The sequence below is a fragment of the Equus przewalskii genome, chromosome 4 (assembly GCF_037783145.1).
Source record: "Equus przewalskii isolate Varuska chromosome 4, EquPr2, whole genome shotgun sequence".
Lineage (NCBI taxonomy): Eukaryota > Metazoa > Chordata > Mammalia > Perissodactyla > Equidae > Equus > Equus przewalskii.
In genome coordinates this window covers 32,434,284-33,587,716 of record NC_091834.1, presented here as the reverse complement: position 1 = coordinate 33,587,716, position 1,153,433 = coordinate 32,434,284, and the positions used below count along the sequence as shown (strand labels likewise).

The 1,153,433-nt window shown below is 36.3% G+C and overlaps 3 protein-coding genes and 3 long non-coding RNA genes across 20 annotated transcripts; 4 read left to right on the top strand and 2 right to left on the bottom strand.

The window, feature by feature from the left end:
* Positions 1-140,589: 140,589 nt before the first annotated feature.
* On the top strand, positions 140,590-144,093 carry LOC139082788 (uncharacterized). The gene is made up of 2 exons (XR_011539028.1): positions 140,590-140,894; positions 143,310-144,093. It is a non-coding gene; the product is annotated as an uncharacterized lncRNA (long non-coding RNA).
* A 78,010-nt stretch (positions 144,094-222,103) lies between these two features.
* Positions 222,104-237,181, top strand: LOC103553718 (uncharacterized). Of its 2 annotated transcripts, none has more exons than XR_011539027.1 (5): positions 222,104-222,228; positions 222,872-222,986; positions 228,820-229,087; positions 229,536-230,374; positions 235,630-237,181. It is a non-coding gene; the product is annotated as an uncharacterized lncRNA (long non-coding RNA). The 2 variants fall into 2 exon arrangements; XR_545536.2 differs by having other exon boundaries at positions 229,536-229,794; positions 235,630-236,317.
* A 70,336-nt stretch (positions 237,182-307,517) lies between these two features.
* ZNF804B (zinc finger protein 804B) lies at positions 307,518-788,253 on the bottom strand. Of its 5 annotated transcripts, XM_070617422.1 has the most exons (4): positions 782,802-788,253; positions 406,247-406,390; positions 325,061-325,191; positions 307,518-312,247 (listed from the first exon to the last, which is right to left on the bottom strand). In XM_070617422.1, exons 1-4 carry the CDS (start codon positions 782,907-782,909, stop codon positions 308,581-308,583), a joined length of 4,050 nt encoding a protein of 1,349 aa, XP_070473523.1. In that variant the 5' UTR covers positions 782,910-788,253; the 3' UTR covers positions 307,518-308,580. The 5 variants fall into 5 exon arrangements, with proteins under 5 accessions (XP_070473523.1, XP_070473525.1, XP_070473526.1 ...); XM_070617424.1 differs by lacking the exons at positions 325,061-325,191; positions 406,247-406,390; positions 782,802-788,253 and adding exons at positions 314,125-314,290; positions 323,516-323,836; XM_070617425.1 differs by lacking the exons at positions 325,061-325,191; positions 406,247-406,390; positions 782,802-788,253 and adding exons at positions 314,125-314,290; positions 323,667-323,803.
* Positions 749,643-762,734, top strand: TEX47 (testis expressed 47). 10 transcript variants are annotated; one of them, XR_011539023.1, is made up of 4 exons: positions 749,643-749,721; positions 750,547-751,547; positions 757,014-757,147; positions 762,616-762,734. XR_011539023.1 is itself a non-coding variant. In XM_008542301.2 (2 exons), exon 2 carries the CDS (start codon positions 750,651-750,653, stop codon positions 751,410-751,412), a length of 762 nt encoding a protein of 253 aa, XP_008540523.1. In that variant the 5' UTR covers positions 749,643-749,721; positions 750,547-750,650; the 3' UTR covers positions 751,413-752,432. The 10 variants fall into 10 exon arrangements, 6 of the variants coding, with proteins under 6 accessions (XP_008540523.1, XP_008540524.1, XP_070471746.1 ...); XR_011539024.1 differs by having other exon boundaries at positions 749,657-749,721; positions 750,550-751,547; XM_008542301.2 differs by lacking the exons at positions 757,014-757,147; positions 762,616-762,734 and having other exon boundaries at positions 750,547-752,432.
* Positions 788,254-879,285: 91,032 nt separating the features above from the next.
* LOC139083110 (myb/SANT-like DNA-binding domain-containing protein 7) lies at positions 879,286-881,351 on the top strand. Its single transcript, XM_070618128.1, is given in 1 exon segment — positions 879,286-881,351. A coding segment is annotated over 1 exon segment (1,086 nt). The 5' UTR covers positions 879,286-879,612; the 3' UTR covers positions 880,699-881,351.
* Positions 881,352-1,112,406: 231,055 nt separating this feature from the next.
* Positions 1,112,407-1,141,660, bottom strand: LOC139083012 (uncharacterized). The gene is made up of 4 exons (XR_011539490.1): positions 1,141,570-1,141,660; positions 1,116,039-1,116,113; positions 1,114,871-1,114,922; positions 1,112,407-1,112,597 (listed from the first exon to the last, which is right to left on the bottom strand). It is a non-coding gene; the product is annotated as an uncharacterized lncRNA (long non-coding RNA).
* Between the last annotated feature and the right edge of the window lie 11,773 nt (positions 1,141,661-1,153,433).

Genomic DNA, 1,153,433 nt, shown 5'->3' with positions numbered 1-1,153,433 from the left:
CTAAACTCCTCCTGGAGAGATCTTAGCACTAAAAATAAGGCAAAGGTTATAGTGGAGCTCTTGTGGTGAAGCTTGCTGTGGTTCAGGGTGGTTGGTGATTGAATCTCCTTACCATAACAAAAGGAAAAAGAACAATTTGGAAAAACAATCAAAATATCCAAACCCAGGCTTGAGTTCCTCTGGGTCAGAGCAGCAAAGCTGATATTAAAGATTGGCTGGGCCTGGCTTTCTTTGCTGGCTTGCTTCAGACCTCCTTTTATTATCTTTGATTATCTAGCAACAGATAATGTTGAGTTAAGGCCAGATGATGCCATCTAGGCTCTTCCCTGCACTATGATTTTGAGTTTTTATTCATTAACCATATTTCTTTCATAACCATAAAGGTCCATATTAGTGTGAAAAATGGAAAAGAATGATTTGTCTAATGAAATAGCCATGTATTATTTGAGTCTCTAATACAGAGTGAGTTTGTTTAAAAATGTGCTGAGTAAACTTCTTTGATAATTTGAAGAAAATAATTTGGTGGTGACTTACTATTTGAAGAAAATAATTTGGTGGTGACTTACTATAATTTAAAAAGAAGTGGAAGTGATTTCTCTGCAGGTGGCTTCTTCAAATTGCAGGTTTAAAGGTGGCTGATCACAGTAAGGAACTAATTGCCTGGTTTTAACTAGGCACACTGCTTTAGGAGATCTTGGAAACATTTCTTTTCCTGGTGTTTGTATCACCTTGAGCTTCATTTTAACGATCTCTTGCTCTTTTTGTATTGAGCCTCATTTCAACAAAAAATGAGAGCTATTTTCATTTTTTAAAGAAGAGTTATGTACAAAAATTTTGAAGTTGCCAAAAAGAGTTTTAAAAATTCTGCTCAAAGAGGTAGATTTGTCTTGTTGTTTTTTTAATAGTTAATAATACTTTGTGACATTGGCCACTCTCTCTAATACCTCTGTGATATTTGTCATTTTTTCTTCAGAAATATAATTACCAGTGCCATTGGAGTATTATCATATGACTGTATTAATGGAGAAGCACAAGAATCTCAAATTTCTATAATTCAAATTCTAAAACCAGCTACAAGGTGTTCTATATAGTTTTATAACTAATTCTTCCCTTTAACCAAAATTTAAATTTATAACGAATAAAATCAGCTTGAAATGTTTAATATTTTAAAAAATAACTGGCTTCCAATTCAATCCAACAACCCCTACTGTATGTTTACTATGTTTATATGAGGGTAAGACATTATAGGTCTTGCAAATATGAAAAAGACAGTCTTTGATTTCAAGTTAATTATGATTTATGAAGGAGATAATAGGCATGCAAATAAATATAAAGCAATGCAGAATGTAGTTATAAACAGAAACCTATGCAAATATAAATACATGTACTAGATCTGTTCAAGAGACAATAAGGGTTTAAACTTGTCTAGGACAGTGATTCTCAAACTTGCACTCTGAACCAACCAAAAGCATCAGCATCATTGGAGAACTTTTTAGAAATATAAATTCTCGGGCCTCATCCCAGACTACAAACCCAAAAACTTTGGAATGGAGTCCAAGAATGTGTTTTCACAAGCCCTCCAGGCGACGCTGATGCACAAAATTTGAGAACCACTACTGTAGAGTTGAGCTGTGCAATATGGTAGCTACTAGCCACATGTTGCTACATAATTCGAATTTAAATTAAATCAAATCAAGATTTCAATTCCTCACTTACATTAGCCACATTTGAAGTGCTCAGTAGGCATATGGGGTGAGTAGCCACCATATTGAACAGAACAAATGTAGAACATTTCCATCATTGCAGTTTTATTGGACAGCACTGCTTCAGAGCATGGAGACCTCAATGGAACATTACTGAGAAATGAAAGAAAGTAGATTTAGCTCAGGTCATAGAGATTCATAAATGCAATAGTAAGGAATTTGAGCCATATTCTGTTATCAGGGGAGGACAATGAATTTTTCTTTGAGAAAAGGATATGACAAGCCTGGACTTTGTTTATGGAACATCCCTCTTCCAGTTAGGTGCCTAATGCTTCCTATCAAGTGAGACTAGGGGAAAGCAAACACCAGATAGACTTGTGCTGAGACTATAACAGTGGGAAGAGAGAGGAAAACATGTTTATAAAGCATTGAGAATGTAGACCCAGTAAGAACTGATCACTCTTTGAATGGGAGGTGGTCAGAGAGACAGAAAACTTAAACATGATTGGATTTTGAGTGTGATTGGGACAAGGTTAATGCCATTACCAGTGACAAGGAAATAGGAACAGCAGTAGTTTATCAGATTATGTGAAAAAAGATCATGGGTCTGCCATGGAATTTCATTAATCCAATAGTTTTGGGGTAAAATTTCATCCAGAAATGTTCTTCATTACTCTTATCACATGGTTTCATCCTGTTACGTTACTTTCCTTTGCTATCAACTAATTTTGTAGATAACCACTTTTAATGAAGAAAATGAAAGAATGTTCTTAAAAAGAAAATGATGACTTTTTACCACTGACTATTATAAATGTTTTTCAAAGATGAAAGAAATTTTACTTACCAATTCATCTGGTGGAATATGTCAAAACAATTTCTTCCTCTTTTGCTACAGAATACTTTTTCTAGGTGAAAGGCTTGCAAAGAAAGAAACCAGGTTGTAATGTGTTCTATCAAATTCTAGTTTCTTCAAGTACTATCTGAACATTATAGTTGGATTTTGAGACAAAATTGAAATGATTTTCACGTCTGTGTGAAATAGAATATTCATTTTTGGAAATAAACAGAATACTTAGAGCATTAAGCATTGTTCTAGTCTTTTATTATCTTACAAATTTCACTGTGGTGTATACTTTTACATATTGTATTCTTGTGGATTAATTTTATTTTTATTTTAAAGATTTAAAAAAAAATCATATTGGCTTACATCATGTCAGAACGGTTTTTGTATTTTAGACCAGTTCTTTACAGAGATAACTTAATTGTATGATTTGAGGCATCATAGTAAGGTAGGAAAAAACCATTTTGTTAGGTGTTCAGAATCCTGAGTTGTAGTTCTTACTTCTACTATTTTTAGGATGTTAAAAAGTAAAATTCTATGAGCTAAAGTTCTCTCATTTACGTAATGAAGAGCTTGAACTAGATTATCTTGTTTTTCCTGGCTCTAAATGGGGCAAAGCATGAAAACATAATTGCTTGCAAATTGTTTATTATCTGCTATTTATCAAAGAGCGTGGCTCTTGTGTAGGAACGAGGCACAGGGCAGGCAAGTTGCTGAGAAATCAAGGAAAATAAGATTTGGGACAGAGGATGGTGTTGCTTGTATCAGATTAGACAGTAGCAGCTAGACTTACCTTGAGGACGCTCAAACCTAGGGTAATGTTCCAAATGGGGGAATTGCTATTCTCATGTAAATTTGGTTCCAATTGGGAATGGGTGGTATGATGGAAAATAAAGGGAAATATTACTTAGATAAGGAAATGGAGTGAGAGAGAGGCTTCTGCAAAGACAAACTCTGTTCATATGACGATTGTACCTGGTCTGCCTCTAGCTTCTGTTTATACTGCTAAATACACATATTCTGAATATTTACACTGTAGAAGTGAATTTGGTAGATACATTCATGGGTGAATATCTGATGGGGTCGAAAGAGTACTGAATAGGGAATCAGGAGGCCCTGCTTGGGTGCTAGCTCTTCCACTATCTACTGCCGTAGTGTTGCACAAGTTGCTTATGTTGACATCTAGTTGTATCCAAGCAGCAGGGAAAGCAATCTAAGTAGCAAGTGGCTAAATTGCTCTAATTTCCAGCCAGTGCACCAAGTTTATCAGTTCACTGAAGTTGGCAACACCTCAGATTAAAACTTTTTTTGTTAACTATGTCAATAAGTAGACCTAAGCAGGCCACATAGATTTGTGAATGCTCAAAATGTTAACATTGACTGTATCCAAACTGGAGAAAGAAATAGTAGATATGTCCTGCAGTAAGGAGTGAGTGATCATTCAGATGAGTTTATTGCCTTTTACACGGCACTTGATGGTTTTCCTCTCATAATCTAGTCCTTTTTCTGCAGTACCAACACTTATTAAATTTCTTTCCAGAACTTTCAAAATGGGGCTTGCTAATTGAAGTTTCTCATCTCCTAGTTATCATTAACTTCATTTCTATAGAGTCGTTTCTTGTTGACCCAAAGAGGGATGTCTGTTTTTGGGGAACCAGACCGTGGGATAAGAACAGTTAAATCTATGCCTGAATTTAGTCAGACTCTACCTGTGTTCTTTGCTTTTCCCACTCCTTTGGCCACAAACTGTGTAGTTATTTTTGCCTCTGTATTTCACTGATCAGAGACTTCTGAGTGACCAGAAGGGAGTTTTGAGTTTTATTATCTCAACAGAAAACTAAAAATAATTTTTCAAAATCCTTTACAAGGTTTTCCATAAAACAGAGTTATTTTATAATTCTTAAAATTTATTACTACGCTGATATGTTTTCCTTAATATAACCAATATTCTCATTTTAGTGTAACTGAAGTCTTTTGTTAATCCTCTCTTTTCCCAGCAGTTTAATTTCTAAGCTGTATTTTCATGTTTTTTCTGCAAATAGAGAAGTTTGGATTCAGTGATCTCTGAAGTCCCTTCAAGCTCTGAAAGTTAAGGATGATAGTAGGAGGATTTTCCTAGTTCCTTGAGATTGAAGTCATGAAAAGTATCTACTACACTGCTTTCTAAAACATCTCTTAGATTCACTGAAGTGAATAGACCGTTGCAATAGTCGGACACTGAATGCTAGTTATCTTCTGCTGTTCCTCAGATGGTTGCCTCTCCCTGTTCCATGCAATGATTTTGCAGGCATTCAGTCCTTGAAGCAAGTGACGTTTTCCTAATTTTAACTCAGGTCAATCAATTGGGTGAGTATTGATCAACAAGCATTTGTTAAAGCCACGTCTCAAGTTATGTCAATCTAGATTGAACATATGCCATGCCTAAGAGATTTCTTCATTAACCTGTTGACATTGCCAATGAGAGTTCAATGTTGTTTCAAGAAAGAGTCTCATAAGCACATGCCTTTTTGCTATTTTTACCATTTGCCTTGGTTTCCATGAATATCACGTATTTTATTTTTCTTGTCAAAGCTAAATAATTTATGAAGACCACTTAAATACATTATTTCAGTTCCTTAACATGCTGGTAACTATGTAATGTTAGATTACTGAGCTATGGATTTATTGAGATATAGGAATATCTAGGTCACATGATAGGAATGAATGAACTATTTCTATGATTTTGATTTACTTATTTATTTGTTTATTCATTTATTGTTTTGAGAAAGGTCTATATTGAAGCCACTTATCTGATAGTGTTGCCTGAAAAGCCAAAGTCCTGAGACCCCCTTCCTGGGACTGGTTGTTGTACTGTTCCTCTTGCTGTTTTTGAAGTTTTTGAAGTGTGGTACAACTGCTGCTGTGGCCTTAACTCTGGAAAGCCTAGTGTGTGCCGATTTTATTTTCTGTCAAATTTCCTGGAGTTTGTCTGAAAAAAATAAACAACTATAATAAAAATAATAGTCCACTAAAAAAGAATACTATTTTTATCTTTGGGGTCATAGTGTCATGTGGGTGATAAGAAATAAATGAAACCTTCTGGCTGCATATCTTATGTATTTTACACTATGCCATGCTTCTGTGTGAATACAAAGAGTGAAAGGACATTTTAAAAAGTCTCTTCTAACCAGCTAAAGCTATCATTTATTAACTCTTATTATGTTTCATTATCAGATTTAAAGCTGTTGGCAATCTTATGAGAGGGAATTTTAGCCCCCTTTTACAGATATGGAAGCAGATAATCGGAGAATTTAAGTAACTTGCTTAAGATCACACAGCTTGTTCGTGAAGGAGCCAGGATTCTAACCTACTTCTTTCTGACTCCATATCCACTATATTACATGCCAGAAGGGAATATTTAAACCAGGCTTTGAAGGATGTGTATATTTGCAACAATTAGAGATGTAATCAGAAATTATCAGTAACAATCTGAAACAGCAGTGAAAACAGAGGTCCAGAGTTGGGAAAGTGTCCAGTATATTGTTTGGACTTTGGGATTCCTGATAACACAGCTGAATTGTACCAGCCAAAATTTCATTTTCCCTTACAATAGTATTTTATTGTCTACTTTATTTTGGTACCAAAGACTATGTTTATGAACACTGTAAATGGCGCTATGGAAGTTTGTGGGGTCATGTAGGGAAAGTGTTCATTTCCTATGCAGGGTCTTTTCCTTGAGGACCTCTGGAAGAGATTTGATTCTAGTTTTCAGGTGAGAAAGAGTTGAGCTCACTGAACTAAGTTACAATTATTTTCCCTCTTTTCCTGCTTAGAAATCTTGGTGCTGAATTTGTGACTCATGCTAATGTGTGTATGACTTTATAATCAATGTGCTTTCCCTATTTTGATCTTCTTCTGTTTTCATGTATTTTACCTCTATAAGATGCCTTAAATTCTTTTTGAAACTAGTCAGGGTCTGAATAAACAAATATATGAGTAAAATTCAGGTAGGCGGTTTACAGGAACCACTCATGAATTTGCAGGTAGGTAGAGAGCTCTGAAATATGATTTCCTGATGCTCAGCTACCAATCCTCCTAAACTGAAGGGAACTGGGTGAACTAGAACACTAAATTATTAGCTCGGCTGTTATGCTGTTGTCAACAAATCCCAATGGCAAGCCCCAAACATTGCATTATAAAGATCATGATTTGGACCTACTGATAAAGATTTCACTCTGGCGTCTCTTTTCTTTAATGTAGAGAGTAATTGGATACAAAGGATGTAAAATGGGAGTTGCAACAAAGTAATGTCCTTCAACAATTACTTCAAAAGCGGTGTCAGCTCAATTTCAATAAAAGTATGCTGGCCCAGCCTCACAGAATGTGGTACATCAGCAAAGTGATGACTGTTAGAAATAAAAGCATTGCACCTCTCACGTTTTCAGAAATGTAAATCGTATTAGAAAAATGATTGCAACTCTTTTGCAAATGGGAGGTAGGAATTTGTTGTAATGCTAAACTATTTGAAAGAGTTTATAACAATAACTTTAAAAAACCCAATGAGTAAAAATCAGCAAAGGAAGAAAGTTGAAAAATCTAGTATTCTATAAAAATTTTAGGAAATCAGAAAGGAGGAGGTGGAGGAGGAAGCCTTTAAAGGATAAAATAATATAAAAACATGGAAAAGATGGGATCACATAGTATAAGGGTCTAGAAGAATAGGTAAATATCCTAAAAAGCTTTGAGGACAAAAAAACAATGAAAGCCACGAATGGCAGGTGACACAGAAGGCATATGGGGAAGGAGACAACAAACATAGTCAAGAAGACACTAATTTAGAGATGAAAGAGGCATTTCAAGGGTAGGGAATGTTGACGTGTGCTAATCATATATGCATTTGACATATATCATGAAAAGACAAATATTGATGTAGCAAGAAAATTGGGTTGGAACAATAACAAGTTGCCTGTTGTTAATGTTCTTTCTTGTGAAGTCAAGGGGAAAATAAGAGACTCTCTCATACTGAATTCATAGAAATTCTAGTTTACTAGCTTCCTTTTAACTCTTTGGACCTCAGCAAGAAACTAGGAGACAACTGTATTCATTTAATCATCATCACGAGGCTTATCAGTCTAGATCTAATGTACATTTCAGCTAATGCTTATAGTTTACTGTGGCTGCTGTAACAAATTACCAACAAACACTGTGGCTTAAAATAGCAGAAATTAATTTTCTCAGTTTCAGAGGATGGACGTTGGAAATCTGTTTCCCTGGGCCAACATCAAGGTGTTGACTGGGCCACACTCTTTCTTAAGCCTCTAGGGGAGAATTCATTCCTTGCCTGTTCCAGCTTCTGCTGGCTGCCAGCATTCCTTGGTTTCTGGCTGCATAAAACTCCAGTTTTCAAGGTCAGCATCTACAAACGTCTATCTGCTCTGTCTTCACATCATCTTCTCCTCTTATGTATAACATCTCTCTCTGTCTCTCTCTTATAAACACATATGTGATGGCATTTATGGCTCACCTGGATAATCCAGCATAATCTTCCCATCTCAAGATCCTTAACCACATCTGCAAAGACTGTTTTTCTAAATAAGGTACAGTCACATTTTCCAGGGATTGGGACCCGATACCACTGAGAGCCATTATTAGCCTATGACAATGCCCAATTTAAACACAAGATGGTGTTTCAGCATACAACAAGAACTTTGATGTAAATTTGCTTTGTCTTAACGTCTCTAGGCCTCAGTTTTATTCATCCTGCACATGGATATGGTGTGACTTGCATTACTATGTCATTGGGGAAATTAAACTAGATTGTGTTTGTAAAAGTGTTTTATAAGTGATAAAGCACTATACAAATATAAGGCTTGATATTTTGATATCAAACAGATTCAATTATTATATTCTAATTAAATATTGGTAATATTTTACTGTGGTTAATAATAATGGTAATAACCATGATAATATTATAATAATATAATTTGAGGGAATCAGGGAAGACTTAAAGGGTCAAAAATATCTCTTCTTTTGTACTCTGTTTCCTTATTTTTTAAGTGGGAATGATAATAGCACACACATCCTAGAATTGTTTTCAGGAGTTTGTTGTTGTTACGTACAGTCAAGTTGGCTCCGACTTCTGGGGACCCTATTAATGAGTGATGTCCACAATGTCCTGTCCTCAACAGCCCTATTCATCTCCTGTAGACTCATGCCTATGACTTCCTTTATGCCGTCAGTCCATCTCATATCTGATCTTCCTCTTTTCCTGCTGTCTTCTACTCTTCCCAGAATTATTGTCTTTTCCAAAGAATCCTGCCTTCTCATGATGTGCCCAAAGTAGGACAGCCTTGGTTTTACCATTTTTGCTTCCAGTGATAATTCAGGTTTGATTTGCTGTAGGACTCACTCATTCGTCTTTCTGGCAGACCAGGGTATCTGTAGAGCCCTGCTCCAACACCATAATTCAAATGAATCTTTTTTTTTTTCCTGTCAGGCTTCTTCACTGTCCAATTTTCTCATCCATATATAGTAATTTGAAATTACTATGGGTAACTGGGAATACGAGGATGAGGATAATCTTCGTCTTAGTCTCTAATGACACTCTCTTACACTTAGTGATCTTTTCTAATTCTTTCATTGCTGCCCTTCCAAGACTCAGTCTTCTCTTGATTTCTGGGCTTCAGTCTCTATTTAAATTGATAACTGAACCAAGGTAAACAAAATCTTTAACAATTTCAATGTCCTCATTGTCTATATTAAAGCTGTGTAGTTCTTCTGTAGTGATGATTTTTGTCTTCTTGATGTTCAAATGTAGTCCTGCTTTGGCATTTTCTTCTTTCACTTTCATCAGAAGTAATTTCAAGTCCTTGCAGCTTTCTACTGGTAAGATGGTGTCATCTGCATATCTTAAATTATTGATATTTCTTCCACCAATTTTCACTCCTCCTTCATCTGAGTCTAGCCCAGTTTTTCATATGACATCATCTGCATACAGAGTAAACAGATGGGGAGATAAAATGAACCCTTGTCTGACACCTTTGCCTGTAGGAAATCATTCTGTCTTTCCACATTCTGTCCTGACAGTGGCTTCTTGTCGATAATACAGGCTACTCATCAGGACAATCAAGTGCTGAGGCATGCCCATTTCTTTCAGAGCAGCCCATAGCTTTTCGTGATCCATGTAATCAAAGTTAAGGTATATAAAATACTCAGAAAGTGTCAGGCACATAGAGAGTTAGTAATAATAACAGCAAAACATGAATATAATAAATTAAAAGCTTTGGGTAATTGGTCTAGAATTTGGGAAAAGGATGTACATGGAAATAGGGAGTATACTCTAGAAGACATGAGACATGATTGTCAAAGTAATGTTTTGATATAACTCTCAAATGGAAAATGTTGTTTAGAGTAGCCCTACTTTCAATGTTTTTCATTTATTATTATTTAAAATATGCACATCCTGTTTTTGGCATTCAATATTTGCATTAGTTAATTGCATAATGGCAAAAATAGAGCTCTGAGAAGTGCCATAAGCAGATTTCACAGAACACCAGTAGGGTTCTATGCAGTCCATAAAATAGGCCATCAAGGGATTAGGATGGAAAAAGTATTAGGATTTTTGACCCTTATATCATAGGTCTATGACGTTCTACACACAGTGGAAAATTGAGTCACATGGAACAAATACACATAAATAAATAATTAAAAGACTATCAAAAAAAGTGCCATAAAGAAAGCACTATGGGAATCTAGATATGGTAGAAGGGGTCAGAAAAGGCTTCATACAATATATGATATTTGAACTAAGTCTAGAAAGATGAGCAGGAGTCTACTTCAAAAGCACAAGTAGGGGACTATGTTTTAGGCCCAATGGGTAAAATAGAGGAGCATAAAAGAATATAGCCAGATCAGGGAACTATGACTAACTGTTAAAAGTAAAGTTTAGCAAGCACTTGTAGTATTTTGGAAGATGACTTTGAAAAGATTGAGACCCTGCTATTGAGGAGCTCACAATTCTAAGAAATTTGCCCTTTTTCATGAGTGGCATGGAAGAACTTTACGCAAAAAAATTATATTGTAAGTCTCCAGTTTAGAAAGTATTTGAATACACAGATCAAGACGGTATACTGAAGCCATGGATATTTCATATTTCTCTTTATTTCCCACTAAAAATATCAATGAATGTACTAAGGGTTAAGGCATTCTATAAAGGCTAGAAAATAGAGAGATGTTCCATTCATGTACATGATACTTCCAAGCTTATTGTCAGTAAATGCTGCAGTTAAGAGAACACATCAGGTGAAATCGAGTCTCCGGTGGAGTGGGTGAAGCAACAGTAGCGACAGTAGATTATTGTGTTGTATTAAATTTGATGATTAGAAGATGAGTTTGAGATATTACAAAATGTACAATAATAAAGGGCTTGAAATTATAATGGAGGACTATGACAATAACTTACAAAAAACCCTGGGATTTTACTTATTTGATTTCCAAAAGCAATTCTTTTTACATATTAATAGCTCTGAAAGTAGGATGTGTTTAACAAACTATACCATATTACAATCCCTGTTGCCTTATTTGTTTTGCATTACAATCTCTCTCAAATTGAGTTATGTCTTATCGCTGATTTGTTGAAAATAAGAAATAGCGGGTCCAGAAGTATTAAAAACAGCAATATTCAAAACAGGGGAGTGAGAAGCAACAACAACAAGAATAACTGATAAAAAAACATGCTTACCTAGGAAGAGGCAAGAATTTTCAAATTGAAGGGTCTCTCTGAGAGCTAAAAAAAGATTTTAAAAGACTCACACTTGGATATATTTTGGTACATTTCTAAAATTTCAATAATTATGAGAGAATCATGCAAGTATACGAAGAGAAACTTGGGGGTGCACACACACCCAAAACAAAAGCAAGAATCAGATTTTCATCAGACATCTCATCTCCTCCCCATCCTATCCCCCAATGCTGGGAGACAATAAAGAGCATGACTCTGTAGTTAGACCTTGCCAAAATCTCCCTATAGTCTCTTTTTCACTCGTGGTAAACTGCATTCTCCCTCTTTCCCTCACGCATTGTCTTATCAAATGACTGGAAAGAACACTGGACTGAGAATTAGAAGATTTGAATTCTGGTTCCTGCTCTGTTGCAAACAAACTTCCCCATCTTCAGGGTATTCTGTTATTTAGGATTTCAATTTCCTTGCATGTTTAACAATTTTTATTAGTTGGTCTATTATGGCTGTTCTAGCTCTAACATTCTTTGATAGTGAGATGATCCAAAACATGTTTTACAATTGGTACAGAGTTGGAGAAGTAACTTTGTCACTTGGAATCAGGAACCAGAATGCCATGAACATGTGAGATTTTTTTTTCAATGGTATTGGCAGTTTCATTCAAAAGTGTATTCCAGTGACTGCCTATTACATTCCAGACTGGCCAGTAGTTATGGAAGCACTTATCATGCTTACCCAGAATTTTGGCATTATTGCCATAATTATAACTTGAATAGAATTTTTTTGAAAGTAATTACCATCTACAATTTTAAAACCCATGACTGCTAGGCCAATTAATTAGCAATTTTCTGATTAAGAATAGTCTAAGTCAACTGAAAAATGTTGAATAATTTAAAAGAAAAGCTGACAAATAAAAATATTATAAGCAAGGTTATTTTTATATATCACATGAAAATGTCTGTAGTCTGTCTAATCACAATGTTTCAGTACAGTATTCAGCATCCCTTAGAGAAATCAGGGATTTAATATCAACCAGTGTCTTAATAAAGAACAAGCTCCTTTTAATAATTTTCATCTCTTTTGAAAGAATGACAGACTTTAAAAATAGTCATAATCTATCTTGATATTTTACAGAGTTTTAATACTTCTCTTCAAGACAAGTATATTTAAAAAAGGATCAATGTCAACTCTAAGGACACACAGCAATCAAGTTTGGAATATAGCAATCTTTCATCAATATCTAAATGCTAGAATAAAGACTTTGATCATTAAGTTTACAGATTACTTCACACTAGGTGGGGTGAATAACTTGCAAAGTATGATCTAATCACAAAATGATCTTCATAAATTGAAGAGATGATCCAGGACCAAGCAGAATGAAGTTCATTAAAGTTAAGTGCACCACAGACATATGCAACTGGAGAGCTTGTGATCAAGTATGATAATATTTAAGCCTGTGCAGTGTACACTACATGTATGCCGCTTGGATTAGGAGACAATAGTATAAAGGGAAATTCAATAATTGCAGTATGCCTCACTCCGATGCTATGGGAGATAGCATACGGGAAGGACTCTCCTTTAGAATCATTGATATTTCTTTTTTTTCTGGTGAGGATTGGCCCTGACCTAACATCTATTGCCAATCTTCCTCTTTTCGCTTGAGGAAGATTGCTGCTGAGCTAACATCTGTGCCAGTCTTCCTCTATTTTGAACGTAGGATGCTGCCACAGCATGGCTCAATGAGCAGTGTGTAGGTCCATGTCCTGGATCTAAACCCACGAACCCCAGGCCGCTGAAGCAGAGTGTGCAAACTTAACCACTATGCCACGAGGCCAGCCCTAGAATCATTGAGTTTTAGGTCTTCAAATGACATCGGAGTTCATTTTTTCCAATACCTTAAATGCTTTTAACTATAATTCCAAAAGAAAATATGAAGTGAGAATATGTCATTTATAAAAGCAAACCTAGAATTTTAATTTTCCCCAAATTATTTTTGGTTCACAAGTACAAGGCAAGAATATGAATTGATAGCTTAATTGCACCAATAGCCACAGCTTTTACTCAAAGACTTCTTTATGCCTCAGATTGGCAGAAACAAAGTCACTGTTTTCATCCTGAGTGGAATTATTATCATTTAGTCATTTTAATAGTAAAAGAAAGCAGAATGTATGACATTATGTATGTATTAGATATCACTGTTTCATCAAGTTGTAGAAGAATATTATTAATTTACACCCCTGTATCCTCAAAGCACAGTTTTATTCTTAAATATTTGTATAATATTTATGTATTTGAAATGTAATTTTGATCATAAATATATAAAGAATTAAAATAGACTCATATGACTTTACTGATTTTCAGAGCTCTTCAAAATTAATAATAAAATGCTCTCAATTTGTGATATAAAGCATGTAATAAGAATGTAGCCCAGCAGCTTTTATACTTTTTAAGCAGTTATTAAAATGACTTAATATTATGGTGAGATACAATACGAAAAAAGGAAAACACAATTCTTAAAATCAGGCCCTCCACCAGGAGTAATAGTTTCCATAGGAGGAGCTTGAACACAGGTATACAAAATACAGAGGCATATTAAAAAAAACAACACTGCAGAGCTCAGGAAAAGATCTGCTAAACTAATAAAATATAATAATAGAACTCAGCTGGATTAGTAATGATCTTACAAAATGAGAGTTGCTGATATCTTAATGTTATGAACCATATTGAATTGAGACCAATATAAACCTTACGCGCAATTACACATTACTTCAATCGGTAGCAGAAGAGTACGGACTATTGGCTTGTTTGGGGACAATTCACCTCTTCTCAGTTTCTTGAAGTCATTGTTAAAGATGCAATCTACAGATAATTTTCAAACATCCAATACCTGTAGAAAGAGTAAAATGAACCATCTTTTCTTGTTTTAAACTCCATACTCTAAGTTTTCATGATAAATATGTGTAGGTGATTGTCCTGTTCACACCTCTGCTCTATTCCCAGCTCTGAGATTTGTGTATGACATATAACAAAGCTCAGTTGCTATTGAAGGAATGAATGATCTGGTCCAACAAGCATTGATCTGTACCACATAAAGTAACAGTGATCAGTTTTAAGATTTAACTGTGCTCAATTTTAGGATTTCAAGGCTTAATGAGATTGGTATTTAGGCCTCAGGGATTTCACAGTCTACTGGGAAAATCAGGCTTTAAAACAAATCATACCAATATGATGTGATGATTAAAGTTTGTGCAAAGTGCTAAGCCATCATGAAATATCCAACTCCTGTCTCAGCAGGTTGAGGAAGACTTCCCAGGGAGGCTTTTCTTGAATCTCTGTGTCTTAAAGGAAAATTAGTTTGATGAGTTTCTGGTGAATTTTAATTTTGCCTACCCCTAACCTATTTACCGCAAATTACATTCATTCATTCATGTCCCAAGTATTTTTGATGATTTATGTGTAGGTCCTTGAAATATAGAGATAAATAAGACTGCTTTCCGAGGAGCCGGCCCAAGGCAGAGTGGTTAAGTTCCCTCGCTCTGCTTTGGTGTCTTGGGGTTATGCTGGTTCCAATCCTGGGTGCAGAGATGGCACCGCTTGTTAGGCCATGCTGAGGTGGCATCCCACATAGCACAACCAGAGGCACTCACAACCAGAATATACAACTATGTACTGGGGGGCTTTGGGGAGAAGAAGCAGGAAAAAAAAAGACTGCTCCCCTAGAAGCTAGATATAAAAACTATACGTTCCATGTTCTCTATGAAATATCTAAAGCAGAAGACAGGGACATAAGTCAATATTGCCACACGTGATAGATTTATGCACCAGATCCCAAGGGGGGTGTTATCTTAGCCTAGAAGGAGGTGGTAAAGATTGGTTAGAAAAGGATCACCCCATGAGATAACACCTGAAATGGGGCGAGAGGGATGAGCAGGAGTCAGCTAAGCAGATGGACTGTGAGGAGAATTCAAAGGGCAATGTTACGACAAGGGGACTACTTTTGAAAAACACACAAAGGCATGAGAGATTTCTATGTTCATAGAGCTGCAGTGGAATAATCTATTTGGATAGCAAATTGGGTTTATATGTTCTTTGGTTGTATTTATTCTGAAAGTAGCTAGCTAATGAGGATTTTAAGTAGATCAAATTTTTAGGTAAAAGGGACTGTGAAAAAAGAGTAGAGAATACACTAGACAATAAAGTAACTTGGAGAGAGTTAAAAGGCCTGCAGCATTCCTTGTAGCTAAGGATGAACGTCCAAACCAGTGTAGCAGCAGTGAGAACGAGGGCAGGGGTAAAGATTTTAGAGCTACTAAGGAGAAAAAAACAATAGTCAAGAGGATTTTTGGGGGAGGTTGTTTCTATTCTGCCTTGTTTCACGAAAAATTTAAGGTAGCTTATAGGGGTATGTAAAATGCAACAGAAAAATATATATTAGCTCATAGGATTATATTACTGTTAGGGGATGGTGACTGATCAATTAGCAATTGGACCAAGGAAGAGGCAGAAAAAGAAGATAGTGCCTTGGCTTTTTTGCTCAGAAAATAGACAGATGTAATTCTTTACTGATACAGGAAACAGCATGGGGAAATTAGCTTACATTTATTTTTGTATATATTGAAACTTATAAAATGAGCTTAAGTTCATTTTGTATATATTGAACTTGAGGTACCTATGACTTATCCAGATGGGGACACTAAAATGAGAGTTGGATGTTTTGTCTAAAATTCAGGAGAGTGGTTTGAGAGACATCAACAAACAGGTGGTATAGTATCAAATATTTGCTTCGAAAACTCTATAAAACCACCCTAGAGCTCAGTGGTTTATGACAACAGGTACTTATTTTTTTCGCTCCTGGGCCTGTGGATTAGGCGTGATTCTGCGAGTCTAGGTTACACATGTCTTCAGGCTGCAGTTCGTCTCAGTACTGCTTCCTGTATCTCCTCATCCTGGGACTAGAGGTTTCCCAAGGGATATTCTTCTCATGGTGGTTGGCGAAGATGCAAGGAGAGCTAGCAAAAGCCCATGGTGTCTCTTGAGGCCTCAGTGTACACCTAGAAAATTGCCCTTATGCTCGTATTCCATTGACCAAAACAAATCACAAGGCCAAGCCCACCACCAAACGGGCCAGAAGCATATAGTGCTCAGAGAGAACTATGGAAAAAGCAGGGAGCGTTCTGAACAAAAAAATACAACCTCCCATATGTGGGGTTTGGAATTTTAGGATGGGATGATATCACCCAGTGAGAGCTGGTAAACTAAGAGGAGATGATGATAGCACCCTCAGAAACATTAATGTTTAAGGAACAACCCCAAGAATGGAAATAAAGATATTAGGAAAATGGAAGGTCTCTGAAGTCAAAGAAGGGGAGCCTCAATGAGAAGAATGAGGAAAACATTTTTTTCATCCTATGCAGAGCTCAGTTCAGATTTGAAAGTATCTTTTGCATAGCAGTTCGGAGGTCATTAATGAGACCAGTTTCTGGATAATGTTGGAGGCAGAGACAAATTGTAATAAATTGAAAAGTAAATGGAAACTGAGGAATTGGGGATCACTATAATCTACCCCTTCATAAAAACTTGTCAGTGCAGGAAAAGAGGTATGGAGGTCTGAAGCTGCCTATGTTTGAGAAAGTCATATTCCTCTAAATCCCCATAAAGTCAGAATAGTGAGAAAACGATCTTATTTGAAAATGATATTAAATCAAAAACCCTACACTTTGATGGCTATACTTTGAAATCCACTTAATATAGTTGGCTATATATAACCAAATTGATTTATTGCTATTGTTATAGAACGTAGTCAGCAAAAGCCTTATTTCTGTATGCCAGGCATTATTAAGATGTAGACGTACAAATAGGAATAAACCTAGTTCTCAAGTTCAAGGAAATGCCTAGATGAAATAGCTGTGTCTAGAATTATGGTTGCAAAACACGTGTATGTACCCATCAATTCACCTGAGAAATTCTTCAACTATATTTATATGAGGCTTAAAAATTACGTGATTTATTCCAAATATTCATTTTCCAGATTTATTCCAAGGAATGAAAATTTGACTGAATAGATCAATTTTGAGGATTTCCATTGCTTTAGATTTATTATTTAACATCAAATGTTTGTGACTTTAAAATGTAGAAGTGTCAACAAAGATTGCTGCCCTCTTTGGTGAAAAACCATCTAGATAAGCACAGAAATGTGTGGAAAGGAGAAAGTAAAGAAAATTTTGTATTTCAAAGAAAGTCTGAAATGATGAATAGAATATAATTATGCATACAGGCATTTGGAACCATTACTTAGCTAGAAAGACTAATAGGTGATGGTATTCATAGAAATTACTCAGTTTAAATCTTGCACTCCCATTCATCACTCCTCAGAGGCATCTAAATAGGTTTTTTTTCTATAAATCTCTGATATTCTAGTTTATCCAGTATTACCTACATTCAACCACTCATTAAATTCTTACAGAGTAATAGGTAGTTGTAGCTCCAATATTGCTCAGGGCAGCTTCAGATCAGCCTCACAGTCTCTTCTTTACCAATGAGCTTCAGACCATCAGCAAACAAATTTTAACGTTGAAATATCTAATAGCTTGTCCTAATTTTTAATGCTATATTTTTATAATTTATCTACTAGTTGACACAGGAATAAAAGCTATGGTTTAGCTGTTCCCTCCTTTGTTTTCCTACTGCATCTTTATATACACACCTACTTTAACGTTTATTGAATTGCATTTATTTTCACGTCTTTTTTACTCCGAAAAGTGATCAGGTTAGTCATCATGACCCTAATATAGTTACATGACTTAATGGGCTTTTAATAATTTTTAAGTAAATAGAAAAGTAGCAAATGAATAGACTTTAGTATACTAATGAAGAAACAACAGTAGGACTAAAATAACTTTCGTTTCTTTTCTCTACATTTTGGTTTTTATAGAATTACATAGTAATTGAGAAAGTTAGATTAAGAGCATATGATTTTTTTTTCTTGCAAGAAGAAATGACAAGAAAATATTATAACATTGTTGTAATTGACAATGGGCACAAATCTATGAAAGTTTTGTAAACCAAATGAAATTGCATTTTATTGAGTATCAATTATTGCATTGTTGCAGTATTAGGATGTCAGATTAAAGTCAATGCTCCTCCTTTCATAATTTGTTGTGACTAGCAGAGAAGGACCTCTAAATTAGTGGAGATCTAAAAGGGAAAGGGAAGATGTCTACAGAGGACATCATGACTATAAATCTTAGAAAAAAGTGGCAGTGCAGAATTCTCCAAAGTTGATAGCCTAGTACCATGCAGCCCAAAACTCCAAATTGCTTTCACTTATGAAAGAGAAATGAGAGTATTGGCCCTTAGATAGAACTGTGGTTCACCCCACTGAGAATCAAAGAGGCGAGCCTAAAAATGAAATACAGTGGCGCTATCTTGATGAAGGGGAGAAGAAAATTGTGAAGAGGGAGAGGCAGAATGCGTATGGTGAACTTTGCCACTGAAGGAGAAATAAAGATTGGAACAAAAACACAAAACCCACTTCACTAAGGTTTCCACTCCAGATGCAAGAAAAAATGTCCTTGCATTTTCTGTTTGGTTGTGGCAGCCAAGATTGAATGAGGAAAGACCAGGAAGTATAAAAATATGGAGAGAAGGAGGGGGATAATTTTTGCAATTCAGAAATAATCTTGTAAACAGCAAAAAGCCAGTTTTGTTCCCAAAATGCAATCTAAAATTTGCATTAAAAAAACCCTCAGTAACAGCAAAAACTATATCATGAGGCACTTATGTGAACCAGGGAGAATCCCCGCTGGCCTGAAACAGTGGCCTGTCCTACTCAATATAAACTCCCCGCAATTAACTGTGCCAGAAAGAACTTTATTAAAAAGATAAATAATAAACAAAAAGGAATCTGCACAGGACAAAAGGAATAACAGAAACAACAAATGAAGAACATTCATAAAAAAAGTTTTCATGAACCAGATAGAAATCGTGTTCAAATACATAGCTATGGATTAGAGAAACTTAAACTTTCATCCTCAGCATAAGAATTCAAGGGCAAGCGAGAGATTCATGGAGAAACAGGTGGTAAAAGGACTTGAAATGGGCTTCAAACCTATTCAATGGAAGGACCAAGACTAAAATAAACCTATTCAATTGAAGAGCCAAGCAATTACAGTTTCAGAGCAGAAAATAAATATTAAAAATCACAAAAAAGTAAAAATGATAGTGCCAACACACTCTTTGAAGAGAAGTGCCACCCTCACCTCCCAAAAAAGGTAGAAATAAGTTAATATGCAGATTATTTCACCCTTTTTAAAACTATGGGCCAAAAGATATTAATATAAATGATGAAATCAGCAATAGGATATAAGTATACTTAAAGGCATAAGGGGGAACATTAGAAGTACTAAGGAAAATAAGAAGCAGGTAAAGTTCAGTGGTAGAGGGGAAGAAAGTCTTGTGGGGAGGAAAAGTGGAAATATACATGAAGGTAATCACAAGAAAATTCCTGTGCCAATTATTTGCCTGGTTGCTTTCATATTCAGTTTTATCCTGTTTTTCTCTGTATCACAGGAATTAACCCCTGATAATTATGTTTTCTGGGCCTCTACCTTTGGCAATGTATCCTCTGGCTTCTACCGTGGCCAAGTTTCCAACTTGCCAATAGCAGAACACAAAACTGAGCCCACAATACGGCATTGTTCCAAGAGGTAAATGCTGTCAACTACTTTGTAGAAGATTGGATACTTTGGACTTCTTTCTTCATTGAGATGAAGGGTTTGCTCTCATTGGAACATATACTTCATCTATGCACGTGTTTGTATTGGTGTTCCCAGCTTGCAATGCTTCTGCCATCACCATCACTACTGGATTTATAGAATGCCTTAGAAACCATCAGTGTCCCACATGCTTCTGCCCATGTAAATCATTGGTCTTATCACAACCTCACATCTAGAAGATCTGTCTTATAGAAATGAGAAATAGCTTACTGAAGCCTGGTGTACAGTGTGGGCTGGAAGACAATTTCCTGAGGAGCTGGGTGCTGTCCTACAGGAACAATATGAGTTTTGACCTATTGACCAAAATACACATATCCTGGAACTCAGAGATGGAAGTGGAAGTGGCCTCCTTCTCATGTCACCTAATTACTCAACCACAAAATTTTTGTCTTCTGTCCTCATAACTCTGCTCTGTACTGATTTAGCAATCTTGCCTCCCAAAGGAGAATGTTTATATCAGGGGACATATTAATGATTTCATTGAATTAAGAAGTTGAAAATGACATCTGGACTATGTTTTGATGTCAGAGAATTCAGTGGAGTGCCTCTTGGTGTTTATACATCAAATAGCTTAACGTTAGACTTCAGCAAACTAGTAAAGACTGGGCCATCAAGGAATCAGACACTTCAGGAAGATGCCATAGAAGAAAGAATCCTACTTACAAGAAAATTTTTTTTTTTTTTTTTAAAGATTGGCACCTGAGCTAACAACTGTTGCCAACCTTTTTTTTTTTTTTCTGCTTTATGTACCCAACCACCCCCCCCCCCCCAACCCGGTACATAGTTGTATATCTTAGTTGCAGGTCCTTCCAGTTGTAGGATATGGGATGCCACCTCAACGTGGCCTGACGAGCAGTGCCATGTCCGCACCCAGGATCCGAACCCTGGGCCACAGCAGCAGAGTGCACGAACTTAACCACTTGGCCACAGAGCCGGCCCCACAAGGAAACATTTTTAAAAAGATAAAAGAAATAGGAAAAAATCTAACAATAAACTGACAAGGTCTCTACTCAGGACTGAAATGCTATTGAAGAACACAAAAGATGACTTGGAAAAAAATGCTTTTGGAAAGAAAGACTCATTATCATAATAATGAACATTATCCAAATTAATATATAAATTATTAAAATTCCAACATCCCAATAAAAATAATAAAATTTCTAAAGAGCTAGAGAAGCTGATCATAAAGTTCATATATTAAAAAGATAAGTCAGAAAATTGGGGTCAGGCAGGGGAAATAATGAATTAGTCTACTCATTACAGTCATTAATTACAAAAGCCAGAGTAACTAAAATGAGGTGATTGTACACAAATAGAAAGTAAAATCAATAAATTGAATACAGAAATATGTCCACATACATATAAAAATTTAGTAAATGATGGAGATATCATTTAGTAGAGGCATATAGTTCTATTTAAGTTGATAAAATACATTATCAAAAACCTAGAGTTAAATTACACTTAATGTTGAAAGACTAAATACTTTTCCTCCAAAATAAAAGAAAAAGCACAGATGTCACCTCTTACCACTTTTATCCAACATTGTACTTATGGTCCTAGCCAGTGCAATATGTCATTAAAAGGAAATAAAAGTTATATAGATTAGAAAGAAGTAAGTAAAATTATATTTATTTAGGAGCTGCATGAGCATGTAGGTGGGGAAGCTGCAGGAATCCAAAGACCTATGAGAACTAAGGTGTTCTGGAGCAACTCTATTTCTATATGTCATCAGCATACAGCTGGAAAAGAAAAATTTAAAAATATCAGTTATAATATCATTCAAACACAGTATTAGTGATAAATGCAACAAAGCAAGTACAAGACCTGTTCACGGAAAATTATAGAATACAAATGAGATTAATTTTAAGAGATCTAAATAAGTAAACAAATATATCATGCTTATTGAGTGACAATCTCAATATTAAGATGTCTATCATTCTCAAATTGACTTATAGAGTCAATGTAATTTCATCCAAAATTTTTCTCCTTTTTTTAAAGATATTGATAAGCTAATTCTAAAGATGTATGTTTTAGAATACACTAGAATAGCCAGAACATATTTGAAAAAGAAAAACAATAGGAAGACTTACACTATTCCAAGGCTTGGTATAAAGGTACAGTAATCAAGATAGCATAGTACTTGTGTAAGACTTCACATATAGATCAATGGAACTGAAGAAATAGCCTAGAAATAGACTCACAAATACATGGTAAATTTATTTTCAATAAAGGTGCCAAGGTAATTCAATAAGGAAAATAGTCTTTGCAGCAAATGGTGCTGTAACAATTAGAATTGATAGGCAAAAGTAGACATCTCCCCCAACTCACAATGACATGAATATTATTTAGAAAGAGATTGTAGACATAAATGTAAAATCTAAAACTATAAAAAATCTAAAGCAAAACACAGGAGAAATTTTTCAAGAATTTGGGGATGCAAAACTTTTTTGGATATGACACAAAGCATAGAACATAAAGAAAAATATTGATTAATTAGATTTCATCAATATTAACAATTTAACATTTAGTGTTTACTAAAGTGTTAGGGAAATAAAAAGGCATGTCAGACTGAGTGAAAATTGTGTGTGTGTATGTGTGCTGACGTAAAGCTTGCATTCATAGTATATAAAGAATTCTTAAAGTGCAATAAAATAAAGAGTGCAGTAGAAAAAAAACATGAATATTTTGAGCAAAACCCTCATAAATTACTGGCAAATAAATGTATTAAAATATATTCAACGTCACTATTCATCGGGTATTTCAAAGTAAAACCACAGTGAGATACCACTATACATCCACTTCAGTGGCTAAAAGTAAAGGATTGACAAAATGTCAGGCAACTGGAACTCTCATACATTGCTGGCAGAAGAGTAAAGTATTCCAACTACTCTGGAAATCAATTCGGTATTTTCTTGTAAGGTTAAACATGATCATATGAAAAAATGAAAACATAAAAACAATGGTCATATAAAGACCTGTAAAGAAACTTATTTATTTTAGCCAAAAACTGGAAACAACCCAATCAAATGTCCATCGATTGATGAGTTGATAAACAAATTTTGTATATTCACACAATACAATACCACTCAGGAAGAAAACAGAATGCACTACAGATATGATATAAACAGACTTTAAAACAGTGTGCTAAGCAAAAGAAGCCATGTAAAAAGAGTGTATACTATCCACTTATAGATACAAGATACCCACTTCAGAACAAGAAAACTAATCTATAGAAATCAGATTAATGGTTGCTTGGGAAGATGAGTAGGCAATAATGCAAAATGGAAATAAGAGCACTGTTTGGGTGACAGAAACATTCTACACCACATGGTACAACACTTAAATTGTATACCAAAAATGTGTCCATTTTGCTATATGTAAATTACGCTTCAATACAGCTGAAATATACCTGAGAAACAGAGTCAAAAGGCAAACCACAGGATGGGAACTTTGTATTGTGTGTCTCAGACCAGTTGCTCAGTTGTTTATATAGAAGGAAGATTAAGAAGAAAATTTTAAAAAATTCTAATAACCAATAGAAAAGTAGGATAGACATAAGAATAGACATAAAAGAATAAAACAGAAAAGAATAGACATAAAATGACATTGTATAAAAAGATGTTCAATTCATTCTTAAGGAAAATTTAAATTAAAATGACAAGGAGACAACATTTTTATCTAAATACTTATTAAACATTTAATTATACTGTTGGTGAGGTTTAGGGAAATATATTTTCATGCATTTTTTGTTGGATGGCATTTTGACAAATTCTATCAGCAGAACCATAACCTTAGACTTAGAAGTTCTACATCTAGGATTGTTGTTACTAATAAACTCATATAATGTAATATCATAATAATGGAAATAACACAATGTCTACAATACATAGCAGGCTAAATAAATTATGTAAATTCCATGCTGTGGGCTGCTACAGAGCCATTACAAAGAGTGAAATAGCTCTTTATGAACCAGTTGGAAGAAGCTCCCAGATCCAGATACAGACAGTAAAGGAACAAAGACAAGGTGCGGGACTATGCACACACAGCACACATAACGTATATGCTGGAATGCGATATGTTTAGATAGAAAAGCTGAATGTTGCTTGTATTTTGGCGTTCTTCACTCTGATCATGATGACAAAGTGCCTTTTTCCAAGTGTTTTGAGATTGGGGGAAAATTCCATTTTCTAGAAGATTTATACTTGGAATCTTAATTTTTTAGCACTCAGTAATTGATCCCATTCACCCTTTGGATATGCATGCCTATCAGAATAACAACATGATACAATAAGTAAATATTGTATCACTAGCCACCACACATCACCATTATACAATACTAAGGGGCATTTTCCCTGGATTCAGTGTGTACTTTGAGCCATTTAGAGTCCATTCTCTGCCATGATAAATCCCTGTTGGTACCGCAATGACTTTCAGTTAATAAGATCATTTTGCAGCCTAACTTGGTAGTCTAATCAGCTGACGTCTGTTGTGTGAGCCAAGCATTGTAATTTACCTCTGAAAAGAGCTTTTGATAGTGCCAAAGGAGGAAATACTGTTAAATACAGGCTTTTCCAAATAATAGCCTAATTTTAGGTGGTGAACTTTCTTAAATGATTTGCTGGTAGTATAAATGTGCAAAATGCTTGAATGACTTTTTTGGTGCTTGCTGTTTGAAGTCACCTGTTTGTATTAAGAATAGAGAGAAAGTCCCTTTAGTGTAAAAAGAAAAATAAATTTGAGAGATTGAGCACAATATTGGTTATAGCTATTTTTTTCTACCTGATTTATTTCTATGATTCCAAAGATTAGATAAAAATTTCACAGATAAATTATATAGAAAGGTATTTAAAACTGACAAAGGTTCTGGGACCTCATTCTTGCCATGAGATTTAATTATACAGAAGGTATATTTTGCTAAGTATACTTCCTAGAGGGGAGACTTTTCCTATTGCAGGTCTATTGTGTACCATTACACTATATCATGATAGTTGAATGAAAGTGAAAGGCAAATTAATTTAATTAGAAATTCTAAAAATAAACTAGAGGTGATATTTTATCCAAATTTTATAATAAAAAGAAAATGAACTGTTACTCTAAAACATACAATAAATATTTAATATTCTCCTCGAGTTTCACAATGTGGTTCCTTAAGAAGATGGCCATAGGCACAGTAAAGAAGAAAGAAAAGGAGAGAAAATATAAGTTCGGTATTAATGTGTGTGTGGGGAGCTCAAATCGTAGAGGCAGACTCAGACAAATTAAGAAGTCAGGGAATAAAACTGGAAGCACACTTCCAGGATTAAAGAGATTGAATGGAGAGGAAGTAGATAAGTGAAGGTAAGGGAAGGCAGAGAGATAATTATTAGATAGGGACTCCAGAGGTTCCAAAGTGCTGGGTCAATTACTGTTGTCAACCGTCTCCCTGAGGCTGTGACTTCAGGGTGTCTTTATTTCTTACTTCTTGTCGCTATTCCTGTTAAACGCTTTTAAGGTTTCATTTGCTCTTCTCAAGGAGCTCCCCAGGTGAAGTGGTTTTCTATGACCTCTAGGGGGTGACCACATCAACTCCGACCTAATGATGCCTGTATCTGACTTCCAGACTTGAGATTCCTGAGTCTGCTCTCATTTTGCATATTTCTTTTTACTTTCTGAAATTTAGGATGTTTTCCCTTCTCTTTTGCATTATAAAAGGAGTCATGAGCAGAAGAGGCATTATGAATTACAATAGGAAAAAGTTTGACTCGGTACTGCCCAAGATTTTTGAAGCTCAATGAAAAAAAATTTTTCTTTTTTATAGATTTGATTATCTCTTCTTTAAAACTACTTTCTTGGGAATACATTTTAGTGAAAAAAACAAAGCTGTGCCTGTTAAAGCGCAGCTGTAACATTGTCTTATGCTTTAAACTTTAAAAATGCTTTCTATTATTTCTTATATAAATACTACATATTAAGATATAATTAAAAATGAATGACAATAATTGGAGGATTGTGACGTTTTGGGATGAGTATGAAATGTTTATACATGTACTGTCTAACTTTTCTTAATTAAAAATTGCATTTTTAGATAATGCCTTGTTTGTATTAAATATATTTCACAAGAATATTGTAGTCCAGGCTGTAGAGCAACCAAACTTCCGACTAATTTCCTCATGGTGTTCAATTACTTCCTGAAAACCTAAAAGATATTCTTTCCCTTTAAACATTCATGCTGATATAAACATTCCTATGAAAACTAGAGTATTTCTCTAGACAGCTTAACTCCAATCTGCCAACTACTTAGTATAATTTAATTTAAGGCTTGCATTTAAAAGTATTTTCCGTTAAAAAAAAAAATTAGATTGAACCATATGAAATTGTCACTTCCGGAAAATAAAAATGTTCAAAAATGGCAATATCATATGGTTCAATTATCTATAAAATTACATTTGGGGCCACATTCAGACATTCTAGAGAATAATATTTACTCCTAAATAAGTACAATTATAACCAATTACAATTTTTTTGTAGAATAGTATTTGTATATTTATATTATTTGTTTTGTACCTCACGCAACTACCTACCTATAAACAATTTACTACCATATAGCTGTGAATTAATTGATTTTGAAAAATTTCACAGTGATACTTAAAATTTTGAGAAAAGCAAAGAAATTTTGTTTTGCATCTTAGGAGAAGTATTTGATTCTTGATTTTTCTGTTCCCAGTCTTCTTATTTCTTGATATATTCTTTGGTATATTCAGCAATTTAAATACTTCAAAATCAAATCATTAAAGCTTATAAACTGTCCAGATTCATTTCAGCCTTCTGTCTGTTGTATATCTTTTTTAACACCATTAGTGTTTGTACAGGCACGCAGACCTACTGCTTTGTGCAAATATAAAGCCAAATGAATTATTATTTTATAGAAAACTGATTTCTTAAATCATACTAATACTCACTTGAAAGACATTAGGATTTCTTAAGATTTCTTAAACCAAAACAAAACAAAACAACTTGCTCATCAAGCGTCTTTGTTAAAATGCTGCTTTGGATGTTGGCTATAAAGTTTGGACAGATTAATCAAATGCTTATCAAGTTGTACCTAAAGACAGATAATTCAACAATCATCGTAATCTCTAAAATATTTCTGTTGCATTACAAAAGTCAAAGTTGAAGGTGCAGAATTTAATTTGCAATAATTTTCTGTACCCAAAATAGTAGGTAGTGGTCTTCAAATGCAAAATCACTGAAAACAAAATGGATTTTGATAGTTTTTCTGGCTGCTCAGTTTGAAACCTCAGATTTTCTAGGTTTCCACATCCAGTTTGTTGTGAGATTGACATCCATGTGTATGGAAGAGGCACATGACTCAACTGATTGATAGCCAACTGTCAGGAGCACAAGAGGGACAACTGAGCTTCAGTCAGAGGAACAAAGGGAACAGATTATTTTGGTCTGTTTCCGTTATATTTAGTCACTAGCACAATTTGCTCTTTCACTTGAAGTGTTAAATGTATATGAATTATCAGTAAATGTACCTTAAATAAAAGCATTTAATCCTTTTTTTCAGTTTGTCTCTATTGTTTAACAACATATTTCCATAATTAAAAAGGTAAAGACAGATGATAAAAATAAGTGAGATAGTATATTAAGATTAATTTACTCTTTACCATGATAAAAATAAGTGAGATAGTATATTAAGATTAATTTACTCTTTAACATATTCTAAGTTGCCTATACTAACAAAGTCAAGTCAAACCTCATTGAAAAGAAAATGTAGTCAACTCTTTTGATTGTGACGCAAAATGACTATTTACACTGCACATCTGACACTACATGATAGTGAGACACATGTTCTGTATATGAGATATAATTGTGCTATAAGCTTAGAGTTTTCATTCTTCCTTCCAACCTCAGTCCACTCTCCCTAAAATATTCTCACCATGACTTTGAGAAGATGGGGATAGTGAAAGGGGGAAAGCGCTTCTTTTTCAAGGATAATAGTTAGAATTCAATTCATTACAACACACTGATTGTGTTGTATGTGTGCGTTTACTATATTTTCAAATAAAATTTCAGAAGATAAACTATAGCATCATGTCTACAATGGTGTGACCCTGTTCCATTTAATGTAGTTGCTACTTTGTTCTAAAGAATCACAAGTAATCTTAGTGCCATCAAGTTTAGATAGCACAAGTAGGTTCTAATTCCTCTGCCAGTGTTGATCAGCTGCTAGTGGCTATTGGTTGTGTCGAGAGGATTCTCAAAATCAGGCTGGTTCCTGAGGATTCCGGGTGGTAATTCCTTGGAAATGGGTGATATATATAATTGAGATAATAAGATCTATGTGTGAGATGATAAGAGTAGTACCCTTATATGAAGAATCAGGGTGGGAAAGATGAATGATATTTATTGAGACTTTTCTGTATTCTAGATGAGGCACTTGGCTAAGCATATTATAGGTATTATTTCCTCTATTCCTGCTAGAAACGTCGTAGTGGGATTATCTCCAATTTACAGATGAGCCAACTGAGTCTTGTAGATGTTAAGTTGTGTGCTTAGGACACAAAAATAAAGTCAGGACTTAAGTTCAGCAAGGATAACTCCAGCTCTCCCACTCCGAACCATTTCGCTGTGCTATCATTGCTTTTCCCAGGTCCATAGTATCAGATGAAACTCAAGAAATAGACTGGAAACAAATTATTAGTGTGTTTTAATGCCATATCTGTATTTTAAAAGTAATCTATTAAGCCAAAGACTTTTCAAGTGGGAATAGGACATAATAAGAGGATAGATTTTAGGATGACATTTTTAGATTTTTAAGATGACTGCTCTGATCTCTACCCCAGACCACCATTTAGCTCCCGGCAGTCATGGAAGCTATTTCCTTCCTGTGTCCATGGAGATTGTAGTGTCACTTTTATCTTGTCATGGATATCATCCTCATGAGATCCCTAAACAGTCACAAACCTAAATTCATTGCAGGTGTTTGGTTCATTACAGCATTATGCTTCATTACAACATCACATGGCGATTGGTTCTTGTGTTAGTGTCCTATGGCTACTGTAACAAATTACCACAAACTTAGTGGTATGTACCAACACAAATTGCATTCTCATAGTTCTAAAGTTCAGAGGTATGAAATCAAGGAGGCTGGGCTGCCTTCTTTCTGGAGACTTCAGAGGAGAATCTTCTTCCTTGCCTCCTTTTCCAGCTTCCAGAGGCCCCCTTCTCCATCTTCAAAACTTCGTTCCAACCATGGTCCATGGTCAAATTTGACCATGGTTCCATGGTGTTCCTTTTTTTGACTTTGATAATTTTTTATTAATTTGGCACACCTGAATAAAATAGGATAATGTTTCCACCTCAAGGTCCTTAACTTAATCACATCTGCAAATTCACTTTTACTATGGAGGGTGGCATAATCATAAGTTCCAGGAATCAGGATGTGGACATCTATGGGGGCATTATTCAGCCTATCACAGTTCTAAAAATGTCATTTCAAATTGTGAATTCTGAACACTTGAGCCCCCAAAACTTGATTGAACATTTTTACCTTCTCAGCAAAGAGGGGGGATGACAGGGCTTTAGAGGTGCTGAGTAGGAGACAAAAAGCTTTACTTTTCTACCTAGTCACATTTCACTAAAGTGACATTGTCCCTCTGAAGGGAATAAGAGAAACTTTGAAATGCTGCCATGTGCAGGACCCTGTGATGCTGAGATCCAGAGGGCTTTCATTCCCATCTTTCTTCCTCAGAAGGGAGTCTGTCACTCTGCAGGAAGACTCTTTGAAGCTGCCACAGCTTTGGGGTTGCTGAGTGAAGGGACTTCTCAAAGAAAACACTACTCTTTTTATTTCCTGTCAATGAGGAGTTCAAGTTCAAAGGAATGTCCTCTCTTTCCTTGGTTTTTCATATGTCTATTAATAGGATGGTGCTGAGGCTCTGACCAGGAGTTTATAGTAGATCCATGAGACTGATGGGATGGAATCGGGTACTAGCTTTTTCATCTCATTTGTGCAATTCTGAAGCACCACAGTGGAGGCGTAATGACCCCATGCTTTTTTATAGGATCTTATTCTAGAGACACCAAAAAGCTTTTGAAAGCATTAAGCCACTAATCTTCACACTTTAATTGGCAAGAATATGGTAAAACTATTATCTCATTACAAAGAATGAAGGTTACATCTGTACATCTGTGGCCAGATCAACTGCCCGAAGATTTATTCCTTTTTTTTTAATGTTCATATGGGTGATCATTTAGTATTATGTCGGCAAATATTTGCAACAAAGAGGGAGTCATTGAGCAGACTTAAGCCTAGTTATCAAGTCACTATGCATGACTTATGGGAGTCCATGTACCTGGGCAAAGTAGTCAATATATCTAGAATAAATGAAGATTGCCACGCTTGCTGAATGTCAAAAGAGTTAAGGTCCAGAAACCAGATGTTGGGGTAAACAGCAGATATTTAGGAACAGTGAAGTGCCCTAGAACTTGGACTATAAACATTTACCTCTTTCTAATTTCCTTTTAAATATAGGTGGTTCTGAAAAATACATATATGTGTATATGTACACATATACTTACACATATATATATACACACTCATATACATATATGTGCACACACACATATATATATATATACACACACACATATAAATATGTTTCTGGACTTAACTAGTTAATGACTGAGAAAGGGCCAGAAGCTCTAAGTATTTATCAGGTTTACTGGGAGTTTACTAAATTGATTTCCAAGTCTATAGTCATCTCGACTCATTGACTTTCCTAGTTAAATTTTAAATTTTCCTACCAGCTTGTGAAAATATGATCCATTGTACAAATATAATTCACTGGGCTATTATTATTACTTTAAAGAGATTTCTACTGATTTAAACCTCATACCTCTCATAACCCACATCTTCCAGATCAACAGTCAGGAATTTCAGACTTTCAGTTTCTGTGGCAAACCAAATGTCCCTCATTCTCAGAATTTAACAGGCTCCCCTAAAGAAATAAAGAAATAAAGAAGTCTAATACTTCATTAGTAAAAAAGTTTTCTTTTTTAAAATTTTTAACTTACTGCAATATGTTTGGAAATCCAAATTTTGCTTTCAGGAAAAGAGAAAGTAATGATTAAGAAGACATAAACTTTTTAAACTCACACTTTGGCATAGCTGTCAGCCTTTGGAGTTCCTTTGAGGTTTTTAATGAATGAAGAGGTGAGATGTGAAGAGGTTCCCGTTTCTGGTGGAAGTGAAAGTGGGGAGGGAACTGGGGTGTGGAGGTTTTACAAGTCAAGCGAGACCTAGAGATAATTTCCCAGTCACTAATGTTTTTATTTCTCAAAGTCATAACTTTTGAGAGTCCAATGCAAGCTGTGATCAATGGATTTGCTCACCTTTGCTAGATATTTTGTAGGCTAGGGGGCTGCTGCTGGGCATTCAGTGCATTTCTTTTTCTTTTTCTCTTTTTATAAACCATGCTTATTATGAGGTAATGGTACTTAGGCATTCTACACTTTTGTAGGAGAAGTGTATTTTATTACATCCTTTCTAGAGGATGTTTTGGCAAAATATATCAAAAGTCTTAAAAATGTGCATAATTTTCAAAGTAGTAATTCCTCTTCTTGGAATTTTCTCTAAGGAAAAATCACAGACTCATGCAAAGATTTATGATCAGAGATGTTCTGTGCTGTTTTCTTAATAATAATGAAAAATTGGAGACAACATACATGTTCACAATATGAATTGCTTAAATGCATTGTATCCATCTGGATCTAATCATGAGAGAAACACACAGTAGATTACAGGGGAGTTTAATAAAAGAATCGTTAAACTCTGATACAGTAATTATATATAACTATAATATAAATATATAACTATATACAAAAACTATATAACTACATTATATATATACATATATATATATGTATGTATACATGGAGAGAGACTCAGACCTCATAGCAGAGACAGCTTGGAGCTGCTCTGCAGCCATTGGGCAAGCAGGAGGTAGCCCTGTGGAATGCAGGCCAGGCACAGGCATTCAGTAACCGGTGGCAGAAGTGTTCAGAGGTGTGGGAACACTTTGGGCTGTAGGAGAGCTATACAGTGCTAGTAGAAGCTCAGTGAGGATCCTGTAGGGAACAGGCGGGCTGTATAAGGGACTGCCGAGAGAATAGCAACTCTGGGGGATCCCTCCAGGCTGCAGGCATGCTGCTCAGGGACCTTCAGAAGGAATCAGGGTGCTAATGTGGGCAAGCAGTCTTTAGGGCAACAGTTGCTGGGTAAAGTGTGCCATAGAAAGTTTATCTCCAAGCTGCAGATGTAAGATAATCAGAGGCTCTCGCGTTCCAGGCCAGTGGCTACAGCAGAGTTCTTCCAGATGTCCTCACACTCACACTACTAAAACTCTCACCCTTTAACACAGCTGGAAAATGCTGGAACTCTTTCCTCCTGCAATTTCCCTTCAGCACTCTCTACTGAGAGAGCTTAATGTCATGCTCATGTTAAAGGAGAAATACTTAAAGGAATTCCACCTATTATCACAGAACATATATTGAAGTGTAAATTTAGAGGCAAGAGGCAATAAATTAATAAGTAGGATACACATGATGGCAAAGCATAAGAAAGCATGAGCATTATGTAAAGTGTACGTCCTTGGAATATATATATATTTCTTATATATACGTATTTGACATAATGCTGATCTAAGCCATAATCACCAGACTCTCCCTATGTTGGTCTTCTCCTGCTTTCTGACTCTAACCTTTATCCTTCTGTTCCAACTTGTTTATAGCAGCCAGAGTGATTTTTGTAAGAGAGAGAGAGAGCTAAAGTACATAGTGTATTTCTTTGGAGCAAAGAGGTTTGCTTAAAGTCCAATGTAAAAGTTTTGACCTTCCTAAGCCCAGAATTTCTTTCATATAACACAACTCACTCCATGTTCAGATCTTACCTAACCCTCTTTGAGTCAGCCTAAGGGAACTGGAGTTCAGGTAATTGACACAAAGCCTACTGCTGTGAGTACTAACGTACTTTGTCTTTGACCCAGTGGTCTCCTGTCTTCTGTAAGCAACTATATAGACATGACAGACTAATTTGTTAAGTTGCAAGCAAGGTAAGATGTCAGATGCTCCTCTGTTTTTGACTTACATCAACTAACTAGCTAACTAACTAGGATATTTTCTAGAACTGGCAAATGTTATTAAAAAGATAAAATGGGAGAATAGCACAGAATGACTAGGAGTGCTGGTTTAGTAAGGTGGGTAAAGAAGGCTGCTTTGAAGAGCCAACTCAAAGTTGAAACATGAATAATGAGAAAGAAAATGCCATAGTAAAATTTCAGTGAAGAGAATTACATGACAGGAAGAACAAATGTAAAGCACCTGAGGTGGCATCAGCGTTGGCCTGTTTGAAAGACGGTTAGAAAGCCAATGTGATAGAGAATAGTGAATGAGGGAGTGACAGGGGTGAAAACAGTTGGGCAGGTAAGCAGCAGGACCAAATCTTATGTTGTCCTTGTAGGCCCTGAAAAAGAAAAGGAAGCCAATGAAGGGTTTTAAGCAGGGGAGTGATTATCTGATTAATGTCTTACAAAGATCACTCTGGCTGCTATAAACAAGTTGGAATAGAAGGATCAAGGTCAGAGTCAGAAAGCAGTTAGGAGACACCTAACATAACGAGAGTTTGGTGATTGTGGCTTAGGTCAGCATTATCTCAAATCTAAGTAAACGAATAAAAATCCAGTACTAAATATTAAGTAAAAAAAAATTCATCAGTGGCATTTAAACATAAAAAAAGACAAAATCATCCCATTTGCAACAACATGGGAGGACCTTGAAGGTGTGATTTTAAGTGAAATAAGCCAGACTGGCAAAGACAATACTGCATGATTTCACTCATATGTGGAAGATAACAAATACATGGATAAAGAGAACAGATTAGCAGTTGCCAGAGGGGAAGGGGGTTGGGGGGTGGGTGAAAGGGATTGAGGGGCACGTATGTATGGTGAGGGACAAAAATTAGACTAATGATGGTGAACATGATGAAGTCTATTTGGAAACTGATAAATAAGAACGTACGTCGGAAAATACACAATATTGTAAATCATTATGATCTCAATAAAATTACTGGGGAAAAAAAAAAGGATGACTGTATGACATAAGCTCTGAAAAGTAATGGCCAAGGAGAAAAAATTTTTTTCCCCCAGTAATTTTATTGGTGTACATTTTTATTTATCATTTTCCGAATAGACTTCATCGTGCTCACCACCAGTAGTCTAATTTTTGTCCATCATTGTACATATCCGCCCCTTTATCCCTTTTGCCCACACTCCAACCCCCCAACCCCTTCCCCTCTGGTAACCATTAATCTATTCTCTTTATCCATGTATTTGTTTATCTTCCACATATGAGTGAAATCATGCAGTATTGTCTTTCTCTGTCTGGCTTATTTTGCTTAACATCATACCCTCAAGGTCCATCCCTGTTGTTGCAAATGGGATGATTTTGTCTTTTTTATGGCTGAGTAGTATTCTATTATAAATATATACCACATCTTCTTTATCCATTCATCCGTAGAAGGGCACTTGGGTTGCTTCCACATCTTGGCTGTAGTGAATAATGCTGCAATGAACATAGGCATGCATAAATCTCTTTGGATCATTGATTTCAAGTTCTTTGGATAAATACCTGGTAGTGGGATAGCTGGATCATATGGTACTTCTATTTTTAATTTTTTGATAAATCTCTATACTGTTTTCCAGAGTGGCTGCACCAGTTTGCTTTCCCACCAGCAGTGTATGAACGTTCCCATTTCTCCACATCCTCTCCAACATTTGTTGTTTTTTGTCTTAGTAATTATAGCCATTCTGACCAGTGTACAGTGATAGCTCATTGTAGTTTTGATTTGCATTTTCCTAATGATTTCTCAGAATTTCTTTGGCTATTCGAGATCTTTGGTTGTTCTGTATAAATTTTAGAATTCTTTATTCTATTTCCATGAAGAATGTGACTGGGATTCTGATTGGGATTGCATTGAATCTGTAGATTACTTTAGGTAGTATGGATATTTTAACTATTTTTATTCTTCCAAACCATGAGCATGGAATATCTTTCCTTTTACTTATGTCTTCTTCAATTTCTTTCGATAATGTCTTATAGCTTACAGTATAGCGGTCTTTCTCTTCTTTGGGTAAGTTTATTAGATATTTTATTCTTTTTGTTGTGGTTGTGAATGGGGTTGTATTTTTGATTTCTCTTTCTGCCAGTTCATTTTTGGTGTATAGAAATGCAACTGATTTTTTTTAAATTGATTTTGTACCCTGCTACTTTGCTGTAGTTGATTATTTCTAACAGTTTTCTGACGGATTCTTTAGGGTTTTCTATAAATAGAATCATGTCATCTGCAAACAGTGAGAGTTTCACATCTTCCTTTCCAAATTGGATTCCTTATATTTCTTATTCTTGACTAATTATTCTGGCCAAAACTTCCAGTACTGTTTAATAGCAATGGCAAGAGTGGACACCCTTGTCTTCTTCCTGTTCTCAGAGGGATGGCTTTCAGTTTTTCACCATTAAGTATGATGTTGTCTGTGGGTTTGTCATATACAGCCTTTATTATGTTGAGGTACTTTCCTTCAATACCTATTTTATTGAGAATTTTTATCATAAGTTGATTTTGGATCTTGTCGAATGCTTTCTCTGCATCTATTGAGATGATCATGTGATTCTTCTTCATTTTGTTATTGCAGTGTATCACATTGATTGATTTGCAGATGTACTATCTCTGCTTCCCTGGAATAAATCCCACTGATAATGGTGTATGATCCTTTCAATGTATTGCTGTATTCACTTGTCAATATTTTGTTGAGGATTTTTGTATCTATGTTCATCAGCCATATTAGCCTGTAATTTTCCTTCTCTGTGTTGTCCTTGTCTGGTTTTGGTATCAGGGTTATGTCGGCCTCATAGAATGAATTAAGTTGTTCCATCTTCAATTTTTTGTAATAGTTTGAGAAGTATAGGTATTAAATCTTCTTCGAACATTTGCTAGAATTCTCCAGAGAAGCTATCAGATCCTGGACTTTTATTTTCTAGGAGGCTTTTGATTACCGTTTCACTCTCTTTACTTTTGATTGGTCTATTCAGATTCTCTATTTCTTCTTGATTCAGTTTTGGGAGGTTATATGAGTCTATGAATTTATCCATTTCTTCTAGGTTATCCAACTTATGGGCATAATGTTTTTCATAGTATTCTCTTATTAACCTTCGTATTTCTGCAGTAGCTGTTGTAATTTCTCCTGTTTCATTTCTAATCTTATTTATTTGAGCCTTGTCTCTTATTTCTCTTGGTGAGTCTGGCTAAGAGTTTGTCCATTTTGCTTCTCTTCTCAAACAGCCAGCTTAGTTTCATTAAACCTTTCTACTGTTTTTTAAGTCTCTATTTCATTTATTTCTGCTCTGATTTTTAGTATTTCCCTTCTTCTGCTGACATTTGGCTTTGTTTGTTCTTCTTTTTCTAATTCTGTTAGGTGTAGTTTAAGATTACTTATTTGAGATTTTTCCTCTTTATTGATGTGGGCCTGTATTGCTATGCGTTTCCCTTTTATGACTGCTTTTGCTGCATCCCATAAGAGTTGGTATGTTATATTTTCATGTTTGTTTGTCTCCAGGTATTTTTTAATTTTCCTTTGATTTCTTCATTGATCCAATGGTTGTTCAGAAGCATGTTGTTTAGTCTCCACATTTTTCTGACTTTTCCTATTTTTTTCTTGTAGTTGATTTATAGTTTCATAGCATTGTGGTCAGAAAAGATGGTTGAGATGACTTCAAACTTCTTAAATTTATTGACACCTGCCTTGTTTCCCAACCTAAGGTCTATCTTTAAGAATGATCCATATGCACTTGAGAAGAATGTGTATTCTGCTGTTTTTGGATGGAATGTACTCTATATATCTAATAAGTCCACTGATCAAGTTTTTCATTTAAATCTACTATTTCCTTGTTGACTTTTTTGTCTGGATGATCTGTCCAGTGAGGTAAGTGGGGTGTTGAGGTCCCCTACTATTATTGTGTTGCTGTTACTTTCTCCCTTTAGGTATGTTAATAATTGCTTTATGTACTTTGGACACCTGTGTTAGGTGCATATATATTAATAAGTGTTGTGTCCCCTTGGTGGAATGTCCCTTTTATTATTATATATTGCCCTTATTTGTCTCTCATTGTCTTTTTTAACTTGAAGTCTGCTTTGTCTGATATAATTACATCAACATTTGCTTTCTTTCATTTGCCATTAACTTGGAATATTGTTTTCCATCCCTTCATTCTGAGCTTATGTTTGTCTTTAGAGTTGAGATGTGTTTCCTGGCAGCATATTGTTGGGTCTTGTTTTTTAATCCTTCAGCTAACTGTGTCTTTGGATTGGAGAATTTAATGCATTTACATTTAGACTGATTATTGATAGACGAGGGCTTAAGACTGCCAATTTTTATCTCTTGTTTTCTTGTTCTATGTTTCCATTGTTTCTCTTCCTTTGTATTTCTGAGTGCCGTTTCATGTTAGTGGTTTCTGAGGAGGTTTCTCTCTTTTTGTTAATTATGGCTTTGCTCTGATTTCTTGTTTAGCAGTTACCATGAGGTTTGTATACAAGATCTCATAGATGAAATAGTCCATTTTCTCATAGCCTCTTATTTTCATTAACCCAAGCGGGTTCCATCCCATTCCTCTCCCCTTCTGAGTTATTTCTGTTATGAATTCTTCTGGTTTTAATGTTGTGAGTTTGTGACTAAGTTGAAGTGTTTATCATTACTTTTGATGTTTTTTTTCCCTTTATCGTTTAAGTTATAATTGAGTATTTGCCTCCCTGTTCTGATAGAGAGCTGTAGTTTTCTGATTATGTGTGTTGATCTCCTTGCTCAAAGCTTTGTAGACCATCACCTTTTTGTTTTCAATGTGAGATCATCATTAATTATTTCTTGTGGGGGAGGTCTAATGGTAATGAACTCCTTCAACTTTTGTTTATCTGGGAAAGCTTTTATTTATTCATTGTTTCTGAAGGAAAGTTTCACTAGATAGAGTATTCTTGGATGGAAGTTTTTCTCTTTCAGTATTTTTAACATATCATTCCATTCTCTCCTAACCTGTTGGGTTTCTGCCAAGAAATCTATGGAAAGCCTGATGGGTTTTCTTTTGTAGGTTATTTTATTCTGCCTTGTTGCCCTTAACATTTTTCCTTTGCCTCTGACTTTTTCCAGCTTTACTATTATATGCTTGGGAGAGGGTCTTTTAGTATTGAAGTAATTAGTCATTCTATTAGCTTCATGAATCTGTAAATCTGGATCCTTTCCCAGGTTTGAGAAGTTCTCAGCTATTATTTCTTTGAACAAGCTCTCTGCTCCTTTCTCCTTCACTTCTCCCTCTGGGATATCTATAATCCTTATGTTGCTTTTCCTAATTCAGTCAGATATGTCTCAAAGAATTCCTTCACTTTAAAAAAATCTTAGTTCTATCTCCTCTCCACATGTAGAATTTCTATATTTTTTCCTCTAAATCACTAGTTTTTTCCTCCTTAATGTCAGCTCTATTTCTTAAGGATTCTGGATTATGTTTTATTTCATTAATTGTGTTGTTCATATCCAGAATTTCTGTTTGATTCTTTTTTATAATTTCAATCTCTTTGGTGAAGATATTCATTTTATTCCTGTGCTCCTTGAACTGTCTTTCAGTATTTTCTTGTAAATCATTGAGTTTCTTTATGACAGCTATTTTGAATTCTGTCATTTAGGTGACAAATTTCTGTGCCTTCAGGGTTGGTTTCTGGAGAATTGTCATTTTCCTTCTGGCCTGAATTTCTCATGGTGTTTGATGAACTAATCTTCTGTCAGGGCATTAGTGCTATTATTAGGTAAGAGATTCCATCTGTTACCACTAGGGGGAAGCAGGAGCCAAGTTTCTGGACCCTGTCTGCTGGAAGCTGTGGGGAACTATGGGAACTTGCACCAGCCAGGGGAATGTTCATGTGCTTGTGTGAGCTATGCTTGGTGGGCTGGGCTTCCTCACCAGGACTGAGCTAGGGCCACTCCTCTGGGCCTCAGGGGCATGGTGAACTCTCTCCTCCCACTGGGAAAGTGATCACCAGTGGGCTAAGAGCTACTGCTGCCTCTTCAGGCAGTCGCCACATGGCACATTCCTGCTTTTGGGGATAAGCAGTACTATGGGCACTCACTTGGGCCTGGAGTGCACTTTCCCTGGTGTATAGATCTGCTCCCATCTCTGCTTATGGGTCCTGGTGGCCCCTGCGCTTATTGGTCAGGGTTCCCTTGCTGGGACAGAGCTAGGGCCACTCCTTGGAGCTGCAGGGGCACTGTGGGCTCCCTCCTCCCACCAGCAAAGCAATCAAGAGTGGGTTAGGGGCTGCTGGCACCCCTTTATACAGTTGTCTTGGGGCACATTTCCACTTTTGGGGCACTTGTGTCAGGCTGGAAAGTGTTTGTGCACATGCACAGGGCTACCAGCAGAGGGCAAGTGATGCTCACTTATCTCCACCACTTCCCAGAGGGCCAGTCAATCCACCCACAGATGTATAGCTGGGTGTGTCTCTCAGGTGTCCTGTTGTGCTGTGTGGGCTTCCTCCATTGGTCAATGAATGCCCATTTAATTGTAGTTCAAAAGGGGGAGAGACAAAGGGAACAACTCATTCTGCCATCTTGCTTGAGAAACAAATGATTTTTATCATGACTGTGCAACATTGAAGGATGCTTAACTCCATGAGCAAAAGATCAGAAGTGCCCCTGTGAAAGATGATAAATCAGTAAATCCAGTAAAATCTTACTATGTCACCCAGTGTGGGAAATAAGTACAAAATATATTGTAACGCTTATTTATTTGTAGAAAATCTCATTGGTGTTTGCTATTTTTAGGGTCTGACAAAGAAGAGATGTTACAACTGATAGCACAGAAATATAAAGGATCATAAGAGACTACTATGAAAAACTATATGCCAACAAACAGGATAACTTAAAAGAAGTGGATAATATCCTAAAAACATACAACCTACAAAGACCGAATCAGGAAGAAATAGAAAATCTGAACAGACCAATAATGAATAAGGAGATTGAATCAAATCAAAAACCTTCAAACAAAGAAAAGCCCAGGACCAGGTGGCTTCATTGGTGAAATTTACCAAGCACTTAAAGAAGAATCAACACTAATCCTTCTTAAACTCTTCCAAAAATAAAAGAGGAGGGAACACTCCCAAATGACCTCATTTTTTGAGGCCAGCATTACCCTGATACCAAAGCCAGATAATAACACTACAAGAAAACAAAGCTACATGGAAATATCCATGATGAACATGGTTACAAAATCCTCAAGAAAATATTAGCAAACCAAATTCAGCAGCACATTAAAAGGATCATATACCATGATTAAGTGGAATTCATCCCTGAAGTGCAAAGATGGTTCAACATATGCAAATAAATAAATGTGATACATCCAATTAATAGAATAAAAGGTAAAAATCAGATGATCATCTTAATAGACACAGAAAAAGTATTTAACAAAATTTTAATATCCATTCATAAGAACTCTCAGCAAATTAGTTATACAACAAACATACCTCAACATAATGAAGGCCATGTGTAACAAACCCAAAGCTAGCATCATACTCAGTAGTGAATGGTTGAAAGATTTGCCTCTAAGATCAGGAATAAGATGAGGGGACTGCTCTCACCACTCCTATTCAACACAGTACTGGAAGTCCTAGCCAGAGGACTTAGGCAATAAAAATAAATAAAATGCATCAGAATTAGAGAGGAAGAAGTAAAATTTGCAGATGACATGATTGTATACATAGAAAATCCTAAAGAATACACCAAATAACTGTCAGATCTAATCAACAAATTCAGTAAAGTTGCAGAATACAAAATCAACATATAAAAACCAGTTGCATTTCTATACACTAACAACAAATTATCCAAAAAAAGAAATAAAATAATTTGATTACAATATTCAAAAAGAATAAAATACTTAGGAAGAAATTCAGCCAAGGAGGTGAAAGATCTCTACACTGAAAACTATAAACCATTGATTAAAGAAATTAAAGAAGACACAAATAAATGGAAAGATATCCCATCTTCATGGATTGGAAGAATTAATATTGTTAAAATGTCCATAATATCCAAAGCCATCTACCTATTCAATGTAATCCCTATCAAGATTCTAAGACATTTTTCAGAGCAATAGAAAACACAGCTCTAAAATTCATATGGAACCACAAAAGACCCAGAATAGCCAAAACAATCTTCAGCAAAATGAACAAAACTGAGGGCATCACACCTCCTAATTTCAAACTATATTATAAAACTATAGTAATCATAACAGTATGGCATTGTCATAAAAACAGACACATAGACTAATGGAACAGAATCAAAAGCCCAGAAATAAACCTCATATATACATTTAACTATTTTTCAACAAAGAGGCCAGGAATACACAATGGGGAAAGAATAGTCTTTTCAATAAATAACACTGGGAAAACTGGATAGCCACTTGCAAAAGAATGAAATTGGACCTTTATTTTACACTATAGACAAAAGTCAACTCAAAATAGACCAAAGACTTGAATGTAAAACCTGAAACTCTAAACTCCTAGACGAAAACAAACTGAAAATTCTCCTTGGTATTGGTCTTGGCAATGATCTTTTGGATTTGACACCAAAAGCAAAGGCAGCAAAAGCAAAATTAAACCAGTGGTACTACATCAAACTAAAAAGTGTCTGCATAGGAAAGGAAATAATCAACAAAATGAAAAGGCAACCTACAGAATGTGAAAGAATATTTGCAAACCATATATCTGATAAGGGTTTAATATCTAAAATATATAAAGAACTCATACAAATCAAAAGCAAAAAATGCAAATAATTTAAAAAGCGGCAAATGTCCTGAATAGAAATTTTTCTAAAGTTAGACATGGAAATGGCCAACCAGTATATGAAAAAATGTCAGCATCACTAATCATCAGGGAAATGCAAATCAAAACCACAATGAGATATTACTTCACATCTGTTATGGTGGCTATCAGCCAAAAGTCAAAACGTAAGCATTGGTAAGAATGTGGAGAAAAGGGAACACTTATACACTCTTGGTTGGAATGTAAATTGGTATAGCCGTTAGGGAAAATAGTATGGAGGTTCCTCAAAAAATTAAAAATAGAACTACGATATGATCCAGCAACCCAGCTTCTGGTTATATATCTTAAGGAAATGAAATCAGTATCTCTAAGAGTTATCTGCACTTCTACACTCATTGCAGTATTATTCACTGTAGCCAAGCTATGGAAACAATCTGAGTATCTGTCAACAGATGAGTGGATAAAGAAAATCTGACATCTATCTACCTATCTATCAATCCATCCATCTATCCATCTGTCTATCAATCCCTCCTTCCTCACATAATGGGATATTGTTCAGCCTTAGAAAAGAATGAAATCCTGCCATTTGTGACAATGTAAATAAATCTGGAGGTTAAATGAAATAAGCCAGACACAGAAAGACAAATACTGCATGATCTCACTTATATAGGGAATCTAAGAAAAAAGTTGAACTTATAGTAACAGAGAGTAGAATGGTGGTTACCAAAGGCTAGGAGATGGGGGAAAAGGGAGATATTGATCAAAGGATATAAACTTCAGTTATAAGATGAATAAGTTTTGGAAACATAATGTATAACTTGGTGACTACAGTCAATAATAATATATTGTATCTTGAACTTTGCTATGAGAGTAGATCTCAAGTGTTCTCCCTATACACACACACAAAGGAACTATGTGAGGTGATGGATGTGTTAATTAGCTTGATTTTGGTAATCGTTTGACAGTATATACGTTTATCAATACACCTGACATATATATAATTTTCATCAGTCATACCTCAATAAGCCTGGGTGGGAGTGGGAAATGATGTATTAATTGTAGAATTAACTTTAATTTACTACTCACTTAGAATCTGTACCTTTGATAGTTACTTGCAGTTCAGTCCTAGGTACTGATTTTCTGCCTGAAAGATAGAGAATTAAACATTTTTAATAGCGCTTGCTATTTTTGTTTCAATTCCTAATTGCACTTGTATGAATGATGCCAGCTAAGAACTTTAGGGTACGTAGTCTTCTGAGGGTAACTCCATTCAGAGGTGCATTTTCTTCACTCTGTTCTCCATAGCTCTAGGGACTGGTGTGAAATGTTTCAGTTTCCATGTAAAACAATAAAACGACTCTTCTATCTGAAGGATTCATTGCCCTGCATAAAAGCATTTTTTAATTTTATTCACTTATTTATTTTTATTGAGGTAATAGTGGTTTATAATATTCTATATATTTCAGGTGTACATCATATTTCAATTTCTGTATAGACTACATCATGTTCATCACCAAAAGTCTAGTTTCCGTCCATCACCATACAAATTTCCCCCCTTTTCCCCTCTCCCCTTCCCCTCTGGTAGCCACCAATCTGTTCTCGTATCTATGTGTTTTAATTTAGTTGTTCTCTATATCTCATCACAAATGTTTCCACTGCAGAGTTAGTCACCTTGGCCTATGAAGGAGTATGGCTACATGAGTAAGACTTTGTCATTTAAACCTTTCATAGTCATTGTATGTAGCATTGTCCATTTTTCAAAGAAAAAACCATAATAATGATTTATATTTGCTTAAAAAAGCATTTTGTGATAAGGAGAACTGAAATAAAATCCTATAGTTAGTTTGACTTTTTAACAATGTTCTTTCCAAAAGTTAGTATCATATCCACCATCACACTTTAGTTTTTATGCGAACTTTTTCATCCAAATATCTGATACTCTTTGATTTATAAACTTTAAAGAAGATTATAAATCAGCAAAGGGTCAAATCACAAGGGCTGTAGAAGAAAGAACACATCCAGAATATATTCATGAATACCAAAAAAAGTTAAAAACAAGTTTGTAATTTACAGCTGCCCTGAGGCAACAATAACTAATACACTGAAAATTTACCCATTTTATGCATCTATTTTGCTTGTTTTACGACTTTGCTTTTCATAAAAAACACATTTATTTCAGCAACTGTCACTTCTTTGGCATTTATGTGATCTCTGAGCTATGTGTGAAAATATACATGTTTCTACTTTACAAATTTTATTGAAAAATTATTTATTTTATAAATTTATATCAATGCTTTTTTGTTCCATGTTAGAATTATTTTCATTGTTCTTTTTTTCCTAACAGTCACTCCAGAAAATCAGTCTTATAGCTTATTTAGTTTAACATCTGCTGTAAATCTTTTTTCAATTGCCACTTGAATGATGTTTCGTCATTAACTATAAAGAGGAACGAGTGGAAATTTTCAGAACACAGGTCACACCAAAAATTATTCAATAAGAATAACAATGTAAATTACATTTAAATGACTACCCTCATGAGTGCTCCATGTGATTCACAGCTGTAACCTAATGAGTTCTCATATTGTTCCTGGGAATCAGCGGAGTAATGTGAACAAATGATTATTTTGAGATGTATGGTGGTAGCATAAACTCAAGCAGAGTGAACAGAAGCAGGTGACCTTTCAGTACCTACTTCCCAAAAGAATGGCCATGAAGAAGCCAAGGCTTGGATTTCATATTTTATTGAATAAAACTTTAGATAACAAGGCAAAGGAATAGTAGTGGATATCTCCTGCTTTTGCCTGCTTAGCATTAATTCCAACATCTTCTGGTAAGAGCATCATTTGTATTTATTTTTTATAGTGTTTTTCAGATGTGGCAGTGTGTATCCCTGGTAACGGAGGTGATACTTTGAAGCCGGCCTTGTTCTTTAGAACCTTACTTCCTCTTGAATGCAGTAATTGAGTCAATAATTTGCGAGTAACCAATATTAACTGTTCTGTCTACTATATCCCTCTCAATCTTCCTTTGTGGCATATTCCCTGTTTAAAAGCCTTGAAAATTGCCAAAGTTTGAAGGAGTCATCTAAAGGGATCCAGCTTTGAAGTAAGAAAGGGAATGTCACTACCCATCCTAGGCTACTCTGCTTTTCACTTTCTTCAAACACAAGACTGAAGACATTAAGCTGAGTTCTTGATTGGGAGTTAGGTAGGCCAAGAACATCAAAGCCTATTGCTAACAAAAATAATCTCCAGAATAAACTATAGATATAGGAATTGTGATTCAACAAAGCCTCTGGGGTGGACCAAATGCAAACTGCCCCAAGTTCTACTCAACCTTGAAAGGAGTTGTATTGACAAGAAATTAGCATATAAAATAGGAACCGTGATAGTTCATGTCCTATGGCAAGTCCTGCAAAGCAATCCTCCATCCTTAATCTACTCCAAAGTCAAAGAATTAATAAATGGTGAATCTGGTATCCACAATGAGTGATCTGATTCAAGAAATTGTGTTTCTAACCACTTTGCAGATTGCAGCATCGCCCAGACTGGAAAGCTCTTATTCATGCACAATTTGCCACACACAAAGAAGTATGCTCTGACATCTTGGACTTGACTTTGGATGCAATTGTGGTATGACATTGGATTATCTGTCTTTGTGAAGTGACTACATTTTTAGTTAAATGTGGAACCAACACAAAAGTTTAAGAAATACGTGCTTGTTAGGCCTATGCATTTTTTTTAAATAAACTCTTTATTTCAGAATTGTTCTTGATTTACAGAAAAGTTGTGAAGACAGAGTTCCAATATACCCCATTTCCAGTTTCCTCTATTATTAGCATCTTACATTAGTATGGTATATTTGTCCCAATTGGTGACACAATATTTGTACATTATTATAAACTAAAGTCTATACTTTATTCAGATTTTCTTGTTTTCTACCTAGTTATGTTCCCATACGATCCCATCTAGGATATCACACTACATTTTGCTGTGATGTCTCCTTAGGCTCCACTTGGCTTTGATAGTTTCTCAGACTTTTCTTGTTTTTGATGACCTTGACAGTTTTGATGAGTACTATTCAGATATTCTGTAGATTATCTCTCAATCAGGATTCTTCTGATATGTTTTTCAGGATTAGACTTGGATTATGGTGTTTGGGGAGGAAGACAACAGAGGTTTAAGTACAAATCTCCTTGCATCACATCAAGGATATACCCCATCAACATGATTTATGACTGTTGATGTTGATGTTTATTACCAAGGCTGAGGTAGTACCTACAGGTTTTTCCACTGTCAAGTTACTTTTTTCTCCCTGTGCTCTGTGGAAGGAATTTGCCTTTGTGCAGTACCAACTTAAGTACTAGAGAGTTATGCTCCACCTCCTTGAGAGTGGATTATCTACATAAATTACGTAGAATTCTTCTGCAAGGGAGATTTACCTATTTACTAATTTATTTATTCAATTACTTATTTATATCAGTATAGACTCAAGTATTTATTTTAAACTTTGAGTTATAAACTAATGTCACTTTGTTTGTTTCCCAAATTGTTCCAAATTTGGCAATTGAGAGCTCTTTAAATTGGCCCCTATGTTCCTTGACATAACTTCATCATTGTAGGTTCTTTTCCAGAGCATTTCTTTACTTTCTGGCATTACAGGATGCTCCATGTTCATCTTGTATGTTCTCTGCCCCAGCCCAAGAATCAGCCATTTTTCCAAGGAGCATTAGTTCCTTTTATTAGAGAGTGGTATTAGAAACAAAGATCTGGGTACTAAGTATGTTTATTGCTACTGGGGTGCCATTGTTTGTAGGCCCTCTCAGCTGACAGAGCAAAGAAATATGTTTATATATATTAACTGGTGTATATACATATATCTATAAATATTTCAATATGTATGCATCTGTATCTATATTAAAGTAAACTGATATTTCCAACTCTAATCCGTTACCACATAGATCATTCTAGCTTTCTCCCCTTGCTTTGTTGTAACCTTGAACTCCAACAATGAGAAACCCAGCTCCCATCATGCATCATTCATTTGCTTAATTGTTTAATTCTAGTATAAATGTATAGTGATTTCAGAATTGTTTATTCATACCTCCCTTGGAAACAACTATATCAACTAGAGTACAGTGTTTATATATAGTTCCTTTTGCCTTTAGTCTTACAGAAACTACTCATTTTCAAAGTTAATTTGGTTAGCATCTTTTCCCCCTGGCCTTCTTTAGAGTGTTTCATATGTTTGTACTATAGTTAGATTTTTGGTTCAGTCTGTATTCTGTCCTGAGATCCTCAACTTCCTAAATATTTTCATATTTAAGGCTTATTCTTTGTGCTGTAAGGTTTTAATAGTTTTGACAAATGCATAGTATAAATATCCATCATTAAAGAGTCACATAAAATAGATTAACCACCCTGAAAAATTCCCTGTGCTTTGCCTGTCCAATCCTCCAGAACTTTCCCAACCCTGAACCTATGGCAACCACTGATCAGTTTACTGTCTCTAGAGTTTTACTTTTTACGAATGCCATATAAATGGAATCATACAGTATGTAGTCTTGCTTATTTCACTTTTCAATATTTAAGATTCATTTATGTCTTTATATGGTTCGATAGCTCATGCCTTCTTATTGCTGAATAATACTATATTTTATAAATGTACCACATTTCATTTATCCATTTACCTATCGAAGGGCATCTTAATTGTTTCCTGTTTTTGGTGATTATGGATAAAGCTACTATAAACATTCAGGTACAGGTTTTTGTGGGGATGTAAGTTTTCAACTCATTTGGGTAAATACCTTGGAGTGTGATTTCTTGAGCACATGGTAAGACTAGGTTTAGTTTTGTAAAAGCTACCAAACTGTCTTCCAAAGTGACTGTAACATTTCGCATTCTCACCAACAATGAATAGAGATACTGTTGCTCTGAATCCTCCCTAGCAATTGTTTTGTTGGGTTTTTGGATTTTGCCCATTCAAATAGGTATGTTATTATATTTCGTGGTATTTTTAGATAGCGTTTTCCTAATGACAAATGATATTTAACATTTTTTTCCTGTGCTTATTTACCATCTCTCTATCTTCTTTGGTGATAAGTCTATTCTAATCTTTTGCCTATTTTTAAATTTGGGCTATTTTCTTATTATTGAGGATTAAGTGTTTGTATATTTTGGATACAACTCCATTATGAGAAATGCATTGTGCAAAATTTTATCCCAGTATGTGGCTTATCTTTCCATTCACTTATTAACAATTTTCAAAGAGCAGATTTTTTAATTTTAATAAAGTCCAACTTGTCAATATTTTCATTCATGAATTTGATTTTGGTGTTGTATCTCAAAACCTTTCACCAAGGTCACATAGATTTCTCTCATATTTTACTAAAAATTTTATACTTTTGCATTTTGCAGGTATATATAATTTATATAATATTGATTCAAGTCAATTTTGTTTAAGGGGTAAGGTCTATGTCTAAGTTGATATTTTGCATATTAATATCCAGTTTTTGGAAAGAATGTCCTTTCTTCATTTAATTGCTTTTGCTCCTTTGTCAAAGTCAGTTGATTATATTTGCATGGGTTTCTTACTGGGATCTCTATTCTGTTCTGTTGATCTATGCATATCTTCTTTAGCCAGTACCATGCTGGCTTGATTATCATAGCTTTATAGTAAGTCTTCAAAAATTGTGTAGTGTGAGTCTTCCAACTTCTTTTCTTCTTCAGCACTGCGTTTTTTCTATTCTAGGTCTTTTGCCTTTCTGTATAAACTTTAAAACAATTCAATTACTAAAACTACAAAAAACCCAGTTTACCTATCTCTCCCCCCAATATAATCTATTTTATATTAGATTAATATAATCTTATATTTGGATTCTACATATAGAAGAGATCATATGGTATTTGTCTATCTGTCTGATATTTTACTTAGCATAGTTCCCCTTGAGGTCCATTCATCTTGTCCCAAATGGCAAGATTTTATTCTTTTTTTATGGCTGAATAATATTCCATTGTTGTTTGTGTATGTTCACACTCATTCATATATACACATACATGTATATGCTGTATACATATATATGTTGTATACATGTATACACATGTGAATATATGTGTGTGTATATATCTGTGTGCATATTTATATATAAAAATTTCTTTATCCATTCATCCATCAATGGACACTTAGGTTGTTTCCATATCTTGGCTATTTTAAATAATGCTGCAATGAACATGGGGGTACATATATCTTTTTCAGTTACTAGTTTTGCTTTCTTTGAATAAATACCCAGAAGTGGAACTACTGAATTGTAAGGTAGTTCTATTTTTGATTTTTTGAGAAACTTCCATGCTATTTTCCATAGTGGCTGCACCAATTTACATTCCCAACAACAACGCCCAAGGGATCTCTTTTCTCCACGTTCTCATCAACACTTGTTATTTCTAGTCTTTTTGATAATAGCCATCTGACAGGTGTGAGGTGATATCACATTGTGCTTTTGATTTGCATTTCCCTGTTGATCAATGATGTTGAACATCTTTTCATGTAACTTTCGTCCATCTGTATGTTTTCTTTGGAAAATGTCTATTCAGATTGTCTGCCCATTTCTTAATTGGCATCTCGAAGCAGCCATTGGGGAAACCAGATTCCATAACAATACAGCAACCACAGCCAGCTAGCAGTTCTCTGTCTGCCTATAGCTTGGGTGGGAAGAGCATTCTGCAAGTCTCAACATCAGAGGCAACAGGAAAGCTCCAGTATGGGAAGCTAGCAGTGTGTAGTACAAGCGGTGAGGCAAGGCCCTATCTTGTTTTGGTTTGAGAGGTATGGGGGATGGAAAAAAGCAGGCTGAACACCATCACTTGTGAAGGCCAAGTCAGAGCCCTTCTCCACTGAAAACTGAACCAACCCGCCTCTCTGTGGGGTCCAAGTGAGGGGGGTCAGAATTGGCCGTCCCAAAATATATATCTTTGGCTTGATTATTTTTAGTAACAAAAGACTCTGAAAGAAACTTTGACCTTCCCCCAACTGCCTAAAATAGAAGGGCCTGTTCCAGGAAGGAGCTAATACCATAAGATAACTGTAGTACAATGTAAAACGTGTCTCTCCGGTCACATTGTCTATAGTTGGCCCATTTGCCTTTCCATCTCCATGTAAATTGCCTTCCTCCCCCTTGAAGTCCCAAACTGCTACCCCTAACATCCTCCTTTGCCTTCAGCTGAAACGGAATTTAAGGTGGCGGCTCTGGCCACTTCGGTGAGTTGCTCAGTTTTTCTGGGTTTCTCCTGTGTATGTGTGCTATAAGACTTTGTTTGACTTTCTTCTGCCATTCTGTCTCATTTCACTTTAATTCTTAGACCAGTCAGAAGAACCTAGAGGGTAGAGGAATTGTCTTCCTCCCCTACATAAGAATGTCTTCCGTTTTTTGTGATGGTTTCATTCAGCCAAAACATTTTCCTGAGGGTTAGTTTTGCATTCTTGGGTATTTTAATGCATCCCATCATCATGCCAATTCTCACTCCTTTCTAGAGGTACCTCACATCAGATTGCCATGTCTAACCATTTTATTTGTCTAAATTCTTCAATGTACTTTTCTCCTCTCATGTATTTCCAGGCACCTTTCACATTGCAGAGTTGAAGTCTAGTTCCTGGACACAGTCAAATGGTGTCAGTTTTGCTGTAACAAATACTTCTCAAAGTTCTGGAGGCTGGAACTCAGAGATCAAGGTGAGTGCCCTCTTCATAGTTGCAGACTGTCAAGTTCTCCTGGTGTTCTTGTGGCAGAAAGCAAACAAGCTAGCTCTCTGGGTTCTTTTTATCAGGGCATTAATCCTTCTCATGAGGACTCCACCCTCATGACCTAATTACCTCTCAAAGGCCCCACCTCCAAACACCATCACAATGGGAATCAGATTTCAACATATGAATTTTAGGGAGACACATTCAGTCCATAACACATATATACATGGAAACAGTCTCAGTGTGAGCTAATTGATTTTTTCCTTTCAGTTAGCACCACATCTGAAAGTCCACAAGTTGAAACAATACTTTAGTAAAGTGCTTACCAAATATATAAAAGGCTTGTTATGATTTCAAATTCTGATTACAATTTTAAAATGTATTTCTTATTAAAATAACTTTTGCTTTTATTGAAGGGCTAAAAAGCGTGCATTATTATTATAGAAAACTTGAATAATAGAAAGAATTTTTACCCTACTCTTCTATTACCTCCGCTCCTTGTCCCCAATCTAGACTCAAAGTTTAAGCAAGTCTTAAACCTTGTTTCAAGGAGAATGGAATTTATTTCCAGTTTTACGTGTAGCTGACTGAGGAATATATTGATATGCTAAGTACTGGTTCTTTTGGACCTTCAGACTACAAAAATGTACAAATCAGATGATCTGATGTTTTTAAATATTTTTTTTCCAGGCAGTTAGGTTAGCTTTTGCTTTAACTTACTCTCGCCTGTCACATGCCCATGATTTGCTTGTCTGGCATGTTCTGATGATAGCAGTGGAGTTGATAGGAGCAGCAATCACAGGCGCACTCATTGTGGCCCTTTCAGAGAATGCTGTTAGACCTTTTCCTCTTACTGAGCAAGTCCTCTTATGTCTTTGAAGAAAGAAGGCGGTTCTCTCTGCCTGTTGAGCAAGTTCAATTTAAAACCTTGTGGGGAGAATTTCACAGCATGCAAGCAGAAACAGTTTTATTGCCTCTATTTTCAGAATCTCTTTTCAAATTACAACAATATGCCCAAGAAGCATATGAGAAGACACAATCTTTTGGGGATAAGACAGAGCTTTTACCTTTTAAATCCAAAATATAAGTAAAGGAATCATTTTGCTCTTAAGAGTTTATTTTCCAATTTTAAATTCCATGCTTCAGGAAATGTTACATTCTTGTAGAAGCAGAGAAAAAAGTGCTTGTATAAAACAACTCTTCTCTGTAAATATTAGACTCATCCAGATTGGAAATCCTCTCACAATTTACCACTCGTGTAAGTATACGATGAATTTTTATTTCCCAAAAAATATTTTTAAAAGATAATGGAAAATTATTGCATTAATATGCATTTGTTTAATTTCCTGTATTATATATTACTCATTTTTATTATTCATCATGCTTAAGGAAAACATCTGAACAAGAAAAGCTTTACTTACTTCCCATGTTTCATAACCCCCTATGAAGTTTTCATTCAGATTCTTGAGGGACATTAAAGCATTTATGTTTCGATTGACATAACTGAGGATTATTATAATCCTAATGAGGATATAGTGCAACATATTGTTTTATAAAGCGTAACTTATTTTTAGTTATATGTTTGTTTGTTTATTTATTTATTTATTTATTATTTTTTAGGAAGGTTAGCCCTGAGCTAACTGCTGCCAAGCCTCCTCTTTTCGCTGAGGAAGACTGGCCCTGAGCTAACATCCATGCCCATCTTCCTCTACTTTATATGTGGGACGCCTACCACAGCATGGCCCGCCAAGCAGTGCCATGTCCGCACCCAGGATCCGAACTGGCGAACCCGGGTCGCGGAAGTGGACCATGCGCACTTAACCGCTGCACCACCGGGCCGGCCCCTTAGTTATGTGTTTCTTACTATAAAATTAAAATTTGTTGCTTCTAATATTTCAACGAAAGGTGGGCCTGGAAATTAAAGTTAGGTAAATCTGGGTAGAACTCAAAAATTATTATAGAAAATTCACAAATAAAATAGGCAACATGGTAGATAACTACCTTTCGAGATTTGGGAGTTGCTGTGTTGATTAATAAATCAACTTATTTTATATATAAGCTATTCCCTGAGCAGAGCTCTTTGAGGATTCTGAAAAATGTTTACATATGCACATTTAATGATGAATTTAGGCAGGGGGAAATCAGGTACTAATGGATCTGGCTAGGAGAGCAATTGCTAAGTAGATATTCACCTCTTTTGTCAGTGCAGTCTATAGAAGGTTGCTGGGGTTGCACGACTCTGTGGCATGAGGGCAAAAGTCCACTTTTAGAGCCCCAGCCAATTCTCTGCTATTCTACTGTTAAGACTTCAATAATTCACTCTTAAATGATTTTTCTTTCATGTATGGGATAGATGATACAAAATTATTTTCTGATTAAGCACTTGCACTTGCTTTTCAGAATAATAAAAACAAGTATATTACAAAGGCAAAAAGAAAAATTGTTCATAGCTTAGCAAGAACGTGAAAGTAAATAAAATTTTTGGCCCTTTGAAGAAAAAAGGAAACTTTAAAAAAAATATTAGAATTCCATTTTATCAGATGGAAATATTTTTTTAAATGCATTACTTTTTTTTTTTTTTAAAGATTTTATTTTTTCCTTTTTCTCCCCAAAGCCCCCCGGGACATAGTTGTGTATTCTTCGTTGTGGGTTCTTCTAGTTGTGGCATGTGGGACGTTGCCTCAGCGTGGTCCGATGAGCAGTGCCATGTCCGCGCCCAGGACCCGAACCAACGAAACACCAAGCCGCCTGCTGCAGAGTGCGCGAACTTAACCACTCGGCCACGGGGCCAGCCCCTTAAATGCATTACTTTTTAAGCATTTATCCAGTGTTGAGCCACTAACAACTTCAAATAGGAAATCTCTTAAACTCTGAAATAAGATGGGAAAAATATCTCTAGGTAAGCAAAGTAGTCATCATAGAGCTTGCCTGATAAAACCAGCATACGATAACTGACACAAACTCATGAACCAAAAGCCGAAAGTTTATTAGAAGGAGGAGGCTTAGTAACTTAGAGCCAAACATCTATATCCATCCCTCCATCCTTATTTTAAAGGAACAAGATTAGCTAGCTCATTTCCCAGCTCACTACCAATTGGAAACCACCACTAAGAGGGTACCGACACCAGTAGAGGCAAGTACCATGACACGAGCAGGGTGAGAAATCTGATCAAATGCTATCAAGAAAGGAGGATCAATTGTTTAAGGTAACGTGTGACAATGTAGTACGAGGTTAAACAGCTTAATAAGTCCCAGTCACCCCTAAGAGCATCACTGAATTGTGTCACAGTAAGAAGAATTGGCACAATAGTAAAAATTATTTTAAAAGCTTAATCTATTTATTTATTTGGAAAATTTACTTTTTAAATGCATTAGTCTGAAAACACCTACCTATTTTTCCAGTACTAAATACTGCTTTTTAAATTTAATGTGTTTTTTGCATATAAAAAGATTTTCAATTTATTAGATATCATCACTTTGAGATTCTATTTCAAACCTTTTAGGCTAGCAAAAATTAAAGTCTGGAACTAACAAGTGTTTTGGCAATATAGTGCCATGCAAATTGATAAACTGCTGATGGTAGTGCTGAAAAATAAGAATAAGCTAGTAAACTTGAACATGTGTATATGTAGCAATTACAACTTCTCATAGAGAAAGATCACTCAGATGTACTAGGACGTATGGGAAAAAAGTTCTTAGCAGCCTTATTGTAATTGGAAAAAAAAAAAACGGGGGAAAAACAATTGGCCATCAAAACTAATGGTGATTATTAAATTATAGTACATTCACTCAACTGTATAATTTAAAGCAGTGAAAATAAACATTGAATAGAAAAATAAGCTTATAGAAGATTAACTACAATCTGATTCCATTTTTGTAAGGTTCAAGGCAAGCAGGACTAAATAATAAGGTGGGGTTAGCATTGTGGCAAAATATAGTTGAAACATACTCTGTGAGAAGAGGCCTAATTTCACTACACAGGAACTTTACTCCAAGTGAAATCTCAGATGTGGTTTGCAGGCTATTTTTTTGTTTTTAAATGAAAATGTTTCACTTCACTCACATTTTCAGTGATAAGAGTTACTTTTGTTCTACTATTGGGTGTTAATTAAATGTTTGCTATTATATTTTATATGTTTAAGAAATATTTGTATAGCTAATAAATTTGTAAAGGAATGGAGTTTGAATGTGTTGGACAATTTCATAGAGGAGTAGTAGGAGGTTATGCAAATGCTTTTAACAATTACTTAACCTGCAGGAAATTCAGTTTCTTACAAGATGTAACTGACCTTATAGTATAATATATTCCCTAATCATATATATAAGACCTGATATTGGAGCTATGGCCTCCATATTGGGGTACATGGACTGGTAGCATTGGTAGACACAAAGAGAGTTATTGGAGAGGAGGGTAAGTTTTATTTATTTATATTTATTTTTTAAATAAAATCTTTTATATTTAATCTGTGGATTAACAGTCAGGTCATCCGTTGATTCACAGATGAGAGGGTGCTATGCCTAATGTGGCTACTGAGCTGTTGTCAGGAAAAAGTGGGTCTCTCATTACATGAATTGTGATGAAAGCTGCTCTTCTGGATAGTTTTGGTCATCCAGTTATGTAAATTTATGGATTATATTAACAACTAAATCCACCCTCATATTATATATTATATCTTATACATTACATATTATACTAATAATGAAAAACACTGGTGAACAATAAAACCTTGACAGAGATGGTGAATAGTCTCTCTCTTGGCTATGAGTTAAAAGTAATAAAAAATTAAGTATAACAAGTATGCTTAAAACTTCAAAATTATCAAGAAGATTCTTTAGCAGTCTATGATTAGAGATGAAATTGGTCTACTTGTGTACAGTGCTGAGCTAATGACAATATGAAGACAACATGGCTAGTGAAATTTTGAAAAGCTAAGCATCAAGAATAGAGGACAGAACTTGAAAATTTAGTTCAGTTGGCACAGCTGAAATTTAGTCAGCACAAAATGTGTGCCTTAGAATATTTTCACTAAACTTGATAAATATTTAGCAGGGTAGTTAGAAGTTTCTTAGTAGCAAAAGTTAAAACATCAAATATGATTATTTGTTTTTCCAGCTCAGGAAGACTTCCTGAAAACATATATTAAACACTATGGCACCTAACTAGTTGCATAATTTGGTCAGCATCTAGTGTTAGAAAACATTTCTGAAATTTAAAGAAACAAACATGTTAAATGAGTTTCAAATGTACTAAATGTAGTTAAAATGTGCTCAGTTTGGGAGTTTTGCTCTACAGTGGCTGAAAAATACAGGTAGATTTTCAAAACTAGTCTCAGATTGATTGACACACACTGTTTTAGCACTGAAACTTAACGCAAACTATTTTTTTATAGGGTTCTAAAATACCAGAAGAGGTAAGTTATTGACAATAAACGTTTTCCTTCATAACAAAATATTTTGAGGTAAAACTTTGCAAATATAATCATCAATATTAGAGCTGTTTTATCTTGGCTATCTTTCTTTCTTTCTTTTTGGTGAGGAAGATTTGCCCTGAGCTAACATCTGTGCCAGTCTTCCTCTATTTTGTATGTGGGATGCCTCCACAGCATGCCCAATGAGTGGAGTAGGCCCGCACACAGGATCCTAACCCATGAACCCTGGGGCCACCAAAGCGGAGCACATGGAAATTTAACCACTCAGCTGCAAAGTGGACCCTGTTTTATCTTGGATTTTGAAAAGAATTCTCATGTAATTTTCCAGCTATAATCGTATGCCTGAAATGCATTCCCTACATCATTCAGAGAAACACTTCAGAAACAAAGACACAGAAGCCCAAAGTGAAAAAGATACTACAGGGTATCATCAATGTAGCTACTTTTATAAAAACAAGAACTTTAATAGTAAAATCTTTAAAATACTATGTAATGACATGGGGAATGGCTTTGAAACTTTTATCTTAAAAAGGTTACCTGAATATTATGGTATACAACGTAAAAAGAATTGCCACAGTCTCCTACTTATTCTTCCAGACTTTCTTTATCATTATATAAGAAAATAACACGTATTTTTATCTCCCCCCTCTTTTTATACAAAATGTATCATATTATACATACTTTTCAAAATTTTAATTTCTTTCAAATAACACTAGTCTTGGAGGTCTTTCCATATCAATACATACAGTACATCTTCATTCTTTTTTAAAAATAGCTACTTGATATTCCTTTATATGGATTCATGTTAATTAATTTACAATTCCCTATTGGTGAATATTTGTGGGAGGCTTTGTCAGTCTTCACCAATATCCATTTCCTATCGCTTGAGATCACACGTCTCTATCCCAGTGAAGAAAGTCCTGGTCACGTATCCTGTTTTGACCAATGAAATAAGAGCGACAGTGTCATATCACTTATAGTAGAAACTTTAAGAGATGGTTAATGCTTTGCCATGCTCTCTCTTCCTTTTTCCCTTTCCTCTCCTTCTCCTTCTTAATTAGACAATGAAACCAGTAAAATTCCAGATGTTTCCTCCTTTTCAATCTGGGATCTAGATGGAATGCAATAATTAGGACCCATGCTAAACACTTTGTATGAATGAGAAATACACTTTTATCACTAAAACCAATGAAGAATGTTTTCATTTGTTACCAAAGCATTACCTAGATAATCATGCTTGATATGAAAAATGGTACCAGAGTCTATGTGCTCCTATAACTTAGAACTTACATGTCCTTGGCATCCTGGTTAGGAAATGAGTGGCAAGAAAAATGTTGAAAGCTGAAAGGATGGCGGTATACATTATGCCTTGGAGAAATAGTGATAAAACTGTCATCTGAAATAACTTGAAAAGTCTATAATCTTTTTTATAATTTGGTGAAAATGTTAGAAAACAGAATACTACTAGAGTGGGTTGTCTACTGTTGACTATACTTGAGAAGAAATTACAAGAAAAGCCAAGAACAGAAATTGCCAATTTGAAATTAGAAATAAAAAAGAAGAAAGACAGTCATTAAAGTTATGACTTGAAGTTTGCTAGAGGAAGTTGTCTTGATTTCTAATAAGAAAAGGTAAACTTAAGAGAAAAAGTTGTTGAAATCAGTCTTGTAACAAAGATCATATAAAATAAATGGACCAGACAAGAATTGCTAAAATGTCTGAACAGGTTAAGTGGCAGGCAGTATATACTTTTCATTGGAAAGATGGTTTAGTGAAAAAAGGCTAAGAAGGTAAGTTTCTTAAGAAAAAAAGAACTCTCACAGCTCAAGGTATCTGCAATTAAGTATATAAAGAGACACTTGTCTTGAGAAGAATTGAATGTGGTTGTTTGTACATAATGCTGATTGAAATCAAGTAAATAAAGAGGCCAAAAAATTATTTGAGAGAGTTATACTATCAAGAGAAGCACTAGCCTGGACTAAAATATTGTGCTTCCAATTCTCTGTGGGTGGAAAATGAGCTGAGAAATCTTTTCACCACTTAAAAAGTTATATTATCACTTGTCTTCTTCAGTTGCAGCCTAGGAGGATAATGGAAAAAGAATTACCTCTAGAGGGTGGATTTAAGGACCATGGAGAACAATGGACTGGGAATACTCTCAGCAAGACAAATCAGAGAAATCCCTATCAGGGATTATTCCTCACTCCCAGGCCAGAAGCTCATTTCTATATACGGCCAGCATGAATTGGCATTGCTAAATATGAGTAATTGCTGAATGTTTTGCCATATTTCTCCATCTGGATGGAAGTGTTCATGGCAAATATGCTGTTGTTGTTTCTCTATTGTGTATCTGGTTGGTCTGGCACAAAGTGTCTGGATGTGATGAACTCCTTGAATGACTGAGACCTAGGGCTTTGAGTTCAAAGCACTAAATGGGTGGAACATTTGTGTAGTTTCCCTTGGGAGGATGTGAGTGTGTAAGTGAGAGAGGGAGGGAACCAGAGATTTGCTGATCTGAAGGGAAGACTGTGGTAAATCCTATTACAGTTCATCAATACTCAATTCCCTACCACGGAAGAGAATTATGTTTGAATTTCTTCTCCACGGAAGAGAATTATGTTTGAATTTCTTCTCTTGTTAGGCCCCAAATTGGCCACATGCATTGCTCTTGACAAAGAAATGTAAATAGAGTTGATGTAGCCAGAACCTTTATATCACAGGGATACTTTGACATTCCCTTTTCTCTTCTATCACTGCAGCCCTCAATGTTCCAGACAGTTCCTCTTCCATAAGCTTGATTTTAATGGGAGGATAAATTCTTTAAGGAGTACCCATGCAAACACCCTCACTGAATAATAAATAAAAGTATACTGTTTCAAACCATTACAATTTTGGTGTTTCCTGTTACATCAGCATAATCTAGCCTATCTGGCTGGATGCATGAGTTATCTCCAAGCTTTAACTATAACAAATACAGCAGCAATGACTTACACATATCCTTTTGAAAATATGTTATGTAGACTTGAGGTTTAAATTCTCAAAAGTGGAATGATTAAGTCAAAGGATATAAACATAGTAATTTTGATGGATATAGCCAAACTGCCCTCCATAACAGTGCTATCAGTTTACATTTATTTACTAGGAGTTGATGAGATGCTTATTTACTCAGACTTGCCAAGAAAATTTGTTATCAAAATTTTGGATCGTCAATTTGGAAAGCTAACATTTTGAAATGAGCAAAACAGTAAATGTTTGTGAAAGAAACTCATCATTTAGAGAAAGCATTTTGTAAAATGAATGTTTAAAATGGTTCTATCGTTATGTGACTTTGAAGCCAATACAGATATGGATCATCAAAAACTTTCTTATCTTTTACAAAATTATAAATGTAGACACTTAGAAACAGAATTTTCTAACGTAGATTAAAATCTTTCATGTGAAGAGTTTCAGTGGGTTTTGTATCTAACTTTAAAAATGTATAACATCTGATTGTCTGGAAAAACTACTGATTTATGAAAGGAAAGGTACATATTTACTAAGCAAATTAAGGTATGAAAGGAGAAACATAATATGATCATATTGCTAGATGTATAAATAGTATTTTATAAGGTTCACTCAGCGTTGAGTTCAAAAACTCAATAAACTAGGAATATAAGGTAATTTCCTTAATCTGATAAATAGTATCTACAAAAAATATTTGGCAGAAATTATACTTAATGGGGAAATATGGCAAACTTTCCACTCGAGATTGGAAATAAGATGAAGATAGTTTGAGACACTTCTATTCAACATTGTATTAAAGATCTTAACCAGTGCTATAAGTCATGACAAAGAAAGAAAGTACATTAGAATTAAAAAGATACAACTCTTCCATTATTAGATAGCATGAATGAATAGAGAAAATCCAAAAAAATGTACAAATATACTATTAGAATTAATAAGTGAATTTACCAAGGTCACTGGATACAAGATCAGTATATAAAAATCAATTGCATGTCTATATTTCAGCAACAAACTATCAGAAATGACATTTTACAAAGTTATCAACTGAGTATGGAAAGTGTTACTATCTTACAACAGATAAAACCCAGCAAACTTCTAGGAATAAACGTAATAAAATATGTATAGTATCTCTACATCAGAATTTTTCAACAGTAGCACTATAAATCTGCCTGAGTGAGAAGCACTACTTTCTCCATATATATATGTTTTCAAATGGCATACTATCAACAAGAAAAATTAAAGTGGGCCTAAATTATAGGGATTTATGATTTTTATTGACTGAATGATTCAATACTATAAAGACGTCAGTCTTACATAAATTCATATATAGCTTTAACGTAATCCCAATAAAATGTCTATCTGTTTTGCACTTTTTTGGAAATTAACAAGTTGGTTTTAAAATTTATATGAAATGCAAAGGAGGGTATTTCAGGAAACAGAAGATGAATTTGGTCTCTGCTGTTATTCTTGCACTCACTAGAGAATGCTTTTTCTCCTCTGACAAAATGAGGGAAAATCCAATTTCCTTTGGCACGATAGTTTGTCAAAATACCTTTATCTCCCTTCTCTGTTATCAGTCTGTAATTCCCTCAGTGGAGTGGTGAGAAACCTCTTTTTTTTTTGGTCTAGGGACCCTTTGCTTGCTTCACCACTTAGTCTAGGGAGTGCGTGGCTGAATTAAAGCTTGCTTAAAGTTTGCCTGTATCACGAAAGCCTGTATTCTTAAAGTGAAAACCTACTTGATCCTATGGGCAAAAGAACCTGCTTGTAGTTCTACCTTTTGGCCAAATAATTAACTTTTAATCAAACTAATACATCTCAGTAAGACCAACTAATTGATGTCTGCTTCCAAGAATCCAAATGACAATTAAAAAAAATTCACAAAAAGCCTGGCCTTCAATCTCGTATTCATATCTAGATGACTCTTTCTTATTCTCAGGAGTGCCTTTCCCATTAATTTTATATTCCATCAAACTCTCAACCTCAACTTGAAATAAATTTCTAGGAAGCTTTGCCAGCCTTTCCATTCTAAGTTAGGTGTAACTCAGGTGTAATTCTCTTCTGTGTAATCTTGGGACCCTACTTATCTATCTCTTATGCAACATTGTACTCTTAACATGGTTATAGGAATTTCAAACTCAATACATGTGTATTCAGTTGGCTAAGCTTCAGAACTAAATAGACTCCAATGTTTCAAAAATGACACAATATCTCAAAAACAATGGAGGTTTACTGATCACTCAAGTAACAGTCCAAGGTAAGTATGTCTGGTTCTCAGATATCACATTCCTGAACTGAGGAATCATCCACTCTTTCTAGGGCAGCATAGCCACTTGCCTTCAATGTCAGAAGAAGAAAGAACATGAAGTATGCACAGGAGGATGTTTTCTCCAGCCCTGTACGGTTATATTCCTTTGCACAGAGCTCAGTAACTTGGCCTGTTTACCTACAAGGGCTTCTGGGAAATGTAGACGAGATATGTGGCTAGCTGTGTTGCCCATATCAAAAGCCTTTACTATAATGTTGAAACCAAATACATTGTCTTTCCTGACACTTCTTCCCTTTCCTGTAGTTCTTATTTCTTTTAGCTTATCTCCCTTCACTCATTCCCTATAGCTATAAGACCAGCTAGCTGTTTGACAGTGCTATCTAGATAACAGGCAAATGTACCTTCTCCCCACTAACCTGCATTTTTCTGAACTAGTTCCCTGGTCTGGATCAACATATTTCTTACATAATCTACAGAATCTATTTCTAAAGTTGAATAACTTGTTTTACCACCATATAATGCTTCTTTATTAAGCACACTTTCCAGAATTTTAGCAATGAGTTTTCAAAAATCCATAAATCTGATATTGACGTTCTCTTAATTGAGTCTCCATCCTATGTGTCCTATTTATATGGGTTCCCATTTCCTAGGGATTAAAATTAAATCCTAGTATTGTGTCCAATTCCTTTCCAAATTAGAATCTGCTATCTCCGTTTTCCCTTTTCTCCTTACCCCTCAAGACTCCAGACATAGGCTACTATTCTCTGTCCCTTGAATAAAACATGCAATTTTAGGACTTGAATTCTTTCCTTCCTCTGCCAAAAATAGCCTTTTCCCTTTTCCTCTCTCTCATTTTCCTTCTTTGCCTTCTTGATATAACTAACCTTAAAGTCATAACTCAAATGTCATATCCTTTCCAGAGCTTCACTTTCTTTATATCCATGGTCTCAATTAATCAATCACTTTTTCCTTTCTGCTTCCACAGGAAATGTTTATAGTTGTTTTATAGCATTTATCACTGTGGACTTGCATTGTCATCATTGGTAAATGTGTCTCTTTCCCTTCACCAAGGATAGGCTGTGAGAGTCTCAATAGTAGTTATAGCATCTTATGTGTCTCCAGCGTGCATACACAAATTACGTATTTGTGGGACTGAATTATAATAATCCAGATACCTGTTTATAAATGTTTTATACACAGACAAAAACATCATTGTGTATTTCCTTTTGATTCTTAAGAATACAGCTTGGAAATAGTTCTTAGAAATTAACATTTTATAAACAAATATAAAAATCCACGTGTGAAAAGGGAAAAGAAAATTTAATACATTAAACGAAACTACCTAAATGAATCTTTTAGAATTGCATTAATCAACTGTTTTAAATGGATATTGCTCATAAATTGCCATAAAGCCATATGACCTAAGACACATGGGCTTTACTAAGAATACACAACGAGTATTTTAAAATTCTATGTAGACATACTTCAGGATATGAATGATCTATATGCCAAGAATACATTTTTTTATGGTTATCAAAGACGGAGAAGAACCTACTAGAAAATATGTGGATGAATAAAAATTTGCCTTTAAAGGGCTTATGCAAGAAAGATAGGTAAGGCAGTTTATCAGCGACTGACAAGTAACTTTTGTCAGAGAACTTTTGTAGATGCCAGAATTAGAGGTCAGAACAACCTTTGCTCAGTGGAGAATGCCAACTTTTGCCTTTCTTCAGACCCTCTCAGCTCCTGCACACAGATGAAGGCTAACTAATCCCTGCCTTAATCAAGGAGTATATATAAAGAGCTCCAACTCTACCAGCTGGTGAGTGTAGAACGCATCTTATTGCCAAAGATCTGTTGTGCGGTATATAGAGCATAAGCCTTGATCATCCACTTGGTCCCTGAGAATCAACTTGCACAACCCTCTGCCCCAATGCCTTGGCCTGGGGTTGTGCCTCAGCAACTCTGCAGTTGTCTGCTGTAGCTGAAGCCTTCCTTATCTAGAACTTCAGCTTTATTGTTGCAGCTCTGCTACTTAAACACTGTCTGAAGCCGTATCCTCCAGGGCGATGAATCATTTCCTCTACTCCCCAGTACTAATTAGGATCTTACAGTGATAAGCTTTCCACCTCAGACCTATTATTCCCTATTACCTTCTTTCTAGGCTCTCTTGCCTATGGTCTAGATTTTGGTTTGGATCTCAACTTGTGACTTGATCAAATCAGAGAAGACTGACTCTTTAGTCACTAAGCTTTGGATAGCATGATTCACCCTTCCCATCGTCTTTCTGAAAGGACTAATCCTACAAACGGGTCCCTTTCCCTAGCTTGCCCTCTGATATTATCTGCCTGCCTCTCGCCTAGTTGAGATGATCTCAGTGTAAGTTTCTGATCTAATTTTGTCTTAGTTACTACAGAACATTGTGATTTCTGTTTGCAGCAATCACTGTCCTATCTGCAAATTGGCATAATCAGTCCCTTGATTCCTCTTAGGCCAGTGACCTAAGTGTTTCAGCTGGTGCATAATCACACTACCTCTTGCAAGTCTCCACACAGCATACGTAGACATATTTATTAGCTTTCCTTCCTTCTTCTGTAGCAGAGGTGAGACTGTCTGTTATTCTGACATGTTTCATGTCTTATTAAGCTTGTAGCTTTCTTTTCTCCTTCTCATTCTACTCTTTCAGTCTCAGTCAGCTTCCTTTCTTGTAAAAGTGGGATAATCATGTCTTTTATTTTGTTGTGAGAATTTTAAAACAGTCTCCATGTAAAGGGCTTGTTATAAGACTCAGCACATATTAAAGGCTTAGTAAATGTTAGTTATGATTATGATAAGCATTTAAAATGTTTGTTAAGTAAGTGAGACCAAATAGGAAATCATTAGAGTAGAAAAACAATTCAAGGGAAATCTTTGTCTAGGGAATACAAACAGCAAGACTATCCATGTACCATAAAATCTAGTAAGATATTTTAATGTAATGATACTTAAGGGCTAGAGAGAAGTTATCAGAAAAACATTGTATTATTTGTTTCTGTTAGCAAGATATTAGAAACATCAAAACAAAAATGTAAAGGAAAAAGTTTCAACAGTGTAAAATATAGTAAAGTTGGTAATTAAAGTAATAATTATATGATTAATGTCAGCATCATGATACTGTAAGACATTCCTTCTTTTAGTTCCTCATTTTCAGCAAAGAATTAGACATCACCCATGAACTAATGTGCTTTTGTGGGAGTTGTGGGATCTGGCACCATGTGCCAAGGGACCCAGGGGGAATCTTGCCATCTGTGCATCCAGTAATAAGTAGACAGACCTCAGTATGGGCAGTGGAACCAGTAGAGTAGCAGCAAACTTGCCCCAAACCCCCTCGCCACAGCTGGAAAAAAACTTCTAGAGTGCTGACCTGGGCAGTTACCCATAGATATGAGAGAAATTTCAGAAGTCCAGCCTTCCTGAGAGGAGATTCCAGCACGTCATCAACACACACACACAAATACAGGTTTAGATGTGGTAGAGATGGTAAGAAGAACTTCACCAGTGCTCACCCTCCCCCACCCTAAAAGCAACATTGCGCTAGGCTGAACTATCAGGTGGCAGTGACCTCTCCCTCAGGGGAAAAGGAGAGTAGTGAGTGAGTGAGTTAGTGCCTGGCTGCCCCAGTGGTGCAGGACACAGTTGGAGAAAACCATTTCGCTTCTTTCTAGCATCACCCAAAGTACTGAGCTGGGGCTGCCATAACTGTCTGTACGGAGGAGATCAGGAAAGACGCAGATGAGAATAACAAAGGGCATTAGAAAGACACAGTGCCTGCTGAATGCACTCAGCAGGAAGTCTACCCACAAGCCTTTGGGAGTACCACAAAGGGTGATAACCCTACCAGGTCAGCAGGCACCCCTAACACCCCAAGTGCTACCCACACTTCCCCTGACCCTGCAGCCAGCTTCCTGTGGGTCTCCCAAAAGAAAGGGTGAGAGAAACCTCCAGCAGATGGGGAATATGATCAGAAAACAGGCCGTGGTCTGTGGGCAAGGAAGAAACTACAAACTTGAGATATAGCGCTACCTTCTGGAAAACAAAAGAGAAGCTTCTAGTTGCCATTCTGGTGTTTTAGAAACCAGAGAAGTCATAAAAGCTTATGAATTCTACTTAAAAATATTAAAATTCCTAAAAGCTTAAGAATTCTTCAAGAGGGAGCAATAAGAGTAGAACAGGTATAGCCATTCAAAGGCAGAGAAAACCCCGGATAATAACAGCATCCATGAACAGAATACTGCATGTGAAGGCAACTAGCAAAGAGGTGCTGCTACCTGTAATGTGAAAGCAGCAAGGCAAGTCTACGAGGAACATGAAAAGTCAATGAAATATGTCATCATCAAAAGAAAATAATTCTCCAATAACTGAGCTCAAAGGCAAGGACTTTTATGATCTAGCTGAAAAGAATTCAAAATAGCTATTTTAAAGAAACTCCTTGACTGAAGAAAGACTATGTAAATTATGGGAGTCATCAAAAGGTCAAATATTAAAATAGTTGGGGTTCCAGAAGGAGAAGAGAAGAGCAGGAGAAGATGATAGAAAGTTTATTTAAAGAAAAATTGTGGAGGGAGCTGGCCTGGTGGCACAGCAGTTAAGTTGCATGCTCTGCTTCCGCATCCTGGGGTTCTCCGGTTTGGATCCCAGGCACAGATCTATGCACTACTTATCAAGCCATGCTGTGGCAGGCATCCAACATATAAAATAGAGGAAGTTGGGCACAGATGTTAGCTCAGGGCCAATCTTCCTCAGCAAAAAGAGGAGGATTGGTGGCAGATGTTAGCTCAGGGCTAATCATCCTCAACAAAAAAAGGAAAAATTTATGAGAATGTTCCAAACATGAATGGAGAATTGCGCATTCAAGTTCTCGAAACTAATAGAACATCCTATTATCTCAATACATAAAGACCTTTCTCAAGACAAATTATAAAGAAACCATCAAAAATCAAAGATAAAGAGAATGCTAAAATCAGCCAGGGAAAAAAAGAGTCTAGTCTACAAAGGAAACCCATTAAGCTATCAAATTTCTCATCAGAAACCCTACAGCACAGGAGAGAGTGAAATGACATCCGTAGTGTTGACAGAAAAACGTGGCTCACCAAGAATACTCTATCGAGCAAGTAATTCTCTAGATTTGGAGAAGAAATAAAGACTTTCCTAAACAAATAAAAACTGAAGGAGTTCATCACCACTACACTTGCTTTTCAAGAAATACTGAAAGGAGTTCTTCAAGCTGGAATTAAAAGAGGGAATCAGTGATAAAAAAACATGAAAGGATACAATACGTTGATAATGGTAGACATAGAGTCAGACTAGGAAACTCTAATTCTGTAATAGGATGATTTGTTAACCATTTAACTACAGTCTAAAGGCCAAAAGAAAAAGAGTATTAAAAATAATGATAGCCACTATAATTTATGAATGAATATACAATATAAAAAGAGCTAAATAATGACATCAAAAATATAAAAAGGGAGAGTAAAAAGGTGAAGCTTTTGTAGATGATCCAAGTTAAGTTGCTATTAGCTTAAAATGGACTATTTTATCTATGAGATGTATTATATAAGCTCATGATAACCACAAAGCAAAAATCTCAAGTGGAAGAACAAGAAATGAAGATGAAACAGAGCATTCTGCCATGGAAAATCCCCAAATTACAAAGGTGGTCAGAAACACAGAGATTAAAAAATGGAAATACAGAAAAAAAAACACCAGAAAAGAAAGCAATTAATAAGATGGCATCAATAAGTCCTTACCTACTAATAATGACTTAAAATGTAATGGATTGCATTCACTCATCAAAAGGCACAGAGAGGCTATATGGCTAAAAAAATACCCAAATATATGCTGCATACAAGACACTTACTACAGTTTTAAGGAAGCACATAGGCTCAAAGTTAAGGGATGGATAAAGATATTCCATGCAAGTGGAAAGCAAAACAAAGAGGGGATAGCTATACTTATTTCAGACAAATAGACTTTAAGCCAAAAATAGCAACCAGAGAAAAAGAAAGTCACTGTATAATGATAAAAGGATCAATTCATCAAGAAGATATAACAATTATAAATGTATACACATCAACATCAGAGAACCTAAGTTTATTAAGCAAATTCTAACAGATCTGAAGGGAGAAATAGGCAACAATATAATAATAGTAGGGGACTTCAACACCCCACTTTCAGCAATGGATAGATCACCCAGACAGAAAAATCAACAAAGAAATATAGGACTTGAATCATACATTAGACCAAATAGGCCTAACAGACAATTAAAGAATATTCCCTTTAACAGTAGCAGCATTCATATTCTTCTCAAGTGCACACGGGATGTTCTCTAGGATAGACTATATGATAGGAGACACAAAAAAATCTTTTTTTTGAGAGCAAATTTGAGAAAGTTGAAAGTTGAAGTCATATCAAGTATCTTTTCCAACCACAAAAGTATGAAACTAGAAATCAACAGAAGGAAAGCTGGAAAATCTATAAATATGTGGAAGTTAAACAACAGACTCTTGACCAACCAATAGCTGAAAGAAGAGATCAAAAGGGAATTCAAAAACTATATTGAGATAAATGCAAAGGGAAACACAATATATCAAAATCTGTGGGCTGCTGCAAAAGCCATTCTGAGAGCAATGTTTATGGCAATAAATGCACATATTAAAAAAATAGAAATATCTCAAATATACAGCCTACTTTACAACTTAGAGAATTAGAAAAAGAAGAACAAACTAATCCCAGAGCTGAAATCATTGAAATAGAGATGAGAAAAACAATAAAAAAAAATCAAACTAAAAGCTGGTTTTCTGAAAAGACAAAATTGACAAACCTTTAGCTAGACTAAGAAAAAAAAGAGAAGACTCAAAACCGTAAATGAAAAAAGAGACATTACAACTGATACCACAGAAATACAAAGGATCATAAGAGACTATATGAACAATTATATGTCAACGAATTGGATAACATAGAAGAAATGGATAAATTCCTAGAAACGTACACTCTACCAAGACTGAATTGGGAAGAAATAGAAAATCTGAAGAGACCAATAATGAGTAAGGATATTGAATCAGTAATCAAAAACCTCCCAACGCAGAAAACCCAGGACCAGATGATTTTCTTGGCAAATTCTAGCAAATACTTAAAGAATAATTAATGCTAATCCTTTTCAAACTCTTTTGCACTTCCAAACTCATTTTACAAGTTCGGGATTACACTGTTATCAAATCAAAATAAGGACACTGCAATAAAAGAATACTATAGACCCATATACCTAATACACATAGATGCAAAAATTCTCAATAAAACATTAGCAAACAAAATTCAAAAGCACATTAAAAGGATCATTCACCATGATCAAGTGGGATTTATTTTGGGGATGCAGGGATGGTTCAACATATGCAAATCAATAAATGCAATACACCACATTAATAAAATGAAAGATAAAAATCATATGATGATCTCAATTGATGCAGAAAAAGCATTTGACAAAATACAATGTCCTTTCATGATAAAACTCTCAACAAACTGGGTATAAAGGGAACGTACCTCAACAAAATAATGGCTGTATATGATAGGCCCACAGTTAGCATTGTACTCAATGGTGCGAAATTGAAAACTTTTCTTCTAAGATGAGGAATAAGACAAGGATACCTACTCTCATCACTCTTATTCAACAGAGTACTGGTAGTACTAGTCATAGCAATTAGGCAAGACAAAGAAATAAAAGGCAGCCAAATCAGAATAGAAGAAATAAAATTGTCTTTATTTGCAGATAATATGATCTTATATATGGGGTACCCTAAAGATTCAACCAAGAAACTGTTGGAACTAATCAACAAATTCAGTAAAGTTGTAAGACAGAAAGTCAACATACAGAAATCAGATGCATTTCTATACACTAACAAAGAACCTGAAAAATGGATGAAGAAAACTATCCCATCCACAATTGCATCAACAATAGACTACCCAGGAATACATTTAACCAGGGAAATGAAAAAATTGTACAATGAAAACTGCAAGACTTTGGTGAAAGAAATTGCAGGAGACACAAACAAATGGAAAGATATCTCATGTTTATGAATTGGAAGAATTAACATTATTAAAATGGCCATACTACACACAACCATCTATAGGTTCAATGCAATCCCCAACAAAATTCCAATGCCATTCTTCACAGAAATAGGAAAAACAATCCTTGAAAATTGTATGGAAACAGAAAAGAGTAGCCAAAGCAACAATGAGAACTAAGAACAAAGCTGGAGGCATCACTCTTTCTGATGTCAAACTATACTACAAGGCTATAGTAATCCAAACAGTATGGTCCTAGCATAAAAATAGACACATAGACCAATGGAACGCAATTGAGAACCCAGAAAAAAACTCATACATTTATGGTCAACTAATATTTAATAAAAGAGTCAAGAGCACTCAATGGGTAAAGAATAGTCTCTTCAACAAATAGTGCTGGAAAAACTGGATAACCACATGGAGAAAAATGAAAATGGACCCCTATCTTACACAATTCACAAAAAAAGAGCTTGAAATATATGTAAGACTTTAACATAAGACCTGATACCATAAAAGTACTAAAAGAATTCATAGGGAAGAAGCTCCTTGACATTTGTCTTGGCAGTGATTTTTTAGATATGACACTAAAAGCACAAGAAACAAAAGCAAAAATCAAGTGGGACTACATCAAACTGAAAAGCTTCAGCACAACAAAAGAAATAATAAAAAAATAAATAAAAAGGCAACTTACAGAATGGAATAAAGCACTTCAGACCACGTATTGGATAAGGGGTTAATATCTAAAATATATAAAGAAGTCATACAATTTAATAGAAAAAAACAAACAATTGAATGAAAAATGGGCAGAGGAGCTAATTAGACATTTTTCTGGAGAAGACGTCCAAAGGGGAAACGGCCACATGAAAAGATGCTCAACATCACTAATCATCACAGAAATGCAAATCAAAACCACAATGAGATGTCACTTCCCACCTGTTATAACGATTATCATCAAGACAAGAGATGATAAGAGTTGGCAAGGATGTGGAGAAAAAGGAATCCTTGTACACTGTTGATGGGAATATAAATTGGTTCAACTACTATGGAAAACAATATAAAGGGGTTCCTCAAAAATTTAAAAATAGAATTACCATATGATCCAGCAATTCCTCTTCTGGGTATATACACAAAGGAAATGAAAACAGAATAATGAAGAGATATATGCACTCTCATGTTTATTGCACTGTTATTTACAATAGTAAAGATATAGAAACAACCTAAGTGTCCATCAATGGATGCATGGATAAAGAAGATGTGATATCTATATATATATATACGTATATATGTATATGTAATTAATGTGTATATATTTATATACACACATGCACACAGACAATGGAATATTATTCAGCCATGAGAAAGGACATCCTGTCATTTGTGACAAGATGGATGAACCTCGAGCGCATTATGCTAAGTGAGATAAGTCAGATAGAGAAAGACAAATACTGTATAGTCTCACTTATATATGAAATCTGAAAAAGCCAAATTCATAAAAACAGAGAGTAGAATTGTGGTTACCAGGTGCTGGAGGGTGGGGGAATTGGGAAGATATTGTTTAAGGTACAAATTTGCAACCAATAGGTGAATGAGTCTTGGAAATATAATGAACAGCGTAGTGGTTATAGACAACAATATTGCATTATAAACGTCAAAGTTGCTAAGAGACTAGATCTTAATTGTTTCCACCACAAAAACAAAATGATAATTATGTGACACAATAGAGGTGTTAGCAAACACTAAGGTGGTAATCATATTGTAATATAGAAACGTATCAAATCAACACATCGTACATCTTAAACCTACAGGATGTCATATGTCAATTATGTCTCAATTTTTTTAAAAAAGCAAAAGAAAACATTAAAAAAAGTAATAAATTATACCAGCTCAATACACTCTAGACCAGCCTGCTTAATATAACTTTCTTTTCTGATGAAAATGTTCTTGGTCTGTAAGACCTGTGGCAGTAGTCACCAGAAGGAATTGAGTCTTTGGATTATGGCTAGTGGCACTAAGGACATCATAAGTTTTAATTTTAGATTTTAATTATTTAGTAAAGAGTAGCGAGTAGAAAGCAATAGAGAGTTGATGTGTCATTTCCACAACTGGGTAGCTGACAGATTTAGAAATAGTATAGAATTTTAAAATATAAAATCTAGGCAAAAGACAGCATAGTTTCTGAAGGAGAAATGTGGGTAACATTTGCTGTGTTAGAATATAATCTCTCTATATATAATAGATATGTTAGTTTATATTTTGTTTAATTTTTTTCAAAATTGCTGAAGAGTTTTCATATTCAAAGATCCAAGAATTTTGAATTATCATGCAGTTATGATACTATTTTCAATGATCTAGAAATTAATGATGTCTGAACATCCAGTGACATTTTTTTTTCACTTTCCTAGGCCTCCATATTTATATTCCATTGACATGTGTAGGGTGTTCATTTTCACAAAATTTAAAAAAATTAACTCTATCCATGACCTCCACCATTAACACTTATAAATTATTTCCTGTCTACAAATTCTGAATGCCTCAATGCCTATTGTAGATAAAAAACACCCCCAGAATAATATGCTCTCATCTTGTGTTTGCATTACCAAGCCTTAAGCCCAATCTTTTTTTGTTTCCTCTAGTTACTTTCTACTATGCCTTTTGGAACTTCTTATCAAGCTCGTCAATTTAAGTAATTGGATATTTATATTCTGTTAATCTGTAGGTATTAGTAGGGATTAAAGCTACTCTTAGAGAAAATAATCTTCTTAGAATGGTCTGTTAATATACAATTACATTCTTAATTATATTAACGTAATAAAAGGGATCTAGATCTCCAAATCCTTTATTTCCTTAGAATATATTTTATAAACTATTGGTGCACTAATGGAAGGATTTTTTTTTAATTCGTCAAAATTTGCAGTTAACAAAGTACTCCGTTCTCTGTTGACATTGTAGCACAGAAACTTTCCACTCGTTATTGAAAATTCAATTTGATTTCTCACAAGAGCATTGTGTTGATATTTAGACTGTATCAACAAGACTGAAATGTTAGATCTATAATTTATATTTGATTTGTGACATTTCTCTAATTCATTAATTTTTCCATTAAATCATTTTTTTCCTCTAGGCTTCTTCCTTTTTTTTTTTAAGAGACCATTTATTTTTTACTTTTCAATCATTTATAGTTTTCTAATTTCATAGTTCAGAATACAAGAGCTCATTTGTATTTCACAAATTTGTATATTTCTGATTCTTCTGAAAACAGCTAATTAACAGTAAAATCTAATTAGATGAAAAGAAAATTGGCAGCTATGATACACTATATATTTCAGATTTGCAAAAAGCATAACTTTTTTTAATATTAAGATCATGGATTAAGTTTTTGGTGACTTTATCATGAATAGAAAAGATTTGTTCTGTCTTTCGTTTACCAAAAATAAAACTATATGCATGCCTACATTGTGTCTGGAGAGTTGCACACATTTCTCTAAAGAATCTAAATACTGACCCAAGCCAGAGAGGCAAAGATTGAAGCAGGCACAGCTTTATTCAGCTATACTGCACAACTGCTTCTATTCAGTTTCATCTAACATTCCATAAAAAGTATTTTGGCCAAACATAAACAGATTACATTTAGTTACATTCATTATTTCTTTAATCTCTGAAGTGATTGGTTGTTTCAAGTTTATCCATTTATTAGTATACATGTATGACTATTTAGACATTCATCCTTGCTCCTCTCCAGACTCACCTGCACTTGAATAATAGTGTAGCCCAGAAAAGCCTGTCTTTCTGTGTAGTTATCATGCTCATCTAATTATATGGAAATTCATCCATGAGGTTCCAACTTAGTGAAATAAATGAGAACATATGGAAACACAGGTCTTTGGTTCTTCATGACTGAATTGTATCTACATCATGCATTAATTGTACAAAGAAACTTTTACACCATACTAGAAACTTAAGCCTAAAGCTTGTATGAAATCCTGTATCAGGTGGGCCTACTTTTTATCTACAGGAATTATCTTCACTGTAAATATAATACTGGAAGAAATGATGTGGAGGGCATCTCACAGAGACATAATTTTATAAGTTAAATGTAACAAATACACAAAACTTCCATGAAACAGCAATGAATTCATAAGCATTCATTTTTCTTTTTATTTTGCTACAGGGTAATATTACAGTACTTTCATCAAGACACAAAAGAAGTTGGTTGTGGAAAAATATTGACATATGAGGACCCAGCTTCCCCATACCCTCACAAAGATCATTATTGTATACCTATCCACAAACAAAAACAGCTCTGGAAGATCTCTAGAGACCACTTGGAAAAATTCAACATCATGAAACAAAAAAAAAAAATGAGAATAATCACATAAGAAGACTAAAAAGACAACTTCATCTTGCCTCCATCATCACATCTTCCAAGATGGAATTGTTCAGTGATGAAAAGTAACTTCCCAGCTGGAAAAAGTTCCTCTTGCCAGGAACTTTCCATTTGCTATAACATCAAAAACAGTAAAATACCTAGAATAGGGGGACATCCCAGTGGCATAGTAGTTAAGTTTGTGTGCTCTGCTTTGGTGGCCTGAGGTTTACAGGTTCAGATCCTGGGCACAGATCTAGCACTGCTCATCAAGCCACACTGTGTTGGTATCCCACATGAAATAGAGGGAGATTGGCACAGATGTCAGCTCAGTGACAATCTTCCTCACACACACACACACACACACACACAATACCTAGAATAAATTTAACCAAGGCAGCGAAAGAACTATATATTGAAAACTACATTACTTTGATGAAAGAACTAGAAAAATGCTCAAATGGAAAGATATCTCTTGTTCATGGATTGGAATAATTAATATTTTTTAAATGTCCACGCTACAGAAGCCATCTATAGACTCAATGTAGTCTCTATCAAAATTCCAATGGCATTTTTTACAGAAATAAAAAAAAAATCATAAAAGTTGTATGGGCCACAAATGACCCCAAATAGTGAAATCAATCCTGAGAACGAAGAACAAAGCTGGAAGCATCACACTTTCTGATTTCAAACTATACTACAAAGCTATAGTAATCCAAACATTATGACACTGGAATAAAAATAGACACATATTCCAATGGAACAGAATTGAGAGCCCAGGATCAACTAGTATTTTGCAAGGGAGATAAGAACCTTCAATGGGGAAGAGATAATCTCTTCAGCAAATAAATGGTGCTGGGAAAACTGGCTAACCACATGCAGAGGACTGAAATTGGACCCCTAGCTTAAACCACTCAGACAAATAACCTCAAAATGAATTAAAGACAAATTTAAATCCTGAAACCACAAAACTCCTAAAAGAAAACATAGGGAAAATGTTCCTTGACATTGGTATCAACAGCAACTGCCTGAATATGACACTAAAAGCAAAAGCAACAAAAGCAAAAATAAATAAGTGGGATTACATCAAAATAAAAAGCTTCTTCACAGCAAAAGAAACAATCTGCAAAATAAAAAGGCAACCTATCAAATGCGAGAATATATTGGCAAAACATATATTTGATAAAGGGTTAATATCCAAAATATAAAGAACTCATACTCGTAAAGAAACTCAATAGCAAAAATCCTGATAACCCATTAAAAAATGGGCAGGGGAACTAAATAGACATTTTTCCAAAGAAGACATACAAATGGCCAACAGCTACATGAAAAGATGCTCAGTATCACTAATCATAAGGGAAATGCTAATCAAAATCACAATGAGATATCACCTCACACCTGTTACAATGGGTATTCTCAAAAAGAGTAGCGATAACAGGTGTTAGAAAGGCTATGAAGAAAAGGCAACCCTTTTGTACTGATGGTGGGAATGAAAACTGGTATAGCTACTATGGAGAACAGTACAGAGGGTCCTCAAAAAATTAAAAATAGAACTACCATATGATCCAGCAGTCTCAGTTTTGGGTATATATCCAAAGGAAATAAAACCAGTATCTCAAAGAGATATCTGCATTCTGATCTACAGCATTATTCACAATAGCCAAGATATGGAAACAACTTAAGTGTCTGTCAATAGATGAATGGATAAAGATGTGGTGTGTGTGTCTATATATATATACATCTATATAGATATATATAGACACACACACAATGGAATATTATTCAGCCATGAAAAAGAAGGAAATCCTGCTGCTTGCAACAGCTTGGATGGACCTTGAGGGCATTATGCTGAGTGAAATAAGCCCGACAAAGACAAATACTGCATGATATAACTTATATGTTGAATCTAAAAAAGCTGAACTCATAGAAACAGAGACTAGAATGACAGTTGCCAGGGCCTTGGGGATGGGGGAAATGAGGAGGTGTCAGTCAAAGTGTACAGACTTCCATTTATGAGATGAATAACTTCTAGGGATCTAATTTTCAGCATAGTTGTTAGAGCTAATAATATTGTATTATATATTTGAATGTTCCTAAGAAAGTGGATCTTAAATGTTCTTGCTACAAAAAGAAATGATAACTATGTGATGGGATGGAGGTGTTAGCTAATGCTATGGTGGTAATCATTTGCAATATATAAATGTATCAAATCAACACTTGGTACATCTTAAACTTACAAAAAGGTTACATGTTGTGATTATATCACAAGATAGTTAGGGAGGAAAGACCAAAAAAAGGGCAAAGAAAAACATAGACCATAATTTCTCAGTGAGATCTACTACTGTCAAATATTAGAAATCTACACTTTTCCAAAGTAATTTCAAACTTACAGAAAAATTTCAAGGAAAGGCTATGAAATTCTGTGGCCTGCAACTGGACTTCCTATTTTTGTTAAGATTTTCCCATACATTTCATCTTTCCATATACATAATTGAATATTTTTCTCTGAATCATTGGAGAATAAGTTGCAGATAAGACATCTTATTATCCCAATAAGTTGTATACTTCCTAAGAAAAAGGTCATTCTCTTTCATAACCAGCATGCCATGATCAAAATCAGAAAATTATCATTGATATTAAACTATCATCCAAACTATAGATTTTATTATCATTAAACCAAACCCATCCCAATAATGTCAAATTAGAGCAAAAAAAGAGAAAAATTATTGTGGCCCGGGATCTATGATTCACTTACTGTCATGCTGCTTTAGTCTCCTTTAATCTAGAGAAGTTCTTCAGTCTTTGTCTTTCACATCTCTGACAGTTTTGAAGAGACAGCCAGTTGTTTTGTAGAATGTCCCATAATTAGGTTTGTTTAATATTCCCTCATGTTCAGATTCAAGTGATTCACATTTGGCAGAATTATCACAGAAGTGGTGTCATTTTCAGTGCATCTTGTTAGGAGGCATATATCCTGTCTTAATCCTGTTTATGACAACTTTAATCACATGTTTAAGGTGGTGTCTGCCAAGTGTTTCTATTTTTGCTTTTGTAATTTTTAAGCATTTCTTGGGGGAGATATTTTGAAACTGTATCTTGTTGCTCATCAAACTTTCACCCATTAGTTTTAGCATTAATTTATGATCCTTTTCTCAATCAGTGTGTTGATTGCCAAAATGTAATTTTCTAACTGTATCACTTCTTCTACATTTATAAGTTGTAATTCCACTGGGGAGAGGTGGGGGAGAGGGAGAGAGAATATACACAGACTCAATAACTAGAATTCAATATTTGTTTAAATACTTTTTAATCTTTGGTCTTAGGATAGTCAAAAACTGTATTCCAAATATACCTGTGTGCAAAGTTCTACTTCTGGTTAGGATGTAGAATGTTGCGAAAGATTCCACATTACTAAATGTCAAATCTGAGTAACTTATGCAATCAAATGCTTTTAAAGCTCATTAGCAAGCTAAGGACACAAAAGAATAAGTTGAACTGAATTTCAAAGAAATAAGACCTAATGAGGCGAGATGGAGCACATAAACTGTGTCTCTATTAAACAAAGCAGAAGAGGAAGATATAAGACATAAAAGAAAGTAGAAGAAAAAAATTAATAATTCCTTAAAGGTCAAGTGTGAGCTTTCCTGACACTTGAGAATCAGTGGGAGTTCTAGACACAAGAGGAGTTAGCACCTACTTGACAGTTTTTGGTGGGGCCTGACAAGGAAGATTAGGGACAGAAAAGAGACTTAAGTGCATGCCTTAGTGATATAGACATACAGATAGTGATTGGGTGCTGTTGGTTGATAAGCCAGAGCTTACTTGGTGTCCTGGACCTTTCTCTCATATGAAGTAAAAAATGACTATTGCTGAGGGAGTGGCAACAAACTCTCCTTCCCTCTCCCTCCTCCTCCTCTTACTTGGGGGCAAATATAAGCCAAAGACTCCACTGTGTAAAGATCTAGAAGCTATTTGTACCTAGGATTCTCTGAGGATAGGATGCAGAATTCTGCTATCCTGAAGAAAGAGCAGAGAACTCTTATGCCCAAAGTTCTGCACAGGGAAAAAGGTAGGAATGTTGGGCAAACTTTATGGCTGGGGGTCAGGTGCACACAGTATGGGGAAGCGTGAAGAAACCGCAGGGGAATTGAGGAAAATTCCCTTATTCTCATACTGAACCTGTTCATGAACCAAATACGAAGCAATGGTAGTCTACCTCTGGGAGAGACTTAAGAGCACGGACAACTTCTTTGGGTCAGAAATTCTGAGCCTACTGAAAACTGAGGTTTGATCAGAAACAGAAAGAAAAATATTCCTGTATCCCAAAACTCACACTAATCATAGAGTAGCACTGTTGGAGAAATTTGAAATGTGTCATTGTGAAAGAAACCCTCATGAAAACAAACCAACTAGTGACTAGATGAACTCAACCCTACACACTGATGTATGGGCCTAAAGAAGAAGAAGCAGGCCTATTTATGTATGTAAATATTATTTAACTCAGTCTCTGTCTTTCTTTTAATTAAAATGCCTAGAGTTTATTCCAAAATTTGAGACATAAAATGTAAGGGAAAAAAAGACCCATTGCTAATAGATAAACCAATCCACAGAACCAGAACCAGAGAAAGCCCAGATATTCAAAACATCAGACACTTTAAAATAACCATGATTAATATATTAAAAAATACAGTAAAAATATGGACAACATGCATGGGGATTTTCATCAGAGAAACAGAAACTATAAAAAACCTAAGAAACTCAAGAAATGGAAAGGTTATTAGTGATAAAATATTCCACTGACAGGTTTACCAATAAAATGAACATGTTTCAAGGAAGAATCAGTGACCTTGAAGATAATTTCAAAAAAATTATCCCAATTGGAACACAAAAGGAAAAAAATGATAAACAAACCAACAGAGCATGCAAAACCAGTGAGATATTATCAAACCTTCTAACACATGTAGAATTGGTATATTGGAAAGTAAAGAGAGTGGCCAGCTTGGTGGCGTATCAGTTAAGTTTGCTCACTCTGCTTCAGTTGCCTGGGGTTCAGAGGTTCGGATCCTGGGCATGGACCTATGCACCACTTATCAAGCCGTGCTGTGGCAGGCTTCCCACATATGAAATGGAGGAAGATAGGCACGAATGTTAGCTCAGCACCAATCTTCCTCAGCAAAAAGAGGAAGGTTGATGATAGATGTCATCTCAGGGCTAATCTTACGACCCCCCCAAAAAGAAAGTAAAGAGAATAAGAACAGGACAGAAGAGCTATTTTAAGAGATAATAGCCCAGTATTTTTCAAAATTAATGAAAAACAACAAACCACAAATTGAAGAGCATTGACAAAATCTCAAAAGGATAAATATAAAGGAAATCATACCTAGGCACATAATATTCAAACTGCTGAAAACCGAAGATAAAAAGAAAACCTTAAAGGCATACCGTGAATACAGAATAAAGATAAGAATGTCTATGGAAGTCTTGTGAGACACAAGCCAGCTTTCAACATGAAGGAAAAATAACTATAGTTTCAGATGAACAACTTCTGAGTGAATTAATTTCCAGGAGAACTGAATTATAAGAAATGACAGAGAAAGTTCTTCAGGTAGAAGCAATATTATATTAGATAGAAATAGGAATCAACACACACAATAAAATGGGATTTGGAGAAATGGAAAAATATGGTTATATTTGAAATGCAATGTTTCTTATGATTAAATAGTATAAAAGATAATTTTAATGATACATTATAAACAGTAATGATAAACAGTAGTGATACATTATAGGGTTTGTAGCATATAGGGAAGTAAAATGCATGACAATAACACCAAGAATGAGTGGGATGATATAAAAACATAGTGTTGTCTGGTTCTTTTAATGTATGTGAATTGGTAAAATACTATTTGAATGTGCACTATGATAAGTTAAAAGTGAATTTTAGAAAATCTATAGCAACTATTAAAAATAAAACAAAAAGAAGTCATTTAAAAGCCAATGAGGAGATAAAATAGGTTAACAAAAACACTGAATTAATCAAAATAAAGACAGAGAAAAGGAAGAAAGAATATAGTACAAACAGCAAATAGCAAGATAAATTTTAATTTAAAACATCAAAATTCTTTATTAAATGTAAACCAGCTAAACAGTCTAATTCAAAAACAGAATATCAGATTCAGTAAAATATAATACTTAAGTATGTGCTGTCTACAAGAAACTCACTTTAAATAGAAAAACACATGTTAAATGTGAAGTGATGGAAAAATATATATCATGCAAATAGTAATTATAAGAAAGCTGAAGTGGCTATGTTAACATCAGATAAAGCAAGCTTTAGAACAAGAAATACAGTCAAGGATGAAAGAGACATTACACAGTGACAGAAAACAATTCATGAAGAAAAGATAAATGTCCTAAATGTATATACATCTAATAACAGAGCTTCAAACCTATGAAACAAAAAGTGGTAGAACTGAAAGTAGAAATAGATACATCCACAGTTATAAGTGGAAAATTTAACATTTTTTCTCTCAATAACTGATGTAACAATTAGGCATAAATCTGTAAGGATATGGAATACTGGAACAACTTTCAAAATACCATAATTGGTATGTATAGACAATTACACCAAATATCAGCAATGGCAGATTCTTCTCGAATGCATATGAAATAGTTACTATGATAGAACATATTCTGAGATATAAAATACATTTAAAAAATTATGTGGAGAGACATGATACAAGATATGTTCTCTGACGATAACAGAATTAAACTAGAAATCAATAAGAGACAAGAATCTGGAAAATATCTAGATATGTGCAAATTAAACACAGTTTTAAATACTTGATGGGGTAAAGAAGAAACGACAAGGGAAAACAAAACACTTTGAACTTAATGGAAATGAAACACACGTATCACAAAGTTTTTGTGATTAAACCAAAGGAGTCCTTAAATGAAAATTACAGTCATGCACATCATAGCAACATTTTGGCAATGATGGACTGCATATACAATGGTGCTCCAGTAAGATTAGTACCATATAGGCTAGGTGTGTTGTAGGCTATACCCTATAGATTTGAGTAAGTAAACTTACGATGTTTGCACAACCATGAAATTGCCTAATGATGTATTTCTTAGAATGTATCCCTATTGTTAAGTGATACACGACTGTAACACATAAACTGCTTAAATTAAAAACAAAGACTGCTGGGTATTTATCCAAAGAACTTGAAAATGCAAAGGCATAAAGACACACGTACCCCTATGTTCACTGCAGCATTATTCACAATAGCCAAGACTTGGAAGCAAACTAGGTACCCAGCAAGGGATGAATGTATAAAGAAGATGTGGTATTTGTACACAATGGACTACTACTCAGTCATAAGAAATGATGAAATCTGCCCATTTGTGACACCATGGATGGTCCTTGAGGGTATTATGCTGAGTGAAATTAGTCAGAGGTAGAAGGTCAAATACCATATGATCTCACTCATAAGTAGAAGAAAAAAACAACGAGAAACAAACACATAGCAATGGAGATTGGGTTGGTGGTTACCATAGGGGAAGGGGGGAGGGCAAAAGTGGTGATTAGGCTCACATGTGAGGGGATGGACTATAATTAGTTTTTGGTTAGTGAACACGATGTAATCTACACAGAATTTGAAATGTATTACGATGCAGATCTGAAAGCTATATAATGATATAATCCAATGTTACTGCAATTAAGAAAACATAAAAAAATAAAGAAAGGGCTAAAATCACTTGAACTTTTATTTGAAAAAATTTCTATTTGAGGAAACTAGGAAAAAAAAGGCAAATTAAATGCTAAATAAGCAGAATAAAGGAAGTGGTAATAATATGAGCTGTAATCAGTTCTTTATAAAACATCAAAAGAACAGAGAAAATCAATGAAATAAAAGCTAGTTCTTTGAAAAGATTAGGAAGATTGAAAACAGTAGTCATATTGATCCAAATAAAAGTCTGTGTATGAGAGAGAGACCGAGACAGACAGAAGAAAATAATTACCTGTATCAAAAAGAACATACCACTTCAGATTCTACAGACATAAAAATGATAATAAGAAAATATTAGGAACAACTTTTTTACCAATGAATCTGATAACTCACAATACAGTAATTCCCTGAAAGACACAAAATACATAAATTCATTCAAGAGCAAAATACGTGACTGGAATTTCCATATCTATTTAAAAATTGAAGTCACATTTAAAAATCTTCTCACAATGAAAACTTCAGGTCCAGGTGAAAGCATGTCCCAACTGATTTTATGAGGCCAGCAATACCATGATACCAAAAATAGACAAAATCCTTATCAGAAAAGGAAACTAGAGACCAATATCACTTATGAAATAGACAAAGTCCCTGAAAAAAATTTAACAAGTCAAATCAGTAATGAAGTTTTTTCAAAATATATTTGTCATGTGTTAGTTTGCACAATTAAAAGAATAAAGGGTACAGAATCAAACCAGGTATGAAGTCAAACTGCTGTATTATCTTCAATCAAATACCAGGTATAATGCTTCCTAGTTCTATGAACTTGGGCAAGATGGAATTTCTCTAAACCTCAATTTCCCTCTCTGTATAATAATAATGCACACTTTAGAGGATTATTGTGAGGATAGAATAAGTAAAGTATACTGTGTCTAACACAATTTCCAGAACAAAGTAGGTATATTTTTTAAATCTATAATTAGATTGTAAGCATATTGAGGTCTATAATTTTTTGAATTCCCTATGGACATTAGCATAGCACCTTCTACAAGTAACTCATCTATTGAAAAATGGGTTAATTGTTTTTTTTGTTTGTTTGTTTTGGAGGAAGATTAGCCCTCAGCTAACTACTGCCAGTCCTCCTCTTTTTGCTGAGGAAGCCTGGCTCTGAGCTAACATCCGTGCCCATCTTCCTCTAGTTTATACGTGGGACACCTACCACAGCATGGCTGCCAAGCAGTGCCATGTCCGCACCCGGGATCCGAACCAGCGAACCCCGGGCCGCCGAGAAGCGGAACGTGCGAACTTAACCGCTGCGCCACCGGGCCGGCCCCGAAAAATGGGTTAATTGAAATAGAACTTTTAAAAGTGTTTTCTGATCCAGTGTCAAGATGGTGGTGTAGGTGGACTCCAAACTCACCTCCTCCCATGGACACAACAAATTTACAATTACTCTGGGAACAATTACCTCTGAGAGAGAACCAAAAACTGGACAAAAAGAACCCCCACAAAAGGGACAGTGCTGAATGAGGTGGAAGAGGCAGAAATTCCTTGCTGGAGAGGAAAAAGCCAACTTCTAGGCATGGCACTTCATGGCCAGCCTGGAGGAATCATAAGGTACAAAGCTTTCCTGGAGGAGTAGGGAATCTGAGCAAGGGAGCCGTACCACAATAAGAACCTTTTGGACACAGAATGACCAAGACAAGTGTCATAATACCTGGCTTTGCGGGCTATTAACAACAACAGAGAATACCCTCAGAAAAGCTATCAGACATAAGGGGGAAAAAAGCCTGCCCTTAAAGGGCCCACACACAAATTCTCCCACTTTGGAAAGCAACTTGAAATCACCAGAAAGAAAAGTGCAGAGGCCTGTGGTGAGAAGAGACTTGCTTGATAGTTTCTGGGCACATTTTTGTGAGAGATGAGACCTTCCTAGATTGGAACCACCTCTCCCTCCTCAGTCCCTAGTGACTGAGACTTTCATAGCAGCCAATGTTGTGACCTAGTACAGGCTTGCTGACACAGATGCTGGCAGATGCCATTGGAGTTCTTCCCCAGGCCTATTAGCCCAGGGGTCTGCCCCACCTGCTAGAGCACTGATTTGTTCCAGCTCAGTTGGGACAGGCAACCTAGCCTAGGGATTGGCCCCACCCAACAGCAAGCCCTTGGGCAACATGTGGGCCTGCATAGGCAGGGTCCCTGGAAATTCCACAGCCAGGTGAGTGGGTCCACCTCTGTGGGGCAGGGCATGCATGAGGGGTGGGCCTGCATTGGTGGGCTGTGTGTGGCCTCCGCAGCAGAGCAACAAGGTCCACTTCAGTAGTTTGGAGCATTTGCATGAGGCAGGAATGTGTTGATGGGGTGTGTGGCCCTGACGGTGGTGGGGCCTGTCAGCCATAGCAGAATTCTCAAACAGAGACATAGGTGATCAGCCCTACCTTCAAAAGCCTGAAACAATTGAGTGCTTGAATGTCTAGGACCAGCCCCACTCAGCTGCACTCTTGAGAAAGCTGACAACAGTCTCACAGGCCAGAGGCCCATAGCAATTGTAAGCCCCTGAGCCTAACAACCAGCCAGGCTGGGGGCTTACTCATTTAACTGAAAAACTGCAATAGGAATGTACTATTAGAGCTTGAAGCCAACTGTGCTGGGGTCCCCTACACCTGATGAGGTGACTGAAGCGTCCATAGCAGCTAAGACTTACAACTAGCCAGCCAGGGGGACAGCCTAGCCACCCTGGGCACCTGTAGCAAGAGCAATCCTGCCACAACAGAAGGACACATGTAGCCCACACTCTCCTGGAATATTTGGAACTGGTGATGAGAGGGAAGCACACTGCTTGGCCTCATAAGGCATCTCTTACATAAGGCCACCTCTCAAAGATCAGGAGATATAGCTTATCTACCTAATACATATAAGCACAGAGAAAGAGGCAAAATAAGGAGACAAAGGAATACATTCCAAATAAGGCAACAGGACAAATCCTCAGAAAAAGAAACAGAGATAAGCAATCTAACTGGAAGTAGCACAAACTAATAGTCATAAGGATGCTTAGGGATCTTGGAAGAAGAATGGATGAATTCAGCGAGAACTTCGACAAAGAATTGGAAAATATAAAAAAGAACCAATCAGAAATGAAAAATACAATACTGGAAATGAAAAATTCATCGGAAAGACTCAACAGCAGAGTAGATGATACAGAAGAATGGATCAGTGAGCTGGACAAAAGACTAGAGGAAATCACCCAAGCTGAACAGAGAAAAGAAAAAAGAATTAAAAAGAATGAGGACAAGGGCCAGCCAAGTGGTGTAGTGGTTAAGTTCATGTGCTCTGCTTTGGCAGCCCCAAGTTTGTAGGTTCAGATCCCAGGCATGGACCTAGCACTGCTCATCAAGCCATGCCGTGGCAGTGTCCCGTATACAAAGCAGAGGAAGATTGGCACAGATGTTAGCTCAGGGACCATTTCCTCAAGCAAAAAAAGAAAGGTTGGCAACAGATGGTCGCTCAGGTCCAATCTTCCTCACAAAAAAGGAAGGAGGACAGTCTAAGGGAAATCTGAGACAACATCAAGCACACTAAAATCTCTATTATAGGTGTCCTGGAGAAGAGAGAGACAAAGGAGCAGAGAATCTATTTGAAGAAATAATAGCTGAAAATATTCCTAACCTAAAGAAGGAAACAGACACCCAGGTACAGGAAGCAGAGAGAATAAGAAACAAGAAAAACCCAAAGAGGCCCACACCAAGACACATTATAATTAAAATGTCAAGAAGTAGACAAAGAAAGAATCCTAAAAGCTGAAAGAGAAAGTCAACAAGTTACATACAAAGGAAACCCCATAAGGCTATCAGCTGACTTCTCAGCAGAAACCTTACAGGCTAGAAGGGAGGGGCATGATATATTTAAAGTGCTGAAAGGAAAAAACCTACAGTCAAGAATACTCTACCTAGCAAGGTTATCATTCAGAATTGAAGGAGAGATAAAGAGTTTCTCAGAGAAACAAAAACTAAAGGAGTTTATCACCAAGAAAACAGCCTTAAAAGAAATGCTAAGGGGACTTATTTAAGTGGAAAAGAAAAGACCACAAAAAGGAATAAGAAAATTATCAAAAACAACACCAAAAACAAAACCAATAAAATCACTGGTAAGGGCAAATATTCAGTAAAGTTAGCAGATTAACCACCTATGAAGCTAATATGAAGGTCAAATGACAAAAGTACTAAAATTATCTATGTCCATGAGAAGAGGGTAACAGATACATGCAAACAAAAAAGAGGTTAGATATGATATCAAAAACATAAAATGTGGGAGGAGGGGGTGAAAGAGCAAAGCTTTTAGCAAGAGGTCAAACTTAAGAGACCATCAACTTAATATAGATGTCTATATATGTAGGTTATCATATATTAACCTCATCGTAATCACAAACCAGAAACCTATAATAAATATGCCAAGAATTGAGAGAAAGGATCCCAAACATAATACTAAAGAAGGCCATCAAACCACAAGGGAAGAGAGAAAGAGAAGAAGAAAGGAATAGAGAAGAACTACTGAAACACCAAGAAAAAATGTAACAAAATAGCCATAAGTACATAATTTTCAATAGATACTTTAAATGTTAATGGGGTAAATGCTCCAATCAAAAGGCATAGGGTGGCCAACTGGATAAACAAACAAGACAGAGATATATGCTGCATACATGAGACACACTTCAGACCTAAAGACACTCACAAACTGGATGGGTGAAAAAAATTGCTCCATGCAAATGGCAAAGAAAAGAAAGCAGGGGTAGCAATACCTATATCAGACAAAATAGACTTTAAAACAAAAACTGTAGCAAGAGACAAGGCAGGGCCATACATAATGATAAAGGGAAAAATCGAAGAAGAGGATATAACACTTGTAAATATCTATGCACCCATCATAGGAGCACCTAAATATATAAAACAATTATTAACAATATAAAAGGAGAAATAGACGGTAACACAATAATAGTAGGGGACTTTAACTCTCCACTCACACCAATGGACCAATGGATAGATCATCAGAACAGAAGATCAATAAGGAAACATTGGTCTTAAATGACACATTAGACCAGATGGACTTAGTAGATACATACAGAACTTTCCATCCAAAACCCACAGAATACACATTCTTTTCAAATGTACATGGAACATTCTCCATGATAGATCATATATTAGGCCACAAAACAAGTCTCAATGAATTTAAGAAGATTGAGATAATACCAAACATCATTTCAGACTACAACATTATGAAGCTAGAAATCAACTACAGGAAGAAAATTGGAAAAGCCAAGAATATGTGGAGATTAAAGAAAATGCTACTGGATAAAGATTGGGTCACAAATGGCTGGATGTCGTCATTTTTTATGACTGAGTAGTAGTCCATTGTGTATAAATACCACATCTTCTTTATTATAAGTCAGAGGGAGAAAGTCAAATACCACATGATCTCACTAATAAGTAGAAGATAAAAACGAAAAATAAAAAGCACATAGCATTGGAGATTGGACTGGTGGTTACCTTTGGGAAAGGGGGGAGGAGGGAGGGCAAAAGGGGTGATTAAGCTCACAGTGAGGGGATGCACTATAATTAGTGTTCGGGTGGTGAACATGATGTAATGTATACAGAATTCGAAATATGATGTACATCCGAAAAAAAAAATTTAAAAAAAAGAGTTAAGAACGCAGAAAAAACAAAAGATTGGGTCAATGAAGTAATCAAAGGAAAAATAAAAAAAATACCTGGAGACAAATGAAAATGAAAATATGACATGCCAAAATCTATGGGTACAGCAAAAGCGATTCTAAGAGGGAAGGGCTAAGGCAATGAATAAGAAAAATCTCAAATAAACAATCTAAGAGTGCACCTAAAGGAATTGAAAAAGAACAAAGCCGAAAATCAGTAGAAGGAAGAAAATAATAAAAATCAGAGCAGAAACAAATGAAATAGAGACCAAAAAATAGAAAAAAATCAAAAACCAACAGTTGGTTCTTGGAAAAGACAAACAAAATTGACAAACCCTTAGCTAGACTCACCAAGAGAAAAAGAGAAAAGTCTCAAATAAGTAAAATCAGAAATGAAAGAGGAGAAATTACAACGGACACTTCAGAAATACAAAAGATTATGAGAATACTGTGAAAAGCTATATGCCAACAAATTGGATAATCTAGAAGAAATGGATAAGTTCTTAGAATCCATACAACCTTCCAAAACTGAATCAAGAAGAAATAGAGAATTTGAATAGACAAATCACCAGTAAGGAGATTGAAATAGTAATCAAAAATCTCCCTTAAAATAAAAGTCCAGACAAGACAGCTTCTTTAGTGAATTCTACCAAACATTCAGAGAAGACTTAATACTTATCTTCTCAAGCTTTTCCAAAAAATAGAAAAGGAGGGGAGGCTTCCTAACTTATTCTACAAAGCCAACGTTACCCTGATACCAAAAATGGACAAGAACAACAGAAAAAAAGAAAATTACAGACCAATATTCCTGATGAACATTGATGCAAAAATCTTCAACAAAATCCTAGCAAATTGAATAATACAATATTTTTAAAAGATCTTATACCATGATCAAGTGGGATACATTCCAGGGATGCAGGGATGGTTCAGCATCCGCAAATCAATCAGCATGATACACCACATTAACAAAATGAAGAATAAAAATCACATGATCATCTCAATATATACAGAGAAAGTATTCGACAAGATACAGCATCCATTTATGATAAAAACTCTGAATAAAATGGGTATAAAAGGAAAGTACCTCAACATAATAAAGGCCACATTTGAGAAACCCACAGCTAATATCATTCTTAATGGAGAAAAGCTGAAAGCTATCCATTTAAGAACAGGAACCAGACAAGGATGCCCACTGTCACCACTCTTATTTAACATAGTATTGGAAGTCTTAGCCAGGGCAATCAGGCAAGAAAAAGAAATAAAACAGATCCAAATTGGAAAGGAAGAAGTGAAATTGTCACTATTTGTAGATGACATGATTTTATATATTGAAAACCCTATAGAATCCACTAAAAATTTTTGAGAAATAATAAATGAATATGGTCAAGTTGCAGGATACAAAATCAACATATAAAAATCAGTTGTGTTCCTATATGATAACAACAAAGTAGCAGAAACACGAATTAAGAATATCCCATTTACAATTGTAGCAAAAAGAATAAAATATTTAGGAAAAAATTTAACCAAATAGGTGAAAGACCTGTACACCAAAAACTATAAAACATTATTGAAATAAATTGAAGAAGACACAAAGAAATGGAAGGATATTCCGTGCTCTTGGATTGGAAGAATTAATATAGTTATAATATCCATACTTTGTAAAGCAATCTACAGATTCAATGCAATCCCTATCAACGTTCCAACAACATTTTTCACAGAAATAGAACAAAGAAGCCTAAACTTTATGTAGAACAACAAAAGACTCTGAATAACCAAAGGAACCCTGAGGGAAAAAAAATATAGAGCTCCCAGGAAAAAAGCTCCCTGATTTCAAAATATACTGCAAAGCTATAGTAATCAAAACAGCATGGTACTCACACAAAAACAGACACACAGATCAATGGAACAGAACAGAGGGATCAGAAATAAACCCACACATCTATGGACAGGTACTTTTCGACAAGGGAGCCAACAGCATACAATGGAGAAAGGAAAGTCTCTTCAATAACAATGTTGGGAAAACTGGGCAGCCACAAACAACAGAATGAAAGTATCCCATTATCTTACACCATACCCAAAAATTAACTTAAAATGGATTGAACACTTGCATGTAAGACCTGAAACCATGAAACTACCAGAAGAAAACATAGGCAGTATGCTCTTTGACATCAGTCTTTGCAGGATATTTTCAAGTACTATGTCTGACCAGGCAAGAGAAACAATAGAAAAAATAAACACATGAGACTACATCAATCTGAAAAGCTTCTGCACAGCAAAGGAAACCATCAACAAAATGAAAAGACAACCTAACAACTGGGAGCAGATATTTACAAACCATATATCTGACGAGGGGTTAATATCCAAAATATGTAAAGAATACATCATACATCTCAACAACCAAACAACCCAATTAGAAAATGGGGAAAAGATCTGAAAAGACATTTTTATAAAGAAGATATTCAGATGGCCAATAGGTACATGAAAAGATGTTCAATATGACTAATTATTAGGGAAATGAAAATCAAAACTACAATGAGATATCACCTCACTCTCATCAGAATGGCTATAATTAACCAGAAAGGAAATAACAAGTGTTGGAGAGGATGCGGAGAAAAGGGAACTCTCATACACTGCTGGTGGGACTACGAACTGGTGCATCCAGTAGGGAAAACAGTATGGAAATTCCTTAAAAAATTAAGAATAGAACTACCATACAACCCAGCTATTCCACTGCTGGGTATTTATACAAAGAACATGAAAACACAAATGCGTAAAGACATGTGCAACCCTATCTTCGTTGCGGCACTATTCACAACAGTCAAGATTTGGAAGGACACTAGGTGCCCATCAAGCAGTGAATGGATAAAGAAGATGTGGTATATATACACAATGGAATACTCCTCAGCCATAAAAAGGACGAAATCTTGCCATTTGTGACAACATGGATGGACCTTGAGGGTATTATGCTAAGCAAATTAAGTCAGAGGGAGAAACTCAAATACCATATGATCTCATTCATAAATAGAAGATAACAACAACAACAACAACAAACAAACAAACAGAGACAGAGATTGGATTGGTGGTTACCAGAGGGGAAGGGGGGAGGGAAGAGGGCAGAAAGGGTGATTAGTCACATGTGATGGATTGTAATTAGTTTTTGGGTGGTGAACATGATGTAAATCTACACAGAAATTGAAATATAATAATGTACATCTGAAAATTATATAACGTTATAAACTAATGTTACCACAATTAAAAAAAAGGGTCTTCTGGTGACCTCTTAATTACTTTTCAGTGTGTGTAGAATACAATCTTTAAACTGTTGAAAAAAAAGATCATGATCCTGAGCACATGAAACAGAAGCAAATGGGAAAAGAAATGATTGACTCAGGGACGTAGACACATTACTGGAAATTATCTTTCAAAATGTAGTGGAGGGCCATATAGAATTAAATTTGCATACTAGTCTAGTATACTTGGGTAGCATTCATTATAGAACATTACAAAGAAAAACATTAGCCTCATTTTTGAGAAAGCATTCATTCCTACCTAAAAAAAAAAAAGGCAAAAACCTGGAGGAAATAGTTATTACAAAAGTTCAGACATTTGACTGTATTTTTTGCCTTGATTGTGCTTGAAGAGCTTGCATTTATTTTGAACCAATAGAACAGGGAGCTAATTCATCTGTGGGGCTGGTGTTACTATCAGAAGTAAAACCAGCCACTTGCTTGTTGTTATAAATAGATTATCACTTAATCCTCACAACCACTCTAAGAAATAGAGATCGTCATCGTTGATTCAGTGATTGAGAAACTGGCGCTCAGAAATTTAGAAAACGTGCTAAGCTCATATAACTAACACACGCTGTAGTCAGGACCCAAGTTCAAGTCTCCACATAATACATGCTTTTTGTTGATGTTATTATGTAGCATTCTGCAATATTTAATTTGGTTAAAAACTTTACAAAATTCTCTCATAGAATTATTTTTATTTATCTTCACAGAACCCTATTATGTATAGTTAGGCTTTTATCATTTATAGGTGACAAAACTGAGATCAAGAGAATTTGTGACTCTCCTAAGCAACATTCAGGTGGAGAAGCAGAATTCAAATCTCAGTCTCAATCCCTCTGGCTTCAGTCTGAACAATGACAGAATAGAAGTTGAGGCTCTCCCTCTTCCCAAATGCCTTTTGTTTGTGAATCTCTATAATTTTCTAATGTTAAGTCTTTTCTTCTGTTCCTGCCTGGATTTTTTTCTTTAGTTTGCCAAGGAAAAAGCAACTGTGATAGCTATGGAATTATTGTGCAAATTTCACTGCAATGTAGAATGAAGACTTCAGGGAGACAAAATGAAAATGACCAACTCCTAGTACCTTCGCCTCCACCCTAGACAGTGCTTCCAAGCTATTTTATAAGGTCCAATTCTACACTTATGAGTGGGATATAATGGGACTATGAGAATGTGCTAAAATAATTATTAAGAAGAAATAACAATTATAGGGATTGCCACACACAAATAGCAAACATTATTAGTAGTGTTTAGACTGAAGGCAAGAATTATGAATCTCTGCTTGACAGGAAATTAAAGGAAATAATAGTTATATTGACATGTTGACATATTCTTATATCATATCAATATATTAACATATTGACATAATTTTATGTCATTTAAATGTTTTATTATTTCTTATAAAACCTTTGAAAAGCGGTTTATTACAAATAGTAATTTAACTATGAAATAACAGTCTACTGAGAAGTCTACCTGAATTTTGGCTTTTCCAGTGAGACTTTGTATTAAAATGTCCCTATCTGAAACTTTAACAGCTTGTTAATCCAGGAGAGACTAATTCATTGCAGACTGCTACCGCCTTTTCAAAGCCCCAAATCCTTTAAACCTCTTTTCTCCTTCATTTTAGAAATATGAATAGTGAGACAAATCTGGCAGCCAGATTTTTGAAGGATATTTTTTCTCTTAAAATTTGAGTAATATATTTCTTGTAACAGTCTGTACAATAAGCAAATATTTGTGGAAAAGTCAAGTGTTAAACGAAGCCATGCAAATTAGCCATCTGGATAGAAGAACATTGTCTTGCCTAATATTGAGCTAAACAGATTTATTGGTTTGTAAAATATCTTCATGTTTTAGCCTTTGCAATATGCTAGTGTATTTGACCAATCCTCATCATTCTTCAAATATAAATTAACCTCGAGAGTTGGGAAAAAATAGTTGACAAAGCCTTCATGTTTCCATCAAAATATCAAGACAGTTATTTTGGAAATCATGACTAAAATAATAGGCAGTGCATAGCATAAAAATATATTTGAGAAAATATTTTATATTTACCCAATGCAATTTTTCATAGAACCCACCATCATGCTTCTATTTTGATTGTGTGAACACACATGTTTAAGAGCTCTGCTGGTGCTAATTGTGAGTAAGTCTGACATGATATAAACAAATGGACATTGTGATTTGATAGGCAAGGATCTTTTTGCAACCCAGAGGCCAAAGAGATCCTACCATTTAAAAGGATCCACGGCATTTTTCTTCCCATGGTTCACTGGAGACTTGTCTATCCCCTTGTCTGAGGATGTCACTCCAAAGATTAAAAAAGGGAAGAGCAGGGCAAACAAAATAAATTGATGCCACATCATTGATTAACAAGTAATATTTGAGATGTTTGTTCTGTTATTCATGACCTTGCATGTTCTAACTCTATTTAACTTTTCAATTTGTGCAGCAGCAATTCCTGTTTATTTATCTTTTGTTCCAGTCAAATGGAACTCACCACTGCTCCCCACACATGCTATACACTTTCCTCTCTAGGTGCCTCTGCTTACAATTTTATCTTTTTCATATTTATCCAGTCTCCATAGCAACCAACTTGTATTCACCAAATTTACTTTTTTGAGTACGATTTACAAACAAGAAAATACATTCATTTTAAGTGTACATTTCAATTATTTTGACAAATTATTACTACATTCAAATTATAGGACATATCCACAAAATTTTACTCATGATTCTTACAATCAAATCTGCTGTCAACTCCACACACATTCACACACACCCTGAATCCAAGGCAAAAATTAATGTGCTTTCTGACACTATTGATTAGTTTTGTGTTTTCTAGAATTCCACATAAATGGGTTTATAGAGTATTTACTCTTTCATATCTGCTCTCTATTGCTCAGCATAATGTTTTTTGAGATTCATCTGTGTGGCTACATGTATCAGTACTTCATTCTTATTTATGGCTAAGTAATGACCCATTACTTTGTGGAACTGGTAAACAGTTAGCCATCGATGATTAGGTAACTAGTAACTAAAGTTGTGCTCTTTTTTGCAATTACTGATTATAGTTTTTAGATGTTCATCAGCCCATTGTTAACTGTGCTGTTCAGGCAATATGCTATCTGACTTCCACTAAGTTCTCATAGATAACATCTCCCTGGTGCCTGGGTCACCATGGTAATGGGTGTTTGAGATCTTTTTTAGGAATTAGGTCATCTTTGTCCAGTTTAGGCCAGTTGAGATCACCAACCCATCAACTGGGCCCAAGCAGATGCCGGATAAGTGACCTATTGATCTCAAGAGGCTAAAACTCCACCCTCAGGTCATGCTAATACTGCCATTTTGGAACATGCGTCCTATGAAGAGGCATGGAGTCTGACTATGTTTGTGCAGATCACCAATTACCTCACCTCTCCTCACCTCCAATCATCATCTCCACCCTTCAGACAACCTAGTCCCTTACGCCATAAATATCCCTGAGTTCTCATTTTCAGGGAGGCAGATTTGAGTCTTATTCTCCCATTTCCCTACTTGACTGCCTTGTGATTAAAACCCTCTCTTTGCTGCAATCTCTTCATCTTGGTGTTTGGCTTTCCGGGTGACAGGCACAAAAAAAATGTTACCTGGTTTGGTAACATTTGTATTGTATAATATTTGTACTTTACATTGTATAATATCACCAAAATTTATTTATCTATCCACCTATTTTTGGACATTCAGTTGTTTCTAGTTTTTAAATGTTATGAATAGAACTTTTATAAGCATCATGTACAAGTTCTTATGTGCATATAGGCCTTTTACGTCTCTTTGGTAAATGCCTAGGAGTAGGATTGATGAGTCATATGGTAGAAGTATTTTTTTTAAGAAATTGCAAAAATTTTTTCTCCAAGTGGTTGCACCACTTCAACACCTACCAGAAATGTATAAGATTCAGTTACTACACATATTCCTCAACACTTGACGTAGTCAGTCTTTCTTATTTTAACCATTCTAATGGATGCCTAGTAGTATATTTTTGTGGATTTCACGTGCATCTTCCTGATGACTAATAATACTGAGCATCTGTTCATGTTTTTATTTTTAAAGCAATTTATGTATCATCTTTAGTTAAGTCTCAGTTAAAATCATTTGTAAATTTTTACTGAACTCTTTGTCTTATTTTGACTTTGTTTCTTTTTATGGATTCCTTAGAACTATGTCATCTATTAATAAAGACAGCTTTTCCACCTACAAGCTATCTGTGCTTTTTTCTTGTATTGCTGCACTGACCAGGGCCTCCAGTAGAGCGGAGAATAGAAGCGTTAAAAGTAGTTGTACTTGACTTTCCCTTTATCCTGGTGAAAACATTTAGCCTTTCAACATTCAGTATAATGTTTGTCACAAGTCATTGTGCATGTTTGTTGCTTATCATCAATGAGTGTTGCATTCTAACAAACCATTTTCTGTATCTATTGAAATAACTTTTGTTTTCGCTTTTTGAGTCTATTAATACTGTGAATTACACTAATTGTTTGTAGTATTAAACTAAACTTGCATTCTTAAAATTATACATTTGTCAAAATCTTTGAACTGTACACTTGGTCGTGGAGTAGTATTCATTTTGTATATTGCTGGGTTCAATTTGCTAAAATTTTAAAGGATTTTGTTTCTATGTTCGAAAAGGATATTGACTTGTGCTTTCTTTTATTTTTTCAGCTTTATTGAAGTATAATTGATGCAAAAAGTTGTAAGATATTTAATGTATACAGTGTGATAATTTGATATATGTATCCATTCTGAAAGGATTTCCCCTCATTGAGTTAATTAACACATCCATCACCTATTTCCTTTTTTAACATTGTAACATCTTTGTCTAATTTTGTTATTATGGTAATGCTGGCTTCGTAAATTTAGTTGGAAAACATTTCCTCCTTTTCTAGTTTTTGAAGGAATATGCATGGAATCGATATTATTTCTTCTTTGATAGAATTAACCATTGCAGCCGCATAGGTCTGGACTTGTCTTTGGGGAAGGTGTTAAACTATGAATGCAATTAATTTAATATATATAAACTATTCAGGGTTCCTATTTTTTTAGTGTTTTGGTAGTTTGGGACTTTTCCATTTCACCTATGTTGAATTTATTGACAGTAATTTGTTCCTAATGGTCTCTTATTATGCTTTTATCACCTTAGGGTCTATAGGATCTCTTTTCCTGAACTTTGTCTAGGAGTTTATCAGTTTTCCTGATCTTCCAAAAAATAAAATTTTGAGTACATTCATTTTTTCTCTACTTTTTCCTTTTTATTTTACTGATATCTGTTCATTTTAAAATTACTATCCCCTTCCTTCTACATACTTTGAATTTAATTTGTTCTTGTTTCTCCTTTTTAAGGTGGGAGTTCATATCATTTTAGAATTTTTTTCATGTAATGTTGTAAATATTCTTTGAGGCAGTGATTAAAATACATCCTTCAAATCTGAATACGTTGTTTAACTTTCCTTTAGTTCAATATATTTTCTCATTTTGCTCGTAATTTTTCCTTTGACTCATGGATTATATGAAACAGTGAGACCAAAACAAATGCTATGTGGAACTTTGAGTAATAAATAGGATAGGAAATTAAAAAAAGGTTGAATTTGTCTATTTATAGGGGCAATGACGCTTCTTTAGGAAACTGCATTAAAAACTCCTGATTACCATGATGGATTAGAGTATTCTTGGCTATAGGTCTTTTCCTTATAGCACTTTAAATACATCATGCAATTCTCTTCTTGCCTGTAGGGTCTCAGCTGAGAAGTCTGCTGATAGCCTTATGGGCTTCCTTTGTATATCACTTGTGGTCTTTCTCTTGCTGCTTTTCAGATTCTCTTTATATTTAATTTTGGACATTTTAATTATAATACATTTTGGTGTGGGAATAGATCTACCACATGATCCAGCTATCCCACTGCTGGGTATTTATCCAAAGAACTTGAAAACGCAAAGGCGTAAAGATACATGCACCCCTATGTTCATTGCAGCATTATACACAATTGCCAAGACTAGGAAGCAATCTAGGTGCCCATCAAGGAATGAATGGATAAAGAAGATGTGGTATTTATACATAATGGACTACTACTCAGTCATAAGAAATGATGAAATCTAGCCATTTGTGACAACGTGGATGGTCCTTGAGGGTATTATGCTGAGTGAAATAAGTCAGAAGGAGAAAGTCAAATACCATATGATCTCACTCATAAGTAGAAGATAAAAACAGTGACAAACACATAGCATTGGAGATTGGATTGGTGGTAACCATAGGGGAAGGGGGAGGGGGAAAAAGGAGTGATTAGGCTCACATCTGAGGGGAGGGACTATAATTAGTTTTTCGGTGGTGAACATGATGTAATTTACACAGAACTCAAAATATATTATGATGTACATCTGAAAGCTATCTATTGTTATAATCCAGTGTTACTGCAATAAAAAATATATTTTAATATTTTATTTAAAAAAACTCCTGATTAAAGTTACTATTTTTACTCAATGTAAATTTTACATATATTTGTGTCAGGACTTTCAGTAGATACTGGGACAACAAGATACAAATAGGATAGAATCCTTCCTCTCAAGGTGATTTTAGTCTAGTGGGGAAAGAAAATGGCAAATATATAGGGCTGTGCTATATAATAGAAATATTTGCAATTTTAAATTTTCTAGTAGTCACATTAATAAAGTAAATAGAAGTAAAATTAAGTTTAATGATACATTTTATTTAGCCCTATGTATTTAAAATATCATTTCAACATGCAATCAATATAGTATTATTAATGAGACATTTTGGTTTTTTGTCACTAAGTTTTCAAATAGTCATGGTGCATCGATATTTATAGTATATGATAATTCAGACTAGTCATACTTCAAGTGCTCAATAGCCACAAGTGACTGGTGGCTACTGTATTGAACCTCAGAGTATTCTTGAAATATACAGAAAGTGCTAATTTAGTCCTCACAGAAATGTATCTCCATTACATTGGACAAATTCCATGTCAAAAAATTAAGTAACTTGTCTATGATCTTTTAGCAAATAAGTAAAAGAGATGTGACTTGAATCAAAATTTTTTAACTCTAAATCCTACATTATTTTCATGACCCTTGATACATCTACAGTTTCTGGTTTCCTTGCCTCCTAACTCCTGACTTCTCTAAATCATCACCTGAAATCATGTAGTCAAAACTAATGTGCTCTAGAGCTGCTAGGCAGAGGGTTGCAGCAAAGTGCTCCGCTCACTGATGTGAACACAGGCCAAGGACAGGAATGTAATGATGTTTCTCTTGACTTGGTTGGGGAGTCAAGTTTCTATTCTTTATATTTTCTTTATATTGTAAAGTAAATATAAAAGTGCATTTGCAAAGGTCTGCTAGTGTGTTCTGGCTGTCCTAATCCTGAATCTATTTCCCCGCAGAGGGTTTTAAAGAATAATTGGGAGAATTCTACTTGAATAAGCAGAATAATAAAATGGATTGTATTTGGTTAAAATTATTAAAATGAATTTGCCTCATTTTAGTGATAAGGAAAGATAAAACATTCTCTTTCCTTATTGACCAAGAAACTCAGAATAGTTCATAGGTTTAAGGGCCTCATATCTAAGCAAAGTTACCTCAAGATATCACTAGTATGATCTAGACTTATTTTTAAGCCACTAGATCTCTGCCATATTTTGGGGATAAACTTTCTTGGGACCAAAGAACTTTTTACATATTATGGGTGTGGCGTCTGCAAAAACCCATGCTAAAAATTAACTGACTTGCAGAATAAATTTAGATGCATTAATCCACTCAGTCACTGATATACATACACGTTTATTAAGCATCAGTGAATTGGGTGCTGGAATTACTTACTGAATCATAAGAGTTTTGGTTTCTAACACTGTCTCTAATTAAAAGTCTGATTTTGGCAAATCTTTTTTTTCTGCTGAGGAAGCTTAGCCCTGAGGTAACATCTGTTGCCAATCTTCCTCCACTTTATATGTGGGTCACTGCCACAGCATGGCTGTGGAGCAGTGTAGGTCCATGCCTGGGATCTGACTTTGCAAACCTGGGCCACCAATGAAGAATATGCTGAACTCACACATTATGCCATGGGGAGGGCCCTGATTTTGGCTTATCTTTTAACCTCTCAGTGCTATCTTCAGTTACTGTAGCCTAAAAACTATAGCCTATGGCTCAGGCTCCATTGAACACATGAGGAACAGAAAAAGCGACATTTTCACTGCAGTCTAATCAGATGTATCAGCACAAGTATCCAATTCTTCACAAAAATCCCAAGAGGAACTTAGTTTCTGAGATTTTTGTTTACAAGTTCTCAGATCTTGTTACACACTCATGTACTATATCTGATTCTTGGCACTATTTTTTTTAATGTGAAAACTTCATTGAAAGACATTTTGAAATAGTTAAATAAATAGAGTGATATGCCATATTCTAGGAGGGAAACCTCAATATAGTTAGTTTATATATATGTGTATATGTATATAGTTTTATATAGAAAGTTTTATATATCTAGAATTATATATACTTGTATATAGTCACGTGTCACTTAATGATGAGGATACATTCTAAGGAATGCCTCCCTAGGTGATTTCATCCTTGTGCAAACATCAGAGTGCACTTACACAGACCTACTACATACTCAGGCTATATGGTACTAAGCTTTTGTGACCATTGTTATATACATGGTCCATCACTGAACAAAATGACATTATGCAACATACGACTACATAGGTACACATAAATTTTAATTTCATTGACATATAGTTTGAGTGGAATTCCAATTAAAATTCAGAAATATATATTTTTTTGCTAGCATTTTTTTCATAAAGTGGTTGTAGAGCATTTTGTTTTAAGGACTCTGCCATAGAATAAATTCATTCCAAACTGGTCAGTTTTGTGAGATTTCATAGCTAAGCTTTGTCCCCAGGCCAGAACAAAAATTTTGGAGGAAAAATGCTACCAGAAAGGTGGCTGGTAGCTCTTCTTCGTTAGATACTAGGTAAGGCAGCTGACACGTTTCACTCACCTCTGCTGTGCTATTTCTAAGCTGGTCCAAGTTTGCTAAGAAAACCAAGTTGGGTGTTAGGGTAGGTTTAAGAATCAGTCATTTACAGCTTACTTTGATAACTAGAGAACTTTGCTAACCTGTAAGACTGAACTTCAGTATATAAAATCCTTTATCAAGAACAGTTCAAGATAACGCAGCATATATTAAAAACTATGTCTTAAGTAAAGCACTGACAGATGATCCATACATAAAATGGGCATGATGTTACTATATTAAGCAAAGCAGCACATGACCAGGTTCAGAGTGCTGCTGGTTGAGGCAATGAAATGGTCACCTGTGCTTGGGCAAATGCGGGTGAAATGAGGTGTAGAGTGTGCTCTGCTAAAAGTAATGCCTAAGAAGAATAATGAAGATGTGAACACTGAAATGGAAAGCAATAAGGAAGGCAAAGCTCATCAGAGCTGCTGATTATAGATACAGGTCATGAAACTGCAAAATAGCATTCACAGGTGGCACTGAGGGCAATTTCACATGGCAGTATTCATTCAGATATAACCAGAATCACAAGTTTTTATTCGTATTGCAAAGATCATCCCTCTGCTAGTACAAAAGTATGCTTGGAGGTGACTGAATTTGCTAATGTGAAGGGATTGGAAACTTAGCAAAAGGGAAGTGCCCATTTATTTGCAGGGGAGAGGGGAGCTGAGAGGGCATCTATGGGGTAGTGATGACGGTAACCCTAACAATCTCCTAAGTGGAAGATGTGGTGACCAAGTGTTGACTTTGGCTGCAATTGAGCTAAACCAGCGGGTGAAAGCCACCGAATTAGAGCCGTCCTTAATAGTCATGTCTCCCAGTCAATTATATTTCCTTTCTACCTGCCTCACTGCATGAAAAGAAAAAAAAAACTATTAAATGTCTCCTCTGTATTAGTCATCGTTCTTGGATCTGAGGCTTCAACAATGGACAAAATAGATAGTATTTTCTCTGTCTTATGGAGCTTATATTTAAGTAGGGGAGACAGACACTAAAAAAATAGGTTAAATATATACGTGTATAAGTTAGTAGTAAATATAATTTTAAAAGAGGCAAAGGAAAGAGAGCAATGGAGGGAGCGCTACTTTCAAAAATAGCATCAGGGCAGGAGTCTCCGGTAGGGTGATGTCTGATACCTGAATGAAGTGAGGAATGGGACTTGAAGGCTGAGGGGGAGGGTCCGGGCAGAGAGATCACAGATTCAGGGGTTTGCCCACACTATTGCCTATGCCAGGAATGCTTTTGTGTCTTCTCTGCCTACCAGTATCTTACTTATCTTTCAAAGCTGAGATTGAATATTCTTTCCTCTTTAGAATCTTTCTCAATTTCAACCAATCAAGAGGAGTTGTTGTCACGTGCCAGGCTAATACAGCCTTTTATTCTTATGCTAGAATAACGCTTGTTTAGTCACCAGATAGTAAATATGTGCTAGAGACTAGGATCATGAAGAATAGGAGAACTTGCCCTCCAGGAGCCGATGAATTACACTCCCCTCAGGGAACTTTCACTGCGTTTTAGTTTTCTGTGCTCCTGTCCTTCTCCCTTACAAGACTGGAAGCAACTTGAGAGAGACTAGGTCTTACGTTAATATCACCAGACAATTGTAGCATGCCATATATTGCAAAATAGTGTGAAGTCTAAAAATATTGACGGATATTAATAGAGGGCAATGCCAATGTTCATCTAGTAGTATCAAGAAGTTGCATGTCAGGATATGGTTTTAGCTAAGGCTCTACCCGGAAAGTGCTTCTTTCTGCTTAAGGAAATAAGATAAAATTCCTCCCTCATAGTGAAGAAGCAAAACTACATGGAGGAAACTTAATGCTGGTATGGCAGAGATCCTGTATTAAGGGACAGTTAGCTCTTAAGGCTGAGCATGCAGGAAGCATTTTGAAGAGAATGTTGAGGGAATCAAAGCTGCTATGGAAATTAGTTGAAAAAGTCTGTTCTTAAAGTTAACTTTGGACAACTGTGAAAGTGGAGACCGAGAACATAAATACAATTATAGATGCAGCCAAATCCACTGCAAACGATTGTGGAATAAACTTTAAGGAAAAAAATCAGCAGTAAGGTTGCCACATTTGCCAGTGCAGGCTGTGTTCACTGTGCAACACCAAGGGGACATCGTTAACATACAACACTACAAATGGGGCATTCTGGAGTCATGCAAGTTGGCAGTTACTACCCCGGTCCCCCAGCACAATTCCAAAAGCCTCAGAATCTAGAACAGAATGTGGCTGTTTTCTTTGTCACCCAGGCTAAAGGTTTTCCACTGGTCATTTGCCAGAACAGTTTGTAATTGGATATTAGAATTCCATTCTTTATTCAGGTTGGTATGTTTTAACATGCTTTATTCTCTAGTGTGGTTGCTGTAAATATCCACAAATAATTTTTCTATTCTTACTAAACCTCACGTTAAAGACTCCTTATCGTATTGCCATAAATTGCTTCTTGGATAGAGAGAATGCTTCCTTATTACTATGGAAAATATTTTGGTGCTCATGGTGCTCAAAAAAAGTAAAAAACATCCCTGACGGAATGCTGTTTCAATAAAGTTTCTTTCTGTCTTACAAACTTCATATTATAGGCATTCAAGAATATTTAGAAATCATTGAGTTTCATAGTACTTCTAGCTGGCTTGTGGCCCCTGAAACATCAGCCTGTGTGCCATTTTTGATGATATGCTTTAGGCTTCCTGCTGTTAGGACCTGCTTGTTCCTATCTCACGTCCAACTAAACATGGCCATTTTCTCCTGTCACACTCAAGTCACAAAAGCTGGGACTTGGTTCTTGCCTTCATAGAAAATGTCCTGAAATGAAGCAGAGTCTTGGCACAGTATAAGAAGGGTAAATTTTCTTGCTGCTGCTCATGTCTACTTGTCTTCATGGCCCGCTTTCCCAGTCCAGATTCTGTTGCCGTAGTTGCTGAGTACCTGGAAGCCTGGTGCATTTCTTCCTAGGCCTTTGCGATTCACTTGCTCTTGCCAGCTCTGCCAGGCTACCATGAGCATCAACGACTTCTGGTGCTATCAGCACCTACTATTATACTTCAATTCCGATTCTGGTCTTGGGTACTTGATCCTTAACTCAACCACTACCACCAACCTCCAGACTCAAGAACAGCTTTTTCCCATCTTTCTAACACTGGCTCTCCTGTTACCACTCCTGACTGTTAAGCAGATCAGCTGTTGTCCACGGCCCAGCTCTGACAGAACAATTGTGCTCTCACATTGCCAAACATCTTGGTGCTGTCGCAATTACCTCAAAGGTGATTCTGAATGAGGCTGCAATGTAATGAAAAGCATGTTGGGTGCCAGAAAAAAATGGATAACCAATAAAGTTACAGAATTTTTGAACTAAGAATGATAATCTAATCAGCTCTCTTCTGTAATCAGAGATGAAAAGATGTATTTATAATACGATTTTAGTAAGGAAAATTATAAAACTTTTTATTGAAATAAGGAAAAACCAATGTGAACTATTGATTTTAGAAAAATACAGCTGCACAATTATATAGACACTGTGATATCATTTTTTTGTGGAATAACTAGACACACTTGTCTATGGTAAGAGCCAAGCAAGATTGTTACAGTCAAGCATGGTTCTATGGTCTCCACAAGTATTATATCCCTTAATCTCTATAACCAACAATTATCAACCCAATTGCAGAAATGAAGAAACTACTGCCAGAAAAAGTTAGTAATGTCCTCAGATTTGCAGAACTTCTCAGCAGCATAGGGATTTGAACTTAGGCAGTCTGGCTGGCTGCATGGTATGGCCTTACTGCTCATTATATTGCCATTCTCATTCTAGGAATTGCACAGGAAAAGGCCAGCAAGGATATTTCAAAGCACTAATAGTGTTCCTTCCTGGAAAACAGATTGTGAGATTGTGAAGTAGGAGAGATGTGAGAGGGACTTTATTTTTCACCATATATAATTCTGTATTATTTTCATTGATAATTTGAATTAAAGAAATGTCATTAAAATAAGCAAAGTCTTTTCTGTGACTTAATTTCTACTGACCGTAATGATTTATTTTTGATAGAGTCATAGATACATGACAATCTCAAACCTACAGAAAAGTTACAAGTGTGTTGCAGAGACGTTTTTCCCTGATGCTATTGGAGAATCTATTGCTGAACTGATGCCCTATGACCCTTGAATATTTTAGTTTGTCTTTCCTACAAACAATACATTCTCCTATGTAACCACAATATAAACATCAAAACCAAGAAATTACCACTGGTCATTACTGCCATCTAGGCTTCAGAAGTCATTTAGGCTTTGTCGCCCCATTAATGTTCTTTATAGCAGAAGGATCATGCCCTGAATCACACAGTGCATCTAAATATCATTTTGCTTTAGTTTCTATCAATCTTGAACAATTCCTATATCTTTCCTTAGCTTTTATGACCTTGCAACTTTTGAAGATTACTGACCGGTTATTTTGCAGCATGCCCTTCTAGTTGGAATTGGCTTACATTCCTCATGAAATGCATGGGATACTGTGTTTTTCTCATTGCATCCTATAAAGTGGAAAAGTATTTTAATTTATATAGTTATTTAACGCTCACTTTGATCACTTGATTAAGATGGTGTCTACCAGGCTTCTTCACTATAAGGTTGCTCAATTTCTCCTTGGAATTAAGATGTATTTTGTGAGGAGGTACTTTGAAACAATGTAAATATCCCATTTCTCATTAAATTTTCAGTTTTTCCATTTATTTATGACAGAATAGACTCATGGATTCTTATTTTATTCAGTGGGTTATAATCCATTAATATTATTTTATTTTAAATTGTCCCACATTTGGCCTCCTCAAGCTGGCTTCTATATCCTTTTGACACGTCCCATCATTATTTGAGCACCTCTTTACTGGATAGCCCAGGATGTTCTGAGTTCATCTTCTTTTTCCCCTGTCACAGCCATGTTTCTTTCCATGGAGAAGTAGCACTAGATGCACTCATTCCTTTTCTAGTTAGAGACATGGATTTTTCCTGAAAAAATTATGGAATCAACTTCTGGATTGAAGTTAAAACTGAAATGATAATCCAAGTATAGTCTTTCAAATATAATTCTAAACAAGATTGAGTACAGTGCAGTTTAGATTAGTTCCAAAGTCCTCTTCAGAAACCCTGTTTGGAAAAATTTTATTTTTCTTCTCTTTTATCATCACCAAGACTTTTGGTTCCTGAGGACTCTTGACCTATAGTCACTGCTATTTCAGATCTCAGGACATCAGAGGAATCTGTTGGGCTAACAGCCATAGACTAATACATAACTAAAGTAAAGTTTCCCAAAAGTGAGAGGATGGAACATAGATATATTTGGCCATTATTCTATTCTTTGAACCCAACAAAAGAAACTGGCTTTCTGTTGATGTGTTTAAATACGACCTCAAGGCAGCATGTTCAGGTTGAAAAGCAGTATTTATTTTCCTTTCTTGTGACTTGTTGCAAAAATCAATAAATGGCATTGAATAAAAATTCTTAGTTCAAAAAAGAATCTCAGTCTAAATTATGAATAGAGAAAGCCATTGACTAACTTTCTAAAAATAGAAGAGTTATGAAATACCAAAAAAATCTCTTGGGTGTTAGCTCATCTGATTCTGATGCATAATAAATCTGCCAGATATCACTATTATTTTATAAGCTGTCCTATAATTATATGTACTTTATTTACGTTGAAAATTCTACAGTTTTACTGAGTAATAGATAAAATGTACATTCATATATATTATCTCATATTCTCCTTGATCAACCTGGTGAGATAAGTATTATTAGTCTCATCTTATAAATGTGGAAGTGAAATCTCAGGAACTTTAAGACATTTGGCCATGAAAGCCAAGCTACTAATTGGTAAAGCAGCATCTTCTCTCCAAATTCTTACTTTTCTTATACTTACCTCTACCTACCCCATACCCAACTTTTGCCCCATCACTTTTTTTTAAAGATTAGTTTTTCAGAACAATGTCAGATTTACAACAAAATTAAGAGGAAGGTACAGAGATCTCTCATTTACTCCCTGCCACCACACGTGCATGGCCTCCCCATTATCAACATCCCCCAACAGAATGGTACATTTTTTCTTTAAACCAAGAAGGACCTTGATTGACAGATCATAATCACCCATAGTCCATAGTTTACCTTAGTATTCACTCTTGGTGTTGTACATTCAATGGGTTTGGCAACCACTGATGTTTTAATTTTCTTCATAGTTTAGCCTTTTCCAGAGTGTCATATAGTTGCACTCATATAGTACGTAGCCTTCTCAGATTTGCTTCTTTCACTTAGTAATAGACATTTAAGTTTCCTTCATGTCTTTTCATGGTGTGGTAGCTCATTTCTTTTCAGCACTGAATATTTCATTGTCTGGATGTACCATAGTCTATTTATCCATTTACCTACTAATCTGATACACAAGTCACCTGAAACTGATCAAAGTAATATTAAAGCATTACAAGGATTAACATTACTTAAAGTTTGTGATATTTTTTCTGAAACAAGTAGAATCAGTAGGCCCATGATTGCTTCATACATAATAAAATATGTTATATCTCATGAGGATTTGTAGTCATAAAAAATGAAAAATTCTGTTCCGTGGAGCTTTTACTAGCAAAAGAAGGGTGAAAAGCCACAATTCAGAGGGAAAAAAACAAAAACTAATAATGTGATGATTTCTAACAGGAGTCATTGTGGCAGACAAGATTCTACAGAGAAAACAGACTGAGATTTGCTAGTCATGAAATTATATGTTGATCATTGATTTATTTTAAGTATCCTTTCAGCTTCTGTTTTGTCGAGCACTGTTGCAGCTGTTGTAAGAACAAGTCAAGAAACAGTGAGGAATTCAAGAGCCATGTTTTGTTTTGGAAGTTTTGACTGTTTGGACAGATAGTACAAAATGTTTATCAACCAATGAGTTAAAGTGTCACATAGGGCCTCTTTGGCTACATTAGGCCCAACACAGGAGGGAAACAAGACTTCATAGGCTTTGTTTAATTAAGTGATATCTTCACAGCATTCCTGAACACTCAGGAAGCTGAAAGACACATTTTCAGCATTTGCTTTTTCTCCAAATTGTATTATCTGCAGAAGGAAGACAAATGAAAGACATGTTTTTGTAACTACCACATGCTGCTCAGAGCACCACAGTTTGTGAATATTTAAGTGAAAATGGAAATTGTTTTTATTTCCCTGATTTTTATTTGCAAGATTCATGCCCCAAACTTAGGTGCCTTCTGATAAAAAGCGACAGCCAGAAGTAGCAATCCACTTAAGAGTGACACATTGTGTTACTCTCAGTACATCTCTAGTTTAGGGAATTAAAGGACAAAAAATATGCAAGCAGAAGAGGGAAGACTAACATTTATCTTGATTTTTTGCCTCTCTATCCAAGTGAAAATAAAAGCAAACCTACATGCTATGACTCCAGGTATGTTTCAAAATAAACATATTTTTGGTTAGGAGCCCCCTATCCATTCCTTTTGTCTCTTTTCTGAATACTCTATCTCAATTTTGCCAAAGTTTCCCCTACCGCAAATAAAGAGAAAGGAAGAAGCCACAGAAAAGATTAGAGGAAGTAGAGAAATTCTCAAAGGAATATCTAATTTATGTTTTCATCTGTAAAGACCAAATTGCCTTTGAAATTAATTTCTTTACACAAAGCTACAGATGCATCATTTAAGTAACTCAAAATTATATCAAATACTGCTGACCATCTTAGTTTACAGACTAGTGTGATTACATTTGATTTCTAAATCTATATTCAAATATATTATCCCCTTCGTTTATATGAGAAAGAGAAGGAGATTTATTATTCCCTATTTTTTGTTGTATTTTAAATTAGGGGTTTTTTTGGCTATTATGTTTCTTCATAAATGCATGCAGTAAAAGGAAAAACTTTCTTTGTTCTTATCTCGGAACATTAGAATAATGCAATTTTGTCTTGTGCATTTAAAGAGTTTTAACAGGGTTTCTTACACTGGGTTCTCCTGAACTAAGTCTCTGAGATAAATACTTGAATACAGATTGTGTTTTGGGAGAGGTAATTCCAGAAAGCCAAACTGACAGATGAGGAGAAGAAAATGCAGATGGGAAAGCAGACAAAGCCTGCGTAAATGAGCTGGCCATCCAGATGAGCAACCAGTACTCTCCCACTGCTGCTTCTGAGAAGTTGTATAAAACACATCTCACAACTATCCACCCAGGTGATGAAAGTCAAAAGCATCTGGCCATCAGTTCCTGTGCTGCTTAGTTGGCCCTGAAGGCGTTAATTACCCAGGACTTTCTAGGTACGTATGCAGGAGGACTGATCAGGATGCTGTACGATTTAATAAACAAAAGTGTCAGAGAAGTATCATAGCAGAAATCAAGAAGTAGCCAGTGTGCTCTGAGGCAAGGATCTGCTTATTGGTCTATGTAATACATCCTTTATTGTAGTTTCCCAGGGGCTGCACTCAACATCTTATACACTATAGATAAGGCTAGTACCATCATATCTGCTGGGTCATATGGCCTGAGTGACAGAGAAACTTTCACCTCAGTCTGGACCTGTGACCTGGACCTGGAATTATAAAGCAGCTTCTTCCTCTGGACTCCACTTTAAAGGAGTGGAGTTCCAAGTCACCCATTCATAGAGAAGAATACAAATTAGGCCTGTGGGCCAAATCCAGTCCGCTACTTTTTTTTTTAATAAAATGTTATTTGAACACAGCCATACGCATTTGTTTGCATGTTGTCTCTGCCTACTTTCTTGCAACAATATCAGAGTTGAGTAGTTGCAACAGAAATCATTTACAGAAAATGTTTGCTAATTTCTAGAATAATAAATGGAAGAGAGAGAGAAGTTTCCTAAATGTAGGATATGATGTCTCCAAAATTGGAAAAAAACAAAAACATCAATCGAAGTGCCTCATTATGAAAGACAGGTGATACGAGGTACAACAACATATCTTTTATCTTTAAGGGGGATATTCTGGCACTCTACGGACCCTTAAAAACTTTACCAATGTGCAAGATGCCATATTAGGGTTTATATTCCAGTTTCTATTAAATCCTTTACCTGAGTTTAAGTATAATCTTAAATATAGATATAGGAGATGAGACACTCCTTAAAAGATTGCCACAGAAACTACCTTGATCTCAGAGTTCATTGAGTTGATAGATGGATGACTTGATCCTGACACTTCTTTATTCAATGTTTCCATATTAGTTCACAAATGCCAGCCAACTCGTAATACATATGATAACCACCTCTCCCATTCAAGGGCCACAGCTACCGCATCATTCTTTTGCATCACTTCCCAATCCACCATAGGTGAGAATCTTGGTAATTATGATGCTACTGCAGACCAGGAAATCTTGCCATCCCATTTACCAACAAGAACTGTGTGAACATTGCTTTGTGGGCTGTAAGTGATCCAATCTAATTCCTATAATCCCACCCTAAAGGTCTCGGGCACTTGGGGCATAAACTGAATTAGGCCAAGTTTGGGTTCTCCGAAAGCGTGCTGGAAACAAAGATTTACATGCAGATCATTAATTTCAAACTATGATCCCAGGGAGCAGGAGTGACAAACTTGTGTCCTAAAGCAGAGAAGGGGGTAAAACCAATACAGGGGAGGCGATATTGAGCTGACCACTGCTACAAGCAAATGATGCTCAGTTACATAGTCCCATGGCACCCTCTCAGGATGGTTTTAAAATGCATCTGAGGCTTTACATTTTAAAAATATATCAATTATAAGTGAGTATTGAGCCATTTCTACAGGCATCTCACAACATAATGGAAGTCTCAGAGCAGGGCATGAGAGGTTCATAGCATGGGTCCAAAGCAAGGGGACATCAAGTTTCACCTGTGTGAAGCCAGTAATCCTAACACTGGCTTAAGGAATAGATGCCTAATGGGAGATGTCCAATACATTAGGTATGAATTTTGAATTTGCCTGTTTTGTTTTGGTAAAAATGGCTAAAACCAACATGACAGTCACACATTACACATATTTAAAGTTCTGGCTATTCAGCTTTTGGTATGGAGACATAATAAAAACAAAACCTGATTCTACTACAAATAACAGTCAAACTTTGGAAAAAATACAAAGAGAGAGAGAGTTTAAGGGGTGAATTTTGAAGGAGAGTCAAGATTATAGGATGCAATGAAATGTTTCATATTTTTGTAATTGGGCAGGGGAACTGAATACACATTTTCCAAAGACAGCATACAAATGGCCAACAGGTACGTAAAGATGCTCAACATCACTAATCATGAGGGAAATGCAAATCAAAACCACAATAAAAGATCACCCTGTAGCTGTTAAATGACTACCATCAAAAAGACCACAGATAAATGTTGGCAACTATGAAGAGAAAAGAGAATCCTTGCGTACTGTTATTGGGAATGTAAACTGGAACAGCCATTATGGAAAACAGTATGGGACTTCCTCAAAAAATTAAAAATAGAGCTACTGTATGATCCAGTAATCCCATTTCTAAGTCTATATCCAAGGAAATGAAAATTAGATCTTGAAGAGGTATCTACACTACCATGTTCATTGCAGCATTATTCATAATAGCCAAGACATGGAAATAACACAAATGTCTATCAACAGATGAATGGATAAAGAAGATGTGAGGATGGGAAGTCAGTAAGATGGCAACATAGATTGTTCCTGACTTTAGACTCCCTCACAAGAAGACCAACTAGCAACTGTTCATAGACAAGACAACATTGTGAAAATCCTAGCACCTGGGAGTAAGGCTGAAGCAACACATTGGACCACACAGACCTAGAAGGACTGTAATTAAAGGGTAAGAGGAGTGGCTATACTCTGACCTCATTGCCCTTCACCCAGTCTGACACAGTGCCACACTAAGAGGGCCCACCTGGGCCTATTGTATCCACAGTGGGAAAAAGAGGGCCTGAGGTGGATATCCAGGTCCTCCAGAGCTGTAGGGCACTTCATGGGAGGCCCACTTGGATCTTGCCTCATGGGGATCTTGGAGGTAATCTGTGGGCCTTGACCACTGGAGATCAGATTGTGAGGGAGAAGGGGGACCAACACTTGGACTAAGACAGACTGAGCTCCTACTCACGGACGCATCCAAGGAGAAATCTTACCAGTAGCTTTGTCCTTCCGCAGAGCCAAGAGGGTGGCCTCACTGACCATGGAACTTGGTGTACAGGTTTTTGCTGGCCTTGGAGCCTGTTCTGCCACATTGCCCAGGCATGAAGCTAATTTATAGCTAATTCTACTGCTGATTAGCATTCTCAGCCCCACCTGACCAGGAAAACTGTGGCTGAAGCACTCAGAAAGCTGTGTTGCCTAGAAGAACTTGAGCTGAGAGACTTGCCAGCAGCTCTGCCCTTCTGCTAAGCCAAACCAGAGGCCTTATCTGGCCAGGGAGCTTAGTGCACAGTTCTGCTTGACTTGGAACCCCAAACAATGAGCCTTGCCAGCCTTGGGGTCTGTTCTGTACCCTGCCCAGGCAAGGAAGATAATTTGTAGCCCTACATACTCCTGAAAATAGCCTTCAGCTCGATCTGACCAGGAAACTTAACCAGAGCAGCTGGGAAGCTGTGTTTCCCATCCTACAGCCCCACTTACAGGGGCACATGAACAGAGAGCCCAGCCAGAAGTTCTGCAAGTCTGCAGACCAAAGCCAGCAGCCCTATCTGGCCAGGGAACTCAGTACACAGTTCTGCCTGATTCAGGTCCCCAAACAATGAGCTGTGCTAGCCTTGGGACCCATTCTACCACCCTGCCTAGGTAGTGAAGCTAATTCATGGGCCTATCTACTGCTGAGTATAGTATACACAGTCCTGCCCAACTAAGGAGCCTGACCTGAGAATCTAGGCAATTGCAGAAACCATCCTACAGCCACACTTGGGCAGGAAACCAAGCCAGCAGTCCCATCCTATCAACTATTCTCATCCAGTATACCACTTCCCCCTGACTTCAGAGCTCAGGCAGTGTTCTTGCCAAAATATAGACCCTGCTAGCAAGCCACACTCTAGCAAGGATGCTACCAGCTGACCCATTCAAAACCCCAAGCTGAGCTGACTGGTGGAGGACTGTCTCTGCAAAAGCAAACCAGTAAAGTACAGAAAAGGAGACTGTTCACTCAAATGTGCAGATACCAATGAAAGGAATCAAGGATCATGAAAATTCAGGTAAACATGACACCACCAAAGGAAACTAATAAAGCTCCAATAACTGAACTTAAAGAAATGGAGATCTATGAACTGTCTCAAACAATTCAGAAGAATGCTCATAAAGAAGTTGTCAACTACGAAAACACAGTTCAGGAAAGGATGAGATGATATATTAATAATCTTGAAGGAAACAAAAGTGTGAACCAAATATGCTCTGCCCAGCAAAACTATCCTTCAGAAATAGAGAAATAGAGACTTTCCTGAACAAATAAAAGCTGACGGAGTTCGTTCCACTAAACCTGCCTTAAAGAAATGCTAAATGGAGTTCTTCAAGTGGAAATAAATGATGAAAATTAACATCATAAAAACATATGAATGTAGGTGTAAAACTCACTTGTAAGGGTAAATGTGTTGTCAAAGTTAGATTCTCTAATATTGGGATGGTGGCGTGTAATTCAATTACAACTCTAGTTTTAAAAGTAAAAAACAAATGCATTAAAAATAACCATAAATAGAATAACTTGTTATTGGATTCACAACATTAAAAAATGTATAAATTGTAATATCAATAACCTAAAATGTAATGTGAGTGTGGTGAGAAATAAAAGTGTAAATTTTAGGAATGCTATCCAAGTCAAAGCATACTGCTAGAAAAAGTCATCAAATCACAAAAGAAGACAGCAAGATAAGATGAAAGAAATAATGCATCTACAAAACAATCAGAAAAGAAACCTGACAAAATGGCAATAGTAAGTTGTTACCTATCAATAAGTACTTTAAGCATAAATGGATTAAATTCTCCAATCAAAAGGATTAGTAGGCATTTGGTCCTGACCAAAACATCCATGGAGACATTGGGTCCATTCCAAAAGGTCCTTCACATTTAGTCCTGTCCAAAACATCCATCAGACATGTGGTCCATGACAAAATATCCTTGATTATTTGGTCATATTTGGTCCTGCCCCAAACATCCTTGGAGACATTGGGTCTATGCCAGAAGGTCCTTGACATGCAGGCCTGTCCAAAAGCATTTGGCATAGACCAAGTATGCTCATGGACATTTTGGACAGGACCGAATGTCCTGCAAGGATCAAAAGACAGAATGGCTGAATGGATTGAAAAAACAAGTTCCAATCATATGCTACCTATCAGAGACTCACTATAGCTTTAAAGATACATATAGACTGAGAGCAAAGGAATGGAAAAAGATATTTCAAGATATAGTAACTGAAAGAAAGCAGGGGTTGCTATACTTATACCAGATAAAGTATACTTTAAGTGAAAAATGGTCAAAAGAGACAAAGAAAATCAGCATATAATTACAAAGGGATTAATCCATCAAGAAGATACAAAAATTGTAAATATTTATGCGCCCAACATCAGCACACCTACATAGAAAAGCAAAATATTAACAGAACAAAAAGGAGAAATAAACAGCAATACAATAATAGTTGGAGACTTTAATATCCCACCCTCAACGATACATAGATCACCCAGAGAATGAACAAGGAAAGAGCAGATTTGAACAACACCATAGACCAAAAGGACCTAACAGATGTATATAGAACATTCCATTCAACAACACAGAGCATACATACTTCTCAAGTGCACATGGAACATTTGCAAGACTAAATCATATGTTAGGCCACAAAACGAATCTTAGCAAATTTAAGAAGACTGAAATCATACTAAGTACATTTTCTGACCACAACAGTATGAAACTAGAAATAATAATAGGAAGAAAGCTGAAAAATTCACAAATACATGGAAATTAAACGAAAAACTTCTGAACAACCAACGGATCTAAGAAGACATTAAAAGGGAAATAAAGTATCTTAAGACAAATGAAAATGGAAACACAACCTACCAAAAGTTATAGGATGCAGCAAAGACAGTTCTAAGAGTGAAGTTTATAGCTATAAATGAATACAGCAAGAAAAGAAAAATTTCTCAAACACCTTAACTTTACACCTAAAGGAACTAGATAAAGAAGAACAAATGAAGCCCAGAGTTAGCAGAAGGAAGGAGATATTAAGAACAGAGGAGAAATAAATAAAATAGATAACAAGAAAACAATGGGAAAAAAATGGAACTAAGAGCTGGTTCTTTGAAAAGATAATCGAAACTGACAAACTTTTAGCTAGACTCACCAAAAAAAAAAAAAAAAAGGAAAGAGGACCAAATAAATATATAAATGAAAGAGGAAACGTGACAAATGATATCACAGAAAGAGAAAGGATCATAAGAGACTACCGTGAACAACAACTATATACCAATGAACTGGACAACCCAGAAGAAATGGAAAAGTTCCTAGAAATGTACAATCTACCGAGACTGAATCAGGAAGAAATAGAAATTCTGAATAGACCAGTAATGAGTAAGAAGATTGTTCGGAGGCTGTTGATTACTATTTCAAAGTGAAGCAGTGGATAGATGACTTCCTTGGTGAATTCTCCCAAACATTTAAAGAATTAACACCAATCCTTCTCAACTATCTCAAAAAAATTTAAGAGGAGGGGAACACTTCCAAATTCATTTTACAAGGCTGACATTACCCTGATACCAAAGCCAGATAAGGACACTGCAAGATATCCCTGATGATCATAGATGCAGAAATTCTCAACAGAATACTAGCAAACTAAAGTCAGCAGCATATTAAAAGGATCATACACCATGATCAAGTAGGCTTCATCCCTCAGACGTAAGGATGGTCCAACATAGGCACATTGATTGATGTGATAACCAATCTATATGACAGCTGATTGATTTGATATAGCATTTGATAAAAATCATATTATCATCTCAATAGATACAGAAAAAGCATTTGACAAAATTCAACATCCATTTATGATAAAAAAAACTCTCAACAAATTCTATACCTTCTAGGTATAGAAGGAATATACTTCAATATAATAAAGACCAATATTCTCACTAAAAAAAAAGAGACAAATTTGTGAGGTGATAGATATGTATGTTAATTACCTAGATGGTAGGAATCCTTACACAAGGTTATTAAGAAAAGTTTTAGAGGAAGGAATAGGATGCTATATATTTGTGTAATTTTCCCATGAGGGCAGCTCCAGTTATTGTAGAGGTGCAGTGTACAAAACTCTGACAGGAAGCTCACCATCTTTCAGGTTAAGGGAGCCATAGGAAAGGGATTGGAGAAAAATAAGACCACTGAAGAGTGGAGAGAGGAATTTCAGAAAGGAGAGAGCCAGGGAACTCCAAATGTAAAACCTAAAATGATAAAATTTCTAGAAAATTTGATAGGATAAAATCTATTTTTTTTTTTTTTTGAGGAAGATTAGCCCTGAGCTAACATCCACTGCCAATCCTCTTTTTTTTTTTTTTTTTTTTTTTTTTGCTGAGGAAGACAGGCCCTGAGCCAACAGCTGTGCCCATCTTCCTCTACTTTACACGTGGGACACATACCACAGCATGGGTTGCCAAGCAGTGCCATGTCCGCACCCGAGATCCGGACCAGCGAACCTCAGGCAGCCAAAACGGAACGTGGGTACTTAACTGCTGTGCCACTGGGCTCGCCCCAGATAAAATCTTTTTGATCTTGCTTTAGACAATGATTTCTTAACAACAACACTAAAAGTATAATCCTTAAAAGAAAAAACAACAAATATGACTTCATCAAAAAGTAACTTTTGCTCTTTGAGAGATGGTGTTGAGAATAAAAATCCAAGCCACAACTGGGAGAAAATAGTTGCAAATCACGTATCTGATAAAGAACTTGCATCCAGAATGTATAAAGCCTCAAAATTCAGTGATAATAATTCAGAAGAAGAAAAGGGGCATAAGATTTGAATACTCACCAAAGAATCTATATGAATGGCAAATAAAAAAATGATGTTCAACATCAGTCATTAGAGAAATTAAAACCACAATGAGATTTTAATATATACCAAATAGGATGCCTAATATTTAAAAAAGTGACCATCCCAACTATTTGCAAGGATGTGGTACAGGTGAAACTCATATACATTTCTGATGAGAATGCAAAATGAAAGAACCCTTTGAAAACAGTTCTGCCATCTTTAAAGTTAAATATACTCCTATCTTAGCACTTTGCCATTCCAATTCTAGGTTTTTACCCAAGAGAAATAAAAGCACATGACCATACAAAGAATTGTATATGAATATTCACAGCAAATTTGAATAGATGAAAGCTGAAAACTTAGCACGTGAATGGTAGTATACAATAAAGTATTAAGCAGTGGAAAAAAATGAACTATTGATACTGGCAATTAAACGGATGAATCTCAAAATAACTATGCTGAGTGAAAATCCTGACAAAACATACTGCATGACTCCTCTTATACAAAATTCTAGTATATGGAAATGAATGTGTTTTAGCAAACAGCAGATCAGCCGTTGCCTTGGGATGGCAGGGGGAAGAGTAGAGATGCGGGAGGTTGGGACTGCAAACGGGCGCGAGGAAACTTTGAAGGTGGGGTAAATGTTTCTTGTCTTAGTAGTGGAGATGATTTCAGGGTGTACACAAATGTAAATCTTATCAAACTGCAAACTTTTTACATGATCAGTATTTCATATGTGCATATATTTCAATAAACCCATTTTAATAAAAAAATCACAGGATACAAAGTATATAGCTGGAAAAATGGAGTTTATGCAATCTGAAGTTCAAATTATTATTTACAGTTTGCTTACTTTAAGAATCCAGTTACGGGGCCGGCCCAGTGGTGCAGCAGTTAAGTTCGCATGTTCTACTTCTTGGCAGGCTGGGGTTCGCTGGTTCGGATCCCGGGTGCAGACATGGCACCACTTGGCAAAAGCCAAGCTGCGGTAGGCGCCCCACGTATAAAGTAGAGGAAGATCGGCATGGATGTTAGATCAGGGCCAGTCTTCCTCAGCAAAAAGAGGAGGATTGGCAGTAGTTAGCTCAGGGCTAATCTTCCTAAAAAATAAAATAAAATAAAGAATAGAATCCAGTTACATAAGAAAGTTTGTTTACTTTAAGAATAAAGAACAAAATATGGTTTGTAGCCACCCAGAGGTCATAGTATACTGATTTCTGTGTGAGTAACTGACTCCACCCCATTGTGCTCAGTCTCAAAGTGACCCTCAGTAAATTTCCCTGCCTCCCTTCAGTAAGGAGGAGGCATATACCCTAAACAGAATTAGTTGACTCTATTTTCCCAGGCATCAAGTCTTAAGTAAAGAGATTTAAGAGAAGGAAAATGCTTGGATTTTATTAATCCTGGCAGTACAGATTTGGGGAAAAAAAGCAAAAAAGTAAACAAAAAAATCACAGATGAGTTCCTATAACTAGAACTCTGAAGCTTCCCTGTTTCCTATTGATTTCTGAGCCTGGTTCTATAGACTTTCTTTTTTTTTCATTCTGTGAGCCAGCTTATACCTTTCCAATAAGTTATTTTTATGCTTAATTTATCCAAAGAAATTTTTGTTTACTTACAGAAAAATAACAAAAGTTAGTAAAAGGAAAAAACTGGGAGAACATGTTAATTTTAGGGTCTCCCAATCGATATGATTGAAACATATCTTTTATTCCTTTAATATTTTGTTGAATAAAACATAAAGAATTACTATTTTTAAGGAAATAGTGAAGATCAGTATGTTTGGGGATAAAACATTGCTTTCAGCTATCCTCAAGTAAGTAAGAGTTGGGTCAAAGACATTGAAAGAATTCTTCCAACCTAAGAGTAAGACTTTCTACTGTCGCTTTCTTGTTTTTCCTTTGTCTTCTTTGTTGATGATGCTGGAGGTGAAGAGATTTCATGTAAGTTTAACAGTCCTTCTTCACCTTGGAACACTTGCTTCCTTCCTTAGGCTTACCAGAAACAAAGCTAGAGTTTTATACTAAATCCATTATCTTTTCTTCCCAGTCTCCCTTGTAATCATCTTCCTTCACTTATTTCCTGCATGTTATTTTTGCACAGAGCTTTTTTTAGGTCCCCTCTTGTTATCTCTGCACACACATTTTCTGTGTAACCTCATGTATCTCTAAAGGCTTTGATAACTATGTGGAAGTTGGTAACTCCTAACTCTATTCTTATCTTAGATCTCTCCATAGCTCCAGACTCCTTAAGCTACCTCCTTGTTAGACATTTTGCCTTAAATGCAACATGATGGAAACTGAACTCATTATCTATCCCCACCACACAACCTTGTCTGTTCCTACTTTCATTTTTACCTTTGACCTTTAACCAGCCATCTGGAATTTCCTGGTCAGCACTAGGAGGTATTTCACTGATACATCCCTTCCTTGTTTTCCTTAGGAGGGCAACCTTGCTTAGAACAATGCATTCTTTGCTAATTTCTTTTCAGCATTAACACAAAATGGATTATTTCAACTACTTAAAAGTATGCTTATGCTGAGGAACAATATTGAGTTCATTTGGTACAATTCTGACCTGAGCAAAAGAACGAAAAACCATAGTAAGTAAAATACATAGATTCCTTGTTCATTTATTCATTAGATGAATGTGGAAAAGGAATTGTGAAATTATAGAGATACTATGAAAAGTCATTCTAATCCAAATTTTTCAGACCTCATCTTCAATGGAAATTCCTCCATTCTACCTCAACCACCCACTACTAAGCTTGTACCCCTTATGTTGACATCATCAATTACAAAACACCTCCAAAATTCCAATTTCAAGCCCGTACCTTCTCCTCTTTCTTCTTGTCCTCCTCTTCCTCTCAATTCAGCTGGATTAGTTCACTACTTCTTTTTTTCACGGTCAATCACTAGTTTCATCTTCCAAGTTAACTTCCAGGTCCAGGTCCTATGTTTCATTTTTAAAATCGTTACGTGCAAAAATCCTTATCATTTGATATCTTCCCCATTTCTTGTTTACGTGACTCAGCTGCAAATCTAAGTAATCCAACACTTATACTATGCCTCTATCTGGGAAGCTGAATTTTGCTGTAGAAAATTATATAATCACGTTAAGTGGACCAGCTTTCAATTCATAACCACAAGTCTCAAATTGGCCCTCAACACTATCCAGACAATTCTATTTCCATAACAAGTGAGAAGTCCCAATTCTAGGGATAACTATTTCCTATTTCTTCTCTCCTCAAATCTTTCACATCTCCTAACAACTCTCAGATGATGACCTCACCTTACGTTTATTTACAAAGAAAGAAACCGAAAGGAATGATTTAATCTTCCTGTAACCTGCCTAATTTGGTAGGTTTCTCCATTCTCTGTTTCTCTTCCTGACACTATAAAGATGTGTCCATGGTCCTACTAAAGGCCAGTTCTGCACTCGTGACCTGGATCCTACCTCTTCTTGTCTTCTTAACTATTTCAGTCTCTCCTCACCCTCCCTTTTTCTCTCACACAAACAATTTCTTCTGCTATACTGAATATTTATACTACTGTGCTCTGGTATTTCTAATCTTACCCCCTAAAATACATTTTTATTTAAAAATACCACATTTAAGATACATTACATTCTAGCATTTGCCTCTTTTTCTTACCTTTTCACAGAATAACTGAAAAGTAAGCTATAGTTGCTATCTCCTTGTCCTTATCTCCCATTTTCTTTCAAATCCTCGTTGATCAGGCTTTATCCTCTCTTCTTTGCTGAAATCACTCTCATTAGGTTCACTAGTGATCTCCACTCTTCTCAGCAGAATTCAACACAATAGACAACTACCACATTTCTGATTTATTTTTTATTTGTGTGTGTGTGTGTGTGTGTGTGTGATACCATACTTTCTTGACTCTTTTTCTTACTTTTTTGGATCTTTCTCTTCTTCTACCCAATCTTTAAAAATTGAGGTGGCCTAGAACTTGGTTTAGGTTCTATTATTTTTTAAGTCTATTATTATATTTTAAGCTATATTTTATTATTTTTCTACAGTCTTCCTACATAATCTCATCCAGTTGCATCGCTTGAAATACTGTAAATTGGGTAACAAGTTCCAAACCTGTCTTCATGCCTAACTTTTTCCCAGAGCTCGAAATTCATATACCCAAATGGCACTTAAATGACTAATAGACATCTAAAATTAAACATGTCTAAAATAGAACTTTTTGATTTGTGCCTTCCTCCCTACAACATGATTTTTTGTCAATCTTCTGTATCTCAGTAAAGAGCACTATCATTCACTCAGTTGCTCAAGCCAGAAGTACCCTGTAGGCATTCTTAATACCTTTCTTTCTTTGCCTCCCCTCAAGATGCACACATACACCCCTATTCCTCTCAACTACACACACACACCAGTGTTAAATCATGTCAAATATACCTCTAATATACACTTGTTTATTTCTTCATTGCCATCACCCTAGTCTAGGATGCTATCATTACTCACTGAGCCATGGCACTGACATCTTAACTGAGTTTTCCACTTACGTGAACTCTGCCAGGTAAAATTCATTCATTAATGGTAGCCAAATTAATCTTTTAAAATGAATATGAAAATTAGATTATTTCAGCCCTTACTGACAACCTTTGTATAGTTTTTCAGGGCACTTAGAAAATCCAGATCATTTCCATGGTCTACACATCATTTTGTTTCATGACCTAGCCCCTGCCAAATTCTGATGCCTGGTTGTTTAACCACTTCTCCTTGTTTTAGCTATACTGGTGTCCTTTTGAGTCCCTCTAAGCCAGCACCCTTGTCCTAGCCTCACACCTTTGCATTTGCTGTTCCCTCTACCTAGAATACTCTTTCCCCAAGATCTTCCTTTGGTCTGCTCCTTCTTGTCATTCATGACGCAGCCTAATTGATAACCATAACTAATGTTGTGTTCTCATGTCCAATTTCATTGCCCAGATTTAGTTTCTTCACAACACTTTTCAATACCTAAAATGATCTTTTTTGTGTGTTTGTTCATTAGACATCTTTCTCCCCTTCCCTCCCCCTTCCACCTCCCAAATATAAACATGGTAAAAGAAAAGACTTTATCTATTTCTTTTTTCTGCTGAGGAAGATTCACCCTGAGCTAACATCTGTTGTGAATCTTCCTCTTATTGTATGTGGGCTGCCACGACCCACAAGTAGTGTGGCTACTCACCCACAAGTAGTGTAGGTCCATGCCCAGGGAACTGAATTCAGGCTGCCAAAGTGGAGCATGCCAAACTTAACCACTAGGCCAATGGAGCTGGCCTGACTTTGTCTATTTCTTAGCTCTACCTTGAGCACTAACAACAGTATTGGAAGCACTAACAACAGTACATACCTTAATAAAAATTTGTTGAAATAATTGTAGGAATTGGTATGAAATATGCAAAATTAGGGAAAGAAGAGGTTCTTATTATCATGCTCATTTCAATAACAAAGTAATAATACTTTTGAAAATTCTGACTTTGAGGTAGTAGAATTGGCAATTTCAAAGTGGTATTCTGTAACTTTGATGTTCTGCTTACTCCTAATGATAATGTGATTATTGAGTATAATACTTATGTAAGAATATACTACTATTTTTGAGAAATTTTATATACATGTGCACATGCATTTATACTTTTATAGACTTATTCTTGATATAAAAATTCCAAAAATTCTCAATTCTAATGAATAAAGCTATTACCAATATTTCCCCCTTCATGATACTTATTTTCCACTATATTCCAACTAATTTTCTTTGCTACCACTAATGAATGAAGTGAAAAGGCTTAGAAACAGACTTTGAGATTGTGCAAACATACACTTATATTCTACTTCTATTGAAATCATAGCTGGAACAACCTAAGGAAAAAGAAGGAAAATTTTGTTATGTTGCTTTTGTTGAAGTATCTTTAGAAATACACTGATTTGCTTGTTGAAGGAAAGTCAAGCTTAGGGAAGGGAACAAAGAGAGTTATCATCATGAAACATTACCATATATGGCTTTTTGAAAATTCCTTAATGGCAAAGTTCAACATATTAAATCACAATGACACTTAAATATTGGAGACAGAAGATAACATACTTTCTAACTGCCAAAGTATATTGAAGTAAAATACTGAACTATGTTTAAAATGTTTCTACTTTTATTCCTCTTGAGCACACACTTTGCTTACTCCTGGATGTCCACACTTAAGATCCTAAACATCACATCGTCCCTTTCTAGCAGTTGAAATAATTCCCCTATAAGGACTATAAAGTGTCAGGATGATTTATCAGAATTACAATCTATGGGAATTATTTTAACACAGAAATGAGTTAAGGTACATTTAAGACATAAAGTGTTCAATTTTCCAAGTTTTTAAAATTGATGTATAAAATAGAGTCCTGTTTTAAAGGAAAAGACAGTAAATACAGCCTTAAAAAATGGATTCTCTGTAGCTTGCTTGATTTCTAGTCTTCAGAATAATGGAGATAGAAATATTGTTCCCATCTAAAGAGGAGAGTTGTACAAGTTGGCATAGCAAATAAATCTTGGAAAGTTAAAATATTTCAAGAAAATGCCTCATTTTGTGAAAGATACTTGGACAGCTTCCCTATCAATGTTTGCCTAGCAATGGATTCAGCTTTTCCACTGCCAAGCATTGGTTCAGACCTTTGCCATCTGGTTCTTTCACCTATTAGGTTATTTTTTTTCTATATTATTCGTTTAAGATTAGGCACTGGGGATACACACTCAAAAAATATTGTTCTAGCCAAAAAGTAGTTTAAAATCTAGTGGAAAGATTAAAAAATGTACCAAACATTACACAATAATACCATCATTGCTACAATGGATATATGTATACCAATTATGTATGTGTGTGTATATGTACATATGTGTGCATATATATAATATATACATTATACATATAAATATGTAGTACAGTAAGAGCACAGCAGAGTGGTTTATAATCTGCCTGGAATAATCACGGTAGTATCCCAGAATCTGCTCATACCTATGCTGCCCAGCCCACCATCCCTGAAAATGAGCCTTGCCTCATTTGTGGACTATGTGGTGGGCTTATTTGAAAGGACGGGAGATCACTTAATGCAAAGACTGGGTAGCAAGGACTTGCGGGAAAAGTAAGGAACAAAACAACACAAGAACTAGAGATCAAAACATGTTGAGATTTCTACTGTCCTTACAGTGGCAGCCATTACGTAATCTGTAATAATTTAAAGAATAGAGTCAAAATGGTAGTTAAATGACTTTAGATGAAGTGACCTGAGGTCAGGGGCAGAGGACACAGTCTGAGCAATCAAGGAACCACCATATTGGTTGGCAATTTGCTGTTTGATCCCATCTTCCTTATATCTTTCATCCATCTGAGAACCAGGTCTCAAACAATATGGTCAGATTTCCTTCTGATTGCTTCAAACAACTGGAGAGTGATTGTGTAGAAAGAATCAAACATCTTTCTGGCAAAAGTTCTCTCTGACAGTTGTAGTTATACAGAAGTAAAATTTGAAATCAAAGGCAGGGTATACCGCAGAAATTAAGTTCCTGAGATGCTCACATGGGTCCTTGCTCACTGTTAGATCTCCACTAAATATCTGTTAGATTCCCTGACCTTAGTCAAACTCTCTATATCCTGCCCACCAGCTTTGTATTTAGATCTGCTTTTTCTGTCCCATGTTGCTGCACTATCCTCTGGATGATGCTCAGAATGTGAACCTCAACTGAATGTTGTTATTGGTTGGTAGCTTCTGAGGTCTATATCTCCCCTGTTCTCTACATCCCAGAGAAAGGGCACTCTTGCCATCAATATGTCTGCTTTGCTTTCATTTTCATTCCTATATCTATTTGGAACCAGTTATTAAAGTTTTTTTGGACTCCCACTCCGACAATTTTACATTTCTTCTAATCCTGTCTTTTTGCAATGAGTAAAACTTTCTGGTGTCAAATAAGGACAGACACTAAACCAGCTGTTTGATTTTATATGCAAACACGCATACATATGTAAATAACATATGTATATAATAGTCATAAGGACTGCCTACACTTGTTTAGATTATAGTACTTATTATTTTTCTTTTATTCTTCCATAAAATAGTGCCTATATTGCTTACTCTGTACCAGGTACTATTCTTAACAATCCATGAACATTAACTCATTTACTTCCTGTAACAACCTCATTGAGTTAGCTACCATTATTATCCCTATTGTATACATGGAGAAAAAATCCAAATCTAAGGCACTAAGAAGTTAAATGACATTCTCAAGCTTCCAAAACTAATAGCTAAGATTCATATCCAGGCAGTCTGGCTCTGTATTCAAGATTTTAAAGAGTGATTCCATCAGATAGGAGTTTTAGAAAATCCTTATGACAGCACTAAAAATGGATTGGTTTTAGGTGAGAGAGTTGTGATATGGAAAGGAAAAATAAAGGCAGAGAAGGAGACTGTTTAAATCATAAAGACAAAATTTTGAACTCGGGCAGTGTCATTGGAGACGAGAAGAGAGAAATGCTGAGAGGGAATCAATAGGACACCATGACTGGCTAATAATATGGTCTTGACTTACCTGACATTTTTGATGGCATAAGAATAAACAAAATGATTCACAAAACTTCTATCAAGAGTCCAGGGATAATACTCGACTTCACCTGGGTTTCAAAATTATTAAAAATTCTCTCTCTCATGTCCTCTAAGAATAGGTTGATGTCTTTCCCCCAGGGCTTCATTTCTTCAAGTCTGATTAAATCCTTGAAAATCACATCTAAAATAGTCTGCATTCCAGATTTATGTTGAGCTGAACTAAAAAGAAACACATGAACAGTAAATGGCATGGCATTTTGCAGCTGTCACTATTAATATATAGTAGATGCTATTTGAATATAAGACTAAAATCAACGTGTCATTTCAAACATGTTTGCTTGTTTGGTCTTTTAGATTCATATGCTTTTTTAAGTAAAGGAACTCATATCATAGGTTTTATTATTTTGTTTAAAAATTATGACAAAACTTAGTCATGATTATGTATTCTGGATAACATTATTCTTGTCATATTCCTGTAGTTACACATTTTGAAAAGTCTTCTCTCTCAGTTTCCATATATAACAAACTTTTTATGGAAGTGCTTCTTCCATTGACACCAATAGTTAAAGAATATCAGGGAAATTAACTCATAATTTTTAGTTGAACTATGATCATTCAGACATATTAAGTAAAGAATGAGAAAAGTATTTCTAGCTCACAACAATCATAGCACTATTATAATTTCTATTAAATTTACTAATCCACGAATATTTTCGGTTCTTAAAGCAACATATTTACCATACCTTTCACTAATTTTTCAAAAGTAGGGAGCGTAGATTCTCTTTAAACAATCTTCATATTATTCTAAGATCCAAATTCACTTTAAAATATATTTTGCCTTATTTTGTAGAAAAGCAAAGTATAATAAATTTAGTAATTAAACAAGAAAAGATGTTTTACATTTTTTCTATGTATTATATGCAAATTTGCTATGACATTGTGTGTATATATATATATATGTAAACAAAGATAAATAACAATTATTCAAAGAATTAAGATAATATGATTATAAAGAAAATTTTACCAAAACCTGTGTTCCTGGTGGTACCACTTCACACTCTAGGACTTTAGGCAAGTTACTTACATGTTCCATTCTTCAGTTTTGTTATATTCAAAATAAGCATAATACTACCCACTTTATAGGGTTATTCTAAATGAGTTAATATGTGTAAAGCATTTAGAATAATTCCTAAGACACAGTGAGTATTAAAGAATAGTTAGCCACTATTTGTATATTATCACAGGGATAGATTTCATCTTGTAAAGTGCTTTACTGAAAATGGACTGTGGACAATATAAAAATGGTTCTGTAAAATAGCAAATATTTTAAAAACTAAGTACACAAACATATGTACATATGTTTCATGAGAAATCTCTGTGTTGCTCAATCAAACTACTTTTCAGCTTTTTGGACAAGGATTCTAATGAAGGCACTTTGAAAAGTGTTCTGAGGTAAGGAAGAGCAAAGCAATGAAGCATAAACACAGAAATGTATCTAGGATAATTTCAAATACTACGGAGTGCCCTAAAGAGTAAAAAGTATGAATTGATTGACCAGTGTCTAGTTCTCACGGTGAAGCGTGTGGGGAGTTGAGTAGATGGATGGAAATGTGCGAGGGTTAGCAAAGCAAAACAGAGAAGAAAATCAGTCAAGTTTCCAGATGAACTTTCCCAGCCAAGATGAAAGACAGAGAATCAGAATACCATACCGGAAATAAAGCAACTCAATTTAAGATGATCCAGGGAGAGAAAATATTCACAATATTCTTTTATGTCCAGAAAAAGAGTAGAGTCTTCATTTTTTAAAACAGACCCTATGTGACCAAGAAACATTACTTACCAGTTATAAATCTAGAAACTCTTCCTATGGGGAATGATTAAAATCTCAGAAAGCATCAACCACAAAAGCCAGCTGAAGAGGATTCTTACAGGCAGAGTGTTCCTAAATGAGAATTGAATATATTTAATTTGATAATATTCTTTTTGAAAGAATAATATTTTGTAAAATCATACCTGATCATTTTTAAGTATATAGTAATACCCCAAAGTACATATTTATTAATGAAGTTATCCCACACGCACCATCCACAAACAATTGAACTTTGCATTGGTGACTGCAGACATCTCTCTATGTAGTCATACAGAAAAGACAGAAGTAAATATCATTGACTATAGATAGACATATTGACAACAATCAATGTGAAGCTAGAGAAAATTTTTTAACTCTAGATAGATACTTACAATAATGTTTATTTTTAAATGTTTCTAAATTCAAGTGGGGAAATATTAAAAATATTGATGAGAGTGTTATTTTTAAAGTTTCATGTTAATTTTTAGAGAATTGGTTGACTTCTTGATATGAAATATGAGGAAATAGTAAAATTAGACTCTTAGACCCTCCTCGGTCTACTCCCTTCCTCCAGGGATAGAAAGATATTTAAAATATTTTATTTATATAGCTATTTTTTTAAAATAGCATTTGGAGTTTCTTATAGGACCATATTTTATATTATAATGGATTTAATACTCAATAAATCATAAAACAATCAAACAGATTTCCTTCGAAATTTAGTTCACAAGTGCTACTACATTCCTTGACTCCTTTCATGTCTGTGAATGCCTACTTGTGTTGAAGCTTAAACACCTTTGATTGGATATAATCTTTTTGAACATTGTGTGCTGATAGAGAAGTCTGAGGCCAGCTAGATTTTTCTCCCTTGTGATTTGTTCATTATGTCTGGATGCCTTAAAATTTTTTTTTTAAAAGTTTATCTTGAAATCCAACTACTTAATAAGAATATGTCAACATGTTTATCATTGTTATTTAGAAATGACATCCAGTAATGTCAATCTATACAGTATTTAAAAATCCCAAATATCAAAATAGCACATGACTATATTTTTGAAGGATAAATTATTTGTCATATTCTCTTGAGACCATCATGGAGCTTTTCTGAGTTTACTCAAGCAAATAAATAACTAAATTTTAAAGAAGAAGCAGATCCTCCAAGGCAAGATAGGGAAAATCCACTCTGTCACCTGTGGCAGAAAGTGGGAGAAAGATATAGCTGCCATTCAAGCAAGTAAGAAGAAATCAGCTAAAATTTCAACACAATCTTAAAGGCCATGGGAAAAATTAAAGGCCAAGTTTGAAACACCTGGGGAACCCAGAAAAAAAGAGGAGTTTGCACTCACTTGTAAGCTCTTCTTTAGTGGCCTCCACCAGGTACTCACAATGAAGATTGGGACAGAATAGGAGTTCAAAGAGAGTCATAGGAAGGTAGACATGGTTGTCAGAGGTGGAAGAGACAGACTCAAAATGTATTCTCTTTTCTGGACCTTCATTTCATACAAAGAAAAACTTTTACTCAACTGGAAGGGGAGCCGAGGAACTTTTCACTATCAGGACACAGGAAAAAAAATCCATTATTCCAAGAGAGACATATAAGCAAGATCCATCTGGAGGAGAGGTATGAAATCAGCTTTAGCCTAGGAAGCTACATTTATACCCCACTGGGGAAGAGAGAGAAAACTGTTATCTAAGACCACAAATACAATGTTCAGTTTGAACAACAACAGAATAAAGGCCAGGAATGCTGAAAATGTTTCACCTCTGGGCTCTAGGTTCTTAGGATATGCCTAAGACAGAAGCTGGATTAAACCAACACAAAATACATTGCCTGAAACAAGAACCTAGCACTGAGTAAGAAGCAACACCAGTCTAACACTGAGGGAGGAGTAGGGAGGTAGCAACCCTTATCTGTAGCACAAGTTTGAAGGAACTGCTGGAAGCTCAAAGTGACTATGAATGTTGAGAAAAACACTCCAGCACCGAAGCATACATTAAGAACAAAGTAAAAGGCAACCAACACTCGGAGGAATTTGAATCATGATAGCAACAACAAAACTTAAGCCAAACTCAGCTGACTAGACAGACTCAAACTTTATTCCAAACTTGTATGGGTTTTTTTTCTGCTTTTTCTCCCCAAATCCCCCCAGTATATAGTTGTATATTTTAGTTGTGGTCCTTCTAGTTGTGGCACATGGGACACCACCTCAACATGGTCTGATGAGCGGTGCCATGTCCGTGCCCAGGATCTGAACCCTGGGCCGCTGAAGCAGAGTGCAAGAACTTAGCCACTCTGCCATGGGGCCAGCCCCTCAAACCTTATTCTAGATGCCTGACAGAAGAAGAGCTGTGCCCATCAATGGGCATGAACTTTATTTTCATTAGCCTATTCTGTTCTTCATTACACAATATCTGGCATTCCATCAAAAATTGAGATACGTAAACCAAGGAAGAAAATGTGACCCATTGTCAACAAATAAACAATCACCAGGACCCAAATGGTGAAACTATCAGTTTAGGATTTTGGAATAACTATGATTTATATGTTAAAAGATTTAATGGAAAAATTGAACAACATTTATGAACAGATAGGCAATTTCATCAGAGAAATTAAAACCATAGAAAATAGTCAAATGAAAATGCTAAAAATGGGGCCAGCCCAGTGGCACAGCAGTTAAGTGTGCATGTTCTGCTTCTCAGTGCCCCGGGGTTTGCCAGTTCAGATCCTGGGTGCAGACATAGCACCACTTTGCATGCCATGCTGTGGTAGGCGTCCCACAAATAAAGTAGAGGAAGATGGGCACGGATGTTAGCTCAGGGCCAGGCTTCCTCAGCAAAAAGAGGAGGACTGGCAGTAGTTAGCTCAGGGCTAATCTTTCTCAAAGAAAAAAAAAGAAAATGCTAAAAATAAAAGCATGATATCAACAATGGAGAATTCTTTCAATAGAATTATCAGAAGAATAAACAAAGTTAAGAATCAGGAAACTTGAATTTATGTCAATAAAAATTATCCAAAATTAAACATAAAGAGAAAAAGAGTGAAAATAAAATATCAGACTGTCAAGTCAAGAGACAAGGTCATTCATGAGACAATCTTAAACCATTAAATCTAACAGATGTATAATTAGAGATCCAGAAGGAGAGGATAAAAGAAGAAAGAATAACATCAGACTTCTCATCAGAAACTATGCAAACCAGACATAAAGCACTAAAGGAAAATAAAAACAAATTTTCAACCTAGAATTCTATCCCAGCAAAAAAATCTTAAAAAATAAAATAAAGGCAAAATAAAGACTTTGCTAGACCAAAAAAAAAAAAAAAGCTGAGAAAATTTATTGCCAGAAAAACTGTGCTGTAAGAAATGTTGAAGGAGATTCCTCAGGCACAAAGAGTAGGACCCAAGATGAAAACTTGGATCTACAAAAATAGAAGAAGAGTGCTTAGAATGGTAATAAAAAAAAAAAAAGGAGGTAAAAACATCTTTTTTTGTCTAGTTTTATTCAGTTGAAAATAATCAACCATCTAAAACAAAATAATAACATGGTCTTGTGGTGCTTACAATATATGCAAAATTCAAATGTATGACCAATATAGCATAAAGGATGACATGGAGGAGTTAGAGTATATTGTTGTAAGGTTTAAACACTATGTGAAATGATATAATATTGTTTAAAAGTACACTACGATATATTAATATTGTATAGTTTGGGTTGATGAAACCACTAAAACTTAAAGAAATAAAACTAAGAAACCAATAGTGGAAATAATATGGACTCATAAAATAATTATTTTGTTTTCATAATAAGGAATAAAAGGAAAAAAGAAGAGATGAGACAAGCAGAAAACAACTAGCAAGATTGTAGATTTAAATTCAATCATAGCAATTATAATAAACCAAATAGTTTAGCATGTTAAGCTATAACAAATATTCTAAACACCCAATACAAAAGATTGGTGGATTAGATTTTAAAAATCAAGAAATTATATACTGTCTAAAAGAAATCTCCTTTAAATATGTAAATGTAGATATGTTAAAATTAAAATGATGGGAAAGATGTTCAATGCAAACAGTAATTAGAAGAAAGATGAGTTTGCTGTACCAATATCAGAAAATGTAGACATCTGAACAAAAAATATCAGAGATAAAGAGGGGAAATTCAAAGTGATGAAGAGACCAACTAAGAAAATATAACGACTGCATGTATATATGCACATTTCCTTCAAAATATATGAAGAAACTGATAGAACTTGAAGAGAGCCAAGTTTACAATTACAGGTAGAGACTTTCCTACCCAGAGATGGGAAAACATTTAAGGATATATAAAACTTGAACAATACCATCAATCAATATGACCTAATTGAACACTCCAACAACCAACAGTTGAACACACATTATTTTCAAGCACTCATGAAACATTCACCAGGTGACTGTATTTTAGACCTTATAATAAAATTTAACAGACAAAGAATTGGAAACAAAAACCAAGAAAACTAGTTACAAAAGGATATGCGGAAAATTCCTCAAGCAAACGCACTTCTAAATAACATCAGGTCAAAGAGAAAGTCACAAGGAGATTAGTAAACATTTTGGATTGAATAAAATTTATATATATATATAAACGTGTGAGATGCAGCTATAGTGCCTAAATGAGAGTTTATAAACCATATGTTTATATTAGGAAAGAAGAATCCCAAAGTAAATCTAATCCTGTACCTTAAAGAAATTAGAAGGAGACAAAATTAAATCCAAGGTAGAGGAAGGAAATAATAAAAATCGGACTGAACATGAATATAAATACAAATATAAAAACAATAGAGAAATATTTGCAAAGGACACTGATAAAGGACATGTTTACAGAACATATAAAGAACTCTTACAATTTGCTAAGGAAAACATAAAGGTCCAATTATGAAAAAAAAAGGACAAAGACTTGAACAGACATGCTAGCAAAAACATGGATAGCAAATGAGCATATGAACATAAAGTTACTCAATGTAATTAGTCATTATGGAAAAGAAAATTAAAACAATGTGATATCTCTATACATCCATTAGAATGGCTATAAAAAAAAGTAAAAACAAAGATAAAACTGACAATTTTAAGTTCTGGCAAAGGGGAGGGGCAAGTAGGGTCCTCATACATTGTCATGAGGAGGCAAAATGGTCCAACCACCTTGGAAAATAGTTTTGCAATATCATATCAAGTTAAACACACCCTACCATGTGATCCAGCAATCCCACTCCTAGGAACAGAAAGCTTCTCCAAGAGAAAATGTTTCCAAGAGAAATGAGATGAAACTTCCATACAAAAACCTATTGGTGAAAGTTTTTATCAGTTTTATTTATAATGACCAAAGAACGGGAGAGAATCCAAATGTTAATAAACTGGTGAATGGATTAACAAATCGTGGTAGAGCTAAACAATGGCATGACATGCAGCAAGTAAAAGGAGATAACCACTAATACATGCAATAACAAGGATGAACCTGAATGGCATTATTTCAAGTGAAAAAGTCAAATTCAAAAGGCTACCTACTATAAGATTCCATTTATACAACTTTCTATAAAAGGCAAAAGTATAGGGACAGAAATCCTATCAGTGGTTGCCAGGGACTGAGTGGGGGAAAGGATCAACTGCAGACTGGCGCTCAGAATCTTCAAGGTAATGAAATTTTGTGTATTTTTATTATGGTGGTGGTTATATAAATATATTTGTCAGTCAAAACTCATAACATTTTACACTTATAGGTGAATTTTACTCTATGTAGTGAAATTATATATCATAAAGTAAGAGGAAATCAGAAAATCGAAGTGGCAGATATACAGGTTTGACTGTACATTTTTCTCAACTTTGTTCTATGTTAGCAAGTTTTCATATAAAATGTTGACAAATTGGAAACAAGTTTATTTTCCCCTCAGAACAAAATCCTTTGATAAGACCAAGAGATAAAAATTTGCTGTTAAAAGGCAAAAGTAAAATAAATTAATTTAGCATAAACCAATTGCAGAGAGCATGAATCATTTTCCACTTCAGGGTCATGTGAGCAAGTAATAGACTCTAAATAAGATACAATATTATAGACATTAATATGCTTATAATAATTTACATTTGTATTTAACTTGTAATTTATATACTGTATTTTACCTACATGATCCCTTTTGATCTAAAGGATGAGTAAGTCAGATAATGAATTACAACACAGATCCAGAAACTGACACACAGAGTAATTAAGCAACTTGCTTTAGGTATATAAGCCAAGGCCTATAACTCCAAATCTCACGTCATGATTTTCTATATCTTTTTATATTGAAGCACATTAATTTTCAGAAAAATGCACTTATTGAAACACTATATACGTATTCAGAAAAGTGTACATGTAAAGGTCTAGTTCAATAGATTTCATAAACACCTGGATAACCAGAACTGAGATCAAGAATTCGAATATCCCCAGCATACCAGAGGTACCTCAGTTCTTTTTAAGGGGGAACAGTATATGAAATAAATTTTTATAAAATGTTTAATTTTGTGGTATTATCACCAAGATAAATAACTGTCCCTTTAAGAGTCCTTTAAGTGTCAAGTATTTTACTACATTTAAAATATGATTTTATTTATAAGGTGTTTATTTACACACAGCTTTTTAGGAACATTGATTTAGGCAGACCATTAGGAAAACATCCCAAAATAACATCAATTGGTAGTCACCCTTAATAAAATTACTAACACAGTCTATATAGAAAGGTTACCATATTAATTGCTTTTAGTCATAAACATGGTTAGAATGCATTGACTAATGGGATTCACATCATTGGTCAAATACAATTCTTAAGACATTTTTTAAGCATGACCAAGATTATGTTAATGTTCCCCTCAGCTTAACTAGACTTTAGACAGGTATCTTCCTGACTGTAGAAATAAGCCCAGAAATAAACCCATGCGTATAAGGTCAACTAATACTTGACAAAGGAGCCAAGAATACTCAATGGGGAAAAACGGTCTCTTTAATAAATTGTTCTGGGAAAATTGGATATTCACATGCAAGAGAATGAAACTAGACTCCTATCTTAAACCACTTGCAAAAATTAATTTGAAACAGATCAAAGACTTAAATATAAGACCTGTATACATAAAACTTCTGGAAGAAAATGGAAAAAGCTTCCTCACATGTCTTGGCAGTGATTTTTTGGATATGATATGTCAAGCACATGCAACAAAATAAAAATTACACAAATGGGACTACATCAAACTAAAAAGCTTCTGCACAGCAAATGAAATGATCAACAAAATGAAAAGGCAACCTACAGAATGGGAGAAAATATTTGCAAACCACACATCTCATAGCAGGGTTAATATCCAAAATATATAAAGAACTCATATGACTCAATAGTAAAAAAAACAAATAATCCAGTTAAATAATGGGCAAAGGACCTGAATAGACGTTTTTCCAAAGATATTCAAATGGTCAACAGGTACCTGAAAAGGTGTTCAACAACAGTAATCAGAGAAACGCAAATCAAAACCACAATGAGATATCATCTCACACCTGTTAGAATGGCGAGTGTTAAAAGATAAGAGATAACAAACGTTGACAAGATTGTGGAAAAAAGGGAACATTTGTACACTGTTGGTGGGAATGTAAATTGGTACAGACATTATGGAAAATAGAAAGGGTTCCTCAAAGAGTTAGAAGTACCATACAATCCAGCAATTCCACTTCTGGATATTTATTCAAAGGAAACAGAGTCACCTATCTCAAAAAATATCTGCACTCTCTTGGTCACTCCAGCGTTATTTATAATAGCCAAGACATGGAAATAGCCTCAGTGTCCATTGACAGATGAATAAAGAAAATGTGATAAACACACACACATGCACACACACAGTGGAATACTATTCAGCCATTAAAAGGAAGGAAATCCTGCCATTTGTGTCAACATAGATGGACCTCAAGGGCATTATGCTAACTGAAATAAGTCCATGTAAGACAAACTCTGCACAAGCTCCCTTGTTATATGAGGAATCTAAAAAACAAAACAAAATAAAACAGAACAAAGCAAACAAACTCATAGATATACAAAACAGATTGGTTGTTGCCAAAGGAGGTGGGTGGCAAGGAGAGTAGCAAAATGGGTGAAGGTATTCAAAAAGTACAAACTTCCAGTTATAAGATAAATTTCTGGGGATATAATGTACAACATGATGATTCTAGGTAACAATACTATATTGTATATTTGAAAGTTGCTAAGAGAGTAGATCTTAAAAGTTCTCATCACAGGCAAAAAAAGTTTTAACTATATGAAGTGATAGATGTTAACTAAACTTATTGTGGTAATCATTTTACAATGTATACACATATCAAGTCATTGTGTTACACACTTTACACTTATACAATGTTATATGTCAATTATATCTCATAAAAGAGTAAAAATAATGAGAAAAAAGGATCTGGAAACTCTCTCTTTGAAACGTAATCATCACGAAAGACAGAGTCCCCATATCTCAGTCTCGTTTTTCTCTTATTGCAGTAACATCAGATTATAACATAGTATAACTTTCAGGTATACATCATAACATATTTCAAATTCTGTTCACCACTCAAAGACTAATTACAATCCATCACCACACACTGTGCCTAATCACCCCTTTGGCCATCCTCCCTCCCCCCTTCCCCTCTGGTAACCACTAATGCAATCTCTGTTGCTATGTGTTTGTTTGTCATTGTTTTTATCTTCTACTTATGAGTGAGATCATACGGTATTTGACTTTCTTCCTCTGACTTATTTCACTCAGCATAATTCCCTCAAGGTCCATCCATGTTGTCACAAATGGCCGGATTTCATCATTTCTTATAGCTGAGTAAGTATTCTATGTGTATATATACCACATCATCTTTATTCATTCATCCCTTGATAGGTACCTAGATTGCTTCCAAGTCTTGCCTATTGTGAATAAGGCTGCGATGAACATAGGGGTGCAAGTATCTTTATGCATTTGTGCTTTCAAGTTCTTTGGATAAATATGATCAGTGGGATAGCTGGATCATATGGTAGATCTATTCTTAATTTTCTGAGGAAACTCCATACTGTTTTCCATAGTAGCTGCACCAGTTTGCACTCCTACCAGAAGTGTACAAGGCTTCCCTTCTCTCCACATCCTCTCCAACTCTTCTTGTTTCCTGTCTTATTAACTACAGCCATTCTGACTGGAGTGAGGTGATATTTCATTGCAGTTTTTATTTGCGTTTCCCTGATAAGTTAATGATATTGAACATCTGCCTGTTGGCCATCCATATATTTTCTTTGGATAAATCTCTGTTCACTCTTTCTCCATTTTTTATTTGGGTTGTTGGTTTTTTAGTTGTTGAGACATATGAGTTCTTCATCTATTTTGGATATTAACCCCTTATCTGATATATGGTTTGCAAATATCTTCTTCCAATTGTTAGGTTGTCTTTTTGTTTTGTTGATGGTTTCCTTTGTTGTGCAGAAGCTTTTCAGTTTGATGCCCCATTTGTTTGTTTTTGCTCTTGTTTCGCTTACCCAGTCAGACATGATATTTGAAAAAATGCTGCTAAGACTGATGTTAAAGAGCATACTGCCTATGTTTTTTTCTGGAAGTTTTATGATTTCAGGTCTTACATTCAATTGTTTAATCCATTTCAAGTTGATTTTTGTGCATGGTGTAAGATAATGGTCTACTTTCATTCTTTTACATGTGGCTGTCCAGTTTTCCCAACACCATGTATTGAAGAAACTCTCCTATCTCTATTGGATGGACTTGGCTCCCTTGTCAAAAATCAGCAGTCCATATATGTGTGGATTTATTTGTGGGTTCTTGATTCTGTTCCATTGATATGTGTGTCTGTTTTTGTGCCAATACCATGCTGTTTTGGTTACTATAGCTTTGTAGTATATTTTGAAATCAGGGAGTACAATACCTCCAGGTTTGTTCTTTTTTCTTGGTAATCCTTCAGCTATTTGGGGTCTGTTGTTGTTCCAAATAAATTTTAAGATTCTTTGTTCTATTTCTGTGAAAAGTGTTGTTGGAATTTTGATAGGAATTTCATTGAATCTATCGACTGATTTAGGAAGTATGGACATTTTGGCTGTATTAATTCTTCCAATCCAAGAGCACAGAATACCTTTCCATTTCTTTATGTCTTTAATTTCTTTCAACAACGTTTTACAGTTTTTGGTGTACAGATCGTTGACCTCTTTAGTTAAGTTTATTCCTAGATATTTCATTCTTTTTGTTGCAGTTGTAAATGGAATTGTGTTCTTAATTTCTCTTTATGCTACTTCATTGTTAGTGTATAGAAATGCAAGTGATTTTTGTATGTTGATTTTGTGTACTGCAACTTACTGTATTTATTATTTCTAAAAGTATTTTAGTGGATTCTTTAGAGTTTTCTATATATAAAATCATGTCATCTTCAAATAGTGACAGTTTCACTTCTTCTTTTTCAATTTTGATCCGTTTTATTTCTTTTTCTTACCCGATTGCTCTAGCTAGGACTTCCAATACTATGTTAAATAAGAGTGATGAAAGTGGCATCCTTGTCTGGGTCTTATTCTTAGAGGGATACCTTTCAGTTTTTCTCCATTGAGGATATTATCTGTTTGTTAGTCATATATGGCCTTTATTATATGGAGGCATTTTCATTCTATACTCATTTTAACTTAGAGTTTTTATAAAAAATGGATGCTTTATCTTGTCAAATGCTTTCTCTGCATCTATTGAGATGATCATGTGATTTTTCTTCTTTATTTTGTTAATGTGGTGTATCATGTTGATAGATTTGTGGATGTTGAACCATCCCTGCATCCCTGGACTAAATCCCACGTGATCATGATGTATGATCTTTTTAATGTATTGTTGTATTTGATTTGCTAGTATTTTGTTGAGGATGTTTGCATCAATGTTCATCAGTGATATTGTCTGTAAGTTTCTTTTTTTGTGTTGTCCTTGTCTGGTTTTGGTATCGGGATAATGTTGGTTTCGTAGAATGAGTTGGGAAGCTTTCCCTCCTCTTCAATTTTGTGGAAGAGTTTTAGAAGAATAGGTATTAAGTCTTCTTTGAATGTTTGGTAGAATTCACCAGGGAAACCACCTGGTCCAGGACTTTTATTTTTTCGGAGCTTTTTGATTGCTGTTTCGATCTCCTTACTGGTGATTGGTCTATTCAAATTCTCTACTTCTTCTTGATTCAGTTTTGGAAAGTTGTATGAGTCTAAGAATTTATCCATTTCTTCTATATTATCCAGTTTGTTGGTGTATAGTTTTTCACAGTATTGTCTTATAATCTTTTGTATTTCTGAGCTGTCCATTGTAATTTCTCCTCTTTCATTTCTGATTTTATTTATTTGAGCCTTCTCTCTTTTTTTCTTGGTGGGTCTAGCTAAAGGTCTGTCAATTTTATGTGCCTTTTCAAAGAACTAGCTCTTGGTTTCATTGATTTTTTTCTATTGTCATTTTAGTCTCTATTTCATTTATTTCTGCTCTGATTTTTATTATTTCCTTCCTTCTGCTGATTTTGGGCTTTGTTTTTCCATTTCCTTTAGGTGCCCTGTTAGATTGTTTATTTGGGATTTTACTTGTTTGTTGAAGCAGGCCTGAATTGCTGTAAACTTCCCTCTTAGAACCACTTTTGTTGTATCCCATAGATTTTGGGATGTCGCATTTTTATTTTGATTTGCCTCCAGGTATTTTTGGTTTCTCCTTTGATTTCTTCATTGACCCAATCGTTGTTCTGTAGCATTTTGTTTAATCTCCACACATTTGTGGCTTTTCTGATTTTCTTCCTGTAGTTGATTTCTACTTTCATACGTTTGTGGTCAGAAAAGATGCTTGGTGTTACTTTGATCTTCTTAAATTTATTGAGACTTGTTTTCTGGCCTACTATGTGATCAACCCTGGAGAATGTTCCATGTGCATTTGAAAACAATGTGTATTCTGTAGTTTTTGGATGGAATGTTCTATATATACCTACTAAGTCCGTCTGGTCTAAGGTGTCATTTAAAGCCAATGTTTTCTTATTGATCCTCCGTTTGGATGATCTATCCATTGGTGAAAGTAGAGTGCTAAACTCCCCTACTATTATTGTGTTACTGTCTATTTCCCCTTTTATGTCTGTTAATAATTGCTTTGTATATTTAGGTGCTCCTATATGGGGTGCATAAATATTTACAAGTGTTATATCCTCTTCTTCGATTTTTCCCTTTATCATTATGTAGGGCCCTGCCTTGTCTCTTGCTACAGTTTTTGTTTTAAAGTCTATTTTGTCTGATATAAGTATTGCTACCCTTACTTTCTTTTCTTTGCCATTTGCATGGAGCAATTTTTTTCACCCATCCAGTTTGTGAGTGTCTTTAGGTCTGAAATGTGTCTCATGTATCAACATATATACGGGTCTTGTTTGTTTATCCAGTTGGCCACCCTATGCCTTTTCATTGGAGCATTTATCCCACTAACATTTAAAGTAGCTATTGATAATTATGTACTTATTCCCATTTTGTTACCTTTTTTTCTGGGTGTTTTAGTAGTTCTTCTCTATTCCTTTCTTTTTCTCTTGCTCTTTTCTCTTGTGGTTTGATAGACTTCTTTCCTCTTACTTATTTGTTTATATATTATAGGTTTCTGGTTTGTGATTACCATGAGTTTCATATATAATAACGTACATCTATAGCTATCTGTGTTAAGTTGATGGTCTCTTTAGTTTAACCCCTTTCTAAAAGCTCTACTCTTTTACTCCTCTCCTCCCACATTTTAAGTTTTTGATACCATCTCTCATTTTGTGTGTGTCTGTCCATTACCCTTTTATCAGTGAAATAGGTAATTTTAGTACTTTTGTCTTTTAACCTTCATATTGTTATAGATGGTTGATCTGCTACCTTTACTGTATTTTTGCCTTTACCAGTGGTTTTATTGCCTTTTTTTTTTTTTTGGATGATTTTATTATCCCTATTTGTGGTCTTCTCTTTCCCACTTAAATAAGTCCCTTCAGTATTTCTTGTAGAACTGGATTTTTGGTGATAAACTCCTGTAACTTTTGCTTGCCTGGGAAACTCTTTATTTCTCCTTCCGTTCTGAATCATAACCTTGCTGGATAGAGTCTTCTTGGCTGTAGTTTTTTTCCTTTCAGCACTTTAAATAAGTTGTGCCACTCTCTTCTAGCCTATAGGGTTTTGACTGAGAAGTCTGCTGATAGCCTTATGGGCTTTGCTTTGTATGTCAGTTGTTGCCTTTCTTTTCCAGCTTTTAGGATTCTCTCTTTATCTTTAATTTTGGACATTTTAATTATAATATGTGTTGGTGTGGGCCTCTTCGGGTCTATCTTTTTTGATGCTCTCTGTGCTTCCTGTATTTGTATGTCGGTTTCCTTTCTTAGGTTTGGAAAGTTTTCAGCTATTATCTCTTCAAATAGATTCTCTGCCCCTTTATCTCTCTCTTCTCCTTCTGGGACACCTTTAATATGAATGTTAGTGCACTTGACATTGCCCCAGACTTCCCTTAGAGTGTTCTCATTCTTTTAAATTCTTTTTCCTTTTATCTGTTCAGCTTGGTGACTTCCTCTACTCTTTCACCGAGCTCATTGATCCATTCTTCTGTATCACCTACTCTGGTATTGAGTCCCTCCACTGAAATTTTCATTTCCAGTATTATATTTTTCATTTCTGATTGGTTCTTTTTTATATTTTCCAATTCTTTGTTGACATTCTCACTGTGTTTATCCAGTCTTCTCCCAATATTTGTGAGTATCCTTATGAGTTTTTGTTTGAACTCTTTGTCAGGTAGATTGCTTGTCTGTTTCATTTAGTTCTTTTTCTGGGATTTTGTCCTGTTCCTTTGCTTGGAACCTATTCCTTTGCCTCCTTGTTTGCCTCTTTCTCTGTGCTTATATTTATGTAGTAGCAGAGTCAGCTATGTCTCCTGTTTCTTTAGAAGTGGCCTTATGTAAGAGATACCTTTTGAGGCCCAGCAGTGTGCTTCCCTCTTGTCACCAGTCCAAATGTTCCAGGAGTGACCTCTGTTTGGGCTATTTGTGTCCTTCTGCTGATGCAGCTCTTAGTGCAAGTACCCAGGGAGTGTAGGCTTTCCACCCCCTGGCTGGCTGTTTGTAAATTGGGTTTGGAGAGCCCCAGCACCATTGGCTATAAGGTCTAAAAGCACATTTTTGTTGCGGTTTTCCTGTTAAATGAGTAGGCACCCAGTGTAGCTGGTTGCTAGGCTCAGGGCTTACAGGTGCTGTAGGCCTCAGGCCTAAAAGGTTGTTGTCAGCTCTCTCAGGATTGCAGCTGAGTGGGGCTGGCCCCAGGCACAGGGGGCACCAATTGTTTCAGGCTTTGACAGGTGGGGCCGATCCCTTTTGTGGCTGTTTGTGAAGCACAGGTCTTCTGCCACTGAAAAGTCCCACCCCTCACAGGTCCACATACACCATCAACACAGTCCTGGTCCATGCACACTTCACAATCCCCTAGAACATAACTAGTCACCCACTGCAGAGGCCTCCACCTCTCCATTAATGCCCCCTTCAGTTCACCTGTCCTTCACACAGACATTGCCCCACAGAGGCAGACACACTTGTCTGCCTGTAGAGAATCTAGGCATTCAGTCTACGCAGGCTGAAAAGTTTCCCAAGAGCTTGCTGTTTGCAGGGCCAGTCCCTAGGGCAGGCTGCCTGCCCTGGCTGAATTGGATTAAGTCTGCACTCTAGTGGGTGTGGCAGACTCCTGGGCTAACAGGCCAGGGGAAGAACTCCAATGGCGTCTGTGTCGGCATGCCTGTACTAGGTCACAACAATGGCCAAAACCAATGTCTCAGTCTCCAGAGAGGTCTCATCTTTCACCAAGATGCACCCAGAGCCTATCAGGTGAGTCTCTTTTCACTAAAGGACTGTGCACTTTTATTTCTGATGATTTTAGGTTGCTATCTGAGACAGCTGAATTGGTGAAAGGGCCCTTTAAGAACTGGCTTTATTCCACTTATGTCTATAGCTTTCCTGGGGGTATTCCCCATTGCAGTCAGTAGCCAGTAAAGCCAGATAGTATGACACTTTTCTCAGTTGTGCTAAATCTGAAGGATGCTTATAGCAGTAACATGACCCCACCCAGGTCCCCACCTCTTCAGGGAGAGCTGTGTACTTTAGGGTTGCTTTCACCTTGCTGACTGTGAAGCTCCACCACACATGAAGGTGGCTTTTTTCTCTCCAGAAGGAATTTTTGCCTCTTCCACCTCAGTTAGGACTGTCCCTTGTTGTGGGGCTTCTTTTAATCCAGTTTTCAGTTCTCTCTCTGGGGTAATTTTTCCAAGAATAGTTGTAACCTGGTTGTGTTTGTGGGAAGAGTTGAGTTCAGAGTCCACCTATGCCGCCATCTTGACAAGATCTCTATATCTCAGTCTCTGTGGGGAAGTAAAAGCCCAAATTTGATAATTGCCAATTAGCAAACACAGATGGCAGTAATCGCATTGACCAGCCACAGTCCTCCAACATCCTCTAGCACTTTTCCACTAGCTCACCTCAGTGCTTAAAACCTCTCTTACGTTTTCTTTTAGGGGAGTTGAGTTCAATCCCTCTCTCCTAGTGCAATAGTTTTGAGTAAAGTCATCTTTGTCTGTTTAACTCCCTCTGGTACAATTTTTATTTGACAAACACCTCCTCTAGGTAATAAGCCATGATCTCAGAACTTGGATCTACTCACCTAGATAACTAAGCAAATAAAAATGAGTGTGATAAGTGCAATGTTCACATTTACAAACGTGCTATAAGAAACAGTTAATGTGGGGGTTTCCTGGAGTAGGAGGGGCTTTAAGGAAGTTACACAGATTAGAAGACAAAGCTGAACCATGAAGAAAATATTTTTACCTAGTATACATTATATGAAGGGAGTTCCAGGCAGACAAAACAGCATGAATGACAATATGGAGACATGCAGTTCATAGTATGTTTGGGGAATAAGAGGTAAGAGTTGCTGCAACACAGTGTAAACACATTGTGTGAACCAAAAAGTGAGAGTTGGAGTGGCTAGAAAGACTCATTGCATACAGGTTATGAAAATGATTGTAAGTAATCCTAAGTAGTTTGGACCCTAGGAATTGGGAAGTGAATAGAAGTAGTATATCAAGAAGTGATTAGATGTTTTTGAATATTCCTCTGCCAGCGGTGTAAAGGTTGATGTGCTTGTCAAGTGGATCTCCAGTGGGACATGGGTGGGAGAAAGCCCTGATTTGCAGAATTTACAGATTTCCCTGGTGTAAATAATCCCACTATGGCTGATTGAAAGCTGCCACTGGTTTAATAACCAGATTTCAGAAATCCTGAATATTTAACAGTTGTGTTCTCACAAGCCAGTACAGATTGCTCTAGAATACCACTGGTGGCAGAAGAAGAGAACAGGCTTTATGTAGGTGAAATATATGAGGATACAGACTCATAAAGCAGCTGTGGGTATGGATAGGTGAGGACCCCTTCAAAGGACATTACAGCAGTAAACCTAATAGTGTATATCAGAAGCATTATTCACATTATAAAACAACCTTTTCTTTAAGGGTCCTTTAAATTGTCACCTATTTAAAGGTCAAATAATGTGTGTTAGAGGTCGACTAATATGTCCATAGTCACCTACTTTGTCAGTGGCAGAGCTTGGATTTGAACTCAGTCTGCCGGATTCCAGCATCCCATACATAGGATTTGGAGCTCAACTCAGGTTCATCTGGAAAAGGAACCCAATACGGTTGCTCTCATAATAAAGTAAAATAATATATATCCAAATCACCTAGGACAACACCTGACACCTATAAACATTTATGAAATTACAGCTACATTATTAATAATTACCATTATCCTTGTTTTACCACGATCATCACATTTAGTTGAATTTGTTAGGAGAGTGATGGAACAATAAATCAGGAGGTGCACATACAGAAAGCAATTTTCTATGCTTAAAAAGTTTACAAGGTGGGGAGAGTAGTGTATTTAAAATACTGTGGATTTTGAATTGTATTTCTTAATCTTTTTTCCTCCAAATATAAACTAAAGCTTATAAACAAATCAATGTGTCTTGGAATATAGGCTTCTTTTATATCATCACTGTGTGGGATAGGCTTGCCTGGTAATGATAAGCTCATCAAACATTCCTCCAGGTTAAAAGCTAAGATAATAGCCCTGTAAACAATTGAACATTATTCTTCCCGTTGTCCTGCTAAAATCAGAAGTAAAATTAAGTTTTGAGTTATGCTGGTAATGATTCATTACTCAAGTAACTGAAAACTCTTTTGTTTCCCATAGAATAATTCACAAAGGAGAAAGACACCAATGTCCAGCCCAGCTTTGACCACTGGAGATTATATAACCTGTTGTCCATGTCACACACCATTGGGTTTTGGCATCAGTGCAAAGAATTAGCTGCATCTCCAGTGAGATAAACCTTTTAATCTATATAGAGAGCGAGAATATTTTGGGCCACAGCTTTATAGGCTCTGGTGCTTTGGACCTACAAATAAATCACTCACAAGATAGAAAATTTGGCAGAAAATTTTGGACTCTAAAATAGCCTGCAAACTATTTAATTTTAAAAATTCAATAATTGCTATCAAACACATATGATGAAGATGAACGGATCTCCTGCAGTTTTCACAGTTTGGCACAGCAGAGAATACCTGAAAGACAAGGTCACCAGAGCTGGGACTGCGTTTATGCTTTTGAATCTACGTCTTTCATAAAGAAAATATCTTCACTCAGAATTGAAACATACACTGATAAAGAAGAATCAACATCTAATAAAGTATTGCTTCTGACTCTGAACAATTCATAGAAATGCTTAATGAAAATCAATGCCAAAAAATGCATGTCACATTACTTACTGCAGGAAAATTGCTTCATTATATAATTACATTCTTTTTTACATTCAGTATTTTTATTTAATGTTTATTATTATTTGTCACCTTGTTTCAGCCTTGGCATACACATTCTCACTGTGAAAGCAACCAGTGAGTTATTTGTTGTTATTTTGTTCTGATCATAAATATACATACTACAGCTTTTATAATAAAAATTATAACTACGTTTTGCATGTGAGCATGAAAAGGATGCTTGCAACCAAAGTGTGATGTTTCAAGGAAAAGTTTATTTAAATTCTGGCATAGAGGACAAGTTGAATTTCTTTTCTAGGCAAAGTCTCATGTAGAAAACTCAAATATTTGCCCTATCTCTGTTGTGAATTTTAATTCTGTGTAAAAGGAAAGGGGATTCACATTATGAGAGTTATGTGAAGTAGAATTTTATATGGCGTCTGTTTGGAATCTTTTTTCCCTTAACTACCCCAAATTGAAATTTTGCTCCCAATCAATGGACGTGAGTTGCCAACTGTTCTCACACACACCGGTATGACTCCTCAATCCACCTTCTGAATCTCATGTGCACCCTTATGGAGTGGCTTGTGATAAAGAAGTGTTTTAAGTTATAGCATATTAATAGAAAATTTGAGGTACAGTAAGGCCAACAGATCAAGAAAATGACTGCCATTGAAAACAGTAACAAACTATTACAATTCCCAAGGGGAGGAGCCATGCCAAGCCACAGGGGGCCACACAGGGAAGCACTGAGGGTCAGGTCCTTCAGGAGGCAGAAGGAGGGAGAGGAAATCTGGGTGAGGGTCTTTATTGTGGTGTCCTCAGGAAGGAACAGGTAAGGCAGGGTAAGCAGATTTAGGGTTGGCTAGTTTGAATAATTTCAATGGCCTCTGGGGCAAAGGGACTCTCTCTAGTTATCCAGTACCTGGCCCTTAGGGTCATTAGGGCAGGTGTGTAGTGGCCTGGAGTGTGAGAGCCCAATTGGTTGGGGAAGTGAACTCTGGATTGGCTGGTTTGTTTTTGAAAAATAGGTCCCTAGGAGGAGCACTCCTGCAAAGAAGGGGGGTGGGGTGATGCGGAAGGCAGGGTCCAAGGCAAAGTGATTCAGGTGTATTATGGGGTTCTCTAGAATGAGGAATGTCTGGCATATGCATGTGAGGCAGATATTAAACTACCAAACTTACAGAAGCTCCAACACTGTTTAATACAAGAGAGATGACTTACCAAAATATAGCCGAAGCAGTTTAACATGTGTAGTGGGTGCTATTGGTGGTCCACTCCAATTCCCTTCACAGAGCTGTTGAACCCACGGTACTGTGAGGAACTGCTGCTAAGGGCTCACAGCTTTCTCCTCTGGAGAACTGCCCTTAGCCGGTGGTTTTCAAACTTTAGTGTGTATCAGAATCACCTGGATAGCTTGTTAAGCCACAAATTGCTGGGCCCCGCCCCCAGAGTTTGTGATTCAGTAGGTCTGGGCTGAGGCCCAAGGGACAATCATTTTTAACGAATTCCCAGGTGATGCTGATCCTGCTGATCTGGGGACCGTGCGTTGAGAACAACTGTTCTAGACTGACACACGTCACCTCCCCCAGGGATTCCTGGGAGGTTTTACCCTCCAGAGTCAATGACTGACTGGTATGCAGTGTAAATGTCCCACCACCTTGTCTCAAATCAAGACAATTCTGGGGTGCTATCCATTCTCCAGAGATCCACACAAGATCAAGCTGTGGCTAGACTCTGACTGGTCCCAGATTTTTACCAAGGTTCTTCCCCTACCCGGTGCTACTCCCCTCACTTCCTTACCGATGTCTCCTTAGTAAACCACTTGAAGAATACACCTTACTCAGTTTTTGTTTAGGAAACCCAACCTAAGATAACATATTTTCACCAAAACTATGTTTTTTTATTACTGAAACTACATCTGAGAATTATTTTACCGTTTTGAAGTTTGTTTACCCTCAATATTCCTGTCGATCCTCAAACACAGCGACGGTTTTGAGAGTGGTCAGTAGTAGTCAAAATGCTCAGAAAGATAGGAAGTATAAATGATGAAACAAAATTACAGATAATTGGGGCTGTTTATTTGGAGCATAGAGGGCAAAACAGAAGATCCGTTAGTTATCCTTGTCAAGAGCATCCAGTATCTACTTACTGGTGGCATTGTTCTTACAAGGCAAGTGTAGAAAGAAATGACTCTGCCTTCTGGCACTTTACACTGTCAGGTTTGTCTGAAAAGACATTTACATGTTTTGAGGGGATGAATTCATGCAGTGAGTATCATGGACAATATTTTGATATCTAAACGAACTCCCCACAGCTGACTTGTTTCAATTAATGAACTGTAATTACATTATATGTGTGAATGAATAAATGAATTAATGTACATTTAATAATCTAAATATGTCAGATACTGGGCTAGCCACTTTCTCATACATCATTTAGTTAATCCTCATGATTAAGTTTTCAGAAAACACAAGAAATTCTGCGTACTTTATAAAAATAAAGTAAATAAACTTGAGAAAGAGTGCAAACCCATTTAGTATTGCTATTTTCCTATCACTAATATAATACTGTTAAGTGATTTTAATGAATCAATATATGATTGAAGAATAATTAATGTTATGCCTACCACTGATTTTGGCAAAACATTGCAGAATGTGAGACTACTTCGCCCTCACCCTATTGCAAGCTTTTGGACAGGACTTATCACATTTAGTTCTGACTCTGGAAGGAAAAACCGAAGTATTTTTGACTTGTACTTTCTTATCAGGGCCAGAAGATGTGATGGATGAGGTGGAATAGCATGAAAAACTTTGAGTAGCTGCTTCTTAAATTACTTTTGGGGACAATTGATGCAATGAATTTGTGCAATTCATGCATCAACCCAGGAACCTCTAAGGCTGTGATTTAAGAGTGATAGTTTGGTCTCATCTGACTGTTTATGATGCAACATGTTGTAGTCAAAAGAATCCAATATCATGTGTTTAAATTCTGGGATTTCTTATCTATTTTCTGTTTGATTTAAATCAAGTTATAATTGTTCTAGCTCTCAATTTCTTTATCTCTAAATTGGTGGTCATAATGCCCATCCTGATAGTATGGTTATGAAGATAAATAAAGTAATATATGTAAATTTCTATACACTATGGCCAAAATATCACAGGTTCACAATAAATATTAAGTTCTCCTGCTTTTAATTCTATCCATATCTCCTTTTTATCAAACATATCCTGTACTCCAGTCAAACCAAACCATAATCATCCATAACCAAATCGTGTGATATCTAGCCCTTATACCTCTTTACACCTCACGCTGGTCACCATATTTGTTTTTTTCTCTTTTTTTCCCCAGCCTTTATGAACTAGCTTCCCTGATTCTCTAAGGAAGTGTGCTTTATTCCTCCTATGAATATCCAAGGATACATCTCTCATGACATTTAGCCCATTTGCCATGTATTATTCTTACGCATACATTATTTCTTTGAAGTTATTGAGTGCAGTGTTTCATTCTACCTACAGTAGTTTCCCTTTATATGTCCTGGTTGAAATTATCACATGAAATAGCATGATAACTATACTAGTAGTTGTCTGCTTATTTTTCTGCCTCACACACTACCTCACAAGATCTTGGAAAGGACTATGTGTTTTCTCTATTTCTCTCTATATATTCTCTCTCTATTCTTCTCTGTATTCTATTTCTCTATATTCCATCTCAGTGATATACTCCCACTTTTGCAACAATATGAAATATTCCATTGTAGAGGTATATATATCCAAGTCCATGGTTTATTCTGCCAAATTCAGGGGAAGGCTTAATATATTTAATGACTTAATGACTAAAATCAGAGGCTAGTAATCTGAAAGAGGAGCATTTGATAGCAAACCTTCAGACAATGATGGAAGAGCTCTGATTGCTCTCTCTCTTCGCTATGAGACAGTTACAGCTTGCGAGGCCATAGGCTGTTAGATCCCCAGGGACCTGGAATCTCCAAGAATTAACTTACAAGTTATAGTTGGGTGGACTTAAAAGCACCCACGAGGTCACTGAAGCTCCCAGGCTCTTTCCTCTTAGCTGGTGACCTTCCTTTCTTCCTCCTAAATTTCCTCAATCTCTATAGCTGTCCTTGCTAACTTTTGCTTAGTGAATCTGACTCTACTTCCTAGTGTTTCTCACCGTGACTTGTTATCCTCTCTTGGATCTCTTGATTGCTTTATGTTTTACTCCAGAGCAAGGTCTCTGTGGTTTTGACCCCATTTTGATACTTAATGTCAGACTGTTTTCTCTTCATCTTTTTTAGTACTGACCATAGCCTGACTGCTCAATTCTTCTTAGTATTACAGCCCAAAGTGATTTTTTTCCTACGAAAATGACCCCATAAAAATATGGATGTATAAAGTTTCCCTTTCTTTTCCCAGCCATAACAGAACTTGTGCTGACTTATTCAGATCCTTGTCATCATTTTGCCGCTTCAGGTTATTTATCGTGTGTGCAATGTTAGAGAAGTCATGTGTACTTTTCCATAGATATCTTAAGGAACAGGGACTCCAGGGGCCTCCCCAGGTCCTCACAGCCTATAACTTTTAAAAAAGCAATTCACAAGCAAAATATGAATCTGAATCTGGCACGTAGAGCCACAAATAAACAGCTGGATAAAAATTTTGAAAACATGCAAACTATGATTGTGTGTTTTGGGAATCACCCATAAGAAGGGCATAGGAAATGTTGTCTCCAGCAAGCAGAGTTTCCAAAACTGGAATCATGGCATCTCTAATAACAGAAGTAAATGGGCAACATGTGTGGACAGGTAATAGAACATACCTCTTGGCAGAAATGAGATCTGAAAGCAGAAAGCATGCTTTATTTGAGTAATATGAAACATATAAAAATTTTTGATACAGACGCAGACTCCAAAAGACTACACATTGCACTGCTGGAGAATGTGCTGCAAACAAATTTTGACCAGGGTAAGTGGAGAGTTAAGGGATGTAACCAGAGGTTTAAAGCAAAAGAAAATCAATCCACTCATAGAAAATAACCCATTCAATATGTTGGTGGGTTATGTTCCTACGAGCATATGAACCAAGACCAAGGCCGTGTCCATGGAAAAAACATCAGGGATGAAAAGAGGGAAAGAGCAGAAGAAGGAGATGTTACTGCCATGCTCAATCGTAAATTGCATAACCTTTCCATAAAACAAATATGGGCATGCAAGGAAAACATCACCAAATAAAACAAAGAATCCCTCTTAGTCACGCACCCTACATACCCTCACACTCCAATCTCAACAAAGTAACTAGTTTCCAAGTTCTGATACTATATGAGCATGACCCCAAAAGTTCTGGATAGTTCTGCTTCCATTGTTCTGTTTGGCTTTTTCTTTGCAGAACAAAGATTGTCTGGATCCTGTTGAACCTATAGCTCTTCTAATGAACATGTACAGTCCAATTCCTGAAATGCAAATTGTTTTTATGATCATTGGGGAAACTTGAACTACAAGCTATTTTTCTATTTTGTCTCATTAGCAAGAATTCATTTTTGCTTTAGATATAAATATGATGTTTGGGTAAAAAATAAGAGATTCTGTGAGATATATATTTTTAAGTTATATTTACATTATAGTTATTTTTAAATTTAATTCCATTTTCAAAGGAAAATAAAGCAACCTAGTTCTTCATAGAAATATATTTTAATTTCGTGAGTTTGTGTCTAGCAGATAAATCTTGAATAATACATGAAAACTAGGCTTCACCATTTGTTTAAAATTGGAAGTTAAGATGCATTTTCTTTCATCTCAAACATTAGTAGAGGAGGTGAGACACATCATTTTCTTCACTCCAAAGCCCAACTGCATGGCCAATCAAGGTAGATTGATTGAAGATGTCAAAAGTAGTGGCAGCCAATATCCTCCAGTCTGCTGATCTTGCGTTTCAGAAGACAGATTAAACTAGGCCGTCTCTTTCTAAATTCAAATGGATTGGGAGGAAAAAAGAATCTTTGTGCCTCCATCCATTATGGGGCTTGTGCTTAATTGATCTTTGACTCATTACTGCAGCTGAACAACTTAGTGACACTGATGTGAATACTTGTTTACAAAATAGTAAGCCAGAAAAATAGTTCATCTCCAGCTTTGAAACAGAATAACAGCTTAATAAAATGGTGAAAACAAACCATAAAAAATTATAAAACAGCCCCAATCAAAAAGTGTCCTATTCAATTGCCATCATTTAAAAGTCATTGATAGCAGGAATAAGTTGCATAAATTGGTGTGCTCTGTGTCCATACACCTACCTTATTTGCTGATAATTTTTTTAACATTTAATCTCAACATTATTTTCAATATTTAATATCAGCTTGGTACAGTGCACAAACTATTCCTGTATATGAGCAATGTACAATGACAATGACTATATGCACTGTACAACTCATTAATCTGGTAAAATAATAAGTTGTTTAGCACTTCAAGTTATGTAAGACCTTTGCATAGCTGTATAATTTAAATCTATTTTCAGTGTCAATTTTGATCATAAAAAGCAATTCTTAAATGTTTGAAGGTAAAATTGTGTCACAAAATTACCATAAAAATCTTGTTAGTGTTCTTTTATGGCCATGAAAGTATTCAATAGCTTTCTATCAAGTTATATCTTAGCTGTGAAATTTACAAGAATAATATGAATTTATTTGCTTGGTTGATAGAGGAGTGAATTGTCATTGGATGTGTTTATAATCTGAGCATACTATATTCACCATCAAATTATAAAGTTTTCATGCAATGGGAAGCATACAGGTAGTATACCATGTGACTTTATAACATCCTCCTCCTCAAATATCACATGTAGGAACTCATTAATCTGCTTCCGATTATTTTATATTAAGAAAATAAAATTTCCCTGATGGGATCGTCAAGAATCCTTAAGAAAGAGTATTCAAATACTAAGTACTTAATGATGGAGAGAAAGAATGTTACTAATCTGTCTGGGTGTGTGCTGTGTTGTAGTCATCATACTAATTACATTAGATTTAAAACAGCATCAATTGAAGATGCACTATTATTTTATGTACCAACATTAAAGAAAAAGTCTGCCAATTAAACTGTGACACAGTCCTAAGATGACATCAATTATAAGATGCATCCTGATTTCAGAAATGTAAACAGTGAAAAAGAAAGTGCATCTTAGACCAGATGAACTAAGGTAACTTCTTCCTATACATAATGCAACCATGCTCTTCCCACAGTGATTCCTATGGCCAATAAGAATATGAACAAGAGACACTCTATCTTGATTTTCCTCTTACTTCATTCGTGCCTCAGTCCCCTATAGTGAATCATCCTCTTCGTTATTTCTGACTGACGGAGTGCCCCAAAGTTCAGTCCTCAGCCCCTTCTTCTCTGTCTAGTCTTACTCCATAAGTGATCCTTACCTAAACCCTTACCTTTAAATGTCACCTATATAGTGGATAGATCCATCTTCAATTTGTAAGTTCATTTCCAACCTCTCTCTGATCTGCATTCCAAATATATGCCAACATGATAATTCCACTGGATGTCTAAAAGATATCTCATAATTTTAAATCAAATACAAAAATCTTGGCTTCTGCTTCTCATCTCAGGTCTCCTGATCTTAGTAAATGGCACCAGCTACTAAGTAGTTTAAACTAAAAACTTAGAAGCCTTCCAAGATTGTTTTATCAAACTCCCTATTCAGTTCTTTTGGGTCTAACTTCAAAATTGGTTCAAAATTGGCCAACTTTGTATCACCTTTGCCGCTATCACTCTTATCCCAAGTAGCTTCGAGCTCTCAAACACTGCTGCCTCAAACTCCCAATTGGTCTTTCTTCTTCTATACTTTCTCACATTCTTCACAGGGATATTTCTACAAAGTAAATCTGATCACATTATTTTCCTGCTGAAATCCCTTCATCAGCTTTCAATCAAACTTAGGAAATACAGCAATTTCTCTTCTATGGCCAATAAAGTCCTACATGATATGGCCCATGGATATCTATTAGTATCGTTTCCTAGAACTCTTTTATACACACACAAGACACAGAGACAGACAGACAGATGCACGCTACACACACACACACACACACACACGCTCCCTATGACTCCACTAGAATGTAGAAGAACTGCCACTAGAACTTGGTTTTATCTTATTCGCCACTCTCTAGCCAGAGCCTGAAACACTGATGACGTGTAATAGACACAGAATAAATACTGATGATAGAATGAAGAAATGAATGAATGGATGGATGAATAAAACAGGAAAATGCTTTGTAAACATTGACTCACTGTCTCCTCCTCCCACTCCTTTCTTGTGACGTTGGGTCTGATGGAATACAGAGTGGAAGCATGTCTGATACTGAGTCTGGGAGTGCTGAAGAAACTAAAAGACTTATGAAGATGAAAGGCTTTTAGCTTTTGTCCAGGAATAGAGACATTTTGGTTAAAGAACTGACTTAAGACTGTTGGTGTTTGTAGATCAGCATTGTTAACATCTTTAGCATAATGGTCAGTTAGAATATACGCTCCTAAAAGTCCCTAACCAACATTAAAAACAAGTTATTCCAAATCTCAGGCACTCTTCAGACGATAGTTTCTTTTATTTGTCAGTCTGACGATTCTGAAGTTAATGATCTGCCACATATCAAACAGGAAGGCAGGGAAAATGTCTGTGAGACACTCAAGTAGATTGCTATCTGGACTGCTGAACCGAAGGCTAGGAATTTGGTGTCTGGCATTAGGCTTGGGAGCAGCAGAATAACTGTTGTTACTGAAATTCATCACAGAACGCTCAGTCTGAAACTTACGTTGAGGCAGTCAGTGAAATCTGTCTCCGTGGAGCACAGGGTCATCTCTCATTTTGAAAGAAGCTGTGTGAACTCTGGGGCTCTGATGGGGTTTCTTTAATATGAAATATTTATGTGAGAATGGGGATTGAGCGTGCCTTTGGGGCTATGAGCAAATTACTATTTTTGCCGAAAGTCAGAATGTTCTGGCAGTAGATAAAGCAGTCTGGGATTCTAAATCTACTCTAGTCACGTGATTTGCTGGCTTCCCAGTTCCCACACGATGCTGTGTGTTCCTTCTCCACTCCTCTGAGCTTATTATCCTCTAATTTTAAGGGCAACCACTAGCAAATGCACTGCAAGTCAGGAAACACCAATTATGAAGACTTTCCGTGATGAAATGACCATCTTCTTCCCTTGGCAGAGATTATTTCTCTTAATGCTACTGTGATAATAAGCTATCTTTACATTGAAAATTTTGTTGATAGTGCCGTTGAATCACTTTCACTTCCTTGCAACCTTATTTACAGCACAGTGAAACTCTGCCTGGTATTTTGTGCCATCTTCTCACCTTCCAGTGCTATATCAGACAATGCTCCACTGCTATTCATAGGGTTTTTATGGCCAATTTTTTTGGAAGTGGGTGGCAAGGTCCTTCTTCCTGGTCTGTCTTAGTCTGGATCCTCCACTAGAACCTGTCCACCATGGGTGACCCTGATGGTATTGAAATACCAGTGGCATAGCTTTCAGCATCATAGCAACAGTATGACAACTGACAGATGGGTGGTGTGGTTCCCTGACCAGAAACAAACCCTGGCTGTGGAGTTGAGAGTGCTGAATCTTAACCACTAGACCACCAGGGCTGGCTATTGAAAACTAACTTGCTTTAAAATTGTTTATCTTAGGTGAGTATGAGGATCCTGAAGGTTTGAGGAGGTGGGAGGAAGTAGTGATCCTAGCTAGGGAGAACTGGACAACTCATATGAGTCTCAGGATACTTCAGTCAAAGAAAAAGAAAGCAAAAGATATCTCAAGAATTTCATAGGTCGTTACAAAGGAAATGAAATGATAAGGATTAGTGGAAGAATCCATTTGACAGAAATAACATGGTGAGTTAGGATCACTTCTCCAAACTTCCAGGAAGTTCTAGGCTGAGACATGAACTTGAAGCAATTGGAGAAGAAATTATGTCTCACACTTTCTCATTTGAAACTCAGGAACAATAAGGGCTAATTCACAAAATTCTTGTGAAAACATAAAAGCACCTGGTAAATTCTGAATGGCAAAACAATATTCAAACGTGGTTTTTTTTTTTTACTTTTATTGATTGAGGATGAACCTCAGTTATTGTCATAGCTCCCAGAGAAATGTTAAACTTCAACTTAACAAGAAAATGGCCAATTAATTGAATACATTCAGATTTAGAGCATCAAACATAGTTTATATCGATATCTACATCTCTCTTTCTCTGATATATACATACATACATGCTTTTATCTGTTCTCTTTTTGAAAAATAGTAAGAGATATCTGGTCAGGGATTGGTATGTGGTCTGAAGAAAAACATTTACTCTAGGTGAACCCACATAATAAGATTTAGTGATTCACTCTTAGAATGTGTTTAAACTATGTAGGCAAATGTTTCTAGGAAACACTGATAGCCTGTAGCAATACTTTCCTACTATATTCCTATCATAGGGCACAAAAATGAGGCTTCTCATAGCTGGAGGCAACTAGTGAGGCGATCAGTGGTACCTAAACTCTGCCTGGCAGCCTGAAAGCTGAGGAGATCAAAACTTTGGAACATGCTGCCTCGAGATCTCTGGCTTTAGATCTAAAAAGCATGAGATCCTGGCACTATCACTTACTAGCTTGGGAAAGTCACCTAGTCACTCTGAACCTGTATTGCCACATCTGTAAGACTTGGATGATAATCCTTTCCCCTCAGTACCCTACCTGAGGTCCAAATGACATGACGTATGTGAAAGATAAAAAAGTGAAGCATTGTATGAATTTTTGATATTAATATCAAAGATAATTTGAGTTTTTACTTATTTATCAAAGTTTGCATGCAACTGAGCAACTTGGAGCTGTAACCGTACTTAAAAATAAAGAAGTTCTGTATGGAAAATGTTAAATGCCTATTGCGCAGGATGGAAGTGGAAGAAAATGAACACGATTTTATTCATACATTTGTTGTTGAAGTTGCCACCACCTAAATGGGATGGAATTTTGCCTTTAAAAATGAAAGAAAATTATTTTCCCACATTTCTAAAATATGAAATGTCTGCTCTTATTTTATGATCTTATATTTAAATATTTAGGTCTCTGAATGTCAATTCAAATATACCATGTTAAAATACTGGCCCAGTATCTGTACTTTGTGCTCTTCAAAGAGGACAACTGCAAAATCCCCTCTTCAGCCAAAAGATAAAATAAGATTTTCTAAAAGAAACAAGCTAAACTTATCTTATAGTTCACACGTTAAATATTCCTGTTTATTTTCCCAATTAAAGTGCTGAATGCTTTACTTTGGGAATTAAAAAGTATATTTGAATAAAAGACCTACTATTTCAGTTCCCTGCCTACTTTTTCTTATAATGCCAGCAAATAATCAATTCGGGAGGGGTAAAAAAATGGAAAAATTCTGTTTAACCTTCTGTCAAGATGGCCTAACTGAAAACTTTAGCCAGGAGATGGTCTGATAGTTAAGATTGATGAGCACTGTCTGCCTTAGCTGAAGCTCAAGTCTTATCTCATTTGTAATTTTCTCACTACCCTTGGCTAAGGAGGAAGGGTCCTGAGGTTGAACACACCTGCTTCTACCCTTAAACCCATTGAGAACAACCTCTGCTCTAACTAGGCAGACCCTCTTTGCCACATGAGAATAGACAGCAAAATATACAGAAAAAAAATAAAAGCCACTCAGTGCCACAGTAGAGAGAGCTAAAGATAGATGACATGATATTATTTTATTTCTAACTTCATGGTGACCTATACTTTAACAAATCAAATATGCACTGTCATTAAAGTGTAGAAAGGCTCTTTGGAGGTAGGGGAGGACATTTTTACTAATAAAAGCAATGATAAATTAATTGTTATCAATGTGAAACTCTAATTTAGGTAAGTATTTTATCATACACAGCCTTGGTATATTATTCTGAATTTTTAGTGATGCAAAAAATAAGCCATACAACCTATATCCCAAATATATTATTATGCATTACTTTTAAATTCTTTAAAATAAGATGTATCATACATTCAATGAACACAATTAGAATAATACACATAAAAGTTTGATTCTCTCAGAGCTTTGAGTAAAGGACAAAATGGATTCTAGTGAATCTACCCACCAATTTTTAAAAAATATATATATATAAGTATATATATATTCACATGAAATAATCGCAAAGAAAAAAACTATCTATGGACTATATAAAATGGACTAGGAAACAGATTATAAGAACAGGATAGAAAACCACATGTAATGTTAAATATGCAGTCAGGGACCGATATGATGTTGTTTCTTTGGTAGACTCTTGGACCATTTTTTTCAGGTTGCTCTGGCATCTCCCTGGCAAGTTACTAGAGCATGACTCAAATTCTGTCATTTATAATTCTGACAAAATAGAAAGGAGATCAAGTTCTTGTGTGATGCATAGAACACTTCAGTGTCTTTCTAAAGATGACTCCATTTATTTCTCACGTGTACAGGTATGAGTGGAAAGGAAAATGTAGGCCTTAGGGGACTTATTTCACCAGTTAGCATGTTTACTGAGAAGGGTTATTTGTTGTTGATTACCTTAATTTTATGTATTTTAAACCTTTTTTTTTTTTTACCATATCTATCTTCAATTTCCATGTGTTGGTAAAACACCTATGATGATATAAACTAGAAAGATATTTCCAATTATCATTCTTAATCATTCTCTATCCTCTTCGCTTCTGAACTTCTATTTCTTCCCTAATTATACCATAAAACATACTTTTAGAAGGGTCCTGGATGAAGTGGTTGGTTACTTAGGGTGAGAGAAGGTGAAGAAGGATCTTTGGAAACTCTAACATAGAATTGGGGACCAGGAAGGCAGGAAGACCAGGCACCCAGAGTCAAAACATTTTAAACCTGTTTTCTCTGGCCACTCAGGATTTTTGCTTAGGCATGTATATTCTGGAAAACTGACTGTGATGATTTATTTAGTTTGACAAAATAGATATTCACTCTTGGAAAAATGGCAGTGCAAACTGATGGGAACTGCAGTTACTTGCCTTTGTGAGAAGCTGCATTGTCTAAAGATATGGCATAGAGGGAGATAAGCAAACTTGGGCTCGCTGAAGAGTCTAATCACATAACTGCCTTAGTGGCAACTTCAAAACTGCCAGGGAAACTATTTGAACAGCCTGCCAGTGAGTCAGATCCCGCTCCTAGTGAAAGGTCTCTCAAAGGCTGGCATCCGGGCCCTTTGATTGCCTTTCAGCAAGCACGGCTGGGACTTCGTGCTTTATTTCTGGTGATCATGTGCTTGGACCATTACCAGGCTGTCTGGAATGTGAGAACTGTTGTCTTGATTCCAAATGAAAGCCTATCTTGTGATTTCACTTCTGAATAAGAGTGTTCCAAGCTGTCCTTTTTTATTTATTTACTGTTCTGCAGTGACTTCAGCATGTGTTTGCTCTGGGCCATGAATTGACTAAGATCTCTCTTTTTCACAAAATGGAGGTAAAGATAAAAACCAAGCTTTTTGCACACTCTTGGCTAGTAAATCTCATAAATAATGAACTTCACATCCGCTATTTTTAAAATACTGTTTTGAGGAAGTTCTTTCATCATTGACAGATCTTCACATTTGTTTTATTCAGAAATTTCTTTAATTTGCCTTCACAAAGCAACTAGTATCATGTAGCAAATAAATATATTTTAAGTTACGTAAAAGCCTTTGCATCTCCTGTTCCCCTGCCACCAAATCACTTCCACATAGCACTCCCAACACATCTCACAGTTGATGGGGTCTCTCATAAAGAGGGTTATGTCAGTAATGGAAATATTTGTGCTGGTATTGTTTTTTTTTTAAAGATTGGCACCTGGGCTAACAACTGTTGCCAATCTTTTTTTTTTTTCTGCTTTGTCTCCCCAAACCCCCCTGTACACAGTTGTATATCTTAGTTGCAGGTCCTTCTAGTTGTGGGATGTGGGATGCCGCCTCAATGTGGCCTGACGAGCGGTGCCATGTCCATGCCCAGGATCTGAACCCTGGGCCACCATAGCCGAGTGTGAGAACTTAACCACTCGGCCATGGAGCTGGCCCCTCGTGCTGGTATTCTATAAAAACATTTGTTCTAATCTATCTTAGGCTCAACTAAGGAGGTTACCCAAACTGCACTTCCCCAGTCAACCCTCATTTAGACACCTATGGAGGTACCATGCAGACAACTCATTTCACTCCCTTCTTTCTGCTTGGTTCACTATCACCTTCTCTTTCTTTCCTCTCTCCTCTAATGATTCCTGTCATACAACATCCTCCCGAGTTGTACATAGCCCATTTGACAATTGCATACACGTGGAATCCTTTCACAGCAGGTGCTACAATTTTCCTTCAAGTGCATGTGCCATTGACTACTCAATATTTATATGGTATACTTCCTCCCAAGTCTCAGTTTTGTTCTTGGCTGTAGATCATCCTCCCTTCCCAAACATCACTCTGTGGTTTTACTCCACTGTACTGAAGCAATCACGGTCTTGATAGTAGCTGTGTTGTGGTTAGTCTCACTGGCTCGAGTCTCCTGCAATAATCTTCATGCAAGTATATAAAATCCAATATAAAGCCAACATATGAAATTGAGACAACTCAACCTGAACACTGGCACTTTTCCAAAGTCCACTAATTTTTTATTGAGAGTATAATTATTATGCACAAAACTTAGAGCAGTATACCAAACAGATTTTGAAAGGATTACTGATTTCTAAGATATTCTCCAACCAATATTTGAAGATACGGAATTATAGACATGAGAAGTCTAAATGTTATAGCTGTAGGCATTTATTTACCTCTTTAAAATTGTTTGAAATGTTAACTGAAGTTTCAACTCATATTTAAAAGAGAAATCGGGCTGTAGATGTGGCTGTTGCCACCCTTAATTAAAACCTTACGTATTTTGGCACCTGTGACTTTCCTACTAATATCCTGACCACTTAGACCTCAAGTAAAGCCTAATAGTTGATAAACTATACCCATTTTTCTGGTATGTCCTGCCAAATTTCCCATTTGGTGTGCAGCCGATTAGAGAAATAGACATCTATACGTAACAATGGAGGAAACACATACCTGCTATTTAGATTAACCCAATATCTAATTCTTAAACTATAAATGAATGGTCAAGAATAATTAGACACATGAGGAGAATCAACAGCATAGAAGACAAAGACTAACAGAACCACCGACCTAAAAGACCAACAATTATAGAGGTAATTCAGAAAGCAGAGGAGATTTAAAAAATTCTCATTGGTACACACAGACGAATTTATAAAGTAAGAATCAAATGCTACAAAAAGGTAACAATCAGAGAACAGAAAAGAGTCCTGTGAAATTAAAACAGAGAGAGAGAGAAAGAAATCTGGCAGAATGCAGACTGCAAAGACTGAAAAAAAGGAATAAAATCTTATAGAAGATTAATCCAGGAGGGAGAACAACCAGTTAAAAATATCAGAAAAATATTGAGGGGAATATTTTATAAGAAATAATTGAATTAATTTCTCACAGTTGAAGAAAGACAAAAATCTTTAGATTATATGGTCCTGCAGGGGCCTGAAGGACAAATGAAGAAAATCCCACATATCGATATAACCTTCTGAACTTTCCTTGTTTCACAAAGGTAAGAAACAAAAGACTGTGAAAAGTTTCCAGAGAAACATGATATGTCTCTGATAAAAGTACAAGTAGTCAATTGGCACTAGGTTTTGATCACTAATGTGATATGTTTGAAAACAAAGAATTGATATCTCCTGAGTTTTAGTAGAATAGTTTGTATACTAACATAAAATAGCCTTGTGTATTTCATTTAACAAAAGAAGTAGAGAATGAGGATTTGTGCCTGTCTTGTATAACTATATATAAAATACGTAATATAAATGTTTAAGAAAGTACTGAATCTGGGTGAGTGTTGCAATATTACCATTTTAAAAAAATTTAGGGGCCGGCTCCATGGCCGAGTGGTTAAGTTTGCGCACTCTGCTGCGGCGGCTCAGGGTTCAGATCCTGGGCATGGACATGGCACCGCTCATCAGGCCACTTTGAGGCGGCATCCCACATCCCACAACTAGCAGGACCTGCAACTAAGATATACAACTGTGTACAGGGGGGGTTTGGGGAGATAAAGCAGAAAAAAAAAATTTAGCCTGGCTTATTTCATTTAACCTCACAGTCTAGTTTCCTTGCTTTTTTTTTTTAAAAAAAGATTGGCACCTGAGCTAACATCTGTTGCCAATATTCTTTTTTTTCTTTTCTTTTTATTCTCCCCAAGGCCCCCCAGTACATAGTTGGAGGTCCTTCTGGTTGTGCTATGTGGGACCGCCTCAGCAAGGCTTGATAAGCAGTGCCATGTCTGTACCCAGGATCCGAACCGGTGAAACTCTGGGCCGCCAAAGCAGAGCACATGAACTTAACCACTCAGCCATGCAGCTGGCCCCTATTTCTCTTGCTTTTGAAATGGTCATAATGCTTGTTCCATCAGCTCACAGCATAGTTGTGAGGATGGCGCAATTAGTCTGAAAATGCTTTAATAACTGTTAAACATGATTCAAGATGTTTCCCACCTCTGTCTCTTACAACTTCTCGCTCAAGAACAATCCACTCAGTCAATATCACTAATATTTCATGAGCAATCCTGGGTGTAATATTTCTTTTGAAACTTTGATCTTTAGATGGTAGGTCTTCTGAAACCAATATGATGGACTGGGAGCTATGGGAATTAGGAGGGAAGGCAAAATGTTTTGGAGTCTCTGTTAATTATCCATGTTCTGCATTAGTAAAAAGTTTCATTTTTGCATAAAAATTTAAGTTGAAATGGTCAAATACGACTGTTATCTGTTCACTTTTGCATCCATATTCCCTAGTCTTTTTGTAGTAGATAAATGAAAATACAGTACTTTTTTGAGTTGGGATAATTCTATGGCCTAAGAGAACTTGAGTGCTCCCCGTCTCTGTGAAACATATTCCTGATTTGTTTCAGGGACAATTTGGGAGCACATACTGGATTCTAGAAGTGATATGGGTTCAGTTGTTTAGTGATCAGTGAAATGCTTTTCCTTATCTTAAAGCCTTGAAATATCCTAGTTCCCATATACAAATACCAACCTACGTTACTCAATCCTGATGGCCAATTTCTTTCTATATAGTTTCTTTTCTCTAAGGACTCAAGTATGCTTGGATTGCTTTCATTGAAGCTTTTAATTCAGTTCTTATAAGTACTATCCTAGAAGCTGCTATTTCCCCCTAATTTTCTATTCTTATTCACTTGAAGAGACACTAGTGTGTTTCAGTCCCTATGGCCATCCCAGTTCCTTTTCTATTATGAGTTGATGAAAGTTGCAGACAGATTCTTTTTCATTAGAAGAGTGCTAATGACACATTGCTCTGTCATCAGAACTTAATTTCACTGTAGGAATAGTGAGTGGTCACTAAGCATTTTTCCTTTAGATCTCTACTATACAACTGCAATGCAGGTTCTAGTAGGAGGCTGAAGAAAATATACAAATAAATTCTTACATATTGAAAAGTAATCAGAAAAGGGCTTAGCTATTATAGATTGTCCACATCTGTGAATATTTTTGCATATAAATGATTTTAAGTGGGAGTCTATGATTGCTCTATATATTTTCCCAATTAACTTACATTAGATTTCAATTGTTTCATGTCTGAGCATTCCTGAGGGGTGTGTGTGGATGTGTGCATAGGTGCCCTTTAAAAGAAGTATCACTTAACCTTTGCCTTCAAATACAGAAACAGGAACACAATACTATTTTCAATAAAAATTTAGTTTATGTTAGAGCTATATTCTTTTCATAAGTGGAGAGATGTGGCACATTCAAAGGGTTCTTTTGTTGTTCATCTAAAAGAGGAAGCAGTGGCTATGCGGAGAAGTTACTGTGTAGTGTCATCAGCTATTTAGTCTATCAGTTGTCTTTGAAATGTCTGTCATTTCCATCTGGTTGTCTTTGGGCAGAGTGCCTGTATACAGTTGTGCATCTCTGGTGGTCACTGTTGTTTGAAGATTACAATTTTCCTTTGTAAGTATACTCTCCTTACCTGTTTCTCATTATCTTTATGTGATTGATAAGATGTGTTATTTTTTTACCCCCAAGACCTGTAGAAATAAATAATTTAATTTGCATGAATGACTTTCTTGTGGGAATACATTAGATAAGCAACTCTCTAATTTAAAGGAAGGTGACCTGTACATTTAATTGAATCTGATAAAGTTGTTGCAGAATTCATGTTCCAAAAGAATTGTCCTTGTATATTTATTAATTCCCTGCTTCCTTGTAAACAAGTCTGTTTCAACTCAAAATAAAAGACACACAATCAAAGAGATGTTGAAACAAGGGTTAAATAATAAATCAATATCATGTCCTCTTCCTAAAATGCACAGATATATCTAAAAAAATAGCTTGAATAGAATACATAAAAATATTAACAGCAGTTTCTCTGAACCACAGTAATGTCAACAATTTTACTTTACTTCCCTATAATTTCTGCATACAATGCTCAGCAATGAGTAAGAAAGACTTTTATGAACAATATTTTAAAAATAAAAATTTTGGGTGGCCAGCCCTGTGGCCAAGTGGTTAAGTTTGCACGTTCTGCTTCAGCAGCCCAGAGTTTTGCTGGTTCGGATCCTGGGCACAAACATGGCACCACTCATCAGGCCATGCTGAGGTGGTGTCCCATAATGCACAACCAGAAGGACCTACAAGTAGAATATACAACTAGGTACTGGGGGGATTTGGGGAAAAGAAGATGAAGAAGAAAAAAAAGACAAGATTAGCAACAGATGTTAGCTCAGGTGCCAATCTAAAAAATAAATAAATAAAAATAAAAACTTTTATTTAAAATTTAAATAAACTTATTTGAGAGAAAGAAAGTTCACCTAAAAACTACAAAAACATTTTGGCTGTGTCAATTCTTTAGAGTGCCCTACTACATAAATCAAATAAATCATAGCGTATTGAGATCAGGCCACAAAACTATTTTTATTCTTTTTTTTTACAGATGAGTAGAGTGAGTCCCAAAAATGTTCAATGATTTTTCCAATGCCTCAATTGCTGGATCTAGGATTCCAAACCTCTCAACATGAGGTTTTACACAATAAAATCGTCCTCTTGTTGAGGGAGTTACTTCTAGGAACACGATGACAACTTTAGTAAAGTTAATAAAAAATTCGTATTTCATATCTTACCTATTATTCCTTTGTTATGCTTAATTTTCATTCTCAAACAAAAATGTCTATACTTGTCTTCATAATAGAGGATAGCATACTAAATGGTGAAATCACACTGAACAAATTATTAATTTTTCCACAAATTCTCATCAATTTACCTCTTTGGCTAAGTAATTTTCAGATGCCTACTACATATAAAATAACAGAGAATGATTAAATAATGCTGGATACATGGCAGATAAAAGACATGTTGCTATGAGTCCTGGAAAAGAGAGATTATTTAACTTTCTTTGCTCATAGCTGAAGGTCTCTTAAGCCTGGTGTGGTGAAGTCCCATCTTCTCTACCATTTGAACAGAGCTTGTCACGGAACAAGGCCAACACAGAAGCAGCAGCACTGAGAGTTCGAGTCAGATTCCTAATAGCATCATTTATCTGCCTGAATCAAGATGTGCTTGGAACCTGCACATTCTTGGACTTTTCATTTACCTGATTTCATAAATTTCCTACTTAGAATTATGGGTAATGTAAGAGATTTTGATCACTTTTATTTTAAAAATGCTCAGCAAATATAGGGACCGTGTTGTCAGCTTCTTTATTAATTTGCTAGTACTGCTGAAACAAAGTGCCACAAATCAGGTGGCTTAAATCACAGAAATATATTGTCTTACAGTTCTGGAGACTAGAAGCACCAGATCAAGGTGTCAGCAGGGTTGATTCCTTCTGAGGGCTGTGAGGACGAGTTTGTTCCAAGCCTCTTGTCTAACTTGTGCTCGTTTGCTGTCAATCTTTGCTGTTCCTTGGCTGGTAGAAGTATCACTCCAATGTCCGCCTTCATCGTCACATGGCATTCTCCCTGTTTGTCTGTCCATCTGCAAGTTTCACCTTTTTATAAAGACACCCATCATATTGCATTAAGGCCCACCCTAATGACCTCATTTTAACTTTACCTCTGGAAAGACCTTATCACATTCTGAGATATCGAGGGTTAGGGTATTAACATATAAATTTTGGAAGACTATGACTCAACCCATAACAGCTTCCAACTTGAAACCCAACTGGGCCGTTCCCTTTAACACTTTTTTTACATATTTATTGAAGTGTAATTGATATGCAACAAACTACATATATTCATAGTGTATAATTTGGTAAAATTTGGTATACACCTGTGAAATCATCACCACCATCTAGATAGTGAACATATCCAACATCCCCAAAAGTTGCCTGTGCCCCTTGGAATTCCTCTACCGTGTCCCTTCCAAGACCCTCTACACCCCATTCTCAGGTAGAAATGACGCCCAGAGCCTAGATTTGGAACTTCCAAATCCAGATGTAAGAGACAATTTCTCTGCTCTGACATGTACCTGAGAATGACTGACTCTCTTACCCTGAGTTCCCTCCTTGGCTATAATTTTGCCTTCTTTGTTTCTCATTGCCATGTTGGCTCCTCTCAGTCATCTGTCCCTTACTGCTGAGATTTGCTGTCAGCAGTTCCAGATAGGCATATTGCCTGCACTGAGTTTTGGGCCCCACTGCTCAGTGAGCCTCAGCAGCTGGCCCTTCTGATGTAACACCTCTGCTTTGAGGCCCGTTAACTACCTTTGTATCAGATGAATATGGACTTTCAAGGAAATCAATTCTACCTGTGAAGGAATAAGATTTCAAACTCAAACCCCCTTCCCTCGCAATTGCCCTCAGGGAATTAAGGCTCCTTTGATGATCTCTCCCTGCTCTTCACTTGGATCAAGGGCTGCTTTGTGCTTTTTCTTGTCCACCATCCCTCATTCTGCACCTCCCCCCAGCCCCCATGGAAATGAGTCTCCCATTTTCTGAGCAGAGTTAGTAAACTTACTGTTTACCAGCAAGTTCTCAGGCATCCACCTGGGAGCAAAAGCAAGTTTACTTGATTTAATTGCCATTCACAGCCTGGTTACAGGAACCAACATATATTTGCTTTGTGTAACAAACACTTTCCTTCACTGTTCTGCTTTGAATTTGTTATCTTGCTAAAGCTCACAAAAATTAACTCTGTGTATGTGTAATCAATTAAACTCTTTAATAAGAATAATAGCATACAGCACCAACTTTATGTCAGAGACTCTGAAAAACACTTTATAGAATGGCATCTTTAGTCCACAGAATGTCCTCATGAAGGAGGTTTTATTGTTTATATGTTTCGGATGGAGAAATTACCAACATTTATTGAAGGTTTACTATAAACTAGGCACAGTTCCATGCATTTCATATATATTAACTTATTTAAACCTTACAAAAAACCTGTGAAGCAGGTATTTCTTGTGTCAGTTAGGATTTCTACAGGAAAAGGATGGCTCAAACTAACATATTTTAATACAGACAAGTAATGCAGACAAATACGACAAAGAAACAATAGGGAGGCACCCAGATCATCCTGAAGTGGTAAGATTTATCATCTTGAGAGCTAAAGGGACTAAGGAAGGAAGATAAGTGATGGAGCCAGGAAGCAGCTGGAGCCCCAGTGAGAGCTGGAGCATGATGTAGGGGTCAATTGGCAGGTCAGGTAGTCTAGAAGGGATGAAGATGCTATTAGAGACAAAAAAGCAAAAAGAAAGAGCAAATCATTTCTTAAAAACCAATTCTTGAAGTTGTGCATATCATTTCTGCTTACTGCCATTGACTGGATCTTAGCCTTGATCCCATGCCTAGATGAAAGGGAGCAAGCCTGGGGAACTTAAATCCATTGTTAATTCTGGACAGTCATGTACCTAAATCAAATCTAGGGAGAGAGAATATTAACAAAGGAGGATTTCTGACATAATATTCTTCCAAGAAAACTGAACATAGAATTTGGCACTGATTAGCTTTATCAGTTTGGGAATCTATTTTTTAAAAGTTTATTATTCTTTAAAACAAAACAGCTTTAATTCACCTCACAATGATGCTTGATAAAAACCATTTGCTGATTTAATATGATTTGAGAAAAATCAGTGGAAATCTGTACTGAACTTTGATTTCTGCATACTGAACTGTGCTAGTTCAGTATGTCTTTCTTTAAGGAGTAGAGGCAAATATCTTTTATGAAAATGATTTTAGTTCTTCCTGTTGGTTATGGTGTCTGAATAATTTACTTTGACAAGGTTTAGATGTTGTATCAATCAATACATGATTAATAAACATCACAAAACTTCTACAGGCTCATGTGTTGGTTAAATTAAGGCCTCAGAAAGACTGTCTTGCTTCCATTGCTGACACAGTTACCTAGAAAAGTACTTGTCAAGGATGACCCCCTGACCAGCAGCATCAGCAAATTCTTGGACTACACCCTGGGCCTGCTGAATCAGACACACCAGAGTTGAGACCCAGCAGACTGTGTTTCACTAACCTTGCAAGGTGATTCTTATGCATGTTAAATTGAAAACCACTGCTCTAGATCAAGCTTCTTAACCTTATATAGAAGCTCAGTTCCATCCTTTGCCAAACAGAGACACTAACTGTAACTGCCTTTTAGAGTACTTTGAAGAGTTAAACGATGTAACAGGTAAAGTTTGGAAAATAGTAAGGGCATAATAAATTTTAGCAGCTATTTTCATTATAATTAGTAGTTTTTAGTCTATTTTTATTAAGTAAGACAGGAAGTATCTGTTTAGGAGGCAGTACAATGTTGCTGTTAAAGGCCCGGAAGCTACATTGCCTGGAGTCAAAGCCTGGCCCAGCTCAGACCCAGGGAAGGTTACTCTCTCTCTATTCCTCTGTTTCCTCATAGGTACAGTGGGTATAATAATGAAAGTCCCTTATCAAAAGTTAGACTAGTTTCTATCACATGCTAAGCTTTAAATTTACGTGTTACCTATTATTACCCCTTCAAGCAATTCGGTTTGAAGAATAAGCATTTGTTGTTGTGTTAATTTATTTCAGTACACTACTGCTCTCAGGGTGAATTAGTTCCTTTTCTCTAATACTTATTTTAGTAGTTCTATTTTTTTCCATTTCTTAAAAAATAAAACTTCCATGCTCCCCTCGATAAGCAACCCTTCTGTGTATGCAGCTCCTACAGTGTCTACTTCTGATGAGTCCTCAGCACCTCTTGCAGGTGATTAGACCTGAGGAAGGATAAACTAAAGAAGAGACACTTTAAATAATTATAAATAAAAATGCATGTCTGTGCTCATTTTAAGAGCTCAGAACAATCTTAACCTTCTTTATCTACTTACTTATCTTCCACAGGTAACGGATACTTGTCTATAGATAGGAGCTTCCTGTGCTGGAGAAAATCAGGGTTTATGCCTACTTATAAAGTACTTTCCTGAACCCTGAAAGCCAATTTAGCATTTCATGTCACTTTCAAAGTTTTTCTCACTTCAACAAGAGCCACTCATGTTGTCTGAGATATTTGGTAATTGAGTTTCTCAAGGAAAATGTGACACATCGTGATGTAGTGTAAAAGGATTTCAGAGTTATCCATTCCCAGACCTTTCATAATCGGCTAAAAATATGTTTCAGTGTCCCCTGCCTGGGCCTCAGGAGGCCCTACCAACCTCATATTTCTTAATCTGATCTTATTTTCTGGTCATCAATTTGATTTCTCGGCAACTGGCAGCACGTGGTCTTCTTTGAATAGCCTCATGTCTATAAATCTTTATCTCCATTTTTTCAATTTTCCTCCCAGTCTCTGTTGATCTTAACCCCTAAATTTTTATCACTTGTAGCTTGAATTACAGGTGACCTTTTCATTGCTATCGGTCAAGTTTTTACCTAATAAAGCTGAAATGGTCCTTGTCATTTAAACAAGAATAATGAGCAGTGCTGAATGAAAGGTAAGGAGTAGAAATTCACAGAAAGAGAGAGAGAGAGAAGAAAACAACAAAAAACCCCTCAGTGCTTTAAAAGTTGAGGGCTTCCTTGCTGGTATATTTTTCCTTCTTTTTTATGTTTAACCTACTCAAATTCCTGTTTTAAATGAGTGATTGTTCAACTTTTCTGGAAAAAGTAGCTGAATAGCTTGAATTCCATAATGAGTCCCTGTGAATAAACCAAATACTTTATATGGTGAATTAACTATTATTCTAGGGGGAAGAAGGCCGACACTTTTGCTACTGAACTAAATGTACCTTTTTATAATAACAAAAAGTGAATCACATAATTTTGTATTTTCTGTGAATTTCTTTTAGATACTTATGGAAAGAATTTACCATTTAAAAGTGCTTCAAAGAGGTGACTATTTCCTTGTATAAAACATTTCTTGTCCAGTCCCTTTCACTCTTCTTTGAATATGACAGATCTAATTATGATGCTGGAGAGCATCTGATAGATACCTACCTGATGCAAACAAAACTTTTCTTTTTAAGTATTCACCTTCTCTCCTCCTGATTCTGTGATAAATATGTCAGATTTGCCTTTCATTGTTCAACATGCATGTAGCAGGCTTTTCAGTGAGTCTGTGGTCCCTGCTGCAAGAATAAACTGCAGATTCAATTGCTTGGGAATTTGGGTCCAAGGGAAATAAACATTTGGCTGAAAGAGAAGTTCACCTGGGGATGATGATACTTCAACTTATTTCTTTAGATATGCTTGTTATTCCCTAATATAGAATGCAATAACAACAGAAAGGTCATGTGAAAATTAATAAAGGAAACTTCAATTAAAATTGGAGTTGGAAGGCCTGCAGAGGAAGCTCTCATGCTCTACTATTTGTTGTCAATTACCCCAAACAGGAAGAGACCATACCTTGCATCTCCAACAGCAAGTTTCTTATTACTTTACTACTGCAGCAAGAGGAAGGAAGTTCTTTTTGCCCAGCAACAAGCCCAGCCAATGGAAAATGCTGCAGTTAGCATTAGCCAATGAGGAGCCCTTGCTTACTCTCCTCCAGGGAAGTTTCATTTAGAATGGCCCCTCCCAACTCTCCCGTTTTCTCTCTAAAACTAAGCTCCCCTTCTTTGTTCTCTGGACTTGCCTGCGGTTCACCATAGTTTGCATGTGTCAAATTGTGATTCTTTTGCTTCTCCCAAATAAACTCCTTTTGCTGGTAATATAGCTGGCTATTTTATTTTAAAGTTGACAGTCAGAAGAAAATAAATCTGCATGATTCAGAATACTTTAGCAACATGAAACAAAAGTGCTAGATTACAATATTGATAATCAATATGATTTAGGAAGAATATAGATTTTTGCCTGTGTGTGAAGAGGAATAGAATAGGCACTTGAATCAGATATGTACTTTAAAGGGCCTCAAATTGAATTCTTGTTCTACTGGTTATTTTAGATACAAGGACTGATTTTTTTCATAGACTTAATGAAGTGATTAATATAGAACTGTGATATATAGTATGATGTGTGTGTAATAGCCCCAGCAATGACCCCCACTCCCAAACCATCACTAGGTTGCCTCTCTTGAGCATTGTGGAAATGAAGCTACTGTGTGATTCAGGTCAAAGGGTGTTTATTGAACAGATATTATGTATCTAGGCTTAGTTAGGTCTTATAGATTAATAAAAATATATTTCAGGGCCAGACCCATGGCCTAGTGGTTAAGTTCAGCTCATTCTGCTTTGGCGGCTCAGGTTCAGTTCCTGGGCGTGGACCTACGCCACTTGTCAGTGGCCACTCAGTGGCAGTGTCCCACATAAAACATGAGGAAGATTGGCACAGATGTTAGCTCAGGGAGAGTCTTCCTCAAGCAAAAGGAGGAAGATTGGCAATAGCTGTTAGCTCAGGGTGAATCTTCCTCAGCAAAAAAAAAAAAAAAAAGTATATCTAAATATTTAAAAAACATTTCTAACGTAAGTGACAATTTATAGCAGCTGTTGAGGAAAATGACATACATTGATAAAAGTATTAATGAAGAATATGTCCTCTGTTACCATAGTTTACATGTGTCAAATTGTGATTCTTTTGCTATTCCCAAATAAACGCATTTTGCTGGTAAAATAGCTGGCTATTTTATTTTAAATAAATACTACAGTTTGTAGAAAATTAGGAAATATGTGAGAGCACTATGATGTGGAAGAAGCTAGAGTGATATTATCCAAACCATGTTCCAAGGTGTCTCCATAAGAAAAAATGTTCTATGATCAAATATGTGCTGAAAAGCTGAACGCTATAACATAGTTTTTGAAAGTCAGCACATGCACTCACATGATAAAGCCTTTGAGAATTGCTCCAGAGAGATAATCTTTTAATACTTGTAACTTAAATTTCTAGTATGGAATATGCTCACACCATATAATATAAAAATATATAAAATAATATATAAGACATATATAAATCTAAATCTAAATATATATATTCCCTGGGATACAAAACAATTCTAGGACTCCAAACAAAGGGATTTATTGTTTTCTGAGAAGACTCCTTGAATAACAAGGGTCTATAAGCTCAAGATATTTTAGGGTATTCTAAAATACTAATACACACACACACATATGTATATATATATACATATTCTAAAATGCTATCAAGGAAAATGCCCATTATTAAGAACTATGAAAAAAAAACCTATACTGCCAATTGAACTATGACATATATTTTCTTATCACAAAAATTTTACTTTATACTTATTGAAAGATATATTTTCATGAAATTTTATCACATATTACTTCTGTACATGCATAAAAATATAAGTGAGATAAATTGGTTAAGATCTTCCTAAAAAATTCTTCATATTTAGAGTTTGAAATTTGGAATCACTTTTCTATCTAGAGTCATAGATGTCCATATTTTTCCAAAAAAATCAGTGGAACAGAATTTCTTAAAATAATCTATAGAAGCACTAAAAGTCATTAGAGATGACTCCTAAGGTGACTTTGCAACTGAGTAAAGTTAGCCTGCATTCTTTCTTGGTTTGGGAATAAAGCACAAGCCTTCTACTCCACCACAAGCTCCACCTCATCTCACAGCCATTTGGTTTCTAGGAAATAAAAGAAGGCTGTAGTATTGTCTCTGAGATTCTCTTCTAAGCCACTGACAACCAATCTGCACATTTTGATCTTGCATTGCACATGTGCAAGCAATGGCAATCATCACCCCACCACAATTGTAGGATGCATTTGATTTCAAGACACAGAAATATGTTGGGAAAAAAATGTACTTCAGAACTAATAAAATACATCATTCCTTTTAAAGGTTAAGCATGACATTTGAATTGGGACATTTTGGCCCTCAATGAAACATTCTGAAATCAGCAAGTATACAAAAGAATGATGGCAAATTTCCTTTAGTGAACTTAACCTCAACTCTTCCATCCTCTACCTAATGACGAAGAATTCCACTTGGGGGGAGTCAACTTGAGAGCAAACAGGAGATAATCTGTAATAAATACTGAATACTAAAAATGGCTTCTTTCATGTACTTAAGTGAAAGTAATTTGTTTCAGATATTCTCAATATTCATCTCTATGACTTGCCTTTAGCTTCAGAAAAAAAAACTCTTTTGAAGAGTTGAAGTATTATAGTTTGGTAATAAGTTTTTCCACTTATATAGAATGCAAGTTATATTGGGAAAAGTGTATTGAAATTAACAACATTTTGAACTTCTGAGGGCTTTCTGAATATATTAGGTTAAATGAAAGGGACTTCTAAAAGAAAAAGTAAAAAAACCTTTTTTCGATATTTAATGTCTACTTCCCAGAAATAAAAATGTGCATGACTCTAGCTGACTTCTCTTTCCAAGAAGATGTAGCAGACGTATTTTTCCCTATTCATCTCACTAAGTACAATGGAAAATCTTGGACGTTATATGTAAAACAATCATAAGAAGATATATCTTTTTCTAAAATCTTTCTTTCTCTAAAAGCTTTCTCTAAAATCTTTCTCTAAAAATCTTTCTTTCTTTCTCTATCTTTCTTTCTCTAAATATCTTTCTATAAAAGATAAAGGAAACAAGCAGATTGGCTTGGAAACTTGCAACCCGAGGATCAACACTGTGCTGTGTTCCCTGGGTTTTATTTTTGCCTCACACATCCCAGAGTGGGAGCTGAAGAAGCCGACAATCTGGCAATGCCAACAGGGGCACAGTATAAAAGCACAAGAAAAGTCTGCTTTCTTCAGCCAAAAGAACAGGCTGGGGCAGTCTAGGAACATGGAAAAGTTTTAGACAATAACCACTCTACTCCAGCCAAACACTGCCGACAACACCTGACCCCACCCCTACTCACCCCAGCAAAGGCCATGTGGTAGCCTAGATTCCAATCCTCACATAGTTGTAAAAGGGGCCCCCGTAACCGCTGGGTGGTTAAGTAGGGAAGCAAGATCGATCCTGCGGGCTGATGATGAGGCTTCCCAACCACCCACAATGTCAGTGTCAATCATGTGGGGGTCCTAAATGTCCACTTCCATCTGGGAGTAATGAGGTATCCCTCTCCCTTACAGGTGGGATGGTGTGAAGAAGAGGCCTAGGAGGCCCCCTTAACTCCCATCATTAGAAAGCTTTGTGACTATATATAGCCTACAATGCATTTTACTTTTTTGAGAATGAGTCTTCTCAAATGCTGGTTGCATTTTGTTTAACGTCAGCATAAAATTTTGAAATTTTGAAATAATTGAGGGGAAAACTTGAGAACAAAAACCAAATACTAGGGAAGGCTGAGCAGAAAGCTTGAAGGAAACTGGGTTTTGATGGCGCCATGATATCAACAATGGATTGCCAACTTCTTATTTACAAGAAGAAAATAAACTGATTAGTAATTTAAGCTACCATTTTCCAGGTTGTCACTTAGAAAAATGCAATCCTAGTTGATACACCTGCCATTCTGTATTCCACCCCATTGCAGAGGTGTGACTTGCTCAGTCTTTCCCTCTTTCAGCTGTTAAATTAAGGAGTAAATTAGATTTGAAAGTGCCATGCAGGAGTTTAGGTATTCAAGGGGACAGTAAGAACAAGCTTTCTAGTGTGACTACCATTTTTCACACATGGACTAATATGGAACGTTGTTATATCAGAAGTGAGACAAAAGTCCTGAATCTTGACTCCATTTCAGAAGAGTGACTTGGGTGTATGTAAGCCTGACATTCCAAAAGAAACAATTCTGTGGTGGCGTAGGTTCCATCTCTTGATGTCAGATTGATAGAGGAATTTACCATCTGTCAATCTGAACAATACCAGGGTGTTGAGGGATGAAGAGGTTGCGTGGCCTAGCTCCCACTGATTCTTAGCCTCCCACTCAGAGCAGCATCGGGGTGAGGAACCTAAGGTTTTCTCAAGGTTGAAATATGAATAAGGGATTATTGTGGGAGTGTCCATAGGATTAGAGAGCTGGAAACTTTAGAAACTAAAGTTAAAGGAAATTATAAATCCTTTTTTGTGAGTTTACAACCTTGAAATAGTTGTTTATTCTCCCAAACATTATTGATCTCATGAAATAGTTCTAACTTCTTAGGAAATTCCTGTTCCTTGGGAAAACCCCTTAGAAAAATAGAGTAACAACAACATACTGCTTCATGTTTTGCACTTTTTCTTAGCAGAGGTATTGCTGGTCTCCTCATTTATTGAGTGGTACTGGGTCCAGTAATTGTCACATTCTTTAATGCCACATATTCATTTCCTTCATAGTATTCATCATATTCTGAAGTTATTATATTTATGTTTCTACTTGTCTAGTGTCTGATTCTCCAACTTGAATGTTAATTTTAACAGGGCAGAGATTACATCTAACTTGTTCATCCTTGACTTCCCAAATCTTAGCACGTAGTAGGTTCAAGACTCATTTGTTGAATTAACGAAGGCATAATTTATTAAGCAAAAATGAAAGTCAAGATTTATGACATGCTATTAATTTCAAGAATAAATGTATAACTTTGGAATTACTGTGAAATGGCTTGAAAAATTACTTGAGATCCTGACCTACCTGGTATTGTAAAACCTCATAGAATTCTTACTGGCATAAGAAATGGAATGTTCCTGCTTAGTGACCACTGTAATCTGTGAATATGCTTTTTAAAAAATGTTCTAAATGGTTTAATAATACTTGGAATTCTTGTATGCAGTTTCAAGAAACTCATTAAGTTACCTGGATTTAGCCAAGAAAAGAATGTTGTTAGAATGGCCAAATATATCTCAGCTTGAATACTTTACTGAAAAGCAACACACACAAAGAGACTTAAAGAACTACAAGTGACAGTATGGCAGAAAACATTGGTTGGCTGATTTTTTTCCCATCTGAAACCATGGATCTGTCCTTTGAACATAGTCTTCAAATCTATCACATAATTTTTTTGAAAACAGTTTCAGTCTTATTTGAAAACCCATGGTATTTCTGACAAGTTCCAAAGAAAAAGAAATCTATTCAAGCTAGAATTGAAAAAAAGAAATGCAATTCTACAGTCTTCATATAGCCAGACATACAAAAACGTTAACCAGTAGAGAATTGCTCCTTTGTTAGGGAGAAAATTACTATTATTCCTCACAGTTAGTTAACAGAAAATCATTCCTGTGTTCCTCCATCTCATTGAGATTTATAGCTTATATATTCCTCTTCATGTTAACGTTTTAGGGTAGACCATTTCTCCACTTGGGTAACATGGATACTATACATCCATATTAGACAATGACTTTGGAAAATAATGAGACTCCTTTTAAATGGAAGACTAACTAATTTACCAAACTCCCAATTCTGACCATTACACACTTTCTATTATTTTTAACATTTCTCAACTACCACAATGAATCATCAGCTGAAAATGCTTTGGAAAATTCATAAAAATCAATCTTGCTCTTTTTTTGTATTGCTTTAATTGCAGTGGACATTAAACTCTCGTATAGTGCTCTTGGTAAATATGCACAGTTTTTCTGGTGAGGTACTCCTCATATGCATATGTATCTGTTTAGTAATACAATTTGTTCTGGAAGCTAAATGGCTTAAAAATATATGACTTACAATTCTATTAATGTGCCTGAAATTGTCATATTAAAGCCCACCTTTAAATTTTGAGTTATAGTGTTTCCCAGATGTCTGTATTAAAATTCTAACATGTTACTTTGGGAAGGATAACCTATTAAGCTAATGTTGAGCACAATCTGGCCCGCTGCCTATTTTTGTACATAAAGTTTTAATGGAGCACCACCCCGCCTATTCATTTACATATTGCCTATGGCTGCTTTTGTGTCACAATGACAGAACTGAGTAGATTCAACAGTGACTGTTTGGACTAAAAACCAAAAATATTTACCATCTGGCCCCTTATAGGAAAAGTTGCTGACCCTATATTTCACCATTAGTGACAACTAATTCTAAAATTAACTATGGTTATGAGATCTACCACTTTGTAGAAAGCAAGGCAAGAGAGAATATAAAAGGATAATGTCTACTTATGTGGCCCTGGGTGATACAACAGAGAGTCCTGGAGAGGCACATGAGGTACAGGCTACCTCAAAGCTAAAATGAGGAAGAAGAGTTGAAATCAATGGTAGTGAACTACAAATCAACTTTCCCTACTCAATCAGTAATCAGTGCCTTGCTAAACAAAGGGGTGAAGTCAAAGTAAAGGCAGGTTCTTTAGTAAGTTTCTATCTCAGTCACTTTTAATTACTATGGCTGTTTAATGATACCCTGATTACATACACACTGCTTCCACATTAAGAAAAACAGCTACAAATTAATAAAAGGATTACACCATTTGATTCTCTGCTGAATAAAGTAAGATACAAAAAAACCGATTTACACTTGATCTTAGCCAACAGGCTGAAAAGCGACACAAAAAACTGATTTAAAGAGAAATCAAACCACTGTTGTTTTACATTTGGGTCATCACATATTTTATTAGCTTACTCACATTCATAAAAATTTTAAGCTAAAGAACAGCTTTAGTTTTATTGCATCTTCATAAGTAGTCCAAAGCATTTTAGAGAGTTTTTTTAAATAAAATTTAATAATACACAAGAATAGCATTTTCTGGTGTCATCAACATATAAAAACACAAAGCAAGTTCAGATATGTAGTCTCATTGCAAATCTCAAAACTGAAATTCAATTATCAGTTAGGAATTTACATTTCCATTTTGGGGGCAATGTAAACACATTTATAATAAAGAGATAGCTTTTATCAAACATAGAGAAGGAGAAACTTCTTCAATTTCCTGTCTACCTCTTGGGAACAAAAGACAGATTCAAAAATCAAAAGTAACAAACCAACCATGTATGGGTTAAAAGTGTTTCAGATTATTGGCAAAAATTTCTGGAATTGAGACAGACCTCATACCACAGGTATGCCACCAGGGTAACTGTATCTACATGTGCTGTGACCCAGCAGGAAGATGAAATGGCCACACAGGTTAGCCAACAGAAAGTCACACACAAAATCAGCTTTCAGCCCAGAGGGATGAGTAGCATGGACCAGTTTAACTTCTTGCCTTAAATAACTAAAAGCTGGGTAAATATTTCATGCAATGATTTTAAAATATTGGACGACAGGTAGTGCAGGAGAGTTTTGCCTGAGAGAGGGGAACAAATAAGATGAGCCCTATGACTGGCCTTGCTTACTGCATGGAGAGGGGCTCCTTTCCAGAAAGCTGGGATCCCCAAGGATCTTCATAGTGAGACTGGGATAGCCAGGTCATAGGATATGCACAGTTTGAGCTTTAATTGGTACTGTGAAACAGTTTTGCAAAGACATTCTAGAAATGTATACTCCCAGCAGCAGTGTTTGAGAGTATTTTTTTCATTTTAACTATTTTTGGGTTATAGTAGTATCTTATTGCAATTTTGGTTTGCATTTCCTAATGACTAATATCTTTAAAATCTTTTCAAATGTTTACCAATATTTGGATATCTTTTTTTCGTGAAGTGTCTTTAAGTCTTTCATGTATTTTTTTTCTTTTGATTTGACTGGGTTTTTTTCTAATTGATTTGAAGAAATTCTTGTGTATTCTAGATCTGAGTTGTTTGTTCTTTGTATGGCAAATATCTTCTCCCACTCTCTGGCTTGCTTTTCACTCTTTTAATGGTATCTTTTAATTGAGAGAAGTTGGTAATTTTATTAACACCCAATTCGTCATGTCTGTTTTTGCTTAATACTTTTTAGGTTCTGTTCAAGAAATATTTACCTATTCACACAGTGAAGGATTTTTAAATAATCATCCCAGAAAGCAACAGCTCAAACAGACAGAAATTAGTGAGGATACAGCTGTTTCCAACGACGTAGTTAACAAGTTGATCAGATGGACTAGTATAGAACTCTGTGCCAAATGATCAGAGAAAACATATATTTTTTTAAGCATACATTCTTTGAGTCTCTTTCATAGTCGCTTGCTAAACACAGCTAATACCCACCAATATATGCCAATACTGTTTGGGTTTTCAACCACTTCTCTTAGTGTTACAGATTCATTAGATGTATCATTGGGCACTCAAGTTATAGCAGGTGATAGCTTTATTGAGTTTTGCTAATGTATAACATGAATTATGACTTTTTTCACTGCCAAGATGCTAACATTATCACCCTCATATCCACAATATTAGGATTGGATTATAATCCCGCAGTAACAAAAAGAACCAAAATTTCAGTGGGTTAACACAGCAAAAATGTATTTCATGCTGGTGCTACAAAACAATGCAATTAAGCATTGAATCATTGCCATTATAGACACATAGGGATACAGTGCAATATAAGCTTCACGTCAACTGGAAGAACTGGAAATGTTTTGTTAAATAGCACTACTGACTACTGCATCCAGGGACACACATAAAAATAATTTACCAAGTAATATATTGCACAACGTATCATTAGAAATATCCAAGAATCTGAATCACATAGAATTGACCAAAAGTAGGTTAAATTTAAAAGTTAGAAATCAATAATAAAAAGCTAACATTCACTCCCTAATATATTTGGATAAAAGATAATCGTGTACAATGTTCCAAATAACTCATGGACCAAATAAGATGTTATAATAGAGGCTGAAACATATTTAGAACTAAATTGACAATGAAAATACAATGTGTCCAAACTTGTTAAATGTGGATAAAGCAATAGTTTTACAAAACTGTTTGGTCTTAAATGCTTATATCAGAAAAAAGCAAATACTGAGGATTAATGAGTTTCCCAACTCAAGAAATTAGGAAAAAGAAAACAGTAAACGTAAAGAAGGTAATCAAAATAAAACAAAATTAAAAACAAGCAAAAACTAATTAAATAGAAAATAACAAAAAAATAAAGACAAAACTCCAAAACACTTTATTCGAAAAAATAACAAACACAAAAATTTGGCAAAATTGAGTAAGTAAAAAGGTTGATTATTTATTGAATAAAGTCATAAATGTGAAATGCAAAACTGAAAACTTCTAGAAAAAAGTGAAGAATATCTGTATCATGTTGGGGGGCAATAATTTTTAAACAAGAAACAAGAAGTATAAACCAAATTTAAAAAAAGATTTATGACTATGATTATACTACAATCAAAACATCCTTACAATGAAATTCAGAATAAAAGTGTGAAAAAACAAGCCACAAAACACAATGCTAAAAAATAGTTTCCATAATTTACACAAGTCTTTGAAATCACTAAGAAAAATAAAAACAACACAAGAGAAAACTCAGCAAAATTATGACCGTTCGATGTACACAGGAGTAAACCAAATGCCCACTATACAAAAAGAAGCTCAACCTCAACAGTAATACTGGAAATGTAAAAGAACGCTAAAATGGAGGACAACTTAATATCCTTTCATTTGGCAAAGTACAATAGTTCCTATTATATCCAGGGTGACTATGGCTAAAAAGGAACTAACTGTTCTACTGCGAGGTGTGGATCATAGAGAACCTCTTGCACAAGTGCCCAAATTGACGTATAAAAACATATACATTACCATCTTTTTTTGCAGTAGAGTAAAAATCAAAACAGCAGCATTTGTATGAAAATAAATAAAACATGCAATAACTACTACCTGGTAGTTAAAACTGATGAATTACATCTGCTGGCACCAACACGGATACACCTCAAAAATAATTTTTTGTAAAAAGAAAAAGGGAGTAAGTTGCTAAGGATACAGAGAACATGATAATAATATACCATTTATGCAGACTTAAACTCTTTAGACAGTAATTTATGTCATTTATGAACACATACAAATGTAGTAAAGCACATAAGCATGCCTGAGAATTATGCACAACATCTTCAGGGTAAAACTTAAGATGAAGGCAGGAAGATGAAATGTTTGCAACCATGGACCTAGTGTCCCTAACATTTACTTTAAAAGAAAAAAAGATTTGAATTAAATATGGCAAAATGTTACAATTTATTAAATCAAATCATATTGGTGTGCATTAGGTACTATTTTATTATTTTCATATTTCTATATTTTAAATGTTTGATAATTAAAATAGCTTCAGCAATGATGAAATATATATCAGAAGTTGTTTAAGTGTTCATATCATTGATTGAACAATTCCATTCTTGGCAATTTATTCTAAAAAAGTTATTCATAAGAAGAAAAGGAGCAAAGTCTACAAAGACAATATATGTGTTTCCTGGATGTTTCAATGCAACAGCATAATTTATAAATCACTTATATGTTCAACAGCAGAGGAACAGTTAAGTAAATTATGATATATGAATACAATGGACCATTGTGCACTGTTTTATTAAAACATTGGAAAATATTTAACATATAATCTTTAGTTTAAGAGTACAAAATTGATGATAATCTATTATTGCTGTTATATGAAACTATAAATCCATGTAGAAAAAACACTGCAAAGTAATACGGGTCTTTGTTCTGAGTAGTGACAATCGAATTTTGGAAATAGACCCTATTACTTTGTTTCTCTGAGTTTTGATATTACCAGGAGAGGAATGAGACAGTCAAAGCCCTCATCAGCTATTATTCGGTGAGCTAGACTCTGAGAAAGCAAAATGTTATTTTGTAGCTTTAATAAATATAATTGTTACCGGAAAAATACCTTCAACCTACAATTGAAAGAAAATGAGCGAAATATCAATTGCAGGGCAATTGTGTAATGTTAATAGAGAAACAAGGAACTATCTGAGCTGCAAAGCTGATCTGGTCCCAAAGTCCAAAGCAGAACAAAGTCAGTGACAGACCCCCATCATACAATTTGTGCAACTCTCCCAAGCACAGCTTGTTCCACAGACAATGAGTGAGAGCCTCCTTTCTTCTTCCCTCCCCATCCTAAACACAAATGCCAAATTTTATCATCATCTTCACCTTTGCAGAGGAAGAACAAGTTCTTTGGCTTTCTGCCCACACTCTAGTTAAATGCCGAAAGTTCTCAGAATACTTTTTAGTAAAATGGTTTCCATCGCTGTATTCAGAAAGCATGAAATGGAAACAAAGCTTTTCTCTTAGAAAAGAAATTAAGATAAAACCTGAGTTTAAAGTGGAGTTAAAATTGAGACGTCTCAGAGATGTTTTTGTTATTTCAACTGTATAAAATACAATGGCTGAAGAAACATCAATACAATTTAAAGGAACTATGAAATTGATTTGGTTTTATACAATCCTAAGTGGTAGCATTAAGTAAGCCTTCCTCTTTCCTGTAAATTACCTTGAGCATAGCTCTTTATGAACTAACTTGCCATTTACCAAGATCCTGTCTTAGTGTTCTGCTCTGTTAGTGAATATCTACCGTTAAGGTTGGGCCAATTACAGCATACAAATCGTGCATAAAATGTTGTTCTCCTTACTGACGCAAAGGTCAAATGTCTGAGAAACCTTTGCTTGGGTGGGTTGAGTTTTCTTCTTGTTCCAAATGAGACTATATCTGTATTTCTTGGGATGCTCCCAATTCTTGGAGAAGGTTTTTGAAGCTTATGACATCATCCTTGGATCCCTCTCCAGGCTACAGCTGAGCAAGCGATGGACTAGCTGCAAGGATTTTTGCATGATATAGCAACTCCTCTAACTAGTGGTACAGTGGGTAGTATGAAGGAGTTTCCCAGTACAAATGGTTGGTTTTGTTTTAATTTGCAAAATTAAGTTAGGAGAAGCAGCAGCTAGTTAAGTTCAATCTCTTTTCTAATTACAGAGCTGTCATTAAATTTTATTAAAATATTTTCATGCAGTTTTGTACTTAATTGCATAAGATTCCCTTACTTTCAACAGCCCTTCAGCTAGAGTTTTTCTGACCAGAATATTTTATAGTATTTTGATCAGATTTTTACATGCTGATTTCATGTACTCCAGTGAATACCAGATTTCTATTTCTTATTTGGAGATACTTCAACATCTTAAAATAATCAACTTTTGGGGATGGCCTGGTGGCATAGCAGTTAAGTTTGCACGCTCTGCTTTGGTGAACCGGGGTCTGCAGGTTTGGGTCCCAGGCACAGACCTACACACCCCTCATCGAGCCATGCTGTGGCAGCATCCCACATACAAAATAGAGCAAGATTGGCACAGATGTTAGCTCAGGGACAATCTTCCTCAAGCAAAAAGAGGAGGATTGGAAACAGATGTTAGCTCAGGACCAATCTTCCTCACCAAAAAAAAAAAAAAAAAAAGACCAACTTTTTATAAATCCTATCTGAGAAGATACAAAGGAAATAATGAATAAAAGAGTCAATACACTTAATATTATTGGTTAGAGCTTAACATTTCTATTGTAATGTGATCCCCAATAGGTTAACATTTCCATTTCCATAAAAATAAAACAGAACAGCAAGAATAGGGACACGGTTAGTAACTCCTGCAGCTGGCTATTTCCCATTACTGCTCTATTTTCTTATTCATTTGTGTACCTACAAATTCAGTGTGCATGTTAGAAATGGATAGTTAGAAAATTATTCAATACAGTTTCACATTTGAGTGTAAAGGAACATACCTGCAAATTTCTGAATATAACTTTGTGAGGGCCCTTGAGAAACATGATTTAAAATGCAATCTATGAGCAAGATCTGATTTCAGTCAGCTCTCCCTTCCCATCGCTGATGGAGTAGATTGATGGCAGAGTTAACTCTGAGCACAGGGATAATCCTGTGTCATACAGATTTGACCTGAAGAACGTTGTATTTTCTAAAGCAGATTTACTGTTCTGGTTCAGCTTGGTTGAGGCTAACATTCAAATGTGTTGATTTTCCCTTGGAGAGTGGAACCTGAACCATGTTGGGCCTCAGGGTAAATGAGCCTGTCACTGCTATATCTGTGGCTCACTGTCTACAGAATTGATGGGCTGTATTTGTTCATAAATAAGATCAAACTATTCGAAATACCTTAGATGGTAATAATTTTCACTAATCCCATTGTTCTTAATGCATTTTAAAGTACTTTCAAAATTATCTCAGTTTAACCTTTCAATAAATAGGAGAGGCTTTAAATTTGACCATTAAAAAAAGCAATTTGAAAAAAACTTTAGTATATAACCATGGCCATAAAAACATCACATTTTTGTATTTAATAATGCCACTTTTGCTCCCTAAAGAGTTATTTCAAGGATGAAACTAGTATTGATTACTTAATTACACAACATTTTTAATAGTTTATGTACTCTGAAAGTTTTATAATTTCCAGTGGAGACTGTCAACTTTCTGCTTGTCAAAACTCGATTGTTTTATTATATAAATGGAGGAGTATTCTTGTCAGATACTCATCTGTCAAACTCCTAGGAACATCATGATTTATTAGTTATTACCTTAGTCTCCTGTAGGAAAAAGCACTGTTGCCTACTGCAGTAATTATGCATCCTTTGCTTCTCACGGGTAAGTTCTGGTCCCTGTGCTGTGCCATTCTGGAATCCCATCATCCCATTGATATTAGGTACCCTAATTCCATAGCAACATCTCCCATTGCCTCTGGACTACAGAGGACAGCCTGCTCAAAGCTCAGATGCCTCCCTTATTAAGGCATTCCTTACCACCTTAATAATAATTTAAAAAGTGTCTTCTTGCTCTACTTCATAAAAATAGAAACATTGGTTGTTCTTAGGCATTACAGAGTAAATCCGTTCTAACTTTCCCAACTCTTTAAGCCTTCTGAGTCATTCTTCAATACTATGTCAGATAAATGTTCAGCATCTCTACCTCATTTACTAAAGAGTATTGTCGTGTTCAGGCTCCAAGGAGCCATTTCATAAAATTATTAGATCCAGCTACAGGTATTTCTTTTTTAGTTTTTTTTTCTTTATTATACAAATTTTTTTTCGAGTAATGTTATTGGGATTATAATGGTTTATAACGTCATGTAATTGCGGGTGTATATTATTGTTTATCACTTTCTGAATACACTTCATCATGCTCGCTCCAAGTAGTCTAATTTTTATCCATTACCATACATATGTGCTCCTTTATCCCTTTCACCTACCCCCCAACACCCTTCCCCTCTGGTAACCACTAATCTGTTCTCTTTATCCATGTATTTGTTATCTTCCACATGTTAATGAAATCTTGCACTATTTGTCTTTCTCTGTCTTGCTTATTTTGCTTAACATCATATCCTCAAGGTCCATCCATGTTGTTGAAAATGGGAGGATTTTGTGTTTCTTATGGCTGAATAGTATTCCATTGTATTTATATACTATATCTTCTTTACCCATTCATCTGTAGAAGGGCACTTGTGTTGCTTTGACATCTTGGCTATTGTGAATAATGCTGCAATGAACATAGGCATGTGTAAATCTCTTTGGATCATTGATTTCAAGTTCTTTGGATAAATATCCAGTAGTGGGATAGCTAGATCATATGGTATTTCTATTTTTAATTTTTTGAGACATCTCCATACTATTTTCCATACAGCCTGCGCCAGTTTGCATTCCCACCAGCGGAGTATGAGTGTTCCCTTTTCTCCACATCTTTTCCCACATTTGCTGTTTTTTTGTCTCGGTGATTCTAGCCATTCTGATGGTGTAAGGTGATATCTCATCATGGTTTTTATTTGCATTTCCTTAATAATTAGTGATGTTGAGCATGATTTCATGCGCCTGTTGTCCTTCTGCATATCTTCCTTGGAGAAATGTCTGTTCATATCCTCTGCCCATTTTTTGATCAGGTTGTTTTTTGTTGTTGTTGTTGTTGTTCAGTTGTGTGAGTTCTTTGTATATTTTGGAGATCAACCCCTTGTCTGATATATCATTTGCAATTATTTTCTCCCAGTTGGTGGATTGTCTTTCCATTTTGTTGATGGTTTCCTTTGTTTTTCAGAAGCTTTTTAGTTCGATCTAGACCCACTTGTTAACTTTTCCTGTTATTTCCCTTGCCCGAGTAGACATGATATTTAAAAAGATGTTGCTAAGACCAATGTCAAAGAGTGTACTGCTTATGCTTTCTTCTAGGAGTTTTATGGGTTCAGGTATTATATTCAAATAATTAATCTGTTGAGAGTTAATTTTTGTGTATAGTGCAAGATAATGATCTACTGTCATTCTTTTGCATGTGGTTGTCCAGTTTTCCCAGCACCATTTATTGAAGAAACTTTCTCCATTGTATGTTCTTGGCTCTGTTATTGAAGATTAACTGTCCATAGATGTGTGGTTTGATTTCTGGGCTTTCCATTCTGTTCAATTGATCTGTGTGTCTATTTTTGTGCCAGTACCATACTGCTTTGATTACTATAGCTTTGTAGTATGTTTTGAAGTCAGGGATTGTGATGCTTACAGCTTTGTTCTTTTTTCTCAGGATTGCTTTTGCTATTCAGGGTCTTTTGTTGTTCTGTATAAATTTTTGGATTCTTTGTTCTATTTCTGTGAAGAATATCATTGCAATTCTGATTGGGATTGGTTGAATATGTATATTGCTTTAGGTAGTATGGAAATTTTAACTATTTTTATTCTTCCAACCCATGAACATGGAACATCTTTCCATTTCTTTATGTCTTCTTCAATTTCTTTCAATAATGTCTTATAATTTTCTGTATACAGTTCTTTCACCTCTTTGGTTATTTTTGTTAACATTTTTGAACCCTGATTCATGGCTAAGTACCTTCAGATGAATGAATTCTCTTCTATTTAGCTTTATTTTTTGCATCTCTTGCTCTAACACCTTTAAGATTCATGACCAGGCATATTCACTCGATGCCTGTTGATTCATATTTTCTAGGTGTCCTCTTCTTTTCCCATTTATAGAATTGCTTTTCAGTTCATTTGGGGTGGACTGAAACCTGATTCTGGTTATTGCCATGGAGGCAACAGATGGTGGTAGGGAAACAGCAACATTTTACTAGACATCTGCTTCAGGTGAGCTCTTTGCATTGTCTCCATGCAAAAGGGAAGCTCTGTCTGTACCAGGCAGGAGAGGTAAGAGGAATTAGAAGATTCAATAGTCTTGGGCTTATCACTCAAATTTTCCCATTCTAATCAATTTTTATGTCAAGATGTTGGCATTGACATCAAAGACCTTTGGGGGCTCCTAATTTAATATACATGGAGGCTCCAATACCTTTATAATCATAACATGGGCCTGACTTTACATAACCTGCTATGTAGCTGTAGTATATTGGACTCATTTAAACCATAGAGGATCTGTGGCTTCCACGGCATCTCTTAAGTTAGCTGCATTGATCCTATAATTTTATTTTGCAAGGTCTCTGATTTCATTAAAACATATATCCCAAATCACAATTTTCATATTTGTCGTTGTCTCCATAGTGATCAAGCAATTTACCCATCTGATCTCCTTAAGCCTGGATTCCACTTGCATGTATCAAAATTAACCACAGGACAAAATTTCAATAATTGTGGTGCCATCCACTGCTTGTCAAGGGTTATTGTCATCTTCCTTACAACCAGACAGCTGAGCAATCCAACACTAAAATCTCACTCTGATGATCTGCATTTGTGGGATATGCCTGGCACAAATTGTCTTAGCCCAAATTGTCTTAGCTTGTAGATAGTCATCTCCTCCCTGTGTCTTCACATGGTCTTCCCTCTGTGTGTGTGTCTGTGTACTAATCTCTGCTTCCTATAAGGTTACCAGTCATATTGGATTAGGTCCCACCCTAATGACCTCATTTTACCTTAATTACCTCTTTACAGACCCTATTTCCAAATATAGTCACATTCTGAAAGTACTGAAGGTTAGGATTTCAACATGCAAATTTGGGGGAAGGGAACAATTCAGCCCCTAACAGGTATGTAAGTAGAGTCATACACTATGTAATCTTTTGGGATTGGCTTTTTTCGCTAAGCATAATTCTCTGGAGATTTATTCAGGTTATTGTTCATATCAATAGTTTGTTCCTTTTTGTTGCTAAGCAGTATTCTATGGTATGGATATACAAGTTTCTTTAACCACTCACTCCTTGAAGAACATTAGAGTTGTTCCCAGTTTGGGGTTATTTTGAATAAAGCTGTTGCAAACATTCATGTACATGTTTTTGCATGAACATGAGTTTTCGATTCTGTGGGATAAATGCTCAAGAGTGCATTTGCTAGGTTATATGGTAGTTACCTGTTTACATTTTTAAGAAAATGCCAAAAGGTTTCTTAGAGAGGCTGGATCAGTTATATTCCCACACGTAGTATATGAGTGATCTGGTCTCCCTGTATCCTCAGAGCATTTGGTCTTGTCATTTTTTTCTTTTAGCCATTCTGATAGGTGAGTAGTGATATCTAATTGCTATTTTAATTCGCATTTCCTTAATGGATAATGATAATGAACAGCTTTTCATGTGCTTATTTTCCATCTATATATCTTCTTTGGTGAATGACTTCTCCACATCTTTTGTCCATTTTCTACTTAGATTGTTTAGTCCTTTACTGTTGAGTTTTAAAAGTTCTTATATGTCCTGGATATTAGTTCTTTGTTGGATATGTAGTTTGCAAATATTTTCTCTCAGGCTGTAGCTTGTGTTTTAGCCTCTTAATAGGTTCTTTGAAGAGTAAATATTTTCCTTTCAATGAAGTCTAATTTAACAGTTTTTCCTGTTATAATCCTGCTTTTTGTGGCAAGTCCGAGTTCTTTGCCTAACTCTATAACCGAAAAATACTCTCCAACCCTTTTTTTCCCTAAAAGTTCTATAGTTTTACATTTTACATTATGTTTGTTAACCATCTTGACATGGTCTTTTTGTTTCTTTCTACCATATGAAATCCAATTGCTCCAGCATCATTTTTGAAAAGCTTATCTTTCCTCACTGAATTGCTTTTGTGCCTTTGTCAAAAATAAAAAATCAGTTGGTCATATTTGTGTGGGTCTATTTCTTGTTCTGTATTCTGTTCCACTGGTCTATGTGTCTATTCCTTTATCACAATCACACAGTCGCATAATCATGCACTGATTACTGTAGTTATATGTTAAGTCTTGAACCCAGGGTAACTGATTCCTTCCACTTTCTTCTTTATCAAAATTATTTTAGCTATTTTAATTCCCTTGCCTTTCTCTGTAAATTTTAGACTGATCTTTTCTATATCTACAAAAAAAATTTTTAAGATTCTTTATTGGGGTCATATTGTCTTACAACATTGTATAAATTTCAGGTGTACATCACTATATGTCAGTTTCTGTATAGACTAAATTGTGTTCATCACCAACAGAGATTTTCTTATCCATCACCATACATATGTACCCCTTAACCCCTCTTCCTTCCCCACCACCTTCTCCTCTGGTAACCACTAATCTATTCTCCTTATCTATCTGTCTGTTTATCTTCCACATATGAGTGAAATCACATAGTATTTGTCTTTCTCTATCTGACATTTCACTAAGCATAATACTCTTGAGGTCCATCCATGCTGTTGCAAATAGCACAATTTTGTCTTTTTATGACTGCGTAGTATTCCATTGTATATATATACCACATCCTTCTTTATCCATTCATCCATGGAAGGGCAGTTGGGTTGCTTCCACATCTTGGGTATTGTAAATAATGCTGCGATGAACATAGGGGTGCATATATCTTTTTGAATTGTTGATTTCATGTTGTTTGGATAAATACCCAGTAGTGGGAGAATTGGATCATATGGTATTTCTATTTTCAATTTTGTGAGAAATCTCCATACTGTTTACCATAGTGACTGCACAAGTTTGCCTTCCAGCCAGCAGCATATGAGGGTTCCCTTTTCTCTACATCTTCTCCAACATTTGTTATTTCTTGTCCTGTTAATTTTAGTCATTTTGATTGGTATGAGGTGATATCTCATTGTAAATTTTATTTGCATTCCCCTAATAGTTAGTGATGTTGAACATCTTTTCATGTGCCTGTTGACTATCTCTATACCTTCTTTGTAAAAGTGTCAGTTCATACCCTCTGTTCATTTTTTCATAGGATTTTTCATTTTATTATTTTTGAGTTGTATGAGTTCTTTATATATTTTGGTTATGTGATTTGTAAATATTTTCTCCCAGTTGATAGGTTATCTTTTCATTTTGTTGATGGTTTCCTTTGCCTTGCAGAAGCTTTTTAGTCTGATGTAATATCACTTGTTTATTTTTTCTTTTGTTTTTTCTAGCCTGAGTAAACATGGTATTCAAAAAGATGCTACAAAAACCAATGTCAAAGAGTATACTGCCTATATTTTCTTCTAGGAGTTTTATGATTTCAAGTCTTATATTCAACTCTTTAAGTGATTTTGAGTTAATTTTTGTGTATGCTGTAAGCTGATGGTCTACTTTCCTTCTTTTGCAAGTGGCTGCCAGTTTTCCCAACACCATTTATTGAAGACACTTTCCATTCTCTATTTTACACTTTTGCTCCTTTCTCAAAGATTAGCTGTCTGTCCATAGACAAGTGGTTTTATTTCTGGGCTTTCAATTCTGTTCCATTGATCTGTGTGTGTTTTTCTGCCAGTACCATGCTGTTTTGATTACTATGGCTTTGTAGTATATTTTGGAGTCTGGGAGTGTGATACCTCCAGCTTTGTGCTTTTTTCTCAGGAATGCTTTGGCTATTCAGGGTCTTTTCTTGTTCTGTATAAATTTTAGGATGCTTTGTTCTATTTCCATGAAGAATGTCATTGGGATTCTGATTGGGATTGTATTGACTCTGTAGATTGCTTTAGGTAGTATGAACATTTTAACTATGTTTTTATTTTTCCAATCCATGAGCATGGAATATCTTTCCATCACTTTATGTCTTCTTTGATTTATTTCAACAATGTCTTCTTATTTTCAGTGTATAGGTCTTCCACCTCCTTGGTTATATTTACTCCTAGATATTTTATTCTTTTTGTTGCAATTATAAATGGGATTGTATTCTTGACTTCTCTTTCTGCTAGTTTGTTGTTAGTGTATAGAAATGCAACTGATTTTTGTATGTTGATTTTGTACCCTGAAACTTTTCTAATAGTTTTATGGTGGATTCTTTAGGATTTTTTTATATATAGAATCATGATATCCCCAAACAGTGAGAATTTTACTTCTTCCTGTCCAATTTGGAGCCCTTTTATTTCTTTTTCTTGTCTAATTGTTTTGGTCAAAACTTCCAGTACTATGTAGAATAAGAGTGATGAGAGTGGGCACCCTTGTCTTGTTTCTGTTCTCAGAGGAATAGATTTTCAATTTTTCACCATTAAGTGTGATGTTGGCTGTGGGTTTGTCATACGTGGGCTTTATTATGTTGAAGTACTTTCCTTTTTTACCCATTTTTTTTGAGGGTTTTCATCACAAATGTTTGTAGGATCTTGTAAAATGCTTCCTCTGCATCTAACGAGATTATCATGAGATTTTTATTCTTTATTTTGTTAATGTGGTGTAACACACTGATTGATTTGCAGATGTTGAACCATACCTACATCCCTGGAATTCACCCTACTCGATTGTGGTGTATAAGCCTTTTAATGTATTGTTGTATTCAATTTGCTAACGTTTTGTTGAGGATATTTGCATCTATCTTTGCCAGTGATATTGGTCTGTGATTTTCCTTTCTTGTGTTGTCCTTGCCTGTTTTTGGTCTCAGGGTAATGCTGACCTCATAGAATGAGTTAGGAAGCATCTTATCCTCTTCAACATCTCAGAATAGTTTGAGGAGGATAAGTATTAAATTGTCTTTGAGGGTTTGGTGTAATTTACCAGAGAAGTCATCTGGTCCTGGACTTTTGTCTTTTGCAACGTTTTTGATTAGTAAGTTTTTATACCTGTGTATCAACTTTATGATAATTGCCGTGTTTGTTATGTTGAGCTTTCCAATTTTTAAACAGTATCTCTCTGTCTCTCTCTTTTTTTTTTTTTTTTTTGAGGAAGCTCAACCTTGAGCTAACTAACATCTGCCGCCAATCTTCCTCCTTTTTTACTGAGGAAGACTGGCCCTGAGCTAACATCTGTGACCATCTTCCTCTTCTTTACATGTGGGATGCCTGCCACAGCATGGCTTGACAAGCCACTGCATGAGTCTGCACCTGGGATCCAAACCGGTGAACCCCGGGCCGCTGATGCAGAACGTGTGCTATGTTGAATAAGAGTGACGGGAACAAATATACCTACCTTGCTGTAGATATTATGGGGAAAGGATTTGATCTTTCACCTTTGAGGAAAATGTTAGCTGTAGGATTTTTGTAGATGTTCTTTATCAAAGTTAAGAAATTCCTCTCCATTCCTATTTTTCTGAGAGTTTTTATCAAGAATGGGTATTGAATTGTGTCAAATGATTTTTCTGCATCAGCTGATATGATTATATGATTTTTTTTCTTATTTAGCTGGTTAATGTAGTTGACTGACTATTAACTATTGACCTAGTCTTACATCCTGGAATAAACACCACTTGGTTATGGTATATAATTATTTTTATATATTGCTGAATTCAATGTGCTAATACTTTGTTAAGGATTTTTGCATCTATATTCATGAGGCATATTAGTCTATAATTTTTGTTTTTGTTCTTTTTCTTTTGTACTGTTTGTCTAGTTTTAGTTTCAGCATAATGCAGGCTTCATAAAATAAATTGGAGTGATTTCCCTCCTCTTCTATTTTCTGAAAGACAATATAGAATATTTGCCTGTGGAGCATTCATGTTAGCTTTTCTATGACAGGCTGGTAGAATTTGCCAGTGAAACCACCCGGGGCCTGGACATTTTTGAGGGGGGAGTGAAAAGTAGTTATATGAATTAAATTTATTTAAGAGCTATAGGGCTATACAAATGATGAATTTCATATTAAATGAGTTGTAATAATTTGTATTTTTCAAGGAAGGGTCCATTTCATCCAAGCTGTCAAATTTATGTGTATGGAGATTTTCGTATTTTCTTGATGTCTGCAGGTTCTGTAGTCATATCCTCTGTTTCATTGAAAGTATTGGCAATTTGTATTTTCTCTCTCTCTCTTTTGTTCAGTCTTGCCAGAGTTTTGCCAATTTTATTGACCTTTCTCAAAAAAACTAGATCTTTATTGTATTTGTTTTATTTATTGTTCCTGTTTTCAAATTCATGGATTTATGCTCTTATCTTTATTATTTCTCTCCTTCTACTTGGTTTAGGTTTATTTTGCTTTTCTATATTCTTGAGATAGAAGCTAGGATTATTTCTTCTTTTCTAATTTATGCATTTAATACTGTAAGATTCCCTCTCAACACGACTTGTGACATGTCTTACAAATTTTGTTATAGTGTATTTTCCTTTATATTCACTTCAATATATTTTTAACATTTCCCTTAAGACTTCATCTTTTAATCATGGGCTATTTACTAGTGTGTTTTTTACTTAAAAAGGTTTATTAAATTAATATATTAAGCTGCAGCTACTGTGTTCTAGTAGAGACAATATACCCGACTATGGGACAACATGTAATTATGCATGATATGATGATACTAGCTGGAATTGATCTGTTGCTACATTATAGTAACAATAAAGGATGATTTTAAAAACAGTGGTAAGGAAACTTTCTTCCAGTGGCTAGATATGTGAGCATTCCACTTGAACATCCACTTCATATGGAGGAAGTAATGGTCATCGATACAGATATACACTTCTGGGGAATAATGAATACCTTGGCTAGTTGGTCAGAAGCCCGAAAAAAACGTTGAAATAGTAAAGGAAAAGAGGTTGAGGAAGAAGCATGTGGATAGACCTACAATAATAGGCACTAAGTCTTTAGATCTTTGCATCCTGTGTAGATGACTACAAGAAAGCAGCCACCACAGAGGAAATTCTCAACAACCAAGTAGACAAAATGACTTTTCCTATGGAAATTACTACGTGGCACCTTAGTGTTTATGTAATGGATCTATGAACAGAGTAATCATTGTGACAAAATTGGAAGCTATACCCTGACCCAGCAACATGAACTCCCATACCTACACTGATCTAGCTACTCCAACTGATGAATACCCAAACTTCCAGCAGCAGAGATTGATACTGAACCCCTGATTTGGTACAGTTCTCCAATGAGACCAAATAGCTACCGGGTGGCCGGTTGATTACGCTGGACCATTTTGACCTTGCTGGATGGAACACTTTTTCTTTACTGAAACTAATGCATATTCCATCATTAGTGCCTCCATCAGCACCTGAAACTGAGACTAAACAAAATACCAGATTTATTTTTGTCATAATACCTTACAATACTGTTTCATTTCAAAGGATGATTCAATGATAAATTAGTTACATCAATAGATACATGGCCAAAGGATTTACTGGAGAAGCAGCCAGATTGATAGATGGATGGAACTGCCTATGAAGCCTGAGACTCGGTTATTGGATCAGCTTAGCTTAAACACATAAGGTTTTGAATATTATCTTTTAGGATGTAGTATATGATCTAAACCAATGGCCAATATAGTTTCCTGCATCTGGGACAGCTAGAATAGATGGATCTAAAACCTATGAGTACAAGTAAGAATGACCTCTTCACTAGGATAGCTAATGACTTTACTCATGGTATTTCAATTTCAAGCTTCAATTTCAGCTTAGAGAGAGGCCTTGATTCTTTGTCAAGCTGGAGAATACTTCCACCAGAGAATGTAATAAGGATTTCATTCAACTTATAGCTGTAACTATCACCTGATTACTTTTGATTTCTCGTGCTAAGAGACTAGCAGGCAAAGAATGGAGTTACTTTAGTCGAAAGGAAGATTAACTTTGTTTACTAGAAAGACCTACAGTTACGATTACATAATGGAGAAAGAGAGAAGTAGATCTGGAACCCAGGTAATTCACCAGGATGTCCTTTGGTACTCCCGCTACCAGTGAAAACTGTGAATAGATATCTGCACAACTAAGAAACTTCGCTGAGTTTGAATTTAACATCTAGGTCACTCCAGAAAGCAAGCAAACAAGATGAGAGAACATGATGGCCAATTAAGGGGGAAATCTTCAATGGTGGGTGGAAGAGGGAAATGACAAATATCAGTTTTGGCTCTGGGGCTAGATGCAGTATTGTAGACTATAGTTTTAGTTTGCTAAAGTTTATTAATATTTTTAAAGAGAGAGAACCATGCATTCCCTGTTAGTAAAGTTATGATGGCCTTCTGTTCTCATATGAGATACAGACATTATAAGAGGCTACAAGATGATCTGAAAGGCACAAGAGATGGAGTGTAGCAGACTGAGTTTGTTTGCCTCTTTAAGTCTCAGCCTTTTACTTATTGAAGAATACTGGATGTCATTGCCTTCGTTTCCTCTCCTGACACTACCTATGGTGGCAGCCTGCCTTGGGGTAAGAACTGAAATTTTAGCATAGACCCTATTGCTCTCATGACAGAGTACTGCTAGTACTGAAGTCTCATGAATTGGATGCACATAGACTCTGTTCTATTGAACCTCTTTCTGACTCATTGGAAGTGCTCAGCCTCAGGATGTCCCATCTACCCTGTCTGGCAATTGCCTGGACAGGCTGGGGAAGACAATCCAGAAGAGCAGAGATTTAATGCCCACAGGGAGAATATTTTAAAATGAGAGAGAGGAAACTCTAAGGATCTAGCAGGTAAATATTTTCCCCTTCCTCCTCCTAATAAACTATACTGAGGTAATGTGATTCAAAGCTTTTCTAGAAGACATTCCTCATGACAAATAATCAATTGGGTTTTCATATACCTCTATGGCCAGATTGGTATCATACTCCAAAGTATTTGCTTTCCCTCCTCCTCTCCTCACTTTCTTTTTCCCCATAACTCTTCTGGGTTGGAATTTCACCTCTCAGGCAGGCCTTTGCACATAAGCAATGTTTATATTTTATATTTAAATATATATGTATATTTTCAATAAGTAGATTTATCAAAGGAATCTCTGTGAGGCATGAAACCATGAAATATTATGGGAGATTTGAGGAACTGAAAGTTGGATTTTAGGATGCTAGAATATAAGCTGAATGAGAGTGGTAAGAGATAATGTTTAATAGGTAAACCCAGGGCAGAACCATTTATACCATGTAAGAATTTTAACTTTTCTGTTGAGAAATGAGAGTGCTAAGAGATCATGTTTAACAAGAGGGCAGATTTTATATATACATACATAGTTTTAGTCTGCTAAATAAATAAATACTATATATAAAATAGTTTTTATAATAATTATAATAGGTTTTATAATTTTTATATATATATATATATATATATATATATATATATGAAATAAGAGCATTTATATCATGAAAGGAAGGACCTGTATTTGGAACCATTGTGAGGTCTTAAGCAGTGGATCATAACGTAAGCTTCATTTTATAAAATCCGTGGTGACAGTAATATGAAGAACGGAAATGGCTTTGGGGAGATGTGGCAAAACTAGAAGGTAAGAAACCATTTGGACATTGTTATGATAATCAAACCAGAGATGGCAGGAGCTTGAATTAAGACTTAGTGATAATGGCCTGAAGACAGGAACTTCTAAGAGAGATGTTAGGTAGATAATATGAAGAGAAGCGTAGCACTGCTTGGATGCAAAGGAGAATTCCAATATGATCATCATGATCATCAAAAAATTATAGGAAGCTCACTTTGTATTAGGTATTGCACCAAGCACTGCATGGATTAATATATTTATGTTTAATCTTGGTTTGTTGACCAGATGCATGGCAGTTCTACTCATAATAATTCAGTAGACTTGGGAAAAACAAGTTTATAGGACAAATCCTACTTCTCTCACTTAGTAGCAAAGTTAGACATTTCTCTGAATCTCAGTTTGTATCAACTAGGCACGTTAATTCCTACCTTGTAAAATCACTGTGATGCTTAAAGGAGATAAAATATAGACTGCACCAAAGCACATTGTAGGCACTGCAAAAATATTATTGCTTTCCTTTCCTTCCTATACTCTTTAATTTGAAAAATACATCTACAACAGAAAGTGCTTCTTTTGGCAAAAGAAAAGACTTTAATCATAATATTTAAATGCTAGCTTATGCTAATATTGTATCATGGTTTTCAAACTTGGGTTCATGATGGCAATTCCAGCCAATGCAACTGTATATCTTCAAATGTTTTGCAAGAATTCTATTGGAACAATAAATTAAAAACTTAATCCTGTGCATTTTGAGTTTGAAACTATAGCAAAGCTACTGCAACATTATATCCCAATAGCCATAAGACATATTTATTGTCCTTATCTAATAGATTTTTCTCCTTTTTTATAAGTCAAAGCACAGCCTTGGATTAGTCTAAACCACTATGTAGCCTCTGTCTTTTTATAATTGTGATTTGTATTTAAATAAGTTATTCTTCCTACCTTCCTTCCTTTCTTTCCTTCTTTCTTTATTTCTTTGATTTAACATCTCATTAGCCAGGTCAGTCACTGTTGTACCCACTAAACCTTTCATTTAAATTTACCAAACAGTCAGTCTGTTACGAAAATATAAGACACTATAAAGCATTCTCACTGAGTGGGTAGCACTGCTTAATTGTGCAGAGCATGGATTCAATCTCCTTGAAAATACTTCTGCCCTGTCTGTGATAGCTTGCTATTACTGCCAAGTAAATTATGTCTGTGTCTCTAGCACATGAAAATGTTAAGAACGCAGTACATCCATTTTGTGCATTTATTGCTGAAATGCTCATGACCTTGACTGAGGACAAACTGATAGTTTTTACAAATAATACTCTTTCTTCACCTGGAGGGAAGTCTTTGGAGAGAAGAGAAAATGTCCTGTTGAGTCCCTAGGGTTTATCATCTCACCACTGAGATCTTAGTCATCACTTTGCTGGCTTTTAGCTCTTCATAAATGACCAGACTCTCCTATTATGGCAAATTTTCACTGAGATTACAACATCTACTTTGGAGCCTATACAATTATTCTGACCACAAAGTGACGAATTAGCACATTGCTGCCATCGCTGACTAAATCCTGCACACATCGTTGTTTTTGCTGAAAACAACCAGATCATGTAAATTTACTGAAGGCAAACTGTGAGTTAGCCACTCCATGTTCCTTGGGGCAGCCATTCTGGCAGTAACAAAGAGGTGTCCAGGAGAAAGCCCATATTGTAAATTGTCAGATATTAGAAAGGAAAATAAAAGCTTGAACTCAGATATCCCTAGAGACTCCTGACCAGCAACGTTTTGCTTGATACTAACTGGAAAGTGTCAAGTGTAAACTATCATATCTACAGTAAAAAGTACAGGCAGACTATTTGATTAATTTGTTTGCACAGTTAAGATATTTATAGATGTAGAAATTATAATCCTGATAAACAACTATCTCTCCTGAGCAAACTAACCCATGATTTAACCTATTTTGAGCATAGAATTAGCTTCATCTTACTTTATCCCCAAATTAAAAACAGTTGATCAGCTTTTGACGTCAAATGATTGTTGCACATTTTGGGAAGAAAAACACAACTCTACATACACATTAGCTTTTACAGTTATGTGCTGTTTAAGGACGGGGATTCATTCTGAGATAGGCATTGTTGGGCAATTTTGTCCAATGTTGTGTGAACATTATAGAGTGTATTACACAAACCTAGATGGTATAGCCTACTATACACCTAGGCTATATGGTACTAATCTTATGGGACCACCATTGTGTATGTGGTCCATCATTGACCAAAATGTCATTTTGTGGTGCATGATGATATTATTATTATTGAATCATACTAAATATTTCATCAAAATTTTTGTTTTAACCAAGAGTGTCTGACTTATGAAGAACACTTTTGCTGAAGGACTATTAATCCTTCTCTGGATTTTCAATGACAGAGTGAAAGAGACGAAGAAATAAAGTAATCTTTTTGCTTGTGCTAGTCTTTATAAAAAAAATTGCCTTGCATAGGAAGCTTGAATAACTAATTGCAGGTGGTGTTGAATGCAGGCTAAGTCCTTATTTTAGTCAATGAGAATTTAGCCGCAATAACAAAAAGTATTTTGTGCTTCTGCTAAAGGAAAATTTATGTTTTCGGAAGTGCAATGTCATGAGGCACCATCTTGTGCTCTGTGTTGGTATTTTTTTTTCCTTAGGTCTACAGCAATAATCCTGCTACAATGTACCAGCATGAAACATCAGAGCAATACTCACAAGGTATATTCAAAATACAGATTGAGTGAGAACAAAGTATTGAAATAAATAAAACAATCAGCCTGCTTTTCCCTAAGTGAACTATGAGTAGAAACAATTCTGGGGTAGGAAGTGAAATCACTGTACATTTAGTAATGTTCTTCCAAATTCTTAGCCTAGGATAAGATTAACTGCTAATAAATCTACCCAGCATATAAGCTAATTTTCTTGGTTTTACAGAAGAGTTCCTGGTTTTGTTAAGAAGTCAATTACATTTTCTATAATGTGGCACTTAACATAATAGACCTTTCATGTTGTAGCTCTATAATAAGTCCATTTTAATTACATTTCACTCAGATTTATGAAAGTATAATTAGAATATATACTATAGAGTGCAGAGTCTTAATTTTCAACACATCACTGTTGGGTTAAGATGTAAAGGAAACTGAATCAGCAGCAGAATTTTATTCTGTATGTGTCTTATGTTTCTTGAAATTATCTTATTTAAAAATAGGATACAAGGACACTTAGGGGTAGGAATGATAAGGATCAATCAAAATAGTCATACTTATTGGCAAAACACAGCCAGGGGTTTTACATTATAGATATTAAAAAACTGGCTAGTGGTGTTGATGTATCTTATTCTATTAAAGGTATAATATTTCTATTAAACGTATATGGTTTTCCTTTCAAGCCATATCATTATGTCACCAATATCCTTATTTTAACAAGTATATTGGAACCCCATATATCTTTGAAAGAGCCTCAAACGTGTACTTTTTCAGCAGTCAGAAAGAGAGCTTTTTCTAAGCTAAGAGAGGTAAAGATGCAAAATCCATTTGAGAGCCGAGCTGTAAAAACTTACAGGGCAATATGACCAAGTCTAAATCAAGCAGTCATATATGGAGGGGTCAGGAGAAGCTTACTATAGCTTTTCAGATAGCGCAGAGAAGTGGCATATGACACTGTTTTACAAAAATCTTTCCTTTTGATTACGTTAGTGGTGCATAGAATAGCACAGAGAAGGTTAGAGGAAAAAAAGAGATTTAACTTATTCACTAGCGGAGAGAAAACATTTCTTTGATTTTGGAATTACGTCAAAGTGCCTTAAGCCTGGTCCCTGTATTAAGGCAGAAGCCAGAAACCACCTCTTCACTCATCAACAGGGCCTTTTCTCTTGGATTCTATGTGAAGATCTCTGTCGCTGAAATCCCACCCGATTATTTTCCTCTTTGCAAGATTCTTAAATGTTTTTAATGTCTATAGACCTAGATTCCTGGTGTTCATAAGAAAAGTGAAGGGAAAGTTTTACAGACAAAACTGGAGTATTTGCAACTTGCTGGTATAAGATCATGTCACCGACTAGGAAGCAAAACTTAATATCTTCAAAGATTTTGTTGAAGGATTTGACTGGCCCTGGCACGAAGAATTTGTGTTAGGAATGTTGTCATACACAGTATAAATGTAACAAGAGATTTGCAAACAGATTCAGCGACAATTGTGTGAACCAACATATGCAATATGCTGAATCTCAGATAGAGCAATGGACTTTTGTTAACATTACTCATTATCATAGCTCAGAATCCACTCGCTTTCTAAAAACAAGGTAGGAATTTTCAATAAAAATGCCTCAAAGCTTTTGTAGCAGCCAAACAAAATTACAGTTATGAAAGTGATTTGTAAATTGTAAAAGTCATTTATACATTTTAGTTGTTATTAAGCCATGTAACATGGATAAGGATATAATACCCAATAGCTGACAACCTTGGCTGTTTACATCATCTAAGGAGCTGTAAAAAATATCGATGCCTAGGGGGCATGCCCAAAGACTCTAATGAGATTAGTTTGGCTTGCAGCTGGACATCAGATCGCAAGGCATTTCTAACATGTGCTTAAAAATGAACCTCATTTTGAATATGTAATACGTGCTAAGTTATTTGCCTATATTATTTCTAATCCCTGCAATGACTAGAAAATAATTATTTCCGCTTTAAGACTGAGGAACCTGAAAAATTAGAGAAGTAAAGAAAAATTCCCAAGTCCATATTGGTTGCAAATACAGAATGAGGATTTGAACCCAAGTATATTTGTCCTCATATGTAGCCATGGCATTTTGACTATATCATTCTACATATGTGATTATAAAACAAAGTATATATGAGAACTGTATTTCCTGGGTAAATAAAAAATCAAGTATTTAAAAAGGCAGGATTTTATTGTTATGTATTGTTAGTACAATGCGAATTTCTACAATCATTTTGGAAAGTCATTTGCAAAATCTGTAAAAGAATTCATAATTGTTTTATAATACCTAACAATAACTGCATGCTTACCCTATGACGATCCACTCCCAGGCACTGCATGTGGGTTGTCTCATTTACTTATCACAGAAACTTTATAAGATAGATATTATTATTATTCTTATTTTAAAAAAGTGAAAATACTTTACAAAATATGCTTGGAGGGTTTAATTACCTGAAAGCAATACAGGAAATCAATGGAGGAATTTGATTCAAACCCTCAGACTGCAGTTTGACCCTATTCTCTTTTAACCAAGTAATTTTGCATTTATGAACATGTCCTAAAGATATTATCCTGAGTAAAAAATAAATTGTGTACATAAATATGCTTATTGCAGTATTCTTTCTTTCTTTCTTTTTAAAGATTAACACCTGAGCTGGCTTTTGTTGCCAATCTTCTCTCTTTTTTTTTTCTTCTTCTTCTCTCCAAAGACCCCCAGTACATAGTTGTATATTCTAGTTGTGAGTGCCTCTAGTTGTGTTATGTGGGATGCCAGCTCAGCATGGCCTGATGAGTGGTGCCATGTCCGTGCCTCGGATCCAAACCGGTGAAACCCCAGGCTGCCAAAGTGGAGCTCGTGAACTTAACCACTCGGCCATGGGGTCCAGCCCCACAATATTCTCTCTTAATGATAAAAAAGAAAAAAACTGGGAAAAAAGCAAGTTCAGCAACAGTGGAATAGTCAAGTAAATTGTGGCAAATATTTGCAATGGAATATTACATACCCGTTGAAAACAATGTTTACAACAACAAGAAATATGGGCAAATGTTTATGAGGTCACTTCCACTTCTGCATAGGATGTAGAAAACTGCCCAAACTGTCTCTTCGTCACTTACAACAAGAAAAATCCAGACAATCTGTAGAATCATAACTTTTCTTGAGCCCGTCAGAGAGCTGAGGCTAATAAACCTAAGTCAGGTTTATTGATTCCAAAGATGGACAAGCCTTTCTGAGGAGATACAGGACAAGCAACATGTCTCACCCTTGGTGGAGCAGTGTAGAAGGAGCTGGCTGCCATACGAAAGAGTAAGAAGAAATTAACTAACAGTTTTTATATTTAATAAATATTAGTTTATTTTTATATGCTATATAATTAAAATATAAAATTATAATTAAATATAAAATATTTTTATATTTATAATTAATTTATAATCTTTTATAATTATATATTTAAAATTTTACATATTTTATAATAAATTAATATTTAACAAATATTTAAAGGTCAAGTATGTGCCACCTTGTCAGTCTGGATGTTCTAGGGCCCCAAACAAGGGTAGTTCACACTCACTTGAAAGCACTTCTCTATATATATCAACCAGATACTCATTCAATGCAATGCATAATGCTAGTAAAATTTCACTAATTTTGGTTGTTGTTATTGGCTGGGTGGGAGACAAGAGAAGGGAATTGGTTCAGATGATTATTAAGCATACGTTTTAACTATCATTATTATCTATTATAACATTATATGAATCACATCATTCCATGATTTTTGTGTTTGATCCTAATTTATAACATATCAACTCTAGTACCTCCCTTATCAAAGAAAGGTTATTGATCTTTTTTTTTAAAGACCTTATTTTTTTAGAGCAGTTTTAGCTTCACAGCAAAATTGAGGGGAAAGTACAGAGAGTTTCCATATACTCCCTGCCTCCACATGTGCATAGCCTCCCATCATCAGCATCACTCCCCAGAATAGCATGTTTTTCACCAGGGAAGAACTTCCATTGACACATGGTAATCACCCAAAGTCCATAATTTACGTTAGGATTGTCTCTTAGGATGCAGTACATTCTATGGGTTTAGACAGATGTATACTGACCATTACCCATCATTGTATTATCATACAAGCATTTTTACTATGCTGAAAATCCTCTGTGCTCTGCCTATTCATCCCTCAACCCCTGTCCTCATCTAACCTCTGGAAATCACTGATCTTTTTACTTTCTCCAAATTTTTGCTTTTTCCAGAACGTCATATAGCTGGAATCATACAGTATGTAGCCGTTTTAGATTTGCTTCTTTCACTTAGTAATACGCATTTAAGCTTCCCCCATGTCTTTTCACGGGTTGATAGCTCATTTCCTTTTAGCACTGAATATTCCATTGTCTAGATGTCATAGTTTATTTATCCACTCACCTACTGAAGCGCATGTTGGTTGCTTCTAAGTTTTGGCAATTATGAATAAAGCTGCTATAAACATCCATGTGCAAGTTTTCTGTGGACAACAGTTTTTAGCTCCTTTGGATAAATACCAAGAAGCGCAACTGCTGAATCTTATTGTAACAATATGTGTAGTGTTATAAGAAAAGACCAAACTGTCTTCCAAAGTGACTGTTATCATTTTGCATTCCCATTAGTAATGAATGAGAGTCCCTGTTGTTCTACATCCACACCAGCGTTTGGTGTTGTCAGTGTTCTGGATTTTGGCCATTCTAATAGGTGTGTAGTGACATCTCATGGTTGCTTTAATTTGCATTTCTCTAATGACATATGATATGAAGCATCTTTTTATATATTTATTTGCCATCTGTATACCTTCTCTGGGAAGTAATGACTTTTTTTAAAACTATTTTATTCAAATTCACCTTGAAAGGAATTAGAGGGACTATAAATATCTGTAAATATGTATGTAGTAGGTTCCCTGATTCCGTATTCTACAATGGATCTTTGTCAGTTCACAAGGAAAAGCCAGATAGTGAATGAAATTATTTACTATTTTAATTGTAATATGCATGTTGTGATTTAACCAATTAATTATCCATTGAATTAATTCTGAGACTTCTTAGCGTAGTTTCAAAGGACTCATACTATTTTTCAAATATGTCACCTCTTGTAGTGGTAAGTGAAATCATTTCACATAGAATTTGGCAGTAAGACCTTCCTTTTAAGAAGGCTAAATTTTTTTTTCCCATTTTATTACATTTATGTCATAAAGAAACGGAGATGTGTATACACACAAATGGATCACCAAAAAGAAAATCACACACACACACACACACACACACACACACACACACACTTACAACGTTATACCAGCATGTGTTTTCTTGAGCTGAGGCTTCCTGAACACAGGTTTTTGGATAATATTGTTTCTGCCATCTGTATACAATATTTAGAGTTGGTGAGATGTTGCAAAATCAGATGACAGTAAGTTCTAGTTCTTCACACTCATTGCATCTGGGAGACAGGTTTGAATTAATCCTGAGTTGCTTGACTGGTATGAAATAAATCTTGAGTATAAAACTGAATTGACTGTGTCTGTGTTTTTGCAAAAGTCTTTTCAGAATGAAATTTGACATTTTTCCCTCTCCCAGGAGTGGCAGTTTACTGCTGGTTACCATTGCTGTTTAACGAAACTTAGAGCTTTCAAATAGAGAAACTAATTACTATATAATTTCAAAGGGGTTTTCGCTTTCCCCTCTATTTCCCTCCCCCTCTCCACATCCTACCCATATATGCAATGTGGGAGAAGAGTTACATTCATTTATATTGAACAGAAACATGTTCTGGCAATAAGGTATTTTCATAAAATGCAAAGATAAGTAATTGAGAAGAAGTGTGTTAGTTTCTCGGGAATGTAGGCTAGGGTCAAGCTCCGGGCAAAAAGTGAATGACATGAGAGTCTGCCCCTCTGGTTTCCCATATGATGCTTTAACTAGAAGAAACCAAATATACTCTGGTTTTCTTTGAGCTGACAATTTAAATTCTAAATCTGGCTATTCATCTCTGAAGAAACAGGAGGCACCCAGCTCGGGCCCAGCGTGTAATTGGACCTAAGTCACAGCTTCTGCCTGTAATTATGTCCCTGAAGTCAGACGGTTTAAACTGGGAGCACGGCCATGTTTTTAGCTTCTTAAACGTAGGCTTATATTTTTGAAATAAAGAATGTTCTTTAATTAATTTCTAGATATGTATGCTTCAAATATTTAAAACTGAACTGTTAAATTGTGATAATTAGTAAATTGAAATCAGAGGTAAGGAGTGTGAAGAATAAACACAGAAAGTAAAAATAAAACAAACCAACAAAAACAGCACCTGCTGTTAGAAACTGGTTATTATTGGAGAAAGAAATGGCCATGGATTTAATTAATATCTAGATACTATCGACTGGAACACCATGCTGAAAGTTTACCATTGGAATGGTAGGCTGGAGGCTTTTGATGTGAGCTGGAGGGTACTCAAGCTTAACGATTAATTTTATTAGTATTAGATTACACTGTAAAAAATGGATAGCCAATCTCCACTAACAGAGATTCCAAACTCCAGTTTTAACCCATTCTGATAGTCTTAGGGAAGAACTCTGATGAAGGCCCAGAAATAGGCTTTCTCCATATAGTTTAGAAAATTCCACAAATGGAAATAAATCCTATGGTAAAGTAAGGGCATACATAAAGCTAGGTAAAACAAAAGGAAAATAGGTAATGAGCATAGAAAGTAGCATAGTGTTTTAAAATTGAAGCAAGGGATTGGCACATGTTCTTATCAGTTTTTGTAGTAATCTCCCTGAATTTAATACTCAGTGAGTATTAGTATCATACTTGGGGCGGGCCCCATGGCCCAGTGGTTGAGTTCATGCGCTCCGGTTTGGCGGCCCAGGGTTTTGCTGGTTTGGATCCTGGATGCAGACACGGCACTGCTCATCAAGCCATGTTGAAGTGAAGGCCCACACAGCACCACCAGATGCACTCACAACTAGAATATACAACTATGTACTGGGGGGCTTTGGGGAGAAGAGAAGAAGAAAAAAAGAAGATTGGTAACAGTTGTTAGCTCAGTGCCAATCTTTAAAAAAAAAAAAAAAAGAATAGTGTTGTTTTCCTTTCTGTGAATTTCAGGGTTTTAACTTCTGGGTAGACAAATCTAGGCGAGCAGCCAAGCATCAAAGAAATTCTCTAAGGCAAAAATAAAGTTTGAGTCTTTGTCTCTAGAATTATGTGTTATTAATGAACATACCATTCTGAATGGGTTTGTCAGGATTGCATCATATGTAAGGACAATAAAAAAAAATAATCCCTGCATTGGCATGGTGGATTTGTGCGTAGAATGCATTTTCACATGCATTCTCCCATTTGAGTCTTATGGTTGAGGCCACCGTTTAGTGAAGCAACACTAGGAGGAGATTTGCATGTAGCAGCACGCCCCCGCCCCTTATCCACAGGGAATAATTTCCAAGAGCCCCAGTGGATGCCTGAAGCCTTGGATAGTACTGAATCCTGTATATACTAAGTTTTTTCCTATACACACATACCTGTGATAAAGTGTAGTTAATAAATTAGGCACAGTAAAAGATCAACAATAATAATAAAATAATAATATACTGTAATAAAAGTTACCACAGATTTCAGCAAGCTCAGCATACTAGCTTTTTCTTTCTTTATTCAAATTACCAGCATCACTGCTCTTGTGCGTTGGGGCCATTATTAAGTAAAATAAGGGTTACTTGACCACAAGCACTGCAATACCGTGGTAATCCATCTGACAACCGAGACAGCTACTGACTAACGGGCGGGCACTGTATCCAGTGTGCCACACTGGACAAATGGATGATTCGTCCCAGGTGGTACAGAGCTGGACTGGGGGAGATTTCATCACGCTGCTCAGAGCAGTGTGTAGCTTAAAACTTAAGAATTGTTTATTTCTGGAATTTTCCACTTAATACTTTTAGGACCGTGGGTAACTGAAACTGCGGAAGGCACAACTGCAGATTAGGGAGGGCTACTTTACCTTAGTGTTAAAGCCAAATAATACCCAGAGAAAATGATATGATTCCTTAAGTTTAGTTAAACAGAAACTTAGAATCTAATGTCTTCCAAATACCCAGGAGTGAGAGTATTTCAACTCTAATCTACATCATATCACGGCATTTCTCAATACACAGTATATCAGTACACTAATCTAAGGAAGAATAGCATGACTTAAATTCCTGCTTATTCTAAGAGTCTTCTAGATCAGTGGTCTTCTTACAGTCTTATTTTTGTCTTTTAAAAAATCTTATCTAAGGGTGCTCTGACTATTAAAAAATATTGAATCTCCTCTACATCCTATTTATTTGTCTTCAAAAAGAAATATAAGAGAAATCATTGTTGTCATATTCTAAATTAGGCTATGGATATCAATAACAACTTAGCCTGTTTTAACTTATTACCTATTTATACTTTTAGCAATCTAATTCATGTACAGTCTTTCTGTTTGGAAGATAAAATTTATGGGACTCAATAGTTTCAGATGTTTACAGGAGTTATTTTACATGAGTAAAGAGAATGTCTCTACTTTTCAGCAACGTGAACTTTAGGTAAGATTTGCATTCGATGTGTTTATATTGAAATTTGAGAGCTAAATAGAAAGGATTAAAGTTTCTGGCAAGGAAGAAATTATCACTTACCAAATCAAAACTATTTTAAACTGATAGGAAAACCATAAAAGCAAGAGATGGAATAAGGTTTATGAGCTAAACTTTTTCTTGGAATTGGGCTACCTATTAAGGATATAACCATTTGTCAATCAGATAGTTAACAGAATATATGTCTGTTGGCAATGTGGCAAATGAGTGTGCCTTAATCTGAAAGACTTGGGTTTTCAATCTAGGCCACATTAACTGTTAAAATGCTGAATCTAGGTAATTCATTTACTTCCTCATCCTTCAGATGTATCCATCAATAAAACGTTTTAATGAAAGACATGCCCCTTCTATAGAGATACAAATAAGTGAAATAATATATGGAAAGTTCTTTGAATTCAATGAATGAAAGAAACTGTGAAATTGTGATATAAGTCTCAACAATATAGTTTATTATTTCCATTTTGGGAGACTGGAACAATAAATCCAACACAGGTGAAATGAGTTGATCTGAAGTCTGCTAACAAATGAGCAGAGACTTAAGGCATTGGCCTGTGGACTACAAGCCTGTGGCCAAACCACAAACCCTGCCCATTTTGTACCCCCAGTTATGTCACTGCTATCTCATTAAAAAAAGCATATTATTCTGCAATAGGGTCCTTGAATGTAGGTCTAGCATAAATCAAATTTTCCCTGGCTACTCCTCCTCTCTTCAAATCAAATTCTTAGGTTGAACAGAATAAACAACCTCTTTATCCAGTAGGCATTTGAGGTTGAACCAAAGAGAAAGTGAAGATTAGGAGAGAAGTGAGGGGCTAAACTTGACATTGTCCTGTCCTCACCACCCAGGTGGCACGGCACTGGAGGAAGGCAGGCATTGTAGCAACTGAAACCTCAGGCAGCAAAAGATACTTACCTTTTTTTTTTTTTCAAAATTTGCAGTTTGAGTAATTCTGGCTCAGGATATTTGCTAATTCCCTGCTTATCACCAGTTTATTTTGGCCAATGATAGGTCTAACAGGCTTTAGAGAAGAAAGAAACTCTAAACACTGAAAATGTCTAACAGTCACTCTGCAAATGCCTCTGTTAAATAATTTAGAGATATGGTCTATAAAACAATGCATAGTATTTTTATATCTACTGTAACATGCTAGGTCCCTTTCAATGTACCTGAGATTGTTCTGGAGTACCTGGTCATTCCATATAAGTCAGCCCAAAACAGTGTTGCCCCTGTCTAAAGAGGTCATTCAGGCCTGAAGAAGTTTTCTCAGTATCTCTTCATACACATCTGTGGTGGATATTGTCGGTGCTCAACCCACCTCTCTCTTCACAGAAGAACTTGATGCCCCAGCTGACAGGAGTGTTGACAGTAGGCGACTTTCCACTGTCAGCTCCTTCAGGGATTGTCTCAGCTGCAGAGAGCCACCCTACTCAAGGGCATGCCCCTTTCTGGGGTGACCCATACGCAATGGTTAAACAACATAGGTATGTGAAAGTTTGGTCACCTCCTGCCAGCTCAGGACAGCTCTGAAGAGCCGCTCAAACTCCAGAGCTCCCCAAGCTGACGCTGCTGTTGGGACTGCACAGTAGCTTCACTTCTCCCACTGCCCAGTCCTGCTTTCTTCCCTTTCCTTTCACAGGTGTTAGTTTATACTAAACTGCATGCTCAACTCTCTCTGAATCTGCTTCCTGGGTCTATGACAATATCTCACCATCTTTCTATTTACTCCAAGGTCCTTGGGCTGGGAGGTATTTCAAAAGCAAACAGCTACAATTTCTGGATAGGATATCACCCTGAGCATACCTGTCTAAGCATCTCTGCTCATCTCCTTTAGATGATTCGAGTATTGTCCAGTAGAACAGAAAAATAAGGGAAAACATGCACCATAGCTAGATTCCCAGTTAGTGACAAGCACAAATTGTTAGCTTAATATAACATGATAATGAAACAAGTAATCATGATCTATAAATGCAAGGAATCTTCCTTTGCTGAGGAAGATTTGTCCTGATATGTGAAAATTCAGTATGAGAAAATCTGACAATACTAACACCCAGAGCTACATATTCATAGAGAAACACCATAAAATTATATTATAGTTACAGAAAAAACATTAAATATATTTCTATGTTGATTTTTAATTTAAGCAATCATAAATGAGAAACAGAAAGGAACTTCCTTAATTTGATAAAACATACTTGCTAAGACCACAAAGAAAATACCTTACTTAATTGTAGAGCTTTAGTTATGTTCACGTTAAAGTTAAAAATAAGTCAATTGTATTAGTCTTCTATTGCTGCATAACAAATTGTCATAAACTCAGTGGCTTAACACAATACTTCTTGATTAGCTCACAGTTTTGTAACTCGCTATGTATATTGAATTGAAGATCTACATCTTAAAAATGAGCATCATTCTATTCACCAACAATAATCAATTAAAAATATAGTAGGTGAAAAAGGTGTGATCTACAATAGTGTACGTATCTGTGTGTGTGTATACATACACACATATCTATACCAACTGGGAAATAAAACGGAGAAATGTTCAAAATGCTATTCATGAACATGAAAAGTTCATCATTTAGAACAGTTATAATTTTTGTTGATGAGAAGACTCAGCCTCAAATTATTTGTATGCTTATGAAACCAGGATCAAATCTTTAGTTTTTCATGGATCATGAAAAAATTATTTTAAAATTCATTTAGTGGATTCAAGTTCAAACATCATCAGGCTGGACTCAAACTAACAGATCCCTACCTCCTATTTGGAAAAACATAATATAAGCATAACTTCTAATGAGAAACTGGTAAATATTTCAGTAGAAAAATAAGCAGGTAACTAAAAGAAGAGGAAACCACACTGGCCAATAAAGAAACGGGTATTATACAACTACACAGGGACATACAAATTAAACCATTAATGAGATACTATTTTATACCCATTGAATTATTTAGAAAGTGTAAAAGCCTAATAATACTAGGTGTAGGGACATACAAATTAAACCATTAATGAGATACTATTTTACACCCATTGAATTATTTAGAAAGTGTAAAAGCCTAATAATACTAGGTGTAGCCAAAGCGGTGGGGAAATAAATAATTGCATATATAAGGTATTGCATACAAACACTGAAATCCATTTTGGAGAGCAATTCGACATTCGTTAATGTTTAAATGTGTATAAACGATTACCTAGCAATTCCATTCCTTGTACTAGACCAGCATTCTCCAATACAGTAGCTACTAGCCACATGTGACTATTTAAATTATTTATATTTATTTAAAATAAATAAAATTTAAAACTCAGTTTGTCAGTCTCACTAGATCTATTTCGAGTGCTAGTGGCTACCTTATCTGATAGCACAGATTTTAGAGTAGTTCCAGTGTCACAGAAAGTTCTTATTGGACAGCCCTGGAATAGACCCTGACAAAACTCTAACAAATGTGTATTGGAAGATACACATATATAGTGCTTTATATTGTGTCTCAGGTTGCAATTACACACAAAAAAAAGAGAGACAGAGAGAGAAGGAAGGAAGAAAGGAAGGAAAGAGGGCAAAGAAAAGGAAAGAAAGAGAGAGAGAAAGAAACCATGAACTGAAAAAGTGGCAGGGGCCTCAAAGAAAAGTAAATTTAGGAAGAAAGAAAGTAGATATCAAGAATTCTATTTAGGCCATGTTAAAGTTTAATATTCCAGTTATCCAGCCTAGTAGGCATGCTGAGTAGAAATTATACAAGGTTGGAACTCAGGGGAAATGTGATTTAAGGCCACAATCAATTCAGTTCAACTTGTTCAATTGACCCTTGACAACAAGGAGTTTTCATGAGTGGTTGTTGTTCTTCCAGTAAAATGAAATAAAGTATTGGACATTTTATGACTTTTTCTTATATTACTAACACTATCAAGAGTTAAGAATGTGCGTGTGCAGATGTATGTGTGTGGCACATTTTGCTGAGGAAGATTGGCCCTGAGCTAACATCTGTTGCCAGTCTTCCTCTTTTTGGTTGAGGAAGATTGTTGCTGAGCTAACATCTGTGCCAATCTCTCTCCTTTTGTATGTGGGATGCCGCCACAGCATGGCTTGATGAGCCATGTGTAGGTCCACCTCCGGCGGCATCTAAAACCATGAACCCCAGGCCGCCGAAGTGGAGCACGTAAACTTAATCATGATGCCACTGGGCCAGCCTCTCCAATCTTCCTTTTTGTATGTGAGCTGCCACCTCAGTGTGGCCACAGACAAGTGGTATAGGTCATGCCAGGGAACTGAACCTGGGCCACCAAAGCAAAGCACACCAAACTTTACCACTAGGACACCAGAGCTGGCCCAACAAAATTTTTAAAGAGGGTATAAAGAAATGTTTTTTTTTTTTTTTAAAGTAGGTATATTACAATGTAAATACTATGAACCTCATTTAAAGATTTTCTTTACATGTAACAAACTTGTTCAAATGCCATATCCACAAAATTACCCAAATGTCATATCCACAAAATGAAAGGTCCATTGTGTACTCTTCTCAAACATCAAATAATTAGAAATATTTGTTCTTTTTCTTATGAGCGTGAGGTGGATGAAAGTGATGGGATTATTCTCATGTTCAGTTATTTTCAGCCATATAGGCAAGACTCAGGAGTCCATTTCCATGAGGTGTATATTATCGGAATAAAACTTAAATCTCTTTTAACCCTATTTCAAAGACAGTCTAGAATTTTACATCTGCTTTGTAAGGCAATCTTAAAAAGGCATGCTGGCAGTGTGTCTAAATAACATTGTGAGAAATTCTGATAAAAGGCGTAAGGATGACTTTTCTTTTGACTATGAACAATGTTTTATATTGAATAATAGTTGAAGAAAATATAAACATCTAATGTTTTACAATGTAACTAGAATTTGTTAGTTCTTTTGCTGATGTATTCTTTGCAAACAGCTTCCAGAAATGTGTTCCATGAGGCTAGATACTACTGTTTCTCCCTTTTTTTCTAATGAAAAATAAATATAAAAACCCAGCAGCAACTGCAAAATTCTGCATGCCTTACTCTTGTCTAGCTTCAGCCTGATGGAACTTTTGAAATTTATCATTAGAGTGATGATTTTTTTTTGTCACTGTAGTCAAATATCAATTAGCATTTCCATTCAAAAATGCTTATATCTATGGTTTATAAATTTAGGTCTACATGTGCTACAGCATGTGCCTACTAAGAGACTCTCCTGGCTTTCTTTAGACACTTGCATCTGGTTCGATGCTAAATACAGTAAATAAGCCATAATTCTGTGTTATGCATGATTCATTATACATCTTCATTTTGAAACATTAAGCAACAAAACAATGTGCTTTCTCAAAGGAACTTACAATCTGCATCTTTCACTCCAGGTTGGGAAGAGTGAATGTAAAAGGTAATATGATGATAATGAAAATGAGAGCTGTTGTGGACCTAATAAATTACTGAAATTCTCCTCTGGTATTATTGCATTGCTGCTTGTATATACCATCTTTAGAACTCTTGAGAATGCATGTAACCAGAGAGCAGAAGCAGCCATTAAACACAGGCTCACACTCCCATTTTCTTGTTTTCGCACATTTTCCTTTCCCTTTTTTCCCCTTTGGTTCTCCTTCCCTTTTGCGATTTCCTTCCACTCCCTGCCCCTTCTGCCTCAAACACAAAACTGCATGTGTTATTAGGAGGTTGGGAGACAAGAATTATCGCTCTATTTGCCACCCTGAGTTGAAGTCTGAGTCAATGTTGGTAGTGATTTTACAGTTATATGTTAGTTCTAAAAGTGTTTATTATATTACAGCAGCCAAAGATCTGCATGTGGAAACAACATTCAGGAAGAAATTTCAACAGGAGGAAATTTCATCTTTGCATTGTAACTGCTTCTTGTCAGTCCCCTTGTTAATGAATGAGCAGTGTGTATCTCTTCTTTCAGTCTCCCCTTTAGAAAATAGGGGGTGAAAACTTCGGGTTTTACTGTTGACATAAATTGCAGAAATAATTGAGAACTGATTTTCAGTTTTCTCCCAAACTTGGAGTTCTTCTGCTTATGAAGTTGTCAGCTATAAGTCATTTTTTCATTTTTTAAATTCACTAATAATGTGATTAATAAGTTTAAGGGACATTAACTTATCAGCACAGAAATTTGAACATAGCTGCATTTTAAAGTCTTGTTTCAGGGGCCATCCCCATGGCAGAGTGGCTAAGAAGAAGATTGGCAACAGATGTTAGCTCAGATGCCAATCTTTAAAAAATAAAGTCTTGTTTCTATGTGTTATTAGAAAGTAACTTATCAGAATATATGATCTTTGAAGTATGCAATGCAGGTAGCTTTGATTCCTACAGGTTCCTGTTTATAACATCATATTCGATGTTATAAATTTTTGTCATAGATCAAAGTGGCAGAAGCAAGTAGCGATGAGGTCATTTCTCAAAATTTAAAACATAATCTTTCATTCTTACTCTTCAGCTCCCAGCTGTCGCTCATCCTGCCAATCAATCTACTTTATTGCTTTTGGGGAAGAAAAGTCAGATTGTGTATCAATACACATCCCTATTTTGTCATCTAAGCATTACCTACCAGCCCACGTCTTTTGATATTCCAAGCCAAGCTTTTTAAACTCATAAAATTTCCCTTTTTTCCCCTCAAAAATGTATGCAATGATTGAAAAACCAAAAAAGATTTTAAGAATGGTATCTTTCTATGAGGTATAAGAAATACATTTAGAATCTCAGCTAACTTGCTCATTTTTACTAGATTATTTTGTTATCTCCCTATCATTGGGGCAAATATGTGCTCCCTGAAGTAATAAAGACTTTTAATTCAATAAGTGGTGGTCTGTGAGGCAATAGCAAAAATCCATGAAGGAGCAGCTTATGGACTCGGTCTTATATCCACTGCCCCATTAACATTGTCATAAACCAGAGAGCTAACAGAATCATCCTTCATGAAGTTACCTTTGTGATTCATCCTGAAGGACCAACAATTCTACAAGTTACGTAGAGTTACCTCTAAGAAGTTTGGTGGCAAATAACTGCTTAACTTCCAACTTAATTTCTCTTTATATTAAACCCATAAATAACAGTGTTTTTCAAACAAAATTTTTATTTTTGTTACAAATAATCCATTAGGGAAAATAAAAATTACAGGCCCTTTCTGTAGTATATATTAAGTAGGCAATGCTTAATTGATTTATAAGGTAAAATTCCATTACGGTGATGAATATAATGCTGACAAATATTGTAATAGTTCTCCTGAGGTCAGGGCATAATTTCCAGGTGAGACATCACAAAAGGATTGACTCTAAAGAATAATTTCAGGGGCTGGCCCCGTGGCCGAGTGGTTAAGTTCGCGCGCTCCGCTGCAGGCGGCCCAGTGTTTCGTTGGTTCGAATCCTGGGCGCAGACATGGCACTGCTCGTCAAACCACGCTGAGGCAGCGTCCCACATGCCACAACTAGAAGAACCCACAACTAGAAGAACCCACAACGAAGAATACACAACTATGTACGGGGGGGCGTTGGGGAGAAAAAGGAAAAAATAAAAAATCTTAAAAAAAAAAAAAAAAAGAATAATTTCATACCTTTACATATATAGGAATTCTATTGTTACAAGTCCATGCAGTGAGTAACTGAGAATTCGCAAAGTTCTCGTGCTTGTTAATGTTGAAATCTTAAGTTCAGGTGAACCAAAGTCTTAAGGTTTCCAAAGATCAAATACAGTAGGCCTCCTATTTATATTCATCTCTTAATTGTATATTTATATTTTAAAGATTTTATTTTTCCTTTTTCTCCACAAAGCCCCCTACCACATAGTTGACTATTTTTTAGTTGTGGGTCCTTCTAGTTGTGGCATGTGGGATGCTGCCTCAGCGTGGCTTGATGAGTGGTGCCATGTCAGCACCCAGGATCCAAACTGACGAAACCCTGGGCCACTGGAGCCGAGCGCACAAACTTAACCACTCGGCCATGGGGCCGGCCCCCTCTTGATTGTATATTAACAGAGGATATATATTAAACCCTATTTATAATCCTACACCTTATTAACTTTTTCAGGATATTGCCGGCATGTAGCAAGGGTAACTAATTTGAGTTCCATTTTACCATTCTTTTTTTCCATCTAGTGGACATAAAAATGATTAATCAAGTTATTAGGACACTGGCAATAGGGAATGAATGTAAGTAAATAATAATACATGAACTGAATGATAAGGAATTTAACCATTGAAGGCAAAACCCAAGAGATTCAATTTATGAATTATGTAACTATTTAGCTATCCTTTATGATAGCATCTCTAGCTGTCACCTAACAGAGATGAATATGTGGGATATCATGATTTTATTCTTCCCCAAGACATAGGTATTGTGCTAGGGCGGAACAGCCTGGGAGATCTTTGGACTCATGTTTACTTCTCTGATGAATTTTGCTCCCTCCCTAAAGGACCACAACCCACCATCCCATAGTTTACAGTCTTCACACTCCATTTATCCCACTTCTGTAATGTTCACATCTGTCTTGCCTTTGTATTTCCACCACTACAGAGCTCATTCCTTTATTACAGTAGCTTCTTAACTAGATACCCTTCCTCCATGTTCTTACCACTCCCTTTACCACCAACAACATAATCTTTCTAAAATAGGTGTCAGATGACTTCCCTGCTTAGAAAAGATAAAAAAATAAATTTTATCTTTCCCATTAGCTGTTAACTAAAGTCCAAACTTCTTAGCAGAGGCATTTAAGAGCTCTTTGCAATATCTACTTCATATGCGAACTTTTCCATAAAGACATCTGCAGTCCCCACTTGTTACAATAAATTACTAATTTTATCCCTTATTTAGCATTTTGATTCAGTTTGTGTTTTACTTTTGTCAAATATCATAGGACACTTTGTACTGTAACCACTTTAGTTATTACATACCATTCCCACTAAATATAACCTATTTAGGAACAGATATTTGTGAATCTACCAAATTACATATTGAAGGTACTAAAACATGATTGAATTTGTGCGTGTGTGTGTGAGAAGTTTCATCTTTGTAACTTTAACTTTTATATATAATTTCCCAGAATTATATTCATTTATCAATCATAAATGTTCATGTTTTGTTTATATAATTGCTTAAAAATCTTTTTTTGTGACTTATGATGAGGTTGTTCCCCATGGTGATGTTACAATCAGTTTCTACAAATAAGAATTACCAGTCAAAATTACAGGATTTAATTTCTCTATTTTTTAAGGGCCTGCATCCCATTTATTTACCAATGTCTAATAATCTGGTTTAAGTATTGAGCACCCAATATGCTCCAGGCATTACATTAGATAATATATGCAATATTTTGCTATATGTACATTACAATATTTTGCATATATATTCTACTTTAATTATCCTAACAATCCCAAAACAGATATTATTCCCATTTATAGATAATGAAATTGAAGCTTGGAGAGGATATATAACTGCCCAAGTCACAGAAGTGGAATTTGAACCTCCATTCTTCTGGGTTCAAAGCTTATGCTCTCTGCATGATGCATACACTCTTTTTAACATTTTCTGCTACTTCTTCCACTCTCCTCCTCTTGACACACATACACATCATTCTTATTTTCAGTTCTCTACCTTTTTCCACTCTGTTGTCACTACTCTGAATTTTATTCTAGAGGCTAAATCGTTGATTAAGACTCATCTTCTACACAAACTTTCTGTGATTCTCTTAGCTTACATAATGATGGAAATGATAGATACTACCCTTTACACTATCTGTTGACTGTTTATTGTGTTCTAAGAACTTTATAGCCATTATATTTTAATTCATTATTAGGGCTTTGAGGATGATACAGATATTATCTCAGTTTACAGATGATTAGGGTGATTTCATAAGTGCTCAGATCACCAACAGACACTATTTCTTGTCTGTCTGACTCCAAAACCTATATTTAACTACTCTTAATTTTTTATCCCTCCTTTAAACTTGATTGTTATTAATTGTTTTGTGTAATTTTAGCTTGGTTTCCCAAAATGAATTGCAAATTCCTTTTGAATCTAGCTGCCCTAGGCAAATAACAAAGTAGATATTGCATAATTTTTTTAAAAAAACAACTAGTTATAAATTCCTACTTATAGACACATTTGGACAAAGAATTATCCGAATAGTTGACAGTTTAGATTTTAAAATATAAGAATATATACTTCTAGGGCTTAATAACATAAAAATCTAATGACTTAATGTCAGATTTGATTAATCATTTGACAGAAGATCAAAGGCAATGAAAACCATGACACTCTGAGTGACATTTTGTCGTTAAGACTGAAACTAACTGATGTTTTCACCTTGTCATAGGTGGTATTTCTTCTATGTTGTATCAAATAAAGACATCTTTATTTGTTTAGTCAGATCTTCAGTAGAGAAAGTAGAGCTACATTTGTAAGAGGTCACAATGTATCAACAGCGAAGAATCTAGTTTCTTTGGTTTCCAGTTTAAGGGTGATTTATTAGTACAAAACATATTATCAGCATTTCCATACTTTAAATAAAGAGTTATCAAAAACTTATTTCAATATCTATAAATAAGGTAGGCTATGATACAGCAACAATTAAACCCTAAAACATCAGTGGCTTAACAAATACAAGTTTATTTCTTGCTCAAGTTACATTTAATGTGGATAGAGCAGCTCTCCTAAATGGTTCTCTTACAAGTGATGGTTCATGAAGTCAAGCTTCTCCCATCTGTAGCTATGCTACCTGAAACACAGGGCCACAAAAGTCACTAGGAACAGAGAAAGATAGAGGTGGAAGACGCCATGGGATGTTTTAGATGGCCAGACTTGGACGTGGCTTATATTACTTCCTCCTGCATACCTTTGGTTATGACAAAGTAGTGTGGCCCAAAAAAATTCTAGTTGATGAGCAGTCTCTATGACACATGGTATTAGTTTCTTTTTACCATTGTAATAAATCATCATAAACTTAGTGGTCTAAACGGTATAAATTTATTATCTTACAAATCTAGATGTCAAAACTCTGAAATAAGTTTCAGTGGGCTAAAATAGGGGTCATTGGACTATGTTCTTTACAGATAATCTATAGGAGAAGGCTTCACTTTCCCAGCTTATAGAGGCTACCTACATTTCCTGGTTTGTGGCTCCTTTCCTCCATCAGCATTGGGGCAGATCCTTGTGCTATCATCTCTCTCCTTTGCCTCCCTCTTACAGTTTTAAGGACTCTGTGATTATATCAAACCCACTCAGATAATCTAGGTCAATCTCTTTGTTTTAAGATCAGTTGCTTAGTAACCTCAATTGCATTTGCAGCCTTAATCTCCTTAGCAATGTAACCTAACATATTCACAAGCCCTGTGGATTAGGATGTGATTATCTTTGAGTGGCCATTATTTTGCCTACCACATACGTTATCATTTCACCTTAAACCTATATGGTCTAAATATCCCAATTAAGTGGTAGATATTGTCATATTGCATGAAAAAAAAGCAAGACCAAAAATATGGTGCCTATAAGAAATCCACTTTAAATATAAAAATATAGAAAGGTTATAAGTAAAATAATAGAAAATGATATAACATGCATACTAAATAAAAGAGAGCTGGAGGACTGTATAATGTCAGACAAAGCATACTTCAAAATAGACTATTCAAGGGATAAGGAGAAATTTCATAACAATAAAAGATCTATTTGAAGATATAAAAATATCAAATATATGTGGAACTAATAACAGAGCTTCAAAGTACATTAAAATTCTGATAGAACTAAAAGGAGAAATTGACAAACCTATAGTTATATTTGAAGAATTCAACATTCCTTTTGCAGTAATTGATAGGATAGAAAAAGTAAACAGAAAATCTCTGAGTATAGAAGACTTAAATGACAGTATCAACCAAATTGTTCAAATTGAGATTTATAGAAAACTGTATCCAAAAAAAAGAACACACTCTCTTTCTAAGTGCACATGGAGGATTCACTAAGATGGATCATATTACGTGCCATAAGAGAAGACTCAAAAAAATGTTAAAAATTCAAATCCCACAAAGCATATACTATTAATACAACAGAATTCAACCATAAATAAAAAACAGACGGATATATGGAAAATTTTCAAATGTTTGGCAAAGTCATAATATAGGTTACCAATGAAACTATTTACCCTAAAAAATGAGAATACATGTCTACATAAAGATATGTACTCAAATGTACATAGCATTCATAGCAGCTTTATTTATTACAGCAAAAGCCGGAAAACAAACATTGTCCATCAGCTGGCAAATGTGTAAGCAATACAATGAAAATATTACTTAGCAATAAGAAGAAGTCTTAATACATTCAACAACATGGATTAATCTCAAAATCACTACATTGAACCAAGGTAGCCAAATGCAAGAGAGAACATACTATATGATATTACTTATATAAAGTTCTAGAAAATACAAATCTAATATATTAATTAAGAGGGCAGTTCAGATGTTCCCTGGGACTGGGGTTGAGCAACTGGAATGAAGCATAATAGAACTTTTTGTGGTCATGGAAATGTTCTATATCTTGATTGTGGTGATGGCTACATGGATATATAAATTTGTCAAAATTTATTGAACCTTATTCTTAAAATAGGTGCATTTAAATATATGTAAACTATACCTCAATAAAGTTGATTTAAAGAAGATTTTAAAAATGAAGGTAGGGGCTGGCCCGGTGGCACAGCGGTTAAGTGTGCATGTTCCACTGCTCGGTGGCCCAGGGTTCACCAGTTCAGATCCCAGGTGCGGACATGGCACTGCTTGGCCAAAGCCATGCTGTGGTAGGTGTCCCACGTATAAAACAGAGGAAGATGGGCATGGCTGTTAGCTCAGGGCCAGTCTTCCTCAGCAAAAAGAGGAGGATTGACAGTAGTTAGCTCAAGACTAATCTTCCTCCAAAAAAAATGAAGTTATAGCATCTCTAAATTGACAACATGAATAAACCAGAAATTAAATTTGGCTCTGTAAAGATATTCGCATATAGACTTTTATAATATACTGATGTGTAAAGAGCTCTGGATAACACAAATCTGAAGTTGCATCAAATTGGTGACAAAATTAACAAATAATTGCCATTTTAAAAATCTCTTAGGATTGATGGCCCTTATCTCACAGTAGACTCACAGAGTCAGTATGCAGTCAGAGAGCATATTCTGATACTTATATTACTAACAAATACAACTGGGAAGGTAGTTATGCTACTAACATCACATGGCACATTCCAAAGCAATAGCAATAAAAAGAGAGAAAAAAGACAGAGAGAGACTGAGAGAGAGAAGGTGGATGTGTTCATATGTCTGTAGAGTAGGAGGAGGTTGGAAACTATCTGCTTCAGTCATTATTTCATTAGGAATTTTACCATTAGCTAGATGTTATACAATTTTTTCCTATTCTCTGATGCCGAATATTCTTTTCAAATCCTTGGTTTCCTTTTCTGCTTATCCCAAAGGAATAGCAGGAAGATATTTTTTCCTCTGAAAATTTCTCTCAACTGGCACTTTACAATTTAACGTAATTTAAAAAATTCATTTGTATACAGGTGCAGTTTTATTTGTTTGTTTTCAACCTATTTCTTAGTCTGTAAATATCAGCATAATGGACTGGGAGTTCCAGCAACTTCTAGCTAAATTTATCCACAGCAAATGGAAAGCTATTCTTGTCTGCGTTCAATGATTGCTTTCATTCGTGAAGGCCCTTATGATGTTTCCTAAGAAAGGAAAATGATTGTTTCTGTTAGACGGAGGCTTGATTATATGTGAAAACTGCGCGTGCTTTGGAGGATATCTTTAGATTCTGAGGAACCACTGCAGAAACAGAATACGGGGGCCGATGACTTCAAATTCCTCACGATAAGGTAGAAGCTGAGCTTCCTATTCCTTCACCTTTGCTTTGGTTGCCATGTATTCACTCACATCTATTTTTAAGCTGCTTTAAACATTTTATTCTTTGGAAAAGTTATAATTTCCTTGTTATTTCAATGAGGTTGCAGTACCATTTAGAATCAAATAGTGGATTTATTTCATGATTTCCTTTTCTTGGAAAACTCCAAAGTCTTTTGACCCTCTTACCAGTCTTTCACACATAGGCTGGTGAAACTCCACGTGCAAAGATTATAGTCCTAGTAGTTAAGGTGCAAGGATTTCCAAGTCATTTATAGTTTAAAATACACACACACGTACACACAAACACATCACCACCACCAGCACCATCACAAATGACTAAAAACCTTGAGTTTTGAAAGCTGAAAAAGATTTGCTTATTTAATATTTGCAATTTGTTTTTATGAATGTATTTTAAGCATAGGATTTTTTTCCATTCTCAATGTTTTATGAGTTTCTTTGGAATAAATAACACATTTTTAAACTCTTTCCAAACATTCACAAATTGTTACCAGTTTATGAAATAAACAAACTGGGAAAGTGATTTATTCTTTTTCTGTTGAACTTTCTTTATATCTAATGTGTAAGAATTTCTGAGAACAAGTGTTCAACAAAAAAGACACCCTCTTGCATGGCCAAATTTAACAATGTCTACAGTCTCAGTTTGCTAAGCATCCCTACCATGTTCTATATGAGGTCCATAGGGTCACAAGCTGGGTCATACACATACACACAAACATACACTTTTCCCCTTCTGATTGATGCTTGAGATCCCTTACTTTGGGATCCTTTATGATATCCCTGTTGTAGTGTCTTTATCCTATTCCTTACAATATCCCTAAGCTATAACTGCCTGCTTAGAAATAAGACCTCAACTATCAATTTATCTGAGAATGGTAATATACAAAGGCTAGCAGTCTTTTCTAGAGAACAGAATTTGAGTGGAGAAGACCTGAAAATTCTAAGAGTAGTTGGGAGAATCTAATGTGGAGTAGGAAATAGCATTAAAATAGAGTCCTGAGGAACATGAAAACAAACCTTAATTATTATCAAATTTGATCAAGATTCAGACTTCCCTAGGCATGAATAAAATAGTGGAGGCTACTTACTCTCTCTTAAAGGGGTTGGATGAAGTGCTTAAATATCCATTACATAAAATATTCTGGAGTGAAGCCATCTTAATCTTCTTCTTTCTTCTTCTTTCTCCTCCTCCTCCTCCTCCTGATCTTCTTCCTTTTCTTATTTTCATTCCAGGCAGAAGGATCATGTTATCTAGACATACAAAGTTAGAAACAGAGTAACATGTCTCTCTATCCATTTCAAATTGCAAGTTGTAATGGTTATTTTTAAAGAAAGATATGCCTGTGAGAAGATTCCAAAATATTAATAATAATTATAGCTATCAATTATTGGATATCTACCATTCTACATTCTTTACATTGATGAATCAAATTAAATATCTCAACAACCCTGCCAGTTAAGTATTAGTACATCTATTGTAAGGGTAAGGAAACTGAGGCTTAGAGAGATTGTGTGACTCACTGAAGCTACATAGCTAGTGCAGGAGTCAAATTCAGGTAATTTTGTTTCTAATAACCATAATTTTTCCACTTTAGAATGTTAACTACTTTTTCTCAATCAGCAGAAGACAGGCTTATTTTTTCTCTACTGAAAGTACATATTTACCAGGGAGTTAGCTATTGGTATTTTCATTCTGTCAGCATGTTGGGATTAGTATTGACAAGTGACACTCTCCAGAAATCTCTCCCCATTCACAGGAATCCTTGTGCTTTAGTACCACAATCAAATTTTAGTGTTTTCTTTCATTATGTTTGAATGTCAGTGAACTGTGTAACCCAGCTAGAGGGAAATGAGGACACCAAAGCATTGCATATGAAGACCTCTGGGTTTTGAAGGAATGAGAGAATGTCTCCCTTGAGAGACTCTTCTGTTCTGGTTGTAACAGGTGGTGTGTGAAGCTAACTAAAGTGTTGAATAATGACTCCTTTTTCCATCTGTCTTTATTAAAATAGCTAACTTAACTGAGATGAATATTATCAATTTTGTTTGACCAGCTTTATAATTTAAAGTAGAAAGAACTGAACTCTTGATAAAATATATTGCTGTTACATTTCTTTCCAGTTATCAAAGGCTATAAAAAAACTTTACATGAAGGAAAGGGAGAAGAAAAGGAAGAGAGAGATAAGGATGGTAAAAAAGAAAAAGCAGCAGCCATAATTATCTTGTTTAATATATTGTATTTTCTTCCATCTTTCAGGTCTGAGGATCATTGAAAAGGTGCTGCCTGTGGACCCATATCTGAGTTTGGCATATTTGTAAGAACTGACACTACTTCTCAGAGAGGGAACAAATCTGTGCTGGGAGCAAATGAAAGCTAAGCCGTGAGTCACCTGAAGTCTTAAATCTAGACACTCCGCTGACCTGCCAATCTCCTTGCTCCACCGTACAGGGAAAACAGGAAAAGAAAATGGAATCCTTAAACTACTCTTCCTTAGATTGACCCAAATATCTAAAAATGAGTGACAGATCACTGGTTATTGTTTTTATTTCGTCTATCAAGGAAACACTGTATTTAGCTTTTCAACAGTGAATGGAATAAAACAGAATATGAGTTCTACTTCCAGTTTTAGCTCGTCCTTACAACAAAAAATAGTTGAAGAAACTTAAAATCATTGGCTTTTCTTGGACTCATCAGAGAGTTGATGTCATAGGGCAAACTGTCACCCCAAAGTCTCGAACAAGGCAAATTCAGAGTCAAAGAAGAGAAGTATTTACCTGGAATATAAGCTCATAGAGCTATAAACTGGCAGAAACACCTAAGTGGTAATTTTGACAAACTTCTAGAGCCTGAATGTAGACTAGCCTGAGAGTGAGAAACTCCTGAGGTTCCAATCTTAGGGGGTGGTAGCTCTAGGAAGCAGAGCCCCTCTGGCTCTGGCAGTAGAAGGAGAAGATTAATCATTATAAAATATGCCCAAAGCACTCTCTGTTTTACTTTCCTTTTTGCTTTGCTCTTTTCCTCAGGATCTGTTTTTGAGGGAATCCTAGACCGGACTGAGACAGCACATACCCTTCAGGATGGGAGTCTGGAGTTGAATTCTCTATCTGTTTGAAAGCAGTAGTGACCATGTAGCTCATGGTAAGTGAAGGAGGGAAATATTGATATTCAGAGATATCATAATTACTAATGTTTGACCTATGGTTAATTGGAGTTGGAATTGAGTACAAGTAGAAGGCAAGGCATTGGAAGATCAGGTGGCTATTGCATTGATCACTATGAGGTCAGTGATAACTGAGATTTTGGTAACTTGGAAACTTTGAGAAAAACAAAAACGATAGGCTTACAGCAGCTATTTCCCATGTAAATCAAAAGACTTTTACGGAATCTTTCAAAAAGTCTCTCATATATTGTTCCTCTGGTAGATTGGGCTGAAAATCAAGCCTAAGGTCTGAATATAGAATGGTAAATCTGGAAAGGAGACTAAAAATGTCATCTTAACAAGTCTCATATGTTAAACTAGGGTCCTGATAGGGAAAGGATGGGATCCTAAAACCTGTGATGATTGTATTCGGATGAATGAGCCTGAAGCTGTCAACTTGTTGAACTTTCCTTAATCTTCTTGATCAATAGAGACAGCTCTAAAATAACTTTTAAGAAGAGAACAACCTGCCCTTTCCTAGAGACTGTGTACTAATTTGACTTAATACAGAGGTCTCAAAAGATAATCTTTGTTCTCCACAAAATCTGTCCCTCACATGCCTCTTTGGATCCTGGCCAATCAAGTCTCATTATAGTCCCAGAAAAGAGGCATAGGCTCTGCTCTGGGAAGAAAAAGCCTAAATTTCAAAGAAATTAAAGGCCTGATTACAATATGCCAGCAGGAACCAGGGAACCAAATGTGGGTGTGGATCTAACTAAAGATTATGGCCCAGGAATGTAAGGCTGGGCCTTACATTTATCATTACACAATGAAGGCAGAGTGGAGTATGTCTGTGTCCTAGGAGATTCACTGGTGCGTCTTTTGATGTTTCTATACTCATTGATAATTGCGAATGAAAACTTTCCACAGCCATGACCCAATAAAGGCAAATTAAAATCTCAAACCCGTTAAGAATGAATGGTGTGTCACTTCCTGAAACAAGAAACCCTGACCTGTTGAAGTGCTAGGAGAGGTTAAGGGAAAACCGGAAAGTTTGAGTGAAGAAGGATGATGAGAAATATCAGTTCTATATCACCTGCAATAGTTTGAATATGACTTTGTTTTCTAATCCTCTTTAAGTCTTTTTAGGAGAGTGCACTGACCATCAGCTTGAAGGATTAGATTTACATCTCCCTTCCTAGGGAAGAATTGAATGCAAAGTATTCCCATGTGAGATCTGAAGATCATTAAAGGCTGTGAGTGAATACAAGTTTCTGCCTTCTGAATCTATTTGACCTCACCTGATCCCCAGATCTCAGCAGTTTTCTCTGCTGCTTGGCCAGAATGGTCTTAGGGATGACATACTATTGCCTCAATCATGAAGCCCAGGTCGTTTCCACTGCCATCATTTTCACCACAACTATCACAAATGTGCTACTCTTGAAGCTGTGGCCCATATGGTAACAAACCATCCCGTATTTGCCCTCTTTCCATTACAGTCTCTCTTCCTTTTATCGTTCACTTTTGCTTCCAGGGATTGCCCCCTCGACTACCCTTATTAAAATATCAGGGTATAACTTTTTGTCTCAGGTTCTGTTTTCTCAGAAATTCAGGCCAACACATTCTTCTTCCAACCTTGGCCTGGCCAATATTAAATCAATGTCAGACTTTCAGTGGAGATAGTTGATACAGTTAGAACAACGCAAAGTCACTCATAATATTTGATTTATTTCTCACAAGTCAGTAGTTCTTGATTTTATATAGGTTAGTTCATTTTAAATTTTATAATATTAATGTATTTTCATTCTGTTTAGCAGTAAACTGTATCTCCTGATTTATCTATCCTTACAGACAGATATATAGAACTATATCATATCTATATATTTATTGCTATATGCACATATATTTATATTTAGGCATTTCTCTTAATTTCCTCTCTTTTAAAAAATATTTTTGTGATTTTTTTCTGTCATTGGGGTATAAGTAAGATATTAATCCATGTTAGTGTAATTTAAAAGTGGCTATTTTTTAAGATGAAGGTGGACTAAAGGATTATTAATAAAATTTTGAAAACTACAGAGCTTCCAAAATGCAAAACATTATTGTGTTTTATGTACACACAGGTGATCAAAGTATGATAAAAGATTCCTAAGATTTTATAGCTGAAAAGGACTTTAGATGCCATTTTAAACTAGATTTTATTTTATATAAAAGAATAATGGGGCCCCGAAATATGATTAGGAGTCAGGGCTAGAGCCCAGCATGGCTGGTTCATTTTTCCCACTTACTGCCTTGGTCCAGCTTACATTCATAAATTTTTGTTGCTATGCTTTATTTAAAAAATAAGATAAGGAAGAGCAAGAGGCTTATTCCATAGAAGTCTGAGACTGAGAAATTGCTCTGATGTGTTCTTGGTAGAACAGCCACCATTAGGGTAAAATTGAAATGAACAGTTTTCTTTTGTGGCAGCATTTATTCAGAATATTTAAATAAAAGGCAAATTCAAGGAAGCAAGTTAATGGGGGAATTCTTGGAAAAATGTCAAAAAGTAAACAGTCTTCTGGCTAACATCAAAAATAATCGATTCTTTGATAATTGAGTAACATAAACTTTTCAGCCATTAAGAATATCAATATATGTCTATTCATCCGACAAGAGCATTGCCCAGTGCTAAAGCCAAGAACCTTTAGATTTTTCAAAGTGTGTAGACTATTTAGGCAGGTTTTTGACAATGTTTTAGCTTGTTTCTTCAAGTACTGTCTCTCATTATTTTTTTTCCCAGAATTAGTTTCCTGAAGTAGATTGAGAGTGATTGATAATGTCAAAGCATGGTGAAAAGCTTTGCAAAGTGTTTCACATTAGATTCTTTTCATGAGCACAGCTACATAATTCCCTTGAGTTCAGTGGTTTGTGAATTTTGGATACTTCATCTAACTTTTTAAAGCTGCTTATTCAAACTATGCCATTTCTGTCTGGCATGGGAATGTTCATTTTCCCCTGGTCATGAAGCTGAGGGAGCTTCTAACTTTTTTTTTTCTTTTGAGGAAGATTAGGCCTGAGCTAACATCTGCTGTCAGTCCTCCTCTTTTTGCTGAGGAAGACTGGCCCTGATTTAAAATCCATGCTCATCTTCCTCTACTTTGTATGTGGGATGCCTACCACAGCATGGCTTGCCAAGCGGTGCCATGTCCGCATCCGGAATCCAAACCAGTGAACCCTGGACCGCCGAAGCGGAATGTGTGAACTTAACCTCTGCGTCACCAGGCCGGCCTGCTTCTAACATTTTATCACTGTTGCCCAATTTGGCAGCTTTCAAAATTCAGAGGGCATAGTGACATACACCCTGTGACATGTAGCAAAGGAGTAATTTTAACAATTGGCTTTCCACCTGTTCCTTGGCATCTAGACTGTGCTCGTCCTACAAGCAGTGGTATCCAAATGGCAATTTGTTATGAAATCTATCCATTCTGCAAAACAGATGAATTGAGATGATCACTTAAATATGCTTAGAAAACACCTTTGAAACAATTGCTTTTTGCTGGCTGGGTCAACATAACCAAATAATGCTGCCCTGGCTGTTTACCTTTCTTCACCTAAAGCTGTTCTCAATTTCTTCCCCAGCAAGAAAACTCTACTGCTATGGCACTAGTCCTCAAAATGACAGTTATTTCTCCACTTTTGAGAAATAACCCTTTAGGACAAAAGACTTTGTGTGTCCTTGGGCCATCTGTAACTCTACAAGGAATTGTCTGTGCATGAAAAAGTCATGTTGTTTTCGATAACTATCTAAACACCAGTAAGTTTTCAAAAGCCAGAATACTGACTCTATTTTCATATAGTAGAGGATTAGACAGTTGACATTATCACAAGTCTTGGCAAAATTAATTTTTTTTTCACTTACTTAAAAGGCCATGGGCATATAAGCTGACCAACTACACTGTCTGCCATTCAGTTTTCACACAGGCTGTCATTCCTGCTACATGTTCAATAAACTGATGTGGAAGATGACTCCACTTTTTAAATGCAGACTCACAGCTTGGCCCAAAATCAGACACAAAATATGCTTTTCCCCAGAATGCCAGTCAACTTGGACAGAAAAATATTTAATTCACTATATAACTCAGAAGCTAAAAATGTTCCTAGCATATGATCAAGAGCAGGAAATGGGAGCTGGATCTAGTACCTGTGTTCTTTCTGTTAGGAAGTAAGTATTCACCAAATTCAACTCGCAAGAGCATTTGTCCATGCAGCAGCTATCCTCGGTACCTGGACATGAACTGCTAGGGAGGTTGATTGATCAAAAATAGGACCCACAGTTCTTATTACAGAGAGAACTCGAGCTAGAAATATGAAATTATAAAATCTTTCCATTCTCTGAAAAAGCTGATGAAAAATTTGCAGGCCTGGAACCTTGTCGATACTGCATATTTTAGTATCAGCATCCTTTAAATTCTCCTGAGGGAAACTCTCTTCTGAACTTGATGTTTTTGAAATAATTCCTTTAACCGAGACTAGATAAACCTTAGTAGTTCTTTAATACTCAGAATAGCTCCTGAAATGTCTGGGCACTATTAGGAATTTAGAGCAACAGATAATTGGTACCTGCTCATGGAAAAGAAAATAAATAATACTTACCTTTAAACTTAAATGGAAATACTTTGAAACAATATATTAAGGTCTTATTCATTTCATGCAGAAACATTAGTAATATCTTCTTTCTTTTGACTAAAGACCACATCCTTTCCTGAGGCTTTATAGTTTGATGTTCTTAATGTTTCATGTTTTAGTTAGAAATAAAAACAGCTAATAATATGGTAATATGATATCTTAATCTTGATTGTCTCCCTTATTCTTGAAAAGTGGGTAGAAGAATACAGTATCATCTAACAATGTATATTATTTTAAAGTTTTAGAGAGATGAAAAGATATCTAAATTTGATTGTATGTATAAGTAGGAAAAGAGAAGTTTATACTGACTTTTAAAAATAATCTCAATAACAAAATAGTAATACTAATGATATCACTTCAAGTACCTACTATGTACCAAGAAACGTATCAGTTGTTTCATATGTGCTATGAGATAGAAATTATTTCCACTTTACAGATGAAGAGTCTTTGCCCAGTTAAGTGGAAGAGGCAGAATTTGCACCCATACTTGCAATGTTGCTAATATATTGTAAATTCTGCATTGCAGCATGAGCTCACTATTTGCACTTTATTAACTGAATCCAACACAAATTTGCCAGGCCTGTTGGATGCTCATATATGCATGGCTCCAAACCCGCCACCAATAACTCCCTGGTGCTGTGTTGCACTAAGAAATTGCTGTTTGCAACATGAGCCATTATCAAAGCCCATGTTTTTCCCCAGGATCTCCTTGTGCTGGTAACATTCGCCATTTGATGTGAAAAGTCCATTGATGACACTAGTTTACGCAATGTCCCCTTTATTTATAGTCCCTCACATTTTCCCTATAGTGCTAAAATATTTTACACATCCATTATTGTTTTATTACATAATTAAATTTTAATTTTTTACATTTCTGATTGTGACCTCTGCTCTACACACATCTTTGTGAATTCCTTAGATTCCTAATGGTTGTATCTTTATATTGGTATCTAGTTGGTTCTAGCTCTGGCCAGAACATATATCCAACATAATGGCCAACATATATCCAAATATGTATTTCCTAGTTTGTTCTGGAGTACTATATGTCATTGCTACTTTCTGAGCCTTTCCCTCACTGGTATTTTTCCAAAAATTTATAATGTCTACTAAACTTACCTACCAGTTATATTAAAAACCAATATCTTTTTTTTTTTCCCCCGGAAGATTAGCCCTGAGCTGACTGCTGCCAAACCTCCTCGTTTTGCTGAGGAAGACCAGCCCTGAGCTGACATCTGTGCCCATCTTCCTCTGCTTTCTATGTGGGACACCTACCACAGCATGGCTGGCCAAGCGGTGCCATGTCCACATCTGGGATCCGAACCGGTGAACCCTGGGCCACAGAAGCAGAACGTGTGCACTTAACTGCTGCGCCACCAGGCTGGCCCCTAAAAGCCAATATCTTGAGTTTATTTCCATACTACATTCAGATGAGGTAAGTGTGCTTATTTATTCCTATCAGCTTTTCTATCTCCTCGTGCTTTGGAGAGATAGGGAGCACTAAAGTGGTGATGGCATGTTCAACACACACGCAAAATCTATGGGTTTTATCAACAATCATGAAACTCTCAAGATACATTATGATATAGAATCTCACAGAAAGGTTTTTTACTAAACAATTCTTTTGTGTTTATTGTTGTTGTTAGGATAAAATATTATTCTAAGCACCTTTTTATCCTTATACTCCTCATCCAGTTCTTTAGCTATTCTGTAAAACAAACTGGATACAAACAAATAGAAACATAAAAATAAAAATGAAGAATATTAACATATATATTTGTGTAATTTATGGGAAGTATCTTAGTTTACTCCTTAGAAATATTGCCTAATTTAATATTTATAATAATTTTGTATAATGTGTTTTATTTTCCCTAACTTTACAGATAAGGAAATTAAAGTGCTGAGCCTTAAGTAACTTTCTCATGGTCACATGGGTGGTAAGGGCAAATCAAAATTTGAAACCAGGATTGAGGAGTAACCACCAAGATGGCGACATTCGTTGTTCCTGACTTTGCTCCCTCTCACAAGAGTAACTAACATCTATGGAAAAACAAGACACCAGTGAGAGAATCCCAGAACATGGGTGTAAGACTGAAGCAACCCCCCTGCTCCACAGAGACCAAGACAGACTGCATTAGAAGGGTGAGAGAGGCGGCTACATGTTGACTGCATTGCTCCTTCCCCAGGCCAGTGCAGCACCGCATGGAGAGGTCTCCCCTGAGCCTCTGGCTCCTCCAGTGGGAAAACAGAACCCAGGGGGGACAAATAGCCCATCCACCCCCAGCATTGTGGCCCACTAAACAGAAGACCCTACTCTGATCTCCCACCACGGGATTGCAGGCAATTCTGCAGGGCTCAACCACTGGGAATCTGACTGTGAGGGAGAAGGGGGAGGGGCTTGAAACAACCAGCAGACTTGGCAGACTTATTTTGTATCTACAGTGCTCAAGTAGGAATCCCAATCAGAAGCTTTGCTCATTTGCAGAACCAAGTTGCGTGTACACTCTGACCAGGGAACTTAGTGGGGTGCAGATCTGCCTGGTTTGGATCCTCAAATGAGGAGTTTTGCTGGCCCTTGGGTCCAGTTTGCTCACACCCAGACAAGGAGCTGAATCACAGTCCTACCCATTGTGGAGACTGCCTTCCAGTGCCATCTGATCAGAAAGGCTGGCATCAACTCCAGGAAGCTATGTGGCCAAGTGACACCTGAACCAAGAGGCAGGTGGGCAGTGCTGATCACCCCCCCAGAGCAAAGACAGTAGTGACTGTGGAATGTTCCCATGTTGTGCAAAAGCCAGGGGATTAATTCATAGCCAAAGCTCAGGGTAGCTCCTGGCTCCTTCCAATGTGAAAGCCAATTTGGGAAATTGAGAGCAGCCAGGGAATAGCCTCACAGTGTCCTGCCTAGGCAAGGAGGCTGAGAGATGGACTCATGTGCTGTGGAGAGTCTCTTCTGGCCCCATTGAACCAGAAAGGCTGGAGATGCCTGCTAGAAGCTGTGCAGCCCAGCAGCACTTGAGCCGAGAGGCAGGAGGCAGAGCCAATAGTTTGTAGAGCAAAGCCAGTAGCCCTGTTCAGTCAGGAAACCTGGGTGGTGGGTTGGCTTGAGTTAAGACAAAAACAAAGAGTTTTATCAGCTTTAGAGCTGCTTCTCCCTTCTCTTGCTGTGCCCAGGCAGGGTATCTTTAAATCAGAGCCCTGCTCAACTCTAAATACAGCCTTCAGCCTGTCTGAACAGAAAACCTAACCAGAGCCATGGGAAGCTGCAAAGCCCATTTAATAGCCCTATGTATAGTGGCACTTGAACAGAGAGAACAGTTTGTGGCTTCTCCCATCTGTAGAGCAAGACCAGTGGCCTCACCTGATGAGGGAATTCAGGGCACACTCAGGCCAATTCAGGTCCCCAAACAATGAGCCATACAGACCCTGGGTCCTGTCCTGCTGCCCTGCCAGGGGAGGGGAACTTATTCATGGCCCCATCTACTACTGAGTATAGTACCCAGTCCCAACCATCTAGTAAGCCTGCTCAGAGAATCTGGGCAACTGTGAAACCCATCCTACTGCCTCACTTGGGTAGGGAACCATGCCAGTAGTCCTATCTGACAGTTCTCAGCCAGTGGTGTACACACTCACCCCTGTCCTCAGAGCTTGAACAGTTACCTTACCCCAAAATAGACCATAATAGCAAGTCCAATATGCCCAAGGACATTACATCAATTACTAAATAAAATGAGGAAAACAATACATGAACAAATGAGAAGTTTGATAAAGGAATAGCAACCATCAAAAAAAAAAAAACCCAAAACCCAGAAATCCTAGAGTTGAAAAATACAGTAATTAAACTAAAGAATCCAATAGAGAGTTTCAAAAATAGACTTGACCACGCAGAAGAAAGAATCAGTGACTTGGAGGATAGGACATTGGAAATTATTCAGTCAGAGGAACAAAAAGATAAAAGAATGAAAAAGAGTGAAAAAAGCCTATAGGAATTATGGAACATAGTGAAAACAAATATTTGTATTATAAGAATTCCAGAAGGAGAAGAGAAAAACGAAAGGGATAGAAAGTACGTTTGAAGCAATAATTGCTGAAAACTTCCTGAATCTCAGGATAGAAATGGACAGCCAGATCCATGAGGCCCAAGAGACCTCAAATAAGTTGGCTTTGAATAGGGCTGTGCCAAGACACATTATAATTAAATTGTCAAAAACAAAGAAAAAAATTTAAGAGTAGCAAGAGAAAAGAGAGAAGTTACATACAAGGGAACCCCCATAAGGCTACTGGTGGATTTCTCAACAGAAACTTTTCAGGCTAGGAGAGAATGAGATGACATATTAAAAATATTGAAAGAAAATAAATGTCAACCAAGAATTCTATACTCAGTGAAGCTGTCCTTCAGAAGTGAAGAAGGGATAAAGACTTTCCTGAACAAACGAAAGCTGAGGGAGTTCATTACCATCAGACCTGCCTTACAAGAAATGCTGAAGGGATTTCTTTGAATGGAAGTATAGGAATACTAATTAATATCATAAAAACATAAAAGGGTAATACAAATCTCACTGGTAGTGGTAAAGATATAGTCATAGTTAGACTCTGCAATATGGTAATAGTGGTGCATAATTCACTTACAACTCTAGGTTAAAAGTTAAAGAAACTGGGATTGAGTGACTTGAAAGTCCTTACTCTTTCACTAAACCACATTGTTTTAAATAGATGAGTGAATCTTTGTAAATGTTCACTTAATTCAGATTTTGTCTCACTCCTCTACTTGTTCATTGCTTATCAATGTAGCTCTTCTCAAACTTTTCCTACTAATTAAACCCAATTGCAGAAGGTATTAACATAATTAAACAATCTTTAGGGGTTTCCTGTTATAACCTTATAACTCATGCAAAATTTGCATCATACTATGTAATGTTTTTCTTTATTTTAAAATTTTATTAACTCATAAAAAATACAGCTAAATTTTCTAACTTGTCACCTTGATTAATGGGCATTATATTATTAGATTTATCCTAAGAATTTTGTAAAATGGATTGAATAAAGACTCAAACAGCATTCCTTCCTGAGATGTATATATATCTCTATATATCTATATATTTATATAGATATTCCAGTCCTTACCACAATCACAAAGACTGACTTATGCTTTCCCCTGGCTATTCCTCAGACCTCATTGCCAATAATTTCTCTTGACTCAGTTCAACCACATTCCTTTCTTACTGTTCTTCAGATATTCTGAGTAAGCTTCCACCTTAGCGCCTTTGCATTTACAGTTTCTCTGCCTGCTATTCACATGGTTCACTTCCTCTCTTCAGTTAGCTTTTACTTAGTTTAAATGCTATCTTCTCTGGAAGTCCTGCCCTTATCACGCCTTCTAAAATATTTTCTCCTCTTCCTCTACCCGTGTTCTTTTTAAAAAATAGTGTTATACTACATTTTATGCTGATTAAGTTATTAATTTTGTCCCTTCTTAGGATGCCAGCCCCATAATGTCAGGGATTTTTCAGCATTTGTATGAATCATGGTTGTTAATTGCAAAAGAACCAAACCCATAGTTATCATAAAAAATAATAAATTTACTAAAAGCTCATGGCCTCTCCAGAGGGCAAGACTATCAGGTTTGGAGGCTAAGCCGTAAGGAACACTGCTGAAGCCTCGCTGTGGGGATGTTCCAACAAAACTCCACCACCACCACCCCCCGAGTCAGATAGCAGTTTACATGCTGGTGACATGCCACCTCTGGAAACCCACCTTCTCAGCTATGGGATCTGACTTAAGAGGTAAAACATCCAAAAGTACCCCCTTTGTCTTTGCTTCCTGTAGTTGTTTCTTTCAGGACCAAAGTATTGAGTGAGTGTATCCTGATTAGCAAATTCTAGGTCACATAGCTGAGCCTTAGATCAAGGGCAGTGGCAAGAAAAGCAAGTTTCAGGCTTCTAACTCGAGAAGTGTGTTTCTCAACAGAAGAAATCCCCTAGATGTAAGAAAGCTGTTCAGAACATGCTAGGTGGGCCAAAAAAACAAGGCAAGTGTCCTTGTCACCACTGCATTTTCAGTACCCCAAATAGTGTCAAACACATTTGAAGCATTCCATAATGGTTGTTAAGTGAATAAATGAATGTATCATGTTCCAGGTAATGTATATTTTTTTCTTTGCCTTGGTGTCACAATATTTTGAAAGCTGAATTTACACAAATTTATGGATACAGCAACAGCTTCTCTTTTTTGGTGAGGAAGATTGGCCCTGAGCTAGTATTTGTTGCCAATATTCCTCTCCTTGCTTGAAGAATATTCTTGCTGAGTTAACATCTGTGCCAATCTTCCTCTACTTGATGTGAGATGCCACTGCAGCATGGCTTGATGAGCAGTGCTAGGTCTGTGCCCGGGATCCGAAACTGTGAATCCCAGGCTGCTGAAGTGGAGCACGTGAACTTAACCACTACGTCACCAGGCTAGCCCAAACAGCAACAGCCTTTTTTTCCCCAGTGTTTTGGAGATCCAAAGTACTGCCGAAAAAGTAGAAAAGTGGTGTTTTCAGGGTTCTTGTTGGTGAACACAGTTTTAGGTATCATCTTCTTGCTCAGTTCAAATGAACTGCCTCATATGATGGCTGAAGTGGTCCTGCATCAGCCAGTCAGGTTCTCTTATCATCTCAGGGGAATGCAGGTCAAAGGTCTTTTCAGCATAGAAAGATGGCTAGTGATTCCTGTAATTTGTTTTACATTAATAATATGAGCAGGTCAGCAATTTCTTTTCTAAATCCTTTGGGGCAGATATGTTTTGATATTCAGAATTTTTAGATATTAGAATGTTTATGAGTACATACACCATAGATTACATAACATTCTCAGCTGAGTCCAGGGGAGTACCCTATAATCAAACCTATTACTATTTCTGCAATGAAACACATAATATCATACTCAGTAAAATAAAGTAAAAAAGACGATAAATAGCCTCATATCAGTTCACATCAGGTTTTGTTCCCAGCTAAGTTATATAACTGTTTTTGTTTTCAGAAGAGTTTGGGTTTTGGAATTGAGCATAAGAGATTATAGACCTGTAAATTTATCAAGTATCAATGAATGAAAACACTCACATTCCTATTGTTGCTATGATCAACATTCTTCATTCAACTGTTCAATTTATTTTTAGTGCTCTGATCTTGAAATGGAAATTAAATACATTCAATTTTTTTTGCCTTTTGATTAAAAATGTTCAGCCTAGAAAAAATTCATAAATTTGTATTTATTTCCTACACTTCCCTCTGCATAAATACAAAACTCATGTCTTACTAAACCTTCTAACTCTTGCTGCTTTTAGGATTCTCTCTTTGTCTTTAATTTTAGACATTTTGATTATAATATGTCTTGGTGTGGGCCTCATTGGGCTTATCTTGTTTGGAGCTCTCTGTGCTTCCTGAACTTGGATGTTTGTTTCCTTCCTCAGGTTAGGAAAATTTTCCTCTGTTATTTCCACAAATAAATTTTCTGCCCCTTCGTCTCTCTCTTCTCCTTCTGAGACCCCTATAATCTGAATGTTAACACGCTTGATATTGTCCCAGAGTTCCCTTACACTGTTCTCATTCTATCTAATTCTTTTTTCTCTTTTCTGTTTGGCTTGGGTGATTTCCTCTAATCTTTTGTCTAGCTCATTGATCCGTTCTGCTGCTTCCTCTACTCTGCTATTGAATCCCTCTAGTGAATTTCTCATTTCAAGTATTCTATTCTTCACTTCTGATTGAATTTTTTTAATATCTTCCAATTCTTTGCTGATGTGCTCACTGTGTTCATCCATTCTTCTCTGCACATCTGTGAGCATCCTCATTATATTTTGTTTGAATTCCTTGCCAAGGAGGTTGCTAGTTTCTGTTTCACTTAGTTCTTTTTCTGGTGTTTTGTAGTGTTCCCTTGCTTGGAAAGTATTCCTTTGCCTCCTCATTATTCCTCTTTCTCTGAGCTATTTTCTTTGTACTAGGTGAGTCGGCTATGTCTCCTGATCTTGAAATTTATATGGAACAACAAAAGACCCTGAATAGCCAAAGGATTCCTGAGAAAAAAGAACAAAGCTGGAGGTACCATACTCCCCGATTTCAAATTATACTACAAAGCCATAGTAACCAAAACAGCATGGTACTGGCACAAAAACAGACACACAGATCAATGGAACAAAATTGAGAGCCCAGAAGGAAACCCACACGTCTATGGACAGCTAATATTCGACAAGGGAGCCAAGAGCATACGATGGAGAAAGGAGAGTCTCTTCAATAAATGGTGTTGGGAAAACTGGACAGCCACATGCAAAAGAATGAAAGTAGACCATTTCCTTACACCATGCACAAAAATCAACTCAAAATGGATTAAAGACTTGAATGTAAGACCCGAAACCATGAGACTTCTAGAAGAAAACATAGGCAGTACGCTCTATGACATTGGTCTGAGCAGCATATTTTCAAGTCCCATGTCTGACCGGGCAAGGGAAACAAAAGAAAAAATGAACAAATGGGACTGCATCAAACTAAAAATCTTCTGCACAGCAAAGGAAACCATCAACAAAATGAAAAGACAACCTAACAATTGGCAGAAGATATTTGCAAACCGTATATCAGATAAGGGGTTAATATCCAAAATATACAAAGAACTCATACAGCTCAACAACAAAAAAACCAACAATCCAATTAGAAAATCGGCAAAAGATCTGAACAGAGATTTCTCCAAAGAAGATATACTGATGGCCGACAGGCATATGAAAAGGTGCTCAACATCATTAGCTATCAGGGAAATGCAAATCAAAACTACAATGAGGTATCACCTCACTCCGGTCAGAATGGCTATAATTAACAAGACAGGAAACAACAAATGTTGGAGAGGGTGTGGAGAGAAGGGAACCCCTGTTCACTGCTGGTGGCAGTGCAAACTGGTGCAGCCACTATGGAAAGCAGTTTGGAGTATCCTCAGAAAATTAAGAATAGATCTACCATATGATCCAGCTAGTCCACTGCTGGGTATTTATCCAAAGAACTTGAAAACACAAAGGCATAAAGATACTTGCACCCCTATGTTCATTGTGGCATTATACACCATAGCCAAGACTTGGAAGCAACCTAGGTGCCCATCAAGGACGAATGGATAAAGAAGATGTGGTATTTATACACGATGGATTACTAGTCAGCCATAAGAAATGACAAAATCCAGCCATTTGTGAGAACATGGATGGACCTTGAGGGTATTATGCTGAGTGAAATAAGTCAGAGGGAGAATGTCAAACACCATATGATCTCACTCATAAGTAGAAGATAAAAACGATAAAAAAAAAAAAAACCACATACCATTGGAGATTGGACTGGTGGTTACCATTGGGGAAGGGGGAGGGTGGAGGGCAAAAGCGGTGATTAAGGTCACATGTGAGGGGATGCACTATAATTAGTGTTCGGGTGGTGAACATGATGTAATGTATCCAGAATTTGAAATATGATGTACATCTGAAAAAAATAAAAATTAAAAAAACCCCAAAAAACCTTCTAACTACATTTCACAGTTTTCAGACTGACTAGTTCAGCTTTTCTTCGCTAGCACCCTGTGAGTGCCTCACTGACAGCATTTGTAACACTTGTTTTCTTCAGACTACATAGATTCTTGCATTACCTTATTCTATTTGTTATTCTAAGATTATATTTGAATTTATTGTTTTTCAATACTTACTAAAGATTCCAGCTGACACGTAGTTTAAAGACATTGTTAAAAAAAATAGCATTCCAAAAACAAAATAAGGTTTAAAGCGTAAACCTTACATTTCTTGTATCTGATCATTGTCCATCCAGCCAACCAACTCAGATAGCACTGTCTCATGTTCTGAAAATCTTGTCTCCAAGATATTATTTGGCAAGGATTGCATACTACATTGTAATTATTAATGCTGGTTTTCTTCCCTGTACCTTTGGATATACATTATTAACTGACAGTGATTGGAAATATTTCTGAATCCTTAATACCCAAGGCATGTTTCTTTTATTAACAGCAATTTTTGTCAAAATGTATTGAACAGTGTTCCCTGCTATTATCTGATGTTTACAAGGTATAGTGCTGTTGGAATAGGAGAAACCAATTTAATTGCAACAATAAACTTGGTATTTAATATTTTTAAACTATCAACAGTCTGAAGGATATTACAATCTTTCTTGCAATCATGTATAATTTCTAGCTTCCCGGTTGAGCACAGCTAACCTGGATGAGGCTTCCAAGATAATGTTGACTGCATCATAATTTTGGTTTTATTTACATTTTCCTAATACTCATCTTTTCTAATTAAAAAATGGATTTGTTTATAGATTGCAGAAATTTTTTAAATTATATATTCAGAAGAGAGATGAATTCAAACCTTTTATACACTTTTTTTGCCAAAAATGTCAGAGTTCTCCCTCAAGAGTAATGAATTCTTATACCACAGTCATTGGAAAGGAAAGGGAAAGTAGTTAAGGGAAAATTGTCATCAATCCTGCCACCATGCGGTACACTACACTTGCATTTAGACTATCTCAACGCAGCCCAGCATATCCTATTTCTAATACCACCACTGTCCTGGTCATTAATAGGTGAAAGGCATGGAGAGACACAAAGCCTACACAGGTTTTTGATGTCTTGATTAAAGGAGGACTCTCAATACAAATAATTGGAACTGTCACTTTGTTCTCCAGAAGTTTTTTCTCTCCCTCACAATGCAGAATGGAAAGGTTCTGACAGGCTGGGAACAAATTGCTTTTCTTTTGTAAACTAAGAGAAGAGAAATTTTTAAAGGAAAAACGGGAATAAAGAAGCAACAAGAGAACTAGACTGCAGTTGTGTTTAAGAAGGAGTAAATATGGAAAATTGAAATTTGGATATTAATTCTCTTACTCCTTGTGGTCATGCCGCTGCCTCATAAAGATTTTGTGGAACCACAGTATGCATAACCTAATTTCAAGACTAAGCTCTAGGATGGCCTTTATCCCACGTCGTGTCTTAATCTATCCTCTTAGACATAAAAGTCGACTCTTAAGCACCCTGATTTGAGAATCCTGGATTTAAGTATTTGACCTTAGAGAGGTTTATTTCCAGGCTACGTAGAGGACTTGCCATGTGTGCATAACCCAGAGGTCATTTGCCTAGAAAGCCTCAAATCCTCCAGCCATGAGGAGTCACATTCTTTTCAAAACTTAAAATGAAATAAAATGGAATAGGACTCCACATTGGAAATTTGTGTAACCCTGGATCCTTCTTGTGATATCCTCTTTCTACTCTAGGTAGTCTTGCTGTTGTTTCTCTCCCAGGGCACATCAGATCCTGACACTCTGCTTCCTCGGACTGCTTTTGACGTTGTACTGTGTAGCTCAGGTTTTCCTCTCATTCTCTCAGGCTGTCCCAAGAAACCAAAAATTCCTCAACCCTAATCATAGTAATTCAATTATCTCTTTATCCTCATTCTGTCAATGGAGAGGTGGAAATGTCACATTTAATGCTCAAAAAGATCCTCCATAAATTTTCCTAGAGAAAAAGAGTTGTCTTCCCAAGAGGGTTTCCTACCTAAGCTATTCCGTTTAAACTTTATGCTCAATATTAGTCTACCTAGTTTTACTTTTCTTTTCTTTCTCATGACTCTTCATGTTTTGGTTTTGGTTTTTAGATGAAATAATGCAGACTTTTGTCCAGAGAATTTTCCCTTATTGCTATATTTTGAATAATATAAATTTTGTCTTATGTGGATCATTTTAATGAATTTTCTAAGAATTAGGACATTTTAAAAAAATCATTAGGTCCTTGCATAAGTTTTTTTAATCTTGATGGGTATTGTGATGTTTGGAACACGGTTTTGTTTTCCATTGTACACTAGCTAGTGACTTTGGTTCACGCATCCTTTCATATCAAAATACTTTGTCCAATTTTAAGCAATTAAAAACTAAAATGATATTTTGTTTCTTTGTATACATTTAAAGACCTGCTATGAGAAGTTAATATTAAAATATAATTTTTGATCTTTTAATTAGCCATGGGATGTGGAGGGTCTAAATCCAAAAATATACAAAAATTAAAGCCTGAGCTTTCAATGTGTTAATTATCACCTAATAGTGTTGCCTGTTAATACGTCCTTTTAAATATAGTTATGGTTGCTTTCCTGGGACCTACTTTCCTAAAACAGCATATTTCAACACTGGCTACTTCTTAGAATCACTTAGGAGAAAATTTTTAAAATACAAATACCTGAGCCCTACCCCCAGAGATTCTGAATTAATTGGTGTTAGGGCCCAGTTAGTTTTTTTTTAATAAATTGAGTGCTTAAAATGTGCAGGAGAGTTGAAAACAACAGTCCTAAAGTGAGGGCATGTTTCCATTTTACTTCCCATCATGAAAACTTCCAATTTTAAAAATTACCATGCATTATAACAATAAAGATATAATGAACTTAAGAAACAAACTAGCTGAATGTATGCAAGAACTTTGTGTACAAAATTATAAAATATTTTTGAAGGAGGTTAAATAAGACTAAAACAAAGAAAGAGATAATATTTGTGGAGAAGAAGGCTCAACGTAATAAAGATTTCAGTTCCCTCCAAGTTAGTATGTTGATTCAATAAGAACTTCCCAAACAGGATTTTTTTAACAGTTCTGAAAGCTAACTCTCAAATGTATCCGGAAGATCAAAGCCTCAAGTCCAAGATACTCTTAATGGAGACCAGGTGAAGGGATGGAGATACAAAATGTCAGTGCATGATAAAGTGAAAGTAATTAAGACAGTTTCTATCAGAATGGCAATGGGAATATGGACTATCAATTCAATACAATTTAACATATTTTTAAACACCTATTGTATTCTGATTGTTTTTTAAGGTTTGGCGATACAGCAATAAAAATAAACAGAACTCTCTCCTTAGGTATGACGTCCACTTTGATAACACTGGTAATTATCTTTTTAAATTTCTCTAAATATGTAAGAATATGTGGAATTGTAGATACCCACTGCTAAATTTGCTGATAAACCTTTCCTAACCTTGAGGATATACCAAGCAGAGTTAGGGAGGAAGAAGAAAAATGTCCCGTTAGGCTTTGCTTTGAGATCTCCCTTTAAAAGAGATTTCTCTTATGGAAAGAGGAGGACCAGTCTTTGGGAATTGCTGGTTTCAGCTGCTACAGGCACAATGATTTCCTTCACTTGTCAAGAAGCTGCAGGCAAGAACCAGCATGGCAACGAATATAATTAGGAGAGACACTGCATGGACTCTAGAGAATTCCACATCCCACTAGGTATTCTGCTGTCATGTTTATGCTAGAACATTAAAACCAGTATAGGGCATGAACCCACAGCAAAGAAGGCAGTATGCATTTGGGACATCTATGTTGTCTCTGACAGATATGCTTCAGGAGAGAAAAGGATCAGAATCAAGGATATATGAAATGATGTGGTTGAATTGTTAGAGTCAAAGTACTTTACTCTATGCACTTGTTTCCGGTCATGTACTAGTAAACTACACCAGAGTGCAGTGCTGTAATATTTTCTTTTATAAAAATAAAAACTTTTGAATAAATGTGAAATCAGTATTTAGGTGTAGAACCATTCCGTGAGTGCAGCAGGTTGGTATTTTGCCAGCGACATTTTACCAAGTCATCACTGCTGTTATGTGGCTCATTAAAAAAAAAAAAATTAGCTTTTCAGGCCTCTGTACTCAGTGAAGCCTTATTTTTACAAATCACTGATGAATCTGCTCCCCTTAAATTCCCTGACTGGTGCCTAAGCTTCCTTACTTTCTTCAACTCTGCCCCATCCACTTTCTACTATAGGTTAAGGCTCTATTCATGTCTATTGGATTTATAATATTGTGCCTGTGTAAGCATGTGTATGTATGAAACAGAGAGAATACATTTCACCACACCACGTTAGTATCACTGCCTGTGGAAGTAAAAGTCAGCAGAGAGAAAAATGTCTTCATAATAATTGTATGGGAAAGTTTGAAGAATCATTTTAGTGTCTACAAAAAGTTAAATAAACACTACCACCCTCCTTTAGAAATACCCAGTTTTCTTAACTGTAGATCAGATAGGAAGTCCTTGAAATTTTCCTTCTAAATCTCTACCTATCTATGTCTGTATTCATGTTTTTATCTGCATCTATACCTATATAAAAGTTTTATAAATAAGGACAGACCTCAGAGTTTAGAAGAACTATTAGAAATTAAATGTCTAAGGTATAAACACAGGAATGAGTAGCTGAGATGGACTAGAAACCAAAGTCATTGGAGAAGAGGAGGTCAAGGAACTGAGGGAGGCCAGGTTATTGGAAATATCTTCTAAATGAATGTGGAAAAGATTTGGACAGAGGATACAAGCATCTGTGAAGATAAGAGGTTCAGGTTCTAAATAAGAGGGCATTCTTTGGACCTCATGCCATTTAAAACTTTGATGAATGGATAAATAGGAATTTTCATAGCAATGTATGCCTGCTAGTAACAGCTAAGCTTGATGAATCACAATATAGTGAGCCAAAAACCCAAATCACCAAGGAATGAATTATCAAAGGTTTGTAGAAGACTCCAATGAGGTGGGTGGTCAGTGTGGGACTTAAGGAGGGATAGAGAAACGATGGAGATCAAGGACAATGAGGCGCAAGGTAGGCATTTATCTTAAGACTCCGTGAGACAAGAGACATGAAAGACAAAATGACCTCCATGTGAAAGGACTCTCATGAGGTATTATTTTCAGTAGGAAACCAAGTTGCAGTTCAAAGAGGATATTTTGAGAAATAATCAGAAAAAATGTTGAAGAAACACAAGATCATGCTGATTATAGGCTCTGAGTACTGAGAGGCACCATAGAAGTATTAGGAATTTTAGGAGGGGTATAGAATGAGATCAGGTAAGGCAGTATTAGAACTCTATGGAGATGAGAGTCTGAAGAGGAATGGCATGGGAATTTGGGGCTTCTTTTGGGGCTATGATAAGATTTATCAAAGGAGACTGTGGTGGTAAGACTCAGTTTGGAAGAAGGCTTATTACTGACAGTGTTCCAAGAGGAAGGATATGAAAAAAATGAACAAGCTTTCTCAAAGATCAAATTATCAAATCAGACTCATATGAATACAATATTACTTGGAAATATCATTTTGTAATTAATGCAATGATACGTTCAATCAAGACACACAAGCAAAGCAAAGAGAGGTTTGGAACATCTTGGACAGCTCCCCAAACCTTCTCATATCAGACCTACACTCTGGCCCAGAGTAATAAATTTGGTCTCTAGTGAGGTATATGAGTTACCTGATGGAGCAAGGAGTGTTTAACTTATAAGACATAAACATTTTATACGTTACACAGCTTATGTGATATTTTCCATGGAGCTATGCCTTGTGTATCATGGATTCTAGATTTATCATAAGGAATCCTAGAACAGGAGCAGCTTACTAAAAGCATTCCATAGATAGAGCAGTCTGTACAACAGGAGGTCCAGTTAACATCAAATTTAAAAGGTGACTAGACTGAGTCACTTGAACTTTTTCTTCCCAGAGAGCTTATCCTCAGTAATGGGAAAGAAATTAATCATAAGCTGCTGCTTTAATGCCTTCCTCTATAACAATTATTATTTTCTTGCCACTTTTCATTTTAACTTTCAAACCTGTTATTATTTTTCCATGAAGAGAAATCATGAACAAATATCTGAGAGTTTGTCTAATTATCTCAGTATAATTCCCAAGTAAGATCAACATGAAAGCATCATTTGGCAGCTTCTCATTTAGAAATACAATGAATATGTTGTCTCTGTTTAGAGTTATTAAGAATCACTTGCACTGGAATATTTGGGGGAATAAAACTAATTTCTTCTCCATTAATAGCTTCATTTTAAGCTTTTCAGAGTTCATTTAAAATAGTTTTGAAAGACATATGTTTACTAACATGCTTTATAGAAGGACCTATAAAATTTCGGGGAATGACAATGTTGTATTTTGTTGAATATGTAGAATTGATGGAAGGAAGTTTCATTTACTAAACTAGGATGGACAATATTTTGAATATTTTACAAATTTGTTAAATGTGGTTGAAATATTGGAAATACGTCTCTAACTTTTCACCATGCTTTTATATTCTGGTTTAGTTTATGTTTACACAATTGGTTGCCGGATTCTCTTTGGCTGCATGTGTATATATGTCTGTGTGCATGCATGCAGGCATGCTAGATTATAAGGCCTATTAAAACTTATATTTACCTTACCTTAGGCATTTTCTTACCACAGGAATAGCTCAATAGCACAATGATGGCCACCTATTTCAATGATGTATCTATCAGAGTAAGATAAATACAAACTTTTAAATAGAGTCTTACTTAAAAGCATGAAAGATACATGTCTTTACCCTCAGACATTAATTTCCTCATCCTACCAACACACACACACACACACACTTATCAAAATATTTTCCTAAAAATAATAAACTTTCAGATATCACATGGCCAAAGGTGTACTTTAAAAATCACATTTTCTACTTTAAAGTTTATCACATACAAAGAATGTCTGGATAACATGGAGATATGACATCAAAAATTACAGAGTATGAAAGAATGATTGAAGAGGTGGGGGAGTGTTCCACAGAATACAAGTAGGGAAGACTTGAGTTTTCATTTTGGTTTTGATACTGGACAGGTCTGGTTTGTGTCAAAGTGCCTTCATCCCCCTTGAGGTCAGGTTTTTAGTTGTTGTTGTTCTGTTTGGTTTTGTATTTTAATCTACAATCTGAGATACTTGAACATGTTTGCTGTGATTCCCTCAAGCACTAATATTCTGTCTTTGATAACCTGGGAAATACTGTAGCTGGCACAGAGGTGCGAGCAGGGTTGATCTTAGGAATACTCTGGGTACGTCGCCCGTGTCCTGGGAGGCCTCCTGGCAAGTGCCTGACATGGCCTTTTGAGAGTCCATTTATTTGTATTCTTTGGATTAAGTCTTTGAGTGCTTTTAAAATATAAATATCTCTGAAAACATCATTAGCTTGTATGAATATCTCAGCTTTCTTCTTCAGAAAGATTTTATAGGAGGGTAGAGAGATCCTAGAGTTTCTGGACACTTAAGGATCATATGGGAAGGAAGCAGAGATGAGTGCTGACCAGAAAGGCAGGAAAAAACTTGCTCCCATAGGATACATGTCAGTCTTTATGGAGATTTCAAGGGGTGCCGATCCATAGCCAGACTTGACAACTGTCTCTGGCTGCTGTCCTTAATCCACAAAGACCCACAATTTAAGGCGTGAACTTCTCTAATGAGGAAGCAGAGGCTTGCTAAGCAAGCCTTCTGTCAGGGTCATAATTGTGGGAGCCACTAGCTCATTCAAGGAAAACAACTTGCTGAAATTTACTAACCTATACTAGGCTATCTGTATACAGCAATTTCATCTAAAAAAATAAGATGGTATTTAGAACTCTTGTCATTCATTAGGTGATCATGCAATTCCTTTTGTTCAAGTAAAATTTGATATGTGTCATCTGTTCCAAGCCCACATAATTGTTGAGTCTCTCATTGTACTTTAAAATGAAGACTCCAGTCACAGGGTGATACATTAGTGATTCCATCCTGTACGCTGAAGAACTTCCTCAATGCAGAAAATTTCTGCTATCTTATGCGGAGCACATTGCACTAGCAGAAATTTAACTTGCTCAGCCCTGCTAATGGTAGAATGCTAATGGGAGGAAAATGTTAAACATCTCATTCTCTTTGAATTCTGGCTAAAGAGTTGATCTATACTACAGAGAGCTAATCAAGTGAAAATAAAACAATAAAACCTATATAAATTTTGGCAATATCCTATTGAGTTTTTTATTTACTTAGAATTCATAAAAATGTAATTTAGAAGGAGAAAGTATATTTTTAAAATTGCTTTTCTGGAAAGTTTTGGGAACTCATTTTCAGCCAGCTGAATTGTCTGGGCAAATCTCTCTCTCTAAGATAAGAGACCATAGAGAGGCCAGAAATGCTGCTAAAGTATATATTTTAGTTCAATGACATTGCACAGAATCTTGAACTTCAAAAGTGTCTTTGATATCATCTTGTTTGATCTCTCCATTTAGGAATTTATTTTATGACATCCTGCTGGAATATCTTATGTGACAAGGAAGTTACCAACTTGTAAGCAACCCATTTTGTTTTTAGGCATAATTTAGCAATTAGAACCATGTTTTTTTATATCAAAATTAAAATTGATTTCTGATCTCTTTTTTATTATTGGTCCCACTTCTGCCAAATGCAACTAGACAGGGTAAGTTTTATTCTAATACCTGATTCCACTGATCTTTTTTTTCTCTTCCTGGATAAATATCTCCATTTCTTTAACTGGTGAACAGGGTTTCAAGACTCTCATATTTTCCACCTGGCATCCTCTGGACACACAATGTTGGCCAGCCACCCTTTAAAAATATAGCCTCCAGAACATATGCCTAAGTTATCAGTGTTGTGCAGAGTATTATGGTTTTCCCAAATAAGTTTAAAAGACGTTTATTAGATAATTATGAGCTTATCTTAGAACTTTCACCAGGCTCTGTCTCTATTCCCCATTTTAAAATATCTTACACTTTTCCTTTATTTGCCTTCCCCCCACCTCTCCATGAACCTCTAGGGATGAAAGGCCTCTGGGCTGGTCTATCTGATTTCTGTGAGCTAATGTTACTATACCTCAGCTGCATTTAGTGCTCCAGACCCTACATGTCTGCGGGAACTACAGGTACTGAACTCAGAGAAAACTAACCATAGCTAAACTGGATACTGTCTTTCATCTGTTACACCTTGTTTTAGCTGTGCCACTAAGCTCATTTTAAGATTGTCATCTGCTTAATTGCACTTTACTGCAAAAAGGTAATTAGTCTGAGAATCAAGAACCCAAAGTTCTGTTTTGTTAGTAGTATGGTCTTTCTTCCACCACTTCTGCTCTTACTCATTTCCAATGACATTGTTCCCTTTCTCATTCTCCTGGCCACTCAAGTCTAGGGGTATAATGGCTTCTCACTGTTGCTTGTCTTGTACATTGTTGGTTCTCTTAACGGCTCCCACACTTCTGTAAATAGTCCCTTCAGCTACCCCTTTCAACATAAGTTGTTTCCTGACAGTCTCCTGACTGATCACCTCCCTAAGCCACAGTTTTCTCATGTGTAAAATGGGGATAATGATAGTATTTACTTTATAGCATTGCCCTGAGAATTGGTGAAATAATATCAACATTTAGCGTAGAGCCTGGTAATTGTGTAATAAATGTGAGGTATGTTTTTTTTTTTAAATTGGCATCTGAGCTAACATGTGTTGTCAATCTTTTTTTTTTTCTGCTTTTTCTCCCAAAATTCCCCCAGTATATAGTTGTATATTCTAGTTGTGGGTCCTTCTAGTTGTGGCACATGGGACTACACCTCAGCATGGCCTGATGCGCGGTGCCATGTTCGCGCCCAGGATCAGAACCAGCAAAACCCTTGGCCACCGCAGTGGAGCCCACGAACTTAACCACTAAGCTGTGGGGCCAGCCCCGAAATGTGAGGTATTTTTATTGTTATTATTGTTGTTGTTATTAAAATAGTTTACAGAGGATGTAATATTTTAGCTATGAAAAATTTTGTTGGATAATCTGCACAGTCCTTTCAGTGCAATAATTTATTAGATATAGCTCACTTGTGATTTTTGCCCAACAAACAAACTCATGCTCAATATCAAAGCCAAATAGAGTGCTAGTGATGACTCTTAGTTATATCAATATCTTGCAATAATACTGGAAAAAAATTAAGAATTTTTGAAAAAAGTGGTAATTTTTGTTCTTTTCAGAAAAATCAGTATGAATCTTTAGTCAGATGTGTAGTCATGTTCCATGGAAAAGTGGGTGTGTATTGTTGGTTATAGTAACAGTTCTATTAAGTGATATATACATTTATGGTCTGTTGAAAATCCCAATCAATGCTTTGTCCATGTTTCTGAATGGATAGTTTAGTTAGACTCCTAGTGTTATCACAGATCTGATGATGCTTTTTGGTGTGTCCCAGGTAGTATTATTGACCCACAGCAAGACTAAGACCCAGGAACTTTTTTGCAAAGTTCTTGGTCTTCACGGTTTTTCATCAATTTATATAAAAGTATGCTCCCTCCAATACTTTCTGCAAAATATTTGTTTTATGCTTTTCTTGTTAACCTGGAATGCTTTCCTACATTTTATCCTTTTCGTCTTTGTTGTCTGCTGCTATCAGCCTTTCACTGCTGGTTGCATTCTCTCTCTCCATTAGTGGGGCGATGTATTCTATTCCCTTTGGCAGAAAGAACCATTTTGGGTCTGTATCCTAACTGAATGCAGATGGTGCCTTGCCCAGCACTAAACACTTCTGATGTAGCATCATTAAATACATCCTAAGCAAGAGTCATTTAGGGGTATTCCTATTTAGCCATCATGCCCACTATTTTGTGTGCTATAATAGAATCTACTGACTGGATGTTCACTGTATTGCCACAAGTATGTATGATCATCATAATCTCAAGAAAACATGAGCCTTAAGAACACAAAAGACCTAAGAAAAGTGAAATCTTTATTATCTTTGAAATACCACTGCTGTGTTAACTCTCACTTAGTACTCATGGCTATGTAGAAAAACTGTTGTAAATATTGTAGTTTCCTGAAGCATCTTAGAGTAGGCCTTCTGAATATAAAATAGCTGTTAAATTTCACTCTCAGATTATTCCTCAAAATTAACTGATACAAGATAATATGAACTGCCAGGAGAATTGCTAGATTTCATTCTCCTAGTTTCCATTCTAGTGGATTAAGTGGCATGATGTCAGTAAGAGTTCTTGAGCATCTGTATTTCCTATTCTCAAAGCTACGTGTGTACATTTACTGCATACACCTAATGAAAACATAATTTTGTGTGGTGTGAGAGGTTTTTTATGACTTACTCATTTGAAGCACAGATATGTTTTTTTCTGAGGAAGATTAGCCCTGAGGTATAATCCGCTGCCAATCCTCCTCCATTTGCTGAGGAATATTGGCCCTGAGCTAACATCTACACCCACCTTCCTCTATTTTATATGTGGGATGTCTGCCACAGCGTGGCTTGATAAGCAGTGCATAGGTCCACACCCGGGATCTGAACCAGCGAACCCTGGGCCGCTGAAGTGAAGCAGGTGAACTTAACCGCTATGCCAGCGGGCTGAGCCCAAAGCACAGATATCTTGGCTATAAGACAGGTACAGTTGACTCAGAAAAAACATCTTATTTGGAAGAGGTTGCATTATTGCTATTGTTTTCAAATTCAGAATTTTATGAAGAAAAAATTATAAGTTACAAAATAAATTATGTATTGGAATGAGAGTTTTTTTCCGTGTAACCATATAGTCAGCTTGATCACATCGATGTACAGTGCTGTTAGGATACAAGTCATTGTCCTTACAAAGCAACCTTCCTTTTCTCTTAGCCCTTTCTGCTGTAATTGTACAAAGTAATCTTCCCATCCCACCCCATGCTGGCCACAGCCATAAGGACTTGGATAGACCTTTGATCTCAAGGGCAATCAACACATAGAATAGACTGAATTAATATGATTCTTTTGCCCCAAGGTCCATAAATTAGACCACTGACAAATTCAGTCAGTTTTCTATGAACAGCTGACCCAAAAGGTTAGCCATACAGACCTAATGCTTGACAATGGTTTACAGTGACCATGAGAGTCACAGGGTGCTGTATGTGAGACAAGGCAGATCTGAACAGAAAAGAGAATGGACAAAAATCAGAGAAGCTGAGAAAGAATTCTTTCAGATTCAATGAGAGAGGAACAAAATGCCAGGCCCAATCCTGATTTTATGAAGCTTATCTCAAGACTTTCTATATTTTGTAAATTTTTTCTTTTTCTTTGCTTGATCAAGAGTTAGTAAGAATTTGTCCCTTGAATTTCAAATTCTTTAAAAAAAGACAAATTAAATTGCTACTTGGAGTGGCTGGTATTATTTTCCAGTTCCTGTTTACTATGAAAGAATTAAAATGTATTTGCTCTAGACAAGTGTCAGAAGTCTCAGTTCCTCATCTTCTTCCTGTCAAGTTGATTCTCTTCTAGGTGACCTCTACACAGTTCTTGCATCATTCTTGTCTCTCTTGAGAAGTAATGTTCTTTTGCCAGGGTCCTTATCTAGTTCTCCATAGGAACTTGCTTGAAATTCATTTAGAGATTACCATCTTAATTATTTGTGTTTCCAAATTCATTTATTTCTTCCAGTGTTCTGCAAAATGTCTGTCATTGATTATTCATAGGAAATATTGATTGGTGTGATATATACAGAGACAAATCTCACAATATAGCAAGTGTTTACTGTAAAAATAGTCTCCTTCCCACCTCTATCCTTACAATCACTCATACCCTACTCCAGAGGCAATCACTGCTCTCAGACTCTTGTCTATACCCAAATTAACAATATTTCCTGTTTTATAGTTTTTTTAATTTTAATATTTCAAGTAAATATTGCACTTATGTGGTTCAAAAATGTAAAGTTACAAAAAATATCTTTGTTCCCACCCTTGTCCTCAGTCACATAATTTCTCACTGGGGGAAATTAATCTTACCATTTTTTATGTACCCTTTTAGAAATATTTTATGCATATCCAAGCAAATAGTCATTTAGCCCACCCTACTGCTAAGATAAAATACTACCATATTATGCACATTGTTCTCTACTTTGGTTTTTCTACTTAATGTATCTTAGAAGTTATTGCATGGTGGGACATAACGAGCCTCCCCATTCATTGTTATGGTTTGTGCTTCCATATGTGGAATGACTGGCATTAGATTTCTTTCACTCTTTGGGAATTATTAACAGCACTTCATATGTCCAATTTAGACCTATATTATGTCCACTTGTAATATTGAAAGATAAAATAAATTGCCACCCTACAGAAGGTGTACCAATTTACTGTCCAACTATGAGTTTATGAGTCTCTGTTTCCTCCAGTTCCTAATAGCACGTTACCTTTCTTTCTATATATCAATCTATCATATTGTATATTATTATATTGTATATATTACTGGATATGTTATTATTAAGTTATATAATTATTAGACATATACTTCAATATCATATTGTTTTATCTTTGCTAACCTAAGGGGGAAAATATTATATCTCATCGAAGATTTTGTTTTTTAATGAGGCTTATATTGTATACTATAATAAAAGTGTTCAACTTTGTGAATCTTTACATGTGTAGATACCTGTGTAACCACTACCCAAATCAGGACTTACAACATAATCACTATCCCAGAATCTCTCTCTTGCTCATTTTTAAATAAATATCCAACCTCTCCAGAGATAAACACCATTATGACTTCTATAACAACAGAGTAGTTTTGATTATTCTTGAAAATAATTGTAAATTATTAAATATAAATAAATTATTGAATATAAATAAAATCATATAATATGAACATTTTTGTTTCTGACCTTTTAATGAGTACAGTGCTTCTGCAAATGTTGGTAATTCATTCTTTTATGTTGTATGTAGAATTCTTTTGGTTGACTATATCACACATGTCTTTTCAATTTTGTTTTTGAAGTTTCAGGATTTCTGTTTAAGTGATGTTGAATTCTTTTTTATTTTTTTAAAAGACCATTTTCACTTTTTTTATTTTGGTTTTTTGCTGAGGAAGATTCACCCTGAGGTAATTGTCTGTGCCAGTCTTCCTCTATTTTGTTTGTGGGTTGCTGCCACAGCATGGCCACTGACAGGTGGTATAGGTCCATGCCCGGGAATCAAATCTGGGCTGCTGAGGTGGAATGCACCAAACTGACCACTAGACCATGGAGCTGGCCCCCCATTTGCAGTTTTTAAAATACTTTCCATGAGTAGTCTTTGCTCTTTTTTGTATTAGAAGTTGATATTTATATATATATAAAATATATATATAAAATCATGTATAGAAATGGACATTGTGAATGTCACAACTTTTTTCCTGCTTGCCCTTTATCTTTTAATTTTCTGTGTGGCATTCAAATATCTCACCTTTCTTATGACTTTCATTAAATTTTAACATTTTTAGAAAGATCTTCCATATTCCAAGATTATAAAAAATGAGGTTTTCTTCAATAACTTTATTTTTTTAACTTTCTATATTTAAATATCTAATCAACTTAAACTGTATCCTAGTGAAAGATATAAAGTATGAGTGCAACCCCATCTCCCTGGCAATTCTCCTCTTTTGGACTTTGCCTTTCATATCTTTCCTTTGAATAAGGTTGTGTGGGTGGTTTTCTCTGTGTTGGTTACTCATCACATGAAAGCAAACTTGAGCCTGAACATGAGATTCAGGCAGGAAAAATTTGTCTCTTTTTCTAAAATGGATTTAAAAACTGTATAAGTAGACCACAAAGTATTACAAGATAATCCCTTTTGAATATTTTTTCACAAACTTGATCAAAACTAAGCTAGAAATAAACAAGCTTTCAGTAAGATACCCTTTTCCCTGCAAAATATTATGTCTTACCTCCCAAGTCACCTCCCTTACTGACAGCAGCGATTTACAGGAGCAAAATCTCCCCTGGCTGTGAATAGCAGTGCTCGTATCGCGTACTATAACACTGGGCTCCTCATTTTCATTCCAAACAAACATATTCTCAGTTATTTCGAAATAAAACCAACCAAACAATTAAAAGCTTCTTAGCAGTAGGGAAAAGTCTTCTGTAATCAATAAATTCCCCACAGAAACCATGGAAGCAGGGGAAAAGAGAAAAGATGTAAATCTAAAATCGCAGCAGCATCACTCTGCTGTGGTTTATCTAGTATAAAGTGGAATAAAAATGACACATTATTTTAACATTTAACTGGCATAATACTCAATTCACTCACATTTTATGTTATGAAGGAAGAGTATTAGACAACCAGTTGTGTCTGTAATAGTATCTATTTAATGCCAGCCTTTTTTTTTTTCATTTTTTGGAATTACACTAAGAAATACATTCTCTAGTCTAATTTTAGGTTCACCCATGTGTTTTATTTAAAATATCTACATTTTAACTCTGGAAGGATGTTAGGAATATGTCCTTATATAATTTTTCCCAAGCAGCTGGGTAGTTCCTCAAAACCACTTGTTGAATGTTGTGATTACTTTTTCCACTGGTATGAAATATTACCACTCTTCCATGCTGAATAGCCTTGTAATTATGAGCTCTACCCCAATATGCCTAGTTTTATAGTACCAAATTCCTTTACATGGTGACATATCATTTCATATATTTTAATAACAGGTAGGGCTATAATATCCTTTCAACTGCCAATTCATCATCAGATTTTTTTACAGTACCTTTTGCATTTGTGTGTGTGTTATTCTAGAACTACTTTATAATCATTTTGTTGAGGTAAAAATACATATCAGCTCATCGATTGGTGGTGGAAATAAATTTATTGATTGCTTTATAAATAATTGACATGATAATATTGGTCTTTCATCTAAGAAAAACATGCCTTTCCATTTCCTGAAGTTGCCTTTAATGCACTTCAGTAGAGTTTTGAATTCTTTTTATAACATGGGCTTTGAAATTTTTTGTTCAGTTTATTCTGAGACATATTTTTAACAATGTAACTAGCATATTTATTCATAATATATTTTATATTAGTGAGATTTTTAGGAAATAAAGCTATAGATTTAAATATATTAATCTTATAATCAGTTAAACCTAATTCTCATTTCATTTCTAATGGATATTTTATTTGATGTTCTTGGATTTGATATTTATAAAATCATATCTCTCACAAATAAAAATGGTTTCAGATCTTCCTTTCCAATATTTATGCCTTATTTAATTCTAGTTGCTATTATTTTATTGAGGATTTGCCTCTATATTCATGAGTCATATTGTAAAAGTGTAGTCTTATACATGGAAGCCTTAAACAAATTTACCATGAAAGCATTATATGATACATAACATAGGCTTTCACTGACCAATTTAGAAGTATACCAAATGTGTAAGACAGTCCTCCAAAACCGAATGGCACTGGATGTCTTGACAGCAACACATGGGGGCACTTGTGCCATTATAAAAACCAAATCTTGCATCTATATTCCTGACTGCCATCAAAATATCTCTGGCTTCCTATCTGATATGAACCACCAAATTAAATCCATATCTGACCCTAAGGATTTGGGTGGATTCCTCTCTTTTAGAGGTCCCTCAAAATATTTTGAGGCTCCTTGCACCTGCCAGATAAGTGAGCTTCCTTACTTGCCAGTTAAGATTACTGGAATCTCTGTAAACAAGGTACCAGGCCAATATTTCCAAGTGGCTTTATTCCAGAAAGTCAACCTTATTACTCAAAGGCTGTGTTGTCGTATGTGAGTCTGTACGTTTCTCTCAAATATGACATTCCAGTCAAAGCCTCAGTAATATAGCCAATGTTTCCAAATATGTCCTGTTATAAGGAAAACAGATTCTTTTTTTTTTTAAAGATTGGCACCTGAGCTAACAACTGTGGCCAATCATTTTTTTTTTTATGCTTTATCTCCCCAAATCCCCCCGGTACATAGTTGTATATCTTAGTTGCAGGTCCTTCTAGTTGTGGAGATGGGATGCTGCCTCAACGTGGCCTGACGAGTGGTGCCATGTCCGTGCCCAGGATCCGCACCAGCAAAACCCTGGACTACTGCAGCTGAGCGCATGAACTTAACCACTTGGCCACAGGGCTGGCCCAAGGAGAACAGCTTCTTATTGAATTTATACAAATAACTATATTGCCATGAAATAGGCCCACGCATTCACCCACTAAGTTTCCAAATTCTGGAGGGATGAGGTAGGGAGAAAAATATAAATGTTTCAGTTTTGCTCACAAATGTATCATTTCACCAAATTGCTATGTCATAGTTAGCATTAGAGAAGAGAAGAAGTCTTCCTTAAATCTGAGAAAACAAAACATCAAAAAATCAACACAATTTCAAACAAAAATCATAAAAAGTTATAATCATCCTCCTCAGTTCATAATCATCTTCATCAGTTCATAGAGTCCTGTGTAATCAATTTTTTGTCTTAATCTTCTGTTAGCAGATTTATGTGGTTATCAGTTTCTCCATTAGAATTCTGTAATTTCTTACCCAGTTCAGTGTTATGATCTGAAAGTTTATCAGAAATCTGCATTCCAGAGTAAATGTCAGAATCCTTTCCATGAATCTCTCTGAAGATGAGACATATTTGCAAAAGCATCAGAGTAAAACAACAATTGTCTGTAAACAACAAGGTCCCAAAATGGCAACAAAGAGATTTGGTTAATTTTGTAACATACGATATTTTAAAATAATAACCAGAATTGTGGCTGATAAGCTGGACAGATCAGAATTTTAGGAATGTTATATAATTTCAAAACATTTATATCAGTAACATTTACCCACATAATACTACCTAAGAAAGTTATCATCACTTATCTGACAATGCTTCCCATGTAATTTAACATACCAAATAAGCCTACTTAGTTTAGTATTTTATTCCTTATAGGAAGAGAGAAAAAATTTCTTTGAGAAGTCTCAGGGACACTCTGAAAATCCTCAGAGAAATCTTCTTCCTTCTTCCAGGTCAAAAGAAAGCCTTCATTCAGGATTTGAATATTTTGGTGGGGGACAGCTTGTCAAAAATATCAAAAGGTTTGAAAACACTTGGTTAGATAGGAAACAATGCTCACTGTGAAACAATGCTCAGGTATCTATTCAAAGTGACAACATCAGCAATCAAAAGCAGTTAAAATGGTCAAAAAATCTTGAGAGAGAGACCTCAGTCTTTCTGAACATAGGAAATTATTTTAGCAAAACATAGATTTTCTGTCTTTTAGGTAGTCTTGGAGCACACCAAAAGTTCAAGAAAATTATGCTTTTGAGAGAGAAAACCAAATTTTAACCTTTGCACCAGCTTTTTTTTTGACATAAAAATTCATTTACTTAATTGGATTCACTTTGATCTTAGTCAACTTGACCAGCAAAAAACTCTCTCAGATCTCCTCTTTCACAAAACTTCTATAACTTTCCTTTTACATTCAGAATTTGTCCCATGCCCTTCTTTTTTCCTCCTAGTACTTTAGGAAAAATTTATCTTTCTTAATAAAACAAACAAAAATACTTCCATTCTTTATACCTTCTTTACCAAACCTTACATTTTACTTTCCTTGAATACAAAGATGTTTGCCTTATTTTCAGTAACTTTAATTACATATATTAATTAGAATTTTTAACACTTACAGACAATAGTAAAAACTAAAAAAGTAAGCCATTATGAACTTTTACCTCAGCATTCTAAACACTTTTGATAATTTCTAGGAAACACACTCCTTCAAGTAATAAAACACAAGGCATGTTTACTAATAGACCCAAACACTTTTAGACTCTCTGCAATAAGAAGCCAAAAGTGGATAAACTCACATTTAATAATTAATGTCTAATATCTTATCTTATTTGGAAATGATCTAGATACTCAGTGAATATTATAATTTAAATTAACCTAGCAAAACTTCAAAGTTTCAAGTTTCCAAAGAAATTTTGGAAGTTATTTTAGATACACATGTCATAACACATAATTATTTTTAAAAGTTTACCTAACACTCTTATCTTTTCCACATCTGTTTATTTTACCTGTTTCCAGTAATTATTTAGATTGCCTATAAAGACTTTGAGATATCAGACAAAATCAGTTATCATTTTAAGTTATTATGCTGATAAATTTGTAACAAGGATAAGATGAGTTTTTTTTTAACTAGTAAACCCAGGCTGCACATTTGCATCATATCCAGTGCTGATAATTTTGAGGACATGTCTGTTTTAATCAAACCAACAAACTTAAACAAGCTTTCATTTACCAAAGATTATTTCATATCATGTTAACTTTAAAGACATGTAAGTGCTTACTTTAAGTCAATTAAACAGAGCTCTTGATTTTGGCCATAACATCCAGGGGTAAAATATGACACATACGGACACACATAAATGCACAGGTAGACACAGACGGAGATGTTAAATTTTTGTTATGAATCAGGTGCACTACAAAATACACTAGTTTCTGAAAAACATTTGCATTTCAAAAAATGGGAGCTGAAAATTTCTCTCTCAGGTCCTAGAGAAAATGGGAGCTGAAAATTTACATCATGAAGGCACCAGAAAAAACAGTCAAATCTTTTTCAAGATGAAGTTTCTGAGGCATATTTTCCTTATCTGTTTCTAATGTCTCAATCTTTTGTCTCAATATCTAGGAGCATTTTGGGAAGAAAAGGGTAGGCCCTGGGGTTGGCAAAAAGACAGGTGACTCTTAAACTGCCCTCTACAACCGTACTTCTGGCCTTGCGGAGATTTGCAAGACAAAGACGGTTGCTTCCAATTCCTCAAAGAACTGGATTACAGCCTGAATAATGAAAAATGAGGCTGACTCACCCCTGCAGCTACAGCCTTCCAATTGCTTCTTTATGTCAGGGAAATTTTTAACTTAAGAGGTGAATCAAAGATTTGTATGTTCTAAAGTTTTTCAGGACAATGTATCTACACCTTTAAAAGTCTTACAATTAGGCAGGGTAAACATTCCCCAGTGAGACAATGTCTATCTGCAGGATACAATCTATAATACAATCAAGCAAAAGCAGATACAATCACTTTACATAAAGCCCATAAATATATCAATTTTCCAAAAAATTTTATCTGAATTCCATCAACTTTTATACCTCTAATTATAGTTTTCATTAGGACTTCATCAATAGGTCTTATTCTTATAATATTGGATAGGGAAGTATTACCAGCCAGACATTTTAAAACGTACTCAGGCAAAGTTAGTATAACCTCTCTATACAAAATTAGCTCAAGCATTCCAACCTTTATAATTTCATCAACACTTATATTTTTATATCACTTTTATATTTCCTAAATTCAATCGTAAACCGGGTCAAGGTCTTAAGGCTAGTCATTATCTTATTTGTTTTTTTTTGTATTTCCTTTTTAATTTGGCCTCTTCATAGGTACCAATAAAAATTACAATGAGAGCTCTCACAAATTTTTCCCCCAATTTAGAAGTTTTTCCAATTTAAATGATCCACCATCTGGCCACATTGATGAGTAGGATCAACAGTGACTCATACCAATAAGCTTAACCATGGACACAAGAGGCATCCCCAAAAGATATACAGAAAGTTCAGTCCCAAAAACAGTCTAAGAAAGCAAAGGCCTTCATTGCATAGCAAGCAAGGAAGGTTGAGATCACAAAGGCCCTTTATGAAAGCAATTGGGACCCCTTCTGACAAACTCCCATGAGAGCTGACACAGCTGTGTAAAGACATCATGTCCCAGTCTACTTGACTGGTCACCAAGATATGTGCCGGTACATGCATCCTCTGGATGGCAGAGAGCAGAAAGGTCACAAAGACAAGCTCTCAAGACATAGAACAAGACAAAAGGCCTAGACAACAGGCTTATAGAGATGCTTGTGTCTTATGACAAATGACAAAGAAAGACAGAGACAAGGAAAAATGTTACCTTTGGGAGGAAAAGGACCTACAACCAAAGAGTACCCAACCATATCCTAGAGTCGCTGAGTCCAAGAAGCTAGCCTCATCAAAATTTTCTCGTGCTAATCTAAATTTAGAAAAGCAAACAACTCACCACTCTTGCTTGCATTGGGCCCTACAGGCAGAGATCTGGGAGACTGACATGGTAAGAACTCTTACCTCCTGCCGGCTCTTGTCAGGGGTCCAGGATCTCTCAGCTGCAGTAGTCCAGGAGTGAGCAGTGTCCAGCCAGTGAAATTTTATCCCATCCTCATTGCCAAACTGTAGGGGAGGAAGACATTTCCTCTACCCACCCCAGGTCCTTCTGGCCGGACAATGAATTAAATTCATGAGACAGAATAACAGGAGAAAATCAAACAAAGCTTTGTAACGTGTATACATGGGAGAGACTCAGGCAAACTGAGCAACTAGCCAAAATGGCAGAAGCTCTCACCTTAAATACCATCCTCAGCTAAAGGCAAAGGAGGATGTTGGGGGTTGGGGGAGTCAGTTATGGGAGAGTACCATAAAAGCACAGTAAACATGAGTAAGGTTATTATGCAGATTTAAGTCCTTGCCTTCCACATTGAAAAGAGTTTCTAGAGATAAGGTCATCCCCGCTTCTTCCTGGTACAGAGAGAGAGACACCTTTACAGATGGAGATTTCCTTTACAAATGTAAATTTCTCTTAACAAATGGTAACTTCTACTTTTCAGAGTTTCTCTCATGTTTGCAGTTTTTAAAAGTAACCAGTCCAAAATAATCTTCATACCAAAGAGACATATCTTGGGGTGGCAAATTCCAGTCCCCCACAGTAAAAATGGCCAATAATTTTCCAAAACAATTGAAAGGCATAAAGGTACACAATCAAGAAGTCTTATGAAACACACATAAAACAAATTCAGAGAAAGACAAACCTAGGCATACCATAGGGAAGTTTTTGAAAACAGAAGACAAGGAGAAAATCTTAAAAGCATTCAGAAGAAAATACAGACACACAAACACAAACACACACATATATGCATGAAAATAACCACAAAGGAAAAGATGGATAAATTGGATTACATGAAAGCAACAGTATCTATATGGTAACATCAGCAAAATGGCAGAATAGGGGACTCCTCACTTGTATCCCCCCTCAGCAACAATAATTTGGCAGCTATTCATGAACAAAAGTGCCTTTGTGGGAGCTTTGGAATCCAGCTGTAAACCTTGAAGCAGCTCTTTTACTATTTTCCACCTGTTCTCAGCCAAGATCTAGGGCCCGTCCTGTCCACCCATGGTCCTAATCAGTAACTTGGAGGGAGCCTTTCCAAGCCCCACCAGGAACCCTACCCATCTGCACACTGGTAACAAGTACAAGGTAGGCAGATCCAACTGTAGACACTAAAGCAGACCCTTGTCTCAGTGCCAGCCCTACTGGCCCAGGTCATAAAGGCAGCCCCATCCATCCAGGGGCCAGACAGGATCCGTACACCCTCAACACCCTGGTAACAGGCCCATCAACAACAGACCCCACAAGAGACAAAGGTAAATATACGATATTAAACTTGCAAATATATATACAACCCACATTGGAGTACCTCAATATATAAAGCAAATATTAACAGAACTGAGAATATAATATAAAAATTATGAAAAATGAGAGACTAATCCTGAAAGACTACATGAGAGTCTAGAGGTAACTAGAAGACTCCAATTATATCCCTCTTGTATTATTGCACATATATGACATAAAATAAATTTTCCAACTATTTGCCATAGTCCTAGATACTTTTCCCATGGCCCTTACCTTAATTCCAAGCCTTTCTTAATTCCTTTTCATAAAGGAAAAGTTAAATGTTGAAGGCCTTAAGGAGGGCATCAAGAAAATATTAATCAATTCTGAAGTCAAGGAACTGAAAAGCTATAGACTCACAGATTGGTAGACCATATATCAATTAATTATATTTCTTTTAAAAATAACTTTTATGCCCATCAAAAGATTGGAAGCAAGCTATATATCCAGATTATGAAACTCTGAGTACATTAAATGTTAAAAGTGCCACATGGTTTGGTGATCATTACTAGTATCATCTTTGAAATAAGTCTTTAGGGGAAAAAAGAAGCATTATTATATACAAAAAGGTGATTTTTATGGCCATTAATATATACTAAATTTTTTCTCAAATTGCTTCTATTTGAATGGTCAAATTTAAATCCTCAATGATTTATGAAAAGTCCAACTGAGCTAATTTTTCAAGTTCTTTAAAATACATTAAGAACAATGGAATTAATGAAAATTATTATCATCTAAGGTATTTAGAATAGTTTGCTCTCCTTTATGAACAAATACAGCCCATCAGTTCTGTGGACAGTGAGCCACAAATATAGCAGCGACAGGCTCATTTACCCTGAGGCCCAACATGGTTCAGGTTCCACTCTCCAAGGGAAAATCAACACATTTGAATGTTAGCCTCAACCAAGCTGAACCAGAACAGTAAATCTGCTTTAGAAAATACAATGTTTTTCAAGTCAAATCTGTATGACATAGAATTATCCCTGTGCTCAGAGTTAACTCTGCCATCAATCTACTCCATCAGTGATGGGTTGGGAGAGCTGACTGAAATCACATCTTGCCCATAGACCATATTTTAAACCATGATTTTAAAGGAGCTTTGCAAAGTTATCTTTAGAAATTTGCGGGTATGTTAATTTACACTCAAATGTGAAACTGTATTGAATAGTTATCTAACTCTCCATTGTTGACAGGAATATTGAATTTGTATGTACACAAATGAATAAGAAAATAGAGCAGTAATGGTAAATAGCCAGCTGCAGCAGTTACTCAATGTGTCCCTACTCTTGTTGTTCTGGTTTATTTTTATGGAAATGGAAATGTTAACCTATTGGGGATCACATCCCAATAGAAATGTAACCTCTAATGAAGCATATTAAATGTGTTGACCCTTTTATTCATTACTTCCTTTGTATCTTCTCAGATAGGGTTTATAAAAAGTTTATCTTTATGAGATGTTAAAGTTAGTACCCAAATAGTAATAGAAATCTGGTGTTCATGAGATTGCATAAAATCACTGTGTAAAAATATGATCAGAGTACCATAAAATATTCTGATCAGAAAGACTATAGCTGAAAAACTGTCAAATCGCAACAGGATCTTACAGGATCTTATGCAATTAAGTATAAAATTGGATGAAAATCTATTAATAAAAATTAATGTCCGCTCTGTAGTAAGATAAGAGATTGTCCTTAACTAGCTACTGCTTTTCCTAAATTAATTTTGCAAATTAAAACAAAACCAATAATTTGTGCTGCGAAATCCCTTTCTTACTACCCACTGAACCACTAGTTAGAGGATTTTCTATATCATGCAAAAATCCTTGCAGCTAATCCATTACTTGCTCAGCGGTAGCCTGAAGAGGGATGTAGGGATGATGTCGTGAGCTTTAAAAGCCTTCTCCAAGAATTGGGAGCATCCCAAGAAATACATGTATAGAGTCTCATTTGGAGCAAAAAGAAACCTCAACCCACCCAAAGGTTTCTCAGACTTTGACCTTTGTGTTAGTATGAAGAAAAAAAAGTTGAACAGCATTTGTACTCTGTAATTGGCCCAACCTTAATGGAAGGTATTCACTAATAGAGCAGAACACTAAGACAGGATCTTGGTAAAGGACACGTTATTTCATAAAGAGCTCTGCTCAAGGTAATTGACAAGAAAGAGGAGGGCTTACTTAAAGCTATCCCTTGGGATTACATAAAATGAAATTAATTTAATAATTTCTTTAAATTTTATTGATGTTCCTTCAGCTTTTGCATTTCACAGGGTTGAAATTATAAAAACATCTCTGAGATGTCTCAATTTTAACTCCACCTTAAACTCAACTTAATTTCTTTTTTAAAAGAAAAGGTTTCTTTCCATTTTAGGCTCTCTGAATAGAGCAATAGAAACCATTATACAAAAGGGTATTCTGACAACTTTTGTTATTTAACTAGAATATGGGCAGAAAGCCAAAGATCTTGTTCTTCCTGTGTGAAAGTGAAGATGATTACAATATTTGGCACTCTGTTTAGGATGAGGAGTGAAGAAGAAAGGAGGTCTCTACACCTATTCTGTGGAACAAGCTGTGTTTCGGAGAGTTTCAACAAATTGGATGATTGGGTCTGTTACCAGACCTGCTCTGCTCTAGGCCTAGGCACCAAATCAGCTTTGCAACTCAAACTTTTCCCCATAACCATTCATTAACATTAGACATTCATTGTCCTGCTACTTGTCAACAGTCCACTCTCTTCCCTTCACTTGTAGACTCAGGATATTTCCAGGTAATTATTACATTTCTTGTAGCTATAAAATAAGAACATTTTGCTTTGTTACAGTCTACCTCACCAAATAATAGCTAACGAGGGTTTTGACTGTCTCGTTCCTCTCCTGGCAGAATCAAAGCTCAAAAAACCAAAGAATCAAGGTTCATTTTCAAAATTTGATTTTCACTGCTGAATATGAGCAATATTGCTAGCCCTTTTTGGAACCAGTGGGAAATACTCCTGTCTGTACCCCAGGAGGGCCTGAAAGTGCCCTATATTTGATTCTAGCCTCTCTCAGCCACACTCCACAGGCAGTACTGCTGGCCCGTGAACCGGGTGGGAGATACTCATGTCTGCACCTCAGGAAATCTTGAAAGGGTCCTATACTCAGCTTCAGGAGCTCCATAATTTGTTAATGGAAACATAATATGAAAAAATTTAGTGTGACGTCAATAGCATAAAATATCAGGGATGGAGAAGTAAAAATGTAGTTTTTGTATGAAAATCAAGATAAGCTGTTATTAGCTTAAAATAGACTGTGAGAACTATAAGATGTCTCAAGGAAGCCTCATGGTAATCATAAAGAAAAGACCTACAGTAGTTACACTAAAGATAAAGAGAAAGGACGTAAAACATACTCTTCAAATAATAAATCACAAAGTAGGAAGTAAGAGAGGAAGAAAGGAACAAAAATATCACAAAACATTAATGAAATGGCAATAGTAAGTCCTTACCTATAAATAATTAACATAAATGTAAATGGACTAAATTCTCCAATGAAAAGACATAAAGTGGCTAAATGGATTAAAAACTAAGATCCAAAAATATGCTGCCTAGAAGATATTTACTTTAGCCTTAAGGATACACATAGGCTAAAAGCAAAAGGATGGAAAAAAACATTCCATTTAAATGGTAACAAAAAGATAGCAGGGGTGGCTATATTTATGATAGATAAAATAGACTTTGGTCAAAATCAGTCACAAGAAACTAAGACGGTCACTATATAGTGAAAAAGAGGTCAATTCTTCAAGAGAACATAGTATTTGTAAATATATACATATCCAACATGGGAGCAACTAAATATTTACAGTGAATATTTAACAGCGCTGAAGGGAAAGCTACACAGCAATAATAGTAATAACTTCAATATTCCATTTCACCATTGGATAGATCATCCAGACAGAAAATTCATAAGGAAACAGCAGACCTGAATAATACTATAGCCCAAATAGACCTAACAGACACATACAGAATATTCCATCCAACAGCACCAGAATATACATTCTTCTCACACAGACATGGAACATTCTCCAGGATAGATCGCATGTTGTGCCACAAAGCAAGCCTTAACAAATTTAAGAAGACTGGAATTATATATAGGATATTTTCACAAAATGTTATAAAACTAGAAATCAATTACAGGAGGAAAACTGAAAAATTCACAAATATGTGGAAATTAAACAACAACCTCATGAAGAATCAATGGGTCAAAGAAGAAATCAAAAAGTATCTTGAGAGAAAGGCAAATTAATAAAACAACATACCAAAACTTATGGAAAGCAACAAAAGCAGTTCTAAGAGAGAATTTTATAGCAATAAATGCCTATATTTAAAAAAAAGAAATATCTCAAATAATCAAACTAACTTTACACCTCCAGGAATTAGAAAAAGAGGCAAAAACTAAGCCCAAATTGAGTAGAGGAAAGGAAATAATAAAGACTGGAATAGAAATAAATGAAATAGAAACTAGAAAGAAAATAGAAATCAGTGAAACTAAGAGTTGGTTTTTTAAAAGATAAACAAAATTGACAAAGCTTTACCTAGACTAACCAAGAAAAAAAGAGACATGGCTCAAATAAACTAAATTGTGAATGAAAGAGGAAACATTACAACTGACACCATAAGAATGCAAAGGATCACAGAAAGCTACCATGAACAATTATACACCAACAAATTGGATAACCTAGGAAACTGGATAAATTCCTAGAAACACACAACCTACTAAGAGTTAAATGTGAAGAAATAGAAAATCTGAACAGATCAATAACTAGTAAGGACATTGAATCAGTAATCAAAAACCTCCCAACAAAGAAGTGCCCCAGACCAGACAGTTTCATTGGTGAGTTCTACCAAACATTTAAAGAAGTATTAATGCTAATCCTTCTCAAATTTTCCCAAAAAAATGAAGAGGAAGAATCACTCCCAAACTCACAATATGAGACCAACATTACCTTGATACCAAAGCCAATAAAGACATTACAGGAAAAGAATACTACAGGTCAATATTCCTGATGAATATAAATGCAAAAGTTCTCAACTAAATTCTACCTGATCAAAATCAATAACACATTAAAAGGACCCTATACCATGATCAACTGGGATTTATCCCTGGGATTCAAGGATGTTTCAATATATACAAATCAATAAATATGATACAGCACATTAATGGAATGAAGGATTAAAAATCATATTCTCTCAACAGACACAGGAAAAGCATTTGGCAAGATCAACACCCTTTCATGACAAAAGCTCTCTAAGGATAGAAAAATTATATTTCAAAAGAATAAAGGCCAAATATGTCAAACCTACAGTTAACATCATACTAAATAGTGAAAAGCTGAAAGCTTTTCCACTAAAATCAGGAACAAGACAGAGGTGCCCATTCTCATCACTCCTATTCAACATAGTATTAGAAGTTCTAGCCAGAGCAATCAGGAAAGAAAAAGAAATTATAGCCATCAAAATCAGAAAAGAAAAGTAAAACTGTCTCTGTTTGCAGATGAGATGATCCTACACAGAGAAAATACTAAATGCATCACCAAAAGACTTAGAACTAATGAATGAATTCAATGAAGTTGCAGGATACAAAATTAACATTTAAAAATAAGTTGCATTTCTATATAAAAACAAATTATTATACATTATATTATATCCATGGATATAAAATCTATGTACTATATCAATGGAATATCTTCACAATGGAATATTATAAATGAGAAATAAAGACAATCCTATATATAATAGCATCAAAAACAACAAAATACTTAGGAATAAATTTAGCCAAGGAAGTGAAAGATCTCTACACTGAAAATAAGACACTGATGAAAGAAATATAAGAAGACACAAATAAATGGAAAAGTATTCCATGTTCATGGATTTAAAGCATTAATATTATAATGTCCATACCACACAAAGCGATCTGTAGATTCAACGCAATCTGTATCAAAATTCCAGTGGCATTTTTCACAGAAATACAGAAAATCCTAAATTTGTACGGAATCTATTTGTATGAATAGCCAAAACAATCTTGAGGAAAAAGAACAAAGTTGGAGGCCTCATCCTTACTGATTTAAAAGTGTACTACAAAGCTATAGTAATCAAAACAATATGGTACTGGGAAAAAAAAAAAAACCAGACATGTAAGTCAATTGAATGGAATAGAGAGCCCAAAATAATCCCATGCATATATGGTCTGCTGATATTTGACAAGGGAGCCAAGAATGCTCACTGGGTGTTAGACAGTCTTTTCAATAAATGGTGTTGGGAAAACTGGATAGACATATGCAAAACAGTAAAATTGGACCTATATCTTATACCATTCACAAAAATTAATTTAAACTGGATTAAAGTTTAAATGTAAGACCTGAAGAAGACATAGGGAAAAAGCTCTTGACATCGGTGTTGGTAATGAGTTTTTGGATATGACAACCAATCATCAGCAAGAAAATCAAAAATAACCAAGTGGGGCTGTATCAAACTAAAAAGATTTTGCACAGCAAAAGTGACAATCAACAGAATGAAGAAACAATCTACAGAATTGGAGAAAATGTTTGCAAACCATATATCAGATGTGAGGTTAATATCATGTATATATACGAAATTTATATAACCCAATAGCAAAAATATTCAAATAATCTTATGAAAAAATGGGCAGAGGACCTGAATACACATTTTTCCAAAGAAGACACACTAATGGCCAACAAGTACCTGAAAACTGCCTGAAAAGATGCTCAACTTCACTAATGGTCAGGAAAATCAAAACCACAATCACCTTACACCTGTTAGAATGGCTATCATCAAAAAGGCAAGAGATAAATGCTGGTGAGGATGTGGAGAAAGGGCAACCCTTGTGCACTGCTGGTGGTATTGTAAATTAGTGCAGCCACTATGGAAAACAATATTAAGGCTCCTCAAAAAATTAAAATAGAACTACCACATGTTGCAGCAATTCCACTTCTGGATATATACTCAAAGAAAATGAAAACAGGATATTGAAAAGACATCTATACTCTCTTGTTCATTGCAGCATTATTTACAATAGCCAAGATATGGAAACAACCTAAGTGTGTGTCACTTATCCATGAATGGATAAAGAAAATTTGGTATATCTATATAATGGAATATTATTCAGCCATAAAAAAGAGGGAAATCCTGCCATTTGCAACAATATGGATGCACTTTTCAGGCATTATGCTAATTGGGATAAGTCAGACAGAGAAAGACAAATATTATATGATCTGACTTAAATGTCAAATCTTAAAAAAAGCCCAGGTCATTGAAACAGAGTGTAGAATGGTGACTGACAGGGGCTGGGGTGTGGGGGAAACGAGAAGATATTGGTCAAGGGTACAAACTTATAATTGTAAGATGAATAATTTCTGGAGGCCTAATATTCAGCTATATAATATTCACTATAGTCATAGTGACTATAGTTAGCAATATGGTATTATATTCTTGAAAGTTGCTAAGAGAGTAGATCCTGAATGGTCTCGCCACCAAAAAAAAATTGTAAACATGTGAGCTGATGGATGTCTTAACTAACCTTACGCAGTAATCATTTTGCAAATCACTACACCTTAAGTATACACAATATTATATGTTAATTACATCTCAATAAAGCTGAGGGAAAAAATATTTGTCATTAGAAAATTATCAATTAAAATAACTGCAAAAGTTAAATAAATAGCTGAAATTCTAACTGTTGGAAATAACGTGAAACAAGAAGAACTATCATATATTACTTGTGCGAATTTAATTGATACAACCAGTCTGATAAGCTGTTTGGTAGTGTCTACCAAAGATTAACACATGCATACATGTGATTTGACTTTCTGCTCCTAGGCATATAACCAATAGAAATGCATATATATTTGCACCAAAAGACAAGTACAGGGATATTCAGAAGAGAGTTATTCTCAATAGTTACAGACTAGAAGGAAACTAAATAATCATCCAGCAAAGAGTACGTAAGCAATTTGAGGTATATTCGTAGAAGGGAGTTTTATCCAGCTATGTAAGGCAATGAACTATTTATACATGACAGGCCATGGGTGAATCTCACAAACCAAAACTTGAAGGAAATAGTTCAAATGCAGAAGAGAACATACAATGTTATTCCATTTATATAAAGTTTAAGATCAGGCAAAATCAAACTTTGGTAATTAACTTTTAATGGGAATTAGTGATCATAACAGGAAGGTCCAGAATGAGGCTTCCGTGGTGCTGGAAATATTCTATACCTTGATACGTTGACCTGCGTGGTAATTACACGGGTATGTTCAATTTGTAAAAAAATTTCTTAACCTGTACACCCATGACTTATGGAATTTATATGTATTATACTTCATTAAATAATTTATTAAAAATTTTGGCAAGTTCAGCTGTGTCAAATATTGCAACTAGTCAAGCAATATAGCAACAGTTCATAGTCATTTATGTTTACATTGAGGATGACTTTGGTGATGCTTTCATGAGACATTTGAAAGAAGTAATGAGAATGGATACATTTTGGAATGAAATGAGGACAGATGTTACTGAGGAATTAGGTACAGTGACCTAAGTGGGTGTTAATAAAGTTAATGATAAGTATATGATACAAGTATCCAGAGTGCAGTAGAAGTCTAGATTAAGGGCACTTAACTAAGGCTCAGGATATAGGGAAAACATCCTTGAGGAGATGTTTAAACTTAGGGTTGAAGGTTGAGTAAGAGTGAGTCAGGAGAGGAAGTAAGCAGGTAGCGCAGGAAAGGTGGGCATTTCAGGCCGAATGAGTAGAAGCAGCTTGGATTAACACATTGTTGAGTGTAAAGTGAAGAGAATTGGGAAATATGGCTGGAGAATTAGGCAAGACACTGGCAATGGAGAACCTTATATACCATGTTTAGATGGTTGGCCTTTTTCTATTGACTCTGGTAGCTATTAACAAGTGATAAGTAGAGGAGAGGCATAATCAGATCTGTCTTTTAAATCAACACTACGGAATTGAAAGGGAGGTTTGAGAGCCTCGTGATAAAAACGGAATATGGGGATAAATTAATTTCTTTTTTCCTTAATATTTATTACAATCTAATATAGAGAAGTCATAAGAGATAAAGGGATATAACAACATCTAGCTCTTGAATACCTAGAAAGATGATTTTGCTTTGATTGAGGTTTTTTGGACATTTGCCAGTAGTTGGGATGTTTGCACTAACTCATCCACACTTTGTCCAGTTTCCTATTTGGCTGGTGACATATATTTGCAAATAGTTTTCAACCATCAACACATTAGATGCTCAATAATTATATTGTTGATTTGTTGTAGTTGCTACACAGAGTTGAGAGTAAGGCATAGAGCCGACTAATAGTTGTTGTGTGTTTTTTTTGTTCCTCTGTGTGAAGTTAATTGGACTATGTAGACATTCAATTCTCAACTTGGCCTCAAAACACCCTTTTTATCATCTCAGCACGAAACTCATTATAGGCTTTTTAAATATACTTTCATGATTTTGATGACATTATCATTATCATAATCATTATTATTATCCCTCATTAAGTTCCTGGACTACAAGGGCATACCATCTCAAGACAGGAAGCTTTTTAAATGGCCTTTGCTATTTTTTTTTTACTGCAATAATTACAGCAAATTCTGAATTCCAAGACTCTTTATATTGTCTGGGTTAAAATGCTTAGTTCCTTTGGTCAATAGTTGCTTTCATTTTTATAGAGATGTGTTAATGGCTTTAAGCAACCAAATAAGACTTCGTAAACACACACACACAACACACACACACACACACACACACACAGTTAATGGCTGCTTTGGGAAATATGTATGATCTATGATGTTTAACATGTCTTAAAGAATAGATTTCCTTTAGCTTAAAATCTGTTTCTAGCCTGAACAGCTACCATATTGTACAAAGAAATATAACTTAGAGCAATGTTAACCACATCATACAGCAAAAAAACTCTAATGTCCTTACTGAACTCTCTGCACCAGGATCTCTCTTCTCCAGTCCAGACTGCATGTTGCCACCAATCAACGTAATTTCTCTGAGGCACAATTCTGGACATGTGACCTCCCATAGCTGAAAAAATTTCCATAGATCCCTTCGTTCCATCTGAAAAAGTCTGGCATCCAATGCCCTTTACTATCTTCCCTTAGGTCTCCACACAGTTAGTCTTGGCCGGGCACTATTCTAGGAGCTATGGATGCAGTGGTGAAGCGGGGTGACTGGAAAGAGTGGATATGTCGTGACATAAACAGGTAGAAAACATGAAGAAATATAAAATATTGCTCAGTGCTATGCAGACTATAAAATAGGCTAACATTATAAAATGACATGGACGGTGCTTCTGTTGGGTAGTCAAGGAAAGATCTCTGAGAAAAGAAAATTTGAATAGTATCTGAAAGTTTTGAAGGAAAAATTCGTGAAATAATATAGGTAAATGACATTTTAAACAGAAGAAATAGTGAAGACCTTGTTATGGGATGACCTCTCTATAATTAAGGAATAGGAGAAGACTGGATTGCCCAAACCTATCCTTCCAGACATCAATTTTTCCTTCACTGAGAACCCAAACCCCAAACTGAAATATGTTCTCACCTTTCCCCGAGTGTGTTATGTATTTGTTCCCCTCAGAAGTTTACTGATAAGCATCTTTCCATGGAGAAGCTCTTCCTGTTTTCAGAATGCATTGTGACTCTGGCATCAACAAGAATTATTCAAAGTGCCTCTAGGGGACATTCGGACTTTATTCTGTGTCTGGATAGTGAGCTTGGATGGAAAACCAAAAACAACAGCAACAAAAAGGTGTAACAGAGAAGTAACATAGAGGTGGACTCTTCTGGGTTCTTCCAATGCTAAAGCTGTACCCAGTTCACTAGACGGAGTCCAGTAAGCAGAGCACACTGATGAGGGCCAGCCAAGCCCATGTTCAGGAAGCAGCAGGGGATGCGGCAGAGTTTACCAGTGGGCATGCCAGGAGAAAAAATCTCTCCTTGTCACCATGAATTTTCAGACTATGAGTGATAAGGATTACAGTTAAGAGACTGTGGTGTATCAAGATTCTTAATAGTCCTATGCTGTTTGTTCATGATATGCTGCTTCTTGTGTATTTCAGTACATATAACCTGCTTTTGTAACTTTATCTTGGAAATGTATAAAATAAGACAGTTGTAAATTTTGGGTTATAAATTTTCCCAGATGTGCTTGGGGGGTATTAATTGAAGAGAGTTTACCCAAAGTGTCACCTATGGTTCCATCATAAGGACAGTCAAGGATTACAAGACTTGGAAAGTTTTCTTTTTTTTTCTCTTAAAACACTTCACATGCCATTCTCTAGTATAATGATTCATTTACTTATTTCTTCATTCATTGATTTCATAAACACTGAGGGCTCACTATGTGCCAAATTCTGTTATATTTTCTGGAGATAAGATGGTGAGCAAAACACACTGTGTATTGCTGTCTTTAGTTTTAGATGCCAAAGTCTTAACTTTAAGAATACAAATTCGTAACTCATTATAATCCTCTATATTACTTGTTCACATATTCATTTAGCAAGAACCTAATAAATACTTTGCAAATGCCTGAATAATAAAATATGAAGAACCAGAATGAATGCCTGGACCCAAATGCTTTGTAGAAATCTAAGGAAAGCTACCGCCTTGGAGTCTACTATGGGAAAGGCTGGGCTGTACTTTGACAAACGTGATGGATTTTGGCAGCAGGAACAAAGACAGCTCTCCTAAACAATATTGCTCAGGAAGCCACTGCAGGAGAGAAAGCTAATCACACATCAGAAGCCTAGATTCTTAGATGCTTTATTGATACTCTTGTTGGATGTACATTTTGACTTCCATAGGGAATTTGCTTATGAAGAATGTTTTTATGATCAAAGAAAGAGGCATTTGGACAATTTGTTTAATCTGCACAAAGATGCCTTCCAACAAAATTATGGAACTTTGTGCTTACTTTTAGATTTTTAGTCCTGGGGAATTAATGTAGTTCCATTGTCATTTTAAGTAGAACCCTCTCCCCAGAAAAAAAAAATTACATACCTTAAACTAAACAGAGAAGACTCATTCTGACTAAACAGTCTGTGGTATCAACATGTGACAACACAACTGATAAATTCTCCATGGCATGTATATTTTAATACTATTTTCTATTAACCACGTCAACTTGAAAATGCAGAGGATGCTTTGCTACAAAGAATATGCCACGATCTCGAATAGGCATTTCTTCATGAAAAAAATTCATGTGATTAGGGGGTGGGTTAAACAATGTTATTGAAAGTAAGAAAGGAGTGAAGGGAAGTGGAGGAGAGCTGTGACAAATCCTAATTACAGCAGCAACACCAGCAGCAGTTGCTGCAAGCTTGATCCTGGATGAGGGAAGGATTCTCCTGGGCATCAGCAAGCCTGGGGCTGCCACAGGGCTGCAGCATCTTTTATATCAGGACGTGTCCCCTTCGTAGGGTCTTAGAATACCCGTGATTATTTGGGCCTCCTGAATGCTTCTGAGGGGTAAGATTCCTGGAGCTGCCCCCATTGCAACTCTTGTTTCTCATTACATGTAAATGCAAAATATGAGCTTTTATTTTATGGCCTTGTAAGCCATGCCATCCTATGGTAAGCAATTGTGGTTTTGCTGGTAGGATTTTTCTTTTAAGTTGTCGGTATTTCCAACTAGAATCAGACAGTTTGAATATTGATCTCACTTACTGCCTCATTTGCTGAGAGTACCTTCTACAACTGTATCTCATTATGTAACCTAATGCAAACTACAACTAGAGAGGTTTGCGTTTATTTCAGAAATTACTACAAAATTATCCAGTTCTTGCATAATTTACACTTAGATATCTACTTTGCTGAAATATCTGATGGAAGATTCCTGTGCTTTACCACTGATAAACTTGTTACAGATAAGATAGTAATAATGATGTATTATATTTGGATAATATTTTATGATCTACAAATCTTTTCTCCTGGTATTATTTCAGACCATATGCATAACAACCCAGAGAAAAAAAGATATTCTTTCTCCATTTTGCAGATAAGAAGCTAAGGTACACGAATGTTAAATGTTCACAGTAATACAACTAGAAATTGAAAGGAAGCAGTTAGAATGCGTTTGGCAGTCCCTTTTTAATTTTGTTTTAATAAAATACAGATGGTCCCCAACTTATGACGGTTCGACTTACAATTTTTGACTTTACAAGGGTGCAAAAGTGATATGCATTCAGCAGAAACTGTACTTCGAATTTTGAATTTTGATCCTTCCCTGGGATGGCAATATGCAGTATGATACTCTCTTGTGATACTGGGCAGCAGTGAGCCACAGCTCCCAGTCAGCCATGTGATCATGAGGGTAAACAACCAGTACACTTACAACCATTCTGTATCCAGACAATCATTCTGTTTTTCACTTTCACTACAGTATTCAATAAATCATATGAGATAGTCAATACTTTATTATAAAATAATCTTTGTGTTAGATGATTTTAGCCAAGTGCAGGCTAATATGAGTGTTCTGAGCACAGTTGAGGTAGGCTAGGCTAAGCTGTCATGTTTAGTAGTTTAGGCATTGTAAATGCATTTTCTACTTATGATATTTTCAACTTATGACGGGTTTATGGGGGATATAACCCAATCATAAGTCGAGGAAGATCTGTTCTGATGCAGTACCCACCATGTCCCAGGACTTGCTAGTTGCTCTAAATAAGAGGATGTGGTCTCTGCCCTGGAGGAACCTACATTTAGGAAATGAGACCAACGTGTCAACTGTGAAATTGGTTCCTAGCTTGGCATGACAGAGAGACAGTCAAGAGACAAAGGAACAGCAAGAGTGACGGAGTAAAGATTTATGAGAGTAATGGGCAGTTAAACTTTCACACCATTGTATCTACAAATTTGCTATTGTGAGTGTTGCCTCCATGGCTATATGTTGTTAAATTCCCAAAGTCTGTGCATTCTCTGTTTCCTAAAGACTTGAACAGGAGAATTGTTTTTCATGTTCAGAAATAAAACTTGAGGAAGTCAATATGACACAAATTTCAATTCCCAAGAGACTTGATATAACCCAGCTTTAATTTCAGAGCTGTTTTTTATGATAAAATTAGACTGTCTAGAAAATAAATTCTGCATCAACTAAGTTCAAATGGAGGAAGTTCACAGCAACCTCCTGATTGATGTTAAAGAAAAGCCAATGGTTCAGGTGGTAGAAATAAAACTCAAGATGGAAATGCAACATTAGGCTTTCTAACAAGAGCCTAGGGAGACAGCTGTGTTTTACTTTAAGCAATAATTACTGAAGAGCAGTTCTGCAGCTAGACTGATCTTTCTCACTACCACGCTCCATGGGGCAGGGGCCAAAGGTGCAATGGCCTCCCGTAGTACACTGCCTCATCCGTCTCATCACCAGAATTCAATTTCCTCTCAACTCCACACATTCCAGCTCCTCACTGGGCTTTGGACTGAGAAGGAATTTCAGTGCCCGGGCCCTAAGCAGGGATGCAGCACCCCCTCAAACACTAGGGAGAGGCATTGCAAGCCGAAGTTTGAGCTAGGACAGTACAGTCTTCTGGAGCTCAGATACCTGCCTATGGGTATCTTTCACTGGGAGAGCTTTCTTTGAAAGTCAGACCCTACTGCTTCTAACTTAGAAAGTTGTAGCATTTCACCTCAAGAGTGAGGTATTTAAAACAAATTGGTGTAAAGCACATATTAGAAATGTCATAATTTTTATTCCATTGTTCTTCAACTTCATAATGTAGCATGAACGTGGAAGTCAGGAGGTAAAGACCTCCAGAGTATCAAGGCTATTTCCCTAGGGCATTGAGCTCTACAATGGGGCCCTGTCATTGTTAGTTTTGAGATCTTAAGATGTAATGTTTTTCTTATCATATTAAATGTTCAGAGTAAAAACCCTTGGATAGCTATCCATGTTGATAATAAGGCATGTACCCATGTCATTATGAAGAAGGATATAGCAGGAACTTCTGGCTAAACATAGTATCAGACCAGCTTTGTCAATAGATTCTGAAATTTTATGTGTATTGAAATCTATATAATTAAACAGGAGAAGCCTGACTAAGCAATACAGAGCTAAAAGGCCAAAGAGGCCTCTGAGATACACTTAACCATATGGGAAGAAGCATCTAGACTTGTCCTTAATACTCTATGCCATCTAAGTATTGGGGCAGAGACAGTTTGGTCTCTGCATTGCAAGTACCCACTCATTACTCTAGGCATATTGTTGGGAAAACAATTCTGTGTTTGTGTGTGTGTGTTTGTGTATGTGCATGTGTGTTGTATGTGCATGACAATGTGGGTGACAAAAAGCTGTGATAGCTGGTGATTAAGTAGGTTTTGCTGTAGGATTTCACTGACAGCTTGACACTTGGGCCACTCACAGAGTCCCGAGAGAGTCAACAGAGATGTAGCACAGAGGCAGCAAGATGGCACTGGGACTGCAGTGATGTTATACTACATGTGGGGAATTGTTGTAATGGTTTAATCAGTAACTCTAAGATCCCAATTTGGCTATGGTAGTCCAGGAAGTAACCAAGACTAGCAGACCTGGAGGTCACAGTTGTGGCAACTGGCTTTGAGGAGCATCCCTGAAACCCCAATATCATACCAGATTACCTTCAGTACAAAGGAGGAATGAAATACTGATCTTTGCAAAGAACCTTGGGCATACATGGGGAAAATTTACAATGAGACTTCAGAAGGAAATGAGTGTACTTCCAGCAAACCTGGGAGGTTTTGTCATTTGACCATGCTGTGTTAGAGATTGAGATCTGAGACTATGGCAATAACTTCATGTTATGGACTGAATGTTTGTTCCCCTACTCCCCAAAATTCCTATACTGAAGCCCTAACCCTCAATGCAACAAGATTTGGAGATGGGGCCTTTTGGAGGTAATTAAGGTTAGATAAGTTCATGAGGCTGGGGCCCCCATGATGGGATTATTTCCCTTATAAGGAGAGACACAAGAGGGCTTGCTCTCTCTTTATCTCCTCACATGCTCACAAAAAGGAGCTTATATGAGCACCCAGTGAGATGGTGGCCACCCACAAACTCAAAAGAAGAGGCCTAAGAATGAAACTTACCTGCTGGCACTTTGATGGTGAACTTCCCAGCCTCTAGAACTGTGAGAAATAAATTTCTCTAGGTTGAGACACCCAATTTATGGTATTTTGTTATGGCATCCTCAGCTTACTAAGACACTAGAGAAAGAAAAATGTGATCCTTTATCTTATTTGGGCAAACAAAATTAATAAAACTAACTGCAAAGCAGAGTTTCTCTGTTTCTCTAGCCAAAGCCTGACTACAAATTCTTTTTCTCATAAGTTATTTACAATTTACTACAAAATTCTACTACTTCTGAATGTTTTGAAATGTTAATGAGAAAAGTTTGGTCTATGTACATTTGGAAGCTTGGTAAATTGATTATTGTCACTGATTTAAAGTTTAACACTCTTTTTCTGTAAAGTCAGTTTTGTAATTGACTTTTTTATCAGCATCGTTCATCATTTTTCATCACTGTTAAATTAGTAAACACTGATGAAAGCAAAAACAAAACTAAAGGGAAAGAGTATTGTTTATAGATTTGGAAAGACTTCAGGATATTTGAATGTTCATTTGATTTTTACATTCGGATCCCAAGCAGCATCAATGAACAAAGCACGATATTAATGCAGACTGTTGCCAACACCCTGATCTGCCTCCGAGTCCATAAAGTTTAATAAGTCGTCCTCTACCACAATTTATCAGTCTTGGCAAAGATTAATAACAGCTGGAGATTGTGCTTGCTCTGGGACTTGTTATTTACATTCTATATTGCTAGTGTTTGCCTAATACTTAACCCTAAGCACAGTTGTCTTTGGAGTTTATTGTGATTCTCACAATCAAAGACATAAGGGATGTTCTGGAAATCATTTGAGATAAAAGAAAAGGCAGAGAGGGAGGGGGGTAGTGAGTCAAACAGTGCCTAGCAGAGGAGGTGGTGGAATTCCAGCATTGCAGAGAGGAAGAGTGCAGAAGAAGAGAGAGATTCAAGCAGCATGGGGTTTGGTGGCCATGAAGTATCCTCTCCTGTATCTCACAGCAAGGAGATAGTTGTCCAATGGACCCAGGTGATGTGCTCCGAAATCCACTGGCAGTTTAGGAGCCTTGCTTCCCAACAGGTGCTCACTGCCAGAGACTGAATGTGACAGGGACACCAAGCCAGGCCAATTCCTGGGAGATATGAGGTGCCTAAGACTGATGACTTTGGCTCCAGGGCTCTTTGCTGGCTTTCCTATAACTTTCTTGGAACTGCACTATAGTCTGAGACTTTTCCTACTCAACCATCCTGGCTTCTTTCTCTCTTTCATAAGAATTGGACCTGCATCTTGGGCTGATAGTTCTCCCAACCTCTTCTGACTCTCTCCTGATTTTTTCTCACAGGCATTTTCTCCAATATATTTTTTGCACGGCTAATCCCAATTTGGTATCTGCCTCTCAGGAGACCCTAACTCACATCAGTGGCAAGGTGGAGATCAATAAAATAATTTTCAATAAGATTTTGTGATCCATGTTGATATCAATAATTTAGATAGCAAGATGTCCCATTTAGGAATTCTCCCCAAGATAATCAAGATTGACTCTCTGGGACATGTCATGATGCTGTTTTATGTATTAATATCAATGTGATGTCTGGTTTACAGAAGTAGGTGTGTTTAGGGCCTGGTCAATCAAGGCAGTTGAGGAAAGCAGAAGTTCCATTCTTACCTCAGCCCAAGGTCTATAGCTAAGAGTCAGGGAATAAATGAGCAGCTGAGCCCATCTACGGGAGTACTGAGGCTCATGGTCTTTTTCCTTTATGCTAAACTCAAACTGAGGATTTTACCCCATTCTCATTACCTTGGTAAAATATTCTGCTTTTAAATAGAAGGTTGGCAATCATACCAATAGCCAATACTAACTAAACCCTTAGATGTGCCAGACAATTTCACTGAATGCTTTAAACTACAACCTCACAAGGTATAAATGATCATTATTACTCTCTGATAGATGAGGACACTGAGGTGCAAAGAGGTTAAGTAGTTTCCCAAGTTTCCACAGCTAGTAAAAGACGGAATTGGAATCTGAACTCAGGCAGAATAAGTCAAAAGTTCTTGCTTAACACTCTATAGCATGCCTCTCTGAAGTTATAGTTTTTTGCTTTTTGGGTTTTTTTGGTGAGGAAGACTGGCCCTGAGCTAACACCTGTTGCCAATCCTCCCCTTTTTGCTTGAGGAAGATTGTCCCTGAGCTAACATCTGTGCCAATCTTCCTCTATTTTGTATGTGGGACACAGCCACAGCATGGTTTGATGAGCGTTGTATAGGTCCATGCCCAGGATCCAAACCTGCGAAACCCAGGTCACCTAAGTGGAGCATACAAACTTAACCACTATGCAGCCAGGTCGGGCCCAATGAAGCTACGCCTTATAAGATACAAATTTTGACGGCAAAACAAATTAGAATTTCCAACCATCATGTACCAATTTGTTTTAGTCACATTGTGTATAGAGCATCCAAGACAATTCACTGTTCTCTGGAGCTTCCTGTAGCACCTGCAGTCCCATTGCAGAGACAATTTCTTGAGGACTAATACCCACCTGGCACAGGCCGATCAGCCTTGAAATAAGCCATGGCTTGACCTGAATGTATCCATTTTAACTTGTTTATATGTTATTAGCATATTATGCTAATTTGCATGGTTCTGACTAGGTTTTTTTTTCTGACATGTGACCTAAGTCATTTTTTGCTTTGTTTTGTTATTTTAGTAATTCTCAAATGAACCAGAATGAACAGGAAACAAACTATATGTTTTATAAAAGTGCTGGATTGAAAACAAGACACAACATCAAAATGTTTTCTGAACTGATCTGAATATGTTTAATTCAAATTCTTTAAAACCAAAAAAAACTCACTTTTTCTCCCATTGGTCCTTAACTTTCCTTCCATCTTTATTTCTGGTTGAAAACAAGTCTGTTATGAAAGAAGATATACTTTACAGTATATCTCTGTGTGTGTATACATGTTTGTGTAGATACAGAAACCAAAGTGAGAAAGCAAAATAACTGCATACAGAATGGAAGACGTATTTGGGATTATCTATGACAGACCAAGACACCTAAAATATATACTTTCTCTTTGAGGAAAAATATCAATATGAAACTTCATTGCCATAAAATCCTACCATTTGATTTTTTATGTATCTATCCTTCTATTAATTTTTGTTTTATTGATAATTCTAAGCCACCACTTAAAGTATATTCTGAAAAAGTGGTGTCAATGTCTCTATTTCATCATCTAAGAATACACCACCATCCTGGAAACCACTGATGGGAAATAATTGTCTCTCCTCCCACCCTTTCTCGTCATCACCTTTACACCACATCTGTAGGCTTGGTTCCTGGGCATAAGAGATCTGAAATGATTATTCTGAGTAACATTCTGCCTAGAATATGCTAACCCTCAGAATAGGTCACATTCTACAAGGGCTCCAGTAGTTATGACGTCCTAACTTCTCTTTTTGGTGAATCTTTCCTTCTTCAATGCAGGAGAGAGGAATTTTTTGTTGAAAGGGAATTCAGCCTGACCATATCTGCTCATTTGCAGGGACTTTATAAAGTAAAAATGTATATCCATAAGCAGTGTTTTTCAATTATAAATATGTAATTTCATACAGCAATTGGACATCACCAGGCACCCACAGGTAAGAACTTGAATGAAGCCTGTGGTTGTCTACTGTATAAGCTTTTGGAGTAAATCCACCAGATTAGTAATTATGCAGTGGAATAGTCTATTCCTCAATGAAATGGAAGATGTGGTATGGGAAATTCAGTAATGGCTGCAACATTTAAGAAACTCTACTCTGCAACAAAGCAATGATAGGTCTTTTTAAAGAATTCTTTAGGTCTAAGAGAAGAGATCTCATCAAGACAGTGGTGTGAGCAGACATTGAACTCATCTCCTCCCACGAGCACAACCAAGTTACAACAATTTTTGGAAAAATTACCCCTGATTGAGAAATGAAAACTGGGTAAAAAGAACCCCCACAACAAGAGACAGTCCTGACGAATGAAGAAGAGGTAGTAATTCCTGCTAGAGAGGAAAAAAGCCACCTTTGGGAGCAGTGGAGCTTCTCAGCTGGCCAGGCAGGAGCCAGCTAAGGTACACAGCCCTCCCTGGAGGAGTGAGGTCTGGAGCAGGGGCGATACTGCTATAAGCATCCTTCAGATGCAGCCCAACTGAGACAGGGGTCTTACTGTCTGGCTTTGCTGGCTATTAACCCAGTGAGGATACCCCAAGAAAAGCTATCTGCTGAAAGCCGAAAAGACCCGGGTCTTAAAGGGTCCACGCACAAATTCACTCATTGCAGCAACCTAAAATCACCAGAGAGAAGGCTGACTGTCCTTTGGTGAAACGAGACTCACCCAGTGGGCTCTGGGGGCATCTTGGTGAGAGGAGGGACCTCTGCAGAGACTGAGACATTGGTGGGGGCCATTGTTCTGAGCTGGTCCAGGAGTGCTGACAGGACCCCTGTGGGTGCCTTTGAGGTTCATCCCTTGGCCTGCTAGCCCAAGGGTCTGCAACACACACTACAGCACAGATTTAATCCAGTTCAGCCAGGGCAGGCAACCCACCCTAGGGACCAGCCCCACCTAACAGCAAGCCCTCAGGCTACTTTTCAGCCTGCATTGACTGGGTGCCTTGATCCTCTGCAGGCAGGCAATGGTGTCTGCCTCTGCCTCTGTGGGGCAAGGCCTGTGTGAGGAGCAGGTGAACTGTGGGGGGCATTGGTGGAGAAGTGTGGGCCCCTGCAGTGTGGCATCGGGGTATGCTCCAGGGGCTTGAGAAGCCTGCACTAACCAGGACTGTGTTGATGGTGTATGTGGTCCTGTTGGGGGTGAGGCTTAAAAGCAGCAGAAGACCTGTGCTTCACAAAGAACCATAAAAAGGATCAGCCCCACCTTCCAAAGCCTGAAACAATTGAGTGCCCCTGTACCTAGGGCCAGCCCCACTCAGCTGCACTCCTAAGACAACTGACAACAGCCATGTAGACCTGAGGCTATCACAACTGTACACCCCTGAGCCTAGCAACCAGCTACATTGGGTACCCACCCAATTAAGAGGAAAACTGCAATAGGAGTGTGCTGATAGACTTTGTAGCAAACAGTGCTGAGGCTCCCCAAACCCGATTTACAAACAACTGGCCAGAGAAGGAAAGATTAGACTCCCTGGATACCTGCAGTGGGAGCAACCCTGCCACAGCAGAAGGACACAGGTAGCTCACTAAGGGGTCACTCCTGGTTTTTATGGACTGGTGATGAGAGGGAAGCATACTGCTGGGCCTCATAAGGCATCTCATACATAAGGCCACCTCTCCAACTCACCTAATATATAGAAATAAGCTCAGAGAAAGAGTCATGATGAGGAGGCAAAGGAATACTTTCCAAGCAAGGGAACAGTACAAAACCCCAGAAAAAGGACTAAATGAAACAGAAACTAGTGACCTACTCAACAAAGAGTTGAAACAAAATATCATGAGGATGCTCAGAGATATGGGGAGAAAAATGGATGAACCCAGTGAGCACATCAGCAAAGAACTGGAAGATACAAAAAAAAATATCAGAAATGAGTAATACAGTACTGGAAATGAAAAATTCACTAGAGGGACTCAATAGCAGAGTAGAGGAAGCAGAAGAATGGATCAGTGAGCTAGACGAAAGACTAGAAGAAATCACTCAAGCAGAACAGAAAAAAGAAAAAAGAATTAAACATAATGAGAACAGTCTAAGGAAACTCTAGGGCAATATCAAGTGTGCTAACATTTGGATTATAGGGGTCCCAGAAGGAGAAGAGAGAGACAAAGGGGCAGAAAATTTATTTGTAGAAATAATAGATGAAAATTTTCCTAACCTGAGGAAGCAAACAGACGTTCGAGTTCAGGAAGCACAGAGAACTCCAAACAAGATAAGCCCAAAGAGGCCCACACCAAGACATATTATAATTAAAGTGTCCAAAATTAAAGACAAAGAGAGAATCCTAAAAGCAGCAAGAGAAAGGCCACAAGTGACATGTAAATGGAAACCCATCAGGCTATCAGCGGACTTCTCAGCCGAGACCCTACCGGCAAGAAGAGAATGGCACGATGCATTTAAAGTGCTAAAAGGAAAAAACCTACAGCCAAGAATACTCTATCCATCAAGGTTATCATTCAGAATGGAAGGAGTGTTAAAGTTCCTCCCAGACAAGCAAAAATAAAAGGAGTTTATCACCAAGAAACCAGTTCTGCAACAAATGCTGAAGGGACTTATTTAAGTGGGAAAGCAATGACCACAAATAGAGATTAAAAAAATCATCAAAAAAACAAAACAACAACAACAAAAAATCAGGCAATAAAATCATTTGTAAGGTAAAAATATAGTAAAGGCAGCAGATCAACTACCTGTGAAGATAAAATGAAGGTTAAAAGACAAATGCACTAAAATCACTTATTTCAATGATAAGAGGGTAATGGATAGACACACAGTAAACAAGAGACTATATATGATTTGAAAAATATATAATGTGGGAGGTGGCAAGTGAAAAAGTAGAGCTTTTAGAAAGAGGTCAAGCTAAAGAGTCTATCAACTCAATATAGACTTTTAAATGCATAGTATATTAAATAGGATCCTCATGGTAATCACACATCAGAAACCTATAACAAGCAAGAAAAACAGTAAGACAAAAGAAACCAAACATATTACTAAAGATAACCATCAAAACACAAGGGAAGAGAGAAAGAGAAAAAGAAATGAACAGAGAAGAACTACTAAAACACCCAGAAAAAAAAAAGTGGCATAATGGCAATGAATACCTATTTATCAATAACTACTTTAAATGTCAATGGACTAAATGCTCCAATCAAAAGGCATAGGGTGGCCAATAGGATAAAGAAAACAAGACCCATGTATATGCTGCATACAAGAGACACACTTCAGACCTACAGACACTCACATACTGAAAATGAAAGGATGGAAAAAGATATTCCATGCAAATGGCAAAGAAAGGAAAGCAGGGATAACAATACTTATATCAGACAAAATAGACTGTAAAACAAAAGCTGTAACAAGAGACAAGGATGGGCACTACATAAGGATAAAGGGAACAATTAAACAAGAAAATATAACACTTGTAAATATCTATGCACCCAACATAGGAGCACCTAAATATATAAAGCAATTATTAACAGACATAAAAGGGGAAATAGACAGTAACACAATAATAGTAGGAGACTTTAACACTCCACTTACACCAGTAGATAGATCATCCAAACAGAAGACCAATAAGGAAGCACTGGCCTTAAAGGACACATCCGACCAGATGGACTTAGGAGATATGTAGAGAACATTCCATCCGAAAACCACAGAATACACATTCTTTTTAAATGCCCATGGAACATTCTCCAGGACTGATCACATATTAGGCCACAAAACAAGTCTCAATAAATTTAAGAAGATCAAAATAATACCAAGCATCTTTTCTGACCACAAAGGTATGAAACTGGAAATCAACTACAGGAAGAAAACCATAAAAGCCACAGAAATGTGGAGATTAAACAAAATGCTACTGAACAATGATTGGGTCAATAAAGAAATCAAAGAAGAAATCAAAAAATTCCTGGAGACAAATGAAAATGAAAACAGTACATGCCAAAATCTGTGGGATACAGCAAAAGCAGTTCTAACAGGGAAGTTTATAGCAATTCAGGCCTACCTCAACAAAGAAAAATCTCAAATAGACAATCTAAAAGTGCATCTAAAGGTACTGGAAAAAGAACAACAAACAAAGCCCAAAATCAGCAGAAGGAAGGAAATAATAAAAATCAGAGCAGAAATAAATGAAATAGAGACTAAAAATATATAGAAAAAATTAATGAAACCAAGAGGTGGTTCTTTGAAAGATAAACAAAATTGACAAACCCTTAGCTAGACTCACCAAGAAAAAAAGAGAGAAGGCTCAAATAAATGAAATCAGAAATGAAAGAGGAGAGACTACAATGGACACCTCAGAAATACAGAAGATAATAAGAGAATACTATGAAAAGCTATACACCAACAAATTGGATATTTTAGCAGAAATGGATAAATTTTTAGAAACATACAACCTTCCAAAACTGGAGTAAGAAGAAGTAGAAAATTTGAATACACCAATCACCAGTAAGGAGATCGAAACAGCAATCAAAAACCTCCCAAAAAATAAAAGCCCAGGTCCATATGGTTTCCCTGGTGAATTCTACCAAACATTCAAAGAAGACTTAATACCTATCCTTCTCAAACTCTTCCAAAAAGTTAAAGTGGAGGGGAGTCTTCCTAACTCATTCTACGAAGCCAACATTATCCTGATACCAAAACCAGACAAGGACAACACAAAAAAAGAAAATTACAGGCCAATATCACTGATGAATATCGATGCAAAAATCTTCAACAAAATACTAGCAAATCAAATACAATACATTAAAAAGATCATACATCAGGATCAAGTGGGTTTCATTCCAGGGATGCAGGGATGGGTCAACATCTGCAAATCTATCAACATGATACACCACATTAACAAAATGAAGAATAAAAATCACATTATCATCTCAATAGATGCAGAGAAAGCATTTGACAAGATACAGCATCCATTTATGATAAAAACTCTAAATAAAATGGGTATAGAAGGAAAATACCTCAACATATAAAGCCCATATATGAAAAACCCAGAGCAAATATCATTCTCAACAGAGAAAAACTGAAAGCTATCCCTCTAAGAACAGGAACCAGACAAGGATGCCCACTGTCACCACTCTTATTTAACATAGTATTGGAAGTCTTAGCCAGACTAATCAGGCAAGAAAAAGAAATAAAATGGATCCACATTGGAAAAGAAGAAGTGAAACTGTAACTCTTTGCAGATGACATGATTTTATATCTAGAAAACCCTAAAGAATCCACTAAAAAACTTTTAGAAACAATAATACAGTCAAGACCCAGGATACAAAATCAACATACAAAAATAAGTTGCATTTCTATACACTAACAACGATGTAGCAGAAAGAGAAATTAAGTATACAATCCCATTTACAATTGCAACAAAAAGTATAAAATACCTAGGAATAAACTTAACCAAAGAGGTGAAAGATCTGTACATTGAAACTATAAAACATTGTTGAAAGAAATCTAAGAAGACACAATGAAATGGAAAGATATTCCGTGCTCTTGGATTGGAAGAATTAACATAGTTAAAATGTCCATACTTCCTAAAGCAATCTATAGATTTCAACTCAATCCCTATCAAAGTTCCAACAACATTTTCTACAGAAATAGAACAAAGAATACTAAAATTTATATGAAACAACAAAAGACCCCGAATAGCCAAAGCATTCCTGAGAAAAAAGAACAAAGCTGGAGGTATCACACTCCCTGATTTCAAAATATACTACAAAGTCATAGTAACCATAACAGCATGGTACTGACACAAAAACAGACACACAGATCAATGGAACAGAATTGAGAGCCCAGAAGTAAACCCACACATTTATGGACAGCTAATATTCGACAAGGGAGCCAAGAGCACACGATGGAGAAAGGAGAGTCCTTTCAATAAATGGTGTCGGGAAAACTGGACAGCCACATGCAAAAGAATGAAAGTAGACCATTCCCTTACATCATGCACAAAAATCAACTCAAAATGGATTAAAGACTTGAATGTAAGATCAGAAACAATGAAACTTCTAGAAGAAAACATAGGCAGTATGTTCTTTGACATTGGTCTGAGCAGCATATTTCCAAGTCCCATGTCAGATCGGGCAAGGGAAACAAAAGAAAAAATGAACAAATGAGACTGCATCAAACTGAAAAGCTTATGCACAGCAAAGGAAATCATCAACAAAATGAAAAGACAACCTAACATTTGGGAGAAGATATTTGCAAACCATATACCAGATAAGGGGTTAATATCCAAAATATGCAAGGAATTAATACAGCTTAACAACAAAAAAACCAACAACCAAATTAGAAAATGGGCAAAAGATCTGAACAGAGATTTCTCCAAAGAAGATATACGGATGGCCAACAGGCATATGAAAAGGTGCTCAACATCATTAGCTATCAGGGAAATGCAAATCGAAACTACAATGAGGTATCACCTCACTCCGGTCAGAATGGCTATAATTAACAAGACAGGAAACAACAAATGTTGGAGAGGGTGTGGAGAGAAGGGAATCCTTGTTCACTGCTGGTGGCAGTGCAAACTGGTGCAACCAGTATGGAAAGCAGTATGGAGTATCCTCAGAAAATTAAGGATAGATCTACCATATGATCCAGCTCTCCCACTGCTGGGTATTTATCCAAAGAACTTGAAAACACAAAGGCATAAAGATACTTGCACCCCTATGTTCATTGCAGCATTATACACAATAGCCAAGACTTGGAAGCAACCTAGGTGCCCATCAAGGGACGCATGGATAAAGAAGCTGTGGTATTTATACAAGAGGGACTACTACTCAGCCATAAGAAATGACGAAATCCGGCCATTTGTGACAACATGGATGGACCTTGAGGGTATTATGCTGAGTGAAACAAGTCAGAGGGAGAAAGTCAAATATCGTATGACCTCACTCATAAGCAGAAGACAAAAACAACAACAAACAAACACATAGCATTGGGGATTGGATTGGTGGTTACCATAGGGGAACGGGGGAGGAGGGAGGGCAAAAGGCGGGATTAGGCTCACATGTGAGGGGATGCACTATAATTAGTTTTCGGGTGTTGAACATGATGTAATCTACACAGAATTTGAAATATGTTATGATGTAAATCCAAAAGTAAACAAATAAATTAAAAAAAAGAATTCTTTAAAATAATATTTTGGAACTGAAAGAGAGCAAATGTCAGGAGAAAGGGTGCTGGGAGTCACAGGCTACTTAACTGTACTGCTGTAACACAGAGGCCCGATCACATCACACTATCAGAACAGCAGTTTTCCATCCCAAAATCCTGGGGTTCTGCAGTTGTACATTTTCATTTCCATGAGACTAGCAAATACCATCCCTCCACTCTTTTTTTCTTGCCACTGGATGGGTTTCGGATAGAAAGCAGAAAAGACAATGGTAGATGGAATCTTAAACATTTTGGTTTTCCTTCACTCAGGAGAAGAAATGAATATTTAAATTTGCCAGAATCAGAACTATGATTTCACTCCTCTTTAAGAAGGAAAGTAAGGCACACAGCACATATAATGGAATATTTATAACTAAATCCCAGCTCACTCTACACAGAGCTGTGAGCATAGATGTGATGGAGCTTTTGCATTTGCCTCATTGACTGTGTGGCCTGCCCACTTACGTTTCTCCCTGCTCGCACTAGGGAAAATGCCCTTTCAATGGACTAGAGCCAGGAGGAAAATGTCTGATAAACTCATTCTTTCCAAGGTATAAATGACTGATACCATTTATTCCAGATGAGCTAATTTGCATTTGGACAGGGAATTAAGCCAGAAATGCCTATGATGAATTTCTACACTGAATACCAAAGCTTGAAACTTCTATAGTGGAATTTTAGGTAAAAGAGGCCAGCCAGCGAAAAAGAAAGACATTTTTTTTTTAACTGTGGTAGGCAAGAAAGATATTTCATTGAAGGGGGCGACTTTAATGAAATAATCAGTGGGCACTTAATTGTTATTGACTACTTTCTGCAAGGACTTAATGGGTGTGCATAAAAAGTATATGAAAAATTAACAATGAAATACTAAACTGCTGGTAGAACATTTTTGCCTCTTCTTCCACAGCTGTCCTGTATTTCCCAGGCTCTATTGCAGCTAGACGTGTCCATGTGACTGAGACTTAGTCAAGGGAATGTAAGCTGACATTACTTTTAGGCTTACATCGTATAAACCTTTTATATTTTCTCCCCATTTTTCCCCCCACTTCTGTCCAGCTGAATTGGAGATGACACCCAAGGAAGCTTTGGGAGCCATCCCTTGAAGACCGAAGAGCCTCTATCAGATTAGTTTCTTGAATATCACAAGGTGGCAGCCCCATGGATGTATTTATTCACCCAGTCCTTCTATTAAAAATAAACTTTAATGAAGTTTATTGAAAAATAAACTTCTACCAAGTTTGCATCATTATCGTTTCTGGGGTCTATTTGTTATGACAGATAGCCAAACATTCCAGACAGCACTGAATCGACTCAGTTGGCTCAGTTACAAGGAAATCTAGAGGTGAAGTTTCCATTCTTCTTCTTTTACCAAAAAAAAAGATCAGTCCAAAATTTTAAGTGGCTATACCTTTAATAGTTCCTTCTGGAAAAGGAGATTCCAGCCTTAGGTTTGAGTAAATGGGATAAGCTATATTACATTGTAATAGAGATTATAGATTTTTTTAATGTTCCTTTTACCTTTATTAACAATTTGAGGAATGATCTTATAGAAACATCTTATAGAATGATTCTAAGCTTTAAAAAAATGTGCTAAGCAAGCAATGACTATTATTTATTATTATTGCTACTATATTTATCAGTCATGAAGAATCTGAACCTTTTAACAATAATTATAACAGCTAACACTTACATAGCATTTATTGCTTACCAATTACTATTCTAAGCATTTTATACACAATGAATCATTTGATTCTCATAATAACTCTATAAGATATTGCAATGACTTGACACCGGATACCCACAGTTGTGACAGACATCACAGAGTAAGAACACAGTCCTCCACAACAATGCCCTCACTTCAGACACCAGCTGCAAGTTTTGGGGTTTTCAGGCCATCGTCACTTCTGACAAACTGACTACAAATTCAGAGACTCCTACTACCCCCTCATGTTCAATAATTCACTAGAATGACTTACAGAACTCAGGAAAGCACTATATTTATCATTACAGTTTTATTATAGCGAAAAGGATACAAATCAGAACCATCAAAAAGAAGAGGCATATAGACAATGGGAGGGTTCCAAAAGTAAAGTTCCAGTTGTCCTCTTATGTATTCAGGACACAGAATGTCACCAACCAGGGAAGCTCCTCTTAGCTTGAGTGTCCATAGTTTATATTGGGGCTTCATTACAGGATTGATTGAATTATTGGCCATGTGACTCAACCTCCTGTTTACTTCTCCTTTCTGGAGATAAGGTTGATATCATGTGACTCAAAGCCCCAACCCTCTAGTCACATGGTTGGTCTTTATGGCATGGTTAGCCTCTATTCTGAGTCATTAGTTTAAATTACCTAGGGACAGGCCCTGAGTCACCCCACCTCATTAGAATAAACTATCCAGGCACACCTATTACTCAGGAAATTCCAAGAATTTGGAGCTACTTCCCAGGAACCCAGGTCAAAGGCCAGCCAAATTCTTTATTCCAACAGTTCAGAGACTACCTCCCAGGCAAATTCCTTATTACACAGATGTGTGCTATCATTATCAACATTTTTTAAATGAAGAAACTGAGGCTCAGAGTGGCTGAGGAACTTAGCTCAGACCACAGAGCTAGCAAGTCAAAGAGCCAAATTTTGCAGTTGGACAGTTTGGTCCTAAAGTCCATTCTTTACATTATTATTGCTAATACTTTTAACTCTGGCCATCAATTCAAATCTGGATGGCACGGTATTATAGCGAAGAGCCAAATTTTTGTATTCAATATGAGGTTACCTTGGGAAAGTCATTTGTGTTTCTGGGACACACTTTTAAAATCACTGTTTATAAAATGAAAAGCACAGTACTAGATTCACTAAAAAAATTTTACTTAGTGTCTACGAGGTTGTAGCTACTGTTCTGGACACTAAATGAGCTCTAAAGTTTCTCTTAACAACAAGAATTTATGGGAATGGTATTTTACCATTTTTATCATTTACTTGTCTCCAAAATGGCAAGGCGACAGTTATTTTTAGTATAATTTTCCCTTCTTAAAGGAAATATGGCGAATGTACTGACAACAGACAAGATCCTAGAAGAAGATATTTGATTCCTAGTCAGGCAATTAGATATTTGGATGAAGTATAAAATATAGGCCTGCAAGTCAATGAGTAAAAACATGAAGCATAACGATTAAGGCATGGCATTATTTGTTGTACATTAAAGAGCAACAACAAGCTCTCACAAACATTCTCATTTTATGTAAATTCTCAAATCTATAATATAACTGTATAGTTATATACTTACAAAAATCAGAACCATAGCTAGGAGAATTTAAAAAATTTATATGGAGAGGGTGACATCACCAAGATGCCAACATAGGTCATTCCTGACTTTGCTCCCACTCATAAGAACTATTCGTGGACAAGACACCACTGAGACAATCCTGGAACACGAAGGTGTGGCTGAAGCACCCCTCTGCACCAGAGACCAAAACAGACCGAATTAAAAGGGTAAGAGGAGCAGCTGCACAGTGACCACATTGCCCCTCCTTCAGGCCAATGCAGCACCATGCTAAGAGGTCTCGCCTGAGCCTATGGTTCCTCCAGTTGGCAAAGATAGCCTAGGGTGGACATCTAGTTCCCCCAGCATTGTGGGTCACTTCTTGGAAGCCTCCACTCTGGTCTTGCCCCATGGGGATTGCAGGGGAATCTGTGGGACCTGACTACTGTAAGTCTGATTGTGACAGAGAAGTGGGGAGCAGCTTGCAACAACCAGCACTCCGATCTTGGCAGACTGATTTCCTACCTGCAGCACCCAAGTAGTAGTCCCAACCATTGGCTTTGCTCATCTGCAGAGCCAAGGTGGCAGCACAGTCTGACTAGGGAATGTGGCAGGGTGCAGGTCTGCCTGATTTGGGTCCGCAAACAAAGCTTTTACAGCCTTTGAGCCTGGTCTGCCCCCTACCCAGGCAATGTTGCTGAGTCATCACCCAGCCTCTTGCTGAATGTAGCTGAATGTAGCTCCTGGTCTCTCCCAACGAGAAAGCCTAGTCAGGAATACCTTGAAGCTGCATATCTCAACAAACCTTGAGCAGAGGGTAAGGCAGGCAGAACTGATGTCCACAGAGCAAAGCCAGTGGCACTATTTGGCCAGGGAACTTGGGGTGGGGTTGAGCTTGAAATAAGACGATAAACAAAAAGCCTTGCAGGGCTTGGAGGCTTCCTTTGCTTTGCCCAGGTTGGAGAGCTAATTTATAGCCCCACTCACTGCTGAGTGTAGCTCCTGGTCCCTCTCAACCAGAAAACCCAATTGGGAATACCTGGAAGGGTGCTTGGAGCTGGCCTTCCCATCCCAACTCCACCAAAAAACTGTTAGATCTAATCGACAAATTTGGTAAAGTTGTGGAATACAAAATTAATATACAAAAATCAGTAGTGTTTCTTTACACTAACAATGAATGATCTGGAAAAGATAAAGAAAATGATCCCATTTACAATACTATCAAAAACAATAAGAAAATTAGGAATACATTTAACCAAGGAGGTGAAAGATCTCTATACTGAAAACTGCAAGACACTGATAAAATAAATTGAGGAAGACAGAAATAAATAGAAAAGTATCCCATGTTCATGGATTCGAAGAGTTAATATTGTTAAAATATCCAAACTACACAAAACTATCTATAGATTCAGTGCAATCCCTATCAAGATTCCAAATCCACTTTTTACAGAAGTAGAAAAATAATTCTAAAATTTATGTGGGTCAACAAAAGACCCCAAATAGCCAAAGCAATCCTGAGAAAGAAGAACAAAGTGGGAGGTATCACATTTAATGATTTTAAGCCATGTTATAAAACTACTGTAATCAAACAGTATGGTACTGGCATAAAAACAGAAATGTAGGCCAATGGCACAGAATCAAGCGCCCAAAATAAAACCATGCATATATGGTCAACTAATATTTGATAAAGGTGCCAAGAATTCTCAGTGGAGAAAATACAGTCTCTTCAATAAATGGTGCTGGGAAAATTGGATATTCTTATGTAAAAGAATGAAACTATAACCCCATCTTACCCCACTCACAAAAATTAACTCATAATGGATTATTGAAGATTTAAATGTAAGATTGGAAACCATGAAACTCCTAGAAGAAAACACAGGGAAAAAAGCTCCCTTGACACGAGCTTTAGAAATGACTTTTTGGATATGACACCTACAGCACAAGCAACAAAAAAAAAATAAACAAGTTGGATTATATCAAATTAAAAAACTTTTGAACAGCAAAATAAATGATTGACAAAATGAAAAGACAAGCTACAGAATGGGAAAATATATTTTCAAACCATATATTTGATAAAAGGTTGATATCCAAAAATATATAAAAAACTCAAATAACTCAATAGCAAAGAACCAAATAATCCAATTAAGGAATGGCCAAAGGACCCTGATTAGACATGGGCAATGGGTACATGACAAGGTGTTCAACATCACTAATAACTAGGCAAATACAAATCAAAACCACAATGAGGTTCCCCCTATGCCTGTTAGCCTGGCTATTATCACAAAGAGATAGCAAATGCTGGCAAGGATGTGGAGAAAGGGAACCCTTGTGCTCTGTTAGTGGGAAGGTAAATTGGTGCAACCACTATGGAAAGCAGTATGGTGTTTCCTTAAAAAATTAAAATAGAACTACCATATGATCCAGCAATTCCACTTCTGGAAATACATCTGAAGGAAGCAAAAACACTATGTCAAAGAGCTATCTGCACCCCTGTGTTCACAGCAGCATTATTTACAATTACGAAGACATGGGAGCAACCTAAATGTCCATTGATGAATGAATAAGGAAAATGTGATATATAATATATATATACACAAAGGAGTCTTATTCAGTCATAAAAAGAAGGAAATCTTGCCATTTGCGACAACATGGATGGACCTTGAGGGCATTATGCTGAGTAAAATAATTCAGACAGAGAAAGACAAATACTGTATGATCTTACATGTAGAATCTAAAAAGAAAGAAAAATCAAACTCATAGAAAAAGGGATCAGATTTGTGGTTATTGGAGGAAGGGGGTGGGAAGAGGACGAATTTGATGAAGGTAGCCAAAAGGTACAAACTTCCAGTTATAAGATCAATAAGTACAAGGGATATAATGTACAACGTGAGGACTAGTTAACACTGTTATATGATATATATGAAAGTTATTAAAAGAGTAAATCCTAAGAGTTCTCTTTTCCTTTTTTTTGTATCTATATGAGATAACGGATGTTAATTAAATTTATGGTAGCAATTATTTCACAATATATGTAAGTCAAATCATTATGCTGTACACCTTAAATCTATATAGTACTGTATGTAAATTATATCTCAATAAAACTGGAAAAGCAAACAAAAATAAAATTAAAATTATAAGGAAAAAACACATCCACATCTTTTTATCTTAAGTTACCATATGATTATGGCATAATAATTGTATAGATGAAATAATAGCAATAATAATAATAATTGACAGAAGAAAGAAGAGTTGAATGGATTATAGCATATTACTGTGAAATTTTTAATGTATTTCTGACCTTGACAAAACTTGCTGGAATGCAGCTTGTTAATGTATAAAACAGCATTAATGTGTCTGTGCTTTAATCCCCATTTCCAAGAACCAAACTTATGTCAGTAATAAGAAAGGAAAAATTATATCTATGAAAATTTGCATTGAAGCATTATTAACATTAGCAAAACATTGGGGAAGGGTCTCAATAACAATAAAATAGAGAACAGTTGTATAAATTATGGCATATTTACTCTGTACAACTTTCCATGTAATTTAAAATGCTAATTAAAAACAATGTAGCATGAAAGAAAGAGTTATAATAGTAAGTCAAAACAAAGTAGAGTGCAAAACCACAAGTACACCACTGCTCCAGATCTTGACAACCCTTGCATAGCCAAGGAATGTTTTCATCATTCTCGTGGGTCTAGATGAGACAAATTAATTGTGGTCATTGCTTTTAACCTGCTGGTCACCTATGGTTGCTATGCTCTTTCCTGCTATATATCTGCACATTTTGACTGAGGAAACAAGAATAACACTAGCAACTTTTGGATTAGCTAACTTGTCTACGAACATTTTTAAATGCCCTTCTCTCTGAAATCTTCACAGACAGGTCCCTCAATTGGCACCTGAACTCATTGTGTCTTAATAAACATGACCTCTGGCACAGTATATCATCAAGTCCCAAGTAGACAAAGTAATTGTGTGTCTCTAAACAGAATTTATGAGAATTTTTCTCCATGTCACAACCATTTACTAAATTCTAATGCAAATACCACCCACACAACCTCAGCAGGCAGAATAAAATCCCCTCTGGTGAGGGTTCAGGATGCATTTACTTCTTCAATCTGACACAATGATTGTAAAAACTCAACTCTGACGGGACTGGCATGTGAGAAAAATTGATGAGGGCAGAATTTCTAAGAAACAGAAGGAAACTCTAGAGGCATGCCCATGATGGGCAGTATAATGCTTCAAGGACATGCCAGAAATCAGCCTGAAGCACTAAAACATCTCTATAAGTAGTGACAGAAGCAACCCTGTGCTGCCATCAAGGTGGGACAGCTCAGTTTGAAATAAAGACACCAAGGCTGGTGCTGCAATTCAAAGTATGATCTTCCAAGGAGAAACACTGGATATGAACCCAAAAGACACATTTTCTGTGTAACACTGCTGCCAGAAAGTCTCATTTATCAGCCAGACTTTATTGATAATAAATAAGTTTCTTTATCATTGGCAAAGACAACCAATCAGAAATCAGGAAGAGACCTTTCCCAGGTAGTTGAGGTTTACACGGGTGCTTTTACTATTTTCATTCTACTCCTAGATTTAGGATAAAAAAGAATCTGGCTGTTATTCAAGTTGATGAGAAAAAATAAAACAGTTGACGTAACAGACAAAAAAAAGCCTACTAATGGGCTGCCAGCTATCAGATACATAAAAAATGGCTGCACATCAAAGACATGAAACAGTCACACCTTAACAAATACAGCAACTAGTTATATTGAGTGGCAACGAATACTGGAGTGCCTATCCTCTTAATGAAATGAAATTTCACTGGTGAGTTTGCCCAAAGCTGAAAGCTTGCCTCATACAAGATCGCTTTCCTAAAACAGAGATCTCAAAAGACAAGTTCATCTGTCATTCTCTGAAATCAGATTTTTCCCTTTCTGGACATGCACTACTTGCTGATGACAGCAGTGGGACTCTAACCATAGCACATTCATGTCTATGTATGTATGTTATTAGTCCATATGTCACTGTTATCTCTCCTATGCATATCCATCACATTGTAAATTATCCAATAGTAACAAATTTTGAACTAGTGTAATCACAATATTCCAGTCTCAAAGTCAAGATATACTTAACATGGGTGACATTAGGGTAAATTTTATAAAGATTCTCTGTATGCCGTTCAAAAGAGTTGGGTTTTTCTTCACCTACCACCCTTCTTTGAAGGAAGCAACCAAGCAGACAAGCATCATTAACTAACCAGACAGTAATTTCTATCTTAAACCATCTCACGTAATAGAACAAACATGGTTTTGGGAACAATACAGAGACCTGGGTACAAATACAGGTTTTTCTGTAATGCACAGGCTGCCATGAACTTCTCCAGCACTTACTGTTACTTCTTCTAACACTTTATTTGCTTTCTTGCTCCTCCACTGAAATGTAAGCTCTACAAGAGCAGAGCTTTTGACTGTTTGTGTACTGCTACATCTGTCTTGCATGTAGTAGCTGATTAATATATATTGGTTGAATGACTGAGGAAATAACTCTCCAGAGAATTTCCAGCTTGTCCTACCACTTATAGAAAGCAGTGGAAGCATTATGTATACAGGAGTAGGAACACGCACCCAAACAATATTGGTTATATTTCCTCTGGGCAACAGGATCAAACACAATTCTTGAATTTATAGAGGTTATACGATAAATACTTTTACAAATCAATGAAAAATTTAAAGTACATATTAACACTTTATATATGTCTGTAAATTCTACATCTTCAAGGAAATATATCATGACCTATGGATAACTTAAAAATTAAAATAACAATTAAGCAACACCTCAAGATCAACAAATATTTTATCAATTAATCAAGCGGATTTTTTTCACATCTACTCTTTGCTTGAAAATATAAGCTTTAGTTTCCAAATTATAATCCATTTACTAACTTGCATCAAATTTTGCATGCTAGCACTCAGTAAAATAACATTGCCTCAAATCAACCAATAAACTGAGAATCTTATCCCACTCATGCATTCATTATATTACTCAACAAATGTTTATAGTGCTTACTATGTTTCCAATATGATTCTAAGAAATTAAAAAGTGCATTGAATGAGAGGAAAAATTCCTCTTCCTGCAAAATTCTTCCTCTCAAAAAGTTTATTTCTAGGAAGATGGAATTTAAAAATATATAAACACAAATATAAAAATAAATGTATAATAGAATAGTAGACTATTAATCATTGTAAGAAACAATTCAAAGTTAATGGTATGAATAGTGAAGTAGAGATTCTTTCAGACTGGGTAGTTAAGAGAGGCCTCTCTGAGAGTGAAACGTTTGTGAAAATACCTGAGTGAAAAGCGAGAAGGCATCATGAGAGTACCTGAGGACAGAGCATTCTGTCAGAGAAAACAGCAAACGCAAAGGCTCTGTATGGGAAATACTAGGTTTGCTTGAGGAAGTGCAAGATCAGAGTGATCAAGAGACAAGGAAAGACAACGAAGTTGAGGAGATTGTCAGAGATCAGATGACATTGGATCTTAAAGGCTATTGTTAAGAACACTGGATTTTATTCTAAAAATAACATGAAAGTATTTAAGAGATTTTTGTTTTTATGATAGCACTGTCTCCTCTCTGTGGATTACGCTCTAGGAACACGAGATTCAGGGAGACGAGGTAGGAGGTTATTGCTATATTACAGTTGAGACAAATGATGGAATGTACTAAGATGATAGCAATGGAGATGATGAAAAGAGGTCAGTTTAGGAGTTTAGGTGTATATTGTGAAGGTAGAACTGGTGGGACATGCTGACAAGTTGTTGATAAGGATGTGGGATGTGAGAGAGAAAGAGATCCAAAAAGATGCTCATGAGTTTAGCATGAGAAACTAGGGGACTGATGGAGCTCTTTACTGAGATGTGGAGCACTAAAGAAGGACTGGATTTGTGGAAGCAAACCAAGAGTTCTTCTTTGGACATTTAGTTCTTGATGATTAGTAGACATTCAATGGAGGTTTTGAGTAAATTGTTGAATAAATAAGTGCAGAGGTTAAAGGAAAGTTATACCTGAAGGTATAAAGTTGAGAATCAACAGTTTATAAAAGATTCTTAAGGCCTGATACTGAATTAGATTATATAGTGTTTATAATAGAGACAAGACAATGTCTAAGTACTAAGCACTGGGTTACTTCAACATTTAAAGGTTGGGAGCATAAGAAAGATCTGGATAAAAAAAGCTGCAAAGAAGAAACCAGTCAGACTTAAGGAAAATCAAAGCTCATAGTGTCCCAGAATCAAATAAAGAAATTGTTTCAAATATGAAGAGTAACAAATGCTGTTGAGAACAGATTGAGTACTTTGGGGTCTAAAAGCGACCTTTATCAAGAATGCCCCAGCTGACTAGAAAATGAGGTATGCGTTCATCTCATGTCCTGAGTATTTTAAATACAATATATTTGAATTCATTTCCTGAAATTCAATAATGCCAAACTTTCTAATATTACTTCATTTCATCTACTTGGCACACTGAGGCTTCAATTCTATAACCATTGGCTTTGAATTGGAATAATGAAAGTCAGTAGGCTTTATAGAATTTGTACAATCCCAAAAATTATTTAAGATTATAATTCATGTTGAGTTAAAGGAAATTTGAGCTTTGACTGGATAATGTAAATTCACTGTCCTAAATTTAGAGTTTGGTACTCAATGTTAGCGCATACAGATAAGAGTAAATGTCCAGATGAAAAACTGATCCAAAATGACTACACTCATCACTTACTTTTTTCACACATCATTTAACTTTGCCTTTATTTTAGTCATTGTTGAGTAGTCCCCTAAAAACTATTTAAGAAATGAGTGATTTAAAGAGGGAAAAATTAAATCTCAGTTGTTTCCTAATGAACTATTTCTACAATAATTTTCTTTACTATCCTAAAGTCTTGGAAACATCGAAGAAATCTCTTTTCTCACAAACTATAAACAACTAATGACAAAGGACAAGTGTCTATTAAAATGTCTTGATCATGAATGAAACAATCCCATTAAGAGACATCGGGGTTTAACTTCTCCTCTGAAGATGTCATGCTATAACGGGGCCAAATAATCAAAATAGCATGTCTTTGAACTATCTCTCTGATAAAATGGATGTAAAGAAAATGTTTAATTTGTGTGTTGTTCACCTAAAGTTTCTTTAAGTAGCATAGTATTCTCCTGAGTGTGCCAGTCTGCTGAATAGGCTTCATTCTTTTATTGCTGAGCAGCTTCACAAAGTTCTGCTAAGTTTCATCTGTATGGTTCAAAGCATAAACAAATGACATTTGGGAATTGACTCAAATTCTACCAGATGTAATAAGAGAACACAACCTCACAAGTATGCAACATCCATTTATGTCAGGATCCAAAATTTCCATGGGAGCTGTCCCCGTGGCCAAGTGGTAAAGTTTGCACGTCACACTTTGGCAGCCCAGTTTGCCAGTTTGGATCCTGGGTGCGGACCTACAACACCAATCAGTAAGCTATGCTGTGGCGGCATCCCATGTAGAAGAGCTAGACTGTCTTGCAACTAGGATATACAACTATGTCCTGGGGCTTTGGGGAGAACAAGAAAAAAAAGAGCAAGCTTCGTAACAGATGTTAGCTCAGGGCCAATCTTGGAAAAAAATAATTTCCAGGATGAGCCAAAGATGATACAGGAGTTAAACAAAGCTCAGATCTGGCAGAAGACTCACACATTATGGAGGCGCAGGCATTGAGGATACAGACCATACGTCGCGATTTGCTTCCATGTCTCAGTGTAAGTAGTAATATCTCCTTTCATTTTCGAGAGAAACTTAGTTTCCTTCTCAGACAGAACCCAGGAATATAGTTAGTGCGAAGGGCATGAGCCAAACAGTGTCTGACCCATAGTACGTAATCAATAAATGGTAACAATTTAACTAATTAATTAAGAAATGAGAGTTTCTGTAATAACTGCACCAACAGTCAATGTATGTGTGCACGTGTGCGTGTGCATGTTTGTATGTGTGTATGTGTTGTGTGAAAGGTACTTCTTGATTACTTATCAGGGTTCTATTAAAGAGTCCAACATAGAAATAGAGACTCTAGGGGAGAAGTCTAGAGAGGCAGATGATTGGCATTGGAAACATTTCTCCACTGAAAGCTTGGAGTCGACCGCTGAGTTAGAGTACCCAGCAGTGTCCTGTTCCATTAATGCACACATAGTGAAAGGGAATCCGATGAAAATGCAGAAGCGAGGAGCTTTTGGACTTGGTTAAAACTTATTGGAAGGTAAAGAGAAGAACAAGGATAGATGTGAGTCAAGAACAACAGAGCATCTAGCGGTCATGTTTAGGAACATGTGGTCTGAGATTTTCCACAGATTATATCATACTAAAATCCAGCAGATGAGGGTTTGTACTGTTGTCTTGGGGAGTGCAGAGATAAAGAAAATAAAGGGAGGAGTGACAGGTAAGTGGAATCTCAAGTCATAGTCCCACACCATTAGTCATGCTTGATTAAAGAGATTTCCTGGGGCCGGCCTGGTGGCATAGCAATTAAGTTCGACCATTCTGCTTCGGCAGCCCGGGGTTCGCTGGCTGGTGCGGATCCCGGGTGCGGACAAAGCACCGCTTGGCAAGCCATGCTGTGGCAGGCACCCCACATATAAAGTGGAGGAAGATGGGCACGGATGTTAGCTCAGGGCCAGTCTTCCTCAGCAAAAAGAGGAGAATTGGAAGCAGACATTGTTAGCTCAGGACTAATGTTTCTCAAAAAAAAAAAAAAAAAAAAGAGAGAGAGAGAGATTTCCTAGTAAATTGAGTCCTTCGGAGAATAGCAGCTTGTTGGGGTTATTAGTTGTTACGTATTTTCAGAGTTTACATTAAAATTATTATAAATGTGCAGAATGACACCATGTCTATATTATATTATAAATTAAAGAATACCTTCTGGAAACTGTTGGTGGAGCATTGTTAGATCATTACAAAGTGTTAGATCACAGTTTTTTAAGCAAACGAATAGAAACAGAAGGACTTCACATAGTATACATTTAAGTTTCAACAAAGAATACATCTGTAGAATTTTAAACTCATATTTATTTTCAGTTTGAGGAAACAACTTTATTTTACAACATTAAAATTTTAAGAAATAGTCTAAGAAATTCCAGCCTTTAAATATATAATATAAATATATACAGTAATAAATAAAATGTTAAGTGCATGTTAAATTCAGCAGTGTAAAATGCAGAATATGTCCATACCATTTTGCTTTTGATTTTGCTCTTCTATTTTGGTATGCTTTTTGTTAGAAATATCTGACTAACACTCTTATGCCATTAAGCTTTTTATTGAAAAAAAATATTATTGCATTGAACTACAGTCTGAGTAATTTATTGAATAACCTAAAATAGCTGCTTTGCATGTACAATAGTGCAATTTACTTAGCCACAGTATGATAAAAAAAAAAAACATTTTGTACAGAGAAAACAAAAGAAAATTATTGGATTATGTATCATATTGCCAGACTATCATCCAGTTTAATTGCAAAGTAAATACTTTAAATAGAATTGAGTAAGGTGGGAATTTGTTTTAAACAGCTCTATAACCAATTTACATTGTCAACTATTTTATAATTTCTCACAAATAGAAGGAACTGACAATTTAGCATCATGGAAAAGAAATCTATTCTTGAAGTTGATTGTTTTAATATGTGAATATATTTTGAAAAACACTATTTTGAACAAAGATCAAGGTCTACAACTAAAGACTAAAAAGTATATCCATTAACAATACACACTTACAGCATAAAAAGAATACATACACGCTTATTTTGTATATTTCCAGTTAGCCTGATTTATGTTTCCACCAAGATGCCCTTGCTCTTGCTCTTCCTATTTAAGAAAGGTGGTGGGGTGCCAAAGCAGGCAGTGACTTTGAGAAGGGAATTAAGAAAGTGGATTGAGAGCTCTGCCTCCGATACAAAGCTTCATAAAATGGACAAAAAAAAATTTTAAAAGATCCTTTGGCTTATCTCTCTAATATTGGCTTATTCTAAACCTAACCGACTTAGCCACTGCTTCCATTTTAATATAGCTTAATCCAAAGCAATACGACAATCATCTTTAAATGTCTACCTAGTAGAAGAAGTGGATAATATTTTTGCTGGAATGAAATGATAACCTTTGAAAATCCTCTAGACCCAGGTTTATTGGCAGGAAAACTCGTATTTTAGTAGGAAACTCCCTTCTTGTTGCAGTAGTTTCAGTCTGAGACACAAAGGGCAGGAAACTGTTTCCCTGACTGCTGCGTGGAAGTGGTCACCCACTTGCTTCTTCAATAATGTTTCTATTTTCCAATGAGAACACATTTCCCTTTAGGAGTTCACTACTTAAAGAATCAAAATTAAACCTTTCCATGAGTTCCGCCAGGCCAGAGACAAGCACTAGGTCAATTTTGCTCCTAAGTACATTAGCTGTACACGCTAATGTGTGAGATTTGGGTTCTTTCAATTGTGCTTTTAGAAAACTGGATCTGATATGTACATAGTTTTCTTCAGAACGTTTAACTCTCTTTCTGAAAACTTGTGGGGAAATTTTTAGAGAAAATTGAGATGTGTGCCACTAGTTTGAGGTGGTCAGCAATGTTATTTCACTAATAAGGAGGCAGTGAACTCTCCACACAGCCTGAGGAGGGCATCTGGGCGTCGCATTCATATATATCTAGAACACTGGGAGACCAAGTGGTACTGTGAAGGGGAAGGTAATGTCCATATCTCCAATTATAGCTCCAAATACTTGAGATGTGTGGTGTTTTCGATCAGCCTGAAAGTATTATGGTAAGATTCAGAAACTGTGTTGCTGCCATCATTGGGAACTTAGTAAGTAAGCAACAACTTCATGCACTGAGGAGGTAGCCAGATCCGGAAAAATTATCTTGAGTGATTTTGCTGATTAAATATTCCATTTAATGGGAAAGCTTTCTAGGATTAGTTTCTTTGAATATATCCCTATTCAGAGATAACAGGGAGACTCCATTAAGTCCTGGCAGAAACTGAAGAAAAAGAGTCACCGTCAAATCCATTTTCTGTAAGTGAACTAAAAATTTCAAGAGATCATTCTGTGAAATGTCTGCCTAAGAAAAACACCTTGGGAACTGGGAACTTTCCAAATTATTCCCCGTATTCTATTCTAGTCATTTACTATATTTGATAACATAGCATATATAAAGGTAAACTCATAAAGAATAATGAAATACACTCTTTAAATCCTATTGTATTTTTTCTTGCTGAATTTGGCAGGGAATAATTAAAAAGATGAACTTTCCCAAATTTCTAGTTCTTATTCCAAAGCATTTGTTGTGTTTAACCATATCCTGAATCCAGGGAAGCAATCTGATAGGGAACTGGTTCTTAATCCCTAAGAAAAATACATAGACAGATATGTGTGTATGTGTACATATGTGGGTAAAGATTTTACAGACTTTCTTAAAACATTTTCAGTTTTTAATTGAGTATTTATAGTTTGGCAGATACAGAAACGTGTCTCAATGAGCCAAGTGTGAAAGAGTAACCCCATAAAGAAAATTACTCCATATATACCAGACAAGGGGCATAAAAGAAGTTTAATGCTGAAAATCAACCATTAAATAATTGTGCAAGTGGAAGGAAACAATGCTGAAAATAAATCCATCACAGTGGCAATTTTTAAAAAAAAAGACCTATTTTAGAGTTCAATATATATTTAGAAGTCTATTTCATTTCCACCCAGAGTGTGTTTCACTTAAGTAAAATAAAATAAAATGTTTGAGCTCACACTCACTAATTTGGGCAAAGTAAGAAGATGGCTCATAACGTTCTTCACAGCAGGAAAGGCATTTTGAGTATTATCAGAAGAAAAATGTTAATCCAAAACTAAGCCCTGCGAATCAACCATCTGAAATTTGGAAATTATTCTAGAGGACAATTGGATATGTCATTGATTACAAGCAAAAGTTCTAGTGAAACTATTCTGAAAATCCGTAAGATTTTTGCTTAACCAAATGTGCAAAATTTCTTGACTATTTCAGTGATGGAGATTTTACAGCTTTATACAAGCAACTCAAATTGTCAAGGTCTTCTTCATGTTAAGTCAAAATCTGCCTATCTCTAGCATCTACGCTCTCTGCCCTAAGGAGAATAAATACGATCTTCCACAGCACGCAGCTCCATGCTACTATCAGATGTTTAAAGTTAGAAATTTATTCCCATCTTTTTCTTTCCTCAGCAAGTGTTCTTTTCTTTGGAATACACATATTAGTTTCTTTATTTGTCATATGGCATTTGCCAGACTCTGTCCTACTGAACACTAATTCTATGAGATGGTCCACAGGAAAAAAATGTTCCCGTCATCATTTCTTTTGGAAATTTAATATATTCTCTCTCCCTCCTGGAAATGTCTGGTAGATACTGCTTGTCAAATGTTCTGAGATATGCAAGTAATGAAATAAACCTATTTAACCCAACATTTCCCTGAAGCATTTGAAAATGGAAATTTTTTTCACTTAATTTTTGTTAATTCATGGAACTCAAGTTATTCACGAGTGTAAAAACATAAAATTGATCTGGTCTTTTAATTAGTGAAACATGCCATTTATGGACACACTTCAGTTTGCCAACAACTCTCTTAAATTGTGTCCCAGAACAACACTTAGTTTTCCACAAATGGTATAATTTTTTCGAAGTTCTAAAATGAATCTTTTTTCCAACTCTCTATAATTCATTTAGCACCAGCTAATGCTTCATAACTTTTTCACCAGCTTCTTCACATCATTGGGTCATATGGAGCTGGTAAGCTACTAAGCCCTCCATTTATTGATGAACTGATGTTAGACTCTGTCTCCCCTACAATCTATGTGTATAAGATTTTTTAAATTAAAAACAAATGTGGGATTTAACATGTATTCATGCTAAATTTCACCTTTCAAATTGTGTCCCATTTTTATGCTTTTTGAATGTTTTTCGCAATGTATTTTACCATTGGCTACATTTGCTAGTCTTCTTGGGTTTGTGTTTTTCCCTTATTTGATAGAATGTCTTCCATGATTTTGTCCATGTTTTATGACAGTTTGACTGTAACAGAGTACAGAACAAAGCCTCAAAATCAGTCTTTACAACCCTACCTCCAATTTGAAATTAGTCCAGTTTTCAATAGTCTTTCTGCATACTTGTTTAACTAGCTATAAATAACACATTCATCACACAGTGTTTACTATTGCCCATAAGGATAATTATGAGAATCGTAAAACGTCTCTATAAAATTTCCGACATATTTTACTATCTTTTGTACCAACCACTCCATCACAATGTCTCTGATCAAGGTAACAAGCACTATGTAAGTGAAGGAATACTTAATTTTCTATCCTCTTCTTATTTGACTCAGTGACAATTCAGCAGGATTGATCACCCTCGTTTCTTTGAATCACTTTCTATGCTTGCCTTATAGGGCGCGCATTGTCCTGATTTTGCTCCTACGTAACTTGAAACTTTATCACTGTCTCATTTCTTGGTTCCTTCTCTTACTTCCACTCCTAAAGTGATCTAGTGCTCAGTCTCTGAAACTTTTATCTACCCTAGCCTATCCCTGATGATATTATCCAGGCTAATAGCTTCCAATATTTTCTATACATTGATGATTCCCAAAAGTATATGTCCTGTTCACACCTCTACTCAAACTTCAGACTCATATTTCCAACTACCAACTAATATCTTCACTTCAACATTTAATAGGCATCTCAAACAGAATATTTAAACTGATCCTCCTCACCTATCCTGTTCATTGCAGCATTCTCTATTTCAGTTAACAGTAAATCCACCCTTTAGTTGCTAGTGAAAGACTATTATGTCATCTCTGATTCCTCTTTTTGTCTCATCTCTTACATCCAATGTGAAGCACATTTTCTAAGCTCTACTTTCAGAATAAATCCAGAGTCTCACCACTTCTCAACATTTCCACTAGACTGTCACTGAGCAGGTCATTGCATTCTCTTTGTCTGAAACATTTCAATCTACTAATTGGCCTCCCCACTCCTACATTTACTCCCCTAGAGATTATACACAATGCAATAGGTGTGTGACCTTGGTAAAATCTAAGACAGATCATCTTCTTCCTCTGCCTAAATTATCCACTAGCTTCTCATCTCACAGTAAAAGCTGGTCATTATAATGGCCAAGATCCTATATGATTTTGCTCCACAATTACTTCTCTGATCGTATTTCCTGTAATTCTCTCCCTGAAACATTCTTTCCCATCCACAGCATTCTTGTAGTATTTTTTGAGCATGGCAAGCACACACAATAGGTTGTTGAAACATGCTCTTCTTAAGCCTAGAATGATCACTCCCTCACTTCCTTCAGGTCTTTGCTGCAATGTCACTTTCACAGTGAAGCTTCCCCTGACTGCATTATGAAATTGTACTTTACCCACTACCCCCAGTCCGAGCCTCTTTATCTGCCTTCCCTATTTATTTTCCTCAATAGCATTTATCGTCATCTGACAGTATATATATTTCATTTGTCTATTTTGGCTTTTGTCTGCATGACTCAACTAGAATTAAACTACATTCTGGCATTATTTTTTGTTAGTTTTGATCATCATTATATCCCCAGCAATCAGATTACTGCCTAGCACATGGCCCTTAATAAATATTTTTGAATGAGAAAGAAAACAAAGTGGATAAAGGAGAAATAAAATTATTTTATTTTTGTACTATTTTTTAGTATACTTGTTTGTGTTACCAGCGATTGTGTCTTTCTTTTCATTAAACATTCCACTTAAAACTTTATCTATAAATAGCTAACTTTTAAGTCAGTAATATCTGTATTCAGTATTCCTCTCTTTATAAAAGTAGAGATGTTTGTTCTAAATTCTCTTCCATTCTGCATGTTTTCTCAAAGATAAGCAATGTCATGATTAGGCAATTTTAATACTCTATGGTAAAATTCTTCTAAATGTGAAGATGTAAATTCATTTGAAGCGGCCAGGAAATCATTTTCCCTATGTGTTCCAAATTTCTTACTCATGTTGCTTCTACAATTTCCACTTCGAAGCATTTTCTGCTTAATAGGGAAAGTAAAATGAAATCAGATTTAGGTAACACTATTTTCTTTTTCATTAAATCATTTGCCCCCAGCAGTAAGCACTGAACAGAACCAAAAGATGAACTTCTTTTGGATTTTCCCAATAAATTGGATATTAAAAAAAATTAGCCTTCTTTCTGCTCATTTTGACCATAGCTTTAGTGTTACTATTTGTGGATGTATGGCACTTTAACGATTACTTTGAATGTTTTCCCCATTCAGTTTATACAGATTGTTTAAAGGACTACATTTTCCCATCTCATTATAATCTTTTATAATTGTAGCTTTCCTCATGTGATGCCACCTTTTGTAGTTTCCCACTCTAGAGGATAAGTTCTTTTATTTATGGTGAAGTCTTCTCATAGTCCAAGATAATATATCCAGTGAACATTTTCATCACTGATAATGCAGGATAGTCATTTCCATACCATCAATTCATATCAATCTGTTCTTGTTAGTCAAAATTAAGTACCCAGTAGAGGTTCTCTGGTCTAACCTTCTGAGAGATTAAATTATCACCAAGATGACTATAAATTTAATCAGGTATTGTCTTTTTCATAATAATGCTTCTAGTGAATTCCTATAATTACTCCATCTTGGCTCTACGCCAACTTTATAATCTGTTTTCAGGGATAGTCATGCACATTACCTTCTTTTTTTGATGTGGTGGGCCATTTGTCCTCTATTTTTATAGGAAATATTCCACTTATTTCCCTTTTTTTAGATTCTATCAATGTTTATCCATGTTCTTCTATAATCACATTTATGGCATTCCATGCAAGTATAGAGTCTCTTGCTATTTGAAGCCTTTCCTCTGTTTTTCTACTCATTTTACATAAGCCAGACTTTCTCACTGCCATATCCCATTCAAAATTCCCATCCCACAAGTTCTGGTGACATCTAGGAAATTATGTCTTTTCTTTACATTAAAATTTCAAATTCACTTTGTCTTCTCTCTCTCTTTTTCTCTCTCCATCTCTCTCTCACTAGCATCAAAGATGTCCTTTCTTGCTGTTTGCCAACGGTTAAGAATTTAACCTTTCAACTTCGTTTTCCTCATCTGCACAGAGGAATGATAATACTGATCTCAAAATACAGCTGTGAATATTAAATGAGATAATATGGGCCAAGTGCTCAGCCTGACTCTTTTGATGCACAGTAGGCCTTCAGGAAGTATAGCTCTCTTCTTTGTGAAGCCAAGGCTGAAAAAGTCACCCCTCTCATCTTTTAATGGTAGAGGAGTTTGCATTGTCATACACACAGTGGTGGATGACTGATTACCTCCATTTCTGTTTAGTTTGATTTTCTCTAAACTCATGCTTTTGGAGAATATGCAGTCATACATGTTTCTCTTTCATTTTAAAAATACAAAATAATAAACCTAACTGGAAGGCCATTTAGAAATACAGATGTAAGAAATGCAACTTCTGTGGGCGAGAAAACATTTTGAAAGAATGCTTAAAATCATTTGCAAAATTGCATGAACGGTGATTTTATTCATCATCATTCACTATATTTTATAAATATCTAGTACAATTGAATAAAACACATCAAATATGCCATAAGATTTTCTCAGTAAATGTCATGTAAAAATTGTGACATTTCCAAAACTTTACCTCCCCACTTACACATATGTTGGCTGAACACGGTAAGATTTCTGAGTAAAAGAATAAAGAAAACAATATTTAAGTCCCTGCAATATTTGAAAGATTGACCAATGTATTCCAAATGTTATTCTGAATATATTTTGGTTTTTGTTTTGTGTTATCAAAGACTAATGATAGTTTATATATGATTTCTTATACAAAAATTAAACATTCTTAATTTTAGATGGTGATTCTTACAATAACAAAATTATCTTGACATAGATGTGTATGAAAGGAAGATAACCCGATTTTTCACAGAAACTCAACAATGCAATCTGTTTAAAGATTGATTTTCATTGAAGAGTAGTTTTCGATCTGAATTAATTGGAAAATTTCTTGCCATTTCTTATTTCCTATGAAAATACAGATCATATTGATTGAAATGGATTATATTGATTGAAAGTTTAGTCAATAGTTAACTGTAAGAATTACTATTAATAATTAGTTCATTTCACTGACGTTTTATTATTATCTGATGAATAAAACAAAATGTGCATTCATTCATTCATTCATTCACTCATTCAACAAACACCTAGAACATGTGGTATCATGTTCCATATGATTTTCTTTGTAATATTAATAATCTACCTGAATGTTTTCTGTAACATTTTGTAACATTATGTGAGAACTCATCTAAAACAGATCTTTAACACTTTTTCCTCTATTTTTTCATAAAATTATTTTAAATTCACTCTATTATTTTTTCAAGTTAAAAGAAATTCTTAAAATGCTCCTATTTCAATATTGGCAATTCAGTTCACATTTAGATGTTGGTCACATTTTGAACTGCCATATATTTTAAATCTTACAATAGATAGACCACTCTAAATATATCATTTTTGTAGGTAGTGACAATTTGTTTTATTTATCCAGCAGAGGGGCTTTAACAGCTATTAGTTCAAATGTGCTGACACATTTAAGGCCTCTTTCACTCCATTTAACTGTTGCATCTGACTGGAGCAAGAATGATGGCAAAGATCTTGACCTTGAAACACTGGTCGAAGTAAAGGATTCAAGTGGATGATGGAAGTTGTGGCTGGGTTTAAGTGAGGGCCAAACAATGCAGGGACAAATGCTGCAGGGGGCAAGGGCTGAAGTGTTATGTGGGATGAGTGGAAGGGGGCAGCGGTGACTAAATGCAGGGGATGACCCGCTAAGAAAGTGGGATGTGCAGGGATGATGGCTGGAGTCAGAGGTGAAAATGTGAACGGAGCAAAATGTGGCTGTGAAAGAGGATGTAGATGAGCTATAGGGAAGTGACTGCCATGGGAATTTACGGAAGCAGAAACAGCAAAATGCTGCAAGAACGTGTGGTGGATGGTGGTGAGAGAAGTGTGCTGGTGAACTGGAACTGTCTGCACAGCTGAGGCTGGAGAAAAGGCAGTTGGCCCTGTAGCAGGCAAAACCCGAAGATGCTTTGATAGGAGCTGTTTCTGCATATGCTGCTGGGCTTGTAGCTGTAAGAGCTTATATTTATCTATTTCATCAGGAGAAAATGTTATTGGCTGTTGAATTATAGGGGGGGAGAAAGATTTATGACATACTTCTAACTCATCTGCTACCTTGTCATGTTTCTGCATAGTTCTGTCATAGTAAGAGTTTATATTCCCCTCTACATGATTCATGTGCATGCTTACATCCTCTAAGTCTAGATTTATTTGCTCCTTTTTGGTCTCTGTTGAATCAGTAACACCAGTATATCTATTAGATGGAAAAGCACCAGGGAAATCACTTAGTTCTGGGTCACAGTTTTGAATAAAAGGTTGGAATTCACCAATTAAAGATTCTGATTGTTCTTTTGTTGTTGGGTTCTTTTTCATGTTTGGTGACTGAGACTCAGCTACTACATGAATTATACCTTTAGAAAGATGGTTATCACAATCAGTGTCTACTAAAACAGTAAAATTATTTGTCTGTGAACCTTTGACTTTGCCTTTCTCAATAGTTCTCTGAACCACACTGCCTTTATAATTTCTTCTTTTATTTGTGTTCTGCATTTTTGCAGACAAAGGCAATGCTGGTCTCTTACAGCCTGGTGGTATAAATTGAATTGTGCATTGGATTTGTGAATGAGCCTCTGATTTATTTTTACAACTGTTTGAAGAGACTTCCAAATTGCTTGATTGTTCCTGACACTTCTTGGCTTGTACTCTTTCTAAAAGGCTTTTGGCTGTCAGGGGGGTCTTCTCTCCTGCAATGTTCAACCCTGTGGTTTCGGATCGGTGGCTGGAACAGTTCCTTAGAAGGCAGCTGATATTCTCAGATTTATACCGCATGGGTTTTACTTTTCCCAGATCACAAACATGAGGGCTGTTCAAAGACCATTGAGTTCTTTCACTTTTATTTAAGTAATAAATTCTTTCTCTTGAGTAAGAATCTGATCTGCTGTACTGAGGTCCCTGGCAATTAAATGGTTTTGCGCTGTTCCCAGCACAGGAAACCTGTGAGCTAGTATCACAATGGGTGATGCTCCTGGATTTGGGCCCCGAACATTGTTGTTGATTTTTTCCCAGTTTATATCTTTCTCTGCAGTGACCATATCTACGTTTTGATTGTTTTTCATTTTTAAACGATTCCGATTCCCGCAATTCACAGGCCCCGTCTCTGTGCGCTCCGGACCGCAGGCAGGCACTCTGCGCTGTCTCATTGGACAAGCAGAGGCAGCTGTGCTTGCGACGTTTCAGTTTGTGCCTTTCAACTGAGCTGGGTTCTCTTTTACAAAAGTAGAGCAAATGACCTCTGCCATCACCACTGGACCTATGACTTGAGCAAGTATTTCTCAGGCTGGATGTGCTGCTGAGGGATGTGTCTGAAAGGCTAGAATGTCTGTTCAGAGACAATGTTCCAGAAATTCTCTTGTAACTTCGGTTTCCACATCCAGACACTCTGCTGGTCATGCTGACGTGGTTACTATTCAAAACTACACTGATGTCCTTCCCATGGTCACTGTGACCCCTTACTGTATAAGGACTAGAACTCCAGGTGAATTGATTTCCATCTTCAAGATCCGAATGAGGATCACAGGGAATCTGTTTATGTGTTTTAGTCCTCGATATACAAGGCGAAAATGATAGGCCCTCATTTGCATTATTTAGAACTACCCTTTGGCAGCTTTGCCAATGGGTCCTTGAAGGTTCCTTAAGTTCATTATCGCTATTATTATTGTTTGCTACACAATTCTTTTGAGAGATATCACGGTAAGCAGGCACTTCAGGATTTTTCATTTCCAAATCACTTGCAGTAAAATTATGTTTACTTGTATTTGGCTCAGAATCATTGTAGCCCAAACTGTATTTTCTCTGGAAATTTTCCCAATCTGGATTAGCTATCATCATCTTTGGTTTCAGAGATTGATTATCTTCTTGGATCAATTTTTGTTGGTCTTTGATTAAACCTGAGACTTGGCTCTCTCCTGTAGTCTTCATTTCTGACGGCTCCTTAATCAATTCTGTTTTTAAGTCCTCTGGATCATGATCATCCTTTGTGTTCCGAGAAAGCTTAAAATCAAAATATAATGGGTTACAGCCATAAGAGATACAAGGCTCTGTTTTTGTAAAGAGCAGGAGTTCTGTAGGCCATTGGAGAGTGGTGTGACCATCCTTGCTTTGTACATGGAGAAAGGGCAATGGTTTGGATTTCACATCATGGGGACATGCTTCTCTTATAAGCCTTTGCATGTTTTTGCTAACTCTTTCTGTTTCATCTAAAGATTTTTCTGTCTTCTCCATTCTGGAGTTCGGATTCAGATGCACTGTACTGTTTTGCTCACTTGGCTCTAGTGATGGAAAGTCATCCAGACATTCAAATATCCTGGCATCACTGTGCTTGTAAATGTTTCGTGGGCTGGAGAAAGCATTTGCTTGGCATGAGTGATTAATGCAGTTTTCTGAATTGTTCTTCAATGTATTTCTAGTTCCTTTTTCTCTGCTGGAAGGAGTAATATTCACATCTGAAAGAAGAATGTTAGATTTAGAGAATGAAGCATGAATGCCAGTGGAATCTTCTAGAGTTTCATCAACAGAGTCATTTTTGTCTTGCAAAAGTTGAGAGCTGATGGAGAAAGCATTGTGTAAAACACTTTCCAGATGGCTTGGTGAGATGTTTATGTCTCTTTCCTTAGCGAGGTGTGTATCCTCATTTGCAAACCTGTGGCACTTGCATTTCTCTGCAGTTTTTGTTTTATAGATGGGTGACTTAGAATCATGAATTTCTTCTGTGGTCTCACTGAAAACTGATGCTGAAGATTCTAATTTTAGATGCACTTTTTTGGAAAAGGAAAATGATACTCCTGTCCTGTGATTTGCATTACTGAGATGTGAAGATGTTTGTGGTACCCGACTTCCAGACAAATAACGTTTGTCCGTTTGTAACTCGTGTTGATTTGGCATGGTGGACCGCTGTTTATCGGCAATGGCTCTGGAGAGATTCTTTCCTTTAAGGAGAAGAGCATTCTTCATGCACGAAACCTTCCTTCCATTCTTAACTGGGAAGATTCCTTGCTGGAGTTGTTTTTCTATGGCTATTCTGGGGGCTTTGTACGCAGGTCCAATTCCAGAAACACTGTAAATACAATAAATATTTAAATGATTAAGACATTAGATTTAAAATCTTATCTGCATGTGAACATTTTGTAGTGTTTCTATGATGGATTCTGCTACCATTTATGAACTATGTCTACTGTAATAACCATTTCATTGTGCTTATACAGTCATGTATCACATAACAATGCTTCAGTCAAGGATGCACCACATATACAACAGTGGTCACATAAGATTAGTGCCATATAGCCTAGCTGTGTAGTAGGGTACACCATCTAGGTTTGTGTAAGTACACTCCATGATGTTCGCCCAATGACAAAATCGCCTGAAGATGCATTTCTCAGAACATATCTCCATGGTTAAGTGACACATGACTATATAACTCAGCGTATCTAAGTTTTACAGTGGCTATTTCTAAAGTACATCATTTAAGTGTATCCTCTTGAAATTAGCAAAAAGCAATAGAAGGCGAATATCTTATGCTAGTGCTACAAAAGAAAATAAAGTATGACATTTGCATCAAAATAGGTTCTCCAGAACCTATCAATTCTTTGGAATATAGATTTAACATTTTCTCACAAACAATTTTCTAGTTGGTGCCTTCACATTAAATAAGAAATTAAGTGAAATTAAAAGTCACACCCACATTATAAAGATACATCTTTAATTTGCTTTTTCGTACAAGTTCTAGCATTTTATAATTTTTATTTCCTTAGTTTGAAAATTCCTTCATGTTTGGTTCCTTTAGAAATACGGTAGTTAGTTCTTTCCTTATGATTTGTCACTAATTTGAGTAATTATAATAAATTCATAATAAAGTAACACACACTTACAAGCCATCTCAATATCTTAAATTATTTTGAAATCTTTTCTTTTGCTTCTTACTCATTGAAATATTTTCTTTCTACCTTTTGTGCATATATATTTAATCTTTTAACACTTTTTTAAAGATTATTCATTCTAATAAGCTTAATTGGTAATTCAATCAGAAAACTAGAAATAGCAATACAACACATAAGAGATGGAACTCTTAAGATTAAAATTGTCTCTTCAACATTCTTCCAATACAATCTCTACTATAAAGCAAGGCCTTACTGGGGGGAAGGGAATACAAATCACATCATTTACCTGACTGTTGCTTTGAGCAGGCTTTCTTTTCCTTCTCTTTTTTCTTTTTCTACATACTTGGATGTGTGTTTGCTTGCTCTTTCTATTTTAGATTTTTATTTCATTTTTATTCACTCTTTTGTTACTTGAGTATAGACCACTAAAACAACTGATGTTTTCCAAATGTAGCTTAAATTCTAATGGAGAGGAGTGCTTTCTGAGCCCGTGGTCTGAAAAATTCTTTCTTATGGCCATCATTTAAGACTGTTTGGCCAGGATCTTGTCAAGATGGTGGTGTAGGCAGACTCTGAATTCATCTCCCCCCATGAACACAACTATGTTACAACTATTTTTGGAAAAAATATTCTGGATGGAAAACTGGAAACTGGATAAAAAGAATCCCCACAATGAGAGTCAGTCCTGACTAAGATAGGAGAATCAGAAATTACTTCTGGAAAGAAAAAAATCCACCTTCAGGAGCAGTAGAGTTTCACAGATGACCAGGCGGGAGCCACTCTAAGGTAGGCAGCCCTCCCTGGAGAAGTGAGGTCCTGAGCAGGGACCCAACACTGCTATAAGCATCCTTCAGGCTCAGCACAACAGAGACGAGGGTCTTATGATCTGGTTTTGCTGACTATTAACTGCAACGGGGAATACCCCCAGAAAAGCTATGGGACAAAAGCCGAAAAAACCCGGATCTTAAGGGACCCATGCACAAACTCACCTGTCTCAGAGAGCAACCTAAAATCACCAGAAGGAAGGCTGACAGTCCTTTGGTGAAAAGAGACTCACCTGGTAGGCTCTGGGTGCATCTCACTGAGAGGAGAAACCTCTCCGGAGACTGAGATATTGGTGGTGGCCACTGTTGTCACTTAGTCCAGGTGTGCTGACACAGACCCTGGCAGATGCCATTGAAGTTCTTTCCCTGGTCTGTTAGCCCAAGCGTCTGCTACACCCACTAGAGTGCAGATTTAATCTAGTTCAGCCAGGGCAGGCTGCCTGCCCCAGGGAGCAGCCCCACCCAACAGCAAGCCTTCAGGCTACTTGTCAGCCTGCATTGACTGGGTGCTTTGATCCTCTACAGGCAGGTGAGTGTGTCTGACTCTGTGGAGCAGGGCCTGTGTGAGGACCAGGTGAACTGTGGAGGGCATTGGTGGAGAGGTAGGGGCCTCTGAAGTGGGGTATTGGGGTACAATCCAGGGGATTGGGAAGTGTGCATGGGTCAAGACTGTGTTGACATTGTGTGTTGATCTGTGGGGGGTGGGGCTTATCAGGGACAGAAGACCTGTGCTTCACAAATAGCCATAAAAAGGATCAGCCCCACTTTCCAAAACCTGCAACAATTGAGTGCTACCCCATGCCTAGGGCCAGCCCCACTCAGCTGCCCTCCTGAGAGAACTGACAACACCCTCGTAGGCCTGAGGCCTTTCACAACTGTGAGCCCCTCAGCCTACCAACCAGCTACACTGGGGACCTACCCAATTAAGAGAAAAACTGCAACAGAAGTGTGCTGTTATATCTTGTAGCCAACAGTGCTGAGGTTCCCCAAACCAGATTTACAAACAGCTGGCCAGAGAGGGAAAAACTAGACTCCCTGGGAACCTGCAGTAATAGCAACCCTGCCACAGCAGAAGGACATAAGTAGCCCACACAGGGGTCACTCTTGGATCATTTGGAATTGGTGACAAAAGGGAAGCACGCTGCTCAGCCTCAAAAGGTATCTCTTACATAAGGCCACTTCTCCAAGATCAGGAGACATAGCTGACTCACTTAATATGTAGATATAAGCACAGAGAAAGAGGCATAATGAGGAGACAAAGGAATACATTCCAAGCAAGGGAACAGGACAAAACCCAAGAAAAAGAATGAAATGAAACAGAAATAAGCAACCTACCTGAGAAAGAGTTCAAACAAAAACTCATGAGGATGCTCACATATATTGGGAGAAGACTGGATGAACACAGTGAGCTCATCAAGAAAGAATTGGAAAATATAAAAAAGAACCAATCAGAAATGAAGAATACAATTCTGGAAATGAAAAATTCACTAGAGGGACTCAATAGCAGAGCAGAGGATATAGAAGAATGGATCAGCAAGCTAGATGAAAGACTAAAGGAAATCACCCAAGCTGAACATATAAAGGAAAAAAGAATTAGGCAGAATGAGAACAGTCTAAGGCAACACTGGAACAATATCAACCTCACTAACATTCATATTATAGGTGTCCCAGAACAAGAAGAGAGAGACAAAGGGGCAGAAAATTTATTTGAAGAAACAATAGATGAAAATTTTCCTAACCTAAGGAAGAAAACAGACATCCAAGTACAGGAAACACAGAGAGCTCCAAACAAGATAAGCCCAAAGAGGCCCACACCAAGATACATTATAATTAAAATATCTAAAATTAAAGATAAAGAGAGAATCCTAAAAGCAGCAAGACAAAGGCAACAACTGATATACAAAGCAAAGCCCATAAGGCTATCAGCAGACTTCTCAGCTGAAACTCCACAGGCTACAAGAGAATGGCATGATATATTTAAAGTGCTGAAAGGAAAAATCCTACAGCCAAGAATACTCTATCCAACAAGGACATCATTCAGAATGGAAGGAGAGATTAAGAGCTTCTCAGACAAGCAAAAATTAAAGGAGTTTATTGCCAAGAAACCAGTTCTACAAGAAATGCTGAAGGGACTTATTTAAGTGGGAAAGTGATGACCACAAACAGGGATAAAAAATTATCAAAAAAAAATCAAGCAATAAAATCACTGGTAAAGATAAAAAATATAGTAAAGGTAGAAGATCAACCACCTATGAAGATATATTAAAGTTAAAATACAAAAGTACTAAAATTACCTATTTCATAGATAAGAGGGTAATGGATAGACACACACTAAACAAGAGATTAGATATGATTTCCTAAATGTAAAAGGTGCAAGGAGGGGAGTGAAAAAGTAGAGCTTTTAGAAAGAAGTTAAGTTAGAGTTTATCAACTCAATATAGACTGTTATATACACAGAGTATTATATAGGATCCTCATGGTAATCACAAAACAGAAACCTATATTAAGTAAGCAAATAAGTAAGATGAAAGAAATCACACATATTACTGAAGAAAGCAATCAAACCACAAGGGAAGAGAGCAAGAGAAAAAGAAAAGAACAGAGAAGAACTACTAAAACACCCAGAAAAAAAAAGTAAAATGGCAGTAAGTACACATTTATTAATAGCTACTTTAAATGTCAATGGACTAAATGCTCCAATCAAAAGGCATAGGGTGGCCAATAGGATAAAAGAACAAAACCCATGTATATGCTGCATAGAAGAGACACACTTCAGACCTAAAGACACTCACAAACTGAAAGTGAAAGGATGGAAAAAGATACTCCATGCAAATGGCAAAGAAAAGAAAGTGGGGGCTGCAATACTTATATCACACAAATTAGACTTTAAAACAAAAACTGTAACAAGACACAAAGATGGGCACTACATAATGATATAGGGAACAATCCAGCAAGAAGCTATAACACTTGTAAATATCTGTGCACCCAACATAGGAGCACCTAAATATATAAATCAATTATTGACAGACATAAAAGGAGAAATAGACAGTATCACAATAATAGTAGGGGACTTAAACATTCCACTTACACCAATGGATAGATCATCCAAACAGAGATCAATAAGGAAATACTGGCCTTAAACAACACATTTGACCAGATGGACTTAGTAGATATATATAGAACACTCCATCCAAAAACTACAAAGTACACATTCTTTTCAAATGCCCATGGAATATTGTCCAGGGTTAATCACATATTAGGCCACAAAACGAGTCTCAATAAATTTAAAAAGATTAAAATAATAAAAACGCATCTTTTCTGATGACCAAGGTATGAAAGTAGAAATCAGCTACAAGAAGAAAATCAGAAAAGCCACAAAAATGTGGAGATTAAACAGAATGCTACTGAACAATGATGGGGTCAATGAAGAAATCAAAGGAAAAATCAAAAAGTTCCTGGAGACAAATGAAAATGAAAATACAACATGCCAAAATCTATGGGACACAGCAAAGCAGTCTAAGAGGGAAGTTTATAGCAATTCAGGCCTAACTCAACAAAGAAGAAAAATCCCAAATAAAAAATCTAACAGCACATCTAAAGGAACTGGAAAAAGAAAAACAAACAAAGCCCCAAATCAGCATGAGGAAGGAAATAATAAAAATCAGAGCAGAAATAAATGAAATAGACACTGAAAAAATGATAGAAAAAATTAATGGAACTAAGAGCTGGTTCTTTGAAAAGGTAAACAAAATTGACAAGTCCTTAGCTAGACTCACCTAGAAAAAAAGAGAGAAGTCTCAAATAAATAAAATGAGAAATGCAAGAGTAGAAATTACAACAGACACCTCAGAAATACAAAAGATAATATGAGAATACTATGAAAAGATATATGTGAACAAATTGGATAATCTAGAATAAATGGGTAAATTCTTAGAAACATACAACCTTCCAAAACTGGACTAAGTAGAGAATTTGAATAGACTAATCACCATTAAGGAGATCGAAACCACAATCAAAAACCTGCCTAAAAATAAAAGTCCAGGTCTATATGGTTTCCCTGGTTAATTCTGCCAAACATTCAAAGAAGAATTAATACCTATCCTTCTCAAACTCTTCCAAAAAATTGAAGAGGAGGGGAAGCTTCATAACTCATTCTACAAAATCAATATTATCCTGATACCAAAACCAGACAAGGACAATACAAAAAAAGAAAATTACAGGCTGCTATCACTGATGAACATCGATGCAAAAATTCTCAACAAAATACAAGCAAATCGAATACAGCAATATATTAAAAATATCATACATCATGATCAAGTGGGTTTCATTCCAGGGATGCAGGGAGGGTTCAACATCCAGAAATCTGTCGCCGTGATACACTGCATTAAGAAAATGAAGAATAAAAATCACATGGTCATCTCAATAGATGCAGAGAAAGCATTTGACAAGATACAGCATCCATTTATGATAAAAACTCTAAATAAATGGGTATAGAAGGAAAGTACCTCAACATAATAAAGGCCATATATGACAAACCCACAGCAAATATCATTCTCAACGGAGAAAAACTGAAAGCTATCCCTATAAGAACAGGAACCAGACAAGGATGCCCAGTGTCTCCACTCTTATTTAACATAGTATTGGAATACTAGCCAGAGCAATCAGGCAAGAAAAAGAAATAAAAGTGATCGAAATTGGAAAAGAAGTGAAACTGTCAATCTTTGCAGATGACGTGATTTTATATATAGAAAACCCTAAAGAATCCACTAAAAAACTTTTAGAAATATTAAATGAACACAGTCAAGACCCGGGATACAAAATCAACATAGAAAAATCAGTTGCATTTCTATCCACTAACAATGAAGTAGCTGAAAGAGAAATCAAGAATACAATTCCATTTACAGTTGCAATAAAAATAGTAAAATACCTAGGAAAAACTTAAGCAAAGAGGTGAAAGATCTGTACACCAAAAAGTATAAAACATTGTTGAAAGAAATTGAAGAAGATACAAAGAAATGGAAAGATATTCGGTGCTCTTGGATTGGAAGAATTAACATAGTTAAAACGTCTATACTTCCTAAAGCAATCTACAGATTCAATGCAATCCCTATCAAAGTTCCAACAACAATTTTCACAGAAATAGAACAAAGAATCCTAAAAATTATATGGAACAACAAAAGACCCTGAATAGCCAAAGGAATCCTGAGGAAAAAAAACAAAGCTGGAACTATCCTACTCTCTGATTTCAAAATATACTACAAAGCTGGGGCCAGCCCAGCGGCTCATCGGTTAAGTTCACACATTCTGCTTGGGCGGCCCATGGTTCACTGGTTCAGATCCTGGGTGTGGACATGGCACTGCTTGTCAAGCCATGCTGTGGCAGGTGTCCCACATATAGAGTAGAGGAAGATGGGCACAGATGTTAGCTCAGGGCTAGTCTTCCTCAGCAAAAAGAGGAGAATAGGTGGTAGATGTTAGCTCAGGGCTAATCTTCCTCAAAAAACAGTATGTATATGCTACAAAGCTATGGTAACCAAAACAGTGTGGTACTGGCACAAAAACAGACACACAGATCAATGGAACAGAATTGAGAGCCCAGAAATAAACCCACACATTTATGGACAGCTAATATTCGACAAGGGAGCCAAGAGTATAGATTGGAGAAAGGAGAGTCTCTTCAATAAACGGTGTTGGGAAAACTGGACAGCCACATGCAAAAGAATGAAAGTAAACCATTATCTTATACCATACACAAAAATCAACTCAAAATAGATTAAAGACTTGAATATAAGACCTGAAACCATGAAACTTCTAGACGAAAACACAGGCAGTACGCTCTTTGACATGGTTCTTAGCAGCATATTTTCAAGTACCATGTCTGACTGGGCAAGGGAAACAAAAGAAAAAATGAACAAATGGGACTGCATCAAACTAAAAATCTTCTGCACAGCAAAGGAAACCATCAACAAAACGAAAAGACAACCTAACAATTGGGAGAAGATATTTGCAAACCACATATCAGATAAGGGGTTAATATCCAAATTATACAAAGAACTCACACAGCTCCACAACAAAAAAACAACCCAATTAAAAAATGGGCAAAAGATCTGAACAGAGATTTCTCCAAAGAATATATACGGATGGCCAACAGGCATATAAAAAGATGCTCTACATCATTAGCTATCAGGGAAATGAAAATCAAAACTACAGTGAGCTATCACCTCACTCTAGTCAGAATGGCTATTATTAACAAGACAGGAGACAACAAATGTTGGAGAGGATCTGGAGAAAAGAGAACCCTTGTACACTGCTGGTGGGAGTGCAAACTGGTACAGCCACTATGGAAAGCAATATGGAGTATCCTCAGAAAATTTAGAATAGATCTACCATATGATCCAAATATCCCACTGCTAGGTATTTATCCAAAGAACTTGAAAGCACAAATGCATGAAGACACATGCACCCCTATGTTCATTGCAGCATTATACACAATAGCCAAGACTTGGAAACAACCTAGATGCCCATCAGTGGATGAATGGATAAAGATGTGGTATATATACATAATGGAATACTATTCGGCAATAAGAAATGATGAAATCCAGCCATTTGTGACAACATGGATGGAGCTTGAGGGCATTATGATAAGTGAAATAAGTCAGAAAGAGAATGTCAAATACTGTATGATCTCACTTATAAGTAGAAGATAAAAACAACAACAAACAAACACATAGTTGCAGAGATTGGATTGGTAGTTAGAATAGGGGAAGGGAGGATGGGGAAAGGCAAAAGGGGTGATTAGGCTCACAGGTGAGTTGATGGACTATAATTAGTTTTTGGATGGTGAACATGATGTAATCTACATAGAATTCAAAATATGTTACGATGTACACCTGAAAGCTATATAGTGTTATAATCCAATGTTACTGCAATAAAAAATAGAGATTACATTTTTAAAAAGAGACTATTTAGCCAATCAGTGTAGAACTCTGGAGTTACATTCCTTTTCTCCACCAAACTTGTGTACTTTGCTTCATTGTCTTTATTTGTGTAATACTGCAGAGACATATTTAAGTAGTTTCCTTTAATTCATTTTTTAAATGAATCTGCTTCTGTATTTATAAGATTTTGTAATTTTTCCTTTTTTCTTATATATATTTTTGTTATATATATTTTTGTTATACTTGTTATATATAAGATTTTTGTTATGTTTATTCTATATAATAAATTATATATATATGTATGCATATATACATTTTACCAGACCATAGTTATAGATTTATTTCTTTGGTTAATTTTTGCTCATACTTCTGGGCACTTTCGATTCCACTTTTTTCACCTCAGATACATTTTCTTCTCTGATTTCTCTGATTATTGCTTCTTCCCTATCCTAGTTTCTTGTCCTGGTACTTATATTTTAAATTTATTAGCTCTCTTTTTTTTTTTTTAAGATTGGTCCTGAGCTAACATCTGTTGCCAGTCTTGTTTTTTTTTCCCCCTTCTTCTCCCCAGAGCCCCCCAGTACCTAGTTGTATATTCTAGTTGCATGTCTTTCCCTTGGGCTATGTGGGACACTGCCTCAGCATGGCCTGATGAGCAGTTGCATGTCCGCACCCAGGATCTGAAGCAGCGAAATCCTGGGCCACCTAAGCGAGTGTGCGAACTTAACCACTCAGCCCTGGGACTGGTCCCAAGTCTCTTGAATATATCTTTTAGGTCTTTTATTTATCTCAGTGCTCTAGCATCTTTAGTCTTTTTCTCTAGTTCAGAAAAAACTTATTTTTTTTTAACTTCTATTTAACTGATTCAATTTTTTACAATGTCCAATCCGTTGTTTACTATGCCCATATGGATTTTAATTCACAAACAATACTTTTAGCTACCATTCAGTCTCCAATAATTTCACATTGTCCCCTCTTCATAAACTAGTGGCATAGGCTTAGAGTTATAATGTTCTCTTGAATCTTGTGGAAACCCACTTTAGAAATTTTCTAAAAGTCTTTTCTGTTCCTTACAGCAATTGTTTCATAATGAAAGTTTCCTCTTATTCATCATATCAATCTCCTTTTTTGAATCATTTTTTTAATGTTCTTTAGAGGGGATTTTTAGGAATATTTAATAGGAGGAATGAAGAGGAACACTCTATGATAGCATATGGATTATTGATTATTTCTTTCAAATATAAAGGAAAATAGGAAGCATAGAGGTTTACTATAGTTACTTGTCCTTTAAAGTGGCTGCAGCCTGAGGATAGAGGGATGACGTCCAGAAATACCTTCAGCCTTGAATTTTGCCTCAGGACCAAAGAGATTCTTTTCCATATTTGCAGCCGCACTTTGAATTAAGTGGGAGCTACACTTCTGTATCAAGTTCCCTTCTGCAGGAGCCTCAATCGTCTGAAATTATTTGCACTAATCTTAGCAGAAATTATTTCAAAAGTCTGGTGTGTGGATATTATCATTCTACACCGCCTGATTCCACTTGATGCAGATATTTTACTATTTTTATATTTCCTCTCTCTATTTTTTCCTTAATAGTATCTTTGCTTATTATCCTGACACTGTTTTGTGCATTTTCTTGCTTTGATTTATGTTAGCCTAAATGTTCTTTTATGTATTGCTGTTTTATTTTACCATTTATCTCTCTAATATGCAAGCTTCTGTCTTTTATATTCTTGTAAATGTTTTTAAACCTCTTGGTTCTTATTGCTTTTGTATTCTATTTTGCTCTTCTTGTCCTTAATTCTTGTTCTCATTTTGCAGTCCAATCTACATTTAGATGATATTTTTTCACAGCTTTTCATATTTTACCCTCATTATTAATCTTTTATACCTCTTATTTTCATACTTAAAACTTTTTATTTCATTGCTTTATAAACTTTAATTTTCCTTATCTTAAATCGAACTTATTTTTATTACTTTGGAAAATCCTAATTTTCCATCTCTGTGGTGTTTTAAATTCTATAATTTTAATACAAGTTTATGCTTATAACATAATTAAAAGTTTAATTTTTATAGTTATTTCCTCGTTTGTGATTTCACTCCTTCCTCTAGAACTTTCTTTAGTTTCTGTATTTTTTACCTAATTAATTTTTTTTAATTTCTATTTTTTTCGGATGTGCAGTGACTATAAAGGTAACCCATTAATTTTTGTTAATGGAATGTCCATGCCAATAGTTCTCCAAAAGTCCTAAGTCTTGTCAACTCAACACATGCACGATTTAATTCTTTCCTGTGCAAAAAGTATACTTTCTAAACAGGAAACAAACATATCAAAACAACATGATTTCTTTAAATGATGCTATTTCCTAATGTTCCACATTATCCAGCTCTTATATAAGGAACTTCGTATTCTCATTATCAATGATCTTACAATTTTTAAAATTTGAAAAATCTCGACATTAAGATGCACCATACTTAGACTTACACACAGTAGAAGTTTACAAACTAGAGTCACTAGAGTGACTCTTCCCCCACACAACAACTGGTTTACTGAGGAATCAGGTTGGGTTGAACTACCCAAGAGATGGCCAAAGTTGATTGCCCTTTATAAGATCCAGTAATAGTTTCCTGCCATCATTTTTTTTAATTAATCTGATTTAAATATTCTTAGTAGTAGTAACTTCACCTCCCTTCTCCATAGGGTCATGGAAGAATCTTCTTGTTTTCTGCATCATCCTACTCAGAAGCCCTCATTATGAGAAAAAAGGACAAAGAAGGGTTTTCCGGGAGAGAGGTAATACAGATGATTATTTTTCTTATTCTCTTTTGTTTCTTACTTTCATTTGTCGATTCAGCTGCCAAAATGAAAATATTTAATAATTCTATTAAGTGATTTCCCTTAGGCCATGAGGTTGCTTAAGCAGAGAGAATAATTAGAGGGCAGATGGTGGATAGTAGAAAAGAATGAAATAATTTTCCTGGTTCCAAGTTCTGTATCTGGAAAGCTGAACACCGATTGTTTCCCTGACAACATGAACAGATGGAATGCACAGAGCCTGCCTACTCTATAAAGGATGTGCTAAAGTTTCTGTTTATTTAGTTACTATGTTTTCCACAGGTTGGCAGGTAAAAATCTCAGCACCAAATATGTGTCCTGTTTCTATGATTGTACGGTACAACAGAGCATGCATTTTTTGTATTAACCTCACCTATGATTACATGTCTTTTCAACATTTACTTTTTCTTTATACCAAATTCCTCACTAATTTTTAATATTAATGTCTTTCATGTATTTTCATAAGTTAATTAAATTATTCTAAGACAGTGGTGCAAACAAATGAATATATGCAAGCTGAACACTAACTGTTTTTACTCATAAATGATCCTAAAAAAATAAAACTCTTATAATCAAATCTGAGGTTGAATATCTTATGTTTACTGTAATTGAGTCATTCATTCCCAAGTTTATTGTTTATTGTTTTTCATTTAAATAACAGGGGTTTAAACTCTGGCACAGAGCTACAAATTTCACAATTTACCAGTTCACTGTCAACTACATAAATTAGCTACATTAGTGTTCTACATTATGATTCATATGAACACAAATCACAATCTGCAAATTTAATTGAGTTCCAGGTAACAACTGCCTCACTCCGAAACAGTCAGCAGTTTCAAGCTTCTGTAAAACTGCCATTTTTCAGCTACAAGAATGTGTTAGTGTAATGCTTATTATAATTATCAATTTAAATGGCACTAAGTGGCAAATTTAACTACATTAATTACATCTTGTTTGCATCCAGACAATGATAGCACCATTTATTCTAGATTCAAGTGTGTACAGGGAATGTACAGATGATTTATTTCCTCCCCAAAAGATGCAGTGTAATTTATGGTTTTTAAAATTATTATTGCGAAACTTAAAATAATTACTAAAGAGCTATGTAGGTTCATTTAAATCACCTGGGTAGAATAAACGTTAGTATGTTAGACTCATTCTTGGATCATTTTGTTAAAGAGCACATTAAATTAAAAATGTTGGGAAGGAAAAAAGTCAGATGCCAAAGTATTAATTTATGAACCTTTAACTATTAGGAACATTTGCCCTCAGACATATCTGTTGATTAATTATAATTTGTTTACATTGTTACAGTGAACCAAGTAAATTTATTATTGAAATTTCCCCACAGGTTGAAGAGAGTTTTGAACCATCCAAGAAACCTCCAGTTCTTACCATTCAGACTGTTGCCTTAACTCAGCCAGCTGATGAAGTCGTTTAAGTGCTTTTTCTTGTTTCTTCTCATCTTTCCATGACTTGGAGGCTACATTTCGAGCAAATTCTCGTTGCTTTAATTCTTTTAGTCTCTGTGGACAAAGAAGAAAAATAGAAAAGATACTATAAATAAGTAATATATTCTTTTTCATTCTCAAGACTCCTCATTAAACTTTGTCCTGGGCACAGAGGTAACTTTCCAGATGGGGAAAGTAAAAGCACTTTCTCCATTGTCTGCTCCAAGATCAATTTAGTTGCCAACTCAGTTATCAGCGCTTGTCACAAGCACTACAGAAACATGGGGTGGAGCTTGACCCCAATCCTTGCTGGGACCACCCTGGCTACATAACTACAGTCATCTGTGTGCCTGCAAACACAGAAATGGGAAGGTGTGCAATATATGAGTGGGTATGAAGGGAGAGGAGGTGACGGAATGCACTTTCCTCCACTCACTGCCCGCAGCCCTCTCACTTGTAAAACATACTTATTTTTATTCATGAAAATTGATGTTTTTAAATACATTGGGTGAAATGATCTTGTTTCAGTAAAGATTATCTGTTATTGTGGAAGATTTAGTTCAAAGCTCTAAATGTGATTCTTAACTCATTCTTTTTTTCTGGTGGAGACTTTTATCCAGTGCAGATTTCTATATGTATCCCGGAGGACAAAATTGGATCAAGGATTTAAACTCAGGCTGGAGACTCAGTCTTGCTTGATTTAAATTAACCTACCACCTCTTTTAATTAATCTTTTCTCTAAAACAATTGGCTTACGTGCAAATTGGATGCCACTCATCACCTGTTTAGATTTCTACTTCAGAATCTGCCACTAAACACACCTACTGATATTGAACAAATTGAGAAACAGCCACAATCAAATGAGCATCTTTGAAGTTTGGAACTTAAACCTGAATTGAGAGTATATTTGAAGATTAGTCTCCCTTAATCAATAAAAAGTGATTTTAAACTGCCTGAAATCTGTACCCATTTAATTTGTTTTTCTTTCCCAAATTAAGTATAAAAGATGTTTGCCAGGAATGGCAAAAACCACACAGCTATCAAGTGAGGTTATAACGCTCTGGTAAACTATTTCCCATCTATTAAGCAATGGCTAAAAGCTTTAATGATCGTTAGCTTTGTTCTTGAAAAGGAACATGATCATGAGAGATGGTAGCCAGATAACTGCTACAAGACTATCTAAAGGAGGCAGACCAGCCTTTCAGAGGGAGAATATTCGAAGCACAAAGAATAAGAGTTTCATAGAATGAGAAAATTCTATGCCACAGGAAATTTCAAGAAATAAAATTATGGCCTATGTATTATCAAAAAAACAAAAAAAGGATCAACAGTTCTCTAGAGCTGATAAATAGCAGAGGGTTTAACCCTTCAAGGATAGTCTTGGTCAGAAGACAGAAGAGAGGCTTGTAAAATCCCCATTTTTATTTGTCCTCCTACTCACTCTTTCTCAGCCCCTTTATGCATAATAATCAGTTCTTGGAGTGAAGGCTTATCTTATAAGCAAAGACATTTCGGAAATTGTCCTACGCAATTTAAGAACCCATATAAAATGCAGTTCAACTGTGTCAAAGAGAGAAGATGATTACTGTGGTAAAAAGGAGAGGGATTTTTTTTTTACCCTCAATTATTACTGAACATAAAATACTCTATATTATATTCATTAATATTTTATATTAGTAGTATGTAAAACCTGAATAGCCTAAGAGAGGAAATTCATTCATTTACTGACAACATCTGATACTTGACTCTCACTATTGGAATCTTGTTTCCAGGTATATCTGTTTCTTCCACCAGCCTCCCAGATTCCAGGACTGTACTTCTATCTTTGAGTTATGTAAATCGTTGAGAATTCTGTCTCATTCATCCAACAATAGATACCATTAACTCCTACTATGTAATAGCGACATAGCAATTTACAAATCAATTATTTTCCCTTCAAAGGAGACAGACAAGTGAACAAATACTTTTTAGGATAGTGTTGAGCTTCTTAATAGGGGTGGACACAAGATTCTTTGGAAGCAGACAGGAAAAGTTAAGACAGATTGGAGGTAGGGATGGAGATTCATTGTGTTAAGGAAGTCAGAAAAATCAAAACGCTTTTAAGGAACACAGAAAACTGGAAGAAGAGATTTTGTTTAAAGACATCTAGCCACAGATTTGGTTTAGCCAATGCTGAGTGCTCAATACTGCACAGAGAAAACATCCCAGAGATCTACAGAGGGTTCCCCTCAAGTTTTCAGTATTTTGATTAATAGTGCATGTGCGTGAAGAACTATTCCAGGCCAAGAAAAGAGCCACCTGAAGGAATTAAAGGCAACAGTGGCTAGCATTCATATAGGGTCAGGAATAGTGGCTGATCTTACCAACAAAGCTGAAAAAACTCATGGGGCATTAAATATAGAATTCAGGGAGGGCTTGTTTCAGTAGACAATAATTAGTAATAGGTTAAGCAATACTTTGGATTTGCCTAACAAGCTATAAAAGCAAGAAATAGAAGTATAAACCTAATTCCAAGTGAAACTGCATTTCAGAACCAAATTCAAGAATATTTATAGAAATACAAAAATATTCAGCAAAGACTAAGAAAAATTAATGACATCTGACATCCAATCAAAGATTATCAGGCATGTAAAGAACCAGGGAAACAGCCCAAAATGAGAAAAATAGTCAACCAATCAAGACCTATACAGAACTAACACAGATGCTAGAACTGGCAGAAAAGTGCATTGAGAGAGGTATAACTGTATCCTGTATGTTCTAAACTAAAGACCAGATTGTGATCTGCTGGACAATTGTGGAACTGGAGTCACTGAAGAACGGGGAGGGAATATTTGCAAATATAATGAGTGAAAATTTTCCAAATTTCCTGAAAACTATAAACCCACAGATCCCCCAAAAACCTAAAGTGCAAGAAACATGAATAAAGCTACACGAAAGCTCATCATAAACAAATTTTTCAAAATCAGAAAACAATGACAATTTAAAAGTATCCAGAGAGAAATGACATATTTCTGTACAGAAGAACAAATAGTAGGAAAGCAAAAGTATTCTCACTGGAAACAATACAAGTGAGAATACAGTGGAGCAACATTTTTAAATTTCTGAAAGAAAATAAAAAACTTGTCAAATAAAACTTTATACCCAATGAAAATATCTTTTTTAAAAGGAGGTGAAATAAAGATGTTTTCAGACATGAAAAGTTGGAAGAATTCATAGTGGCATACCTACATGATACAAAATATTAAAGAATGTCATTGGGCAAAAGGAAAATAATATTAGATAGAAATATGTGTCTACACAAAAGAATGAACACCAGAAATAGTAACTACAGGACAAATAAGACATATTTTTTATTATTTAAATGTAGTTAGACTGTTTAAACGAAAACAAAAGCTATGTTTTTTGAGGTCTATAACTATTTTACAAATAAAATGTTTGACAACAATAGCATAAAGGCTAGGAGGGGTAAAATGGTAATATAGTGTTGAAAGTTCTTATTCTATACATGAAATAGCATAATAAGAATTGAAGGTAGACTGTATTATGTTAAAGTGTATTATATACCCTACATTGATCATTAAAATAATAAAACAAAGTATTTTAGCCAATAGGACTACAAAGAAGATAAAAGGAAATAATTAAATTTACTCAATCCAAAAGAAGGTAGAAAAAAGTAAAAAGGAAAGTAAAATAGATGGGGTAATTATAAAACAAATAGCAAGATAACAACTAAAATCTAAACACGTCACAAATCAAATTAAATGCAAATGTTCTAAACACTGGAATTAAAAGGTAGAGTCTGGGGGCTGGCCCGTTGGTGCAGCTCTTAAGTTCGCACGTTCTGCTTCTCGGCAGCCAGGGGTTCACCAGTTTGGATCCCAGGTGCAGACATGGCACCGCTTGGCACGACATGCTGTGGTAGGCATCCCACATATAAAGCAGAGGAAGATGGGCACGGATGTTAGCTCAGGGCCAGGCTTCCTCAGCAAAAAGAGGAGGACTGGCAGTAGTTAGCTCAGGGCTAATCTTTCTCAAAAAGAAAAAAAAGGTAGAGTCTGTCAGTTTGGATAAAAAGCCAAGATTCAACTATTTGTTAATTACCAAAGCAAACTCTAAAATACTAGTCTAAAGAAAGCAGGAGGGGCTCTATCACAATAAGACAGAGTAGAATTTAGGGTAAAGGTATATTACCAGGAATAGGAAGGTTATTTCACAATGATAATAGAGTAATTTAATCCGGATAACAAAATAAACCCAAACATTTATGCCTCTAACAAGAGAACTTCAAAATACACAAAGCAAAAATGAATAAAACTGCAAAGAGAAAAAGGTAAATCCACAATTATAATAGGAGTTTTCAATGCCCCTCCACTAAACAACAACAAAATGCTAATCACAAATACCAAACTTCCGGAAAAGATTACACCAAGGCGATCACGCATATTATAAAAGACTCTTCCAAGAGTTGATTTTTCTAATAACAAGAGAGCTGTTTGGCACTGGATAGATAAGGAGAACTTCCAAGAATCCAGAGGTCAAATTTTGCCAATCTCTTATTTTAGCTTGGGTTTTCCCAAGTTTCTACTTTTCTTCTCTTGTTCTGATAAAAAAAAATTCATTTATTTAAGCAATGGCACAGACTATAATTGTCAGTAATGCTTCTAAGTTTAAACAAAAAATAAACCAGTTGGAAAAAAAAAATTCCTTGAGGTTATATAGCAGATCAGCTCTTACTGAGAAAAGCTCAAGACAAACACATTTCAGGAGAAACTATAGAAAGCTCAATAACCAGTTGCTTATCAGTAGAGACTCAGGACGAACACGTTAGAGCAGGTGAGAGGGTGAACCTCGCTGGGATGGGGAGAAAAGAAATGGCGAGTAGCACCTAACAATAGGAGGAATAAAACCAAGTGTTTGGTTTCCAGAGGTGTTTGGATGGTAGACAACACAATGTAGGGATTAAGAGAAGAATTCTGAAATCAGTCAGACCTGAGTTTGTATATTGTTTCTGTCACTCACTATCTTTGAGACTCCAAGAAGTTACTCAATTTTCCCTAACTTCACTTTACACATTTGTAACTTGGCAAACTATGAGTATTTACCTTGTAGAGTTCTTGGAATTATTATTTGATCTGGGAAATGTAAAACCCTGAGCATAGCACCTCATCTATAGCAAACGCTCAATAAGTATGAACTAGTATCACTTTTAGAGGTAGGGATTGGTTAGCTTTTATGGAACTTTGGGAAGCAGGATGAATAAGGAACCCTTGATTTAACAGGCAACAGGGAGCTATTAAGAGCACTTGTCTCATGTTCTTATTGAAAACAGAATGTTTGAGTGGTTTTCATCTGGACAGTTTTACAAGACTGGTAAACGGAGCCTTTTCTAAAGGAGAAGACAGAAAAAGGAAATACGCTGGGTGCATTCCTCACCCTTGCCTTGAATAATTTATAATGTTTAATTGAAAGATTTGTAATTTCTGTAAGTCCAAAATCATAGGTCACTACTGAAGAAAATTGTACACTTTGGATTACAGTGTGATTTGTTGTCAGAATTTTCTTTGATAAATCTTATCCGAAGTTTGCCCTTGGGTTTAATATTATCCAAAAAGGACCTCAATCAGGAAAGAGGGTAAAAGAGTGGAAATCTAGTATTTCCTAGAGGGAAATAGGGACATCTAGGTCATCTCCTTGTATTTTTAAAAGAAATTTAAAAGAGAAATGGCAGAGCAGATGCTCTTCCTGGTCCTGAAGAAAGGCTACCTGCCATGGTGTTTGCCCATATCAAAAGCAATCCAAAAAGGACTGATGCAGGGATCAAGCTAAAGAAAGAAAAGTCATCCTCACATAGATTCTCCAGGTTTCACGATGCATTTCATTCTCTCTCAGCAATAAGTGAAATAAGGTTTATGGAGATATATTTGCCAAAATGCATTTATGAAATACTTGGAATTTAATTTTCTTCTCAGGTTCATTTTAAAAGCACAAACTAAGCAATCGTTATTTCCCTACCTGCCAACAAGAATGCTTGGCATGTGCTTTGCAAATGGAATTCAGCTGTGAATAAATAAGTGCAGAGGCAAATTGATCAGGTCAGTGAGTGTCTATGTGTCTGAAATAGCAATACTCCCAAGATTATTGCTTACCAGTCAGAACATGTATGTGAACATCAGCCCACTCCAGTCAGCACTCTCCGTTCAACTTCACTGAAGCAGAACACACAAGTGAAATGAATTTACCCAAGTGGATCTACTATTTCCTCTCTTAAGTAGAATAATTCCTTCCATTCCTGCACTTTCATCCATAGATCCCAGGGTACTTTGCAAGCATTAATGATTTTCTTCACAGCAGAGCAAAACTCCAGTGCAACAGGTCAAAATTTTTAACCTCGTTTTAGAGATGAAGAAATAAACATATGGAAGGTTAAATGACTTGATTCACACCAAAAGAGAGATCAAGAAAATACTTGTGACGTGAAAACAGAATGTTTAATCTTCATGAGGATAAGGAGAAATCACAAGAGTTTATGTAAAATCCTAGACATTTATAATAGTTTCATTTTGTGAAAATAAAAGTCTATCTAGTTCTGAAATATTATTCATTTTTTGGAAATGTTTTTATCAAAATGATTTGGAAGACATTTATAGATCATTAACAATAATCTAGAATAGGAGAGGGTATAATTCGAACAACAATATGATCAAGATATAAGAATTAAATTATATAAAAAGTCTTTATTATTTCTCAGAAAAATTCTCCATGTTGAAATGGGATTTTCCTTATTTTCTGCTCTTTTGCATGTCCTTATCCTTTATGTGATCTAGTAGCTTTACAAACACAGATAGTGAAATGAACTAAAAGATTTTTGTAAGGAAGCTACAGTTGGGCTTAGAAGCTACGGTTTGGGCTACTAACCAAGATAAGTTCCCTACCATGTTCTAGAATTAGTGCATCTGAGCATATTTGCCTCTGATAGGATTCTCTGCTCCAAGGATAAATTGTGCCACAAGCAAGCTAAGAAGGGGTAAGAAGAAATGAAACTGGGGCTGTTACCCTGCCTCCATCCTTTTCTTCACATATGCTAAATTAAATACTTTACAATAAGATCTGGAGGATTCTTCCTATGTGTGCTGGAAAATGAATTGCTGAATTCTAAATCTGATTGCTGATGGTCACCGCTCTGTGCTTTGACAATCAGGATCTAGAGATTCCTTTTGGGTTCATTTCTGGACTCTTTAACTGCCTGAGCCCAATGTTCAGGAGAGATATAGCCAGGACTGAAGACACCACTGTTTAAGTGCTAGTTTGAGGATGTTTCTAGATTCTAGGGCAACCTGAAAATGTGGTTCATGTAAAAGAAATTTCTTTATAACCCAAAGTAGCCTGGGACACCTCCATGGCTTAGAGAGGGGCATATATTCAGGTGCTTAAGGAATATCACCCAGGCAAGCCACCATGCCATTCCCTTCCAAGGCCCAGGATCCCCTGAGAAGTCCTCAAATTGCAAATTGACAGCTCTAGTGTTCCCATTTCTTCTGAGAAGTTCCCAAGATCCTTCCATCCTCCAGCTATTATGGTCAAGATCCAAGTCAGCTGTGATACGAGGCATGAATCTTTATTTGGTTTAATTGCAAGGTTTATTTGTTTTCTGCACCATGGTATAACCAAAGCTAAAGTTTGCAGTGCTTTTGTAAGTCATACATTATCAGGCAAGAATATAACCAATCCTGTATCAACGTCAACATCTCTAGTGATTGTTGTTGCGAAATTATTAACAGCATTACGAAGGAAGTGCTTTGTTGATGAATAAATGGAAATTGCTTTTCAGACTGGTTTAGTAGTAGAAGTCAAAGGGCTTTTAATCTCCACCCTTTGCCATGTTCACAGTGTGGTAAGAACACACCAGCCAAGTCAGAACAATATTAATTCCCATGAAGTGTCTGCAAAGAGTGTTTTTAGGTTTGAAGAAATCCAGCATTTCAGAATGAGCAAATGGAAATTCATTAATTAAAGATTATGACTTGAGTAAACATTTGATTAGACTAATATCTAGTTAATAAAGCCTCAGAAAAAATAATTTTGCATTCCATCACAGTTTAGACCTTGGAGAATAAGTTCAATGTGAGAAACATATGAAAGATTCCAGACCAGGAAAATCCAGACACTTTTCCTCATGCAACGGGGTTTCAAAATTATCAATATTTCTTTGGAGAAAAAGTGGAGAGTGTCAGAATGTTTCATACCTTCTTTATAAGCTAGTATGTAAATTACCACTTTAAAAAGTGTTCATCTTAAAAAAGTGTTATTGAAGCCCAAAATTTGCTCAACTGAATTTTACAAATCTCTATCTTTTAGAAATACTTCCAAGTATCAAAATGTAGAGCTAGAATGGGTATCAAAAAAGAACTGTTAAGGATAGTTTCCAATGTGAGGTCCGTTTCTATCTTCAGCACTCCTAGCCACGTGCGGAAAAGACCAAGACCTTAAGGAAATCTTTTACTTATTTCCTTTTAAAGCTCAAGGGAATGAATCACATTCTTTGTGGGAAAGTTTTAGGAAATGACTGTGTTTGCACTAGGCCCTGAGAGTCTAAAAAGGAAATCTTAAGAGCATCCCATGGCAAACCTCTGCCCTCCCAGATTGTGTGGCTGCTGTCATGATGCCATCTTTACTTGGCAGGTTATTATCTGCTCTGCAGCATTCTTTCCCAGCTGTGTGACTCCTTCATGGCCACCTTCTCTCCATTCAGTTCATGAAGAAAACTTGACCTAATGCACTCTGACCCAGCTATCCTGCTGTTTCCTTAAGAGCAATCTCTTGTATTTCAGCATCTTGTACAACCTAACATTATATGGATTTTTAAAAGCTCTTTCAATTTCTACTTCATCCTCCCACTCTTTCATACCCTACTATAGGGTCAGCAATGCCTGCTGAGAATATTGCACGCAGAAGTCTTTAATCTGAACATACTTGCCAACCAAGACTGTCTTAGTGCAGGGAAAGAGTTTTTGAGATTTCCTCAATTTCCTACCTAAATGTTGTTCTGAAACAGAACTGTCTTTGGGAAGAAACTATTAAAATAGAGACAGAAACAGAAACAAGAAATTAATGAAATTAGATTTTGATGTAAAATTGAATTTTGGATCATATTAATCTTACACAATAAATAGAAATGATATTTTAAAGCTAAAGATATCAGTTAGTAATGAGTTAAGCTACTCATTCTGTGTAGCAGAAACTTGGTCACAGTGGCTTAATCAAATAAGGTTGATTTTACTCTTAACCAAGAATCTATATTCAAGGAAGTCCACGGCCCAATCTTCTTTCAGCTTTCAGTTTCCTCCAACTTGAGCATGTGGCTTTATCCTCTTGGTTGCAACAGACCTGAGAAAGATCAGGTAACCAAACTGCATTCCAGGTAGGAAGAAAGAAGAGGTAAGGGCAAAAGCTGATGCTGTTCTTTTTTTTTTTAATCTCAAAGACAACAGCTCTTGGGAAGCTGCACCAGATAGACTTCACTCACATACTATTTGCCAGAGGGATATCACATGCTACTGACATTTAAGTAAGGGGTGTGGGAAATCAAGGTTTTTAGCTAGGCATATCGCCACCCCTCAAACAAATCTAAGTTTTGTCACTAAAGAGAGAGAGTGGGATGGACCTGGAGTAGGTAACCAGCAGTGCCAGCCCCACTCAAGTCGCTAAATGTTGCCAAAAATTATGGCTGCAGTCAGTGTTCAACCACATGCACTGCTCCTTTCAGTGCCCCTCCACAAGCTCTGCGTCAATGGGATGCAAAACACGATATGAAGTTTCCAGATCATTTTACTCTACATCCTCATAAAGGCCTTAATTAAAAATTACTAATTCTCTTGAAAGATTTGGAATTGATTTTCTACTTAGGTATATTGTGTTAGAAGTAGAGGTCAGTAAAATAAGGCCAGTGGGACCAATCTGGCCCTCAGCCTGTTTTTTATAAATGAAGTGTTACTGGAACAGAGCCATGCCGATTTGTTTACATCTCATCTCTGGCTACCTTCGAGTTGAAACGGCAGAGTTAAGTTCTTGCAACAGAGATGACATGATTCAAAAAGTCAAAAATGTTTACTATCTGACCCTTTCCAGAAAGTTTGCCAACCCCAGTGAGACAAACAGCCTTGTTCTTGTTAGTTCAGGGTGAAGGAGTTTGATGAACGGTGTGTAGGTCGGCCCCAGGGAGAGCCCTGAGCCGCCAAAGCGGAGCACGCGAACTCAACCTCTACACCAGTAGGCGGCCCTGGAAGTGAATTATTTTTAAAATTGAAGTTATTTGAACAAAACTTTATCAACATCCATAGCTATTACTATTCAAAAATAGCATTTCATATGTTCTTTTCTTCAGTGATTTCAAAAGCTTCTGGGAAAAGTATTTCAAATGAATATATTAACACTAAGATTAAATTTATACTTTAATTTGAAGTGGCAAGATACGTGATAAATCTTAAACTTTCAAAACATTGAAAGAGTTGCATTGTTTCAAAATTAGCCATTCTCAGATTTTTAAGTAAAGTGTGACATTTAAGGAGAATATAAACGTATGTGTGCCTTTGTGCACATTTATAACATCTGTATAAAATTTGGCCAGGGTTTAAAGGACTTAAAAATTTGATGGATGCTAGTCACTATTTGAAAAATGCTATGACAACAAAGAATATTTTAGTTATATCTGTACTTTTTCTGACACAGTATGCATTATTCACGATGTGTTTTATATCTCCAAATATGTTTACTACATAAAATTTTAGGTTGAAATGCAGAAGCACTAAAACCTGCTTAGATAGGTTTTGACTTTTAAAAATAATCTTATTCATAAAGAAATATAATGCAATCATCAAAGAGACTCCATCTTTTCACTTTTCAAACTGACAAAGTCATAATGTTTTATAATACCCAGTATATTGATTATACGAGGAAATAGCACATTCATTCACTCTTGGTGTGAGTATAAACTGAGGAGTCCCTTCAGAGGGTAATTTGACAAGAGAAATTACATTTCTATTTCTACCATCCCCCTGCCTCAGCAATTCCACTTCTAGAAATGCATCCCTCAGATACAATTACACATCCAATCAAAGACTGTTCCCTGGAATATTGATGGAATTACGTTTATAAAAATATGTATATAATTCTTGAATTCTTGTTCTTAACCAATACTAAAATTGCCTGTCATAGTTTCTTTTTAAGAATGGTACACAAGTTATAACCATGTCTATAAGCTGTATTATTTTTTATTCCTTTGTATGTACATTTTTCCTTATCCTCCATCCTGAAGTTAGCTGAATTAAAACAAAAAAAGAGAAAGTCTATCACATTACTTTTACTGTTTTTGTTGCCTTAAGAAATATTTGAGTATAGAGAAAAATTCATCAAACTCAGTGCCTAAAGAATCAGTGGCCTCAAAATTTTACCATTTCAAGGCTAGAGTCATATAATATCACATCTTTTAACACTTCTATAAAATAAAATAAAATACAGTGTCAGTTGAAATGAGGGTGTTTTAAGCAATTAAAAATGAAAATTCACAATTATGAGTCAAAAAGCAAAGCAGAAATAAGGATTGCAGGAGTTGGGTAGAGTAAGAACAAAGCAAGATACAGACAAGGCCAAGGGTGGGATTCTTGCACGTGGTGAAAATATCACAGGGCTCTTTTTATCTCCTTTTTGATGAAGTATTTGATCTGCTTTCACATCAAATCTCTGAAAAATACCATAAATTTATAACTATTATGAAATGAGATATTTAATGTGATTAACTGAATTTTGTAATTCAAATAAAGACATACACTTTGACATCTGAACTGGTTGTTGATTGGAGACAAATTATACCTAGAGATGAAATCTGTTTGGAAAGCTCAGCTATCAACAGCTCTTTAATGGTGCTATTTATTCACTCCTTAATTCATTTAGCCTATTTTTAATTAAATTTCCTAAGTCTTATTAACTACAGTAATTCAAAATTTGGACAATTAAATCTATTAGAAGAGGTAACTTCAGAAGGCCATACGTTTCAATTTTCCTAAACCAAGCCATCTAACCATTAGTTACTTTACAGAGTATTAAAATAAACATGGGTCACAAAAAAGCACACAGGGTTATTCAGCTATAAGTAAATAAATATGAAACCATGAATGAATAAATTTCATATGAACCTTCAAATAATTGTAGGTGGGCTGAAAAATATGACCTTTCAAAAATTAATATCAGAAATAAGAAAAATATGAATGTACAAAACAATCTGCTAAAGATTGACACCTTATCAGCAAAGACTTTATTTCCTTTGGGATACATAATATTTATGTTTACCATATTTATTATCATGATGAAATATTGAAAATAATGCAGAATTTTAACTATAGAAAACGTTTTAAATAATGATACAGATATTTGATAAAACACATGTCGCCTAAAAATTCTACACTGAGGAAGAACACTTAAGTACCTTGGAAATGTATGCTGTGACAGACACACTGTTCACTCAAAATTACACCCTGCCCCCTTCCTTCTTTGCTAACACAAGATTTTTTTTTTGAGTTTTACTTTTTCTTTTTCATTTATTTTAGATTCCATGTATTACAGATACCATACAGTATTTGTCTTTTTCTGTCTGGATTATTTCATTTAACATAATGTCCTCCAAGTTCATACATGTTTTTGTAAGTGGCAGGATTTCCTTCTCTTTAAAGGCTCAATAACATTTCATTACACATACATATTTATATCACATACTTTTTGTCCATTCATCCATTGATGAACAATTAAGTTGTTTCCATGGCTTGGCTATTGTGAGTAATGCTGCAATGGACATGGGAGTACAGATATTTCTTTGAGATAGTGATTTGATCTCCTTTGGACATATACCCAGAAGTTTCATTTCCTTTGGGCGCATATCCAGATTACTGGATCACATGGCAGTTCTATTTTTAATTTTTTGAGGAACCGCTATACTGGTTTTCATAGTGGCTGAACCAATTTACATTCCCACCAACAGTATATAAGAGTTCTTTTTTCTCCACATACTTGCAGGCATTTGTTATCTCTTGTCATTTTGATGATAGACATCCTTTCAAGTATGAGGTGGTATCTCATTGTGGCTTTGATTTGCATTTATCTGACGATTAATAACATTGAGCATCTTTTTATATATCTATTGGCCATGTGTGTGTCTTTTGGAAAAAATGTCTATTCAGGTCCTTTGCCCATTCTTTAAATGAGTTATTTGGTTTTTTTGCTATTGAGTTGTCTGAGTTCCTCACACAACATATTGTTTTTGTTTTTTAGGTATCATGGAGCAATTCCTTGACCTCAGATGTACATGTGACTCTGATCTTGTCATGGTTATAAATAAACTCCTACAATTTAGCCAAAAGAAAATCATAACAAACTCAGTTTCCATGTTCAAATCAACTTGCCCAGTGGCCACTGTGTTCTTCCTCGCAATGTTTTAAAATATTTAATCACAATATAAGAGCAAATACATAAAGCAAGGATGACATCAAAGTACTATGTACAAGACTCAGCTAAAAGTGCAAGTGCTTTATGCAAGTTAATACCTTCAGTTTTCACAACAAATCTATGATGTAGATACACCTATTATCATTCCCATTTCACAGGCGAAGTGAAGACAGCCAAAGGCGGAACCTGGCAGCCAGGACAGTTTAGAGTGTGACTCTCACCAGCCACAATATGTATCTCTAATGCAAATTTGTCTTGCATACCAATGGAGGAAAATTCTTTCTAGGTGAAAATATTTTATGCCCTTTTGAATTTCTAATTCAGGGCTTCTTTCCAGAACTTTTCCCTTTCTCCTTTACATACAGGAAAATGAGATCCAGGTAGGATGAAGACCAGGTCTTTTGCCAAATGCCACTCTGTAAGTCAATAGCCAATGGGGATTTGGACTGAGACTGTATATCTATGCTTTAGAAAGAAATCCATTAGCTGCCAAGTCTGTGGGGCTGACACTCCAACTCATCCTGACAGCTGAATGTTTGAAGTTGCCAAGTTTTTCTGAAATATAATCATTGTTATCTATTAAGAAACAAGTTTGAAGGCAAATGCTTTAAAGAGACTGAACTTCAGTTCTTTTTTAAATTTTTTAGCTAACATTCTGTTATGTACACACAATCACAGTCAAAAACACACCTGGTATTTTCATTTTTACCCTAAATATGCTTCTAATGTAAAAGGAAAAATTGCTCTGGACAAGTTAAACAAGGAAAGAAGATTTTATTCAAGACTATTGCAATAAAGGAGAGGCCCTATTGCACTAGGGGAGAGAAATTGAACACAACTCTGCAGAAACAAAGGACAGGAGGATTTTCAAAAGAACTGAAGGATGTTGCCCAGAGGCACATCAATGTGCTTAGGCCATCTGTGTTTGCTAATTGTCCCTAACTGAAGTTAGGCTCCTATCCACCCACAGAGACTGGAAGACAGGGGCTCTATGTCTTTTGATGATTACCTTTCAAAGGTATGACTCCCCGGTCTTGAGATAGACATTTCTGAAACAGGGAAAGAAAGAATTACGATTGCAAGTTTTCTAAAGTAAATGCTCTGAGAAAAGGGAGGTCAGGGACATACAGTCAGGAAGAAACCTGTCTCAAGTTTAATCAAGCTGAGGGGAAGATTAAGGCCATCTTGGTCAGTAGAGAGTTTGGAAAATGCATGTGCACCAGTAGAAAGAATTAAAAATATTCATTCATCTATTTATTAACAAAGATCCCTGTTAACATTTTGGTGTTTGCCCTTTCAATGTTTATGTATCACTTATCTATAAATATAAATTTTGTCACACACGCAAGTTTATAGTCTTTTCCATCCATTTCTTATCAGGCCAGGAAACAAGTGAAAACAGATGAAAATTTGTCTATAATGACTGCAACAAAACAGCAATTGCCCACATGAACAATGAGATTTTTACATGTTAGGCATTATGCTAACCCTTTACTTAATAAAATGATTTAATTTTCTCCAAAAACCTGTAAGTACTTTCGGCACACCCACCTCATGTTTTTATATGAGGAAATTGAAGTTAAGAGATGCTGAGTAACTTGCTCAGAATTATACAATTAACAACCAATTTTACAGAATTTGTTTTAGGTCTAAGATGCCTGATACCCAAGCGCTGGCTGGTAACATCTACACTCTATTTTCTCAGATCAATTCTTTACGTACTTTCCAGTCCATCATTACTCTCCCTTAGAATCATGACATTGCCATCCTCATAAGACCAAGGCTTTTAAATCATATTTCAAAAGTTATATTTCCATGCCACATAAACTGTAGTTTTAAAAACATGCATCTATGGAAGTTTTGAAATGTTCATTTGGGATTTTACATCTGAAATTTAGAATGTCTCTGTGCCGACAACATAAAAACATCTACCTTCTCCTCAGTTAACAAGTAAAGCTTCTGGGATACAATTCAACTTCAGAAAAATTATTATTTACTGAAGCAAGATTCCAAGCCAGGAAGTCTCTTTGCTTTTTCCAAATGCATGTGACTTACTATAAGAAAAGCCCATTATGTATCTTATTATACTTCAGTCCAATTTAGCAATTCCCAACTCAGGTTTGCCACAATCCTGGGTCTTAGAGAAAATCTCAAGGATTTTTATAAAATACTACCAAAGTTCTCAAAGAAAATTAATTTAAATTTGCTTTTAAATAAGTCTGATCCTGTACTCTGAGCAGTATGGTGTTAAATTCAAGATTATCAAGAAGTGGAAAAACAACCAAGAGTTATTCAGTTGTTAATGCTGTTCTGTGCAAGGCACTGAGCGAGGTGTTGTACATGAGAGAAGATGAAAAAGATGCTCACACAGCTAAGAGCATGGGAAGGGAAAGGGGATACAGACATGGTCTCCAACAAGGATGGTTTACTTGTAAGTAGCAGAAATCTACTAAAACTAGGGATAGTTTCATGGAAGGGCACAGGGTATCTCACTCGGAGACCTGGCGAGAAGTGTAGCTAAGCTGCAAAAGGAAACGACACCAGGAACAAAACCACTATGAACTGAGATGATTTTATCTGTCAATAGAGGATTGCATGGTCTCCCGTCTCTTCTTTTCTGGGCAAACAAATGTCATTCCTCCATCTCTCTCTACATGCCTTTCTATATTTTGGAATGTATTAGACTGAAACACAGCTACTTCAAGCTCTGGCTTTATTATATTCAGAAGTGATGGATTCTCTCACTCTTATTTCTAAATCTCAGAGGGAAAGAATGTGTCTGGCAAAACTAGAACCAAGGGTACATACAGGTCCCAATTACTCATGAGAGGGTGAGAGCTGTGGCGTAACTCTCATTTAACAAGAGTTTCAGGTACAAGCATTGTGAAAAAAGGACATAAGCAAATTTTCTAAGACTTGGGAATAAGGCAGAAGAGAAAATGTTCAGCACAGAAAATTATTGTATCTTGGTACATACACAATCTTAATTCACAGCAGAATGTAAGAAGTATGCAAGAGATATAGCTAAATTTTTATGAGAGACTGTTGTAAAAGATTGTAATAAGAGATTATTTTAGGTCATCTATGTGTATATGTACATGCATATGTATGATATATATCTATATATCACAAAATATGTAATACAAACAATTATATAACATCACATTCAAGCTGGCAGTTCAAACTGTCATGAGGTTTTCATATATAGTTATATCATTTAAAATGAGCCTCAGTAAAGATATTGATACCTATCATTAATTTAGTGCTTAATTTATGCCAAACCCTGTTAGAAATGTGTTAATCCATCATGTCGTTTAATTTTTAGCGTTACACTATAAGGTAGATATTATTATTTCTTCCATCTTAGAGAAGGTGTAATTGGCTCTTAGAGAGGGTAAGAATTTGCCAGAGATCACAGATCTAATAAGTAAGAGGCAGGATTCTAACGCATATTTCTTTAACTAATTCGCTTAACCACTATGCATTACTATCATTTCAAGCCCTGATGATGGTAGAATTCTGTTACAGAGATGGGACTCTAATGTCTTGTGAAAAACTACAAGAGCAAAGGCAAAGGATGATAAAATTCTGGAGTATTCAAGAAAGACTGAGGAGCTATTTTTAGCTGAAACATGTGATGTATAAGAAGAGAGAAACCAAGTCTGAAAGAAAGCCCCCTGAGCGTGGGGGCTGTAACAATTATGTTAAGCAGGAGAGAAAATTAATTGAAATTGTTCTTGAGGGAAGAAAGTATGATGGTAGTGAACATGATTTACAAGGTAGGTTGGGATGGGAAAATAAAGAGTCATAAGAATCTGGCAAGGAGACTATTACACTGTCCTGTCAAGCTCACCTACTGAAGTCTACTTTATTGAGTTGATATGAATAATAAGTATCTTGAAGCCATCCCCGAATGGACACGGGTATCCAAGAGATCAGCTAAAATCTAATAAGGTGAAAAGCTGTCAAAATAAGTGAATGGTAAGCTTAGGGTGTCTATTACTGTTTCTTGTCTATCACTTGTTTTCATTCCAGAAAAAAAAATTGTTGGAAAGTACAGGTCATTGAAATTCTCTGCCTAAATGCAAGACAATTTTTCTCAACTCCTTATCCATCAGTAAGTCCTATTTGACTCTACCTGTAAATTATAGCCTATATTAATAACTTTTTTATTTTCTCCAATGCTTCCACCCTAACCCAAACCATCATCAGATCCTTCCTGGATAACATAATAACTTTCTAGCTGGTCTCTCACCTGCCAATTTTACGCTTCCTTACTTCTATCCACTGTTCACAAAGCAAACAAAGTAATCAGTTCAAAACATTTTTCAGAGTAAGCCTCTTGCTTGATCAAATCTTATCAGTGATTTGGAAGTGATCTGAGACTAAAATCCAAAAGCATTCAAATTGTTTGTGATACTATATATGATTTAGACAGTCTGTACCTCTCCAACTTCATTTTCTATCATTCTCTCTACCCTGCCCCCACAATTCTATTGCACTTCCGTGATGCTTATTTCTTTTCTATTACTCAAATACTCCGTAATCTTTCCCAACTCAGGAACCATGCCCTTGCTGAACCATCTTCATTTCTCCTTAGATGGCTGATGTATTTTCTGCTTCAGAATCAAGGATCATGCTGTCATAGAGGCTTATCCCTCTGAGGAAGGGTAAAAGCTGTGGTAGAGTATACCAGATCAAGGAAAGAACATGCACAAAGATCCATACACAACAGAAGGGAACCTATAAAGCTAGAACAGTTACAAGTAGAGTTGGGACGAAAAGTAGGGGAAGGTAAGAGATGAGATAGGAGAAGTAAGTTTATATCTATAAGGTTTTTTCAGCCAAAATAAGGAAGTTAGGTTTTATTTTGCACTCACAGTGGTGTAGAAGAAGGCAATGAAATCTTTTAAGTAGAGGAATGATAAGGTAATGATTGCACTTTAGAAAGATGAAGTGGGGAGCAGGCAAGACGTTAGGCAAGAAAACTAAGCAGGAGATGATGGCGTCCTGACCTAAAATGAGAGGCAGTGTGGGGAGGAGCTAGCTGAGGGGATTATTTAGGCAGCAGAATTAATTGTTGGGAAATTACTCATCAATTAGAGATCTATTTGTACTCTTGACACTATTATTACCAAAACAAATCATTTATTTCAGTAAGATGTTTTCCTCTGGTTAAGCCCATTAGTGGTTTAATTAAACAAGTAGCTCTATTCCTATAATGAGAGGAAGATATTGTAAATAGACTGAGACATTTTATTTTTAAGAGCTAAATGGGAGGAAGCAGTTAACACTCAGATACACAGGGAAAATTTTTTTAAAAAGCATTATTTCAGGCACTGGGGATTTTAGAGCAGTGAGACATGTCAGAGGTGTTTAATCCACAAGGAAAACTAGATACTCCCAAAGTGAGCAAATTGCTGAAAGGCACTCTGAAGGAAGAAGCTGAGTTTTACAGTTATTCTTGTTTTGGAATTTTTGTTCATGTTTGTTTTTGAAGATTTTGAAGACATACAGAGACAGCTAGGAAGAAGGAAGAAAACCAGGGGCTACCAATAGCAGCCATACAGTACGAATGACCATGGTTTCCAGTGACCTGTTCTGCAGACAAACCCAGCAGCTTTCACTGAAGAAACCAATGGCCAACACAGCCACCACAGACACCCTGCAGATTTCAACAGCTTTCACCCCACAGGGATATGCATTCACTGACACCAGCTGCCTGAGTCTCTCCCTGCTCCCTCCCTCCTCACCCCCAAAGGAGCCCAGGAGCCCCACTAGCAATCAGCCTAGACCTCTCTGGCTGTGTGAGAGCAAGATACCAGCCCAGATCCCTGGGAATGACCCCATTCCCATGCACACACTTGAGGCTAGCCCCTCCAGCTGTGCATTTGTGTGTGTTGCCAGCCTGACACCCATAATTGGCCTCCACTGCTGTGCACATTCCCAGGGGAGACTGTACAGCCATGAGAGAGCACAATGACAGCCAGGGTCCCTGGAACTGCTTGTGGGCCAGGATTACACCCATCTTCTGTCACTGGCCTGCACCACTGTGCTCGTATGAAGCTAGCCCATCCAGCTATGTACCTCAGCCTGGTCCCTGTCACCAGCCTTCACTGCTGTGTGCCCATGGAAAGACTCGAGGCATGGTAGTGCATGATGACAGCCAGGGATCCCATAGCCGCCAGTATGCCCACAGTTGGCCCTTGCCACCTGCCCTCACCCCCACCACTACTGTGTGTTTGCAACAGTTCTAGCCACTACACAAAACTTGCAGCTAACCTGAAAAGCCAAGAGTGTGCACATCACTGGCTCTGGCCAGTACTGCTGCTTGCAATGTACTTAGCTGCTGGACCTGAAGGTACTGTTGAGGAACCAAACAGCCCTTGCAGCCTCTATGGACCTCTGACTGATCACCAAGGATCACATAGTTGTTGATGCTGAGGACCACAGTGGCCTGAACCAATGAGCCACAACATCTCCCCCCATCCCCAGACCTGGTGCCACCATGTATCCTCACATTTGGCACCTACACCATTAGACCTGGGGTCACAACATGCTCCAGTGTGACCCCGCCTGCAGAGGAAAATCTTCCCTTACCAAAGTCAGTCCATAAAGTCTGGTAGAGATGACTGCTTCTTCAAATGTGCAGACACCTACATAGGCTGCTGGGACCATGAGTAACCAGGAAAATATGACTCCACCACAGGAATATAGTAAATTTCTAGTAACTGGCCCCAAAGAAATGGAGATTCAGGAATTTCCCAACAAAGAGTTCAAAATAATTGTTTTAAAGATGCTCAGAGAGCTACAAGAAAACACAGATAAACAATTTAATAGTATCAGGAAAACAATGGAAGATCAAAATGATGGAAAATACAAAGAAGAAGGAAACAAATTTTGGAGCTGAAAAATACAATGATCAAACTGAAGAATTCAATGTAGACCTTTAATAAGAAACTATACCAAGCAGCAGAAAGAATTAATGAGCTTGAAGACAGATCTTTGAAATTTTTCAGACAGAGAAACAAACAGTGAAAAGATTGTAAAAGGAATAAAGAAAGTCTATGGGACACCATTAAGAGAAAATGTATGCATTATTGGACTTCCAGGAGAAGAGAGGGAGATGGGGCAGAAAGCTTATTTTAAAAACAATAGCTGAGAACTTTACAAACCCAGGAGAGATTTGAACATCCAAGTTCCTGAAGCTAATATGTCATCCCAAAATTTCAATCCAAAATTATCTTCAAAGGCACATTATAATGAAACTACCTAAAATCAAAGACAAAGAGAGAATTTTAAAAGAAGCAAAAGAAAAAAATTTCTCTCCTATTAGGGAACCCACATAAGGCTATGAGCAGATTTCTCAGCTGAGATCTTAGGAAAGAATGGGATGAATAGGATGATATATTCAAAGAGCTAAAAAAAGAAACTGCCAACCAAGAATATTTTACTCAACAAAGTTGTCCTTCAAAAATGAGGGCAAGAAAAAGACTTTCCCAAACAAACAAAAGCTGAAGGAGTTTATTAACACTTTTTCTGCCTTACAAAAAATGCTCAAAAGAGTTCTTAAAGCTGAAACAAAAGGATGCTAACTAGTAACATGAAAACATATGAAAATAAACAATACACCAGTAAAGGCAAGTACAGTCAGCATTCTGTATCCACAGATTTTGCATCCATAGAGCCAACCAACAGCAGATTGAAAGGCTTATGATGGTTGTATCTGCTCTGAACAGGTACAGACTTTTTTTTCATCATTATTCCCTAAACAATACAGTACAACAACTGTTTACATTGTATTAGGTGTTATAAGTAATCTAGAGATGATTTAAAGTATAAAGGAGGATGTGCATAAGTTATACGCAAATTCTACTCCATTTTGTGAGAAACTTGAGCAACTGCAGATTTTGATATTCATGGTGTGTCCTGTAACTTATCCCTCACAGATACTGAGGGATGACTATATATAGTCAGATTCAGAATACTCCACATTACCTAAAGCGATTTACAGATTTAATGCTATCCCTATCAAAATTCCAGTGGGACTTTTCAAAGAAATATGATCCTAAAATTTGTGCGGAACCACAAAACACCCCAAATAGCCAAAAAAAGCTTGAGACGAAGAACAAAGCTAGAGGCATCACACTTCTTCATTTCAAACTATACTACAAAACCACAGTAAACAAAACAGTATGATACTGGCATAAAAAACAGACACATAGACCAATGGACTGGAATTGAGAACCCAAAAGTAAATCCACACATATATGGTCAACTAATATTTGACAAAGGAGCCAAGAATATACTCAAGGAGAAAAGAATAGTCTCTTTAATAAATAGTGTTAGGAAAATTAGAAATTCAAATGCAAAATAATGAAATTGGACTCCTATCTTACACCACTCACAATAATTAACTTGAAATGGATTGTGTATTTAGACGTAAGACTTGAAACCACAACTCCTAAAAAAAAAACAACAGGAACCACAGCAATATCTGGAAATGGAGGTTCCAGGAAATGAAGAAGTGCATGTGACCAGAGGCTCCAGGAACCACCATGGTGCCTGCAATCCACCCCCTTCCCCTCACCTGGGAGTAGTGGCAACACCTGCAACCCTGGCCCTCCCAGCAGGGGCTTTGTCCAAGACCCTGATGCCCCGAGTAGTGGTGATGCTGCCTGTAACCTAAGGCTCCAGGAACCGTGGCAGTGCCCAAGACCAGCAGTTCCAGGAATCGCATTGACGCCTATGTCCAGAGGCTCCAGGAACTGTGGTGGCACCCACGATCCAGGTATCCCCCCTTGCAGTAGTGTCAGCAGTGCCCATAACCTTGGCCCACCTAGCAGCAGCAGCAACACTCCCAAACTTAATGCCCTCAGCAGGAGTGGTGCCATCAACTCCGGAAAACATGGAGCAGCAGCAGAGGCAGCACACACAACTCCTACCCACTGGCTGCAGTGGTGCCCAAGGCCCCAGGGAACCAGGTAGCAGCAGTGGTGGAGCCCACAATCCAAGTCCCCCCCAACCACAGTGGCACCCCACCTGTGAACATAACAACCCTGATCGCCCAGCTGCGAACCTAACAACCCAGGATGTGACAGAGGTGCCCATGACCACTGCTCCTGCCCCAGTCTCCCCGCCCCCCCACCATGGCAATCTCAGAAGCAACAGAGACACTCGTTAGCCCGGTAACCTCAATAGAGACACCTGCGACCAGAGTGACACAGGGACCTTGGCAGCAGCAAGTCTGAGGGGTGGGGGAAATGGGGTACAAACTTTCAATTATAAGATGAATAGATTCCGGGGCTCTAATGTACAGCATGGTGACTATAGTTAACAATACTGTACTGTTTACTACAAAGTCGCTATTGAGTAGAGCTTTCATGTTCTCACCGTAACAACAACTAAGTGCTAATTATGTGAGGTGAAGGATGTAACAAATCTGAATGTGGTAAACGTGTGGTAAATGTGTGTGTGTCAAATCATCACATTGTATACCTTAAACTTACACAAGGTTATATGTCAATTATATCTCAATGAAGCTGGAAAAAAAGATCAACTTTCAATCTTGAAACAACAATAACAAGAAAAAAATGAGGGCTTTATTTTAAATTGTAAATGAAAAATCAAATGAATTCTGTGAGTGACAAAATAACATGTCCCTAATAACTGGTATTTGGGCTGTCTAACCTGATAATAGAATATAAACAGAATTTCTAGAGTAATATATGAATAGGTGGTCAAATAGACTATTTTCCCTGAATATCAATTGTCTCAGTTAAGCTTGTGCTAAAAATTGGAAGGCAGAAAATTAAGTCAAGATCTTGGACAATAATTTACCATGCTGACAATGTATACAACTGGTAGATCACAGGCTTTGGGAAACAGAGGTGGGAAGAAGGGCTGAATGTTTATTATGAAATTTGAGAAATCTGACTAGTGCTCTTTTCAAATAAGTTTGTTTTCTGTGAAAATAGACCATAAGAGTATCCAAGTCAAATCTATGATTTTCTTAAGTAGTTGCTCTGAATTATCCCGATTCTAAAACAGACCACTTCTTTGATTTTTTTTTTTTAACCATCAATTAGTTTTACCTGTTCTAGAACTGGCACCTCTCACACATAGCTGGTAGGGATGTAAAATTAACCAAACACTTTGGAAACAGTTTTGCCAGGTTGTTGTAAAATCAAATATATATTTACCCTATGATATAGCAATTCCATTCTTAAGTATTCACTCAAAAGAAATAAAAATATATATACACAAAATATGATAAAATTTGTGCCAAAATTTCAAATTAGCTTTTCATAACAATCCCCCCAAATCAACAGTTTCCAAACAACTCATTTTGCCATCAACAGGAGAAGGAATAAACAAGTTGCGATAGATACAGATAATAAAATATTACTAAGTAATATAAAGTATAAACAACTGATTCATGCAAGAGCATTGATGCATTCCAAAGTCATTATGCCGAGCTCAAGAAGCCAAACACAAAATAGCACACACTATATGATTTCACTTATAAAGAGAGCTAAGGTGATGAAAATGTTCTATATCTTGGTAGTACTGCTGATTACAGAATTTTAGGCATTTATCAAAACTCATTAAATATGTGAAGTTAACTGTATGGAAATTTTACCTTAAAAATACACTGTAAACAGATGGGGCATGGGTTAGTAGGATTTCAGGTGAGAGGAGACTAAAGAGACATAAGTAAATGTAATGTCTAATCCTGGATTGGATCCTGGACTCAGAAAACAATAGCTCTAAAGGACATTATTGATACAATTGATGAAATCTGAATATGAGGATTAGAAAATAGAGTTGTCTCAGTCTTAAACTTCCTAACTTTATAACTCTTCTATGTTTATGTAAGATAACGTCATTCTTCTTAGAAAATGCACACTAAAGTATTTAGAGTTAAAGGGGCATGGGGTCTCCAATTTACTCTCAAATGATTAGAAAAAAAATTACATCAATATTTCTACAGAGAGAGAATAACAAAGAATACAGAGAAAATATAAACAATTGGTGAATCTGGGATATATGAGAGTTCTTTGTACTATTTTGTTAATTTGAAATTTTATTAAAATACAAAGTACCCTCCACATCAAAAAAATAAAAGCAACAAATGCACAATTTGAAATTTCAAAGTTCTAATGTGTATATAAAACACAGTAGAGTTAATTTGGGCCTAATCCCTTTTGGAAAGTGTTTTACAATTTACCCATCATAGATATAGCAGAATCTCAGACCAGCTTCTATGGACTATGCTTAATCTTATGATTGAGTTTCAAGAACTGATATGTGATTGAAATGAACAGTTTATTTTTGGAGACTGGCTTTCAAGGATGATGACTGTAACTTTGTGTAATTAATAGCAGGCGATTCTTATCTATTTAGCTATCAAGATCAGTGCCCTCTGGGAACGACTGGTAGTCCCTAAAGAGAAAACATTTCATCAACATAAAGAAACACATGCATTTCTAATTTTATTACTCCAGAATAGCATGTGTCCAATTAATTGAATTTAGCAGGAGGCCATTAAAAATGATTTATAGAGAAGGGGAATTAAAATACAGTCCTCATATATTTGAAACTGTGACTTGGTCAGTCACAGCACTTTTACCTAAACTAACTAAGATGGTATTAAAAGATTTAAATTTCTTGAAAGTATTAACAACTTAAGAGCTATGTTAAGTGAATATTGCTTGGCTCTTAGCACAATTCTGTGCACATAGCTATTAACTAATGCAAAGGAGTAAAAGCTACAAGTAGTCATGTTTGACTCTTAAATGATTTCCTAGCAAAGTGAGTACATAACAAATCAATGTTAAAATGGTTGAGACAGAAGCCCACGCTCTCCTCATTTAAGGCCAGAGACAGGAGACTCAGGCCAGAAACTCATTAGGGAGAAAGATATGTGGATATAAAAAGTTAAAAAGAGTTTTGTGGACCCAAACACTCCCTGACTAAAGACATATCTGAAGTAAGTATATCTTAATTTATACCTTCTTTTTTAGCCTGTCACTATCACCAAGCATAAAGCTTCATAACACTAAAAATGAGATGAAAGGAAAAAGGGCAGGAAAAAAACAATGTAAATCTAGATAAACTGAGCTTGGTATCAAGAGGTCTAAAGTTTTATTTGTTTTATCCTGCATAGTCTACTTTTACAACATTAACCGACTTATTTAACAAGGAAGTTTAGAATGTTCTGAAAAATTCTATTTATACTGTAAATAAACAAAACATATTTTTTAAAACTTTGAGATTGATTCAAATTTGCAGACAGTTAACATAATCTGTATTGTCCATTCTGCCCCAAATGCAATGAAATGAGAGAAATTATAATTTTATAAAATATTAAATCATTGATAACAGTGGAAAACAAACAAAAAAGAGTACAATTGAGGGACCTATTATTTGAACATTTTGGCAAGATGAGAAACTGAGAGAAACCATTCAGTAGGAAATAAGGGTATAAAACATCTGCAGAAAAAGATCACCTTTAAGGTAAGAAAATTTCCAGGTAATATGCAAAATCAGAGTCAACAGGAGAGCTTTAAGGCAATTCAAAGAGTGAGTCACTGCAGAATTGCATTTTGAGCATTTTGAGCAATTGTACTATCCAGCATCTTGTACTGAACAGTGGGTAGCAGTGATATTTGCTTGTACATCAAGGATGGGATGTAGGCATTGAGAGCAGAAAGATGTAAAAATGAGCTAGATAATTACTGGCTCTCAGGAGAGGCAAGAAGCCCTCACCTTCAAAATAAAAACTACCAGAATTCCCAGGTAATAAAATATCCTGATCTCCTACATAATTACCAAAGGCAGGCTAAGACATGTTGAAGTACTATCCCCATATTGGTCATCAGGAATTCACAAAAACAAAATTATATACTACCAAGAATTGTCAAGTAGTTGAGGAAAACTAGTGCCATGAAACTCTTCACAAATAAGAACCTGAGGAAACGCACTTCTCATTATCAAAATTGGTTTCTAGGCTACAGTGCAGCAGACTCATAAACGGTCAGAAGGAAAATGATTTAGAATCTCAAATTTTTTACTTGGTTAAATTAGTATTCACATGTGAGGGGAAAATACAACTATTTTCAGTGACATTTGGAATTAAAATTTAAAATAGACTTCCGGTTTCTGCTTAGAATGTACAAATTTGGCAAGGTCATTGTGCCCATCAACCAGAAGAAAAGGCTAGAAAACCTTAGTAAAACCAATTTCCTTTAATTTCATGTTCTGATAGGTTTTGTTAGCTGCATCTCTTACTGTGTCAGTTTCTATGTCTACTGTAATAAATTAACACAAACTTGGTGGCTTAAAACAACAGAAATTTCTTGTTTTACACTTCTGGCAGCCAGAGGTCTGAAACCAGTCTGAGCTGAAATCAAGGTGTTGATAGGACCAAAATCCCTCCAGAGGGCATAGGGGAGAATGTGTTCCTTGCTTCTTCCAGCCTCTGGTGACCGCCAGCATTCATTGGCTTGTGGCAGCACCACTCCAATCTCTGCCTCCATGGTGAAGCTCTTCTGTGTCTTCAAATCTACCTCTGTCTTCCCTTATAAGGATATATATGATTGCATTTAGGGCCGATTCTGATAATCCAGGAAAATGTCCTCATCTCAAGATACTTAATCACATCTGCAAAGACTCTATATCCAAATAAGGTAGCAATTACAGGATGCAGAGATCAGGATCTCATATTTGGGAGGACCATTATTCAGCCGACTACACTTATCATTTAATTTCTTCATTGTCTTGCATTTTATTTTAAGGCTCACTTTGAATGGAGAGTGTTTATTTTTGTCGTTGTTATTTTCTTCTTTATTTCAACTTTATGTCAACTTTTCCTTTTCACCACTTTTAAGTTACCTGTCCTTGGCTTCTTCATCCTAATCAGGTCTCACGGTGGCAATTGGATTTTCTGTCCCATTATGATATTTGTAACATCACAGGCACATGCACAGTTTCCAGTCATAAGGTTGGTAGCCTCCATGCCTGGCAACTTGTTGAAAGCAGTAGGCACACACTTTGTGGTTTGCCATTGCTTAAGATAGATTTTTTTGTCTCCTTTCTTTTGAGTGTGGGGAAGCCTAACTCAGGGCCATATCTCAAGCAGAGAGTTTTAGACTCTGTCTGAATGGATTACATATATTGCCCTTTACTCTACAATGGTGGAAATGCTTTGTCTTGCTTTAGGATCCAGAAACTATCAGGACTGTGCCATACTTTGTGTTTCTGATCTATCTAGTCTACAGAGGTATTTATTTCATTTGGAATCCTGATATGTTATTTGTTGCTGTTGTTGTTGTCTGTGTTCATATTGTACTTGACTTTGCCATGTGTTTGTTGTGACACAGAGGGTTGTGTCATAACCGAGGCTTACCATGTCCTCTGGACCAGATATTCTAGTCATCTTTACTATCTTGTGTTCTTTACTTGTATTAATTTGAAAAAAACCCTAATATTATGAATTTTCACAAAGTATCCTAAATTATCCTGGTTGAAATACATTTATGTTAATGTCAGATAGATATTTCCTTAAGCGTTCTACTGTAATTTAGCATTAGTTATGAACATTTAAAATGCTATCATAGCATTTGAGAAAATACCGGTGAAAATCCAGTTCTCCAGAATTTGCTAAGACTCTCACATAAAATGATTAATATAAAGCAGTTGTTTTTCCTCCCCTGGGAGCCAAATAAAAGATTATTAATTAACATTTGAATTTTGATAATAAATTCATAACCACACAACCTATCATTTATAGCTATCATAGTAATATACAACTCTTAGAGAAGTATCCCTTAAAGAAATATATTCTATAATGCAAATCCATGAGCACTAGGATATATGAGCAGTTCCACAGGATGCAATTATGCTGCTAAATTCACAACATCAATCATGAAGTGAAAGATGAAGATGGTCATGATGTTTCCGAAGTTTACTACTAGATACTAATGGTTGAACAAAGATTAGATTTTATAGCACAGATATTAAAATGTAAGCATCTTGAAAAAATCCTCCTTTATATTTTTTTATGGTAGATCTTCATAACAGATATGACTGATAAGCTAAATATATACATATATATATACATATATATATATATACACATACATACACATTAGTACTAAACTGAAAAAGTCAATGAAATTTGGCAACCAACAAAACTGGTTTTTTTTCTTCTCCCCAAAGTGCCCTAGTACCAAGTTGTATATTCTAGTTGTAGGTCCTTCTAGTTCTACTGTGTAGGACACCACCTCAGCATGGCTTGATGAGTGGTGCTAGGTCTGCACCCAGGATGCAAACTGGAGAAACCTGGGCTGCTGAAGTGGAGTGTGCGAACTTAACCACTCGGCCATGGGGTCGGCCCACAAAATTGTTTTAAATTATTTGAGTGTGCCTATGCAAGTAAATTCAGGAAATACACACAGCCCAAAAAATACAAACATATATTCAAAAACAGAGACATAATATTTTTCAGGGAAAGCAAAAAAGCAACTTATAAACACTGCTTTTGTGATTTAGAGAGTGCTATCTACATTGTTCAACAAACTGATGTGATAAAAAGACTCTGAGGGATGATGAAACATCCCTAAATCCATACTAAGTACAAATGCATGATAAAGTTTAAAAATGATAATTTCTCCATCTATTGTAATACCAGTTAATTTCAAAATTAATTTAAATATGGTCAAATGTTCAGCTAAAGACACGTTGTGATTATAATCAAATGTCTTTTCAAAGAATCTCAAACTTGTTTATAATTACTGAGTTAAATTTTTATGATTTTATTTTGATTGTCACAATGTATTTAAATTTCCCCTCAAAATATGCATGAAATAGCTTTTAAAATATATCTTTAATTTATCTCAGAATTTCCAATCCTACTGTACTCTCAAATCTAGATATATTTCCTTGTAAATTTGAAATTAAGTTAGCGTTTATGTTTTAGTGAATTTCTCCCATAAAAACATAGTGGAGCTTCTGGGAATTTGCATTCTAGACTAATATAACACTCAACCTATATACTCTAGATGTGTGTATATCCAGAAAGCCTTTTATGTAGAAAGGTTATCTATATAACTGCATGTTCGGTAATTTATGCACAGTCAATAGGTCACTTTTTGTGGTCTTTTTTTGTGAGGAAGATTGGCTCTGAGCTAACATCAGTTGTCAATCTTCCTCTTTTTGCCTGAGGAAAATTGTCCCTGAGCTAACATCTCTGCCAATCTTCCTCTGTTTTGTATATGGGATGCCGCCCCAGCACGGTTTGATGAGCCATGTGTAGGTTCATGGCCTGGATCTGGGATCCAAACCCTCCAACCATGGGCTGCTGAAGCAGAGCACTCAAACTGAACCACTATGCCACCTGGCTGGCCCTCAATAGATCACTTTTTGAATTTCTAATAGGTGCAGGTAAACTTTCTAGATGCTGGGGATACATTAGTAACAGAGACAAAGAATAATCTCTGTCCTCATGGAGATTACTTTCTTGTAGGAGAAAGACATTAATTAATAAGTAAAATATATAGCATAACAGATGTTAAAAACTGTAAAAAAGAATAAAGCAGGAAATGAAAGATGTGAAATAACAAAGGGACTGGTTGCAAATTTAATAGGCAGTCAAGAAAAACTCTATCGAGAAAGATGGAATTGGATCAAAGATCTAAAACAAATAGAGGAATCAGCTGTGTAGATATTGGGGCAAGAACATTCCAGGCAGAGAGAACTACAAGTGTGAGAGCCCTGAGGACACAGCAGCAAGTGCCTAGAGACTAGAGAGCAATGTGTTAGAAGAAAGTACTTGGAAGAGGTGAACCCTTGTCAGCTTTGGCTTCTTCTTTGAGAGAGATGCACAACAGTTGGAGGTTTTTGACCCAGTGCTAAGCATGATTTAACAGTTCTTTTGAGAATAGACTAAGCTGGGAGTGGTTCAAGGGCAGAAGCAGGTGGACTGTTTATAAGGCTATTGCAATTATTCGGACAAGACCAGGGTAGTTGCCAATAGGTGGTAAGTAGTTGCTATATTTTTATAGTGACATGTTTTCCTGATTTCATGTGAATTGGGAGAGAAAAAGAGAAGTCAAAGTTTTTGGCTTGAGAAACTGGAAAGCTGGACAGTTTCTGAGGAGGGAAAGGCTTGAGGAAAAGCAGGCTTTTGCAAAGAAGGATCAAGAGAAGGTGTTTTTTTGTTTGTTTGTTTGTTTGTTTTGTCACTTGTAAGGACATTTTAATTTTAAGATGTCTTTAGAAATCCAAGACTGTTAATTCATATAAGAGTCTGGAATCAGAAGAGAGGTTCATTCTAGAGCTATCAACTCAGAAGTTTCCTATTCTCTGTTTCAGTGAGACCAGAAGCAGTCACCAAGGGACTACATAAAGACAAAAGAGCGAGGAGACCATGACTTGAACCCCAGAATATTCCAACACTTAGAGGCTGGGAGATAAAGGAACCCACAAATGATACTGAAAAACAGTGCTCAGTGAGAGTGGAGGCAAATCAAGGCTGAGTAGCCTTCTGGAAGAGAAAATTGAGTAAGTACACAAGAAAGGATAGAAATGCAAATGGAGGAGTTAACAGAAGGCTTCAGAGGGATGTACAGACTTTTCACAATAACTGGAGCAAAGGCAGAAGAGATGATCACAGAAGCAGGCAGGTGGGTTGTGTGGTGTTGGGAGTCTGGAGAATCCAATTTCTCTTCCAAGTGTGTGCATTTTCTCACTTAAATAGGACAAAGAATCTCTTGCTGAGAATGAAGATTGGAGAGGCAGTGTTGGAGATTTTAGTCAAGAGGAGAGCATGTTTAATAGTCATCTATCAGAATGGGAGAGTACATAAAGACTGGACTTTAGTACGATTGCCTTATGACCAAGACACAGATTTGAAAGACTCCTGTTTGGAATCTTAGGTGTAGAATGTGGTGACTGACTTGAGAAAAAGCGAAAATCTTTTATTGACATTAATATGTAACCCGAATGATAAGAAATTAACTGCCCCAAATAGGTCAAGTCATTTTCATCATTCTTCAGAGAGAAGCCCATATTTTGTTTTGTTTCCTCTTCAGTGTTTTATTTGTTGTTACTACTGATGACCCGAGTAAAGAGAATTAAATGGGAGTTCTGAGGAAAATTTAAATCTACCATTTAAAACATCTACCATGCAAATGCAAATCAATAAAATATTAAATGTTTTAGCCTCTAGTATGTACTAGATGTCAAAGTGAGATTTACAAAGAGAACTTCATGAATAGGAAAAATATTCCAGAAATAGTAGATTAACTCCCATTTATCTTTTTCAGTTGTCAATTTCCTAATCACATTATACTTTGCAAATGGAAAACATCAAACAAAGCAAATTGTTTGAGATCTTCTGGTAGTAAATATTTATAAATTGGCTATACGTGTATAAAATTCTAATATTGAATTAGAGTCTGACCACCTTAAATAATTTTAGGTTGGAAATTAATTGTAATAAAATGAAACGCTTAGCCAATAACCTCCCCAGCCCATTTGCACTTGCCTTTCATCTGTAACCAGATGTCACTAGAAATCCTGATGAAAGCTTTCTTTGAAAAAAGAAAAGAAACTTAGTGTCTTCCTTTCTTTAGATTTGGCATAATTTCCACTTTGATGGCCCTATTGTCTAATGTTGCCTCTTTGTGGTGAGTAGTGAGGTCACTGCTTTAGTCTGTCCTTTGAAGTTGAATTTTTCCCCTAAACTCTAGTTTTAGTAAAGTATCCTCAAAATTACTTGTAGGGCTGTGCATTCTTATGAGGACACAGTACTTAGGGTTGTTTTAGAGTCACAAGAAAGGATTGTTTTATTTTTTAAACCTGAAGCTACACAGTGTTTGAAAATCAATTTAATAGTATTTGTTTTCCTCTGCTTCACAAACACTGTCAGAAAACATGAAGGCAGTATAAAGGGAATGTTTGTTCAAAAGCTGAGGAGGAGATAAACAGAATTTGAGCTAGCCTTTCCAATGTTCTGTCTGAGAGAGTTAATTAAATGCTTGTTTGGTTTTCTTGATCTGATGGTGTGTGGCTTATATACTGTCTCTTAAAAAAAAACTTTCCACCTGGAAATCTCAGAGAGGGAGAAAGATGAAGATGAAAGCATTTTTTTTTCCTTCTACAACTCTCAGAGAGATGCTGTGCTGCAAATAAAGTGCAAAGTATCATTTTAAGAAGTAACAGGAACATAAAGGGATAGCCACAAACCTCAATAGTTATTTTCTGGAATGTACTCAAAAATCATACTCTGAGAAACTATCTGTTGTTTTGAACCCTGCCTTCAACTTCAATTATCTTTATTTAGAATTATTAAGAAGACTTCTCTAATAATTAAACCATCAATGTGTACATTGTGTTTTTGATTCCTGTTTTACTTATGTTTACAGAAAAAGTTTACCACTTTAGATATCACATTACCATATGATTAAGACACTGTTTTATTTAATTTTATTAATTGTATTTTAATTAATAAATTTTATTCAATTTTGAAAAAAACTTTCATTTTGCCTATGAGATACTCAAGGCATAAATTATTATCCTTACTCAGAAAATATGAAATTGAAAATTTTAAGTACTATCTCAGTCATTCATTCATACATTCAACTCATATTTATTGGGCACCTACTATGTACTAGGTACTTTCTAGGTCTAGGGCCTAGAAGATTGAGTATGAGTTCAGTAAGGAAGAGTGTTCCTGGTAAAGGAACAATATGAGCAAAGATCTGAAGGTGTCAAGGAGTATGACGTGTTGGAAGAATGGCAAATACTTCAAGGTGGCTAAAATATGGAATGTGCAATGGTAGGACTGTTATAAGAAAAGATAATAATTGGAGAATTTGATGTTAAGGAGTTTGAACCTTAACTTTAGAAGCAAAAGGGACACATTGAAAGTTTTTAAGGATCTTCGGTTCCCTAAAAGACAGATTTGTCCAGTAGAAAAATAAATCAGGTACTGAAAAATGGTGGATACTGGAGACTATAGACACATTACAAAACTATTGGAATAGTTTAAAGAAATTCTGATGATAAAATTGTTTCAATGTTGATGGAAAGTAGAGAATACATTCTAGAGACATCTAAGACATAGGTGAGATTTGCTGACATATTGCATGTGCAGATGAGAAAGAGAGAAACCAATATTAGCTCTGATTTCTATAGGTACTTTAATTGAGAATTTTGAAAAGTTATTAGATAGGACAGAAACACAGGAAGAGGAGGACATCTGGGGTGATTATAAAAACTCTGATTTTTGATATATTCTGGTTTTTATGTGTGCCTTTGATAGGCAGTTGGAAATACAGTGTACTTCAAGATAGTGTTCTGAGGGGAAAAATACAGAATTTTCTCTTACTGCCATTTAGATATAATCAGAGCTACACAAATTAAATTAAACAAGAAGGAAGATTGCATATTAGAATAAAAGAATAGAACTCTAGGGAACATTTATTTAATGAATAGATAGCAGAAGAGGAGCAAAGAAAAGGAACTCAAAAGCAGGTATAAGTTAAAAAGATATGCAGGATAGAGATGTATTATGAAGGCTAGGAAGGAGACAGCTTCGAGAAGGAAGCAGCCAAACAGTGCCAAAGACAATGTGATCAAGTGCTATGCATAAAGAAAAGCAGTCACTAATTTTAGGAAGGATGATGTCCTTTATAAAGATAGGAAGAAGACTTTCAGTAATTTGAATCAAAGGTCCATTGCAGCAAGATGAGTAGCAAGAACAAGATGAAGTGTGGGCAGCATTTAGGTGAGCAAAGGGAGAGAGAAGTTCATTTGCAGAAAAAAGGATTAATTAAATAAGGAGTAATATAGGAAGATTAAGAAGCAAACACATTTAGAAGACTCCTGTTGCTTGCATATTCCTTCCTGCCTTCTATTGGGAAAAAACTCCTTCCCACTGTCATTCTATTTGATTCTGGCGGTAGTTCTAACCTAGGACACACTGACTAACTGGTCAACCCGAAGTCCTGTCTTTTCTGTAGTTACTGGCTTGGAGGAATAAGGTCTGAACTACCTCTGTCCTCACCAGGTCCCATGTGGAACTAGATCACATTTGGTGGAAACAGCTTTGGCCAACACACAGAGAGAGTCAGGATGAAGAGATGGAAGAAAGATATTCTCATTTAGGCCTCTTGATACACTCATGTCTAAGACCAGTTCTTTTTTGGTCTTCAAATTTATGAACCAATAAATTTCCACATACACTTACACTATTTTGCTTTGTCATTTTCCATCACCAGAACCCTGGTATTATAGCCTGGTGTCGAATAGCTACTATAAAAAAACGTAGAATATACAAAACAGGGTAATTACAATAGGTGGAGTAAGTTCATAATGCAATAGATGCAGTAAGTAAAGAGAGAAGAGATCCAATCACCGGCAGGTGGGAAGCATATCCTTGAAAAGAGGAGGGGCATTTCACAGTCTGAGGGGACAAAAAGATGAAACAAAGTATCTATAACAACAAAACAAGGGGAGTGAATTCAAGAATATAAAATAGGGTTTAAATCAATATCTGCAGAATGATAAAATAACCAGTTGGACAAATCACTCCAAGCAGTCAACTCCTCAATTCTGGGAAAATTCCCTTTCAAATAGGTAAGTTGCACCATTTAGTTGCATGTATTTATTCTAGTTAATTCACAAGATATTGATACAACTTAATATATGCAACTTCAGTAAAATTCTTTGCACTGCCTATGCCTCCCAAGCACACACACACACACACACACACACATACACACTCGGTAATATTACTGTTTTCTGAGCCATTTTATCATCTTTTTAATTCCCCAGCAAGGAGAACTAAATATTTGTTTTAATAATACCCTTGATGAAAACTCTACTTTTCACAACACAAACAGTTTTTGAATCAAATAAGGAAACACAACGAAGAAGGATGTGTGGATAAAGTGACAAGTGAAGTACCAAGTGTGATTCCTCAGTGTGAAAACAGAGCTCACCTTGAAGTTAAACGAGACCTCAAAGTTAGGACAGCATCTGTGGGAAGGGGATTCATTCAAGAGGAACTTTAGAATTACTTGGACTATACTTGCCACTTGGTCTCATATGTAGAACTATATGGTACAGAAAAAATGCTATAATTATTAAATCTCTGTCTTTGTAACTGGAAAGCATCATTGATATGTAACCCTTCTATAGTTCTTACTGAGGTATATTTATTTATAGTCAATACTACTTGGAAATTTTGGAGTCCATGTTATTTGTCATATACATTAACATCTGGCGGTGCAGTCACTCAAAATTCTGAAAGGTAAATATGACCTTTATCATGAAAAACAGTTCTTTCTTCCCAGCTGTCTGAGGATGGGAAAAGAGAAAAGGTAAGTCAACACTGGAGCTGGACTAGTAATATCAGAAATAGCAATAGCAGGGGTATTAGGGCAGCTATTTTGGTGGCTTGTTCAAGACAAATAGGCAAGTTGCTCAGAAGAAGAATGGAAATGACCCACTTCCAGTGGTCAGTAAAAGCCCTGAATGACATCTTCAAGAATCTATTTGCAAACCTCAAATCCTCTGACAAATAGTGGAGGGGAAAAAAAATCTAAGCATAGACAACAGTAGAATACTTGCATCAACTACTTGTGCTCATGGCTTTAGAGAATCCATAATGCTGTCCTTCTTCCGTTAGCCAAGATGTCTGCTCTGAAGTAGAGTGACCGGAGGTCTCTCCCTAAAAGGACTGCAGTATGGAAACTTACTCTGAAGCCCTAGCGAAAATTAAAGTGTCTGTACCCACTCCAGGGCCGACTTCCATCTCTGCCTGGAACTATTGCCAGGGATCAAGGGACAACCAGATGGCAGGTGACACTGCAGGCAGAAGATGTATTACTCTTGTTACTCCTACTTCTTAACGTAGAAAAATAATCTTGTTGCTGTTTTCTTAATGTACTTATTATTGATTAACATTGTATCATTTTATTCTTTCAGATTACCCTATAAGTGTTTTTTTTTCCCAAAAAACTTAAATAGAATAAAACAATAAGTTATAGCAATGCAAGTAGGGACAGGATTCTATCTTTTTATATTAATTTAAATTCAACTCTTTAACTTGCTATAAATGGCCTTAACCAGTAAAAGTCCAACCTAAATTTCTCCCATCAACTACATTTGGACACAAGCTTCAGCTCTATACAATTAAGTTTTGAGCTTCTCCTTAGCATCTTCTCAGTTCCACACCACTCCTTTCTGATTTTGTTCCCACCACCTCAAACATCCTTTTTGTGCCCATTCATTTATTTGCTATAATAATTTATTACAAATCACAAACATACAAATACACACTTGTCCTGTGACTTTTATAATCTATGATCCTGGAAAATGAATTCAGGGCCAGATGCTGCTTGCCATTTTGTCTATCCAGCATCAATCATAGCAGTCTTCCTTGTGACTCTGAAGAGGACCTCCCTATCCTCCTAACCCTGTGCATTAGGCAGCCTCTACAAATCAATAGGATATGGTGCTTGAGCTAAAAACCATTTATCATTCTAGATCCAATTTTACATGTCATACACCGAAATAAAATAATTACTTAATTAGGTACAAAAATATGACATGGGAGGGCACACAAAGAGATTCGGGATGCTGACAGTATTCTGTTTTTTTAATTGTTTGAATGGAGAGTGTGTTCAATAAAATAGATAATACAAAGTAAAAGGTTTAGAGTAGAGATTGGAGGATGTCAAAGATAAATGTTAAAGTTTATACTATCCTTGGAACATCCTAATGTAGATGTGTAGGTGGCAGTTGGATGTTCAGGACTGAAGCCCCAAAACAAGTTATAAATTAGGAGGATATATTTGAGATTCCCCAGTGTGAAAAGTTAAGAAAAATCATGGGTATGGATGAGGTCACCTGGATGAGATGTGGGAAGAAGGGATGGACAAAAGCAGAATCTAGGATAATACTCCTGATATTTAATGGGGATCAGGGGATAAGAAGCCTGTATGTGAAATCAAGAAGGGACTGTTAGCCAATTAGAGGAAACAGGAGAAGCTAAGTAGAGATTAAATCTCCAAGCTGGGGGCAGTGGTCCGGGTCCAAGCCAAAGAGAGGTCAATTAAAATAAGAATCAAAAGTGTATATAAGCTTTGGAAATGTGAAGGGCACTGGCATTGTTAGCTTTCAGTGGTGTGTTGGGCCCCAGGGAGAGATTGTATTAGGCTGAGATAAAGGATACAGAAAGGACAGTGAGTGCAGGCTACTCTCTCTCTGATGGTTGTGAACCAAAGACAGGGTGGAGGGCAGAAGGTAGAGGGTGATGTGCTAAATCTGAAGGAATTTTTATTTGGAGGAGGCTTAGCCATGTTCATATGTAAAAGGACAATCTCCACTAGATTATAAAGTGGGGTCAGTTAGTAAAGCAGAGGCAGAAGTGGGATAGGGTCACTAACATAAAGATAACTGAACAGTAAGAGGGACACGGGAGGTACGTATAGATGTAAATAAAAATACGTTTGTAAGTGACAAGGAGGAAATTGAGGAAGCTTTTGTGTACTGGTCTTAATTTTGTCTGTTAGGCAGGAGGCAATATTGTTTTCTGATATTGATGTTGTGGGTATTCAAGAAGGAGGATATCTGTATTAGTTTCCTAGGTCTTCCATAACAAATTACCACAAACTTGGTGCCTTAAAACAACAGAAATCTGTTCTCTCATAGTCTGGCAGCTAGAAGGCAGAAATCAAGATGTCAGCAGGGCTGATCTCCCTGTAAAACCATAGGGAGAGTCCTTCTTTGCCTCTTCTAGTTCTGATGGTTCCTGGTATTCCCTGGCTTGTGGCTGCAGAACTCCAGTCTTTGCCCCATCTTTTCATGGCCTTCTCCTCCGTCTCCCTGTATGTCTCTTACAAGGACATTTATTGGATTTAGAGCCCATCCAGTTAATCCAGGATAATCTGATCTTGAGATTCTTAACTTAATAACACCCACAAAGACCCTTTTTAAAAAAATAGGTCACATTCACAGCTTTAGGACAGGGACATATATTTTTGAGGGTCAACAATTCAACCTACTAAAATATCTATTGAATTCTGTCTCAAGAAGGCAGAATTGAATACATTATACAGTTTTCTCTTCCTGCTTCAAATTCATATACACGATTTTGTCATATATAAAAATAAATAAATACATAGCCCCACTTTAAAACAAAAGCAGTCACTCTAGATGAACCCAGAAACTCTAGAGAATCCCTGAGAAATAAACAGCAAAAAGAAAAACGTCATGGAGCAAATCATAGGAGCCAATATAGAAGCAACATCCTGATGGTCCATGCTGGAAGGGTGTAGAGTCCATGGACAGGGGAGGGGCAAGGAGGAAGAAGCAGAGTTATTTAGTTATGGTATCACAGAAGAAGCAGGCAGATAGGTCACCCTTGGCAACAGTGATGGAAAGTTCTCCAGGAAGAAATGGCAAGTGAAGGAGTTTAGCAAAAGAGAGGCATGAATGTATCCCAAATGGCTGACAACATTTGATTTTGAGTACCCACACTCAGAAAACCAATGGCCAAGGGATGCTGCTTTCTCAGTCACCAAAAAAGAGAACAGCCACAGAGCAGCTTGCATGTATCTCTCTGAACAAGAAGAGGAGACAGTCATACAGTACATCTCAGCTACAAAGACAAGTGCACAAATAAGCAACAAATATTAAACAGAACCCTGAAAGAGAGACAGAAAATCAAACTAATCGAAAATTTACATGGGTCAAGAGAGTTAACAGCAATCAGAATAGAGTTTTAAAGTATATACTTAACATATATTAATATTAATATCTACAGAGCGATACAGGAGGATATCATACCCATAACAAGAATAGGTAATTGTGAAAAAAGAAATGTTTAGAGAATTTTGAAATGTAAAAATACAGTTGTTGAAGTAAAAAGCAAAAACAAAAAACACACCCTGATTATATGGACTAAAAAGGAAGATGGACACAGTTGGTGAGCACCTAGTTGCCCTGAAGCACCAAACCAAGGAATGAGCTCGTAATGTAACTCCAAAGGTTACAGAGATGGAAAGCACGAAAGAGACATGGGAAATGCATGAAAAATTTGCACATCTATATAAATGTAACTGTAGTTATAATAAGAGCAACCATTTACATACTACTTAAAGTATACCAAGCACGGTTCTAAGCGCTTGGCATGTACTAATTTGTTTAATCCTCACCACGAGGTTTTGAGAAAGAAGTTAGTAACTCTCCCAAGGTCACATAGCTAGTCAATGGAGAAGTCAGGGTACGGACCTTAGCAACCAGGCTCCAGAAGGCAGCTCTTAACCATTATGGTAAACTGCCAAAGCATGAAAATAACAAACATGGACAGGAGGCATAACTGAATAGTGATAGCAGAGAAATTCCCACAACAGAAGAAAGACATGCGACTTTTCTGAGAACATAAACAATAAAAGAAATTAAGCAAACCTAGATGACAAATGACCTTTCTCTACTCAATAATTTTTTTTTTCTTTTCTAAGTTCCAGGCTAATCAACAAAGATGACAAGGAGAAAAGAATGTTGCATGTTTTGATAATTCACAGGTGTTTTTATTCCTTCAAAAGGTTTTTCTAAAGCCACCTTCTTCATTAAAATTAGGATTAATTAGAGAAAGGTACTTAAGTCCTAGATTCGTATTTTCCAAAAATGCTTCTTGTCAATTCAACATGAAAAAGTGAATATAAACCTTTTAATGGACCCAGAGAGAGTGACTCAGTTGCAAGGAGGATTCAAACGACTAAGCTATAAAGTACCATACCTCATTATAAATTGACCTATAAATTTTATTACTATCTTTACCTGTATTTGATTCTCCAACCACAAAGAGTGTTGCATTGCTTATGGAATAACTATTTATTCAGCCTATCTGATTTTTCCTAAATTATTTTATTGCAACACGACAATTCAGCCAAGATTAATTACCATGACCTTAATTACACACAGCCTCACTGACATGGCTAAATGTTCATTTTCATTAGCCAAGGAGAGCAGGATCCTGAGCAATTAAGGAGAAAAAAGACATATTTTGACGGGGAATTTTTCAAGATTGGCAAATTTGGACCGGGTGACTATGAGATATTGAAGTCTATATAATGAACCTGAAAAAATGTGTAGAGCTTCATGCTGAAAAAAAAAGTGATTAAAGGTGAAGAGCAGTAACTCCTTTCATATGTAAAGGGAATTGCTGTTAGCATAATCTCATATGACTATTTACACAACACAACTAGGTATGGACATTAGACATGATGAAATTAGGATTCAGAGATTAGGTTTAGAAGAGACAAAACCAACATGAACTGAAATTGTGATTCCTCTCCCAGTATTTTTTTCCATCACATCATGAAATATAGCATTTTATTTAGGAACAGCCATGCAGAAGTTTACATATAATATGCTAGTTTCATAGCAAATTTTAAAAGAGTTCATAGAAGGATATTCAACAATTTCCTTCAGGAATTAATTGCAGTATTTGATGTCACTGTGTAATTGAGGGAAATTTCTCCTGCTGCAGGAGAGAATACTCCCTCTTAGTTCAGGTTATTATGTGCGTTTTTAATTAAACTCAACACAGTTGATGAGAAGAAAGCAACCTAAAATTTGTTCTTTAATGAGCCATTTTATAGAGTACTAACACTCTAGGAGCAGCACCAGCTTGTCAAACTCAATCACCTGGCCCACAATGGAATTTTAAGTTTTATATACATATGCTATCTTTTAAATTAATTCTGATATTTATCATAAATTAAAAGTAAACTAAAATTAAACATATGCAGTTCAGAGAATAATACTTTTAAAAGCACCTATGTAATCGCTACCTGACTTAAGAAAGTGAATATCATCAGCTGCCAGCACGATAGCAGCCTCTGTTCTACCCAACTGCACTGTTATCTGTGTGCCGATCATCCGCGTGACTTGCATTATCATTTTACCACCTATGTTTGTAAGCCTGGACAGTACGGTGTTGTTTCACATATTTTGGAGATTTATGCAAATGGAATCATACCCTTATTCTTCTATGAGTAGGCTTTGTTTGCTCGTTATTATGTTTTTAAGATTCATCCATCTAGATGCAGTAGTGATAGAATGTTTATTTCCAAATGCTTTATTTCACTGTATAACGCTTCCTCAATACATTTTGCCTGCCACTTTTGATAGCTTGCTTGGGTTGTGTCCAATCTCTTGCTATTACAAATAATTTTGACAATATCAAATACCTCTTGAGGAAAACGTACAAGAGTTACTCTAGTCTACATGCATGGGAATAGATTTGCTTGGTGACAGAGCGTACCCGTAGCTAAATTGTTTTTAGTAAAAATCAACAAAGTGATTTCTATCATTAGACTCACCCTAACATTAATGTTGAACAAATTTCTAATTTTTGCAATCTGATGGTTATGTTTTGAAATTGGGTTGTGGTTTTAATTTCAAGTTCCCTGATTACTATTAAAGTTTAAGCTTTTTAAAAATAAGTTTATGGAACATTTCTATTTCTCCTCTGCACAACGCCTATTTGTGTTTTTTACCTATTTTTATGAATCATCTGTTCTTACTGCTTATATTCTGAACATTAATTATCTGTCAGTTGTAAATTCTAGAAATATCTCTTACAGATTACTTGTATTTTCCTTATCTGTACAGTGTTTTTTGATGAACACAAGTTCTTAATATTTTATATCAATGTTATCAACCTCTTCCTTTGGACTCCATATTTTTTATGATTTGATTAAAAATTTTCCTTCACCACAATTACAAAGACATTCCCTTTAGCTATACATATGTCTTTAATCTACCTAATATTTATTTGTGTAGAGTGTGAGGTAGGAATCCAGTTTCATTTTATTTTCAAATAGATGACCAAGTTTCTCAATATTACTTATTGAATAGACTCTCCTTTCCAGACTGATCTGCAATGCCCACTCTGCTATAAATCAAATTTGCATCCATCAATGGGATGATTTCTGAGCTTGCTATTTCATTTGCTTGTTTACTTGTCTATCTTTTCATCAGCATCACTCTCTCCTAATCATTATAATTTTTAATAAAACTTGATTTTTAAAAGAAAATTTCCTCACCTTGTTTTTCTTCTTTAATAGAGCTCTGGCTATTTTTGGTTTTTCATTTGTGTGTGTGAGTGTGTGGGTGTAAGATTGGCCCTGAGCTAACATCTATCAGCAATCTTCCTCTTTTTGCTTGAGGAAGATTGTCCCTGAGCTAACATCTGTGCCAATCTTCCTCTGTTGTGTATGTGAGACCCCTCCACAGCATGGCTTGATGAGCAGTGTGTAGGTCTACACCCAGGATCTGAACCTGTGAACCCTGGGCCACTGAAGCAGAGTGCCAAATTTAACACTACACCACCACGCCAACCCCAGTCTTTCACTTTTTAATTTAGAATCACTTTACCACATTAAACAGAAAATATTGTTGAAACTGTTTTTTTTAATTTGAGAAGATATTTTAAGTTGATAGAGTATTGGCACTTGTATATTACTGAAGTTTTATGTCTAAGAACATGTTTCTTTCCTTTTAGTTAGGTGTTCTTTAATATCTTTCAACAAAATCGGAAGAGTTTATACTCACTTTTCGTTAGTTTAATTTTTAGGCATCTTATATTTTTGATGTCATTATAATTTTTATCTTTTAAATACAATTATATTCTCCTATTGATGTTTACTGATATATAGAGATGCAATTTCCTTTTGAATGTTGATATTTATCCTGTAACATGACTAATTTGTTTTTATTAATTCTAATAATCAGTAAGTTCAATTATGTTATCTGGATATAAAGACAGCATTGTTTCTTCCTTTCCAATTTTTATACTTCTTTTTTTCTTATCTCATTGCTTTAGCTTGGGTCTTCAATGCAACATTAAATAGAAATTGTGATAGTGGGAACATTTGACTTGTTCCTTGTTAGTAGTTTTAAGGCAGAGTTTTCAATATATACCATTAACATGATGTTTATTATATCTTAGTAAAAATCATCCACTGTGCTATGGAAATTCCCTCTTATTTTTAGTTTCCTAAGGATTTTTATCCTGACTAGATATTGAGTGTTAAATTTTCCCCCTACATTTACTACAGGAATAATGAAATGAATTACATTAATTCACTTTCTAGTAAGAAATGGGCTTTGTGTTCTTGGGATAACTCCAGCTTAGCTTATGTTATATGTTTCTATATTACAAATTGTTGGAGTTAGATGCAAATAATGTATTTAGTATTTTTGTATGTGTTCATGAATTATTTTGGCCTGTAATTTTCCTTCTTATTTTTTATACTCTTCTGTTTTCGTTGTCAGCTTTTCTTTCTTATATGCTCTGGTAGAGTTTGTGTAATACTGAAATTACCTGAAAAACATTTGCCTTTGAAACTACCTGAACCTGGTATTATCACAATGAGAAACAATTTTTTAAATGTGTCTATTATTTTGATCGTGATGGAACCATTCAGGATTATTATTTCTTCTGGAGTCAGTTTGGATGAGTTGAATTCTTCTAAGAATGTATTCATTTCATCTAAGTTTCTATATGCATAAAGCTTTCATAATATTCTTTTATTAGTTGCATAATACCAACAGCATCTCTAGTCATATATATTTTGTCTTTTAAATTAGTGTATTTGAGGTACCTTTTCTATCTAATTATCGAGGGGATAATATCTTTTATTAGTTTATGTAAATAGTCTTTTAACTCTGTTGATTCTCTCTGTTGCACTTTTTATTAATTTTTACTTTTTATATTTCCATTTTTTTAAATTTCTTTGAATTATCCTCTTGGTTTTTTTTTAAAAAAACTTCAATTTCTTAATTTGGATACCTTGCTTATTAACTTTTAGCCTTATTTCTGTTCTAAATTAAGCTCTGAAACTATAAATTTCCTTATAAGTACTACCTTAGTACAGGCCAGAAGTTTTGAAATGCAGCAATTTTAAATTTATTCAATAATAAATAAACATTTCCTTTACTAATTTTGACGTTTCTTTTGATTCACAAGAATTTAGGTGTAATTTAAAAAATTTTCAAATATGTGAAATTTTCCAGTTAAAACATAATTGATTTCTAACAATTCCACTGTGATCAAAGACTGGTTATTTTAACCTCTTCTACTATTTAAACAGTTATAGTCTTTACATTTTATTCTTTTAGTGATTAACTTAGCTATTTTATCACGCACTTTAATGAATCCCTAAAGTTGATTAGTACATTTACTCTTCTCCAGAACAAAACAGATATATTTTGACTTGAATCATACTCCTCTCCCACCTTACATGTTACTTTTGCCTTGTATTTTTGTTCTGTTGTTTTATTCCCACATTTAGACTGCATCATTACTATTTTAGACAGTGATTTTTTTTTTAGAATTTACTTACACATATTTCAACATCTTTTTTTCTAATTTGTTATTATACTTCAGACTTTACTTCTGTTATCATTTTTCTTATTCCTGAAATTCATTCTTTGGAATTTAACTTAGTGAGAGTCTATATGCAGTAAATTCTCTCAATGTTTATTTTTCTCTGAAAAATGCCTTCATTTGGCCCTTATTGTTGAAAGAGTTTTATTGCATCTGAAATTCTAGTTTGACATTTATTTTTCTCAACACATTAACAATGATTTTCCATTGCTTTTTACCTCTATTCTTGTCTCTGAGAAGTGAGTCATTAGTCAAATTGCTGCTCCTTTTCTAGGTAAATTGCCTTTTTTCTCTGCTTGCTTTTATGATCTCTCTCTCACTCTTTCAGCCTTCTGTCTCTCTCCATCTTTCTGATGATTTTGACGATTTTAAGTGTAGATTTTATTTTTCGTTTGGATTTCCTTTGCTCCTACTTCTGAAAAATTGTTTTTTTTTAATAATGTTGGAAACTTTTCAGCTATAATTTATTTCTTTGTATGTAGACTTTTCCCAATTGCCTATGTCATTTCTTTCTAGAATCCAAATAGACACACCTTATATTGTCTCGATCTCTCCTCTATGTCTCTTACTCCTTTCTTCATATTTCCCAGACAAAAGCAATGAACAAATGTGATGAGTCTGTGATGAATTCTGAGTAATTTCTTCAAGTCTATCTTTTTCAATCCTTTCTTAGGCCATGGTTAATCATTCATTGAGGTGTTGTTTTTAAATTTTAATTAAGATATTTTTCATTTCTTCAAGTTCGTTGTTATTTTCCAAATATTCCTGAGTCTCTTTTTGCTTGCTTGTGTTTTCAAGCTTCTCTTTCACTAAAAAGAAATAACCTAATCAAAATTAAGTTTATAATTTGGTGTATGAAGTTTTCAGAGTCTTATATCTTTGTGGGTCTGATTCTAATGTTTGTTTGATTCTCTCTCCTTCATGGAGGCTTTTTCCTATTACCCTTCATGACTTTTGTCTCTGAGTTGTTCATTCTCCTCAGAACTTCAACTTGGATATTATATGAGGTCAAAGTTTAAATTGCCATTCCTTGAGAGAAGAGTTGTATTTCTTCTGTGTTAGTTGCCTGACGCTATTTTAAAATAAGTAAATTTGAAGTTCTTCATATCATGAAAATTGAGAATACAATCTGCTGAGGAGGAGGACATAATTTTCAGGGTTTCCTCCCCTCCCCTAGCATCAAGGCATGATGGACAGAGTTCTTTGGAATGTTTTTGTTCCGTACTTTGCAGTACTTAATTTTGCACCCTTCTTTCCACCTTGTGCCCTACCCCTACCGCCACCACACTGAGGATGGTAATGTTCCAGGTTTATTTAGACTCCATACCTTGGGCTTTATTTTTTGTCTCCATGTCACATGAAGTTGTATTTAAAAAGGTCAAATTCTTCAGGATTTCACAAAATTCTTCAGGTGAAGACTTTCTTTAACCCTTGCTTTCCAGAGTTCTAGATTTCTTCATATTTTGACCTTGGTAGATTTCTTATTTTTGTGCAGTTTATTTTATTCAGCATTATAATTAGAAGAGTTACATGGTGAATCTAGCAAAACGTACTATCTGAAAAGGAAGTACTTATGCCATTTTTCAAATATATTAACACTCATTTGCAACGTAATAAAGCAGATTATGTTTGCAAAGTACTTGGCAGAGTGCCTCACATGTAGTAGGTTTTGAAACATTTATCTATATGCAATCATTATAATTGAGATGTGATACATGCTGAATCCTCTATTCACAAGCAACATAGAAAATTCTGAGATCACATATATTACTCCACATTTCACAACTGTTGAATATTACAAGCTCTACAATGTTGAAAAGAGCATTATAAATGTGCAGACTTCTGCTCCACTTACATTATCTACGTAATTAAAATGGTTTGACTAGATAATTTGTCAGTTCTGATTTTCCTCTTTTTAACTACATTATGGAAAAATGAAAACATTGAAGGAATTTAAAAAGAGTGGTAAAATAGGAGCAGTAATCTTTTATCCTCTGAATTTATTATACAATAGATGTGTTAAAGCTAGTTAAAATGTAAACACTTTCCATTTTACTTTTTATGTATTTGGAAGTATAAAAAGCTGCCCTAACATTTTATATTGGAGAAATGCTTTTGAAGCATTGATACTTGGTTTACATCTACAGCATTTATTTACCATATGAATTTTTGACTCTCAAATACATACATATTGTATGTTCAATAGCAATAGAAAGCCGAAGTTAAAAAAAAGCAAAACTATGACTTTTTTCTCTGTTTAGCTTAACACAATGGCTAAGATTGCATTCCAAGCTTCCTTTGAAAATATCTCAGAAATATTTCTTCTTTATGCTTCCTTCATTGCAGGAAAAACAAATTATTAGAATAATCAGCTTTTTTTTTAACTCAAACATCTTTTCCCAGTATGTACGGTTGCCAGATAAGCAGAGAATGCACAATTACATTTGGATTTCAGATTTAAAAAATCAATATATTTTTAATGTAAGTATGTCCCGTGCAATATTTTGGACATGCTATACTAAAAAGTATTTGTTGTTTCCTGAAACTCAAATAGAGTTGAGCATTGGTTTTTTTTTAGTTTGCTAAAAATAGCAACCCTGCCAGTATGGCAGCATCCTATATTTTATAATATATATACATCTGGGGAGCCCCTCTATTATTTCTATCTATTTTTATTAAAGTACCAATAAACTATGCCGCCATGTACTTCCTTAAATGTTTAGAAACATTTTCTTCAAATGATTAATTCTCTCATTTGTAACAACCTGATCTCATTTATGTTTTAGTCACATATTTAAGTTTATTCAAAGGGGCTCATTTCTACAATATCAAGAGTAAGAAAAAGGCTGTTTTTAATTAATTACCAAATAATTTTACAGAAGGCTAAGTACTTGCATTGGAAGATTAATGTCAATTGGGGAAAATCAGATTGCATTTTATAATCCTGCAGTGTCTGCAAATAGGATTCTCAAACATTCCTCTCAGGATCCATTAAAAAAGAAAACAAAAACTTCTCTCATATATGTTGTATGTATCATTTCATATATATATATGAGATATATATAGCTATCTTCTGCATATATGTGATATTCAAGGAAGAATATTCTAGTCTCAACATATTGTGATCACTCAGAATGTGAGCTTCCATTAGTTATCAGTTTAAGTTAATTTTTCTTTTTTTTTTCTGCTTTATCTCCCCCAACCCCCCCGTACACAGTTGTATACCTTAGTTGCACGTCCTTCTAGTTGTGGGATGTGGGACGCCGCCTCAACGTGGCCTGACGAGCAGTGCCATGTCTGCACCCGCAGCAGAGCGCGCGAACTTAACCACTCAGTCACAGAGCCAGCCCCTAAGTTAATTTTTCTAACTGGGACTTAGAGGGTGGACCAAAAGTATCTAGAACATTATAAATGCATACTAAATATGTGTTGAAAGAAATATTTAGCAAATGAACAACTGACCAGTTCAGGGATCTTGAATCAGCATACAAGTAGAGATCAAGACCTGAGAGACAGACTGCTGTGGTGACCTCACTGGCATCTCAGATTTTCTAGCTCTTTCTAGTCCTAAAAATGTGATGCTGGCCAACATCAGAATCTCAGGGAACTTTGTCAGCAAGAGATTTAGCTACAAGAACCCAAAAGGCCAAAGAGCAGGGCAGGCCTGCCGTTTGGGTCTAGAAAAGAAACAGTGTTTGTGTCAAAATCTCAGTGCTTTGGGTAACAACATTACCTGAATTTCCCCAGATCTTAGCAGTTCACCAGAGTAACGCAGAACAGCATTGCATCTACGCATCTACAGTTTTCAGTCTGGAGGTTTTTGTTTCTACTCTTGCAGAAGAAGTAAGACATTAGCACACAAACAAAATAATAAAATATTCTCTGTCAGGCAGGATTGTCATTCATTCTATTCGACATAGAAAAGTCTGATAATGTGTTTCTGTAATTTCTTATATAATGAAATAGGAAGAATCATCTTACAGTGATTTAGCCAACACTAACTATGAAATTAACTGTCTCAAGGGTTTTTTCCAATTTGAAAAGGGTTAAATTGCTCATTTGCATGTTGATTAGCATTCACTTTAAAAAGTGGCAAACATAACTCCTCTGTGCCCAAAATTTAATGACAAACTTAGCTTTTCTAGCTTTTAAATTTAAAGAAATCATTGCTCTGTTTGCTAGATATTTTTAAGATAGTAATGACTAAAACAAACTCATTATTCCAAACATGCTGTTTCCAAATATTAAAACTACTGATTTATTTGCTTTCCTTGCCATAAAAAAAATAGTTCCCAGTGTGGCAGGTACAGCACTTCTTGATAAGGCCCAATTGTCTTCATAAATGTATATGTTTAAAATAAAGAATTGTGTAAGCTGACATTCAAAACTGGAATTTGTTGCTGTAAGACAAAGCAATCACTGGCCTGTGTTCAGTGGCATTTGATAATTTAAGTTCTTCTCCTGCAGCACTGCTATAATACATAGTTATTAATGAGCAAGTAAAGAACATTATTTAACTCCTTATCAAAATAATAAGCTCTATATTCCAACATTTAGGAGAACAATACTTAATAAATTAAGTAATAAACTATTACAAACATAATAAAATGAAATAATTAAACTTGTTTTATGTCATATTTGCTTTGGAAACTATCCTTTTGATATCTAGTTTTCTCTGCTTTTACTCAAGCAGAAATTAAATAAAATAAATAAAATTCAAATATTATATTATTTGAAGTTGTCATTATTATTTTTTTTTTATGGTGTAAGAGGTACTGCAAAAGGCTTCTTTGTATCTGGAGTCAAAAACATTCACAGATTAACCCTCAGGAAGTTCAATCTTGGTCACAAAATGGGGTCAGGAATATGGTTAATTGCATAATGACATAAAAGTAGGGATGATAGGGGCCGGCCGGTGGTACATCGGTTAAGTTCGCACATTCTGATGGCCTGGGGTTTGCTGGTTGGGATCCCAGGTGCGGACATGGCACCGCTTGGCAAGCCATGCTGTGGTAGGTGTCCGGTGTCCCACATATAAAGTAGAGGAAGATGGGCACGGATGTTAGCTCAAGGCCAGTCTTCCTCAGCAAAAAGAGGAGGATTGGCAGCAGTTAGCTAAGGGCTAATCTTCCTCAAAAAAAAAAAAAAGAAGGGATGATAAACGAGGCAGGCAACCAACTGTGCCCTTATAAGGAAATGGAATAGCAAATAACTCTATTTATTTTTTATTAAAACCACTTCAAGATCTAGCAATAACTTACTTATTTCCAACAATATTCATAAATTGAATTCATTATCTAACAGTTGAGTGTCCGTATGTACTGAACACTGTTCCAGCCACTAGAGATGCAATGATAAATAATGCAGTCCAACCGATTTAGGATCTTGCTAGTGAGATAAACAAGAAGTTAGCAGTTCAATAGATTACATGCTCTGATAGGAATACATATTAGGAGCTACGGCAGGTTACACCAAAGGTGACCAAAAATTTTGAAGGATCAGGACAAGCTTTGAAGGAGGCCTGCAAATTGAGTTTGATGAGTAGGAAATAGTCTGGTGAAGAAAAGTTGGTACAAACTGTGACAGATCATAGTACTTTGTTCCTTTAGAGGTAAAATAAAGAAAAAGAAAAAGAAAAAAAATAGGCTCTCCCATATCTTTTCACTGAACATTATTCTTCCCTGTAGTGTTTGCAGTCATTAAAACAGGACTGTAGGAAAAACACTATTCTCACTGCATGAAAATTCATGACTGACGATGGAATCATAGGCATCAATGACAAAGAAATGTGTGAACTCTTCATATGCAACTCTCAAATTTTGTCACATTAGTGACCACTGGCATGGCCCTGTCCACCCAGTGTAAAATAACTCATCCTATTGAGGTAGAGGAAACAAAATTACATCTGAGAGAGCGGGCTCAGCAGTAAAAGATAACATTTCTTTTAAATAGATGCAATGGTATTAGAGTATATACTATGAGTCAGGACCTGCACATTTATTTAAATCTCCCCAAATTCAGGTGTTTTTACTACTTTGTAAATGTGAGAATTATAACGCCAAGGATATTAGTGAAGCTGACTCTGAGACAGGGTTGGAGACAAGTAGTGTATTTCGGAGGGACAAAAAACACTGGCAGGGAGTAGAAGGCATGGGTCAGAGCAGGGAAGAAGGCCAATAAAAGATGTGCTATTAGACCAGCTGCCCCAGTGGGCAACTTAAGCTTCCTCTCATGGAAAGCACTAGGAAAGGGATGAAACCCATGCCTCCAAATTCTCTTGTCTATGGAGAAAGGGACTGCGACCTTTATGCTCAGTAAGGTCGTTTGTTAGGGATTTCTCGGGGCAGGAGGGGAGGGGTGGTGTTAGTCCAGCCTCTCATCTCTTGTACATAAGGACAAAATGGCCTTCTGTGGTTTCAGGAAGGAAAACAAAAACAAAATGGCTCAGGCACAAAGGTGTAGGTACTGGCACCTGGGAGAAAGCCAGAGAACACTCAAAGATCTGAGTGATGAGGACGAGACACTGTCGGCATCTGCTGCAGACACTGTGCAGTTTGGAATAGTAATTAAAATCTAAATAAAGAACAAAGTGCAATTAGGAGTGGGCTAAAATGAAGCGAGTCTGTCCTGTCTTTAAAACAATATTCCAAGTACCTTTTGGAATCCTGTTGGCCTATGTTCTTAAAACCATTGGATACAGCAATTATAGATTATAATGAAGTAGGAAAATGTTAAGTACTGAGTAAGAAATTATACTCTGCCCCAAGGTTTGAGGCTATGGTTTGATATTAATACTTAGAGTGGAGAACCAAAGAAGATAAAAATGAAAGTAGAAAAAAATCTAAGGTAAAGAAAAAAAAGTAAAACCAGTCGAGATGTACCAAATATAAAATGAAGAGAATAAGCAGAAAATATAAGAACCATGTCAACTATAAATCAAGTAAGAGCTCAGGGAGGAGAAAGTTCAGTTCTAAACTATAAGTGGCAAAGATTATTTAGGGAAAGATGAGATATGTGGTCAATTATGTAATGATTTTTCACCAAAAAAAAGTAGCCATAAGACTTAATGTCAGTGGCACAAAATGTAAACTTTCTACAGAAAAAGAAAAAAGTCACCCCACAAAGGACTTTGTATAAACAAGCAGAGGCAAAGCTCTCATAACCATGAGGGAATTGATAGACATATCTCTCCTAAAAATACTTCAGAATTAACTCACAAAAATTGGAGGGAGAAAAAGTATATATTCAAAGCGGAAATACAGACTAATTTCTGTTACTACTAACTAGCAAAATGACTTTGGAAAATTATTAAACATCTATAGGCCTCAGTTTCCTATGAACAAAAGGACAATTTGCATACAATGATTTGTAAGTTACTGTGATTCTTTTTTAAACATATTAGTAATTAGAAACTAGACATTTTATTCAATATATTTCTAATTAACAAAGTATTATTTCATCCCTATTTGATGAATAATTTATGTCACAAAGATAAGACATTTATTTTAATTCAGAATTTAGATATGATTTATCAATTTGAGAATGCGCTTGCCAATATTAAACACTCATTGAACAAGAAGAGACCATTTGTAATGAAAATAATCTCGATGAAACCTTGAATATTTTCAATAAAATTTTAGAAACTACTGGAATAAAAAGTCAGCATGTTAAATTCTACACATTTCAGGAAATTCCATATTGTTAAAAATTGAGCAAAATTTCTATTCTCCATGTCAGTGTACCTATAGGTATAAATAAACTCATCTGTGTTCTGTGTACAGGAGCCCCTACAGATAAATGAGACTGTCACTACTATCAACCACAGAATCAGTCATTCAGAAACAGCTTATATGGTAGAATATTTGGTTGGTTGGTTGGTTGGTTTTTGGTAAGGAAGATTGGCCTAGAGCTAACATCTGTTGCCAATCTTCCTCTTTTTGCTTGAGGAAGATTGTCACTGAGCTAACATCTGTGCCAATCCTCCTCTATTCTGTATGTGGGATGCCACCACAGCACGACTTGATGAGTGGTGTGTATGTCTGTGTCCAGGATCCGAACCTGCGAACCCGGGGCTGCCAAAGTGGAACACACAAAATTAACCACTATGCCACCAGGCCCCCCCAGTAGAATACTTTTAAAGAGCTTAATTAGAAATTCAACCAAGTACCTTACATGTGCACAAGCACAATAAACCAGCCAGTGATATACATTTGAGGCATTTTAAAAAGAACATGATTTAGAAAAGAAAAGCATTATGCTGTCCTGAGGATATGGGAAGGGCTGAAAAAAACCACGATTTGAGAAAAAGCTGAAGAACAAAGAGGAATAAAGATGTAAAAGGGTCATACTCCTGACCTTTGGCGTACCAGGCCCTGCCTCAAGGCACAGTGCCACTTGCAGGAAGGGCAAAGAGTTCAGACAGTGATGCTGTGGTTTCCACTTTGGTTCATGATAAGTTCTGGCTTCTGCGGATCCACATACCTATCCCTATCCCATACACTCGGGCATCTCCAAATTCACTCAACTCTGTCCTGCACAAACCAGCCCCTTACCGTGCTTAGAGCTTCGACTCATTTCTTGTACCCACCATTACCAGTATCCAGGCCTCTCAGAGTCTGAAATTGAGTGCCCATATTTAGACCCAAATAGATCCAAATGAAAACAGTGATTTTCAAATACATAAAAATCCTTATTGTACAGAAGGGATTAGATTTCTAGTGTGGCCAGAAGAGAGAACCATAGATATTACAGGTAGACATTAAAAGAAGGTAAACTTGAAACTCAGTGGAAAAGATATTTTCCAACAGCTAATGATGTTTAAAAATAGACGATCACCCTGCACTAGTTTGGAAACATAGGTCAGCCACATTAAACCCAGCCTCAGCCACCACCAGGACATCATTAATTCCCTAACAACTTTGCCTCTCCTGGGTCCAGTTTCCGACCTTTGATAAATATCCCTAGCTCCTTTCTCTATTTGTGCTTCTGTTTTCCTAGGAACCGCTGGAGAAAGGCAGGACGTCGTACTGACCAGCCCAATACAAATCTAAATCAGCAAGCTGTATCTCAGCTCTATTTGCCTCTTGGCAACATTTTTATTCAGTTCATAGAGATTCTATGACTTTAGAATTTTTTTATTACTCTCCACAGAAAGAAATCCATTTTATGTCATGACCCAAGATACTCATATACATATATTTAACTGCAACAAAATTTCTTGAAACAAAGTTTACCCTTACAAAATGTAGTACACTCTAGCATTTTCTGCTTTAATTCTGTTTTATTTTTGAACATACTAGTTGCAATGCACTGAAATGATTTTATGACCCAATAATGAGTCATGACCCACAGATGGGTCATAATAACCCTTTGTTTGGAAAACTACTAGTTTCATGATTTAGGTATGTATGTTCAGTAAATCACTCCTACAGTCAAGATGATAAGACACAATGTTCTTCATCTTCCTCTTCTACATTTCAAAATTTGCATTTCTATAATCATTCTTTTACTAATGCCCTTGTTCTCAGAGCTCTGCCCCCCTCCTCATTTCCAAATCTGCTTTGCTGGTGCTTTGATCGAATTCCACTGTGCCTACTGAAAACTTCTCGCTCTATTATCCCCACTTTCCTCACTCCCAATCACCCTTGCATCTTGAATCTCTTTTCCCCTCACTTGATTCTTCCCCTCTTTAGACAGATATGCTCATCAGGCCTCTTATATTTAAAAAAATAAAAAAAATAAAAGATTCCTTTGAGTCAGCCTTCTGTGAAAGTGCCTATTTTCCCAACTCATCATTTGTCAATTAATAGCTTATTCTTTGTGTAACTTGATAAGTGATTTTAACTCCTTTATCCTTATTATAATTTTTTGTGTTTATTATTTCTCTTCCTGGATTGTAAATGCCTTGAGAGCAGCAATTGCATATTATAGCTCTTTGGTGGGTAATTTCCCTGAATCTTGTAGTGTAATGCTGGCAGCAAACAGCATGCACTGAATAAATGGAATAGTTGGAAAACTTTGTGACAGGCAATTCCTATCGTCCAGCTTCTCTGGAGCAAACCCCACTCTGAACCTGATCCTGCATGTGTCACTCAGGCTTGGAAGCCACTGACTACCTCACACCAGCTCTGGGGTTGTTCTCATTCCTGTACCTCCTGTCTAGAGCTAAGACATTGTACAAAGAGATTTGTTTATAAAATCAAGATGAGAAAAATAAAGTTTTGTTTGTTTGGAAATTGATGGAGTACTTTAACATACATCATCTTAACTCATCATCATCACATCAGTCTGTTCAGGCGGATGGGGCAGGGCAGATCTATGAGCCCCACTTCACATTTGAGGAAACTGAAGAGATTCATTAAGCTTGAAAGACTTGGCTAAAATGACAAAGCTGAAAAGTGATTGAGCCAGGGATCCGGTCTGTGTCTTCTGATTGTGAAAGCAGGGCCTTTTCACCATATATCAGGCTTCTTCCACAGTATAAGTTAACTACAAGCATATTTTCTTCTAACCAACTAACTACGTATGTATACATTTGGAAAATTACAAGTTCCATTTTAATATTGAGCTATAAGTGTCATTGTTATTCATGTTTACATAATACCTTGTATTTTCAGAGCTCTCCTAAGTTTTTTCACAATTAGTCTTTTCTTATGGGATAAGTGTGACAGGTGTTATTATCATAGTTTTCAGATGAAGAACTGAAACTGAGAGAAACGATGTGACTTTCCCAAATTCTGACTGCTCATTAGTGGTGGAGTCAAGTTTTAGCTTTAGGTCTGGCTTTGTGCCCACTTTTCTATGTTACCATTGTGTCCTTAACAATGTTAAAATCTTTCCTAATGTTAACATAGAAAGCCTGAAAAATAGATTTGAATTTTAGGAATTAATTAATTAGAAAACAATATTCTAAGCCTAAAAACAAGACTGCAGGACTATAAAATTACTGTCAGAACAACTCAATGGAACTGCAAAAAATATATTGTGAGAGATAATTTATTAATATAAGCCAAGTTCATTTCCTTACATAACAGTACCAACCTTAAATCCAAGAAAATTATTTTATAAAACTAAAACTATATTGGTTATATATATATTTTATTCTTATACACATGGATATAAGTTTAAATCACTTCAGTTTAGGATCCTGAAAGCCTTGTGGTTTCCCAAGAAATGAATATAAGTAAATTTCTAATAATACTAAGTGACCAGTTGAATGTCACATGAGCTTCAGATAAATTGAAAAGTTCCACTTTTAATTATCTTGAGAGAAAATCAATTCTTCTCTCGGTATGTATGAATGGAACTTTGCTATACATTAGTGAATTGAATATTGACCTTGTTCTCTCTTCTTTCAATCATCATGGAAAATCTTGTCTGTCATAATACTTGGCTGACTATATTAGAATTATGAGTATATTTGTCTTACTCTTCTCACCTCACTTTTCTAGGTACCTCCACAGTTAAACCAGGAGAGGAGGAATAAGCAAGATGGCGCTGTGAGCAGACGTTGAACTCGCCTCCTCCGACAAACACAACCAGGTTACAACAATTTTAGGAAGAATCGCCCTGGATTGAAAACTGAAAACTGGAGAAAAAGAACCCCCACGACAAGAGACAGTCCTGATGAAAGCAAAAGAGGCAGTAACTCCGGCCAGAGAGGACAAAAGCCACCTTTGGGAGCAGCGGAGCTTCTCAGCTGGCCAGGCGGGAGCCACCCTAAGGTACGAGCCCTCCCTGGAGGAGTGAGGTCTGGAGCGGGGGCAATAGTGCTATAACCATCCTTCAGACTCAGCCCAACTGAGAGGGGGGTCTTACTGTCTGGCTTTGCTGGCTATTAACTGCAGCGAGGACACCCCAGAAAAGCTATTCGCCGAAAGCCGAAAAGATCTGGGTCTTAAAGGGCCCACGCACAAACTCACTCATTGCAGCAACCTAAAATCACCAGCGAGAAGGCTGACTGCCATTTGGTGAAACGAGACTCACCTGGTGGGCTCTGGGGGCATCTTGGTGAGAGGAGGATCCTCTCCGGAGACTGAGACATTGGTGGGGGCCATTGTTCTGAGCTGGTCCAGGCGTGCTGATATGGACACGGGGGGGGGGGGGGGGGGGGGGCCATTGAGGTGCGTCCCTTAGGCTGTTAGCCCAGGGGTCTGCCACACCCACTAGAGCACAGATTTAATCCAGTTCAGCTAGGTCAGGCAACCTGCCCTAGGGACTGGCCCCACCTAACAGCAAGCCCTCAGGCTACTTTTCAGCCTGCATTGACTGAATGACTTGATCCTCTACAGGCAGGCAAAGGTGTCTGCCTCTGTGGGGCAGGCCTTGTGTGAGGACCTGGTGAATTGTGGGGGGCATTGGGGCAGAGGTGGGGGCCTCTTCAGTGTGGTGGTGGGGTATGCTCCAGGGAGTTGAGAAGTGTGCACGGACCAGGACTGTGCTGACAGTGTATGTGGTCCAGAGGTGGGTGAGGCTTATCAGCAGCAGAAGACTTGTGTTTCACAAATAGCCATAAAAAGGATCAGCCCCACCTTCCAAAGCCTGAAACAACTGAGTGCCTCCATGCCAAGGGCTAGCCCTACTCAGCTGCACTCCTCAGAGAACTGACATCAGCCTTGTTGGCCTCAGGCCTATCACAACTGTATGCCCCTGAGCCTAGCAACCAGCTACATTGGGTACCAAACCAATTAAGAGGACAATTGCAATGAGAGTGTGCTAATAGGCGGGACCAAGATGGCAGAGTGAGTGGTCTTCTTTGTCTCTCCCCCGTCGAATCTGCAACTAATTGGACATTCACCGATTAACAAAGGATATCCAGATAGCATCTCAAGATGCCTAAGAGTCTCATACTACTATATGTCGGAAGGCAGACAGACTTCCCCACAGGAGGAGATGGAAATAGGTGAAAACTCTCCAACCCCCGACCCCCGAACCCCGGACAGCCTAGTTCCTGCAGGAGGCTCTCTTCCAGCGGACTCCCCCATAGCATCGCTACACACCAAGGGCAGGAGTGTGCACTCACCAGCGGAGCGACGGTGGAAACAGGTGACAACAGCCCTACTCAAGCCTCCCGCGATTACACCTAAGCCCAGGGGGAATCCCCAGGGTCCCGCACCCACCGGCAGGGAAGGCCTCCTCTTGCCATTAACAGGGAGGCCCCACCCGGAATCCAGAACAAAGGGAAGCTCCCAGAGGGCGGATTCCCCGGCACGGCACCAGACCGCAAGCTGCTGCTGGGCCCACGGTCTCTGGCACACGGTTCGGTGCAGGGGTGCCCGGACTTCCCATGGACGTGCTTGGGGACTGAGTGGAGCTCCAACACCCGGCTCTGCAGCCTGGGGGTATGCTCCAGGGTCCCACACCCCCCCCCAGCAGGGAGGGCCTCTGCTCACCATTGGCAGGGAGGCCCAGCCCAGCATTCAGAACACCAGGAAGCTCCCTAGAGCAGAATTCCCCACAAGGCAGCAGCTTACAAGCCACCGCCAGGCCCACGGACTCTGGCCATGTCCCAGACGAGGCAAGGGGCTCCCAGAGATCCCGTGAGAGTGGAGTGGGGCAGAGTGGAGCTCCAGTGAAATGGCTACGTAGCCCAGGGGGGAAGTTCAGGTTCCTACAGCAGCCTCAGCGAAAGCCTCTGCACAGCACTAGTGGAGAGGTCCTGACTGGCAATTGCAAGGCGGGAAGGCCCTGGGGCAAAAGTAGCACAGCTAGGTGAGCTAACAACAGACTGCAGAAGATACCCATAGCTCTGCTGGGACCTATAGTGGACAAGTGTGGTCTTGTGGGCTCTGATAGGGACAAAGTGGCAATTATAGGTGATCCTGCTCCTGGCTGCTGGGAAAGCCCACAACACCACTGCAGACCACAAGGAGGGAGTGCGTCTAAGTGGGCTGCAACAGTAGGCACCAGCAGCCTGAGGTCCCCTTGCGATTGCCCCCACAACTGACGAGGGACCCCATAGGACCACTGTGACTACGAGGAGGAGTCCAGGTCTAGTCAGTAGCAGCTGACAGGGTTTCTGGTTGGTGCAGTCTAAACAGCTGCCTCCCCCACACCAGTCGCAACAAGTGGAAGCAGCGACTAAACTCTATCTCTATGCGGAGGCACAAATCTACACCATCAAGCAGTATGAAAAAATATATTAAATCTCCAGAACAGAAGAAAAATGATAAGCACCCAGAAAACAATCCCAAAGACAATGAAATCTATAACCTAAATGTCGATGATTTCAGAACTGCCATTATTAAAAACCTCCACAAGTTAAAAGAGAATTCAGATAGACAACTCAATGAGCTCAGGAGCTATGTCACAAAAGAACTTGACACTATAAAGAAGAACCAATTAGAAATACTGGAGATGAAGAACACAATGGAGGTGATTAAGAAAAATCTGGACTCTCTGAACAGTAGGGTCGATAATATGGAGAACAGAATTAGCAATTTGGAGGATAGGAATATAGAAATGCTGCAGGCAGAGGAGGAGAGAGAACTAAGACTAAAAAGAAATGAAGAAACTCTCTGAGAATTATCCGACTCAATTAGGAGATGCACCATAAGGATTATAGGTATACCAGAGGGAGAAGAGAAGGAGAAGGGGGCAGAAGGCCTGTTCAAAGAAATAATAGCTGAGAACTTTCAAAACATGGGAAGAGAGATGGAACTTCATGTGACAGAAGCCAATAGATCTCCAAACTTTATTAACACAAGAAGACCAACCCCAAGGCATATAGTAGTGAAACTAGCAAAAGTCAACGACAAAGAGAAAATACTAAGGGCAGCCAGGCAGAAGAAGATAACTTACAAAGGAAACCCCATAAGGCTATCAGCAGATTTCTCAGGAGAGACCTTACAGGCTAGAAGAGATTGGAATGAAATATTCAAAACTCTGAAGGACAAAAACCTGCAGCTAAGAATACTCTGCTCAGCGAAAATATCCTTCAAATACGATGGAGAAATAAAAACTTTCCCAGATAAACAAAACTTAAGGGAGTTCATCGCCACAAAACCTCCTCTTCAAGAAATGCTCAGGAAGAACCTCATTCCTGAAAAATCAAAAGAAGGAAAGGGGTTACAAAATCCAGAACAAAGGAGATAAGCAGAAGGACAATAACACAAAGTAACAGCTCTCCATCAGGACAAAATGTGAAAGAACTGGAAAACAAGTGATAAAATGGCAACAGTAGGCCCCCACGTTTCAGTAATCACTCTAAACGTGAATGGATTGAACTCTCCAATCAAAAGACACAGAGTGGCAGGATGGATCAAAGAACAAGATCCAACAATATGCTGCCTCCAGGAAACACACCTCAGCCCCAAAGGCAAACACAGACTCAAAGTGAAGGGATGGAAGACAATACTCCAAGCTAATAATAAACAAAAGAAAGCAGGTGTTGCCGTACTTATATCAGACAAAGTAGACTTCAAAGCAAAACAGATAAAGAAAGACAAAGAGGGGCAGTGTATAATGATAAAAGGGATGCTCCACCAAGATGACATAACACTTATAAATATATACGCCCCTAACGCAGGAGCACCAAAATTCGTAAAGAAACTATTAATCAAACTAAAAGGAGACATCAACAGCAATACAATAATAGTAGGGGACCTCAACACCCCATTAACACCAATGGACAGATCATCCAGACAGAAAATCAACAAGGAAATTATAGAATTAAATGAAAAATTAGATCAGATGGACCTAATAGATATCTATAGGACACTTCATCCAAAAACAGCAGGTTACACATTCTTCTCAAGTGCACATGGAACATTCTCAAGGATAGACCATATCTTGGGAAACAAAGCAGGCATCAATAAGTTCAAGAGGGTTGAAATAATATCAAGCATCTTTTCTGATCATAATGCTATGAAACTAGGAATCAACTACAAGAATAAAGCTGGGAAAGGGCCAAAAATGTAGAGAGTAAATAACATGCTACTGAACAAACAATGGATTATTGAAGAAATTAAAGAAGAAATCAAACGTTATCTGGAGACAAATGAAAATGAAAACACGCTGTACCAAATGATTTGGGACACAGCAAAGGCAGTCCTAACAGGGAAATTCATTGCAATACAGGCTCACCTCAATAAGCAAGAAAAATCTTACATAAACAACCTCAAACGACACCTAACAGAATTAGAAAAAGAAGAACAAACAAAGCCCAAAGTCAGTAGAAGGAGGGAAATAATAAAAATTAGAGCAGAAATAAATGATATTGAATCAAAAAAGACAGTAGAAAAGATCAATGAAACAAAGAGTTGGTTCTTTGAAAAAATTAACAAAATTGACAAACCCTTAGCCAGATTCACTAAAAAAAAGAGAGAGAAGTCTCAAATAAATAAAATTAGAAACGTGAGAGGAGAAATCACAACAGATACCGAAGAAATACAAAGGATCATAAGAGAATACTATGAAAAACTATATTCCAACAAATTGAACAACCTAGAAGAAATAGATAAAATCCTAGACTCATACAACCAACCCAAACTGAATCAGGAAGAAATAGAGAATCTGAATAGACCAATCACAAGTAAAGAAATAGAAACAGTAATCAAAAACCTCCCCAAAAATAAGAGTCCAGGACCAGACAGCTTCTCTGTAGAATTCTACCAAAAATTCAAAGAAGATTTAATACCTATCCTTCTCAAACTATTCCAGAAAATAGAGGAAGATGGAGCACTCCCTAATACATTCTATGAAGCCAACATCACCCTGATCCCCAAACCTGACAAGGACAACACAAAGAAGGAAAAACTACAGGCCAATATCACTGATGAACATAGATGCAAAAATCCTCAACAAAATTTTGGCAAACCCAATACAGCAATATATCAAAAAGATTATACACCATGATCAAGTGGGATTTATACCAGGGACACAGGGATGGTTCAACATCTGCAAGTCAATCAACGTGATTCACTACCTTAACAAAATGAGAAACAAAACCCACATGATCATCTCAATAGATGCAGAGAAAGCATTCGACAAGATCCAACATCCATTTATGATAAAAAACCCTCAAAAAAATGGGTATAGAAGGAAAGCACCTCAACATAATAAAGGCCATATATGACAAACCCACAGCCAACATCATACTCAACGGACAAAAACTGAAATCCATCCTTCTGAGAACAGGAACAAGACAAGGGTGCCCACTTTCACCACTCTTATTCAACATAGTACTGGAGGTGTTGGCCAGAGCAATTCGGCAGGAAAAAGAAATAAAAGGAATCCAAATAGGCAATGAAGAAGTAAAACTCTTGCTGTTTGCAGACGACATGATCTTATATATAGAAAACCCCAAAGAATCCATAGAAAAACTATTAGAAACAATCAACAACTACAGCAAAGTTGCAGGGTATAAAATCAACATACATAAATCAGTAGCATTTCTATATGCTAACAATGAACTAACAGAAAAAGATCTCAAGAACTCAATCCTATTCACGATTGCAACAAAAAGAATAAAATACCTTGGGATAAATTTAACCAAGGAAGTGAAAGATCTATACAACGAAAACTACAAGACCTTGTTGAAAGAAATTGATGACGACATAAAGAGATCAAAAGACATTCCATGTACATGGATTGGAAGAATAAACATAGTTAAAATGTCCATACTACGTAAAGCAATCTACAGATTCAACGCTATCCCAATCAGAATTCCAATGTCATTCTTTACAGAATTGAACAAAGAACCCTAAAATTCATATGGGGCAACAAAAGACCCCGAATTGCTAAAGCAATCCTGAGAAAGAAGAACAACGCTGGAGGCATCACAATCCCTGACTTCAAAACATACTACAAAGCTACAGTAATCAAAACAACATGGTACTGGTACAAAAACAGATGCACAGATCAATGGAACAGAGTTGAAAGCCCAGAAATAAAACCACACATCTATGGACAGCTAATCTTTGACAAAAGAGCCGAGGGCATACAATGGAGGAAAGAAAGTCTCTTCAACAAATGGTGCTGGGAAACTGGACAGCCACATATAAAAGAGTGAAAAATCAACCATTCTTTTTCACCATTTACTAAAATAAACTCAAAATGGATCAAAGACCTAAAGATTAGACCTGAAACAATAAGTCTTCTAGAAGAGAATATCGACAGTACACTCTTTGACATCAGCTTCAAAAGAATCTTTTTGGACACCATAACCCCTCACATGAGGGAAACAACAGAAAGGATAAACAAATGGGACTTCATCAGACTAAAGAGATTCTTCAAGGCAAGGGAAAACAGGATTGACACAAAAAAACAGCCCACTAATTGGGAAAAAATATTCACAAGTTATTTATCTGACAAAGGGTTAATCTCCATAATATACAAAGAACTCACACAACTCAACAATAAAAAATCAAACAACCCAATTACAAAATGGGCAGGGGACATGAACAGGCATTTCTCCAAAGAAGATATACGGATGGCCAATAGACACATGAAAAGATGCTCATCATCACTAATCATCAGGGAAATGCAAATCAAAACTACACTAAGATATCACCTTACACCTGTTAGAATGGCAAAAATATCCAAAACCAAGAGTGACAAATGTTGGAGAGGCTGTGAAGAAAAGGGAACCCTCATACTCTGTTGGTGGGAATGCAAACTGGTGCAGCCACTATGGAAAACAGTATGGACATTCCTCAAAAAGTTAAGAATAGAAATACCTTATGACCCAGCCATCCCACTACTGGGTGTCTATCCTAAGAACCTGAAATCAGCAATTCCAAAAGTTCCATGCACCCCTATGTTTATCACAGCATTATTCACAATAGCCAAGTCATGGAACCAACCTAAGTGCCCAGCAACTGATGATTGGGTAAAGAAGATGTGGTATATATATACAATGGAATACTACTCAGCCATAACAAAGGACAAAGTCGTCCCATTCACAACAACATGGATAGACCTTGGGAGTATTATGTTGAGTGAAATAAGCCAGACAGAGAAAGACAAACTCTGTATGACTCCACTCATAGGTGGTAGTTAACATGGACAAAGACAACTGATCAGTGGTTGCCAGGGGAAAGGGGGTGGGGAGAGGGCACTAGGGGTGAAGTGGTGTACCTACAACATGACTAATAATGATGTACAACTGTAATTTCACAAGGATGTTAACTTTCATAACCTTAATAAAAAAAATTTTTTAAACTTAAAAAAAAAATTAAACCAGGAGAGTTGATCTTCATGCATATATAAGCATCCTGAAGACTGGAGACATGTCTTACTCCAATTTTCCTCTTGAATCACTTTGGGCAGATATTTGCAAATGGTAGCAGCTAAATAAACACTGGTTTAATTTAATTAAATTTGAAGGCTGAGCAATAATAAGAATTTGCCTGTTATGAGCATTGGCAAATGCAATTAGACTCACCATATTTTACAACTTTATTTGTATTTAAGAAGCTATAAAAACTTGGAAATGAGCTTTAAAAATAGATATGTGGTTCCCAAGTAAACATTCAGAAAGAAAGTGTTTTTGAATCAAAATACTTCTTAAACTTAATTTTTTAAAAAATATTTATTATCTATTACTAAACATTTGTTTTGAGTGCAAAGACATTGTGGAATGCCTTAAAAGAAAACCATCTCATTTCAGTTTAGCCAATTGTTCAGTTCTTCGGAAAAAAACTATTTTGGTCCAAATTAAGACAGTCATCAGGTTTTTCCTCCACAAGAAGAAAGCATTTGCTATTCATAATTGTTTTTTAAAAAACTGTTCTAAAACATTGGTGACTATCACTGTTAGTATTATGTCCAATTAAGTTATTTTTTTCAATTATATGTCTGGATCCAAAATGCTTTTTGTAAAGGGCAGCTTTTACACCGCTCAAATTTTATGCACATTAGCTTACTCAAAAGTGGATCTCAAATGTATTTCAGTTTTCTTAATGTTACATTGAACATATGGACTTCCATAAAGCCAGAGGATCGTTCAGAATTTCAGTATAGATTTAGCCTATATTTATCACCATTACTTTGTGGAAAAATCTCTTTTTTGTTTACTTTCCTTTAGCTTTTGACTCTATGAAGGAGACTTGGCTATGGTATAAGAAATGAAAGCTCAATATAGTATTCTGTTTGCTAATGCTCGTGAAAGTTTTATACCTCAAAAATCTTTAAGATTCAGACTCCTCTATATTTTTCTGGACAGATCAGATAGCAATTTCTAGTAAAGAAAGGTTTGATTATCTTTTTAATTTCTAGGTTTGTCACTTGATGATATTTGATGAGCTGGAAAAGTGACACTCCCAATGGAAAATAAGGAAGATAAGGATTCTATTATACATCTATTATACATGGATTTTTTTTAAAAAAAGCTGTATTACAGAAGTAGTATTTATTGAGTCTAGCACTTCATTGAGCAATTTTACAATGATATTTAATTTTATGGAAATCCTATGAAGTAGGTATCATTTACTGCTCACAGAGATTAAGGAGATTATTTGATCTAGAGTTAGAACCTAGTCTGATTCCAAGAGTCTGTAATTATTCTGGGCAGAAGTCATAGTCAATTCAATATTCTTCCTCCGTTAGGTTGGTTATTATAAAACAAAAGGGATTTTGCCACAATTAAAAGAAAAAGAAGAGGAAAAGGACTACCACAGAATAATAATTCAAAAGCTGAGGAATAATTTAATTTTATATACTTCAACAATTAATTGGCTTTTATTTATTGATTCCATTTTGAGAACAAGCTCATTATATTATGCAGGTAAGTGTTTTATAGTTTATCTTGGGATATAAGTCCAGAAATTTGTGTCACTTGTGTTAAGAGTACTAATGGATATTTTCTGAGATGACTTTATAGCTAAGTTAAAGATACAGTTCACTTTTCGCAAACAGGTATGTCCTCATTTCCAACAATTCTCTCTCTAAAATTAATGAGTCACACTTCATTATAAAATATTGAGGTTTTTACTCTTTGCACTGGAGTAGCTATAAAACTACTTCAAAATCTTTGCTCTGTTTTTCAGTGTTCCTTCTGCCTGTTTCTCAAACAAACGCCCATCTCCACATTGAAATGGACCTACTTCGGTTTTGTTTCTCTCATAATTAGACCAAAGCACAAGTGTATGTTTTTAAGCTGCAAATGAAATGGTTATATTCATATTTACCAAGAAATCCTCAAATTCATAGTTGTGCAACACTTATCAAAGGCATATTTCACTGTGCATTTATTTTTACGCCCAGAATTACTTTCGGAGTAAGTCATACAATCACATGTCGTTGTACCCTGGCACAATTTTACTGGTTCTCCCATAGAATTACTTTTGAGAAAACCATTGCTATAGTTATACTGAGGATTAAGGATTGGTGAAAAAATCTTTTAGAAAAAAGGGGTCATCCAATTTGTGAGCTTAGAGTTTTTCATAATTTTCCTTTATTATCCTTTTCCCATGGGATTAATAGCAATGGCTCCTCTTTCATTTTTATTATTAATAATTTGTGTCTTCTGTCTCTTTTCTTTTGAGTAAGCCTGGCTAGAGGTTTATCAATTTTATTGATTTTTTTCAAGAACCTGCCTTAGGTTTTATTGACTTCCTGTATTGCTTTACTGTTGTCAATGTCATTGATTTCTGCTCTAATTTTTATTTATTTTCTTCTGTTTACTTTGAATTTAATTTGCTCTTTTTTTCTGTAGTTCCCTAAGGTGGAAGCTTATATTATTGACTTTAGATCTTTCTTCTCTTCTAATATAGCATTCAATGCTATAAATTTTTTTCCTAAGCCTTACTTCGGTTGCATCTCAAAAGCTTTTATGAATTATATTTTATTTTCATTTAATTCAAAATATTTTTAAATTTCTCTTTGAGATTTTCTTCTTTTCATATTATTTAGAAGTGTGTTGTTTAATTTCCAATTATTTGGGGGATTTCCAACTGTCTCCATTATTAATTTGTAGTTTAATTCCATTTTTGTCTATGAACATATTTTGTATGATTTCTGTTTTTTTTAATTTGTTAAGGTGTTTATGGCCAGAATATGGTCTATCTTGGTGAATACTCCATGTGAGCTTGAAAAGAATGTGTATTCTGATACTTTTGGTTGAAGTATTCTATAGATGTCAATTGATCAAGTTAATTAATGGTACGGTTTAGTTCAACTATGTTCTTGCTGATATTCCGCCCGCTGGATATATCAATTACTGATAGAGAAATGTTGGTATCTCCAAGTATAATAGTGTATTCATCTATTTCTCCTTGCAGTTCTACCAGATTCTGTCTCACATAGTTTGATACTCTGCTGTTAGGTGCACACACACTGTCTTCTTGATGATTTGACCTCTTTATCATTATGTAATGCCCATATTTATCCCTGATAATTTTCCTGACTTTGAAGTCAGCTTTGTCTAAAATAAATATAGCTACTCCAGTTTCTTTTGATTAGTGTTAGGATGGCATATGTTTCTCCATCACTTTGCTTTTAATGGTTGGCCCTGAGCTAACATCTGTTGCCAAACTTCCTTTATTTTTTTTCCTTCCCAAAGCCCCAGTACACAGTTGTATATCCTAGTTACAAGTCGTTCTAGTTCTTCTATGTGGGATGCGACCACTGCACAGCTTGATGAGTGGTGTGTAGGTCCATGCCCAGGATCTAAACCAGCAAACCCTTGGCGGCTGAACCAGAGCATGTGAACTTAACCACTCGGCTGTGTGGCTGGCCCTGTGTCTTTATATTTAAGGTGGGTTTCTTCTAAACAACTTATAGTTGGGTCTCTTCTTTTTTTAATGAACTCTGATAGCCTCTGTCTTTTAATTGGCAAATTTAGATCAAAGTGATTAATGATATGGTTGGATGAATATCTATCATATTTATTACTGTTTTATACTCATTGTTCTTGTTCTTTGTTTTTTCTTTTTGTCTTCTACTCTTTTTTGGCCTCCTCTGGTTTTAACTGGGCATTTGTATGATTCTATTTCTTCTTCTTTGATAGCATATCAATTATACTTCTTTTAGCAGTTGCCCTTGAGTTTGCAAATAACATTTACAGCTAAATCGAGTCTTCTTTCAAATAGCGCTGTAGCACTTCATGGGTAGTGCAAGTATCTTATCACACAGTATTTCCAATTCCTTCCTTCTGTCACTTACAATATTACTCTCATTTATGTCTTTTATCCATAAGGTATAAAGACTGAATATACTGTTGATGTTATTATTTTGAACCAACTGTTATCTGTTAGATCAACTAAGAATAAGAAAAATATAAGATTTTATTTTACCTCCGTTATTCTCTTGCTAATGCTCTTCCTTTCTATATGTAGACTGAGTTTCTGACATATATATTTTCCTTCTTTCTGAAGAATTTTTTTTAGCACTTCTTGTCAGGCAGGTCTACTGGTGACAAGTGACATCAAGTGTTGTTTGTTTAAGACATTCTTTATTTAGCCTTTACTTTTAAAGGACAATTTTGGGGAATACAGAATTCCAGACTGATAATTTTTCTTTAAACACTTTAATATTTCACTCCACTCTTCTTGCTTGTATGGTTTCTGAGGAGAAGTCCAATGTAATTTTTATCCTTGCTCCTCTATAGCTAACGTGTTCCCTGACCCCTGCCTTTCAAGATTTTCTCTTTGTCTTTGATTTTCTGCTGTTTGCATATGATATGGCTAGGTGTAGATTTTTCGTATTTTGCTTCTGAGCTTCTGATTGGGGTGTCTGAGCTTCCTGGATCTTTAGTTTTTTCTCCATAATTAATTTGGAAAAATTCTCAGTGATGATTACTTCAAATATTTCTTCTGTTTCTTCCTACCTTCCTTCCTCCCTTTCTTCCTTTACCCTTGCCTCCTTCCCTCTTTCCTCCCTTCCCTTTACACCTTCTGTAATTTTCCCACAGTTTTTATTCAGAACAGAATATTGTGTTATATCTTTTTCATTTTTTATTTCTCTTTGCCTTTCAATTTTTGCTGTTTCTATTGACATTTTTTTCAAGCTCACTGATTCTTTCCTTAGCTGTGTCCGATCTATTGATAATCTTCTCAAAGGCATTTTCCATTTCTGCTACAGTTTTTTTTTTTAAACTTCTGGCATTTTATTTGATTCTTTATTAGAGTTTTCATCTCTCTGCCTACATTACCCATCTCTTCTTGTATGTTGTCCACTTATTCCATTAGAGCTATTAGCGTACTAACCATAGTTGTTCTAAGTTCTCAGTCTGATAATTCCAACATCTCTGCCACATTTGAGTCTTGTTATGTCTCTTCAAACTGAGTTTCTTGCCTTTTGAAAACTGGACATGATATACTGGGTAAATGGAACTGAAGCAAATATGCCTTCAGTGTAAGGTTTTATGTTTATCTAACTAGAGGTTTGGCTGTGTTTACTGTTTTCTGTAGCTATAATTGTCAGAGGCTAAAACTTCATCTGGTGTCTACATTTTTATCTCCCTTGTTGACTTTGGGTTTTCCTATAGAATTATTAAATGAGGTTGGAGATAGGCCATTCTTTCTGTTTTATTCGTCTGTTATTTTGCAGCCCTATTGATATGGCAGTAAAGTGTTAGAGAGAGGAGGTGAGGATTTCTGTGGTCTTATGATTAGGTCTCAGTCTTTAATGATCTCCTGGACTATGACTTTCACAAGTGCTTCTTAGAGTTGGTCTCCTCTTCCCCATCACTGTTAGGTAAGACAGGAAGGCAAGATAAGGGAGTTGGGCATTACTCTTGCCCATGGTTGGTTAGGCGCTGGAAAAGAGTTTTCTTGAGGGCAGATCTTGTTAAGAGGACCAGAATGCTCTGTACATATTTTTAAATAGCTACTTTTTCTCTCTCCCTGCTGGAAGCACAGCGTCATTTTTTTTTTCTCACATTTTCACCATGAGAACAAATAGGGCTCTTGCAGTTAAAACTCACAAAAGAGTGGTGGCCTTCCTAAGACTGCCCTCTCCCCCTGGGTTTTTAACTCAAGCTTGTCCCTTCCAAGCCTCTAGCAATTTCTCAATTATAGTTTAAATTTTCCTACACTGCTACTGATTCCCTCAAAATTCCTGTACATCAGCTTTGGTAAGTTGTGATTCTCTGACCCTTCAATTTTGGGGGAAACAATTTCCCCTGGAATCTCAGTTCTCTGATGGATCTAAGAAGACGTTTATTTTCATTTTGTTAAGTTATTTTGTGGTTATGTGGATGGGAGTGACAATTTCCAAGTTCCTTACATGACAGACAAACTAGAAGTGATTACTTATTTTGATATCTATAGAATACACAGTACCCAGAACAAATGATTTTTGAATAAGTGACTGAAGGAGTGAATTACTGAATGAATGCTATATATGACTTGCATAATTACATAGAAATAGGAGATAAATACTGAATTAAAATTGATTTATACGTAAAGTGTCGCTCCTCTTTCTATCTCCCGGCCTTGTGATTAACATGTGTGGCCAGTGAGTTCAGGTCTGACCTAAAGCTCTGCAATATTTTGGCTATTTGATTATAATGTGTATAAATTTATTACTTGAATTACTAGTAGTTAATTTAGATTGTTATAGAGAGGAGCTCATCCAGTGCCAGATACTAACAGATAATAATACTTAATAGATAAGGAGAATAATATGGTCATTTGTAAATCTTGAACAATGGGATAATAAAAGCTATCATTTAACATTATAAGATTAATTACATGCACAATTCACTCAGTATGGAGCTGTCATAATATGTTAAAATATTTTGTCAAGAAGCTAGAATGTAAGTTCAAAAAATGAAAAAATAAGTTAGGAAAGTCAGCCTATGGATCTACAAATGCAAAAAGCATATACATGGTAAAGAATCAAGACTCTGCTATATAGTTTCCGTGGTATCTGACATCTGACATATATCAAAGTGAAGTTGCTAAATTGTGTTCTGGAAGTAAGAGACGCACTAGATGTTATGACTCCAGGGACCTAACACCAGCAGCAATTTATTTATCTATTTTTATCATTGCCTAGTCTAGCCTAGTCAGCCCTGGTGGTCTAGTGATTAAGATTCGGTGCTCTGACCACCACGGCCAGGGTTTGTTTCCTGGTCAGGGAACCACACGACTCATCTGCCGGTAGTCGTACTGTGGCAGCTGCGTGTTGCTGTGATGCTGAAAGCTATGCCACTAGTATTTCAGATACCAGCAGGGTCACCCACAGGTTTCAATGGAGCTTCCAGTCTAAGACAGACTAGGAAGAAGGACCTGGCCACCCACTTCTGAAAACCCTATAAATAGCCCCAGAGCATTGTCTGATATAGCACCGGAAGGCAAGAGGATAATGCAAAAAGACAGGAGAGAATTCTGCTCTGCGGTACAACGGATCATTAGGAATTGGAATTAACTCCATGGCAGTAACAAGTATAGGCCAAATATCAAATTAAATGGGAGAAAGTTGTATTTACTCACAAGTTTATACAATTATAATTTCAGAGATATAAAATATATTGGAGATCCTTCAGTCTAGCCTCCCATTTAATGAAAGAATTTGTTACACAATATTCTTGAGAAATAGCTCCCTAATCTCTATTGAAAAGCAGAACTTGTGAAATATGCCTCCATCAGCTCTATTAAGTACTTACTATATGCTGGGCACTGAGTTAGGTTTTACATTCATTTTTGTCATTTAATTGTCACAATAACTCTCTGAGGAAGGTAGGAATGATCCTATTTTACTGAGAAATGAAAGAGGTATCGGCCCACAAAGAAAGGAAAAAACAAAGAAAGAGAAAGGGAGGGAGAGAGGGAGGAAAGGTATGCGACATAACAGACAAGGCAGATGAGACTGCTGAGGTGAGCATGAGCTGAAATTAATCCAGCAAACTTCTGCTAGAGGAGTAGAATGGGAAAAGCAGAGGGTGGGGCTGGAAACAGGAGAACTGGCTAAAGTCTATAAAAAAGAACATGGCCCAGCAGGTCCCCCAGCTTACTCTGGCAGAAGACTAGCGCTTGCTCTCTGGAGAAACTAAACTAGGTATTATCTAGTTTTAGGAACATCTGGTACAGCTTATGGCTAAGATATAAAACCATTTAAAATAAGGAGATTAAATGAAAGTTTGCACACTAGTAAGACTCCAAGTTTTCTTTCTGTTCATGGTTCCCAAAAGATCCATAGATGTTGAAACTTGGAGGTCACCCACTGAAAAAAAATGAATTACTACCCTATCACACCATCGTGAAGCTTGTCATTTGTCAAACTCAACCTATGCACAGCAAATCTTCCAATCAGATTTTTGGTCGTCAGTTATAAAAGAATGTTAATAAATGGCCCAGTACTAAAAGATATTTGAGGAATGCCTCTAGCGAGTAAACCATAATTAAAACCAAATATGCATGCTCTAGCTCTTTCTCTCTCCACACACACACAATTTAAAAAAAAGTGTTCAGAAGAAAAATTGAAAGATAAAATAGTGAAAACCTCCAGGAATGTTGACAAGAAGACTAAGGCATTGAAAATAGTAAGAAAAATAAGAAATTTGGAAGATTAACTCTGGAAGTCTAATATCCAAATAAGAGTATTTTGAAAGAGAACAGAGACAGTGTAGAGGAGGAACTTATCAAATGCATAATACAAAAAAATTCGCAAAAGAAACGACATGACTTTCCAAATTGAAATAATGCATGGGATGACCTACACAGTAATTGAAAAGCAACTCATACAAAACCAGACATTGTAGGATGTTAGCATTTTAGGAATTTTTCGAACACTGGGCATGGTCCTATTTAGATACTTGGCATTCCCTCTGCCTGGAACACTCTCCCTCAGATAGATGGCTGTAATTGATGGCTCCTTTATACCTTTTAAGCCTTTGTTTATTATTGCCTTTTCATTAATGTCTTCAGTGAAACTTCTAATTAAAATTCTATTCACCCCACATCACTCACTATACACTGTACTCCTGTATTTTCCTACATAACAAGTAGATTATCTGGTGTCCTATATAGTTTCTTATTTTATATCTTCATTTTCTGTTTTCCCACTCTGACTATAATGTCATTTCCACAAGGATGGAGATGATTGGTTGGTTTCTTACTGTATCTCCAGTATTTGGGACAGTACCTGGCACATAGCAGGTACAAAATAAATACTTGTTGCGAGAAGAAATAATGAAAAGTCTACAAGTTTCCAGAAAGAAAGGATTAGGAATCAAAATGATCTATAACTTTTCACAAGCAGCACTAAAATCTGAAACCCACTTGAAAAATAAATCAAGTGTGAGGATAGAACAAACACACTTACATTTACTGATAGACAAGTTCCCCCAAATTTTACCTTGTGTGTACCCTTTCTTAGGAAGCTTCTGGAGAGTAGGGTCCACCAAAAGGAGGAAATAAAATAAGATATAGGATGTCATGAGATCAAGGAAATAAGGCAGACAAGCAAAAACATTCACAGGATGATAGTGAAAAGGAGTCCCAGAACAAGAGCTGTGTGGCAGGCCTGACAGGCAAACTGCCAAGATGTGAGCACAGAGACGGAGGCCTCCACCAAAGGAGTCTCTACAGAAAGGGAGGGAGGAAAAACCAGAACTGACCTATTATTTCATTTATCTGATGTTTTGTAATGAGACTTATTTTTATATATGGTGAATGACTCAAGAGTGAATTAATAATAGGCAGTGGTACAAAGTTCAGCAAATACAAGTGCTAGGCAATTTCTAAGTTCAGGAAAAAATTAAAAATATAAAAAATTTTTACAAGAAAAAAGTGTAATTAATCATAAATTTATCATAGTACCTTATGAGGTTCAGATGCAAAAATATTTATGTCACAATAATATGAATTCTAAGTATTGACAACCCCATAAAATATAGATCTCTATGGATTGACAAGATGTAAATGAAAACATATGAAGGTAGAATAATGTAATTACATTTTATGTTTATGTTTTAATATGAAAGTTTATAATTTGATAAGTGTTTAGAAACTTATCTGAAACGATATAGAACAAATTTTTGTTAATTTCACTCATTGTTCCATATTTCTGTATTCCAGAATTTTTAATATAAACAAGAATCCAAACATTCTTTTTAAGAATTAAATTCTGTATAAAACAGAGATCCAAAACATAATTTGAATTTTTACCTATTATTCAGTTTATGTGCATCATAATTTAGCTACACCTTTTTCATCGTATGTTTAGATTGCTTCCAGCATTTTTCTACTTTAACATCCTTATACATAAATCTTTGGAATTCATTTCATTAGTTTTCTAAAATATATGCCAGCTGGAATTGTTGATAGGAAAAATTCACATTTTAAAGCTTTTGATAAATAATCCAAAGCTGAGCATCAAAAGATCAAAACAATGTATATCTTCACAAGCAATGTTTAACAGTGTCTATTTTCTCATGTCTTGTCAACACTGGGTAGTATAATTCTTTTTTCACATTTGATAACCTATTTAAAAAACTTTTCAAGTTTGTATTTAGTTGATTACTAGTGATGTAGACAATGAGTTCATCTTTCGTAAGCCACCGACAATCTTCTGAATGCATCCTTCTCACTTCTCCCTGTCACTGATATAAAAACTCCTCCCATCTCTCTTGGGCTCTTAGCCTTCCATGTGACCACAGAGCCAGCTTCTCCAACTTGTATACCAACCCTTAAAGTGCTTTTGGAATTATTTTTCTAAATAACAAATCTGATCATATCACTTGCTTGCTTAAAAGACCTTGAAGACTAGCAATTTCCTATAGAGTGAAGTCTAAAATTCTTAGAGTGGCACACCACATTAGCATTAATATGAGCTCAAGTATTTTTTTAAATTATACAAATATGTCTTTATGACAGCCTTTACTCAATAATTCTAAAAAAACTTGAAATTAAGGACCCCATCTTTTTTACTATAGTTTTCAACTTAAGAAATTGTTAATCAATGATGGGTAAATATACTGATGTGGAACAGAGTGGCATGGCCAACTCTAGAAACTCATTTATTCAGCTACTCATTCATTCCTAAAATATCTATTGATTTATTACTGTGTGCCAGATGCTGCTGTACATTCTAGGAATACAGAGATATGTGGTCAAGTGAATCAACAGAGCCCTGCTCTTCTCTTTGTGGAGTCAAAGGCAGGAAAGGGGATGGAGAAGGAAAAAATTCAAAAAATAAGCAAAAACTTTTTTTTTACAGAATAATAAGTAATGGTGTGAGAGTATATCAACTCCCTGAAAAAAATCAAACAAAATATAAGATCTTTGTGGATCTCCCACCATGACCGATTTCAAGCTACCAGTGGTTTAAGAACCAGGTCACAGAATTCTTGAATATTGTACAGTTGGCTCTAGAGAGCCAATACAAGTTGACTCCAATCACCACTGATAGTGCCAACAGGGTACGAGGATTTGGAAAACTGGCAACTGACTACCTGAGTTAGTGTGCAAAGGAAACGTCCTGCAGAAGAGGTGATATTGAGCTAAGGCACATATAAGAGAAAATCAGAAAGTTAAAGTTCACATGGATGAACATTACAGAGAGAGCTATTGCAAGTGCCCTACGGCAGGAGAGCACTGGCACATCTGAGAGACAGAAAGCCAGAATGTAGATTTTTAATTTATTTGTCAGTTGGGAGACAACCCTGAGATCAAAGTCTCTTAGCCAGGGTGAAACAGTGTTTTAGGAGAGTTGAGTTAGATCAGCTTTGGTTCTTTGTATTTCTTTGCTAATAGAGGTTCTAATTACTTCTGGGTGATTCTAGGGAAAAAAAAAATATAAAAATATATATATATATATATATATATACACACACATATATATATATATATATATAATCTACCAGAAATCTGGGTTTATAGAATGCAAATATAGCAAGAGATAAGTATTATGCTATTTTGCCAACATTTATGGTCTTGAGAGTGTTTATTTCAGACACTCCAGTCTGTATTTCTTCAATCTTGCTGACCCTACGAGTCAACTCAACTTTGAAATTTTGTTGCCGCATTAAGAGAACTAGTAGCTTAACATCCTATGCTAAAATATATCATTGGGCCAATATGGGCAGTATTTGGATAAAATATAAATTAAATTGTAAGGACAAAGCAAGAGATAATTTGATTGAATTCATTTGGTGGTTTTTAGAAGTCTTTTCCTACTGGAGTCAAGATGACAAAGACAGTTTCGTTATTTTATCCTGAGCAGGCAGAGGTAGGGAGAATCCAAAACAATATTTTGAGAAAGAATCAGCTGGAGTTTAAATCCAGGCTTGATAAGTGAACAGCTCCTCCTGAGTGAAAAATAAATCCTGTTGCGAAGCAAACGAAGATTAGGAGGATTAAGCGTCACATGTGGAGGATCTGAAAGTGGATTTGTTTTTTATTATTGAAGACATTTTCATGGGCTAATTGCGTGGGGATTTGGCTCATTTGTTTTTTTCTAAATTGAGATGAGCCCGGATGTCTCTGGGGCAGGAGAGACTTCTTCTTGCGAGGATGTGTATTATCTGTTCCGGTATTGCACATTTGCAGCTACCAGCCTTGAGAAAGGGATTATGACTTATAGGTAGTCTCACAAGGAATTAATTGTTACTGACATGTTAGCTATATTAACAGTTACAGTACCGTCTTTATTCAAGAGATTGTAATTTGTATACACATTCAAATTGCTTTATTAGTAATGCTCAACATTTACACAGAATTATAAGAAGTTCAGGGCAACAGCTAAAACAATCGAGTTATTTCCAAACCATGAGTTTATATGTAGAACGAGGTTGTCAAAGTTAGAAACTTGTTTTTTCCCTGTTGAAGAAATGCAAAAAGAATTCAGGTTTGTTACTGATAAGTTTTCTGTACAAATAATACCTAAGAAAAGTATCCTAATTTTTATCAAACTATAGAAAAATATTATTAAAGGTCCTATGGAATTAATTTAAAGCTGTGAATCTCAGACTACTTTACTTTATTCTTTAAAGTTATGTGTTGATTTATCTCTCTAGGATTCCAATAAACCTATGAATAATATAAACTTTGCAATAAAATAAATTAAACACATGATACTGCTATTCAGATACAAGACAATATAAAAGCTTAGAATTCACTTATTAGATCAAGGATCTTGAGTAATTATAAAGGAGAGAATGAAAAGCAGAGAGAATTCAGATTACTTTGATGCTAGTTCCAATTATTGAGTAATAGAGAAAATTGTAAAATATTGAGTAAAAATCTGTTCTTTTGTTGAGCAATACAATTAATTCCATGTGAATTTGGATTCACTTCTAAGTGTACTAAAAAGACCATATTGTTGGAAGTTCAACAGAAGAGGCCAGATATTTCTTCTGAATCCACATGGAAAATAAAATTAAGGCAACTGTTCCTATTACTTAGGCCAAAAAATGCTGTCTGCCAAATCCCCACCACCATCATTACAATCATCATCACAATCAAGAGCCCTTACTGAATCAAGACGTATTTAGCTTTGGAATTTGAAAAGAAAAAGATTTTTGCATATTTTACTTTAGTGCATACTTTTTCTGTACATGAAATTCAGCTTCATTTAAAATTCAGGTGATTTTCAAAATATTTTGGGTCCAAGTAAATTTTTAGATGGAATTATTTCAACATTATCCAAGAAAGCAGTCTTACAAGACCTACAGCAAATGTAATCATCCCGATGTTTCCCAAAGTGGGCAGCATGTACAAAATTGTGCACAATATTAATAGACCTTGATCAGAAGGAATTTGAAAAATACTGTTAAATTAGCTTACCGTGAGGTCTCAGTTCTTTTAATATCCAGATATAAGTTGTCAACCTATGCTTTAGATATGCAGAAGCATATGTTGAAATACAGCCACAAGATGGGAGGCCATCCCAGGCAGAGGGAAGATTATGAGCCAAGAAGAGCAGGTGGGAAAGCATAAGGCATATTTTGAGAAACTGTAGGAAAATTCTGGAGTTGCAGGAGATAAATCTGGAAATGGAGGCAAAAGCCAGACTGTGGAGGTTTTGAATGACAGACTAAGTAGTTCAGACTCTTTTAAAAGTCAGTCATCATCCATTGAAGATTTCAAGTGGAGGAGTGATAGTATAAATGCAGTTATTTGGGAAGATTAATCTGACCATAAATAGATAGTTTGGTCTGCAGCAGGGAAAATACTGGAGGCAGCGTGTCCAGTTAGAAAGCCCTGGCAAAGATTCAAGAGTGAGACTAAATATGAATGGTGAAAAGTGCAAAATGAAGAATGAGAATAAGATACATTGCAAAACAAGAATGAGAGGAATGAGATACAGTTTCAAAGATTTTTAAAGAGCTCCCCAGGAGAGTCATGGTGACTTTAGTGGCCATAGGGAATCTTTTGCAGCTTCTCTCCTTATAGGTCATGCTTTCTAATTTCCCCCATGCCTTGATATAGGTTTTCTACCATATAGGACCTGCCATTCTTGACTACATGGTTCATTTCTATTCATTCTTAAAGAATTTCAGTTCATTTCTCATCTCTTCTTTCTTACATCAGTTTTGTATTCTCTCTTAGTATCTAGGTATACAATTTCTACAGTGCTTAAATCAATATATTTTAAAGATTTATTGATGTGTCTATCTCTCTAATTAGATTATAGTTTCCTTGAAGCTGGGATCAAATTCCGTTTTCCACAACTAGCACAGCAGCACACAGTAGAAACTCAATCAGCATTTGATGAATGGAGCATGCCTAGGAATTTTAGAATGCTGGTAAGCCTAAAGAAAAACAGAAATGGGCACATAGATGACATGGAAGGATTGAGGAAAGGTTGTCTTATCATGTTGAAAAGCTAATGGAAATAAGATTGAAGAAAGTGACAAAGAGGGAAACGAATTAGGCAGAATCCCAAAGTACAAGGGAGGCTGTGGCATGCAGATCAGGCGTGGACAATTCACCTTCTGGTACTCCAAGACTTTCTACACTTTTCAAAAGATGCCTCATCCTCTTCCATTTCCTCACATTAGCAACTTGTGTTTCCACAGTCAAGAATGCTATCCTATCTTGAGCTTCTATTTCAACACCTACTCATGCATGTTTAAAGGACGGATCAAATGTCCCTATCCCATGAAACCTTCCGTGGTTACTTGTTTCTCTGAATTCCCAGAGTGATTTTTTTCTTAATATGCAGCCTGAAGACCACCTATATAAAATCCTCTTTGGGTGATGCTTATTGAAGTTTCTCTTTATAGTCATATTCCATCTAATAAATGACAAAAAAATGACAGAATTAGAATCATCATTTTACAACTCCAAATGAAGTAACGGATTTAAGCAAATGATCATTTATGGCTACAAAAACCATTAGTGGAAAAAAGTTGATGGGATATTTAATGATGGATGGATCTAACTGATAAGTACCTAAATCTACTGATGGAAGTAAAGTCACAAAAATAAAGGCAACCAGATATCTTATGCCTCTTATAGAAGGACACAATATGTCCTATAATATATTTTTCCCAAGAAAAAAATATGAACCTGCATTTGACTAGATCTCTATCTGTAACAATCATTTTAAAGGAAATACAGATGACAGAGGAAATGTGAAAAGACAACACTGGGCTACATTCAGAAAAATCCCAAATGTGTGAAACAACCCAGTTTTTTCAACACATAAATTGCAAGGAGTAAAATTAAAGGGGGAGTGGAAAACCTATAGTTTAAATATCTATTAAAAGAAACTTAAAGACATGTCAACCAAAAGTGTGAATATTTTTGGATGCTGATTTCAACAAACCCAAATTTATGTCATTTGTGAGACAACTAAGGAAACAAGACCATTAACTGACATTAAGATATTACTGTTAACTTTTAGGTATGATAATGGCTATGTTGTTTAAGTATAGTTATGTATCTCAAAATACTTTCAGATTAAATGATAGGATGTCTGGAATTTGCGTCAAAATAATGCACAGTGATGGCAGAGGCAGGGGTTGGGGGTGAGTGGTGGTGGTATAAATGAAACAAGATTGATTGATGTTGGAGTTGGGTGGTAGGCACATAGTTCATTTTTATAGATGTTTGAAAAACTCCATTTTATATCACTTTGAAATGCAAGTTCTTGGGCTCCATCTCAGAGCTATTGGATTAGACTACCTGAAGAAGAGTCTGGAAATCTGCACTATTAACAATTTCCGAAGTGAAGTGATTATTATGCACACTAAAGATTTGGGAGTCACAGTCCTAAAACAATGTATCCCCTTGTTCTTGCTCTTGTCAGAGAAATACAGTCAATTATACACACGCCATATCTCTAAAGATAGAAACTGTATCTTGCATCTCCCAAGGAGATATATTTTGTATGTACTCAATAAATATTAGTAATGTTAGTCAAAATATTTATTGTTGTTCACTGAATAAATATTTTAGTTCTAGATTATATAAGACTATCCACATATTCCAAGATACCAGGTCTATTTGGCATCAGCAGCATACACCTTCTCACAGCTGTTAGCAGTAATCCTCTGGCCACATGGAATTTCCTTTTTAGTGCTATTTAACAGTCCTAATTCCTAAATGGCCAATATTTCAATATTTGCATCAAGAATAAAATCCAAAAGAATGAGAACAATAGCCTCCTCTTTCACAGACAGATGAAAATAGAGAATATCAGCAACCATGTATAGAGTATCTAACTTATCATATATATATACACATACATACACACAACCTTTTAAGAAAAGGAAATGAAATGTTTCCACCTGCCATTATCCCTCAACCTTGCCTTTCTGAGTTTTTGTGTCTTTGTTTGTTTCTTTGCAATGGTTCATTATTTAGTAACCCCTTTGCCTCTGCTAAGAGGGTATTCTTGGGAAAAGGTAACCCTTGCTGAGAATTGTTTTCCTGAAGACCTAGTCTTCCCTATACCTTGGGACTCTTGAAAGAAGTCTATAAGAGATTCTGTCCTAGCGCCGGTTCAGTGTTCTAATTCTGACGCTAACTAGATAGGTGGTTTTGAATACGACATTATTTTGACTGGGTCTTGGTTTCCTCATACAATAACTCTAAAATAAACATGAGTCTATTCTTAGGTCATCTCTAAGTTCTCCTACAGTTTTATGCTACTTCTATGAAAAAATATTTCACCTAACACTTAAACAGAAAACACAATCTTTCAAGAAAAAAAGATATAAAATTGTTCCACTTCGGCATCTTAGATGACAATAAATAAGACCGAATGCATACTTTCTGTTCCGAAGGTATAAATCCAGGAATATGAAGGATTTTTCCCACTTGGGCTTACCTGCTTATGAGCATGATCATAAGAATTAATATGATTGTCAAACTCTTGGTGTTTGTGATACTGCTTGTCACATAATTCACAGTAAAAGTTTGCCTTTACGTCTTCCAGGGCCTTTGATGTGGACTTCTCCTTTTCTGGAAAATCCTTTTAAAAAGAAAGAGGCAAAAATATTGGTTATATTTCTCTCTAATAGTGTAACTAGATCTCATATTAATCAAGTTGGTATTTAATTTTATTGTGACTGAAAGAACGTGTTTAGGCTGATTATTTTTTTTGAAATTCATAGCACTATGAAAGTACCTTTCAGCTCAGCTTTATCCCTAAGTTATCAATAAACATGTAATGAACTAGTCCCAAGGAGCCCTCAGCAGCAGCCTGGTCGTTACTCATCCTTCTTCTTCCTAGTTTGTGGTTCTGCTGACCCACCTAACTGGAGTGCTCACCACCGTTTCCTCTGCCTATCCAATGACCCATCTCACACACAAGGCCTCTCGACTACAATATGTCACCGGGATGTGATTACATTGTTTTATATCATTCACCTACTGCTACATGTAGTTTTGCCTCACTGAGATCATTGTGGGGACTTTTCCCACCTTGTTAAATTGGTGAACTCATAATCCTTTCCCAACACCCAGCTCTTTGTCCCCTCTGGGAAGCCTTTTCCATGACTTTTCCAGGAGGAGAAAGCCTCCGTTACGTTGCTTATTACCAAGCACATCTATGATCATTCCTACTTTGTTTCCTTCATAGAAATTTCTTCCTTGGCTATTACTTTTTACATTTTTGTGGGCCATACAATTCCATCTTTAGCTAACTGATTTATTCACTCCACACATTCTCCCTGGGTGAGCCCCATTCACACTATAGCTAGAGCCTTATTTATCCATAATCTCTAACTCCAGCCTAAGCTTCTTCCACAGGCATCAGTTCCTGCTAGAATTGCCAATAGGTTTATCACATATTTTTCAAAATTATTACCCTTACAAGTTTGACTATGCTCTATCTCAAACAGAGTTCTGGCCATATCGCTCCTCTGCTTAAAATTCTCTTGAATCCTCTTATTGCTTATAGGATAATAGTGAAAAATACTTACTAAGAATAAACTATGTGCCAGGTGTTAGGCTAAGTTTGTGAATTCTCTTGTTTGTTCCTCATAACAACCCTATAAAAATAAGTTCTATTTAAATCTAGTTTTACAGATGTATCTACCAGCACTTAGAGAGAGATCACACACTCATGGTCACTGAGTTAGAACGTGGAGAAGGGATTTGAATTCAAATAACTTATGCCCAGCTCCCTTGTTAATAAACAGCTGTGCTTTACAATCTCCCTTTAATGCCAATCCACTTAATATATCATACAAGCTCCTTTCTACCTCTTCAGTGTCATCTTGTACCAATCCATGCTCCCATATAACCCTCTTTAATTCTATTACCAGACACGCCACATGATATTAAATGATCTGTTTTCATGTCTATTTCTTCCATAAATCCTTTGAAGGCAGAACTGTTTTAGTCATTTTTATGTCCACAATGCCAAACATTGTCTAGCCCAGAATAGATGCCTATATAATATGCATTACATAAATTAATGGATAATGGTGGCTTAGATATTCATGCCCCTTCTTATTTTGCAAGTTCCTCTCTATTATCCCAATACCTAAATAAAAGAATGACTGGCACACAGAAGATACCAAATAAATATGTACAAAAAATGGATGAACAAAATAAACAATGGATTTTAGCTTTGTTTCTCCAAAATGATTAATGCTCTATAAAAAGAAATCAGGCCATAAACTTAAATCATAGGGGCATCAACACCCAGACAAGAAAGCAAGCACAGGGAATTTAGGTAGATTCTCGCAGGTTGGGTGAAGTGATGAAGCAGTTCATTTAGACACGGAAACATTCAAGTCCAAATATAAGAGGCTAACACACACGGCAAAAAGCAGGAAGAAGATGAGTACTATTAATAAACGACAAAACTAGACCAAATATCTGGATTGCCTGTCTAAAAGAGTTGAGTAGGAGTTTGGTTACATTCCACACTAGTGGGGTACATAGAAGCTACTGGAAAGGATGTATCCAGTAATGAGAATGTGGACTCTGATTTCAGGACAAAAATCCAGTTGCTCAAACTACTGAGAGAATGGCCTGCTAATGTAGTCACTTGAGAATTGAGGCAGCCATAAAGCTTGAAGGTAGAGCTAAATCTTTTGATTTAGTAGGCTTAGAATCAGGGGAAACTGTTATTTCTCATCAAATCTTTCTCATTAGGATTTTTTCCATGCCCTTTCTTAGTATAATTTCAGGGACTGGAATGGAACTAGAGACTACTTTGGTTTACCCATAGTTTTTACTTTGTTATGATACTGGAACCACAGCCTTAGAAAAACTGACTTTGTGTCCTGGATATTGAGAACTCTGCCTCAGCACTTGAAAAAGCCTCAACTTCATTAACTAAGAGTGTGGTGGGGGAGGCAACTGAGAATTCAGGGTGAATCTGTGGTTAAAATGTATTTTCATATTATTCCAGATTATGTAGCGGACTTTATGACAATAGCTCAATGGCCAGGAGTGAAGTTTCTATAGTTACATTTGGTGTCTTTATCTAAACATCTTTTATTTCTAAAACATCCCTTAATTATGATATTATATGGCTTTCAAAGAAAAGTGTTATAATTATAAAAATTCTACCAACATTTTAGTCACATACCATCTGTGGATTTTCACATTTTACAAAGTCATCAGACTAAATTACATCCCCCATTTTTTGCTTCACTTTTCTTTCCCTTTCCTCTAAGGGACTAATGATATTTCCCAGGGCATATCCTAATCTCCTTATTAAGAGAGGAAGAGTGCACAGGTGGACTAGAAATGCCATTAGCAAAACATGCAAAGTTCACAATCCAGCATGTCTACCAAAGCCAGAAGTAAGATCATAAACCCAACAGCAAGTGACTGGGGATCATAACTGGGGAAGCTGAGACTTGAGGGTAGAAATCTCAGGCAGAGGAGAATACAAGCCAAGAGTTGGTAGGGTCAGAGGAATCACAGAGAAAACAAAGATTCCTTAAGAATCTTTGGCAAAACTTGGAAACTGAGATTAGAGCTGGAACTGACTTTTAGTAAAAGAACTATAGCCCAGCAACCCATGATTTACTCAGCGTGAAGTAGACATGTTCTTAAGTGTGAAATTGGATTATCTATGGCAATAGAGTTGAACTGGTTCAGCAGTATGTACCAGAAGGCTGAAGAGTAAGGTCTCATACTAATATGAGGTATCGTATAATCTAAACTTACCACTTAGAAGAAGATGCAACTGATGTCTAGTAGTTTCATGATTTGTATAAAATCAGAGATTAGTAAAGCAGGGGCATACTTTTCACTATATCATGCTACCTCATCCACCCAACCATTCATCCATCCATCTAACCATACATTCATCCACCTAACCATTAAGCATTCATACATTCAAGAATCTCTTGTTAAGCAACTCCTAAATGTCAATTTCTTACTGGTTCTTTCCCTCAGAATTTTACAGTCCAGTGTGGGAGAATTACCTGTAAAGAGGTAAACACTGCAAATTGCCATAGAGTGATAATCACAAGTTGCTACTGAGTTTACCTTGTTCATACTAGTTAAGAATAATTGGAAGAAAAAGTCAGGGTTTTTGTTCTCTCTTTCTCTCTTTCACACATAGCGTTAGAGACACTCTCAGCACTTAGAATTTCTTGCCTTTTTGTTGAGTGACGGGATACTTTAAGTGGTCAAATAGCCTTGAAGGGAAATTAGGGTAACATTTACTCTCTGAAATAATCACACAATCTTTTAAATATATTTAGAAATATGGCGTAAATTTGAAAGGAGTAAAAATAGCCATCTCTTCTCAGTATGAGTAAATTTAAAAAATAAAAAAATGAATAGAATTCATCATATTACAGTAGATATACAAAATTTGACTTACAACTCCTTCACTGATTTGCTAGTTATTCAAATTTCTCTTTTCAAAGTTTGCCTAGAAAAGGAGACTTTGGAAGCTTATTTAACAGAAAAAAATAACATTTATGAAATGAAATAAAATTTCCTGTCAACTATTTTCAATGATTCATTAAAAGGTTGAAAATGAATTATAAATTGAATATGACAGTTATCTTAACAAGAGTCATTTTTCAAACATTAGGTATCGCCAGTGGGCATTTTATGTTGCAGCTCAGCAAGAACTCTGTAGCAATTAATTACTTTTAATAATTAATGTTTTGGGTGCAAGGAGAGAAAATGTACTTTTTCACTCCAAGAATTTTACATTCATGCATATAACAGGTGCACCTGGCAAGTATTCTTACTAGAGTAATACATTTTATTAGAAATATAGATGTTTGCTACCAAATTATTTTTGTTATTGTAATGATGATTACACACTAACCTCCACTGAGCTCTCATTGTAAACCAGAAATCCGCCAAGCAGTTTGCAGTCCTTAACTCCCTTAATCTTTACAATAGCCTTACGAAGTGTTATCTCTTATTATCCAGTATAAAGATATGGAAGGCAAGGCACAAACACATTTAGAAACTCACTCAATGTTGAAGAGCAGAGATTGGATTCAGACTCAGATCTGGCTGACTTCAGAGCTATTAATCACCATGCTCACGGCTGCCCCAATTACTTAGCCTTTATCCAGATGCCGCATAAGTGCAGGCTGTCTCTGCTAACTTCTTAGTAGATTTGGGATGATACGGAGCCCCTAGCTCCCAGAGAGAGTAAGAGGACTAACTATAATTTTAAAAATCTAGGAAGCTCTTGAAGCTGAGAGATGGGCACTAGGAAAATCTAAGGTTGTAGTCCTGTTTCTATTGCTTGTGAATATGTGCCCCGATTATTGAAAAGGAAGAGAAGAAATCAATTGCTGCTCTTCATAGCTCCTTGATGGCAATATGCGCTCAGAGCTTTGAGGATTGAATTCATATTCTTTACGTGAAAGCTCTCATTTGAACTTTTACTGCTATGTGTAAGAGATTGCTTTAAAAATTCTAATATTCTCTAACGTGTTCTATTATATGGGCCCCAAATAAAATTCTGCTTCAAAGAGAGTGCACTTCCCCCCTCCTCTGATCAAGTGGCTGTCGCTGATTCAGAAAACTCTTTTGGTCTCCATTGTCTTCTGCATCTCTGTAACAGATTGGGTAATGGAAAACTTGCTTTAGATGGTTTTATTCATTTATTTATTTTATTTTTGTGACAGGAAAAAAGAATTAATCTTTGAAGACTGACTAGCTTGAATCTCAGCCTGTCTCTTACAGCAGTTTAAACTCGCAAGGCTTCAGTTATCTCAGTAGAAATTAAGGGAACAATGAGTAGCTTGCAGGATTGTTGTGAGTATACAATGAGATCATTTTTATAGCAGCACTTAGTACAGTGCATGGTAATAGTAGGTAATTCATGTTTGCATATTTTGTATGTGTGCGCATTGTATACATGGGACGTTAGAAACACTTAAAAATTATACCATTTCCCCAGGAGTCTACAAAGCAACTTTCATTTTCTGATGAAAATCTGAGCAGGTGAGGGGAACCCTTATCTTCAACCCACAATCTCATATGAAATCACAATTCCTGCTAGTAAATTCAAATTTGGTTTACATAATTAGAGTTTTCAGATGTTTTGATCTCAGAATAATTTTTTAAAAACTTTTGAGCTACTTAGGAATTCCACACAGTGTCAAGAGAGCATCGTATGTGCTTGATTAACATTAATATTACTAATACTGATTTTCCAAAAGATGTGACTGGCTTCTTTTATAAAAAGCACGGTCTTTGCACTCTATAGTATATAGCATGGTATGGCTACTCAGAAGAAATTCAGTAAGTATTTGTTGAATAAGTGAAACTGACTAATAAAAAAGAAGAGAATGACTTTCCTACTACATAATAGATAGCTTGGCCCACTCTGGCAATGTAAGTCATATCATGGTTGAAATAATGGTAGAATAAGTAGATGAGTATGATTCTAAACATATGGAGCTTTTATAACAGCTTTTTTCTTTGAATGTAGATTTGAGGTCTAAGGAGCTTTTTGAAGAATTATCCTAAAGTAACAGAAGGTGACAACTACATACAGATTCACATACAGAAATACAGATTATTGACTTCCAGTGCCCTTCCCATCTTAACATAATCAATTGTTTTCCTTAAAATTTGTTGAGAATCAAGTATTGGTTTCTCAGATTTAGAACAGGACATGACCAAAATTAGGCTGTTTTCATCAATGCCCAGGTAGGTATGATGCCAGCCACCTCCTGGTTTTGCAAAAGGGCTTACCCCTCTTATTAATGATTCATTCAAGCTGCCCAGATTAGAAGATGGATACACTCACATTAAATATGTGAACTTACCTCTTGGTGACATGCTTTGGGGACATCTCAGCATCATTTCTAATTTGGAAAGAGTGACAAATTTCTGACTTACTAGCAAGATGCCAGAGTGATGATTGCATTTCTGTTCATGAAGCAACAAAGAAATATTTAAAATTTTCTCCTATAACTGTTTATTTTGGAGAACCTTCCTAATTAGCTACATTTGAACAGAGATTATTTTTGAAAAACACATGCATTTCTATTAGAACCGCTGTTCATTCTACACCATCAACTTCATCTTCCTCAGCATAATTAATATACAGTTCTTCTACCAGAAAAACACTTTAGAAAGTATGTAATGCAGTCCCAGGTGCACTGTAAAATAATCATAACGATAGCTATTGCTTTACTGCTTAATTATGCTTGTCCACCATGAAGGGAAAAAGAGGCAGATATAATTTCTAGGTTGTTTATCTATCAGATACAGATGCTGCACTGCACAAGTTTGCAAAGGTCATAGACTGGTTACAGAGTTGGGATATTTTTCTTTTTTTTTTTAACGACCAGTGAAATAGTAAAACCAGTGAACCTTACTGGACACCAAATAATATTAGCCTACCAAGATGCCAGTACCACCAATCTCTAATAGAAAACATTTCAGCCCTCAGCCGTAAAACCAGGCAATATCCTTGGGTGGAGGAGAAAAAGAAAGGGCATGAAAAGATACGTAACATTACCCAGGGTTGGGAAGCGGCTGAATCCATTAAACAGCAGTCCTTGGCCTAGAGGTCATGCCCAGAAAACACGCATTCATGAATGCGTGAATGAATAAGTGTAGTGAATGAAGGAAGGAATACATTTGATTTCTTTCTGACTTTTTGCCCGGTTATGTATTATGCTAAATGGGAGAGAATCGGAAAGCCTGGAATAAGTATGGTTATGTCAAAACCCATATAACTGTATGACTCAAAGAGTGAACTCTGAGGTAAACTAGATAGACTTTAGCTAATAACAATGTATCAACATTGGTTCCTCAATTGTAACATACTAACCCACCACACTAATGCAAAATTTAGTAATAACAGTAACCATGTATGAAAGTAGGGGAGTATCTATAGGAACTCTCTGTACTTACTGTCCAGTTTTTCTATAAACCCAAAACTACTCTTAAAAAAATAGTCTATTACTTAGAAAAAAAGAAGTGTACAGCTAAATCACATTTTAATAGTCCTACATTTGTTGAACTCAAAGAAAAACAATGTATGTTGTGAGAATAACCTAACCCATGTTACGTAATGCATGAGGCTGAGCTCAACGCATGCCAAATGACAAATGAGAGCTCCTTTGTCTGGAGAGATCCTGAGACTCTCAAGTCCCCTCTGTCACTTTCCATGAGACAGAAAACAACCCTCTGCAATCCTTGAGAAAAGCAAGAATATTGACAGATCATATTTACAATCATTATGTCACCGACTAATTACCCTGAGGAACTCAAGGGAGGTTTTGGAAGCATTTAATTGTTTCTGCAAATTGGTTTTCTTTGTTGTTATGTTAAGAGATCCAATCGCCAACCACCCTGGACCAGACCAAGCCCCACTGCAAGAGCAGTGCCTGTGCAGAAGAGTTGAGAGATGACCTGAAATTGCCTTTTACTTCATTTTAATACTAAGATCTCCACTCCCAGGAAGAACTTAGGCCTTATTACTATAATACCTGATGTATGTGAAAGAATGTTTTCCAACTGAGCCTGTGCACCTGAGCCTGAGCCACCTTTCCCTTTGGACTATTCATTCCCCATCTGAAATAACAGGCCCCTGCTGTCCCCGCTCATGGACAGCAGCAAGTTTGGAAATGATTCCATGTGGTCTCCTATTTGCTGCAAATAAAGTCTGCTTAGTGTGACAACTACTTCTGGTGAAGGCTCTGATTTCACCTGACCAGGAAGTAGACCCACTTCAGTTTCACAACAATAAGATCCACTGGAAACTCAAGGGTAAAATTTCTATATTTGAAAGAAAGATCTTTGAATGTGTCTATTGTGTGGGTGTGTAAAATATGATAAGAAAATAGGTGTTCTTCCTCCAGGCCGACAATACCGTCCCGTTCATACAAGTAGTAATTACCGCCCCTTCACTTCAGCCCACAGATATTTATCACTGTAATGAATATAGACATATTGCATTCATCTAAATTGAAAACATTGAAATGAATACATCCATTGTGCATTAGACAGGAAGTACTTTCATTTAGCCATTATTCCTGCTGTAACTACTTACTGTAAAAATGCAATTAATAGTGTCTGACATTTCATTTTCTAATATAAGAGAAATCAATGAAAAATGTCAGGTAACTAAGTTTTTTAGAAAGTTGCCAGTGACACCTGCTCAATTACAAACCATTTTTTAAAAATTCCACATTTGTAACGGCTTTCTAGGGGAGAAATGGCCATTAAGAGATGCTGACTGAGACATTGTTTCAACTTTGCTTGGGAATTGACTGCAAATATGTTCCCTTCAAATAGATTCAGGCAACGTTCAAGCAAGTTCCCATTCTTAAGCCTTCTCAGGTTATTCTGGTATTAACCTGTACAGCTCTAAAGAACCATATTTATGTTCTACATGTGCTAAAAACAGGCCTGCAAACTCCTGAAGTGATGTACTAAAATAGTAAAAAGCCAAGGCTTTGCTTTCAAAAAAAGTCATGCAAACCAGATAAATTCCCAAACTCCAAAGGCATTGTTCTGTTCTCCTGAATGTCTGCTGTCATGTTTGATAAAAAGTCTGCTGCATTTGGTTTACTTGCTCTATAACCAGAGATGTTTAAAAGCGATTGTGCTCACAAAGGGACTTCGTTATTTCAAACTGGCTGCTGCTCCAGGCTTCTATCCATTGAAATTCTAATAGGTAATTTACTTTCAAACTTAGAGAAAACTAGCAATTGTGAAAGAAGTATGCTACACAGGAGCTTTGTGTCTCAAGTCTTGAAATATTAACTTCAAGCTGGGAAAATGTGTCAAAGTAGGGAAAATCTATTAAAATGCTAGTTTACTCTGAGAGAAGGGCATTCACATGGGCTAAAAGAAATGCTATAAACTAGATTACGTTCACTTCAAGATCATGAAATGTATAAAAGCTTGGCTTTGTCATATAATTTGGAAGAAACATTTGTCACTTATTTTTATTAATTTTTTTCATAGAACTTTGCAAAACTTGGATTAATGAGTTCAGAAATACCCAAAAAGAAAGCTTGTATACCAGTTTTATGGATGCACACTTGCTTTTTTGAAAACAAATTAAAATCACTTGTCAGTTGAAGTCAGAAAGACTGATTAAATGGAAACTGGGGTCAAAGTTAATATGTGTCATAACAGTAGTATTGACAGTGGGGCCCACACAGACTGTGCTGAACAGTCTATTGTTGAAACAGATTTTTCACAGCAGCTTGAGCAGTTGGAAGATCCTTATTTATTGCCAACACTAGTACCAACTCAATAAGCCATATAGCTATACTACAATCTATTGTGTGTGTATGTGTGTGTGTGTGTGTACTGTGCGTAGAGCCAGTCTCAAAAGAGAGCCAGCTACAATAAAACAGAAGTGGTGGTTCCACTGTAAAAGAGGTGGAATAGGAAAGTTTGAATCATCATACAGGCATGTAATTGAGAAGAACTTCAGAAATTCTTTTCCAGATAAGGAAATTTAATCCAGAAGTTCTTTGTTTTGCCCAGGTAGAGATAGATTGATAAGTAGCAGATCTGGGATGAGAATTAAAGACCTTGACTTCAACCTTTGAGACCAATGGCAAAGCAATTAATTCTATGAGGTCTATTTCTTCATTTGGAAAAGGAGGTTGATCTAAGGGATTAGATTTTTCTATCTCTGAAATTTGAGATGTATAAATGAATATCCAGAGTGTTTAAACTGATATAGATATATAGACATAGACACATATATAAAGATTTTCTCTTTCTTTTCTTAAACTACACAATCAAAATCTATTTAACAGCATATTTAGAAAGTATGTTATTACTCTTGGAATGTCGTAAATAGAAAATTTTCATTTTCAAACCATCTTCTACAGAAGGAGACGGAATCACTCTCAATAGAGGACCTCCTCTTCCCTTTATCTCCCTAAGCTTTAAAAAAACTGTTTAGAGCTTTACTAGTCCATAGATTGTGAATTATAGTTATAGTGGATTGAGCACTGAACTCAGCCAGTACTAAAGACTGGAGGAGGAAAGGAGGAAGCTACCTTCTTTTCTGATATTAGAGGCTTATGTGAGATAAAAGGCAAGAAAAAGCAAAAGATAAAAGAATTTATATGTAAGACTTTTTTTTTTTTTTTATACTTTCTATGCTTTCCTTGAAGGAATTTGGTGTACGGTAAGGATTTCGTTGTGTTATGAAGATTTGGATTAGTTACTGCATTATTCTACTGTGCAAGATAACACATAATTCCTGTTTTCAAGACTGTCAGACCACTTGCAGGGATAGGATGGATTCACAAATTGCAAGGGAAACAGCAAGGGATGTATAATCACGTGGCGGGGATTTAAAGTGCTGTGTGTTCAGAGAAAGAAAATGGTCATGTTGCTCTGTAATGTGCGTACATACTCAAGGAGAATAAACTTATTAAGATAGAATTTTATAATGAGCCTAAATTAATGGCCTTGGGTTTGACTCTTTCATATAAAAAGTGAATGAATGCAGGCTCTGTGAGTAGTGGTTAAGTTCATGCGCTCCTCTTTGGCGGCCTGGGTTTGTGTGTTCAGATCCCAGGTGCGGACCTACACCACTTTTCATCCATGCAGAAGTGGTGACTCACATACAAAGTAGAGGAAGACTGGCACAGATGTTAGCTCAGAGACAGTCTTCCTCAGCAAAAAAAGACAAAGATTGGCAACAGATGTTAGCTCAGGGTGAAACTTCCTCACCAGAAAAAACAAGTTAATGATACTTGATGAATTCTTTAATTCTGGAATTTAATAAAGTGACATAGAGTATTGCTGAGAATGAATGAACCTACTTTTTGTAATGAGAATAATACAGATTTTACTCGATGTACTAATAAACAAAATGCCATGCAAACTGCAGAGAAGAAGTGATTCCTATTCCCCATTTCCTCTTAGATTACAGCTGGTGTTATTTCTGACCAGTAGCTAAGTTAGGAATTATAATCCTGTCCATGTTGTTCCTCTGTATAGTTCCTATGATTATTTTCCCAGGACATCTCTCTTGGACGGACTTGCTGTTTCTTGTTTCAGAGTCTTTATACAAAGTCTGAGTTCACTTAAAATGGCCAAAGCACAAGTGATTTTTAAAATTGATTCCTATTGAATTTTTTGCCTCTGTCCCTTATGCCATGGAAAATCCTGACTGGGTGCTCTCTGCTTAAATACTCTGTTACAGAGCTCTGGGCTGGATATCTGTATCCTCATTAGTGGCTGCATTTGTCAGCAAATCTCTATTCTGCACTAGCTGCAGTGATGGCAGTGCGTATTTATACCCCTTTTAGTAGAAAAAAGTCTCTTCTATAGTATAAAAAGAAAAGAGGACCTTCACTGACAAGAAACAATGATGCCTTTAAACTTCTAAATAAATACCATTAGGCATTCCCTAGGAGTAGCAGTAAAAGCTCAGACAGGAGCATCTCCCTTCATTTACTGCATGCCCAAACATCACAATGGCTTCACTTTGGATGTCCATCTAGGGAGGAATGCCAAGGGATAGAAAAAAGGGGAAGCAGAACCTAGATGAGGAATATGGATGAAAGACACAGAAGTAGAAAGAGAAAAGAGACACGGGGTAAATAGAAGAATCTGTATTTCTTTTGTGGAGGAGTAGAATAGAAAGCTAATGAGGAGGAAGGAATCAGGTTTGTGGCATTGGAAAGTAGAGTTTTAAAATAATATTTTGGAGGCGATAGAAGAAACAAATCATAAATATTTTCCTCAGTCCTTGGTAATTTTTTAGCCAAAGTCTATTTGTGAGGGGGCGGGGGATTTATCTCTTTCAGGATTGTCCACAATTTGACATTTATTTGTGGAAACTTGAAAGTACAGGAAGATCAACAATATTTAAATTTCATATGAATCATCTTGACCTTGATCTTCTCCAGGAATGACCAAAATCAGATCAGTGTTCTCAATGGGAAATACTTTGTCATGGGCTATTTTTCATGAATCCACGTATTTTGTAGAAAATTTAACATCTCAGTTGGAGATTTTACAGACCAGGACAGGAATCCAAAAACTGGAAATAAATATTTATTAAGCTCTTACTGTGTTGTTATTGCTGTGCTAGGTGCAACACAAAAAGAATGTGTAGTTAGCTAATGGAAATAAATATGAGGAAAGTAAGAGAGCACTTTACGTGTAATAAAGAGTAAGAGCATTTAGGAGGTACAGACATTGAAGTAAGAGTCTGAATGCTCACTCAAATGCTTGCAAACTACATGACCTTCACTGTTCCACTTAACGCTGTAGAATGAGGATAATAACGTGACTCTCACAGGATGATTATAATGATTAAATAAGTTCAAACATAAAACACACCTAACACAGTTCCAGGCTCCACACAGCAGTCACATAGCAATATATATAATATTAACTACAACCTTAAATGCTAAAGAAGTGGCCAAAATGGAAATATGCCAGCAGGAATGGTGTCTAGGAAGGTCTAAGTTTTGAAAGTAGTTACTAGAAATGAGGAGGCAATATATCCTGTGGTTAAGAGTATAGTTATAATTCTGTGTCAGAGAGCCTGAGTATAAATCAAAGCTCTGCTCCTCACGGGTGTGGGGCACTCAGCAACTCGATCTGTATCTGTGTCTTCATCTGTAAAATAGGAGTGTGTGATAACAGAAACTAACTCATAGGGCCGCTGTATTGACTATGGAAACAAATCAAATGAAATACTTGGCATAGTACCAGCCTAATATTGCTATTTGTTTTGTTACTTTGTTTATATTTTCTAGGTTTTGTTTTGTTTCATTTTTTTTTTGACAGAACTTAATATCAAATACAAAAACATGGCATTAGATGTGAGTGCGGTATGCTGTGGCAGAGACAGACCTTGGACCAGTTAGAGCCGAAGTGACTGGGCTGGGAATGAAGACTTGAGGGAGAGTCCTTGAGGACTGCACTACCAAATGCAGGCCCCAGTAGGGAAGGGGAGCCGAGCCTTCCGTAACTGACACCCAAGCAACCTAAGTAAATAAAGAACGGGCCCCCAAAGTCCAATAAAAAAGATTTCTTCCCACAGGGAAGAGATGTAGCTTTCTGTGCCCGACTGAGTGATGTACTATGCGGATGACAAGTTTTCTTCCTGTGGGACCTGTCTTTGTGTTGCACACGAAAGGGAAATAAAAATCCAATGCAGAAACAAGCAGAAGCCTCAGTCAGACACTTAATCATGCCTGTATGAGGACACTAGTGCCCTTCGTTGAGGACTCTTTTATTTCCAAACTCCCCTTGGCGCCATACTACAGATAAGTTACTTGTTAGAAATAATGTTCTTTGCATTAAACATACATTTTCTTTTCTGTAAACAGTCTCTGCTTTCTACTACAGATGGTGAGCTGAGCTGGCTTCCTGATCTGGCCTTTTGCAACCGTGTCTTTCAAATTTCGTTTCGACCTTTGGCATGAGTACGACAAACAATTTTTTGAGTACTTTTTTTATTATTAGAAAAAACCTTTACATATTTTCTGTTACATTTTTAGGACTCTATAAAAATTGTATTTGAGAGTTTATGAATTTATGATGTACAGGAATCTACCTCAGATATTAACAATAAATAATGTTTACTCATTCTGCAATGGCATGTTAACTTTTATAACACTTATGTGAAAATATTCCTTAGGTGTCATGACAAATAATTTCAAGGTCACTTTATTTTTTATTCAGTAAAAAACAGTGCTGATTTACAGAGTTTTACACTAATTGCATTATGATCTGATTGATTCTATAATATTTTCATTAAAAGAAGAAAAAATGTGTCCTTGCAAATGCTGTTAATATTATTGTACAGAAATAAGCACGCACTCAGGGTGACCACAAACTTGGAAGGTAAGATTAGAAATAAGCTTGAACATTATGCGTTTTATTATTAATAACAAATGGGAAGAATAAATTTTTATGGACTCTAAAAAGGCTGCCCAGACCCACACCAATTATTTTATCTGTTTAGCAAGTAAAAACTTTAAAATGACTTCTGTGTATACATGTGTTTGTGTGGTAGCATTCCCATAAAATATTACCATTTAACCTATGTGCCTTAAATCAACTCATTAGTTGATCAAGCTAGTATTGTAATTAAACACGAATTTGTAACAGTTTAATTATCTGTTGATGTTTGTCAATTCTTCTGTCGTCCATTTAGTGAATATTTTCATGAAAACTTGGATAGTCCAAGGTCAGTTTTCTGTTCATCAATCTTTAATGACCAGATCTGTTTGTCAAAACAGACGAATAAAATGTCATTATTTTAAAAGGTGTTTAGTAACATCTAAGCATTCAATTCGATAATCAATTGAAGAACAACTTATTTAGATAGAAATGAGGTTGTGTTTCTTCAATATTCAAAACTAAAAGTAGGAAAATTTTCACCTCTTGTGTCTCCATTTAACTAGATTAAATTTAACTTCACCAATTCATGTATAAATTATTATAATAAGAAAGGGAAAAAGTCAAGAACCTGTGTTCTAATATGAATTCCAATGAGCAACCAAGTGACAGGTATGTTAAATTGAGATCTAAGATTCCTGTTTCTTCATAAGTAAAATTTCAAAACCATTTCTCCCCTTTTTATTTTAATGCTGAAGTTATAAAAAGGAGATATGTGAAAACTCATAACATAAGGAAAATATGGCTATAATCAGATAGTCAATGGAAGAGAAAAGGGAAAAGAAAAGGAAGACTGTTATGCAGACATGTCCTTTGGTAGAGGACAAATTTGCAAAAAGAAGCTACAAGGACAGAGCTGGTGATGCGACTAAAACTTTTACATATTTTACATCTGTGTTTTACCCACTTCCTGTCAGATTTTTGTGGGAACCTGTATTAGCTCCGAAAGAATGCTTCCACTTGCTACAGTCAGGCCTGAGGACTTTTTGCTGTGTTTTATATTGTTTTGTTTGGACACTAGGACCTGAAGGATATGAAGATGAATTCTAAAGTAAACAACTTATACACTTTACAAAAAAAGCCAATTAACTATTAATCTTTTATTATTTGCCACTATAGAATAGTTTGCACCTCTTAAGATTTTATATAAATGGAATCATACAGTATATACTTCTTTTTTGTCTGACTTTTTACTGAGCATAATTATTTTGAGTTTAATCCACATTGTGTATATCACTTGCTCATCTTTATTGTAGGATGGCATTCTATTATTTGGATATGTCACAATTGTTTATCCATTCTCCTGTTGATGGGCATTTGGGTTCTTTCCACTGGTTCTGTGAACAGGAGGAGAGGTGGAAGGGGTAGAAAGAAGTCACTAATATAAAGGGGCACTAGGAAACATTGGGTGGCGATATATATGTGAATCTATCTTGATTGTAGTGATGATTTCCTGGGTGTATACATATGTCATAACTGATTAAACTGTACACTTTAAATATGTGCAGCATTAAAATATTAATGATTAGTCTTTCTAATTTATTTTCCGTACTCCTAACCAGAATTCTCTATTCTCCCACTGTTGGGAAAAGATCAGTGCAGATATTTTCTTCCAGTATTTAGTTACTTTTTCTTTATCCCATTCTAAAAGTGAAAATTATTTTCATAATTTTGCATAAATATCAAGGATAATTTTGTTACTAGCTAAAGTTTCACTCACGCATTTACCTTTCCATGAGTAAGGTACCACTTAATCTGGGAAATATCCTTAGGAGATGCACTTCTAAAACATCCAGTTCAGATTTCTCCCCCTGCCACTTGGCTATAGCTTTTTTATTCTGCTCCATACGTAACAACCTCAGGCAATTATTTTTCTTCTTTGCCATGTTTGGCTTGGTGGTATATTTTACCTTTATTCTATGGAGGTGGGGGAGAATGCTTAAGTTCGTGATCTGAATATTCCTGAAGATCATTCAAATAATATTTTAAAATATAGATTTCATTATTTGTTACAGACAGATTAAAATATTACTGAATGATAACAAGTGGTTCAGTCGATGAGATAGTTAATTCATACCCTGTTGGCATAACCATAACAGCTAATGAGCTTTCAGCATTTAGTTGAAAGCAAATTTAATAATTTGGTGGACTATTTTTTTAACTCTATCAGTGTTTATGAGGCATTAACAGCATTCAGGTGACAATTTTGTGTTATACAAGATAATTTCTTGTACCTTCTGGCCACTTGACAGTGGCTGCTGAACATGATGGCTAATCAACGATGAATTATATAATGAAACTAGCCATTCACTTGCCTATTTTGTAGGTTCACAATGAATATTAAAAATTAAAATGCTGATAAACATTGATATTAAAATTTCCAAAACTTACTTTTGTAAAATACACATGATAATTTGGTGTTTAAAATTAACATTTTACATATTTTATGTAAATTTAATTTATGTTATTCTTGAAAGCTTGGTTCTACTTAGGTTTTTTTTTTTTTTAAGTCTGTGTTTAGCAAATATTTATCTCACCTAAATTGGATATATAATTTTAAAAAGTCATTCATATGAAGAAAATGCAAGAGATGGCATGTGAGTCCTCTTTTGAGGTAGGAGACCAGGGAGAACTCAGGTCTATGTCTAGCTTTACTACCAGCTCGATGTGTATGACTTCTCTCATTCTCAGCTCTCCTGTCTCTAAAAGAGGGGTCTGGTTAATTGACAGTTTCTTTTGAACTCTAAGACTGTGACACTAATTTTTATCTTTTTGGAAGAAGCTTCTTAAATACTGAAGTGTATGTTTGAGGAGAACAAGGGTTCACCTCAAAATGAGGAGATCTCCTAAAATGAGAGGATCAGTCCCAACCACTAAGAGCTAACTAAGGTTAATTCCCTGCCAGTGCTGGTGAAGGCAGTGATTAGAGGAGATATGTCTTTGCATCTTAAATGTGGAGCCCCACACAGCAACATTCCAAGTATGGAGTAAAGGATTAAGCCAATCACCCCAAAATCAAAGGACTTTGATATTTGTGCTTTTGCAAATAAAACACTGAGAGTAACTTTGGAATTACATTCCAAGACAGTCATCAAGGTTGACAGAATCTATCAGATCTTGAGGGAAAGATTTAGATTAGAAAGGCAGGGGCCGAAAGAGTTGATTTGGCCATTGAAGTCCTCAGAATGATTGTTTCCTTGGTGATATATTGCAAAGGGCTTTTATTATTTTCAAAGTGAGCAGAAGAAAAGTGATTTTCTCTGCTGCCAAAAGATGAATTTATAAATGCAACACAACTACTAAGCCATGTCACTCAAGGCTCATGTAGGTGACAAATGTTCTCTTTTTCTAAACATCTTTTATAATCAAGAAAAGATTACTTTGGTGGGGGGAGTTCTTTTTTCCAAAGTCAAATGGCTGGCATAGGGCGTACCACAACTATGTCTCAAACGAAGTTGTTTACAATTTTATGCACAAAAGAAGAGTTGGGGCAGGGGGTGTAACCTTCAAAAGGACTACAAACAGAAGGAAAAATGAATTCTGAAAGCATTTATATTTAGGTGTTCGGTTTTATGCATTTGGCTACATGAATGGAATAACTTTACTTCCTTCTGTTCTACTTTTTTTTTTGCCCCTAATTTTGGGGGTAGTTCTTATAAAATAGTATACAAATCTTACTATATAAAACAAGCAAAGATTTTTTTCTATACGAGAATAAAAATGTTGTTATTTATAGTGAGATATCTTCTTATTCACTCAAAGACTAACTTAGGTGGCACAAAGTAAACTTGCTCTTAAAAAGTTCATCTTTTTTTTTGCAAGAATTGGTACTTTAGCCATACTTTGTATAATGATATTTCTGAGATATTCTCATTTGTGGCGGAGGTAATTTGTTTTATAAATACTTTTACCTTCTTTATAGGTGATGTTTTTATAATTTATTTATGAAATTATTTTATCACTATTTAAATTGACAATATATGCATATTCTTATCGATTGTCAAATTTTTATAATTTCTTTGCCATAGTTAACTTTTCTTTCTGTGAGTACAAAGTTCAAATGATCAATTTCACATATAAATATATGTAGGTAGGCACAATAAATCTTAATCTAACAATAGAATTGTTTCACAGGACTTCCATATTTTTGAATGCAGTAAGGCTTTCATAGCACTAACTTTAATCAAAGTAAAAACTCGAAATTTTCTCCCAGACTTGCTGAAATAGTGCTAATATCAAATATCCTGTTTGGTTGACCCTAGGACAACAAATTTTAGATTTGAAAAATATGTTAATTATAATATTGATGCTAAATAGGTATCTAAGTTAATATATGTGTGGCTTATCTCAAATATGGTTCTCTAGAGCAATTTGAATCTTAGCCTCTACAGATGGTAATGGGTGGGCAGAGTGGTTGCATAGAGGAAGATAACACGGAGTATAGAAATTATAGAACTCAATGATGAAGTCCATGTCTGTAGTAACAGGAGAGAGTTAGGAGTATTCTTTAACCACCAAAACAAACAAGCAACAAAGAAGTATTATTTATAAATATTGAAATCATGAAATGGCATGAACACAGAACTCAAAAAGAATTTAACAAGAGAAAGAACTGACATTTAAAGTTAACATTCCCAATGTTAAATACCTTATAAAGACTATGACATTATTAACCATTTACTCTTGTCTAAGAGAAGACTAGGGGAAGAAGAGGCAAAAGACAAGTCATTTATGCTTTTCTAAACTGTTACATCATCCAATGAAATGAATCCACAAACTGCTGTACTAGACCTGCAGTTTCCACTGCTGTTTATTAGAGGAAAATTCAGTACTATATTTAAAGCAGACCAAAAGGGCACTGCTTTGATTGACGTGTGTGTGTGTGCATCTGCATGTCTGTGTATGTGAGGTTGGAGTCCTGCAACTGGCTTGTCTAGAGTACTCTAGGGCCTCTCTGTACAATGTAAATGCTCAGCCAGGCCATCCCTAAGGGCCTTCAACTCACAAACTCAATGATTCCATCATCCTATCCTGATGTTAGTCTGAACCACCTTCCATACATCCAATCTTAGACCAGATCAGCTTTTGCAGGATGGAGAGCCAAAAAGCTGTTTGCCTGTTTACTGGAATTTGCTTGATTTCACAGTGACAGCAGCTCATAAAAAGGCTAACTGTATAAAATATTGGAATTAAGGGCCCACAAAAATATTTGTCAGTGCCTGTCACTCCTGCTGGCTTCCGAATGACTCAGGCCTCCTAACAAGATCCTGAATTTGGAAGCTGCGTATTCGATGCCAGAAGGATTTAGACACGAATGTGCAGATGGCTGTATAAATAAAATGACTGCCACTGACTTATTTTTCTTCATAAATTGGGTGCTATGATTCTGGCTAATCTTGTCACAGCCATTTTATCAGTAAGGAAGGCATTATTGGGAAATTAAAAGCATTTCATTTTTCATTCACATCTGAGATTTTCTCTACCTGAGCTTGCAGATATGCTTATGAACACAGTAGTTGGACCTAAAGAAAAAAAATGTTTAAGCGGGAGGAAAACCTCCTACATCATCCCTTCATTATAGAAAAAAAGAAATAATTTTTAAACAGAAATGAGTTTTGGGGCTGGCCCTGTGGCCGAGTGGTTAAGTTCGCGCGCTTCACTGCAGGCGGCCCAGTGTTTCGTTGGTTTGAATCCTGGGCGCGGACATGGCACTGCTCATCAAGCCACGCTGAGGCAGCGTCCCACATGCCACAACTAGAAGGACCCACAATGAAGAATATACAACTATGTACTGGGCGGCTTTGGGGAGAAAAAGGAAAAAAATAAAATCTTTAAAAAAAAAAAAAACAGGAAATGAGTTTCATAGATTTTTTTCTACCAGTATTTAATCTGACTTTTCTCCTGGGTGGATGAGCAGACTGAGTTAGACTATTCCTTCAGGGTTTTCAGGGGTCCTTTGTGTCCTCCAATGTATCTTACATATGGTTACCCATTAAATAATGTCATTTGGGTCACTTGCCTAATGAACCAAATACAAATGCTTAACTCCTCTGTGACCTATCTCCAGTACACATTCCATTCTTGTTCCTCACAGTGCTCCTCTGTTCCTTTGCCCTAACTTGTCTTTTACCTGGAATGCCATTCTCATGCCCCCTCATGTTTATATTTCAGTCAACATTCAAGGCTCAACTCATTTGCTACGTCTTTTCCATGAAGAAAAGCTATGGTCACGCTTGCCAAAAGTAATCTTTTGCTATGAGGCCCCATTCATTTTATCTTTTGATATGATATGTCCTGCATCACTTTCTTCCTTGCATATATACCTTTTCTTGGTCCCTATTTCTTGAAAACACAGATTATGCATTCATTTCCATATTTTTCTAGGATCTAACACTTTTCCTGGTATCAGAGTAGACATTCAAGGTATATATTTTTGAACAAATAAATGGGAAAGTCTTCCCCTAATGTATGGAAAGAGAAATTTTAGATGTAGCCAAAATATAATCCTGAGCAGAATCAGACAATTGGTAGATCAAATCAGAGGATATGGATCAGCAATGAAAATATTCAGTTCAACTCCAAGAACTTCCACTAAAGAATAACTTTCTACAATCATTGCACAACTCTCTCTACTACCCACCATTGTGGAAACAGACGCAGAGAAAGAGGCAAGCTGTCTCCCCTAGTTCTCAGGAGGGAGAGTCAAGCTTGTTTTTTCACAAAGTAATCAAGAAAAACTGAATTTACTATTTCCCCTCTTATGTCATTTCAAAATTGTGTTTCTGATGACTAATTGTAAACCATATTCCCCCAGGAGTATTGATCAACAAGAAAAAGGAACTATTTCTTGGGATTTTACCTAGCACGTGCTTATTGTAAACAGTAGCTACAACTACACTAGTCCTTTCTTAGCATATCTTAACATCTATTGCACTAAATTCTTCTACTGCAACATATAATTCTCACAAACATCGTAGTATGTTGCATTTGCTGAATTTTGATTGCTGATAAGGTCAAGTTCAAATTAGCTTAGCCTTACTTTGGAGAATGTGTTTAAACAATACCTCCAAGTGCCTTTTCACATGTTATCTCAATTTTTGATTCATAAATGCTACCCACAATACTATGCTTCTTAAAAATAGGGTGAATAAAAGCAAGTGATTTAGTATCTATAATTAGGTAGCACACAGCTGTAATAGCATCTTTAAGAAAGGGCAATTTCCTATTCGATCTTGTTTGAATTAAATGTCATGTGCTCAAAGTTAATTTGTTGCAGTTTCCATTTCAATTAATCCTCAATTCAGAAAGCTTATGGGTTGAAATATTAACAATGTATTCTATTGATTTGGTTGCTAATAGAGAATAAACTGGCACATAACGGGTCTTTTAGGAAATTGCTCTTAGCAAGTACATTTTTTAAAGTGCACCTTTTATTAAAATATAACTTACGTACAGTAAGGGAACAAATCACAGGCTTGAAGAGCTTTTGCAAAGTGAACACATCCTTCTAGACAGTCCCCAGATTAAGAAATAGAACATCACCAGTGCTGCATAATATCCATTAGGCCATCTCACGGCCCCTCCAACTAAAAGATAATCATTGCCCTGGCTTCTAACTCTATTACAGTCCAGTTTTGCCTGTGATAAATAGTGTCTTTGTCCATTTGGGCTGCTATAACAAAAATGCCATAGACTGAGTGGCTTAAACAACATTAATTTCTCATAGTTCTGTGGGCAGGAAAGTCCAATATCAAGCCACCAGCAGATTTATTGTCTGGTGAAAGCACACTTCCCAGTTCATAGAAGGCAATTCCACTTCAGACGATATGTTAAAAATACTCATAACAGTTCTATGAACAGTTCTTGCTGTGTCCTCACATGGGGAAAGGGGATCTCTTTCATAAGAACACTAATCCCATTCATGGGAGCTCCACCCTCGTGACCTGATCACTTCCCAAAGGCCCTACTTCAAATACTACCTCTTGCAGGTTTAAATCTCAACATATGAATTTTGGGGGAATGTAAACATTCAGTCTATAACAGATAGATAGGTAGGTAGATAGCTGTATAGATAGATAGATAGATAGATAGATAGACTCATCATCTGCATTTCTGTTTGGTATCCCACTTGAGGAATATACCATCATTGATTTATCCATTCCATTCTTGAAGCACATTTGAGTTTATTCCAGTTTTGGAGTATATTGAATAGAACTGTTATTAAATTTTTTTTCCTGAGGAAGATTAGCCCTGAGCTAACATCTGTGCCAATCTTCCTCCACTTTATATCTGGTTTGTCATCACAGCATGGCTGACGAGTGGTGTCGGTGCACACCTGGGATTCGAAATTGTGAACCCAGGCTGCCGAAGCAAAGTCTGCTGAACTTCACCACGCAACAAGACTGGCCCTATGAGTATGTTTAAGGTATTTTCTCAAGTGGAATTGCTAGATCATAGGGTACAATATGTTCAGCTTTTAAAAATATTTTATGAATAGATTTAATGTAACTATTTTCATACTTACGTGATACTCAGTAGTCTATAATAAGTTAAATTACTCAAATATTAAAATTTGGGTAATATGAAAGATACAAGTACCTCTACAATAATTAATAAATACAAGAAAGAGAGGCGATTACTGTTGATTGGGTGGGGGTGGGATATAAAGTAAAATTCCACAACTTTGAATCACAACTTGCAAAGAGAGCCAGACATATGTTTCACACAGTCGGGGGTTAACTTTTTGAATCAAAGAAGTAATACCACTAATTTTAGGTCCTTTGCTAAATAACGTAGAACAGAAAGAGTTAAAGGGATTAATTGATGCCCCAGGAGGGCTCATGCACCAGCCTCAAATTGTAGTCAGTGCCTTGAATTGCTGTTCCTAGAAGCTCTGGATCTCTATAGTACCAGCAGACTCAGTCAGTAGTTTCTGTGTAATGCATTTTCACCAAACACTGTGACAGAATTAGCTCTACTTTTCAAAGTTTATTCATTTTGAGAGCAGATGAGGATGAAATATACACCAGTGGTACGTCAAAACGTTTGCTTAAACTTTTATTCCAGTCAAAGGCTAATTCCAAAGCTAATGTCATGTTTTATTACTCAAAATGGGGTGGATTTGGGGGGGAGACAAGCTTACTTTAAATTTTAAACGAAGAGTGAGATACAATCTCCTGAATTTTGCTTAACCACAATAAATTCTGTTTATTTACATACACCTATATTTCAAATACCAAGTTGTACAAATGTAAATTAAGCACATTAAATTTGCTACATTGCTATAAAACATATCTGGTAGGAAATCTCAAGTTTACTCTATTTAGGTGGCAAGAAAACAAGAAAACTGACTCTGCAGTTAGTAAAACAACTGACAATGCAAAAGAAAAAAATACATTGAAGGGAAATAAATCAACAAGGAATATGCTAGGTGACCTTCGATTTATAGACTGAAAGGACTGACATGGGCACAAGCACTCTAGACATGATTTTTGTTTAATTGAAGGGTTTGGGATATCTGGCTAAACATTTTGGAAGATGGTCATACTAACTGCTGGCACTTTTTCACTTCCCATTTACTCTTATTATAAACTAGTGCCCACTTCTATCTTCTCCAAAAATTATTCTCTCAAAGGGCATCAAAAAATTATGTTTTCCAAATCAAAAGCGTTTTCTAAATCTTCGTTCAGATATCTAGTGTCCTCTGTTTCTTCATTTGGTCTATGAATATCTCAGTTACCAGTCCCTAACTTATCAGTCTTCCTTTCTTTGACTAGTTTTATTTAAACTGTGGTGCCAAGAACTCAAAATGTCCCTTCAGCTAGAGGGTTTGACAAGACCATGAAGTCTTTTACAACCGTCCCACATGGTAGGTCAATTATGTAAGTCCAGTTCTGAAAGGGTCAGAGTTTATCCTTCAAATAGATCTTTCTGTGATCTTAAAAACCTGCTATCTGGCATCTCAGAGTTACTTCAAGTCTGAAATGACTCAACTATTAATTCGAGAAAGCAGTATATTTTAGGATTAAGATTCAGACTTTGAAATCAGACGACTCAAGTTCAAATCCCATTTTTGTCATTACCATCTATTGGACTTTGAGTAAATTAACCTCATAAGCTCTGGATTCCCTATACATAATAACATGGTGCTGTTAATAGTGTCTACCACAGAGTGTTAGTATGAGGAACAATTAAGATAATGGATATAAACACCCTAAGTGACTGTACTCTTTAAACTACAAATAATCTATTACCATTGTTATTTTTACTGGGTTTTTTCTTTAGGCAGAAATGGGCAGCATAAGCACGTCTTGTAAATTAACCAGAAACTAGAGTTCAATTTAGGCTAGAATCAGACCAACCTTACTGATCATATTAAGCATTTCTCCTGGTGTATTTTGTCCCATAGTGTTAATCCTACTATGAATAAGCCCAGGATTTGATCATGCCAGACTTTCCTGGGTAAATAAAGGAAGACACTCCAGATGTGTTGGCCTTTGGACCAATAGTTGAAAGATGAGTCAAAAATTGCTGGACTCTTGAATGAGGGAAGAGTTGCTGAGGCAGAGGAAACCCATGTACAGATGTGTAGGCAGAACAGAGCTGACTTGGATAAGCCCAGCTGGCTGAGTGCTGCTGAGGTAGTACCTGTAGGGGAGAAAGTACTAAAGGCAGAAAGGGACATTCTGTTTTGCTTTAAACAATAGAATGGGGCTCATGTAATTTTTCCTTCGCAAACCTACCACTACGGTGAAGACCTCAGAAAAAAAATCTTCAGCCTCGTTAAGGGCTTGAGTTAAAAAGCTTAGTTCTATAGGGGACTCAAGAATCCTTTTACTGAAGAAGATGGTCTGTTTGACACTTTGTCCCCCGATTTCGCTCAGCCTCTCCATTCCTAGCTCACCCCAGATATAAACTGAAAAATAAACTTCCACTGTTTCTCAATTCATAGGCTTAACAAAAATGATCAACCCATGCTCAGGGAGGCCTAGAGGTGAAGTCATCTGTCATTCTTGTTCACGACTGTGAAGAACAGGGGCAAAGACATCGGTGTAGCCATAGTTTCTGCATCCAGATGTCCATTACTAAAGGACATTCATGGGCACATTCATTCACGTGGCAAATCATTCTGGGCCATACCATGAAACTTAAGGTATTACTACAGCCTGAAAAAGATAAAATAGTCCATTTTCCTGGATCTTTAAATGAAGAGTAAAATTCTGTGTATCTTGTCATACCTAATTCAACTCTATAGGTATTTTCATGCAAAGCTTAACAAAAGAAATAAAATGTTTAGTGACTTCATTTTAAAGTCAGTAAACAGAGTGCCTTCTAAATAACTGTTTCACAGATCTGTTCAGTCTGGGTTCTATGTGTACAAAGAGAAAGGTGCAGTATATTCGAAGTGCACTAAAAGTTGCTTCCTCGTTTTACCCAGAGGCCTTTGAAATTTTTCACTACAAGCGCTCTTAACTTGTCTCCAAAGAACTGACTCAAAGGCTTCCCAGCAGCTTCTTGCCTCCTCTAAAGCACACCTTCTGAAGCCTGCAGGTGGTGGAGGCTCCGCCGGCTGTGCCGTTCTTCAACACCTGCGCACCTGACCTCTCACCGCTCCAGCTGAGCGCTCACATAAATTACTCCTATTTACTTCCCAAGCTGTTTATGGCCCCTATTCTCGTTGCTGTAATTATGCTGTTTAACTGAAGGCTTTATATACTGATAAAATGTAAGTTTGAAATGAAAGAGCTCTTTCTACGAAAACCAAATTCAATGATTTGGAAAGACTCAAGAATCGATGTTATTGAATCACACGTGAGGAAAATGACATTAAAATTTTGGGGAAAATAGCACAAATTTAGAAAGATTTTGCATTTATATTGCTTCACAAGTATCAGTTAAGTTCTCACTCTGTTTCAAATAACCAAATAAATTGTGAATGATGAAATAGGATATTACTACATAAGAAAAGGCAATAACAACTTCACTCCAGTGAGCAGATCCATATTTGAAGAAAAATATTTAGCCCTGCTAAAAAGATGAAGGACTATTCTAAATTAAAATTTGTCAACTCTGTGCGTATCATGTCTCATAATTTCTGGCTTTAATGGATAACTTTTTAACCAACCAACGAACCAACCAACCACAGCTCCCAATAGTGTTACCTAAGAAGGCTTCAACTGCCCATTAGCACTTTTGAGGCACAAAGCAAAGAATATCAAATTCCCTCTGAAATGCATAAAGGTAAAAAAATTAAGAGATATTAGCGTAACTACAGCTCAGTCCTTTACTGAGCTTTTCCCTCTCTCAGTTTTGTTCAGAGATATGCTAAAATAATGGAGTAGAACAGTTTGCCCACGTATCTAAAAATTACCCCTACAGGGATTTCATTTAGCTTCAGAAGGTCTTTGAACAAATACTTATTTTCATGCCACTGGTTTGTGTTTTCTTAATAGGATTTACTACTGAAAAAGCTATGCTAATCAGTGTATAAATACCATACAAACTACAAAAGGGAGAAATTTTAAAAAAATGCCCATCTTGAGAGAAGGTAATGGGATAGTTATTTTCTCAGTGGATAAGGCTATCTCTGTTAAGAAGATGGTTAGTTTCCCTAATCATTTCATTGAACATCACGTTTAAATATAGATTATTGGTACTCAACTTTAAGCACAATGTACTGATTATGTTTGAATATGTACTGTATGTTATCATCAAATCTTTGTGCCTGTGCTGTAATGACTATTTTACTTTACTGTTATTGCTGGAAATGGTCTTTTTTTGTGGTTTCTTTAGTTTGTATTTAAGAGGTAATAAAGATGAGGCTACCTAGAATAATAGGAGAGTTTATGACAAGTTGTATAATTTAATGGTCACCACTTGGTCCCTCATTTTTCTGTTGGAGATTCAAGCCTAGTTTAATAATGAATGCCATAATTTCTGTTGTACCTGAGCTGGAATATGCAGAGTTCAGTGAACTCTAAACTATTTTTATAGCAGGACTTTTCTTTCATTCTCGTCATAAAAGTCATTCTTTAATTCTGGCAACTCTTATCCCAACTGTTCAGAATCTTTTAAAACTATTGTAGAAGCAAGTATACTCTGCATATGTTTTAACTTCCTTTGTTGGGATTGAGTTGCTTTGTTTAAAATATAATTTGGTGATTAAGTCCCACACTTTCTTGATGCACAGAAATTCATTTCACGCTGGAATCTCAATGTACAAAAATGATATTCAATAAAATAATGATATACTAGGCTGTATAACCTGAAAGCATTGCATTTGTGGGGACCGAAGAGTAGAATGGTAGACCAGAATCTCTTTTTAAGAATTATGCAAACCATGGTAGCATACTGAAATCATTTCTTTAACACAAAATAGTCACCACTAGTAAAAAAGTTATTTTGTAAACAAACACAATGTAACTTTGAAGGCATAAATGAAAATATTTCGTAAAACTACCCAAAACACATTCTGATAACAAACACATGGGATGACATGCAACAGGTCAACACTGACTTGGAGTGATTTTATTTAGGGTTGTTTAAATTCATAGTTCCTCTGAGAAGGTGAATTAAGTTAACATGTCTTTTTAAATCTGAGTTTCTAGAATCTAAACTAGGCATGGTACTTCACAATCACATTTTCTAAACAGAATCTGCTGTTTGGAGTACAAAATTCCCTTATCGACTTTATATAGAAAAAGTTAATTATACTTACAATCTTTGTATTAATTTCAGCTGGACATAGGCTAACACATAATATAGGTATTTCAATATGTCTCTACAGGTGTTTCCAGCGTTGCTTTTTGGTGTCTTCATTCATTTCAGGTTAAATTACCTTTTCTTTGGCTTCTTTAATAAATATGAAAATAAAATATTTCTGTAAGTTCCATGCTAAAACTCCTGTGTTGGATTACTCTAGATAATACATTGAAAATCCATAAATGTTTCATAAAGAATCTTATAACTGGATAACACTTTCAGTTATAGCTGCTTTTTGTTGACTATATTTATTACTTAGAGCCCAGGAATGATGGAAATAAAACAAACAAGCAAAGAAAAGAAGGACAACACTAAATGATGTGGAAGCATTAATATTAATCACTTTTCTTAACTTTCACAAAAGGGTAAAACCTCATTGCATTGGCTGATTCCTTAAAACTTTCTCCATCTTAGAGACAACAAATTGATACGTTAAGCCCCCCACCTCACAAAAAAAGAGAAAAAAGTTTTCTCAATTTAAAAAGTAACACACACTAAACAAAGTTTTCGACTTAAGCAATACTGAGCTCCTATATTTGTCTTCAAATATGAAAGTTCTTAAAGCCACTAGTGGCCTCTTCTGGCAGCTGTGGTTTCACTATAGGAAAAAATAAAAGGTGGTAATAAATGAAAAGAATTAAGGAGAATTTTTTTTCCAAAGTAGAGGGAAATTTTACTTGAGATCTATGTTACAGTACATTGAATCGACAAGTGCACTATATATACCCGGATTCTATTTTTGTCTCAAAACCTACTTAGGAGTTTGACTTTGGTCATATTGCTAAAATGCATTTGAAAAACAACAGGGTTAGATGTTATCTCCACAGTCACTCCCAATCCCAAATTTAAAGTCCTACCTATGTTCTTAACATGAATTTATGATAAAGCTTCAGAACTAATTTTTTCAAACTAAATGTTTGAAAAAAAGTAGAAGTAGAAGGAAGTGTGCTAGGGAGGTATGTATCTATATTTCTTGTTTCAAAATGGTGACCAGTTGTAGCAAATTATACTCACATTCAATACAACTTCTCTCTTTTCCCCCAGTAGGGATGTTGTCCATATGCTACAGACTAAAATACACAGACACTAAGCTGGTTCCAGGATAATAGATATTACTAGAATGTCAAAAATAATATATCATGTGTTGAATCCTAAAAATGTCCCTCTTAACCTTCACATTATCTAGTCATTATCTAGCCGTTATCAACATATTACTGATGAGAAATTATATTACATGTAATAAATGTGGATGAAGTTCACAATCTCATATTGGTATAGAAATTGACCATTTATAGATCACTATCATAATACATTTCCTAGATCAGAAAAGGTACTGAAAAGTAATAAACATATGAGTGAATGCTTTCATAATTTAATATCTCTTTAAACCGGAACTAATGATGCTCACTTTTACCCAAATACTGGGATAATTTACCATATTCCATAAAAGACAAGAAATTATTTACAAAAACAGTTTCCTATTCAGAAAATAACAATTTTAAACAAAAGCAATAAAACTTTTGTTTCTTCATTAATTTTAATTCTATTTTCACCACCTTCAAGTTAAATACTGATAAAATCATGAATACTTTATATTGCACTAGCCATTGTTTTACATACATTAGTTTATTCCAAAAGAAGAATTGTTTTTAATATAAAATTGTGAAGTGTTGAGTTCATGTCACCTAGGAAATGTTCTGTGGGCTTCACTTTCAGGGTTTAGCACCAAATTTAGTATGTATAGGTTCAAGAACAGTGTTGACAGGGCTTTTTCTAGATGAATCTTACTGGGTTTTAGAAACTGCTTGATTTCAGAAATCATGCTGTGTTACTAATCAGAGCAGAATTGCACAATATGCTTTCACAGGCTGCAGAGGTCTCTCTGCACAGCTGTGGGAGTCAGTCCTCAGCCCGTAGGTAGGCAGAAATCACCAGCCCTTCCCCTCCTGGTGAATGGAATCCCAACCATGAGTCAATCTTCAGGAAAGGTAAATTCGAGTGCCAAAGGATATAGTGTCCTGGCAGGATGTTCAGCTTGTCTAAGGGGCACAAGTGAGTAGCAGGACCTGAAAATTTCAGTGTTTGTAAATAGCACAAAATATCCAGATTCTAGTCTTAGTTCTGCTATTTATTAGCTATGTGACTGAGCCTGTTAATTCCACTCTCTCAGCCTCAGTTTCTTTGATTAGCAAATGGGATAATGATACAGGATGACAGTAAAGACTGGGTGCTATAATGTACTTAGTATGAAGAGGGCATTTAGTTCAGAAGCCAGTTTAATAGTTATATAAATAATGACTATTTCAGGAGACAGAATAATCAAAAAGCCAACCAAAAGAAACCACATAGATGGTTATTTTACTCTTTGATAAATGTCTTTATCTTTCTGTTCAGTGTCTTATAGCTCTGGTCTGCTTATTCATATAAAATATGGTACATCTTTTTTGCAATATTAGGTATGTTCCATTTTACAACCCTGTGTTATTTAACGGTCATTGATAAGCTTAATGTGAATTTCTCTCAGTGATTTTGATGCTAAAGTCCTTAATTGATCTTTTTATAGCTGGAGAATTTTATTTTGTAAGGGTTACTTCAGCAAACTGGAAGTACACATAAGGTTTTGAAACTACTGCAGAGCATAATTTTTAAGCATTCTTCAAGATGTCACTACATATGGTTATTCATCACCACATCCCAGAGCATGTCAAATTTTATTAGTGTGAGAAGATGCAATGTGACAGGAGAGACCCTAGTGAGCCTGATTTACTGCACACATGCACACATACAAAGTGTAACAAAGATATCACATGAAGTGCCATCCCAAAGTGCACATGCCAAAATTATGGATTTTATAAGCCAAATTCAATTAGAATAACTAATTCTCAATTAAGAACTCCTTAAAAAATACATGTAACAATGGGTTATCCTAAAGGATAGTGTCAACTCTGGAATTATCATTGTTTAAACGTATCAAGATGAAGAGAAAGTGATGAGTAGATTTGAATGCCACAGCATCATTTTGTCACAAAAATGCTTTTATGTCATCATTCAGCTAGGTAGTTAAACCTTTATACCAGATATTAGCTTGATTTGGACTCTTCTTAGCTTTGAGAGCTCATAAAGTGTTCCAATGTCCCTTTAGGAAGGATGGCTGTGTGAGGAAGTTTTCAAATATTTTATAATTGGTTCTCCTTCTTAAACCTTCCCTGAACTGATGCAGGATTGTAAACGAGGGATGCAGATTTTTTTATTCTACCCTGAATGTTTTCCTCTTAAAGGATTATTGAGTAGGAGCTATCTAAGTACTTTATTCCAAGTCATCAGCATAATTCTATACCCATAATTGAAGATTTCATGAGTTAAGTATTAGAAGTAAGAAAGTACTCATTTATTGAATATTATCAGATGTTAACTTAGGAAGTTAGTGAAGAACATTAAGGATTTGTAATAATAGAAGCCACCACTTAATACATTCCTACTCCATTCTGTGCTTTATCTTCACCATCTCACAGTTCTCATGACAATGTAATGTTACAACCATTTACACGTGAGGAAACTGGGGCTCAGGCTGACTAGGTAGTATGCCCAATATCAGAGAACTAGAAAATGGCAAAGCCAAGCTCTATTCAATTCCAAAGCCATTACTCAATTCACTCTGTACCATGGGCTCTTTGACACTACAAAGATCTGTGGGCCAAGGGATTTCCAATTGCTCATCCATTTGGTCTTCTTTCAGTATGCGCTAGCCCAAGCTACCTCCAGATTTAGGTTGGAAACTAGGGCAGAGTGAGCTTGTAGATGTAAGCGGAGGACTGAATGATTAATGGCATTCATTTTTTATTTGGCCAACACTTGTTAATATTCTTTTTTGCGCATGGTACCATCCTTGAGGTTGGGAATAAAGAGACGATCAAGGAAATCCATTGCACTCAAGGTACTAGAAGCCCCTGGGACACCATCCCCAGGAAAATAACTCAGAAATTTATAGTGGAGCCCTGGAATATGTAGCTCTTTTGTTCAGAAGTTACTCAGGTTATTCTGGTAATCAGTAAGTTTAAGAATAAGCTACATATTATATGATAAGATAAATATTTTCTAAAAAGTAATGACGAAGTTCATAGAAGGAAGTGGTTAATCTTTATTGTGGTTTTAGGAAATGTGTCACAGAATAGGCACATTTGAACAGAGTCTTGAAGAATAACTATCCATTCCCAGGTGGAGAAAGACACATGTAGGGTTGTGAAAGGGAATTTTTAACAGAGGGAAATCTTTTTCAAAGACATGAAGGAGAAAAAGTGGAACTGGAGAAGAGAAGTAATAAGTGTAGAAGGTAAACTTAGGAAAATAGTTTAGGGTCATATTATAAGACAACATATGCTTTGATAAATATAAACTATAATTCACTGAGGAGTTTGTAGGCATTCTAAGCAGAAGAAAATTTATATTCTATACTATTATTTTGGTGGCAGTTAGAGGGAGAATCAGAGTGAGTGAAAGTAGGACAAAGACACCAGTCAGAAGGACATAGCAATAATCAAAGTTAGAGAAGATGAGAACAGAAACCGACACAACGGTCCTGGGAATAGAAAAGAGGAAATGATCCCAGAGGCGTTTCGTAGATGAAGCTGACAGAACTTGGCAGCAGAATGAGTGTGGTGAGTGAAAGGGGGATACAGGTGTAAAGGGTGACTGAGAGTTTTAGATTTTTAACCTTTGAGAAGGTTATGTGGAGGGCAGTACCTTTAATTTGAAGAGAATACTGTGTGATGATTTTCTTTTGGGAGATGAGAAATTCAGTGACAAACATTTTGAATTGAAGAACTCTGTGGAATATTTGGTAGATGTTTGAACCAGAGTCTGGAGCTCAGAGATGAGTTTGACGCTAGAGCCAAGAAAGTATTTCAAACAGAGTCATACAGTAAGTTTGTTGAGATACACCCTTTTGTTAAGACCCAAGTTAGCGTTAGGATTAAGTTAGAATTGTTGTTATAAGAACATCCCTAAGAGGCTTTCTGAAATTAACACATATATTCCAAAATAGTAGAAGAATAGGCTATTAATTTCCATGAACTGTATTTTATGCTGTCATTAAGCTAAGTATATTTGGTAAGTTCATCCAATTCACAGTATCAACATCCAGTATATTTTCCATTTCAATTTCAATTACTTATTCTCTGACCTTTTTGAAAGGAATTTTTCAAATCAAACCTGCTTTCCTGTCTGGAGTCAAGTTCACACCTGACTTGTCTTTTACTTTCTGTATATAAGTAGGCACGAACAAGAGAAAATGAAAAATATCTGAACCAGACACTAGAGAAACATTTGAACTGATGTAGCTCCCATTGACTTGGTTTATGAGCTCATTTGCAAAGTGAGGCACATCTGGGGAGCTGAGTGAAGCACCGTATGGTTAAGTCTAGGAAATCTTGATGTTCATCTACACCCAATCTATTGTGCAATGCCCTGTCACTTGTTCATGTTAAATGTCAATTCCATAGTATACATAGTCTTAAGCTTTGGATTTCATGACATGAGTATAGAGCTATGCTTATTTCACTACACTCTGACTTTCAAATACAGCTTTTTGTACTTAAAAATTTTTCTTCACCAAACATCGTGGGTATTCTATTACCCTATCTCTATAACAACATTCACCTTTGGAATGGCTCTTCATGACTCAGAGAAAAATGACTGTCAAAGATAATTACTCCACTGTGATTAGTGAATCCTTTCCAAAATTGCAGTCACCAGATTGGAAGTCTGATAACTATTATAACATCAAAGACTACTATTATCAAAAGGATTTATTCTTTACCATTTTGTTGGAAAAAAACCCTGATGTCCCATTACATTTTAGTAGGTGACAATATGTTCATCAAAGAAGTGTTTTAGTACCTGTTTTACAGCTTATGAAAAGAAAAGTGACAGCTACAACAATCAAAACTATTCTCACTAATGGTGGATGAAAATTGATAGCTGAGAAAGATGAATCACTAATTAGCTTAGGAAATTTTGATGTTTCCTTTTCATTACACAAGATGTGTTAATTAATTTGTATTTCAGATAACACAATTTTGGCTTAGAGCAATTTGAAAGAATAGGAGAAAATTTGAACTTAACTATGTATAACCTAAGCCTATCCCATATTTGCAGGGAGCTACCCCAGGTACTTGTTTTCAGCGAGTCATATTTTATTTGTGTCCTTGGCCTAAATATAAACAGCATCACCAGCAGAGAGCCTGTCCCACATAAGTTTTGCTCCTGCCTCTCCTCCTACATCTGTGCTAGTCTCAAGTGCATGAGGGCAATTACTGTCAGGTGTGTAAGAGAAAAAAGGAAAAAGGATGAAGGACAAATCCCACAACTGCTTTTCCCTCTTCCCTCCTTGCTTACTGGTTATCAAGTTCTGAATCATTCTCACTGCAGCTATGAAATGCCCAGCAATTGCCATCTTTGGAGAAGAAAGGTAAGAGGTAACCACACGAGCCTATGTTATCCTTGACAGGAGTAGAGCTTCAGTCTTTATGTATGCAGGTACCACTATTTATAAATCTCATTTTTTTGCAAACTTAGAGATAACTTCAAAAGGAAATATACTTTTATGTTGTCTAAGAGAAATGGCACAAAATAAGCATTTAATTAAAGAGATTAATAGTAATATAATAAATCAATAATAATAATGATGATAAAAATCTCTCCAGAAGAGGTAGGCTTCTACAAAGAGAAAGACACAAAGAAAAAGAGTCAATGCTTTTTGGAATCCCTGCTATGTCCCTGGCATTTTCCCATGCCTTATCTCATTTCACCCTCACAGCACTATTCAGCAATCCATTCTATTACTCCCATTCAATAGCTGTGAAGTGGAATATCAGAAAGGATTGTAATATTATGAGTTTGTGCAATTGGAAAATGTCTGCCAAGATTTCAAAGTCTGGTTCTCCTGCAGATACCAAACTGCATCTTATTAAAGAAATACCATTTTTCATCTATTCTCTTTACGTTTATTCACTCATTATAAATTATATTTTAAGTACCTCCTATACACAGGCAAACAGGGGTTTACAAAAATAAAAAACATGTTTACTGTCTGCAAGGGGACTATAATCTATGAGAGGGGACCAGGCAAACAAACAAACAGGTGAGATCACAGCATAAATGTTGTAAAGGAAGTAACAGGAAAGCGCAGAAAGGGAACCGGTGCCGGGAAATAAATTCCTCCTGAGAGAGGGGAGCTCAGGAAACGTCTTAGAAAAGGCAATGTTTAAAGAAAGTGTTGTGGAAAAAAGGCAAGTGTTCATAATCAAAGAAAAGCATTCTAGGCAAAAATCATAGAATGAGCAATGGCATAAAGACACGAGAGAGACTGTCACGTTTAGAAAACTGCCAGGAGTTTGGGATGGTTGAAGAACCACATGCAAAGTGGAGCAGTGAGAAACATGCTGGAGAGATCGAATCGAGCCGGATAACGAAGGGCCCCACATGCCATGAGACAGACTTGATTCTGCAGAAAATGGAGAAGAACAGTGGCAGAACAAAACGATCAGGTATGCATTTAGAATCCTTGCTGACAGCAGAGTGAAGACGGAGCTGAGGATATGAGGCTGGGAGCTGGGAGACCAGGTAGGAGTTTATCTCAATTATCCACGCGAGAGCTGGTAAGATATTCAGCTAAGCCAGTAGTGTGGGTTTTTAGGCGAGAGATGATGTTTTAGGAATGTGAAGTTGTGGCATTTACAAAATTAGTGACTATTTGAACATGGGAATTCCGGAATGGATAAATATGGGCTGCCCCTCTTCTTTCTGGTTGGACGATAAAATAAATGTGTTGGATTTATCCAGTGTGAAGTAACATGGACTAGCCAGTCAGACACCAAACCAAAAGCTGAACAACTCCTCCCTCTTTCCTTTCTGTGATCCTGTTGGTTTCAAACCATCTGGAAGCTCAGTCTCCTTTCTTCACCCCTCCCATATTCCTGATTCTACTGGAGCTGGTAAGGCAGGTCATCTGGGTGAGTCCTTCCCAGGTTTCAAACAACCAAATGATAAATGAGCTTTCAGAGCACATGTTATTTTCATGCTTATGGTGAAAAATAAGATTTGATATTTACAAAATAGTATGGTTTCGAATCTTAGTTCCTAATAATTTTTGTCATCATATCTTTTTTATTGTGGTAAAATGCACATAACATAAAACTTACTGCCTTAATCATTTTTAAGCGTCCAGTTCAGTGGTACTAAGTACATTCATATTGCTGTGCAACCATCACCACCATGTATCTCCGGAACTCTTTCCATCTTTCGAAACTGAAACTCTGTATCTAGTAAACAGTAACTCCCTGTGACCCCCTCCCCCCAGCCCTTGGTAACCACCATTCTTTCTCTTTTTCTTTTTTTTTAATCTCCCCTTTTCCTCCACTTTCCATCATCTGGTAACCTTTACACCCAATATTGAACCTGGAGGACATTATACTAAGTGAAATAAGCCAGACACAGAAAGATACGTTTCGTGATCTCACTTATATGTGAAATATCCATATATATGTACATACATATTGTATATGTATATAATGTATATATTTGTGTGTATATATATTTGTAATATATATATAAAGCCACATTCATAATAATAGAATAGAATTGTAGTTATTTAATAATATTAAAATAGTTTATAATCTTTATTTAAAAAGAGATATGACATTTCTGTTTTTGTTGTTGAAATCTATGCGTACACTCACAGATGATATTCAAAATGCTTAAAGACTAAGGGACATAGGCAAAGGCCAGTAAGAATAGATGGCCAGTGATATGGAAGAGACCAAGGCTTTCATATCCCGCAGGTGCTTGTCATCTGAACATTAGCCTACACACGCTCAGGATATCTGCAAAGAGCAGCAGGAGTAATTTAGACTACATTTAGGAACAAGAAAATATCCAGGTGAATTTATTTCTGTTGATAAGAACAGCAAGAAAATAAGTAACTATATCTTGTACTTTTTATAAAGAAAACAGCTTTTTTGTTGAAAGAATGATGTAGGCTTATGAAAAAATTTAAGCAATAGAAAAGACTGACAGAATAAAACTTTAAATCACCTAAAACTGACAAATAACAATCATTTAAAACATGTGAACATTATTTTAGACCCCACTTTCTGCATATATATGGATAGAATGCTCAATGGATTGAAAAACAAGATAATATTTATACACAAGTTTTAAATAAAAATGTTTTAATTTTATTTGAATTTAGCAGAAAAAAGGAAGTACATCGAAACACAAATTGCTGAGCTTCAGAGAAATGGTTTTCTTTGTTTTAGTTGAAGTATAGTTGACATACAATGTTACGTGAGTTTCAGGTGTATAACACAGTGATTCAACATTTATATACATTACAAAATGATAACCATGATAAATAACCGTCTGTCACTACACAAAGTTATTACCATATTATTGACTATATTCCCTATGCTGAATATAACATCACCATGACTTATTTATTTTATAACCGGAAGTTTGTAACTCTTAACCCCCTTCACCTATTTCACCCAACCCCCTACTCCCCTCCCCTCTGGCAACCACCAGTTTGTTCTTTGTATCTATGAGTCTGCTTGTATTTTGTTTTGTTTGTTTTTTAGATTCCACACCAAGTAAAATAAGTCAGAGAAAGACAAATGTTTTCTTAATAAGACCTTTGAGTTCTCAAAATATCTCTTTAAAGTAAGGACACATTTTTTGTAAAGCAAATTGGTAGTTTAAAGAAAAAAGTGTTGTAGTCAGCATTAGTTGACTCCTTTCTATGAAAGATAAAGAAATTAGCTCCCTTAGCTTACTTAAAAATATACGGAAAAACTCTAAACAAAATATGGTCCAAGTTAGTTAATCCCAGGAACACCAGGGGGGTTTAACATGGACTCTTCTACTAGAGTAATTCATATGTTAACAGTTAAAAAAAGAAAAAACAACAAAGGATCATGAAAATTGATGCAAAAATAATTCAATAATATCCGACACCTGTACACAACTAAAGCAAGCAAACCAATAGCCATTCGAACAAAACCACATCTGCGTCTTGTGGTGTGGTCCTTACACAGTGTTCCTCCCTGGGGCCAGATCTTCCACAGCAAAGATGGCCTATGAGGATGGCCTCTCCCAGACCTCCCTCTCCCCTGCATATCAGTGCCCTGGATTTATAGCTCTAATCTTTGTCTTTTAGACAAAGCTCTTGGGGCTGTGCCACTTACTTTGAGAGAAATCACTTTTTGCACAAGGTCTGAGGAGGTTTACTTAGATGCTCATTCTCTACCACATGTTGGACTATATTCCTGAATACTTAACAGTTTCACATTTTGTAATAAATTCATTTACCGTCTTGCAGCCAGAAACACATTAAGAATGATGAAACTTAACAGCAGTAATCATGAAAAACACCTGTGGCCTTTCTTCTCAATGCAACAAATTATTTTCTGCGAGTCAGCTCTACCTTTGTGATTAAATTGGTTTTTGAGAAGAGAGACCACAGGTGCTTTTAATGTTAGTGTATTTCTAGATCGTAGTATGTGTCTTATAATTATATGGGAATGGCTGAATGATGTGCTAATGATAAATCAGGTTATTAAATAAATTAATAAAATAAATTGGACAAGTAGTTTCTAATAAAATAAAAACAATAAAGTTCACACTCTGTCTTTACTAGTAATAAAGAAATTTCAAGAGGCAAAAAATAAGTTTTGTCTTCCCCAAATTGTCACCAGAATATCAAATGCAGTATTCCAACTTTCAGACTTGGTGGTGGTTGGGAAGGCATAGATTTGATTTATTCTTCTGCTTTTAAATTTAATTACTTTGAAAAATCAATCAAAATAAACAACTTTTTTCACAATCTGATAATTTTATTTCTAGATATTTTTCATCTAACCTTTTTTCTCTCTAAAATGTCTGTTCTAGTACTAATACTAATATGTTATACTAATTCTGATGTACTAGCTTCAATTGAATTTTTAATAACCTGTCCTTTTCTCTTTAGACTAACACACTTTAAGCACAGAGTCTAATTTCTCAAGTGCTTAAGGTGTGGACTAGTTTTATAAGTAGAAACTCACCAAGTAATATTTAAAGACCTCACAACATTTGTACACCATCCAAAGAGCCTACCATGCACTCTGGGAAAGATCGGCCCCTCAGAAAGCCTGAGCCAGGCTCTCCTTCCTTCCACCTCCTCCAGAACACCGCTCGCTTTTTATTTTGACTCTTTTTAAGCTTTCCAATTTTGTCTGTTGGAGGGAAGCAATTTCCCAGCTCCATGTCTTGACTGTTACTTGACAGTGACCTAATATAGAAATGTAACTAGAAATGAAAGGGATAGTAAAGGGATCTATGACTTCTATAACTCTTCTATATTATAAACATTCTGAAAACCCTGACCCTTTCCAGATAAAGTGAGATACAGAGAGTATTAAGCAACTTACCTAAGGGCAGAGATTTAACTAGTGGAAAAAATAGGACTGGAGTTCAGGCCAACAGATTCCTAGCCCTGCGCTTCTTCTAACAAGACAACGTCTCTGTCTCTCTCAATGCGTTCACTGTATCATCTCAATGAGAATTAACATATTTGCTTACACATTTGTAGTTCCCTCAGCCCCACCACAGAATCATAGAAAAAGGTTTTCCAGTGGGACAGCAGTCTGCAGTATTGAAAATACTTAAAAATCATTATGCCACAGATCTGGGCCATTTAGAATGGAATCAAATCTAGTCCTAAAGGATACCAGCTGTCAACAAGGGATGTTTGGTAGCAGTATTGACAAGACAAATGTCAATGTTGCCTTCATATAATGTTGAGAACCCCTGCATAAGCCCCTTGCTCCTGCCAATTTGGTGCTCCAAAATGGGGATCTCCTATTTGCTTCCTTGTGCCAGGACTGCATGAATTTTTGGGAGGGTGAAATCTCTGAGATTAACTTACAATGAAAAGAGAATTTAGGATTTTTCTCACTATCTGTTAAATGATAACACTCTTATGTCAGGTTTTAAATAATGACTATTTTGACATTAAGATTCGAAAAGTGCCTTGGCAATTTTGCCATAGAATAGTTGAGAAGGCATAAGTTAATTCCTGTATATATTCATTCATTGCATATTAGTTGTGTACAAATAAACAAAATAACTCCATTATTAATATTAATTTATTACCAGTATTAGTGAACATAGGGTAACTATAGTTAATTTTAATGGAATGACAGATTTGTGACTTTCTCTATATATTATTTTAAAAATTAAAAATTCTTGACCCAGATTTTGTTCTTGTATTTAGAATGGATTCTACTTGCAAAGATAAGATGGGTAAGTTCAGGGCTAGCAACTCAAATTCTGTTCTTTTGGGCTTGTTTTCCTAGGAAGCCCTTGGGAAATTGATTTAGAATACTGAATGGGAATTCAGTGAATAGACATTACAAATTTGCAATGGACAAATAAGATGTGACCCGTCCCAAAGACAAAATAAAAGGTTCATGCAGTGGGGTCAGTGGATCTAACTTCAATTTTAGCTCAGTGGTAACCTTCTGATTCCTTTTTCCACTGAGTGACAGGTTAAGAAGCCAGAAGCAGACAATCAGCCTAAGTCTTTAGGGCAGAAACTCAGAGTTTCCAAAGCCCTGGGAGTGACTCAAAGAGAACAATGTAATTCTCATAGTCATCTGTCGACTTGATTGTTTATGGCTAGCTTGTTCCTTCTTTAAGGAAGTAACAGAGAGAAAGGGGGTGAAAATTCAGATTTTTTAAAACAAACATATGCATCAGAGAATAGAAAAAATTGGAGTGTGTTCACATGAGGGCCTATTCAACAGATGTAGTCCATACAACATAATTTATTAGATTCTTCTAGGTATTGTCTGTCTGACAAAATGGGCTGTGATATGTGATTATTAAAAGTTCTATTCATAAAACTCTTAAGTGCCTGCATTTCAACAGCATAAGTATTCTTGAGTAAACCAGGTTCTTTTGATTTCTTTAAAGAAAATATTGATTTAATTTTCAAATTAGTCTTTATTTTATTCAGAAGATTACTGATACTAATATTTTAAAATGGATAACATTGTCTTAGAATTGCTTCAGTAATATAATTCATATTTTTCTGTTTATAGCAGAGGAAGTTAAAATTAAAATACAAATAAAATAAGATATTGAATTTTCTAGGAGAATGAATACTTTGCCTATTTCCCTTCCCTTTCCTGCTCATATACTCTCATTTGCTATTTGTATGGTGGAAAGTATCTGAAAGCCACACGGTATTTAGTTATACTACACACACTGGGAACACTTTTACTAGCAACTAATATGATGGAATAATAATTAGTAACAACAGCTAACATTTGTTGGAAAAGTACTATGTATGAGGTGCTCTGCTAAGCATTTTATAAGAAGTAACAACAATTTATAACAAGCCTACAACATAGATATTATATCCCAATTGTGAAGATGGGAAAATTAAAATTTAGAGAGGTTAAGTGACTTGTCCAAGATTACAGGCATCCAAAGTTGCAGAGCTGGAATATGAATCTATGTCAGCCTGACACCTGAGCATATTCTCTGTGTTCTACATTTCCTCTTGTTATACACATGTAAAATAATGTAATAATTGCTAGTCACTGTATTCAAGAATTTAAAAAATAAAGCTATTTATTTCAACAGGACAATGATTTTGACATTTTTTCCCTTACTATTAGACAATATTAGATCACTTTTCATATCACCTGCTAATACTTGCTAGTAGGAAAACAGACACAGGTGCAAGATGAGGAAGGGGATCCTCATCATCCCTTCATTGACAACAAAACCAATAGGAATCTGGTCTTTTCTCCCTAATATCTGGGTTGGAGATTCAGATGTTGATTAATCAATGGTTTGGAGCATACACATTAATTGTCTATATTATGATAAATTTTTTTCAGGACTTCTTATCAATCAACTTTGTGGTCATGTAGTTTTGTATACACTAAATTTTCATATATAGACCTTTGATTATACTACTTATCTTTAATACTTTTAATTTAATTTACACAGAGTTCATTTTATCCTGGTTCAACTGACCCACAGAATACGTCTCTCCTGATTACAGTCACCTCGACTATTCTGATTTCCTTAGTTTCAAAAGTGTGCAAGAGTTACTTCTGAAGTATTTTAAAGTGTACCATTTTAGGGATTGCTTGCTTGGATGGATGACTTTAGGAAGAGAAATTGACTTTCTGTTAATGTCTGATCGTGTTTATTTTCCATAAGTATCTAGGACATCTATGAGGAAGCTACCTCTGACCTGTTGATTACACCTGTTGCTGGATTTTAAATTTATTGCAATTTAGATGCTTATAATTTCAATACCACCACTCTTGGAAATTCTTGACTTGCAATTTCTATTGCCATGTTAATTTTCCCCACATTTAGATTAATGTCACATCCTAATATGTTCCTAAGAAATTCTGTAGTTTTACGGGCACATTATTGCATCCTACAAAATGGGCTTAAGCTATAAGATCTTTTTTCTGTCTCATTACTGATAAATGATCACTGATTTTCTTTATCCTCTTAATATCTAATTATATGAACTTAAATTTACAAAATTTACTAATTTACATATTTAAATTTACAAAAAATGAATCCCCTCAAAATCTTTGACCATGTACTGATGTTTACAGATGTTCATGTTAATAATGTTTCTAGGGGATGATAGTTTAATGCTTCCCTGTTGGAGGGTAATGAGTTTAAACTTATTTGGAACCTCAAGGATCTCTTTATTTGGAGACCAACTCACAGCATGATGAAGATCCTAGTTCATTTGGTATCGTGTCAAAAACTTATGAGAGTGGCTAATGCAGCACAGAATTCATGTATGGAAAATGTCTAATTTTTGTGACTTTAAATTTAAAAGTTAAGGGACAGATTTTATTTATTTAATTCCCTAACGTAAGCTTTACAGAACTAACTGAAAATGAAAAAAGAGGATTTATCATCTGGATTAGTGCACTGATCAATTATAATGAATGTCTGTGAGCAACTTAGGGAAGGAAACACATTTATTCATCATCTCTGTTCACTGACATGGAGCATAGGGTCCAACCCACAGTGGGAAATAAGTATATGTTGTGGAAAGAATCAGTTAATATATTAAGTTGATTATAATTTATGATTTTCTTTAAGATTACAATTAGTTTATAAAGTATAAATCACTCTTTAAGTCAAAATCTGATGGTTTTAAAGTCTGAATGGTCTACAACTAGAAAACCAAAGAATTGGTCATGTCTGCTCCTATCTAACACAGTACTTGGATGCATTGTATACGTAAAGTAAATATTTAATGTATGAATACATCAAGCAGGTCATTAAAGCAATCAAAAACTCAGTGATTAAACTCTCACACTATTTGGTTACAATCTTCATTCATTTACTTGTGATCCAATCTCTTATTCTTCAAATGATTGTCTTATCAAGAAATAACTATGGCTTCACTCATTAATTATGAATTGCCTATTTGTTACATATGAATAATAGCTCCCTTTCCTTTTCTTAGTTATCTGTAACATTGTTAATTGGTGATATTTTTTGAAATATTCAATATATGATCATGTATAATTTAATTTGATTTTTTTAAAACTGTAATGTCATTTTAGACTTCAGAGTCTGCTTGAAAAATAAAATTGAAGGTTGCAATTTCTTTTTTAGAAGAGTAGAATAATAGTAAATTCTCTACTGGATATGATTAACTTTGATCTATTCCTTACTTTAAAAAGAAAAGAACGCATGTTAGTCCATATCTCAAAGCTGAACACTATTTGTATGATATTTAATTTTTTTCTCAAAATAAAAATAACATGCATTTATAGTATTATCCATGGAAAATAAAGAAAAATATAAAGACAGAATTAAGTTCATGTGACGTTTCTGAATGAAATCAAAGTTTCTGTGTTTCGGTAAGTGAATTAAAATATATGTTCTCTGCTATTGGAGAACTGTGGAGGTTTCATAAACTCTACAAACAGTTTAGAGAGATGACGAGATATTTTTCATTTACCAGGAGTAATTATGAGTAGACACTCTTTAGAAAGAGGATGAGTGGAATCTAATGTTATTAGAAAGAATATATCTACAAGACTTTTATGTATGGTATGTTCCAGTATTACTTTTATACCAGAATTAATTTAAGGTAATTGCCATCAACTCATGTTAGAATAATGGGAAGAGAATGACGTATACGTATTGTGTGGAAATTGGAAGGAAAAAGTATTCTTGCAAATCTCCTATAAATTATTTTTGTACTTAAAATCCTTGATTTCAAAAGCAAAGGAAAATGTCATACCCAATAAGATAGTAATTATCAAAAAAAAAAAAGGAGAACAGAAAAAAGTGTTGGTGAGGATGTGGAAACTGAGAGAAACTAGAACACGTGCATTGCTGGGGGTAATGCAAAATGATATAGCCAGTGAGGAAGACTGTATGGTGGTTCCCCAAAAAATTAAATAGAAAATTACCATATGACCCAGCCATTCTACTACTAGTTATATATCCAAAAGTACTGAAAGCAGGGACTTGAACGGATATCTGTACACCAATGTTAACGGCAGCATTATTCAGAATAGCCAAAAGGTGGAAACAACCCAAATGTCCACTTATGGATGAATGGAGAAACAAAATGTGGTAAATACATAAAATAGAATATTATTCAGCCTTAAAAAAGAATGAAATTCTGATTCATGCCACAACATGGATGACTCTTAAAAATATGCTAAGTAAAATGAGTCTGATATAAAAATGACAAATATTGTCTGATTCCACTGATATGAGAGATCTTAACTAGTCATATTCATAAGACAGAAAGTAGAAAAGTGGTTAGCAGGAGCAGGGAGAAGGGGGTGGGCAGTGGGGAGTTATTCAATGGGTACAATGTTGCAGTTTGGGATGACGGAAAAGTTTTGGAAATGGATAGTGATGATGATTGCACAACAATGTGAATGACCTTAATGCCTCTGAATTGTCAACTTGAAAATTGTTAAAATACTATTATCAAGAAAACAAAGGACAACTAGTGTTGGTGAGGATGTGGAGAAATTGGAACCCTTGCAAGCTATTAGTGGGAGCGCAAAATGTGCTGCTTTGGAAAACACTATAAAGTTTCCTCAAAAAATTAAAAATAAAACTATCAAATGACCCAGCAATTCTACTTATGGGTATTTATCCAAAAGAACTGAAATCAGGATCTTGAAGATATTAGTATTTCCATGTTCGTTGCAGCATTACTCATAGTAGCCAAGAGGTGCAAATAACCTAAATGTCCTTTGACAGATGAATGGATAAGGAAAAAGTATACATCCGAAATAATATTATTGAGTGTTAAAAAGAAAGATATCTCACAATATGAGACAACATGAATGAACCCACAAGCATAGTGTTATGCTAAGTGAAATAAACCAGTTACAGAAAGACGTAAACTTTTTTTTTTTTTGAGGAAGATTAGCTCCGACCTAACATCTGCTGCTAATCCTCTTTTTGTTGCAGAAGACTGGCCTTGAGCTAACATCTGTGCCCATCTTCCTCCACTCTATATGTGGGACGCCTACCATAGCATGGCTTGCCAAGCCGTGCCATGTCTGCACCCGGGATCTGAACCGGTGAACCCCGGGCCGCCGAAGTGGAACACGTGAGCTTAACCACTGCGCCACCATGCCAGCCTCAAAAGACATATACTTTTATTTAAATGCATGATCCCCTTATATGAGGTAACTAAAATAGTCAAATTCATAGAATCAGAGAGTGGAACTGTAGTTGTGATGGGCCAGAGGAAGGGAGAAATGGGGAGTTACTAATCAATGAGCATAGAGTTTCAGTTATGCAAAATAAGCAAGTTCTAGAGATCTGCTATGCAACATTATGCTTATAATCAACAATATGGTATTGTGCACTTAAAATTTTGTTAAGAGGCTACATCTCATGTTAAGTGTTCAAAATAAAATTAAAAAAGAATAGGTTAGGAACGTATAATATAGTTACAGAAGAGATTAAAAATTATACAAAAATTTAACAAATATTAAAATGGTCAATTTACGAGTATTTTACCACAAAAAATGGACAAAAACAAGGAAAGAATATAACATTTCTACCTGATAAAATAAATGTGGTATGTATTCTTTTTAAAAGAATATTAATTAGCCCACTCAAAACACAAAAAGGACAAGTAAGCTTCCTTTAAAGGAAATACCAAAATGCCTGGGCTTGTGTGTTCTGAGGTGGAAAACAAAATGAAGAGTATTTAGAATCTTTGTGGTTCTACTTCAAAAAAAACATGTAAATTCTAATGCTCCACATAAAATCTGCTGCTTATTTGTTGTTATTTCCAGACATGATGTCAGCAAACCACAAATAAGTTCAATGCTGGTAAATTTTAAACTATTTTTCAATATTATAAAATAATTCCAAAACAAAAATGCAATTAATATTTCTGTTTTCTTTTTACTGTGATATGATCTATCAATAAAGAATATAGAGCCAAATGAGAGCTTCATATTCTGTTAATTTATAGCAGTTTCAATACATTCAGAATATATAAAAATCACTGATCTTGTCTTTTCTCTTGTGGCAAACACATCTAAGCTGGCAAGAGGCACATTCATTTCTCCTGTCAGACAAGAATACGTGGAAAGATATCAAAAGAAGATAGGAGATATATAATATCTTTTTTCATAACTAAAGTATAATAAAATATATTAAAATCAAGTTTGATAGGGGGAGTAAGATGACAATGACTAATAAAAAGCCTTCATCTTAATATCATCTCTGTGCATCAGATAGGGTACTTGTTTTATGGAAAGTACAAGATAGATGTAAGAATATGTACATTTCTAATGGCTTGTACAGTTAAAGAATTTAAACTAACAAAGCCCTTTGTGGGATGAATCCCTTCAGGAAATCGCTACATGAGCGAATGCAACTGTTATTCAATCATAAGGTTTTAAAATAAAAATGTGGCAAATCAAATTAAACCCAGATGCACACAGGAAGAATATTTGACTATCAAGAGAAGTTGAGAAAGAGTAAAAGAACAGACTAATTTGGTGCTCACTTAGAGAAAAGAAAGGTGCACAGACACCTTTATGCAATATTTGGAGAATAGCCAATACCAGCAAAAACCTCAGCTACTTTCTTGACTTCTACATGGCTCCATGCCTTACATAAATACACACCAAAGAATGACCAATCTTTTCAGGTTGTTCAAGTCAGACAACACACCTTGGGGGTTAACATTTATAGATTTCTATTGGAGGTCAGGCATGAAAAATAAAGGTGATGAATGCTTAAATTCGGTCCTGATTTACTTCACAGTAGTTCATTAATTACTAAATAAAATCAGTGTTGTCTAATCACTTTGTAGCTAAAATCAAAGGTCCACACTGAATAATTTAACAGACTATTAACGTAGAGTTTACAATCCAAATATCCTTTTCCCCACCACTGAAATATGTATCAAAAGAAATAAGGTCAAGGTGATGAAAGTGTTTAAAAATAACAAATCGAATTACTGGTCAGAGAACTGTATTCATAAAGAAGACCATACTCAATAATTAAAAAATATTTTCCCTTTTAAAGTGGATTAATAGAAGAATAGTATGTTTAGCAATATATGCAATTAAGAGCAATGAAAATGTAGGATATTACATGTAAGAGTAAAGATCAAACACTGAGCTAAGCTGCTCTACACAGAACTTACCCATGAAGATCACCAAAGAAGACAGCATTAGAATCTTCCAGAACTATGCTCCGACTGGAGTGATTCCTGAGTCTATACCTGAGGCAAGGCAGGGAATTGGGGTAGATGAAGAGGGTGGTGGAAAGGTGTGCGGAGAGGCAGTAAGGTCAGACTCTAGAGCTGCGCAGTAACTGGTAGGTGCCCTATTGAGCAGCAAGCCTGAGAGAGTTAGGAGGCTTCACTGCCATTTCCTTAGAAACCCTAAGGAAGCGATCTATCAGTCCTCATGAGTCCTTTCTGGGTGCAGAGATCATGCTGTGGTGACGATGTCCGTTTGTCATCGAGTCAGGGTGACCTAACTGAGACAGTAGAGGCCAGAAAATAGAAGCTCCATTCCTACTATGTCACACGTTTGCCTTAAAGCCTCAGGTTTCCTACATTTTCTCTTTAAAATTTCATCTTTCTCACCAATAACTTTCAAATAACTATGTGGGAAGTTACTCTAATGGATAAAGTCAGTAGAATATATTCTGTTCCTAGTGGCATTTATTAAGTTCAAACAAGTCTACAAAGTGTTGCCAAAATACGTATTGAAACAGGTTAAGGGATATTTTTGTTTGCTTATTTGTTTTTCCAAGGGACTTTAGTTGCTTTTTTCCCCCTTAAATTGAATGACTAATTTCATGAGACAATCAGCCACTTCACTGAAACAATCCTTTCCATGAAAGTGAATAATCCACTTCTACGTACTGACACGTCATACAAATTCCCTGTGACTTAGGTCATTAAACAAAAATTGGAGAAAATGATGCTTTTTGCATAGTTCTCAGAAGTACTTAAGATACTAATGAGATAGTGTCTTTGGAGTTGGAGCTCCCCAAGGAGAGGTAAAATATAAACTCAAGTTACCATTCCAATATGATTTATCTTTGCTTTACATAAGTTGTTTCCCGTTAGCAGCATTTTCCTTGTAGAAACCTTTTATACTGCCGATGTGCATTAGCCATGATGTTTATTCCTACTCCTTGCTCGTAAGGGGTCTGAGGCTACAAAACAGAATTCCCAACTGCGTTAGAAGCGGCTATTGTCTTCCAGGACTACTTTGTCCTTCCTTAAATGACTTCTGGACAGCAAACAGCTCAGAATATGTGAGCAAGAGCTCCCAACAGGCAAGTGAAGTGCAATACAGTGTAACAGGAAAGCTAATTTCCAATCTCATGGAGGCAATAGAAGGTGGACCCAGCTAGCGTTGTAAAAAATACAGAGACAAATGCAGACTCTTAGCCCTGGCCTTATGTGAAAGGAGGCGAGGTCCCTTTTGCATCCTCTTTCCATATCAACACTCCAGAAGCTGCCATTCTTCTAGTTATGTGGGTTCTATAACCAAGAGTCATGCTTACATCTCTCACTTTCAGGGCCCAGCATAAAGTCTTATCCATTTTTTTTTCTGCTAAACGAATAGAGTGCATGGGTTCTGCCCTCTCATGTCTCAGTGCTGCCATCTTAAAATAGAAGATCATCTACCTCATCTTTCCTAGGGTATTCCAGCTGCCACCAACTGCTCCCTGGCTGGTTTTCCTGAATCTGAACTCTTTTCTACTTTGAACCCATCTAGTAAACTTGTATCTGACCCCTGCCTCAATCTCAGGACCCTCTAAAATTTAAGCTAAAGCATTGAAATGCAGGGCATTAAAACAGTGCAGTGAAGGCCAAAAGACCTGACTTCAAACTTTGGACTCTTTTTACTAGCTGCAGAATTCTTGAGAAATTGTTTGTCTCAGCTCCCTCATCTGTAAAATGAGAGAAATGATACTTCCCTCTCTGGTGGATGGTTGTTAGGAATAAAAGAGAAACTGTAGGCAAAGAGGTGAGCACAGTGTCTACCACTCAGTCTGTAACAAGTGGTAGTTGCTGCTGTTGCAAAATTTGGCTTCATTCTAACCATGAACATCACATCTTCTAACAGAGCACAACAATAATAATAATAGTTAACGTTTGCTGAATGCTTTCTAGGTACTGGGTCCTAATACAAGTGCATTACATATTTTAGCCCATTAATTCTCAAAATTTTCCCTTAAAACGGATATGATAGTTATCTCCATTTTGCTCACAGTTCTGTGGCAAAGAATGATCACCCAATACCTAAGTTTACAGCAGTAAACTGGGATTCAAATCCAGGTAAATCTTGCTCCAGAGCCTGTCTTCCTAGTCACTATGCTACGATTGTTCTCTAGTCCAATCTCCTTGCCATCCCCTCCCTTGAATCTGTGGGCTGCTATTCCTTTTTATTGAGACTTCCTCTCTTTCACTCCATGGATTTCCATATTGTAAGCATTTTGCAAGCCCCACTTCAATTTCCCCCTTTTCCAGAAAATATTTCCAGTTTTTATTGCATTTATTTTTTTCTGAACTCTCATAATCCTGTCACGTAATGTAGTACTTAATTACACATTGCATTGTATTTCTTTTTAAATTTTCTCATGCGTGTTATTTTTTCCTCCTTCTATTACCTTGAATGCTAACATTTCTTTATCCTTCCCATGCAGAACATGATATTGAGTTCATTTCAATAAGTTTGCAATGAATATGCGGAGATTCTTGCATATAATAATCTTATGGCTACTATCACCTTGCCTGTATGGTGCTGTATTATGCATTTTATATATGCTTTTTCATTTGAAATTGCATGTAATCATTCACATACAAAATTATCCAGTTAGGTTTTGATGGAGTCTTAGTTTACCCCTGGTGTGATCAGACTTGGATGGAAAGAAAGTTGAGTTCCTCTCTGGAACTCATTTATTAATTCAAACTCCAACAATCCTGAGTCTTCCTTAAAAGAATGAGGGGCTGTGATAGGTAAAACCAATTTCTCTAAAGTCTGAGAATACTAAGCTTTATCTGAAGAATGCCTAGTTATGTCCATTTTTATTTAAGACATTTTGAGAACTTACAATTTCCTAAGAAGACAATTTCCGTAAGAGTCATACATAAGTAGGGCTCTTACCACCAAGCAATTTCCTCTGACATTTTCTTTAAAATTTCCCGTCTTTTGCCCTTCATCAGATGACTCCTCCTTGCAGCTTTTGGTGGTGTGCTGATTGCTTCCTCCCCTCCTCTGAGATTACAGCCTTCTAACATGTTAGAAGGCAGTTATGAAGTCTATCCTTTAATCAACATTTGCCCATGTTGGCCATGATTGGTCTTTTTATCTTGTCTAGTCCTTAGTAGTTATGATGAGGTGCCTATGCAGCCTGGCAATATTGTACTACTTCTCACTAATATCTGCCCTCTAAAATGGAAATATTTTAATTTTTGAATTATTTTGGCAGGCTTCCTTGTTTTCAAATAAATTATGTTAAATATAAATCCATGTTTACCGAGCTACTTCCCACAGTGTTGAAGATATTTTGATTATCTTTTAAATTAGAACAAAGCAGATTTAGATATTGGGGTTTTTTTCCTTATAATTCTCTATAAAAAGTACTGCATAAAGTCGACTTCAGTTCTATTTTCCCTCAAATCAAAGATCTTCACAGATACGTGAACTTGCCTTTATCCTTTATACGGAGGGCAGGCGTGATCCAAAGCCATACCACTTCTGGCTTCTGCACTGAGTTTATAACAGTCCAGAGAAGAGGAAACATATGAAATGTTTCTATATAGAAAATAAAAATGAGTCAGATTAAAAATGGTTGAGTTGTTCAAAGCTGTGGGCTATATATCTGAGTTGTGTATTTGGGCTCATAAAAGGATTTCATAAAACTTAGTCCCTGTCTTCCTAAAATATAGGAAACATGGCATAACAAAATTTTTTTTGCTTTTGTTTCTTTAGTACCAGAACACTCTATTTCCAAAGGCAAAGACAAACATTTATGAATGCTACTCTGTGCCAAGCAGTGGGCTACACATTTTTCACAGTCATGATCTAATTGTGTCTTAGATGTTTTGGAGGAGTTTTAAGCCTGCTCCATGGGTTAGTGAAACAGGTGACTACTTCTCTCAGGGATGCCATTGGAATCACAATTTTTAACATTTTTTTTTAAAGATTGGCACCTGAGCTAACAGCTAACAACTGTTGCCAATCTGCCAATCTTCTTCCTCTTTTTTTTTTTTTTTTTTTTTTTACTTTTTCTCCCCAAAAACCCCCAGTATATAGCTTCATATTTTAGTTTTTGGTCCTTTTAGTTGTCACATGTTGGACGTCACCTCAGCATGCTTTGATGAGTAGTGCCATGTCCGCTCCCAGGATCCGAACCGTTGAAACCCTGGGACACCGAGGAGGAGGGCGCAAACTTAACCACCCGGCCACAGGGCCAGCCCCCTACATTTTTTTTAAAGGTGCTTCAAAAGGTATATACACTTTATGACAGTATCAGTGTCTCTAAGTTGTTGTAGTTGTTGAACAGTGTCAGGAGAACGCAGAAAGAGACCTGACTCTCTCCTCACTGTCCCATTCTACCTGTTCTGTAGGTGAAAATCTTTTCCCCCCTGGGCTGGAAATCACCTCACCTTTCTTAGTTTTTCCTGTCACTCAGGGGAAATAAATAAATAGTCCTTTTGGTTTTGAGTTTAGGAAAAAGAAAGAAACTGGTTATTTGTTATTAAAAATGTTCAATGTACTTTTTAAAGAATTTTATTTCCCTCTCCCCAACTTAGGCCAGTCCCAGTCTGGTAAACCTGTAGTTGGAGATGCTTCTTCTCTGTTACTCATTTCACCTCCTTCCTTCCTTCCTTGTGATGCTATTTTTGACCCTCAAGGTCAGAACCACGGAGGAGGAAAAGGTGCCAAGACCAACAAAGCCTTACGTGGCTGGTACAGTTGTAAGTTGCATCAGAGCCTTCTCCATGCCAGGTGCCTAGTCTGGATTTCCTTCCTGGGTGTATTTGTGGTTTTCTCAGAGTCGCTTCCTCGAGGTTGTCTTCTGTACTGCAATTCTCTTGATGTGATCACTGCCTCCTCCAGCAAGCTTTGTTCCACTTGGGCTGTCTCCTGTTTTCATGGGTCACTTCTATTCAGGTCACCCTGCAGGAACATATCCCTCCAGAAGGGCAGATGGACCCCAGTCAGCTTCTTCATATGAGTCCCTTATGTTGCCTCCAGGATATTGGGCCCCTCAGCTGCCTTTTATTGGGATGCAACTCCTCTCTCTTTGCTCTGTGGCCAGGCAAACCATTCCAGTTTGTCTTTTGCTTTTCAACTTCTCTTGGCGAGAATCAGGCACTAATCTCTGTAACCCCCGAACAGTTGGAAGTATATATTAAGGTCTCCAAGAAGTTCTCTTCAAAGCTTTTTCGTGTTTAAGGTGAAGGCAAAATCTACACATCATTTTTCCGTGAGGGGCTAAAGGGAATAACTATTTTTCTCCAAATAAATCCTCACTGTTAGCCTTGTGAACCTCTGTACCTACCCAGATACATATTTCATCTTCGTGGACTTATACCACTGGAACTGATTTCATAATGTCTTATGAACAAGGTAGCTAGTATGATTTGTTAGTTAAGAGCACGTGCTCTGGAACCAGTTGACCTAGGTTTAAACCCTGGGTCGGCCACCAACCTGCTAAATAACCATGAGGAAGTTACTTATGCCCTCTGTGTCTAATATCCTAATCTGTGAATGGGGCTACTAAAAGGTACCAGTGTTTTACCTCATCATATAATTTGAGGGGTTAACAAATATAATGGTCTTAGCACACTTCCTGCTATGTATTAAGCACTCAAAAAGTGTTGCCTATTATTTACATAAGACTCTGGCACCTCCTTTATTATTCTCACCCTTGGAGGCCACAAGTCCAGCTAGAAAGAGCAGATCCCATTCTGACACTCTGTTACCTTACGTTACTTGAGTACTATACATTTCTTACTAATCTTTCTCTGTTTCCCAAATGCTATGTGGTTGTTTATAATAAATTATGGATATGCAACAGCAACATTAAAATACGGTTTAAGGCTATCATATCATGCGACTGACTAAGATAGATAATTATATCAGAACTGTAAACCAATGGAATTTCCTAAAATTGAGCATTAATTTTAACTTTGGACTTAATAGAAGCCTTAGTGACCAAAGGAAATATGATGCTATGTGGTTATGTGTTAATACCTATTAGAAAAATATGAAAAAGGAAAGAAAGAGAAATTAACATATTCCACACAAGAGAAAAGGAATGGACAATAGACATACAAAAAGATGTCCAACCTCATAACAAAACAAATGCAGTCTGAAATAAGGAGACATCATATTTTAATCCATTATATTGAGGAAGGAAAAAACATGTGTTAACACTTTCGTAACGATAAGAGGATGGGCAAAAGGGCATTCACATACACTTTTTGGGAGAAAAAATTACTGCATTTTCTTAAAGGAGACCTAGCAATATGTATAAAATTTTATAAGTTGCTAAATTTTAACTAAGTTTAACAATTGCACATCTTGGGCTTGAACCTGAAGAAATAATTGCCTAATGTGTGAAGATGTTAGTTTAATAATGTTCATTATAGTAGTTTTTATACTGGGAAAAAAATCAAACAACTTAAATGCCTAACAACTGCAATTGGTTAAAATTTATAATAGTTATTACAACGGAATGCTATGAAAATATTAAATACTATGATGTGTAACTACAATGTCCAAAAAAATATGTAAGTGCCAAAATGTTAGAAAAGACTATGCATAGTATGATCCCATTTTTCTAAAGAAAAACTGATCACATGTGCTAGAAAACAATTCTCAGGGTTTTACAACAAAATAGTAATTACAAATATTTTTAGATAAAATAAAAGTGGATTTTAGATAATTTTTCTTTTGACTTTACCATTTTTTATTGCCTAAATTTATCATCAGAAGGGACAATTATATCTTTTTAAAAATGTTTTAATTATATTTAAAACACATTTATATGTGATTTGTGTGAGTCTCAAAATATACAGTTCAGTAGCATAACAGTATGGCCTCCCTATGGAACCAAAAAGAACTAAATGTTAGCTGGGTTTACGTTGCCTTCTCTTAACGATCTCCTTAGAGATCCAGCTGTTGTAGAAACATCTGGGAGTTATATAAAAATCAAAATTGAGTGCAAAGACACATTCTGACCTGTACTTTTAAAAGTAGTATATAACTTTTCCAAGAAGGAAACATTCTGATCATTGAGGCACTTCCAGTATATTTTCTTCACTGCCTCAGAGATTTTCACTTAAAATAACTCTACCTTGAACAATACAGTAACTTTTAAAAAACTGTTTTGGGATTTGTGCTCTTCCCTTGTTATAAGAAGAAAAATAGCCCGAAAAACAAACCAAAAACAAAAAAAATCACCACTCAATTACTTTTACTTTCACAGCTTCTTGAGGAGCAGATTTCTGAATTTCTAGAAAGCTTCTTAATCAATATCAATATTTCTCTCTTCTAGTGTTTTCTCAAAATGAATTGTGCTTTGAAGTAAACATTTGCCTTGACACACTTTGTATTTGAGCCAGAGACTGTTTTGTCTTTGGTTAACTCATAAGCTGTTCTATTTTCCAGAAACCATCAGGTACAGTCGGGAATCATAGTCATTATCATTATCGAAATTCCTTGTCTTTGTAGGCTGCTTCACAATTTATAAAACACTTTTACACACAATGCATTATTTTCATTTTTATTTTCTGGTATCCCTGTGAGGTAGGTAGAGCAGATATCATTTTCCTGGGAGAAATCTGAGTTACAAAAGTTAAAGCTATTTGTGTGAGATCTGTTTATCATGGGACTGTTTCGCTTTAACAGCCTGCAGGTCTTTGTGTGGGATCACAGAGTATAGAATTTACAGAAGAGACAGAAGATCTTAGTCTCAAGAAACCTTGATAAGTAAAGAATCCCTGGACTCTGATTCTGTAGACGGATATGAATATTTGGGTCTTTGTGTGTTCCAAAATCCACAGAATCATCCAAAAAAACCCAAATTTAATTTTAAAATTTGCAGAAAGCAGAAGTAAAAAGGCTTTAAATTCCAACAATGAGATTTAAAATTCTGATACATTTTTTTAAAATAACTAATTATATTCTCCTGACTGGTATTCTGGTTTTTGACAAGAATAAGTTGCAAAACGTATTATTCATTAGACAAGTAGAGATCATTAATTAAACAGAAACTCAGCAATCAGTGTGGGGATTGCTTTGTGTATTGACTGGAGATTGACATTAACCCCAAACTGGCTTTAGCTCCACTTCTCAGAAGTCTCAAGACTGTCTAATCCAATATTTCCCAAAAGGTCTTCCATGACTATGGAATCGTCAAGAAGCTCCTCTTAAGAAGAGATTTGGAGTTGAATATTTTTGGAAAACCCAGTATATAGCACTGTTCTTTTATACATTCATAAGGAAAATCAGCATACTATAGATGAATACATAAAGAAATTTATGCAATATGGATTGCCCAGAGTTTTTAAATTCCCCTCCATAAAATTCATTTCTTAGTTAATATCTATTAGCATCTCATGGAACTAGATTACCAATATGTTTCTTGAGTGTATTTTTGCCCAGAAACTCAAACCATTCTTGAAATTATTGAAGAAAAATATCTGCTATAAGATACATGCTGTTCTATCAAAAACGTTATGTGATACTCATTTTAAACTATGTTAGATTATTGGAATTTCAACATAGTGTTCTAAAATTAGAAGCTGCAGTCACTTGGGAACAAAGGTGGCATACACAAACCACTGATGGTTGCAATTTACTCACGCTGTTCAGTAACAAACATATCAAGACCTAGAGGCACACACTGAAGGAAAAAGAGGTATCACCCATTACACTGAAAATAATAAAAACTTCGTCTTTAAGTACTCAAAAATAGTCTGCTCAATTTTTAAATTTTATTTTTAAAATTGAAAAAATTTAAACTAAAACCCATAGCCAGGTATCTTCTCTCCTTAATGGAACACTTATGAATGCTTGATAGTAACCAATATTGGTTAACTATGACTGTTAGGATTTTTTTTTAGTGAAGCTGAAGAAATAGAAGTTTATCTTGGTAGAAATTGGTTTATTTGAACTAAAGGATCAGGGAGAATAACAAGAGCAAGATGTTTAGAGTCAGTTCAAGCATAACTTATTTTGATAACTTCTATTTGTATATATAATAAATATAATGTGTAGTTAATTAGCATGTATATATATCATATGTATATATTCATATCATTATCTATATCTGTATGATACAGTAGAGTATGTTCATAAGACCACCTCAGGAAGTGGCCTACTTCTGTTTACAATAATTTTACTTGTATACCATTAGGTTCTAAAAATCTATTTAGTTCTTCTCCTTGGTGCACTCACACAGGTGACAGCCAGCTCATCACCAGAATAAGGCCTGCTGTTAGACAGCCACTTAGCTTGAGAGATTAAGAAGAAAGGAATAAGTTTCCCTGACATATGTCATATTGATGTTCCAAAATTAAGTGCAGCTGGAAAGAACTAGGGAACATTGTCTCTAGAGTTTTCCTCTTGAGAAGTGTGAAGGTCAATTGTGATGCCAAACATTGGTCATGGGAGCAATAAAAAACAAAACTACCCAGCTAATCTTGGAATTTCTTACAAATGTGGACAGAGAGAGGAAGGATGCTTGAATGAGAGCAAGTCTTTCTGGGCTGACAATGCTCATAAAAATCTTCCTTGAAAATCTTGAGGATCAGAAAACTGTACATGAGAATTACCAACCAGAACTTTTTGTGCATTTGGTCCTAAATAAAATCATAAATCCCTATTGGCCTTCACCTACAGAGCACATTATAAAAGTATAATCACTGCCTTCTGAGATAGGCTGTAGAGCTTTACTATTTTCTCTTCATCTAAACTTTGACAAATTGCCTATTCTCACTAAGCCTCAGTGTTCTTATCTATGAATGAGGGATCACTATCATTTCACAGGTTGTTATGTGGTTAACGTTTATATGTGTGAAGTACATAACACAATTACTGGCGTGCCAGTAAGCCCTTCATAGTGGCTAATATTATTCCATTATTGGCATTCAAGTCTACCTCTTGCCCGGGCAGAGCACTAGGAAAACATCTTTCACTCTTGCTATTTTTGCTTTCACTCATGAATTGCCAATATGCTTCCCCTAAGCTTTCCCCCACCCCAGCTTCTTCTCTTGCATCCTCACTACCATGGTCAGCCCTTCTGCGTAGGACAGAGTTAATTTGCAGCTAGACTCGGAAAGCGTACCCTTATTTCTGGGGATGCCTGGTTACCTGGCTTAACTCTTTCAAGATAAGAACAGTGAAACCGGCAGAGAGTTAGCCATTGATGATTAAGTAGCTAGGAACTAAAGTGTTTTTCCTTTGCAATTACTGATTATAGCTTTTAGCTGTTTAATCCACTTGTTAACTGCGCTGTGTAGGCAATGTGCTATCTGACTCCCACTAGGCTCCTATAGATAACATCTCCTTGGAGCCTGGGTCACCACGGTAATGTGTGTGTGAGCTCTTTTTCAGGAAGTAGAACTCCTTGTCCATTTCAGGCCAGTTGACACCACCAACTCATCAACTGAGCCCATGCAGATGTCCAATAGGTGACTTTTTGACATCAAGAGGCCAAAACCTCTCCCCTCAGATCATGCTAACGCCGCTATTCATTTTGTGAACGTGGGTCCTACGAGGAGGCATGGAGTCTGAATACGCTTGCGCAGATCCTCAATTCTCTCACCTCTCCTCATCTCCACTCACCTCTCTCCATATTTCAGACCACCTTGCCCCCAATCCCATAAATATCCTTGAGTCCCTATTCTCGGGGAGGCGAATTTGAGGCTCATGCTCTCGCTTCCTCGCATGGCTGCCCTGTGAGTAAATTCTCTCTCTGCTGCAATCTCGTCGTCTGGGTGTTTGGCTTTCTGGGTGGGTGGGCAAAAACGAACCTGGTTCAGTAGCAACAGTGGGATTTATGATGTGCTGTTTAAGTTCAGAACTTCCCAGCTAGCTCAAGAACCAATTTGTTTACTAATGCTTTTCACACAGCATAACCTGTTAGACAGCCTGGCTTGACTAGTGACTAGAGGGGCATAACATATACCACTTTTACTTTAAGCATTCCCAAAGCCAAGACTTATTGCACAGCTCTTGGTGGTTCAATCTGGAGGCGAGGGGCCGGCTCCATGGCCAAGTGGTTTGTGTGCTCCACTTCGGTGGCCCAGGGTTTCCCTGGTTTGGATCCTGGGCATGGACATGGTACCACTCATCAGGCCATGCTGAGGCAGCGTCCCACATAGCATAACTAGAGGCACTCACAACTAGAATATACAACTATGTACTGGGGGCTTTTGGAAGAAAAAGAAGAAGAAAGGGAAAAAAAAGAAGATTGGCAACAGATGTAAGCTCAGGTGCCAATCTTAAAAAAAAATAAATCTGGGGGCAAAGCCTGTGTGCATGTGAATAAGGTCCTGAGGGGAGTTTGCGCCTTGCTGTGCTTCAGACCCTCAATGATTGCCTGTACTCTCCCTTACCACACCACATCTTTTGTGTAAAATGAAAGTCATATATTTATGATCTGTGGAGCCTTATGAATCCTTACAAATATCAAAAATTGTCGGACTACCTCTATACACTCCCAAGTCCACCAGTTACTATCTGTGTGACCTTTGGCAACTTACTCATCCCATCTGTGTCTCCGTTTCCTCACCAACTGTAAAATGGCAATAATGGTAATACCTACCTCATAGGACGTCATGATAACTTAGTGAGGAAATGTAAGAGAAGCACTTAGGGCTGACAAATTATGAGGGCTAAGTGAACATTAAATATCATTATTATCATAATTATCTTTAATTTTTTGTCTTGTTCCTAACAAATAAATTTACTTAAGAGCTGATAAAATGTCTTAATTATCTTAGTATCCTCAGTTTCCAGCACAGTGCTTAACACACAGCAAACCTTTTATGATAGTTTTTTATCCTGAATTGAGTAGAGCCATGAAGAGTTTCAGAATATTGATTTTTAATTGATCATCAATATATATGTAATAATCTGGGCATTAGAAAGGATAATGACACATGCAGAATAATTTACTTGCCTCAGTAATACATCTTAAGTGCTCTGTAGTCTTGAACATGTAGCTAACATGCAGGCACTTCATCTTAATTGTTGATCCTCCTCCTGTACCACTAACTCACAACTAAGTTATTCCAAATAATAGTAAAACGCCCTCCCTTCTTTCCTCAAATGTTGACTTAGTGACCACCAACACAAGCACTAAACTCAGTCCTGGAAGCTCGGAATTAAATAACACACTTCTAATATCTTCTGGGAGTTCATATTCTCTTGACCATAAGAGAGAAGCAAACCCACATCTCTAGTACACTGTGAAAAGTAGTATGAAAGCACTATGTACTGGATGCTATAGGAACACAGAGGTGGGTCAGGTATGACTTCCTGTAGTCCTTGGGGTAACTATAACCAGAGCAGATTTTGTGGAAAATAAATTACAATGGATCAAAGAATGAATGGAAGACAAACCAGACAATGGAATATAATTTCAGGAAATTAGAATGTGAAAAGATATGTAATGGTTCAAAGTTGACTAGAGATATAAGACAAAGCCAAGATACAAGAGTATGAATTTTTGTAAGGGTAAGACACAGCTTGCTTAGATCCAAAATGAATTGCCAGTATGAAAGAACAAATGGAGAATGGCTAATGGAACATGTTCTCTGAGGGGATAGGATAACCTGGCATCCAAACCATACTAATCATGCCCTGCATAAAGGCTGATTAAGGGGAGGAGGAGTGTTTATCTCTCAGCACATATCTGTGAGAGTTTAGATGAGAGCCGTAGAAGCATTCATGGATCTCTGCAGTGTGGCAAACTTAGGGCAGGCCAGTGGGAATGACTGACCCCAGCGAAGGCAATGAAAGGTACATTGTCCGTAGAGAATTTTTGTATAATAACAACATCTATTAAAAGTCAGTCTGATTTTTATCATCCCCTTGCACTGGCAATTCTAAACAGTGTTAGTAATAAATAGTTCTCATCAATAAAATTTTTGGCCGAGTTTTAAATCAATGTTCCCCAACAAATGTTATGAAATAATGGAAATGTTCTATATCTAAGTTCTCCAATACTGTACTCACTAGCCACACATGGCTATTCAGCATGGGAAATGTAGCTAATGTGACTGAGGAAATGAAACTTTAGTTTCTTTAGTTTTAATACATTTAAATTGAATGTAACTAGCCACATGTGGCCAGTGGTAACCATATTGGACATCACAGTTCTAAAGCACTGCTATGGTTACTGTGAAGTTTTAATTATATAAACAAATAAATTTTAATATACATATATTATTTTATACAATAAATATATAAATTAATTTATACATATGCACACAATATATATGCATTTTAATAGCACATTTTATTACTTCTCTTTTAGTAAACACTGTACTGTACATGGAAGCTAATTCAGATAATTCCTAGTTATACAGATGACCCCCAACACACACGGACCCCACTACACATGATTTATATTAAGAATAAGTTCATTTGGAATCACTGGAGTTTGTTCCTGTGCAGTTTATGTCTCTGTGGCACTATCTAAATCTGCATTTAAACAGTAATTTATAAAAAGACAATAACGTAATTATTATAAAAATGAAGAAATTATGGAGAGTCAACTTACAGTATAGTAAGTATATACCATAATTCTATCCTTCTGTAAAACTCTTTGGAGTCTAAGTATTAAAAACTTAGAAGTTTACAGAATTTTAGACTAGAAAAAGAACTTGTAATGTTACAATTCATTACTATGATAGACCAATATGCAGATTTTTTTGTTTTCTATAAATACATTAATGTAATTTAAAACTATACTACATTACTGTTTGCATTATAACATTTTTTTCTAAAACAAATATAGTTATATAAAAGTTAAAAAATTTGGGGGGCCAGCCCTTGGCATAGTGGTTAAGTTCTCATGCTCCGCCTCAGTGGCCCAGGGTTTGCAGATTCGGATCCCAGGCACAAATCTAGCACCACTCATCAAGCCATGCTGTGGAGGCATCCCACATAAAATAAAGGAAGATTGGCACAAATTGATTGGCTCAGTGAAAATCTCCCTCAAACAAAAAGAGGAAGATCGGTAACAAATGTTAGCTGAGGGCCAATCTTCCTCAAACAAACAAACAAAAAAAATAGAAAAAAAGTTAAAAAAATTTAACCACATTACGGCCATTTTCATGAATTATTTCATTCCATGATTATTACTAAAAATGATCTTGTAATATACAGGAAAACGTTAAAAATGAGCTGCCAAGTATGCTAGGTATACCATTATACTGGAGACATCTTAATAACTTACATACAGTCTGCATACAATATGTCTTCCCAGGTAATATTATAGGAAGGACTCATTAGTCTTATACATTGATCCAAAGCTCATGGGAAACTAAAGAGTCTTTCATAACTTATAAGCAAATAGCAAGTAGTTGCCCTAACCACAAACCAATTAGCTCTCTACTGATTTGCCATAAAGTCTTGAGGAGCAGAGGGCATGGTGGTATGAGATACAACATCGGCTGTGGATTTACATCTTGGCTCTGCCACCCCTTAGGCAAGTTCCTTAACTTCTCTGGATCTCAGTTGCTGCCCTTACAAGAGGGGAAAGCAACAAGCAAATTTTGTGATGACTGCATCAGACAATATATGTAAAATGTCTTGAAGAGTAGGTGCCATATAAGTAGTGGCTCTATTTTTACCTGAAAAAGCAGTGCAGAGTCCCAAAGTATCTGGCTCAACATGTTGGTCATTAACACACTCAAACATCTTTCTCTATTGAGAAGCCTACTTTTAAATAATAATAATAATTACTATTACTATTATTACTCTTTTCCTTTGCAAAATATTTATAGAGTTATCAAAAAAAAATGTTATCTTCTGCCTCATAACAAAATGGAGGTTAAAAAAATCCTAAACTAAAATCCAACTCATTGAATTTTAGGTGCTGATGATTAAAGGTAGTTCAGGAATTTGTTTCTTGTTTTTGCTCTGTTTTTTTAATCTTTGGGAAGAGTGGTAGGTTTTTATTACACTTTGTTCTTAAAAGGATAGAAAAAGCTTCACCTGAAACAGTATTATTTTAAGAAAGTAGTTTTCTGTTTGTGATATCTCTCTTGTGCTTCATGAGGGCCATTAGTTGAATTTTACTAGTAACTCTATACCTTGTTACATCTTTCTTTTCAGTCAATTAAATGGAAAATGATGCCAGACAGGTCAAACTGTCAACTGGGGCATACTCTTTCTGGGGGCTCTAGTGGGGAATCTGCCCCTTGCCTCTTCCAGCTTCTGATAGTTGCTGCAATTGGCACATTACTCCAGTCTTCAAGGCCAGCATCTTCAAATCTCTCTCAACTCCCTCTTCACATCTCCTGCTCTTCCCTGTGTAATCTAATCTCCCCCTCCTTCTTTCTTATAAAGATACATGTGATTGCATTTAGGGGTCACCATGATAATCTAGGATAATATCTCCATCTCAGTATCCTGAGCTTATTCATATCTGCAACGTCTTTGCCGTATCTGGTTAACAGTTACAGGTTCTAGGCGTTAGGATCTGCCATCTTTGGGGCCATTATTCAGCTACTACAGTGCTCTAGCAGAATCCAGTCCATTTAAAAGTCTACTCTTGTGGGAAAAAAAAAGATCTTCCAATTATCCAATTATTATTACCCCAAATATTGTTGTTAGAAGAAGAAGATATAAGGAGTTACGCTGGTAAATAAATTGGGAATGAAGACTATGGGTATAAGTCACTAACTTTCATGAAAATGAAGTCTCCACACTATTAACCAGCATAGTTGGTAAGAAGGCTCTATTATCTCTAGAATGGAAGCTTACTCTTTGAACCCTTAAAATGAATTTTAGGTGCAATTTATTTTATTTTTCTTCAAAGTTATACAAGAAATAGTGGTAGGTAATTTTATTTTAAATCACAGCGATTATGAAGACTCAAAATACTCTGTTTGGGCCTTTAAGGGCCGATATAGAAATAGAGACTCATTCTTTTAGATCTTTTCATGTGGAGCAAGAGATGAAGAATATTCAGTTATAATGAAACTACTTGTGTTTTCCAGGTCTTTTAATAAAGATAATAGCATAAGGGTTTTAATAACCATGGCTGTCATAAATCATAAAGATATTGAACCAGAGACAGCACAAATACTTTATTTAGGAGTCATGGTTTTTTCTTTCTGTTCTCAATTTTTAAAAAAATCCTTTCCATTGACCTTTTAATAATTGCTTAATTAATACTCGCTAATAATGATGACTGTAGTTAGCCAAAAGTTTGCTCCTCTGTTAAAAAATTAGACATGTTTACAATAGGTAAAACCCTGCAAAGAACTATTATTTCTTACTTAAGGTCACAGTATAATTTTCTTAGAACTCTATCATTATTTAACTATGCACAATTTATTAATGTAATCAAATGCGTATCTAATCATGGAACTATGAAAAAGCTAATGGAGAGAAAACACAAATATTCTAGTATCTATTGATACTTTGAAGTCTGTCAGAGTTGAGACAATCAGAACACCAGCGGCTTAGAAAAATAAACACATTTCAGAAATTCTTTACCTATTATTTCCTAGCCTAAAGAACATATTAAAACAGTTGAAACACTATAAATAGAGAAAGAAAATTTTGCCATGATAAGAATACATCACTGTTGGTAGCTAGTAGAGCCTAAATGAAGGACAAATTGGTAATATACTCAAAAAGGGAGATATATTCTTTTAATCCATTTTGTCTACACAGTTTTATTTCCGTACAGCATGGGCAGAGGCCAAATGGGAATATAGTGGTTCAGGTTCAGTAGAAATACTTTATTTTTCCTGAGAATTTTAACAGTTAATCTGTATTAATAGCAAGGATTCTATAGACATGATTTGTGCACATGTCTGTACGAATGTTGCACTTCAATAAATAAGCTTATTGAAAAGACCTCTAGCAAAAAAAATATAAACTTATAATGACTTTCAGGTTATTTAACTTCTTTTTGTCATCATGTCCACTGAGTACTTAACAAATTTATAATAGTAGTTTAAAACAATTTTATATCTGTGGTGTAATTTATATTCTCAAAATAATATACTCTATGGATGTTTGACCTTATGTTAGGCAGAATCATGCTATTTTAAAGGCCAAATTGTGTGAAAAACAAGTATTTATATCCATTCTACCCATAAAATAGATGTAAAGACAATAATTTTTTTGAGGTAGTATGGTCACTAGTTGATTGGGTCTTTCATCCATTCAATGCATAACATTAAAATTTCAGGAATAGAACAGATAAGCCCTAGAACAAAAAGGTTTAATGCTTGTTTTGTGTCTCAAATCAGTTAAATTATTATTAAATGAGATTATTAAGGATTGAGATTAGGACTGAGACCAACCTACCTCTCATTTATGGGCCTAAGCCTGGGGTGGGGTATGTGATTTAAGCAGAGGGGGATTGCACCCTGTTTCCCACTGGGATATTTAGATGGACAGCACCCTCCACTCTCAGCATGGGGTCATTATGGTAGTCAAGGCAGAATAGCAGGTTGAGGCAGAGGGAAGGCTTAAGATGGCGTATTTCTACTCACTCTCAGCCTGTGCCAACTAACATGATAATTTACTAGAGGCCCTAGTTCGAGATGCAGAAGAGGTGAGAGGACCTTAAACTTGGAAAAGATGCCAGAGGTTGAGAAGAGAGGGCTAGGATACAGGATCTGTCAGAAAGAGACAAAAGTCCCAACTTTAGCAGCTTGAAACCTGCCTATAAGATGGAACTGGTCACCAAGCAACCTCCAGGACACCCCGAAAGGGGAAGGTGGACATCTTAAGGGAAGCCAGCAATATATCAGAAGACAGCCATTGAACACACATCCCTACCTCAGCCTCCAAATAGCACCCATGGAAGGAGGAGTGTGAAAAGAAACTCTCTGCAAGTGGAAAACCATTATTGATCAATAACCTAAATATGAAAGTTGAATCAAAGTGATCGATTCAAATTTTAAACTGATGAACTTTAAATTGAGCATTTAAGCTCCGTGCTACCCATACTCACATTTATAGGAATTAATAAAAGAATTCATAACAAGTTGAAAACATTATAGAAAATAACATTTTTTCTTTTTTGCATACTTTGAGTATAAATTTTGACTCTCTACACGTATTTTTTAAAAAGTTATCTACAATAGCAATCTTCAAAGTGAAGTACACATATTTGTATAAATTCATAAAGTCTTCCCAAGAGGTACAAGTTTATGATATCTTTACAGGAATCAATTTCAGACCCTCAACTTCCATATGTAATTTTTCTAAAATGCGTCTCCTTGAAAATGCATCTGGGGTCAATATGTCTTGCTCTTCTGCTGTCTTTCTCTTCTCCTCTCCCGCATTACCTTGTCTCACACTGTACAATCATAGGCATAATCTCACCTATATGTTATCTTAACATGGTGCCTCTCCCTTAGGTGGGAAAAACTTCAGGACACCAGACAATGGGCCAGCTCGAATTATCAGTCTCTGCAAATCCTCCTGCAGTACAAGAATGTGGTAGATGTCTCCTTATCTTTCTGTTAAGAGTGAAGTCTGGCATTAGAAATTGAATCTTTTGGCCCATGTTTTCAATGTTATTAATTAAGATCTACTGCTGACTGGATAGCAGGAGTGATGGCAATTTTCATTTAAAACCTTCTTCCATCCTAGAATCTTGTCAAAGAATATTCTTAATCAAAAGTTCATTTTGCCAGTCATAATTTTGTTTACTCTCAGTTCCATTTTCCACTACTTTGTGCCCTGCTCTGCATTTTAAGTGAGCTTGGGCTCCTCTGTAAACTACATTTTCCAAATTCCTTAGCCACCTTCCTTCCGCTAGAGGAAATCACAAAAAAAAGGAAGGCGGAAAGATAGGAAAAAGACTCTCTCACTGCCCATCTCTGTAGACCTGGTAAGACTAAGTGCTCAATGCTTTCTTGGCAGTTCTACTACCAGAGCACAGAACCTCATCCTTAACCCAAGCACCAGTGCTCAGAGCCTGTCGAAGTTCCCAGCACCTTCAGGGGTTTACCTCTTCTCTGTGCTCTAGGAAACTCTCCATGGTTCTGATCAATGGTAACCTCATAGCCTACTATTCTCCCTCCAGCTGTGATCATTTATCCCTAAGTTAAAACCTAAGCTGTGTCTCAGTCTGCTTTTTCATGCCTTTAAATATCTATATAATCAATTCTCTGCATTAAATTCTCTATGACTGGATCTTAAATGACAGAGAGCAAAGCAAAGACAGCATCAATAAGAAGTATGGAAACCGGTGTCACCAGATTTAATTTAAGGAACAAACTCATGTCCAGAATGCATGTCTTATCCATCCATTGATCTGAGAATTGGACTGTTCATGACTTGTAGAAAGTATGGGGGGAAATATAAATTTGTGACAATGTCTGACATCGCTGCACTACCATTACTCTCAGTAATGAGAAAGCCTGATGAGTTGCCTCACTGACCCAGGTCTCAATTTCATCTGCATATTTTGCACGACTTCAGGGAGAAAGTGTTGAAAATTTGCACACTTTTCCCCCATCACATCAATGCCAAGTTTTAAAGTAAAACATTGGCAGTAAGTTAGCTTAATATTTTCTTGAAGGTTTATCCAGGATCAGACAAGAAATATTAACTTTGGCCAAATGATCATTAGATGCTAAGAATTTATATTCATTTTTTCACTAGAGTCCAAGTGTCAAGCTTACTGTCATTCTTCATCCACTCTCTATACATTTATTAAGTGCTTAAGAGAAAATTGTCCTTTGTGTAGCTTAATTCCTGCATTTGTACTTGGAATCACATTCCTTTTCAACACTTTGAGAAAACATTCCTGCATCTCACCTTCCAACCTTCTACTAGTTCTTTGCCCTCAATATATAAACATACTCCAGTTTATTACAGCCAAATAATGATGATGATGGTGGTGACAATAGTAATGATGATGATAAAACTCTCCCTAGCCCCTACAACATCTCTCTTTAATTATATTACTCCCTCTCTCAAGGTAAGCATTTTTTAAGAGTTTTCTACATTTGTGGCTCTATTAATTCATGTCCATGGAATATGGTTTTCCCTTGCACTTTTGTTCTTTATACTATTTTATTACATTTTGCACTACTGACAAGTTTCTTTCTTGAAATTCTTTTCTCTTGTGGTCTCCAAAACAATCTTTTCTCCTGTTTATTGTTTTCCTTCATTTCACATTTGGCATTTATGCCGTTGTTCCTTCCAAAGCAACTTTTCCTATATCCACTCTTAAATTTCATATTTTCTAATATTTCACATCTGCTCTGTAGCCGCCCCTGACGCAGGAAGGGTTAATAATCACTGGAAAAGGCTTGCCAACAAACTGTGACCCAGAGGTGAGAAGGCCGGTTAGCCAATGACAGGTAAGATCTCCAGGGGGGAGGCAACATAAACCAGGGATGGTTGCCTGGGGGCACAGATGGAGACACGATATTGGGAGCAGGAGGGGCCATTGCCTAGGAAGACTTGCATGCTCCCAGATAAAAATATACGAGCACAGCAATTACATGATAATATCAAAACAGAGGCGGAGGGAGGGCTCCTCTAGAAATCACTAAGAATTCTTGGCATTCGCTAATTACATTGTCCAGAACACCTGTGTTTGTTTAACAGCTGTAAGCTATGTATATATTGAAACGCTGGTTATAATAAACTCAGAGTGGCCATCAGCCCTCTACACATCTATCCTGATGTGTACATTGGATTGTGACACCAACATGCTCTTCTCACATCATCTGTTCTCCCTAGGTATCATCACGTATACCCATGGATTCAATTGTATGTATGCTGAAGATTTCCAATCTTTATATCCTGTCCAGTCCCCGTATTCCAGATCTCTTTATTCAATTGCATGTTGTTTGTATGTATCTGGTTTCCCTGTGGAAACTTAAATTCTAAAGATCCAACATCTAATTTATCATTATCATTTGAAAATCTTATGCCAACTAAGTGAAAAGACCTGGCTAATTGCCCTACTCAGACATCTAGACGTAATCTCTAATTCCTGTTTCTTTACTCTCAACATAAACACTGAGAAGTACTTACAACTGTAACTCATAATTGTAACATTAATAACAATTAACAAAATTGTTAAGGTGACATTTATTTCCAGCTTGATCTATAGATTAACATAATCCCAATCAGAATTTCAGTAGTTACTTCGTGTTATATTGATAAATCTAAAGATTATATGGAAAGGCAAAAGACCCAGAATAACCACCACAATATTGAAGAAAAAGAACAAAGTCAGAGGACTAACACTACCCACCCTCAAGATTTTCTATAAAGGTATAGTGATCAAGACAATGTGGTATTGGTGAAAGAATAGACAGATCAGCAGAACAGAATAGAAAGCCCAGAAATAGACCGCCACAAATATAGCCAACAGATATTTGACAAAGGGGCAGTGACAACTCAATAGAGAAAAGATAGCATTTTCAAAAACTGGTGTTGGGACAATTGTACATCCACATGCAAAAAATGAATCCATACATTGGCTTTACACCATTCACAAGCATTAAGTCAAAATGGATCGTAGATCTATGATCAACACTTAGGTTGATTCTATATCTTGGCCATTGTAAATAATGCTGCAGTGAACACTGGAGTGCATATATCTTTTCAAATTAGTGTTTTTATTTTCTTTGGATAAATACCCTGAAGTAGAATTGCTGGATCATACGGTAGTTCTATTTTTAATTTTTTGAGGAATCTCCATACTGTTTTCCACAGCAGCTGTACCAATACATTCCAACAAACAACGCACGAGGGATCCCTTTTCTCCAACACATATTTCTTGCATTTTTGGTAATAGCCATTCTGATAAGTATGAGGTGGTATCTCATTATGATTTTTATTTGCATTTCCCTAATGATTAGTGATATTGAGCATGTTTTCATGTGTCTTTTGGTCATCTGTACATCTTCTTTGGAAAAATATCTATTGAGGTCCTCTGCCCATTTTTTAATCAGATTGTTTGTTCTTTGATATTGAGTTGTATGAGTTCTTATTATATCTTATTAGATATATCATTTACAAATATCTTCTCCCATTCACTACGTTGCCTTTTTGTTTAGTTGCTGCTTTCCTTCACTATGCAAAAGCTTTTTAATTTGATGAAGTCCCATTCATTTACTTTTGCCTTTGTTGCCCTTGCCTGAGGAGAAATCTCCAAAAAAAATATTGCTAAGACCGATGTCAAAGAGCTTACTGACTATGTTTTCCTCTAGCAGTTTTATGGTTTCAGGTCTTACATTTAAGTCTGTAATCCATTTTGAGTTTATTTTGTATATGGTCTAAGAAAGTGGTCAAATTTTACTCTTTTGCATGTAGCTGTCCAGTTTTCCCAATACCATTTATTGAAGATACTATCTTTTCCCCGTTGTATATTCTTGCCTCCTTTGTCGCAGATTAACTGACCATATAAGCATGGGTTTATTTCTGGGCTCTCTATTCTGTTCCACTGATCTATGAGTCTTTTTTTTGTCAGCACCATATTGTTTTGATTACCACAATTTTGTAGTATTGTTTGATATTAGGGAGTTTGATACATCCAGCTTTGTTCTTCTTTCTCAAAATTGCTTTGGCTATTCAGGGTCTTTTGTGATCCATATACATTTAAGGATTATCTGTTCCAGTTCTATGAAAAATGCCATTGGTATTTTGATATGAATTACATTGAATCTGTAGATTGCTTTGGGTAGTATGGACATTTTAACAATATTAATTCTTTCAATCCAGGAGCACAATATATCTTTCCTTTGATTTGCGTATTCTTCAATTTCTTTCATCAGTGTCTTATAGTTTTCAGAGTACTGGTCTTTCACCTCCTTGGTTAAATTTATTCGTATGTATTTTATTCTTTTTGATGCAATTATAAAGAGGATTATTTTCTTAATTTCTCTTCCTGAAAGTTCATTGTTAGTGTATATAGATGGAACAGATTTCTGTATATTGATTTTGTATCCTGCAACTTTATTGATTTCATTTATTTGTTCTAGTAGTTTTTTGATGGAGTCTTTAGGGTTTTCTATATATGGTGTCATGTCATCTGCAAATAGTGACAATTTTACTTTTTCCTTTCCAATTTTGATGCCTTTTATCTCTTTTGCTTGTATGATTGCTGTGGCTAGGACTTCTACTTCTATGTTAAATAAAATGAGTGAGAGTGTGTATCCTTGTCTTCTTCCCAATCTCAGAGGAAAAGCTTTCAGATTTTTGCCATTGAGTATGATGTTAGCTGTGGGTTTGTCATATATGGCCTATATTATGTTGAGGTGTGTTCCTTCTATGCCTACTTTGCTGAGAGTTTTTATCATAAATGGATGTTGAATTTTGTCAAATGTTTTTTCTGCATCTATTGAGATGATTACATGATTTTTATCTTTCATTTTGTTAATGTAGCATATTGCACTGATTGATTTGTGGATATTGAACCATCCTTGTACTCCTGGAATAAATCGAACTTGATAATGATATATGATCCTTTAAGTGTATTGTTGAATTCTCTTTTCTAATATTTTGTTGAGGATTTTTGCTTCTGTGTTCGTCAGAGATATTGGCCTGTAAATCTTTTTAATAGTGTCTTTGTCTGCTTTTGATATCATGGTAACGCTGGCCTCATAGAATGAGTTTGGAAGCATTTCTTCCTCTTCAATTTTTTGTAGTAGTTTGAGAAGGATAGGTATTAACCCTTCTTTAAAAGTTTGGTAGAATTCACCTGTGAAGCCATCTGTTCTGGATTTTTGTTTGTTTGGAGTTTTTTGATTACTGATTCAATTTCATTACTAATGATGAGTCTGTTCAGATTTTCTATTTCTTCCTGTTTCAGTCTTGGAATATTGCATGTTTCTAGAAATTTACCCATTTCTTCTAGGTTGTCTAATTTGTTGGCATATAATTGCTTGTAGTAGTCTTTTATGTTTCTTTGTATTTCTGTGGTATGAGCTGTAACTTCTCCCCTTTCATTTCTGATTTTACTTATTTAGGCACTCTCTGTTTTCTTGTTGAGTCTGGATAAACTTTTATCATTTTTTTTAGCTTTTCGAAGAACCAGCTCTTAGTTTTATTGATCTTTTCTATTGTGTTTTTGGTCTCTGTTTCATTAATTTCTCCTCTGATCTTTATTATTTCCTTCCTTTTCCTAAATTTGAGTTTTCCTGTTTTCCTTGTTCCTCTAGGGTTAAAATTAAATTGTTTATTTGAGATTTTTCCTCTTTCCTGAGGTACTCCTATATTGCTATGAACTTCCCTCTTAGAACTACTTTTGCTGCATCCCATAAATTTGGGAAAGTTATGTTTCCGTTTTCATTTGTGTCAAAATATTTTTTATTTCTACTTTGATTTCTTCATTGACCATTGGTTGTCTAATAGCATGTTTTTCAGTCTCCACATGCTTGTGTTTTTTCCAGTTTTCTTCTTGTAAATGATTTCTACCACTGTGATTAGAAAAGATGCTTGACATAATTTCAATCTTCTTAAATTTATTGAGACTTGTTTTGAGGCATAACATGTGATCCATCTTGGAGAGTATTCCATGTGCACTTGAAAAAAATTGTATATTCTCTAGTTTTTGGATGGAATGTTCTGTATACATATATTACATATATTAAGTACAGCTGATCTAATCTGTCATTTAAAGACAACATTTCCTTACTGATTTTCTGTCTTTATGATCTATCCATTGATGTAAGTCAGGTATTAAATCCCCCTATTATTATTATATTACTGTCAATTTCTCTCTTTATGTCTGTTAAAATTGGCTTTAGATAAACCTATGTTAAGTACATAAATATTTGTGATTATTATCTTCTTCTTGTATTGATGGCTTTTTCATTAACTAATGTCAATCTTTATCTTTGGTTACTGTCTTCATTTTAAAGTCTATTTTGTCTGACATGAGTATTACTACCCCAGCTTTCTTTTCATTTCTGTTCGCATGGAAGACCTTCTTCTATCCCTTCACTTTCAGTCTGTATGTGTCTTTAGATCTGAAGTGAATCTCTTGTGAGCAGCATATAGATGGGTGGGGTTTTTTTATCCATTTAGCCACCCTATGTCTTTTGCCTGGAGCATTTAGCCCATTTACCTTCAAGATAATTATTGATATGTGAGTATTTATTACCATTTCGTTAATTCTTTCCTGGTTTTTCCTAAGGTGTTACCTTGTTCTTTTGCATTTTGTCAATTTTGTTGCTTTGTTTGGAACATATTCCTCTAGCTCTTCATTTGTTTGACTTTTTGTGTTTGCTTCTATGAATTAGGTGAAGCAGATGACTTTCCTGGCCTTAAAAAAGTAGGCTTCTGTAGGAGGGTCCCCTATGTAGGCTGTATGTGCTGAGCAACTTTGGCCAGCTGGTTGGAGCTTGAGCAAGCACAAACCAGGGGGTCCCAGGGTGCACTGTGCCCGAGACACCTTGACAGAATAGCTGGAGCTGGATCACATACAGACCAGAGGTCCCTGGGCACTTTGTATTGTGACTGCCCTGGTGGAATGGCTGGAGTTAGATCTGGGATGGGTCAGGGGTTTCAGTGCACTCCACAGCAGTGCCACCCTGGCAGGATGGCTAGAGTTGGATCTGGTACAAGCCTGGGATTCTGAGCAGTCCTGCACCAGGCTACCTTGGCAGGACAGCTGGAACTGGATTGAGTGTGAGCCAAGGGATTCTAGGGCACTCCATGCTGTGGCCACTCTGGCAGGATATCTGGGACTGGGTCACTCATGGGCTGGGGTATTCTAGGGTGCTCTGTGTCATGGCCATGATAGCAGAATGGCTGGGCTGGATTGGCTATGAGCCAGTGGATCCCAGCACTCTCTGCATTGGGACCTCCTTGGAAAGACAGCTGGAGCTGATGTGGGCCAGAGGCCTGAGGCACACTGGGGCAGACTTGGCAGGCCAGCTAAAACTCTCCCTATAGGTGGAGGGGGAATGCATAAAATGGCGAACACCAGTGCCTCTGGTCCCAGAGTTTCAGCAGTTCCTTGCCCAATTGGCAGATGGTCTAGTGTTAGTAAGTGGATTTCCTTCACGTATAGGTTAGGTGCCCTTTAAATCGCTGTTTATTTGCTGTGCCCCAGGGAAGCTGAGTCTGCACTTGTAGGCCTCTCAATGATAGCCCTCCCTGCTACAGGTCACTGTGTTAGAGGTGGTTTCCCACTGTTACCACGTCTCCATCTCTCTTACCCATCTGTAGTAGTCCCTCTGTTGCTTGCTGTGTAAAAGCTGTTCATCAGCCCTCAGTTCTTCTTCAGGAGGAATTGTTCTATATGTAGGCATAGACTTGGTATGTCTGTGGGAAGAGGTGAGTTCAGAGTCTTCTTATGCTGCCATCTTGGACCCTCTATCCCACTATAACCATTTGTAAGTGTACAGTTTAGCGGCATTAAGCACATTCACATTGTTGTGTTAGCAATGAGTTTTTAGATACAACATCAAAAGCATGATCTATGAAAGAAAAAATTGAAAAGTTGTATTTCATTAAAATTAGAAACCTTTGCTCTGATAAAGACAGTATTTGAAAAATGAAAATATAAGCTATGGACTGGGAGAAAACATTTGCAAAATGCATATCTGCTAAAAGGCTTCTATCTGAAATAAATAACCAACTTTTAAAATTCAACAATACAAAAACTCAATTAAAAAAAGTGATCAAAAGATATGAACAGACATTTTATCAGAGAAGATATATAGATGACAAATAAGTATATGAAGAGATGCTCAACATCATATGCCATTAGGGAATTGCAAATTAAAACAACGAGACACCACTATCCTATTAGAATGGCTAAAATCCAGAACACTGAGACACGAAATGCTGGCAAGGTTCTAGAGCAAGAGGAACTCTCATTTATTGTTGGTGGGAATGCAAAATGGTACAGCCACTTTAGAAGACAGTTGATAGTTTCTTATAAAGCTAAACATACTCTTACTAAATGATCCAGCAATGATCCTTCTTGATATTTACCCAAATGAGTGAGAAACTTATGTTCACACAAAAATCTGCAAATGGATGTTTTATAGCAGCTTTACCCAAAATTGGTGAAATTTGGAAGCAATCAAGATGTCCTTCAGTAGGTTAATAGATAAATAAACTGTGGTACTTCCACTCAATGGAATATCATTCAACAATAAAAAGAAGTGAGCTATCAAGCCACAAAAAGACATGGAGAAACCTTAAATTCATATTGCTAAGTTAAGGAAGGCAATTTAAAAAGACTACATACTGTATGATTCCAACTATATGACAAAAGGTAAAACTACAGAGACAGTAAAAAACAATCAATGGTTTCCTTGGATTTGATGAGGTGGGGGATGAATCTATAACGCACGAGGGTATATTTAGGGAAGAGAAACTATTCTCTATGATAGCGTAATGGCGGATATTACATTGCGCATTCCTGTTGATCCACATCCCATAAAACCATACAACACAAAGAATGAAATTTAATGTAAACTATGGACTATAATTAATAATAATGTATCAATTTAGGTTCATCAATTGTAGCAAATGTACCACACTAATGCAAGATATTTATAATAAGGAAAACTAGGGTGGCAGTTGACAGGGTATATAGAACTCTCAGTACTTTTTGTTTAGTTTTTCTGTAAACCAAAAGCTACTCTAAAATATAAAGTCTATTAATTAAAAAAAGAAACACTGAGCTGTCACTTAAATCTGTTCCCTTACTTCTATCCATGCTGGTGCTAACCTTTGTTCAGGCTCACATTACAGTTCGCTTGTATTGCTGTAATAGCCCTTTATATAGTCAACTTGCCTGAAATTCATTCAGCTTAAATCCATCCTCCACACTGCTTCCAGTGTTTGCTTCTAAATCGCAAATTTTGTCATGGTACTCCTGTGTTCAACCCATGTGGTCTTTCATCATCTGGCATTAGTGAACTAATTACAGTTTTGTTGTGCTGTGTTATTGGTTTGTGACATCCCCCTGGCTCAACCATCCGCCTGTACCTAGTACCCTATCTACCACCTAAATTCTTCTGAAACATTAACTTATCCTCTCATCTCTTTGCTCTTCTTCTGAATTCTATGCTGGAATCATTGGTTTTCTCATCTGCTAGCCACACCAGATTGGTGTACTCCTCAAGGGCAAATGCCATGAATTTTTGTCTTTTTTCTCAGTTGCATATCCATCTTTATATTAATAGGACCTGGAACACAGGTTGGTCCAAGTAGGCATAAATTAAATTTAATTTCAATAGATAAGTTAATTAAGCATATATCAATGAGATAAATGACTTATGCAATGGTAGGACATATAAATTCTCTTTGGGGCAGAATGACAAAATGTTATTTTTCATCTACTAGAAGCAGAAAAAAATCAACTAAAGGAGAAGCTCAGAGGTGCTAATGACTTCTGAAAAAGAGAGTAAAATGATTAAAGATGTGTTTAAAGAAGATTAACTAGGTATTCAAGTAAAAGAGAGAATAAAAGAAAGACATGTGACAAGAAACTAATTCCATGACTTCAGCAATAATGCAAAAATGTGGCAATGAGTCTGTGGAAGGGAAGTGACCATGAAAATGAAATCAGAAGGTAAAAGACTGACAAAATTCAATTGTTCTGGTGACTGGGCCCAAGGGACTGTGTTAAGACCCAGATTCTGCCACAGAGAGCAGCAGCCAGCACTGGGCCAGTTGAAAGCATGCAGAAGCACTTACAGAGAAAGTTATTCCCTTCAGAGAGAGATTTAACTTAAAATAAATTAATATCATGATACAAAATTTAATTAAAATTAGAACATTTTGGCTATTCTTACAGCTCTTTAGAATAGGCAACTGTTTACTATCTCACAGTATTCTTTTTTTTTTTTTTTTTTTTGAGGCAGCTTGGCCCTGAGCTAACATCTGTGCCAGTCTTCCTCTATTTTATCGTGGGACACCTGCCACAGCCTGGCTTGATAAGTGGTGCTAGGTCCATGCCCAGGATCCAAACCGGTGAAGCCTGGCCCACCAAAGCAGACTGCATGAACCTAACTGCTAAACCACTGGGCCAGCCCTTATCTCACAGTATTCTTATTCTTACTTCAATGTGCTGGTACAACAAGCAGACAATAAAATGCATCACAAGCATCATGTTTTCATTTAAAATAGGTAGGTAAACTAAATAGAATCATGTTGTCAAGTTATTTGCAATGATCCAAGTATTCTCCCAGTAATTACACCTAATGCATGATTTACTCCTGGTCTATTAGCAGATTAAAAATATTTTTCTCCTTTATTGATGCTCTCTTACTAATTATACCCAAACATGATTTACTTCATGCGTATGAATACATTATAACTATTAGTTGGATATTTTTTTCTCCAATACTAATGCCAGAACTGCAGGGAAGCCTTTATTTATTAAATGTATTTGTGGCTTAAACTTAACAGCCGTAGACTATGTTTTCTCCTCTCCCTCCAGTGTTTTTAAGCAATGTCTCTCTATTGGCTTTTTCCTTTCTAATCTACATTTTACATAGGTTACTCTTTTTAACTCTTGCCCTTTTGCTAACTACTTTTTTTTGTAGGCACATTTCTTGGTCTTTAGCCATTTCTCCCCTTCCTTCCTAATTTATTTTTACTTACCCCCCTGCAGTTTGTCTTCTGCCAGCCTTTTTACAGAAATGGTTCTCTAAAAGGTTACCATTGACCTAGATCTTGCCACATCCAATATAATGAGTCTCCTTGACCTTCAGTGACATTGGATAGACTATTAAAATTGTCCTCTGGGTTGTTACTGTGTTTCTAAATAAGTGTGATCATCTTTCCAGAGACGACCTTTGAGATTGCTTAAAGAGTGAAATCCTTCTAGAATAGGGAAAAATTTCTAAAAGTGAGGCCCCTTTTAGCCAATATCTGGAAATTATTCTATTATATTAAAAGTATTTAAGATACTTCTTTCTTAAAAGTCTTTCCTTCCTTATTCTCTTACCTCATGCCTCATCCTTCCTTAGAAGCCACTGACCCCATCAGTTTTTATTCCTCCACTCTCTAACTGAGAATCCCCTAAAGGATCAGCATTCAAACCTGTGCTCTTCTCCCTATGGAATTTCTGCCTGAGGTATAAGCTCTGTACAGCTCTGTACATCCATCCCAGATCTGTACAGGTGGGAAAAAAAAGAAAACTAATTAATTTTATAATACCATAACTGTTATGATAACTAATGCCAACTAATATGCAAAAAGGAGGAAATAGTCAAGTTCTTTTAATTTCAAATTTTTTATGCCTATATTTCCTGTCTTTTATATAGAAAAATTACATTTGATTACCAATTATTTATACAGTTCACATGCTTTATGATGGCCTTCTCTTCCTTCTGCTGACCCAGCCACCTCTGACGTCCTGGCTGACAGTCCTTGGAAATTGAGATGTTTCCTTCTCTAGCTCCAGGTAATGACCCACACTACCACTTTTTGATGCTAGCTCTTCACCCTAATCAGGGGACCTCCTGGGAAGGACCCACTCTTTCTCTCATCTCAATTCCCCACCCCACATAGAGCCCAAAGGAAATTTACAGATTTCCTGTCATAACAGTAATAGTTGAGAGTGATTGGAAGATGTCTCTGGCCCTCTCCGCTTATCCCTTTTGTGTAGATCAAGTCAGAGACATAAGACACAACTCTGCCATTCTCTCATGCTTGCAAGGGAATTCAAATGTGCTCCAACCACTCAGATACATGGGGTAGGGAACAGAGTGCATGTGACTACACTGTGTCTTTCTTCTTCCCCAAACTAGCCGCCTTCATTCTCCACTTCTCTCCAGCTCAGAGAGTCAAATATCTTGTCTGACAGCAAGAAAAATGATGGGGTTTGTCTGTTCATATTCCCTAATCAATTTATAACTCTTGCCTTTTAAACTTAGAATCTTAAAAATGTAGTCTTTGTTCTCAGCTATGGATACTTCCTAAGACACTAGGAGTCCTATAAAGCTGCTAATAAGGGAGCGTCAGTGGCTGAAGTAGAAAGACTGGAAAAATCTCATCAACTAATAATTCTATCACTCCATCATAGATACCTCACACATAGATACCTCACACGTATACAAAATATTACAAACATTCAATGGCAGTGATTACTATAATATAAATTCATGGAAAAGGAATCAATGAATTTATCCATCAGTATATATTCTTAAATTAACACACATTAAAATAATCATCATATGCATGATGTTAAAAAATGATGCTAGTAGCAAAAGGATTGAAAATCACTGCACTAGTGAAATCCATAAACTTATGATGGTAATTATAAATAAAAAGCGGTTTACTTGTTAACTAATATTAAAACTAACAGTTACTTTCCATTTGGATTGCGTTCTTGAAAAACTCATCCGTTTTCTTCATTTTACTTTCCTTTTAATAACTATGTCTTTAACAACTCTAGCCCTACCTCCACATATGTTCTTTATCTGAGTTCCAGGAATATATCTACAACTCCTGTTGAACACTGCTAGTAGGAGTCACACAGTCATCCAATCCCTACAGCTCCAAACCAAAGTAATCATCTTACTCTCTCCAAAATCCTGGTGTCCTCAGTATGTTCAATGGTGTCACCTGTTTCCTGCAATAACATCACCTATCTCTTGCTTAAAAACCTGGCGTATCCTTCCTCATATTCAATTGGTCCTGTTTTCATCTTGTAAAACATAGCACTGAGCTACTCTTCACTCACAGATTTCTCCTACCACCATCCCAGTCCAGCCTTTCTTAAACCCCATGCTTGCACTGCAACAGTAACCTTCTATCCTGTCTTCCTACTCTCTACCTTCTAGCCCCTCTTGATAGAAGTAATGGACTTTCATAAACTAAGGCTTTTTTCTAATTTTATTTCTCCTCACAGGCATTTAAAACAGCTTTTAAAAGTATTACCAACTGGGGGCTGGCCCCGTGGCCGAGTGGTTAAGTTCACGCGCTCCGCTGCAGGCGGCCCAGTGTTTCGTTAGTTCGAATCCTGGGCGCGGACATGGCACTGCTCATCAGACCACGCTGAGGCAGCGTCCCACATGCCACAACTAGAAGAACCCACAACGAAGAATACACAACTATGTACCGGGAGGCTTTGGGGAGAAAAAGGAAAAAATAAAATCTTTAAAAAAAAAAAATGTTCTCAAAGTTTAAAAAAAAAAAAAAAAAAAAAAGTATTACCAACTGTTCATTCAGAAGTCTGATAGTCAAGCCTCTCTGTAATGAGGATCTAGTTTCCTCATCTAACTCTCCAATTTCTCTTTATATGCACCCTCTGCCTCAGGCTAGCCTCCAAAAGCATCCATGATCATTTCACCATCCTCCTTCTTACCTTATGTTATTTATCTTGCCTTAAAAGCTTTTTTCTTTTTTTTTCCTCATTCTATTCCCATGTATTCTTAAAGACTGAGTATCACTTCTCTGACTTCTAAATGCTAAATTGAGTGGCACAGAGCCTATAGACTATGACTATCTCACTGCATCATCCAATTTAAAACACTGAGGATGTAGCACATAGTACTAAAAGTCACTAGTAATGCTGTAGTGGAAACATTAGTTCCCAATACTTTAGGTAACTATATATAGTTTCACAGAATGCCTCAGGATAAATGGTTATGCTTTTAACATCCAGTCACTATGAAAACAAAAATATGCAACATTAAATTATATACCACAAAGACATGAAATTTGCTTTGAATTCATGCATAGAGCAAGTTTTTCTTGAGTGCCTATATATGCTGGGCCCCCTGCTAGTTTCTAGGTTTAAGACAGAGAATAAGACTGACATCATCTCTGCCTTCTTGGAACTTATATTTCTTTTAAATAAATTTGTGACATTGTATACAAATTAAATGTGAAAAGCAATATAATTTTCACATTGCTTTTATACCAGCTGCTTAAAATCAATTACTTCTGACCATATATACCTACAAAATTGATACACCTTTTCCTGTTGTGGGAAACTGAACTTTTCACTCCTTTTATACATGTGAGGTAAACTTCCTTATAGTTTTATAAAAGAAAAATAATTAAGACATTTGGTTATTGTAAATAGATCTGATTTTATATTTTAAAGTGGCGTGTCTATTTATGTTAACCTTTAAAACTACACTAAGATTATCGAATATCATGAAGAGAGTTTTAAAAGTACAGCAATATTGTTATAAATGAAATATATCTGATAATAATGCAAAATATTCACTTCTGACATGTCTGTTTGAATGCCAGCCGCACCAAATGGGTGTTATGCACACACCGTGCAAATAGCTCAGAGCTAAGTGCGCCTGCTAGAGGAGCTGGTGTATATAATGAATACAGATAATTAAGTTTTGCTGTGGTTACTGTGAGGAAACGAAATGCTTTTGAATCAGTTTGTGTGCACTAAAACTGCTACATTAAATGATTTCATTCTGAAATTTTATTGCTTTTTGTATTCCATTAATGAATTCTGGTTTGAAGAAAAATGATAAAAATAAGAGGAATGTATTCATTTATTTCTGGAGGTGGCCTAATGTGAATCACATTTGAAGTTTTCTGATGGAGCAGAGGTAAAATATGCATCTAATATCAATATAAATCTGCTGTATATACCATATGTATGGTATATAACCTTGAAACTACCTTGAGAATATGGTCTCTTGTTGTTTTCCTAGGGAAAAATCTGCTAATAAAACACATATGTTTGAAACATTGGTTTAATTAATCTGACGTTATTTAAATGCACATTGTTAGCTTCCACCTGATTCCAGCCTTCAGAATTTACCTATTCTTTCAAATGGGCTACATGACCCAGTACCTAAAGATTGAAGCCTCTTCCACATGAAAGAAAGATGCTTTTGTGCATCTCTGTCTGGGGATCTGTATGAGGTCATCCTTGCACTTAGTGCAGTCTGGACTTCACTATAACCCAGTTATCGTACTCAGACTTCTTGTGCTTTGCATCTCTGAGTCTGACCCTTGTCTTTATAACTTGCTTAACACTTCTAAAACTAGGCATCTGCCTTATTCTTGACAATTCCCCCGGGTGAGATGATGTCTTAACTCAAAATCCCAGCCCAAACCCGACCAAGCATTTTCCCCCATGCAGAGATCTCTCAACCAGAAAATCATGGACGTGACTTTGGCCTGAACTCTTGAGCACCATGCCCACACATCAATTGCAACATTTCCATTGTAGTGGTTTGATACCCATGATGCCCATTTTCTGCCTAAACTACCAGCTCCTCTTGCTTGTCACATCTGAATACTATTTTCCTTTCATTGAACTGGACCTTTCCCCAGCCCCTAGAATTAGGTCTATTTCTTAGTAGTTGCTGCTTCCCAGTGAGCAGGTGGATTTTAAAACATGTCTCCACACATGAAAGACATGTTTGACATGTAATTTAACACTTTTGGGAAAATATTTTGCTTTGTATTCTCTTCCCCACTTTTATCATTTTTTTTACAAAGCAGTCTTTAGATCATCATTTTAAAGAAAGGACTCTAGGTTTCAGGTTATGATACAGCAGTTGAGCAGGTGCTTCACAGCTCTTAGCTCTACAGTCTCATCTTCTGGGAGTGTAGTCCTCAAGGATAAATTGTCAAAGCCAAAATGAGCTTACTCATGAGCCTCCTGACTTTTCTTAAACATAGCATTCCCCCATGCCACTATTAAGAGGTGTATATGTGATATAACTATTTAAACATATATAATTGTACTGAACTGTTGAATTTTATTTTTCAGTCAAGACTTCAGTTTGCTTTTTAAAACATCACAAGTTAATTTTCAATATGCAATTCTCATCATAGATCAAAACCACAGACTATTGCTTTTAGTGCATTGCTGAACAAAGTACTCAGTTTGGAAAATATTTTAATGAAAACACAGGCTGTTATTAATAAATATCTCTGCCACTATATTGCCTCACATGTTCCTGAATGTGCTGATAGAATTAAGGTCTCTCATTTGAAAGAGTGTCAGCTACCTTCATGTTTTACTATAAGAAAAGTTGATTACTCTATTTACCATAGAAGCTTTTGGAGGGATTGCTTTATCAGTGTTCATTATGACCAGGTGTAAAACTAGGAAGTTCAGTGGAGTTTGGGCAGGTATCTGAGCTAGTAAACACACAAATACACATTAAATTATTTATCCTGGCAATTTACAATCTAGAGTCACTGGTTTGTCTTCTTCATTCCATTTTGTGCACAAAGGTAGAAAAGTAAGAGTTTTTGGATAGTATGAGGCTTATGTTGTATAGAAAGAGTGTGGAGTTTAAAATTAGACAGACTGGAATTTGAATCTGAAGGCATTTAATAGCTATGCAATATTAGCAATGTGATTTAACTACTCTGAACCTCACTCAGTTTCTTCACTAGTAAAAGTTACTATAATGCTTTTTACTTTGCACAGAATTTGTAAGGATAGCATAATGATTAAGAACATGGATTCTGAAGGTAATCCAGAGCTTGAATCTAGGCTCTGTTTCATACTGTGTGACCTTAGACAAGGTGCTTAATTTCTGGGTACCCCCCCTTTAGTATTGAAATATAAATTGTTTCTTGTTCCTACCTCAAAGGATTTTTCTAAGGGATTGAACTAGATACTATATTTACAGTGTTTGGGTCAGTGTCCAAGCTAGTTACTCTAAGCATTAGCTATAATTAATACATTACAATATAACTTCTGAATGTCTTTTAAATGCTATGTATATGGCAGCTCAGTGAGATGATATAGCAAGCACAACCTTACCAAAATGGATAATTTTTTTTTTTTTTTTGGAGGAAGTTTAGCCCTCAGCTAACTACTGCCAGTCCTCCTCTTTTTGCTGAGGAAGCCTGGCTCTGAGCTAACATCCGTGCCCATCTTCCTCTAGTTTATACGTGGGACGCCTACCACAGCATGGCTGCCAAGCAGTGCCATGTCCGCACCCGGGATCCGAACCAGCAAACCCCGGGCCGCGGAGAAGCGGAACGTGCGAACTTAACTGCTGCGCCACCGGGCCGGCCCCTACCAAAATGGATAATTTTACTGGAAAGTTTTATAAGCAGTTTATACAAAAAGTGTGTGGTACATTTGTAGTAAAATAAAATGAATTTCCTGCAAGAAGTTTCATCCTAAAATAAATCAGAGTTTGCCTCTTTGTGGGACTCCCAATTCAATAAAACCTTTTATGAATTTAAGTAAGTGAAAATATTTCTACAGTGATATAATCACGGTTCTGTGTTGTAACTTTTCATTGTTTGATAGGCACTGTATCTGTTTCAAAATGTAAACCATTATTGTGTTTCTATTAATCTCTTGTTGGGTTTTATTTGAGTTGATAGCTTCTGTGATTTTCTGTACTAACTTTCACACCATATACTGATTGGACTACTGATTCATTATTTTATTTAACAGATAGTCTCCAGTTTGATTCCTCGATCCTAAATTATTTAATATTTGTCTTCATTTAAGTTGATTGAGTGCCTCTTGGCACTCTTACTCAAATGTTCTTCTCCTTGAATCAGGTTCCATTGCCTTTCATTATTTTCTGTGCTTCCAATTCCAGTTTCATTTTCAGACTCAGAAATTTTGTTTCAATGCCTTCATGCAATTCATTTACGTATATAACAAACATCAATGATGCTGAAATTGATCTGTGGCCCAAGTACGAGAAAACTCGGCCTTCAAGTGAAATGAGTCAGGAAGAAAGAGTCATCAAAACAGAGTATGTGCTTTGTTCCAAAGCAGTCACAAAAGTCCTCAAAGTGCTTAAGAGCCAAGTGGGGAGGATTGAAGGGAGGAGGGAAGGTGAGGTCAACCCAGAGGTGCAACCGCATGTTTCCCATTAATTGTACTTGGGGACTCAGCATGAACCTGAATACAGGATTTATCCTGAAGCAATCTGTGAGGCTTTCATAAAGTTAGTCCTTGCAACTGAAGTTACTTTCATGATAAGCAAAGATTAAGGATCAACAATGCTAGAGATGAGATCTAGGGAGGGCTCAGTTCAACATTGTAGGTGTGAGAGGGATCTGAGGACAGCGCTTGCTGGGAAGGTCTGTGGCTGACCAAAGGACCAGTTTCACTCCACAATTTCAACTTAATTTCATTTTATATAGATGTAGTTCCCTAAAAAGGGCCTGTCTTCCAGCCATTTAGATTAAAATTAACTAGTCAATCAACTTAGCAAAAGTATATATATAATGAAAATTACTTTGAAGAGGAGTGCAACAGGAAGCCTGCATTCAAAAATACAAATGGAATAAGTGGTCTCAATTTTTTAAAGGATACAGAAAAGAATAAGTCATCGTTCTGAAAATCCACACTTATCTTTTGAACTGGATTATCTTAAAATCAAAAACTGGAAAAAAACACCCATCCAAGGAACACTTTGGGTCGTAATCAAGGCAAATATGTGACTTCTCATACTGCAATGCATTAGATGACTTTTGGACCAAAAAGGACCACAAAGACAACCAAAGTAGGTAGGTTCTAAGCAAGACCAAGGAAAAGGAGCATTTGGTAAAAACCATCAGTCAACCCCAGCCTCAGGGGCAATTCTCCCTCCAAGTGCTCCTCCAACCTTGAACGTCTGTTACTTTCATGGTCCCTTTCTATCTGTCAAACTTTCTCTCAACCTTTCTCATCCTTGCCTAGTGGCACGGTGAATTTCCCAACCTACATTCTGTTCTTGCCTATATCACACCAGAACTTCTATAATTCCTCTCAGTATTCAATTTTGACATTTGCTTGTCTGGTCAAGCCTTAGATTAATCCATTTCTCATTTGCTGGGGTATTGATTTTCAAATTGGGTTCTACAGAGGTGGATTCTTGATGAGTCCTACAGAGAGGTTCGACAAGAACTGCAAAGGTCTGACCAAAAATATTTTTGTATATATTTTTTAAGAGTTTAAAAACTTGAAAGCAAATAAATATAAATGCAAATGGTTTGTATATCAAATTTAAACTTGTTGGAATTCTCATTTGGTAACTTTTGTAGTTATCTGATAGTACAGTTCTATGCAAAACTTGTAACAGAGTTTTTCCTGCCTTCCTATAGCATATATTTAATCTTTTGTAAATTCATCATTGATTAAAGAGACTGATGACTTACACTGATCTTTGTTTTATTTCATACTTGTGCATGTCTGTACAATCATTGATCTAATACAAGGCAAGGCTCAGATGTGTCTTTCAACACATGCTGTCATTTGGCATAATTGTCTCTTGTACAATTAAGCACAGTAGAGCACATTGTATTGTGGCAATAGCACATTACAAGAATTTTCATGTTTATGTTTTGGAAGGATACTTATTTTTTAACTTTTATATTTATGAAAAAAATATAGTCCCTGATAGATATTGCTAGAGACTTAACTTTGAAGGAAATATTGTTTACTACTGCTCTCCTTTAAAGCTTCTCAATCACCTTAAATTGAATCACACTTGAGACTGCAAGGCAAACTATCTCTTTAGGCCTGTTACTATATGCAATGACTTTTAATGTGAGTATTAATGTAATCAATACTTGTATAAACAAAATAAAATAAGGAATTCAACTATACTGGAATTGATATAAAAGAGCAATCATCATTTATGTTTTGGGAAAAGGACACAGCCTCAAAATGTATAAAAAAGTATACAATGTAAAACAAACAAGTAAAAAATGTATAATGTATAAACAAATAAATGTATAAATGTTTTCTGTGAATAACCTACTGAAATGCCAAGCATTTTTTTTTAATACCTGAGTATACCCAAAATATCCTCCCATAATTATTTTATGGACAGCAGGAGAGCAGTGGAGGTGGTCTCCTGAGACACCAACATAGGGAAAAAAAAGACCCTTCAATGCTCCGAAGGATGGAGAAAGGGGGACCTGATCATTTAGAAAACTTGGAAGAGGCACCAACATGACATGATTAAATGAGGTCAGGCATATTTCTGGTTTTTTCCCAGCTTTATTAAGATATAATTGACACATAATGTTGTGTAAGTTTAAGGTGCATAACATAATGATTTGATACACGCATATATTGTGAAATGATTAACACATAAGATCAGTCAACACATCCATCCCTTCACAAGACTACAAGTTTTTTTGTGTGTGGTGAGAACATTAAAGATCTACTCTCTTAGCAACTTTTGCATATATAACAGAGTATTGTTAACTATAGTCACCATATTGCATATTAGCTCACCATAACTTATCCATCTGGCAGTTTGTACCCTCAGACCAACATCTTCCCATTTTCCCCACACTCTAGCCCCTGTCAGCCACTGTTCTACTGTCTGTTTCTGTGAGTTTGGCTTTTTTAGATTACACATATAAGTAAGATCATGCAATATTTGTCTTTCTCTGCCTGACCTATTTCACTTAGCATGATGCCCTCAAGGTCCATCCATGTTGTTGCAAATGGAAAGATATCCTTCTTTTATACAGCTGATTAATATTCCATTATACACACACACACACGCACACACACACATATACATATACATATACACAAAATTTTCTTTACCCATTCATCTGTCCATGGACACTTTGGTTGTTTCCATGTCTTGGCTGCTTTAAATAATGCTGCAATGAACATGAGAGTGCAGATGTCTCTCCAAGAGAGTGATTTCATTTCCTTTCAAATACATACACAGAAGTGAGATTGCTGGATCATATGGTAGCTCTATTTTTAATTTTTTGAGGAATCTCCATACTGTTTTCAATAGCAGCTGTACCAATTTACATTCCCACTGACAGTGCACAAAGGTTTATGGGGAATCGCAGTATTCCTGGGTAGGAGCCAGTTGTGAGGCTGTCGGTGGGTCTGCAGTGGAGTCCACAGTTGGCAGGTTATTACCAGGGGCTCAGGCAGCCGTGGATCCTGTCAGCTCCCTGGGTGGATGGGACTGCCTCTAGTATCCTGTTTAGTAGGGTGGCACTGGGACAAAGTCTTCAGGGTCCACAGCTGGGGCCTCGGAGAACAGGCCTATTACCAGACGTGCAACGAGTGTGGCTTCTGCCAGGTCTGTGGAAGGGCTGCTTCCCAGTCACTGAATGGGTACCTGGGTGGCCACACTGCTCCCACACTGTGGCTGAGAGGGGCTGGAGCAGAATATAGGGTCCTTTCAGGATCTCCGGGGGGCGCATATGGCAGTGTCTCCTGCTGGGACCCTGGCCCTCAGGACTGCTGGCCCACTGGCAGACTGTGGCTGTGAGGAACCTGGAGCCACGTTTAGGGCCCTTTCAAGATCTCCAGAGGGGGAGACAGGAATTTTTTCCTGTCTGTTCCTTGTGCCAGCTGACCAACTCACGGGACTATGGCAGGAGGGGGATGATGCCTAGTTTAGAGCCCTTTAAAGATCTCTAGGGGCACAGATGGGAGTGTTACCTACAAGGTCCCTGTGCCAACAGGATTCTTTGCAGACTGTGACTGGGATGGATTGGAGCCCAGTTACAGGACCTTTTCAGAATCTACATTCTGGCCAAGTTTGGTAGGTTAACTCCAGGCGCTCACATGGTGGGAGAGAGGCTGGAGCTGGTACACAGACCACTTCAGGGTGCACAGCCAACAGAAGTCTGTGTGTCTCTTACCCCTTGCACAAATGTGTGTGACTCCTTCTGAGTTCCTTGGCCTGTGGTGCTGTGACAGACCCAAAGCCAGATAGGGCTGTAGCTGAATTCTCAGGGGTATGGAACTGTCTCCATTTCTGTAGCAGGGGCCGCAGTTGCAGAGTCAGTCACCTAAGTGCCAACCAGCCATTTCAAAATGGCTCTCTTCCATCTTGGACTGCAGCATGATTTCACAGTCTCTTACCTGGATCCCAAAGCTCCCACAAAGGCACTTTTGTCTGTAGATGGATGCCAAAGTATTGCTGTTGAGAGGGGATACTTATGAGAGACATTTATTCAGCCATTTTGCTGATGTCACCATTTATATATTTAAAAAGAGGTAAAATAAACACTTGAAAATAAAGTAAGTCACAATATTGCTTCAGAAGAAAAGAAGGGAGTATGAGAGTTGAAAATTTGTATTGGCCTCATGATGTTGGCTCAACAAAGTAAAATCTTTGGTAAGATTTTTAGAACTTTTAGAATATGTGATCTGAAGGACCTAGAATGATAGCTGCTATTCAGTAGCTCTCAGTAAATATAGCCTTGTTTTCTTTTCCTTGTCTGCTCTTCCAAATGTGTTTGACAGTATCACACAGAACTTGTAATGTCCTTCACTAAAATCTGCCTATATATTTATGGAATTAACTAGCAAACAGTAAGTCACCTGCCCTGGTGGGCTTCTGAGCCCTGTGAACTGGAGTAAGCTGCCAACAGTAGTGAAAGGAGCTGTCCCACAACAATTTGAGTGGATTCTCAAAGATATAACTCAGTTCCAGACAAACTGAGGTCATTTCGGTTGAGTGCCTAGGTCCTGAGTTAAAAGATATTTCAATACATGAAATATTAAAGGACCAACCTTGGACAGTGTGGACCTTTCTATGTCCACTGATGAGCATTCTCCCCAGAAGACCAACAAAACAATTCAGTGGCTCTTTCAGACACATCCCTACTTCTTATGCCAGGAACTCTTCTGTGAGCTGGAGATGTAGCAATGAACCAAACAGAAATTCTGTTCACGTGGAGATTTTATTCTCTTCTTTTTTAAATAATGAAATTTTGATGAGAAAAGGTCAGTACATGAGGCATAAATGTAATCGCTCATCCATTACTAATTAATGATAATAAGAATAGAAAGCCCAGTTGCCCCCTAGATGTTTAAATCGCAGAATATACTTTGTATTTAATTTCTTTTTATGATTCATAGCTGTAATGACCAGATATATTTGTTTCACTTTCTCTAAATTTAACAACTACTTTTAAAATCTGAAAAAGAACTCAGGCTTTGAATTTTTATTCTAAACAATCTTTCTCCTAAAAAGACCTCTGGAAGGTTCTAGACCCCATGAATTTCAGATAGCATGGCTATAATCCATTCTACGTAAATGCTGTCTAGCTGAAGATTATTCAGGGTCATTTTCCATAAGAAACTATGTAAAATGTCTTTAGAAAGTACAGTAAGCAGAAAATACAACATCTGCATTTTGAATATGCATTTGCCACCTGCACATTTGCAAGTAGTATCAAATTAAAGTAACATTGACCTGAGAATGAATTGAATTCCATTTTAATTATATTTGAATATTTACATTCCAACATATTCAGATGTTTTGTCTGAAGATGTTTCTGCCTTTGTGATAGATGAATGTGCTAGGGGGTGTGTATGTATTGATGTATGTGCACATGCCTGTTGCATGTGTATACAGAAAAATAAAAAGAGTTTTTTACCTAGCTCTAATGAAGCATTAAAGGTATTTGACTTAGAGTACCACTCATTTTCACTTTACAAATGGAGCTATTAGGAAATTTTCTAGACATGATTTGCTATCATACCAGAATACAGATAAAAACATTGTATCCTTAGGATGTGATTCTATATATACCTATTTAAGAAGTGGGAAAATGTTTCCCCAAAGGTAGCAAACATCTAAGCACAGCACATTTTTAGGCAACAAACACAACACAATAAAACATTATGTCTTGTTACACCAAGAGGACAGTAATTTTAACATTTTTAGAATTACATATTCAAGAATTAGCACTGAGCTGGGAAATATAATTTATTACATAAAATATTAATAAAATCAGTTATTAAGGTAAATTCTTGAAGCTCTGCATGAAATCTTCACAGGAATCACAGCTCATTTAGCTATTATGCTGTGCTTTAGCTTTCTTTAGATTCTCTGAAGAGAACATGAGGCAAAAGCCTCTGCAGTAACACTTCATCCCGGAGGGCAGAAAGGAGTTCCCAGGTTGTTATGGAAGGGAATTTATCTATTTGTCCTTTTCTGTTCAGTATTTGTCTGATTGATCTTGTTTCCAGATATTTTCTCCTGTCTTTCTGGTCTTATTTCTCCTGCTTTAACATTGATTAATCACCAAACCATAAAACTTATCATGGAGAATCAGCACAGAGCACTGGTAGGAATGCACACTCTCAAGTCATCCTGACTGAGTTGGAATCCTGGCTCTACCTCTTGGAAACTGTGTGATCCTGGGGGAAATTGTTTTGCCTAGTCTGCAATATCAAACATGAAGAGTTGTGGTGGGAATTAAAGTTAATATATAATATATTAAGTTAATATATAATAAGAGCTTAGAAAATGGCCTGACACAACATATGTGCTATACTAATCACTGCTAGACATTTGTGGAGAGATCTTTATTGCTGAAGATTTTCTAACGGAACATGGCCATCTCCTCTACAATCTCTTCTACTTTGAGTTTGGCCAAGTAGAGAGGACTTTGCCCAACATAAACAACATATGTCTTGGGACCAGCCCGGTGGTGCAGTGGTTAAGTTTGCATGTTCCTCTTTGGCGGCCAGGGTTCACCGGTTTGCATCCCAGGCAGGGACCTACCCACCGCTTATCAAACCATGCTGTGGCAGGCATCTCACATATAAAGTAGAGGAAGATGAGCAGAGATGTTGGCTCAGGGCCAATCTTCCTCAGTAAAAAGAGGAGGATTGGCAGCAGATGTTAGCTCATGGCTAATCTTCCTCAAAAAAGAAAAATTATATATATATATGTATGTGTGTGTGTGTGTCTTGTAGTAGGTAAGAAGAAGAAAGCAATAAACGACTTGGGAAAAGGAAAAGTTAAAGTGGAACTAATCACACAGTTGTGTGTTTCCTAGAAGACAAACATGGGACACTTGAGAGTAAATGCCCAATGCCAATGGGTTCCACATTTTAACAAAATTTAGAATCAAATATATGATTTTGTCATGATATAGATGAATAAAAAACACTTAAATATATATCAGGTCTATTTAAGTGAATAATTTTAATATTTATTTTATACTAATGTGGGGTTTTTAAATTAATGTTGATATTTCTCTGTTTCTTCTCTACCTGATTACTTAAAGGATTTGAGGTGACTTTGGGATTTGAAATTTTATAGTCACATTTACTACTTAAAATTTAAACCCTTTTTTATAATCATAAAATATACAATTATTGGGGTGAGTGTCATAATATCATTTTGGCACAACTGCAATTTAAATAAGGGCAAATCAAGAATTGAAAGTGATCACTGTTTGTCTTACCCATTTTCATACTTATGCTTTAAACCTGTTAGTTACATTACCAAAATGAAACCTATTTAACCCTCTAAGCATACATAAATTTTGTCTTGTTACTTCACTGGTACATTCTAGAAATCAATAAATACACTGAGTTCTTTGAAAATTGTGCTTCCTTTCACTTTTGAAGAATTTATGCTATGAACACTAAAAAGAATAATTTGGCATGGATCCCATTTTATACAAAGACAAATTTCTATTATAACTACATTGACAATGGGCTGGCCCAGTGGCACAGTAGTTAAGTTCGCACATTCCGCTTCTCTGTGGCCCGGGGTTCACCGGCTCGGATCCTGGGTATGGATATGGCACTGCTTGGCACGACATGCTGTGGTAGGCGTCCCACATATAAAGTAGAGGGAGATGGGCACAGATGTTAGCTCAGGGCCAGACTTCCTCAGCAAAAGAGAGGATGACTGGCAGTAGTTAGCGCAGGGCTAATCTTCCTCAAAAAAAAAAAAAAACTACATTGACAAATTACTTATACACAAGCTTCCAGGCAGAATTAACTTGTAATAAAAGCCATCTACTAGATCTCACTTTAGCAAACTTTGAAAAGACATCCATAAAATTTTGCATCCTGTCATTCTACCATCTGTTGCATGGTTCAACATCATGTAACCATTGCCAGATATGATTGTTAAATGACTCAATTGTACTTGCCACTAAGATAGGACAAATTTATCCCAATATATTAAATTTATAAAGGTCCACACACTCTATCTTATCATTGTCCCTCAAATTTTTTGCACTTTCATACTTTGATATTGTTCTTATATCAATAAATTATTCCCTCTGTCCAGACACTTTAATTGGCTTAATTTAGTAATTACAGTATAACTTATAAAAGAGCTGTTTGATAAATGCACTAGGTATAGAGGAATGAGATATGATCTAAAGACATACATTTGTATGTAAATTGTCATTTTCATATGTAGGAGAGCATATGCAAGATATAAAAACGTTCTCTTATAGAGTAAATAATAGTTAAACATTACATTTCTGCATTATGAAATACAAAATATACCATTTTTACAATTTCACTTCTATGCTATCACTAGACCTTAAAAAGGCTTACAAATATTTTTGTCGGTACCTGAGTCATCTCTTAGGACACTGCACAGTGAAAGCCTATTACTCTTAAATTAAAAAAAAAAAATCAAATCAGAGCAGACAAGCAAAACAGGAAATGATAACAGACTCTTTCCTGGCCACATCACCAACTGTCTCATATTCAGTCAGTAGATTAAGTCATGGAAGATTAAAGCAGAAGCTTGCTCAGGGCATATAGAAAATGCAAAATACTTGATTTGCAAAAATGTAAAGTGTAAAAGAGGAAAAATGTGTTGGAAAACCAATCAAGTTAAAAAAGTCCCTAAAGAATCTGAATATCACTCTATTATATTTATGAGGGATTGTCATAGTTTGAAGATAATCCATTAAATCTATCGAAATACCCGACAAGACAGCAATCCAAATGATAAAGCCATTCTAATGAAATGTAGACAAAGATTAAAAAGAATTAAAAGTGACAAGTAAAATTCATTAGAGAACAGCTTTTAACTACTGTCGTCAGAAGACGATTACTTACCTTGTCAATTAACAGCTGTGTGCCTCCATTGCACACAGACAAAAGCTCCTGCAAAGTGTCACAGAGACGCCTGGTGGGCATACACAATGTGGTAATTTGAGTGGTACACAGAGCGTTCATGCTTCCAAGTGAAACATCCAGACAGCATTGACTCCACCAAACCCACGATTAACTACGCTTCAAAGCTCCTGTAACCCACTCTTGCAACGTGAACATAGCAGATTTGGGAAGTAATTAAAAGCTGGGAAATAATTACACTACGATTCATCTACTCCAAAAATGTTTCTCCACAACTAGAAAATCTCTACTTTGGTGAGGAAAGAAAGTTTCTGCCCAAAACTATTCAGAAACTGTAACTATGTATCCAAGGGAAACAATACACAAGATTCTCTATTTGATGTACTATAAAACTAAAAACTCAATCATTTTCTCTGGCAAACTATTGTAAATCTTAAAGTGTGCAGAAGAAAGAGGAAGAAAGTAGAACTTCTCAAACATGGAGACATCTCAATTTATAAATTTTCACCAACAAAGGCAGCATTGATTTTTCAAGAGAGCTTTGATTCGGACAAGCGTATTCTAAACTTACAGAATGAATGCTGAACAGGGTAACTTGATTTGGGAAGATTAACCTAAGAAGAGTTCAAAGAAAATGAAATTGGGTACAAAATCAATTCGTTCCCAGAAATGAAAAAAAATTATAGTACATTTTTTCAAAGCCTATATCTGCCTTTTTGTTACAATAAAGTGATAGTGTAAGTGATTATTTACAGAAATTGCCATACTCCAGGTTTCACCATGCTATTTTTATCTATTAGAAACCACTAGTAAATTGTGTTTTATTAAAGAAGTTTTAAAACTCTGATCTGAAAAAGAAAAATAACAATATGTAAAATGGAAATCACATTAAAAAATTAGAAGTTATTTTAGAAAGCTGATTTCATTTAGAGAAATTGCTTTTTAAAATATAACTACTTGTTATCTAAATATTTCATGGCATTTATTGATGCATTATGAAATCAGACTCAGTAATACATTCTGCTTATGTGACATTTTTGATACAAAAATCTATGTCAGTTTCAGCAGTACTGAAAGAAATGGTTAGAGTGCCAGTATTGATGGAATAAGTCTGTTTGCTGGCATCACTGAGACTGACTTTTCATGCTCAGCATTGTTAAGCCCTTGCCATGGTGAGAAATATTAGCAGCCTTCACCTGGGAGAGGTGGTATAGCCTGGTATCCAATGTGCCTGAGATGAGGGCCCATGATCTGTAGACTTCTGCTTAACCCTGTAGCACTGCTTCTGCTGCATCATCCAACCTCTCTTTCAGTATCTTAGTTTCACAACAGTTGGTTCTCCTGGGATTTGAGCTTTCTCTTGAAATTTAGTCAGCTTTCTAGGGTTCTATCATTCTGTCTCCCACTCTTCAACTACCCTCCACCCACTCAATCTCACTCTCTGAAACTGGCAACAGGGACTCATTGGCTGTGAAAATCTCCTTGGACCATGTTCCTCACGTAATTTAGGGCATTGCTACAGTTGAGTTACTCCATCTTCTGTGGTCTACCTATAGATCAAATTTCTTTGTGTGTTTATTACCCAGATTTTGATCACAGTGATTTGAACACCTGGACAGCTCGCAAAGACCAGCTAGGCCTGCAAACTATCTAGTTATCCTTGTCCTAGTCCGTCTATCCCCAGCTTCTGTCATTTCCCCAACTCTTCTCACAGACTTTGTAATCAAACCTACTGAAGACACAGCATGGCTGAAATCATGGTCCTATACTGACTCCGGGCCTCAGGCATCATCGCATAGACCCTACCCACATATGAAACTCATTGGGAGCCATTTAACCACTATCTCTTCCCATCCTCTGGGATTCAACACAAAAACAAACAGGAAAAATAAGTTCATTTCCTAGGTATGAACTTGATTCATAGGTTGCAGCTTTAAATTTCTGGAAACAAAAATATCTTCAAAGGTTAAATGTCTCAATATGTGTCACTTTTATTATTATGCTTGGATTAATTTGGAGGAAACTTAGTAGTTATATTGGTTGTGGTTCTTTTCAAATAGTATTGGGGGGCTGGCCCCGTGGTGGAGTGGTTAAGTTCGCGCGCTCCGCTGCAGGCGGCCCAGTGTTTCGTTGGTTCGAATCCTGGGCGCGGACATGGCACTGCTCATCAAACCACGCTGAAGCAGCGTCCCACATGCCACAACTAGAAGGACGCACAACAAAGAATATACAACTATGTACCTGGGGGCTTTGGGGAGAAAAAGGAAAAAAAATTGTATTGGTTTTGCTAAGCTTGAAATGTGTGAACAGATCTTATTCAGCCATATAAAGTTAGACATACTTATCCATCAAATACATGGGTTTCTGAATAAGTATTATAATAATCAATTTGGCAAGAAGTGGAAAATGAGAGTGCTTACAGTGTACAATAACAATCAGTGTCATTTCTTTTGGGGTTGGTCTTTTATTTCTTTGTAACACTGCTGAGCCTCTAATCTTATAGAGTTTGCCCCTAAATGATTAGAAATCCAAAACAAGGAGAGTTTATTTGGAAAGGAGGAGGCAGTCAATCATGAAATTATTAGCAAATTTGATTATAAACACATACTATTTCTTACAGAGCTCACAACCTTTCAGAAAGTCCACACAAGTTTACGTATTCATTCAGGAAAACCTTGTAATATTATACTTTTCATTATCATGTGTGTATGTCCAAATAGGCTCCATGCTACACTATTATATTTCACCCTTGTTAGGCCAGTTAGCAGAATTTCAAATTATGAAGCAAGCTAAAGAATTTTTCTCCTTAAAATCATTTTTGTTGTAAAGAGGATACTTATGTCAAGAGTTTAGAAAAATAAAAACCCCTTGGGAATTCTTGACTCCAAATAGCATTGAACAACAGAAGCATTGAACAAAACACAGGTTGTTATTAAAATACTTTTTTATGTTAATAGTAAATATCAATCCCCAAATTGCCAATAAATGTAATTACCCACAAGTTGAATATCAAGGGAATTGTCACCTACTGCTAATTTGGTTGAAGAACTGAAATTATCTTTAGAGAGTAAATTTCTTTTATATCCCAGAAAAATTTCCATTTTTACACTTGTTTAGGTCAGTATGAATATTTTCCATTGAGTAATGTAAGACCCCTGGATGTTACGTTTTTCCAAATAAGAGCTGCATATGAGTTGGTGATTTACTTTATCTTTAACCACTTAGATTGGCCCTTCAAGTTAGCTTAGTTAGAAGGAAAGTATGGCAAGGTTCCAGGTCTAGGAACCTCAACCCCACTCCCTCCCACATCTGCAACTTGATAATGAACTGCATTTTAAATGAAGAGAGACTTTTTTTCTTTTTTACTTTACGTAGGTCATACAACAAACTTCTACTCCCTGGTGTGAAAAAGATTAAAGATATTTTATTTTGTTTTGAATTTTAGATTTAAACAGATAAATATAAAGAGAATATTAGGATAATAGGTACTTATGAGAAAAAAATAGTAAGGAATGCTTAAGGCCTCCTGATTTCATTTCGCCTACTTTATAATTTCAACTTAAAGATAGCATAACCAAGAAATATATGTGGATAAAATAGACATTCTCGATCCTATTTTTGATTATTTAAATGATCTATCTTGCATTTGAACATGCATTTATATTCATTTTAAAATAATTTAGGATGACATCGTCACTCAGCCCATATTTCATTTCACCAGCTCAATATTATTATTATTAGTTGGCATTTATCAATAATCTCCAGGGGCTACTTAGCATTGTCCCTTCACACGAAGTTGGGGTAATAATTTGATTGCTCATAGTGAGATAAGTGCTGTATAAGTCTGGAACAATTGATAAAATTTACATCCCAAACTTACAAGCAGAAAAATAGATGAAAAGTTCACTCCTTACTCCATGAAGAAATAATTCTTAGAACTGGATAATGTTAGAGCTTACAGGAAACTTAGAAATCAGTTAGTTAAATTCATGAAGTTTGAAGGAAGTGAAGATGGCCCTTTGGATTTAAAGAAAAGAAGAAATAGTTTCAGATATAAGGGATGTTTCAGTGATGAAATAAAGTATAGAAAGTTGAGTGTAGAAGCATATGCTTTTCATAGGTCACTGACAGAATGATCCATAGCCTTAAAATACAACAAGATGAACAATTTTCTCAGTAGAGAAGGGAAAGTAAGAAGAATAGTAGTGAAATTTTTTATATAGTGAAGGACTATAAGAAAAATCCATTTCCAAAGATGTTCCTGTTAGAGATCATGTAAATCCGCAGCTAGATCCCAGAATGGTTTTCATTTAATTCAAAATTAATTTGCTTAAATCTTGATCCTCTGATGACCTATTTTCCTTCATTTCTCCCTCATTTCCTTCAACAGCTGATTGAGTTTATATATACATACACCATATGCTATGCTGATTCATAATTTTTATAACACTGTACATATTTTTATAATTGGAGGAACTTAAAAGCTTACAGGGAATTGGAAGTAAGCAGTATTGATCAAATAACTAAAAAAATGTAAATTTGGCGTTCTGATAAGGAAATGTACAACAGTTATGAGAACATCCATTCAAAGGGGTGTACCTAGCTCGAGAGGCTAGGAACGTGTTTCTGAAAAACTCAGGACCTTGATGGGTTCCTTCCCTGCTAACCTGCTAATGGACTCAGGCCTACCTTCAAGTTTGTCTATTGTTTCCTGTTTTCCTGAGACTGATTGTTTAAAATTTCTGGCCCTGAGTTAACCAGTGTCCTCGATGAAGGCTGATTTTTTTCCCAAACGTGAAGAGGAACCCTGTCTCTATTAGATACGGAGTAGCAAAACCCAGCTCATCTGTTGCTCCAACACCTTTTGGATAGCTGTTGTCTCTGAAAGTCTAGCTTTGTTATGGTGATTGTAGATCCCTTCGTTAAATTTTATGTATTAAACAAAAATACTCAAGATGTGTCAAACTTTTCACATTTCAGTGTAGAGAAAATCATCAGTTCATTGACTGTTTGAGATTTCTGACTGTGGATGGATTTGAGTATGTATTTAAGATTTAGACACGTTTCCCCAATACGTTTAAGGTGTGTATGTGGGGGCTCTTTATTATAAAAAACAAAAGCACACAACACCATTCTTTAGACTTGTTACAAAATACACAAAATTTATAGGAAAGAGGCAGCTCCTTATCAGAGATCTCCTCTCCTATTGCTGGAGATTTCTCGATTGAGCATGCTGAAGCAGAACTGAATTGGTCCACCAGTCAGAGGGAATCTTCCTCAGGACACAGCCCACTGAAAGGTAGCTGGGTGAGATGCCTTCTGCAGACAAAAGGCCTAACTATGAAGAGTAACTTGCATCTCTACAGATCGTTATCCTTATTAACCAAAATCCTAACAAATGATCCTTGGACATAAAGAACTTATTATAGATTTTCCTACACTCAAAAAGGAAATATTGCTTCCTAAAAGTGATGTGATCCAGCATGTTCGGTCTCTGGCATAGTCTGATTAAAACTAGCGCAAATGATCCAAATAACAAAAACTGGCATTTGTTTAATTTTTACAGCAGGTTTTTCATAACAACCCCACAAGGCAAAAGAGCAAATGATATGCTCATTTTCTCAGGTAAATAGACTGAAACTGCGTGATTCTTCTCATTCTCTCACACACACAATAGGTCTTTTTTGCAAATTTAATTAATTTCAATAGAATTTGATTAAAGTGCCTTAAAAATAAATCCAAACCGATTACTTTTCACCACCCCCACTGCCACCACCCTGGTCCAAGCCACCATATTTCTCCTCAGTTATTGCAATACCTCCCAATTGCTTTCCCTCTTTCTGGACTTGCCTACCCTCAGTCTACTCAGTCTATAGCCAGAGTGATCCTATAAAAATATGTCAAATCATGTCACGCCAATGTTCAAAGCCTTCACTAGTTTCCCATGACCTGTAAAGGGCTCTATAATCTAAGTCCCAGGTGACTCTGTTTTCCTCTTCTCATCTGCTACTACCACCCTCAACCTTTTCACTCTGTACCAGCCACCCTGGCCTCTTGCTGCTTGGTGAACATAGTGACAGTAGTGATCTCATCTCAAAGCTGTTGGATATACTATTTCTTCTTTGGGAGAAGTTTTTCCTAGAAATCTGCATGGTTAGTTTACTTACAAGTCTCTTCTGAGAGGGGCCTTCTCTGGCCACACTGTCCTGCTACATCAGTTCTTGTCCCCTTTTTAAGTGGGGGTGAGTTTTTTCTCTTGTACTTAATATCTAATTTCTATATATTTTATTTTTCTACCTTTTAAATTGCCTGTCTGTTCCAACTAGAATGTGAGTCTCACTAGGGCAGAGTATTTATCAGTTTTATTCACCACGGTATCTGTAGCCCCCCTAAGATGTTTGGCAGAGAGAAGAGCTTAATCAATACTTGTTGAATAAATAAAGCTCCTGGTTGTTAAATAATTTACTGAAGGCCATATGGCTAAGCTTGAAGGCTCCTATATTCAAATTAGGTCTTTCTTATTTTACGGTGTTTTACTTCTTAATTTGTGACACCTGTCTAACTTTCTTAGGCTGTACTTTCTACCTTCTAAATGTAGAACTGCAGAGGGAATGTCCACATATAAAACATGTACCTTAGAGCCTGACTCTACAGAAATGACTGGGTAATATTTAATCCTCCAGCTCCAGCAAGAACTTCTAATAGTCATATTCCAGAACCACTGCCAGGACTGCACTTCATACCTTTATCCTCCATTCCCAAATGGTGTCTCTATATCTTGTGGCCTTTACAGAAATGTATTCTTTGCTAACTGGGTGTTTTGGAAAATCAGTGGGTATTTGAAACACTTGAAGGTGAAAGTGGCTGTTACACTTTGAGCCTTTCAAAGCTGAAAAAGTTACAGATAAAAAAATAAATTAAAAATAAGTAAATAAAGTGGGGGGAAAGAGCAACAAGAGCCACAACTGTGACTTTAGAATTGCCATAAGAAACAGGTGGCCCCATACTCTACTTCCTTCCATCTCTTGAATAAACAAAGTTGGCCTTGCTCTATCTCCTAAAATCGTGGTTTAAATCCAATGGAAATTTTTGAAAACTTAAAATATTTTTTCAAAGGATTATAAGGAAAAGTTGAGAAAGATCAATTCTGTTTCTCAGACTCCCTATTTCTTTTTCTTCAATTGTCATTTTATTTCTGTCTAGAAGTGCAAATAAAACTGAAGATACTTTTAGAGGCAATTGAAAAAGTTTTAGTTATAAAGAAAATATCTAAGATAGGTAAAAAACTTAAAACACAGCTTTAGCCAAAGCACAATACTTTTGTTTTATATGCCCCAACACTTTATTTCATTCTTCTGATTGCAAAATATTTAAGTAATATTGTAGGAGGAAGAAAACCCTTAGGTTCTCCTGTCATAGTAAATATCCCTCACTGATGAAAATAAAATGTCCTGAAAACTTGTGTATTGGTTGAGAGTGATAAGAAAACAAATACAACACATTTTCTAGTCAAGTTAGAAAAAGGTTCTATTTTCTCAACAATCTATTAATTCCAAAGACTATTGTGCACTGATCTTTAGAGGATATAGCAAGTTAGAAGCAAGACCTACAATTTCTAAGATTCTTATTTGAGTATTTCCAGTGAGTTCATGCTATGCAAAAGAGAGATAAAACTTGGGATTTGTTTTTCCCAGCATAGAATGTACTGATTAAACTTTATTCCCCTCAGTGCTCAAGCCGTTGAAGCAATAATATACCATGAGGTACTGTGAAGTCTGAAAAAGTTAGTCAGTCTTCATAGTAAAATCCACTTCACTAATGGGAAATTATTTAGACACTTGAGACATTCTAACTCATTCTCCTATTACCAGTTTTATAAACATTTAATGTTAACTGGTAAAATCATGTCCTCTTGACTCTCAATAGCCATAGAAAGTTTCCCTTAAAGAGTAATGCCTTCTGGATATTGCTTTTATTAGCCTTAGTTATTTGTTACGGAAACTACTTTAATGCAAAAATGGTTCGAATAGAACGTGAAATTAATGAATAAATATGAGAACAATTTTTTAACTAGATGTCATATAATAAAGTTTCCAAGGTGGCTTTTTGGAAGCATTTTTAAGGTAGACAGCACTCCAGGTGCTTCTATTGATACTGACATAGTTAAACATTTTTCATTGTTTATTCACTTAATTTCACTTGAATCCCCTTAAAGAACTTTAAGAAAGGGGGAATGTTGAGGAAGCTAATATAACATTTGTCTTAAAAAAATACATGTGATTAGGAAGAAGCAGAGTTTCTAATTTATAATTATAAAGACAGAATTTTTTTAAGTAGGATATAATAATATTTTCAAATTCATGACTTTTAAAAAAGTTATCTTTTAAACTTGAGTAGAACATAAATTGCTATAGTACCAAGGAGCCTGAGGTTTTCTCTCTTTCTCTTTCTTTCTGTTATTTTAATATCTTACTCAAGAATAATCCATTTCATTAAATCACCTCTCTGAAAACAACAGCCAGTTAAAACACAGGTTGCTCTAATTTTTAAATGTGTGATGTTTTTATCTTACAGATCATAGAAACTTCTGCATTAAAAAAATTGTCAGGAAATGCAAATCAAAACCACAATAAGGGTCCAGGCGAGTGACGTAGTAGTTAAGTTCATGTGCTCCACTTTGGTGGCCTGGGGTTCACAGGTTTGTATTCTGGGCATGAACCTATGCATCGCTTGTCAAGCCAGCCTGTAGCAGGTGTCCCACATATAAAATAGAAGAGGATTTGCACAGTTGTTAGCTCAGGGCCAATCTTCCTCAGCAAAAAGAGGAGGATTGGTGGCAGATGTTATCGTAGGGCTAATCTTCCTCACCAAAAAAAAGGAAAAATAAAAGACATAGCAAAAAACCCACAACGCGATATCTCCTCACACCTGTTGGGATGGCTATTATCAAAAAGACAAGAGATAACAAGTGCTGGTGAGGATGTGGAGAAAAGGGAACCTTTCCTTGTACACTGTCAGGGAAGATGTAAATTGATGCGATCACCTTGGAAAACAGTGTAAAGGTTCCTCAAGAAATTAAAAATAGAACTACCATATGATCCAGCAATTCTAGTTCTGGGTATATATCCAAAGGAAATGAAATTATTATCTGAAGCAGATATCTGTACTTCCATGTTCATTACAGTATTATTCGTGATAGACAAGGTATGGAAACAATCTAAATGTCCATCAACGGATGAATGGATCTATGTTTATATATATATATATTATACATTTATATAAACATCATATATACATATATATATATATATAAACACACACAGAAATATACACAAAATGGGATATTACTCAACCTTAAAAAAGAAGGAAATCTTGTCATTTGCAAAAGTGTGGATGAACCTGAAGGGCATTATACTAAGTGAAATAAGTCAGAGAAAGACAAATTCTGCATGGCACGACTTATATGTGGAAACTAACAAACAAACAAAAGGTGAATTCACAGAAATAGAGGATAGAATGGTGATTGCCAGGGTCTGGGATTGGTGGAAATGGGGAGAGGTCGGTAAAAGGGTACAAACTTTCTGTTACAAGATGAATAAGTTCTGAGGATCTAATGTACAACATGGTGACTATGGTTGATAATACTGTGTTATAAAATTGAGATTGGCTAAGAGAGTAGATCTTAAACATTCTCAAAAGAAAAAGGTAAGTATGTAAGATGATGGAAGTGTTAATTCGATTCTGAAAAATCTTTTCACAATTTATATGTAATTCAAGTTGCCACATTGCATACTTTAAATATAGTACAATTTTATTTGTCAATTGTACTTCAATAAAGCCAAAAAAATTGTCAACTTTCTTTTTCATTTCACTAATTTACTAAGAATCCATGACCCATTGTTTCAATCAATAATTCTCCTGCCAAAAGTCTATAATCGCTTAACCTCTCTGCTTTTACTCCCTCCCTCCTCATCTAACCTTCTCCAGCTCTTGATGATCCCAAGAACCTGCTTTCCCTCTACCTGCCCCAGAGCAGCAAAGTCTATTGGAGAAAGTCACACAATAGAAGTAATTATTTAGTATTAATTTACAAAGAAAGCAACATCAGGGAACATACTACATAGGCTGTGTAGGTAGCTCTTCACTGTCCCTATTTCAAATATCCTCCATTCTCCTCCTAACTACAGTCCCTGCACATATCCTCTGACTGAGGATTATTTCGCCTAATATTTTGTAGAGAAATTGATTCCATGAGACGGGACCATTCTCATTGACCTAACACACTATATACACATCTCTGTGGACTGCCCCTATGCTCTTCTTCCCCTTGCCCTCAGACTCACCCCTTCAGTAGTGCTTTAATTCTCAACCCCTCCTATTCTCAGGAAACCACCTTAGCGTTTCTTTTCTCTCATACATCCACCCACTCACACTTAAGTCTATCAATCCTCTCAGCTTGCAAACATGCTAAAGCCTCTACCATTTTTAACAAAATTTCTGATGTAACATCACTCTATTAGCTACTCTAGTTTTTATATACAAAAATTTCTTCTAATAATCTTTCAATAACAATTTCATTAAACATCATATTTCCACAATCATCAAAATTTACTTGGATTTAACTAGTTGCACTGCTGACCAAAGTTTTTCTTATTTGTACAAAGGAGGTTCTTTATAACTGATTTTTAATTTGCCTAGAGTATGTATTTTTTTCTTCCAGAAAAGGGAGTGCAGTCTATTTTAATCAAATTCTTAACTACACAAGATATTCAATTCAAATGGCATAAAATAATGGGAATTTATTGTCTCACATAAATGAACACTCTAGGAGGTAGTTTTTGTTCCAGGAATAGCTGTATCCGGATTCTTAATATCATCGGTATTCTACATTTCTCCATTTTTCATCTTTACTTTCTTTAATTTTTTGTGTTGTGTTGTGTTGTTTCCTGTAGACTAGTACTTTCCTGGTAGTGTCCCCTGGCAGTCCTACAAACTGAATAATCCTGTTAATACTAGCAAAAGCCCTGGGCTGGTGCTAAGTGCTGACTTGGATTACGTGATCATCTCAGAATCAGAATCTGCAACCTGGGAGAGAATTCCAAGACTGGCACTATCTTGGCTATCACGTGAACCTTTGTCAGCAAAGTCAAAAATTTAGAAGAAAAGGATAACTTTCTAATACTGATTAAATGACAAGAAGTTAAACATAAATCAATAGATCAAATGTATTTAAAGATCTACAAGCAAAGGCTATTTTACAGCTGAGTTCCATATAACTTCTAAGAAAAATTAATTCTCATGCTTTTAAAATATCAAATTTTATTATGAATCCAACAAAACCAATACAACAAAACTGAAGAAGATGGTGTAAAACAAAACAACAGACTAATGTCGCTTACGAATATAGCAAAAGTTCTAAAACACATTCAGAATCTTGCAGAAATGCAAGAATGATCTGACTCAGGAAACATAGGAAAATGAAGGAAATGATCACATAATTATTTCAGTATATTCAGAAAACCCATTAGATAAAAATAAATAGCCTTCTATAACAAAAAAAAATTAAGTAGAACAGCACTAGAATAAATTTTTTTCTACTGAAGATCTATTTTAGTGAGTATCTTTTTGTTCACTCAGTACATTTGAAAACCCTTCCCCTATGTAGGGAATGACTCATTTTATGAATTCATGCCTTCCCCAAGGTACATGCCGAAAAGATGCTTTCCAAGCTGTAGTTACTAAGGGCTATTTTTCAGAAAATATGTATAATTTTTACAAATCAATAAGGAACTCAATCAAAAGTGTCCTTGGGTAACTTTTTTTCCTTGCTGATTTCCAGTGGCCACTATATTATTTAAGATAATAACAACTAATCCTGTTAAAATTCACTTAAAATCTTTTGACAGAAATTATTATAAAAGTCTCGGATTTTATTATTGTATCAGTTTTTAATAATTGATATAATCAATTATTTACAGTACGGTCATAATTTCAAATTTTGGTTTTCCATAATCTCTGATTAAAGACTTTTAACTGCTTCCTAATTTCTTAAACAAGCTCTCAGAATACATGACTTAAATGCATTTGAAGAATGTAATAGTTTATTTACCCAACTTAATTTCTGAGGCTTCAGTTTTCTCTTCATGATATATGGTAGAAGATAAAAATAAAAGAGGTCACACCTGCAATTCCCAAGCAGTAGCCTTTATACTTTCTGAATATAGTTAAAACAAGAAAAACGAAAGAAAGAATATTCTTCTTAAAGAACAGGTTATGTGTTGTCTTCCTGAGTGCATTCATGTAGGCTCCTGCTACTCTTCTGAATTCGTCTTTATTTGAGGGCTCCTTATTCATTCTGAGTAGAGTCTTTATTCATACCGATATTTTAAATCACTTATCCAGACACCTGAAAAGACAGTACATGATCTGGTCCCCTCTGTGGCAGGGCCCCAAATTTCAGGTATTAGCCTCAAAGAGAAGCTCAGATTGGATGAGTGAATGCGAGTTCGTACTATATCAGATACACACATGTTTAAGAATTATTGAAAGAATATTTCAAGTATATTCCAGTGCTCATTCTTACATTGAAAAGGCATTTATTGAGTAGTTATACAATCTATTGGGCAGTGAAAACTAAAAAAGGAAAAGAAGCCATGACAGTACTTTCTATTAGTCTTGACTCCTAATGTTTCAAGTCTTGGCTACCCAAGTCATCCCCAGCATGGGAAAGGAAATGGTACAAGGACCTCGGAGAAAACTGGAATCAAGAACGTGAAAGACACTAGTGTTAACTCTTTATCATTTATGTGGTCTTCTCTCTTTTGCTGAGTGATCTCATTTCTTCCTTTTTCAGGTTGAATCATTTTAAAGACTAGGTCATGGAAATAACTCCTCTAAAGTCTCATGTCTCCACCTATATAGGAGCTAAAATTCCATCTTTTTCTTTCTAAGTTCAAAACTCTGGAGAAAGTTCTCTGACCTGGCTAGCTTAGGTCAACTTCTTTTCCCATTTTAATTACCAGCAGCCAGGGAATTATGGTCCTTGACCCAGCTTGGGACCGAACTCAACCCCAATAAATTGGCCAGAGCAGGTAAAGTTTGTAGCAAAATCACAGCAGTAACAAGAAGGACTTCACGATTAGGGTGAGAGAAAGAAGTATTTCTTAGAAGGATGTTCTTGAAAGATAAATATATGTGTGTGAGTGTGTTTGTGTGTGTACACACGCATAAATCTCTTCTGCATACTTGAAAATCTCTATTTAAATAAATAATTGCAAATATATCAGTTCACAGAGAAGCATATTTCCTCTTGTTAAAATGTGGCAATGTCAAATATTTTTATTGGTACTATAGCAAAATGGACCTGAATTTGAGAATGAGAAAATTATCGTCTAATGAGATAGAAAACAAGCTACAAGCTAGTGACTGAATCGACCACTTACTGATCATTGCTGGGACTAATGTTCTGCAAGAAGCACTGCTTTCTGCTCTCACAGTTTCCTTTATATTTTTTCTTGGATAATCATGCCTTTGCTGAGTCCTCTGACCCCTCAAGCACGTGAAATAAACTTGTGCAAACATTCTGAACTGAAAACATTTTTGTCAGAGATATAAATTTAAAAATTAATCTTTTTTTATCAAAGCATTGTTTACACACTGAAGTTTCCTGATTGAGCTGGTCGTCACAGTATTTTGAAATCTTGATAACTAGGAATTGGGATAATGCTGTAAGAAGATGGTAAGCAGTTTTTCTCTTTCTCTACAAGTGGAGACCTGAGTATCAATTTGGGAGCAACATCTCCTTGGTTGGAGGAAAAAAAAAGTGCTAACAGACTATTTGGCCTTACAAAAGCAGCACTTAAAGGGCTGGCCCAGTTGCCCAGTGGTTGGGTTCTCAGGTTCCACTTTGGCTGCCCAGGGTTCGCCAGTTCCGATCCTGGGCAAGGAGCTGCGCAATGCTTATCAGGCCATGCTGTGGCATGCATCCCACATGTAAAGTAGAGGAAGATGGGCACAGAAGTTACCTCACAGCCAATCTTCCTTGGCAAAAGGAGGAGGATTGGCAGCAGATACTGGCTAATCTTCCTCAAAAAAAAAAAAGTTGCACCTACAATTAGCCATAGAGGCTAAATTTTTCTAAATTCTTCCTATAGGACAGCCACAGTGGTAAGAATTGTTACATGCTGTAATTCATTTAGTCCTCAGAACAGACCAACAAGGTAGATCCTATAATTACCATCAATCTACAGATGAAGAAACCATGGTTTAGAGAAGTTAGTTAACTTATTCCTTGCTCACACAGCTAAGACATAATTGAGATGGAATTAGCAGTCAATAGGCAAATTCTAATATTTGGGCTTAAACCCTCCAACGATGTTACAGTGCAATCAGGTCAAGATCCAAAGCCCCTTATCAAGGCCGAGGGGCACCTCGAGGTCTGACTGAGCCCTCCTGTCCCACACCGGCTCAATTCACGTTGGTGTGCCAACCACCCATTCACTTTCTGTTTCTCAAACTTGCTCTTTCACAACCTGCAGCTCTTTGCACTTACAGTTTCCTCAAAAAAAATCTTCTTTTTCCTTTGCATTTCGAATCATAGTAACTAAAATAACTTCTGTCTGCCCCACACATTCCCACAGGTAAGGTTAATCTCCAGTACACTTTAGATTTTTACTTGGCTAAAAGTAAAATTTTACCATTTTACTTCTTTCGCAGTATAGAACCCAATCAAAAAATATCTGGTTTACTCATTTGATTACTTGTTAATTATCTGTGTGTTTGGAAACATACTGAGGCGTAGGTATCAAGAAACAAAATATTCATACTCTTTAGAAATTATTTTACTTCTACTCTAGGGGGATAAACTCAATCACAATGGTTAACAAAGTCATTCCAAGGTCATTCAAATGATAAGTGGCTCAAAATTGACTTTATCCAATTCTAGCATCTGTGCCTTTAAGCATAATGCTAAACACTGAAAACATGCTATCAAAAAGATGTAAAGTGATTATTTCCAATAGTGTAAAGACAGACTGTTGCGTACAGATCCAAATATAACACAATCACAAAGTGGAATATTGTGCAGTAATTAAAATAATTTTATTAAGATCATAGAATAACACTCAAAATGCTTACTGAATACCAAAGTTTAAAAAATACAAAATCTTTTATGTGATGCAATTACACAAATGAAAAAAATTAATTCTGCATTAAAAAATATTGAGGAGAATGAATCAAATAGTGATTGCGTTTGGATGACTGGACTATGCATGATATTTCTTTTTTCTACTTTTTAAAATTTCCTAATCATCCTGAATGAGCTCATAATACTCCTGTAATGGTGTGAATTTTTAATTTCACATACACAGCCTCGTCTGAGACATTTAGACTTTAATGATACGTGAGTTTTCCTCCTGTAGGGAGGTTCTGCCCTTCAATACCTTTGTCCTCCTTCAAACTCTGTCTGTTTATCTGAATTCTTCTGGATAAAGAGGCTTAAAGGATTTCTCTTGTTGCTTTGCCCATAGTCCTTATGGCAGGCAAGCTTTATATAGATTTCCTTATTTCATAAGCACAGCCACATGATTAACTAATAGGCCAACTCTGGAGACTCACCCTTTTTGCCGTCTGCCTACTGGGGATTGGTAAGTTCCCCATGGTTTTGTAGGAAAGTGCCTGCCCGTCCTTCTGTTGTCTGATCACAGATCATGGACAATGAATCCTAGTCACCAGCCTTGAGCACCAGACTTAAGTCAGTTATTTCAGAGGCACTGGCTTCTTCCCTAAGCACAAACCCAGCTCAGCTTCCAGACCTGTCTGCAGTCTTCTAAGTGTCTCTAAGTGACTTGTTCTTCGCAATTGAAAATTTCTGATCTAGTCAAGCATGACATTTGCTTTTTTCTCAACTGCACATTTTTGGATGATTTTGGAATTAATCTGTTTATATAGGGTTTCACCGAGAGATTCTCAGTCACAAAGCATATTTTTAAATGGCAAATCACAAATTTTAAAAGATTCCAGATAGACCTCTTATACTCCAGTACTATAACATATCTAGTGCACGACATGATTACTTCCTCTTCTAGTACTTTGTTCTCTATTCCCAATTCAGTGCAACTAAAGCCTCACACACAACAGCATCTAGAAAAATGTAAGGATAGCTTCTTTTTTTAAACCAAGTGTTTCTTTTTAGTAATATGCTAAAACTTCTGATCACATTCAGTCTCCTTGCAGAGAGATCAGTGAATAGAAGTATTTATAAATCAGTAATAACTGCAGGCAAACACTTGGCTTTTAGTCACATTGTTTCTACTTCATAAAATATTCATTTAACACAACAGCATGCTTAATTAGGTAGAATATAATAAAAATAGTATCACGCAGTAATATAGAAAATATTCTAAAGTCCATATTTATGTAATATATAGAAAGTCTCAAAATGGGGCATGTTGCTAGAACCTTAAAGGATAAAGCTCACAGTTTTTTTTATCATTCACTCAACCCTGCCATTATAACTTTACAACAACTATAAAAATTAAATGAAACGGTGTAAATGAAAGAAGCTAGCATGTTATCTAGCACGAAATAGTTGATATTTAAAATGCTCTTAACTGACAACACTTAAGTACTTTGTTATCCACTCTAGGTTAGGCATTTTTGCATGGATTATATCATTTAAGGTTTTTAATTTTTTAACATAAATTCTCTAAGTTACTATGTTTCAATAACTTGCCTAAAGTCACACATATGTAATTCGATGAAGATGGGATTTGAACCTAGATTGTGTGACTTCACAGTTCCTGTGGTTAACTATTGATGTTAATCTGTTTCTGTTGGTAAGAATTTACCAGCTGGGACATACACGATTCTAATAAGGTAATAAGGATGAATTTTAAGCGGATACCACTCTTCCAACTCTCATTATTCCAAGAAGGGACAATTTTAGTCAATAACACTAAGCGTGTTGTTGTGGATTTTTGATGTGTCAACTTGGCTAGGCTAAGCTATGAGAAAGGAAAGGAGGATAGTAGTCATTTCATACCACGACTTTATTCCAGTTATTCAATTAAACACTAATCTAGGTGCTGCTGTGAAGGGATTTCTGCAGATATAATTAAAGTTCCTGGGTAGCTGACTTTAAAAGAAGAAATTTTTTCTGGATGGACCTGACCTAACCAGGGCGGGCACTAAAAAGGAGCTGGACTCTTCCTGGTGATAAAGACCCTGAACAGCAGTTTGGTCTATAATTGCCACTCATTCTCTGGATCTTTCCTTCCTCACTATCCCCTCTATAAATTTCAGACTTGCTTAACCAGTCTCCACATACGATTACATAAGCCAATTACTTGTAACACATGTCTCCTTATAGACAGGTGTATATGTATGCAGACAGGTAGATAGATAGATAGATAGATAGATAGATAGATAGATAGATAGACAGGTAGATAACTTTGCTTCTCTGATTGAATCCTGAATAATACAAGTTTTATCAGTGTCAGATTCTGATCCTGTGGGCCCAACATGTAGTTTGGTTTGTATGTATTCTGTTTAAGAAAAAAAATTGATATTTAGGTATAAAAGTAAGTATTTATGATGTGAAAAGAATCACAAGAAATAAAATTTTAAAAGCTGACAAATTTTACCAACATCACATAACCTAGAATAATGATCTAATATTTTAATTAATAAGTGCCTGGCACCACTTTAAAATATTTTTCCTCTACAATTTTTAACTGCAACTCCTTAGTTGTCTCTCCATATGACAAAAATTCAGTAACACTATTTTCTAAAAGAGAATTTAAAAAATAGTTTGTCCTCTAGCATAGTTGATAGAAATTTTTTTAAATAATGATAATGATAATTTTGATCAGATGTCAACAATAACCAGTTCCTCACTTACAATTTTAACCTCTTGATGGCTGCAATCATTTTCTACAGACTGGCTGCAGGTTCCATGTATTTTGAGCCCTGATTCTCCTCCATTACCTGTATACATAGAGTGCTGGGCACCACAGGACATAGTCACATGGCAATACACTTTTGGCATTGTACCTTCAAGGCACAATGTTGAGTAAATTGGCACAACAGGCAGTAGTAGGACTATTCCTGGAGGGTAGTCCCACACCAGGTAGCCAGCTATACCTTGTAAATATATGGCCACGACTGTGAAAACATAAAGCCATCCTGTTAAAACCAAATCAAGTGTATCCTCAACCAAAATTCCCCTTAGAACCCAAAATTCCTGTAGCAGCTTCAACCTACCAAACTTCAGGTGAAGTATGGACGCAGGAGTTAAAAGAGATGACCATCTTAACTGATGGTGTATGAAATATCTTACTTCTACAAATTACACGCAAACATATGATTATGTTGTGGTAAGCTGAATAACAGCTGCCCAAGGTGTGTCCACTTCCTAATCCCCAGATGTGTGCATGTCACCTGATATGACAAAAGAGATTTTGCAGGTGCATTTAAGTTAAGCATTTTGAGATGGGTAAGTTATCTTAGACTATGAGAAGGTGGGCACAATAAAGTCATAAGTGTCTTCATACAAGGGACGGAGGAGATCAGAGGAACAGAGGCGGAAGGAACAGAGGAATAGGACGGAAGCCAGCTATTAGAATGATGTCAGGAAGGGGTCATGTGCCAGGGAATACAGGCAGCCTCTAGAAGTTAGAAAAAGCAGGGAAACAGATTTCCCCGCTCAAGAAGCCTCTAGAAGGAACACAGCTCTGCCAACAGCTTGGCTTTAGACTTTTGACCACTAGAAATATAAGAGAATATATTTGTGTTCTAACCCACTCTGTGGTCATGTGTTACAGCAGCAGTAGGAAACTAATACACATGTGTATGCGTTGCTGGGCCCCTTCCAGGGCTTTAATGAGGCCCATGCTGGTGAGGAGCTCTGAATCTTAAGCTTCATTGTAGCATCCAGATACAAAAGAGAAAAGTATGTGTAGATGCTTCCATGAAGAAGCCCTAAGGCCTGAGAGATAGTCAAGGTGGAGGAGTGCCTGAGCCAGCTAATAACACGGTGCTCCTTCAAGCAATACATTTTGTTCAGAATACACATAAGAAGAAAATTCAGTGCTGGCCCCAACGGGCTGTGTTCAGAACTGGGAAGAAAGGCAGCTAGTGGCAATAACACCCTGAACAATTTAGTGCTAACTTAGTGTGCTGGCCTCATCCCTCTAAACACGTGCTCTGCAGTTAATTTACTGACATGCCTTAGAAGACAGCTGCTGTAGCAAGCTCCTCTCAGAGGATTCTTCTTCCTGTCAGGCGGCTCATTGAAGTATTCCTTCTAACCACATATAATAATCTTCCCTTGAGAGAAATAATGGTGATTTTTTTTTCCTCCAACTCATTATGTTTCCAGTAATATTTTAGTGGCTTTTGTGGTCTGCCTTCCCAGGTAATTGCCCTTCTGGCTGTCTCCTTAATTCTATTCTGGAGACAATCACGGAAACCCATGCCCACTCTGATTCTTGCCTTTTTGGACGACTCTTAGATGAAACTAGCGTGGTGCAGAGAACAGAGCATGATCTTGGTAGTCAAGCAATCTAATCCTGCTTCTGACACTTCCAGTGTTGCCGCTTAAGTACCGTGAGCCTCAGCATAACCACCTTCAACTGAGGCTAATAATATTCACCACAAACTTTTAGTGAGAATTATAGATGACTATAAGGAAGACTCTGGTTTGCCATAGGGATCTAGTGCATAGAGGACAGGAGTGCTGGCCAAACATCCTACAACGCACAGGACATTCCCCACTAGAAAGAAACCTTAAGAGGAAGATGGGCACGGATGTTAGCTCGGGGCCAGTCTTCCTCAGCAAAAAGAGGAGGATTGGCAGCAGATGTTAGCTCAGGGCCAATCTTCTTCAAAAAAAGAAAGAAACAAAGAAAGAAAGAAAGAAAGAAAGAAACCTTAGAGCTCAGAAACCTTAAATTCACACAAAATTCAGGACTTTTGTTCCAAAGTTTTGTGAAGAGACTTCTCTAAAGAAATAATAAAGAAACAGATGTGAGCTCTAACCCAAGTCACATTTAAAGTTTACCCAGTTCTTGAATTTTCAGTCAGGTGAGCCAACATTATTTAAGCCAATTTAAGTTGTTTTCCAGTTAGGGCCTCTGAAAGCTTCCTAAGGAACTGTGGGTAGACATAGGGCTGTAATGCACAGCTTCCTCTTCAAGGAAGGACTTGTTTCCCCAGCTTCGGGGAGTGCTGTCAATGGATAGTCAGCTGTCAAACCCTTAAAGGATTGTTTCCAATGCAGAGAGAGAACTGCCTCACTCACAGTCCAGCTCTTCTGGAGCAGACAATATCCAGTGACTGGCTGAGATGTTAGACCCAATGTGGGACAACTCTGAGTAGTCACTCAAGGTCCACAGCTCCCCGTGGGGTCTGCCACAGCTGTTGTTCAGGCCTGCACTGCAGCTGTACTTCTCCCTCTGCCCAGTCTTGCTTCCCCTTCTTCTCTAACGAACATCCTGAACTTTAGATTCTCTCTTAGAGTCTTCTTCCTGGAGGACTCAGTCTGTATCACTGATACACCTCCAACTCTAAACTCTCCAGTAAATATTAGTGGATAGACTTGTTTTGTCTGCAAAAAGAAGAGGAGGAACAGAGTGTGGTCCTGACCACAAACCATTCATATTGAGTCTCAGAGTAAGGCTGAAGAAGAGCAGTAAAGAATCGTAGTGCCAAAATGTAACAGAAAACACATTCTCGATAAATTTAAAATCCACTTAAAAAACAGATTTGCCTTATTAAACCTAACTGACTGAGAACCAAAGAACTATGGACTGAAACCAGAATTATTGTTAAGGAAGAAGAATGTGAAAAGATAATGCCTGTAATAAAAAAGAAAAGAAAAATCGAGATGGATGACAGAAGAAACATTAAAAATCGTTAAGGACAGGTGAGAAGCAAAAGTAAAAGGTGACAAAAGCAGGGGTAGAATCTTGAATGTAGCTTTTCAGCGACTGTCACCTAGAGATAAAGAGAAGCGCCATAATGGCTAATGCAAACAGATACAGGAAAATGATAAAAAAGGAAGCAAGAGGTCTCCTCCAGAAGATTCAAGAAATCAAAGGGAAATGTAAACCCAGATTAAGAATGCTGAACAATCAACAGGAAAGCACACTATCTGATCAGGAGAAAATGAAGGGAAGGTAGAAACAGTAAACTGAAGATCTAGACAGAAGAGATGAAAGGATAACAGATTCGTTTGAAGAAGATTCCTATGAGAAAAATTCATAATTTTAGAAGTGAAGTGAAAGCTGACCTGAAAGTACTGGGAAGAAATAGGTCACCAGGGGTAGGTGGGATATTGATAGAATTATTTTAAGCCACAGAGATTGAATCTGTCAAAATCATAACAAGAATACGCCAACAAATATGGAAAACAAAACAATGGCCTACATACTGGAAATGCTTACTATATATCCCAATCCCCAAAAAAGGAGATGCCAAGGAGTGAAGTGACTATAGGACCATTGCTCTAATTTCAGTGCAAGTAAATTGATGCTCAAGGTGCTGCAACAAAGCTTTTACCTGATATAGAGCAAGAAATGCCCGGTGTTAAAGCTGAATTTTGAAAAGGGAGAGACACATGAGACCTAATTGTGGTTATTCATTGGCTACTGGAATGCTCCAAAGAATTTCAGAAGAAGGTTAGTCTATGTTTTATAGACTACAGTAAAGCCTTTGACTGCGTGGATCATGAAAAGCTATGGGCTGCTCTATAAGAAATGGGCATGCCTCAGCACTTGATTGTCTTGATGCGTAACCTGTATGGAGAAGCCACAGTTAGGACAGAATACGGAGAGAGAGAATGGTTTCCTGTAGGCAAAAGTGTCAGACAAGGGTGCATTTTATCTCCCTATCTGTTTAACCTGTACGTAGAACTTATCATACAAAGACCGGGCTAAACTCAGATGAAAAAGGAGTGAAAATTGGAAGAAATATCAACAATCTAAGATTACTGGCAGAAAGCAGCAATGAGTTGAAATGACTCTGATGAAAGTGAAAGAAGAAAGTGCCAAAGCAGGACTGCATTTGAACATCAAGAAGACAAAAATCATGACTACAGAAGAACTACACAGCTTTAATATAGACAATGAAGACACTGAAATTGCTAAAGATTTTGTTTACCTTAGTTAAGTCATCAATTTAAATGGAGACTACAGCCAAGAAATCAAGAGAAGACTGAGATTTGGAAGGGTAGCAATAAAAGAATTAGGAAAGATTATCAAGTGTAAGGAAATGTCATTAGAAACCAAGGCCAGGATTGTCCACACCTTCGTATTCTGAATTACTATGTACAGGTGTGAAAGCTGAACAAGAAAGAAGGCTGACAGGAAAAAACTGATTCATTTGTAATATGGTGTTGAAGGAGAGCTCTCTGGATACCCTGGACCGCCAGAAAGACGAACGAGTAGGTCCTAGAGCAAATTAAGCCTAAACCATTGCTGGAGGCAAAAATGATAAAATTGAGGCTGTCTTACTTTGGGAACATCATGAGAAGCCAGGATCCTTTGGAAAACACAGTAATGCTGGGAAAAGTCGAAGGCAGCAGGAAAAGAGGCAGATCAAATATGAGATGGATTGACTTCATAAAGGAAGCCGTCGGCATGAGTCTATGGGGCTGAGTAGGGCTGTTGAGGACAGGACATTGAGGACATCACTCATTCATAGTGTCCCCAGGAATCAGAGTTGACTTGATGGTACATAATAACAACAAGTTTATTGAGAGCACTACACAATGTCTTCCTGAGGACAGGAACTTTGTCTGTTTTATTCATTAGCTATAACCAGCACCAAGAACAGCACCTAGCTACTCACACATTCATTCAACAAATTATGATTCAGTGCCTTCTATGTGCCTGGGTATTTAGAACATATTTAGTGAATGAATAAACAATGAATGGGTGATTGAATGAAATATTAAGATCTTCCTCCAGACATGCGAACAATTTTACTTAAATCATTTGAAAGAAAGGTCAATATTTTAATATTTTTCATGGTCCTCCTCTTTCTCCACATGAAGCTCTTCACCATTATTTTCATTTCTTATAAAGTATAGATTATAGGGTGGTCTACATGTACTTTCCTGATGCCCACCTTGTTCACTACCAATCTTCCTCCTTAATACTTATCTGAATAGTGTGAAACTTCTTCCTGTGAGGCCCCATGGCATGATACTTAACACATATCTGTTGATTGTTTGTTCTGCTGACATTTCACTTCAATTTACATTTAAGATAGGTCTCTATTTTTTTCTTTCTTTTTTTTTTTTTTGCTTCCAACCTGCTTTCCAGGATGAACATTTTGAAAAGGGTGAAACCATAGATGATGAGCTCCATGACTAAGGGTTCAGTCTCGTACAGCTTTATGCTCTCAGAGTCTAGCACAGCATCTGACATATAGCTGGTCCCCCAAATGTCCCAAATTTAACCCCCTTTATTATGGTAAAGAATAGACAGAGTTGCCTATTTTGACCGGCACTTTTGGATTGCTTGTTTCCTGTAGAGAGGATCATGTCTACTGCAGTTAAGCAAATAATATTCATTGCTAATAGTTACAAAGTGCTCACATTCATGTCCAACACTGTACTAAGTACTGTAAATGGGTTATCTTCTCACAACAACTATGTGAAATAAGTTTTACTATTATGATAAATGTTCAGATGTGTCCAAGAAAGTTAAAGTATCTGGCCTAAGATCAAATAACTAGTAAGAGAAAAGTAAAGATTCAAAGCAAGTCTGTCACCAGACCATCCTTAACTTCTAATCACAGCAAGTTTCTTCAGATGTTTCATAAGTGAATCCTCAGAATAACAGAAAGTAGAAAAAGACAATAAAAATCTGAATATATGAATATGGAATTACATGTCGCTTTGAATTATTATTAATTCTACTCGCCTCAATTAAGTTAATCTGGGAAGTTAAGAGTTGGTTTAATTATATCCACTCAGTAAAACATAAGAGACAGGTGATGGTAATTTTTTTTACCATCTTAATTATCACCAATTAATTTCCCTGATTATCTCAGATTATTTTATTCACCAATTCAGCAGACATTAATTGAATGCCTACTGTGTTCCAGGCTCTGCTCTAGATACCAGGAAACTAAAATAATAAGGTATAACCTTACCCTCAAGGAACTTATAGTCAAGTGGAGCCAAAAATTAATATACAAACAAGAAATCACAAAACAATAAGACAAATGCCCTATTTGAGAGACTGATTGCTAAGAAGCAGAGAGAGGAACACCAACTTTTTTGCAGAGTAGAGGGTGGGTTGAAGTCCAGGAAGCTGCCACTTTAATTGTGTCTGAGGGATAAACAGAAAATAGGTGGATGAGGGAGTGACTAGGAAGTACACTCTGGCAAGGGGTCAACACAGACATTGGCACAGAAACCTGATATAGCACAGTATATTTAATTATATGAGTATTCCAATAAATATTGCTTAAGGCAAGAGTGTATGGGAGGGCTAAAAATGGGGAGATGACAGGGTCCAGCAGGAGGTGAGGAGCAAAACACAAGAGGCTGAGAGAAAAGTGACCAAGAGTGCCTCACACTTCATGTCAAGGCGTTCAAATGCTCTTATGTAAAGAATGGAGACCGTGTAAGGATTGCTAAGTAGGTGATTGACCGGATTGCATTTCTCTGATAAGTATTTCAGAAAGACCCCTCTGGTGATAGCATGAAGGATAGACTAGAAACGTCCTCAGGTTGAAGCAGAGTTCATCAGGAGGTTATTGTGGTGGTCTAGCCTGCACATGGGGCAAGCCCAGCTCAGGCACTGGCAGCTGGGATGAAGAGGATGGCACTTTTGATAAGTATAGGAGGCATAACTGCTGGCTTAAGGAACTAACTGGATGGGGTGTATGTTTGGAGGAAACCAAGGTTACCAACTTGGGTAATAGTCAACACTTGGTATAGAGATGCCAAGGAGACTGAGAGGAGCAGAGAGAGATGATGACGCATGCTGGTTTAGGTGTTTATGAGACATCCCAGTGGAGATGTACAATAGGCAGAAGAAATAACATTAATGATAAATATAATCACTTATGTGGCAGTGTTCTGAGCATTTCTTATATATTAACTCTTCTAATTCTTACACAATCTTGTGAAAAGGGACTGAAGCACAAAGAGGTAAGTAACTCACACATGCTCACACAGCTGGTATGTAGCATGGCTAAAACTGTCTTGTTGCAAACATTACACTTTATCAAGGGCTCTTGGAGGTTGTTGAACCCTTTTTCTTGGGAGATGTATTATATTCAGATTGCTTTCAAGGAAGACTCTCTGTGTGAAAAGAAATGGCTGCATGAGCAATACTGCAAAGAGGAGATGAGTTCCTTCATCTAAAAAGTTAACACAGCTTTAAACTGGCATGGCTTGTTTGAAATGGGTGTTGTACCATTTGCTACAATGTGGCAAGCAGAATTTGAGAGGGAGCCAAACACAGAGCCGGGCACAAAAAGTATACATGTAATGTACCTTAGTTTCTCCCCACCCATTTCTAACTCCTTCTTTTCTTTTGCCTTATTAAAAAAAATAATGAAAAAGAAAGTCCCTGCTCTTATCCACGATAGTGCTGCCTCTCAGAAATAAGTGTGGATCTCAGGAGAGAGCATGGACTGTTTTGGATATGTATCTTTCAAAATTATAAAATATATAGGTAGGAGTTGAACCTTTGAACATAGGAAAACAAATTCACAGTGCTGCTATGTCCTTTTCCCTCAAACCAATACACACACACGTGCACGCACACAGAGAGGTTCATGAGTATAGTCTCAACAAATGAATTTAGCCAAAAGACAGTTATCCGGCCTGAAACGAACCCATTAGCTGTGAGAGTTCTGAGGGATAATTTTGACTTCTCCTAGTGGAGTACAATTTTCCTTTGCTCCTTGATCTTGTCAGACCTCTCTGTCCCTCATTTTGCATCCTCAAGGTAAGCCTGGTAAGAGTTAAATCTGTAAAATGCTTGCCTTAAATAAAAACAGAATGTTTATTTAGCAGAAATGCTGTAACATGCTGTAGAGTGCACAGTTTATTAGAGTAAAAATACTAATCCAACATGTAGAAAGTAAAATCCATTAAGATGCTTTTTTTGGGTGAATCATTTTATAGTGATAATATCAATATAAAATTGTGTTATACCATAAAGGATCTTTCCCAAGCTTGTGCTAAATTTTCTGTTTTATGCTCTTTGAACAATTAAAAAGCTATAAAGTTAGAAACCCAGTGACAGTAATTATTAAGATATAACTGAAATCATTAACCTGTACCATACCTAAGCAGTTTCAAAATGTCCCCATATTTCAACACATTATTTTATCTGCAGATCTTTAATTTAAATGTTGCTTTTCTAATAAATATAAGGAAGCTATCTTATTACAAGTTAACAAGGGCAAGTAAGCATCCTGAAGAATGCAATCAAGTCTGCGCAATGGTGTGCTCTATTAATGTGGGTTTGATATCAAGCCTGAAAATTGACCTCCTCCCAGAAACTCTGCAAGAATTCTCTCCTTTTGTGGGACAGAGTATTGATAAATGCCTCAGTTCCTCCCTTCACTTGGACACTTAGTTTATGTCGTCAAGATTCGTTTTTGTAAAGATGTAGTTTTCCACTGACCCCCGCATTTCTTTCTGTTCAAAATTAGGATCCCTTAGTCTAATCCTCCAAGTAGAGTTTTCTCTCAAATGTGGGCACCAAATTCCTTAATCTTGGGAGGGAATCAAGAAGCTTTGGACTGATAACTTAATAGCACAGGATTAAACCACAGAATCAATATTTCATTCATTCATCTGAAAAAGAATCACCACTTGCCCCCACCCCAAGAGCACTCCACAGACACACTCATGCTGCTTCCCTCAGAGCCCCTTTATCATCTGACTCCTTCCTGCCTCTATTCAGGCTCATCTCTCTCCATCCTGCACAGCCCCCTCTCAATGCCCTATTATTAAACTGGAAGTTCGTGAAGGCAGGGATAATGTAAATTTTACTTAGACTTCTCTGCACCCAGAAGTGTACCTGGTAGTAAATATTTTTGATTAATTAATAATTTTTAAAAATTAAATGAAGAGGTTTCTGCCTTGCTTCCCTAGTCCTTGAAAGAACTATGGCTCTCACTCTGAACCCCAGTCATTGGCTAGGATTGTGCAACCTGTTTCTTGGCCTCCTTTTCTCTTTAATCTTCTCCCTCTTACCCTTTCCTTAGAAGTCTAGTTGGCTTCAGGAAATTAGACATATTTGGTAAGATCCACTCTCATTTTGACAACTAATTAACTTTCCATCCATTTCATTTAAAGAAAAGTATTTTATCGATTGTGTCTCTGAATTGTAGATCGTGTTATGCTTTTCCTGCAGAGGTTCAGTCATGTCTAATTCGCTATTGTAATAACAAAGATGCTCCACGCAAAAGACATCTGGGACTGAAGGCAGAGGGATTTCCTTTGCTGTAGCCTTAGTGGGATACCAGTTTTTATCATAGTTTCCCTTGATCTAATGTCTACTTCCCCAGCTATATCATGAGCTCTAAGATGACACATGCTATTTTCCTCAAACCCTCCTCTGCCACTCTTTTGGCTTCTAAAACATGCATAGTACTTCTCTTCTTTTCTCCACATTTAATGTTAGCATGAGCACTTCCCTTATAGTCAAGCCACCAGGGTGCCTGTCCCTGGGCTTCCAGCTTTACTAGATCCACACTCTTGCCCACCTCCAGCTTCACCCTTTCCTACAGGGCAAGGAATCTTTGGGCCCAAGCTTTCACACTCACCAATAGCCTTCAATCCCATTTCTATATCCATTTCCAAATACAAGGGACTATGGAAATTCCTGCTCAAATGGCTGGAGTATTCACTTACATGTGTGAGGTTCATCACAGAATGGGAGAGGGTCCAGAACCAGAAGAGAAGGACGTTACAAGGCTAGGACCCTCCATTTGTTCTCTTGCCCTGGGACCACAGATTTTAGAGGTGAACCTGATCATCCTAATTCCAATGCTCATTCATTTACTCTGCCCCTAAATGATCTCTCTGCTTCCACTGCTTCTCCTTTCTACTACGACAACACTTTCTCCACACAGCAGCCAAATTGCAAATCAGATCTTAGCATCTGCTGCTTATAACAATCCATTTGCTTCCCATTGAACTTATAGTGGTCTCCGAGATCCAGAAGATCTGGACCTGCCCACTACTCATCTTCCACCATTCTCTCCTTTACTCTCCTTGTTCCAACCTCAAAGACCTCTTCCTCCAGCTCAGTCCTTTCAGAAGTGTTAGTCCCTTTGACCCAGATCTTCACGCAAATGGCTCTTCTCTTTTTTGTTGTTCAAGTCCTGTCTCAAATATACCTTCTCAGGTAGGTATTCCATGGCCACCTTATTTAACTTAACACTCAAGAACACCCCCATCACTCTATAACTCATCATCCTAATTTTGGATAGCAATAATCACTATCTTAAGTTTTTCCATTTAAATACTTCTTTTATCTTAGTTGTCTCCCTACTGTAAGATATAAGGCTGCATGGTAGCAAGGGTCTTTCCATTGTGTTTATGGATTTATCTCAATGCCTTGAACAGAGTCTGAAGCATAGTAGACATTCAATAAGTGGTTATTGAAGGAAGGAAGGAAACAAGGAATAAAGAAAACATGGCAGAAAGGAAGAGAAAAAAGGAGAGGGGCTAGCAGGGAGGGCTATCTGAGGGTCTGTTATTGCATGAGGCAGAGATCAGTCTCTCAGAAAATATCTGACTGCCTTCTCATCCCCTATTGCAAAAGTGAACTAATGAATGAATAAGACTGGTCAGTTAAAATAGGCAGGACATTTGTTTATTCGCAGATTGGGACATCTGGAAAGAAGAGCTGCTTTTTCCTAGTGTTCTCTATCAGTTGGGAAATAATAAAAATGAAAACAGATTTACTCATTGCTTGTGCGTGCCTTCCTGCTCCTCATCCCTTAGTTTCCTTCATCACATTTCTATGACACAACAACTTCCTTAGCAGTGATATGGTCCAGGAATTTCTTGAAGAAACTAGTTTGCAAAAGAAAACCTATTTGCCGTGATTTATGCCTTCACCAATTCATCAAATATTTATCAGTCTTGTACTATATGCTAGGCACTGTACTGGTGTCTGACTTTTTTTCTCCCCCGCGGCATGCATGCTTTTATTATCATATAGTAAGCATACATAAGGTAGCAATTAGTTTTCTGAAAGACAGCATGAATGCCAAGGGGAAGAAGAACACCAAAGGCAATAAAGACTACTTGTATGGAAGCCTCCACTGCCAAGTGAGTCATAGCTCCTAGGGGATAGGGCTCCAAATTCTGCATGTAACTTGGTGGGTAAGAACAGTTTTAGGACAAATAACTACATTTTAAGTAGCAGCATGGCTAAAGAGGTGGGTGCTGAGGTTGGACAGTGAGTGGTAAGTAGCACTTCAGCATAGACAGAACCTATTTCCGACCCTCTCCTTACCTATGACAGAGGTATCAAGAAAGAACCAGTTACAAGCCAACTTTCAATTACGTTCGGACTTCAATTTCTACCTTCAATTCTCATATTACTGTCTTCAATAAAAGAGGTTCAGTTCACAGGTCTTAGGATTTTTTTCAAAATCAATACGAACATCCAATCTTTTACATTCAACAAAAGAAAGAAAAAGAGAGAAGAAAAGCAATGGAAGGAAGGGAAGAAGGAAATTAAAAAGGATGATTGCTGTAACAGAAAAAAACAATGATTATAGAGAAAAACATCAAAAAAGGTAAAGCCCCTGTCAAAAATGGTAACATTTATACAAATGCTTCTTTGATCCCTATTGGAAAGTTCAAATACAAATTAGTTCACTTTTAATATTAATATTATTCTTAATATTGACTTCAGTAGAAGTTCAAAGTGAATAGCTCAAGAGAGAATTCACCCAAATCAACTTTATTATTCAGCATAAGTTGCCGTTATATACTGTTTTCTAGGTGCTGGAGTTAAACACAGAAATGAGAGCACCTAAGGTAAAGGAAAAGTGACAAGAAACACCGCTGAGTTCAGCAACAAGACTCAGAGTGTCTGTCAAATTAGAATTTATGACTATATGCTTTAAAGACAACGAAGAGGTAAATGCAATAAGGGCATCCTTTTGACTAGAGTAATGTCACTTATTCATTCACTTGACAGAATCCTTCTGACAGCTAGCAATATAGAAGCCACAACCAAAATGTCTTTTACAAAATTATTACACAAGAAACAGAGAAAGAGATTCTATTCAATTTTATGAAAATGACACATTATAAAGTCTTATATTTATATCTAAATTCAATGGTTTGTACTAACAGAAATTCTGGTAATTTTAAAATATGTTTTAATGCTATAGAAAAAATGATTTTGTTAAGGAAATTTCATTTTAACTAAACAATGTATTTGAAAAGCAATTTAGCAATATTTATTAAAATTAAAATTCAGATAGCAATAACTCTTCTGGGATTTTTTTTACTGTGATGAAAGCACGTACACATGCACATACATACACACACATGCACACACACACATAAATATGTAACACAGGATTGCTCATAGAGGAGAAAAAACAACCTAAAGGTCTGTGAGAAGGTGAATGGTGAAAAACTTGATACATCTATGTTTTGGAACATTATGTAGCCATTAAGAAGAATGAGTAGAATCCGTGTCTATTAACCAAGAGTGATGCTCACATATTTTTAAATAAAAATTAAAGTTGAAGAATAAAGCTTATGTCAGAGTGTTATTTCACCTTATAAAACTTCAAACAAAATAATAATAAATATATACATTTGTATATATATTTATGAGCTTGAAGAACAATGTGAAGTGATACACACATTGTCAAAAGTTGTTACCACAGAAAGGTAAGAATTAAGAGGTGCTGGGGTAGGGATTGTTAACTTTTTCTTTATTCATTTCTATCATTTAACTTGTTATACTAAGAAAATTTTGTTAAATGAAAAATGAACCCTGTTTTGAAAAAGAAGGAAGGGGAAGAAAATTTACTATTTATTTTATTGAAAGGTTTTTTAATAAGTAATTCCCTAGTAGATGAAGAGATTTGATGCATCTTTAAAACATCAGTATTGTATTCCCTATTAAACATTAAACATCTCAAGGAAGAATAGGCTATCATAAATGAGTCCTAATGAACACACAAAATTAATAAAGTGACTCTCTGTTCATCAGGAACATGAGTCCAAGGCTCATGCGCTTATGATATAAAGAATTTGTTGTACAACTATTAAGTGTGGAGCAAACGTTGGAATTTTGCCAATTTTCCATTTGAATTTTATTATACGTTAAACATAGTGTGACTTTGTTTTACAGGAGCGATTATTTTAAACTACATGAATATTTATTTTTGAGACTCTGATTCTGTGATTTCTTATGTGGCAATAAGCTATAATTCCCTTTCATCTGTGACCAGAAAGGAAGTCTTATAGAAAGTTCATGATGCTGCATTAATGTATAAAATTCCATATATAAGTCACTTGGTAACAATACTAAAATCTTTTCTTGTCATCTCCTCTAAAATTTTTCTAAATCTTTATCCTCTAAAATACTCTTTTTAATTGAAAGCATCAGCACTTTGAACCTGGAACAGCCAAGTTGTGGTAGCTAGCTCATTATTGGAAAGCACCATTTATATGCTTATTTCTGGACTTACCAGGAAATTTTCAACTACTGAAAAGTAGTACCCAGAGCAGTGAAGTTTCTGCAATATATTTTTAAATTTCTTTCACTTGAAACTTGATAATCAAGAACAAATACATTCATCAGGGTCCTTGCTGCTTCTGGTAATAGCTAAATTAAACAGAAGCCAGATTTTCTCAATCAGTTTCCAGTGTCTGCATCCCTACCTATAGTCATTAAATGTAGGGTTAAGTAGCATTCATCTTAGCTGAGTACTGCAGTTGTGGAAGTAAACCAGATACACTAATAAATGTTAACAACGGGATCTTTGGGGGCTAGAGAGGAGATGCATTTTCCAATTTGTGTGGTATAAATACTAACATTATGCCAATTGCAAGCTAACAAATATTTTAAAACCAGCTGGCAAATTTCCTAAGAATTTAACACTCAGCTCTTGCAAACCAATTCCAGCCAGCTCCAGCCCATCACCAAAGTGAACCATGAGATCATCCCTACTTTCCAACTGTTAATCATGCTAATAAGAAGCAAAATGGCAATTTCCACTGGGAGGAACATTGGGCTAGGTGAGAAAAATCAATTCTTACCAATGTCTCCCACATAGCCTGTTCATTGATATTGTACTAACTAAGGTGATTCCACATTCTCATTGTATCTATGCTACCTCAAGGAGTCCCAGAATGTGACTAGATAATTATTAAGTGCTCACAAGACACGATTATTAAATGATATCACAATGGTAGATAACAACTGGTTTGTACAATTCAAAAAGGAGTCACTTGGGAAAACTGACTACAAATATGTTTGGCTATTTACTAGTAAACTAAAAACGTGTTTCAACTTTTTGTCAGCAAGGATTTTATATAGAAGCATGCCCCTGAAACTGAAGGAAAGGGCAAGGCAATTTGTCTTACAGATTCCCTATTTAAGACCCTAGTTTGCTTTCTCTAAAAGGAATCCTTATTCTACCTTGAACTTGGACTTGATTTATCTCATAAAATTCACAGGAAGAAGTCAAGCACAACCATTAGCTAGTCCAAAGAAAGAACATAATTAAGAGCAGTACTTAGGGATTGATGAGACAGGTAAAATAATCAGTTAAGCAAAGGAGCATTTTGTAATTTAAAAAAATTAGAATTTTCTATCTCTATCATCTTTACATTACACAATTACTTTTATTTCAAGACCATCGCTCACCCTAGTAGCAGGCTTATATTCTAATTAAATTACCTCCTTAACATAATTGAATTAAGGACTTGCTTTTGTTATATCATCACTCATTATAACGACAACAACAATGACAATAATAATATGTAACAAGTGCCAATCTCTATTCCTGGTCTTTTAATATACATTGTCTCTAACATTTATGGTAAACCTGCCAGGCAATTATTATTTTCCCTGTGGATAAGTGGAGGAAATGGGAGTTTGTAGAGATTAAGTAACATTTAAAACCACACAACTACTAAATATCACTGCCAGGATCTGAATTCAGATCTGTCTATTTTCATAGTCTATTCTATATTTTCTATTTTTTTAGTAAGAGAACTTGTTTTCTGCATTACTGAGATTTGCCTTTGCTTAATGGCATTTAATTGTCTAAATACCCCAATAGTCAACATCGCTTCCAATACACCATAAAGACCAAGACTTGAAATCCTACAATGATGATGTTTACTGTTGTTATGCAATTATCTGTGTGGTGCTTGTCTGCACTAAGGAAAGAAGTGGCTAATGTAATGTACAATCCAAAACTTGGGATTAACCACGGAAATTTAACATAATTTTAAACCCCAAAGGATAAATTCAGCCATCTATAAAAATTATCTGCTTTAAGCAATAGTCAGAAAATAGATAACTTCAGGCATACGTAAAAATTTAAGCTCATTAAGTTATTCAGGGTACAGTCTGAAGAATGTATGACGATGTCCAAATATATGAAGTTGTTAAAGCAAGTGAGGAATAATCGATTGTAAGAAATGAATTGTAATTTATCATAATAAACAGACAAGAGCGGTGGTCTAATTAATTATATTCTATCTTGTGAGTACATTTGTGTTGGAATCACTCTCTATGGGGACTAAAAAAATAGCAACTATCAGGATATCTCCAAGATTTGGAGGACCAGGAACTATATGGGCAATCTCAAACTTCCCAGTTCCCTTTTGTAAAATTAGTCAAAACAGAAAATCCAAACTGAAATTTCCAAGATCAGAAACATACCTTCTAAATCATTTGCGACAACAATAACTCTATGATTCTAACAAGCTTGAATGTTTTAAGGCGATATATGTAGCTATCTACCTAGCCATACTAACATCCACCTATTTAGACATTGTTTCAAGTAATCATAGGAGAGAAGCCTTTATTTAGTCCATCAAAACCCTGTTGTTCAGCTTTCACACAGCTGAGTATGATGTTAGCAGTGGGTTTGTCATGTATGGCTTTTATTTTGCTGAGGTACAGTCCTTCCAAACCTAATTTGTTGAGAGTTTTTATCATGAAAGTGTGTTGAATTTTGACAAATGCTTTTTATGCATCTGTTGGGTCATCATGATTTTTATCCTTCATATTGTTTATGTGACATATCACATTCATTGATTTGTATATGCTGAAACGTCTTTCCATCTCAGGGATAAACCTCAGTCGATCATGGTGTATGATCCTTTTAATTTGTTGTTGAATTCAGTTTGATAATATTTTGTTGAAGATTTTTGCATCAATCTTCATTAGGGACATTGGCTTGCAATTTCCTTTCCTTGTAGTGTTCTTGCTTGACTTTGGTATCAGAATATCAGAATGGTAATGCTGGCCTCATAAAATGAATTCGGAAGTGGTCCCACCTCTTCAATTTTTGGAAGAATTTGCTGAGCATTGGTGTTAAATCTTCTAGTTTGGTAGAATTCACCAGCAAAGCCATCTGATTCCAGGTTTTTCTTTGCTGGGAGGTTTTTGATTACTGATTCAATCTCCTGCCTCTCTGTTGGTCTGTTCAGATATCCTATTTCTTCATGATTCAGTCTTGGCAGGTTATAAGTTTCTAGGAACTTTTCCATTTCATCTGGGTTACCCAATTTGTTGGCATATAACTGTTCACAGTAGTCTCTTATGATTCTTTTATTTCTGTGGTATTAATTGTAATGTCTCTTTTTTTAATTTATGATTTTATTTATTTGAGTCTTCTCTCTTTTTTCCTTTAATTAGCCTAGCTAAACATTTGTCAATTTTGTTTATCTTTTTCAAAATCAGCTCTTAGTTTTGTTTATTTTTTCCATTGTTATTTTAGTCCCTATTTCATTTATTTTACTTTATCATTATTATTTCCTTTTGCTAACTATGGGCTTAGTTAAAGAAACTAGGAAAAAGGAACTTTTTTCTAGTTCCTGAAGGTATAAAATTAGGTTGTTTATTTCAGATCTTTCTTCATTTTTAATGTAGGCATTTATTACTATGAAATTGCTTCTTAGTATTGTTTTTGCTACATTCCATTAAGTTTTGGTATATTGTTCCTACAGAATTCTTAGTTAACTCGGCTTTAAATATGTATATCCATGCGTAATACTTATGCATAAAGTACACATCTCATAAAGTTGGCCCAGGTAAATTGGTCATTCTTCAAAAAGCAAAAATAAATATGTCTTTAATTAGGATTATATGGCATTTAGGAAAAAGTTTTAAGGAACCAATCTTCAATAAACAAGACTAAGATTTCAAAGCAGTAATTATTTTGTTAAATTATTCATGTTTTCCAAACTGTCAACAGAACTCAGTCTCAAAAACAAAAATAACTAAAACATAATTATTTTTATCATATATATTATAAATATATATTATAAATTGTAACATGTTGGCATTCCAATGAGACCCTGATCTTTTCTTTCATTTATTTTATTGAGGTCATAACGGTTTATAACATGGTATAATTTCAGGTGTACATTATTATTTATCAATTTCTGTACAGACTGCATTGTGCTCACCACCCCTTCACCCCTTTTGCCCACCTCCCAAACCCCTTCCCGTCCAGTAACCACCCACTAATCTGTTCTCTTTATCCAAGTCTTTGTTTATCTTCCACATATGAGTGAAATCATGTGGTATTTGTCTTTCCCTGTCTGGCTTATTTTGCTTAATAGACTACCTCAAGGTCCATCCATGTTGTTGCAAATGGAACAATTTTGTCTCTTCTACGGCTGAGCAGTATTCCCTTGTATATAAATATGCCATCTTCTTTATCCATTCATCAGTCAATGGGCACTTGTGTTGCTTCCATGTCTTGGCTATTGTGAATAATGCTGCAATGAACATAGGGATGCATAAGTCTGTTTGAATTGATAACTTCAAGTTCTTTGGATAAATATCCAGTAGTGGGATAGCTGGGTCATGTGGTATTTCCATTTTTAATTTTTTGAGACATCTCCATTCTGTTTTCCATAGTGGCTGCCCCAGTTTGCATTCCCACCAGCAGTGTATGAAGGTTCCCTTTTTCCACATCCTCTCCAACATTTGTTATGTTTTGTCTTGGTAATGATAGCCAGTCAAACAGGTAAAAGATGACATCTCATTGTAATTTTGATTTGCATTTCCCTGAGAATTAGTGATAACATCTTTTAATGTGCTTGTTGGCCATCTGTATATCTTCTTTGGAAAAATGTCTGTTCTTATCCTCTGCCCATTTTTTGATCGGGTTGTTTGTTTTTACGTTGTTGAGTTGTATGACCTTGATCTTAATCATCCTCAGTTCCTTGAAATGAAATGAAATAGGGTTAAACAATAAGACATGCAAACTTTACAGAAAAACTGTTTAATAGTTGCTCCCCTTAATATGAGCCAATACAATATGAGTTAGATTCTCTATGTGCACTGGGTTTAGAATGTATTAAAGACCTAGTAAAGTTTAAGAACCACTCATCTTGTCCCACCATTCATCCTATAGATAATTAGCAAAATTAGTGCACTTTTTAGATTCCAGTTGTAAATTAGCATAAAGTCCGAATTACAATCTAAGCCTCCTAATTGTCAGTTAATTTCTCAATCAATAAATATGTGTTAAATAGGGCAAAATCTGAGTTAGCCTTTGAGATAAAAAGTTGAATAAGATAATTATTTTGAGTACAGGAGAGTCAGAAGGCAAATTAATAAGTGATAACGCATTGAGATAATTAATACAAAGCTCTTGTGTAAAAGGAGCTACAAAATACAGAGAAAAGAGATCAAGTAACTCTTTAAAGAGCTGTAGATAAGAAGTGTAATTTGGGGGCCGGCCCAGTGGCACAACAGTCAGATTTGCATGTTACACTTCAGCGGCACAGGGTTTGCTGCTTCAGATCCCGGGTGTGGACCTGTGCACCGCTTGTCAAGACATGCTGTGGCAGGTGTCCTACATATAAAGCGGAGGAAGATGGGCATGGATGTTAGCTCAGGGCCAGTCTTCCTCAGCAAAAAAGAGGAGAGCTGGCAGCAGATGTTAGCTCAGGACTAATTTTCCTCAAAAAAGTTGAAGAAAAAAAAATAAAAAGAGGTATAATTTGAAGGAATTTAAATAATGGATATATTATCAGCAAAGGGGGATGGTCATTCAGATGTACAAAGATCTGGAATCAAAGACAACAATATGACAAGAAAGTGAGAAGAGAGCTGATTGAGACTGGAAGCAAGGCTACAACATATATTTGAGAATGCTTTTGAAAAGTCCTAAGTACCACACCAAGGAACTTAGACTTAATTTTGTGAAATGGGAAAATAATCAAATGTTGAAGGAAACATTTGTCTTTTGAAAAATTTTTTTCCAATTTTATTTATTTATTTATTTATTTTTAATTGCAGTAACATTGGGTTATAACATATGGCTTTTGGATGTACATCATAATATATTTCAAATTCTGTGTATATTACATCATGTTCACCACCCAAAAACTAATTATAGTCCACCACCACACATGTGAGCCTAATCACACCTTTTGCCCTCCCCCCCCCCCGTGGTAACCACCAATCCATTCTCCGTTGCTATGTGTTTGTCGTTTTTATCTTCTACTTTCTCCCTCTGACTTATTTCACTCAGCATAATACCCTCAAGGTCCACCCATGTTGTCACAAATGGCTGGATTTCATCATTTCTTATGGCTGAGTAGTATTCCATTGTGTATAAATATCATATCTTCTTTATCCATTCATCCCTTGATGGGCACCTAGGTTGCTTCCAAGTCTTGGCTATTGTGTATAATGTTGCAGTGAACATAGGGGTGCAAGTATCTTTATGCCTTTGCATTTTCAAATTCTTTGGGTAAGTACCCAGCAGTGTGTAGCTGGATCAAATGGTAGATCTATTCTTAATTTTATGAGGATACTCCATACTGCTTTCCATAGTGACTGCACGAGTTTGCACTCCTACCAGCAGTGTACAAGGTTCCCATCTCTCCACATCCTCTCCGACATTTGTTGTTTCCTGTCTTGTTAATTATAGCCATTCTAATTGGAGTGAGGTGATACCTCATTGTAGTTTTGATTTGCATTTCCCTGATAGCTAATGATGTTGAGCATCTTTTCATATGCCTGATGGCCATCCATTTATCTTCTTTGGCGAAATCTCTGTTCAGATCTTTTGCACATTTTTTAATTGGGTTGTAGGTTTTTTTGTTGTTGAGCTGTATGAGTTCTTTATATAATTTGGATATTAACCCCTTATCTGATATACGGTTTGCAAATATCTTCTCCCAATTGTTAGGTTGTCTTTTCATTTTGTTGATGGTTTCCTTTGCTGTGCAGAAGCTTTTTAGTTTCGTGTAGTCCCATTCGTTCATTTTTTCTTTTGTTTCCCTTGCCCAGTCACACATGGTGAAAATATGCTGTCAGACTTGAAAGTCAGACTTGAAAATATGCTGCTAAGACCCATGTCAAAGAGTGTACTGCCTATGTTTTCTTCTAGAAGTTTCATGGTTTCAAGTCTTACATTCAAGTCTTTAATCCATTTTGAGTTGATTTTTGTGCATGGTGTAAGGGAATGGTCCACTTTCGTTCTTTTGCATGTGGTTGTCCAGTTTTCCCAACACCATTTATTGAAGAGACTCTCCTTTCGTCACCATATGCTCTTAGCTCCCTTGTTGAATATTAGCTGTCCATAAATGTGTGGGTTTATTTCTTGGCTCTTGATTCTGTTCCATTCATCTCTGTGTCTGTTTTTGTGCCAGTACCATGTTGTTTTGGTTGCTATGGCTTTGTAGCATATTTTGAAATCGGGGGTGTGATACCTCCAGCATTGTTCTTTTTTCTCAGGAATCCTTTGGCTATTCGAGATACAACATCCATTTATGATAAAAACTATAAATAAAATGGGTATAGAAGGAAAATACCTCAACATAATAAAGGCCATATATGACAAACCCACAGCAAATATCATTCTGAATGGAGAAAAACTGAAAACTATCCCTTTAAGAACAGGAACCAGACAAGGATGCCCACTGTCACCACTCTTATTTAACATAGTATTGGAAGTCCTAGCCAGAGCAATCAGGCAAGAAAAAGAAATAAAAGGGATCCACATTGGAAAAGAAAAAGTGAAACTGTCACTCTTTGCAGACGACATGATTTTATACCTAGAAAACCTAAAGAATCCACTAAAAAACTTTTAGAAACAATAAAGGAATACAGTCAAATCATGGGATACAAAATCAACGTACAAAAATTGGTTGTGTTTCTATACACTAACAACAAAGTCGCAGAAAGAGAAATTAAGAATACAATCCCATTTACAATTGCAAGAAAAAGAATAAAATACCTAGGAATAAACTTAACCAAAGAGGTAAAAGATCTGTACACCAAAAACTGTAAATCATTGTTGAAAGAAACCGAAGAAGACACAAAGAAATGGAAGGATATTCCATGCTCTTGGATTGGAAAAATTAACATCTTTAAAATGTCCATACTTCTAAAGTAATGTATAGATTCAACGCAATCCCTATCAAAGTTCCAACATTTTCCACAGAAATAGAACAAAGAATCCTAAAACTTATATGGAACAACAGAAGGAGACATATTTGAATCTGTTGTTCTAAAGTTCACTCTAGCCAGAGTGTGGAGGATAGACTGAAGAGAGAGTCATAGAAATGAAGACAGGAAAACCACAAGAGAAGAGAGACAACGAGAATAGAAAGTACAAGATAAATTCAAGATCTAGATTTGCTTGGATGTCGGGGAAGATGGATGAGAAAGGACTTCAGGATGGCTCTGAGATTTCTAACTAAACAACAGATGCAAGATGACACCAGTAACTGACAGCATAAGAGAAAGAAGAAATAACCCACAGAGTAGCGGGGAGAGGGTGAGATACTGAGTCTTTTCTGAGTGTGGGGTGCATGTGAGCATATCCTGGTAGATATGGGCACTAGGCAGTACTGCCACACTCTTTTGATATTTTTTATTAACTTATTTTAGCTCCATATATCCCTTCATATATATTCAGTGAGGATGGTCTTATTACAAGGAGATCAATGACCAGTTGGAGGGTAACTGATGCCCTGAATTTAAATAACAATCCTTACTGTTCTTAAATGTTGTAATTTTTGTGTTCAGTGAGCACCGTCCCCTTAGCCAGATCAGCAGACAGAGTGAATCATAATTGCTTTTAACTATAAACCACATAGTGCTTTTAAATATAAACCACAGTACATTTGTTAAAATGTGTTCCCATAAAGATTTATGGATTCAAAGTGCATTTGCAAAAGTTAATGTAGAAGTCCTTTGAATAGCTTTCACTGAGTTTCTTATCAACCATGACATTTTATGGCTGATGCTATATTATGTTTCTCAGTGACATCGTTTCAGACACTTTCATAACTAAATGTACTCTATAATGCACTCAGAAATTATTCTATTTAATTAAACATAAAAATAATTAGATGTTTATAATTAAAAGAAGAACTTAGCTCACATTTGAAACAATGAAGGTTGATGACATACAACGATATAAACAATCTTGTGTTTAACTGCATAAAATGCACATTGAAGCAATTTCCGTCTCAGGCTGCAAATATTTGCAATTAAACTATAAGGCTGGGGCATGCATATCTTTAAAATGACCCTCAGCTTATGTCAAGAAATTAAATTTTTCCTTGTTTATCTTATTAGCATGCCTCAGAGAACCTTGGCATTAATCAGGAGGAACGTCAGACAACCATCAGTTGATTTATAAGTCATTTTATTATTTTTTTTAAAGGAGCATCTCAAGTTTCTTCCTTCAGCATTTTGAATTTGATTTATTTTATAGCTGTCCTTGATTTCCATATTAGTTTTGCACATAAAATTCCTGTGCAAAAAAGCCCATAAAAAGTATATTTTATATAATGGAGTATAGGAATGAATATACTATTGTATTTCTTTAGAAAAATTAAATCATTAATTAAAATTGTCTTGCATATATAGTGTATGCAGCATTGTGTTACTTCTTATCCAGATTTTAAAAACCTGCTCCTATCTCATAATCTCCTATGCGCACAATACAAATGGCATATATTCTGGTCTAGAAAAACAAATGTTTTTGAGCTATTTTTGCCTAAAAAGCAGGACAGGATAAAACTCATTCGGAAACTAGATTTCAGTGTCATCATTGATTCACCTGGGGAATCTTAGAGAGAATGAAGAACTCGATCAGCAGAACAGATTCCTAGCCTATCCTTCAGAGCAGGGCCAGCTCTGCACTGGTCCCCAACTACAATAGCTGAAATTAGAGCTCATTTCACAGGGGAAACTTTTTTTCCCTAAGACTTAGAGTGATTGTAACTTAAGTAGGAAAACAAAGTTTAGAAATCATTAGGAATTCAAACCCCTAAATACGACTCAGTGTCAGCAGTGAAAAATCTCATTTGGTAAACATTTTAAGGCAAATTACTCTGTCTGAATCAATACCAAGAAGGCATGTCCGACCTCTCATCCAAAGTGAGACACTGTAACAATATTCTTTATGAAAAACCCTCATGATACTCCTCATAGCTCAAAGTTCGAGGACTTTGAACAGAACTTTCAGAAATGCTTTAATATGTCTGCATACAGAAATATTAGCAAGTAAATATTACAGCTGAGACTAAAGTCCAGCTCCTTCTCTGTCTGAATCCAGGGCCAGAATTTGTCTTCTTTACCAGTCTTGCTACTAGCTATAGTTGAAGTGAAGTAGAAAAAGTGTAACAAGTTTCTCAGCCTTCTTTGATCTTTTATCTCACCTGGACTCCACTGGCAGGAAGAGTTTGTTCAAAAAACAACTTTGAATCTTAACTTTAAGTCCTAAATAACAATACTATGTTCTAGACACACTCACATCCCATCTTTTAAATTTATATGTGATAAATTTGATACCTGTGTTCAAGTGATTCGGTACAAATACAAAAAGTATCAGATAATCAACAGCTTGTTCTAGTGTGATGACATTTATTATGTGCTGGTAAATTACAACAAATAAGAGCAACTATCCAGTGTCACAGAACAATGTCAACAGTAAAATTATACTATTTAGAGGACTTTCTCAACCATTTAGGTGGTCTATACTGGTAATCTTAAATGATGAGCTTGACTTTCCTCTGGTATTTTAAAGAACCAATTCATTCCAGCAGGCCAATTCAAAAATAGTTCTACTGAAATTCAGACCTTGTCCATAGGCCTCACATAATATTTTTCTTTTCTTTTTTGCAAGGGTTAGGATGTTTTATTGATAACATCTGTCCTTAAATTTTCTTTAGGTTAAAATCTTATCCATGTAATGTGGCAAGTAATTAAATAGATTTAAAGCTCATTTTGCAGGAAAATATTGGCTGTACTCACAGGCATTTCAGAGACTCACTGATGTGACAAAGTAGATTAAACTTCATAGCAAAAATATGACTTTGGTTCCCGCATCTTTGCAACAGACTGCCAACTCTGACTCTTTAATGTCTGATAATTTAAGCGTATAAATCTCGCATTAGTCAACAAACATAATAGTGCCTCATCACTTAACAGAATTCAGCTTGGAAGAGACTCCAGCCAAACATGGGCTACTCTAGATTTCTAGTGGCTGCAAGGGGTAGCATAATATGTTCAGCACCCCGGTTTCTCAAAGCTTTACTCCTGTATTAGATTAACAGGAAATCCGAAGTCCGCACCTATCGTTTTAACAATTTGCCATGGAAAAGCCTTTTCTGCGTTATGCAGTAATGCTACGGTCTCAGTTTCTGTGGTAAGTTGATAAAAGAAACATACTTTTGTAGAGTATATTTATGTCTTTTTATTAATGTCACACTTAGATAAGAGTATTATATTAACCAATTTCCCCCCAGTTTACCCTGGCCATAAATGCTTTTTTGAATTTAATTGCTGAGGGAGTGGAGGAAACCCTTCATATAAATTACCACACAGTAGCCCTCCTTATCCATAGGGGATATTTTCCAAGACCCCCCAGTAGATGCAAAACCTCGGATAGTACCGAAACCTGTATATACTATGTTTCCCTATACATATACATATACATAAACACACCTATGATAAAGTTTAATTTGTAAATTAGGCATGGTAAGAGATTAATAACTAGTAAAAAATAGAACATTTATAACAGTATACTGTAATAAAAGTTACTGTCAATCTTAGCAATCTCAGCGTATGATTTTTTCTTTCCTTATCAGGTTGAGAAATTTTGCCTTTTCACTGAAAGGAGGCACTTTCGGCTTCTCTTTGGCATATCCCAATGGCCAGCATCACCACTCATGCACTTTGGGGCCATTATTAAGTAAAACAAGTGTTACTTGAACACTTGCAAAGCACTGCGATACCAGGACAGTGGATCTACTAACCCAGACGGCTACTAGATGACCAATAAGGTGGTAGCACGGACAGCGTGGATGCCCTGGATGAAGGGATGATTCATGCCCCAGGCAGGACAGAGAAAACGTGCAAGATTTCATCATGCTGCTCAGAATGGCTAGCGATTTAAAACTGATAAATTCTTTCTTCCTGGAATTTTCCATTTAATATTTTCATATAGCAGTTGACTGCAGGTAACTGACACTGCAGAAAGTGAAACTGTGGATTAGCAGGGGACATCTGTACTTTCATTTATCAAACAATATTAATATTATTATGATGATCTATTGATAATATTCATGGAGCTTATACTGAGCGTCGGCATGTGTACAGCACTCTTTTAAGTGTCTTATATGGAGTAATACCTGCAATTATCACACCAGTCCCTCGAGGTAGGTACCATTATGATTCCTTCTTATGCTTGAGAGTTAGAGAGGAATAGAGAAAGTCATTTGCCTATAGCTATGAAGTGGATGAGTTAAAATTTCAGCCCAGGAAATCTAAGAACTACGTATCCCAATATTCTTCTCATCTTGCTTTGGTTTGCAAGAAATCCAGAGTTAAAACTGAGTGCTCAATTGCAGTGAGCAGTGCAGGTGCCCATGCTGTTTTGTTCTGTTGCTTTTAACTAGAATCCTGTGTTTAGTTTTACAATCTGCATTAAACAAATGTAGAGAGGAAAAGAGTTTCAAATCGTAAATAACAAATGAGTCATATATATTTGAAATGACTTCAAAAATCCTATTGTATTGTTTTTCCCATATGCTATACGTCTAATGTACTAACAAAAATACAGAGTTTGAATGTGTCCAGTATGCTCAAATCGATATATTCTCAGATTTTGGAACCTGCCAAACCTTTTTTATTCATTACATTTTTGAAATAGGACCATGCCAGCTAAGCAATGTCTGGAAGCCTAATTGATTGTTATTTGATCAAGAAATCACCTCAGGATAAAAAAACCCTAATAAAAGGCTTGTCATTTAAAGTCTTGTCCAGAACACATATTTTGCTTCCCGGCCTTAATTCTAAAGATTTATGTCTCACTAAACTCATCTCTTCCATCACATGTGAAACATGCATACACAAATTCTCCACTATTGTCAAAACAAAATGCCAATGTAGGTGATTAAAAAAATATGTCATCTTGTTATTCTAATAACACAATTAGCTCCCATGGCAAGAAATCAGGATTACACCCTAGGGGGCTTTTGAACTATAAGGAAATGAAGTGAAACTTTATTCATTGCTAGCGATGGAACCTATGGAAAGAGTTTTTTATTGAACTGCTCGTGATACTCCCCCTCACATAACATCCCCTGTGAATGGGTTATTAAAACCGTCATCATGTTTGTTCTTTCTATCTGAGCAGGTCTTTTCCAAATAGACTGTGTAATAAAAAATAAGTGATATCTGGTAAGAACACTTATTGAAACTTTGGGTAAAATCTTGTCTTCTAAAATACCACTTTATCATATTTCTCCAGAGTGCTCATGCACATATAATCTCATCCCCAAAATGTAATTGTCTGTGGTGATATGTGAATGTGCAATATGCAGTGTAGAGATTCAGGCCCTACACTTCCCTCAATAGAAAATTTAGAGAGTGATAAACTATCAGCTCCAACTTTTGTATACGTTGAAAGCAGGTAGATGGTTGAATAATCAGTAAATTATGCAAGGACTTTTTAACTTTTCTAATAAATGATATAGAACAAAAGAAGAAAAGATGTGTTCCAGGATGCTACATTATGTTCAGTGGATGCGATTTGATGTAGTTAACAGTATTTTTCTGAAAACCTTTTCTATATGAGTATAGGGCAGAGACTGCATTTTATTAATCTATTATTTCCAATCGCCACAAGACCTATGCATGCGGTACTCGATAAAAGCTTATTGCATAAATTAAACACAAAACAATTTTTAAACTATTTGGCTAGGATTCAATGCCAAATAAATACCATAGATACGAATATATAGGAAGGGATCAAATACGCTTCAAAAATAATTTATTTTAACATATTTTCATATGTTTTGTATGTGTTTAAAAAATAAGAAAACAAGTACTTGTAAATACTGATGCCATCTAATGATAAATAATATTTAAAATGATGCAGTCAATGATGTTCATAATTAATTCCTTAGCTAGCTAATGGTTAATTTCGTAAATGATATGATTGGAAAATTTGAAAGTTCAAAACAGAAGGACCTTTCACCTATTCATTAATATATTTCTCATTATTTCTTTATTTATATTCTTAAACTTAATGCTAACTAGCTTTTGGAACAATATTTCTTTTCCAGATCTCTTTAATTATGTCATTCATCTAAGGTGGCAAATTTTTTCTTCATTGAAAAAATACTCAAGTAGATTTTTCACAAATTCGTGTCTTGAATTTCATGTTAAAAGTAAAAGGAGATATATTTGTTTTCTACTAAGGTAAAGGGTTCTGCATTCCCAGGTGGGTCATGTTTGGGAATCCTAACAATTCACATCTCCTTTCTCACTGAGGGCCCTCCTGTTTTCACACTGACTTTCACACACAAGGCCGATCTGTTTGTGAAGTCCCAGGCCTTCTTGACCGTGGATGTATCTTCACTGCTTTCAACACGCAGCTTTATTTATACTATCATGTTTCTGAGTGCGACACCTTTTTAAACGTAAACACCCTCATTAAAGTAAGGGTGATCTTATAATTTTCAAAATATTCTGAAGCTAAGATAAAGGAAACAAATAAATCTATATCTTCTGCCTCATAGAAAGTGAAAAACTCATTATTCTTATTTTCCATTTATTAGTTCCTGACATATAATATTTACTTTATAACCTAGTCAAATTTTCCCAGAAATATTTAAGTATTTATTGAATCTAAGTTTTTCTCCTTAATACATTCTGTCTATTCTCTCTCTCTCACCCTCTCTCTCTCTCTCTCACACACACACACACACACTCTCTCTCTCTCTCTCTCTCTCTCTCTCTGCAGGTCACTGGAATATATTCCAAAGATATTTCAGAATATACATCTCCCACAACTGAAGCCAGAAAGATTTGAAATCATTTCTGCCCTTCTTCGAAATATTCAAATCACTATGACATAAAACTTGAGGAAAAATTCAGCATCCTGAAAATGTTGCAAAAGATTAGCTAGTCCTATCATATTGAAAAGCTTGGGGTTTATTTCAACTCAAAATAAACTGGCTTGTGTGATCTTGGCCTGAAACTTAGCTAATATATTATTCATGCTCCAAAAAGGAAAGCTGGCAAGCAAATAAGACCACACAGTATTTGCCTCCAAGCCACTGAACAAGTTGTATCAGGGAAAAAAAAATAGACTAGGAATATTATAATTATTTGAAAAATGAAATAAAATCTAGCTATGCCAGACAAATCCATTCTCTTTATGTATCTCAGCCTTGGAACCACATTGATTATTAAAAAGTTTGCCTTTTACCTAAAGATATAAATTCACCTTCAACCGTCCTTCCTAGGAAGTAACTGACTAGTCTCTGAAATCTGAAATTTGTATGACATGATATAAATTATTTGAAAAATAAGGTCATGCTACTATTTTGAGAGACATAAAAATAATTTATTCAGTTTATTCCAGTAGTCCCAATATAGGCTTAAAATCATAAGATATTTTTACCAAAAAGGGATCTGGGTATTATCTATTCAACTTTTTCTGTAAATTTGGGGAAAATAGAAGTCCATAGAGAAGATTTGCCTCTTCTACATCCTATAAATTTTAATGGCAGAGCAAAGAAAAGAAATAGGATGTATTGTTTATGCTACTATTTATACTACTTTGTTAATAGAATTTTTCTTCTACAATATATAATTTGTAAATTAAGCTTGACAAAATTTTATTTGTCTTCTACCCTGTGTCAAGTCTTTTGCAGATTAAAGAGAGGACTTTAAATGCACCCTTTAGTAGCTCAGGGTCTATTGAGGAAGCTGGTTACATAAACCTATGGTAGTAAGAGAGTGTGAGACTATGGTGACAGAATATTGTGCATGGTGGCACAGAAGCAAGAGTGAGTAGCTGAGTCTGGAGATAAATAGTCAGGGAGAGTTTTCCAGGGGGGCAGCTGAGCAGAGTTTTGACAGAAAAACCAGCATTTGACAAGTGATGAAGGCCAAAGGAATGGCATTCCAGGAAAGGCTTACAGTATATACAAAGGAACATCAGCAAAAAGCTGAATGATATATTTAACAGCTACAACTATAGCTGAAGCATAATGTCGGAGGGAGAAACCACAAGCCAATAAGACTGGAGAGGAGTCAAAGTCAGATCCCAAATGGCCCTAAGGGCCATTACTGTTAAGTGAACCTGGGAGCCCAAGGGAGCAATTAGACAGGAGTGATGTGACTGATTTGGGTTTGAGAATATTTCTCATACATTGTGAAAAATAATTCAGGAAAAAGACAGGGAAATGGAAACCATTTTTTCCTAAATTTAATTAATAAATGAGGCTGGACCAAATGGGGTAGGATATTTAAGTTAGAGTCACAGAACACAAGACTGATGAGTGAGGGAGAAAGAGAAAAATGAGAAGGATGCAGGAAACCATGAGGCTAAGAGAAGTATTAATGGATTTACCTATTCTTCATCTTGTTTTCTTTGTCATAACCAATGATAAATGTTAACTAGTAAATCAATATACTCTCTGATCTAAAAATTTGATTCAGGATGGGTAAAACGACTTCCTATATCTAATCCTCAGTCTCTGCCATCAATGTCATGAATCCATGAGCTGGTTCACTTTCTTCTAGTCCTTAAAAGTACACTAAAAATATTTAGTAGGAAAAGTCAAACTGCTTAAATATTAATGAGGCCTCAGATGGTGCTAAATTATTTTCCTCTGAGCTTCCTATTGGTCACTTGCTCTTTAGAGAGGCTAATCTTGCAACATAGCGTCCAACTAGGAGTCAGAACTTTTTTCAACCCCTATTCAATTTCCTGATGTGATCACAGTGACTCATTTCATCAGAAGACTGTTTGACTTCCTTCCGTACCTCCTTCAGGCAAAGAGCTTAATTAACTCTTTTATAACACAGTCATGACTAATGCTTGCAGCTGGTAACTTAAGCATAACCCCGATATTTTTGGTTGTTTTGCTCCTAAAATAAGTCTCTTTATACATCAGATTTTCAGATCAAAATCAAACCTTAACTTCTTGTACAGAATTGCTGCTGCTGTTACTTAGGCCAAAATTAGAATATTACTAACATAGCACCGCCTGAAATTCCTAAGCAGCACTCCTTACTCCAACTTCTACCTCTCGAAATAACTACATTACTCGATGGAGAATCTAATCAAAATGAAAGTTACATTTTAGGAGGTAGAAAAATCACTGTCACTGAGGTGCTTTGTCTTTTAATTCTAAGTCTAATAATTGAAAGGTAAAAAGTGACCATGAGAATGATAATAGTGATCTCTGTGATAAAGCTGGTGGTAGTGGTAAGAATAATAACTAAACATCTACCTCTTCAGTGAAAAGTACGTGCAATCATCCCCACTACTCCATGAGTTGAATACCATTGTATTGATTTTGCAAATGAACAACTTGAAGCTCAGGGAAATTTAGCAACTCAGTCTAATTCCAAAGCCTGTGAGTACGTTTCTTTTTTCCCTTTTACCCCACATTGCATCTCAGAATATCCTTTGTCTGTTAATATTAGCTTTACCAAACAAAAATTCATCTATTAGTTTATCCACTGTCATTCATTTGTTTAATAAGCACTTAGCAAGTGTGACAGCACTGTGTCAAGCCCATACTAAGCTCTTGAAATATAAAGACAACTTTGATAAGTTATATGCAGTCTAGTAGAAGGTCAATTCCTGTAAATAAATGATAGGAAATGCAATTAAATATAATAGTTATAACAATAGCAATAAAAATAATCACAACTTATTTTAATTGGGTACCTAAATTGTGCCAGCACTGTTTTAAAGTGTTTATATGCACTCATTTAATCCACAAAACAATCCTATAAAATAGGCATTGTTATTATTCATGTTTGAGAGGTAGGAAAATTGAAGCACAGAGAACATAAGAAAATCACTGTAAAAGAATCAGCACAAAGCAAGCATAATTTTAACCTTTTCAACAAACATTTATGGCATGCCTACTGTGTGGCAAGCCTTGCTTGACAATTAGGAAAGACCTCACAGAGAATGAAGCATGTGAGTTGATTCTTAAATGATCAAGCTTCTTTTAATGAATAGATGAACTAGAAAAGGGCATTCAAAGCCACAGAGATAGCACTACAAATGCACCAACAGCAATGCACATTTGACAATTGCATGCAGTCAATCAGGTCGTTATATTACACTGGTTTCCAACCTCAACTGGCTTGTGAAGCTGCCCAGCAATTCTATTTCCTTTGCTAAGTCTTTCTCTTCAATGCCATTTCATGCTTTTCCATCATCTTGAAACCACCAAATTCCCCACTTCCTGCTCACTCAGTACATGATTTTGCCTTCTGTTTCACAGGAGCTAATCAAGTTACTTTTGGTAACCACTTCAAATTTCTGCAAATATTTAGGTTAAGATATTGTAGAAAATACTCACTTCCAGATATTCCTTACTACCTGTATTATTTACGTTATAAACTGGCATTTTTTAAATAAATCACAATAACAAACCCCTGTATAATTGTGTGCCACCTAATGGTTCCAAAGTTCCCATACTAGATAACCATGATGAACCTAGGAATTTTGCTTTGAGTAAGTGGGTAAAAAAAGAGATTTGTTAGACAAGCAAGAACAAGCAAATTCCAGAGGTAAACGGTTGAAGGATTAACAAATTGACCAGTCTGGCAAAGCCTTTCACGTCTGCAAACAAGCCAAACAAGGAGATGACTAACTGCTGAATCTTAGCCAACACAAGAAACAGAACACGGATGGTGTAAGCACTTGTGCCAGGTGGGATAAGTAGAGCCACTGGGCTGGAGAATAATCCAACTCTCCCAGAGATGAGACCAACATTTGCAGCTGCCCTGAATTGATCCCTGGAAAAATGATTTTAGGGCCTTACCACACAAAAACATATCTTATTGTCTGAGAACATCTTCCATGACATTCTCTGTTTCTGCACTGAAAGTCCACACACAGCAGTACAGACCCATCTGGGAGATGTCCTCTCTTCCTATATCTAACAAAAGGAGAAAAGAGAGTAGTGCACATAATACTCTCTATTTTGGCTGTTGCACCCTCATAAATGGGTCTGTAGCTTTAGTGATTGGATGTCAAAATTACAAAATTTAATTGACCTCATAAGGGGCAGGAAGAAGTGCTAAGAAATCTAAGGTTGTTTTTTTCAATTATAGGCTCTAAACCTATAACACTAACTGCATCTCTGCTTATTTTTTGTTCTATTACAATGGGAGAAATCCCTCTCCCATTTTAAGGTCAATCACTCCACCTTTGTGCAGAATGTTGTCCCATCCAATATCCTGAGAGAACCAGCTCTAAAGATTCTTCTTTCTATTCCTTTATCTTCCTGGCTCCTTTCCTAGAGCATGTAAATGTGTTAAACTCTATCTTTATCTTACAAGCAAACAGTGATTTGCTCTTTATGCAAGCCAATGGACACTTTCCAGTCAGACCTTTACTTTATTTGATCTATCACTCTTTGAAACTCTCTGTCCCATTGATTTTCTTAATTTCTCATCACTTTCTTCCTGCCTTTGTGGTCACTCTTTCTTTATTTCATTTGTGAACTCTTTGTTCCTTATTCATGCCTCAAATGTTGATATTTCAGATGGTATAATCTTATATGTGGCAAATTCTAAAGAATACACACACACAAATATTAGAACTAACAAATGAATAAAGTTGCAGGAAACAAAATCTACACTCAAAATCCAGCTGTGTTTCTATACACTAACAATGGGCTATCTGGAAAAGAAACTAAGAAAACAATCCATTTACAACAGCTTCAAAAAGTATGAAATACTTATGTATAAACTTAACCAAGAAGGTAAAAATCTGGTATACTGAAAACTGCAAATAATTGATGAAAGAAATTAAAAATGACACAAACAAATGGAAAGACATTCTGTGTTTACAGATGGGAAGACAATATTGTTAAAATGTCCCTAATACCCAAAGTGATCTACAGGTTCACTGCAATCCCTTTCAAAATCCCAATGGCATTTTTCTACAGAAATAGATGAAACAATTAAAAAATTCATATGGAATGGCAAAAGACTGAATAGTCAAAGCCATCTTAAGAAAGAACAAAGCCGGAGGCATCACACTTCTTGATTTCAAAATATATTACAAAGCAATAGCAATTAAAACTGTATGGTTTGGCATAAAAACAGACATATAGGTGAACAGAACAGAAGGGAGAGGCCAGAAATAAATTCATGCATATGCAATCAACATATCTTCAACAAGGGTGTCAAGTACACACAATGGGGAAAGGACAATCTCGTCAAGAAATAGTGCAGGGAAAACTAGATATCCACAGCCAAAATAATGAAACTTGGCCCGTTCCTTACACTATACACAAAAATAAACTCAAAATGGATTAATGATTCAAATGTAAGACCTGGAATTATAAAACACCTAGAAGAAAACATAGGTGAAATCTTCATGACATTGGGCTTGGCAGTGATTTCTTGAATATGACACCAAAAGCGCAAGCAATGAAAGCAAAATTAGACAAGTTAGACTACATCAAACTTTAAAGCTTCTGCACAGCAAAGGAAACAATCAGCAGAGTAAAAAGGAAACATGAAGAATGAAAGAAAATATTTGTAAAACATATTTCTGATAAGGAATTAATATGAAAAATATACAATGAACTCCTACAACTTAATAGCAAAAGACCAAATAACCTGATTTAAAAATGGGCAAATAACTTGAATAGACTTTTTCCCAAAGAAGATGGAAAAGAAAGAAATGGCCAACAGATGTGTGAAACAATGTTCAATATCATTAATCATTAGGGGTATGCAAATCAAAACCACGAAGAGGTGTCACCTCATGCACCTTAGGAAGGTCAATATAAAAAACAAAAACAAAAACCAGAAACTAACAGTTTTTGACCAGGATGTGGAGCAATTGGAACCCTTGAACACTGTTGGTCGGACTGTAAAATGGTGTAGCCTCTATGGAAAACGGTATGGAGGTTCCTCAAAATATCAAAAATAGAACTACCATATGATCCAGCAATCCTCATTCTAGGTATACATCCAAAAGAATTTAAATCAGGAACTTAGAGAGAGATCTGCACTCTCATGCTCACTGCAGCATTATTCACAACAGCCAAGATATGGAAACAACTTAAATATCCATTAACATATGAATGGATAAAGAAAATGTGGTATATACGTAATTGCTTTTGAAATTTAAAAAATAATGGTTTCATTTTTATAAACTATGAGGAAACAGAGCAATCAATATGATTCCCTCTTACAACAGTAGTTTGAAACTGCTCCAAGAGAGAAGACATGTATATTTTTCTGTCTTACTCAACCTGTGAATAACCTCATTGATTGCAGCTTGATTTTATATATAATGCATTAAAGAAAATTATATTTAATTTTGGAATGGTCTCCCATATATGGCATCTTGAAAACCTAAAGAATAGCACATGCACTTGTAGTATAATTTAATTAATAGAGACGTTGCCTTAATTACTTTGTAGGCTGCCAGTTTCTAAGGTAGGTAATAGTTTCACAGCAAATGACAAGCTAAGGGCTCAAACTGTAACACGCCTAACTTATATTTATATTTTATCTAATTACAAACAACAAGGTCTATGTCACTCGGCAAGTACAACATTCACCCACTTAAATTTCTTTTACAAGCAAAAAGTCTCTCTCTATTGCCATGATTGAGTTGACTCTGCAGGTTTAAAACATCTTTGAGTTCTATTATTTCAAACTCAGTTTATGAGTACTTGGGAGTCAAGAAAATGTTTGACTAATCACTAGATGACTACTTGAAATTGTGTAGTAAGCACTGAGAAGAAAATTGAAAAGAGTTGACAAGTAGTATAAGTGGGCAAGTCACAAACCATATAACGGGTTGTGTGACTACCTCAATAGGCACGGTGTAGCTAGCCACTTGAAAGCTGTCATCTCTTCTCATTCCCTTCAGGCCTGAAATGGGGACCATATGTTTCTGTTAGGATGCACTTCTTCATTGATAGGGTTAGTACGGGTATACACTTTAGGGTCTGTAGGTATTAATCACCAAAACATTCGGGTGCTGGATAACGATAACTGGGTATGGTGCAGAGATTTGAAATTTTTGTTATTTCCCCAAGAGACGACCCCAAAGCTCAGAATCTGTCCTAACTTTTCCTGCCACCAAGACTTAGGGCTTTCTTTGAAAGACAATTCTAAATAGGTCCTGCTGTACAGAGGCTAAAGAAACCTGAGATTAGTGGCTATTTGGAGATACAAACTAAAGCAAATGTAGTGTTTTCATAATCCTGCCCAGGGCCACGCTTATGGTTATCAGTGTTCGTCAGGATGTCCCAATTCCCCCAAACATTTCTTTGGGATTAATTTTTTACTTATTATATGAAGCGTAACTATTTCAGGTATAACTCAGTATGTTTCTGTCTCTGATCCCAGGGCTGATAATAACTGGAATGCATAAAAGGCTATGCTAACATTGACTTGGGAAGGTACCAACATTATATACTTTGAAGCAGAAACTAGGAAGAAATTTGAGGCAGCCTTGAGTTAAATTTTCTGTGAATAAACACTGCATATTTTACTCAACTCCAGTTGGCCATGTTGTCAACCTCCAAACTACTGTCAAAGGGCCTGTACTATGTTCCTTACTTGTATGCTTACAATCTCAAAACTACCTCTGAATTCCTGCTATGAACTTAATAGGTAGGTTAGTTTGAAAGAAGAAGACAGAATTGTAGAATAAGGTGAGTCCAGTTATAGACAGCTAAACCTGTGTGAAGGGAGTAATTGTCCAGACTTTGGAGTAGACAGAGCACTAGTGACATCACATTTTTACCCCAGTGTGCCAAACAAATGTTATCTGCATGTGCCATGAAGTGTAAAAGGAAGGGAAGCTCTAAGTTAGTGAGGTAAATTGTTAAATCAATATGGAGAAGCTAAAACTCCATAATAATAATTTGGCAAGAGCTAAGCAATGAAACATACTTGTCTCCACTCTAAATATTAGCCTGAAAAATAAATGGATATCTAATATTGTAAAGGAAACTATGGCGTAGACTCCATCAGGACAAGAAATCATTCCTGCTTTCTTTCAAACACAAATAAAAGGTTATTCATAGTCTGCTTTCATGGGGTCTAAGTTATATGTCATCTACTCTATGGGATATTATCAGACATGAGAATTCTGCAAAATCACAGCTGCTTGGCAAAGTCCTCACTTTTTTAATGTCAAGTAAAGTGTGAAGCATCTAAAGACATAGTTATGCAGCGTAAGAGGACATATGGTGAGGGTCAAAGTGCATCTCCAGACACCTTCCAATTGGCAGGGTGTTGCCCACAATTTGGCAAAGTTAAGAACCTATGTCAGCTCAGTTTCACTATAATTTATTCTCAGTTTACAACTTCCTATTCCGTGGGGAAAAAAAGTGATATGAGAAATGAGGCAAGAGTGATACTGTGCTACAGCCAAGAAAAGTCTAGGCACTTGAGCTGAGACCTGAAAGGAAGGAGGAGCTAAAATGGGATTCAAGCATGATCAGACAGGAGATTTAACAAAAAAGCATTGTACAGGATATTATCTCTCTTTGGATTTCCTGTGTGTTTCTCATGCAAATCTATGTGAATCTTGAATGTCGTTGGTGTGAACAAATGGATTCTATATCTAGTGATTTGGGGAGACTTTGAGGCTCGCATGCCTAATAGGAAATTATTAAATTTTGATAAAGTGTTCAAGTACATTGAAATCGTTAGTAGAGATGAATTAATCAATGTACAAACCAAAATGCCATTTTTCATAAGTATTCTATTAGTTTATCTGAACTTCATGTAAGATCTTATTTTTTTTCTGCATCATCAATAAAGCAGAATTTTTAAGGTATATCCCCTGAAGTAGAGGAATGAAAATCTGTTTGTGTTAAGAAATACTGACCATTGTGTTCAGCAAGGGAAGACATATATCATCTTCTAGAAGACTTATTGTTTCAGGCCTAATCTTTAGGTCTTTGATCCATCTGTTCTCCCAATAGAGACTTAAACACAAGTCTTTAGTTTCCTCATTGGATATTTGAACAAAATGAGTCAATCTAGTTCACTAATGAGAAAGACAAAATCACAGGGAAAACTCATACTACACTGCTCACTGTTGGAAATTGCATTTGAAAAAAATATCTAGGGTGGCCATGACTTACCCATCTGAATATTAAAGACAGGACAGTAGAACTGGCAAAGGAGTTCCAGTAAATGAAGGAACAAATATTCCTATCAAATTCTTATAGTCCTTCTTTTTGTGATATATATTTGGTATTTATGAATTTGGAAGACAGAGGTGTGGATAGGGCTAACTTCTCTCAATATCATTAATGACAAAATTCTATGGAAGTCAATTCTTTTGTGTCTATGTTTATCTGTCTAGTTATTTTTTTCTCTCAGAGTACGTGAAATTTGTTTTGTGAATTAAGGTGGGTTATTATATAAAATACTAGATTCTCTTTCTAGTTTCTTTCTCTATCTAACCACTGTTTTCTTCTACTTAATTTTGCTTTCCTTTACCCACACATGGTATCCCATGTTTTCTTTCACTCATGAGTAAAAAGTGGATATTAACAACAGTTAAGCATTTCTGTGATATCTTGCCTTTATCAAAGAATTAGGAAGCAACCTACAAGCTTCCTTCTAAAAGACATACTCCTGATCAAGAAATCTCCTCTTCAGGAAGTTATAGAAAACATTGTCCCACAGATGTATGTGCCTGTCAGTAATCTTTCAGAACAAAACAAGCAAACTAGTTTAAAGTAGATTTTCATAAACAATGTGGAAATTTAAGAAAAAATCAAGTAACTTAAAACAAAACAACAACAACCAAAAGCAATCCTAAGATATGGTCTGAAAATTAAAATTTTCAGATATCCTGATTGAAGTGCAGAAAGGAAGGTATGTTCTACATGAATAGGGCCTTCATAGTACATAGATGCTAGCTGTCCACCATCATGAGAAAATCAGAGATCATGCTGGTAGGTTCAATGCTTCATTTCTAAGTAAACAATCCCTCAGCTAGAGATTTTTTTTATAGTGATTATTAGCTTTCTAATTTCCATGTTTATTCTCTCTTAATTGCTCTCGGGAGCATGACTAATTGAAAATTAGCTTTCTCTGATAAAAATCTTATTACTCTCAGGAAAAAATACTTAAATAACTATATTTTTTTATTATTAAGATGATGATAGTTTACAACCTTGTGAAATTTCAGTTGTACATTATTGTTAGTCATGTTGTGGGTACACCACTTCACCCTTTGTGCCCTCCCCCCACCCCCCCTTTCCCCTGGTAACCACCGATCAATTCTCCTTGTCTATATGTTAACTTCCACCTATGAGTGGCGTCATATAGAGTTTGTCTTTCTCTGTCTGGTTTATTTGGCTTAACATAATACCCTCAAGGTCCATCCATGTTGTTGCAAATGGGACAATTTTGTCATTTTTATGGCTGAGTAATATTCCATTGTGCATATATACCATATCTTCTTTATCCAATCATCAGTTGCTGGGCACTTAGGTTGGTTCCACGTCTTGGCTATTGTAAATAATGCTGCGATGAACATAGGGGTGCATGAGACTCTTGGAAATGCTGATTTCAGGTTTTTAGGATAGATACCCAGTAGTGGGATGGCTGGGTCATAAGGTATTTCTATTTTTAACTTTTTGAGAAATCTCCATACTATTTTCCATAGTGGTTGCACCAGTTTGCATTCCCACCAACAGTATATAAGGATTCTTTTTTCTCCACAACCTCTCCAACATTTGTCACTATGTTTTGGATATTTTTGCCAATCTAACAGGTGTAAGGTGATATCTTAGTGTAGTTTTGGTTTGCATTTCCTTGAGGATTAGTGATGATGAGCATCTTTTCATGTGTCTATTGGCCATCCTTATATCTTCTTTGGAGAAATGTCTGTTCAGTTCCTCTGCCCATTTTTTGATCAGGTTGTTTGATCTTTTGTTGTTGAGCTGTGTGAGTTCTTTATATATTATGGAGATTAACCTTTTGTCGGATAAGTAGCTTGCAAATATTTTTTCCCAATTAGTGGGCTGGGTTTTTTTTTGTTTCAATCCTATTTTCCCTTGCCTTGAAGAAGCTCTTTAGTCTGATGAAGTCCCATTTGTTTATTCTTTCTATTGTTTCCCTCATCTGAGGAGTTATTGTGTCCAAAAAGATTCTTTTGAAACTGATGTTAAAGAGTGTACTGCCTATATTCTCTTCTAGAAGACTTATTGCTTCAGGCCTAATATTTAGGTCTTTGATCCATTTTGAGTTTATTTTTGTGAATGGTGAAAAAGAATGGTCAATTTTCAATCTTTTACATGTGGCTGTCCAGTTTCCCCAGCACCATTTGTTAAAGGGACTTTCTTTTCTCCATTGTAGGCCATCAGCTCCTTTGTTGAAGATTGGCTGTCCATAGATGTGTGGTTTTATTTCTGGGCTTTCAATTCTGTTCCACTGATCTGTGGACCTGTTTTTGTACCAGTACCATGCTGTTTTGATTACTGTAGCTTTGTAGTATGTTTTGAAATCAGGGATTGTGATGCCTCTGGCTTTGTTCTTCTTACTCAGGATTGCTTTAGCAATTCGGGGTCTTTTGTTGCCCCATATGAATTCCAGGATTCTTTGTTCAATTTCTGTAAAGAATGTCGTTGGGATTCTGATTGGAATAGTGTTGAATCTGTAGATTGCTTTAGGTAGTATGGACATTTTAACTATGTTTATTCTTCCAATCCATGTGCATGGAATGCCTTTCCATCTCTTTATGTCGTCATCAATTTCTTTCAAGAAAGTCTTGTAGTTTTCATTACATAAATCTTTCACTTCCTTGGTTAAATTTATCCCAAGGTATTTTATTCTTTTTGTTGTGATTGTGAATGGGATTGAGTTCTTGAGTTCTTTTTCTGTTAGTTCATTGTTAGTGTATAGAAATGCTAGTGATTTATGTATGTTGATTTTATACCCTGCAACTTTGCTGTAGCTGTTGATTGTTTCTAATAGTTTTTCTGTGGATTCTTTGGGGTTTTCTATATATAAGATCACGTCGTCTGCAAACAGCGAGAGTTTTACTTCTTCGTTGCCTATTTGGATTCCTTTTATTTCTTTTTCCTGCCGAATTGCTCTGGCCAACACCTCCAGTACTATGTTGAATAGGAGTGGTGAAAGTGGGCACCCTTGTCTTGTTCCTGTTCTCAGAGGAATGGCTTTCAGTTTTTGTCCGTTGAGTATGATGTTGGCTGTGGGTTTGTCATATATGGCCTTTATTATGTTGACGTACTTTCCTTCTATACTCGTTTTATTGAGGGTTTTTATCATAAATGGATGTTGGACCTTGTCGAATGCTTTCTCTGCATCTATTGAGATGATCATGTGGTTTTTGTTTCTCATTTTGTTAATGTAGTGTATCACATTGATTGACTTGTGGATGGTGAACCATCCCTGTGTCCCTGGTATAAATCCCACTTGATCATGGTGTATAATCTTTTTGATGTATTGCTGTATTCGGTGTGCTAGAATTTTGTTGAGGATTTTTGCCTCTATGTTCATCAGTGATATTGGCCTGTAGTTTTCCTTCTTTGTGCTGTTCTTGTCAGGTTTGGGGATCAGAGTGATGTTGGCTTCACAGAACGTGTTAGGGAGTGCTCCATCTTCCTCAATTTTCTGGAATAGTTTGAGGAGGACAGGTATTAAATCTTCTTTGAATGTGTGGTAGAATTCTCCAGAGAAGCCGTCTGGTCCTGGACTCTTATTTTTGGGGAGGTTTTTGATTACTGTTTCTATTTCCTTACTTGTGATTGGTCTATTCAGATTCTCTATTTCTTCCTGATTCAGTTTGGGGAGGTTGTAAGAGTCTAGTAATTTGTCCATTTCTTCTAGGTTGCTCAATTTGTTGGCATATAGTTTTTCATAGTATTCTCTTATGATCCCTTGTATTTCTTTGGTATCCGTTGTGATTTCTCCTCTCATTCCTAATTTTATTTATTTGATATTTCTCTCTGTTTTTCTTAGTGAGTCTGGCTAAGCGTTTGTTGATTTTGTTAATTTTTTCGAAGAACCAACTCTTTGTTTCATTGATCCTTTCCACTGTCTTTTTTGTTTCAACACCAATGCATAGATCATCCAGACAGAAAATCAACAAGGAAATTATAGAATTAAATGAAAAATTAGACCAGATGGACTTAATAGATATATATAGAACACTTCATCCAAAAACAGCAGGTTACACATTCTTCTCAAGTGCACATGGAACATTCTCAAGGATAGACCATATCTTGGGAAACAAAGCAAGCATCAACAAATACAAGAGAGTTCAAATAATATCAAGCATCTTTTCTGATCATAACGCTATGAAACTAGAAATCAACTACAAGAATAAAGCAGGGAAAGGTGCAAAAATTTGGAGACTATACAGCATGCTACTGAACAAACAATGGATTATTGAAGAAATTAAAGAAGAAATGAAATATTATCTGGAGACAAGTGAAAATGAAAACACGCCATACCAACTCATTTGGGACGTAGCAAAAGCAGTCCTAAGAGGGAAATTCATTGCAATACCGGCTCACCTAAATAAACAAGAAAAATCTCACATAAGCAACCTCAAACAACACCTAACAGAATTAGAAAAAGAAGAACAAACAAAGCCCAAAGTCAGTAGAAGGAGGGAAATAATAAAAATTAGAGCAGAAATAAATAACTATATTTTTACTCTATCAAAAACTTTTGCCCAATAATAAATTATCTCTGTACAACAGAACATCCTGGACTTTTCCTGTGAAGAAGCAGAGCAATGAAAATCTAACATTTTATAGAAGAAACATGTTCCAAAGGAGGATTAAAAAAGCTGTAAATTTTATATGACCTTTCAACAGCCTCAGACACACAATAATTTTAGCTTCTAATGGTGGGCTAGAAATGCAGCCCTTAAAAGAGCCTTATAAGATGTAATCCTTTGCAGAAAGATATCTGCTCTCACTGGTTTGGGTGGAAAGAGAAAGCAAATAACACTAATGAAAATTTTGCCTTCTCAGAACAAAGTGAAAAAAGCCTATTAAATACTTTTGCGGAGACTATATTTTCAGGAAGCAAATGTTGCCCAGTTAATGAAGAAGCTTCTCAAGTTTCGAAATCTTCCTTTACTCTAAGAACCCTTCCCCCCAGTCCCCAGGAATTTTCATGCTACCTGAATAGTAAAAGAGAATCTCCATACTAAGAAATAATTAGTAACTATCGGCTTTAGCTTAACAGTTGAGTATCGGTTTATATTTCTTCCGGTGATATATTTATATCATTCTAGATGACTAAGAAGTTGATGAATGTTGTAATGAAGAAGGATTGAATGTAAATTTAGGCAACACGACTTCTTGTTCTCTTTCTGTCCCTTACAGGCTATGAAACCTTGAGCAATACCCCCTGACTTTTATGAGCTTCAGCCATGAGATTAAATTAAAAAATAAATGTTAACATGCTTTGAAAATTATAAAGTTCTGCACTTTATTATTAATATTATTTTTTATCATTCATTAGTTGCTCTAAGCATCGGAGAAAAAGTAAGAGAGAGTCCTTCTGTTTGGTGGCTGATAATCTGGTTGGAAAGTAAGATATGTATACTCACACACAAAAAAAGACAATAAATATAAACCTAATCGAAAGATTTGGTGATAGACTTGGAGCTGAGAACAAATTTAGGAAATGAGGTTCAATAACATTGTTTATAGGAAATTAAAGGAAAGACTTCTTTCCCACGAGATTTGGAAACGTGTTAACAATGATTGAAATTAGGTTAGTACAAAAGGAACTCTATTTGTGAAGAAATATAGTGTTTTCAGCTTGAGATTTATTAAGTCTGCCATGAGAAAATACTTAGGTGAGCAATAGGAATTATGTGACAGGAATTTGAGAGGTTCAGCCTGGAGACATATATTTGGTTCAAGAGTTGAAAATAATGAAATTATGAATATGGCTCACATTTAGAGAATGATTAGGAATATGAGTTGAGGCTTGACAGCAAATGCCATTGTAACTGGTCAAAGAGAGTGGTAAGGAAAAGATGGAGAATCAGGTAAGTGCTGTATCTCAGATGTAAGACAGAAAAGTGAGAATCAAAATGCCAATACTATAGGAGTTGTAAAGGAGTTCTGAGATTGGAGGATAACATTTGAGAAAGGAATTTTAGTAGCGTGCCAAGCAAAGGGGAACCTCAAATTCCAGAATAATTTAATAACGAAATAAGCAATTACCTTGTGGAAACAGCAAGGATAGGAACTCATATCCAGGACCTCAGCAGGTGTATGAAGGAAAAAGTCTTCATAGTGAGAGAGGTAGGTAAAAATGTACAATATGAGAAAAACTTGAACATGTTTCAAGGTAAAAAAGGAAATAGTCTTTGGAGGAGGAAAATTTAAAATGGTTAAGAATGAGAGAGTAAACTTGGAGACGAGAATGCAAAGAGGAGAAAGTTTTATTTGAAAGAAAAAGAAAAGCTTTTCCTCAGGCTTGCTGGAATTCTTGAGGAGTGTCTGAGTGAAAGGTGTGACTACAAGAGGAAATCATGCCAGAAGGTCTCAATATTTCTTCTAAAGGTCATCTGGTACTGGTGAGAATGTGGCAAGCAAGAGAGGTTGGAAGCTGATGAGAGAGAATCAAATCTGTCCACCAGCTGTACAGGCTGTGCTGGAATCAGTGAGCAATTAGAAAAAAGAAGTTTTTTTAATAAGCATCAAGAAAGACCTGGTGAGAAATCTATGTCAACAATCTGTGTTTTTCAGGTCAGCACAGCTCTTTGTTTTTCTCAGAATTGATCTGAGACTCAGTAGCATGGGCAGATATAGTACCTTGCTTGTAGAAAGCAAGGCTTGGCTATGAAATTCCCACTGAATGGCTGGCATACTGTGAGTAGGTTGCTCCTTTTGAGCTCCCATAGATTAATTTCATACTGATTTAGGGTAGGGCTTGCAAGAATCTGTTTTTGCCAAAATAAAGATTTATATAGAGAGAAACACTGTGGTTTCTTCTTTGAATTGTTTTTTACTTTAGGGACTGGTTGTTTGATGCAGTACGTTTGGCGTGGTCGGAAAGATTGCCCATCACTTGGAAATTAGCAAAAGAGGTCACTGGGTGCATTTTAGTGGAGTGGTAGAAGTTGTCTAGCACATTTTCTGGGCATTATCTTATTGAATAGGGATGAGTACCTTTAATTCATTTTCTATTACCTAGGCTATTGTAGAAGTTGAAGTTAACTTGTAGAAAACTGATTGTCATGCAAATAACTATTTTCCATAGCGATACAAATGTATTTCATCTGATACAAATGAGAGACAATTGATTTCTCATCTCTGGAAAACATGACATTTTATTGTTCTATAGGTTAAGTAGTTTTGCATTTATTAGCAGACATTTCAACATTCCCAACTGTCTATATCCTTTGAATTTCTCCTTTGAGCTTAACACTTTACTGAGTCTCTCATTTATTTATTTGCGTCTATACAGCTGCATTTTTTAAATTCAACTGAGCTGAAGAGCTTGGAGAAGCCTCTCCTGAACATGTGCCTCCCTGCAGAGTCCACATTAGCCCTGTGGGCCAGTCCAAGACAGCTGCTTGTTAGAACTGTTTGTTGCCTCTTATCTCAGTCTTATCACATTGGATATGCACAGACATTGAAAGTAACTGTTTGGGAACTTTGATATGGCCATGGCATTCAGCCATATGTAATTTTATATTATTATTAATATTACAAATAAAATAATTACTAATTATTTTAATTAACTTTTGCTACATTTTTCAAAGTATTATTCCATACAAGATTGAAAATCAGACAAGCAAAATATTGGTGGTTCACAATGCTGGAGATGAACGAGGTTTCAGCCTGATTTATATGAAGATTTCATACATTCTTTTGGACACCTGTTTGTGTGTGACTAGATAAAATATAAGATGTCTTACGAATGAATTGTCTGATTCGCCCATCAAGGACGAAAGGTATAATATTGCAGTTACATCTCAAATGTAGGGAATTAAGCAGAGGAGAACTATTAATTTAATAGATGAGAAAACAAGAAAAGAAAGAAATTGAGATTTCTCTGGACTATAATGTGGGAAATTAGGAGGAGATGCGCAGTTACAAATATCATTGTTTGTCTAGAACCAAGTGATCTTGCCTTGAGCCCCCTTTAAATCCAAAGGCTTGGTCGGCAAATTCCAGGTCAGTCTGCTCTACTGCAGCATGATGTGTACGTTCTTATCAAATTGTCTGTTTCAAAAATCTAGTTCCAAGAGCAGTTACTGTTGTGACTGAAAACAGTTAACTCAAGATTGTTCAGAGTTGTTCCCCTCCCCCATCCTGCCAAAGAGAATATCTAGTCCAGTTTTCATCTTCCTTCCTTAAACTAAAGAAGAATAATTATGCCTTGTAGAGAACTGCGAGGTATATTTACATAATAAAGAATCTGGGACAGAAAAGAAAGAAAGAAAAAGAGCTGGTGAAGGAGTGAGTTTCTGAGGAGGGTTTCAGTCTGGAATGGAATAGAGGTTGCAAGAAGGAAGAAAAAATTAGTGTTGTGTTTGGAAACTCTTCACACTTTTTAAGACATGCAAGTAAACACTTTGAACTATTTGATCCAACTTTTGATTATTGGACTCTATTCCTTTGATGATAACACTGTTTTCAGATTGAACTAGTGGCTCTAGGATTCACAAAAGTAGTTTTTATAAGGAGTAGAGTATTTCATGTCTGCAGTACCTAAGTAATTTTTGCTCAGTAGAAAGTCTCACCAATGAAGCGTTTTATTTGTTACCTTGAGTATTTTGTTAATGTTACCTGAGAATAATAAATTGGCTCATCAAAATTAATGGCAATAATGTATTTGCATTTCTATATACATGCTCAGAAGTATTTCACCTGTACTATTACCTTTGACCTTTGTAATTTTTCTTACAGCACATGTCAAAACTATCAAAAGAACGAGAACAAAACCCAAGGTGTACACTACAAAGTCTCTGAGTACCCTGCCACTCAGTGCTTTGCACCCACCGGGTGGGAGTCCCTGTAAAGCTAACAATGCTCCCAACTTAATAAATAAATCGGTTTACATTCCCATTGAGCTGTACATATCTGACACTAGGAGAAATGCTTAGTTTTGGAAAAGTGTTTGTGATTGAAAAACTGCTGCCTTGGAAAGGAGTCAGTCCAAAAGTGTTAGTAACAAGAGATGAAGTCAAGGATAATGTTAAGAACAGCATGAAGGCCAGTCAGAAGGGTATTTCAATAACCCATGTGTGAGTGGTGAAGGCCTAAATAATAATGGTGTTTGTGTGAATGGGCTAGAAGGAGAAGTTTTTAGAAATCTCATAATAAAGAGTACCAAGTAACTAATGATTACAGAGAGAGAAAGTCTATAAAAATTTTTTGAGAAATGCAAATATGATAGCCTGGGAAATGAGGAAGATGTGGCCCTATTGATAGACATTTTTTGTTTAAATGAGAAGACTTTTGCCCCAAGCTTCCTTCTTGGTATTCCATACCTAAGTATCTGAAAGGAGGGGACACTATAAAATTATGCAATACTTTTTTTTAATAGAAATGACTTATAATTTAGTCTCCAAATTTTAAAAAAGCAGAGAATACAACCACTAAAAATATTCACTACCGCATAAAGATGCAAAAATTGATGGAACAATAGTAGTAGCCATGGTTACCTGCATGCCTTCACCACACTATGATTATACGATTCATTCCTATGAATAACACAATCATAGCCTAACAGAATGCAAAATAATCTTGCAACAAAGACACAAAGAAAAAACCCAGAAACTATTTAAATCAACAAGGCCCAAAGCTTCATAATATAAACTTGCATTCCCTATGTGAGTAATCCAACTGCTCTATATGCATCCCATTAATTTTATGATCACAGTTCATATAAATAATGACTAAATTATTCACAGGAGCCCAAAGTTTAAAAAGTATTTTTCCAAAAAGATATAACCAAATTCAGAAGAGAAACAAAACTTCACCTTTTCCTAAATAGGTCAGTTTTATAACATCAACTGTTTTAATTAATGATGGCTAAGTGTTATTCATAGATCATTTAATTTTCATTGGCTTACTTTTCCTAATACAAAATCTCTAAACAGATATTTACCAATGCCAAGTCCACCAATCCTTGCCTACAATGAAAATAAACTTTGATTTGTTTTAATGTCCTTTTTTTAGGTTATTCACTATTGCATTTTCATATTATATTGTAAAAGTCCTCTCATCTTGTTAGTTACTTGATAAACTGAACAGACAAATTTATGCACGAAACTCTCTTTTGACAGCAGCCACACAAAATTGCTCCTCCTGAGACCATGGCAGTCATAGGTAATCAGAGTGGACTCTACCACACGTTTAAAGAGAATCGATATGATTGACTAGGCACCTAAAGTGATGGGTTTTCATCCATATGATTGATATTGTGGTTATGAAATTGAATAATTGCATTAAGTTTGTGGGGCAGAAGTAGCTTAATGTAAGAGTTAGCATGAGGAGTTCAATAGAGCACTTGTCTTTGAATTTGAAAATTTAGATTTCATTCTGATTCTGACACCCATTTGACTTCAGGCAAGTCACTTAACTTCCTTGAGCCTTAGCTTCTTTATCAATAAATTGAGAGAGTTGGTGTTAAGTAACTCATTCCGGTACTCAAATATTACGATTGAAAGTAATTCTGTATACTTGTTACATAGCTCTTCAGTTTCTAGGAATTGAATCCAAAAATTTTGCCAATATCTTTTCTCTGCCAGTTTATCTCAGATTTTACTGCATTGGGCAAGTTCCAGAACACAAATTATCCCACTGAGCATTTTGAACTTGGCAAAGTGAAACACACTCTTCCAAAATATCTGCACAGTGACCAGCAAAACAACTAAAGGTATTATTTGGGCTTTCCAAAATCAAAAGTCTGGGCTAAATCTGCAGTGACTTACTCTCATATTCAACCATGGCTCTTTCTTTTTTGGAGAGCTGTGTTACATTGCTGCATCCTAAGGAAGCTAATGAACCTCTGATTAAATCATATACACCCTTCTTGTCCTTTTATAGTCTAGGCAAACTTTCCCCAAAATAGTTAGCTATTACTCTGCAAATGAAATTGAAATGTAGTAGTACATTCACTTACCATTACCCTGAGCTCTGAAAATTGGTAAGGATTTTTAAAATAGTACATGAAAGCAGCATGAAAGCAAATGTAGTTGGTGACCTTGTGCAATAACTATGCCCCCCATATCACCATTGCAGACTCCTTCAGATTGATACTGAGTTCACATTCAAGAATTGAGTTGACTTCTCTATCAGTAGAGATTCAAGTTGCGCCTACATAGAAAGCAGTTTGATCCATTAATTTTTAAAAGTTGTTGTATTCATTCACCTTCACTTTTTATTATATTGTTCCCAATGACACATTTGGCTCACTTTCCTTTTTTCTCAGCCGATTGTTTGTTGTTCATAGAGCTAGCTTGAATATATCCTTTAATCTGAGATGAGGCGGCTACAGCTGAACTGGGTCCCTGAATACCATACAAGGGCTTTCAAGTCTATGAATGACAATGCCAATAAAAGATTAAGAACATGGCAATTGGAGGTAAATATTCCTGCCTCTTCTCTGGTAGTTAGAACAAGAGACTTCATCTTCTGTATCATCACTTTTGTTATCTACAAAGTGTTTCCACAAAACTTATACCTACTCTATTGATTTACAATTAAATGAGATAATGCACAATATATATAAAGTGCTTAACACAGGACCTGAACACAGTAAATGCTTAGTAATAAGGAAAGTAAGAAAAATGCAAACATCACTGAGGAAAATACATGAGCATAACATATTAGATTTTCTATATGAATTTCTGAAGTAATATTCGTAACTGTTGTTTAGTACGAAGCTCAATAAATCTATGCTTGCTTTATAGCTTAACTAAGTTAAGCAATAAACTAAAACATTAGGACCCTATCTATACATTACACTAAAAAATCTTTTATATGTTAGTTGTTTAAATATATTATCAAACTTACACATTTTCAAATCCTCATTTGGGTTCAAAGAAGTTGGCTATTGTGCCTGGTGACATAGCAACCTCTTAATCAAAAGAACAACAGTTTGTAACAGTATTTTTGAGTAAACAGCTTTCGTCTTCTCTTTGTCTACAAATGAAATGGCTTGTTTCCAAACTACCACTTCTTCGTGTCAGTGCAGAAATGGTCTCCTGATGTTTCATGGTACACCTGCTAACCTTTCCTGGAATTAGCTGGCAAATGGAGTTCACAAGAGTAGCAACATGCTTTCTGGGACACCATGTGAATTGCACCATTATGAAATGACACCATGAGAACCTGCAGGATCCCAGAGAAGTGAAGTGACATGCCCAAGGCCACAGCAGGCTGTACTAGAACTGAGATCTTCTGGGTTCTGGAACAACCATCCTTCTCATCACATCAGTCTTCTTCCCTCACATTTACAAATGAAAGCAGGACTTGCTTCATCCTTGCAGAATGTAAAGCAGTAATGATGCTCTCTCTCTTCTCATTTCATTTAAATGGGCATAATAGAGCAGAGAAGTAGGCAATTATCTCTTTTATACTTCAGGTGTCTCTGGAGTGTGTGGGGCTCTGTTAGAATGGCATTTCTCTCCTATTCCCCCTCCCTCCCCGGGAGTGTTATAGAGCTAGATTTAAGCAGATAACTCGGTTCACAAAGAGGATCTTCAGAGGACCAAAAGAAAACAGAATTGGCCACAGGGCCCTGTAAAGTGCTCCAGGAGAAGTAACTATAGAATCTTGCTTTCCTCACTCAATTACTGTTTTAGCAATAGAAGATTGCTCCCTTTATAGAACTTTATAACTAAAAATTAGAAAAGGTCTTTTGCAAGATACATTGTGTATTTTTCTTTAGTTTATATTGTGCGTATTATAGCTGTTTTAGGTTCTCAATTAATATTTACTGAATGACTGAGCAAATGCTTTTGCACTTTTAGCATTACATAGGACTAATAGCCAGTACTGAATAGAAACCTGGGGTCCCCCGTATGACAACAACTGCGTTTCCGCTGAAGTTTTATTAATTGAGCCTTTACCATTTGTTATGATAGATAGAACTAAAAGATCACCAAGTACTTTACTCAGTTTACGTTACAGGAAGTGGAAAAAACAGGCAACTGTGACTATACATGAGAAAATTTTATGTGACTATTATTGATATAAAAACACTTCGAAGAATCGAATAACTGCTCCTATAATTACCCAATATGGATATTCTTTAAAGAAATTGTTCACTTACTCATCATTTTTCAGTATCAATTTTATGGAAGAAAACGTGCTTAGTACTTAACAGTCTCCACCCTTGAGGAGGTCACAAACTTGCAGACAGACAGATGAGGGAACAAGCATTGTCTAGTAAAGAAGGGGCCTCACTAAAACTATAAACAAAATGTCCTGGAAGCACAAAGGAGGGAATGGTACTTGTGGGCTGTCACAGGAGCCTGCAGGGGAGGGAACAGCAGAGACAGGGAGCAATTTTCAGAAGAAAATTAAAAAAAGACATTGCAGGAAAGGAAAATGGAATGAATAAAGGAAGAACAGTATGGAAGTGGATGATATATTCATGAATAACAAGTCTTTCAACAGGGATGAAAATGTAACGTATTTATGAAAAGGACTGGATGATAAGATCATGCCTTGTTAGCGGTTTTGAATATTACTCTGTAAGAAATATAGAGATATATACAGTAATTTTTATCAAGAAGGGATGGTGGGATAGTAAGAGAGAATTGTATCTAATCTGTCCTCTCCTTCTCCTTTTACACAGTAAGTGAAATGGCTTCTTTTCCTTTTATACCCCTACTGCAAATGCTCAGTGACCTTTGTTTTACCTGGACTCTTAAATCTACTTTATAACGAGATATTTTGGAATGAGAATTGACTGGAATTGATGACAGATCTAATGTGGTGGCAGGGAGGAGAGATCCTGAAAGAATATCATGGGATGCTTAGGGACCAGGGTGGATGGTGATGGAATTAAAGAGATAGGGATTATTCAGCAGTTAAAAAGAGCATGTCTATGTACGATATGGTGTGGAATATAACAAATTTCTTTGGGTCATCTCTTTCTTGAAATAACTGAGGAATAAGGAACTGGATAGAAATCAGATGCCTAGAATGCAAGAGTTTGGAGCCTGATGATGGAGTTTTAGGAGTCACTGGCATACAGCCTGTGGCCATATGTCTGATTCTATAAGAAGAGAATTATAAAATAAGGAGAGAGGAGACCCTGAACTGGAATCCTAGAGAGTACTGAGCAAACAAAACAAGACCAAGGGAAATAATAGTATTGTGACAAAAAGAAACAAGAAAGCCACCTGAGTGGTAATGCTACAGAGGACAAGGAGGATGAGACCACAGAGCATCTACGAGATTTCGCCAATTAGAAGCTAGCTTTTGTTACCAAGAACCATTTTAGAATGGGGAGAGGCTGAGGTGTGAATGAGACTTGAACAAGGGAAGGCAGGAAGTATAAAATTATTTTGCAAAAAGTCTGTCCACAAGATGAAGGGGAGACCAGCAAGATCATTGGAGTGGATGACTTTTGATGCTGTTTTTAACTTTGCAGAATTTAAAGGTTTATGTAGAATTTCATCAGGAAATTTGGGACCTATCTTTGGATCACCTTGCAGATAATGTGATTAAACACTGATCTACTAAAATAACAAAATTATTTTCACGTTACACTTCCACAATCTATTAACAATTTGCTGTTGTTGTAGATGAAGTATGAATGAATCATAATTAGAAACCATTATCTTGCCTACAGGTAAAATGAATTTTAACAATATATCTTTCCTCAAGGCAGATACCTATCCGTATCATAGTAGATAAAACTACATTTCTTAAAAATATATTTTGAGACAAGTATATTTTTAATCTGGATAATCTTAACCACCATGCAGAAAACTAATCTACTTTTTTGTTTGTGTCATGCATATGAAAATATCCTGAATTAGGACAGAATCAGTGAAAGGATATTTAGTAAAAATTGTTGCTGAACCTGATGCCGTTTTGAGTCCTCTTGAGATAGGATTGTGTTAAATACCAGTGGCATGCTAAGAGTCTTCTAGAACCTTGGATTCTTTCTTAGCAAATAACATTTCTCACTCTTACTCAAGGAAATGATGAGAGTATTGAATAAAAAAGGGATTTCTCACTTATGCAATGAGTTTAAAAAAGATATTTTAAAGTTACATATCCCTGGGAGATGAAATAAAGAATCTAGTTGTTAACAAATTTTCAAAGGGCCTGGACTAAGTAGAATATTTAATTATGTGCCTAGAGAAATTATCTGGAAATAAATGTTTTATTTAGTAAGAGACTGTCAGAATACACACAGCCAAACATCCCTTCTGCTTATCCCTTTGTAATTTTTTTAATTGAATGTTAAAAATTAAATAAACTTTTTATGAAAAGGAAAAACATTTTGATATAGTGATTCATTCATCCCCTGTTCTCCATAAAATGCTATTTTTAATTTCAAACAGCTATTCATTTTCTACTTAAGAAGAATATCAACTGTTTGAGGCATAAGGCAGCAAAAATGCTTTGATTACAATTAATTTTTGCTTGCACTGAATGAGAAATAGAATTCTTTATTGGAGAAATAATAATCAAAATAGCGGATACTAAAAAATAGGTTATGAAAACTTTTTTAAACATGAATTGCCATTGTCTACACTTTCTTTCAATATCCAGATTATAAATCCAATTGAAAAAAATCAACAAAAAATGATGAACAAGTAAATTGCAATATTTTCCTCATTTTAATATCTTCATTAAATGTGCTAGTTTTTAGGCTACAATAGAGACAGCGACTTTACATATCATTGATATGAGACATTTTAATACTAATATTATGAAATATGTACTATTTTTACAAGAACTTTTAGTTAAATTGTGCTGTGTTTAAATTTTATCAGTAAGGAACAGTCTAGTATGATTCTCTGAAAATAAATTGACAGCTTCTAAAGCATAAACTATTGGCTTTGTTGTAAAACTGATTGAAATCTTGTGATTTGTCCATATCATGTTACTCAAATAATGTTTTCCAAGTCATCCGTGGTAGGTTAAGATACTAAGAACAGAAGAGAGAATAAAGTAAACTTATGGCTAAGTACTAACAGCAAATGATTGCTTCAGAAGAAGAAAATATCTCACAGTTTTCCACGTTTTCCTTAATGGTTAAACGTATTTAACAAAATCTTGGTAATCTTATCGTAAAAGCCTTTTTGCCCTTACTTCACTGAGAAATATTTGCAGCCAGCAGAGTTAATGCAGGCTCATTAAGGAAGCGACAGCACTCTGCACATTAGGACTCTGCTCTGCGCCCCTGCTTTTAGCCCAATTATCCCATGTTGTGGGTTGAGAAAGGACATTGTTCCTGCTCTCTGGTTCTCTTGGCATTTTATGTCTCTGGGATATTACCATCAATTTATCCCAAGTTTTTCAATGGTAACCAATCATAAGCATCACTCAGGAGCTTCTTAAAATCAGATTTCTAGGCCTATACCTCAGGGGACTCTGACTTACTCAGCTTAGGTTGGGTCTCCTGAATCTACATTTTAACAAGTTGATAGGATACCTCTTATGATCGAGTAAATTTGGAAATGATATCCACTCCTCTGCTTTTCTTATGTCCTGAGGATGATCTCTCACCCCGCTATGATTCCAGTCTAGTCTTTCCAGAATAGTCTTTCCTGGGCACATTTCCATCCAATCTTTCTTCCATCTTTCTTCTCATTTATGTGTACCTGGGGCTGGCACCTATATGCTTTCATTTTGTAGGACAAATCCCACTTCCCTGCTTTCTTCCAAACCTTCTGGGATTAGAGTATCCCCCTCCAAAGCTATGATGTTTGTTGAAAAGAAATGAATAGAGGACTTGCTGGGATTATATGGACAGCAAGCATACTAGAAATAATAATAGATGGTGAAAGCAAGAGGACAAGAGGAGAAAGACAGGGACAGAGCAGGGACATGAGCAGGAAGAACACAAGTTTACAAAACAGGGTGGAAACATAAGGTTGTTATGCTGTTATGGCGGGCCTAGTGCCCCGTGCCAGATAAGGCTAAGGATGATAAAGGAGCAGATGGTCTGCTCCAGGAGTGATGGGCTAAAAGTGGCAATAAGACATGTACAAAAACAACTGTCATTCGAGGCCGAATATAAGAGAACCTCAAAAAATTACAAAGTTACTAGCATTCTGACGAGGGGGCCATCATACACATTTGAGGGGGTTAGGATCAATTTAATGGTAAAATGGCATTTAATCTGAGTTCTGAGAGATGGGTCAAATTTTGAAATGTGCAATAGGAGACCAAGGTATTTTGGCAGAGGGAATTAATTAATCAATGGCTGAGTGAATCAATCTGTGAACAACTGAAATTAATTAAAGTAAATATTAGTAACACGCATATAGCTTATCACTTCTGGATAGGTGATTTTTTTTCAGATTTCTGGATGGCTGGTCCTGCCAGTAGAAATGACACGCCTGAAAGCAACACAGATGATGAGGTCATACAAATATTTCACTCAAGATTCCTAGGGATGTATGTCACATGCAAGCATTTTGGACTCCCTATGAACACATTATTTGGAAGCATTATTTTGATCGTTATGATTAAAAATAGAACTTTAGTTAATATCTAAAAACAAGGAATAACTCCCAGCAATCTCTTTAATAAGGATTCTGTTGTATTGTTAAAAAAAAATCATGTAGCAGTTTAAATAAAACTCCATGCCTTTTAAAGAAATGTTACAATTTTCTTTGAAGCCCTAAATGAAGCTGAGCCACAGCTAGGGAAAGAAGACTTGCAAAATTAATACATTTGTGAAATTCAATCACATCCCTTATTAACTGGATGTAATGATAACCACAAAATAAGGTGATCAGTTTAAACAAATAAGTGAAGATAGACAGTAAAAAAAAAAAAGATGTTAATTTAATGGTTGATTTGATGATACTTAAGGTATATCCCAAATCTAGATTTAACGTTGGATGAAACAACCATTTTGTCAATAGTTTGGGATACTCGACCCCAGCTCACACTTTAAGCATTCTAAGTGTGTAACGGTAAAGCACATTGCTTTTAAAAAGTTACGCAGAACATTTCTAAGAAAGAATTGCACTTAGTATGCTACAGCATGTCCAGTTTACACACACACACACACGCACCACGTGCACATACCTTTGGCATGCCCATCTGTTGAGTCAGATGGAAGGAAATTACAGATGTGGATGTCTTCCAACCTAATGTCATAGTAGCAAGGACCTCAGTCCTGGCTCAGTCTCAATCATCTCTGTATTTTATATCCACTATGTCAAGATTTTCAAATTTCCCCTGAGGCATTCACATGTTTTCTACTTGATAGAGCACTGATTAAATTTTTCCTTTGTCATTCTATGTTGTAAATGTTTTAAATAGTTTAATAAGAAAAAAAGTCATAACACAGCTTTAAACTAAATAGCAGGATAATCTTGTATATTCCCTACCCAGCCCTAGAATCAGGCACTCAGGCATTTCTCTAATTAACCTTGGTTCCTTTTATTGGAGAATAAGTAAACAATAAAATTATTGGAGAATAAATAAATTAGAAACCAAGATATGGATGCTAAGTGTGCTCATTGCTACTGGGGTATCATTGCTTTCTAGGCCCAGTCAGCTGACAAAACAAGATAATATATGTGTGTATCCTAACAGGTGCATGTATGTGTGTATATATACATATACATATCTGCATATACATATTATACTAAACATACTTCTCCCTTTGCTTATCTATAATCTCCCACTCCAGTAGTAGGAAATCTGGCTCCCACAATTTGCCTTCCGTTATTTACTTAATCCGTCAATTCTTATTGATTCATTTTTAAATTTAGAGCCAAATCTTATTGTTTCTGGAATTTGTATTGTGTGTAAATAGCATCTAACATAGAATTTACGTTAAATAGAGATAGACCTTCCTTCATTCTCCCATGTCTATGTCACCAGCAACATGTTTAAAAAGTCAAATAAGTCTTACTCTGAGACGAGTTCTTGTCCTCATTTAGTTATATACCCAGCGGGACCAAATTACAGGTAGGTTACGTTCCAAATCTGTGCTTTCCAGTCAGTCATTTGGAACTTGTGGCTTTGTTTTAATTGAAACAACTTTATAAATAATGGTAAAGTTTCTAAGCTAGCCCACAAAGGCCTATTTAACCCAGAATACAGTTGTAAGAGTGTGTATCTGCAATAAAAAAAATAGAAAGTTATATTAGTGAGTAAAATCATTAAAACAATTAAGTAAGAAGTACTGTTGAATTCCTCTTAGATATAGATGCTTAGGCAAAGCAGGGAGGGGTTGAGAGTAAGAAGTTCATTAAATGCAGAGAAAACATCTTTGAAGGGGTGAACCAGCATGGTGACTTCTGAGATTGCTGGAACACACAGGGTGTGGAGTACAGTGGATTTTAATGAGCCTGGACAGGCAAGCAATGATTTAATTACAGTAGGCTTTATGTGCCATGCTAAGAAGATTGGATTTAAGTTTAGAGGGATGGGAAGCTAATTATACATAGTGGCATGGCATGATCTGATTTGTGTCTTAAAAATATTACTCTGATGACAATCTTAAGGATGTATAAGAAAGGAGTAATAATGGAGGCAGGATCAATTGGGAAAATATTGAAATGGTGAAAACAAGAGATGAATGCCTGAACAAAATCAATAAATCCAGTAGTCTGGAGGAAGAGGAAGAGTGGTCAAATATGAGAGATAATAAAGAGAAGGACACTTGTTCTCAGTGACTAGTTGCTGTCACTGGGGTGAGGGAGGAATGAACCTCTATGATTTCCCTTTTACTGGTTTGAGGCATGAGGAAATTAAAATGGCATCTTTTGGTCCCACTAATCAAGACACAGAACAAGGTAGGAAGAGAAGTTTAGAAGAAAAAATAGTCTTACCTTTCCATCATAATTCAAGTATTTTATAGTCATTTATAGTGAGAGGGATTTCCTAAGATAACAGGCAGAAAATGGAAAACAGAGAAGGTACAGAGGTGTTACAGAGAACTCCTGTGTATTTATAAGAAAAGATTATCAGAGATGTACTTTCATAAATATAAGCAGTGCCAAATGGAAGAAATGAGTTGAAGACAGCATACAATGGATCTTCCTGAGAGGAAAGAAAGACAGTGGGACAGAGACCCAAGGAGTCACCAAACCAGGCTCTAGCCAGGAGTTGACACCTTCAGTCCAGCTGGAAGTGGGTGTATTTGGGATTTAGGGAGAGCATTGCCTAGGGGAAGAAATGTGCAATGAGTTGTTTCTTTGCACAAAATCAATCTTGAATGCAATGCACTTTTTTGTGATAGTGGAATAACAAACACCGTGGATCATTTTAGTTATAATTTCTGTTCATAATGTTTCCTAGAGATCTCTTTGGAATATAATTTGATAAAATTAAAATCTTCCTTGCTAGTTAGATAGTATCTGTATTATATGCTCCATAAATATTTGTGATTTAAATTTCATAACTACTTATAACAATTATTTGTAACATAGGTTCAATTTTCTAACTATTTAATCTCATCTCTGACCCATCTACTTTCCCACTTGCAAATCAAAGACCTTCCTTCTATGACACCTCTATCCTCCCTCTCTCATTCATTGTCCTACTGTTTACCACACCTGTGGGTACTTGGAGAATAGAACCCTAACAATAGAAAAGCAGGCGATATACAAAGATCTCTGAAAAGCTGAAGCTCTTGAAGGACTAGTCATCACTTAGTACCCATTTTTCTTCCAGGAAACAAAACAAAATAAGTAAAATTATCAAGAAGAAAACCAATTTAGTCCAGACCATCAGATGTTTCTTGATGTATGTGTTAATTGATTCCAATCTGGAAGCTGGCATATAGCCTGGAATTAATTTTTATACTTTATTTCTTCTCTGTGCAAAATAGATCCACAAGAAATTGATGAATAGGATACGTTTTTATATACTTCTCCTATGTTAACTTTATTATACTAATGAATGTGATAAAAATAAATGAATGTGATTAAAACAAAGCAAAAAACAATTTAATGAGTGTTTTCAAGAAACTTTAGCTTCAAATAGGTGATGAACCAATAAGGCGGGGAAGATCTCTAAATAGAATCATTATTCCTGAAAGATGGTGTTAAAATCAAGAATGTTTCTATGGAAGACTCTTGAAATGTAGACTTGAGTCAGATATAATCTGAATAAACAAAATAATAATATCTTACTTGAAAGTTGTAACTAATGAAGAAAAGTAGGCAAAGACTATACTGATAACATTGAAAATATCCAAAGGAAAAGCTCAACATTTAGCTTATCATTTGGAAACTTCCATGTCAATGAACATTATCTGCTTTTTCAACCAAACATATTTCTCCAGATATTGTTGAGGCCATATAGACACATTCAAACAAACACAAAAAAGGTAATGAAAAAATGTATTAATTTATTAAAACTATACTGGGAACTGAGATGTGCACCAAACAAGGAGGAAAAATATGTGAGCAGTCTAATGGAAGAGACGAACATGTACACCAATAAAATGCAATGCAATGCTCTTTTGGTGTCATTGATGTTAAGGAAAGATTCCCTATCTCACTGTCAAATGTGCACTTTTGCTGCCCTTGCTTTAGTCAACTCAAGCTTTTCCTGTGGATTTTTATTTAATTTTACATATGTGGCTTCTGTTAAAGATTTTTGTTGAAGAAATATTTCCATGCTTAAAAAATAAAATTGAAAACCAATGGCGTACAAGGCCTATATTTTCCAAAGCAAACTTTTTAAAAGTTTCCTTTATATATAATCCCGAAAAGATTCTTGATCCTAAGAGGTTCATTTATTAACTAAATTAGCTTTATGAAACACTTCTGAATTGTCTTTAATTTTCTCATTTTTTCAGGAAGATTTTTTCCATGCACCGTAACAGGTTTGTAGACAACCTTTGGTAATGATAGGTTTAGCATAAGCAAAACACGTAGACACACTCCACAGTGTGATATTTACAGCATGTCTCAACAGTGAAGGGCAGGTGTTTGGAGTACTTTGCCTTCAACATCAACATGCTTTCAGGAATGTTTCAGGAAATAAACTTCTCAGGCTTAAATTTTGGCTTTGCCTTTATCTTAGCACAATTTTGGGTAAATTAATTAATCTCTGTGTTACTGCAGTTGTCTTCCCTATAAAATGTGGGTAATAATAGTGTCTTCCTCCTACAGTGACTGTGAAGATTGAATGAGTTTATATGTGTGAAATATTTGGAACAGTGCCTTTCCAGGTAGGAGCTATATTATTGTTAGCTATTGTGATTAGTGTTATGGTAAGCCTTGGATCTCATTAAGAAATTGAGCCAGCTTTTGGACTTTGTTAGTATCTGCTCAGACTAGTATGCCATCTGGCAAGTTGTTTGTTTGCTTCTTGTTTGTCTCTCCCTATTGTAATGTATGCTCCTTGTGAGCAGAGAGTTTTATCTATTTTGTTTGTTGTAGTATCTCCAACGTTTAAAATGGTGCCTGGAAAATAATAGAAACTCAATAAATATTTGTTGAATGAATGAACAAATTCTTATTCCACTGAACTAGAATAATTCAAGTATCCCTTCAATGCCTCCTGTGTTGATACTTTGATATTTACAGAACCATAAAGAAATTCCAAAAAGACCAAATGTAAGCAAGGAAGACACAAAACCTATTTATTTTCTCTGAGTTCAGGGCTGGTACAGTTTTAGACTCTCACATAGCAATTTTGGAGCCCAATAAAGGTTTTTCAATTTATTCCCACGAGACCATCCCTGTATCACAAACAGAGCTGACTCAAGGGTCAAGAGGAGGAATGAGGCATAGGACCCTCTCCAGAGTATGAAGACCATAGGATGTATTTGAATACATGCTCTACTTTCCATCACAAACTTTGGCGTGTCTGTGTGTATGTGCCAGATGGAGGTATTCCATCTATATTACCTAATTTCTACTGAGAGAGCTTAGTAATGTGTGTGTGTGTGTGTGTGTGTGTGTATAGAGGAGGAGAGAGGATGTGAGAGGATCTCATTTCACTGCACCTAAGGGCAGATATGCCTGATTGGACCCACTGCCTACATGGAGAAAGGCTGTTTTCTTGTTGTCCAATCAGGCTTTTCTTGAGCTGATCAGCACCAAACTTAGAGAAGAAGTAGGACAGAGAAGGGAAAGATTGATTCTTGTGAGTAGGGACATGATGATACACATGGAATGATGATACATGTGATGATATGCGTGGAAAGTCTGGGAAAGCACAGAGACAAGACACATTTTTAAAAGATGGAGAAGGCTAGGCAGTGGTCTAGATGAAAAGAAATTTGGGGCTGGAATTTGGAGAAGCTTTGAAAAGTGTAACTGTGTGCAGTGTGTTGGAATGTTCCCTTTCCCATCTCTTCAAGACACTTTGGGAAAACAAATTATTTTTAAAGATTTTGGAATTCCTACCGGCAATCTTTGGAGACATGCCCTTTTAGAGCAAGTCATCAGGAAACAGCAATATGACTGCTTTCTTTTGCTCCTGTTCACATGATTGGTTTACACTGAAATTCTACAGCAAATGTTCTGTATCATCAATAAAATAGATATTTAGAAACAGTAACTTTGGATAGGGAAATAGAACATCTATAAGCTTTTAGGCATTTTTAAATTTTCTAGGTTTTTGACAACTTTAGCAAAATTGCTCCCCCAAATTTTCTCTAAGAATTGGTCAGTTTTTGGAATTAGGTATCCAGAATCAAATTGATTGTAAATGTCATGAAATAGTTTAAAAAACAATTTCACTTGCATGTTTTAATGTGTCAAAGTTGTGTAAAATAAGTGCAGAGTCATCATCTTTGCACATTTCATGAGTATGAAAGTGCTGCTATAGAAATAGGGAAAAAATATCTCCTTATAATAATAATGACACTAAATTTTACATAAACACCCTGTGTCACATCATATTTCAAAATTTTCTAGAACTGAGTGCATTAGGCAGAAAGCAGCTGAATAAAAGAAATTAATGGGGAAGAGTCAGCATATGATGAAAGAATTAAATCACTCAGATTTAAAGACATTAACTCAAGCACAGAGAAAATTAAGTGTAAGATTATATTATTTATGATGAAATTCATGTAGGATGAAGAATCAATGAGGCAAAGTGATTTTATGAAGAAATTGTAATAGCATAGAAAAATACTCGTTATAATATTAAATGAATAAATCACTACACATACGTTATATGATCAAAAGTATGAAAAATCTACCTAGAAAGCCCAGAACAAACACATCTAACATTATATTACCAGTGAAAGCTTTTGGGAGAGAGCCTGGATGATCACTTGTTTCCTTTCAAATTGTCTATTTTTCTCCATTGCTCAGAATAAACCCTACTTAGTTTTATAATAAGAATAAAATCAAGTGTTTTTTTTTTTTTTTAAGATTTTATTTTTTCCTTTTTCTCCCCAAAGCCCCCCCGGTACATAGTTGTGTATTCTTCATTGTGGGTTCTTCTAGTTGTGGCATGTGGGACGCTGCCTCAGCGTGGTCTGATGAGCAGTGCCATGTCCGCGCCCAGGATTCGAACTAATGAAACACTGGGCCGCCTGCCGCAGAGCGCGCGAACTTAACCACTCGGCCACGGGGCCAGCCCCAAAATCAAGTGTTTTTTAAACGAATAAAATGGAACCTTGCTCTGATAACGTCATTGCCTTTCTCAAAATCCTCTAGGGAGACCTTATATTTCTATTTATGCAATACATAAAGGTTCTAGCATCATATGAATTTTCACATTTGAAATGAGCAGATGCTTATTTCTGGTTGCTTTGTTAACACTTTTTTCGGGGAATTGCATGGGGGGCTTTGCAAGAATATTTGGGAGAAAACAGCTGTTCTGCCATACATTTGGCGCAAGTAGGAACAATTCTTTTTGCATCATTGAGCTTTTTCTTGTTCATTGAATTCTGCAGGCCAAGTAGCTAATAAAAAAGTAAGATTTCATTTTACTGGTTCTAAATTTAGCCAAATGGTCTTTTCTTTCACTTACCTTTTTTTCTCGTGAATGTCAACCTAGTCTCATCCCTACTTTGCAAAATACTAATCTGATCCTCAAGGGTTTGGTAAAGCTAACATAATCTGGCTCAAATTTTCTGAACTTCAACATTCTTAGTAGAAGGTGATTCAAGTGATTAATAGAATAATGAATAAACTAATTTATACAAAGAAAATAGTGTTACTTCTTTCATACCTTCTTCCTGATGGTAATGAGAATATTTAGTAAAAATAAAAGCAATATGTTTCCTCTATTTTGAAAGCATTAGAATTAAATGCCAGATTTCACTGGCATTTCACAATGGAAAAAGCAAATATGTAAAAAATACCAAAAAGCTAAACATTTATAAACTAGCATTTTATAAGTAGTTCAGGCATTTCCTTATGCTGTTCTGTCTTCTTTTAATTTATCACATGGCCTTTATAACAACACCAACAATTAAATACAACAAAGAAAATTATCCTTATTTTCACAAAAGTTTAAAAGGTATAAATATTATTTTATCACTAGAATAATCTCCTCACAAGTTTCCATGAACTCTGAGAAGCACTCTGAAAGCTATTATAAACAAGAGTTATACAAGTCTCAAAGATTACTTTTCTGATTTAAAATGAAAAATGCTTCTAGGCAGAATTATAAAAACAACCCACCAGGATTCTGTGCCCTAATCCCTGGGACTGTGAATATGATGAGATACCACACATTTGATTAGTTATCTTACGTCGCAAAGGGGATTTTGTAGATGTAAAGTTACTAATCAGTTGACTTTGAGCTAATGAAAAAGGATGTTATCTGGTTGGGTCTAAAATAATCACATGTGCCATTTCGCAACAGAGTCTTCTCCTGCTGGTGGCAGAAGAGGGAGTCAGGGAACTTAGCCATTGCTGAAATAGATGGGGCCTCGAGATAAAGACCTAAGAATGACCTCTAAGACTTGAGAGCAGTTCCTGGCCAACAGATGGCAAGAATACAGAAACTTAAGTCCTGCAACCACAAGGAACTGAATTCTGTCAACAACTTGAATGAACTTGGAAGCAGATTCTTTCCCGAAGCCTCCAGGTGGGGCTGACATCTTGTGAGACCCTAAGTGGAGCACTCAGTTGAGCTCACTCTGATCTCTGATCTATAGAGCTATGAGATAAGAATTGAGTAGTATCTTAAGTCTCTAAACTTGTGTTAATTTGTTAAGAGCCCATAGAAAAATAATATAGAAATGTAGATTGTTTAAACCTGATGGGACCCAAAACAAATACACGATTCTCTCCTTAGTCCAAGGTGTAAGAAAAGACAGGTAAGACGCAGGTGACAGAGAGGATTAGGACTGTTACAGAGCATTGTAAAGAGGGAAAAAAATTATTGTGTAACCATTGATAATCAAAATATGATTTTTAAGCAATATAACCTGCTTAAAACCAAACTTTTAGAGGAGAAAAAGTGTTTGAGAATTTTCTAAAATTCTTTAGCACAACTTAAAACATCAATGGCTAGGTCTCACGTTGGATTTTTTCCCAACCTGTCTATCCTCAAGCTTAATCCTGAAGCTGGAATAGAAAGAAGAGTTGACATAGAGGAAGTAAAAGAATGGCCAAGATCTTATGATCCCTGAAGATTGTGGGAGAGTGAGGCAGAAGAGGGAAATAAAGGTAAAGAGAGAGAAATGTCAGTATGCTCATTTTTTTCCTCATTTTACAGGCATCATCTTAAAGATTCTCTATGTTTAGCTCAATGTTTCAAGCTATTGAATAAGAGGCATTCATGGATTAAGCCCTTCATGAATTGTGGCCCTATCATATGCGAGCCGGGGTAGTGTGGAATGTTGAAGCAAAAAGCCCTGATATTAGCACTCTTGACCAATTCTTGATTCCCACATCATAGGATGGGAACCTGGATCCTCTAAGAGTCTGAATGAAGAGCTTGGCTTAGGAAATTGCCAGACAGGCTGCTGAGGCAGAATCAAGTGCCCTAGCAGCAAGGCTGTGGGATGGATTCCCTACAAAAAGTCACCAAGTCAGGTCAATGGGGGCATCCATATCGTCAGTCTGCTAAAGGAAGCTCCCGGAGGATCTTTGAATTAATTTGCAATGGTTATATGCTGCACAGGGGGACCACATCCAGGAGGGTCCCATCACATTGTAGGTCTGTACATTCATTATGACAATTTTCTGACAGATGGAAATCAAGTGTCTCAAGGAAGGGGTACTTTTTCTAATATACATAAAGACATCATAAGGACCAGCAGTGGGCTTGGCTTCTGTAGTCAGGCCAAAATCGTAAGAAAAAACAAATCAGTGTTATTTAAACTTTTTAAAGTTTCATTTCCTCTATACCCCAAACTTACAGAGTAAATAATCAACACCAGTGTTCTTAAGTAGATTTCTGGCATCACCCAGTGTAGTATTTCTTAATTTTTCTAATCCTATAAAGTGATCGACTAGTAATAGCTTTATGATTGTCTACATTTCTAATATTATTTGGGTTTGATCATTCCTACTTCTGACCAAAGAACAACTGGCTGAAAAAAAAGTTAAAAAAACTAAAACAACTTCAAAATACACTTATCAGAGCCATGGCTTAATACAGGCACTGGTATAACAGAGTCCAAAAATTAAGGACTGAAATGCATCAAAAATAATAGGGATAGATGGATGGATAGTAAGATGAAAATGATAGATATGTGATAAAGCTGATAGAGACAAACAGTAAATGGTAAAATGTAGATAGTGAGTATAGGGATGCTCAGCGGAAAATCTTTCAGTTTTGCTCTGTGTTTGAATATGTTCACACAAAAATGTTGAAATAACCTTAGTAGTAATATCTGGGAGACAATGTGGTGAATTAGTGGAAATGTGAGTTTTAGAATCAGAGGAACCTCACCTTCAGAAACTTATTTAATCTGAGCCTCAATGTTTTCTCTGTCTAATTAAAATAACAGTGCTTGCCTTAAAGGATTTCTGTGAGGATTAAATGAGATAATACGTAGAAAAAGTTTAACATAATGATGGAAATCACTATCTATCTATCTATCTATCTATCTATAATTCATATATTTGTAAAATAACACAGCACACCTTTGAAAAAACCCAAAGACCTAAAATAATTCATAATAGTCATTGAATTAAATCTCATGGTTCCCATGATCTGCTCAAGAAAATCATGCTTCTAAAATAGATATTCTGAGAATTATCAAGGTTTTAGAACATTGAAAAATATTTGTTATACATTTGTTAAGTGAAAATAATACATTATAAAACTATGTATATTAAACCATCATAATATTTTTTAAATACTAGAAAGGTGGACAACTAAATGATAATAGTTTTCACTGGCTGGAACCATTACGGATGATTTATATTCTTTTCATTTTTCTGAATTATCCAAATTTGCTAATATGAGCTTATGTTCAAAACAAAAATTATAGATAGAAGATTGATAGATGAGAGAGAAAGAGAGAGATAAGAATAATGCCAAACTTTCTTGTGCTATTATCCATAAGAGGGAAGATTAGGGAAAGGGAAGAATAAGGAACAATGAAATGTCGAGTGACCAATTTTAGGTTTCGGTGATTGGCTCAGTTAGGGCTCTAGTTTGAATATATCCATGATGCTAGGTCATTAATTAGTGTTTTGTTTTGAGATGGTTCATGTCAATACTGCTTTGATTTCTCCCCACAAAGGAGCAAAATTGTAGGTTATCTTAAGATATCGTTAAGCCAATGACCACTGGAGGCATCTGCCTACAGCTAGGGCCATAATTCTAAATACATCAGAGGAGAGGAGGAATGGCATTCTTTATCGTTCTTCTTGCATGGCCACTCTAAGCCTGAACATACCGTGGCACTTGGGTGGAGCAACAAGAACCGCAACTCAGACTATTCCCTGAGAGAAATCCAAGTTTTGCTTGGGGAGAATTTTCACAGTTTTCCTGTGCCCCTGATGGAGTGACACTAATGCACAAAGGCCAAGATGGCCCAATATTTAGTCATCTTATTCATGGGCAATGCAGGTTGAGGTTTACTCATTCTTGATGTGAAAAATGTAAAGTTTCCTTTGAAATCGCCTATTGCAATGGTTGGCTCCCCTGAAGATTCAGTAAAATCTGGAGAACTTACAATTTAATCAGAATTTCTGAGGGTGGGACCTAGGCATTGGTATTTTGTAAAAGTTCCTCAGGATATTTTTAAGATACACTTAAAGTTGGGGGCTGGCCCCGTGGCCGAGTGGTTAAGTTCACACGCTTCGCTGCAGGCGGCCCAGCGTTTCGTTAGTTCGAATCCTGGGCGCGGACATGGCACTGCTCATCAGATCACGCTGAGGCAGCGTCCCACATGCCACAACTAGAAGAACCCACAACGAAGAATACACAACTATGTACCGGGGGGCTTTGGGGAGAAAATGGAAAAAATAAAATCTTTAAAAAAAAAAAAAAAAAAAGATACACTTAAAGTTGGAAACTGCCAATTTAATGGGAGGCCTACTCATGTGTATAGAGAAAGCAAGCACTATTGATCTTTGTTGTGTGAACCAGGGTTAGAGGCTTTCTTCTCCCCCTCCCCCAAGTTACCTTTAGTTGTACAGTTAGGCAACTTTCTTTCTTCCTGTAGAGAGAACCTTCTTTATCGAGTGTCATTCTTATTTTCCTCATTTGCCAAAATCGCATTTTCACGGAGATTTAATCAATTGCTCAAACAATCAATTTCTAAAGCTCCACATCATTTTGTTGTTGTTTTTTTCCAAGAATACTAAAACTGGTAATAAAATAATCCCCTGTGATTGACATAATTCCTCTTAAAAGATTAGCTGTGAACTTTCTACTCCCCTTGTCTGATTGCCACTTCTGGTATTATATAAAGCTTTACAATAACTATTGTTATAATTAAGCATTTATACTGTATACACATCACTAAATGCATCATGCTGCTTGCCTATTTGCCCCTGGTGTTTAAACTATATGCTCCTAAATCAAATATCATTATATGCAAAATAGAGCAACAAATCTCTTTCTTGTTGACAAAGAATTCAGACAATAACTCTGAACATCCAAATGTCCACATTTTCAAAAGAACAAATAAAGCTTTGATCTCTCCCTGATGACACTTTATTTTCATTCCACATCTCATTTGTTCGCCATTTGAACCCATACTCTCATGACACAGAGAGATTTTATCATTTTCTTTTTTGTTGGTGGTAAGGAGGTTTTCAGTGTGTTCTTACTCTTTAGGCTACAAACAAATTTTGTTTGAAACCCTAACAAGAACTGTGTTCTCACAATAAAATTTAAGCATGAAAAGGCAGACTAATGATTCTTTACAAAGCCAGACTGCTGATGTTTATTATGTCCCTATCAGGCGACATCCAGAAATGTGTTGAGTTTTTAAGCAACGCAAAGACCTATGGACACAGTTGATTTCCTTCTTGAGCTTGGAGTCCTGTTTGGGAGATAAACCTTACACTGAAGAACAAGTAATAACATAAATTTTGTACAAACCAAACTCTAGCATGTGCACTCTGAAATAGGTGAGGTCATGTGGCTGTTGTGGGCAGGATACGCTTGATTGCTTTATGAAGGGAGCTGGAGCTGAAGGATGTTTTGAAAGAAATATAAAACTGCATTGGTAAGAAAGACGAAGGCATACAAATGTAGCAGTCAAGCAGTTAAGGGTCACATAAGTAACCAATCTTATGGGAAAAGCATGAAAAAAAGCAAACTACATTACACAGAGCTATTGATAGAAGATTTGAATAATAGACCCCAAGCAACAGAATGATTCAAATTGCTTCAAGTTAAGGAATTATCATCATTATCTCAAAATTGATTTGCTAGGAAATGAGGTATTGTGAAAAAAATAAAGTTTGTGCATTTAGTAAGTGGTTCAGCTTTGTTCAACTTTGCTAGCTTTGGGCCTACTCTTCTTTTGTAGGATAAAATAGGCCTGACAGGGTCTCAAGGTCCAGAACTAGGTTTGGAGGTAAAAGAGAGGATAGACACTCAAGGATCCAGAAATAGGAGGCGATAAGGGCAAGTGCAGATTGGTATCTAAGGTGAGTCAGAGGTGACTGTCACAGGAAGTGAGTCAACTAAAAGGGAAACTAAGGATGGGGGCAAATAGGGAAAGTATTGTAAGACTTAAGATGTCAGCAACAGGGAAGAGAGCAAGCTACAGAGCAGGGCAAAAAAGAGGGCTGCAATTTGTTAATGTACTGGGGTCCTTGGAGTTTATTTTTACTGAATACATGGTTCTTAGTGTATCAGGTGAAATGAAATGCTTAGCATTTGTGTAGGCAGTAAGCATTAAGCACTTTGGGAAGGCATGCAGTTTTATTTCTTTGGATAAAAAAGTAAACATAGCAAAAGCAAGGAAATAGATTGGTATTATTTGCACTGTGAGGAGAAAGGAAGTTCTACAATTACTAAAACTAAGGTGAATCACAAATCATCAGTAGTGACCAGCTCCATCTTGTTCTAAAGAGGCTGGAGGTATGAGAAGAAATAAATAAGTGAAGATGTTGGAAAACAATTACTATTAGAACAGGACTATGAAAAGACAGAAGGGATTTAAACAATTAGGCAGTCTGTCTTGACTCTGTTGCTTTGAATATTACGTTAATATATTTTATGACTATTAGAACCTTTATGTCTGCCAGAACTTGCATATGCCCTGTTAGCATTTTATAAATGGAAGACCCATCCAAAGAAATAAATTATTAGAAATTATATTGCCAGTTATGTGGGAATATTTGAGGAACAGAATGCATCATTTTGAAGGAACACTTAGGTTTATTATTTCCTTGCTAGAAGAGTGTGTATCCCCCCATAATGGTATTGTTTACATCTGAGTTTACTTTTGCTTCTACTTCATTAGTCTTGGCAAGTATCAGTTTGTCAATGAGGAAGAACCATAGGTCACCCATGGTTGGCATAGAACATGTCCTGCGAAAGGGTCTGTGGTTCCTGTGCCTGTTACAATCTGCTAGTATTTCTGTTCCTTGCTTTACATATAAGGCACGTCAATTCACATCTTTCCATCAAAGGGGGATCTAATTTTTTTAGAGCTTGAATTGTTGTGCTTCTTACTTTTCATATAATGGAAGTCTTACTAAGCCAAAGATATAAGACTGGCTGAGTCATACACATGAACCGACCACCGGGATCTTCTGCTCAGTGTTGTATACAGAAGGGGAGTCATGAGGCTCCCCTCACTGCTCTCCAGACCCTTTACTCTATGGCCTTGCATCTCAGACGAGCAGTTCTCTCCTTCTAGTCCACAGACTACTGCCAAGTAGAATCCATGGAAAAAAGAGCATGATGAGGATAGTGTCTTGAATTTTTAAATAAAAGTAAGTCTATATTTTCAAAAATTGGTTTTTATTCTGAGATTATATCGTTTCTACACTTTAGTTTAAAAATTTGAAAAAATAGAGGTAATGGGAAATTGAGGAAAGTGACAGTGTCACCTGCATTTATAGTCAGAGACCAAAAGAAAGTCAATCCCTTTAGCAATCAGCACAGTGCTCTGTACACAGCAGGTATTCAATGCATGTGATGAACTGAATTCCTAGTAAGAAAGTGAAGTGGTAGGAGAATCTGTATGCCCTTGGGGAAAACCAGTTCTTTCTCTCCTGTCTTTCTGTCTTCACATATCAGAAATAAAGAGCAAAAATACCACCATAAAATAAATAAATAAAAATAACTTCTTGATAAAATGACAGAGATAATGGATGGCCACTCTTTTTTTGTTTGTTAAACAGACACAAATGTTTAATGGTCTTGCATAGCAGTATAAAAATCTAATTTCCAATATTTTGGGGAAATGTGTTAGTCCCTTAATCCATATACCTATAAACCACTACTATAGACGATAGGAATTTTAAATAGAGATATTCAGATATCCCAAAGAAAAATAAAAGTTTAATATGATAGAGCTTTGAGTACTCAACTTGACAGTCAAGTGAAAACTATGAATGAAGGCAAGGCGTTTCTTTGATGGATTTAAAGCCATTTCAACATCAGGTTAAGCTCAAGGAAGATCATTTATTGCACGCATACATGGTCCTGGAAAAAACATATATTTCCTGTCTTCAAGAAAATCACCTTCTAATCAAGGAGATGGATATGCATTGGGCATTGTCAATAAAATTTTTAAGTGATATAATCAGAAATATTGAGTGAAAAAAGGTTGGGGCTGGCCCAGTGGCATAGTGGTTAAGTTTGTGCACTCTGCTTCAGTGGCCTAGGGTTTGCAGGTTCAGATCCCAAGCGCAGACCTGCACACTGCTCATCAAGTCATGCTGTGGGAGCATTCCACATATAAAATAGATGAAGATTGGCACAGATGTTAGCTCAGAGACAATCTTCCTCAAGCAAAAAGGAGAAGATCAGCAGCAGATGTTAGCTCAGGGCCAATCTTCTTCAGAAAAGAAAAGTCATAGGAATTTAGAAGAGAAAAATACTGCCTACTTGTTATGGAAAGCATTACAGAGGAGTACATTGACTTGAGTCATTTAGATCCAGAAAGCTGACCTGGAGTGCAATTGCCAACGATTTTGCCATTGACACTACCTGTTGCTTTTCACTATTACTTGTATTTGGACCACTCGTGAAGTCAGATGAAAAAAGGGCTAATCAGAAGTCTGATACAAATATAGAAGAAACAGCCAAAGTTAGAGTTCTATTACATAGAATGAATGTGCTTCTATCAAATATTAACTATCAAAATAATAATACAACCTAGCCAATGGTACACCAGGTCTGAGAACAGAACTGAGTTGACATATCAGCAAAAAACAATCATAATGTTACAACGCATTGAAAAGTACTAGAATTTGCAACATGAAGAATTAGAGTTCTCCATTAAGAAGAAATGATTGCCTTGTTCAACAATGAGCTGCTGCTAGACATATTTACTCTTACGTGAAATTCCTACAGATGTAAACTTATACAAATTTGAGCAGATGGGTCCAAATAATTCATAAGAACACTCATCTGCCTATCACTGTGCTAGAGCGTAGGCTGCATGGTGAAGTGGAAAAGCATGGACATGGAAGTCAGACAAACCTATCCTTGGATTTCTCTTGCTAGTTAGAGGACCTTCGGCAAGTTATTTCCCTTTAGATATCTCATGTGGAAAATGCAGATAATAATACCCTTTTCTTAGTATTTTTATGAGGATTAAACGAGCCATTGTATTGTGACTATGATTGTGATTTAAAGTAAATCTAAGGTTTTATTATTTCTAAGAAAGTCTAGAAAAGTCATGAACTTGGCACTATTTTCTTATAGGAACAGGAGAAAGGGGCTGTGGGGAATAAAAAGATAGTTGTGTCAATGTCATGATGGCATCTTGTGAGTCCTGCTTGTTCAATACAAAGACTATGCGTTGTATAAAGTTTTGTATGCACTGTCTTTGCATTTCTTTTCCTCAAGATAGAAATAAAAAACACTGATCATTAAATCACTGACAAATAAAAGTCAGATCTTAGAAGTAACACTGAACTTTATCATGCCATCATGAATAGTCAATAAAATATACATTTTCTCCCAAGATGAAGAGAGTAGGTTACTATAGCATGAAAGGTGCAAATTACTTATTTTGAAGTCTCCTGTTAACAGCATATCTGTATTTTGTAGCTTTAAGTCAATAACTTTTTTCTTAAAAAAGAAAAACTTCCATTTAAAAGTGTTGTAGAAGAGAATACTGCCTACTAAGAAATTAAAAAGCACAATTAAATAGGTTTGCAGGTCTTATTGACATATGTTGGGTTTTGATCAAAACATATCATCCTCCAGGTTTAAAATAAAAAAAGATATACAAGTAATTATACCAGGATTGACCTGTTTTCCCCAGCATATTTTTGTGGCTTTTGATTCCTATTATTTCGTATCTCGCAAGCTCTGAAGTGAGTCAGCCTGGTGTGATCCATCATGCACTAACCCTTATTCACAAGGCTACAAGGCCCCTCCCTGGAGAAGAAGGCTTTACGTTGCTAAAGGACATGATGGATTACAATATGTGTAGCAAAACCCTCCAAACTATTTCAATGAATGCTTGAAATTGATGTCATCTGAGAAGGAACTGCGTTGAGAATAAAGAGTGGCAAAACTTTTTTTAGGTGAAAAGCATTAAAACACCAATAGTTATTTCAACACTTAACCAGTAATTTGCATTAATCTCTTGCTGGGGGATATCTACTTGTCAGGCATGTCTTTGGAAGATACAAATATTTATCTCTTAGCAGTTACAACATAAGTAAAGTAACACAGTTTCATATTATATAATAAGGTCTGATTAACCTAGAAGTTTATAAAAATTCAAGCTACAATTCTAATTATCGCTCATAACACTATTTTACTTAACTATATCTCCTTTTCCCAACACATTTCCTCTTTTTGATTTGAGGTGGGGTATACTACCAGTAAGGAGTATTATAGAGACCTCGGAGGTCCGGATTTTTGTCAGACTCAGCAGTATTAAATATTGTTGACATTATTAATTATAACCAAATATTTTTAAATGACAATAAGTTCCAAAAATGATTAAATTTTTATCTAAAAGTATCCTCTTAGATCAATATTTTTTCTTTTGAAAAGAATGTTATATTTTCTAGTTGAATGTGTGTTTATGAAAAACGGATCATGAACAGGGGATTTTTTTTTCAATCATACTCTCCCACTAGCATTTATGAAGCACCTATGCTATGCCAGGCAGGCACTATGTTGGAGGCTGGGGAAAAACATGATGTGCAAAACCAAACTGCCTGACCTCAGAAAGCTGACAATTTAGGAAGAGAGTCTGACAAGTAAATATATAATTCACAGTAAAATAAGTTAAGCATTGTTACCAAGAGGGGAATAATAGGTTATTTTGACACAGAGGTTAGAACAATTAACATTGCCTGGAGAAACTGGAAACAACTTCAAAGTAGAAGACATTTTAAACTGGAAAAAAAGGAGACTGCACAGGTAGATTGGAGCATGTTTGCGGTACATGAGTGATTTGAAAATGCAGAAAAACACACAATTTAAATTCCATTTTTGCTGAAGCTTTAGGCTTCATGTCATCAGTGTGCACAGTGCTGGCCATGAAATAGCTTCTCAATAAATACTTGATGACTGGATGATTCCAGGGGAAGAAGGATAAGGAAATATTGATTTCTCATCCTGTACTTGAATCTGTCCACAAAATCTGACCTCCTTTAGAAAAACCTGTAGCTCTGAATCCATGGGAACTACGAAAGAGGTAAAAAATAAGCCAGGTGGGAGAGTAAAAGGAGTTCTATCTAATCTCTTCTACTCCAGGCCCCCAAAGTACCCCTTTAATTTAATTAATGCTGACCGTGTCCTCACAGAGTCAAAGCATATGCTTCTAGAAAAATATTTTAGTGCAACATAGTTTCCATTTAAAGCAGAATAAAAGGATAATATTAAGACAAAAATGAAAAACATGTATCTAGAGTTTTATTTTTAAAATATGTGAAAGGAATACAGGTGGAAGAAGCAAATGGAAAAATCGGAATAATTATGGCAGTAAAACCAATATTATTCTTAACTTATAGCTATGTGGCCCATTCGCTATGAATTTTCTCTGCATATCTCAAAAGGTTTAAAGAACGGGGTTTTCAGAAATCAAAGGCTCCTGCTTTACTCTTTAGAGAATTATTACTTTGGAGAACTAGAAGGGAAGGATAAGTATGTCTTTCATCGTATACCTTACAAACTGTATAAGACTGACAATGATCATATCTCTATTAGAGTTTGGCACATTATATTAACATTTGTATCTGTTTCTTTATCATCAAGGGCTATCTTATCAAGTTTTGTCTTCTCATCACCTAGCAAAGTACCTGGTGTGTTTAAGAATGGTACCAGGAGACATTTAAGAATGGTTGAATAAAGGAATAAATGCCTAAATGATGAATTATCTTACATATTATGAGGCAGCAGTCTTCCAACCAATGATATGACAGTTCAGTTCAGTCTTTCACTAGAAGTTCAAAATATCAAGCCAAATGTATGCTCTAGTGCAGTGGTTGGCAAACTTTTGCTATAAAGAACTCGATAGTAAACATTTTAGGCTTTTAGGGCCAGATGGTAGCTGTTGCAGCTACTCAACTCTGCCACTGTAGTGTGAAAACAGCCATAGCAATAGATAAAGACATAGATGTGGCTGTGTTTCAGTAAAACTTTATTTACGAAAACAAGCAGTGGGCAGGATTCCCAACCCCAACTCATTTTGTACAATTTTCTTAAAGATATGGGTAAGAAATAAAACTAAAATATTTAATTTTATGCCATGAAAATCTCCTTGGATTTTGAAAAACCAAAATGAAACATTAGTATTAGATCTACAAAGTTACAAAAAGAAATTTCAGAAAAACTGGTTTGCTCATTATAAAATGTTTGGAATATAAAGTTTTTATTCACCTGCTCCTTTGGTCTGGAGGAGTATATCATAAAAGTATTATGCAACATACCACTGAATTATGTTGCTTAAATATCTGTTTTTGCCAAAAACAGCAGAGGCTTTTCAGTATTACTGCATTGTGGCAGAAAAGTGGATGGAGGGCAGAAGTGAGGAAGCCAGGAGAAGAAGGAGAGAAGGGAAAGAGAGGAAGGAGGGAAAGAACAGAGGAGGAAGAGCCCAATTGAGAGTTACTGCTTCAGATTTTATATCCACACTCTAATGTATTTGCCTATGAAGATTCACATTTTCAGAAATAACTCTATTTAATGTTCTATTATAAGACTAAAGCTAAAAAAAAATTGCAAGCCTGCTATGTATGCAATTTACACAGAAAGTTTCTATCTGATTGCAAAACCTGGAAGAAAGTGACTAACGCTGTAAGACAAAACACAGCTTTAGAAAAAAAATCTCCCTTCTCTCTAAGCAATCACGTACATGGCATTTAATTTTAACTAATAAACCCAATGTGTTTCAGGTCCAAATTACTGGCTGTGAAAATTTATTAGTCATTTCAGCTACATAAGCATAATGAGTTTGACTCACAGGTACCACAATTTAATGTTAGAAGTAAACAGTTTGTCGTCCTTTCTTCCTACCTCTTGTTTTTCCTAGATTTGACTAGGGATAGAAGAAAAAATGTTTCTCTAATGACAGTAATTGTTGCCTAATGGCAAGCATGCTGTCAAATTAGGCTAAGTGTTCATTTAAAAGCAAACTTTTATGTGGTTTGCTGAACTATTAAGGCTATTAGTTGAGACATGGAATTGATTTATTTTACCCATTGCATTAACCTCATCTTGCATACTCATCAGTTCTTATACAGGGCAAAGTAAATGCACCTTGATGTTTTATAAAATTGAGTTGAACATCAAGCCCTTCACTTTTAAAAGCTGCACATTGCTGTAATAACAAGAGGGTGACTAAGACTGCCAGAATCTTCATTACAAGTAGCTAAATGAAGCTTCAGTAATAGAGTTCTCATGGAAAATGAATTTCATGTCACTGTACACCAAAAGTAATTAGTAGCACATAGGCTTTGCTTCGATGGGGTTATAGGTTCTTTTATCCGTAAAACGAAGAGATGGGCACTTTTTAACCTAACTAAATGAAGTGGAAAAAGATCAGCTGCTTTAACAAAAACTAAATTTTCACGTGATAATGAGAAAAGAAAGACTTGATCTGATAAAGGGTTAATATAGACAGTATGTATGAGACAATATAATTATAAAAATATAAAATGTATATTTAACAATAAACACAAAGGTAAAAAGTATATATGTCCAAGAAAACCTGTGTGATTAAGAAATCAAATCTAACCCATGTAATCTGGATTGAAGACCTGCACAGGATATAGTCAACTACCCAAGTTAGCCCAGTGCTTCTTGTCACCACCCTCGATTAGGAAATAGTTGAATCCTTATCAATCCAGTCCTACTGCTGTAATTAAATGTTATGGAGCAACAGTTCCTGTGTGAAGAATCTCCTTGCATTTTTAAAGCAATTTATACATATTATCTTTCTTTAAATTAATGAATTCACTTGTTCATTCAAAACATAGCCCTTTCTAGCCACCCCATTCATCCTAGACACCATGTTCCAGGCACTTAACATATCAGTCTAGACAAACGATCTTGTAGGTAAGGAAAGATATCGAAGGACAATATATCAAAGTGTATAAAACCGTGAAAGTGGCTAGAACCAGCCGCATAATAAGAGAGTAAAAAGTTGGGAACACTGAAGAGCGTTCACACTTAACAAAAGGATACAGATGAGTGACAGGAGCAAAGAAGATGCAGTTAGAAAAGGAGATGATGAGTCACTTTTTTTTTGCATTATGGAAAGTACAATTTGTGTACTGATTTCTGACCATTCAGGGCCTTGTTGCTGCTTTAATAAAACTTATTGCTTAAAAAACTTAATGATGTTAGTAAATTTCAATACTTGTAAGGTCTCTAGCAACTTAATTATTGTCTTATTAAATATCGTTAGCATGACAAATATCTAACATCATTTTTTGGTAATTACCACTGGTGGAAAAATTAAGTTATCATTAACTTAATTTTTATGATTAAATTTTCAGTATATGTAGAAAGGACTCACCCAATAAACTTATTTTAGAAAGCCCAGAATAATAAAGTCATATTATTTGTTTTTAAATGTTTTGATTAACTATAGTAAAGTTAGTATTAGAGAAGGGCTACAATATTCTGCCTCACTCTTCTAGCTTCAGAAACATATTAGGGTGAGGGTAGTTGAACATTTAAAATTTTCTGTTGTTAACTTGCCTATCTGTAATCCCACCTTTACACACACTTTTCTTTATCAGTTCTAGTCATCATTTATGACTCCCCATTCTGAAAGATAAGAATGTGTCCATTTATACCATTCATCAACTGCTGTCTCCTGCCTCCTCACAATTTTTTACTACTTTTATTAGTAATATTACTGGTTACCTTTGCAATTTAAATCACATTCTTAAACCTCTGCTTCTTATTTCATCAACTTTAGACACTAACATGAAGTTGTCTTTCCTTGCCCATCATCACCTCAATTCTCCACTCAAAATCTATCAGCTGTATCTTTCCTTATTCACTACTGAAGCTGAAAATTTTACATTTTATTCTGTAAGGGATATGCAAGTAAAAATGAAAGAGATTCCAAGGTAACCATGTAGAAGCTTGGTTAAGTGTCCCCTGGACTTTGAAGGACACTGTGGATTAGTGCCTGACTCACACCTGAAAAACCTAGAATGCTGGATGCTGTGGGTAGCAGGCTTCTCTGTGCAACAACCAGCAGTATAAGCACTAAAACTGTGCCAGGGCAAGAGGAGGCTTTCACTTTGACCAAAGCTCACTTAGAGATATTTACAGTATTACAACTATCTGGAAATATTAATAAGTGAACTGAGAATATTGTGTGTTGTGTGTGTGTAACCAGATAACTTTTTTATTTGAAAATAACTCTAAAATTCGTGGAGACTACCCAGAACTTACACACAGTTAGGAAACGAATAGCGCTTCGGCATGAGTTTAGAAGGACAGGAAGGGAAATAAATAAACTGATCTTGTCTCATTTATTCTACCTATGGGTTAAATAATAACATGTATGTTAGGGGGTATTATCAAATACAGAAATGCTGATGCATCACTCTTGTATATAAATAAATATTAACTGGAGGAAGCAAATGAGAATTTCCAGGAAGAGTTCTTTTAAAAATACAAAGGATGCTTAACTTCAATCCAAACCTACTGAACCAGTTTCAAAAACTGAGGTCAGGGCATCTTGGTCTTTCCGCCAGCTACCCCTATGGTTCTGATTGTTTATAATAGTTATAGCTGAATGGTAGAATCACTTCAGTTAATTATTATGCTTGTTCTCTCCCTCACCAACAAAAAAACTGGAAGTTTTACTGAACATACATTAACATTATAAAAATGTATATCCAATAAAATTACACATACTGCTATTTATATTATAGGTCTGTATATATAACACATCCACACACACACAATACTAGCTATTGTTACATGATGATGTTAACAAGAAACCTCTAAAGAACATGGTGGAGAGATCTGGGTTGTTGTATGGCTGTCATCAGGATTTTATCTATGCAAAATAACTTCTGAAAGACTTTATCTCTTCTCTGGAACAGGCTTATGAATTAGATATATACATATCAGAATTCCACATTTCCTACTTAACAGAAGATAACTCAGAAATTAAAATATTTTAACTTAAGATGATTTAAACTCAGGACTTTTTGCCTCCAAAGTTTGTGATCTTAACTACCTAGTTCTTCTACTTCATAGTTGTGCTTCATTTGGGATTATTCATTTATTATGGATATTTGAGAAAGATCAAATGATTCTGGCTGATTGCCCCGTCAATCCCTGTTTGCCTTGTATTACTTAAAGATAAATTACATGCTACTAGATACCAAAATTATACTAATAAGCAGCAAATACTCTCAATTCAGTGGAATAAGGAAAAGATATGGCAGCAGTTCACAAATGGCTTGTATGGAATGGTAGAGTTCTCTAAGACCTCAATTTACATGATTGACATTTCTCTCAAATGCTCCACAATTCATAAAGACAGAAACAGATGGGCCGTCTGTTTTCAAGTTTCTCATCTCTTTATAGCTTAGACATATTTTTTGATAGCCAAACATAAAGGGGAAAAGAGGCAGTGCCCATATATGGGTTGCCATCTCTTATTGTCTCCTTTTCAAGGTTAAATTTTCTTGTGGAAAAGTATTCAACCTTCTAAGAGCAGAAAATACCTTCTATTCATACATCTAGTCTCTGTGTGGACTTAATACTGATTCATACAGGATGATGCTGCATAACAGTGTTGGGAAATTCCATTGATTGCAGCTTCTAAAGTAGATAGAGAAGCAATAGAGAATCTCCCTGATCTATAATGTCTCCAAGTCCTCTGAAAACATGATTTCAGTCCATTACAATATAGGAGGGAAAAAAGTTATATCTATAAGAAAACAAGGGCTGAGTCAAGGTGAAATTTGTGATGACAGCATGAGGAAACAAAGGCAGAATGAAGATATAGTCTTATCAGGAAAATCACCTTTGGCTTAGTGGTTAAGCTCCACTTCAGTGGTTCGGGTTTGGTTCCTGGGCACAGACCTAAACCACTCATCAGCAGCCATTCTGTGGCAGCAACTCACATACAAAATAGAGGAAGACTGGCACAGATGCTAGCTCAGGACCAATCTTTCTCAGCCAAAAAAAGGAAAGAAAATCACCTCTATTTATGATTTCTACCCTTTAACATTTAAGAATTCAAGTGCTTACATTCCTTCTTGGGTTATTAAAGCAAGATTCTATTCAGATATTGACACTCTGCATTTTGTAACCTTGCATGTTACAAATCTTCACATCCTATAAAATCAACTTCTCAAACAGAAAAATCTTGCCCAAGAGTCCTCTCTGTACCGTGATGGATACTTAGGCATATCATGGTAGTCAATTTGTTAAAGCTTTATACAATTTTCTCTTCTATATGCAGAATTTCCTTCTATCTATGGAATTCGGTTCTCCTCAAATTTCAATTAAGCTTCTGAGAGCATTTATCTGCCCCAAAGTAGTGTGTATGTACATACATACACATATAAATATATAAATAGATACATATACAACAAATATATATGTACAATAGCCATCCTAATAGGTGTGAGGTGGCATCTCACTGTAGTTTTGATTTGCATTTTCCTAGTGATTAGTGATGTTGAGTATCTTTTCATGTTCTTACTAGTCACTTAGCTTTTTTGGAGAAAAGTCTGTTCAAGTCCTTTGCCTATATTTTAATCATTATTTTTCGTTTTATTTTGAGTTATAGAATTTTTAAATATAATCTATATATTATTGCCTTGTCAGATAAATGATTTGCAAATATTTTCCCCACTCCATAAGTTGCATTTTCACTCTATTGACAGTGTGCTTTGATGTAAAAAAGGTTTTCATTTTGATGAATTCCAATCTATCACTTTTTTCTTCTGCTGTGCTTTTGGTGTCATATCCAAGAAATCAATGAGAAATCCAATGTTGTGAAGATTTCTACTACATTTTCTTCTAAGATTTTTATTGTTTTCACTTTTATATTTAGGTCTGTAATCCTCATTGAGTTAATTTGTGTACAGGGTATAAAGTAAGGGTCCAACTTCATTCTTTTGTAGATGAACATCCATTTGTCCCAGCACACCATTTGTTGAAAGACTCTCCCTTCCTCACTGAGTTGTCTTGAGACTTTTGTCAAAAGTCATTTGACTATATGTGTGAGGATTTATTTCTGGTCTCCCTATTCTATTCTATTTGTTTCTATGTCTGTCTTTATGCCAGTATCTTGTAATAAATTTTAAATTCAGGAAGTGTGAGTCTTCCCACTTTGTTCTTCTTCTTCAAGATTGTTTTGTCTATTCATGGTCCCTTAATATTCTACAACACTTTTAGGATGGCTTTTTCTATTCCTGAAAAGAACATCATTGGTATTTTGATAGAGATTGCGTGGAATCTGCAGATCTGTTTTGGTATTGACATCTGAATACTATTAAGTCTTCCAATTCATGAACATCCTTATATCCTTTTCCCCACCTCTTTGTTGTTTAGATCATCCCAGACACTAGCTTTCTAGTTGACCTGCATTCTTGTAATTCCCAAAAGTCAATATGGTAATTGTCTAGTTTTTTGTTGTTGTTTTTCCTCTGTGAGAATAAAAAAAGACCATAAAAGTAGCTGTAACTGTTGGGTGCACACTTTTATATTAGCACTCTAAAAATTTCTCTATTACAGAGAAAACTACTAAGCTAATGTTCAGATGGAAGGCTTTCTTTCTATTTAAGACATTAGACATTGATAAAAATGATAATAAGAATAGATCTACCATATGATCCGGCTATCCCACTTCCGGGTATTTATCCAAAGAACTTGAAAACGCAAAGGCATAAAGATATGCACACCTCTATGTTCATTGAAGCATTATACACAATAACCAAGACTTGGAAGCAATCCAGGTACTCATCAAGGGACGAATGGATAAAGAAGATTTGGTATTTATACACAATGGAATACTACTCAGCCATAAGAAATGATGAAATCCGACCATTTGTGACAACATGGATGGACCTGGAGGGTATTATGCTGAGTGAAATAAGTCAGAGGGAGAAAGTCAAATACCATATGATCTCACCCATAAGTATAAGATAGTAACAACGACAAACAAACACATAGCAATGGAGATTGGATTGGTGGTTACCATAGGGGAAGGTGGGGGGGAGGGCAAAATGGGTGATTAGGCTCACATGTGAAGTGATGGACTATAATTAGCTTTTGAGTGTTAAACACGATGTAATCTACACAGAATTCAAAATATATTACGATGTACATCTGAAAGCTATATAATGTTATAATCCAATGTTATTGCAATTAATAAAAAATAATAATAAATAATACAAAACCAAGGACTGCAAATAAAATTTGATGTATAATCAACACAAGCTGAGGTTTCTCTATGTATGAACTATCCCCATCTTTGTATATTATATATATGTGTGTGTATATGTATGTATAAAAATTATATATACATATATAATATAATTTTAAAAGCATTCAACACTCTTCTCTGAAAAGCAGGTAATGCCACTAAGCCACTTTTGTTAACTGCACACATCTATAAATTAAAAAAAAGTTCAACAATATGATTTACATATTTGTAGTTAGCTCAAATCTCTCAGACATAATTCATAAAACAGGACATTCATGAATAATGCTTCCTCCTAAGTATCAATATATGACCACTTTCCTAGGCACTGTTCCTTCTGCGGCTTTTGAAAACTGACCTAAAATGGAGCAATATTGAACTCAGTGGGGAGAAAGTTCAAATCAGACCACAGCCCACATCATTATTCCCTTCTAGGGACCTGGATAGTGATGTATGACTGTTATTTTGATATAGCTACATATCCTCACCTGGTCATCTGCTTGCTACGGAAACTGAAGGATGTGATGGTAGATTGAGTGGAGAAAAGAGCCCTACAGATGCTATATGAAGAAAAGAGACCACAATTTACTAGTAATAACAATGTTCTGCACAAATTCTACAAAAGCCAACTTTCTGGTCCTTAAGGAAGTGAGTACAGAGACAATACATTTCATGTATATAAAAACCTCAGGACAGGGAATTGTAAGCACAAGTTTCTTCAATGCAATTAAAGATATTGCAGTTGGATATGCTTTTGACAATAAAACTAGCCAGCATTTATAAGGAAAAGCTTTTCCAGGCAGCAGAGTATGTTTAATCAAATTCCATACTAAAAGCTTATGTACTATAGAGAAAATTCTAAAGTAAAATGTGAAAGCCGCCTTCTTTTGAAAAATTTACTGTTTGGTATTCCCTTAGTGACTGTGAAGTCCCCTTTTCACTGGAGATACAACGCAGAAAAGACTGATGAACCATGGCAGGGCAGCATCAAGGCTTTAGGACTATTCATTTAAAATGCCTTTCCCTTTCATCCTCTGGTGTAAATTGCTAAGCAATCATCATTTTTCTTTACCTTTTCTTTTGGTGATACAGTTTGTGTCATGCCAGGATCATAGTTCCCTGGCATTAATTATGAAGCACTAAAATCTACTTTTTTTCCTCTGTAACAGCAAATTCTGTGTGGACATATGGGATAAACTAAATACTTGAGCTCCTCTTGAAAAATTTCATTTCAGCTCAGTACTTTGCAAACCAGTGCTTGACTTTTTTTCATTATAAGAGCTATAAAGAGGTCCCTGTTGCAACCAAGGCTACATATTGTTGAAGACTTCAAACAGAATAGTCATCTAGGGAAAAAAAAGACATCCTCAAAGATGCTTTCCTTGTGGGTACTTCAAAGTCAAGTTCAGGACAACAATCAGTCTTCATCTAGCATATAAACATTCATAATTCACACAATCTGTAAGACACAATTGGAGAAGACTAACAAGCAACCACCTTAAAATCAGTGAAGGATGATCCCACACAACCAAAGAAGATACTGTCCTTCTAAAATCATAAGACACTAGGCATTATACACTATATACTATATATATATATATATAATATATAATATATATTATATATGTAATATATAATATATTATAAGAGTAATTTTTAAATAAATGTATAAACACTTAAATGTAATTGTTCTTTATTCAGAAAAACTTCATTTGAACTTTAATTTCATGCCAAAAGCTCTTTGGAAGAGAATTTGGCCTTTTCTTATTATCTGAGTGTGCCTTAGAACACACGTGATAGAACTCGAGAGTTTGATTCACACTTGATTCTTTAATGTCTAAAATATATCTCATACACTAAAACTAGCTGACCCTACCATCTATTCATTATTATTATATTGAATAAATCTTAATCATCTAAGGCTATTAGTAAATGATAAAATCATTGGTGCATTCAGAAGCGAAAAAAGTATCAAAATTTTTGTTTCCTTTTATCCAAACAGAGAACTGACATCTAATTGAACGTTGTTGTTTTTTAATAGGCATTTATCATTAAAAATCAACTACTCCTTGTCTGAAGGAGATGCAGTCCTGCTCAGGCATGCAAATTACACTGCATGGGTAACTTTTCAACGGAATATATTCAGAAAGGAAAAGGATATCTTAACTTCATGGGAGTAATATAAGAAACAACTTTAAAAAATCACAAAGGTAGTATGTTAAATAAAAACATCTATAAGAAAGCTAAAAATGTTCTGTATTTTTTAACCTAGCTCTCACCCAAGAGTCACCTAAGAGAGCGTTTCAGTTCCTTTCTCATCATTCTCCATTTCTCCATTTCTTCCTTGTATTCCCTTATTCTCCTTCCTTCTCATGCCCCAATGTCCCAGATTATCTCTGTCTAAGGAGTTTTCTGTGGCCCCTCTGCTTCATTTCCAGGTTAGATAATACCACTGGTGTTCTCACATTATCTTTGGCACAACTCAAGTCACACGACATCATGCTTGTCTATTTACTGCTCCCTCTGTGCCAGCAGACTGTAGGCATTCTGAGGGTAGAGTTGAGTCTTATTGCTGGTCCTATCTCTCAAACCTAGCACAAATCATTGCCCATAATCTTCAGCTAGTGACAACCAACAAATATATTTTTTATATACTTGATAAATAAATAAACTACTCCAAGAATGTATATGTAACAAACAAAAGCAGAGTAGGAGAGGACTGACATAATAATTTGTACAAAAGACGTGTTTTATAGAAAGAGAGAAGAAACAAATGGCCCTTTGTCTAAGAGAACACCTTAATTTTTTTTTGTTTTGTTTTGAACAAGTAAGTTAAAAGTCAAAATTTCCATTATAGAGGAGTAAGTGAGCTAATTTTTGTGTGCAAGGAGCTATCAACAATTTTTATATCTAATCTTGGAACTAGAGAAGAAGGAAGGCAAGATGGCAATAAACTGGGGTGAAGGGGGAGCATGAATTGTAAGAGGTTCACCCTGGCATGGAATGGATGAATTTTTGAGTGAGAGCTACTATTAAATTTTAAGTTGCTGCCCATATTGTATAGTGTTGTAAACCACTCCCATTACCCAAAATATTGAGTAAAACTTTGACTACATACAATTATTGTGAATTTTTGTCACTAGATGTGGGAGGAGATTAATGTGTTCATGAGTATACAACGTGGGATGAAGCTATCAAGAAGTAGATGAAGAAGAGACTCAGTGTGAGGACTGAGAAACTGGCAGAAACAGGATATCAGAACAGGAGTTGAAGAAGAGAAATGACAACTCTCAGAGAACTCTTGCAGATATTTTTGTGGATATCCTCAAGTAAGTAAATGGAACTTCTAGCTATTTTCTTTGAATATTAAAAATAAGAGTTCCCAGAAGACTGAAAGTTTTGGGGTCAGCAAGCCTATCTTATAAATACATAAAAGCTTCTATTCTGAGAAAAGTTTGAATGTCTTGGAGAGTACTTTATCATTACCAAGCATTCCTGCAAACAATCTAAACCCACATATTTGTTAGAGTAATAGCTAAAGTGATATATAAAATGTATTAATAAGGTAATATAAAAAAGTTGAAATGTCCTCTCTCAAAGCACACTTGAAAGGGTAAACTTGCCATAAACAGTGACAACAAATGAAACATTGTGTACTAGGTAACAAGAAAAACCTATGAATCTTACCCAGATTGAAGGAAAACACTTCAGAGAGAATGATCTTAGTATGTAAATGAGAAGTCAGGAACCAGGCAATCTCTGGAGTGATGGAGTGCATGAAACAGAGAACAAAGCTGAACACATCAGACAGGTGAGCAATTCTCACTACAAAAGAGATTGAACACCTTCTTTGTAGTCATAGATGAAGTAAGCTCCGAGGGGATACTGCATCTCTCTCTAGGAACCACGCTTCCACTTTCAGGAATTTGGCTGGAATCATAATTCCTCTATAGGCAGGCAATAAAAATGAGAGAATGTCTACCTCTCCATTTTTGAAATTAATGCTCAGTGGAATGGATGAAGTATAATTCCTCTCAATACCATCATTAATCTGTATTTGTCTTGGGCAAGGGAAAGACAATGAATAATGTAGGCACTCTACATCATGAAACTATGAATCTGAAATGCAAAAAGTTACTGTTGGATATGACATTAAATCTGAAAGTCTCCAGAGGTAAAATGAAGGCCATACTGTGTGTCTCTAACCTTAAGTCAAAGTCAAAAATATTGTGATTAGACAAATGGTAAGCCACAAGGTGGCCAATACATTTTAAGAGTGTCATACATCTTTACAATGACCAGAGTGAACAGAATAGAGCAAAAGCCAGCAATATTTCTTGGTGACTTCTGTGATGGCTCTGTGTATTGCACATCTAGCTATTTTCTCTTGCAAGGAACCAAAAAATAGTTATATAAATAAAATAAGATATATGAAAAGGTTTTGGTCTTTGAATAAAAGATATAACATGAGCTTCAGAATTATTTTTTAAATGTGTGTTTTGTCATATGTATGAGGGGGTGTTCATTTTTTTGAGTAATTTTTAGGGTGATAAACATTTTAGTTATATTTCTGTGTTTGGATCCATTGAATTTACAAAATAAAATATTCATATGAGAGAAAAGAAAACATGTGAAGAAAAATTACCAACTGTCATCATCAATTGAATTTCTAAGGAAAATTTCAGATCCAATGGCCTTCAGTTGTTTAGCTGGTGTTTTCCATGATAAATATTCATGGTTCCTGCTTTTGAGTTGTTGACTTGCTTCTGCCCGTAAGAAATCTAGAATGCAATATCCTGATATCATTGTTCACTACTGTGGGACATAATCTTCCTTCAAGAAATGTTGCCAGCTGTTCTTCCAATCCAAATTGAGTAAACCTATAACTACATAATATAAGTAGCACACTCTCTCCCTCTGGATATGTATATTTACATATGTATATATATGTACATTCATATATATATTTATATGAATGCAGAGACTAGCTCAATATTTTAGAAGTAAATTACCAATTACAATTTCCTTTTAGGTATATTTCTGTGCTTAGAGAAATTCTTTTTAAAGAGTTAAGCCCAAGAAGAAAATTTAGAGACCCAGAGAAGAAAGACCAATTAAGTAACTCTATAAAATAATAGTTTAGAGTTGAATTGTTCCATCTATATTGTGTTAGGAAAACTCTTAGTTCAAAATAATAGAGTTTTTTCCTCAAAATCCCATCTGACAAAAACCAAATTCTTTCAGTGAGAATGGTCTAAAATTCTTGAAAAATGTAGACACATTTCTGTTTCATACATTATTTGAGAATACCTGAAGAGAAATTTTTATCTAGTTATTACAGATCTTGACTATTTCTTTACTTAATTCATATGTTTTATAACTTCTGCATTAAAGAAACACACAGACATATTACCCTTCAGGTAATATTTATACAATAATGCTATATCTATAATTGTGCTTGAGGATATGTACATAAGTTGTCTTTAGCCTCTTTATTTTGCCCATAAATAAGCAGACATCGATGCAAAAAGTTATTGCTCTCGTAGAAAATTATAATGCAGTCATTGTTAATCAAAGGTTTCTTAAGTATTAAATTGGAAGAAAGCAAGGTTTAGGATAGCTCGATGAACACAAGCTTTGAGTATGTTCTCTTATTTTACTACAAAAATTGGTCTTCTAGACAAACACTAACCTTATTGAAGAGAAAGGAAACAAAGCACCAAAGAGAACAGAAGCTTCTGACTTCAAATGGGTTTCCTTCCATAAACATGCAATATTAGTGTTGAGTCACAGATGAGAAAAGCCAAGGTGACTTGTTAAAAGTCCAATTACTGACTTTCATTCACTTGCAATTCAAAGTGTTTCAAAGGAATTTGCACATCAAATGAGAGAAAGAATATCAGAACTCTCATTTTTTAGGCAATATTCATCAACTACGGAAGAAAAGAAGTTGCTCTAATTAATGCAGCATGAATAAGATAATACAAATATTTTGCTGCATCTGAAATTGAACTTTCATGCCATGACAAAAGCTGGTGCAAGAAAGTGAACACAGTGCCATGAGCATTTATAGATAATATTTGAAAACACTGAGTGGCATGGAGTCTTTGCTGTTGTTAGTGCCGACCAGTGGATTCCGGCTCCCAGTGACCCTGTGTACAGAAGAATGGAATCCTGCCCAGTATTTTCATGCCATCCTCTCACCTTCCAGTGCTACATCAGACAGTGTTCCACTGCTCTTCATGGGGTTTTCATGGCCAATTTTTTCAGAAGTGAGTGGCCAGGTCCTTCTTCCTAGTCTGTCCTAGTCTGGAAGATTGTGAGACCTGTCCACCATAGGTGACCCTGTTGATATTCGAAATACTGGTAGCATAGCTTTCAGCATCACAGCAACATGCAGCAGCCAAATTAAGAGAACCAACAGACAGGTGGTGTGGTTCCCTGACCAGGAAACGAACCCTGGGCCACTGCAGTGAGAGCGCCTAATCTTAACCACTAGACCACCAGGGCTGGTAAATGGAGTCTTACCAACATGATTTCCACAGTATGAGATAAAATATAGAGAGTAGCATTAATTTTATGTTAACATGTTCATAATGAATTACAGAGGGAAGTGAAATCAACTACATTTAATATTTTTCCTTCTCTTCCTTCGTTCATAACAATAAAGAACTATATCCGAGTTACAGGTAGCCCACTTGAAGCCATTTTCTCTGCTGTCAGATTAGTTTAGCTTAGGAAATTAAATATTTAAGTGACAGACATTTCGCTAAAACTCAAGATAATATCACTTTTTTTACTTTTAAATACAAAGCCAAAATTTCATAATATAGAAAGAGTGTAATGAAAATTATGTCATTAATTTAAGCTTTACAGGCAAGGTGATAACAGTTGGTCAACAATATACTTTGATTGATGTGAAAGATATCTGGACCATAGACTTATAAATGTTCCTTTTATTTTTCTCTTTAACATCAGATCAAATAATACAGATGATTCAGCATCCTAGACTGAAAGGGTCTAGAGACTCAACATACTCTCTACCACTTTTCAGAAAGAACTATATCCAATACAGCCATGCTACAGAAATACAAGCCCAAACAAAGAAAAAAAATATTGACTCAGATAATCATTCTGAGGCTCTAATCCAGGGGTCCAGAAGACCAAGAGATAGCTTGACAGTAATAAAATGATTGATTGATACAATCATCTAACTGAGAAAGTCAATGTCAGAGGGTTTGCAATATCAAATTTATGAAATGGTTTTACCTTAAAAAAGTAGATTACAGATAAGCTGTCACTAGACAGTACTGAAGAGATAGATAAAGGAGGAAAAAGCCATGTTTGATTTCTTGTTTATTTTTTTAATTAATGACTTTATTTTTTAGAACAGTTTCAGATTTATAGAAAAATGGAGCAGGTAGTACCAAAAGTTCCCAAACACCACCATTCCTCTGCACACAGTTTCCTCTATTATTAACGAGTTGCTTTAGTGTGATACATTTGTTACAATTAACAAACCAATATTGACCACTTATTATAACTAAAGTCCAGAGTTAACCTTAAGGCTCCTTTTTGGGCTGTACAGGTCTATGGGTTTTACTGGATACCTAATGTCATGTATCAACCATTACAGTATCATAAAAAAGTTTCACCATACTAAAATTCCCTGTTTTCCACCTATTCTCCCTCCGTCTCTCCCACTAAACCCTTGGCAACTACTGTTCTTCTTACTGTCTCTATAATTTTACCTTTTCCAGAATGTTGTATAGTTGGTAGTGTACAAAATGTAGGCTTTTCAGATTTGCGTCTTACACTTAATGATATACACTTAGACTTCTTCCATGTCTTTTGGTGGCTTGGTAGCTCATTTCCTCACATCACTGAGTAGTATTCCATTGTACTGATGCAACACAGTTTATCTATTCACTTATTGAAGGGTATCTTAGTTGTTTCCATGTTTTAACAATTATGAATAAAACTGCTATTAATATTCTTGTGCTGGTTTCTGTGTGGACATAGTTTTCAACTCAATTAGGTAAATACCTAGGAGTGTGACTGCTGGATTGAATGGTAAGAGTACAACCACAAAAGCCAAACATTTTAAGCCCTCCTTCTTTTTTAACTTGGACATTTCTGGAGTACAGTATGATTGATGTTTTTGCAGGGCTTTGCTCATGCCAAGAATTGAAGAAAAAAAAATGACCCAGATGCTTTTAAAAGGGTTCTTATAGCATAAAATGGTCATCCTTCTGACAGAAAACATAAAGTTTAAGAAAAGAGAGGCACATCTCTCTAAGTAACCTCAAAGGATTCCAGTCATTAAAACTCAGAGCAATATAGACACTATTTCTTACTGGTATGTGTTGAGCCCCTTTTTGATGAACTTCATTTATTTTAAGAGCTACATAGTAAACAAGAGCAAGAAAGATTGACAACAAACAGTGCACATTCCTATTTTGGCTGAAATGGCTGTAGAGTGAGAGAGACAAATTACTTTTCTCTGGCTCTTCTGGAAAAAATCAATCTTTATTCACTTTAATAATGTAGTTAAATCAAAATTAAAATCAGAAAGTTATACAAATGGGTCCAAAAATTCTAAACTCTTCTGAAAAGATCTATCTTTTTTCTTATAAATGTCTAAACCATAAATATTTTTTTCAGTCAGATTCAAATAACAGTATGGAAAATATTCAAAGAGGAGTGTGCATCTTAATATAGTAAATTTGTTTCAAGGAATGTAGCGTAAGGAAATAATCAGAATTGTACACAAGATATGTGCGCAAAGACATCCATGAAGGTGACACTCAAAATAAAGAAAAGATGAAAGGAAATCAAAGGACCAAAAATGATGAGTTGATGATTAAAACTATGCTATATCCATATAGTAAAATATGATGCAGTCATTAAATGTGTTGTAGTATAATATATATTTACATGAGGAAGGAATGAAAATTATCCCTCCTTTTCTCTGGAGAAGATGGACAGCCTTTTGCATCTGAGAGTTAGGCCTTCATTGTCCTGAGGGGATGTAGAAAGACTCTTGAGATTCTGTTATCTAGAGCTTTTCTAATAGTCACTCTCATCCTATAGGATAACCAAGCTCTGTTATCCATCATTCATTTAACATTTACTTACTGGGCACTTTCTCTGTGCTAGATTCATCTAAACAATGAAAATATAGAGGTGAATAAAACAGATAGGCAATTTTAAACAACGCGTACTATAAGAAAATAAAAACGAGGTCAAGGAGAGTGAAGGCGTTGACTGGGTAGTTATTTAGAGGGCATAGTCGGGGAAGACACAAGCTGACATTTGGGTTGAGAACTAGTAACGATCAAGGAAATGAGCATTCCAGATGTGTTGACATAGACCAATAGCCCTGAGTCAGGAATGAGTTTGACATGTTCAAGGAACAAAACAGAAAGAAGGAATATATGACAAACTCTTATTGAGCAAAAGAGAGAAGGATGGGAGATGAATTTGAGTAGAAGCCGGGAGCCAAATCATGTAGGGCCTTGTAGGTCATTTTAAGGTTCCAGATAAGAAGCTTGGGGAGAGGAAGACTCAGAGAAGTTCTAAGTCTGGGAGACTGGACATGGGACTCAGTCCTGACACCAATGTAGAGTCCATAGATGGCAGTGAGAAGTGCTTGAACCAGGGGACCAGGGGACCAGGAGATGAACATTGCCAGGAGCATCAGAAGCATGCACAAGTAAGAGGCCATATCCAAGAATGGAGGTCCAGGGATGATGTAGCAATGTAGCTTATTTCATAGCTTAGCAAGATACCTCTCATTGTCTGTTCCCAGAGATATCATCTGCAAATCATCAATGAATGGTATTCTTTTTTTAAGTTGTATGATAAGAATACTTTTTTTAAATTGAGGTTATGATAGTTTACAACCTTGTGAAATTTCAGTTGTACCTAATGAATGGTATTCTTAATGTATCTGCCACTTGTTTATTTATCCACTCACCATGTGAGGACTCGGTCCAACAAAAACCTAGGGATAGAGTTCAAGTCCTCACACTTTAGAGACGCAACTTTGTTGCCACAGTGTTCCTTAAACCGGGAGAGACAGATACAAAATATCAAAAATATCTGTGGGAGTGAGTGGTTATATGTAGTTTTTGTTTGGAGTGTCTCTCTCCAGGCTTCCTGGCATGATATTTTATTGTTGGTAGTTATGAATAAAAGCTGTTTAAAAATCAATCAATAAAGGAAAGCTTTCTCCTTCTTCTTTAACCTGATTTATAGATTCATAAAAGCTTGGACATGACATTATAATCTGCTATGTCAAAATACTATAATATAAGAAGTGAGTGTAACAAATGGAATAAAGAATATCACAAACGAAAACTGCACATCCAGAAAACACATTGAATTTTCTATGAACCACATCATTTTAATATGTCCTTCCTATTTCTCCAATTTGATCCCAAGTATGGTTATGAATAAAATGCTTTTGTTTTAAAAATAAAAATGGACATAGTCATCAGTTTGAGGCCTCGCCAGTAGTCTTCTCCTCTAAAAGATCCAAATAGATCCAGAGAACAAGGGGAATGCATGCATACTAATGACAATAATTCTATCATTATGGATAGGGCATAAGCCCAGTCAAATCATGCTTCTATCTACAGCACGGTCAACAAAACCATCAGGACTTGATAAGACCCATCAATTTGAGAACTGAGCTTCAGAGAGTCTGCCAAAGCACAGCCACATTTCTCTCTCCTGAACTCAGGGACTCTTCAAAATGACATTTCAAGGCTGGAAATGTCATGGCTCATAGTTAAATGAATATTCCCCTAAGCGTTTGCTTTTCAAGATATGAATTTCCAGGAATGAGATACCACCCACCACCAGCTGGGTACAGATATAAATAAGGAGAAATTTACCCTTGGATAGTGAATCAATTTTTTAGTGTTTATATATTTTAAACTTGGAGTTTCTTCATTTGTTTTTTTTTTAAGTGTCCTTTTAGAAGTTATTCAGGAATATGTTAAAGAGTAAAGGATTTGCCTACATTTGCATTAATTAGTATTTTTTAAAAATATTTGCGGTCACTGCAGTTGGTGAGTGCCTGATGGTCATTTAGCTGCTTATCGCAAAATGCTGACCTCCTGCATCTATGTTTATATAGTTCCATATTTCCTCAGAAGCTTTTCATAACAAAAAGCTGGTCTGAATTTTTTGAGTGTAAAAATAATTTTGGTCACAGAAAGTAAGTGCATCTCAATATTTTAAAATATTTTTAAAGAGATGATCAATAAAAAAGCATTATTGCTATCATGAGAGAATCGATGACAAAAGATAATAGATGCTATACATATATACATGTCAATATATAGATATAGATACTCTGTGTGTGTGTTTACAATATCCATTGCCCTTTGAAGCAGTAATGTAATGGGTAGGATTAAAATTCATTTTCTAGTTCACATCAAATTAGCAGATTATTGATCAAAGTTCTATCTTAATACTAAATGTTGAAACATACATCCACACGTGCATACTTGTCAGTTTTTTCTTAATTTTTTATTCAGAAATGTTTGAGAGAAGACAGAGGGAGGATTAAAGCTGGCATAGCAAAGACTGAGCACAAGAAAGAACACACTAACACAAGAAAGAAGCATCATCCTTCCTGTCTGTGGTCCTAGACTCTTTAGATCCACTGAAGTCTTTTTGCCATACTAGGTCCTCCAAGTATTTCTTATTCAAGAAAACCTGCACAAATTCCTCCAATGTATAAAATTCCTTGACTATTACCTGCATTGAGTGGATGGCACTTAAAAGATGACACTCTCAATCTCATAAAAGCAACACAATCCTAATTGCTTAGTAATTTTTTCAAAGGTACTTTATGTAACAATAACTAGAATAAAATTATAGAAGCAAAAACAGCTCACTTTCTTCCTCAAGCTTTGAAGGTTCTATGGAAATTTTCTTCATCTTTAGAAGCACTGCCAATTCAAAAAATATTTATGGAGTATATGCTGCATGCATAAGCCATATTACTAACATTTGCCTCTCACCTTACAGCTCAAAATATGATTTCATATAATAATCTAATTTTACCCTTATAACAAATATAAAGCATCAAATATGGCTAGAAATTTCTTGAAACCTGCAAAGAGATTAAGACATAAAATTTGTTTTTTCATATACATATAACATAATTCTCTAACTACTTTGACTGAACTTCTGTTGGCGTACAAAGACTTTCAAACAGCACAGAGTTCCAAATTGAGGAGAGAGCATGAAGTCCCAAATGTTCTACAGGGTTACAATCTACACGTCAGCCACTGGGACAAGATAAAGTATCTTGACTGTGTTTCCACAGACTCAAAGTCGAGTGATTGCTATTTAGAGTCCAACACAAAATAAGATAATAAATACTTGGATAGAAAACGTTTTAAATCTCATAATTTAAAAGAGAGTTGAGTAAGCTGTCTTATTGGATGATTTATTTTTCAAAATGTCTTATTGAAAATTACTTGATGGGGGAGACAACTTAGACATAAGGATTAAACAGATAACATGGAAATATTTCTACTACCCCAGATACAAAGTAGGTCTGCTCATTGGGGGAAAAAATGTCCCCACTAGTAACATACAAATGTATTTTCTCTATTTATATAAATATGTATTATTATTAATTATTTTAAAACTCTGCATGAAGAGTTGTTCTTCTGCTTAAGATTTAGAAAGCTCTAAGAGAATATTACTCCTGCCCTGACAATAAGAAAAATCTGGGTAATTTGAAAAATCATAAGTTTTTCTTAAGCTCATAAGAAAGCTGAGATTGCTCAATTAATATAAAATAATTGCAATCACAAAACATGTTTTATCATATTGGAAATAAAGCTAGCAATTAATAACACACCTCTAAATGCCCATGGGTCAAAACAGATATCAAAAGGAAAATTACAACATGTTTGATTGAGTGAAAATTAAAACACAGCTTATCAAAATTTGTGAGATGCGTTATAAAGCAATTCTTGGAAGCTTATAGAATTAAATGTTAACCTTGGAAAAATAAGTAAGTGTCAAATTAATAATCAAAGGTTCTACCTTAAGAAACTAGACAAAGAAAATCAAATTAAATATGATTTAAACAGAAGGAAGTGAATAATAAAGGTAAGAGTAGGAATCAGTGAAATTGTAATAGAGAAAAATCAATGAAACAAAAAGCCGGTTCTTCAAAAAAGATCAATAAAATTGGCAGACTTCTAGTTACACTGAACAAAAAATTACCTATACCAAGAATAAAAGAGAGTCATCACTAATGATAAGGAAAATTATAATAAAGAAACATTACGAGTGAATTTGTGCCAATAATTTGGCAACTTAGATTAAATGGACAAGTTATTTGAAAGGCAAAATGACAGAACCTCACTCAGGAACAAATAAACTGAAAATCTCTATAAATAAAAAAAATTGAAAGTCTTTTCATAAAGAAAGATCCAATCCAGAGGGCTTTACTGGTGAATTCTAAAGAAAAATTTGAGGATGAAATAATACAAATTCTATATAAACTCTTACAGAAATTTGAAGAAAAAACACTATCTGACTCAATTTATGACACCAGTATTACTCAAATACTAAAATTAGATAAAGACATTCCTGGAAAAGTAAACCACAGGCCAAAATCCCTATATTTATTAATATAGACTCAAAAGATCTTCAAAATATTAGCAATAAAATCCAGCAATATATACACGAAGGGAATAATACATTATGACCAATGATCTTATACAAATGGTGTGGCGTTGATTGAACATTCAAAATTAATGAAAGTTATTTGTCTTACTAAGAGACCAAAAAACAGCAGAACCATAGTCTCAAGAAATGCAGAAGAGAATAGATGCAGAAAAATTATTTGACGAAACATAAAGCTCATCTCTGATTTAAAACTCTCAGCAAGCTAGGAATTAAAGGAAACTTCTTCAAGTTGCTGAAGGGCAACTAACAAACAAAAATCTTACAGATAAACATCATATAATGATCAGAAACTAAATTCTTTACTCCTAAAATCAGAAACAAAACAAGGATGTATATATTCACGATTTCTCTTCAACACTGTATTGGAAGTCCTAGAGAGTACAATAAGACAAGACAAAGAAGTGAAAGGAATAAAGGTTGAAAAGGAATTTATTGATCAATGATGTGAAAGTCTATGCAGAAAATCCTAAGACTCTATCAGAAATTTACTAGAACTAATAAGTAAGTTCAACAAAGTTACAGGGTACAAGGTCAATATACAAAACTCAATTGCATCTCTATATATTAGAAACAATCAGAAAGTAAATTTTAAAACATTATTTACATTAGCATCAAAAATACAAAGTTTTTAGGGATAAATTGATCAAAAGATCTGCAAGACCTGTACTAAAAATTACAAAAGAAAGAAATTAAAGCAGATATAAGCAAATGGGAAGATATTCCATGATTATCAATTAAAAAACTGACTACTATTATGTCCGTTTTCCCCAAATTCATCAAAAGGTTCAAGGCACTAACAGTCAGAATCTCAGCAGGCAGGCCTCTTTGCAAAACTCTGGAACCTAATTCCAAAATTTAAGTGAAATATCAAAGGACTAGAATAGTGGTTCTAAACCAGGGGACAATTTTGTCTCCAGGAGACATTTAGAAATGTCTGAAGACGTGTTAGTGGTCACAACCAGGGAAGCTGCTACTGGCATGTAGTGGGTAGAGGCCAGGGATGCTGCTAAACATCCTACAATGCCCAGGATTCTTTGAAAAAGAAAAATAAATTTGTATGATTCACATTACCTGATATCCATGTGATATTTGTGTAAAGGTTGATGTAGACATTAATAGAACAGAATGGAAAATCCAATTATAAATCCATAAATGTATGACTAGCTAATTTTCAAAAAAAAGTGCCAAGGCCTTCTCAACTCATACTTCACAAAATATACTAAAATAACTTAAAAAAATTAATTCAAATGGGTCATAGCACAAAATGTAAAATCTAAATCTACAAAATTCTAGAGAAAAGATAGGATAAAACCTCTGTGATCTTCAGTTAGGCAAATATTTTTCTCTTTTTGTTTTTTGTTTTGGTGAGGAAGATTGGCTCTGAGCTAACATCTCTTGCCAGTCCTCCTCAATTTGCTTGAGGAAGATTGTTACTGAGTTAACATTTGTGCCAATCTTCCTCAATTACGTATGTGGGATGCCACCTTAGCATGGCTTGATGAGAGGTGCTTAGGTCCACGCCTGGGATCCAAACCTGTGAACCCTGGGCACAAAAGTAGAGCATGTGAACTTAACCACTCCTCCATGGGACCGGCCCCTAGGCAAAAATTTCTTAAATAGAATTCAGAAAGTACAAACCTAAAATAAAAATCAGTAATAGGACTTCACCAAAATTAAAAACAAAACCAAAGAAAAAACAACCTCTGCTCTTTGTAAGATACTCAAGAAAATTAAAAGACAAGCTACAGACAGGAACAAAGTGTGTGTAAACAATATATGATAAAGACTGTAGCCAAAATATATAAATTAATCTTGTAACTCAATAATTACATGGCAAAATCTATAACAAAAATAGGCAAAATATTTGAACACTTCATAAAGAAAGATACATATGCTAAATAAACATATAAAAAGATATTCAACATTATTAGTAATTAGAGTAATACAAACAAAAATTGCATTGTGCTACTCTACACATCTGTTGGAATTGCTAAAACTGTTTTTTTTTTTTAATGAAAATTCTAAGTCCTGCCAAGGAAAAGATGTGGAACAACCTGAACACTCATTGTTGCTGGTGGGATTGCAAAATTATACAGCTATGTTGGAAAATATTTTGGGACATTTTGTATAAAGTTGAACATTTACTCACCAAATGAAGATGGTGGCTTAAGCAGACTGAACTTATCTCCTCCCACAAACACAACCAGGTTACAACTATTTGGAAAAATTACCTGAATAGAAAACTGAAAACTTGATAGAAAGAACTCCCACAACTAGGGACAGACATGACTAAGGCAGAAGAGGCAGAAATTCCCAATGGAGAGGACAAAAGCCACCTTGGGGAGCAGCGGAGTTTCTCAGCTGGCCAGGCAGGAGCCACCCTAAGGTATGCAGCCCTCTTTGGAGGAGTGAGGTCTGGAGCGGGGCCACTACTGTTATAAGCATCCTTCAGACTCAGCACAACTGAGATGAGGGTCTTACTATCTGGCTTCACTGGCTATTAACAGCAGCAAGGATACCCAAAGAAAAGCTATCAGATGAAAGCTGAAAAGATCCAGGTCTTAAAGGACCCACGCACAAACTCACCCATCTCAGCAACCAAAAGTCACCAGAGAGAAGGCTGACAGTCCTTTGGTGAAAAGAGACTCATTTGGTGTGCTCTGGGGGCATCTCGGTGAGAGAGGAGACCTCTCCAGAGACTGAGACATTGGTAGGAACCATTGTTCTGATCTGGTCCAGGCTTGCTGACTCAGACCCCAGAGGATGCCATTGAGGTTCTTCCCTTGACCCGTTAGCCCAGGGGGCTGCCATACCCACTAGAGTGCAGATTTAACCCAGTTCAGCCAGGGCAGGCAGCCCACCCTGGGGGCAAGCCCCACCCAACAGTAAGCCCTCAGGCTACTTTTAATCCTGAATTGACTGGGTGCCTTGATCCTCTACAGGCAGGTGAGTATGTCCACCTCTGTGGGGCAAGGCCTGTGTGAGGACCAGGTGAACTGTGGAGGACACTGGTGGAGAGGTGGAGGCCTCTCCAGTGGAGTGTCAGGGTACACTCCAGGGGGTTGGGAAGTGTGCGTGGACCAGGACTGTGTTGACAATGTGTGTGGTCCTGTGGGGAGCGAGGCTTATCAGCAGCAGAAGACCTGTGCATCACAATTAGCCATAAAAAGAATCAGTCCCACCTTCCAAAGCCTGAAACAATTGAGTGCTCCCATGCCTAAGGCCAGCTCCACTCAGCTGCACTCCTAAGAGAACTGACAACAGCCTTGTAGGCCTGAAGCCTATAGCAAATGTAAGCCCCTGAGTCTAGCAACCAGCTACACTGGATACCTACCCAATTAAGAAGAAAACTGCAACAGGAGTGTGCTGTTAGACTTTGTAGCTAATGGTGCTGAGTCTGCCCAAACCGGATTTACAAACAGCTGGCCAGGGAAGGAAAGACTAGACTCCCTGGGTGCCTGCAGTAAGAGCAGCCCTGCCACAGCAGAAAGACACAAGTAGCCCACAAAGGGGTCACTTTTGGATCATATGGAGTGGTGATGAGAAGGAAGCACACTGCTGAGTCTCATAAGGCATCTCTTACATAAGGCCACTTCTCCAAGATCAGGAGACATAGCTGACTCACCTAATACATGGAAATAAGCACAGAGAAAGAGGTATAATGAGGAGACGAAGGAATACATTCCAAGCAAGGGAATAGGACAAAACTGAAGAAAAAGGACTAAATGAAACAGAAATAAGCAATCTACCTGACAAAGAGTTCAAACAAAAATCTCATAAAGATGCTCACAGATATTGGGAGAAGACTGGATGTACATGGTGAGCTCATCAGCAAAGAACTGGAAAATATAAAAAAGGAACCAATCAGAAATTTAGAATACAATATTGGAAATGAAAAATTCACTGGAGGGACACAATAGCAGAGTAGAGGATGCAGAAGAACGGATCAGCGATCTAGATGAAAGACTACAGGAAATCACCCAAGCTGAACAGATAAAAGAAAAAAGAATTAGACAGAATGAGAACAGTCTAAGAGAATTCTGGGACAATATCAAGTGTGCTCACATTCATATTATAGGTGTCTCAGAAGGAGAAGAGAGAGACAAAAGGGCAGAAAATTTATTTGAAGAAATAATAGATGAAAATTTTCCTAACCTAAGGAAGGAAATAGACATCCAAATACAGGAAGCACGGAGAGCACCAAACAAGATAAGCCCAAAGAGGCCCACACCAAGACATATTATAATTAAAATGTCCAAAATTAAAGATAAAGTGAGAATCCTAAGTGCAGCAAGAGAAAGGCCACAAGTGACATACAAAGGAAAGCCCGTAAGGCTGTCAGTGGATTTCTCAGCCAAGACCCTACAGGCAAGAAGAGAATGGCATGATGTATTTAAAGTGCTAAAAGGAAAAAGCCTACAGCCAAGAATACTCTATCCATCAAGGTTGCCATTCAGAATGGAAGGAGAGATAAAGAGCTTCCCAGACAAGCAAAATTTAAAGGATAAAAAATTAAAGGATAAAGGATAAAAACTTATCACCAAGAAACCAGTTCTAAAAGAAATGCTGAAGGGACTTATTTAAGTGGGAAAGTGATGAACATAAATAGAGATTAAAAAAATTATAAAAAACAAAACAAAAGGCAAAAAATGACTTGTGAAGGTCAAAATACATGGGGCTTGCCCAGTGGCGCAGCACTTAAGTTCGCACATTCCACTTCTTGGCTGCACGGGTTTTGCCGATTTGAATCCCGGGTTCAGACATGGCACCGCTTGGCAAAAGCCATGCTGTGGTAGGCATCCCATGTATAAAGGAGAAGAAGATGGCCATGGATGTTAGCTCAGAGCCAGTTTTCATCAGCAAAATGAGGAGGATTGACAGTAGTTAGGTCAGTGTTAATCTTCCTCAAAAAAAAAAAATATTTTAAAGGTAGAAGATCAACTACCTGTGAAGATAATATGAAGTTTAAAAGGCAAATATACTAAAATCACCCATTTCAATAAGAGGGTAATGGATAGACACACACTAAAGAAGAGACTATATATGGTTTGAAAAACATAAAATGTGGGCAGATGGGAGTGAAAAAGTAGAGCTTTTCAAAAGAGTCAAGCTAAAGAGTCTATCAACTCGATACAGACTATTACATACATAGAATATTATATAGGATCCTAATGGTAATCACAAATCAGAAATAATAAGTAAGTAAATAAGTAAGGCAAAAGAAATCAAACATATTACTAAGGAAAACCATCAAACAACAAGGGAAGAGAGCAAGAGAAAAAGAAAGTAACAGAGAAGAACTACTAAAACACCCAGAAAAAAAAGTAACAAGATGGCAATAAATACATATTTATCAATAGCTATTTTAAATGTCAATGGACTAAATGCTCCAATCAAAAGGCAGAGGGTGGCCAATTGGACAAAAAAACAAGACCTATGTGTATGCTGCATACAAAAGACAAACATCAGACCTAAAGTCACTCACAAACCGAAAGTGAACAGATGGACAAAGATATTCTATGCAAATGGCAAAGTAAACAAAGCAGGAGTAGCAATACTTATATCAGACAAAATAGCCTTTAAAACAAAAACTGTAACAAGAGACAAAGATGGGCACTACATAATGATAAATGGAACAATCCAACAAGGGGATATAACACTTGCAAATATCTATGCACCCAACATAGAAGCACCTAAATAGATAAAGCAACTATTAACAGACATAAAAGGAGAAATAGACAGTAACACAATAATAGTAGGGGACTTTAACACTCCACTTACACTAATGGATAGATCATCCAAACAGAAAATAATAAGGAAACACTGGCCTTAGAGGACACATTAGACCAGATGGACTTAGTATATATCTATAGAACGTTCCATCCAAAAACCACAGAATACACATTCTTTTCAAATGCACATTTTAAACATTCTTCAGGACTGATCACATATTAGGCCACAAAACAAGTCTCAATAAATTTAAGAAGATCGAAATAATACCAAGCATCTTTTCTGACCACAAAGGCATGAAACTAGAAATCAGCTACAGGAAGAAAACCAGAAGTCCACAAAAATATGGAAAGTAAACAAAATGCTACTGAACAATGATTGGGTCAATGAAGAAATCAAAGAAGAAATCAAAAAATTCCTGGAGACCCATGAAAATGAAAACACGACATGCCAAAATCTGGGGGATACATCAAAAGCGATTCTAAGAGAGAAATTTACAGTAATTCAGGCCTACCTCAACAAAGAAGAAATACCCCAGTAAACAATCTAAAAGCACCTCTAAAGGTACTGGAAAAAGAACAAAGCCCCAAATCAGCAGAAGGAAGGAAATAATAAAAATCAGAGCAGAAATGAATGAGATAGAGACTAAAAAAAATAGAAGCAATTAAGAAACCAAGAGCTGGTTCTTTGAAAAGATAAACAAAATTGACAAACCCTTAGCTAGACTAATCAAGAAAAAAGAGAGAAGGCTCAAATAAATAAAATCAGAAATGAAAGAGGAGAAATTACAATGGACACCTCAGAAATACAAAAGATAAGAGAATACTATGAAAAGCTATATGCCAACAAATTGGAAAATCAGGAAAAAATGCATAAATTCTTAGAAACATACAACCTTCCAAAACTGGACCAAGAAGAAGTAAACAATTTGAATAGACCAATCACCAGTAAGGAGATCGAAACAGCAATCAAAGACTTCCCCAAAAATAAAAGTCCAGGACCAGATGGTTTCCCTTGTGAATTCTACCCAACATTCAAAGGAGACTTAATACCTATCCTTCTCAAACTCTTCCAAAAAATTGAAGAGGAGGAGAGTCTTCTAAAATCCTTCTGCCAAGCCAAGATTATCCTGATACCAAAACAAGACAAGGACAACACAAAAAAAGAAAATTACAGGCCAACGTCACTGAGGAACATCGATGCAAAAATCCTCAACAAAATACTAGCAAATCGAATACAATACATTAAAAAGATCATAGATCATGATCAAGTGGCCTTCATTCCTGGGATGCAGGGATGGTTCAACATCTGCAAATCTGACAACGTGATACACCACATTAACAAAATGAGAATAAAAATCACATGATCATCTCAATAGATGCAGAGAAAGCATTTGACAAGATACAGCATCCATTTATGATAAAAACTATAAATAAAATGGGTATAGAAGGAAAATATGTCAACATAATAAAGACCATATATAACAAACACACAGCAAGTATCATTCTCAATGGAGAAAAACTGAAAGCTATCCCTCTAAGAACAGGAACCAAACAAGGATGCCCACTGTCACCACTCTTGTGTAACATAGTAGTGAAAGTCCTAGCCAGAGCAATCAGGCAAGAAAAAGAAATAAAAGGGATCCATATTGGAAAAGAAGAAGTGAAACTGTCACTCTTTGCAAACGACTTGATTTTATATATAGAAAACCCTGAAGAATCCACTAAAAAACTTTTAGAAACAATAAATGAATACAGTCATGTTGTGGGATACAAAATCAACATACAAAAATCAGTTGCATTTCTATACACTAACAATGAAGTAGCAGAAAGAGAAATTAAGAATACAATCCCATTTACAATTGCAAGAAAAAGAATAAAATACCTAGGAATAAACTTAACGAAAGAGGTGAAAGATCTGTGCACTGAAAACTATAAAACATTGTTGAAAGAAATCGAAGAAGACACAAAGAAATGGAAAGATATCCGGTGCTCTCGGATTGGAAGAATTAACATAGTTAAAATGTCCATACTTCCTAAAGCAATCTACAGATTCAATGCAATCTCTATCAAAGTTCCAACAACACTTTTCACAGAAATAGAACAAAGAATTCTAAAATTTATACAGAACAACAAAAGACCCCGAATGGCCAAAGGATTCCTGAGAAAAAAGACCAAAGCTGGGGGTATCACACTCACTGATTTCAAAATATACTACAAAATCATAGTAACCAAAACAGCATGGTACAGGCACAAAAACAGACACACAGATCAATGGAACAGAATCGAGAGCCCAGAGATAAACCCACACGTTTATGGACAGCTAATATTCGACAAGGGAGCTAAGAGCATATGGTGACGAAAGGAGAGTCTCTTCAATAAATGGTGTTGGGAAAACTGGACAGCCACATGCAAAAGAATGAAAATAGACCATTCCCTTACACCATGCACAAAAATCAACTCGAAAAGGATTAAAGTCTTGAATGTAAGCACCGAAACCATGAAAATTCTAGAAGAAAACATAGGCAGTAGGCTCTTGGACATGGGTCTTAGCAGCATATTTTCAAGTCCCATGTCTGACTGGGCAAGGGAAACAAAAGAAAAAATGAACAAATGGGAGTACATCAAACTAAAAAGCTTCCGCCCAGCAAAGAAAACCATCAACAAAATGAAAAGACAACCTAACAATTGGGAGAAGATATTTGCAAACCACATATAAGATAAGGGGTTAATATCCAAAATATACAAAGAACTCATACAGCTCAACAACAAAAAAAACCAACAATCCAATTAGAAAATGGACAAAAGATCTGAAGAGAGATTTCTCCAAAGAAGATATATGGATGCCCAACAAGCATATGAAAAGATGCCCAACATCATTAGCTATTAGGGAAATGCAAATCAAAACTACAATGAGATATGAGAATGGCTAAAATTAACAAGACAGGAAACAACAAGTGTTGGACAGGATGTGGTGAGAAGGGAACACTTGTACACTGCTGGTAGGAGTGCAAACTGGTGCAGCCACTATGGAAGGCAATATGGAGTATCCTCAGAAAATTAAGAATAGATCTACCATATGATCCAGCTACCTCACTGCTGGGTATTTATCCAAAGAACTTGAAAATGCACAGGCGTAAAGATACATGCTACCCTATGTTCATTGCAGCATTATACACAATAGCCAAGTCTTGGAAGAAACCTAGGTTTCCAGCAAGGGATGAATGGATAAAGAAGATATGTTATATATACATGAGAGACTGCTACTCAGCCATAAGAAATGATGAAATCCGGCCATTTGTGACAACATGGATGGACCTTGAGGGTATTATGCTGAGTTAAATAAGTCAGAGGGAGAAAGTCAAATACCATACAATCTCACTCAGAAGATAAAAACAAAGACAAACAAACACAAAGCAATGGAGTTTGGATTGGTGGTTACCATAGGGGAAGAGGAGGAAGGGCAAAAGTGGTGATTAGGCTCCATTAGAGGGGATGGAGTATAATTAGTTTGTGGGTGGTGAACATGATGTAATCTACACAGAATTCAAAATATATTACGATGTACATCTGAAAGCTATATAATGTTATAATCCAATGTTACTTCAATTAAATAATTAATTTAAAAAATTGAAATTCTTAACAGCAGAACTTGTAGAATTCATAGTGGCAGGGACAATATGTCCTATTTCTCTTCTGTTTCTTATGATACAGTGAAATATGGTAAATATTGACTTTTTGGGGTATGAATAAAAGTTCCATCAACGTGGAAACATGAAACAAAGTTGTATTGAAAGATGGTGTGATATAGAAAGCATGATTCTTCCTATCTTTCCTGAGACATGTTTGCTGTTATGTAAACTGCCTGTGCATTTTCAAAGACCACTGTTTGACTCTGAAATCATGGAAATGAATCTACTTGGCTCAGTATGAAGAAACATGGCCTCAGGAAGAAAACGTTATTATTTCTACTCCTCCACTACCTATGCTGGTAACCACACTCCTGTAGTTTATACACCACAATTTTCAGGGCCCAGAGATGGATGGAGGGGACTGCTGCTGGATAATGAGCTCCACCAGAGATTATTTCCTACTTGAAATATGTAAAATACAGAAATATCTTTTCTGAAAAAAGAAAAATTTATTAACCCTGATAAATTATTTTTGAAATTCAGTATTTAATAAAGGTAAGTTAAAGCAGATAGAAAGAAATTTTTCCTCTTTGTAATTTGCTCTATTAGAATTATTCAGGATTTTCTGTGATTTTTGTTTGGAGCTGGCAAACATACCAAGTGTAGAATGCATCAGCATGCATGACAACATGCACTTATGTTACCACTGTCATTCTGGTCTGTAGGAAAGAATACCATTAATGAACTTAATTGCATTTAAATGTTAACATGACTGCAAATCAATGCAGGTTAATATTGCCCCTCGAAACAAGGTCTGCTGTAGTTAGTGCTGTAAGACACTCAGTGGTGAATATAAAAAGAGCAGTGAAAAACACACATAGAGAAGAATGTTTAAGGGGAAAAAAAAGTCAAAAAGAACCAATAAACACAATATATAAGAGCTCAAGACCAGAAAAGACCTCTTTATATTTTTACTTGATGGTAACACCTGGTCTAACCTAAATACCACTGGTCTGTTTCATGCAATTTTTTTTGTTTATTCATACATTCATTCAAAATTGTTAACTGGGCACCTAGCATATGCTAGGCTTTTTTCCAGCATGAAAAGATACATCAGTGACTAAGACGAAGACCCTACAATAATTCAATGCAAAAACAAAAACAAAAACCAAACAAAATAAAGTGCAAATGCCTACCCCAAAACACAATCTCTCTTCACTCTACTTCAATCTCTACTTCTCTCATCCTTTTTACTCACACACATTCTACAATGAAATCAAGTTACTAATTTTAAAATAAACTCCTAAATAGTCTTTCATGTATTAGGGAAAGTATCAGAGCACTACTGGTTGTTTGTGCCATGATCTACTGAGCACCAACTGTGCAACTGACAGAATGTTAACTGGTGAAGTACAATGAAGAATAAGACAAACAGAGTCTAATGCAGAGGCAGAAACAGATAGATCACTCCAAAATGTTGACAAGACAATAGAGAAATGCACAGAATTCTACAGAAGACCAGGATGAAAGATATAAAAATAACCTCTACTTAAATATGAGGTCTGAATGCGTGATTGTTGATGTGAACTGATTACCTACAGATAAAAACATACAGAAATTGTTAATTTCCATTTTAAGACTACTTTGTGACTATTGCACAATGGATTTTAAGGAATATGTATACACATGAGTAAACACATTTTAATTATGAAAATTTTCAAACATATGTCAAGCTGAAATTTACTCAAACTTTTTTTTAAGATTTTATTTTTTTCCTTTTTCTCCCCAAAGCCCCCCGGTACATAACTGTATATTCTTAGTTGTGGGTCCTTCTAGTTGTGGCATGTGGGATGCTGCCTCAGCATGGTTCAATGAGCAATGCCAAGTCCGCGCCCAGGATTGGAACCAACGAAACACTGGGCAGCCTGCAGCAGAGTGCACGAACTTAACCACTTGGCCACGGGGCCAGCCCCTGAAATTTACTCAAATTTAACAAATGTTATTAATGTTTTGCTCCTCACTTTTTTACAGAAATTAAATATTAAGGATATAGCCAAAGCTCCTTTTTTATAGCTTCTCCAAACCATCCTCATTCCATTTCTCCCCATGACCCCAAAAAAGGTAAAAGTGACCACTATTCTATTGTTTTTATGCTTTTACTACATATATATGTTTCCATATACTAGTTTATAAACACACACACACACAAACACGTACATATACATATAATCTTCTTTTGGAGGATTTAAAATGTATAGACAAACATAGCATATCATGCAAGTATTTTGCAAATTAGTTTTTTCACATAGTTTTTTAAATTGGTATATGTAAACGTAGTTCATCACATGAAATTTCTAACACATTATTATTAACCATCGCTTGCTGCAAAAGATTGATTGCTGGCAAGGGAATTTGAGTCAAGAAGCAATTGAAGGAAATGATCTAGTAGAAAATGAAAAGTTGATGATGAAAGAAATAGAAGGGATTGCTGAAGCAACAGCCCCCTTGAACAGGGAGGTTTGTCAGGGACGTAATGCAAAGCTGGGAGATTTTTTTAGACAAGAGCACAGGTAATTAGTCTAATTTATGGAATAAGCATATACAAGCAAAGATAATTAAAGATTGATGAATATTTTGTGGGAGTTCATAGAGGTTCTCTTCAAATTACTTAAATTTTCTCAGTAAGTGAGCAACAAGATTTCTGCTTCTTGGAAAATCAAAGAGTTTCCTCAAGTTAAGTACAACTAAAAACCTTAGGCACTATACATGAAGTAAACATAAGGATACCCTGAAAGGTGGAGATAAGAAACTGACAACAGACCTCAGGACCCAAGGAATGACATGTGGGTGAGTTACCTGGGTTTTCTTTTTGTTTCATATACTCCAGACTTGGAGCTTGCAAGTTGGCTATTCAGAAATGCCCATGAGTGCCAAGAGAAAAGCCACAACATAAGCCAGTTCTTTCTAGCCAAAGAACCAAGAAAGAAGCAGGATACCAAGACAGAAATCTTAAACAATGACTATTCCACTTCAGCTGAAATTGGAGAAAAAACTACGGCCACACTCACACCCATACCAGCAAAAGCACCCGAGCCCTCTGCTGAGGCAGAGTCAGAAATGGTTAAGAAGAGTTGGGACTTCCATCCTTGCTCCACCATCCCCACCTCTCAGTGTCAGTGGAGAGAGAAACCTGACTTCCAACATGGCAAAGAGGTGCTCATTCCTCCTCTTTCTTGCTGGAGTAGAGTCGGAGGAGACTTAGTGGGGAGCCAGAATTCTCATCCCTGCCGGGCAGTAAGGAGGACCGCCTGTTCAAGGGGCTCCAGTAATAAGGTGCACAGCCCTCCTCCCTGCCAAAGTGGTGGCAAAGAAAAGTGGCCAAATTATAAGCTTTAAATAAAATCCAGAGTGTCATAACATAATACCCTAAATGTCCAGGTTTCATTTGAAAATCAATTGTTTTCATTCAAACTGAATGAAAATGGACAATCAATAGATGACAATATTAAGATGACAAAGATGTTACAATTATGTTTCAAACTTTTAAATCAGCCATCATAAAAAATGTACTTCAAAAAGCAATTACGAGCATGTCAAAATAAACAAAAAAATAGGAACTTCCGACAAGGAAACTGAAGATACAAAGAATAATCAAATGGACATTTAGAATTGAAAATTATAGCCAAAATTTAAAAACTCAATTTATAAGCTCAATGAGAGAATGGAGGGAAGAAAGGAAATAATCAGTGAACTGGAAGGCAGAGCAATAGAAATCACCAAATTTAAATAACAGAGAAGATAGACTAGAAATAAAAAAAAAACAGAACCTCAAGAACGTGAGGGATTGTAATAAAAGATCTAACATTTATGTCATCAAAATCCTGGAATGAGATGAGAAAGAGAGGGGACGAAAAAGTGTTCAAAATAATGGATAAAAACTTTGCAATTTTGACAGACATAAAGGCATAGACTCAAGAAGCTGAGTGAACCCAAAGAGATCAAATACCAAAATGCATCATATTCAAACTTCAAAAACTAAAAGCAAAGAGAGAAACTGAGGCAGCAAAAGAAAAATGACACACTGTATATAAGAGAACAACCATTTATTTTTATTTTTTACTTTTTATTTTTTTTTTGAGGAAGATTAGCCCTGAACTAACTGCTGCCAATCCTCCTCTTTTTCGCTGAGGAAGACTGGCCCTGGGCTAACATCTGTGCCCATCTTCCTCTACCTTATATGTGGGATGCCTACCACAGCATGGCTTGCCAAGGAGTGCCATGTCCGCCCCCGGGATCCAAACCAGTGAAGGCCATGGAGAAGCAGAACGTGCGCGCTTAACCGCTGCGCCACCAGGCCAGCCTGAGCACAACAATTTAAATGACAGTGGGTTTCTCATCAGCAACCATGTTTTCCATAGTTTTAAAAATAATATTACCTGTTTTACGTCTAAATTTTATCCTTTCTTTTTTTCATGTTTGCCCAAGATTTTTCTATTTTGTTTGTGGATGTGCTCTAATTTAAATAGATTTTATTTTTTAAGAGCTGTTTTAAGTTCACAGCAAAATTGAGCCCCTCCACACACATGGCCTCCCCCACTATCAATATCCCATACCAGAGTTATACATTTGTTACAACTGATGAACCCACACTGACACTTCATTACTACCCAAAGTCCACAGTTTATATATTAGGGTTCACTCTTGGTGTTATACATTCTATGGGTTTTGACAAATAAATAATGACATGTATCCACCATTGTAGTATCATACAGAATAATTTCACTGCCCCAAAAATCCTCTATCCTATGCCTATTTATGCCTCACTCCCTGCAAACCTTCGCGACCACCTACCTTTTTACTGTCTCCATAGTTTTGTCTTTTCTAGAATGTCATATAGTTAGAATCATACAGTATGTGGCCTTTTCGGATTGGCTTCCTCTGCTTAATAATATGCATTTAAGTTTCTTTCATGTCTTTTTATGCTTGACAGCTCATTTCTTTTTAACTCTCAATAATATTCCATTATCTAAATATACCATGGTGTATTTATCCATTCATTTACTGAAGGACATCTTGCATGCTTCCAAGTTTTGGTAATTATGAATAAAGCTGCTATAAATACCTGTGTGCAGGTTTTTGTGTGGAAATAAGTTTTCAACTCATTTGAGTAAATACCAAGGAGCACTATTTCTGGATTGTGTGGTAAGAGTATGTCAAGTTTTGTAAAAACTATCTTCCAAGGTGATTGTACCATTTTGCATTACCACTAGCAAGGAATGACAGTTCCTGTTGTTCCACATCCTCGCCAACATTTGGTGTTGTCAGTGCTCTGGATTTTGGCCATTCTAATAGTTGTGTAGTGATATCTCGTTGTTTTAATTTGCATTTCCCTACTGATATATGTGTTAAGCTCTCTCTTATATGCTTGCTTGCTCTCTGTTTATGTTCTTTGGTGAAGTGTCCAAGATTTTTCCCATTTTTTAACTGAGTTCCTTGGTAATGTGCTAGGTATAAACTTTGAGTTGATTCTGTTCTCTGAGTACTTTGTATTTTTTCCCACTATTTTGTTTATGAGACTTCTGCTTTTGTTCTAATCATCATTCTTTTTTAGATAACCATTTGGTGTTTTTCTCTCTTTCTCTAAAAGATTTTAAATTAATTTTTTTTACCTTGTTTTAATGTTCTGCAGTTAAATTTAGGTGGGGCTTTGGATTATCCTGTTTGGAACACACTTTGATTCTTCAATATAAACTTCCATATTGATTTTTCATTCCTGGAAACATTAGTGACCATTATCTCATTGACTATTGGTTCTTATTTATTTCTTTTATTTTTTCCTTCAGACATCTTACCAGGTATATTCAAGTATTTATGTTTAGAAGTTTCATGGGCCCTAGATTATGAAAATGCCATTACAGTGAAGTTGGGACTCAGTTTGCCCAGTACTCAAATACTATCAATTATGCTGGCCCCATTTTTACATCACTTCCTGTCCTGTAGGAAGATTTGATCTGTAGATTTCTGTACCCTGTAGTTAATACAACTTCAAACTCTTCATCTATGCACAGGGCAGCTGGGATTTTGGTTGATTATCGGTGATTCTCCCCTGACTCAAACTCCTGGATTAAACAGCTTCCTTGCCATTTTATAAGTCATTGGGTAGAGTTTTCCTACTCAGTAGGAGCAGAGAACAATCTCAGGCATTTTGCTTAATATGTAGGTCTATGTTCTAGTCCATTGTTTGAGATGAAACATTTCTTTATCTAAAAAAGGGCATTAGCTCTCCAGCCCTCGGTCCTTACGGCCTATATCGAGTGCAAGAATTTTAGGGGACCATCACAGAATGGGCCTTCCCAGGTCATTCTCTTTTAAATTTTTCTGGGGATTTTTTGGCCCTTGGGGACTCTTTCAAAATCAGCTACATTAATAAAAATATTATTTTTGTTGCTATTCTTATAATATTTCCAGGATTTCTATGTATTTGTGGCAGGAAGAAGGCCCTATCTGCATCAACCTCTACTCCTGTTTTTCTAGAATTCTCCTAATCACTCCAATATATCTTTCTATTCATAACTACAGACACACAGATCTCATTAATTCTGTATCATTTACTAAAATTTCTGTGGCTACATTTCCCAGCCTAGCTTAAATATAACGAACATAAATGAGGAGTTATTAGCTATTTCAGAGTTTTTATTCTGCTACCAAAATGATAGTGTGATACTGGGAATATCACTGCTCCTAACCTTTCATCCTTTAAGTGAGGTTGCTGCCTCCAAAATTGTTTCAATAATAGTATTCTAGGACCACAGGGAGATGTTAGGAAGCAAATGAAAAGAATGAAAAGAAAGGGAAGAAAGGAAGGAAGGAAGGAAGAAAGAAAGAAAGAAAGAGAAAAGGAAATAAATATTGCAAATTCTCAGGAGGATTAAAATTTTGAAACCACTATTAGTTGAATTAATTTCCAAATAGAATGAAAAGAACAAATTTTAAAATAATTTTCATAAAAGCATATAGCACCTACTAAGAAAATGGAAAGTTACAGTGAATTCACATATATTTATTTTTTCCCTTTTCCTTCTGAGAAGTATCAATAGTTCTGTAAATAAATTAGAGTTTATCATGTCTAATTTTTTTCTTAACATATCTCAATTGACCAAGTATGGTCAAGTGTGCTAAGGTTGTTTAATATTGGATTCCTGTTCCTTTTATTTACTCACTAATTCACTCAACAAATATTCACTGGGCATTTACTAGATTCCAGGAAAAGAGACAGGTTCAGGGATGATGATGAGCAAAACTCAACTCTTGATTATGTAGAGCTTACTATAAACAGATGTAGAAGATAGGTAATCATATAGTAAATACATATTATACATACATATTATAATTGCAGCCAGCGTTGTTGAAAGTTTATGCCAGATTATATGATGAAGACTTGTCCTTTTCTCGTATCATTTATTTTTTCATGAAGAAAATATACATTAACAATTAACGTAGTATAAATGTTCATAAAATTTATTTCTATGATGGTGGAATGGTCTTCTTTTACGCTCTGCCTATATCATCATCTAAATAATAAGTAAGGATCCTTTGCCCATCAATTAAACAGGAGACACTAGTGAATTCAAGAAACAGTAACGGGGTCAGACCAGTGGCGCAGAGGTTAATTTTGCATATCCCACTTCGGCGGCCCAGGGTTCACGGGTTAGGATCCCAGGTGCGGACATAGCACTGCTTGGCACGCCATGCTGTGGTAGGCATCCCATGTGTGAAGTAGAGGAAGGTGGGCATGGATGTTAGCTCAGGGCCAGTCTTCCTCAGCCAAAAGGAGGATTGGCAGCAGGTGTTAGCGCTAATCTTCCTCAAAAAAAAAAAAAAAAAGACGCAGTAAGAATAATCCCGCTTTTACAGATACATGCATAAAATCTTTGTGCTGAAACACTGAACTTGTCTCAAATATAAATACCAATTATCTACTTCTCTGAATTATTATCGTGCATGAAGTAACCATAGATTTGATTTTATGGTCTTCATTATTAAATTTAAATCTTCTAGGCTAAACTTGGAATATTATAAATAGTTTTGTCTTGTGGTAAAGAAGCATCTTTCCCAGGAAAGTTTATACTGTGTATGCAACTCCGACAACAAGAGCATCAATAAACCTGACTCGCTCAGGCAAAACATGCACATCAAATTCCCAGTGAGCCAGTGACAAAGTAGACAGGTATGTAGAAACTACTGAATTATAAATGTTATGGTTCAATTCCTAAGCTATTGACCAAAAAGAGAAGGCCAATGTAATGGCTAGTGATGGGTGGACTGTATTATCTCCTGAGTACAGGAAGGACATTTTCTTGTAGGGAAAAAGCCTTTGAAAATTCTATATTATTTCAGCACTTGCAGTATAACCTCATAGTTATAGTTACAAAATAAAGGAACACCTCTATGATTCTGGGTGGTGGTAAGAGGAATAGTTCATAATCCTTAATTTATTTGATGAGTCATTAGTGCTAGAAGCATCAAAACTTTTCCTTTTCCTAGTGAATGCTCTCTTGAATAATCCATAAGGCCAGCATGCCGGGCCATTAACTCTCCCTCTCTCCTTTATCAACCACCACAAAATGTAGTGTCTTAATTCACCCATGCATACACATCCAATAATTCTCTTTAATGATAATGAAAGTTCAATACATGAATCATAAAGATAATTCAAGAGGCAGGAATTGAAGCACTTTTCAAGCATAACCTGGGTCATTTTTGGGGAAGACAAGTCTAGATTTATATTCAAGTACTTGTTCAAATAGAAAATATGACTGATGTTTTAAGATATGTTTTTCCTGCCAACTATCTCTCTGTCTTAGAGATGATCAAACAGGTTGCCTTTTAAATTGTCAAAGGGTTAGTTGGCTATTTGTGATGAAATCTGACACAGAAATGCTTTCCATTTCATGTTACAGATCACTTACCGAATGCCAATATTGCTGAGATTCTAAGTGCTGCAATTGCATCCCAGCAGACATTCAAGTAAATTTCTCTTCCAACTGAATTTTTAAACTTTAAAACTTGAGACATTTGTGACAAAATATCAAAATTAAAACTAAGAAAAATATGTAGGTAGTATTGAATGTTGCTAGAACTGCAGTTTATCTCCTAGTGAATTCTGAAACGTAACCCTTTGGTTTTATGAACCTTTCAATAAGTTCTGCAAAGAACAACAAATATGACAAATCTAGCATTTCTGTAAATTTTTCCATGAACACTCTACACCTACACTGAATATAACCCAAACATACACTTCCTGAACCATCTTTCTTTAAAGAGAATCTAAATTAAATGCATTTTTTGAAAATTGGAGAAAAAAATCTTGGATCACCAAAAGCTTGAAATGGTTTTGGAGTCATAAATATATTAAGGATGTATTTATAAGTTAAACTTTTGTAAACTTAAATCGCTGAAAAAAAGACAAATCACAAAATTGTAATATCTTGAAAGTATTTTAAGATCACTCATATAGTTATGATATAATTGCAATAGAATCCTTCAAATAGATTGTTTCCAAAAGAGAGATATTTTCGTCAAATAATACACTCTCTTGACATGTAGATAGTATCAGGAAATGTTTACAGCAACCCAGTACTATCACAAGGAGAGAATGAGAATTTCATGGACATGAAGAGAAGGTGTCAGATTCCTTAAGGAAGTCCTGAACAAACTGTAAAAGATGTGACATGGAGCTAACAAGAAAGTCATGGTTTAAAAATCCATAGCACTAGTGGAAGTCAGACGTGATAACTGTATAAAGATCCGTTGAGGATCAATACTCACCTTTTAGCAAAAAAACTCTATTAATTAACAAACCTTTATGGTAAGTGTGTAAGTTTAAGACATTTCTTAACCCACAAGTTAATCATTTTTCTCTTTTTCTCAAGACTCTAATGATATAGTAAAAAGTAGGATTCACTAACATATCTGGCCTTGTTCCCCCACCTCTGTACGGGAGCACACTCACCCCCACACTCAGACCCTCCCACATCTTCGTACCTATTAGGAGGTTTAGGGGGTTGAATTTCTACTGACGGCTACAGAAAATTTTCAGCTTGGGACTTAGTATATAGCAAACGGACATTATCTAGGAGCTTAATACTAATTCAAGTGGAGAATAGAAGTGAGGAAATATTCTGAGACTTGGGTGAATATTAGGACTAGAATCAAAAGATAAACATATCTCAAAATTTTCTTTTTCCTTGGATTGAATTTTTTATTCACTGAACTACTTATGACAAGAATTCAATTGAATATACTATACAAAATACAGGTGCCACATGTGAGCTAAGCAAAAAGAATTGGCCAGAAGGTTTGTAATGATTACTCAATAAAAATAACTAAAAAAAATAATAATAGCAGTAATAATACTCAGAACTGCAACCAGAAAAACAAAATATTTTAATGTTGCAATAATTTGTATTTTATCACTCATAATTGGATATTATGTACCATTTTCTTCCAAAGATTTCCAATTATTTAAGATTCAAGACTAAAGTCAGGCATCACGACAATTTTAATTTGAAGGGCAGAGGGAAGGGAGAGAGAAAACTTCACAGATTACCTTGTTCACGAGTCATTTCTGTCACTTTTGCTTCTCTTTTAGGGAGACACCCCTGGATCTCTTTAGAAATCAAAATGTAGACTAAAAATAGGACATCCTAAAAATGTGTGCCAGATGTATCATATCTAGGGCTTTTTTCACCCCAGGGTATTTGCCAACTCCCACTTGACACATCCCAAATATTTTTAGCACTTCAAAGTCTCCCACTTTCTGCTTGCACAGCTGGCAGCTAAAAATACTTACACTATAGACTGCTACTTTATAAGGCAAAGATTGTTTTTCCAAGTATCGTTTATTCAGAATATACTTTCATAATTAGAGCTCAGGTGGAAGCAGGGTGGTTCAGAATGGAAAAGGTCAGAGCAAGAAACCCAAGAAATGCCCTGAACATAGAAATAAAGTGAGGAGTCAGTCATTTTAGGACAGAGAACTGATTGTGTCAATCTAAAGGAAGGTATCAAAAGGTAAGACCATTGTACAAGAATGAAGAGACGGAAGGGACTCAATTAGCCAAATTTCCAAAAGAATCCTAATGACTAGGTTGTCTATTACAGCCGGAGTGCACCTAGCAGCTTGAAGATGTGCAAATGGGTAATGATAACACTGAGGAGATTTGCTTGGTGATTTAGGAGATATGGTCATGGATAAACTGGGGTTCAGGGAGAGAAAATACAGGCTCGTGTAAGGCTGGTCCACAAAATAATTCAGTTATGAGGAGAATTAAGTATGCATAACAAAAATTTAAATGCATGGTAATTTAAGTACAAGGTTCAGACAGGGTACAGTTTCTATTACCGTAAATGAGCAGGTAATGAGAATATAATTATGAAACCATCAAAGGGGGCAAAACTTACTAGGAAATATGTGTGCTTGAAAGAGAAATGGTGATCATTTGGGAAAAGGCTAGAAATCAATTACCAGAAACTGTGATGTCTAGATCAGAGAGCGAACCAGGGAGAGGGGAGAAGGGAAAGGAAAGAGGAAGGAAAGAGACAGAGAAATTCTGCAGAGTCAATAAACTTGTGTCCTGTGACAGGACTTGTCTCAAGAACTGGGATAGGATAAGGTCAATTTTCAGGCTGCCAATAAGATAAGAAATACATAGGGTCATGGATTCAAGCAATTCTCTCCGCGTGCTTAGTTATGATTCCAAGTGAGTGTGGTGTCTCAGGCATTCAACAAAGTGATGCTCTTCTTCATGGGTTGAAAGCATGGAATAAAAATCTCTCTCAGTTTAAACTATAATATTGTTTTCTAGTAACAGCACTAGCCATTTGTTCCTTTACTGAGATGAGTCTGCTTTTCTCAGAAATGCATCTGATTTTCTGAAACTCTCTTTTGAAAAAAATCTTTATTTCTACATCTAATTTAATCAAGGTAGTTAACAACATGTGATTCTGCAGAACAAATATTTACTCCTGGCTGCTCCAATGATTGTTTTTAATAGGACAGTTTTGAAAATTGACTCTGATTTACCACATCCAAATTATAAATTCTAAAAATTCTTAAAAACAAATCTGTCAATTTTGGCACAGCTTTTATGATCAGGGCACACCTGGGAGTACAGGAACATTTCCAACAAGATTTTGAAGGACCTAGTTCCTCTTCACTAAATCCCCAGAATGTAGGAGCTGCCACTCAGTTTTTCATTCTTTTGAAGAGAGCTGCACTTGTGTAACAAACAGCAGAGCAGCTGTTTCTTTCTTTTTTGTTTTTCCTAGCAGACATCTAGCTCTGATGCGTAATTTAGTAGAACCTGACATAAGAATAAAGCAGCATGTTAAAAAAAAATGAGATCAGAGTCACAAAAACATTTAGCAAAAATACAAGTTCTACACAAATGCAATTTGGTGTTATCTTAGATTGGCGTTATAGGTAATTCTGAAGCAGGAATGAAGAAAACCACCCAGCAGCTGATCATGTATGTTACAGTGTTGGATAGGGGGCACAACGGATTAGCAAATGCTAGCTAACAAGAGTGGGGTATAATATCAATCCCCTCCCACTCCCATTTGGGGCTCTGTAAAGAAATCATATGATGTGGACAATTCCCTTTGATTTTAAATAAAAGAATAGAGCAGAGCTAAATATGTCTTCCTCAGGTTACCAGATCTTCATGACTGAAACTGCAGATAGTCTCCATCTCTTTCTTCAAGCTGTGCCTGCCTTAGGCTTACCGGGTGCTTCAGCTTGCTGCCTGAAATGCAGTAATAAATTCTAAATTGTCACGTATTGCCGTAGTCACAGTATTACCTACTTGCTGCCTGCCATGATGACCCGGTCTTTAGAAAGGAGTTTCTGTGTTAAGGTTTGGGCTTAAAAAACCCATTTCTTTCTGCAACCCCAGTCTATAAGGCAGGTCCCTTAACATCCTGGCTAGATGTTCCATCTCATGCCTCCTATTTTACTGTGCCTCATAGGGATCACACCATGATTGTGAAGATCACCGAGAATCATAACCTTGCCACTTACTCTGATTTTAGTCTTTCTTACTTCCAGGGCTTTCTCTCCTACCATGCTTTGCCTTGCCTGCTGGATCAGAATCCTTGCCATGGAAACCTGACTGCTCTTAGCTAACTTATCCCGTCCTCTCTATTCTGTGCATTCAATGGCACAGCAGCTCCTGCAGGGGTCAGCTGCTGCAGCCAGGATGGTTTCCTCAGCTTCTTTGAGAAGACCATCCAGCAATAAGGTTTTTTTCTTTCCTATTATCCTTGTTTTTTTTAAGCTCTGTATCCTTCCTATATGAGTCGTTTCCAATTATAACAAAATAGAGGCAATCCTAAACTCAAAGATGGGTTGTTTTCAGAATGGTCATTTAGGAATGCACTTTTGTCTCAGAAACAATGCTTTAATTAGTAATTATATCATATCTTCTATTTATTATGTACTAACCAAAACATTTAACCCCTAAGGAAACTAAACTGTAGGTATAGATTCCTGGCTGCATCACCAGTGTCTAAACCAGCTGTACCTGTTGCCTTTTATTCATGACCGTTGGAGGCTATGCTACCCTCAGGTGCCACAGCTACCCCCACAACATTGCATACTTAAAAATGACTAAGCTTCGTTGGACATAGATATCATAGAAAAATCAGAGTCATGAGAATGAGGCCCATATATAACTTCAGGCAAATGGCTTATGTCCAGTGAAAGAGTAGAGATGTGGTAGTGTATTATCTGCTAGGGCTGCCATAATAAAATAATAGAAATATCTAAACAATAGAAATTTATCTTCTCATCATTCTGGAGGTTAGAAGTCCAAGATCAAGGTTAGGCAGGTTGGTTTTCCTTGAGGCTTCTCTCCTTGGCTTTTAGATGGTCATCTTCTCATTGTGTCCTCACGTGGCCTTTTCTCTGTGGGCATACATCCCTGGTGTCCCTTTGCGTTTACAAATTTCCTCTTATAAAGACACCTGTCAGGTTGGATTAGAGCCCAACCTAATGACCTCATTTTGACCTAATTACTTCTTTAAAGAACTTATCTTCAAATGGCGTTACATTCTGAGGTGCCGAGGACTAGGTGTTGTGGACATAATTCAGCTCCCAACGGTAGGAAGCATGAGTCTCTTCACCGGTGGCATAGGTCTTGGAACTATCCAGGTGTAGGCGATGACAGTCTCAGAGGAGAGCAGTGCCTGGGGTACTTATGCTTAGCTATAAAACCTAATTATTGTTAAAAACTTTACTGGTGTTAGACTTAGGAATGGTAAGTAAAGAATAATTCACTGGCAGATAATTGGGAACTAATGCTGACTAGTGCCTATATCACTATACACAAGATTTGGAAAAAGGAAGTGTTTTAACCAAATGTACACCCACAACATAGTCCTAGGTCAGAAGTTTTATAACAAGCTACTTGAAAGATTTCAGTGACTTCTACATATTTTTTAACATTACAGGCATCATCAATTAAGATAAAAAACAAATAATTTATTTATCAAATCAGAAGTATTTACTGTGTGCAAAGCAGAGTTTTAGATGTTGGGGCCACAGGAGTGAACAAAACAAAGACATCCCTGTCCTCCCAAAGACTGTTGTATATCAGAGGAGACCATGAGCTAAAAGGTAGATAAGTAATACATAGCAATGATAAATACTATTTCTATGAATAAAAATAAAGCTGAATGTGAAGACAGAATTACAGTAGTGTTATTTTAGTCCTGAATAAAATGATGGAGCCATGTGAACCTCTCGTGGAAGAGTTTTCCAGGGTTTAGAGGGAGCAAAGTTTTGGTTATTTGAGGAATACTCAGGAAATCAGTGGCTGGAAGTGTGAGCTGGAAATAGAGAGGTAAGATACGGCATGATATAGAAGAGGTAGCTAGTGCCTTATTATGAAAGGACTCATAGGGAAAAAATATTTGCCAAGCATGTGACAAATAAATGGTTGATGTCTATAATACATAAAGAGCACCTATAAGTTGATGAGAAAAGTACAAAGTCAGGCATAAGAGTAGGCAAGTCAGAGACAGGGAAATCTAATAGGTCAAAGAAAGCATGAAAATATGTTCATGATATTGTGCAGACAAGTAATTGCAAATTCAAACAGTAATTGGATATGATAGTTTTTCACCAATCAGATTATTTTTTAAAAGTTGTAGGAAAGGAAAGATTGAAAAATGATAAGGGCCGGCCCCTTGGCCAAGTGGTTCAGTTTTCGTGCTGTGCTTCGGCAGCCCAGGGTTTTGCAGGTCTGGATCCTGGGCATGGACATGGCACTGCTCATCAAGCCATTCTGGGGCGGCACCCCCCATAGCACAACCAGAGGGACCTACAACTAGAATATACAACTATGTACTGGGGGGCTTTGGGGAGAAGAAAAGAAGAAAAAGATTGGCAAGAGATGTCAGCTCAGTTGCCAATCTTTAAAAAAAAAATTGACACTATTAGAATGGCAAGAATGCACATAATGGACAGTCTCACAAATGACTGGCAGAGATGTAAACTGCTTTACCCATTTTTGAAGACAATCCAGTAAGATATTTTGAAACTACACACATTCTTTGGCCCAGCAACTCAATTGTTGGAAATCTACCCTAGAGGGAAAAAGTGCACCACTTGGGAGGTGTCTATTGAAGTATTGTTTGTAGTAGCAAAGCCAAAACACAACTAGAAACATTATAAACATGTATCTATTGCTAGGAGAATGGTCACATAAATCATAGTACGTTCAACTTATGAAATGTTATACAACTGTTTAAAATAACGTTTCAATTATTTATATTGACCTGGAGGGATATATATGATATCTTAAACACAGAAAGCAAAATTATCTGCTAGAACTCTATTTTTGTAAAATAAACTTAAAGACACCTCCATCTTATATATGTCTATATTTAATTTCTATATGTTTATATGGAGAAAAAGTAAGGTTTTTAAAGATATATTCCACGCTGATAATATTTATTACCTCAGGGAAAAAATTAAGAAGATGATAGAATTAACCACTAACATTTTTAAGTAAAAGAAAAGCATGTATTTAAGAAATATTTGGGGGCTGGCCTGGTGGTGCAGCAGTTACATTCACACATGCCGCTTCTAGGCGGCCTGGGATTCGCGGGTTTGGATCCCGGGTGCGGACATGGCACCGCTTGGCAAGAGCCATGCTGTTGTAGGTGTCCCACATATAAAGTAGAGGAAGATGGGCATGGATGTTAGCTTAGGGCCAGTCTTCCTCAGCAAAAAGAGGACGATAGGCAGTAATTAGCCCAGGGTTGATCTTCCTCAAAAAAAAAAAAAAGAAAGAAAGAAAGAAATATTTGCCCACATCATATCCTTTCAAGACTTGAGAAGGGAACTATATCAACCGTATTTTTGTCTCCACAGCACCGTAAACCTAGGTTGAGCATTTCAGTGAACTGACCATTTTGAACAAGTTGAATCAGTTACTTTGTCTTTTATAAACACAACTTTAATCATGTAAATAGAAGGAATGGAGGGGGAAGGCATTACAGACTTTTCCATTTATTCTGACAACGGAAAGATAAATGTCCAGAAGTGATGGGTGTGAATTTAATTTTTTAAATAAAACTCACCAATAAGCAGATTTTAACATGGAAAGGGACTTAATGGTATCTTTGTCCACTAATGGGAAATTACTATCAGGCAGTCCTATGACGTAGATCCCCAAAACAGTCTTACAGAATTCTGTGTGGGCTCTTACATACAAACTCCGTAATAAACACTCTTTCTCTCCAATCTCTTTATGATGTGAGTTAACTCATGTCACCCATGATGCCATCACAGAAAGCCTGTATTCACTGTATCTTTATTTTCAGATACCAGTAACTAGATTCTAATATGCTTAACCTTGTGATTAAATAAGAATATAAAATGACAGACAGGAAAGATATGGAATATGAAGTGCTTCTCTGTGAGGTATTCTGTCCTCAATAAGTACTTAATCTATTAGTAGAATTGGATTTGGTTTAAAATTCTGCAATTTTTTTTTTTTTTAAGATTGGCACCTGGGCTAACAACTGTTGCCAATCTTTTTTTTTTTTTCCTGCTTTATCTCCCTAACCCCCCCCACCCCCATTTTGCATCCTTTATGAACTATACAATGTGTTTATCCATGAGGCAAATCAGGAAAATATCAATATGCCTGTAATTAACTTTTAGTCAAAGTTAAAGTAAGTGCAAACTTTTGTAAGATTTGAGAGGAATTACTTTGGGTACATAAATGTCATTTTATAAGTTTATGTGTATACATATGAATTACAGAGATATCAATTCTCTTACAGTTTCATCATGATGATTTTAGAACTGCAACAATCTAGTAAACATTAATCTCACCGTACGTCATAAAATGTGCAACTTTCAAACGGTAAATTTACTTCAGAATTGTGAGTTCAGATGACCCCAGCATAAAGTTAAAGGGATAGGACATGATGTCTCTTATCTAAAATCTCATAAAAAGAAACATTTTCAAATCATTACATCTAATTGAGAAATATGACAGTCCCCAGTAACGGCTGTGGGTAAACTCTTCCAGAGGTAAAGGATAACAATGATAAAATGTGTTCTAAAGGAACTTTAGATATTAATCTTAACATACAAACAGACAGGAACAGGGCAGGAAGAATAGACAGGGTGAGGAAATTCTGAAAACTGTTGATCTTGAAGCTCTGTTGTAATCTTGTGCCATTTCCTTCCCATTACAGACTGTTCCCAGAGGTACCATCTAAGCATTCATTCTGAAAGTAAGTAAGACGTGTCAACTTTGAATAAACTGTATTTTCTTTCAGAATGTTTGGCATGTTTTTTAAACTTTAATGTATACTCTTCTTTACTCAGTAAAGAGCAGTTAATTATATTCCACCAATAGGTGGAAACCAACCCCAAGCAAATTTTAAAATGTTGTTGCTATTAAAATAGAGCCTTATCTCCAAATTATATCCTCATTGTCATCTTGCTGCATCACATTTATTCCTAAAGTTATATCTTGTTCCCTAGGAAGGAAGGACTTTAGCAGCTAGCGTGTGATCTATTTCTCTACCCATAATTTGGTACACTTATGAGAATGAAAGAAAGTGTGTTGACCTGGTCTAATCTCTAGTAAACATGCTGCTAATCAACCTCCCATGAAACAAACAAATGGCATTTGCTAATAAGATAGTCCTAATCCGTGAAACTCTTTTAGTAGGTGGTCTGTGATTTGAGATTTCTGGATTTCTCCCAGGAAACAAACCTAGAATCTATGGATTTGCAGAGTATGGCTCCCTACAAATGTCACATAAGCTATGCAATTATTTGTGTATAAAATGGAGATGTTTCATCATCTAAAATGCTCCCAGCTGAGTGAAGTAACCCATACATCGCTCACAGACACCTCTTCTATTATTCTTGGCCAGAAGATGCATCTGATGTCAGAAGGAAGGACCTTGAGAGCTAAGCTGGGAGTCCCAGAAGCCTCCTGGATTCACCCATGTCTGTAAGTTGCTTATATCTTGGAAATTATTAGCAAACCTTAATACTTGACTATCCAGTTCTTTGTGTTAACTCATTCCTCCTCTCCCACCAGCTATATATTTCCCTCTTTGTCTATCCTTACCTTATCCATCTACCAGGTCTCAAGTGCCACCTATTCATAACCCCTCCATTCTTCCACCTCACACTCACCGTTCTCTGAAATAACAGAATCTTAACATTGCAGAGCCAAAAAGGACCTTGGAGATAATCTAATTCAGTTCCCTCATCTTATCAATGAGGATACCGATTACCAGAAAAATTATGAGAGTTATGATAATAATTTCAAATTCATAGCCTTTCACGTATCGTATCTCTTGCTAACTAAGCCACTGAATTTGATGATTTATTTTCTGTTTACTTGTGTGGTCATGCAAATATTTTCATGTCTTTAGGTTATCAAGTCTTAGAGATAAGAACTACCTCAATCTTTATTTTAATTATTTTCAGACAATTATATACCTACATTGAAATACTCAATAATATGCACATGGGTGAATGAATTAATAACTTTCTGTATCTATAAAATGTTTTACAGTAGATTATTGCCCACATATTTAAATCATCATCAAAACCCCTAGTGATTTCCTTTAAAGTTCAATTTTCCAGTTTTTTCTTTCCAACTTCCTCCTCCTGCATGCAACACTCACACCTGCTTCCCCGAAGTAGATTCAGATTCCATAGATTAGTGGTAGAACCTGAATCTCTCTTACTTTATAATACCCCAGGATATTCTGGTGATGAACCCAGTTTAAGAGCAAATGAACTACCTGATTCAAAAAACTGACTTCTAAGTCTAAATATGAGATTTATCTAATCTACTTATGGAAAGAACCATTCATCACTATAGGGTTTTATTCTACTCTCCAACAATTTATAAAGTGTATTTTACTCATGAGTATCTTCAGGTAAATTGCATAAGCAAACTTAATTACAAATAAAACCTTAAATGCGCATGTCCCATAGGAAATAGGTTAGAAATACCATCTTTATATTATATGTTTGCTTTAAGATTTACAGCAAGAAATGCAATATAAACCTTTATTATGTTATATTGAGTTTCCGTCAATTAGGATTAAAATTTTTCCTAAAAAGTGTCGCGTTACACTCTTTTCCTCTTACTTAATCTGCTGTATGTAGGGTTGGGAATGATTTGATCTTTGGCATATCTGAACATATGGAGTATATTTCTTGTGAGAATGTTGCTGAAAATTTGTTAAAATTATAGTTTCCTTTCCATTAGGCCCATAAGAGAAATATCTGTTGTGTTTCAGTATTTCTAGATAACTGGTTTGTTTTTATCTAATGGGTAGAGTAAAACGACTGATCTGTTTCTTATTCACATTGTTCCCTAGAGAGCAGAGAGTCAACTTTAAGGCTCACCTCAAGCAAGGGTAAGCACTTTTACAACATGCATTTGGTTTGCTGACTTCACTCCTGGCTTCATTTTAATTGTTATAACCACATTCTTGTCTCCCCTAGGTTTCTTCATGTACTTACTTTTTCTCATTTAGTGGACATAGTTTTGCAAAATAATTAGAAAAGTATAAGAATAAATAAATTCATAGTTTCATAAATGCATTTATTGCAGGATTCTATTGGATACCATCTAAAAATTAACTTTTCGTTCACTTGTCACAATGAACTGCAATCTAGCTCATTTGTCACTCAGGCCTACAGAACATGGACCTCCTCCACCAGATCAAAAGCTGGAAGTAGAAAGATGGTACACCTACCTTGAAAGTTACCAGGGAAATGTTAGTAGTAATGTTATGTTAGTAGTAACAATCTCTAACATGATTCCAGTTTTGTAAAATTAATACCATAAAACCAGAAGCTAATTTGCTTCTCAACAAAAATAGACTTTTATAGACTACACTTTCCAACTTACAAGACAATTGTGAAGGAGGGTCTGATTTATGATCATTTTTTTAAATAGTTCTGTATTTTAAAGAGTTTGTTTCAAACTTTCTGTACTAACTTCAGTACTGATGGTGGTTGCATTTTAGTGGCAAGAAGCAATGTCATCCTTTACTATGCTTGAATTGCATTTACCTAAAGTTCATCTTTCTACATCTGTCAGGCCTCCCTCATAACATGCAGGCTCAGAGCTCTTAGATGTTTTCTCTTTTGAACTGCTTTGAGGGATAGACCTTCACCTCCAGTGGGTTCTGCACTTAACACGTCTGAGTACGAATTCAACTATTTTTCTTCTCTACTGATCTGTGAAATGATTAGGATATAAGAGGTCATGACTGACATTTAGAATCAGACTTGTCTCAGAACTTAGGCTGTAAATCAGAATTATTACACTAGGGGAATCTATTACTTTCACAGTTTAAGTAATGTGACCATAGAAGTGTATCTGGATCATGGATTCTGAGTTGGTCTACAACCAGATCTATGTGACCACAGGAAATAGACTATAATAAAACCGATTTCATTCAGTTTTCAAATTTTGCAATGGCAGAAATAAAAATATAACTACTTGTGAGCCAATATAACAAGTATTTAAATAATTAATTCATTCTCCTACCATGTATATACTTAGCATAATCTTAAATTTTATATTAATGGAGAGTGCTTCCTTTGAAAGGGGCCTAATGGATGTTAAAATGTCTTGCTTTAAGAATACTGTCTTTCTTCAATATATAGGCTAGCAGGGCTCCTTTGTTCCAGAGTACAGTGTCCTTCTCTGCTTAACAGTTGAGCCTGACTTCCACTTTCTCATGCATCTTTAAAATTCCTTGTCCTCTCTATTCCAATGAACGAATCTGTTTCATAATACCCAATAACTAAATCCCAATTATTTTAAGATATTTTAAAATTTTTATTACACTTCTTAGTGAACAATTTGGGCTTAAAAAAATCAACAGTTTATGAGAATAAGTTCTAAGTCTCTCCAAGCACAGAAAGAAGGATCTAGAAATACAGCTTATGATGATATCTCCACATTTATATTTAAACATGAAGATCTAAAGTGAAATATGACATATCCAGAAACAATAAAAATATGATTAACATTTGAAAAATGAGCAATATAAGTTCCCCTCCCAAAATAAAGCATTACTTTAACTAACTGGATTTTCCTAGCCCAAGTCAACTGAAAATTGTGATCTCTTCTATTTGCCTTTTGTTGAGTTCCATATATTCCTTTGATTATTTCAATGCTTTCCACTCTGTATATAAGAAATATAGTCGGAGAATTCACTAGAAAAATAGATGCGCATAAATCCAAGCTCACTGGAAAGCACTCATTTTACTACAGAATCAGGAAGAGTCTATATTTTCTCCCTACACCTTACACATTGAAGGCATGGAGCATTTTACTGAAATAAAAATTCATTTTGATTTAGCAATATATGTACAACCAATTGAAGTCCCATTCTGGAAACTCCTACATAATATTTGAGAATGGTACCATTAATTACATTAACTTTTGAATATGAAGAGGCATAAATGACACTATACAATTTCATTCTCCGTTATGAGATTTTAAATTTTATTGTACAAGTTTATTGTAATGTAGACATTTCCCATAAATGTTTAAAATTAAATATTCTAGTAGAATAAGACATTTCTCCACTCTGTTCAGCAGACAGAACAATAACTCATGCAAAGAATCCTTATGAAATTTAATGTAAGACATGTCCCTTGAATGAATCAGCCAGTGACGCTCCTGAATTTTGACTTGCTAGTACGAGAAAAAAGACCCCAATCATAACTTAACTGAACCAAAAAAACCACAGATACAATAGCTTATATAATTCAAATATTGCTAATGATTCTAATATTTTATACTTCTTTAAAGCACATGCCGATGAATTCCATTGTTTCTTTAAGAGGATTTATTTAACTGTGGAACTAGAACTAAGATTCTTAACTGCTTATTTTGTCCTTTCTTCATTACATTAGCAGCACTGCTGATGGTTTAGCTTGCTGACTTTCAAAATTCTCTAAGTGAAGAGAAAGTCTATTATCTTTCCATGAGAGATTATTCTATTTTATTGCTCAAGTTTCATTACCAAGGTAGTTTTTTCCGACAATAATGCCCCCATGTTCTTAATCTTAATTTATTTTTATTATTTCTAGGTAAATCTCAAATTAATCATCTCTTTCCTTAAATGATACTTTCCTCTCTTTCAGATATTGACTAATTTTGAATTTTCCTACTCATTTTCTGACCTATGTATGTTCTCTCAACTCTCATCTTTAAAATTTCTCTGGATTTCCTTCAATTTGCTCACAACTTTCTTCTAATTAAAAAATAAAAAAGAGTAGAAGAAGTGGCATCAGAAGAAGTGCCAGAATCATGTGGCAAGGAACTACTCACTCGCCCATTTTTGTATTAGGTAATCAAAAGTTAGTACTTGGGCCTTACATGTAGCCTGGCAATCTTGATGTAATTTGCAAGATTCTCAGAAAATATCATAATCATCATTTTCCAAAGAAATAGTTGAGTGTCTATGAGGATTGTATAATGGGTGTCACTCTATTCTGAGAACAGAATCTTGGTCTCCTGATTCCAAAGATACACTTAAAAAGAGCAAGCTGTTGAATCTCTCTTATTTCCACTTGAATCAAATAACATGCCAGACAAAAATGTTATACAAAACTGTAGAAGATTCATAACAGAAATGTGCAGCTGCATTTTCTGTAGAATCATTATATTTTTCATTAGTTTCAATATATGCAACTGCAGCCTATGTACAAATATTAGCATTTAACACATTCCAACAAAAGATATGCCACTACTGTATTCAATGTGTTCAGATAATTCAAACATTAATTTTTTAAGCACAGTATATTTCAGCTACTTTTGTCAGCTGAAGAATCTAGGCCTGCATATTTGAACAAAAAATCTTTTGCTAAAAATGATATTGTTGAAACATAAATAAATATATACAGCCTTAAGTGAGTTATATTATTCCTTCCAAAACCATACTGCATAATTTTCTTAAATTTTGATTAAACGTTGGTGACTCATAATATAATATCTGTCTGAAAATATAGAGTATTTTGTTTTATAACAGACTAAAGTGTTACTAGATAAAGGACTCTGTAATTATAACATTTCAATGCTATTATGACAGAAATAAAGGCCACAGAGAAATATGATATAATCTAACTTGTGTATATTGAGTAAGCATTCCTCTAGATTTCTAAATAGTGAAAAAGAAATAATCAACAGCACATGATGTTTGCATCTTTTTCTGTAGAGTCAAAGACATAATTGCCACCAATCATTAATTTTTCTTTGTCAAAGTAAGGCTTCCAATATGCATGGCAACTCCTAAGAAGTTCAGTAGCAATACAATAGAGTACGACAATTATTGCCAACTGGAACCACAGGCATTACTTCCATTACAGATATCGTTATGACAGACTAAAATGTACAAGACTCTTAAAAAGTACTTTATATACATCATTTTACTTGAGAAATCCTTGAGCATCTGTGAGAGCTAATGATTATTATTCATTCACGCTTACCAAGTGAGTTTGACTGTTCAAATCTGAGTTGTGCATATCTTGACTCAATATTTGACCCACTCTACACATAAAGAACCTGAGATTTAGTTCTATACATTAATTATGAAATAAATAACGAAACACAAACTCAATAGCCTCCCATATTCTTCCTCCGAAAGTCAAAGGGTCTTTGAAGTGAATATAGTTCAAAAATGTCCCCCTGCAAAGAGCTGTCATTTTAGATGACCAATAGGTTTTTTGAAGCCCACAGAATTATTTTGCTTTCTTTACAAAATAAGTTTAAGATGATTTATAATCTTAAATGTATGCATGCAAAATATATGTTATCAGAGACTTTTGACTTATTTTTGATATCACTAATTAACTAAACATTTTGTACTCTAGGGCACAAATTCCTTCGAAACATGTTTTCGTATGTCATTTTAAATATATTACATCATAGGCATTACTGCAGTACTCATATTTTTATGATGAACTTACAAATTTAAGAAAATGTCTATTTAACTTTTGGTAATGAATCTTAACTACTACCATTAAATAAATATATATACATTTCCATTCTTCCAATTCTTCTCTATTTCCAATGTAAGACTATATTTAAATTTTTTCTAAATTTTTTTTTTTCTGGATCATATTGCTAAGTTCTAGCTATTGAAAATAATTAACCTACACTTCAGGGTTCAACTTCTTTAAGGTCCTAAAGCCAGAAAGGTAAATATGAAACAAAAAATCTATTTCTGAAAATTTAAAAAATTCATAAATAAATACCCAATATAATTTTAGTCCATTACCCTTCTTTCCATTTGTAAAAGTGTAGGACATCTCAGCCATTAAATTCAGCTATGTAATTTGTTCATAATAAGTACTCATTTTTAATTTTCTGGTTAAGGTGGAACAGAATCTCTATTGGGAACATTTGTCCAAAAACATTTCATGCATAACCAGAGAGAGTTTTAATATGTCACTGATTCTGTTTGTGACAATATGTTCTTTGGGAATTTAGAATTCATGAACCAACATTTCTAATTAGAGCAGATAAAATTATTGGCAGTGTCTAGTGTAAGAACGTGTATCTGGAAAATGTTTGTGTTTTCAGGACGTTGTGTTCTTAAAGTAAAAATCGGTGATAGTAGAAATTCCCACTAAAGATAGGCAAGTTATTTTCTCGTAATACTTGATTGATATTATCAAAATGAAACCCAGCTACCTGAAAGTATAGATAGAGTATTTCTAATCCAAGTCTTGTTAATGGATCAATAAATAATAACTGCTTGCTTAAAAAGGGTGGGGAAAGATAATGTGCTACATGCCATTCCAGTTTTTAAAAAATGGATTGGGTTAAATCTAAATCGATATACAACTCAGAAGTAAGGTTCCCAATTGGAAACATTTTAAATTTTAAGAGTACAGCATTTTTATCATAGAGTGTAATATTTTGTATGCTAATAAATCCCTGAGCACTGAGATAACTCCACCAGATACCACTAGATTTATAGTTTCCTCCTCAGCTTATAGTGCTTAATAAAGAAACCACAGATAGAGACCAAAATAAAAATCATAATTAGGTTAAAATATAATCCATTTGTCAAAAATGTATTTTGAAAAAGTAAACCTATACATTTAATTTACAAAGTGCACTGTTTCCATTTTTTTATCTATTAATAGTTCTCAGAAGTGTCTATATAATTTAAATGTGAAACAATCATTAAATCACATATTAGCGAATTGTGCAAATAACAAAAATTTTACATTTTCTGGCTATTTACATGTAAGATTCTACTAATTACTATGTTGGTAGTTCAGCAGGCAGAGGCTGCTAAATATCTTAGCTATTGCTAAAATATCTGAGACTGATCAGCACTGACTAGGGTCAAAACATTGGTGTTCTGCATCTGGTGTTGGTCACTTGTCTACAGAAAAGAAAACCTTTTTGAGGCCGCATTTACCTCATTTGTAACTAGAGGAGGAATGTTAGCAGGGATATTAGTGAAAAAGAAAAAAAAAAGCAAAGAAGAATGGAGAGGCCATGCCAAAATAGACCCTTCCAATAACTAAAAAGTCCTATGAAGTCCTCTCTCTAAGCTGTTTTAGATTGCCCTTGAATGGAACAAAATCAAAGACAAAGTTTGCATGAGAGGAACTTATTTCTATTTTCAAACTTGTGTTTAATTTTTCACCCTCAGTTACTTGAAGTCCTGAATTTAAAGAGGAGCTGGTGTAAAGTGTGTCAGTAGAGAGATAAATAGGCAGAACGTCTGCCCACAAACCACCCAGTATCTAGCAGCCTCGTGGGCACAGTCAATGGGAATAGGTAAAGTCTTTTCCCAGAACTTAGACCTAACTACAATCAGTGCCTCTGGTTTACTTTCCCTTTTTGGAGAAGTCTGCAAGTTTCCCATGGCAACTTTGCTCAGTCAGCTCTATTTACAGTCCACCACTTTAGCAATACTGTAACATCATAGCCTCTTAGCAATCCTTGAGCATGCACAAAGTAAAGTTTGATTCCTTGGAAAGCAGGTTATCTTTTACTATTTTTACTAGAAATAATTACCATTTTGACAGTTAGCTAAATGATTTCATCAGCAAATCCATTTGTGTCACATAGACCAGAGGACAATACACTGTTTAAGAGTGTAGATGATGCTTAAAAATGCATCAGGTTCTAAGCTCCTTAAGAATAGAAGTGATACTGCTGTTTGTGCCATTTCCAGAGACTGGCAGAATAATGAATTTAAGTAATAACTTTTCCTAAATAATTATATCTGCAATTTTTCATAAAGAGAGTTATAATATTTTTTGATATTTCAATGATTTCATTTAACTCTCTACACTCTAGTCTCATCTCTCACAGAATCATACAGCACCATGAAACCCAAATAAATGACAATATATGCAGTCAAAGCACTCAGATAACGCCACCAGACACCGCAGTTTGCCTGTGAGCTCACTTCTTATGTGTAAATAAAAGAAGATTGCTGCCTCCATTGATGGCAAAACTACCTGTGTTGTTGATGTTGCAGACAACCTATCTCATGTTTTGAAAATATCAAGGCTAATCCAAATCCAAAAATTTACTTCTGATAGCTTCTGAGAGAAAGCATTTAGTAAATACAGACCTTTGCCTTTTCTGTAGTTTTCTCCTTTTGTTCCATCTACAACTCCTATTACAATTTGTGATTTAGTTTAATAAATGAATCTAGGTATGCAAAATCTAAGTAAAATTAAGCACATTAAGCCTAGTAGCAACAATAAGAATAATAATATTAATGCTCACAGCATTTAGAATCACCATTTCAAATACAGGTTGCATTTTTACAAAAGCAAAAAACTCCTATGTAAATCTACATCATGAAGATAAACAGAAATATGAAAAAATAACCTTGGTTCACAATAATGTTAAGATACATAATGTTAAGAATATAAGGTTTTCATGTGAAAAGAAATTGACTAACACAAAGAATGAAGAGCTGATTAACAAATTTGTTTTAGAAAAACACCCACAAGGCATAATGGAGATAAATGAACTTTGACCATTATCTAATTCCATGCACAAAAATTAATCTGAGATGGATATAGATAAAATGTGAAATTTAAAACCATTAAGCTTCCAGAAGAATACAATGGAGAATATATTTGTAGCCTTAACGTCAGCAAAGATTCCTTAAACAGGACACATAAAACAGTAACCATAAAAGGAAACACACTGATAAATTATACTTCATCAAAATTAAAAATTTCTGCTCACCAAAAAACAAAAACAAAAACAACATTAAGAAACTTAAGAGCTTGAAGAAATGAAAACACATGCCACAGATTGGGAAAAATATATTCTGTGTATATATCTGAAATAGGATTATATTCCGAATGTATAAGGAACTTTTAAAAATTGACAATGGGGGCTGGCCCAGTGGTGTAGTGGTTAAGTTCGTGCACTCTTCTTCAGCGGCCTGAGGTTTGTGGTTTCAGATCCCAGGTACAGACCTACACACCACTTATCAAGCCATGCTGTCGTGGCATCCCGCATACAAAATGGTGGAAGATTGGCACAGATGTTAGCTCAGGGCCAATCTTCCACACACACACACACAATTGACAAAGAAAAAGAAATAAACCCAATTAAAAATAGACTAGAGACTTGAACACACAGTTCACAAAAGAAGAGGACTAGGAAGCACACGTGAAAGTACTCAACATAATTAGCCAGCAGGAAAATGGAAATGGAAACTACAAGAAGATAATGCTGTTTCACAACCATTAATATGGCTAAAAGCAAAAAGGCTAGCAACAACAAATGTTGGCAAGAATGTGGAACATCTGGAACTCTCATACATTTCTGGTGGGAGCGCAAAATAGCACAACTATTTTGGAGAACTGTTTTTGTGACTTCTCATAAAGTTAACATACATCGACCATTTTCTAACTGGGAAAAACATAAATGTGTGACAGGAAAATAGATAAGTGAATTTTTGTATATTCATACAATAGACTACTACTTGGTAATACAAAAGAACAAACTATGAAACATAACGACAAAGATGAACCTCAAAGACAATATGCTGTTTAGAAGAAACCAGATAAACGCACACACAAAATACATTCTATCTACCAGAAAACTACTCTATAGTGGTAGAAGTTAGAGAGTGGAGAACTGTCTAGAAAAGGCTACTTTTTGAGGTGATGAAAATATTCTAATCTTGATCTGGGTGTGGTCACAAGGATGTGAATAATTGTCAAAACTTATCAAACTGAACACAAAATCTTTGTTTTCTTTTGTATGCAAATTATACTTCAATTAAAAATAAGAGCAAAACCAAAAGTCTGCCTCAAAACAGTAATGGATAAATTGTTAAGTGAACCAGGAGAAATATACACTGTTGAGTGGTGTAGCTTTATAATTTATTAAGTAGAAAAAAACTCTAAATATATATACATATAAATATAATGAGATATATCTATATATAAAATGAGATATACATTTGTGTTGGGCCTTAAAGAAGAAACAGAATTTAAATGGTGGAATATAGGCAGAAGGCCTTCTTCAAGGGAGTAAGGATTTAAGAAAAATTCAGATGCTAAAAAGCTTATCATGTCATAAAAAAAACCAAAGCCATCTTCCTAATGTGTATTAAGGTAAAATTCTACTTCGGCTATGATTTTGAACATTTCTGCAAGTGTCCTTTCACACTTATGTAAGTTCCTCCCTTTTAGGCTCTAACTCTCTTTTAACCTCTCTGCCTCCAAATAAGTTATCCTAACATTGTTTTGCTGTTTCCTTCTTTCTCACCAAAGCATCCATAAAATTCTTCAAGACCAGGATTAAGACCAAAAATTTCATCCTCTAAATTTTCCATGATTATCTGAGCTTCATGCTGACCATTCTACTGCTTTATAATATAAATGCCAGTTAAACTATTGCTTCTACTCCAAAGATATTTCAGTGAAACAGTATTTATTACTCTTCTAGATTTCAAACTTTTTAACTCTTATGGCACCTGAAACACTCAGACATGCAGAAAGGACTGTTGAGGGAATATCATGGGTTTTCATAGCTGATAGGATTACCAGATGTAGTGAGACACTGATCTCATCGTACAGAACATCTGTCCTTATTCTTCTGTCACACTTGTGTTGGACCTTGTCTCCATAAATATTGAGCAGAAAGGAGGAGCATACAACAGTCTGCTTAAGGTAGAGAGCAGATGAAACACACTCACCTAAACACGGAAAGAAAAGTGTAAAGATTCACAGTTTGACTCTCTTAAATTGTGAAATGGATCCAAGAACAGTTTATCTACATTGAATGTGCATCTGCTATTTACCAGCCATTGAATGGAGCCCTTTGGAGAATTAATTTTCTGTTTTTAAGATATTGTAGGGTTATTTGAGTGTGAGAATATTTATTAAAGTGAGTACAGCAGTTCATGGAATCAAGCCAAGCATTTCTCCAATCTAATAGACAAACATCCAATCAAGTTTCTCAGACAGCTATTAGAAATATGGTATTCCAAAGAAGTTTCTACGTCACCTTGATAGAATTTAAACTGAGGGATCCTTGCTTCAGAATCTCTGAAACATTGAAAAATGTATTCAGTTTATCAGTGCTATCTGAAATTACTTTCAGAAACAGAAAACATTTTTAGTGACCTAGTTTATTTTTTTAAAACTTCTCAATAGTGAGAGATAAACTTGATGTGCAGGTTAGGCCTGCTGCGTTCTAAGATAGCCTAAGGCTGTCTCCACAGTCTATGTGTATCTACTAACACTGGTTATGTTTTGCAATCTAGTGGGGATTTTTTTAAATAATAGTTATAATGTATCTCATGATAATACAATATATTTTTTATATTCCAAGTTAGAAATAAGCAAATATAAATTCAAACTATTGTCTACATTGACAGCAAATGTATAAAACTTCATCAAAGAGGAAGTTATTTATATAAGGTCGTTTAATAATATAAATGCAGATATGTGGATAAAACAAAATTTGAATGTGGACATGAAAGTAATTAGCACACTTAAGCAATTTTGCAATATCAACAGGTCAGAAAGTAAATAGCAATCAAGTCAAACTGATTGCTAGGAAGTAAAGAAAAAAATGTAAATGGAATGCAAGTGAAGGGAATTTACCAGGCTGCATAACAAATATCAATCAAACTAAATTGATTGCTAGGGAATAAGAGCATTAACAAGGCAATCATGCAACTTCAAGCCTGTGCGACATAAATTCTTCTGAATTAGAGAGAGTGGAACAAGAGAATTGGTGAACGACTTAATAACAAAACATGAGTTAACCATGGTATTAGAATCTTCTCTAGGAAATGAAATGAAGCCTGCTCTGTAATTTTAGGAGAAGGAGAAAGAAGAGGAAGACAGAAAATCACCTGCTTAATGGCCTGCCCTGCCTTTTTCTGCCTTTTCAGTGCATATTGAAGCAAAATGAAACGCTCTTTCATCACTATCCTTTCCATCAACTTTGGGAAATAATTAGCAATATGAATATAATAACCCACAAGAGTCAAAGAAACAGTATTCTTCACCCTTGTTAATCATCTCATGTAGAGGAGGAAAGAGACATTTTCATCAGATGAGCATGTCTTAAATCATGGTGATCTTCCTAATTATGAGCAAAACTGCAATTGAAGAAAATAGAGGGAGGGAAAAATTTGGTCTAGGGTTCTTAACTGTTCTGGGAATGTCTGGCTTTATTTTGTGACCAATACCTGCTGTATACTTGGCCATTAATTTGTTTGAATTAGTAACTTCTTAAAAATAAATATTGATTCTTTTTCTCATCTACTTTCACTGGAATGATAATCTTTTTGAGGTCAGAATACTTGCCATATACATCTTGGTGTTTCCCATACCTGCAGTAGTATATATTTCAACAAATACTTCAAACAACATAAAATTCTATACTTTATACCATTATCTAAAAGATGATGGGGGGCTGGCCCCGTGGCCGAGTGGTTAAGTTCGCGCGCTCCGCTGCAGGCAGCCCAGTGTTTCGTTGGTTCGAATCCTGGGCGCGGACATGGCACTGCTCATCAAACCACGCTGAGGCAGCGTCCCACATACCACAACTAGAAGAACCCACAACGAAGAATATACAACTATGTACCGGGGGGCTTTGGGGAGAAAAAGGAAATAATAAAATCTTTAAAAAATAAATAAATAAATAAAAGATGATGGGCCAAATCCCACCATCTTTTAGAAAAATAAATCGAAGTGTTCAGGGAGAAGCAGAATTGCTCCTTAAACTGTAAGAGTGGCACATGGAGGATGAGACAGATTCCCTATTTCCAAGCCAGTATTATTCTCATCATGTCATGCTACTTTGAATGAATGGTGAATACATTTTAATAAATTATCACATGATATTCATAGTGAGTGAAAATGCTCCCTTTCTTCTCAAAAGTCTTCTATAAAGTTGTAGGGGAGCAAAATTTGCCACCTCTAAATGTGTCTCTTTAGTATGAGGATTAATTTAGGCTGATTATCTCTAAGAAACAGAAGACTTGGGAAGTCTTTCTTGTTACCTCTCCGTTAACTGCTTAAAATAATTTAGATAAAGGACTTGTTCCTGGAATAGTGCTATCGCCAGAGATATCTACAATGGGGAATGTAGGCCAGGTGTGGTGGGGAGACCAGAGTCTGCTCTGCATCCCATTGTCTCTGTGTGGCCCAGGAATCATTTGTTTACCAAACATTTGCTTTTACATCTCTGTGTGAATTGCCTTCCCCTTCTTTGCAGTCCCAAATCACTACCCACTTCTCCTGAGTTCAAGATGGCCTTATAAGCCTCAATTGCCTAATTTGTCCTTGGGCCCCCATCTTCTTGTAGAACACCTGTACGTACAAAATTAAATTGGGTTTTTCTCTTGCTAATCTGTGACATGTCAATTTAATTCTTAGACCATCCAGAAGAGCCTAGAAGGGTAGAGGAAAATTTCTTCCTCCCCAACAAAATCAATTGAGGGAGAGGAGGATTAGCAACATATGTCATCATTAAAATAAAGAGTTGTGCAACACAGAAAAAGAAAAGCCTTGAAGATTCTCTCAGTTTTAACAGATATTCTTTGAAAATGATGGATGAATACATGAACAATGGTAGAAGTGTTTTTAGTAGATATGAAACATATTTTCAACAATATTTATTCAGATAATAAAAGACGTGCTTGCCAAAGTTTAATATTGTTTTTAGCTATGTGTAGAGAAACTGTGACTTATTTTTTTCAATTTGTAACAGGCAGACATTAATTATTTTTCTTGAATTAATTCACTAGAGAAACAGGACTGAAAAACTAGAAAATCAACCAGAGTATAACACATATATCCGTTATATTTAGACTACAGAAAATATCTATAAAAATATGGCCTGTGCATATTATCATAAAGATCTCAGAATAATATCACCAATCAAGCATCAGTTTCAAAAATTTGGAGATCAAGACTCTAAGTTTCCCACTAGATTGCAATTACTTTAGCATCCAGGACCAAATGCCTTATATATCTTTTTTACCTTCGCAACCCCTCAGAGGGCATTCAGTAAATGTTATTGATTAACTGACTAACTAAGGATCTCACCAAGATTGTTTGTTCCTAAGCTTCTAATTCACAACAGGCTGTTTTTACATATAGTTCCAGCCAATTTAGTCAAATGGTCAATACAGTTAAAAAAAAATTAAAGTTAAACTAGCTCTTTGAACAGACCAATTTTTCTGACTGAATGAATTGTCAGTTAACATGGATTTATTTAAAAGGTGATTAAAATTTACCTTCTTAACTACCACATGGGTTTGGCAGGAGAGAATTGAAGGCTAAAATTCAAGCATATGGGATTTGGTTTCATATTTGTAAAAGAGTATCGCTGTAGAGCATGGACTCTGCAGCCAGGCTGCCTGGTTTTAAATGTTGCCTTGACCACTTACCAGATCAAAGACCTTATAACTTTGGGCTAGTTAATGTCTGTGCCTCAACTTCATCATCTACAAAACGGACAGTAATCATAGCGCCTCACACACAGAGCTATTTTAAGGATTAAATGAACTCCTACTACAAAGTAATGGCATAGAAGTGTTAGCTTTTGTTGTTAATATTCTTATTATAGCAGTAGCAATAGTTTATTAATATACAAAAAACAAATGACTCTTCTAAAATTACAAACTGGCATTCCAAATTTAGAACAGAAAATTCACTTTGTTTTATTTGTGTTGAAAGATAGCAAATGTCATCTTGGAATTTACTGCTTTTGTTTCTTGCTTTAACTGAAACTCAGAAATAAACACATTTCTGAATTTTAAAAGAATATAACCATACTCCCATGTACTAACATATATTTTCAGTTACAACATAGAATATTTAAATAAATTACATTCAGAACTGATGAAATTTAAGGTAGAAAAGATGTAAGAAATTGTTTTTTCTCTAATAAACATAGAGTTTTTAATTTAAGCTCTTGAAAAAAAAATTGATCACCCTTCCCTTAATGGACTCACTACATCAACCTCTACTCAACATCAAAATGCCTGTATTTAATGCAATTTACTGAAGAAAGAGAAAACTGTAATGTTATTGACTAGTGCCCACCCATTTTTGCTCCTACCATGTGAGTTATGGACGTCCATAATCAGTAGCCTCTGTTTCCCCAGATAATTAACCATTTATTCTTTTATTGTATTTATATAATTAAATTAAAAATTAAAAATATATACTAGGTTGAGAAAAGGAGTTACAGTGCCATGGAATTCATTTGAATGCTTTGGGAAGACTCTACAAAAGTGAGTTGCTAAAAATGTGTCAAAATAGATGTAGGTGACACAATTATGAAGTGTTTTGGAAAATAATAAAAAGTTAGAATTATATCTTAAGTTTGCTTCTCAAAGATCTTTATCCCACTCCAGTTTAGAGAAATCAAAACTGAAAACTTATATATATGAGAGGAGTGTCTTAGCCATGAAAGTCTATGCGGACTCCCTAAACTCCAGAGAAAGACCTTAGATCTAAATAGAAAGAATGATGAATGTAGAAACATTCATTCAGTTATGATTAACACTAAAATATCTAAGTTATGCTGATATCTTTTTTTTATCATCCCCTTCTTTGAGTGGCTTTGGCCCATTAGCTAAATGATTTTGTGTTCTGATCATGTTTTATGAGACTTCCTCTAGAAATGCAATAAGAACACAGGCTCAAAAATAAGTTATTTTAGGCTTTAGTATCATATTAAGCTATCGTTATTCGGGATAAATGAGAAAAGCTTGCCCGAATAAAACATATCACATATTGCTAAGTATTCAGTATATTTTCCCCATCAATACTAGATACATTATGTGATTTCAAAGTCTGGATATTTGCAACCTAACTCAATTCAACAAACATGTATTGAGCAGCCAATTTAAGACCTGTAGCTTCCAGCTTCATCTCCTGAAAATTTATCTTTGGACCAAGTCTAATCGAGAACGAACCTCTGCCCTTAGTCTATATAACCACTTAAATACCAATAAATATCTAGATGGGCAATAGTAGAAAAATAGAATTATCAAGAGAATTGTAAAGATCTTCTCCTAGTTAAGGCTGAAGCCAAGCATAAGGAGAATGGAATGTAAACAGTGAGGTCATTTCTGCCATCTCTTATTTGCAGGCTTGATTTCTGCTGGCAATGTTATACATTTTAAAGAATGATGAACAAACACTAATTCCAAGATTTGGTTAATTCTATAGAAATGAATTATTTAAAAATTCTGGAAATTTATCAATGAGTAAATGAGATGAGAAAATGAGTTGTTAATACACTGAATGAAAAATAATTCTTTTAAAGCCTTGGGTTTATACACCTTTGTTTCAGATTAGTAAATGGGATTAATGTACATGATCCAAAATGCTTATTTCTTTTATTTTAGATTTAAATAATAACTTTGAAAAACTATTGACAAGGGATAAAAATGTTGAGCTCTAATTCTAGTGAATTATATTAAAAGATAGCTCAAAATTTCAACTCTTTTTTCTATTGAAGAAAAAAAATCCACTAATTAAATATGATTATAACTTTGAGTACCAAGAGATGAGTCTTAACAAAGGCTGAAAAAGCCACTACCTACTTGAAAAAAGCAAATGAAAACATAGTATATAGATGATATATTGAAAACAGGAGGTTACAAACTTCTAGAGATATTTATAATTAAAATTAATTTTTTGAGCAATCTTATAGAATGGCTATTTTAAACATATATTTTTCCTTAAACATAAAGAAAAAGTAGTACAATTTTATAGAAAGTTTTTCTTCATGGGTCAATCTGATAACACAGCTAATCTCTTTTACAATTTAAATTATTACCGTTAGCTTAATAAAGAGGAAAGAAAGATTTGATGACTATCTAAAGTACAAAAGACATTGCATAAACACTTTTTATATAACTCTATTATAGGAATTGCTACTTTGTATTGTAATTATTAGCTCATCTGTTTGTCTAAACCTGCATGGGGAGTATATTGCACACTCCTCAGTAGCAAGGGGATTGTTCTCTTTTTTTCCCAACATTTAGTACAATACCTGGTACACATTAGGTGCTTAACAAATGCTCTTGGAATGGCCAGATTTAATTGAAATTTATTATTGAGATTTCAATAGATGAAAATGGAAAAATATTCTCCAAGTGTAGTAGTCTTTAATTTCAAACTATTTCTTGAGTACTCTGGCTTATATAAATCTTTGAATGTATTGTGTTCTATACCCTTTTTTAAAGTCGGTAAAATCTAATAGAAATGCAATACCCATACCCTTATTAATTTTATTTTGAATATATTTTAAGATATCTGAATGGTTCATCATGTGTAATTATTTTTAATCCAAAAATCAAATAAAACAATCTAAATAAAAATGTACACAAAGCTAAAGGTAAGGAAAGTTGTCAAGTTGACTGATATTTATTATTGCATAAGTTTCAAAGATACCCTAGATCATTTTGCACATGCTTTCCAGTTATTACTGAACACATTGGTTTTAAAGTCAGTAACAAAAACCTTTATTTATATTCAAGCCTTTAAAAATATTGTCCTACATGTTATAGATTTATTACATTTACAGTGGTTGAGTGGATATACAGATTTATAGGGTACAGATGATCCTTATGCCTTCAAAGGCAATAGGAAAAATACAGAAATCTAGAATGTCATGCTCATTCTTTCACTTATTCCGCCAAATATTTATGAAATTCCTACTTATTCATCAAATACTTATGAAATTCCTACTGTGTGCAGGCCCGTTCCAGATGATGGACATATCTCAATGACGTGATACTCCCACTCCCACCAAGTCTCCCTGTTCTGCATCATTTTCTTCTCCTCGTTATAGCTTCTCCCACTAGGGCTCTACCTTCTCATGTCCTTGCTACTTAACCTTTGAGCTTGGCTCTCACGAAGCCATTTGATTTATTTTTTTACTTTGAGGAGTAAGTGACTTATATCACCTTCTTGAAGGACATTTTTTACATTCAGTTTTAATCAGGGACCAAAACTAATCATGACATAAGAAAAAACAGTTTCAGCAAGAAGATTGGAATGGATGTTTAGGTTGAGTAGGAGGAATGGAGGAAACATAAGGGCATAACTTACGAAGGAATATAACTTTCTCTGTATCTTTTTTTATCCTTCTGCCAATCCCAGCTATCATTGCTTTCTCCATATCCATGTCCTCGTAGTTACATAGTATTAAGTGGAACAAAAGTATCGTGGCTCCACACGGCCCTACAGTCAGGAGCACAGACCCAGCAGATCTAAGGCTGCTATTTTGCATTTTTCAAGACCTTATAAAATTATATTATAGCCAGGGTAACAGGTTGTTTGATAGCAAACTTCACTCTATACTCATAGCAGCAACACATCTTTACTGCTCAGCAGGGGAAGGGTTAAAATATTAACCAGGAATAATTAAAAGAAAAATTACTCAACTTGGTCTTATTTAGTTTTAAATTTTAATAGAATTCAAACAAACTTGCAAAAAGATGCTATATTAAGGTAAAAATAAGTCAAGTTTGAGCACATGATTAAGACAACGTCTGCTGTGGACCCATGTCACCTCAGTAACATTTAACTAGAACACTCCATCCTCCTTACATAACTGAATGAGTTCCGTTATCAGACTATGGCAATGGTAATTTATGAGTCCATTCCAACATGCCAACAAAGATTTAATAAAACTTCTCCAAAGAAGGAGGGACTCACGTTTATGAGGACATGACATGCCAAGTGATTTATATCTGCTTAGAAACTCTACATCAAAGGTACAAGCTGAGCATTTTTAACCTCCCTTTATATGAAACCACTATAATTCAGAATTGGTTAACTAACTTAAGGTTATACTTAGGTAATATATATACTAGATCCAGTTATACTTTACTTTCTGGATTATATTTAAATGACAACTATATTTTATAACTATTTTATATTAATTTTGGATTTATTTTATTATATATAGGTTAACGTTGAAAATTGTTTCAACTACATGGTATATATATATATATATATATATATATATATAAGAAATAGAAATATGTATAATTTGAAATATAAAATGCATTCTTACCAGAAGTCTCAGACAAAAAAATCAAATAGATCTTTTTTTTTTTTTGAGGAAGATTAGCCCTGAGCTAACATCTGCTGCCAATCCTCCTCTTTTTGCTGAGGAAAACTGACCCTGAGCTAACAGTGGTACCATGTCTGCACCCCGGATTGGAGCCAGCGAACCCCGGGCCGCCAAAGTGGAATGTGCGAACTTAACAGCTGCACCATCAGGCCAGCCCCGAACAATTCTATACATAATGCACTAAATACTTAATAAATTTTGTATAATTTCTTATAGAATTATGCTTAATGATTCTTTGTAGTTTGTCACAAAAATCACCAAATTATAGATAGTACTAAATTTTGAGGATTAAACCAACATATGGGAGAAAGTGACAGGTAGGACTACAAAAAGGATTGAAATATGTTGTTAAGCTACAATGTGTAAGAATGTGCCTGGTAAGAGGTTCTCTGTGATCGTGTTAGTTACTAGTATATTTATTTTCCTGTTTTGTTGGCAGAAAGTTACAGAACTAAGCCAATAAAATTAGACATGTTTCAGAAGCGTTTGTTTGCAGGAAAGAGGGAAAGAGAGTGGAGTTTGGGAAGAACTTCTGGAAAGAACAACAAGCAGGATGCTGTGGGGAAGGTCTGCACTGAGCTTGAGTCTCTGTACCGCATGGCACGTCATTTCCCCTGCAACAAGGTGGTGAGGACAGTGAATAAACCAGGTGCTCATAGATTCACATCAATGGCACTGCCCTTGTCCAGACTCTTGTGTCAAGAAACCACTGAGCTGAGAGACAGCAAGGCTCATTCTCTAGGTGGTTTCTGCCTGCTGATTTGTATCACTGGTGATTGTGGCCACAATCTGTCACTCTTCCTGCTTCCTGCTGCTACAAGTATCCAGCCTGCTCAGAGGGTGTGATACACAGAGTGAAATGTTTTTTTTTTTTCCTATGCCTGATGAGCTTCTCTATGTCTATCTTAGAGCACCACTAAGAGCACAGATTTTCTCTACTTGTTTATCTCCAAAAATATTAATTTATTCCTGCACTCGTTGATTCAACAAACATTTGCATATTTCTTGAAAGTCTAAAATGTCTAGACCATGTAAAAGGCACTAAGGAAATAAAAATGAGCTCACAATTCCAACATGATGTGTTCAGATATACACTAGTGAGCTAACAATGAACTGAGAAAATTCACAGGCGGCTTCACTGGGGTGTGGGGGTGGGAGGCAGGGCCAGTATATTAGTAATGCTATATTAGTAAGATTAGACCAAAGTAATCAGGTAAGTGAGATACAGAGACACAAAACATGTGAAAATGTTTTTTTGGACCACGTTGTGGACCACAAGGTCCACACAACTGGTTTTATTTCCCAGGCATACTATTTGAACTGACCAAATATCACAGTGTTTTTCATAACTGTACTGGTTTTTCGAGCCATAGTCTTGTGGGGGAGGAAGAAATTTTCCTCTACCCTTCTAGGTTCTTCTGGATGGTCTAAGAATTGAATTGACATGAGATAAATTAACAGGAGAAAATCTAATTTAGTTTTGTACACACATGAACTCTGCATAGATGAGAGTCAGAAACCTCCCATACATGAGAAGTTCAAGACAAAAAGGTAAATAAGTTGTATATGCTATCTTGAGCTAAGGAATGGAATGCAGCCTGAGGTCTCAGAGGGGAGGAGGGTAATTCAGACGATGATAGGAAGACCAGATGTTCAGTAATTAGAGGTTTGCTCTACTATACAGATTCGTTGTTGTTGTTAGTGTTGTTGAGTCAGTTCCAGCTCTCAGTGTCCCTGTGTTCAGCAGAGCAGAATCTTGCCCAGTTTTTTTTGCACCATCCTCTCATCTTCCAGCACTATATCATACAAAGCTCTGCTGCTATTCATAGGGTTTTCAAGGCTAATTTTTCTGGAAGTGGCTGGCCAGATCCATCTTCCTAGTTTGTCTTAGTCTGGAAGCTCCACTGAAACCTGTCCATCATGGGTGACATCTGGCATAGCTTTCAGCATCACAGCAACACACAGCTGCCAAAGTATGATAACCAACAGAAAGGTGGAGTGTTTCCCTGACAAGGAAACAAACCTGGGCCACATCAGTGAGACTGCTGAATCTTAACCACTAGGCCACCAGGGCTAGCTGCCATACAGATAGGTCATAAAAATTTATTTCTGGCAATAACTCTTATAGGCAAGGCTGCCAGTTCAAATTCTTTAAAGGAAGGGTAAAAGTTTGTCTTGAGCCTACAGGGTCTCAATTGCCTTTAGCTCAAAGTACCTCACATGGCAAAGTGGCTCATCTTGGGGAGGCCTATTTTGAAACCCTCAGTCCTCAAATAAGTCTCAAATATCAAAACTACATATTCTCCACATTTTCACTTGCAGTTTTATTTAGCATTCTAATCTATCACGACTTGAGTTCAGGTTTGATTATCCAACACATGACTTATCCTGCCAGCTTCTTTGCTTCTGGTTTTCCTTCTTACTGCTGCTAGCAATTGGGCTATTTTCCTGCTATCAATACTATCATCAGAAGATGAGGAAATGAGCCTGGATGGATAAACTATAATTTGTGTTTACATAATTCCCTACTTATTTGTTTCTCAGCTAAAAATTCTGGAAGGAAGGGAAGCAGATCAGAAGCTAATAAAGTTAAAAAAGCATTTTAGTGTATCTGAATTTTTCACTTAAGAATGATTTCTGGCCTTATTCTTGTGGGCAATGAAAATAGTAATGCCTATATTTTGCCATTTATTGTCCCAACTAACCTTCGTCAACATCGGACAACACACGACGTTTTTATATGTACTACACATTCATTAAACTTAGCATAAATGACTTTATCAATCTATCTATTCAAGTCACTAGTATTTAAATAGCTTATATTTTATAGGAAAATAAAATGTTCTGTCTGAGATATTCAAGTTTATGAGATATAAATGTTTCATAAGAGAAACAAAGTTCAATTAATTAGTGCAACATTTACTCTGAGGATGCATTTTCTTTATTTTAACTTATTTTTAATGAATTATTTTGGATTAATTCCCTTTTTGGTGAAGAATATAACAACAAGTTCTTTAACATCCATATATTGTTACTTGGGTGAATAATTCCATAGGCAAGACACAACATCCATATATTGTTACTTGGGTGAATAATTCCATAGGCAAGACACTTGGCTTATTTCCTAATCTACCTTCTAAGGTATTGTAAATCTATTCAGGATGCATCTTTATTTACTCTCCGACTATTTTGTTGCTCTATCACATAAATCAAAAAGAAATCCAAATCTTTACATGAAAAGTGAGTGCGCCAGCTATTCTTGTTGCTCTAAAATCGATTTTCAAAACCTGTATCTTGTTGTGATTTCAAAAGAAATTGGAACTCTCAACCTACAATGTTAAATTTAGCTTTAGAAAACAAGCTCATTGTTTCATTGTGCTATTCATGAAATTTGAATTTTGAGAAATGCTGGATTCATAATACCTTTTTGTAACATAAAATTCATTGTTTCAACTTGAGTGCATTTTAATAAACATATGAAAGCCATATGTTAACTAAATCACATAAAATATGTAAGCAAGAAATGTAGAAAGCAAGAACTCACATTTTTTTTCTCCTTTTAAAAAACAGATGTTTATTAGAACATACATCCTTTGGACCAATGGGTTCTACATATGTAGAAGTAGATTTGGGTAACTGAGAATGGTAGTACTGGGAGTTCTGACTGGAAAGTTAGGTTGCAGCTCATGTCTAGAGGACTTTCTATTTGGAACTTGTTGAATTGCGTTGAAATTGATTCCATGTAATGAGAAATTTAAAAAAAGGTTTTTACGCAAAAGAGCAAATATCTGTTACGTTTACTTTGAAGAGAGCTGTCAAAGTAGTGGACAGAGTGAGAAGGAGAAAGTCTGGAGGCAAGAGGATTGGTTAGGAGCTGAGGCAATGTCTCAGGCGAAAGGTGGTGTAGGCTTCAACGAAGAATATGACACTGAAGAGGAACAGGGGAAGTCAGCCTTGAGAGAAAGAGATCAGAGCTATGTGATCCAGTGACAAGATGACACAGAATGCTTAGTGAGGCACAGTTTTAGAAATTATGTCACTTGTCTTGTTTCTATATGGATATGTATGTAACCTTGGATCAGATTTTTCTTATTATGGGAGGTTACATAAGGTGACTAGGTAATCATTGTCCTCAGAAAGTTTTGATAAGATCATTTACGTGACTTATCTTGGCTGCTCCTTTCCAATATTTCTTGGTGTGAGAAAAAATTTAAGATACCATATATGAAGAACCCAAACTTTCTTCTACTCCTGAAATATCAGAAGCTATGTCATTACGGACCAGGAGAGTGTCTGGAGGAAAGAAAGGGCCCCAAAAATAGAACTCACCATAAGTTGGCGGGTAGAGATGTGTATCTGAGTTGTTGACTTGGGCTCAGAACTGGAACTCAAAAGTTGGGTTTGGCTGGTTCTGGGAAAGACTAAGGTTAAGATTGCATACATTTAGGACACACCACCTCGGCCTTTGTGTACAGATCTAGGAAACAACATCGAAGCATGATGATATGAATCAAGGGAGCTACAACATGGAACAGGAGCCCATGGGCACTTGTGGCCTATGCTGGGTCCTGGACCAGCAGTGACATCAAAGCAGAGTAAACAAGCACCCAGGCCTCTCCTTAGCAACAACATCAAGGGCAGTGAGAAGCTACATCTGCATTTGGAGGAAAAAGTGACTCTTTTTGAACCAAATCAGTTTCTGGAATTCTTTCATAATTTCTATGGGAAGGTAAGACCTGAAGAGAGAGATACTGGAAATACTGGTAATAACAGGTCAACAGCTTCTAGATGGAAGAATTGGGGGAAGATGACCATATAAATCAGATGTGATGGCCATATTTGGATTCCAAGTAAAGAATTTTACAAGTGAATAATTAGATTTCCAGGATGTGTGTACAACAGAAGGGGAAGTCACAGATGACAAGGTTCCTAGCTGGAGGTTGGAAGAAAAGACAAGGTACAAAAAATATAAGGTGGATGAGGAAGCTATGAGAATATTATAGAGGAATATAGGAGGAGGGAGCAGTTTTGAGAGTTTGGATAATAATTAAATCTTGGACATTTTTGGTGTAAAAGACCTTCAGGCTATTTAGGTGGATAAGAAAATGTGTTGCTAAATATTATTCCATTTATTTACCATGAGAAAACTGTAGGTTATGTACTGTTGTTCTACCCATTTTGTTGATGAGGAAACCTAGGCAAAAAGGAGTTATGATTCCTTCCGAAGATATTGAGTAACTTTGCCTAGGGAATGATTGAGGCAGCTTAGCTGCACTGCACTACGCTGTGGGTGGTAGAGCTGAAAGAGTATAGACTTCAGAGAAAGAGGAACCTGGATTCAAATCAGCTTTGCCACTCACTAGCTAATAGAAGCTGAACATACTCCTTAATTTTGCTAAGAATCTAACTCTTCATCTACAAATTGAGGAATCTGAATGCCAACTTAGAGAGTTCTGGTGGAGTTTCATGACATAATCTATTAATTCCCTATTGTCATTGTAATAAATTACCAGAAACTTAGCAGTATAAAACAGCACAAATAGATGCCCTTAAATTTCTGGATGTCAGAAGTCCAAAATCAGTGTCAGCAGGACTGTGTTCCTTCTGGAAGCTTTAGGAGAAAATCTGTCACCTCGTCTTTTCCAGCTTGCCGATGCTTCCTGCATGTTTGCATTCACAGACCCTTCCTCAATCTTCAAAGTACATCACTTCAACCTCTGATTCCATCGTCACATCTCCTTTTCCTGACTCTAACTCATCTGGCATCCCTCTTATAAGGACCCAAGTGATTACGTTGAGCTCACCTATATAATCCAGGATGATCTCTCATTTTAAGATTCTGAACTTTATCTCATATACAAAGTCCCTTATGCTATATAAGGCAATATATTCACAAGTTCTAAGGACTAGTGCATGCATATATTTAAAGGGGCATTATCCAGCCTACCACAATGTATGTACAGTGGCTGGTAGAACACAAGTAATAATAATATTAATACCAATGATAGCAATAAAAGTTTATTGAACATCTCTCTTGATTATCTTATGCACAGCCTTTGACAGGAGTTGGAAAGCAGTCAGCTCGTGATTGAGCTCATAGTAGCATAAATAAATTGTAGCTATTATCACTCTGAGCACTATTATTCACTTTTATGAAGAGAATTAATATGGATAATTCTCAGAGCATACCCTTTCAAATGCCCTGCCAAATAAATTTCTCACATCTGAAAGATGGCCTTTCTAACTTTCCTTCTATAAAAGTACTGGGCACAACACATAATTGCAGTTTCATACTCCATCTTCAAATCCAAATCAATTATAGCTATGGCAGTCTAATTAAACTCATTGGCCAATTGAGTCAGTATTATCTCCCAGAAAAACCTCTCTGATTAACCTACCGCTTAAAACTTCCTCCTTCTCTGTGCCATCTCTCTTAAAGTGATTGTTACTTTTTTAAAAGTCATCAAATATACATACAAAAAGGTATGTGAAGTATACATGAATACTAAAAATAAAAATATAAATATCATTCACTTAACAAAATATCACCAGTCCTTGTTAAGTCCTCCATGTACCTCATTCTTCTCCCTCCTCACTGCCGGAGGCAATCACTACCCTGAACTTTGGTTTCAATATTTCTTTGATTTTCTGTGCAGTTTTAATAAGCTTTTTATTTTAGAATAGTTTAAATTTACAGAAAAGTTGCAGAGAGAGTACAGAGTTCTCATATACCTCACATCAATTTTCCCATATTATTAGCATCTAACATTAGTTAGATCTATTTGAACAATTAATGAATCAATCTTGATAATGATTAGACATTAAACTCCACACTTTATCTGGATTTCCTCAGATGTTTTTCTCATGATTAGACTGGGATAGCGGATTTTGGGGAGGAAGGCCACTGAGATAAAGTGTCATCTCAGCACATCATATAAAGCATCCATTCTTTCAACATCACCTATCACTAAAGATGTTAAGCTTAAGCACCTGGCTGAGGTAGTGTTTGTTAGATTTCTCCAATGCACCCACTCTCATTACCTTTTGTTCTTTAAATGCAACCACTGATCTGTTTTTTTTTTTTTTTAGGAGGCCATGAGTTTTTATTATTTATTTAGAATGAAAATCTACTTTGACTAGAACATAGGGCACAATGAGAGTTATGGCTGGAAAAATAAGTGTGCCGGGTGTAGGGAAAGATCCCAATGCTAGACCAAAGAGCTAGAGTAATGTTGCCTGAAAATTAAATTTTATTTATTTTTTAATACTTATTAATTTTTTTTATTTTCAGATGTACTCATATTTCAAATTCTGTGTACATTACATCATGTTCACCACCCAAAAACTAATTATAGTGCATCCCCTCACATGTGAGCCTATTCGCCCCTTTTGCCCTCCTCCCTCCACCCTTCCCCAATGGTAACCACCAGTCCTATCTCCAATGCTATGTGTTTTTTTGTCGTTGATTTTATCTTCTACTTATGATTGAGATCATATGGTATCTGACTTTCTCCCTCTGACTTATTTCACTCTGCATAATACCATCAAGGTCCATCCATGTTGTCACAAATGGCCAGATTTCGTCAGTTCTTATGGCTGATTCCAGTATTCCATCGTGTATAAATACCACATCTTCTTTATCCATTCGTCCCTTGATGGGCACCTAGGTTGCTTCCAAGTCTTAGCTATTGTGTATAATGCTGCAATGAAAAGAGGGGTGCAAGTATCTTTATGCCTTTTGTGTTTTCAAGTTCTTTGGATAAATACCCAGCAGCGGAATAGCTGGATCATATGGTAGATCTATCCTTAATTTTCTGAGGATACTCCATACTGCTTTCCGTAGTGGCTGCACAAGTTTGCATTCCCACCTGCAGTGAACAAGGGTTCCATTCTCTCCACATCCTCTCCAACATTTGTTGTTTCCTGTCTTGTTAATTATAGCCATTCTGACCGGAGTGAGGTGATACCTATGGTAGTTTTGATTTGCATTTCCCTGATAGCTAATGATGTTGAGCATCTTTTCATATGCCTGTTGGCCATCTGTATATCTTCTTTGGAGAAATCTCTGTTCAGATCTGTTGCCCATTTTCTAATTGGATTGTTGGTTTTTTTGTTGTTGAGCTGTATGAGTTCTTTGTATATTTTGGATATTAACCCCTTATCTGATATATGGTTTGCAAATATCTTCTCCCAATTGTTAGGTTGTCTTTCGTTTTGTTGATGGTTTCTTTTGCTGTGCAGAAGCGTTTTAGTCTGATGTAGTCCCATTTGTTCATTTTTTCTTTTGTTTCCCTTGCCCGGTCAGACATGGGACTTGAAAATATGCTGCTGAGACCGATGTCAAGGAGCGTACTGCCTATGTTTTCTTCTAGAAGTCTCATGGGTTCGGGTCTTACATTCAAGTCTTTAATCCATTTTGAGTTGATTTTTGTGCATGGTGTAAGGGAATGGTCCACTATCATTCTTTTCCATGTGGCTGTCCAGTTTTCCCAACACCATTTACTAAAGAGACTCTCCTTTCTCCATCGTATGCTCTTGGCTCCCTTGTCGAATATTAGCTGTCCATACATGTATGGGTTTACTTCTGGACTCTCAAGTCTGTTCCATTGATCTCTGTGTCTGTTTTTGTGCCAGTATCACACTGTTTTGGTTACTATGGCTTTGTAGTATAATTTGAAATCAGAGTGTGATATCTCCAGCTTTGGTCTTTTTTTCTCAGGAATCCTTTGGCTATTCGGAGTCTTTTGTTGTTCCATATAAATTTTAGGATTCTATGTTCTATTTCTGTAAAAAATTTTGTTGGAACTTTGATAGGGATTGCGTTGAATCTATGGATTGCTTTAGGAAATATGGACATTTTAACGATGTTAATTCTTCAAATCCAAGAGCACAGAATATCTTTCCATTTCTTTGTGTCTTCTTCAATTTCTTTCAACAATGTTTTATAGTTTTCAGTGTACAGATCTTTCACCTCTTTGGTTAAGTTTATTCCTAGGTATTTTATTCTTTTTGTTGCAATTGTAAATGGGATTGTATTCTTAATTTCTCTTTCTGCTACTTTGTTGTTAGTGTATAGAAACGCAACCAATTTTTGTACATTGATTTTGTATCCTGCGACTTGACTGTATTCCTTTATTATTTCTGAAAGATTTTTAGTGGAATCTTTAGGTTTTTCTAGATGTAAAATCATGTTGCCTGCAAAGAGTGACAGGTTCACTTCTTCTTTTCCAGTGTGGATCCCTTTTATTTCTTTTTCTTGCCTGATTGTTCTGGCTAGGACTTCCAATACTATGTTAAATAAGAGTGATGACAGTGGGCATCCTTGTCTGTTTCCTGTTCTTAGAGGGATAGCTTTTAGTTTTTCTCCATTGAGAATGATACTTGCTGTGGGTTTGTTATATACGGCCTTTATTACGTTGAGGTATTTTCCTTCTATACCCATTTTATTTATAGTTTTTATCATAAATGGATGCTGTATCTTGTCAACGCTTTCTCTGCATCTATTGAGATGATCATGTGATTTTTATTCTTCATTTTGTTAATGTGGTGTATCACGTTGTCAGATTTGCAGATGTTGAACCATCGCTGCATCCCTGGAATGAAAGCCACTTGATCATGATCTATGATCTTTTTAATGTATTGTTGTATTCGATTTTCTAGTATTTTGTTGAGGATTTTTACATCGATGTTCCTCAGTGATCTTGGCCTGTAATTTTGTTTTTTTGTGTTGTCCTTGTCTTGTTTTGGTATCAGGATGATGTTGGCTTTGTAGAAGGAGTTAGGAAGACTCCCATCTTCTTCAAGTTTTTGGAAGAGTTTGAGAAGGATAGGTATTAAGTCTTCTTTGAATGTTTGGTAGAATTCACCAGGAAAGCCATCTGTTCCTGGACTTTTATTTTTTGGGAGGTTTTTGGTTGCTGTTTCGGTCTCCTTACTGGTGATCAGTCCATTCAAATTTTCTACTTCTTCTTGGTCCAGTTTTGGAAGGTTGTATGTTTCTAAGAATTTATCCATTTCTTCTAGATTATCCAATTTGTTGGCATATAGCTTTTCATAATATTCTCTTAATATCTTTTGTTTTTCCGAGGTGTCTGTTCTAATTTCTACTCTTGCATTTCTGATTTTATTTATTTGAGCCATCTCTTTTTTTCTTGGTGAGTCTAGCTAAGAGTTTGTCATTTTTATTTATCTTTTCAAAGAACCAGCTCTTGGTTTCATTGATTTTTTCTATTGTTTTTTAATTCTCTATTTCGTTTATTTCTGCTCTGATTTTTATTTCCTTCCTTCTGCTGATTTTGGGCTTTCTTTGTTGTTCCTTTTCCAGTACCTTTACATGCACTTTTAGATTGTCTACTTGGGATTTTTCTTCTTTGTTGAGGTAGGCCTGAATTGCTATAAACTTCCCTCGTAGAACTGCTTTTGCTGTATCCCACAGATTTTGGCATGTCGTGTTTTCATTTTCATTGGTCTCCAGGAATTTTTTTATTTCTTCTTTGATTTCTTCATTGACCCAATCGTTGTTCAGTAGCATTTTGTTCAATTTCCACATTTTTGTGGCTTTTCTGGTTTTCTTTCTGTAGTTAATTTCCGGTTTCATACCTTTGTGGTCAGAAAAGATGCATGGTATTATTTTGATCTTCTTAAATTTATTGAGACTTGTTTTGTGGCCTAATATGTGATCAATCCTGGAGAATGTTCCATGTGCATTTGAAAAGAATGTGTATTCTGTGGTTTTTGGATGGAATGTTCTGTATATATCTACTAAGTGCATCTGGTCTAATGTGTCCTTTAAGGCCAGTGTTTCCTTATTGATCTTCTGTTTGGATCATCTATCCATTGGTGTAAGTGGAGTGTTAAAGTCCCCTACTATTATTGTGTTACTGTCTATTTCTCCTCTTATGTCTGTTAATAATTGCTTTATATATTTATGTGCTCCTATGTTGGGTGCATAGATATTTACAAGGGTTATATTTTCTTGTTGGATTTTTCCCTTTATCATTATGTAGTGCCCATCTTTGTCTCTTATTACAGAGTTTGTTTTAAAGTCTATTTTGTCTGATAAACGTATTGCTACCCCCGCTTTCTTTTCTTTGCCATTTGCATGGAATATCTTTTTCCATCCTTTCACTTTCAGTTTGTGAGTGTCTGTGGGTCTGAAGTGTGTCTCTTGTATGCAGCATATATATGGGTCTTGTTTTTTTATCCAATTGTCCACCCTCTGCTTTCTGATTGGAACATTTAGTCCATTGACATTTAAAGTAGCTATCGATAGGGGCTGGCCCCGTGGCCGAGTGGTTAAGTTCGCGCGCTCCGCTGCAGGCGGCCCAGTGTTTCGTTGGTTCGAATCCTGGGCGCGGACATGGCACTGCTCATCAAACCACGCTGAGGCAGCGTCCCACATGCCACAACTAGAAGAACCCACAACGAAGAATATACAACTATGTACCGGGGGGCTTTGGGGAGAAAAAGGAAATAATAAAATCTTTAAAAAAAAAAAAAAAAAGTAGCTATCGATAAATAGGTATTTATTGCCATTTTGTCACTTTTTTTTCTGGGTGTTTTAGTAGTTCTTCTCTGTTCCTTTCTTTTTCTCTTGCTCTCTTCCCTTGTGGTTTGATGGCTATCTTTAGTAATATGTTTGATTTCTTTTGTCTTACTTTTTTTCCTGCTTGTTATAGGTTTCTGATTTGTGGTTACCATGAGGATCCTATTTAGTATACTATGCATATAACAGTCAACATTGACTATATAGGCTCTTTAGCTTGAGCTCTTTCTAAATGCTCTACTTTTTCACTCCCCTTCTCCCACGTTATATGTTTTTCACATCATAGGCAGTCTCCTATTTAGTGTGTCTATATTCATTACCCTCTTATCATTGAAATAGATGATTTTAGTACATTTGTCTTTTAACCTTCATATTATCTTCATGGGTAGTTGATCTGCTGCCTTTACTATATTTTTATCTTACAAGTGATTTTATTGAGTAGTTTTGTTGTTGTTGTTGTTTTGTATTTTTTTGATAATTTTTAAATCTCTATTTGTGGTTATTGCTTTCCCACTTAAATAAGTCCCTTCAGCATTTCTTGCAGAACTGGTTTCTTGGTGATAAACTCCTTTAATTTTTGCTTGTCTGGTAAGCTCTTTATCTCTCCTTCTATTCTGAAGGAGAATATTGATGGATAGAGTATTCTTGGCTGTAGATTTTTTCCTTTTAGCACTTTAAATATGTCATGCTATTCTCTTCTCACCTGTAGGATCTCGACTGAGAATTCTCCTGATAGCCTGATGGGCTTCCATTTATATGTCACTTGTGGCCCTTCTCTTGCTGCTTTGAGGATTCTCTCTTTGTCTTTAATTTTGGACATTTTTATTATAATATGTCTTGGTGTGGGCCTCTTTGGATTTCTATTGTTTGGTGCTTTCTGTGCTTCCTGTATTTGGATGTCTATTTCCTTCCTTAGGTTAGGAAAATTTTCATCTATTATTTCTACAAATAAATTTTCTGCCCCTTTGTCTCTCTCTTCTCCTTCTGGAACCCCTATAATCCGAATGTTAGCACACTTGATATTGTCCCAGAGTTCCCTTACACTGTTCTCATTCTGTCTAATTCTTTTTTCTCTTTTCTGTTCTGCTTGGGTGATGTCCTCTAGTCTTTCATCTAGCTTGCTGATCCATTCTTCTGCTTCCTCTACTCTGCTATTGAGTCCCTCTAGTGAATTTCTCATTTCCAGTATTGTATTCTTCATTTCTGATTGGTTATTTTTTTATATCTTCCAATTCTTTGCTGATGTGCTCACTGTGTTCATCCATTCTTCTCCACATATCTGTGAGCATCCTCATAATATTTTGTTTGAATTCTTTGTCAAATAGGTCGCTAGTTTCTGTTTCACTTAGTCCTTTTTCTGGGGTTTTGTACTGTTCCCTTGCTTGGAAAGTATTCCTTTGCCTCCTCATTATGCCTCTTTCTCTATGCTATTTTCTTTGTAGTAGGTGAGTCGACTAAGTCTCCTGATCTTGGAGAAGTGGCCTTATGTATGAGATGCCTTATGAGGCCCAGCAGTGTGCTTCCCTCTCATCACTAGTCCATAAGAACCAGGAGTGACCCCTTTGTGGGCTACTTGTGTCCTTCTGCTGTGGCAGGGTTTCTCCCACTGTAGGTACCCAGGGAGTCTAATCTTTTCTTCCCTGGCCTGCTGTTTACAAATCCGGTTTGGGGAGCCTCAGCACTGTTGTCTACAAAGTTTATCAGCACTCTCTTATTGCAGTTTTCCTCTTGATTTGGTTGGTACCCAGTGTAGCTGGTTGCTAGACTCAGGGGCATACAGTTGTGATAGGCCTCAGGCCAACAAGGCTGTTGGCAGTTCTCTTAGGAGTGCAGCTGAGTGGGGCTAGCCCTTGGCATGGGGGTACTGAATTGTTTCAGGCTTTGGAAGGTGGGGTTGATCCTTTTTATGCCTATTTGTGAAGCACAAGTCTTCTGCTTCTGATAAGTCTCACCTCCCACAGGACCACATACACTGTAAACACAGTCCTGGTCCATGCACCCTTCTCAACCCCCTGGAGCATACCCTAATACCACACTGCAGAGGCCCCCACCTCTCCACCAATGCTCCCCAAAGTTCACCTGGTCCTCACACAGGCCCTGCCCATAGAGGCTGACACCCTTCCCTGCCTGTAGAGGATCAAGGCACCCAGTCAATGCAGGCTGAAAAGTAGCCTGAGGGCTTGCTATTAGTTGGGGCCATTCCCTAGGGTGGGTTGCCTGCCCTGGCTGAACTGGATTAAATCTGTGCTCTAGTGGGCATGGCAGACCCCTGGGCTAACAGCCCAAGGGATGAACCTCAATGGTCCCCACCAGTGTCCATATCAGCACACCTGCACCAGCTCAGAACAATGGCCCCCACCAATGTCTCAGTCTCCAGAGAGGTCCCTCCTCTCACCAAGATGTCCCCAGAGCCCACCAGGTGAGTCTCGTTTCACCAAAGGACTGTCAGCGTTCTCTCTGGTAATTTTAGGTTGCTGCAATGAGTGAGTTTGTGCATGGGACCTTTAAAACCTGGGTCTTTTCAGCTTTTGGCCGATAGCTTTTCTGGGGGTGTCCCCACTGCAGTAAATAGCCAGCAAAGCTAGACAGTAAGACCCCCGTCTCAGTTGGGCTGAGTCCAAAGGATGCTTATAGCTGTATCATCCCCACTCTGGACCTCACTCCTCCAGGGAGGGCTGTGTACTTTAGGGTGGCTCCTGCCTGGCCAGCTGAGAAGCTCCACTGCTCCCAAAGGTGGTTTTTTCCTCTCCAGCAGGAATTACTGCTTCTTCTGCCTTCATCAAGACTGTCCCTTGCCGTGGGGGTTCTTCTTACCCAGTTTTCAGTTTTCAATCCAGGGTAATTCTTCCAAAAATTGTTGTAACCTGGTTGTGTTCATGGGAAGAGACGAGTTCAATGTCTGCTCACACCGCCATCTTCCACTGATCTGTTTTTCCATCTCTACAATTTTGCCTTTTCCGGAATGTCGTATAGTTGGAATCATACATGTAGCCTCAACAGACTGGCTATTTTCACTTAGCAATATGCATTTAAGCTTCTTCCATGTCTTTTGGTGGCTTGATAACTCATTTCTTTTTATCACTGGTTAATATTCTATTATATGGATCTACCACAGTTTGTTTATCCATTCGCCTATTGAAGGACATCTGGGTTGTCTCCAGTTTGGGGTAATTATGAATAAAGCTGCCATAAACATTTGAGTGTAGGTTTCATGTGAATATAAGTTTTCAAATCAATTATATAAATATCTAAAAGCATGATAGCTAGGTCATATGATCAAACTATGTTTGGCTCTGTAAGAAAAGCCAAACTTTCTTCCAATTTGGCTATATCATTTTGTATTCCCAGCAACCATGAATGAGAGTTTATCTTGCTCTGCAATCTCACCAGCACCAGGTATTGTCAGAGTTTTAGGTTTTCAATAATTCTAATAGGAATGTAATAGATTTCTGTGCAATTTTACAACACAAGATGTATAATTAGCAATTTATTCTTTAGTTGCTTATGTAATCTTCTGGTTTTTTTTTGTTTGTTTTTGTGGCTTCAACATGTTTTGCAGAGTCATATAGGTTGGTGGATATAATTGTAGATCCTTCTTTTTCCTTACTCCATATTGTCCCACCATATAAAATTCCCATGCATAAAAGACACCACAATTTATCTATCCCTTTTATTATTGAAGACATTTGAGTTGTTTCCAGTTTTCCATTCATTCACAACACATATTTCCACATAAGTCATTCATATATGGATTTATTCCTATAGTGACCTTTTGCTGTCACTGAAAACAGTGCCTTTTAGATTTTTTCTAATTCTCTCAACTAACGTACTTATTTATGTCTGCCACCCCCAATAGAAAATAGGTTCTCAAGGTCAGGGATTGCTGTCTGTGTTGTTTGCTAGTGTATCTCTAACCACCTACAACAGTGTCTCGCACGTAAGAGAACATCAATAAATATTTAGTGAAATGGTATGGAAATATAATTGGGCTTTTTCATGTGATCCTTATATGTAATAACCGTGATAACATTTATTTATTCTATTCTCTCCACTGATGATAGATATATCCATTTTTGCTTTAAGTATGTTGAGGCTGCTTTATAAGGGCATACACGTTGTAATTATTCTCTTTTCCCAGTGAATTGAAATTTCAATCACTCTGTATTTATTCCTAACAAAAGTTTTAGTTAGTCTGTTTTGCCTGATATTTAATATTAGCTACCCCCATTTTTATTTTATTGTTTGGCAATTATATCATTTTACACATAGTTTATTCAGACTTTACATGTATCATGCATTATTTGTTCCTTATTCCAACATTCACATAAGTCTTTTTAATCCAATCTAATAATCTCTGACTTTTATCTGAAGAATGTATTGCTTTTACTTATATAGAAATTATTGCTTTAGTTGAGTACAACCATATTATCTTTTTTAATTTTTTATTTGTCCTCATTAATCTGATTTTTTTTAAACTTTTGGCCTTCTTTTGGTTAGCTCTTTCTAAACTCCTTTCTATTCCATTTTCTTCCTCTCTAACAGTTTTATAATCATTCAATAATTTTATGTTTTTAATATTTACTATAGATATTTTAATGTACAAATTTAACATACCAAAGTCTAAAGTTAATCATATTTTCACCATCTGTCTTAACTGCAGGTCCTTATAATGTATAATATCGAACTACTCTACTAATAACTTAAATGCTTTCATTGTTGTTATTGTTTGATACTATAAGTGTTTATTTAGATTTACATATATTTTTCAAACTTTTTTGATCTTTATTTTTTTCTAGCAACTTAAGCCTTCCTTTTCAGAAAGTTTTCTTTATTCTTGAAGTACAGACATTATCTGGTGCTTTAGAAAGTTTTTCAGATTTATTCATAAACAGTTTGTACCTTTGTGTAAATATCTCAATATCACTTTCATTCATGAAAAAATAGTTTTGCTGCATGTATATCTCTAGCTTAATAGCAATTTTTTCTCATTCTACTGTCTTCTGCCTTCCATTATTTTTGCTGGAAAGCCATTGTCATTCTAAGTGTCCATCCTTTCTTTGTAACATCTTTCCTCTCTGGCTTCTTTTATAAGTTACGCAGCTTCACTGTCATTTGTCTAATTGTAGACTTTTTAAAAGATTTATCCTTCTTGGGGTTAGGTAAGTTAATATCATTCATCAGTTCTGGAAAGTCTTAGCCATTATTTCTTTCACTATTAATTTTTTTCTCTTGTCTCCCTCTGAAATGCTATCTCTTTCTCCTGTATGTCTTTTAAACTTTCCTATCTTCTATCTCTTTGTCACTTTGTTCCTGGCAACACATATTAGTGGGAACATTAATTTGAGATCAATGAAAATAGAATAGTTTTTTTGAACTATATAGGTATTGTTACTTCTAGCCTCAAACATGTTTAGATGTAGGATTGTGGTCAGAAATTCTTCAAGGAAATATTTTTTTCTACTTCTCTCATTGTTTTCCTTGGTCAGGGTAATTTTTTAGACTAGTTTGTTTGCAGAAGATGTTGTTTTTTGTGGGATTTATATGGGGTTTCAATAGTGATTTCAGATTTGCCCTATTTGCTTAGGTTCCAGGTTTTGCTTCATATTTCTCCAGAATCTAGGTAAACTGCTATCGAAAGATACCCTCAGGGTAAATGCCAGTTCTAGCACTTGCTTACCATATAGCTTACTATTTTACTATAGGTCCTGATCTCGGAGGAATGTAGTTGCTTTCTCACCACCCAAACTAGAATTTAAAAGGGCATTTCAAAAGTATGTCGTCTATCATCTTGGGATATGCTTATCTGAAGTGGATAAATCTGAACGTTTTTCATCCATATTGCCTTATTATTTACCCCTTAAATTTAATTTGAAATGATGAACCCATTATTTTATATAAACCTCTTTAAAGTTAATTCTAAAATGAGATGTACGTATTTGTTAAATAGATACTTTCTCTACTCCGAGTTTCAAAAAAGGCATATAAACTATAAAATCATTAAAATATCTCTAAAATATCAAAAGCTATTTAGTAGAAAGTAAATTAACATACTAGAAACTGCCACAAAGAATATATGTTAAAACAGAGTGTTAAATTTAATAGAATCCAACTTAAAACTGTGGCCACCAAAGGTTAATAGAAATAAAGAAACATGACAGGGGAAAATACTCAGACACACACTCTTCTTGGCATTTAGCTGAAAAGCTGTGTCACATGGATCTTTACATGGTGAGACACCTTGAAGAACATAAAAGACAATAGCTTCCAATAACCTTGTAAAATGGCAGAAACGGTAATTACACGGCTATTTCTAATTTTTATCCCAATGCCCATCATATAGTTTGAAATCAACATTCACTGAAAGCATTTTTTTAAGGAGTTAACAATATGGACAACTGGTTGAACATTCTGATGATTTGCTTTAAAACAGAGAAACAGGGTCGGTCAGGTGGCGTAGTTGTTAAGTTCACGTGCATTACTTTGGTGGCCAGGGGTTCATGGGTTTGGATCATGAGTGTGGACCTATACAACGCTCACCAAACCATGCTGTGGTGGCATCCCACATACCAAATAAAGGAATATTAATACAGATGTTAGCTTAGGGACAATCCTCCTCAAGCAAAAAGAGGAAGACTGGCAACAGATATTAGCTCAGGGCCAATCTTCCTCACCAAAATATATATACTGTATATATAGATATACAGTAATTATCTGTGAAGAGTACCTTTGTACCGTATGGCAGTGTTATTGCAAAATTTCTAAAATTACTCCTAATTCAAAATGTATTGTAAAATAACTTGTCACTGTAAAATTTGATTTTTTATTTTATAATAGTAAGTTACAATGAATAGTTTTCATTACATTTTAAGTAGCATTCTCTTTCTCTCTCCAATTAAAGACAGGGTCAGGGATCAATATCCAACCTCTCCGTAATACTATAATTCATAAGCAAAATAGCATAACATGACCAAAACAATAAAATCTCTTTCATCATAAAACAACCAAACAGCGATAGCAACAGAAAAATATGTCAGTTTTCCCATATGGTATGTATTGTAGGCAATCAATCTTTTTATAATGTTTTTCTATTTGAAATAACATGTTTTGTATGTGTTAGCTGCTCTACAGTTTCTGGTATTAATAATCTTTCAGAGCTAAATTTTAGATATAGTCTCTATAAATACAGAAAGTAAAGTGTAAAACTATCATTAATATAAATCATTGGCAATGTTAATTCATTTTATAAATTAATGGATTATCATAAAACTAAATTTTTTTAAATGCTATTTAGATGATATGGTGTCCTTCAACAGGGCTACAATAGAACTGGTAAAGAAAATGTGACAATATGTATGTACCAGCACTGAAATTTTTCATATTTTTGACTAAAATAGCAAGTCTCAGATATATATGTATCTGTAAATAGTTCCTGTATTTTTAAAGAAATATGCAGATACATATGTATATATAAAACAATATCAATGCCATGTGTATGTTTGTGGAGACTGAGTTAGATTATAGTGAAGAGAAAGGGGAAGAGGATATGTGTGAGGTGAAGACAAATCTGTACTCTTTTTTGTAATGAGCATATGCAGAGTTTATTTTATACTCTTTAAAATGTAAACTAGGTGTCATATAATTCTGATCAATATTCACAATTGGGGTTTGTGGAAAGGGCTCACATTTCTCCAGGAGTGGTGTAATAATGCTGCTGCCTTTCATCAGCAAGGCTCAACAGGGGATTCCAAGGAATGAGCACCTCAGAAGTGGGGCCTGGAGCTGGTTCCCACCATGCTCATCCGTGGGCAAAAAACATCAGGGTGAGACAGGCTTACCAGCTGGTGCATATGCTGACCTTTTATTTTTTAATATCAGTCTTGAGGTGGAAAGTGAAATGGCAATAGTAAAGAGAGTTTAAATATTTTGCCTCATCATAATATTTAGATATTGTGAGTATAGTCGTTTATAAATCAATCACATGACTTTGAGATAAAGAGATGGGTTTAATGATTAATTAACTGTAGGGTACTATCAGTAGTTTGGTCACTCAATTATACGGTATGTGGCTTACATTATACTTGAGAGTCCTTGCTATTTTGTGAGACATAAAGATGTTTACTCACCAATGAGCCCAGAAGAGCAGGAGCTTCCAGTGCTGCCTGAGGTGAGAGAGCAATGACAGAAGGAAGTATAGTCACCAGAAATAGGATTACATTTCACCTCAGATCTGTGGTGAGGAGGGGATTATAGACCCCATGTGAGAACACCTATCAGGAATATTATTAAATCACGACTCACTGTTTGTTCCAAGTTATAATGTCAATTAGTAATGGCTGCATACAATTCTATGAGGTTCAATGTTAAGCTAAAGCAATAACTAAAAACATATTCATAGTTTAATATTGATGGTATAGAAAGGGCATGGTATAGAAAGAGACAGACAACTAAGTAAATAATAACCCAATATGCTAAGTGCTATATGTAAAGAGTCCTTCTGAAAACTCAGATAAAGCAGCAATCAATATGCTCTTGGGTATTAAGGAAAGGTAAAGTGGGAAGGTGCCATCAGCGGGTGACAAGAGAGAAAAAGCAGGAATGGCATAAACAACAGTCCAGAGACATAAAAGTGAATGGAACATTCTAGGAACAGCTGATAGTACATGGTGGCTGCACAGTCAGTTGTGCGAAGGGGAAGAGAAAAGGAACATAAAGAGGTCAATAAAATGGAATCTATGTATAAAAGATTTTCAAGTCTATACTAAGAAATTTGGACTCTAGATTTACAGGTAATCAGTGGAGGTTCATAAGCAAAGAGGTGAAACACGATGACGTGTAACATCGGTGCCTTTACTGGGTAGAGAACCATGTGGGAACTCTTTACTTAGCAGCAAAATGAGGAGTCAGAGGGTGGAAGCGGAAGCTGGAGGAGCTTCACACCTATGGGAAAGAGAAGGGAACTCACTTTTACTGAGCAGCGCCTGTGTGCAGGAGACTGTGCTAGATGTGGTTGGGTATGTGCTCGCTTAACTTGCACTATAAACCCATGGGAACAGATATAATGCCCATTTTATTGACGAGTTTAAATTTCAGGGAAATAGAACTCAGGGCCATACCCAAGTAATTTATCACCGCTTGACACGACTAATTAAAGTGACTTCTTTTTCTGTTAAGGGATAGCAATATTTCTTTTGAGAGCAGCAGATTGACGTTTGTCTGGCAAACTATCTTTCACTGAGTTCAAATTTATGGTTCCTAGGATAGAATTTGGAAGAAAATAGAGAGCTAACCATCTCTGATTAGCATCAGAGAGAACTGGGGGCCGGCCCCTTGGCCACCGGTTAAAGTTCCATGTACTCCTCATCATGGCAGGGTTCACGAGATTCGGATACCTGGGTGGACCTGCTCCACCCATCAGCCATGCTGTGGAAGTATCCCACATAGGAAATGGAGGAAGATTGGCACGGGTGTTAGCTCAGGCCAAATCTTCCTCACACACACACGCAAAAGGCATCAGAAAGAATGGATAGGTGAGGAAAGTGCAGCAACTTAAGAGGAAGAGGAAGAAAGTGACTTCAAATGGGGGTGTGGAGAAAGGAGGGCAATTGACACTAAAGAAAGTGTCAATGAAAAGACTGTGATGGCCTCAAACTCTAAAAACAAGAACATTTAATAAGACTATCATACAAAAACATGCCTATGTGAGTAGTTCCCGTGAAGTTGGAATGATGGAATCATATTTCTTTTCTGAATTTACGTGGACCAGAAACAAGAAGAGTCACAGAAGAGACAAGGTAAGTGAAGTAAGTACAAGGAGAAACTTCCAGTCAGAGGAGACCAGCAGGAATTTAAGGTTCTCGAAAGCTCTCTGAGATGTTAGAAGGAGACCCTCATTTAATGTAGTTCAAACCAAAATTTATCCAACTGTCAAAGGAGAGAAGAATTCCAATTAAAAGCTGGGTTTTCATAAGGAAGACAACGGCAAATATCCAGGTTAATTTGCCAAATGGTCCCAGCACCAAGTGTGTATTAGCAAGCAGGGCCTCTGAATAACACGGACACCTACTCACACTTGCAAATCCCTTTTCCCTTGAAACAGGGAAGTATCCTCTCTGATCCCTCTACCTTCACTGCAAAAACCTCCCAGAGGGGCGGTCTCTGTGGCCTAGTGGTTAAGTTCGCGTGCTCCGCTGGGGCGGCCCAGGGTTCGGATCCTGGGCGCAGACATGGCACCGCTCGTCAGGCCACGTTGAGGCCGCGTCCCACATCCCACAACTAGAAGGACCTGCAACTAAGATATACAACTGTGTAGGGGTGGGGGTGGGGGTGAGGGGGGTGAGGGGGCGGGGTTGGGAAGATAAAGCAGAAAAAAAGAAAAAAAAAAAAAAGATTGGCAACAGTTGTTAGCCCAGGTACCAATCTTTAAAAAAAAAAAGAAAAAAGAAAAGGGTTAATACAACTGAGGAGATGAATTTAACAACAAAAAACAAAAAACAAAAAACCTCCCAGATTTTAACTATGATTTTGGAATAAACGCATGCTATAACTGCTTTTTTATTTGTGTTAAAAATCCTGTAAATATATATTCTATTGTTTTGAACTAACCCATCCTCTAAATTCTTGTAATATTTTGTGGTCAAATGTAAGACATGTATATATTTGTGGTTAATGGGAAATTAACAAAAGTGTCTCAAATTCCTGAGAAGGAAAGTCAGACACAAGACCATTAAATTTAGACTTTCCGTTTAAATATTTTTTCCAGTAATAAATTTCAGAGCAAAAGCTTAACTTGGAAATTCAATAAAGAACATTTTATTTTTTTAGTGACCCGAGTGCTAATACAATTAATAACACATCATTTTATTGCATGCAATTTATGAGGATTAATTTCCAATTTCATTATAGTGTTTCATCAGGTGTAAATACATGCACATTAGATGACTTTTATATGTTACAGATTTACAAATGAAAAAAATAATTTAGATATTCCGAAGGTAAGTAATCTTAAGAAAGCTTATGAAAAGTAAAAATCTAATTTCTGAAAAAGGCAGACAAGAGATAATTTGTAATAGATTTATTCTTTTTAACAGATTGCCTGTATCTAGTATGTTATAAAATTGCCCGTGGTTGCTTTTCATACTTCTGCATTTTAATATAGTCCGACTTAGGAAAGGAAGGCTATCCAAGGAGGAAACACAAATTCTCTAATAGGAAATGGTATGCAGTTGTACTGAATCATCTGATATGGTCCTCTTTTTAACCAGATTTTGGTAATATTGTATTGTTCAAGCAGAATCAGATCAATACCTCATCAAAACAGCAGCAGCCACTAAGAAAAATCTGTATTGTTTTATAAGAAAAGATGAACTAGCATAGTAAATGCAGGCTAGTAATCTCATTTAGAGATTTTGACTCTGAACCATGAATAGTTCAATACCCTATTGAAGAAAAACAAAGGACAATTTGTATCTAAAATAGAAAATTCCTGCCCTGAGAAAGATGGCAGGTAATGTAACGTGATTCCCCACTCTTTTCACTTTGATGATAGGATCTTAAGTACATAAACATAAACTCTGGATTTCACTCAAAAATAAAAATCTCCAAATACGGGGTGACTAGAAATCGAAAGCTGAATTTGAAGTAAGGATACAATTATATCTGCATTGAAATGCTTTCTCTTTTGCGTTGGTTGATGGAAGATTTAGTGTGGTAATGTATTCAGCAGCACTTTTGAGTTCAAAGTCGAAAAGCATTAAGAGAAAATTATTATTACTATCCTACTAGGCAGGAAATGCGTGCACCTTGATTCAATGGATAAGACTAATATACATGATTGTCGACAGCCACTAGCGCAACTTCTGATGAAAATTCGTTTCATAGTAAAATAAGAAGTATCCATAGAAAGCTGTTAATTATAAGAGATTTTCTCACAAGCTTTAATATTTTTTAGACAAAACAATGTTAAATTGCAATGTAATTTACCAGGTGAATGATATTGGGCAAGTTGGTTATTACATCTAAACCCTGTTTCTTCATCTGTCGTATGGTGTAAAATATAAATAGCTATTTCAAATATTAAATTTATATAAAACACCAAGCTGTTTGCCTGAATATACAATAATTCCACAACATGCAAACAGGAAACCACTAGAGGGAAATCAAGTCAATATAGATGCATATAGTATCATAGGTTTTTTTTAACTTTAAAGATAAAAAAGCTGAAAGTTATTTTTTAAAAGATGCAAAAATAATTCATTTAAATCAGGCATGTAAATGAATAAGGTATACATACATTTCACATTTGAAAGTCTGATATGTTTAGGAAATTGAATAATGTGCCCTGTGTTTAAAATATATGATACAAATAAAGTATATTTATGTAAAACCCTGGAATTATTTTTCTGTAGTACTTTGCATTGTTAACATTTATCATGGTGCTGTATTTTCCTCTCTTTATTTTTTAAAGGACATATAGAATAGGGAGAGGACTCAGAAAAAAAAATCACAAGAAGTCATTATAGAGATTTAAAATAGTACCTTAAGGAAATGAATGGTTGAAGTAGCTGGTATTATTTACTTTGAGATTAAGTGGCTAAGAAAGAGTCAGATTAGACATCTGTCTTCATTAGAATCAGAATTGAACTAGATGATGTCTTGAGATCCAATTTCCTTTTTCTGTGATTTATAATGAGACTTTCTTCTAAAGTAAACATACAGACATAGATATAGATATAGTTTGATAGGTGATATATAATTGACAGCATTAAGAACACTGAATATTACTTAAATACACACATACATACACACATTCAGTGTTTCTCAAAGTATAGACCCAGAATCACACATATCAGAATTGCCTGGTGGTTTATTTCCACTTTCTTCTCATCCTCTACTCCTAAGACATGTTAAATCCTCTTCTCTCCAGAGCCCCTCTTCTTCCACAGTCCTGCCTCTTTCTGTGTCCTATTTGTAGGGTACCACAAGGTTTATCAGTCAGTCATTCCTTCTGATCTGTCCAGTTCTCCTGCTAGGTAGGGACAGAGATCCAGAAGGTGTAAGAGAAGAAGGACAGAGCCTTCCTGATGGTGATGTCTCAAGCTAAGCAAATGTTAATATTTTATTAGGAAATTCCTTATAATTTATTATGTTACAAATTCTCAATTTGTTATGGTATGTACAACAATATGTTACAAATTATGTCTCAATTCGCAAGAGTTGCCTATGTTTATTGTCTCCAGTTTTTAAGTGCAATTCCTCTGCAACCCACTCTGTTCTGTTTTCCATATCCGATTTGCTTCATGAAAACAGCTTTAAGGAAACCAGCCATCTCCATTTTATTAAATTCAATGAATATTATTGATATTCTTCAAATCATCAGCATAATCACAAACTGTAAAATTCAGCTTCTTATTGGACTTTTTTCTTGCCTGTGCTAGGAAAACACCATAATAGTTGGTGCTCTGAATTGTCCTCTATACGAATTAGAATTGGGAGCTAATTCCACAAGATTTAGTCACGGAACCCTTATTCATTATATACGCCTCTTCCCAGGTCCGCAGCTTTTGACCCTGACTACTCTTTAGACTTAGAAGATTTAAAAATGGACTTTCCATGGTGTAGGGCCCAGAAAGTCTTTTTAAACTTCTCCAAATGATCTTAATGTGAACACAGAGTTGGAAATCACTGGACCTAGTGAACTCATCTATACAGATGCCTTGAATTCGTTTGTGCACTGACTCCTGGATAGATAGATAGATGGATAGATAGATAGATAGATAGATAGACAGATAGATAGATAGATAGATAGATAGATAGGCACATAAATAGATATTGAGGGGACTCAGTATATAAATACATCTTCCAGACCCATTCTCAGAGCTCCATGTGTCTTCAACAGCTTCAATCTTTTTTCTCATTTCCCACCTTTCCCAAGAGCCTTATAAACGTTTTTTTCCTACTTGCCTCCCATAAAATTTTAGTACCATATATATACACTGTGTCTGTTTATGCATTATATGCATTTTTGTGCTTTGTGCATAAAAAGAATAAGATATTTTTCACCACCCAAGAAACAATTTTCACCTCTTTGTTTCACCTCTTTGGGGGTTATATCACCCCACTGAGACTACATGAATAAGCTGTATCATGGGCACTTTAAATTGTACATGTCCCAAACAAACATCATTGTTGCTCCTCAAACAAGATCCTTCTAAGGATTTTTATACCAGTAAATGGCATTAACATCAAATCAGATACCAAAGGCAGGAAGGCATCTTTACCATCCCCCACTCCCTAAACCCGAGTGCCAAACCACTCAGTCCTTTCTAGTCTACCTCCTGATTATCTCAGGAATCTGCCACATTTCTCCATCTCCTTTTCTCTGTCCTAACATACTGTTACCTGGATACAGTCAACACAGTGCCATTTGGCCTTGATACATTGAAGCATGAGTATGATTGAGACTGGTGGAGAGGAAAGGTAAGGTATTTGAGCACAACTGCATATGTTAAGATATGGAAACAGGAATTTAAATGGTATATTTAGGACATAGTACAGACAAAAGATTAATTGGGAAAGAGGGTGAACTACATCATTAAATTTGATACATTTAAGTACTTTCTCAGTCTTAGTCAATATCTACACAGAATTTCATTAGTCATGTTGTTTTGTTTAAATATCACATCTTCCCAAATATCCTCTATATAGTTCCCCATACTACCTCAGATGAGGTTTTCAAGGTGAAACTCATTGTGATACTGTCTAAATTATTTTTTAAATTCATATCTCTAACATTCCACTGTAACCAACATTTATTCCTCATTCCATTTTAAATACTGTTTAAATGGTGTATTGTTTACTACCATTTCTAGATTATTTATATTCTCTTTTAAAGATTCCATTAGAGTTAAAGTACCATATTGACTTATCCTGGAAATTGGCTTATGTGCTAGGCATTGCAAGTAATTAAGAAGAAGAAACTGTAGTTCATATTTTTAAGGAGCTTACAGCTTTATGAAGGAGAGATGATCAAAAACATGAACTTAATGGCAAACAATGTAAGATAGAATTCTGCTCAGTGCAACTAGAGAGTAAAGCAGTGAAGAGGCCAGTGGATTAGAGTAGACCAGGTGGTCAGAGAACTCATTGATAGAGAAGGTAAGGTTTGGCCTGGGGTCACCAGCAATTCCTAGGATTGGGTCACTATATAAATGAAAGAGAGACAGATATCTTAGTACAGGGGATAATTGTAAATAAAGGCATAGATACTGGAATAACATCACTGGTTCATTTGAATTCAAGGAGCCTAGACTCATTAGTGGAAATAAGAGTACATTAAGAAAGAGTAGTGGAAAATAAATTCAGCTAAATTAGATGCAACCATATTGTAGAGGGCTTAGAATGAGAAGTTTAGAACTAATGTGACAGGAAAGAGTCACTCATGGGACCTATTCAAGAGAAAGCAGTGATCTGACAGGCCCACAAAGACAGAATAGAAGAAAAAAGACTTGAGTCCAAGAGGTTGTTATGATAAGCTAAGCTTGGTCTATCCTGGTAGAGTGGGAAAGAAGAAAAATACGTGGACTTGCAGAAAATAAGAAATGGAAACAATTTTCATCAGCTAACATGCAAATCAATTCCTCCCAGCAGGAATTAGCAGGTAGCATGGTGGAAAGAGCATAGATTTTTAAGGCACCAGTTCAATTTTGCCTAGATCCACTACTTGTTATCTGGATAATATTTGATTCTGCCTATTTAAGCTCCCCGAAGCTCAAGTAAATGTGTTTACCTATTTTATAGTGTTTCTCAGATTCACTAGAGCATAGTATAATTTTTCTGTTATATACCATTCATGCAATTTACATTGTGATTTGATTGCTATTGATTAATTGAAAATTTTAAAAAGCATATTTCCTTTACTGTTTTCAGGATTTTTATATTGCCTTCTCTTACTAAAGTAAATTGCACTTTTACTTTTCTATTTTAATAGCAATATGTCCCCCTTTTTGTCCCCCATTAGTTGTACTAGACTGAGGAAACTTCTCATATGCCTGTCATATGCCTCAGTTAAAATTCCTTTGTATTTGCATAGCTCATTAGAGTTCACAGAGATGGTTCAAATTGCCATACTTGATGTTACTTAATCATTTCATTGAGAATGAAAGATAGCGTGTTTTACTTCTTAGGCTCCTTTACCTCACTGCAAGTGCCAATTCCATATATCAACTATTTATTCTTCAATGCCTCCTGTGTTTATTAAAAAATCAGTTTATATTGATTTCCTGACTTTGCAGAATTGATCTCGAATTGCCAATTCTTTCAAAGGAAAGTTTTTGAAGTTAATATGGAATTTAATATAATGAGAAGCAAAAGATATTAAATTATTATCTCATTACTAAATCTTACTAAAAGAGTTAATATCTTTCCTTATTGGCAAACATTAGATATTAGTATCTAATCATCATCATCCGTAATAAATATAAACAGAAAAAATTTAAAAATAAAGTCCCATAATAATGTTCTAGTTTACAACAAATGATTCAGAAACATTTGTTTATATATGGAATGCTTTCTTTTTCAATGTGTAACTGTTTAGATCAGGGAAGATAAAAATGGTTCTTAAGCACTTGCATTTTGAACAAAATATCAAGGTTGACTTTGGCATCTCTTCCAATAGCTTTCTGTACTACAGGGCACAGAAAGCTAAAATCTACATTGTCAAGACTCCCTTGCAGCTACATCTCTGAAAGTGACTTAGGTTCTGACAATCATATGTAAGATTTTTACTTGGATTTGAATTAAGGTTGGGAATGGAGGCAGTGGCCTTGACACCTTCATTTTCAGCTCATGTCACTCTAACAAGAAGGCAGAGCAGTTCTCTGATCTCAGAATCTCAGCTAGGACAAACAGGAAGTGGCCATTTTCTAGTTGCCTAGCTTTCTGGTGGTGACATTTGGCAACATCCAGAGAGAACCTGTTCTATTCTGGTGTTATGGAGACTAGGCTAGAGCCTGGTTCTTCAGCTCTTCCAACTATTTTACATTACTGTATTCCTATTTATAAGCCATTTATTTGTAGAAATGCTGGCTAGTTTCAATTATCTATAGTTGAACTCTGCCTGATGCAGTCCTCAAATCCAAGGGAAGCCTAGATAATAAGAAAAGCCTTGGCTGACCCTGAAACTTGCTTCTCTCCTTAGAAAGGCATGGCAAGTTTGTGCCTTCCCCATAATACCCCTCCTGCCTCCAAATCATTAATACCTTCAGGCCTACCTGGGATTAAACATGCAATTCCAGGGGTCCCTTATCCTCAAAACACTTCCCGACACATTTTCTCATACCAAAAATTATATTTAAGAGAGGATAAAACCTTACATTGCCACAATTAGAACTCAGAAAGAGAATTTAAAGTGCAAATTCTGGTAAAGTATATATTTTGTTTAAAGTCTATTTGTTTTGCCTTATGATTAGGCAGTGGAAAAATAAATGATCATCAATATTTGTTTTCCTTGCTTTCTTGGGTGAGAGGGGTGTTTAAAAAAGAAAAAACAGGAGGTTTTCTAACATATGAAGGAAGAGAAAGTCACCAGAGAAGGGAGCTGTTGAAAAGTGTCATAAAAATCAAAGGAGGGCTGATTACTAACTTCTTAGTTTTGCCCAGAGTCAACACTGTTCACGTTAAAAGTGATGGGTCATTGCTGTGAACTGAAAAACTGATGGCTGGGTCCCGGGAAACATTTATTTATCTGGTGGAGATGAAAGGGCCTGGAAGAAAGGTGAAAGTGCATCAAAAATAAATGTCATACTTTACAGTTGTGTCTAATGCCCTATTCTCCAAGGAATTATGGTGAAAAGCTTTAAAAAATATTCATAAGTGAGTATGAGCACCTTAATATGCTCCTGTCTCATAATCCTGACTAAGAATTATTTTGTTACCAAAACATTGTGTAAGATGAAAGCATGTGATTTTTACAAATACCGTGCTTCTCCAGTATGTGATAGGGTTAAACTTAAAGAAGAAAAACTAAATATGTGTATAAAGCAAAACATTTTCAATAGGCGATTCTTCTCACTCCCCTAAAAAGATAAAAGAAAATAAAATAAGCATCTTGCACTTGTGATATACCTAGACCTAAATAATTAAAATGAGATTTCCTTCTTTTTTCTCCTACAAGGAACTGACATCTAAGAAAGCTTTCGAGTTCTTTTCAAACCAGCATTTCAAAGCTACTTTGCTGCTGAAATCTAGATTTCGCTTAGCAGATTCAACCACTGAGTTCAAAGATAGCTCTAAATTTGACCCAATATGTTTTCCTGTCCTTAGATATGCTGTAAAGCACCTAAGATTAATGGGAAACATGAATAAAAAGGTCTTGGGTCCTGAAAACATCAATAAACGCAGTCAGCCAATTGAAGGTGGCAGTGGCTGGCCATGGTGTGAGTCAAATAAATTGCCATGGCATTGAGCTGATGGATGGAAAAGTGTTTGGTATGTGTATATGCGTATATGTGCCTGAATAGTTAAAATCTACTTTTCCAACTCCTAGTGTTCTGGTCCCTGCATGTCTTCTACAAGAGATCACAAAAAAAGGTAAAAATAATTTTTCCTATTTGGAAAATTAGGGGATAATAATTATTAACTTGGATAGTAGTAATGAGCAAATAATAGATTTCACTACACTCAGAATGTCTTTATTCTGTCCTAACATCGATTCTTGCTCTTCAATAATGGATATACATGGCCAGGTTGGTTCATGAGCTGATCATTGAGTAGTGAGAGATACTAGAGAAGTTCATTCTAATTACAACATCCAAATAAGGAATGAAAGGGTGGTGTTGTCAGGCTATCAGTAAAAAGATGCCATTTACCAAGGCTAATCACTACCTCAACATTCGAGAACATCTTGGAATGGCAGTATACATGGCTAAGAAAAAAAAAGCATAATATATACTTATATATGTATACATAAATAATAGGTCTATCCATATTATATATATTATATATGTGTTATATATGTATATATGTTATATATGTGTTATATATACGTGTGTTATATATATGTGTTATATATGTATACATATATAGTATAGGTGATTATACAAACAAAAATTACATACTAGCACAGCCAATAGTTAACAGTTAACAGTGAAGTCTCTGCTATCAGACGGACTAGTTTCAGTCAGACTTTACCTCTTGCTGTGTGACTTGGCACAAGTTTCTTAACTTCTCTATGTTTCTGTTTCATTGATTATAAAGTGGATTTAATAAAAGTAGCTGTCTCATATGGCTGTTCTGAGTACTAAATGAGACATTATTTGTTAGACACATATAAAGACAATAAAAATGTGTTTTGTTATGGTTATTATCATTACTATCATTATATTGGACAAATTGTTAGGGAGTCACATAATTTCAAGTTATTAAGTTTATTCTTAATTATCTCAGTGCTTTTTCCTTTACTCAGTCTCCTCAACCAGTTTCTCTTTTCTCATATTTTTTCTGTACTTATTATTCAACTAATCATGGTCTACTGTGTGCATATCGCCACTGGGCGAAGTGCCCAGTTCCGTTGTGCCCATCTCACAGTGCACCCTCTAATGTTCTACTGACAGACATATTCAATGGACTCTTCTAAACCCAATGACCATGCTTGACCTGGTCAAAACTAGGGCCATTATCAGAAACTAACCTTTTTGGTCCTAAGTTGTAAAGTTAAAATAAATTTTTAAAGGAAATGAAGTACCATTTTTAAATGATAATGCAGTAATCCATTGATGTGCAACAAACCACCCAAAATTCTGTGGATTAGAACAATGATTTGTTATTTCCTATGGTTCTGTGGAGTCGGTGAGCTCAGCTGAATGGTTAGTCTGTTCCAGGTGGCACTGGCTGGCATTATATGCTTAGATGCATTTCACTTGGCTGCAGGGTTGGGCTGAAAAGTACAAAAGGGCTTCACTCTCATGTCTGGTACCTTGGTATTCCTTCACATGGCCACCTCTTCTCCATATGACTAGTTTGGTCTGATGGTATCAGGGTAGATATACCACTTATATTGTCGCTAAATGTCTCAAAGTTGAAATTGAAAGCTTTGAATCTTCTTACAGCTACTTCCTTCACATTTTATTGACCAAAACAAATCATAAACCCAGCCTATATTTAAAGGGAGAGGAAACAGACACCACCTCGTGATGGAAAAGCAACATACATAGGAAGGGAAATAATCTGTCAGGCTCATCTTTAAAGACTCTATCATAGATAATCACTTCTTCGATAGATTTTTAGAATATTGTTTTTAATTATAACAGTTAAAGCCAAATTTTAATTTATTAGTGATAAGATGAAATTAGACATATTATTTCTTGGCTTTTTTTTTTCCAGGTTAAAAGGGGATAAGATAAAAAGATCTACATTATTCACCAATATTTTTGGACTATTTAGTCTAACTAGTCTGGCTTTATTTAACCTACATTTATTTACTGCTCATTATGGACCACACATTGAGCCAAACACTTGATATATAAAGATGAATGAAAAAAATGAGAGAGCTCAATCTTACAATATTTTTAGGGTAATGTATAAAATATACCATATTAGACCAGTGTGATAAGTATTATGATTTGAGTAAGGGCAGGATGCCACGAAACTCAGTGGAGACACACAACACTCAGTCTGAGCTGGGGAAAAGATCAGCAAAGGTTTTCTAGCATAGATGCCATCTGGACTGGTCACAAAGAGACAGAGAAAGAAGCAGAAAAAGTCATCCAAGGTAAAGGTGACAGCAGGATCAAAGAGACTGGAGCCATGTAAAAGCACAGGGAATTTAGGATCTAAAGGGGACTGCGGGCTGGCCCTGCATGGTGTGTCAAGTGTGAGACACAGAGAAGCTAGACCTAAATTTTGGCAGAAAAGAGAGAGAAAAATAAGGTAGAAAATTGAAGGACAATTCAGGGTCATAGGAGTTTGTTTTTTGTTTTTTATTTTTATTGTTGTTGTTTTTTAGGTTGACAAATATTCTTATGGGTTGAGAAGAGAGAGCCTAGAAGGAAATATTTTGAAGATTTCATTAGTCATTTCTTATGCAACTTCTCAGAGCTTCTCAGCTTCACCTGTATATCAGGCCTTTGGCCATTTGCTCCACCACAGCTGCCACTACAAGACTGACCCTGAGTGGGCTCACATGGACCCACTGCCTGATACCCACACCAAATCTCTGGTTCTTCCCATTGCATCTCAGCTGGAGCACAAGCACAGCATCCACTTCCTCAAAGGCAACCTAGGAGGACAGGTGATCCAGGAGTGTTAACATCGATACATTGACTAATAGGAAACAAGAGGAAGGAGGACACCAACAGACAAATTCCCTCTCCATTCCCCCTGAAGAATATTCCCCCAGGGTGGATTCTCTGTACAGCTTGTCAGGAGCTCTCTCATATGGCCAAGCATCTAGTTCATCTCTCTAGCATCCAGCTGTCTGACATCATTGCATATTTGTTTCTCCTTCTGCCTGGCCTCACTTCCCACTTCCCTGGAACTGAGATGACACATCTCAATAACCACATTACCACTTAAGTCTTACCTCATATTCTGTTTTCCAGGAAACCCCAACCAAGACAAAAATAATATCTATATCAGAGATAAGGCATGTATACATTCATTGTCTCATTCATTGCAACAAATTTTTATTGAATGCGTATTATCTTATTATGCCAGGCATGTAAGATAGCCATTTGAAACGTGTAAGTGAATCAGAAAAAGTCCCTACCTTGAAGACATGTTAGAAGGGCGAGAAGTATAAAAACAAATAAGATCAAAAAAGTATTCTTCATGTTAAGAAAAAAATATGAATGCAGTAGCATGGAATTACAAAGGGAGAGTGATCAGTTCTATCCAGGGTGAGGGTAGGTGTGTCTCTACGTGGTGGGGATGGGCAGGAAGCAGGAGGGGAAACATCAAAATTTTCCTAAAGGAGATAACTGTTGAGCTGAGTTTTAAAATATAGTTCGGGCCAGCCCGTGGCTGGGTGGTTAAGTTCGCACACTCCGCCTTCAGCGGCCCAGGGTTTCATCGGTTGGGATGCTGGGCGCGGACATGGCACCGCTCGTCAGGCCACGTTGAGGCTGCGTCCCACATCCCACAACTAGAAGGACCCACAACTAAAAATATACAACTATGTACTGGGAAGATTGGGGGAGAAAAAGCAGAGGAAAATAAAAAAAAGATTGGTAACAGTCGTCAGCTCAGGTGCCAATCTTAAAAAAATAAAAAAATAAAATAAAATATAGTTGAGTACAATAAGCTTCAGACATAAAGGAGATGGAGCCCACCCTCCAGACACTTGTAGTCTAGCGGAGGAGGGAGGCATATGATGGTCAATTTTAATTAAATCTGCCACACTGGTCTACTTCTTTTAACCACTAAGCCTGTTTCTGTTTCCAGATGTTGCACTGGCCTTTCCCTCTGCTTGGAAATTCTGCAACCTAATCCCAGTATCACTGGCTCTCTAATCTACCTCATGCCACTTTCTACCAAATTACCTTGTTTTATGTATAGCAACTATGACTATGTGAAATTGTATTTTTTAATTATTTTATTTCTTGTTCCCAACATTTAAAATGTAAGTTTTGTGAAAAACAACCTTGTTTGTCTTATTCTTCAATATAACTCCAGTGCCTGGCACATAGTAAAGTACTGGATAAATACCTGCTGAATGAATGAATGAAATTATTTCAAAATGACAAAATAATTACAAATTGGGATTCAAACTATGAGTGGCCATGGCAAAGACAAGAAAGACAACAAGCCTTTTCTGGAAGACAAGGAAAGGGTTTCCTGAGGAAAGGTTTTTTTTTTTTGAGCTGACATCAGGATAAATAAGCCTTAAGGAAGTCAAGAGGTGGGGAGCAGAGGGGCAGGAGTATAAGAGCATTCCGGAGAGAGGGAATAACGTGTGAAAAGTCATGAGACAGGAGGCAGAATAATGCATTCCAGGATCTGAAAGGAGGCAAGTTTTGCAGGGGCACAATGAACAAGGGGAAAATAGGATGAGATGAAGGTGAAGGGAGAGGCATGGCTCAGGCCACTCAAGGGCCTTGTAGTCATGTTATAGGCTTTTATCAGATAAGGCCATTGACAGGCATCATGAAGGGGAATGACATGGTCAAATTTACCATTCAAAAAGATTACTTTTTAACTTCAGTGAGAAGATGTAGGGTGATGAGTGAGACCATTGCATTCATCCAAGTGTGGGGTGGTAGATTCTCAGGATGACACAGGAGTAGGAGCAAAATGAGAAGCAGTGTGCAGTAGTGAGTAGTATAATTAACAATGTCAAGGAGAAAAGGGTGAAAAAAGTATGACAGTGTAAACATCTAAGAACCAAGAACAAAAAAAATTGGTTTTATACTTGGCACCTGCTGAGTACAAGGGGTAGGTTAGGCCCAAAACAAACTGATAAAAATAAATAATGAAAAACTCTCTAACTAGGAAATTACTATCTTGTCCTAGTCAATGCCACATAAAAATTACACAGTGATTATGTACTTCATAAAAATAATAGAAGTAATATAACAAGTAATCTATGAAGGTATGATTTTAAGACCCATGCAGCAAATTATCATCCAGAACATTCTGTTGCTTTCAGTCTCTGCATATGTACAGTGTAGGTACAATTCATAACATTGTTTCTTATGTTCATTGGGTTTAATTTTTCCTTCTATCCTCTTGGGTTTTTCATCATTATGCTCAGGTCTTTCGTTCACCTTGTCATGAATAATTATATGATCTCTAATCAGTGGGACAATTGCATCATTGGCTCAATGGCAAGCTCCTTTAAAGGCCTTTCCTTTTTACATTCTTTGCATTCCCAGTACCAGACATAGTGTGTTGAATCTATGAAGCTTGTTTTTTCAAATTCATGAAGATCCTGAGGGACTGAGTAACCCTGAAGTAGATTTTGAATGATCAAAGAAAGTTTAAAATATGGGCTGTATAATTTTATATTGGGTCTTTTTATCCACTTATTTGAAAGCACATAATTCAATCTAACTATTATATTACACAGAATATTTGATGTTGTAAAACACTCCATTCCCTAAACCATGCAAGATAGCAGTTTGCTACAGAAGCTATGTTGTGTTTGAGTGAGGTTGACCTATGGGAGGAGATGGTGAAGGAATTCTAAGTTGCCCTTCCTAATGTCTCTTCTCTCCTAACACACCATTGACTCACCCTCATAACACTTTGCTGTGTCTCCTTCTTGTTCCCATAATTCTCATCTTTTTGCACTGATACATACCCAAAGGATATTATGTTGGCCACTGATACACTTCGCTTCTGTTCTCTCTTTTCCAAAATGAATAAAAGTATATTGTACCTACCTCAGAATCTGGTGAGAATAAAATGAGATCTTTTATTTGAAAGCATACTGAATAAGTAAAGAATGAGTACAGAGTGAAGATATAAGAAGCATTATTATTACAATGAAAATATGCTAGAGACTGTGAGTGTCAAAGATTTTAGGAACCACAGTAGAAAACATGACAGATATACCTGAGAGATCTACAACACCCATACAAAGAAAAATAAGTAGTGGCCTCCCACCTACGCTAGGGATCAAGTCTAAAATCTTTAATATCATCTAATAAATGCTTTACAATTAGATAGTAACTCATATCTGCACTATTCGGGTTCCAGTCTCCATGCCCTTCCACAATCTGGCTTAAATGTCTTTCCTCAGCAGGAAAAGTCCTCAGCTGGCAAAGTCCTGTCTCTCCCGCATACCACTCTTCTTTCCAAAGCCTCCTGGCCCCACCTTTTTCTTTAATTTCATGGCACTCTGTATCCACCTACACTATGGAAATGTTAAGGGAGTTAATGAGATCATTTAGTAATATCTGGTACATAACTAATGCTTAACATGGTAGCTATTCGAGTAAAAGATCCGTTGTTTTTCATGTAGAGCATTTCTCTTTCAGTAGACTGACATCCCCACTGGGACAGACTGCATCTTACCCATCTTTGTGTTTCCTGGCACTTAAAACAAATGTCTGCAACACTCTGGCAGATTAATATACATTTATTGAAGAAAAGGAACCTGTAAATGAGTTAAAGACTCACAGTCCTTCAATCCAAGGCAGTCAGCACCCTGGACAGCAATTTAGCTTGCTCGACTAGTGTGAGTCTGTGATAGACTTCCCCCAACGTTTATTTCTGCCAGGAATAAATAATTTACGTTGAATATGGAATAAAAAGTGTAAAAGTTCATTGAAAAGAATAATACGTAATCAATATTATGGTGATGTTTTTTAAATTGGCATTTGAAGATGCCAACTAAAGTCCAGAAAAATTTTGAAGGCCCATTGTTTTAAAAAAATTGAATATTCTGATTCCTTTCTATCTGACGTTAGTTAATATAGTGACTAACATTTCTTTCATTTTTGTCTTCCTATTTATATGCACCAAGTTTCTTCTTTTCTCACTCCCTTTTCATTTTTCTTTTGTTAACACAATTCTTTACTAAAACAATCCAATTATTTCAGACACAGGCCTATAAATATGAAATTTAGATTCTCATAACTCAATAATCCTACTGAGATAGAGTTCACACGAACTTTGTGTAACTTGCTTTGATCTAATTAAGGAGATTATTTATTTCTGAACATGAAAAGTAAAACATTTACTGAAGCCAGAGATTTCCAAACATAGTTTTGCTGCCCACCAGGGTATACATAAAAATATTCAAATAAAGCCTACTTTAATTCACTTTTTATATCAACAATAAATATATCACCTGTAGTATTTCAGAGGAAGAAGATATATTCCAATGTTAAGCAAACAAATAAAAAATTAAAATATCAAATCTGCTAAATGCCACATGTGTAAATTGTAAGCTTAATTCTATACCTGTTATTGCAGTTGTTCAAAGAAAAAGTTGTCAAATGTAACATTATTCTCCAGAATATTTTATACTGTAATAAGCTAAAGGCATATTTCACTGGGCAAGAGTATTTCCTGTCAGACCAAATCTGGTAAATTTTGATTTTCCAAATAATAACAAAGTAGAGCTGATAATTGTATCTTAAGAAGTCAGCATAACAAGATTTTAAAAGAAATAGGAACATAAGATAACATTATAATTTAGAGAGTTTGTATATAAAACATCGAATATTAATCTTACTTTTTTCTACAATTTTAAATATTTATAAATTATTGATCTTAATAGAGAACTTTACATACTTAGTTCTATGATAACTTTATTCTTTTTGGGGTAGACTAGAAAATTTATGTTAGTTTATTATTTAAAAATTAATGCAATAAACCTTATAAAATATCCTTTGGACTGTAAAAACACTTTCTTGATTTGATTATTCAATTATCTACTATATAATATTGGTTTACTTACTAGATATTATTTTATACCTAAGAAAACTATATTTACATGTGCATATATGTGGATACATCCACGAATGCTTCCTTGGGATCTTGGTTGCACATAAGTTGCTTGTGGAGAATATTTTTGTCTTAGTGGGTCTGATGATTTACAAACTATTTTATGAACTGTCAGATCTAAATGATCAGGGCTAAGCCAAAATTATTTATATACATATATTTACATTCTTATTATATATTAATATATTATACATTATTACAATTTATACATTATTACAATATTAACATTATTAATATATTAATATTATTATATATTACTCTACATACAAATATTTACATTATTTATATATCTGTAAATTATGGTGCCAATGTGTTGTTCAAACTAGTGAAAGAGAACACTAAAGAGAAGAGTACGTTTATTCTTACTCCCCAAATAAAATTTTGCTAAGTCATGTCTGCTCACAAAAATAGATTGAATTAGCTGTAATTTAAAAATGTGTGACAATAGCACCAGTTAGAGAAAAGTTTGTGCTTTTTTACTAATGCGTGACGTACATTAACTTTTGCAAAACCGATGAAAAAATGGCCTGACTCAATTTTTATGCTTAATTCATTGATTTTGGTAAGTCATTTACTTGGGGTGTTTTGCAAATATTTATAGATAAAACTCTATATGACCTACACAGAAACATACTCTCCCACACACGCTCAGCTCTTGACATAAGCAGCCCCATATTCCCCCTCATCTTATTGATGAGGAGTGTTGCCTGAAAATAAACCCAATAAAGCCTATCTGTTCATCGGGACAAAGAGGCTCAATGTTAAGCAAAATATATACTTAAATGACAATATTAATATTTAACGATTTCATAAGACTGTTCATTTATATATCTTTCCCTAGACATACAGGAAATATTGATGTCTCCCCATTAATAATCTCTATCTCAAGTTCTTTTATTTCCTGAAATTACTATTGAAAATATGTCCACCTTATTGCTGTAGAACCAGAAAAATGAAATAGAGCTGGAAAATATTGGCATCACTAAATCCACAGTTGCTGTTGTCATGTTTTCCCAAGTGCATAATGCTAACAGTTATTTTCAAAGTCGTTATTCTTTGGAACATCACCATATTTCCTTATGCGATAGCATCTCTAAAAGTCTTTCAAAGGATGCATTATTAATCTTATTTTAATATAAATATAATTCATTGAGGTCTCTTACTGTCAATGATTTTCTTTATCTTATCTGTACTTGCCTCAAAGTCCTTCATTGTATTCATTGTGTCCTAGGACTTCAGGACCCATACTCCAGCTCATAATTTGGCAGCATTTATTAAATATTTTCTGCATTTTTCACCTACTCTAAAATATTCAGCAAATTCAGTTTCATATCTTCTCCTCTCTCTCCCATCTTAACTATTATCAACTGAATAAAAAGTGATCAGCTTTAACCCCACAGAAGGAATTATAACCCCATCTCTATTCCTTGACTTCAGGTTATGTGAGTGGTTAACTTCAATTTTGTTTGTGTGTGCTAATGTTACTTTATATCTCTGCAAGAAAGGATAGAAAGTTTATCAAATTTAACTCCTACTCCACCAGAGGCTTTATACTCAAGAAAGAACCTTGAAAAAGGCAACTTAAGTGGGTAATACCCACCTAGAAAAGGCCAGAGATCAGCCTAATGTGAAAAGGGAGTGTTTAGATCACCTTGCTATTTATGAATTACAGAGATTATAGTTCAGGAGTAATGAATAGTTTCGAGATAAAGAAATGCAGTACCTAAGAGCACAGCTTCTGAACTCAGACTTCCTGATTTTAAGCTTGGTTCTCAGTATTTTCCAAGAATGTGAAACTGGACAAATAAAACTACACTTAAGCATCAGTTTTGCATGTATAAAATGGAGGAAAATATTTAATTCATCACAGAGTTGCTTGAGGTTTGAATAAGATAAATCTTAAGTGTCTAGCAGATTGCCTGACATTAAAAATAAATAAATGTTATTTATTGTTATTATTAGGTTAGAGGACCCATGAATTATGGAAACCATAAAATTGTGGCACAATTTTAGGGTTTTTCTTTTGCAACTTCAGCTGCCCATGTAGAGATTAAATTAGAGAGGTATGTGGTGTACTTTTCTGGGGTAGAGGATTTGAAAGGCTTATCAAGATACTCAAAAGTTAAATCCCACATTCAGTTTAAAAATAAAAGCAGTTGAATAAAACCAAAAAATTACTATTATTAACTATGTATCTTAATATTTTCTTCACGGGATTTGATGTTTTTAAAAAATGTGTTGGGTCTAATTGCAACAGCCTTCAAAACATTTTAATCTCTTCATCATCATCACCATTAAACACACGTTTATTAAGTCCCCGTGTGTGTTTAAAGCTCTGAAAGTTAGAATTAAATTAGAACAATCTATTTTCAAGGACGTCACACTAAACTTAATAGCTATGATTCTGTGCCTCTTCATCTTTATGAGGGTTACATTGGTCAAATTCTTGGCCGAAAATTAAAATTTGAGAAATGTGATATATTGCTAGTTCAGTGAAAATGTCTACACATGTTTATAAAATATTTGAGAAGATTAAATTTTTATATCTTTTGGGTTAGTGCATTATAATCTGATAAATTACTTATCCTATATTTTGAACTAAGCATTTTAGAGACAGAAATGGGCTCTGTTGAGCACAGTAAATGTTTGGATAGACTGTGAAAAATTAACGTTAGCATAACCCAAATATCTCTCAGTCACCAGTTCTTTGAAATTGGCACCTCTCTGCATTCCCCTGAATAAATCCACTTTACCAAGAACTCCTGGAGAGCAATGCAGGTTCTACCTAAGATTTTACAGACTTGACATCACACAACCCCTCACATAACTAAATAAATCTTTTACATGTCTCATTTGCCAACTCTGTTCTCTGTTGGCTCTGCTTTCAATTGTGTTCCTCCTTATTCATCCTTCTCTTGTCTTAAGGAATCTAAAATAGTCTTAGGGACACTAGTTTAGCTTGTCCCACATATGTTTGTCATATGGTGAAAGACTAATTTTCTAATTCTAACAGAGGGTAAAGCAGGTTATCTTGTCTCCAGATAATTGAGTGTTTTAACAGACACATCAATTCACAGAATATGGCTAATAACACATATGCACGCGCGCACACACACACACACCTTTTAATATTGTCTTTCCTTCCTCCTAAGTTCAGCTAGAGAGGAGTGAAGAGGTATAGCTTCTTATCCCTCCAGAATGAAACAGTCACTGCTATGGCACATAAACCGGTTGGAGGAAAGGAAAACCATTGTTCAATGATAGCCATGAGTCCTAAAAAGCTATATCCCTTCTATTCCAAGAGAAGAGAACAGTTTTATCACTGTAGACAAGAGGCGATGCATAACATTGGAGAAAGACTACCCAGTTTGAATCCAAGCTCCATCATTTTCTAGCAGTGTGAATTTACAGTTACTGAAGTGCTTTAGTCACCTCATCTGTGCAACAGTGATAGTACTGGCCTCATAGGGATTATTTAGTGTGTATGTGAGAATTAAAGTGATGTATCATGTGTAAACTGCTTAGGATCACGATGGAACAGAGTAAACACTCACTAAGTGTTAGCCATTGTTATCAGAAGTTTCCTCTGGATCCCAATGAGAACATGTCATAAGTCAAGTGTGTTTCTTGGAGAGTTGGCCAGTGAGTCCTTTTCTCATAAGGTCAGCCAGGTTTAATCTGAGTTTTGTTGGGAGTGGACAGCTAATAAGAGTTGAGCAGCAGAATTACAGCATGAGTATTACCTACTTACAGGTCAAGCCGCCTGAGCAAAAGAAAGGTAGTCAGTCACTCAGGGACTTGATCATTCTAGGCAAAAATTCCCTCAAGTTGCCTTGAAACATAGCTAATAAGCAGAATATCTCTGAAAGAATACATAAGAAACTATTTATTGTTTGCTTCTAGGAAGGGAAATTAAAAGTTGAAGGGAAAGAAGTGGGAGAGAACATTTTTATTGTACACCTCTGGAAACTCTAAATTTTAGACCTTGAGAATTTGCTGCTTACCCAGAAAATACATTAGTTGAAAATTTAGGGGCTGGCCACATGGTATAGTGGTTAAGTTCAATGCACTTTGCTTCCATGGCCTGGGTTTGCAGGTTTGGACCCCAGGAGTGGACTTACACCACTCGTCAGCCATGCTGTGGCAGCATCCCACATAGAAAATAGAGTAAGACTGACACAGATGTTAGCTCAGGGTGAATCTTCCTCAAGCAAAAGAAAAAAGAGGAACACTGGTAACAGATGTTAGTTCCGGGTGAATCTTCCGCAGGAAAAAAAATTTTAAACATAGCTAAAAATTAGTTGCATGCTTATTTTCAAACATAGCTTAGTTGTATAAATTCAAATTGCTATGCTGCAATCAATTTGCATTGGTTGATCTTTACAATCAAGTCAAAGATTTTAACTCCTCTCAGAGGAGTGGCTTTCAAACTATTTTGACCATGACTCACAGTAAGAAATATATTTTACATTGCAACAAGGATATATGTGCTAACTGGAAAGATAGAGATCTAATCGTGCTTTACCGACCCCCAGATTTTACATCATGATGCATACTCTTATGGATGCCAAGCCTCAATTTCTTCCTGCCTGCAAGGAGAACCAAATGCTGAATTGTTCTCTTGACTTTTGCATTCCTTATTTAAGATAGAGTTTTCCAAACTTCTCTTTTCCTCTTAGGACTCAATTCTTCCACAAGGTTTACCACGATGAATTCCCTGCCCTCCCATCACCACCACATGCTAATGAGACTTGCAGAAGCTATCAGTGGAAAATAAGAGATGTTCCTTTATTTACAGCAGCTATTTGCATCTCTGAGACCTTTTATGCTGGATGGTGCTCATTCCAAGGAACCAAATAGGAACGATCACTTGGGGATATTGCCTCTCTAGTTGTATTCTCTTTTCTTCCATGTTTTTCTGTAACCTCGTTCCTAGAATATCTCTGAGAGAATTGTATACTCACAATTTAAAAGGATGCAAAGTAGCTTGTTCCTTCTCCTGATACTTGAAAGTAAGAAGGAAAATATCTCATTCATATGATTTTTCTCTATTATTTGGCCTCTGCTTCCTTCCTTTCAAATTTCATAGAGTCAAATATGTTCTGAAAAGTATGAAAAAGTATCTTTTTTTGAGATTGTTAAGCTCTGCTTTCTTCAATACTAACCAGTTTATAGGCAGATGGCACATAAAGTTATGCAGAAATTACCTAGTGGCCTTTGCACCCATAATCTAGCACAGTTCTCTAGAAGCATCTCTAAGCTACCTAGGAAAGCGTTGAAAAACACAATGTGATGGGGGATGCAGGTCAGTTATGAGATTCAGACAAGGCCAGCCTGCAGGAGCTTGGTGCCTTCCCACAGTCCACACACCCAGTGGGTCTTCACATTGATTGTATGAACATACTGCGTTTATTACCATCCTTTTACTTTTTTATTCATCCTTTTAACCTATTTGTGCCTTTACTTTTAAAGTAGCTTTTCTGTAGGCATATATAATTGTCTTTATTTTTAATCCAACCTGACAATGTCTGCTTTATATATCTTTTAAAATTTACAGTTAATGTGATTATTGATATAATTTGGTTTAAATATATTATCTTGCTACATTTTTTCTGTTTGTCCCAACTCTTCTTTGTTCTGTTTTTCCTCTTTTTCTACCTTTTGGGTTCAGTATTTTTCACAATTCTACTTTATCTTCTTAGCTACAATTCTTGGTGTTATTTTACTGGTTGCTTTGAGGTTTATAGTATGTATCCTTAACACAGTCTACCATCAAGTGGCCTTATACCACTTCACATACAGTATAAGAACTAGACAACAGTATGCATCCATTTCTCTCCTCCAAAACTTTGTACTATTGTTTTCACGTTTCACTTCTGCATGTTATAAAATCCATGATGCGTTATTATTAGTGTTGTTTTAAACAGTTATTAAAAGGGTTTTAAATAATAAGAAAAACATATTTATACTTACTCATATATAGTTGCCATTCCAGTGATCTGATTTCCTTTGTGTAGATCCACATTTTCATCTGGCTAGATAGATAGATAGATATGTAGATAGATAGATAGATAGATAGATAGATATATAGATATAACCACTGCTCCATGGGGCCAGCCCCCATCTCTTAATATTTTTCCATTCTTGGAGTGTGAGTCTGCCATTGATGAATTCTTTTAGCTTTTGTATGTCTGAAAAAGGCTTTATTTCACCTTTGTTTATGAAAGATTATTTTTTTCAAGGTGAAGAATTCTAAGCTATGGTTTTGTTATTTCAGTATTTGAAAGATGCTGCTCCACTGTCTTTTAGCTTGCATTGTTTCCAAAGAAATCTGCTTTCATCATTATCTTTGTTCTTCTGCTCCATATTGTGCCTTTTTACTTTAGCTATTTTTGAGATTTTCTTTTTTAAAAGTGGTTTTAAGCAATTTGATTGTAATGTGTTCTGGTGTAGTTTTCTTTATGCTTCTTGTGCTTGTTGAGGTTCTCGTATACGTGGGTTTATGTTTTTACCAAATTTAGAAAACATTCAGCTATTATTTCTTGAAATATTTTTATACATCTGCTCCCTACTCAGGAACTTTAATTATGTATGCATTAGGATATTTGAAGTTGTCCCATAACTCATTAATGCTCTTCTCATATTTTTTAGTTTTCTTTACTCTGTTTCCCACTGAATATTTTCTACTTCAGTTTTCAGGTTCACTAATCTTTTCTGCAATGTCTAATCTGTTGTTAATTCCAATCAGTATATGTTTTCTAAATCTCAGACACTAAAGTTTTCATCTCTAAAAGTTCAATTTGTGTGTTTCATGATTCTACTTAGCATGCTCAATTTTCTTCTAGCTTCTTGAGCCTACAAAATATAGTTACAATAAATGTTTTAATATTTTACTAATTCTACCATCTCTGAAATTTCTGGGTTTGTTTTGACTGACTGATTTTTCTTATATTTTCCTGCTTTCTTGCATGTCTTTTAATTTTTGTTTGGATGCCATTCATTGTGAACTTTGGATTATTGGGCACTGGATATGTTTTATTCCTATAAATATTCTTGATCCTTGGTCTGTGGCATGGTTGAGTTTCCTGGAAATAGTTTGAACTTTGGGGTCTTGCTTTTAAGCTTCTTAACCATTTTGTCTTGGGTAAATTTTACACTGAAGCAAGAGGGTTCTGAGGACTCCCTCTTATGAATTACAAGGTTTTCCACTCTGGTTGGTGGGAATAGGCACTATTCCCAGATGTTCTTTATAATTATTTTGAGTGATTCTTTCCTGAGTCTCAGGTAGTTTCCATACATATAGGAAGCAATCAGAAGTCTGCTAAATAATTACAAGGGACCCTAAGCATGTCTCCAGAATTTTCTATCTGAGTCTCTCTCTCCTCTCAGGTACTCTGTCCTGCAAAACTTTAGCCATTCTGGCTTCCTTGGACTCCCAGCTCTATCTCTTTAGCTCAGGAAAACTGTCAAGCTCTTCTTGGGTTTCTGTGCTGCGCCTAGAAAAGTTTTCCAGGTAGTAAACTGGAGCACTCATATGGAACATGGCTCATCTTGTTTCCTACCTCATAGAGATCTCTGTCTTCATTGCCTACTATAAAATGTCTTGAGAATCATTGTTTTAAATATTTTGACTGTTTTTTTTTTAATTTGTTTCAGACAGGAGGTTAAAGTCAGTCTATTGTCTATAGTGCAAGTCTCTTTCTTTTTTTATAACTTAATCATTTTGGGCTTGAGAAAAATCTTTGCACTGATTTACACTCAGGTATTTTGCTGGTACATTTTTATTATACTTATAATGGAAGGTAAGAGGATGTCAGATTCTTTTCCCTAGGCAAGACTATGAAGAGAACTTAACTTTACAAATTTAAAATAACCTTGCTTAATTGCAATAATTATTTTAAAATATTTTTATAAAGTGAGATTTTACTTGAAAAAGTTTTGAATGAAGACTAAAGACAATCTTACATTTTTAAGAAACAATGTTTACCACAGTACTGTTCCTTGTGTTCATATTTGATTATCGGTTATTCACATTTTGTTACCTATACAGAATTATGATAAAAATATAAACCGTTGGATTTAGTTTACCCTTCTCATTTTCCTTAACCTTTAATTACTTTTAAAAATGACAAATATATATCAAATATTTCCTTTTGAATAGACAATATCCTTTCCTTCTGATCAGTTTTGATCTGAACTTTATTAGAATACTCTGTTCAATTTAAATCATGGTAAATGAAGTGAGATATGGAAAAACAAAATTGGAAAGAGTACAGAGGCAAGAGCAAAATAAATCACTGAAGTGTTGGGAAATGTGCCTGATGAGGAAAGGCTAAAAGACTAAGTGTATATACCCAAGAAAATTGAAAGGAAACTTAATAGCACGTTTCATATATATGAGAGAATATTTTATGGGTGGCAGTGAGCAGCTATTTTGTTTGTAAATTGAGGGCAAAACTTCAATAGTCTCCCAGCTGATCGCCCTGTCACATGCCTCATTTTCTTCATGCTATGATCTATCCAACATAGGGCTGGGAAAACAATATAACTCAAAGGTCATTTTCATTCATCTCTCTCCTATTCAGGAGCTTACAAGGACACTTTCTAACTCACTGCATCAAATCTAAACTTCCAACGACTAGCATCCAAAGTCCTCCGTTACACAATGTTATATTTTTCTACCTCATGGCTCAATACTTCCCATACTAGCCCCTCCATTTAAGCCACACGTTTTTGGCATAATTCTTTTTCTTTATTGAGGTATGATTGACATATATTAGCTTCAGATGTATAATATAATGATTCAATATTCATATATATTGAAAATGATCATCACAATAGTCTAGTTAATATCCATCACCATACATAGTTACAAATTTTTTTAATGGCATAACTCTTGACCTCTCTTTTCTCCAAGACTTTTTCCCATTTTTTTTACCCATCTACATGCCGTTCCCAATCCTTTCTGTTAATCATGCCGATAATCTCTAAAATTAGGCACAAACTTCCTTTTAAAAAAATTGTTCATATTAAATTACAGCTAAACCTAAACCTACTTTACCATCATTCTAGCTTTCACAGTTGTGCCTTGCACAACTCCAAGGCAAACTGTGCACTGTAATTTGTGTGAATGCAATCCCTAGATTTGTGCCCGTGCACACTTGAACATTTGTATGTTTGGGCCTGCAACTTCCCTTTTATTTCTTCAACACTGATAATACTCATGCTATTCACTTACTCCTGAGGCTAATATTAAAGCTACCCCATAATCTGCCTTATCTCCTTTCCCTTTTCCCTCTCTTATCACCTCAGCCTTCATGCTTTATACTAGGCATTCTCAAGCTTGTCATTATTGACATTTTGACCTAAGTAATTCTTTGCTGTGGGGTATGTTATGTCTGTTTCATAGGATGTTTAGCAGCATCTCTGGCTTCTTCCCACTAGATGCTATAGTACCCCTTACTTTGTAAGAGCCAAAAATTTCTCCAGCCATTGCCAAAGGTTCTTGTGGGGGCAAAATCACTCTTGATTGAGATCCACTGCTCCAGCCATACCAAATTAGTAATAATTCTCCAAACTCTATATAACAATTCATGTGTCTGTCAGCATGATTCCTTCTCTCCTTTATGTTCTTCCTATATGTGAAAACTTGAAGAACTTGTATTCTTAGAAAATGAACCAACAATGAAACAAAGCAACTACCAAAAAACTATCACACAATAAAACCACAATAAAAACCACAATAGTTTAGGTGTCACTATCTTGAGAAAGCATAACTGGGTCCCTAGGCAGAATTTATCTTTCGCTTATTGTTGCTATTACTCATTTAGATCATGTGCATTTTCCTATTGCTGCACTCATCACACATCCTCATAATTTATTTTCTTAAAATCAATCTACCTAATAAAATGTAAGTGCTTTGAAAATAATATGAATCAAAACCATCTCCATAGCCCCATGCCAGGCACATATATACTAGATAGATATTGAAGAAAACATTTAATATTACCTTTTCCATTGAGTCTCCTGATCAGACAACATGTGCACACATTATTGGAAGCTAAGTAAGAGCTTTTAGTATTTATTTTATAATTTTAATAATACTGGTGGTTTAAAAATTGTTTTAAAAATCTGTTTCTGCAAAAAAGATAAATGGTTTAAAATAGCTTCAAATGTTAAATATCTTTTTTAAAAAAGAAAAATTTTATTGAAAGAAGGAATCTGTTTATTTCTTAATAGAGTGTTGGAAACAGTTTTGGTTCAAATATTTTTTTCTTTTTTTAAAGATTGGCCCTGAGCTGTTGCCAATCTTCTCTTTTTCTTCTTCTCCCCAAAGCCTCCCAGTACATATTTGTATATTCTAGTTGTAGGTTCTTCTAGTTTGCTATGTAGGACGCTGCCTCAGCATGGCTTGACAAGTGGTGTCAGGTCTGTGCCCGAGAAAAGGATTTCTAGATTTCTAGGATGGTTTTGCTTTGCTGAGGGAGCTTTCAGCTTGCAAACCACAAACATTATGACTAGTTTCATATTTTTTAGAAGTCTAATGAAATTAGAATATGGCCAAAAACAATCGAGGATTAACTCTCCATGTCTCCTATTATAAATCTCAGAATTATGTGTCAAGCTAGGGAAAATATAAAATAGAATGAATATGGTGTGATTTGGAGTGATTAGCATGAAACTCAAAATTAAAAATGCATAGCCCCCAGTTGCATTTTCCACATAAACATTCAGATCGGGAAGGGAGAAGCACAATCTACCATGGAGGATCCAGGCTGTCACCATCTGAATCCACAGACCACTCACAACAAAATGAATACTGGGACAATCAGACTTTATGTGCATCCAGAAGAAATGCAATGAGTCTACAACACTGCTTATGAGGTGTTCTTCCCAAAAGTCTTTAACCTGATTTTAAACAAGCCACTAAATCTAACTTCTTGTTGACCAGTAAGTAATGGGAGGAGTAGAGGAACAAGTCAGATGACACTGTGAGGCAGAGGAAGCAATTAGACAAATAGGTGGAACCTGCTCGTCAATAAGTCAATGTCAAAAAAGACAGGCAGAGAGTAGGAACAAGGGTGTTGGGACTAAAAAGAGCAAAGAAATACACCAACCAAAAAGAATGCCTTACCTTAATTGGATCTTTAGCTTAAAGGAATTAACTTAAAAGTTTTTTTTGGTTAATTGGCGAAATTTAAAAATGCAGTGGGTATTAAATGATATCAAGAAACTTTTGTCAATTTTGTCGGGTGCAATAATGATACTAAGTGGTATTGTAACATATTGAAAATGTCTCATTTTAGGTTTGATACAAAAATATTTAGGTTTTAGAAGTCACATCTGCAATTTACTTAAAAATTATCCGGCAAAAAAATGAAAAACGTAAATGTGGCAAAAACGTTACCATTTGTTAAATCGAAGTAATGTGTGTATGAGAGTCATTTTATGACCTATGTTTTTCCACATATTTGAAAGTTTTCATAAGAAACCTGAAAGGTTTTTCTTCATTGATGCACCTATAAGTGTGATACTAACTTGTGATATTAACTTGTATTGTTAAACAGTTCCTTTGCTTTTTTTATCCTTAAATGGATGAATGGCATCAATAAGAATCTTCTTTTTATATAAAAATGTTTGTAAAATAGCCAAAAAAACCCCCAAATTTTATAACTGCTATTGTAATTTAGATGTAAGATACAATGAGTTTGACATTGACTTCATTTGTTCATTCATTTATTCTCCTCATTCAACAAACTATTTAGAGTGGCATCACAGAAAAATAATTCTCCATAAATCACTGGATTTTTAAATTTTGATGTCCCATAGATCTACTTGCTCAAATTGCTGAAACCATCTGAGTTTCAATTTTGTCATCTATAAAATGAGAATATTAATAAATTTCTATTATTATATGAAGAATAAATGACCTAATAAGTATAAAGTGCTAGAATTCAATGATATCTAAGTGAATGGTGGAGTTATCATCAACAGTGGTGTCACTGACGCCAACAACATAATTATGAAATGGCTCACTAGACTATTTTCCCAAAGATTCTCTTCAGAGCCTTCAGCATCGTCTGTTTAAACAGTCCTCCTATTGAAGAATCACGGCAAATTTCACTGCATGTGCTAGATTAGTTGTTTTCTAAAAAGTCGAATCAAAATTCTAAATTCCCCTTATAGTTTAAAGATCATAGAAATTATGAGTATGGACACATTTCAATGAAAAATTTTTTTTCTGTCTTGAAGAATAATTAAGATTATTTCTGTTAGTGAACATGTAAAATAAAAATTATAAAATGCTCAAGAGTTTTCAGGACTAATTTGCAAAAATTGTATTACATTTTGAAAGGGTACCTGATGAGTTTCCCCAACAAGCTAAAATTAGAGATTAGATCATTGGTGCAAAGCAGCACAATTATTTCTTAGATATGTTCTTTTGAAACAACAGGGCCCAAGGTATCTCTGGACTATACTTTCTAAGTAAAAGGGCATGCTGTGAAAAAGTCTGAGTCCAGAAACCTTTGATTTCAGAAACAGCCTACCTCGTTAAACAGGTTCTGTGCAGGGGGATCAGATGGCAACCTTCGTCAATTGATTTTTAACAATTCTGTAACTATAGTGCTATCATTTGTGCAGCTGTAATTAAAGGCCCAATGTTTCAGTTTCCACTCTTCATTTTCTGAACTGTTCATAAATGTCTGCTGCAGGCTGAAGCCACAGTGCAAGATTTTATTAATAACAGATTTGAGATATAACTGTGATAGAATTTATGTTCCCCCAACAGAGTTCACAGTGTTCCACTTCGTGGGCGAGCTGGTTTCTGTAATCTCACTACCCAACAAATGACAATAGCTGAAGTAGAATGAGTGGGAGCTAATAAAATGGAACCAACTTACTTGGCTGGTTCAGTTCATTTGTACAATTGATGAGGACACAACAAAATAATTAGTCTTGCTGTTCTCAGGTCATTAAGACAACCTTAGGGAAAATCAGACAGAGAAAAAGTTCCAAACTCTTGTTTGACTTCCCCATCATAAAAATATAAAAATTGAGATGGCTTTGGAATAGGATATGACTATTCTACCCAAACATTTATATTAAATCACTTAATGAAAAAGTGTATCATTTATATTGTCTAATCAAAATGTACAGGATGGCTGAAACTATGGCATATTTCTATCTGCCCAAAATCACAGAAAAATTCTACTAAAAATAATTTAGGCTGAGAAAATTCAGAAAGCAATTCAGGATTTAACAATGCTTATAATGTTTATTAAGAATGCCCAGAATTAGCCAAACTGTTAAGAGTGAGGGCATAGTCCTCAATGCTGACCTAACTACTGACACCAACTACAATTTTGAAGGGTTCCCCAAACTACCCTCATGTTCGATAATTTCCTAGAAGGACTCATAGAACTCCGGGCAAGCTACTGTACTTGTAATTACTGTTTATTATATGGAAAAGGTACAAATGAATATCAGCCAAAGGAAGAGGCACATAGGGCAGAGTCTAGGAGGATTCCAAACACGAAGCTTCTATTGTCCTCTCCTGGCATTGCCATGTAACAATGTGCACAAACTATTGCCAAACAAGGAAGCTCATCCAAGCTTCTGTGTCCATAGTTTTCATGGAGTCTTTGATACATAAGCATAATTGATTGATTGATTGCTCACATAGCTGAACTCAAGTCTCTAACTCAACTGATACCACATGACCCAAAACCCCCACCCTAGGTCCCATTGTTGGTCTTTTTGGTGGGGCCAGCCCACACCCTTAAGCTATTGTGTATGGATGACCCAACCCTAAGATCCAGTGTAGCTAGCTCCCATTCTAAACAAAGACATTCCTATCAGGTATGAAATAGACTACCTCCCAGCAGCCTAGGGCTAAAGCCAGATCTTTCTTTGAGCAAGGCCAAATTCCTTACTATACAATAGTAATGATCATTTTACATCTAAGCGTGGAGTTAAAATATATGTGTACTGTGATATCTCTATTTTACCCTCTGTGATTTTTTTAACTAGGATATTATAATCATCCACTAGTAAATATTCTATTCCCTAGCAGTCAATGACTATTCTGTTTATGTAGTTTGATACATAACCCTTCCACTCTCCTGACTTATCAAAGCATTTTAACCTCAAGTCATTTTATTTTAGTCGGTCAATTTTGTTTATAGAGTCATGTCTATCCTGAGCTGTTTTCTGACTCACTAAGAAAGCTTTTCATCAAACCACATTCCACTTTCCCCCACCTCTCCCAATACAAATATAACAATACTAATTCTTGGTTCTCCCTCTGTCCAATCCAGTGACTTTTCTCAATTAATTTATTCGGTTCAGTCTCATTTTAGTTTAAAACTATCCCTGGGAAGATAATTTAATTTGATAGAAAAGAGTTAATGCCCATCATATAGAACTGAGTTAAAGATTTTAGGAATCCTGGTTACTGAGTCTGACAAATTCTAATACATGATTACTAATACATATTCCCATTTTTAAAAGAATTACTCATAAGGATTAATATTTTCAAAACTAACAAGATTATCTGGTGCCACTCTGAAAATAAAATATAAGGCATTATTATTTTATAAATACTTATTGTATAAAGAAAACTGTGTATTATTGCTGTTCCATGAAAAGTTCCATTTGGAATATATTTATCCAGATGGGGAATACTCATTAGCAGAGGACCCAGCAATAGGAAAGAATAAGCTGTCAATCAAGCAAACGACCTTCATGACAATGTTCATTAGGAAGGAAATACTTTAGATGAACAAGTGACTGCAGGGTTGAGGCCAGAGCATAACTTTGCCATGAATGGGGCTGAAAAACACCCCTGTGTCCATGGAAGGCTGCAGCAATGCTGCTTTTGTGCCAGAACTTAGTACTAGCCTGTAGGAATATTTTTTTCTAAAGTATGTCTCGTATGTGGATATCAGTTTCTATTACACTTCTCCATAAGATTATATGAAATGTTTTAGAATTCATCATGAAGGGGCCAACATAGGAACCAGCAATTTCAGAAATCTTGAGGACAAATGGTTTCTTTGGAAATTCTCTTCTATGGAAAATGGCTAGGACCCAAGTAGCCAAACTAAAAATAGTCCCAGTATAAGAAGTAAGATATATATTGAATGCTTATTATACACCATGTGCTGTGTATAGATTATTTAATTCACTCTTCCTGACTATCCTATAAGGTGGAGATTATGATGTCTATTTTTATATGCAAATGAAGAAAGGAGGCACACAAGGGTTGAAGAACCTGCCCCAGGTTAAGCTGCTAAAGTGGCCAGTGAAGGATTCAAATCCCACTTTATAATACTCCAAAGACTGTGTTCTTCCCATACTCTGTCTCAACTCTTGCAGAATCACACCCAACTGCTCTGGATCTAGTATTGTGAATAGCCTTATTAATGGATCTAATTATTTCAATGTTTTTCCTTGAGGCTAAGAAGGGTAGAGATGCTAGTAGCTTTCAGGGAACAAGATGGTCAAATCTGGCTTCAAATCTCTGATCTGCCACTTACTAGCTGTGCAACTTTGAGCATATTACTCAACTCTCGTAACAAGAGATTTCCTCCTAAATGAACTAGGAGAACATAAAGAACTTCACAAGTTTGCTGTACAAATTAAACAAGAAAATGCAAATAAAGCACTTAGCACAGTGCCTGATATTAAGGTGTGAGACAGCTCAGCAGCTTCTCAGGGTACCAAATATAAGGGACTCTGTTACTAAAACTGATCATAAACTTGGTGCTAGAAACCCAAGTTTTTCTATAAAAGCTCCTTAAATAACAGACAAACATAAATGGGACTTAGTCCTGCCAAAGAAAGAGTAGTGATAAGCCATGCTTAGGTTAATCCATCTGCTCAACTTTTTTGTTTTAAGGCTAACAAACAAGTTGAGAATTACAATTACAACAACTTCAAAAATACCCAACTACCAGACATTGAAGACAAAAGATACAGTTAACTGAACATTCTGTACTGGAAGTCGTGGCTCCCAGAAGGCTGCCTGGATCTGGCTAGTGAAGTTTCCAGGAGTGAAGTGACCAGCAATGGCAGCAGCAAACTTCAGTACAGCTTGCTGACCAGTATTTCTGGAGGATATGACACTGATATCCGCCAGTTTTTCAAGGGGAACAATGGTAGAAGCCGCCAGCAGAAGCTTCTTTCAGGTTCTCTTAAGATTTATGATGTACATGCCATCACTTTTCCTTTTGTAAATGTACTGTTCCATTTGGTAGTCAAGGTTGGTGGCAGCTAAGTGGCTTCCTGCTGCAAGGAATTTAAGAACATCCTCCTCCTTCATTTTCAGGACATTGAGAGCTCTAGACATTGTGAAAGTATCCCTTTAAGTTACAAGGGGAACTCAAGAACAACACTAAAGGACCAGAGTCTGAGTAGCACCTTGTACAAAATGCTGCTGCTGAGCTCCATGGAGAGCTGATGCCTTCCATAGATAACCAAAATTGTATTATGTATTGTCCTAAGACATTCCGCAAGTATTTCATCATCCATTTCATTAAGAATTTATTATTTGTATTTATTTCCCAAGGGCTACATTTCTAATAATCAACGTGTAAGGAGCTAGGTGACTGAATGAAGAAAAATAAATTGTTTCATAAACAGAGCTTCTGACATCAATACAACAACTTTCAACTTAACATTTTGTTAAATCTACTTTATTGAGGTACAATTTATATACAATAAAATTTATATGTTTTAAGTGTACAGTTCAATAAGTTTTAAATATAAAAGCCTATAATACTACAACTCCAATCAAGAGAATCTATCAACTACTATAAAGTAAACGTCACCAAGGGGATTGCAACGTTCTTTAAGAAATTACCATTACTTTAACTACATTGTCACGTATCGTCTCAATTCTGCATTCTCAGGATTATTAGAATTACTTGTCTTTTAATCAATTACAAAGAACTAATTCATTTTCCTCATATAGACTATATTGGGATTCTGAAACACCAAGTAATGTATGTGATTGGTTTATTGTCTGAATACATAGTTCTAGTCTTTAGCTAAATTTCTGGGATATAATATCTGTCATAGCCACAATTAAAAAATAATTCACAATATAGCCTATATTCCTCTGTCATTTTTATGTTATCTCAATTGCATTTGGTTAAAATAATAGTGTTTATAGAGAGGATTTTGTGCACAATTTTTCTTAACAAGAAAGTTATTTGTTCACACAGAACTGGCACTTACTCTCAAAGTATCTTTAATTTCTGAAGTTCAAATTATTTCTGATTATAGCACCTCATTTGAACCTATACTTCAGATGGCTAGAGTTCACTGGTATCTAATAAAAACTAAATAGATGTTCAAAACTCTCCCATTCCTAGAGGAGAGCTTTTTCTCTGTATTTTTTTTAAATTGTGGTATTTACATGAAAAATGTCTGATCTCATTTTCTCAATGGTGCTTCTGATAGAAAAAAGTTCAACAATTTGGGCGTAAGTGTGGAAATGTCTTATAGTTCATTAGTCAACTAGGAACCTGGATCTAGCTCTGTTCTTGCCACTAAAACCCAGAGAAATTCACCTCAAGTCTCTGGTTCTCAGTTTCCTCACCCTAATGAAATAAACTCACGAATACAGAATCAGTTATTCTTAAAGATTGCTTTTTCTTTTAGATTTTTGCTTTACAATTAGCACAGACTATTTGAAAAGCTTGGCCTTTTCAAACAAGGTCAATAGAATTAAAGCTCTCCATTAAGTTAATGATGAAACAAACCTTTGAATAGGATGACAACAGATTTTTTTCCCATTATATTAGCAGAAATTATTAAATTGCTGCTAAATTATGAACTATGATGCCCTCGTAGAACCAGTCTTTTTCAAACCCTCAGACTCTAAACTTCCATTGTCTTTATTGGTCCTAAAATTTCTTGAGGGCTGAATTCCTAAATTCCTACCTTCTTCATTTTAATATTGTAATACCCTAGCAACAGGCCAGGCACATGTAATTACTTAATTTTTTTTATAACTCAACTGAAATACTTCAGCTAATGCTCACTACCACCATAAAGGACAAAGTGTTTTCAATCCATTTTACTGAATAGGAAAATAGGATCAAAAAGGTTAAGTAATTTCCTCAAAATCCCATGGATTGTAAATGACAGAGCTAAGATTGCATAGTCAACTCTTCCAAAGTTAGAAAAGGTGGATAACTCTAATCACAGAGGCAAACCTTTTTTCCTTGTAATCCTTGAAGAGGATTCATTTAACATCAATAAAATATTTTCTTAAAAAGAGGAAGATAGGAAAAGCAGAAGCAGCAGCAAAGAAGCATTAAAAGAGGATAGGAATTTTAAATTTGCAAATTTGCACTATCCAAGTATAAATTCACATCAGATTAAAAAAATAAAAGCATCAAATAAAAATAATCAGAGTTTAGCATTAAAAAGACCATTCAAATTGGCCCGGCCTCACTGTACTAGTAATATTGATTTATTTTCAAACTGACAGTACAGGATAAATTCCTCCGAGTTTATTTAAGTTGTACACTTACATATCTGTTAAGAGTGTAGATCTCATGTTAAATGTTTTTCCTACAATAAGATAAATTTTTTTAAAAAAGGACAAGAAAAGAAATAGCTAGACCAGATAGATGTAAAACAGCTCTGCTTCTTCAGTGTGGCCATCAGATCTGTTGCTGAGGACAATATGGAGGGAGAGGTTGATTTCTTGGTCAATATTGCTTTGCTCTGCCTTCCCCACAGGGTGAAACTGCAGCTGGGGAGCTGTGCTGGATCCAGCCTACAGAAAATTTCAAACAGCAACGACTAAAATCAGTAACACTTAAAATGACTGATTTAACAAATGCCAGACAATCAACACTATTTTTAGTAATAATCCTTCCCTTGATTATTTTTGGTGGCACCAAGACTATTTGTGGTCTAATTATAGACCTGGAGCAGAAGGGGAAAACAAATAAAAATATATGAGATCTTAAATTAGTAAATGTTAAGTAATGTACCGATTTAAATAACTTTAAGCAGAAGTGAATGCGTAAGATAAATTTCTGTATTTATGGGATGGGAAGACTGAACAATTTTCACTGATGTGTTTTCTGAGCATGAATAGTACACATTTAGGCTAAAATTCATCACTGTTGCCTCCAACAGAAGGTACATGTGAGAATTGATTAACTGGAGAAACAGAGTTCTACCTAATATTCATAGCAAGTCAGTAAGTTCCTCATATGTTAATGAGTAAAAGGAAAGAAATAAAAGACAAACATTCTTTCAAGTGTATATGTAATATATGTACTTTTTAATATTAAAACACAGGAGATTGACAAGATGGTTATACATGTTTTAAGATTATACAAAATAAAGAGCAAACGAAAATTAAAAGACAGGAAACTAGCAGAGAGAAAAACTGGCATCATACATGACAGAAAAATTTGATAATATATTTTAAATATAAAGAGCTCTTAGGAATCAATAAGAATCAATCATTTCAATTTTCAGTGGGCAAAGAGAATGAATGGGCAGTCCACCATAAGAAAAATACCAATATACAATAAATGTGGGGAAGAAAAGTTTAGAATTCTTGTTAACCAAAGTGTTAGAGGTACTTTTCAAATAAGATACCATTTTTTTCTTATCTAATTCTAGGTTTTGGTAAAGGTTCAAGATTATCATCCACTCTTGAAGAGAACTTAAATTGGAAACATTTCTCAAAAATTTTTTGGCAAAATGTGACAAAAGCTTGAAAAATGTGCCTACACTTTAACCAAACAATTTGATTTCTTAAAATTTATCTGTAAGACATGAACAGAAATCCATTAGAATGTCAACTGTAACATTTATAATGGAAAATTTGGATATAGTAACCTAACTACTTAATAATCACTGATTGCTTAAATAAATATTCAAGTGTTACTACCATGGAATACAATGCAGCCATTTAAAAATATCATATTGTATGAGACTAATTATAATATTAAGGAGAAATTTCCAGAATAGGCAAATCTTTAGTGACAGAGAGTACATTGGTGATTGGCTAAGGCTAGGAGATTTGGGGGGGAAATTGAGAGTGACTGCTAATGGCTATGGGTTTTTTTGGGGAGGGAATGATGAAAATGTTCTAAAATTAACTGTGATGATAGTTTTAACACTCCCCCTGAATATACTGAAAAAACACCAAATTATACACTTTAGGTGGGTGAATTTTATAGTATGTGAACTATATTTCAATAAAGCTGTTATTTAAAAACCAGCATAAGAAAATCAAAAGACAGCTGACAAACTGGCTAAAGTACTTGCAATATATATCATAAATAAAGAGCCTACCTTCATAATACCTAAATAACTTAAAATTTGAGGAAAATTATCTGAAAATCAGATAGAAAAATGAGCAAAGACATGAATGGACAATTCACATAAAAAGATGTAAAAATGGTGCTTAACTTCATGAAAAGATATTTAACTTAATTCACCATAAGAGAAATGAAAATAAAAGCTACACTGAAGATAAAATGTCACAGAAACACACACATATATGCACGCGTGCGCGCACACACACATACACATGCACAAAGTGAGTGCATGTAAAAACCGGCAAAATCCAAATGAGGTTTGTAGTTTAGTCAACAGTATTGTACCAATGGCCATTTCTTGCTTTTGATCATTATACTCTGGTTATATAAAATATTATCATTGGAGGAAACTGGGTACAGGATACACAGAAAATGTATCGTTAAACTTTCATGTGAATCTAAAATTATTTCAAAATAAATGTTTTTAAAAGATGTAATGAAATATTAATAACATATTGAGTTTAAAAGTAAAGTCATAAAAAGGCATGCATATAGGATCCCAATATGTTGAAAAACATAGGCTTCAAACTAAACAAAAGGCAGAATAAAAAACGATATTAAGTGATTGAATTTTAAATGATTTGTATGTGTGTGTGCGTACATGGGTGGATATTTCTGTATTTTCTGAAATCTCTAACTTGAACATTTTTGTAATATGAGAAATCTTTATCAAAATAATAGAAGAAAAATCCAATAAATGCTGTGTCTATAAGTTTACCTGCCTGAGAGCAGTTCAGTGAACTAAACAAGGCCTTTTGCACCTGTTTTTTTACTTATCTCTCTACAATTCTACAATAAACCAAGCGATGCATATTATTTTTTAGACAAATCAGAGCTTGCAATTTCCAGAAGGAAATTTATTTACATATAAGATAACATATAGCTGACTTTGATGTTCTATTTCCAAAACTCTACTTCAGAGAAAACCTGTTACACATCATTCAATTTTATAAGCCTTTTAAAAAATATAACTTTTCATCCCTATTATGAATCACTTTGTGCTCTGGTTAATTTGATCAGCATAAAGACTTTAATTACATAATTTGAATTCCCTATGCCCTTTGGCAACACAAGCCTCAGTCTAATTCCTTTTTAGTAATCAAGTATGAAAGAAATTCTCCAGAAGTACCTGCAATTTTTTTTCTTCCGTCTTAGCCCCATGAGAGCACCCTCATCAAACAAATCACACCAGTGCAGCACTGTGCCAAAATATCAGTGAGCACATGAGAGATAATAAAATCATCAGTCAGTGATGAAAGAGTAGCTTAACTAACTTTCCTCAAACAACTCAAATATATGGTTTACCAATACATTTGCTATGTTAGAAAAACTTAGATCTTAGATGCAAGGTCAATTAAGATTATTACAACCAACAATGTAATTGATGATACTGTTACAATCATTAGCGCAATAACACATATTCAGCATAAAATGTTACAGCACAATTTATGATTATTTTCATCTCAAAGAGGATTTTCTATAAAACAATAAATGCCTTAACTCTCACATTTTAACAGATGACTGCTTCCAGGCTACAAGAAGTTCTTTGGGGAACTCATGAATAAAAGTCACGTAAGTCACTAAAATAATACACCACCACCTTCTTCTCTTTATTTTTGTTATGTTAAAACAAACTGTGGAATCTTAGCCAGTTTTATTATATGGAACTTCCTTAAGTTTCCTCAGAAAAGGAAATTTTAAACCATCAATTGCAAAGTTTAATCTCAAATTCTGGCTAAAATCATTCTCTAGTTACTCCTTCAACTCTCTTCCTGGAGCTTTATGATTCATTCCGGCCAGAAGGGATGTCTCACAGAGGAAGCATTCCTGAAATAACGAGGGATATTTAAGTAGAGAAGCAGCTCCGGCCCATGTGGCTTTGGCAGAATGCATTCAGTACTACGGTCTGGTCAACACAGTCCTTACAGTGACCTCATAGATCATTAAAAAAAAGAAAAGACATCTACTCTCAACAAAAGATATGTGATAATAGATAAAAGATAATGGGTAAATCCCAGCAAAACAATGACCTCCTGCTCTTCTCTCCAAAAACAGTTCCGAAGCTAAATAAAGACAGGCTTATTCAGTGGGGCAGTAATGGGAACACAGGGCACTCCTACAACTACAGAATAGTTTATCTGTCACATGATTGAATTGTTTTTTCTTTTTCCTAAGTCCTACCTTTGATGACATCTTAGGAAACTCATTGACTAACAGTTATCTAAAGAAAAATGGTGGGGCCGGCCTGGTGGCGTAGCAGTTAAGTTTGCATGTTCCACTTCTCGCGGCCTGGGGTTCGCCAGTTTGGGTCCCAGGTGCAGTCATGGCACCGCTTGGTACACCATGCTGTGGTAGGCATCCCACGTATAAAGTAGAGGAAGATGGGCATGGATGTTAGCTCAGGGCCAGGCTTCCTCAGCAAAAAAGAGGAGGACTGGCAGTAGTTAACTCAGGGCTAATCTTCCTCAAAAAAAAAAAAAAGAAAGAAAGAAAAAAAAAGGAAAATGATGGCTCTTCTTCTGATTTCAGGGAATTGTTAGAATGAATAATGGATCCTCTTCAAAACTGTCTTACTTTGTACTGCTATTTTTTGAAAACTGGCCAGAACTGTTATCCATTTTTCTATGGTTTTATTACAGAAACATCCTATTTTACAAATTTATTATACATTAAGATAATAACTAATATTTATTGAGTGGCTAAATGGGTAGGCACACACCTAAATGACTGAACAATGATGTTTACACTAAAAATGGATGGATGAGTAAGAGTGGGTGGGCAATTTGTTAGGCATTTGGAGTTGGAGTGGGGAGGAATGTCCCAGGCAGAGGAAACAACGCTGAGGAAGACCCTGCATCCCGGGAATAGATTAAGGAAGCTTCCATTTGAACAGAAAAAACTCTGGATCATGGAAACCAAAAGGACCTGGGGTGGGGTTTGATGTTGACTGGGTTGGGGCTCAAGGGAACTTTCTGAGATGATAGAAATGTTCCATATCCTGATTACGTAAGTATATAAATTAGTCAAAACTTAGCAAAATGTGCATTTAAAATGGTTGCACTTTTATTGTATGTTAATTATATCTCAAAAAAGTTGATTTAAAAAATAAGTTTATGAAAACACTGCACTGTATCCCTCTCTTGGAGACTAGGAGTATATATCACACTAGAATATTAAGGCTGTAGTTAAAATGTGACTTAATTTTGTTCAAACAAGCGTTTCTCACGTTTATTTGAATACAATGCACATTTTTGAGTGATGGGTTTTTGCGGACCTAATATTCACAGAATATAATTTTTTAAAATATTAATGTCTACAATTTTCAAAATTGTTTTCTGTTTTGCTGCTCATTTCTCTACACGACATCTGGGGAATAATGGGGATAACTGTTTTATCTTGGAAACAGATTCACTTTTATTATTCAGTCCCCAAATATTTCTTTCTGCTAGAAAATTCTCCATACAAAATCTTACAATTAATGAATTAGGTCCATATATTTCCTTATTTTTAGCATTGTTTCTGTACCAGTAGGTCTGCATAAATTTTCCAGGATCACTTCTGGCTCTACAATTATGTAACCCAATGAAAAATATATTCCTTATTCTCCCTTTTAAAAAATTCTTCATTACTAAAGTCTTTCTACACTATGAACTTATATCAATAAGTTAGTATGACTTCATTGCAAAGCAGAAATATCAGAGCCATGGAATAAAGATGCTTTGGAATTCACCCAAGCTTAGTAATATTCCTGAAAGCCACCAGCCAACTAAGGCTCATGAGAAAGACCTTAGCATAAATTGAATTTATATCTAAAAGTCCTAATTAGACCTCTGTTGAAGTCATGATCATTAGGTTTTCTATTGTGCCTGGCGGCTAAAATAGTTGTTCTCACTGTGTACAGTAAGTGAGAAGCAACATCAAATCATAACATTTTCAAACCGTATGGCACCTTAGAGATTAGCTATTTCAATTTCTTCAATTTACAGATGAGGACAAGGAGGTCCAATGAGGTCAAGTGACCCGCTTAGAAGCAGCTTCAAAATCAAATTTTATTATAGGTATTTAGAGTACATTGTGTGAATTAAAAGGTTTTGAAATGTTACAAAATATTTCCTCCAATAAAATACATAAAATAAGTTGTAGAAAAGGAAAGAAATGAAAGTTCTAAACTCAATGGAATTAACTACGATGGCTGAGACTACAATATTTTCTGACACACTGTATCATTCATTCCCAAGTATTTTCTTTTTCAACGTAGTTCATTTATGATAACTTTAAGTGCATAGATGATTAACTTTTGCAGGAATCTTGAATCCTCTATGGTATGACAAATCTTTCTATCTTATTGAAAAGCAAGCTGACTTTTTCTCAACAAAATATTTGCTGACTTTGCAGTTCAAAACTGAATCTTCCAAAAGGAGATAAGCAAATAGAATAAATGCTCTTCATCCTATATTGTTCTGTCTTAGATGAGGCAGGAATGAGTCAGGTCAGTGTTGATTCAAGAGGAAACTAAGTCAAACAGAACTTTGTGGATATTGGCTAAGACACAGAAAGGGCTTAACTGAGAAGCGTCATTGTTTAGGTACAGAATGGGACTGAGCAAGACTTTCTCAAAAGACTCATAACATCAAAGATCCACAGTGTTGGAAGAAATATGAGAAATCATATAGACTTGACTTATTCTAAAAAAGATGAGGAAATTGAGAGCCAGAAAGGAAAAGTGACTTACTTGGGTTTTATACTGGTCAGTGGATGAGTCAGGGCTAGAGGCCAAGTCCCCTGAGTTCTAATAGAGTGATTCGTTTGATCTCATCACACCGTGGAGACCAGAGGACACAGGTATCTGCAAGTCATCACGTATGTAGAGAAGTCAGTGATACAGTAACAGGCCAGGGAGTATCTGGGCTGTGATCTGAGACTGTCCCTGGGATCCCAGAGTGTCTGATTAGTGCATCTGATTATCCATACACCAGATGCTCAGAGGCTAGTGCCCTGTGCTCTTTGGATTCCGTAAATTAAAGTCATTTCTTTCTCTTGCAATCTGCTCTTCCTTAGCTGATTGCTGGAGATGATTGAGAGAGAGTCCACAGTGCATAGTAGTGTCATCACAATCGTCAATGCCAAGACCTCTAGATAAACCCGTAAAGTACCTGACATTCTGAGAAATGGGATTCTGCAAAATGAAATCAATATCTTCACTTCTGCAATAAGATCATGTCTCACAGGATCCTACTCAGCTCATCCCTAATCCAGCCTTCCATCTGCCTTTTTAAAATGGAAACCCTGTAAACACAGAACTAGATTAAGGACAAAAAAAATTCTAATCTGTCATTGCCTTTTAGGCTTGGGAGTTTCTAAGGCCTTTGTCCAAACCATGACCATTGATTTTTCCTTCAGTGATATGGCCATACAGGATTCACCTTGCCTTCTCCACTAAGAACTTTCCTAATCATCTGGCTATTTGTCCCAAGCTTCCTTCACAGACTATTTGATCAGTACTGATGATTGTAAATCTCTGGCTTATCTTATTTTGGCAAATCCACTCACTTAAAGGATAGGACAAACTTAACTTGAATTCTGGGAGAGGGTTCTAGGCTCTGGGATGGGTCAGATGCAATCTTAAAATTAAAGACAGAGGGGCTGGCCCAGTGGCGTAGTGATTAAGTTCGCATGCTGCACTTTGGTGGCCCAGGGTTCGCAGGTTTGGATCCCGGGCGCAGATCTACACACCGCTCATCAAGGCAAGCTGTGGCAGCATCCCATATACAAAGTAGAGGAAGATGGGCACGGATGTTAGCTCAGGGACCATCTTCCTTAAGCAAAAAGAGGAAGATTGGCAATAGATGTTAGCTCAGGGCCAATCTTCCTCACAAAAAATAATTAATTAACTAACTTAATTAAGGATAGAGGCAGAAAGCCAATGATAATGCAAAAGGGCCGTGTTCAGCATCAGGCTTATAGGAGACTGCAAAGAAGCAGGCGAAAAATAAAGCAAGGGGCCAGGAATAGATCAAAAAGTGGTTAAACTATTAATTTGAAAGTGCTAGATAAGATTGGATTCCTACATCCACTGAATTAGTAGTCTTCACATATCAGATACTCAGCCTTCCCACTTCCTTTGACTTTTCAAACTTTCTCAGAAAAACGGGGTCTGTGGAGAAGGTTACCATGCATAGACTAAACCAGATTCTGAGTCAGTGTGGCGGTCTCTCCTGCAGCTGCCTCACTCTCCTTTCCTTTCAGGGCATTGAGGCTGCTGCTCATTCTTTCTGGGGTCACCACTGTGGGAACTCCTGGCTTCTGTCACCCCTGGGGACTTAACGCCTCTAAGAGTAGTTTTCTTGTTCACAGACCTTTTCTTCTCACCTTTATCACAAACTAGTGTCCAGCTGTCAGCGAGTGTGTGGGTCCCAATAGAGAAGCTATTATTGTCCATCTAGCACTTTTCAGTTTTCCACAAGCTCACGGTGTCTGGGGACTGAGAAGGGTTGTGGACAAGTGTATTCAGCTCACTGCACTAGAAACCGCTGGTGTTGCCCACCAGGATCTCCTCCCTGCTCCCTTCCTGCCCACCATTCATGCCCTCATCCTGAGTATGGCGCCCTCTGCCAGATTTCTAACATTCTCATCGTGACCTTTTGCTCTTAGAAACTTCTTTGTGCCATCTTGAATTGTGTCTTTAGTCAGGGGATAGTGAATTTGCTAAACACGTCAGTATATCTCTGAACTCCAAGTGTGGATAGACTGCATATTCTTACATCTCCAAAAAGGAGCACTGCCTCGCCTGGGCTGTAACTGCAATGGCCATCATGGAAACGGCTTTTGGATGTTTTGTTTTGAGGATTTTTCACTCTGATGCAAAACTTCAGTGTGTACATACACTGTGTTTTGATTGAACTTTTGTAAGTAGACTCACACAGGTAATTCTAATAATATAGTTTGTCATCTCTTACACAATTCTTTCTGCCAAGTAAGTGCTTGATTAGATGACTCTTGATTACTCAAGATAATGAACAGAACCAACGATGTGGCTAAATCAAAATGGAAAACCACGTATTCTGCATTTGCTTATTTTATTTGTATTTACAAGAGCCCATGAACAGAGCTATTCTTGGAATTAATGTCACTTCAAAATTGTGGTGCTACTATCAAGCCTCATCGAATTGTACCATTTTCCACCCTGCTTCTCTGTGAGATTACCTCTTTTTCTCTCTACAGTATTGAATAAGAGGATCAATTTCACAATTGAGAAAAAGAATCAGACTAAATAGAACTTTGTTCAATTGTTCCTCACTAAAGCTCACTATCTTTTTGCCCATACTTTCCTAGGCTGAAAGAGGTAATTAAACATTTTAGGATAAAAGGCCTCCCCTTTCAGCACCAGCTGGCCTGTGGGTTCCATTTAGTGATAACTATAAATAGGGGTGTCAATAATGTTAATGAACTTTAAACAGAGAAAATGACTACTGAACAAACCAGGATTACTTGCAGATAGATCATCAGGAGGCTATCTAATCAGTGTTTAGTGGCCCTTTGTTTTTTTGGTTCCCATGAAAATAAAATTTGCTTTTCTTGTTTCACTTTTGTAAAAACATTCTTTTTCATACAACTGAGGCTGTTTCAAAAGTCTCAGCTAATGCCAATAAAAGAACTTTTCTGCATGGTTCCATTGCCTTGATAACTCTGATTAAAGTATCACTACAGTAAAAGAAAATGAATAAATATAATACAATTAGTTGGTCTTATACTCACATAATCTTTCTACACAGTGTTGCAGCTTGATTCAGACATGAATCACTGACAGTTCATACTAGCAACCATATCATAAAGAAAATTTTGGAGTTCCATTTATAGCAAACTATATATAGAATACCAGAGAGAGAAAGAAAAACTATATAATAACAAACTAAAATGTTTCCAAAAGCCAATGGTGCTCCAGCATTCCTTCTCATAATAAAAAGAGCCTCAAATAAAGCACAAATAGTATAAATTATGGCAGACTAAAATCAGTAGTAGAACAGTGATCTAAATGCTACATATATATTAAGGTAGATTATGTTACGTGAGTTGTTTTAGTAAGTCACTTTCCACACTGGCAAAAAAAAATAGATGTTTTCTTTAAGAACTATAGTTTTTTTCTTTGATTTTTATAAAAATAGTATTATTAATTAGAAATAAAATTTTGAAAGAAAAGAAACCAACATTTTCCAGCAAGAATGTTTGACTTTGGTATTTCTCCTTCAGAATTACCTACGAGGGTTAGTTGTGAGACTGTTATTCTGAATTTCTGCAAGTGCCTGGTAACCTTGCATGTGACTATAGGATATTGTTTAGAGATAAGAGTTATCACTGAGTCATGGTCATTGTGTTTGGAACTGCAACCCCTTTGTAGCACCAGCTTTGGCAATACTGTATTTTCCTCATTCCCATAGTGTTGCATATACAAGAGACACATTTCAAAATTTAAAGTAAATCTGTGTCAGAAATATTGGAGATTTATGAAGATCATTGTGGTTGTTGAAAACACACAGCAAAACAACTGAGAATACTGGGTATAGTCAGATATAGATTCTTTTTATCTAGTCATTTCTTTAAATAATTATTTCATTGAAGATTTCAACAAATATAACTTGCAGTCTTGGAATTACCATGAGCACTTATTAATGCCCACTAGACCTGGACTTGTTGATCTGACTTTGCTGGAGCTATTGTGATGAGGGAATTATGGTTTACTGTAATTTCTTTATAAACTCACATTACAAAGGTAGTTCTTGACATTTACACAATAGTTACTTTTGTGTATTATAAATCCATGCCCTAAACCACTTTTGATAAGCTAAATTCAAAATTTCACACCAGACTTGACTGAGAGTGATTTAAAGAAACCCGTGGAGGTTTGGACAAGAAAAGAGAGATCAGCTTTCATGATGTGGCTGTGGCATTTGTAGACTCTTATTTGTTGCAGGACCAGACAAGCCGAAAAATCAAAATGCTCTCTGACCATCTTCACCATGGCATAGCCACAGTCTTTTCTATCCTCCCTCTTTCTTCCATGCTGAAGGGTCCTATGCAGATTCCTAGGACTATAGGACACCTCAGGTTATCAGTTCATACATTATCATCATCCACAGCTAGTGTTCCCTTCCCCCACTCAATCTCCCCTTTCCTTCCAAAGCCTTTCTTCCTCCTCATTCCTAACTCAACTCCCTGACATGAGAGTTACAGTAAGAAAAGAAGGCAACTGGCAGTGCCCCTGGGAGTCTCCTTACCCATGTGGCCACAGGCACAAGTGTGGGATATATGCTCCACTTCCTTTTGTCTTAACCATGTTCTAAAACACTATGGACAACTAGTCTAGGTTATTTAAAGACTGAAAGTGACCCAACATTCAGATCAAAACCCTGTAGAAGGGATCAAAGAGAGGCAATAGCCCTGTGAGAGGGAGGTTCACGGTTTGACATCTCTTCCAGGAGGGAACTGGCAGGATCCCATTCTGCAGTTGCTTCCTCTTGTGCCTATAAATCTTCACACACACCCACCCACTGGAATGCCTGCAGGATGGTATTTAACAATATGGAACTAATTTTTAGCTTTCCAAAACTGGAACACCAGAACCAGCCCTGATTGCCTAGTGGTTAAAGTGGCATGCTCCGCTTCGGCAGCCTGGGTTTGGTTCCCAGCTATGGAACCACACCACTCGTCTGTCAGTAGCCATGCTGTGGTGGCAGCTCATATAGAAGAACTAGAAGAACTTAAACTAGAACATACAACTATGTACTAGGGCTTTGGGAAGGAAAAAAAAGGGGAAAATTGGCAACAGATGTTAGCTCAGGGCAAATCTTAGGGGAAAACCATGGAGGAGCACACCCACTCTATTTAAAAGATCAAGTATTTTGTTTGTTTTTCAGAATTTGATCTCTCAAACATATTTTTCAAAAATGCATTATGTAATGAAGTATGGACTGCCTCTGTCCTGCAAATGATGTCATCAATTACGAATCCATATGCCCACCTTAGAGTTCTCAAATTACTTTGTAACTAAAAGAAAAATGTCCTTTGTTTCAGATCTTGCCTGCACTGTCAAAAAAAAATCCCTTATTTATGACTTGGTCCTTCCATACAACATTTGGCACAGAGCTTTCATTACAATTTAAAATGACACTAAGTTCAGAAAACTGATTAAAAATATCCAGAGGGTCTTCAAAAGTTACCTTTAAAAGGTTAACAGGACAAACTATATTTCCTGAGCAAAACTTGGATCAGTTTCTTGACCTTGCCAAAAATATGGGTCAACCATTTTGAGGAATCTTCAATAAATGCCAAGTTGTCAATTAAGCAGGAGAATCATAATTTCTTCTACTCTTCAGAGCAATTTTGCTAAACTTGTTGGAGAATGGACCCTTTTTTTTAACTTATAGATTTTTACAATAACTTTCTACCTATAAACTCATGTTCTTCATATAATTGTTCAGGGGAAGAATTTTTAATAGATTTTTCCATCTTTATAGATTTTTAAAACTTATGAGAAAGTATATAGTCAAATGCCTTTTGTGTCTGTGGGATAAATCAGTAAGGAAGAAGCATTCTAGATGAGTGTGTATCTTCTAACACAGCAGGCAGAAATTGATGGGATTTAACATCTGGCATTGGCCCTAAAATGCCTCAGGTACTTCACTCTCCACTCGAACCAAAAATAGATCAAGGAAACATAGAAAGTGGGGCTGCACTTCCACAGGGTATCACAATGGGCAGTGGAGAGACTACAGCCAAACACTCTAGTATCTCCTGTAGATGTTTACTTTAAAAATATGTATTTTTGTAAAAATTGACATTAAAAACTATGTGAGGAGCCTAAAATGTTTTGATTATGTCAACCTCATTGTTTCTGACATATATCTAAATAAAAAACATAGTGGTACCAACAACAATCGTGATCAGTAATTTCAATTAATAGACCTGATCGTTCACTAAGTGATTTCACAATTGTGAAAGTGATTGATTTCACTTCAATGCAGATGTACAGGTGAATTAGTATGCCCATTTCCAGATAATGCAGTCCAAAGCTAGAGACATTACACAGCATCTCGATATTTAGGAGCAACTGAATGGCAGAGCAGAAAGTCAGCCAACACTTCTAGCAACAAGTCTAGATTTATTCTCACTATATCCTATACTGCAGAATCCCCTCAAAATGAATTAAAATCACCAAATCTCTTATTGGAATTTGCCAGTGAGTATCTTTTCTACATTATCACTCTTTATTCCCCATGGTACAAAATATTTGTTTAAATAGAGAGAAAGAAGGAAAGAGAAGTAACATTGGCTGATCACTCATGATAGGCTAGGTGGGATATTTTTATGATCGTCATAGGTATCCTGACAAGTGTACTAAAATTCATTCCCACCCCAAATTAAAATAATTTCAGCTGGGAAAAAATTAGACATAATTACTATTATCACTTTGCTTTTGAAATTATTGGTTATGAGTTATTCATTTAATTAGGATAAGCTCTGATTTCTCAGCAATCATTTTGTAGAAAATCTAACCTATAGATTGTTTTCAAATATAATAACTTTTTTATGAATACTAAATTTAACAGCTCATGAAGTTGACATGTTATGCTTCATAGACATTTAATAAAACATCTATTCATTTAGATTTTGCCATTTTCTTTTCATAATTGCCAAGGAATAATTTTTTTCTTGGTCTCAATTTTTTTTTTTTTTTTGCAGGACACTGAAATCCTGTAGCTTCCTAACACTGTGCCTCTGGTGCCTGAAACACAAAGTGGCCTGGGCACGGTGCCAGGCACCTTGCAGATCTTATCTCATAAGACTCAGCACACTGGGCTACAGATAATAGGTTCTTGTAGCAAAACCCCATAAACAAGGAGGATGACCTCCTAGGGAATTCCTAACACACCAGCAATTTCACTGTTCCTCTATTGGAATACCAGCTGAGTCCTGTGGGAGAAAGAGCACTGAAGATGAAGGGTAAATTGAAAACACCTGGATAAAATCCTTCTCTCTCCTTTAAAAATATTACTAGAAATGTTAATCAAGTATGGACTTTATTTGACAAAAATGTGTCAGTGTTGGTTCTTTAGTTGTGACAATGTATCATACTAATCAACAATCTTAACAACAAGTAATCTGGGTGTGGGGTAATGCCAGAACTCGCTGTACTATAGTGGCAATTTTTCTGTAAACTCAAAACCACTCTAAAGTAAAAAGTCTGTTTCTTAAAAGACAATCATAATAAAAAGCGTTTTAAACAGAAAAACAAAATGTCCCTAATAATCTTCTCTTTACCCTTTCCCTTTCCCTTCATGGGCAATTCAGTCATAAAGCCATCAGGAGGGGCAGCACAACTGCCTCTGAAGAGGGCAGTTTATTAGGGAAAAATGGAGCTTCTGTGTGGTGAATACAGGCATTCTACACAGGAGAAGGCGGCCAGCTTCTTGCTATTAAAGAAACTAGTTACAAATATGGAAAGAGAGAAAACTAAAACACACCCTGTGCTGATGGATTGGAATTGGAGGTATCAGCCTGAACTGATGGTTTTCAATGTGCCTAAATACACAAATATCAATGTAAGTGTGCACGTGTGTAAACTGTCTACTGAGGAGGACATGGAATCAGTTTCACCTCAATAGCAACTGGTAGACCTAGTGCTCGAATACTAATTTGTGATTATCATTCTCAACTAAAAGAAACTAGGGCTCTTTGGAGAAATGGCTGATAACAGAGCTGGAGCAGGGAAAGTACAAGAAGAAACAACTATCTACTGTTCCAGAAAGCAAGAAAGTGTTCTGGAAAGAAAGAATGAGGGGGAAATGTCAAAAATACAGGAGTCAGCTTGCAAAAGCTGCTATGGCCAAATGTGGGATGGTAACAAATTATAAAGTAGTAATGAATAAAAGAGGAATCCACAAGCCCATAGTGATATAAATTAATAAAGAAATAAACGGGGGGCTGGCCCAGTGGCGCAGCAGTTAAGTTCGCATGTTCTGCTTGTTGGTGGCCCAGAGTTCGCCAGTTCGGATCCCGAGTGTGGACATGGCACCGCTTGGCACGCCATGCTGTGGTAGGCGTCCCACATATAAAGAAGAGGAAGATGGGCACGGATGTTAGCTCAGGGCCAGTCTTCCTCAGCAAAAAGAGGAGGATTGGCAGCAGTTAGCTCAGGGCCAATCTCCCTCAAAAAAAAGGGAAAGAGTTTGGTTTGAAAAATCTGCTGAGTTTCTGGTATTTAACACAGTAAGCTTATTTTCTATGGCTAGCTTTTGTCTAAGTTACATTTATATTTTGTTATGCTGAATTTCTACAGAATAGCAAGGATCACATAGATTGCTAAAGAAAAATGAGCTTATTTCAAAAACACGAAAAAATTGCCCTGTGTAAAACTTACCAATAAACTTGCAGGACAAGTTTAATTCCCAACTGGGTAACCAGAACCCATTCCACTAAAAGATGAAGATGAAAAACAGGTTACTGCTGAAACTTTTTCTTATCTTTCTTCATTTAAGACCCTGACAGTCTCTTTTGCAGCATAAAGGAGAGCAAGGGGAAATAGAAGTGAAAACTGCAACCCTGTCTGTAGGGAATGAAGGAGGAGAAATGCAACTGTTATTGCATGTCAGGCATAACACGAGGCACTTAATATTACTGTGTTTTGTCAATATAACAATTCTAGGTAGGTAATGCCATCTATTCCCACTTTAAAAATTAGACAATTGTCTAAGAGATTTAACTCATATCTTAAGCATCCAATCGTAGTAAAAAATAGAGGCGGGATCTGAATCCAAACTTGTCTTCACATGAAATCCATGGTCTTTTCAATGAACTAAATTACTCTATTGATCTTCACCATAATCTCATAAGGTGGAAAAAGCAAGAGCTCTCATCATTAACCTGTGTGTGTGGGTGTGTGTTTTTGTGTAAGTGAACAAAGAGAGAGACTGATTTATATGTTTGTATAACCAGGAGGGTTATACATATAAAAACTTAAATGCATTACACACACAAACATGCACATATATAAACCTAAAAAAATACATGTAACCAGGAAGGTTACACGCCAAACTTAATATTTCAGAATAAAAATAAATTTGTTCCATAACAGAGTCATATAAGAATTAAAATACAGACGGTCCCTGACTTAACAATGGTTCCACTTAGAATTTTTCAAATTCATGATGTAAGGCTTATACTTCGAATGTTGAATTTTGATCTTTCCCCAGGCCAGCGATATGCAGTACGATGCTCCCTCGTGACGCTAGGCAGCAACAGCAGCCGCAGCTCCCGCTCAACCACACGATCTCGAGGCTAAACAACCGATACACTTACAACCACTCTATCCCCATACAACCATTCTGTCTTTCACTTTTAGTACAGTATTCAATAAACTACATGAGATATTCAACATTCTGTTATAAAATAGGCTTTGTGTTAGATGATTTTGCCAACTGAAGGCTAATATAAGTGTTCTGAGCATGTTTAAGATGGGCTAGGCTAAGCTAGGGCATTGGGTAGGTGAGGTGTATTAAAGGCATTTTCGACTTACCATATTTTCAATTTACGATAGGTTTATTGGAACTGTAGCCCCATCCTAAGCTGAGGAAGATCTGTAATACATTATTCTGTGAATTCTATATTCTTTTATTTATTAGTCAGTCTGGTTAGATAATAATAAATGTACACTTTAAACTGTTTGATTTTAGGAAACATATAAAAGTACGTACGCTATTTTTTTTAAGAAACATGAAATGTCCAACTCATTTGACAAATTTCCCAAGTACAACATTTAGCTATATTACCCAATATCCAAGAGCAGAGTATGTAAAACATTAGAGCCAAAATAAGTACTGTAAGCATCAATTCTGCACACCTTTCCTTCAAATCAGAATCTTCACATATCCAGAGAACTTCTTGTTTTTTTCTGAGCAGTAGGAGCATTAGCTATGCAGGTCGAGTACAGTACAAAGCCTTGTGCAGTCACCATCCCTATTTAACACTTAGAAACCCTTGCAATCATTCATATAGGACTCTTGCTCAGGGACTTAGCGTAGACGTATTTATAACAATTCTGTAACTCATTTAGTGTCTTTAAATGATAACGTGTTCTGTAGATAAGAAAGTTCATAAATTTACGGGCATCCTGAGAATATTTCTAACAGAGTCTAAAAAGGAAAGATTTTGACTTGAAAAATTGTACTGGGTTTCTGTTATTTAACACAGCAAGCTTATTTTCTACACCTAGTTTTGTCCAAGACACGTTTTGTTGTGCTGAATTTCTACAGAATAATATGGATAGCATTTACTGCTAAAGGGAAAAGACTTATATCAAAAACATGAAGAAATTGACCCTGTGTAAAAATGGCTATGGTAAGGGACTTTATTTAGTCTCAATAAGGGGATGCAGTAACATTACAAAATAACATTTACAAAATATTTTTAAACTTTTCACGTGAGGAATTAGATGCTTTTTAAAAATCCTATATGATAATAGTTGTGGGAAACACTTACTTTCAGGAGATTTTTGTTGAAATATAATTCACATTACATTTGACCAATTTTTTTATTGTAGTAAACAACACATAACATAAAATTTAGCATCTTAACCATTTTTAAGTTTATAGTTCAGTACTAAGGATATTACCAAGTGTATAGTTCAGCACTAAGTACATATGTCCCAATCTCCAGGACTTTTTCATCTTGCAAAACTGAAAAGCTGTACCCATTAAACAACAATTGCCCTTTATTCCCTCTCTCCCTGCAGCCCTAGTAACCATCGTTCTATTTTCTGTTTCTATGACTTCTTTAGATACCTCCTTTGAGTGAAATCATATAATATATGTCTTTTGTGACCTGTTTATTTCACTTAGCCTAGTGTCCTCTAGGTTCATCCATGTTTCAGCATGTGACAAGATTTCCTTCCTTTTTAAGACAGTAATATTCCATTGTATACACATACCGCATTTTGTTTACCCATTCATCTGTGGACGTACATTTGGGTTGCTTCCACTTCTTGATTATTGTGAACAATGCTGCTATGAACATGGCTGAAGAAATATTTTTTGAGGTCCTGCTTTTAATTATTTTGGATATATACCTAGAAGTGGGATTGCTGGCTCACATGATAGTTTTATTTTTAATTTTTTGAAGAACCTCCATACTGTTTTCCACAGCAGCTGCACCATTTTACAATTCCATAAACAGTGTACAAGAGTTGCAATTTCGCCACATCCTTGCTAACACATTATATTCTGTTGCTTTTTTTGTGGGTTGGTTTGTTGTTTTTTTTATAGTAGCCATCCTAATGGGTATAAGGTGCACATTTATTTTTATTATACGTAGTGGATACCATATTACTGGAAATCTTATAGAAAAAATTAAACACCTTCTGGAATGGATGAAGGTCAATCTTGCTCAGATTCATAGGGAGGGATTATTGGCTGATTCCCATGTTCCCAACTATTATACTATGAAATCTATCTTTGCTGAGTTAAAGAAAGCTGTGTCCCCCCAATTTCAATCACTCTAGTAAAATCTACTGTAACAGAGCAGTGCAGAAAGAGAGAGAGCTCTTCAGTGTGTATGAGAATGTATCAACAAAAGACATTGTTGCCTAGTATATGATAATCAAAAAACTTTCAAACCGGTATTTCTGACAGCCCCAATGTAAAGACCTGACCTAATGGTAGGTCCTTTGCTAAGTTTGGTCCAATTAATACAAGAGCACCTCACATCTTAAACTCAACTGTTTCTGGTAACAAGCTAATATCAGTTTTTATTTTTTAAAATGTTAAAAAAAAAACCTTCTGAGATGTGGCATTCTAATTTTGACGGATTTCTCAGTTTATGCCAAGAGTTAGTAATTTCTTTGCTATACCTGGTTTTGAATAAATTCAGGATTTAATATTAAAGCAACTGCTGGGCATTAGCCAATTCATATTTCTGGAGGGTAACTTGACAATTTGTCTAAACTCTTACAAAATACCTAACCATTTTTCCAGATAGTTCACATCTGGAATTATCTTAATGAAATTGTGAAGTGAATTAACAAAATGAAGATGCAAAGATATTCACATAGTGTTTCCTATTTTAACAAAAAAGTAGGCCATTTAAAGTGCTGAAGAGTAGGGGATTCCTTAATAAATGCATCTGTACATTGGAACCTATGCATGCGTTAACATAATTTTATTGCTTTGTTTTATGTTTTATTTAACACTTTTTTATGCTGTTTACATACGTTTACACAGGCTTTTTAATATACATTTTATGTATTTTTAGTATTTACTTATGTTTTATTAACACTAGAAGACTTTCATAATGTGTTATTAAGTGGTACAAGTAAGGTAGAAAACCATAACTATAGTACAAGGTGCAAAAAGCAGTTGTGTGTGTGTGTGTGTGTGTGTAACATCATGAGTGATATATGTTAAGTAAAACTCATTACTTGTTCTTGTAAAACTAAACACATCCCTATATACAATTGCAATTATAGAAGAAAATCACAGAATATGCATAATCGTTAATTTTTCTGGATTATGAGGTTGAAGTGAATATCATCTTCTTGTTCGTTATTTCTGTTTTTTGAATTTCCTATAAGAAATGTATACCAACAGTGTCATATAAAATAAGAAAGTCCAGAATGCACGAAAGCCATTTCTCAGGTTGGTCCGTACTGCTTAGCCTTGTTCTCTGAGAGGCAGGGCCAACCACCATTATTGAAGATGGCAACCTTCCACTGCCAGAGGAAGCAACCGATCTGAGAAGCTAAGAACACCTGGGCAGGAGGCTTTCCCTCTTAACTAACTAAGAGCGTTGACTGCTATCTCCTCACTTTCTAAGAGAGAAGACAAATGAATGTTGTCAATAAAAAGTATTTCTGTGTCCTTGAGAGAAGCTTTTATGCATAGAACATGACCATTCATAGGTTTGCTTTGGTTTTAAAGCTTAGTATTAAATTTATTAAAGTTGCAAATTCAGAAACCTAACTCACCCTTAAGTTTTTATCATCAATTTACAAATTATTAGTGTACATTTTTTTTTTTTTTTGGTTTTTTGCTTAAGGAAGATTGTCCCTGAGCTAACATCTACGCCCATCTTCCTCTATTTTGTATGTGGGACACCTCCACAGCATGGCTTGATGAGTGGTGTGTAGGTCTGCACCCAGGATCCAAACCCATGGACCCCAGGCCGCTGGAGAGAGCTCGCCAACTCAACTGCTACACCACCAGGCCTGTCCCTCTACGTATTTTAATAGTACCTTATAAGGAGACTTCAATTGATCAGGGGCTCAATTTAAAGATTCCTTCCTTTAAAGGAAATTCCTTGAAAAATTCCCATCTGACAAATTAAATAGATGAAATAAGTTGGTAAGTAGGTAGACAGATTGATTATAGTAGATTACATATCCATATATAAAATCCTAAATGTTCCAATACTATATACAACTGGGTAAGATTCCAACATAAAGTAAATCAGTTAGAAATCTAAATCAATTACTCGATTAGAAATTTACAAATCTAAACCAATTACTCAATTACACATTTTAAGATGGAATTAAAAGGCTAACTTGTTACTCGGAAGGACAGGTTCTCTTACACATTAGAAATCCTTACAATGCCAAGTGTTCACAGATCTCTTAAAACAAAAATATTGCTGCTAAACATTTAATTCTTTTAAATATTTCTAATGTAAATTGTAAATCTTCCAAGGTTAAAAGATCTTTATCAACCAAAGAAGCAATGTTGTCACTACAAACAGCTTTGAGGTTACCTTCTCAGCCAATTGAAGTTGTTATGTCAATCAGGGATTTCGATCTAGTTGCTGACTAGATTTTTTCAGTGCCACTAAGGGTTACCTTGAACCCTATTCATAGTCTATAAGAGAGACTTCATAACTTAATGAGGGTTGGGTTCAAAACCCTTGAATGCCACATAGCCCATATTTCAGATTTATTCATACCCTTACCTACGTTCTTAAGTTAGATTAACATTCATCCTGCAAATTGTACCACTTAATTGAAAACAATTAAATACAACATGTTGAATTCAGTTCTGAATTCTTTCTTTCCAAAAGGACCACAATTCCTATATATATTACACAATATTTGATTGAATTTTTATATATTTCTCACAGCCAGCAGTCACAATGTCAAAAGTCTTTTTCCTGACAAATATGTACGTAAGCACATGAATTTTGCAGACAGAGAGGAGGAAAGAGAAGATGGTTAAGTCACTGGTAAACTGTTCAGTTTTGGGGCAAGGAGGCCTCAGTGTCTTCTTGCTACCCTACCTTCTATCCCAGGCAAGTTGATAATATAACACTTACTGACAAATCCTAGGAAATAAGTTCCACTTTTTTAAAATTTATTTTTATTTATTTATTTATTGTTTTTAAAGAGCCAGACCACTTGTCTAGTCTTCCTTTAGGAAGAGGTAAAGAGAGTGCACTTAAGTGTGAGTTCAATTGCTCAGCCCATGATGTGGTGTCATACAGGCATATGAGGTTAGCTGCATCAGAGCCACCATGCTGCCCTTCACTCCATAGCTCACTGACAGCAGACTCCCAACACCCAGAGAGTGTAGCCCCGTAGTGGAGCCTTTTTCATTTCAAGTATAGGAACTCCATTGAGTAGAGAATCTAATAATGAAGGAGAAACAATGCTGCCTTATATTTAGAGTACCTTGCTTATACCCTCCTGAAGGCAGAAAGGTAAAATAGTCTTAATTGTGCTTAAGGATTTATTTTAAAAGCAATTATTTACTGATTCTCAACCTCAAAATACTATCGAAAAATCTAAAAAGCAGTCCATAATCTTACAGAAGAGTTGCAACTGGAGATCATTCATATTGTACAGCTCTCACCAGTCTAGGGGAGCTCCAGCTTCATGTGCGTCATGAATAAAGAGGCATTGGCATCGAGCACCGGGATTATCATCTGCATACTTAGAAAAAAATAATTAATTTAAGATAAATAGATGCTGGCTTCAGACACACTGATTGTATTTCCCAGATACCATTGCAGCAACACTCTCCACTCAGACATTATAAAGTATTCAGAGGGATAGTTCTTTTCTACTCGCGTAACACAAAGCATTCAAGATTTAATCTGGCTCCCTATACAGTAGTTGAATTTTATTTCACTTTACTGTCACCCTACCAATACAAATCTCTTCCTCTTTAATTTTAATTTTCATAAAATAAACATATTCTTATTTTTTTCATTGCCCATCTTTATATTTCACTATATAAAAATGGCTTAACTATAAAACATGACAGTTAAATCCTGCCACTTAAAACAAATTAATAGACCAAATAGAGAATAACAATCACAACCCAATTATCATTTTTTAAAACTTTGCATTGCATGACTATACTATAGTTTTCTCTGAAAAGATTTTATTTTTTCTAAAGATTACCTTTTTAAAAGTATAGGTTATAAGTGTAAAGTTGTCTTTAGTCAAAAAAAGCTATTGCTTCCTTATTTTTCAGTTTGCAAAGAAAACAGCAAAGAGGATCAGCAGTAGGCCAGAGACCTGTGCTTGAATTCCAATATAATAAAAACATGACCAAGAAGAACTCCCCTCTTTTTATGAGGCATAGGTCTTGGAGAGGGACCTTATAAAGAATGTAAGACTAGCCTGGTTCTCAAATACATCACTGGAGGCAAATTTCTGACAAGTAAGGATGAGATACCGAACACAAGTCACACCATTGGCCTTCACCTCTGGAAGATCATTAAATATCACTTTCCACAACTTTTTGAGCCTGGGATCCAAAATAGGTCTTTAGTTAAGAGTAAAGGCTTAAAAGTATGCTTTCTTTTTACCGTGGTGTTATCTTGTTTTTAAAAAGTTAAACACACACACAAATGAGACAGAGATTGAATATGGCCCCATGGTAATTAGGTACCGTATTTGGGGAAGTAGATTAGAGATTTAACCCATCAAGCAATGATTAGCCCAAGCTATTTTTCTACCTAGTAAAAAGCTTCCATAACTGCCAAATATGAAAGTTCTTACACTTTCCGCTCTGTTTATGATAAAAGTTAAGTTCACATCAAACCATAACCAAAAATGTGTAGCCTCTCAACCAAATTATCCTTAATAAAAGTTATGATCATAAACGAATATAATCACAGCAAGTGCAATCAACCCTCAAGTTGTTTGGTTAAAAGAGTTGATAATTCTAAGGAGTGAAAGATCCAAACTATCCTAGTATTTGACTCTGTAACTTATTATATGACTCAGAATTTTTCCTTTATGATTATGCTTTTATTCATCTTGTATTATTGGATTTTTTCTGATTACATCACAATTGAACAGAAGTGGTTTAGCTGATTGACAAGTGAGAAGTTTTACAAGAATACAAAATATTCACATAGAAATCATAGTTATTTCTACTAGCTAGATTATCGGGTTAGGAGTTATGACTTTTCTGTTGGTTCAGCCAATATCTTATAAAATGAGATACTTAGAACTTCTCAAGGCTAAAAGAGGCACAAAATGATTATTTATCCATATTTCAGCACACAAAGGTACACAGAGTCCAGGATAGCTTTGCCTAGGAACCCTCCTGGAACAAGCACCATGCTGAAATCGTTTTTTCGTGAGGTCAACTGTGACACATATATAGCTGAGAGGTGCCTGTCATAGAGACAGGGGTCTAGAGTGACAGATGAGGCATGGGCCAGAAAGGCATTCATGCATCTCTAGCAGATGCCAGCACTGAAAGATGATGATGGAAGACCAGATGCTTATACTCCCCTACTCTGATGTTACTGTAGACTCTGGGAATTTGTTCTCCCAAATGAAGTAGTCATCCAAATATATTATAACTCACTTCACAAAAAAAAGTGATTGTCCTCATGATCATATATTAAAACAGTGATATTTAGTATTCCATGAGGCTCTGAAATGTCCACAACTGCTCATTTTAGTGGGTGTAAAGTAGTTTTTGAAGAAATATGGAATTGTCCTGAATTAGGAAGGGCAAAAGGGCTTTAAATTTAGTGTAAGCTGGAAAGGTTGCAGGATAATAAAGTCTTGTTGGATAAATCAAAGAAAGTCTGTTAATATATCTAGAACATATCCTATCTTAAAAAATATTTTACTACGTTGGTTTTACTATATTGCTGCTCTGGTTACATGAAATAAAAATGACATAGTTACTTAGACTTGGATGAACATTATTCTCATTTTAAAAAGAAATACTTTTTAAAGTGCTAAATTCTAGCCTAAATCCTAATTTCATATATGGGATACAACAATATTTTAGTAGGCATTTCTGACCGTAAGATTTTTGTCTCTCCAAATTTCCTGAATACAGTTATTAACACTATTAAACACGTCACCCATCATATTACTTCTCTCTGTAAAAAACATTTAACGGTTCTCTATTGAGCAACACAAAGTTCAGATTGCCATAACAGCTTTTTGGATAGCTCTAACATCACTTTACTTACTGAAATATCTATTATATTTCCTGAAAAGTATTCTAGTAAGAACTATGATCTCACTGTTTCAGTATTTCACGTATATATGTTTTTGTCAACCCTGCTATAAGGTAAGCAACTTGAGGGCAGTAATATCAATTAGCTTCTTTGTGCCATGTTTTCCTTATCTGTGAAAGGACTGTTATATCAATGGTGCTAAGGTCCCTTCCAACTTTAAACCTCTATTAGTTCAATTTTCTCCATTCTGCACAGCACATTGATCAAAGTTAAACCAAAAGCAAGGAATAAAATAGATATTAACTTATTGATAATGTGTTTCAGCATAATAGATTATAAAGACCAGAGTAGATACTTATACCTAAATTATGAAGATATTATTCCAACTATAACTATCTTTGTATGTGAAAAGCAATCTTACCATCACTCAAAGATTTTTAGTCAGGAAAAACTAAGAATTGTTGTGTTTTTGTCACCTGACACAATGTGCACCAGTGTGTTAGCAAGTCATAGTCTTTAGACTCCTCTGTCTGCCAAAGAAGCAGAAAATAAATCTGATAAAAGAGGGAAAATAAACACAATTCAGAGTTTAGCTGTTATCTGCAGTCTCCAAAATTTCTGCATTGAACTGATGATCTTAAAATATTTTCAAAGCATAGAATACTATATTCCATTTTCACACTCCACCTTCCCGGCTGGACACAATGGCAGTTTAGAAAAAAACCAGCACGCTAGCTTTTAATAGAGAAAAACCTAGGATCACTGTCGCATAATTACCCAAAATCTTCCTCCTCTATAATTTACTATCAGAGTGATTTCACTCTTCTTACTGACAGAGGTTTTGAGGAGTGGGCCACTCTTTGACCACTTATTCTACATTGACTCACTCAACAACTACAACCTGCCTTCCCTCAGCCATCTTATTGAATCTATTTCTTTTGCTTTAGGCTAGTCATACAAAGAAGATCTCACTTCATGAAAGGATTTTCTGAACTAAGGCCTCTGGGTTGTGTCTTGATAACTGCTTCATCTTTTATCTTCATGTCTTCCTATCTTGACTTCAAGTCAGAAGGTCCAGACAGCCCTGAGTGTTGATCCTCCTTGTTCAACTTGGGCCAGGATCTGCAATTTTACAAGTTCTACCCATCAGCAGGCTCTCAAGCTAGACTATCCCAGACTCACAAACACAGGAACACATGCATTACCTTTGACCAAAGCATCACCACAGCGTTAATGTGTATTTTTAATGTTACTTTTTTTTTCTGAACAGAACAATAACGTAGAAATGCTTAGAAAATTTGGAAAATGAAAACAAATATTACCACCAAATTCCACCAATTTTAACATTTGGCTAGATTTTTCTCTACTCTGATTTCTACGTCTTTTTTAAATAAAATTGGGATCACATGCTATAAATAATTTTGTGCATTAAATTATTTACTTTAGAGAATAACTTTTTCCATGCGTTTAAAACATTCTTCAAAAATATGTTCAGGCACCATAGTACTCCATAATTAATATATCTATACAATTTTTCAAAGTTCTCTTTTAATTCCTATAATGACCGTCTTTACATTAAGATGTTTGTCAGAAGTTTTATTTCTTTATGAAGTATATCTGTAAGACGTATTACTTAGTCAAAGAGTATGAAATTTTTAAGTTTATGATTACAATATCATCAAACTTCTTTCCAGAAAAGTTGAACCAATTTACTCTTTGACTGGCAGAAGATCAGATCTCTCATTTGTCAACCGAAAATTCTTAAAAGTGCTCTGGCTGCCTCCAGTATTTCCCATCTCTAATTCCTCTGCACTTCACAGGCAACTTTGTGAAACAGAGTTGTGAGTAGAGGGGCTCAAAAAATCCCAGTATTCCCTACTACCCACAGAGTAAAATTCAAACTTCTGAGCCTAGTATCCGAGTCCTCCACAAACTGGATGCAGCTTCCTTTTTCCTCCTTTTCCATCCCTCCCCTCTGCTCACCCTCCAGCCTGTGCCAGCAGTCCTACTCCAAGCTACACTTAGAATCACCTGGAGAAACTTTCATAAATATGTATGTTAGAGTTCCATCCCACGCCAATTAGATAAAATAAACTGGCTTTTTCTTTTAATTCTCCACCAGATAATACTAATAGACAGCCAGGGCTTAAATCACATTAAGCTAGCCTATTTTTCCTTAAAGTGAAATCGGTAGAGACACTAGGAGACCACTTGTCAAAAATGCCAATTCTTGGACCTCACTTGAAGTGCGCTAACTCAGACTCTTTAGGGCTGGAGTCCAGGAATTTGCAATTTAACAAACATCCAGATTCTATGGTTTGAGAACTACATGCTAGCCAAACCAGACTATTGCCATTTGCTTAACAAAGTGCCACGTTTCCTAACTCTGTAACGTATGCCCTCTGTCCTTCATGCTTCAAGCTTACAGAGTCTGTTCTGTACCTTTCCTGATCCCCATTTCTGGCCTGCCTCCCCCACAACCACACACAAATCAGTTCTCTTTTTATGCCTAGTTGAAATGCTCATTCGTCCAGTCAGGTTTAATTGTTTGAGCATTTTGCGTTTTCAGTGTTTATTGCTTATGTCTTTATTACAATATTTCTTCTCTCCAGCCCTTTAGTGAACATAATTGTACAGAATTTAAGCTCTACTAATAGAATTGAATTTTTCATGTGTAGATACAATATCTGATTCATAAGAATATCTCCACAGTGTCTGGCATATTTTTCTACAAATAGTAGACATATGTTAGATGTTTGAATTGAATAACAAACTATTCTTAGCCTGTGCTCTCCTTGATAAAGAATTACCAAACACTGCTAATGTTTTTGGCAAAGAGAGGCAATGCTGGACAAGGTAATCTGGTTTTATTTCTTTATAAATCTTCAAATAGCCAGTGATTTGGTAACTAAACTCACTCTGGCTTGCTCTGCTAAATCAAGTGAATTTTGTCTACTTGATAGTTTATATTTGTGCTCTTAGCGAATGGCTCTACCAAAGTTGTTAGCCATTTATTTAGACCATTAATTCTCTTACACTGATTACTTAGATATGCCAAAACACAGAAAAAGTTAGCGGAAGTGATTTGGAGTTTTCTCTGTTTCTCTTGTACATGAGCACAAGTGAAAGGTTAGAGCAGGATCTGGTATTCCAGGTAGAAATCAAGTTCAGTTAATGCACAGCCTCACATTCTAAAGAAAGGAATCCAAGAAGAAATTCACAAAGCCACTCCCCAACTCTGTTCCCTGAAGGCCATGCCCAGATAAGAACTCTTCCATTAAGCTCTCCAAGGAACCCCAGCCACTCTTTCTACTGAACATCGTACGCATGGTGTTTATTATGTTTTTCCCTGTCCTGTGGTGATTCATGGACATCTCATCACCCCCTGGACTTTAAACTCTTAAAATTAGGGACCAGGTGTTTTCCATGTTTACATTTCTTATAGTGCCTATGATGTTACCTGGCACACCAAAGGTATAGATAAATCCAAGATGAATGAGTAGATAAAGACAGTATATCAATTTTGTTGAATCACAGGTATAATGTAAGATTTTTCTGTTCAGTTTACTTTATCCAAACCATAAGCTATTCTACATTTCCAGAGGAATTGTCATATCATAGAAAAAGCAAAGAATGACTCTGTGACCACAGATAGAGAGAGGGGATAATTTATCTTCTCTTTACCCTAGGTAGAGAGAGTTAGGGAGGTTGTTGAGAGCACGTTTGAGTTATGTGCAAGGTACTTAAATACCCCACGCTTTAGGTTCCTCCTCTATTAACTGTTGACAAAATTTTTATCTACTTTACAGGGTTGTTGTGAAGATTAAATTAATTAATATGGGTAAAAGCATCTGACACATGGTAATGGTGAATGACACACGGTAAATAATCAATTAACGGACTTGAATCTTTTTAATCCTTTCTATCTGCCTTACTAAGACAAAAGGGCACTGGGATGGGAATTTGTTTCTTTAGAAACATTTGGTTCCAGAGAATAGAAACAGAGCATAAAGTATAAAGCAGACCATTAAGGTGCACTGCTCGACATGAGTTATAAACATTCGTTAGTATTTATGTGATATAAATTGGATAACAAGGGTGGATAAGTAGAATAATTGAAAAAGGACTCTTCAGTATCACAGGTTTCAATTCAGGTTCTGCCACTTGTCAGTTGTTTGAACTTGGATACCTAAAGATCTAAACAGATCACTCTAGCAGGGAAAACTGATGTTTCTTTATCCCATTGGATAGACAGAAGAGTTCTTATGCTTGAGTCCCACCTGAGGGTAAATTACTGGCTCTTAATAGATGAAGACAAGGACTGTGGCATCTGGGAACTCAAATGCTGAGTATCCATTGAAGGAAGAGTGTGCAATTATAATTACATACAACACGCAATCAAAAACTGTCCAAATTATGTGTTGTTTCTATTCCTATCTGTTGAGAACTTTACTCTTGACACTTCGGAGTGTGGTTGATAACAGGCAGGAAAACAAGGTAAATTGCCTTTAAATGTTTCAGATAGCAATGTGACAATGAAACTAAAATTTGGAAGAAGCAACTCAACAGCAAAAAACGTATTGAAAAATGGAAAAATACATAGGAAAATGTAGGTGGAACTATCTATGTGTGGTGGTAAAAACTATAGTTTCTCAATGTATTAGGTTGAACCACATAAAATTTTCAACATCAGACAGGTTTAACTTATAGAAATGACAATTTCACGCGTGTTAAGCCAACATCAATTAAGAGCCTTTTGAAAGAGGCATGGTTTAGTGATATTTTGTATAGTTTATATGAGGAATTATAATGACGAAAAATCATCATTTTTATATTAGGTTTATATTGGAAGACCCAAGATATATGAAAGAAAAAGGAAACAAAAGCACACGTGAAGAGAAAAATTACAATTGAACTCCTTGTTATGGAGGCAAAAGAGAAGAAAAATTGTGCTGTAGGTACAAATGGTGTCATGAAAAGAAAGAATCTTACCTATATATAAAAGATTAATTTGAATTTGTGCACTCAAAAGGGGTTTCCAAATAGCAATGCTCTATAAATTCTCCCAGTGATTTTGATCAACGTCCGTGTTAGGTAACAAACCTTGCAGTTGCATGTCCCCAGTTTCTCTCTGGAATAATTCATTACTGGGGATTGGAAACAAATACCAGAAATCACTCTGGACTTGGTAAAGGCAGAAGCTCCTCTTCTAGCATTCTACAGAGGGGAAGACTTTGTAAAGTTAATATCTTGTGAACTTTACAAAGCAGGTGCATCATAAGATCTTACAGTTTCATGATCCTAGTTGAAAAGGTGAGGTGACAAAATCTAAAAAAATACTGAGAGTAGAAGACTCTTATTATAATCCAAATAAAAAGCTAGGACTGGGCCGGCCCCAAGGCTGAGTGGTTAAGTTCGCGCGCTCCGCTTCAGCGGCCCAGGGTTTCGCTGGTTCGCATCCTGGCCGTAGACATGGCACCGCTCGTCAGGCCTCGCTGGGGCAGTGCCCCACATGCCACAACTAGAAGGACCCACAGCTAAAATACACAACTATGTACCCCGGAGCTTTGGGGAGAAAAAGCAGAAAAAAAAAAAAAGGAGATTGGCAACAGTTGTTAGCTCAGGTGCCAAACTTCAAAAAAAAAAAAAAAAAAAGCTAGGACTATAAAGGAGGTAGTTGAAATCCAGAACCCATGATACATTTCAAAGTGAGTAAAAAGACTTAGTAATGGGATAGAGTTGAGGGATAACTTGTAGGAAACATGAAAAGATAAGACTAAGGATGCTGGTCTGGGACATGAGAGAGAAAATGTGAATTGAGACAAAATGGGATATTAATGAAGGGAAATACAAAGTAAATAATAGTTAAAATGGTGGCATTTCAATTTGAAAGGGTAGAGGTACATCCAAGGAGAAGAACTGTACATAAGATTACAATTTGAGAATCTTCTGTACAGAGACAATAATGGAATGAAAACTCAGTGTTTTCTTCTTTGTCAATGCCAACAAACTAGCTGCATTTGCCTTGAGCCTTAGACTGAGAAGGAGTCCATATCTGGGCTCTGCAGGAAAGACTCTGTGGTCAGTCAGCAATGTCAATCATGTGATTTGGAGGCAAGCATAACATCAAGAATCTCACGAAAGAGAGACATAGATGGTGCTGAGCTAATCGGGCAAGGAGGTGGAATGAGAGAAGAGCTGCATGATAAGCAGAGAACCTCAGCATTTCCTGGAGTTGGGTGTGGGAAGGAATTGGGCTAGGCCAGAAATAGAGATTTGGGGAGAAATTCAGGGAAGTGCAGAGTCATAGAAACCAAGGGAAGAGAAAAGGACATAAAGGAGGTTATTACCAACATAATAACATTCTGCAAAGCAGTAAGAAGAATGAGTGTGAGAACAATCCCTAGACTGGGCAATAACACGTTTCTTTGCATGTTGGGAAAGACTACATCATTTCAGGGAATGATGAAGTGAACCACACTGAGGAATTATAGTCACTTTTTATGTACCACACAATTAAGGAATTAAGTTACCTCTCAGCCTCCATCTTCTGGGATAATTTGTCACTGTTTATTACTAAAATCAGATCATTAGTTTGGATAACACAAATCTTAGGAAGGAAAAAAGTACTCTAAGGTTTAATTTTTAAAAATTGAATGAAAGTGTTTTCCAATCTTGCTTTAAAATTATGGTTTAAAGTTCATATGAATACAATTTTAAGATACGATATTATTTTTTATTCTAAAGATTAACCTAAATTCACATTAAATTAAGAAAATCAAATCCTACAGAAGAACTTTCTTATAACAGAGTCACCATTACACAGAATCAGATATGTGTTCTTTCAGTCGTTACTTACTGCATAAGTACCTCTTTACCTAGGTAGACAGAGAAGGGAGATTGTTGAAAGCATGTTTAAATGGTGTACAAGATACTCAACTACTCCACGTTTTAGTTTCCTCGTCTATAAATTGTGGACAAAAATGAAAAAGAAAAGGAATATGTCTAGGAAAATGTCAAGGCCCACCATCTATCTGACTCACAAAGGCACCTGGCTAAAAACAAGCCATTCCAGAAAAGAAGGCCTCATTTCCTCTACCATGATGTTAAGAAATCCTCATTAAATTAAGAAATGGGAGTTGCCAGTGCCCTCTGGCCCTTTAAAACCACTGACATTCTGATTCACTGAGGTACTATGGAAATCAGAATAGAACACAGGGCAGCTGAGAGCACCCAAGACACTGGCAGTTGGAAGAGTGATGGAGGACAAGCAGGGCCTCAAGGAAAGGTAAAGATAGACGCACTTGAAGAAAGATATGTTAAGCTGATCCGGAGGGAAGAAAAGGAGATTTGTAAGAAGAGTGAGTTAAAAGTAACAGAATTTTTTATTTGACCTCTGCAACAACAACAAAAAAAAAGAAAAGAAAAAAGAACCATTTTTGAGGTTAGTTGATAGGAGAAAAAACAAAGAATTGAAACTAGTTATTTCAGAAATCTACTTTTATTATCAAAGCAACACTATTAACTTTTAGTGTACTGAGTAAAGGTTAAATAAGCCAATTAGGATTTGAGATCCTCAGATTTTTTTAAAAATTTATTGACTAGTTAAATTTATAAAAGAAATTGGGGGAATTACCATAAAAATACCATTTTTAAATTTGACAAATCAAGGACAATCTGCAATCACCATTACATAAAGGAAAAGATATTTTACTGTGATGCCAATGCTACTGTGAGCGACTGCCCGCAGATGTATTCCTCTCTTTTTCTCTGTGTGTGTGTGTGTGTGTGTGTGTGTGTGTGTATGTGATCCATGGATGGGGGTTGAGGAAAAATGTACTATAAATTGAAGGAGAAAATACTAATGTAAACAGAAAAAGAGTGAAGCTACTCTAGATTAAGTTCTCTCTCCTCCCCACTCCCCAGTTCATTGGAGAGTTTTTCCCTAGGACATGAGTGTTAGTTATTTCCGTGTAAACTTAAAAAAAAAGTCTACAATTTGAGTCTTGTTTTAACATTCTCTTTCATTTCAAAGACATTGTTTATTGATAACACAGGGAAGGGATTTTGCTATTTAGTAGCATGTGACGAACTGAGTAAACTCTTTTTTCAGAAGAAATGGAAACTAGAGTTCATCACTGAAGAGGTATCCTGATAATGTAAATATTGTGATAAGCTAAAAACTGGAATCACCCAGAAGAATAACTAGGACTCATCATGTCCTTCTCAGTCCATCCTCGAAAGACTAGCAAAAGACCTTTTCCATTGGAATCTCTTCTAATGCCACAAGTTCCACGTAGCAACTACTTACATTTTCAGGAAGAGAAGCAAAGACTACAGCTAAAAAAATTCCTTCTCCATAGGATGTTTCTAGTGGCCAAGATAACAGCAAACACAGAAAGAAAAGATATTGCTGAATACTATGATCAAGTGTTTCAGTCAATTTTGAAGCGTCACCTAGGAGAAGCAGTGACAGGATTATTACTCCTATATCCTACCTCCATTTTGCATATCCTTGAGTCCTGCAATGGTACTCTTTACCGAATTCTCCTAGATTATATTAACAGAGGAAAGAATGAAACAGAATTTTTTATCCAAGGAATGAAAATTATAGTCGTGTCTCATAACATCCCAGCAAGGCTCTTCATGCAATGGCATGTTTCAGTAATAAAAGTGCCAGTCATGTATCTTGATGATGTGACACAGTCACAGTCCCTAGAAGAGGTCATAACAGAATTTCTCATTCAAACTCATAAACTGGCACTCCATCTTTTTAAGACCGTCAAAGTGGGCACTAAAGGACCAGGCGATAACTTGCACCAGGTTGCACCGGAATTACTCCTCCCAGAACAAATAATAAAGTATTTGTGCAAATCTGAGGAATTCATGGACCCAGAAACTTTCATAAACATGTATAATAAACCCATACATATCACTTTGGATTCTGAGGTGGTATGGCCCGCTCCCTCCCGTTTCTAGGATTAAGAGTGATGATGTGGTCGATGTGGTCAAATCTCTTAAGAAATGTTTGCTACTTAAATAAAAGGAAAATATTTCTAAAGTTACTATTCTCTTTAAAAAGGAAAGAAACAGAACACCACAATATGTACAAAGGTAATATATTAATCTTGACAGAGTATGTTGAGCTAAACTTGAAAATTTATCTGTTCTGATATTAAGTTCAATGCATTATTTTAATGGATGGAGGAATTTAATAAGTTCATAATAAGTTCTCAAATGCTAACATCGCTTTGATGGAATGACTTAATTTTTTAAAGAAAAGTATGGATGAAAAACGACAAACACTTGCTTCATATTCCCATTCATTCTCTCAACAGTCAATGAGCAGCTATCCTCACACAGCACTGTATTCAGAGAATACAGCATTTAGGGGAAAAGTATTCTTGAGTTCCTTGCAACCTAAGGGTGGAGGCAAGTATGTGTAAAAGTAAATATGATAACATAATACAATATAATAAAACGTGATCATTCTTCCTGTAGCAATGTGGAGGAAAGACTTTAAAAGCACAAGTGCTGGAGTAATCTCTATATGGTTCCTGAATTCAGAAAATAAAACCTCAACTTTGAAAATAGTTCCAAAGCTCACATATTCTAGACAATATAATCAAGAAATTGAGTTCATTATAAAGCTAAAGAACACAATACCTTTTTGAAATGAGCAGAAAATACATTGTCAGAAAGCATTGTACTCTTTCATGTCAAACATTTATTGAGTACCCTTCATGTGACAGACATTTGCCCGGTGCTAAGGATTTGTCAGGGTACATAGAAGACATGATTCCTGCTCACTTATAAAACATTTCGAAATGATTATAAACAAATTGGTTATTTTTTCAACTGACTTCCTATAAAGCAATTAATTCTATGCAATTTCTCTATAGCCTATTTCAAGTTGATCTCTCCCTTTCTGTACTCAGGATTAATGCTTTTTTTATTTAAAACTTTCTAATTGTTTAAACAATTAAATGACATTAATATTTTGAATACTTCAGTGATATTTATTCAAAATTTACTTCAATATCTTATGAAACAGACTTTGGATTTAGTAGAGGAAATACTGTTATATCATTTTAGTTTCATTATTGTTTATTCGATTTTCAGTCTCTTTGGGGAAACAAGTAATCCCAGTATGCACCTCAAATTTGTGATATGCAGATAATTTGTCATCATTTGTTGCACATCTGAATCAAATTTGAGGAAAGCCCATTCCTATTTTTAAATTTTGTAATATAGATTTAAACACAGAATGGCATTTTCTCCCTTTAGTTGAACTTGAAGTTCTGCTTTTTTAAATTTAGCAACAGAAAGAGTATAAAACTTAGATAAAATGAGAAGTAATACTTCTGGTTAAGAAAGAGCACATAATTTACAAACATTTTATCAATTTAGTACATATTAAACACCTAGTATTAGTAAGCAATGTGCTCTTTACTCTGAACTATAAGAAAAACACAGGCACCCATGGTTATTAAATGTTTAGTGACAAAATGAGTGATGGTAAGAGTAAATGCTTCCCAGCCGCCCCCTCCCCCCAACACACACACACCAAGAGAAAACACTTGATGAAGAAGTAAGTCTTGGTCTAGGCTTTGAATGGATGTGAGAAGACGTTTGGGAGGGCAGACAACTATATTTAAAAGAACAGAGAACAAGCAGAACAAGAAAGAGAAAATAAACAATAGATGTTCATTGGACCCTTCAGCAGGGTAAATTTTGTTTGGGAACAATATTTCCTAAAGTTAGCTAGTGAATAGAAGTACAGTTTATAAATAACATTATATATTTACATATATAAAAGAATGGTACATTATATTTTCCCCAAATGGCCACTGCATTATATCCCATCCCAGCCCAGACACTCTTCTTTCAATGTGACCTTTACATTGCTCCCATGGCTTGGTGGCTTTTAAATCCTTTCCCTTTGAAATCAGTCAGACTTTGTGACTGCCTCCACCAACAGAGTACACCAGAAGTGATCCCAAGTGACCTCCAGGGCTAGGTCCTAAAAATGCCACACACTTTGCCTCGATCTCTTGAACGTTAGTTCTCGAAATCTAAGCAATATGCTGTGAGCAACCCAAGCACTTTTCCAGATGACACCCCAGTGGAGGTCCCAGCCAACAGCCAGTTATCACCACTAGACACATGAATGAGTGAACCTTCAGCTGATTGCAGACTCCAGCCTTCCGGTCAACCCTGGATTTCAAGCCAGCCCAGCTGACACTGTGTGGAGCAGTGAAGCAAAGAGGAGCTATTCCCACTGAGCCCTGCCCAAAGTGCAGATCTGTGTGCAATATAAATGATTATTGTTGGTTTAAGCCACTAAATTTTGGGTGGATGATTATGCAGCAGTCTGAAAAAAATAACAGATATGTAACAGGAATAATTATATATGTATATATATATATATTTCATATCATTTATTTATTTATTCAGCTATGCACTAATATTTACTAAATATCTACTAGTAAATATTTACTAGGGGGCCAAGCCCTGTGCTTGTCACTGGGTATACAAGCAGCAGTAAGGTTTGTATTCTCCACACTGCCTAGCGTAAATCTTTTATTGGTTTATAATACTTTCTGGTGTGAGAAATATTGATAGAAAATTAATTCATTAAGCCAAAGAAAAACATTGAAAACCTGAGTCATTTTTAGAGGAAATTAGAGAAAATATCCAAATGAAAATATTAGTGAATTACTAGTATACTGTTATTTCACATTAAAGGATTCACGAAGTGTCAACTGTGAAAATAAGTGGAAAATAAGCACAAGGTGACTACAAATAAATTCAACTACTTATGTAGTTATTTATTTTAGTTAAAACACTAATATGAATTTAGTCAATGAAAGTCCTCCTTCTTAGAGGTCACGTTAGGAGAGTTTTTACTTATTCCAGTGACAACATCATTGCTGAAAACATTTTGTGACTCTTTTACGGCAGATGAATTAAGGAGGTTTATAAATCAAAGGGAGTTTAAATATTTCAGTTACATCTACTCTTTTGCTCCACAAATAATATACACTTCAACTTGATTGGTGACCTTAATATTCAATCTTCATTCAGAGAAATGTTTGCTGATTTAAATACTGCACTCACTCTCAAAGGAAGCTCTGCTGTCACCAAATACATTAAAAAGATGTGAACTGCCTCTAAGGAAAAACACATGTTTTCAGCAACAGTTGCATGATTGAGCTTCCTATATAGCTCACTAATATTATGTCTTTAAAGGTGATAACACTCATTTAGCTGTGTATATTTGGGTATTTTTGATAAAATGCAAAAATATTGTATTCATACCTTACAAATGTAATTTAATTTGATCAAGTCCAAAAATGTGACTCACCAAACCTCAGAAAGCCTCATAAGGTAATTCTCAACCAATGAGAGTATAGTTTCCTTTCAATAAAACTTTACATAAAACCAGAGTACAGAAGTTAACCCAAACAGAAAATGAATATTTTAACGCTGAACATATAACATTTAATGTTCATATAACTTATATACTCATATATATTCAATAAACACGTAACATTTAAATGTGTGGCCAGCGCCGTTCTAATCCTTTTATTTCGATACAGGTACCTTTACAATAGACTGACATGCTGATGCTCTTATGCTTATTTCAGAGTAACCAAGGACTTTCAGGGAGGTTATAGTTTTCATGGAGGATAACTGAAATCATGTTATTTTGAAGGAAAAACCCTTCCAGGATGAATTTAAAAATTCTACTGTCTTCATTTTAATTAAAGAGGCATCTATATTACTTCATGGAGAGTAATTGCTTTAGATTTTTACATTCAGTAACTTTGTCAACTTCAGCAACATAAAACTACATTTCGATTCAGCCAAACCTATCTCTAGCAGTAAAATTCCCCCAACTTCCACGAGAAAGTAAAAATGAGACAGCCTATCACCAACTTCATATAGCAAAGTACTTTTAGATTATTTCAAATTGTAGAAAATAACTTAATGTAGAATTAGAGTTCTCCCCCTTGTGGTCAATTACGTAAACTTCCAGATTGCCTGCTGATAGGATTTATATAATAAATATAGTGCATAGATTTTAAGAGAATATAAAGAGAACCTCCAAAGGTACCTTTCAAATATCTGCTTTACTACCCTTGTTTTGCAGATAATGATTATGAGACCCAAAGACATTAAGTGTTTTGTGAATAGGAAAAGCAAGAGTTGATAACAGTAGTCCCCTATTTCCATTTCAGCACTTTACATAACTAATTGTGGTCAGAGTTAGGGGTCTGGATTTAATTTTAAGTGTTAATACCCCTCCTGTGCTCCAGTTCTTACACAGTGCCTTCTTGAGACTTCCCACTGGATTTCCACAAGCATCTCCACCTCCAGGGGCTTTAGGTAGAATGTGTCATTCTCTGCCACCACTATTCCTTCAATCTGCTCTCCCACTTGTACTCCCTGTTTCTATAAAATGGACCATTCCCCACACAGTTGCCAAGTCAGAAATTTTGACGTTGTCCTAATTTCCTCCCTTCCTTTTTGTTACTGACAACCAATCAATCCAAGCCCAGTCCATCTTACTCATGGTAAGTATTTCTAGTGTCCAGCCTTGTTTCAGTGCCCTCATTATGGAGCTCCCTCACTCCAATCCTCTCTGCCTCCTCTCTCTCTTTGTGGTCTATATAATATTATTCTATCAAAATTACAGGCAGTAAGCATAAGTTTTAAGAGAACCACTTCCAGTATCAAATTGCTGTGTTGAAACCTAGCTCTGCAACTTTGTAGATCTGTAATTTGTTTCTTTACCTTTCTGTACCTGTTTCTTCATCTACAAAATGAGTGTGATAACATTATCTACATTATAGGATTGGTTATGAGTGTTTAATGAAATAATGGTGTAAAGATCCTGGCATACAGTAAGCACTCAATAAATGTTATTCTTCTGATGGAAATTCTTCAGTGGCTTCCACCTCACCTCCAGGACAAAGCAGTAAAATTCTATCATGATCTGCAAAGCCTTGATTCTCTGATCCCAGCCTCATCTTGTGTCCACTATTTTATCTCTCTTCACACTTTGTTCTCTAAAGGTTTCCCACTATTTCCAAGCTCTTCACCTTTAATTTCCTTCCGTACTTCTCTTAGCGAAATTCTGTTTATCAATCAAATTTTATTTCCTCTGCGAAGCCTGGCAAACTCAAGAAATCCTTTTCTGTCCTCATTGTACATGGTACTCAACCACATTCTAGCAATTCTCCTGTCATATTGCTGTTGTTTATTTTCACATTCATTTTCCCACCAGCAACTTGTAAGCAATTACCGCAGGATTTTTTGGTATTTGTATCTTTAGTGCCTCATTTAGAGAAATTCATTTAAAATATCTGTAAGAATTTCTTCTTTACATTAATTTTACTTTTATCAAAATGGTTGTGGAATTTCAATATATTAAAATGTTCCTATATGATTGATTGGGTTTTGGCCATTGTCTACAAAGCTCTTTAAAATAGCAAGTTAAAATATAACGGTTGCACCACATCTGAAATCTTCAGTTTTACCCACATAATAATTTCTTCCACTCTAATTTGGAAGGATACCAACAATATTTTCTGGAAGAGATTCAGTATGTATTGCTACTCAATGAGACAAGGATAGAAGTTTATTCTCAATTCATTGGATTAAAAATACTCTTTCCTGTTGGAGCATCTGAGCAAGCTGTTAGTAAGGTACACATCATTTATTCAATATTTAAAGATGTTTTCTATGTGTTCTGCAAGTCCTTGTTTCACTAGCCACTCTTAGCTGTTCTTTGAGATGTACGCTTGATAAGACTAATATTTATCTATTAGCTATATTTGCTTGGTTATTATTAAAGTGTAAATTAGATTCCATTTTAATTATATAGTTCACATTTCTGATCTGTTTTTAAAATACTAAGCCATTTTTAAAGACACTATTTAAAAAACAGTGCATTAAATGCAAAGCCTTGGTTTATGGAGGAAGAAATAAATGTCTGAGTATTGAACATATTTACATTTCACCAAAATACACTCTAGCGTAATGACCTCCTCAGGGATATCTCTCACTCAAGTCTCACCTTTCTCCTCTGTCTCTTCCCAGTTTATACAATACTTTGCTTTTTGCAGCTAAAAATAATATAACATTCTACAAGAAGGTTTGTTTTATCATAGATTAAAACTACATACCTTGTAATATTTTAATTCTTTGATTCTTCACTTTCTATCCTATACAGTGGCAATTCTTGAGTACGTACTCTATTCCAGCCAAAAATCAAAATGAAAAAATGAAAAGATCATTGAAGTGAGATGACTGAGCTTTGTTATGTACTCTATTACTAACTCATTACGTGCCCTTGAACATGTAATTTATTCTTTTTGGGGTCTATGTTCATCTACATCATAGACTCTATGAACATTATAAAGCAATCCATGAAACCCCTGAACTGTTATTCAAAAATGTGTCTGAAAGGAAAGACTGTTATTTTAACAACCAGGCAGGAAGAGGACAGGATTAAGGTGTTTTAATTAAAATTTTGAAGCCAAATGTCTAAATGAATGACTAATGAACCTTATCAGATAACATCTGGGGGCAATACAAACATTTTCCTTTAAAAAATTCATCCTGATTGCATCCATTTTAGTGTAAAGATGGATGAGAAACTAAAAAGCCAGAAATCTATATATTAGATTATGATATCTAAATAGCAAGTTTGGTAGCACTGTGGCTTCAGAAAAAACAATCAAGAGTGAGGCATTTTTCTTTAAGGCTGATGGGAAGCCATTGAAGATTTTAAGCAGGGCACAATCAGATTGGTTTGGCTGCTGAGTAGAGAATGGGCTGGCAGGGGACATGTTGGTGCAGATAGCCTCCTTAGTAAGTGGTTACAAATTTTCTGGCAGGAGATGATAATAGCTTGAACTAGATTAAAGACTGTGGAAATGGATCTATGGGGATCAATTTGAGAGGTAATTAGGAGGTAAGTAAACATAGGTTATAAGGGAGAGAAAGGTGTAAAATATATTAGGTTCCTAGTTTTTCCAACATGATGGTACCATTCCTGAGGTAGGAAATATACAAGGAGTATGGAGTTTGTAGGGGAAGATTATGTTTTTAACTACTGCCATATTATAGCTACAGCATCAAATTGGAATAATTTTTGTTTGATATTTCCATTATCAATATCTTTGGATGAGGTATAGAGCACATGCATTATATTAAATCTCATACTTTGTTGAAATGGCTAAGTACTAACATGTATTTTCTGATATAAGTAAGTAACTTTTAGGAAAGAAAAGTGAAAACAGTTTGATAAGTTAAAATAAATTAAGCTAAAGGAGAAATTCTCCCAAAGATCATCTGAGTCTGATATTCACCATCAAAGCTCCCCTCAATCTTATATCTGCATTCTGTGGAACCATAATTAAAATCAGCACAGCTTATTGAGCTTAATGCATTCCCCTAATCAATTCAAAGTCATTCAAACCCTTAATTCAATAATTATTTATTGATTTCCTTCTATCTGTACAGTCATGTGTTGGGGCCACGTGAGACAAAAACACAAAAAAGCCTCCATAGGGCCCCCCAAATTCATTAGTATATCATTTATTCCACTTGTAATAAAAATTTAGGTGAAAAGATATCCTTTGGCATTATATTGAAAAGGCTTTCTCCCTGTTTCTCTCAATTGGTCATGGGACAACATGACACACATTGAATTTTGTTCTCTCTCTGCATTTAGTAATGAACTGAAAAACTATTTCAGGCACTTTGTCAAGCAAGGAAACTCAGGGGTGCAATGCAATCATGAGCAAATAAGCATAATTTCTACTTGAGAAGGTATGTAGTCTCTGTCTCCCTCTACCCCAGACACATAAAAGAAAATTAAACAATTATAATAATTGCTATGATCATGGATATACAAGTTGCAATGATTTCCTAACTTTATCTAGTTTAGAGGATTAAGGGATGCCTTTGATGGAAGAAACACACAAGGATTTCTGAAAGTTAAATAGAAGTGAGCCAAAAAATAGGCAATGAGTAGGAGGAGAGTGTTCCTGCCAGAGGAGATATATATACTCTAGTAGAGGGATATTCTAAAATCTGAAGGCAAGAAGAGCCATACTGTGCTGAAAGAACTAAAAGAATTTCAATAAGGAAGGACCTGAAGTACAAAGGGAAACCATAAGAGCTAAGACTGGATGGTTAAGCATGGGACCAGATTATGCAGACACTTAAAGCTACATAAACACCATGACTTCATCTCAAGTGAAATGGGACACAGTCCTGTTTTAATCAGAGAAATGCCATGACTAGATATGCATTATAGAAGGACCATTTTGAATTGGGAGAAGAAATTGGGAGAGAACTAGGAACTAGACTAGATAGATATACTAGTTAGGAGGCTATTACAGTAATCAGGGGAAAAGATCATAGGAAATCTCTACAAAGATAATGACAACAAGAATAGAAGAGATGGCAAAAATCAAGAGATATGTTGGACATCCTGGTATTTGATTGAAAGTCCAGAGTGTGAAGAAGAGAAAGGAGTCAAGGACAAAATACCTGGCAGGTGGGAGTACCGTTCCTTGAGACAGACAATCCTGGAAGAGCAGCAGGATGGGGATGTTCAGGGAGTGAGATGAAGTTTTGTTTTTTGAACATGCTGAATTTGAAGTGTCTGAGAAACAACGTTAAACTATCCATTAGAGAGTTGGATATATTGCCCTGATGCTCAGGAGATGGGTCTGGTATAGAGAGGGAGATTTGGAGATCACCATAGATGATGACTGAGGGTTCAGGAGTAGTGCTATCACCTAAAGCAAGAATATATTGTGAACAAAGAAGAGAGCCTACTTCAAAACCCTGAGGAATGCAAAGGGAAGAAGAACAGGGACCTACAGAGAAGTCTAAGGAGACATTATTTAATTTAAATTGCTGAGGAACAGAGAAAGAAAAGCAGATGAGGGTAGTGTCATGGAAGTCAAAAGATTTCCTAAAAAAGAGAGTACTCAACAGCATGAACTGCTGTCTCAAAGTCAAGTAAGGAAAGGACTAAAAAGTAGATTTAATGTCAAGGAGGCGACTTGGAAAGAGTGACTTACATAGTCTAGTGGAGGCAGAAACCGGATGCACTAGGTTGAGGAATGAGGGTTGGGTGAGGAAATGGAACAAGTATAAACAATATTTCTAAAAGTTTGGCCGTTGAGCTAGTTGTTATGAATATGCAGAGTCAATTTTGGAATGTAAAGGTCCCTTTTAAGATTCTAAAATTTTTACTAAAAGGAAGACCACCAATTTATTCTGGTTCAGGAAGGAATCTGTCCTTTTATGTGAGATTAAACATCCAATCATGGCCCAAGGGGAAAAAAGTTCTACCCAGTTTCAAATGGCAAAGATGTGGTCTTGTACCTTGAAGGTCCTCAAATGACTGTACAGTTCTAGAAAAGAAAGGTTGCTCAATGAACATTTGTTAGATAAATAATTGCACTTATCCCTAGAAGAAACCTAGCTGTGCAGAAAGTGACTTCAGAATATGTGTGAGCTCTGAAGTTACAGTTCAAACTTGGGGTTATTCCATTGTTATTTCCATGGTCAAATTTTATAGTTGATTGCAGATTATGCCATGTGCATTATCTACTTTATGGACCAACCACACTGCATTTGTAAATTTTTCTCTGAATTCTGGCCCTTTTCCAGATTGCTTCCTTCTTTGCCCAGCCAGGACATGATAGGAAATTGCAAATTACAATCAAATCTGAATTTTCCAAACTAATGATTTTAAAGAGCCACAATGCATAATCCAAAATGATGGTGAATTCATGAACCATTTATTTCTGTAATGTATACTCATTAAACTTGACTATAAGTACATCTTATGTAGCACTCATACCAAAATGATAAAGCATTTCAACTGAGGTGACTTAAGAGGACTTGCAAGGTTTTCCAATTTCTCCACTTCTGCTTTCTACTACATCCTATTGCTTATATCACCTTTCCTCTTTAGATGACTCATTAAAATAAACTCACATATCATGTTTTTTTAGGATAGAGAAGATAAGTTTCATCTACTTCTGGTAGCATTTCCTTATTATTGCCACCATTCTCTATAGCTATGTCTCTCTGTCTCTGTCTTTTTGAAAAATTTCATTCACAAAAGTAAAGAGAATTGTTTAAGGAACCCACGTATCCATTACCCTCCTCAACAATGATCAGCATCTCTTTTTAAAATGTAATCTTTGTTAAGAGACATGATTGGTATCTTTCTAAGATATTATAGATTAAGAAAGCACACGAATGCTAGCACTAAAAGGAGCTTTAGATGTTGTCTATTGCAGCCTAGTCCTTCAATGAGGAAAATGAAGCAAGTAGATTAACAAAGGCCGGTGCTGATTGAGAGCAGGGCAAGAGCTGGACATTTCCCACATCTTTCTTATTCCCTCTGGTGAAATCAAAATGACACTTCTATTGCCTTACTCTTGGTACAGAATATTTCCCAAAAATCCGCATATTATGAAATGTTACTTTCCACAGTCTTACAAAGCACAAACAACATGCAAAAACTTGAAGTGTTTTAAAGTTTAGCATATTAGCCATAAGATTATTGGGTTGAATTTTTAGGGGTGAACAGCTGAATGATAGGTTGTGAAAGATAAATAAAGTTCTTACCTTGGATGTTTTTTAGCCAGGACATCATCCATGAATGTACTCAATATTTATCTTTTTTAATGGGATGATCTCAGCAGTTCTTATATTCCTTTTGCCACATACAAGGAGAGGTAATCACCAGTTTGACATTTTCACTTTTGACCTTCTTGCACAAGTAGCAAGTGTTTTTGTAAACTGTAAGATGTTTAGGGCTTTCATATAATATTAAGCTGAAATGAGTGTGGTGTTTTCCTCAGGAGTCCTCCTGTCCATAAAAACTGCTTTGTGGGATAATTCTTAGGAGGGCCACTCACCCATGTCTGTTGCTAAAGATGTTTACTCAGGGTATTGTACCATGTCAGAGGAGCTGGAAAGCACAGCTCACAGGTAGGCACAGTCTACTAACAGAACTGCTATTTCTTCTCTCCAGCACTAGCTGGTTTTCTTGCTAATATTAATCAAATGATAGCTGTATAAGCACAATTAGTTTACAACATAATAAGAATATGATTTCCCCTTTGTATTATAGAAAAGACACCAAAACACCTTTTGATGAAGATGACTCCCAGTTGATTAATAGGAAAAAATGCTTGCATAAATAGAATTATATGTGCATATTTGGAACATAATTATAGATAGAGATATTGGTATGTATGTACATATATATACGTACATGTGAATATATATACAACTCTGGTAACCCAAAGTAGAGGAACCAATTAAGATTCATAAAACTCCTCCCAAACAAGTAGGAGAACCAGGGATTTAACTATCAAAGTTTAACAGTGCAGTACAAGAAAGGCTATGTATAAATAATACAGATCACTTCCCCACCAATTATCTCCTCCCACCTCTGCTCTGACTCCCTTCTGAGAAGCTGTCCATGCAGCTTCCTCAAAATACCTATGCCCATAGTTCTGTGTGTGGGCCACAGACTGTGTGACCCTGTCACCCTCACCCCCGTCCCCTCTCTCTTCCCCCTCCTGACCTATTCTATGCACATACACACACAGAGAACACAGGCTGGACTAGTCATTGTCTACTAGGGGCAGAGAAAGCTCATTCATAAGGCAGCAAATGATGAAGCTGAAGTAAGCAACAGAGATGTGATATCTAGCAATACCAGAGATACAAAGAGTCACCTCAGCTCCTGATTCCATTTCCCAGCCCTGACCAAGGCCTGGTAGCATTTTCTACCCCTGAATCCTTCCAATAACAATTCTTCTCTTTTACTTGTCAGTCGAAGTGGATTTTTGTTGGCTTTTTTCCTCTTGAAGCAAACAATTCCTTAGCAGCCTGACAAACATTTTTCAAAGCAACTTAAGACATAGTGCAAAGAGCTCTAGGTTTCACATTAGAAGATTTGTGTTCAAATCTCATATTTTCTGCTGGCTAACTGTGACCTTGAGAAAGTTATTTAACCTCTCTGGGCCTCAGTTTTGTCACCTGTAAATTGAATGAGCACCTAAATATTAAATGAGATAAATCATATATGAGGATAACCAGCAACGCAATAAATGCTTCTTGAAGTCATCAGAGTTTAGGTACACTCTGCAAGGTTGCAGTTTCCATAATGCAGTTATGACAATAAGCTTCATGACAAGGACATAAGATGGTTTGAATTCTGACTAGCAGCCCAGGGAGACCTCAGGGACATCAGGTCAATTAGTCAAGCTGCTGATAGATAATGCTTTTGCAGCGAGGATCCTCTAGTCCAGAGATAGTCTGGAAAATCCCCCAGCAGGGTAAAGCACAGAGTATCCTTCAGCAGGCTTTGGCTGCTGCTCTTAATATACTCTGGAAGAACGTGAGCTACCCCCAATTGGCTTAAATGCCAATTCAGGCAACTGGACCCTGATCAGTTAATTGACTTTTATTAATATGTGTTATGAATACCCTACTTACATTCTTCAGTAAGAACAGGAACATGAGAAAATCATCCCACATTGTAATTAAATGGCTTAATATACTTATGAAGGGATTTATTATTATTATTTCAAAGAACTCAAATTCTATTAAGATGAAAATGGACTTATGTCAGTCTTACGGGTTTTTGCTTCCATTATATGTTTCTAACAAGAAATTGGTTGCTTAATTATATATGTACCTGAAGGAATAAGGTAATAACACTACTTCACTTTTCACCTGAAGTACATAAATCAATTTTTAATAATCACAGCCATGAGCAGAATCAGTATATGACAAAAATAAGAAAAAGTACATAATGATAAGGGAGGCAAAATATATTTTTTTATTTCTTCCTGTAAAGAGATAATTTGGAGTTTTCACCTTGAAAAATTGTAACGTTATTTGCAAGTTATGTGAGATAAAATTTTTGAAGTGTTGGCTTCACTTTTGAATTGTTTTGTATTCTTAGTGTCTTTGGGTTCTTGGAAAGTGCCTTTATTGTCTGTATAATTTCCAGCAACAAGTGTTTTTACCATTAGTTTCTTACTAAAGTCTGAACATTAGTTTATTATACCTACACATTGACTGCTGTGTATATGAATATTTTGCCAAAAATTTTATCTTTTCATTTTGCCATATGTGTAGAAACCCAAATTTTACGTTTACTTTTACTTAATTTTTTCATTTTGACTCACTCTAATTGACTAAGACTGATGAATGAATAAAAAAGAATGACCAAGTGGACAGAGTTTTTATCAAGTGCCTACTAAGCTACAGACTGGAGCACCCAGGTACTGTCATTTACCTGTATGAAGAAAACACAGATCCTACTGCCAGGAGACTCAAAGAAAGAGAAACAGATATGTGAACCAAGAATTAAAATGCTATTATGTTGTAATAAAGGAATGTGAAAATTGTCATGGTAGCACAGAGAGAAAGTAATTAATTCTCAGTGATTTTACACCTGACCTTTGGAATCTGAAGGTCCTGGAGCCAAGCCCAAGCTCTCTGCACTGAGTAGTTGTGAAATGTGGAGCCCCATCTCATCTGCAAAATGGAAGATAATAGCACCTACATCTTAAGATTGTTTTGAGAATTAAATAAGACAATGTACAAAAGGCTTGTTTTGGCATAGTATGTGACATAGAGTGAGTGCTTCCTGCCTGTTACTTTGACTGTGACCTGGGCATTAGGAGGTGCTTAGAACATCAGGGAAGCTTCATGGAGGATACCCACAGGAGTTACCAGTGAAAAAAGGAGGGGACAGAGAGTGAGCAAGTCATAAAACCTTCCTCAGCCTCTGGCCTCTGAGTTACAAATCAAGGGAGTGTTGGTGAGTTGACATTGGTTCAATAATTTCACAATGCTAATGTGTACATATGACAAACTCGTGGGCTGCTTGTTTAAAATGCACATCGCAGGCCTCACCCCCAGCATTCTGATTCTGTTAAGTCTGGTGTAGGAGCCTCAAAACTGCAGTTTGGCCCCATTTAGACAATAAGTGATGAAGATGAACTCTAAAGGCCATTCTACCTTGATTTCATTACAAGGAACTAAGTTGCCATATTTGACATGTAATTTACAAGTCTTATTTTCCATCTTTATATTCTAGAATCAGGTGAAAGTGATACATATACACACAAAAAAGCACTTACTACTGATTTCATTTAAATCAGCCAACATGGTGGCCTTTCTCGAATATTCACAAATTATTAACTCCAATTTTTGAAAAACGAATCATAATCAGAAAAATCAGAAATGTCCCCTTCCAGGACATTTATCATACAGGTGTATTTGTTTAATGTGTGTTTTACATTCCAGACTGTAAATTCCACTAGAGCAGACAACATAGGTACCTCATTTACCTCAGTAGCTCCACCAGCTAGCACAACGCCAGACACAGTTAATCAAAAAGTATTTTAGTTTCAGGAAAATGGAAAATGCTTGCATTCCTTAGCAGGAGGTAGGAGAGGTTCAGGGCAGCAGTAGATTGGAGAAATATTTAGGAATTAAAATTAGCAGATTTACCAGTTTGATGAGGGATCAAGAAAAACACTCTGAAGCTTCAACCTTAGCTTCTTGCATGAAGGTGATGTTCCTAACCAAGGAAGAACACACTTGGTGAAAGATTAGTTCAGTTTTGGAGATTATGTGTTTGAGATGTCTTTGTGAGATAATAACCAGTGACTAACCACAGACGTATGTGAATCTAAAATTCTGAGGTGTAGTAAGCAGAATAATGGCCTCCATAGATGCTCATGATGGAATTCTCAGATGTTGTGAATACCATCTTACACGTCAAAAGGGACTTTGCAGATGGGATTAAAACCAAGGACCTTCAGATGAGGAGGGGATCCCGGATTATCCAGGTGGTTCAATCTTATCACTTGCATCCTTTAAAACAAAGAGTTTTTCCCAGGTGCAGAGAATCAGAGATGGTAGCAGGAGCAGTGAAAGTGGTTTCAGCAGCAGCAGCAGGGCCGTCAGAGTAAGTAGGGTTCAAGTAATACCACTTTCTCCTTTGCTGCTCCAGCCCGGGGGGCTGTAGTGGCTTCCTGCAGTTACATGTTACTAATCTCTGGGTAATAGCACCTTCCTCTTCTCTCCCTCAGGCTTTTCAACACATTTGTAAACAATTCCACGAGTTGTACTCCCTCTGTTTGAAAAGCTGAGAATGGTTTCTGTTATCCTGACTAAACACTGATACCAATGCTTTTTGCAACATGAAGTGCAAATGATATACATTGATGGAATACTTTCTGCATGTACTAAGAGCAGAATGTATGCATTAAAAGCTTGTATCTACAAGTGGAACTTAATATTTGCTCATAATGTGATCATATGCATAACATATACAACCCTTAGTCACATAATATTTCCTCCTTTCAAATATTTTACTGTTAAAGTAGGTTTTCATTGGGGAGAGAAAGTGATGGAGAGAAAAACATCCGATTGGTTCATTAGAATTTCCAAAGGCAATGAAAGATATTTAAACACAGTAATGAGGTTGGATGCTTATCAGCAAAACCAGTCGTTTTAGATTAAATATCTATCCCTAATAGAAAAGGAGAAAAATTCCTTCCACATGGCAGCAAGGTCATAAAAACAACTCATCTACTTAACTCAATATGCTTTGACAAAAGGAATAGGAAAAATAGAAAAGCCACTTCAAATGTGTCATCGTCTTGAGTTAAAGCTGCATCCAGAAAGTAGGGCATACTGAGCATTTTCATTATGAAAGTTGTGAAAACACAGGGCTGCTATTTTCAATGGTTGTGTTAAACAGAAAGATAATTGTCCTCCATGCCTGTGCTTCTCTTCCCAAGAAAACACAAGTACAGTAAAGAGCAATCTTATAGGGCCACCCAAAAGAGCAACAGTTTCAACAATTTGATATAAAAGGGCTAATTTCCCAGTTATTGCTGAGGACATTTTAAGGGGTCAAGGAAATCTGCTCATGACAGAACAAGCCAATTACTGTAGGAGTAACCATCAGCTGCCTTTCATTGGCACTTAACATTCATTAGCTCCTTCATTTCTTACAGTGGCCCTATCAGGCAAGTCACGTCACCAGTGAACAAGCTGAGGCTCAGAGTGCGGAAGCAGTCACACAGCTAGTTAAAGCTGGAGTGGGAGGTCAAACCAGTTCAGTCCAACTCTAAAATCAATACGCTTAACCTCTTCTCTATACTTAATACATGAAGGGAAAATATACATGCTCCCACCTTAAAATTGTAGGAGCAGGAGAATAAATGCATAAAACAAGGTAAAATATGTACATAAACAATACAAAAAACCCTACACACATCAAAGGTTTTATTATAAACTTTTAAATAAATATCAAAACATGCAACATTTGTCACCAAGCAACACTGGAAGGAATTCGTCTTTTAGTGGCCACACACGCATTTCAGAGATCCAGAGAGGTGTCTCATCTAAAGAAGTAATTGATTATTACCTTGGATCTTCAGTGTTGTTATATTACTGCTGTCTAATACCTTCTGATCCAACTTCCTTCACAAAGGCAAAATGAGTTTCTATAATTGATTCAAAACATCCCAGACACCCTCCATTTTCCTGTTTTCTGGATAGAAATGTTATATATCCTCAAAGCAAGAAAGCCCTCATTTGGCCAGACCACCCCAGATTATCCAAAAACAGCAAAGAGGAATATTTTGGGTGAAACTTAAATCCTGATTTCATTCTTGTGCATAGATCTATAAAGTTAATTCTCAGTTCTTCTCTCCTTATAAGGGCCTGTTCATAATGAGCTTATTGCACAAGTAACTAAGATTAAGGATGATTCAACTCTGGTACTCTTATTTTCTTGTTTATAAATCATTTCTGATTTTTATTTGTAATGACAACGACAACACAAAAAAGCCATGGTTAGTGTCTCATTTGGCACAACCCATAGGAAGTAATCAGAAGATCTCATGTCAGGACCACAGAGTGTTTAGTTTGTAGTGAGATTAAAAGCCATATTTCTACCTGAGACAATTTCCTTGTTGTATGGCCTACAGGATCCCACCTGGCTGGCCATTACCTGCCAATCCTGCCTCATCTTACATCCCCTCATCTCCTCAGCCCACACCCACATCCCAGGCCTGGGAGTCTTTCCTTGGGTCCTGCCTTAGGGCTCCGTGCCAGGATAACTCCTGCTCATTCCTCTTGTCTCAAATTAGCCATCCTTTACTCTGGGAAGTCTTCCCCATTTCTAGGAATAATTAGATTAACCCTATTATATCTCTTTTTAACATCGGTTACTTTTTTCTTCACAAGAATTTGTACATTTATAAATAGGATATTATCAAATTTAAAAAAAACTGTCTATCACCTATCTTCAATCCCTGTCTGTAGTCCACTGGGACAGATACCATGTCAATGTATTTAACTCAGTTTCATCAGCTCTTGGTACAGTGCCCAGGATGTAGTAAGGACCCCAAAATGGTTTGTGAAAACTTAGGATCTGAACTTCACCAGCTTTGAGGCAGAGCCATAGTTTCCCTGAGAATTTTCCACCAAGAACCTGGAGTAATAGGTGTGTGTATCTTCCAAGCAGAGTAACACAGAGCTCTTCCAGCCAAGGTCCTTTAAATCCTCATCTTTCTGGGCCGGCCCGGTGGCGCAGCAGTTAAGTTCACACATTCCGCTTCTTGGCAGCCTGGGGTTCACCGGTTCAGATCCCCAGTGCAGACATGGCATCGTTTGGCACACCATGCTGTGGTAGGCGTCCCACATATAAAGTGGAGGAAGATGGGCATGGATGTTAGCTCAGGGTCAGTCTTCCTCAGTGAAAAGAGGAGGATTGGCAGCAGTTAGCTCAGGGCTAATCTTCCTCAAAAAAAAAAAAAAAAATCCTCATCTTTCACTTAGGAGCTTCCTCTTTGTGGTCTCTACTCTCTAGGGAGCCCTAAAGTCCTTCCAAAGCAGACCCTTAAATTAAAACTCACTTTCATGCTCCCATACTATGCTTTCCTTATCTTCTTCAAAGGTTTCCTTCCTTTTCTTTTAGGGACCTAACACCCGAGGTATTAGGTTAAAAGAAGAATGTCTTCCAGATCTTTTATTCACATTGAAGAATAAATAACTAACAGGATGAAGAGATATTTCTATGTATATATGCATTTAGCAGCATCTAAATTGAAATGTCTGGCATGGGCCACTAGGAATGGAGGATTCCCTGAGGAATAGAAACAGAACCTTCTCTATGTGTAGTAGCCAACCATGCCTCCCCCACATACAGATCTCCAAGGAAAAGGGGGCACTCAGGCCCTCATGCCACAAGAAGCCCAGTCTAGTGCTCTAATATTCTCTCTCCTAGGCGCCACACCTACTATATCCCTTCAGTCCTCAGCTGATCCTGTTTTTGGTGCTGGCCCCTTAGGCTGCATCCCACACCAGACCAGCAGGATTACAGGAACCCTACCTTCAACTGCTGTCATTCCCTTGGTCTCACGCAGGTGGCTACAGTTTTTAAAAAATTTTCTAAGAAATCCAAAAGAAAACAAAATCAAAAGGACAAAATGAAAAGCCTACAAAAGTTTAGAATTGTCTAGGTCTAAGTTAATTTTAAACTCTGACCTAAGTGCTCAGTGCCATGGGCCAATTGAACCACATTAACATGGATAGTTATCTCAGTTCATCCATTTCAGATGCTTTCCTCACTGTTTTTTTTTCTTGTGTTACACAAAGGAGTTTTGTCACTTAGCAAAGCTTAGTTCATGAGAAGTATGTCTTCTCTTCCCACAGTGTGATTTACCTTTCAGTTTTGCTATAGCAAGTGCCTGGCACATAGTAGACCCTTAGCAATACTTAAATACATGACTGAATGAATGACTTTGACTCCCCAACCGAAATGTTTTCCTGTTTTCAATTCTAGAAATCTTGGGTTTCTCCAAAACCAGCCTTCCCTATCCCGGTCTCTGCCCTACACTGACTAATGCCCATGGACCCTATTTAAAGTCAGCCTCCCCACCTCCTTGGGCACTCAGCTCAGGGGAAAACTTCTTGAGCCTCCTTGAGCTTATCCATTAAGGTGTTCTTGAACTCCCAAAGTCACTTTAATGTTTTTTATAAAACTTGAAAACAAAGAGTGAAATATATAATCAATGTCTAGTGATGGAATTAATTGGCAATGTGTCAAATGGCTAATTGAGTTACTCCGGTAAAATAGAAGCAGTTTAACTATGTTTTGGAAAGAGCAGGTACTTACGTTTCATGGTCCATCTAAAAGGTATTCAAACCATAAAGCTCCAGGGCTTATGCCCAGATGTAGCTTCCCTGCTCATCCTCCCTGCCCAGATACAAGGAGGGGCCTTTCACCACCCAAGAACTTCCTCGCACCTTTAGCCAAAGCAGTTCTGCTGCTTCTATTTTGCTTGGCTCCTAGGATTTCCTTTGAACAAAGCATATATATCATAGCTTAAAAACTAAAACAACGACAAGCTGAAAACCACTGGTCAAACAGGGTGGTAAAAAATTTGAGGTTGCAGACTCTTTCCACACTTCACCAAACACAGCACTCACCAAGATCAGAAATTGAATCTTAGGGCTAGCTTTATACTCATGACAAGGAAGAATCTAAAATCTTTTTGTACCTGAATTTTTGTCACTCAAGCAGATCATATATTGTGTTCTAGTTACTGTCTATTGGGTCTAATTTTAATATCTTCAGATTCAGTAATGTTTATATACTACGTAAATCCACCCAAGACCACTCCCTATGAATATGTCTATGCCAATTATAATTTCTCACCTGTTCTATTCCCTGTGATTTAAAAAAAAATTCACAGTAAAGTTACCTACTACTGGAAGGAGTACATAGAAAGACTTATTATTCTTCACTACTCTTCCTTTATAATGCAGTCTCACAAATCTTTCTTCTATAATAGTAAGAAAGCAACTCCTCAGTGATTGTCACCAAAGATTCTTCCAGCAACATCATATAGAACTCTTCAGCTCATACTACGTGGCATATGAATATTGGAAGATGAGCATTAAATTTGATTGAAAATACATTATTAGTTCTTTAAATACATTTAAATTCATTTAAATTAGGATTGATTAATATAAGCGGTGTTTGGGTTTTATCTATAATCTTGGTGATAATCCTGTTTCCATAGTAACAGAAACATATTTTATCCCTTTGCATGCATGTGAAATTATAACAACTTTTGTAATAAAGTTTACATATCATTTGCACATAAATTTCACTTCTTATGAGAAGTCCAAGCTAGGGGTTTCTTTCCTTTAATAATTTATTTTTATCTTGCCACTAAATCCATAATTCACATTTCCTCTCAAATAATGAAAACTCAACAGGCATTCCTAACCACTTGCAAGATTTCTAAATCTACATTATGGTCAAATCTTCGAATTTCAACCTGTAATATTAAGGAAAAGATAATGAAATACTTCGGAGATGTCACTTGGATACAATCCATGTGTTTTATTAGCACAAATCCATTCATTCTTACCTAATCAGTATTCTTTTGTTCATTTGTTTCAAACAGTTAGCAAGCTAGCTGCGGTCAAAGTGAAGTAGAAAAGGGAAGTAGCTGAAACACTACCTAGTTACCTATCCCCCCCAAAAAGGAGGGCCTTTGCTGTCAATTGAGCTGCAAGTGTATGTATTTTTTAGTAAAACTCATTTTAACAACATTTTTTTAAAAAGGTAGTTTATAATCTGCCGTTCAGACAATTGGTTGCCTTTGGGGTGGGTGGTGCTTGGTAAGGGGCACACCTGGGGCTTCCGGGGAGTTGTAGTGTTCTAGATCTACATGTGGGGCATTAAAAAGCTGTACACTTATGATTTTTGAAAATTTATATATTACATTATTCTTCAATACAAAAGTTAAGAAATAACATTCCGTTTAAATACCACTATGTCTAGCATAGAAAACTTAGAGAATTTCATGAAAGTATAATTATTACTTCCATTGATCCCATCACTTTTTATTTAAAACTAATGCTTTTTTCCATTTAGGCATCTGCAAATGTCTAAACAAATTAAGAAAGATAGCCTTAAGATGTGCCTTTCAAATGATCTGGTCTTTGTGGTCTTAAGTTTATCTTCTGTATAGATGATGTATACAATGTAAAAGGGAAATATCTGGAAAAAGTAGGCACATTTGAAAGTGTGGATGGTATTTTTCTAAATATATGATAATGTTTTACTAAATTTACCAACTTTCAAGCATACAAAAACCACCAGTATGTTTCAAAACTTATATCACATTAAAAGTATAATAAAGCATTTTGAGTTGCAGAAAGTTCAATTAATATATAAGAAAATAATGCAAGTGACATACGTGGAAGAAAATTAGTGAGTTCTCAACAAATTTTTCAGTCCTCTACATGATTTAACAACAAAAATCATTAGCTGTCTATGAATAGTTGAAAGGATGTCATGTTGAAGAGGGGGCAGATCTACCCTCTTGCTTCTAAAGGGCGAACTGAGGCCCAGTGAGTAAAGGAAGAAGGAGGCAGTGACATTTGGGTAAAAGCAGAAGGAGATTCAGCATTAATTACATTCGTCTCAAAAGAGGGTCAGTCGCTTTGGTGGGCAGAGAGGCCCCTCACCATTGGAAATGTTCACCGTGTTAAGAGTGGTTAAATTAGTTTCCTATGGCTGCTCTAACCAATTACCACAGCTTAAAGGAACACAAATTTATTGTCTTAGAGTCCATAAAGTCAGAAGTCTTATGGGCTAAAATCGAGGTGTTAGCACAGCTATGATTTTTCTGGAGGCTCTGTAGGAGAATCCATTTACTTTCCTTGTCCAGATTCAAGAGGTCACGGGCACTCCTTGGCTTGTGGCCACTTCCTCTATATTCAAAGCCAGCAGCATAGCATCTTCAAAGCTCTCTCTCTGACTCTGACACTTCTGCCTTGCTTTTATAAGGACCCTTGTGATTACACCGAGCCCACATGCATAATCTCCTCAACATCCTTAATTTAGTCACATCTACAAAGTCCTTTTGCCATGTAAAATAACAGATTAAAAGGTTTTGAAGATTATAATGTGGACATCTTTGGAGAGTCATTATTCTGCCTATCACAGTGATATATTCAAAACTATATAGCAGGAGGCTAAACTAGATTGCTAAGGGCCTTTCCAAAATTTATATTTTATAAATAAGGCAAAAAACCCAAATACCTGTTAACAACTGTAACAAAAGTTTATTCGTATTAAGAAATTGACCATAAAATAAACCTGATTCTCTCCACTCCAGAGAGTACTACTATCTCCCTGCATGTCCACCCTAGACGGCTAGATATTTTAGCTAAAATTCATTGTTTAGAAGAAGTCCAAGCTTCTTTTGTGGACAGCGACCACACCCTGATTGATTCAAGAAAGGCATGTGCTAAAAACGCCTTGTTGGAAAGTGTGTGACTGATAAGTTCAGGCAATTGGAGAGTGGTGGCATTTATGCAACAACCACCCTGTGGCTACTCCAGGATGATGCTTTCTCAAGGACTATAGTGACCACTGATCAGAGAATGATTGTCTCTCTTTCAAAAGAAAGAAAAAAAAACAAAAGTGAGAGAGAGAAAGAAGGAAGAAAGAGAAAGAAAAAGAAAGAAAGGAAAAGTGTAAGCACCACTGTTTTCTTCCTTACTACACATTCCTAAACAAGAAGGGAATGATCAAGTTCCTAACTTATAATTCATTTCTCAGAAGCTATTAAATATGTGCCAATGAAAAATATGGCCGAACTAACTCAAGGACGAATTTCATCCATTTATATATAGCCAATCTTCAGTCTCTTGTGAACTTTAACAAAAGATGTTCTAAAATGCTTACATGGAATAAAGCACTCTGTAATTTCGATTAATAGGAAGTATTAAATTATACTTGAAGCAATCGGCCAAATGATCTTGGTAGATATTAAAGTGAGAAGTATTACCATGAAAACAGTGACCACTTAATCCATCAGTAGAACAATTTGCATTCTAAAAGATTCTGATTAACATGGGAAAAAAATTCTCTAAGGAAAAGTTTTCCTCAGGGAGCTACCAGCAAGACCAAAGGAAACATATTTATACCAATTAAATTTCTATTGAAATCCTTTTGTTTTCTATTCAAATCCATAATAAACCAGAAGTTCTGCTCAGCTTTGGGGATGTAAGGATAACAAGGCAGACATGACCCCAAGGATCTCACATCTCCTGCTGAACTGGAGATCAATAAGCAAATACAGTTCAATGATAATCAAGGCAAACAATGGATGTGATGGCAGCCTGCAAAAGAAACATTTGACCCATGATAGGGAACTCAGTGTAGACTCACATGAGGACCCAATTCTTTAATTAAGTCTGAAAGATTATGTAAGACATGGCCCAAAACATGCAGCAGAGGGAACAGAATGTACAATGTCATAAAGGTCTATAAACACTCGTCATAGTCAAGAATTCTGAGTAGTTCAGTATGGCAGGAGCATAGGTTCAGGTGGAAGAATAGAGTTAAAGCTGAAGATGTAGTTAGCAGCTGGATCATGATGACTCTTAGATATCACCCAAGGACTTTGACTATTTTCAGATAATGTTAATGTAATTAATATGGCCACTTCTACGTCTCATGACTTCACATTCAGATGAAGCAAATCAACAGGAAGGGTCAGACTTAAGTGGAGCATCCATCACCTCCATCATTCATAAAAGGGATCCAATGGTTATTTTTTGTTTAGAATATGGTATTTGTTTCATTCACAAAGAGGAAATGCATATATATAGCCTTTGCTTGCCAAGAAAGATGTTAGGGAATATAATTATTCTTAGCAAAATGGAGATCTGGAAAGGACATATGTGTGTGGGGGGGTTACCGACTGTATTTGTCTATTGCTGGGGAGGTACATGGGACAAGTGAAGTGCTGAGTAATAGCTGTGGGAAGGAGAGCAGGGGAAGAATACTGGTAGGTGGGTTTTGAATGGAGATATGGGGGGAAGCTCTAAATCCTGAGCTAGAGAGGAAAGCTATGTGTGATTGGTGAACAGAGAAGCAACTTGCATGCTTTGGTGGGGGAGGAAACAGAAAGGGGTGGTTCTCACCATTTGCAGAGATTTGTGCCTCTAGAGTTAGAAGTATTTGCCAACACTTATGCACAAACCAAAAAAGATATTGAAAAAATTGATAATCATGTTAGTGAAAGGAATAGGGATCAATGGCAAGAAGAATGCCAGAGAGGGAAAAGATTGTTTAGAAAAAAACAAGCTGGCAGTATCCATTTCAAAATAAGCTATATCCTGCCTCTTACACCCACACAAAAGTGAGGTAAAATTTGCCAAAAGGAATTTGCCAATTGTCAAAGCAAAACTTGGCAGCCCTAATTACACTTGCTACAAGTGAACAAAATGAATACTCTCTATGAATCGTTCTCAAAGCCGTCCAGGACCACATCCTGAGTGGCATCCCTATATTTGGATATTCTATATTTTACTATTTATTTATAGCTTGACTTGCTTTCACAACAGACCTAAGTCATATGAAACTTTATACATTAAAACAATAAAATACAAGTTTAAAAGAATGAGAACCATGGAAAATAAAATTAAAATAAGAGCCAGACTCTTAGAGGAGATGAGCAGGGTGGAGAAACATGTTGCTCTGAAAGCCAACATTAATCCCCATTGTTTTGTTGACCCACAGATTTGTCTCTGGGTTTCTTACCCAAGAAAGTAAAGAAAAATAATTAACTATATGGCTCCCTTTATCTGTGAAGAAAAAATATACTATTAGTTTTTCAGAAGTGTATATTTAGATTTTAGGTTATCATATTTGAATGGAAGAAGAGTTTAGTTCCATGCATGGTATCAGAGGTCCATCTCAGGAAAGGTAAGATCATTAGTGAATATTTTAAACAGTCTTTTCCATTTTAAATACTATATAATATATTTGTAAACATTTTTTGTCTTAAATAAGCTAAAACGGTCTTAGTTACAAGTGAGAATGTTGACTAAGGTATGATGTACTTCATCTTTCCAGAATTTCTTTTCAAGTCCAATAAGTACTTCCAACACAAGAGAGACTATGGAACTTAGCAATTGGGATAGTATTCCTATCATCATTACAACTATACTTTTTCATAAAAACATATCAAATAGTTAATTTCTCTCTCCAGATCTTATCCACTAAGTAAAACTGATTTACAACATCTATCTACAAAAGGCTGTCACCTGTCATTTTATAAGGATTACTTGAAAAACCTTATTTGTTAAAACCAAAAGACATTTTCAAGCAGTAGCATTTTTATTTCAATTTTGTCCAAATTATTTTCTACAAAATATGTACTTATATACTAAAGAATTATTCTGACAATGTGTATTTTGAACAAACTAAATTCACACTGAAATGCACTTCAGAAAGTTATTTGAAATATGTATTACTCTTCTTGCTCCTTGCTCCCAATATAGCCTTAAACCCACTGAGTTTCAAGCTCTGTTAATACTCAACACATGAAAAATATGTATCTTAGTGCATACACATTGTACAACAAAGATTTCACAGTTACAGCTAACACTGTTTTTATTTTTAACTACAGACGATTACGTTCTATGTAAATACCATCCCCATTTATCCTACACATGATGCCAATACGTTTTATTTTGATTTTGTTCCAAAGCATGGGGCAGAAACCTAAAATAGTTTATCTAAATTCTATGTCCAAAATAAACAAATCAAGGAATTTGACCCTCAAATTTTAATTATTAAATAAATGTAATATAATCTAATAAAACTCAGAAATTATAGCACTCACATACTCATCTGATTCTTCCTATCATAGAAACTTTCTGAATTCAGGTAAACACACATTTAAGTTCTAGAAATTTGATACTGACTTTTGAAAACATAAATGCCAAACACAAGTTTCTGAAACCAGTTAATTGGGGGAGAGAAAAAAGGGTTGAAAAGGCAATGAGAAGAATGAAGTTGCTTAATACAATATCTGACATAACAAAGTAAACGTATTACAAGAATAGTGACTGAGTCTTCGTCGCTGAAAATATCTAAAAGTTTCACTACGAAAGGTAGTATTATGTATTCATGATTCAAGAAGAGCAGGCAGGTAACTTCTCTATGGGAGAGCATATCTTCATAATTATATCTGGCACATGAAAAGTGCATCAGTTTGAGAGCATTTTTGGATGTGTTTAACATGTACTTATTAAGCATAATGAAAATACATACAATTGAAGTTATAGGCATTAGAAAAAAGAACAAGGTGGTAACTGCACTCATTTAAGGAGTTCTCTGAATAGATGTACTCTCAAGGTAATTAACCTTTTCTAGAACTTTTTTCATTTATAAATATGCATTTGTAATTTTTAAAAGGGATATTTATAGGATTTTTTAGTCCATTTAAAATGCTTGCTTATTTGTATGTCACTTCATTCTGTTGGGCAATTTAGTCATACATATAACCTAGGATAAGATCATTAAACCAAACAAAATAACAAAATCCAAGGCCCTGATCTGTTGCTCAGAGCAAAATCCCTGGAATTTCCTTCACATCCAATGTTTCAGGGAAACAATAGGCATTTCCAGAAACAGATATTCCTGGACGTCTGACTATGGTGCTCTCAGGAAGAAGCACTTCTTAAGAAGAATCATTCCATCTAAGCTTCAAAAGAGTGGCAACAAGCTGAACATATACCACAGATAAAATATACAGCTATAATTATTATTAACATTTGATCAATAGACATCTTGAATGATAGTCTTACTATTAACCACACACAGATTAAGTAAACTATAACAAACCATATTCAAATCTAAATTTGAGACAATATTTTACATTACATAAAATAACTAAGAATCTATTAAAATATGTTTTCAACACTACATGGAGGATATTGTTAGTTTTATTGAAATCAAACATAGTTATAGAAGAACTTAGAATTTCACGAGAAAATGAATTCACCTATAGACTGTTTTCTTAACGAATACTTCAGCTATTGTAACAAAGTTTTACTGTTAACATCTTTAATGGCAAAAGACTCTATGATGTAATATATAGGTAACTTCTTATGCTTGAGCACTGATAGCAATGTGTGTATCTATATCTATATCTATGTCTGTGTGTGTGTATCTATATGTGTGTGTGTGTGTGCATCTCATGCTGATTTTCAGTCTTCATTCAGTCATACTGTTTTAGAGTTGTGATGGGGGGTTAAATATCCTAAAATGTGGGAGGATGCAAATTTATTTTCTAAAATTAAACACTTTTACCATCAAGTACTATACAATACTGTCTGTCATTTTCTTTTCTTTAATCTATTCCTGGATTTAAAGTAACATCGACTACCTCAAATCAATTATTCACATTCTAATTAGGATGAAAAGTAATATGCTATTTTTTCGTACCAGGTCTCCAAAAAGAAGAGATGCAACAGACAAGACATTTACATGTTTTCACCTTGAAGCTGTAGCTGCCCCTGATGTAGGAAGGGTTAATAAGCACCAGAAAAGGCTTGCCAACAAACTGTGACCCGGAGGTGAGAAGGCCAGTTAGCCAATGACGGATAAGACCTCCAGGGGGAGGCAACCTAAGCCAGGCACTGGTCGCCCGGGGGCACAGATGGAGACACGATATCAGGAGCAAGAGGGGCCATTGCCTAGGAGGCCTTGCATGCTGCGAGATAAAATATAGGAGCACAGCAATAACATGATAATATCAAAACAGAGGCCGAGGGAGGGCTCCTTGAGAAATCACTAAGAATTCTTGGCATTCGCTAATTACATTGTCCAGAACAACTGTGTATGTTTAACAGATGTAAGCTATGTATATATTGAAATGCTGGGTATAATAAACTCAGAGTGGCCATCAGCCCTCTCCGCATCTATCCTGATTTGTACATTGGATTGCGACACCGGCAGAAGCTAGGAGCTGAATTTCACTCTAGGATTTTCAGTTTACTGATCTGTAAAAATTGTTTGGGGTAAAATACTTTATATATTTCTCAAGTATCCCCCTAAGTATTTATTACAAGAATTCCGTATAATGACTCAATGTTTTGTAAATGAAATCTTTTGAAATAAAAATGTATATAAATATAATCATTCCCTTTTGTACTGTCAGTTTAACATCATGTGTTCAGATTCTACAGACACATGATTTGAATATGACAAATATATATAACTACTTTAAATATATAACTGAAGAATTATATTTATAAGATATTGAAATGTTAAATTCATATTATCCAAGTGTATTTATATCAGAACTACAAAAGAAGAAACTCTTATTACATCAAAAAGAACTGTGGCTTTTTCTCTTTTCTATAACGAAGTTACAAAATAGTCTCATTCAATAATTGTATGTGCCTCTTTTAAATAGCTATATCTATTAAAGCAGAAAAATATAAATTAAAATAGAAAGGAGAGACTCTTCGATTAAAAGAGTGAGAACCAAAGTTGAAGTATTGTAGCACTAAGTGAGAGTGACTTAAATCAACAAATGGTATCCTAATCCACAGGCCCAGATAAACGGAGTCATAGCAAGTGGAAATAATTAAAGTTGTTGATGTCAATTTAAAACCATTCTGGGCATTAAATTTGAAAAAGAGGTATTTTCAGAGTAGCTATGTGTTTGGTTTTTTTAAAGATTTTATTTTTTTCCTTTTTCTCCCCAAACCCCCCTGGTACATAGTTGTATATTCTTCGTTGTGGGTCCTTCTAGTTGTGGCACGTGGGACGCTGCCTCAGCGTGGTTTGATGAGCAGTGCCATGTCCGCGCCCAGGATTCGAACCAACGAAACACTGGGCTGCCTGCAGCGGAGCACGCGAACTTAACCACTCAACTACGGGGCCAGCCCAGAGAGTAGCTATGTGTTTTAAGAAAAAACAAATGACTGTATCTTTGGGATTTGTGAGTTTAATATTTATGCTGATGGAAAAAAAACAATAAATTTATGTCAACATGAAAGGAACTATGGGTTTGTATTGCTGAAAATAAAAAAGAAATGATATATAACCAGAGTTTTTAGTTTCATGCTTCACAACTCATTAATAAAGAAGGAAAACAAACTCATCTAGACCAAGAAACTATTACTTAAATGGTCAAGGCTCTAGGATCCAGAAGGTAGTGACCTATTTCACTTTAGGGAGAAAGACTAAGTGTTATGTAATGTGAAGGCAATTCTGACTTATCTCAACAACCTGCCTGTGACAGAGAATGAATGAATGAACATCATTTTTTCACATACTGCCCGGCTCACGTAAGAAACTATTCAAACCTTGAAAAAGTCATTCAAATTCTATAGTAAAATGTAAAAGAAGACAAATCAGATTTAGGAAATACATATACAGACTAATTTAGATCTTTTTTAAATGAGGTAAATGTAATTTAAGCACACTCGAATATTAAATATTGGAGAGAACAGTCCAGTAAGTCAAAGTGTAGTTCCTAGATAAAAGTAAATGAATTAGTATTTAGTAAAAACCAGCCAAGTAGTGAATAAGAATAGTATCCTGTGAAGTGAGTGCCTGGTCAGCCAGAAGAACCACGTGGATTATGGGCTGCCTTCTCAAATCCACATTGGTATGTCCAGTCTCTGTGGGGTCAGTTGGGATCCCCAGAGATGACTGACCATAGCAGGGAAGGAAGGACACTTTTTGATCATGTGACAGATATTTCCTCTGCAAACTCTTTAAATTTGGGAAGATTAACACCATATTCTAACCAACTTAAATAGAACTAAACAATGTAGGAACTATGAAGTAATTCTCTCTTTATCCTGTGAATTATTAAGGCACGTATACTAGAACACATTATCCAATTCAGACTTCCATAACCAAAGAAAGGGTTTTGGAAGACAGCCACAGAGATTATAAAAGGATTGAAAAACAATTCCTATCAGAAAGGCAGAGCATTCTAGGTTTTTCAAGATGAAATGAGCTTAAAGAAGAATCTGAAGTATTTAAATTTGCAATAAGGAAGATTGTGAGACTGTGAGTTGTTAGACATGAAGGTGGTTTGCTGAGACTGCAGAAACTCCAATCCAGAGAATCTTTAAAAATAGGAAGGATTCAGACCAGCTGCTCAGAAGGATTGACCATGGACTTTATTCAACAAAAACTCTCCAATATTCTACTAACCCAATGAATTTAATTGTCAGTGCCAACATAAACAGTACATTCCATTGAACACTTCTAATTCAGTAGCATATAGTTGGGAAGGGGGTTTGCAATGACCCACTTTATACAGTGCATAAAAGCATGTGAGTCAATACTTTGCCATAATTAGTAATCCTAGTGATATTGCTGGGTACTTGCACTTTGTGATTTTAGATTTCTCATGCAAAACACATATAGCACTTAATCAAAGGTTTTTATAATATATTTCAGTTTTGAATAATTTATGCTAATGAAGCATTAAACCATGATGGAAAGTAGCAAAAATAAATAAAAATCAGGCAACTTAAGTTTGCCCTCTTTATATCATACAGACAAAATCTTGGTTTTTACATTAAACTAGAAAGGTTGTTCTTAAGTTTAAACACTTAGTCGCTTATTAATAACCCAAAACTATTTTTGGTATATCATGACTTTTTTTCTCGAAATGCACTTGAACCCTTAAAATATTAGCATACAGTATGTACCAAAGAATGCATTAGTAATATATTGAAGTCAGATTCTGGAAAAAATCATTTTATAAAAAATGCTTGAATAAATCAAATAGTAAACTAAATTGAATAGTTTGCTACGTTAAATAGCAATCACTCAAATTGCATGTAAATACATTTGTATATAGTACAACAAGCCATCCAACTGGTATTTTCACAAAGAACTCTTTGGCTTTCCTTAAAGAACCTACACAGTTAAGCATTAGATTTGATCAAGTTTCGTCATCCAACACTTTTCCTTTTGCCAGGACCCTGATGCAAAATCTTTAAAGAGTTTCTTTTCTTATAAAGTAACAGCAGCATTAAGCTAATCCCGATGGATGACTACACAAAGCATGGTTATAAAGTGGCACTCAAACTTCCTACATTGCCCAAATCAGCAGATTCATAACTTGACATAGCACACACGAACTACCTTCAGAGCCCTGCAGTTAACTGCATTCGGTAAACATTTGCATCCGTAGCGCTGTAGATGCTAATGACTGTGTTGAAAATACACATGTAAACACACACCCCTCACTGTGTAACAGTCTGTCAATAAACTGTATAAACAGATCCAATATACCTATGGGTAAGGTAGATACCCACCACCCACTCACTGCACCAGGACAATCTCTCTTTTTGTTTATGCTGATTTTGAACGTGTGTGAGTGTGTGTGTGTGTGTGTGTGTGCAGGTTACCGGAGAAGGAGATCCGTTCTCGCAGAGCGGCCCTCTGAAGACTCCTTTAATGCCCCGGTAGTGCCCATTGCTGAGATGTCTCGAACTGATGACCAGGTAACAAGCCATGTGGGTCCAGACGGGAGGCGCAGAGTCTCAACTCCTCACCAGGCGACTAGCCCTGGAAATGCGGGCTGGTTTCTCAGCAGCAACAGTGACTGCCACCTCCCGAGAAGAAGCGGCCAGCAGTAAGCAGGGGACGCTGCGGCCGCGCGTCCCGCTCCTCGGCCCGCGCGGGGCTCCTGCTGCCGGCAGCGGCTGCTCTGACCGCGGCGGCAGCGGCAGCCACAAAGCACTTAAGGGACCCGGCGAGCCAGTCCACATGCTGCTCTGACGACGTGGCTGCTCAACCGCGGGCAGGCGATATATTTTTTTTAAGGAGAACTTCCTGGGTCCGCTGGGAATCAAGAACTCCCCTCCCCTTTTCTCCGCCCCCCCGCCTTCGCACGAAGTGCAGGCCCCGGGATGCTCAGGCGCGCGTCCCCATGGTCTGGCAGGGGCGTCTGAGGGCTGGCTGTGGGCTGCGGCTCCGGGATTCAGCAGCAGCAGCCGGTGCGGGGAGGGTGCTGGGGAGCCCTCGGAGCGCCAAATCCTGTCCCCGCTGCAGTGGCGGGAGAGGAGGCGGAGGAGGCGACGGCCCGGCTCGGGTGAGGCCAGGGAGTTGGAGACGCGGCGACTTGTGAGCAGGAGCTGTTAGCGCCGCCGCTCGGAGCCCTGGGCTCGGGGCCGCCCGGGAGAAGGGGGCGCGCCCGGCAGCCGGGCGAGGGGGCGACAGCTGTGGTGGCCGCGGCGGGAGGCTCTCGCGGCTGCAGGACGCTCCGCTGCACCTTGCTGCCATCAGCCGCCCTAGCACCGTGGTCCCTCTGCCCTGTCTCTGGGCCAACTTTGCACCGTGTTTGCGGGCGGGGGCCCGGGATGACTGGGGAGGCCCGCGGTGGAGGAGAGGAGCAGGAGGATAGCGTTTTCTTCGTTCTTTCGCGATCTGCATTTCTTCAGCGGCGTTGGCAGAAGCGGTAGCTTCCCAGCCGGCTGTAAGGATGAGCTGTGCAGCCCCAAATAGGGCAGAGATTAGATGCGCTATGGTAGGTAGGTAATGGATGGAGGGGGAAGTAAGTTTTAGATAGAAAATTTATATAAGGAATAGAAATGGAACATGCATGTGTGTATGTGTGCGCGCATCCAGAGTTTTAAAAATTCACTTTCAAGCGTTTCTGTATCCTTAGGCAAATATCTTTGGTCTGTATAGGACGTTTGTGTCTTCACAACTCCCCAAAATCACTCCTCAGACGCGGTTTTTAACCGACTTTGTATCATTTACTGTAAATAAAGCCACCAGGGAGTGAGCTGCACTGAGAATAAAAGACTCGTGCAGAAATGTGCTCTGAAAAGAGAAGGAAGCACTTCTAGAGTCAGGAGATAGGATGACCTCTACTTCGCTCCGTGGCTGATCTAAGGGGTTCTGCAATCCCTCCGCCTCGCCTCGCCCGTCTGCGCTGCGGAGAAGAGGAAGGGTCGCCTCCTTTCCCTCTTTTGCCTTAGCGCTGGAATTAATAGTTAGGTTAAGGCTAATGCTCCCAGTCCTCTCCCCAGCGTTCTGCGTTTCTGTGTCCCACAATGCCCCATTCACGTCCTGACTGACACTGAGGATCTCCCACAAATGACAGAAACAGGTAATTTAATTTTTCCTATTCAGGCAACTCAAAAGTCTTAAGCAAAAAGATATTCTAATTAATATAACTTTGTAACTACCCAATAAAGGCTTGACTTTTTGTTTACATTGTTACAATAGCTTATATCCTTAATATTTTATTAAGAAACACAAAGATGTATTTCCCATTTTCAAAGTTTTAGATAGTCTTTTTCAAGGATTTTTAAAGTGTTTATATTCAAGAAAGCATCTTAGTTCATAAGGTGAAAATGCCAGTTCCCTGCGACCTTCGAGTTGAGAATTACTGAAACTGAGATAGTGCAATGTAAATCTTGTAGGAATTGCTTAATTATTTGGTAACTATCTTCTTGGTAAAAACATTTGAAATAAAAAGTTATAGAGTAGTGACATTAGATAGAACACATCCACTTTTCCTTTCTATTGAGACGTGACGTGTTTAACAATGTTGTGTTCATTTAACTTAGAGCTGTAAAATGTTTAATGAAGCTGAGAGTAATATTACTCACGTATAGACATTAGATAGATTTTATACAAAGAAAACAAATGTATTTGCAAATAGTGAAATTTCAAAATCAGGTGAAAGCTTTGCCGAAAGTTGAATAAAATGGAATTTTAAAAGGACATAGTGTGTCTTAGTCCATAACTACTATTTCACTCTTCATAAATGAAAATTGCAAACAGCATTGAGGACTTAAGTGTAAGCATCCTAGAATGAACTAGAAAAATGAATGATGTCGTATGCTGTGAATAACAGTTCCAAGGATACTACGCCTTCTTCATTAAGCAGATATAATTCCTAATAATGCTTAATTATTTTTTAAGAATCAGGTAAACTTTTCTAAAATGAAAAGACTGACTTTAATCAAAAAGTATACAATTCAAATATACCATCCTATTGTATTATTGTTTTTATTCAGAGTATTTGCTGGCTACCCTAACATTCTTGTTCTTTTGACTATTACCCTATGTGAGTTTTCCCACAGGAAAAAAAAGTAATCCCTTTTTGAAGTAATGTTTCAAATACTATAATAATTTTTCTAAATTTTCTCTAGAAGTTGTTTTCTAAAAATTTCTCTAAAAACTATTTAATTTTTGAGGTCTTTCTTCTTTAGAAATGAGTGAGACCAATTCTGTTAATTTGCCGTATTTGAAATCTATTGTGGTTGTTCTTTGCTTTCTAATTTTTTGCCATTCATCTTAAATATTGAGGCAAAAATTGGTGCATTTGTTATTCTCAGCCAATCTTAAGAATAGTTTTTAAAATGAAGAAAGAACTCCCTTCTTTTCCTTGCCAGATTGTGATTGATAGCTATCAGTGTGATATCATCATATTCAACAGCTCCCCATCACTGCTGGCCTATATTTTAGATGTGGTCTGTCCAATCTAAATAACAGAAATATGTGTTTTTATTTGCAGAGTTCCTATAGATATAAACTTAGTTGTATTAACTCATCTCTTTACTAAAGGAGATATTTTCTTTCCAACCCCAGTAATTAAAAATTTTCAGAGAAAGTGAGAGGAAAATAAAACACTTTAAAATAAGCCTATATTAAATGAGTCTTAGATGCAGGTCAAATTCTCTTACAACAAACATTATGAAAAGCAAACGTGCAGTTTTACAAGGCCCATTTATTTAAAGCAATAGCTGAGCTGATGAGTTTTCATCCTAAAGAAGGGGATATGAATGGCAAAGGGCATGGATTTCAGCCTAAAACTAATTTGGCATTTCCAGACTTATGACTGTGCCGTAGATGACTGATACAGTGAGAAATCCTCTCTTCCATTACCTTTATCAACACACCCAAAACCGATCCCCTTATTGCCATATCCACTGCCCCACCTTAGTCCAAACCATCATCAACTCTTGCTCAGACCATTGCAATATCCTCCTAACTAATCTCCCTGCTTCTAATGTTTCCTCCATATACAATTTATCCTAGATATCCAACAGTCAGAATGATGTTTTGAAATCATAGATCATATCTTAATACATCTCTATTAAGCCATCTGATGATTTCATATCACATTCTGAATAAAACTCAAACTATACGCTGTTAAAAAAAAAAAATAAGCCCTTGCCCACCTTCTCCTACTGCACTCCCCTCCTCCTCTGCTCTTCACCATGTTCCTCAAGCACATTCAGTTTCTCCAATGGAGAGTCTCTGTTCCAGCTCTTCCTTCTACTAGAAATGCTCTTCTCTGAGCTTCGCAAGAGAAACCTCTTCTTGGTCACGTTTAAATGTTATCTGTTCAGAGAGGCCCTTCCTAACCACCCGAGCTAATGGAGCTATCTGGGATCTCTCTACTGCAGGAGACTTTTTTTTTTTTTTTGAAATTTGATTTGGCATCAGCTAAATGTTCTTGGTGCTTGATGAGGTTTCGGTTCTTTTTATTTTATGCTCTTTTTTTCTTTTGGTGAGGAAGATTGGCCCTGAGCTAACATCTGTTACCAATCTTACTCTTTTTTTTTTCTCCCCAAAGCCCCAGTACATAGTTGTAGATCCTAGTTGCAAGTCATTCTGGTTCTTCTATGTGGGATGCCACCACAGCTGGCTTGATGAGCCCTGTATAGGTCCGCACCCAGGATCCAAACTAGCGAACCCCGGGCCACTGAAGGGAGCACATGAACTTAACCATTTGGCCACGGGACTGGCCCCTTTTTTAAAGTAAATTAATAGACTTTATTTTTTATACAAGTTTGAGGTTTACAGAAAAATCAAACATAAAGTATAGAGAGTTCCCACATACAGCTCACCACCCCTCCCCAACACACAGTTTTCCCTAGTAATGTCTTGTTTTTGTGTGGCACATTTGTTACAGTTGATGAGTCAATATGGATACAATATTTTTAACTAAAGTCAGTATTTACATCAGGGTTCACTCTTTGTGGTGTATATTCTATGCGTTTTGACAAATGTATAATGACATGTATCCAGTGTCATACAGAATAGCTGCACTGCTCTAAAAATCACCTGTGCACCATTATTCATCCCTCCTTCTATCCCCTCAAATCCCTGGCAACCACTGACCTTTTCACTGTCTCCCTATTTTCACCTTTTCATGAATGTCATATAGTTGCAATCTACAGCTTTTCCAGATTGGCTTCTTTCATTTACAATATGTATTTTAAGTTTCTTCTATGTCTCTTAGTGGCTTGCTATCTCATTTCTTTTTATTGATGGAATAATGGAACATTTTAACAGTATTTTCATTATCAGTTGAATTATGCCCCTCTCCCCCCAAAAATCTTGAAGTCCTGACCCCCTTGAATCTGATCTTATGTGGAAATAGGGTCTTTGCAGGTGATCAAGTTAAGATGAGGTTATTAGGGTGGGCCCTAATCCAATATAACTGCATTCTTTAAAAAGGGGGAAATTTGGACACAGAGACAGAGGCACAAGGAGAATGCCATGTGAAGATTGGAGTTATGCCACCACAGGCCAAAGAAGGCAAAAGATTACCAGCACACCAGCAGCTAGGAAAGAGACATGGAACAGATTCTCCCTCACAGCCCTCAGAAGGAAGCAATCCTGCCGACACCTTGATTTCAGACTTCCAGCTTCCAGAACTGTGTGACAATTTTTCTGTTGTTGAAGCAACCTAATTTGTGGTACTTTGTTACAGTAGCTGTAGGAAACTAGTATACATTGTATAGATGTACCACAGTTTATCCATTCATCTATTGAAGGACATCCTGGTTGCTTCCAAGTTTTAGCAATTATCAATAAAACTGCTATATATATTTGTGAGGAGGTTTTTCTGTTGATATAAGGTTTCAATTCATTTGGATAAATACCAAGGAATGCAATTGCTGGATCTTATACTTAGTTTATAAGAAACTGCCAAACCGTCTTCCAGAGTGGCTGTACCATCTAGCACTCCTACCAACAATGGATGATAGTTTCTGTTGCACCATATCCTCACCAGCATTTGGTGCTGTCAGTGTTTTGATTTTAGCCATTCTAATAGGTGTGTAGCAGTATCACATTGTTGCTAATGACATGCAATGTTGAACATCTTTTCATATGCTTATTTGCCATCTGTATATCTTCTTTGATGAAGTGTCTGTTCACATAATTTGCCCATTTTTTAATTGTTACTTATTTTCTAATTAAGTTTTCAGCATTCTTTGTATATTTTGAATACCACTCCTTTATCAGATGCGCGTTTTGCAAATATTTTTTCCAAATATGTGGCTTGTCTTTTCATTTCTTAATAGTGTCTTTTGCAGAGCAGAAGTTTTTAATTGCAATTTAGCCTAATTTATCATTTTTTCTTTCATGAATTGTGCTTTCAGTGTTGTACCTAAAAAGTCAGTACCAAACCTAAAGTCACCAAGATTTTCGTCTATGTTATCTTCTAGGAGTTTTATGGTTTTACACTTTACATTTAGGTTCCATGCTCCATCTTTAGCTAATTTTTGTGAAAGGTGTAAGGTCTGTGTCTACATTCATTTTTTTTGCATATTGATGTCCAGTTGTTCCATCACCATTTGTTGAAAAGACTATCCTCTTTCCATTGAGTTACCTTTACTCCTTTGTCAAAGATCAGTTGACTGTATCTGTGTGGGTCAATTTCTGAGCTCTGTAGTCTGTTTCATTGACCTATTTGTCTATTCTTTCACCAATACTACACTGTTTTGAGGACTATAAGAACCTATTTTTTACCACTGTAAACCATCATATATTTTAAAATTTTTCTTATGTATTTCTGTGTTGACTCATTCTTGAATGACAAATATGAAAGCAGAGACTTTCTCCATTTTGTTCACTTCTTTGGTCCTAACACCGAAAGCAATACCTTGCTAATGCAGAAGTTCTTAATTGCTATTTGGGAAGTGAGTGAATAAGTGCTTCCTATTTTAACCTACTAATAACAGAGATTATTTCTGTCTGATTATATGTGTTTGTGTGTACATACAGTTATTATGAGAAATTCTGAAATTTGGGCTGCAATATTTTAGTTTTTTTAGGTCTACCTCCTAAGAAACAGTTCGTCAAATTCCACAAATTCTTCTACTTCAATTAAAATAATTCCATTATTATAAACGCTATTTGAATTCCTAGCATCTCATCCAAAATTTGGTGCTTTATATTCTGATTGTTGAAAAACTATTGTAAAATCTCTATACTCAATGGCGCTAAAGTCTTTATTATTTGGTGGGTAGAGATTTAGCACTCTTAAGTACATGACACCCAAAAGTAACATTTGTTATCCCAATCGTAGACTATCCAGTCCCATTACACACTTCCACCTCTCCTCAAGGGAGGGTCTCCAAGGCACAGAAGGTTCAGAAAGACTTCAGGTGACAGAATCATAAAGGAAGGGAAGCAGGAGTCCCTGCTGTTTACATAGCATTTTGGCATTCTCATTTCACTGTTTCCAAAGCTATGGTGCCAGTTTGACAAAACTGTAGAGAGAAGAGAGCCTGGCTCCCAGCAAATGCCAAGAAATGTGGTCACCATCATGTTCCCAACTTTACTTTTCTGATCTCCAGGTGCCAAACTTTCAAAATACAACCTTATTGTGTATTCTCTTCAAATTTAAAATGAATCTCAGTATACTTGAAATATAAAATCTGTTCGCACCACTTTTGAGGTTATATAAGGCATATAGGTTCTTAAGACCAGCAGATAGAAATTTACTTTTTTTCTTCCTCTCAATCCCACTCTACATATTGAAAAAAAGAAACAATATCCTAACTCACTATCAGCAAGAATTGAGGGACAGAGGGAAAGAGGAAATGTTTGTGGAGCGGCATACACATGCCAGTTACTTTACATTCATTCTGCCATTTCATCTCTGCAACAATCGCTTTAAGATAACTAATATAACTGAAGCTCAGAGAATTCAGAGACTATATCTAAGGCCACAGAGCTGAGCGATAGAGCCAGAATTACTGCATGTCTGACTCAAAGCCTAGACTCTTTACAGCACGCTGTCCTTTATCCTGTATCATTCACCCTCCTTCAATGATCAAGGAAGGGTAAGCCACAGGAGCTAAAACTTTCAACAAGCTTAAAATCCTCTAAAGGAAAAACAGCAAATATGCATGTTTTTACTAAATTAGAGACATTAGAACCAAATGTAATGTGTGATTCTGGATTGGATGCTACATTTTTTTAAATCTGTAAAGGACATTAGGGAATAATTAGAGAAATTTGAATTGGAATAATGTTAGATAATATAGTTGTATCAGGTTAAAATATCTTGGGTGGTACCGAGCTCACACAGGAGAATGGTTTTTAGGAGATACAAGCTGAATTATTTCAGGGTGAAATGTCAAAATGACTGTAAAATTTTCAAATGATTCAGAAGAAAACTGTTTGTGTGTGTGTGAATATATAGAGAGACAAAGCAAATGGTGTAAAATGTTAATAATCACTGAATCCAAGTGAAGTATATAAGGGTGCTTTTGTATTTTGTTTTACGAGGGTATATAATGCACTTTGCAGTTGCAACAGCAGTCACATTTTCTAAAAAAAAAGAAAACTGCAAGAGTTTAGTCTGAAATCAAAAGTCATGTGACCAGTAAGATAATCATGACAGTTTCACCCTTAATAATTTCTCTTTTTGAACTTTAAGGATAAGAAAGTATAGAAGAAAGAATAACATATATTTTTGCAGAGGAGTAAAGTTTTTGGATTAAAAGTAATTGATAATTTTAATACAAGGGAGTCTTGGTTACAGCACTTGGTTACAGGCAGGATAGCTACATAATTCACAGGGCCCAGTGCAAGATAAAAAGGAGAGCCCTCTTGTTCAAACATTAAGAATTTCAGGGAAGCAATACCAGAACGTTAAACCAAATGTGGGTTCTTTCACAGTGGGGACCCTGTGTGACCACACAGGTCACATGCCCATAAAGCCTGCCCTTATTTCAAGTAAGAAAATGCTGAATATGTCACAGTTTTCTTCCTATAATTATAAAAAAATCCATAATCACTCAACCAGAATAAAGATTGTACTAACCACTATACCTGTGTCAGAAACCATAGTTGAAATAAACAAGCTCTACAATGCATTCATTCCATGCATGTTCCATAATTTTATTAATATTATTTTGCATTAATAGTATTTATTATATTTTTTATTCCAAATATGAACTCATATATTAATCATTCATGTCACATGACCCAAGGATCTTATATCTTAAATTAGACGGAAGACATGTAAAAACAGTTATGCCATCAGCCGCATGAAAAGTCCTATGTGAGTTGTAAAATGGATCTGGTCTTCTCAGAGGTGTCCATGCTTTCAAAGGGAAGGAAACTGAGAATGTAATCTAGCAATGTAACAATAATAACATACCGGGAAACATTAGTTTTTACTATAGTTATTTTCACATTTTCAATTATTTATAGATGAATTGGTTAGTAATGTTTGCATTTGTGCTGTCAAATTGTGCTGAACTAGTTATTTGCTTCATGCCTTATGCAGTCTCTAGAAAGTGGAACTGTGAGCTTTTGTCGTAGAAAACTCATGCTCAGGGTAAACGAATCACACTAACAAGCACAGGCTAATAGGTTTATCTCATTACCATTTCACATAGGTGTTTTATGTCACAAAATTTCAACGAATTGGGGGGAAGGATGTTGAAATGCTTATCCTATAAAATGTTCTTTTATTAGAATAATTTTTCATCTCCCTCTACCTGTAAGACTATTTCTTTAGCTATCATTAATCACGCTTCATGCAAATCTACTGAACAGGCACACTACCGCCACAAAACGGTCTTAATGAAAATTCAAATCTTTATTTTTTTCATAAAATACGTTCATTATGAATTAGATCATATTGGTTATAAGGCATAATATCTAATTAACTTCCATATAGAAACATAATTCCATTTCTCAAAAAAAACCTTCATTTCCTGACTTCTTGCAATATCAAGCTTATCGTTTCAAACCCCGAGCTTCGTGAGACATAGTATCTAGTCTTCTTGAAGGTTCCTAGACTCCCATATTAAAGGAAATGCAGAATGTAAGACCCATACAGTTATCAGGGACCATGGCCACACATCTGGTGACACGTGAAGTGAGGCAAAATCCCTGCCACAGAGACTGTATGTGTATTTGAATTTTTTTAAAAATGGAGAGCCCTTCATATAGTATTATTTTAATTTTATTTCTGGCAGCAAGTAATCACATGTTTCTTAGTTCTCATTAAAAAATGCCTATTTTTCAAAAAACAAAACAAAAATGAGCTCATGGATATAGAGAACAGATTGGGGATTGCCTGAGGGGGAGAGCGGGTGGTAGGCAAAATAGGTGAAGGAAGTTAAAAGGTACAAATTTCCAGTTATAAAATGAATGGGGATGTAATGTACAGCATAGTGACTATGGTTAATAATACTGTATTGTACATTTGAAAGTAGCTAGGAGAGTGGATCTTGAAAGTTCTCATCACAAGAAAAAAAATTTTGTAACTGTATGGTGATAGATGTTAACTGGACTTATTGTGGTGATGATCATTTTTCAATATACACAAATATTGAATCATTACATTGTAAACCTGAAACTAATATAATGTTATGTCAATTATACCTCAATAAAAAAATACTTTTTTCTTTTGATGAGGAAGATTGGCCCTGAGCTAACATCTGTTGCCAATCTTCCTCTTTTTCCTTAAGGAAGATTATTGCTGAGCTAACATCTGTGCCATTCTTCCTCTATTTTGTATGTGGGACCCTACCACAACATGGCTTGATTAATGGTGTGTAGGTCTGCACCCAGGATCTGAACCATGAACCTCTGGCCACCAAAGCGTAGCATGCAAACTTAACTACTACACCACCAGGCCAACCCAAAAAATACTTGTTTTTAAGCAAAATACCCCTTAAATATTTTATGATTCTTTTATAATGGGAATAGTGATTTACTGACTAATTTTTTTGTTTTTGTTTTTTGTTTTTTTGGTGAGGAAGATTGGCCCTGAACTAACATCCATTGCCAGTCTTTCTCTTTTTGATGAGGAAGATTAGCCCTAAACTAACACCTGTGCTCATCTTCCTCTATTTTTTGTATGTGTTATGCCACCACAGCATGGCTGGATTAGCAGTGTGCAGGTCCATTCCCAGGATCCTCATCTGTGAATCCAAGACCCCTGAAGCAGAGTGCACGAACTTAACCACCATGCCACTCGGCCAACCCCTGACTAATATTTTTTAAAAGATATTTTTACATAAGTTGCTCTGAGGAGTCGGTACAATCCCCATTAAAGTAGTTCGCAATTGTTTTCCTGTGATTTCTAACAAAACTTTTTTAAAAATCAAAAATAATGAGAGATTATCAAAAATATTTTTAGTAGAATAACTATGAGGCAGGGTTGCCAACTCAGTCAGATATCAAGCTATGTTTTAAAACATTGATAATTAAACAGTGTGCTGCTAAAACAAAGGTAGTATGAAGAGAAATAGAGCATAGTGAAAATGTATGAAAAACTTTATAACAGAATTTTTATTTGACATAGGTAACCTATGGAAGTGACAGAGGAGGGAATGTTAATAAATAAATGACAATAATTAATTAGCAATTTGTGGAAAAAATAATATAAGATACACAGCTCACACACCCTATATCAATATAAGTTCCTCACGGACTGTTGAATTAAGTAAAAACAAATCATAGAAAATTTAATTCAATACAGATCACTAGAAGGATGATCCATCTGCAATACATACAGTTACCCAAATTAAGACCCTAACATGTGAGTGGACAAAGATAATAAATAATTTACATTAAAGGAATTTAAACTCATTTAGAAACTCATACGAACATCAATGTTGACACAGAAGAAATGCAATTAAATTAACCCTGAGGTAACATTTTATTTTCTTGATATTGAAAAAAGTTAATGTTAGGGGGCCGGCCCCATGTCCAAGTGGTTAAGTTCACGTGCTCCACTTCAGTGGCCCAGGGTTTTGCTGGTTCGGATCCTGAGCATGGACATGGCACTGCTCATCGGCCATGCTGAGGTGGAGTCCCACATAGCACCACCAGACTCACTCACAACTAGAAATGTACAACTATGTATTGGGGGGCTTGGGGGAGAAGAGGAAGAAAAAGAAAGAAGATTGGCAACAGATGTTAGCTCAGATGCCAATATTAAAAAAAAAAAATTAACGTTAATATCCAAACACAATGATAATGACTTCGGGGTCAAATTGGCTTACTCTGATGAGACTGTCTTTACATACTCCTTATAGAAGACAAATTAAAATCCATATGAAGAATCGTAGATTTATTCCTACCGTTTCTCTAATTCCCACCTTTCTTGGAAATTCATATAGGGAAATGATTTAACTTTGGAAATCTATATGTAGAAAACAGTTCATCACAGCAACATAAAAATAAATAATTAGAATATATAAGGTTTAACAATGAAAGAATGCTAAAATTAATAATTTTGTATCAGTTTCAGCCTTAACAACCTTAACAGTCTTAAGACTTTGTAGAAAAATTGGCAACATGATTATAACGGTCACGAGGAAGAATAAATGTAGGAGAATCTCTAGAAAGTCTTGGCAGGACTTTTCTAGTAAATATTAAAATTGCTTGTAAAGATTTGAGTATACTGCTGATTAAAAAGCATCAGGGATATCCTCACTACTATGATTTTGAGAAATGTAGTATAGTAATATGTACCAAAACTTCTAAAACCAAGTGTATTACTTAGCATAGAACAGTAATTTTTAAAAGACCCTAAAATATATAACAGCTCAAAAACAATAGAAGTTTATTTTTCAGTTGACTAACCCCTGATAGATGTTCCCAATCTAGTCAAAGGGTAGCTCCCTCCACCTGGCAGCTAAGGGGCCCAGGCTTCTGTCCTTCAGACCTCTCCCTCTGCCGCCTCCAGGCAGCCCAGGGGAAGGAGGACCTGAAGGAAGTAGATTGGCTTTTTAATAACCTTGGCCCAGAGATGGCACAAAAGAGTCACACTCTTCTATTCCTTTGGCCAGAACTGAGTCACACGGCCGCACCCAATTGCAAGTGAGGCTGGGAAATGAGATTCCTGGTGCCCAGGAAGTAGAGAAGAACAGAGATTTTGCTAGATGACTAGCAGTCTCTGCCACAACATACACGTTCTATGATCCAGCAAATTCATCTTTAAGAATACTAGAGAAATGATTATACACATTTATAAAGATTATGACAAAAGTATGTTCAACAGTGTTCATGTTAGTAGTGAAAATAATCTCCAGTGATAATTTATAGAATATCAAAACAATGATGTACTATATATACATATATATTGTACAGAGAATAATGATACTATTATAAAACAATTTAAAATAAAAAGGATAGTACAATATTAACTGGAAAAATGAAAAAAATCAAGTATAAAACAATATGGTATGATTCAAGTTTTGTTATAAACAAAACCACAAATAAATGTAGATGTAGTTACAGGTATAGATTTAGACATACATATGCACATAACCTCATGAGAAAATAAGGATGTCTATGTCCGCAAATTGGTTACTTTTTTTGTGGTACAATTTTGCATGATTAATTTTTTCTTCCTTTGTATTTTCTACAATGACTAAGCATTTCTTAAATAATTAAAATTAAAAATAGTAAATAAAAATAAGTTAAAATATTGAAAAGGATTATTATATGTTAAGATTAATCATGGCATATAGTCGTAAGTACATTATGATTACAAATATGTATTTTTACATATACATGTATGCATACAAACACATACAAAAACATAGATTATAAACGCATTTGTTTAAATATATACAAATTTTTATTTAAGTATTTGGTATTATAAATAATTTTCCTGTATTTTACAATGTTACATTATCTTAACCATTTTTAATTGGTTAGGGTCTTTTAATGAGAAAAAAAACATCATTTTAAATCAAAACGCACTTTGCTCTAAAATCCCTAGAAGGACTACATAATTATCCTGAGGGACAGAATTACTTTTCTTCTTTAAGTTAAATTGGGAAAATACTTTCATTATCTATCTGTCAGCAAAGGTGAGAAAACCCAAGTCTGCTTAGATAGACTGTGTAATGGGTTGAATGATGGCCCCCCTAAAAGATATGCCGATGCCCTAATTCCCGAAACCTGTAAACGTTACCTTATTTGGAAAAAGCATCTTTGCAGATGTAACTAAGTGAAGGATCTTGAGATGAGACCATCCTGGATTACCCAAGTGGGCCCTAAATCCAATAAGTGTCCTTGTAAGAGATAGACGAAGAGAAGACTCAGAAGACCAGATGAAGAAGGAGGCAGGGATTCGAGTGACACAGCCACAAACCAAGGAATATCAAGGAATGCCTGGAAGCAGCAGAAGCTGAGAAGAGGCAAGGAAAAGAATCTCCCCTAGAGCCTCATGGGGAGCATGGCCTTGCTGACATCTTGATTTCAGACTTCCGGCCTTGAGAACTGTGAGAGAATAAATTTCTGTTGTTTTAAACCACACAGTTTGTGGTAAATTGTTAGAGCAGCCATGAGAAACTAACACAGAGTGGTTACACAAAATGAAACAAATCACTCCATGTAATAAAGTAGCAAGAATGTAGAATATTTTCCTGGTCACAGGAGAACATGCTTGGGGGTCCCTGAATGGGGAGAAGAGGAAGATATGGGAAACAATGTCTAGGGAGAAAATAATCTGGCAAATTCAAACAGAACTGAGGTGGGTATGACCAAGAAGCTGTCAAACTAAAAACTTACTTTTACTTTGATATTTTCACTGTGCTGTGCTGTTCTGAGCTTAATCTCTAACCTTTATCCCCCATTCTTCGGTAACAGTTTTACTTAAAAGAATGATGCTTTAGGGATCGAATGAGCAGGGTTTGCATTCCATGCCTATGGAGAAACAGGAAGGGGAAGAGAAAGCAGTGCAGGGAAGGTGAGAAACAGAAAAGGCCTCCAGAGTTGGTCAGCAGCACGGGACTAGTACTGAGTAGTGAGCAGGAGAAACAAACGCCTGCACTCTTCTGGGATTTGGAGGAGGCAGGAGACTTCTTACACAGTACACGGGATGGAGCTCCAGTGAGTGCATTTGGATAGCAAAGGAAAAATGGCCACAGAGTCTGGAGGCTGAAGGTTACCGAATAGCCACACACAGACAAAAAGAGGTTTGGATTACAGAAGGATAGGTCAATTTTTGCCAGAGTTAAATTCCAAGTTTCTTTTAAAATCCGCGACCTACAGCCACATCTCTGACCTTCTTTTTCTCTCTCTTCCTCCTCCATTTCTTCCATGTCATGATATGGATTTTCCTTACTATGACATGTGGTAGGAATAGTCAAGTTACATAGAGTCAACACCAACAACGTGCTACCCCCACCCCTCCCAGGGTTGTGACCGTGAACAAACTTCAAAGCACAGAGATCATGAGAACTCAAAGTGAGGAAAAATAAGGAATTAAGGTGGCAGTCTTTAAAACATCAAAGACACAGGAGGCAGGGTGAAAAAGAAAAGAGGTACAGGCAGAAGAGAGCAGTAAAGTAATAGTAGCTTGTAGAAATGGGATGACAAGATAGGATGATATAGGAATAAAACAGCAATGGAAGTGTCATAAAAATCAAATAAGAATGAGGTAATGAAAAGCTGTGAGATGGGAAAAGAGTTCAGCAGGGAAAAAAAGAAGAAGTGGAGAAGGAAGAAAGAAAGTTTTGAATACAGAACACCATATCATCATAATAAGGCAGTTTATATTAAACATGAATATTGTTAGAGCCTACGTAAAATCATTTCAACTTTCTGGCTTTTACTGAGAAGTGTAGTCAATTTAAATAAAACTTTCCAAAGACCATAAAATTTTGGACTCAGTCAGGATTCATTACAACCCAGGAGAACTTAGGTACTTTGGAATTGCATTAATTCCCTTATGACATTTGGCTTTTGCCACAGAACCGGTTGTTTGCTAAATGACTCCATGACCTACAAGAGCTCATTTATTTCTCAAAGTGAATATTCACTTTTAGGGAGCATCTTTCATATTAGGAGGCTCCAGTTCATGTTTTATGGAGAAAGACTGAGGATGAAACAGCACTTGACTGCTTCTATTTTGAGTAAATTATTAACCTTTTCTAGTCTCAACATTAATTTTGTTATTTACAAGAATTAATATAAACTCTGAAAGACAAACTACTCCATCTTATGAAATTTTTAAACTGTGACTTTGGAAAACTTATAGTCATCCATTTTAGTTTTATAGGAAAGAAGTTCTTTTCAAAAAGATGAGATGTGAAGGTGATGAATATGTAATAATGTTTTCATACACTTGCCAATTTAATGTGTTTGCATAAATATTTAATACATCAATCTTTTCAAGAAGAACATGTTCCACATTTCAATGCATCTTTTCTGTTTCATTCAATTGACCTATTTCTAAAGTCCCCAGAGAAGATCTTATTATTTGGTGGACATTTCGAAGACAGTGATCAAATCTCCTTCTTTTGTGTGTATAAAAAATGCAATTTTTATTTAGACTTTATGCAAAAATCATCATTATATATATTTGTGATTTATGAGAGTAAAATCTACCTTAGTTGATATGTATTATAAAAAGTATGAAAAATATAATTTGAATCAAATTTAAATCTAATATTTAGAATGAAGCAAATGTGTTGAGTTTATTTTAAATTTCCATCTGAGGTAGGAAGGTTTTTTGGTAAATGCTGACACCACAATTTTGTCCAGTTTGAGTCTGTGTATAAAACACATGAACTTTTTTCATGAAATTTAATTTAGCTTCATTCAAATTATTATCTTTTTCATGTTCTGTTCAACTAAACACAATTCCTCATTAAACTGATCATTCTAAATCTCATGCAAATTTAGTTAGTTTTCCAATATGCCCTCTCAAGTCATATATATGCCTGATTAAGGCACAGAGATCTTAACGACACCTTGTATCTGTTAGTTTATTTCTTTACATGTTCTCTTTGGGATTATATTTTACATGTATGTGCTTGCTGCTTTATAAGACCAGCCACTTTATCCCCCAATGTTGCTATTCTTGTTTCATTTTTCTCCACACATCTTCTACTAGGGTATATGATTTTGAAACAACCCTCAAAATATTTGTAGAACAAAACTATAGACCAGATATCAAATACTGAGAATCTGTCCAGGTCTTCTTAAGCTCAAGAGGCAGCCGTGTGTCAGCTTTCAACTTTCCTGCAAGTCCTGAAGGTTAGCAGGGCATAGCTGATCCTCCCAGGACTCTGCACAGGCAGGTGGGCACTGCTTTCCCCCCTTGGAAATCACAGGTCTGCAAGGGCTGAGCCCCTCGGAGAGTAGCAGAGTATTCTTGTTGTCTCCTTCAACAAAGAAACAATTGGGAGGTGGAGAGTTCATAAGCACTCAGGCTGCCATTTTCCTCAGAATCCCTGAGCAAAATGTTTAGTTTACTAGCCGTAAAATTCAAAGACGAGAGCAGGGGAGGGGGAGGGGACAGGAGAGAGAATATGAACAAGAATATCTAATTTGAATGTAGAACATAAGCTCCTCTGGGGACAGAGATTTTGTCTTGTTCAATGTTCCTCTGTGGTTCGAAAACAGCCTCTTGCATGTTAAGTGTGCAGTAGTTAATGGTAAAATAAACTAATCAGAGGAAGACAATAATTTTAAAAGGAAAAAAATTTTAAAAAGAAAAAAATTTTAAAAGGAAAAAAACCAGTTTTGTCATGTGCCGTTTATAAGACTGAGTAGTGAAATGAATCTCCAATGGGTAAAATAGAGCAGGACTCAACAGGCCTAACTCCAGGGCGGGTTTGGTAAAACGCTAGGGACTTGGTCTTCTCTGAGAATATGCTACCAAATAACAACAATCTCCTTTTCCTTATATTCTGGGAGCTGTGGTTTCCTATCACTCTTTTCAACAAACACTTCCATGTGAGATCAGAAGAAAACACTATTCATTTAATTAAAGTCTATAAAATGCCTATTACTGGCAGACTTTCTATTAAAAATGTGTAAGACACCTTTGGATCATTGAGGCCGGGGCGGTGGGGGGTGGGGGGGTTGCGGTTCCTGAAAAATAACGGACTTTCAAGTGAGAGCCCAATCTAAGCATGTGTTATAAATGTGGCCTTGTGTAAACCACTTAGACCTCTGTCACAGGACAATTCCATAATTTAAATTGTCATGTATTTTTGAATAAACACAGTAGTTCTGTTTCTGCATCTGAATGAGCACTATATTGCAGGCCCAGGTAAGATATATTCACCAAAACTATGTAAGCAATCTGGTCCCATGCAATTTACATAAATTTATGGAAAGGAGCAGAAATAAAGTATTTGTTATTTTATTTTTATATTTTATATTACTTTCTAGAGTCAGGAGACGTGGAAACTCCAAGCATTCAAACATGGCTCTACATACAAGGACAATTTATTAAATGGAAAGTCTCAATTATTTAGCTGAAAAGCTGACAACTTTCCTATAGATTGTCCATAAATAACACAAAAATGATAAAATATGTAAACTAGGAATTAATACACAACACTCATTAAATATGATAGAAATTGGTAGTGACCAAATAGCCATCAACATACAATTCAACAATTGAGTAAAGTAATTCAACCCAATAGGAAATAACTGTTCTTGAATATAACTAAAATATTCCATTATTTATAGTAGAAGTCCATAAAATTTTTCCATAAATGGTCAGATAGTTAACATTTTAGGCTTCTTGGGTCTTATAATTTCTGCTGCAACTACTCAGCTTTGTTGTTGCAGGGTGAAAGCAATCATAGACATGCATAAAAGAATGAATGCATCTGTGTTCCAATGAAACTTTATTTACAAAGGCAAGCAACAGCCCAGATTTGGTCCATAGATCATTGTTTGCCAAGTCCCATATTATGGCATATAAGACTCTTCAAAATATAGCGAAAACTACAGTAAGTTTCTACATTTGAAACATGTGGCCACTCCCGAATTTACTACTTGTTCATATTCTCACTCCCTCCCTTCCTCCCTCTTCTCCCCCTCTTTTATTCTCAACTCCTCTCTCCTTCTGCAGTAGCCAGCCAAGGGCAGGGGTCAAGATGTGCAATAGGAGTAAAGCAGAGGGGAGGAGTATTTTTTGACTGATGTTGTTTAAACTGCCAGCTCCTGGTAACAATAAAGGGCAGGCTGTCTCTTAGCCAATTTTATTCTTGCACTGAAATTCTCTATCATCTTTATTGCCCGTATTGCCCACACTCAAGGCAAACTGCTACCACTGCACCCAGGCTCATGGGTTTCCACTGCTCTTCTATATCTTAAATGGAAAATACAACTGCATAGCTTGGCTATTTTTCTGAATTAAATATTCCTTAACTGTTGTCTAGAGGTTATAGGATTCATCATAACATTTAATAAATCCTATATTGATATGTATTTAAGCTATTTCCAATGTTCTCTAGCACAAATAATGCTTCACTGAATATGCTTGAACACTCATCTTTGCACACTTGTGGGAATGTTTTGTTTGGATAAATTCTTAGAAATTGAATTGATGACACATTTAAAATTTTAACATATATTGCCACATTGCTCTTCAAACTCTTGTGTCAATTTAAACTCTATCCAAGAATAAATGATAACATCTTTTCTCCATACTCTCTCCAATAGAGAATAAGATGAATATTTTTAATTTTTACAAATTTGTTAACTCAAATGTGATATCTAATTTTATTTCAAATTGTATTTATTTGCATAAATTGTCAACCATTTTTAATTTTTTCCTCTCTGAAAATTCTCCTGACTATATAATGGTGTGTAATTTGGGTTTAGGTGAAGGGTATGTCACAAAGGCAGTCTCACAAACATATAAGTAAAATTTAATATATTCAAGTAGAGTCTATTAAAATTATGCAGCTTGTTAAGTTTGATCAGTCTTGTTAAGACTGATTATTTAGCCTCTTTAGTTGAATGCGTTTGGATATTTCTGTCTTGTTACACTTAAAAACTCTCACTGGCTCATCAATAAATTATTTGTATTTTTGTCAATAAGAAATAATGCCAATAGTTTCTTTGGTGTCTTGTGCCAATAGTTTTATTCTAATTTGAGTATGATATTTTCCAAAGACATATGTCTTCTCCAGGAAACCATATTCCTCTTCTTTTACTTAGGAATGAGAGTAGGGTGGTTTATCTATGATCACCCATAATATGTAATAATAAAATTAAAAATTTCTAATCTAACATCCTAAGTACATCATTTAGCCTCTGTTTGGTATGAGATGACAAACTTAGACAAATGCATGACAATCTTGAAACCATTTTAGACATTTGATTTTTATGGGGGAAGCCTTGAGGTGTTTTTTAAGTTTTAAAGTACTGTCTAAACAAGATATGTGCACTCAGCCTTCCTACTTTGTGGCAGTGGTATATCCCTCACCCTGTCTTTTCTCTCTGTGACCCTCCTCCTTAGCTTCTAGCCACTGCTGAGCCCTTTCCACTCAAAGTGGGCAGCTTTAACTTTCTTTTTATTTCCTTCCAGTTCCTGTTAAAGGAATAGGGGACTACTATTGCCCTAATTACTATGCCTAAAAAGATAATATTTTATACTATAAAAAAAATGTTCTCTATCCATATCATACCAACCCAGGCAAAATTCTTATGTCAAATACTATGCTTGGCCTTCTCCCTGTTAGAATGAGTGAACTGTCAGTGCTGTTACCTTAATTCAAGGGTTCCACTTATTCACTGGATGCCACCCACTACTGTCTACTCAAAGAATTAACTCCTGTGGCTGTTCTTTTCTTTCTCTTTTGTATCACTATATGCAATGTCGGCAGGCCTTAGTGCCCTGTCCTTGTACTCTTCTCATCTTGATCTACATCCACTAACACAGGACTTCAAATACTCTCAATCTCCTGCAACTTGCTCATTTTCATCTCAAAGCCAACCTCACTCCTGAACTCTAAATTAGTATATTCAAATTGCTTACTTAACATCTCCAGCTACATAACTAAGAGGCATCTTTAATTTAACATATTCAAAACTGAGTTCCTGATCTTCCCTATATCTTTTCTTCTCATGATTCCACATCTCAGTAAATGGCAATTCCATTTTTTCCAGTTGCTCAGATCAAAATAGTCAAGGCATAATTGAGTTCTCTCTTTTCCTTGTAACTATATACAACCAACCCAAATACTCTCAACTTTCTCCTCCAAATATATTCATTATCTAGTAATTCTGGATAATCTAATTCTAATTATATCCTTGACTATCACTCTGTCGTTCACTTCAACTACATGCACTCTCTCCTTCCACCTTTGTCTCCATTCAGTGTCTTCACAGAGTAGCCACAGCCATCCTTTTAAAACAAAAGTCAGATCACGTCATGCCTCTACTTAGAAGCATCCTATGGGGGCCAGCCTGATAGAGTAGTGGTTAAGTTCACGTGCTCCACTGCAGCAGCCTGGGGCTCACAGTTTCAGATCCCAGATGTAGACCTACACACTGCTTATTAAGCCATGCTGAGGCGGCATCCCACACAAAATAGAGGAAGTTTGGCAGAGATGTTAGCTAGTTCAGTGACAATCTTCCTCAAGCAAAAGGAGAAAGATTGTCAACAGATGTTAACTCAGAGAAATCTTCTTTCAAAAGAGAAAAAACAATCTTCTTTACCAAAAGAGAAAAAACACCTCCCATGGCTTTCCAACTTCCTCAGAGTGAAAACCAAAGTCCTTGCCAGGGTTTACAAGATCCTACATGATCTAGCCCAACAAGATCTCTCTGATCTCATCTCTTACCACTCCCTCCTCGTTCACTTCTAGTCACACTGGCATATTTTCTATTTTCTAGAACACATCCGGCCCTCACTCATCTCAGGAGCCTGTGTCTCCTTTGCCTATGAATCTCCTTTCCACATAGATCAACACTGTGGCTTCTTCACTTTCTTCAATTTTCTGTTAACTTATCATAGAGACCTGACATAAAATAGAATATTGATAAAGACTGGGAGACATATAATAGTAAATGCTTGCTAAATCCATCATTAGATATTACATAGAATTAGATATTGTATATAGTTAGAGAAATATAGTTGCAAAGTATACTTGGAATCTAGTAGATTTTAAAACAGAATAAGTATCTTCCATGTAATTGTGAAAGATAAATATTAATAGTTAACACCTATTGAATGCTGTTCTCCTGGACTCTGTGTTCTTTGTTTACATGAAGTCATTTAATGATCAAAATTGCCCTAGGGAGTAGGTAATATTATTCCCATTTTTCCAATGAGACACTGAGGCAAAGAGAAGTTAAGGAGCTTGCCTCAAATTGTATAGAATTGGAGCTGTGATTTCATTCTAAGTGATGTTTTCAGAGCTATCTCCCTGACCGATATACTCAACTATTATCCAAACTATCTCTGTAATTTAAGGTTTGTTCACAAAGTAAAATTCCTTAGGTTTATCCTTGGTAATAAAAAAAGAAAACAAAGTGCCATTCTGATAAGTACTGTTGATAATGGGGGAGGCTATGCATGTGTGGGTGCAGAAGTTTTATGGGAAATCTCTGTACCTTCCTCTCAATTTTATAGTAAACCTGAAACTGCTCTAAAAATATATTCTTTTAAAAAATTTCTTTAGAAAAAAATTAAAGGCCCAAATAAGTTGTAAAATAAGATTGATTACAAAAGTAAAGAGAAGTATGGTAGGTACAGTTCCAAAATGGTCCCAAGATTTCTGCCCCTTGGTGTACACTTTTTTTTTTTTTTTAAGATTGGCACCTGAGCTAACTCTGTTGCCAATCTTCTTCTTCTTGTTTTTACTTCTTCTCCCCAAAGCCCCCCAGTGCATACTCGGATATCCTAATTGTGAGTGCCTCTGGTTGTGTTATGTGGGATGCCACCTCAACATGGCTTGATGAGTGGTGCCATGTCCATGCCCAGGATCTGAACTAGCAAAACCCTGGGCCACCAAAGCAGAGCACACGAACTTAACCACTTGGCCATGGGGCCGGTCTCCGGTGTACACTTTTGTATAATCCCCTCCACTGAAGGTAGGCAGGCTTTATGAATATGATGGGACAGTCATTCCTGTGATTAGCTTATGCTACTTTGCCCAGTTGACTTTAAGAAAGGGAGATTATCCTCAGTGGGCCTGAGAATATATGAGGATAAATTAGGTGAGCCTTCTTTCTGGAAAAGTGATTCAAATTCTGGAACATGAATTTGATGTGGAGGAAGTTCTCCATTGCTGGCTTTGAAGATGGAGGGGGTCATGTGACATGGACCAGAGAGCAGAAGATCCTTCAGCAGGTATCCATCAAGGAACTGAATTCTGCCAGCAACTTGAATTAGTTTCGAGGAGGACCCTGAGCTTCAGATGAAAACACAGCCAGCTGAGAACCCAGCCTCTCAGTACCTGGATTTATGACCAACAGGACTGTGAAATCATAAATTGGTATTATTGGAAGCCATTATGTTTGTAGTATTTCTTTACTCAGCAATATAAAATTAATACTACAGGCATCTCAGTTATATCAATGAATATAATTCATTTAAATTAACTCAGAAAAAAAAATGTGTCTTATTTGGTTTAAAGAAATATGTCACACCTAGAAAACATACATCTAAAACAAAGTGCTGTAGAAATGTTAAAAATATAACAATAAATAAAAGTTGGCCAAATTAAAAAAAAACCCTAGAAAAGGCAGACGTGTCAACATTAACAGAGTAGATAGAAAACAAAATTGAAAAAAAACAAGGATTGTTTATGTTGATCAAAGGGTTATATTCTACCATATAGCTATAATAGCCAGGCACTTCTGTGTGTCTGTTACATAAAATACATAAACTAAAACATGAGAAGCACAAGAAGGATTTGACAGAAAGATGTTTGTGAGAATTTGCAATGCATCTTTGTCAATCTCAGATGGGGCTCACAGAGTTTGTGTGTTTAAGGGAGCAGGAGGTGGTTGGTGGCCGCAAGAACAGGTAAGAAACAGCTGGATGGGGATTATTGCTGATAATTTCTGCTAAGTGTCAGTTCTACCCTTAGTTCAAGGGCAACCTCTGGGGTGAAAGCCTGAAGGAACATCTATTTCTTGCTCTTTTACCCATATTTCACTAAAATATGTTGAAAACTTGAGTGTTTAAACGGTAATCAGACTCTTACATTTCTATGACTTAATTTTATACTTTTTTTATCCTGGCTTACATATAGTTATATCAGTGTTTGGATGAACATTATTGACAAAATAGCGAATGAAAAATACATACAGCGTGATTGCAATTAATCTGAATCTTGTGAGATTTGGTGTTTTGTGGACTTGAACTACTTTTGTTAAAATTTCTATTGTTTTATTGAAATTAAATTCTTCACCTGTTCACTCTTTTTAACTAGACTGCAAAGTCCACAGTGTGGCATGGAGCTATGGTCTTCATACTGGGTTGGGTATAAATACAGCAGAGGGTACACAAAGACATTCCAAAAAGTCAAAGTTTCCAAAGGACATTGATGATTTTCAGACCCTTAGCTTCTATGTGGATTCTTTTCCAATTCTGACCCGAGGAAGAATGGGTTGGCTGGTTCTTCATTCCCAACTCCCCTTTCATAATCCTTTTTCCTACTTTACAGAAGAAATGATTATCTGTCACCATTCAGAATCCTCCTATGAAGTGTGTCCCTAGCCAGTAAAACTGTCCTGGGCATCAAATGAAGGGTCAGTTTGATTGAAACATTGGTGTTGATGTTGACAAATGAGTGACTCTAGTGACTGTTTAACAACTCATTTTGCAAGTCAGTTGGATTTAAATTCTATGCTTTCAACAAAATTGAAGGAATGCCCAATTGAAAAAATAACTTACATTATTAAAAATAATTTTTGTGACTTTTGGCATATGGCTATAAAAACTTCAGAAGAACTGAGTACCATTGCTACTTCCATTCCCAGCTACTTAATTATGTGAAAAGGATTCTCAGCAACTACAGTCATAAAAATAAAACAAAAATCAACAGACAGGATTGAACTTTATCTGATTCTAACAATTCTGAATATTCACCTATAGAGAGAAGAATTGAAAAAGCTTCATCTTTCTCACTTAGAAATGTATGACCAATAAATTTTATTTTTCATGTTTAATAACTATCAGACTTTTGATACATTTATATTGTCCTACCTACATAAGAGCTAATAAAAATTGTATCAACAAATTAATTATGAAGATATGTCTTAGTATTTAGAGCCTCATGATTATAGGAAATTTAAAAAATTAATTTTGAATTATACACACTTTTTTTGTAGAATAGTATAATAGGGTGATCAATAAGAGATGTCAAGCATAACAAATATTACATTAAAATAAAATTTTGTGAAGGTTGTAGAATGAAACTCAGGGATCTAGGAGAAAAACGTGTATAAAAGTCCTAAACATAAAAATAATGTCTGTGTACTTTTTAAAAAATAAATAATTTTGAGCATCAAATCACTGTGAAATTTAGGCTCAATTGGACACTTTTAAGAGAGATCTGAGTATTAATTTTTAAGTGAAAATATTCATGATATATCAAATAGCACTTTTATGATTATTTAAAATTTCAATTAAAAATTAATTTAGCTATCAGCTCAAACCTGCATGAGGAGCATATTTTTCACAATTCCTTCAAAGGGGATATGACCAAAGAAGTTTGAAGGCATTACCATGGAGCAGGGGGTTTGGATTTTGTCCTTTCTGGGATCTAATAATTGCCATACTATTTACTAACCAAGAGCTTATTTCATCAGCTATAAAATGGGACTAATACCCATTTCAATGTTGCTGGGAATAAATAAAATAATATCTATAACTCAATAACCCAGTATTTGGTACCAGTACTTTCCTCATATCTTCCACTAAAGGTAGCATGGTGCCTAAGCTATGATATTATCAGTAAATATGTTGATTTGATTTCAAACAATGAGCTTTAGCCATAACAATATCCAAAGAAAAAGCTTCTTGTGATGACAAGGAAAGCTCTGGTCTCTGACCAACATCAGAAGACATGGATGTCATTCAAACAGATTTCTTTTCTTATTTTAACTGGTTTATATCCCACCTAGACAAAGTAAACTATTAGAAAGAGAATCTCTGAACTTTACATATGTTATTCATATATTATAAAACATGCTTGTCATTAAAAATAATAAAAAGTTATATTTTACAAGAAAAGAGTTGGAGATGTTTTCTTCAGGAAATACCAGGCTTACCCTATAAAAAGGTCCATGAAACACTTATTTCCAGGAATTAGCATATTCTATAATGGCTAGTGGAGATTTCAATCTAGGATATTTTTTTGAGCCTAATGGGGATGTCAAAATAATAAATATCTTTGTATTTGGCAAACTGTAAGGTTGGAGTTTGCCTGGTGAACACAATGTGTCAATGATCTTTATATAGACATGAGTAAAGCAAGAGAGTGAAAATTTGGACAGAAACATGGACAAAATTTTAAATTAGGGGTTTCAGTAGGTCCTTCAAATCCATGAATGGCAGTGAGATGCAGACCATGCTTCTCTGGATCTTATCCCTCAAGTTAGGAGGAAGAATAAAGAAAGTAGTAAGCCCCAGGAATGAATTAACAGGAGTCAAATCTGTGGCAAAAAGGACTAAGATTATATACATAAACAATGGCAGAGACCAATCCAATAATGGTTTTGGTCATAGCAATCAACTACAATTTATTAACTTCTGTAAATTAGGGGCCTTTGTAAATTAATCAATCTAAAACATAATCTAGAAAATGGTTCATAGATTAGATTTCTGATTCATCACAACAGTTGAATGTCCTAGCTCTGTTTTTGATTCTCATAGGGAGAATCCTTAAATCTTTCTGCTTGAATAGACTCTTGGAAAATAGGAAGGACACATTCACTAAGTACAATTGTGGTTTAAACAGACAAAAGACAAGACTACTTCGACACCTACCCTCATACAAACATAACGGTTTTTTTCTTTTCTGTGAGGAAGATTGGCCCTGAGCTAACATTTGTTGCCAATCTTCCTCTTTTTGCTTGAGGAAATTTGTCCCTGCTCTAACATCTATGCCAATCTTCCTCTATTTCATGTGGGATGCCGTCACAGCATGGCTTAACGAGCAGTGCTAGATCTGTGCCCAGGATTCGAACATGTGAACCCCGGGCTGCCAAAGCAGAGTGCACCAGCTTAACCACTACACCACCTGGCAGGCCCCAAACAAACATAACTTTAAAAAAGAAAACTTGCCATCCCTTTAATTTTTTATTTAATTGTAGACAAGTGAACTTGGGCTAGAACTGAAGAGTTAAATATTTGGAAAGACATATTTCTTTGCTAAATCTGTCTAATTATAATTCAGTTAGTAAGGAGGTTTGAAAGCTGTTTATGTCTAATTTTGCTTAACCATCTTTATTCACATCTCTTTATTATCCTTTGTCTTTAGGATTTTATAAGACATAACTGCTGGGACCGGTGCAGTGGTGCAGTGGTTAAGTTGCCATGTTCTGCTTCAGCAGCCCACGGTTTGCCGGTTCAGATCCTGGGTGTGGACATGGCACTGCTTGGCAAGCCATGCTGTGCAGGTGTCCCATGTATGAAGTATAGGAAGATGGACACGGATGTTAGCTTAGAGCCAGTCTTCCTCAGTAAAATGAGGAAGATTGGCAGTAGTTAGCTCAAGGCTAATCTTCCTCAAAAAAAAAAAAAAGTAGTAACTGCTTATGCAAAAATGACGTAAACTTTTTTGAAAGCAGTTACTCAAAATTAAGTACTGGCAATGGAGAGAGTCAAGTGAACTATTCAGTACTAGCAAAAGGTTTATGCTCAAAGATTTTACAACATTTATTTCTATGAAAAGAAATAAAATATATGTCAGAATATGTATTCAGCCTTGATTTTATGCACATTGTTCTAATTATAATAATCTAATTATAAACAATACATGCTGTGGTTCTGACTGAAATTGTGATGAAACACAGAGTACAAATTTTAATTACACACAGTTCTAATACAGTGAGCACTGCAGCATTTCTGTCATCTTTGAAATGGTAACAGAATGAAAAAAAGTTTTTGAAATATGAGCATGAAGGTAATGAGATCAATAAATGTCAGCTAGAAAAAGTAATCACAACTCCTGAGACTCACTGACCTTTCTACAAATTCCAGAAATAATAGAGTAGCTTGGAATGAGGAATTCTTTAACAATGAGAAACTGATACAATTATAAGAAGAAAGGGAAGCAGAGATTGCCCTATGACATCAGAAACATTGCCTATAAAGGTAATTTTGACACAATAATTTATTCCCTTGATTTTTCTTCTAAGGTCACCACTAACATAGATCACAAATCTTTGGTCTTTACAGAGACAAAATTCCAATTGAAGCTTTCTGAATACTGAAATACCTGCTTCATAAACTTTTAGTTCTCTTTGTAATATTTAGCATCCTAATAGAGATTGATCACATGGCTGGTTAATTTAAATGCCCAAAGTGAAAAACATTCTATTTTGGTAATTGTAAAAGCACTCTATCAGTATCTGAATATAATCTGGAAAAATTCAATTTTGGAAAGGGTTTGAAGGAGTCTTTGGGAAGATTTAATCATCATGAAATATTCTACATTGGAATATAAAATGAAATGATATCGTAAAACTCTAAATTATAACATTAAAATATTTTTAAAGTCCACAAAATTTTAGAAAATACTATAAAATGAGACTTCCAAAATGGCTAAGTTTCTACAGAACCAGAAGAGACCAGAATGGAGTAAGTTTTCAGTTATTATGGCTCTTATCCTCAGGGCGGACTGAAGTTGGCACCATAAAACCGGCTAAAATTTCAGTTAAAAAACCATAGTCTTTCTATACTAGGAGATCAGAGAAAATTCAGGGAAATTATAGATATTCAAATGTGAAGGTAAAATCAAATAAATAGGAAAGAAAAAATGTGAGCTCAAAATTCTGTTTACATACCCTATTAATATATTTGCTAACCCCTGAACTACACATATACACTGGGAAAACTCAAAGATGTACAGCTAGAGATAAAAGAACTGAACTGAGATTTAAGCTGTCAGCCAAGAAGCAGAGTTTGCATTTGACTCCAAGCAGATTAATTACCTACTAAAACAAATCATCACCACACTTCTGAGAAATATAATAAAATCCAGAGACTCCACAACGCAAAAACCATGATGCTCAGGAAATAGTTAAAAATTACTTGACTCATGAAGAATCGGGAATCTGTGACCAAGATCCAAGAAAAAAACATTCAACTGAGACCCATCCCAAGAAAAGCCAGGTACTGTAATTATTAGAAAAGGATTTTAAAACAACTTTAATAACTATGCTCAATAAAAATACGATCACAATGATTAAAAAAAAGCAAAACTTGGAGAAGAAATAAAAAGCTATAAAAGAGAGCCAAATGGGAGTGGATTCTGGGAAGATGGTGAAATAGGAAGCACCAGGAATCTGTCTCACTAACTAGACAACAATTGCAATGGCAGAATGTGTCTAATATAATGATGTAGAACTCTAGAGTCTGTTGACAGCTTGCAATGTTCAAGGGAAGCCTTGAATAGTAAATTGCAGTTAATTTTAGCTCTTAGCACAGTAGCAGCTACCTATCTCCCACCCACAGCCCCACAGTATGTAGCTGTGCACGTATTCTTGAAGCAGCCAGCACATACCTTGTGAGAGCCAGAGTGAGCACATATAAGGATTCCTCAATAAAACTATCAACAGATTTCTCATCAGAAACTTTGGAGGCCAGAAGGCAATGGGCAGATATATTCAAAGTGCTAAAAGAAAAAAACTGTCAGCAAAGAATCCTATATCTGGTAAAACTGTCCTTCAAGAATGAGAGTAAAATTAAGACATTCCCAGATAAACAAAAGCTGAGGGATCCATTACAAGAAATGTTCAAGGGAGCCCTGCAGGATGAAATGAAAGGACACTAGACAGTAACTCAAAGCCACATGAAAAAGAAAGATCTCAATCAAAGTGAATAAATGAGCCATTATTAAACCTAGTATTACTGTAACAACAATTTATAGCTCTACTTTTTTTGTTTTCTACATGATTTAAGAGGCTAATATATATTTTCAAAACTATTAGTCTAAAAGCTAGTATTATTGTAACACTGATTTGTAACTCCACATACATTGGTTTGTTTTGTATATAATTTAAAAGACTAATGTACTTAAAAGAATTAGTTTATTTTGGGGACATACAATATATAAAGACATAATTTTGTGACATCAACAACTGAAAGAGGTGGGGATAGAGCTTTAAAGGAACAGAGTTTTTGTATGTTATTGAAGTTAAGCTGGTATAAATTCAATTTAGGATGTTATAACTTTAGGATGTTAAATGTAATCTCCATGGCAACCACAAAGAACATAGCTACAGAATATATGCAAAAGGAAATGAGAAGGGAATTTGAGCACTTCACTACAAAAACAATCATCTAAACAAAAAAATGACAGTAATGCAGGAAATGAAAACAAAAAAGCTATAAGACATATAGAAAATAAAGAAATGATAGAAGTCAGTCTCTCCTTATCAGTAATTACATTAAATGAAATGGATTATACTCTCCAGTCAAAAGATGGAGATTGGCAGAATGGATAAAAACACATGATCCAATTATATGCTGTCTACAAGACTCACTTTACATCTAAAGACACAAATAGATTGAAAGTAAAAGGATGGAAAATGATATTCCATGCAAATAGAAACCAAAGAGAGCAAGAGTAGCTATACTAATATAAGACGAAATAGACTTTAAATCAAAAAAGTTTCCAAGAGACAACGAAGGACATTATATTTTAATAAAATGTTCAATAAAGCAAGAAGGTACAGCTATTCTACACATTTACACACCTAATAACAGACTAGCAAAACATATGAAGCAATAACTGAGAGAATTGAAGGAAGAAATAGTCAGTTCTACAATCATAGCTGGATACTTCAACATCCCACTTTCAAAATTGAATAGAACAACGAGAATGAAATTAAGAAAGGAAACAGAGGACTTAAATAACACAATGAACCATCTAGATCTAATAGACATATATAGAACTCTACACAACAAGCAGAGCATACGCATTCTTCTCAAGTGCACATGGGACATTTTCCAGGATAGATCATATGTTAGGCCACAAATGACATCTCAGATTTTAAAAGATAGATATCATAGAAAGCATCTTCTCCAATCACAATGGATGAAGCTAGAAATCAATAACAGAAGTAAAAGTGGAAATTTCACAAATTTATGGAAATTAAAGAAGACATTCTTGGGGCCAGCCGAGTGACGCAGTGGTTAAATTCGCACGTTCCGATCTTTGGCTGCCAGGGGTTCACCGGTTCAGATCCCAGGTGCGGACACGGCACTGCTTGGCAAAAGCCATGCTGTGGTAGGTGCCCCACGTATAAAGTAGAGGAAGATGGGCATAGATGTTAGCTCAGGGCCAATCTTTCTCAGCAAAAAGAGGAGTATTTTGGTTGCGGATGTCAGCTCAGGTCTAATTTTCCTCAAAAAAAAAAAAAAAAGAATAAAACAAGAAAGATCTCAAATCAAAAACCTAACTTTACAATTTAAGGAACTAGAAAAAGAATAACAAACTAAAGCTAGCAGAAAAAAGGAAATAAGAAGGATTAAAGCACAGGTTAAAAAAATAGAGAATACAAAAATAATAAAGAAAATCAATGGAACCAAAAGTTGGCTATTTGAAAAGATCAATAAAATTGACAAACTTTTAGCTAGATGGACTAAGAAAAAAAGAAAGAAGATTCAAATCTCTAAAATCAGAAATGAAATTGAGGGCATTTTTACTTATTCTACAGAAATAAAAAGGATTCTAAGAGAGTACTATGAATAGCTGTATGCCAACAAATTGGATAAATTTGATGAAATGGACAAATTTCCAGAGATAGAAAAACTACCAAGACTAAATCACAAAGAAATAGAAGATTTGAATTGACCTATAACTAGAAATTGAATCAGTAATCAAAAATCTCCGGACAAAGAAAAGCCCTGGGCCAGATGGCTTCACTGGGGAATTCTACCAAACATTTAAAGAAGAATGAACACTAATCCTTCTCAAACTTTTTCAAAAGATTGAAGATGAGGGAAAATTTCCTAGGTCATTCTGAGGGCTAGCATTACCCTGATACTAAAGTCAGACAAAGACACTTCAAGAAAAGAAAACTACAGACTAATATCCCTTATGAACATTGATACAAAAACCATCTACAAAATACTAGCAAAACAAATTCAGCAGTGCTATAAAAGGATTATGCACCATGATCAAGTGGAGTGTATTCCTGAAATACAAGGATGGATTAACAACAAACAAATCTATGAATGTAATACACCACATTAACAGAATGAAGGGAAAAAACACATGATCATCTCAATAAATGCTGAAAAAGCATTTGACAAGATTCAATACCCTTTCATGGTAAAACCACTCAATAAACTAGGAAGAGAAGAAAACTACCTCAATATAATAAAAGCCATATACATATATATATGAAAAACCCACAGCAAACCCACATTCTTAATGGTGAAAGACTTAAAGCATTTCCTCTAAGAGCAGGAACAAGGCAAGGATATCTACTTTCAACACTTTTATTTAACATAGCACTGGAAGTTTTAGCTAGAATAATTAGGCAAGAAAGAGGAATAAAAGGTATTCAAATTGGAAAGGAAGAAGTAAAATTATCTTTGTTCACAGATATGATCTTACATGTAGGAAACCTTAAAGATTCCACACTTTTAAAAAAACTGTTACAACTAATAAATTCAGCTAAGTAGGAGGATACAAAGTCAACACACAAAAATCAGTTGATTTCTATACACTAACAATGAAGAATCTGAAAAGGAAATTACAAAAACAATTATGTTTACAATAGCATAAAAAAGAATAAAATGCTTAGGAATTAACCAAGGAGATGAAAGACTTATACAGTGAAAACTACAAAACATTGCTGAAAGAAATTTTAAAAGATATAAATAAATGGAAATACATCCCATATCCATGGGTTGGAAGACTTACTATTGTTAAGATGTCAATACTACCCAAGGCAATCTACAGATTCAATGCAATCCCTATCTACATCCCAATGACATCTTTCGCAGAAATAGAAAAACCTATACTGAAATTCATACAGAATCTCAAGGGACCCCAAATAGCCAAAACAATATTGAAAAAGAAGAACAAAGCTGGGGGACGCACACTTCTTGATTTCAAAAATTACTACAAGGTTGCAATAATCAAAAAAGTGTGTAGGGCTGGCCTCGTGGTGCAGTGGTTAAGTTCTCATGTTCCACTTCAGCGGCCAGGGTTCGCCGGGTTTGGATCCAGGTTGCGGACATGGCACCGCTTGACAAACCAAGCTGTGGCAGGTATCACATATAAAGTAGGGGAAGATGGGCATGGATGTTAGCTTAGGGCTAGTCTTCCTCAGCAAAAAGAGGAGGATTGGCAGCAGATGTTAGCTTAGGGCTAATCTTCCTCAAAAAAAAAAAAAAGCGTGGTACTGGCATAAAGACAAATCCACAGACCAATGGAATAGAATTGAGATCCCAGAAATAAACCCTCACGTATATGTTTAAACAATTTTTGACAAGGGTGCCAAGACTATTTAATGGGGAAACTACAGTCTTTTCAACAGATGATGCTGATAAAAGTAGATGAGCACATGCAAAAGAGTAAAATTGGACCACATCTTAACACTATATACAAAACTTAACTCAAAATAGATCAAAGACTTAAAGGTAAGACCTAAAACTATAAAACTCTTAGAAGAAAACATAGGGTAAAAGCTTCATGACTTTGGCTTTGGCAATGAATGGACACAACACTACAGGCTCAGGCAACAAAAGAAAAAGTAAACTGGATTTCATGAAAATTTAAAAATTTTGTGCATCAAAAGACACTACCAACAGAACAAAAGAGCAATCCACAGAATGGGAGAAAACATTTTCAAATTATATATCTGATAAGGGGTTAATGTCCAGAAAAAATAGAGAATTCCTAAAACTCAACAACAACAACAAAACAGCCCAATTAAAAAACAGGCAAAGGATTTGAACAGACATTTTTCCAATGAAGATATATAAATGGCCAACAACCACAGGAAAAGATGCTCAACATCAGTAATCACTAGAAAAACGCAAATCCAAATTATAATAAGATACCATCTGATGCTCAGTAGGATGGCTACTATCAAAACAACCATAAAATAACAACTGTTGGCAAAGACGTATAGAAATTGAATCCCCTGCGCACTGATGATAAGAATGTAAAATGGTACAGCCACTATGGAAAACAGTATAGAGTTCCTAAAAAAATTTAAAATAGAATTTCCATACGAGCCAGCAATTCCACTACTGGATATATACCCAAAAGATCAAAGAAATATTTGTACACACATGTTCATAGAAGCAACCCAAGTGTCCCCCAAGAGATGAATGAATTAGCAAAGTGTGGTTTATATATACAATGGGATATTATTCAGCTTTAAAAAGGAAGGCAATTCTGATAATATGCTATAACATGGATGAACCTTGAGGACATGATGCTAAGTGAAATAAGCCAGGCACAAAAAGACAAATACTATAGGATTCCATTTACATGAGGTACTTAGAGTAGTCAAAATCACAGAGACAGAAAGTAGAATTGTGGTTGCCAGGGCATGGGGGCAGGAGGAAATGGGGACTTATTGCTAAATGGGTATAGTGTTTCAATTTTACTAGATGAAAAGAGTTTTGGAGGTGGATGGTGGTGACAGCTGCAAAACATTATGAATGTACTTAATACCGCTGAAGTGTACACTTAAAAATGGTAAGATGGCACATTTTATTTTATGTGTATTTTACCACAATAAAAAAAGTCTTTAAAGAACCAAATGAAAATTCTAGAACTGAAAAGGACAATACCTGAAATTTTTTTAAAAACTGGATTTACTAAAAAGCAGAACAGAAATGACAGAAAAGTCATTGAAGCAAAAGGTAGATCAATAAGATCTAATAATTTAATGTAAAGAACAGAAACAGAAAAGATTGAAAAAAGATGAGCAGTACCTCAGGAAACTCTTGAACAACAGCAAAAGTTCTAACATACATGTAACTGCAGTCCCAGAAGAAGAAGTGACAAAAAATGAAGCAGAAAAAAATTTTAAGAAATAATGGATAAAAATTTCCCAAATTTGATAAAAGATAAATTTATAGATTGAAGAAGCTCTGTGAATCCCAAGCAACATAGAAAGAGAACCAGGCCCCAGCACATCACCGTCAAAGTTCTGAAAGAGAAAATCTTGACAGCAGACAGAGAAAAGGAGATAGAGAAACAACTGCTTGAATGGCCAATAACACTTCATCAGAAACCACTGAGGCCAAAAACAGTGGAACTGCATCATTACAGTACTGAAAGAGAAAAATTACTAACCCAGAATGCTCATTCAGTGAAAATATTCTGCCAGAACAAAAGTAAAACAAAATATTCTAAGATAAACTAAAACTAAGATAATTCATTGCCAGCAGAAATTCACTAGGACAAGAAACATTAAATGGTTTCCTTCACGCTCGAGTAAAATTATACTATACGAAAACTCAGACCTTTGGGAAGGAATGAAAAGCCTTGGAAAGGTTTTTTTAAACAGCAAAGGAGGCAAATCTAAAAGGCTGTATTTTCTTTTAATTTCATTAAAATCCATAAGACTGGATTAAATTAAATTAAATTAAAGCAATTATTACATTATCTTGTGGGATTATAATGTATGTAAACGTAATACATAACAGCCACAGCATAGATGATGAAAGGAGGGAGAGGGAAACCTATATAGTTTCAAGTTTACAACATTTTACATTACACAATACAATATTATTTCTAAGTAAATGCATAGGGTAATCTCTATAGAAACCACAAAATCTAACGCAAGAGGTGTAGCCCAAAAGTCAATAGTTAAAATAGTATGCAAAAATTATTCAAATAATTCAAGAGAAGGGTGGGAAAGAACAGAGGAACAAAAAATCGAGAGGGACAAACAGAAACAAATGGACTAAACGTGCCAATTAAAAGGCAGATTTTATCAGAATGGATCTTTTTTAAAGAGCAAGACCCAAGTATATGCTATCTATAAGAGATACACTCTAACATAAAAACATGGATAGGCTGAAGGTAAATAGATGGAAAAAACATACCATGTAAACAATAAGCATAAGAAAATTTGCTGTGTCTATATTAATACGAGAAAAAATAGACTACAAAATAAAGAGTATTATCAGAGATAAAAAGTAACGTGTCATAACAATGGAAGGATCAATTCATCAGGAAGATATAACAATCATAAATACGTATGTGCCTAACAACAGAGCTCCAAAATAAATGAAGCCAAAAGCCGTAAAACAAGTCTCAAATTTTGCAAAATGATGTATCACTGAACCGGGAGTCAAAAAAACCCATAACCCCTGAATTCAGCCAGTTACCAGCTGATTGATGTTGGGCAGTTCATATTATTTCTCTGAGAAGTTGTTTATTCATATTAGAGATAATAATATTATCACCAGGGTTCCGTTTTGAGGATTGAAGATAAAGAAGGTGAAAGACCTAGGATAGCATCTAGTACCCCTTGGGAACCTAAGAAATGCTTATTACATTTCTTGAATCAGAAATCTTTTCTATTCTCATCAGTGTCTAAATCAAGGTGAGAAAAGAACAGTAAGTAGCATGTTAAACAGTAACCCTGCTGAAACACTTTTGTTAATGCAGAAGGATCAATGGTCTTTAACAGTATTATTACAGAAGCAACATGGCCCTTTGCACCTATTCCTCAGCTGAGATCCCAACACAAAAGCAGTTTTTCCAAAGAAAAGGATCTTTTTGGTCACATCTGTCTATTAGAAGCTAACAAAAGAGCACACATTTAAGATAAATTGAAAGCTGCAGAACTTGACAAATAGAAGCCAGTCCTGCAAACCACGCAGCCAGCATTTTGTAGAACATATTTGCAGAAAGGAAAATCACTGCAGAATTTATCTAATCTACCCTTGTTTAGAGTCTACTTTGAATACTTGTTAATGCAAAAAATGAGAAATTTTGACAACTAATCATATAAATAACTATCACAGTATCAAAATGTAGTACAAGAATGACATGGGACACATACAAGTGAGATGAGGAGGACAGAATAATACAAGGAAAAAGTCATTTAAGAAAATAGAGGGGCCGGCCCCCTGGCCAAGTGGTTAAATTCGTGTGCTCTGCTTGGGCAGCCCACGGTTTCGCTGGTTTGGATCCTGGGTGCAGACATGGCACCACTCCTCAGGCCATGCTGAGGCAGTGTCCCACATGCCACAAGTAGAAGGACCCACAACTAAAATATACAACTATGTACTGGGGGGATTTGGGGAGAAAAAGCAGGGAAAGAAAAGAAGATTGGAAACAGTTGTTAGTTCAAGTGCCAATCTTAAAAAAAAAAAAAAGAAAAGAAAATAGAGTGTACCACTCTGGCAGTACCATATTTGAAAGCTAAGAGGATAACTGGTTATTGATGTCAGACAGCACTGTATAATATTCATAGTTTATTGTATTTATCTTCATAGGTATCAATGAATATTAAAGATTGCATGGTTTTATTCCTAAATGCATGTTTGTTCTCAACTACTATTTTTGTTCTCTTAATAAATTCCCAAGATAGAGAATTTAGCCTATTATTGGTACGTCTGGATGTTGGCTTGGGTGACCATCTACCTGAAAACAGTAGGTAGAAGTCTGATTCTCAGAGTGGTCAAGGACAAAATAGAGCATCTTCACAATGTTTCTTTCTTTCTAGGGGTGTTATGCATGGCAACTGCATTTCCCAAAGAGGATGTTGCTCACACAGGATTAGTGTATACCTATTCCAGAGTCGTGTCTGATATTTCCTACTGTAGTAAAATGATGAAAATTCAGCATCAATGACAAGACACTAAGGCTTACAGGTTAACCAAATGTTTCTGGTGTTTCTAGAACTTAAAAGTTTTTATAAGGCAATCTCTACTTTTCTAAGGAAAAGATAATTGCCTGACATATATGCAACCTCTGAAAGACCTCAGGAAAGAAACACATAGATCAATCTGTCATACTATGATTTCTTGACATCAAATTTCACTCCCAATGGTTTGCAAAGTGCTGAGCATATTAACACCTGCTATATAAGTGTAACATAATATTAGCTTCAGTAATAACTCAGGCCCTCCCTATAACTTTGTAGGAAATCAAGACCATGCAACTTTTTCATGACTCTAAGGTACTTATTCAATGGGAAAATTATAATTCTACCATAAATAATTTTAATATACATTACTATTAATGATTTAAAATAAAAACATGCTTAAGCTGATAGAAAAGAATGCAGTGCTGTCATCCATGCCTGTATTATGCATCTCCCATATGTCAGCAACTTCAAATTGTCTTTGAAAATAATCAATGGATTTCCATCTAATTTTTAGGCCATTGTGATTTTCTGCATCAGATTTAGATCCCATATTAAAAAAATTCTCTTACAGATACTAATGTAAGGTAGAAGGAGCATAATGTGACGACACTCACCTGCTAAGTGATGAATTAAAAAGGATTATCCTAAATGTGGTCAATGGAGAAACTTTATATTTCTGCTTGAGCTTAAAAGTTCACAAAAGAATCACTTGATTCCACTAAGATGGCTGCTAGAAGTTTCATAAAAGTTGCTCTAATAGACCACACTGACAAGTAGTAACTACAGATTGAGTGGCTCTGTTTGATTATAAATATCAGGCAATCTAAGGGGCAGAATCAGTACCATGTTAATAAAGACTCCACAGGTATGAATGACATTCACTAAACAAAGGGCTAGATTATAGGTCACTCAGTGAGCACTCTAGACAGATCTGCAGGAAGTACCATGAATAGTGACATTTCTATATGGACTAGCACAGTATATGCATAGATAAAATGGTATTGAGTTTTATAATTACCATTTACAAAATGGAGGAATAAGGTGAAGAAGGGTTAAACGACTTGATAATATCACATAGCAAGGCAGTTAGGAAGCTGAAATCATAGCCCATCAGAGAGAAAATTTACAGCTTTCAAATATCTGAAATATATCTGATATGGTATACAGTAGTTGCTTCGTGCTGAGCTGCCATTTTATTCCTATCATGGGACAGTTAAAAAAAGAAAAAAGGACCACCAAATGCATTACAGCCTTTGGATTTTCTTAGGAACATAACCACTGGAAATGTGTATTTCAGCAATAAACATGGCACTTTTCTCCCATGTTCCCACTGCTTTTGCTTTGAAAACAACCATACATTTTTACCATAGATGAGCCCTTAAACGAAGGAAATGTACACATTTTCCTTTGATATTTTAGTTCAAGAGGCATTAGGTATATAATTACTCAAAAACACACTATTTTTGCACATTCTCCAGTAAATGCTTTCTTAACTTTTGCCTGAAAAAAATCTCTGCTTCATTTTATATGTCAAAAATGAAAGTTTTTTTAGAAGATTGACCAACACAGTCTTCTGCCTATAATGAAAATGGCCAAATCACTTAGATTTAGAACTGAATTATGATACTGTGATATCCTAAATCCACTTTTCATATATTGCTTTAATTCACTACATTTTAAAAACAGGTGGAGTAGTCAAAAGAAATTTAGTTAGAAAATAGAAGGAAAAAGAAGTTTTCTTATTATAGTAGCAGCATTGTGTTTAATGATTAGATTGTTTCAGGCATGAAAACGAGATTTTATCCACTTTACCTTCCATCCACCAAACCCCACACATAGATATATGTGGTTGCTACTCATTCATTCACGAGTCAGGAGAGGATTTCATTATAGTACTTCCCCCTTAAATTAGCACCTTGATGAAAATTATTTGAAATTTTTTATGCTTCCTGACATAGCAAATGACAATATTTATATACATGCAAAGTGAAAATCCTTTGGCTTTTCAAAGAAAAATCATTTTTATAAGATGTATAATAGAAGCATGCATTATTTTTGTGTTTATGACCATCCACTTAAAATATGTTTTTTCAACCACCAGTAATTGTTTATTATATATACATATAATTATAATTTCCATGTTGCATACGTAACCCAGATTCTTGAAAAATTGGTCGTTGACTTCATATCTCTAAAAATCATGTTTAATTCTTGAGGAACAATTTATGAGTAATTACTGATGCAAATATTATTTCACACATAGAGATGATGGAAATATGCTCAGCATTTTGCAAACCATTAGTAGTAAAATTTGACCTATTAAGAAATCAAAATATGACAGGTTGATGTATGTCATCATTTCTTGAGTCGTTTTGTCAGTATTTTATTGCCATTAGGTGAGTGCTATTCATGACTGATCTATGTAGTATACTATATCTACTTTTCATTTCTTTCCCCAAATATTGTTTTTTACTGGCCTAATTGCATATATAGCCAGCTCTGGTAGGATAGTGGTTAAGATTTGACAACATCACTGCCATTGCTGGACTCGTTTCCCTGGTCAGGGAACCACATCACCCCACCTGTCAGTTGTCATACTGTGACAGCTGCATGTTGCTGTGATCCTGAAATCTATGCCACCAGTATTTCAAATACCAGCAGGGTGATCAATGGTGGACAGGTTTCAGCCAAGCTTCCAAACTAGGAAGAAGAACCTGGCCACCCACATCTGAAAAAGTTGGCCATGAAAACCCTGTGAATAGCAGTGCAGTATTGTTTGATACAGCACCAGACGGTAAAAGGATGGTGCAAAAAGACCAGGCAGGGTTCCACTCTGCTGACATAGGGTCTCTAAGGGTTAGGATCAACTCAAGGGAACTAACAATATTCTATATGTTTGTCACTATTCATCTCCAAACAATGCCTCAATTATGTAAATCTTCACTCAATATATCTACACATGTCAGAAATCTGTGGAGCACATCCTTCAATAGTTTCCTAGAAAAGGATGCATGTGAGATTTTTTCAGACCTTGCATGTCTGAAAGGTCCTATTTCTATTCTTATATTTGCTTGATAGTATAGAATTCTACATTAGAAATAATTTTCACTGGAAATTTTCAATATAGTCATTAGCTCCTAGAACTGCTACAAAGTCCAATATTATTCTGATTCTTAATCTCTTGAGGAAAACATGTATTCTTTCTCTCTGGAAACTTGTACATCTCCGCATGGCTCAGGTGTTCTCACTTGGACAGATGAAACGAGAAGCATATGTGATATCAGTGCTCTCTGTGACCCTATTTTGGCCACCTCAAATTGTTTATATACTTAAAGGGAGAAACCAAAGGCATTAATTCATGTCTTAAATATCTCATAAACAAAACCAACTCATAAGCCAAAAAAGCAGTGATCTCAGAAGCAACACATCCTGGCTAGGGCTCTGATTAGTATTTGCCCCAATTCTCCTCACCATTAAAACCATGGCCTGTTCTTCATTGGTCGACTTCCCAGCAGGTCATTACTTTGGGAGTAGGGACTTGACTCTCAGGGGTTTATTTAATCCTAAAACCCAATCAGAGGGATAGAGGTCCATCTGTTCAGGGCTGAACATTTCATTGTGCTTAGAGACAATAAAGCTTATTAATACTGGAAGCTAACATTTTATTTAAGTGGCTAGGTCATGATGACCAATAAAAAATTATCTCTAAATCATTATAATCACAATACGCTGATGATGACTTTCAGTGCCCCCTTTCCCAAAAAGAAATATTCAAAATGACTTCTAAAAAACACAGAAAGGAATTATAAAGAAGCCCACCTAGATAAAGGATACTTGTTTATACCATCCATTCCTCAATTCTATCTCCGAAATTAGGGATTTTATACATGGTTTCAGAAGCTACATGAATTAATTAATGCATGGCATAATAAATTGGAAGATAAACTAGACACATCTTGGAGATTCAACATATTTTATGTGCTTTATTGACAATAGTCTTTTAAAAATTTCCGACTAGACGTTTGAAATACACTTCATAACTCTTAATGCAGTGTTGTCTTTATTGCTTAGCACAATTTAAAGATATTAAACCATATTATCTTCTGCCTATATTATCAAGATGACTTTTTGGGAGCAAAACAATGAATCTTCTCTCTTCAGTTTTGTGCAGAATTTTCTGTATACCTGATTTTCCCTCTGCATCACTGACATCTTTATGTCCATGAGGTAATATTAAAGGAACGTGCTTTCGGGAACTTTCCTAGTTATCCAAAGAGCTTTAGTTTAGTTTAGTTTAGTTTTTCAGTTGAACAAATACTATGTAGTAGGCACTATATAAGTCATCTTCATTTGTCCACCTCATAATATTTAATTCTCATTTGAATACTATGTAGTAAATATTCTTATGCACGTTTTGACAAATTTTGAAAACTAAAGCTCAGAGAGATTAAGTAACTTGACGCACTTTCCAAAGTTATAAACGGCTACATCAAAATTTACATACAAGTTTTCTTTTAACTCAAATTGTTATGCTTTCCCAGTTTTGATAAGTAGATTTAAATAGAATATGATGATGTTTGCTTGGCTGCCACTAACAGAACATTAGAATGTTTAAGACATTTTCCTTCTAAGGGAAAAAAAAGAGTATAAGTTTAAAAAAGATTGCCTTAAAAACTTTGCAACTCTTATGAAAATGTAGAAAAGTCATTAATAATAGTAAGCGGCAAGATACATCACTTTTATGATAGAAAGCGTTTCTGTTTCATCCTGTTTCTGAAACTGGTGAATCAGGTAATTCAGATAAGGCTCTGGCTAAAGATCCAGACTGTGAACAAGCATTTGTCTCCAGAGATTCTAATGAAATACTAGTATCAATGTAAACTTCAGGAATATGGGTGTAGGGTGTCATTAGTAGGTCAAAAGGTTCAACGGACTTCTGGAAGATGGAAAGCATATTCTAGTATTTTCTTGATAAAAACAGGAGAGAGAATATACTACATAGGAACCACAGAGCCAAAGTTGCTCAATCTGTCCATTGAAACCCCAAAGGCAGCAGATGAAATGGAGGGTAGGGTGAGATATGAGTCTGAAAACAGTGAAATGAACTGAAGATCTGTGTACAGAACAACTGGGGTAGATATCCCCTCACGCTTCTCCCTCATCCCAACTCAGGACACAGGCATCTGGCAGGTACCCTAGCCTTATCTCAATTCTAAATGGCCACTCTCCCAAAACATTATCAAGAAAGCTAGTGTAAATATCAGCTCCCCAGAATAACAATCTCCCCATTCTGGCATTTGAGGGTCTGCAGCGTGATCCCTAACTCCCCACTTGTTCATTTTGTCTCTCCAGAGTCAGTGCAGGAAATAGAAACCACTCTGGGTTTCTTTTTTTTCTTTAACACCACAGGATTAAATAACAAGAATTAGGTGAGTATAAAATCAACGGTAGTGATGGAGCAGCAGGATGGAGAGTCAACCTTCAGACATGACTCAGAATAGCACAGAACTGATCCACAAGAACAGATGCTGCTTCTACAAGAAGCAGAACTGTGGAAACTATTGAGCTCATGAACATACAGGTCAGAAAACAGGGATCAGGAAAGAGCTGCTGCCTACATCCTGACAAGCTCCAGAAAGCTGGAGATGAGAGACTGGAATCTCCTTGCAGAGGTGCATCTCCAACATCTTTATTGTTGGTAGAAAACAGCCAAAAGACAGCAGAAAGAAGGTCTTTTCTCTAACGTATAGAACCTACTTCACTCCCATAATCTTGGATGCTGGGAAATGTAGGGAATATATAGTTTCTAGCTTTCAAGTCAGTGCAAAAAATAAGTCTTACCAGAAGGAGGTGGATCCTGATGCTGAAAGCAACTAGAACATAACCACAAACTCACCCCCATGAAAGAGCCTCACACATTGCACTCCATGCCTTATCCCACAGAGAGCTCCCAGTCAGAATGCCAATCAGGGCAGAAACCTGAAAGGAAATTTCAACTATGTGCACAATAGCAAAAAAAACACACCACGTACTCATCCCTTCATCTAATCACCATGAAGGACAATCAGAAATCATCAGGTATAAGAGGAGAACCTACACTGTGAAAGAGAATAATGACCAAAATAAGAAAACAGGAAATTTAACATCATTCAGGAAGCAGAATAGAAACCTCTAACATGATCAGAGAGATTAAATAAAGCAAGAATTCTTGAGAAAAGTGTCAACTAGAGAGCATGAAAGTATTCTCAGAGATTTATATTAAAATTGCTAAAATTAAATAGCATAAATATTTTAAGGTATAGAGAAGACAATATGGATAAAAAAATATGAACGAATAAAGCCAAATAAAAGACCGATCCAAGAGATACTGCCTCCAAACAGCAGGAGTTCCAGAATAAGAGAATACCCTCAAATGCAGCCGACCCAGAGAGCATCCAGTTCAGACAGGAGCAGGGAGATAGAGGGCCTCGACAAGGAGAAAATTCTGGGAAAAGGCGAATTCCACACATCAGGTGTTAAAATGTGAAACTCAAGAAGCTAGAAACATTTCTCTTAAGAGCAACCCACATATGGTGACACTGTTCCTATAGAAAAGAAATCTGATCCTAGCACAGTATTTGACAATGAACATAACAATATAAATGCTGTTCACTGATTCTTCACTTTTAGAGTCAAACTGAAGTCATCTAGCTTCAAATGCTGGCTCAAATGTTTAAAATATGACATAGGCCAAATAAAACACACATGCCAGATGAGCCTAGGCCACAAGTCCCAGTAGGCAACCATTGCAGAAACCATTAGCTGAAAGAACCTCCAACATAGTGGTTTTAAGCCAGAGATTCTCAAAAGTTTTATTTATTTGAGGAGTTTTAGCCATTATCACATTTGATTCTGAGAATGAAGCAGGAGAGGAAAAGCATAAATAACATGGTTGTGGTTTCAGAAAAAGAATATAAATGTCAACACATTTAATAATATATAAGTAAAGCTATAGTTGATTGATGAAGGAAAGCAAAGGGTGGGGAAAGGTGAAGGAAAGGGTTGGGACATTGAGTCCTTATCTCATGAGGGGAAGCCAAGAGATGCTGCTGGTTGTTGAGAGCACACATGCATGAAACAGAAGTAAAAACATAGCAGTAGAATTGCACGGGGGATCAATAGAAATATTTAAAATAACTAAACTATAAATATTTAAGAAGAGGAGGGGAAAAGTGAGCCAAACCCTCACCTTTCAGAGAAGGAGTCAATAAATATTTATTAAATACCTACTCTGTGCCAGGCACTATGCCAGCTGCTGAGGACACAATAACGCACACAGGAACAGGAGAGGGACGCCAATGCTCAAAATGCATCTCATTGTTGCTCACCCTCTCTCCTCTGCCTAGGATATTGGATTATTTTTATTCTCTGGCAAATAATTATCCCTTCAACACAAATCCATACTAAAAGTCTGGAACCTGACCATGACTTATCTGACCTTGAGGAAATAGAGGTAAAACTATATATCCTAGAACTTGGGAAGTAACCACTAGAAAATACCACAACAGAAACCGTAGAACAAGGTTGCTTGTGGGGAATAGCACTGGTGATGGAGAGGTGTGGTGGAGAAGGAGGCTGCTCCCTTTCCTGACATGTTCTTTGTAATATCTAACAGGTCACGTGGCAGAAACCGGTATGAGGCCCCTTCAGAGACAGACTTGTCTTGGCTGCCTTTGGCTGTCAGGCCCTTCAGCAGTTACTTCAGCTGCAGAAAGCCATTTCTCCAAAAGTGATGCAGCTTACCAGACAGCCCACATTTAAAGATTGACTGATTCTGAAGATGGGCTTGCTCATTTCATCCCAACTTGGGACAGATAACTCTTAAGGGTGATTCTAGCTCTAGAAGGTCAGCTGATACTGTCATTGGGCCTCTGTCATAGCTAGACTTCTCCTTCTGCACATTTCTGCTTTTTTCCATTCCCCTCCACAAAGGTTAATCTCAAGGGTGCTCAGTAATAAACAATCTATACGCCAAGCTCTGTTTCAGAATCTGCTTTCCAGGAAACCCATCCTATGATAACCATTTTGTGCAGGTATTGCATTGATAAATGCAAGCTGAAAGGCTAGAAAAGTACCAGTGATGATTTATTCAATGTAGTCCACAACAAATGATTAATTGGCCAGTAAAACAGAGAATACATATGACAATAGAATTCTCTTTCCTTAACATGGGTTTCTCTTTATTGTGCTCCACTTTGTTCTTCCCTTATTTTTGTATTTTCGTCGAGGATGGACTGCTTTCTATCTAATATCTAGCCCCAAACATGAAATTGATTGTTGTTTTTTAATATGCAAAAATTATTACTACTTGTTTATTGCCATGTGTTTTCTTTCTATTATAAACTTTAATCTCATCAATACTTTCATCGTGACAAGACATTATTACTGATTGGGCAAAAAGTCACATTTCAATTATGAAATCTATTGACTCATATGTACATATATACATTATCACCAAATGATAGTGAAACCTCTTCATCTATCTTATTAAAAAGATAATGACTCCTAGCATGCAAATATTATAAAAATGGTATTTTTATTGGTGTAAAATGCCCTTATTTATAATGCTGACAGTATGTCAACAGAGATAACTGATTGATTTTATTATCTAGGTGTCAGTTTACTACCCTTTACTTCTAGAAATAGTATCAATAATCACAATAATTTCTGTGTCTATCTTCTTCAAAGCTCTTGCTTGAAATATCTAAAGTATATCTCTGCAAGCAGGGATACTGGCCCTGTTATTTATGTATCTCTGATTTCTAAATATTTTATATAAGGCAGGTGGTCCATAAATATTTAAAGCATGAATGAATGAATGAATGAATGAATGAATAGATATGCTTCATACAATACTTCATCCAGAAATCTTTATCCATTTATTAGCGTATGCTGTCTTCTTGCTATTTTCCCCTTCATATTCTAAGTTCCAGGCACATCAATCTCCTTGCAGTTCCTGGACACTCCAAGACTCTACTTATTAAGCATTAAATTCATAAATATTTATTAAATATCTACTCTGTGTCAGTAAATATGCCAGATGCTGAGGATATAATAATGCCCACAGGGTGGAAGAACCAGTGCTTGAAATGCATCTCATTGTTGTTCACTCTCTCTCTTCTGTCTGGGACGCTCCTTCATTTTGATTTTCTGGAAAACTTCTATTCCTCCAACATAAAGTCATGGTTAAGAGCATAGAGTCAGACCACCAGTGTTCAAATCCTGGCTCCATAATTACTAGTTCTGTGACTTTGAGCAAGTTCCTCAAACCTTTGGGTCCTCAGTTTTCTCATATTTAAAATAGGGATGATAGTGATATCTACCTCATACAGTTATTGAGAGGATTAAGTAAAATAATTTACATATAGATCTCAGCTTAGCTCCGTTGCAGAAACCATTAGCTGAAAGAACCTCCAACATAGCGGTTTTAAGCTTAGCTTAGCTTAAGTGGTCTTAAGCTTAGCATAGTGGTCTCTTAGCTTAGCTTCATAACTGTTCAATAAATGTTAGCTATTATTTGCCAATATTATTATTCCCTGCTGCTAGAAAAACAGTTGAATCTTGACAACAAATTCTAAGGTGTAACAGCTGCCACCAAAGAAAAGTGACTTTAGAACATCAACAAAGCCCTTTTACTGTTTTCAATTAGAAAATTTAAAATATCTCTAAAAATGAAATATTGTCTAGTATACACAACATAACAGAGCATTAGTAATTAAGCTAGTCTATCATATGATCCAACAGTCACCAAAAAATTGTGGAAAATGGGAAGGATAGCAAAATTTGGAAGGGAAAGAAAAAGGAAGAGAACTCACTTTGTTCTAGTTCCAGGAAGCAAATGTTTCAAAGCATACCCATGTTGCTTTATTTGGTTCTTCCATCAATCCTATGAGGCAAGTAAAGCTTCCACAACTGTTCTGATTAGAACTCTGAAGACTCTGAGTTGGAAACATTAAATTGCTCTTATGGTTTCCTTTGATCATGGAATAGAACCAGTACTAGAAACCTCTTGTCAAATGTTCTTTCTACTACCCGAAGTTCTCATATAAGGACAGAGAATTTTAGATCAAAGCCTTAAAATGGTCTTTCCTGGGTCAAGCTTAAATGATCTAGGTGGTCACTGTGGTATCATTTATGTGAGTACATGGATGTGCAGCCTCTCCATCAAAAAAGCACAGAATTCCACAGGAGGGATGTTGTGGGAAGATGTGTAGGAAGTAAGTGGCTTGCTACCCCTTCCAGCCTCCTCTTGCAATCCAATCAGCAATCAATCAGCAGCACATATTAAGCACAAATTATGTACTCAGTCTGTGGGTACTCTAAGATATTGAATCTGATCTTAACCAACCCTCAATTTAATTAAATTTCAAGGCTCTTCCCATAAAACGATGAATATTGTTTTAATGAATATGGTTTTCTGCTTTGGGGACTTGGACTCAAGCTCCTTATCTGTAGGTATATCTAACTTCCAGAGTTATGAGGATTAGTTGAAATACAGTATGAAAATCACTAGTGCATTGCCTGGCACATAACAGGAGCGCAATAAATAGTAGTTAGTTCTACCAGTAATGAGAGCAGCATCTGTAGTACTGGGCAGCTAAATTTTGAATAGTTTAAATCTTATGGGCTCAAATGGAAATGACATGTTCATGGAAACACTAATCTGCATTAGTTTGATGTCTATTTTCAGAAATAGAGCTAGTGTCAGCTTGCTTTTTTCTCCCCTTAAATGAATGAGCATTTTTTATTCACTTTCTAGGACTTCCAAAACAAAATACCACAGAATGAGTGGTTTAAACAAGAGAAATTTATCATAGTTCTGGAGGCTAGTAGTCAAAGATCAAAATTTCAGCAGGTTTGGTTTCTTCTGATGCCTCTCTCCTGGGCTTGCAGATGGCTGCCTTCTTGTGTGTTCACTTGGTCATCTCTCTGTTCATGCATATGTCTGGTGTCTCTCCATATGCCCAAATTTCCTCTTCTTATAAGAGCTGCAGTCATACTGGATTATGGCCCACCCTAAAGAGCTCATTTTAACTCAATCACCTCTTTAAAGACCTTACCTTCAAATATGGTTACCTTCTGAGGTACTGGGAGTTAGGACTTCCATACATGAATTTTAGGAGGATGCAATTCAGCCCATAACACCTCTGTATGGAGACACAGATTCGCAGAGATCGCCTATATATAACAAGGGTTATTAATGCCTTGTCAAGGACCCAGTGGAGAAGAAAAGAAAGGATCCTTAGCCAAAATGACAGAGATAAGGAAACAGTCTCTGACCATTGCAAAAGAATTTGGCACACACCAAAAGTACAGAAGGGTGGATTGATACTCGATGGATGGATCTGTGGGGATTTGGCCCAACTTTACAGAGGAAGGAGGAATGGAATTTCTCTCAGTGGGTCTCAAAAGGTGTACCTGCAGGACAGAGAATGAATGCATGTCCTAATCCCTCAGTGTCTGGAGAGATGGTCATTGAAACAAGCCAATCTCCTTCTTATAGGTCAGTGTTGTTTTCTTTTCAGAGTCATCAGGCGACAGAGGTGCCTAATAATATTTGTAGTGTCCATGTACTCAGGGTCTGGAAATGCCCGGGCAAAATAAATATGCCAATACTTTAAAAATACACTTACATTTCTAAGAATGAATGATTATGAAAGTGTCACATGTAAGGCGTCACTATCAAGTGTTATTTTCTGGAGCAACCTTAGGCACAAGTAAAAGGATGTTGCTCTCAGAAGATGTAATATGTGATGATCAAGACTCCAGGCTCCGGCTCCAAAGTTGCTGGCTTATAGTCAGAACTGCTACTTACTAGCTGAGTGATTTGGGGCAATTTCATTGACCTCTGCATCTCGACACCTTTATTTTGAAAATGGGCATAACACTGGTTCTTACATCATTGGGTAGTTCTGAAGATTACCTTAGTTAATATGTGCAAGTTGTTAAGAAAATTATATTAGGACCAAGAAATCCAGAGAGAAGCACTCAATCTCACTAGAAGAAAGGAAAGTTCCAAAATGTTCTTTACCAGATATAGCAAATAAAAATACAGGATGCCAAGTTAAATTTTGTCATATAAATAATGAATATTTTTACTATTTAAGTATGTCCTAAATATTGCATGGATATTCTTATACTAAAAGTTTATTTGTTGTTTATCTGAAATTCAAACTAACTGGGCATCCCGTATTTTATCTGACAACTCTAAAGTGAATATATTGAGTGATTGGGAAAGAATATCAGAGATCAGAATAGCTTGAATATCATAATTGTCTAATAAACATATGTCTTATGACTGATTCAATGATTTGGTAGACTCAAGGGGCTATAGTGTAGAGAACTTTCATAGAAATGGGAGCATTTGGATTGACTTGATGCATTAGGAAAACTGAGTAGCTACTTAAAATTTGAGTAGAAAAATGAATTACTAAGCTCATGAAAGCAGCAACTGAATTGTAACCTCAGTTCCTTAGCAGAATTTATGGCATTTAGAAGGTAGTCAATAAAAGTTTGATATATGGAAAATTAGTGAGTGACTAAACAGTAGAAAAAGAACAAACAAATATTTGAATGGATAACATATTTGAGAACAGTAAATTAGGAAGTACGGGATAAATGAAAGGGATTGTGGATTCAGAGAGATAAATTAGGAATGACTTGTGGTAATCCAGCTGGAGGGACTGAGAAATAATCTAGAATAGATGGAGTTAAATGAAGAAAGAGAGAAGATTCTGAAAATATTTCAAGACAAAAGTCACAGGATTGGAGAACAATGCACAAACTTTATTACCATCATCCAACTGTGATATTCTCCTCAGAAATGGCTTGGTTCACTTGCCTTAGACTTTGTATAAAATATATTTTAGGGGAAAAAATACTTCATGTGTATCCATCAAAGCTTTCCATTTCAAGGAATCAACAAAGTTGTTGCTGCTGTTGTTTGCTTTTCTTATGCAGAAAAGAAGAAAATTTAATCATAATCTAAAGTAAATATTCATTAGACAATGAAGAGTCACATTGTCTCCAAGAGGACTTCTAAAAGTAAAAGATAGGATATGTAATTGCAAGCATTTAGAGTCCCAAGGTAAATAAGCTTCATCTAAGATTGTTGTCCAGTACTTTAATCTCTACATATACCAGAACCCTTCCAAATACTCCTCCTCTTGAATATAATACGAGAGAACAATATAATTCGACCTACTCAAAATGGCAAATCACAAAAGATTTTCTCTTCTAACAGGTACATATGCAGTGCTTACTGTTGCTATATCATCACAGCTGCCAATGCATGAACCAACAAAGAGATTAGAAGATTTGAAAGAAAAAGCCATAAGGTCTATTTATATAAGTGAAGTATGTTTCTCATAAGCACAGACAAGTGTTCAATTTTTCAAATTGGTCAGAAATTATGAGTGAAATTTCTCTAAACTTCACAGCTATGAAAAATCTGCAGTAAGAATAATTTTTATTATTTTTATTAAAAATAAATATTAGCATGAACATGATTGAGTATTTTAGAATTCACGGAGAAAGTGTGGTGATTTATTTTTTCAAATATTTGATGGTTTTGGCATATCACAAAACAATTTTTAAAATCATTGTTCTATAATTTTTAAACTCATTTATTTGAAAAGAAATGTATTCATGTGTTTCTGATGCAATTAACCCTAGCTCAAATTTTTGAACTCTAATTGATCTCATTGACACAGATTTTTTTCCTCTAACTCAGAGGGTGACAAAAGCTTTTCCAAAAATCTCCCAAATAGTTACACGGTTGAATTTTGAAGTTTTCTCTATGGAATTTCTAAGAAAAAAATAGGTTGTCTAATACCACACATTCAGTTGATCAGGCCTTACATGCACAAATTCCCCCTCACAGTTTTCAAAAAAATGTTGTTCTCTCAGTGTTGCATATTTAGAAATCCAATTTCATATTTTCTGAAAAGTCTATAATCCAGGATTTTAGGAATATACTTGCAATAAGGGTAGAATAGAATTAGAGCAGAAAGCCCAATGTAGATCCCAATGAGAGAATATCCACTACTAAATGTCCCTCAAAAGTAAGGCCGAATTAAAGTCTCGAGCAATGATACAAAAGTGGAAAGTTCAAGTTTGGCCTATATTCTATGAGGAAATTAAATATGGGCTGCTAATATCAGCCCACTAACCTTAGCAATATTCAAAATGAACAGCTAAGAATCAAAATAATACGAAGAAATTTTTTTTCAAATCCTTACTCTTGTTATAATCTTACACTTAATTGGGCCCCACAAAATGTTAATTTTCCTTAAAAATGATTGATAATGTTATAACAAGTGATTCAAAAGGTAATATTAGCAGTGAAACCAAACTTTGTTTTTATTCATTCAATATTATTAAACCACGATTCAATGTGCCAGGAATTATATTAAGTATATTAACATAAGAATATTAATTAATACAAGTATATTATATTAAGAATGGCATGTTAATAAGTCTCTACGTGGTTTCAAGAAGCTATTAACATAAGAACTCTAGTTAGAAGCACACACATGGTGGTCATGGCTGCCACGCTCTGTCTGCAGATCCTACATACCTATTCTATCAAGTCTAGCTCTTAACCTGTAAAAAAGTAAGAATGAATTACCAAAATTAACATATCCTCCAAAATTAAAAAATGTATCTTCCAATAGAAATATTAAGTTAAATAGTAAGGAAGACTGTCAAACATAATAGTCACGGGATAAAATAAATACATAAACAAATGAGACTTCTTCAGCTTGGAAAAAAAAGGTAATATTCAGTATTACCGTAAATCAGAACCATAAGCCTTGCTTCAAATGAGTGTACAGTCTATCAGGAAAAATAACTGATATCTAAACAGCTCTAATACAAGACAGAACATGACTAAATGCCATAAGAAGGGGCCAGAGTATGAGATGGTGATTCAAAGAAGGAAGACAAGATATCCAGTTAGGGAATCTGCCATTTTCCAGGGGGAAAGAAGTATTTCAGTTGTGTGCTGAAGTCTTTGGAAGACTTAGGACCCATGGAGCTGAGAAGGGCATTCTATGTAGAGGGAATACCATAAGCAAAGTTGCAGAAGTGAGAACTTCTGAGACATATACCAAGTCCAGGGAATAGCTCCATCGACAAACGTGTTATATATGAAGGGGAAACGTGAGTGCTAGTAGTAGGGGAAGAGAGACAGCATATGGGAATAAAATTTTCCTGGATTTCTCAGCGCTGCTGTAAAAAGCCCTAACCTCCTGAGACACGGAAATATAAAAATGTTTACTTTCACTTCCCGTGGAAACACTTTTACTTTTCACATACCATGAGGATTAAATCTGGACTTAATGTACAGTTAATTGCTCTGATCCAAAGATATGATAAAACTTCTCTTTTGCCCCCTAGAAAGCCAAATGGTTACAGTCTAGATTAGGTCCACAGGTTAAGCATCAAGGTATCAAGAAGACACTCTCCTTAGGAATTTATAATTCAAAAGGGTTGAAGCCCAGACCTTGCCTACATCTTTAGGTCATAAATCTGTAGACCCCAGGGCTGGCTTGTTCCTTGGGATGATGCATTTATATTCCAAAAAGTTAGAATGAATGAGAAGCCAGAATATTTTCCAACCCATTTAAAAAATCAAATGCATATATTCATGCACAGTATTCATGTATAGATATACAAATATACAAGGGACAGTTATCTCAGAACCTTCAGATTTTTGATACAGAGTCAGATCATGAAGAACTTTCACTGGCAAGTCAAAAGTTTTAATTTTAAATGTTTCCTTCTCAACTGTGTCTAGACCTTCCAAAAGCTGCAAGAAAATGGTGCCTTATCCCTGCAAACATTACAACTGCTTGCTTCCAGCACAGCATCAACTCAGTAAAAGAACAACTTACAAAAATAATGTTGTTGCAGCCCACAACAGAGAATGTAAAAGCAGGTGAAAATCAGAACAGAGGTTGAAACCAGGGACAATTTAGTTCAACAAAAATCCATTCTATTTAGTTAACTCTCCTCTTGGGAGTTTGGGGATACTAAAGGAAAATATTTATCAAGATGGCCGCCTTCAAAGAACTGACATGTCCTTTTCTTCTTTTGGGGAGACAAGGCAAATATAAACCCAACTAGACTGGTGCCAAGATTTTTAGTTCACATCATGGTTGCTAAAGGTGGTTAGGAAGGGAGAACTCAGTGTGGTTAGGAGACCACATTCTAAAGGAGGAGTGTTCACAGAGATCCTCTTCCTTCTCTACTTTGTAATTAGTAACTTCATTATTTTGTAATTCCCAAAACAGAACTGATAACTCTATAACTACTTTCCTGCCACCTTCAACATGCTCCCAAAATGCCAAATGTCAAAGAACATAAGGATAGGAAAGGCTGGGTTGATCAGGTTTAGAAATAATTTACAATACTGTATAGAATTCTCTTGCTTTTGTTCGGTCAAGATCCTTACACCTCTTGGCTTTGCAGTGAGATAAACTGGAGTTTGATCTTGGACAGCTTACTTAATCTCTCTGAGACACAGTGCTCTCTTCTGTGAAATAATGAGGGTATGAGGATGAAATGAGATGCCAGGTATAAAATGCCCATCACACTCAATAAATATTTTTCCCTGCCTTCCAGATGCCACTCCTTTCATATATCCCTGATTCTGGAAATGTCTTTGAAGTGAAATGTGGGACAATAGGGATGTCATTGTGTTGAGCAGAGGCAGATAGTCAGCAGTATGTAAGGACATAAAATTGCTTGTGGTTTTTCAGCTTCAGTCATAAATATGAAAGGGGACAGACATAGGAAAAATAGTAAGAGAGAGTTCCCTGTGGTATTGCAAGCTGCCAAATCAGAGAAAATATGAAAAGCAAGTGCTTGATTGAATTGTTTTTCCTCAATGAAGAAGTAATATCAACGACAAACACACGGATCAGCAAGGATCAAGATCTAATAGAATTTTTCAAAATATGTAAACAAATGGGAATGTATTGAGTTATAGGAAAAGTATCACCATCATGTAGGGTGGTCAGAAATGTATCTAGGTTAAAGGGCAAAAAAATTAAGAATAAATCCATGGTCTCTTAGATCTATTTTTGAAAATTTTAATAACTTAATTGGCTCTTATTTTCAATAAATTGCAATATTTTTCCAGGGAAAAGGAATAAAGAATAGAAATTAATCAGATACAAAAATGTGAAAATTACATTTAGTTGAACAACAGCGTTGAAACTGAAAATATGCTAGACACTCAGGGAAGTCTGGTTCACTATGGAATTTCTTAAATAATTGATCCTGGGTTAATAACATTTTCTGATAATCCTCCTTGTATCTTTTACTTTTCTGGTCTGGGATCACTGTCATCATTTGATGGAGAGAAAGCTTTTAACTGTAATAAATTGGTATGTTTTCATGGTGCTGCCTGGTTGCAAATCTGAGGTGACATCAGGCACAGGCTTTCTTTACAAACCTTAAAGTTTGGAGGAGGTACAAATTTAATTTGGTCTGAATACTGTATTTTTTGTTTTTCAAGAGAGACTATTGCTGTGTAAGAGTTTCTGTGTGTTTTGTATAGATCTTTTCTAAAAGTCTATTGACAGTACTGATTTGATGCCAAGATTTTGCTTTCTAAATAGGGAATTTTTAAACTTCTCCTTTCTAATCAGATTACAATTTTACCTGTTGAGGACAGGAATTCTGTGCCTCACAATTTTTCCCTCCATACTGTATTTCCAATTCATAAGATTCTTGGTCAATTTCCGTTCTAAGCCTTCAAGTCCTGTTAATACCCAGAATACATTTACTGTTTCTCCCTATCTTGGGAAGACGGAAATAACAAATTCATTGTGTAAATTATTTTCTCAAGTATATCCAACAATTTGATTGCATAAATTTCTTAGAAAAATAAACTTTGCATTATTTCAATAAGCTTGCAAAGTTCCAACTAGAAACAATTTGCCAAAAATGGTGCTAGGCTGCTTTTAAATGGTGTTATTAAAAGCAGAGGGGGACCTGTTCACTGAACCTGGTTCAAATGAGCTAATAGAACTATGATTAGATAATATCAATGCCAAGGCAGACTATGAGATTTCTTAGAAGATTTGTTCCCACCTCTGCCATTTTTTTACCTTGTTATTGAAGTATAACATGTATACAGAGAAAAATACAAGTTATCAGTATATAATTCAGTGACTCACCACAACTATAGCCTGTCTGTGGAATAGCAGGAAAGAGAAAATTACCAGCACCTCAGTAGCCCTTTGTGAACGATTGTTCTGGTCACTACTCCTCCCCAGAAGAATAACCACTATCCAAACTTTTTTTTTTAAAGCCCCCCAGTACATAGTTGTATATTCTTTGTTGTGAGTCGTCCTAGTTGTGGTACGTGGGACGCCGCCTCAGCATGGCCTAATGAGCAGTGCCATGTCCGCGCCCAGGATTCGAACCAACGAAACAGCGGGCTGCCTGCAGCGGAGTGCGTGAACTTAATCACTCAGCCACGGGGCCAGCCCCCAAACTTTTAAGCCATAAGTTCACTTTGTCTGTTTTGAAGTTTATATGAATGGAATCATAGAGTATATGCTCTTGTGTACAATTTATTTTACTCAATATTAGGCTTATGAGCTTTATCTATGTTGCTGAATATGCTCATTCTCCTCTCAGGCATAAGAATAGTAGTGGATAAATCTGTGTTTTCTTCCTCCCAAATTGGTGGGCACTCCAATTCTGCCATATCCATACAGAATGCTCAAATCGGTGGAGTAATAGCTTTGAATTCTGTCAAATTGTCAAATTATTATGGAAATTATTGAGCATATACAAAAGTAGAGAGACAAAAATAGTGAACCCACATGTAGCTATCATCTTTCTTATTAGTGATGTCAAGTCTGTTCCGACTCCTATAGACTCTGTGTGCAGCAAAGCAGAGCCCTGCCTGGAACCCTGGTAGATCTTTCTGTGCCATCCTCTCACCTTCTGACGCTATATCAGACAATGCTCCACTGCTATTCATAGAGTTTTCATGGCCAATTTTTTCAAAAGGGGGTGGCCAGGAGCTTCTTCCTGGTCTGTCTTAGTCTAGAGGCTCCAATGAAACCTGTCCTTTAGGGGTGGCCCTGCTGGTATTTGAAGTACCAATGGCATAGCTTTCAGCAACACACAGCTGCCACAGGTGACAACCAACAGAAGAGTGGTGTGGTTCCTTGACTGAGAAATCAATCCAGGCCATGGCTGCAAGAGAAGGGAATCTTAACTACTAGACCTCCAAGCTAACATCTAGTGTCAACAATTTTATCAACTCGGGGAATTTTTGTTTCATCTGCAATTCCACTTGCCTCCCCTTCTTCACTACATAGTGTGGAATTATTTTTTTAAATACTCAACATCACTATATCTATAAATATTTTAGTGTTTAACTCAGAAAACAAGGACTCATTCTAAAATATAATTTCAGTGCTATCACCACACCTAAAAATAAAGAATTCTTATTTATTTAGTCAGTATTCCAGTTTGTGTTTGTTCACATATCCCACTTTTCTCATTTTCTCCAGTTTTTTGTTTGTTTGGTTGGTTGGCTGCTGACTTAAAGCAGTGTCCAGATGTAGTCCCTGTGTTTTAAATGGCAAATATGTCCCATTTAGTCTCTAGTCACCCCCACCTTGCTTTCTCCTTACAATTCTTTTTATTTTTTTCAGTAGAAATTGAGTTTTTGTCCTGAAAATTTTATGATAGTATGGATTTTAATGCTTGCCTTCCTCTTGGTTCCAATTTCTTTTTTATTAGATTAGCTAGTGGTTTACCTATTTTGTATATTTTTCTTCCAAAGAAACCAGCATTTTCATTTATTCATTAGTTCTATTGTTTTTATGATTTCCAACTGATTAACTTCTGTTTTATCCTTATTAATTCTTTTGATTTTCTTTTATTTTACTCTTTTCCTGGCTTATTGAGTTGAGTGTTTAATTCATTTCTTTTCTCTTATGTTTTACCTATTTGGGTATTTATAGTCTACATTTTTCTTTGGTGATTTTTCTACTGTCATCCCATAGATTTTTATATATCATACTCTATCATTAACTTGAAAGAATTTTATAATTTTATTTATTTTATTTTATTTTTTTAAGATTAGCACCTGCGCTAACAACTATTGCCAATCTTCCTTTTTTTTTTTTTCAAAGATTGGCACCTAGGCTAACAACTGTTGCCAATCTTTTTTTTTTTCTGCGTTATCTCCCCAAACCCCGCCCCCCCGCGCCCCGTACACAGTTGTATAGCTTAGTTGCACATCCTTCTAGTTGTGGGATGTGGGACGTGGCCTCACTGTGGCCTGACGAGCGGTGCCATGTCTGCACCCAGGATCCGAACCCTGGACTACTGCAGCGGAGCACGCAAACTTAACCACTCGGCCACGGAGCCGGCCCCTATAATTTTATTTTTAATTGACCCAAAGCTTCTTAACATTTTTTTTCTTTCATTTAAAAGTGGACAGTCTATTTGATTTTTGTTTTCTGGAGGTTGTTATTTTTTTTTCTCAATATTCTTTAGTTTTATAAAGTGTTTTATAAAGCCCTGTATATTTTACTTTGAATTTCCTGCATTTTATGCTTTATGAGAATTATTGCTGTGTTGGTGTGCACATAAATATTAATAACTCTGTTAAGCTTATTGTGAGTTATAGCCTTTAAGATTCTAAAGTATACTTATTTATCTCTTTGATGATTTCTGGTCTGACTCCTGCCCTTGAGAGGTGTGATTGTGAGCCCTGCTTTCTTCTGACCTGTATTCACCTAGAATTCCTTTGCTCATCTTTTATTAAGTTTACAGAAGTTTGTTGAGGAATAATTTACATACAGTAAAGTTCACCATTTTTAGGTGTACAGTTCTGTGAATTTGGACAACCATAAATAGTCACGTTGCTGCCACCACAATTGAGACATAGAATAGTTCCATCACCTCAAAAAGCTCCTGTTTTTAATCAATTATTAACTCATCTCCACCCCTTTTCAATTACTGATCTGATTCTACCTGTATAAGTTTTGCCTTTCCTCGCTTCTGTAACTTCGCATAAAGTTTTTTAAAGTTATTCACGCTGTTGTATGTATCACTGGTTCATTCATTTTTGTTGTGTTGTATCCGTTATATGGATGTACCATACGTGTTTGTACATGTACCAGTTAAGGACACTTGTATTGTTCCTATAACTGGGTAATTCTGAATAAAGCTTCTGTAAATATTCACATAGAAGTTTGTCTGTCTGTTTGGTTTGTTTTTTGTGGGTTTTTTTGGTGAGGAAGATTGGCCTTGAGACAACATCCATTTCCACTCTTCCTCTTTTTGCTTGAGGAAGATGGTCCCTGAGCTCCCCTCTATGCCAATCTTCCTCTATATTTTGTATATGGGATGTTGCCACAGCATGGCTTGACGAGCGGTGCATAGATCCACGCCCAGGATCCAAACCTTTGAACTGCAGGCCGCCAAAGTGGAGTGCACAAACTTAACCAATATGTCACCCAGTTAGCCCCCTTTCTTTCTTTCTTGATCAAGTAAACTACTGGTTTGTCACTTCTGTTCATTCTTTTTAAAAAATAGTGTTTTTAAATTAACCAGGTCCATTGTTTTTCTCTTCTTGACCTCATTAACTTTTGCTTTATCATTATTATTTCCTTCCTTGAGCTTTGTGATAGGCAGAATAATGTCCCTCTCAAAGATGTCTGTATCCTAAGCCCTGGAACCTGCTATGTTACGTAGCAAAAGAGAAATAAGGTTGTAGATGGAATTAAGGTTGCTAATCAACTGATCTTAAAATAGAGAAATTATTCTTGGCTTATCTGAGATCAAGTTTTCTGCAGGGTTGGTTCCTTAGGAAGACTTCTGGTGTTTGATGGCAATCTTTAGCATTCCCAGTCTCTCCTTCGTCTTCACATGGCACTCTCCCAGTGTTCTTGTCGTCGTCCAAATGCCCCCTTTTTCATAAGAACACTGGTCATATTGCATTAGGGGCCTACCTTACTCCTGTAGGCCCTCATTCTAACTTAACTAATTACATCTGTAAAGACCTTATTTCCAAATATACTGAGATCCTGTGTGTTGGGATTTAACCATATGAAGCTGGAGAGGCCACCATTCAACACATATCAAAGGTTATCTTTAGTTTCAAATTTACACCAGTTTCGAAATTTTACCAGGCATATTACTTGCAGGGTGATTGCTAACTGACGGTTGTAAATTTGAGGAGTTGATTTAGTTCTTTATTAAGCACCAATTCAATTGAGATGCATTCTGCTATCTTCCTGGTTCAAAAATATTTAAATTATAAAATTAAAGGGTCAAGTTGATTCATAAACTTCATAATGCTGTGCTGATTTGCATTCATGACCTTAGAGATATTGAGATAAAGTTTAAGGTAGGTTTGCCTAAAATATGTTCTAAACTAAGACATACAGAATATCCAACAAGGCATCCAGAGTTAAAAATAAACACTAAATAAATTGTATTAAATATATTTAAATAATTTCAATTCTGATATAAATATTGATTTTATATAAATATTAAGCAAATCATAATATATATAATTAAATTGAATTAATTTTAAATTTTTATAATTATTTAAATAAATGCTACTTAAATAATATATATTATAAATTAATATTAAGAAATATTTAGGAGTGACCTCAGTATCATGGCAGAGTGAGCTGTTCCCTTTGTCTGTCCCCTCTAAGTTACAACCAGTAAGACATCCGTAGACCAACAACGGACCCTGCACAGCACACCATAATTCCTAAGAAATACAAACTGAGGGTACGTGTACTGGCCCTCATGGACACAGTGGAAGCAGGAGAGTAGCTGTGGTGGCTCCCAAGACCAGAGGCTCCAGGAACTGTAGCAATAACCATAACTGGAGATGTCAGGAGCTGAGGTGGCTCATGTGAACTGAAGCTCCAAGAACCACAGCAACACCCACAAAGGGAAGCCCCAGAAACCAAAGCAGTGCACACAACTAGAAGCTCCAGGAACCACCATGGCACCCATGACTGGAGGCTTCAGGAACCCTGGCAGCTCCGAAAACCCAGCCCACTCCACATTCCTTAGCAGTGGTGGCAGTACCTGTAACCCCAGTCCTCCTGACAGCAGGGGCTGCATCCAAGACATTGGTGCCCCTGGCAGTGACAGTGGTGCCTGTGATCTGTGAGGTTCAAGAAACTGCAGCAGTGCTCATGATCCAACCCCTGCCCCACTCCCAGCAGTGGTAGAAGCAGCCATGACTTGAAGCTCCAGGAACCACAGCAATGCCCAAGACCAAAGCCTCCAGGAATCACAGCATGACCCAAGTAACACCCCTCACGGTGGTGGTGGTGGTGCCCATAACACTGGTTCACTTGGCAGCAGCAGTGACACCTGCAAACCCAGCACCTCCAGCAGAGGTGGTGCCAGCATACCCAGAAAACCTGGGAGCAGCAGCAGAAGCAGCATGCACAATTCCAGTCCCCCAGCTCCACTGGTCCTAAAACTTCAGAGAGCTGGGTAGCAGCAGCAGCAAGCCCATGACCCCAAGGCCCCTACCACCTCAGCTTCAGCAGTGCTCAAAATCCTAGGTCCCGACTCGCAGCAGTGGCACCTGCAAACCCATCAACCTGGATGTGATGGAGGTGCCCTGGATCACATTCCTGCCCCACCCTCCCCAACCCCCCATCATGGTGGGGGAACCCATGACCCAGGCAACCCCAAAACAGCAGAGGCACTTACCAGCCTGGTAACCCTGGTGGCAATGCTCATCACCACAGCAACATTGGTAGCAGCAAGACACCACCAACCTTGGAGGCACAAGGGCACCAACCACACATCTGGCAGAGGCAGTGGAAGGTGGAAAGCACTGGTTCTCAAATACAAACAGAAACAGCTCAGAATCAAAGTAAACAAATCCTTATCTAAATAAGAAAGGTGTTCACTACCACAAATGTAATAGCAGAGGAACAACTCAACGAGTACCATGAAAAATTATAGTAACATGATATCACAAAAAGTAAATGACACTTCTCCAGAAACCAAACTTGAAGTCACAGAAGATTGTAATCTAAATGATAGAGTATTCAAAATAGCTGTCAAGAAGAAACTCAATAAGCTACAAGAAAACTTAGAAAGACAGATCAAAGAACTCAAGAATAAAATTAATGGATTAAAGAGGAGCAAAATGGTGAGGTGAGCTGACAAGGGACTCTCTCCCCTCCAAAGTACAACAAAGGACTGAAAAAAAACCCCTGAATTTCAGCTAATGAACCTAAGGCCAGGACTCAGAGACCTACAGTATCAAAAGACAGAAGACGGAGCCCCTACTGCCCACCTCGGAGGAACTGGAATGGGGTAAGAGAGAACATCGCTCCATCCCCTAGAAACCAGGATCGCCGGGCTGGTCCGGGAAGGAGCGGGAGAGGGGCCGTGTGACCAGGGGATCCTCTAGGACTCCCGTCACTGGTACAGTGGAAACCCGTTGAGGGGGGAAAGCTTCCGGACACGGGGACCCCATAAACGCAGGGCCCCGGGAGACCAGAGAACAGAACTGATCGAATCCAGATTGGTGCGGGAGAGAAACCGCCCCCGCCCCCCCTGCAAAGCACACTGGGTGCCCACATCTTGCCCTAAGGCGGGGAGCTCAGAACACGTGGCTCTCGACCCCCCATCTAGTGGCGACAGGCGGTAACTGCAACCAAATTCTACCACCATGTGAAAAAACTGCTCCTCTACCATCCAGGAACTTATAAAAGCCCCAGACCAGAAGGAAAACAATAAAAACATAGAATTAAGTCCTGAGGACTTGGAATTAGGTAAACTAAATGAAAATGAGTTCAGAGCAGCTATAATCAAAAAACTCAATGAGGTAGAGAGAAAGATAGAGAAACAAGCTAAGTTCTGGAGTTACTTCACAAAAGAGATTGAAATTATAAAGAAGAATCAAACAGAATTACTAGAGCTGAAAAACACAATAGACCAGATAAAACAGAATAAGGATTCCCTGAATGCCCGTGTAGACAACATAGAGGAGAAAATTAGCATAATCAAAGATAGACAGGCTGGATGGCTCCAGACAGAGGAAGAAAGAGAACTAAGGATTAAAAGGAATGAGGAAAGTATTAGAGAGATAGCAGATACAATGAGGAGAAAGAATTTAAGGATCATAGGAATTCCCGAGAACGTAGAAAAGGAAAATGGAGCAGAAAGTGTGCTTAATGAAATTATACAAGAGAACTTCCCAAATCTAGGGATTGAGTGAGAAATGTGTGTAGAGGAAGCTTTCAGATCTCCTAGATTTGTCAATGTAAAAAGACCTACTGCAAGGCATATAGTAGTACAAATGGCAAAAAGGAATGACAAAGAAAGAATACTCAGGGCTGCACGACAAAAGAGAATTACCTACAAAGGAGCCCCTATCAGACTTTCAGAGGATTTCTCTGCAGAAACCTTACAAGCTAGGAGAGAATGGAGTGACATATTCAAAGCTTTAAAAGATAAAAATCTTCAGCCATAAATACTCTATCCAGCAAGAATATCCTTCAGATATGAGGGAGAAATTAAATCTTTTCCAGACAAACAAAAGTTAAGGGAATTTGTAACCAAAAGTCCTCCACTACAAGAAATCCTCAAGAAGGCTCTCATACCTGAAAAAAGAAAAAAGGGAGAAAGGGGTCACAAACCACAGAGTAGGGAGACAGATAAATAGAACCAGAATAGGATAGCAAATATTCAACTATAGCATTAGGATAAAGCTAAGGAAACTACCAAAGCAAAGACGATCTTATCACTCTAACTACAAACTCATAACACAAGTTGGAACAAGAAGTGAAAACAATAATTTAGGAGGGGAAGAGCACAGGAACTAAATTAGTCTAGGCCAAGTAAGTAAGAGACCACCAGAGAATAGACTATATTATACACAAGATTCTAAATACAAACTTCAGGGTAGACACTAAACTAAACAACAGAACAGAGACACAAAACATAAATAAGCAAAACTCGAAGAAACCCAGCATAAGAAATTGCAGTATCAAATGGATAGGATAAAGCACACAGGAAGAGAAAAGCAGGAAAGCCAGATAATGAGCAACAGATTGACAGCTTTAAGTCCACATGCATCAATAATCACTCTCAATGTAAACGGATTGAACTCTCCAATAAAAAGACACAGAGTGGCAAAATGGATTAAAGAACAAGATCCAACAATTTGTTGCCTCCAGGAAACACACCTCAGCCCCAAGGACAAACACTGGCTCAGAGTGAAGGGGTTGAGGACAATACTTCAAGCTAATAGCAAGGGAAAAAAAGCAGGTGTTGCAATTCTTATATCAGACAAAGTGGATTTCAAAATAAGACAGGTAAAGACAGATACACAGGGACAATATATAATGATCAAAGGAACACTTCATCAAGAAGAAATAATGCTTATAAATATCTATGCACCCAACATAGGAGCACCAAGGTTCATAAAGCAACTATTAACAGACCTAAAGGAAGATGTCAAAACAACACAATAATAGTAGGGGACCTCAACACCCCACTCACATCAATGGACAGATCATCCAGACAGAAAATCAACAAAGAAATACTGGAGCTAAACTAAAAACTAAAACAATTGGACTTAACAGACATATATAGATCACTTCCCCCTAAAAAAGCAGAATACACGTTCTTCTCAAGTGCACATGGAACATTCTCAAGGATAGACCATATGTTGGGAAACAAGGCAAGCCTCTACAAATTTTAAAAAATTGAAATAACAAGCATCTTCTCTGATCATAATGCTATAAGGCTAGAAATTAATTACGAGAAAAAAGCTGAGAAAGGCACAAAGATGTGAGACTAAACAATACACTACTGAACAAGCAATGGATCATTGAAGAAATCAAAAAATACCTGGAAACTAATGAAAATGATAACATGCTATACCAACTCATATGGGATACAGCAAAAGCTGTATTAAAAGGAAAATTCATCACAATACAGGCACATCTTAACACACAAGAAAAATCCCAAATAAGCAATCTTAAACTACACCTAACTGAACTAGAGAAAGAAGAACAAATAAAGCCCAAAGTCAGCAGAAGGAGAGAAATAATAAAAATCAGAGCAGAAATAAATACTATTGAAACGAAAAAGGCAGTAGAAAGGATCAATGAAACAAAGAGCTGGTTCTTTGAGAAGATAAATAAAATTGACAAACCCCTAGCCAGACTTACAAAGAAAAAAAGGGAGAAAGCTCAAATAAACAAAATCAGAAATGGAAGAGGAGAAATAACAACAGACTCTGCAGAAATACAACAGATTATAAGAGAATACTACAAAAAACTCTATGCCAACAGAATGGATAACCTAGAGGAAATGGATAAATTCTTGGACTCCTACAACTCCCACAGCTCACTCAAGAAGAAGCAGACAATTTGAACAGACCAATCACAAGGAAAGAGATTGAAACAGCAGTCAAAAACATCCCAAAGAATAAAACCCCAGGACCAGATGGCTTCCCTGGGGAATTCTACCAAACTTTCAGAGAGGATTTAATCCCTATCCTTTTCAAGCTATTCCAGAAAATTAGGGAGGACGGAACACTTCCTAACACATTCTATGAGGCCAACATCACGCTGATACCAAAGCCAGACAAGGACGCCACAAAAAAAGAGAACTACAGGCCAATATCACTGAGGAACATAGATGCAAAAACTCTAAACAAAATTTTGGCAACCAGAATTCAGCAATTCATCAAAAGAATCATACATCAGGATCAGGTGGGATTCATACCAGGGACACAGGGATGGTTCAACATCCGCAAATCAATCAACATGATACATCATATCCACAAACTCAGGAATAAAAACCACATGATCATCTCAATAGATGCAGAGAAAGCATTTGACAAGATTCAACAGCCATTTATGATAAAAACTCTGAACAAAATGGGCATAGAAGGGAACTACCTCAACATAATAAAGGTCATATATGACAAGCCTACAGCCAACATCATACTCAATGGGCAACAACTGAGTGCCATCCCCCTGAAAACAGGAACGAGACTAGGATGCCCTCTATGACCACTCTTATTTAACATAGTACTGGAGGTCCTGGCCAGAGCAATCAGGCAAGATAAAGGAATAAAAGGAATCCAAATAGGGAGGGAAGAAGTGAAACTCTCGCTGTTTGCAGATGACATGATCTTATATATAGAAAACCCCAAAGAATCCATTGGAATACTCTTAGAAGTAATCAACAACAACAGCAAAGTTGCAGGGTATAAAATCAATTTGCATATCGGTAGCATTTCTATATTCTAACAACGAACTAACAGGAAAAGAACTCAAGAACACATTACCATTCACAATCACAACAAAAAGAATAAAATACCTCGGGGTAAATTTAACTAAGGAAGTGAAGGACCTATATAATGAAAATTACAAGGCCTTTCTGAGAGAATTGGATGACAACATAAGGAGATGGAAAGACATTCCATGTACATGGATTGGAAGAATACACATAGTTAAAATGTCCGTTCTACCTAAAGCAATCTACGGATTCAACGCTATCCCAATCAGAATCCCAATGACATTCTTTACAGAATTAGAACAAAGAATCCTAAAATTTATATGGGGCAACAAAAGACCCCAAATTGCTAAAGCAATCCTGAGAAAAAAGAACAAAACAGGAGGCATCACAATCCCTGACTTCAAAACTTACTACAAAGCTACAGTAATCAAAACAGCATGGTACTGGTACAAAAACAGGTGCACAGATCAATGGAACAGAATTGAAAGCCCAGAAATAAAACCATACATCTATGGACAGCTTATCTTCGACAAAGGAGCTGAGTGCATACAATGGAGAAAAGAGAGTCTTTTCAACAAATGGTGCTGTGAAAACTGGAAAGCCATATGTAAAAGAATGAAAATTGACCATTCTTTTTCACCATTCACCAAAATAAACTCAAAATGGATCAAAGGCTTAAAGGTGAGACCTGAAACCATAAGGCTTCTAGAAGAAAATGTAGGCAGTACACTCTTTGACATCAGTATTAAAAGGACCTTTTTGGACACCATGTCTTCTCAGAGAAGGGAAACAATAGAAAGAATAAACAAATGGGACTTCATCAGACTAAAGAGATTCTTCACGGCAAATGAAAACAGGATTGAAACAAAAAAACAACCCACTAACTGGGAAAAAATATTTGCAAGTCATATATGTGACAAAGGCTTAATATCCATAATATATAAAGAACTCTCACAATTCAACAACAAAAAAATCAAACAACCTGATCAAAACATGGGCTGGAGACATGAACAGACATTTCTCCAAAGAAGATATATGGATGGCCAATAGGCACGTGAAAAGATGCTCATCATTGCTGATCATCAGGGAAATGCAAATCAAAACTACACTAAGATATCACCTTACACCCATTAGAATGACAAAAATATCTAAATCTAATAGTAACAAATGTTGGAGAGGTTGTGGAGAGAAGGGAACCCTCATACACTGCTGGTGGGAATGCAAACTAGTGCAGCCACTATGGAAAACAGTATGGAAAGTCCTCAAAAAAATTAAAAATAGAAATACCATATGATCCAGCCATTCCACTACTGGGTATTTATCCAAAGAGCTTGAAGTTAGCAATTCCAAAAGTCCTATGCACCCCAATGTTCATTGCAGCATTATTTACAATAGACAAGAGATGGAAGCAACCTAAGTGCCCATCAACAGATGAATGGATAAAGAAGTTGTGGTATATATATACAATGGAATACTACTCAGCTGCAAAACAGAATAAAATCATCCCATTTGCAACAACATGGATGGACCTTGAGGGAATTATGTTAAGTGAAATAAGCCAGTTAGAGAAGGATAATCTCTGTATGACTCCACTCATATGAGGAATTTGAAAAAGTGGACAAAGAGAAAAGATTAGTGGCTACCAGGGGAAAGGTGGGGTGGAGGGGTGGGCACAAAGGGTGAAATGGTGCACCTACAACACGAATGACAAACATTAATGTACAACTGAAATCACACAAGATTGTAATCTATCATTAACTCAATAAAAAAAACAATAAAATTAATGAACAGAAGGAGTACTTCACCAAAAATATTAAAATTCTAAAAAAGAAACAAACAGAAATTCTGGAACTGAAGAACTCAATAAATGAGATAAAGAATACAGTACAGGGGCCAGCCCAGTGGCACAGTGGTTAAGTGCACACATTCTGCTTTGGTGGCCCTGGGCTCACAGGTTTAGTTCCCAGGTACAGACATAGTACCACTTGGCAAACCGTGCTGTGGCAGGCATCCTGCATATAAAGTAGAGGAAGATGGGCATGGATGTTAGCTCAGGGCCAGTCTTCCTCAGCAAAAAGAGAAGGATTGGTGGCAGATGTTAGCTCAGTGCTAATCTTCCTTTAAAAAAAACAAAAAGAAAGAATACAGTACAAAGCATTGGAAATAGAGCAGGCCATATTTCCATATGAAAGAATTTCCATATGAAAGAATTCCATATAAGAAAGAATTAATGAGCTCAAAGACAGAAATCTAGAAATTATTCAGTTCAAAGAGGAAAGAAAACTAAGACTTTAAAAAGATTAAGAAATTCTATGAGAAATATCCAATTCCATTAGAAAAAGCAACATAAAGATAATAGGTACCCCAGGAGCAGAAGAGAGGGAAAAGGGAGCAGAAAGCTTATTTAAAGAAATAATAGCTAAGAACTTCCAAAATCTGGAGAAGGAATTGGATATCCAAGTCCATGAAGCTAATAGAACACAATTATCTCAATGCAAAAAGGCCTTCTCTAAGACATATTATATTAAAACTGTCAAAGATCAATGACAAAGAAAATATTTTCAAGGCAGTCAGGGAGAAAAAGAGACAGTAACCCACAAGTGAACCCCATTAAGCTATCAGCAGATTTCTCAGCAAAAATTCTACAGACCAGGAGAGAATGGACTGACATATTCAAAATATTGAAAGATAAAAACTACCACCCAAGAATACTCTATTCAGTAAAATCCTTCTTCAGCTATGAAGGAAAATAAAAGCTTTCCCAGACAAACAAAAGCTGAGGGAGTCAACCCCTAGATCTGTCTTATAAGAAATATCAAAAGGACTTCTACCAGAAACAAAAAGACTATAGTATACAAAACTTTAAGTAAGGTAATAAATAGAACCAGAAAATTGCAGAATTATTACAGAATAGGGTGTTAAACACTTAATTATAGCATAAAGGTTAAAGGGGGAAAAACATTAAAAATAAGTAAAGTTACTTCAATATGGTAATGAACTCACAAAATAAAAAAGGATGAAATTTGTATAAGCAAATTAACATAAGAGGCTATCAGCATAAAAAGGGCTACTTTATGAGACATTATATACAACACTTATCGTAACTATGAAACAAAAACCTAGGGGAGAGACATGAAACATAAAAATGAGGTAACTAAGAAAAACATATAGAAAACCACCAAACAAAAATAGTAGACAGAAACACAAGAGAAAAGAAACAATGGAAATATAGAACAATCATAAAACAAAAGATAATATAGCAAAAATAAGTCCTTATATATCAATAACCACACTAAATGTAAATGGATTGAATTCACCAATCAAAAACAACAGAGTGGCTGGATGGATTGAAAAACAAGATCCAACTATATGCTGCCTTCAGGAGACTTATCTCAGCTTTAAATACAAACATAGGCTCAAAGTGAAGGGATGGAAGATAACACTTCAAGCAAATGGTAAGCAGAAGAAAGTAGGTGTAGGTATACTTGTATCAGACAAAACTCAAGCCAAAAATGGTAACAACAAACAAAGATGGACTTTATATAATGATAAAGGGGGCAATCCATCAAGAAGATATAACATTTATTAATATATATGAACCCAACATAGGAGCACCAAAATAGATAGTGCAACTATCACCAGACCTTAAGGGAGATATTTATAGCAAAACAATAATGGTAGGGAAATTTAACACACCCACTTACATCAATGGATAGATCATCCAGACAGATTGTCAATGGGAAACATTGGCCTTAAATGACACATTAGACCAGAGGGACTTAACAGATATATACAGAACATTTCATCCCAAAGCAGCAGAACACACATCCTTCTCAAGTGTATATAGAACATTCTCAAGGATAGGTCATACATTGGGGACACAAAATAATTCTCAATAAATTGAAGAAGACTGAAATTATATCAATCATCTTTTTTGACTACAATGGTATAAAACTAGAAATCAACTACAAGAAGAAAACAAAAAATCACAAACATTTGGAGATTAAACAACATGCCACTAAACAACTATCTGGTCAATGAATAAATCCAAAGAGAAATTAAAAAATACATGGAGACAAATGAAAATGAAAATATGACATACCAAAATCTATGAGATTCATCAAAAGCAGTAATAAGAGGGAAGTTTATAGCACTACAGGCCTACCTCAACAAACAAGAAAAATCTCAAATAAATAATCTAACCTCACACCTAAAGAAATTAGAAAAAGAAAAAATGAAGCCCAAAGTTGGTAGAAAGAATGAAGTAAACATCTGAGCAGAAATAAATGAAACAGAGACTTAAAAAGACAATAGGAAATATCAATGAAACTAGGAGCTGATTCTTTGAATAATAAACAAAATTGACAAACGTTTAACTCAACTTGCTAAGAAAAAAAGAGAGAAGTCTCAAATAAATAAAATCAGAAACAAAAGAAGAGAAGTTACGATGGATACCACAGAAATAGAAAAGATTATAAGAGACTACTGCAAACAGCTTTATGCCAACAAAACAGAAAATGTAGAAGAAATGGATAAATTATTAGAATCATACAACCTCCTAAGACTAAATCAAGAAGAAACAAAAAATCTTAAAAGACTAGTAAGGAGATTGAAATAGTAACCAAAAATCTCCCAAAAAGCAAAAGTCCAGGATCAGTTGGATTCACTGGTAAATTCTACCGAACATTCATCAGAAGATTTAATATCTATCCTTCTCAAACTCTTCCCAAAAACTCAAGAGGAGGGAACACTTCCTAATTCACTTTATGGGGCCAGCATTACCCTGATGCCAAAACCAGACGAGGACAATAGACAAAAAAGAAAATTCCAGGCCAATAACTCTGATGAACATAGACGCACAAATTCTCAACAAAACATTAGCAAACCCACTATAAGAATAGATTAAAAGTGGCTGGCCCCGTGGCCGAGCAGTTAAGTTCACGCGCTCTGCTGCAGGCGGCCCAGTGTTTCGTTGGTTCGAATCCTGGGCGCGGACATGACACTGCTCATCAAACCACGCTGAGGCAGCGTCCCACGTGCCACAACTAGATGGACACACAACGAAGAATATACAACTATGTACCGGGGGCTTTGGGGAGAAAAAGGAAAAAATAAAATCTTTAAAAAAAAAAAAAAAAGAATAGATTAAAAGGGATCATACACCATGATCAAATGGGATTTATTCTGGGGATGCAAGGGCAGTTCAACATATGGAAATCAATCAACATGATATACCACATTAACAAATTAAAAAATAAAAGTCATATGATTATCTCAACAGATGCAGAAAAAGATTTGACAAGATTCAACATCCATTTATGTTAAAAGCTTTGAATAAAATGGATATGGAGGAAAGTACCTCAACACAATAAACCCATACATGGCAAACCACAGTTAATATCATAGTCAATGATGAAAAAGTGAAGGCTTTTCCTCTAAGATCACGAACAAGACAGGGATCACTTTTTTTCAACATAGTTCTGGAAGTTCTAGCCAGAGCAATTAGGCAAGAAAAAGAAGTAAAAGGCAACTAAATTAGAAAGGAAGAAGTAAAGCTGTCACTATTTGCATACAAAATGATTTTATATATACAAAACCCTGAAGACCATCAAAAAACTATTAGAAATAATAAACAAATACAGTAAAGTTGTAGGGTACGAAATTGTGTTTCTATACACTAAAAACTAACTATCAGAAATAGAAATTAAGAAAACAATCCCATTTACAATTCCAACAAAAAGACTAAGTTCCCTAGGAATAAAGTTAATCAAGGAGGTGAAAGACATGTACACTGAAAACTATACCACATTACTGAAAGAAATTGAAGAAGACACAAAGAAATAGAAAGATATTCCATGCTCATGGATTGGAAGAATTAACATTGCTAAAATGTCCATATTACCTAAAGCAATCTACAGATTTAATGTAATCCCTATCAGAATCCCACTGATATTTTCATGGAAATAGAATAAAGAATCCTAACATTTATACGGAACCACAAAAGATCCCAAATAGTGAAAGCCATCCTGAGAAAAGGACAAAGCTGGCAGTATCACACTCCCTTATTACAAACTATACTACAAAGCTATAGTAATCAAAACAGTACGGTATTGGCAGAAAAACAGACACACAGATAAATGGAATAAAATTGAGGCCCAGAAATAAAGCAAAACATTTATGGACAACTAATTTTCAACAAGGGAGCCAAGAACATACAATGGAGAAAGGAAAGTCTCTTCAATAGATGGTGTTGGGAAAATTTGGACAGCCACATGCAAAAGAATGAAAGCAGACCACCATCTTACACCATACAGAAAAATTAATTTGAAATGGATTAAAGACTTAAATCTAAGACCTGAAACCATAAAACTCCTAGAAGAATACATAGGCAGTACATTCTTTGACATCAGTCTCAGCAATATTTTCTTGGATATGTCTCCTCAGCCAAGGAAAACAAAAACAAAAATAAACAAATGAGGCTACATCAAACTAAAAACCTTTTGCATAGCAAAGGAAATCATCATTGACATGAAAAGACAATCTACCAAATGGGAGAAGATATTTGCAAATCATATATCCAGTAAGGGGTTAATATCTGAAATATATAAAGAACTCATACAACTCAACACCAAAAAGAACCTAACAACCTGGTTAAAAAATGGGCATAGGATCTGAATAGATATTTTTCTGAAAAAGACATACAAATGGCTAACAGGCACATGAAAAGATGTTCAACATCACTAATTATCAAGGAAATGCAAATCAAAATCACAATTAGATGTCACCTCATGTCCATTAGAATGGCTATTTTCAAAAAGACAAGAAATAACAAGTGTTGGAGAGGATATGAAGAAAAGAGAATGCTCATACATTGTCGGTGGGAATGTAAATTAGCACAGCCATTATGGAAAACAGTGCAGACTCCTCAAAAAATGAAGAATAGAATTACCATATGATCCAGCTCTTCCACTTTTGGATATTTATCCAAAGATTACGAAAACATTAATTTGAGAAGATATGAACCTCTATGTTCATTGTAGCATTATTTACAACAGCAAAGATATGGAAACAACATGTGTCCAGTGATAGATGAATGGAAAAAGAAGATATGATATATACACAATGGAATACTACTCAGCTATAAAAAAAGATGAAATATTTCCATTTCTGACAACATGAATGGACCTTGGGACTATTATGCTAAGTGAAGTAAGTCAGATGAAAAAAGACAAATATATGATTTCACTCATATGTGGAAGATAAAAACAAAATCAAAATACAAACAAATCAAAAAAAAACCAAATTCATATAAGAAGACAACAGATTGGTGGTTGGTGACCAGGGGTGGGGAGAGGGCAAAAAAGGTAACATGGGTAAATTATATGGTGAAGGATGGAAACTATGCTTTTGGTAGTGAGCACACTGTATTACATACAGATGTAGAATTATAATGTTGTATACCTTAAACCTATACAGTGATATAAACCAATGTTAGTTACCCTAATAAAAGAAAAAGCAATCTTTATAAAATTCTCTATTGACTATATATATCTAGAAAGGGAGCCTGAGAATCAATAGGGTTACCTGGGGCTTCCCCAAATCATTGATGAAAAATGTGGGTAGACATGTCCAAATTGCATTCCTGTGTTAAGGAAAAGTAAACTTGTATCACAAACCATGTATTCTGTCATGGTTCTCCTGTAATATGTATACAGGCCTCTGTTTCCTGTATAGGTGAAGAGTCAGGGTGCAATTTAATCACCTAGTGGTCATTATATATCTCACTTACTCTAAAATGTCCTCCTCCCCTATCAAAAGTTACATATGTGTGAAAGGATTGGTTATTAGCTTCCTCCCATCTTGAAGTGGTTGGTTAACATGTGGAAGTAACACAAGTAAGAAAGTATATGATAGGGTCCGTTGGTCTTTCGGCCATTTGTATTGGAATGTCATTGCCTTCTATCTGTATTTGAAACAAGTTCTGGTCCGAACAGAATGTGTGGCCTTTCAGGATTATAAATTACCCACCTACACAATTGTAAAAGTAACATCCTTGCCCTGTATTCCCTTTGAGTCTTGCTGAACTCCCATGCATTGTTTATCCATTGGAATTCTGTGTTCCTGGGACATAGTGAACATGTGTTCCTATCATTCTCTTACAAATCACAAATCCAAGAATAAAATTATTAAGAATGTCAAGATGGCAACAGTAAAGCATTAAGCCAAGCATGTGTTCCTTCTGAACATGAAGCCCTGTGTGGTTGCTTAGGTCATATGCCCATGAAATCATCTCTGCTCCCAAGTTGTCTGTCTCTTCATCCTAATCACGTACTTTCAGTACCTCATACCTTCATCCTCCTCAAATACCCTCATCTAGTATCACACCTATGAAGATGATACCACTCTTACTACCAGGGAAATGTTCCTTTCACACGAGGAACACATGATCCTCACCGTGTGCAGACACAACTGCTTCCCAGTTTCCAGGGAGACCCACTGCAATCCCTTTCTCCATCCCCTTGCCTGTACCAGACTCTCAGTTTTTATCTTCACCTCAAATATCTGACAGAAGTTCAGAACTGCGACCCTTGAATTTGGGGCTATACAAATGTTGTAATATACCCAGATCCTGGAGTTTTCGCTCCTTCCCCCTCAAAGGCTTATTCCATCTGGTGCTCCAAGCAAATAATGATTTACAAACAAGTCCATCCATCCCCCCCTGAGAGGGACATTAAGTTCCAAATTGGCCGTTTGCTTCATTAGAGTACCACTGCTCTGCCTTGATAATTTTTTTAAGTTGGCAAAATTGAGCAAAAGATTCAGATAGCCTTCTCTAAAAACAGCATGAGAAGAGAAGGAGCAGTGGTGTTTTGATAAATGTTCAACAACCATCTCTGGGGAAAATAAAAGTCCTGATTTGTTGTGTTTTCCCATGCACATGATATAAACCCTCCCACAAGGACCAATTTCAAGCTACCAAAGTGATGTAAACCAGCTCACAAAATTTCTGAAAATGTAACAGTGGGGGATTTTTAAAAGTTCCCTGTTGGAAAAGATTTCATTATGTTTACAAACACTTATTATCTAACATTACCAAAACCACACCATTACTGGCCAAGTAACTTCACCTTTTCCTTCTTTATCTTTCATTACAGAGCATTCCTAGAAAAACAAGAAGTTGACTTGACCCACTACTAGTTTTCCTAACTTCAGATAGATGATCCCTGCCCTGCTACTGGTATAATTTTACTTATCTCTAGTTGATCATCTGTTGTTCATTCCACCAACTGTTCAAAATCCTTTCTAATCGAGTCAAGGCTTCATTCCATATTCCACACTGGTTTTGGATGGTGACATCACCTCCTAATAAACAAAATTAAATTAAATTAAGTTAAATTAAATTAATAAAATTAAACAAGAGGAGGGGCTGGCCCAGTGGTGTAGTGGTTGAGTTTGTGCACTCCACTTTGGCAGCCTGGGGTTCACAGGTTTGGATCTCTGGCACAGACCTAACACCACACCTCAAGCCATGCTGTGGCAGCCTCCCACATACAAAATAGAGGAAGTTCACTGGCACAGACGTTAGCTCAGTGACAATCTTCCTCAAGCAAAAAGAGGAAGATTGGCAACACATGTTAGTTCAGGGCCAATCTTCCTAATAAAAAAAAAATTAAACAAAAGGAGAGCTGATGTGTTTTCTGTTGTTGTTGCCATCAATTCCATTTCAAGCATACCTGCTTTATTTCTTTCTCTCAATCTTCCCTTGAATATCAGAAACATGGGTGTGCATCTTACTTACTATGTCTACCTGACTACTTTTGCTATTAATCCCTATTATCAATTATTTCCATTTTCAGTTATATCATTCTCTCTTCTTATTTCAATCTTCTCTTCTCCACTGGAATTTTTCACTCATAACCAAACATGCACATATCTTCCATATTTAAAAAATCACTTTACATCCAGTGCCTAAATCTTGGTTTCTAACATCATTCTCCATTTAAAGGAACCAGAGCTCCTTGGTTGAGTGCAGGATTAGACAGTAAAAGTACAAGATGAGCCTAGAGTATCTTGAAGTATCAAAAAGTAAGGAAGTGCTCAAAAAAATTCAATAGGGCCATGTCAAAGAGACAAAGGAATAAACCTTCAAAGAGCCTTAATGGCGAAAGCTGGAACTGCTAAATAAATAATGTGGTATTGGATTATAACCTCAAGTATAAAATAGGTACACCTGAGTCTGTATTGATTAAATAAATATATGATTGATTGAATAAATAAATGGGAGGAAAAGAGACAAAGTTTCCTGACAAAGTGAAGCTTAAATCGCCCCACCCCCACTCCCATTAAGTGTGGGCTGCGTTTAGTGACTCATTTTCAAAGAATAGAATCTGGAAAGGGAAAAATAGTAACTTCACAGTGAAAAAACTCTAGCAAACATTACCTTAACCAGGTGATCAAGTTAACCTGACTAATGATGTCACGTGGATATCATGCACCCCTGATATCAAGTGATGGAAAAGGCATATCATCTCCAATACTCTTTCTAAAAGCACATAACCCCAGTCCAATCATGAGAAATATATCAGACAAACCCAAATAAAGGAAACTGCAAAATACCTGATCAGCACTCCTCAAAACTATCAAGATCATCAAAGACAAGAAAAGGCTGAGAAATTATCAAAGATCAGAGAAGACTAAGGAGACAAGATGACTAAATGGGATATGATACATTAGATTGGATTCTAGAAGAGAAAAAAGGCATTAACGGAAAAATTGGTAAAATCCAAATAAAGTGAAGTATTTAGTTAATAGTAATGTACCAATTCTGGTTTCTCAGTTTTGACAAATGTACATGATAGTGTAAGCTGATAACATTGGATGAAACTGAAACTGGATGAGGGGGAGATGCAGCAACTCTCGACACCATCTATGCAGTTCTTCTGTAAATCTTAAATTACTCCCAAAATAAAAAGTTTATTTTTAAAAGTTACTTTATCCCACTTTCCCCTCTACCTATTATCCCCACTCTCCATCTGACAAATAATTCATGGTAATGATGATACTATGTTTTGAAACGAACTTTTCTCAGAAGAATTTTAAAGGCAACTAAGCTACTAGATGAAAATATAAATCATAAATTTTTAAAATATTAAATTATGCAGAGAAAGTAATATATCACTGACGGAAACTGTCCAAAACTTTAGTCTTCAAGATGCCCTAAAATAAATAGTCTATCAAATATCTTAGCTATAGAAAAAAACAGCATTTATGCAAAAAGGAATAGGGTCTGTACAGGTAATAACCTCAGATCTGCAACACATTTTAGAAATTCACATTTTAACTTATTATTTAGCATTATCATCTTTGAAATGGCAAATTTCATGTTAATATCAAAATGTATTAACGGTTGCTTAGACCATTTTCATCTATTTTTCAACAAAAGCTATTGAGATAACTGTAAGATACAATGAAGTATTTTTCAAGGTCAAAAGGAAAAAACGTGGGACAAGGATAAAACCTGTGTCCCCAAGTTATATAGCTGATAGCAACTAGAAAAATACTGTGCAGACCTCAAACTGGCATCTCAGAAATCTTTTGTGTATGACTAACTGCCTTGATAAACGGCAATTACATTTGTAGCAAAAGGTCCTGGAGAGGAAAGGTATTGACCCAGTGAAAATGAAAAAATCCCAAGGCACTCTTTGAAGGCCATTTGTGGCCTTACTTAAATAATTATAGTGTGAGCCCAGCTCCTTTAACCGTATAGCTCTTGAGTTTATGTGTTGAATCACAGTGTGTAATGTAGGTTAACACACCGTTAATGAGTATAGCAAACAATTTAGTAAAAGTAAAATCCAACTTTTATGTAAAGATACTGTACCACTGCAAATTTTAAGGTCAATATAATTGGTTGGATTATGCTAAATAGTTGTCTTTCTTTTGTGATAGTGGGGTTTACAGGTGGTCATTTAAATTTTTAATTCAAAGTTTATTATCAAAATTTATATGCATACATAGTTTCAAGAGTCAAATAGATATACATAAGAAGCAGCAGTGCTTTGCTTAACTCCATCCCTGTTTCCCAATCTTGAAATAACCAAATTCAGTTGTTTTAGATGATTCCTTAGTATATAATTCTGATAAATTTTTATATCTATATGTACACATTTTATCCTAACAGTAAACATTAGGTTTCTGTTTCAGAGGCAGACCTATTAATGCTTACTGAATATCTTGCCTCAGTTCTCCACACTCCATTTTCATCCACAGGGCAACAAGAAGATGGAAGATATCACATCACTTGCAGGGAATCTGTATGTCTGATTCCAGAATTATGATATTGGGAGATTATACAGATGTCCCATTCACCCCTCCTCCCCTCCATCAAGAGACAGAGAGAGAGAGAAAGAGAGACAGAGACAGAGAGCCTGTCTTAGGAGAACAGGAGAGAGTGTCTGCCCTCAAATGTAAATATTTGTCTGTGGGGGAGATAAATGTTTTATTATCCTATCGCCCTTTGAATGGGAGCAGATGGCTCCACAAAGAAGGACAAGTGGTTATGAGTCTGCCATCCTTAAGGGTGTGAAGAACAAATGGTTTTGGGGAAAAAAGGAAACATTCTCTATCTTTATAGCATGTCAATTTCCATTGTTCAGAAAGCCTTGACCATGCAGAAACATGAAAATATTCACATTGATTCCTGATACATTCCACATTTCTAAATGATATACTTATATTGCTAATTGTAACTTTTAAAATTTCAGTCACTACTACTGGCACCTCACTCTTTCACACACCCCCAAATGAACACTCCCTGCACCCACAACTTTCAATGTAGTAATATCATAATTTTAGTTAGCTCAATATTCAGTATTTATATTACTTTTACCATATAAATTATATTCACTATCCAAGCACGCAACAGACTATGATAGTTTTCCTTTACTGCACAATAATAGTCTTCCTTGGAATTATTAATGTTCTTTTGTCCTTATTATTTAGTATTCCATTTACTTATCAGTAACCTAAGCCCATACTCTCCTCTCAGTAGTGTCTCCACTTAGTATGTTAAAAAGCCAAGATAGTCTATCTAGTTTACCCTCTGAAATAACTCTTCTGAGGAAGTATGACTTGCTGTAATCTCAGCCAACATCTCTGTATGCCCGAAATGTAGGGATCTATAGCAGCCACTTTTGCTGTCTCACCTCAAATTCTCTCCACTTCTCTGATGTCAGCCAATGCTAGAGCGACTGCGCCCCACAATGTCAGACTTCCCTTGTTCTGGCATCCATCCCATCTCAAGCCCTCTTTTTGTATGTCTTTCTGCCCTCTAACTCAGCTCCTTAGCCTACTCCCAAATACAGCCCAGAAGAGAGGAGTTAACCTTCCAGGGGTAATATTGAACAACCAGATGGTAGCCACTGGGTTAGTGTTGCAGTCTCCTCTCCTGCAAAGGAACAATTCTTAGGGCCATTATAGATGGTGCTCACAGAGGTCCTCTGGAATTAAGCCGTGGTTGCTTACATCATAACCCTAATAAAGGTTTCTCTATATTGGCTTTTCCTCTTTGTCCCACTCACCTCTTCCCTCACTCCTGCTCTCTGGGATTATCTCACACATAAACTGTTCCCAATTCCTTGTTGCAGGCTGTGATTTGAGGGAATGCAATCTAAGACAGGATTTCCTTTCACTATCATTGTGGAGATTTTTTCCTCCTCTCCCTTGGGTTGGAGTCTGTGTTTTATGGAGTCCTTGCCTTTCTCTTTCTTTGTTTTACCCTCTTTTTGACAGACATAACCTTCAATAGTCTCCTGAGAAACCTTTTCCTTAGACTTTTGGAGAAATTTTCCAATGTTTTCTGGCTTCTGATAATGCTTCTAAGACATCCAATGCCATCCTAATTCTTAATACTTTGTATTAAATTGATTTTCCTCTCTGGAAAGTTACAGGATCTTCCCTTTTTCTTCAGTGTTCTCGAATATCACAGTGGTGTGTTTGGTCATTATTATCATCCATTCAGTTAGGAAACTGATAGAAATTCTGGAATCTCATATTCTTGTTCTACAGAATTTAGACTTGAATCAATTTTTTATGATTTCCTTTCTTCAATTTCTTTTTTCCCCTTTTCTGGAAGTCCTATTTCACAGATTCTGGACTTCCAAAATAATCTTCTAGTTTCTTTATAGTTCTCCTTGCAGTACTCTTCTATTTTCATCTCTTTTTTGAAAAAATTACTATCTTCTGGGAGGGTTCTTCAACTTTATCTTGTAATTATTTTATTGAAGTCTTAGTTTTTACTGCATATTTTAAATTTCTGAGAGCTCTTTTTGTTCTCTGAATAATCCTTTTTTTATGTCACTGTGACTAAGTGATTTACTTATGGACTCTGTATCATCTTTTATCCCTCTGCATATAATAATAATGGAGGAAGAGGCTGTTTTCCCCTCCCTGAAATTTCTCCTCAAAGCTATTGTTGTTATTGATTATCTGTCTCTTTCATGTTTCATTTTGAAGAGCTAGAAAGCTGACTGTGTTTGTTGTCTATGAAATTTTCTCTAAGGTAACCAGGTTGGTCGTTTTGTGGGGACACTTTCCCTTTGGCTGACCTGAATCAGCATAAGAGAGTTGGTCATCTCCTGCCCAAAATGGTTAAGTCTGTCTGCCAGTGCTCTGGACTGGAGTAGAGGAAGGAAAGTGAGTGTCTCACTTGGACAAGGCAGAAATTCTTAGTTTTCCTATCTCAAGAGAATAAGACTATGCTTTTCTGCTAGAATGGGAGAGGAGCAGTGACCCAGTTGGGTGAAATGGGAGAAGGTATCTTGTGTATCCAACTGTTTCTTAAAGAATCTTTCAACTAATCATTCTGGTTTTAGTCCCTCCTTCACCTCTACAAGTAGAGGTAACAAGTTGGTAACCAGAGGCAACTAAAACCTGAGCCTCTGGGAAGATTTTATTTGTAAATCAGGTATCTTCACCACTGCTGATACAGAATTCAGCTTTCTTGGGTCTGCTGGGTTATTTATCACTTGTCTCCCTGCTTTCTAGTTAACAAGATTTTATTACTTTCTCCTCTCTCCTCTCCCAATTCTTTGTTCATGTGCCTTATACCACTTTTAAAATCCCATCACTATCATTTTAGTGGTATTTAAGGAGGAGGTGATATAAATATGCGTGTTCGATGTGACAGTTTTAGCTGGATGTGCTGCATGTTTTCCAAGTTAATAAAATGTTTTTACCCTATTTGGCAGAAATATCTATTCTTTTTTCTTTATTTTCTTAACTAGTGTTTATCATATATAATTTTATCTTTTTTGTAATTTATGGTAATTTGATTAATCAATTATAGTATTTTGGTACAACAAATGATACACTGAGGATTTTATTTCATAATATGTGAGGTTACTTACCTTACATTAAATGATTCCAAATCTTTATTAAGTTTTATACTTTTATAATTGTTTGTTTTATTTTTAATCAACTTTTGTATCTCATTACTGATAGGACAAATTAGTGGCTTCTACTCTACCTTATTTTACACATTCAATGTTGAAGGCTAGACCAGCTCTACTTTACAAAGGAATAAAATATTTTTAAAAGCTTTTTGATAGTTACTTTCTTGGAGGTCAATAGCCCTCAATGTTTCCTCTTTTGCTTATGGGTGGGCAACTATTTTTAATATGATTGATATTATTACAATAATAATTTCTTTGAAGAAATGAGGCCTTGTGGTACCTTAATAACAATAACAAAGATGATGAGGATAATGGTAGTAATAATAATTTCTAAAATTTACTGAGGGTTTACTGAGTGTCAAGCTCTATTTTAAGTGTCTTACATGAATGTATTACTACAATCTTATAAAGGAGTTAGTATTATTATCTGTACTATTGTACAGAAAAGAAAACAGAGGACTAGAGAAATAATATCTCCTGTTTATAGAGTGAAGAAATGTGAATCTTAAGATTTTACTTCTACTCTGATTGACTCCAACAGTCTCTGTTTTCCCTTTATCTTCTACACTGACTTTGCAAAGCATAATAGACGGCATAAATGGACAATGGATATCAAAAATGCATTTTTATATAATTTACAAAGCTTGGTTCTTAATACATTAGGTCTCAGGCTAAGGCTAAGATTAAATCAGTGACAAGAAGCTCAATAAAAATAGAAATTGTAGTCACAAGGTGAATGTATGTGTAATGGTCGCCAATCCCCAACCCTGTAAGCCACAAACCTGCTCCTGAGTGTTACATAGAATTTGATGTAGGGGCTGGCCTGGTGGCGTAGTGGTTAAGTGTGCACGTTCCACTTCGGCGGCCCAGGGTTCACTGGTTTGGATCCTGGGTGCGGACATGGCACCACTTGGCACACCATGCTGTGGTAGGCGTCCCACGTATAAAGTAGAGGAAGATGGGCATGGATGTTAGCTCAGGGCCAGTCTTCCTCAGCAAAAAGAGGAGAATTGGCAGCAGTTCGCTCAGGGCTAATCTTCCACCAAAAAAAAAAAATTAATTAATTAAAAGTAAAAATAAAAATAAAAGAATTTGATGTAAAAGATGTTGAACATCCGCTGTGATATTTCATAAATCAAATCAAGGCACTATACGCTTATTAACAATTCACGGTACACTAAACTATGTGAGGTAACTGAAAAATTGTGATAGAAAGAAAAGAAGATATATATCCTCTGCCTTCACGGAACTTACAGTCTAGTCAAAAATATAAAACTCATATGAAAATTATAAGAACTTTACAACATAATACATTTTTAAAAGGTTTGAGATGCATGCAGTAGAGCATTACTTCAGGAGAGAGCTCAGTAGGGGACAGCTTGAGACGGCTGGTGGTATCAGGAGGCAGTTCTCAAATACAGTCTGAAAGGTAATGTAGCTTTCACACTGACAAAAGGGAGTTAGAAGTTCTGCTCATCAGGCAAGATATCCGATAAAAGACAGAAGTGAGAATCATAGATAGTTGCAGTGCAGAGAAGAAGGGAAATGACAAAGAAGATACTCTACTTAGAGCAGGAGAGCGTGAGTAATACAGTTGGAGAAGAGAGGCGAGGTGATATAGTGAAATGTCTTGCACAGGGAGTCATTCCATAAATATCGGTCAGAAGTGAAGACACCTAGAAAATCAGGCTGAGGAAACTGGGCAGTGTCCTTTGGCTAAAGGGGAGATTTCTTAAGTTCTTTCTAAGAGGAATGACACAATGAACCCTGAAATTTAGGAAGAAGAATCAGAAAGTGATATATAGGAAGGAATTAGAAGGGCAGGGGGCCCTTATGGCTGCCTAGGTATCAGTTAGAAGAAAATCACAGAAATCTGGGCTTGAGGTTATGATTGCCTTGATACACATGAATGAGGACATGGAGAAGGTGGGCCTACTTATCTATAAACGAAGAATTGGCAGGTATTATGGCTGCTTAAAAAAGAGAGAAAAAGTTAAAAATAGGTTTTCAAATCAAGTCATAAGAAATATTTATGAAGCTGCCAACACTCAGGATATATAACATCTTAGTCATCCCCACCAAACAGGCTTTATGCACCTCTGAATTGAATTAGTATTTTGATTTGGGCCCAGCTTCTGGTTCTGGGACCTTTGCCAGAGGATCTGGAGACCAGCTTAATAATTACATGTTGTTTAGTATATGTAATTTAGGAAAACAACTTGAAAAACTGAACCCAAAACTGCCTAGAATGAAAGAAACCTTATTAAACACATAAATACATTTATTAATTTGATTCTACTCTGGAAAAGGAAGAGAATAAACAGTCATGATAAATTATACAGAAAATTTAATAATTATTTCTTTATTTAATTAATCACTCGTTTAAGCAAATATTATTCATTCAACAAATATTACATGCAACACCTACTACATGCCAGGCATTGTACTAGGTATTGAAGATAGAAACAACAATAGGACAATATCCCTCCTCAAGAGGCTCAAAGATTCGTCAAACAAATAACTCAGGATGCTAGGGAATCACAAAGGGGTGGCACTTCCCCATGTTGCCTCAGACAGTGGCAGGACTAAAAGGAGGCAGGACACTGATATAGAAGGGCGAGAAGTGTTATATCACATAAGTGAAATTAACTTTATTCTTTTTCTCTTACTCTAGAGTCATTTTTTACTTTCCTCTTTCTTTATACCCAATAGCCAATCCATTAGCAGATCTTATTAGGTCTACCTTCTACAATCTATTCTAAATTTGATTGTTTCTCATGCTCCCCACTGCTATGTATGAACCTAGTTCAAGTTCCAGTTCTCTCACATGTGGACTACTGCAATAGTCTTCTTACTGGCCTTTCTGCCTCCATCCTTGCCTTACTAGCATCTCTTCTTCACCCAAAATTCAGAATGAGCCTTTTGAAGTTAAGTCAGATCTTGTCGCTCCACTGGTCAAAATCCACATTCATTTAGAGTGTAATGCAAAGTTCTAAAAATGCCCTATAAAGCCCTACGTAGATTGCCTCTGTCCCCAGCCTTCTCTCCATTCCCCAACCTAACTAACTTCACATGTGCCGTATTGCCTCCTTGCTGCTCCCAGCAAACCAAGCACACTCCCACCCCAGGGTTTCTGCTTATTGTCCCCTCTGTATGGAATGCTCTTCCCTAGATACCTTCTTCTCTTACTTCTTTCTGTCTTTTCATAAATATCACTTAATGTAGATGTCTTTTTCTAACTATCCCATAAAAATACTATTCCCCATAAACCTCTAGTCCTATTATTGTTTTATTCTACCTTGTTTATCACCTGTCTGTTTATTGTTTGTCTCTCCTTCCTAGAATAAATATGCCACAAGAGGAGAAACTTTCTGTATTTTTGGTTGCTGCAATACGCCCAGAAGAATGCTTGGCATGTAAAATGCCCACAGTCAGTGTTTGCTGAATTGGTGAGTCAAATGTAACTGATATGGACTTAGGGCTTTTTCTTATTTTCAGCCTACCTAAGTGGGCAAATAAACAAAGAGTAAGCATTGGAAAGATAACCTTCTTTTATAGTCAGTGAGTCTTTAACCTGTAACTCTTCTAAGGTTTAAGGAAGGCCACATTTTACTATTTTTTATTTTAACATTTAAACAGGATTTTACAGAGATTTTGGACTAAAAGGTTATGCAAGTTGTTTTAGGAAATTTTTAAAACATAGAAAAGTATGCTTTAAAAAATGAACTAGAAACTTCTTTCCCCATGTTTTCCATGGCTAACATCTTCATGTGGGTATCATACTATATGTAAAATTTTATGCTCTGATTTTCAGTACCTAATACAATTTATATTGTCAAATCTATTAATTTATGCTTTAAAATTTTATCCACCACTTCTATATTTTCTCTGAGTATTTTATGATTTAAAATTTTACATTAAGCTCTTTCATTTACCTGGAAATTAGTGTATGGCATGTTGTGAAAATTTACCCTAAGATCTCTGAAGCAAATTTCCTCAATGTTACTTATTAAAAAATTCATCCATAGTCACTCCTTTATATTAAGTTTATATGTATGAGATATATATATGTATGTATATACACACACATATACATACATACATTATATCAAAATTAATTTATATATATTAACAATTATTTAAATTTTATATCAACATTTCTGGAATAAATAAATGAATCTGAGTTGAGTGGGCAGTAAGGACAAAAATTGCATTGGCGTGGTTCTCTTTTGTCTGTCCAGTTGAGGCTAAATATTTCCTTCACAGGGAATTTTTCATACAAATTCCAGTTAAAGGTAGAAAGCAATGTGTGATAACCTCCTGCAGAATTTGCTGCATGTGGATGATCTGTGCAACGCTACTGGCTTCATACACTCGATGTGATTGTGCATGAGCCTGTTACTAATAAGCCCACTCAAATAAGCCAGCTAACGTATAGCACAATAAATAGAACAATTAGAAATATCACAGTGTCAACTAAAGTATTTGTGAGATTCCAATCTTTGTCCCTAACCACTTGGGTTTGTTTTCCTGCTGTTCTTTCTAAAGCCCACACTCATTAACACTGAAAGGAACAGAGGTTTTTAAAAGAGTTACGTAGAAGACCTGCTGCTGATCACTTGCCCTCATATTTTTAATCAACCTGAATATTTGAAACTAAATGAATTTTAAGTGCAGTGTCTTGAACTCATTTCAAAATGAGTATTCAGATCTTTTTTCTAGTCCTTCAGTTCTTAGAAATAGATACATAGAGAAATGAATGAATAGATAGATAGACAGATCAAGCAATCAATCTGTCCATTGCCTGCCTTGTACTGTTGGGCCAAATGACTGCAAGTAAACTGCTTGAGGTCCTTCCACTAGGGAGGAAGTGAAGGCCCCCTCTGTATACCCAGGAGGACAAATGTCAGGGCTAAGGTTAGAATGTTTTTGGAATGTGATGGAGACCTCAGTGAGTTAAGCAATCAAGTTAAAGCCTCCTGCATCCACATAATATTGTCATTTTTGATTCATTTTTGGCCAATCCTTCCTGGACAAAGTTGCATAGTAAGATAAGCCTGCCTCCTGTATGATTTTTTATGAGACCTGAGAGTCAACCCTAATGCTCATTTTCATTTCATGGTGAAACGTCCTTCGTGTTTTCAGTAGATTAATGTATGTCAGTAGGCATTATTGGGTTTTTATTTTCTGGTTTCACTTGTTATTTGCAAAGGTTTATCCAAAGAAATGTTGTAGCACTAAAGAGCTTCCTTTGTTAAAATCTTCTTGGACTATGTTCTTTGTTTTACTTCAACATAACATCATCTGATAACATGAATAGACTCCAATTAGGAAAAAACATGGAGAATCTATTTTAGAAGATAGGTATACACTGTATAAACATATGCTAATATCCAGCTTGAAAATCAGGAATATAGAGTCTCAAAGGTCAACTTAGAGAGACATGTGCCATTTAAAACTTCTTACAAAATAAAGAAACTGTCATGGCATTGTACCACATTTAATCATCAGATGATGAAGCTTTTCACAGTAGAGTAATGCCTAGGTGCTACATTATATTCAAAGAGTACAGAGTAAGCTATAACAGATAACTGGAGTATTTGCAGATGTGTCCATCAATGACTAGGAGAAAAAGATCAAAGTCATTCGATGTTGTAGTTGTGGAGGCTCCTAATCCTTTGTTCTTTCCAAGTACAGTCACATCATAGCGACATTGTGAGAATATAGTAAAGGCTCAGAGTGAACTTCAAATAAGGCTCTTACATGTGAACCATGTCCACAGGCTATAATCAATCAAGTATTCTATTTTCCCAGGAGGAATGTATTTAAATTATTAATCATGCCCAACCTACGAAAAACTGGTAATCAAGGTTGCTTCTGCAAATAGTAAATTATCTGTCACCAAGGAACATTCCAAATCTAAACACCTTACATCAGAATATCTGTTATTTTTTGTATTCTCTGATGTGTCATCAAAGCTTTCTAGGACTCTGAATATGGTTGTTATTTCAGTGAGGTGCTAATCATTAGGATAACAAAAATAAAGAATGTAGAAGAGAATTATTCACAGAATCCTTATTCACTTTACTACATCAGAAATTCAAGTGAAAAGAAAGAAATAGGAAATCAGACCTTTCGATGGAATCTTATTAAAAATTAACCTCATCAGTGCTGCTGTGGTTCAGAAAATGTGCAGGATACACTGCAGTGCACACCACTAACACACAGGGTTGGCTCTCATAAGATTCACTAACAACAACTCAACACTGCAACATAAGGATCCCCTGATCCCTCATTGCTGTTCCATTGAGAGGGGTACTAGGGCTACAGAGCTGGACCTGCTGGTGGAGGGAACACAGTTCCACACCACTTGACATGTGTACCAGCTAGCTAAGGAGTGAGGAGGGGACATCCAATTTTCTGTATAACAAGAGGTCTCATATCTCCTCAAGGTTTCTCAGGATCTCTTGATGTCCACACTGCTGACATCAGCCAAAAGCCTTGCTTTGCTTCCTAAACAACACTGTCAAGCCACCAAAATAAAATGATGAGAAGGGAGATCCATGGCCAATGAGACTAAAGACGAATCTCTCCTGTGGAACATAAAAATCCATAACTATCCTACCCCAATTAAAAAAAAAAACCCCACCATGTTCAGACTCCTCAGTTTCAACACTGTTGAGTCGCTTTATTGACCACAGAAAAAGTTATTTCTTGATGTTGGTCTCTCTCACAGAAAGACATTTTTCAGAATGCCAAGAGGTTATGAACTTTTGAGCCTATGCATACTGCAATAAACAGTGATCACTGTTTTCTGCCCCAGATGCTTCATCGCAGCAGCAGTCCTTCACAAACAAGTTTGCTCCATGGCACACAGAGAAAATGACAATAGCTATACCACACACTGGACCAAATCGGGATGAATTTTGTGATAGGTAGAGGGAGCTTGGTGTAAAAATTAATTATGTGTTCCTTATATTATCTAATGATTAATAAAAATACATTATAAATAATTAATAAACAAGTTAAGCTTCGGATTCATATAAAACTTGAAAAGAAAATCTTACAAGAAATTCAATTTTAATGAAGAACTTGAGATTGTTTTCATGTTAACTTTTTTAATGCTTGGAATATCTACACAAAATCCCTGATTGAGATATTTAATAATGATACCTTCAGATTCTTGATAGTCAATGTTGATGAGAAACTTTTCTGCACACATGATAGCAAATTTCAGAAGTATATTTATTGCTTTACTGCTTTGTTTATGAATCCTTCTTTTTCTCCATTAATATGATTTTGGATAATTCAATCTCTCACCATTGTACTTTAGAGTGTGATCATTCTTCAACCTTAATAGCTCTTCCTTGTCTTTCACTGATGTATGAAATGTTATAAAATCTTGAGATAATTCAAAACAGATTTAAATTCCAATAGAAGTTTTTCATATCAAATGTTTAAAGCAATGATGAAGAGACTTCCAGGATCAACTCTGACGTGCAGAGATTGGAAGTCATCACTCCCATTCTTAACAACAAGAAAAAGCTGGGCAAACTGAAAATCAATGACTTCTTTGGGTCCATTAGAGAATTGACATCATAAAACAAACTAAAACTCCAACATCTGAAGAGATATGCGCACCCAGGGACACAGGCTATGCCTGCTGACATAAAGCAGAAACCTCTGGAGCCGTATATTGATAATTTTTATAAACTGCTGGAAATCGAATAGTCCTCATTTGTCCATTAAGACAACAAAAGAAATAAAAATTATACAGTTTGGAAATGAATAAATAAAATCATATTCAAAGATGACACGATTGTTTATTTAGAAAATTCCAAAAAGTCTACAAAAGTTCCTGGAACTAATAAGCAAGAACACAAAATCTCAGGATACAATTCAACATAAAAAAGTCAATTGCTTTACTGTATACCAGCACTGAACAATTGGAATTTGAAATTTAAAAAGCAGTACCATTTACAGTAGCATCCCAAAACTGAAGTATGATGGTATAAATCTAATAAAATATGTATAGTATCTGTATAGAGAGTGAAAAAAAACACTGAAGAAGGAAATCAAAGGAGATCTAAATAAATGGAAAAATATTCTGTTTATGGATTGGAAAACAATATTGTTAAGATATCACATCATAGCTACAACTTAGATAGCTAAGTTTTTCCCAACCTAATCTGTAGACTCAATTCAATCTCAATCAAAATTCCAGTGGGCTACTTTGTAGATATTGACAAACTGATTCTAAATTTTATATGAAAAGGCAAAGGGTCTAGAACAGTCAATATAATACTGAAGCACAACAAAGTTGGAGAACTTATATTACTTGATTTCAATAGCTACTATAAAGCCATAGGAACCAAGACAGCATGTTACTGGAGAAAGAACAGACACATAAGTCAATGGAAGAGAAGAGAAAGCCCAGAAATAAAACTAATTCAATGGAGAAAGGATAATCTTTCCAAAAAATGGTGCTGGAACAATTGGACGTCCATAAATAAATAAATTTTACAAAACCCTAGACACAGACCTTATACCTTACACAAAAATTAACTCAAACTAAATTTTAGACTTAAATGTAGAACACAAAACTATAAAACTTCTAGAAGAAACATACGGGAAAATCTGTTACCTTGGGTTTGGTAATGAGTTTTCAGATAAAATACCAAAACTACAATCCAATTAAGAAAAAACTTGTAAGTTGGACTTTATTAAAACCAAAGCTTCTGCTGTGTGAAAGCCACTGTAAGAGAATAAAAAGACAAGCCATAGACTGGGAGAAAATATCTGTAAAACAGCTATCTGATGAAAGACTTCTATATAAAATATAAAAAGAGTACTTAAAACTCAACAATAAGGAAGCAAACAACTCAATTAAAAAATAGGCAAGAGATCTGAACAGACACCTCACAAAGAACAGATACAAAAAAACTCATTTGTCATTAGAGAAATGCAAACTAAAACAATACGATAGCACTAAAAAACTATTAGACTAACTAGAATCCAAAATCTGACAAAACCTATTGCTGGAGAGGATGTAGAGTAACAAGAACTCTCATCCCTTGCCAGTGGAATGCAGAATGGTACAGCTACTTTGGAAGATTATTTAACAGTGTCTTACAAAATTAAACATATCGTTACCATATGATCAAGCAATCTTGCTCCTAGTTATTTATCCAAGTGTTCTGAAAACTTATTTCCACATAAAAACCTGCACTAGAATGTTTATAGCAGCTTTATTCACAGCTGTCAAAAATTAGGAGCAGTCAAGATGTTCTTCAATAGATCAATGGATAAAATGTGGTACATCCATATAATGAAATATTAGTCAATGATTAAGATCATTGACAATGATTAAAATAAATAGGCTATCAAGCCATGTAAATAACAAGGTTGAATCTTAAGTACATATTTCTAGTGAAAGAAGCCAGTGTGAAAAGGCTACATACTGTACGATTCCATTTATATGACATTCTGGAAAAGGCAAAACAATTGAGATGGTAAATAGATCAGTGTTTGCACAGGTTGAGTTGAAGTGGGAAGGGATGAATATATAGAACACAGGGGATTTTTTAGGATGGTGAAATTCTTCTGTGTGGTACTGTACTGGCAGCTACATGACCATGAATTTGTCAAAACCCATAGAACTTCACCGCACAAAGAGTGAACCCAAATGGATACACATTTTATTTAAACCTTTTAGGAGGCTGAGGGAATCCCAGGATGGAATACAGACGGTGACAAAATAATCTAACTGTATCACAAGTGTATGAAACAATCTCACCAAAGTACATTGGGAAAAAGGATGCTCACCTAAGTAATTTAGAAATGAATGGAGACTAAAATCAAAAGGGACAGTACATGAGCACTATACTATAGTGGACAAACTTTTTTTTTCCCTCCACAGGGGCACAGATTAACAATTATTAAACCACTATAAATATATAGTTCACTTTAATAATTAAGTAAATAGATTGCAGATAGTGGAAGCCAAGTTTCTCAATATTGGAACAGAAGGTTACAAGTAAGCAAGGATGAAGGCTAGAATGATCCATGTAATATTGGATTAGAGTTGGAGATACCAGTATAAACTCATGTTTAACTTAATATAGATACAGACAGATACAAATATCAATTGTTATAGATGTAGGTAAATACACAGGTTAGGAAGGAAAATACAGTGATTAAGGTATGTCAATGGTGCATGGGAACCAAGCAAAAGAGTTCCTCATAATCAAAGATAGAATAATTTTTGCTGTAAATAAGGCAATATTGGTATTATTGGATTATAACTCAAAGTATAAAATACATATCTATGAGTCCATACTAATAAAAATAAATGATTGAATAAAGAAATAAATGGGGGAGAATAGTTCATATAGATAAATCCAAATAAGTTATACAGATACTGTACACTCAACGAGCTGGAGCATAACTCCTTACTCCTTAAGTCTGGCTATACAGCGACTTCCTTCCAAAGAGCACAATATGGAAAGAGGCTGGAAAAGTAACTTACTGTGGAAAAATTTGAGAAACACTACCTCAACCGGGTGATCAAAGTTAACATCAACAGGGAAAAGTCATGTCAATAGTACGTACACTTGATATGATACGATGAGAACGGCACTTTACCTCCATGGTCGTCCTCCTAAAAATTCATAACCCCAGTTTAATCATGAGAAAAACATCAGACAAAATTAATTAAGGATAAGTCTATAAAATACCTGACTAGTAATCCTCAAAACTGTCAAGGTCTTCAAAAATAAGGAAAGCCTAAGAAACTATCACAGCCAAAAGGGCCTAAAGCGACATAATGACTAAATGCAATGTGGTATCCTGGATGAGATCTCAGAGCAGAAAAATTAAGGAAATCTGGACAAAGTATAGACTTTAGTTAATAATAACGTATAATACTGGTTCGTTAATTATGGCAAATATTGCATACTAATTTAAGATGTTATTAATAGGGGAAAATGGGTGTGAGGTATATGAGAATTCTCTATACTATTTCACAAGTTTTCTAAAAGTCTAAAACTATTCTAAAATTTTTAAAGTATTAATATATTTTGGATATTAACCCTGTATACAATATATGGTTTACAAACATTTTCTCCCATTCCATAGGTTGCCTTTTCATTTTGTTGACTGTTTCTTTTACTGTGCAGAAGTTTTTTGGTTTGATGTAGTCCCACTTGTTGATTTTTGCTTTTGTTGCTTCTACTTTTCTTGTCATATCCAAAAAATTATTGCCAAGACCAATGTCAAGGAACTTGTTCCCTATGTTTTTTTCTAGGAGTTTTAAGGTATAAGGTCTTATATTTAAGTTCTATAAAGAATTAATACAACTCAATATCAAAAAAGCAATCTGAATATAAAATGGGCAGAGGAACTAAAGAGACTTTTTTCCAAAGAAATCCAAATGGCCTACAGATACATGAAAACATGTTCATCATCACTAATCATCAGGGAAATACAAATCAAAACCACGATAAGATATCACTTTGCACTTGTTAGAATGGCTATCATCAAGAAGACGAGATAAGTGCTGGCAAGGATGTGGAGAAAAGGAAACGCTTGTGCACGGTTGGTGGGAATGTAAATTGGTGCAGCCACCCTGGCAAACAGTTCCTCAAAAAATTAAAAATAGAACTATCATATAATCTAGCAATCATACTTCTGGGTATATATCCAAAGGAAATGAGAACAAGATTATTGAAAAGATATCTGCACTCCTATGTTCATTGCAGCATTATTCACAATAGCCAAGATATGGAAACAAACTAATTATCCATCAGTGGATGAGGGGATAAAGAAGATACGGTGTGTGTGTGTGTATATATATTTGTGTGCACGTGTGTATACATACAAAGGAATATTCTTCAGGCATGAGAAAGAAGGAAATTTGCAACAACACGGATGAGACTTGAGGGCATTATGCTCAGTGAGATGTCAGACAGAGAAAGACAAACACCGTATGATATCACTTATTTGTGGAATCTAAAGAAGCTGAACTCATAGAAACAGAGAGTAGAATGGTAACTACCAGGGGAGAGGGGATTTGAGATTTTGGTCAAAGAGTACTAACTTGCAACTAGAAAGTGATTAAGTTCTGGAGAGCTAATGCACAGCATAACGATTATTGTCAACAATAATGTATTATATACTTCAAAGTTGCCGAGACAAGATCTTAAATATTCTCACCACAAAAAATAAATGATAATTATGTGACACGATAGAGGCATTAGCTAATGCCACGGTGGTAATTATATTGCAATACATAAATGTATCAAATCAACATGTTGCACATCTTAAACTCACACAATGTTATACGTAGATTATATATAAAAAAATTACTAAAAATGCACACACACTATTGAGTCTTTCCCTATATCTTACATAGATTTTTTTTTCTATGAATTTTAATAATTTTTCTTCAGGGTTCAAATTCTAACCCAAATTAAATATAACTAGAAAGCATTTTTTAAATCATTTTTCCAAAGCTGAATCTGAATTTTGACTGTTAATTTGCAAACCTTTTCAGTATACATATATATATATCTATTACTGACCTTGCACTTTTCTGTTAATTTTATTTGGATGTTCCAAAATCTCCAATTCATAAGTAATTTTTGTAGGCCAATCACTCTCCTTCAATAATATCTCCTCAGTGAGAATCATGCAAATGCACTTACCACACACACACATACATATATATTACCATTCTTCTTTTAGTTTGCAAACTCCTGATCAATCTCTTTCTTTTTATTATCAGCATACTTCATCATGAAACAGTAGAGTGTGGTATTATGATCCTATTTCTTTAAATAAAGCTGAAAATAGAATTGGAATGTTGAGGCTTGAATTTTAATAGAGTTATCATTTTGACAACATTATTTAATGTGGATTCCAGAACTCCAGGTAAACCTTTACATATAAGAGATTCTCTGTGAATAGAAAAATATATTACTTCAGTTTCAGAGTTTTCAAATTGAACTTAATGTGTAAAGCTTTTATACCTTCCTATCATTGCTGCAGCACCATCAATACACAAACCTCTGCAGAGTTTCAATACGATCTTATTTTTTACAAAGGGTTCATCTACCATGTGAATATGTCATCTCCAAAGTTTGTTTTGTTGTTTCTTTCGAATCACATAATGTTTCTCGGCATTTCTTTCCACAGATTCGAATAAGAGGTAAGAAGAGTGAACTTTTCTAAGGCTGATCCCCTGCAGGCTAGTCTTCTCGAGAGGGTGTTAGCTGCCTGCAGAACAAGACCAACTGGAAACTCAAACTGCTCCAAAGAAAAGAGGTACAGACAAGTACTAAGGAATTCAACTCTGTGAGAATGCTAAGGCAGTAGTGGATCAGAGTCGGAAGCCAGGGATTTGTTCTGTCATATATCTACAACTGCAAGGCGTGGACCCCAATCCCTGATCATTAGAGAGGAGTTTGTGCTCTCCTAACCAAAAACACTGCTGTGGTAGATCAGGGCTAACAGCCAAAGTTCTATCAAATCCTAGAGCTGTGACTACAACACTGGGCCGACATTCCAGGTCATGTGATGGTGCTTCTTTAGCCAGGGGCCAGCCCTCAGACTCTGATATCTAGCCGCCTTGCCTTACTGTATGCTTCTCCACAGTGCCTTTTCAGGGGGAACTGCAAAGCTACTAATCGTCTCATATCAGAAGTTCCTCATTATAAACTTCATCCCAGGCCTGATGCATGTGTTGTTTCGTCATTCGTCCTCATTTGTTTGATAATTTGCTGCAGAAAGCTAGACATCTTGTCCTCAAATCCACCATAGCCTTCAAGAAGGGAACCAAGGGCCAAAGATCGAGAATACAACCGTTTCACGCTGATTGGCGGCGACGCGGGAGGCCACGGTGGTCGGCCCAGAGGCAGGGACGGGCGGGAACGTGAAGTCTCCGCGGTGCCTGATGGGGCTGTTCCGAAGCCGGAGCTGTTGCTGCTGGGGGCCCACTCACTTCTGCTGCAGAGGTCTCTGCTGCCTCATGGCGGCCATCGGAGTTCACCTAGGCTGTACCTCAGCCTGCGTGGCCATTTATAAGGATGGCCGGGCTAATGTGGTTGCAGATGATGTAGGTGACCGAGTTACCCCAGCTGTTTTTGCTTACTCAGAAAATGAAGAGGTTGTTGGATTGGCAGCAAAACAAAGTAGAATAAGAAATATTTCAAATACAGTAAGGAAAGTAAAGCAGATCCTTGGCAGAACGATATCTATGCATTAAGCCAAAAACTGTAGTATTTTGGAGAGAATTCAGACTTTTGTGATGTTAAATGTACTCCCATATCCATTTACCTGTTGACAAAATTTAGTATTGAGCATGTTGGAAATAAATCAGTTGGTGTCAAATTTTCAAATTATAAACTGAAAAAAAGCAGGGAATTGAAGATAGTTTTGGAAGCTAGATTCACTGTAAGCAGCCAACAATATGTATTTTTTAATTACATTTTTTATTTTGAGATAATTGTAGATTTACATACTATTGTAAGAAATAATACAGAGAGATCCAGTGTATTACTGGATTTACCACTTTCTCCCAATGGTAACATCTTGCAAAACTATACTGACATTGATATAATCAAGATGCAGAACGTTTCCATACATTTATCCCCTGCTTGCTGTTTTAGGGCAGATGGTTCAAGTAATGATGTGGTTGTCTTCTGCTATACTATGCAAAAAGTTTGCATCAGCAGGAACAACTTAAGCTCTCTTTTCTGGCCCTGAAAGTTGCCTTTTGACAAAGGAATGCACTGGTGACAGTCAGATGCTAATGTATAGCCACAGCGTGCTACTTGGGCCAAGGTTATTAAAGCATGAGCACCCTTCAGACGTCCTGCTACACCATGGTCCTGCATGCACTTCTCCAGAGTGAGCTGCCTCATGGTCCAGGTATTTCCCTCCTCGGTCTGTCTTCTTAGTAGACAGTGGTGATTTTTACAGATCCACAGTAGTACCAGGTCTCAGCCTTGGAAGCATTCTGCCCTTTGCGGAGGAGCCAGTCCCCTTGTTATCAAGTCAGTAAGGCTCTTTTTAGCCCCTGCTCCAGTACCCATCCTGGGTAAACTCCCAAAGTTGGGCTTTCTCAGTCTTGGCATCCTACCTGTTTGCCACCTACTTACAGGTAGCACCACTTAACTTGCTGCCGCAATTATCCTTCCACCCTGCCTGTAACTCTCATTCCCCTGTGGCCTTCCAGCCAGAAATTCGGTCCTTGGACCTGGCTTCTCAGCAATTAGCCCTGAGAGGGAAGAATCTGCTGGCTCCTGGAAATACACTGAGCACAGAGAGCTTCCCCACACCTTCAGATTTGCACCTTGATGCCCAGGAGCTTCCTTCAGCTGGCCTTCCTTCCCAGTCCACTATGGGCAGTTCCAATAGCAGTGCGGTCATCCAGTGGTCCACACAGGAGGCACGAACTCTTCTCTCCATACTAGGTGAGGCAGAGTATATTCAGCACATCCAGACTGTGCATGATAATACAGATGTCTATCAGGCTGTGTCTAAACAAATGCAGCAGGAAGGCTTCCGCCGCACCAAACGTCTGTGCCACTCCAAGTTTAAAGTTCTGAAGGTATTGTATTTAAAGGCATATGTTGCCCATGCCACAAGTATGGGTGATCCACCACACTGTCCATTTTATGATACATTGGATCAGCTTCTCCAAAATCAGATAGTGACTGACCCAGACAACTTACTGGAGGATGCTGCTTGGGCCAAGCACTGTGATCAGAACTTAGTGGCCTCTGACACCCCAGGGGAAGAGGGAACCAGCATTCTGAGAGCAAAAAGGACTCAGGCAGTAGATCATCAGCCTACCTTGAAAACAGTTAAGGACTCAGATGAGGATTGTCAGCTGAGAATCACTGAGCAAATGCAAGAAACCAGTGACGTTGAGGACTCCTGGGATGAATCCTTGGGTGCAGGGTGCTCTCAAGGGACTCCCAGCTGCAGCAGCTCCCACCACCTTTTCAGAGGTGCAGTTACTTCCTGTCAGAGCAGCTCCATGACCAGACTGGCTGTGTCCGGTGAGCCCAGTCCCTGCACCAGCACCAGCCGAAACACTCCTGGGGTGGCCTCCACACAGCAACCTCCAGTCTCCTCCTCCAGAATTCCTTTTGTTTCTGGTGAGGACAGGCCTTTGACCAGTGAGCCCCCTCCAAGGTGGGCAAGGCAAAGAAGGCGGTCAGTAGTCAGGACTATTGCAGCTGAGTTGGGAGAAAACAGGAGATTGGCATGAGAACTTTCCAAGAGTGAGGAAGAAAAATTGGACAGGCTAATTGCTATTGGTGAGGAGGCCAGTGCTCAGCAAGATATGGCCAACGAGCTCCGCAGGGATGCCGTGATCACAGTCAGACGCTTGGCGACAGCAGTGGAAGAGGCCACCAGTGCTTTTCAGCTAGGGCTTGAAAAATTTCTTCAGAGGTTAATTTCGAATACCAAAAGTTAGGAACTGATTACAAAAGGTTGTGTTTCCTAAACCAATAGAAGCCCAGTTCCAACATCTTTCTTCTGGTACCCTGGCTCTTTTTCTATCTCCTCAGGAAAAAAAGAATGGACGAACCATTAATATGCAGAGTGGTAGGAATATATATGCTAGTTACTTTTCCCAAGCTTCTCCGCTGATTGAAAGACCTTTCAGATATGTAAGAGGTGGCCTAAAAGAAAATAGATGGAGCCAAGTCCAGACAGCTAGTTAGCCGTGGCTTTGTCAGTAATGTGAGGCAATTTAGTTTACTGCTCTACACCAGTTTCCTCATCTGTCAAATGTGGGCTAGATAGTAACTCCTGAGCTGCCTACCTCACAGGGTTGTTGTGAGGATGAAGTGACTAATAGATGTGAAAGGATTTAAAAGTTTAAAAGCACTATACACACGTAAGTTATTAATGCATATGACCTTGGCCAAGGTAAGGCTACAGTGAGGCACTTTAGTTGACAAGATATAGAATTATGGTTGTATATATGACCTCATTGCTTGAATCTTTACTAACTTACCTTGGCTACTTCCTGGAATTTAAGATCTTCATTTTTTAAATCCCTCTATAGCTTATTAGACTAATAGAGACACAACATGTATTTCTACCTTTACCTCGTATTTTAACTGCTCTATGACATACCTACGAGTAAGCACTCAATAGTCAAACCGTCTTTCCATTTTACTGGTTCTTAGTCTCTTATCACTATAAGAATATCCTTCAAAACTGACAGGGAGCCACAATCATGTATTATGGTTCATATTGGTAATCTTTGATTTAATGAGATATTTGCTGTTTTATAAAATATTAAATGAAAGTAAAGAATATATCCAAGGGTGGTTAAGAAAGTAGTCTCCTGGGAGTGGTACCATCTACTAATGATAAGGATTTGAATTGCAGGTTATTAATTTGTGACTTATCTCTTATGTTGACTGTATCATGAACTAGAGACCAAAGATAACATTCTTTTTTTTATTATTATTATTAATGGTCTTGAGGGGACATTCCCAGAAGTAAGCAGGCTCCATGAGTGGGAAAGGGAGATTAGAATTACACTGAACCTATATGGGAGGAATGATGCTCTTCTGATTTCATCCTTGATCTTCTAAAACTAAGTATACTAGTCCAAGACAGGATAGCATGTTAGGGTGCGATGTGTTCTGTTTAAATGGAAATGAAAATAGGAAAGTCCTAAAACACATGGCCTGTGTGACTATGCCTCTTGCTAGAAAATAGGGGTCACTAGCCAGGGGCCTCTGATTTGCAGAAGCATTGCCTATCCACTTCAATAAAGTTCAAGCATTTGAGTTATTGTTCTAGTTACCATTGGAATACCCAGTTATCATCCAAACAAACCACAAAACACCCTTCACTGACCTGGAAACACAATAGTCTAGTTCTGGTATGGGATCTATTATCATGCTCCTTATTGGAGTGCAGCACGCAAGAGAAACTTACCCAAAATCTTAGAGGTATGCATTATGCTCTCTTTGGAATGAAGCAGAGGCTTTGTGCAGCATGCTTGTCTAGGCTTTAGGTGCAATTGGATCTATTGGGTCAAAGAAGCTTGCTCTGAAACCTCGACCTATTGCAGATCTTTCTCTTGTTCTGGGCTCCTCTCAAAATCTGCGGTTTACTCAGTAAATAGGTTGAAAGAGCATCTCCAAATATGAAATTTGTTAACTTTAATATACAAAAATGTCCACCAATTGTTGTGATTCTTTCTTTGTGTATAGCAGTACAAGGTAGAACCAGTTCTTTCTTACATTTAAGGAGTTATTCTGACATTTCTGAGACCATTCAATTCTTAGAAACTTCACAAATGTGGCTACCTCCTGAAATTTTATTTCTCATCCTCTGGCTTAGATGTTTCTTACCGAGACATCTAGGTGCTTGCTCATTCCTGGTCACCAAATCCAATTAGCATAATGTTATACATGTAATGGACCTCATTGAGGTAGAATGTTTAAGAACCCTGTAGACTTTTACGACTATATTATGAACAAAATCAGGAGCATTGACTATCCTGGAGGCAAGATAATGAAAATGTACTATTGATCATGATAGGCAAAGGCAAATTGCTTCTGCTTGTCTTTACCGGCTATTATGAAACAGAAAATTTTTGCTAAGACAGTAGTTGTATAACTGTCAGGGGCTGTGTTGATTTGACATAATAAAGACATCATAACAATTGCAATTGTGGTTGGAGTCACCACTGAATCAATACTATACAGACATTCTACAGGGCCTATGTGGCTTTTTAACGACCAAACAGAGGACTGAAATATGGATGTTTTAAAAATCATCATCTTTGAAGTATTAAGCCCATTATTCTTATTGAAATTAGGGAACTCAATCAATAGGTGCATCTTCCACCATATTTTTATTTACCCTCTATAGAGGGTAACAAAAGCAAAACTTTTCAAGGATTACGGTGCTCCACTCACCAATGTATTTCTTAATGCCTTGGTGAAGTGTATGTCCTCCAGACCCTCCTAGATACATAGTTAGGGACTGACTGAACTAGTTGAATATAAATATGTCTACTCTCATATTTCTATCTCACTAATCCATAGGACTCCTTCCTCTAAAATATATAAAAGAAGTTCTGGCATCTCACTTCACTCTACTGTAAGAAACAGTTGTGTCCAAGTTTCAATTAACCAACCTAGTACAGCTAATCCCACTCCAAGCTGCTAGAGCCAACAGACCCTGAACTCCAGTGAGTACACTCATAGTGATAAATTCAACCCGATATAATCATATATTTTATACTCTTTGGTCTTTGGTCTAAGACCATTAAAATCTACTTCCATATGTGCTCCCAAATTTTCCATATGTGTTCATAAGTTACAATAGAGTTGGCAGGACGCTACAACTCCTTTTGCACATAGACTACCTTTTCCAGGAGTAGACTTTGCAATTATCCCTGTGAGATATAATGATATCAAATATTTGCTATTGGTCTAGCCAAGAATGGAATGAAAAAAAACTGATAAATAAATAATTTTTTATTAAATTTAATTAACATTTGATTGTAAAATTATATAAAATAAAAGTAGGGCTAATATTTTAAAACCAAATAATAAGGAAAATAGAAAGTCTTGGTGAAAAGTATACATAAATTCTCATCTTGGGGAGAAGAATAGTGCTATTGTAGACAAATGTAGACTTTAAGAGAAAATATTATTTTTAAATCTGATTGTTAAAAGAATGTAAGGATAACTAAAAGAAAATAGAATCTGTAGCATCTAAACCAGCAGATGAAATTAAAAATTAAAGTAAGGCAAAGATCATCAGTCTAACAGAAGGTAGGAAAGAAAATGAAAGCAAGTTAAGGAAGAGCATGGTAAACAAGAAAAAATATATATGGTGGAAAAAAGTCCACATATGTAATTAATAGACAAATGTAAATAGATTAATATTAGCTGTGAAAAGACAACAATCGTTAGAGTGGAAAATGCTTTGGTCAATGAATTCATGAAATATATTCTTTTCTAACATCTCTACCAGGGTGTTCTTGAAGCAGAGACATGACATTTTGCTTAAATTATGTTAGCTAGGATGGAAGGCTATGTGCCATGCGTGTTAGGGCCACCATGGTTCTATATAAATAACACAAATAAAAGTTGCAATGTTTTGGGCTAGGTTTGTTTACAGAAGCATTTTTTAGCAAAAAAAAATCTATTAATCAGAAGCTTATTATCTCCTTCCCAATTAGTGGCAGCCAATATAATTCATAATTAAATTATTAAATTGAAATGTTTAATGACAGATGCTATACAGAAAAATTTGAATGTTGCACTAAATGGATTACAAATATTACCAAATAATGATTTTCTTGGGTCCAGGTATAGTGGGTTTATTTAAAACCATCCACCCATTCTTAATCTTTCATACCTCCCCAGTTGTCAAGCCCTGTGGTTGGTTGTCTGTTTCAATATTTATACACACATACACATTAGCCTGTTTTGCCCATTAAATGTTTTGTTCCTTGGAGTTTTAAAAAATATTTTGTTTCTTTCTAGCACAGAGCTTTGCTCATAATGAATGCCTTTTTGCTGTTGCTAGAGGGAAATAACAACAGCAACACCAACTTTGGTGGTGGGGTGTCCACTAGAAAGCCTCACTCTCTGTAAGAACTGCTTTCTTCATATGAGCAAGCACCACCATCATCACAATGATTTACTTCCCTTCACCTCTACGTGGGATTACACCCTGTAGGAAAGAATACACATTAAAAATCCTAAATAATGACAGTGAATTTTCCTAGAAATTATGCATGTGGGTTGTATAATATTTTGGCATGCCTCAAATTCATCATAATAAGTTTGGATACCTTTTCACAATAATTTACTTAGAAAAATACATTCAAATTTTCACATCCTTGGATAATACAATTCATGTCAAGAGAAGGATTACTAATTCCCTTAATGATTCATTCTATACTCAACTCCAGAGAATTCAGGAGTCTAGAAGAAGGTATCATTTTGCAATAAATGTCAAAAACATGTTTTATCTAAATAGCTTAACATACAGTACTGACAAAATTTAGTTAGAGATAATTTATACCCTTCAGTGGCCAAAGTAATCTATGGGTTTCATCAAATAGCTTTTGTCTATAAAATAAACTCAATTTGCTTTACCACATGAAACTCAATTTAAAGCAATGTTTCATAAATCTCTGTCACTGAAGATTAAAGAAATCTTTAATTTACAAATACTGCTACCAGCCTATGAGCTTTATGTTGCTGGGTTTTAAAATTGAATTAGACAACATAAAACTGATTTTCAACCTCACCTTCTAGTAAAGGCAAGATTTCTAATAAAATAAGAAGAGATAAGCTATTATTAAATGTCCCTAAAGATCTCATATGTGCACTAATATGGTTCTAAACTATTGTTTGTCTGAACAGGATTGTTTTAATAGAGCCCTAGAGATGAGGCTTTTAAGATATGTCCACAGTTATCCATCATAGTAACTCCACTTGGTAAATTTCATACAATGTTTACATCTGCTGCATAAGGTCAAGGAGTTGTATAAGGTCCTCTAGCCCTTATGGGAAAACATGTTACCAGTAGATTCTCTTATTTAAAATGCTTGTTTCAACACTATGTACCAGTCACAGGCAAAATGTGAAACATAATAAAATTAAACTCTCTATATACATATATTAAATTTCCAACAGGCTAGCATCTAGGCATGTCAAAAACTTCCATTTCAAAAACAAATACGAATACATGACGTCTATGAAACCCTGACTTCTCTTTAAATAGTTAGCAACATATTTGAGTACCAACTAAGTACGAGGCACTGTGCTAAGCAATTTACATGTATTATCACATTTAATTCTCACAACAACCCTATAAAGTAGTTCTGTTTTTAGTTCCTTTTTTACAGAAGAGAAAACCAAGGCACAGGGAAGATAAATCATTCAAGGACACACAGCTAATAAAGGTTGGAGTGTGTTTTTCTTAATTAATAGACTTCAGTTTTTAGAGAAGTTTAAGGTTTACTGAAAAATTGAAAAGAAAGTACAGAGAATTCCCATATACCCTCTTTTACCCATCCCCACAGCCCTGCACACGCTTTCCCTTATTATTAGCATCTTGCTACTCTGGTACATTTGTTACAGTTGATTATACATTATCATTAAATAAATTCTGTAGTTTACATTAGGGTTCATTCTTTGTGTTGCACAGTTCCATGGGTTTTGACAAATGCATAATGTTATGTATCTGCCATTATAGTATCATACAGAATAGTTTCACTCCCTAAAAATCACCTGTGCTCTATCTGTTCATCTCTCCTGCCCTCCTGCCAACCCTCTGGCAACCACTGATGATTTTACTGTCTCTATAGTTGTGCTTTTTCCAGAATATCATATAGCTAGAATCATACAATATATAACCTTTTCAGACTGGTTTCTTTCACTTAGCAATATGCGTTTAAAGTTCCTCTGTGTCTTTTCATGGTTTGATAGCTCATTTCTTTTTATCACTGAATAATCCTCCTTTGCTTAGATGTGTCAGAGTTTATTTATCCATTCACCTACTGAAAGGCATCTTGGTCAATTCCAAGTTTTGGTAATTATGTATAAAGCTGCTATAAATAGTCATATACAGGCTTTTGTGTGGACACAAATTTTCAATTCATTTGAGTAAATACTCAGCGGTTCGTTATTAGTTTCCCGAGGCTGCTATAACAAAGTACCACAAACCAGGTGGCTAAGAACAAGAGAAATGTATTGTCTCACAGTTCTAGAGGCTGGAAGCCTGAAATCAAGCTGTCAACAGGGTGGGCTCCTTCTTAGGGCAGTGAGGGAGAATCTGTTCCATACTCCTCTCCTACCTTCTGGTGATTTGCTGGCAATCTTTGGTGTTCCTTGGATTGTAGATGCCTTACTCGAACCTCTGCCTTCTTCTTCATGTGGTGTTTTCCTCTGTGCCATCATTTCATCTTTACTCTGTGCATGTCTGTCTCTGTGTACAATTTTCCCCTTTTATAAGGACACCAGTCATAATGGATCAGGGTCCACCTTAATGACCTTATTTTGACTTGATAACCTCTGTAAAGACTCTGTTTCCAAATAAGGTCACATTCTGAAGTACCAGGGGTTGAGATTTCAACATATCTTTCTGGCGCAACATAAATCAGCACATAATAAGTGTGATTTCTGGATCATAAGGTAAGACTATGCTTAACTTTTGAAAAAACTGCCAGACTGTCTTTTAAGTGGCTGCACCATTTTGCATTCCCACCAGCAACGAGTGAGTTCCTGTTGCTCCACATGCTCACCAGCACTTGGTGTTGTCAGTGTCTTAGATTTTAGTCATTCTAATAGTGTGGTATCTTATTGTTGTTTTAACTTGCAATTCCCTAATGAATTATGATGTTGAGCATCTTTTTACATGCTTAGTTGCCATCTATAAATATTCTTTGCTGAGTATCTGTCCACATCATTTGCCCATTTTTAAATTGGGTTGTTCGTTTTCCTATTATTGAGTTTTTAAGTGTTCCTTGTATAGTTTGGAGACAAGTCCTTTACTAGATATGCATTTTGCAAAGATTTTCTCCAAATCTGTGGCTTATATTTTCAGTTTCTTAACAGTTTCTTTCACAAAGCAGAAACTTTTAACATTAATGAAGTCTAACATCATTTTTTTCTTTCTTGGATCATGATTTTTGGTTTGTATAGAAAAAGTCGTCACTAAAACCAAGATCGCCTAGATTTTATCCTATGTTATCTTCTCAAAGATTTATGATTTTGTGTTTTATGTTTAGGTCTATGATCCATTTTTAGCAAAGTTTTGTCAAAAGTGTAAGATTATTATTTTTTTTTGGATGTGGATGTCCAATAGTTCCATCACAATTTGTTGAAAAGCCTATTCTTTCTCCATTGAGTTTTTCTCATGGATGGTTATAAGATTTTTTTCATTGTCTTAGTTCCTTTGTCAAAGACAAGTTGACTAATTTTGATGGGTCTGTTTCTGGGCTCTCTGTTCTGTTCCATTGAACTATTTGTTTATTCTTTCACCAGTACCATACAGTCTTCTTTACTGTAACTCTATAGTAAGTATTGAAGTCAGATAGTGTCAGTCCTTTGAACTTTATTTTTTTTCAACATTGTTTTGGTTACTCTGGGTCTTTATATTTCCACATAAACTTTCAAATCAGTTTGTCAATATCCACAAAATAATTTGCTGTGATTTTCATTGGGATTGCTTTGAATCTATAACTGAAGCTAGGGAAAACTGACATCTTAACAATATTGTACCTTCTTATCCATGAACATGGAATATCTCTCCATTTATTTAGACCTTCTTTGATTTCCTTCCTCAGAGTTCTCTAGTTTTTCTCATATACTTTTGGTATGAATTTTTGTTAGATCTATACCTATTTCATTTTTTGAAACACAATTGGTGTTGTGTTTTTATTTTCCATATAAACAGTGCTGCCTTTTTAATTTCAAATGCAATTGTTCACTGCTGGTATATAGAAAAGCAATTGACTGTTGTATATTAACCTTGGATCTCACAACTTTGTTATAAGTGCTTATTAGTTCCAGGAGTTGTTTTGTTGATTCTTTGAGATTTTCTACATAAACAATGATGTCATCTATGAATGAAGACAATTTTACTTCTTTTTTCCTAATCTGTATACTTTTAATTTCCTTTTCTTGTCTTATTGCATTAGCTAAGATTTCCAGTACAATGTTGAATAAAAGTAGTGAGGGGGACATCCTGGCATTGTTCCTGATCTTAAAGAGGAAGTTTCTAGTTCCTCATCATTAAGCATGATGTTAGCTGTAGGCTTCTTTGTAGATGTTGTCTATCTAGTTGAAGAAGTTCCCCTATGTCCCAGTTAGCTGAGATTTTTTGTCACAAATGGGTGTTAGATTTTTTCAAATACTTTTGCTGCATCTATTGATATGATGATATGATTTTTCTTCTTTAGCCTGTTTACATGATGAATTATATTAATTGATTTTGGAATTTTGAACCAGCCTAGCATACCTAGGATAAATCCCACTTGGTCATGGTGTATAATTCTTTTTATACTTTGTTGGATTTGATTTGCTAATGTTTTGTTGAGGATGTTTGCATGTGAGTTCATAGGAGATACTGGTCTGTAGTTTTCCTCCCTTACAATGTCTTGGTTCAGTTTTGGCACTGGAGTGCATTTTGAAGCCATAATCTGATTCCGTAACCAATGCTCTTAACTATCATACTCTACTATCTGAATGGATTGAGTTTCAACACTTGAGTTTCTACCATGAACCAGGCATTGTTAGATGTTTTCATACATATTGTCACATTTTTCTGAATCATAATGGAAAAGATAATCCTGGTAGAAATAATCAAATTTGTCTCATTTCTAAATTGAGTGTAATAATAGTGTCCCCCTCATGAGTTTTTGTAAGCAATAAACTATGCAGTGATTGATAAACACTTAATACAGTACTTAAACGTTTCACAAACATGAAATGTGCTCTTGAGACAACAGTCATATCACAATTGAATTTGTGCTCTAAACAAATATCTATACTACTATTAGACATTTCTTCTTAGATGATCCATTGGTTCTTCAAAACCAGTCTCTCCAAAATTAAATCTCTATCTCCATTCCTTAAACCTATTTCCTTCTATTTCTTTTCTTCTTTAACAGTTTCAAAACTGATCTATACACCAAGCTATAAAATTGGGAATCACCTTTTTTACTTCTCCTTTACACCAAACCAATTGATCAAATCCTGCCCAGGTTTCTTTCCAAATCCTCTACAATCCTACTTACTCCTTCTCTTGTGGTGCTATTTGTTTTAATTTATGTTCTTCATACTGCTTTCCTTAACTATGGAAAGAGTTTCTATGGTATCTCCCTACCTTTATTCTTTCATCCAATCCACTTTATATCCTGCTGCCAGAATCATTTCCTGACTGAAGTCAAGACTATGCTTAAATTTACCTTATGATCTATTTTATTATACCACTCAATAACTTTAGCAAGCTGCACAGATTAACCCTATATCTAGCCACACATCTTACCATCCTACCTTCATCCTACCTTCACACCGTCTTCTTAAGCCTAACTGTACTACCCTACTTTCGTTGAGTACTCATTCCAAGTATATATTCGCTATATTTATTCATGCTGTTTGTTTTATGCATAACATCTTAGCTGTCTCTCACACTTCTAATATAACCCACTCAACCCAAAAAGCCCAAAAGAGATGTCTCTGATCTATTGAAGATTTTATAGACATTACTTTAATATAGGTCTTTGCTCCAGGGTTCTACATCTTTTTCTTGAACAACTGATGTAGCATTTCATACACTGCTTTACAGGTTTATATACCTGCCTTCCTGCTACATGTTAGGCCCTTGAGATCAGAAATTACATAATTGATTTTCGTATCTATAGTACTTAGCACATAGTTGATGTTCAACAAATCTCGTTGAACTGAATGCATAAATATTTTGAATAATACTCCTAAATTTTACTTTCCTGTTTTTAAAGCAAGTTAAGATTTAAAACCCCAAAGTTACTATTATAAATAGTGATGGCTGAAGGAGAACTATAAAATCAAATATTTTAAAATGTAATAATAAAAAAATAATAGATCACATTTTCAAGATGCATAATATATTCCTGAATTTCAATCATCACTGTAAATATCAAAGATATCTTTTTTAAAGGAACATAAATACCCTTTAAGAGATTCCACTTCACCACATTAAACATTTATGGGATGTCTTTTCAGATTAATTACAATGAGATTGTTACAGAGTGTAGAAACCTTTCATCAATATATATTTTCAGTAATTTATTGATATAAAACTGCCATGGATGAAAAGATTGATGCTTCCAGAGTGATCCTATTATAACATTGTAATACATTTTCTCAAGTCCTACCACCCAGGATCATTGAAATAAAGAATACAGCCTTGCTTACCAGGGCACAGTAGAGGACCTCTACAGGCCCAGTCATATTCCTTATTAGAGGCAGAAGGGGGCCATGCCACCGATCTTGTTGAAGTTTCAACATGAGGCATAAGTACCTATCTTAGGACCCAGAAAAACTTCTTAGCCATGAAGTACCTCTGACCTCCTATCCTGCTATTCATCAGAAGAAAGGAATACAGTGCTCTAGAGCACGGATAAACCAACTATGTCCAGCCTGCAGTCTGTTATTGTACAATCCATGACCTAAGAATGGTCTTTATATTTTTGAAAGTTTGTAAAAAGAATAAAAGGAATACGAGACATAGGCCATGTATGGCCCACTAAGCCTAGAATATTTACTAAATGGTCCTATGGAAAAAGTTTGCCAACCCTTCCTTTAGAGCAGCACTGTCTAATAGACCTCTCTGTGATGATGGAAATGTTCTGTCTCTGCTGTCCCAATATGGTAGTCATAAAACTCATTTAGCTATTGAGTATTTGAAATGTGGCTAGTGTAACTGAGGAAATGGATTTTAACTGCATTTAATTTTAATTAATTCAACTTTAAATAGCCATATCTGTCTGTTGGCTACCATGTTGGACAGCACAGTTCTAGAGAACAATTTCCCCTACTCCAAAATTTCTAAACCTTCAAATGCCGTGAACAATGGATGGAATAGCAGCCTCAGTACTTGTTATTCAGGTCATCTAACTCCTCCAAAAACATTTTCCTTTCCTTCCATTTTGTATCCTCTTTTATTCCATTTCACCCGTTTCCTTCCAATGGATCTTCAGCCACCTTGTTATCCCATTCTCTTGTGTTTTAAGTGGAAAAGCAGAACACAAGGACAATCTAGGATCCTACTGCAAGGAACAGATGTGTTTCTGTAAAACTAAGTCAAACTCTAAATCATTGCCCTTAAAGGAGTGTGGTAGATGAAGGTTAGATTTTTTTTTTGGTGTTTGGTTGAATGATACAGATTTCTCAAACACATTATGAACTGACCTAAAGATCCAATCGCCATGTATAATGTAATTTCTGTGGAAAATTTAATCTGAGTTTCAAATACCTGACTTAAATCTTGCCACAAACTTTCTGACAAATTAGGAAACAAATTGTGTATAGTTTAACTATAAAAATCACATACAAGTTGTGCAGTACTATGAGTCTTGGAAAGTATTTACTTGGGAAACATGGAAATTTTTCTATGACTTCATATATGATACGAATATTCCACATTTAGAACTAGCTAGTTCTTTAGTACTTACTTGCCCTTGACAATCATCTGTATTCCAAGGCAGTTTTATTCTGTCAGAGTGACACTTTCAAAATCAAACACATTCTCCTCAGCCTAACAGGTAAAAAAGTTTATTGCAAAGATAAGTGGAATACAATACTACCTTTAAAATATTTTCCAAAGCTGCATTCTTTTTAATATTTTATTTCATTAACCACAAGTTTCAGGACAAGATTCTCTGTGTAATGTACATGGCATTATTTCTTAGAACTTAGAATCAGAGTTCCAGTTTGCTGATTCCCAAATCAATTAATTCAGGAAGTTATAATGAGTTTTTCCGCCAAAGTAATTGTTTCTGTTAGAGTTTCTTTTGAACCATAGGTTAGTCTACCATCAATGCATTTCTTTCTTAGGCAAAACATTAAATGGGCAATAGATAAATGTTGAGAATATCATCCAATCATTTTTTTAAGCAGCTGTCAAATGCTCTCTTTAGAAAGTTTCTCAAGGGGCAAGGGCTAAGTTTCAAGTAAATGACACAAAGCATCATAAAAATGTGCCAAATGATTTTTATCTGTCAAAATGGCTAATAAAGAAAAAGTACAGCTTCTACTCTAGAAAAAGAGAGAGAGAGAAAGAAAGATCTGTTCCTTTACAATCCTTTGAATGAGAATTTTTCATGCAGCACAATTGTGTGGGAAAATCAAGTGTGTGCTTACACAAACATTTGGAACCTCCAGGGTGCTTTTCATTAGAAAGACAATGTACCCAGACAATTGACCAAAATTTTATCTTTTTCAAGATATTTTACCATCATTAATACTCAACCAAATTGTCCAAACAATGCTTAACAAAAAAATATATTAAAAACTCAATACAAAATCATCTGACAGATTTTTTAAACTACTAATCACTGGCAAATTATTGGGGAAAACTTTGTATATAGAAACATACCATTGATAATTCCAGGTTTAAAATTTTCTTGAGGAGCCTAAGGGCCTACAAGTTACTCATGGATTTACATGACCTAACAATTACAAGATTTTACTAAACTCTATATTAACTTCCGCAAAGAGAGAGTTATAAGAACTTTTATTTTTGTTTTGTGTATGTTTAGAACAAGGAAATTCAAGGCATAATACTTCATTTAATATTCTCTCACAGATTTAGGTCCACAAAATGTGAAATTCAAATGAATTATAACTAGCATCAAGGACTAATAATTGAATGGGAAAGCAGTAATAACTTTGGCTGGACAGATGGCAAATCTAAATACTTTGAGACTAAGAAGAGAATTTAAAAAGGCCTTAAAGATCAAATAGTTTGGTTTTTTTAACCAGTACATTGATTCCTTCCACTAAATCTTATATACAGTTTCAGTTCCAATATTTCAATTAGCAGAGAGTTCTGTACCTCCCAAGCCAATAAATTCTACCTTTAGAATATTGTAAATGTTAGAAAAGTCTTTTGACAAAGATATAAATCTACTCACAATTTCCTCCGTAACATTTCTCACTTTAAATTCTGGTTTGGCTATGTGAGGTGCCAGTAGCAATTCAAAGAATTAACCTGAAGCCTGAAATGCAGTCTCATGTAGTTCCACTATAAGATATAAGAGTCCATCATGACAATAATGGGCTCTGAGGATTTGGGATACAAATATGGTCCATTTTGTGGCAGATTAACACAATAAAGATTATGAAAATACTTTGAATGGGAAAACTCTCTTTTATGTCTATGATTTTAGTCTTGACTTTGATTCTCATTTGCAAATTTTTCTGAGGATGTTATTTTCTTCCTTCGCAGAATGTTGTCATAAGGATTTGATAACAAGATTTAAATATTTTGAAAAATAGGCACTATAAAACCACTGACATTATTTAGTAAGTATACTGGTGGTAGCAGTGATGTACTCACTGTTTCATGAGGATTTTCACAAGCATAAAAAATAGATTGATCAAGATGTGAGGGTGGAAATTCCAGAGGAGATCTCGTCAAGATGGTGGCATAAGCAGACTCTGAACTCATCTCCTCCCACGAACACAACTAGGTTACAACTATTTTTGGAAAAATTATCCTGGATAGAAAACTGAAAACTGGATAAAAAATAAGCCCCACAAGAAGAGATAGACCTGGCAAAGGCTGAAGAGGCAGAAATTCCCGCTGGAGAGGAAAAAAGCCACGTTTGGGAGCAGCAGAGCTTCTCAGCTGGCCAGGCGGGAGCCACCCTAAGGTATGCAGCCCTCCCTGGAGGGGTGAGCTCTGGAGCAGGGCCAATACTGCTAAAAGCATCCTTAAGACTCAGCCCAACTGAGACAGGGGTCTTACTGTTCCTGTCTTTGCTGGCTATTAACTGTAGCAAGGCTACCCCAGAAAAGCTATTGGCCAAAAGGCGAAAAGACCTGGGTCCTAAAAGGCCCTGGTCCTAAAAGGCCTATGCACAAACTCACTCATTGCAACAACCTAAAATCACCAGAGAGAAGGCTGATAGTCCTTTGGTGAAATGAGACTCACCTGGTGGGCTCTGGGGGCATCTTGGTGAGAGGAGGGACTTCTCTGGAGACTGAGACATTGGGAGGGGCCATTGTTCTGACCTTGTCCAGGCTGCTGACACAGACCCTGGTGGGTACCATTGAGCTTCTTCCCTTGGTCTGTTAGCCCAGGGATCTGCCACACACACTAGAGCACAGATTTAATCCAGTTCAGCCAGGGCAGGCAGCCCACCCTAGGGACCAGCCCCACCCAATAGCAAGCCCACAGACTACTTTTTGGCCTGTATTGACAGGGTGCCTTGATCCTCTACAGGCAGGTGACGGCGTCCACATCTGTGGGGCAGGGCCTATGTGAGGACCAGGTGAACTGTGGGGGGCATTGTTGGAGAGGTGGGGACCTCTGCAGTGAGGCGTCAGGGTATGCTCCAGGGGGTTGGGAAGTGTGCACAGACCAGGACTGTGTTGACGGCGTGTGTGGTCCTGTGGGGGCTGAGCCTTATCAGGGCAGAAGACCTGTGCTTCACAAATAGCCATAAAAGGGATCAGCCCCACCATCCAAAGCCTAAAACAATTGGGTGCTCCCATGCATAGGGCCAGCCCCACTCAGCTGCACTCCTATGAGAACTGACAACAGCCTTGTAGGCCTGAGGCCTATCGCAACTGTAAGCCCCCTAGCCTAGCAACCAGTTACACTGGGTACCAACCCAATTAAGAGGAAAACTGCAATAGGAGTGTGCTGATAGACTTTGTAGCCAACAGTGCTGAGGCTCCCTAAACCAGATTTACAAACAGCTGGCCAGGGAAAGAAAGACTAGACTCCCTGGGTGCCTGCAGTAAGAGCAGCCCTGCCACAGCAGAAAGACACAAGTAGCCCACAAAGGGGTCACTGCTGGATCATTTGGACTGGTGACAAGAGGAAAACACACTGCTGGGCCTCATAAGGCATCTCATACATAAGGCCACTTCTCCAAGATGAGGAGACATAACCAACTCACCTAATACATAGAAATAAGCACAGAAAAAGAGGCATAATGAGGAGACAAAGGAATCCATCCAAAGCAAGGGGACAGGACAAAACCCCAGAAAAAGGACTAAATGAAATAGAAATAAGCAACCTACTTGACAAAGAGTTCAAACAAAATCTCATAAGGATGCTCACAGATATTGGGAGAAGACTGGATGAACCCAGTGAGCTCATCAGCAAAGAACTGGAAAATATAAAAAAAGAACCAATCAGAAATGAAGAATAGAGTACTGGAAATGAAAAACTCACTAGAGGGACTCAATAGCAGAGTAGAGGATGCAGAAGAACGGATCAGCGAGCTAGATGAAAGACTAGAGGAAATCACCAAGCTGAACAGGAAAAAGAAAAAGAATTAGACAGAATGAGATCAGTCTAAGGGAACTTTGGGACAATATCAAGCACACCAATATTCAGATTATAGGTGGCCCAGAAGGAGAGGAGAGAGACAAACGGGTAGAAAATTTATTTGAAGAAATAATAGATAAAAATTTTCCTAACCTGAGGAAGGAAACAGACATCCAAGTACAGGAAACAGAGAGAGCTCCAAACAAGATAAGCCCAAAGAGGCCCACACCAAGACACATGATAATTAAAATGTCCAAAATTAAAGATAAAGAGAGAATCCTAAAAGCAGCAAGAGAAAGGCCACAAGTGACATTCAAAGGAAAGCCCATAAAGTCATCAGTGGATTTCTCAGCTGAGACCCTTCAGGCAAGAAGAGAATGGCACAATGTATTTAAAGTGCTAAAAGGAAGAAACCTACAGCCAAGAATACTCTATACATCAAGGTTGTCATTCAGAACAGAATGAGAGATAAAGAGCTTCCCAGGCAAGCAAAAATTAAAGGAGTTTATCACCAAGAAACCAGTTCTATGAGAAATGCTGAAGGGACTTATTTAAGTGGGAAAGCAATGACCACAAATAGAGATAAAGAAATTATCAAAAAACAAAAAAGGCAATAAGATAACGTGTAAAGGTAAAAATATAGTAAAGGCAGCAGATCAAATACCGGTGAAGATAATATGAAGGTTAAAAGACAAATGTACTAAAATCACCTATTTCAATGATAAGAGGGTAATGGATAGACACACACTAAACAAGAGACTATGATTTCAAAAACATAAAATATGGGAAGAGGGAAGTGAAAAAGTAGAACGAGGTCAAGCTAAAGCATCTATAAACTCGATATAGACTGTTATATACATCGAATATTATATAGGAACCTCATGTAATCACAAATCAGAAACCTATAATAAGTAAGCAAATAAGTAAGATGAAAGAAATCAAACATACTACTAAAGAAAGCCATCAAACTACAAGGGAAGAGAGTAAGAGAAAAAGAAAGGAACAGAGAAGAACTACTAAAACACCCAGAAAAAAAAGTAACAAAATGGCAATAAATGCATATTTATCAATAGCTACTTTAAATGTCAATGGACTAAATGCTCCAATCAAATGCCATACGGTGGGCAATTGGATAAAAAAACAATACCCACGTATATGCTGCATACAAGAGACACACTTCAGACCTAAAGACACTCACAAACTGAAAGTGAAAGGATGGAAAAAGATACTCCATGCAAAAGACAAAGAAAAGAAAGCAGGGGTAGCAATACTTATATCAGACAAAACAGACTTTAAAACAAAAACTGTAACAAGAGACAAAGACAGGCACCACATAATGATAAAGGGAACAATCCAACTAGAAAATATAACACTTGTAAATATCTATGCACCCAACACAGGAGCACCTAAATATATAAGCAATTATTAACAGACATAAAAGGAGAAATAGACAGTAACACAATAATAACAGAGGACTTTAACAGTCCACTTACAGCAATGGATAGATCATCCAAACAGAAGATCAATAAGGAAACACTCGCCTTAAAAGACACATTAGACCAGATGAACTTAGTAGATATATACAGAACATTCCATCCAAAACCCACAGAATACACATTCTTTGCAAATGCCCATGGAACATTCTCCAGGATTGATCACATATTAGGCCACAAAACAAGTCTCGATAAATTTAAGAAGATCAAAATAATACCAAGCATCTTTTCTGACCACAATGGTATGAAACTAGAAATCAACTACCAGAAGAAAACCAGAAAAGCCACAAAAATGTGGAGATTTAACAAAACGCTACTGAACAACGATTGGGTCAATGAAGAAATCAAAGGTGAAATCAAAAAACTCCTGGAGACAAATGAAAACGAAAACACAACATGCCAAAATCTATAGGATACAGCAAAAGCGGTTCTAAGAGGGAAGTTTATAGCAATTCAGGCCTACTTCAACAAACAAGAAAAATCCCAAATACACAATCTAAAAGTAGATTTAAAGGTACTGGAAAAAGAAGAACAAACAAAGCCCAAAATCAGCAGAAGGAAGGAAATAATAAAGATCAGAGCAGAAATAAATGAAATAGAGACTAAAAAACAATAAAACAAATTAATGAAGCCAAGAGCTGATTCTTTGAAAAAAATAAACAAAATTGACAAATCCTTAGCTAGACTCACCAAGAAAAAAAGAGAGAAGGCTCAAAGAAATAAAATATGAAATGAAAGAGGAGAGATTACAATGGACACGTCAGAAATACAAAAGATAATAAGAGAATACTATGAAAAGCTATACGGCAACAAATTGGATAATCTAGAAGAAATGGATGAATTCTTAGAAACATACAACCTTCCAAAACTGGACCAAGAAGAAGTAGACAATTTGAATAGACCGATCACCAGTAAGGAGATTGAAACAGCAATCAAAAACCTCCCAAAAAATAAAAGTCCAGGACCAGTTGGCTTTCCTGGTGAATTCTACCAAACATTCAAAGAAGACTTAATAACTATCCTTCTGAAACTCTTCCAAAAAATTGAAGAGGAGGGGAGTCTTCCTACCTCCTTCTACGAAGCAATCATTATCCTGATACCAAAACCAGACAAGGACAACACAAAAAAAGAAAATTACAGGCCCATATCACTGATGAACATCGATGTAAAAATCCTCAATAAAATACTAGAAAATCGAATACAACAATACATTGAAAAGATCATACATCATGATCAAGTGGGTTTCATTCCAGGGATGCAGGGATGGTTCAATATCCACAAAGCTATCAACATGATACACCACAATAACAAAATAAAGAATAAAAATCACATGATCATGTCAATAGATGCAGACAAAGCATTTGACAAGATACAGCATCCACTTATGATAAAAAGTCTAAATAAAATGGGTATAGAAGGAAAATATCTCAACATAATAAAGGCCATATATGACAAACCCACAGCAAATATCATTCTGAATGGAGAAAAACTGAAAGCTATCCCTCTAATAACAGGAACCAGACAGGGATGCCCACTGTCACCACTCTTATTTAACATAGTATTGGAAGTCCTTGCCAGAGCAATAAGGCAAGAAAAAGAAATAAAAGGGATCCACATTGGAAAAGAAGAAGTGAAACTGTCACTCTTTGCAGATGACATGATTTTATATCTAGAAAACCCTAAAGAATCCACTAAAAAACTTTTAGAAATAATAAATGAATGCAGTCAAGTCACTGGATACAAAATCAACATACAAAAATTGGTTGTGTTTCTATACACTAACAGTGAAGTAGCAGAAAAAGAAATTAAGAATATAATCCCATTTACAATCACAAAAAAAGAATAAAATACCTAGGAATAAACTTAAGCAAAGAGGTGAAAGATCTGTACACCAAAAACTATAAAACATTGTTGGAAGAAATCGAAGAAGACACAAAGAAATGGAAAGATATTCCATGCTCTTGGATTGGAACAATTAACATCGTTAAAATGTCCATACTTCCTAAAGTAATCTATAGAGTCAAAGCAATCCCTATCAAAGTTCCAGCAACATTTTTCACAGAAATACAACAAATAATCCTAAATTTATATGGAACAACAAAAGACCCCAAATAGCCAAAGGATTCCTCAGAAAAAATAACAAAGCTGGAGGTATCACACTCCTTGACTTCAAAATATACTACAAAGCGATAGCAACCAAAACAGCATGGTACTGGCATAAAAACAGACACACAGATCAATGGAACAGAATCGAGAGCCCAGCAATAAATCCAGACATTTATGAACAGCTAATATTCAACATGGGAGCCAAGAGCATACAAAGGAGAAAGGTGAGTCTCTTCAATAAATGGTGTTGGGAAAACTGGACAGCTACATGCAAAAGAATGAAAGTAAACCATTGCCTTACACCATGCACAAAAATAAACTCAAAATGGATTAAAGACTTGAATGTAAGACCCGAAACCATGAAAATTCTAGAAGAAAACATAGGCAGTACACTCTTTGGCATCGGTCTTAGCAGCATATTTTCAAGTACCATGTCTGACTGGGCAAGGGAAACAAAAGAAAAAATGAACAAATGGGACTACATCAAACTAAAAAGCTTCTGCACAGCAAAGTAAACCATCAACAAAACTAAAAGACATTCTAATAATTGGGAGAAAATATTTGCAAACCATATATCAGATAAGGGGTTAATATCCAAAATATACAAAGAACTCATCCAGCTCAATATCAAAAAACCAACAACCCAATTAAAAAATGGGCAAAAGATCTGAACAGAGATTTCTGCAAAGAAGATATATGGATTCCCAGCAGGCATATGAAAAGATGCTCAACATCATTAGCTATCAGGGAAATGCAAATCAAAACTACAATGAGGTATCACCTCTCTTTGGTCAGAATGGCTATAATTAACAAGACAGGAAACAACAAATTTTGGAGAGGATGTGGAGAGAAGGGAACCCTCATATACTGCTGGTGGGAGTGCAAACTGGTGTAGCCACTATAGAAAGCAGTATGGAGTATCCTCAGAAAATTAAGAATAGATCTACCATATGATCCAGCTCTGCCCCTGCTGGGCATTTATCCAAAGAACTTGAAAATGCAAAGGCATAAAGATACACACACCCCTATGTTCATCGCAGTATTATTCACAATAGCCAAGACTTGGAAGCAACCTAGGTGCCCATCAAGGGACGAATGGATAAAGAAGATGTGGTATATATGCACAATGGATTACTACTCAGCCACATGAAATGATGAAATCCGGCCATTTAATGATAACATGGATCATCCTTGAGGGTATTATGATGAGTTTAATAAGTCAGAGGGAGAAAGTCAAATACCATATGATCTAACTCATAAGTAGAAGATAAAAACGAAAAACAAACACATAGCAACGGAGATTGGATTGGTGCCTACCACGGGGGTGGTGGGGCGGCAAAAGGGGTGATTAGGCTCATATGTGAGGAGATGGACTATAATTAGTTTTTGGGTGGTGAACATAATGTAATCTACACAGAATTCGAAATATATTACGATGTAATCTGAAAGCTATATATTGTTATAATCCAATGTTACTGCAATTTGAAAAAATAATTAATACGTTTAAAAAAAAAGAAATTGCAGTGGAATTTGATGGCATATCAGATAAAATCATTTTAATTCTCCTAAAAGAAAATGTGTTAAATACTGACATATGACAGTAACATTAATAATGGACACTGTGAAATTCATATTTTTGTAGCATTTATTTTTCAAAGAATATCTATACCTAAGATCCTTTTTCAAATAAATTGTGGGCTTATGCTAAAAAAAAAAAAAAAAGATGTGAGGTTGGGAGAATTAAAAACCAGGACCAGCGTATCTTAAACCTTACCGTACATAGAATCATTTATAACCTTCTTTAAATACAGATTCTTTGTACCCACCCTCACAGATTCTCACTCATTAATTTGATTCTGCATTTTACTCCCAGATGAAACATAATGGGCCACACTTTGAGAATCACTGGTTTGGCCTCAAAATAAAAGAGATTAACTCTAACATAAAATATGAAAATGTTAATGATGAAATAACATTTTGTAAACTTTAGAAATAGAGGAATAATTTGAGAAACATAAAACTAAAGTTTTGTTGATACGAATAAATTTATGTGAATGGATTTACAAGAATGCATACAAATATAAGGCTGTCTACCCATTTATAGGTAGCAAAAATATATAAAGAGATAAAATGTGCTTTTAATTATCTTAATATTTGATGGGAATTTGAAAATGCAAGTACACAAGCAATTAGGAGGAGCATCCAAAAGAGAGGAATGACATCATCATTCAGCCTAATGCTGGCTCACTTACTTGGACAATCTCTCTTTAATAATAGGACAGATTTGCTCAAAGACCCTCAAATACAAAAACAATCTATGTGCCTCAAAAATCTCACTTTGGCTGAGTTACAACTAGAGGACGAGAATAGTAGTGTTTGGGAAGCATTTATATCAAAGGCTGTTATATTGCTATCTATGTGACCATGGGTAAGTCACTTAACATCTGGGAACCTCACCTTTCTCTCTTGTTAAAAGGGGATCATAATGTCTGTCCTCCTCTGCTTCAAGATGTCGTCATGTAGATCAAATTAAAAATGAATGAGCAAGTACTTTTAAAACTATAAACACTACCTCGTGGATGGTACATGGGTATAATCAGAGTTTTACTATGTAACCTGCTTCTTCAAATGCTAAAATCAGTTAAACTCATAGAAAGGCTATGGCTTCAGGGGAAATAATGACAGGTTCTAGAGACACCTTTCAATCTCATACATTTCTTTGAGAGCAGTAGGGATCAATGAGGAGTATGACTTTCACACATGGGCACAAAACAAACTTTCACCTTCTGAATAGGTTTCATAGCGATTTCTAAAGTGCATTTAATGAGTGCATCATCCTAACCATAATTGACTCTGGGAAGAATAAACTCTGGGATACACTGGATACTAAATTCTGAAACACACCCCAACCGTTAGCCATTATTTTGAGGTTCTCATCACTCTTATCAGTTCTCACAACTGAGTCCCAGTAATACTTGGGATCAAGATTGCCTTAAAGTTCTCAGCTTGACTAAACTTTAGACAGGCTTATTATTGACTCTAGGCCCTTGATCTTCCTTTTCTAGGAGCATTTACTTTAAAAATTTGTAATTGCAAATTCTTTCTATGCCCCTTTGAGAAGTAAATTTTTTAAAAAGCTTGTCAATTTTACAACCTATGACTTCTTTCTCTAGGATTTAGGAGCCATCCCTCTGATATGTAAACATCAAGGAAGATAGTACTTGGACCTTCCAGCCTCTATGGGAGTAAAGGAGCCTAACTTAAGTGGATGCCTTACTCTAAGCTGTAAAACTACCTCCTAGCATGTAGATACAAGAAAATTTACTTTTCTTTTGAATAAAGCCAATTAGCAAACACAGATGGCCTGTGTTTACCATCTCACCCCAGTGCTGAAAAATGTTCCCATCCTTAGTTTCAGTAGAATTGAGTTCAGACTTTAGTTGGTCTTCTCCTCTATCTCAATAAATAAAACCTTTTTTTTTTTTTGAGGAAGACTAGCCCTGAGGTAACATCTGCTGCCAATCCTTTCTCTTTTTGCTGGGGAAGACTGGCCCTGAGCTAACATCCGTGCCCATCTTCCTCCACTTTATATGTGGGATGCCTACTACAGCATGGCTTGCCAAGTGGTGCATAGGTCTGCACCTAGGATCCGAACCGGCGAACACCAGACCACCAAAGCAGAACATGCGAACTTAACAGCTGCGCCACCGGGCTGGCCCCTCAATAAATAAAATCTTGAACTAAATTTTCCGTACCTGATTAACTTTGTCCAGTGCAATTTTGGCTTTGACACTTGTGAACCTGTTGAGGACAGAAAAAAGACTTCTAATTTGCAATCACGAAAAGACTAACTAGAAGGAACAGCATTTCATAAAGATATACTATAAACAGAAACTATCCTTTGTGAAAAGGCTGCTGTCAGTCATATAAAGTAGCGTGAAGCTTGGAATTTGGAATTATTAATTTAAACAAGGCCTAAATATAATTGGTCTTGGGCAAGGAAAATTTTTGTGCAAAATTGTAACAATGTCCAATAGAACCAGTACTGTCTTTTCCAGATTGCCAAAACTCGCTCAACACATGACTGATAGCAGGAGCTTTGGTAAACATGAAAGAATGCTAAAGAAAATGTTGCCATCTGGCAAAAGAGAGAGAGGTGGTGGGCTGCAGGCATTTTCTATTTTTAATGAGATTTTACATATTCTATTAGACTAAAATGAGCATATCCAAATAGAAAAAAAATTCTACATTTTCATTTTAAGAAATTTAAATAAAGGAATTCATTAGGTTACTGTATTCTACTCTTACCACTCTTCCATTACTATTTTTGACAAATTACATTTTCATGTACTATGTTAACAAAGACATGATCTGGCATATGTCCTGGTCTGTGCAAGCATAGAGTGTAGCTGTAACTATTCATACATCATGTTGCCTTTCCATTACTGTAATTGTATACGGTCTTTCGATGAATGTGCTCATGTATTACATGTCTGATGAGTCTTAACTAAGCCTAAATATAAATGTGAAGTCATTTTAAAATTATGTTGTAAAACATATATACTTCTTTTTCTAATGTAGTGCCATACTGTATAATCTCATTACTAAGTCATGGCAGTTTGTCCACATGAAAATCATTTCATTTTTCCTTTTTTTGTCATGTCTAACTGGCAAGGAGAGGAATATTTTGCAGTTAAAGACTGTGTGTAATTAATATCCATAATTATAAGATGTGACAGTTAAAATCAATAACCCTTTTATTTGCAGTACATATCTCTTAAACCTTAATTGCTGATTTGGTAGTTAATTGAGAAAATCCTTGTTAATGATCTGATGTAGCTCTGAGGAATGTTGAATGAGTAAGAGATTTTTTTTCCAGTAAAAATAATTTTCCCAACTGCATATGGCTGATCCAGAAGAAAGATTAGTGGAGTGGGCAACGGAATCCAGTGGTTCAATTTCGCTCAGCCACATAGTCACATATGACACAGACACAGAAATGTCTACGTTAGAAATTATTTATCTCAATGAGAATTCTGATCAATGACACTCCTATCATATAGGAAAAATTCAGAAAGAATAATATTCCCTAGAACTTATTTTTAGGAACATATGGAACATATTTTGTTGTAGAACACCTTAGTTCATCTTTTCTAAAGTCATCTGTCTTTTGCTTGACGACTTCTTGCTTCTGTATCACTCAGAGCTTACTCAGCTACCGAGCTAATTGATCCTGGAGAGGATATTGTTAATGGTTCTGGTGGCATAAATTCTCCAGAATTAGAAATCTGATCTCATCTGTGTTAGCCTCCTTTTCTAATTTAAAAATCGTTGCCCTTCACAGCCATTACAGAAGGATTTCTCACTTTAGATATGTTATTTAGAAAAGAAATTCGGTCAATTTCAGGAGAAAACCTTTCCTGGTAGAGGAAGGAGGAAGGAAAATGACATTCATTGAAACCTAAAAGGTGCCACATATAGTCCTAGGTATTTCAAATAATACAATATTATAAAAATTCTGACCACCACCATGAGAAGTGCTTATCGTTACTATTTCCACAAAATAGATTTAAAAAGGGGGAGAAACTAAGGCTCACAGATGTTGGGTAACTTGCTTAGAGACCAACTGATAGTTAATGATGAAACAAGGATTTGAAACATGACTTCAAATCCATGTTTTTTCCCCCAGCAACAGGATGCATCTATAAGATAATCTATAGTTGGAATAGAAACATCAGGGTTGAAAAATGTGTTTTAAATTAAGTATGCTTGGATGCAAACTGTAGCGTGCTCAGGTCAAAACCTCTGATATGTGTCAAATCATGTATACCCATGTTTCCCAAAAGGTGCAACTGTGCCTTGGGCTCTGACTACAAATTCACTAGGCACTTTGGAATATTTTAAATTTTTAAAAGTAATGCAGTGATACTCAACATCTCTCGGATTACTGAAAACTACTAGTTTGAGGTCATTCGGTTTCAGGAGTAGATTATGCTAAATTCCTTTCAATGGCATATCTTTGAATAGCTGCAGTTCAGCGATTACTGTGATGAAAAGCAAGTACCAGGCAAAAAACAATGTGGACCAGGTAAAATGAGGCTCCTCATGGGGATCTAGCCTGGTTCAAGTATCTGAGAAATTGTGCAGTACTCAGTAGATGCATACATTCCATTAGTAAGTAAGTGTGCTTATCCAAAATTTAAATATTTTTGGTAATTTATGTGTATTATTTTTTCTTCAAACCCCTAACACATTGTTAGGACATAAGTATTTATTGAGTTATTTGGACTTCACTTTTTAATAAATGGAACTGAAGTGTTTCTTTTGGTCTTAGGACATAGTGACAACATGACTGAGACACTAAGGACCCATGAAACAAGAAAGCTTGGGGATCTCAGGAAACATTTACCATCTTCTTCCTCTGCAATAAAGAGGTCTTGGGATTTGTCAATAGAAGTTAATGATGTGACTAAATCAGAAATAAATGAATATTTCTCCAATGATGCTTCAATCTGTTCTACTTTAGAGCTAAAGTCAAAGTAATCTGAGAGAAGTCTGCATTTCAAAAGAATATTTATTCCAAAACATTCCTCAAGATGAGCATATGGCTAAGCCTTTTGAGGCTGTGTGATTGACAAATTTACCCTCTGAGCTGAGCACTGCCATTGGTGCCATAAAGTGTAAAGGACTGAGGACCTGACTCCCAAGTCTGGTTCTATCATTTGCTGACAAAACTAGTCAAAAATTGGTTATGCTGTCCTCACTTGGCAAATAAATAGAATTCAGAGAGAAACCCCACTTTATATAGTTTCTATTGTGAGAATTGAAAACAATATGAAGCAAAATTTCTACCAGGCACAAACTAGTTGCTTAATAAACATTACTATCTACCTCCTGAGTCCACCCTCCTGTTGCAGAGAAGATCAATAATCAATACTTGAACCTCATAGTCAAAGAATTGTCAACATTTCCTTCTATTATATTCTACCCTGAATGTACACTATAGATAAGAAAACTGGAGTCTCAGAGAGTCTCTCCAAGGCTTTATTCATTATTCAGTCAAGGTTCATATTGATTCTCTTTGGGTCATTTCTACCATCCCCTAACTTACACCTCATTCTCAGTCTATTTAATTATCTGCCCTGACCACAAATACAAGACCAATATCCCCAAAACACAAATCCAAATATGTCATCTACTTCTACTCAAAAGACTTCAGTGTCTTCCCATAGCCTACAGAATAAAGTCCAAATTATTGCATGCAGCCATCAAAGCCCTCCATAACAGAGCCAAACTCCTTATTTAGAGCAATGTAGCCCAAGTGTTAAGAGAAGACTCCAAAGTTAGATTTCCTAAAATCAGGGCTCCATGAATTTAAGCAAATTACTTATCCCCTCCATGCCTCAATTTCCTCATCTGAAAATGGGAAAAATAATAGAACCTACTTGAAACAGTGGCTATGGAGAGTAAATAAGTTATGATAAGTACTTAGAACAGTGCTTGACGTGGAGAACATACTGTATAAATGCTAGATTACTCCTATTCCTACTCACACACTCTTAACATCAACAGAGTTGCATAATACTTTCTGAACAAATCCCAAATTCTTGGATGTCTGTGATTTTTCTTGTTTTCCCTATATTTAAATTCTCTTTCTCAGCTTATCACCAGCCCAAAGCTTTGCAAACTCTCTTAGCCCATCAAAAGCCTCTCTATGAAGTGACATCAACATCATGGCAGAGAGCGGTCTCGTAGAAATCTTTCCCCCCTGATATACAACAACAACAAAAAAACACATAATCCAAAAGAGGTCATCCAAACAAAACACAAAAAACATTGGAGAGACCCATGCAGCCATATGAAGGAGGGTGGAGAGACTGGAGCCCCCTCAGAGGAGGTGGAATGAGGTAAGAGAAATCTTCTCTCTCTTCCCTTAAAGACTGCTATCTGTGACTGCAGGAGGCCTCGGAGAGGGAAGGAATTGGGGAGGGGACAATCATTTGCAGGAACATCAAGGACTCCCAAGGGCTCTTGCAGCCTAGAGAGAAGCCCTCCACTTGGGTGAAAGCTTTCACGGGGGGCAGGGAAGGGTGACCTTATCAAGCCAACACCCCAGGAGAACAGAGGGAGAAAAACCCCAAGAGCAAACCAGAGAAAGCACCCCTCCCTCCACCTGCTCAGTGCAGCTCCAGCCCCTGGGATTTCAGCTGAAGGCAGAGGGCTCAGAATATGCAGCTCTTGACCCCACCCAGTGGCAATACATGTTAACTGTGACCAAATAACACCAGGATGTGAGAGAACAGAACTCCCTCTAGCAATATCAAACACTTTATTAGATCTCTAGACCAGAGAGAAAAGGACAGGTACCCAGAAATCAAAAGGACAGGACACAGAAATATGAAATCTAAATGACAAATAATTCAAAACAGCTATCATCAAAAAACTCAATGAAGTAAAAGAGAATGTAGAGAAACAATTCAGTGTGTTCAGGAGCTACTTCACAAAATAGACTGAAACTATAAAGAAAATCAATCAGAAATATTAGAGATGAAAAACACAATGGAAGAAATAAAACAAAATATGGATTTCCTGAATGTTCAAGCACACACCATAGAGGAGTGTTTCGGCATAATCAAAGGTAGACATGCTGAAATGCTCCAGATAGAGGAGGAGAAAGAAATATGACTAAAAAGAAATAAAGTCTCTGAGAAATATCCCACTCAGTGAGGAAATGCAACATAAGAATTATAGGTATTCAAGAAGTAGAAGAGAAGGAGAATGGAGTAGAAAGCTTGTTCAAAGAAAAAATAGCAGAGAACTTCCCAAACCTAGGGAAGGAAATCCACGTGGAAGAGGCTGCCAGATCTCCCAAACATCTCAGTGTAAAAAGACCTACCACAAGGCATATAGTAGTGAAACTGGCAAAAGTGAATGACAAAGAAAGACTACTAAGGACAGCAAGGAAGAAGAAAATAACCTACAAAGGAACCGCCATCAGGCTTTCAGCAGATTTCTCTGCAGAAACCTTACAGGCTAGGAGAGACTGGAGTGACATATTCAAATCATTGAAGGACAAAAACTTCTACCCAAGAATACTCTATCCAGTGAAAACATACTTCAGATATGATGGAGAAATAAAAACTTTCCCAGACCAACAAGCTAAAGGAGTTCATAGCCATGAGACACCCCACTACAAGAAATCATCAAGAAGGCCCTCATACCTAAAAAAAAAAGAGTTGGGGGGAGAAAGCAGTTACAAAGCACTGCGTAAGGAGTTAAATAGGTAGACAGAATCAGAGCAGGATAGCAAATACCCACATACAGCATTAAAGACAAAGGGAAGGAAAACACGCAAAACAAAGATAATCTTGTCATTTTAACCACAAATTCATAACACAAGATGGAATAAGATGTGAGAAAAACAACTCAGGAGGGAAAGAGGAAATGGGCTGAATAGGTTTAGTCCAAGGAAATTAGAGGTCATCAGAAAAGGGACTATCTTATCCATGAGATCTTGAATGCAAATCTCAGGGTAACCACTAAACAAAAAAGCAGAACAGAGACATAAATAATAAACAAGGAGTAAATAAAGAAACACAACATAAAAAACTATGTGACTTGATTGGTAGACCAAAATACACAGGATGAGAAACAAAGGAAATCCTGGAGAACTGGAAAACGAGTAATAAAATAGGAGCATTAAGCCCTCATATATTGATAATCATCCTAAATATAAATAGATTTAATTCTCCAATAAAAAGATAGAGTGGCAAGGTGGATTAAAGAACAAGACCCAGTACTATGCTGCCTCCAGGAGCTCCAACACATCTCAGCTCCAATGACAAACATAGGCTCACAGTGAAGGGATAGAAGATGACACTCCAAGCTAACGGCAAACAAAAGAAAGCAGATGCTGCAATGTTTACACAGACAAAGTAGACTTCAAGATAAGACAGGTAAAGAGGGACAAAGAGGGGCAGTATATAATGATCAAAGGGACACTCCATAAGAAGAAATAATGCTTATAAATATCTATGCACCCAACACAGGAGCACCAAAGTACATAAAGTAACTATTAACAAACCTAAAAGAAGACATTAATAATAACACAATAATAGTAGGGGACCTCAACACTCCACTCACATGAATGGACAGATCATCCAGAGAGAAAATCAGCAAGGAAACAGTGGAATTAAGTGAAAAGCTAGACCAGGTGGACTTAATAGACATGTATAGAACACTCCATCCAAAAACAGCAGAATACACATTCTTCTCAAGTGCTCACAGAACATTCTCAGGAATAGACCATATGTTGGGAAACAAGGCAACCTTCAATAAATTTAAGAAGATTGAGTTAATAACAAGCATCTTTTCCAGTCACAAGGCTATGAAGCTAGAAATTAATTACAAGGAAAAAAGTGAGAAAAGGACAAAGAAGTGGAAACTAAAAAACATGCTATTGAACAAGCAATGGATCATTGAAGAAATTAAAGGAGAAATCAAAAAATATCTAGAGACAAATGAAAATTAAAACATACTGTACCAACTCATATGGGATGCAGCAAAAGCCATATTAAGAGGGAAATTCATCACAATACAGGCTCACCTTAACAAACAAGAAAAAAAAAATAAGCAGTCTCAAACTAAACCTAATTGAATTAGAAAAAGAAGAACAAACAAAGCCCAAAGTCTGCAGAAGGAGTGAAATAATAAAAATCAGAGCAGAAATAAATGCTATTGAAACAAAAAAGGCAGTGGAAAGGATCAATGAAACAAAGAGCTGGTTGTTTGAGAAGATAAACAAAATTGACAAAACCCTAGCCAGATTTACAAAAAAAACAAAAGAGAGAGAGAGAGAGAAAGCTCAGATAAATAAAACTAGAAATTAAAGTGTAGAAATAACAATGGAGGGCCAGCCCAGTGGTGCAACGGTTAAGTTCTCACATTCTGCTTCAGCAGCCCTGGGTTCACCAGTTCAGATCCCAGGTGCAGACATGGCACCGCTTGGCAAGCCATATTGTGCTAGGTGTCCCACATATAAAGTAGAGGAAGATGGGCATGGATGTTAGCTCAGGGCCAGTCTTCCTCAGCAAAAAGAGGAGGATTGGCAGCAGATGTTAGCTCAGGGCTAATCTTCCTCAAAAAAAAAAGGAAAGAAAGAAGAACAGATACCACAGAAATACAATGGGTTGTAAAAGAATACTATGATAAACTAGATGCCTTCAAAATGGACAATCTACAAAAAATGGATAAATTCTTAGACTCTTACAACCTCCCAAAGCTGAATCAAGAAGAAATAGAGAATCTGAACAGACTAATCACAAGTAAAGAAATTGAAACAGTAATCGAAAGCATCCCAAAGAATAAAACCCCAGGACCAGACGGCTTCCATGGGAAATTCTACCGAACTTTCAGAGAGGATTTAATACCTATCCTTCTCAAGCTATTCCAAAAAATTAGGGAAGTTGGAACTCTTCCTAACACATTCTATGATGCCAACATCACTCTGATCCCAAAGCCTGACAAGGACATCACAAAAAAAGGAAAACTACAGGCCAATATCACTGGTGAATATAGATGCAAAAATTCTCAACAAAATATTGGCAACCCGAATACAGCAATACATCAACAAGATCATACATCATGATCAAGTGGGATTTCTTCCAGGGACACAGGGATGGTTCAACATCTGCAAATCAATCAATGTGATACACCATATTAACAAAACAAGGAATAAAAACCACATGATCATCTCAATGGATGAAGAGAAAGCATTTGACAAGATCCAATAGCCATTTATGACAAACACTCTTAACAAAATGGGGAGAGAAGGAAGTTACCTCAACATAATAAAGGCCATATATGACAAATGCACAGCAAACATCATACTGAATGGGGAAAAAGTGAACTCCATCCCTATGAGAACAGGAACAAGACAAGGTCGCCCACTAGCACCACTGCTATTTAACATAATACTGGAGGTTTTGGCCAGAGCAATTAGGCAAGACAAAGGAATGAAAAGAATCCAAATAGGGAGTAAAGAAGTGAAACTCTTGCTGTTTGCAGACAACATGATCTTATATATAGAAAACTCTACAGAATCCATCAGAAAACTACTATAAATAATTAACAACTACAGTAAAGTTGCGGGGCAGAAAATCAACTTACAAAAATCAGTTGCATTTCTGTACTTTAATAATGAACTTGCAGAAAGAGTACTCAAGAATACAATTACATTTAGTCACAAAAAAAAGAATAAAGTACCTAGGAATAAACTTAACTAAGGAGGTGAAGGACTTATACAATGCAAACTACAAGACATTATTGAAAGAAATAGATGATGACATAAACAGATGGAAAGAGATTCCATGCACATGGATTGGAAGAATAAACATAGTTAAAATGTCCATACTACCCAAAGCAATCTACAGATTCAATGCAATCCCAATAAGAATCCCAATGACATTCTTCATGGAAATAGACCAAAGAATCCTAAAATTCATATGGGGCAACCAAAGACCCCCAATTGCCAAAGCAATCCTGAGAAAAAAGAACAAAGCTGGAGGCATCACAAGCCTTGACTTCAAAATGTACTACAAAGCCATAACGATCAAAACAACATGGTTCTGGTACAAAAACAGGCACACAGATCAATGGAACAGAACTGAAAGCCCAGAAATAAAACTGCACATATATTGACAGCTAATCTTCGACAAAGTTGCCAACAACATACAATGGAGAAAAGAAAGTCTCTTCAATAAATGGTGTTGGGAAAACTGGACAGCCACATGCAAAAGAATGTAAGTAGACCACTATCTCACGCCATACACAAAAATAAACTCAAAATGGATCAAAGACTTGAAGATAAGTCCTGAAACCAGAAAACTCCTGGAAGATAATATAGGTAGTACATTCTTTGACAGTGAACTTAAAAGGATCTTTTTGAATACCATGTCTTCTCAGACAAGGGAAACAAAAAATAAACAAGTGGGAATTCATCAGACTAAAGAGCTTCTGCAAGGAAAAGGAACTAGGATCAAAACCAAAAGACAACCTACCAATTGGGAGAAAATTTTTGCAAATCGTATATCTGATAAGGGGTTAATCTCCATAATATATCAGGAACTCACACAACTGAACAACAAAAAAACAAACAGCCCAATCAAAAAATGGGCACAGGAGATGAACAGACATTTTTCCAAAGAAGATATACAGATGGCCAATAAACACATGAAAAGATGTTCAACATCACTAATCATCAGGGAAATGCAAACCAAAACTACACTAAGATACCACCTTACGCCTGTTAAAATGGCTATAATCACTAAGACTAAAAATAGCAAATGTTGGAGAGGGTATGGAGTGAGGGAACCCTCATATACTGCTGGTGGGAATGCAAACTGGTGCGGCCACTATGGAAAAAAGTATGGAGATTCCTCAAAAAACTAAAAATAGAACGACCTTATGACCCAGCTATCCCATTACTGGGTATCTACCCAAACAACTTGAAATCAACAATCCAAAGTAACATATTAACTGCTTTGTTCATTGCAGCACTATTCACAATAGCCAAGACGTGGAAACAATCCAAGTGCCCATGGACTGATGATTGGATAAAAAAGATGTGGGATACATATATATATATATATACAATGGAATACTACTCAGCCAGAAAAAAAGACAAATTCATCCTATTTGCAACAACATGGAAAGACCTGGAGAGAATTATGCTTAGCAAAATAAGCCAGACTGAGAAAGACAAACATCAGATAATTTCACTCATAAGTGGAATATAAACAAACACAGGGACAAAAAAAAAACCAGTTCAGTGGTTACCAGGGAAAGGGGGTTGTGGAGTGGGCACAGGGAGTGAAGGCATAAACTCACACTGCCTTAAACAATGAGGAAATTCATCAGCTAATATGACTGCTATAGTGTTTTTTGATCCAGTACTTCAGAACTTTCACCAAGAAATTAGCTTCTTTCTCTCTCCCTCCTGCCTTTTGGATTGTTCTGAAGTTGACTTCTTTTGTTGGGTCATAAGACAGCAGCCATAGGCTCCTAAAGCTACTTTCTTCCTTGTTTATGTCAAGAATGAGAGATTGTGTGTGTGTGTGTGTGTGTGTGTGTGTGTGTGTGGAGAGAGAGAGAGAGAGAGAGATTTAGAGAGAGAAAGAGAAATGTCTTTTTCAATCACTGAATAAAAGTCCCGAGATTCACTGTGACTGGACTAATGTAACACTTCTTCATTTGTGGAGAGTCATAAAGTAATTGGGCTTAGGCATTGATTTGCTGGTAAATGATTAAAATCATCCTCTGAAAAAAAAAGCATGCATATATGTACATAACATCATTATAAATTTTACTCATGTGAAGGATGTTTAGCACACAATTTACAAATAATAAAGTATACAATACTCTTCAATGTAAATTCCATATGGCCAATTAATCGTCATAGAATACTTTTAACTTTTGCTAAACTCTTGTACCTGTAGCCAACCTGTGATTGCAATCCAGTCATGGTTTGAATATGTCCTCCCTGCTGGGAAATCTCTTTGATTCATTCATGTGAGCAACTTATTTGCTCATTGGGACAATAGTTTTCAAGTACTGCAAGAATACATATTATTTGGCTACCAAAGGGATGTCACTGACTTCAGAGTTGGGAAAAGGTATGCAGTAGCACACCATTATATAGAATTTCCACCATACAGAAACAGTAAATATAAATAATTTCAAGAACATAGATTCAAATAAGGTATAGTAAAACAATATAAAATAATTAGAAGTTGATATATTTTAAGTATTTATCTTTTCATAGAATTTAAATATGAGCTTATATAATTTAATTTTTAGTAATGGCTGTGTGTAGTAGCTGACTTGCAAACCTTTAAGAAATTTAGCAGTTGACTCTCAGGAGCTGGCAGCCAGCTCCAGTACACTCCAGGCTGAGGTCTACATTACATGCCTACTCCTAATTCAAAAACAGTGATGCAGGGATGGATTAAACTGTTGGTATCAGCAAATCAGGTTAAATCTTTAACTAGATCAGATAATACCATTCAAACTACATGAATGGGGCTTTAGGCTACTGTTAGGACTGGGGAAGGGAAGGTAAATGCTAGAAAGATAACCAAAAATTTCTGCCACCAGCAGGAACCTGAGCATCCTGGGGTCTGCAGCAGCAGGAATGTGGGGTCCTTTGCTACAGTGCTGCCCTGGCATGACCCAGCTCCCTCACTTTCCAGCTCTGTGTGTCTTTGCTCAACCTTCTGATTTCTGGAGAAGAATACGATTGGTCCAGCTTAGATCACCAGGAATCAACATTTCCTCTGAATAAAATTGTTAGATGTAACTGAAGTAGGTGAAATACTTCTAATATATACTAGATAAAATAAAATGTCATTATCTTATTTTAATTCAAGTAGTTGATAATATATTCCAAATTTAAACAAATGAGATCTCAAAGTATTATACTTTTGGAGGTCATATAATAACTGCATCTTGAGTAAGAATTTGGGGAACTTTCTATCTCTTTTGCTCTTAGATATACAAAGTTCTAAAAAAAAAGAAAAAATGAATAAATAATCTGATTGTTTATTACTGTGTATCAGTTGAATTAGGTTTGGTTATAGGTAAAAGAAAATCCCATACAACAGTGGTTTTAAGAAGAATAAGAAGTTTATTTCTTCTTTAAGAGCCTGGAAGTAGTCAGTTGAAAGATGCATCCTAGGGAAAATCCACTAGTGGAAGGAATTGTTTATAGTATATATAAGATGAAAATGAAATCTGTGAGTTGGATTTTCTGTCCTTTCTGAGACCTAATTATCCAGCCATTTAACTTTGTAAACTATACCACTTAACTTCTAAGAAACATTCTTTTTTTAATCATATTAACCAAAGTTTGTGAATCAGTCTTCTAAAAGAGTAAGTTGGAAGCTTGGAGAAAGAATTCTGACACATTGCTCCTGCAGAAAGTACAATTTATTGTGAAAACTACAGAAGATATGTTCAAGAGAACATACTAGGAGGCAGAAAGGGAGAAGATATGGGGCGAGTGCCGCTTTTCAAGTCTCTCCAGATTGTCATAGACAACACACTTAGGTTGGTGGAGGTGATATTCTCTCAGGCCCTAGATCCTAATGGGATATGGGAAGCCAGAAGCGGGTTGACAGGCCTCTTGTACCATCAACTCTATGGCCCTGACATTATAGCATAATGACCTTTTATGACTGAGTAATCATTTAGCAAGCCAGGTCACCTGTATCTAATACCCAAGTTCCATGTGTAATTTTGTGTTATGCCTCCAGTGCCATTGCCTGCAAATTACAAAGTAATGAAAATGTATATTATTATATTTACATTATATGCAAGATAACCGTGTAATAATGATGGTCAGACTGAAAGAATGTAGCATCAAAAGACCTAGCCAGGCACTGTCTATTGCTTGCAACCATGTACACCTTAACAAATACAGAATTAGAGACTAGGAGTAGGGTAAGGGCCACAGACCTTCAGAGAAATTTATCTTTTTGGAATTTGTTATCAGGTTGATGTGGAGCAAAAAGCATTGAGATACTTTCCCATTTTCCAAAATAGAAAAGTACCAGCCCATGATACAGAGCAGTGAATTAGCCAATCAAGTTATTGACTCTGATTATTAAAGAAACAACAAAGGATGAAAAATTCCAGGGCCAATAAATTATCTTTGCTACTTCTAAAGGCACAGAGCAATTTAAAGTGAGAGAACTCTAAAAGCAAATCTTGAATCCTATCTCAAGTCTTGGATTGATAACAATTCCTGTATGTTATCGTGCTAAAAGAAATCTTCTATCTCTTGCAGCCACAAAGCTGAAGCTGCTAAAAATCAAATACAGAAATTGGTTCTATGAGATGCTTAATTAAAATATCAGTTAAATTCACAACCTCACCAATTCTTTTATATGAAAGATATGATACTAATAGGAAATTAGGGACTCCTCATCACTGAAATAAGGGTATCCAGGAGCATTCATAGGATTTGGAGAATTCCAAACACTCAAACTCTTCTGAAATGTTCCCATTATGTCTTTCTTGCTGTACAGATCTAAGAATTTACCCAATTTCTAACATTTATAGCCTCCCAATTGCCCCAGTTGGTGAAATGCAAAATCAGAGTCGAGAATAAAAGAATTATACCCAGAAAACTTTTTATGAATTTGAGAATTTATATCATAAAAAAATGGGGATTTGTAGATGAATATTTTGAGAGAATTCAATCATGAAGAGTAGAGTACAATTTTTAATTAGGCTTAATTCTTTGCTACCAGTGAACACACAGCGATTTGGAATTCAACAGTTTGCAAGCAGCTAACAGTGATTCTAATTATTTGTTGGTTTAGTCAAAGCTAAACTAGACCAAAAGGTGACCCATGCTGGGTAATACTAAAAAGACAGAAAGCCCTTAGTCTGATGTAAAAGAAAGAATTCAAAGGCCACAGGATAAAGTAATGTTAGATTGGATCCATCCTGTACTTTTCACCTATATATCCCCTCCCTATGTTCATAGACAGAGTTCAGACAACTCTTCATTTTACTTTTCAATTAGGAACAGACTGGTGATGGGAGTAAGTCCTAGTTTCTTTGAAAAACACATTACTATGCTGAAAATTCTAGTGAACAACGGTGGAATAAAAATTGCTAGGGACGGAATAAGCCAAGCCCTCTGTGGCCAAGACTGTGTTACTACTTTCCAGAAACAAAATGTCACCCTGCCATAAGATTACACAGTCCTTACGACATCCCTCTTCCAGATGTCTCAGCTCAAATTGAAATCCCAGTGACAGTAAATTTGATTATTCAAATGTGGCTCTGGTATCTGCTCTAGAATTAATCAGTCACGGCTAGAAATGGGACTTGATTATAGTCACTGGGGCATCACTGTAAGCATGAAGGGTCACTCTACTTTGACCTCTTATGTTCTTTTTTTACTTGTTTCTCAACACATGTACACACACACACCCCGCCTTGTTCCCTTAATCCAAAACTGTTACTACCTAATTAGATCTAACCTGTCCCATGCACATGCACTTCCTCCCTGTGTGAGGAAATGCACACAATTTCCAGTTTATATCCTGCAACTCAACCAGAGTTCTTTGTCCCATAGAAATACCCAGAACTTCCACTTTGCCTTCCCAACATAATAACTCATATTAAAACTTAAAAGGAGACAGGATAGGGATTTGCTGGTTGCCTTGTACTGGTAAATTGTTAACAAGAGCACTCTGGGTGAAAAACAAGTCTTGGTTTACAGTGCTTACTGAATTCCATAAACACTTTCACTGTGTCCAACTTCGAGCTGCCAATGTAAAGTCACTGAACTGCAGAGCTGGAAAGAGATGTACACAATCGGCTCTCTAAGTATATAACAGCTGGCTCTAGCTTTTCTACACCTATATGATTATACAACCAGGAATTGGGGAAATTCTGGAGTCTAATGATTCTCTCCTTAGGTATATTTAGCTCATTTTTATTTATCCCCTTATCCTCAAAATCTCCCCATGCCGGTAGAATTCAATGATGTTCTGTAACATCAGGAATTAATACAAGTATTGAACCAGGATCCAACAGTCTCCCACAGCTTTTATATCTCTTTCCCTATCTATCTAAATTAATCCATCCATGTGAAGAAAGATTGGGACAATTTTTCACAGTACATATATTTAGTGTTACAATAGCATCATTTTCTTATGCTTCCTCAATTTCAGGAAGGGGAACTGCTCTGTTCAGAAAATTAGGTAATAAATGAGTATCTGGTTGAGTCTCAAGTCTCTGTCAGATTGGAATTTTTAGTAGTTTTTCTGCAAATCAAGTAGAGCTTAATTACTTAAATCAAGCAGGAGCAGTCAATTTCATTTCCTTAGAACATATGATTAATTGACTGTAGCAGGAACCTCTTTGGCCAGACGTACCCTACTCTAGGAGTACTGCACTGACCCTGTCCCCCAACCCCATTATTTAACCAGATACCTATTTTGCTTCAACTTATAGTCAATATAATATAAGCTCTATAAAGGCAGAAATGTTTCATGTTTTGTTCCAAAAATAGCTCCTGGCATCAAAAGAAAGGAGGGAATAAAGGAAGGGAGGGAAAAGAGAGGCAGAAATGTTGAAAGATTTATCAAACATGATAGAATCATAGAATCTTGAAGCTGGAAAGCACCTGATGTTATCTCATCCAGCAGCCTCATTTACAGATTAGGAAATGGAATATTGGAGAGGTCAAAAATACTCATCCATGGATAGGCCGTCTATGATTGCCAAGTCAGAAACAGGTCGGAGAACACAAGTCTCCTAATTCTGTAAGAGGTAGTCTACTTTTAGGAAAGGCTATAAAATTGGGATAAAGGATGGAAATTTGCCATGGAGCTGTACAGATAGGATAGGACAGAGCAGAAGAGAACAGATATTTTTTCTTACATACCACAACTGTGTAAAAAGTATGTCATTCTTTGGAATTGGAATAGGTGAAATGCACCAAATCTCTTGGATTATTGCTTTCAGCTTTCTGATTCCTGGCCTTCTGAGCGACTCTTAAGGTGACGAAGTCGACAATGGAGCTTCTCTTATCAAAAACACAGATGACTTCCCCCCACGTGGCCTCCAGCACATTCTGTGGGGACAAGCCATTCCAAAATGCCTGTGTCATTTTGGTTTTTCACTGCTTGGGGGTCACAAACCATTCATAGAAGCAGGCAGATTCTACATGTTTGTCTGAAAGGCAGCATTCTTTGTCACTGTCTCCTTGACTTCTCCTGCATAACACAAATTTTTATATCCTATAATGGAAAGAAAAAAGAATCATCTGATTCTATTCAGCAATGTTATTCTTTGAAAGATTAATAATCTACTAAAATTTCACTAATAATGTACTATAATAATAACAAAATAAATTGAATTTTGTTCCTATATTTGGATCTGTGAATCAAAATCTCTATCTCAATTATAAATTGATCTCTGAATGTATAAATCTTGCCTTATCAAAATGCTAAATTAAAAAAAAACCAAGTCACATTGAACATCAGAAAAGACTCAACTCTCTCATTTCATCTGATCATGAAATGAACCATATTATCATTGCAGGGTAGAATATCCAATTAAGCTTCCTTAGAATTTTAGGAAGCTTCTGTTCTGGGCCATAGTTCTGTAATGATGCTCAGTAGATGAAGCTTTCACTTTCCCTGGTCAAAAGCTGTCTTTTCTTAGAGAAGAAAATTGTGGCAATCAAATTTGAATTTTTCTAGAAGACGTAGGTGATTTAGGAAAAGACCAATGCATATCATTTGCAGGATTTTAAAAAATTGTGTTATTTCAGTAATCTTTCCAATATAACTTTAGCTGCAAAGGTACATAAAGGTTTTTAAAAAAAAGAACTGAAAAAGTTTGGTTGAATAAGCCCAGGGAAGGATGGGTGAGTTACGGCTGACAAAGGCGACACTTTGGAAACAGTTAGATAGTTTGGATAATAATTTACTCAATCTTTCTGTGGTCCAGTATATCATTTATGGAATGATGATGATAAGAAAGAATTATTAACCAAGCACATACTCTGCAAGGGACTAGGTGAGTTACAAATCTCTCTGGCATTAATACCATCTTGAGAAGATATGTCAAAAAGATAAGATGCTAACAAAGAAGGCACTTTGTAGGATGAGGTGTTTAAATAAACCTTAACAGAAGATGAAGAATTGAACTAATCTTTGAAAGTTCAGTAGGATATTTAAAACCAGTGAAGCAAGGGAAAAGGGTGATAATATTACAGCTTGGAGGAAAAGAAAAGGGACAATATATATCACACTTACATGAAATTAGAATCAATTAACTTTGCTCTAACACAAGATACAGAAACCTAGTTACTTAACCTCAATGTAAAATAATAATAATAATGGCTAATAAACACAAACTGCTTGTTACCTGCCAGTGATTATTTTAAATGTTTTTACATGCATGAATTCACATAATCTTTACAAAACCTCTGAAGTCATTTGTATGATTAGCCCCCTTTTACAGATGCTGGAATTGAGACATACAGAAGTTAAGAAATTTGCCCAAGCTCATAAAGCTAGTAAGCGGTGCAGCAGGGATTCCAATAAAGGCACTCAACAAATGGAAGCAATTTTTCACTTAAAATTTAAAAATTGCTATTTTTTAAAATAATAAACTAAAAAGCTCTATAAAACACTGAATAGAACACCTTTACAAATTGAACTTTGCAAACTCATATGTTTATTACAGAGTTTTTCCATTTTCTTCATTGAGGTTAGTGTATTATATATCTCTTATATACAGCAACGAATATTCAAAGGCAAAGCAGGTTACATAGAAATGGAAATCAGCCTCAAATATTTGTTAGCCAGGAATCATTATTCTACTCAAAATTACTGGATATAGTAAATTAACTTGGGGCAATACTGTACTGCTGTATCGAAATGATAAAAATGTGAGTAACTTCATGAGTCATTAATCAAATGCAGCTGAATAAATTACTGAGAGTTCAAACTACAGGCAACATCTTTGGAAAAAATTAACAAATGCTTAAGAAAAAAATTCAATATTGTTCGTCAATTCACAGCAATCTGTATACATATTATGGATTGTCTGTAAATTTTGATATTTTAAATCCATTATAACATATGTGTGTTTGCTTCTGAAGTGTTATTTTGTTATTTTCAACCAAATAAACTAGGTGGGTCAATAAAAAGCAACTCAATGATACAACTCAATTAGGTAAAAATATGTAGAAAATATTCATAAATACCCTGTTATCTTAATCAGTTCTCAACAAGGGTTTCAAAAGTAGAAGTCTGCTCTTTTAACTTTCAATTTTATTCCTGACAAAGTCAAAATTTGTTTCTTCATTTGGGACACTTTCATATTTATGGCAAAGTGTACAGTAATTTCCTATACATGGCAATTATTTTAGAACAGAAAGAATGTAAGTTATTTCTTTAATTGTGGAGGTCTGAAAAGGATTTCAGGTCTCCCTATAGCTTTCAGGACAAAATTCAGAATCTTTCTCTATAACCAATACCCGCCCCAGGATCTGGTCCTATAACCACCTCTCCCAGTTTCAGCCCCCAAATTCTCCCACAGTCACTTAGAGTTTCTGCTTTGATATATTTGTAGCTTCCAGGGTTCATGAGCCCTGGCGCATGCTCTCATGGCATTCTGGAAAAGTCCATCCTTCTTCCCCTTATTAATCTAAATAAATTATGCTCATCCCCTTACCAGTATCACCTTCTCCCAGAAGCCTTTCTTTATCAATCCAGCATAATTCTGTCTATGGTTCTAAGGAGTTGTGTATTATAGCGCTTGTACTCTGTGACACTATAGTAGCCTATTTGCTTTTTTGCCTCCTTTGCAGAACTAAGCTACTCAAGGACAAACATTATGTCTTATTTGACTTTGCCCTGTAGGAGACCTGGCTGTTGCAGAATGACTTATTGACCAATTTCAATAATTCACTGTCTGGTTTAGTTCTTCACAGCCAAGCTACAGGGTTAGAGTTACTTAAGCACGTTTTTAAAAGGGAGACTTAGATGTTCATTTACTGGGTATGTACATGAAAAGGAAAAGAGAGAAATGGTGACGCATCAACTTCCCGGTCCTTGCTCCCCACTACTATAACTCCCTTTCACCATCTCTCATCCCTGGTCACATTCTAAGAGACACTAAGGGACCTGAACATGCTGCCTGAGTGAAAATTGTGTCTTAGAGGGGAAGTGATGTCAATGGCTCATCCTTGCTGCAAGGATCCATCTTTCTAATCCTGAAGAGAGAGTGAAGTTTGTTCACGAGACGTAACCATAATGGAATAAATGTAATGCCAAAGGCAGCCGACTTTTACAACAACCTGTCAAAACTCTTGTACATAAAAATATAATTAGCTTCTCAACCCGCCTCTCAATCGAATATTGTTACCTCAGAAGAAGCAGATGAAGTTCTCATTACTCTTTGATGTATTTCCTTCTAAGACCTATTGGTTCAAAAACCTTACCAATGATTTTGAGAGACAGATTTAATAAATGAGAACCTTCTTCCAGCGGGGATCTTTTGAACCAGGATGAAGTTATCGTTAGTTCATGAAGACATTTTGAGTCAAAATATGCTTACTATTTAAATATTAACATCATTTCTTCTATCTTTTCCAAGGGAGAGAAAAATTCAGAAAGAGATCCCTTACACAAGGCTGACCATTGTCAACTTTTTGTTACTAACCCCCAAAATAAGATAATCAAACTCAGAACATAAAGTAATATTATTTTCCCTGCATATATTATTCACTGTTACTTTCCTAGATAATTTCTTCAGCTGTGGGATGGGATCATAATATTTTCTGAAAAACAATATCACTTTGGCAGTTCTTGGCTCAGTGCTTATCCCATGCCATAAGAAAACAATTCTGGAACTATCGTTAAAACAAGCTTTACTGAAAACCTCACTGCAGCTCCTTGTCAGTAATGTTGATATGGTTAATACTAAATAATGCCTCCCCAAATAAAGCAAGTACATTTGCTTAAAAAGTGTGTTAGAAAAGATGAACTCAATAAATATTTCTTGAATAAAAAGTAAATAAACCTTCCAGAAAGATTATAAAAGAATTGCACTGTAACTTCAAATCCAATGTATCTCATCTTATATATTATCTTTTAAAAATTTTTTGGTTAAATTCAACCATGCTTTTTGAAAGAAAATAAGGGAAGACTTTTTTAAATGATTTTTTTCAAGAACATTTTTGTGAAGCAAATAACTACTCTTTAATTTGCTTCCTTTACATACCTTCAATTCTCTATTCTTACATTTAGGATTACCCATTCTCCCTGCTCAATACTCAAGGCTAAGTAAACCTACAGGAAAAAGAATTTCTGTTTGTCTTGTATAATTAGGTCAAGGATGGAAAGGTCATGAAGTTTTGGAAGATAACAAAGAAAACATATTAACATGAGCATCGCTCTGTTTCAGTGCTTGAGGATATAGAAAGGGAATTTACGATATTTGGGTTGTGGATCAGGATATCTTTTCTTCTGAATAGGTAAACATGCATCTTTGAAAGAGTTATAAAAGTCTGGGATTTGAATGTCTCCCAAATGTCAGAATTTTTTCACCTGTTTCAAGCTCTATATACTGTAATACTTTTTCTTTTACAGAATTTCTACAAGATAAAATTCTGTTATATTGTTGTCGATCATTTTAAATTCCAATGAGTATTATTCAGTCTCAGATTGTCACATGAAACTTAGATTAGAGTTAATTCTTACCTGTCTAAAAATTTGTTATTCAGAAATGCCAAAGAGCATATGTAACACTTTAAGCAATTTCCTTTCAAAATGAGAGAAAAGAAAGCACTTTACTAATTGAAAGTCAACAAATCACATTGCTCAAGAGTAAATACTAACAGTGGCTACATTAGGCACATGAAGCTCTGGATGACTTATTTTTTCTGATTTTCTGATTTTTCTAATTTCTGTAATGAAAATTATTTCATTCCTATTCTTATTCTTATTCTTATTCTTATTCTTTAATGAAATTATTTCATTTCATTCTTTAATGAAAATGTGTGCTTTACACAATAATCTCTTGCATTTAGATGATGAAAGGCAAATGGAGAATCAGCATATAACTTTTATAAGCAATATGAGATCTTTGGAGTCTGCAATGGGAATACCAGCACACGTCTTTATCATGATTTCAGTTACAATCATGCACTGCTTAACAACAAGGATACATTCTGAAAAATGCATCGTTTGGTGATTTTGTCATTGTATGAACATCATAGAGTGTACTTACACAAACCTAGGTGGTATAGCCTACTACATGCCCAGGCTCTATGGTACTAATCTTATGGGACCACCTTCATACATGCATTCTGTCATTGACTGAAACATCGTTATGCAGCTCAACACTGTACACTGAAACAGTAAAAACCATGTGGCAGATACTTGTACTAAGAAACCATCATGTGGTAGAAAAACAGTGAAATAAATAGGAGAATATTCAAGTGAGAAGTGAGTGTCATTTTCAAACGCGTAAAGGTGATAATTATATAAACAGCTCATGCAGCAATCATGGTAACTTTTTAAATCGTCTAAATTACCAATTCCTCACTCTTTGGTTTTGGTGATTTTACATAAATGTACGTAGCTAAAGATTTAAAGACATTACTAAGAATGAAAAGTATTTTCATTTTTAAGGGAAGTACATGGGTCTTGGTTTTTGAACAGAAAAATCAAAAGCAAACAGAGTTCAGAAGAAATACTGAGGGGGAAAATTATGGAAAATGATCAAATCTGGTAAGACCACAAAGAATCCTTAAGCGTTTGATGACTATGTTTTCAAAAGAGAAAGGCAAGTTGAAAAAATTGTCCAAAACAAAAATTAAACATTTTCTTTGGAAAACAGAAAGCATAAGGTACCCCAAAATTATTTACTCATATAATAATGGAATACAAAGATGATGGAATTAATTTTGCTCAACATTTTTCAAATGGGGTGAAGATCATAGCATTAGCTCATTTTGCAGCAAGTACAGATTTCCAAGGGGGCTAAATTGTGGTTCTATTTCACAAAAATGTCTATTTATTAAACCAAGGCCGTCAAAGCTATTTTGTCACCTTTACTCTCCAAAATTAAACTCTTCTGGCACAACTAAATCCAACTGGCACACATAGAAAATGATTGATTTTAGCTTCAGTTGATTTCTGAATATACAGAATAATAAAATTAAGGGAGGAAACAACACATAGTGTGTGGCCTGATAGGTACAATGAAGCTAATTATCACCCCTCACTAAAAATAAGTAGCACCTGGAGACTTCATATGATCCTTCATTAAATAATATGTGTGATAATAATAAAAGATTTTATTTCTTCAGACCCTACTTAGCATTATGTACGTTTAATTTAACAAAACTCAGTGGGATTCTTGAATGTTTAATTCATGCTGCCAGAAATTTATTAGAAAATAAATGAAGTGTGATAACAGTTCTTAAAGTGAATTTGACAGGTATCAAAGAAAAAGGTAATATCATTTAACTAATGAATTAAACATTTAAAAATTATGGAATCACTAATTTTAGAGCTCAAGGGGAAATTTTGAGCCAAATTCCCCATTTCCTCATTAACATAAAGACCAGAGAGGTGAATTTACTTTATCCAGGTCACACAGTAACATTTTGTGCATCCTGTATACTAAGAGGTCATGACAATCGAGAAGAAATCAATCACAGGGAAAGAGTCCCTTCAGATATGTCACATTTGTTAAGCACTTTACATGTGTTGGCTCATTTAATCTTCAGAGAAACTCTACAAGTTATGCATTATCGTCTCCATTTAATAGAGGAGAAAATTGGTTCAGACTTTAAATTACTTGGTCTACAGTACAGTGAGTGGAGGAGCCAAACTTTGATCCTATGTATCTGACTGCAAATCCCAAACCGTTTCCTTCCTGATTGCTATAAGAAGCTTACGGCCTCTTTTTTAAGGTGAAGTCATATTCCAACATCTTCTTGATGTGGCAACCCCATATCACACATAATGATTAGAAAATTTAGTGTCCTAAGAGTAAATCTTAGATGAAAGAAGTTTAACAGGAAAAATCAATGTGACCCTAGAATGAGACACTTCTAATCCGAAGGCACGCTTTGTCATGTTAGCTCTCTCTCCCTTTTATTACGCGGACCAAAGCTAATTGTTGCAGGAGGTGCTATGTACTGTTTCAAAATATTAATTCCTACCAACAAGTCTTTGTAAAAGTACAATAAGAGAGAAGGCTTGACTTGGACCAAATTGAGATTTCTTCTGTGGGGTCAACAACCTCTTGGGAATCTAGACGCTCTAACGATTTGCTTAAGAAGAAAATGGATCAGTGAGGAGAAGATTTAGGAGGGTTCTGTGACCAGAGAAGAGAAACAGGGAAACAAAGAAAACTTCCCCGCCTTTATCCATTGTGCAGCCCAGTGGGCTGGGTCTGAAGCCTCAGGAGGAAAAGGCCTTTCTAAACTGGCTTTGATGGCAATGAGTCCAGGAAGAAACAGCACAGCTTTTGCATCTCAGAGATCTACAGCTTGGGAGTTCGAGGAGACAGCCCCTGGATAGGTGGCGACTGGCCAACAGAGCAACAGCAAAGCTTTGGTAGATGTGCTGAAGCCAAGTGTCCATGACAGAGGCTCAGCCAGGAGCTCTGGCCACTCAAGAGACTGAGATTTGTTCATGAGCACATGCAAGACACCCGCAGGAACCTCCAGAAATACAGGGGTGAAGTTTTCAAAGGGCTGAGGTCTGTTGTGAAAAAGTAGAAGAAATATGTTCAGTAAAATCTGGATAGAGATGCTGAAACAACCTCATTTGGTGAGGCTGGTGAGGGAGTCAAATCCAAGTAACACTAGGAAATAGAGGTTTTACGGCCACATGTTTTTAAAGCTGAAATGGTGTTTGCATCCTGTGTATATATAGCCCAATCCCATTTGATTTCAGATGAGGAAACTGAGGTTTAGAGACCTTTCCTTCTCAAGGTCACACAACTAGACAGTGATGGCCAGAGCCTGCGCCTTCCAGTGAATCATGCTGCAGCTTTTTCTCACTGCTGGTCTGTTTTATTTATTTAAAACACCTTTGCATTTAGCATTCTAGGGGTTCTTTAAATTTTTGAGAAGTGAGAATTATTTTTAATAGAATGTGAGCTTTGCAGTTTTAGAAATACTAGTTATTGTAAATACCAAATGTTTCCCTAAAGTAGCTCTTTGAAAAAGCTTTGATATAAAAAGTTTTTTTCTAAAATAACTCCTTTGTAATGCCAGAAAGGGCATCTGGGGACAATTTATCTTTTCTATGTCATTTATCTAATATCCTTACATTTAAAGTGCTAGTACAGAGTTTTGATCATAAGACAAAATGCTGAAATCGAATGCATCATTGGCTTGAAAATGTGTCCAGTTAAATCTTGCTACTGCCTCTGGTCTTTTTTATACTTTCAGAGTGAAATGATTTAAAGTAAGAAGAATGCCACATGCTGAATGGGAAGTTAATGATAATTGGAAATTAAGTTAAATACTGAATTGAGAAGGATGTGGCCAGTGTCCACCACATATATATAGAAGTTCAGACTTCCTCTATATTATAGAATTAGCAGACATTATCAGCATTAGAATAAGAGTAAGAATTTTGAGTTCTATTTTTAGCTTACTTTCTATTTGCTTTGCGGTCCTGTGTGATTTAATTTCTATCTTCAGTCTTTGGTTTCTAAGAAAATATGCATTTGGCCCTTCTAATCTAATAAAATGCAGATATTGGTTTTGATTTATAAAGGCGATGAATGAGTTATTGATGTCCACTATAATAAGGAAGGATATTGTCTCACACAGATTATAAGCTACTGTAGGTAACCAGGGAATAGTGAGTGTACTTTTCCTACCATATATATTTACTTCACAGTTCAGGAGTTGTATTGACAATCAAATAAAATTACATATTTGGAAGCTTACTTTAAAATTTAAAGTTCCATTGAGATATAAGAAATTATTATTACAATCATGCATTGCTTAACGATGGGATCACATTCTGAGAAATGCATCATTAGGTGATTTCATCATTGTGAAAACATCATAGATATACTTACACAAACCTAAATGGTGTAGCCTACTACACACCTAGGCTATATGGTACTAATCTTATGGGACTGTGGCGGCATATGCGGTCCATCATTGACCAATACGTTGTCATGAGGCATATGACTATTATTATTATTATTATTATTATTAGCTACTGAGTAATGTTCCCGTATAGCTTTTGAGACTACTATGCTAGCAATCCCTTCCGTCAGTATGCTGACGGCTTGCAGTTGGATAGCAGTACTGTGAAGGTGAATTAGAAGGAGATGTTATTTCTATTTCATACTCAAATGCTCTAAGGCTTACTGATAACTTGGCCATGCTTTATCTTGACTGAGAGACACTATTCTATTCTCCTGATCAGATCAATTCTGTGATCACTTCTTTCTCCATGATTCCAAATCCTAAAATTCTGTGTTGAGCTGGAATTTTAAAAGTTCTATTTTGGGTAAACAACTAACAATTTTATTCCAAGACTACTTAAGAACGAAGAACACAGGCAAAGGCAGCCTCCTCTAAAAGGAGTGTACCACACTCTATTGACTAGGAGAATTAAAACACCTCAACACAAAACAGCAGGCAATAAGGAGGAGAGGGAGATGACATATCACCTTTTTTCCTAATTAGTGACTCAACAGAGAGACATCCCATCCTAATCCTCAACACACACACACACAATATGGCAACTCCAAGCCATCATCAACCCATGGCCCCTAGAAAGGTGACTGGGGAAGCTAAGAACTCTCCTCACAGAATTCCAACCTGGCTGTCTTCTGTGTCTCCATCCCATTTTGGTGTTGCTCTTCCCACACTTGGTCATCACCTGACACATAAAGTAACAATCAGGAATCAAGACCATCAACATCCTTCTGTAGACATATGGTGTGCCTTGCCCCTCTGCCTATCAGTATATTCCACCCATTTTCTCAGTAATCTAAGACTTTCTTGTCTTGAGTGATGGTTTTCATCACGTACTACAAGCAATTTCCTATCTGGCAATATATCAACACCCTCCTCATGCTTAACATTTCAGCCAATATCCTGCTTTATTCAGGCAGTTTAGAAGACAGCATACACATATCACTTCCCATTCTGTATGTTGTACTCATGTATTCTATAAGCATCAACTTATCTTCAATACAGTCCCAATGAACCAGCCTGATTATCCTGAATTAATTCTCCTCATTCCCCTATTCTTAATGAAACTTAGCTTGTCACAATCTCCAAAAAGCAAATGAGAGATATGAGAAATCTCCACCACGTAGGAAGTAGGAAATTTTAAATTCCCTAAAAGGGGTAATGTAACTCTAACAGAGCAAAGGATTAGCTTGAATTCATTCTTTGAACTCTCATAACACGATCAGTCACTCTTCTGTTGTCCACTGTATTCTTCAGGCTCAGTTCCCTGTGCACATACTTTGTCTCGTTTACCAGCCTCATGGACAGAGGGCACTTCTATCATCTGGGCAAGCCCACATAGCCTCCAGCAGACCAGTGCTAAAAAAATAGCAATTATTTAATAATTATGAATTTAACCTTTTGCACTGACAGTGAGTTCGTGTATAAACAACTCCTTCTGTTGGATTTATAACAACATTGGATATAAAATAATCTAGTAAACTCTGCTTAGTAAATAGGTAATATAAAATAACTCAGTTTAGCCATCATGTTTCCATTTGAAATGACCTTTTATAAATTGCCACCTATGTAGTTTGGTGAAAAATACCTCGGTGTCAAGAATTAGTTAATCTGCATTCAACAAGTGAGCAATTTTACCCACTTCCCATCCATATACTCAGTGGCAATGTAATATCCAAGGGGGAAAAAGCATAAAACATGTTTGGATATTGTAATGAATTTGATTGAAATAATACCAAATTAAGCCTATTTCCATTTTGATATTATAAAAAAAGCAGCAGGAGGTTTGACTAGATAACTTGCTTTTACTTTATTAAATTCCTTATGTTACAGTCAGCTGGACTGAGTGCTCCCTAGGAGTGAATTAAGAACATTTGGGCCTTGTCTTTATACTCAAAACAGTGTGGCTCCAAGTCAGGCTTTTACAATTCACTTTACTTGGGTTGCCAGAGGGAGATTAAGAAGAGCTCCCTAGTTCCTTGGCTGTTTATTACCTTCTTTATGCGGAAGGGTTTTCCTCCTACTTTCAGGCCGTGAAATCTCATGCTGAGGCATTAGGCAAATGGAAGACTGACTTGTCCCAACAGGACCATCTCAGTTGTCCCGGACAATGTCATACAAATAGGGGGATTGTCCACTGCTCTGGCCACTTTAGAGGGAATTATAACCCTACAGCCCTACCTCATTTTCATCAACACATATTCATGGCTGTTTTGTTCCACCTCAACAATGCTAATTAATTAAATGTTTGCTTAGTGGTCCAAAAGAGTTCGTATACCTCCCAAAGCTTCTGGCAAACACTGAGAGGATTTAAAGTTCTTCTATAAAGAAAAAAGACACTTTTAAAATGTTAGAATCCTTATTCACAATGGGATGCGAGTACAAGAAGGAAAAAAAGGGGCCTAAATAAACTGAGTCAACTTGAATAGTCCTTAAATAGTTGGTACCACTAACATCAAGCACATCTCCATCTTCAGCCAAGTCTAATGAAAGCCGCAACGTGCAGCTTTCTAATGGCCCTGCCACTTTCCCTTCTCAGCTTTCTGTTTCTCCTTACATTGTGATGTTCAAATCTATTTTTGTAGCTGGTTTATTACATTTCATTTCATAACAGTTGGCACATTTTCCCTGACTGCAGCCATGTTATGAAGTCAGCCACACATTATCCTATCAATTGCCAAGGATGTGAATCTTCCTGTCTATTGTTAGGGATTTTATTTCCTCTAGTAAAATGTGCTTTCCTGTGGCAGCTGCAAAAGAGCATTCATTGCAGCCGAAAAGGGATAGCTAAGAGGCAGGGCCACCCACCAGCTCTAATGCAAAGGGAACATGGTTGGTCCAATGGGGTACCAGTCTTGCTTCCCACGGCAGGAACAGCATTATTCTCAGTGTGCTCCCTCTCAGGGCATGCCTTCTGGATTTTATGCAGGGCCAAATTCTGGACTGAAGAAGAGGAAGAGATACTTTCCTGCTCCATAACTAAGCAATTTTTAAAATCACTGGTCAAACTGATCGTAGAGAAAAGGCTCCTGGTACCTAGTAAGATAGTCCATAAACTTTTATTGCAATAAACACAGAAAAAGCAACTGCTAATTTGTCTCAGCATTTTTCACATGTTTGCAGGTATAAAGAATTCTACTAAGAAAAGAGGACATTGTTGATGTTGAAACACATCAGAAATGATTATGCATTGATGGAGTACTTTGGATATATTATAAATTGTGTTGTATAAGAATATTGATTGACATGAGAAATTTTCACATCATACAGTAATATAGAATGTTCACTATAATTGTTAATCACTTAAAAAATAAAGTAGACTGTGATGTGGGGTTGGTGAGCTGAGTCGTCGAAAGAAAGATTTCTTGGACTCTAAAGGTCTGGCAGTAGTACTCTTATATTTAGAGAATAGTGTGGCATAGCATGGGGACAGGACCCATGGGCAGTCAGAGCTGCTGCGTGGGGACAGGACCCATGCGCAGTAAAGAGCTGCTGCTGCTCCATGGCGACAGGACCCATGGGCAGTCAGAGGTGCTGCTGCAAACATGGGTTGAGGGTAGGGCTAAATTTAAGGAATAGGTATGTGAATTCTCTCTTTACAAGACAAAGGAAAGAATATGTAAAAAAAAGTTGTTAAAATGGTATCAGTGCAGGTGGGGTCTGGTTATTGGGTGGTCCTATAACTTTTAGATAAGAATCAAACCAGATTAAGTAAATGGCAGAAGCCACCACCTTAAATATTATCTTCAGCTAAAGACAAAGGAGGATGTTGGGGGGGTAGGTCAGTTACATGAGGTTACCAGACAGTAAACAACTTAAGTCCTTGCCTTCCCCCTTAAGAGTTTCCAGAGATAAGGCCATCCCCCCTTCCTCCTGGTGCAGAGAGGGAGACACCCCCCCACACACACACACACAGATGGAGACTTCCTTCACAAATGCAAATGTCTCTCATCAAAGGGCAAGCAAACTCCACTGCTCAGAGCCTCCTTCTCATCTGCAGTTTTTAACAGTAACCAGCCTAAAATAACCCACATCATCCACTTTATACAATGCTAGCCCTGGTTAAGTCCAGCTGTCTGCCTAATCCACACCTGCACCTGAGCATCAGAAAATTCCTACAGAAAAGCACTCAACCCTGCTGAGTGATTTCACCTAATATTTTTGGCACAAATTTCATGTAGATCCTCAGCATGTCTCTAGTCCTTTGGTTCTTTCATAAACTAAGATGTTATTTCAGATCTTCTCTTTATTCAAACTGCCACTATTCCCTCCCCACTTCTCCCTCCCTCTCAGTTAAAGACAATCTTCCCATCACCTAGTCTGCCTGTTGGCTGCCCTGCATGTGTATGTAAATACTCTCCTCTCTCCATTCTAATAAAATGTACTGTCCCTAATCTTGTGCTAAGTACAAATACTCTTCTCATTCCCCAGATCCTATCCTATCCTTCCTCGTTCATTCAAGGACTTTGCTTCTGCATTCAACCTCTCACTCGCCCACCTGCATCATCTGCTCTCTTGCTCTCTCTCTCTCTCATATATATATCTATCTATATATCACCCAGTCCATAGTTTAAGTATTTCTGTTAAATGACAATACAACACTCAGTTTATATCACCAATCTGGTTTCTCCCCTGAACTATATAGATTTGTATAAACAAATGAGTTGTATTAACTGAGCATCTTTTATATGTAATGGGCCATTCACATGTATTATAACCAACAGAGAATTATGTATTCTCCCCTTCCCCCCAGGCATCTTCCCCACCACTAGTCTTCTCAGGCAATGGTACTGTCATTGTTTCTGTGGCTCACACCAAAAAACCTGGAGTCATTCTTTACCACTCTCTTTTCCTCATAGCCTACATCCAATTTGCTAGCAAGAATTGTATGGTAATGCAAAATATAATCTAACAGTAGCCACCCTATTATCTCCTTACCTACCATGAAAGTTCAACTTATCATCATTTTTCATCTAGAATAGCTTTCTAACCAGTCAAGCTTTTCTGTTTCGTCCCCAGTGGTCACTTCTGCACAGTATCTAAAGTGATCCTTTTAGTAAAATGTAATTCACGTTATATCACTCATATGACCAAAAACATTAAATGATTTCCTACATATAGTAATGTCATCCATTTAGTTATATTTTCTTTTAATATATTCATAGACCTATGGTACAGACTGCTCTATAATATTTTTAAAATTAATTAATTCATCCATTCAACAAACATTTATTGATTGCCTACAATGTTACAGGCACTATTCTAGCCTCTGGAGATACAAGGATGAAGAAGAAAAGAATCGTGTAAGAAGTTACACTAGTTCCTTGGATGTCTCTTAGCACAAAAACATTTATTTTTCCTGTTAACAAAAATAATACATGTTCACCACATAAAATTTAGAAAATACAGAAAAGCATATAGAAGAAATACACTACATGGTTATATTAATTTTATTTTCACTTTCTTCTCATGCTTTTCTGTATTTCACTTACTCTATTATCCCTGTGGGCGTGGCCTATGTTCTCTTCATTCCTTAGTGTCAGAGTCCAGACACTTCATCCCTACTGGGTTTTGGAACTTACTTCAACCCTGAGCTGGCTTCCCAATGGCTGAGATCATTCTCTTTTCTCATCAAGCTCTCATACTCTAAGGGGCCAAGCATGTGCTTCTCCCCTCTTGCCAGAGAACCCTCCCTTGATGTAGGTATCACATCAAGTATCCAATGGCTACATTGGAGATATCTCTAACCATCAATCAAAAAAGCAACAGAATCTCCAAACTTCATGAATGTGTTTTATAGTTCTGTTAATTTAACCCCCACAGTAAGCAAAGGGAAGGGGTTGTTCTTTTAGAAAAGCAGCCAGATCAGAGATCCTGAGGGATTCCTTGGTTGGTCTAAAACTGTCGTCAAGTTTGTGGTTCCATTCATAAATATTAAGAAATAGAAAACTCAAGCAAAATCACGAAAACTTCAAATAAAATCAAAAGCCCTGTGAGAGTGTAGTTTTACCACAGAACTGCTGCACAGCCTGGAGTCATAAAGAGAAGCACTGGGGAACTGATTAACTAGGACTGTAGTGACAGTAAGCTAGAAAATACATTTTCTCTTCAAAGGCAGAGCATCTGATGCCCCTGCATGATACAGGGCAATGCCATGCACCTCATGGACACCAATTTAAATCCAAGCAGGGTCAGTTGTCAAAGCAGAAGTCATTTGTCCCCAATAGCTTTTTATTAGCCCATGTGAAATGTTTCCAAGTTCTGAACCTAGTTCTTAGGGAACGTGACTACCTCATCAAGAATATTACTCAGTGTGCTCTCTCTTGGCACCACCAATGATAAACCATGCCCACATAACACAAGAGAACAGATGAGTGAATAATGAGTAGCATAGCAGTTCAATTTTATAAGCATTATAATAATAGCAACAACAAAAAACTTTGTATTTATGTAGCACTTTACATTTTACAATGCACTTTCTGTTCATTATTTAACTATGAAATTAATTTACAAAATATTATTGCTTTTATTGAACTTCAGATTTGCTAAGTAACTTTTACCTTAATTTGCCATCTAAATTCAAATCCTGGCCATAAACAGAAGTGAACTAGGACTCTAACCAGGCCTTCTGATTTCAAGTCTACTATTCTTTCTTGGACAGTATATTGTCTCTTTTTAAGAGTCTTCGTACCAACTCACTTCTTTAGAAAAAGTAGTTTCATCAAGCAGACAATTTGGAGAATAAACTGTTGTGCAGACATTTTTTTCCTAATGTAGAAATAGTCTGTTCTTTCATAGTAGAGCGAGTATGTGATATTTTTAGAATAATCGGTTGAGCATGCTATGATTATTCACAGTAGAAAGTTTACATTTGTTCTTTCCTCGTTACTACTAATAATACTAATAATTTAATAACAGAAATAATTTATTGATTTCTTGACATGCGACAGTCTTTATTTTTTAAACGTCACAAAAACTTAACAAAATGAGCATTATACCCTATTTTTCAGATAGAAACTCAGGCATAAAAAGGTTAAGTGTTGGTGCCAGCCCGGTGGTGTAGTGGTTAAGTTTAGATGCTCCACTTCAGTGGCCTGGGGTTCATGGGTTCAGATCCTGGGCACAGACCAAGCACCACTCATCAAGCCACATTGTGGTGGCATCTCACATAAAACAGAATAAGACTGGTACAGATGTTACCTCAATGACAATCTTCCTCAAGCAAAAAGAGGAAGATTGGCAACAGATGTTAGCTCACGACCAATCTTCCTCATACACACACAAAGAAAGGTTAAGTGACTTCAAGACATGTAGAGAAAAGGTGGCAGAGCTGGGATACAATTCCTATCAGTCTGGTTTCAAAGCTTGTACTCAATCATTACACTTCCACCAAAAGGAGCAACAGCACAGAGCTGAATCATTAAGGAAACTTCTCTGAGGATGGTACAAGGAAAGCTAAACTATGAATACCTGCATTATTTTTTTAGGGTTCATCTGGTCAAGAGAAAATACACAATATTATTTTCTCAAGTACTATACTATTTTCCCAGGAAAATTACCAAATGGTATATATACTTTACAAATACAATTAATATCATATACTAACCCACCAAACAAATTCAAGTGTGATAGCAACTTAGCAAACATTCTTAGTATTGAATACTAACTCACAAAATAGTGTGAACTCTATGCCCTTAGCAACAGGAGGAATTCAGGATAAAAAAAATGAATAGACATACCTGCAGCCTTGGAGAGCCCTTGGAGGAATCATTGCAAACCACTACAAAATGCAAATGAAATACAAGTTGTGAGAGGCCTGGTTCTCAAACTTTAGTGGGCATTCGAATCACCTGGTAGACTTGTTAACAAATAGATTATTGCCCACCCACTCCATGACCCCAAGTTTCTGATTCAGAAAGTCTGGGAAGAGTCTGAGAGTTTGCATTTCTAATAAGTTTCCAGATGATACCAACTTTGCTGGTCCAGAGACCATACTCAGGACCACTGTGACGGAGCTTCAACAGAATTCTAGGAGTGCAATAAGCCTTCCAAAGTAGAAGTAAACTTTGTGGAGGACTCAGCCTTTGACAAAGGAGCAGAATTTCAGATATTGAGAGAGAGTGCTTCAGTCTCAAGAGGAGGCCTAATCTTTCAAGCTCTTCTTTCTTTCATCTTAGTGATTTGGTGGCCTCACTCTACTCTTGGAGAAAGGCATGAAAATTATGAAAGCATATCTCCTTGCCCAGCAACTCAATATACAGTGATGTTTTCTTGGCTTCAACCAGGGTTCTGACATTTTAGAAAGGAATGAAAGAGCAGTTTTGACATATTTTAAGCCTTATTAAATTCCTTCTTTATTCCATCTCAAATAATTTGTTTTCTCTGCAACTACATGTTTTGAGTTGTTTTTTGTTTTTTGTTTTTTGTTTTTTGTTTTGTCCTAACCCAACTGTCACATTCTAGGCGTGATCAAGAATGTGAATGAGATGTTGGTCAGGTTGTCATTCGTAGATTAGTTTGATTGATTGTAACAGCTTGAAACAGTCACAACTCCTCAAGTAAGTGTTCTTCCTTCTTTTATCCCAAGAGGCAAAGAAAGAAATGGAAATAATTCTAAAAGCATTTTAACTGTGTGCTGGAGCTGGAGAATAATCAAAGGGACAATACACTGACTTATCAGAAGAGTTTTATTCCCAATTCCTCTATCATTTTACCACACGATCCTAAAGAAGTAATTGAAGTTGTCACTGCTCTAATTTTTGTACTTGTAAAATGGGGATAATATTTGCCATGAGGCTTAGTTAGTGCTTGAAAATGTTTTTGAGATCATTGCTAAAGGAGAAAAGTAAAATACTAATACTCCACGTTGAACTATGGAACTCAAACTATAAAACAAGAGGAATCTGCACTCTTTCAGCAACAAATTAGTTGAAAAGACATTTTCCTACTACTAAGCTGTGCCTTGTGATGACAAATGTATATTGGTCTCCAATATTGTCAAGTACTTTAGAATCATTTCTTCTAATGATTTTTATTCTATTTCCCTTGCAGATGGAACAACTAAAGGGAAGACAGTTCAATTGTAATCTGTCAGTCCAAGAGTGAGAAAATCTTTTCCATAAAGGACCAAGTAGTAAATATTTTAGACTTTGCAGGCCCCGTATGAGCATGACATCACATATGATGATAACCATGAGTCATTTGAAAACTGGGACAAATAATCACCACTAATCATCACTATTTTTAATTTTCCCATAAAAAGCATCAGCATCCCTTCCTTCTTTCACCCTATTCTATTACTTATTCAGATTTGGTCAGTAATAAATATTTAGGTAGAATTTGTTACCTAAATATTTACTTTTTTAGTTAAAAAGTGAATCATTTTTAAAATAGCACTGTTGTTTTCAAGTTCTGTTTGGCTTCCAAAAAATAATTTATCAAATCAAGCTAGTTGATTTCAGCACCCCAAACACAAGCCATTCTGTTTCACTCACATTTTCTATTTTGTTTTTCCTGCCGCTTCATTACTTGTGTTTCCTCATGAGCCTTTCTCATGAGAGAAAATAACGCTATTCCTTCAGTTGTGCAAGTTGAAAACCTATTTTAAAGAGCTGTGCCCCAGCCATTTTGATTATCCTACATTCTATTCCCCTCTTCATTTATTTAAAAAAGAAAGAGACTATATATAAGCCCCCATCTCTCTCCTGAGTATAGTTTCAGAAGTCTGTTGTATCCTTATTAATACTTTTACACACATTTCATTTGGTTTCCTTCTTGAAGTGACAATTTACTTTCCTATTTAACTTCTCTTTACATCTCATTTAAGAAGTTTTGTCTAAAGTCCTTTATAGAAAGATTCCTAATCAGGCCTCCTTTTAAAACGATATAAAGTAGAAATAGAGAGTTTCACAATTTAAGGTACAAGAGTTTACAAAATGGAAAGTAGTTTAAAGATTGTTGCTTCCTTGTGCTCATAATTAAGATTTTTAAGATTAAGAGCTTCTCCTTTAACTGAGATAGACTTCTACATAAAGTTCCTCATAAATCCATACGTCAATCAAACATTTCTTATTTTATGCTAATATACAAGTAATTATATTTAATATTATGTTATAGAAAATGAAAAAGACACATTTTTAATGTTTAACTGTAATTTCATAACTCAAGATGTTTAAAGGCATTTTTTCTGGTTTTTCTTTCCCTACAGTGTGCACTTCAGAAATAAGCCTATCAGTCCTGACAGATGGAGATCATACTGGCTATGTTTTCCTCAGGTCCATGCCATAATTGGAAATCAATCAATCGTAGAAATGTCCTCACAGCACTCTGATTTAGGATTATGTCCTCAGCTTTTATTGAGGATTGACTGATATAACAAAGGGCTCAATGAAGAAATTTTCTGTAGTTTTGATAAAACTGCTACTAAAGGCACCGCCCATTATATTGTTCAATGTCCCCAGAGAATTTCTCACATTTTATGTTTTTCTCAAGGTTCCAAGCAAGAAAAGATGTTTTCCCTCTTGATGATTTTTTTTGGTCTCTTTCTTGTAATTTAAAAAGAGTCATAAACCAATAAACAAATTCAGCAAAATTGCAGGATACAAAATCAATATACAGGAATAAGTTGCACTTCTATACACTGACAATGAAAAATCTGAGAAGAAAACTAAGAAAATATTCTCATTTACAATAGCATCAAAAAGAATGGGATGCTCAGGAATAAAGTTAACCAAGAAGGTAAAAGACTTGTACACTGAAAACTACAAACCATTGCTGAAAGCAATTTAGAAAGACATGAATAAATGGAAAGATATCCCAAGTTTATGGATTGGAAGACTTAAACTTGTTTAAATGCCCATACCAACCAAAGCTATCTACAAATTCAATGCAATGTTTATCAAAGTCCCAATGGGATGTTTTGCAGAATAGAAAAAAGAATCCTAAAATTCATGTGGAGCCACAAAGGACCCTAAATAGACAAAATAATCTTAAGCAAGAAGAACAAAGCTAGAGGCTTCACACTTCCTGACTTCAAAACATGTTACAAATCTTCAATAATCAAAAATGTATGGTATTGGCATAAAGACAGACATATAGACAAACAGAATAAGCACAGAATAGAGATCCCAAAAATACACACATACATATACTCTCAAATAATCTTCAACAAGGCTGCCAAGACTATACAATGGGGAAAGGATAGTTTCTTTAATAAATGGTTCTGGGAAAACTGGATATCCTCATGCAAAAGAATAAAATTGTATCCTTATCTTAAATCATACACATTTATCAACTCAAAATGGATTGCAGACTTAAACATAAGACCTGAAACTATAAAACTTCTAGAAGGAAACATAGGGGAAAACCTTCATAACATTGCTCTTGGCAATGATTTCTTGGATATGACACCAAAAGCCCAGGCAACAAAAGCAAAAATAGGCAAGTGGGACTAACATCAAACTAAAAGGCTTCTGCACGCAAAGCAAATAATCAACAGAGTGAAAAGTCAACCTACAGAATAGAAGAAAATATTTGCAAGCCATCTATCTGATAAAGAGCTAATATCCAAAATACATGAAGAATTCTTAACAACTCAATGGCAAAAAAACCAAATAGTTTGATTGAAGAATGAGCAAGGGACTTGAATAGACATTTCTCCACAGAAGACACATAAATGGCCAACAGATACATGAAAGATGCTCAACATCACTAATCATCAGGGAAATGCAAATCAAAACCACAATGCGATATTATCTTACATCTGTTAGGATGGCCATTTTCCAAAAAAAAACAAAATAACAAGTATTGGTGAGGATATGGAGAAACTGAAACATGTTTACTGTTGGTGCAAATGTAAAATGGTGCAGCCACTCTGGAAAACAGTATAGAGCGTTCTCCAAAAATTAAAAACAGAACAGAACTACCATATGATCCAGCAATCCCACTTCTGGGTATATATCCAAAAGAATTGAAAATAGGATTTTGAGGAGATATTTGCACTCCCATGTTCATTGCAGGATTTTTTACAATAGCCAAGAGATAACCTAAATGTCCATCGATGGATAAATGGATAATACAAATGTGGTATATACATACAATGGAATATTATTCAGCCTTAAAAAAGAAGGAAATCCTGTCATATGTTACAATGTGGATGAACCTTGAAGACATTATGCTAAGTGAAATAAATCAGTCCAAGAAAGACAAATAGTGCATGATTGCATTTATATGAGGTATCTAAAGTAGTCAAATTCAGAGAAGCAGAAAGTAAAATGGTGGTTGCCCAGGGCTGAAGGAAGGGGAAACAGGAGTTGTTAAACAGGTATAGAATTTCAGTCATGCAAGATGAAAAAGTTCTAGAGATTTGCTGTGCAACATTGCGCTCATAGTTACCATATTGTATCGGGCACTTAAAATTTTGGTAAGAGGGTAGATCTCATGTTATGTGTTTTTTACCACAACAAAAAAGACAAGTTACCAGCTGGGAGAAAATATTTGCAAATCACGTATCTAATAAAACACTTCTATCCTGAATATATAAATAACTCTGAAAACATAAGAAAAATGGACAAAAGGTTTGAATAAATAGTCCACCAAACAAGATATAAGGTTTGAATGGATTGTACACCAATAAAAATATAGAAAATAAGCACATAAATATACACTCAATATCAGTTATTAAGATAATGAGATGCCACTACATACTTATTAGAATTTCTTAAAGTAAAAATTTTCACCATACAAAGTGATGGTGAGGCTGTGAAGTCACGAAAACTCTCATATGCTGCTGATCAGAATATAAACTTAAAAATACCACAAACACTTTTGAAAACCATTGTGTTATTTCTTAAATAGTTAAATATACACATACCACTTGACCTAGTTATTCCAGTCCTTGTATTTACCTACGAGAAATGAGAGAATATGTCCACATAAAGACCGGTGCATGATTCAGAGCAGCGTTATTAATATAAGCCAAAACTCAAAATATCCCAAATATCCATCAACAGGTAAATGAATAAACAAACAGGCATTTTCACAGAATGGAATACTACTCAGCAATAAAAAGGAATAGGCTACTGGATGAATATTAATATAATTATGGTGAGTGAAAGAAGCTAGAATAAAAAGAACACCTAGAGTATAATCCCACTTACATAGAACTCTATGAAATATTAACTAATCTATAGTGACAGAAAGCAGAGCAGTGGTTGCCTAGGGATGGGGGTGGTATGGAATGGAGTAGGAAGGGTTAAAGGCAGGGATTATAAGGGAGCACAAGGAAGCTGTTGGAGGTAGTAGTTATTGTTCACTATTCACACTGTGGTGAAGGATTTGTGGGTTTAAACATATGTCAAAACTCATCAAATTGCATACTTTAAATATGTTTATTGTATTTCATATCAAGTACACTTCAATAAAGCTGTTAAAAATTTTCCTCATGCAGCTCTGAAATGATCTGTGATTTTCTTAAAAAGGGTTAAGGAAACATTCTCTAAGGTAAAGGAAAGACCTGACGGCAAGACTTCAATGAAGAGACAGTTTACAGTGGTCCTGTGAGAGTTCTTAAGAAACTGGACTGACATAGTTTCTGAGGGAATGGAGAAGAAGGAACTGTCTTGTTTGGTAGCCTGGCTCACCTAAGAGGATATGGTAGTCCACCCTCTCCACGATTTCAGCTACCCACAGTCAACCACAGTCCAAAAATATTAAACGGAAAATTCCAAAAATAAACAATTCATAAATTTTAAATTGCACACCATTCTAAGTTGCACATGATGAAATCTCACATCATCCCACTATCCCACCCAGGATAAAAATCGCCCCCTTATCCAGTGTATCCACAGTGTACACACTACCCACCCATTAGTCACAGAGTAGCTGTCTCAGTTATCAGATCGACTGCCATGGTATCGCAGTGATCGTGTTCAAATAACCTTTATTCTACTTAATAATGCCCCAAAATGCAAGAGTAGTCATGCTGGCAATTCAGATATGCCAAGGGGAAGCCACAAAGTGCTTCCTTTAAGTGAAAGCTCTTGACTTACTAAGGAAAGAAAAAAATACATATGCTGACGTTGCTAAGATATATGGTAAGAATGAATCTTCTATCCATAAACTTGTGAAGCAGGAAAAAGAAATTCATACTAGTTTTGCTGTCGCACCTTAAACATTAAAATTACAGCCACAGTGTGTGGTAAGTGCTTAGCTAAGACGGAAGAGGCATTAAATTTGTGGGTGGAAGACATGAACAGAAAGCATGTTCCCATTGACAGCAATGTGTTGCATCAGAAAGCATTGAGTTTATATGAAGACTTCAGCAAGGGATCCCCTGAAACAAGTGATATCAAGCCATTTACTCTAAGTAAGGGATGGTTACAAAGATTCAGGACTGGTTTGGACTGAAAGAGAGAGAGACCACTTTCACATAACTTTTATTACAGTACATTGTTATAATTGTTCTATTTTATTGTTATTGTTGTTAATCTCTTACTGTGCCTAATTTATAAATTAAACTTTATCTTAGGTATGTATGTATAGGAAAAAACATAGTATGTGTAGGGTTCAGTACTATCCACGGTTTCAGGCATCTGCTGGTGGGTCTTGGAATGTATCTCCCATGGATAAAGGGAGACTACTGGATTCCCCTATCCTGAAAACAAAAGGTAAGAATTCATTTGGCCCCTAAATTCCACTGTCGTTTTACCAAAGCATAACCATATTTTCCTTCAAGTTCAGTCTCAGTAAATAAGAGGCATAAACTGTAAGAGAATCAAAAATGTTTATTTGGAGTCTTGGGAATTGCAATTTGAGAGACACAGATTCATGTAGAAATTCAAATGTGGTCTGAGGAACACAAAAGAGACAAGGGTTTATAAAGGCAGAAAGAGAGAAATTCCAGCAAAGGCACATAGGTTGTCTTACAAGATTTGTGATTGTTGCTGGCAACAACTGTTACTTCTTGGTTATACGTGATTGGTTGCTAAGGCCATCTGTAAGGTGGAAAGTTCTTACCTGTGGGAGTAAGCATGTTTCTTGGAAGATGGTCAGGATGATAGCAGTGAGGCACAGTTCAAAAGTTTATACTCCACCTGGGTAGAGACATGCATGAGCCTCACTTTCCTAATGGCCTCCCAGCTCCATTTGAGATACCCTTGACATGTGTGACTCCATTTTGTAATCACCTTCCACACAAATTTAATATAATTCTTGAAGTCCAGGAGGCATAGGAATGCTCCATAAACTTCATCATATTAATTAGATTCACCATCATGTATTCAACCAACAAGTATCTTTTGGTCACCTACTTACTCTGTGTAAAGCTCTAGACTAGTCATTAAGGTATAGGGAGTTCTATGCAAAGGTGCTGGCAGATAGTGACTGCCATACACATTTAGCAAGATGAACAACAGAATTAAATGATTGCCTTTCAGAACCAGTAGTGAATTACTGGTTTGGTGTTGATGCCCAAGGTTTCCAGATTTGTGTCTTCTAATTTGTGTGCTATGTAATTATAACATGTAATTGTTAAGGTACTGTGAATGTACCAATTACTGTGTTAACAGATATAGTCCAAAAGTACAACATCTATCTTGAGTAAAAGTTTTGTGCCCTACATCAGCCTTTGTTTCTCTGTAGTCAGGCTGGCCTCAGGACAAATAAAATTACATAGAAATGCAACCCTGAGTTTTATTTTCCCCCATAGGTTCTAAATAATTTGGCTGTAACTCTTTGGGGATGACGTTCATGAAAAACCCTATAATCTTCGTTATTGTATTTCTCAGCTGCAGGTACTTCCAAAGCTGTGATTTATCTAAATTGTATTTTTGTCAAAGGGTTATAAAGGGGATAATGTGAAAAGTCTATTGGGATATTGTTAGCAAATTTATAAAATTACTTTCTGTATCCAGTTAGACCAAGTAATTTTTTCACTCGTTGCTTTTAGGGCAGGCCTATGTATCATTGAAGACTTCAAGGGAATAAAAGTTAAGCACCCAACTAAAGATTCTTTGTCTAAAAGTATGTCTGTTAGGACAAAGTTATCATTTAAGGGGCTTAAGGATAGCCTTTAGATGAGTGAACAAATCTAAGCCTAAAGCTACAGAACTGCACATAGATATTCCCAGAATTCTTCCTCTTGCCTACTTTTTGCTGTTCCCTCAGACCCAGCAGTGAATTCTTAGTCCCAGTGCCAAATGCACACCAGGGCACATTCTCACTGCTGCTTGATCTGACCAAGGGTGCAGTCCATCCATCAGGGTTTACTCCAAAGAGGTTTGTCTTGTGGAATAGATGTGCCTTAGCACTGCATCCCATTCTGTGGCCAGCAAGGGGCTGATGGTGCAAAATACTGAGGAGGGTCTGGCATCCTGTGGGCTTGTAGACATGAAGTCTGTTGCACTTACAATGCTAGAGCTCCATAGGATTTTGGAATATCACCTTACCCCTTGATGTTATGTTGAGAAGTTGTGGAATATAAACGTATTTTCTCAGCCCTATAACCAAATGTCTGGAACATTTTCATCTTAGCCATCCAGGAAATTTTTGTGGGCCCAAAAGAAATGGAAAAGGTGTATGAGCCAGAAATAGTGAGCAGAAAGCTCAAAAGTAAAGCTAGCTGGAACTAGTGGCCAGATAACTGTGTGGTGTGCATGGTAGCAAATTTTTAGCAGCACTTAGAAAATAAAGTTGGGCAAATAGCAAAATGAGATAGCAGAACTTTTAAAACCAGAATAATTTATTGTCTATTTTCTAAGTTATCAGTTTAGTTCACTTAGTTACTGGGTTACAAAATTGAATAAGAAAAACAAGGAAAGACTGATAAATTGTCACAGATCAGCAGAGGCTAAGGAGACATGACAACTAAATGCAATGTGGTATCCTGGATTGGATTCTGGAACAGAAGGAAATTAGTGAAAAAAATGGTGAAATCCAAATAAAGTTTCAAGTTAGTCAATAGTAATGTGTCAATGTTGGTTCCTTAGATTTGACATATATGCCACAGTAACCTAAGATGACACCATTAAGGAAACTAAAATCGGGTGGGGCTTTTGCAGGGATTCTCGGTACTATATTTGCAACTTTTCTGTAAAACTAACATTATTTCAAAATTAAAAAAACCTATTTAAAAATGAAAAAGGCTGTGAGCAGATGTTGAACTCGCCTCTTCCCACAAACACAACCAGGTTACAACAATTTTAGGAAGAATCACCCTGGATTGAAAACTGAAAACTGGATGAAAAGAACCCCCACAACAAGGGACAGTCCTGACGAAAGCAGAAGAGGCAGTAACTCTGGCCGGAGAGGAAAAAAGCCACCTTTGGGAGCAGCGGAGCTTCTCAGCTGGCCAGGCGGGAGCCAACCTAAGGATACCTAGATAGCATCTCAAGACGCCTAACAGGCTCGTGCTACTATACATCAGAAGGCAGATGGACTTCCCCCCGGGAGGAGGTGGAAATAGGTGAAAACTCTCTGACCCCCGACCACCAACCCCTGGACAGCCTAGTTCCTGCAGGAGGCTCTCTTCCAGCGGACTCCCCCATAGCATCACCACACACCAAGGGCGGGAGCGTGCACTCACCAGTGGAGTGACAGTGGAAACAGGTGGCAACAGCCCTACTCAAGCCCCCCCCATTACACCTAAGCCCAGGGGGAATCCCCAGGGTCCCACACCCGCCGGCAGGGAAGGCCTCTGCTCGCCATTAGCAGGGAGGCCCTGTCCAGAATCCAGAACTAAGGGAAGCTCCCAGTGGGCAGATTCCCCGGCACGGCACCAGACCGCAAGCTGCTGCTGGGCCCACAGTCTCCGGCGCACGGGTTGGAGCAGGGGGCACCCGGACTTCCCGTGGACGTGCTTGGGGACTGAGTGGAGCTCCAACACCCGGCTCTGCAGCCCGGGGGAATGCTCCAGGGTCCCACATGCCCCCAGCAGGGAGCACCTCTGCTCACCATTGGCAGGGATGCCTCACCCAGCATTCTGAACACCAGGTAGCTCCCTAGAGTAGAATTCCCCACAAGGCAGCAGCTTACAAGCCACCGCCAGGCCCACGGACTCTGGCCGTGTCCCAGACGAGGCAAGGGGATCCCAGAGATCCCGTGAGAGTGGAGTGGGGCAGAGTGAAGCTCTGGTGAAACGGCTACGTAGCCCAGGGGGGAACTCCAGGTTCCTACATCAGCCTCAGCAAAAGCCTCTGCACAGCACTAGTGGAGAGGTCCCAACTGGCAATCGCAAGGTGGGAAGGCCCTGGGGCAAAAGTAGCACAGCTAGGTGAGCTAACGACAGACTGCAGAAGATACCCATAGCTGTGCTGGGACCTATAGTGGACAAGTGTGATCTTGTGGGCCCTGTTAGGGACAAAGTGGCGATTATAGGTGATCCTGCTCCTGGCTGCTGGAAAAGCCCACAATACCGCTGCAGACCACAAGGAGGGAGTGCGTCTAAGTGGGCTGCAACAGTAGGCACCAGCAGCCTGAGGCCCCCTTGCGATTGTCCCCACAACTGACGAGGGACCCTACAGGACCACTATGACTACGAGGAGGGGTCCAGGTCCAGTCAGTAACAGCTGACAGGGTTCCTGGTTGGTGCAGTCTAAACAGCTGCCCTCCCCCCACACCAGTCACAACAAGTGGAAGCAGCGACTAAACTCTATCTCTATGCGGAAGCACAAATCCACTCCATCAAGCAGTATGAAAAAACATATTAAATCTCCAGAACACAAGGAAAATGATAAGCACCCAGAAAACAATCCCAAAGACAATGAAATCTATAACCTAAATGACGATGATTTCAAAAATGCCATTATTAAAAAACTCCACGAGTTAAAAGAGAATTCAGATAGACAACTCAATGAGTTCAGGAGCTATGTCACAAAAGAGCTTGACACTATAAAGAAGAACCAATTAGAAATACTGGAGATGAAGAACACAATGGAGGAGATTAAGAAAAATCTGGACTCTCTGAACAGTAGGGTCAATAATATGGAGGACAGAATTAGCAATTTGGAGGATAGGAATATAGAAATGCTGCAGACAGAGGAGGAGAGAGAACTAAGACTCTCCGAGAATTATCCGACTCAATTAGGAGATGCAACATAAGGATTATAGGCCTACCAGAGGGAGAAGAGAAGGAGAAGGGGGCAGAAGGCCTGTTCAAAGAAGTAATAGCTGAGAACTTTCCAAACTTGGGAAGAGAGATGGAACTTCATGTGACAGAAGCCAATAGATCTCCAAACTTTATTAACGCAAGAAGACCAACCCCAAGGCATATAGTAGTGAAACTAGCAAAATTCAATGACAAAGAGAAAATACTAAGGGCAGCCAGGCAGAAGAAAATAACTTACAAAGGAAAACCCATAAGGCTATCAGCAGATTTCTCAGGAGAGACCTTTCAGGCTAGAAGAGATTGGAATGAAATATTCAAAACTCTGAAGGACAAAAACCTGCAGCCAAGAATACTCTACCCAGCGAAAATATCCTTCAAATACGATGGAGAAATAAAAACTTTCCCAGATAAGCAAAAGTTAAGGGAGTTTATCACCACAAAACCTCCTCTTCAAGAAATGCTCAGGAAGAACCTCATTCCTGAAAAATCAAAAAAAGGAAAGGAGTTACAAAATCCAGAGCAAAGGAGATAAGCAGAAGGACAATAACACAAAGTAACAGCTCTCCATCAGGACAAAATGCAAAAGAACCAGAAAACAAGTGATAAAATGGCAACCGTAGGCCCCCACGTTTCAATAGTCACTCTAAACGTGAATGGATTGAACTCTCCAATCAAAAGGCACAGAGTGGCAGAATGGGTCAAAGAACAAGATCCAACAATATGCTGCCTCCAGGAAACACACCTCAGCCCCAAAGACAAACACAGACTCAAAGTGAAGGGATGGAAGACAATGCTTCAAGCTAATAATGAATGAAAGAAAGCATGTGTTGCCATACTTAAATCAGACAAAGTAGACTTCAAAGCAAAACAGATAAAGTAAGACAAAGAGGGGCAGTATATAACGATAAAAGGGATGCTCCACCAAGATGGCATAACACTTATAAATATATACGCCCCTAACACAGGAGCACCAAAATTCGTAAAGAAACTATTAACAAAACTAAAAGGAGACATCAACAACAATACAATAATAGTAGCAGACCTCAACACCCCATCAACACCAATGGACAGAACATCCAGACAGAAAATCAACAAGGAAATTATAGAATTAAATGAAAAATTAGATCAGATGGGCCTAATAGATATATATAAGACACTTCATCCCACAACAGCAGGTTACACATTCTTCTCAAGTGCGCATGGAACATTCTCAAGGATAGACCATATCTTGGGGAACAAAGCAAGCATCAATAAGTTCAAGAGGGTTGAAATAATATCAAGCATCTTTTCTGATCATAATGCTGTGAAACTAGAAATCAACTTAAAGAATAAAGCTGGGAAAGGGCCAAGAATGTGGTGACTAAACAACATGCTACTGAACAAACAATGGATTATTGAAGAAAATAAAGAAGAAATCAAACATTATCTGGAGACAAATGAAAATGAAAACACACTGTACCAAATGATTTGGGATGCAGCAAAGGCAGTCCTAAGAGGGAAATTCATTGTAATACAGGCTTACCTCAATAAGCAAGAAAAATCTTACATAAACAACCTCAAACGACACCTAACGGAATTAGAAAAAGAAGAACAAACAAAGCCCAAAGTCAGTAGAAGGAGGGAAATAATAAAAATTAGAGGAGAAATAAATGATATTGAAACAAAAAAGACAGTAGAAAGGATCAATGAAACAAAGAGTTGGTTCTTCAAAAAAATTAACAAAATCGACAAACCCTTAGCCAGACTCACAAAAAAAAAGTCTCAAATAAATAAAATTAGAAACGAGAGAGGAGACATCACAACAGATACCGAAGAAATACAAAGGATCATAAGAGAATACATGAAAAACTATATGCCAACAAACTGAACAACCTAGAAGAAATGGATAAATTCCTAGACTCACACAACCTACCCAAACTGAATCAGGAAGAAATAGAGAATCTGAATAGACCAATCACAAGTAAAGAAATAGAAACAGTAATCAAAAACCTCCCCAAAAATAAGAGTCCAGGACCAGACAGCTTCTCTGGGGAATTCTACCAAACATTCAAAGAAGATTTAATACCTATCCTTCTCAAACTATTCCAGAAAATAGAGGAAGATGGAGCACTCCCTAATACATTCTATGAAGCCAACATCACCCTGATCCCCAAACCTGACAAGGACAACACAAAGAAGGAAAACTACAGGCCAATATCACTGATGAACATAGGTGCAAAAATCCTCAACAAAATTTTGGCAAACCGAATACAGCAATAGATCAAAAAGATTATACACCATGATCAAGTGGGATTTACACTAGCGACACAGGGATGGTTCAACATCCGCAAGTCGATCAACGTGATTCACTACATTAACAAAATGAGAAACAAAAACCACATGATCATCTCAATAGATGCAGAGAAAGCATTCGAAAAGATCCAACATCCATTTATGACAAAAACCCTCAATAAAATAGGTATAGAAGGAAAGTACCTCAACATAATGAAGACCATATATAACAAACCCACAGCCAACATCATACTCAACGGACAAAAACTGAAACCCATCCCTCTCAGAACAGGAACAAGACAAGGGTGCCCACTTTCACCACTCTTATTCAACATAGTACTGGAGGTTTTGGCCAGAGCAGTACGGCAGGAAAAAGAAATAAAAGGAATCCAAATAGGCAAGGAAGAAGTAAAACTCTCGCTGTTTGCAGACGACATGATCTTATATATAGAAGACCCCAAAGAATCCATACAAAAACTATTAGAAACAATCAACAACTACAGCAAAGTTGCATGGTATAAAATCAACATACATAAATCAGTAGCATTTCTATATGCTAACAATGAACTAACAGAAAAAGATCTCAAGAACTCAATCCCATCCATGATCGCAACAAAAAGAATGAAATACCTTGGGATAAATTTAACCAAGGAAGTGAAAGATCTATACAACGAAAACTACAAGACCTTCTTGAAAGAAATCGACGACGACATAAAGAGATGGAAAGACATGGATTGGAAGAATAAACATAGTTAAAATGTCCATACTACCTAAAGCAATCTACAGATTCAACGCTATCCCAATCAGAATTCCAATGTCATTCTTTACAGAAATTGAACAAAGAATCCTAAAATTCATAGGGGGCAACAAAAGATCCCGAATTGCTAAAGCAATCCTGAGAAAGACGAACAAAGCTGGAGGCATCACAATCCCTGACTTCAAAACATACTACAAAGCTACAGTAATCAAAACAGCATGGTACTCGTACAAAAACAGATGCACAGATCAATGGAACAGAATTGAAAGCCCAGAAATAAAACCACACATCTATGGACAGCTAATCTTTGACAAAGGAGCTGAGGGCCTACAATGGAGAAAAGAAAGTCACTTCAACAAATGGTGCTGGGAAAACTGGACAGCTACAAGTAAAAGAATGAAAATCAACCATTCTTTTTCACCATTTACTAAAATAAACTCAAAATGGATCAAAGACCTAAAGATTAGGCCTGAAACAATAAGTCTTCTAGAAGAGAATATCGGCAGTACACTCTTTGACATCAGCTTCAAAAGAATCCTTTCAGACACCATAACCCCTCACATGACGGAAACAATAGAAAGAATAAACAAATGGGACTTCATCAGACTAAAGAGCTTCTTCAAGGCAAGGGAAAACAGGATTGAAACAAAAAAACAGCCACTAATTGGGAAAAAATATTCACAAGTTATTTATCCAACAAAGGGTTAGTCTCCATAATATACAAAGAACTCACACAACTCAACAATAAAAAATCAAACAACCCAATTACAAAATGGGCAGGGGACATGAACAGACATTTCTCCAAAGAAGATATACGGATGGTCAATAGACACATGAAAAAATGCTCATCATCACTAATCATCAGGGAAATGCAAATCAAAACTACACTAAGATACCACCTTACACCTGTTAGAATGGCAAAAATATCCAAAACCAAGAGTGACAAATGTTGGAGAGGCTGTGGAGAAAAGGGAACCCTCATACACTGTTGGTGGGAATGCAAACTGGTGCAGCCACTATGGAAAACAGTATGGAGATTCCTCAAAATTTAAGAATAGAAATACCTTACGACCCAGCCATCCCACTACTGGGTATCTATCCTAAGAACCTGAAATCATCAATTCCAAAAGTTCCATGCACCCCTATGTTCATCGCAGCATTATTCACAATAGCCAAGTCATGGAACCAACCTAAGTGCCCAGCAACTGATGATTGGATAAAGAAGATGTGGTATATATATATATATATATATATACACAATGGAATACTACTCAGCCATAAAAAAGGACAAAGTCGTCCCATTCACAACAACATTGATAGACCTTGAGGGTATTATGTTGAGTGAAATAAGCCAGACAGAGAAAGACAAACTCTGTATGACTCCACTCATAGGTGGTAGATATCATACGGACAAAGAGAACTGATCGGTGGTTGCCAGGGGAAAGGGGGATGGGGGGAGGGCACTAGGGGTGAAGTGGTGTACCTACAACATGACTAATAATGATGTACAACTGTAATTTCACAAGGATGTTAACTTTCATAACCTTAATAAAAAAAAAAGAAAACTATAAAAAAAATGAAAAAGACAAAACTTTTATCCTGGAGTAGTTAGAGCATAATTGGGAAGATGCAATAATAAAGAGATCAGCTCAATTCTAGCACTAAATGGTTTAACAAAAGGATGCACAAGGTGCCACAGTGCATAGGACAGGTAGAGCCCTTAGTCCAATCTAGGGTTTAATGAAGAATATCTGAGATCAATCCTGAAGGATTTGTAGGATTTGCAGGAAAAGGATTTGTAGGAAAAGGAAAGGGCGACCAGAATTACAGGTAGAAGGAAGAGCATGAGGCATGCAGAGAACTAAGACAACTTGCAAGGGCAAAGGACAAGACTAGGGATGGGAACAGATCAGGCTGTGGAAGGCTTATGTACCTGGATAAGGAGCTGGAACTCTACCTGGGGGTAATGGTGAATAAAATCACCAGATCTGCAATAGCACAGGAATATATTTTTGGAAACAGAGCTGATTGCAAGATTCTAAAAAATATTGTATACATAAAACAGAAGAAAAAATGAACAAATATACAAGATTATATTAATGATATAAATATAAAGAATATCAGCAAAACCAAAGAAGGCTTCTTAGGGAAAATTTTTAAAAATAACGAGTCTGTACAAGTAATATTCAAGAGAAAGGTACAAATAAAGAATATTAGAAAGGAAATTAAGTATATAGGGTAGAAATTGGAAGAGAGATTATAAAAAATAATTTGTCAAGAACTGAAAACATGAAATGAAAAACTTTAGAAAAAAATAAATTGTAAAAACTGGTTCAAGAATAGTTAAAGAATTTAAAAACTAAAAAAGAATCCACTGAAAATTCATTTCTCCCTCTAAAATGCATTAAACCAAGATAGTATTAGACCAATTACACTAAACCTTTTGACTCTTCTGGTATAATCATGATTACAAAATTTGTTAATACATGATTTTTTAAAGTTTTAGCCAACGTAATAAAATAAGAATAAATAAAATAGTCGTAAAAATTGGAAAGTACCAGGGGCCGGCCCAGTGGCCCAGCAGTTAAGTGTGCACATTCCTCCTTGGTGGCCTGGGGCTCGCCGGTTCAGATCCTGGGTGTGGACATGGCACTGCTTGGCAAGCCATGCTGTGGTAGGCGTCCCACATATGAAATAGAAGAAGATGGGCACAGATGTTAGCTCAGAGCCAGGCTTCCTCAGCAAAAAGATAAAAAAGAGGAGGATTGGCAGATGTTAGCTCAGGGCTAATCTTCCTAAAAAAAAATTGGAAAGAATCAGATTGTTATTTTTCACAGGAGATATAATTGTCTGCATAGAAAATCCAAGAGTATCTATGTGAAAACTATAACATAAACTGTGGTACGTCCAGACAATGGAATATCATTCAGCACTAAAAAGAACTGAGCTATCAAGCCATGAAAAAAGCCAGGAGGAATCTTAAAGTCTACCTGATGTATGATTCCAACTATGTGACCTTCTGGAAAAGGTAAAAATACAGAGACATTGCAGATCAGTGGTTGCCAGAGGTTGAGTTGGAGGGTGGAGATGAATAAGCAGAGCACAGAGGATTTTTACAGTGGTGAAAATAATCTGTATGATACTATAACGATAGATATATGTCATTATACATTTACCGAAGTCCATAGAACAGACAATACCAGGAGTGAACCCTAAGGTAAACTATGACCTTTGGGTGATTATGATGTATCCATATAGGTTTATCAATTGTAACAAATGTCCCACTCTGCAGGGAGACGTTGAGAATGTAGGGACGGGGGTACACGGAGAAATCCCTGCACCTTCCTCTCAATTTTGCTATGAACCTAAAACTGCTCAAAAAAAAAGTTATAAAAAAAGAAGACATATGAATGGCCAATAAATATATGAAAAGTTACTCTATATCACTAAACAAAAAGGAAATGTAAATCAAAACCACTGTGAGATATCATTTCATACTGGTTAGAATGGCTATTATCAAAACCAAAAAAGATAAGTGTTGTCAAAGATGTGGAGAAATGTACAAAACTTCTACAGAGAAATTAATGAAACATGACTGAAGGATATAAAAGATTAAAATACATGTAGCATATCTGCAGATGGAAAGACTTGATATCATATCAATATCCACAAATAAATCACTAAAATCAACGCAATAATAATGAAATCCCAACAAGGTTGTACCTGGAATTTGACAGACTAATCTTGAAATTTAAATGAAGCATAAAGGTGTCAAGAATACTCAAGACAATTTTGAAGAAAAAGTAGGACAAGATGTGGCTACTTCCTTTCTAGACCTCAAGACTCACTATAATGCTAGAGTAATTAAACAACATGTCATTGACCCAGGGATAGAAAAAAAGCAATAAAGAAGAATAGAGACTGAAGACATTCATATATATAGAAACAGTGCATGTAGTATTGACATTATAAATCTGTGGGGAATATTCAAGAAGTTGACCCAGAGGAATTGTTTATCCACAAGGAAAAAAATTTAGACTCTACTTCATGTTATCCCAAAAATAAAAATAAAAATAAATCAGTGATGTAAAGAAAAAGTGGACCAGAAACAATCAAGAAAAAAATATAGGTAAATTGGTAAATTTTTTCACACTGAGATAGGCAGTGACTTATTTATCAGGATAGAGAAAGCACAAGACACAGAGTAAATCATTAATGCATTTGAATACTACCTCAATATAAAAACATTCTTCTCAAAAAAATCACAAAGTTTAGAAAAACAACTCAAGAAGATATTTTCAAAGAATATAAATGACAAAGGACTCAAATCCAGAATATATATAAACATTCTATGATTCTGAATGGGAAATTCACAGAATAGAACCAAAATGACCAATAAACTCATGATATTTTACTCACTAGTCAGGAAAATGCAAATTAATGATAACACTTCACACCTCTGTTGGTAAAATCTTAAGGTTTTGACAAGGCTGTCAAATAAAGGGAATGTTTATATACTGCTGGTGGAACTGTAAATCAGAACAGACATTTTGAAAAGCCATTTGAATAGTATGTAGGAAGTTGAAGATGTACATACCCTACAACTTGTTATATTCTACTATTAGGTGTATCGTCTAGAGAAATTCTTGAACATGAGCATCAAGAAGCATGTACAAGATTGTTCATTGCAGTATAAATATCTATCAACAGGGGAATAGATTATGATAATGTCAACATTTATATAGCAATTGTCAGCATGGATAGAACTAAAAAACAACACAGAAATAAGGTAGAAAGATACCTACAGTATGATACAGTTTAAACACCCTCAATAATTCTCAACACAATTCTATATATTTTATACAGACGAATACTTATTACAGAAAAGTATAAAAGCATATGAGAGAATGATAAGCACCAAATTCAATTCAAGACGATTATATGATTATATCTGTGGGATGGAGGGGGTAAATGGGGTTGGGGATGGGTACACCAAAGAATTAAACGTTATTTTTTTAATGGGGTAAATATGGTATATAATAAAAGTTGTTAAATTTGAATGCTGTATGCAAGTGTTTTTAAGAATAGTATCTACAGCTTTCTGTGGGTGTAATTATTTTATAATTTTTTAAACACAAAATAGTAACCTTTATAAATATTTTATGAGGATGATTAAAAAGTTTTACATATTCTAATGTGTAAATTCTAACAAGAGTTTAAAGCTGCTCTTGTGTGCATCATGTTTTCCTATTGCCAGACTTGGCAGGACTCTAAAACCAACCACACCACAAGACTGGACTTTTAAAAAGCAGTAGATGCTATACCGCCAGTGTTTTAGTTTGGAAACAAGTCGGCTTATCCATACTTATTCTGGGTTCAGCACTTCCCCGGCTATACATCCCTCCATTCCTTTCACAACTTGCTTCAAGGAGTGATCATTTACGTACATGTATGAGTCCACAATTTTAAGGGCAAGAATTGGACCTTGATCATCCTGGCATTCCCTCAGCCTAATGTTGAATAGAATGTGCGATTCATAACTTAAAGGGTAGTAAAAAGCTGTCACAATTTGTCCCCAATCTAACTTTACAGCCAGTTCCTATTATATTCTCTATACATTTTTTAATTATTCTAGATTAATACTGCTACAGAACCTGGAAACCGTGATACTATACACATCCTTGGGAAATGAATGTACCGTACTAAGTAGTAGAGAAATTGAAAAACATAACCCATGGCACCTGCTCATACACGTTCCACTCCCATAAGAAGATGTCGACAAATGCAAGCTCAATGAATAAACACCTGAGTGGTAGTGATAGATGACATTCACATCTTTTGAGTACCAAGTATGTGCAAGAGACATGCTATGTACTTTTTATATGTTAAATTGTGTGTTCCTCACAACATAAAGCTTATAATAAGCTATACATATGTTCTATGTAATATTTTACACAAAGGCAATAGATTATTTGTACAATGTCTATTTTCTCAACTCAGATATAGCTTCTTAAAGATAGGAGCCTACCTTTCTTGATCATTTCTGATTTCCAGGGTGTATCAAAACATCTGACATACAGTAGACATTCAACAAATATCTATTGATTGAAAGAATAAATAAATAAATGGTCCTATGAGCTAGGAATTATTATTTTAGTTTTACTGATGAAAAAACTAGAACATTAAATGGATTTCCCAAAGTAACATAGCTAGAAAGTGACAGAACAAGATTTAAGTGCATAGTTTTTCAACATTCAGTGTAACACTTGCTTCTCATTGGTGCCCAGTAATGAGGAAGTACTGCAGCCCAGAACACGGCTACAGATCCCCTAGGAACTTGTCACGAGGAATCTTTAGCAAGCTTCATTATTATTTCTTCTTAAAGATAGTGAAAACGTGATACTAAATACATGACTAAAGTTATCCCCAAATTTTTAAAAGAATAAGAAGTGCAGCATATTTGTCTTCTGGGCAGCAGTGTAGACGGTTCAGAGACCAATTCTGGCAAATTGTGCAGTTATTGAGCATCATTTTAGCTATGTCTTGATAAGCCCTGAATTATTTCCATTCGCACTTTAGTTCTACTTTCTACACATTGCAAAGTGATCACGTTGTTGACATATCTAACCCTGTCATTAGGGTCTCATTTATAATATCTGGAGACAATTAGATAATTGTTGATAAATATCTAGTAAACAATAATGACATGAGAATGAAGGCTTTTGGGGGACATGAAGCACAATATATGTGTTTGATGTTTGTTTTCTACCTATGACTCAGCATCAATCTCTTGTAATGAACAAAATGACATCACTAAACTTTTCAAATCTGACATTTTTTCACCAGATTTGTTACATGCAGATGTGGGTAATACAATATCCTGCTGTGGTTAAGTTCACAAGTATACTTCATCATATGATGATATTACTAATATTCTTGCCATTTTGGTAACTGTCTAAGTGGGAATATCACTTTCTATTCATAGTTCACAGTGAAATTAAAGTAATTCTTACATTATAAAAAGACAATCAATTTGTTAATTATAATACATGTGCGTGTGGAATACACACACCCTCATATAAAGACAAACTTTAAGTGCTGAATTTTTTTTCAAAGAACTCAGATGACTGATAGAAAAAAATGATGCTGAGGAGGATTGAACAGGTGAAGCACAAAGGATTTTTCAGGGCAGTGAAGCCATTCTTTATAATACTGTAATGGTTAATATAAGATATTAAACAAAACCCATAGAACTTTATAGCACAAAAAAGTAAACCTTAATGTATGTAAATGTTTAAAAAATAATTTGAGGTTGGTAGATGTCAGGATGGAATGCAGAATATGACAAAAAAATACAAATGACTTACAAATACATGAAACCTAACAGAAGAGAGTGGGAGAATAAAGTGCTGACCTAAGTAACTTTGGAAATCAGTGGATTCTGTAAGACTAAAAGCAAAAAGAACTATTCATAAACACTATACTCTAGTGGATAAAGTTGTTTCACACAGGGCATGGATTCACAATCACTGAAACCACTGTACATGTATCCTGGACTTGCAAATGAAGTACATGATGGCAAATGGAGGGAATCAGGTTCTCACGGTCGGAGTGGGAGGTTACAGATAAGCAAGGGGAAGAGGCTAGAAAGATCAGTGTGGTACTGGATTAGAGCTGGAGACATCAAAATGAACTCGTGCTTTGCTTAATATAGATATAGATGGTTACATATAGAAAAATGTATAGGTAGGGTATATACCTGTGTTAGTATACACACATATACCTCCTTGCTCTGATAGCTGAGAGGGTCTAGAAGCAACAGCATCCAAGGAGCCATTGGATCATTGGATCCAAGGAACACAATGGTCAGTTCTTGGTTTTTAATACCTTTGTCCAATAAAAGGAACAAGGGCTCCTTAGAGAAGTGGCTGATTCTAAAACTATGGCAGAAAATATGCAAGATGATCCTGGAACCAGAAAAGCAAGAAAGTGCTCAAAAAAACTCACCCACAATGATAGGAGTATGTGAAAGTGATACAGGAACTAAGCAAAAGAGTTCCCAATGGCCAGAGAGAATAATTTGAGTAAGCAACAAAATAAGTAAAACAGTATTGGATTATAATCCAAGTAATAAATATCCATCAGTCCATACTGCATGATTGAAGAAGTAAGTCAATGAAGGACAAGAGACAAATCACTCATGCAGAAGAATTCCAAGTAATTTATGTAGATACTCTGCCCTCCAGGAGGGAGAGCATAGCTCCCTACTGCTTTAGTGTGGGCTGCACATAGTGACATTCTTCCAAAGAGTACACCATGGAAAGTGTAAATTAATAAATAGCTTCACAGTGGAGAAACCTGACAAACACTACCTCAGCTAGGTGATTGAGATCAACATCGACAGTGATAAGTCACACTGATGGAATGTACCCTCGATACAATACGATGAGAACAACACTTTACCTCCGCGGTCTCCCCCCAAGAAACCATGACCCTAAACTAATCATGAGACAAATAACAGAGAAACCCAAATTGAGAAATATTATAAAAGATACCTATGCATACTCCTCAAAACTGTTAAGGTCCAAGGAAGTTCTGAGAAATTGTCACAGTCTAGAGGACCCCAAGGAGACACGACAACTAAAAGTAATATGGATGGTATCCTGGATGGGTCCTGAACAGAAAAAAGACATTAGGGAAAAACTAAGGAAATCTGAATGAAGTATGGACTTTAGTTAATAATAATTGATCAGTATTGATTCACTAATTGCAACAAATGTATGGTAAAAATACATGAAGTTAGTAATAGAGGAAAGTGGGTGTGGGGTCTACAGGAGCTCTCTGTACTATCTTCACAATAATTCTGTGAATTTAAAATTGTTGTGGGGCTGGCCTGGTGGTATAGTGGCTCGGTTCACATGCTCTGCTTCAGTATCCCGGGGTTTGCTGGTTCAGATCCTGGGCACACACCTGCACACTGCTCATCAAGCCATGCTCTGGTGACATCCCACATACAAAATAGAGGAAGATTGGCAGAGATGTTAGCTCAGTGACAATCTTCCTCAAGCAAAAAGAGGAAGATCAGCAACAGATGTTAGCTCAGGGTCAATCTTCCTCACCAAAAGAAAAAGGAAAGAAAAAAATTGTTGTAAATTTGAAAGTTTATATTAAAAAATAGGAAGACAAGTTTGAGAGAAAAGAATAGCTGCATGAAAAACAATAAATCAGAATATGGGAACCGAAATCACAATATACTTTTTGATAAAGCTAGAAATTAAGAGGAAATTTTCAATTTTCAAATAACAAAACTTTGACAGAATCAAACAGAGTGTAAAGGTAAAAAACGATACTTATTGTGTCATTGAAATTCTATACATGGGGGGTTATTTCTTTATCTGTTGATTTCTTTAAGAAGTTGGTCATTTCTATATCTGATGACCCTTTGGGGATATAATCAGTACCAGGATCTCTGATGATAAATAAATGACTTCAGCAAGTTCCTGAAACTCAGTGGCTCCTATTCCTTTTTTCTTTTCTTTCTTTGCTGAGGAAGATTCACCTTGAGCTAACATTTGCTGCCAAGCTTCCTCTTTTTGCTGAGGAAGATTCGCCCTGAGCTAACATCCACTGCTAATCTTTTCTTTTTTTTTCATATGTTAGCTGCCACCACAGCATGGCCACTGACAGACGAGTGGTGTAGGTCCACGCCCGGGAACCCAAGCCAGGCTGCTGAAGCAGAGTGCGCTGAACTTAACCACTGGGCCATGAGGGCTGGCCACTCTATTCCTTTTTTATACATGTAATAGTGCCATAAACCTAAGGATGCCGTTATATGAATCAAATGAGGTAAGGCATTTAAAGCACTTCAATAGTGCCCGGCACATAGTAAGCCCTCAATAATTCTATCATTATTCCCCTAAGCATCACTGATTTAAATTAAGATTATTACTATTCAGGACTTGTAGATAGTGTTAGAGATGATACCAGTTCTGTGGTAAACTACTCCCCTTTGCACTATCTTCTTTGAAGACCTACCTGCTCTTACTTTGTTCTGGTTTCTAAAGATCTCTGAATATTCCCCTTTTCATTATTTAGTTTCCTGTTCCAAAACACATTGTTTTTTCCTCCCCTTTATTTTTTATTTTGCCAGTGATGAGCCCCATTTGATTACTTTGTTTCTGTAAATAGTGCCACCATTATTCCACGCTTGAAGCCTCAAACTAATCTTTTAATCTTCTATTTTCTTCTTCAATCCAATTAGCCATCATCAAAACAGAAAAAAAAAAAATATCCTTTAAATCTCTCTCACATCTGTCCGTTTCTCTTGCCATCATCAGCTTTAAGCTTTTAAAAACGCATTCCTAGCTAGCTGTTATTGCATCCTACCTGATTTTCTTATTTCCCATGTCTCCTCATACTAAACTTTCCCCATCCTACAAGAATATGTTAAATGTAAATATTTTATTGAATCACTGGACTCAATTGGGTATAAGCAAAAAAGAGTTTTATTCTTTCTCCCATTCTACTTTCAAACATGCTCATGAACTAATTCTTTCCCTGTGTCTGCCACAAATCACAGGCAGATCACAAAAATTTCGTGGGCCCTTTTGGTCACAAACAGGCTCAATTTGGTACAATATAATTAAAAATTTTCCTCTCCCTTCTCCCATTCCCCTACCCCTGATAGGGTCTACATCAGATTTAAGCCTGCACTGGAGGGTGGGGTCTTCTTGGCTTCTTCTCTCTATTCCTTTGTCACCTTCTCCACTCCTGGCTTTTCTGACATCTCAAGAACCAAGACCAGGAAAAAATATAATTGGAGATAAACAGCGGTATCACGTGGCTGTGAGAGGAGTTCCTCCCTCTGGATGTGAGAGATGCACAAGTACTGTTCTATTTTGATTCATTCCTCTTTTGGGAAGCACTTCTATAGGTTTTTCCAGGTTTCTCTACTAAGACTGCTAACTACAGTTCCCAGGACACAGTCTGGAGCCATCCTACACAGTAGCAGACAGGTGGATATACGCTGCACAGGCAACCCTGCCCAGAGAAACTCTCTTCCTCTAGTCTCCTCAACCTCACTTAAAAGATGGAAGTCAGCCTTCACGGACACTGGCAGCAATTGGGTTCCAATCTGTTAGCATGACTCTGCGTGGGTAGTCCTACAGGATCCAAGCAGATATTTGACTTATATTAAATTATTCTCAATTTCCACTGAAATTATGGTAAGAAAAGTTATATTTTTAGTCTGTCAAAACTAATTTTTTCAACTCATACTTTTATGAAAAGTGATCATATGCTCATAAAGCCCATAGGCTATTTTCTTAGTCTAAGATTCTTAATTTAAAACCCTCTCTAATCTTCTCTGACTGGTTGTTCTAATCTATTCCCTACCACTGAGCTAATCCGAACATCCTTTGCTGCCCCAAATTTAATCATTATTTTTTAAATTCCAACCTTGTTGCATCTCCATCCTCCACCCCAGTCAGGATGCTTTGCTGTAGCCAACCGAAACTAAATTTGGTTAATTCACACAGAAAAGGAATTAGTTAGACAGATACTGGAAGGTTCACAGAATCAACTGGAAAGCTAGAGAACTCTATTTAGAAAGAAATTAAGGAGAGGAGAAAGCTCAGATCCTTTCATAGCAAAGATCAGTTCAGGAGGCCCCCAGCGTCACCAAATATATGACATTGGGCTCTCAAATCCTCTGCAGAAACAGGAAATAATCTGGCTCCCTGGCATTTCCCTTCACTCTGCTTCCACAAGATTTAAAGTCCCAGGTAGGAGCACACACTTTAAAGTCATGGCCAAATCACATACCCACAATTCAAAAACCACGAGGCAAGGGAAAATGACAGCATCAGAAATTAGTCAAATTTATTATTTTGGGCATGCAATATGAATGTTTATATAAAAATCCCAAGAGAATATATTAAAAATAATTAGAAATCATGGGAGATATACACAAAGCAACTGGGCAAACGAGGTAGAGGGGCACCTGCATATAGTGATGGTTGGCAACTAGACTTTTGGTGGTGAACACAATTCAGTCTATACTGAAGTCAAAATATAATGATGTACACCTGAAATTTATATAGTGTTATAAATCAGTGAGACATCAAAAATAAATAAATAAATAAAGCACCTGCTATGACTGAAGAATGTCAGAATGTCAAAAGCTCTGTGTAACTATCTGAAATCCTGATATTCTGCCCAATATCACCGTTACTGTCTTCAAGTGCTTTTGCCACATCTCCAAATCTTCACACATTGTCTGCTTGGTCTAGCGCCATTTGGGGAGGTTGGATAATCCTGTGCTGCACCCTGCTGTGCTCCAGTCTTCGTGTTTTTTCAGGAAGAGCATGTTAATATGCTCACATTATTCATTTTATCTTGGTGAACAGAGGGGTGGATTGTTTACAAAAACCAAAACGAAAACAAAACAAAGAAACAAACAAAAGAACTAGAGTGTCAGTCACCTAAAAGTTTCCCTTTCACATACAGACAGAGTCAAGTGGGTCCATTGCTTACTTAAATCAATATAATTTAAAAAGTTCTCATAGCCCTTAGCTTCCCTTAGCTTCCAGTATTTCATGGTGATCCAGTAATCTCTGACGTGGAAGGGATGTCCCTCCCACCCACCCATTTAGAAGGTCAAGGCATTCATTTATTCATTCAACAAATAGTTATTGAACAAGTGCTATGTGCCAAACACTGAGGATTCAGTAACGAATAAGAAAGACAAAAATCCACGTCCTCATGGATTTTCACACTCCAGTGGGGAGATATAGACAATAAAGAAAATAAATAGACAAGCCACTCTCTGGCTTTACGTCAGCCTATCTCAACCACATCATTCCGTAAGACCACAAAGTAAAGTAAAGTGGTATCCACTAACTTCTGGCTGATCAGGATCTTGTTTCCAGTAATTTTCTCTGCTACTTTTCCTTTTCCTGGCTATCTCTGCTCCAGGGTTTTTCTTTGCTACTACATCCAATTCCAGAAATGTCTGCAATTTAATGAGTTTCTGCTAAAAACTGTAATACCCCCAGCAAGGTCCATTAAAAACACAGATGTGCAGTGATTGGAAGAGAACCATTGTTTACTATATTTCAAGAAGAAATAAGCTAGGAATGTACACTATTTATGAAATGTTTATGATGTCATCCAATAATATCACAAACACAGACTGACAAAACTCTGATAAACACAGGCTGTTTCCTCCACATCTCACTGCTCAACTGTTTTAACTGGTAATTCAGCTTTTAAATATTTTCATTCTTTAACCTTTTCTGATACTGATGGACCTAGTAATATGCTAAGCAATCTTCATGCAAATCTCATTACATAGCCAGTTAAATACAATAAATTACACATTCAAGATGTAAAAAGATAACACACATTTTTGTAACAACTTTATTGGAAATAAATTTATGAAACTATCGGGCGCTGTGAATCTGGTGGGCATGAATGCTCTACACTCTGAACTCAAAAGCTAAATTTCTTTTTTGGCCCTTTTTGAAGTGATGGATCTTCTATCTGTTTTAACACTTCCGGTGTGAAGATAAGTCTTTGCAGAATTAGAGATGTTAACATTGTTTTGAAAATATTCACATTTTATCTTTTTGATAAGTGTCTTTTAAGAACAATAAAGGGATTTATTTCTGTCAAGTAGTAGTGAAAATATAATGAGTGCCCTCAACTGCTTTGGTATTTCATCAAAAGCATGGTGTATTTATGACAGTTGAAGCCTGAAAGAGAGGGAACTGGACAAAGTTTATCTAGCAACAGATAATAGGGCAGAGAGGGGAGCAGAAGGGAGACAATACACTCTCCATTAGTCTTTTCCTAGCGGGCTTCATATTTAGGAAAATCAAACACAACAAGATGAGAAGAAGAACTGATAAGATGTCTTTCTGAACTTTTATAGCTCCTTGATAGGGTAATTTTACATCTGTTTAATCTAACCGAAACCCTGGGCTTTTCTTTCTTTTCTTTTTTTTTTTTTTTGGTGAGGAAGATTGGCCCTGGGCTAACATCCATTGCCATTCTTCCTCTTTTTGCTTGAGGAAGATTGTCGCTGAGCTAACATCTGTGTCAATCTTCCTCTATTTTGTATGTGGGATGCCACCACAGCATGGCTTAATGAGCAGTGTGTAGGTCCATGCCCAGGATCTGAACCTATGAACCCCAGGCCTCAAAGTGGAGTGTGCGAACTTAACCACTATGCCACTGGGTCAGCCCCTGGTATTTTTTAATATATTTCATTTTCCTAGTAATTTATTTTCATTTTATTTTACAAAAGTATCTCTCTGAAACATATAGAAATTTTTAGAAAAGAAAAAGAAAAAAAACACTCCTTCACCAAAAATAGAGAACCAAAAAAATATACTGAACAAGCAAACAAGAAGAATAGGTATGGGGAAATGGAGGTTTGGTTTTGCTTTATTTGTAAGGGAAAACTTTTGCAAAAATTCTTCTGTAGAGGTTGAGACAACTTCTTAGAAGGTCTTTTTTTTTAAATTTCCTTCCTCCCTTCATCCCTTATTTTGCTTTAAAATGTAGGTAATTTGCTCTAGCATTGATTTGATTGGGTCAAATATATTGCTTCCATGGGCTTCAACAAGCAGATTTTATATTTTCTTTTTTTTTTACTTTATTTCATTTGTTAATCATCTCAACAACATTCCTTTAACTTTTTCACATGTGCACATATTTTTAATAGCAGCTTTAGGCCTTAACTAGAGCGACTTTCACATCCCTGGTATTACAGTAGGTAATTGGTTGCTTATCTCTCTTTTTCACTCCTGCCATAGATTTATCCATACTCAGTGAGTGTCAGTTGCAAACCGTGGTCTCTGTTAAGCTTCCTTTTCATAGGCTTTCAGTGGTTTATATTGGAACTAATGGAAAAATTCCCACCACCATCACATCAACCTAACGACAGAAGCAAACAGTCGTATACGCTTAGTTTTCTCTTCTCCACCCTGTGTATCACCACAGCTGCCTGTAGATGATAAGTATGTTCGGGCAGCAAAGAAAAACAACAAGTATAGAAGGGTGAATATGTTCAACCCCATGAAATAATAAAGTTCTTTACCTTAGGAGCAGATTTCTGTTGTAGTAAGGATAAGTAGAAGATAGAGTTCTAAAGGAAATCAAGAAAAACATCCTGAAATAGCAGATCCTAAAATATGGAAATTTAATTAAAAATCTTCCTACAAGTTTTTTTTCCCTGTTTTGTTTAAGAAATCCTGTAAGTTGGCTTTACCCTTGAGCAGAGAAGAAATTGTCTTCAGGGTAATTAAATGGGTTCCTAAAAGGCAATTCTTTGCTACTGGCAATAAAAGAGACTGAAGTGCTGATATTCACAACAACGTGGATGAATTTCAGAAACACTATGCTGAATGAAAGAAGCCAGAAACAAAAGACTATATATAATATGAATTCATTTATATGAAGTTCTACTAAAAAAAAAAAAAAAATCAATCGTGGGAAACATCATCATAAGAATTACATCCTGAGTATGAGGAGTAGAAGCAGGTATTGAGTAGAGTGGAACTTTCTAGTTCCATGGTGATATTCAATATCTTGAATATTGAGTTTGGATTACACGTGTGTATGCATTTGTCAAATCTCATTAAATGGTATATTTAAGATATATGCATTTCCCTGTATGTAAAATTTACCTTAAAAATAGAAACATAAACAAGTATAGAACCAGTTAATGATGTGCATGCTGAAGTGTCTAGGGTAAAGTGTACAGATGTCTGCAACTCACTTTGAAATTCATTCAAAAACCAAGATAGATTGATGGGTAGATAGAGACAAGGCTAGGTGGAGAGATCTGTGATTAAGCAAATATAGCAAAATATTAATTGTACAATCGAGGTGGGGACTATGGGTGTTCATCGTACAATCCTTTCAACTTTTCCGTATGTTTAAAATTTTTTCGTAATAAAAGGTTTGGTGGTAAAAACGCAATTTTTCCTCCCTGAGCCCAAAAGCGTTTCCACAAAACCCTGTCGAGGCCTTTGAAATGCCCCCGTTAAGTACTATAAGACTTGCTATTTTCCAGTAGCTTTATTTTGAAATGCAAACTCGGACAGAATATAAAAAAATATTGAGTTGCTAGAGAAGAAAAACCATAATTAAGCAATTATTTATATACCTGGTACTGGCATTAGCTAATTTAATTTTTGAGAGAACTTCGTAAGTTCGATATTGTTTTAGGTGCCAAGATCACATAACAGTAGCCCTTTATGTTCCATGATAACTTAAAAGAAAACAGAAATTAGTGTTTCACACAACACTATAGATTTTGTTAATGTCTTGATGCTTTTGGAGGAATAGGTGTAAAAAAAATGAAAAAAGCTCCTGAATAAACATTCTGAAGAATTACTTAAGAAAGAGAAAAACACCATCCTCATCTTTCCATCATAATCTGATTCCTTATTTTAGATAGAGAATACCTTAGAGGACCCTTTTCTGTCTTCTAGTGAGCCTCACATTCCACAACATTTAACTTAACATCTTGCACTTGATGATCATAGTCAAGCCAAGTATTAATCTTTTAAAATGCAAGAACTACAATCATAAATCTGTCTTTCCTTTATCTATTCCTCAGATCTTGGAGAACTGCAACTGGCTCCAAGCAAAAGAGCAAAAGGAACAAGAGGAGTGTTGTTCCATGAGAAAACAATCTGGTTTGGGAGATAAAGTGTCATATTATTGGCTTAGGCTCATAAAGTTGGAGGAGAGAATAGATTCTCAAGTTCGTAGTTCTTCAAGTTGGGTATCTAGCAGAGTTCACTCCATTCTAACTGAACTTACTCCTTTAAGCCCACAAATAGCTATCATCCAGAAATTTACAGAGAAATCAAAGTTTAGAGAGCTTATGTCCAGAGCCACACATCTAGAGAGTAGGGGATCAAAGCTCAAACACAGAACTGTTTGATTTTTTTAAATGTACTTTTCCTCTGCACCAAGTTATGATTTATACAGTGTGAATTGGTTTATTAGATCAGTTTCTAGATATGTAGCTGAAAACCGAGCATTGAAGACAATGGCAAGTTTCTCCTGAAAAAGAGAACAATATTAGCATGTAAAACACTACCTAGAAATAGCAGGACTGGATAGTGTGTCAAGAGAGCCTGGAACACACTGAAACAGGAAGCATCAGAAATAGTGAAAAGTCCACAGAAAGGAAAAGAAAGACATCAAAAACAAACTTCACCCACTTCCCACTTTGTGAACTTGTGCATTATCCTGACTCGTTATTTCCATAACAGACATAGGATTGCCGTACATTGCCGTTTGCCCAGGACAGTCCTGTTTTACGCCTGTTGTTTCTGTGGACTATAAATATTATAGTCATCCTATTTAGAAAGGAAAGATGTCTATTGACAAACGATTCATTAGAAAAAAATCTAATGAGAAGGAGCCTTTTTAAGTTAAGTGTAATTGTAATCAAATAGTAGCCAAAATTATTCTGCGCAGCTACCATTTTAGTAAGCCTACTGTTGACTCCCTGGCTTATTTCCTAGAGAATCAATCCAATTAGAATGACTGCTTTATGGAGGAGATTTGAGCTGACAGAAATTTTGTTATTCTCCTTTCAAAAAGTGGTCTCTCTAGTCTAGGCATATTGCCCAGATTCCCAGGTAATTTTTCCCCATCTATCATACTTACATTATTGTATAAATGTCTATTTCAGGTTCAGTATGAATTTTCATTTATATTTTCAAATATAAAATGAAATCTGTTTAAAGAATGGGAATCCATCACCTCTGGTTCTTAAATTTTAGTCCCTAATTTACTTTGTATTTAGGTCTTATTTTATGTATGTGATAAAATAAATAGTCACAATGTTTTAAAGATGAAATGAACTGAAGAAAATCTCATTTAACTCCCCGCAAAAGCTAGATAACCTTTCCAAGTTTGTTGAGATCTTTTGTTTCCAAGTTTGGGCATGTAGGGCTAGGACTCTGAAGAATAGCTATCTGTTGTTTTGACACCAAATAACTACGTAATCTTTGACAAGTCTTTTTGACCGGAGCCCCAGTTTCCTAATTTTTAAGTGACAAACTCAACAAGATGGCTCCCAAGATCTAACCATTTCTTATTCTGTAGCAATCATTTGAATGTCTATCATGTCTAATCTCAAGTCCTTTTCTGATTACCATAGAACCATATGACTTAAGAAGTTACAAAATTCACTTCCTTATTGCAATGATCCAAGCAATTAAGTGATGGTAGTTCAAAATTGGTTAGTTATAACAAAAATGAAGGAGAATGAGAAGATCTGAAAAATATTTAGGAAACTAAGTCTTCATAATTAGTTACAGACTGAATGTAAAGCATGAGAGAAATGGAAGGAGGACCCTTTGGTTTCTGGCTTTTATAAAAGGGTGGCGGTAGTATGATTCATAGTTGGCCCAGGGTATTTGGTAAAGAAACAGGGTATTTAGTATGGACCTAATTTTCAATTTCTCAGTTAAAAAATTTTTTCCAATATAAGATTTGCTGCTGGTTTTTCAGTGAGGGAACAGCAAGTCCCATGTGAAAACACACTTGTGCAACAATCTGCTGGAGCACAGGGCAGGGGAACCTAAGAAATAAAAAAGAAAAGGTGTCTTAGTCCTTTCTGCTCAATCTATAAACACAGATGGTTTTATGTATGTAATATATATATATATCCCACACACACACAAAAGACCCAGGATCAGCACTCCTGGCACCGGATCCCTGGCTCTCAGTCTAGACTCTCCCCATGATTCAGTCATGCTCACGTGTAGAGTATATCCTGTGAGTTTATAAAAGCCTCATTGCCAGGCTGTAGTGAAAGAAACAGGATGAAAATTTCATTAATGATAGGGACTTACTGGTGCTTTCCTTTTCTTCCACACAGCTCAGCCTAAATGTTTCAGATTTCAGTTCAAAATCTTAAATTTGTTTCCATGGAATAATGTTCTGTTGAGGAATATGCAAGAGGAATAAGATGGTTGGCCCTCTATGACACTCAAAAACAGGACAAATCTCATTATAGTGATAATACAGGTAAAAGCCCTAAGTATCTATTTCAAAATTTCTCCATAAAATTCCCCACGAGCATTTTTCTTCAATTCCATTATGTTATTACATTCCTTATCTGGGCCAGACATGATATGATAATTAATATTAAAACTTTGCAGCTGCCGAGAAGGAAAGAAGATTTCACTCTGTGTAATTCTACAGCTGCTATAATTGCTGCTACAGCAGTTCTCTATTCCTGAATTTCAGCAAAATAATAATTCAATGCATAGCTGCTTGTTTCTTGGTTTTCAAATGTCACTTTTGATGGTACCTAGAGAATATTTCTGAATTATACTTTTTAGAAGTTGCTAACAGGCAGAGCCTTGTGGCTTACAATTCTCTTTTCTTTTCTTTTTTTTAATAAATTTCAGGTGTACATCATTATCTTTCAACTTCTGTTTAGACTACATTGAGTGCACCACCAAAAGTCTACTTGCCATTGGTCACCATACACATGTGCCCTTTACCCCTTTTGCTCCTCCCCAACCCCCTTCCCCCTGGTAACCATCAACCTATTCTCAGCATCTATGTGTTTGTTGGCTGTTGTTATCTTCCACATGTGAGTGAAATCATATATTTGACTTTCTCTATCTGACTTATTTCACTTACCATATACTACTCTCAAGGTCCATCCATGTTGTTTTAAATGGCAAGATTTCATCTTTTTCTATGGCTGAGTAGTATTCCATTGTATAGATATATACCTCATCTTTATTCTTTCATCTGTTGATGGGCACTTAGGTTGTTTCCAAGTCTTGGCTATTGTGAATAATGCTGCAATGAACATAGGGCTAAATATCTTTTCAAATTAGTGCTTTCCTGTTCTTTGGATAAATACCCAGATGTGGAATAGCTGGATCATATAATAGTTCTATTTTTAATTTTTTGAGGAACTTCCATACTGTTTTCCATAGTAGTTGCACCAGTTTACATTACCACCAGCAGTGTATGAGGGTTCCCTTCTCTCCACATCCTCTCCAACACTTGTTATTTCTTCTCTTTTCAATAATAGCCATTTTGATGGGCATGAGGTGATATCTCATTGTGGTTGTGATTTGCACTTCCCTCATAATTAGTGATGTTGAACATCTTTTCATGTGCCTGTTGCCTATCTGTATATCTTCTTTGGAAAAATTTCTTTTCAAATCCTCTGCCCATTTTTAAATTTGAGAATTTTCCTGTTTCTTGAGGTAGGCCTGCATTGTTATAAACTTAGTACCACTTTTGCTACGTTCCACAGATTTTGGTACGTTGTATTTTCATTTTCATTTGTTCCTAGGTATTTTCTTATTTCTCCTTTGATTTCTTCATTGACCCAGTAGTTGTTCAGTAGCATTTATTTTAATCTCCACATATTTGTGACTTTTCCAGTTGTCTTCTTGTTGTTGATTTCTAGTTTCATACCATTGAAGTTGGAAAAGATGCTTGATATTATTTCAGCCTTCTTAAAATATTGAGATTTGTTTTGTGGCCTAGTATATAAACTATCCTGGAAATTGTACACTTTCCAGGATTCTCTTTCCTATAACTGTCAAGAGAACATTAATACCAGTGGTAGGAAATAGCACACAATGTCAACATACACAATGTCATCTATTTAGATACATCATTTCCAAATGCATGTAATTTACACTACTGTCTTGATTTATTGCAATATTCATGTATACCTCTATTATTATTTACTTAATTTTTCTTTGATTCAACATATTTAATTCAATATATTTATTTTTAAAGAAAATTAGATCACTATAGTTTAAGTGAAAAAAACGAGTCTTTTTCAAATATGCACTAAGATAAACTTAAGACTACCTGTGGTAGACAGTTTTTAAAGGCAGCCCTCAACAATCCCCACCTCCTGATGCTCATGCCTTTGTGTAAACCCCTCCCCTTGAGTGTGGACTGAATCAAGTGACTTGGTTATAATGAATAAGCTGTCACTTCCATGATTCCCAGGCTGCACCCTGACTGACACAATTAAATCTGTACTTTTAGAGGTGGGACCCAGGCATCAGTATTTTTTAAACTGCAGCCAAAGTTGAGAACCACTATCCAAAATTTAGTACTGCCCCAGGAAGTGGCCCTTGGACCTTCTCTTTTCTCTATCAACCATTATTCCTTTACTAATCTCACCACAGAGTTTCACTGTTTTAAATACCATCTAGGTGCCTAAGACTCCTAATCTATTTTTCTATATCTCCATTCAGATTTCTCCCTTAAAATTCAGACTTCTATACCCAACTACCAATGCAATCGGATACTATTTCAAATTAGTATTTTAAGACTGAACTCTTGTCCCCACCCCCAAATTTCCTCCTCCATTATCTTCCCCTAAATAATTGGCAACTTCATCATTCAAATACTCAGGCAAAAAAGGTATATTTCACATGTGACCTCTCAGCAAATCCCATTGGTTCTATTTTTAAAATCTATCCAGAATTCAACCTTCTCCTTCACCTCCACTACTACCACCCAGGTCCAAGCCACCATCACATCTCACCTGAAATATAACAAAAGCCTGCCTTAATTGCATCTTTTCTTGCCCCTTACAGTCTGTGATCCACACAGCAACCAGAGAAATACTTTTACAAAATGTTTGGTTATCTCATTTATGAGATCAATGGTTTCCACTCTCATTAAGAGTAAAAGTCAAAGTCATTACAGCAACCTTTGAGATCTACTTTTCCCAAACTATGACCTCCCTTACTTTATCTTCTATTACACACTCCAGGCACACTGGACAACTTGACATTTACCAAATGTGCCAGGTTTACTGGCACCACACAGCCTTTGCACTCTATGGTCGTACCGTCTGAAACACTCATCCTTCAGAAATCCCCATGCGCGTTTCCGTATTGTCTTCTAATATTTGCTCAAATGTCACCTTCTTGGTGATGCCTTCCCAGTCCCTATTTAAAATCGAACCCCCACCACTTCATTTCCTCCTTCCTTATTTAGTTTTTCTTAATAGTCCTTATCACTATTTAAGCGTACATACACACAACACATGCAAACCCACAAGATAGGCACGGTGTGTGTGTGTGTGTGTGTATACACACATACAAACACATTAATATTATCTGCCTCTGTACACAAGAATGTAGGCTCTTCAAGGGAAGAAATTTCTCTCTACTTTATTCATTGTCAATTGGGTTCACAAGAACAGTGCTTGACATACAGTAAGCACTCTATTAACACTGCTGAATTTTTATATAAATTTTTTGTGGTAAATATTGTTTGTTTCAGAAAAAAATTATGATAGGCATATTCTCACCATTCCACTAAAGAATGGCAATTACGTAAGCCTTGGGGGAAAAAAGGTGTTTTAGAATTTAGAGATAGACTATATTATATTTTACTTAGAATCATTTATAAATTTTTATTAAGCCTCTCATCTGAGACTGTGGCCTTAGATTCTCTGGGTGACTTATTACTCTCATAGATATACTATATTACGTTCCTCTGCTACTCCAAAGAGTTGCAGTTGGGCATTAAAATAAACCTATATAAATGTTTAATTACAGCCAGCTCCCATTTCTGTCCTGTGAAATACGTGTTTTTGTACAGTAAAGAAAAACGATAACAGCCACATACTTTAGTACTAATCATCATTGATTCTTTTGGGCTCCTTACTTGTCACTAACATTGTTTTTCAGCCTGGTGTGGTTGTACTTTAAGTAACTAAGCCTTCAGCTAAAAACTTCTGTTACTTTTCAAGATTATAGTCTTTAAAAATTAACTATTTAAATTTCTACCAAGCTATCAGCTAAGTCAAGGGAATTTGTTTCTTGTTCATTTAAATGGAATTTCTCCTTCTTTAGATGAATGTTTAATGAGGGCATAAGTCCTTTTGTTTGTCTGAAAAGCAAATTTTGTTATAGAATGTTGTTGCTGAAAATCCATTTTAACACATGCTTAGGTGGTGGCTTGCACTGATAGGTTAGAGAAAATTATTTCAAGATAATTGATTCTGAATAAAAGAGGTTGAAAGAATGATTATATCTTGGCCTAGAGTCTGAGGGAAGGAGGAATCATTTCTAAAATGATAATGGTTACCATTTGGGAAATCCTTAATATATGCCAGTAATTTGACACATATTTACTCAAATATCCCACACAATATTCTGTGAGATGGGTCTTATTATCCCACCTTAAAATAACAAAAAAACAGGATTGCCAAGATCACACAGCTTATATGATACTAGGATTCCAATAGGTTTTCTTTCCAAAACTACTTGCCTTCAGGCACTATGTTGGTTCCATTGTCAAAATACAACAAATAATTCAAAAACAGCTAAGGATAGACTTGCTTACTCAAAGTAAAATGTATGACAGTGCTGTTATTAGAACGATTTGGGCCAAAAAGCTCCCCATTAATTAAAATATTTTCTGAATCTCTGCATAAATCCAAGCAAAATCAGCCTTGAACCTGGGCACCATTTCAAATCAACTACTCCGATATTCTGTGAAAGGCAGAGGCTGTCCATTCGTAGTGACAGTGTCCCTCACCATGAGGCTCTCAGATCTTGGGCATGATTTTTAACATACAGAATTCTATCTGAATTTCCCACTGGTTCTACTTCCTAGTAGTCTCTTCGTTTGACTTCCCTCACCTATTTCTTTCTAATTTTAACATTTATAAAGCCAGAGGCAAGTGCAGTGGCAACAAAGAATTGGAGTTTTTAAAGCACATTTGAGGTGGGACTAATTTTTTCCCATCATGTGGTTATCAATTAAGAGTAACAGAATAAGGCAGGTAGGCGTTTTGTTTGGCCCTACAAATCTCACCTGCAAGTGGCCCCATAAATTAGAGGCACAGTTCTTACTAACAATGCAGGCCTGTGAGGGGAGGAATTTATACCAGTAAAGAATGCTCTTTCTAAAGGATTTCTACCAACCACAGAGAGCAGTGTGTGATTGTCATCAAGTTCTAGCAGGCTTTGTCGTGAAGAATGCTGAGGCCTCAAAGGAGGAAGCCAAGTTCAAAGCAGAAGGAAAGGTGATCCAGCTAAAGGGTTAGACCTCCCGGCAGAAGCCAGGAATCTAGTGTTCTGGTGTTGAAAGAAACATAGCATCTCCAACCAAATTTATGAGTGCAAGGTGAAGCATACCCAGAAGGTTTAGCTGACCCTCCCTCACCGTTTCCAGAGAACCAAGTTATTCTCTCATCATAGAATTATTACAGTCTAATAACAGTAATAGCAACAACATTAATTGAGTACTTACTTTGTGTCAGATATTTTACTATGTGAATGATCTCATTAGAGGGTTACAAGAGAGCTCTGAAATAAGTATGGATAATATTCCGTTTTACGGATGAATAAATCAAAAGAGCTTGTCTAAGTTTACACAGTAAGAAAGTAACAGAGGCAGAATAGGCTGTCTGTCTCCAGAGCTGAGAAATATACTATCTGATGGTGTGCTATATTTGTTCATCTTAGCCAGCGTTAGACTTGCTGTATCTGATAAAGAGCCTAGTAGAAATCAAGATCAACTAAATACATTAATGACAGAGGCAATAATTGGACCTTAAAATGGTTGATCTAACATGTTAGTCTCTCAAAAACACTTAAATGTATAGTGTCAAAGCTTTGCTCCTTTAGATAACTTAAAAGTAACCCCACTAAAAAGCAAGAATTTTAAAAGTCTAATCATATGTTAACATAATATATTCAGAAACCATTTCTAAATCAAGAGTCAACAAACTTTTTCCTTAAAAGGCCACATAGTAAATATTTTAGGCTTTGCAGGCAATACAGATCTCTGTAGCAACCGCTCAGTTCTAACATTGTAAGCAGACGCCTGCCACAGACAATACATAAATTAATGAGTGTGGTATGTCACAATAAAACTTTATTTACGGACTCTAAAATTTGAATTCCGTGTAATTTTCACAGGTCATGAAATATTATCCTACTTTGACTCTTTACAACCATCTAAGACAATGGAGAATTCCTCTCTAGCTTGTGGGCCACACAAAAGCCGGGCAGCAGTCTGGAACTGGCGCACCAGCCGGAGTTTGCCAGCCCCTACTCTAAACCACTTTTGAGGTCTCCTTACAAATAGGGAGATTTTGAAAGAGAAAAGAGACATCATTCCAAATTGAATGAGATTCACCCAAACATGCTGCATTGTTTTTTTTTTTTCCTTTATATGAAATCACATACAGAGAGTAGAGCCACTTAAACATCAGCGTTGTGACAGATAAGCAAGGCAAAGAGCAGTGAAGTGGTAACAATAAGAAGAATTCTGTTCTACAGTTAACTAGCAGAAATTATGTCATTATAAGATAACAGAAAGACAAGAGGACACTTATTTTAAGCACCGGACGCCTTCAGTCACCTAAGGCCTAACTACATGTCTTTCAGCTAAGATGGCAATCAAATGAGTCTTCTTAAATGAGCTGAATGAAATGCCTCATGCTCAGTCATTAAAATGTACCTAAACAGTTAAAAGGTACATAAGAAGAGAGAATACAGATCTGGGGGTTCTATTTTCCTTCTACACCAGAAGACTGAGGGAGCTTCCATTTCTGTCAAAGTAGACTTTCTCCTCTCCTTTCAAAAGACTTCCTGGCCCAGCCCAGACTGCTGAGTGGTGCCGGAGAAAGCCACACAATCCCACAGGTGGGCCCAATGCAAAATCTTTGTCCTTCTCTGCCCAGACCCTTCCTGCCCTCACAAGAGCTACACAGAGTTCCCCACCCTCCTTCAGCACTTAACCCAACTCCGCCGCCCCCCACCGCCAGTGGTCTTCTGCTCACGACCTTGTTTCTGTTTCACAGAGCAATTGAAGCTGTCAGGATGAACAGCCTTCAACTTCCTCCCCTCTGAGTGACAAACATCAGGATCTCCTTCCGCTCCTTCTTCCAAGTCTCAGAGCTGAAGAGTCCCTTTGTCCTTTCTCAGGCTAGTCCCTCCACCTGTGACCTTGACCTCATCTGCCCCTCCATCCCATCTGGAACACAGGACTTTGTTTCATTTTTGAACTCTCTTCTGTATTTTCAAATACCCCCTCTTTCCCTGCTCCTTCTGCACAGCCTGTAAACATACTTGGCTCTTTCCTAGGTTAAAAACAAATTCAGAAACCCTGTCCTCTCCAATTGGTGTCATCCTCCAGCTACCACCTTCTATCTCACTGAGGCTTCACATCTAGTCTCCTAGAATAATCAGCTCTCTTTCTGCACATCCACACCTGCCCATCACTCGTCGTGGCTCCCATGGCTCACCACGGCCCTGAAGTAACTCAAATGAAGATCCCCAATAACCTTTCCTCCCTTGTATTTAATGTGTAATTTTATTGCTATATTAACGGAAAATTATAAACATAACTCTCTACGTTTTTAACTCTTCAATGTTTGGTTATACTATCTTTCAATTCTCATTAAATAATTTCAAACTAAAACATTAAATTTTGATGGGGCGCTCATAAAACTTCTGATAAAATGTCATGCAGTGAGAATGTAATGTCAATTTCCATATGTTTAAGATAATCTTGTGTCTAAATTGACCCAAAGTTGGACCACACTAGTTTTACCATAAGAGATGGTCAATTACTCACAGCTCCAATGTTTTAAACATAAACATACAATGCATATAACTTATTTCCTCTCTTTTTTGAATTCCTCATTTTTCCCTGTCTTTTTAAGTAATAATTATAACTCATCAGAAGTCTTTCCACACTCTTAACTCCCCAAACAACTGTTATTATAATTGCCACTAATCCTCCCAGACCTGCATCCTTATACAACATATGTGTATGAATTTGTGTGTGTAACCTCGTTACAAATTCTAATTAATTCTTTTCAGTTCTCATTTTACCTGACATCTTCTTAACATTTGACACAATTGATTCCTCCGTTTCTCTTGAAAGCCTCACTTTTCTTATTCAATGGCATTGATCTGAAACGCTTATCTTAAACTCCTTCTTCCTTTTATCGCCATATTTCAAACAATGACCAAAATCTGCCAATGCTACCATCAGACTATTTCTCTTACACACCATACTCTCAAGATTAGTTTAGCCAGTCATGGTTTCTCAGTTGGACAGATACATGAAACTTCTACCTAGTCTTCCTGCCTCTGTTCTTATCCCTCACTAACGTTATTTCATACTGTCACTAACATAATATTCTTCCAGTGAAATATGATTATATCACTTTGCCAACTGAAGTCCTTCAAAGACTTCCTTGTGACTACAGGATGAAGTTTATACTCCTCAACACAGAAAGTAAGATCCTATATGATCTGGTCAATTTTGCTCATCCTTTAAAAAACCAGATCTTAGTTTTGTTAATGTTTACTATTGTTTTTCTGGTCTCCATTTCATTTATTTCTGTTCTGATCTTTGTTATTTCCTTCCTTTTGCTAACTTAGGATTCACTTTGTACTTCTTTTCTAGTGCTTTGTGGAATAAGTTAGGTTATTTGACATCTTTCTTTTTTCTTAATGTAGGTGTTTATTTCTATAATGTTTCTTCTTAAAACTGCTTTTGCTGCATCCATGAGTTTTGGCACATTTTCATTTCATTTATTTTAAGATATATATATATTTTGGTGAGGAAGATCAGCCCTGAGCTAACATCTGTTGTCAATCTTCCTCTTTTTGTTGAGGGAGATTAGCCCTGAGATAATATCAGTTCCCATCTTCCTCTATTCTGTGTATGTGATGTCACCACAGCATGGCTTGATGAGCAGTATATAGGTCCACACCCAGGATCCGAACCTGCGAACTCTGAGCCGCCAAAGCGGAGCGCACAAACTTAACCACTATACCACCAGGCCAGGCCCTATTTCAAGATTTTTTTTATTTCTTCTTTGACCTGTTGGTTGTTCAGGAGTGTGTTATTTCATTTCCATGTATTTTGAATTTTCCAGCTTTCTTCCCATTATTAATTTCTAGTTTCACACCACCGTGGTCAGAAAAAAAATACTTGATATGATTTCGGTCTTCTTAAATTTACTTAGTCTATCCTTGTGACCGCAGGATGAAGTTTATACTCCTCAACACAAAAAGTAAGACCCTATATGATCTGGCCCCTGCCTGACTTGTCATCCTCACTTTTCACCAAGCTACACTTGCATGCCTCATGTTCCAATAACGCTAAACTATAGTTCCTTGTACTTATTCTACCTGAATTGCCAAAATCACAGCCTCTCCTCCCTATCTCTAGAGCCTGATTAATAAATATCTTATCTTTCAACACTCAGTTTAAGTATTACCATTTTAATGAAAACTTTCTTTTCCCCTACACCCTTAGGTAAAACACATCATTCCTCTTGTGTAGTTTCTTGTAATTTGTTTTATTATTATTTTTAAGCTTATCTGCACCTAATGAACTATAAGCTACTTGAAGGAAAAAGGATACTTTTTCCATTATTATTAATTTCCATTATTGGAATTGTTGCTTTATCCCCTAGCAATGACTTTTAGGAATACTTTGTCTGCTTATCTTTCTCATAATTGAAACTATTTATTGAGCATCTAGTATGATTTAGATATTATTCTAGACATTTTATATGCATTATCTCATCTAATATTCACAATAATTCCATCTCTACCTTATAGAATTAGCAACTGAGATTTATTGGATAGTCTAAGTAACTCATCCAAAGTTACAAGCTAGTAAATGTGGAGTCAGAATTCAGATTCAAGTTTGGCAATGTCAACAACTGTGTTTCTTCTCCCACAGGGTAGCTCTGACTTAGCATTTGATACTGTTGTTATTTATTCTGTCCTATGTGATCTACCCTAATTTATGCCCCATCCGCAATAAGAAACAATGGATCCCACTGTTTTCTTACACCTTGAGAAATTACTCAATATATAATCTTTCTTTTTATCAGATCTGCCTACACAGAAATTAAGAAAGATGGGTATGTCTTTAACAGTCCAATACTGTTGGTCGTTTTATCTGCTTTCAGAAGATACGAAGCCAGTGAATTCTGAGAGAATTCCCATACAGCCGAGCTCTTCTAAGTACGTCCTGCATCCTTCACAGTGCTTTTGCAGATGTGAAGGACATGGACTTCCACCCTGGCCCACTAATTATGTACTCCCCCGAGTCTACCAAGCAGGACAGTGTGAATTTACTAAGTTATACGTTGCCCTGGCTATTCCAGTAAGTTATGATGTCATTACAAAATAATTTTCCATGTTCTAGCTATAATTCTAATGTTCCACAAATGTCCTAGATTGGTCATAATTTGTTCACTATTATTTTACCAGAAGAGTAGCTAAGTTTCTGGTAAATGGAATATTGCTAGTCAGTTCATGTCATAGTTTTGAACACTTTGAGGTTTTGTGATAGAGTAACTGAAGCCACAGAAACCTATCTTTACAACCTTCTTGGTGGTCAATTGATGTTTACTAAGTATAATTTCTCTACAATTATCTATTAGCTCATCATTCCTTCTATTCTACTTAAATCATTCATAACATTGTCTGTACATTTATACTTCCAACTTGGACCTCAGTACTCCAGCATGGACATTGAATGTATTTATCTTCGTGATGCCAGGAGAAAGATACAGGAAGTATTCATATTTGCAAATGGGAATTGCACATAGAATTGTCCATTCCCAATCATGGACAATGATATCAATGTGCTAGGAGAACACCAATTATGAACTAAGCATGAAATATATTCTGTGAGTTAAGCACTAAAACAATTCATTTTATTCATAAATCTTTAGCAAAGTAATTTTCTTTAAAATATAAAATGAAAAGGAAAATAGCAAAAGTTCTTTTATTCATGAGAGAGAAGTTAACTATGCAGTGTGTGAATAAAAAGTTTAGGCATAATACAAACTCTGCAGTATAAAGAGGAAAAATGCTGCCACCAGACATAGTGAATCTGGTCAAGCCTTGTGAAGTAATACTTGTTTATAGGTAACTTCACCTCTTTGCCTCAGGAGTAGCCATTCTATCCTATCGAGGCAATATATTTTGCCAGAATAATTTGTTTTCCATTATTGATCTAAATGAATCATTAAAAATGCCACATCCTTAAAAAATGGGCTCAACTGTCACTGAATAACTTCTTATGTACATTTGACTTGTTACCCAATATATTACATACACAAAGACTATTTATTGAATGCCTACTATGTGTCTGGAATTTCTAAACCAATGCTTCTGTGCACTTCTCATTAATTTATGTCAAGTTCTAATTTTTTTATGTTGACTAAACATCATCTCAATAGAAGCCAACACAGCAAAATGTCCTTGCAGTTGAAACACTGGGGTCAAAACATCCTCCTTTGATCAACCACTATGCAAGCACCAATGTCACTATATATTATAAACCCTACAATCCAAGAGCTTTCAGTGTTGTCGGGAATAGAGAGGTAAGGGATTATGGGAGTTGACTATTACAGAAAACAAGATGCAATCTTACATGCTGCTCAGCAATCCTTCTAAACCTTACAGCCATTGACTAAAACAGCAGTTCTCAAAGTGTAGTCTTGTGACCCCCATGTCCTTGTCTGGGGATGTGAGAGGCCAAAACTATTTTCAAAATAATGCTAAGACATTATTTGCATTTTTCACTCTCATTCTCTCCTAAGTATACAATAGAGTTTTCCAGAGGCTATCTAATGTGTGATATCACAACAAACTAGTGCAGAAGGTAACGTAAGAATTCAGCTATCTTCTGTTAGCCAGAGATGTTAAAGAGAATTGCAAAAATCTAAAACAATGCCTCCATTCTCACTTTTTTGTTTTGAAAACTATAGTTCTTTCAAATAAAAGTGTTATTTATGTTAACAAGCAATGGGTGTATTATTATTTTAAAATTAATGAACATAAAAATATGTATTAAATTTTCTCAGTTTCAATTACCAATACAGTAAATGTAGATAGATTTTATACACATACATAAAAGCTCTTTGGAGTCCTCAGTAATTTTTAAGAGGTATAGAGGAGTTTTAAGACCAAAAAGTTTGAGAACCACTGATCCGAATCAGCCATAGTCTATCCCACTCTAATTCCTACTCTTTTTACTCTTCATGTTTAGCTTATTGACCATTATTGTCCTTGGTATACTGTTCTACTTTTGGTTGTCTGTTCACTTTACAAAATCTAAGACAGTACAAAGTCTTCTGACTCTTACTTTTGAACAGACAAATCAGTATCAGTCAGTAACTTGATTGGAGGGAATGATACATCAGATGGTGCTACTCCACAGACAGGCTTCATAGAATCTGCTCTGAACAACACTATGCTTTACCTGGAACACACCGTGCCGTCACAGAAGGCTAGGAGCTTTATTGTTAAAGGAAAAACTTGATGTCTTAGAGTTTTCCTGTTGCTATTGTGTCAGATGATGAATTATCTTAAAATTATTTAGACCCTAGATATATCAGACCCCATACTTGGCCTTCCACAGGTCCAACAGGGACTGAGGATCAGCCCATACCATCCATGTGCCCTATAATTCTTCCTCTTACCTAAGAGTGAACAGAAAAGTTAGGAAGTCTCCTGAAGTTTGCATCCAGTGACAGGGAGAGGATTATCCCTTTTGTTGTTAGTGTCATGGAGTCTATCTTGACTCTTAGCGACCTTGTGTACAGCAGAGTGGAACCCTGCCCAGTCTTTTTGCACCATCCTCTCATCTTTCAGCTCTATGTCAGGCAATGCTCCACTGCTATTCATACTGAGCAATATAAAAAGATCAGTGAGACATTATCTTTTTAATAGAGTTACTTTTATGATTATATTTCTTGCATGTACATCAATTCCAAAGGTGTGGGCAGCGAGGTAAAACCTAGATTTAAACTGAGGGATCTGGCACCAGTCAGTCCAACAAAATGAATCAATTTAGAAGGGGAAAACTAAAGAGACCAAGGGAATTCCCTGTATTTATGGGAGTCATTGAGCAACTCCTAGGGGAGGGAAGTGGAACTTCAAACTGCTAAGAAGATTTGGACATCACCCAAGTTAGGACACCCAGTCACTCAGGCCTCTCCATTACTCTCCATATGCAGTCAGGCCCCAAGTCTATTTCCAATATAGCCACCCCTTTCCATCCCTACTGCTCTGGTTTCGCTTCTCAAGTTCTCATTCCTGGATCTCCTCTGGTCTATCTTCAATAGGTTCTAACCACAATCAGTCTTCACTGAGATTCAAGAGAGTAGAACCCAGGTTATCAAGGTCAGGGAGGTGGGGGGAAAAGGAGAGATGTTGGTCAAAGGGCACAAAGTTGCTGTTATGTAAGATGCATAAATCTAGAGATCTAAAGTACAGCATGACTACAGTTAGTAACACTGTATTGTACACTGGAAATTTGCTAAGAGAGTAGAGTTCAGATGTTTTCAACACACACACACAAAAGATAACTATGCAAGAAGATGGATATGTTAATTATATTGACCGTAGTAATCATTTCACTATGTGTGTGTGTATATATATCTATATATCTCAAAACATCATGCTGTACCCTTTAAATATACACAATTTTTATTTAAAAAAATAAGAGAGCAATATTCTTAAAGCACAAGTTTGAACATGTCATTTTCCAACTTGACAACATTTTAGGGCACCTAATTTAGAGAATAATATCTAAACACCTTAGCATGACATCCAGGGCTCTCCATAGTCTAGCCTCAATCTACTCTTCTGTACTTATCTCTTAATACACACATACACACACACACACACACACACACACACACACAGCCCTATCATTCTGAACTGCTTTCCTTTGCCCAAATAGGTCATGTATTTTCTTGTCACTATGCTTTTTCTCATATTTTGATTTCAGTCTCAAATACTCTTTCCCCAACCCCAACTTCCACTCTCTTCCTCTCCTCCTGCCTTTGAAACTCTACTCATTGTTCTAGGTCCAGCTTATATTACAGCTCTGGGAAGCATTGTCTGGCCTCCAGTCAGAAAATTACCACTCCTTCCTCTGTACCCCACCGGGTTTTTCACTACATTTATTTGCACCACTTATTTCCATTCTTACTAATAATATAGACCATTTTTGTTTGTCTGTCTCCCTCACCAGTTAGTAAAACTCTTGATGGCTTACCTATAATGGACTCAATAGATGTTTGTTGAATCGAATTAAATACTGCGACCAAAGCAATTTCTTCCATGCTCTTAATTTCTCTAGAATATACCATTCTCAGGTTTTATTACTTACTGGTCCTTCCTGTTTCAGCTGAAATGACTTAGAAAAAGCAATAGGTTTCTTTTGTAAACAACTCAGGACTAAATTTTAAAATACATAGAGGGGAAACAGAATAAAAAATGTACCCTTTTTAAATTAAGTCCAGCTAAAGGCAAATAGATGAATTTCTAAGAACAGTGACTTGCTTCTCTATTTGAAGCAAAGGTCTGTTTTTAGGGGAAATCAGCTTAAAAATAAATTGTCTAAAGTTAGTTTTAAAGATACCCCATAATTCTGGCCACTAGCAAAATAATGCTTTTTCATTGATAGAATCAGCACATAGACTTCTTTTGTTTCTTTCTTTTTTTTCATGGCTGACTTAGTTGTTATCCTTTTAAGTAGACTGAGGCAAAAATAATATGATAGAAAAACTCAGTGATTTTAGAACTCCAAAATTCTCCTGCTCTCGAGTCCATTTCCTATATGCTATTCCAAGTCCAGCCCTGCAGAAGGAATCCTCCTCTCCTCTGGGGCACGCAGAGAACTAACGTCATCCTGTTAGTGGTCTGTGTTCTTTTCCTCTACTTAATTTGGGATCCCTTGAGGACAAAGACTGCCCTATTCACATTTGTACCCCTAGTACAATGATTAGCATTTTATAAGCACTCAATAAGTATGTACTAATTAAACAAAAGAACAAAAGGATGACAATGAAGTTTAATGACCATCTGGTATAATGGAAAGAGAGGCTTTGGAGTCAAAAGACTCGAGTGTAAACATTACTTCATATTTTACAAAGCACTTTTATATACAAAGCCCAAGAATCCTATGAAGTGATATGGTACCATTAGTACTGTTGTTACCAAAAGTTCAGTCTCTTACCCTGATGCCAATCCAAATAATGAGAACAGAGTCTTGGGAGAACAAGGAAAGCCTTACGTTGCCAGGCAGAGGAAGCAAAGCAAGGGCCAGTGCCCCAAAAGTTGCTTTCTCCCCATTAAGAAATAGGTAGGGGGTTTTATTGGGGGTTTTAGGTAGGGGAGGGGGGGCTGTGGATTTCTTGGTCCACATTTTCCCATCAGCCTGTGTCTGGGGCTGCTTCCAGCAAAGGAGACAAAGGATCTCTCATAAGTGTCCTTGGCTGTTTATGTCCATGGTGGAAGGTAGACTTCTGATGTCAGGAAGCCGAGGAATTGGGCCTGAGAAGCTTCAGTTTCTTGATATTCTCTGGACATTAGCTTCTCTGTAAGAGAACTTCAAGATACTGAGATCAGCTACAACTTTACTGGGAGCCCAGTTTGAGGCCATCTGGGCTTTAACAATTTGTAACTTCCATTTGGTCATAAAGTTCATAAAGTTCATGGAGTTAGCAGGTAAAGAAACAAACATTTATATATGAGTGTAACTGAAGACCCAGGGAACCAGAAACACAGAGTTTTAGTTTTAACCCCATACATGTCAGGTTCACTGTAGGAGAGCCAAGATCAGGGCTGATATTAACTAAGAACCAGCAACACTGTTGGCAAAATATTTCTGTCTCTCTTCTATGTTTATAATAGAATTTCACTTCCTGGTCCCCTTGGGGTTAAGTGGTGTGGGGGAATTTGCCACCCCAAAATGTGTCTCTTTAGCTTGATTACTAAAAAAAAAAAAAAAGACTCAGAAAGAAAGTTTGACCTCTCCTCTAACTGCCTAGAGGAATTTAAGATAGAAGGCTTGTAATGAGACAGGCTATCACCACAGATAACTCTCGGTATGCTAGACTGGGATGATCCTTGCTAAGCCCATTTTTATCAAAGTTCTCTTTCAAGTCTCATGGTCTATAGATGGCCCAGCAAATATTTGTTTATCAAACGCTTGCCTTTTCATATCCATGTAACTTGCCTTCCTCCCCTTTGAAGTCCCAAACCACTACCCCCAAAATCCTCCTTTGTCTTTAGCTGAAGATAGTATTTAAGGTGGTGGCTTCAGCCATTTTGGCAAGTTACTCAGTTTTCCTGGGTTTCTCTCATGTGTACATGTTATTAAACTTTGTTTGATTTTCTCCTATTATTCTGTCTCATGTCAATTTAATTCTTAGACCAGCCAGAAGGATCTGAAGGGTAGAAGGATAGCTCTTCCTGTACTACAGTAGGACCATGTGACCAGCCAATGAGCTGAATATGCAGGTGACATATGTCATCTCCAGATTAGAGCACTTAGTTGGCAATGTGAGATTCTTGAGCGCTCGCTTTTTCTTCTGGCAATTAAGACAGGCATCATTTGATATGTGTTGTCAGCTTGGGTCCCAGAGTAACTATGACAAGAACAACTCTACCCCCTCCTGCCAACCTTTGATGGACATGTTGCTTAGGTGAGCAAAAGTTTCAAAAAGGTCCTTTAAAGCCATTGATATTTGTAGGTCATTCATTAGTGCAGCACAACCTACTCTATCTGACTGATATAGGTAGGCAAAGCAATCACTTGGTCTCCACATTTAATAGATAACAAAACTGAGTTGCAGAGAAACTAAGAGACATTTTCAAGATTGTATTAGTCAATAGGTAGAAGGGTAGTAAGTCACAGAAATGGACTTGATTAGCAGATTTTCTGCATTTGTACACCAATTTTAAAGGAAAAACCTTTTTAACGTATTTATTTAATTGAACACAATTATACATGTATGTGTATGTGTATTAATATACACACATTGTATATAATTTTAGAGCACATGTAGGATAAAATGGACTTAATCAAAATAATAAATTCCAGTATAATTATATTAAAATATAGTTTAGTTTTAGTCTTCGTTAGTGAAAACTTTTAAATTCATTTTAAACCTAAAATTGTTTACTGTTTTAATTAACAAAAAAGTATGAAATTTTAGAATTGTTTATGCATACCAACAATCTTGAGTTTTTGACATCTCCTTGTTTAGAAAAAACTACAAATTTTTTTTTTATTTGGAAAATGAACTTGATTTCTAATCAAATTATCTTCAGGTAATTTACAGTAATTAGACACCTTATAATTATATATTCTTGTCAAAGTTAAATGCATTTTTAGAATTATTATCAGAATAACAAGTATTTCATATATTTACAATTATTAAACTGAGTGTTATGTGGATTATGAGCTAAAATAGACTTTTCCATTTTTGTTACACAATCTCAGAATTTGCATTTTCATTGCTGAAATGCAGGATGCTTTTTCTACCTCTCGTTACCTATGACCAATAATATATATACAAACTAATCTTTCTCTTGAACGATAAAAAGTATTTTCAAAAACATTAATTAAATATCATTTACATAGGCTACCATGAACATCATTCCCTTTTCCAACAGCAATTTCTATTTTCAGGGAACTGAAAACATCCCCTCTAGTTTTAATCTTATTCTTTAAGGACAGTATACAAAGGAACTGGGGAACAACGTACATTGTTGAGAAGCCATTTAAATTAAAAGATATCCTCATACACAAAGCTTGAAACCTTGGGTGCTTTTCAAGACTATTGTATTCTCCTGCAAAATTTAACCACTTAATGATCCAGGATCAATTGAAAAAATATCTATTCAAACACTTCAGAGAGAGAAAAATCTCTAAAACAATAATTATCAAATAAATAATTTAAATTCCCTACTACCATTATCATCCCCAGAAATATCAGTGGCAGAATACCAGAAAGTATAACACTAGAAATGGATTATAGACTGAATCAGTTAAGGATCTTTGACTGAACAAAACGCAAAACAACCCTTATTAACTTAAGAAAATTGAATGCATTGGAAAGATTAAGTATCTCACAGAATCCCAAGGAAAAGTTAAGGTCTTGGGAAAAACAGGGACAGGTAGTTCGTGGGCTCTTCTAGCCCATAACAAAAGCTGTCTCTTCAGGCCGCCACCTTCAGAATGAATTGATTTCAACTGTTTGCTGTCCTTGTGATCAGATCAAGATTCCCACAAAAAATCTGATTGTTTTAGCTTCAGTCACATGCACAAATGCTGGCCAGGGAAGGGGGTGTGGCTCTTCCATTGACTGTGCCACCAAGACCAAGTAGGATGAGGGAGCCATCCTTTTCCAGGGAACAGTTGGCATGCTGTTAGCAGAACAAGGGGCAATTGATGCTGGGCACTCAAAAATCAACCGTCCAACTGTTTTGGGATTTAATTCTGTAAGATGAGCTCTTGGGGGCTTTGTTATGCTTTCATATTAATCCTTCTGAGATACCAACAAAGTTCTGAAAAATAAGACAGGATAACTGATAGAGTTCAGATACAGACAAGGCTTTATTTCATGTACCTCTGCCTCCTAAAATGCCACCATTAAGATTCCATGAAAGTTAATAAAAGGAGACATGGTGAGTATTGAGGTTTCCTTTTCAGTGGATCAGTTTATCTAGTAAACTTTGGGATCCTAGCCAAGGAAGCACCTTAGATAACTGGCAATGGTCCTATTTCCAAATAAGGCCACATTCTGAGAAAATGGGTGTTAGGACTTTGACATATGAATTTGGGGGGGATCGCATTTAAACTCATAACATTATGAAGGAACCTGTTATAAACAGATGTGTAGGGGAAAGGTCATTATTGTGGGACGCTTGCGCAGGCTTAGGTCGCTGACTCACTGCTTTGGCAAAAGGCCGGCTTTGTTTAGAGGCTATAAGAATAAAGAGCTCGAGAAACTCGAGAGACGACTACACAGCAACCGGTGTTCGTGTTTTCATTTCGTCGGCAGCATCTATATTCTTCCTCTATCTTTGGAAATAGCCCTTTATTAAACTCTACTCAGAATATCCTAATTTCAATGTCTGATCAAATACCTGCTAGAACCAGGACTGGTACTATCATCAATCTAATGAGGTTAGATTGAAAAACTGGTGGAGGAATGGTCACTGATTTAGCTAAGCTGAAAGAACTGAATCCTAAGATGAACAAACTAGAACAGTGGAACTGAACAGTGGAACAAACTAGAAAGAAATGAATTTACATAGCAGAACCTTGAAATGGCTCTGATAGTAGAGGTAAAGATGACCAAAAATAGGAAGAAAAGCTGAAAATTTGTTGAAGAACCATTTAGACTTCCAGATCCCATCCTCTTGCTCCATGCAACTTGGTAGCTGCCCCTCCCCAGCCCTGGAAGAACACCAGGGATTTGTGGAAACCACAGTCTCACTACAAACTTGTAGCACTTTACAGTAAACATAGGAATTAAGGGAATATTAATACTCTCAATAATTAGGCTTCCAACTCTCTTGCCCAATTCGGTTTCCAGGACACTTCAGGTGAGAGTTTAGAAAATTGCCTGGAGAATCCAACAAGCTATAGAGAAGAGACCCAAAGACATTGATAGCAGGAATTTCCTAGGCAAAAGGTAAATCTAGAAGCACCCTATAGGGAACACTTCAATTGCCAAGCTCTGTCCATGAGAACAGAGCCAAGATGTTTTTTAATGCCCCATTATTAAATATGAGCACATAGTAAGTAACACCAATTATTGACAAAAGTCTCTGCTATGAAAGACAAGGAGCAAAATAACCTATAGAAATAAGCAACATGGAGCTAACGAAGACTGTGCATAGAAGTAAACTTGAAAATAAACCTATCAGTAATATCTTCTAATGTGTAAGAAAAGATCCTGCATCCATGAGCAAAAACAGAATGTCATAAAAAGAAACAGTCTGAAAAGAAAAGTGTGAATACTTAGACATTTAAAATATGATAGCAGAAAGTGAAAATTCACTACAGAGTGTTAGAAGATGAAGTTGATAAATTTTCCCTGAAAGTACAGCAAAACACAAAGTAATTCAAAATAAGAGAGGAAAAACTGAAGGAAAAAAAGAGGAACAATACAGGAAGTCTAATATCTGAGAAGTAGTAGTTACAAAAAACAGGAAAAAAATGTAGAAGCAAAAATCATCAAAGAAATAATTTAAGAAAATTCTTCATAACTGAAAGACTTGAGTTTTCATACTGAAAGGAACAAACGGAGTAGCCAGATCATTGGATGCAAAAGAGACCAAAGCACACTTAGAATACTACGAATAAAAGGAAGACACTACAAACTTGCTGAAAGAGGGAGGGACTAAGGGGTCCTAAAAGTCTTGAAAATCAAGTCATAAGACTTCTCAACAGCAACCCTAAATACTTGAACACAATATGAGGGAAAATGTTGTACAACGTATAATTCTATATCCAGCAAAATTATCAGTCAAGTGTGAGGATAAAGTATCATGTCATTTTCAGACTTGAAAGGTCTCAGAAATTTAACTGTGCCTATAGAGAGCAACCAGTCTGGGTAGAAGCAGGTCAGACTGCTCTGAGAAAAACTTCAACACATGTTGCTGATATAATATCTGAAGAGATTGGACACCTTGAAAAGAGGTGGCTATCTGGCAGAGAATTTGAGATTGAATTATTAACAGAAATATCTTTCAAGAATCAAGCAGAAATAATGGAATCATTAATATCATGGAATAGGTGACGTTGATTTAGTGATAACTATATTTTTAAATTAAGCAAAAATAATATAATTATTAACTCCAATGAAGCAATAAATAAAGAGTAATCATAGTTTACTACATGACTCCCTTCTAAATAATTTGCATATTCTTAGGAAGATAAATATGAATCTTAATATAAGCAAAATGATAGAAATATATCGGAACACTGGAGGAATGGGAGGTGTGTAGTGAGTAGTGGCAGAATGGGAGAACTCGGTAAAATAGAGCCAAATCCTTATCAAAAGTCAATAGATACGGCCTAAAATGTTAAAGTCAGTAAAATAGCAAGCTAAGCATGTTATTTAAAGATAAACAAGTTGACACTAAAAGAATCAACCAATAAGTCACTAAAAATTTAGTAGCTAATTCATTATTCCCAGTTTGAAATCTTCAGCTAATTACTGTTTCAGCTTCTCACTGCATTCAAACCACTCAATCAGCAGTCCTCCCTTCAGAACAAGCAATGGTTAATTCAGCCCACGTCCTCCAACCCAACTTTCATGGGCATAGATCCTCAATGAGAGCTGTTCAACAAAAATTGAATTTATTCATTCAATTTGTTTGTATTATGAAAATATATTTCTTCAACCTAAATTACTCTCAATAGTAAGCAAATATGAGGAATCTGGCCACTATTTCTGCCTTTGCCTAAGCTATCTACCATCTGACTTTTTAGAGTTAGTAAAATGTTATTTGGGAGTTGGCAGCGTCAATACATTTTTCAAAATTTCCTAAGTCATGAGAAAAGTTTACATCAGTCTTTCTTTAAATGCTAAAGACTGGGTTTTCACAAAAAAAAAATATGATGTTTGGCACTTGAAGTTCTATACGCCTTCATATAAGAATTAATTTCAATATCAGATTAATAAAGATTGCTTCTAATTCCCATACTAAGCGGGATATTATGTCATCCAGGAAGGGCCTTAACCAAGATTCAATAGATGAGAGGTTTCTTAGGAGGACAAATGCTTCAGCCACACACAAGTTATTCAGCTCCTGTCATCAGCTAGAAGTGTTACAGTGCCAGACTTCACGAGCACAAGATGAACAGTCAGGGATAAGCAATACATAAGCACTTTCCCAGATGTGCAGTCAACCCACTTTTTGCCTGCCCCTACTTTTACATCTCCCTCCGCAGCTCTGCGACCTGGATATAAAATGCAGTAGTCAGGGATATCGCATGGATTTATGGCCTTTTCTGGAGCACTGGGGGACTCATGCTCTGGGCAAGGATTACAATCATTCATGTACGTGGGTTTTCTTTTTTTCTTCTGTGGCAGATGTAACATTGATATCTTACTTCAGAAATTCACTTAAACATGATTCAAGTCATAGACGTAGTGAGAAACCTATTTAACTATTTCTTAGCCCAACTACAAAAAATAAACTAAAGGAACTGGAGGACATGAGATGGCTTCTGTAGCAGGAGGCAAAGCCTTTAACGAAGCAGCCACATGTAGTTTCCCTGGGGGCAACTACCAATGAATACTTTAACATGGGGTTATGCACCTCAACTCCTGTGGTGACACAGAAGCTTGTGGAGAGGGGCGGGCTGACAGGAGGGGGAGGTGATAACTTTATACTTGCGAACTTCAAATTAAAACCAAATCCAAACATTGCATATTTCATGTTACTCCCCAGAAAGCTCCTGGGGCCACATTTATGGCACTTGTACATTCACAGTGCAATGCTGCTGCAAGGAAGGAACAACACTGTATCACTTAGTCTGTTTCAATCCATTTCAATTCCTCAGTTGACATACAGATGCCAGGCTCTCACCTGGACACTATCTTAAGTGTCCAGGTAAGTATCTTAAGACTCCATGTACACTATCTTAAGAAAGCTTCACAACAATCTTAGAGGTAAGTACAGTGATACTCTACAAATGAGAACACAATTTTATAGCGGTTGAGTACCTTGCTTGTAAATGTCATAACCATGATTGGGAGTCACTTTGTTATACTGCCTACTCCTCACCTGCCAGTGATGTAACATGGAGGTTTCTTCCTGAGAGAAATCATGCCTGCTCCAATCACCTCCTCAGAAACCCTTGTCTCAGAGGTCTTCCCTCAGCCCAGGACACCACCCCTCCTTCATCTCACAACCACTAAGAGCATAGGATATGAGAAAGGAAGGGGAAAACAAGGTTGGCAGAGACCAAGAACAGAGGGGAAGGAGATGAGGAGGTAGGGTTTTAAGTTTTATTTAAAAATATGTAAATAAAACAAAAATATGAAGCAAATATGTAAAACATCAACAAATGCTAAGTAGCTGGTATACTGGTTTCTGCTACCCTATCGTTGCACTTACTTGTATGTTTGAAATGCTCTTGATTAATTTTTAAAAACATTTATTTAAAATAAAAAGTAGGTCTGGGCCAAACTGGGACATAACCACTAACACCACACTGATGTTTCAGGCTACAGTCTAAAAGTAATAGTCAGTCAGTGAAGTTCTCTAAGAAGGAAATGACAGTCTTGGGCTTATGATAACTCTCATAGCTGAGTGAAGAATGGATTGAAAAGGGGAGAGATGAGGGCCAGGGAAATAAGTGAAAAGGCCAAGCCATAGTAATAGTAGAAGGTGACAAGATCTGAGGCATGGTGACAGCAGAGGGCATTGAGAGGATAGGATGGAAGTGAGAAATTTCTGGTAGAGGGTTCCATGTGTCTTTGTGGCTGATGGACTATCAAGGACAGCGATGGACAGAAGAATCAAATATAATCCCAAGCTTCCCATGATAGTTGGTTAAACTGACATAAAACCAAGGAGAAAGTGGCACAGGTCTGGAGGGAAAAGTTATCAATTTAGTTTGGCGCTCCTGCTTAGAAGCGCTGACAGGCTATCAACAGTGAAATATCCGCAGGTAATTAGAAACGGGCCTAGAGCTCTGGAGAAAGATCAGGGCTGGGGATAGCTAATCAAGGTTCTTCTGCACAGATGCGATCATGAAACTAAATAAGGCTGTTCAAAAAAGAGAGCAGAAAAAAGCAGAAAGGTAGATGGAGAATGGGAAGGAAAAGTTTGGGAGTCTAACAGTACGATACAGGTAAGAAATATCTGGCTCGTGTAAATATATGCTCAGCAAGGAAATCCTCAGGCCCCTGAATACATCCTGAGGGAGTCTGGGCAGGAGAGAATTGCCAGGATACCTCTTATGTTTCAGGAACAACTCTTAAGTGTTTAATATAATCTTATTTTTCCTTCACAACAGCTTTCCATGCTGATATTATGATGCCAGTTTTATAAAAGAGAAACCTGAAGCTCAGAGATAGAAAGGAATTTACCTAAGTCCACACAGCTAACTAGTGGCAGAGCTGGGATTCAAATCCACATTTGAATGATTCCAAAGCAGATATTCCTTCCTATGAGTTCAGAAAGGATCCTAGACAGAGAAGTTTATGTGTTTCTGATAGGTCATATCTTTTAAAAAGACATGGAATTATTCAAGTGTGCTAAACTCCTTATCGCATGGTTGAGGAGACTTTATTATTACTTCAAATAACCATTTGTTTGGATTTCAATGAAGCCTGTCTATGACTTAGCCATTTTTCTATGTTGGATTTTGTTTTTGTCTCAGTTTTGCATAGGGAGGTGGTTACAAAGAATTTAAACATTTGGTCCAGATATTTGTTTCTCTAACAAGGGAATCAGGGCGAAACATTTGTTTCAGATCAGCTTTTCTTCCATGCTGAAGTAAAGTGTCTAGTCAAAGAAATGTGTTAGCAGCAAACTTTGGAGGCCCTACCTCGGGCGGGCTCTGTGACTGCCAGCTGTGCATAGTGAGTAAGGAGTCAGAAAGTGAAAACCCAGGTCTCTGAATCAGGACAAGGAATGGCTGAACTATGGTGTAACTTGATCTTTAGCAGGTGCCCAGAGAGGTTACCAGCCACTTTAAACACCCCCTAAACACTCTCTGCAATCCTTAGCACTGAGAGTGGCTAAGAACTATGCTTTGGAAAGAGCAGTGTTGTTGACCAATCCTGTCTCTCATAAAATAGAACCCACGAGTGTCTGGGTTTAAGTCTACAATTCCCACTCACAATTTGAATCTCAATCCATTCCAAATGGCTCCCTGGCAGCTCAGAGTCAGTGCAGTAAGTTCTATAACATAGGAGGCAAAACAAAAAACAAAATCCAAATCAAAACAATTGATGCCAAAGGACGCCAAGAATCAGCGCTTCTGAAAGATCAAAAGAGATAACAGAATGAGTCAAGTTCCACATCTGTGCTTGGTTCATGCTACTGCCCCAGAGGTGGGAGAATACTGACCAAGCTCCAGTTCTCCATATTAGCCTCAATCAGTAACAATTTTTTTAAAATCCCAAATTTAAAACAGTCCACTAAAAGATGTCCTTTTAAAAATTTGCCACACTCTGAAAATAGCTCCTTGTTATTGTATGGTCCTAAATATCCTGAAATGATGAGTCCCCTGTATTGCTCAAGAAACCTATGACCCTTAACAGACCCATGTACAGAATAAATTTTGCATATAGATGCAGAAAATACCCTGTACCTTGGTTTTTGACCTTGAAGGATGGCAATTATCAGGAAACTAATATACTAGTGGATTGCTACAAATATATATTAGTTTACTGCCATTCTGCGTGAGCCTCATCAGATAGCAGCCCACAAAATATGGACATGGAATGGATCTGGCAGAAGACTGTAAGATTGAACTGTTTCCAGCACAATGTTAGTAAAGTACACAAATCTTTCCAGACACACTAAAAGAACTATGCAAACACCAGGTCACTCTTTTCTCTCATCTGGTGTGGAAGTGATAAAGAGACTGAAAATCAACCTTGTGTTGATTCCTCACTTTAATGCACTAACTTATTAATCTAATCGCTTAGTTTTATGGGCCACCTATTTCAAATCAAGAGTTGCACTCCACAAACCCAGATTTTACAATACCAACTGTGCACCAGATATAAACAAGTATGGTAAGCACATGAATCAATGAGACACAGGAATAAACATGTCCACGTGGCAGTAGAGTACTGTTAAAAGAAAAGGAAACAGAAGTTGAAGAAAAAAAATAACTCTGCTTAGGGGAATTTATATTCAATCTCCCTCTTTTTAATGGTTGTGAAAATTGAAAGCCGAAAGAAATGATACATTACTAAAATAGTAAATATTCCTATGTGATATTTTTCATAAAGTGTGTATACTCATTTGGGTTTCCTTAAATCTCTCGTTCTTATAAACAATGTCTCAGATCAAAAGAAACACTGACACTTCTGAGGTGCTTTGCAGAGTTTATTTTAATGTTTTAGCTCTGCAATAATTAAGTAGTTTTTGTAAACTACATGTTCTTTTTCAAGCCAGTTCAATAAACTATCATGTATACTCATCCATGAGCACATGTTTTGAATGTTAAAAAAAAGTTTTGACTAGCTAGTGCCTTAGAAAAACATCAGAGTTTGAATGTGGGTTGAAATTCAGCAACTTAATAATGGTTTAGTTTCAGGACACAGTTCATGCCTATGATCAAGGGACATTCTTATGGCAAGTACAGTCCATACTAATTTCCCAGATTTGGCCTTTTTGAAGCAGAAGCCTATCGGTACTGCAGAGAGGGTTCGGGAAATCACTAAAACGGCTCAGAAATATGGATGGATTTGCCCGCTGTCTCTCTGATTTAATCTCAAACTATCCCAACTCATGGGTGAAGGGAAAAATCAGACTCATCGATTTTACTACCATATTTCATCAATTCTAAGACATTTTTGCATATTTAACCCTCTGAAACTGTGATGTGCCTTTAATCTATAGCATCCTAGAATTAATTAGAAGCATTTTTCTTTCTTAAGGGCATATAAAACAAATGTGTATGCTGCTGTTGTTGGCAATTTGGATTAGATGAAATATGATACAGTTAAATCTCACTATTTCTTAGTATGATAAATACCATTTCAAATTAGGAAAAGCAAAAGATCTGAGTTGTAGAGTATGTTTTTAAATACAATTTTATTACTTTTAACTAGTTTTAATGGCAGTTTGCAACTTAACAAACTTAGAGGAATTTTAAAGCATGAATTTGTGAATTTTCTAGAGGGACTATATTTAAGTAATAACAGTAAATGTAATAAGTGCTTAATATTTACCAAAGTCTATGTTATAACCTTTCTGTATGCATTTATCTTATTTATTCCTCTTAGAAACCCTATTTGTCAGAGATTTGAAGGCAACAAAAACCTTTTCCAGGTCTAAATTATGAATCAATTGAAAAACAAAACTAACACTAAGACAGACGGGAGATCCAAATACTACCTTTATTACTGATGTGTGAGAATATGGCCTATCTGCAGATAACAGGGATAATACAAAAAGAAATGGTAAGGTTGGACAATACTTGCTCCCCACCAACACAAATGAGGTAGGGATAGTATTACTCCCATTATAAAGAAGACAACTGAGGGGTAGAGAGGTCCAACTGTCGGATGCTGAAATGTAAAACAAGAGTGACTTTTCTAAAATCCTATCAACAGTCTCTCCATCATTAATTTGTTCCAGCTTTCTCTTCACAAATACAAAAAAGATGAATTTCATGCCTGCTCTCCTAATCACTGAGAACATTAAGTACGTTGCTTAACCTCTCTGAGACTCAATTTTCTCATCTATGAAATGGTGAATAATAATAGTATCCACTCAAGGGGACGCTACAAAGAAGATGACTGATAATATGTAACAAGCTTAGAAAAGAGTCTGGTAGTAGTAAGCCCTCAATAAATACTGGTTACTAATAGGTTGAACCATATGAACCCGCCATTTTTAAGTCATAAATATTAGCAATTTCTTATGGCTCAACTCACTATTATCTCAAAGAATCATATTTGCTATCATTTTAGGGTTAAACATGGACTCACTGTGAAATCTTTAACAAAAGAATGTTATATTCATGGAAATGCTTCATCTCTCCGAATAGAGTCCTGCAAACCCAGGGTTTGAACAAAATGAAAGGGAAGTTTCTCTGATGCCATACAATCCCATTCAAACACTTGCCTAGATAGGCGATGGTGCTGTTCAGATTATTAGAGGCTCTACAGTGAAAGTGGGCAGGCAGGAAACTTAAGTAAAGATGCTAAATTAAACCATCCTTTGGAAATTTTAACAACTCCAAATAACCTCTCTGGCTCCTTTTCTTTTCCCTTCAATGTGCCTGTCAGCAACATTACCGAACTCGCAATGAGACCACTGCCCCTACTGTCCTGTAAACTCCGATAACATAAAACACTAACAAGTAAGCATAACCTTTCCATTAAAAAGTCTTCAGTGCTCCAGGTTTAGGAAACAAAATCAAATGTAAATTATCGTTTATTTTCCTTATCTTTCTCAAATTGGTAGAAATGAAGCAGAAGAAATAAAAAACATTTTTAAAATGCTAAGAACATACTTAAAGACCACTTCACTTCAATTGCCCTTTTATTTTTTTTCATTTTATTTTGTTTGGACAATTTATTTTCTTTTTTTATTGTTATTGAGTTCATAATAGTTTACATCAATGTGAGATTTCAGTGGTACGTTATTTCTTGACTGTCACCACATAAGTGCTCCCCTTCACCCCCCTGTGCCCACCTCCAACCCCCTTCCCCTGGTAAGCACTAAACTGTTTTCTTTGGCCATGTATTTGTTTATATTCCATATATGAGGGAAATCATCTGGTGTTTGTCCTTCTCAGTCTGGCTTATTTTGTGTAGCAAAATTCCCTCTAGGTCCATCCATGTTGTTGCAAATGGGATGAATTTGTCTTTTATTCTGGCTGAGTAGTATTCCATTGTATATATATACCACATCTTCTTTATCCAATCGTCAGTCAGTGGGCACTTGGGTTGCTCCCACGTCTTGGCTATTGTGAATAATGCTGCAATGAACATAGGGGAGCATATGTTACTTTGGATTATTGATTTTAAATTGTTTGGGCAGATATCCAGTAGTGGGATAGCTGAGTCATACGGTAGTTCTATTTTCAGTTTTTTGAGGAATCTCCATACTTTATCCATAGTGGCTGCACCAGTTTGCATTCCCACCAGCAGTGTATGAGGGTTCCCTTTTCTCCACACCTTCTCCTACATTTGCTATTTTTACTCTTAGTGATTATAGCCATTTTAACAGGTGTAAGGTGGTATCTTAGTGTAATTTTGATTTGCATTACCCTGATGATTAGTGATGTTGAACATCTTTTTAGATGTTTATTGGCCACCTGTATATCTTCTTTAGAAAAATGTCTGTTCATCTCCTCTGCCCATTTTTTGATCTGTTTGTTTGTTTTTATTGTTCAGTTGTGTGAGTTCCTTAAATATTGTGGAGATTAACCCCTTATCGGATATGTGATTTGCAAATATTTTCTCCCAATTGGTGGGTTGTCTCTTTGTTTTGATTCTAGTTTCTTTTGCCTTGCAGAAGCTCTTTAGTGTGATGAAGTCCCACTTGTTTATTTTTTCTTTTGTTTCCCTTGTCTGAGAAGACATGGTATTCAAAAAGATCCTTTTTAGTTCGATGTCAAAGAGTGTACTACCGATATTATTGTCCAGGAGTTCTATGGTTTCAGGACGTATCTTCAAGTCTTTGATCCATTTTGAGTTTATTTTTGTGTATGGCGTGTGATAGCGATCTACCTTCATTCTTTTGCTTGTGGCTGTCCAGTTTTCCCAACACCATTTATTGAAGAGACTGTCTTTTCTCCACTGTATGTTCTTGGCACCTTTGTCAAAGATTAGTTGTAGATGTGTGGTTTTATTTCTGGGCTTTCAGTTCTGTTCCATTGATCTGTGTGCCTGTTTTGTATTAGTACCATGCTGTTTGGATCACTATGGCTTTGTAGTACATTTTGAAGTCAGGGATTGTGATACCTCCAGCTTTGTTCTTTTTTCTCATGATTGCCTTAGCAATTCGGGGTCTTTGGTTGCCCCATATGAATTTTAGGATTCTTTGCTCTATTTCTGTGAAGAATGTCATTGGGGTTCTGATTGGGATTGCATTGAGTCTGTAGGTTGCTTTGGGTAGTATGGACATTTTAACTGTTTATTCTTACAATCCATGAGCGAGGAATCTCTTTCCATCTCTTTATGTCATTATCAATTTCTTTCAGTAATGTCTTATACTTTTCATTGTATAAATCCTTCACGTTCTTGGTTAAACTTATTCCTAGGTACTTTATTCTTTTAGCTGTAGTTGCAAATGGAATTACATTCTTGAGTTTGCTTTCTGTAAGTTTGTTATTGGAGTATAGAAAAGCAACTGATTTTTGTAAGTTGATTCTGTACCCTGCAACTTTACAGTAGTTGTTAATTATTTCTATTAATTTTCTGATGGATTTTTTGGGGGGTTTCTATATATAAGATGATGTCACCTGCACACAGCCAGAATTTCACTTCTTCACTCCCTATTTGGATTCTTTTTATTCCTTTCTCTCGTCTAATTGCTCTGGCCAAAACCTTCAGTACTTTGTTGAATAAGTGTGGTGATAGTGGGCATCCTTGTCTTATTCCTACTCTCAGGAGGATGGCGCTCAGTTTTTGCCCATTGAGCATGATGTTGCCTGTGGGTTTGTCATATATGGCCTTTATTATGTTAAGGTGATTTCCTTCTATCCCCAGTTTGTTAAGAATTTTTATCATAAATGGCTGTTGGATCTTGTCAAATTCTTTCTCTGCATCTATTGAGATGATTGTGTGGGTTTTTTTCCTCAGTTTGTTGATGTGGTGTATCACGTTGATTGATTTGCAGATGTTGAACCATTCCTGTGTCCCTGGTATGAATCCCATTTGACTATGATGTATGATCCTTTTGATGTATTGCTGAATTCAGGTTGCCAAAATTTTGTTGAGGATTTTTGCATCTATCTTCCTCAGCAATATTGGCCTGTAGTTTTCCTTTTTTGTGCTGTCCTTGTCAGGCTTTGGGATCAGAGTGATGCTGGTTGGCACACAGAATGTGTTAGGAAGTGTTCTATCTTCCCTAATTTTTTGGAATATCTTGAGAAGGATAGGTATTAAATCCTCTCTGAAAGTTTGGTAAAATTCTCCAAGAAAGCCGTCTGGTCCTGGGGTTTTATCCTTTGTGAGGCTTTCGACTACTGTTTCAACATTTTTCCTTGTGATTGGTCTATTCAGATTGTGTTTTTTCTTGACTCAGCTTTGGGAGGTTGTAAGAGTCTAAGAATTTGTCCATTTCCTCTAGATTATCCATTTTGTTGGCATATAGTTTTTCGTGGTATTCTCTTATAATCTGTTGTATTTCTGTGGAGTCTGTTGTTATTTCTCCTCACTCATTTCTGATTTTGTTTATCTGAGCTTTCTCTCTTTTTTTCTTTGTAAGTCTGGCTAGGTGTTTGTCAATTTTATTTATCTTCTCAAACAACCAGCTCTTTGTTTCATTGATTCATTCTGCTGTCTTTTTTGTTTCAATGACATTTATTTCTACTCTGATTTTTATTATTTCTCTCCTGCTGACTTTGGGCTTTGTTTGTTCTTCTTTTTCTAATTCAGTAAGGTATAATCTGAGATCGCTTATTTGAGATTTTTCTTGTCTGTTAAGGTGTGCCTGTATTGCAATGGATTTCACTCTTAATACGGCTTTTGTTGCATCCCATAGGAGTTGGTATGGTATGTTTTAATTTTCATTTGTCTCCAGATGTCTTTTGATTTTTCCTTTAATATCTTCAATGATCCGTTGCTTGTTCAATAGCATGTTGTTTAGTTTCCACATCATTGTCCTTTTCTCAGTTTTTTCCTTGTAATTAATTTCTAGCTTTACAGCGTTATGATTGGAAAAGATGCTTCTTATTTCAATTTTTTTTAATTTATTGAGGCTTGCCTTGTTTCCCAACATATGGTCTATCCTTGAGAATGTTCCATGTGCACTTTAGAAGAATATGTATTCTGCTGTTTTTGGATGGAGTGTTCTATATATGTCTATTAAGTCCAACTGGTTTAGCTTTTCATTTAATTCCACTTTTTACTTGTTGATTTTCTGTCTGGATGATCTGTCCATTGATGTGAGTGAGGTATTGAGGTCCCCTACTATTATTGTGTTATTTGTTATATCTTCTTTTAGGTTTGTTAGTAGTTGCTCTATGAACTTTGGTGCTCCTGTGTTGGGTGCATAGATATTTATAAGCATTGTTTCTTCTTGATGGAGTGTCCCTTTGATCATTATATACTGCCCCTCTTTGTCTCTCTTTACCTTTCTTATCTTGAAGTCTACTTTGTCTCATATAAGTATTGAGACACCTGCTTTCTTTTGTTTACCATTAGCTTGGAGTATCATCTTCCACCCCTTCATTCTGAGCCTGTGTTTGTCATTGGAGCTGAGATGTGTTTCCTGGAGGCAGCAAATTGTTGGTTTTTCTTCTTTAATCCATCTCGCCATTCTATGTCTTTTTATTGGAGAATTCAATGCATTTACATTTAGGGTGATTATTGATGTATGTAGGCTTAATGCTATCATTATATCACTCCTTTTCTGGTTTTCCTGCATTTCCTTTGTTTCTCATCCTGTGTGTTTTGGTCTACCCATTGAATTTTGTAGTTTTTTATGATGTTTTTCTTTTTTTTTCCATATTTATTTCTTGTGTCTCTGTTCTGCTTTTTTGCTTAGTTGCTACCCTGAGGTTTATATTCAGAATCTCCTTATAAGATAGCCCACTTTCTGATGGCCTCTTATTTCCTTAGTCTAAACCCATTCAGTCCTTTTCTTCTTTCCCTCCTAAGTTGTTTTTCCCATATCTTATTCCAGCTTGTGTTGTGAGTTTGCTGTTAAAGTGACCAGATTGTGTTTGTTTTTGGTGTTTTCCTTCCCTTTAGCCTAATGCTATAGTTGAATATTTGCTATCCTATTCTGATTCTACCTATTTATCTCCTTACTCTGTGTTTTGTGACCCCTTTCTCCCTTTTTTCTTTTTTCAGGTATGAGGGTCTTCTTGAGGATTTCTGGGGGGGGGAGGTTGTCTCATGGCTATGAAATCCCTTAGCTTTTATTTGTCTGGGAAAGATTTAATTTCTCTCTCATATCTGAAGGATATTTTTGCTGGATAGAGTATTCTTGGCTGAAGATTCCTGTCTTTTAAAGTTTTGAATATGTCATTCCATTCTCTCCTAGCTTGCAAGGTTTCTGCAGAGAAATCCACTGAAAGCCTGATAGGTGTTCCTTTGTAGGTTATTTTCTTCTGCCTTGCTGCCCTGAGTATTCTTCCTTTGTCGTTCATTATTGCCAGTTTTACTACTATGTGCCTTGCTGTTGGTCTTTTTACATTGACAAATCTGGGGGATCTGGAATCTTCTTCCACACATTTTTCCCTCTCTTTCCCTCGATTTGGGAAGTTCTCTGCTATTATTTCTTTGAACATGCTTTCTACTCCATTCTCCTTCTCTTCACCTTCTTGAACACCTATAATTCTTATGTTGCATTTCCTCATTGAGTCGGATTTTTCTTGGAGACTTTCTTCATTTCTTTTTAGTCTTAGTTCTCTCTCCTCCTCTGTCTGGAGCATTTCAACATGTCTATCTTGGACTATGCTGATACACTCCTCTATGATGTCCACTCAAGTATTTGGGGAATCAGTATTTTGTTTTATCTCTTCCATTGTGTCTTTCGTCCCTAATATTTCTGATTGATTCTTCTTTATGGTTTCAATCTCTTTTTTGAAGTAGCTCCTGAACTTGTTGAATTGTTTCTCTACATTCTCTTTTACCTCGTTGAGTTTTTTGATGATAGCTATTTTGAATTCATTATTGTTTAGCTTACATATTTCTGTGTCCTCAGGACTGAGTTCTGGGTGCTTGTCATTTGCTCTTTGGTCTGGGGATTTGATGTAGTGTCTCATGTTGGAAGGTTTGCTCTTTCTCATTCTGATATTATTTGGTTGCAGTTGCTGTCTATTACCACTGGGTGGGGGTCGAGAGCCGTGTATTCTGAGCTCTCTGCCTTCAGCTGAGATAGCGTGGGGCAGGTAGGGGGAGGGGCACTTTCTCCTGAGTGCACTCCAGGATTTCTCTATCAGCTCTCAGTATCTGGTCTCCTGGATTCTTGGCTTGATGAGGTCACCCCATGTGAAAGCTTTCACCCAATTAGAGGGCTTCCTTCTAGACTGCAGGGCCTGTGGGAGTCCTGGGTGATTCCATGATTGAGCGACCCCTCCCCAACTCCTTCCCTCATGGATCCTCCCGCAGCAGCAATGGCAGTCTTTAGGGGAGGGAGTGAAGTTCTCTCTTACCCCATTCCAGCTTCTCCGAGGGGGGCTCCAGTCTCTCCACCCTCCGTCATGTGGCTGTGTGTCTCTCAGAGGTTTTTGTGTTGTTAGGATGTCTTCTGTTGGAGTATGGATGTCCCTTTTTGTTGTTTGTTGGAGGGGACAGAGTCCTGGGCAAGGTCACTCCACCATGATGCTGACATCACTCCTCCAATTGCCCTTTTCTAAAAATAATACTTGAGTTTTTTAAATTTACTAATGTCCAGTTTCATCTTCCACGTATTTGAATTTCTTATTTCTTTAGAATCTTTGAAGCTGGAAACAATTATCTTGTGGCTTCAGTGATCATTTATTTGCATCTTTGAAAACTTAAGGAAAGGTTATGCTCACTACATTTTTCTTGTCACAACATTTCTTTATCTGATTTTGTTATTTTCATTAATTCCTTACTTCCATCATTTCATTCATATGTTGGCCTGGGGTAAAGTGTATTACAAACTTAAATTCTGAAATACACAACAAAAAATTTTTAAGAATCCCCCATTTCTTTGTGAACAGTAAATTCACTGTTCACTTAATGGAAAGGGACTCCATTTTATGCCTTGCTTCCTGTAATTCTGCTGTCATTAGCCATACTAGGCCTGTGAGAGAAAGCTCCAAAGAAATGTTACACTCTAATACTCCACTTTTGACTCTTCTAGCAAAATACATAATTCTTATCTTATTTCCTAATATTTATCACAACTCATCTTGGCAATGTTTAAAAAGCAGACACCTTTGAATATTCATATTTCTCATAGAAATGAGCATAGTTTCAGCATATTTTATATGTTCACTGCATAGTTGGTGAATGAATTCATCTCTCAAAAAATTCCACACAGCTGAATCTGTTGGGGAATTTCACCCAATCTAAGCTCCGACTTTACAAGGTGACTTGGGGGTTGGTTTCCCAGAGGGAATGATCTTTCAGTGGTATTTTGAACATATAAAGAAGAAATTGAAAACCAAATATGTGGAAGAAGAGAGGAAACCATTAACTAAGATATCGAGAATGGCAATATAGCCATGGAAAGGTCAAAAATCGTAATGGAAAGCGGTGGCTGGCCCAAAGGGTTAAAACCAGAGCCATTATTTAAGGGACTGAATGATAAGCAGTCATGGAAGATAATGTGATTTGATCAGACAAACTTACCAGACACTCAAAGTACTTAATACTTAGCATGCACTAAATTCAGCAGCAACATCAATACACTGAATGAATGTTGGGCTAATTGGAATAAACACCCATCCATTTCACTTGAGTAACATGGCATTGATGATACTGTACGATTTTATGGGTGCTGCAATCTGGACTTTACCACAGTTCTTATATAGTATATTTCTGTAAATAGTTGTCTTTCTCAGCTGAACTCTCTCAAAAATTTACTGGTTTGGGAGCTGTTTACAGGAGAAATTTTAGGAGAGGATATATTTAAGTGACAAATTAGTTTTGTGCATGGAGTTTTTGTAGATGCAAAAATGAAAACCAGATTCTTTGGAAAAATTCCAGATCTCAAGGCACTTATTAAAAGATTAGCGTTGTATCATAAAACTCTTCAAGCTCTAGCTTGAAACCTGCTTTTCCTGTAAAGTATGGACACAGCCAAAGAACTTTCTATAATTAACTATCTAGATTATCTAATCTTTCTTTAGAGAAAGAATACCAAAAAACATGTTTAAAAAATATTTATAAATCATATAGTCTTATAAGTTTGAGACATTTTACATACAGAGGTTCTCTACACTAGGAAGAATAGCATTTGACATATTCCAGGAAAAAGATCGATTGTCTATTGAAAGCATTTTTTTTTTCTCGTTGTACAACTCAAAATAACACATGCAAAGTAGTGAGAAGTTCTGTTTCCCTGATGAATTGAACCGAAGATCTTCAGAAGCCAGCTGAACTTTGAACCTCCCTTCATGTTAATGCTTTTGGCTTTGAAATATAGTTATATACCAACTATATTTCCTAACTTTCATTAGGAAACCCATGTCTCCAAATACATACACTAACTAAACATGACAGAAGGGTCACTGCATTATTTTTTTAATAATTTAAATGTAGTAATCCAACATGGTATGAGACTAAAACACAGTAGAATTTTAAATGTGACTGAAATGATAATTTCATAGGCAAAAACCTTTATGCATTATTTTATTTTTGTCAAACACAATAGCAGGGGTAAATTTACTCATGGCCTAAACAAATGTTCAAGGAAACAAGAGTTTGTAGAAACGGCATCATTGTTCAACACCTATTCCTGTCTTTGTTCTTAGTTTGCTGTAAAACTTGGCCAAGTTATTTAAGTTTCTTTTACTATGGCTCTTTCTCCACCAAATAGGAAATTGGCAATTACCCTGTGGGCTAGTACTATGTGGTCAGCAAGAGAATTGGGGTTAATAAGTGGAATTTTAATCCCAGATAATCCAGTGACTCTGTCTCTGTGTTTGGAAATTTTGCATTAGAATAAGGAAGAGCAATTAACTTTCAAAGGACAGATGGCATTAGATTACAAATAACACCAGACTCCTCTAAATAATGCATGGAGGTTAAATCCAAAAACAGCACTATTTTAACCTCCACATCTTAAAAAGTCTCTGAAAATTGAGCAACCAGAAAAAAATACCAAACACATGTTTAAAATTTGTATATTTCAGGAAACCTTAAATAAAAATAGAGTTTAAAGTTGCTCAGCTTGCTGATTTATTCAGAGAGACTATGCAGTCTGTCTTTGTGACTGACCCTGTTTCTACTGCCTCCATGTGCCAAGCCTTGGCGTGGATGAGTGCAGCCATGGGATGTAAGCTTCAGATGGGCCTGTGATGAGCCTCACCCATAAAGGCATGATCTTATGGCTCCCTACCCAAACACATATTAAGAACCCACCATGTGCCAGGCCCTAGGGATGCCACAGTGACTAAGGAGCTCCCATTTCAATACTTTCCTATATATATTATTTAAGACATGGTACTTGTCCTCAAGGAAGTGGAAAGAAACTAGTCTAATAGCTAAGTGCAGGGGGATATGAAGTCATCTGAAACAGTTAAATCAAAATAGGCTCACAAATCACAGTCACTGACAAAGGGGTCTCTCTGTACGGCCTAAGACCTTCTATGCAGTTATGAAACAACTTGGGGCTCTCCATGGTTCATTACAGTGAAGATTTCTATTTCATTATAGGATCCTTATACATCAATACTGTGTCCTCTGCATTTTTAATAAGTTTCTGCTGAGCCAAATAAAGTGCTGCTGACACTAGATGCCCCACATATTCATTTTATAAATATCCATGGAGAGACTATGTGCAAAGCATAGTGCATATGCCAGGTTTGAGGACAGGGAATGCAATAATGAGTAAAAGTGGGTTCCTAAATCACAAGGGAATTATACTTAAGGGAGGAGAGAGAGAGAGATAAACAATTATATAATGCAAACTATTCATTATGGGATTATGGAGGAGAATATAATTGTATTTATTTGTGGGCCAGATTTATGAAAGCAGTGGCATTGAACTGAACATAAGGGCAGAATTTTGTTAAGCAAATAAATAAATTCCAGGCAGAGAAAATGTCATCATTATATTCATGCAGGTGGGACAGCACCAGATGTTTTCAGAAAATAACAAATACTGTATTTCATTCTCACTGGTTAGTAGCAAAAAAAGAATGAGAAAATGCTGGGAATACAGTTTAAAATCAGAGCAAGAAAATCTTTGAATGTCATGCTTAGGGATATGTATTGCACTGTACAGACAATGGGGAATCAAAATTATTGAATCAATCCTTTTGCTGGGAGCTTCAGCCCTCCCCTCATGGCAGAGATGAGGAAACAAAAGCCAGAGAGGTTTAGTGATCTGGCTGACATCACACAAATATTAATAGTGGAATTACTGAATGTTTTTCTGTAGGGAGCCATAATGATCTGGTTCTGCTTCTGGAATGGTGTTTTGAAAATGTTATGGAATGAAGTAAAATAGGGAGAGATCGAGGATGGGAGAAACCAGTCAGAGAGATCTATTAGGGACTAAACAATACATAATGAGAAGCTGAAACAAGATGGATATGAAAATAAAGGAGATTATAGACGACGACGATGATGATGATGACATGATGACAATGACAGCAAACATGTACATAGTGATTACTCTACAAGGCACTGTTTGAAATATGTTACAAACACATTTAGTCATCATTAGAACCCTATGAGTAGATGCTATTATTATCCCATTTTACAGAGGAGGGAATATCATCATAAGAAATAAAACGATTGCCAAAATGACAGGATTTCACTGGATCACCCAGGATTCAAACCCGGCATTCTGGCTGTACGGTCTAATTTCCTAATCAACGAATGTGAGAAAGCTCAATGTACAGAGTCTACAGACAGAATTAAGTACTGTTATTGTGGTTCAAAGAGGAAGACTTAAAGCAATGATAAAAGGTTGAAATTTCGATGACTGGAAAAATGGTGTCTTTGTGTGTGTGTGTTGTGAGGAAGACTGGCCTGATCTAACACATGTGTCAATCTTCCTCTATTTTTTTAACATGGGGTGCCAACACAGCATGGCTTGAAGAGTAGTGCTAGGCCTGTGCCTGGCATCTGAACCAGCGAACCCTGAGCCACTAAAGCAGAGCACACAAATTTAACCACTACGTCACTGTGGGGGCCCCAAAGCATATTTTTAAAAAATGGAAACAAGGATGCCCTTCTAAGAGTATTTGAGATATGTTTGATTTTATATGCTGATACCACGGGAGAAAGGGAGGCATTAAGAAATGTAAGAGTAAGTTTGAGAGATTTAAAGCTAAGAGTAGATGACAGAGCTTAACATTAGGAGTTAATCTTAGAGAGGTGAGAGTTCAAGTCCCAGGGCATGAGTGCAATCTTCAAGAAAAAAGAACTGAAAAGAACTTATCACTAAGGAATGAATGGAAGAGGAGTTCATGAAAGGTTCTGGAAGTCTTTCAGAGAATAACAAGAGAAATCAAGAAAGTGTAGTCATGGAATCCAGGAGTAGAGCATTTGGAGAAAGGTCTTGTGTTAAGCAGAGACCAATCAAAGAAGAGGAGAATGAGAACAGGTGATGTGATAGGTAACTAAGAGTCCCTGGTGACCTCTGATGGGCTAGTATAGGACAGCTGTGGGGGCAGAGATCAGATCAGAAACCACTTAGAAGGGATGGGGAAGTCATGATGTTGGATACTCTGGTGATAAAGGAAGGAGAGGAATAGGCTGATAACTTGAGAGGAGTAGAGAATGATGCAAGGTTTTTGAAATTGCTGAGAGCCAATCATATCTGTAGACAAGAGATGTCTATATTGGCCATGCGATTTTTTTATATCAGCATTAATGTCATTTCTTAAAAAGGTACCCAAGTTACTGAATTAGTTCAGAGACCCCCTAATATATCTAGGAAATAAAATAATTGTTCAACAAAATAGCCAGTAAAGATGATGGTGATATTAATGCATTGCTTAAAGGCAGTCTCTAAAGGAATTTTAATTCTGGATCAATCAGTATTGTTTCTGCACATAAATATGATACAAAGAATAGGGCACAATATCTTTTTTTTAAATAGAACAAGGAAATATTTAAGGAAGCAAAACTAAAATGGCGAATCATTATACTATCATCAGCAGCAACACTGCAACCACCACCAACCTGGGTGATTGTGTTATTCTTTCCTCTCTACCTTCAACATTCTTGTATTACTGCACTCACCGTCAATTCTACTACTATTAGATTCTTGCTTCAAGCAAAAATGTCTTCCTTGTTCCCATTTAGATACTTAAATAATGTTTACTACATTGAATTGTGCCAATTATGATAGACTTTAAAAGACCAGCTCAGTACTTGAGACAGAAAATGTGAAAACCACAATTCCACTTTTCTGAGGGCTTGTATTCCATCAAAAGAGAATATAGAATATAGCATTAAGAGCATCAGCTATGGTATCAGAAAGACCTGGGCTCAAATCCCATGTCTCTTTTGCTATACATGTGACTTTGAAAAATTATTTCAATAAGCCCTAGCTTCCTTATCTATAAAATAAGGCCGATAGGGTTAATGATATCTTTTTGATAGGATTTTTGTGAAGATTATATGAGTTAATGCGTACACAGTGTTTAGTACAGATTGTAACCCATTTTAAACTCATCACTATTTACTGTTATTTTTTCCCCTTGTCTTGAGAGAGTAATATGCGACATATCCTCTACACTCTTTCTATGAACCATCCCATCGTGTTTTCTATCCTCTTTGCTGCTGCTGCTGCTGCTGCTGCTGTTTCTTCTTTTCCTTCTCCCCCTCCTCCTCCTCCTTCTTCTCTCTCTCTCTTTCACTTTCTCTCATTTTTCAAAAGGAATGAGTATCATCGGGTTTAGTAAAAGAATAAGAGGAAATGACATTTGTTTGCTCAGGTGCCATAACGAAATACCAGACTGAATGGCTTGAACAGTAGAAATTTATTTCCTCACAGTTCTGGAGGTTAGAAGTCCAAGAACAAAGTGTTGGCAGTTTTGGTTTCTTCTGAGCCCTCTCTCCTTGGCTTGCAGATGGCCATCTTCTCTCTGTGTCCTCTCAGCAACATGGGCTTTCCTCTCTGCATGCATCCCATGTCTCTTCCTTTTCTTAAAAGGACACCAATTATATTAAATTAGAGCTCACTCATATGACCTCATTTAACCTTAATTACCTCTTTAAAGACCCTATCTCTAAATATACTCACATTCTGAGATACTGGGAGTGAGGGCTTCAACATATGAATTTTAGAGGGGACAAAATTCAGTCTTTAACAGGGAGAAAAAATAATATTTTCCATTCTTTATGCCTATATTACTTAAACTAATTTAGGTGGAAAGAATGCCATCTCATAAAAATGAATATTGTTAAGCAGATTATTTGTTTCCCTTTGGTCAATGTCATTGTTTCTAATGTAAGAAAACATAAATAAAGATTGAATATAATTTCTCTATTGTGAACAAGTATTCATTTGACATATGTTTTAATTTAATCTAATATTTACTTGGAAAACGTAGAATGGCATTAGCACATTTAGAACAATATCAAAGATGCTGAGATGAATTCCTAAGTACATAGTACAGATAGCTGCATTTCAATTATACTTTGTTGATTAGTGAAGAGAAAATGCCAGTGTAAATACATGGCTTAAATATAAAACATCAAAAAGGGATTTTTTTATGTACAACAATTGGTAAAGTGTAAACACAGAATGTTGATGTTTTTCATGTTTCTCTTAAAATGCTGAATCAAGTTCAGAGCCAGAGGCACAGTGCCAGGCTGTCGGCTTTGACAGTTCAGCTGAAGTAAAGGCTGCCTTCCAAAATGGGAAGGGCAAGGAGCCCAGAAAAAATACCTCATCCCTGAACCACATGAACACTTTAAGCACTTGACTTTTTCTTAATACATACCAGCTTTGCAGCAAATCTAGAGAAATTATTTTAATATATAAATATGCTTCTGTGAATCTTATAAATGTGCTTTGTATTAATTAAACACCAGGCATTAAGTCAGTATGAAGTATCCTTCTAACCTGTACTGGGAAAAGAAGCTCCAATCCCACCTTTGGACTCTTGCATTATTTAGTGAAAATTAAGATTTTAATGAACAGTTTTCTTTAAATTATACCTTCACTCTATTGAGTACCATATACTAAAGAACATCTAAAAGTGAATGCAGCCATATCCTCAAGGATAAGGAGAGATCACAGAACATGTAACTCTTGATGGCTGCTTATTAATGTCAAAAGAGAATTTGGCACAAAGCAAATGTAAAGATGGTATTTGGGGATGGTAGAATTTTTTTAAATTTAATATCCACCAAGAATCTTTTTTTAAAAGTACAAGGTCTTAATTTGATCAGTTTCCTGTGTAAGTAAAATCATCCTACATTTAGTTTGAAAAAATTTAAGAATAACATCAAATGACATAAGATAAAACTTGGCTGGCAATTAACAGTTTTCTGCAATAAAGCTTATTCCTGTTACTTAAACTGTACAGAGTTAGGAAATTCAACTAGGTTACACATCCCCCAAATAATAGTTGAATACTGAGAGCTCAATTAGCCAAATAGACAAAGTACTTGGAAGAAGAGTCATCTCCTCATAACTACATTATCTCATTTCTCCACTTTCTTTCACTAAAGCACTGAAGCTTTTCAAAGAAATTGGACTCTCCAAATGAGTAGCAGGAGAAGCCACCTTTACTGACAGGTAGTAATCAGCCAAAATGGAATTTCCAGGGTGAAAAATTTATCTGCCTCAATCATATCCCTGATGCAGGCATGCAGTCTTGCAGTTTGTCTCATTGAACCAGCTATTGGGCCAATAAAAAAATGGAGAAGGAGAGTGGGAGGTGAGGAAAGGAGAAGAGCAGGAAAAGAGTAGGAGGAGAAGAGCAGAAGGAAGAGGAGAGAAGAGCAATCCCAATAAACTCCAAATGCCCAGAGTGAAATGAAATGTTGAAAAGGACTGAGTCATCCATGGATCTTGTCTTGCACGTTATCCAACCTTGCTGATGGTTAATATTTATAGAAACGACACAACATAAACATGTGTACATGGTGCCAAAAGGCAAAACTGAACCTCCCTGGAGGCAATCTTTAATCAGCAATTATGCCCAGGAATGTAAAGAGGATGGCACGTTAAAGCAACTTAGCTAATAACATGCACACACTCAGTGATTTATAATGGACTAGCAACAAACAACACCAGTTCAATTTATTAAACTGTCTGTCCACCTCCTCAGGGAAAGGAAGACATAAATTTTGGTAGGCTGATAAATGACTTGTATTTACTCGGAAGGCTGTGTTAAGTTGTGCATAATTATTTCCCCAGCTATTCCAAGAGCAGCACCTGGAGCAAGTGGAATGCCTAGAATGTTCTTCCCATCTTCCACATACAAATTGAGGCTAGCCTGAAATTTGGCCAGGATGATAAAGTAGATTAGACCATAAGGGAACTACTGTAGCAGTGACTCTGATACACAAAATTTAGAATAGTTACAGGTTCCAAATAAGTTTCCTGAATATCTACTCTCTCACATATACACACACTTATATTAGACATTTAAATAAACACATACTTTATTCAGTCAACAAGCATCTATCAAACGTCTCCTAGGTATCAGAGAAAGTACTAGTTGCTAGGAGTAATCTAATAAAACATGATTCTTGTCTTCAGAGAAGGTGAAGAGAAGGAAATATAATTTATTAAGCATCTTCACATACCTAATGTATGTGATCACAACACTGCTGTGAAGGTGGTACTATTTTCCTCATTTTATTGATACAGAAATTAAGTTTGAGGAAACTAAGTCACTGTTTATTATCAATTACCCCATTAAGTAGCAAAGTCAGTATTTCAACCAAGATGATCTCTCAAACTGCAAATTCCAAGCTGTCTACACTTTAGTGCCAATAGTTTAAGCAGGGAAGGTGGGCACGTAAACACTTGTCATCAAAAGTTAAGTAGTAAAATGGAACTGTGTAAACTGTAAAGTAATGGCAAAAAGAAGAATGGTAAATTCTGCATAGGGTGAAGGGAAAGGAAATAGGTCTGACAAGTCTTTTCCAAGTTGAAAACGTTTGAGCACTGTCTTTAAGAACAAAGAGCAGTTCTCTACTCACTACTGGGGCACACAGGGTGTGCCCTCTTAAACCCTCTGCAATCCCCAAATACACCATACTCTTGACCCTATTTTCTCTTTGTCCATGCTACGTGCTTTGCCAGAAATACCTCATCCTCTTTGACTACCTGGTGAATTACCAGAATGAAATCTAATGGTCTTAGAGACGTGAAAATTTATAGAAATTTGCCCAATGACTTATTCATTCAGCAAATATTTATGAATCTGTAGTAATATACCAGACACTGAATATTTAGAGATAAGGACCAATAAATCTTGACCTACTGAAAACCTAGTTGGGGATATAGAAAATTAAATTACGATTACAATAAAATATTTGCTATGTTAAAGGAAACCCAAGAGAAATGAGAGAACAGCAGAGGGCACCGAAGGAGGCTTCCCAGAGAATGATAGCCTGGTCTGCATCTCAAAGACTGACTGGTTGTTGATATGTAGAGAAGAAAAGAATTAAAACAAAGAAATCTAACTTTGTGTGTCTTGTATTTGCTGGAAAATATCATTAAAGTCTTGGCAGCACTGAGGTGAATTGTTAATTGCATAATCAACAAAAGAGCTGATTAAATTCATGAGACCACAAAGTGACACACAATAGCAGTTCCGTAGTATAATTCATGTCTTCCCTATGCACCAGCCAGGAGAAATTTGACAGTGATATGTTCATTCGAGGAAAGATAATTCTGAACTTAAGACTCTATCAGACTCAATTTGCTAACAATATCGATTTCCCGATATAATCTACAAATGAAGAAAAATTTAGTTAATTGGTATCAAAGAGGAGAAACAATCATGACTACATTGACAAGTGGAATGATAACCTTATTCTGACCTGAAAGACATGTCTATGTGAAGAACCTTTCTAGAACAGCTTAGACCAACAAGAGGCTTTTTACTCCGGGTTCTATGATCCTCTCCTTCTCTCTCTCTCCCTTCTCCTCCTCTTTCCCCTCTCCCTCCACATTTCCCTCTATAAAGATACACACATACATAATATATAAAGCATGTTATATACATATTTTATATATATACATATATATTTACACACACATCTTTCCTTCCTATTCCCTGAATCTTTGCAATCAATAAAGTGGCAGGTGTTGCACTATCTCAAGCCTGGATCTCAGCTAGTGTATCATTGATCTCTTCACTTTCCAATTTTTTCAACCAGAGATGTTAGCATTCACCATCCAGCTAAAAGGTCCTCTTAGGTATATAGTGTATGCTTTTAAAAGTACTGAAGGTTTTTTTAATTCAGTAATAAAAGTATAAGAAACATTTGGGGGGGGGGCACTAGCTTGTTCCAGGACTTTTACTTGTATTAATTATTTGAGTCCACACAACAACCTATTATACCTGTACTATCATTACCCCAATTTTACAAATAAGAACATGAGCTACAAAGAGGTTAAGTAACTTGCCAAAAGTCACACAGCATTTGAAAGGGAAAAAAAAATGGTCAGAAAAAATTAGGCATCATGCTCATTGTCTTTCAGAACACTAAATTTACTGAAGGGATGTGTAGGGAGCTTGTCCTTTTTAAGGAGCTAAAAAGGCAATCTTATAGAAGAATAAATATGGGTAATACATAAGACAAATAACAAACAGTATTCTGGAAAGATAAACAACTCGTATCCCAATGACAACAATTTCCTTTGAATTTCTCTTGTAATATAATTTTTGACATTGCTCAGTCTCAAATATCTTCTGGCTCTTGCAGCTGAATTATAAGAATAAGCCTATAATTCACCTACCTTGGAATCTAAGCATAGCTTGGCTTTGAAGTTTTTCACCTTTGGACTTAGGTTTTTAATTATTATAATCTTAATTCCATCTTATAGCTTTTTTACTAGCAATGAATACTATACTATTTTTCTGGTCAAGTACTTTTCTACATAAGTGTGCAAATTTATTTGCAAAAATACTAGTGTGTTATAAGGCCTATAGTAACAATATTTCAATGCTATGATAAATGATATCTTCATTTCGTAATGAAATTGCCTCCGTATTCATGTCTATACTAGCAAAGGAACGTATAGATATGATATAAAGTATAGAATGATAACACTCATTATTTCGACTTAATTTTCAGATGTTTAAGACATAAAAGGCAGAAATGAAAAGCCTCAATTTTAGGATTTTGGAAGGAAAAATTAGCTAAGCCCTCTAATTAAACAAGGGGATTATTTTACATTGTTATATTTTAATAACAGGACACCTGTTTGTTTACAGAAAAAGATTCAATTATCAACTAGACATTAAGCAACCAGGACAGAATTTAAAACCTGGGAGAATTTCCACAAGAAACTGAATCTAAATAAAGTGCTGGTATATTTTTCCTTATCAATTTAGCACTGAAGTATATTATATACTCCCCAACATCTTCTCCATGAGCTCTTAGGCCCACATTCCTACTGATGTTCTCCAGAAATGCAAACTAAGATGCGAGTTGGCAGCTTCCTGGAAAGATAAAAGAGGTTTTGGAGCCCAAGCTGTGCACCTGGCCAGATTCCAGATGAGTGGTTTCTTCCTGAGATGAGGCTGAATCAGCCAGGAATAGCCCAAAGGCAGTAAAAGTGAATGGTAAATAAGTAAAATGCAGCACAATGACAGAAGATTAAGTGGAGACATAGAATTTGATCTCTAATTTTATACCAAAGACTTTTAATTATGGAAACCTAATCCTTTGATTGTATTTGTTGCTTTTATGTTCAGAAGTGGTCCAAGAGAATTAGAAATGTGTGCTACACAGCAAAACCCAATGAGCAACATATTTCTTCAATATCCTTTCCTCTCAGAATGAAATGATACTCATTCTAAGAAGCAAACATAAAACTGGTTTATAAGAGTAGGCCCATGGTGCCAGCAAAGAGTTTGTCTTCATTTTCCAAAATAGCTATTAAAAAATCATCAGCATGTTATTAGTTGTTCTCCAGAGAAACAGACTACATACATTCATTCATTCATTTGTTCATTTATTATAAGAAATTGGCTTGCACAATTATGGAGGGCGACAAATCCCAAGATTTGCAGTAAGCAAGCTGGAGACCCAGAGAGCTGGTGGTGTAGTTCCAGTCCCCAGACCTGCAGATTTGAGATGAAGGAAAGGCCATTATTTCAGTCCAACTCCCAAGGCAGGAAAAATAATAATAATAATGTTCTAGCTCAAGGCAGTCAAGAAGAGAAAATTCCTTCTTGTTTGAAGGCGAGTCGGTCTTTTTGTTCTAGGCAGGCTTTCAACTGATCTAGACAAGGCCCACACACGTTAGGGAGGGCAATCCCCTTTACTCAGTCTGCTGGTTCAAATGTTAATCTCATCCAAAAATACTCTCACAGTCACACCCAGAATAATATTTGACCAAATGTCTGGGCACCCCCTGGCCCAGTAAAGGTGACACATAACATTAACTATTACAGCATAGTAAGACACGAGAAGAAAAATAAGATAGCATCTATCTATTCAAATCTGGTTTTTTTGAATTTCTGAATGTTGAGCCACCAGCATATCAAAGGACTTGTCCAAGGCCATAAAGATCATTAGGATGGAAGCTGGAATTAGATCACAGATGGCGAGACTCACACAATTGTGTAAATCACACCAAGCTAGTGTTCAGGAAAAGTATACTTAAAACTTGAAAATGTTATTTTTTTCTGTTCTTTTTTCTCTTTCTTTTTTGACTCATCCTCATTAAATGCAGGATTATTTTCTATAGAGATTTCAAACAATTTTAATCTGCTTTCTAAACTCACACTGATCACATTTTAAAACTCAAGAAACAAAAACTATCAACAAGCAATCTCATTACACTGCTCCCCAAAATTGCCTCTCACTAAAAAAAAAGATAAAGTGCATTCTGACACAGAAAATAAGAAGTGCTTGCATTTAGGCTGAGGTGGAATGTTATTCCAAAGAGTGCTAGTACCTCACAGGAGACAGAAAACCAATTTCAATATTTGTCTTTTACAGACAAAAAACAAATGATGCAAACTCACCTGAACAAATGGCTCTCTTCAGGCCTCGGTCTTTTTTCTTTCCCAGATGATGGCCATCAGCTGTCTTACCATATGCAATGTAGGCCTTGGCTGTGCTGACTTGAAAGAAAGGTCCCACATTCAGGCTGAACACATATGCTCTAAAGGTTGCCCTCATGTTTTCAGTCTTCTCCTTTCTGCTGTCTACAGAGACCATAATCACAGTCTAAAACTGCCACAAAAATGACCAGCGGGCCTATAAGACCCGTGTGCAATCTGGACCCAGGATTTGTTGCTTCTTTCTCTTTGCCACGGCTAGCAATGGTGACAGCAGATATGAATAGAAGAGTAAGCACATCTCTAACACAATAACCCGCATGCCATAAATCCCCTCATGTTCACCCAGGGCTGATCATCCACGGTTCCCGTGTCAGCATTCATTCTGCACTTACTGCATGGAAGCATGAAAGGTATCAGATCTTGGGCTGAAATAAAATGCCATAAGATGCTCAGAAGAGGAAGGATTTTTTCGCTGCTGTTTATTTGCATTTTTTGAGGAATTAGAAGAAGCCACAGCCCTATTCCTTACCTGGACATAAAAAACATTTTCAACAAAACCCCTTCCTATGGCCTAGGGGGCTCTTCATCATCTGGTCAGCATTGTCTCTAGCTCCATCTCCTAGGAACCCCTCTGTCCCGTTCTCCATTCCCACCACACTGGCCTTGCTCCTTCCCACCTCAGGGACTCTCTACTTGCTGTCCCTTCTGCCTGGAATATCTTTCCCTCCACTCTATAGCAGGATGATATATTTTAAAATATTCCCTGAGGGTACTTTTCCTTGTCTGTAATTTGAATTTTTCTCTGCAGCTCTTCTCCTATTAAGGCAGATATGACTTTAGTACTTATTTCTGTAGGTAAGTGAAGGGCAAATACCATCTTGGGAATCAGAAGGAAATGATTTGGAAAATTCCTGCCTGACAGAAAGAGAAAATGAAAAGAGAACTCTGAGGTGAAGAGGGAAAACTTCCCCACACAACCCTCCAAGGCAGCCTCAGAGTAAATGGGGAGTGTTGGGGAAGGGGGAGAAGCTGTGACTGGAAAATATCCAAATGGTTCAGTAAAATTCCAGAATAAGGGAGTTATTGCTTATATATCCAGATACAGTCTCCAAAGATGCATTCCTTCCAGAGGAGCCCTGAGCTTGCCGTGGGGCCATGTGAACACTGTGCCTGAGTGATTAAAATAGAAATGACTGAGGGGAGGGGCTGGGTGGATGGAACTGAAATAGCTCCTTGTTTCTTCTCAGCTTTGCACGACATTTAGGGGATCTAGAATTCCTGTGTGTCCTCCTGGTAGACTCAGAAGATAGCTGAAGCTGTAAGTTCAGGAAGGTCGTCAGGGCCGGCCCCATGGCATAGTGGTTGAGTTTGGCGTGCCCCAGGTTCATGGGTTCGGATCCTGGGCTGGGACCTACACCAGTCGTCAGCCCTGCTTTGGTGGCAACCGACACATAAAAATGTGGCAGAAGATTGACACAGATGTTAGCTCAGGGCTAATCTTCCTCAGCAATACAAAAAAAAGGAAAGGTGATGATACTCCAGCAGTAGGATAAAGGCTCAACTTCCCAAACCAGGAATCAAAAGGGAGATCTCTGCAAATCTACAGCGCTAGTGTGTTTGGGGGGCGGGGGGAGTCGACAAAAAAGAGAGATGGTGACCAGGCTATCTGGGAGCAATTACCATGGACTGCCTGTGCTGAGAAAGAAGACTACAAGTTATAGCAGCCATAGATAGGTCAGCAGCAAAGGCAGCAAGGACAGAGATCCACATCCAAAGAGCTGGCAAGAGGGGCTACACTCAAAAAAAGGTCATCAGAAGCCAGTGAGCCCCAGTCCCCATCATCATGATGTTCTACAAGCATTCTTGTGGTCTGACTGCTGGCCAGGAAGTAGAGGGAAGGATTTAATAAGGAGAGAGGGAAAAGATGCTAAGAAACTGAGCACTGATCCAAAAAAGACTGAATCCACCAAAGAGAGACTAAGTTTTATACTTTGACTCAGAGATGTTCAATGGCAGGATTAAGGATTTTTCTCCACTGGTGATAACAATGGCCAAAACCTAAGTCAGAATTATATGGACAAAAGAAAGAAAACCTATTTGGCAAATGATTCATCATGTGTAAACTTCACTCCAAGTCTTACTGGTGCCCCTGTTCAAGTTTCTTAAAAATCTACACAGAACGTTAACCTGCACATAGGCTGTTTATAAAACTTAGACTTGGAACCAAGTTATCTTCAGAACAAAGATATGACCCGGTTTGAGAAATAAGCAAAGATATGTACATCTACGTAAAGAGGAAAAGGGAGGAAGGAAGAAAAGAAGGAAGAAGGAAGGAGCAAGGGAGGAAGGAAGAGAGGGAGGGAGGGAGAAAGGAAGGAGGGAAAGAAGGAAGGAAAAAAGGAAGGAGGGAAGGATGGAGAGAAGAAAGGGTATAGGATGGAGAGAGGAGACAGAGAAGAAGGGATGGAGGGAGAAAGGAGAAGGGTGGGAAGATGGAAGGAAAGGAAAATGGAAGGGGGAAGGGGATAAAAAGAAGGAGATGACAAAGGAGAGGGGAAGGAGGGGGGAGGGAAGCAGAAAAGGAAGAAGGAAGGAAGAAGGATCTTCTGGATTCTTTCTTCTTTAAGAACTGCATCTGTTTTCAGAGAAGACTCATCCTTCAGCTCACAGTTGAATTATCACTTCCCTGGTCTCTTCCACTGGGTAAAAGCCCCTAGTACATGTTCTCATGGCACGATTTGACTTCCTTCACAGCAGTTACCTCAGTTCCAACTTCACAATTATTTGTGTGATTATTTAAGTAATTCCTAGCTCTCTTTCTTGAAGGCAGAGCGCAAGGTGGCTTAAACTTACCATTTTAATGGCAGTGTTTAGATCGATGAAATATAGTAGGTATTTAATAAGTATTCACTCAAAGAATCAATGATGGAATTAGGATGTTTTATTTGATTGCATTTTTCTCCTTCCACCCGATGATCCTTTTCTTACTATTCCTTCATTTAAAAGGTTTTATAGTGGGCCTATCTTGGTGAGTTTATGAATTAAAATCTAAGTGATCACTTTGTATTTTTCTAAATGTTTATTGAAAATTTGCCATGAATTCATGTTTGATTTACAAATCTGTAATTGTTAAGAGTTTAAAACACCATAACAATCCAATTACATAAAAGAAAAATATATAAATTTGGATTCGAGTAAGGAAGTAGTCCAACACCCAAAGAATTAACATGCAAAACCTGCTGATAGTCCCCTTAATATCTGTCCTCGGCTTCACTCTCAGAATACTGTATGGCTTAACATTTGACTCTGCAGAATACAAACTAAATTCCCCATTATCATTTGCAGCAATATCGGACCTTTGACTAAGGTCTGCCATTGAGAGGACGTGGATTGTGTAATTTCTGCATTATATCCTTAATGGAAGGGGCATGTTCTTTTCATTTGCTTTTTTCATCCTGCCGCCTAGAACATAATCATGGTGCTGAGCCATACTGGACAGTGCAGATTATGGCAGCACCCTGGCAGAGCATCAAAATGAAGGAGTAAATGAAAACAAGATATCAGAAAGATATCTACACTCTCATGTTTATTGCAGCATTATTCACAATAGCCAAGATATGGAAACAACTTAGTTGACTGTCAATGGATGAATGGATAAAGAAGATGTACATATATATACACATACATATATATATATATATGTATGTGTATATGTATGTATATTGTGTATATATGTATATGTATATATGCATATATATGCGTGTGTATATATATGCACACACAAACACAATTAAATATCATTCAGCCATGAGAAAGAAGGAAATCCTGACATTTGTGACAACATGGATGAAACTTGAGAGTACTATGCTAAGTGAGATAAGTCAGACAGAGAAAGACAAATACTGTATGATATCACTTATTTTAAAAAGCTAAAATCTGGGGGCCCGCCCAGTGGCATAGTGGTTAGCTTCACCTACCAGCAAATGTTAGCTCAGGGCCAATCTTCCTCACCCATGCGCCCCACCAGAAAAACTAAAATCCAAATCCAAAAACAACCAAACTCCTAGAAACAGAGAGTAAAATGGTGTTTACCAGGGGCTAAGGGTTGGGGGAATTGGGGAGACTTTGGTCAAAGGATACAAACTTGCAGTTAGAAGATGAATGAGTTCTGGAGATCTAACACAGCATTGTGATTATAGTCAACAATGCCATATTATACACTTCAAAGTTGCTAAGAGACTAGATCATAAATGTTCTCACCACAAAAAGAAATGATAATTATGAGACAGGATGGAAGTGTTAGTTAATGCTCTTGTGGTAATCATCTTGCAATATATAAATGTATCAAATGAACACATTGTACACCTTAAACTTAGTCAATGTTATATGTCAATTACATCTCAATAAAAAAAATTAAAAGATAGAAGGAGTGTCGGTCTCTGTAACAGAGCTGCCGTGTCAGCTCTCAACCATCTACCTGAAAACTGTTACATGTCTGAGAAAATGAACTTCTTGAACTTCTCTCAATTGAACCTCTGTTTTTTGAATTTCCGTTATCCACAGCTGAACTTATATCTTAGCCAACACAATAGTGGTGACTTTTGATTTACTTTTTCAACTAATCAAGACTGTAATCAATGTCAGCAGGCATTCATGGCAGTATTGTGTGTGTGAATTGCATCAACCCTGGATGCTGCAACAGAAAACAAGGTGGAGAGAGTTAAATATGATGTCTGAGCCTGGACTTATTTTCTCACATTGGTGAAGTCAGATTATTTTGAGGGGTTTTATATTCTTTCTAGATGTTATATAATTCTTTAGAAGCTGAACACAAAGCAATTTAATAGTCCACTAGCTTTCTCTTACTTTCTCCCAGTAGCTGGTGATTTCCTTTCTTGTTAAAATTATTACTATTGATTAAGATATATTCTTATTAAATTCAAAATGTTAAAAAACTACGCACTTTCAATTATATTATCATCATCATTTAACTTTTTTTTTTACCTGAGACTCTAAGAAGCTAAATAATACGTAAGCTTATGCTTGGAAAGTTTCAAATGCATTCAAAACACAGGATTTTGGGATCCTGGTTTTGGATCCTTATTCCAAAGAGTGCCTTAAAAGATGTTTTAATGTATGCTTTAAGCAATTTGTATGAGCCTCAATTCAGTTTGAGCATTTTTCTACATATTACTAGTCATTGATGGATATCCTTTCTACATTTATTGGACATGATTTTTTTATGTTATGTTTTTCAGGATGCTCACTACATACACGATCTATATATTTATCACTTAATATATATTAACAAATATATTTATTTTCCCTATCCTTGACTTAATTTTCTAAGCTTGAAAGTAATGGGGGACATCAACAAAAGAAATGGTAGATATAATTATCTACATTGAAAATATAAAATTTATTTAATTCACTAACAACATACAAAAGGCAAACAAAAAATGAGAAAAATATCCTTATTTTATATTTACCTTAAAAATATTTGTATTAAAATAGCAGGAAATGTGACAATATCCATAATAGATAAATAGCTCATAAAATTGATTTTTAAGACCCCCCAGAGGACAGGCAGGCAAAAGAATGAACAGATGCCTTGTAAAACAGGACATCAGTTTGTGAAAAAAATATTTACTCAACATAGTAGGAACTTCTGGTTCCTGCCCATATGGCAACTTAACATGGGGCTTCTGGCTTCCTCTGTAAAATTAACCCTGGAATAACCATAGAAGTGAGATGGAAAAATGTATTTCAGAAACTAACCTTTCCATAGCGATACTAAAGCTGATTTAAATGATGTGTTAAGGGGAGGTAGGTGCCTGAAGATTGGGACAGAGGACAGCTGGAGGAGCAGTGAGAAGACGTGTTGGAATAAAATTTTGTAATCACTGCACTGGCCTCTCCTCTGTGTGTTTGGGAGAATCGATTCCTATGCCTTCACCATAAAAATCAGTGGCAACCTTTCAGATGCCAGTGCAGATAGTCCACGGTATTATCAAGAGACTGCAAAAGCCCCAGTGGCGTGGACAGTCTATAGAAACAGGTGCCATTGAACAGCGGCCCCCAGACATTCACTTTTACCCCCTCCCTATTCAATACCCCAGGGCTGTTGAGTTGCAACCTAAGGAGGCAGCCTCCTAATGCTGTTTCTCCTTAAGACTTCACAAGAGGCAGAACAGAAATAACATGCAGGAAGAAAATGGAATAATCAAGACTGGGTCTGTTGCATCTGAGGCTCTCCGCACTGGGGTTCATATTCCACCCCCCTTAAGTTCACCAGAGTAGAGAACACTGGAAGCTGGTCTTCAATCCTTTCTCCATTCACATTACTAAACAGGGTAGCTCAGCCCCCAAGGGACAATGGGTTCACAGGTCAAAATAAGGAGTATGAGTATCTTGACGAAATTTGTAAACACTAGATAAAAATATGTCAACTGAATTTATTTTAAAAATTAGGTCAAAAATTTAAAATAAGCTTTAAAATATACTAAGGACTTAAAGAAAGAGTCACCCAAATTTAAATAAAAGACTGCAAATTGAACAGGCTCACAGAGTGAGAGATAACGAAGAATCACACAAAGACATACAGCAAATTTACGACTATCGCAGTCAATGAGACAACTCTAAATACTTCCAAATCAAAAGACTAGACCTTTTATAAAGAAACAAGATTCAGTTTACCATCAGACTTACCAACCATCATCTCTGGAGCAAAAACACAATTGAGAACTATATTTTTGAATATTAAAAGAACTTTAAACCTACAATTTTGTATCTAGCATATTATTATTTAAATGTAAGAGTAAAAATTATACATATAAGAGCAAAATAAAAATAAATTCAGATGTATGCCCTTAGAAGATTTACCACCCACACTGAAAATATTTTTGCGGGAAGTATTCAAATAAAAGAGAAACAAATCCAGGAGAGGCTATGAGAGATGTGGAAACTGGGGCTTTTCAATACCTTGGTAAATTGATTCCTATGTTTTTAAAGCTAAGATCAAAGAACAGGAAAAGAGAATATATAAAGACTAACCCCAAAATTGATTGTGACAGAGCTGGAGAATATTTGGGAAAATAATAATCATCTTCCAAAAAACTCCAGTAGATCTGAATAGGCAATTAAAAATGCACACATGCATACACAAAGCTAGCAAGCATATTACAAGATGCTAAAAATCATTGATATTCAGAGAAATGCAAATTCAATCAAGGAGACAATACAAATTTTAGCCTGGCAAAATTAGAACACCAAGTGTTGATGAGGATATAGGTATATAGAAAACTTATTGTAGTGCTTGTAGAAATAAATTCTATGGTACTATTTACCTAAATTAACTACTGCATACACAACATGCAGAAATTCCAGGGAAATTTTCACAAAGGTACATATGGGAATACATATGAGGGAATCCTATGTGCCATTTATTTATGATGGTAGAAAATTGAAAGCACCCTGGAAATCCACCACAGGGAAAGAGGAATGGGCAAAATGTGGCACAGCACTGAGAATTTTGCAGCAGTTAGAACAATAGATTTCCTATACAAATAATAACATAGATAGATCTTAGAAATTAATGTTTAATAGAAGAAAACAGGAAATAGAATGAGATACATAACATAATGAACAGAAATTAAATACATGTACGAAAACACTACATGTTTTGCAAGAAAATTTTTGAGCCAAAAGTTATACATGAAACTTGATAAAATGGTTGCATACTAGGAGAATGGGAGTGAGGTATGCATACACATAGGTAGATAGATACAAAGATGATGGAAAGATGGGTAGACAGATGGAGATAGCTAAGAGAGAGAAGAAGGATATTGGGTGGATGGATGAATAGATAGCAGAGGCCTGCAGGTGTGCATAATAAGAATGTGCCCTGATCCAAAACTCAAAAATTTGTGCGTTCCAAAATTAAAAAGTTCACTGCCACTAATAATTAAGGAAAGGCAAACGAAAATAGGATACCATTTCCTTCCATTTTTTAATTTAAGGACAACAGCAAGTTGATAGGAGTATAAAATAACTTCACTTATAAATACTGCTGGTAGAAGTATAAATTGGTATAACCTTTTGAGGGAAAATTTGACAATATGTAACAATAGCATTAGAAATGATCATGCTCTATGATATAGTAATTCTTAAAATCCATCTTTACAGAATTATCAGAAATTGACAGCTTTATGCACAAAGGTGTAATCCTAGAAATATTTAAAAAATTAAAAATTTTAAAGTAATCTAAATGTCTAATTAAAATTTGGTATGATTGTCCCCTACATGGTACCTGGAAAATATGGAGAAATTGCTGCTTCTACTTCTGGTACAAGAAATGCACAAGAGCTGGGAGGATTTTTCTTTGTGCCAAAAAACAAGGAAGACACCCAATATAAACAGGGTCATGTCAAATTGACACAGGTACTAACCTAAAGGGATTCCCACTGACCAAAGATAGGCAAGTAGATTATCGAAAAGAATAAAAACTGTAGTATGAAAATGCATTCATTCATAATGAAATCAGAAAGCACAACAGCTCTTTGGTCACCACTGGAAATTGTTCAGGCACCAACTCATTATCAGGACAAGTGAAAAATAAAGAGAAAGAATCACACCTCATCTGTACAAACTATGTTTTAGAGAAACCAAATTGCTAATGAGGGAAAGTTCTTTGTGGCTAATAAATGCAGAAGAGAAGATGGACTTAGAAAATTAACATTTTTGCAAGCCCTAATGAAGTTATGGATCTGGTCAATCCTCATCAACCCATGTCAAAATAATTAAAAGAAGGATTGGGGGTGTTCTATTGGGCTGACAGCACTTGATCTACCTAAACGTCACTAAACATGGGCAACCAGACAGTATGGGCCTCGGATGCAATGAAATAAGGACACAGCAAAAACTATGACATATTCTTGACAAAAAGAAATTGAATCTGACTCCAATCAAGGTAACTGCAGGAAATATAGAGGTGAGAGGAAGAAGTAAAACAAATCATGAAGAATCAATCAGTCAAATCAAGAACACACTGAAGTGTGACACCTGTAGTGGGACACACTACAGGACAAATAACCGGGGCACTTTTCAAATAAAGGACATAAGAAAGGGGAGCGGGTTATAAGCTTGTTAGAAATTAAATGAGATTTAACAAACATGACAACCAAAGGCAGTGATTGGCTTCTATTTAAACAAGTCAACTCTAAAAAAGATATTCATTGAGACATTTGGGAATATTTGAATATAAACTCAGTATTGGGTGAATTAAGAAATTATTGCTACCTTTTTTGGATGTGATTGTCATCTTAGTTATACAAAAAACATTTATCAGATATACACTTGGAAATATTTACAAGTGAAATTATGTATGGAAGTTAAAATATTCCAGTTTAAGAAGGAAATACTCCACTTTAAAAAAATATCATTGGGATAAATGAAGCAAGATTGTCCAAATGTGATTAACTGCAAAAAAGGAAATTTGTTACACTATTTTTTCTATTTCTATGTGTGTTTGAAAATGACTATTACAAGTTATAATAAATAATAAAATTAAAAGTGATACATTAATTTGATAGCCTCATATGCCAGGCAGAAACAGCATTTTATCAACCTTCTAACAATACGGTAAAATGTGTTTTCTATAATGGCATGCCTTTAAAAAGGCAGAAAACAAGATTTTAGGATGCTCTCATGTATACAACAAACAAATTCACATAGAATAAAAGAAATGGGCCTAGAAAGAAATCTAGAAAATATTCTGCCTTCAATTAGTAGAATAATGTACTCATTTTTGTACTTTACTATATACATTCCTGCAGTTTCCAAATTTCAAAATTTCTTACTTTTATTATCAGAAAATACTTTTAAGAATATATCCTCTCCCTTTTTTTTCTCACTTGGATTCATGAAGGTTGTCCAATGAAGATTTTATTTCTAGAATTTTCTATCCCTCAAAAGCCATATACTTTTTAAAAATCCTCATCGTGGCAAAATATCTATGTTTCTTTGATCTTTTTGGAATAGGATTTTCTAAAGTCTCAGCTATAAGGTAAAATATCTTTAAAAATCCCTTACTCAGTGCGTTGAGCTTCAAAATCGTCTGCTCATTTCCTCCCCAGATTTCTATGACTTCATATCGCACACCAATTTCCATAGAGCTCCAGAACACAATGTCTATACACCAATACCCAAGACAGCAAAACTACAATAATTTGTTTTTTAGTTAGCAGTCATCTTTTGTGTCCCAGCTACACAATTAATATATAATAATGACTAAAATGTTATATCAAGATAATAAACATGATGTCTGATAAAAATCTATTCCTAATTAATTCTCCCTGACCAAGAAATCATGTAAATTAGAACTTAAAACAAATCTCAGGAGTGAATGCACTTATTTAGTTGTCTGAAGACCTTTCAGCAATGTTGGAACAGCTATATAATCTCTCCCTGAGTAAGCTTCTTCACAACTTGTCTTCCTCAGCTCTTCAAAGAATAGCAATGAAATCCATGTTTTTTCTTCCTCAACTAAAAATCCCACATTATATTTCAAGTTTGGTGCCATTAGTTATTCTCCTGAATAGCTGAAATTAGGAAATATTATCAGAAAGACTATCCATTAGTCTTCATCACCTACTGTAAGACCACCACCATCTCTCACCTGCGCAATGGAAACAGTCTCCTAACCGATCGATGGACATTCACTCTTGCCCAATCCATTCTCCAGAGCAAGGATTTAAAAAAAAGCAAATATGATCATGTCATTCTCCTTAAAACTCTGTTAGGCCCCTTTGCATTTAGGGGAAAGCCTCACCTTCCCAATATGACCTACAAGGCCCTGCTGGATCTGGCCCCAGATTGTCCTTCCCCCAGCTTGATTTCCTATCACTCGTGGTTTTGCACTGTAAGCTGCCTGACAGTTCTTAGTTCTTCCCAAACTCCAACCTCCATTCCCTGTGTTTGGAATCCGCTCCCTCCCCAACCTCTATTTCTAGTCATTCTTCATCTGGCTAACCTACTTATACTTCATGCCTAAAATTAAATATCACTTCTTCAGAAAACTCAGGAAAGCCTTCCCCGACCCTTCTTGACTCTCATATTGTGTTCTCATAGGTTCATATTTCTCTTTCATGATTTTTAAAACTATGCTTAAATAATTGCATGAGTGCTTATTTAAGGTCTTCCCCCCTCACTCTACAAATGCAAATTCCTGAACTTGAAATATGTATATCTATACAGTCTATACCCCCAGTGTCCTGATGGTGGTCAATAAACAGTCAAAATGCTCCTTCTATCTTTGCTTATTTTTTCTGCAAAGTGAATTGCTTTGCAGATGAAATATGTTATCTTTATTGTGAGAATAACTAAGAAGGTAATCAAGTTTATTAGGGAGAAGCTTGGGGCAATGGTGTTAAGAGGGTAAATGCCACTTCAGAATGACATCACCTCCTGCACTTGGAAGCTGGTGAGTTAAACTTACAAAGGCTCACACTTTTTCAGCATCCCCATAGACTGAGGCCTGTGTGTATAAATGTCCCCCTCTGCCCACCCCTCTCTTCAGAGGAAACACTCAACTAGCCAGTGAATGCTTCTCACCCACAAATCTTCTAATACTCCACATCCAGTTCAGATGTGTTTTAGAAACGTTGTTGGAGGGTAGATTGTAGTGGGTGTATGAAAATTTATAGTAGGAAATTATTTATATTAGTCAAAACATACATATTATATCTGTAGTTTAAATTCCCTTTTCTAAACTGCCCAAGATTAGAAAGAAAGGAATAAGCCAAAATATAAAATGTAAGCTGATGACCACCATAAAAATTTTATTTAATAACAATATGTTAAGGAAAACAATGAGCTTGGGAGAGATGTGCCCAGAATAATGAGAAAATAATAAAATGGGCTCCTAAGTCACAGAGGGAAAAAAACCAAGATTCTTGATCTGGGGTTGGTTTGAACAGCTGAGTCTAAAAATTTAAGCTCCTGGCTTTCATTTCATACATCAAATGATGCCCTTTTGGGAGTCTATTAGGGTGTTATGAGATCCTATTTCCAATGGGAGGGGTTCCCCAAGCCAACAAGCAATGCTCCAGATACCAGCTGGGTGTCCTATAATTCAATTCAATTCTGACACTATCTACCTGGAGGTAGAATCAGATCCCATAAGTTAAGGTTTCAGTCCTACAAAACTGCCCCCACTCCCACTTCACACACCACTTACAAGTCCAGGTTGTTACCTGTACTCCTGACAGACTTGCTATAAATCAGAGCTTCCCAGGATCCCCTCCTCAAATTTGATTAATTTGCTAGAACAGCTCACAGAACTCAGAGAAACATTTTACATTTTACTTACTGGATCACCAGTTTATTATAAAAAGATATAACACTCTCCCCTCATCTCCACATGTTCACCAACCCGGGAGCTCTCCCCAAACTCTGTCTTTGTGGGTTTTTATGGAGGCTCCATTACACAGGCCTGATTGATTAAACTATTGGCCATCAGCAGTTGAACTCAACCTCCAGCCTCTCTCCGCTCCCCAAAGGTCAGGGAGGTGGGACCAAAATTTTCAACCCTCTAATCCTATGGTTGGTTCTACTGGCAACCAGCCCCTATCCTTAGGTGTGTTGCAAAAGTCATCTCATTCACAGAACAAAAGACCTTTATCACTCTCAACACAGGAAATTCCAAGGGTTTTAGGAGCCTGGTGCCAGAAAGGAGGATGAAGACCAAACATATATTTGTTATTAAAAATCACAATATCACAAGAGGAATAAAACCTTTAAGCAAACCAACTCAGTAAGATCACTTCAAGAGACACTTTTACCTTGAAAATTGCCTGCTCACCTCTCAGACTTGTGCTATAATGTTTGTAGCTTCTGCATCCTTTGAGCCAAGGATTAAGAAACACACACACACCCTCTGCCCTCTCCCTCCTTCTCTATTTTCATTATCTTTCTCTATAAAAAGAGGAATGAGAATAGGGAATTCTACAGGGCTTAAGAATGTTTTAAAGAAGGCTCAATTTTCATTCCCAAGTACAATAGGAGCAAAGCGTCATTTACAAAGGAAATTGTGTGCCCTACTTGGGATTATGGATTTCGAATTCAAATTCAGCTCAGAAAGACAGAATATCTTTAAGTCAAAAAAAAGATGGTAAACCCAAGAAATTTATATAGCTTTGCTTATAAGTATGTTGCTTGGTATAGTTTGGGATGTTCTGGGTTTTGTCCGTGGTTTAGTTTGGTTCCGTGTGACATTGTGCAAGGTGGTTTGCTTTATTATTTTTAATAAGAGAAGCGTTATTCTTTATCCTGGGAGTGGTCACTTAAGGAGTTCATATACTTATACAAATTTAGAGCAAAGACACACTCGCCATGATCTGAATTAGGGTGTGCTTGAGGGATGCTACTACTCACAACCCTCGCACTCAGAAATTATCAATAAGGCAAAATAAAGTCAACTTGTGGGACCTCAGGATTTGTTAGAATTAAAAAGTATTTAAAGCCTAAATCCTACTCTCTGAAATTTGAAATAAGGAAAATTTTTCCAGGGTATACTGTGTAACCCTGATCATAGTCTGGTATCAGGGTATGGTTATGGGACTCCTAAAATAATATGACCATCTAAGCTAGTGACACTGGTTTTATACTAAGAGTACAGAGGAAGAGTTGATTTCTGAACAGTGCATTTCTAATACTGGAAGATCTTCAGGGTCCAGCCAACCTAGCTGGGTGATGGGGAACAATGAGGAAAAATGGCTGAGCAAGGTAGGTAAACTAAAGAGCAGGGGATCCTGTGGGGCCTAGGGAGCAGACCCCTCAGCAGTGCTTAGCACTTGGTGGAGCGGAGGGGGGTCCATGTGGAGGAGTGGAATTCGAGCTCCCTGCCTAGAAGAACACAGCTGCCTGCAGAGGTCAGCCTAGGCTACTGTGGACAAGCGTCCATGAGACCGTACTAACTCAGCATCAGCAGTGACACCATGATTAAGTGAGTTTCCAGGTTCCTTGGACAATCTGGCAAAGAAGAGTGTGGTCCTGATGGAAATGCTGAACACCCTGCCAGTATGTAGGTGGAGGTTCAACGAAGTATTTGTGACAATCAGAGAAGTGATCCTATTTGTACTGTAAGTTTGAGAAGCAGGCCATATTGGTCACAAACATAATTTAGACTATTCAGGAGGGTTCAGTGTTATTTCTTGAACACTACTGAGACTCTCCTTGACTATAATTATCAGCTTTGACAACTATTGGGACGTGAATCCTATACACGATTGCACAATTTGTAGGAAAACACACAAGCTGATTCAAGTGAGTCAATATTGGTAAAGATTTGAAATGTGCCAGACACATAGTAAGTCCTATATAAGTGTTTGCTATTATTTGCTATATTTCTTTTTTCATGCAACTATGGGTTTGAAGAAAACTGCCTACAATGCTTATTTAAGTCTTTGATGTGTTTTAAAATAGAAAGTCACAGAAACCCATCAATTGTGCTCTATTTTGCATGTGCTGGTGAATATTTTTACCACTGATATGAGTGGAATTGGGTGTGGTACATCAGTACCACTTAATAAAATTTCATTTCATGAATTATTTGATAATGGGCATTGAAATAAGTACAAAAGATTTTTAAATGATTACCTAGGCTGCTTAGGCTTTTAAAATGCACTAAAAATAGGCAAGAGTGAGAGGCTAGTTTCCTACAAATTTTAAATAACTTAAACCTGAAATATAAAATCATCTCTGGCCTTTGTACGTAAGACCCAGCTGTTAGTGTCCTAAATGGATGCCATATCTCTGATACTAGATGAAAGGTTTCACAACTTACTGACGACCCAAAATGCCACACACAGACTTAGTTTTTAAATGTATTTCCATTGACAGAAGACAATTATTTCTCAATATGTTTTAAACGTTTGATAATCCAAAATTTTAAATAAGGCCTGGTGTAGTTGTTTTTAAATGCTACTTCAATCTAAGAAAAGAAAATAGTCCTGGAGTATTAGAGATTCCTACAGTTATACACACAAGAAGACCTGTTCAGTAACCAATTTAATTAAAAATATTTTTATTTTTATTAACTAAAAATATTTTTATCATAGCTTGTCTTCTATATAAATTTGTAAATTTCATCTTAAAATTTAGTCCACACACAGGTGATCTCTAAATAAGTGGTATGATATATTTGAGAATAAAGAAATAATCCCACTAATATAAAATTAAATTTATCTTCCTTCCCAGAAAATATGAATTTCCACCTAGAAGAAAAATGTCACAAAAACCAATAAACAATTCTTAATTTTCTATAAATGGAAGTTCAGTGGGTGCTCCTCCCCTGCATAAACTTCTGTAGACTGAGTCACTAATTTAGCTCCTGGCCTTTATTTGTGTCCCTTTACAAACCCCCTGGCCATACAAGTGAAATTGCTGGAATGATAACCTGGTCATGTCTCTCTCTTTCCTGCTTCTAGTACTTCTCAGGATTCCAGTCCTCTACAGACCAAATTCCAAATTCTTCGGCATCATACACAAAGCTCATCATGATGTACATGGATAGACTAACTTTCCAAACTTATCCTCTGCTACTCCTTTCTCACACCTTACACTCCAGCAATTTGGACCAGCTTACAGCACTTCAAGCACACCATACTGTTTACATGTCCATGTCATCTAGTATCTCCTATTATTTACAGATGATGTTGCCTCTCCTAGAATAGCCACCTTCTCATGCTCCTGTTCCAAATCACTCACATACGCACACCTGCATTCTGTCTGGATAATTCCTATTCCGGCTTCAAAATCCAGTTCAAAACCTGCCTCCTTCCAAAAGGCTTTACTGTCACCTGCCTCTGGTAACTCAGAGGAGAAATGATCATTCCCTGCCCTACGTAATCTCTGTATCTTCTACATGCATTTATTAGTGCAGTCTTTCATGTGCTATTAAGTATATTCTACCTCCTGCAATAGATTACGAGCTTCTGCCCAGCAGAGCCTGTGCCTGATGCCTGTTTATCCCAGGACCTAGCACAGGAGCACACGGAAGCACTCCATCACGTGTCTGCTTGATTGGTTAGATTCAAGGGGACCTTTAAAGAATATTTTCTTGCTTCTGTTCCCTTTAAAGTCACACTAAAACTCTGAGATCTCAGCAGGCCCTGTTGTTCTGTATGAAAAGGCCTTTATCGATGCTGAGCCACTTAACAAAGAAGCTCTTTCTGAAAATATTAGAACCATCTTCATTTACTTAAATTTCCAGAAACCTGCAGTAGCAAGTCTAACAACAGCCTTTGAGCAAATTATACAACCTATTTCCATTTTTGAACTTTCATAATTTCTAAGGGCAGATGCAAGGAGAGAAACAAAAATGCTTCTTCAGATAAAGGTTGTGAGTTGTGAGCCTGCTTTAAATCACTTAGAAGCTCTGCTCTAGGGGGGAAAAATCACATTGAAACAAAATATTTTTACCAAAAATGGAATTTCTAAGATACTACATCCTTCGAAGTGACAACACAATGGCAAATTATGACCCCCCAACTCAGAGAAGCAATATCATATCTAAAGAAATACAGATCAAATCAGTGCTGAGCAGCAAGCCTTTTTCATGGAAAATTAACAAGGTAATCACCCAGGCTTCTAGGTGCTGAATCACTTGCTACCTGATGGAGGACTGGTCCAGAGAAAAGCACTGAATCATCTTAGAGTGCCCCAGGCCAACCTTGAGTTGACAGATCAGGATTTAAAAAGTCATGGCAAGGGTCATCAATAACAAATAAATAGGGATGTGTATGTATATATATGCTGAGGATTACAGGAGACCTTATGAATAATATCCAAGTGACATGAAACTTAATCCTTGCCTTCAATGAGTTTATAGTCCAGGAAAGGAAATAAAATAAAGGAAAGGAAATAAAGCTTAAACAGAGAAAATGCAAATAACATGATTTTCAAGCACAGTGCAAAGTAATAAAAGATTAAGTTTCTGATTGGTTCATTCCACTAATATCAATTGAGTTGGATTGAATACCTAATACTTTGCCTCATAGTGATACAGACAATAGGAACAATGAGACTTCAAAGGAAGGAGATCTCTGTAGGTTAGACTGTTATCAAAAAACTCCAAGGAGAGGTTTGCAGGAGCATTCAGAAGTAGGTAACGTGAAGATTTGCAGAGAAAAAGGGAAATGGCCCAGAGGTGAGAAACGAGTATGAATCAAAACACATTACCAAGCTACATTTTTAATTTTTATTCAAATTCTAAAATGACTTGTGGTTTTATGTGCTTCAAGCCCTGGACTTGTGGATAAATATAATGGAACTCTCCTTTCCTTCATTCTTAACACTGATTCCTTGACACGACTGTGCTCTCTGATTCTACCCACTTTCTTGCCTCTTTAACAATAGGAAAGAATGGAAAAAACTTCTCCTGAATGAAGAGAAGACCATCTCTAAAATGACTTGTGTGCTCATGGAGTATGTAAAGAGAGAGGGATACACAAGCTAATCTGTGAACGTTTACTTGCTGAAAACATCCCCTGCGGCTAATAAGCTCATCTAATAAACATATTCAACACTTCAATAAACAGCATCTATTTCTACTTGTTTCTTGATGGTTGCTTTCATCCAACTTCCTCAAAGCTCTTCAAAGACACTAAGCCACATTTTCCACAATTCTAAGTCACTCCCTGGAGGTAATTTGGGCAGTTAAGGAGGTGCATTAATTCTTTCAGACCACAAGGGGCCTCTTTACTGAATACATAGTAAAAAAATAAAAGAGAAAAAAAATTCCCCTGAGCCTCAAAGATGGGTGAGAACTCTTCCCTGGGCCTCTGGGGAACATCAAGCTCTCTGCTGCATGTTAGTTAGCACAAAGGAAATAGAATTTTGCATTTTGGTTTTACCAAACCCAAGCAGAATGTCCACCAATGACTGACACTCTTATTCTGAAATGAATTATTTCTTCACTATTTAAATATTGTGTAAAAAAAAAAAAAACAGCTATGACTATAACTGCAGCAGCAAATCAACAACATCAACCAAAAAGATGAATCAACACAAAAACTCCAGGGGTCAATTGTACCCAAAGTTTAGAAATATCAAGTGTTCATTAATTGCATTGTTCCTACACTTGGATTTTATTTCCCCTGCTTAGATAAGAGGCAGTTTGCAAAGCTGACGATCTGCCCCAGAAGTCTCCTCTAGACATATTGAGGGTTTGAGACTTGTTCAATTCTGATCTTGAAAGCACCTTGGAGCATCATTTAGCCTTGAGAAAGCAGATCCAGACAAGCACCCACTGAGAGAATAAAAAATTAAGATCCTCTTCTCCAGCTGGATTGTGCATAACTCCTGCTAAAGCCAGGGAAGATTTGCATCATAATGAAAAGATCACGTCCTTCAACCCGTTTCTGGGGACAGAAGCAGCATTAAGATTTATGCTTCATTTCAGCCCCCATCCCTGTCTTGTCATGTCTATTTTACAATCTCAAGCAATTTGGAAATGACTATTAAGAATTTTTTCACTTAATTGGTTCAAATATTTACAAGCATTAGTGAAAGTGCATGTAACTCGAGAGAATATGGCAAGAATGTGCAGGAAAATGATGGGCTTGCATCCACTTTTTGTGGTTTGTGATTCCACAAGATTTGCTTATCAAAAATCACTTTGAGCTTCTTAGAATTAAGCTGTCCCATTTTGGAAAATGCAACTTTATCAAAATAACCAGTGATAAGACAGAATCTATTTTCTACAAAGGTGATTAAAAAGAATCTACAATTAGGCTTAGCAAGTATATCATTTCGGGTAAGATAAGGAAAACATTATTCAATCCAGGTACCTCAATAGAGGGAATTTAACATGGGTAACTACTTCAGAGAGGTTGGAAGAGTTGAAAACAAGGAAAGCTAAGGCAACCAGAAAATAACAGCAACAGGAAGTTGCTACCATTTTAGGGCAAGTGAGTAAATGGAGCAGGTGGTGCTATCAGAGGCAAGGAGAGAAGGCCTCCACATGTGAGCTGGAACCAGGCAGAAGCAACTGGGAAGGAATGGCTTTCTGAATAGATCCAGAACCACGGAGGAGATGTAGCCACTAGAAGCACCACTAGAAGCACCACCAGCTTCCTCCCAACGCCTGCTTGCCAATGTCCTGGCAGTTCCCCCCTTTGGCCAAACCTAATCAGAAGTCAGTGGGAAAGGGAGCCTGGGCAGTGTGATTTACAGAGATCGGGCCTCCTGTGGAACAGAGCAGTGTAGAGGAAGAAAGGGGACTAGATCTGAGAGTAAACAGGCAAATGTTGAGCACAGTTTATCCTGTTTGCTTCTCAGCATCAATCTTTACCCTCTACCCATATTTAAGCTTAATACAACAGGAACTACTTGTATCTCCCTATCATGATGCAACTATCCTTCACACAAACTAAGACACGCTCACCCTCTCCTTCAAAAAGGGATAGAAAGTGCCCACCAATGTTAATTTCTCGCATAACTCAGTCAATATCCTATCAGAGTATTCTGTAACCTAAAAAATAATTGTGAAATTAAGGAGAACACTCCTTACGTAAAATAGTATAAGAAAGGAAAGGGGGAAAAGAGAAATGAGTGGTTAATATTGTCAATGTCCTTCAGCCAAAGACCATCAGCTGAACAAGTTGAACAAACTGGGTTTGTTATTCATTGCATTGAGGTAGAACACATGCCACAGGGAATTGAGAGGTGTCTTGGTAAGAGGGTGTTAAAAAGAACCCTTTACAGGATAGGTTTGGGGTTTTAGTTGAGTGATTTGGGGAGGGCCTGAGGAAGTGGGGGCTCACCTTAGATGGTGGGCTGTCAGAAAGCAGGGGCAATCCTATGATCAGGTAACTCAACAAATCCTATCTATAAAGAGGTCAAACTAGAATGAGGATAAATCCATAATTGAAAAAGCAGCAGCAGTCACTCTTATTATGTAGGAGAGGAGGACGTTTGGTTGTTTGCGGCTGGCTCAGCAACCTTACTTTTGTCTCATTTTATTATGGTCTCAGAGTGACCTTGACTGATACTGATGTTCTGTAAGATTGTTTATGTCGAACAGGAGAACAATTTGGCCTAGATCTGAGAATCAGACCAGTTACCAGATGTCAGAGGCTGCTTTTTTTCCTTCCCAATAAAGACAGAACTTATATTCATGTTATATATGTAAAATATGCATGTCCTTTCTGGTCTTCCTTCCAATAACTGATCATGAATGATAGTTAATATGTTAACACATCCTTCTTCTACCACCCATCCCATGTTCTCTTTGCCCTTAGCCAACACCTTGGCAGTAGAGATTCTCCACCTGGTGGAGTGACCTACACATTCTTGCTAAAGAGGCTCAGCCTTTGGTGGTCAAGCCTTTACTGGATTTTTCTAGTCTCTCATTAACATTTAATATTCTCTGTGAAAGTACTAATTGTCCAGTGAATCCTCTGGGTTCCAGATGTCTCCACTGCAAGAACAATCAAACTTTCCCTTCTCATTTGGAATCAGTCATCTCAATCAGTTAATAACCTCTTTCTCTATCTATTGGTTCAGTGCCATGAGGAGCCCCAAATGGCCAGGTAATCTCAACTTCAATTCAACTCAAGAAAACCATCTTTACACCACCCCCTACACCCTCAATAGAAGCCTCCTTCCCTGGTAAGAAAAACCTCTGAAACATCTAAAACCAAGTTTTCGGGAATGAAAGTAAAAGTCATTAGAGACCAAAGTTGTTGGGAAGGAAGGAATCATTAGATATAATAGTGACAGAAAGCACTTCTACTCCCACCCCTTGGATTTGGCTGTGAGAGAAAGAGCACTATATATTAGCTGCCAATGCAAAGCATGTATGGCATCCTGTAGGATAGCATCACAGGCTCACAGAGTATCAAAACCCAACTGGGGCCATATTGAATTTTCAGTAAGCCATTCCACAGTTCTATGAAGCCAACTTTTTCTGGGCAACAGGGTAAATGTATGACTAGCAGATTCTGTAGCCCATTGGATCACTTCTGCTGTAAAGTGATTTCCTTGGTCAGATATACTATGTGTGGGATAACTTTGTGCTGCATAAGTCATTCCATGAGTCCACCAATGGTGTACTGTCAGAAGCATCTTTCACAGAGAAGCTGGATGAAGTATATGAGGAACCCTTTGTACTATTTTTGCAACTTTCGTAAGTCCAAAATTAATTCAGAATTAAAATTTTTAAAAAGAGAGAAGGCTAGGTAGGAGAAGAGCAGTTGTTTCAGCTGACAAGGAGACTCAGGAGGAAACTGAGGATTCAATGTTTTGCAGAGACAGGGAGAAACATGTTATTTTAATCAAAACCGCATGCCTTTTTTATGTCAAAATAAGTAATTATTAAATGCCTGATGCAACACAGCAGGTTAACTTATCTGAAATTTTGTTGAAATACAGAAGGGTTTTTTTTTTCATCAGACCTGTTCAAAATATGTTTAAAATGGTTTTTGGGTTTTTTCCTTTTATTTCCAGGGCAACAAATAATTTCCATCTTTTCTATATATTTTGTTCTATATGCAGGTCTTTCTTAAGTTTTTGAGAAGGATCTTTTTTTGAGGGGGCATGTACTTTCCAAAATGAGTTTAAAATTTAAATACCAAAACAAACCCACTCATGGAGCACACAAACTTCACTACACCACTGGGTTGGCCCAAACTTGGCCCAAAACCACTCATTCTTAAAGAATAGTAATATTTGTATTCTTTTGGAATTTCAGTTTACTGCTTGTCTGGTTATTCTCTGGATTGGTGGCCTGCCCTGTTTCATAACTTGCAACCTGAATCTGCTCTATCCATTAAAAAAGTGCTCAATGGATAAACCAGTGTGTAGTACCCATGATGTGTTTGTATTTTCAGACAAAGGCACCATCTCCTCTGGCAGTAGAAGAAACACTTTTTACTTTTGTCCAGTTATTAAAGGAATTGTAATTAGATACATGAGTTAAGTGGTTCTATATTTCTGACTTGTTCTAATCATATTTTAGCATCTTCAACTGACTGGTATCTAGAACAGCCACCCAGCTGACCTACTCCTCAATCTGGCATTAGCAGAGGAAAGAACATGATTGCAAAACTGAAACAGTCTAGTCCGTGACCCCATTTTCCCCATTTTCAAATAATACTGCAGCATTCAACTTGTGCTCACTTGAGATTTCTTGGCAATTCAATTCTGAAGTCACAGAAGGACAATTGGTGAGAGACCAAGGGCAGGAGAGGAAAGCCAAGACGATCAAATGATGAAGGACTTGGCAAGCAATGCTAAATACATTGAGGAGTTTAGACTTAAACTTTATGCACTGAGGAGTCCAGAAAGGGCACCAGGCATGGGAGTGGTTTGAAGAGATTGGCATATTTTAAATCTATTTGGATTACAAGCTTCTTTTTCAATATGCAAATATACCTCAGAGGCTAAGTCTTTGTCATTCAAACTTGCTGTGAGTTATTTTGATCAGCTAAACAGAGGGAAGCTGGAGAGGACTAAGTTTGAGGAAGTGGAGGTGGACAGTACCCAAAAACAGAATTTGTCTAGAGCCTGCTGTCTACAGTATGTTGCTCCTAAAAATTGTCCCATGTCACCTTCAGCAAATGCTCTAAATTGTATATATCTAAGAGTTTAAGGCCAGTATGCACAATTTTGCCCCAGGATATGGTCCTAAAACTACTATCTTGGCTCCGTTTTTAAAAATTAAATTAATTGTTTCTGGGATTAGACTAATAGGAATGTGATTCAATCAAAAATTATCATGAGTGAGGGGCCCTATACATCCAACCTGGCTCAGAACAATACCTAATCTAACCTGTTCACATCACCTCTTCAGAGTAAACCTTTCTCTTATCAAAAGCTACTAAAGACACTGCCGGTATACTATTAAAAGCAGGATTTTAAAGAACAAAGCCAGGATTTGCTATAACTTGTCTTTTCAATTAGTTACTTCATTAACTTTAAGAATGTGTAACTTACATTTAAAAATGTTTTTTCTTATTTACTTCCTATACGTCATTTCCTGAAAAATGTCTCCGTGATTTTTATAATCTTTATAAGTAGCTCTAGTTTTGAATTGGTAATTCGTGCATCCAGATTACACTCAGTAAAGCATGAATCGTATAGATCCCATTAAGTGATTATGCAAATGCACATTAAATACACAATTACAAGCATATACAGTCAGTGAAACTTAATTAATTATTATGATTTACCTTACTTTGTGAATGTAGTTTTATTAACTACCAGTCCACAGATGTGTTTCCTCTCTTGATTCATTTACATTTTAATGCCATGTAGAAATGATAAATTATTGTAACAGTAGATGATAAAAACAGATGGAATAAACACAAGTGAACCTAAGATGACTTACATAGGTTTGAATTAAACAGTTCATATATTTAAGCCAGTCTTAAATGCTTTATTCTCCCATTGTGGCTATTTAGGAAGAATTTCACACACACACACAAGGACATTCAAACCAGCCAAGGGCATCTAAAAATGCATATTTAAAGGCTATTAAATAGCTTTTTAAACTGATGAGTAATCACTAATTATATTTCAAGGTATAAATACTGACAGAAAAAAGTGATCAAAAAGATCAGACATAGTAACCTGGAGAGTATAAAAATTATCAATAAACAATGTTAAGTGAAGTGAACATGTGACAAATTACCAGGTATAACTGAAAATCTTAGCCACTTATAGATTATATTGTCCCCTGGAGGGCTACATTCCAAACTTAAATAATTGATGATCTTTCTAAAGAAGAAATCTAAAACCATCACAATCACTTCATTCCTTCCCAAAATACTATTTGTCTGTGCGTATGTGCACGTGCATTGCCAAGTCTTTTAATGGGCATACGTTTGAATTGACATACAGGACTGTTACTCCTATTTGTTTGAAATTCCATCAAACAAAATTGCAATTACATTAAAAAGTCAGTATTTTGGGCATCAAATTTCTCTGAGGACTAAAAAGTGAAGAAAATTTGTTCTTGCTTGTCAAAAAAAATTACAGGGACAGGATAGGACATGAACTGGTTACCAGAAAATAACTGCTCAGTGGTCCTTGGAAAGCCTTCATTCTCCTGTTTATACATATGGTATTCCTGGCAGAATCCACCGTTAGCAGGAGGTAGAGGATTATAAATGTGTGTGCTTCAAACTGCCCTTGCTCTCCTTGAACCGTTATTTTAACCATAATTCATTTCTCAGGCAGCATCCTCAACCTTAATACTTTATGTGCATGGTACTAAAAGAAAGAGCTTAAAAGTGTGTGAATAGAAAAACAGCATTTTCTAAAACTGAGTTATTTTAAAGCCAAATAAGCAAATTTTTAAAAAATATTGGGATAGATATTTCTATTTATGGCTTCATCCTACCATACTGCAGAAAAGGATTTTTCATCCCTGCCTTGCCTTTGGGACTCAGAAATATATAAGAACTGGGCTTACTCCCTCAGATTGAAAAGGCCAAGTGTGTCTGATGGCACGTCAGCAAGGCTGATCAATTTTGCAATGCCAGGACCTCTTAAGCTACAACATCTAGGAAGGAAAGGGACTAGCTGGAGACTAGCCAGCTGCAAAGAATTAAGATATAATTTAATTGGAAGAAGCAAAACAGAAGTGGATGAGAATCAACCACTTGGTTGTCAACAAAAAGGGATTTTTTTTGTTTTGTTTTGAAACTGACAAGAAATTACAAAGCTAAGCAGGTGCAGCGAAATAGTCTCACTAGAAAGAGAATGATAATTAATAGTTACACAATGAAATCACATATTATTCCTTGGCCATAGCCATCTTTTGTGCTTGAGGTAAGTTTAGTGGCTTATTTTTTTATTTCTAATTATATCTCTAAAATAAAAAGATATAATGGAGTGTGGAAAATGGATGCCACACTTCTCCCCAAACCCCGCACCCCAAATCTGCATTCACTGCCCTTGCAACCCCTTCCTTCACCACTCTTACTTGTCATCTTCTTACTTTCTTGTCTTACTTGTCTTCTTACTTTCTTGTCATCAAGAAGCTTCTTCAATGGTTGAAAATAAAACAGGATGGTTGTGATGAATCAGATATAAAAACCAGCTAACTCAAGACCTCATGAACAATTTAAAACCCGCTAATTTTTATTTTTATATTTTTTTATTTAACCAAAATTCTTGGCAAATATGCATTTGTTGGCTTATCTTTCCTCAAATAACCATAAGAAAGTCTTAAAATCTTGATAAAATTTTCTGGGAATTACAATTTATGGTACTATCACATCACCTTTATGCCAGTGCTCAAAAACTGGGCTGAAACCTCAAACTAGTGGCCTGTATGACTGGATTTACTGCTTTGAACAGGCTCATTAGGGTCACGTTCTGTCTATATTGTCAACTGCGCCTGCATTTGCAGTAACAATTGTCATCCCCACTTTACCATCGTAAATAAATGTGTTCAAAATAGTTTCAATGTTCTCCTTGGAAAATACTACCTTGCAAATTCCCTGTTCACAGGTATATTTCCAAATATTATTAATGAAATGCATGAATTATCTCTCTGTCTCGCAGAATCCTATTTTTGCCTTCATTCACAGAAATTCAAAACACTGTCGTAGCAACTCTACAAATTCTGATTCGAAAACCTTGGTTGCCATGCCAGGCTCCAGCAATCTAGCAATCAGACTACAGATTACAGTGCATATACAGCTTCTTTGGGGTTCCATAAATTTAACAGTTTGTTAATTTGTTTTGATTTGTTTTGTTGTTGTTTTACTTTCTAGTTCTTTAGAATTTTTGTTGATTTCTGTTCAATGCCAATTGCTTTTGCGTCAGACATCTTAGCCCTACCCCTTCTGTGATTTGATAAGCTAGTTTCTCATGGACATCTGAGCCTTTCAATTTACCAACATTTTAAGATTTTTTTAAATTCCTACAGAAGACCAAAAGAGATCCACCTCACACACAGTCAGAGGTTTCTGGACAACCACGTCGCCTGCTCAGCTTCATATGAGGCATTTCATTCTGAGCTATTTGGTCCTACGATACCTTAAGGGAAACTGGGGACATAATTCTATAAACCTATTTTCTATTTCAATTGGTTGCAAGTCCCTCACCTTCAACTCAGCCATAAACAAACAGCGCTTACTCTTCAAAGTCAGTGATGTAACTTGTATTTATTGTGTGCTAATATAAGAGAGCTTCCTCGGTCTGTGCTGTATCTTATTTCACGATCTGACCATTGACGATCTCCAGAATTCACCTCTCGGGGCCCTCCTGCTACATTATACTCCAAACACCTCTTACCACCTTCCTTTCCTTTAACAAAGAAAGCTTATTCCTGCTTTAGTGCCCTTGCAGTTGCTGTTGCTGGAAATCTCTGCTCCAAAATCTTCCCAACTTGCACATTCCTACTATTTTAAGTCTGCAATGAAGTGTCAGTAGCGCCCTACCTGATTTCTCATTCAATATCAGTATCTCCACCCCGATGCACCCATCACACAAATAAGGAAGTTTCCAGAGATGGTAGGGGGTTCCCAATAGAAGGTAAGAATGACTAGCAGCTTAAGCTGGTGAACATGCTATTAATTTGTAAGGTCAAAGCTCTGAATGTTAATAAACTTCCTCAGTTTCAGAAGTTGACGTAAGGCTAAAGTCTTAGCTTTTTAATTATATAGTCTTGAAGTGCCTTCTGTAACAGAATAATAATCCATATTATTTTCATGATGAGAGCATTCAATTTTATTTTAATTCTTTGCAAAACAGCATTCTGTGTGAGAACTTTCATGAGCTGCAGAATAAATCTGAAAGAGTTTGTGAAGGCACCTAGCACTGTGCCTAGGACATAGCCGATGCTTAATAATGCTCGAATGACTACACATGTAGCATATTTTAAAACAACAATTATGTTCTCTGACAGGTCCAGGGTTATGCAAGTCAACACTGTAGTATAAATTAAGGAGCGCTGAAATGAGGTACAGCCGCAAAATCTCTCTCACTCTGATGCTACCAACAGTATGTCATTATGAAGTCATTCCTTTCCTTTCCAATAAAGAACTCTTTTTTGAAATGCAAAGACTTCAGGAAATTATAGCAAACCCCTGTTGATTTGTATATTCTGGCTCTCTTCTGTGGGAAATCCCCCCTTGATCCCAATAAATAGGGGAGGCTCCTGGAAGTCAAGTGTCTAGTATATTATGTGAATTTGCCCTAACTAGGCCAGTCAGACTTTTTCTTCCAGGAATTTAAAATCCTGATCTAAAAGACACAAAAATTGAGAGTTTTGAATCTTGGTCAGATAAACAGCAGGGCTCTAGATCTAGCCAATACAGTAGCCACCAGTTGCAGGTGGCTATTTAAAATTAAATTTCAATTTCAATTAATTAAAATAGTAAATTCAGTTCCTCACTTGCATTAGCCGGATTTTAAGTGTTCAATATTACAGAACATTAACATTATCACAGAAGATTCTATTAGACAGAAGTGCTTTAGAGCAGGGCTCGACAAACTACAGCCCATAAGCCAAATCTTTTTGTATGATCCATGAGATAAGAATGTTGTTTTCATTTTTAAATGGTTGGGAAAAAATAAAAGAAGAATATGCTACAACATGTGAAAATTATGTGATATTCAAATTTCAGAGTCCACAAATAAAGTTTTATTGGAACACAGTCATGCTCATTTATCTCTGTAGTATTATAGATGGCTGCCTTCATGCTACAATGGCAGAGTTGAGTATCTACAACAGAGAATAAAGCTTTCTCAGATTCTGAGAGTTTATGAGGAGACTAGATAATATTTACACTGAGTGCTAATGACTTGTCAGGTATGCAGAATGGCTTTTCATTTCTGTGTTGGAGACTGGAAAGGAAAAGGACCACTGTTAAGAGTGTGTGTTGAAATTGGGGAGAATTAAAGAGGAAGAGCATCTTCTTTCCCAATCCCAACATACAGGTACTAGAGCATTATCTTTTACTGTGCTTACCACAGTGTACCCAGGCCCACCACTGCCAAAAGAGGAGTGGTAAAAAAAGAAGCCCTAGCATCTCTCTAGTCTGAACAATGGGCTCCTAGATCTCCTCTGTTAGGGTCCTGTGAAATTCTCTTTAAGTCAGCACAGCACCAACTCTCCCTGCAGCTGCACAGCCAGATGTACAGGCCAGAGCTGATGGCATAAGTAGGCCTCAAACGAGGTGTAAGTGCAATCCAAGTGGAAAATATATGACAGCATCTTCCGTGAACTGTGAACTCCTCCCTCCGCTGAAAGGAGGCACACTGATTGTGTTAGTGTTCCTTGAAGAGATTTCATTTCAGAAGGGTAATCAACACAAGTCAAGAAATGTCCAGGGTCACCCACACCGTAGGAGTTACACTTTACTGGGACTTGCCATAAATTGACAGCAAAAGAGATACCAGGCAGAAGGATACAAGAGATCAAGACAGAAATCCTGAAATGGGTACCAAGACGAAAGTGTCTAAGGGCTCAGAAGAAAGGCTTTGCTTCACAGAAATTCTGGGTAACCTGTTACAAGTAATTCACGGCTCAGGACTCTCATATAGAAGACTCCAAAGATTCTTCTCTCTAGTAATGAGTCTGACAAATAGTATTTCATTTTCTCAAAGAGGTGCCAAATAATCACTTTGCCTTTAGCTCTAATGTGATCACTATGGAAAAGTGGGTCAGAGCACCAGCACAACATCAGACAGCCTGAGTTTGAATCCTGTCCCCAACACCTATTAGCTGCCTCATTTTTCTCAATGTTAAAATGAGATATCTATTCATAAATTTGGTTTGATGAATAACTAAGATAGTTCAAGTAAAAGTGCTTACCACTGAGACAGACAAGAGCAGTAAATATGGATCCTTATTTAGAAGACATTGCTAATGGCTTGGCCAATGCCAATCACTGCCACCACCTTTTCTGCAAACAGATTCCTGAGAACCTCAGTCAATTCTAGTTCCAAGCAGTGAATCACGATCTATTTAGACCTGTCTTGACAACCCTGTTCACCATTTTCCCAGACTCCTTTGTAGTACAGTCTTGTTAGGTACCCCAGTTCTAGCCAACGAGGTCTTAGAACAAAGTTCCTAGATATGAAGGAGGATGAGAGTAGAGGTAGTTATGGAAAAGTTTTTTTTTCTCAAATGGAAAGTGATAGACATTGAAGTAATAAATATGAAGAAAAGGCCACAAGAATTCCTGAGTCACAACCATAACATCCCTGAGTCACTGAACCAATACTCTAGACGCCTTGTGTTGTGAGAAAAATAAACCGCTAGTTGTTAGGCATTATCTTACTTTCACCCATTCCTAAAAATGGATTAGACGGAATAAAGGCACCCAAATTGTACCAATGAAAAAAATCATTTTCAATTTCCCTAGAAATTTGCTAGTTACCACTATGGGAATGGGAAAAGAAAGAAGTGACAAGTGTCAACTAGAATTTCCTTCCCTCACAATTACCTCCTGTGGAGTATGTCCTTAAGCCCTGCTTCTCTCCTACCCTGTTAGAAAACTACAATGCCACAGAGAGGTAGTCATGGCTGCCACAGGCAGCCACATTCTCCTCTGGTTGGGAATCATCTAATGCAGTAGGGAGACAGACACAAGGACAACAAAAAGTTGCTAACACTTTCTGAGTGCTTACTGATGAGGATTTTAGGCTGGTTAATTTTAAAACTGCAGATGAGAAGCAGGCTCCGACACTGTCTGGCAACCTCATGTAACTGACCCCCCCCTCCCCCACCGCCCAACATCCTCCTTTGTCTTTAGCTGAAGATAGTATTTAGGGTGGTGGCTTCTGGCCTTTACTTAATCCGATTTGATTCTTATCTAAAAGTTGTGGGACCACCCAATGGCCAGACCCCACCTGCACTGATACCATTTTAACTATTTTACATGTTCTTTCCTTTGTCTTGTAAAGAGATGGCTCACATACCTATGCCTTAAAATTAGCCTTACTCTCCACTCATGTTTGCAGCAGAAGTGGCAGCAGCAGCACCTCCTCCTGCCCGTGGGTCCTGTCCCCACGCAGCAGCTCTGACTGCCCCTGGGTCCTGTCCCCATGCAGCAGAAGTGGCTTCTCCTGCCCGTGGGTCCTGTCCCCACGCAGCAGCTCTGACTGCCCATGGGTCCTGTCCCCATGCTATTCCATACTATTCTCTAAATAAAAGAGCACGACTGGGGCTGGCCCCGTGGCCGAGTGGTTAAGTTCACACGCTCCGCTGCAGGCGTCCCAGTGTTTCGTTGGTTCGAATCCTGGGCGCGGACATGGCACTGCTCATTAAACCACGCTGAGGCAGCGTCCCACATGCCACAACTAGAAGGACCCACAACAAAGAATATACAACTATGTACTGGGGGGCTTTGGGGAGAAAAAGGAAAAAATAAAATCTTTAAAAAAAAAAAGAGCACTACTGCCAGATCTTGAGAGTCCAAGAAATCTTTCTTTCGACTCCTTGGCTCACCGACCCCGCATCACTTACTATCTGCCAGGGACTGTTCTAAGAGTATTACACACATTGACCCATTTAATACAATTATCCATTGATATCTATAATATTAGTAACCCCATTTTACAAAGAGAGAAACTGAGGCACAGAAGAGTTAAGTAATTTGCCTCAGGTCACAGAGCTAGAAAGTGATGGAACCAGGATTCAAACTCCAACAAACTGAGTCTGTGAATTTAATTACTACCTACGTGCCAGTACCTCTCCTTCTCAGATGGCAGTAAGCCTGAAGTTCACTGAGATAAGAAATTAGAATTGATCTGATAAGCTGATCTGGCAGACCTTTTGAAAACCCCAATCTCACACTTTGCCAAACCATCTATTTATCATGCTCTTTGAGAGATCCAGCTTCTGAGGAAACAGGTCAGTTGATTTAGAAAGTTAGTCAATCTAAATGCCTACCAACTACTAAAAGAGAGTGGAAGGTGGTTAGCTTTGAAATCAAAGATGAAGAGACCCAGCTAAGGAGAGAAAAACTTCCCAGAAGAGATATACAGGTAGCAAGCCAGAACTCAGAAGGGTGGGTAAGATTTATGCGCGCCTGTATCAGCTTTCTTGGCTGTCAGGATGTGGCTCTTTCTCTCCCCTTTTTGCCCCCAGATAATGTGTTGAAATCTGCTTACAGACAGCATTCTCAGCATCTAGCCTGGGTAACTGCCCCTCCCACCTGTTTAAGCACCGGTCTAGAAGCAGAGCAACCTAAAGCTCATCTGATCTTACATATGTCTCTTCTTGGGGAGCAGAGACACAACATTAGTTTGGGCTAAGTTGTCCTGTTTGGGATGAATAACTTTATTGAATAAGAAAACTGTAAAATTTTCTTTTCATATTGTACCTGAAGTAAATTATGTACAGTTCCATTTTAAGAGAAAGAAATGGTTTAAATGACCAGTAAAAGCACCTTTTGTTTCTATTGGCTCTTGGTATGCAGGGGAGGAAGAACTATTCCCCTGCCCTCTAGGACCTTCTGGCTGGTCTAGGAATTAAATGGACAGGAGACAGAATAACAGGAGAAAATCAAACAAAGTTTAATAACATGTATACATGAAAGAAACCCAGAAAATCTAAGTAACTCACTAAAATGGCAGAAGCCACCACCTTAAATACTATCTTCAGCTAAAGACAAAGGAGGATGTTGGGGGTAGTGGTTTGAGACTTCAAAGGGGAGGAAGGCAATTCACAGGGACATGGAACAGCAAATATTTGGTAAACAAATGTTGACTGTCTTGCAAAGACAACAGACAAGGAGAGGACTTTGATTAAATGGGCCTCGCTAGGCTCCTCCCTGTCTACCACACCTAGTTTATGTTATACTATACTTATGCTATTAGCCACTTCCTGGAACAGGCCTTCTATCTTAAATTCTTTTAGCCAGTTAGGGCGAAGGTCAAAGTTTCTTTCAGTGTCTTTTATTCTTAAAAATAATCAAGCCAAACAGACACATTTTGGGGTGGCAAATTCTGATCCCCCACAGTATCCATTGTAGCATTTCTAAAGGAACCCAAATTTTTGTTTGCTTACATATCCATTCATTCAAGATACAGATTATTGAGTTCTTGCAATGTCACGAGCATGGTATAGAATCATATTAACAAAGCAAGAGATGTGCCCCATATCCCTTCTACTTCTTTCTAGAGGTTTTAGGTATGGAAGCTAACTTTTACACTGGTACGTTAACGTGTTTTGAATTTGCCTGTACCCACGAAACAGAACCATGAATTCTCTGATAAGCAAGATGGTGACAGAGTACAGATAGGCAGCTCTTTCAGAGAGGGCCTATTTGGAAGGTAATTAGCATTTGAATTGAGAAATGACTGATGACTAAGGACAATAAAGTGTTTAAGGCAGGAGTTCCAAAAAGGGAAGCCTGACTTTTAAAGCATTTGATAAATGCCTGAAGGATTCACCCCACCCATCCACTCTTTATTGCTCTAAAACACCTTTTCCTTCCTTTATTTCATGCCTTCATTTCATTTTATTGTTACTGCCCTCGGGGACACACACACACCTTCAACAAGGACTTTCACCATCCACCCTAATCCCTTCCCCCAAAAACATGGATTAGGAAATTAAAAATAGTTTTCTTCCCACATACACAAACAAAACAAGTCCCCTGGACTAACGTCATCACTAAATTGCCTGTTTTGATGAGTGATGATTGTTCTGAAGGAACCTGTCTATATGTGTCTTATGTGATGCAGGGTCGGTGAGCCGAGGAGTCAAAAGAAAGATTTCTTAGACTCTTAACATCTGGCAGCAGTTGTCTTTTATTTAGAGAATAGTGTAGCATGAGGACAGGACCCATGGGCAGTCAGAGCTTCTGCTGCCCCAAGTTTAGGTTTAGAGCTAAATTTAAGGCATAGGTATATGATTCATCTCTTTACAAGACAAAGGAAAGAACATGAAAAAAAGTTAAAATGGTATCAGTGCAGGTGGGGTCTGGTCATTGGGTGACCCCATGACTTTTAGACAAGAATCAAATCGGATTAAGTAAAGGTTAGAAAGGTTAGACGCCACCACCCTAAACCAGTTACATGAGATTGCCAGATAGCAACCAACTTAAGTTCTTGCCTTCCCCATTAAGAGTTTCTAGGGACAAGGTCATCTCTCCTCTTCTTCCTGGTACAGAGAGGGATGCACCTTTTACAGATAGAGATTTACCTTACAAATGTAAATGTGTCCCAACAAGGGCAAGTTCCATTCCCCAGAGCCTCCTTCCCTGTCCCAGTTTATCAAAAGCTATCAGCCCAAAACAATCCCTATGCCAAAGAGTCATATCTTGGGGTGGCCAATTTCAGGTCCCTACAAGCTCATGCCCCCCTTCCTTCACAAATGCAAATGTTTCTCAAAAGGGCAAGCAAAATTCCAGTCCTCGGAGCCTGCTTCTCATCTGTAGTTTTAAAAGTAACCAGCCTAAAATCCTCATCATTATTGATCACTTTTAAGGAATCTACTGAGTTTCAACTACTTTTTAAAGAAAAGAAATAGGTTCTGCTATCCTAAAGCATAAGAGGCCACACTAGGGCTGTTTTTAAGGAAAAAAAACCCTAACTGCCTACTTAAAAAAAAAAAAAAAAAAGGACACCATCCTAATTTATGTCGTTATTATTGTATGATTTGCAGGCTAATAATGAAGACTGAGTTCTTAATTATAAGATTTGCATTCTTCTGCCCCACCATAGAAGCTCATACAAAAGCTGTTTTTTCCTTCATTGAAATAAGGGTTTGAATACATGATGGGGAAAGGATGGGTTGGCAAACCAAATGCCTTCCTATTTATTAAAAATAGGGTAATTAAATTACATCGGGTAGCTGGTATTTGTTTGACACCAAGGAAAGAAAAGGAGTCAAGGGCTCTGAAGAGCATGAATACCTCTCGATTCTGGAAGAGCGACACTGCGTGAGATGTGAGGAGACCATGAAGTAAGGCGTAACACAAATTTCTCTTCAATTTGGGGAGTACCTGTGTGCTTCCTTCATGTGTCTCTGTGACCATTACTTGGTCGAAAAACCTTATGATAAGGTATCATTTCCGGACACCATAATGTAAAGTGTTTTTTGATGCGGGGTCGGTGAGCCGAGGAGTCGAAAGAAAGATTTCTTAGACTCTTAAGATCTGGCAGTAGTGCTCTTTTATTTAGAGAGTAGAATAGCATGGGAACAGGACCCATGGTCAGGCAGAGCTGGTGCGTGGGGACAGGACCCACGGGCAGTCAGAGCTCCTGCTGCTGCCGCTTCTGCTGCCCCCGCTGGCATGGGGACAGGACCCATGGGCAGGCAGAGCTGGTGTGTGGGGACAGGACCCACGGGCAGTCAGAGCTCCTGCTGCTGCCCCGAGTTGAGGGTTAGGGCTAAATTTAAGGCATAGGTATGTGAGTTATCTCTTTACGAAGACAAAGGAAAGAACAAAAAAAAAGTTAAAATGGTATCAGTGCAGGTGGGGTCTGGTCATTGGGTGATCCCATGACTTTTAGACAAGAATCAAATCGGATTAAGCAAAGGTCAGAAGCCACCACCCTAAATCAGTTACATGAGATTGCCAGACAGCAACCAACTTAAGTTCTTGCCTTCCCCATTAAGAGCTTCTAGAGATAAGACCATTCCCCCTTCTTCCTGGCACAGAGAGGGAGGCATCTTCACAGATAGAGGTTTCCCTTAGAAATGTAAATGTTTCCCAACAAAGGGGCAAACAAATTCCACTCCTTGGAGCCTGAATCTCATCTGTAGTTTTAAAACTAACCAGCCTAAAAATCCTCATCATAAGCCATTTTAAAATTAAGCAGCCTAAAAATCCTCATCGTTTTTCATACCAATTCAGTAGAAGTCTCCAACTCTCCTGGAAATGAAGGGGGCAATTCAAGAAGAAAACTGCAGGTGGTTACATGGTTCACTTCTCCTCTGGATTTGCAACAATTGCTTTGTGTTCAGGTTTTCAACCCCTCTGGCAGCGCCACTTGTCAGAAACCCTTAACAGAGCTAAAGAGAATCAAAATTGTCAGCTGCAATAGTGGGCCACAACAGATGAATAATATATTTCCAAATTAATTGAGTAAGAACATTTGGCCACGTCGCCAGATTTATTTTATTGTATGATTTGCAGGCTAATAATGAAGACTGAGTTCTTAATTATAAGATTTGCATTCTTCTGCTCCCCCATAAAAGCTCATACAAAAGCTGTTTTTTCCTTCATTGAAATAAGGGTTTGAATACATGATGGGGAAAGGATGGGTTGGCAAACCAAATGCCTTCCCAACTAGCATTTCTCTCTTTCTTTTTTTTAAGGAAGATTAGCCCTGAGCTAACATCCACTGCCAATCCTCCACTTTTTGCTGAGGAAGACTGGCCCTGAGCTAACATCTGTGCCCATCTTCCTCTATTTTATACTTGGGACACCTGCCACAGTATGGCTTGATAAGCGGTGCATAGGTCAACACCCAGAATCCGAACCGGCAAATCCCGTGCCGCCAAAGCGGAACACACGAACTTAACTACTGAGCCACCAGGCCGCGCCCCTAACTAGCATTTCTTAAGGACTAAAGGTCCTTCTCAGGTTACCAAAAGCTATCAGTTATAAAATTCAGCACCTGGTCTCACAATTCTAGATGTTCCATTTCTGGCACTACAAGCAGGAAAGAAAATGTGGTGTGCTTTTTCATATATGAAGAAACACATGTTAACTCACCATCACTTGAGATATGCAAGGTGAGGCATTTTACAGTGTGGATTTTAGTTTGAACTAAACCCCAAGGGTAAGTGATTTGGCAGGTGTGAGGTGACAGATTGAGAACTGGGATACTGCTTCAAACTCCAGAACAAAATGGATCTAACAGGTTCGGAACTAAAGAGAACTCAGAGTGCTAACCTCAACAGCCCTTTGAAGCAACACACTGAGCAACTGCATAAGCCCCCGCTTACCAGCACTGACTCACTGGAGGACAAGCCGCAGCTTTACACAGATGCCTGGGGTAGACCAGTTGTAGTAGATCAAAGAACAGGCTTGGCTATTGCCAATATTTTAGAGCAACACGAGAGGAGAGAAGACACAGCTTGTTCCTGGTGAGGGGATTTCTTTGGGACAGAGAACTGGAGAGACGCCACCACACAAGAAGGTTCTTGAGGGTATAAGAAATTGGTGTTTGTAAAGGGACTTAATTTCAAACTTCAGCTATTGGTCAAAGAAAAAAGTTGAGTAGAGAGCAAGAATTCATATTCTTTAAAGTGACTGAAAAAAAAAAGATTGAAATATCCATTTCAGTGGTTCTGGAATATTAGCATGCATCAGATTCTCCTGGAGTCCTTGTTAAAATGCAGATGCTGGGCCCCACTCTGATTAGGAGGCCCACTGGAGAGTGTGCACATCTAACAAGTTCCCAGGTGATGCTGATGCTGCTGGTCTGGGGACCACACTCTGAGAACCAGTGATCTACATCAGGGTTTCTCAATCTCATCATTATTGACATTTTGGGCCAGGTAATTCTTGTTGTGAGAGACTGACCTGCGCATTGTAGGATATTTAGCAGCATCTCTGGCCTTTACCCACTAGATCCCAGTAGCAACCCCTACACATGTGACAACCAAAAATGTCTCCTGACACTGCCAAATGTCCCACAGGGGGAAAAATTGCCCTTTGAGAACCACTGATCTAATCAATAGCAAAATAATATCTTTTTATTTCTGAATGCAAATTGTTCTAATTTTTTTTTAAAGTGAGGTGTTTTACTCTGGTCTTATTTTTATTTTTCTGAAAATCTATTTGGTAACCATAAATATTCCTAATTCACTTCAAAGTCACATGTGGAGACAGCAAATTTTGCAGACTAAGAAAATAAGCCTTGTGTCTCAGTTCTGATTTATTAGGCTTCAGAGGACACGAAGCAACCGTCAGTTACCCATTCTACAACATGTAGTCCTTCCAATCATCTCAGATATTTGGGTATAATTGAGACATAGCCCGTAAAGTGCTTTCAAATTCAAATATTTTACCCAATTCCCTAGAGTAATCAATACAGAATAGACCCCAGAGTCATCTAAACCAGGAAAATCATGCTTCACACAAACATGGCAAAAGAGAAAGAAGTAACATACCTATTGAAAAAACCCAGCGTGAAAGAATAATTAAAGACAGGTGAAATGCCTATAAGGGCGGTGAGGCATAGTGACACTAAAAGCAAATAATAAGCAACAGTTCATACACAAACTTTTTATTTAAAAAGTAAATCAAGTGTGAAAGTAAGTCTTTGGGACAGAGCCACTACCACTGCTGAAGACACAGACAACTCCAAACAACTTCCCTTAAGAAATGCAATGGGTAAATATTTCTTCTTTAGAGTTCATATAAATGTTGTTAATTTAATGTTAAACTTAACTTTAAAAATTAAAAAGACTGCTTTAAAAAAGGGCACAGAAAGTCATTCCAGCAGTTCATAGGTCAGGTTTTCTGTCAACCCCTTAACCCCTTCTGACACAAATTTCTGTTTTTGTTTGGGAGAAGGAATGAATAAGGTTATCACTGTGTTAGGGTCTTAGTGTACAAATTATGGTAAAGGTAACCATTGAAGCAGGAACTCCATAACTAGTTCAATATCTTTCCAACATTTCTCTTTTTTTCTTTACTTCGGAGCACTCCCATTTCACAGTTTGCTATATTTTCTAGTATTTGTTTGGTCTGTTTAGCGTAAATGAACATGTGTAAGCCACACACAGAAAAGCTCTGTTAGATTTAACAGCAAATATATCTAGCCAAGAGTTCAACAGACATCCTTGAAGTATCCTTCTAAACTACAATTTGGTGACGTTTGAAGGAGGAGAACTCGGGAGAGAGATTTAATCTTGTTTCTTACATATACAGATTGGCCACAAGGCCCAGGAGGAGTGCTAGAGTGGAAGAGTGAGCTCTGAGCAGAAGGGGTTTGTCAGACCCTTGAGGAAGAATAAGAGGACAGAAGAGGACAGTGGATCAACAGACCTAAATGGGACTCAGACTCACACCCAACCCCAACCTTCCAGCTCACAATCCAGTGATGAGGGACTGAAAGTCAAAACTTACCCACCTTTATGGCTCAAAACAATGGTTATCAGTGTGGCAAGTAGAAATAAGGGTGGGAAGGTAGGAGGAAGGCCTTTGTGGTAGTGTGTGCCTCTTCAAACTGCAAAAGAGACATTTTATATATGCTGTGCAAGTGAATTATTTTTAAATATCTCATTTTAAAAAAATCAAGAATCTTGGAGAGCATCTTGGGAGATTAGCAGACCACATTTTGGAAAACATTGAAGGGCATACCTCTGATTGCATTTTATATTTCAATGCCATTTTCACTTTGGGGACTAAGAATGATGACAGTGCATGTAGCATTCAATAAATATTAGCCCACATCCCTCTTCTTTTGTCTACACAGGGTATCATCTCTGGGCTTATCTTGATACTCTTGGGTGTACAAGATTTGTGCTGAAGAAAGTGGGAATTTTGTCTGTGTAAGGTTTTCTAGATTAGACCCAGAGGTTTTTAACTGCTTTAGTAAATTACTTGTTCCTTACAGCCTGGGGTATCACACCAAAATTGTTTAATTGAGTCAAAAAAGGTTATTTACAGTATTTTCCACATAACTTACTTTTTCAGCCAACTGATTTGCATATAGCACAACATTGCTAATTTATACTAATGACTGAGAGAACACTGGAGATTACAGATTTAAGAATTAGCAAGTACAATAAGTGAAAGCATGAAATTAAAAGCAATTAGATCTGTCTCATAACAAAAGGACTTGATTAGTTCACGCTTATTATTTATGGTAGTGATTTATAATATGCCATCATTTATTTTGTAATGAAACCTTCATGATGTGACATTTTACTATCATCCTACAAGAAAGATGGACAAAGCTGCCAGACAGTTAGTAAAGCTTGTCAGCTTTACTGATGGACCCATTCATTCACTCAGCATTTACTGTTCTATGCTCCTGCCCTGTGCAAAGTACTTTAAGCACAATTCTAATGGTTTTTTTCTACAACTATAAGACTAATAGATTTTCACTGGAACCTAAAAGCATTGAAAATACAAAGAAGTAAACAGAAAAATAACACCAATAATCCCATCGCCTGGAGACCACCACTACTAACATTTGCTATGCTTACTTCCAATATTTTCCTACGCGTATACATATGAAGAAAATGTGAAATATGTAAATGTTTGCATAACCGAGATAATATTTTACTTTCAATTTTGTGTTCCAGTGTTTCACTTAGCTGTAGATGAGGACATACCAAAGTATATCCATAACTTAATTATTGCTGCATATGTAAAGTGTATCTTAAACTCATCATTTATGTCAGCCCAGCTGATACTTAGAAATCAGCAGTTTAGTTCCAATGATTTGAAAACAAATTAAAATCATTCCAATAGTCTAAACTGGTTTTGCAACATTAGAATGACATTTGTATGTTTTTATGAACAGCTGAAAATAACTCAGTTTAGAAGACTAGACAAATTCAATTCAAACTGGTATTAGACTTGCTACGAAAGTGCTACCTTCCAGGTGTAAGCAGCAACAACTTCAGCGAATCAGGACCAAGCTGCCGGCTCAATCTAGACTTACCCTTCTAAGGAAATGGAGCTTCCTCAGTTGTTAAGTTACATGATAATTTCCATAGTCAATTTCAGCCCACTTCTATTTTGAGGAACTTCAATTTGAAGTTTCAGAGAAATAATTCTTATTTTCATTGTCGCTCTATTTCACAGGTGAATTAATTGCAGCACTAAATGGGTAGGTGATTTTTATAGGACTGCTTAGGAATTGAATTGAATTTCTTACCATTCCTGAGGGTTTTTTATCCTAGATTTCCTATACACTCTCTCAAATGAAGACTAAAGGTGTGCCTGAAGGAAACAGATGTGGTGCAGTCATGGCGACCACATGAGAATAATCAGCATTAATAAATGTGCGTAACGGCTATAAGCTGACTATGCATTTGCACAACTCCCCTAAAAGCTTCCTAACAGCATCCTTTGAAGTGTACCTAACAATCTCTTAGAAAGTCCCTTAGAAGCTCTTCAGTAGTGTTGATAGAAATATTTTGCCCAGTGCTATGAAAGCACATTAACATTTAGTAGTTCTGGAATTCACAAGTCCCATCTCTTCTATGTTCATTTCTACAAAACACCTGATACCTGCTCACAGTAGGTTCTCAGTAAATATTCACAGTCACATATTCCTAGTGAAAATTTAAATGGTTACTGAGTTCTTTTCATTTACAGAATTGGTGATTTGCAGTCTTTTCATTGATATTCCCTAGAAAGCTGCTATAGTCTGGTAATTTCTAGTGTAAATCTGAGGCATTCAGAGTTAATAAAAGAGAAGCAGGGGCCGGCCAAGTGGCGCAGCAGTTAGGTGCGCACGTTCCACTTTGGCAGCCCGGGTTTCACTGGTTCAGATCCCGGGTGTGGACATGGCACTGCTTGGCAAGCCATGCTGTGGCAGACGTCCCACATATAAAGTAGAGGAAGATGGGCATGGATGTTAGCTCAGGGCCAGGCTTCCTCAGCAAAAAGAGGAGGATTGGCAGCAGATGTTAGCTCAGGGCTAATCTTCCTCAAAAAATAAAATAAAATAATGCTATCGGTTTGCTATTATTAGTCTCATTTTTTAATGAGAAAAGTGAACTCAGATTATATAATTTGTCCAAAGACACACAAATTGTAACTGGTGAGCCCAGATTTTAACAGTTATATATGGTTCCAAAGTACATACCTTTACACATCATTCTACTTCAATAAAATTCTAAATGTATGAAATGAATTAAAGTCAATGTGGTTCCAGTCTACAAAGAATGTTTCCAAAATGCAGAAACTAAGAATGCTGAAGAACCTGTACTAAACTACTTAGAGAAGCTTAAACTGTTGAAGTCCCCACACAGAATGAATTCTGCTAGCCTCTCTCCATCCTCGCCTGTAGCACTCGTATCCCCACCATGGAGGAAGAAGGTCACCTGCAGGATGGGAGAAAAAGGAAGTACTCCCAGAAGGAAATTCAAAAGAGTTCTCACTACCACTATACGATTACTTGGTGGTAGGGCCACACTCAGGAAAGTAAATCTAGACTTTGGTAAAGGTCTGTATTCTTGCCAGGACTTAACGCTGAGTGCTTAGTAAAGATCTGTTCAATGCCTGGAGGTGCCAGTCACATTGGTGAAAAGATGAACGACAACATGGGTTCAACCTGTGTGAGTGATGTGGAGTGCTTGCATAAACTGAATTCCATTTTGATCTCATTTTCATTGTTGTTTCTAAAGGATACTTTATGTCCTTGAATTTAGGGGCTCTGCATCATAGAAAAACTAGTAAATAAGGTGGGGAAAATGTCACCCTCAGGGCCAGCAAGTGTCGCAAATAGCTGTAGCCAAATTCTGAAGTATTTTTAGTGGCTAAAAACCTGGCTGAATTAAGCTAGGTTGCTGAGAAGGTAGCTAGCCAAGTATAGTGTTTCACAGTAATTTATAAGTATCTTAATTGTGTGCATAATTCTTGAAAACCAGAACTCCTTTTCTGAAGCAATGAGCTTTGCCTAGCAAAATCATTCATATATCTTTCATTTATCTGTCAATTCTTAAACATTTCACCCTAGAAATAATAGCATTATATCTTCATAATAAAATGCATTGAAAGTGAATTCTATTTGAATGAAGCAGAAAGCTTGACATAGAACGAAACCATAGCTTTTGAATGTCTTTTATGGGGACAGGAAGGTAAGAGAAAAATCAAAAGGGTTTGGATTGCCAGGTCGCTACAGTTACATTCATTTTATAAAACTAGAATTTCCTTAGAAAGATAGTATATAAAATTATGATTTTACCATAGTCCCTGTCTATGCCAAAAGAATATGTTTTATTTATGATAGAAGTGACTTTAGAGCAAATTACCCCATAACTCTGCATCAGGGAGGGGATGAGGTAAATGGATTTTAAAGAACGTGGCTGCCTAACTGCTGCTACCTGCAGACAATTATCTGCATCCCACAGTCCAGACGCAGTGCCCACCTCTCCTGAAATACCACGTGGATCGACTGTGTCAGCAAATGCACACTTGTAATGCTCACATCGACCAAACAGACCATTTTACCCAGCCAGCCTGGGAAAAGAGAACCCCGCTTTAAGCCCAATTGCATCATTATAATTATCAAACCTTCAGAAAACATCCAGTGGGGAATAAATGCTCTTGGTTCAAATAGCCATCTCCTCATTCTTATCAACTGCGAGGGTGTTTCTCTCCAGAAGTTGTGCTCCAAGCAAAGAAGTGTCTTTTCAGCACATCCTTGCATTAAATCAGCACATCAGTGCAGGCAGCCCAGGGAGTCACGAGGCACTGCTTTGCCATCCTCATCACATTCTCCCCCAAATATATTCCTAGTGAGGCTTGAGAGCCCTACAAAACTACTATTGCAGGCAGTGTGCAGTGCAAATGGAATCCCTGTCATTAAAGAGGAGGACGTTCTCATTTCTTACCAGTCCCTCTGCATCGGAGGCCCCATCCTATGCGGGCTGTCTATTGTCTCGAGGGAAAAGAGTGTTAACTTAGGAACATGAAAGGCAGTTTTCCAAGTTTAGTGGCAAATCTCAGTTTATACTAGGTCTGGCCACAAAATTGGCTTACATGCTCTCAGCAAAGCATCCCTGAGGCTTGTGTGTTCCTTTGTAACTTATGCGTAACCATGTAACAACACAAGTGTATGGTTTATTTGTAGGATCTGCAGCCAAATGTGCAGTTGAGTACAGTAGGGAATGATGAGGTCTCGGAATGCAACAAAACCCCAGCCTCCTCTCATTCTTCCAGTCGCTCATGAATTGGAGGTTTCCTGTGATGCTTTGTTGACTGGTGTGTGATACTATTTATTTTCTAAGAAGGCACAGTGCAGTTATTTTTTACCTAGTGAAGAGACGATGTAATCTTGCATCACTGTCCAGAGACTTAAATAATTTAAAAGACTTTTCTTCCTAGCCAAACGGCAGTTCACATAAAAGATGGAAACATTCTACCAAAGACTGTAAGAGGCAAAAAAAAAAAGTATTTCCAAAGGCTCAGATGGCTCCTAGCATAAGTACTTACTTGGGGGGGGGGGGAGGGAAAGTGCTGAGATTACAGTAAAGTAGAAAAGGAAGAAAAGGAAATCTGAAGAAAGTCAACTGTTGGATGAAATCCCTTAATCCCCGGACTCAAAGAAAAGAAAGGAAAAAAAACCTTAATATCTCTCAGAAATGACTGTCCCAGCCAATAAGAATGTGACACTCCTGGACTTGGAATAAAGTCAAATTGTATGCTGGGAAGATTGAATTATGGCAAAGAAATACTCTGAAGGCAATGGGCAGCTGGAATAGGATAGTGACTCTCTAGAACGAAAGAAAAATTCGTCTGACTTCTCAAAAGAAAAAGCCAATTAAGTACACAACAGATGTGCAGCTAGAGAATGGGTGTATAAAAATGCCTAGAACTGCAGGCCCAATTATTTCACCAGTATTTTGTGGCTTTCTTGTAACCCACTGTTCTGAGGGCAGCAAACACAGAGCAAGGCATTTTACAGATAGATGATAATGGCTTTCAGTGTTTCTCAAATTGGCTCAAAGCCCATACTGTGTAAATTGCTAAAAGCCCATTCAGAACCTCTTGCAGGCCCTGAGACTCTGTGTGCTGGTAATAATTATACAGTCTGGATAATTAACTTCTGACATGAAAAGGAATGAAGGTGAGAGAAGAAAATGTAGACCTTATCAACTTTTACTTAAAGCAAGGGCACAAATTGACAAAAACCCTGGGGCATTCATTTGGAAAAAAATTACTGTGGCCTATCTTTCCAATGTTTTCCTATAAGAATGGGAAGAAATTTTTCCACATTCACATAATTATTCTTGTCTGATATTTCCCAGCGTTACAGTCTTATTCATTTTAACTTTTGTTTGGACAGTCTTGCTCTATCAATTCTAAGATTCCTTAGAGAAGACATAGGCCCAAGGCACACGAGACCGTGTTGTGTTAACACTCCCACAGGAACAGACACTGACCTCCATCTGCTGTAAGCAGAGGGGCCAAAATGGAGCCCTGTGCATAACACACAATGTTGAAGAGTTATCACTTTCCACATAAAAGGAATTCGAAAAGCCTGAGGAAAGAACAAGAAAGTTTGCCATCTGTCCAGACTCTAAACGGGGGAGAAAAATAAACTCACCAGACGTCAAACCCCAGGGATGTGGGGTCTCAATCTACACTAATTGTAAGGTGAGCTGTCCTGAAGACAAGAAATTAAGACACAGACTTCTCCACAACCACTGAAAACATTAAGGCTCTGGAAGAAGTATCCGCAAAACTAGTCCAGGAATATTTTCACAGCCAGGATCTCAGGGGACTCCAATGGGGGAAAAGTAGCCCAGCTGAAGAGGAACTCACAGGAAGAATTTTAAATCACCTAAGGAAAGAAAGTGCCATGAGAGACAGAACAGATTCCACAAACAGGGGAAGCTGGACCCCGAGAGCTGAAAAAGAATACAAAATAAACTTTTTAGAATTATTGAGAAACTAAAATAATAAATCAAAACTATAATGAAAGACCAGAACACTATGAAGAAAGCTCCCACTGAGCTTTAATAAAAACTAAAGAGAACTTCCACAAATGTTAAAATGGAGTTATTATAATTTTAAATTAAATAGATGACAATAATCTTCACAGCAGATTAGGAAACATATATTTTCATAAGTAAAAATAACAACCAGATAGAAACAGAATAGAATAAGAGATCCTATATGTAATAACATTGAAAAAGATAAAAAGCCAATGATTAAATGTAAGACATGCACAAGACCATTATGAATAAAACTGTAAAACACTACCAAAAGATACAAGAAGACATGAACAAATAGAAAGATATACCATGTTCTTGAGAAGGAAAACTCAACATCATAATCTTAATTCTCCTTAAAGAAACGTATAAATTTAACACAATCCCAAAAAATTAACTTTTTTAACTAGATGAGTTGAACTAAAAGTTCATATAGAAAAGTAATCAAATAGAATAGTCGTGAAAAAACTAGAAAAAAAAGATAGAAAGGGATATTACTATTACCAGATATTAAAACATTTTATTAAATATCAATAATCAAAGCAGTGTTGTAGTGGCACATGAACAGACCAGAGGTGAAGAAAAGGAAATCAGGAAACAGATGTAAATATCTATGGTAATTCACTATATGATAAAGATGGAGTCTCACACCAGTGTAGAAAACAGGCTAATCAAGAAACAAAATTATGTTGGGACAATTCAGTAGCCGTCTGGAAAAATAATATTAACTCTGTAATTTCCACCTCACACTCGGGTAACAGATGGAACAAAGACTTAAATATTTTTTAAATGAAGTAATAAAAGTAACATGAGAAGACATGGGAGAAATTTTAGCAAGATTTTAAATCCTTACACCTTCTGACTCAACATTTAGAGTTCTGGAAATTTATCCCAAGAAAAAAAAAATGCCTATGGATTAAGACTTACTTGCAAGAACATGAAGTGGGGAATGGAAATTAGAGAAGTTAGGATCCAAATGATGCTTCAATTTTATCTATGGCATTTTATTAAAAATAAAGGAAATATTAGTCAAATATAGTAACATGGCAACATCTGCCAAATCCAGGTGATAGATAACTGGGTGTTTATTATGTTATTCTCCCTACTTTCCTCTATGTTTCCTTATTTTATTTTTAATCTGTTACAGAAAATTACCCACGTAAGTGAACAATGTAGTTTTTTAAGTATATATAATAAGAAATTTTGCTCCAGGATGGCAAAAACTATGACATATGCATATTTATACATTATTTAATATTGTGTAGATATCTTTGAAATATGAAGTACAATACTCAACACACTGAAGTGTTGACTTCCAGCAAGGAGAAACTAAATAATTTGAAATTTATGGAGGAGAAGATTGGAGGTGATCTAATGCTACAGATATCAAACAGTGGTGAACATCATCACCAAGAGTGTTTCTATGAATTCCAAGGTCCAATATTTGATCTATAAATCTGGTTCTCCAGGAAGATGGCTAGGCAATACATTTAAAATTAAACTCTATTCCAAAGTCTGAGGCTCACTAGTCGAAGGTATGGAAGAGTGCTTCTTGAAGTTATGAAAAAGCGACCCACCTCCAGTGCTTGAGAACTTTATTGATTCCTTGATTCTACCCAAGATTTTTCTAATCTATCCCTCGATGCTGGTGCCCAGGGTATCTGCATCTTAGCAAGCACCTTGGGTTATTCTGATACAAGGTTTTAAAAACACTGGTATAGAGCATTGATTTTTCTTTTCTTTCTCACTTAGAAAGAACTGTGCTCAAGATACAGCTGGAGGGATGAAGGCCAAGTATGAGGAAAGAACTGATTAAATGCCAAAAGGTGTTTCCACAGGAGGTTATAAAAATCTACTGTTCTGGAAATGCTGAAAAATGCAATCTTGCTTAGTAACAGAAGGCTAAAGTAATGACCTCTGGAATGCTTTCACAGCTCTATAAGATTTTAGATATAATTAAATGCCCAAAGGTAAAGGAGAATAAGAAATTGAATAGGTTTTCAGATGAAAAGTTAATAATAAAATAATGGGCTAGGCAGGAACAATTTTGGTGCTCCTTTGAAGCTGCACAATGAGCTTTCAAAAACTTTAGGACTAAAGAAGTATGTGAGAGCAAGTGTGGTATCTTAAGCTTCTTTAGCGACCCCACAGGATAGCAGATGAGCAGATCACATGCTCGACTTTATTGCAGCTGTGCAACTTGCCCTGGCATGAGCTGACTTTGTCATTATTATCTTGCCTTCCCTAAGCATTATCTCTGGTTCCAGGCAAACAGAGCAGACAAAACTGGATCTAATATACGCACACACACATTCAGAACTTTTCCATAAACATAATTTCTATCCAAATAAATTTGAAGTCTGAAATTGAGAGAAGGAAGACGTTAATTTTCATTAAGCTCTGAGTCAAGTATTTTGCAGTCCTGCTGTGACTGTGTAAAGGGGTTATCAATTTCAAGCAACCCCTCGACCCCTTTTTAAACTTCACAGCATCTCATGTGTGCCCATGTACAAGCATACACACGCACACACACGCACACACGTACATACACCAAGAAGTATAGTTTTTGATAAACAAAATCTAACTGAACTATAGTGAAATAACCAACTACATCTCCCTTCCGACCCAACTACTTTTAGTTTGAGAGACTGAAAACATGAGTAAAGTGTCATAAAGGAGAGAAGACTGGACTCAGAATTGAAGCTCTGGGTTTAAATTTGGATTTCAACCTTTACTAGATGTATCATTTATACCCTGTCATATGCATTGAACAGCTTTAAAATGCACTCAATATCAGATTGTTTTCAAGAATAAGTGAAGTGAAGCAAAGTAAAGTAAGAGCAGGAAATGAAATAAGCACTGTAAGATCAGCACTCAAATAACGGGTCATTATTATTTTACTATTTTGTGATTATAGGTTCTGAAATTTGGTTCTGAACCTTCCACAGAGAAGGCAAGAGGACTGGCAAAAGCAAGCTCAGTTACATGATTTACAGACCATAAGATTAAAACAAAGTTTTTCATGAGAAGTGAAACTATTACCGGCACTGAGTCCAGAGAGAAATTTTTCCCATTGGGTTTTAAAATGAGGACGAATGCAGTGAACAATGTCCTCCAATAGCCTCAGAATAAATGCAAGAATGAGTCTCCTAACATGTGCCTCCCGCACCTCAATGTAAGCCAAAGGTGCAATGTTCCAAAAGCACAATGCCGTAAAATCAGTTCTATGAAAGAGACCAAATGATGTGTTAGGTCCAGTCCGCTGATGGGGGCTTCAAGTATCAGGAGTGTAGGCCACAAATGGACAGCAAATAGGCTAGATCCAGCCCCAGACGTATTTTCATCGGTCTACGTGGATTTTTAAAAAATTATCATTTCCCACATTTAAATTGGGATATTTCAAATAAGACCCAATGCCAGTGTCTGCTTGTTTTGAGTTAGGAGACATGGCCCCACCGGGCTAGCATGCGCACATGAGGAGGTCACTCGTAACTGAAAGCAGCTATCTTGTTAGCCACTGTCTCCTCTCTGACACCTCAGTCATCACCTCTACCTGCTTGGCCTTTGGAATTAACATGAGTTTGAAATTCCTGACCTAGAGGAATGGGCAGAGTACATTGACCTCAGACAGTACAGCATTAATTTTTCTCTCACCAAGCTTTGACTAAGCAGCAAAATGTACTGTGTGGCCTTGAACAAGCAATTTAATCATCTCTGAGCCTCCATTTCCTCATCTTCAGAAAAGGAACTAATAATACCTACCTCTCAGAGTTGTGAGGATTAAATGAGATGTTTTCAAAAACATTTATCTGCTAATTACTATTCAAGTGAACCGTATCATTACCAGAACTTATCCACAATGCTAGTTTACCTCATCTTAATCATAATGGATTTTTAGGAATGTTTTCTTCCATCAGGTGACTGCTAGCTTTTTCATAAATCTATAGTAGTTCTGTCACCTATTAAAACGGACATCTTTTGTGCACCACTTCAGATTCTCTTGGTCTACCTCTTACTCCAGCCTCTCCTGCAGTGACAATTCAACGGAGGCTCAAATAGCTTAGTGCAAATGCCACCTGATAGCCCTTCACCTGGGATTGGCAGGATACACCTCTTGCTTCCTACCTCAGGGATACTCCAACATGCAGCATGGATGCCGTCAGAAAACAGCTTGGCACTCATCATGCACATCCCAAACGTTAAGGCACTTGGGACCACCTTTTAAAAATGGTTGAATGGAAACTGATAGCTAATACTCCTCCCTTTTGTCCCACAGATGAACAGTTCTGAAACACATTTTATAAAGCTTCTCAGAAAGTCCCAGCAAGGATCAAGTACCAGTCACCCACACTAGTGGCTGCTTCAACTACACATTATCCTTTTGTCTTTCCCTCCTTCCCTAGTTCCATCTCCCCTCACTCCTGCTCCCTGAGATCACTTCCAAATAAATCACTAGTACATAAGCTTTGTCTCCAGCTTTGCTTTCAGGGAAGCTGAAGCTCAGATATCCTCCAAAATATGCTCTTAAATAGAAATCACCCTGCAAAGCACTCAATCGAGAAAAAGAAAAGATAACCCAAAGAATGGGATAAAATTTTTGCAAATCATATATCTGATAAGAGACTTATATTCAGAATATACAAAGAACTATTACAACTTGATAATAAAAAGTGAAATAACCCTAGACATTTCTCCAAAGAAGATATACAAATGGCTAATAAGCACATGAAATGATGCTTGACATTATTAGTAATCAGGGAAACGCAAATCAAAACCACAGTGAGATACTACTTCACACCCCCTAGAATGGCTATAATCAAAATTCTATTAGTGTATTGACAAGGATGAGGGGAAACTGGAATCCTCAAACACTGCTGATGGGAATATAAAATGGTGCAGCCACTTGGGAAAACAGTCTGGAAGTTCTTCAAAGTTTAAAAATAGAGTTACCATATGATCCAGTAATTCAACTCCTAGGTATATGCCCAAGAGAAATGTGAATATGTCCACAAAAACTTTGTACATGAATGTTCATAGCAGCATTATTCATAATAGCCAAAAAGTGGAAAGAACACAAATGTCCATCAACTGATTAATGAATAAAGTGTGGTATATCTTTACAATGGAATGGTATTCAGCAATAAAATAATTGAAATATTGATACATACTATAACATGGATACACCTTCAAATATTATGCCAAGTGAAAGGAGCCAGTCACAAAGGGCCACATATTGTTTGACTCTATTTATGTGAAATGTCCAGAATAAGCAAATCTATAGAGACAGAAAGTAGATTAGTGGTTGCCTAGTGCTGATGAGGATGGAGGGACTGAGGAGGATATTTAAAGGTATGGAGTTTCTTTTGGGCTAATGAAAATATTCTAAAATAAATTTGTGGTGATGGATGCACAACTCTGTGAATAAACTAAAGCCATTGAATCATATACTTTAAATGGATAAGTTATACGGAAGATACACTATATCTCAATAAGCTTTTAAAAACAGAGGCCATCATAATTCTTAACCTACAACAGCCTACAAATTGTGGTTGCTGCTCATTCTTACAAACTACCACTGGATTCTCCATTTCTTCACTTTCTGGGTAATTTTCAACTGCTTCAAAGAGTAGTGTCCAGAACAGGGAAAGTTTCTGCAACATCCTTCATCTCTACATTTCTGGCTTTCTCCTAGTCCTGTGATATTCCTTTTACCTATTATATAGGACACCTGAAATTTGACCACAAACTCACCATAATCTTAGTTTCCTTTACAATAGCATTTTCTCACCCAGCCCCGTGTCATGCCCTCATGCCACCCTGTGACCACCCTCCTCTCCCACACTCCTGTAATTACATTCACATTCACATCCTCAAAGCCATACCCTGCCCCTGACATTAGATTCAGGCTGAGAATACTTGGAGACTATAGTTCCTAAGGATTCAACCTATAAAAGTGAGTGATAAGGTAGCCACACACACAAACTCAGAAACATGAACTAAGAAGCAAGGTGGGCATCTCCATTTAGTCAACATCAGAAATGACACAGGAAGGATGGAAAGGCTGGTGAAAAATTCATCCACACTGGCTTTATTACGCCTCACTCTAACTATGTTATGCTTTGGATTCTACTTTGTATCTCATTCTGAGGGGAAAAGAAACAATGAGTGCTCAGTCTTTTTGGAAAATGATATTTTACCACAATTCAGCTTAACAACAGACATTTCTGGCATTTACCCTAGTCAGATCCAAATCTTCCGGAATTCCATTGATGAGTGTACTTAGCCTTAGACTGGAAAAAACGTATACCAAGAAATTAATGTCGTGGTAGCAAAAATAAAAGATGTATTGGGGCCAGCCCAGTGGCACAGCGGTTAAGTATGCACATTCCGCTTTGGCAGCCCGGGGTTCGCCGATTCAGATCCCAGGTGCAGACATGGCACCGCTTGGCAAGTCATGCTGCGGTAGGTGTCCCATATATAAAATAGAGGAAGATGGGCACGGACGTTAGCTCAGGGCCAGTCTTCCTCAACAAAAAGAGGAGGATTGGCAACAGATGTTAGCTCAGGACTAATCTTCCTCAAAAAAAAAGTTATAAAATTAAAAAAATAAAAGATGTATTGCCTACAATCTTAGCTCTTGATTAAAGGAGTAGCTGGATTTTTCAGACAGTTTGAGAATGGCTCTGGACCTAAATTTCTCAATTTTAATATCAGGGAATATCATCCCAGCAAACAGTGATCCCACATTTCCAATGACTTGAAATGAGTTGACTTAACTGCCAGTGTCAGTATGAGAGCCTGATCCAGGAAAGATGGCTCAAGAATTATAGTATGTTTCATGGGATGACACTTGTTATTACTACTATTATCTCTAGTTTCTGTATTTCCTTTTATCCTGGGCATTAGGCCAGACCTGCTGGAAAACCAGAAGAGAGGAGAAAGAAAACTTGTTTATCATAATCTCTTTTCAAGCTCAGCATGGAGTAATCACAATTTTGGTTCAAATAGCCTGACTTAACTGCAGGAAGCAGGCCTATTTTTCACTTATCTTTTCAAATCTCAGGTAAGAAGGGCTTGGAAATACGGTTTTTAGCTTTTCAACTTCTCTAAATTTTTTTTTAAATGAACTTTTAAAAATTCATCCCATTGGATAAAAAAATTCACCCCATATATGTAAATATATTTATTTATAAATTATATATATTTATTACAGTAATAGTTACAACCTTATCTACAGTAATATATACTAATATATAATAGCACATATACTAATATATAGTATATTACATATACTATAAACAGATAGAAAAATAGAAATTATGGATGAAAAGATTAATATGGAATAAACAATATTTTTGAGCACTTTATTGTACATATTAACAGAACCAAAATGTTTTCTTTGCACCAAAATAATAGTATAATGTTTTAGTGAGGTAAAATAACTACCTTATAACATAGTTAAAAAAGAGATCTCAAATCATAGAACAACGAAAGACTGTGCTCTCCCATTTTCTCGCTGTTCATTTGTGTTAGGATTATCTTCAATCCACAGTTTCTTTCCTGAAATATTAAGTGATTTAGCAATCTTGCAAAGGTTAGTTTAGTTAAAAGTAGAGAATATAATCTCTAATTCTTCTTAACCAGCACAAGTAAGATGCTAAATGTTGCAATATGCTAAAAACAAACCAAGAGTTGAGGATGTGACCACCAATGCTTCCATGTTGTAGAATTTCCCTTGAGATACATGATTGTCCAACATACAGACAGACTCAAGGTACTGCAGTCAATTCATTAAAGAAACGTGAGTAAATCTTAACGTCTTTCTTATTACATTATTATTACATTTTTTAAAATAAATGTTCTAATATTTTCCTTCTATATCCCAATGTATCTTGCGCATACGGTGGTATATGCTTACTCATTTTGGAAATCTGTTTTTAAGGTAAGTCTAGCTACAAAGTAACAACTCTTTGATTACAAATCAAATCCTTGGAATAAAATAAACGTGTCATTAGAAATGGGATTTCCTGCATATTACAGAATGAACAAAGTAGAGTAAATGGCTTGAACAAGACAGAGTTTATTTCTCTCTCACATATACAAAGTTTGGGGGTAAGCAGCCAAGAGCTAACCTGGCACACCATGATGTCAGTCTCCTTCTGTCTTGTTCCTCTGCCATCCCCACACATGCTTCCTTTCCATGGCCCAAGATGGACACTTGAGCTCCAGATATCACATCCATATTCTATTCACCAATAAAGAGAAATGGACAAAGAAAGACACTTTTCATAAATTTCATACAACACGTTGATAACATCTCGTTGGAGAGAAATTACACGAGAGTCCACATCTAACTCCAAGGAAGAATCAGGGATTCTATTATGAAAGAGGACAGACAAGAGTCTCAGCCACAACATATAAAGATGTATCAATATATACACAGAGAAACAGAGGCGTTCAATCATTTAAGCATCATCTTCTCACTCTACCACTGTGGTCCATCTGAAATAAAAAATCTTGGCCTGCAAAGACTATCTAGCCAAAATGATCTATGGACCAGCATGTCTCTCGAAAATTAACAATCCAGTTGTAAAATAATCAAATTCCACAAAATACATTTATAGATCTCATGATTGCAGTCTAGTCTGAGAACTATGGGATTATATTGTAACAGAAAACTTTTTTTTCCAAAAACAACTTTATTTGCCTTCTAAGGAGATTACAGAGGTTTGCTTTAATAGGCAGCTTTCTGAGCTTCTATGTACAACTTTACGTGTGGGAGTCAGGTCAGAACTGAATTGTTCTGTATAATAGAGGACAAAAGGTGTGAGCTGAAGGAGGGCAGACGGTAGAACCCAGTAGAAAGGGAGAGGAGAGGCAAAGCAGAGCACTGAAATGGTCAGAGACTCCTCATGGCAGAACCACCGAGAAAGGATTTCATTTGAAATGGATTTGAAGCTGTTTTCCTTTGGGGTGTGAGACAGATCTCCTTCCTCTTTTCTCTTTCGGTAAAATCTACCTTGCTTACTCATGCATTTCGTATGACTGAGAGAAACTTGAACAAGTTCTGAATTCTGTGTCCAGTTGACTTTGGGCTCGAACAGAGACAGAAATTAGAGGACAAGGAAGAATCTCAAAGAGAATGATGATAATAATGTGAAAACAGAGATCATCACATTCTTTTTAAAGCCAAATTTATATATGATCTCGTAAAATTGATAAGGGATTTTCTTACCCTCCATATTCCCTTTAACAGAACCAGAAATTAAATATAGAATGAATGTACTGTAGTTTTAAAGCATTGAATAAGAACTTCCTATAAATAGAGTCTGACCAAACAAAGCAGAGCCAGGAGAAAATGGGTAGAGAGAAAATGAGGTTGATTCAGGGCAGAAGGGGGCAGCAGTACACTTGCGGCAGGGAGAGGGCCGGGCAGCTCTGCACAACAAAACTAAGTGTGAAAAGCCCACCAACCTGTGTAGAATCAAACTGGATCTTACAGAGAGAGATCACTTCCAAGAGAGCTGAAATAGAAGATCCGCACAGACAGGCCAAAGGCTGGGACAAATGTCCCAATAACTCAGGCACAGTGTCTGTGTTACCGTCTACACTGCTGGTTGACTAACCCAGCTTCTCTCCACAGCATACCTACCCCATACAGGGACTGAGCTAGCAGTGGTCATGTGACCTATGGAAAGCCAGTTAAGATACAAGCAGAAGTTGCTGGATGGGGCTTTCAGGAAAGCTTTCTCAAAGGGAAAGAAGCAGATGGCATGTACTTTGCCCCTTCTCCCTAGAGGGTAAAAGACACAGCAGCCATTTTACAACTACAAGAGAGAAAAGGACAGATTAAGCACACCAAATCAAGAAGTCGGAAGGAGGCTGGATTACTGAGAATATTTTTGAGTACCTGCACGAGCCCTGGACTATAAATGTCCAGACATCAAAAACAAACAAACAAAACAAAATCTTACCAGTTTAAACCACTGTTAATTTGGTTTTCTGTTACTTAACAGCTTAATGAATTAATAACTGATTCAAATAGAATTTGGTGCCCAAAAGCAGGGTGCTGCAAGCAACAGAACCTAAAATATAGAGTTGCCTAAGAGGAGGAGATGCAACCAGGTATTAAAGACCCAGACATTCCAGGCTCCAGAGTAGAGGCCTTTGTTCTGTGGTGACAGATCACAGCCAAACTGTGTCTTGACCCATTCTGGAACACAGACCAGGAGTTCAACACAGGATGTAGTTTACAAATGGTAGGGACATTTCAGAATGTGAGAATATGATGGTTAGTTCTTGTAATTTTCTGCCAAGTCCTACAAAAAAAAAAAAGGATAAACTCAGACTAGAGCCAGCCAGTGTGCTTGCAGAGATGGAAAGTAATACAGCATTACTGAGGTACACTCTGCCTTCAGCAAGCATTCTAGATGGACTGTGAGTCTCCAGTTAGGATTCTTGCAGGCTGAAAAAGCCGGCTGCTTCTGTGCCTCGTACCGAAAGTCTTACAAGTTGTGAAGTGGCAGCCTTGACAGAAAATGAGGTTGGTGACCCTGGACTTGCTTAAGCACATTCCATTAAAAGTTCTCTGGTAGGAAAAAAGAAAAGCGTTAAACCCACAATAAAAGTAGTCATGCCACCCAAGAGGATATTTCAAATTGCTGAAAGCAGCAGCCATTAAGCTAATGAGGGTGTTCAAAACACAGAAGGCAAAAGCCAAAAACTCTCAAGCTTCAAACTTAAACAAATTTGTAGTAGTTCCTCACATGTAAACCTCACAACTAGACTAGAAGCCCACGAAGTTTCTGAGGGAAACAAATTGTCAAAGAAAACCTAAGTCTCACTGGCAAGGACCAGTAACTGTGTTACCCCTAGATAATCAATCACCAGGACCATACATGAGAATAGAATGCCATAAACATAGAAAAACTCAAGAAACAAAAAAAGAGAAATGTTTAAGTTAAAGACATAACATTTTTTTTAACTTGTTAGCATTGGAAGACAAATTTGAAGAAATCAAATAGAAAAGGCTTTTGTTTTAAAAGAAGAAAAAGACATCAAGATGGAAAATGGGAAGCAGAAAAACCAAATGAAAAAATGATAAAGTCCAGAGAGTCCAACAATCAAATAACAAGAGAACCAAAAAGTAAGACAAAGGAAGGGGGAAAAGTATTAAATTGTTCAAAGAGTGCTCAGAACTGAAGAATATGTGTCCAAATTAAAGGGACCCATCAAGTTCTCAGCACTACATGAAAATAGATTTCCACCAAGGCATACCATTGCAAAATCTCAAAAGGCTGGAAGCAAAGAGGAGATCCCCCAAGTGTCCAGAGAGAAAAAGCAGATCCCAGTCAAAGAATCAGGAGACAGAACAGCTTCAGATCAGAAATTGGAAGCAACACTTCAAAATTTTGGAGGAAAAGTTATTTCCAAACTAGAATTGTCTATCCAGCCAAAAATCCAGTAAAGTGTACAGTTAGAAATAAAGACATTATCAGACTTGTAAAATCTAAAATTTTAACCTCACACACCCTGGAAGTTACAAAGAATGCACTCCAACAGAAAAGAAGGAGTAAACAAAAAAAGAGAAATATTTGAGGTACAGGAAGCAACACCAAAGAAAAATGAAAGAAATCATCTGAATGAGAATAAAGGGAGATCCCGGGACATCTTTTGTGCTCCAGGTATAGAAGGCTACGAGTCCATAATGAAGTAGGTTATAACTCTCTGGGAAAGAAAGGAAGATGAATTTGACAGGATACATAATATGAATGAAATTAGAAATCTGGAAATAATTTGAAGTTAAGTTATTGGTAAATACACAGAAAACTAAGCAAATAAAAAAAGGCAAGCTGTTTTTATTTTAAAAGACTTTCAACCTAGAAGAAACAAAAAATTGTGCAAGAAAGGAAATTAATCATAGTTCAACATGGCTCATCTCTAAAAATGCATATTTATAATAATGCAAACAATGAATACTGATTTAACCAAAATGATCATGTAAATATAGTATGAGAATGGAGAGATGAGCATGTGCATGCTTGAGAAACAATGGGGAAAAGAGCTGCATCTTCATATTCCGTGGTAGAAGATCAGTTGACTAGTGTGTTTTAGAGCTGTAGACATAAATGCTGGAAGAAGAATCAACTCAGAGTATTGAAGGTGGCTGCCTGTGGGGAAAAGGGAATGGAGGGGAGGGCGGGAGGAGTGGGACAGCTGTCTTCTCTAGCAAACTACTCATTTAGTGACTCCTTAAACTATGTGCGTATGTAAATTTGATTAAAATAATTACATTATAATTCAGTAATGAGAAGCCGAACATTCTAGTAGAAAAGTACGTAAAAAGCATTGAGACATTCCACAAAATAAGAAATAACACATAAATAACAACTCTTTTTTTAGGGAGACAATTGGAGTTTTTATTTATTTTTTCCTTCCTGATTTTACATTTTTTTAAAAAAATTTCAGCAACATCAGTTTATAACGTTACATAAATTTCAGGTGTACATCATAATATATTTCAAATTCTACGTAGATTGTATCATGTTCACCCCCAAAGACATTACAATCCATCCCCACACAGATGTGCCTAATCACCCCTTTGGCTTCCTCCCTCCCACCTTCCCCTCCTGTAACCACTAATCTAATCTCTGTCTCTATGTGTTTGTTTGTCATTGTTTTTATCTTCTATCTATGGGTGAGATCATAGCTATTTGCCTTTCTCCCTCTGACTTATGTCACTTAGCATAAAATCCTCAACGTCCATACATGTTGTCACAACAATTAACCTTTTTAAATGTTCTCCGTCTCACCAGCAATTAAAGAAATCCTATGAGACACTTTTCAAACTATTGTATTGAGAAAGATCAACATAGCAATGATAACCTCTTTGGGTAGAGGATATAGAAGCACTATTACACTATTGATATAAGTAGAAATTGGTAACAGCTCTCAGCAGGATTCTTTAGCAATATTTACAAAAGTCTTAGAATGTTCATATCCTTTCACCCAGTAATTCCAGGCATTGGAACTTATCGTAAGAAATAATAAGAAAGTCAGCAAGGATTCATATATATACAAGGATGGTTATCACCACTTTGTTCATAATAGCAAAAAACTGGAGACAACTTAATACACCCAACAATAGCAGGACATATAAATATAATATAAAATGCAATATTTTACTTCTATTAAAAGCGATGATGTAGATCATACTGGCCTGCAGAAATGTTCACACATATTTTAGGATCACAAAGTAATATAATAAAGGGATCTCATTTTTGTTAAAAAAAAAAAAACAACTGCAATATTGCATAAGAAAAATCAAAAGATATACAACAAAATTCTTTGTGTCTCTGTACACAGTATTTCAGATTTTTTTTAGTTAATATATGTACAATACCTAAAGTAGTACCCAATGTATAATATGCACTACCCAGAAATGTTGGCAATGACTAGCTATCATCATCTGTAGAAAAATTAGAAATTTTTTCTACAATGGCTACTTTTTACTTAGGCATTTAAAACTATAAGTGGAAATTTTAAAAATAGCAAGGATCCCTTGGGGCTGGCCCCGTGGCCGAGTGGTTAAGTTCGCGCACTCCACAGCAGGCGACCCAGTGTTTCGTTGGTTCGAATCCTGGGCGCGGACATGGCACTGCTCATCAAACCACGCTGAGGCGGCGTCCCACATGCCACAACTAGAAGGACCCACAACGAAGAATATACAACTATGTACCAGGGGGCTTTGGGGAGGAAAAGGAAAAAATAAAATCTTAAAAAAAAAAATTGTTTAAAAAAAAAAAATAGCAAGGATCCCAGTAAGTGCATAATTGGCATTCTCACTTCAAAAATTTTATGATATGATATGAACACAGGGAGTCCTATGCACATGAAGACCATGACAGTCCACAGAGTAAATGATGACTTTGTCTTTGAGAATCACGAGTCACTCGAGCATGAAGACAAGGACTACGCTGATGACTGCAATGGAGAAGGTAGAGAAAAAGGAAGATGTAGAAAAGAATAAGAAAATAGCTGCCTCTACCTGTCAGACCCCTGATAGGTGATAAATGGCACTCTTAAATGGAGTAACTAAGGGCAATTCATTAAAGCAACCATTTACAAAAGTGTGGGCAAGGCTTAGGGGAACCAACAAGGTAAGGTGCAGTATCTCAGGTCAGAAACAGCAGGGTGCTACTGCTACACTTCAGCAAAAGGAGTGACAGGAGGGAGCAGTTACCAGCACCCTGAGAAAATGACTGTCTGGAGAGGGCCAATATCAGGAGCTGTGGCTTTGGGTAAAGAGTTACAATCAACCCACAGCAACTCGGCAGGGATAGAGCCAGCAGACCAAGTACAGCTGCTTCATTCTCCTTTCATCCTTGATCATCTGATGGTGACTTCCATCACCAAAACTTAATTAGAAACCAGAAATCAAGGCAACTCCTACAGGACAGATCCTCTGTGCAGACAGTAGCACAGAGAAGGATCTAGAGTACTTCTGGTAGAGCAAACACAAAGTATTCAAAAAAGCATCCCACACTGGGGTAAGGGTTGCATTAGAAAGGAATGTACTTGTCAATCCCTCAGCAGTGGTTTTAGTTGCCACCCTAATCCTAGCAGGATATATCAGACACCACATAAAAGAACTACTCTGCCATATGCCTATTGTTTCTTAAATGCCCGACCTTACTAGCAACCTAATAGTCACCCCATTCGTTTCCCCATCTTTGCAGTAAAGACCATTGATATCATTTCAGTCTCTTCAGCTTGATGTAAGACCCAGTTTCCCCTGGCCTTCACCTCCAGATCTTTCCTAGCTACACTTTCGTTTCCATAGATAATACTGCTCCTAGCTCAGCTGAAACCTTTTACAGGTAAATGCCAAACTGACCACTCCTCACCTTGTACATGGGACCAGAACACTCCCTCCTCTGTTGAATCAGCCAGGATAAGCTAAGCCAAATTATGCCAACAAAAAACACCAAAACCTTAGTGGCTTTAAAACAGCAAAGTTTATTTCTTGCCCACTGTATCATACATAAACCAAGGACCTCTACCCGGTGTTATCTATCACTCAGGAACCCAGCTAACAGAAGACTCCTTCTCAACACATGGTTTCCATGATCTCAGAGGCAGGGGAAAAAACATGGTGAATTACACAGTGCCTCTTAAAGCTTCTTCATGGAAGTGACACACATCAATCACTTCAACTCATAATTTATCATCCAAAAAAAGTCACATGGCAAAAGCTCATTTCAAACTGGTAGAGAAAAACAATCGTACTATATCAAAGTGAAAGGTTTCATTTTTTTTTTTAAAAGATTTTATTTTTTTCCTTTTTCTCCCCAAAGCCCCCCAGTACATAGTTGTATATTCTTCATTGTGGGTCCTTCTAGTTGTAGCATGTGGGATGCTGCCTCAGCGTGGTTTGATGAACAGTGCCATGTCTGTGCCCAGGATTCGAACCAACGAAACACTGGGCCGCCTGCAGCGGAGCGCACAGACTTAACCACTCGGCCACGGGGCCAGCCCCAAGAAGTTTCATTTTTGAGCAGACTCTAATGACATGTAAGTTCTATTTGTTCCACGTTCTTCTTAGGGGAGCATAATATTGAAAAAAATAAAAGAAAACCACACCATGAAGTCAAAAAATTGTCCTTAAAGTAGCAAGGGTTATAATAATTTATTACAGGTGTCAGCAAACGTTTGAAACTAGTGTACCAAGCTGAGAGATTTGTCAGAAGATAGACAGGGTCAAAAGACCTTCACAAACTAGTTCCTCCCTTCAGATTTCTCTGGAATGCAATAAATATTAACACTGTCAGTAATCCTGGGAAGCAGCAAATCCTGGGCAGAAAATGTGACTTTAGAGGTTAGGCCTTAAAATTAGAAACAAAAGGGGTCATATTATTCTCTCCGACTTAATAGGGTGTGAGAAACATGGACTCTCCCCCATGTAGCAATGGAAATTTCTGACACACTGTCTCCAGGTCTCAGTTGAAATGTCATTTCGTCAGAGACACCTAACCTGCACACTTTATACCAATAGCATCCCTCCCCAACCCCATCCTATCTCCCATCTCTCACTTCTGCTTAATGTGCTTTGTCTTCATACCACTTATCACCCATCTTCTGTCTCATATTTATCTCTTTCTTCCTATCCACTAGAATGTAAACTTTGAGGCAGGGATTTTATATATCCCCAGAGCTTAGAAGATTGCTTAGCACATAGTAGGCACTTATTAAATATTCATTGCATAAGTGAACGACTATATGAGAGCTCTAACAGGTGTTCAGAGGAAAAGCTAGCCTTTACCTGTGGGAGGGACTCAGCAAGAAGATCTCTACACTTGGAGGAAGCACACATGATGGGCCTTGGGCTCATAGACTCTGAGTGCATCCATATTGAGATTTCCATCATAAGAATTTCTGCAGCGCACATCCTTTACACTGATAATTCCAGGCCTTCACTAGGGCCTTGATAAACGTTTTAACCTGCTCTCCACTCTTCTGCTTCATTCACTCAATGGAGAATAATGAGATCGCAATATACGCTGCTTCTACCCCACAGGAAATGGCTCTGGACTGGAGCTGGATCTGCAGCCAACAGCTCCCTTAACTCTGTGTCCATCCTCCTACAATCTCTCTAAAACCTGCACATCCTTCAAGCCTCAAGTGAGTCACTGACTCAAGAAGCATTCCCTGATCCCCAACTATGCTGAGGGTCATAGCTATTACCCTTCTGGTGCCTTGTAAACTTCCTCCATTGCACATTTCATACTCAGAGCTCCCAGAAGTCAAGAATCAACCTGTTTGGCCTCCTCTGTATACCCACTGCCTTACACCATGTCTAGCTTGTAGTACAGGCTCTGTCAATATAGAGTAAATGAAAAATTAATGTAATGAGTAAATGAATAAATAAGTAATAATAAATTAATCCATATATGAACTACTGTTATTCAAATGTGTACAGATGCTTTTGACATTCATGAAATGAAAATTTCTTTAAAAGGGTTATTGAATTGAGGCTGACTTTTTGAAATGTGTATTTTCTCAATTAGTAAATGCTAAAACACTACTACTATCATATGGGAATTCCAGCAATGTTTTGATTTTTTTTAAAAAAGATCCTTATTCTTGAAGAATTGGAAAATTGGTGAGCTAGAATATGACAATGAAATTAAATTCATATACAGAAAGGTGTGATATAGGCTGCAAATATACTGGCTCTATTAAGTAAGCATATGAAGTTTATAGAAAATTAATTCAGTCGTGATTTTGATTGACTCAATAAAAAGGGAGAAGCAGACTCATGTAATTCTTCTCATAGACCATAGATTTTCATTTCCTTTTCATGGGAGTCTCTCAGATGTAACACAATTATATATTTTCTCCCAATGAATATGACAATCTCCTCACCTCCAATACAGACATACAAACACACAGCAGCAGACTCTTAGGCAATCTCACATATCTTATAACCAAACAAAAACTCCTAAAGCTTTTACTCCATAAAATGAGAAGATCTAGCCAAATAATCTTTAAGGTCTTGTTTTGGGGTTTAAATTTTATAACTTCCTAAGAAACCTAGTTGAGAAGATGATTTCACTGTTACTCAAGGCAGTATACTGATTAAATCAGCTGTAATATGGTCAATCTAAAGTTATTATAAAGCTTGTAAAAATAATCCCATAGATTATTCATGACCACTTATTATTGCTTTGGGAATAACAGAACCCAGTCATTTTTTCAAAGAGGCAGGGATATTTCTGCATCAACAATGAACAAACTTTGTAACTATAATAGTCTGTTGGACACAACAGTTATGAGCACAAGTTTGGCATCATGCAGACCAAGACTGAAACCTACTTCTCTGTCACTTACAAGCTATTGGTTATTTGACAAACCACTTAAACCCTCTAGGACTACTTCCTTCACTATAAAATGGGGGTCACAATACCTACCTCACAGGATATAGCACAATGCCTACCACTTGGAAAAAACTAAATAAATGGCACCCTGCTACACAACCATCAAATGTATTTTGACCTTGTCTCAAGTAGGTATATCTGGAACATCTTACCTAGTCAATTCCTTCATTTCTGAGCTATAGAATATGTTGCCACTTTTGGACGTTGGAATGAGTAATAGTCTTTTTTTTTTTTGAGGAAGATTAGCCCTGAGCTAACATCTGCTGCCAATCCTTTTATTTTTGCTGAGGAAGATTGGCCCTGAGCTAACACCCGTGCCCATCTTCGTCTACTTTATATGTGGGGCGCCTGCCACAGCATAGCTTGAGGAGCAGTGCATAGGTCTGCAACCAGGATCCGAATCAGCAAACTCCAGGCTGCCAAAGCAGAACGTGTGAACTTAATTGTTGGGCCACTGGGCTGGCCTCTGAGTAATAATCATTTTTAAGTTCCCCATCAATTATAAAAAAGGGCTTGGTTCAAATCTTGTTAATTACAGGAACCTCCCCTGAATACAGATGGAAAGTGGACTTTGTGCTCTACGTTACCATGCCCTCGATTGTACATTTCAAAGACTCTAAAGGAAGAGATTCCTTCCCTGGTAGTCTGATATCTTGTAATTTTAAAAAAGGAGAAAAAATCTTTCGGAAATTTTTACATAGAAGCCTCATATTTTAATGCATGACCTTAGTGAAGAGACAATCACTATATTCATATTTTACTGACAATAAGAAGACAAATTTGGTGGTGATGATACCAGAGAAGAGGGGAGCGTGAGACAGAGTGACATCAGGATCATGGTGGGGTGAGCTCTTCCCTTGGACTCTCCCCTCTAAAAACAACCAAAAGGACATTCATACACCAACAGAGGACACAGACAGATCACAAAAGACACCTGAAAGACCCACAAAGCCTACCTGAAGGTGGTGGTGGGGCTGGATCCTCCAGAGGAAGTGGAAGCTGATCCACAGGAGCTCCATGGAGAGAGACGGGCTGTGGCAGGAGGAAGTATGCAGGTGAAAAGGGCACCCCATTCCCACCTAGTACTCCAGATTCATCCAGAACACAGTGTGGTGAGTGTGGTAGTAGCTGAGGGGAAAGGGCACAGGTGAGGAGAGGTGCTCTGTCCCCTCCCAGCACTCCAGCCCCAGAATCATCCAGAGAACAGTGCAGAGAGCGTGGCAGCGGCAGCAGAGAAAAAGCACAGGTGAGGGAGGTGTCCCATCCATGCCTGGCATTCCAGCTCCAAGATCACCTGGAGCAAGGTGGAGATAGCTTGGTGGTGGTGGCAGGGAATGTGCACAGCCCCAGAATCGTCCAGAGCACAGTGTGGAGAGTGTGGCAGCAGCGGAGGGGAAATGCACAGGTGAGGGAGATACCCTGTCCCCGCCCAGCACTCCAGCCCCAAAATCATCCAGAGCATGACCCAGAGAGCTTGGCAGTGGCAGCAGGGAAAGCATGCAGGTGAGGAGAGGTGCCCTGTCCCCATCCAGTAGTCCAGCCCCAGAATCATCGGGAGCATGGCAGTGGCAATGGGGAAAGGGAAAGTGCACAGTCCTGAAATTGCCCACATCTCCATACAGAGAGACAAGCAGGGGCTGGGGGAAGCACTGGGGAAGGAAAGTAACCCTCCTCATGCCCAGGGCTTGAGATCTGCCATCAATCAGTTACTCAGAGAGAAAAGCAGTCAGTGGCCAGAGCTGGGGAGGCCCTGCTCATGCAAGCCCCAGAATAGACAGTGCCTGATCCCCACCCAGTGGCAGTATGTGGCAGCTGCAACCAGATAAGAGCATCATGAGGAAGCAAAAATCCAATCCATCAAGCAGTATGAGTAGGTATATTAAATCTCCAGGCCAGAAGGAAAGCGACAGGTACCCAGAAACCAACCCTGAAGGCATAGAAATCCATAACCTAAGCAACAAAGAATTCAAAACAGCTATCATAAAAAAACTCAACGAGTTACAAGAAAACACAGAAAGACAAATTAACGAATTCAGGAGCTTCTTCACAAAGGAGATTGAAACCATAAAGAAGAACCAATCAGAATTGTTGGAGATGAAAACCACAATGGATGGAATAAAGAAAAATCTGGATTCCCTAAACAACAGAGCTGAAAATATGGAGGAGAGAATCAGCCAGTTAGAGGGTAGTAAGTACTATAGAAATGCGTCAGAGGGAGGAGAAGAGAGAACTAAGACTAAAAAGAAGTGAAGAAGCTCTCAGAGAAGTATCTGACTCAATCAGGAAATGTAACATAAGGATTATAGGTACTCCAGAGGAAGAACAGAAGGAGAATGGAGCAGAAAGCCTGTTCAAAGAAATAATAGCTGAGAACTTCCCAAACCTGTGAAGGGAGCTGGAAATCCCTGTGACAGAAGTCAATAGATCTCCAAACTTTATCAATGCAAAAAGACCAACTCCAAGACATATAGTAGTGAAGCTGGCAAAAGTCGAGGACAAAGAAAATATACTAGGGGCAGCAAGGCAGAAGAAAATAACTTACAAAGGAACCCCTATCAGGCTTTCAGCAGATTTCTCAGCAGAAACATTACAGGCAAGGAGAGAGTGGAATGATATATTCAAAATCCTAAAAGACAAAAACTTTCAACCAAGAATACTCTATCCAGCAAAAATCTCCTTCAGATATGACAGAGAAATAAAAATTTTCCCAGATAAACAAAAGCTACAGGAGCTCATTGCCACAGACACCCCCTACAAGAAATCCTCAAGAAGCCCCTCATACCTGAAAAATAAATAGGAAAGGGGCTACAAAGCCCTGAGCAAGGAGATGAATAGATAGGCAATAATCAGAAAACAGCAGCCCTCTATCAGATCAGCTTAGTAAACACTTAACTTTAACATCAAGCAAAAAGAGAAGGAAAACACCAAAACAAAAATGATCTCATCATTTTTTATGCTTTTTTTTTTTTGAGGAAGATTAGCCCTGAGCTAACTACTGCCAATCCTCCTCTTTTTGCTGAGGAAGGCTGGTCCTGAGCTAACATCTGTGCCCATCTTCCTCTACTTTATATGTGGGACACCTGCCACAGCATGGCCTGCCAAGCGGTGCCATGTCTGCACCCAGGATCCGAACCAGCGAACCCCGGGCTGCCAAAGCAGAACATGCACACTTAACCGCTGCACCACCGGGTTGGCCTTGATCTCATCATTTTAACCACAAACTCACAACACAAGATGGAAAAATATATGACAAAAATAACTCAAAGGGGGAAGAGGAAACGGATGGAATCAGTATAGTCTATGGAAATAAGAGGTTATCAGAAAATGGACTATCTCAACTACAAGATTTTTTATATGAACCTAAGGGTAACCACTAAACAAATAATTAGAACTGAGACATTTATTATACACAAGGGGAAAATGAGGAAAACCAACAGAGAAAACTACCTAATCAAATTGGTAGTCCAAAATACACAAGATGAGAAATAAAGGAAAGGCAGAGGGAGCAGGAAACTTGCAATAAAATGGCAGTATTAAGTGCTCATATATCAATAATCACTCTGAATGTAAATAGATTGAATGCTCCAATCAAAAGACACAGAGTGGTAAGATGGATTAAAGAACAAGACCCAATAATATGCTGCCTCCCGGAAACACATCTCAGCTCTAGAGAGAAACATAGGCTCAGAGTGAAGGGATGGAAGACAATACTCCAACCTAATGGCAAATAAAAGAAAGTAGACAAAGGAGACTTCAAGATAAAACAGGTACAGAGAGATATAAGGGGCAGTATTTAATGATAAAAGGGACTGTCCACCAACAAGACATAGCACTTACAAACATGTATGTACCCAACATAGGAGCACCAAAGTGCATAAAGCAACTATTAACAAACCTAAAAGGAGATATTAATGACAACACAGTAATTGTAGGGGACCTCAACACTCCACTTACATCAATGGATAGATTATCAGACAAAAAGTCAACAAGGAGATAGTGGACTTAAACGAAAAACGAGACCAGATGAACTTAATAGATAGCACTCCATCCAAAATCAGCAGAATATACATTCTTCTAAAGCACACATGGAACATTCTCAAGGACAGACCATATATTGGGAAACAAGGCAAACCTGAATAAACTTAAGAAGATTGAAGTCATATCTACTATCTTTTCTGACCATAATGCCATGAAACTAGAAATCAACCACAAGGAAAAAGCTGGAAAAGGAACAAAATGTGGAGACTAAACAACATGCTACTGAACAACCAATGGATTGTTGAAGAAATAAAGGGAGAAATCAAAAAATATTTGGAGACAAACAAGAACAAAAACACACTGTACCAACTCTTATGGGATTCAGCAAAAGCAGTCCTAACAGGGAAATTTATAGCAATATGGGCCCACATAACAAACAAGAAAAAGCTCAAATAAACAATCTTAAAGTACACCTGACAGAATTAGAAAAAGAAGAACAAAGCCGAAACTCAGCAGCAGGAGGGAAATAAAAATTAGAGCAGAAATAAATGAAATTGAAACAAAAAAGACTGTAAAAAGGATCATTGAAATACGTAGCTGGTTCTTTGAGAGGATAAACAAAAATGGACAAATCCTTAGCAAGACTTACTAAGAAAAAAAGAGAGAAGACTCAAATAAATAAAATTAGAAATGAAAGAGAAGAAATTACAATGGATACTACAGAAATACAAAAGATTAAAAGAGAATATTATGAAAAACCATACGCCAACAAACTGGACAATCTAGAAGAAATGGATAAATTCTTAGACTCTTACAACCTCCCAAAACTGAATCAAGAAGAAATAGAGAATCTGAATAGACCAATCACAAGTAAAGAGATTGAAATGGTAATCAAAAACCTCCCCTAAAATAAAAGACCAGGACCAGATGGCTTCTCTGAAGAATTCTACCAAACATTCAAAGAAGATTTATTACCTATTCTCAAACTATTCCAAAAAATTGAGGAAGATGGAAATATTCCTAATACATTCTATGAGGCCAAAATCACCCTGATCCCAAAGCAAAACAAGGACAATACAAAGAAGGAAAATTATAGGCCAAAATCGCTGAGTAACATAGATGCAAAAATCCTCAACAAAATATTGGCAAACCAAATACAGCAATACATTAAAAAAAATCATACACCATGATCAAGTGGGATTCATACCAGGGACACAGGGATGGTTCAACACCCGCAAATCAGTCAAAGTGATACATCATATTAACAAAAGGAGGAACAAAAACCACATGATCATCTCAGTCGGTGCAGAGAAAGTATTTGACAAGATCCAACATCCACTCATGATAAAAACTCTCAACAAAATGGGTATAGAAAGAAAATACCTCAACATAATAAAGGCCATATATGACAAACCCACTGCCAACATCATACTCAATGGGGAAAAACTGAAAGCCATCCCACTGAGAACAGGAACAAGACAAGGGTGCCCACTCTCACCTCTCTTATTCAACATAGTACTAGAGGTTTTGGCCAGAACAATTAGGAAGGAAAAAGAAATAAAAAGAATCCAAATAGGCACTGAAGAAGTGAAACTCTTGCCCTTTGCAGACAACATAATGTTATACACAGAAAACCCTAAAGAACCCATCGGAAAACTATTATAAATAATCAACAACTACAGCAAAGTTGCAGGGTACAAAGTCAATGTACAAAATTCAGTGACATTTCTACACTCTAATAATGAACTAACAGTATGAGAACTCAAGAATATAACCCCATTTACAATCGCAACAAAAAGAATAAGATAGCTAGGAATAAATTTAACGAAGGAAGTGAAAGACCTATACAAGGAAAATTATAAGACATTACGAAAGAAATCAATAATGACATAAAGAAATGGAAAGATGTTCCATGCACATGGATTGGAAGAATAAACATAGTTAAAATTGTCATACTACCTAAAGCAATGTACAGATTCAGTGCAATCCCAATCAGAATCCCAACGACATTCTTCACAGAAATAGAACAATGAATCTTAAAATTCATATGGGGCAATAAAAGACCCTGAATAGCTAAAGCAATCCTGAGAAATAAGAATAAAGCTGGTGGCATCTCAATCCCTGACTTCAAAATATATTACAAAGCTATAGTAATCAAAATAGCATGGTACTGGTACAAGAAGAAGCACACAGATCAATAGAACAGAATTGAAAGCCCAGAAATAAAACCACACATCTATGGACAGCTAATCTTTGACAAAGGAGCCAAGAACATACAATGGAGAAAGGAAAGCCTCTTCAATAAATGGTGCTGGGAAAACTGGACAGCCACATGCAAAGGAACGAAGGTAGATCATTATCTTTCCCCATACACAAAAATAGACTCAAAATGGATCGAACAGTTGAAGGTAAGACCTGAAACCATAAAACTTCTGAAAGAAAATATAGGCAGTACACTCTTTGACATCAGCCTTAAAAGGATCTTTACAAATATGATATCCACTCGGACAAGGGAAACAAAAGAAAAAATAAACAAGTGGGACTTCATCAAACTAAAGAGCTTCTGGAGGCAAAGGAAACCAAGATCAAAATGAAAAAACAACCCACCAACTGGGAGAAAATATTTGCAAATCATATATCCAATGAGGGGTTAATCTCCACAATATATAAAGAACTCACACAACTGAACTACAAAAAAAACAACAACCCAATCAAAAACTGGGCAGAGGATATGAACAGACATTTCTCCAAAGAAGATATACAGATGGCCAATAGGTACATGAAAAGATTCTCAACATCACTAATCATCAGGGAGATGCAAATCAAAACTACACTTAGATGTCACCTTACACCTGTCTGAATGGCTATAACCACCAAGACAAAAAATAATAAATGTTGGAGAGGTTGTGGAAAAAAGGGAACCCACATCCACTGCTGGTGGGAATGCAAACTGGTGCAGCCACTTTGGAAAACAGTATGGAGATTTCTCAAAAAATTAAAAATAGAATTACCATATGACCCAGCTATCCCACTACTGGGTATTTATCGAAAGAAGTAGAAATCAACATTACAAAGAGACTTAATGCACGCCTATGTTCATTGCAGCATTATTCACAATAGCCAACACTTAAAAACAACCCACGTGCCCACTGACTAATCATTGAATAAAGAAGATGTGGTATACATACATACAATGGAATACTACTCAGCCATAAAAAAGACATAATCGTCACATGGATGGACATTGAGGACATCATGTTAAGCAAAATAAGCCAGACAGAGAAACACAAACACTGTATGACTTCACTCATATGTGGAATATAAACAAACTTACAGACAAAGAGAACAATTTAGTGGTTATCAGGGGAGGGGAGGGGAGGGTGGGCACAAGGGGTGCAGGGGCACGTTTATATGGCGTTTGACAAATATTAACGTACAACTGAAATTTCACAATGTTATGAAGTATTTACACCACAACAAAAAAATTTTTTAAAAAAAGAAGACATATTTGAAGTCACCTACACAAAAGTATGATACAGGTTGCAAATGCACTTTGTCTCTACTGAGTAAATATATGGAGTTTATAGCAAATTAATTCACTCATGATTTTGATAACTGACCATGTCAACAGAGATGCAGACACATGCAGAATTAAATTAAATGCTGAATACTTGTATTTTCATACATTATCAGCAAACTAGAGGATTATTTACTGATCTCTCTAACACATACACACACACACTTTTTATTTCAAGAATTTTCCATAATAGCCCATAAATCTATATGTACAGGGGGATGAAAACTAAATACTCTAAGAGACAACTGTACATCCCAAGGATGTTTCTGCAATTGCTCTACTGAAGTCCTAAATTTTGAAGCCACAATTGGAGGCCCAAAATAAGGAAACAGGTAACTGAAATCCTTTTCACAGAAGGCTCTTGCCAGACTGTGCTTGTGGGAGAATCAATCTGAATTCTAACTCCAAAGGTAGAAATGGAAAATAATAGAGCAATTTCTCCCTGGAGGAGAAAGCTTTTGATCCTAGCACCTATAAAACGCTATTGCCTATGTTCTTTGCAGATTCTGATTTATCCAGACTCTGAAAGGTCTGACTCTCAAAAGAAGGTGAGGTAGCCAGGTTTATCAAATACGTGAAGCTCCTCATTTCTGTGCTACCTGCAGTCCAATTGGCTTCCTTTAATGGGTGAAAGTAGTTAAGTGAGTTAAGAATAGATCCCATGCTTATTTTGAGCCCACTACTTCCTAGTTTGCTCTGTTCCTAACACATATATCATTCTACCACTGCATTCTGTTGGAGTTTTCTAACATTTATGCTCATTTCAGCAACTTCCAATTATTCTTCTACTGAGATCTTGAGCAAGAAAATGAGTATGCGAGTATGTATGTGTGTGTGTGTGTGTGTGTGTGTACTGTATTAGTTAAATGTATTCTAAAGGAATTTCCTATGGTTTCAAGTGCAAATCTGTCATTCTGAAAGGATCCTCATCCTTGGAGAAATTCCATACAGGGAATAGATTGCTGAAGTCATTTAATAAATATCAAAGAAAAAACGAGAAAAATCAAAGAATTTAAAGATAGGGAAATTGTCAGGTTTGACTAGCTATATTTTGCCTTAAAGAAAAGCTAGTCATTTTACCAGAACAAGAAAAGGGACTTCGTACCAGAACATGTTGAGAAGAACGGGTAAGACTACTGGACAAAAGGAGTGTTTCAGAAGGAAATAAAACATTTTGAAGCCACCGATAACTTACCTAAATTTGTTTGATAGTTGTGTGATTGGTCATCAGATATATCCTATTTGTTATCACGCAGTTGGATTTTTAAGAAAAATTAAAATTCCAGTATAAAATATCCTTAAACATAGTAGCTAATAAAAAGAGGGGGGGGACCTTTCTTTTTAGTATTGATTTCAATGTGATAGCATATTAGAAAGGTTGTTTCATTTTAAACATTAATGAAACCATGCCATGTTTTACAAGGCTCCTACTTCACTACTGTCTGTTCTAAATGCAGTATTTGTGTCCTACATGATGTACTAGGTGGGTGTATTGCCAATCGATAGGTACATAATGTACCATACAATTATGCATATGACACATTGGATTACAGTGAGTTATTTTCCATACACTGTCTGCAATTTGCCTTACCTAAGTGTTCGATTTTAAAACAGCTGTATTTCAGTAAATGTGTGATTCTCATCACACAATTTCAAAATAAGGTACTGGTACCAACTGAGCACAACGCGAGTGGAAGTATACCTAATGTCTATTTCTATATTAAAAGAAACAATGTATGCATATCAAAATAGGTATATCAAATAAATCTATGTATCTGAAACTCCATTATGGCAGATCAATTTAAATTGAAAAAGGAGCCAATTGGGCATGAAACAAGTGGGCTATATCTGCATACTCAGTATGTGTACATACAGAGCCAGACCTTTCCACCAAGGCCACTGATCAGAGCCAGCTACACGGAAGCTCCATCAGAACAAAGATTCACAGAATAGACAGACTCTAACTCACCAATTTTCTACCCAATATTGTGTATTCAATAATGATCCTTTATTAAGTACATGGGCATAATTGAAGGTAATCTGAAGAAATATAGATACAACTGCTTTCTTCACATTACGTTGTCATTATAACTAACAACATTTAAATGTAGGCATGTACTTACTGACAAATTTTGGTGATAAATCATAAAGTAAATATTCACATTTTATATACTTAATGGCAGTGGATACTCTGCCATTAAGTTCTCAGGGTACTCTGATTGACTACTCTTTGAAACCTCTAACCTTTACCTTCCTTGAAAAATAAAGCAGGGGCTGGCCTGGTCACATAGTGGTTAAGTTCATGCACTCTGCTGCAGTGGCCCAGGGTTCACAGGTTCGGATTCCAGGCATGGACCTATACTGCTCATCAAGCCATGCTGTGGCGGCATCTCACATATAAAACAGAAGAAGACTGCCACAGATGTTAGCTCAGGGACAATCTTCCTCACCAAAAAAAATGGAATGGCCATAGCTTGGTGTTCTGACTGATAACATGTGTGGGCCACGGGGAGACAGAGTGTGATACTCGAACAATGTCCACTCCCAAGAAACACTGTGAACCAACCAGCTCTGATGGCTGCCATGGTAGTAGCCCCAGCAGGCTGCCCAGCCTCCAGCTCTGCTCCCAGACCCACACTTCAGGGTTTGCTTCAAAAGCCACTGGTCCCTAAGCCACCTTGTACCCTGGAAGCGGTTTTTAAAAAAATAAAAAACAAAAGTAAAGTAAAACTCTTCTATCTATAAGTGGGGTATAAATATTGTGAGAGAATAGATGCATGTAATTATCATTTACTCTCTCAGGCAAGTAGTCTACTCAGAAAACAAAAAAAACTTCCCTCATGGTAGCATACCTCTATGGTAGAAGTTTAGGAATTTAAAATGTAACCTCAGTCTCTCCACTGCCTGCCCTCTACTCTACTTAGTCTGGTCTTATATCTAGTTTAGACCCCCCAAGTTCTCCATATTGCCCTCAGCTCTGCCACTGCCCACACTCCTCCATGTCCCGACTGTTGCCTATGGTGAGAGTTACACTGGAGCCATTATCGTTTCTTTTATCACCATTCAGAAGCAGAAGCATTTGTTTGGTTGTAGTTCTCACCATTGATTCATTCAACATATATGTATTTCATGACTGTTACATGTCAGATATTTTTCTCGTCACTGGGGACACAAATGTAAACAAGAAACTTCTACTTGTTCTAATGGAACTTAGCAAAGCCACCATTCTACCAGATATCATGGCAGTGGGGTTGGGGAAGGAAGGGGAGAAGACAGGAGAAGTGATGAGTGGAGCCAGATCCCCAGCCTCCAATCTCTGGTGCTGGGAAGAAACCAGGCAGCAGTGGACCGTGGTAAGCAACCGTTGTTGTTGCTGGTAGGCTCAATCCTTTTTGTCCATGGAGTTGCTTGGCCAGATCTCTAGCACCCACTGGAAATGGCCTTGAGCAGTAACCTCACCCACACCCTGGATTTCCAACCAGCCATAATGCTAAATACTGAATGTCAAGTAGCTTAGATTCTCAATTTTATCTTTAAACCACAGCCCAAGAAGGAACGGAGTCTTCAACTTCTTGTATAATTTTCCAAGCTACTCCATTCAGTTCCCCCAGGCACAACAGGATATAATACATTTAACTAATTATATTTTTTATTGGGTTTAGTTGAGAAAACGTTTGAACTCAGCCAGTTGTACATTTATTTCAGGATCCTCAAGTTCTACAAAAATATCTACTAAGTACCTCAATTTTGATAGTTTTCATGGTGTGTCACATTTTACACCTCATGGTTACTTGAATTAAGCTGACAGTTTTATATATAGCAGGGCATACATCTTGTATGTAATTTGTGGACCCCCTCTGTTTTGGAATGGTCTGTACACATTTAACCTGCTATTAAAAACACATTGGTACCCAGAGAAATGGATAGCTTCAGAGCCACTATCTTTTCCCTGATTACAACAAACAATGTTGGAAGTTGAGACATATGAATAAACATTTGGAAATGTGTGTGTATACCCATCTTTCCTGCAGGTAAAATGACTAGAAGTGCCTTTAAAATGTCAGGAATGGGCCACTATATATATTATCCAAATCATAGATGTTTTCAAGCCTATGAAAAAACTTTATTATGAAAATTCTTTTTTTTTTTTTTTTGAGGAAGATTAGCCCTGAGCTAACGTCTGCTGCCAATCCTTCTCTTTTTGCTGAGGAAGACTGGTGCTGAGCTAACATCCCTGCCCATCTTCCTCGACTTTATATGTGAGACGCCTACCACAGCATGGCTTGACAAGTGGTGTGTAGGTCCGCACCGGGGATCCGAATCGGCAAACCCCAGGCCACTGAAGCGGAAATTGTGAACTTAACCGCTGCGCCACCAGGCTGGCCCCAATTATGAGAATTTTTTTAAAAGGCACCATATTCAAAATTCATCAACAACTCAAACTTAGAATTTACATGTACAAATTTTCCTAATTTGGGAGCATTATTAAACCTATTATTACTGTATCTAATATTTTATGTTACTATACTAATAATTTACAATATATAGGGAATACTACTTCATAACATAAAATATTTGACCTTCCACACAACATAATTTAGCCAGAACATCTATGCCAAAAGTGACACAAAAGATCTTTTTGTTTTCTTTCTTAGATTAGCTTTATTAAGGTGTAATTCACATACAATAAAATGCATTTATATTATGTGCACAAGTCCTATAAGTTTTGACAAATGTGTACAAGCATGTGACCAAGTAGTCAACACCACAACCCAGCTGTGGAACATTTCCATCCCACCAAAAAGGTCCCTCAGACTTCTTTGCAATCAATCCCCCAATCTCCACCCCAGGCTACCACTAAGCTACTATTGCTATAGATTAGTTTCCTCTGTTCTAGAATTTCATAGAAATGGAGTCACACAGCATGCATGCTTATGCCTGGTTACTTTTACTCAACATGATAATGCTGAGATTCATCCACACTGTTGCGTGTTTCAGTAGTTTATGCCTTTTCATTGCCTACTGGTATTCCATTATACAATATACCACAATTTGCTTATTCATTCATCTGTTGGTAGACATTTTGGTTGTTCAAAGGTATTTTTAGCAGCGCTGTGCCATTGCTTTCACTACAGCTGTGTGCACATGCATGTGTGTGTTGTAGTGTAGTGATGTGTGTGTGTTTGTGGGGGAAGGGGGTTTGTGTAGCATGAAAGATGAGGTGTCTGGCCAAGTATAGCTAGAAGAAGAATGAAGGAGATGACAGAATACTTCTAGTTACTCTAACTTCGGAGTTTCTCCCCCAAATTAGGATTCTTGGCAAATTCCCCCATCTTTGACTTGCTTAAATAAACTCAGACATCTTTTTCGTTTGAAAGGTTTTGTAATGGTTCAAGAGAGCAGCAGTGGATGATTGTGGGCTATGAGCAGAGCTTTATATGGCACCAGGTTTAACATGGTAGTCCCTGGATGGTCACCCTTGTCTCCCTTCTGAAAGGGTCACTGGAAGGCACGACTCACTGCAAAAACCAGAGTTTCTCCCCCGCCTCTGACTGGTCTTTTGTGAAGACTATTTGAGAGGAGGAAAGCATTAGTTTTTCATGAAGGAATCTTCTTGCCAAGGATGTGAAGATGCCAACGTCCACCTGGTCTGCTGACCCAGGTGGAATTTTCCCTTTTCTGAGACTCTTGAGGGGATGACAGACAATTCACTGGGTCTCTATTAATTTCCTAGGGCTGCTGTAACAAATTACTACAAACTGAGTGGCCTAAAACAACAAACATTCACTTTTTCACAGTTCTGGAGGCCAGAAATCTCAAATCAATGTGTCAGCAGCACTGCACTCCCTCTGGAAGCTCTAGGGGAGAATGCCTCCCTTGCTTCTCACTTCTGGTAGCTGTGTCATTCCGTGGCTGTGGCCACACCTCTCTCTGCTCCAACCTCACATTGCCCTCTCCTCTGACTGACTGTCATCTCTCTTTGCCTCTCTTATAAGGACACATGTGATGGAATTTAGGGCCCACCTAGATACTTCATAGTTATTTTCTCATCTCAAAATCCTCAATGCAATGACACCTGCAAAGACCCTTTTTTTCAAATAAGGTAACATTTAAAGTTCCAGGAATTAGGACTTGATATCTTTGGGTGAGCATTATTCAACTTACTGCAGCCTTATCCATTTATTAGTTCATTCTATAAATACTTATTTGTCTACTCTTTGCCCAGATCTCTTTGAGGCACCAAACAAAGTTCCTACCAGCATGGAGTTTATATTCCAAAAAAGACAGTCTCTAGGTAAATGTGCTATCATGCAGTTGAGTAAGACAGGGAAGGAAGAAAAACCAGTAAAAGAGCATATTACTAAAGCAGCTGCTAGAACACCAGGGGCTCAATTCTGCCAGGAACGCATCCCAGAACTGTCCACTAGAAAGACAGGAGCTGGAGCACTTCTCCACAGGCTCCTGTCCACCACTGGGTGAGGGATGCCTCAACAACATTAACTTCCTTAGACTTTGGGCTGCACTTGCGTGTAGTCTGAGCAAACTCCTGCCAGTCCAGAGAAGGCCCTGGGACAGAATATATTACACTTTTGAGATGACAGTGGTATGTGAGAGGAGCCTGTGCCTGCACAGAACTGTCCACTACGGCTGCAGCAGAAATCAAAAGTGAACTGAGGGGACATGACAGGGGCACCAGGGGCATCTGCCACACTTGCCTTACAGGATTCACCACATCCTCTCTGCCTTTGCACCTATTGCACATAATGCGGTTAACAAGAGTTGTGCAATACTCAAAACTAAGCACAAATACTACATACACGATTGACCATGAGCCGCTACAGAGGCCCAGAGCAGCTACAAAGACAGTGCACAACCACCATCGCCATCTGTTAGTGGAAAAGAGAATTGCTATGCTTTTACTTTGCAAAGTAGCTCTGTTTGGATTAGGAAAAGTTCATAATTGAAACTTTGTAAGCAGAGGAATTATGTAATTCTTACGTCACACGGTTTCTGTGAGGCGTAAATAACACAATTCACAGGAAAGCACTTTTTCTATCATAAAATATTATATAAATGTTAGTTTCTAGAAAGTTACGGGAGGGCTTAAAGCTTCGTCTCTGCTCCTAGCCCAGATTAAATGGTCCATTGTAGCCAGATACCAAGCGGGTATCCGAGAGTATAGAATGCTATTCTTACTTTTGCCTTCTGCCTAAAACACCCATTCTGTGACTTCCACCTGCTAAGAGTTAAAGTCCAGTGCAGATGTCACCCAAGAAAATTGATCATTTACTTCTGTGTGTTCCCTCTGCATCATCCCTAATAGAGCACACACCACATCACACCGAAGTTCACGGTAAACATTTCTCTGGCCTCACTCAATAGTGAACCTCCTGAAGGCAAGGACTATACCTGATCCCTCTTTGCATGCCTAGCACGTAGCATTATATTTGGCATCCAGTATGCATTCGATAAACATTTGTTGAAATTGTTGAATTAATTTGCCATCAAATAACAGCAGCTTCCTTGCTACTTAGCTGTGTCTCACAGCAAGCAGCTGGGCCCAGCAGGGTGGAAGAGATGAAGGGAATTCATCTAAAATCAATTTATTTGGGGAGAAAATGTACTGTATTAAATGAAATGATTCAGTTTCATCTTTTTTGTGCACAGCTTCAGAGCTGTACATGATCATAATTTTTATGTCACATATCAAGTCCCTTAAGTCATGCGGAGATATATTACTTTTCTGTACATAGTATAACACTATAAAAACAGTACTAACAATTCTGCAGGAACTAAATCCTGGAATTACAGAAAGTGAAAATTCTAACAACCCACCTGGTAATGGCTGGGTCTTATACAGTTAAAAAAAAAAACTCCTAGAAACCTACAGATACTATATAATGCACATACTCATAAAATTTTCAATTTTAAGAAAAAGAAAGACATCAGTTCCAAAGGAGAGAAAAACATATGGTTCATTTTAAATCAGTAGGCTCCATTCCAATTAAAAAGGCTGCAGACCAGAAGACCACTCAAGATTGTGATGACTTCATGGGATCCTTTCCTGTCTTTCCTGAAACTAACGAGAAATACTTAGGATATATCAGGCCATGGATCAGAAAAATATGTAAACCTGACTGTGTGATAACAACTCTGAACTGGAGAAAGGCTTTGTGGAAATGAAGCATCCTAATTGACTGGAATGATGCCCAAGTGTAGTTAGTTTAACGTAGCCATACTGTAGATCATGCTTTCTTACCAGAATATGAAAACAACTGCCAAGTAGGATTTAGAAAACTAAAAAAAAAAAAAGATTTTTCCCTTTGAAGTTCAGTGGTGGCCTGCTCTGCACACATATCCAGGGTTTGACTTGCTCTCTCGCAATTTCATTTGAACACAGGCAACGGACCTGAGACAAAGTTGTGATGCAGCCAGCCTTCTGGCCACTGCCCTCCCACTCCTGTGCCGTCATCTGCGCTCAGAATCTAACGTCCTCTGCTGAGGAGGGGGCGATGGTGAAGCCACTCTGCTCCTCGCTCACTTCACCCCTTCTCCTAATCCCTCCTACAAAATGTGCTGACCTTGTTCACACCCCAGTCTCTTCCAACTCACAGCTTCCCACACTGGGCACACGATTCTTGAGCTGGCGTTTACTAATGTGCTGCTGCCTCCAGGGTAACATTTATTTTTAATAGAGGTTTTTCTGGAGACAATCATTAGAGTCATTCCGGTGGTGGGGACTGACAGCTCGATGCCAAGTCAGTAAGGAAGATACTTTCTGACAGTCCTTTTTGCACCTCCAGGTCACACCATAAACAGTTTGTCACTCTCCCTTCTCTCAGGGGAAGACTTCTGTCCAAGAAGTCAACATCCTTCAACAGGAGGATGAAGGTTCTCAGTCTTGATGACTTCCAGGAGCACTTTGGGGGACCTCTCAAACGCTGATCCTCATCTCCTTGCCTCATGAGCCTCTTTATTACTTTCATCCCACGGTCTTGTAAACCATTCATGAGGAAATAGTGAAGTAGCTCCTGAAAACTTGTTAATAAACTTATTGCCAAGAGTCACTCAGTAAAATTCATATGTAATACTTTGTTGTTCTTTTCATAGAAAAGTAGCAACAGGAATAATTTGAGGACAAGGGACACATACTGCCCCATTTTCCCACAGGAAAAAAGAGAACCTATTTCCTTGCAAATGCAACTATTTGGAAAATGTTATCGATAAGGCAAACAAAATTCAGGAGAAGGGAGTACCCTTTCTTTTTTCTCCCTGAAACCCTTCGAAAGTTGGACCTCACTCACAGTCCTGGTTCTGTTCTCTGAAGCCGTCTATCTATCATCTATCTTCTTTTTTCTTTCTCTCCAACTGCCTCTGTTTTCTTTATGCCATCTTTTAGAACTTCTGGAAAAGGCTAGATGGGAAACAGAGTTCTGGGACTAGGAGGGACAACCATGCCCTTCCCAGAATGCTTGCTCAGGCCAAGACCCCAGCGCACGTGGCCCTTCCACAAAATGTGTTAGCCTTGCTTTGCCTATGGTTAGAAGAATCCGAAAAAGAGTGTCTGTAAACGTGTAACTGAAGAGACCAGAAACACACCAAACTCAGAGAGAAACAGTTATCCTCTCAGGGAAAAAGATCTCTGTAGTTGTATTTTACTAGACTGAAGTTAATCAATTGCAGTCTAACCTTTCAAGGAAAAGACTGAATAGAAGATAGATAGTTAACAGAAACATGAAAGGAAAAAATGAAACCTAAGGTGACACTGTTTCCCATTACTTTCCAGGTGAGGAATACTACTCTGAATGTGACCAAAAGGAGCACATACACTTATCCAGGTAGTAGAAACAGACTCATCAAGCCTCATACTGATCTAAAATAAATATTTCCATTTTTTTCTGAATCCATGATCTCAAGCATTCTTTTAATAGTAAAATGGAATTTTCTACATCTCTCAAATATCAGGAAAATAGATGCTCTGGATAAGAGACACAAGCATTCCATCACTGGAAAAAGTTATCACTCCTTGGGCTCTAATAAGTTAGCCATAAGGTTTATACATCTTCTTGTACAAGTTTGGTTAATTTGTATCTATTACCATGATACTCTACGTTCACCTAGCTCAAAGCTGAGAACCATATCCTTATAACTTCTCCAACAAATAAAAATAGCTATTGTTTAACTCATTTTTACCATACGCCAGACATTCTCTAAGCAATTTCTACACATTAACATATTTTACCTTCACAATAACCCTATACAGTAGGAATTATTATTACCCCCATTTTACAGATAAGGAAAATGAAGAACTTGCTTATTATTACACAGCTGGTAAGTGTCAGAGTCTGGCTCCATAGCCCGTGTCCGTAAGCCCTTTACGATGCTGCCTTTTAAAGTAGCACGTGTGCTGGCAGCCCTCATGTGGGCCTCCAGCCAGTCTATCCAAGTGCTGCCACCTTAAGTTATGAAGCAGAATTTTTAAATAAAATGCAATGTATTAAATTTTGAATGAATATTGTAACTGATATGCAGCAAATAAAATTTTTTCACGTTTCACTAGGTAGTATTTGATACTTAAAAAAGAGTACTGTAAGTTATAAGCATAATCATAAAATGAGTATCCATGAATCCTCGCCCCTACCTAACCACATCACCTTCACCAGTACACCCATCTGTGTGCTCTGTCTAGATCCTATCCCCATATCCCCATTTCTACCCTACAGAAAAAATCGCTATGCTAAATTTTGTGTTTACAATTCCTATCTTTCATATTATGGTTTTAACATATATGTAAATATACATTTTTCTGAGCTTTATAAAATGGTATCATATTGCATGTATTCTCTTTATTTTTCCATTCAAACTTATTGCCAAGTTTCATCCATGCTGTTGCATGTATTTGTAACACATTCAGTTCGCTGACTTCCCATAACTATTCCCCAGTCTGAAAGTTAAGTATAGCAGATTTAAATACAAGTTAATTCCTTTACAGAGATTCTATAATGGAGGGATAACTTGAGCTGATTCTTAAAAGGTAGTTGGTTTGCTTAAATCGAAAGGAGGAAGGTGAACACTTGAGGGAAAAAAAAGAAGTATGAGGAAAGTACAAAAGCAGGAAAATTCAAGATACGTTCAGGTGAAAACACATGTTTCGCTTCGATAATATGTTGAAGTCAGTGAAAGACAGCCAGCCAAGGTGAGTGAGAAGGAACAATCAGAGAGGTGGGAGGAAAACAGGGAGAAAGTGGCGTTTTAGGAGGAAAACAAGGTATGGTTGAAGAAATAAATGATCAACTAAGTTGAAAACTGCTGATGAGAGAAAAGTACCCCCTGAATTTTTCAACACCGTCATCAAGCCATCCATTTAACATTCAGTTCATCTACTGTCCCTTGTTCTAATTTCATGGTCACCCAATCACTTTCTGATTAAGAACTGATTTTCCATATAATTCTGCCTGTAGAGGGAGAATTCATCAAGAATAAGAACTTCAAGTATTTCTAGTCCCTCTGATAAGATATCTTATGATAAATCAATAAAGTAGTTTTTAATATGATCTAGTTCCCATACATAACTACAGGAGTGTATTTATCCTTTCGGGTTGCTATAACAAAATACTGTAGACCGGGTGGTTTAAAAAGCAGACATTTATTTCTCACAGTTCTGGAGGCTGGGAAGTTCAAGATCAAGATCCCAGTCAATCCAGTTCCTGATAAGAGCTCTCTTCCTGGTTTGCAGATAGCTCCCTTTGCTCTGTGTCCTCCCAGGATGGAGAGAAAGCCATCTCTCTTCTTATAAAGCCATTAATGTTATAATGAGGGCCTCAATGTCATGACATTATTCAACCCTAATTACCTCTCCAAAGCACAAACTCCAAACATCATTGTATTGGGCAGTTAGGGCTTCAGCATATGAATTCTAGGAGGCTACAACTCAATCCACATCAGGGAGAAATGTGGGTGTTCCCATGTGACTATAATAATCTCAAAACAAACTATTACAGTGGTATCTGTGTTCTAATCTGCAGAGAACACATAATGTGAGCCCATCTCAAGACCTGATCATTATTGTCCTGCAAAAAGCACATCTTTGGCTTCATAGTGTTAGCAAAATCTTGGAATTTGGCACCTAAACAAAGTTAGTACAAAGTGAGAGTCAACCTGTCTCCAAACAGCTTCCCACAGGCAACAATCATAGCTTCCAGAGTGAAATCCATCAACTAAACTCTGCGGAGACCTTCAACCTCCTTGTATAAAAAGAATTGAACACATTTCCTTATGTATAAAAGTAAATAGGATGTATAAAATTCTGAGAGCAATTTCCAACTTCCATTCACTAAGGAACTGACGCAGCCCCTCAGTCACAGTGATCAGAGAACACTGTATCCTCTGTCTGGATCTACAGACCTCTACTTTCAGGTCTGGTCATCATTTTTGTATGCCGTGTGTAAGTCCGATTCTAAGTTTCCTAACAACTGCAGAAAATGTTTCATTGTCGCTCATGCACTGCTTAAAACAAAATCATTAAGCACCAGATATTATCCATTGATTTATAGTTTGCTTTCCTCTAACATGTTCTGCAAAACACTGGCCTCCTTCTCTACCTGCTAACAGAAAAGGCTTTCTTTTCTCCAACTAACCTCAGTATGTTGGGTCTTTGTTCTCTCTACTACGATCAGCGTTAGTTTTCTTCATATTTTTCAAAGTATTTTTATGCTTTTGGCAGGAAATGTTACTTCCTGTTTGATGTCAAAACTGAAAACGCCTCCTTCCCCAAGGTACAGTCCTTAAGTCTTTGCAAATGACAACATTAACCAACCTTCTGCCCACAACACCACCCCCATCCCATACCTGCCAACAGGGGTCGTATGGCTTAATAAGTTTCATTAACTTATATGCATGTTACTATAATACATTTTCTTTATCTCAAAGAAAAGAATTTGTTAAAAATTGATTAAATAATTTGACCTCTAGATTCTTGAAGGCTACTTCTATATATGCTCTCAAAACGACGTTTTTATACTTAGTTGAGAATCTTTTTGTTTTTTACACATTTTAAATTATTTCTGAATTTTGCTAGAAAGAGCTTTTCATTCCTAAATTTCACTCTTTGGTGGCTAACTCTCCTAAATTTCTTCTCCCTTTGGGGTGCAATATTTTGCTACTTTCTCAAGATTTAGCCACAGCACGGATTGGACCTACCCATGTTTCATGTCTTCCATTCTGCTGTTTCTTAAACTCATCAATTGCATCAATTTTCCATTTCTCAAATATTTGTCTGCAATATAGTTATATGTCAAGTCTATTTTGTCACTGCCAAGATTTGGTCATTTTGCAACTGATTTAGACCTAAATAGTGTCATTCACTTTGCAGAAGCATGCGGTTATGACAGTGTCTTATAACAAAAATAACTCTGCTTACTGATAGGAAAATCATAGATTATGAAATGCAATTTCCTTTTCTTGACTCTAATGATTCTTTCTTTTAAACTAAAAGTCAACTATAAGATTTAACTATTTATTTTCTTAACTAAATGTACTATTCTTTCTTGGTTTCAGCAATTGGTGAGCAAACTTTACTCCTAAGTAAACAGTCTAGTTTTTAGAATATCTGCTCCCATAATCAAACATCACTGTGCTCATTCTAGTGCTTGACTTTGTTAAGAGGACATAATATCACCCATATCCTGGCTTCCAAATACATCTTCTCACCAAAAGGAACCAGGGATCCTTGGAGAAATAGCTGAATCCCAGGGCTGAAATTTAAAATGCATTTGGAAAAATCTTGTGCCAGAATAAAAGGAAGTGCTCAAAAAATCATGAGGAAATAACCAGAAGATAGAGAAGCCAGTTTGATGGGATTCTCATTGATCAAATCTAGGATAATTTTATCATCAAAATACATACAACAAAAACCTGCAAACAGATGTTCATAGCAGCTTTATTCATAACTGCCAAAACTTGGAAGCCACCAAGATGTCCTTCAGTAGGTGAATGGATAAACTGCAGCACAACTAGACAATGAAGTATCATTCAGTGCTAAAAAAAGAAAAATGAGCACCTGAGCCATGAAAAGACATGGAGGAATCCTAAATGCATATTACTAAATTAAAGAAGCCAATCTGAAAAGGCTACACACTGTATGGTTCCAACTGTATGACATTCCCAAAAAAGCAAATCTATGGAGACACCAAAAAGATCAGTGGTTGTCAGGATTTGGGGAGGGCAGGCAGAGATACACAGGTGGAGCACAGAGGATTTTTAGGGTAGTGAAAATACTCTTTATGATACCATACTGGTGGGTACATGTCATTATACATTTGTCCAAACCCGTAAAATGTACGACACCAAGAGCAAACCCTAAGGGAAACTACGAACTTTGGGTGATTATGATGTGTCAGTGGAGGTTCATCAATTATAACAAGTGTACCACTGTGGGGCATGATGCTGATAATCAGGGAGGCTTTCTAGGGCAGGGGATATGGGGAATCTGTGACCTTCTCAATTTTTCTGTGAACCTAAAACTGCTCTTAAAAAAAAAATCTTTAAGAACAAACAATAGGGGCTGGCCCCGTGGCCAAGTAGTTAAGTTCACACGCTCTGCTTTGCAGACTAGGGTTTTACCAGTTCAGATCCTTGGCACAGACCTAGCACCACTCATCAAGCCATGCTGAGATGGCATCCCACCAGAAGGACCTGCAACTAGAATACACAACTATGTACTGGGGGGCTTTGGGGAGAAGAAGAAGAAGGAAAAAAAAAAGATTGCACTAGACGTTAGCTCAGGTGCCAATCTTTAAATTAATTAATTAGTTGATTAATTAATAATTAATAATAAATAAATAAATACTGAGGCCAGCCTGGTAGTGTATTGGTCAAGTTCACATGATCTGCTTCAGCCGCCCAGGGTTCGCAGGGTTGGATCCTGGGCCAGACTTATACACCATTTGTCAACCTATGCTGTGGCAGCATCCCACATACAAAATAGAGGAAGCTTGGCACAGATGTTAGCTCAGTGACAATCTTCCTCAAGCAAAAAGAGGCAGATTGGCAACAGATGTTAGCTCAGTGACAATCTTCCTCGCCAAAAAATAAATAAGTAAATACATACATACATACAAAGGATAATACATTATAACCCATTGAATTCAATAAGAATCACTGGGTCCTTGTTTATAATAACCAATCTGGGTCCTCACCTATAATAACCAATGAATAAACAAATAAATAGGAGAGAAAAGAAAACTCTTCCTCACAGTAAAATGCCAACTAAGAAATGTAGAAGCAAGAGCAGAGTTCCAAAAATCACCATTTTACAACCATCATAGTAAAAACTGACTCAGGCAAGAATCATCAGTGGGTGCTAAATCTAACGGTGAAAAGCTTAAAAAGAATAGGTTATTTATAGAGTCTCAAAGTATTTTCCCACAAAGAACTTCTTAGTTTCAAAAGAGAAAGAACTAATAACAGTAGAGTGGGAAGACTGGTAATGCCTAATTAAGGTGATCAAAAGTAACGTCACTAGGGACCAGTTTGTGCACTCTGCTTTGGCTGCCGAGGGTTCACAGGTTCAGATCCCAGCTGCAGACCTACGTACCACTCATCAAGCCATGCTATGGTGGCATCCCATGGACAAAATAGAGGGAGACTGGCACAGATGTTAGCTCAGGGACAATCTTCCTCACTAAAAACAAACAAAAAAAGGCAACATCACCAATAAGGTGTGCTTTTGGATGTGAGAAGGAAAAACAACTCATATGTACAATTCCACCCAAAATACATAACCTAAATGTAATCAAAAGAAACATCAAAGATACCCAAATAGAAGGCCATTCTATAAACTAATTGTCCTGTGTTCTTCAAAAATGTCAATGGTATGAAAGACAAAGAACAGCCAATGAACTCTCCCAGTTTAAAGAAGACTGAATACATTATGACAACTAAATGCAATACATGATCCTGAACTGGATTCTGAACTAGGGGAAAAGTTCTGTAAAGGACACAGGGTCCCCAGAGAAACAGAACCAATAGGATGTATACACAGAGAGAAAGAGATTTATTATAAGGAATTGGCTCAAACAATTATGGAGGCCAGCAAGTCCCAAGATAGGCAGGCTGACCCAAGAGAGACAATGGTGTAGCTCCAGTCTGAAGACCTGGAGGCTTGAGACCCAGGAAGAGTCAATGCCTCAGTTTGAGCCCAAAGGCAGGAAAAAGCTGATGTCCCAGTTCAAAGATCATCACGCAGAAAGAATTCACTCATACTGGGAGGCTGTGAGGGTCAGCTTTTTTGTTCAGTTCAGGCTTTCAACTGACTGGATGAAGCCCACTCACATTAGGGAGGGCAACCTGCTTTGCTCAGTCTACCAATTTCAATGTTAACCTCATCCAAAACACCCTGCAGAAACATCCAGAATAATGTTTGACCAAATATCTGAGCACCCTGTGGCCCAGTCATGTTGACACATGACATTTTAACTATCACAGACACTATTGGGGCAGTTGATAAAATTAGAATACAGTTTACAGATTAGATAAAAGTATTATATAAATGTTGTTTCCTTAATTTGACTGTTGTAATTTGGCTATATGAGAGAATATTCTTGTTTATAGAAATACACACTGAAAAATTATTGGGTAAAGAGGCATGTTGTACACAACATATCTTCAAGGTAACCTATGAATTGGGAGAAAATATTTGCAAATCATATATCTTTGAAAGGCGTTAATATCAAAAATATATAAAGAACTCATACAACTCTATAACCAAAAAAAATCTGATTAAAAAATGGGCAAAGGATCCGAATAGACATTTTTCCAAAGAAGACATATGAATGGCCAACAAGCACATGAGAAGATGCTTGACATCACTAATCATCAGGGAAACGCAAATTAAAACCACAATGAGATATCACTTCACAGCTGTTAGAATGGCTATTATCAAAAAGACAGGAAATAACAAGTGCTGATGAGGATGTGGAGAAAAGGGAGCCCTTGGGCACTGTTGGTGAGAATGTAAAATGGTGCAGCCACTATGGAAAACAGTTTGGAGGTTCCTCAAAAGATTAAAAATAGAACTGCCATATGATCCAGCAATCCCACTTCTAGGGACATAGCTGAAGGAAATGAAAGCAGTATCTTGATATCTGCACCACAGCATTATTCACAACAGCCAAGACATGGATACAACCTAAGTGTTCGTCAACAGATGAATGGATAAAGAATATGTAGTATATATAAACAATGGAATATTATCAAGCCATAAAAAAGAAGGAAATCCTGCCTTTTGCAACAACACGGATGGACTTCGAGGGTATTATGCTAAGTAAAATAAGTCAGAGAAAGACTAACACTGTATATTACTTGTACATGGGATCTAAAAAAACTGAACTCATAAAAAAGACTGTAGAATAATGATTGCCAGGGGCTGGGTGATGGGGGAAATGGGGACATGTTGGTCAAAGGGTACAAACTTCCAGTTATAAGATTAGTAAGTTATAGGATCTAATGTACAACTTGGTGACTATAATTAACAGTACTGTATTATATACGTGAAAGTTAAGAGAGCAGACCTTAAATGTGATCACCACAAGAAAGAGAAAATGGCAATTATGTTAGGAGATGGAGGTGTTAACAAACCTTACTGTGGTAATCATTTCGTAATACATATGTATATCAAATCAAGTTGTACACCTTAAACTTACCTATGTTACATGTCAATAATATCTCAATAAAGCTAGGAAAAATATAAAATTTTTAAAAATAAAAATTGTCAAAAAAAAAGAATTTCAAACAGTTCAGAAAAAAATCAAGATATATAGAGAGAGGAAATGATAAAGCAAATGTGGCAAAATGTTAAAAATTGTTAAATGCAGGGAATCGATCCAAGATGGCGCCATGAGTAGTCCTCTTTGTCTCTCCCCCTTCGAGTCTACAATTATTTGGACACTTATTGCTTAACAAAGGATATCCAGACAGCATCTCAGGACGTCTGAGATACCCACGCGACTATACATCGGAAGGCGGACGGACTTTCCTCCAGGAGGATGTGGAAATAGGTGAAAACTCTCCGACCCCGACCGAGCAGCCTAGTACCCACAAGCGGCTTTCTTCCAACGGATGCCCCCAGAAGATCTACACACATCTAGGGCAGGAGCAAGCACACAACAGAGGAGCGACGGTGGAAACAGGTGACCAGAAGCCTACCTAAACCCCCCACAATTACTCCTAAATGCAGAGGGAAACTTTGGAGTTGCACACCTGGGCCCGCGGGGAGAGTCTCTCCCCGCCATTGGCGGGGAGACCCCGCCTGGTGTTCGCGGCGCCCGGAGGGTCCCAGAGAGAGTCGCTGAGGGTACGGAGGTCTCCTGGCTGCCACTGCCAGCACGGTGGGGCTAGGGATTGCCGGAGATCTCGGAGAGGACTGGGGCTGGGGGAAGTTCCATAGGCCCGCTCTGCACCCCGGAGGGGAAGTTACAGAATTCTGCCCGGGCAGCAGACAAAACTCTCTGTCTGCCATTAGCGGAGGGGCCATGCCCAGCACTCAACTCCGGGAAAGCCCCGGAGAGAATCCGAGAGGGTGGGGCGACCCCCAGCTGCCGTTGCCCGCCCCGTGGGACTAGGGATTGCCGGAGATCTCGGAGAGGACTGGGGCTGGGGGAAGTTTCAAAGGCCGGCTCTGCGACCCGGAGGGGAAGCTCCGGAGTTCCGCCCGGGCAGCAGACAAAACTCTCTGTCTGCCATTAGCAGAGGGGCCACGCCCAGCATTCACAGCTCCGGGAGAGTCCCGGAGAGAATCCCAGAGGGCGGGGCGACCCCCAGCTGCCGTTGCCCACCCCGTGGGACTAGGGATTGCCGGAGAACTTGGAGAGGACTGGGGCTGGGGGGAGTTCCAGAGACCCAGCTCCGTAGCTTAGGGGGAAACCCTACAGGCTCACAGCAGCCTTAGGGAAAGCCTCTGCACAACACCAGTAGAAAGCACCCAGCCGGCAGCCACAAGGCTGGAAGAATCCAGGGCAAAAGCAGCATAGCTAGGTGAACTAACCACAGACTGTAGAAGATGCCAATAGCTCTCCTGCAACCCATAGAGGACAAGTGAGATTTTGTGGGTGCCGACAGCAACGGAGTGACAAATATAAGTGATCCCACCCCTGGCCGCTGGAAAAGCCCATAACACCATTGCAGACCCCAAGGAGGGAGCACATCTAGGTGGGCTGCAACAGTAGGCACCAGCAGCCTGAAGCCCCCCTGTGACGGCCCCCACAGCAGAGGAGGGAATCCAAAGGACCACTGTGACTACAAGGAGGGGCCCAGGCCCAGTTAGCAACTGCGGACAGGGTTCCTGGTTGGTGCAGTATAAACAGCTGCTCCCCCACCACAGCAGCTGAAACAAGTGAAAGGAGCAACTAAACTCTATCTCCATGCAGAGGCACAAATCAACAACATCAAGCAACATGAAAAAATACATTAAATCTCCAGAACAGAAAGAAAGTAACAAATACACAGAAAACAATCCCAAAGAAAATGAGATATATAACCTAAATGATGATGACTTCAAAACAGCCATCATTAAAATACTCACTGAGTTAAGAGAGAATTCTGACCGACAACTCAACGAGTTCAGGAGCTATGTCACAAAAGAGTTTGATACGATAAAGAAGAACCAAACAGAAATATTGGAAATGAAGAACACAATAGAGGAGATTAAGAAAAATCTAGATGCTCTGAACAGTAGGGCCGATAATATGGAGGAAAGAATTAGCAATTTGGAAGATGGCAATATAGAATTGCTGCAGGCAGAGGAGGAGAGAGAAGCAAGACTAAAAAGAAATGAAGAAACTCTCCAAGAATTACCAGACACAATTAGGAGATGCAACGTAAGGATTATAGGTATACCAGAGGGAGAAGAGAAGGAAAAAGGGGCAGAAAGCCTATTCAAAGAAATAATGGCTGAGAACTTCCCAAATCTGGTGAGAGAGATGGATCTTCAGGTGACAGAAGCCAATAGATCTCCAAACTTTATCAATGCAAGAAGACCAACTCCATGGCATATAGTAGTGAAGCTAGCAAAAGTCAACGACAAGGAGAAAATACTAAGGACAGCCAGGCAAAAGAAACTAACCTACAAAGGAACCCCCATCAGGCTATCAGCAGATTTCTCAGCAGAAACTTTAGAGGCTAGAAGAGAGTGGAATGATATATTCAAAAATCTGAAGGACAAAAATCTACAGCCGAGAATTCTCTACCCAGCGAAAATATCCTTCAAATACGATGGAGAAATAAAAACTTTCCCAGATAAACAAAAATTAAGGGAGTTCATTGCCACAAAACCTCCTCTTCAGGAAATCCTCAGGAAAACCCTCATTCCTGAAAAATCCAAAAAAGGAAAGAGGCTACAAAACCAAGAGCAGAGGAGATAAGTAGAAGGACAACAACAGAGAGTAGCAGCTCTACATCAGAACAGATTAAACCACGGGACGAGAAACAAAGGAGACTGAAGAAAACCGGAAAACAAGACACAAAATGGTAGTGGTAGGCCCCCACATCTCAATAATCACTCTAAATGTAAATGGATTGAACTCCCCAATCAAAAGACACAGAGTGGCAGGATGGATCAAAGAACAAGATCCAACAATATGCTGCCTCCAGGAAATACACCTCAGCCCCAAAGACAAACAAAGACTCAGAGTGAAGGGATGGAGAACAATACTCCAAGCTAATAATGAACAAAAGAAGGCAGGTGTCGCTATACTAATATCAGACAAGGTAGATTTCAAAGCAAAACAGATAAAGAAAGATAAAGAGGGACAGTATATAATGATAAAAGGGACTTTCCACCAAGAAGACATAACACTTATAAATATATACGCACCCAACACAGGAGCACCAAAATTTGTAAAGCAACTCTTAATAGAACTAAAAGAAGACATCAACAACAATACAATAATAGTAGGGGACCTCAACACACCATTAACACCAATGGACAGAACATCCAGACAGAAAATCAACAAGGAAATAATAGAATTAAATGAAAAATTAGACCAGATGGACTTAATAGATGTATATAGAACACTTCATCCAAAAACAGCAGATTACACATTCTTCTCAAGTGCACATGGAACATTCTCAAGGATTGACCATATTTTGGGAAACAAAGCAAACATCAATAAATACAAGAGAGTTGAAATAATATCAAGCATCTTTTCTGATCATAATGCTATGAAACTAGAAATCAACTACAAGAAAAATGCAGAGAAAGGTGCAAAAATGTGGAGACTAAACAACACGCTTCTCAACAAACAATGGATCATTGAAGAAATTAAAGAAGAAATCAAATTTTATCTGGAGACTAATGAAAATGAGAACACGACATACCAAATCATTTGGGATGCAGCAAAAGCAGTCCTAAAAGGGAAATTCATCACAATACAGGCTCACCTCACTAAATAAGAAAAAGCTCACATAAGCAACCTCAAATGACACCTAACAGAACTAGAAAAAGAAGAACAAACAAAGCCCAGAGTCAGTAGAAGGAGGGAAATAAAAAAAATAAGAGCAGAAATAAACGATATTGAAACAAAAAAGACAATAGAAAGGATCAATGAAACAAAGAGTTGGTTCTTCAAAAGAATTAACAAAATTGACAAACCCCTAGAAAAGACTCACCAAGAAAAGAAGAGAGAAATCGCAAATTAATAAAATTAGGAATGACAGAGGAGAAATCACAACAGATACCAATGAAATACAAGAGATCATAAGAGAATACTATGAAAAACTATATGCCAACAAATTGAACAACCTGGAAGAAATGGACAAATTCCTAGACTCCTACAATCTCCCCAAACTGAATCAGGAAGAAATGGAGAATCTGAATAGGCCAATCACAAGTAAGGAAATAGAAACAGTAATCAAAAACCTCCCCAAAAATAAGAGTCCAGAACCAGACGGCTTCTCTGGAGAATTCTACCAAACATTCACATAAGACTTAATACCTATTCTCCTCAAACTGTTCCAGAAAATTGAGAAAGATGGAGAACTCCCTAACACATTCTATGAACCCAACATCACCCTGATCCCCAAACCTGACAAGGACAACACAAAGAAGGAGAACTACAGGCCGATATCACTGATGAACATAGATGCAAAAATCCTCAACAAAATTTTGGCAAACCGAATACAGCAATACATCAAAAAGATTATACACCATGATCAAGTGGGATTTATACCAGAGACACAGGGATGGTTCAACATCCGCAAGTCAATCAACGTGATACACTATATCAACAAAATGAAAAACAAAAACCACATGATCATCTCAATAGATGCAGAGAAAGCATTCGACAAGATCCAACACCCATTTATGATAAAAACCCTCAGTAAAATGGGTATAGAAGGAAAGTACCTCAACATAATAAAGGCCATATATGATAGACCCACAGCCAACATCATACTCAATGGACAAAAACTGAAAGCCATCCCGCTGAGGACAGGAACAAGACAAGGGTGCCCACTTTCACCACTCCTATTCAACATAGTACTGGAGGTGCTGGCCAGAGCAATTCGGCAGGAAAAAGAAATAAAAGGAATCCAAATAGGTAACGAAGAAGTAAAACTCTCGTTGTTTGCAGACAACATGATCTTATATATAGAAAACCCCAAAGAATCCATAGAAAAACTATTATAAATAATCAACAACTACAGCAAAGTAGCAGGGTATAAAATTAACGTGCATAAATCAGTAGCATTTCTATACACTAATAATGAACTAACAGAAAAAGAACTCAAGAACTCAATCCCATTCACAATCGCAACGAAAAGAATAAAATACCTCGGGATAAACTTAACCAAGGAAGTGAAGGATCTATACAATGAAAACTACAAGACTTTCTTGAAAGAAATTGACGATGACATAAAGAGATGGAAAGACATTCCTTGCACATGGATTGGAAGAATAAACATAGTTAAAATGTCCATTCTACCTAAAGCAATATACAGATTCAATGCTATCCCAATCAGAATCCCAAGAACATTCTTCACAGAAATTGAACAAACAATCTAAAATTCATATGGGGCAACAAAAGACCGCGAATTGCTAAAGCAATCCTGAGCAAAAACAAAGCCGGCGGAATCACAATCCCCGATTTCAAAACATACTACAAAGCTACAGTAATCAAAACAGCATGGTACTGGTACAAAAACAGGTCCACAGATCAATGGAACAGAATTGAAAGCCCAGAGATAAAACCACACATCTATGGACAGCTAATCTTCGACAAAGGAGCACAGGGCCTACAATGGAGAAAAGAAAGTCTCTTCAACAAATGGTGCTGGGAAAACTGGACAGCCACATGCAAAAGATTGAAAATTGACCATTCTTTTTCACCACACACCAAAATAAACTCAAAATGGATCAAAGACCTAAAGATTAGGCCTGAAACAATAAGTCTTTTGGAAGAGAATATAGGCAGTACACTCTTTGACATCAGTTTCAAAAGAATCTTTTCGGACACTATAACTCCTCACTTGAGGGAAACAATAGAAAGAATAAACAAATGGGACTTCATCAGACTAAAGAGCTTCTTCAAGGCAAGGGAAAACAGGATTGAAACAAAAAAACAGCTCACTAATTGGGAAAAAATATTTACAAGCCACTTATCTGACAAACGGTTAATCTCCATAATATACAAAGAACTCACACTGATTAGCAACAAAAAAACAAACAACCCGATCAAAAAATGGGCAGAGGACATGAACAGACATTTCTCAAAAGAAGATATGAATATGGCCAATAGACACATGAAAAGATGTTCATTATCGCTAATCATCAGGGAAATGCAAATCAAAACTACACTAAGATATCCCCTTACACCCGTTAGATTGGCAAAAACATCCAAAACCAAGAGTGACAAATGTTGGAGAGGATGTGGAGAAAAAGGAACCCTCATACACTGTTGGTGGGAATGCAAACTGGTACAGCCACTATGGAAAACAGTATGGAGATTTCTCAAAAAGTTAAAAATAGAAATACCCTATGACCCAGCCATCCCATTACTGGGTATCTATCCTAAGAACCTGAAATCAGAAATCTCAAGAGTCCGTTGCACCCCTATGTTCATCGCAGCATTATTTACAATAGCCAAGACGTGGAACCAGCCTACATGCCCAGAAACTGATGATTGGATAAAGAAGATGTGGTATATATACACAATGGAATACTACTCAGCCATAAAAAAAGACAAAATTGGCCCATTCACAACAACGTGGATGGACCTCGAGGGTATTATGTTAAGCGAAATAAGCCAGTCAGAGAAAGACGATCTCTATATGACTCCACTCATAGGTGGAAGTTAGTATATTGATAAGGAGATCTGATCAGTGGTTACCAGGGAAAAGGGGGGGTGGGGGGAGGGCACAGAGGGGGAACTGGTGTACCCACAACATGACTAACAAAAATGTACAACTGAAATCTCACAAGGTTGTAATCTATCATAACATTAATAAAAAAAAAAAAATTGTTAAATGCAAGTAAACAGTATAATTGAGTTTTTGCAACTTTTCTGTAAGATTTAAATCATTTCAAAACAAAAAATTAGAGAGAGAGAGAGAACTTCAATAATCCTAGAAGTTCTTATTTTATTGATATGGAATGAGGCCTGGATTTGGGATTTTTTTAAGCTATCCAGGTGATTCAACAGTACAGCCAGACTTGGGAATCATGCAGCTAAAGGGATCTAATCTCACCTATAAAATGGTCCCACAATATGTTACATTGAGTTTAAGCCCTAAATTTTCCCGCCAGTTTTATTAATAAGGTCAAATTTCATCATCATTATAGTCAATAAGTATACATTGACATATTATACTAATAAGGCAAATACCAGAATAAGCACTTCTTGGATTCACTTTGTAAATGATATCCAGGGTCTATGCCCACCTGGTGTTGATAAGTCTTCCTCTCACACCACCAATGCGGTCATCACACACAAGCTGAACGCTGAAGCCAAATGCTCCGTGTAGGCTGAATTTCATTCCCAGGGGAAGAAAGTTGCCCTTGCTTGAGGCTGTGTGAGCAACAACAGCTCTTCTTCCAAAACTCTACAGTTAATCCTGAAACAACCAGCTGCAGACCACCTAGTGAGTAATGGACTTGAGCAGGTCAGTAGAGGACCATATAATTTACATTCATTAAAACTAATTTAAAAACCACAAGCAAGGGGGCTGGCCCCGTGGCCGAGTGGTTAAGTTCGCGCGCTCCGCTGCAGGCAGCCCAGTGTTTCGTTGGTTCGAATCCTGGGCGCGGACATGGCACTGCTCATCAGACCACGCTGAGGCAGCGTCCCACATGCCACAACTAGAAGAACCCACAACGAAGAATATACAACTATGTACCGGGGGGCTTTGGGGAGAAAAAGGAAAAAATAAAAAAATCTAAAAAAAAAAAAACCACAAGCAGGAACTAAAAGCTAGTGACTTTTATAATCAGCAATTATTGGACTACACCACAAACTACTTCTAACAACTCTTTTAAAAACTTTCCTCTCTAAACAATTAACTCTACCCTACACCCTAGACCAGAGTTTAGTGTTGGGTTTTGCATTCTTCCAGGGAGATCATTTTATAATTCTGGAATAGGGACTCTAACGATCATGACATTTATCTCCAGTGTAAAATGTAAACAGTCTAAGCAGAGATTTACGACTTCGTCTGATCCAATGGAGACGCAGTGTCCTCATACATCCTTTCATTCTTTCCACAAACATTTGTTGAACATCTACTCTCTGAAAAGTATAATATAGGTGTATTTGTGATCTGAGAACTACAGTATCTGGAAAGAACACAGATGAAAATTTTGACCTCCATGCTGAAGCCATCTGTGAGGACCATTAAATCCACTTTTCAGCCAGTGATTCAAAGAAAAGCTCTGATTTAATCTCTACCTTAACCTTATAAGCAATCCTCAAGTGAAGTTCTTTGACTAGATAATAATTAACAGCACCTCCAACTCCAAGACCTTTAATGAATGTTTTAACATTTATAAGCTCAAATGGTGCATTCCAGTAAAAAATCAGATGACACCACGGATCAATTTTTAATTTAGTATTCAGAGATTATAATTCTGTATCTTTTAAATATATATTCAGGGAGTGGTATAAGTGGTACACTGCTGGACTCAAGAAAGAGCAGTTAAAGATGACCAAGCCCTAGGAGTTTATCAAAAGAGGTGAACAAGCTATGTTATAATTTACCACACAGTTTCCTAAACATAGTATGAACTATCATACCTCTATGCCTTGACACATCCTATTCCTCAACTGGAAATCCCCTTTCCTTTCTCTTCCTGGAAAACATCTATCTCAACTGAAGTGAAGCCTCATTATTTAAAGTACACTTCAGTAACTCACATTATACTTAGTGGGTTTTGGTTTAACTGGTTTTGTTTCTTAGAAGTCCATGTCACCCATGTATTATTAACTGCTGTAGGACTGGACTGAGTCATATTCATTTTTATACCCTCAAGTGCCTAGCAAAGTGCTTGGCATGGTCTAGGGCACCAATAAATATTTGCTAAATTTGAACCAAACTGAAAGGAATACTATCATTCTGAACTAAGACAAAGATTTTTCATGTCATTGAGCAGATGCTGTTAAAGAAGAAAAACATTTTAAAAAAATTATGTGGCCCCAGCTTTTGACACTAAGAAAGATGTGGTAGCAAATATTGCTACTATTCAATCCAATTAGCAAGATATATAGTCTATACACAACCCAGTGCTTTTAGAGACTCCTTAAGGAGTGACACAACTCCTTTCTCCAGTGAGATGTAGCATACAGTTAGCTTTAAATAATAGGCACATGGCGATCTAAGGGAAGACAGGGCATTTAATAACACATTTCCTGCATTAGGCCATGTAGGGGAGGAGGACATTTCCTCTCCCCAAATGGGGGTTCGTCTGGCTGGAGAACGAATTAAATTCACATGAGACAGAATAGCAAGAGAAAATTAAACAAAGCTTTATGAGGAACCATGGCCCGGGGTCTTTCTTCCCAAAGGAAGAAAGGGCACCAAAGAAGTGGGGTGCACATAGTGGTTATATACCCCCAAACGGAGTGTTTCACATGTGACTGAAATGTCCCTCCCACAATAGTCACAAGATTGCCCTGTCGGCACAGTGCTGGATGGACACAGCAGGTAATGGTCTGCTATCTCGGTGGGTGTAGCAGGAGGCAAGTCGATTGTCTGGAGCTGGGCTGGAGCTGGGCGGTCACAGGTGAGTGCAGCAATCAGTTCCTAGCCTAAAGAAAGATGCTTAATCTTTAAGGAGATGCAACGTTGGGAGGGGGAAGGAAGTCAGTTACAGGAGGTTACCAGACTAGCACAATAAAATGCAGATTTTAAGTCCTTACCTTTGGTATTGATTAAGAGTTTTTGGAGAGTAGGTCATCTTCTTTCTTCTTCCTGGTACAGAGAGGGAGGCACCTTTTACAGATAGAGATTTACCTTACAAATGTAAACGTGTCCTAGCAAAGGGCAAGTTCCATTCCTCAGAGCCTCCTTCCCTGTCCCAGTTTATCAAAAGCAATCAGCCTCAAATAATCCTGATGCCAAAGAGACATATCTTGGGGTGGCCAATTCTAGGTCCCCACAGCCACATCTCTCCAGCTTAAGTCTACAGATTCAAACAAAGAAAATTAGCTCCACATTCCCTCTGGGAATTTAAACCAAGTCAAAATTATTAATAACCCTTTGGTCCTGGAATGTTTACCAATATGCCACTTCCCTTTCGTCAACAATGAGTATTTAGCTAGTCCCATAAAACTGACAATCAGAGAGTCAATCATAGTTCTGTCAATGGTCAGAATGGTCAAACAAGAAACCATCCTTTGCTTCTTTTTTAACCCTCTACTATTCTATCTTGCATACTGTATGACTGAAATCTCCATCTCTTTAGCCAAAACTAAAGATGCTAGGTCTAACCCACTCCTATGAACATTGTTTAACTTTTCCAAAAAAGGTTACATCCGAACACTCATCTTTACTCTGTTCTATTTCAAGGCCATCTCCATGGCCAATTCAATGGCCTGCACTATTTGGAAACAGAGTTTTGGAGGAAAACATTTTCACACATTTTGGAGGATTTGCCTTTCATTCAACTCCAGGTGAGAGTATTATGTTCACTGAAGAAACAAAAGTCCTGTTTTCACAGTTTTACCTGGTTAGAATATTTGTATTTGGAATGTCAAATGAAAATAATTCAAATGATTTTCAAAGATCTAGTATGATTCAGTAATATCAAACAAACATTATTCATAAATTTACTTAGTATCATTATAATGTGGTACAAAACAAACTTATTTTGCAATTAAAATTCTTTTAACCTCAAGAACCTAAGTAGTATGGTCAATAAATGGCTTAAAGGTCAATGTTTCAGATAAAATAAAGTATTATGTGAAGAAAGCCCTATTCTTTATCAATTGCATGCTAAACAACGTATGTCACAAATGAGAATTCATTACTACATTGCAACTGGAGCAAACATTGAATTTCCTTCTTCTGTTCAATTATTTTAATTACCTAAATTGATTGTCATTCTTTTTTCCATCCATTCCACTTCTGCAAATCAATATCAGATCATGGTGAAAGAAAGGCCTAGACAAAACGAGAGATTGAGATTTATATTCCTCAAATGTTTTTTGGGTTCTTTCAGTTACTCCGACCTCAAGTAGTAATTCAGACCACACAACAAAATTCAGTAATGAGAAAGCTATACTTTATCCAGCTAATGCCTATAGTTATTTTCACTTCAAATGTGAAATTAGAAAACGGCCATTGCAGGATTTATTTCAATTAGAAATTGGTTGGAGGAAGAGGAGAGAAAAAAACTACCCAGAAATTTATGTGATTCTAACTGAGGGTCACTGTCAATTAATTGGAAGTTAAATTCTAGGAAAAAAATAATCCAATCCCAGAGAAGCCATCTTAGCTCATAATTTTTTTGAAATATTTGGCTAGACAGTATTTAATCCAGCATGATAACAGTAATAACTAACCACTCCAAATGCCTCACAACAAGCAGAAAAAGTAGGTAATATCATTACTCTTTCTTTACACACAAAGAAACAAGTTCACAGAAGCTAAATAATTTGCCGAGGTTATATCTGGGAGCTGGGAGCCAAGGTCAGGGCACCTCACTCCAGGGCCTCCACTCTTTACAGTCTTCTAAATCACTTGCAAATCCCACATGTTCTCAGATCCAGCCCCACATCTCAATATCAAGCTCTCAGAAAGCAGGAAAGTGGGTAGTAGTAAGAAGAGCGCCCTCAGCAGAAAGAGGAGAAAGTCATCTACTTCTTTTGAATTCTAGCCTTAGTTGATATGAATCAAGAATGATTAATTCACTTAGTTAGTTTTCTATCTAACTCTAAAACTTGGTGTCCCTGGGTCTTTCTGAAACCCAGTATTTAATGTAGCTTTACGGTTTGTGAAAAAGGAGCCATTTTATTTATTTAAAAAAAAAATTATTCCAAAAAGCTTTGATTTATTGATTTAAATCTGCATGTGGGCAACACAACAAGAACTATCATTCCTGGGGGAACTCAAACAATCAAATTGCTGCCAAATAGAAAAGCTTTTTGAAGTGATAAATGAGAATGGTAGAAGGGAGAGTCTTCAGGGCAGGGATGAGGAACAAGAAACAGATTTACGCTGACTGAGGTTACGAATGAAGAGACCTGAAAAGATGTGTTGGAATCCAGAGGCACTTTTGTTGTTATACTGCTGCAGAAATGGTATGTGACGTGGGAAAAAGTGCAGTGGAACAGAGGAAATAAATGGACCTGATGCTTATAAAGCTGTGTCAGGCATTTAATTCAATCCACCGCTGAAACTGACTTTATCTCTTTGAATAGACAAAAGGGTAGAAGAGACGGTATTTTTAAAACAGGAAGGAGAAAAACCGTCAGATCATTTCCTAACTCCAGTACTGTTGGTTGTTGCTAAATTAATAGAACATTTCATACGTGAGCAAATTATCAAATCTTTAAATATAATTATGGCACATTTTAAAATATCAGTTCTAATTATATTTTCTTTTGACAAAGTAATTATACTTCAAGAAACTGTGATCAGAACAATTTTTCACTGCCAAATCTGAGAACAGAAGGTGGAAAAGGTGCATTTAAATTATCTTACCAAAAGCTGGCTCAACTTTATATAACCTTCTTTCCTAGCCTTACAAAAGAAAGGCTTAAAAATAGACTAACAAACACAAATTTCATCTTCTTTCAAGTCATTCATTGATTTGTAATTTACAATGTTGATCACATACTGTAGCTGCTTTTCCCTCCGTGGATATGTTTTGTTCATATTTAAAACCACAGGGTAGAGCTGGGAGCTTTTTTTTTAATTAGTCCAAAACAAATGAATTGAACCCTGAGGCCTCTTTTTCCCAAGAGGAAGTAACACAATGCCCTCGGCTGTTACTTTAGACTTCAAAATTTCCAACACTATCTCTTCCCAGGAGTCTATACCTATTTCCTTCCTTCAGAGGTCTGCAGCCCCTTCCACCTCCTCTTCCCCTCAACTTACGTCTTAATGAATAAAAATGTTTCTCTATTCACCTGAATGGGATTCATTTTGCCTCTCTCTGCCCTGAAATTGCTCCCTCAGGATCCTATCTGGCTTGCCTGCAAAATTCTTCACACAAAGGTTTAAGGGCAGCCTACAGCTACAAGTCCTAATATTCCGCAGTTTTATCCTTTTGTTGGTAGGGTTTTTTCCCATACGAGGGCAAAAAGGTCCATAAAATGCAAATGCAGAATGAATAAACCAAAGAGAACAGAAGGACTGGTGAATTGTTGGCAGATTTTTCTCTCTACAGTCACTGTAATTTTGAATTTAATCCACCAAAAATTTAGCAGTAAATATTAAGAACTATCTATATCTTCTGAATTAAGGAGGGCGTTATGGAGAAGGGTAGGAAATGCAAAGCCCACAATGGTGGCGTGAGGGAGGAAGGTAAGTAAAAAGAAATACAAGACAAAATCTCTGCCCCCAGAAGACGTGCAATCTGTAAGAGCGTATTTATATGCATGAAACACTTTGAGAAGGACAGAAGGGAGCATATAAAGTGCCAATTTATGCAATAGTTTGGCTGTTTAGGTGGGCCCAGACATTTTAATAAGCCTCACTAAACTATCAGATGCTTCAAGGTTTAGAGCGTTCTCTGCTAAAGAGAGGAAGAATTGAGGCTGACACAAACCTGAAAGTAGAAATACAGGAGGAGTGATGCACAAATTTCAATTCCAAGAACTTTCATCTCCAGCTGAGTGCAAATCAGTGGACAGCATACCAATGATTTACAAGTAATACAGAGATCCTGGATTAATTAATTCCCATTCTGATCCTGCTAGAGACCATAAGTGAAAATGTACTTTTGTATATGGACTACGCATCAAACATCCTAGAGCTGGAATGCTACAGAAAACTTACAGCAAGCAGTAAACTTTGCCTCTTTATCTGACCACTCCTGATCATCTTGGTAAATGAGTCTATTTCATTTTTTAAAACCTCTAAGTATCATTATCTTTTTCCTCTTTCTAAAAATATTTAGAGGTGTTTTGCACATCACAAAACAATAGCATGCCTGTTCTATGGAACTGCAGTTAAGTAGTTTGGCCTGTTGTATCTTGACAAATCACATGCTTTGAAGGGTGATATTAAAATTTTAATGTCATTCTTGTTCTTCTCCTCTTCTGACATTTGTATATAATTTGTATTCATGACAAACTATAACGAAGTCCTATTACTCATTTTTTTAAAGTGTAAGAGAGGAGATCCTTGCTTAATCTTATTTGTATTCACTCTTCAACACAAAGCACAACCCTAAAAATCTCCTTGATTTATACATTATTTTATTATGTTCTGTGAATTGGTCTCTCATCCAATAGTTAAATGATTAGGCCATACAATTTCTCTCCCAGATAGTTGAGGTTAGAAACAACAATCTCTTTTTGATGAAAATCATGAATATTGGGTGTGTTGAGAAAATTATAGTGGTTTCTTGGCTAAATGTATTTGTTTCTACACATTCTGAAAAATCTATCTGAAAAATCTAGAACAAGTCCTGAAAAATACAATTAACAATTTTTGTCTTTTACTTTACCCACAAAAAAAAATAGCTATTGACAATACTAAGCAGATCAATTATGTAATCAAGAAGAATTTATTGAGGCAGATTCTCAAGATAACTAAACCCTCCTAAAGTCATAAATCAACCATCTAGGAAGCATCATGGAATCAGTTAAAGTATTGAGGTACCATATAGCAAATGGAAACGTCAGTGTACTGATGAATAAATGACAAGCAATAGGATATGTCAGAGTATATGAAGAAACCATTTGGTCTAAAACTAATTCGGCCTGACCTTGTTTTTCCAAAAAGGCCTGACATGGCCTGTTGAGCATGCATTGTACATCTGCTTTAAACATTTACAGTGTCCCAAAGACAAGAATGATGCCCTTAGAGATGTAGCTTCCCCCCATATAGACATTTCTTTAAGGATAAGCATCTCTCCCTAGAAACTAAGGATTAATTATCAGCCTGCTATATTCATCTTGTGACCACCGACCTGCTGACTGTCGACCTGCTGAGTTCACCTTGTGACCACTGACCTGCTGTGAGAGCAAAGCAATCTCATGACTGTTGTAAAAGGGATATTTCTGTCATATGTGATGTATGCTTTTTGTTCATGATGGTACATAACCATTCTGTACACCCCCACTTCTTTGGTGTGCTTCCTTCCTTGGAGAAAGAAGCCTGGGCTATAGTCCTCAGACCTGGCTTATATAATAAAGTCACCCCAACTTTGATTTCTAGATTGATCATGGATTATTCGCATCAGCAGTGCTAAGTAAAGGTCATACTAGCCCTTTTTGACAAGCCTAAACATATGCTATCTCTTCTCATTCAGTTCCTAAATGTGTTTAACACTGAGCATGGGTACCTAGCAAAGCTTCCCTGCTTAAAACTCTCCTTTCCCTGGAAGTCTTCCTCAAAAAGTCTTCCCAGGCCCGATCACTATACTCATGGTGAATTTTCTCTTACTTTGAATTTCTACTACACCTAGAAATTCACCCTGCTCTTTATTATCAGGTGCTTGCCTTGGAATCTTTCTCAAATCATTCCATGGATTTCTGTCTTGTGCTCCTCCACTAGACTACCACAAGCAGAGAGAAATCACGACACCTTTTGTATTCCTCACAGATCCTAGCAGAATCTGGCCCATCAGTCATCACTCAATAAATGCTTCTGAAATAATGAATGAGTAAACAGAACAAAAGGACCTATTCATTAGTTGGAAGTCCCAGTATTCTAGTAACCTGAAGTAAAAATATTGCTTCTACTCATGCACAATGTACATCTGAAAAAGTCTGCTTTATAATGCATTTTAATGTGGTTTGACTTTTTGTGTGTTTCATAGTCTCAATCTGGGTGGTGACAGACAATTGTTTTGTTTGATTTTATCACCTTGCTTTGCTGCTCCCATTAGCATTTATATACATATGAGGTTTCCTATTGAAGGAAGATGTACAGTTGGCCTTTATGTTGGGTTAAACAATGATCAAATATCAGTAATCTCATGTGGTTCAACCTAAGAACTTCTTCCTTAAGATTTTATCAGTTTCAGTCCCAGTACATCAACTGAGATAAGTGTACGTGTGTGTGTATGTGTGTGTGTGTGTGTGTGTGTTTGGATCCTGGAGAGCGGGAGATTGGATGAGGAAATCTGAAAGGTGGCAGAGAGAAACTCTCAGGGAGAAATGAAATAATCGGCTCAAATACTACTTTGCCTGTTTCTAAAATTTTTTAAAAACCAAACAGATGAACTTCTGCTATGGTCTGAGTTTTGTGAGTTGTGTTGCTGTTGTTGTTGTTGCTTGTTTTGTGCATTGTTTTGCTCCCCTAGAGGATTTCCATATTCAGTCTTTTCTCTTAGAATATAAGTCAAAACCTACTGGAGGAGAATTCATGAAAGAGGAGATTTAGGGGCCCAGAGCTGTGATGGGGAAGAAGCCTATGGAAGACTCTGGAGCTGTAGGAAGGAAAGGCACTGACTCACATAGACCAGCTAGGGAAGACACACACCAAAGCTGGGCTGTCTCTGATGAACTGAGAATTTAAAGTTGCTTGCTGGTTATGAGAGTGCTGTGGCTGTGAAACTGTTTTTAATGGATCAGAAAACCTAAGTTTCTATCAGACTGAGATTTTTTTAATTTAAAATGTCTGTAGGCTCCTGAAGAAGAAGCCTATTCAATGATGATTTGATAAAGATAATTTTTGCTTTGAGTTTTTTTAAGTAAATAAAAGTGTTTAATTCAGCATTGTTTCCTAAAGGACTCATTAATTATCTTATTATGCTCTTTTTCTTCTAACTATATTGTCACAAAATTACTGTTAATATATTTATGGATAAGCAAAAATGCTATTTGATCTCATGGGGTCTTTTAATCACTTAAGCTAACTCTATTATGATTACTTTAATGATATTTAAATTCATTGTATGTTCTATTCCAAGAAGAGTATTTATTAGAATTGTGAAACTTCGTTCTTCTACTGTGTCTGATTACTGTATATTTAAAACTCAAAATAGCATTCCACCAGGAAAATAGAGAAAAATATAAATTCCTGCTTAATAAAAGGGGAACTAATTTCCCAATTATCCTATAAAACTAAAACAAAGATTAAAAAAAAACAAAATTAATAATTTTGAAGATATACATCTTCACTTACAACTAAATAAATGCAAATAAAAATAATTTTAAGATGCCATTACATACTCATTAAACTAGTAAAAACGAAATAAAATTTAAAAACCAACAACTGGTATCACTGGAGGGAATGAGAAAGGTTGGAGGTTCTGTAAATTGTTCACTCTTTCTGGAGAGTAATCTGGCAGGTGTGACAAGACCTATAAAATTAAGGGCATAAACCATACCTTTTTTATTTTTTAATAATCACCATCATATGCCCAGCAGCTAGCACAATTTCTGATATATATCAGTAAATGAATAAATATTTGATAAAAGAATCAGTGAATGAAATGGTTCCTGCTCATTGACTTGTTAATTCCACTTTGGGGAATATGGACAAAAGAAATAGCTTAAAAGAAAAATTAAAATATTTTTACAACTATTCATAGTAGTGAAAAATTGGAGACATTCCATATGCCCAACAGGAGCAGAATATACAAGCTTGATTAAATGTTACCTGTATTAAGGTGTATGGACCACGTTTAAACAACAATAAAATGTGTGCATGAGTTGATATTAGGTCTCTTTGTGGAGACTGAGGAAGCAAAGTGGACAGAGCAAAGGAGGAAGCCCAGGCGCGGTCTGTTTGGGTGTCCTGACAAGAAATGTCAATTATCCAATGAAAACGTTTGCAACTGATCAAAATAGTTCCTGGAAGTCTAGGATAGACAGAACAGAAACATCAACAAATGAAACAGCAAACTTCTGATCATTGAGGACAGAATGGGAGGAAGAAGTGGAGCATCTCCTGGACTCGCATTACCCTGCAGATTATAAAGATTTCCTCACCTTTGATTGCCTGTTTCCACTGACAAAGCAATTTTAGAGATTTGAAATTAAACTTCAGGGCCTCCGATATCTTAGATTTTTGTTCATGTTAAGTTTGTTTCCTAGGGAGGGCAGTTTATTTGTTCCTGGTTTGAGAAGATCCAGAAAGAAAAGGAAATTTCTGTTATTTTCATATATGACTCCTATTTGAGAAAAGTATTTACTCCAAAATTATCCCAAATCTTGTGGCTTATAAGGATGGAGAAAACATTCTAAAAGTCAGAAGTGGGAGAAGTCAGCCTAGTCAGTACTCAACTGCGGATAACAGAAACCATTTAGCACAATTAAAGCTAGGAATGGATTTAATGCTGGGAATTAGGGCCTCGCAACATTGCTGGAAGGGCCTGAGGAATAGGAATGACTCCCAAAACACTGCCACAGAATTGCCCTGCCAAAGAGTCTTTTACGACTGCTGTAATCAAGAAGTTATGCCTAGAATCACACCATAATTAGCCATAATCCAGGGACAAAAAACTGTCACCAGGTCTGTGGCCTCCAGAGCCCACTCTACCTGATAGGTCTGCACCAGCAAATGGATGTTACATTTCCAAATGCAAGTATTCTGCAGGTGTTCCTGATTGGCAAAACTTAAACCACATAGGGATCTCCAGCTGCAAGGGTGTCTGGGAAATGAAATGCTTAGCCTTCTAGCCTCTATAGTATAGGAAAGCACTCTACAGGGAGAGTGCAACAGATGTTGAAAGAGTCAAAACACTGCATCTGCCACCAGTGGACAGTTGACTATTATGCTGAAGCCCTTCAACATTTGATGATTCTTTTTTCAGTGTTTAAACAATTCACAGGAAATGTAACACTAGGACACGTCGAGAGAATACTATTCTTAAATTCAGTCAGACTTATTTTTAGATATATATTTGTTTCAAATAAATTAGGAAAAATAAGTCTACAACTAAGGACTTTTGGGCTTTGGTTTTTAGTAAGGTTAAGAAGAAAAGAGCAGGATACAAAAGAGAATTACAGAGTGGTTACAAAAATGTTATAATATCTGTATATATATTGAACAGTTAAAAAGTGAATGTAAGTGAAAAAACATAGTACTTCTGAGCTGGAAAAGACCACCGAGTCCACTTCCCTAGCTTGTAGCTGAGGAAAAGTATACAAAAGTGGTTGCCAAGCTCTGGTGTTAGGTCATTGGAAAGTCAGCCCCATCACATATTAGTTTTGTGACCATGATATAGTTATTCCACCTCTTTTAACCTTAGACTCACTTCCTAATATAACTCTAAAAGGGGAGGAGATGGTAATACAATATTGTAGGTTTGTTAGGAGGGTTAAATAAGATAATGCTGTATTTTGTGCTTGCCATTTCTGCAACTATAAGATGCACATTTTATGACTTCTGAAATCTGGAACAAATTTTTATTTTAATATAAAAACCTTGAATGTATTCATGCAGAAGAATAATTGTCACTGCTGGGCACCTACAGTATCTGTTCATCCAATTGTCACTACAACTGAGATTGTTTTTTGTTGGTGGCTTTTTTTTTTTTCGGTTGTATAACTGAATTTTTCATAGGATTTCATCTCCTGTTCCTTAAAAAGCTTTTAAAAATATTACACTAGCATAAAGCTTTGGGGGGAAAAGTAATTGTGTAAAAGTTGTTTTAAAGCAAGGAGATGTTGGTATGTCTAGTTTATATGTGGCAAAGACCTGTTACAAAGCATTGCACATCTATTTAGCAAAACGCTTCCAGCTGACTTTCTAGGGATATTTAATGTCCAAGAAGATATAGTTCCATTAAGAAAAAAATGAAAGCATAAATTAACTAAATACCAACACCAAGAAATCCCAGCTACTTTTTGATACACTTTATTGCAATCCTAGAAGCACTTTAAAAAGATCATAATCCCAAATACCAGTGTCAGAGAATAGTGGTTTACTGGAGTGCTGGGCGTGATGGCTGGCCAAAGTACTTAAAAAACATCTTTAGATTGTTAATTATTTATGTGGTCTAGATTCAAACTCTAGTTGTAATAAACTAAAGGGAAAAAAAATTATGTCTACTGTTTTAATGTTTCTTTCCTCCTTTTTTCTTCCTTTTTTTTTTTTTTCCAAAAGTTGTTATTAAGTCAATGGCAAATTACTAGCTACTTGAGGGTCATGGTGTGGAAGGTAAGCAGTTGCTAATGATAAATCCACTCCAAATTCCTATATTCCCAAGACTTTGGATTCTTTTCTCTACATTTTGCCAAGGAATTTTGGCCATCAGCTTCAATCACCATAGGCCACACAGGTTTCAATGATTCAACCCGCACACAGGTTAGACCACTGCAAGCTACTCAAGATACTACACTTAATTCATAGAAATAAATACAGTTTGATTTAAAATGTTTCCCTTTCCTCTCTCCAGACTAGGCCCTCAGAATTCATATCTACATATATTCTCAAGTCTCACATATATATTTGCAAAATTTTGTAAATGACTTCTCTGTTTACCTTATAATTAAGTTGATTATCAAGATATAATTAGCAACCAAGACCTAAAGAAGCAAAACAGACTTGATCCAGATCACACAGAGAATTAACGGAAAACCCAAGTAAGACAGAGCTGGCACATGCTGTCATTTCCCAGACTCAGTGACAGAGGTGATTCTCTCAGCTAACCCTAAAACAGACCAACATTCTGTCTCTTGACCTTTAGTCTCCATCAGATAAATGCCCCTTGAACTTCTCCAACTTTCATTTTTATTGCTAAATCTTTCCCCTTTGAAATTACTGTCAAAAGTACATGTAGTGTCAATTTCCATCTGATTCCATGCAACTTATTTTCTAAAATGTACCTTGAGCACGCCAGACAGGTTAGAAACTGTGCTAGACACGAGTGACAGAGCAAAACAGAAGCGATAAATCTCTACCCATAAAGAAGATTCCATCATATTCCAATTTTTTTCTAGATTTCAAAACCTTCTTGTTTCATTTTATTGTTCATTAGCAGCAGTTTTAATTTTTTTGTTTATAAGCAAAGAAACAAAAATTATGGTTGAGCTTTATCTATCATTTTCATGTTTCTACCCCTCTGTATTTACTCATCAGTTACTTATAGGTCAGAAAGAGTCGTGTGTCTTGGGTTACATCAAAAGGAGCAATTTAGTGAACAAGCATTTAGAAAACTCCTCAAAAAATGCAAATACAATTGATTCTCTTTACTCACGGTGGTTATGTTATAAAGTCACTGTGAACACTGAGATGCTGAGTGCTCCCAGGGGAAATAGAGGGTTAGGTTCCTGCAAGTCACTGATCACCACTTTTTAATCAACCAATCAATACATAACCTTGTTTTATGTGTCTCAGTTTAAAGAAGCCTTTTTAAATACGTATTATTGATTTGTTTATGCAGAAGTCACAGCCAATATGCCTGAATGAAGTTTAACACACATATTTTCTCCATAAGGTACATTACAGCCTTCTTGCACTAGAGAGCACTTCAGCACTATGCTTGGAGGCCACTTTATGTCACCTACAAAAATGTGAAAAATGTGGTACTAAATAGACCAAATAAAGGACGTATATTTACAGCATGAGAGCTGAATCAAGAAGGCAGAGCATTGACCCTGTTTGACCTCAGCTGGGAATGTGGGCATGGGCCACCTCAAATTTTTCACCCACATGTCTATGAATGACCTCAAAGGTGCCATGAGTATTGATTTTAGGGTTACAAATAAATTCTAGTGAATAGAAGAATTTGAATAAATGGAATCCATGAATAATGTAAATCAATTGTACCTGTCCTGAATGAAAGCAAAGTGGGACTTCACCCTGATTTTCCAGAAAGTCCTCATAAAACCGACATATAGCTAATAAATTTTTAAGAATTAACCAAGAGCAATTAATGAGAGTGCATTAAAGGGATAAGAAAAAATGCATAATTTCTGAGAAAATTTAAGCCCCATTCTCTTTTCTAATGGCCTAGTACACAGTAGCAATCATAAACATTTGTTGAATGAATGCATAGAGTTGGGAACACTGTTTCCTTTGCCTATAGAAAATGAAGCTAATTACAAGGCAGGTGGATTTGGAATGAACAATGATATCTCATTATTTGGATCTCCCAAAATTTGCAATTCATATTATCAGGAAAAAACATGTGGGTAAATCTTACATTTGGACTTTGCATTGAGAAGGAGTTTATAAAATATCTTTAGCTATAAAGGAAAAATCTTCAAAAAACATCTAGTAAATAGGAGGACAAGCTTTCAAAAATATTTTAGATGTATCTGTTTATGTATTTAAAGTGCTTATTCCATTCCATAAATGCTTTAGCTTCCAAAGAGATAACTTTTCTAAATCTTTGTTAGTCTAGTTCCTTTTTCTGTGTAACTTTGAAAAAATAAGATGTCATTTAAAAAAAAAATCATGATGAAAATGTTCTTTTAATTCAGATTCATTCACTCACACCTGACCTAGAAAACAAAGGCATTTCCTATATGATCTTTATACTCTGACATTTGATGATTCCGTGATTTGTCCACATTAGTGAGGTCATTTTCACATTGACTGTGCATAGCTATAATAAGTCTGCATCCTCGCACAGAGATTGCTTGCTCTTCATCTTTAGCCCCTGTGTGGGGATGCATTTAGAGTTATTTTCTCCTACTCCTTCTCCTCCTTTTCTTCCTCCTGTTACTCTTCCTCCTTTCCAGAGTTGAGATTAGGTCTAAAAGCACACAACCATTTCCAAAATCCTAGGTACATTTCTAATTTAAAAAAAAAATCTACACATCTCAAATTTAGTAACAACTGCAGCCTATGGGATTAATTCATATTAATAAAAACCACTTTCCCTTGATGGGACACATATATTATATGCCATCACAAAAATCCAGAAAGGTAAGTGGTATTCTTATCCCCACTCCTTAGATGACAAACACGAAATCAGCTTAGAAAGGCTAAGAAATGTGCTCTAGGGATCACAGCTAGGAAGTAGAATAGCCATAGGTTGCCAAAGTCATTAATTTAACCATTATGCTATTCTGCCTCCAGACAGGTACAGAACATGGGCATTAAAGGGATGCTTGATCCCAGTGCTTCATTAACATTCCTCCCACTAAAGGGAACATCATGATTTTATCTCCTCTTAACGTATTACTTACAAGGTTGCTTAAGTCCTTTAAAATATTAAATATTTAATTAGTCCTATTACAGCATCTCCCTGAGGCAAATAGTTAGCCTGTATAATTGTTATGTTGGTTAAAAAAAAGAGCAAAAGGAAGCTTAAGCATAAATTAACAATAATAAAACAGATCATTACATTTCAAGCCTGGAAATTAACATGGGTAACTTCCTGCAAGTAAAATTGTAAGGTGATTATTAAGATCAGTCTTTACAGATGACCTTAGTCATTACACTTTAAGTGGGTCTCCATGCAGCCAAAATGACCAATCAATCCATTAAATATGAGGTTACCATTCTCATCCATTATTTCTCAAAGTGTCCACCAAAGACTCTTGCATCTGAATCACCTGAGGGTTTTGTTTAAAATAGAGATGGTAGTACTCACATGAATTATTTTCCTGCATTTTTAGCAAGCATTTCCAAGTGATTCTGGGATAGAATATCAACCAGTTTCTTAGGGCTATGTCCTTATTCATAATATAAATATATACAACATTGTTTCTACTTAAACAATAGTTAAGAAAGTTTTATTTCCTTTCCAGTCTTGCAAATACCTTGAGATTTAAGACCTTTATTCAATAATTGTTCCACTGTTTAGCAAAGAAACTGGAACAAAATCAGGCCTCAAAACTGGTTAATGTTGAATGACTTTAAATATGGTTGAGTGGATTTTTCTTTTTAAAAAATCTGCTTTCAGCCAAAATATATATATTACCATGTAGCTATAGTTTTTAATAATGATCCATAACAATTCTGGGAAAAATACTTGAGATTTGGTTCTTTTCTTACAGGGTTTAAGACTAACCTTGATACTCTCAAAAAAAATGGTCTCCTCCATTACCTAATCAGAAGAGGTTTGCAACAGTGAGTTTCCACTAAGAAGAAACAAATGCTTTTCACAATGAGATGTCAACATTCCTAGTATTCTAAGGCTCCTTGAACCAACAGTAGAACATTTTATTACTTGACACACTTATCTGAAAATTCAAACTTACTGAGACCGAGCACTTGCCAAAAAGCCCACTTCAGATATGCCTAATGCAAGAGGGAGGCTCAGTCAAGGAACATACTGCATTATACATTTAGATAAGGCTCTCAAGCTCTTGCCACTTTATTCAGTTGTTTGATCATTAGGAAACAATATACTACCACGATATTACTCTCATTCCCTTTCCAAAAATCACTTCACAAAATCTAAACTTCATGACCTTACCTTTTATTGAAGACTAACATAAGAAAGCTACATTTTTTAAATGCTTTTCATTCTTTTTTGCAAAAATATGACATTATATGTTATATTACGTATGGACTTCTACACAAAGAGACACCTAACATATTCCTTTTAGTATTCAGTAGCAGGAAAATGTGTTTCTCTCCAGATGAACATGAATGATTCTATTCATCCTACTTTGAGAACTCGTCAGCCTCTTACATTTCCCTGTTTGACTTCACTGCCCAAAAGATGAGAATTAAATTCAATTTTCAACTGTAGCAACTAGTTCATTTCATATGCATGATATAAGTATGTTTCACCTTCTTAAACTTGTTTTTATAATTTTTCTTTTTATCTTGCCTGTTTTAAGCAGGTTTTATAACTGCACGTCACTTTTAATGTTTTGAAGGAGTAGACAAGGAAAAAGTCAAAATTTTTTTAAGAATTAAACAAGGAAAGGTAAGTCTGGAGGGGAATGTGACAAGAAGATTACCTGGATACATGGAAAGATCAAGCACTTAGGACAGCATCAATTTTTCTTGTTTTATAATCACAAGGCCATTTTAACAAACAGTACCACAAAAACAGATCACTAAGAAATGTCATAGATGCCAGCACAACACATGACCCTTGTTAGACTAGCTCAAAGCCAGAAGCAGAAGCAGAACAGCTGAAGGATAATGAAAGATAAGCTAACTCATAATTATCTAAAAATCATAAAGGCCCAGAAATGAAAAGCATCTCAAATGGAATTTTTTCAGTGTCTTATATTTAACTCCCTGTAACTACTTTTTAAGAACCACATATCCTTTCTCAAAGTTTAATGTGGATACTAAGTCACCTGTTACGTTAAAATGCAGATTCAGATCCCAGAGTACTGTGGCCCAGGATTCTGCATTTTAATTCACCGATGCTACTAGTCCAAGGACCGCACTGAAGAGCACTGCCGGTAAAGCAAGCCACGACTGAATCAGTCTCAGCCTCACCACTCAAAGGCTGTGACACTGGCCAGTCCTTTAATATCTCAAACCTGCAGTTACCTTATTAATTGTGCGGGTGTCGACGAAAATAATCCATAACCAATCTATAAATGAAAATTTGGGTGAGTTTATTCTGAGCTTAAATCTGAGGATTATAACCCGGGGCCTTTCTTCCAGAAGGAAGAAAGGGCACCAAAGAAGTGGGGTGCACAGAGTGGTTATATACCCAGAGAGAGGATGTTTCACATAGGATTGAAATGTCCCTTTTATAATAGTCGCGAGACTGCTCTGTCGGCACAGCGATTGATGGAAATAGCAGGTAGGTCTTCTGTCTCAGTGAACACAGCAGGGTGGCAGTCAGTTGTCTGCAGCTGAGTGGTCACAGGTGAGCTGGGTGGTCAAAGGTGAGCGCAGCAATGGGTTCCTAGCCTAAGGAAAGATGCTTATCCCTAAGGAAATGCTAATGTGGGGGGAAGTTGCACCTTTATCTCAAGGGCCTTTGTTCTGGCCATAGGAAATGTCTAAGCAGATATACAATGCGTGCTCAACAGCCACAGTCAGGCCCTTTTGGAAAAAACAAAGTCAGGCCGAATTAGGTTTGTACCAAATGGCTTCCTCATATAGTCCAATATATTGCTTGCCATTTTTATTTGTCACGGGAATAACAATATCTACCTTGCACTGGCCTTGGCAGGATTTAAAAAGATAAGTGCATGGTCAAATAAGGCTCTCAACAAATATTCTTTTAGTGAGAATGCTGTCTTTGTTGTGACCAAACATTACCATAGGATTTGGAAGGTTATACTTTCTATTTAAGCAGAAAAGAATTTTTTCTAATAACAAAGACTCTATGGAAGGTAAAATGATCAAGGCTTGGAGAGTAACTGAGAAAGAAGGGCTCCATATTTGAGAGAAAAGACAAGCAGCAAAGGCAAGAAATTCAACAGCATTCTCAAAACCATGGTTACTTTAAATGACTCATGAATCCAAGTTCTCATCTTTGCATTCTTTAAAAAAATTGTAGTGGAAAACCAGCAAAAATTGTAGTTTGCCAACTTAAACTCTTTGTGGAACCAAGCAAGGTACAAATCATTAAACAAATGAATAGAATTTCTAAAATTTCACAAACCATATTAATAACTTAGGCAGTTTAATTAAGACATTTCTTGGTAATGACAAGAAAACTTACCAAAAAATCTTTCTAACAGAACTCATGACAAATTTTTGCTGGCTTTTCAATTGATTTTTGACATCAGGGTCTATATTCAGGGTCCAGGAAAAACATTTTTTCCTGCTTTGAAAATACAAACCCTGGCCTGTAACAGACAGAAACCTTGGAGAGTTTCATTCTAACAAGCAGAAGTGGTGGTATTTTGCTACATCTAAACTATGACGAAATCTCTAAAACCACATAGCCGGCAGCAAAATCCTCAGGAGACTAACAACCCTTTAACATTCCCAGTTCAAATGTGAATGTTAATTCCACTCTCTGAAGAGAACCACCAAAATGGCATTCATTAAGATTAAAGTCATATTACTATAGAAATGGGAAATTTATGTGTGCTTCATATAAAATGCAAATATTGCCAAAGAATGGGTCTCCACTGAGTTCTCTCTACACCTATTCCTTTGCAAAGTTAAGTCGTGCTGGTAAAATGCTCTCACAAAGGCAGTATAAAATTCTTAAGCGGCAGGTACTTGCTGCTCTGCTGCCAAGGTAGCCCCATAGGTTGTCGAAAATTGTGTGTAGAACTAATGAACGCCCACTCATGGAGCAAGCATAAGGCCCCGGTAAGGGAGGCAGATGGGAGCAATTCAGAATTTCAGAGGCTAGAAAAGTGGAAGAGGCGCCTGCAAACACAGCTTCTGATTGGAATTGTCTTGCCCTTGGATCAAACGTCTTACCTGCTTAAGTCCCTTGAAGAATGTGATTTGCAATGGCTTTTATCCATGATTTGCAATGGCTTTTGTCCATGATTTTTTAAAAAAACAACAAAAGAAAGTTACATAAAAACCAGAAAATGATAGATGTATTTTTTAACTATGTTTTTAAGGCAATATTTGTTACTGATAAATGACAATATTGAAAATAAGGATTAATTACTGGGACTGCTTGATCTAAGAGAAGGAAAAGGAGAGATGGGAAAGAATCTTGATTTGAGGAGGGAGCAAAGCATTAGAAAACAAGTAAGGAACAATAGTAGGAGCTAAGACTTCTATAGCGCTTTATGTATACTAACTCACACGATCCTTCCAAGAATTCCATTAACTTAGGAAAGTTTTGCAGGATCCCAGTTTTACATATGAGGAAACTTGAACACAAGGTGATTAAAGAGCTTCCTTGAAGCCCCACAATGCAATGTGATTCCAGGATGTCTGGCTGTGGACACTTTGCTCCTAAACACTACACACTACTGCTTCTTGTTCACTGTTGTATTGCTGGTGTGGGGACCTGGAATTGGCCACCCCAAGATATGTCTCTTTGGCATCAGGATTATTTGAGGCTGTTTGCTTTTGATAAACTGGGACAGCGAAGGAAGCTCTGAGGAATGGAATTTGCCCTTTGTTGGGACACCTTTGCATTTGTAGGGTAAATCTCTATCTGTAGGGGGTGCCTCCCTCTCTGTACCAGGAAGAAGAAAGGAGATGACCTTCTCTCTAAAAACTCTTAATCAATACCAAAGGCAACGACTTAAAATCTGCATTTTATTGTGCTAGTCTGATAACCTCCTGTAACTGACTTCCCTCCCCCTCCCAACGTTGGCATTTCTTAAGGATTAATCATCTTTCCTTAGGCTAGGAACTGACTGCTGCACTCACCTGTGACCGCCCAGCTCCAGCCCAGCTCCAGACAATCGACTTGCCTCCTGCTACACCCACCGAGATAGCAGACCATTACCTGCTGTGTCCATCCAGCACTGTGCCAACAGGGCAATCTTGTGACTATTGTGGGAGGGACATTTCACTCACATGTGAAACACCCTGTTTGGGGGTATATAACCACTATGTGCACCCCACTTCTTCCGTGCCCTTTCTTCCTTCGGGAAGAAAGGCCCCGGGCCATGGTTCCTCATAAAGCTTCGTTTAATTTTCTCTTGCTATTCTGTCTCATGTGAATTTAATTCATTCTCCGGCCAGACGAACCTACATTTGGGGAGAGGAAATGTCCTCCTCCCCTACACTGGGTACCTGTCACATATCAGTGCTGTAGGGGAGGAAGACATTTCCTCTACCCAATGTGGGTTCTTCTGGTTGGAGAATGAATTAAATTCATATGAGACAGAATAACAGGAGAAAATTAAACAAAGCTTTATAACATGTATACATGGGAGAGGCTCAGGCAAACTGAGCAACTCGCCAAAATAGCTGAAGCCCCCACCTTAAATATCCTCCACAGCTAAAGAAAAAGGAGGATGTTGGCGGTGGGGGGAGTCAGTTACAGGAGGTTACTAGACAAGCACAGTAAACAGGAATAAGATTATTATGCAGATTTAAGTCCTTGCCTTCTGCATTGATAAGAGTTTCTAGAGATAAGGTCATTCCCCCTTCTTCCTGGTACAGAGAGGGAGACACCTTTACAGATGGAGATGTCCTTTACAATGTAAAATTTCTCTTACAAAGGGTAAGTAAATTCTACTTTTCAGTTGCTTTCCTGTCTGCAGTTTATTAAAAGTAACCAGCCCCAAATAATCCTCATGCCAAAGAGACATATCTTGGGGTGGCCAATTCCAGGCCCCCACAGTGCCCAAGAAATATATGTGAAATGAATGAGAGATTTCACAAGCACCGTGGCCATCATCTCCTATACCTGAGAGGAGGAACTGTCATTCATCTTGTCTGAATCCCTAGCACCAAGCACAATGCCAGTCACATACAGTAGATGCTCAAAAGCTGTTTGACCAATGAATGAATGAAAACAGATTCATATAGCTATGAAAGAACCAGATGAACCATAAATAGAATCACATGGTAAAATGGAGAAAAGTGGGTGTAGTTCTCTATCCTCTCACAGTTCCATGAGGTGGTCTAGAATAATGAACACAATATCCACCAATTTTATTATCCAGTTTCTCCTATCAAATTGCTAGTAAGATACAGAATAAAAATTCTAAATTCCTCTTTGCAAAAGAAACCCCCATTTACATGATGTAATAATTACAGGTCCCTGAAGAAGCTTTGGGGGTTTTTTTGGGGGGGGGGAGGGGTTGGTTTTTTTGGTGAGGAATATTGGCCCCAAGCTAACATCTGTTGCCTATCTTCCTCTTTTTGCTTGACCAAGATTGTCCCTGAGCTAACATCTGTGCCAATCTTCCTCTATTTTGTATGTAGGATGCCACCACAGCATGGCTTGATGAGCAGTGCAGAGGTCCATGCCCAGGAGTCAAACCCCGAAATCCTGGGCCACAGAAGTAGAGCACACGAACTTAACTACTATGTCACTGGCCGACCCCAAGAAGATCCAGTTTTAAAAATATGATAATATGATCACTTCCACCAAAATGAAAACAACTAAGGAAATATCCAAACCAAAGTTGAGTAAAAAATTAAGTACACAAGCTGCACTTCTTAACCCTGTCCAGTAAAGTAACCTTGGTAGTAGAGGAAAGTAAATACTTTCCACTGGGGCATAGCTAGAATCAGCCTGTTTCAGTGCAAAATTTCACTGAAGTTTCATATTTTATCTTAAAAATTGATCACTTTATTTTGTATTCTGAAGTACTGTATGTTCATTTTTTTTTACCTCAAAAATAATGTTTTGATTACTTACCATTATGGAAAATGCAAAGGTCACCACCTTTATTCTTTAGCATTCAGTAGCCTGTGGAATATGTTAGCCCATTTGAGAAACAAGGGATGGTAGTATCTGGTAAAGACTCTCATTTAGAAGCCCAAATATTTAGAAGCCATATAAATACTTCAAATGAGATATAAATACAGACCCAAAACAAGCATAATGAAATTAGGACAATTTGGTGTGCGACATGGCGTCTGTGAACTTAGCAAACACCTTCTTAATAACTATCCTGAACAACCACATACAAAGGTAACAAATACGAAAGCTAGTTATGATAAACATTGCTCAAGCTCAGGAATATTTCTGCTTCTCCTGTGCAACATGAGAGGATTAAACTTCCTCAAGTCCCTAAACCTGTCATGGCCACGTGATGTGCTGGGCCAATGAAATGTTACTGAAAGTCACCTATGTCAATTCCAGGCAAAAGCACTAAAGAGTTAACATGCAATTTCCTACACTCCCTCTTCCCCGCCACATGAGGGACAAGGCCTATATCCCACATAGTGCACCGCCAAGATGACGGCACCTTCTTCAGCCTGCAAGGCTGAGTTGTCACAAAGACAATGGTCCACGAAAGTCACTAAAATGCACAGTGGACTCCAAAGAAGAAATAAACTTAGGTTGAGTTAAGCCACTGAGATGTTGTTACCGTAGCATAACCTAGCTTGTCCTGGCTGATACTCTCCCAGATGTTACAATCAAATTCAAATTGACCAAGCTCTGTAAACACTGAACAGCCCTACCTTATTTCTGTTTTATTAGTCCAGAGCTATAAACCAACGGTCTATAAGCAATATGGTTATATGGTTATTTGTATTCTCTGCCCAACAGCTTTGGCTAAATTGACTCATAAACTGCTCTTTGAAAAAATTCTGTCAAATTAGCCATTTAGAAGTGTGTGAACAAGCAGTCAGTTGACACTTTTCTTTTAAAACCACTTCTAATGGTTGTAAAGGGAAAAGCACACTACAGAGTTCTCTACTGACAGTCAATAGTGGTGAATATACTACATTAAATACTCAATTCTACTTAACTACCAGCAAATCATACCACAAAGCAAGTACAAACCACAAAAATAAAAAGAATCACAGTAAATTTTATTAATTTTCAAAAGTCTAGTGTCCTATTATTTAATGCCTCAACTAATTTTGAAAATTACATGAACTTACTTTTGTTCTAAGGCTCCATCCATCTACGCCAGGGTTTCTTAACCTTGGCACTACTAACATTTCAGGCTTGACCATTTTTGTTAAGGGAGGGGCTGTCCTGTGCAGTGTAGCATGTTTACCAGCATTCCTAGCCTCTGCACACTAGATACCAGTAGCACCTTTCAGATGTGACAACCAAAAAATGTCTCCAAACATTTCCAAATGCCTCCTGGGGGGCAAAATCATCCCCAATTGAGAACAGCTAATCTGCTCCAAGGGTCCACAAAGAATAAAATGTGAATTCCATCCTACAGCCCACTGCTGCCTCATTGAAGTGACTCACAATAGTATATAAAGGTGACCTAACAGGATTTTACTTTCATTTATTATTACATAAATAAAACACTCTATTAATTGTTAAAATATTAATTTTTAAATTGTTAAGCATTTCGTGAATTCATTAAACATGAATTCAAATCTCTCTGAATTCACTCATTCAACAGTTACTAAATGCCTGCTTTATGCCAGGCACTGTACCAGATATCAGAGATAGAGTGTTGAGCCAGACAGACAGATTCTAGCCCTCCTGATGCTTACAGCTTCATGAGAGAAACACATTAAGCACCTTAAATACCAGTGGCAAATGATGATAAGTATCATGAAGAAAAGCGCAGGCTCCTGTGGTAATGTAACTGGTTTAAGGCGTGGTCTCAGTGAAGCATCTTTGAAGAAATGGCATCTGAATTGAGAGTGTAAGGGTGTGTAATAACAATCGCTGGCACTTGAGTAGTGCTTACGAAACCCAGGCATTTTTCTAAGATTCTACGTATAATAACTGATTTAATGCTCTGAACGACCCTATGAGATAACTGTAATTATTATTCCTATTTTAAAGATAGAACATGGGTACAGAGAAATCAAATACTTTGCCCCAGATCACAAAGCTAGTATGTGGAAGAAACAGAATTTGAACCTGGTGTGTGTCCCTAATGAGGAGGACAAGGACCATCGGCTGCTCCCCCCTGCAAAGGGAGCCAGGCAGAGTGGGAGGAGGAGGCATCCTACCCTGGCAGAGGAGCTGTGTTGCACTGCCTTCCTAGGCAAGGATAGTGACCTTCCAGCCACCGAAGACAGCATACTGACATCCACCTCATCATATATTTATGGTAGTTTCCTAGGTAAATGCAGCCTCTTTAAATCCTTTCTTGGAAGAAGACGGGGTATAAATTATTTATAAATTAATTAATTACGATGGGAATTAAGCAACAGTACAGTCTAAAACTGAAATTGAAAAGAGAAGTTCAAAGTTCCAAAATGCTGAATTCGAAACAGCAACTTGCTCAAATACATATTTTTGATTAGTCAGGAGGTTTTATAGAATTTCTAGGATAATAAATTAATATGTTCTAAGGGGCTGGCCTGGTGGTGCAGCAGTTAAGTGCGCATGTTCTGCTTTGGCGGCCCAGGGTTCCCTGGTTCGGATCCCGGGTGTGGACATGGCACTACTTGGCAAGCCATGCTGTGGCTGGTGCCCTGCATATAAAGTAGAGGAAGATGGGCACGGATGTTAGCTCAGGGCCAGTCTTCCTCAGAAAAATAAAAGAGGAGGATTGGCAGCAGTTAGCTCAGGACTAATCTTCCTCGAAAAACAAATTATTATGTTCTGAGTGAAAACAGGTACTTGTGTGTTTGCAATAAACTGAAGTAAACCCTCCTAAAATTATTTCCAATAACTTAAATGATCTAAGTCACACACTAACTATGATGATGACACAGTTAATCTTATAAAACTAACATTTCACTACGATAAAATGGATTTCAATACTACCAAATATGTTCTTTTATTGTTTTTATTGTTTGAGGTAATGTTGGTTTAATTTCCGCATGGCTGTACTATATATAAATTCCAAACGTTATTAAAGAGAACAACAAAAGTAACTATTTTGCTTTGTAATTCATTTCCTATAAGGATGCTACTTCTTTTCAGAATTTACAATCTATGTAATTATCTGTTGGTTAGAATACTAGGCTAATAAAGCTGTGCTTATGGATTTGATCCACGTATGATTTTGCTCTATGGACACAGCTGCTCTGGGCACCCCAACATAATCCATTATCAGATTTGAAGAATAATTCAAAGGCCCTTGGAAACCACTAATTTCATTTTCATATATGAAGCACCTTATAGACACAAAATCTCAAAGAATGAAGTGCTCTGATTAATAGCATTTTCTGGACAATTGAGACTTATCTGAAAAAGCCTTAGCATCTCGTCCCTATAGTCGAAAACATTTACAAAATATACTGGTAGATGTTCTTGCCTTAGTAAATATTTTAATCTTTGTGTGAGAAGGATGATACAAAGGGCGATCATATGAAAATTAAAAATAATTTTACAGTATTGCAAATGGAAGTGACAGGAGAGTACAAGATCGAGTTGAATATGTACACACCTCAATTGCTTTTGAAAAAAATACTAATATTGACTCATTCTTTTATCACTTGTCCCATTATGAAAAAGTGAATTGCAAAAGAAAATGGGCTTGATCCTTATTAGTGTTATTGCATGATGAATAATTGAGAGAGATAAAAAGAATTTGTTTGATATTTTAATTCCCGTGATATTTTTATTTCCCCCTAACAAGGAAAAATAATCTTCCTTTTCTATTCCTCTTATTAAACGTAATTCTCAGCTATTTTGGAAATCACGCAACAGTCTCTACTATAATTCTGATATTGCTTAAGGATATTGCTGCTAATTTATCACCCAATTAAAAATAAGCAATATATTGGGTTAAAAAGTGGTATGAGTATGTGTGTGCAATTGTATTTTCAAACTACCTCACATTTGCCGCCTAAACTCAAGTCTTGTTGGAATTTTTGATACAATTCTCTCTTGCTTTTACCCTTCTATTTTTTTCTTTTTAAGGAAAAGGTATTAAATTATTTTGTTGAAACTAACAAAAGATATTGGTTCTCTTTTTATATTATGTTGCCACCATTTCCTACCTGTATCTTACAGAAGTGACCGGGATAACTCAAAGGGCAGTGGCATGTTTATAATTATGCCCTTAATTCATGAAGTAGAATGCAGGCACTTTTATACTCTTTAGCCCAGAAATTCTCAAGTTCTCCCCATTTTCAACATCCCACTTCTACAGACTCACTCTCTAATTTACACCTTTTGAAACACCGGCATTAACCTGCCATCAATGAATGGTCAGTGATTCCATCTAGTTTTCTCTAAACTCATAAGGAAGGGACGCCTAGATATCGCAAAGAGTACATTCTCTTATGCTATGAATTTCCCAAATAACTGAGGGAATTTGGTCTTTCTCCTCACAGATCTATTCTCCCCAACTAGCTCCCTGTGAATGCCTCTGCTAGAACCACAAGATGATTAGCGTTGCTGCCGTCATTGCCAATTAGCAAAATTTGACCTGAGTTTCCTAATTTGGCCAGATTTTTAAAATATTGCAAAATCATATGTGTATGTTCTCAGAAAGAAATATTAGTATTTTACATTGCTTCATGTAATATTGCCATTACTAGAAGAATAAAATTTTATCAATAAATCTCAATGTACTTTAATAAATGGAACCGATTTTCCTAGGGAAATTGAAAAAGAGTATAATGCTCTTTGTATAAATTAATCTGGAAAAGGAGTCAGAAAAAAATCTTCCGACAGGCTGCCATTTCAATAAGTAACAAATACTTAAAGCCAACCAGCAAAATGGTTTCCTTTCTTAACTGTTCTCCTCTTGCTAGTTGGAGGGAAGGGTAGGTTGGAGAGAGAGGTTAAAAGGCAGGATTCCGGGCACACGGAGAAGGGGTGGCATGAAATCAGGATTCAGGAACTAGAAGGGGATTTCTTAATGGTGTAGGGTAAATTAGGAGGAGAGGGGACCAACCAACCTATGAGGCAAGAAGTAGGCAGCTACCTATCGTGAAGGACAAAGTGAGAATTTTTTCCTAAAGGTGGTTAGAATTCATTGTAAGATTTTTGGTAAGACAGTGACGTGATCAATCTAGCATTACACTACAATCACTTTACCAACAAGTGACAGAAGGATGGAGTCTAGGGAGAAAATGCTGAAAAGTAACTGCCATCAGGAGAAAGGTGATAAGAACCACAACTAAAAAGCAGTGTCGGTTGGAACAGAGAGAAGAAAATGGATTCAAGGGACACAAAGGAGGTAGAATAAACGGAGCTTCTACTAGAGAACTCTACTTAGGAAATAACCATGTTCCTATAGCCTTCTCTCAAGAGTCCCTGTCTAAAAACTGCTTAAAATATTTCAAAAATTAAATCACTCCTGAATTACACTCACATACGAAGTCATGCTTGACAGGAAATGGGACATCAACCCTCTGTGAAACACAACCAGGCTTTGAAGCCCTGTTTAGACTCAACTAGCAAAACACTCCCTACACACACACACACACACACACACACACATACACATGCATGTGCACACACATACACTCACAATACTATTAGAACATGACCTTAAAATCGAGTTGGGAAAGGTGTCTGTCCAAACCATCCTATCCACACCCCACACCCATTCTGGGCATTCTCTCTCCTCTGGAGGCTCCCCTCCCCCACACCCAACCTAGCCAGTTCTTCAGGCGGTCCGCTACAACTGCTTTCTAAACTGCCCACGCCCACCACGCCAAGCATAGATCTTTCTGATTACTTCTAGTTTAACTTCAAAAATGCCCTGATTATTTTAAAGAAAAGAACCTTCAGTGGGCACAATTTTTTTTAATCCCTTTTCCTTTCAATTTCCTTTCAATTCCTTTCATCCGCTCAAGGTTATGCCTCCATTTCTCAATCTTTTCCATCTTTTCACTACCAGCTAGTTGTTTGGAAGTTCCACGGGTCAGAATAGGGGCAGTTTCCCTATGTTATTACTGTTTTACTCTCCGATTTTTGAGTACTATTTGGGCAGCACTCATGGTTAGCTGCCAAGGCATGGTTACCACGGTAACATCACCAGCTAGCACTTTAAAAAACTAGCAAATTAAAATCTTGTTTTAAATGAAACAGTGAGCAAAAACAGGTAGAGCCCAGGCAAGAGTCATATTTCTACCAAGTAATTCCCCTTTCCTGTGCACACAACATTTTTTAAAAAGTGGTCATTCCCTGGGGGAACGTTAAAGATAAGTAGTCTGCTTGTTTCTTTTGACTTACCTCACTATGTACTTTTCAGCAGGGAAAGTTCCTGATTTTTCAGGAGTTAGCCTTCGGTGTGGAAGGAATTGTGTCTACCCACCCCCCCAACCCCCATACTATTGTTGCTGACTTCTCTGAGCATTCCATTGAGGTCAGGGTGGAATTTTGCAGTCCTTGAACCTCTCAAAGAAATTTGTTTAGCCCTTCATTTTTTTACCCACTCTCTCAAGAACTTAAGAACAGAAATCCCACTACCGTAAAACCTCAACAAGGGAGAATAAAAATAATGAACATGTCAGTCCCCTGGCAGCTGATACTAACAGCTGGGCTTATGCAAAACTAATTTCTTAAGTTGAAATTGGTTTGCTATGTGAGTTACGGTATTATATAATGTAATATTTAGATGTCCTGTTTAATAAGAATTGTTCCCATTCTTGGCAAGTAAAAAAGTTTTATATTAAATTATGCAATTTCCATGCCTTTCAATTTCTTGTGCACCAATGTTACGGAAAGCCTGATTTGAAATATAAATAAATAAATGAGAGAATGTTACATTTTGTACAAGTAGATACTCAATAGTGATCTGAACTCTTTTTTTGTTTTTTTGCTTTAAGTGTATGTCTTTTAAAAGCACACGTGATAGCTCCTGCATTTTCATAACATCTGAATTCTGAAGTTCTAACAGAAATCAAAGCTGCAGAAGCTGACCTACTACAATTTTACTGCCATGGCAAAATCAGCCCCTTTATTCTAAGCTACACATTTTCAAAGACAGTCTTAGCAGCAAGCTTTTTTTATGACTCCAGTTTACGCAACTTTTCCTTAGGACCTGAGCTCATCCATGTATCTGAGATTCTTAAATTCAGCGAGCTATCAAGTACTAGCATTATTTTCTTTTTCATTAGTAAAATATGAGTACAGAACATACTACAAGGAATAAATTGGGGTCACAGAGACATGTCAGGCATGTATTCTCTATGACATCCATTCAGAAGTTATGAAAATGTAGAAGTTGACACTTGTAGGTTTAAAGGTATGTATATTCAAAAGTGAGGGGGCGGGGGGGGGGAGAGTTCAAATCATTGGTGAACTAGAGTTCTGTAGGAACAAAGGGCAAGGGACCCTAATGGTTTTGCAGGCCAGAAGCTCACACAGTGCCATGGCTGAAACTAATAGTGAGCAATTTCTAAGCACGACTTCCAAAGGGATGGTTCAAAAGAGGAAAATCAGACTACATGCATTCTTTTACTTCCAGCCAGAAAACCAGGGTCTTACAAATTCACTGAGACATCCAATAAGAACACAACTGGGATTCTCCCACTTGCAGAGAAATCAAAGATGGCCATGTGGAAGGGATGACAGGGTTACGGGACTGGACAGGACTATTCGGGTCAGTGATAAAGACTTTTTTTCAAAAAATGTCATCCTTTGAGTAATTACGTATTATCTATGTTCCTATGGTGCCTGGAGCTACAAAACCAAAGCATACTAACAAAATTTCTATATATTTTGTCAGACTTCTGCATTTTTATCTTTGTCCTTAACTAAGCCTTCAACCGGAAATGTCAGTTTGAGTAGAATCCTGGAGTACGAGTACAATCTCACTACATAGGGTCTCGAGAACAGAGAAGTGTATGGAGGCCCCTAACATCAAATAGCTCTTCACCTCCCACATGTAGGACTCTCCTGTAATTCGTGACTTTGGGGATACCAAGGAGAGTTTCAAGGAAAAGGAGCGACTCATCAAACAGAAAAGATAAAGATCCATTTGACTCAGTTGTGTGAGAGCCAAGCTATGCACTAGAGCAAGTAACCTAATGTGTTGCAATTTTCAAGGCAGCTTATAAAATCCAATTTTATCTTTCAGCAACCTGTAGTTGAGACTGCTTGTCACCTAGATGGCCTACAGAGGTATTTTAAGAATAAAAAAGGGGCTGGCCCCATGGCCAAGTGCTTACGTTAGCGTGCTCCGCTTCAGCAGCCCAAAGTCCTCCAGTTCGGATCCTGGGCGCAGACCTAGCACCACTCACCAGGCCATGCTGAGGCAGCGTCCCACACAGCACACCTAGAAGGACCTGCAACTAGAATATACAACTATGTACTGGGGGGCTTTGGGGAGAAGAAAAAAAGAATAAAAAAGACATTGAATTTAATTCACATCTTTCTCTAAAAACAAGAGAGCTCCTTCTGAAGCTAACAGAAAATATAATGATGAAAATGAGTACACTTTTTCAGATATAGATAAATGTTAATCATATTAGCAAACCAAAGGAATTATTTTTCTATTTCACTTAAAACATGTGCCTTGGCCTCAGTTATATAGTACATACATAACTGTTTAGAATTTTTGAGACAGTAATTTCAATAATTGCTTAAGTTACTTACTATCTTTCATTGTTCATTTGCCCTAAAGACTGGGAAGAACTTTAAAAATAATATAGCTATCTTTCAATTATTCATGGAAAAAATGTTAATGGAAGAATGTGTTTTACTTTCAGACTTTCATTGTCATGATTAGAGAAATTAATAGAATCATTTGCCAATGATGCTTCTGCTGTCTTTGTGTTCTTTTGCTTATCATTTTAAACCAAAATATTTTATCATGAATCATACCTGTGAAAAGTTAAAGGATAGAGTTTACTTTACATTGGTGATCTGTATTTCTCCAAGAAATAACACTAGCAAGTTCCAACATGGATTAGGAAGCCCAAAATCTAGCTAAGTTAGTTTTCAGTTATATGCCTGGAATATTGTGTATAAAGTTTTGAATTCCCAGACATTTCGATAAAACCACTGATAATCAAATAAAACTTCTAAGTACACATTAAGATGCTAGAACAAATACTTCTGGGTTATCTATACAAATCCTACTTCTCCCAAAGAAAGACAATCTGAAATTGACTTTAAATAATTATATATTGATTGAGCAAATACTCTGCATGATAGTCTAATACATTAAATGCTAAAATGTCTTAGTAATTTGGAAACCATTCTGGAAGAGGGAAATCATTGACCAGCAGCCTCAGCACGAATAGAAAACTGAATAGACTAAATGCTTATGTTAGTCCCATGACCCTTCTTCAACTGGAAGACTTTTCTGCAGTTCATAAAACTATCTCACCTTAGTTAAATACTGAGATGCTTTTGATAAATCATGTTGTCATATTGAAATGAAAAGTTTAGAAACAAACAATGCTGTTTTTTTTAATATTACAAAAGCAAGATTTTTATTCCATATTTGCAGCAGCAGGTATATATAAGTTTGCATTTGAGAGCAAAAACTGAGCAGAGTAAATAAATTTTCAGAATTGACAAATTAAGCAATACACCTGTCCAGACATGGAAACAAATTGTTGAAAACAGTGTTATTTACTACAAAACTGCACGACTCATTTTGCAACGCCTGTGCTCAGGGAGGAAAGGGAAGAAGGGATGTATTAATTATACATGATGAATGACTTGACACTTCCTGGGTGTTAAAATGAAGGTGAAGTTTTGAAAGGTTTTCCTGGGGGTTGCTTCATGCTTCAGATGAATATGTGTGTTTCTTCATATTTTTACATCTCAAAGACTTTTAATAAAGATGGCAGAAATACAGTACAAATTTTGGCATATAGGAATATACACACACATGCGCACACACACACATATTACTCATACTCAATAGCTCTCAACATCCAAGGAGTCAACCTCTGGGTTTCTGCAAGAAAGATGGATGGTTCCCATTGACTCATGTGCCTCTGATAACCTAATGATTCCATTTCTCCCTTTTGTTCCAGATGGTAGTTTGCATCTTGTTAGTGTTTAACATCTCATTCAAAAAATATGAATAACACTCTGCAATACTATTCATGTGTACAGTAAAATTATGATTACCTATGAGAAAGGGGATGACAAAAATAAAATCTCACATTTGAAAATGACATTATCCCAAAAGCCTACTTCCAAATATTGTATCAATACTGAGGTTTATCTTAAGAGTACACCACTATAAGACAATTAAACCTATCCATATATCTGCTATATCCAAGGCTGTAATTTCAAACTATCCCAGAGTTTTTTCCGTAATCATATATACCAAGTTTTCATACAATAAATTGGAAGACCTAAAATCCCCAAATTCTAACCAATTTCTTTCTTTCTCCTTCCAGCTGAATTTAAAAAACAAAAATTTTCTCTCTTTCCTTATGGTCGTATCTCAGAAAGCACTTTGTAAATATAGTGATGGCTGGTCCCAATGGAGACAGATAGCAACTGACAAAGAAAAAGTAGTCATTCTGAGTCATCATGGATACTACAGATTGCCTCCTATATCCCTGAAAGTAATTTCCTAATAAAAGTAGATTGTTACAAACAGGGCCCAGCTCTCCACATTTTTTGCTGGAGAGGTTGTTCTATGATACGTAATGCTGAGACGATCTTGAAATAATGCATGAGGTTGAGATCTCTTCCTGTTCTTCCCTCCCCTCAGTACACCACCTGCACAATTAATTCATCACCAACCACCACAGCTCTCAAAGAGAAGGAGTCCAGGAAAACATTAAGCTAATCACATACTAGGTGTGTGGACAGAAGAATAAGTTCTGTCTTTGCCCAACTCTCTCCCAGTGACATCTAAGAGCAGGGACCACGTCTTACTCTATTTTGTATCTACAGCATACAACACAGTGCCTGGCATGTCATAGGCACAAAGTAACTGCAGTGTGAATGAATGAATTTAAGCCACTATTTAGACCAGTATCTACCAAAGCCTATGCAATATTTCCAGAGTCTTCAAAACCTAAGTATACAGGGATTGTTTCCTTTATGTGTAAACTGCCAAAGAGCACTAAGACCTCATCAGCCTGGACAAGAACTGAAACTTCTGCTTCGCACAGAGGGGTCCCTGCTTCAAGTCCACAGAGACCACCGATCATTTCACCATGGAGGTGGGGAGGGAGAGGGCAGGCTAGAGGTGAATTGAGCAGTGCAGTGCAGCAGGACATGCCGCCAAGCACAGCTGCCCCAGGGCGGAATCTGCAAGGCCTGCAGAAAAGTCTCCTGTCCTGGAAAGGCTCCCCAACCCCAACACGGGCCTGCTAACTCTGCCACTTGGAGCCTGAGCAGAAAAGAAAGCCATTCCTCATTTCTTCACTCCCCTGGGCAGGGAGCACAGGGCTTAAGTTAACTATTGGCATTTAGATCTTCTGTTGTTTCTGTGTAAGAAGCAAAGTGGGTATTTTTTTCCATTCATTCTCAGATAAATATACCTGCGAGTACCCAGAAAAGTACCTAAAGCTCTACCTCCTTTGTCTTCCAGTATCACTATCCATGTGCTTGCCAATTAATTTATGGGTGAAAGTTAACTGAGAATGAAAAAGTCAGGCAAAAAAATAAAAAGAGGATGGACAGTGGGATTTAAAAGAAAGATTTGCTGCAATTATACTGGTTTAACATGTCATAGTTTTCCTAAAAGGCCTACATTTACATAACTATAACACAGTTTCTTTCAATTTGTTATGGAAAAACTATTCAAAATATTACTTTCTGTGACTTCTCTATGATTCCTTTGGTAGGTGCTTCTTTACGGTACCAACTTTAACTAGAATCTGGTATCAGAAGGCTCTATTCTAGGCATCAGGGAAAACACGCCTCCTCTTCCCTGGCGTCTTTGAAAATCAGCAGTTGACAAGATTGTTGATGCTGATTTTCAAGAAAGCACCAGAATTCTCCTACTGAGAGGCTATGTCAGAGTGGCATGTTTAAATGTGCCTTGAGCTGCCCGTCTGTCAGAACTTTGTGACCGCCTCTCCCTCCTCCAATACACTTTGTCAGGCAGAAATGGAGAATTAGGCACATTCTTTCATCTAAATAGCAAGGTATAAAAAGCTGTTAGGTGCCTGGTCACTGCCTCAGATTCTAGTGCTGTCTCACATTCTCATGATGCATGTTGTTCAACTTGAATAAACCAATCTAACTTGTTTTAGTATCTCATCAGGCTCAAATTTTGCCATTTATGGGGTATTATATGTCAAGCTCTGTGCCAAGGAGTTTACCACAATTTGCTCGTTTAATCTTTGCAACCACCTAATGACATAGGCGCCATTGTTATCTCCAAGACTACAACCCAAAGCTCAGAAAGTGTATATACCTTACCCAAGGACTCACAGCAAGTATGGGGGCCGGGATTCAAACCCAGACCATTTCAATTTCTGAGTCTGGACCCTAACTGCCTGCTTTCAAGCCGCTCTCCGAGGTTCTCTCCACTCCCAAAAAAGTCGTTGTTTCTAAAACACTGGAATGCCAATCTCCCAAGAATGCCTTTCTTTTCAAAGATTGATGTGCTGTATTACACATCTTGCTCTCCTATATTTAAGCAATTATTTTTTTTAAGGGAGTTATACATTGGCCTAAAAATATGAGTTAGGCACTTACGTTGGGAGAAAAATTAACAACCTCGGTGAAGTGCTATTGCAAACCTCACTACTCCGCGCGGGCTAGTTAATCACCGAGGTCTGGGCGGCTACCTCCGCGGGAGCTGGAAAGCTGGCGCCGTCACCGCGGTGTTCCTCCGCCATCTAGAGGCCCCGCTGTAAAGCGGGCTGTGTCCCGGAACGGTCGGGCCAAATGAGTTCTGAAATGAGTCTTTGCGCTCCTGTTTAGGTTTCCGTTTTCTGAGCCTTTGTTCTTCTTTTCTCTTCCTTTAAAAACAAAGTTGGTTTCTTCACGAGTCTTCAAACTTAATACTAACAAAGGCCAGTTGTATTAAATAAAATATGATGCTGTTTTTTTGTAATAATGAATTTGAGAACAGCAATCATGAGAAAAATAGCTTATTAAAGAGCTCTGATGTTGGTATTTTAGAATACATGCACTACTTTCTATACACAGTGATAAATTACCAGATTATGTGAGCAGTGATTCATCCCTCTTTGAATTTGTCCAACATATGAATGTTCATCAAGTTGCCAGATGTTTTCAAATAGCAATAAGAAATAAATTTCTTAAATACCAATAAGAAATAAAGAAAAACAGCAAGACCTAATTTCCTAATCTTTGCCTTATAAGAAAAATTCCGAGGAAAAATTGCTGGTGGATATTTCATCTGATCACTCATAATAATAATGATGATTAAACAACTAACATTTATTGAGTCCTATTGTGTTCAGATAGTTTTATGTATTCATATATTATTTCTAACCTCATAATAATTTGAAAGTTATTAGTATCATCATTTGAGAAATAAAAAAGTGAAGCTCAGACAGATGATAAAGCTGATGAGTTAGAACCGGTAATTGAAGAAACTGGCATGTAAAACAAGACTCCAAAAATCCATTCTTTGTCCACTAAATCATGTTAATTTGAAAATAATAAAGAGATATCAATTATTTATCCAAATTGACAAGTAAGTTAATACAATCTAAATATTTTGCATTAGAGGTAACCAATGAAATTACCTAACTTGTTTAAAATGTGATTGAAAATCATTGAAATAGGATAAATTTTAAAACTGAGTGTATAATTTGACCTACTGCCATAGCAGATGAAATTGCTTAACCTGAATAACACCCCAGGATGAATATTATAGAGAACAGAAGAGGGGTATGGGGAAACCAGAGGTGAGGGTGACAATAAAATTATATTGTGGGATGTTCTTAAGCATCTTTCAAAGATGAATTCACCACTTCCAAGTTCATAGGCAGGTAGCCTGATTCTAAATGAAGAGTTAGGCTATAGTTATCTTCCATTCCAGTGAATCCTGATCATTCCATAGTGAGGGGAAAGTTCCTAAAGAACATAGGCCAACATCACAATGTCTACTTCTGATATCCATTTTCTAGTACTTTTGGCTTTTCCAGAATCTGTCCGTTGTTAAAGATTTTTGTTAAAATTTGTATTTTGTGACATTTTATTAACTTAGAAATACTTCAACAAAAATATGTCATAAATGTTGAATATTTAATGTCCTGGGAGATTTGTTTAAATGTAAATGTTTACATATAATGACAAATTCCAATATATTCCTGTGGAAAAGTATATGTCCTGCTACCTCCAGATGGAAAAGGAATGAATACTTGGAGGTGTATCCACTAAAGGGAGGGGGCACAATTATTTTTGTTAGCATGTAAATGTGGATTCTTGGGTATTTTTTAAATGGTAAGAGTAGCATATGGGCATTATGATCTTAGAATGTTAAAACTAGAAGGGATGTAAATATCATCTATTCTAGTCAACATTACATTTTTCACAGATGAGAAAGCTGAGGCCCATAGAGATGAAAGAACTTGCCCAATACTCACAGCAAGATAAGGGCAAATCCAAGAATAGAACTCAGCGTCCCAATTGCCAGCCTTGATCTTTTGATAGACTGTGCCATATGTGCTGTCCATGCATAGTTCTTCCTACTCATACATAATGTAGGTAAGTTTGATGGATACTCAAATGTCTGTCTTTGCTGCGCTGTAATAGACAATGGTAGGTGCCTGTAACAGTGCACATAGTAGGCCCTCGATGAATATTGGTTGAATGTTGAATGCCTATATGAATACATTCTCCTGTTGGCATCTACTACATGCAACCATATAGAAGAGAATGAACTAGAAAAGGTGATACCCAAAGGACAATTTTTTTTCCCTCCCCAGTGCATAGTTGTGTGTTGTAGTTGTAAGTCATTCTAGTTCTTCTACTGAGCCACCGCCACAGCATGGCAACCGAGAGACGGGTGGTGTGGTTCCGCGACCAGGAAGCGAACTCAGGCTGCTGAAGTGGTAAGCACCAAACTTTAATCACTAGGCCATCAAGGCTGGCTCCCCAAAGGACAATTTTTGACAAGAAAAACCTCTATTTTTTGTCCTTCATGTGATGGAAATCAAGGGAGAATTTCAGATTTGCCATAATAGAAAAGCATTATTCTTTAGTCATAATTCCAAAGAACTTACACAGGAAAGAGACAGTATATGCCATCATAAACAAAGACAAATGATTTAATAAAACTGGTAGTATTAGAATATTTAAATTATCAGGAGAAAATACAACCTAGTAGTTATGAAATTCAGTCATTTGATAGATAAATATTGGGCTCACTCTAAGAGAAATACAGCAACACAGGTTAAGCACATTCTCTGAGCTGTGTTAACCTTGACATCCAGACACAATCAGCGGTAGCTGGAGGGTCCCACGTGGAGTCTTACCTTCTGAACAGCCCTCATATGACTTCATGTTGCCTAAGATTATAAGAGTTCAAAGACACAATCTAACAGAAATTCAAAAGGCCCAATCAAGATTGACCCATAGATCTCAGCTTCATTCATAAAGAAGAGAAATGTGAATTAAACTATACCATTTTTACCTATAACATTGTTAGGATTTAAAACTCTAATAACACTCTGTTGGCCAGGCTGTGAGGAAATAGGCACTCTCATCTATTGCTATTAAGATTACCCCATCAAAGGTAATTTTTCAATGTTTATCCAAATTTGAACTGCTTATACCCCTTGACCCTGGAATTTCACTTTGTGAACTTATTATACTTGACACTTGTGCAAAAAATAATGGTTAAATGTCTTTCATTGTTGATATGATCATGAAAGATTGGAACAAATCCAAGTGTCCACCTATAAAGGAATGGTTAAATAAATTATTTTACATTCATATAATGAATAATATTTACAGCTATAAGAAAGAGTAAGCAAGCTCCTTGAGTACTACTATGGAAAGATACCCCAAGAAAAATTGCTAAGTGAAAAAAGCAATGTGTTGCACATCATGTACAGCATCCTCTCTTTTGTGTAAGAAAGACAAGAAAAGAAGATATTAATATTTGCTTGTATATAGATTTTTTTAGTTCTGGAGGACACATGAGAAACTGACAATAGCAGTAACCACTTGGCGGAAGGTAGGAAATGGGCAGATGGATGACAATAATTGAATGCAAGATTTTCAAAGTGTACTTTTTTATTCCTTTAAGATTTGAAAAAATTGAATTATCCGTACCTTTAAGAAAGGGAGGCATGAGGGTGATGGGAGAAAATAATTGCACAAGCTAACATACTCAATAGAGATTTTATCAGGGTGCTCAGACTTGATGTCAGGAGTCATAGGCAGGCAAGCAGTTGTAGGAATAAATGGTGCCCTCAAGAGCCACGACATTCCCAGGGAAAGTCAGACCACTGCATTCACAGTTGAACCCAAGACTGACAGGAGAAAGGAAGATGACTAATTTTTTGGATGTTCTCACTTCTAATGTGCACTTTGGTACATAGTCTGGATCTGGCTGAATTAAAACTCAGCAGGTCTTGAAAAATACATTTTCATTTCAGTAGACAACATACGTGCTCTAGATGGATGACACAGTGGGGGAGATGCTTATAAATGGGCATAAAAATGAAGGCAAATGGGTGCCCCCCAAGAACGGCTGCACATACGCTCTCATATATGCACATAAAATCTAATCGTATGGGGCCTGCCTGGTGGCACAGTGGTTAAGTTTGCACGTTCCACTTCTGTGGCCCAGGGTTCGCTGGTTTGGATCCTGGGTGTGGGCATGGCACCGCTTGGCAAGCCATGCTGTGGCAGGCTTCCCACATATAAAGTAGAGGAAGATGGGCACACATGTTAGCTCAGGGCCAGTCTTCCTCAGCAAAAAGAGGAGGGTTGGCAGCAGATGTTAGCTCAGAGCTAATCTTCCTCCAAAAAAAAAAACCTAATCGTAAAGCCAAATGCTGTAAATCCTAAAGCCAATAGATGTGAGTCCATTTTTATTTAACTCTAGAGAAATATAAATATAAATAAACTTATCAAAAACATAAAAGGAAAAACAAAACAGTATATATGAAGGTTTGTTGACAGGAGCATATTAACAACGATACTCTCAATCCTATACTCAGAAACTGTAAATAAGAAAATCATGTGGACAAAAGGATGAAAATATGATTCTCCACTGCAGCATTACTGAGCAAAGGCATGCTTTATTCCCATGGTCATCGGCATAATTAGGCATACCTAAAGATTTCCCTAAGCCGTTGACAACTTGTTTCTCTCTAAATCTCAATGCTATTTTCTTTTTTGAAATGAAGTCAATATGAGAATTACACAATTTACACTTCAGTTGCTTTAACCATAATTTTTTAAACATGCCATTGAATTCTGTGGGCTTGAAAAGAGAAAGGCCTTGTAATCCCTACTCCTATAAATGTGTCACTAAATCATAGCACTGGAAAGTTCACAAGAACATGTTTTTTCTGGCCACCATCTACCAGATATATGATCTAGTTCCTTGTTTTTTAATCTTCTTAGCAAAGATTATTGATCTTTCAAATATTTTTCATAGGTAAATTTGGCTTTTAAATTGTAGTACTGAACTTAACCATGAAACCCAGGCAAGCTTTTAGCATACAGGTTCCCTACTTGGGGTGGTTTGGCCCCCTCCCTCCATCCCAGGATGTTGGCAATGTCTGGAGACGTTTTTGGTTGTCACAGCTAGGGAAGGGGGCAGGCTGGCGGTGCTACCAGCATCAAGTGGGTAGAGGCCAGGGATGCTGCTAAACATCCCACGATGCACAAGACAGGTCCATGCAGCCCAAAATGTCAGTAGTGCTGAGGCTGAGAGGGTTAATTGTATTTAGATTTCTCAGATTAAACTGGGAATTTTGGCTTGAGCACATGCGTGAAGGATGCTTCCATTATCATATCCATGCCTAAATTTAATTGTTCTTTTAAGTATATCTTGACTCCAATACTTCAGAAAGTGAAAATATGATTGCATTTTTTAATATGCTTGAGTTTACTAAGTTTTGCATTTTACACTAGGAAGCACTTCCATTTGTTCACCATTCTGAGTCAAAGGAAAATGATAGTCTTGGGAACAAAAGGTGAAAACAAAAACATGTTCAAGATTTTACTAA

Bases quoted from the DNA above. Each gene is read 5' to 3' on its own strand.
- ZNF804B (XM_070617422.1), bottom strand. From the start codon at position 782,909: ATGGCTTGTTACCTGGTCATCAGTTCGAGACATCTCAGCAATGGGCAC. The intron at 406,391-782,801 runs GTAACCTGCACA...TCTTTTTAAAAG, and splicing joins AGAACGGATCTCCTTCTCCG to GATTTTCCAGAAAAGGAGAA. The intron at 325,192-406,246 runs GTAAGCCCAAGT...CTTTGTCCACAG, and splicing joins ATGATCATGCTCATAAGCAG to AGACTAAAAGAATTAAAGCA.
- TEX47 (XM_008542301.2), top strand. From the start codon at position 750,651: ATGTCCTTCTCAGTCCATCCTCGAAAGACTAGCAAAAGACCTTTTCCA.